The 1,153,433-nt window shown below is 48.1% G+C and overlaps 3 protein-coding genes and 1 pseudogene across 6 annotated transcripts in view; 3 read left to right on the top strand and 1 right to left on the bottom strand.

The window, feature by feature from the left end:
• LOC146813792 (cap-specific mRNA (nucleoside-2'-O-)-methyltransferase 1-like) overlaps positions 1-100,299 on the top strand; it is a 946,504-nt gene extending 846,205 nt beyond the window's left edge. For both annotated transcript variants that reach the window (XM_085610255.1, XM_085610254.1), the window contains 4 exons: positions 7,024-7,071; positions 22,006-22,118; positions 61,619-61,727; positions 99,530-100,299. In XM_085610255.1, coding sequence (XP_085466381.1) covers positions 7,024-7,071; positions 22,006-22,118; positions 61,619-61,727; positions 99,530-99,668 — 409 coding nt within the window. In that variant the 3' untranslated portion in view covers positions 99,669-100,299. The remainder of the gene's footprint in view (positions 1-7,023; positions 7,072-22,005; positions 22,119-61,618; positions 61,728-99,529) is intronic.
• Positions 100,300-169,251: 68,952 nt separating this feature from the next.
• On the top strand, positions 169,252-171,162 carry LOC146813791 (uncharacterized). Its single transcript, XM_085609501.1, has one exon. It carries the CDS (start codon positions 169,252-169,254, stop codon positions 171,160-171,162), a length of 1,911 nt encoding a protein of 636 aa, XP_085465627.1.
• A 17,716-nt stretch (positions 171,163-188,878) lies between these two features.
• Positions 188,879-1,133,170, top strand: LOC146813789 (cap-specific mRNA (nucleoside-2'-O-)-methyltransferase 1-like). 3 transcript variants are annotated; one of them, XM_085610252.1, is made up of 24 exons: positions 188,879-189,109; positions 210,481-210,618; positions 281,643-281,794; positions 282,172-282,330; positions 322,212-322,304; positions 359,365-359,436; positions 370,396-370,490; positions 383,599-383,671; positions 441,715-441,913; positions 493,086-493,204; positions 503,557-503,653; positions 569,306-569,438; positions 602,567-602,746; positions 605,766-605,822; positions 631,687-631,744; positions 701,824-701,892; positions 757,968-758,099; positions 810,801-810,923; positions 856,877-856,968; positions 909,281-909,349; positions 952,527-952,574; positions 974,484-974,596; positions 1,067,712-1,067,820; positions 1,130,997-1,133,170. In XM_085610252.1, exons 2-24 carry the CDS (start codon positions 210,486-210,488, stop codon positions 1,131,133-1,131,135), a joined length of 2,514 nt encoding a protein of 837 aa, XP_085466378.1. In that variant the 5' UTR covers positions 188,879-189,109; positions 210,481-210,485; the 3' UTR covers positions 1,131,136-1,133,170. The 3 variants fall into 3 exon arrangements, with proteins under 3 accessions (XP_085466378.1, XP_085466377.1, XP_085466379.1); XM_085610251.1 differs by lacking the exon at positions 188,879-189,109 and adding an exon at positions 189,852-190,090; XM_085610253.1 differs by lacking the exons at positions 188,879-189,109; positions 210,481-210,618; positions 281,643-281,794; positions 282,172-282,330 and adding an exon at positions 309,052-309,346.
• On the bottom strand, positions 622,041-622,621 carry LOC146813790 (ubiquitin-conjugating enzyme E2 G1 pseudogene; annotated as a pseudogene).
• Positions 1,133,171-1,153,433: the final 20,263 nt, after the last annotated feature.

The following is a 1,153,433-nucleotide window of genomic DNA, read 5'->3' as shown; positions in this document are numbered from 1 at the left end:
CGCCGAGCTCCACGCCGAAGCACTCGGCGTCGAAGACAAGCACTGACTCCTCGGCACCGACACCGTCTTCGGAGCAGAGCAAAAAATCTAAAGCCCTAGACACCCACACCTCGAAGCCGAAAGTCATCTCGGTACCGACGAAAAAACCGGACTCGTCCAAGCCACACAGTTCAAAAGACTACAAGGCTAAAAAACCTACGGCTCCGACACCTTCGGCGCTGACGGATCGGCCATTCACAGAGGAACTATTTTAGCCTGATCCACTATAAAAAACACTGGTCAAGGGCCCTAAAACTGGACATTTGATGCTCAGCATCAAAAAGAGACCTCTGGACAAGCCTTCCCCAGCTCCACCTCCAAAGAGAAGAGACTTTGCTACCTCCCCTTTGAGAATACCTTCACCCCTTCCTCCACCTCCTCCCTCTCCTCTGCATTCCCCAACCTCATCATTCCCCCACACCCTCTCCAGATGAGGATGATGACGATCTCTACGAGGACACGGGACGGGCCCCATGACCAACCTACAGGGGACCCCACTCCTACAGGCTCCCCAGACCCATGGGACGACTATAACATTCCAGACATCCCCAACGTCCTGCAGGATGACCTTTACCCTTCAAGACATTCCCCCCCTGAAGACACAATGGGGTTTAACCAACTACTCCATAGGGCAGCACACTACCACGGAGTTGATCTCCATACAGACCCCGTGGAGGAGGATTTCCTCCTCGATACATTTGATACCTCACACAAGACCACTTCCATCTTGCCGATGCTAAAAGGGGTTATCTAGCACGCGCCTGAGGTCTTTAAATACCCAGTCAGGGCCAGAGTCATCAACCCTCGCTTCGAGAAGAAATATAAGGCAGCCCCTACAGACCCCACCTACATCAGAGGGCTCGCACCACTAGAGTCCCCGGTAGTCTCCACTGCAAGGAAACGGGCAAACTCCCAGGCATCAGGCAAAGCACCACCACCTGATAAGGAAGTCCAAACTCCTAGACGCCTCAGGCAAGCGCACTGCATCCCAGGCGGCCAACATATGGCGCATCGCAAACACACAAGCGCTCTTGGCAATATATGACAGGGCACATTATGGCGAACTAGAAGGCATAATGCAACACCTCCCTGACAAATATAAGAATAGAGCCAACAAACTAATCCAGGAGGGTAAAACCATTACTAACACCTCCATTCGCTGCGCCCTAGATGTAGCTGACACCGCCTCTAGGGCAATTAACACCAGCGTCCTCCTCCGTAGGCATGCCTGGCTACGTATTTCAGGTTTCAAACCCGAGGTGCAGGCCTCCATCCTGAACCACCCCTTTGACCAGGAACATCTGTTTGGCCCAAACGTGGACGTTGCCCTGCAGAAAATTAAAAAGGATACCGATACGGCGAAGTCTAGGAGAGCCTTACAGTCGCACACTCCCAGGCGCTCCTTTCACCGCTCCTCCTTTCGAAGCACCTCCAGAGGCTACTCCTCAGACAGCGCCTCCACTTCCTATAAAGCCCCTACCCAATCCACCTTCACTAGGGGTTACCAGAGAGGTAGCTACAGGGGTAACAACAATAAAGGCAGAGGCAAAACTAACACCTCCTGCTCTGCCTCCAGCCCTACCCAATGACTTCCCTCCACTCCCCCAGACCATCCCACTCCAGTCGGGGGCAGACTCCACAATTTCCTTCATGTCTGGACTACTATCACCTCAGACAAATGGGTAACAAAAATAATTCGGTCAGGCTACTGCCTCGAACTAAAATCTACTCCCCAAACATTCCACCCAAACAACGCCCAGTGTCACAGGAACATTTGTCACTTCTAAAGCAGGAGATAATCTCCCTCCTACAAAAGAGTGGGATAGAGCTAGTTCCTGCCCACCAGCAAAATATGGGAGTTTACTCCCTATATTTTCTCATACCAAAAAGGGACGACACTCTAAGGCCCATCCTGGACCTCAGACCCCTAAATCGCTTTACACTCGGACCATTTCCACATGGTCACACTCCAGCAGGTACTTCCCCTGCTCTCCCAAAACGACTTCCTTGCCACCCTAGACCTCAAGGACGCCTTTTTCCACATTCCCGTTCACACAGCTCACAGAAAGTTCCTCAGGTTTGTAGTGGACGGTCAACACTATCAATTCAAAGTGCTCCCATTCGGAGTCACCACAGCACCGCGAGTGTTTACCAAGTGCCTAGCGGTCGTGGCGGCACACATGCGAAGACAACACATCCACGTCTTCCCATACCTAGACGACTGGCTAATAAAAGCCAGCTCATACAACCAGTGTGTACAACACACTCACGCCACCATCCAGCTACTTCACGAACTGGGATTCACTGTAAACCACACAAAGTCCCATCTGCAACCGTCCCACGTAAAACAATACCTAGGTGCCACTATAGACACCACAAAAGCGCTAGCCTACCCCAGTCCTAACAGGATAGCAAGCATTCAGGCTTTACTCGCAGAATTTCAGCCGGAACACTCTCTTCCAGGTCGAGTGTTCATGCAACTCATAGGAATGATGGCCTCTTGCATATTCATAGTACCTCACGCAAGTCTCCAGATGCGTCCTCTCCAAGAGTGCTTAGCACGCCAATGGAACCAGGCCCAGGGTCAATTGACAGATCTGGTGTTGGTAGACGGTCGTGCCCATCGCTCTCTGCAGTGGTGAACCACCACAAACCTTTCCAAAGGGCGACCGTTCCTGGAGCCTGTTCCTCAGATAGTACTGACAGCGGACGCATCGCTCGGCTGGGGAGCTCACCTACTGCATCACACCATGCAGGGCAGGTGGACATCTCAACAAAAGTTACTCCACATCAACTATCTGGAGTTACTAGCCATATTCTTAGCACTGAAGGCATTGAAAACACAGATATCAGGCAAGGCCGTCCTAGTCCGCACGGACATGACAGCCATGTGCTATATACAGAAACAAGGAGGCAAACACTCTCCGCAGCTCTCTCAGCTAGCACAGAGCATATGGAGATGGGCCATACCCCAAAAAATCTTTCTCCTTGCCCAACATGTCCCAGGAGTCCAAAACACTATGGCCGATCTGCTGAGCAGAGAAACACAACAGATCCACGAGTGGGAACTCCATCCACAAGTTCTTCACCCGTTCTTCCAAATGTGGGGGCAACCACAAATAGACCTCTTCGCCACCCACGAAAACGCCAAATGCCCAAGCTTCGCCGCCAGGTGTCCACACCCATTGTCCAAAGGCAATGCGATATGGATGAATTGGTCAGGCAAATTTGCGTACGCTTTTCCGCCTCTCCCACTCATTCCATTAGTGGTGCACAAACTACAACAACACTCCCTTACTCTCATCCTAGTAGCTCAAACTTGGGCCCGACAACTATGGTACACCACACTGCTGGAGCTATCTGTAGTACCGCACCAACAGTTATACCTCTCTCCACGCCTCTTAACCCAGAACCATGGAGAGATCAGGCACCCTGACCCAGCTCAGCTCAACCTTGCGATCTGGCTCCTGAAATCCTAGAATTCGGTTATCTAAATCTTCCCCCAGACTGTATGAACGTCATTAGAGAAGTTAGACGACCTACCACTAGAGCTTGCTACGCTGCCAAGTGGAAACGTTTTGTGGTTTATTGTCACAGCAATAACTTCAGTCCCCTAGATGTGTCCATGCAACACATCATAGGCTATTTAATACACCTACAAAGATACAATCTAGCCTACACGTCTATTAGACTGCACCTCGCAGCCATAGCAGCTTATCTACAAAACAAGCAACATCTATCACTCTTCAGAGTACCTACCATAAAAACCTTCATGGAAGGCCTCAAAAGAATAATTCCCCCCAGAGTGCCACACTCACCTGTGTGGAACCTAAACATCGTTCTCACGAGACTAATGGGGCCTCCCTTTAACCTCTACACAAATGTGAACTTCAATTCCTAACATGGAAAACTGCTTTTCTTGTAGCCATCACTTCCCTCAGAAGGGTCAGTGAGATACAAGCACTCACCATTCAAGAACCTTTTCTGCAAATGCACCATAACAAGGTTGTTCTCCGCACTAATCCAAAATTCCTCCCTAAAGTCATTTCTCCCTTTCATAGGGAGGATGGTATTGAATGTGCTTTTGGCCTGGATTGAAGACAACAGGATACTTTCTAGTTTCCAAGCCGGGTTTCGTAAATTTACCAGCAGTGTGGATCAGGGTTTCCGCTTTGTACAATTGCACTGGAAGATAAGTCACGTTAGGCAAAGGCAGTCTCTACGTCGCGTTTGTCGACTTAAGAGCTGCCTTTGACCTTGTTCCTCACGAGCAACTTTGGAGGGTCCTTGAAAAGCTTGGCTTTCCTTGGAACTCTTGACATTAATCAGGCGGCTCCATGAGCCCAATTTCGCAAAAATTCAGTGGGGAGGCCCGGGGGACATAACCCCCGAGTTTCCGGTTTAGCGAGGTGTGAGACAAGGCTGTGCCATGGCACCCACGCTCTTCTCCCTGTACATCAATGGAGTAGTAGATTATATGCTCCGAGTCAATTTCGATGCTCCTAAGCTGACCGGAGTGACTACTCCAATATTGATGTTTGCTGACGATACTCTTATAGTAGCTAAAACTCCGAGCGGCATGCAAAGGGCCCTGACAGTCTTTGAAGATTTTTGCAATAATTATGGCCTAGAAGTGAATGTAACTAAGACCAAACTCATGGCCGTCGACCCGCACCCAAGTTACAGAGCAGGAAAACTTATAATGAATGGGCAAATACTTGAGGAGGTTAAAACTTTTGTCTATCTGGGCATGCACGTGACACAAGATAACAAGTGGAATAGACATTTGGAAATGTCTTCACTGAAACTCACGCAGATAACAGGAACCTTGATTAGAGAGCATAAAAAATCCTACTCTAAGCCTGTCAAACCCGTGCTCCAAGTATATGAGGCAAAGGCCCTAAGCTCAGTGTTGTACGGAGCAGAGCTCTGGGGTTTCGACGTATTGTCATCTTTAACAGTCGTTGAAAATAAATTCTATCGCAGCATAGTTGGTCTCCCGCAGAGTACGCCTACGGTACCACTGCGTTACGATCTAGGTAGGAAGGCCATTAAGGATTTAGCCAAACTCCGCCCGGTCCTTTATTGGAGGAGACTCTGGACCACCCCGGAGCTTCGGCCTTATGCAATGGGCCTCATGGATGTAATGCAGGCCGACACGTTTCATAAGATTGGGTGGCTTAGGAACCTCCGGGAAACTTTGAAAGACCTGGGTCTAGAGGGGCTATGGAGTGACCCAGTTGCTGCCAGGTTTCCCACAAAGAGGCTTTTGAAAATGCTTTACTGGGAGCGGGTAATCCATCGGGTCTGGAGTGATTCCATTTCCCCCACGATGACTAGCCGTTTTTTAGAGGCAGAGGTAACTCCAGTTTTTGAACCGTACTGGGATTTAATCACCCAACCCAGAGATAGGAAACTATACTTTCAATTTAGAGTAGGTTCTCTCCCACTCAGGGCCCTAACTAGCGGGTGGTTTGGTGCTAGTGCAGGACCTTGTCCCGTTTGTGGTGACCAAGAGGAATCAATTGCCCATTTCCTGTTTGTTTGTCCAACATATGCCAATCCTAGACGAACATGGCTGTCTCCATTGTGCAAAACACTGGCTACAAGGAGCTCCGCTGTTGCTTTGAGAATCCTGAGCACAAGCACTTTTCCAGCCCATTCAATTGCCTTAGCTAAATATCTGGGCTGGGCATGGGTCTTAAGGCGCGGGGCTCTCAGGGAAACTGCGGGTGTGCTCCCGTAGGGCTTCACCCTTCAGGGACACTGGTTAAAAATTCTTTTTAATTCCAAACGTAGTCTTAATCTTTCATTAGTTTGCTGACTCGTTTAATTTTTTTTTTTTTAAACTGAAATTTTAGGTATTTAATGGATGATTTTATACATTTTATAGTGAATGTGCTTAGTAATAATTATGTGTTTTTGTATATGTTTGGGTCTTGTATGAATTATTTTTAAATTCGAATAAAGACTATATGATATGATTTCTCCCTTTTACCTAAACCAATCTGTGGAACTGCCAGTATTCTTCTCGCAGCCACAGACCATTGCAGAAAGAGCTCTCCACACATTAGATGTCAAACGAGCTTTACTCTACTACATCGAGAGAACACAACCCTTCTGTAACACCAAACAACTGTTCGTGTCTTTCTCACCACCACACAAAGGCAACCCCATCTCCAAATCTGGGATAGCTAGGTGAATTGTTAAATACATACAGATTTGCTACCACAAAGCAAAACGAACACTATCCGTTCCCCCCCCAAAGCCCACTCTACACGTAAGATAGGGGCTTTCATGGCATTTTTAGGGAACATTCCCTTAGATGATATCTTCAAAGCAGCTACATGGTCTACACCGCACACTTTCACTAAACACTATTGTGTAGATGTGCAAACTAAGCAACAAGCTAGTGTGGGCCAGGCTGTACTCAAAACATTGTTTCAAACCACTGCAACAGATACTGGTGGTCGCCGCTAGGAGCGAGTACTGCTATATAATCTATGCACAGTGTGTAAACTGCAGCTCATATGCCTCGAACGGCAAATGCTACTTACCAGTATGCATCTGTTCTTGGCATGTAGAGCTGCGGATCTACACACGCCCACCCGCCTCCCCGGCTACCTTTATCTGTTCCAGTTTATCTTATTTAGATACAACACACATGGGCATCTTCACTACTTACTATTACGCTCCATCATTTCCCTGCTGTCCAAAAACAATCTGAGGATGGAGCCGAAGCCCATGCGCAATATGATCCAAAGGAGGAGTCACATACCTCGTGACTTCCAAAGACTTTCCAAGAAGAAAAACAACTGCAAACATCCGGGCCCAACACCAGATGGCGATCTATGCACAGTGTGTAGATCTGCAGCTCTACATGCCAAGAACAGATGCATACTGGTAAGTAGCATTTGCCTTCCTCTTCTTTTGAACCCAGATAGCACTACAATAAACACTTAAAGCAATTTGTTTCTTTCCTAGAGTGAAGGAAGTGTATAGATTAGAAGAAATGGAAAAGATCTTTTTAAGGTAAGTTGTAAGAAGTAGGTGTAAGAAATGTGGCTTTAGTATCTTGATGTTTTCACCAATGCTTAGTGTAGTCTTGCATTTTTATTGACAAGAGAAGAAATAAATGCCTGTGTTACATTCAGTCATGACTGATGTTTCGTGTCAGACCTGCATTTAAAAAATACTCCTCGTATTGTGAGGACACCTGGATTTTCTTTTGTTGTGTGTCTTCAAATCTCCTGGTGTACTGTTTTAGTTAGTTCCTCGTTTTCCTGCTTTTAGATGTAAGTGGAAGCTGTCTTGATTGCAAAAAACCTATTGTTTGCTTACAGAAAACTTACTGTGGGCTTATGCTCACCTTTTGCTTACCATAGGTAAACTTTGTCACTCTCATTTGCTTGCTTCTTATTCAATGGCATGCCTTTCTCTTCTTGGGTTCCTATTGATTGGATGTGTCCTTTTACCCCTCACTTTGTGGTTAACTTCTTTTTTCTTTTTATGCAAGAACTCCATGAGCGTGCATGTGTTTTCCAGCTTGCTCCTTTGTGCGCTTCTCTCCTGCAAAACTACCCCACCCCCATGCACTCTGTTTTGCTCTCCCCATGTGTGCTTCTCCCCTGTACCCCTGTTGCCCTCTCCCTCATTTACTGCTTTCCTCTCCTTACCCACCTACCTTAACCCCTTCCATGCGGGGCGGATTCCCCCGCTGTGCTGAGCGCTGCTTGCGCGGGCGTGGTCATGACGGAACGGTTCCGTCATGAGCACAGCTCAACCGACGCTCATGACGGAACCGTTCCGTCATGAGCGTCGAAGGGGTTAATATTACCCCCTGTTGATTATCCTACCCATCCACTCCCGGTTGCTCCTTCTCCCCTCTGCCTGCTCCTGCTTCATTGACCCCCACAGGGACTGTAAGCAAATTGGTGCTGGCTTCTTCGCCTTACAAAAAACAATTTCACGCTAGTGACATCAGTTTCATGCTATTGACTTTCCACTTTTTATTTACATATCCATTTTGGAAAGCGAGATAAAAAAAATTGGTACTCGCCTCCATTTTTCTGTTTGCTGATGTTACACTGAAACGGCAAATGGCATTTTTGCTGATGCTGCACACTATTGTAGCGGTACAAGGGGGTGATGATACCGGTCCTAGGATGCATGATTCCTGTCCAGGGAAGACATGACCTGGCAGTTCGGTCTGGACTGTTCCCATGAGGCACAGGGTCAAGACTGATTTGCATATGGCTATGTCTGAACTGGGGTGGCGTGGTGAGCAAAATAACGATGGATTTAACCCAGATCTGTGACTGGGGGTGAATGTTTGACAATGTTCAACATTCCGTCCATCATCTTTTTGTGTTGCATTTACACCCTAAGTGGGAAGGGTATGTCCAGACGTGGGTCCCGTGCTCACTACGCCACTGGAGTCAAGCTATCCTGGCTGATGTGGGCTGAAAGCCTGAAACTGGTCCTAGGATGCATGATTCCTGTCCAGGGAAGACATGGCCTGGCAGTTCGGTCTGGACTGTTCCCATGAGGCACAGGGTCAAGACTGATTTGCATATGTCTGAACTGGGGTGGCGTGGTGAGCCAAATAACGATGGATTAAACCCAGATCTGTGACTGGGGGTGAATGTTTGAGAATGTTCAACATTCCGTCCATCATCTTTTTGTGTTGCACATTATTGTAGCGTCGCGCTCTAGTCTTCACGACGTGACGTGATGACGTAGAGCGTGGTGGCCATTTTGGGTGCGGCCGAAAAGAGCGAGGAGCCCGCGAGCATAGCGGAGGTCTCCCGGCACTCTCCCAGATTGTGTACCTACAATAAATACAAGTTCTCTTACCTGCGATCTCCTGTGTGAGAGTGTCCTTCCCCAAGGGTGCTTGAACATTACAACTGGCGACGAGTACGGGACTCGGGAAAAGAAAACTGGGAGAAACATGAGAACCACGTGGAACCAGGGACATTTAACCAGCTTAACACACACCAGCAGCCAGGGTGTAGCAGCCGGCACCAAACAGGTACGGAACTAGAGGGAGAGCGCGACAGAGGGGACACTCGCCATCATAAGCATCCAGCCACGCGCAGAAACAGTCCTGAACACAGCACCTGCAACCAAGCTGACTGCAGCCAGTGTGGTCTGCCCACGTGGCGAGGAAGGGAGGCCAATAGTCACCACACACCACCCTATGCACACGCTATGACGCAGAAGGGGGCAAACACAGCAGGAAAGATATTGCCCACAAGTGAGAAGAGCAGCAGCGCACGAAAACAATTGTCGAAGCGCAGAGTCAGTTGGTACCACGTTCGAAGAAGATAGAAGGAACGCCTGGGGCCCTGGTGGAGCAAGCAGAGCACAGCACAGGGGGCGGATCTGCATCGCAACAGAGCCCCCCCCTTGCCTGCACAGACAAAGCGCACCAGGCGGTCCGAGAGCAGAGGAAGAGCCGCCTGGAAGAGCGGAAATGTGTGCTCAAACGTCCTTGCTCACAACACCGATATCCTTCTTACCCAAACCATGGGATCCCTCGATGAAGTGGGAAGATTGGAGGGAATACTTTATGAACTATCTAGAGGCCCTGGAGGACGAGAATGGAGAAGCATTTCCCAGCAAAAGAAGGAAGAGGATATTGCTTCACAACCTAGGCCCAGAATGCATCAGAGTGTTCCAGAATATAGTCCCGACCCCACGACAAGCGGCTGATGTTGACGTGTTCCAGCATGCGATTGATGATCTGAATAAACATTATAGGCCGGTGGTGTGCACGTCCATAGACAGATACAACTGCCAACAAATGAAACAAGCAGTGGGGGAGTCCATAGACTAGTACGTAGCAGCGTTGAAGAAATTGGCAGTCACGTGTAAATTCGGTACATTACACGATGAATTCATTAAAGATCAAGTTGTCATGCACACCACAAACTCGGCGATCCAGGACAAGCTGTGGGTAAATGGAGATGCAGAAAGCAGAGCCATCGAAAAGATGTGCGGAGGCAGCGAAAAAGGAGACAGCCGCCAGGCCCATGGTGAACAAAGTCACTAAGGCAGAACCAACGGAAAGAGGCAAGGGAACAACAGGGGACACGAGGACACAGGCCAAATAGACGTCCAGACCAGCACCGGCGAAGGAACCTGGCAATGAAGGCAAGAACACGTGCTACAGATGCGGCAGTCTGTCTCATCCAGCCTATGATAAGCGGTGTCCAGCCTTTCGTGCCAAATGCACGTTCTGCGGGATCGTAGGGCACTACGAGAAAGTATGTCGCCGCAAGCAAAAAAGACCGACAGTCAAGTACGTCGCACAAGGGTCAGATGTAGAAGGAGAAGGCGAAGAAGAAGACAGCGTGTTGTGCATAGAAGAACACATACTAGGGATCAACTGCAACCGCTCTAAGAAACCCCAATGCGACCTAGTGATAGGAGGGATACCGATAAAGATGGTAGCAGATTCTGGATCTCCGTACACCATAATACAACGAACGGTGCGGGATGAACACTTCAAAGACCAGTTGGGACACCACCTGGAACCCCCGGATATTCGTCCAGTCATATTCAATCAATCAATCAATCACATAATTTGTAAAGCGCACTACATACCCATGAGGGATTCAAGGCACTGGGGGGGAGGGAACTGCTGCTATTGGTCGAAGAGCCAGGTCTTGAGTTGTCTCCTGAAGGTCAGCAGGTTTTCGGTTTGTCGCAGGTGGAGGGAGAGGGTGTTCCAGGTCTTGGCGGCGCGATGGGAGAAGGATCTGCCTCCGGAAGTAGTTCTCCGGATGCGTGGGAACGTGGCCAGGGCGTGGTCAGCGGAGCGGAGTTTCCTGTTGGGTATGTAGAAGGAGAGTCGACTGTTGAGATCGGCTGGGCCGGTTATGTGGAGTGCCTTGTGTGCGTGGATCAGGAGCTTGAAGGAGATTCTTTTGTCGACGGGGAGCCAGTGCAGGCTCCTCAGGTGGGGGGGTGATGTGGTCGCGGCATGGGACGTCGAGGATCAGGCGTGCCGAGGCGTTCTGGATTCTCTGTAGGTTATTGAGCTTGAACGAGGCTCCGGCGTAGAGGGCGTTTCCGTAGTCGAGTCTGTTGCTGACTAGGGCCTGGGTGACTGTTTTCCTCGTGTTTGTCGGGATCCATCTGTAGATCTTGCGGAGCATGCGGAGGGTGTTGAAACAGGTGGAGGAGACTGCGTTGACTTGTTTGGTCATGGAGAGTTTCGAGTCGAGGATGACTCCCAGGTTGCGTGCATGGTCGGTGGGGGCCAGGGGGGACCCCAGTGACGTGGGCCACCAAGAGTCATCCCATGCGGAGGAGTTGGACCCGAGGATGAGGACTTCCGTCTTGTCTGTGTTCAGTTTGAGGCGGCTGTCCTCCATCCAGTCTGCGACGGCCTTCATTCCCTGGTGGAGGTTGGATTTGGCGGTAAGGGGGTCCTTGAGGGAGAGGATCAGCTGAGTGTCGCCAGCGTAGGAGATTATGTTGAGGTTGTGCTGTCGGGCGATGCGTGCTAGTGGTGCCATGTAGACGTTGAACAGCGTCGGGCTAAGGGAAGATCCTTGAGGGATGCCTCAGATGATCTCGGAGGCATCGAATCGGAACGGGGGAGGCGGACTCTCTGAGTTCTGCCGGAGAGGAAGGAGGTGGTCCAGTCTAGGGCCTTACTCGGATCCCTGCGTCGTGGAGGCGCGTGCGTAGTGTGCGGTGGCAGGCGGCGGAGAGGTCCAGGAGGATGAGGGCCGCCGTCTCGCCGTTGTCTAGCAGGATCCTGATGTCGTCTGTGGCGGCGATGAGGGCAGTCTCGGTGCTGTGGTTGCTGCGGAATCCTGATTGGGACGGGTCTAGGATGATGTTGTCTTCGAGGTGACGGGTGAGCTGGGTGTTTACTATCTTCTCAATGACCTTTGCTGGCAACGGAAGCAGGGAGATGGGTCGGAAGTTCTTGAGGTCGCTCGGATCCGCCTTGGGTTTCTTCAGTAGGGCGTTGATCTCTGCGTGCTTCCAGTTCTCAGGAATGTTGGTGGTCTCGAAGGAGAGGTTGATGATTTTGTGCAGGTGGGGTGCGATGGAATTGCTGGCTTTGTTGAAGATGTGGTGCGGGAGAGGGTCGAACGGGGATCCGGAGTGGATTGTTCCCATGGTCTTGATTGTGTCCTCGATGCTCACGTTGGCCCAGGTTGTCAGGGTGTCGTGGGCGGTGGGTGCGGTGTGGTCGGTAGGGGTCGTCCGGGGTCTAAAGCTGTCATGGATGTCGGTGATTTTCCGGTGAAAGAAGGTGGCGAGGGAGTCGCACAGGGCTTACGGTGGTGGGATGTCGTTGGCGTTGGAGCTGTAGTTGGAGAGTTCCTTCACGATGGTGAAGAGCTCCTTGCTGTTGTGTGCGTTGTTGTCGAGGCGGTCTGTGAAGGAGGGCCTTTTGGCGGTCCTGATGAGGTGGTGGTGGTTGCGGATGGCGTCTTTGTGGGCAGTGCGGCTGTCTGGCGTCTTGTCGCTGTGCCATATGTTTTCCAGTTTCCGGCAGGTGCGTTTTGAGTCAAGGAGTTCCGGGGTGAACCAGCTGACTCTTCTGCTGGTGTCTCTGCTGGTGGGGTTTTTCAGCGGGGCGACTGTGTTGGCGCAGTCGTTCATCCATTGTACGAGGGTGAGTGCACCTTCATTGGGGTTTGTGGGGTTCGTCGGAGGGTTGAGTGCGAGGCTTGTCTGTAGTTGTTCTTGGGAGACTTAGCCCCAGCAGCGGCTGGGGGTCTGTAGTGTGCGGTGGTGTGTGAGGGGTTTCCAGAAAGAGAAGTGGATGCAGTGGTGGTCTGTCAAGGTGAGTTCGGAGGCGTGGCTGAAGGTGACGTGGGGGCTTGAGGAGAAGATGGCATCTAGCGTGTGGCCGGCGATGTGGGTCGGCGTCGTGACAAGCTGTTTCAGTCCGAGGTTGGCGAGATTGTCGATCAGGGTGGAGGAGTTGCTGTTGTTGTTGTTTTCCAGGTGATAGTTCAGGTCTCCGAGGAGGATGTAGTCGGTGGAGGTCAGTGCGTGCGTGCTGATGAGGTCGGCGATGAAGTCGCAGAATTGTGCTCGGGGTCCTGGCGGTCTGTAGATGAGGGTGCCTCTTAGGGTGGTCTTGGGGTCCGTGTGGATCTGGAAGTGCATGTGTTCGGCGGTGCTGAGGGTGTCGGTGTTTGTTAAGGCCATAATGGTGTTTTTGTGGACGATGGCGATTCCTCCTCCAGCCCTGTTGGTGCGGTCTCTGCGGGTGATCTTGTACCCGTCTGGGATGGTTATGGCGATGTCTGGCGAGGAGGTTTCGTTCATCCAGGTCTCAGTCAGGATGACGACGTCCGGTGAAGTGGTGTCGAGTAGGTCCCAGAGTTTGACGGCATGTTTGTGTGCGGAGCGGGTGTTGATCAGGATGCATCTAAGCTGCTTGGGTTCCGTCGCGGCAGGCGTCTTGGTGCTTTCGAGGCAGGAGAAGCTGCAGTTCCGGCAGGTGAAGGGGCCGTGGGTGCGCCTCGGGGCAGACTTGCAGCAGGTGTGGGTCCTTCCTGGGTTGAGATCGACTAGGGCGTTGGCGTCGTAGCAGAGGCGGCGGTCCTTGTGGCTGCTGCGGGGGCCAGGGGTTCTGGCGCTGGGCGCAGTCCAGGCGCGGACGGGCGCAGACAGGCTTGCCTTAGGCGCGCCCGCTGTGCGCAGCGGCCGCCATATATGGGGAGGTGGGGAGGGAGGAGCAGCTGGGAGGCGAGGGACGGGTGAGCGAATGGGTGCGGAGGGGGCAGGGCCGCAGGGGAGGCAGCGGCGGGGACGAGACCGGCGAAGAGACCGGCGCGGTGCACGGACTCGAGGAGGGGGGCACAGAAGATGCAAGGCACAAAATCTGAGGGGCACACAATTCCAGAGCACAAAATCAGAGGGGCACAGAATTATAAGAGCACACAGTCAGAGGGGCACAGAGGTCAGTGGTACAGAAAAGAAGGGGCACAGAAGCAAGCGGCGAGCGGGGGGCAGGGGAGCACAGAGGAAGGAGTGGGCAGACAGGCAACGCAGCAACAGGCGCAGAGGAACGAACCTTAGGCCACCACTGGCCACCAGGGATGAGGCGCAGGTGGAAGCTTGCGGGTGGTGGAGGGCCTCGAATCACCGGCGGCAGCAGAGACAGTGGGGGTGACGGCGGAGCTGCAGCGGGGGGAGCGACCTACCAGGAAGGTCAAGGGTCACTCTCCTCACCCCGCAGCGGCCGCCATATATGGGGAGGTGGGGAGGGAGGAGCAGCTGGGAGGCGAGGGACGGGGGAGCGTATGGGTGCGGAGGGGGTGGGGCCGCAGGGGAGTCAGCGGCAGGGTCGAGACCGGCGAGGAGACCAGCGCGGGGCACGGACTCTAGGGGGCACAGAAGATACAAGGCACAAAATCAGAGGGGCACACAATTACAGAGCACAAAATCAGAGTGGCACAGAATTATAAGAGCACACAGAGGGGCACAGAGATCAGTGGTACAGAAAAGAAGGGGCGCAGAAGCAAGCGGGGGTAGGGGGGCACAGAGGAAGGAGTGGGCAGACAGGCAACGCGGCGACAGGCGTAGCGGAATGAACCTTAGGCCACCACTGGCCACCAGGGATGAGGCGCAGGTGGAAGCCTGCGGGTGGTGGAGGGCCTCGAATCACCGGCGGCAGCAGAGACAGCGGGGGTGACAGCGGAGCTGCAGCGGGGGGGGGTGGGAGGGCGACCTACCAGGAGACCCCATTCCCATGGTTGGATACCGAAGCCTGAAATATGAATTCAAGGAATGGAGTGCAAGATGCAAACTATGCGTGGCAGAGAAAAGTCCTTCGGTCCTAGGGTGGATCGACACAAGTTCTGATGACCAGCGACGAGCAACAACCGGACGACACAAAACTGAAGGAAGAATTTCCCACCGTGTTCAGAGGCAAAGTCGGCAAATTGACTAAATTCACGCACAAGATCGATCTCAAGGCAGATGCGAAACTGGTGTGCCACAAGGTGAGAAATTTCCCACTGGCTATCAGAGAGAAAGTACAACAGGATTTACGCAGGCTAGAAGATAATGGCATCATAGAACCGATAACTAGTGCAGAGTGGTTGGCACCGTTGGTGGTAGCAATGAAGCCAAACGGCAAGGTGAGTCTGTGTGTGGACCTGAGGGAATTGAACAAAAACATAATAGTGAAAAGATTCCCACTACCAAGGATAGATGAGATGCTGGCAAAAACTAAGAGGGTGAAATGGTTCTCAACCATCGACCTCACCTCAGCCTACCATCAAATAGCCCTACACCACACATGCCGGAAATTGACATCGTTCATAACCCCCTTCGGGTGCTATCAGTTTCGCAGGATGCGATTTGGACTGGCCTTGGCAGCAGCCGTATTTCAGAAACTTATGCACAAGCTGTTCAAGGAAGTGGATGGAGTTCAGTACTTCCAAGATGACATCTTGGTGATGGGTATGAACAAAGCAGACTGCTGAGTGGGATAAGTGCCGGTTTGGAATGACATCTGTCACATACTTGGGCCACGAGATCAGCGACCAAGGAATCACACCTAAACAATCCAATGTCAAAGTGATATGTGATGCACCACCTCCGGGAAACAAGGAAGAAGTCAGGCCATTCCTTGGCATGGCCGAGTTTTACAGCAAATTCGTACAGCATTTCGCCACCAAGACACACCTCTTGCACCAACTCCTCCGGGACAAGACAACCTTCGAGTGGACGGAGGAGACACAAGAAGAATTCCAGAAGATCAAAGCGGACAGCAGTTCCTCTATGTGGATTTGATCAGCAAGCAAGATCAGTATTAACGACGGACGCGAGTGAGAGGGGCCTTGGAGCGGTTCTAATGCAAGAGACAAAAGATGGGGAACTGGCCACCCTCAGCTTTGCATCCAGATCTTTGTCGCCTACGGAGCAGAAGTACCGTGTAATAGAAAAGGAGATGTTGGCGGCAGTCTGGGCCATGGAGAAGTTCCGCCAATTCTTATGGGGTACGAGATTCAGGCTAAGAACAGACCATAAGCCTCTGGTCAAAGTCCTCACATCATCTGGACATGCGAATGCAACCCCCCACATCGCGAAGATGACCTTGAAATGTTTGGACTACAGGTATGATGTAGAACACATTCCGGGAGCCAGAAATAAAGTAGCCAACTATCTCAGTCGAGCCTCAGCCATGGAGGAAGCTCCACTCGGTTCCGAGGATGAGGATACCAGAGTGGCGTTCATGGAGGATCACGAACGAGTGATAAGCAAACAGGAGTGGAAGGAAGCATACGAGAACGACTTAGACATTGGGGCTGTCAAGCAGTTCATACTAAGAGGATGGCCAGAGAAGAGGCACGTGAGGCAGCGCTCAGAAAATTCTTTGAAGTGATAGAGGAATTATCGGTTTGTGACCGAGGGATCTTCCTGCGGAGAGGAGAAAAGGTAGTTCCTCCCAACACGTTGGTGCCACATTTGCCTGGGTATTGTAAAGACGAAGCTCAGGGCGAAACAGAAGTACTGGTGGCCTGCTATGGATAGCCAGATAGAAAGGCACGTGCGGAAGTGTGAACAATGCCAAAGAGCGGACAAGTCCCAAAAGCCTGATGCGCCCACCCTTAGGAAAGTTTGACAACCCCGCTAACCCATGGGAGGATCTGTCGATAGACATCTTGGGTCCAGTATTGGATGTTCAGGGAGTCCAGAAATATGTGGTAGTACTCGTAGACCAGTACTCCAAGTGGCCAGAGATCGACATACAGGAAGACATGGACTCCGACAAAGTATTAAAGTTTCTAACAACCATTTTCCTTAGAGAAGGTATTCCACGCTCCATCCTAAGTGACAATGGGCCTCAGTTTACGTCGGAAAAATGGAACGCGTACATGGGAAGGAATGGTATAAAGGTTAAACACACATCCATATATCATCCGGCGGGAAACGGTCTAGCCGAGAGGTTCAATAGAGTCCTCATGGGCTCAGTACAGTCAGCGATCGGAGCCGGGAAGGACTGGGGAAAAATAATTAAAGTGCATGTTGTGGGCCTACAGGATTACCCCGACCAGCACAGGACACAGCCCCTTCCAGATCCTAAGAGGTCGAGACCCATTCACGAAGGACAATGTTGCATGGAAGGAGCGCACTATCACGAGCAAGTGGTCTCCAGCAGTAGTGCACCACAATCTGGAAAAGGTGCAAAGAATATATACGGAACACTTCAATAGAAGACGAAATGTCAAGGAGACGGAGTTAGAGAGAGGGAGAGTGGGTTCAAGTCAAACTAGCCCAGTTAAGAAAGAAAGGTGATAGCAAGTTCAGTGCACGCATGCAAGTGGAAGAGGTTTACAACCGAGCAGCCCTGCTGAGCGATGGGAAAGTTTGGTCTCTGGACAGGATGTCCAAATGCAACAAGATATTGCGATGGAATGGAAGAGGACAGGCAGAAACCCCCCAGACTCAAGGTACTGAAGTCAATCCGGTGGAAGAAGGAACAGGAAATACTAGAGAAAGAGAGCGAGAGGAGGAAGTAGAGAGGGGGAGTGATCCTGGTGCCTTGGAACTCTCTGGAAGCACCAGTGGAACGCCTTGAAGAGGTGTTCCCCGGAGTACAGAAAGAAGTGGAGCAAGAAATCCCCAAGAAGTTGCCGTGTACTCTTCCAGTACACCGGTGAGGCGTACCCGCACTGGCAGAGCTGTGGTAAGACAGTTGAAGTACAGAGACTTTGAGATGGGAGACGGGAATGAGCCCACCAGCAGGTAGACAGAGAGACATTATCTTATGTTTGAAATGTATATGCATAAAGGAGGGAGATATGTAGCGTCGCGCTCTAGTCTTCACGACGTGACGTGATGACGTAGAGCGCGGTGGCCATTTTGGGTGCGGCCGAAAAGAGCGAGGAGCCCGCGAGCATAGCGGAGGTCTCCCGGCGCTCTCCCAGATTGTGTATCTACAATAAATACAAGTTCTCTTACCTGCGATCTCCTGTGTGAGAGTGTCTTTCCCCAAGGGGGCTTGAACATTACAAATATCAACAAAAACATTGATAAAGTCAACAGAATAATTATACAAGAACTATTGGCTTTGCCAGTGCTTGTTGTAGATGTGCTTCACAGGCAGACAACTAGCACCTTTCTCATGCAGGTGTGCATCCCAGATTATTTTTTGTGCCAAGTGCTGCAGATCAGAACCTGCTCGGAGATCATCCACATTTATCCAAATGTGTTGTTTTTAGGTCGAGACTGAGCCAGTGTGCAAGCGCTGCTCTGGCGATAATCTGTAGTAGTTTAGTACCTCCAATGGTTACTGGCCCCTTTACTTGGTTGTTACTCGGTAGGAGTACTCTTTGTTTTAATGAGTTTCTCCTACTGCAGGCACGAGGACGTGCTTTGCTTACATTCAGTGCGCTGTGCGCACTTTCACTTTTAAAGCAGCCAGTACAATGGCCGCCACTTCGAGTCCAATGCCATAGGTCTCGTATTTAAATGCAAGACCTATTGCATTCCAAATATTTTTTCCAGAACACGCCACACGTCACTTTATCTTTAACATAGCACCCTCGCGCCTTTTACTTGTTATACACAGGCGCACACAGTCGTCAATGGCACCTGCGGTTTAAAGACCTTTAAAGACCTTTAAACACATTTTACACCAAGGGTGACGTGCGTACTTGCACACGCGCTTAGACTGAGATAGGAACAGATGCACGCTCACACACCTGCCTACATAATTTCGCCCGTAAATTGTTCGCGTGCCAGATAGGGAAGAGTGCAAGCCCGTTCTTCCGTTGCAGCTCTCTTCGTGCGCTCAGCACAGATTTCGCCCTAGCCCCTTTCACTAGTTGTCAAAAAGACTGGGTCCAAGCAGTCTTTGTGTTTTTGCAGGATTCCTTTTTTTAACACGGTATTTACATTTCATTGTGCTCGTGCGCCTGCAACGTGCTGACACCTTTCGTGCAATAGGCGGCACATTCCTGTACAAGGAGGCACTCTAACGTCAGACAATTGCTGTCAAGAGCGACGACAATCCTTTGGGTTATTTCTGCATAAGTGGTCAGAAAAAGCTCAGCTTTCAAGAAAACCGTGCAATCTATAGTCAAGGGCACATCTACTGAAAAGGAAAAAGAAGCATTTGCAATGCAATAGGTCTCGCATTTGCGAGAGTTTAAGCTATTGGCATTGTAAATGACCATGCTTTTAATTTATGTTTTAAAAACCAAAACATAAATAAAAGGCATTGTCAATTATAATGCTAATAGCTCAAACTCGTGTAAATGCGAGACCTATTGCATTGCAAATGCTTTTTTCACTTGTCCTCATGTGTCAGTTTCTTTGTCTGCATCTCCTGCTCTGTGTGCTTTTAAACCATCTGGAGTGCATGCAGATTATACTCCGCCATATCTCACAGTTGAAATCAGATTTCATCAAGAAACATCACAGGCTCAGTACAGGGGCTCTGATTTCATGTGTGGCATTCAAGTAATGTTCTTTCTGGAATTTACCATCTTCTGGGCATGCCATTTTTAGGATTTTAAATCAGTATTCCTTTCTTTTAGAGTGATAAAGAGGCATATTGTGAAGGAATATTCCTTTGCGGAGGTCATCCTCATTGCCTGTATATGTGAATGGTTTGAGTGGTACGAGTTACTCTTGGAAGGATTGATACACAACAGTTTTCCACAGTATCGAATAACCTTTTCCTGCATGTTAAGGCTCACGGAAGGCACATAAAGTTTCCTGGAACAGAGGGCTGTTTTTACTCAAAGGCCTGTTGCAATGTTGGGTCAAGTTCCACTCCTCCTCTAGGCACCTCCTCTTTCCTGCACCAGATTCTGAATAGACAGGAATTTTCACTCATGATTCAGTAGCTTGGAGGTGGTGCCCTCCATTGGAAGTTGGGGTGGGGGTGGGATTCTGTGATAGCAGCTTCGACACCTCTGACTCTTCTGACTAGGAACAACTGGAACATTAGTTGAGTCAGTGTGCTTTGCTCCGCTCAAGCCCACAATTGGGGTTCACCAAATGTTAATCTGCCTTCTAAGGTTGGGCTCATTTCTGGATGCCTTGAGTGCCAAGCAGGTGGTCAAGGAGGTTGCTCAGACTCCCTTAACTGGTCATGGCATTATGGGTACTGCTTCTAAATCTAGAACCCCTGCCCCTGAATGTGTTCCCTGGGCTGTTACTATTCCGTCTGCTTCGTGTGACCTTTCTCCAGGATCCTCCGGAAGGTCATCAGAGACTGTCCTCTCTTATTATATTTTCCTGTTGCTGGATCTGAACACTAGTCCAAATGTTGATACCAAGGAGAATGAAGAATTGCACTTGACCAAGCGGTACTTCTCTGTTTGCGTGCAGTCTCCACCTGGCACCAGCTCACAAATGAGTTTATCTGTGTGCTTGTGGCAGCCCTGCTCTGTAACCAAGACTCTTGCTAGTCATCAAGTATCTTTGGGAGTCTGGAAGAAGCAATACTCTGAGATCCCTATCTTCAGGTCTCAAGACAACATAAAGTGTGGGCCCTCTCAGTGGAGAGGAGGGTGCCTTTCCCAGACCACTGCTGCCCTAGTTGATCTTTCCCAAACATTTGGCACCCTTTTAGTAGTGCCAGAACCAGTTCCATCCTCATAGTGGCAAAGAGATTGATCCCACTGTTTTCACTTGAGGAAAAATGGTGGATGATTCCTTTCTGTCCTGGAGATCTGAATTGCTTCCCCTGAAGACGTTCAAGATCATTGTTGTGGCTTGGGTCGTGGACTCGTCTAATAAAGTGATGTACTATGGATCTGCATGGTGATACTATTCATATGTCCTTTAGAAACACACAAAGTTCCTTTGTTTCTAGGTAACCAAGACTACCTGCAATGCCATTTGACTCTCTTGAGTTTCAACAAACATCTTGCCAGTTTTCTGTGAGACCCAACATCCACTGCCACTTTCCCCTGAACGATTGCCTGGTCTGTGCTTTGTCAAGTGAGCTAGCTAATTGAAGTCTTTCTCAGGAGTCGTTAGTTTTTTGTAACTTCAGATCTTTCCAGAATCCTCCGTCTCCTTTTGAATGAAGATGTAGTTTAGGGTTGTTCTGCAGATAAATTGAAGTTGTTATGAAAACCATCACAGCCCTGTCTGGCAATGGAACTGTGGGAGTGGAAGCACCACAACACCAGAGGCATTTTAGTACCGATTTCCCATATTTCTGAGGTCTACAACTAGAGAACAGAAAGCCTCAATAGATGTCTCTACAACTCTTCTTCTCCCCACAAGCGAAAACTCATTTTAGAAGCCCTCAAGACCATCTGTGAGGCTTTGGCACAAGGTGCTGTTGATAATTTGTGGCCTCCAAGATTAAATGTACTATCAAGATGCCTTCCATGTAGGCGGTGTGCTCGCCGCCTTTGCTCTGATTCCTCATATTCTGACAGTCCAACTGAGAACTGATAAGATCACTGGTTCTGCTGCCTTTCTAGTGGCTCCATCTCACCTAACCATGTCTTGTTTTTGGACATCCTGAAGCTTTTTTTACAGGAGCACCCAGAGTAATTACTCGCGATTCCAATTAATTCAAAGGATTCCACCATTACGTTTGTGTTGTGTAAGTGATCTTGGCGTTTTCCGCTTGTTGATTTTTGTTGGCTGAAAGAAATGTATTCAATGTGATTTCTAGTTCTTTTCTATTCCATTTAAATGAAACGGGAAACCACCTTTAGTAAGAGCACATATATTTTGTTTCAGGCTGTTACTCTAGTCATCCTACTTTTCAAGTGGCCACACTTTCTTTAGACCCTTTAGTGGTATTATGTGACTAAGGACCTTAGTTAGAACTTTGAAATTAGTATCAAAGTGGGACTATCTCTTTACGATTTTTCATTTTCATGTCGTATTGATCTTGAGGAAAAAGCATTTAGTATTTGGGCATTGGTAAATACGGATTATTGCTTCCACAGTCAGTAAAATCCTAATTTCCAACTTGATCTCTTCTACCCTTAGGTTAGAGATGAAACTAACTAAGAGCTCCGGAGGAATACCACGACTCTCATACACTGGGCGAGATGACCGACACTTTGTGCCGGCTGGACTCTACATAATTAAAACTGTGAATGGTAGGAGAGCCATCTGCTCATTTCCTTTTCTTTGGTTCTAATTTTGAAGAATATGTATGTGCAAATAAATATGCATTTATAGCCCAAGCATTGACATTGTTGTTCACCTTTTTTACTGAATTCTAAAGTTAGTCAGGATGCCATGCGTTGTTGCTATGCATTTTTGAAAGCATGCAACTTTTACGTAGTCCTTGGTGAACTTTTAGATGTAGGCAAGCCATTTATCATGGGGAGTGAGGATTGTGGAATCATATGTTGTAAGGATTTATGAAGGAGAGAATGCTATTAATAAAAATGGACTTCTGTGTTATAGAACACATGAGTGTGTAGTAACAACGATATTCTTCCACTACCTGGTACCAGACTCGATAAAGTTAGTGTCTATTTGTATGACTGTTCTACAGCCTCAACATTTGGGGGGGGGGGGGGGGGTGTCTGTGTGTGTGTGTGAGAGAGAGAGAGAAAAATGGCCTTTTACATAAGCAGCCAGAATCCCTGTAGCTAAGCAGTACTGGTATATTAAGTTAATATTGCTCGAGCAGTTGACCCCACCGGTAGCACAATGTTAGATAATGCTCTATCCAGGACGTTCTGCCACATCTGACACACAGGGAAGCCTTGCGAGCACACAACTGCAGTACATCACTTGGAGCACTGTAATGAGCATTTCAGCATGCTCCACACACAGGTTTCCAGCATCAAGAATTCAAAGTGCTTTGAATCATTCAAACTCTAAAAATACAGAACTAAAAAAAACTCCCCATCCACACAGTGGCCTGCACCAAAAGTACACGTCCACAGAGGACATTACAGGACAAAACCCACTTTAATCATTTCCTCTCTCTGAAAACTCACTCCTGTACAAGAGATGCACAGCATGGAATCATGCATCTTAGTTCAAATGTGTAACACAGCCCCACCCTCCAGGACCATAGGCTATTGACATAAGTTCACGTAAATTAGAAGTATCTTGCTTTTCTGTACTAAAGGTCTAGGCCCCACAGACAACATACCTCTTAAACATTGTGAGTCCACAGCCTACAACCCAGTCCTAGCAGGTTATACCCTTTGGTGGCCTCTTGTGCTGGATATGGTATTGCTAGATCATAATGATTATAAAGATTTTGAAAACCCCTCCTATGAAACTGCACGTTCATAAGATGTTAGTAAATAATACTTTGCTTTCCAAAGATAACTTCAGAGTGTGTTTTGCCATGATGTGTGTGGAAAAACTCGGTCGAGCTGCAGCATCAATATACTTTAGGGCTTATGGTATAAAAATAAATACTGACATGGTAGAGATTTGCTAGAAAAAGGCAAAACTTGTTGGAAGATGTATGGAACCACAATTTTGGTATGAAGGCTTGATGTCTAGCTTACTCTTTTTTTACTCCTTTTATTACTCTGTGTCTTTCGGTGTTGCCTGTGTTGCTGGTAGTGGAAGGCGGAAGCAATACAGTGCAGATCTCTTTAGGTACCCCCACCCCCAGTCATTCCTGATCAGGCCAAGAGGCCGGGGAATTGCAGTTTTACAGGCAACAGGAGCACCCACCTTGTTAACCTTGCTCCTGGTCATTTTTCATATGCTGAGCTTAATTGCAGGAGATTGACGCACTGCACCATGGCTTGCTCTCACCTCATTAGGAGAAAGGATCTGTGCTGCAGGCAAAACTACAGGAACATTCTCTGTCCCAAAAAGGCTGCAGGCAAGCAGTGTGTATGGCTGTTAGGCTTCCATTAGGAGTGATTTAGAGTGACATAGAGCTCCAGCTTCATATTTTACCTCATGAAAAATTAGTAATTGGTATTCTAGATTTACATGCTGTGCACTATTCCGCTGTCTAGTAGTTGAGTCCAGAAATGTATCTCTACATTAAAGGTTTTACTGCGGGCATTCACGTAGGCCGAGCCAGAATAGCTCATTATGAAGTTGACCCTAAGCACACATTGCCACAATACATGACTTTCATATTAGATTCTTCCTTTCCAGCAGTTGATTCAGAGGTCTTTTTGCAGAGCTACTATGGAAAAAATCACAATTCATGATATCTAAAGATTGGAATAAATTCAAGGGGAGACTGAGGACCAAGCCAACACTGAAAGAAACAGCCTTATGCTGTGTGCCTTGACTTGACAAGTAAAAAAAGAACATCAGGAGAGTGATACTTTAAAGTCCTCAATGTCATTTAGTGCTACGAGCACACTGTTTACATTTGCCGGAACTCCAACTATATATTCTCAAACTATGTTTACCGGTGAACATGTACTGTCTTCCAAGAGACCTGATATAGGAAAATTGCTTCTTAATTGTTTAAACTCAAGACAATAATTCATAGAGCTATAATTATGTTGTCTTATTGGGCTAAAATATGTATAGGGAAACTGAAATAGGAAAACTGAAGAAAAAGGTACGATCTATGTATGTGATTGGTTTCTCAGATGATCAGAATGTTGTGGCATCTGATAAGGATTATAGAGAACATCATTCGGATGTCGAGGAAAGATCCTCTTACATGTTGGGGTACGAAAATATGTGTCTGACCACATTCTGAAAATAAAGACTTACGGTTTTTAGTGGATCCAATAAAGGGACTGTCTGAGCCAAGAGAAAAGGTGCGCAAGTCATAAGAACAAATATTAAAGTTTAGTACTTCGTTGACAAAGTCATATAAAGACAAACCCTTGATGCCAAAATTAACAGTAGTGGAGCTTTTCAATAAATCCCCTACCCCTGTGTCCAAAATAAAGAGCAACAGAAGGGGAAAGAGCTGAACGGCTTAGATTCAAATTCTGCATACAGTAGTGTAAGAAAGGGAAAATAAGAGGCTACTGACCTTGAAGTGTCAATATGAAATCCCAAAGACCATTGATTTTAAATAGTTATTGAAGGTTTTTCAGAAACCGAAACATACACTCCAAGTGGAAATTAACACTCTAGTGTAAATAAATATTTTCAAAGAAGCTTTAGCCATACATAAGGCACCAATAGCTATTAAAGACCCAGAGAAGATATTTAGATATTAAATAGGCCTAGTTTAGACCTCTGCCTTCCGAGGAGCATCAGGAGGGAAAGAATTTACAGGATACCTTACATGATATACCGTATGAAGAAGAGATCACGCATTAAAATATACAGGATGAGAAGATATGGAAAAAATTGAGAAATTGATCTACCGGAGGTGAAACTGTCCCCATCTCGACCATCTTCACTGGGTTATATTCCTGCATGTCATTAGCTAAACAGAGGAACACAGTGCAGTAAAAGTGGAATATGAGAATTCTTGTTTCTCTCTAGAAACATTGTTCTTTGCAGCCAACAGTTTTTCAGCAAAATTGATGTGTTCACGAAACTAGATTTTTCATTGACTTTCACCCCAAGAATTAAGAAAAAAATGTAATCCGTCGGCACAGGATGATCAACACATTAAAGCACTTGTGAACCAAACTCCATCCAAAGGACTCCACCAGATAAAGGCATTAAATAGCTAGTGGCGCTAGGAAGAAAGCTGGAGAGGAGTAAAGTCTGTTCTAATGCCATATTAAATTGTCCCTATGGGCAATCAAAGGATATGGAAGACTCACTGAAAGATATTGCAGACAATTATCTGGAAAGGAAAAAGGCTATAGTTGAAAAAGGAGATGCCATTGCTAACATGGGTTCTCTGACCCTCCGAATGCTGCTTCTTGGGCACTACATAGCACATCCTAATGCAGAGATATATCAACCTTGAAAGGGTCCTCTTCAGCACAGTCTTCTTTGCTCAATAGAACCCCAAACAAATCTAATTGTCCACCCTGTGGTCTTGGGTAGATCAATGTAAAAGCTTTAAACCCTTCTGTGGTTCAATTGATAGAGGCTCTCCCCCTCCTCTTTCAGTGGCTTAAGGAGAACAAAGAAAGGGTGGGGTCTTCAGTCCGGGACCAGGCGCATCAGCGGGGAAGGGGAACCACGCAGGGGAGTACGGCATCGCCCCCTGCTGGTGAAGATCCTGCATCCAGATTGCGACTCGGGCACCCTAAGGAGAGGTCTTTAACCCTACACTGAAACCCTGCAAGGAAGTGCCCGAGACGGGCCGCTGCATGGTACAAGCGGATAGAAGAGGTGAGGCCTCCGGGCCGAGGCCAGGCATAGCAGCAGGGGAGTGCTGTCCTCCCCTCCTGCTGATAAAGATCCTGCACCTGGACTCAGACTGGGGTAGCCTAAAAAGATATCTGCAAGTCTATGCTGCAGCCCCGCGAGGAGGTGCCCGAGGTGGGCCGCAGCATTGCACTAAGCCCAGAGGCAGAAGCAAAACGGTGAGCAGCAGGGGAGCTCGGAGCACTGCTAATTCTTGACACGGCAGGCCTGCGGCCTGGGAGGCGTGGGCCCCTGCAGGACGAGCCAGCCTTGACGAAGGCAGGAATCACAATGTGGAGGCAGAGCCTGCCTTGCCAGCTGGGGGCCAGCGGAGTAGGTGAAGGAGCCCTGGCTGTTGCAGTGAACCCCTGGAAATAAACAGAGACTAGATGGCCGGTGACTTGCCTGCAGCCCTACTACCATCAGAAGGGAAGGTAGTAAATAGCCCTGCTGTATGTGCATAAGGGAAGTGAAGGGGAAGTGAGGCAGAGCCCCCACCCCCCTACCTCTCTATCCACAAAAGGCCCCACGGGGCCAGCGGGGGTGTCCCTGCTCCAGCGGACCTGGTTTGGGCTGAACTATTGCCACTAGGCCCCCGGGGAGGCAGCACCAGACCACAGAGCAGCGTGAAGAGGAAAAGGGCCCTGTCCCCACCTGAGAGCCGAGCCAAAGTCGGGCCTATTACAACACAGAGGGCACTCAAACGGCGGAGCAATACTGTCCAAGAGCCTGATCGCAGGGGTGCGCTGCTCAATAGGGCCTCATTGCGTGTGGGTACTGATGCGCACAACGTTGCATGCAGAGTTGCTGTGCTGAGACACTGAGCAAGTGATAACCCTACCCAGGCCAGAAGCCTCGTCTGGAATTGGCGAAAAGGGCCCTGTGACTAATCCCCACAAGGCATGAGAGCCACTTGCATCATCACAGACGAGCCTGGGCAGTTCCCCTGAAGCACGCAGCTGGGTCGATCCTCTGTACACACAGGAGTGCCGATAGAGGGGGGAATCCCTGGACTCTACTAGTAGCATCCTACAGCATCACTAGCGGGCGAGCCAGCTGACGTTCTGCACCGTGTCCTCTGTACGCTCCAAGAAGGACAGATCTCTTTAGGACATGCTTGTTAAACCAGTGACATCGTGTATGACCTTTAAACCCTCCCTCCCACGACACAGATAGCCAAGAAAGGTGAGAAGAGGTTGATGGGCCTGCGCAAAAGCCTTTGTCGTCGCTTTTTACGTCTCTCCGAGAAAATCTACAAACTATGCAAACACAGCAGACTTAAGAGGTGCGCCAGGACTTGGAAGAAGTGGGAGACTGAGTAGCAGCCCTCGAATACCGCGAGAACGCAAAGAACGAAGAGCAGGAGATGATGCAGCAGGAGATCCTCCGGTTAAAAGCGCAGCAAGTGGAGTTACAAGCGCACACGGAAGACTTAGCGAACCGATCATGCTAGAGTTCCGGCACAGGCAGAAGGAACCGATCTGCGAGGCTACTTAGGGGCCCTGTTTGCCCACATCTTGGGATACTCCAACAAACCAGAAATCCAACTGGACCGGGCGCATAGGGTCGGACCACCCGCACCAGGAACGCACCTCCTGCAGACATATTGACTTGTGTCCATGACTTTCAAATCAAAAAAGCGATTCACTGCCGAGCTCAAGAGTCCCATCCGATCCAGTTTCGGGGCCACTCCCCGACGTTGTTTCAAGATTTGTCAGTGATCACCCTTCATAAACACAGAGAATTCCGCCCTGTCACGCCACATCTCAGGGAGAATGGGATCGCATATTCGTATGGTCACCCCTTGTGCCTCATCTTTCGGCACAAGGCAGGCTATGGCAGCTGAGATCTCTAAAATAAGCTCTGGCAGTGGTGGGCCTGAAGGAGGATGCAGACACTGAAGCAGGACCAGAGACGATGGCTGATCATGAAAGAAAGCAGCACCGCTGGCGGCGACCAGGGAAAGGCTCTGGGAGTCTCAAACCAGATACGGCCACCATGGCTAAAGAAAGACAATCATTACTTACTACACTGTCTGGTTCCCTGGTACCACAAGGGACTCCTTGAATTCCCCCCATTCACCAGGCAGGATGTCTGCTGCGAGGCGAGGCTGGAGAGACATAACTGCCACGCTACTGTTTTCCCAACCCCCCCCCCCCCCCCGCTCCCCCTCCCCAGATGAGAAAGGGGCGCCGAGTTGGCGGAATCCGAGACTTTCTCTCCATGTCCTCATGGGCCATTGTCCTGTTCGATTATGATCATTGTGAAGGACTGATGTCACTCTATGTTCTAATGTTTGTTTCAGATGTTTCTTGTTTTTTTGAGGGGGGTACTACATGGTCTTGTCTACTCCTCCACACCAGTCCCTCCTGATTCGACACAGTAAGCACCTCGAGACTCCCCGGCTCCTGGTCAGACACTTGCACGGCACTAGGCCTGCACCTGAAGCATACTGACCGTGCTGCTCCCCCCACTGGCTATAGGTAAGGAGCTAAAAATACTTAATCTTAATGTACGGGGGCTTAATAATCCCATAAAACGCGCTGCGTTCCTGTCCCTCTTAGCGAGTGCAAAGAGAGACATATGCTAATTGCAAGAAACACATCTCCTCCCCAAAGATATCACCCCCATGCGCTCCCATTGGTTCCTCCACCACTTGAGGTCCTCGGGGTCCGCGAAGAAGAATGGGGTACCAATCCTATTTTCGCAGAAGTTCTATGGTAAGCTACTCGCCACAATTGCTGAGATCAAGGGGCGCCTCCAAGCAATCCGCATACTATGGGGTTCCTTGACCTTCACCCTGGCCAACATATATGCCCCAAATGAATGCCTAGAATCCTTCATCCTAATGCACTTGCATCGGTGCTTGCCACCACAGACCCGGTGGTGCTCATAGATGGAGGTTTTAATCTAGACATGATCGCTCTAGCCAGCATTCTTCCCAAACTGGGGCTTTCTCAGCAGCTGGCTTACAGTGGCTTGCTGAGGGAGGGCTTTGCGACCCGTGGTTCCAGCTCATCCCTTTTTGGGACTATACCATTTACTCGGCTGCACACAAGACATACGCGCGCATTGATCATATCTGAAAGAGACAATTAGTTATGGATTCCTCACCTTAGAATTACCCCCCAGGCATCAGACTGGACCAGATAATTTTTTCCTCAGCAGGACCTCTGCGCGTCGACAGGTGACGACGGTCGACTTCGCATTCGTCTTTGGCGTTGTGGTTGCCGGAATGATGTTGCGGTATCTACTTAGATGCTGCCCTCGCGCCCTGACATCAGTTTCTTTCTTTTTCTGCGCCAGCCAGCGCAGATCCGGAGAGAGCGGTACCTAGAGTCACTTTTTGACTCCGTTTTTGCGACTTTTGTCAACACCTTTTTTAAGTCGATCGACTCCTGGTGCACGGAGGGATGTCACCATTGGACTGGCTTCAAGGTTTGGGACTCCTGTCGCAAATTGATGTTGGTCACAGACCCGCACCTTGTGTTTCTTTGGAGCCTGGAGCGTGACCACAACCCGAAGTCGTGCTCCGACTGCTGGCCATGAACCCGAAGTCTTTGCGGGAGCAGTCCCAAAAGCTTCTCGAGGCACGGCAGTCCACTCCGCGCCGTTCGTGGGACCGGTTGGGAAGCCACCACTACCACTCGGCATCGAAGTCTTTGGGTAAGTCGAAGCACAAGAAGAAGGTGAAGAAGCATCGTCGCTCTTCACGTTCTCCCCGTCCTTCGGCCAACGCGGGAACGGAAGGTAGTAGTCTGGCACTGCCTGCGGAACCTGTTGGTTTGACTCCGGCCCTCCCTCCTTTTCCGGGAGTCGGAGCGACCCCAGCCCAGCTTCGCAACTTCTATGAAGTCTTGCATTCCATCTTCGGGGGAGCCCGACTCCGCCGGCGCGCACTCGGGCCCCGCGGTTGTGCAGGTGCTGTTGCTGAATGGAGACGCAGAGAAGTTCACCATCCGTTGAGGGCTGGACACCGCTTACTCACTAGGCAGGACGATTTCCTCGTCAGTAGCACTGAGACACTACGCCTGGTTGAGGTCCACTGGCTTTTCGGGGGATGTCCAAGCAACGCTTTTGGACATGCCCTTTGATGGCCGTCGCCTGTTTGGTGACAAGGCAGACAACACACTCGAGCGCTCCACGGATTCTAGGGCTGCGGCCATATCCTTAGGCCTCGCTTCCACGTCTCGCCCAGCGCAGTCTGCTTTTCGCCCCTTTAGTGGTTACGGAAGGGGTGCCCCGCCATGTTCTGCCCAGAGCCACAGGCCTGCGCAAACTGTACAGCCTCTGCGCAGCCGGGAACGTGGATCCCACTGCTGTGGGTCAGGGGGCCAGCGGGCGAGACAGTCCACCAGCGCTCCCTCTGCAGCAGAATCCAAACCCTCCTAATCCGACCTTTCAGGGCTATCAATCGCCAGTGGGTGGCAAGATACACCTTCATCTCCACCACTGGCTCAACATCATGTCGGACGGGTGGGTTTCGCAGATAGTCCGAAGGGGCTACTCCCTCCCTTTCAAGACTACCCCTCCATCCATGCCACCTCAATTCCATCGCATGTGGAAGGATCACCTGGCCCTTCTCCAACAGGAGGTTATGGATCTCTTGGCCAAGGGATTCATCGAGCACGTTCCTGCCCCAGAAGTCTGTTGTGGTTGTTATTTCCACTACTTTCTGGTGCCCAAGAAGGACAAGGGCCTGTGTCCTATCTTGGATCTCAGGAACATCAACCGCTTCCTCCGGAAGGAGAAGTTCAAGATGTCTGCTCTCGTCCCCTGGAGACCGGATGGTAGTGTTGGACTTGCAGAACGCTTATTTTCACATCCCCATCCTGCTGGCCCACTGGCAATATCTGCGATTCACGGTAGGCCACGAGCACTTTCAGTGTACCATGCTCCCCTTTGGACTTACCAACGCCCCTTGGGTGTTCACGAAAGGGATGGCGGTGGTCACAGCTCCTCTGCGCAGATTAGGGGTTTCAGTCTTCCCCTATCTCGACGACTGGCTGCTAAAGGCGGCTCGCCCCAGGCTGTCATCTTTCACCTCCAGACATCGTCCGACCTCCTGCATTCGCTGGGGTTTGCTATCAATGTACCGAAGTCACACCTGATTCCCTCTCAGAAGCTCCTTTTCATCGGAGCGGTTCTGGACACAGTGCGGTTTCGGGCTTATTCTCCCGAGCAGCGAGTCCGGGATATTCGGGCTATGATTCCGATCTTTCAGCCTCTATCCCAGGTTTTGGTCAGAATGACCCTGAGGCTACTGGGCCTCATGGCTTCCTGCATCCTGCTGGTGGATCATGCCAAGTGGCGCATGCAAGCTCTGCAGTGGAACCTGAAGTTCCAATGGGCACAGCATCAGGGGAATCTTTCTGACTGCATCCAGTTCTTGGAGGGCACTGCACACCAATTGTAGTGGTGGCAAGCAAACAAGGATTGGGTCAACGGCAGATTCCTCTTCCTACCCCAAACAGAGTTCACAGTGGTGACGGATGCATCTGATAGAGACATCTAGCCTAAGATTCCTTAACTTAGAAAATCCGCTCAGGCTGGATCCGAAGAAATTTTTTCTCAGCAGCACCTCTGCTCGCCGGGGAATCGTGCCGCATGGCTCTGCCCTGACGTCGTCCACAGACATGACTTCAGTGAAGCCACATAAGTCCCTCCTGGCACGCTGACGTCAGTTTCCTTCTTTTCCGCGCCACAACGCGGATCCAGGAGAAGCGGTTCCTCTGGCCTGGTTTTTGTTTTCAGTCCTTCTTGACGCCATTTGGCATCTGGGAACAGTGTGCTATGCCTACGGGCTTTAAGTTGTGTGGATCCTGTACACGGCAGATGTCGGCAACGGATCCGCACGAGATCTGCATGAGGTGCTTGGGCGAGCACCATGATTCCGAGGAGTGCGATGCCTGCCAGCAGCTTAAACCGAAGTCTCTGCGGGAGCGTCGGATGAAGTTGTTGTCTGCCCGGATGTCCCGTTAGGAGTCCTCACGCCATCGGTCTCCATCTCGGGCTGGAGTTCCTGCTCGGGCCCCGTCACGGAGTCGTTCTGTTGACGTCACTCACCTCATGCAAGTATGTATAAAAAGAAGTCACGGAGGTCGACGACCTCACATAAATGTGATGTTGAGGCCTGCTGCTCCCGGACACGGGTCCTCAGGAGTCGGCCCCCACCTATCCACCATTTCCTGGTGCTGGGGCGACTAGAACCCAGATGGAAGCCTATTCTCAGGCTTTGCTGGCCAACTTTGGGTCACCCTCTCTCCCTGGAGCGCCTGCGGGCCCCACAGAGGGATAGGGACTCAGGTCAGGTCTTCACTGGTGGGGTCGCCCTCATCGCCGATCAACTGCCTTGGCTCCGGTGTCGCTGCGACGTCTGGACACGACTCGGAGGGGCATCCCAGTCAGACGTCAAGCCATCCTGTGGCGTCTTCGCACAGCCCTGTGAGGCTCTCTAAGCCGACGCCGGCAGCAGCGCGGAGCTCGACTCAGAGTTGACACCGTTCCTTTCAGCAGATCCCCATATCGGTGGAGGTTAAGTCGACGCCACCCCGACGCCAGGCGGCCGAGTCGTCTTCGAGGTCATCGACATTGACACAACGGCATCTTGACGTCAGGCGATGCCGGTGCCCTGCTGCTCCTCTGTTGGTAGAAGAGGATGAGGCTCCTGAGGGTTTCCCACCCCCCGGGTCATATCGATGCTCCTCAGAGCAGGTGCCCCTGGGGCACTGGCAGGCCCTTGGTCACCGTCGGGCTGCAGTGCCTTTACAGTTTGGTGGGCGAGTTAGCCTCCAACCGTCCCCTACGGATGGGTTGTTGTCGCCACCTAGAATGGCCGCGGAGGCTAGTGCGGTGTTTGTTAGGGCTGTTCACACAGCTGCAGGCATCTTACAGTTGCGGCCTCCATTAGTCTCTCTGCCATCTGATCCCTTGTTGAATCTACTCTACCAGGGCGCCGCAGATGTGGAGCCCTTGCTGCCTTTTGCCGAGTCGTTATTTGACACTCTTCTTGGGACTTAAGCGAGAACCTCATCAGGAGACACCGTGGATCGTGATATTGCACATCGTCATCGCACGGCTCCAGGTGACCCTGTTTGCTTGTCCCTCCATCCTATGGCTCAAGGGCTGGTAGTTCAGGCAGCCTTGGTCTCTGTGCCTTCCTCTCCTCCTCCGTTGCTCCCTCCCACTCGGGAGTCTGGCTGGTTGGAGTCATGTGGCCGCGATGTCTTTGCGTCCACCAGTTCGGGCCTTAGGTCTCTGAACACGTCTTGCGTGTTTGCACGGGCTACCTTTGGCCTTTGGGACTAAGTCGAGCGTCTCCTTCCATCTCTTCCAGAGGGCCCTCGAGCTGACCTGGCTCGGCTGCTTCATGATGGCCGGAAAATGGCACAGTTTTCCATTCGGGCGGCCATGGACACCACTGACTCTGTGGGTCGGGCTATGGCCAGGTCGGTTGCTCTGCGTCGCCATGCTTGGCTACGCGATGGCAGTTTCCCTGAAAATGTTCAGGTGCGTCTCAGGGATCTACCCTTTGATGGGATATCCCTTTTCGACAGTCATGCTGACTCAGCGGTCCAACATCTTATGTCTGGGTTTCCATGAGTTCTGTGGTTTCCAGGCCTTCTTGCGGACTTTTGTGTTTCGTTGCAGTGTTGTCACTGTTTTTTCTGGTATCCGTCTCTGGCTTCAAGATGATATTTCTCAAACGGACTACTTTGCCCTTTCTTGGTATGGCTAGTCAGCTGCTTTTACGTTTCTTTTTGAGTCCTCTGTCTATGAGCTCGTCTCAAGAGGTGTCTCTTGCTGTTTGAAGGGATGAGACATACCCTATGTGAGGTATATGTTAACTTCCTTGCAGGGCGGTTTCAAAGTCTCCCGTGGAGTCTTCTTCGGATGGTTATCCTCTGTACCCCTGGGGAATTGTCCTATGGATCATTCTGTAGGTTTCTCCCTTTGTTCTACTTTTCCTACTGTTGTAGGACGTCCCCTCTGGTGCGCCCCACAGGATTGGCATTGCTCTCTCCTGGGGCTTGTGCGCTGTGGTCTATGGTTGGTCTGTAGCACTCTCCTGCCCCTGTGGATGCAGACTTTTTCCAGGGTGGTGTTGGGTTTTCCAGCGCCTGGCTCACTCCGGCATGTTCCTTCTGCTTTTCGCTGTGCTTCTGTGCGGACGCTGTATTTGAGTACACACTTGGTGTGTTCATTGTCCCAGGGTGTCTGCGGTATATCTTACGCCATACTTGGGTGTGTTCTTTCATCGACTTGGGTGTGTTCTTTCTGGTGGTATTGCCTACTCTCCAATCCCTGTGGTGGGGTAGTGCTTCAGTCTTCTCTAGTGGTTGAGACCCTGTTTGGTTTCTGGCCTATGGGCAGTGGAGTCCACACCAGACACGTCTCTGTTGCACGTTGCCTTGTGTCCTGTTTCCCTATGCACTTCCCAGGCAGGGGCTCCTGTCCCTCTGCTCATTGCCGCGCAGGAGTTCAGGTACTTCTGCTCTGGGCCTCGGCTACGGTTATCAGTGGACGTATTCTTCTTTAGGATACTCATTGTCTTTATATAGTATCTGTAAATGGCTATGTATAATTTTTTCTGCCACTCTGTGTGTGCATTACTTGCCCGTTGCTGTGGTGGTCCATATCCCCGCCTTTCAAGCAGGAGACCGCGGTTCCTTCCCCGATGGGCAGGCTGTTCTCGCTTTTATGTGTCTTGACATCGTTCTGTCCTGCTATTTTTCACACCGGTGCCGTTCGTACCTACGATGCAGCATTCTCTTGTCTAGGGCATATTTTCGAGTTCCTGTTGTCTTGCCCTTCTCCATATATTTTCGTCTATATGTCTATCTGTCTGGGGATATGCACACGACGAGAGGGCAAGCATTTTGGGTTTTTCTTGCTGTGGTTTCTGGGGGTTTTGCCCCAGGTTCCGTCTGTGTGTGTGTGTGTCTCTCTCTCTCTCGTCTTATGTGTGTGTGGTCTCTCTCTGCCATTGTACCTCTAGGTACGGTTCGCTGGTTGTTCTCTTTCTCTCTGCCGCCGCATACGTGCTGTTGATGCTCCATTTCATTGGGCTTGGCATTGTGTGGCGTGGTTCTCACGATACACACTGCCTGTTCATGTGTATTCCTGTCATCCATGTCTATCCTGGTAGTCATGGGCTGTGTATCTCTGTGTGGTGACATCTGTCCCCTCACATGTCACCTTGTGCCATTCACTGTTGTGCGTGCTCAGTTGGATGACTCGGTCATATTTTTCACCCCTTCTCGGGGTCGTTGTCTCTTGCGGATCTATGTGATCCTGTGTTCAGTTTCACTGCCTTTTGCAGTGCTTTATGGGCTATCTTCCGTTCTGTGATTTTCTTCCTCCCTGTCTAGACATGAGAGGACCTGTACTGTCCTCTGACGGGTTGTGGGCCTTTGCCATACCTGGTTCATGCTCCCTTACTGAGCTTAATGGATCTGTTGTCAGCCATGCTGGCATTGGTGTTTCCACCGTGTTTTTGTCAGTGTTCTTGACGGGTTAGTTCTCTTTGGAACTTGGTGGTTTCAGTCGCAGACCCTCCTTCTCTGGGTATGGCTTTTGTATCTATTCTAATTCGTGGAATCTGCGGCTAGATGTCTCTATCAGATGAACGAGTTACTTACTTTGGGTAACTATGTATCTGGTAGAGACACAGCCTAGCCGCAGATTCCTTAACGCCCACCCATCCTCCCCGCTCTGTGAGGGCCTTTTCAGGTTGGGTTCTTCCCCACTTGCCTCCTTACAGGTGGCCTTCGTCTTCTTTGCGGTGTGGTCTACTTCACCTCCCTTCGGGGAAGGATGTGTAATTCTGTTGCTTCTCCACCCAATCTCCCCATTGGGTGGTGGGTTTATATGTACTTCCATGCTTCTTCACCCAGGTTCTTCCAGTGTGGAGGTTAGTCATGTTCTTTCACCCTTCCTTCCGCCCTCATCTGTTATTACCAGTTTCTTTTGGGTTTCCTTGACTATGTTAGTCACTTGGTTTGGGGGTTTAATTGACTATGCTATAGTCAATAGGTTGTTTATGGGGTGTATGATTGAACATTCTCTGTTGTGACAGATGTGCGGTCGCTTTCCATGAGTCATGTTTTTCAATTCTTGTTGCCTTTACAGTTGCATCCTGTAGTTGCAGTCTGCCCTATTTTTTGTCATGATGTTAATTTCCAATGCCGTTTTGCCTCATTGGAGGGCGTGGCACTTCGCTTCTTCGAGACTCTTTCTAGGGGCGGGTACTCTGTTTTCTCCCTGCGGTCCGTTACAGTATATCAGTATTTTAGTGAGGGCACACTCCGGCTGCAGCTAGCGCTGCGGGGCAACGATGAAAAGGCGCTGGGCATGGCGGAGGCATGGGAAGCGCTAGTGGTGAAGCTCCAAGGGTGGGGAACGGATGTGGCTGAGGACGAGGGAGCACTGGAGCAGCCTGCAGAAGCGCAGTCGTAGAGAGGTGCTTGGTAGAACACACGTGAGGGCGGGAGTGCTTCACCTCTCCTTACTGCTCTGAGCCTGACTATGGGGGTGGGGGGTAGCCCGCAGCCACTAACCCGGCTACTTACACAGTGAGGATCATCCTGGTACCTGGTGTTATGGCACACTGACATGTGGGAGGGGGAGGGTATTTTTGCATATGAGAATGCTGATGGACAGTGAAATACTAGATGGCGGTGGATTAGTTTGTATTCTGTTTTGTCTCTTAAACGTTGGATATGACCACTGGCATGATGCTATTTACTGATGGTAATTGTAACTGTGTGAAGCAATAAAAATTGTTTTTGCAAAAAAAAAATACAGTATATCAGTATTCTTTCTCTGATTTACATGGTGATGTCTCTGTGAGAAAGTGGCTCTGTATATACTGTTCCTTAATAGGAACAGAGTGTACAGAGTCTACAGTCCCCAAGGGTTTGGCAGAGGCTAAAGTTAGATATAACCTCACTCTCTAAAGTGGTAGCTTGGTCGAGCAGTAAGGGAACATCAGAGGACAGTGTAAAGCATTTGTTGTACACACTCAGTCAGCAAATAGTCTCACACACTCAATAACTGAACTCTAGGCCAAAGATGTATATATAAAAAATATATGCTTGTTTTATTTTAGAACCAACAATAGGTATTAAAATATACTTTCTCAGAATGAGATGCTTTATATAAATGCTTTTGCAATATGCAATTGACTTTTGAAAACAGTTACAAGTGGTTGCAAAAGGCAACACTATTTTTAACACAATAATGCATTGAATTCAATGTAAGTTTCAAGTTATTTGCAACAGATTACTTTTAGGATTACTTTTGGAATTCCAGGACTGGATCCTAGATTCAGTCCTGGGTCAGTACTTAGAATCAAGTGATGAAAGTCGACTTAATTGTTGTGATGATTTTTAAATCAATTTTAGCTATTTTAAAAGTTGACACTTAGAAAATATTTCAGAGAAAACAGTCAATGATTCCCTATAGAAGAAAATTCAAGTTGCAGGTACAGTATGTTCTCGTTACTTTTGTAATCCAGTACTGGGTACCTAGACTCAGTACTGGGACCTTTACCCAAAACAGGTAAGTAATTATGTGTTCGAGGCATATGAGCTGCAGATTACACACTTTTGCATAGATCGCCATCTGGTGTTGGGCCTGGATGTTTGCAGTTTGTTTTTCCTCTTGGAAAGTCTTTGGAAGTCACGAGGTCGGTGACTCCTCCCTTGGTTCGTATTGCGCATGGCCTTCGGCTCCATCTTCAGATAGTTTTTTTCTGCCATCGGGCTCGGATGTAATACTTCGCGCTCCGGTTCTGAACATTTCCAGTTCGACGATCGAAGCGGAATCCAAGCTCATCGCGGTATTGTTCAGATCCTGATCTCCTCAATCACCTTCTCTTCGACACACCTTCGATTCCAGTCGTCGACGGCGGCCTTCGGGCCTATCCAAGCTCCGGTCCCGGCTGATGGAAATAACTCCATTCAAGAAGTGCCCTCGATGTGGGTCCAAATTCCCCCACACCGATCTTCATGAGGTGTGCAACCTCTGCCTCTCCCCTGAACACGAGGCTCGAGACTGTCCCGCCTGCAAGCCTTTCAGATCCAAAAAGACTATTCGAGATCGAAGGGCCAGACGAAACATGGCGCACTCCTCGACTTCCGTTCCAGTCGACATCTTCGGGGACGACGTCGAAACTCCGGGACAGCAGCACACCGAAGAGGACCTCGTCAGTGCTTCCAAAGCCGACGACTCGGATGTGGAGGACATCACCCCGGCGCAGAGGGTCGTGAGTAAAATACCCCCTCCCACACCCGCGCCGACACCCAAAAAGGCTTTGGTCACGCCTTCGCCTCCGGGCCTAGGCAAGACCAAAGACACTGCTTCGAACACCCCACCTTCGGGCTCGGTGAAGAAGCCTAATAAGCCTTTCGGCGGCTCGGGCTCGAGCCAGCCTGCCAGCGGTGCCGATAAACACACTTCGGCACCGAAAAAGAGATCGGCCTCTACCTCCACACCGAGCTCCGCACCAGAGCCCTCGGTGTCGAAACCCAGCCTCTCGGTACCAACCAAACATCATAAGGCCCTCGGCACCGACACTCCCGCGCCGAAGCCTGCCTCGGCGCCGACCAAAAAATCGGAGGTTCCAAAAAAGCACGGCACGGACAAGCCTAAAAAGCCATCGGCCCCGAAACCTTTGGCGCCGACCAAACAGCCATTGTCTCAAGAACTGTTTAAACCAGATCCTTTGCAAAAGACACTTACAAAGGATCCAAAAACTGGACATTTGGCACTTTCTTCTAAAAAGAGACATTTGGACAAACCAGCTCCGCCTCCACCTCCAAAGAGGAAAGACTGTGCTACCTCCCCTTTCAGAGTGCCTTCCCCACCTCCTTCACCCTCTCCACCTCCGCCCTCTCCGCCCCTGCCTCATCGCTCTCCGACCCCGTCTCCAGACCATGATGATCAGGGGGACCCATACTACGATCCAGCAGATGTGCCACAAGACCCCAGACCCATGGGACGATTATAATAATCCTGACATTCCAGATGTCCCACAAGATGACCTTTATCCATCCAGGCCATCTCCACCAGAAGACTCATTAGGTTTTCACCACCTACTTCAGAGGGCGGCACATTATCACGAGGTAGAGCTACACACTGACCCAGTAGAGGAAGATTTCCTCCTAGACACCTTTGATACCGCACATAGGTCTACTTCTATACTACCTATGCTCAAAGGGGTAATAAAACATGCGCCAGAGGTTTTTAAAGACCCAGTCAGGGCTAGGGTCCTAAACCCACACATAGAGAAAAAGTATAAAGCTGCCCCCACAGATCCTGCCTACATCAAAGGGCCAGCGCCACTGGATTCCCTAGTGGTATCCACTGCACGGAAGAGGTCAAATTCCCAGGTGTCAGGCGAAGCACCACCGCCTGACAAAGAGTCAAAGCTCCTGGACGCGTCAGAAAAGTGCACTGCGTCACTGGCAGCCTATATATGGCGTATTGCCAACACTCAAGCGCTATTGGCCAGATACGGCAGAGCGCATTAGGATGAACTAGAAACCATCATGCACCATCTCCCAGAAAAATACAGAAATAGGGCCAATGAATTAATTCAAGAGGGTAAGACCATAACTAACACCTCTATACGCTGTGCCTTAGACGCAGCAGACACAGCCTCCAGGGCCATTAACACTAGCGTCCTCCTCCGTCGCCATGCTTGGCTGACAGTTTCAGGCTTTAAACCTGAGGTACAAGCCTCCATGTTAAATCATCCATTTGACCAAGAACATCTATTCGGTCCAAAGGTAGATGAGGCCCTCGAGAAGATGAAGAAAGACACAGATACGGCGAAATCTATGGGAGCCCTACAGTCACACCCTCCTAGGCGCTCCTTTCGCCGCTCTTCAGATAGCGCGTCCACGTCCTACAAATCCCCTGCTCAATCCACCTTCACAAGGGGTTATCAAAGAGGCGGCTATAGAGGCAATAACAATTAAGGCAGAGGCAAAACAAATACCGCACGCTCTGCCACACCGCCTACCCAATGACTTCCCCCTGCTCCCTCCAGACCATCCCACTCCGGTCGGGGGCAGACTACAAAATTTCCTTCACGTCTGGGAGTCCATCACATCAGACAGATGGGTGACCCAAATTATTCGCTCAGGGTACTGCCTAGAATTGACATCTACCCCCCCCCCCCCCCCCAACATTCCACCCAGGCAACGCCCAATGTCACAATAACATTCCACGTTACTAAAACAGGAGGTAATCTCCCTCCTACAAAAAGTGGCAATAGAACAAGTCCCCGCCAATCAGCAAAATTTAGGGGTCTACTCCCTATATTTTCTAATACCAAAAAGAGACGAGACTCTACGACCTATCTTAGATCTCCGTCCTCTAAACACATACATACATTCGGACCATTTTCACATGGTAACACTTCAGCAGGTACTTCCCCTCCTCTCCCAGAACGACTTTCTCACCACACTGGACTTGAAAGACGCATACTTTCACATTCCGGTACACCATGCCCACAGAAAGTACCTCAGATTTGTAGTGGAAGGGCAACACTACCAGTTCAAGGTGCTCCCATTCTCATAAAGAGATTAGTAGAGTGTGTCTAGTAATAAATACATATATATTTTATATATATATATATATATATATTATTATTATTTTATATATATACCTGTGTGGTGCCCTTTCATTTAGTAATTCAAGAGATTATACGATAAAACAAGCTTCTTTACATTCCTCTGAAGACTTAGCCTGAAGGCTGCTCTCCACAGCTACCACTAGGATAGCTTTCTTTAAAAGGTTGTCTTAAACCTATCTACCATAAGAGTCGAATTGTACTGGTGCAAGGTGATCACTTTAACTAGTGACCAGCATGTACCAGGCCAACTTCTCACATGCACCCAGACACTCAGCCTGAAAAGGGGTGGGTGGATGGGTGTGGGGTGTGTGTGTGTGTGTGTGTGTGTGTACACACACGGCCCCTAAGGGTGGCACAATAGGTGCTGCAGCCCTTAGGGGCTTTCTCTGGTCACAGTGCCCTGGGTACCTATGGTACCATTTACCAGGGGCTGACCTGTGGTCAGAGATGCCAATCAGGTTTAGGTTGTCATGCAGTTTTAGGGAAGGAACACAGGCCCTGGGCACCAGATTGGCAGGAGCCCAGGGCACACTCAGTCAAAGTACTTCAGCAAAAAGTGGGGGGCATACCATGCAAGAAAGATGGCACTTTCTCACACCAGCCTCTTACAGTAAAACAAGAATGGTGAGTTTTTATTGTTAGAACATGTAAAACACATTTTCCAATTTGTAATATATTGCACCCTGCCATAGGGCTCGAGAGGCCTACTGTACGGGTGACATATATATATTACAAAGGGAGGTTCAGGCTTTGCCATTACCTTAAATGGCAAAGCCGAGTTAGCCATTAAAACTATAGTGGCATTCTGGGAGACATGTTTACCTTGTCATACTTTTGGAGGCACAACTAGTGCTGCAGTCCATGAGTGACATGTTAACACACAGGCCCTAAGTACCCCTGGTACCATGCGCAAGGGACTTAGAAGTAAGTGTAAGCAATGCCACTTGGGTCTATGCCAAACAAGGATGTACCTTTTTATGGGTCAGAGTGCATGCTCCAGATTAGCAGGGCTCAAGGCATTTCATTAACTTTTGTTAGTAAAGCAGGATAAGCAGAGTGTGTTACAGACTCAATGCAACCTAATTGTGGTTCTTTAAAGTTCTTTCCTGTGACCGCACATGCACTGGATGCGGTCTTGTTTGTGAGAGATATTGTATACAAAGGGCTTGCAGCCCAACCATTGCTTAACATTCACTGACCTCATTGTCACTCCTATTTGCTGTCTTCTAAATGGCTATCACTTGCTGGCTTCCTCTTCTTTTGGGTGGAGCATGGACCAAGTATGGATTGCTGTCCATCCACTGAAAGCGCTGTTAGTGAGATACTACTTTTATTTTTCTCTGTTGTCCTTGTTGAACCTCTTGACATTTGTAGCTGTTTTACTACACTCTCTCTCTCTCTCTCTCTCTCTCTCTCTCTCTCTCTCTCTCTCTCTCTCTCTCTCTCTCTCTCTCTCTCTCTCTCTCTCTCTCTCTCTCTCTCTCTCTCTCTCTCTCTCTCTCTCTCTCTCTCTCTCTCTCCCTCCCTCTCTCTCTCTCCCTCTCTCCCTCTCCCTCTCCCTCTCTCTCTCCCACCCTCTCTCTCTCTCTCTCTCTCCCTCTCTCTCTCTCTCTCTCTCTCCCACCCTCTCTCTCTCCCTCACTCTCTCTCCCTCTCTCTCACTCTCTCTCTTTCTAACCCCCTCTCTCACTCTCTTTTCAAAGAAGCCCTTTCTCCTTTGCAATGGTTGTTTGTGACAACAGGTATTATCAGCTTCCTAATTTATTTCCACCAGGACATGGGCACAATTGCTCTCTTCCTTTGATAGGATTTTTTGGCAGATGTCATTTTTGTTTTATTTTTCACACATTGGGAGATTTACTAATTTTCTCAGAATCATAGGGTGTGGCCAAGACCTAACAAGCATTGACAAAACCAATAGGTGTTGCCTTTGAGATTATTGACTCTTCTATTGCCTTTTGTTCATGGGCATTGTTGAGTTTGGCAATGATTTGTAGCCCAAGCTGTACAGCGGAGTGACTGCTCTGCAGCATGGCTAAAAATAATAATTTAAAAAAGGATTATGACACATCCAGCGCAAATGTGCTTCTAAAGAAAACGAATTAGCCCCTGCTGCTTCATAGGGCTTTATGTTGGTTACCCACACTGCCAATCATCCTCACTGCTGTACAGTATGGCTAAAAAAAGATTGCCTAAACTAATAACTCTCATAAGCAAGCCCTATTGAAGATGCCAGACCTTGTTTACTATCTGTTTATGATCAAATGTGGGCTATTTCCATTGTTTGTTTTATGGCCAGGTGTGACCTTGCTTCTCCACTATACACCAAATAAACCTTCTAATCTAAGGGATACTGTTGTAAAGGTTTCTTGTCCTCCTCGCAGCTTCTCGTGGGAATGTCGTAGTGTTTGTGGAATGTTCTCTTAGAGCTCCACGGAGGCACGGCATTCTCGGAGAGGCGGTTGATGTGGACAGCAGGCTGGGATCCCTATCTTCACGAAGATCGCTAATAAACTTACTGTACTACGACTTATCTGTTCGCCTCGTCCTTTTCATATTCAACATTTTGGCGACGATTGCCTGCTTCAGCTCTTCGCCATTGGGGAGTGAATCCACGTGTCTTCTTCGCAGCTTCTGGTGTCCAAAGCAATTTTCATGCTTCCGTTCCTGTGAGGTCCAGTTGGTGAGGCACGGCTTTCCCCTCGTCATTTCTTCTTACTGAGGTACTGTTTCTTGATTTATTTTTACCAGCGGTTCACCGATCTCCGCTTTCAAGCTTTTTCGTGCTCGGGCACGATCGTCATTCCTATTATTTACATGGTGATGTGCACACCTCCCTGGCAGATATTCACTGTGATCTGCACACCTCTATAGTTGATAAAATTACACATTCATGGTTATGCATTACAAAATTCAACGCAGGACTACACGGTGATCTGCACACCTATATATGTGCTGCATTTCATATTTAATTATTTATTGTGTTTTATTTTATATCACATTACAAATTTATTGCAGATTTACACGGTGATCTGCACACCTCATCGTTGAGTGCTTCTACTATTTCTCACCTTATTTGTTACATTACACCTCTCATACAGTATGGCTGCTAGTCAAACGATTTCTTCACCGCCTGCGTTTTTACTTGAAGGGGATACACCTTCCATAGAATGGGAGGAATGGATTGGCATTTTCGAAAATTATTTAGAAGCCATTGATGGTCTTAGGTTTCAAGCATCCAGGAAGAAAGCAATTTTACTAAACTCTTTGGGGAAAGCTGGCCAACATGTTTTCAGGTTTCTTCCTGAGCTTATTGGTGCTGATGGTGAGCCTATTGACAATCCTTATATTGAGGCCAAACATAGACTTGCCAAGTACTTCGGAAAACAAATCAACATCGTCATGCAGCGCCACAAGAGACTGTTGACCAAATGGTTACTCGCCTACGAGAACTCGCAATTAAATGTGACTTTGACACTGTGACCCATCAATTAATCAGAGATCAATTAATCGTACAGTGCAAAAATAAAGGGATGCAAGAAAAACTTTGGGCTGCCAGAAATCCAACCTTATTTGAACCCATTTCTATTTCTAAGGTAGTTTGGAGTCTGACAAATGCATGCATACTTTGGAGTTGAAAAAAGAAGATACAGTAAATGTAGTGACAAAGAAAGATACATCTTCAGACATTGATCATAAAAACAAGCAATACCCTACCAGTTCCTCTAAATCTAAGCTCAGATTGCCTGGTGACAACAACAAAAATTCTCTGGGTGTTATAGATGAGGCAATATGGGGAATGCTGTAGGCTGTGCTGGTTGCTTTGCTAGAGATAAGATCTGCAGAAAGTATGGTAAGAAAGGACTTTTGAGCACAGTCTGTAAAAATCCAAATAGATAGCTCTGCAAAAGAAAGACACATACTCCACCCAGGTAGTTGCCCCCAGTTTCTTGCAATTCCTGAACCTCTGTCTATAGAGTTCTGGGGTCAAACCATACCTTGTCATCAGGACTTCCTTCATGTGGGCATAAGGCATCTTATTCTCACTGGGTAGGTCTTACAATGTATCCCTCCCATCACTCACAACGCGGCCCCACAACCCCACTCCCCAATCCTTTTCAGGGACCCGGTGGGCCAACATTGCTATCTCATAGGCTGCAAACCACTGCCCAATATGTTCCTGTCTATGGAATTCTCTGATGACATCTTTGGGAATATAGACTCTGCCTTCTGCAGGCACAGATGGTGCGCTGCCACCAGAGGGATTGATTTCTAAGCTTTTTGCTTTGAGCTCTAACTCCCTCAACATTCTCTCATGTTCCAATCTCAATTCTCTCTCTCTCCAAGGACAACCTGCTATTCTCTAGGTCCCTCTGACCTTCCATCTTGAGCCTGGCCATCTCCATTCTGTGCAACCTATTTCTCTCCCTGTCTTCCAGCTCTCCTGGACACAGGCCTTTGGAAGAGACGCTACTGCCAGGCGGGGACAGTACCCCTTTCCTGGCTGGAACCAATGGCGTATCCAGCTGCCAATCTGCATCCCCAACTGGGTCCCAACTGGTGTTCAGGGGCATTTCTTGCTTCCACCCAGACTCTCAGCGCCTTTTGGTATTCATCCTTTTTGGCAACGCCTGGGATAGCAACTTTAAATTTTCTGCAGAAGCGCTTCAGGTGTTTCACATTGTAGGTTTCCAACCTCTCTTCCTCAAAATCTAGATCCATAGATGCAACAGATGCTGGTCTGCTCATGGCAGTAAGAATTGGCAGTTCAAGGAAAGAAAATTCAACCCAAAAAAAAGTATGTGGTTGCGTTTGGTCTGCACTCACTAGTAGTAATTTCTGATGGATACATATGCCAGTGGATTCCTCACCTTGTGAATATCCCCTGCGCCAGCATTCCACGGAACTTTTCTTCCCCAGCATTCCAAGTCGACGTGGGCGACGTCATAATACACCGGCTCCGCTCGCGACTCCGATCGACGTCACCGGAGCCATAAGAAGCCCACGTCGGCGTGATGACGTCAGTTCCCTTTTTTCCGCGCCTTCGACGCGCAACGGTTTTTCTCCAGTGCTACTTTGTAGTTTGGTCGTGTTTGTCGGTTTATTCGGCTATGTCTTCGACTAGGAAGTCGGGCTTTAAGCCCTGTAGGGAGTGTGGAGGCCTGATGTCGATAACGGATCCACACCAGAATTGTTTATGGTGCCTTTCCTCGGAGCATGATATGGAGGAGTGCGGATGCTGTAAAAGCATGAACCCGAAGGCACTCAAGGAAAGGAAGACCAAACTCTTTATGAAAAAGGTTGGTGAAGAGAAAAGAGGGAGGAAGAAGGAGAGATCGAAGAGGGAGTCATCGACTTCGAAGTCGTCGAGGTCGAAGAAACATCATAAGAAGAGTAAACACTCTCGACGTCGATCCTCGAAGTCCAAGAAGTCGAGGTCGGCGTCGGAGCAGAGGTTTTTCTCCTTCGAGGTCACCGGAAGGTTCTCCTTCGAGGAAGCAGACTCCGATTCAGTCTCCGACGAGGTCTTCGGCTCCGTCCAAGACGTCGACTCCGGTTCGTGTGGAGTCGGATGCATCTGCATGAGGAGCAGGAAGAGTCTGTTCCAGTACCTGAAGAATCTGGGGCTCCAGTGGAGAATTCTACGGAGCCGGTGCCGGAGGCTCCACAAGAGGTTCCTTTGCCTCAGTTCCCGGCCCCAGGTACAGATTCGGCTAATTTCTTAAATGCTATGTATGGCATTTTTAATAGGGCGGCCTACCCATCCGGAGCACCAACAGGTCCCGTGGGTCCGATGGCCTTTACGATGGGGGTGCCGCAGCAGTATGCTCAGGCCCCCTTCATGCCCTTTATGCCGATGGCGCCTTCTTGGCAGTTTCCGGTGCCTTCTGGAGAGCCTATTCGACCTCGGAAGGTCCAGCAGGCTTCGGAGCCTCCTTTGACGCCGAGATTGGCTCCATCGACGCCGAGACTGGTTCCATCGACGCCGAGACTGGCTCCATCGACGTCGGGACCGACTCCATTGACGCCGAGGCTGACTCCAGCTGCGCCGTGTCCGGTGCCGTCGACGCCGTTTCCTCTGGCTCCTCCGACGCCGTCGACGTCGGTTCCCCGAATCCGGTCGAGGAGGGAGGCCCAGAGGGTGTTGGAGGAAAGAAGATATCGAGAGGTGGAAGAAGGCGAGGTCGATTCTTCTTCGGACGAATTCGAGGGCATTGAGGAAGCCAGTGGGCTGGATACGACCCCAGAGTGGGAACATGCATCTGCCAGGTCTTCTCCTCCTCATGAGTTGGCTCCCTATCACGTGGTGATAAAGAAAGCGGCAGAGCTTCTGGATTTACAGCTGCCTTCTGTGGAGTATAAGTCCAACCTACTCACAGAAGTGTTACATTCTCCAACTGCGACATCGGAGCCTTTGCTACCTTTCAATGAGGCCATATTGGAGCCGGTTTTAGAGGTTTGGAAGAAGCCCCTTTCTTCTCCTGCAGTGTGTAGACAGGTGGCAAGGAGGTACAAGGTTGCTCCAGGGGACCCTGACTTTTTATCCTCTCATCCGTCCCCGGACAGTTTGGTTGTGCAGGCTTCTTGCTCCAAGCATGCTTCCGGTGCCTTTCCTCAGTCTCCAGCTTACAGGGAATCCAAAAAAGCTGATCAGGCGGCCAAAAAGACCTTTTCGACAGGAAGCATGGCGTTGAAATCCACTAATGCTACATGCCTGCTGGGGCGTTACGTGCATGCTCTTATGGATTCCATTAAGTCCTTGGCCCCTAAGTTGCCTGAAGGTGATAAGTCATCCTTCATGGAGGTTATAGCTGACACTCAGGCGGCTGCCAGGCAAGTTATCCAGTCAGGGTTGGATACTGCGGACTCCGTGGCAAGGATCATGGGGTCGTCTGTTGCTGTAAGGAGACAGGCTTGGCTCCGTAACTCTGGTTTCTCGACGGATGTTCAAGCTACGCTGGTTGATCTTCCATTTGATGGTCAGAAGCTGTTTGGGGAGAAAGCGGACTCTGCCCTTCAGCGTTTTAAGGACAGCCGATTGACTGCAAAATCCTTGGGCCTGCAAGTACCGGCAAAGGGTTCGACCTTTCGAAAATTTAGGGGCTTTGGGCGATCGTCTTTTCGCTCTTACCGGCAGCCCCAGCAGCAGCAGCAGCAGAATCCCCTCTATAAGTCCTATAGAGGGAGGCAAAGGGGTCGAAGAGGTTCTGGACGCAACCCCTCTTCTTCCTCCTCCTCTGCTCCCAATGAGGCCTCAGGGAAGCAGCCCTAGATCCCCCATCCTGGATCATGTAAGGCCTGTGGGGGGTCGGGTGTCCTACTTTCTACGGGGTTGGAAATCGGTTACAACAGACCTTTGGGTTTTGAACCTCGTGGAGACTGGGTACGCCCTTCCCTTTCGGGAGTTTCCTCCCCCTTACCCTCCTTGCCAAGGTTATTGCTCGGAAGACCATCTGCTTCTCTTGCAGAAAGAAGTTCTAGCCTTGCTTCAAAAGGGTGCGATAGAGGTGGTTCCGGAGCAGGAAAGGGGTCAGGGATGCTACTCCCGGTATTTCCTGATTCCCAAAAAGGACGGCAGATTGCGTCCGATTCTGGACCTCAGAATCTTGAACTTTTACCTGAAACAGGAGAAATTCAAGATGCTGACCCTTGCGCAGGTTCTTCAAGCGTTGCAGCAAGGAGACTGGATGGTGTCGCTCGACTTGCAGGATGCGTACTTCCATGTCCCAATCCTGAAGTCGCACAGGAAGTATCTGCGTTTTACGGTTGGGTCGCAACATTATCAGTTTGCGGTCCTCCCGTTTGGTCTTACTACCGCACCTCGAGTCTTCACAAAGGTGATGGCAGTGGTGGCTGCTCATCTCAGGAGGTCAGGGATCCCGGTTTTCCCCTACCTGGACGACTGGCTTCTGAAGGCAGAGTCCCCAGAGATGGTGCAGCGTCATCTGCAGGTGACAACTCAGCTGTTATTCGACTTGGGTTTTTCAATCAATGTGCCCAAATCTCACCTGGTGCCCTCTCAACGCAACCTGTTCATAGGGACGGTACTGGACACTACTGTGTGTCGAGCATTCCCTCCTCCTCAAAGGATTCTCGACATTCAGGAGTTGGTCCCTTTATTCCACAGTGGAGCGGTTGTTCCGGTTCTGAAGGTCCTTCGCCTGCTCGGTCTGTTCGCTTCCTGCATTCTGTTGGTCAACCATGCACGCTGGCACATGAGGGCGCTCCAGTGGTGCCTCCGCAAGCAGTGGTATCAGCACAACGGAGATCTCAGGGAGTCAATCAAGATCTCCAGGGAAGCTGCAGCGGATCTTTCATGGTGGAGCGTAGAGGGCAATCTGTCGCAAGGAAAGCCCTTCCATCTGCCTCCATCGGTGGCCACAGTGATAACGGATGCATCCACCCTAGGGTGGGGTGCTCATCTGGGGGACCTGGAGATCAAGGGTCTTTGGTCTCCAGAGGAAAGGTTGTTTCATATCAACCTTTTGGAATTGCGGGCGATTCGTTTGGCGCTCAAGGCCTTCCTCCCTTCCCTTCGCGGTCAGTCGATCCAAGTCCTGACAGACAACACGACCGCGATGTGGTATGTCAACAAACAGGGAGGAGTAGGGTCTCTTTGTCTGTGCAGAGAGGCCTTACGTCTATGGTCCTGGGCTCAGGACCATCGGATTTGTCTGATGGCAAATCATCTGGCCGGGGTGCTGAACGTACGTGCGGACAGTCTCAGTCGGCAGTTCTCCGCCGACCACGAGTGGAGGCTCCATCCGGAGGTAGTTCGTCACGTCTTTCGGACGTGGGGGACTCCTCGGGTGGATCTGTTTGCCACTTTCGAGAACGCGCACTGCCCGTCATTCTGCAGTCTCCAGTTTCCGATGCAGGGGGCGCTGGGGGACGCGTTTCAGTTGAGTTGGGGCTCGCAACTCCTTTACGCGTTTCCTCCCATACCTTTGATTCCTCGGGTTCTGAGGAAGATTCGCCAAGACCGGGCCCAAGTTATATTGGTCGCCCCGGATTGGCCAAGAAGGGTGTGGTACACAGATCTTCTCCACCTCTCCTCGTGCCCTCCGCTCCGTCTCCCTCTGAGGGCAGACCTCCTCTCGCAGTCGGAGGGGCAGGTTCTACACCCCCACCTCCAGAGCTTACACCTTCATGCCTGGAGATTGAACGGGGCAACCTGAGTTCATTCTCTCTCCCACCTGATGTGGTGGACGTTATTTTATCGGCCAGGCGACACTCCACCAAGTCCATTTACTCCTACAGGTGGTCTAAGTTTGTAAAGTGGTGTGGAGAGAGATCCATTGATCCTTTAAAGGCCCGTCTGTCCAATGTGCTTCAGTTTGCTCTTTCCTTGGCTCAGCAGGGCTTTGCTGTGGCCACGGTCAAGGGCTACCTTTCGGCCTTATCGGCATTTCTGTGCCTCCCAGATCAACCTTCACTATTTAAATCTCCGGTTGTTCTGAGGTTCATCAAGGGCCTTACAAACATGTTTCCTCCTACTCCATTTGTAATGCCTCAGTGGGACCTTAATCTTGTTTTAACCTTTCTAATGGGGTTCCCTTTTGAGCCTCTTCATACTTGTCCTTTGAGGCTGTTATCATTTAAGGTGGTTTTTCTTGTAGCCATAACCTCGGCAAGGAGGGTGAGTGAGCTTCAAGCTCTTAGTTCCAAACCTCCTTTTCTTACCTTACATGCTGAAAGGATGGTTCTCAGGACCAGGGCTGCTTTCCTGCCAAAGGTAGTCACTCCGTTTCATTTGGGGCAGTCCATTACTCTCCCTGTTTTCTACCCTCCTCCTCACCCTTCCAAAGAGGAGGAAAGACTCCATCGTTTGGACCCGAAGAGGGCTGTCAGTTTTTATCTGGATAGAACCAAGGACTTTCACCTTGATGACCAGCTCTTTGTTGGCTACATTGGTCGTTCTAAGGGGAAGGCGGTGCACAAGCGCACGCTCTCAAGATGGATCATCCTTGCCATCAAGATCTGCTACGCCCTGGCTGGTAAGACTCCTCCTGAGGGCATTCGAGCTCATTCAACTAGAGCTAAGTCATCTACATCTGCTTTGGCCTGGGGTGTTCCTGTGGCAGATATTTGTAAGGCCGCAACTTGGGCCTCCCTCCATACTTTCGCAAAGCATTATTGCTTGGACTCTGAGATGAGGAGGGAGGGCCACTTCGCGCGCTCTGTATTACAAGACTTTCTGGTGTAGGAAGGTGGACACCCTCCTCCGGGAGTGGGGACTGCTGTGGGAATCTATTCACAAGGTGAGGAATCCACTGGCAGATGTATCCATCAGAAGAACAAGTTACTTACCTTCGGTAACGCTTTTTCTGGTGGATACAGTATCTGCCTGTGGATTCCTCACTGACCCACCCGCCTCCCCGTTGTCCACCTTTGTATACCATGAAATGGGTCTTGTTGATATGTTTTCATGCTTTGTTGTGCATTTGTAGGAAATGCTTGTTTATTTAGCATTCTTTTCCTTTGTATGCTATGCATATGTGTTGGTGTATTGTATACTTTGAGTCTGTCGTTAGTCCACCTGTTCGCCTCGAAGGCACGGGGAAAAAATGGGTGGAACTGACATCATCACGCCGACGTGGGCTTCTTATGGCTCCGGTGACGTCGATCGGAGTCGCGAGCGGAGCCGGTGTATTATGACGTCGCCCACGTCGACGTGGAATGCTGGGGAAGAAAAGTTCCGTGGAATGCTGGCGCAGGGGATATTCACAAGGTGAGGAATCCACAGGCAGATACTGTATCCACCAGAAAAAGCGTTACCGAAGGTAAGTAACTTGTTCTTCTGTACATGAGTCACAAATGCATGTCCAGAATCCTCACCACTGACCACCAATGTTAGAACTGGGTGTCTCAAGTTGGCAATGGTATACACCTTTGTCCAAATAGGGACCCTTGCTTCTAAGTCAGGGAAAGGGGATCACACTCCTGGATAACCCCTGCTCACCCCCTTGGTAGCTTGGCACGAGCAGTCAGGCTTCTCTCAAAGGGAGTGTGTTAAGCATTTGTGAACACATACAGTAACATAGTGAAAACACTACAAATGGACACTAAACAGGTTGTATAAAAATAAGTATTCTTTATATAGACTTAACACAAGGCCACAAAAGACAAAGATACACAATACTGTACTCAAAATAGACTTAAACATGGTAGAAGTAACTTAGTTCAAGTTGATGATCAATGCGACATGTTTCTCACATAAGTACCTGGATGCGTAACGCCAAGCAATCAAAAGGTTCGCAGGGAGGGTGATGCGTCGGTTCCTTGCTTCAGAGGAGGCGATGTGTCGCTCCACAGTGCTTGCGCAGAGTAGGGGATGCGTCTTGTTTCTTACCGGAGAGGAGGTGATGCGTTGATTCTCGTACTGCGCCTCGATGCGATTGGACAACCCGATGCAATAAGATGATGTGAAGACGATGCGTGCACGCCCTACGGCTGTGCGGCGAACTATGTAACTTTGGATCCGTGACAGGCCCTACGACACGCTTTTTCCGGTGATGCGACGACCACCCTTGCGGTGGCGACACGCTTCTCCGGGGATGCGATGACAAACAACTGCGGCGAAGACACGCTTCTCTGGTGATGCGGCGGCGACGACACGCTTCTCCGGCGATGCGACGGCATAGCTGCAACGACGTCACGCTTCTCGTTGAGTCGCGCTCCCAGCGACACAGGCTTCTGCAGACACAATTCCCAGTAAGGAAATTCCGAGGGGAGCTTGTGGTGAAGTCTTGTAGCCCTGAGACTTCAACAGGAGGCAAGCACAAGTTCATGCCCTTAGAGAAATATTCTGCAAGATGATGAAAGTTCCTTAAGAGTTCCTTCTCCTTTCGTGTGCACAAGGATTATTATATGTCAGGGCTACTTTTTTTTTTTTTTTTTCCTTTTTTAAAAAAATTTTTTTTTGCATGAAGGGAGGCTCCTGATCGGATTGTTACTGAGTGTTATGTGACATTGCTCAATGCATATATTTGCAAATGTATCCTGTCAACGAAACCTTGAAATGCCAATAAAAATGTTATTTAAAAAAAAAAAGAGATCCTTCTCCTTTCCTTGGCGATAAAGAAACCACTGCAGGCCAACCCAGCAAACAGCACACTGGCAGAGGGTCAGTCCAAACTCCTGCAGCGTCCTTGGTTCTTCTCCTTGGCAAAGGGTTGTTTTGTTTTCCCAGAAGTGATCTAAAGTCTTGGGGTCTGGGCCCCCATATTTATACTACTATTCTCTTTGTTCTCTGAAGGCAGAGGGTCCTGTACCTAGTCCAAACCAGTTCTGGGTGCATTCTGCCAGTGCACACCTACTTCCTTTGTCAGTGTGGGCCAGGGACATCAGATGCACCACAGGATGTGGAGTCAGCATTGTGGGAGGCAGGCACAGCTATATTCAGGCCCAGGTGCTACTCCTCCCACCACTCCTCATGCAGATAGGTCTATTCAGCCTGGTGCTGACTCACCCTGTCTCCTGGAGCACCCCAGCCCTGTCACTCACAAAACCAGACATACAATACACAAGCTAGCAGAGGCAGGCTGGATGGTTAGGCGAGAAAATACCTACTTTCTAAAAGTGGTATTTTCAAACACAGAATGTTAAAACCAACTTCACTAAAATATATATTTTATCATTCTGAGATTAGGCATACTAAACTCGAATTTCTACCATGTTCCCTGGTTCAGTTAGGATTATAAGATGTTATAATCAAACTGTCCATGCTGGCCTATGGGAAGAGGTAGCCTTGCAATAGTGAAAAACGAAATAGGCTGTAATTCACTATCAGGTCATGCCACACACATCAGGGCATGACCTACCTTTTACATACAATGCACCCTGCCCTAGGGCCTACCTTAGGGGTGTCTGATATGTAGAAAAGGAAACTGGCAAGTGGGTGCACTTGCCAAGCCGACATGGCAGTCAAAGACTGCGCACAGGCTCTGCAATGGCAGGCCTGAGAAACATTACACAAGCTGCTTCTGTGGGTGGCACAACCAGTGTTGCAACCAGCAGTATTTGATTTACAGGCCCTGGGGCACACATGGTGCACTATTCTAAGGTAAGACAGGTAAATCAAATAATCCAATCATGGAGTCACTAATCAGTACATTATAATAGGGAGCACTTGCACTGTGGCACTGAATAGCAGGGGCACAGTGCCCAAAGCATCTAAACCAGCAAAACATATAAAAAAACGAGGAGGCAATCAGTGAAAAATGGAAGGGAGACTCACGCCAATGGTACCAGGTCTAACAATTATGTTCCACCTGACATTTCTCTGTGTCGAGGATGACCATACATGTACTCTACAGAGACCCAAAGCTATTTTTAGTTTGAATGGGGTCTTATCTTTAATGGTGGATCCAAGTTCTATGTTCACTATTATTCCATTTCGCATTTTTATAATGAATGTTGGCCTAATGTTACACTCGCTAACAGTGATATTTCTCCAAAAGGGTATGGTGGTGAAGCTATTATCATCAAAGGAGTCATGGAAACAAAATTTTTATTTAAGGAAAGAAGTGCTATGGGCAAGGTGTATGTCTCTAATGATGGTCCTGCTATCCTAGGATGGGTTCAACCTCATGACTTGCATATCATCATTGACCCCAGGTCTCCTGATCATGTACTAGTAGTTGAAGATTATCCTACCATTGACACTGTTTTGACAAAATACGATTATATTTTTAACATGAGTTTGGGAAAACTTGTGGGGTACATGCATGAAATTAAGCTGAAAGATTATGCCTATCTTATCAACATCCCCTAAGGAAGATACCCATCTCCATTCGTGATGAGGTTAGGGAGATGTTGGACAACATGCAGAAACAAAACATTATTGAACCTGTTGAGGTCTCGGAGTGGCTTTCTCCGTTAGTTGTCACAAAAAAAGAAGATGGTAAACTTCGTGTCTGTGTGGACCTCAGGTCACTTAACCAGAATATTATTGTCGATAGTTTCCCTCTCCCAAATATATCCGAGATGGTGCTCCTGATGGATAAGGCTGGGTTTTCACTAAGCTCGATCTAAGGTCAGCTTATCATCAGGTTGCCATACATCCCAACTCTAGGAAATTAACTGCATTCCTGACCATGGAGGGAGTTTTTCAATTTAAAAGGCTTCCCTTCGACCAAGCCTCAGCCGCTAGTGTGTTCCAACGCATGATGCATCAGCTACTTAAAGGCATTAGGAATGTTCACTATTTCCAGGATGACATTCTTATCACTGGAAAAAAATGAAGCTGAACATAATATCACCTTAGCTAAGGTGTTAGACTTATTACATAAGGCTGGTCTTACCTTAAGAAAGGATAATTGTCTGTTTATTATGAAAGAAGTCGATATCTGGGATATACCATCTCTGAAGGGGGTGTGCAACCCAAAGCAATTTGTTAAAAACCATCATGTTTGCAGCCACACCCTCTACTAAAGTGATGTTGAAATCCTTCATGGGGTTAATCAAGTACTACTCTGTCTGTTAGCAATTTTGCACATAAAACGGAGGCGTTATGAGAGTTGTTGAGAAAAGGGGCACCGTTCTCATGGGGTACTTCGCAAGCTCAAGCTTTTCAAAATATCAAGGATGAAATTATTGGTGCCGGTATTCTCACCCTGTTTGAACCTGGCAGAGATACCTTCATCGCTGTGGATGCCAGTGCCCATGGCATTGGTGCTGTGTTGTCTCAAATTAAATATGGTGTGGAAAAACCTGTAGCTTTCGCATTGCGCACACTCACTAGCTCTGAGCTTAATTATTCTGTTATCGAGCTTGAAGCTTTAGCTGCAGCGTGGGGTGTACAGTATATAAGTCCGGGGGGTGCTAGCAAAGGTTCTCCTCATCTGATGAGGTTTGCAGCTAAGCTGCAAGAATTCACGTACAAACTTGAGTACATCTCTGGTTGGAAAAAATGTCTAAGCGGACTGTTTATCAAGACTTCCGCTTGAAGTGGAGGAACATACAGAACTTGATGAGGAGGTGGTTTGTATGGTAGCAAGTATTGAAGATGCTTGTGTGGATGAGTTTACATCTATCTCCAACTGGCTCCCCGTTTTACTCCCAAACGAGTTTCCGCCCCTTGGTTTACCGCAGCACTGTCGGCCAGGCGGCAGCAGTGCAAGGTAGCTGAAAGAGCCTGGCGGGTAAAATATGACTCGGATGCTAAGTTGACCTATAAGAGCGCGGTTAAGGAGTATCACTGGGACATTCGCCTGGGTAAGAAAGCCTACTTTGCAGGGAGGATAGAAGCTGCCTCCAACTCCTGTAAGGAGATTTTCTCTATAGTTAGAGAATTTATTTCTCCACGGACTAACATCTTTGAGGAGAGACCCTCTGACTCTTGGGCCTCTGATCTTGCTAGTTTTTTTACTAGCAAGATCCAACTTATACAGGATTCTTTTCCATCGGCTGTACCCGTGGAGCGAATTAATTCTGAGGCCAACCGATCACCCTCGGCTTCGCCAGGCTTGACGCTGGGCGTATTTCCACCTATATCTGCGCCCGCCTCTTTAGCACTTTTGGGCAACTTGAAATCGGGCTCGCCCCTGGACCCATGCCCTGCTAAAATGCTGGCGAAATTGGCCGAGGTGGTTAATCCATTGGCTAACCCGCTACTGAATCTATCTCTGAGCCAGGGAGTGGTTCCGCAGGCTTGGAAGCAGGCAATGGTCATCCCGCTGCTTAAGAAGCCTGGTCTGGATCCAAAGGCCCCAGTCAACTACCGGCCTATCTCTCTGCTGCCGGCTCTCACGAAAGTTGTTGAAAAGCACGTGCAGACGGTGCTGTCCAATTTTCTAGAGTCGAATGAGATTCTGCATGCCACCCAGTCGGGTTTTCGCCCAAATCTCAGCACGGAGACTGTGCTCCTCGAGGTCTCAGAAACTATTAAAGGGGTTCTGGATACTGGGGGCAAAGCCATGCTGGTGATGCTGGACTTGTCGGCGGCTTTCGACACCGTCCCCCATGACGGTCTTCTCACAAGACTCTATGAGATTGGACTACGGGGGACGGTGTTCAGCTGGTTTTCCTCCTTTCTAGCGGGCCGCCGGCAAACGGTCTGGGCCTCACCAGATTCCGCCGTGATGCCGCCTCTGGGAGTCGGGGTCCCTCAGGGCTCTATTTTGAGCCCGACCCTCTTTAATATCTTCATGACCCCTTTGGCGGCGTTGGCGGAGTCGTTTGGGGCCCGGATCGTATTATATGCAGACGACACCCAGCTCCTCTTCTCGTGCAAGAGAGGAGGAGACTTTGATGGGGAGAGTATCCGGGATTGCCTTGGGGCTGTGTTTCAATGGTTTCAACTGAACAGCCTCAAGTGCAATTCCGATAAGTCCGAGGTACTTTTCTTTGGGTGTGACACGGAGCCAGACTGGCAGGCTTGGTGGCCTACCAATATGTTCCCCCCAACTTGTTCTTCCCAAATGGCTAAGAACTTGGGGGTCAAGATGGACAAGGGGTTGACTATGAAGTCCCAGATCCTGGGGGTGTCGGGCACTTGCTTCGGCCTCCTCAGGATGCTACGGAGGCTTCTTCCCCTCTTATCGGAGGAGCACAGGAAGCTGACTGTGCAGGCCCTGATAGGCTCTAGGCTAGATTATTCAAACGTTCTGTACCTGGGCCTGCCAGAGTACCTGCTACAGCGGCTCCAAATTGTGCAGAATGCTGCGGCGAGAGCGATTTTTGGATTGAATAGACGCGCTAGTGCTGCGGGCTTGCTCCAGACCCTGCACTGGCTCCCAATCCGCAAGCGGATCGCCTTTAAGGCTTTGACCCTGACATACAAGGCCCTCCATGCGACGGGAGCAAAGTACCTCCAAAGGAGACTTGCCTTCTACCGACCGGCTCGCTCTCTGAGATCAGAATCCCTGTTTCTGGCGACCGTCCCGCGAGCGAAGAGAGCGCGCTTGGGAGGTCGCTCCTTTGGACTACTGGCGCCACAGCTGTGGAACTCTCTGCCTCTTACACTTCGGGGAGCCACCAGCTTACTAGCTTTTAGAAAGGACCTCAAAACCTGGTTGTTCACCCAGTAGGTCTTTTTTTGCTCGTTGTTTTCTTTCTGTCTGTGACACTTTCTCTTTTAATGTGTTATGTTAGTATACTGCAGCCTACCCTAAATAAAAGCGCCGGGACACTCTTTTTGAGTAGCCGTGCGCTCTATAAAAGCCATTTTAACATAACATAACATAACATGAGTGGCATCAATCTGCTATTGGTGATCCTGACACACTCATGTCAAATTGCAGGAGGAACTCAACATTGGTGGTTCTGATGATTTGGTCTTGAGGGGTGAGAGGTTTATTCCCCCTTAGGGCACTTAGGAAGAAACTTTTCCTGTTGGCTCATGAAGGGCACCTAGGTCAGACCATTACCATGAAACGTCTCAAGAACAACGTTGGTGGCCAGGTCTTGATGAAGATGTCAGAGTTTGGGTTGAAGGTTGCTCTCTCTGCAGAGATGGTGAGAAAAGATTGAAAGTTGGTTCGCAAAGCATGGGTAAAAGTATGTCTTTATTTTTTATTTTTTTACAGAGTTTTATATAGCGCAAACTTGACCCGAATCTGGTATCCAAGCGCTTCACATAGCACCAGTTGCATTACATGAGGACACATTCATTTTTTTAATGGTTTTTTTTTTATGTTAGGCAGGGGAGATTAAGTGATTTGCCCAGAATCACAGGATGTTCAGCATCATTGCTGAGACTCGAACCCGGTTCCTCAGATTCGAAGTCGACCACCCTAGCCGTTATGCCAACTCCTCTTCCCTTGACTTTATTGGTCATTTGGAATTTCTTTCTGGTGTTAAACGTTTTGCCATGGTTGTAGTAGACGTTTCTTCTAGGTGGCTTGTTGTAGAATTCCTAAGGAACATTACCACCACTACAGTCATTAAGAGTTATTTTTGTTAGACACGGGAGATTAAGTGATTTGCCCAGAATCCCAGGATGTTCAGCGTCATTGCTGAGACTCGAACCCGGTTCCCCAGATTCAAAGTCAACCACCCTAGCCCTTAGGCCAACTCCTCTCCTCTGGACTTTATTGGTCATTTGGAATTTCTTTCTGGTGAACGTTTTGCCATGGTTGTAGTAGACGTTGCTTCTAGGTGGCTTTTTGTAAAATTCCTAAAGAACATTACCACCACTACAGTCATTAAGAGTTTATGTTAAATTTTTACGAGAGAAGGTTTTCCACACGTCTTGGTAACGGACAATGGTACCCAATTGACTTCCCATGTCATGCGGGGTTTCCTCATGAATAATGGCATAAAAAGCACATGTTTACTTCCTTGTATAACCCTCAAGGAAACGGCATGGTTGAACGCATGAACAGGGTTGTCAAGAGTGCCATTCAAATGGCCATACAAGGGGGGGCAAGATGTTCAGAAGTGTGTACAAGACATGGTTTGGGCTCACAACACAAATGTACGTGGAGTCACCAATGAGGTGCTGTTTACCTAAATGATGGGAAGAATACCGAAAACTAAGTTAACTCCTCAATGGATGCATGAGTGTGTTAGTAACTCTGTTGGTATTGAGCATTCTGGCAAGATTGCAGTTGGTGATTTGGTCAAAGTTAAGTTGGGCAGAAGTGAGCATGGTCCAAACAAGTTCTCCGACCCCATGATGGTGAATGAAGTACACAAGTGGCATGTTGTACTAGAGAATGGACAAAAATGGAACTTCAGGAGAATAGCTTTGTATAGGAAAAAGAATTATGTCACTTGTGTAAATTCCGCTCACAAGCATCTCTCACAGGTCTTTGTTGAGAAGAAGGGTGGTGGGTCTACCTGTGACAACCACGGTAACGTCATGTCCCTGAGAGATTTAAAGATTTAGTTATGACTTAATTTGTTTTTTTCTTGGGTCATTATTTACGCCTTCTCTTGTTATTGCCTTTAGATTATTTTCCCTACTGCTGTTTTCCTTTTCCACTGTTTTCACTCAGTTTTTTTCAGCATTGCATTCTAGCTTGTTTATTACTAACTTTGATTTTGTTCTGTTATAACGAATGGGGATATGTTGTAAAGTGTGCTTGTCCTCCTCGCTGCTTCTCTTGGGGATGTCGTAGTGTTTGTGGAATGTTCTCTAAGAGTTCCATGGAGGCACGGCAGTCTTGGAGAGGCAGTTGATGTGGACAGCAGGCTTGGATCCCCGTCTTGACGAAGAGCGCTAATAAACTTAATGTACTTCGATTTATCTGTTCGCCTCGTCCTTTTCATCTTCAACAGATACGCTAATGGTCCAAAACACTATATGGCGGAATAATGCACAGCATGCGAGTCTAGGCGAGTTTTAAGCTGCTAATCTGATGTTAAAGATTAATCAGGGTAGTTTATTGTCTCTTACATGAAGTTTTAATACAGTTAAAAGGGCAAATCATTCCAAAACTAATTGTTGAAATCAGCAGAATTGCATTGTAAGACCTCTTGGGAAAATAATGGAAAGTTTAAAATTTTTGATAATTGCTTTTTGTTGGGATCTTAATTTTCACATATGACCCATTAACCTGTGCCTGAGCAATTTAGTAAACCCTTTTGGTATAACTGCAACGTTGGATCATCGTGCATTACATTGTCTTCAACGTATTGACTATTTACATATAAGGCAAGTAAGTGAGGCCTATAAATAAAGACTATGATAAGAAGTTGGTGCCTATATTTAACTATGAGGTCACAGTTGCCCTACTACCTGAAGGATGTTACCCTGCAGATAATTGAATCAAAATTCTTCTTGATCTTGTCTTGGCCGCCGCTCTCTTTACTAGTTGGTTCTGCTTTCCGTGAAACGTACCTTTAGCTGTTGGATACTCTCTTGTTAGATAAAAACTAAAAATAAAGAAATGATGTACTTGAGTTTTCTCAAATAGAGAAAAGCATTTCTGTTCTACCATAAACATAATTCTAAAACTACTATACTAAAGAGTTAGACATGGGCACCAGGAATTTATTTCTAAATCAAAGACTCATGAAAAGAAGTATATGAATGACCATGTATGTTTTTTGTTTGTTATCCTCATAGAAGAGTTGCCATACATAAAATACTACTTTTGAACTAAACCTTACGCTATTTAAATAATAGATAATTATCTATATATCTTTTTACTTGGCATTCTTGTAATTAACACTGGTGACAATACTTTTTGGCTAGAAATTAATACTTTATTGGAGGACTATAAATGGTTAGTGTCAAACTCTTCGTCATTAGCTGGTTGAAATTGATATGTCTTCATGGTCGCTGAGAATGTTTTATTTCCTCTTTCGAGATGTGTGAGTTGGGGTTCCAGGGTGATAATCTGTGTAAGTGTAGAGATCTGTCCCCAAATGTTTGATGGCCTGGTGGATGGAAATGAGTTATGGCTATGGCTATGGCTGTGCATTGTTACTAAGTCACCATGTCTTTGTTTACACAACCATGCAATTATTAATTACTAAAAGCAGAATATGGTGACATTTTCATCCAAACTCTTACTTCCAATCCAGGATCTGAATAAAAGTTACCAAACCATGATGCAGCTTCTGCACACTTCCACAAACTCATACTTTCACATGTGGCTTGTTAGAACTGACAATGTTAGTGTATCAAGTTTCATAACTTACACTGTTATAGTGAGTGTTGAACGGAATTCCCTGGACTGCCTTTATGAAGCGCAAATTGCGAAAAACAATGCATGTTTACATTATTCAACTTGACATCTCAATCCACACTATTTTTCTCTCCTTTTTCTTTTTTCATTCTTCCAGATCCTTGGACGATGGCGTTTAGCAAAAGCCACAAAAAGAAATTTTTCTATAACATGAAAAATAAGGCGTCTACTTTCGAACTTCCTCTTGATTCAGTTGCACCATTTCAGTAAGCTAATGACCTTTATAAAGAGGATGCTAGGAAAATAGATTAAAATAAATACTATTGTTTGTTCAGCTTGTATGATATTGTACCATAATAGATATTAATTGAAATGCTTATCAATGTTCATTATTTCAGGCACTGGTTCATATTTGTGACTTATATTTCTGTTCTTAGTCAATATGCCATTAGTTTTTAACTGTACGGACTAAGTAGAGGGCTAAGAGAGTCTTGAGTTTACAAGAACTGATACTCATTTTTCTTTATTTCTGATAGAGATTCCTAAATACAAATTCCTCACCATAGACAATTCCCCAGGCGTCAGACTGGAACCAGAAGATCTTGAGCAGTACCTCTGCACGCTGATTCTGCCGTCAAAAGTGACGTTGCAGTGCTTATATAGGCACCTTTTGTTCCATGCCAACAGCGCGGTACTGCTGCACGCCGGTAGGGGATGTTGTTCGGCTGTGTGCGGGAAGTGACGTCGTGTTGTCGATGTAGGCGCATCCCCACATGCGGATATGAGTTTCATTTGTTCCCTTTTTGAGACGTTTTGCTGACCCTTTTTTGAGCTGTTGCTCAAAGTGTGCATGGGACATGTCCCTTCCAAACCTACTGTGTTTAAGCCTTGTGGGGAGATTCACCAGCAGATGTCTGTCTCATATCCCCTCTTGGTCTGCCTCTAGCACCTAAGATCTGGTCACCACACCAAGGACTGCCCCATGTGCAAGGTGATGCACCCCAAGGCGATTCATGAGCGGGTGCTGAAACTCCAGGCTGCGCAGCAGAAGAATGCTCCATGCAGTTCTCTGTCCTATTCTCTGTGCCGCTTACAGGGTCGTGCTTGGATTCATTCCCACAGAAGGTGCCATTGGGCTCCAAGACTACTTCTTCCAAGTCGGGTAAGTCGAAAGAAGCACAAGAAAAAGAAGTTGAAGCGTTATTCAATCTCGCTCGCAAAACACTGTGCTTCTGGTCCATGCTCCCACACTCCACCTGCAAAGCCGCTGCCCAGACATGCTCCACGCTACCCGGAGTTCCCCGGAGTGATGCCTGTACAGTTAATGGAAATTGACAGTACTGTGCGTGGCATTTTCGGGCCACTGACACACTCTGGAGCGACCTTGGCCCCAAGGAGCCAAGAGGTGACCCCGCTGGGTTACCATCGGCGGGTTCGCCCTCGACGCCAGGTGAATTCGCTGGATCTACCCTTGGATCCGGACTGACGCCAACATGGGTGCCTCGACTCACCCTGGCTCAATCCCTCCCAGGAACTAGCCGATCGTAATGTTTGACAGCGATTCGACGTCGCTGCTGGTATCGTCTAGGTCACCCTATCCTGTGGACTTACCAAAGAAGGTGATAGAAGGTGATTGGTCCCTTCGAGGACCCTGATGATGACAACTGGTATCAGAAGCTGGGTGATGTCAGTGCGCTAGATACCTCTCCAGATTCTGGTATGGTTTCTCCTCTGGCCCAGGTTTCGATGGAAGGCTCATCCCTTGCCAGCGTGATGTACAGGGCAGCAGAGGTCCTTCATCTCCAGCTGTGGGTCATAAATGTCAAGACTAACTTCTTGAAAGAGGTGCTTTAACCTGGGGCATGTTCATCTGAACCCATGCTCCCCTTTAATGAAGTCTAATGTACGTTGTAGGAAGCTGGCTCTTCATATACCATACCAAAGTAAGATATAGTGTGCACAGAGTCCAGGGGATTCCCAGAGGTATAGCAGAGGCTAAATTAGATAATCACTAACAGCTCTATTTGTGGTAGTGTGGTCGAGCAGTCAGGCTTACCAGGAGGATGTGTTAAGCATTTACTGTATTTACTCGATCAAGGTTGATGGCACACACTCAGAGACAGAATCCAGACCAATTAGGTAGGTATAAAAAAGGTATACTTGTAGTTTATTTCTATAACCAAGCAGGACATGGTACAGGTAGGTTACTAAGTACTTTCAAATACACAACTGTTCAAGGAAATGCAGTTGTTTGTGTAATTGTAACAGTTACAGGCTGATATCACTTTTCAGAATACTTGGCATTACACAGTAAATGCTCTTTGATTACTTTCAGATTACATTACAATAGTGCTCACTTCTCGCCATACATTAGTAGTTCTACATAGAATACTTTCTAGGCCCAAAGTCTCATACTATGAGTCCCTACGGAAGGAAAAATGGTTATCGAACTCGGAGGTTGAGGTTTCGGGGTTAGATCCAAGTGGACACTCTAGTTACACCACCAGCGTCACTGTGGCGGTCGGGTGCAGAGTGCAGGGGCCCAACGTTAGCCAACGGGCTAAGGGAGACCTTTGGTTGGGGTCTGCTAGCAAGCAGGCCACTTCAGTGTCGGAGCAAAGCTCCTAAGTTTGCGGTCGGCACTGCAGGGACCAATGACCGACACAAAAACAGCACCGCCAGCAGCACCGAGGTGGCCGGGTGCAGGAGGTAAAGCAGACGTTGCTGTCCCTCGGCTTTTCAGTGGAGACCGTTGGTTTCGGAAAGTTGCACGCTCGGTTGGGAGGACTTCTTGGAGGTGACCCACGCCTGGGAAGGCTACTGGGGATCTGGGAGGAGGCTTGGACACAGTCGGTTGCGCCACCCAAGGCTGGGAAGGCGTCGAGGGCTGGGGTGTCTTAGGCGTCGGTTTCCTTAGGCTGCATTCAGTCGCAGTCGGCGTCCATCGGACAGACGCGGTCTGAGTTCCTGGACCGCTTTGATCAAGGGAGCGGTGCCTTACCGTCTTTGGTCGGGGCTTACCGTCTTTGGTCGGGGGGAGGGGGGGGGCCCTGGAAGTAAAGGCTGCAGGTTTTGTTTTGAAGCTTGTGGGAGGTCAGGGGTCACAGGATTTCAACGTAGGATCGCCAGGGCACCTCTTTGGATTATGGACCCACTCGATCTCGGGCTGTCCGCCAGGTGCAGAATCGCGGAGTCCGGACTCTGACAGTTAGTCTTTGGTTTGAGTAAATCCTGTGATCATGGGAAACAAAGTCTGTTAGTTGAGTGCAGTGCAGGTCCTCCGGGCTCTGGAGGTGTGCTGCTATGGGACACACCGGTTTCTTTGCTGTAGGCAGGTCGTGGTTGGGACAGGCTGATAGGGCTGGGGCCAAGTCACTTGGTGTACTCAGTTTCTTCCTGGGTCAGTGTGGCTCTTCGGTCCTTCTTCTCTTTTCCTCGAATCTGAGGAGGCATGCTTTCAGGGTTGCCCTAAATAGAAAATATAGAAGCGTTAAAGTGGTTTGTAGTTTGGGACTAATGGGTCCCTTCCTTGGGGTGGGGACACCCCCTATTATGCTACCCTCCCATGGGAGGGGGCATGATCATCTTCCTAATTGGTTGTTTTCCCTCATCTTCAAGATGGAGGGGACTGAGATGTGTGCTTCACCTTGCTTCCGTCAACTGAGGGATGGAATTGGCAATGGTGAGCACACTTCTCTTCCTAACTTGGATTTGCCACTGATTCTCCCGCCCAAGTGGGAGTCAGAAACGATTAGAGCCAGTTGCTGGGGCCAGCAAAAGGCAGGGACACTGTCCGAAGGCAGCTGGTCTTTTAAGCTTCCCCTTTCTTGGGCGCAGTCTATCCTGGGGGAGGAGGCATAACACATTTGCCCAGGATGGGCTTTGTTTCTGGACCCAGAGAGCGGAGGCCCTCTACCCAGGGGTCCAGAAACCTGTCTGGTGGTGGCAATGGCGGGCAGCCATTCAGTAACCACACGAGGTATGGTCGATTTTCAGGGGGCATCTCTAAGATGCCATCTGAGTGCATTTTACATTAAATCGCACACTTGCATCAGTGTGGGTATAATGCGCTGAGACGTTTGCTACCAAACTGCCCAGTTTTTAGTAAAGTCATTATGGACCAACTCCCAGACCATATATTCTTTATGGCTTTACTACGCTTACAATGTCTCTCAATGAACTTAGACACTGTAGGAGTACACGGCTCGTGCGTCTGTACCCTCACCTTAGGACTAGTGCACTCTGCTAGAGGGGTGACTTACCTAAGCCTTAGGCAGTGGATTGCAGGCATGGCACGCAGGGGTGCATGCCATGTCAACCCTTCATTTTTTTCTGCACCAAAACATGCAGTCTGCTTGTGGCAGAGCATGTGGATTAAGGTGCAGGGCCTCGAAGGGTGACACAATAGGTGCTGCAGCCTTCAGATGCCTTCCTTGGCCACAGTGCCCTTGGTACTCATGGCACCTTTTACAAGGGGCGTGCCAGTGGCCAGGTATGTACCAGTTGTGGATACAAAGGTACAATTTTGGGAAAGAACACAAGCCCTGTGAACTTGATTGGCAGGGACCCGGGGCACATCAAGTCGGGTTGCATCAGATGTCAGGCAATAATGGGGGGGAAACCATGCAAAGAAAGTGCACTTTCCAACAGACGTGCTCCTGGGGGCCTGGACAAAACCTTTCACAGAGGCTCCGGAGCACGAATGATTGTCTATCGGCACCGCCCCACACCAAGAAGCACAGCGTTCCTTTCATAGCACTTTTCCCGGGAGAGCCCGATTGGGTAGGCCTCCACAACCAAGGTCAACCCAAGTGCATTCCCTACCACATCACCGGAGAGGGAATCCAAGAGACTGAACACCTTTGGGAACCACATATTTTCTTCCACCAGTCTTGTCCTGTGGTCGGTTCACACTGCATGTCTCTTGGGTGATATTCCCATGCATTGTAGGATTCAGTTGCGCAGCTGCTTCTCATGCTTCCCGAGGAAGAATGCGCCATCCTCAACCAAGATCTGGTGGACAGCAGCTATGCAGCAAAGTTCGCCATCCAGTACGGACTGGGCACCATGGACTTTCTTGTTAAAGCCATGGCTTTTATGGTGGTGCTGCGTTGCCACGCCTGGTTATGGTTTACTGGGTTTTCAGTGGATTTCTACTCTTAACTGGCTGACATGCCCTTTGATGGCTTCCGCCTATTTGGCTACAAGGCTAATGGGGTGCTCGAACGCTTACGCGAGAACAGGGTCACTGCCAGATCCTTTGGCCTTTTCTATTCAACCCATCCACAGCAGCAGTCCTTTCACCCCTGCCATAGCCATGTAAGGGGTAATTATGGGCACCTGCAATTCCAGCCATTCTCAGTCCAACAGCCTACCCAGCCCTTTTAAGGAGAGGGCTTTGGCAGCCAGTCCCAGGGTGCTGTCTGGTGACTCTCCCCCCAGATACTGGAGCCTTAGAAACTCTTTAGTATGCCATCCATCCAGCACAGCTATCCCATTGGCGGCAGAATCCGGCACCATCTGCTCCAATGGTCAGCGATAACATCCAACAAGTGGGTGCTTCAAATCATTCGGAAAGTTTATGCCCTACCATTTTTTAAAGTAAACAATAATGGGGTAACCCTGTGTCCCTCAGAACCTGGGTATGGATATGTAATAACAACAATGGTTCTGTCGGGGGTAAAACTATTCCTTTTAAGTTACCAGAACAATCAGTGAGTAATTACTTTATCTAAAGTAGAAATCATGCTTTCAATCTCAAACAAACTCATTGATTGAGAGAAAAAAATATGTATTGTGGAACACCGACAAGGAAACTGGCTAAAAAGTATATTTGATGTCTATATAAATTACGGCATTTATATATACTTTTTTATATTGCAAACTGTCAAAAAGACTGTCGAAACAGGGTTACATGAACCGTGATGTGTGTTAACGTGACATTTTAGTGCTCAGTGACAAAAGTGCAGTGCATATGGTATATACAAGTTGAATGAATATACAATATTTACAAGGGAAAGTAAATGACGATAGCCAGAGATTAAGGACAAAACAATGACTCTGGTAGCTGTGGAAGTTGCTATAGAACTATCGACTTGATTGGTCTGAACCATGTGGAGTCGTCGACGTTTCGACCCTGACAAGGCTGAAATGTCGTAGCGGTTCTTCATCAGGACATGGAGGGGAGTGACAGCCTAAGGGTGATAGAAGTGTCTGTCATAGTGAGTTCCATAAGGAGTAAGACAAGTTGGAGGGCAGAGGTATTGGACCATGACTCACCCTGTTTTAATTGGCATCTTTCATTGGTTTGAAGGCGATCAAGGGATCTCAGATCAAGCGGGATGCTCGTCTATGGGCCTGCAGCACTGATTATGCCACCTACTTTAGTAGCCCTGTAAACATGCCTCAGACCTGCCCTTGCCGAGCCTGTGTGTGCAGTTTTAAACTGCCATTTTGACCTGGCAAGTTAACCGAACCTTTCCTTCTAATACATCTAAGTCACCCCTAAGGTAGGCCCTAGGCATCCCTATGTGCAGGGTGAAGTGTAGTTAAAAGGTAGGACATGTATCTCTTGAGTTTTACATGTTCTGGTAGTGAAATGTATCAAATTCGTTTTTCACTACTGCAAGGCCTATCTCTCCCATTAGTTAACATTGGGGTTGCCTTAAAACATCTTTTAAGCGTAATTTCCAATTGGGAAGAGATGAAGATTTGGAGTTTGGTGTCTCTGGACTCACAATTTAAAATCACAACGTATGGTGAAGTTGGATTTTAAGTTGTAAGTCTGAAAATGCCAAAGTTTACATTTTCTTACTTTAACCATCCTGTGCCTCTGCCTGTCTCTGAATACACATCTGGGTTGAGTGACAGCTGGACTTTGTGCATTCCCTCTAGACAGTCACAGGTAAGCTGGGGTGTGACATTCACATCCTGATGGCCCATCGCCAGGTTGATGGGCCTTCCTGAGCTAGAGTAGGAGGGAGGAGCTGACGCTTGCAACTGAATTAGGGCTGTACCAGTCCCCACACAACATGCTTCATACCCCCCTGTAGTGAGTCTGGATCCAGGACAGGAAAGGCAGGCACCTTGTGATCTTCAAACGCCTCTTTGACACCTTTCCCGTTTTAAAGGCACAATTGGGATTTACTACTGGACCCCTGACACCACCAAATCAGAACTTTTCTAAAACCAAGGACATTCTGCCAGGGAGAAGAGCTGCTATGCTGAAGGCGGGACTGGCACTTTGCTACCTGCTTTGTTGTGTTGGCCAGCTGCCTGCCTATTGCTGTGATGTAGGAAGGACTGCCACTTTGCTATCTGCTTTACTGTGTTGCGCTGCTGCCTGCTGCTTTTTGCCTGGTGTGAGGAGGACTGAACTTGCTCTCTACATCCTTGAACCCAGGTTTCCCCAAGGGCTTGCTGGCTTGCCCCCTGTTCTTGAATTCTCAGGGCCATCAAAGACTCCCTTCAACTATGCTTCAGCTGCTGGACTCTGCCAACTGTAAGTCCTGTTCTGCGAAGAAGTGCCAAACCAGCAATCCAGTCCTGGGCCTTGAAAGCGGGTTCTGCAGCTGTTTCCCTGCAAAAAGCACACATAGTGACAACTTTGCAAATTCATGGCCTTCCCTCCGTGGCTCAATGACAACGTGGGTCCCGACTGCGAGGTTCGACGCAGCATCGATCCAGAGATATTCCTGCGAGGTTTGACTCCAATGCAGCGCCGATCCGATGACATCCCTGCACGCCTCGCTGTTGATGCAACACCTGCATTTTAAAGGGTTCGATAGTGCGGGACCCGGGTGTGAGGCTCGATGATGACGCATGGGCCCGACTGTGTGAATCCAAACCGAGGCATCAAGACTTTGACGCTGATGCTTGCTCCACCCAAGGTACATTTTCAGCGGGCCCTGCGTGGGTCCTGTAGCCAGTCTGTCCTCCATCTGGCCTGAAACCTTTTGATTTACCCCAGTTCAACAATACCTCAAGTAACCCCTAAGCACTATTCACTTTAAACCACCTCATTGCAGTTATTCATATCCCAAGTTCTACTTACTGGATTTTTGTTGTTTTGGTCTGATAGAGACATCTAGCCACAGATTCCTCAACTTAGAATATCCCCAGGCGTGGGACTGGATCTGGAAATCTTTTGCAGCAGCACCTCTGCGTGCCGGGGGACGGCGCCACACGACCCCGCCCTGACTTCAGTTTCCTTCTTTTCCGCGTGCAACGCGGATCCGGAGTGAGCTCCACTGGCCTGTATTCAGGCCTCATTTTCGATGCTTCGCGTCGGGAACAGTGTGCGATGCCTTCGGGCTTCAAATCTTGTAAGTCTTGTTCGCGGGCAGTAGTCCGCGACAGACCCGCATCTTATTTGTATGTGGTGTCTGGGCGAGCACCATGACTCCACGGACTGTGAAGCCTGCCAACGTCTGAAAACAAAGCGTCGGTGGGAGCGCCGTATGAAGCTTCTTTCGGCGCGGCTGTCCCGGTCAGAGTCGTCTCGCCCCCCGGCCTCGTCGTCGACTGCAGGTCCCTCTACTGTTCGGTTCCGCCATCGATCGCCCTCTGGGGTCCGGGGCCGTCGTTCTCCACTTGGTAAGTTGAGGCGCTTGTCTCCTAGATCATCGACCTCACCTTCTTCTGTTGTCAGGTGCTCTGGTTCCTGGAACTTTCCGGACTAGCGCTCCTGACGATCGTCCACCCTTTCCGGGTGTGTGGGCGACTCGGGCCCAAATGGAGGCCTATCCTATGGCCTTGCAGACCTCCCTTGGATCCTCTCCCGTTCCTGGGGCGTCCTGGGAACCTCCGCCTCTTGAGGGGGCTCCGACGAACTCGCCTGCGGGTTTGTCCCTGGCGCAGATTGAGACCTTGCCTCCCAGTACCGTCGGAGATGTGGTGTCGTTAGGGCGCGGCCCGGCTGGGTCCCCCTCTACGCTCCACGTGGGGTCGTTAGGGTGTGGCCCTCCTGGGTCCCCCTCTTCGTTCCATGGCACCTCTGCTCCGCTGCATAGCCCCGCGGGGCTCCCTGTGACACTGCAGGTGGTTGCCCGTGCTCATAGCCCTGACTTGAGCACACCCCAGCCTTCTGGGCAGGCGGCAGCCTGACCGGAGCTGATGTCGGCGCCGTCCCGGCGCCGGAGGCTTCGCTCCGCCTCCGCTCCTTTCTCCGGACTCGGAGCACGCTCTGGATGCCTGTCCGGAGCTGGGGTCGGCGCCGGAGGCTCACCTCCGCTCCTTTCTCCGTAATCGGAACACGCTCTGGATTCTTCTATGGAGGCCTCTGGAGGGAGTTTGGCTCCGCCCTCCCGCCCGGCGTCGCCGGAGCTAGTGTTACCAATGCCCCCCTTGGAATTTGTGGAGCCCCCTCAGGAGCTCCCAAACCCAGCAGGCTCTTCGCCTTCCCAGGAGCCCCGTCAGGATCCTCATTCTTCCATGGGGCTTCCTTCCATGGGGCATTGGGTGCACCCTCGGTGTCTGGGGAGGGTCAGCCTACAACCCTCCCCCACTGATGAGCTGTTTTCACCTCCACAGAGGGCTACTGAGGCTGGTGCGGCTTTTTTGAGAGTAGTCTCTTCGGCCGCCCAAATCTTGAATATGCAACCACCCTATACCCCTTTGTCTTGGGTACCTGGGTCTGCCCTTCTTCAAGTGATCCGGTGGCGCGTTCAGTTTGCACCACTACCGCCCAGCTCCACATAACCCGGTCTGTTTTGTTGTGCACCCTGATGCGCAGGGGTTCGTGTTACAGACTGCCTTTCTTTCTCTGCCCCCTTTCACGCTTCCTTCCTCTCGGGAGTCCAGCTGGCTTGAATCCCGGGGAAGGAATGTATTTGCATCCACTAGTGCAGCCCTTCGGTCTTTAAATACTTTGTGTTTTGGCTCGGCCTACTTCTGCCCTGTTGGTACCCTTTCTTTTCGCTTCCGTTAGATGCGCTCTGTGTTCTACATACGCTCTGTGTTTAACATAAGCAGTTAACCTTATGTCTTCTTTTATGCTGTCAAGGGTGTTTACCCTTTTATTAGCGTCTTTTGGATGCATTTTGCTTTCCGTTGCCTGTTGGCCTTCTGAGGCTGTGCTTCACAGGTTGCTGTGTCCTCTGCTTGTGGCTTTCAGCTGTTAGTTCTGCTTGTTAACATCATTACGGCCCGGGACTCTGTTCATGGGTTTGGTTTGTTGCTGCATTCTTTTTAACCTGTTTTTTTGCCCTAAGAGGTGTCCCCCATTGTCCGGGGCATACATACTCCATGTGGGGTACTTGTACGCTATAATATAGCCTTGCTTATCTCCCAGGGCCTGGAGATGATGTGGGCTCCATGCGCCTATTGAATGTCCGTTGTACGGTATTCTATGTTTTTCTTTGGTACGTGCCATCTGCTTTCGCCATGGTTATCCATCTCTTTTGGGGGTTTCATGGTATCCTCTTTGTCACTGGCTCCTGCCTGCTCCTCAATGTGCTAGGTGTGGTTCGGCATATACGTTATGCCTACATACTGGTTACCTTGGTTCCTGCTTGACCCACTTCCTGGAGTGTTTCCTAGGGTCACATGCTCTCTTTAAAGAGGGAGACAGTGGCCTAGTGGTTAAGGTCTCTGACTCCCAACCTGAAGGTTACATGTTCAAATCCAGGTGTTTCCATGCTTTTTGGTGTTCGACACTGTCCGTGCCTTTTGGAGTGTTGGTCTTGGATTTTGAGACTCTTTCCGCCAATTGTTAACTTGGCGTTTTTGGCCTCTCCCCTCACAGTTGCCTACTCGTGTTAGTCTTACGCCTGTGGGACAGTTTTTCTGCTGCCTGTGGTCATTAGTTACTGTCAGCAAGTCGATGTGGTGGTTGTTCCTCCTTCTGGCTTTGTGCTGTCCGGTCGGGCGCTCTTCTGTTCATGTGTACGCCACTTATTGCCTCTATTACCGTCGTCTGCCAGTGGCATATCCTGCCTGCTTCAGCGGGTTAGGGGTTGAAACTATTGCCCCTCTTTACCCTTTTGGGGTTGGGTACACGCTTGGCAAACTTCTTGTCCTGCTGGCTATCTCCAATGCATTGTGCAGGTTCTGGCTTTCCTTTGTGCGTTTGTCACTGGCACTTCGGCCTCCTTTTATACCTGGTCTGTTAGGCGCTGGTTGCTTCTCTTCCAGTACATTCCAATCTTGGGTTCATGCACTTTTCGTGCATCGTTTAGTGGAGAGTGATTATTCTCTCACTTTCTTCTAGGGATCATACCGTTCTGCCTGTCATTTTTTATTCTGGTATGGTGTGGCGCCATTCTGGCATGTTGTCGGATGTCTTCTATCCTATGACTTCTGCCCTTCGGGCTACTGGGGTTGCTGTCGGTCTGTTCTGCCACAGTTGTCCCTCTTTATCCGTCACCCTGTTGCCGGATCACATGCCTAGCGCTTTCTGTTCTCCTGTCGCGAACCCGCCTCCCTTTGGGGTATGGCTATGGTATCTATTCTAAGTTAAGGAATCTGCAGCTAGATGTCTCTATCAGATTTACGAGTTACTTACCTTTGGTAACGATGTATCTGGTAGAGACGTTGTCTAGCCGCAGATTCCTTAACGCCCACCCAGCCTCCCCGTTCTGCGAGGACCTTTTCTGGTGGTGTTCTACGCTGGCCGCCTTTTCAGGGGGTTCAGGTTACTATACTTCCCTGGGTGCTTCATATACAGTTAACCTCTGCTGGGGGACTTTCTGTTTTATGATACCTTTCATTCAAAGGACAGTCGTTTTACTCTACAGTTCCCTTCCCTTCAGTTTGTTCTACTGCCTCGGAGTCCTGGTCTCCTCATGGTCATTCTTTTGATAGTCGGTTGTGCTCTGTCCCTTCTTTTGTTTTAGAGGATAAAGGCCAGTCTTCTCTTTTTTTCCTACAGTGGACTGTTCTTTCTGCGTTCCGTTCTTACTGGACAGCCCAGTTCCACAGGGCTCTATCGGTCTGTTTCTGTCTATTGCGATGTTCTTCCCTTGTTGCACTCGGGAAGGGGCCTCCGTTTGGCTCGCGGGGCTTTTCTCACAGTCTCCCCTTATTTCTGTAAAGTGGTGTCTATTCTGTCTTTAGGATGGGGCCTTCCACCCCCCCCCCCCCCCTTCTTTTCTCACAGAATTTTCATTCCTTGCACACTGTTCCCATACTTTCACAGTTTTTAGTTGGTGGCTCCGCGTTGTGCCGCGGAAAGGTTTCTCCGAAGAAAACTGACGTCAGCTCGCCGGGAGGGACTTGTATGACCTCGCTGACGTCATGGACGATGACTACGTCAGGGCAGGGCCGTGTGGCGCTGTTCCCTGTTGCGCAGAGGTGCTGCTGCAAAAAATTTCCAGATCCAGTCTCACGCCTGTGGATATTCTAAGTTAAGGAATCTGCGGCTAGACAACGTCTCTACCAGATACATCATTACCAAAGGTAAGTAACTCATACTTTACTCAGATAAATATTCTCTATTGTTCTAAACTGGTATAAAGTATTTTTGGGGTGTCTTCACTGTGTTACTATAGTTAAAATGTGCACCAATACTTTACAGCTTACCTCTTCAGTTAAGCCTGACTGCTCTGTGCCAAGCTACAGGTTAATTTAGCTCGTGTATCTGATTACCCTGACTAGGATTCTGGTCCCTGCTTGAACAGAGTGCAAGCCTCTGCAAACTAGAGACCCAATTTCTACTCATCTGGAAATGTAGGCTCTCTTGGCCAAGGGAGCCATTGAGAGGTTGCCCACAGCTGAAGTAGGTTGTGGTTGCTATTCCCGCTATTTTCTGGTGCCAAGGGAGGACAGGGGACTTCGTCCTATTCTAGAGCTGCACTTCCTCAAATTCTTGTTGAAGAAGGAGAAATTCAGAATGCTTACAATCGCCCAAGTTTGTCTGCCCTGGATCCGGGAGACTGACTGGTAGCGTTAGACTTTGAAGGATGCTTATTTCTACAACCCCGTCCTGCCAGATACACAGATGCTATCTGGGTTAACCGTAGGCCACAAGCATTTCCAGTTCACAGTGCTCCCCTTCGGCCTTTCCAGCAGCCCTCAGGTGTTCACCAAGGTGATGGCGATGGTCGCAGCTCACCTGCGGAGCTCAGGGATTTCAATGTTTCCCCTATATTGATGACTGGTTGTTGAAGGCAAGCTCACCCGCTGCAGTCATCGCCCAGCTTCTGACTACGACAAATCTCCTGCACTCTTTGGGGTTCACTATCAACATGCGAAAGTCACACCCGACTTCCTCTCAGACACTCCCTTTCATTAGAGCTTTTCTGAACACTGTGCAGTTTCGGCTTATCATCCCTAGCGGAGAGTCTAGGATGTCCAGTTTGATACCAATGTTTCAGCCTCTATCCTGGATTTTGGTGAGACTGCCTCTGAGGCTTTTGGGTCTCATGGCCTCCTGCATCCTGCTGGTGATACATGCACACTGGCATATGCATACTCTGCAGTGGGGCCTAAAGGCCCAGTGGGTAGAGCACCAGGACAATCTCTACAACATACTCCAGATCTTGGAGGGAACTGCAAAAGACCTGCAGTGGTGGCTAACGAACCACGATTGGGTCAGTGGCAGACCCCTCTCCCTTCCCCTGCCAGAGTTGACTGTAGTGACAGATGCGTCACTTCTGGTTTGGGCGGCCATCTGGGAGAGGTGGAGATCATAGAACTCTGGGCGGAGTTCAAGCTTCACATAAACCTGTGGGAGTTTCAGGTGATCCGCTTGGCATTAAAAACTTTTATTCCTGCGATCAAGGAAAGGCTAGTGCAGGTAGCCATGTAGTACTGCAACAAACAGGGCGGGTAGGGTTGTGGACCCTGGGTCAAGAGGCTCTACAGCTCTGGACACGGCTGGTATGTGAGAGAATCTCCCTGGTGGTTCAACAGCTTGTGGGCTCTCTGAACACCAGGTAGGACGAACTCACCTGAAGATGCCTCGCGGATCACAAATGGCGTCTCCACCAGGAGGTGGTGCAAGGTCTTTTTCAGCAGTGGGGAGAGCCTTGCTTAGAACTGTTCGCCACGTCAAAGAACGCACAATATTGCAGTTCTGTGTACTGGAGTTTCCAAGGTGAATTTCGCTGGGAGATGCTTTTTGTCCCGAGCATTTCGAGTGAAGTTCTTGCATCATGTATGCCTTCATGCCAATAACACTCCTGCCCAGAGTTCTCAAGAACATCAGGAACAACCGGGCCAAAGTCATTCTTGTGGCTCCAGATTAGACACGGAGAGTCTGGTATCCCGAGCTGCTGAGCATGACCATTGGTCCTCCGATCAAGTTGCCCCGTTGGGAGGGTCTTCTGTTGCAACAAAAGGACAGGGTTCTGCGCCCGAACCTGCGCACCCTCCATCTCCATGCGTGGAGATTGATCTGCAAAAGTTGACAGCTTTCAACCTTCTTCCACAAGACTCTGAGGTTATTCTGGCAGCCAGGTGGCACTCCACCAGGATAATATACACCTGCTGTTATGAAAACTTTGTATCAAGGTGTGCCTTTCACAACGTTAAACCCCTGTCTGCACCTCTCTCAAAAGTGTTATTGTTTGCACTGTCTTTGGCCCAGCAGGGCTCTGATTTGGACACACTTAAAGGTTACCTGTCTGCCATCTAGGTGTTTTTGCAGTTGCCAAACCAACCTTCACTTTTTAAGTCACCTCTTTGGCTAGATTCCTGAAGGTCTGCAACATAAGTTCCCACCTAATCCTTTTATCATGCTTAAGTGGGACCTCAACCTGGTCCTGATGTTTTTCATGTATGCACCAATTTGAAAGAAACACGTTAGTTATAGATTCCTTACCTTAGAATTACCCCCAGGCGTTAGACTGGATCCGGAAAGTATTTTCGTCAGCAGTACCTCTGCATGTCAGAAGGTGGCATTGGTCGGCTTCGCGTCTGTCGCCGGTGGCGTGGTCGCCGGGATGACGTTGCGGCAGCTACTTAGACGCCGCCCTCGCTCACTGATGTCAGTTCTTTCTTCTTCCGCACCAGCCAGCACAGATCTGGGAAGAGCGGTACCTCAGTCAATTTTTGACTAACTTTTCCTCAACTTTTGTCGACTTCTCGTTTCGTGTCTCAGGTGCACGAGGGACGCCCGGTTTCAAGGCCTGCGGTTCCTGTCACCGACTGATGTCGGTAACGGATCCGCAACGCATGTGCCTGTTTTGCGTGGCGCGCAACCACGACCCCAAGTCGTGCTCCGACTGTCGGTCGATGGCGCCGACGGCTTTGCGGAAGCGGTCCCGAAAGCTGCTTGAATGCCGGCAGTCTGCTCCATGCTGTTAGAGGTTCCGGTCGAGAGGGAGTTCGGGGGATGGGTCGCAGAGCCATCACCATTCCGGTTCGAAATCATCAAAGTCTTCGCACTCTGGGTCGGGTAAGTCGAAGCATAGGAAGAAGTCGAAGAAGCATTGTCGCTCTTCGACTTCTTCTCGTTGGTCAGCCGATCCGATGAGGCACGCAGGTGGTGCCTCTCCCACGGCTCTGCACATGTCCGAAGGGTCGACTCCAAGTTTCCCTCCTGTTCCGGGACCTGGAGCGACCCCCGCCCAGCTTCGTATGTTGTACGAGGCGATGCATGCCCTCTTTGGCTGGACTGACCCCGCCGGCGCGCCCTTCGGGCCCCGCGGACTCAGTTGGGATGGCCTAGGTCTTCGCAGCCAGCCCCCCCTTTGGATCCAGGGTTGGATCCGAATCCAACCCTGCCTCCACCAGCGCCGCACCTCATGTCACTACTACCGCATTCGGCTCCCCCGGCCGGCGTCGACCCCGGCCTCCATCCCAACGTGGGCACGGAGCTGGACCGGCGTCATCCAAAGCCGGATCCGGCACCAGGTGGGGTTTTTATGCCCCTGTTCACTCCTGGGGTCCCTTTTCAACAACAATCATACCCAGATAATAATGAGGAGGACTGGCAGGGGTCAGGTGACCCTTTAACTGACCAGATAGACACTGAGCAGGAATGGAGAGAGGAACTGGGGGTTGCCAGTGGTCTTGACACCTCTTGACCTTGGCATGTTGTCTCCTCCTACCGTGGCTATGGAGGAGGGAGCGTCAGATGCAGTGGTGTTGCGTAGGGCGGCCGAGGCTCTCAACCTCGAGCTTCTTACGGTGGCGGTCAGGATTAACCTCCTGAAAGAGGTGCTTCAACCGGCTGCGAGCTCTTCGGAGCCCTTGCTGCCGTTTAATGAGGCCCTCACAGACGTCCTTTTGGGCATGTGGTCCAGGCCCAACACGGGGGCTCCCGTGGACAGGATGATTGCTTCTACCTCCAAGAGCGCCTTCCCTATGCTCCTCCGGAAAGGGAATCCAAGAAGCTGGAGCACCTTGGCAAGAAGATGTTCTATTCCGTCCGCTTAGGAGTGTGGTCCGTAAACACCGCATATCTCTTGGGCGGTTATTCGCACTCAGTGTGGAATACGGTGGCGCAAATGCTGCCTCAGTGTCCGGAGGAGGCACGGGCAGTGCTCTCCCAGGCTGTTGCCGCCGGGAGGGATGCAGCAAAATTTACAATCAGTTGTAGGTTGGACACCACCGACTCTCTGGGCAGGACCATTTCAACGTCAGTAGCGCTTCGTCGCTACGCCTGGATGAGGTCCACTGATTTTTTAGGGGATGTCCAGAACACCTTGATGGACATGCCCTTTGATGGCTGTTGCCGTTTTGTCGACAAAGCAGACAACGCCCTAGAGCGCTTCAAGGACTTGCGGGTTACGGCCAACTCCTTGGGCATCCACTCGGCCGGCTTCGTCGCTACACCTGGATGAGGTCCACTGATTTTTCTGGGGATGTCCAGAACACCTTGATGGACATGCCCTTTGATGGCCGTTGCCTTTTTTGTCGACAAAGCAGACAACGCCCTAGAATGCTTCAAGGACTTGCGGGTTACGGCCAACTCCTTGGGCATCCGCCCGTCCGGCGCAGTCTGCTTTTCGCCCCTTTCGTGGCTGCAGAAGGGGTGCCCCGCTACGTCCCACCCAGAGCCACAGGCCGCAGCAAGTTACCCAACCTTCGCGCAGCCGGGTATGTGGAAACAACCGGTGTGGTTCTGGGGGCCAGCGGGCGGGCCTGTTCACCAACACCCCCCCCACCCCCTCCTTTCCTCCCGCAGAAGCCTCCAAACCCTCCTAGTCCGACCTTTCAGGTCCATCAAACGCCATTGGTGGGAGGATTCGCCATCACCTCCCCAACTGGCGCACCATCACGTCGGACAGGTGGGTTTTGCAAATAGTCCGAAGGGGCTACTCCCTCCCCTTCGAGACTACCCCTCCAGCCATACCACCGCATGTCAGAGGATCATCTGGCCCTTCTCCAGAATGAAGTTTCGGCTCTCCTGGCCAAGGGAGCCATCGAGTGCATTCCTGTCCCACAAGTAGGTTGTGGTTGTTACTCTCACTACTTTCTGGTTCCCAAGAAGGACAAGGGCCTGCATCCTGTCTTGGACCTCATGGACGTCAATCAAGGAGAAGTTCAAGATGTTGACGCTTTCTCAGGTCTTGCCTGCCTTCGACCGGCAAGACTGGATGGTAGCGTTGGACTTGCAGGACGCTTATTTTCACATCCCCGTCCTGCCGGCCCATCTGCGTTACCTACGGTTCACGGTAAGCCACAAGCACTTTCAGTTTACCGTGCTCCCCTTTGGCCTTACCAGTGCCCCTCAGGTGTTCACAAAAGTGATGGCGATGGTCACAGCTCATCTGCGCAAATCAGGGGTTCCAGTCTTCCCCTATGTCGATGACTGGCTGTTAAAGGCAGGCTCGCCCCAGGCAGACGCCTCCCACCTCCAGACTACGCCTGACCTGCATTTGTTGGGGTTATCTATGTGCCGAAGTCACACCTGATTCCCTCTCAGAAGCTCCTCTTCATCGGAGCGGTTCTGGACATGACGCCGTTTCGGGTCTATCCTCCCGAACAGCGAGTCCGGGATATTCGGGCTATGATTCTGATCTTTCAGCCTCTACCCTGGGTTTCGGTCAGAATGACCCTGAGGCTGCTGGGCCTCATGGCCTCCTGCATCCTGCTGGTCGATCATGCCAGGTGGCATATGCAGGCTCTGCAGTGGGACCTGAGGTTCCAGTGGGCGAAACATCAGGGGATCTGTCCGATTGGGTCCAGATCTCAGAGGGCACTGTTCAACAACAGCAGTGGTAGCTCACAAACCAGGATTGGGTCAGTGGCAGATCCCTCTCCCTTCCCCAGCTAGACCACACTGTGGTGACGGATGCATCCCTTCTGGGATGGGGCGGCCACTTGGGAGAGGCGGAGATCAGAGGCCTCTGGTCTCCAGCGGAGTCCGTGCTTCACATCAACCTTCTGATGCTCCGGGCCATTCGTCTTGCACTGAATGCATTCCTTCCTCTGTCCGGGGAAGAGTAGTGCTGGTGTTCACGGACAACACCACCGCCATGTGGTACTGCAACAAACAGGGCAGGGTGGGGTCGTGAACCCTATGTTAGGAGGCCCTCCGCCTCTGGACATGGCTGGAACATCAGGGCATTTCCTTGGTGGTTCAACACCGGGCAGGTTCTCTGAACGCCAGGACGGACAAACTCAGCCACAGGTCCATGATGGATCACGAATGGTGTCTTGACTCGGAGGTGGTGCAAGGTCTCTTTCAAAGGCGGGTAGAGCCTTGGTTAGATGTTTTCGCCACTGAAGAGAACGTGCAATGTCAGCAATTCAGCGCATTGGAATTTCCAAGGCCGCACTCGCTCGCAGACACTTTTTGTCATGAGTGGAGTTGCAGTCTGTTGTATGCCTTTCCGCCTATACCACTTCTGCCTAGAGTGCTGAAGAAGATCAGACGCGAACGAGCCCAAGTCATTCTTGTGGCCTCGATTGGGCACGAAGAGTCTGGTATCCCGAGCTGTTCAACATAGCCATTGATCCTCCAATCAGAGTGCCTCTTCGGGAGGATCTTCTGTTGCAGCAGCAGGGGATGGTCCTCCACCCAAACCTGTCCAGTCTCCACCTCCTTACGTGGAGATTGAGCGGCGGCAGTTGACGTCTTTCAACTTGCCTCCCAAAGTCTGTGACGTGATCTTGGCAGTCAGGCGTCCCTCCACGAAGATGTTATACACCTGCAGGTGGAACACATTTGTGGCCTGGTGCACAGCAAAGGCTGTGGATCCTTCTTCTGCCCCTCTTTCTGAAGTACTCTTGTTTCTGCTCTGTTTAGCCCAGCAGGGCTCTGCTCTGGGCACTATCAAGAGCTATCTTTCAGCCATCCTTGCCTTCCTTCGGTTGCCAGATCAGCCTTCTCTTTTTAAGTCCCTGGTATTTAACCGTTTCCTGAAAGGCTTAGCGCATCTTTTTCCTCCAATCACCTTTGTTTTGCCTCAGTGGGACTTGAATCTTGTGCTAACCTATTAAATATGTGCTCCTTTTGAGCCGCTGCATAACTGTCCTTTACGTCTTTTGAGTGAGCTCCAGGCTCTTTCTTCTAAACCTTCTTTCCTGTCTCTTCATCCAGACTAGGTGGTTCTCCAGACCCATCCATCCTTCCTTCCTAAGGTGGTCACCGTCTTTCACATCGGGTAGACCATTACTTTGCCCACCTTCTTTCCGCCTCTGTATCCTTCAAAGGAGGAAGAGAGGCTCCACCGTCTGGACCCAAAACGTGCGCGCTCCTATCCGGATCGCACAAAACAGTTCCGGGTGGATGATCAACTTTTTGTTGGTTACGTGGGTGCAAAGAAGGGTCGGGCCGTACACAAACGCACCATTTCTCTATGGGTCATGTTGTGTATTTAGGCTTGTTACTCTCTGGCTAAAAAGTAGCCTCCAGTCGGGCTACGCTCTCACTCCACCAGGGCGACGGCAGCCACTACTGCCTTGGGAAGGGGGTGCCTCTGAATGACATCTGTCAGGCAGCCACATGGGCATCGCTGCACACGTTCACCAAACACTACTGCCTGGAAAGCCAAGTCCAAAGAGACTGCTTCTTTGGCCGTTCTGTTCTCCAGGATTTTCTGGTGTGATCTTGGTTCGTAGACCTACCACCAGGGTTGGTATTGCTGGGGTATCTATTCTAAAGTAAGGAATCTTTAGCTAACCTGTTTCTTTCAGATGCACAAGTTACTTACTTTCAGTAACGATATATCTGTAAGAAACATTAGTTAGTTATAGATTCCTTACCGCCCCACCCATCCTCCCCATTCTGTGAACTGATTTCTAGGGTTAAGGACATTCTTTCAGGGCCCTAGTTTTGTGCACTAATGGTCAGTGTCTTGAATGGCTCTGCGTTTCTGGCGCGGAAAGTTGAGTACAGAACTGAGGTCAGCGCGCAAGGGCGGCGTCTAAGTAGCTACCGCGCCGTCATCCCGGCGACCATGACGAAGGCAGAGCCGACCGACACCACCTTCCGACACACAGAGGTGCTGCTGATGAAAAAACGTTCCGGATCCAGTCTGACGCCTCGGGGTAATTCTAAGGTAAGGAATCTTTAACTAACTAATGTTTCTTTCAGATATATCGTTACCGACGGTAAGTAACTTGTGCTTCGAGCATCTACACAATTGCCCTCTTAGGCTGCTGATCATCAAAACTGCCTTTTTAGTGGCCATACTATGGGCCAGGATGGTCAGCGAACTACAAGCGCTGTCGGCGCACCCTCCTTATACAACCTTTTGCCCAAACAAACTGGTCCTCTGAATGCGTGGTTCTTTTCCGCCAAAAGTTGTCCCTCTTTTCCATTCAGGCCAGAACATCATCCTGCCTATCTTCTTTGTTCACCCTGTTAGAAATGAGGGTCTCTAGTTGGCCATGGCTAGCGCCAATGTCCAAATAGGGACCCTTCTTCCTAAGTCAGGGCAAGTGGGCTACCCCCTTTGATAACCCCTGCTCAACCATCTGGTAATGTAGCACTAGCAGTTAGGCCTATCTCAGAGGCAGTGTGTGAAGCGTTTATGACCACGAACAATGAGGCAGTAATTACACCACAAAAGGACACAACTCAGGTAGATATTAAAAAATAATATCTTTATCTAACAGTTTAACTCAAAGACTCTCGAAGCGTTTCAACAACTATAATTCACGTCAACCCGTAGGGACTAAAAGAGACAATAACGTATTCATCCCAAGCGGGACACGGGCTAAGTTCAGGGCCGGGGCCTATGTGACCCGTTGCGCACCAGGTACCTGTCGTTGGAATGGACTACAGCACGCAGCTTCTGGAAGAAGCGGAGATGGTGACAGGCGAACTCCCAGCGACCACAGGTCTTGGAGGCTGAGGTCCGCAGCGTGCAATCGCAGTGGTTCAGGCACTCAGGGGCAGGCGGGCGCTCAGTGGCAGCAGCGCGCGGCTGCAGCAGCCCGGGCTGGTGGTGGCGATGACTCTCGTCATGCATCTCCGTAGTGGGCTCACAGAGGCAGCAGCTCTCTCTTAGCTGCAGCGGCCCACTGGACAAATCACGATGATGCACAGCAGCAAAGGGTGTGGGTACTCAGCGGCTAGGGCTCTCTCTTGGCTGCGGCAGCCCACGAGACAAATCACAATGGTGCACAGTAGCAAAGGGTGTGGGCACTCAGCGGCTATGGCTCTCTCTTGGCTGCAGCGGCCCACGGGACAAATCACGATGGTGCACAGTAGCAAAGGGTGTGGGCACTCAGCGGCTACGGCTCTCTCTTGGCTGCGTCGGCCCACGGGACAAATCACGATGGTGCAAAGGACACGGGCACTCAGCGGCAGCAGCTCGGCGGCCCACGGGACAAATCACGATGGTGCCTAGTAGCAAAGGGTGCGGCCACTCAGCGGCAGCAGCTCTCTCTTGGCTGCGGCGGCCCACGGAACAGATCACGATGGTGCACAGTAGCAAAGGGTGTGGGCACTCAGCGGCAGCAGCTCTCTCTTAGCTGCAGCGGCCCACGGGACAATTTAGGGTCTCGACAAGGTGGGCACCGCGGTGGACGCTTTGCGGCCACAGCGCTCTCTCGACTGCAGCGGTCCATGCAGATTCAGCGGAAGGTCCGAAGGTACCGATTCAGGTGGGCTCTCAGCGGCGACAGCTCTCTTAGCTGCAGCGGCCCACACAGATTCAGCGAAAGGTTGGAAGATACAGATTTAGGCGGGCTCTCAGCGGCGGCAGCTCTCCTTTAGCTGCAGCGGCCCACACAGGTTTAGCAAGAAGATTCAAAGGTTCAGAGTCAGGCGGGCACTCGGCGGCGGCAGCTCTCCCTTAGCTGCAGCGGCCCGCACAGGTTCAGCCTAAGTTTAGAAAGTCTCAATTCCGATTCAGGCAGGCTCTCAGCGGCGGCAGCTCTCTATTAGCTGCAGCGACCCGCACAGGTTTAGAAAAAGTTCAGAAGCGCCCAGTCCGCGGTCCTCACAGTAGAACTAGAGGCTCCGGATTACTCGAGTGAGACCTCACCTGCAAGCAGAACTCCATGCACAGGAATTCCGACAGCGGACGGGGTGAAGTCTAATGTCCCTGAGACTTCTGCAGGAGGCGCTCTCGATTTAGGCCCTCGGGTAGTTTCTTCGGCAAGCTTGATGAAAGTTGAAAAGTCCTTTCCTCTGTTCACTCGTACAGATTTTTGTCTTGACATCCAGAAGGAACACACTTGGCCAAAGTTCCAGCGCAGCATTTTATACCTAAAAAAGTCTTTGTTCTTTAAGGTTGCAAATCACTGACTCAGGTCAGAACCAGTTCGGTGGGGTCGGGGAGCATTTGGTTTACGAGGCGACATCCTGCCCTTTCAGAATGAGGGGGTCTGCTATCAGACACCCAGTGGGAGGTGGAGCCATCATTCACCTTGCCAGGCACGGCCATGCTCGGATCAAAGAGTCACCCCTAACCATGCTCCGAATACCGATCTCTCTCTCCAGCCAGGTCTGACCCAGCTGGCCCTGCTGCTCCAAAACCAGACGGTCAATACACATACACGCAACAGCCTACAGTAAATCTTTGGCAAGAAACTACCACGTTTTCAGGAAAGATATTTCAACACATGCAATATATAAACGGTCCTTACTAAAAGGTGCTCCTCAATGTCCTGAGCATATACATATCAAACTTGAGGGTCCTATCAGGTTCCTGGGGCCCGATAGGATGATAGAAAGCAATCTTTAACCGGCCCATCCTGGCCTATGAGAATGGATCGTTTCACAGTAGCGACAGTGAAATGGAAGGTAACTCACTATTGAAACAGGCTACACCGATGTAGGTATTATAGTTATCCTTATTCATACAGTCATTTATATACAGGGAGCATTTGCGCTGTGGCACTGAGTAGCAGTGGCACGGCGCACAGAACATCTAAATCCAGCCACTATAAAAGATAGGGAGAGTAGAGAGGAAGGGAGACCCACGCCAATGATGCCAGGTTTAACACATCCCATCCCTCAAAAGAAGAGGAGAGACTACACGCCTCGACCTTAAAAAGAACATTGTTGGTGTACCTTGACCGCACAAGAGAGTTTCAGGTGGATGATCAACATTTCGTGGGTTATATGGGAGAAAAGAAAGGGAAAGGGGTACAGAAAAGTACCACTTCACAATGGATTGTCCTGTGCATTAAGATCTTCTACGCATTGGCCAAGAAACAGCACCCTGAATGCGTGCGGGCTCACTCTACCAGAGCCAAAGCTGTGACCACTGCGTTAGCTGGATATCTGTCAGGCAGTGATGTGGGCTTCCTTGCACACTTTCAGAAAACATTACTGCTTGTACAGTCAGGTCTGTCATGATGGGCACTTTGCCCGCTCGGTCCTACAGGATTTCTTGATTTAATCTGATTTGCAGGCCCACATCCGGGGAGGTATTGCTTGGGAATATGTGGCTGGAAGTCTATCAATTAAACAAGTTACTTCTGTAACGCCTTATCTGGTAGAGACTGTATCTAGCTGAAGTTTTCTTACTGACCCTCCCATAGTCCCTGCTCTGCGAGCCTGTTCAGATATTGGGGCACCCTTTTCAGGGCCTTCATTTTTTCCCACACCAGTGGTCAATTCTCGTCGCAGTTCTGTGTTCTTGGCGTGAAAAGTCATGAAAGCAACTGACGTCAGTGCACAATGGTGGCCCCTGATGGGTACCGGATAGTTACTTCTGGCACAGACAACACTCTAACTATTTCCAGGCTTAGGTGTTGGGATACTTTAAAGTAGGTCATTGAAGTTCAAAATGAGTTAGATTTTTTCTTGTGCTGTTTGTAGCTTTCACATGACTGGGGAGACTGGCCTTCAATAGTAAGGATCAAGAAGGTGATTTCTAAAACTGTGTTTGTAACCCTACTGTTGGGGGTGCTCCTTATATTAAACAATGACTTGATTTCTCCACTCAATAGATTAGGACTTAGATCAGTCCTTCAGCTGTTTCAGTGCCAATGGACCATAAGTTGTATTAGTATAGACCTTATAGTAAATCTGATTCTTAAACTAAAAAGACAAAATTTCAAAAATACGTTCTTCCCTGGACTTTAGGGAGCAATGGACTTCTCAATGGGAGAGTGTTGGTAAATATGGACTTTAAAAAACGTAAAACTACTTCCAGACTAAATAGTGTTTCTTTTAGCCTCTCCTCAACATAGACAGTCTTGTCCTTCTGCCAGTTGGGACAATCCCTCATTAAAAGAAGCAACTATTGGCAGAAAAATATCTAGAAAGGGTTTGGCAAATTGGCTATGCCCCCTGAGGCTATAACTGAGCTATAGATGGCCCCAAATTTATACAAAAATTGTGGTAGAATCTGCTATGGCTAGTTTCTTTGCAAATAGGATCTAATACATCTGAAGAGACATTTTCAGTTGTACCCTTGCTATCTTCTTCATGGTCTAGCCAGACCTTTGAGCATATACAGAAGAGATATGTGAGAATCTGGCAGCTCTGCCTAATAGTGTTTGTTGTCCGACTGGAGTGACAGACTCTGATGCAGTCTCCAGTTTGCCTTCTGAGGTTCGGAAGCCCATGCTCTCTTATTTCAAACAGTTAACTCCTGAGAAGTGTATGGATCTAGCTAATTCTGTCACATCACCATCACCTCTGTACCCTATTCCTGCAAAGGTTTAGAAAGCTCTCTGTATAGCTAAACCTATTTTGGACATCTGTAAAAAGTCCATCGCACTGGCATGGGTGCCAGTTGGTGAAAAAAAGTCCTGGTTGTTTCACTGCTGTAGAAGGCCAGTGCTGACTCTGCCGCCTTGAGCAACTTGCATCCCAGATCACTTATGCCAGTTGCTATAAAAATCTTGGCAATGTCTTCAATAGGCAAGTCTCTTGGTTTGTGTAGCAGCACAACATATTCACTCAGGTGCAGTCAGGCCCTGGTATCTGTAGGAAGGTGGAATCTGACTACATGGATGCCCCCACTTTTTGCCTGGTGTTGTGATGGTTTTTGACTAGTCTGGCTGGGATCCTGCTATCCAGGACCCCAGCCTATCTGCTTACTCCCTTAACCGACATGGTGTGCATATTAGGTGCACTAGTGATTGGATACTGTGGTGCTTTATGAGTCCCTAGTAAATGGTACCTTAGGTACCAAGGGCATAGGTACTTCACAGGCCTACCAGGGGCTGAAGCCTGTCTTATGCCACCCCTGGGAAGCAGACTCAATCTGACACCCCAGGCCTGCTACTGCAGCCTGGGTGAGGTGGTGCTAGCACTCCTCACTGAGATATAGGTTCACTATATCTCTCCCTGCACACACATGTAAACCTGGCAGGGTGCTTGGTTTCCATGTGAGGGGGTGCCTCTGCCTGAGCAGGGCCCCTCTGCAGCTCTCGGAGTCCATTCTCTGGGGCTGTTTGTGAATGCGGACAAACCATATACTCTTAAGTGCATTATAACCTCGTGGTTAATGCTAACTTTGGAATGGCTGCATCAAAACACGTCGTGTTTGGTGTCAAACGCTTTGGAATCATACCCCCACACCAGTAACTGGTGTGGGAGTATGATCCCACCCTTCTAGAGGGATAGACATGTACCTACTGTGGAAACGCGGTAGAATCCGGAAGAGCCCTGGCATCACAAAATGGATGCCACCAGTCACAGACACTGGGCTGCCCTCCTGCTGATGACCGAAACGCAGTGGAGGCGGTCCAACAATAGGTATCCTGTCACAGGGAGGTGTAACCACCTCCCAGACAGGGTTTAGTGTATTGGGGCTGGGTGGGTGCACTCCTAGAGTGCTTTGAAGTCCTGCACTGGGGGATCAGTAGGCTCCTCTGTGCATACACCAGTTCAAACCGGCTCAGGGGCTACCTGCCCCTGCTCTGGCGCGAAACTGGACAAAGGGAAGTGGGTGTGGGCACCCACTCCCCTGACCCTCCGACAGGTAGTCATAGAGCTAGTCCCTCCCTTCCTTTCAGTATAAGTTAGGGAACCCTTGCCATTACAAACTAGATATCCCTGGACGACGCTCTGAAGAAGAATCCTGGACCTTCGACGTTCCACTACCTCTGGAAGACGGGAGAATCTCCCTTGGAGTCAAGGAGTGACTCCCCTGCTTGGCAGGCACCAAATCTTGCAATCAACGGTCGCAAACTCCACCACTCCCGCCGGAGCCCAAAGTCCCTGCAGCCCAGGAAGAGGATTTCCTGACTTCTCCAAGGCCATTGTGAGTCCCCAGCGACACTGAGGCAAGTGGACCTCACGAGTGACGAGGAACCGCAATCCCTGGGTACCGTGAACTATTATCGGGTGCAACCCCTTCACTACGTTCTATGAATCTGTGCATTGGACCACGTGTGGTTCAAGCCTCCAGCAGGAATCCCTCCGAAGATCAGAGGCCTACCCCATCCCGAGTGACCGTGGGCCCCTGTGTGAATCCTCCCAAGGCGTTTTCGCGATCCCTTGCTGGTTGGCTTGTGGGTCCTCAGAAGACTTTTCCACAGTTCCAAAGGGCTCCCCTGGTTGCTCCAGGCCTGCCCTGACTTACCCTCGCTGGGTGAGTCCCTCAGACCTTGCTGGTCCGCACCGCTGACTTTTTATCCTTTCCACGAGGCTTGCTGTTGCCAAGGATTGTTGGCTCCAATCTGGTCACCGACACCACAGTAAGCTGCAGACTTCATGGGACATGCTGAATCCAGCTCCTGGTCGTCGTCGACGCCTCCTGGAGCTCGTGGCTGAAGAGTCAAGACACCCGTGAATCACCTGAAATCACCCGAGGACTGTGGGCATCCATCTTCCTTGCCCCGGGTCACTGCCAAGTGACTTTGAACACTGTCCCCTCTGCTTTCAGGTCTTCCTTCTTCTGAATCCAGCCTTGGATTCCACCGGACAATTCTCTTGTCTTCACAAGCAGCAAGTCTTCGTTGGCTCCCATTGAAAACGATGCCGCGACCCGACACCAAAAGACACCTATGCACCCGGCTTCCCTGGGTGAGGTAACTCCAGCACTACGGTGCTCCTGTGGGTGTTGGCTCTAGAACTACTCACCCTGTAAGTGACTTGCTTGTAGACTCCCGAAGTATCCTAAAACTATTAATTTCCAATCGTGACTTGCTTCATTGAAGTCAATAGGGATTTGCGGCTGTGTTCTCACACTGCATGCGTCTCCCATGGATCCTTTACTTACCTGCCTTGGGTAGTTTCGTGAGGCCCCAGCACTTCTGAAGGCCCTATGCCTTGGCCCCTTGCAAGTCGTTATCTCGAAGTCTCTTTTTAGGTCTCGCCTGAGACAGCGCTTTAGCGCTGCTCTGGCGAGACTTATAGTAAGCGAGTTTTGGAAGTGCAAACAGTGGCTTTTCAGGCCTCCAAGTACAGTGCATGTGCCCCGGGCGCGCGCACCATTTGGCGGCCTGAAAAGCCACTGTTTGCACTTCCAAAACTACTTTCACTTTCGCCTGCCACACGGCCGCGCTTTGAAGTGTGATCGCGATTGCGATCACTTACATTTCGCGGGCGCTTTGATGTTTTTAGTGAGCCACGCGGCCACTGAGGACATCAAAGCGCCCGTGAACACCATTTGCCACCCCCTTCCTGCTTGTTTAAACTGGCTTGCTCTGTTGTCCTGCTACGGTTATATATATTTTTTTAATAAGATGTTAGCTGTCACTGTGTATAGACTACCTGCACTAACAGCAAAGCAGCGACATTGTAAGCTGGTGTTACGCATCTGACCACACCCAGCAGAACAACTGCACGGTCCCCATTTTGCAGATCAAGCGGATGGAGAATTGTTTTCATTTTTCTTTTTACACCTCCCTCCTCATCTTTTAGTGCTCTTTTTGTAGCCTGCTAAACAGAAGATCAATCCGGCCGGAGCCAAGCCCCGCCTGCCTAAACCTCTCCCACTTTCAGAGACAGCAGCGCAGGGGCTTTGGTGCGTGTGCGCTCGTGTGTTACTTCAGGGAAAAACTGAAGTGGCCGCCATATGCTTAGGATTTTTTAAACATTTCCCTCAAGTTCTTAACTGTAGGGAGTCTGGACATACACCTCAATGGGAAGTTCTCATTTGCTAAACAAGGGGTTGCCTCCTCTAGGTAAAACATTTTGCACTGTTCTATTTTATCCCGATTTCTTGCTTTCAGCGAGCTCGTGGGCGGCAGCGTTGATATCTGTGTATACATAAAGGCTTGTTCTGCTCCCCTCCCATCCCCCTCCCTTGGCCGCCTGCTTGCTTTGTGTGTGCTCTCTTGTTGGCTCCTAGTATGTCTCTCCCTGTCTCTTTCTCAATTTTTTCTCCCGTCCTGCCTCTATCTTTCTTAGTCTCTGTCTTTCTTTTGCTTTCCCTCTTTCTATGCCTCTCTGGTCTCCCTTTCTCTCCTCGTCTTTCTCTAGCCATCTGTCATTCTGACGCTCTCTCCTTGTCTCTCCGCCTGCCTTTCTCTGCCACTTCCTGTCTGTCTTATTTTTCCCTCTCTCTGTATCTTTGTGTATCCTTGTCTCTGACTTTCTATTTTCTCCCTATCTTTGACTTTTGTCCTGCTCTGCCTGTCTCTCATTATCTCTCTCTCTGTCCTTATCTGGAATTCCTAATTTCTGTCCCTGATTTTCTTTCTTTCTACATCTCCCTCTCCCTCCCCCTCCTGTTTATTTCTCCCTCTTCCAGGCACCGAGCTATGGGTGTTCTTAATGTCCTGGACAAACTACAAATGTTTGGTGCTAAGTGTTATTTTTGTGGTGCATGGATAATGAACAAGCATTTGCAATGCAATAGGTCTCGCATTTGCGAGAGTTGGAGCTATCAGCATTGAAAATGACAATGCCTTTTATTATTTTGTTTTGAAAACCTGCAAGTGGTGCATAAACACGCACTTTGTACCTATAATTCTTAATTACGAGAAGCAAGGCTGTCAGTAAAAGAGACTGCCAGCTTTGCTTCTCAAAAGCAAGGACTATAAGTACAAAGTGCTTGTTTACGCACAGCCTGCAGGTTTTCAAATGCATAAATAAAAGGCATTGGTATTTACATTGCCAATACCTCACCCTCCACACGTGTCTCCTCACCCTCCGTGTCTCTCCTCACCCTCCGTGTCTCTCCTCACCCTCCGTGTCTCTCCTCACCCTCCGTGTCTCTTCTCACCCTCCGTGTCTCTCCTCACCCTCCGTGTCTCTCCTCACCCTCCGTGTCTCTCCTCACCCTCCACGTCTCTCCTCACCCTCCACGTGTCTCTCCTCACCCTCCACACGTGTCTCTCCTCACCCTCCACACGTGTCTCTCCTCACCCTCCACATGTGTCTCTCCTCACCCTCCACACGTGTCTCTCCTCACCCTCCACACATGTCTCTCCTCACCCTCCACACGTGTCTCCTCACCCTCCGCCTCACCCTCCACGTGTCTCCTCCTCACCCTCCACATGTGTGTCCTCCTCACCCTCCACAGGTGTCTCCTCCTCACGCTCCACAGGTGTCTCTCCTCACCCTCCACACGTCTCTCCTCACCCCCCACACGTGTCTCTCCTCACCCTCCACACGTCTCTCTCCTCACCCTCCACACGTCTCTCTCCTCACCCTCCACACGTCTCTCCTCACCCTTCACACGTCTCTCCTCACCCTCCACACGTGTCTCTCCTCACCCTCCACACGTGTCTCTCCTCACCCTTCACACATGTCTCTCCTCACCCTCCACACGTGTCTCTCCTCACCCTCCACACGTGTCTCCTCACCCTCCTCCTCACCCTCCACATGTGTCTCCTCCTCACCCTCCACATGTGTCTCCTCCTCACCCTCCACAGGTGTCTCCTCCTCACCCTCCACACGTGTCTCTCCTCACCCTCCACACGTGTCTCTCCTCACCCTCCACGTGTCTCTCCTCACCCTCCACGTCTCTCCTCACCCTCCACGTGTCTCTGCTGCATGCCACACACTGCTGCACGCCACACACTGCTGCACGCCTCACACTGCTGCACGCCACACACTGCTGTATGCCGCTGCACGCCACACACTGCTGCACGCCTCACACTGCTGCACGCCACACACTGCTGCACGCCACACACTGCTACACGAAACATTGCTGCACGCCACGCACTGCTGCACGGCACACACTGATGCAACCGGCACACTGTTGCACACTGCTGCATTACTCACTGCTGCATGCTGCACGACACTGCTGCATGCAGCACACTGCTGCACGCAGCACACTGCTGCATGCCGCTGCACGCCACAGTGCTGCATGCCTCACACTGCTGCACGCCGCACACTGCTGCACGCAGCACACTGCTGCACGCCGCACGTCACAGTGCTGCATGCCTCACACTGCTACACAAAACACTGCTGCACGCCGCACACTGCTGCACGCCGCACACTGCTGCACGCCTCACACTGCTGCACGCCGCACACTGCTGCATGCGGCACACTGCTGCACTCCACACACTGCTTTTATGCGAGTTTATGCTACTGACATTGTAAATGACAATGCCTTTTATTTGTTTTAAAACCAAAACATAAATAAAAGGCATTGTAATTTTACAATGCCAATAGCTCAAACTCTTATAAATGCGAGACCTATTGCATTGCAAATGCTTGTTTAGTATATGGTCTGGTACGCCCCTGGGGCCCCAGCCATATTTGTGCTTAACTTATTGTGAAATGTTGATTTGTGCATATGTTCCTGACTTCTACTTTCATAAAGAGATTAGCAGAGAGTTGTTAGTAATAAATACATATATATTTTATATATATACCTGTGTGGTGTCTTTTCATTTAGTGATTCAAGAGATTATAAGGTAAAACAAGCTGCTTTACATTCCTCAAAAGACTTAGCCTGAAGGCTGCTCTCCACAGCTACCATTAGGATAGCTTTCTTTAAAGGTTGTCTTAAACCTACTACCACAAGAGTCGAATTGTACTGGTGCAAGGTGTCCAATTTAACTAGTGAACAGCAATATACCAGACCAACTTCTCACAGTATCTATTTCGGATCACCGTCAGCTGTCAGCAAACAAGGGCCATTTGGCTGCACTTGTAGTGTTAGATCTGTCTGTCGTTTTCAATACGGTGTCCCATGATAGATTTTGTCTATGGTGGGCAGAGATAGGCAGCTGTGGCCCAGGGCTTACTTGGAGAGTAGATGTTTGGCTGTTCATTGACCCCCATTTCGTTCTGGGTTTAAGGAAGCACAGCAGGTCATTCCGTAGGGCTCCTCATTGAGCCCTACTCTTTAATATATGCATACGCCCTTTTGCCCAGCTGAAATGGTCATACAGGGTCAATTTTATAAACTATGCTGACAACACCCAAATACTAATATCTATTGATAGCACAGAGTCAAACCTCTATGCTCTCTTTCATTACTGTATGGTAACTGTGGCCTCCTGGCTGTCACATAACTCCATGAAATTCAATGCAGATAAGACAGAAGTGTGCTGGTTTGTTCTGGTGGCTGCCTATTCTCTACCATCTCTAAAATGTTTTGTCCAGACTCATTAGTCTTTGCCCTCTGGACGATGTGGTACGTAATAAAGATTTCCATCTGGAGAATAAGCTGTCCCTTACCAGCCAGGCCAACAATCTATCCACAGCTTGCTTCTTTCTCTTAGGAGTATTGCACAAAATCTTACCTTCCTTGTCTTCATCTGCACGACTGTTGGTAGTTAACACAACTACTATTAGGTGCTTGGACTATTGTTGTTTTTTATTCCTTGGCTCACTAGCAGGGCTCTTAAAACAGCTGCAACGCGTTCAGAATGCCATTGCTAGACTGACCTTACAGTGGTTGTGCTTAACATCTGCCTCTGCAGTAATCAATTCTCTACATTAGTTACAGCTGGTCAGAAGTGTTAGGTTCAGTTCCTTGTGCTGGGTCCAATGGGCCTTCTATGGAAAAGGCACCTAGTTATCTCCAACAGAAGTTTATTCACTACACTCCTGCCTGCAAGGATCTTTGGCATTTTTTGGATAACCATCTAGTTGTTGTACCTAAATAACAGGTGATACTTAGTGGCCTGCCTGACCAAGAGCGCTATCTTCTTCAGGGTTTCCCCTTCTGGTAATTAATACCAGATGCAATATTATCACCCACATGTATGCATTTGCACATGCATTCTTAAATCTTTCCTTTTTCACATGTAAAGTACTTTTCATATGGGAAAATGCCTTCCTCCAAACCTCTTTTCCCACTTACTTTATCTGCTTAAGTGTACAGATTGACTGTAAAGCATAGATATGCAGAGGTTTTGTGAATTGGGCTTTATTGAAGTAAAAACATTGTACTTGTAGAAAGCTAAGACTCTAGCTTGTTAACAGTAATGATTTTTTACGAAAGCCAGGTTACGCTTTTTCAAGAGTCTCCTGATGTAAAGAGGATTCGGTCATGCCTTGGATTTGGTTTTCAACCATTTTAAGGTCGAGCCTAGACAGCGCTTGCGCTGTCTGCAAGACATGTTGTATTGTATTCTCTGTGTATTAAAAAATGAACTGCTTTCTGTTGGCTGTGCCATTCAAAAATGTAGCCTTTGTATTGGTGTTGGGTTGTAAAAGTCCCTCCCTTCTCTCCTTCTGGCGATATCACTTAGTGAGTATTTAATTTGGCCATCACACTGTGTAGCATGTGATGGTCCCTGTTTACAGAGACGTGCATCTGTTTGCAATTATCCTTAGCGTAACTGCAGTCTGACTTCCATTCTGACCTAAAGAAGCTCTGAGGCTTTGTTTGTTTCAGCGTGCATCTGTTAGCAATTATCCTTATCTTAACTGCAGTTTCACTTCAATTCTGACCTAAAAAAGCATGTGCCTTTGTTTGAACGTGCATAATTCACAACATCCTAATGGTAACTGCAGTATGACTTTTATTCCATCTGTCAAACTTAAAAATGATATTAAACAAGCATTTACAATGCAATGGTCTCGGCAATATTATAGGTAGAGCTATTGGTATTGCTCATTATTTTTTTTATCATTTTTGTATCCCTAAATAAATGGCATTGTCATTTCTATTGGCATTAGCTTTTTGTTTGCATATGTGATACCTATTGCATTAGCAGAGAGAGAGTGAGGTAGTGAGATAGAGAGTGAGAGTGAGGTATTGAAATAGAGAGTGAGGTAGTGAGAGAGAGAGTGAGGTAGATAGAGAGTGAGGTAGATAGAGAGTGTGGTAGTGAGATAGAGTGAGGTAGTGAGGGAGAGGGATGTTGTGAGGTAGTGATATATAAGCAAAGAGTGATGTTGTGATGTAGTGAGATAGAGAGAGAGGTAGTGAAAGAGAGAGTGAAAGTGAGTTAGTGAGATAGAAAGAGTGAGGTAGTGAGATAGAGAGTGATTGAGGTAGTGAGTGAGAGAGTGAAGTTGTGAGGTTGCGAGCTAGAGAGTGAGGTAGTGATGTTTTGAGAGAGAAGTTGTGAGATAGGGAGGTAGTGAGATAGAGTGGAGTAGTGAGGTAGAGAGAGTTATGTAGTGAAAGAGAGTGAGGTAGTGAAACAGTGTGATGGCGAATTAGAATTTTCGAAAACATTATGAAATCTGAAATATAATGACGTGTGCCCACAAACTTTTTAAATTCGATTACGCTGACGGTGGCCTTCCGAATAGTAAATTGCTAGGATATTGGGGACTGCTTGGGTGCCAAGGACTGTTTCTGCTGTTTTTTGGGGCGGGGTGAGTATTGGGGCTATATTCACTAACTCGGATTTATGAAGGCAGTAAATACACCCGGCTGTGAATATTAACCATTGATGGGGTGGCAGGCTGAAATTCATGTTGTTGGGGTGTTATTTATATTTGCATAATGGCATGTTCACATTGTGCATGGTGTTACTGTGCTGCTTCCCATCCCCAGAAACGCACACACCTGCAGTGGCGTGATGCAGGGTCCTTGCCTAGTTCCAACCAAGGCTTCAGGAGTGGATGGGAGGGTGGCCTCACACAAGGGAGGCGCAGGCTCGCCTGGGAGAGGGGGGTTAATGCCCCGCCCGTGCCTTCAGTGCGATGCTGTGCTGACGGCGCGGGCTCTGAAGTCCATGGCGCTCCCAGCTGTAAAAGGGAGTCTGCAGGGGGGGCGCAGAGCTGAGGGCGCTCCTGGAGCAGAGAGCCAGTTCTGTAGTGGCCTTCCGTGGGGCTGTGGTGTGCCCCCATCCCTCGATCTGACCGGTTCCTTGTTTGTGCGAAGGCACCTTCGGGCCGTGTCCCTGCACTGCATGCGGTGTGAGTGCATCACATTTAAGTGGGAGGAATACAGAGAGGGAGAAACCACAGGGCACGAATTTCGAATAAGATGAAAAATGAAATGTACAATAAGCTTTGCAACACGAGGGCGCCTCTGAGTGCTATGTCCTGGAGAGACGGAGGCGCCTTTCATTTTCTAATCACGCCCAAGGAGCAGATGCCCCCACTTGAAAGAGTATTTTTGCTGGATAAAAGCCGACTAGACAATTACCCACTGCTGAAATGGTGGGTGAAAGAGATGAGTGAAAACTGAATGCCGATGTGCCTCCAGAGAGCGATGGAAGTGATTTGTGACGGTTACATCGTTGAGCTTGGCTTGGCTTTTTGACTGTAGTTGAACGCTCACTCGCCCGTTATGTGGCCATTTTTTAAACTACCACATGGGGGAGCTGCGGGAGCGCTAGAAAACTTCCTCGCACCTAACTTTCTGTCCGAACTTCTTCAAACGCATACAAAAAATCTACTGCGGTTTTACACAGCTCCTAAAAACCAAACACTTCAGCTTCGTGGCGTTACTCAAATATTAGAACCGGTGTCGCGACAAGACAAGTGCCTAACTAACAGCAGTGGGCCCCCGTCTAGCCGTACATCCCTTGCCGCATTCCTTTGCTTTCACCACACCGCAGCAGAAGCCAAGGGCCGAAGGCAGCAGCACATTTCTCAGAGTTAGAGCCCCTAGCAAGCATATCTGGGCAATAATGGGCATCAACACTGCTCAGGCACGCCTGCTTGTGACAACTTCTTATTAAACATGCCACTGTGCCTGGTGACCTGGCGAAGTACGTCGCTTGGCACTGAATGCGTTAAAAATGCAGATAGTCCCCATGGAGGAGGCAGCCTCGGCGTGTGGTTCTGGTTAGAACGTACTGTGAGCCATCACCGCGTATAAAGTGACAAACCAGGAGGCCCACAAGGAGGAGTCCTAAGAGTGGGCCACCTCTACACACCTCCAGGGCCGTGATGAGACCTCCGCCCTTTCCACTTCTCTGCTAATACAGCTCTTAGAAGCCCTGCGTACCAGGGTTGTGCAAGGCTGCGCTGCCATTTCGGTTGCCACGGGTGTTTGAAATAAATACCGACCATATGTGCTATCTCGGTTCGCTAACATAAATAGAGTGGAATGCAGTATATTGCATCCGCCACTGGAGTGCACACAGACACGTGTAGACGTCAACACAGTGTGCAGCAGCGCAGGACATGCCCCTGATGTGAGCCCTGCACAGCCAGACAACCTATGCATCACCCACCCTGACCTTTCACAGTACAACGCGCTCGATCGTCCGTTCTCACTCGTTTATGATTTTACTCATTCACCTTCCATTTCTAGCCACACTCGGAGAGGGAGTAACGAGCCGAACTGCTGCTGCTAGAATTTGTTTAAAGCGGCTGTCGCAAACCGGTGAAGAAAGAGAATGCTAATTACCCGGGCAGCCACCAATTGGTTGGTGTTGCTGCTGCTATTTGCGTCTAAGCTTACGTTTCCCCACGTAACTAGACGACGTGGCCTTAGGAAGAACTACCGTCTTACCCTTGACTATGGGTTCGAATCCTGCCTTGGTACTAAAATTTCCAATTGAAAGATATAATTTCCACGCTTTCAATCTCCCGATGCCCCCGCACACTCATTAATCCTTAATTCGTGCTTGTTGTATACAGTCGGTGCCAGTGCCTGCGATGCAATCCCCGAGTGAATATAACATAGTATTGCACGTATATTTCATCATTACGGCTACCAGCCTTGAAGCCTGAATTACCGGTGGGCTGGTGAAATAACGATGAGGTGGCAAACCTTGCTGCCATGCCCAGTTGGAAAAAACTGCGGCAGAGTGGGCAGCACCGGTTGGCAGCTCTGCAGTGCACTTGCAGTGCAGCAGGCATAGAGTGGCGGCGCAGGATCAGTTGATTGCTAAAAAATGGCGGATGGAAGCTCCGAAACTTTTTCGGATTCGAGGGCGTGTTCCTGCTGTTCGGAAAAGGGCGTGGCTAAAAAGTGGAAAGAACCGCAAAAAACACGCCCCCGAATCTGAAAAAGACGGAGCCTATTTGGAGGGACGGCTCTCTCCTCCAATGGCTGGCCTCCGTTTAGGAAGCCAGCCAATGGAGGAGAGGCAAAAAGAGAGGCGGGCTAAGGAGCCACTCTAGGAAACATTAAATCTCGACTTCCGGTTCTGCCTTCGGCAGACCGGTAGTCCTCGACCTAAAAACCACGGAGCATTTTTTTTTTACTAATATTAAACAGTGCGTGTTATTAATTAAATAATAAGGTAGAGCTTTTTAGTTTCCTTTTCTGTTGAAGTTGTTGGGGTTTGTTTTCCGTTTTGCCAGCGGACATGGGCAGAGATGCTGGAGTCATGTAAGGTATTGCTGGAAGTAAATCACAGTGCATATACACTTGTTTCGGCACCAGCTTTTTAGAGCTAATGATGGTGAGCACCGGCAGGATCCGGGCCAATTAAAGCTGGTGTTATTAAAAAATACGTTGTAGTATTTTTAGTTTCCTTTTCTGTTGATGTTGCCAGGGTTTGTTTTCTGTTTTGCCAGCGGACATGGGCAGAGATGCTGGAGTCATGTAAGGTGTGGCTGGAAGTAAATCGCAATGCATATGCACTTGTTTCGTCACCAGCTTTTTAGAGCTAACGATGGTGAGCACCGGCAGGACCCGGGCCAATTTAAGCTGGTTCTCTGGGGCTCATTAATACAACTATACCAAATAGTCAAATTTTAAAATGATATTAAAAAAACACAGAGCTTTTTATTTTAGTAAAATTAAGCATTGCGTATTATTAAAAAATACTGTAGATTTTTTTTTTTCTGTTCACGGGGTTTGTTTTCCGTTTTGCCAGTGAACATGGACAGAGATGCCGGAGTCATGTAAGGTGTGGCTGGAAGTAAATCGCAGTGCAAATGCAGTTGTTTCGCCAACAGCTTTTTAGCGCTAACAATAGTGAGCATCGGCAGGAACCGTCAAACTTAAAAATATTAAAAAACCACAGAGCATTTTATTTGCTAATATTAAGCATTGCGTTTTATTAAAAAATACAGTAGATCATTTATTTTTTCATTTTCTGTTGACGTGAGGCTTTGTTTTCCGTTTTGCTACCACTGCTCTTTAATACTTTCACTGCTCTTTAATACTTTTTATATACTAAACTCCAATATACGGCGAGACCTATTGGCACTGCCAATGCTTGTTGAGTTTGAGGTCCTAAGCCCCAATAGTTAACTTCGTCTGCATAGGTGCTATTTCTCTCATTCATTGTTCGCTTGTATCTCTTATAGTAGGGCATATAGCACCAGAGGAAAAAACATCACAACAACAAATGTAAATGTCATCCAAAGGATGTGGCGCTCTGGCAACTACTTCAGTTAGCGCCAGTTGTAGGATTGACGCCGTACAATAAATTGTAACTGTTTGACACCTGTTGCTTTGCAAACTGTTCGTAATGTGTCCAAAGTTGTGCCTGAAGCATTCATTTCCTGGATCCCATTACTCTGTGCTTTCTAAATGTTACTACTTCAACTCTGAAAGATTATATTTGTCGTTTTCACAAGCCTTTCTTTCTTGTATTTCAGCATTTGCTTTGGAGAGCGTCTCTTCTGGGAGTGGGGAGAAGGCGTCCGACTTCATGACTCTCAGAAGCAAGATCCAACTTCAGATAGACCCTCCAAGGACAGAGTCTTGGCTTTTATTCACGAACACCTAAATAACTGAGCCGAGGTCTGGTTGGGACCACACAAGGTCTTCTCCTCCAGCAAACAATGCTAGTCTTGGAGAAATGGGAAAGCATTGGTATCTTTTAGCAGTTCTGGGGAACTGACTCTTGACTTAAAAGACTCCAGTGAGAGCAGTGTGTAACGTATGCAAAATGGAAATCCAAAAATGGCCTCTGCAGCAGGTCGTGAGGGGAGTCCCATGTCGCATGGCTTCAGTAAAAAACACTTCCAGAGGATTCTCCGCTTGATGACCTTAAAATGGGTCTAGACTTCTGTGTGACCGTACTAAGATACATTTTTGATGATGCTTAACTTAGGTCGCTCTGTCAGTTTTTCTTTTAATTGTTCGTCTGTGATGAAGGTCATCCCCTTTTATACCCCCGTGTCCAAAAGAGGAGAGAAAAAGACATTACTTTGTGAATGGTGCTGATTAGAAAGAAGAGGCGAACATGATGCATTGTGGTTTGTTTGCCCACACATTTCAGCCCGGGTGAAGTTATGAGCTGAAGGCATTGTGAAACCTACAACACATTATCATACTTCCATAGGGGTACTTGCCAGAGGCACTAAAAAGCTTAGAGTGACTTGTGCACTCTCTTTAAATAAAAGATAAAAGCCCCTTATTTATGGATTTGAAATCAGGAACTTTTTTGCACTATAAATGTTTACTTATTGCGTACTTCATAAAGTGTAGTCTGCTTTTCATTGTAGACTTTTTTCTGCTAGTGGTTGTGCTTACAGAAGCAGTTCTGACTGCAAGACTTTGCAAAGCTATTTGCAAGTGGTGTTTGTATTTTTAATGTTGTGCCTTGCAAAACCCTGCACTTACTCCGGTGTTTATGCGTCATGCCTTTTTTTTTTGTTCAACTAAACCACCATGTTTTTTTTTTTTTTAACAAACAAGATCTTTATTGGTATCATCAGTCGTACAGCTCAACCCCTGCCTACATCCCTTCGGGCCGGCAGGGCCAAAGTAACAGTGCTAGGTGGCACGTAGGGGGGGCGGGGCAAAATACACAGCAAGCCGCCTACAACCCCATGTGGGGCCGGCCGCGTCAGATTGAAAGAGTTCCTGTATGAATACGTATATGTTTCTATAAGTGATTGTTTAAAAGACTAAGTATGTGTAAGTTTCTGTGGAAGTAAGTGTGGTGGTGTGTGTATAACTGTATATGTAAGTAAATGTATGTTTGATTCTTTATTAGCATGAGTGACTATGTGTGTGAGTAACTCTGTGGATGAGTGGCATTGTGTAACAGGATGTATAGGTGTATGAGTACATATGATGAGTGAGTACATGTATGAGTGACTGTATAGGACTGTTGGTGAATGAGTGGATGTGCATGTGGATCTTAGAATTACTGAAGAGGTTGTTGTAAGTGATATTGGTATGTCCATTGTTTTGAAAATTTTAGTCTCTATTTTTGAATGTGTGTATCAAAGGTTATATTAGGGTGAGAGGATGTCTGCCACTCTATCACAAGGATGATGTCATCAGTGACGTCATTTGAGATGTCATCAGTGATGTCATGAGTGATGTCACTGACCATGTCATGAGTGATGTAATATGTGACGTCATCAGCAGTGCATTGCGGGCGCGCGAGTTATAGTTACCTGAACTAACTATAACGGGGGAATTTCAATGGTTTTGTACAAGTGAAAAGTCCAGCTAACTATAACACCCCTGAAACCTATGGTTTTTTCAGTGAATTTCTGAGGTTTTTTAAATGCTAATTCCTAACTATAACGTGCCTGAAACCTATGGTTTTTTCTGTGAATTTCAAAGGTTTTTTAAATGCTAATTTCTAACTATGCCTACAGAGATAGGACATGTGAAGAAAGAAGAAAAAATGCACAGAAAGAAAAAAAAGAAGTGCAGAAAGAAGCAACAGAAGTCCTCAAAGACGAAGAAAAGTGCAGGAAGAAGGATAACGTGCAGAAAGAACAAAAAGAAGAGCAGAAAGAAGCCTTGTTGCAAAATCATCCTGTACCCTCAACTTTTTCAGACGGATACTGGTGGTAACTGAGTCTGACTAACCAGTCCTAGAGCCAGTGCTATGTTAAAAGACACTTAGAATACAGTGAAAACACTTACATACACTAGGGAACACTATGCGTTGGGGTCCCCCTGTGATTAGCATGACCTCCTCTGTAAGCCCCTAGTATATAATAGGGCAGGGGGATTAAAACTACCTCTTAAAACAGACCACAGGGCGTTTTTGCACACGTTAACTCAGGCCCCGTCCCCTCCCTTCACCACTGTGTAAACACGTCCTGTGTCCGCTTTTAGTTGGGAGATTAAGTTCATTTGAATCCTGAGGGTCCCTAGGGTCCAACTAGCCCACTAGGTACCTCCAGTAAGTGCCACAGAGCTGCGTTGCAGAGAGGTGTAAAAAGTGGCACGGCCTGGACCACCTCTCTGCAATGCAGCTCAGTGGCGCTTACTGGAAGCACTTGGTGGGCTAGTTAGCCCCCAGGGGCCCTCAGTATGGAAGGGAAATTATATCCCCAATTTAAAACGTGCCATAGTGCGTGTTTGCACACGTCACCTCAGGCCCCGTCCCCTCCCTTCACCACTGTGTAAACGCGCCCTGTGGCTGTTCTAAGTTGAGAGATTAAGTCCCCATGAATCCTAAGGGTCCCTAGGGTCAAACTAGACCACTAGGTACCTCCAGTAAGCGCCACAGAGCTGTGTTGCAGAGAGGTGTAAAAAGGGGCTTGGCCTCAGAACACCTGTCTGCAGCGCAGCTCCCTGGCGCATACTGGAGATGTCTGTTGGGCTAGTTGGCCCTCAGGGACCCTCAGTATTGAAGAGGAATTAATTCCCCAACTTACAACTCGCCAGGGGGCGCGTTTGCAGAGTGCTGCAAGGAGGGGGCGTGGCCTCCGGCATGATGCCAGTCTTTTATTTATTTAAATTTTTTAAGAAGGGGGGCTGTGTGGTTCCCCTTCTTATTCTAATTTATTGGCCCTGATGACCCCATCCCCCAGGGCCTGTCTCCTAATTATATTTTTTTGACCCCAATCCCCAGGGCCGGCCACTGTTTTTTATTATTTTTAAAAAATATATATTTATAGACACACCTAGGACATGCTGGACAAACCGTACGTACCTATCACCATGACGATTTGCGTGATATTCATTAAAAGGCGACTATGCATACAATGTGTATTTACACCACTAGTGAAGCTCTGACATGTCTGATGCCCTACCGTGCCTAGTCCTGGTAGACACCCTTGTCGTTTATTTATACAAACATGGGTAGCTATTGACTGGCACATTTAATACACATGCACACCAAGCCATTTAAAGAGGATTCGACAAAAATTCGACCAAAACTATGCAAGAAACCCCCCTCACGGTTGATAAAACACACATCCACTGCCGGATGTGTAATACTTTTTATTTTACTCTCTGGAAAGGGCACGAACATCACTTGAGAGTCACAGCGCGCTCCTGGCAGAGCCCAATGCTGTGTTACACCCACCATTGTCTGCTGGGTGCCACACACCTCTGTGTTGTATTCCACTAGCTAGTGCATATGCTATGACACTCTCTAGCCCATGTGCACTGTAACACCACCCCGTGAATATGTCATGCCACACTTGTCTTCGCACGGGTTATATTTCCCCATCTAACGTGCCTTCCTCGATGCCTATGTTATAACGCACAGTGCTATGCCATACATATTACAATCTGGGATCCATATCTTTGTCACAGTGCATATGCAACGTTACACTCCCCAGCACATATTTTATATTACAACTTTAGAGACTAGCTAGGTTACACAACACTGCCCTGTGCATATTACACTCCAAGGCGCATATCGCATAGCACACGCTAGTGCCTGTGCTATCTCACGCTCTCCAATGAATGTCATTGCGCACAATGTATTGCATATTATATTTCACGCCCGGTTCATCTTATTTCACACTTTTTGGTGCATAGTTTATACCATACACTATATCTAGTTTTCATTTTCAATCGTGCTCTCAGGACTATGTTCTATATAACACTGTGTTAACCTACCCTTTTCACGGGCATTACATTTTGCGATAGGGGGTGGAGGGTCAGAGGGTGTTTCTGCCAAGTGAGCCCGGAGTCACAGTCACAAACGTCCTCTTCTTCCTGAATAAAAGTGAGATTATGCTGCATACTTGTTCATATTTTAAGTAGTTCGCACAGACACACGTTTTAAAAACAATAAAGTTCCTAATACCCGCCTTCTCGGAACAGTTAGCTTGCTGCCCCATCCCCCTCCTCCCTATCCTCTGTTGTGTGAATCAATGGACTAGCCTCCTCCCTCCTGCCATGCATGGTCTGATGTGCTGCCACTGCCCTCAATTTAGTATGATGTACCAGTCCACTCCTCCTGCCCTCCATTGCCCAATTCTATGCCCCATCATTGACCTCCTGCTTAAACTGTGCTTAGCTTGCTGCCCCTATTCTCCTTCCCCCTGCCCTCCGATGTCTTTGTGCATGCCCCTGCTCCATCATTTTTGCCCACCATGTTCCATGGACCTGCCACTCCTATCTACTCTGAGTATTCTGTTGAGCTGCCACTCCCCTCCCACCTGCCTAGCATTGTCAGATGACTGTAACCTGTCCCTGCCACCTCCACCCTGCCTGTCCACATGCCATGCCCCTATCCTCTTCCTCCTGTCCTACATGGTCCATTGTACTGCCACACCCTTCTGCCCTCCCTGGTCTGTTGTGCTGCAACTGCTCCTCCTGCCTGCCCCGTGCGGTCTGTTGTGAGGCCCCTTCCCCTGAACTTTCTTGTCTGTGCATAGGTCCTGACCCTCCCTTCTATCCTCCATCGTCCTTTGTGCATGGCCCTGCACCCTCCTTCTTGCCCATCATAGCCATTGTGCTGCCACTAACCCTCCCACTTGCCATGCATGGTCTTCTGTGCTGCCATGGCCCCTCCCACCTTCCCTTTGTGGTCAGTTAGCTGCCCCTGGCCCCCTCCCACCTTCCCTCCATGGTCTGTGTGTATGCCATCACAGTCTCAGTGTTGCTCTTCATGGTGTGTCTTGCTTCTAGTGCCCATCCTGCCTGACCTCCATGGCTATCTTGCTGCTCCTGCCCTGCCCCCTTGCCCCCAGCCCTCTGTTTACATGTGCAGACCCCTACTCCCTCCCGGCTTGTCTGTTCCATTGTAATGCCCCTGATCCGTCCCTCCTGCCCTTTATGGTCTGTTATGCTGCAGCTTTCTCTCCTGTCTGTCCATTATGGTCAGCTAGCTACCATTGCCTCTTGCCCCTCTGTTCTCTGTTGTCCATGTGCATGGTCCTGTCCCCTCCCTCTTGCTTTCTATGGATTGTTGTGCTGCACTCCCGCCCCGCATGCCCTGTGTGGTGTATTGTGCTGCTGCAAACCCTGATGCCTGCCCTGCAGGGTCAGTTTGGTGCACCTCTCCATGTCCCTCCTGTCCTCTGTTATCCAAGTCCATGTCCCTACCCCATTTCCTTCCATGATCCAATGTACCATACTTGCGAACATTTTGAACTTGGTAAGAGGGAGATTTTGAAAATAAACTGGGGTATTGATTTTCCCCTTTGAGTTACATTGAAAAAGAGGAGATTGTAGACAGGAGACAGATCAAATAAAGCCCATTTGAGCTTAAAAACATTGGACGTTTCCTGGCTGAATCGGGTCTGTTGGCATGTATGGTTGTACTACCATTGCCTCTTCCTTCTGCCCACAATGGTCTATTACATTGCCACAGCCTCTCTTGCAAGTCCTGTATTGTTGGTTTGTTGCCCATGCCCCCCTTTCCACTGCCCTCCATAGTCTGTTGTGCTGCCACGGCCCTTCCTGCCTGCTCAGTGTGGTTAAATTGTTGCCTTTGCACCCTCCTACCTGCCTTCAATTTTCAGAGTCCGTGCCCCTGGCCTCTGCCTCTCAACAGTATCCTAATGAACAACTAGATTGCTAACATTCTATATTTATTACAAAAGTGTGGAACGCCTGACGTCATCTTGATGTAATCAAAACTGTAATACCTAGAGCATTTCCTTTAGAAATTACATATATGAGAGGGTCTTATTGGCATCAAAATTATGGTAAGTGCTCTAAAAGACTAAAATAAGGACATATTTTCTGAGTTTTCAAATAGCGACAAAGCACTTTTAAATTATTTGTTATCTTTGTTTTTTATACAGTTGACCACTTGATTAAATGTTGCACTTAGGGGAGAGGATGTGGTGTTACTTCCAGAACTGCAGACTTTGCAACTGGGGAACCAGGTTGGAGTTTCTGCTTCAGCTCAACATTCTGTGATTCTGGTCAAATCACTTAATCTCCCCATGTCTACAACCAAAATGAATTTGTTCTTGTGTGATGTAACCAATGCTCATGTAAAGCACTCCAATACCTGACAAGTCTGCACTATATAACACTGCAAAAACACAAAATAATAAGTGTTTTGCACACTTCTGTCATTGGGCTATATTTGGGCTACATCTGGGTGATTTTGGGCTACATTTGGGCTCTTTTGTCTCCGGTGGCCATCTTGGGAGATTTATTTGTTATGAAGTTTCCTAATTTCCTCATGTACTGCAGTCTCCTCAGTAGGAAATGCTTTCAGTTTTTTACTTTGATTCCATCATGAAGGTATTCAGATATGTCACACATTTGCTATAAATTCTGAATGTTAGCACTCTAGTTGCTCATTAGATCACTGTAGTAAAACTACTGTTCACCATGGAAGTCTGCTCCTGGTATTAAAAGTGCATGTTTCAGTCTGCATGTCAGAATTTTTTAATGAAATAGAAGAGGATTTGAGAAGTCACTCAAAATGTGCCCTCATTTTCTTTCTTCAGCATTAATCATAATTTCTAAGGCAAAATGAACCCCCTCATTGTGTTCCTTTTTAAATTAAATGTTTTAAGTGTTACCAGTTTATTCCACTCAAGATGGCTTCAGGTGTGCCATACTTTTGTCATAATGAAGACAGTAAGCGCTCTAGTTGTTTTTAAGAACACTCTGGGACATTCTGTCATTGGGCTATACTTGGGCTACATCTGGGTGATATTTGGGCTACATTTGGGCTCTTTTGTCTCTGGTGGCCATCTTGGGAGACTTATTTGTTATGAAGTTTCCTAATTTCCTCATTTACTGCAGTCTCCTCAGTAGGGAATACTTTCAGTTTTTTACTTTGATTCCATCAAGAAGGCATTCAGATGTGTCACACATTTGCCATAAATTCAGAATGTTAGCACTCTTTTTGCTCATTAGATCACTGTAGTAAAGCTACTGCTCACCAGGGAAGTCTGCTGCTGGTATTGAAAGTGCATGTTTCAGTCTGCATGTCAGAATTTTTTAATGAAATAGAAGAGGATTTGAGAAGTCACTCAAAATGTGCCCTAATTTTTCTTTCTGCAGCACTAATCATACTTTTTATGGAAAAATGAACCCCCTCATTTTGTTCCTTTTTAAATTAAATGTTTTAAGAGTTACCACTTTAATCCAAGCAAGATGGCTTCAGGTGTGCCATACGTTTATCATAAGTAGGACTGTTAGCGCTCTAGTTGTTCTTTGGAACACTCTGGGAAGCTGCAGTAGAACACAAAGGAATCAACTGACAGTCTCTGCCCTTGTTGGATGTACATGTTTTACTGAGAATGTCAGACTTCATTCTCACATGACTGAGAAAGATAATGTGAATTTACAGAAAATAAGCTCTCAGTTTAGCTTATAGATCACCTTCCAAACCTCTGTGGGAAAAGCATGAGGAAATATTTTTCTCTCAATCATGATATCCCAGCAGAAGGCTCTTTCACATGGTGAAATCACCTTAGAACATACCACAATTCCTAAAATGAGTATGGTACCATCAACAAATGATTTATAATGTAACTGTCTTAAAACCTTCTATTAACTGCAATGCTTTTTAATGAGGTGCTATCATGTATATTGGTCCCAAGATGGCTGCCAACACTTCTTGGATGAAGTGCTGACAGCCAATCAGATCTCAGGATGAGATGTGTGGTTAGGCTCCGCCCACATATATATATATGATTTTACTTTTGATTTTCTCAGGAACTACTGAACAGATTGACACCAGACCTGCAAAAGGCACATCCCTGAGCTGAGGACTACCTCTCTGCCAAATTTCAAGTAATTCTGTTCAGCCGTTCGGGCTGTACCTTGGACTAAAGGTCCCTATGGAAAATTGCATGGGGAAAACGCGTTTTGGGCCCCCCCCCCCCCCTTTTTTCTCAGGCCCTGCTTGACGAATCCCCCCGAGACTTTAAGGGTAGGAGCGGAGCGGAGCGCCCCACCTATTTTAAAATTTTCTCGAGGATTCGTCAACCGGCGCCAAAGTTATTCCAAATAGAATGTTGCGGATTTCCTATGGAAACACGGTCCTAACTATAACTATCTACTGGTGACCGCCAGTAGATAATATATTGCGTAGTGTTAGCAGCCCTGGGTGATTTTATGGTTTTGGTCCATATCTTGTTCCATAAAGATATAGACCATGATGCCTCAAAATCTTGCTCCCAGGAAAAATGCTGATGTGTTACTGTAGGACTTGGCCCTTTTTCCCTCAGTTGTTTTCATTTTTCATGTTGATGCAGATTCAGGGAGCCATTTTACCTACCCCTGAAACTTCTGTCTGAGGGCCTGAAGCACAAAATGGTGGCCTCCTATGACATCACCAGCATCCACTGGAACCTACCAGCACCTTCCAGAACCTTCCAGGAGATTCCAGAACTGTGTGACAGTTGGAAACCGTTTAGAATGTTGGGAGGATAAGAGAGGCAGTTGGCAGTTGGAGCTGGCAGTTGGCACCTGACTGGTGAAGAGAGAGGAGCACAACAGTGAAGGAGGAAGGAGTGAAGCAGCAGGGGTGGAAACTTGTGCCTGGAGTGGGGTCCATAAACCCACCCTTGATACTTGTCCCTACTGATGGATCCCAGCCTATAGCCCTGTGTGGGAAGAAGTCAGAAGAAAACCATCCTAAGGACCTGGACAGCAGGAACAGGCCTTAGAACCAAGAAAGCAGCAAGATTCTGACCTGAGAACTGGTTTCCCTGGAGCCTGGCGTCGAGTAGCCGAAGACCTGGAGCCCGAGGTGGAGAAGCGGCGCTGACTGAGGTAGCAGACGTCGTACCCGGAGCTGCCTGAGGTCATAAGAGGGCGCCGGCGGAGGTCGAGTGGAATACCAAGGGTCGAGAAGGAGGTGAACCGAGGTCGAGCGAGCGGCGTCATCGGAGGAGTGAAGTCCGCCCTCCGGAGTCGTCGGAGACCGAGGTAGAGGAACACCGGAGGTCGGGAGTGAGGATCGCACTCCGGAGTCGCCCGGAACCTGTGAGGAGAAACACCGGAGGTCGGGGGTGAGGATCGCACCCCGGAGTCGCCGGAAGTCGACAGCGAGGCCAGGCCGGCCGACGTCATCGGAGCCGAGTGCGCCATCGGACCGGAGCCGCCCGAAGTCGACATCGTGTGGAGACTGCCCGACGCCGTCGAATCGAAGGTAGAGGTCGAACCGAGGCCACCGACATCGGACCGGAACCGCCTGCCGGCGTCGACAAAGAACTGACATTGTGCCGAGGCCGCCGAGACCGAACCGGAACCGCCTCACGGCGTCGACACGACTCCAGCGGCGTCGGAACATCAGAAAAGGGCAGTAAGTGGAGTAGAGGGCGCCTAAGGCCCTGTGGAGACCTGAGAGACTACTCTAAGGGGCTAGGGAGGTGCTGAAACCCACCTGACTGTGCCTGGGGTGAACTGGGACTAACCTAGAGAGGTTGTGTGGAGAGGGAAGCCAGGGCATTGGAATTTCCCCCCTTTTGATCTACCTCAGTTTAGGCCTCAGCCTTTGCCTCAGCCAGGGAGTAGTAACCCTCAAGCCTTTCACACCCTACAAGCTGTGCCTGGGCCAAATCAGCCCTTAAGAAGTGAAGTGTCATCTGATTCATGAGTGTACTGTATACTTCTAATTATTTATTGGGGATACTGTATTTATTAAGTTCTTATCTATTTATTGCTGCACTGAATTTATAGGTCTACAGGACTTGTTGGTGTACAGTATTTATTGGGACAGTATTTATTGATACAGTATTTATTACCTCAAAGTATTTAATTGTCTGTATATATTGCACTTGTATTTATGCCCTGTTATTTATGATCACCCCTATTTATTTCAGCAAACAGCAAATATTTATTTGACCTGCACTATTTAAAATGTATATACTGTGATTGTTATTTATTTTTCCAATCAGCAACTAAGAGAAGAAAGATAAAGAAAGCATATTTTCATAATTTTTACGGTGTAGAGTCGTTTTTGGAACGGATGCACGCATGGTTATTGTATGGGTATATTGTATGCTTAGCACTGCGCCTGTTTCCTGACCACTCGAGCCAAGCTACCACAGTGTGTCGGGAAGGTCCACCACCGCCCTGCGGAGTGGGAGTGGGCTGTTTCCAACAGTTACCATTTACACATACTGCTGCTCATGGACAAGAATAGAGAATTGATATTAAAGAAACAATTTTTGGACGAAAACCAAATCATTTATGTGTGTGAAAAAGATAGAGCCATTCAACTCTGTCAAAAGCTTTTTTTGCGTCTAAAGCCACTGCTGCAAGGGATTGAGATAGGTGAGGGTATATGGACAGGATGTCAAAAAATAAGCTGGTATTATCTGTAATGAGGCGATCCTTGACAAATCCAGATTGCTCCTTGCCTAGCAACTGCGGTAAATTGGACTCCAGACGAAAAAGCCTAGGACTTTGAATTTGTTTTATAGTCAATATTGACTAGAGAGATAGTTTGGTAATTTTTACAGTATCTTAAGTATTTCCTTCCTTAGGTATGAGGCAGATTAGGGCATCTGAAAAAGAACCTGATGATCTGTTGGATTGTAAGAAAAAATCTAGGAGATTATGTAATTTGTGGAGTAACAGTTGTGCAAAGTACAGAAAAAACTCGACAGTGAATCCATCTGGGGCTTTATCTTTCTTAAGTGACTGTAGGGCAGTGGGGAGTTCCTTTTGTCATATGTCAGATTCCAGTATTGTGAGTCTGGCCGTGTGTCAGAGGATCTCTGTGTATCCGAGAGAAACTGAGAAATATGTAGCTGTGAGGGGGGATTTTCTAACGTTTAGAGTGTTTTATAGAAAAGAAAAAATGTCAGCATCTTTAAACTTCAATGTTTGTTGTTCGTCCATAATAGATTCTATGTTAAGTTTGTTATGTTTGACGTTCAAGTAATTAGCTAATATTTTCCCTGCCTTATTTTGGCCGCCATAAAACTTGGCGCTAAACTTTAGTAAGTATGTTGATGCATTATCTGTTGATTCCTTATTGAATTAAAATTTAGTTTTGATAAGATCAGTTAAACAATCTTTTGATTTAGAAGAATAGTAAGAATGTTCCAGTCTTGTTATTTTAGATAAGAGGTCTTTGGTAAGTTCACACAAAATATTGCGTTTTTTAGAGACTTGATCAATAATAAAGTCTCAGGCTGTTGCTTTAAAAGTCCCTAACAACTGTGAAAGGCATAGTGTCATCTTCATTAAATAAAAAATATGAATTAAAGAAGGAAACAAAAGAGGAGGTGAAATTTGAATCCAAAAGGAGAGCATTATTAAAACACCATTTCCTAGGAGAATTAGGTTTTTGTAAAATATCAAGTTGGATAGAGGTAGGAGCGTGATCGGATATGAGAATGGAGCCAATATCCGGCATGTTTTAGGGATTGGGACATATTGTGGGATATAAAGAAGTAATCTATTCGCAATTGGGTTTGATGTACCGGGGAATAGACAATATATTCTCTTGTGGTGGGGTTACAAAGCCTCCCAGCATCAATCAGCTTGTATTGTTTAATAGTTTGAACAAATAATTTATGTGCCTTATGTGGGATAAAAGAAGTCCTCGAATTGCGATCTATAAAGGGGTCAATGACTTGATGACAATCACCCGCAAGGATAAAGTTGTCATCAATGCAATTTGTTGAGCCAGGAGTGCCTAAGAAAAGGCATCTCCAGCAGTTGGAGCATATAAGTAATGAAACCGGAGCATTCGCAACCAACAGTTTGGTGTATAACCATCGTTCAGCATTATCTGAGTTGTGGGAGAGAAAGCTAAGATAAAGCATCTTACGACGGAGAGTCAAAACCCAATTTTGTTTTCCATCTCGTGGTGAAAAAAAGACTTCCCCCATCCCATCCTTTCTTTAATTTTCACGATACCTCTGCCGTAAGATGAGCTTTCTGTATACAAGCTATATCAGCCTCTAGTTTGGCCAGGTGCATTAAAACACTTTGTCTTTTTATAGGAGAATTCAAACCTCTGACGATCCAAGAAACAAATTTCAAAGACATGAAAAAACTATAAAAACGTAAAAGATACACCACTCTAGAAAAATCCTCAAGCAATTACAAACATTACAAAAGAACAATCCAACCATATAAAAAGATAACCAAACCGTACATATAAGATAAAGAAGATGAATGAAAATACAAGTGTAAAAAATGGAGTAGACGAGAGAAGAAGAAATTGGATAAGAATATAGGGAAGAGATATGATAAAGATAGAAAAGAAAAGATAAAAAGGATAGGAGAAAAAGGAATAAAGAGGTGAAAAAGATAAAACATACCTAGAGATACCAAATAAAGGGTGGAGGGGTGAAGCCACATGGAGCAGATGGCACGCCAAAACTCAAACGGCGAAGAGGGACCGCACCCCACGTAATGGTGCAACAACGTGGATAAACATCAACAAACCTGTGAGGAAGGCGAGAACAGAAAAAACGAATTCTAGATAAAAGAAGCAGTAACATGCTGATGTATCACATAACCAAGCACTATAGACCAATTAATCGCATTTGAAGTTCCAGCATAATAAGAAGGAAAAAGAAAGCATATTATATTAAACTTTTGTTGATGTTAGATGGTGCGAGACGACGAGGCTCCAGAAAAATCCATACATTCTGTTTTGCATGAATCGATGAAGCTCTGTAGTTTGGCTGGGTCCTTATAAGTTGTAGTTTTGTTCTTATAAGTGACCTTTAAAAGACAGGGATGAAAAAGTCCATAATAGGCCCCTAGAGAGCGTAGGACAGGTCTCATGTTGAGGAATTCCTTGCGTATGTTTGCGGTAGCCTCGGCGTAATCTTGTGAGAAGAATAGAGATGAACCTGACCAGGAGATGCATTGAATTGATTTAACGGCTGTGAGAACTCTTTTCAAATCTGTGTACTCAAGGAAGTATAGGATAATACCTCGAGTCTTCGTGCATTGGTTGTCTCAGTTAGAAAACGCCCAAGTCTGTGAGCGTGTTGGATATTGAGCACAGTTTCTTCTGATAGATGTAATATCTTGGGAAGGGAAGATTTAAAAAAAAAAAAAGAGGATCAGGACCTTCTGTTCTTTCTGTAAGACCATAAATATGTAGGTTATTCCTCCTGTTTCGGTTTTCAAGGTCTTCAACCTGTCGTTGCAATGAGGAGACATGTGACTGAAGCTAAGTGACTTTGGCGTTGGGGGAACCAAGAGACAATATCTTGTGTTCTACTGTTGTAAGCTGACATCCATCTGAGTCCAATCATCTGTGTGGAATTGCAGCTTGGGATTTGTTTCTTCCATAAAAGGGCGAATAGCGCAAATTTCTTCCAACAGTAGGTCCATGGAGACGGGAGAGGAGGGTTTTGGCGGAGGAGGAGGATCTTTCTCCAAGTGCTTTGTAGTGGCTTTTCCTGCTGTTAGAGGGTTGGAATTGGAAGATGTAGGCCCCTTTGATATTGAGGGCAAAGAATTCTCCATTTTAGAAAATTCTAAAAAAATCTTAAAATTTTTAATAAAGGACTGTGTGGAGCATGGAGCAGGTGGGCTCAACTTTTTCAGTCTTCTCATAGGAGAAACAATTAAACAAAGGAATATTTATCAGTTGTGTGTTCGCTGTATACCCCAATGAGATTTAAAGCGACCATTTAAAGGAAGATGCACAATTACCTCAGTAGGACCCTCATAGGCTTGTGAATAGGACCCTCAGGCCCGTAGAATACTTAATGAGCACTTTCAGCACATAGAAGCAAGGAAACGGAAGTCAATAATTTCTTTGCATCTCCGTGTGGCCGTGGAAGTAGTGTGTCTTATCTCGGACTAAAATCTAAAATGGCGGTCAGTGTTGGTATCATACTGAAGGAACGAGCTGACCTGAAAGGAAACTGTAACACCAAACTGGTAAAACGGGTGTGAAGGTCCCCACAACATTTGGATAACTATGTGGAGCATTCCATAATGCATGTTTTGATAAAGCTTAAGCAGCCGCATAAATATCCGTGAGGTTCAGTGAAGAGGGTCTGTAGACAAAATGGCGGCCGTAACCATTGCCGCGTTGAAGCCAAAACTTTCTTCAGTCAATACAGGCTTCAGAAGTCAAGAAAGCTGCTACCAAGAATACCTGCTAGATCAGGGCGACATCCGCAAACCAGGGCACCCCCTCCGACTTGCATTCACGGCAGTCTGAAGCAGTCCATCCGCACTGCTCCGAGGAGTCTCACTCGGGCGCCGCCATCTTCCTCAGGCGTCAAGCCACGCCCCGATTAGGAGTTATTTTAATATTCTGTTTTTATAATCAAATAAGATCATGAGAGATGAAGAAAACTTACCCACCTTGCTGCTGTTTTGGTGGGATCTGGTGGTAATGAGCATTAACTTAAGCATGGAATCCTGTGCTAGGATGCTCTGGCTTTTCAAAAGCACTTAAGCAGAGAAATGTACCTCAAAATAAACAAGTGTTGCGTGCTGTAGTCTCTTGAATCATAGATTTATAGTAAAAGAGGAAAAGCCTGTGTTTTAAATGGCATTTGAAACCTGAACAAATACTCAGTGTCAACTGTTAGTAGGTGGTTTTCAGTTCAAAACAAAAACAGACTTGACAAAGACTACTAACTCGAAAGGTGATTTGGAACCTGATGTTGGTGACATGGCAATGATTACCAAAGAAAAGATGTATATGGTAGTGTAGAGATGTGCAAGGTTTTCATTTCAGGGCTTTGAAAGTGAGACAAGTGAGCTTGAACTTGATTCAAGCCTCCAGAGGTAGCCTCAGAAGTGTTGTGAGTACTGAAGTTGTGCAGGCATAATCTGAAAGAGACACGTTAGTGATAGATTGCTTACCTTAGAATTACCCCCAGGCGTCAGACTGGATCCGTAAAGGTTTCGTCAGCAGTAACCCTGCGCGTCGGAAGCTGGCGTCGTGTGGCTCGCATCAGTCGTAGGCGTCGTGATCCCCGGGATGACGTTGCGGCAGCTACTTAGACTCCACCCTCGAGCGCTGACGTCAGTTCTTTCTTTTTCCGCGCCAGCAAGCGCAGATCCAGAGAGAGCAGTACCCCCAGTCAATTTTCAACTGAGTTTTTGGGGACTTTTTGTCTCGGTTCTTTTCAGTCTTTGACTCCTGGTGTATAGGGATGCCTGGTTTCAAGTCCTGCGAAGCTTGTCCCTACATGATGTCGGTGACGGACCTGCACCGCGAGTGTCTCTACTGCCTGGGGCGCGACCACGACCCCACGTCGTGCCCCGACTGCCGGTCCATGGCTCCGAAACCTTTGCGGGAGCGGTCCCGAAAGTTGCTTGAGGCCCGGGAGTCGGCTCCGCGACGTTCAAGGTCCCGGTCCCGCAAGATGTCGAGGGACCGGTCGCGGATCCACCACCATTGTTCGACGAAGTCTTCGCACTCAGGGTCAGGTGGCCCAGCTGAAGGAATTTCTGTCAGCCATGGCCCGCACATTTGGGCCATCGGGCCCAGCCGGTTCGACTGGGGGTCCTCGCCCTTCTTCATCGACGGCCCTGACTTCGTCAACAGCTCCGGTCTCGGCGCCACGAGACCACCATGGATCCATGCATGGATCACAGCCGATGTTGGTTGACCTCATACGACCTACATCGACGTCTACAGCACCGCCGCAGGCGTTGGCCGGTCCCCCGGCCGATGTCGTCCCCCAGCTTCCACCCCGACATGAAGATGGCGCCGGACCGGTGTCGATCGACGCCGATTCCGACACCAATGGGGAATTTCTATGCCTTTCTCCACCCTCCTCCTTCTTTTTCACCTGCACAGCAGGTTACGGAGGACGGGGAGGACTGGGAGGGGTCTGAAGACCCTCTTGCAGCCCAATGCGAGTTAGACCCGGACTGGGCAGAGGAATTGGAGGACACAGGTGATCTGGAATTCTCTCCGGAACCTGGCGCACTGTGTCCTACCGTGGCTACGGAGGTTGGTGGTACTTTTTCAGTGGTGTGGCGTAGGGCGGCAGAGGCTCTCCACCTTGAGCTCCCTAGAGTGGTCGTCAGGACTAACTTCACAGAAGAGCTTCGGCCGGCGGCTTCCGCAGCGGAGCCGCTGCTGCCCTTTAATAATGCGCTTTAAGATGTTCTTTTGGGCACCTGTTCTAGGCCCAACACAGGTGCTCCATTGGATAGGAACGTGGCCCGACGCCATCGCCTGGCCCCAGGCGACCCCATTTTCCTCTCCCAACACACTACCCCTGAGAGCTTGGTAGTCCAAGCCTCTGCATCCCCGAGCGCATTCCCTTCCGCACCTCCGGACAGGGAATCCGAGAAACTGGAGCAGTTTGGGAAGATTTTCTCATCCGCTAGTTCAGTTTTGTGGTATGTGAACACCGCATGCCTCTTGGGCCATTATTCCCATTCTGTTTGGGATATGGTGGCGCAGGTGCTGCCTCATTGTCCGGAGGAGGCCTGGACGAAGCAACAGTCTCAGCGCAGCCGCGGACGTGGGACCCTCCGAGGTGGGTCTCAGGGCTAGCAGGCGGGTCAGTCCACCACCTTCCCTTCCGCCACTGCATCCACACCTTCCTAGTCCGGTGTTTCAGGCCCACCAAACGCCAGTGGACGGCAGGATTCTCCATCACCTCCCTCACTGGCGCACCATCACTTCGGACAGGTGGGTTTTACAGATAGTCCGGAGGGGCTACTCCCTCCCCTTTGAGACTACCCCTCCAGCCATGCCACCTCATTACCACCGCATGTCGGGGATCACTTGGCACTTCTCCAGCAGGAAGTTGCGGTCCTCTTGGCCAAGGAGGCCATCTGATAGACTACTAGTGCAGATTCCTTAAGGTAGAATTATCCCCAGGCATGAGACTGGACCTGGAAAACTTTCTTTGCCCCAGCATCTCTGCGTGGGGGGGGTGGGGGGCTGGGGACCACGCAACTCCACCTCGGCGTCGTCCGCGGGCCTGACGTCAGCGAGGTCACATAAACCCACCCCGGCGCGCTGACATCAGTGCTCCGGCCTGTTTTCAGGCCCTTTTTTCACGCTTTGCGTGCCTTTTGCGAACAGTGTGTGAATGCCTTCGGGCTTTAAGACGTGCTCGTCTTGCACGTGCCAAATGTCGGCGACGGACCCTCATCCCATCTGTATGTGGTGTTTGAGGACTGCGAAGCTTGTCAGCAACTGAAGCCGAAGGAAGTCCCAGCGGGAGCGCCGGATGAAGCTCCTTTCGGCCCACATGTTCAGGTGGGAAACACCCATCACAACGACTCCGTTTTCACGCGCTGCCATCGCAACGCGGCTTTTACATCGCAGGAGGATTGACACCGCATGCTTTTAGATCGCATGCTAGTAACGCGCATGCACATTGACATCGCGACCGTTTAAAACGCAAGCAATTGCAACGCAGAAACGATTTACAACCCCCACACCCATTACGACCCCCACACCCACCCCCCACCCTCCGTCTGTACTGACAGGCGGTAACAGCCTCTCTCGTTATCCTGCGTCTCCGTTTAACATACATTAACTTTGGTGACGAGGCCTGTGGGCCTCAAGGTCTTTCGTATCAGACCCCCTTTATCCTCATTTAGACTTTCATTTATTCAGGATTAAGGAATCTCGGAGTATATTTTATTCAGATTTTTCTCGCATCTGGCTGTGGTGTACCTAAGCATCCGTCAATACGAGACGTCATTTCACTGCCCCCCCCCCCCCCCCCCCCCCTCGCATGTAAGACAAGGAATGAGAAGAAAAGGGGGGCGCTTTTGAACCGAGAAAATTCGACTTAAGGTCGAACAAATAAATTCCAGGTCTGTTAGTAATAATACTGAGACAGCTTTGTGACATACATACTCGCGCTACAATATACTGCGCAACTTCGTGCAGCAATTCTGGGTTTTTTATGCACCATGCTGGCTGCTTTGACCAGCTCTGCCGGTCCTTCTAGGTTCAATGTACACTTTGCTGGCTCCCTCAAAGAGGCGTTCATTCTGAGATGTTATGGTCTGGAACAGCCTGGATGTCGTCACTGATATGTTCCCGAGAAGCTTAAATAGCTGAGGCCACACAACGACAACTGTGTGTTAGATCTAACACACTCTTAACGTTGCTCCCATTTATTCATTTTGCACCACCCGAGTTTGCCTGTGCACTTCACTTCAGTGCATTTGTAATATGTCTTTCTTAGACAGCATTTGCTTAGGGACATTGAATGAAAGATTGTCGACAATATACACATTATTACAGACGGGAAATGTACATACCTGCCGACGTGGGTGTTCGCCGTGTGATTGTCATATTGCCCACTATGGATACTAATACACTAACTCATCAACCGCGCGCTCCTTATACTCTCTCAACTGCGGTAAGCTTTATCAGGAGCCCTTGGTTAGTAATGTTGGTGACATGAAGTGGCGCAATTTTGCACTGAAATATGTCACAAGCAGTTCGTTCACCGGTACAATAATATAAGGGCGAACATGTACAAAAGACATGACTCCGCTGCCACCAAGTGGAAGATATTAAAAAAGCAGGCGGCCGTGTTTTGGGCTACAGCCGAGTGCTGGGAACACAAGATTGGAATATTACAAACAACTGGAACACTGTACCCGGCTCATCAGGATTTGTAATGAAAAAATGCTCATATCACTCACAATCTCTACCTAAAGAATTATCTGGTGGGCAGGCAAGTGGTGTTTGCCTGCCGCACGCATGCAACACGTTTTGCTGCAACATCAGGTGCCAGCTATCCCCAGCAGCAGCACGATGTATCATGCACCCAGGCCTAGGAGATATATACTCCGTAGCGGGCCCCACTGTGGCACGGAACTCCCTTTCGTTTGCGGGATCACAAATTATGCGATGTAATGACGAGCGATTTGATCGTCGGCGATGTTAGCTACTTGCCTATAGGCATCAAAGCATTCGCGTTGCACCAACGTGCGATGTAAAAGATGGCGATGTATTGGACTTTGCAATGTATTGAGCGCGTGGTTAAAGCACGCGATGGAAGGGTGCGCGATGTATCGACATACATCCGAATGAACGGTGTGCCTGAATCTGAGGATTTTATTGCATTTATATAGCACGTACTACTCCTGATCAGGTGTTGAAGCACTTTATGCTAGGAAGCACGCTGCTCCGGAACCCAGGGTTAGTTGTTAATTCAGTGGTTATTGGGCTCTCATGGATACCATTGCCTGCATTTGCTTCAGTGTCTTAAATCAGTAGGAGTTAGGTGTGAACACTAGTGGGGGATGTATGCGAGTTCATGCAGGTGGTAGATGTTATTAGGAGGTGAGCCAGAGGAGATTCGGTATTGCTAGGTTGCGGGGTATGACTTAGAAAGAAAGGGTTGGGGTGTGACCTGTGGGAAAATGTGTGGGCAATTTGCAGGAATAGAAAAATGAAGATTAAGGCAAACATGTTCATGGCTTAAAGTAGGCTGTACTCAGAGAGAGGAGGCTTGCTTAGAATGGAAAGGAAGGAGTGGGTTGTTCAAATAAAAACTGAGAGGCGACAATCAGAAGTTTTAAGTGACGGTCAAAAATTTCAAGAAGAGTATTATGAACAGAATACATTTTTAAGATAGCATGCACTCCAAGGATGCAAACCTATAGAAAAACATATTTATTTGCATGTAAAATGGTGCTATGGAATGTATATTTGATAGGCCCTAGAATCATGCGAACAGCTTGTCTACTGCTACATGATTGGGTGCATAAAAAAATATGTGTGGGGTATTTGAGCCAGGACTCAAAAAATTGTACTAGTCCTGCAAGTCTAGTACCTTTAAAAATCTCCTTCACCTAACCAGCCTACTTGACCTCCGTCTCTGAAAGCGGAGCAAATGTGACAAGATAACAAGATTTAAAGGCATCTTTATTGCTCATTCACTTTGGGAGTAAAAAAATGCCTTTAAATCTTATCTTGTCACATTTGCTCCGTTTACCGAGACAGAGGACAAACGCTAGTTTGTCTTCCTACTCACCAGAAAGGGCGAGTAGGACCTAAAAACAGCTGCCCACATTAAATTTCGTTTTCAAATGCGAGCGGTCGAGTGAATTTTTCTAACCCTGATTTGAGCCCATCATAATCATAATGGTACACTATTATACAAAAAGCCATTTACATTAAAGTGTAATAAATTGTGAATAGTAAAAAATGTTTTGTGTGTGCACCATCTTAAAAGCCTCGTATTCAAGGGCGCACCTTCATTTGCGTAACAGAGAGCTAATGTGCGGTAAGCTTCACCGAGAGCTATGAGTAAATCATGATACTTAACTATATCCTGATAAAATAATTATTTGACCAAAGATATCCCGCAACACCTTGCACAGGAAATGTTGATCCACTACCAGAGCATTATAAGGAACAAGGATAAATAACATACTTATGAACCCAAATTTGGCCCTGAATGAATTTTTTCACTTATGACTTTAATGAATTTTAACCTGATCTAAAGAATCGAGAACCAAGAGAGGCGGGTAAAGGTTCTTAACTGTTAGCTTAGTGAGGGCCCTGTAGTCAGAACAAGTTCTTAATTTGTAATATTGTTTTGGGACAGTAAATAATGGAGATTAATGTGAATGACGTGGCTGGCCGTGTCTTCTCCTACATATTTCTTCATATGGATGTTTTTTACCTCAGAAAACAAGTAAATCATTCTGCACGTTTTTCAAAGTCAAGCTGGGTGAAAGAATTATACACTAGATACATTTGGGGGCATATTTACGAGCCCACGTTGTACTGTGCAAGAGCGGCGCAACTCGAAAATTAGATTTATGAAGCCATGCAGGGCCACCTTGCGTTGCCCTGAATGGCTTCATAAATCTCAAACAGCAATGCAGTGGAAATCGCTGTGTTGCATTACTGCGCAAGGGAGGTGTTTCATGGGCATTGCGGTGGGTGTTCCCACGCAAATCCCATGGTTTTTTACGCATTCCAAGGTTTACCAAACCTGGGAATGCGCAAAAAAGATACGCCTCCCCAGGTGAGGCATAACAAGGATAAATATTGATATTTCTCCTCGTATTTCCTCTTTCTATGTGTGCTGCATTCTGGAAAAAGCCTTTCAGGATTGTTTTTGCGCAGGAAAGTGCCCCTTCCTGTACAACAACAATCCTTTACAACACAGGCACCCTTGCACCATGGTGCAAGGGGGTATACATTGGCACTAGGCTGCTATAACAGTGCCAGTGCAGGGGGAAAGGAACAGAAATGGGCCATACTGGATAAATAAGGCACTTTCCTGCCCTTTCCCCGTCGCGCAGGGCAGCGCAGCAAGGTAATTTGCTACACTGCTCTACATCACAAATCTCATAAATATGGCCCTAGGTGTTCAGTCAAATTTCTAGACAGCAAGCACCTGACTTGTCCTTGTTAGTTGCCTTGGGGCTAAGGAAGAAAGAGGAACTGATGTTAGCACTCAGGGATTGCGCTTATGTGAGATCCCATGTTGTCCTGTCTGGATGTGGGACCAGGTTGTGACAGAGACTGATGGCACCGCTTGCAAGCGCACAGAAGATCCAGAGCTCTTCTCTTACTGTGGTTGGTACTTTACTGAGGCCTTTCTGAACTTCTCAGAAATTTCTTGACAATTTGCATAGAACTCTCTATTGCGGACAGGTTTCATATCACGTTGTGCGTGCCAGAAGCGGATATCTGTTATGGAACCTCAGTACCAACATGACACTCGTATATCCCAAATCCATCAGGGAGCAGGAAGTCATACTCTTTATGATACAGACTACAAAAGGGAGGATCGACTCCAATCTAGGTCATGGTGTCAGTTGAATTTGAAGTTTACAACAAGTCGAGAAAGCAGCACTGGGTAAGTGAGGCTCTTCAATGTCCAGATACTCCTGATCTTGGGAGAGATCTCACAGTTGCTGTTTCAGACAGCAGACGCTAGCTTTGTCCTTCCTCCTCGGACCCAACGCTGAACCTGGAGCCAATGCACCCGAAGAGTACTGGACCATAGTGTAATCTGCAGTAAGCTGAGGCCTTCAAAAATGCCTTGATGCATTGTTCAAATTGATTAATCTCCCTCTTGTGCACCTTTAGGCCCCACAGAATGAATTGGGCTCCAGGTGGATGACCACTGATGAGCCCTCCCTGACGCCCATTCATCATGGATGAAAGCCAGTACCACTTTTGGCGCACAGCAGGGTGTCCACCCCCCTGCTGCAAGCATCACCAGTCATTTCTCTATCAGAGGCAGTATCAGATCCAGATTCACTTCCAGCCCCTGATTTGGATCCTTCTTCAGGTGGAGCTCGACGAATGGCAGGCTGTACAATCACAGAGGCGCAACAGATTGTGAAGGAAAATTCTTCTCCACCTCAGCATCCTACTTTAGGAGGATGGTGGCTCTTTTCAAATCTGATTTTGATGCAATCCAAGGTTGTTACCCGCCCAACAAGGATTGTGAGGGCGTGCATAACATGCTACCTCCTCGTCATACTAATGCTGACATATCTAGATTTACAGATGCCATTGGCCTATGTTCGTCTCCAGAATACATCTTTGATTCCCCTTTAAATTGCACCTTTACACTGAGCAGACTAAAGCAAATATTAAATGAGATTTTGCAAACTGAGGGGCAGATGTACCATTCTTTCATGCAACGCAACAAAGCAACTGGCTGCCTTGAGTTGCCTGAAAGGGAGCAGGCAGAATTGCTCCATATTTACAAAGATATGGAGAATTTCTGCTCTCTTCTTGGGCTGTCGCACTGTGTGCTGCCTAGCGCCAACCCAGGCACCCTTTAGATGTGCTGCATGGACATCTGCGTATGGGGCAGGATTGTTTTTGTGTAGGAAGGGACTCCTTCCAGCACAAAAACAATCCTTAGAGGTATATTCCTCTTTCTGCGGGTGCTGCAGAATGCAGCACACATGGAAAGAGGAGTTAAAAAGGAGAAATTTAGACATATCTCCTCATTATGCCTCTCTCTGGTAGGTTCACCATTTAGATGTAAACACAGGTTTATAAGTCTCTGGAAATCTGAGTTTGCCTCAATATACATAGGTGGATGCATAAGAAGGCCCATGATCTACCAATGCAATGCTTACCCGATGAAAGGTAATGCAAGGCAGCGTTATGCTCTGTTACTTTGGATATACTAAACCACGCAAAGTTGCTTTGTGTGGCTTAGTAAATCCCATGCAAGTCCTTAGTAAATCTGGCCCTGGACCTTCTACCTGGAACCTCTGTTGCCATTTGACAAGGCCCTCGTTATTATGTCAGCTTGGTCAAAACCTATGTAACACACTTGTATTCTCTTTACTGGATTTCCCAGTGACGTCGAGGCTTCATCCCTAAATATCCCTTTTGATAGGGCCAGACTTTAAGAAAATGCCAATGCAGGCCTGGAACATTTCTAAGAAAACAGCAGAGCTATTGCTCAGCTGTAGATTACTTATACCTGGACCACCAATTCCCCCAATAGTATAGTCAGTGCTGTGGTTACTCGAGGGGCCTCAGACTGCCATGGTAGCCCTTGCGAACCATTCAATACAGATGTTTCTCAGTGCTAAAGACCTGCAGTGGCAGATGTTGAGGACAGCATCATTTTCATTTTTTTTTAAAAATACTCTTAATTGGTTTTTTTAAGCATTGTAACATTGGATTTGGCAATCCTACATGACAAATCCTTGGCAATGATGGATTAGAGATGTGTACATGCAGAGTGATCTTTAATAACAGCTGAGGTATATGGTACTCAGTTGTAGGGCGGAACTGCTTTAGATGTTGACTTTGCTCAACAGCTGAGCGTTGTTCTGCTCGATATGGAAGTGCCCAGTCAAAAACCAAGGGTGAACTGTGGGTAGGTTGGAAAAGGGTATGCAGAGAGGCGTTGGGTATGGTAGCACGTGGGTGGGTCTTTGTGTATGCAGTGATTCTAGGCTGTGGGGTGCTGAGGGCAGTAGAACAAAGCATCCAGATCCGGTGGAGGGTAATCCCATGTAGGGTGGTATGGCTAGTGGTCTCACGGAGGCAGATTGTCATTGCCGGATGTCTGGCGGAAAGTGTAGCAGCAGGGCCATCCATTGTGGGGAAATGTGTCGCTGACTTATGCATTGGAACTCTTCGTATTGGAGGACATCCTCCTCCGCAGTGCCCCATTTGAGCATCACCCCATTTGAGCATCACCCCTCTCTATGCCTCCACTGGAGGGGCAGTGGGTGAGCGCGCGCTTGGCGAGAAGTAAGGTGAGAGCAACGAATCGTGTCCGTACCCTATGGTGCTTTCTGCGCTTGAATATCACCAAGGAGCAAGCTTCCCATGTGTCTAGGCCTGTTAAGCCCCCGCACCGTGACATGTGTGGTGCGCCAGTAGATCTGAAGCTCCAGGCATGTCCACAGCATGAGTATGAATGTATCGTCTGGGGTCTGACATCGAAGACAGGAGAACTGTATTTCTGGGAAGTGGTGGCGCAGCTGGAATAGGGTTAAATACACTCTGTGCAGATGGAAGAATTGTATAGTCTTGAAGCGTGAGTTGCGGGAGACCTTCTTTGGGAACTCTAGCGCTTGTTCCTATTCGTTGTCATGTAGCACTCTACTAAATTAGTCCTCCCATTTCTGTCACAGCGCGGCGAGGGGAGTGGCAGATCAGTCCCGGATGGTCCCGTAGAGCTATGTGATCAGGTGCCTCCCTGGTCCCATGGTGAGTATGGTCTGGAGCACTGTGTGCCCCCCAGTCAGGTCCCAAAGGTTGCAGCATGTGAACACAAGCTGGCTGTGTAGGAGAAACTGCCTCAGCTTGAGTCCACTCCCGTCCACCAGCTGGTAAAAGGGAAGAAGCTGTCCCTCTTTGAAAAGGTCGCCCACCATGAGCAGTGAACAGTCCGTCCAGGCCCGCAGCACCCCAGCAGTGTAATGTTCCCATCCCCGGAGTAGGCCAACCAGGGGCTAACTTGGAGGGTAGAGCGGGCTCGCCTGGGAAAGGCGGTATATTTAGGCCATGCATATTCTCCTCAGGACCATCTGGTGGGGCCAGGTAGAGGCACAATATGCTCCCAGTAGAAGTAATCAGCGGAGCGAAGGCACGGGAATGTCCTTAGGGGGCACTCATGTCTTATCCAGATAACACCCAGCTGTCCAGGTCAACAGCCACTGAAGTTGTTCAGCTAAGTATGCCTCGAAGGAGGGGGCCCTCAAAACCCCCCCAGTCCATCAGCAATTGTAGTTTGGCCAGGGCTACTCGCCGATGTCTGGATCCCCAGATAAGCATACAGAGGAGTGCATCAAGCTCCATGAAAAAGGAGCGAGGCGGTATGAGTGGGTGATTTACGAAGTAATATAAGATGTGCGGCAAGACGATCATCTTCGCTGGGGCGGCCTAGCCAATTGATGCCAGGGGGAGAGTATGCCAGAATTGTATCTGGGATCGGATGCCGGCCAGGGCCTTATGGAGATTCCCCTCATAAAGATCGAGGGGTGTATGGTACAGATGGATTCCCAGGTAGCGAGGTGCTTGATCGTGTCAGGCTATGCGGGTGTCACCAAAGTGTACTTCCAGTGTTGGCTGTCCAGGATGAAGGGGGTAGAGTGATTTTGTCCAGTTGACCCGGAGTCCAGCCTCAGTGGCGAATATGGTCAGTATTGACCGGATGGGTGTGAGCTCTGCGGATATGTCTCTGATGTAGAGAAGAAAATCATCCATGTACAAGGATACTGCATGGGTCCTGTCCATCAACGGGATCCCCACTCCCGGCCACTTGTCCGCTACCGCGCCGCCGAGAGCTCCATGGCAAGGGCACACAGGAGCGGGAACAGCAGGCATCCCTGTCTCATTCCATGGTGAACCAGGAAGGCGGCCAAGACAAGGCGGCCCAGTCGGACCTGAGAGATCGGGCCCGAGTATAGGAGTTTGGTGTAGGCTAAGAGCTTGGGGCCTATCCCCATATGGGTGAGGAGGGTAAATAAATATTGCCAGGTTAGAGTGCCAAATGCCTTTTCCAGGTCAAGTATGAGGCAAGCTGCCCTGGGAATCACCCCATTACCTTATCCTGCACATGGAATAGACTATATCGACCGGGCACTAATCCATTCTGATCCCGGTGTACCAACTCTGGCAGTATCTGGGCATAGCCGGCAGCAAAGATCTTGCAAAGGATCTTGTAGTCCGCTCCCAGGATCGCAGTCAGTCGATAAGAAGCCAGCTGTCTGGCGTCGCGGTCTTGCTTTGAAATAGAGACCAAGAGGGATTTTCAGAGGGATCCGGGAAGGCTACCACCGCTTAGTACTGCGTTGTACTTCGCAGCCAATTGGGGTGCTCTAGAGGGAGACTGTCAAGACCCGTAGTTTTATTCCGGTCCAACTCCTGGATCGCCTGCATGGCATCAGCAGGCGTGATTTCTGCATCCAAAGTGAGTCTTGTGGAATTTGGAATCAGGGAGAGGGCAATGCTAGACATGAACCCGTCTGTAGACGCCAACTGTACGTCCTTAGGAGCTCCATACAAATCAGTTTAGTAGGTATCGAAGAGGACAGCATCATTATCATCAATCCTCTTCATCTCCAGGCAGTACTTTCAAACCCCTTAGTTTAGCATTACATGGGCATCTGGGTCGGGTAAGGCATTTCCTGCAAAAGTGCCACTCAATCACTTTAGACCTAGTGGTCCTCCATATTGTCCTAAAAATTCCCTTCCCTTTCTGGACGTCACATCTCACAATCACTATTATAAACCAGATGTCTATAGGCCATGCCAATATCCTTTACAAGGAAGTGTTGATATTGCTTGCCAAGGGGGCTATGAGTTTATACCAAAGGTAGAACAAGGTATCTGCTGTTACTCATGTTACTTCCTGGTTGCTAGAGGGATTGGGGCTAGTAAACCATGTAAGACCTCCGAGGTATGAATTAATTTCTCAAGAATTTGTTCAAGATGATGACTCTGGAGTTCTGTTTGTCTTAGGCCTTGAGGACTGGCTGGAGGGTGTCTGTAGACCTCCAGAATGTATACTTCCTTGTACTAGAGTCCTACAGGAAGTAGCTCTGCTTTGTGGAGGGGCCATAGACTACTTTCACTTCACTGACTTACCTTACAGTGGCCCCTTGGTAACTTTACGAAGGTCATGTCAGTGGTTGCCGCTCATCTTTGCAGGTCAGGAACACACATATATCAATCAATCAATGGCCATTTATAGAGTGCACGGCTACCTCAGCAGAGGTGTCCCGGCGCTAGTAAAATGGGCTAGAAAGACTGAGTGGCTCGAGATACAACTCCACCTGCCTGAAGAGCCAGGTTTTTAACACCTTTCTGAACTTGTATTCCCATTCCTTGACAAATTGCAGGTGAAGACGGCTTTCAGAGTCTCTGACCACTTGCAGAAAACGATGGGGCTTTCCATGAATGGGTCCAAGTCTCATCTTCACCTTCTCAGAGGCTTTCTTTTATCAGGGTGATCTTGGAAGCAGTCACATGATGTTTGGGGTGAGAGCTTCTATTCCTGCTGGTACTTCAAACTCAGACCCTATTGAGATATAAATGTCACCTACATGGTAAGAATGTGTGTACCCCTGCCTAAGTGACCCAAATGTTTATGAAATTGGTATAATGTAGAAAGTGTGTTGACTGTGCAGGGTAAAGGCATGGCCCAGAATCTGACCTGGAGGGGTAAAGAACCTGTTTTGTGACCTGGAGGAGCACACAAACCATGCTCCCTTTTATATACATCGGACAACTGTCCATGTCCTGGGTTGTTGACATGAAGCTGCTGTAGTAATTTCCGTGCACTAGTAGTCCTAAGCAGACCTTTTTCTGCAATCAGGAAGAGAACAGCCTATCATGTAAAGTTCTGCTTAGCTGTAATACAGAGACTCTTGCACTGACATTCCATGTCAAATTTGTGTATGTATGGTGGGTGGGTGGCAAATATATGGTAGCATACACCATCTGTGGCGAGAGTGTGGTACCTGGGGCCAATGGGATCGATTCTGGATTGCCCTCGGTTTAGCACAGCACAAGATGGGGGGGTAGATACACTGTACTCAAACAGTGGAAGTGTACTGACTGCAATCTTGAAGCTGGTGTATGGAAACCCAGACACTGAAGTGAGGCAGGATTGAGACAGGACTACCCATAGATGTTCTACGAGGACCTTTTAGCAAGGGATTTGTTGGTTAGTCTTTCCTGAGGTCTTATGCTTGGTAGCTGGTAGGGGAGATTGGGTGAGTCAGCGATTATGCTGTTAAAGGAGTGGAAATTAGTATGCATAACCTGTCATTTTGTCTGTCACTGATTGCTGCTTCAGGAAGGCTGATGACTGACAGGTTGTGAGACTTCAATATTAGTGTGCTCATGTTTTGGATATTTCTTGGAGCCAGTATCATCACAACCTGCTTTGAAAGCCATCATCTTGCACAAAAGTTGTGTCTGCACTACTGTCAGAAAATATTTGAAAGTGAACACCTCAGACTAGTTCCATGACATTAGACAGTGAATCTACAGGCTCTGTCTGAAAAAAGAGTAAAAGGATGGAAGCCAAACTATTCTACCTTGTTCCAGTTCCAAGTTCTTCTTGACCAAGGAAGGGAGTACTAAGCTGATTATTTAGAGATCTGTTGTGAGACCAGGACCGGTACCTGCATGACAGCAGGTTTACCCAGAGGTGAGGGGGATATCATCTGAATTCTGTGTAAAATACAGGTGAGGCTTTGGCTAGGCCTAGTGCCTAGAAGCCCACTCAGAGAAAGTACGAAAGAGTCCTGCTCTGCAGGAGGTGGGACTATCCAGGAGAAGCTCAGCTTTGCCTCTAGCATGTGAAGCACTCAGAAGGCAGCTGATTCCAGGAAGGAAACTGTGCTGAACCACTCCCATTATAAGGTCACCTGGCTTCCCAGTGCAGCTCGTGTGGCGAGCTGCCTAAAGAAATTGGAAGCTAGAACAACAGCATGCTTGAAAGACTTGTGCTGCTGTTCCCCATCTTGTGGCTTATCCTGCAAGAGCCATCTTTGTTGCCGTACCAGAGGACCTCATCCTTGGCTCAGAGGCCACAACTGCTGAAAACGAGCACCCGCTGATCAGGTCTGCCATGCTGCTTATACCAAAGGCCACCCATGGTCCTGCACTACCAAACACGCTACTGTAATCCCGCTGAGCAAGTAAAAAGAGACCCAAGATCAAAAGACTAACAGACTGTCTTGAACGCACAAAAATAAACCTCCAATTAGGAAGTTAAGATTTTCCCAGTGTGAGCTCTCTGACTCAATAACTGATTGCACAGAACTACAAATTCCTTGATGCAAAAATGATTTAGTGAACTCGCCCCTGTTCATAATCTTTGCCTCTGGCAGTAGCCCACAGGTGGGATCATGGAATCCTGTAGCTGATCCTCAAACTATGTACTGTTTCATTTTGCAGTGATATTAAGATATTTTCTTTAACTAAGGTAATCACTGGGCTAGATAGTGAATTACAGTGTCTGTTGTTTGACTTCTGAGTCTATGCCATTTTCACTTCCTCCCTGAGAAGCCTTTGTCTGATCGCCCTCATTACCCTGACAGTTAAGTGCGGAAGGTGTGTACCTGACCTAGTTGCAGAGCCATATTAGGACTGACCCCACCTTCACAGTTGTGTCCCAGTCCTGTCTGCCCCATGGCTCCCCAGATGTGGTCAGACAGGCACAAATGCACAGCCTTCAATAGAACCTGCACTTGCAATGGGCCCAACATTGGGGAAGCATTTGGACAAGATCAGGACCTCCAGTATTGGATGACAGACACCATTCTGACCTGTGACAGCCCATTCTCCTTACCCTCTCCCAAGGTCACAGTGGAACAGATGCATAATCTCTCTGATGAGGAGCTAATCCAGATGATGTGGAGGTGAGAGCCATTGAGTCAGCAGTAGAGTGGTGCCATCACATATTCTGGAGCTGCATGCCTTCTGACTGGCTCTCAAGACCTTTTGTCTCCAGTAAGATAAAGTCGGCCAAGGTGCTGACAAACAACACGACTGCCTAGTAGTCCTGCAAAAAGCAGGGAGGCATGGAGTCACTGGCTCCGGACATTGAAATTGTGGCGCTGGCTGGCTCTTCAAATGACCTCCCTAACATTCAGTCATATAGCGAAATCCATTAAGGTTAGAGAAGACAAGCTCAGTAAGCATCATCTTTCCAACCACAAGTAGTGCCTGTACCTGGACCTGGTGCAGGCCATCTTCATACAATGTGGCATGCCCAGGGTAGATGTTTTTACCACTTTAGTAAACGCTTCATGCCCAGAGGTTCATTCTCGAGGGTCTCCAGGAGACTCGTTGCTCCTTTTGTAGTATTTCTGCCTCTTGTACACCTTTCCATCTCTGCCTCTGATCCCTGCACATACACAGTAAATTTGTGCCTTAGTAGGGACCTATAGAATTATTTATTTATTGGCTAGGAGTTTCACAACACCACATTTTATGAGGAAGACCTTGCTGCTTGTGCCAAGTTCCCTCAGATAAGCCAGGGGACTGCTCACAGAAGCATACTCTTTTGAGGTCTCAGTCTTGGCTCTCTCCATTAGCCTAAAAGTATGACTGCCTACAGAGACATATTAAAGGCCTGTGAAGGTGAATAACGCTGGTTTCCACAAGAGGATGGTCCAAGCCAAGATCTGCGAATCTGGATCCAGAAATTAACTGTTTGGTGCCCAAATTCTGATACTGGGATGCATGATAGAAGGATCTTCATTGGGAGAGGGAGGTGTCAAGAGAACAAAGCTAGCTGGATAGATGGGAAGCAAACTGTGGGATAGGGAACACAAGAGCAAATCTTTTCATGCCGCCTACCTTATTACTCATCTCAAGGGTACATGATAGTCTTACCAGTCCTCTGAGTCAGACGAGGTATACTGTCTCCGTTTTGGAAAGTCCCTACAGCGTTCCAAGCATAAAGGCCTATTTATGAGCTGGTTTGTGTCACTCTTGCACCATGCAACGTGGTGCAAAAGCGGTGCAAACCTTACATGTAATTTATGAAACTACACAAGGCCACTTTCGGTGGCCCCGGTGGCTCCGTAAATCTAGAGAAGGCAACACAGTGTAAATCACATCGATGCCTTACTCTTCTCTGGGAAGGCATTCCATACACGTTGTTTTTTGTGTTCCCACACAAATCCCATGGTTTTTTAAGCATTCCCAGATTTACCAAAACTGGTCACCCTGGCAATGTGCCAAAAAGATGCACCCTCTCAGGTGAGGTGCAACAGAGAGAAATATCTTGATTTCTCCTTGTTACTTCCTCCTTCTAGGTCTGCTGCATTTGGCAGCATACGTAGAAAGAGGAATATGCCTCAGGATTGTTTTTGTGCAGGCACCCTTGCACCACGGCGCTAGCCAGCCAAAAGGGCACTAGCACAGGGGAAATGCCAGGAATGTGTCATACTGCCTCCAATATGGTGCATTACTGCCCTTTCCCTGTCACGCAGTGCAGCAGTGTGACTCGCTGCACTGTGTGACATTCTTGTGAATATTGAGCAAAAATAATGGGGTAACCCGGTGTCCCTCAGAACCTGGGTGGGCGTATTATATAAATAAAATGGTTCTGGCGGGAAAATTCTTGTGAATAGGCCCCTAAATATATAACTCTAAGAACATTTTGTGGCACAACATTTTTTCCTGATTTAATAAGCTATTGATGAACACTTCTTGATTTTCCCTGATTATATCTCAGTCCTCTACGGATGGCTTCTGGGCACTGGAATGGGGAATCCCAACCATGCACTAGAAAGTTTAGTCTTTGCAGCTATTAAAGTAGGGCAGAGGGGATGGGTCTAGGTGGGCTATGGAGCAGATGTGTAATTACGGTCGTGGGGCACTGGAGGCAGCTGGAGGTGTGAAGACAGAGAAACGAAGTCAAGATCAGGGCCGGACTGGCCATAGCGGGCATCGGGCGTTTCCCTGGGAGGCTTGAAGGGCAGGGGCTGATTTTGCAGAGGTGGGGGCCCACTTTGTTACTGGTGGGCGGTTTTGCAGCGATGCTGTACTAGTGGCCCCCCAGTAAGACAGGCAGCAGTGCTTCACACTTGCATTCCACCGCCTCCTCCCGTGGGGCTGGTCCAACAACATTGCCAGGGCTGCTTTGGTTTCTCAGTCCAGCCCTGGCTAAGATGGAGCATCAGCACACTACCGCGACCACCCTCGAGGCAGCGCGCTCATGAGAGGTATATGCAGTGACCTGTTACCTGGATAGGGGGCGCACTGTACCACTGAAGCACTGCTTCTGGCAGGTGCCTCTGGCTGCTGAAGAGGGCTGTGGTGTGGGCTCAGCGTACAGCGAGGGTCTGAGGCCCATGGAGCTGGGGACAGCCGGGTGCAGGACTGCTGGTGAGGCAGAGGCTGCCTGATTGAAGACCCAGGTGACATGCAGGGGTTGGATCCTCCCCTTTACCAACACAGCCTTAGGCTTCAGACAGGGCCATTGGATACATTACTGGTTTGCGGGCCCCAATGGCAAGAGAGCACAGTGATTGATGCAGCTGAGAAGACCAGAATGGGGGACGTCCTTGGGTGAAGCCTTGATTCTGTCAGCATCAAGGGGTCTGTGGTGTACTTCCAAGGACATTAAGAAGTGGACATCTCAACTGAGGCCTCTTTGGTCTCGATAGTTTGCAATTACACAAAACTGAGGGAGGGTTCCAGAAAAATGTGTTGAAGGCTGCCCACTGGATGACAAGATGGTAACGGGAAGGTATTGATAGAGCGATTACAGCCCTCTAAATTGTATGGGTTCACTATACTCATGGTTTAAACGCACTCACATGTATTTTTATCGTTTGTAGTGTTTCATAATTATTGCAAGGCATTTATTCAAGTTATATTAGCATTGAAATGTAGTGTACACGTTTAAGTAGGGCTTTGTATGTATTGAAGAAACTTATAATTCCTGTATGTGTAATGTGCAGGATGAAATATTACTCCTGCAATATACTTTGTGCTTTGTTTAAATTGCCTGCCTTGAAGGCCCAAACTGCAAGTTGTTTTGAGTTTCGTTTCTCCTTGGTTGGTCTAGAATTGTAATTAAATGAGCCCTTTTTGTGCTCGAAGACAGTATGTTCTCATCCTACTGCAGGTGCATGAATTTGACCTCGTTATTCTTAGAGTTAAGGAGATACCCGGAATGTCTTTGAAGAAGTCTGAAAGGCGAGAAGGGAGGACGCCTTCCGTGCCTGGCCTATCTGAGAACCAAGGCCACTGAAATAAAGTTGCGTTAATTAAAGCTTCTGTGGAAACTTACTGAAAGATGGTGTAAATGGAAAAGTTTACTGTGTGACGTATTGTGGGTTGAACATTATCTTTTTGTATGATGCACAGGGACAGATTCGAGAGACTTCTGCTTACTTCGGAGGAGAAGGAGCATCTTAGAGCGAGCTCCATATCTTTAGGCGATTAGACCCATTTGACGTGAGTACTTCTTAGGAAGTCAACACGTGCTGACACCTTTGGGATAGAATGATAGAAAATTAGGTAGGATTCTGTGGTATCCTGGGTGTCATGGTGATGCTTTGCCTGTGACACCTAGATCTCTCTAGCTCATTGTTATGACATGGGAATGTTCTATGTGTTACCTAGGTTAGAGAATGTAATGATTTGAAGTGGGTTCCAACAGCAGGAGCTGTTGAGTGAGACGGTGTTATGGAGATAGAGCTGGCTGTGGTATTGGATGGGTCCTGTTATACTTTGGAATAAACCTGCATGTTCCTGATGAATCTTCTGAGTCAAGTGTCCTTATTTCATGCAAAGGAGATTCCCACAGATTCTCATCTAGAGTAGAGTAGGGAAAGATACTTCTGTTTTCTTCTCTCAAATGAAAAGAGAATTGGACTCCGCTTATATTCTTTGTTGCGGACTGATTTTGGAGTTCATCATATTATGCCTTTTGTGCCGAATGAATTGTATCCGTAGATTCGGCTCTGTATTAATTTTCATGTATTTGTATACTCTGTTTTTGAGGTGTGTTTATATTAAAATTATTTTTGGCCTTATAATAAATTCACAAGACTGAATATCGGAGCCTGTGGTCCTTTAGAAGCATGAACAATTTGGAAGTATAATTTGATGTGTTTTAATCCCCCTCAAACACTTTAACAAGCTATAAAAAGACCATCTGATTTGCATTTGGTAGGAAAGACCAGGAGTAAAGTTTAGCGTAATCAGTATCATGGACGAGGGCACAAAGCGGACATTTTAAAGTCAGCACAGTCCCAGCCACGATCTGCATTGGCAGTGGCGGCTGGTAGGGAAGAGGGGCAGGAGGCGTGGGGGGGACAAAATATTTTAAATCAAAAAAGAAAACACTTCCTTCCTTGCACCGCGGCCGCTTCGTCTCTTCTCCCTCGTTGCTGAATAGTTCAGAAGCATACAGGCTCCCCATTGCCAATCACAACGCTGAGTGCCGTAGTTCGGCTCTAAGGCTGGGCCAGGGAGCCTGTGCATGTTACCCCAGCCTGGGTGGGGAACATACAAAGTGCGCAGGACTGTTGGGCCGGCCGTGAATAGTCCATTCCTCCTCTCTGAGACACCAGTCCTGCACTGCCCTAACCCAACCCCGCAGAAATCAAAAATAAAATGATAATAACTTTATTATCATTTTGTTTTTTCCTTTTCCACTGCTCAGAGAGCAATGGGGCAACGCTCCTCCGCCTTAGCGCAGGATCCACCCCTGTGCATTGGATCACAGGGCAAATAGCTAGAAGACCAGTCCCATGTGGCCAATGTCTTGACTGCTTAGGGTACAGAAGAATACTGCAAGTTTGAGCTAGAAGTTTTCGAAGTTAGAGGTTCTACCAGTCAACCAAACAGGCTAGGGGGCAATAGCTGTAAATCAATAAAAAATAACTAAAAAAAAGACCAAAAATTGGCAAAACTTACAGGTCTAGTCTTTTGGCTGCTACTGTAGACCTTTTGGCTTAGTGAATACGTTTTGCCAGTGCTGTACTTCGTTATAAGAAATGCCTCGGCCTCAGTCTTGATGTATGAAGGATGATTAACAAAGACAATGTACTAAACACAACAGTCCATGTCCCAGTGAAATTGCGTCACACTGTTGTGGAATCTGCTGCCTGAACTGACACACCTGTACCGCTTCCACAAGGTAAAGAGTCTATACAGAGGTAAGTGACTCAACGGGGCATTCCCGCCACTACATATAATGACACAATGGAAAGATAACGTTAGAAAAGCAGTGCCTTCTACGATTAATTACTTCCTTGCTCTAAAAGTAACACTATAAAAAGTAATGTACCTTTAAAAACAGGCATGTGGAACACTTAAGATGTTCAGGAAAAAAAACCCATACACTTACAACATTTCAATATTGCTCATTCTAAGTAGGTGCAGTAGCAGGCGGGATCATTACTTTGTCTATGGCCCAACTGGGACTTTCTTAATCCTTGAATGGCATTTGCCTCCCCTGCAATAAAAAGCTATGTGACCAGTTGTAACTTGTGTTGAACTGGACTGCGGACACGACCCAGCACTGTTGTCCATCCAAGCACTGACAAGAGACACAACTCAGCTGTGTAATGCTTACAGGTCCAGCTCTGGGCTAGCTAGCGGTGCCACCCTGTGCATCACCCACTTGTGCAGGTGTGAGTCTTGGCTGCTGGGGTAGAGAGCAGTGATATGCCTTCTGCATAAAAAAACTCTCTCTCTCTCTCTCTCTCTCTCTCACGCCTCTGTAACTAAGGTAAGACTAAAAGGGCGGGGGCTCGGGGTTCAAACACCTTGTGAGCATTATCCTCTAATCCGTCTTGGGAGAGGTATTGTGATGGAGGTTGGAGCTTAGGGCAGAGTAATAAATCTGTCTACCCAAACTCGTCTGTCTGTCTGAGCCCATTTAACTGGACCTCTGGTTCCTGTTGATGTGTCAGGCCGGTGCCAGTGTGACAAGACAGAAAGCTCTGGAAGGCAAATAGTGGTGCAGACTGTCAGTGCTCAGACTCCAAGCAGGGACTTACCTGTGGGACATATTTCCGCAGATGCAGCTGATCACCGCCAATGTGGCTGTTACCTGCTCTACTACAGCTGGCATTGTTCTTGCATGCTGAGTTCCGGCCCCACAAGAGTTCCCTGAGTGTGGCATTTGGTGGACACCCACGTTGGTGCATGAAATCCAGGAGGTATGGACTGACCGTCAGACCTCCTCTTTTTTCCCCTTCCTGGAACAAGCCTTGGTGTTTTTGTGGTAGCACAGCCAGTGCAGTGAGCACCACACAGGACAGATGGCCTCCATAGTATGAGGTGGCTCAGCAGTGCCTGGGACAGCACTGACTCATTACCTGTTGGTCTTAAACTTGGATTGAGGGCTAAAATGTTGAAAAAGCAACAGCAATAGCAAACAATACCTAATAAAGTAATCCACCACCACACACCTATTCCCGGAAGATCTGTACATAGCTACATTATCAGCAGTTGGACATGCTATTCTCAAAAGGTTGGACAGCTTTGCGCAAGAAGTTATGTATCTTTTAGTAAAGGCGACCAGGATGGGATCTGAAGAGTGGTGCTGTTGATTGTTCTTCTCAATGCTGCTGTTTCAATCCAAAATACACAGCGGTAATTGAGTGATCTAATCCCAGGTAGGAGATTGATATTGCATGAGACAGTTCGAGCCTTGAGTTTGGCTCATCCGATGTGGGCTGCCAGCTGGCCTGCAGGCTCACTGTGTATGTCCTAAGATTGCTGGGATCCCTTATCAACACCCATGTGGCCGTACCGTGATTGATTTAGTTTACTGCTGGACTCTGAGGTGAAGCTGCCAGTGCTTCAAGCCTTGTTAAAAAAGTAGTGTTCATCTTGCTTTAACATACACTGCCCCTATATTTACATGCTCCAACATTCTCTGCCATTCACATGCATGAAAAATTAGTTATTCAAGTATAATATTGATTGACGGTGGCTGTTATTTTTTTACCTTTCCTATTGCAGAAAACACATATGAAGTTTGTCTCAAAACTTTATGGAGGCACACATATGCCTGCTCAGGAGTTTTATTGACGAGTATGATGTGCGCAAAATACAAGCAAATTAAACATTAAAGAAGAGCGATACAACAAAAGACATTTAACTGGAATCCCGAATAATAAGATTACATTCATCAATGTAGAATCACTCTGCTACCAGTCTTAATACCATTCCTGCTTTGGGGCACCTCCCTCTTACGCATGTCCATTTGCAATCAATGCAGTGTCTGGATGGCAAGAGTGAGCATCCCGTTATCCTTGTCATTGCCTGGGATGAAAGTACAGCAAGACACACCAATTTTGGCACACACCCCTCACTCCAAGTCCAATACATATCGGTGTTGCATCACCATGAGGCGGATGGCTCTTAATTCTTCCTTGATTACATTAAGGCACAGCTCAGTACTGTTCATCACTTTCAGCAGCTCCCACCTGGTTATTTGTAACCAGCGGGTGTTTGCTTTAGTCTGCATGGTGAAAAAGGTTACAGATCCTCCTGCATTTACTTGTGTGTCAGTAAACGGTCTGAATTCTTCCGGAATGTCCTTGTGCTGATCCATACCAAAATAAGCAGCAGTTCTTATTTAACGAGCCTGATGTATAGAATTGTTTTCTTCTGTCGTGGGTGTTGGTACAACTCTGATAGATCTTGTCCAGGGATATCCAGGGTAGGGGTGTGTATAATGACAAGGGAGCAAAGGCCATGTCATCCAGGAAGGAGCTGAGCATATGCAAATTTCTCACACTGCCAGTACAGATCTATCATCGTGGAGGTGCCCCATTGCATGTCCAGTATGTGCAGAATTGCTTCGCAGTTCTCATTTGTGACGAGTCGAATTGATCCTCTGCCTCTGAAACACATGGAATACAGTGTAAGTTTCCATACAATTCGAAGTTGCCCCTTCCCTTCCAACCACGTCTATCTATCTCAGTGTCCCATGTTTTCAGACTGGGGTTATCTATGCTGGAACTTAACCTTCCCCAACGTGACTCATTTCCCTTCATATCATCAAGGTAGATGGCCCTACACTAGAACTCCATGTCTGAGGTCCATTTATTTTTGACGAAGACTACACCAGACATGCTAAGGGCCACCCTGGGCTACAGACTGAAGCGGGAGAGGATGTGTTTATGCACGGCTGCGGTGGCTTTGCTACCGCCAAGAATCTCTTTTCAGGAACATCTTGAGGCGAAACGGTGTCCTGCCCTATGGTGCCCCACCTGAGCAACCTATCTAGCTCTGGTTGAATCTCTCCAGGCTTGGTCTTTAGGTATAGTGCTGTAGAATTGGTCTTGTATCAAGTCATGTTTACTCCTACTCTATAGGGTTCTACTCTGTTGGGTTGTATCTTAGCCCTAATCCTACATAGGTACAGGTGGAGGAGGCATTTCTCTCTTTTGGGAGCTACCTCTTGAAATAAATAATGCCTGTGTGCACCTACTGTGAGTGGTATTATTAAGTATAAATAACACGACTGGGCTGATGTCTGGGCGCCCACGGCTGTCATGTGCTGATATCAGGTGTTGTGTAAGAGCGCGCTGTGCAGTGTGTGTGGAAACCTAGCTAGTGGTTCAGTGTAATTGTAATTGGTATGGGTGAGGCCCCACACAAGCTCTGTAGCAATGTTGGGATAGGCTCCATTTGACTAGGCAGATTTCTGGCTACAGATGGATGCGGCCACACCCATACTAAACAGAGGGTATAGTAAGGTACAATAATACATAACTTTTGACACATTGCAGGTCTTGGGATGATTCCCAGAAGAGACATATGTAGTCTTCTGGCCATTGGGGGTTTCTTTTGCTTTGGTGAAAATGCTAAAAAGATTTTGTTTGCAAATGTCCCTAAAAACAGTCTGCGGTCTTTGACTTGCACACTTGGGCCTGATTGGGGTTCTGATAGTAGTCTCCGCGGAGGTGGTGGGCCAATGTAAAGGTGGTGTACTTGTGGCTCGACTGCAGACCTGTTGGACAAGAGCTGTTGTTTGTAGGTTAGTTTAGAAAAACATGCATCCTTATTTATCATTCTGAATCAACCTTGGGGCTTCCTGCGCAATTCCTTTTTTAGGGTTTCACTCTCTTTTTTACTTTATTTGCAAAACTTTAGGAGGGTACCAGAGGGTGTCCTCAATTGTGGTAACTATTTAGAAATTTGGTGGTGAATGGTTATTCATGGGTCGCCTGGGTCTTTTGCTCATGAGTCATCGTCTCTTCCCCCTCACCAGAGCGGCAAGGGAAGTTTCAGTAAGCGGATTATCTTGTCTATTTAGCTGTTTGTTATGGGTGTTGTCAGACTTCTAGCCTCCTACCTTTCTCAATGTGTGCGGAGGTAAATTTATTGATGGCGGTGGTGTCTTTTGACCTATGTATGCTGGGGCGATGAAGAAGAGGGTGTGGATTGCAATTGGGTGTTTGTTAATGCTCGCACCGTGCTCTGAGGTCACGTGTCTGCCCCTCTATTTCTGGCACGTGGTATGCAGTGTGATTCTCCCTAGTAGCGCCGGGTGTCCTGGTCACACCCTTTTTCTAGAGATTTCCTTTGGGCTGGTTTTGAGCTTCTTTTTGCAGGTCTTTTTGCTCTTCCCTAGATCTAAATGTGATTTGCTGTCCCCACTTATGTGTACCAGAGGGGGCCTGAGAGTTGCTCCTTGGCCCCCGGGATGCTGATGTGCCAATGTTTAAAATCGAGCCTATGGGTTGTTCACGGATGGTGTGTGTTAGGTTTTATGATGTGGCTAATCACCAGGCTGGGCAGTTGGATGTTATTTACGGTTCCCTTGCACGGAGCTGTGATGGATATTTGGGGACTTCCTCCCTCCAGGCAACCGTGGCACCCTCTCTCCCTCAGATCCAGGGTATTTGGGCCTGCTGTCCCTGGCCGTGGCCAGGGGCTTCTGACCGATTATATGCTACCCTTGTTGTCTGGAAGGACATGACCAAGTGGGCAGCTTTTTTGGTCGCTTGGAAAATTTTGAGGACAGGAGGAGGAGGAGGAAACATTTCACTGAGGTGAGGGTCTGAGGCAAGGCCAGAACTTTGCCGATGGTCGTATGATGCGGGTAATGAACTGAGAAAGCTTGTGATTTGGTTAACCCCCCTCTACCAACTCGGCGCCATGCGCTTCCTTGCAATCTGTCGGATTATGTGCATGAACTTCGGAGTATCGGAGACACCATTATCCCAATTGCGTGGGATACCTGGCTCCCAACACTAAAACATCGCCTCCTTTTTGGAACCAAAAGGAGACCTCCATTGGCCTGGAGGCAGTTGAAGGTGGTAGGGACCCCATGCCATGAGAGAATTTTAGTCCCGTGTCCGAGGCCTGAGAATGGGGTCGTTTGACCACCATGAGGCGGATGGCTCCTAGTTCTTCCTTGATTACATTAAGGCAGAGCTCAGTACTGTTCATTACTTTCAGCAGCTCCCACCTGGTTATTTGAAACCAGCAGGCGTTTGCTTTCGGCTGCATGGTGAAAAAGGTTACTGATCCTCCTGCATTTACTTGTGCGTCAGTAAACAGTCTGAATTATTACGGAATGTCCTTGTGCTGAGCTCAACCAAAATAATCAGCAGTTCTTTTTTAACGAGCCTGATGTATAGAATTGTTTTCTTCTGTAGCAGATGTTGGTACAACTCTGATAGATCTTGTCCAGGGATATCCAAGGTAGGGGTGTCTCTAGTGACGAGACAGCAAAGGCCACGTCATCCAGGGATGAGCTGAGCATATGCAAATTCCACACACTGCCAGTACGGATCCATCATTGTGGAGGTGCCCCATTGCATGTCTGGCATGTGCAGTATTGCTTTGCAGTTCTCATTCGTCCCGAGTGGAATTGATCCTCTGCCTCTGAAACACATGGAATACAGTTTAAATTTCCATACAAACAGAAGTTTCCCCTTCACTTCCAACCACGTCTATCTCAGTGCTACCCACCTTGTTATCTACCAACGCTCTCTTGGAGCTCACCCATTGACGGAGCCACTTCACATTAGCCTCACCAAGTCTGCGAGTATCGTTTGACGATACTTGCTGACCTTTTTCCTCACAGCTAACTCCCAACTTTCACCACAGGAAGTAGCTTGTTGCGTAGTCTCCTTAAGTACCTTGATAAACCTTTCCACAACACCATTACTTTGTGGATGGTACAGGGCAGCCTTCTTCCTCTAGAGGTCAGAAATTCTTCCAAGACTGCCGAGGTGAATTGGAACTGATTGTCAGACAAAAGCGTCAGCGAGAAACCCTCACAGTCGAAAAGCTCTTCTAGGAACTCAATCACCACACTAGACTCCACTGAATTTCCTACCTTTGTGTCAGGCCACTAAGAAAACATATCTATGCACCCAATAACATAGCGATCTTCAGTTTTTAGTTCCACAGGCCCCAAAATCTCTATTGAAATGTCCATCCATGGACCAGCCGTCTGTTCTCTAATGACCATAGGCTGTGTCCTGCACTTCAGAACTCTGTCACAGCCCGCATACTCTGCATACTTATGCACCAATCTTTGTACATGTACGTCCATGGCAGGACACCACTATGCCACCCTTTTCCTTTCTTTGATTTTGGCGATGCCCATGTGTTACGCATGAGCGCTTTTTACTAACTTGTCCCTCAGGGCAAGGGGCGGAATAAGCTTTCTGCCACGCATGAGAAGATCATCCACCACAGCCAAATTGCCCTAACATGCCAAAACCCTCTGAGACCCACCTCTCAGTTCTTCTTCTCGCACCAACCACACCTCACCATGTTGATGACCTTCTGTAAGTCAACATCACTCACAAGATTTTCCCGCCATTCGCTTTTGGAAATCACCCCTTCACTGATCAAACTCGCATTGACTTCTTCCTCTAAGTCCTCACCACCAAACCGCTCAACGTCATCGACCGTCTCATCCTCTCCGCAGCCGAGTCTTGATAGACAGTCTGCCAAGACATTGTTAGAGCCAGGTAAGTTTGAGATGTCAAAATCAAACTCCTGCAGGGCCACCACCCATTTCCGTATGTGGGGGGAGACAAAATCTATGCCCTTCTTTGAGAACACTTCCTTAAGGGGTTTGTGGTCAGAAAGTATCTTGAATCTCTTCCCCACAAAAACTTCCTTAGCTTGCGCACAGCCCAGAACACCACCAGAGCCTCCTTCTCTACCACCGAATAGTTGCATTCAGCACCCCTCAAGGGCCTGGAAATTAACAAAACGGTTTTTTCCTCCCCATCAACCTTCTGCAATCGAACTGCTCCCAGACCACTTGAGCTTGCATCAGTCATAATGTAGGACATCTTCGTGGGATCAAAGCTACTCAGCCAAGAAGGTGCTACTTGATGCAATCAAACTCCTCCTCACAGTCCTTGGACCAAACAAACTCAATACCCTTCTTTAGTAAAGACCTTAAACCCGTCGTCTTCCCTGCAAAGTTTGGGACAAATTTGTGGTAAAACTCGGCCATGCCAGGAACTTCACCAGCTCCTCCTTACTTAACGGGGCATGCAAATTGTAGATGGAGCTTACCAGCGATGCCTTGGGCTTGATGCCTGTAGCAGACTCAAAATCACCAAGGTACTCTATCTCCTTGTTATTAAACTTACATTTGTCCGCCTTAAGGGTGAGGCCAGCATCATGCAACTTCAACACAGACCTCAGCCATGCATCATGTTGTTCCAGATCAACCCCAAAGATGAGTACGTCATCCTGGTACATCTTGACATCCTGAAGGCCTCCAAGAATGCCCTCCATCACCCTCTGAAAAACAGAGGCAGCGGAGATGAGACCAAAGGGCATTCTCAGAAACCTAAAGGTGCCAAAAGGTGTTATGAAGGCCGTGAGATCTTGAGAGGAGGGGTGAAGCTTGACCTAGTGGTAAGCAGAGGTTGTTGCAGGGATTCTGCACATATACAGAACTATGCACAGGAAACCAGGACCTCGGTGTGTGGTGGTGTACCAGAAACACTCCTCAGTACCCAGAACCCCTATCCGGCTAGCTATAGTATCTCATTCGTTCTCCGTCTACAGCAAAGCTACCAATGATTAGATATCCTAGAACAAGCGACTCAGTTCCTCTCAGTATTCGCGGGAACAAGACACTCTTTCGCTTTACCACTCATACTTGTTCACAATGTGAGTAATCAGAGACACTATATAGTTTAAAATGTTTATTTCAACTAACAAGCTCTGAAATGCAGGACATGTGCTAAAACCAGCAAAGAAATGCACAAAAACAATGTAGTCAGCATCTTTACAAGTCCATATAATATGAACGGGGATAACATAATAAATGACAGTGGATTAAGCTATATGGCGCCTTACCAACCTCCCCGTGCTAAGAGCAATGTTTATTATATTAGTGGAAGACATCTGGGCTGGAACAGAGGCACCCCGTACCTCAAGTCTAAGATGATAGGATTTACATCTTCTGGACAAGCATAGCTCTTAGCACGGGGAGGGTGGTAAGGCGCTATATAGCTTAATCCACTGTCATTTATTATGTTATCCCCGTTGAGCCGGGCCTCACCATTGGCCTTGCAGGCCATCACAACCGGAGAGACCCACTCTGTTGTCTTGACTTCTTGGATGATGCCCTTGGCCAGGAGCTTATACAACTCAGATTTCCTTACCAACAGGGGCACATTCCTAACTTTAGCAACCTCTGAAACCACATTAGGCTTAATCCTTATACGGTGTACATAGTTTTTAAGGCACCCCAGGTAACTACAAAAGACTGCAGAGAATTCTTTGCTCCAGTCTCGAATAGTATCATCCACCACCCTCACAGGAAGAAGTTCTTTTAGGATTAAATTGGTTTTTATTTGCAGAGTATATAATAAAACATTACACCGCTTCATCGCCTACAACCCCAAGGGCTGGCGCATTAGAGATCATCAAATGAAAACCAAAAGGAAAATAGAGAATCAAGCATCACTGTGGCAGGTTAATTACACAGCAAGTCGCCTACAACCCATCAAGTGCTGGCCGCGTCAAACCAAACAGAACAGTCAGAAAGAACACCGGATCAGATTAGGTTTCATTTCTAAAGCATATCTACGATAACCACTGTGAAATGGGCCTCTAGAGAGATCTGTAGCGAGTGTCACAGGTGTTAAGTCAGAGACTCTGCGTTTCCATAAACCATAAATAAAAACACAACAAAGAAAAGAAAAAACACTGAAGGGTCCTCAACAGAGGGCACCCTCAACCCCCCTCCCCCACATCCCCACACCCCTTCCTTCTCCAGATGAGCCAAGGCAAAGACAAAAGCGTAGGTCTCCCCCAGCTAAGGATTCAAGAGAAAAACCCTCCCTCTGTGCAGTCTAGCCTGAGACCCCGGTCTCCTGCCCTTCCTGCATGTCCGGTAGTAATTTCAAGATTCACAAATAGTTAGGACAGGTTAGTTCTCGAAACTCTGAGGACAGAATTGTTATAAGGGGGGACCAGATCTTAGCGTAATCAGATTTATCCCCCAAAGTGGCCATTGACAATCTTTCCATTCCTAGAAGAGACCACAATTGATGGAGCCACTGTGTATGCTCCGGGATTCTATCAGTCTTCCAACATGCCAAAAGTGTTCGATGGGCAGCATTAAGAGCGAGGGCCATCTGTCTACCTCTGAGGGAGTGCAAAGGGAAGGTCAGTGTGTTGGGCAAGCCTAATATTGTATAGGCAGCAGGTTTTTTTTAACACATTGGAGGACTCTCATTGGGGTCAAGAAATACATGCAGATCCCTTTGATGTAGTCAACCTATAAGTGAGTCACTTTTCATCGAGACATAGATTTTCCTAGGGATGACTCTCCCTTTGAAATTAATTGTGCCCCAAAAGCAACCCCACTATACCCCTTCGGTCTAATGTCTGGCTTCAAGAGAGTGACTTTATCCAACAAATTATACTCACAAAAACTTTGGGGACAAGCGTAATCTTGGCCCCAGAGTCAAATACAGTGTTGACAGGGGCTTCATTAACTAACACAAGCTCCTGCGGCCCGTCGCTCGCGTTTCCTGCAATTTGGCAAATGATAATCTCTTCCACATCCTGCTCAAAAAGATCAACCTCTCTGACCTTCTTGTGGTCCTTGCCTGACCTACAGCACTTGGAGACATGACCTTTTCGCCCACAAGTTTTGCATGTGGCTTTCCAGCCTGGACCGTCCTTAAAATTGGCCATGTGACCAGAGTCACCACACCTGAAACACTTCCCTTGAAAGTCTTTTTGATAGGGAGATTTTTGAGTTGAACTAGTCTTGGGTTTAACACCTCTATCCACCACCTTAACCTCAGTGCTCTATTTCTTATCACCTGACGAGTCCTTCTGTATGATGTCAACACATGCCTTGGAATGTTCAGGACTTTTAGCTATTGTAAGAACTTCTTGACGCGTGGGAGTATCTTTTTGTCATAAAGCATCCCACGTTTGTTCTAGCGCACATCCTAACATGAACTGATCCCTTGAGCACTCTTCCAAGGCGGTGCCAAAATTACTGCCTCACACCATACCTGGCCCTTCTACTTATAGATTTTGAAAAGGCCTTCTACACGGTTGGCTGGAACTTCCTAGAGGACGTCCTCGTGATGATGGGATTCGGCCCCCATTTCCGATGCCTCATCCGGGTCCTGTATTCCCACCCCAAAGCTAAGGTCCTGACCAACGGTGCCTTCTCGAAGGTATTTCCAATCTGAAGAGGCACACGTCAGGGATGCCCCCTCTCACCACTCTAATTCGCTCTGGCGATGGAGCACCTGGCCTGCCTCATACGTAATGATTCCCAAATCCGAGGGTGAACCTGGGATCCGCCCAGGTGGATAAAATCGCCCTATACGCAGACAGTGTCCTGCTTTTCTTGGCGGATCCGGAGAGCTCCGACCCACACTGCCTGGAGGTGATCCGGGCATTCGAGAACGTCTCGGGCCTATGGCTCAACCCGGCGAAGTCCACTCTGATCCCCCTCCACCTCTCCAGGGCTTGCTTTGATTGGCAGTCTAGTATCCCCATCAGGAGACAATTGTTTAAATACCTTGGGGTCTGGGTGACTCTACTCCCATAGTTGGAATGGGCGCTTAACATTGCACCCTTGGTCATGAAAGCCAAAACCGACCTTAAGCGCTGGCAAATCCTCACACTTAACCCCCTTGGAAGAGGGGCACTCTTTAAAATGATGATCCTCCCCTGCTTCCTATACATCATTCAGAATACCATCTCTCATCTCCCAGGTAGTTGGTTCCGAGACTTTGACGGGGTGATTGCTAAGTTCCTGTGGGGAGGTGGGAGGCTGCGAATTGCCCTGGCCCACTGCCGGATCCCGCCCTTTGATGGAGGCATGGGAATGACGAATCTTCATCTTTACTACTTGGCTACCAGGCTCCTTGTCGGCCATGATTGGTTCACTTGGGGGGGGCTGACCAGGCCTATTGGACTGAGCTTAGAACCATGGACTTGCCGCAAATCCAAGCCTACTTGTACAGGGCCCCCATTCCACAGGCGATCCCACCTATTACCAGAGCGGTCCTAGTAGCCTGGCGCTCTGCCCTGCAAAACACGCGCTAGGACAAGCGACTCACTCAACATACACCTCTGTGCTCCGCCACGCCCTTACCGCACACATTCCACCAGGTACGTCGATGCCAGAGTTTAGCCCGTTGGAGGCCCAGGTAATGATGGGAAACTTGGGCAGAGGAGGAGTGTCGCAGATATACAGTTGCCTATTGAATAATGGCCCCACTACCCTGGACACGCTGGGCGGGATGGCTGGGTTCTTTGGACGAAGCAGATTAGCGCGACGCCCTTATGGCTCCCAAAACTCTTACGACCTCCTCTATACTCCGTCTCATTCAACTTTATTATCTCCATATGGCCTACCTTACCCCTGTGCGCCTACATAAGGCAGGACTGTGCCCCTCCCCAGATTGTACACGATGTGGCCAAGCCCTGGCCGATTTCTTCCACATGGTCTTGTTGTGCCCTGGTCTTGCCCCATTCTGGTTGGGTGTGGAATCTGAGCTTACGCAGATTCTGGGCTGGCATGTTCCCCACGATCCCACATGCCTTCTTTTGGGGTTATTTTATGGTCTAGACGGCTCTAGAGCTGACAAACACTTTCTGGGTACAGTGGTGGCGGTAGCCAAGCGAGACATCGCGGCGGCCTGGGCTCAGGCCAAGCCCCCTCTCCTGCGAACATGGCAGGGGGTGGACTGGTGTGCGGCCTAGGAGGAACCTCTCTTCGAGGCCCGGGGATGTCCTGGGAAGTTCGTTAAGGTATGGGGCAAATGGCTTAATTTACTGTTTTGAATTATTTACTCTGATTTTCTCATGCAGTGTTATTTTGCCTCTCAAATGGGGTGGCTTGCTTGAATACCTCAATTATGACTGTGGATTTCGTTGGCTGTTAGAGATGCTCTCTGATTTACTATGCAATTGTATGCTGTCCTTATGTGAATTTGTTTTTTCAAATGCAAATAAACTTGATCATCAAAAAAAAAAAAACTGCTGCAGTAACATTTTGCATGGCGCAAGTACAGTGTAGGAAAGCGAAAGCAAAAAGAGAAACCTTTGTAGTACGTGGGAAGATTGTAGGTGTGCACAGATCAATTAGCAGGTACAGCGCAAGCGTAGCAAGAAGGATGCGCGCTGAAGAAATCGTTATTCAACAAATAGAAGTGAGCACTTGTTGTGATGGCTTTGTATATTGTGAAGCTGGTTTGGAAGGTGGTGCGTTCCAGCAAGGGGAGACATTGAAGTTCCTCACGATGGAGGTGATGTGATCGTTGAGTCTGCGTTGGGACCCCGGACGGCCCCCTGTTCCCACGTGGCGACTGCAGCCGGCAGCCCTGGAGGATGCTGAATTCCGCACCTCTCTAGGCACGGCGGTCGAGCAGTTCTTTGACCTGAATGAGGGAACGGCAAGTAGTGAGCTGACGGAATGGGACGTGCACAAATCCACCATACGGGGACATTGTCTGGGTGCGGTGTGGAACATTCGTAGGCAACTTGCACTGTTGCTCGCTGCCTTGGAGTCTCGCCTTCTGTCGTGTGAACGCCATGGTGAGGGAGGAGGCCGGGACTCAATCCGACTGGCGCGGCTCCAGACACGTCATGCTGCGCTGCTTGAGCGGTTGCGATGCCATAACTATGCGGCTCATTCGGCTCGGGTTCACGCCACGTCCGATAGGGCAGGGCGGTTACTGGCCTGGTTGCTTAGGCAGGAGGCGGTGCATGCCCGATAGAATCTATCCGTGGGCCTGACGGGGCACTGGTACACACGCAGTGGGTGATCCACCAAGTACTGACGGCACACTATGCGGCCCTATACAGTTCGACAGGGCGTCGACAGGCACAGGATATGGATCGGTTTCTGGAGGCTGCTCACCTGCCCACAGTTCCAGATGAATACCAGGAGTCACTGGAATGCCCCCTCACAGTGGAGGAGATAGGAGATGCGGTGGCCTCTTTGGCTTCTGGAAAGGCGCGGGGTCCGGATGGACTCCCGGCGGAGTACTATAAGGCCTACCGGGAGTCCCTAGTGCCCAAGCTACATGCTCTCTATCTTGCGGCCCTGGAGGAGTCCACTTTGCCTGCCTCCATGCGGGAGGCCTATTTGGTCTCCCTGCTCAAGCCTGGGCGCGACCCTACCAGCCTGGGTTCCTACCGCCCCCTTCCCCTTTTAAACGCGGATTACTAAATTCTGGCCTAGGTATTAGCGGAGCGGCTGGCCCCAATGGTATCGGTGTTGGTGCACGGGGACCAAAACGGTTTTGTGCCAAAGCGCAGCACCTCTCTTAATCTGCGACGGTTCTTTCGGGTGGCTACTGATGAGGTGCAACACTGGCCTAGGGCGGGCTGCTTGGTCTTAGACCTCGAAAAGGCCTTCGACTGTCTTGAGTGGGGGTACCTGGTGGCGAGGCTGTCACATTATGGGCTGGGCCTTGGGTTCCTCCAAATGGCGGCACTCCTCTATAAGAACCCTGTGGTGAGGGTGAGAACCGGTCCGTACATTTCTGACGCCATTCCGATCGGCCGCGGCACCAGACAGGGGTGTCCTCTCTCGCCCCTCCTTTTCGCGCTCACAATAGAGCCTTTGGCTGCTACGCTACGTAGAGTACTGACGGACGGTATTCCACTGAGCGACGCGACCCACCGGGTATCATTATATGCGGACGACCTCCTGGTCTTTATCAAAGATGTGACGCGCATCCCGGGGGAACTGGAGCGCACCCTGTCCGACTTCGCCGCGCTTTCCGGTCTCCGGGTGAATGCCACTAAGTCGTGTCTCTATGCGTTCCGAGCGGAGACCCGGGACCCGGAATACCATCTCGGGGGCGTGCCGGTCAAGTGGCAGCTGGACACCTTTCGTTATCTGGGTATCCAAATATATCGGCAACCGGCGGATCTGGTGGAGGGCAATCTGGGCAAAGCGGTAACAGCGATTAGGGCTCAGATGCGGTTCTGGGGTACCCCCCCCTCACAGTTACAGGGCGAATCGCCTTAGTCAAAATGGTGATTCTCCCCAGGCTTCTATACTATTTCGCTAATTTGCCCATTTACATACCAGCATCCTTCTTTGCAACCCTAGAGCGATCGCTCCGGGATTTTATATGGGGTAATGCAAGCCACAGAGTCGCGTTATCCAAACTATACCTCCCCTCTGGCCAGGGGGGACTTGCGATGCCGTGCTTTGCACATTATTATCTAGCGGCACAGCTACAGTGGGTGGCTCGGTGGCTGGGGGAGAGAGAACGAGACGACACGGCGACCGCAGCGCCCCCCATCTCTTTGGCTGATATCACCGAGTTGTTCCATCCGGCCGCAAAGGTGTTCAAGCCGGTGGCCCTCCTCGTCAGGGTGGCCTACAAATTTTATCGCCGTGCTCTCTATCTAACTCGGAATCGTACCCCATATGCCCCAGCCATACCGATAGAGGGTTCTCCTAGTAGAGGGAGGGTGCTGCATTCTGCTGAGCTCGCAGACTGGCATACGGCGGACATCCACACATTGGGGGACCTTTACCGGGACGGTGCTCTCCTTTCATTCGCCTCGTTGGCGGAGGAGACAGGGTTGTCGCCTGGCCACTTTCTTCGTCACCGCACATTGATAGCGATGCTGACGAGCCGGTGGGGTGATCTCAGAGAGGAACCAGAACAGCACCTCACGATGCAATACCTCCATGTCATGGGGCGTGGGAGGCAGCTTCTCTGCTTCTCTGCGCACACATGCGGCGATTAGTCTAGCCCCGCTGCGCCGTAAATGGGAAACGGACTTGGCCCGGCCCATGGCCGACAAGGAGTGGGATAGGGCGCTGCAGGGCCCGACGAAGATCCCCAGGAACATGCGATTTCGCCAAATACAATACTTTATTCTACATAGGGCGTATCTCACACCAGACTCCATCAATCGGTATTTCCATCGCGCAGATGCGGGCTGTCCTCGCTGCGGGGAACTGGATGCTGGGCTGGTCCACATGTTGTGGAGCTGCCCCGCGCTGGATTCGTACTGGCGGACGGTTCATGGAGCGCTCGGTGCATGTACGGGCCGTCGATTCCCGTTTGAATGGCCGGTCTACTTGTTGCACCTTTTTCACAGAACTCCCTCCACGAAGGTTGCATCTAGGTTTCTCGACCTGGGACTGGTGGTGGCGAAGCAATTGATCACAAAGCGCTGGAAGGCAGCGGAACCCCCCCATGCGCGAGCGTGGCGGGGTCTGCTGCTGGTGTGGGCAAGGGCGGAGGGCACGGCCCTCTTGCGGGAGGAAACCCTAGGCCTCAGACGGACACCAATAGCGAGTCAATGGGAGGCACTCTTACACGCCATGACGCGACTGGAAGGGGACACCGTGGGGTCCTGCGGAAAACGAGATGGGGGCGCCCTTAGTGGGGGGCGGGGCGACAGTCAGTCTGGGGGTGAGGCGTGAAGTGTTGTATTCAGGGTCTGGTTGCTTAGGTGGGGCACAAGGGAATGGAGATGATGGCGATCAAACAGCCTATACAAGGGGCGCGGGGATGGTAGGAGGGGTCGGAGCAAGGGACAGAATAAGGGAATGCTAAAGCGAAGGCCGGAATCTGCTGCTGTTGTTTTAACTGGGCATTTGTTGTTCTGCCCCATTTCCTTATGGTTAGTTAACTGTTTATGGGAGCACGGAGGGGGTGAGCGGGCGAAATACTTGCGGCTTGCCTTGGGGAGGCCCCTCGGCGACAAGATAACCTAGGGGACGTTGTGTTAATGGTTTCAGTTGAGAGGCCCGCAATATTCTTCTTTTTTAGAGATTAGGGGCCATATGTAGGTAACATACTATTTACCGATTCATAAATACCGAATTTTACCGAATCGATATTTATGAATCGGTAAATAGTATGTAGGTAAACATTCGGTAAAATTTACCGAATCTGTAAAATTCGGTAAATGAATACCGAATCCACAATACCAGCCGGAATCATGAATCGGTAAATACCGAATCGGAGTTTACCGAATCGGTAATTCAAATATACATCACTTGATGAATCAGCCAATCCTGTGCAAGGCCAACCCCACCCAACCAGGAAGTGGCCACACCCAGGCAGGTGCACACAATCAACAGACTCTGGAGAGGCTGGTAGTGCAGAGCAGAGCAAGGGAGCCAGTGCCTGATTGTGAACCTCAAACTGACAGTGTCCAGCCAGGAGACAGAGAGAGATGGAGGGGAAAGGAGGAGAAAACAAAAATTCAGCCCAAAGGAACTGCAGGTACTAGTGGAGGAGGTGGTCAAGCAGCACCAGAAGCTGTTCGGGAAGCAGTCCCTGCAAGTGCCTGAGTCCGAGAAAAGGAAGATCTGGCTGGGAATCCAGGCGCAGGTCAATGCAATAGGAGTGACCCCCCGGGACATAGACGTGCTGAAGAAGCGGTGGTACGACCTCCGTATCGTCACAAAGAGGAAGATGGGGGAACTGCAGAAAGAGGCCAGCCGAACAGGAGGGGGAAGGAACAGGGCACCTGCCCTGACAGAACTTGAGGAGCTGGTGGAGACAACAATTGAGCCCGAGAGTGTCGTGGGCATTGGGGATGCAGACAGCTCTGCCAGAGCCGCCACCAAACAAGGTAAGACGCATGCACAGCAATGTGGCCCCCCCTACCCCTATCCCAACTCCCCAAATGGGCAATGAGAATCCCACTCCAGTACAGGTGTTAGTGCATACTAGCAATGCATTATGGGAGATGTAGTCCCTGAAACCCCAAACATGAGACGAATAGCACAGAACAACAAGGCATGTTACACACATTAGCGAGAAGCAGGCAGAGGACAATGAGAGAGTGTTTCAGAAATGTATTGTGATGCTAGCAATGCTGTGCTTCAGGTACACTTAGCTGATATTGCATTTCTGTCCACAGGCGATACTTTGCGCAGAACTGCACATGAGAAGGGAGAGAGGGCACACCGGAAGGACAGCTCTGAAAAGGCCACCACAAGTTCTGGGCAGGGATCAGCACCACAGCCAGCCTCACCACCACAGCCAGCCTCACCACCACAGCCAGCATCGCCACCCCAGCCAGCATCGCCACTCCTGCTGGAGTCACCGCCATCATCACCGCCTGCATTGCTCAGGTCAAGGAGGCGTGCTGCTGCCAGGTTGAATGTATCGGAGTCCTCATCTGAAGACTCGAGGGGGGCGGAAACGTCCACTGTGCCCCTGGATGTTAGCCATGCCAGTGTGCCCTCCGCCTCTGAGGGAGCACACACAGGTGCCAGACGTCGCCACAGGGCTCGGGTGCAAAGTCCACCTCCACAAGGTGAGAGCCATGGAGTCTTCTCAGGGCTTGAGGCCACCATGGTCAAAATACAGCGCCTACAAGCAAAGGCAATGATGTCGGTACAGCGCCAAATGCGGGGCCTCAATGATACTTTTGTAAATATTGACAGGGGCATCAGCGCTATGGCTGAGGGAATGGTTGAGATGGCTGCGGGGCATGCGGGACTTGTCCCAGTCCGTCATGCTGCAGTGCTCGAAGCTTGATGAGGACAGGGCAGCACGGCACCGGGAACGTCAGAGGAAAGACCATCACAAAAGGGCAGTGAACCGGCTGGCAACTGCCACTTCGCTGCTCTGCAGGCGCTCGGTGGCATTGCAGGAGGGCCTTGCGCACTGCAGCACTGACGTGTCAAGGGGGATGGTGAGGGTCACCAGTGCACTAGAAGTGCTGCTCACCAGCCAGTCTGCCACAACTCGTGCTATGGATGCTGGTGACAGCGAAGAAACCACCAGCAGGAGCAGCATTACCCCCCCCTGTCCCAGACACACGGAGGAGCAGCAGGCGGCATGGGGCTGCCACTGGTCCCACAGCCAGTGAGGACACACACTCAATGGCATCCCGCACTGGAGTGCGTGGGCGCAGACACTAATGCTGCACACAATAGCATGAGACAATTGGGTGAAGTAACCCTTGACTCACAAATAGTGATTGCACAATATTGATGGGACAGGTTTTCCTTTGTGTTGTGGCGTAGTGCCGCATGATTAAACTACGTCATGGCATCCAACTACTGGCTGTGTTCCCTTACTTACTCAGAAATAGTTGCATGTGATCTCTGCCCGTCTCTCTCTCCCATCTGTTGCTGTTGCCACTCCTGCTGCGTTGGCCTCTTGCTGTGCAGACTCATCATCATTGTCCTCACAATCAGTTATTTCCACCTCTGTACCTCTCTTCGTGGCAAGGTTGTGCAGCATTGCACAAGTGGCAATGATCTTGCAGCAGAAGGTGGGTGTGTACTGGCGTGCGCCTCCGCTTTTGTGGAGGCAGCGGAACCTGCTTTTCAATAGTCCACAACGTTGCGTGTTGATTGGTGTGCCACATTATATCGTCTTTCACTCAGGGTTGATGGGTGTAGGTAGGGAGTGAGGATGAACGACCGCACGGCATATGCACTATCGCCTAGGTGAGTAAGAGAGTAGCATTAGTCACATGCCTCAATACACAATCATTTGCAATCAGTATTAGGGAGCGTCACAGTGTATTACCCAGCAGGTATCCTTCTCCAAATTCTCCAGCAACCAGGCGTGTGTAGATCCCACTGTTCTGGAAGATGTAGGAGTCGTGGGTGCTCCCAGGAAACTTAGCCACGATATCAGTGATTATGTTGCCTGCATCGCAGATTACCTGCACATTTATGGAGTGGGTGTACTTTCTGTTCCTGTAGATGTGCTCAGTGGCTGCTGGTGGGCAGATTGGAATGTGTGTGCCATCAATACAGCCTATGACATGCGGGAACTGTGCCATCTGGTAAAAGTCTGTCTTGGTTTTCTGCAGTTCAGCCTGTGTGTTTGGGAAGCTGATGTAGTGTTGCATTCTCTGCATCATGGCATCCAGGAACTTCCTGAAGAAACGGGACAGGCAACTCTGGGATACCCCGCCTACCGCAGCTATCACCTAACTGCCAGATGCAAGTAGATGTAGGCTACAGAGAACCTGCACATGTGGTGGTATGGCATGCGCCCTTGTTGTTGGCTGGTCCAGGAGTGGGTGCAGGTCCCTTATCAGGCCCATGATGGTTTGTGGGTGTAGCCTGTACCTTTCATGTATCTCAGCCTCAGTCTGTTGAAAGAGTGTGATGCGCTGTCTGTAAATGCGTTCCTCCCGTCTCCAAATCCTCAGACCTGCTGCCTGTAGACATAGCCGCCTTGCAATCACATACAGAGCGGCCATGGTGTCCACGCTGTTGCATTTTGGGATTGCTTATATGCACTGTTGCTGATTACCACCTGCTTTCAATCTGTGTTAATTACCGGCTCTTAAATACCGAATTTCATGGATTTCTTAATTACCGAATTTACCTACATCTCTTTTCTCGTTTTACCACTTCATATTTACCGAATCGGAAAATGTGTATTCGGTAAATATGAATCGGTAATTTAGAATTCGGTAAATATGAATCGGTATTTACCGATTCATATTTACCGAAACCTTCTTTTTGGCCTCCTACATCTCAATTGACTAAATACCGGTCGGTAACGGGATATTTACCGATTTTCGGCCGTTACCGACCGGTATTTAGCTACCTACATATGGCCCTTGGTGTAGAACCCGCTCCCATTCATTAATGTACACACGACTAGAGATGTACCATTGAGTCTATTTCAAATGTTAGTCAGCCGGATCTTAAAATGTACAATGTATTTTGTTTTAAACTAAGAAATGCCAATAAACAGATTTCATAATAATGGAGGTGATGTGATCGTATTTTGTCGGGCTTTCTTTTAGACTTGGTATGGTGTGAAAAATGCCCTTAAGGGGTACCGGTGTGGAATGTAGGAGGTTCTGGATCGTTACCACCATCCAGATGTTAGATATATTTTGGCACTGTGTTCATTGAGGGTGAGTTTGGTGTCCTGGGTGACTCCAAGTGACTTAGCATTCAGTGAAATTCGGATTTCAGAGCTGTGACGGTTCATGTCACTGAGCCAGGTTTTACAGTTTTTTTGTTTGTTTTTCTTGCTAAAGAATTATGCTTTGTTTGGTCAAGTTGTAGGTAGGAGCTGAACGTCCTGGTTTGGATGATGTGCAGGCAATGCTTAAGTCGTAGGATGTCTGAAGCAGAGGAGACTTTCAAGTAGAGTTGAGTATCATCAGCATATTGTTGAATCTTGATGCTGTTATCTACAAGAAGAACACCAAGCGGCTCCATGTAATTTGAACTATTGGATTAATGGCCCCTAGGATGTCAACTATTCTCTTGGCATTGCAAGAAAGGTGGAACCTAGGGCTGATAGCTGAAAATTCCAGCACGTCTTGTTTTTAAAAAGAAACAAAATCCTTTGCTCTGCATCATCCTGTAGACCACATCAATGCAAGCTCAGTGAACTGCTCCAGTTTTATCCAACTTGATTCTTAATCAAATAAAAATAAAAATCTGTATCCTTGTAGCATAATTAATTTTACAGGAAAAGGACCAACCTCATGTGGCAAACATTCTGTACAACCTGCTTAAGTGTGCATATGCAAACTGTATTTGTGGATGTAAAATCAGGCTAACCCATTACCAATAGCAGAAGATCACAGTTGGCAATTTATTTGTATTTTAATCGTTTTTTATAGCGCTTTACAGAATTAGAGCAAGCAGAGTAGTCTTGCTTTGCATTTGATACACAATGTATTTTATTTTATCGTATTTTATAATGAGAACATGCACCTTTTTTAAAATTAATTTTTTAAGAATTTTAGGTCTCGCTTAAAGACTACTTTTATCTGTCTGTTGTTGAAGACCTACTGTGGACAGTACAAATATTTACAGTGTGCCTTGGGCCAGCCTATTGCTTACTGTTTGCTGGCTCTATTGTCATTATCATTTGCTAGCTTCTTATTCAGTGGTTTTCCTTTCTCTTCTTGCATTTGTCCTTCCCTTGAAACCTAGCTTCTTTACCATAATTTTCATTAGATAACCTGTGTACTTCATTACTTGCATTCAAGGACCTATTTTTTCTTTTTTTGTCAATACTCAATAGGAATGTATGTTTTCTTGCTCTTTCATGTGTAGCTCCCTCCGATTAGCTCCCCTGTGTTGCTTCATTGAAGCCCTCCTAGCTTTTTTCTAGCTTTTTTCTTTTTTTTTTTTTTAAAGTTTTTTTTTGTCCTCATTCGCCTTAAACCATGATTAACACACAGTCTGTTTGTGCCCTTACTCAACGACCTGAAATGACATAGACTCTTCGATGGAATCTCTCGATACCTTCAGCCTTTAAGGGTACTTTACCAGACCAGAATGTTACTTCCCTTTAAAACAAAAAGGGGGATGGTTCTCACTCCAGCTAGGACCATAAGAACTTGATGGACCCTTTCGATAACACGGGAAGGCCCTCATGGTCCATGGAGTATCCAAAAAGGCATAATCATAGGACCCGCCCGTCATTCAAGTATAGATGAAGCCAAAAAGCTGAGGTGCTTTTTAATAGTGGCTCGAGGATTCCCTGTTCGTTTCCTAGCAACTTCTGGCCCCCGGAAACAGCCTCTAATGTACAACCTGTAGACTCGGTCCGTAACCTGGGGGTCATGCTTGATCACAAGCTCAGCATGGAGTCACATGTCCAGAAAACCTCTGCCTGCTGCTTTGCCATCCTGCGCTCTCTAAGGAAAGTTCTGCCCCTCTTGCCCACCCAGGCGCGCGCCCAAATAATTAGATGCACCATCTTGAGCAGGTTGGACTACTGCAATGCCCTCCTGTTAGGGGCCCTGGAGTACCTATTAGATAGGCTCCAAAGAGTCCAATCTGCGGCTGCAAAACTAGCCCTGGGGCTTCCGAGGAGATCCCATGGACTATCCGCCTTGGCACAATTGCACTGGCTCCCTCTTAGACAGAGAGTGCAATTTAAGGCCCTCTGTATTGTGTTTAGGGCCCTCCATGGCTCGGGCCCAGTCCCTCTTCAATCTAAATTTACGTGGTACGTCCCTACTAGACTTCTCCGATCTTCGGATGCCAAACTGGTGGTCATTCCCAGTTTCAAGAAGGTCAGATCCGGAGGCAGATCTTTTGAGGTCTCCGCTGCTAGACTCTGGAACACCCTTCCCAATGAGATCAGACACACTGATGAACTTTTGCCTTTTAGAAAAAAGGTAAAAACGTGGCTGTTCCCTGGCTAGCCTTTCGTCCTCTGTGGTCTTCTTTCCTCCTCAGACTCTGTCAGCGCCAGGATGCCTGTAATTGGCGACAGTTCGCGCTCTACAAGATCCTAAATAAATAAATATAAATAAGTCACTGATTTGTTCATGACTTACTTCCATTGTAGAAGCAAGTCTCAATATGCGATCTTTTTCCTAATGCAAGCTCTGGAGAAGTCCATCTGAGATACTTCATATAGTGAGGTCAGCCAGTCTGAATGCTTGGGAGGAGCTGGATCTACCCAGTGCTTACAAATTTGCCTCCTGGCTAGTAGTATTGAATAAAATAAAAGAGATCTGGCTGGGCCTACGATGTTACTATTGAGGCCAAAGATTATCAAGGTCAGGTCCATTTAAATTTGTACTCTCAAGATGCTCTCCAACGTTTTCCGTATTTCTTCCCAGAATAAGACAATGGAGGGACAGTCTTTGAACATGTGTATGTCTGAGGCTTCAACCAACCCACACTTCTTACACATAGCTTGGGACCCATTTAGGAATTTAGATAATCTAAGAGGAGACAGATAAGCTCTGTGCACAGTGAACAGATGATTCCTCTTCACCCAAGCGGGTTTAACTAGGCTAAAAAGGGTTTTAAATGAATCCTGCCACAGAAGATCACACTGTGCATTTGGGATCTGTTCACTCCATATCTCGTTTGCAAGCTTAAATTCGTCATCCACTGCCTCTTCTATAGCCCAATACCAACGTGAAACCTCCTTCTTCCCTGCTGGCCTCTCGACTAACTGTTGCTCAAGACTGTTGCCCCCACCTATAGATTTTCTCTGTCTTAACTGGGCTTGTATCCAGCTTTGTAATTGGACGTATTTAAATCTTGAGAGACCGCTACCCACTCTCTTCCTTAGATCTTCCCATGAGATAAATATTTCTTCACTGACAAGATCGCCCCATACTTTTAGCCTGGCTTCTTTGGGTGGTGTCGCCAACCTGTCCTGGAGGCATTCCGGTGAGCCGGGTGAATCCCACAGTGGCGCTAGTTTTGAAAAATAATTAAGGCCCACTAAGTTTTTTAACCTTGCCCATATTCTGGAAAATGCCTGGAGGACCTTGACTTTAACCTTCTTGAAAAAGTTTTGGGCCCCAAATTTAAACATAAAGCCCTCCTCCGGTATACCAGTCCGTCTTAACATGGCCAGAAACATATCTCCTCCTCCCGTACTAACAGGCATTTTTAATAGCATCCGAGAATGTGAAAGCTAGAACGCACATGCATAATATTGTAGGTCAGGTAGCGCGAGACCTCCCTTCTCTCTTCTACGCCTTTGTTTTTTCCAGGCTATTCTACTTGTTCTATACATCCAAATCAAAGAGTTTACTTCCTGCTGGAATTTATCGATGGTACGTTTATCAAAATGAAGGGGGATTGTATTAAAGAGAAAGATGATCGTGGGTAGTATTGTCATTTTCACCAAATTCACCCTCCCCAAGATGGATAAAGGGAGGTGGACCCATGACGACCTTTGACCCTGCCACCAAGTAGGTCGCTCCCCTCACCGCCGCACAGCCCCCTGTGTGTCCTGCATCTCGCTGCCTCGGCCGCTCGTTTTAGCCGCTAAGGACTGTTCCTCCTCGTTGCTCTCTGCTGTGCCACCTTTTTGCCTTGTGTACCCCTGAGCCCGTTTACTTCCTCATTGTACCCTTTTTATTTCTGTCCCCGCTGCCTGTGCCACCTTTTTGCCTTTTGTACCCCTGAGCCCGTTTATTTCCTTTTGTCCCCTTTCTTTTGTGTCCCGTTGCCTCCGTGTCCCCCGCCGTTCCTTTCCCGCCGATGCGTCCCTGCGGCCCCGCCCATTTGATTCCCATTGGCCGCCCCGCTCCCACCTCCCAGCTGCTCCTCCATCCCTCTCCCCCTAATATGGAGGCCGCGCAGCGGTAGAGAGAGCGACCTTTGACCCTGCCACCAGGTAGGTCGCTGCCCTCACCGCCGCACAGCCCCCTGTGTGTCCTGCATCTCGCCGCCTCTGCCGCTCGTTTTAGCCGCTAAGGACTGTTCCTCCTCGTTGCTCTCTGCCTGTGCCACCTTTTTGCCTTGTGTACCCCTGAGCCCGTTTACTTCCTCATTGTATCCTTTTTATTTCTGTCCCCGCTGCCTGTGCCACCTTTTCGCCTTTTGTACCCCTGAGCCCGTTTATTTCCTTTTGCCCCCTTTTCTTTTGTGTCCCGTTGCCTCCGTGTCCCCCGCCGTTCCTTTCCCGCCGCTGCGTCCCTGCGGCCCCGTCCCCTTGATTCCCATTGGCCGCCCCGCTCCCACCTCCCAGCTGCTCCTCCCTCCCTCCCCCCTCATATGAAGGCTGCGCGGCGCGCCCAAGGCAAGCTCGTCTGCGCCCGTCCGCGCCCGTCCGTGCCTGGACCGTGCCCAGCGCCAGGACCCCTGGCCCCCGTCGATGCCAGCCTACACGACGGACTTACGACGCCGCCACCCTCAACGCACTCAAACCCGGCCGGAACCCCGCCTGCTACCAAGCCACCCCGAAACGCACCCACGGACCCTTCACCTGCCAAGCCTGCAACTTCACCTGCCTGCGGACCTGCACCGCACCTAAAAGGCCAGGCACCAGCAACAACCACCTCAAGTGCATCCTGCTCAACACCCGCTCCGTCCACAGACACGCCGTCGAACTTTGGAACCTGCTCGACACAACAGCACCAGACGTCGCCTTCCTCACGGAAACCTGGATGAACACCTCCTCAGCCCCCGACATCGCCATAGCCATCCCGGACGGATACAAGATCACCCGGAGGGATCGCGTAAACCAGACCGGAGGAGGCATCGCTATCGTCCACAGGAACACCATCCGCATCACGACCAACTCCGACGACACCCTCACCGCCGCCGAGCACCTTCACTTCCAGATACACACCGACCCCAAGACCACCCTCAGAGGCACTCTCATCTACAGACCCCCGGGACCACGCACACAATTTTGCGAAGCCATCGCAGACTTCATCAGCCCGCACGCCCTCACCTCCTCTGACTACATCCTCCTAGGAGACCTCAACTTCCACTTGGAGAACAAAAATGACAGCAACACCAACACCCTGCTGGACAACCTCGCCAACCTCGGACTCAAGCAACTGGTGAACACCCCCACCCACTACGCCGGCCACACGCTTGACCCCGTCTTCTCCTCCAGCAAGCACATCTCCTTTAGCCACTCCACCAGACTTCATTGGACTGATCACAGCTGCGTCCACTTCATCTTCAGAAGAACCATGATCCACCACCACCCGCAACAGGTTCCCCGCAGGAGCTGTAACAAGATCACCACCGACCAGCTCACCACCTCCCTCAGCCAGAACCCTCCCGCCAGCGCAACGGACCCCAACGAAGCAGCCCGCAACTTCACACAGTGGCTCACCAACTGCGCCGACGACCTCGCTCCTCTGAAAAACCCACCCAGCAGACCCGGCAGCAATAAAGCCTCGTGGTTCACCAACAAACTCAAAACATCCAAGAAAAACTGCCGCACCCTCGAAAAAACCTGGCGCCACGACCAGACTACAGAAAACATGACAGCCCTCAAGAACGCCACCCGCATACACCACCAGCTGATCCGCACCACCAAAAGAACAACATTCAAAGAACCACTGGACAACAACACCCACAACAGCAAGGAACTCTTCAGCATCGTCAAAGAGATCTCCAACCCCAGCGCTGGAAACAACGACATCACACCCTCGTAGGACCTCTGCGACTCACTCGCCTCATTCTTCCACCGCAAGATCGCTGACATACACAACAGCTTTGGCACACAGACCACGCACCCAACCACCGAACCAACGCCCCCCACCACCACCCTCTGCAACTGGACCCCGGTCAGCACCGAAGACACCACCCGCACGATGAACACCATCTGCTCCGGATCCCCTACCGACCCCTGCCCCCACCACGTCTTCAACAAGGCCGACTCCATCATCGCACCCCAACTCCGGGACATCATCAACATCTCCTTCACCACCGCCACCTTCCCGGAGAGCTGGAAGCATGCCGAGCTCAGCGCCCTCCTGAAGAAACCGACAGCTGACCCCACCGACCTCAAGAACTTCCGCCCCATCTCGCTCCTCCCTTTTCCTGCCAAAGTAATCGAGAAGACCGTCAACAAACAGCTCGCCGCCTTCCTCGAGACGAACGGATCCCTCGACCCCTCACAGTCCGGTTTCCGAGCCAACCACAGCACCGAGACCGCCCTCATCGCAGCCACCGATGACATCAGATCCCTGCTCGACAACGGGGAAACAGCTGCTCTCATCCTCCTGGACCTCTCTGCAGCGTTCGACATAGTCTGCCACCGCACACTAATACAGCGCCTCAGCCACACCGGAATCCAAGAGAAGGCACTGCAGTGGATCACCTCGTTCCTCGTCGGAAGAACCCAGAGAGTCCGCCTCCCCCCGTTCCGTTCTGCGGCCACCGAAGTCACCTGCGGCGTACCCCAAGGATCCTCGCTCAGCCCCACCCTCTTCAACGTCTGCATGAGCCCCCTCGCGGCCATCGCACGCCAACACAACCTTAACATCATTTCCTACGCCGACGACACCCAGCTGATCCTCTCCCTCACCAACGACCCCGCCAACGCCAGAGCCAACCTACACGAAGGAATGAAAGACGTCGCCGAATGGATGAAGTACAGCCGCCTGAAACTGAACTCAGACAAGACGGAAGTCCTCATCCTGGGATCATCCCCCTCCGCCTGGGACGACTCCTGGTGCCCCCCTGCCCTGGGCACCACCCCCAAGCCAACGGACCACGCACGAAACCTGGGCTTCATCCTGGACTCCTCCCTCTCGATGACCAAACAAGTCAACGCCGTCTCGTCATCTTGCTTCAACACCCTGCGCATGCTCCGAAAAATCTTCCGATGGATCCCCACCGAAACCAGGAAAACAGTCACCCAGGCACTCGTCACCAGCCGACTGGACTACGGGACACCCTCTACGCGGGAACCACTGCCAAACTACAGAAAAGACTCCAGCGCATACAGAACGCCTCCGCACGACTCGTCCTGGACATCCCCCGCCACAACCACATCTCCGCCCACCTGAGAGACCTGCACTGGCTCCCCGTCAGCAAGAGGATCACGTTCAGAATCCTCACCCACGCACACAAGGCTCTCCACGACCTGGGCCCCAAGTACCTCAACAACCGCCTCACTTTCTACACGCCCACCCGCCAGCTGCGATCGACCAGCCTCGCCGTCGCCACCGTCTCACGCATTCGCAGAGCCACCGCCGGAGGAAGATCCTTCTCCTACCTGGCAGCCAAGACATGGAACTCCCTCCCCATCCACCTACGGCTGACCCAGGACCATCTCTCCTTCAGGAAGCAACTCAAGACCTGGCTTTTCGAGCAGTAACGGACCCCCCCCCCCCACCAGGGCCTTGAGACCCTTGCGGGTGAGCAGCGCGCTATATAAATCTATTGATTGATTGATTGATTGATTGACTTCATCTGTATATGACATTCTCTTAGGACTTGCGCTAAGTTGGTTTCTGCTATTTTATTTATGTCTTGAACAATTCTGACCCCCAAGTAACGCATGTTGGAATTAACCTGATGTTGTGTTCCCATAATATTCCAAGTCATAATCTCGGTCTTCCCAGCATTTACCTTGTATCCCGAGACCTGCCCAAATTCCTACGCCAGTCTAATAACTGCCGGGAAGGTAGACCCAGTTCATCCTGTCGAAAGCCTTGGTGGCGTCCAAAGTTAAGGCTGCTAGAGGAAGTGAATAGGTGGAAGCGATATCTACTGCACCAACCAGATCATACGTGAGGTCTGCTAACTGCCTCCCTTTCACAAACCCTTACTGATCTGGGTGAAGGATGTCATTCGCCACCACTGCCAGCCTGTTTGCTAAAATGGAGGTGAAAGTTTTATAATTGGCGTTTAAAAGCGATATGGGTCGATATGATCCACGACTAGATGGATTTTTGCCGGGCTTCAGGATCAAGACTACTGTAGCATCATTCCAAGTTCTAGGCGGAATGATTCCCTCCAGTAAGTAAGTAAGTAAAGTAAATTTGCATAGCGCGGTTGCTGCCCAGAGGCGTCCAAGCGCTAGAGGCCAGAGTGAGTAGCTTGCCAGAGGAAGGAAAAGGAATAACAGGAAGTTAATGAGGGGCATTAAACAAAAAAGTCTTCAGCTGTTTTAGAAAAGAGAAGAGGTTGGAATTGGACCTAAGATAGAAAGGGAGTGAATTCCATATCTTGGCGGCATTGAAGGCGAACGTCCTGCCGCCAGCTCTTACCTTTTTTATTCTGGGGACTGTAGCCATACATGCCTGGCTAGAGCGGAGGTCCCTGCTGGGGTGGTACTGTTTTACTAGGTCCCGGACAATCATCGGTCCTGTGTCCCAAAAGGCCTGGTGAGATATACACATGGCCTTGAAGGTGATTCTTTGTCGCACTGGGAGCCAATGCAGCCTGCTCAGTCCAGGTTTGGCTGACTGTCTGCGCGGCAGCTGGAGCAGTGTACGAGCCGCACAATTCTGGACTATCGGAAGTTTGCCCAAGGTGTATTCCGGGGCCCCGAGATAGAGGACATTATTAAAGTCCAGACGCGACTGAATCAAGCCTTGAATGGCCACCTGCTTTGCCTCCACAGGTAGAAGAGGGAGGACTTTCTTCAACATCCTAAGAAGTCCGAAGCAGGTAGCAGAGAGTTTAGTAGCCTGGGTGTTAAATGAGAGGGTTTTGTCAAGCCAGACCCCAAGGCTCTTAATATTGTCCTTGGGTAAAGGGGGAGTGCCTAAACAAGAGGGCCACAAGGAGCTGAAAAAGGTGGGATTTGTGGGACCCAGGAGCATCAGCTCAGTTTTGTCCCCGTTAAGCTTAAGGGAGGAGGAAGTCATCCATCCCTTTACCTCCTCTAAGCATTTTGTTAGCCCACCTGAAGATGACAGGGCAGCCTCCTGCGCCAGGGAGACCACTAGCTGGGTGTCGTCCGCGTAGGAAATTATTTTAACCCCAAACGGACGGACAATCTCAGCCAGTGGTCTCATGTAGATGTTAAAGAGCGCGGGGCTTAAGGAGGAGCCCTGGGGGACTCCGCACCTCAAAGGTCTGCTCGTGGATACTGTATCTCCATCAAAGACCTGGAAGGATCTGTCACTCAAAAAGGATTTGAGCCATAGCCATGCACCATCAGCTATTCCGACACTCGAGAGGCGGCTCAGCAAGGTGTCATGGCTGACCGTATCGAATGCCGCACTTAGATCAAGGAGGATCACTGCCACTGCTCCCCCTTGATCCAAGATTTTTCTGGATTCCTCAGTGACTGCCAGTAGGGCCGTCTCTGTTCCATGTCTGGGTCTGAAACCCGTCTGGGTGGCGTCTAACAGCTGGTTGTTCTCGAGAAAATTCATCAGATGGAGGTTGATGTATCTCTCGAGAATTTTGCTCACCCATGGGAGTAGAGAAATCGGCCGGTAGTTACTGAAATCAGTAGGGTCAAGATTAGGTATTTTTAGCAGGGCCCGAACCATGGCCCGCTTCCAGGCGGGAGGAACAGTACCAGAGATGATGGAGGCATTCAGGAGGTCCATGATGGTCGGTAGGGTGACCTGGGATGCCAGCATCATGACTTCTGGAGGTGCTGGATCACACGGAGACCCAGATTTTACCTTGCGGGCTATGGAATCCAAAGATTCAGGGTCTAGTGGTGGAAAGTGATTCAATGTGATCAAGGATTGAGATGGAGTATCCCCCAAATTTGTCTGGCCCTGAGCTATGGAAGCCATTGCTGTAGAGGGGAAAGATGAATAGATTTTATTAACTTTCTGGTGGAAAAATTCTGCCAAGTCATTGCAGTGGGCAGTTGTTATGTCCTGATGCATGCTAGAGGAGGGGAGTTTAGTAAGATTTTTCAATATTTGAAAAATTTCCTTAGGCTTGGACTTGGCTTGTGTGATTTTATCAGAGAAGTATACAGATTGGGCAACTTTGACCTCGGTTTTGTAGATTTTAATTGCCTCTCTATATCGGGCTTTTTCCTCCAGGGAGTAGTCTAGACACCACCGTCATTCTATTTTCCTGCATTGGCGTTTCTTTTCCCTAAGCGCCTCTGAAAACCAGGGGGCCGTCTTATGAGAACGTTTCAACGTAATTTTACCCAAGGGGAGAGTGGCTTCAAGGGATTGTGTGATCCAGTCTTCATATTCCTGATTGGCCAAGCATGGGTCCTCATTGTAAGAGGGCTGGTCAGTCGCTAAACTCCTTACCCAGTCATCGACGGGTAGTCGCGCCCAGGATCTGGCATACCTTACAGTGGGTGTAGAGGGGAGTGGCTTGAGTGTGGTCCAGGTAAAAGGAGTAGTATCTTATTGAATAGTTGGGTTAATACTGGGATTATACTCTTCCCCAAAGATCTATATACTTAAACGGGTAACCCGTCAGGTCCGGCAGCTTTACCCCTTTTACATCCCGCCATAGCCTTCCTTACTTCCTCATGCATAATGGCTTGCTCCAGATCTATCCGTTGCTTGGGACTAATAGGTGTTAATGTAGTCCCATCCAACCATTCCCTTACTTTAGGTTATATTCTGCACAGGTCTCTCTGTATATATCTTGGAAATATTCCAAGAAGGCCTCATAAATATCTTCATCGGAAGATAAGGAGACTGCTCCATTTTCCACGGTCATTTCTTTAATATGGTTTCGGAGCTGGTTGCCTTTAGTTTTCCATGCAAGTAAGTCTCCTGCTCCTTCCCCATACTCGAAATGCGCGATCTTACTTGCCTCCCATCTACGCATTATCCTCCTTTGGAGAACGCCCTCCAGCTGCTCCTTTAATTTTTTCAATTTATCTAGATCTTCCTTTGCGCCTATGCCAGTCTGGCTATTCAATTTTACCTCCACTTCCCTCATTTCTGCCTCCAAGGCTGAAGTCACTTCCTTATACTTTTTGTTCCTATGACTCGCTCTATTGGTTATGATGCCCCTCAAAACGGCTTTAAGGGTGTCCCAGACCATAGTAATATCCACTGTCCCTAAATTGTTCTCTAAGAATAGATTAGTTTCATTAGATAGAAAGACAGTGTGAGAAGTTGGCCTGGTATATGATGTTCACTAGTTAAAGTGACCACCTTGTACCATGCCAAGCAACCCTTATGGTGCGGTTGTAAGTCAACCTTTTCGGACCAGCTGCCCTAGTGGTAGCGTAGGCTAAGCAGTCTTTGAGGCTAAACTCGTGAAGCGTGTTAAGCAAGCTGTTTTACCAAATGCAACCCCCTTTTATACCAATGAAAGGACACCACACAGATATATATTCAAAATATATATGTATTTATTTCTCAAAGTAACCCCTAGTCTCTTTATGAGCACAGGAGCACAAATCGTCAAACAAGATTACAGTAGAATACACAGAAGTTGCACTTTATATGGATAGGCCCTGGTGGCCACTCGAACCATATACTAAAATAGTGGTATAAGTACCACAAACAGAAAAGGGAAAAGGCCTAGGGCCTCTAGAATCGCTGGGCCTACAAGGAGCTAACTTCAGTTAGTGACCAGGAGGTCCACGGGTTGCGTGTGCAGAGCAAATAGTCACACGCGTGCTCCCATAGGTTTCAATGGGTGCGTAAAAAGTACAAAGTTACTGCAAAGAGGATCTTCCGGATGACCTAGGAACTCAAGATTGGAAACACAGACACTAGAGATGATTCTCTACACTTGGGCACCGGAGTGCCAGCTTTACCTCACCCACAGGAAGCGGGTGCATAGGCATCGAAGTGCGTCGGGTTTCTTCTATCTGTTCCGTGGGGCCTGTAGATAAAGATGCTGCAGGCGGTCGGTCTGGAAGAGATGCGGTGGATCCAAGAGTGGATCGGAGATGTTGAAGACCTGTAAGCAGAGGGGACAGTGTTCACAGTCACTAGCCAGTGACCAGCGTGGCACCAGGTGGGTACCAGGCGATGTCGGATGCAAACAGGAAGAAAGGTGTAGCTTGTCTCTGCAGCCACGTGGTCCCTGAAGGTCAACGACGTCCAGGAGTCGAGTCACGAGCTGTCCCACGCAGGCTCTCGCTGTCGGCGGTGTCGGCGACTTGATCGAAGCAAACAAGCCTTGGCAAAAGCAATTGTTGTAGGAAAGGGAATAAGCTGATGGTTCTGACCAGCAAGGTCAGAGGGACTGCTCCTTTGGAGGGGAGCAAGGGCCAGTCTGGAGCAACCAGACCAGCGGTGTATTTCGTGAAGTTCGTCGCCAAGATGGCTACTAGCCAGCGGGCCAGCAACCGGTTAGGCGCGTCGAGTGGCAAAATGCAGAAGGGCCCCACGCAGATCGTGGAGATGCTGGAGGGCTCACCTTTGGTGCAGATGCTGCTCGGGTGTTGGGCTTCTCAGATCCCAAAGCACAACTCGGAGGGAGCCTCGGTTGTTGCACTTGTCAGCTTGTCGCAGTCGTTCCAAGATGGCTGGCTCCACGTGTCTCGGTGCCTCCACGGGTCTCTTATTTTCAGGGACTGTGGATCGGGCGGTGAGAAGTCTGGAGGTCCAGGTCTTGTCAGTCTCTGGGCTCGGGCTCCGGCGGGAGGCGGCGGCAAAGCAGACGTTGATTCGCTGGATGGTGCTTGCGTTAGCAAGGTGGTCACTCCCTGACCACAGGGGAGATTGGCTTCAGTCCTCTGTGCGGCAGAGCGTCGAAGTTCCCGTCTTCTTCTTAGTTTCAAGTTGATTCCAGGATGTCTGAAGTCTTAGGACACAGCTCCTACCTTTAAGCGGATTCTAGGGGCCGGACTACCTGCTAGGTCCCTCCCTAAGGGTGGGACCAGGAAGGGGGGTGGTTACACCCCCAATCCTTTGTCCAGCTCGCCCCAGGCCCGGGACTGGTGTGCCCCAGGACCGGTTTGAACTGGCATATGCACCGAGGCTCCTTGTGAGCCTCAGGCATGTCTGGTTCTATTCAAGCCCTACCTGACCAATAACTGCAGAGAGACAAAATAATCTAAACTCCGCAATGGCTCACATATTTGAATTGTGTCCCATTGGGAAACGCCAGCCCACAACCTGAACTCTGAGATACCTGCGAGCAGCAAGGTCACAGCACAAGATTAATGCACAGTATGAAAAAAAAACTACAGACGACAAGCAATGTGGTAGCTAAACAAAAAGAAATGCTATTAGGGAAGCAAATTAAGTCAAATGTGAACATGAGCTTTTGCACACGACTTGCATAACTTACTTATTAATATTCTTGCTCTATGGCCCTATTTTCCCTAGACTGCTTACAAAAGGGCTGGGCATTATACCCTGCAAATTCCCTAAAGAATGTGTTCTTGACAACTCACAAAAAGGCTCCAATATGGGCTGATGTTGAAAATGACCACCCCACAGATCTCTCCAACCATGCCAGCTCAGGAACACAATTATACACAAATTTCATATGGGCAGCCCCTTGCAGTAACCAGCTAAGCGGATGAATCACATGATATACCATATTGTCATTTTTGCATTGTTAACACTATCTGGGTATGTGCACCTCCAGTAGTACCAGTTTAACACCCAAAGCTAGCAGTAAGCAACAGGTGATCAATGCAGGAGACCATGCACCAGACCAAAAACTGGGTTAAGCTCCTCACTGCTGCACAGACGCTTGGGACTAAGTGATGATATGGTTTTTGGCTAACTTTATCGAACCAGGGATGTTGATGGATATTCTATCTCTTCCAATTGCAGATACTTGCCCTACCACACACCAGAGATTGTACAGTCCTCTACCAGGTCCCAAGAAGCTACAAACTAACTTTCAAAATGGGCAAGTGGTCAAAGTACAAGAAAGTGTACAGAAAGGAATGGGAGTCTGACCCCGAACTAAAAAAGTGGATTGCCCCTGTAAAAACAGATGAAGCAAAGGCAAACTGTGAATACTGTCACTTACAGCTGCGGGCCCACTACCATGATTTAAAGCTGCATGCATCCACAGCTAGACATCGTGCACACATGGACACACCTAGCCTAACCATGGCATCTTTTGCACAACCAGTTTGTCAGTTATCAAATGACCAGAAAAGCAGAGAGCTTAGGATTGCTGTGCAAACTGCATGTAGCACATCAATCAACAGCATTGACAGACTGGGAGAAATTTTAAGTGAAGAAGTTCCTCCTTTCCGTATGCACAGGACAAAGTGCACAGCTTTAATACATGGACTTTTAGGCCCCTATTTCAAAGGGGAGCTCCTTCAAGATATGGGCAGTTCACCGTATTCTTTGATCATTGATGAATCCACTGACATTTCTGTAAAGAAACTACTGTGCATCTGCGTAAAATACTTCAGTAAGAAAAGTAGCATAATTGTGAGTAGTTACCTTGGGATGATAGAACTGCAAGAGGCATGTGCACAAGACATTGCAAATGCACTTCTGGAGTTCCTCAAGGACAGCAGGCTTCCAATTGAAAATATGGTAGGGGTAGGTACAGATGGCGCAAGTGTGATGTGTGGCAAAAACCACTCCACATACACTTTGTTGAGAGAAAAGCAGCCTACTTTGCAGCTTGTTCGGTGCATCTGCCACTCGCTCGACATTATTGCTCGAAAAGCAATGCGGAGTTTGCCCAGCAATGTGGAGTTCATGGTGAGAGAAACCTACAACTGGTTTGCACATTCTCCAAAGCGCCAGGCAGTCTACACAGATTTATATCAAACTCTGGATGGAGGAATGCCATTGAAGCTTATTTCGCCATGTGAAACGCGGTGGCTTATCATGGCGGATTGTGTGGAGCGTTTTCTGGAGCAGTATGATGCTCTAAAGCTGCACTTTTGCAACACATCATACGTAGAACATTGCTATGCAGCTAGAATGCTGCAAGAAATGTACAATGACGAGACAAATTATATCTATCTTATTTTCCTCAAACCTATGTTGCTAGAAATTAAGGTAGTGAACAAAGCATTTCAGCTTGAATCTGGTGATGTCCTCCACATATTCCGGGATTTGCAAACTTTATATAGGTCAACTATGAGAAGAATTGTAAAGCCCAGTGTCTTCAGTACCAATAGTGAGAAGCAATTGTGTAATTTGGATCTTCAAAGTAGTGCCATTTATCTTGGGCAGGAGGATGCTGACCTTGGCCTTGACTTCCGTAAAAAGCTCCAAGAAAGCAAACTGCCTGATGCTGCCAAGGACTGCATAGAAAAACGGTGCACAGACTTTGTTAAAGTTCTGGCAGCAGAGTATCAGATGCGCTTGCCAGATTCGCTGAGCCTCCTAAGACATTTGGAGCTTCTGAAGCTCCAAAATGTGCTTTCAGATTCTAAACCTCTGGTTACTGACTTGCCAAAAGAGTCTTTTGCAGACCCAACACACATATTAGAAACGCAGTGGCGAACAGTGACTTCATGTTCATTCAATACCGCTTCAGGCATGGAATCCTTCTGGATTGAAGTATTGAACTATAGAGATGCAGCTGGGAATCATCGGTTTCAGGAGTTGGCCATGGGCGCCATTAAACTTCTGACCCTACCCATATCAAATGCACAAGTGGAACTAGTGTTCTCACAAATGACCCTGTTTAAAAATGAGAACCGTAACCAAATGGGTCTGAAACTGCTATCAAATATACTGAACATAAAATTTGGACTAAAGCGCAATGGTCTTAATTCCTCTTCATTCAAGCGCTCGCCGGAACTGCTAGCAAAGTTCAACAGCAGTAGCTACAATTAATTGTTTTGCTGTCTTAACATGCTGCTATTCTTGGCAGTGTTATCGCTACAATGGTTCGAGGCAATTCTTAACAATTAAAAAATTCATAGGCATGGAAACGCAGAAACAATTGTCTGAGCAAGAAATCCTGAAAAGGCACCCGGCATAGAGACCAAAGTTAATGCAAAAACATATTTTTACTCACACGGCAATTAGAGAACAGCAATCACAAAACAGTTTAAGAATGCTTAAAAGGTGCTCACATAGTTACACAGGGGACAGCACTAAAGACCTAATGTACAGTGTGAACAAAAACAATGGCAGAGGGAGTCAAACTTTAAAAACAAAAGTCCAACAAATAGCACAAATAGAAGATCGCAATCAATGCTTCCTCATAAGTATGTGCCGCAAAACAGGCGCCAACTGGGTTTGGACCTACAATGTTTTCAAGGTCTTCATCAGAAGAAGGGAATTATTACGAGAGCATCCAAATCAAATACTTTGTATAAGCCAAGACAAGCGTACTCAGATAAAATGCAAAAGGGACCACATAAAGACAGCATCAGGAGTCCAACAAAAAAATGTATCATAAAACGGCATGTCTTAAATTTAGTGCCACTGCAGTGTCCGGTACAATTGTCAAAAACGACCCGTTCGCAATACAGAGCGCAAAACACGAACACGGCTGGACCAGTCAAAGCAATCTGCAAATCGGTCCCCGTCAATGCGGTGGAAGCGTGACCTTCTCGGCGTCTTAACGCCGGGACTCTCTCTCTTCCACCGCATCGCCGGGACTCTCGCTCTTCCACCGCATCGCCGGGACTCTCGCTCTCCCACCGCATCGCCGGGACTCTCGCTCTCCCACCGCATCGCCGGGACTCTCGCTCTTCCACCGCATCGCCGGGACTCTCGCCCTTCCACCGCATTGCCTGGGAGTGATTTGCGGATTGGTTTGGCTAGCCCATCCGCGTTCGGGTGCTTTGGGCTCTGAATTGCAAACGGCCCAGTTTTTACATTTGTACCAGACCCTACAGTGCCACTAAATGGATGACATGCTGATTTAGGATTCTGTTCTTTTGTTGGACTTCTGGTGCTGTCTTTATGAGATCTCTTTTGCATTATATCAAGCTACATTTGTTTCGGAAGATACAAATTATTTGAACTGGTTGCTCTTTTAATAATACCTGTGTCCTGATGATGACCTTGAAAACCTTATAGGTCGAAACACCGTCGACGTCTGTCTTTGGCATATACTTATGAGGAAGCATTGATTGTGATCTTCTGTTCTTGTTATTTGTTGGCCTTTTTATGTTTTGAAATTGTGTCTCTCTTTGCCATTGTTTTTGTTCACACTGTACATTAAGCCTTTAGTGATGTTCCCATTTGTAACTATGTCAGCACCTTTTTAAGTATTCTTAAACTGTTTTGTAATGGCTGTTCTATATTTGCTGTTTTAGTAAAAATGTTTTTGTATAAACTTTTGTCTCTATGATGAGTACCTTTTCAGGATTTCTTGCTTAGATGATTTTTTTCTGTGTTTTCATGCATATGAATTTTTTAATTTGTAATAATTTCCTTGGACTATTGTAGCTATAACATTGTTTATTTACCCCAGGTTTGGGGAATAGTGTTGCTCCTGTTGGTTGTAAACGCTATTCTTGGCAGTGGCAGGACATTTTTACCCACCTCAACCTGCCAATACCTGAAGGATGCTGCTTATCTTGGCAGTGCTACTGCCACCCCCTGAAGGATGCTGCTAATATTGGCAGTACCACTGCCAGACTCTGAGATGGTGCTAGCCTTCACCGTGCCACTGCCAGACTATGGGCTGCTGCTAATCTTGGCAGTGCCTGGCCCAGAAGACGTTTGTGCACCTTAATCAGTCAGAACAATGTTACCCACCTCAACCTGCCACTGCCAAACCCTGAAGGGTGCTGCTACATTCTGCACTGTCAGAAGCATTTTCCACACCTCAACCTGCCACTGCCAGACTCTGTGGTGCTGCAAGTCTTGGCAGTGTCTGGCCCAGAAGAAGAAGTTTGTGCACCTTAACCAGTCAGAACTATTTTGCCCACCTCAACCTGCCACTGCCAAACCCTGAAGGATGCTGCTACATTCTGCACTGCCTGGAGCATTTTCCACACCTCACCCTGCCACTGCCAGTCCCTGAAGGATGCTGCTATTTTTGGCAGTGCCACTGCCAGACCCTGAAGGATGCTGCTAATCTTGGCAGTACCACTGCCAGACTATGGGATGCTACTAATCGTCGCAGTTCATGGCCCAGAAGAAGACGTTTGTGCACCTTAACCAGTCAGAACAATTTTGCCCACCTCAACCTGCTACTGCCAGACTCTGGGGGATGCTGCTACATTCGGCACTGCCTGAAGCATTTTCCACACCTCAACCTGCCACTGCCAGACTCTGTGATGCTGCTCTTCTTGGCAGTGCCACTGCCAGACTCTGAGATGCTGCTAGCCTTCACCATGCCACTGCCAGACTATGGGCTGCTGCTAATCTTGGCAGTGCCTGGCCCAGAAGAAGAAGTTTGTGCACCTTAACCAGTCGGAACAATGTTATCCACCTCAACCTGCCACTGCCAAACCCTGAAGGGTGCTGCTACATTCTGCACTGTCAGAAGCATTTTCCACACCTCAACCTGCCACTGCCAGACTCTGTGGTGCTGCTAGTCTTGGCAGTGCCACTGCCAGACTATATGATGCTGCTAATCCTGGCAGTGCCTGGACCAGAAGAAGTTTGTGCACCTTAACCAGTCAGAACAATTTTGCCCACCTCAACCTGCCACTGCTAAACCCTGAAGGATGCTGCCACATTCTGCACTGCCTGGAGCATTTTCCACACCTCAACCTGCCACTGCCAGTCCCTGAAGGATGCTGCTATTTTTGGCAGTGCCCCTGCCAGACCCTGAAGGATGCTGCTAATCTTGGCAGTACCACTGCCAGACTATGGGATGCTACTAATCGTGGCAGTTCATGGCCCAGAAGAAGGCGTTTGTGCACCTTAACCAGTCAGAACAATTTTGCCCACCTCAACCTGCCACTGCCGGACTCTGGAGGATGCTGCTACATTCTGCACTGCCTGAAGCATTTTCCACACCTCACCCTGCCACTGCCAGACCCTGAAGGATGCTGCTAATCTTGGCAGTACCACTGCCAGACTATGGGATGCTACTAATCGTGGCAGTTCATGGCCCAGAAGAAGACGTTTATGCACCTTAACAAGTCAGAACAATTTTGCCCACCTCAACCTGCCACTGCCAAACCCTGAAGGGTGCTGCTACATTCTGCACTGCCTGAAGCATTTTCCACACCTCAACCTGCCACTGCCAGACTCTATGATGCTGCTAATCTTGGCAGTGCCTGGCCCAGAAGAAGAAGTTTGTGCACCTTAACCAGTCAGAACTATTTTGCCCACCTCAACCTGCCACTGCCAAACTCTGGAGGATGCTGCTACATTCTGCACTGCCTGAAGCATTTTCCACACCTCAACCTGCCACTGCCAGACGCTGTGATGCTGCTATTCTTGGCAGTGCCACTGCCAGACTGTGAGATGCTGCTAGCCTTCACCATGCCACTGCCAGACTATGGGCTGCTGCTAATCTTGGCAGTGCCTGGCCCGGAAGAAGAAGTTTGTGCACCTTAACCAGTCAGAACAATGTTACCTACCTCAACCTGCCACTGCCAAACCCTGAAGGGTGCTGCTACATTCTGCACTGTCAGAAGCATTTTCCACACCTCAACCTGCCACTGCCAGACTCTGTGGTGCTGCAAGTCTTGGCAGTGCCTGGCCCAGAAGAAGAAGTTTGTGCTCCTTAACCAGTCAGAACTATTTTGCCCACCTCAACCTGCCACTGCCAAACCCTGAAGGATGCTGCAACATTCTGCACTGCCTGGAGCATTTTCCACACCTCACCCTGCCACTGCCAGACCCTGAAGGATGCTGCTATTTTTGGCAGTGCCACTGCCAGACTATGGGATGCTACTAATCGTGGCAGTTCTTGGCCCAGAAGAAGACGTTTGTGCACCTTAACCAGTCAGAACAATTTTGCCCACCTCAACCTGCCACAGCCAGACTCTGGGGGATGCTGCTACATTCTGCACTGCCAGAAGCATTTTCCACACCTCAACCTGCCACTGCCAGACTCTGTGATGCTGCTCTTCTTGGCAGTGCCACTGCCAGACTCTGAGATGCTGCTTGCCTTCACCATGCCACTGCCAGACTATGGGCTGCTGCTAATCTTGGCAGTGCCTGGCCCAGAAGAAGACGTTTGTGCACCTTAACCAGTCAGAACAAAGTTATCCACCTCAACCTGCCACTGCCAAACCCTGAAGGGTGCTGCTACATTCTGCACTGTCAGAAGCATTTTCCACACCTCAACCTGCCACTGCCAGACTCTGTGGTGCTGCAAGTCTTGGCAGTGCCTGGCCCAGAAGAAGAAGTTTGTGCTCCTTAACCAGTCAGAACTATTTTGCCCACCACAACCTGCCACTGCCAAACCCTGAAGGATGCTGCAACATTCTGCACTGCCTGGAGCATTTTCCACACCTCACCCTGCCACTGCCAGACCCTGAAGGATGCTGCTAATCTTGGCAGTACCACTGCCAGACTATGGGATGCTACTAATCGTGGCAGTTCTTGGCCCAGAAGAAGACGTTTGTGCACCTTAACCAGTCAGAACAATTTTGCCCACCTCAACCTGCCACTGCCAGACTCTGGGGGATGCTGCTACATTCTGCACTGCCTGAAGCATTTTCCACACCTCAACCTGCCACTTCCAGACTCTGTGATGCTGCTCTTCTTGGCAGTGCCGCCCTCCTCTGCAGACCACGGACACCAACATCGGGCATCGAGGTACAAGACAGTACTGTAGAATGTACGAGTCACGAGCATGCCGAACAATCATGGAAGGTGCAATCTGCAATGAAATGTCCTATCTTTTGAGCCCGCGGCCCCAGTCAGTGGCCTCTTTAGAGGGGGCCTGCTGGGACCCTGTGCCCTGGCACCATTCTTCTAGGCTTCCCCTTGTGCCCTACCACTAGTTGCTGGATGTTCTGGAGACGACACAGAAGATTAACACTGCACCTGCCGCATACTGAGCTGTCCAATGACCTCTTTTCAAAGCAACGTGCGTTTAAAAAGTTTAAACTAGACCTGGCAGATAAGAGCCTGTATTTATATGTGTGTCTATAGAATTGTGCACTTTTATGAAGCACAGACATTATTCCGAGGTGCTGAGCGCTATACGAGAGCACTGTAACGTCCCATAAGGCACAGACTGCACAGTCAAATAAGGAGAATAGAAAGAGCACGTGCAAGGCTGGGAGGGCCCAAACAATACTCTGGTTCGTATCAAGACAGACCATTCTCAGGCCAGGTCCAGTATCATGGTCAGCTTCGAAAAAAGAGAAACAAGAGAAACAAAGAAAATCTCTCTCCTTGGAGGCCATCATCCAGGTCTTAACTGCCCTGGTCATGACCCGCACTGATCATGCCAATTCCCTTTACCTGGGCCTTCCCGATGGACTGAGTGGGAGGCTCCAGCTGGTCCAAAACCAAGCAGCTAGACTGGTCTGGCCTCAGCCTAGATACTGCCACACCAAACCTCTGCTCGAAAATTACACCGGCTCCCAGTTGGAGAACTTTTTTTTTTAAAACAGGCGCACCATCTTCAAATCCAGTCATGGCAAATGCCCCAGTTTTGTGTCGTCCAAAATCTTCTATCTGCCCATCTTCATCTATTAGTGGTCCCTAAATTCATCAGGAAGACGCTGAACGGAACCAGGTTTTACGTGCTTGCTCCTGGTGTCTGGAACCCCCCTCCCACCCATAACGTCCTACATGTGCTTTAGGGCCTGGCTCTTGAGACAGGCTTGTGGTTAAGCTTTAACTCTCTCCTTCCCCTGGTCTGCTAGCGCCATGAAACCTTGTTGGTGAACGTGAGCTTTATAAATATGCTGCAACATAAAGTGTTAGAGCAAACAAATGATGGACGGAATGCTGACAATGTAAACATTCTCCCCCAGTCTAAAGATCTGGGTTAAATCCATCGTTCTATTGCCCACTGTGCCACCCCAGTTTTGACCCAGCCATATGCAAATCAGTCTTGACCCTGTGCCCCATGGGAACAGCCCAGACCGAACTGCCAGGCCAGGTCCTCCCTGGACCGGAAACGCGCATCCTGGGACCGGTCACCCTTCTTCAGCCAGGCTAGCTTGAATCCTGTGGCACGGTGAGCAAGGGACCCACGTCTGGGCATACCCATCCCACTTAGGACGAAAAGTGTTACAGCAAACAAATGATGGACATAGGTGCACATGTAATATACAGAAAAGTCTGACTTAAACATTTTAAGCGGATATATATATACATACACACACAGTCATATATACACATATATATATTCACTGGAAAAAAACATAGGTTTCAGAGACGTTATAGTTAGAAATTAGCATTTAAAAAACCTTAGAAATTCACAGAAAAAAACATAGGTTTCAGGGGTGTTATAGTTAGATGCCCATTTCACTTGTACAAAACCATAGAAATTCCTCCGTTTTAGTTAGGTCTGCTAACTATAACTCACGCAATGCACTGCTGATGATGTCACATATTGCATCATTCATGACATGGTCAGTGACATCACTGAACATTTTTGAATTAAAACTGAAATATTGATTAATTTTCTTGTTTTCATTTTTTATTTTAATATATTTATATCATTTTCTTTAAAAAAAAAATCCAATTTTTTTCGCAGTCGCGCACTCAAAGTTTACACATCACGGTGGGTGCGAGCATTCTAGCCGCCATTTTAGAAAAGTCATGAAGGATCCGTGTATGGTGTGCGACGGCTGCGTGTTTTTCAGTTACATCATATACATTTAATATCACGTGATATGCGCGATTGGTATGCGACCAGTCTGCGACTCCTGCGCATTCGCGACACATGCGCATTACGGTACGAGATGTTTGCACGCTTGCGGGTCTCGCGTGACATCATATATGTGCTGGGGCGCGCTGGGTGCGCGACTCTCGCAAAAACAATTTATGTTCCAAAATGATATGTATGTGTCTTTAATATATATATTAAGGCAAGAGATTATGTAAGATATTCATCAAAATAATATATTTGTACTTATAAGAAACTTATATTATTTTTAAATATATTTTCGCAAAGTCGGGTGCGTGCGTCGTGAGTGCAGAAAACCAGGTCAGCAGAGCTGCTGTAGAGCCAGAGAACCAGGTCAGCAGAGCTGCTCTAGAGCCTAAGAACTAGGTCAGCAGAGCTGCTCTAGAGTCAGAGAACCAGGTCAGCAGAGCTGCTGTAGAGCCAGAGAAACCAGGTCAGCAGAGCTGCTTTAGAGGGAGAGAATCAGGTCAGCAGAGCTGCTTTAGAGCCAGAGAACCAGGCCAGCAGAGCTGCTTTAGAGCCAGAGAACCAGGTTAGCAGAGCTGCTTTAGAGCCAGAGAACCAGGTCAGCAGAGCTACTCTAGAGCCAGAGAACCAAATCAGCAGAGCTGCTTTAGAGCCAGAGAACCAGGTCAGTAGAGCTGGTCTAGAGCCTAAGAACCAGGTCAACAGAGCTGCTCTAGAGCCAGAGAACCAGGTCAGCATAGCTGCTGCTGAGCCAGAGAAACCAGGTCAGTAGAGCTGCTTTAGAGGGAGAGAACCAGGTCAGCAGAGCTTCTATAGAGCCAGTGAACCATGTCAGCAGAACTGCTTCAGAGCCATAGAACTGGGTCAACGGAGCTGCTTTAGAGCCAGAGAACCAGGTCAGCAGAGCTGCTGCAGAGCCAGAGAAACCAGGTCAGTAGAGCTGCTTTAGAGGGAGAGAACCAGGTCAGCAGAGCTTCTATAGAGCCAGTGAACCATGTCAGCAGAACTGTTTCAGAGCCATAGAACTGGGTCAACGGAGCTGCTTTAGAGCCAGAGAATCAGGTCTGCAGAGCTGTTGTAGAGCCAGAGGACTAGATCAGCAGAGCTGCTCTGTAGCATAAGAACTAGGTCAGCAGAGCTGCTCTAGAGCCAGAGAACCAGGTCAGCAGACCTGCTGTAGAGCCAGAGAAACCAGGTCAGCAGAGCTGCTTTAGAGAGAGAGAACCAGGTCAGCAGAGCTGCTTTAGAGCCAGAGAACCAGGTCAGCAGAGCTGCTCTAGCTGACACTGACTGACTGACACTGACTGACTGACACTGACTGATTGACACTGACTGACACTGATTGACACTGACTGACACTGACTGACACTGACTGAGTGACACTGATTGACTGACACAGACTGACTGACACTGATTGACTGACACTGACTGACACTGACAGACTGACTGACACTGACTGACTGACATTGACTGACACTGACTGAATACTCTCTACTACTCTACTACTGACTCTCTACTACTCTACTACTCTCTCTCTACTACTCACTCTCTACTACTCACTCTCTACTACTCACTCTCTACTACTCTACTACTCTCTACTACTCACTCTCTACTACTCACTCTCTACTACTCTACTACTCACTCTCTACTACTCACTCGCTACTACTCTCTACTACTCACTCTCTACTACTCACTCTCTACTACTCACGCTCTACTACTCACTCTCTACTACTCTCTACTACTCACTCTACTACTCTCTGCTGCTCTCTAGCACTCACTCTCTACTACTCTACTACTCTCTCTCTACTACTCACTCTCTACTACTCTCTCTCTACTACCCTCTACTACTCTCTACTACTCACTCTCTACTACTCTCTACTACTCATTCTCTACTACTCTCTCTCTACTACTCACTCTCTACTATTCACTCTCTACTACTCACTCTCTACTACTCGCTCTCTACTAATCACTCTCCACTACTCACTCTCTACTACTCGCTCTCTACTACTCTCTACTACTCACTCTCTGCTACTCACTCTCTCCTACTCTCTACTACTCACTCTACTACTCTCTGCTGCTCTCTAGCACTCACTCTCTACTACTCTACTACTCTCTACTACTCGCTCTACTACTCACTCTCTACTATTCTCTACTACTCACTCTACTACTCTCTCCTACTCTCTACCACTCACCCTCTACTACTCTACTACTTACTCTCTACTACTCTCTCTCTACTACTCACTCTCTACTACTCACTCTACTACTCTATACTACTCACTCTGTACTACTCTGTACTACTCACTCTGTACTACTCACTCTCTACTACTCACTCTCTACTACTCTCTACTGTTCACTCTCCACTACTGATTCTCTACTACTCGCTCTCAACTACTCTCTACTACTCACTCTACTACTCACTCTCTACTACTCTACTACTCTCTCTACTTCTCACTCTCTACTACTCACTCTCTACTACTCACTCTCTACTACACACTCTCTACTACTTGCTCTCTGCTACTCGCTCTCTACTACTCTCTAGTACTCACTCTAATACTCACTCTCTACTACTCACTCTCTACTACTCCACTACTCTCTCTCTACTACTCACGCTCTACTACTCCACTACTTTCTACTACTCTCTCTCTACTACTCACTCTCTACTACTCACTCTCTACTACTCTCTCTACCACTCTCTACTACTCACTCTCTACTACTCACTCTCTACTACTCTCTCTCTACTACTCTCTACTACTCACTCTACTACTCACTCTCTACTACTCTCTACTACTCACTCTCTACTATTCACTCTCTACTACTCACTCTCTACTACTCTACTACTCACTACTACTCACTCTCTACTACTCTCTACTACTCACTACTACTCACTCTCTACTACTCTCTACTACTTTCTACTACTCACTCTACTACTCACTCTCTACTACTCTCTACTACTCACTCTCTAATACTTACTCTCTACTACTCACTCTCTACTACTCACTCTACTACTCTCTACTACTCACACTCTGATACTTTCTCTACTACTCTCTACTACTCACGCTCTACTCTCTATTACTCGCTCTCTACTCTCTACCTCTCTACCTCTCTCTCTACTACTCTCTACCTCTACCTCGCTACCTCTACACCTCTACCTATACACCTCTACCTCTCTACCTCTCTGTACATGCACACATATGCACATATATATATGCATATGCATTTATATATATGTATGTGTATATATATATATATATATACATATATAAACATATTAATATAATCTGCATATCTATATAAATATAAATTCATGCAAACATATACATATACATATATGCATACATATGCATGGTATGTATATGAAAGTTTGAAAAACTCTAATACAAGCAAAGCTAAAAAGCCACCTAATTACAAACAGAATTGCTTTAACTTAAACGAGGGCGAGACCTATTGCATTTTCAATGCTTGTTTACTTTGATTCCATCAAGAAGGCATTCAGATGTGTCACACATTTTCCATAAATTCTGAATGGTAGCACTCTAGTTGCTCATTAGATCACTGTAGTAAAGCTACTGCTCACCAGGGAAGTCTGCTGCTGGTATTGAAAGTGCATGTTTCAGTCTGCATGGCAGAATTGTTTAATGAAATAGAAGAGGATTTGAGAAGTCACTCAAAATGTGCCCTAATTTTTCTTTTTTCCTCACTAATCATAATTTCTATGGCAAAATGAACCTCCTCATTGTGTTCCTTTTAAATTAAACTACTCACTCTCTACTACTCACTCGCTACTACTTTCTACTACTCGCTCTCTACTACTCACTTTCTACTACTCTCTAGAACTCTACTACTCTCTACTACTACTCTCTACTACGCACTCTCTACTACTCACTCTCTACTACTCTCTACCACTCACTCTCTACTACTCTACTACTCACTCTCTACTACTCTCTACTACTCTCTCTCTACTACTCACTCTACTACTCTCTACTACTCACTCTCTACTACTCACTCTCGACTACTCCACTACTCTCTACTACTCTCTACTACTCACTCTCTACTACTCACTCTCTACTACTCACTCTCAACTACTCACTACTACTCTCTCTACTACTCACTCTCTACTACTCTCCACTACTCACTCTACTACTCTCTACCACTCACTCTCTCTCTCTACTACTCACTCTCTACTACTCACTCTACTACTCTCTACTACTCTCTGCTACTCACTCTCTACTACTCTCTACTACTCACTCTCTACTACTCACTCTCTACTACTCTCTCTACTACTCACTCTCTACTACTCTCTACTACTCTCTCTCTACTACACACTCTCTACTACTTGCTCTCTACTACTCACTCTACTACTCATTCTCTACTACTCCCTACTACTCACTCTAATACTCTCTCTCTACTACTCTCTACTACTCACTCTCTACTACTCCACTACTCTCTACTAATCACTCTCTACTACTCACTCTCTACTACTCTCTACTACTCACTCTCTACTACTCTCTACTACTCACTCTCTACTACTCTCTCTCTATTACTCACTCTCTACTACTCACTCTCTACTACTCACTCTCTACTACTCACTCTCTACTACTCTCTCTCTACTACTCTCTACTACTCTATACTACTCACTCTCTACTACTCTCTATTACTCTCTACTACTCTCCCTACTACTCTCTACTACTCACTCTACTACTCATTCTCTACTACACATTCTCTACTACTCTCTCTCTGCTACTCAGTCTCCACTACTCACTCTCTACTACTCTCTACTACTCACTCTCTACTACTCTCTACTACTCACTCTCTACTACTCTCTACTACTCACTCTCTACTACTCTCTACTACTCACTCTACTACTCTCTCCTACTCACTCTCTGCTACTCTCTCTACTACTCTCTACTACTCTCTCTCTACTCTCTATTACTCATCCTCTACTCTCTACCTTTCTCTACCTCTTTCTCTACTACTCTCTACCTCTCTACCTCTACCTCTCTACCTCTACGTCTCTACCTCTACACCTCTACCTCTCTACCTCTCTCTACCTCTCTCAACACGCACACATATGCACATATATGCATATGCATTTATATATATGTATGTGTATATATTATCTACTGGCGGTCGCCAGTAGATAGTTATAGTTACAACCTAGTTTCCATAGGAAATCTCAAAATTCTATTTAGAATAACTTTGGCGCCGGTTGACGAATCCTCGCGAAACTTTCAAAACAAATGGGGCGCTCTGTTCAGCTCCTACCCTGAAAGTCTCGGGGTGATTCGTCAAGCGGGGGCTGAGAAAAATGGGGGGTCCCAAAACACGTTTTCCCCATGCATTTTTCCATAGGACCTTTAGTCGCAGCTACAGCCCGAACGGCTGAACAGAATTACGTGAAATTTGGCAGAGAGGTAGCCATAAGGTCAAGGAAGTGCCTTTTGCAGGTCTGGTGTAAATCTGTTCAGTATTTCCTGTGAAAATAGCATTTAAAAGCATATCAATATCTATACGCGCGCACCGTGCGCGCACAGTGCGCGCACCCTGCCGTGCGCGAGCGCAATTCTGATTGGTTGTTAGATGTCGGTAAACATTCGAATCGGTCGAAACCAGGAAGTGTCGGCCGCCATTTTGTCTCTCGTAGTCTGAGGGGGTGAAAAACAAAGGTGGAGAACGTGAAAAGGGGGCAGAGTGGACAGTTCCTGACCCCCTAGCCTTGGTCAGGGGGTCACAGAAGGACCCCCAAGGGAGAAAAAAACATTTTTTTTTTTTTTATCGCGAGGAGCGCGCACGGCACGCACTGCGAACAGTGGGTGCTCGGTGCGCGATGCGCACCGAGCGCCCACTGCGCGCACGGTGCGCGCACGGTGAAAAACCTGAAAAAAAATAAAATAATAAATACATAACTTTGCATTTAAAAAACCATACAAATTCACTGAAAAAACCATAGGTTTCACACATGTTATAGTTACGAATTAGCATTTAAAAAACCTTGCAAATTCACTTAAAAAACCATAGGTTTCACACATGTTATAGTTAGCTGGACATTTCACTCGTAAAAAAACAATGAAATTCCCCCGTTATAGTTAGTGCAGGCAACTATAACTCACGCGACCGCAATCCTCTGCTGATGACGTCAGATATTACATTACTGATGAGATATGTGTCTTTATGAAAAATAAATATTTGTAATATATGTATAGCTAAAGATTAATGGAAGAAGACATGGGTAAATAAGTGTCTAAATACAGTGATTTAATATCTGACGTCATCAGCAGAGGATTGCGGTTGCGTGAGTTATAGTTGCCTGCACTAACTATAACGGGGGAATTTCATTGGTTTTTTACGAGTGAAATGTCCAGCTAACTATAACATGTGTGAAACCTATGGTTTTTTAAGTGAATATATATATATACATACATATATAAACATATATATAATCTGCATATCTATATAAATACAAATATAAATGCATGCATACATATACATATATGCATGTTATGTACATGAAATTTTGAAAAACACTAATAAAAGCAAAGCTACAAAGCCACCTAATTACAAACAGAATTGCCTTAACTTAAACGAGGGCGAGACCTATTGCATTTTCAATGCCTGTTTACTTTGGTTCCATCAAGAAGGCATTCAGATGTGACACATTTGCCATAAATTCTGAATGGTAGCACTCTAGTTCCTCATTAGATCACTGTAGCAAAGCTACTGCTCACCAGGGAAGTCTGCTGCTGGTATTCAAAGTGCATGTTTCAGTCTGCATGTCAGAATTTTTTAATGAAATAGAAGAGGATTTGAGAAGTCAAAATGTGCCCTAAGTTTTCTTTCTGCAGCACTAATCATAATTTCTATGGCAAAATGAACCCCCTCATTTTGTTCCTGTGCAAATTAAATGTTTTAAATGTTACCACTTTATTCCAATCAAGATGGCTTCAGGTGTGCCATACCTTTGTCATAAGTAAGACTGTTAGCGCTCTAGTTGTTCTTTAAAACACTCTGGGATTTCTGTCATTGGGCTATACTTGGGCTACATCTCGGTGATATTTGTGCTACATTTGGGCTCTTTTGTCTCTGGTGGCCATCTTGGGAGACTTGTTATGAAGTTTCCTAATTTCCTCATTTACTGCAGTCTCCTCAGTAGGCATACTGTCAGTTTTTTACTTTGATTCAATGAAGAAGGCATTCAGATGTGTCACACATTTGCTATAAATTCAGAATGTTAGCACTCTAGTTGCTCATTAGATCACTGTAGTAAAGCTACTGCTCACCAGGGAAGTCTGCTGCTGGTTTTGAAAGTGCATGTTTCAGTCTGCATGTCAGAATTCTTAAATGAAATAGAAGAGGATTTGAGAAGTCACTCCAAATGTGCCCTAATTTTTCTTTCTGCAGCACTAATCATACATTCTATGGCAAAATGAACCCTCTCATTTTGTTCCTTTTTAAATTAAATGTTTTAAATGTTACCACTTTATTCCAATCAAGATGGCTTCAGGTGTGCCATACCTTTGTCATAAGTAAGACTGTTAGCGCTCTAGTTGTTCTTTAAAACACTCTGGGATTTCTGTCATTGGGCTATACTTGGGCTACATCTCGGTGATATTTGTGCTACATTTGGGCTCTTTTGTCTCTGGTGGCCATCTTAGGAGACTTGTTATGAAGTTTCCTAATTTCCTCATTTACTGCAGTCTCCTCAGTAGGCATACTGTCAGTTTTTTACTTTGATTCAATGAAGAAGGCATTCAGATGTGTCACACATTTGCTATAAATTCAGAATGTTAGCACTCTAGTTGCTCATTAGATCACTGTAGTAAAGCTACTGCTCACCAGGGAAGTCTGCTGCTGGTTTTGAAAGTGCATGTTTCAGTCTGCATGTCAGAATTCTTAAATGAAATAGAAGAGGATTTGAGAAGTCACTCAAAATGTGCCCTAATTTTTCTTTCTGCAGCACTAATCATACATTCTATGGCAAAATGAACCCTCTCATTTTGTTCCTTTTTAAATTAAATGTTTTAAATGTTACCACTTTATTCCAATCAAGATGGCTTCAGGTGTGCCATACCTTTGTCATAAGTAAGACTATTAGCGCTCTAGCTGTTCTTTGGAACACTCTGGGAAGCTGCAGTAGAACACAAAGGAATCAACTGACAGTCTCTGCCCTTGTTGGATGTACATGTTTTACTGAGAATGTCAGACTTCATTCTCACATGACTGAGAAAGATAATGTGAATTTACTGAAAATATGCTCTCAGTTTAGCTTATAGATCATCTTCCTAACCTCTGTGGGAAAAGCATGTGAAAATAGTTTTCTCTCAAAGATGATTCATGATATCCCAGCAGAAGGCTTTTTCACATGGTAAAATCACCTTAGAACATACCACAATTCCTAAAATGAGTATGGTACCATCAACAAATGATTTATAATGTAACTAAAGTATTAAAACCTTCTATTAACTGCAATGCTTTTTAGTGAGGTGCTATCATGTATATTGGTCCCAAGATGGCTGCCAACACTTCTTGGATGAAGTGCTGACAGCCAAACAGATCTCACAATGAGATGTGTGGTTAGGCTCCGCCCAGATATGTATATGATTTTACTTTTGATTTTCTCAGGAACTACTGAACGGATTTACACCATATATGCAAAAGGCACATGCCTGACCTGAGGACTACCTCTTTGCCAAATTTCAAGTAATTCTGTTCAGCCGTTCGGGCTGTACCTTTGACTACAGGTCCTATGGGAAAATGCATGGGGAAAACGCGTTTTGGGACCCCCCTTTTTTCTCAGCACCCACTTGACGAATCACCCCGAGACTTTCGGGGTAGGAGCTGAGCGGAGCGCCCTATCAGTTTTGAAAATTTCACGAACATAAGTCAACCGGCGCCAAAGTTATTCAAAATAGAATTTTCAGATTTCCTATGGGAACTCGGTCCTAACTATAACTATCTACTGGCGACCGCCAGTAGATAATATATACACACACACATACACATATATATATATATATACACACACACATTCACACATACAGACACACATATATACACACGCACACATATACACACACATGTAAATATACATACACACATATACACACACACAGTATATATACAGTCGATGGCCCCGGCAGTTTTAACCGTAGTCCATTGTGGGCTCTCCCCCATTTTAAATTGGGGCCCCAGCAGACCATCACAATACCCTTCCTTGGACTGAACTCTTGGTGGCTTAAGAGTCCAACCTCTAGCCGATTAGTCCTTGCATGGGCACACCAATGATGTGCACATTCCGTTAGACAACCTCCTCCTCCCTTAAATACAAGCACCATCTGCTCCTCTCCCCCACCCGCTACTGCTAAGCACCCCTCCCACCCTCTCCGAGGCAAACGAATCTAGCAGCAGGCAGGCTGATCCTGCTGCGCACGGCCCTGGCAGCGGGTCCCGCCACGCCCCTGACTGTCCCCGAAGGAAGGGTGCTCTGGGGTGGCCTGCTGGCAGGCGGCAGGTAGAGAGCTGGGAACTGCCCACCCAGCGCCCCGAAGCCACCATCTGCATAGACTGCACTGTCAGGCGTGGGAAGAGGGGCACGGCTGCGCCGGCGCTGCACGGTAACCGCCACATCCTGAAGCCCTCCAGGACCTGTGTCTCGAGTCTGCAGCTTAGTAGTAACCTCTTTGAAGTGCGACTTATTAGCAATGTCTGCATCATAGTACTGCACTGATTCAAAGAGTGCCCACAGTTGCAAACATTCATGTGCACAACAGAAAGTTCTTGAGCTCCGGAGAAACCGTGCCGTTCATGGCATGAGCTGTAAGTTACAAAAAAAAGTATTTGCATAGCCAATAGGTCTCGCTTTTGGGCCCTTATAAGTATTCAGTTATGCAGCATAGTATCCTTGGTGCAACACATCAACGGTTGCATGGCTAAGCACTTATAAGGTCCCAAAGGCGAGACCTATTGGCTATGCCAATGCTTGTTTTTATAAGGAGCTTTCTTCCCTCTTCCAGGTCTGGCGCAGCCCAGATCCACCAATTCCTTGCACCACTGTCTTCGCCCAAACTCTGAACAGTAGCGATTGAGCGGGCCTGTCTTCCCTAGGAGGGACTGGATGGGTTTCTTTCCCGAGGTAATTTTGAAAGAATTTGCGCAAGTGGTACATTTTACCGCACAATGTCCACCTACATTTGTTAACAAGCATTTGCAATGCAATAGGTCTTGCATCTACTGAAGTTTCAGCTACTGGCATTGAAAATGACAATCCCTTTTATTTATGTTTTAAAAACCAAAACATAAATAAAAGGCATTGTCATTTACAATGCCAATAGCTAAAAGTCACATAAATGCGAGACCTTTTGCATTGCAAATGCTTGTTTTTTCTTAGTGAAGAGCTAAAGGGGAAAAATGTGTCACAGAGGACACGGATTAAGCAGGCATTCCCGGCCTGTATGCAGACTCAACTTGCTCTGCTGCAGCCACTCCCACTTGTTGATGTAGGCACTAGCAGTACAGACCCTAACACTCCCAGATGTAGGCACAGTCAGTCTTAGGGCACCTCCAGCCCCCCCCAGAATAGCTGCCGATCGTCCCAGGTGAGCTCTGGATATTATCAGCTCTGCTGCTGACAGCCCTGCTTTACAGACGGACAATTCAGCTCTGCTGCGCACATTATCCCAGCACATGCTACAGACACTGTGGTCTGTGGCTGCTGGCCAGAAACATCCACAGTCCGCTGTAAACACTCCCAGATCAGCCAATGACTTTCCGACTTCAGCGCTGTGCACGTGCAGCCGCCAGTGAAAGTGGGAGGGTCTGTAAGGAAAGAGAAGGGGAAGCAGACCCTCCCACTTCACCAACTGGAAGATATGAAACGAAACTTAACTGACGGCCACACACGGCTCAGCTCCAGAGTCCAGGGCGGCCCGTACCAACACGGGCGGGGCGGGCAGTGAGTGCCAGGAGACACATCAAACATCCACAACGATCTCCGCTGAATCTCGTCAGACCAAGGCTGTAAAGCAGACGAGAACCGCGACCAACAGGCTCCTGGAAAAATACGGAGGGTTTCAAATTAAGTACCAGGTAACACTTCTCTTTTTGAAAGTGGTGATGGGGATAGATATTCCGGACGTGCGCAGCTGCTCAACTAGCTACTCTTCGACTTTTTATTTTTCGATAGTGATATTTGATGTCACCAATGATGTAATCGATTATGTAATACATAACATTGGGTGAAGTCATTATCATCCCATTGGGAGTAAGAATTGGACAGGTAACCATAACTTTGCAATTTTAGTATGTTTTCTGTTTTGTTTCTTGACAATAATTTGATTTAAAAAAAATTAGGCAAATATATACGATAACATCTCCTAAACTGAGTCCCTTCATTTGCATGTATTCCTGCCATGAACGAGCCTTCCTTGTGACCAGACTGGCAAACGTAATTATTCCTCTCTTGCCAGCTGGTCTTTTCAGGAACGATACCAGACAGATCGCTGCACCTGTCTGCTTTCTTAAAACAACATGTAATAGAGAATGTATCTGACCGCCAGCATGTTAAGAGTACCTTACTTGAGAATGTATCCACCCATAAAATGCCAAGTTAAAACAACGTACACTTAAACTTGGTACTTTCATTGACTTAAATGAAAATTGTCTCTGGGGCATGCCTAGTAGTTTGGTTCTGAGGAAGTTGTTGAATGTATTGTAACTAGCTTCTGGGCACAAACCATGATTGATCGTGCTCCACCCTAATCTTTATTCCGTGGGTAGTAACGAAAGACTTGTAAAACCTCGCATTGATTGAATGCAATTTAATTTTCAGCCTCCTCCCTTGTGACTTTTTTGTTGCGTGGCCAAGCACAATCTACCCTGGACCTTCTTCGTTACAAACTACACCACCAATTCAAGGTCACCTTCCAGCCCCACGTCCGCACCACTTTTCTCCACAGTACACTCCATCCCCTTTCCCGTCATCAGAAATATGGAACAAAATATACAAATCCTGAGCATACTGGTCAGGTTTGGGTACATGAATATGAACTATGCCTACTGAGTTAGCTGGTAGGTATAAATAAAAGATTGGCAGGATTGGATTGGGGCAGGCACCTTAGGTAAAGTCAAGTAGCATGCAAACATGTACATTTCTGCTGTCTGTTTATACGTGCTCTGTTTGTGAGATAAGCTTGCAGTGCTGTTGTACCTGTTACCTCTCCTTACTGCCTTACTGAAGCTTGAAAAAACCTCTTCAGTTTACATAAATAATTGGATCCTTTGTAATCCCATCGCTATTTAATCAGATGGCACTGTACTGGGTGAGGGCAATTTACACAAAATTGCAGCATTTTTTTGCTATAAAGTACACATATTTGGCTATCTTTTTTTTTAGTTTAAAAAGCTTTATTGAATATAATAAACCAAGTAAAACATCAGTATAAAATAACATCATTAGGCAGTGATGCAAGACAGTAAAAGCAATTATATTCTGACAAAGCATAGGAAATGCCTAACGGAGATAACGGATGTACTAAGGGAAAAAGCTTTTATCTTTTATTTTTGAAAGGAATAATGTTTGATAGGCGCAGGGAGGAAAAAAAGGAAGACCGGGGAGGAAAGGGAAAGGAAGGGAGGGGATAAATTAATCAGTTATAGGCTAAAATATCTTGTAAGACAACCTAAATAAAAGTTCTATATGAATGAAAAATAAAAAAAGCTAAATAACACCTAAGTTTAAAAAAAAAAAGGATACAACAGCAAGATAATCATGGGGCAAATCGAGAAAGAAAATCAAAAGAGGTACATTAGTAGCAAAAGCACGATCAAGTCTATGGTGATGACACAGTAAATTCCACCAGGCATTATACGAAATCTTTGAATTGTCTTTCCAGTTCGTGGTAATTATCTGCAGAGAGATAGCAATATAAAGATCTATAAACTTGCGCGCATTACCATGAACATTCCAAATAGGTGAGACGCCACCCAGAAAGATATGGACAATCTCAAAAGGGTGGTCATTCAATTTTAACCAGATGCGCGACCAAAGAGATTTACATAGCGGGCAGTGAAAGAACATGTGAAAAAAGTCACTATTGGTGTGGGGACAGGACCAACATTTTTTGGAGTCAGACAATTTGAAATTATGTAAGTCTGATGGAGTAAAAAAAAGTCTATTATAAAAAAAATACAAAGTCTGTGTAGTACTAGCTGAACGGGAGACCCTGTGAATTTTAGACCATACAGCATTCCAAACCTGAAGGGGAAACTCTTGAACTAGATCCTTTTCCCAAGAAAGTTCAAGTTTGGATTTGGTTCTTTCAACAAGGGGGCTAGAGAGTAACTTATAAATAGCAGCAGCTCTAAGAGAAATAGAGAAGTCTGGCATTGACAGGGAAGGGCTTGTGTCAGTAAGAGAAAGAGAAGTGACTTGAGAGATAATGAGGTTTAAGGAGTTTTTGAGCGGGCTGTATTGAGAAGAGTGTGAATTGGAAAGATGAAAGGAGGCGCTGAGAGCCGCAAAATCTTGCAAGGAGTTGTTGACCAGAAGGTGCTTAGAGGTAATAATACCTTTGTCAATCCATTCTTTCCAAAAAAGTGCTCTGTTATTGATCTTTAAGGACTTGTTATACCAGATTGGAGTTGAGGAAAGAAACTCTGACTGCGAAAGAAAGGAGCGAAACAGTGAGAGAACAAGAGCTCTAGAATGCCTAAAGACAGGGGTAAGAAAACGCTGCGGAGGCTGAGACAAGCGAGTAGCCGTCCTGAAGGAAAAAGGCGAGAGTTGCGCAAGCTCTATAGAGCTCCAGGCTGTCAAAGGAGGATCAGGTGAGTCAGATAAAAAGGGCCAGATTTGTTTTAAAGTAAAGGCAGAGTGAAAACGAGTAAGATTGGGAAAATTGACTCCACCAAAATCTTTGGGTTGTTGAAGACGGGAAATGGAGATCCTAGCTTTACGATTATTCCATAAAAATGAGGAAAAGATACGATTTATAGTTTTAAAAAAAATAGAGTGGTAGGGAAATCGGAAGCATAGAAAGATGAAAATTTACAATGGGGAGGAGCATCATCTTAATAGTGGCAAGCCTCCCCCACCAAGACAAAAAAAGCGGAGACCAATTATTGATAAGGGAGGAAAGCTTCTTAACAATATCTATCTGATTAAGCTTAATGGTTTCTCTAATGGTATTAGCGTAAAGAATACCAAGGCATTTAATACTACCGGAGTTCCATTCAAAACCAGAGCCATGAAACATGTAGGGAAGGCAAAATTTGTTAAGTGGCAAAACCTCTGACTTGTCTATGTTAAGTTTATACCCAGAAACCAGAGAGTACTCATTCAATAGAGAAAAGAGTGAAGGTAAAGATGTAGTTGGCTTGGAGATATAAAGTAAAATATCGTCAGCGTACGCAGTAAACTTAATATCAATGTTCTGAAATTTGAAGCCAGTCTATGATGGTGAACGCCGAATTTTTTCCAAAAAGGGTTCTAACGCAAGAATGAAAAGAAGAGGAGAAAGAGGACAACGCTGTCTGGTGCCTCTATGAAGAGAGAAATAAGGAGATTGAGAACCGTTAACCCAAATAGAAGTGGAGGGGGCAGAATATAGTAATTGAATATATCGAATAATGGTAGGACTAAAACCATGCCACCTCAATGCACCAAACATGAAGTCCCAACACACTCTATCAAATGCTTTTTCAGCGTCTAGTGTAATAGCAGCGACTGGGGAGTCCATCTTTGAGGCAAGGTGAATGATATTGAGGAAGGTTCTCGAGTTGTCAGTAATGGATCTACCCTTGACAAAGCCTGATTGATAAATGTTGGTAAGGTTAGGGATGATTAAGTTAATACGAGAGGCTAGAACTTTAGCATCAATTTTACAATCAGTATTAATTAAAGAAATAGGTCGGTAGTTTTTACAAAGGGAAGGATCTTTGTCTTTTTTGGGGATCAAGCACAACATTGCCTGTGTAAAGGAACCTTTGGATTCTCCTTGGGCAAGAAAGTAGGCAAACAAGGAAAGTAGATGCGGTAAAAGGATATCCTTAAAATGCAAATAAAAACGAACTGTGAACACATCAGGGCCAGGTGTTTTATCTTTAGGGAGAAGAGTAATAGCGTTGAGTACTTCTTTTTCCGAGAGGGGGACATCAAGGGAAGAAAGATCAGGTAAACTGTCTGAGGATCTAGGTAGAGACTGAAAAAAAACATCAATTTGATCCTGAGAGGGGACAGATTCAGGGGTGTAAAGTGTAGAGTAGTATTGGACAAAACAATCGAGGATTTTGTCGTCAGTGTAATGGTGGTTTCCGAGTGAGTCAGCAATGGATATTATTTTGGATTTTTGTTTTTTGATTTTGAGATAATTGGCGAGAGATTTGCCAGCTTTATTGCGACCCCCTATAAACGTTGTCATGAAAATTAAGGAGGTTATTACAAGCGGAATCCCAGGAGTGTTTGTTATATTGCATTTTAGCCTTAATAAGAGAAGCAAGTGCTTCCGAGGAGTTTGTGGTAAAATAAAGATGCTCCAGATCTTTAATTTGTTTAAGAGTTTGAACCGAGGCAGATAGAGCTTTTTTCTTTTTTCGGGATACAAAGTCAATAATGAATCCTCGGGAAGTGGCCTTAAAAGCATCCCAAATAAAATGAAATTGGGAAGTAGAGTGAAGATTATTTGTGAAGAAATCCGCTGCAAAAAGCTTAAATTGTTCAGTAAACTATGAGTCAAGGAGGAGTGAATTATTGAAGCGCCAATGCCTAGAAGTGCGAGTAGGCGAAGGAAAGTCCATATCTACTATGACAGGGGCGTGGTCCGATATTAGAATGGAACCTATTTCTGAATTAGTCATGAATTGAAGGATGTGTTGGGTAAGAAAAATATAATCAATACGGGAATGTGAAGCATGGACTGGAGAGAAAAAGGAAAATTCTAAAGTGTCAGGGTGGGAAAGTCTCCATGAATCTATAAGACCTCTGGATGAGATGGCCCTAAAAAAGGATTTTTGCATCTTGTTAGGTATATATCTGGTGAGTGATTTACGGTCCAGAAAAGGGTCCATAAGTTGGTTACAATCACCCCCCACAATCAAATCTTCAGTCGCATGAGAAGAAAGAAACATGGAGAAGTCATTCCAAAAGGTTAAATCAACACCATTAGGGCCATAAACATTACAAAAAGAAAGTTTCGTATTATTAACAGTAACATCTACAGACAACCATCTACCAGTTATCATGAAACTCATTCAGCAACTGAACAGCCAACGATTTATGAAATAGAATATTTACACCATTTTTGCTATTTACTGCCGGAGAGCAGAAGGCCTCCCCAACCCATTGCCTACGTAAGGAAGACAAATCCTGTGAGTTAAGATGAGTTTCTTGTAACAACGCAACATGACATTTCAGACGTGCTAAGTGAGATAAAACACGCTGCTTTTTAACAGGATTACGAATACCTTTAACATTCCAAGAAATGACACGAAGACCATTCAATTTTGGATGTAAAATAGATATAGGCAGAAGGGGGTAGAGAAATTAAAGCAGAATGAAAAAAGAGAAAAAAAAAGGGAAGAGAAAATGTTGAGAAGATATAAATGTCAGAGAAAAATCAAAGCCGAGGAGAACAAAACATGTGCCCACTACGGGAAAGGAGACATAAATAGGGGAAGAGAACAATGGAGTACCATAAACAGCAGTAAGAAAGAAGAGAATAAGGGATAGAATAACTATTGTACAGGTTGCCAAGAAGGTAGAGAAGAAAAGGATAAAAAGGAAGGGGGAGGAGGGAAAGAAGATAAGCAAAAGGAAAAGAAGGGGAAAGAGAGAGGGAAAAAAGAGAAAAGAGACTAAGGGGGAATCAAAACCCCCAGAGAGTAGCAGAGAAAAGATGGCAAAAAGCCAAGGGGCTTTAGCCATGAAACACAACCCAACAAAAAACATTAATGTGGGAGTGGGGCAGCGAAGAGCAAGATAGCCGAACTTGGAGGAGACAACAATAAAGAGCAGGCTAACATACGAAAAAAACAGAAGACAAACTATGCAATGGAGAACAGAACATAAGGCGACCGAATAAAACAAACGAAGGAACTTATCAAACAGCTAGGGAGAAGAAAACAGCGTCAGGGTAAAACACACATCATAAACAACAAGGAAACAAGAATGGTGGTCTTGACAACAACACCGAGAGGGGAAGACCTGCAAGACAAAAAAAAGATGGAATGAACAAGAAAAAAAGAATACAGGAACTAATCTATACATATTAAAGTAGGATAAAACAGGAGACAATACTGCAAACATAAAAAAAGTAGAACAATTAGGGTTTGCTCAGTTCCATAAGTTCTCCTTTGTGTGTATGAATGAACTTCTTTAGGTCTGCAGGGTCTTCAAAACTGTAGGTTCTATCTTTGTAGGTAACCTTGAAAAAACAGGGATGAATCAGACCATAACGTGCGTTCATGGATCTCAGCGCAGGGCGAAGGTCCAAAAATTCCTTCCGACGAGAAGCAGTAGGTTTGGAGACATCCTGAGTGAAAAAGACTTTGTGGCCAGACCAAATTATTTGCTTGCGCTGCTTGGCAGCTTGGAGAATCATCATGAGGTCTGAATAGAGGAGGAAATAGGCGATGATTCCCCGGGGTTTAGATGTAGAGGAGGTATTCCTTGGCCGCAGACGATGAGCGCGTTGTATGTTGAAGTCTGAAGATTTCGGGAGGCCAACAATTTGAAGAACTTGAGTTTTCAAAAAATGGATCATGTCTGTCCCCTCAGAACTCTCCGGAATACCATAAATGCGGAGATTATTGCGCCTGTTGCGATTTTCTAAATCTTCTGTGACTCTCTTGAGCTGGGATATTTCCTTAGTGAGTGTGTCAACTCTTGCGACCACATCCTGAGCATCACTAATCCTCTGCTCTACATCAGAAAGTCTCGTATCTAGACTATACCATTTCTCATCCAGCCTCTGAAGGGTAGTAACAGTGTCCATCATAAAAGGGCGGATGAGGCGCAATTCCTCCATGATGTCCTCAAGAGTAAGAGGTAACGGAGACTTATTTGGGGAGGGCGGATCTTTCTTGGTCCGCTTAACTGACGAAGAGTTAGAATCTTTACGACCCCCCGAGGAACCTGCATGAGATTTACTTGAATGCGCAACCTCCATGGTAACGGTGTCGCAGCAGAGGATGGCAGACGACAACAGCTGGCAGCACAGCAACAAAGGTGAAGCCACAGCAGTGAGAGTGAGTATGGCGCAAGAAAATAATAAGCCTCAGCAAAGCACAACGCTGGATAACGCAAAACCTCCTCAAAACAAGCAGGAACAACTGAGTGAGGCTCCTCACAAGATAGCAGCTCCGTCACGCTGCGTCGTGCACACACCATATAAAGGGGCCAAGACACTGTAAAATTTTAGGGAAAATATTGGCAGAAAGATACTCCCGGGTGATACGTCCACTAGTACACGCTGACCAATGCGGATTTGTTCCGGGCAGGAACACCTCCCAGAACATACGACGTCTGTTCCATATCCAGGATCAGATTGGTGACCGCTACCCCAGAGCGGCGTGTCTGATCTTGGATCCCGAGAAGGCCTTCGATACCCTGACGTGGCAGTACCTGTTCTCGGTTCTCCAGTGTGCTGGCCTTGGCCCCAAGCTAGTAGCCTACACCCGCCTTCTGTACACCAAACTCACTTCCCGAATCCGCATTGGGCGTCGTATTTCTTCGGCATTCACAATACACAGGGGTACCAGACAGGGCTGCCCCCTCTCGCCCCTATTATTCGCGCTGGCTGTAGAGCCCCTGGCTATCCGTCTCCATGGGGAGGGGCAGGACTGGGGCATACCGCTCGCGGACACTACACACTGTGTCTCACTGTATGCCGACGATCTCCTCCTGTATATACGGGACATCACCGCGGATCTCACTTCACTCGGGATCACCTTGACCGAGTTCGCAGAAGCTTCAGGCTTAAAGGTGAACTGGGAGAAATCTGTGGTGTACCCCCTACACCCCGACTCTACCCCTCGGGAGGTATGGATTGGTGATCAGAGACTCAATTGGACGGCGGAAGCCCCTCGCTATCTAGGGATTCGCCTATATCGCTCACATCTTCGAGGGTAACCATCGTAGGACACTTGCCTCTATACGTTCCACCATCGGGTTTTGGCGGAACCTTCCGCTGGCCCCGATTGGCCGAGTAGCCCTAGCGAAAATGGTTTTGGTCCCGCGTCTCCTCTATTTTTTCACTAATCTTCCAGTGATACCGCCTCGCTCTTTCTTCAAAGATTTGGACACCCTCCTCGGATCCCTAATATGGGGCAAGGGGCGACATAGAATCGCACTGGCAAAACTGAAATTACCCACAACACAAGGAGGTCTTGCAGCCCCTTCGTTCGAAGCCTATTTCCTAGCGGCGCAGCTCCAATGGCTCTCCTATTGGACAGCTGACAGGCACACGTCCGAAACATACACGACCGCGGGTCGGATAACGACACCGGAATTATGCCGTTTGCTTGTGCCGGGATCCTGCCCAGCGGGGACCTACCCCCTCCAGGTGGAGGTGGCCCGGGGGTGCATCCGACGCATACACCGACTCGCGCCAGACAGGCCCCCGTATTCACCGTTGCTTCCACTAGTGGGCTGGCCCAAAAGCACCCAGTTCTTTACCCCTGCCATGCTTCGGGAGTGGACATCTAGGGAGGTCACCGAGGCAGAAATACTGTTCGCGGAGGCACACCTTCGGCCATTCCAGCAACTCATTGATGACTATGATCTCTCCCCAGGGCAATTCTTGAGGCATCGTCAGCTCCTCAGCCATTTTCGACCATACTATGATCCCACACATCCAGTCCTTTACATGATACTGCGAATGGGACGGGGCCGTCATCTCACCACCTGGCTGTACAAGTCCATCCGGGAGTTGACACCCCCATCGCTGGCCGTTTACGGACTCTTTGGGAGGAGGAGGTGGGACGGGCGTTTCACGACACTGAGTGGGAAAGGGCACTCGAATTCCCCAAAAAGGTGTCTAGGAATGCCCGTTTCAAAAACATACAATATTACATTCTACATAGGGCCTACTTGACACCAGCACGCCTGCAGCGTTTTTATCCCGCTACGGTCTCCCTCTGTCCCCGCTGTCAGGCGCAAGACGCAGATTTTCTCCATATGTTTTGGTCGTGCCCGGATATTCAGATCTACTGGTCAACTATCCACGGGACCCTCCGAGATCTTACGGGGTTGCCTCATCTAGATACATGGGAGTACTGCGCGCTGGGAATAATGGGCCGGAAGAAACGGCCCATACGATTTGTCTCCTTAGCACACCTCCTGGCTAAACGATGCATAGCTATGCATTGGCGTTCCCCCACGGGCCCCCCGCTGGCGGCATGGAGGGGGGCGGTACTCAAGTGGTCCGCGGCTGAGGAGGATGCCCTGCGAGAGGAGGAAGCGAAGGGCATACGTAAAACCCCGATTTCCCTGGAGTGGGCGCTGTTGATGCATCAGTTTAAACAGCCCCAGCCCTTAGCTGATCAGGGCGCGCTCGCGACCATCCCTACTGCCACGCAGCCATGCGCGACACAAACCCACTCGGATGACGCTCCCCCCTAATACCCCACGCCCACCCTGGAGTGACTACGTTCCTATCCCCGCTACTCCGGGGCCTGCACCTATACCGTATGTCCGCCTGCATAGTCGTACCCCGGCCAGGGGTTCCCACTGTGTTGTTTCACCAGTTACCTAACGGACCACATGTGATATGGTCTGGCTGCCCCCTCACTGATAGTCCATGACTGCCCCTAGTTTGCTCTCCCCCTCCCTGGTTTGTTTCTTCATATGGCAAACACCTGTTTCATTGCATAGAATTGCAGTAAAGATACTTATAAAGGTCAAGATGGATATCACCTGACTGGAAAAATGTACTTAATGACGCTGCGATCCAATACTGAAATGTAACAACTGTACTAACAAATGCCAATAAAAACAAGTTTAAAAAAAAAAAGGGGCCAAGACGAATTTTTCTACTGGGCAGCGCAACACACTCTCAAAGCCGTTTAATCATCACGAATATTCAAGGAAGTGTCATAGTAAGTGCACATCTAGTCAGAAAAAAAAACAGAAAGCCATATGGAGAAGGACGCCGTTTCATATACTGTTCAGCTTAGATGTTGTAGGAAAACACAGCATGTGGACACATGAAAATCTCCTCAGGAATATCAGCACTTCATACAGTCATTAATAAAAAATAATCCTCTCCATAACCACTGCTCAAATATCGGCTGAAGGTATTACCTTTCTTTTGTGAGGCGCCATGACCAGGATAAAAAATAATGCTTCAGACACATTCAGGCAAGATGTTCCGTATGTCCTCGCATCCTGCACTTGCTAGGAAGGTATTGTCACCTCAATGCACCCGTGTGCCTCGCGCCGCCGCCATCTTAGAGCGACGCGCCTGAGGAGAACACGAATGCGGCTCGAAAATGGCAAAAAAGGCACTCTATGAGCGCCGCAACGACTCCTCCGTGATCTCAGTGCATTCCGCCACCGAAAATCCGACAAGGGAGCCGGCTCACGAAGACTCCGAGCTCCGAAGTCCGGACATCGTCCCGGAAGTGCGCCGGAACTCAGAAATAGGCGGCCATCTTGGCTGTGCACAAGCCACGCCCCCATATTTGGCTATCTTTAAACATTTATGCATCGTACATATGAACAGAAACATACAAGGGTGGAAAAAGTAAGCCAACATTTAGAACACATTCTTTTATTAATTGTCTAATAACAACGGATAATACAGTACAGTCTAGAAGGGGAAATAATATACTGCATGCTGACCCCAGCAGATATAGTAGAAAATCAACAAACGCATATGCAAAGCAAAGTACTAAAGAGAATAATAATGTTATGTGTGGCCCTCATTTTTTACCTCTATCATTTATTTCAGTTTCTGAAACTGTTAACTCGCTGCTTTGACATAGCAACATTTGATAGCCAAGCGTGTTATCCACTGTTGATGCGTCACTCATAAAGGCCTTCCAGGCCAAGCTGACAGGACTCTCGGAGAGCCTGTCAGCACAGGGCAGCGCTGCCTGTCTGCTTTAAATGAAATCAGAAAGTGCAGCTGCACGAATGGGAAGGAAGGCAGGGAATGTGCTAGATGTTGGTCAAGGGTGGGACAGGGATATATAGGCCGGTGTTATTTCTGGCTCCTCCATTACTGCTCTGCCACTGCATATAAATTGAAAGCAGGGGCAGATTTTGTGGACCATATATAACATTCACACTCGTTGTCTATTTCATGTCACTCCGAACCTCTCAGTGAAAGATATCTTAATAATTCACCATTCCTCATCTATATACTATATTATATAATACCCGAAAAAACGTAGCCTTACTACTCAGAGCATGAACTATGATGTTACTATTTATAGTGCACAAGAAACCAATCCTGTTCTTCCCATTTGGTTTCATAATTTTACAAACATATTTCCACTGCGTCATCAAACCGACTGTTGCTTCTCTATGTGAATACATTCCCTGAAATCCAGAACAGTCAACCATTTCCTGAATTTGGATATCAACACAATTGTAATTTATTCTACTAGATAAAGTTTATCTTCTGTCTGTTCACTCGGGAACCATCTTTACCTCTACAACTTTCTTTGTCTGGCAGTTCTGTTTTTTAAATCACAAAACCTTTATCCTTCCCTAACCCATTAACCATTACCATATTGCTCCATAAAAAAGATAATCCCAAAACTCATGAATACTTTATATTCTATGAGTTAATGTAATTTCTTGCACCTATGTACTCAATTTTTAGCAATAACCTGACCTCACTTAAGGAGATGTAATTTTGATATTTTCCGAGTGCACCAGTACAATTGCATGAGTGTTTTCTGTTGCATTAGTCACAAACCTGGGCTAACACATTCCCTAATGGACCACTCTGTCAAACTTCGTTTAAGTAAAGATAGCAAAACCTCAGCAATAGCAAAATGAGTTGCAAGCTCCTTCCTAAATCAGAAAAGCGCCAAGGTGCCAAAAGCAGAAATGAGAGATTGCCATTGAAAAAGCTGAACATCATGTTTAAATGTTGCACATACAAGGGATGACTGATCTCAACAGATTCTTGCTCACGGAGCCTGAGGTTCCCTGTATCACCAGTTTGTTTCAGGTTTAGAAGCTCGCTGAAGATGTGTCAATTTTAAGTATGGTTTCTCAACTTTAAATATTCAATGTGTTGGGATGGGTGATTACAATGTCAATGAATGTCATGATATGTGCAGGACCGACAATAGCAATATCAGTAAATACAATGTCAACGTATGCCACCGCTTGTACCCTCACAATGCCTGTCAATGCAGTGCCAATGTATACCGTAGCTTTTGCCCTCACAGCAGCGCCAACATCAGCAATAACGATACCACTGAATTCCGTGATCCACGCTCATACAATATTATTATTGTTGTGAATAAGGACCATGTCCTCGTTCGTTCAGACGAGAGCAAACCTAATCTCTTTAATACCAGTACAAACTAAATCAATGTACAATATGACAACTGTCTGCGTAATGATGATAATGCCGATAAAAATGATACCAGTGGCTCGTAGGGAGGACCTACCCGGCATCCATAAATTTACCCTAGCTCCTCAGTGGGATACAATGGTTTCCAAACTTCAGGAGGTGCTCACTAACGTGGGGGACTCGAATGCTTTATCTGGGGCCGGCACTCGGGATCCATCCCTCACTGATAGAGGCGTAGAGTAGTGCTGCCCTCCAGATTGCTTTAACTCTCCTGTTTCAAAACTCCATCACCTCTGGACCCTGGCAGCTCTGGCCCCCCGGCTACACTAGATGGGGCAGCAGGTCTTAAGCAACTCCAGTTTCCCTTCCTTGGCTTATGTTGTCCTCATTTTGTTGTACCCTATGTCCCCAGTTGAGTTCGGACTGCACTATATTTGGTCCGTTTACATGTCACCCGCTGGTGCGACTCATCAGCACTGATCCGCTCTGTCTAGGTGTATTGACCCATGACTTTATGTGATTGCGGTGAACTACTCGCCTGTTTCTTTTGCTATTAAGCACTGCACATTATGCTGTTGGCCATCACTTTTCTATTTCTTCCTTTCTGCTCTATGAGCGCTGTTCTGATCGTATGTTTAAAAAATGTGCAAAAAGGTTAATAAAAAGATTTAAACAAAAAAAATTATACCAGTGGCTGCCATAATACTTGAGTTACGATGAACTCAAATTATAGCAGTCGGATTCACCCAAGGTGACCTCTCCATCAACCCTGAGTCAGAAGTATGTGGTCAGGCAGGTCCTGCTTCCCATGCTCACGCTTATCAAGTAATAGGTCGCAGGTGGGGTCCCCCATAAACTAAAGACAAACACGCACCCAGGGAAAATCCTGATCGATTTCACAGATGGATAGGTACACCACAAGCAAGTCCAAGATAAATGGCCCTAATAAAACCAGTTTGGCCAAAGGTTTGCGTTTCCCAGAAATACCACAAAGCTAGATGCCACATGTAGATAGGCACAGTCAACCCATCAGGACACGACAGGCACACCACACATAGGGGTCGATTACGATGTTGGTCGGAGTTGCCTCCGACCGACACTGTCGCGGTCTCGGGACTGACCGACCTCTGATCGGCGGTTCCGACTGCTTGATTACGATGCGACCGAACACTCTTCGGTCTCATGCTCCCATTTCTTTATGGGGGCACGTGCTACGGCCGTAAACCGGCCGTAATACAGGCTTCCATGAAGAAACGGGGGTGTCTGCAAACCCTGCACCCTGTGGCAGGCACCCCATGGTGCCTGCCAGACAGTGCAGGGATTTACAGGGGGGCACCCTAGGTACCCCCTCGGCCACCAACTGTAGGCTGCGGAGGCAAGGCCCCCCCCTCCCCTGCTAGGGGCCACCAAAGTCGCTTCCCGACAGCCTTTCATTGTCGGAAAGGCCGGCACGGAAAGGCTGTCGAAAACCAACATCATAATCCCGACGGCGGAAGCACTGTCTATAGGGGATTATGGTGCAGGTCCGACAGGCTGGAAAACTCCAAGAGCCCGTCGGAACTGTGTCGGAATGACCGGCTGGTTTACGCTCTGACCGCCGACATCGTAATTCGGCAGTTGGACCACAAACCAACCATGTGGGTCAGAAAGCCTCCGACCCCAGTTGAACATCTTCCGAATAGTGGTCGGAGGCTTTTCGACCGGCATCGTAATCGGCCCTCTAGTGATCACGCACTCCTCATGCCGGACATCTGTACACATACACACTGGCCCACACTAGCTCTCCCCGAGGTCGAGAGCCATCTGTGTCCTTATGAGATGCCTGTGTTTGTTGATTTACAACTGAGATGCTTTTTTTAAATGTAGTAATGTGTTTTATTGTACCTCATGAACTGTATAAATGGATGACCAAAACATTGTGCATCAAGAGATTTTGAGCAGACGCATTTTGTCGCTGCTCTCCTGGCTGCAGTGTTTGATTAAACCAACTTGTCCCTGTTTTCAAAAACACCTCTTGTCTTTTCATTTATTTAAGGTAAATTCATATCTGATTAACAAATGCAGTAACTTGGGGATGTAATCTGATTAAATTTTTTGGCACCCTCAATAAATCGAGATGCAGCATAAAAACACACACATTGTAGGTAAAGACTTAGAAAATACCTACCAAAACTGCATTATTGTAATACCGATAAGAGTACCAGTATTTGGACGCTGCCGAGGAAGAAATCAAGTGGAATAAATGGCCTAATCAAGCTCAATATGTTTGTTAACCCTTTCGCTGCGGCGGGAATTCCGCCGCAGCGCTGGGGGGTGCGGGGGGGCAGCGCGGTGGCGCTGTGCTCATTACGGAGCCGCTCCGTCATGAGCCACGGTTGAGCTGTGCTCATGACGGAACGGTTCCGTCATGACTCCGCCCAGTTGCGTTGTCCCCCCGCACAGGCGGGGAAACAGCGCCGCTTGGGCGGAGCGGCCGCCAACGGTCGTGGCATGACGGAACCGCTCCGTCATGAGCACACGGCAACCGTGGCTCATGACGGAGCGGTTCCGTCATGAGCGGGGAAGGGGTTAATAACTGTGTCAGCCAGAGTATTTCAGCAATGTGGAGGTACCAGGAAAGTTTAGTAGAATCTTCCATGTACCTGGGATTTTATTATGTTCTAGAGTAGGTACAAATCTACCTTTGCAGCTATAGCCATTAGTGGCGATGCAGCATGGTTAGCTGTACCTGGAGAAATAAGAAAGTACAACGATTTTTAGGTTTAAATTCTTTGTCCAAGCCTCAATCACACAAAGCCACACTTTAGACAATTAGCTTATGCCTCAAAAGATCCCTTGTAGGTATAATCAGGTTTCATTGGCAACATGAGTTGATGGCCTGCAACCTTCCACTAAGCATCCTAGTGGCTCTATATACTAGGGGCAGACCCCAGGCAGAATGCATAACAGGAATATCCTTAGAGCACAAACTGGACAGGACTGCAAGAAATCCATTGGGATGCACTGTATGAGTCTATAAATGATGGAGGAAAATTACTTGAGGACTTTACCTCCCTATGTGGGCACCAAGAGTTGTTAAACTTTCTATGTTTAACTGGTACAAATGTTGCTGGAACAATTTGGCGCACATGTAGACAGGGTCACTTGAGATCATTGACTTAGCAAACATATTCAGCTTTCCCTGTAATTGTCCATTATATTTAAATAGTTTTTGAAGGCTGCTCAATCAGTCTGTGCAAACAACTGGTAAGTTGCATGGCACAATCAACAAAAACAAACATAGTGTGAATTTTTATGATCATTTTAATCCCCCATCAGTAAAGCTATAGACGTAATCATGGATAAACTTTTTTTGTTCGTTAACACATTGTTGTCTTGTATATATTTTTGGCGGAAAAAAGCATCCTGGGACCGGTTTCGGGCTAACAGCCCTCATCAGCCATCAGCCAGGCTAGCTTGAATCTAGTGGCAAAGTGAGCAAGGGACCCACGTCTGGGCATACCCTGCAACTTAGGGCAAACAAAGCAAACACAAGGAGATGATGGACAGAGCGCTGAAACTTTTCAGACACTCACCCCCAGTCACAGATCTGGGTTGAATCCATCATCGTTCTTAAGCTCACTGTGCCACCCCAGTTTAGACACAGCTATATGCAAATCAGTATTGACCCTGTGCCTCATGGGAACAGTCCAACTGGAACTGCCATGTCTTCCCTGGACCGGAAACAAGCATCCTGGGACCGGTTTCGGGCTAACAGCCCTCATCAGCCAGGCTAGCCTGAATCCAGTGGCAAAGTGAGCAAGGGACCGATGTCTGGGCGTACCCTGCCAACATAGGGCGAACAAAGCAAACACAAGGAGATGATGGACGGAGCGCTGAAACTTTTCAGACACTCACCCCCAGTCCCAAAAAGACACTCGCCCCCAATCACAAATCTGGGTTGAATCCATCATCGGTCCTTAGCTCACTTCGCCACCCCAGTTTAGACACAGCTATATGCAAATCAGTCTTGACCCTGTGCCTCATGGGAACAGTCCAGCCCGAATTGCCAAGCCATGTCTTCCCTGGACCAGAAACAAGCATCCTGGGACCAGTTTTGGGCTAACAACTCTCATCAGCCAGGCTAGCTGGAATCCAGTGGCAAAGTGAGCAAGGGACCCTCGTCTGGGCATAACCTGCCAACTTCCGGCGAACAAAGCAAACACAAGGAGCTGATGGACGGAGCGCTAAAACTTTTCAGACACTCACCCCCAGTCCCTAAAAGACACTCACCCCCAGTCATAAATCTGGGTTGAATCCATCATCGGTCCTTAGCTCACTTCGTCACCCCAGTTTAGACACAGCTATATGCAAATCAGTGTTGACCCTGTGCCTCATGGGAACAGTCCAGCCCGAACTGCCAAGCCATGTCTTCCCTGGACCGGAAAAAAGCATCCTGGGACCAGTTTCGGGCTACCAGCCCTCATCGGCCAGGCTAGCTTGAATCCAGTGGCAAAGTGAGCAAGGGACCCACGTCTGGGCATACCCTGTCAACTTAGGGTGAACAAAGCAAACACAAGGAGATGATGGACAGAGCGCTGAAACTTTTCAGACACTCACCCCCAGTCACAGATCTGGGTTGAATCCATCATCGTTCTTAAGCTCAATTTGCCACCCCAGTTTAGATACAGCTATATGCAAATCAGTATTGACCCTGTGCCTCATGGGAACAGTCCAACTCGAACTGCCATGTCTTTCCTGGACCGGAAACAAGCATCCTGTTACCGGTTTCGGGCTAACAGCCCTCATCAGCCAGGCTAGCTTGAATGCAGTGGCAAAGTGAGCAAAGGACCCACGTCTGGGCATACCCTGGCAACATAGTGCGAACAAAGCAAACACAAGGAGATGATGGACAGAGCGCTGAAACTTTTCAGACACTCACCCCAGTCACAGATCTGGGTTGAATCCATCATCAGCCAGCTAGCCTGGCTGATGAGGGCTGTTAGCCTGAAACCTGTCCCAGGATGCTTGTTTTCGGTCCAGGGAAGACATGGCTTGGCAGTTCGGTCTGGACTGTTCCCATGTGTAGCTCCTCAAATGGCCTCCCCTCCATCCAGCACATCCCCTAGTGTTTGTTTAGATCCCTATCTGGTCACAGCGTTCAAAGCCGGTGAACTTGCCTGTTTCTGAGACTACTCCGTTCACCCTAACCGCCGCGGTAGTCGCCTTATACAGAAGAGCAACCCATGTACAAAACTTGGGGCAGAATCCGAACCACCTCAGGGTCCAAACAAGTATCACCATTCTATAGTGTTAAATGCTTTCTCAGCATTTAGCGACATGATTGGTCTAGGCTCTTGATCAGCGTTAAATCTGTCCAGCCATAACTGTAGTCATTTAAGATGTAATTGTGTAGCCCATCTCGCTATGAAACCCTTTTGGTCAGCGTGGACCACGAAGGATGCCACCGCGACCAGCCGTTTAACCAGGATCTTGGCTAAAATCTTGCTCTCTGTGTTTAACAATGATAGGTCTGTAGGAGGAACATAAATTACTTGGTTTACCTTTTTCGGGAATAACCACATTGAGTGCACATGTTAGGTCCAGCGGCAAGCTTCACTCTCCCCTGGCTGCGCAAGACAAGTTCAGCAGGTGTGGATTGAGAAGTGAGGCCAGTCGTTTATACAATTCCACCGGGAGGCCATTGGTGCCTGGCGTCTTGCTTGACTGCATGTCTGCCACTGCCTCCCCTAACTCGTCCATCCTCATGTCTGCAGCCAGGGCATCACTATCAGCAGCTGCCAAGACGAGGACCGGCACCTCCTCCAGAAATGCCTCAATGTCCTGCTCCATGCGGTCCTTCTCAGCCGCATAGAGAGTTTGGTAATACCTTGCGGACAAGTTAGTTCCAATGCTCCTAATAGTACTTCAGCCACTCGGCGCCTCTTCTCTTTTTCCAAACTACACAAGGAGATGGCTTGCCTTATCCCCTGTATCGTACAGTTTCTTCTGCATGCCCATGTAGAGTTGGCGGACTGCCTGTAACTTGATTATGATATCGTTCTCGCGTCGCCACTTAGGAGCACATAAGTTTTTGGGCTCCTTGTGTCCAGCCATGTCCGCTCTAGTTGTAGGAGCTTATGCTCCAGCTGTTGAGTCCTTTCCTCCCTCTGTTTCTTTTTTATGGCCATAATATTTTGGGCCGTCTCTGATACGTTTTGCATGCCTCCCAGCGTATAACCGGTGAGGTCCCTAACTCCTCTTTCTCCTCATAATATATTTGGATGTCAACTCTTAGGGTCTCTTCAAAGCTCCTGTCTTTTAAGGCCAACATGTCTAGTTTCCATGGGTTTGACTTATCTCGTTGTCAGGTCCCCATTTTAATTAGCATCAGAGAGTGATCTGAAATATCACGGGCCAAGTAGTTTGCCTGCCTCACTCAAATGAGCTTAGTCAATGGAACAAACATGTAATTCAGCCTTGACAGGCTTCTGTGAGCCACTGACAGGAATGAGTATTGTCCGTCCCTTGACCCATCACGTGGGGAAAACGCACTAATTCTAAGGGTGCTCTCATTCTCATCACATAGGGCGAGCGTCTGTCCAGGTCCCAGTCCATTACTTCATCAAATTCTCTGCTCAGAATGTGTAGATCTCCAATTGAGTCTATTAGGATGGGGCCCAGTTTCTCCAACATCCCTTTCTGGATTCTCTGGGAGGAGACTATATGCATTTATAAAAAGGACGTTCTTCCTGTTCCATGTGCCCTTCAATGTACCCATTTGTTCTCCACCTGGACGGTGGGTTGGGGGGGTAAGAAGAAAGGCAGCTACTTGACCAAGATTACTACATCCCCCAGGAGCCCCTCGTATACACTGCGTGAGCCAGGATGGTGTACCTATCCCTGTATAGGCAGCGGCAGATGTTCCCCAATAAGTTGATCTCCGGTTGCAGTGCCAGATCGGGGAATGTCTTTGAAGGTATTGGGTCACGACCCATCTCTTGATCCTACAGCCCATCCAGTTGATGTTCCACAAGAGGATTGTTAATGAGCCAAGCCCGTGTGTATTGATCCGGATTGCCTCCTGAACCAGAACTGTTTTTTTTTTTTTATCCCTAATAGACTTCTTTATTACACCCAGTAGTTCACCCAGAAGAATTTCTAGTCCCCATGGAGCATACGTGAAACAGATGAGGGCCACCTGAGGTCCAAGAAAAAAGCAGGATAATTGTTTTTCCTAGAACCTTTTCCGACAAATTCCCAAAAAATTACATTTGTCTGCTATTTAAGTTTGACACCACTTGTGCTATGTAGTGCAACGTGTATGGTTATGTAGTTAATTAAAAACCATGTATTTAATAATAACATTATTTAAAAACAATAGGTTAAACATATAAAGAGAGAACTAAAAGCTTTCCTCACGGGAAGAACTCAGAAAGGGTACAGAAATTGTTGATCTAATTAGAGTTATGCCACCTTAGGCTGCCATTACAGAAACTAGAATATGTTAGTGAGAGGGAGTGGCTTTGAGGTTTACATCAGATCTTTCTTAAAAAAGAACTGAGGCTGCTTATATGAACTTAATATAAAGGAAGGATTGCTGCCGGTTGGTGCTCACCATTTGGCAAAAATAATAGCTTTCCGGCAACTACAAATGTTACACTGTATAAATAGTGGTTGTAGCCATCTCCTCTGTGGAAGCAGCAAGGAAGGGCATGTGGGCATAACTTGGAGAAGTTATGACTTATGAGTGAAGTCATATCTTGCATTCTCTCTCAGCTGGGGAAGGTTTTCACTGAAGTGAGGAATTGTAATATTGGCATAAACCCAAAGTGAAGACGCAGAAAAGGAGGTCTAGGAGTAAGGTTGTCATTTATTTTATAGGCGTCAGGCAAGTTTGATTTCTCATGCCAAAGATCTTCTGATGTTCCTTGAAGGAATTCCATTTTACATATCGTTTAACTATGGTCTGGAGCACTTGAACTGGTGGATGAGACTGCCACTGGTTCACCAAGAATGGTATTTCCAGGCGACTAAACCCACTGTAGCAGCCCAACCATCACTGCCCATCTCTTTCAGATGCTTGCTTTCTGAAATCCCTTTATAATGGGGATGACTGAACTAGCGGTCAGAGTTCTTTGATAAATTAGACTGAAGGTTAATTCACAAGTTTCTTACTAGACCTACGAGTCTTCTCCACCCTCTCCACCCCCTAGGTTAGGTGCTGCAAGCAAGCATGCATTTTAAAATTGGGGGTTAAATACAATACCTTAGAGAGCAGACACTGGCAGAAAAGGACCGCTGCTCAGTGCTCATTTAGAAGTTATCTGTTGCACTCATTTGTATCTTGCCCTATGCCCGCGGTGAAATAATGGCAACCTGGAAGGAGCCGCTTCGCCTTAGCACAGAAAACTTAGAAACAAGCAATTCCAAAGCACTCACCTCTCCAGTAACCATTTAGTAGTGTAATCATAATGAAAGTAGGATGGGGTGGGATCAAGCTAAGAAGACACACAAACACGTCGATACACAAAAACACCTCGACACATTTTTTTTTTAAGAGGCTAACATGAGGGACCTGAAAGACATGGGACATGATTGACCTAAGCGGTACAAACCCAAGGCGGTTTCTCTCCCTCCTCCCACCCTCAATACCAAAACATCCCCTCTCTATAAGTTTCCCTTAAGTTGACAAGTGTAGGTAACTGACATTCCTAGCACTCCTCTTTCTAAAGCGCTTTTATGCCACTTGTAATAAAAATAGGTTAACGGTAACATTGCAATGCCCTTGATTTTAGTTAAATTGTATAATTCTAGCATTGACTCCATCGTGCGATCCATGAATGCCTCTAATCTCCCTTTCTCTCAGTTCTGCACTTCTACCAGATCTTTCATTTTTGGTGTGATTTGCACAAATATTAAAATGTGATCTGTGGCTTCTTATTACAGTAACAATGAAGAGACGAACGGAGCCTCCCGAAGTAATTAGCCCGTTGACCAATAAGAAGAAAAAGTTTGAAGACCTCGGGTTAAACCTAAGCTCCACATCCGATGATGACACCCAGTGCAGTCATGATGCGACTCAAGGTGAGCGAGGCCGGGGGGTGGCACCTGGATCCATCCATTCTTTTTCATCACTTGGACAGTGCCATGGTTTTCAATGACTTCCAGAATGTGTCTTTAGATATCTTTCAGCACTTGACCTCCATAGCACATTCATTCTGAGTTTACCTGTCCCCGAGGCTGCCAGGGCAAGCAGTAACTGCTGGGAAATCATTGCAGCAGAGCAGCATTACTACTGGTGTCCTTCCTTCCACCCTGGGGGTTCAAAAGCTGATTTATCTGAACATCTGTTTACTGGCTTTTAAATGTTGAAGTTAAACAGTTGTTATTGCACACAATATATACGGTTGTATCTGCTGTTATTACTGGACTCATACATGATAATACAGATATTCTATATTATGCATTATAACTCAGACAGATTCTAACATCACTCAAATGTATTTGGCATAGGTAGAGATCTACACTGTTCATTAATATCAGATTTACTAGCAGTGCCTACCAGTCTTTTTACTCTCGGTTTGTCCCCCATCAATACAACAAATCTGGTATCCAATGGGGTTCTGTGTGTTCAATTGTAATATGCTTCAGGTAGTTCATAAGTTAGCCAATCTGGATTGGGGAAACTGGAATAAACCATATTCTAAAGAAACTACGAAGCATTACACAATGTGCTAAGTCTCTGAGGGGGGTCGGTAGGGGAGTAAGCATCCTCAGTGCGTGCTTCTCCTCCTCCGTCCAGACCAAAACTTCTCTTAGTTAAGTCTCTAGGCTTGGACCCTTCTCCGACTTGCACAAAATGGCTATTCTACGTTGAGCCAGGGTCAACGCCAAAGCGAGAAATCTGGTGCCCGCCTTATGGGCCCTGGGCCTGGGAAAAGAACCCAGGAGACAGATCTGCAGCATGCAGGGAAGAGTGCACCCCAACAAAGTCTCAAGTCTCTGCAAGACCGCACCCAAAATGTCTGCAGTACTTGTCAACCCCAAGTCATATGGCAAACATCTGCATCTAACTCTCGGCACAAGAGGACATCCCCAGTGCTCTCCGCAATATATTAATTTAAATCTTTGAGGGGTGAGGTACATCATATGGAGGTAACTAAAGTGTACATATTGCAGCCATGTATTACGCGAGACCCTCCCAGGGTGCGCCAATATCCTGTTCCACTCCACGTCTGCGAGGTCCTATCGCAACACCGCTGTCCATCATGCCTATAGGGTCTCCAGTGATCATCTCCCCAATGCACTTAATGCTCGGTAAAACCACGTCACCAAGTGTTAATCAGATCCCAGTGAGAGGAAAAGCTGGAGCACCTCGTGACATGGGGGCTCATCTCCCGTAGCCCACAGGTCTGAAAACGTTCATACCAAAGTTTCATACGTCAGAAACTGACCTCTGGGTAAAGCATGGGCATCTGCTAAATCCTCAAATGGTACGAGAACCCCCTGCAGGAAGCAAACCCCCACAGTCCTCAGCCCCACCCTCGTCCATTAAGAAAGTTGGGCCGGGGTGAAGCAAGTCACAGGATCACCGTGCGGTAGGCGTCGCCGTGAGGTAGGACTACCAATGGGAAGGCGGGAGCGTACGGGAAGGCTCTCCAGGTTCTCACGACACAACATCGTCAGCACCTCAAGGCTACGAGTAAAAGCACGGGAAACAACTGTTACAACGCATGCATTATAATGCATGCTTTTACCCCGCATGCCGTTCCAACGAAAATGGCTTGCTGAAGGGGGTATAAGGTGTTGGATTTAACTTCAACACCTTTCCTACTATTGCACAGACTGGAGTTGGAATCGTAAATTATACTGTTCCAAACTCCAGAGCACCCCCACCAGCAAACCGGGGTAAAAAATTGCGTTGTAACGGCATGTGAGGTATAACGTCATACAACCTAAAAGCACACCATGTTGTGGAATAGGCCCCTCCATGCACAATAGATGGGCCAATAGCCGCCCCCTATATGGGGACAATCCCAAAAGGTCTAGGTCATGTGTATGGGAGTCATCAAGCCACCAATTTAAATTGCGCTGCCAGGAAATATAATTAAAAACTCTGAAACCCAAGACCTCGCGTGCTTGGAGAGCTCCTCAGAATCTCCAGAGAAACTATGGTGACTGCCACCCCCTATCAATAGGCGGAGTAGGGTATCGAGTTTTTTAAACCAAACCACAAGTATCATGACCGGAAGATTCATAAAGTAGTATAAGAGATGATGGAGCGTTACCATCTTGGCGATTGACACCCTTGCAATGAGCGCCGATCATAAGGATCTCCAAAAGGTTATATGCGACCTAAGAGATCGCAGGGCCGCCCTCAGGTTGCCAAGTCTTTCAGGTCATGGTATATCCTCACACCCAAATTTTGTAAAGTCACAGGAGCCCACTGGAAGTCAGATGGGAGTCCAACGGCTTCACGCAAAGGAATATACACGTCCAGAAGCCCGGATTCCTTCCGTATCCCAGCCGATCCATCATTCAAATATACTAGAAGATTATCATCATAGAGCAATATAATATGCCCCTGACCGGCTACCGCAATACAGCTGCCTCTGTTTTCTGTCTGAAACTGAGGCAGAGGAGACAAAGTGCATCCCTGCCTGGTCCCCCTAACATCCCATATGCTACAGAAAAAAGTAGAGCAAGTCTTCACACAAGCCGTTGGGTCCGTATAAAGAAGAGAGGCCAAACTAATCCAGTTCTCTCCCATCCCCATCTTGGACATGACCTTCAAGGGGAAGTCCCATGTTATAGAGTCGAAGGGCCTTTTCGAGATCGACGGACATGACAAGAACCTCCCCATTTGCCTGCACCTCAGGATGATCGAGATGTTGAAACATCCTCCTGTGGTTTAGAGATGTGCCACGTTGTGGTATAAAGCCATTCTGGTCTCTATGCACTAATAATTGCATGTATGGGAGCAATCTGTTTGCCATTATCTTACTAAGAACTTTAAAATCCATACTCGGCATAGACAGTGGGCGGAACGCCATTGGGGGCATTCCTACCACATCAGTCTTAGGTAGTGGGATTACTGTGGCACTGCGAATGGAGTTCAGTAGACGGCCAAGCCTTAGTGAATCAGTGTATATAGTTACCAGTTTTGAAGCCAGTGTGCCCACAAAGGTGGAATAGAACTCAGCCGAGATGCCATCCGGGCCCGGAGTCTCACCCGTGGCCATGTCCTTCAGGGCCACTCACACTTCCTGAGCTGTTACTGGTCCCCTCAATACCTCCTGTGCTAGACATGGCAACACAGTTAGTGACAACCTATCCATAAATGCATCCTGTGCCCCCTCCGGCACCCTCTGTGGTTTACAATTATGGGCATCATAATATGTATGAAACTCCTCATTGATGTCTCCTGGCGCATAAACGTGTGCCCTGGCAACAGAAGTGAGGTGAGTGATGGAAGAACCCTGTAATTCTGGGCAGGTAAGCTAGGCCAACAGCCTTCCAGACCTGCCCTCCTCTGCGTGTGCCCTGCCCATATAGGTCTTGTAGTCGTGGCAGCCAGGTGGTCCAAAATTTCAAAGTACCTTCCTTTCACATCAGCAAGATGTGTCCGAGCTACCATATCCATCCCGAGGGTGCCCTCCAGTGTGTTTAATGTGGTGTCCAGAGTGGATAACTCGTCATGTGGATCCCTGTTGACACCTCCTGAATAAATTTCAAAGTACCTTCCTTTCACATCAGCAAGATGTGTCCGAGCTACCATATCCATCCCGAGGGTGCCCTCCAGTGTGTTTAATGTGGTGTCCAGAGTGGATAACTCGTCATGTGGATCCCTGTTGACACCTCCTGAATTACTCATGTAGTGACCACGAACCACCACTTTGAATGCCTCCCATTCCACTAAAAATGATGATGCTGTGCCCTAATTGTGCTCCGAATAATCAGTAATAAGCGACTGTAGGGAATCTTTATAAGATATGTCCTCGAGAGAGGCGGGCTGCAGTCACAATGAAGGGATTATCTGCCGGTCGTCACTGGGCCTAAACCCTAACAATAGGAGACTATGGTCGGAGAATGTATGAATTGGCCTGGGCGGTGAACTCCACTTCATTTGCGGCGTTTGTGGAGTTTTCTGCAGAAAACTCTGCTCCGCGTAGGCCAGCAGAGTTTTTTCCTTTTTCCTCGCCCTCGTTCACCAACGGTAAGTTGGTGAGCGCGAGCTGCCGCTTGGATAGAATTTCTACTTGAGCGTCAGGAAGATCGGCGTGAACAGCACTTTGCGCTGCACTCCGCCGCTTGCAGAACTCTGCCGAGTTTTTTGGTCAGAACTCCGCCCAGGCCTAGCTATGAAGTGCATGGATGGATGAGAAGTAGGAGTAATCACATGCAGTACTGTGTTATACACGCCATAAGTCCGTCAGCCCCCAACACTGTGCCCACTCCCGAAAGCCTATAGCCATTTTATGGGCTGGTGCGTCCTGCAGAGGGGGGATGGAGTAATCCAGGGTCACATCTAAAACACAGCTAAAATCCCCTCCTAGCAATAAATCCCCATCTAGTATTTGGCCCAGTGTCGCAGACAAGGAGTGGAAGAAAACCAACTGTTCCTGGTAAGGAGCATACCCGCAACCCAGTGTGATCTCCTTATCAAGCTGCCTACTTCTGCCCAATACATATCTACCCTCCTTATCAAAAACTTGTGTGCAAGCATTCAAACGGAGTCCCAGCTCTTATCCATATTAAAGCTCCTCTCGCGTATGCTTAGAAAGATGTAGCAAATACTTGGCCTCGCCATCTGCGGCGCAATCTCTCCACCCCAGAAAGATTAGTCTCTTGCAGCACGCTAATTTGCACCCCTCTTCGTCGGATGTAACCTTGTACACTATGTCTTTTTGTCACTAATTCCAGCCCCTGAACATTCCAGGTCATGCATTTATAATCTTGGATCCTAGCTGTCATTTTATCTGCTTGGGCAAGCTCATTGACCACATCCGTCTAGGCCATTTCAACCACTACCTCACCTCATCCGGCCACCCCTTGGAACCAATCCCCCAAAAATATAACATTGCATTCCCCAAACAAATAGCTCCCCGCTCCCAGGGCAGAGCAGCATTGGCTGTGCGTCCAAACACAGTACAATCATTACAATCATTCCCCCAGCAGACTCCTATATGTGTCAGGTGGCAGGGGAAGGCAAAAGCAGGCAATTAAGGTATGTCGCTCCTAACCATTTAAGGAGTGTACAGAGAGTGCAGGAGGGCTTCCAACACCGACCCCCAAGGAGTCAAAAAGCTCACAGCAATCTGGTAAACCATTCCCAACCCAACAACCCTCTGCAGTTAAGCATCAGGAAACCCTTACTGCCTCATCGTACAGTAATTCATGAACCATGACGAGTCTCGATGTCTTGGGCGTCTGACCCCATTGGAGGGGTAAGCCCAGCACATAGTTACCACCATAACTCAACATGCCTGTACCTCAGGCCAGTTCTTCGACAGATTGCAGAGTCACCACCGGGAGACCCTCGTCTTCGGCTAGCAAGGCTTCCTGTTCTGAATCTGTGACCTGAGCCCCTGACAGGGATTCTCTTTCAGACTCCGTCCCAGTCTGTCAGGCCATGTCCGCTGCTGCCTGCAGTTCTTCCGCTCTCTCCTGTTCTGTTTGTGCCTTGGAGTGTCCCCGCAGTGCACTCCTGCTGCTTTGTCTGCGGGTCCTCCGTCTACGCCTAGGCTTGCTCACCCGAGATCTTTGTTGGCTGCCTCCCTGCCTGTGACGATCCTGCTCTGTTGTTCTCCAGCCCGTCCCATGCCTCCTGTGGCACCTCACAGAAGTGTGTAGCCCCATCTAGCAGTATCCTCCGTTTATCTGGGAACATGAGGGAATACTGTAATCCCTCTACCCTCAATACTTTTGTTACTTCCATAAATGATAGTTTCCTTGTTTACGCTGTAAGGTTTTAGTCGGGGAACAACAAGACCCTGCCTCTCCCAACCTGCAAGGGGCGTCGGCTTTGGCTCTCTGCTGGAGGATGGCACAATCCCTAAAGTGGAGGAGCTTGGCCACCATCGGACGGGGCAGCCTACCCAGGACAGACTGCCTGGTCCGCACCCAATGTGCTCGTTCAAGGACAAAGAAGGGAGTCAAGTGGTTCGGTGCAACAACAGTTCTCAACTAGTTCTCCAAGTAGGCCACCATGTACTCACCGTCCGTGCCCTCCGGAAGGTCCAGCACTCGTAGGTCGCTCCCTCTATTGTGGCTCTCAACGTCTACTGTAGGGGCCTGTATCCAACCTCATGGTCACAGGATCAAATTCCAGTGGGTCCACTCAGCCTTTCATCCTTCTGAGGTCTATAAAATGAGTGCCATTCATTTGGGTAACAATAAATATCTTTTATTCAACGCCAAGATACCCGTCGCAGTGAAGGTGCTCATTACAAATACACGTTGTTTTAAAAATAACACCTATCGCCATATATATTTTGGCACCAAGATTAGCAAGATCAGTTAGGTAAGTTTTGAGTAATTTTTACAGGTTTAAAAAATCAACATTTAGTGCAATTTTCTGAAGTGGTAATGTTATTCTATGGAAGAAAAAGCATATACTGCAAACAGGTACTTCACAGGGACTTACGGTACCAAACTCCTGGCCTTAAGGTATAGGGCAAGGTCCAAGGCAACACCAACAGGTCACCTCTGGCAGTACTGAGGCAGCCAAGTGCAGGGGTGCAATACAGCATCGGGTGCCCAATGTTGGGGATCGGTACGGTCGGAAAGAGGGTGCAGGTTTGGCCTAGGAAACCAGTCATGCTTAACCAACAAGTGGGCTCAGGTCGTACGATGCTCGAAGACACCTTCTGTTCTCTTCTCCTGGGGTCGGGGTGGCCGGGTGCAGAGGTACTTCGAGGCATTGGGTTTTCGTCATTGGAGACACTCTAGTTTGAGGGGGCCTGCAAACACAGGCAGTGTTGGAAAGCCCACTGTGGGCAAGTCGAAGGTGGACTTGTCTCTGGATGACTAGGGAACCATGCTGGCACCGTTGCCTCACTTCAGTTCTGCTGGGTGGCTCGGGTGGACAGCAGGCAGGTCGCAGGGTTGGCGCCAAGTCAGTTGCTGTCTTCTGTTCTTGCTCTTTGCGGCTCTTCAGTGTCTATCTTCTTCTTTTAGGTCGGCAGGATCTGATTTCCTGGTATCAGGGGCTCCCCTAAATACTAAATTTAGGGGCATTAGGGGAGTGTAGGTTAGTAGTCAATGGGCTACTATACTCCCTACATGACCACTTCCTGTGGGAAATGGGCATAACCCTGTCCCAGAGTTCCTAATTTTGCCATCACCAAAATGGCAGACTTTAACATTTCTCATCCACATCAGTTAGCCCACCTTAGGGGTAGAACTAGCCTGAGGGTGGACACTCGTCTCTGACTACTAATTTTCCCTCTTCTCCAGGTGCTAAATGGGACCTGGTGGGGGAGGGGGGGGGGGGATTAGGGTTGGCAGTCCTTCACCTATGAGGGAAACCAGATTTGCATACCAAGGACTGCGGGCTCTTTGAAGCTCCCTGCCTTGGAATGCTTATTTACCGGTCATTCTGTGGGAATGGGTGTAAGGAGCCCAAGGAGGCTTGATTTCTGACCTTCTGAGAGCGTTGACCCTCACCCCTGGGGGTCAGAAACTTGTCTGTGGTGGCAGGCTGGTAAGTCAGCACACTAGTAGTCAGTAGGTTTTCAGGAGGCACCACTAATGCTTATATTAATAAATGGGTTTTATTAAGACGTGATGTTTCATACCAACTATCTTTAGTTTCAGTGAATCCATCAAGTAGCTGGGGAACTCGTTTTTGACCAGTGTCCAGCACATGATTTTAAAATGGCTTCCCTGGTCACTTCTACTGGCAGTAATTCAACTGGCCAGCCAGGGGCATAGCTGCTCAGGCAGTTATGCCCACGCCTGTAGTATAGTGCACCCTGCCTTAGGGCTGTAAGGCCTGCTGTAGGGGTGACTTACCTATACTGCATGCAGTCATGGCACGCAGGGATGTGTGCCATGTTGTAGTTTCACTTTTCTCTGCACCAAGACACACTGCCTTTACAGGCAATCTGCATGGGCTTGATGAGGGGTCCCTTAGGGTGGCACAATGAAACCTTTTGGTAACCTCTTTAGTACCCCATGCACCAGGGGTACCATTTACTAGGGACTTGATGGGGTTGCTAATTGTTTTTGCCAATTGGGGAAACAATTGTACAGTTTATATAAAAAAAGATATCTGGCACTGGGGACATGGTTAGCAGGAACCCAGTGCACTTTCTGTCAACATTGCATCGAATATCAGGCAAAAAGGGTAATTTTCCTACAGTATATTTAAATGATGACAAACTGGTGATAGAAGTTTTCTATGTTTGCTTAAAGAGACGGTAACAGTCTTTTATACTTCCAAGATGATACAATTTCCCACAGGCCAAATAGACTGAGTGACTGTTGTGGGTATTGAATATTTAATTATCAAGATCTAGCTAGTGATATGGCCGAATTTTCTTTTTAATTCATAGCTTTACAGTAGAAATTTGCTATGAGTCCTCTTTTTGAACATTTTTAGATCATATTCAATTGATTTAAGTTTGTAATTTTCCTCAAACTTTTTTAAAACTCTTTGTTGGGATGGAAAAGTTCTCTGCATGGTAAAGGCGTGTTCCTCTGCCCCGAGTGCCCAACTGTACTGTTGTCTGCATCCCTAATGCTGATTTTTGTTGTCCTAAGGCAAACCCGAGTCATGCATGTGCGCCATTAGGCCTGTCTCACGGATTGATATCTTGATGGCGCCCAAAGCGATGCCCTCATAGTGGTGGAAGGCTCTTGCCTTCATCAGTAGCTAAGCAGCACATGCGTGTGGTGGCAGCCTACTATGCAGTGAACCGTTATGAGTGAATAGGTCTTTTTTGACCCTGTGTTATTAGAGTGAGGCCTACAAGTACACTAACTTTTTTTAAAATTCTGTTGCTGTATGTTTAACTCATCCTTGGCCTACATTAGTTAGATGTTGTAGGAACGTTTTGACTAGTCTGACTGGGATCCTGCTAATCGGGACCCAGTCTATCTGCTTTCTCCCTCAATTGGTTATGTCGTGTACTTTTTACACTCCAGATTGAATACTGAGGTAACCTTATCAGTCCCTAGTATATGGTACACATATACCCTGTGTAAGTTGGTGCTTGCGCCACTTACGAAAGATATAGGTTCACTATATCTATAGGTCACTACATTTAAAACTTAGAAATCACCCCTATAGCAGGCCTTAACATCCTGAAGGCAGGGTGTTGGGTTTTAAGTGAGATTGTGCCCATGCATGAACAGATCCCCCCTGCAGCCTTCGGAGACCATTCTCCCGGGTTGTCTGTGACTCAGCCAGACATATAGGTAGAGGTGCATTATAACATCGCGGTAAATGCTATCTCGAAAACGTCTGAAACAAAACATGTTGTGTTTTGAATCAAACACCTTGGAATCATACCTCCACACCGGTAACCGGTGTGGGAGGTATGATTCCACCCTTCTGAAGCAAGCAAGCCGTCAACTTTACTTTTCTTGGGCTTCCCTGGTTGCTCCAGACTTGCCCTGACTCCCCTGCAATTGGTGAGTCCCTTGTTCCTTGCTGGGCCGAACTCTGACCTTACTCGACCTTCTTCATGGGTTGCCGCTGCCAAGGCTGGTGAGTGCTCCAGCTAGACACCGACCCCTCAGCACTCGACATCCTTTGTGGGACAGCTAGTACCCGGCTCCTTGTCATCGTCGACGCCTCCTGGTCCTCGTGGCTGAAGAGTCAAGGTCCCCATCTTCTCACCTGAAGCACCCGACATCCTTGGGCATTTGTCTACCGAGCCCCTGGTCACTCCTATTGACCCAGACTCTGTCCCCTCTGCTTTCAGGTTTCTTTAATCAAGAATCCATCCTTGGGTTCCACCGGACACTTTTCTCCTTCCCTGCAGTGACTGTTGATTGAAGACTCCCATTGAGATCGGTGGCAGTTTCCGACGCCACTTCAGACCTATGCATCTGGCTTCCCTGGAATAGGTAACTCGGGTACCTCGGTATCCACGGGTGGGGTGGCTCTCCAACCTCCTAACTTCCACGGGGTTTCTTTTTAGTCCTTTGGGAAGGGTCCTAAAACTGTAAGATTGCAACGCGACTCTCCATTGATTTGTATGGGGCACGCGGTTGTGTACTCACACTGCACCCGTCCTTCGTGGGGTCCCTACGTAATCACCTTGGATGGTTCCTTGGGGTCCTAGCGATTCTACATCCCCTAGACTTGGTCTGGACTCGAGTCGTGGTTCTTATACCACTATTTTAGTATATGGTTTGGTCCCCCTCTGGGCCCACAGTGTATTATTGCTACTTACTGTTGTTTCTGTGCCGAAGTATTGTGTGTTTTGTGCTGTATCCTCGTCTAGAGGATACTAGAGTGTTATATAAATAAATAAATAATTATATAACTACTGTGTGGTTCTCCTTTCATTCAATTAATACTAAAGGTGATATTCTGGTAAAACAAGCTGCTTCACATTCCTTCAAGATTAAGCCTGAAGGCTGCTCTCCACAGCTACCACTAGGATAGCTTTCTAAAGGTTATCTTTGACCTCATACATCATAAGGGTCATTTGGACTGGTGCAAGTTGCCCACTTTAATTAGTGGACAGCATATACCAGGCTAACTTCTCACATTGGTGTGCAGTGGTTGGGATTTAAGCCTGCATTGATTTACCAGATAAATCTTTGTATTGATTAACTGAAAACCACTAAGTATATAGGTACATATAATACTAGCTTGGATAAGTAAGTTCTACTGAACTTGGGGTTGGGTAAGTCAAGGGTTTAGCACACCCTTTCTCCAACCTAAAAGAGTTTAGTTTCCCACTAGGTTAGGTCGGTGCACACACCACACCACACTTAGTATGTTTTCTAAAGGAGATGCCAGTGGCTCTTTACCCTCTAGATACAGTGAACTTTCGTTCCAAGAACTGAAATCCCTTTGTGCCTCTAGGAAGCTGAAGACAGGGAGAATTCCAATACTCAACGTCTCATTGAGATGTTACTCCTAGATGACCTCAGGAAGACCCCTGGGTGAGATGAAGTGGAGAGAGTGGGTGGGACAGGGAATGAGGACAAGTCACGTCAGGAAACTTTCTATGACTTAGACTCAAACCCTGGCCAGGAGGACCAAGATGGGTCCCACCTGGACAATTCAGATCTTCAGGGAGAGAATGAAGAAGAGGGCCACAATGGCCCCTTCTTCACCCCTCCTGGAAGAGTGCAGAGTTTGCCAAGGAGATCTAGATCTACCTCTTCAGAGTCGTCACATCACTTTGGACAGTCTGCAGGGACCGTATCTAGCAAGAGGGACCACTCTTTTGATCGGGAATACCAATTCCTTGAGCTTGAGAAAGCTAGGCTTAGGCTCAGGCAAGAGCAATTGGCCCTAGATAAAGAGTCCCTAGAAGTCCAGAGAGCTAGCAAAAGATTGGGACTACCTACCATGTTGGCGATGACATCCACAAATGTATAACAGCTTTAGAGAGGGCCTGTAAAGTTCAGAGGGTCCCTCAAGAGCAGTGGGCAGCTATCTTGTGGCTCTCCTTTGTTGACAAAGGTAGAGATAAGCTCCTCAGTGTTAGAGAAGAGGATGCTGACAATTGTTCAGTCCTGAAGAGTGCTCTCATTGATGGGTTTGGCTTAACCACTGAACAGTACAGGATTAAGGGGCATATTATCAAGGACGGCGTTAAAATTATCGCCGCTTTAGCGGCAGGAAACTGCCGCTAAAAGCGGCGATAATGGGCTTGATAATATGCCCTTGTGAATTCCCATAGAAGCCCATGTTCACACCGGAACATGGGCTTCTATTGGAATTCTCTGCATCCCATCACCGAAGCGCCTCGCATCACCGGAGAAGCGTGTCGCAGGGCCTGACGCGGCTCAGAAGATTCGTTGAGTCGCCACACGGCTGTCGGGCGTGCACGCATCGCTGTCGCATCAAGAAGAAGACGCCATTTTGTTTCATTGCACCGGATCTTCATTGCATCACGGCGTTGCTGGTCGCATCGCCACGGAAGCTCAGTAAGAAACCGATGCATCACCTCCCCACGCGGAGAAGAACCGACGCATCCCCTATGCAGCAGTAGGGACCCGACGCATCACCGTTCTTGCGTGTAAGGAACCGACGCATCACCTTCCCTGCAACACTTTCGTTGTATAGCGTTACGCATCCAAAGGTACATTGAACTCAAAGTTTCGCATTTTACATCTAAAGAGAACTAAGCTATTTCTACCATTTTTAAGTACAGTATTATGGAGTTTTGTCGTTTCTGGTCTTCTATTAAGTCTATATAAAAGTACTTATTTTTAATATACAACCCGTGTGGTGTCCATCTGTAGTGTTGTCACTGGATTACTGTATGTGTTCACAAATGCTTTACATACTGCCTCTGAGATAAGCCTGTCTGCTCGTGCCAAGCTACCAAGGGGGTGAGCAGGGGTTATTTTAGGAGTGTACCCCCTTACCCTGACTAGACGTAACGGTCCCTATTTGGTCAAAGGTACCTACCTCTGCAAACTAGAGACCCCCAAATCTAACATGCAGCATATCTTGATGATATAGCTGTATTTAGCTCCACCTGGGAGGATCACCTGGTCCACCTAAAAAATGTTTTGGAGGCCCTGCAAAAAGCAGGCCTCACTATCAAGGCTACTAAGTGCCAGATAGGGCAGAGAAAGGTTGTGTACCTGAGCCACCAGGGCTGGGTTGCTCCCACTACTCAGACTAAGGTCAGAGCTTTCTTGGGCCTGATTGGGTACTACATGAGATTTGTCAAAGGATATGGGTCTATAGTGACTTCCTTGAATGATCTCACATCAAAAAGAATGCCCCAGAAAGTTCAGTGGACAGTTAGCAGTCAGAAGGCATTTGATGACCTCAAGCAGGCCATGTGCACTGCTCCCATTCTGCACAGTCCTGACTATTTCAAACATTTAATTGTCCAAACAGATGCTTCTGAGTTGGGGGTAGGGGCTGTGTTGTCACAACTTAATGCAGAGGGTCAGGATCAACCAGTAGCTTTTATTAGCAGAAGGTTGACCCCCAGAGAAAAACGTTGGTCAGCCATAGAGAGGGAAGCCTTTGCTGTGGTCTGGGCTCTGAAGAAGTTGAGGCCATACCTGATTGGCACTCACTTCATTGTTCAGACAGACCATAAGCCCCTCTTATTATGGCTAAAACAGATGAAGGGTGAAACCCCCAAACCTTTGAGGTGGTCAATTTCCCTACATGGGATGGACTATACAGTGGAACATGGACCTGGGAGTAACCATACCAATGCAGATGGACTCTCCAGATAGTTCCACTTAGAAAATGAATACTCAACTGGGCAAGGTTAGTCTCATCTTCTTACGATTGGGGGAGGGTTGTGTAGGAAAGTAGGATCTGCTTCTTAAGGTTACCCCCACTTTTGGTTTGATGTTACACTGTTTTTGACTAGTCTGACTGGGATCCTGCTAATCAGTATAAGTCACCCCTATAGTAGGCCTTAACAATCCTGAAGGCAGGGTGCTGGCTTTTCAGTGAGAGGGTGCCCATGCATGAGCAGAGCACTCCTGCAGCCTTCGGAGACCATTCTCCCGGATTGTCTGTGACTCAGCCAGACATATAGGTAGAGGTGCATTATAACCTCACGGTAAATTCTATCTCGAAAACGGCTGAAATAAAACATGTTGTGTTTGGTATCAAACACCTTGGAATCATACCTCAACACCGGTAACTGGTGTGGGAGGTATGATTCCACCCTTCTGAAGCAAGCTTCGTGAGGTTCCTGGTCTTCTCGGTACCAGCCTTCTCGACCCGGTCAGCACAAAATGGATGCTGCTGACCAGAGACACATTTCTTCCCTCCTGCTGCTGAGCCAAACTCGAGCAGGGGAAGGCAGAACAATAGGCATCCTGTCACAGGGAGGTGTGACCACCTCCCAGACAGGATTTAGTGTATTGGGGCTGGGTGGGGGCACTTCCAAAGTGCCTGAAAGTCTGCATGAGGGGCACACTTGGTGTCCTTGTGCATAGTCCAGTTCAAACCAGTTCTGGGAGCTGTTGGCTCCTGTTCTGGCGCGAAACTGGACAAAGGACAAGTAAGTAACCGGCTAGCTATTCTGCTGGCAGATTGTTTTAGAGTTTATTTAGAGTCTTGCACACGCTTCCTCATATCCTCATACCCGCATTTTAAAATAGATTAACTGCATCAGGGAACCTTTTGTTCCTCTTTCATGAGTACGTTTGTTGTACTCTCTTTTTAAATCTATTGTTTCAGTTCTTTGCACTATTTTCACTCTCAAGATGGCGCTGCCCTAATTTCGTGCTCTGCTTCACTCCAGAGTCACGTGGGGTCCGCCTGCCAGAGGACAGTCTTGCCGCCTTTCGCGCTGCACTCGCTGCCTTAAAAGCGACCCGATGCAAGCGCGCAGCGGCCACTAACGATATTCGAACTGCCACAAACACTTATAATATATTTACGTATACTGTCAAAGACCTCCTGCAACTTAGAGGTAATGTCTCTTCTTCTTGTACCACGTACAATTTTGTGCAACAAAGCTTTTTTTGCCCTAACTGTAGCTTTGTGTTGGGTCACAGACATATTAAATGGGCAACTGCCGCATTACGAGGAATAGTCACCTCTACACATAAAATTTCTTTCCCGAAGATAGGCAAGCACCTACATTTCTGGAGTATTAATTGCCGCTCCCTTCCCAAGAATAAAGCACATATATTCGACCTTCTGAATACAGAGAAACCTGATGCCTTGTTTCTCACCGAAACTTGGCTTCACGCTAGCTCAGGCCCAGATATTGCTAGTGCCCTCCCACCTGGTTATGTCATTACCAGAAGTGATAGAGAAACTGGGAAAGGAGGTGGGACTGCGATCATTTTTAAATCTAAATACTCCTGTAAATTAGAGGCTCAGCCCTTCCCGGACTGTGAAGCTGCCTTGTTCAAACTCGCTGTTTCTCCTCGAATGACCTTATCTGGCATGCTCAGCTATCATCCCCCAGGCAACCCCAAGAAATGGCTGTCCGCCTTCCCTGACCTAATTGCCCCTTTTGTAATGAAGGCTGCCAACTTTACCATTCTGTGGGACATGAATTTTCATCTAGAGGACCCCCAGAACATTGGGAGCATTACCCTTTTATCCGACCTTGAAGCTCTCAATTTGTTATTACGAAATCAGGGGCCTACTCATCAGGCGGGGCACTTATTAGATCCTATCTTGTCTAACCTTTCGTTCGATTGTAGTTTACGCGCCCTTCCTTTAGGGTGGTCTGACCATTATGCTATTCGATTCCAACTAGCCACCCCTGTGGATACTGCGCCTGTTCTTACGAGCGATTTAGGTAGTCGAAGATCATGGAACAAGCTAGACTTAGATTCACTCAACAGTCTTCTAATGGCAAACCTGCCGGATGCCAATCTTTTTTTTTTGAAATATTTTTATTAATTTTTGCAAACACAAACACCTCTCATCTAGCATCGGACAAAGCAGGAAAGTACACCAAAAGGATACCATCAGTTCTGTACTGGCACATATGAGACACTCACCCAGTCTAGACGGATCACACCGTAGTTCCCATCCCCTCCCACTGGTAGCAAAAGGACGCCTATTCTTGGTCACTGAGTTCAGATTCAGAGACATCTGGCGGGGGTTCACATATATTTCCCCGGAATACGTTCCACCCACCCCATACCTGGGACCATTTTTTGGGGCACCCTCTATGCATGTATACCGTTTTTTCCACCACCATCACATAGTCCATGTCCCGGATCCATTGTGCCAGAGTAGGCGACTGTCCCGATCCCCATCGCTGGGCTATATTACGTTTTGCCAGCATGAGCCCCAGCGTCACCCAGAGCTGTGTCACTCTTTTGTGGTCTGTTTGTTCCCAGATATTGAGGAGACACCTCCGAGGCTCCGGGAGCGTCGGGATTTTGGTTACCCTGGAGAGCGTATGCAACACTTCCCTCCAGTAAAGCGCCACGACTGGGCAGTCCCATAAGGTGTGAAAGAAAGTTCCCTCGTGTCCACAGTTCCTAAGACAGTCGGGGGAGTCCGCCCGTTGCAATTTGAATAGTAGTGTACGGGTGTAGTATGTGCGGTGTAGAATTTTAAGTTGGACCAGCCTTAGTTTGGACGAAATACCCACCTCTTTGGGGGAGGAGAGCGCGGATTGCCACTCCGCCTCATCTAAGTCTCCGAGTTCCGCCTCCCATTTAGTCTTAAGGGTTAAGAAAGGATCCGGACGATTATTTATTAGTTTCCGGTAGGTTAGGGACGTCGCTCTTTGGATTAGGTGTTCTGTGAGGAGCCGATCTTCCAGGGGCGATGACTCCGGGAGCCGAGTCCCAGGAGGAATCGCCGCCCGAAGTGCGTCCGGATGCCAATCTTGCTCTTCGATCTTTAAACTCTGAGGTATTAAATTGGTTAACCATGTCCATTAACTCTTGCTTGCCTCTGGTACCAAAACACAGCTTTTCTCACCACCCTCCTGCCCCTTGGTTCAACAATGACCTTAAGATCATGAAATCCAAGTGTAAGCACTTGGAAAGAAGATCGCGTAAACTTTATACCCCCAGTTGTAAGTCTGATTACAAAGCTGCCCTCAATACCTACCATTTGGCCTGTAAGGTCGCGAAAGCCACCTTTGTTACTAATACCATCACCAATTCACTGAATCGTCCTCAGGCATTATTTTCGATGGTTAAGAAGCTAGCTGGATCGAACACTCAACCTTTGCCGCCCTCCCTTGATGCGACTCAATGCAATAATATTGCTAATTTATTTATTACTAAGGTTGAGACCATACACAGCACATTAACTATTCCTAATCCTGCTAATACCGATAGGTGTCTGTTAGGTACTACCTGTGAGAGCCACCCCCCTTTAACCACCAAAATCTCAAAATGGTCGCTTCTTGACGATGGATCCTTTTCTGACTGTCTAGCCAGGGTAAAATCTGGCTCCCCCTTAGACCCTTTACCTGTTAACATCTTGCAACAGCTCTCTCCTGATGCCTTAGGAGTTCTTAAAGAACTTCTAAACTCTTCTTTACGAGAGTCCTTTGTTCCCCTGGATTGAAAGCATGCTATGGTGGTCCCCCTTTTAAAAAAGTCTGGCGCCGACCCTTCGATCTTGTCAAACTTCCCCCCAATTTCATTGCTGCCCGCGCTTTCCAAAATTTTGGAAAAACGCGTGAACTTTCAGCTTACAGCTCACGTGGAAAGCTCAGGCTTTTTGCATCCCTCCCAATCAGGATTTAGGACCCATTTTTCGACAGAGACCACTTTACTGGGAGTAACTGAGAAATTGCGCTCCTGCCTCGATCGGGGGGAGACTATGGTGCTCATCCTACTCGATCTGAGCGCAGCATTTGACACTGTGTCACATTCCATCCTCTTAAAGTCTCTCCAGTCGGCAGGAGTTGAAGGCCCCGCTCTATCTTGGCCTCTTTTCTCAGCAACCGCACATTTCAGGTCTTTTCCTCTAACTCCTCATCCACTATCCAGTCATCTGCGTACGGAGTCCCCCAGGGGTTCACTTTGAGCCCTTTGCTCTTCAACATCTATGTGAGACCCCTGGCAACCATCGTAGAGGATGCGGACCTATCCCTTTACTCGTACGCCGACGACACTTAAATTATCTTCTCTTTATCTTCCACTAAAGAAGTTCCTATATCTTCTCTTCAGCGTGGCTTGCGTCGGGTGTCGGAGTTGATGTGTTCTAACCTCTTGAAATTAAACGGTGACAAGACCGAGGTTGTCATCTTGGGTAAACATGAACATCTCTAGGGCCCTCAACATTGGCCCCAGGAAATGGGTCCCCTTCCCCAGCCTGTTACCCAAGTTCGTAATCTTGGGTTTATCATTGACAGTCATCTCTCAATGCGGCAACAGGTGGTTAGCGTCGCCGCCACCTGTTTTACCAGGCTAAGGTGGCTGCGGAAGATCATCTGGATGCTCCCTGACTCCACAAAAAAAATGGTAGTCCAGGCACTTGTCACCTCTCGCTTGGACTACGGTAATGTACTTTACCTGGGTGGAAGTCAGGAGCTATTGAAAACGCTCCAGGTGGTCCAGAATTCCGCAGCTCGCCTCCTATGTCACGTCCCAAGAAAAACCCCCATCTCTCCCTTTCCTCGTAATCTGCACTGGCTCCGCATTAACAGCCGTATTAAATTTAAGAACCTCTGTTATATATTTAAAATCAAACAAGGGACCGCCCCTGCCTACCTGCAGGAACTTATCCATCCATTTGTCCCTCTCCGGTCTTTACGTTCTTCCACTCTAGGCAATCTGGCAATACCCAGATTTAAACTAACTCGAATGGGTGGTCGCTCTTTTGCATGTCATGGGCCTAAACTTTGGAATTCCCTCCCAAGTTTTATGAAACACGAATCCTCCTACCTCAGGTTCCGCCGAGATCTTAAGACGTGGCTCTTCTCCCAGTGATTAGCTCTGCTTACTTAGTCTGCAGTAGTGGACATGCCTGCGCCGGGAAACCCTGTCAAGGGTAGCTGTGCGCAATATAAATTCAATTTAATAATAATAATAATAATAATAATAATAAGTATCCTCCCCATTGTCCAGACCCTTCTCTGGGTGGGTCCCCTGAATCTGTCCAACCCTCTCCCGTGGGTGCAAAAGGGCTTAACTGGCTGTAAGACATTAGATTCAACGTGGACAAGATTCAACAAGAAGAAACCACTGACCTTCGACCGTCTGGACACTCTGGACTTTGCTGGACTTCGACTGGGCCCGACTTTGTCTCCCTCTCTGTCCAAAGCTTTGTCTGTGCCCGTGCACCATACAGGCTCCGTGCAGGACCTGTGGAGCATCAAGGACAACAGAAGTATCTCCCTTGGAGTGAAGGAGTCACGCCCCTGCATCTGCAGGCATCGCAATGCATCTGACCGGCTTGCTGCTCCTGAGGACTCTGAAGACTCCAGCAACACAGGAGGCGGGTTCCAACGTTCCTTGAGGCTGAGCTGCCCTCTCACCAAGTTTGAGGACAGTATTCCTCGTGGGGACTGCATTACCCGAACCCCTGTGCACCGCGTCCATTTACAAGTGCATATGCTTGTTGGTGTTCCCCAACTTCGTGCACTGGGCTGTCGATAGCCCCCACCTCTGCGCACATTTCCTACAAAGGACTCTGGCCTCCTTGCACTCTGTGCCCTGCAAGCTGTTGTTCTTCGAAACTGCCTGAGGTCCCCTCGCAACTCCTGTGGCTCTGGTCTGTGGTTCCCTGTGAGGGTCAACTTTGCTTTTCTTGGGCTTTCCTGGTTGCTCTAGGCTTGCCCTGACTCCCCTGCAATTGGTCAGTCTTTTGGTCCTTGCTGGGCCGAACTCTGACCTTACTCGACCTTCTTCATGGGTTGCCACTGCCAAGGCTTGTTGGTGCTCCAGCCGGACACCGACCCCTCAGCACTCGACATCCTTTGTGGGACAGCTCGTACCCGGCTCCTGGTTGTCGTCGACTCCTCGTGGCTGAAGAGTCAAAGTCCCCATCTTCTCACCTGAAGCACCCGACATCGGTGGGCATTCGTCTACCGAGCCCCTGGTCACTCCCAGTGACCCAGACTCTGTCCCCTCTGTTTTCAGGTTCCTTCCATCAAGAATCCATCATTGGGTTCCACCGGACTCTTTTCTCCTTCCCTGCAGTGACTGTTGATTGAAGACTCCCATTGATATCGACGGCTGTTTCCGACGCCACTTCAGACCTATGCACCCGGGATAGATAACTCGGGTACCTCGGTATCCACTGTTGGGGTGGCTCTCCAACCTCCTAACTTCCACGGGGTTTCTTCCTAGTCCTTTGGGAAGGGTCCTTAAACTGTAAAATTGCTCTGAATTGTACGGCGCACGCGGTTGTGTACTCACACTGCACCCATCCTCCGTGGGGTCCCTATGTACTCACCTTGGGTGGTTCCTTAGGGTCCCAGCGATTTTACATCCACCTAGACTTGGTCTTGACTTGAGTCCTGGTTCTTATACCACTATTTTAGTATATGGTTGGGTCCCCCTCTGGGCCCACTGTGTATTATTGCTACTTATTGTCGTTTCTGTGCTGAAGTATTGTGTGCTTTGTGCTGTATCCTCGTCTAGAGGATACTGGAGAGTGTTATATAAATAAATACATATTTATATAACTACTGTGTGGTTCTCCTTTCATTTAATTAATACTAAAGGTGATATTCTGGTAAAACAAGCTGCTTTACATTCCTTTAAGATTAAGCCTGAAGGCTGCTCTCCACAGCTACCACTAGGATAGCTTTCTAAAGGTTATCTTTGACCTCATACATCATAAGGGTCGTTTTAACTGGTGCAAGGTGCCCACTTTAATTAGTGGACAGCTTATACCAGGCCAACTTCTCATAGATGTAGAGTGCTGTGCAGCGCAGGAGTGGCGACTGGGCTGGATGTATGTGTGCTGTGGAAGAGTACAGTAAAGGGATAGAGCATTGCTGTGCAGTACAAGAGTGGTTAGTTCATTTACTGAGTGTATGTATGCCTGCGAGGAAAACATTACATGAGAGATGTAGTGTTGTGCAGTGTGTGCGCAATTAATTTATGCTTGAGATACATACAATACATGAAGGGTGAAGTGTTGTGCAGCGCATGCATAGTGAGTGTGTGTGTTTGCAAATAACACATCATGGCACAATACAGAAAGGCTTCAGTACTGAATAGTGCGCAGAGCAAATGTGTGTGCTAAATGTATGTATCTCTGTGAGGGCACAATCTATGGAGGTAACAGTACTGAATCTTTCATACCAGAGTGTCAGAACCCCTTTTACTCCTCTGTCCTCCTGGCAATTTCCAAGAAGAAACTTGTGGATTGCTACAGGGCTTCTAGACTTTCATCTCTTATGAAGGGTTCAACAGAGGGCATTTTAACTAAGAATTTCTTACAGATTAAAGACGCTTAAAGATACAATATTTTCCTGGACGAGATCCAGCTAGCACTAGCCAGGAAGTTGTATTTGCAGCTTAGGCATGGCTCGCTCCCCCTGCGCACATTTACTAGTGCCTGGTCGAGGGAAATAGATTGGAATTGTCCCTCCTGTGGTACAGCAGAAGAAACTGAAGCACACTTTGGCATACAAAAGAGTAAGACAAACATGGATAGTACAGATTTACAGGAACCTAGGGATTCCTAACCACCTAGAGACCCTTAGAATACTTAAATACGATCTACACCACACAATAGTATTGGTGTGTTAGGAAAAGGTTCCTAGGATAAGGGATGGATATTTCACATTGATCAGAAAAGAGGGCTTCTTTGGTGATGAAGTCTAGGCCTATGCTGATGTGGCACTTGATTTCGATACTATGTGCATGGGGTCAAGAAAGTAACCAAACTAATTTTAAGATCCACTTTTTTTTTTTTTTTCTAACAACAATTTTTATTATGTCAATTGTCACAAACAATGCAGAGCCCTGTAACCCAGAGACAGCCTGCTACAGATTACACAAACATATTGCGTTGACTTTTAGAATATGGATTATAACTCCTTCGCATCTTATCCCTCAAGTGCCACATCCCTCACAGCAGGAGGCTCTAGGTCCAAACCATGATATACTGCCCACCTCTTCCAGATCTTAAAATGCTTCAACGGGCACCCACGTGCCTGAAGAATGGTAACCTCCATACCCATGTTAAATCCAAACCATTTTTTCACGCCGAGAGCAGAGGTGGAGACCAGCCTTCCACTTTCGTGCAACGTCCCGTTTAGCCAGCGTAACGCCCAGTATCATCAAATGGCTCTTATAAATATTCCCCCCACCCCCTCCATTATATGTAACGGCACCAATTTTGGGGAGTAAGGGAGCTCCCACCCCAAGACCTCAGTAAGGCAGGCCAAAACCCCTTGCCAGAACCTTTCGAGCACCACGCACTGCCAAATTGTGTGAAACAGGGTACCATCCTCCGAGCTGCACCGCAGGCACACCGGGGTCTCTATCAAGCCCGCCCTCCACAGCCGGACGCGAGTATAATACACACGGTGGAGATAATTAAATTGGATCAACCGAAGGCGCATGGCTATCGCTGCTCCTCGAGGGGACGCAAGCGCTTCCGTCCAGTCCTCCTCATCCAGCGGACCCAGGTCATCCTCCCACCTCTCTCTAAGTTTATCCAGCGTAGTGGGACTATTTGTGACCAGGGTTTGATATATCTTAGAAATGTTATGGTCTTTGTTGGACCTGTAAGCCCTAGGGTGGTCTCCCCATCTATTTTTGATCGTGCCTCATTTTTTCCACCCTCATTTTGATGTTGTACTTAGGTCTCCGGGCGTCTTTTCATTGCCAATCAGTGTTAAGGTGCAGGTGCTCCCTTCTCCCAAGATGGCTGCCACAGACCCCTGCTACTGCAGAGTGGTCTTTCATAGTAGCACCCTAGCTGCCAGGAGCTGGCTGGAACCCCACAACAATGTTGCGACACCAGCCCGCCTTTTTTGTCCCATAGGTAGAATGGGGAAGCTCCTGGAATGTGCTGGAACCTTCTAGAAGGGAGGTGTGGTTTTACTTTTGCCGCCTTGGCTAGAGGTCACCTGACCTAGGGCTACTTAAGTGAGGGAGGGAACTTTTTCTAGTTATTTGGCCAGTGGGGTAAAGCAGAGCTGGAGAATCCACGCAGGAGTGTAGGCGGTAGGGCCTAGTCAGGGACTTATGCCTCTGAGAGAGACAGGATTTAGGTGCTGCCTCTTAAGTGAGTGAGGGATCCTGTGAAACCCACTGATCTTGCCCAGCAGTAGGAGGACCCAGGGAACCTCTGCCCAGCCTGACTAGGAAGGACCTAGTCGCCAACTCATTCCCTACCCCCCAGGAACAGAACCCCCAAGGGCGCCAGAGACATCTGCGCCATTAAGACTTTACAGAACAACTGAATACTGAAGCTGAATGCTGTGACTTCGTGTCAAGACTGAACATCGAAACTACATGCCTAACCGATTGTGTTATCGCTGAGGATCAACCAGGTCTTAGCGCTGTGACCCCATGCGCTCCCTGACCTGGCCTGGGATCCCCGGCAGCGTGCTCCGTTGAGCGCGGAGCTCCCCAGCTTAATTTGAGCCCCCCCTGCGGCGTGGAGGCTGAAGCGCGCTCACCGCTGCGGCCCGGAGGCCGGAAGAGTGCCCCTCATCGAGGCGAGGCCCGCGGAGAAGCCCGGGGCCCCGTCGCTGCCGTCGCAGCTGCTGAGAGAGGTGCGTGAGGCCGTGGCCTGCCCCCGTCGTGGAAGGATCAACTGCGGAGGCCGGAGCGGGGTTAGACGCCTCAAGACGTCGTGATCAAGGTAAGCCGGGAGGCTTGGGAAGGACCCCGGTGCGCCCCCTATCGACCGGGAGCAGCACCGCACCCTGAGACCCTGGTTCCCCCTCCGTGGGAATTCCCCGTTAACCTCGGACTGTGACCCCTCCGAGGGATTGCCCCCCTGTTCTGCAGACTGTCAAGGAGCGCTGTGCCCCACGAACTGCACCGGAGCGCGAGAGGCTCGCTCCGTAAGAATCGTTGTGCTCCGTGAAGTGCTCCGTTCTGAAGTATTCAGTGCTATTGATTACGAGTAGCGCTATGTTCTAAATGCTCCATTCTGAAGTATTCATTGCTATTGATTACGAGTAGCGCTATGTTCTAAATGCTCCATTCTGAATTATTCATTGCTATTGATTACGAGTAGCGCTATGTTCTAAATGCTCCATTCTGAAGTATTCATTGCTATTGATTATGAGTAGCGCTATGTTCTAAATGCTCCATTCTGAAGTATTCATTGCATTGATTACGAGTAGCGCTATGTTCTAAATGCTCCATTCTGAAGTATTCATTGCTATTGATTAGGAGTAGCGCTATGTTCTAAATGCTCCATTCTGAAGTATTCATTGCTATTGATTACGAGTAGCGCTATGTTCTAAATGCTCCATTCTGAAGTATTCATTGCTATTGATTACGAGTAGCGCTATGTTCTAAATGCTCCATTCTGAAGTATTCATTGCTATTGATTACGAGAAGCGCTATGTTCTAATGCTCAGTGCTGAAACATTCACTGCTTACTGATTACGAGTAGCGTTATGTTCTAATGCTCAGTGCTGAAATATTCACTGCTTACTGGTTACGAGTGCGCTATGTTCTAATGCTCTGCTCTGAAGTATGCACTGCGTGCTGGTTACGAGTGGCGCTATGTTCTAATGCTCTGCTCTGAAGGTGTTAGTCAGATTTGTCCCGAGGTGTACAAGGCCCGCTTAGCACGTAGAGCGCGGTGATCGCCACTGAGGCGCTACAGGTAACCACGGTAGCGGTAGGCCCGCGAGGTCTGCCCTGCACGCCCCCAGGAGTGGCGCTAATATCCCCAAACCCTACCACGGGGAGTAAGATATATAAGGGTGGCCTAGAGCCTGCAGGAAACATACTGGTGAATAACCTACTGGTGAATATCATACTAGTGAATATCATACGGGTGAATATGGTGCTGGCGGATCAAACGCTGACATAAGTAAATTGCCATTGTCATCTCATTAACTGCATTTATATCTCATGAAGTGCATTTATATCCTATGAATTGCCGTGTTATGCCATGAACTGCATTTATCTTGAACTGCTGGATAAACTTGAGTTATTTGCATAAATCTCTACAGTGTGGCGTCCCTTATTGTGTGCGTTCCTTGCTTCAGAGGATGCGTGTGTTGTATGGTCGCTTTACACACAAGCCTTTGGGTGCCCAGCCGCTCGTGTCACGTTACCCCCTTAGGGCCTGGAGACCCCAGGTCTTACATTGTTGGCGAGCGGTGGGATATTAGGACCTGTGACCATACAGCACCCTTCCGTGAAGCGGAGGGCACCACAATTAAACGCCTGTTGTTTCAAAGCTCTGCAACTATTATTTGCTGTATTTATTGATTCCACTGTCCAGGCTGAGAGTGTAAAAGAATCCTGGTTAGCTGGTAACTGTCACCCATACCCTAGGAATTTCTTCCTTAGTATCTAGGTCCCCACCTGTCAAGATGGAATTCCGGTTAGCTGACCTCGAGGGGTACTCATGAAGCAACTGAGAGAGTTCGGGCAGGGGATGGGGGTGCCTGGGGTGCGGAGGGCCAAAAGACCGGAACTCCGTACCGTCATAAGGGCATGGGTAGAGGCCCACCCAGAAGGGAGAGAGGATGAGGGACAGGAGGCGCCAGATGCACCTCAGGAGGAGAGCGCCCAGGAAGTACTAGACATACTTAATGTGGATATGTCTGCAAATGTGCCCCCAGGGAGACGTTCTGGGGCCAGTAGTAGGACAGGGTCTAGGAGGAGCGCGTCTCCAGAGGAGTACGAGGACAGAAGGGAAGAGAGGCAATTAAAGTGGGAGCTAGCGAAATTGGAACATGAAAGAGAAAGAAAATGAGAGAACAAGAGATGGGCAATGGAGGAAAAGAAGCTGGCGCACGAGCTTCAGCTGAAAGAGTTGGAGCTGCGCGCCCTCCAATTGAATGCGTCCAATAAGGACAATGGTGGCAGCATACCTAAGGAGTCTCACGAGTCAAAATTCTAGCTACCTAAGGAAGTCATTGCCAATTACACAGTGGGGGCCGACATTGCTAAATGGTTGGAGGCATACGAGGTAGCCTTGACTGCCCATGGGGTACCTGAGAGTAATTGGGGAGGTGGTTTATATCGGTATATACCTCCCAATGTCAGGGACACCCTGCTATATTTGGCCAAGGCGGATCAGGTCAGGTATGCCCCCATGAAAGAGGCTTTACTAAAACAATTTAGTCTTAACCCCGAGAGGTACAGGCAGAAGTTCCGTGGCAGCCATAAGCTGTCCACACAGACACGGGTGGATTTTTTTGATTATGCGAGAAAGGCACTAGATGGTTGGGTGCGTGGCAGCGAGGTGCAGGACTACCAAGGGGTGTACAATCTTTTTTTACGGGAGCACCTCTTGGATAAGTGCTTTCCGGAGCTGCGCCAACATCTGGTGGACCGCAAGTTGATGGATCCCCGTGAGCTTGAGGAGGAGGCAGATATTTGGGTGAGTACCCGGGTGTCTCACAAGGGCCCCGGGGGAGATGGCTCGAAAGGAGGACAGGGTTTCCCCCAGAAGAAAGAGGGGGGAGATAAAAAGGTGGAGTTCTCTAAAGGCCCCCAAAATAAGTTTGGGAAGGAAGTAGGAACCCCACCTCCGTCCAATTCCACAAGACCCACTTACCCTGACAGGAGTCAGCAGCCAAGGATTGTGCGGTGCTACGAATGTGGGGAGATTGGACACTACAAGGGAGATCCCAAGTGTCGGAAGCGACCCCCAGCCCCAACGGGCGGGAAAAGTCCCGGGGTGAGTAGTATAGCGCTTGGGGTGGAGCTGCCCTTAGATAGGGAAGGGGAGTGGACAGGCCTGACCCTGGTTTCTCTCGGGGATAGAGAGGTGGTCCCCATAGTGTCCCTGCCCCCGAACACTGCTAAATATCAGCAGAGGGTGAGAATTAACGGGGAGGAGGTGGAGGCCCTGCGGGACACAGGTGCCAGCATGACAACCGTAGTGAGGCGGCTGGTGTCCCCAGACCAAGTAGTCCCCGAGGAGTTCCATCCGGCCGTATTGGCTGACGGCAGTGTGAGTCACTATCCCGTGGCTCATGTTCCATTTGAGTGGGGAGGAGTCAAAGGCCTACTAAGAGTTGCGGTGAGCCCTGCCTTGCCTGTGGGGTGCTTGATAGGGAACGACCTGGAGCACACCAAGTGGAAAGATGTCGAGTTTCGAGCTCACACCGAGATGCTGGGATTACCAGGGTGGACTTGCGTAGTCACGCGGTCCATGGCTGCCCAGCATGGAACTCACCCTGGGTTGGAGCCTGGAATCATGGCCCAACCCAACACCAGAAGAGGAAAGAAGAAGGTGGTAGAGGACACGCCCCGTGAGATGGATGGGGAGGCCGCAGAGGTGCCCCCGGAGTCCGTGGAGGTGGATGTCGTTCCCGTGGAGGACTTGCCGACCCTTGCTGACTGGCATGTGGAAGGAGGGCCTACCCGGGAGGAATTTTGTCAGGCACAAAGGGCGTGCCCCACGCTTGAAGGCATGCGGCGACAGGCCGAAGCCCAAGTGGCCAGTCAGGAGATGGGAGGATATCATGTGTATTGGGAGGATGGTCGCCTATACAGTGAGCCCAGGGTGCCGGTACATGGATCTTCGAGGGCCATAGTGGTCCCCCAATGTTACCGGGCCTTCCTGCTGGAGTTAGCGCACGAGATTCCCTTAGCCGGACACCTGGGCCAGGACAAAACCTTTGCACGGTTGGTCCCTCATTTTTATTGGCCCAGGATGAGGATTGCCTCAGACACCTTTTGCAAGACCTGTAAGTCTTGTCAGGCAAGTGGCAAGACTGGGACTAAATTGAAGGTCCCTTTGGAACCGCTCCCCGTGGTCGGGAGCCCTTTTGAGAGGGTCGGTATTGATATTGTTGGGCCATTGGACCCTCCGACCGCAGCGGGACACCGGTTCATTCTGGTTTTGGTGGACCACGCCACAAGGTACCCAGAGGCTATTCCTCTGAGGACCATCACTGCACCGGTGGTGGCGCGGGCACTATTGGGGATTTTTACCCGAGTGGGATTCCCCAAGGTCGTGGTGTCGGACAGGGGCACAAATTTCATGTCGGCCTACATGCAGGCCATGTGGAAGGAGTGTGGGGTGACCTACCGGTTCTCCACTCCTTACTACCCCCAGACTAACGGACTTGTGGAGCGCTTCAATAAGACATTGAAGGGTATGATCCGAAGCCTGCCAGAGGGCTTGAGGCGTAAATGGGACGTCCTCCTCCCCTGCTTGTTATTCTCCTACCGGGAGGTACCGCAGAAGGGAGTCGGGTTCAGCCCGTTTGAGTTGCTCTATGGCCATCCCGTTAGGGGTCCCCTCAGTTTAGTGAAAGAGGGGTGGGAGAAGACTTCGCAGAAGCTTCCCCGTGACATTGTCAGCTACATGCTGGCATTCCGCAGCCAGATGGCCAAGCTGTGGAAGGCGGCCTCAGAGAACCTGGAGGCTAGCCAGACCGTGATGAAGGAATGGTATGACCGCAACGCTCGGACGTTCGAGTTGGACGTTGGACAGAAGGTGTGGGTCATGGAACCTGGGGAGCTTTGTGCCCTCCAGGACCGGTGGACTGGTCCGTACGACATTGTGGAGCGACGAGGCCAGACCACATACGTAGTGGACTTGAAGACCCCCCGTCAGCCCCTCGGGGTGTTCCACGTCAACCGCCTGAAGCCGTACCATGAGCGATCAGAGCTTGCTCTCCTGATGGTAACGGATGGGAGCAAAGAGGAAGAGAGTGAAGCTCTTCCTGACCTTCTAGCGGTACAAGAGAAGGATGGTTCGGTGGAAGGTGTAGTCCTCTCCCCATCCTTGACCCCAGAGCAACAGAGGGACTACCGCCATGTCCTGGGACAGTTCGCCTCGTTGTTCTCCCTCACGCCTGGAATCACTCATCTGTGTACCCATGATGTGGACACAGGGAACAGCCCCCCGGTGAAGAACAAGTCTTACCGGCTCTCTGACCGAGTGAGGGATAGCATCCAGCGTGAGGTAGCCAAAATGTTGGAGCTGGGGGTGATAGAACCTTCCAGCAGCCCGTGGGCTAGTCCAGTGGTGTTGGTGCCGAAAGCGGCCCCACCGGGTACGACACCGGAGCTTCGGTTCTGTGTGGACTACCGGGGGTTGAACTCTGTCACGAAGACAGATGCTCACCCCATCCCACGTGCAGACGAGCTAGTGGACCGGCTGGGAGCAGCCCGGTACCTCAGCACCATTGATCTGACATCCGGATATTGGCAGATTGCCATGGCCGATGGAGCAAGGGAGAAAACAGCATTCTCCACCCCCGAGGAACACTACCAGTTCCGAGTGATGCCCTTTGGGCGCAAAAATGCTCCGGCCACAGTCCAGCGGTTAGTGAATCGGGTACTATCTGGCCTGGAGTCCTTCTCAGCGGCCTACCTGGATGACATAGCTGTCTTCAGTGGCACCTGGGAGGACCATCTGCAACACCTCCAGGAGGTATTGCAGGCGCTGCAACGTGCTGGCCTAACAATTAAAGCCAGCAAGTGCCAGATTGGACAGGGATCTGTCGTGTACCTGGGACACCTGGTGGGCGGAGGTAAGGTGCAACCCCTCCAGGCCAAAATAGAGACCATCTTGGCTTGGGAGCCCCCCAAGACCCAAACAGAGGTCCAAGCTTTTCTCGGCCTCACTGGGTATTACCGCCGGTTCGTCAAGGGATATGGTACCATCGTAACCCCCTTGACGGAATTGACCTCGAAGAAACAACCTCGCAAGGTCATATGGACAGCTGCATGCCAAGAAGCCTTTGACACGCTGAAACATGCGATGTGTACCGCTCCAGTACTAGCAACACCGGATTTCAGCAAGGAATTTATTGTGCAGACCGACGCCTCAGAGCACGGCATAGGTGCGGTGCTCTCGCAACTCAACACCGAGGGCCAAGATCAACCAGTGGCCTTCATATCCAGAAGACTCCTCCCTCGGGAACGGCGATGGAGCACCATTGAGAGAGAAGCCTTCGCGGTGGTCTGGGCTCTGAAGAAGTTGAGGCCATATCTTTTTGGAACTCACTTCCTCATTCAGACCGACCACCGCCCCCTTCGCTGGCTCATGCAGATGAGAGGCGAAAACCCCAAGTTGTTGAGGTGGTCCATTTCCCTACAGGGGATGGACTTTCGGGTGGAACATCGGCCCGGAGTTGACCACGCCAATGCTGACGGTCTCTCCAGGTTTTTCCGCCTTAGCGATGAGAACTCCCTAGAGGTTGGGTAGCTCTCCCCTCTTTCGGCTGGGGGGGACGCGTGTTGGACCTGTCAGCCCTAGGGTGGTCTCCCCATCTATTTTTGATCGTGCCTCATTTTTTCCACCCTCATTTTGATGTTGGACTTAGGTCTCCGGGCGCCTTTTCATTGCCAATCAGTGTTAAGGTGCAGGTGCTCCCTTCTCCCAAGATGGCTGCCACAGACCCCTGCTACTGCAGAGTGGTCTTTCATAGTAGCACCCTAGCTGCCAGGAGCTGGCTGGAACCCCACAACAATGTTGCGACACCAGCCCGCCTTTTTTGCCCCATAGGTAGAATGGGGAAGCTCCTGGAATGTGCTGGAACCTTCTAGAAGGGAGGTGTGGTTTTACTTTTGCCGCCTTGGCTAGAGGTCACCTGACCTAGGGCTACTTAAGTGAGGGAGGGAACTTTTTCTAGTTAGTTGGCCAGTGGGGTAAAGCAGAGCTGGAGAATCCACGCAGGAGTGTAGGCGGTAGGGCCTAGCCAGGGACTTATGCCTCTGAGAGTGACAGGATTTAGGTGCTGCCTCTTAAGTGAGTGAGGGATCCTGTGAAACCCACTGATCTTGCCCAGCAGTAGGAGGCCCCAGGGAACCTCTGCCCAGCCTGACTAGGAAGGACCTAGTCGCCAACTCATTCCCTACCCCCGAGGAACAGAACCCCCAAGGGCGCCAGAGACATCTGCGCCATTAAGACTTTACAGAACAACTGAATACTGAAGCTGAATGCTGTGACTTCGTGTCAAGACTGAACATCGAAACTACATGCCTAACCGATTGTGTTATCGCTGAGGATCAACCAAGTCTTAGCGCTGTGACCCCTGCGCTCCCTGACCTGGGATCCCCGGTAGCGTGCTCCGTTGAGCGCGGAGCTCCCCAGCTTAATTTGAGCCCCCCCTGCGGCGTGGAGGCTGAAGCGCGCTCACCGCTGCGGCCCGGAGGCCGGAAGAGTGCCCCTCATCGAGGCGAGGCCCGCGGAGAAGCCCGGGGCCCCGTCGCTGCCGTCGCAGCTGCTGAGAGAGGTGCGTGAGGCCGTGGCCTGCCCCCGTCGTGGAAGGATCAACTGCGGAGGCCGGAGCGGGGTTAGACGCCTCAAGACGTCGTGATCAAGGTAAGCCGGGAGGCTTGGGAAGGACCCCGGTGCGCCCCCTATCGACCGGGAGCAGCACCGCACCCTGAGACCCTGGTTCCCCCTCCGTGGGAGTCCCCCGTTAACCTCGGACTGTGACCCCTCCGAGGGATTGCCCCCCTGTTCTGCAGACTGTCAAGGAGCGCTGTGCCCCACGAACTGCACCGGAGCGCGAGAGGCTCGCTCCGTAAGAATCGTTGTGCTCCGTGAACTGCTCCATTCTGAAGTATTCAGTGCTATTGATTACGAGTAGCGCTATGTTCTAAATGCTCCATTCTGAAGTATTCATTGCTATTGATTACGAGTAGCGCTATGTTCTAAATGCTCCATTCTGAAGCATTCATTGCTATTGATTACGAGTAGCGCTATGTTCTAAATGCTCCATTCTGAAGCATTCATTGCTATTGATTACGAGTAGCGCTATGTTCTAAATGCTCCATTCTGAAGTATTCATTGCTATTGATTACGAGTAGCGCTATGTTCTAAATGCTCCATTCTGAAGTATTCATTGCTATTGATTACGAGTAGCGCTATGTTCTAAATGCTCCATTCTGAAGTATTCATTGCTATTGATTACAAGAAGCGCTATGTTCTAATGCTCAGTGCTAAAACATTCACTGCTTACTGATTACGAGTAGCGTTATGTTCTAATGCTCAGTGCTGAAATATTCACTGCTTACTGGTTACGAGTGGCGCTATGTTCTAATGCTCTGCTCTGAAGTATGCACTGCGTGCTGGTTACGAGTGGCACTCTGTTCTAATGCTCTGCTCTGAAGGTGTTCGTCAGATTTGTCCCGAGGTGTACGAGGCCCGCTTAGCACGTAGAGCGCGGTGATCACTACTGAGGCGCTACAGGTAACAACGGTAGCCGTAGGCCCGTGAGGTCTGCCCTGGGTCCCTGCACGCCCCCAGGAGTGGCGCTACAATCCCCAACCCCTACCACGGGGAGTAAGATATATAAGGGTGGCCTAGAGCCTGCAGGAAACATACTGGTGAATCACCTACTGGTGAATATCATACTAGTGAATATCATACGGGTGAATATGGTGCTGGCGGATCAAACGCTGACATAAGTAAATTGCCATTGTCATCTCATTAACTGCATTTATATCTCATGAAGTGCATTTATATCCTATGAATTGCCTTGTTATCCCATGAACTGCATTTATCTTGAACTGCTGGATAAACTTGAGTTATTTGCATATATCTCTACAGTGTGGCGTCCCTTATTGTGTGCGTTCCTTGCTTCAGAGGATGCGTGTGTTGTATGGTCTCTTTACACACAAGCCTTTGGGTGCCCAGCTGCTCGTGTCACGTTACCCCCTTAGGGCCTGGAGACCCCAGGTCTTACAGTCTTGCAGATCCCCCATAAATACTTTGGCTTCAACTGGACTAAACTCGGGAAGAGACTCCCAACTCCGCAACACTGGGAAGAATGGCATGTCTGAATTGCAAGTATTTGAAAAATTGCGTTTTCGGCATCTGATATTCATGCTGGAGATCCTGAAAAGATTTTAGAGCCGTGCCCCGCATAACGTCCCCTAGGATAGAGATCCTGATGTTATCCCAGTCGCGGAAACCCCCCAAACCCGCCAGTTGTGGCAACCTACCATTAGACCAAAGGGGAGTCTCCTGTGTCACCCTGCCCCACCACCCCATCCTGCGCAGGGCCTGCCTCCACAACTGGAAAACTACACTTGTGGCGGACGGCAGTGTCCTGCGAATAGGAGCCGAGTATAGGACCATGTGTAGGGAATAGGATCCCATCCGGTAACGCTCCACCGCGTATGCCGGATCAGAGCGGTCCCCATACCACCATTCGTTCAATATCAGGAGTTGCGAGGCCACATAGTAGGACTGGACATCAGAGGTGGGCAGCCCGCCACAATACGTGGACTGAAAACACGTTCGTAGCGCCACCCTGGGTGCTTTCCCTGCCCGAAGGAACTGTCCCAGGACCGAATTAACCCGGCGGAACCAAGAGGGCCTAACAGGGAATGGATGATTCTGCAGCTGATAAAGCAACCGTGGCAACAAGATCATTTTAAAGATGGCCGACTGACCTGGAAGAGAAAGGGGCATACAAGACCAGGTTCGCAAATCGTCACGCACCCGTGCCCAAACCGGTGCAACATTGCGGTCCCAAGACTCGCTCGCTGAATCAGAGAGAAAAGCACCCAAAAATTTCAAACTGACCGTGGTGACCTGCACCGCGGAGGCCCAGGCACCCAAGACCACCTGTCGCCCTAGTGTCCACAACAAGGACTTACCCGCGTTCATAAATAGACCAGAAGTATCCCCGAATATTTCCATGATACGCACCAATCTGAGGCCTGTCCTGTTTACGTCGGGCAAAAAGAAAAGAAAAGAACAGCGTCCGCGTAGAGCGCAATATGGTCCGATAGTCCCGGCGCCCACTCGAAGCCCGCCATTTGTGCATCCATTCGCACCCAAGCTACCAATGGCTCCATCGCGAGGGTGAAAAGTAATGGCGACAGCGGGTAACCCTGCCGGGTACCCCGCCCAATAGGAAATGTGAAGGAGGCAGCTCCCGCAACCCGGACCGATGCCGTGATATGCATATAAAGAAGTTTTAAATAGGCCAAGAAGCGTGGGCCCAATTCAAATTATCCAGGAGCGCATAAAGATACGACCAACTGAGGGAATTAAAGGCCCTATCCATATCCGCCAACAGGAGAGCCGCTGGCACCTCCAGCATCCGAATCATGTCTATGGCAATGTGCGCCCGCCGAATATTGTGCCGTGTTGCCCGCTGAGGCATGAAGCCCGCCTGGTCCAAATGGACCAGCGAGGTGATATGGGAGCATAGGCGAGTAGCCAACACCTTGGCCAAGATCGTGGCCTCCTCCGCCACCTGAAGGAGATGGGGTCCCAATTTCGAAAAAATATCTCTTAAAGAACTCACAGGGGAAGCCATTGGGCCCTGGGGAATTTAGGTCACCTAACGCCGTACCCAGTTCCTCCACCGTAAGTGGGAGATCTAATGTCGTCCGAGCCTCATCAGTGAGAGACCGGGGCGGAAGATCAGAGAGAAAGCGGCGGACCATGTCCTCTGACAGGGACTCCCGTGGGGCATACAAATCGGCATAATAGTGCGCGAAGCTCTCAGCTATAACTAATGGCTTACCGAATGCCCTCCCATCTGGCCCCAAAAGCCCAGGTAGGACCAGGTAGCTCACCGCCCCTGGCACAGTCGATGGAGCAATTTTCTGGACTTATCGCCCCACTGATAGACCCTACTACGGGACGCCAGCCATGCCAATCGAGCCTCATCCAGTAATAGATCCGGCGTGCATTTGCTTTGCCACCAGCAACTGTTGACGCGCCAGGCCCCCTCCCCCTCCTCCCTACCTGCGCATTCCAATTCCAACATGTGGGCCTCCGGGCGCACCAAGGACTCCTTCTTGGACCGTCGCGTCGTGGAGCAGTAGGAAATGTCCACACCCTGAATGGTCGACTTCATTGCTTCCCGCAGCGGCGCAGCAGTCGTCACCGAACCCACATTGATATCTAGATAGCGATCAATGGCCTGTCCCAAATGATCCCTATACTGGTCATCTTGCAGATGCCAGGGGGAAAGACGCCAACGAAAAGGTGGCCTCACAGGACCGAACCGTAACATGAGCGCGACTGGGGACTGGTCCGACAGACCCCAGGGAGGATCTCCGCATCTGATACCCTCCCAACTACCGCAACCAGTACAAAGACATAGTACAACCGTGAGAACGATTCATGCACCGCCGTGAAATAAGTGTAACCCTACTCCTCTGCATGCTGCCGTCGCCAGGAGTCCACCCAGCCCAGACCTGACACCAAAGAGGATAGGTTAGTCGTTTGGCCAGTAGCTGGCGTTCCCCCTCGCCGTCACCTATCCCGAACCCCATCCATCACATCATTCCAGTCACCACCCACTGCTCCCACCCCATCCGGAACATCCGCCCACAAAGTCATAATGTGTTCAGCCAATGTCCAGGACAGGGGGGAGGGGCGTAGACACTACCCAGCACCACCCGTTCCTCATAGATAGAACCTTGGATAAAAACATACCTCCCTTGGGTGTCTGCCCACCTCTTAGAATGAACATATGGGACCCTACGATGGATGAGAAGCGCCACCCCCCCGAGATCCCCTCGTGAACCCAGAGTGGAAAACCTGGGAATACCCATATCTCCGTAAGCAAATGGTCTTGGTCCCCCAATAAATGTGTCTCCTGCAGCATAAGAACATCAGCCTGGTAACGCTTAGCCTGGTGAAGGATCACCCACCTCTTGACTTTATCCACCAACGCCCCCCTGACATTCCAGCTCATGATCCTAAGGGATCCGGCCGTAGGCTGTGGGCGGACATTCAGAGAAACAATAAACACAATGAGCAGGACCTCTGGTGGCATGTAGATACACAGCGGCACATAGCAGCAATATGACAGTGCAGTGAAATCAAAACAATCCCCCAAAACGTAACCATTAGAACAAAAAACATCTGAGGAACAAATAGAAAACTCACAAATAATGATCCACGACATCCCCACAAACCCCAAACCCCCACCCCACACCTCAAAACCGCTGAGGTATCTGTCGCGGTGAAGGCGGCATGGTGACCCCAACGGGAGCTAACGCTTACCTCCGCCAAGGGATCCCCATAAGCCCCCCCATGAAACCCCGGGCTGTCCCCGGATCGCAAGGGCCAACAGGGGATAGGAGCCTGATCATATTCTTCGACAGTTGAAACAAGAATGTACAAATGTTTGCCACTGGGAAAGCCCGCATAGGTCACGAGGCCGGCATCACTGACCGGGACACTGAAGCCGATCTACAGGCATTACTATGGGACTGCGAGCGGCGTCTAGAACCTGAGCGCCCGCGTCCTTTAACTTTAGGTTTAGGTGGCTTACGGGTGGATTCACTTGTTGACGAGTCAGACTCCAGCAGTGGCCACGTATGTGAACGCACCTTTACTGTCTCTTCTGTCCAATGGAAGACTTCCTCAGGAGAATCAAAAAACAATGTGCGTGACTGATAGAACACCCTCAGCTTAACAGGATATAGGAGAGCGTACGGCAGCTTTAGGTCGCGTAGACGGTCCTTCGCCGCCGCGAAGGACTGACGACTCTGCTGGACCAGGCGAGTGTAGTCCGGACATATAAGGATACGAGCGTTATCGAAATGCAATGGCTCCTTAAGACGGGCTTGTTTCAGGATGGCATCCCGATCAGGATTTTCGCTATGACCAGTCGTGGTCGAGCTCCCGGTGACGGCTTCTGCATGAGAGCCCGATGCGCCCTCTCAATGATAAAACAGTTAGACATAGATTCTGGGGGAAGACAACTGATTAGCCATTTGGTCAAGAACTGTTCCATATCTCCCCCCCCCCCCCCCCAGCCCTCCGGGAACCCCACAAAGTGCAGATTACTTCTCCGTGCCCACCCTTCCACGTCCTCAACACAGGATGCCAGGCCCCTTGTGAGGGTCTCCAATGAAGCTACCTTCTTTTTTTGCAAAGTACTGACCGAGTCCTCCACTCTGGAGACACTGTTTTCAGTCACTGTGATGCGTTCTGTAGCATTGCGCAGGTCCTGACAGAGGAGTAGAACTTCAGAACCCACCTCCCCAATTTTGGTTTTAAGGGCCGTGCGGGACTGCGTAATTGCCTCCAGAAGGGCAGCATTGTCCGGGACTCCTCCCTACACACCCTCCTGCCCTGCAGCCGAGGCCACGGGACCAGTGAAACGTTCCATGGCGCTCTGCTTGGCTTAGCCACCGTGTGCTTATCCCTTGTCATAGTGGTACTAGGACTCCGGCCCCGGATAGATCCTCAGCTCCACAGTATGCACAGCACCAGTGATAGGCCACAATGAGTCCACCCCTACGCGGTAAGGGCACATCAAGCACCACACAGCGATAGGCCACCGGTCAACTAATCGTGGGACCGTGACCGGCCGCCGTGGATTTCGTAGGAGCCCCCACGCACACACTCCACACTCGGCCCGAACCAGCTGCCAAATCTTACGGCAGGGAGGAACTCACGCGCGGGGGGGAGGGAGACCTCGGCCCGCCGGAGATGGCTCCGCCACTCAAGGCCACGGTGCAACACCCAGAGCTACTCACCCCACCCCAAATGCGCACGCGGTCCGATATGACTGCCGGATATCCGCCAAGACCATTTGGGGGGAGGGGGAGAAATTGCAGGATACAGCACAAGGCCGGACGCCCCCAACACGAATGCCGGCCACAACCCCACAAGCACCCCCAAGATGCGTCTCGCCACGGCACCGCAGCCTCCTCACCACCCACGCGTGGCCCGAACCGACCACCGAAGCGGGGGCAGGGCAACAGCGAAGGGATCCACTCACACCCCCAGGATAGGCCAGCAAGGAGCCCCACTGAGGCCACGGATATCCTGAGGCTAGAGGGCTGTAGATATCGGTGGGGGTACGGGGGGAAGACACTCTGCAGGTCCGGCGGGCTGCCTCACTCCCTCCTCAGCGGCACACCAGCACTGCGCCCCCGCCACTCCAACTTAAGCAATGAACCACAACCGGGGCCCGATATCTCCATGGGGCAGACCCCGGAGGCCCACAGCACCGAGCCCGGTCGAATCGCCCACAGGCCCTCCAGTTACAGCACCGCCTCTTCCCCCCCCCCCCCCCCCCCGATCGTGGCCCGATCTGACCACCGAAGCGGGGACAGGACCACAGAAGCGGGGTACACACACCCCCAGGAACAGTGGGCCAGAGAGTTCACCGGAGCAACGGACCCACAGGGCCCAAGAAGGCAGAGCGTAGTAGGAGAGCAGAGGGAGGAGGGAGACTCGCTCCGCAAACTCACCAGGCCGGCTCGCCCCCTCCGCCACAGCTGATCGGCACCGCACAAGCCGTCGCCTCCACGCGGATAGGGGGGTCCACTGCCGGGGGCCGGCGCCACAGTGCAGGGCAGCGCCCGGCTCCAGTTTCTTGCGCGCCTGGCCCAGTCACTCCACACCGCCTCAGGCTCGTCGCAGGGTCCACCGGCCGCGCACCTCGACGGATCTGGCTGGAACACGCCCGGAACTGATCAATGACACCACCGTCAGGGACCCGCAGGATGCAGCTCACCTTCACAGCGTTTCCACAGCGGCAGAAAGCATCGAAGCAGGATAAATGAAGGATTTTAGCAGTGGGCTCGGCGGAGCTCACCTACAATGCGACTGCCATGCTGGCTCGCTAGGCCACGCCCCACTTAAGATCTTCTTTTTTAACTAATTAACTTCTTAATCCAGTCTGGACCTTAATGTGTACATATTCGACTTATGTGCTTTTAATTCTTTGATGAATTTTATGGTTTTATAAACCTGAAACAGAGACTAAAGGTATGAAGGAATGTAAATTATACACACATTTTGGGTGACTTAGCAAACCCTTTTGAATCACTTTTATAAGGTTTCTCTCACTGAGGTTTTTGTCTCCTGGACTTGATCTTATTCGGGGGGCAGCATTTGTCAATTGTTGCTCTATGACCGAATTTTATTTCTTTTTTTACCGTCCATTGGTATTTGAATGCGATTTGTGTGAGAAAGTGCCATCTTTCTTGCATGGTATGTCCCCACTTTTTGCTGAATTGCTGAATGTACTTTGACTGAGTGTACCCTGGACTCCTGCCAATCAAGTGCCCTGGGCCGATGTTCCTTCCCTAAAAACACAAAACACAAATTGGCAAACCCTGGCCACATGTCAGCCCCTGGTAAATGGTACCCTAGGTAACCATGGCCTTGTGACCAGGGAAGGCCTCTAAGGGCTGCAGCACTCATTGTGCCACCCTTAGAGGCCCTGTACCCTTACACACACACACTGCCCTTGCAGGCTGGGTGTCTGGGTGCAAGACAAAACAAAGAGTCGACATGGCACACATCCCTGTGTGCCATGCCCATCACCTACACTGCCATGGCATACATCAGCCACCCCTCTAGCTGGGTGCCCTATGCCAATGGTGTGGGCACAGGAGCAGGAGCCCTGTGCCCCTACAGTACCCCGGTCCATTCCTGGGCACTGTAAGTGCAGTGCTGCCATTTAAGAGTACATGGTGCTGAGAGCTTGTCAAACACGAACTCCACAGCACCATAATGGCAACACTGAAGACTGAGAAGTTTGGTATCAAACTTCTCAGCACATTAAACCCACACTGATGCCAGTGTGGGATTTAATGTACCAAGCACCCCAGAGGACATCTTAGAGAGGCCCCCTGAAACCTAACCTACAACCCACGTCTGTTCTGAGGCTGCCTAGGCTGCCACACAGCAGACATGTTGCTGGACCCCTGGGTAGGAGAGCCCCTGCTCCCCTGGGCCTGCAACAATGCACATCCTGGGCGAGGTGCTACATCTCCTCCCCCAGGATGGGCAGGGGGAAGCTTCAAAGGCATGTCGCCTCTGTGAGCTTCCCCAGGCCACTGCAACCCCCCACTCTGGCGGGAAGCTTGGCCGGAAACCCCAAATAAGGACAGGGGATGTGCCAGCCTGCCAACCCCACCCCTCGGGTGGGGGAGGCGAGGTGAAGCACATCTCCGGGCTCTCGCCATCTTGAAGATGGGAAGCCCTACCCTATCAGAACTAGGCTACTGCCCCCCTGCCACAGGAGAGAGGCAGGATAGGGGATGTACCCACCCCAGGACAGGGACCCATTGGTCCCTGCCCTTCACCTACCTGTAACGCCCCTAAATCTAGTATTTAGGGGCACCCTGAACCTTCCTTCCCCAGATTCCAGATTCCAAAATCCGAAGAAGAGCTAGAAGAAAGAAGACCTGCCCTACAGCTGCTAAGAAGAGGAAGACACCAACTGCTTTGGCCCCAGCCCTACTGGCCTGTCGACCCTCGAACCTGCTCCTGCTCCAACCCGGCATCGCTTGTGGCCAGCAACCTCACAAACCCCGGAGGACCTGGCTACCTTTTGACTCTAAACCCCTGGGACTCCCATGAGTAGAGGCTCTACTCAAAATCTACTTCTAATCCCTGACAGCAGCCCGGAACCGCAAACCCAACACACTCTGCACCAGCCAAGCCTGGCCTGTGCCGGAGTGAACAAAGACCACGAGGACGACCCCACGGCGACTGTGACCCCGAGTCCGGCACCCAAGGACCTCCCTCGACACTCCTGAAGAAGCCTGCAGCCTCAGAACCAGGTGCCCCCCCAACCGCGATCAACAGAGGGTAAGATTTCCCGACACCAAAAGGCACCCCTGTACCCGGCGGCCCCCTGTGCCCAATCCCGGGGTACCCACCTATCCTCCAACTACCCAACTTACCTCTCGAAGTGATGGTGGCACCTGAAGAATCTTCGTCCCCGAGCTTGCAGTCTTTTTCTAAACCGGATATCTCCGATTTGAAATCAATTGAGCGCCCGAAGGCTCAAAAGCACCCTGCACCCAGCCGCCCGAGTGGCCCTGTGTGAGAAAGTGGCTCTGTATATACTGTTCCTTAATAGGTACAGGGTGTACAGAGTCCACAGTCCCCCAGGGTTTGACAGAGGTTAAACGAGGGAGGTCCTTGGGTGCCGGACTCGGGGTCACAGTCGCCGTGGGGTCGTCCTCAGGGTCTTTGTTCACTCCGGCACTGGCCAGGCTCGGCTGGTGCAGAGTGTGCTGGGTTCGCGGTTCCGGGCTGCTGCCAGGGGTTAGAGATAGGTTTCGAGTAGAGCCTCTACTCATGGGAGTCCCAGGGGCTTAGAGCCAAAAGGTAGCCAGGTCCTCCGGGGTTGGTGAGGTTGCTAGCCACAAGAGATGCCGGGCTGGAGCAGGAGCAGGTTCGAGGGTCGACAGGCCGGTAGGGCTGGGGCCAAAGCAGTTGGTGTCTTCCTCTTTTCAGCAGCTGCAGGGCAGGTCTTCTTTCTTCTTGCTCTTCGTAGTTTTGAATCTGGAATCTCGGGAAGGAAGGTTCAGGGTGCCCCTAAATACTAGATTTAGGGGCGTTACAGGTAGGTGAAGGGCAGGGACCAATGGGTCCCCGTCCTGGGGTGGGTACACCCCCTATCCTGCCTCTATCCTGTGGGAGGGGGGCAGTAGCCTAGTCCTGATAGGGTAGGGCTCCCCATCTTCAAGATGGCGAGAGCCCGGAGATGTGCTTCACCTCGCCTCCCCCACCTGAGGGGTGGGGTTGGCAGGCTGGCACATCCCCTGTCCTTATTTGGGGTTTCCGGACAAAGCTTCCCGCCAGAGTGGGGGGTTGCAGGGGCCTGGGGAAGCTCACAGAGGCGGCATGCCTTTGAGGCTTCCCCCTGCCCATCCTGGGGGAGGAGATTTAGCACCTCGCCCAGGATGTGCATTGTTGCAGGACCAGGAGAGCAGGGGCTCTCCTACCCAGGGGTCCAGCAACATGTCTGCTGGGTGGCAGCCTCAGAGCAGACGTGGATTTGTAGGTTAGGTTTAAGGGGCCACCTCTAAGATGCCCCCTGGGGTGCTGGGTACATTAAATCCCACACTGGCATCAGTGTGGGTTTAATGTGCTGAGAAGTTTGATACCAAACTTCTCAGTCTTTAGTGTTGCCATTATGGTGCTGTGGAGCTCGTGTTTGACGAGCTCTCAGCACCATGTACTCTTAAATGGCAGCACTGCACTTACAGGGCTCAGGAATGGACCTGGGCACTGTAGGGGCCCAGGGCTCCTGCTCCTGTGCCCACACCATTGGCATAAGGCACCCAGCTAGAGGGGTGACAGATGTATGCCATGGCAGTGTAGGTGATGGGCATGGCACACAGGGATGTGTGCCATGTCGACTTTGTTTTTGTCTTGCACCCAAACACTCAGCCTGCAAAGGCAGTGTGTGTGTGTAAGGGTACAGGGCCTCTAAGGGTGGCACAAGGAGTGCTGCAGCTCTTAGAGGCCTTCCTTGGTCACAAAGCCCTGGGTACTTAGGGTACCATTTACCAGGGGCTGACATGTGGCCAGGGTTTGCCAATTTGGGTTTGGTTTGTTTTAGGGAAGGAACATAGGCCCTGCGCACCTGATTGGCAGGAGTCCAGGGCACACTCAGTCAAAGTACATTCAGCAATTCAGCAAAAAGTGGGGGCATACCATGCAAGAAAGATGGCACTTTCTCACACTCTGGCAGTGCAACCTCTACACCTATCTACTTCCCCCACTTGCCCTGAGTAAGTGACCAGGAGCCCAGCTCCCACAGCCGCGTGGCCTGCTAGTCAGCAGCCACCAACCAAGGCCTCCTACCTCTCATAGGATAACATTGGGCCTAACTCTCTCTGCACCCGGCCGCCCTTGTGCCGCTGAGGGTGAACCAACTGTACCTGAGACCCCTGAGTCTATGCCCAGAACCTTAACTCTGCCAGTCGAGTACTTACCTTTAAACCGATAACTCAATTTTCTTCATAGGGTAACATTGACTGGCTTTTTCCTGAAATTTCTTCTGTGTGGACTTTTCAAATCTTAAAATATTCACCAAAAATCAGCAGAGTAACGAAAACGAAAATACTCACCTGCTATTAGGTGAGTTCCCAGTGCTGGATCTTGGTGCCCAGCACTGACTCTGAAAAATACTTACAACTGTACTTACCAGTAACCCAATTTTCTCCCATAGGAAATCGTTGCCTGTTTATCTGTGAAATTTCTTCTAAGTGTCAATTTCTGCAAACTTTAAATATTCTTTAAAAATCGTATAACTTCTTAAAACGTAATTGCTTACCTGTTTTGGATAAAGGTCCCAGTACTGAGTCTAGGTACCCAGTACTGGATTACAAAAGTAACGAGAACATACTATACCTGCAACTTGAATTTTCTTCCATAGGGATTCATTGACTGTTTTCTATGAAATATTTTAGAAGTGTCATCTTTTAAAATAGCAAAATATTGTTTAAAAATCATCCCAGTAATTAAGTCGACTTTTATCACTTGATTCTAAGTACTGACCCAGGACTGAATCTAGGATCCAGTCCTGGAATTCCAAAAGTAATCCGGGGGTGTCGCTCCTTAAACTTTTAATTGCGTAATTTGCACATTGCTTTTAAATCACTGTGTTTCTGTTTCATGTTGCTCACCTTTGTTCTGTGGCTTTTAGGCTGGTGAGGACACTTCCCTGCACAGCGGAGACAGCGCTGGTGTGGGAAGGGCGAGTTCTCAGCCGCCATCGGCACCCACGAGACACTGGGCCACGCCCCTTAGAGCTAGCCACGCCCCCTCCCTGACGCTTAAAACGCCGTGCTGAGTTGCAAGCCGGTGTTGATAGACAGCTACCCTTGAGGCTGAAGCCGGGGGTGTCGCTCCTTAAACTTTTAATTGCGTAATTTGCACATTGCTTTTAAATCACTGTGTTTCTGTTTCATGTTGCTCACCTTTGTTCTGTGGCTTTTAGGCTGGTGAGGACACTTCCCTGCATAGCGGAGACAGCGCTGGTGTGGGAAGGGCGAGTTCTCAGCCGCCATCGGCACCCACGAGACACTGGGCCACGCCCCTTACAGCTAGCCACACCCCCTCCTCCTTCCCATAACTATGCACACCCCTCGGAAGCGCAGCGGACGAGCGCAGCGGGCGCGCCCTCAGCACGCCGAAGACACGCCAAAGACCAGCCCGTCTGTGCCCGTCCGGGCCAGTACGGGGCATGGGGCAGAAGACTATGCTCCCCCGCCCATAAAAAGCTGGTAAGATCCCCCATGGAACTAAGAGCTCTACGCCCAATTACAAACACAAGATGTACAACACTCAATCTCCACAAAACAGGAGTTACCTCCTGTAAAAATTGCAATCTTACCACCACCATCCACCAACCTTACCCTGACGCTGCAGGGAGGCACAGGAAACGCAAACTGCCTCGCAATATTGAGGCACAAAAGCACGTACTTTACAGTACTAACTGCCGCTCTCTACCTAAACACAAATTGGACATCTTTAACCTCCTATTGGATGTTAACCCAAGTGTCCTCTTTCTGACAGAGACGTGGCTGCACGAGAGTGCTGGCACCGACGTTGCTACTGCCCTCCCCGCTAATTATGCTATCACTAGGATAGACCGAAATAATCAGCTAGGTGGTGGAATAGCAATTATTTTTAATAGAGACCTGAAATGTACATTAGAACAAATTGCCATCCCCGACTGCGAAGCCGGCTTTTTCAAAATTTCCCTGAATCCGAACTTTACGATGTCAGGCATACCGGCCCCCCGGAAATTCATCCAAATGGGCACCAAATTTAGCCAACTATATCACCCCTTACCACATTGCGTCAAAACATGTCTCACTCATTGGTGATTTAAACTTACATCTGGATGACCCTTCCATTCCTTTCTGCTCTAATTTGCTAGAGGACCTGAAGGCCCTAAATTTGACCTTAGTCAATACCGGACCGACCCATAAAGGAGGCCACTTGCTCGACCCCATTATTTCCAATATTAACGAGCTAAAATGGCACAATACCACTCCTATTTGCTGGTCTGACCATCACTTAATAAAATTTAGCATAAATCTTCCACCTACCTCCAATACGCAACCTGACGCCCCAGCTGCGTCTAGGAAAAACTGGAAGCTACTGGACTTGGCCAAACTTAACTCAGCCCTTCATGAAAACCCTCCTTGAAACAGTCAAAACATGGACAGCCTGGCGGCAGCTACTCACAGATGGCTCAGCGATGCCGCTGACCTCTGTTTATCCACCACGTCTATTAAAGGTAATAGACACCGCCACCCTGCCCCATGGTTCAATGACCTTTTAAAAGTGGAAAAATCAAAATGCAAGGCATTGGAGCGTCAATGGCGTAAAGACTACGCCCCTGACGCAAAAAACACCTACCATGAAGCCAGGAACTGTGCAAAAACACGCGCTTCTTTCGTTTCTAATACTATCACGGAAGCAACAAATAAGCCGAAAACCTTGTTTAATATAGTCAAGGAACTAGCAGGTGCACAAACCACAGCCTCGGCCCCCCCTCTGGATACTCAACAATGCCAAGATTTGGCATGTTTCTTTACTGAAAAAGTTGAGAAAATCATCAGGGATATTAACACTAACAATAATGAACCACCACCTTTTTCTGACTCGGAACATGCCCCCTCCTGCGAAAATACCCTGGAAGCATGGCCTCCCATTTCGGTAGAAACACTGAAAATCATATTCAAAAACATCAAGTCCGGCTCTCCCAGGGATCCTATCCCGATTAAAATCATCAAACAACTGGATGATCTCTCCCTGGGAGTTATCGTTGATACGCTTAACGCTTCGTGAATTCTCCACAGTCCCGTCCCGCTGGAAACACGCCATGATTACACCATTGCTAAAAAATCCCACAGCAAATCCGGAAAGTCTAGCCAACTACAGACCCATATCCCTGCTCCCTGCCTTCTCCAAATGCTTGGAGCCACACGTACACGCAGTCCTATCCACCTTTGTCGAAGAAAACTCGCTTTTGCACCCCTCACAATCGGGCTTTCGAGTTGGTTTCTCGACAGAAACCACTCTTCTAGGAGTTACGGAACACATCCGAAATCTCCTTGATAAAAGCCAGACGGTCGCGCTCGTGCTTTTAGATCTGAGCGCGGCCTTTGACACCATATCCCACGAAATTCTCATCAAGGCATTATACAAAAATGGTGTCCGTGGAAAAGCGCTTAACTGGATTCGATCCTTCCTAGCGGAACGGACTTTCCAAATTACATCCTCACTGGCCTGCTCCGACATCTTCAATGCCCCCCACGGCGTGCCACAGGGATCTATATTGAGTCGCCTGTTCTTTAATCTTTACCTCAGACCCCTAGCTGATTTAGCCGAAAAATCTGGACTCACCCTCATGACCTATGCCGATGATTCCCAAATTATATTTTCCCTATCTGAATCCGGTCCGACATCCTCATCCCCCCTCAAATTAGGGCTTCAAAACATCCTTAATTGGATGACAAGAAACCAATTAAAACTCAACGGAGATAAGACAGAGATTCTTCTCCTAGGAAAACGTCAAGATCTTTGGACTCCTTCACACTGGCCAGACCAGATGGCTACTTTTCCTACCCCAGTGACCCAAGTTCGCAATCTGGGAGTCATCTTGGATAGCTCCCTTTCCATGAGTCAACAGGCCAATAAAGTCGTCGGTTTATGCCTTACCATCATCAAATGGCTTAGGAAAGTTATTTGGATGCTGCCGTCTTCCACTCAAAAGACCGTTGTCAATGCCCTCATAACATCACGGCTGGACTATGGCAACATTCTGTACCTTGGTTCTAATAAAGCGGTAGTCAATCGACTACAACTTGCCCAGAACGCTGCAGTCCGACTACTTTGCAGAATCCCTAGAAACTCCGGGGTCTCGAGCTATCGTCGGGAACTCCACTGGCTCAGGGTGGAAAGCAGAATCCGTTTTAAAGCCCTGAACTATATGTTCAGAATCAAAGCAGGTACAGCCCCTAAATACCTTCTAGCCTTGGCTCACCCCTATATTCCCAAACGTAATCTTCGGTCACAAGCAGCTTCTAACTTCTGTGTACCGAGATTTAAATTGGCAAGAATGGGAGGCAGATCTTTCGCCCACCTTGGACCATCTCTCTGGAACGCACTCCCTCCTTTCATCCGAAAAGAGGAAATCCACGTCAGGTTCCGAAGTCACATTAAGACCTGGCGATTCGAACAATAACGAGAATAGCTAGTAATTTCTCCTGACATTTTTTATGCTGCATCTATGCGCAGGGAAACCCTTTTTGGGTAGCTGTTGCGCTTTACAAGTTTAAAAAATAAATAAATAAAATAAATAACTTGAAACTTCCATTGAACTCAATGCATTATTGTGTTTAAAATTGTGTTGCCTATTGCAACCACTTGTAACTTTCTACAAAAGTCAATTGCATATTGCAAAAGTATTTATATAAAGCATCTCATTCAGAGAAAGTATATTTTAATACCTATTGTTGGTTCTAAAATAAAACAAGCATATATTTTTTATATATAAACCATTGGCTTAGAGTTCAGTTATTGAGTGTTAGAGACCATTTGCTGGCTGAGTGTGTGCAACAAATGCTTTACACTGTCCTCTGATACTGCCTTACTGCTCGACCAAGCTACCACTATAGAGTGTAAGGTTATATCTAACTTTAGCCTCTGCCAAACCTCTGGGGACTCTGTACACCCTGTACCTATTTGGGAACAGTATATACAGAGCCACTTTCTCACATTGGTGGATCAGCGGTGGGATATAAACTTGCATTCGACCTCACACCTTACTTGCACTTGTCTTTCAAGGAATTGAGGTCCCTATGCAAACTTAAAAATATACCAATGGGCCTGCATCCAACCAAACTAGGGCTCCAGGAGCTCTTGGCTGAGTATGCTAAGGACCACCCATCTGAACATGGTTCTGGCCAGTCAGATGAGGAAGGGGAAGAAGAGGAGGTGGATAATAACACCCCCATACTATCCCCTTGGGAGGAGAGGGCACCCATACCCTTCAATCCAAGAATTAGCATCTGGGGACCTAGAGATCACACAGGTGACTCTGGTACCAGAGAGATCACTGGGGGACCCACCAGTGAAGAGGACAGCCTTGTAAGGCTGGCCAAAAGATTAGAGCTAGATTCCAGGCTCCTGGCTCTAGAAAAAGAAAGGAGAGAGATGGGTTTAGCACCCATCAATGGTGGCAGCAATAATAAGGATAGGGAGGAAACTTCTGACCTTAAAATCCCCAAAGGGCTTGTCCCTAAATTTGAGGAAGGTGATGATATCACCAAATGGTTCACAGCCTTTGAGAGGGCTTGTGACATCAGAAAAGTAAAGAAACCTCTCTGGGGGGCACTCCTGTGGGAACTGTTCTCTGGTAACTGCAGAGACAGGCTTCTGACCCTCTCTGGGCCAGAAGCAGGATCCTATGACCTCATGAAGAAAGCTCTGATTGAGGGATTTGGTTTCGCTACTGAGGAGAATAGAATTAGATTCAGGGGGGCTCACAAAACCCAGACCCAGTCCTGGATTGATTTTGTAGAGTTCTCAGTAAAGACACTGGATGGTTGGTTAGCTGGACATGGTGTGCAGGATGTTACTGGATTGTACAATTTATTCATGAAGGAACATATATTAAGTAACTGCACAAATGAAATGTTGGTAGACCTAGGTCTAATTTCTCCCCAAGAATTGGGAATGAAGGCAGACCACTGGGTCAAGACTAGGGTGACAAGGACAACCACTGGGGGTGACCAAAAGAAAGTGGTCACAAAGGCTCCCCAGGGGAAAGGTGGTGAGAATCGCCAAGATAAAAAGTCTGAGTCTTCCAAAGGGCCCCAAAAACCTGTTCAGGTGGGTGGGACCCAAACTACTCCCTATGTGCCTCAACCCTATAGGGGAAAGAACATTGATCCCTTAAGGGCCTGGTGTAATAACTGTAAGAGGTCAGGACACCTAACTGTAGATACATCTTGCCCCCACAACAAAGCCCCTAAGGCACCCAATACAGCTACTCCTGGGGCAGCAAGTATACAAATGGGATCAGAGGTGTACCCTGAGCAAATCTGGGAACACACTGAAGTCTAGTCTCCCTGGGAGAAGTGGAGTTTGCCACTGTAGCTGTGTGGCAACCCAACTTAAAGAAATATTTACAGTACCCCTGGGTGAATGGGACTAGGGTAGAAGCTCTGAGGGATACAGGTACCAGTGTCACTATGGTGAAAGATACACTGGTTTCCCCTGAGCAATATTTGATTGGGAAGTCTTACCCAGTCACCAACGCTGACAGTGTCACCACTAATTATCCCATGGCCATGGTGACATTAGGCTGGGTGGGGGGGGGGGGGAAGGTTACTGGCCTGAAACAGGTAGTGGTCTCTCCAAAGTTGCCAGCTGCATGTCTGCTTGGAAATGATCTGGAAACCTCAGCCTGGGCTGAGGTTGAGATAAAGGCCCATGCAGCCATGCTGGGCATCACTGAATTGGTGTGTGTGCAAACCAGAGCACAGAGCACAGAGCAAGAGGAAGGTGAAAAAGTACGTCTGGAGCCTGAAATAATGGCCCAACCAACCAAAAGAAAAGGTAAGAAGACTGGGGAACCAGCTTCTGTACAGCAAAACATTCAGGACCCCTCTCCACAGGTAGAGGATTGGATACCCCTGAGGGAACTGAGTCCATGGAGCTTGACCCTTACTAGGTTGAACTCTTGGGCCCATGGGGGCCCTTTAGGGAAGAGCTGTGCCAGGGTCAGCGAGACTGTCCCACTCTTGAAAGCCTGAGGCAGCAAGCTGTTTCAGAAGCAAAGGGACATGTCAGTGGTATCCACAGAGCTTATTGGGAAGAGGGATTACTGTATGCTGAGGCAAGAAACCCCACTCCTGGAGCCACCGGGAGGGTGGTAGTGCCACAGAAATACAGGGAGTTCCTCCTAACTTTGGCTCATGACATCCCCCTAGCTGGACATCTGGGGCATTGAAAAACTTTGGAAAGGCTAGTGAGTCACTTTTACTGACCCCAGATGCACCAAAAGGTGAAGGAGTTAGTCAGCTCCCGTGTAACCTGTCAAGCCAGTGGCAAGACAGGTGGCCACCCAAAGGCCCCCCTCATCCAGTGGTGGTGGAGGTACCCTTTGAAAGGGTAGGAGTGGACATTGTGGGTCCACTTGAACCTCCCACAGCCTCAGGGAACACATTTATTCTAGTAGTAGTGGATCATGCTAGTAGGTATCCTGAAGCAATTCCACTTAGGACTACTACAGCTCCTGCAGTAGCCAAGTCCCTCCTGGGTGTCTTCACCAGGGTAGGGTTTCCTAAGGAGGTGGTTTCAGACAGAGGTTCCAACTTCATGTCTGCTTACCTGACACACATGTGGAAGGAGTGTGGAGTGCAGTACAAGTTTACTACACCCTACCATCCACAAACCAATGGCCTTGTTGAGAGATTCAACAAGACATTAAAAGGTATGATCATGGGTCTCCCTGAAAACCTCAAAAGGAGATGGGATGTCCTGTTACCATGCCTGCTTTTCGCTTACAGGGAAGTACCACAGAAGGGAGTAGGTTTCTCGTCCTTTGAACTTCTGTTTGGTCATCCTGTAAGGGGACCACTTTGTCTTGTAAAAGAGGGCTGGGAGAGGCCTCTTCAAGAGCCCAAACAAGCCCAAGACATAGTGGACTATGTGCTTCGCCTAAGGTCCAGAATGGCTGAGTACATGGAAAAGGCATCCAAGAACCTTGAGGCCAGCCAGGAGCTCCAGAAGCACTGGTATGACCAAAAAGCTGCACTGGTTGAATTTCAACCTGGGCAACAGTGGCACCAAGGGCCCTCCAAGATAAATGGAGTGGCCCTTTCCCTATTCTAGAAAGTAAGAGTGAGGTCACCTATTTGTTGACCTGGGCACTAGCAGGACACCCAAAAGGGTTATCAGTGTGAACCGCCTTAAACTCTACAATGACAGGGCTGACATCCCCATGCTGATGGTGACTGATGAGGAACAGGAAGCAGAGAGTGAACCTTCCCTGACCTCCTCTCCTACAGCCCACAAGATGGGTCAGTAGATGGTGTGATCTTTTCAGACACCGTCTCTGCCCAACAGCAGACTGACTGCAAGCAAGTCTTGCAACCATATGCTAGCCTCTTTTCCCTGACCCCTGGTCTGACAAACTGGTGTACCCATGATGTGGACACTGGTGACAGTGCACCTGTCAAGAACAAAATCTATCGACAGTCAGACCAAGTCAAGGAAAGCATCAAAGCTGAGGTCAGCAAGATGCTGGGTTAGGGGTCATTGAACCCGCTGAGAGCCCCTGGGCTAGCCCAGTGGTTCTGGTCCCCAAACCTCATCACCAAGGTGAAAAGAGAGAGATGAGGTTCTGTGTGGACTATAGAGGGCTCAACTCTGTCACCAAGACAGATGCTCACCCTATTCCAAGAGCAGATGAGCTGAATAAATTAGGGGCAGCCCTAAATTAGGGGCAGCCCAATTCCTCAGTACCTTTAACTTAACTGCAGGGTACTGGCAGATTGGCATGGCCCCAGGAGCAAAAGAAAAGACAGCATTCTCCACCCCTGATGGGTATTATCAGTTTACTGTAATGCCCTTTGGGCTAAAGAATGCCCCTGCCACCTTCCAGAGGTTGGTGAACCATGTCCTGGCTGGGCTGGAATCCTTTAGTGCAGCTCATCTTGATGATATTGCTGTCTATAGCTCCACCTGGCAGGATCACCTGATCCACCTTGGGAAGGTTTTAGAGGCTCTGCAAAATGCAGGTCTCACTATCAAGGCATCCAAATGCCAGATAGGGCAGGGCACTATGGTGTACTTGGGCCACCTTGTAGGTGGAGGCCAAGTACAACCCTTACAACCCAAGATTCAGGCCATTATGGACTGGATAGCTCCAACAACCCAGACCCAAGTCAGGGCATTCCTTGGCTTGACTGGGTACTACAGGAGGTTTGTGAAGGGATATGGGTCCATTGTGACCCCCCTCACTGAACTCACCTCTAAGAAGATGCCCAAGAAGGGGCGTGGCTTGGCTGCCGACGGGCATGGACGCGTGAGCAGAGAGCTCCGCATCCAGCCCAGCCAAAAATCCTGTTCAACCTGCAGCCCCGGTGTTCCAGACGCCTGGAGGGCAGCCTTGAGTGCTCCGGTGCCTGACCACGGCGCGGCGGAGCGGAGCGCGGCGCTGAGGACTGGCGCCGCGCTGAGAGTAGCGGCGGCCGCGAGCCACCGCCGGCCATCTTGGGCGGCCTGAGAGCAGCGGAACAGCCGGGGCCCACAGTTTCCTGGGACCCGCCCGGAAGTGCAGTGCGACCGGCCAAGGACACCGGAAGTGGCGGCCCCAGCGAGGCGGAGGCCAGACCGGGTCGGAACCTACCCAAGGGGAGAGCCCAGCTGCTGCTAGCCCTTGCACAGCTGGAATCGGGCGCGGCGGCTACCTGGAGGAGGAGGTGTGCTCCAAGGTGCTGAGTGCGGCCTGACGGAGGTGGGGTGCCCCGAGGAGCTGAGTGCGGCCTGAGGTGGGGCGGCGACCCTGGTGACGGCGGGGCTGCGGAACCCCCGGAGGCGCTGATAGCTGGCCAGGAGTGGGAGGGCCGGCGCCACGCGGGCCATTGTGAAGGTGGCCGGCCGGGTCTTGGACTGCCGACCGGGCCGAACGGATGGGCGGACTTTGCCTCGGGGGCGCAGTGAGGAGATAAGACTGCGGCCGACGGGGGTGCCTGCGGCTGTTGCACCGCGCTGCAGGGACGACAGGCTTGGAGGAGTGGAGCGGGTCCCCCTCGCTGGGTCCCCTCAGGGAGCACGACATTGGCGGTTAGGGGTAGGAGGGTGTGGTGCCTCGTAGTCGGAGAAGAGACCTGCCGTGACCACTGGGCTGAGGCCTTGCTCTAGTTGGTGATAGCCTCGCGACCCCCTGGTGGGCTCCCTGACCTGGGAACATGGGCAAACCACGGTCCAAGCCGGGAGCGAATCCGGCGGACTCCGTGGGCGACTCGGCTGGTGGCCGGGATGGCGGGACTCACGTAGACCCTGCGGTGGGGCTCCAGCAGCGTCAGATGGAACAAATCCTGCAGGCCATAGCAGATACCCGGACGGCGCTGCAGACGGACATTGCGCAGGTGTCCTCTGATCTGGGACTGCTGCGCACGGACCACAGGAAGCTGGTGGACAGGGTCAAGCAAACGGAGGACGCGTTGGATTTGGCAGCTCCGGCGCAGAAGGCATTGGAGGCCCAGTCGGCGGACCTTCTCAGGAGGGTGGCGGTCCTAGAGAAGAGGGCAGAGGATGCGGAGGGACGCAATCGCCGCAACAACATCCGTGTGGTGGGCCTGCCTGAAAAGATTGAAGGAGGGGACATGCTGGCTTATCTGGAGACCTGGCTGAAGGAGGTGGTGGCGCTGGGAGGACTGACGCAGTTTTACACCCTGGAGAGGGCGCACAGGGTCCCGGCCCGGCCCCCGGATCCGGGCCGACCTCCCAGGCCGGTGGTGGCTCGGCTGCTGCACTACAGGGACCGCGATATCATTCTCCAGAAGGCGAGATCCATGGGCCCCTATCAAGTGGAGAATGTCCTGGTATCAATCTATCCGGATTATCCCATGGAGGTCCAGCGCAGGTGCTCCTCCTTTCAGGCGGTGAAAAAGGCGCTACGGGACGAGGGCCTGCAGTACTCCTTACTGTTCCCGGCTCGCCTCAGAGTGGTACTGGACAGAAAGACATCCTTCTTTACGGACCCCGCGGCGGCCTGGAGCTGGTTCGAATCGGCCCGAACGGGAGCAGCGGCGCATGTGGACGAGGAGGGACCGTCGGGGACCCGAGCGAGGGCCCGCCACTGCAGGCGCAACTGGACACGGACAACAGGGGTCCGATCACCGGGAGCATCTCAGATGGTGCTGGAGCGGCGGGCTGCGTTGCAGGCGGTCTCTGTGATATCGGGGGCCGCGGCCTCCCAGCCCAGTGAAGACTCGGGCTCCAAGAGGGGCTCGGAAGCCTCCCTGTCGGATGGCCCCGGAGAGGATGCGGAGCTGCTACCGGACGTGACTCCAGGGACGGCAGATGAACTGCTAGACGCTTGAAGGAACTGGGACTTCCCCGGGTGCAGTAAGAGGCGCAGAGCGGGAGCTGTATGTATGTGGGGTGGAGGGCCCAGACCTGGCTTTGCGGGGTTGGAAGTGTGATCGGTAACTGCTGATGCCTTGCGGACCGGGGATCGTTGCTGGGGGGCCCTGGAGTGGGGAGCTGGAGAGCGGGAGATTTGAGGGGGCGAGGAACACCGGGGGGGGATTTGCAGAGACTGGGCGCGGATGCACAGCAGGGGACAGTCGACCGGCCCGTCTGGTGCAGAGCCACCACCTCACCCTCACGGACATTGTGAGACGCTGGTGGCTACCAGAGTGTTAGATATTGTTTGGGGTGGTATTTGGATGGGTAACTGCAGTTTAGCACCTGTTCCGGGGAGGGGAGGGCGTGTGGGGAGTTGGGGAGTTGTGGGGTTTCAGGGGAATGTCAGTGTGCCTCGGAGGGTTGGAGAAGAGTGGTTGGTAAGGCGATGGGATGGGGACCCCACCTGAACTGCGAGCCCTGACCTGGAATGTGAGGGGGCTCACCTCTATGGGGAGGAGATATAAAGTCCATGCCTACCTGGTGCGGAGAGGGATCCAGGTAGCCTTCCTCCAAGAAACCCATTTAGATCGCGAGGAGGGAAAGGCGTTGCAGCGGCGCTGGCGAGGCCAATTATTCTATACTACCTTCTCAAAGTTTGCCCGAGGGGCCCTGATATGGGTTAGGGCGGGAGTCCCTTTCCAGCCGCTGGCGACACTGGTGGACCCTGAGGGCAGGTTTGTAGCAGTGCAGGGGCGACTAGATGGGAGGGACATGGCTTTATGTAGTGGGTATGCCCCTAATGTAGACCAGGCCGCCTTCTTCTCCAGACTGTCGGGGCAGCTCGCGGCCTATTTGACGGGGACGGTGGTGTTGGGGGGGGATTTTAATTCAGTGGCTGATGTTGAGCTGGATAGGTCCCACCCGCCCCTGGCACAATCGGTGGTCCGTAGAGTGGCTAATAGTAGGCGCGCTTGGCAGGACACATGGGGGTTGGTAGACACGTGGCGGACACATCACCCGAGGGATAGGGATTACTCCTTCTACTCAGTCCCCCATGAGTTGTATGTCCGCTTGGACAGTATATTGTGTTCCCCGGATGCCCAGACTCTGATGCGACACAGTGAGTACTTGGCTAAAACCATCTCGGACCATAACCCTTGCATGGGGGTGCTGCAGTGGTCTAGACAGCGGCAGGCGATACCCACATGGCGCTTAAACCCCTTGTTGCTGGAGGACCCGGTTTTCCGGGCTGAGGTTAGCGGCTGCATAGAGCAGTACTTTAGGACTAACTCGGATACGGCGTCGACCCGGGCGACGGAATGGGATGCGTTCAAGGCAGTGGTCCGGGGAGTTTGAATATCATCCACCGCTGGCGTGCGGAAGACCTTGCTGAAGGAGGTAGCGGGGGCGGAGGCCCAACTGCGGACGGCTGAGCGCGCGCATCAGGCGGGGGAAGGCGAGCTGCCTGCGGTCGTGGAGGCACGTGAGGGCGTAGCGGTGTGTGTAGAGAAGCTTCGCTGCTTTGATCATAAGGACTACCTTACCCGGGCACATGCGGAACGGGATAAGGTGGGGTCTCTTCTGGCATGGTTGGCGTCCCCGACGGCCCGCGGTACCCCTATACTATCTCTGGTCGAGGCAGGGGAAGTCCCGGTCTATTCTCAGGCGGAGATCAATAGGCAGTTTGCCAGTTATTACGCAAGGCTGTATGACCGCACCATGCAGGGGGAACCTGAAGGCTTGGCTGAGTTTCTGGTGGCGGCTCGCCTACCCCGGCTGGACCCGGAGAGCGAGAAGGACCTCGGGGGTGCTATAACCCTGGGCGAGATTCGTGCAGCGATTAAGCATATGGCCAGGCGAAAGACCCCGGGAGTGGACGGATTGCCCATTGAGTTCTATGCAGCTTGCCCAGATTTGCTAGCGCCACAGCTGCAAGTCCTTTACGGAGAGGCTTGGCGACTTGGGCGCTTACCGGCCACCGCTCGAGAGGCTATTGTGGTGCCCCTGTTGAAGCCGGGAAGGGAGGCTGGCGCACGCACGGCGTACCGCCCGCTCTCCATGTTGACGGTGGACTACAAAATCCTGAGCAAAATTTTGGCGTCGCGCCTGTTGACTCATATGACCGCCTTGATCCACCCGGATCAGGCGGGCTTTATCCCTCGACGTAACACGGCCACGTCGGTGCGACGTTTGTTGCGGGTGATGGAGCTGGACCGGGACATATATCCGGAAGCCTGCACACTGTCGGTCGATATCGAAAAGGCCTTCGATAGTGTAGAGTGGCCCTATTTATACCGAGTGCTGCGGGCTTTTGGCCTGGGGGACGGCTTTGTGCGCTGGACCACCTTGCTCTATAACGAGGCCACGGCCCGGGTGAAGACGGGGGTCACTATTTCGGCCTCCTACCCGGTGCGGAGGGGAACGAGGCAGGGTTGCTCGCTCTCCCCCTTGTTGTTCGCCCTGGCTATTGAACCACTGGCGGCGCATGCCCGACTGGGGCGTTCCTATGCAGGCGTTCACTTGAGGGGGGATGCCCACTATATCTCTCTGTATGCTGACGATCTGCTGATGTTTCTGGCGGATGCCGAGGGAGCACTGAGTGGGGCGACAGCCTTGTTGGAGGCCTTTGGACGCCTATCTGGGCTCAAGGTCAACTGGGGCAAGACATGCTTGTTCCCGCTGGGACCGGGCGGCCGGGCCCCCCAGTCACTGGGACTGGTCGGATGGGAGGGGGGCTGCCTGCGATATTTGGGGGTTAATATCTACCACACCCAGCCGGACTTGCTGGAGGGGAATATTGGCAGAGCCATTCGCGGATTGCGGGGTAGCATGAGTTTCTGGAGTACGCTCCCGCTTTCGTGCGCCGGGAGGGTGGCGCTGTTGAAGATGGTGGCGTTGCCACGACTCCTCTATTTCTTTCGCACCCTACCTATATGGGTGCCTGCGTCGTACTTCCAACGGCTCAGGGCGATGTCCACGGGCTTCATTTGGGGCTCAGGGAGAAGGCGGGTGGCGTTGACCACCCTGTGGCGGCCGAGGGCGGAAGGGGGCCTGGCAGTCCTGGACTTCGGGTGGTACTATCTGGCGGCCCAACTCCAGTGGCTTACGCAGGCGGTTGCCAGGGAATACCGGGGCCCGGAGGGCCCACAGGGCAGGTTGATTCCGCGGCATGTGCTAGCCTTCATAGTCTTGCAGCAGAGGCTGGACCTTGCCCTGCTCACGTTGGAAGAGCGTACACTCCGGCTGTGTTGGAACCGGTGCCAGAGGAGGGCGGCGATAACTCGCCCCTACGCCCCGGAGATTCCTTTGGGAATGTGTACGGCGTTCCCGCATGGAGGCGATTGGTCTGGGCTGGCTGTTTGGGAGGAGTTGGGCGTGCAGATGGTGGGCGACTTATTCCGGGAGGGGGTGCTGCTGCCTTTCCAGGAGTTGCAGGACTCCTATGGGCTCCCACGTGGGGACTTTTTACTTCACGCGGCCCTGGTAGCGAGCCTTCAGCGGCACTGGAATGCGGGGCTCTCGGAGCCACCGGTCGCTGCGGGTTGCCAATATGTAGTGATGGCGGCGGGGATGTCCAAGGCCATTACTTGCCTCTACCGCAGACTGTCGTCGGAAGGCCTACCGCCCCTTGCCGCCTTGAGGGGCAAGTGGGAATTGGACCTTGAGAAACCGATCCCCGAGACTACCTGGACCATGCTGGTGCGGCGGGCCTGGAAGGGAACGCGCAATGCCCGGTTCCAGTTGGTTCAATTTTTCACGTTGCACAGGGCATATTTGACGCCGGTTAAAATATTGCAATTTTTTGGGGGTGCACACTCGCAATGCCCGCGGTGCGGAAGAGAGGGCGCTGATTTTCGTCACATGTTTTGGTCCTGCGTTCAGCTGGGTGATTATTGGGCAGAGGTCATGGATTGCCTAAATCAGGTGACGGACCGTGTTATTGACCCGGACCTGGGGGCCTGTTTACTGCTTTGGTTCCCACACACCCGCTGGACGAAGGTCACTAGCAAGTTTTACGACTTAGGATTGATAATGGCCAAGAGGGAACTGACTATGCACTGGAAGTCCAGGACGGGGCCTAGCTTCTTGCGATGAAGGGCGGCCTTTGTGCGTTGGGCGGGGGCTGAGGGTGCGCTCCGGCTGCAATTAGCTCTTCGGAGGGATGACGAAAAGGCGTTGGCGACGGCCCGGGCGTGGGAGGCGCTGGTGGTGGAACTTCAGGGGCTGATGGCTAACAATGGGACAGAGGGGGACACATCTGGTGGGCAGGAGGAGGTGGTGAATGGGGAGTAGAAGGGGAGTAGTAGTGAGCGCTGGAACCGAGGGTGTGGCTAAGCGCGAGGGAAAGCCATGCTTCTCTAGTGGAGGGCGGGCACCCATGTCTGATTTATGGCAGGCAGGGGGCACATCAGGAGTGAGGCGAAAGACAGGAGGCACACTGACATGGGGTGGGGAGGGAGGGGGGAGGGCCTGTATGGGCTGGCAGCTCATTCTCCCGGATATTGGCTGGTAACTCTGTATGTGTAAAACATTCTTTGACCGTGGAGGAAGTGGGGTTTGTACTGAGCTGTGGCTATAAAACAATAAAAAATGTTTCAACAAAAAAGAAGATGCCCAAGAAGGGGAACTGGACAGTTAGTTGCCAAAAGGCTTTTGACACCCTGAAAGAAGCAATGTGCTCAGCACCAATTCTAAAAGCTCCAGATTATGCCAAGCAGTTCATAGTGCAGACTGATGCCTCTGAGCTAGGGATAGGAGCGGTCCTATCCCAGACCAGTGATGAAGGCCAAGACCAACCTGTTGCTTTTATAAGCAGGAGACGACTCCCCAGAAAGCAGCCTTGGAGTGCCATTGAGAGGGAGGCCTTTGCTGTGGTTTGGTCCCTGAAGAAGTTGAGGCCATACTTGTTTGGTACTCTCTTCCTGGTTCAAACTGACCACAGACCTCTCAGATGGCTAATTCAGATGAAAGGGGGAAATCCAAAACTACTAAGGTGGCCCATCTCCCTACAGGGAATGGACTTTGAAGTGGAACACGGACCAGGGATTGCCAATGCAGATGGACTTTCCAGGTTCTTCCACTTAAGACAATGAAGACTCCATAGGGCAAGGTTAGTCTCATCACCTTTCGTTTGGGGGGGGGGGGGGGGTTGTGTGAGAAAGTGCCATCTTTCTTGCATGGTATGCCCCCACTTTTTGCTGAATTGCTTAATGTACTTTGACTGAGTATACCCTGGACTCCTGCCAATCAGGTGCCCAGGGCCTATGTTCCTTCCCATAAAACACAAAACCCAAATTGGCAAACCCTGGCCACATATCAGCCCCTGGTAAATGGTACCCTAGGTACCCAGGGCCTTGTGACCAGGGAAGGCCTCTAAGGGATGCAGCACTCATTGTGCCCCCCTTAGAGGCCCTGTACCCTCACACACACACACACACTGCCCTTGCAGGCTGGGTGTCTGGGTGCAAGACAAAAAAAGAGTTGACATGGCACACATCCCTGTGTGCCATGCCCATTACCTACACTGCCATGGCATACATCAGCCACCCCTCTAGCTGGGTGCCCTATGCCAATGATGTGGGCACAGGAGCAGGAGCCCTGTGCCCCTACAGTACCCAGGTCCATTCCTGGGCACTGTGAGTGCAGTGCTGCCATTTAAGAGTACATGGTGCTGAGAGCTCGTCAAACACGAACTCCACAGCACTATAATGGCAACACTGAAGACTGAGAAGTTTGGTATCAAACTTCTCAGCACATTAAACCCACACTGATGCCAGTGTGGGATTTAATGTACCAAGCACCCCAGAGGGCATCTTAGAGATGCCCCCTAAAACCTAACCTACAATCTACGTCTCTTCTGAGGCTGCCTAGGCTGCCACACAGCAGACATGTTGCTGGACCCCTGGATAGGAGAGGCCCTGCTCTCCTGGGCCTGCAACAATGCACATCCTGGGCGAGGTGCTAAATCTCCTCCCCCAGGATGGGCAGGGGGAAGCTTCAAAGGCATGCCGCCTCTGTGAGCTTCCCCAGGCCACTGCAACCCCCCACTCTGGCGGGAAGCTTTGCCGGAAACCCCAATTAAGCACAGGGGATGTGCCAGCCTGCCAACCCCACCCCTCGGGTGGGGGAGGCGAGGTGAAGCACATCTCCGGGCTCTCGCCATCTTGAAGATTGGAAGCCCTACCATATCAGGACTAGGCTACTGCTCCCCTGCCACAGGAGAGAGGCAGGATAGGGGGTGTACCCACCCCAGGACAGGAACCCATTGGTCCCTGCCCTTCACCTACCTGTAACGCCCCTAAATCTAGTATTTAGGGGCACCCTGAACCTTCCTTCCCCAGATTCCAGATTCCAAAATCCGAAGAAGAGCTAGAAGAAAGAAGACCTGCCCTGCAGCTGCTAAGAAGAGGAAGACACCAACTGCTTTGGCCCCTCGACCCTCGAACCTGCTCCTGCTCCAACCCGGCATCTCTTGTGGCCAGCAACTTCACAAACCCCGGAGGACCTGGCTACCTTTTGACTCTAAACCCCTGGGACTCCCATGAGTAGAGGCTCTCCTCAAAATCTACTTCTAATCCCTGGCAGCAGCCCGGAACCACAAACCCAGCACACTCTGCACCAGCCAAGCCTGGCCTGTGCTGGAGTGAACAAAGACCACGAGGACGACCCCACGGCGACTGTGACCCCGAGTCCGGCACCCAAGGACCTCCCTCGACACTCCTGAAGAAGCCTGCAGCCTCAGAACCAGGTGCCCCCCCAACCGCGATCAACAGAGGGTAAGATTTCCCGACACCAAAAGGCACCCATGCACCCGGCGCCCCGCGGCCCCCTGTGCCCATTCCCGGGGTACCCACCTATCCTCGAACTACCCAACTTACCTCTCGAAGTGGTGGTGGCACCTGAAGAATCTTCGTCCCAGAGCTTGCAGTCTTTTTCTAAACTGGAGCTCTCCCATTGAAATCAATTGAGCGCCCGAAGGCTCAAAAGCACCCCGTACCCAGCCGCCCTAGTGGCCCTGGCAGTGCAACCTCTACACCTATCTACTTCCCCACTTGCCCTGAGTAAGTGACCAGGAGCCTAGCTCCCACAGCCGCGTGGCCTGCTAGTCAGCAGCCACCAACCAAGGCCCCCTACCTCTCATAGGATAACATTGGGCCAAACTCTCTCTGCACCCGGCCGCCCTTGTGCCGCTGAGGGTGAAGCAACTGTACCTACCTGACCCTGGGAGACCCCTGAGTCTATGCCCAGAACCTTAGCTCTGCCAGTCGAGTACTTACCTTTAAACCGATAACTCAATTTTCTTCATAGGGTAACATTGACTGGCTTTTTCCTGAAATTTCTTCTGTCTGGACTTTTCAAATCTTAAAATATTCACCAAAAATCAGCCGAGTAACGAAAACGAAAATACTCACCTGCTATTAGGTGAGCTCCCAGTGCTGGATCTTGGTGCCCAGCACTGACTCTGAAAAATACTTACAACCGTACTTACCAGTAACCCAATTTTCTCCCATAGGAAATCATTGACTGTTTTTCTGTGAAATTTCTTCTAAGTGTCAATTTCTGCAAACTTTAAATATTCTTTAAAAATCGTATAACTGCTGAAAACGTAATTGCTTACCTGTGTTGGATAAAGGTCCCAGTACTGAGTCTAGGTACCCAGTACTGGATTACAAAAGTAACGAGAACATATTATACCTGCAACTTGAATTTTCTTCCATAGGGAATCATTGAATTGACTGTTTTCTAAGAAATATTTTCTAAGTGTCAACTTTTAAAATAGCAAAATATTGTCTAAAAATCATCACAGTAATTAAGTCGACTTTTATCACTTGATTCTAAGTACTGACCCAGGACTGAATCTAGGATCCAATCCTGGAATTCCAAAAGTAATCTGTTACAAATAACTTGAAACTTCCATTGAACTCAATGCATTATTGTGTTTAAAATTGTGTTGCCTATTGCAACCACTTGTAACTTTCTACAAAAGTCAATTGCATATTGCAAAAGTATTTATATAAAGCATCTCATTCTGAGAAAGTATATTTTAATACCTATTGTTGGTTCTAAAATGAAACAAGCATATATTTTTTATATATAAACCATTGGCCTAGAGTTCAGTTATTGAGTGTGTGAGACCATTTGCTGGCTGAGTGTGCAACAAATGCTTTACACTGTCCTCTGATACTGCCTTACTGCTCGACCAAGCTACCACTTTAGAGAGTAAGGTTATATCTAACTTTAGCCTCTGCCAGACCTCTGGGGACTGGAGACTCTGTACACCCTGTACCTATTTGGGAACAGTATATACAGAACCACTTTCTCACAATTTGTCTTTAGAATCTTTTTATGCATGTATAATGCTTTTCTGCACTGTGCACTTTTTTGGTCCATTGAACTGAAATAAAGTTAATATAATGATGATGAGGAAAGATTATTCTCTCGTGGTTCTATTCTAAGTTCTTTTAGCACTGAGAAGTGGCTGTGTACCAGGGTGTATTTTGAAAAAAGCTTCTCCTGCACCTTTGTCAGTTATTCTGAAACCAAGCTGGGCTGTGCACTGAAGAAGTAAGAGTAGCTGCCTATGTTTAGTACTGGGACAGGCGGCAGCATAAGTCAGAGCCTGGATCGAGAATTGTTACTGATACTCGTAAGCTTTTAAAATAGTCTACCGGTATAGACACTCAAGTCTCCTGAGTACCTAGATTGAGGAGCACTCGTAGATAGAGTGCCTGAGCATAGATATTTTAGGCCTTCTCATGCTTAGAAGATAAAAAAACATCTGGCTGATTATCCGTGATTCCTCTTTGGAAGACAGGGATTTGAGTCTACAAAACGTTACTGTCCTCGCATGAGACTGAGCTAAATGAAAAGATTACCACACTAGGTCATCACTTACTACAGTGAGGGTCTGTCTTGCTACCTTAGCAGTTTGTGATTGACTTTTATGTCAAGGATGTGCCTTGCATTTTGGGGCTTTCAGCTCCAAAAGTAAAAAAAAGGTTGTGCGTATAAAAAATACAAAAATGAGGGAAAACTGTTCAATGTATTGCTATTTTAATTTGTGAACAGGCACCTTGAGTCCGTCTGCCTTATGCCTTTCCAGTTTTTGCCTCCGATAAAAACCTGACCCTGCAGAGCCATGTATTGCCAGGTAGTATTAAGTCTCCCTTTCCCCATCTAGTCTTTTTTATTTGTTGTTTATTCACAGGTGTTATTCCTAATTCAAAATAACAGTTACTAATTCACTGAATTGTGTGGTTTTATTGTGCCTAGTACTGCAACATTCTTTGGCTATTTGTACACCCTAACCTTTGGCGTTCCTACTCTTCCAGCAATGAAGGGGTTGACATTTGGCAGCCTCTGGACCAGCAGCTAGCTACAGAGCCTATCCTGTAGGAGAGTAGGATCTGCTTCTTATAGTTACCCCCACTTTTTGCTGATGTCTCACTGTGTTTTGCCTAGTCTGGCTGGGATCCTGCTATTCAGGACCCCAGTCTATCTGCTTTCTTCTGTAAATTACAATACAGGTACTTTAGGTACACTCCAGATGGATGCTGGTGTACCCTTATAAGTCCCAAGTATATGGTACACCATGTACCCAGGGCATAGGTACTCCAGAGGCCTCCCATGGGCTGAAGCATGTATTATGCCACCCCTGAGAGGCCATTCAAATTGACACGACAAGCCTGCTACAGCAGACTGTGTAAGCTGGTGCTTGCACCACTTACTTAAGACATAGGTTCACTATATCTATCTAAATCATGACACATACAAACCTATCCGTCACCCCTATGGCAGGCCTTATCAATCCTGAAGGCAGGGTGCTGGGTTTTATGTGAGAGGGAGCCCCTGCATGAGTAGGGCCCCTCTGCAGCCTTCGGAGACCATTCTAAAGGGTTGTCTGTAATGCAGCCAACCATATAAGTTTAAGTGCATTATAACCTTTCGGTAAATGCTAACTTTAAAACGGCTGCTTAGAAACATGTCGTGTTTGGTGTCAAACACCTTGGAATCATACCTCCGCACCAGTAACTGGTGTGAGAGGTATGATTTGTTGTGTAAGTCTGGCCTCCCATTGTACATGTTGGAGTGCAGCTCTCCATGCTAAGAACACCACTATAGTTACTAAAGGTATACAATTAGAATCCAGGGATCCATAGAGCATGACCTGCAGGTGAGGGGAGCCCAAAAACGAAAGCTGTAGTGGGTAGGCGGGGTCAGACCATCCCCCATTAAAGCAACCGTGGATAACAAGAAGGTGGGAGGACTAATAATAAAGGTAAAAATTAGGCATTCCCAGGCCACCATCAAAAGGGCCTCATTGACAGTGCGTGAAAGCCAAACGCGGCCTAGAACCCCGCCACAGGAATGTTCTTGTGATTCCATCTAATTCACGAAACCAAGCTGGGACAACTGAAGTGGTAAATTCTGAGGAAGGTTCATCATCTTATGTAACGCAAAACGTCCCATGACATTAAGAGGAAGAGTTTGCCATCTAACGAGGTCCGTTTTAGCTTCCCGAACTAGAGGTTGAAGATTAATTGCCCAGGTAATTTCTGGATGTAAAGCAATCCATGCACCCAGATATTTAAGTGTGCGGAGAGGGATATTTGTCTGCCAATCAGAGCAGTCTCTAGCCGATGCCAAGGGAACCAGCACAGATTTAAAGGGGTTCATCCTAAGGACCTAGGCCACTTCAAAAGTGTTTTAAGCAATTGAAGACATCTAGGGCCACTTACAGTTCGGTTCGCAAGGTATAAAACAACATCATCTGCATATAAAGCGATGCGGTCCTCATGACCTGTATCCAAGCCCATCCAGAGTACCGTGGATCCATACGGATAAGCTGGGCTAAAGGCTCTATTGCCAAGGCAAAGAGGAGGGGGGCAGGGGGCAGCCCTGCCTGGTCCTTCGCTCTATGGGAAAGTTAGCGGAGAGGACCCTATTGACTCGCACTCGAGCAGTGGGATTAGATTAACGGACACAGACTATATTCCGGAATCGTGATCCAAGCCAGTTAAAGATAGGTGCAATCCACTGTGTCGAAATACTTCTCAAAGTCAATAAGGAGCAATGCCAGATCCTAAGGCAATCAATGATGGTGGGCCAGGGTCACGAGAAGCCGACGAATACAATGTCTCGTGCTTCAGGATGGCATAAAGCCACATTGGTCCGGCTGTACCAATTTAGTCAAAATCTGTTTGAGTCTGTTTGCCTACACCGTGGCAAAAATTTGGACCACTAAGTTGATGAGTGGGATTGGGGGATAGTTGGCGCAGGACGAGGCTGCGACTTGGGTATCACAATTATAGTGGCCGAGTCCAGCTCTAACGGAAAGAAGCCCACGCAGCAGACCTGCGTATATAAGTACAAGAGATAGGGGAGAATACTTTTTTGAAAAGTGGCATAGTATCTATGGGAAAAGCCATCGGGCCAGGGGTTTTCCGAGATGCAAGACCAGACAGATCGTCACTGATCTCTTCCACATTGAAGGGTTCTTCAAGTAAACAAGATTCAGTGGGAGATAGGCTAGGAAGAGGGACCGAATCAAGAAAGATATAGGATACAGCTGGGTCCTTATCTACTGGTATTGGTACTGGTATTGAGTATAACTTCCTGTAGTATCGAGTGAAAGTCTGTGCTATTTCAGGAAGAGATTGTCATGAACAACCAGTATCATCTATGATCTCAGGGACAATACTATTTGCTTGTTGGTGGGAGGCCAGCCAATAGAGCAGCTTCCCGTTCTTGTCACCACAACCATAGATCCTGGCCATTTACAGCCTCTAACGAGTGCAGACGAATGTCTTCACGGATGAGATCTAATTGACGGGAGACATCCTCTCGGGGATGCAACGCTAATCATTGTTCCAGGCAAAGGGCGCATTCCTCCAGTCGAGCCTTAAGGGAGGAGCGCTCCCGTTCTTGAACTCTGATATAATATTTGGCATACTCCCGTATTGTCGCCTTAATAGCTGCCCACAGAGTTTCAACTTGTACACCTGACCCGTCATTGGTATGAAAATATGCATGGAGTTCAGTACCTAGTGACTGAACAAAAGTTTTATCTTACTGATAGCAAGTCCAGGTGGTGGCTGGCCAAGATGATGAGTAGTCTGAGATTCCGCTTGGCAAATTTTGGATTTAGACAATCGGGTGTGGGCAGTAAAATGAGATCTATCTGGGAATTAGTATGGTGAGCTGCAGATGTATGTTTAAACTGGCCAAAGTCTAGGGTGCCAAGATCTCCAAGCGGTTGTATGAAGTTACAACACATGCCATTACCCCCCCATGCCGTTGCAACGCAAATCTTTACTCCGACTTTCTGTCGGGGTGCGCTGGAAGTTGGAATAGTTTCATTTTACTATTCCAACCACAGTGTGTGCAACAGTAGGGAAGGTGTTGGAGTTGAAGCCAACACCTTCTACCCCCTGTTACACACCTTTTGCGTTGCACCGGCATGAGGAGTAATGGCATGCGTTGTAACGCTTGCAGTGTAACAGCTGTTTCCCTCTCCAAGCATCATTGAGGCTCAGAGTACCAATCCAGTCAGTAAGTCGGCGAGCCCCAGCATGTCTAGAGGTGGTAGAGGTCCTAGTAAAATCCAGGTCAAGGTCTAATACTGTATTGAAATTGCCCCCCCCCATCCTGTAAGCCCCTGAGTAAGGTGTGAAAGATGTTCGAGAGGTCTCGAAGGCGGCAGGTAAAGAAGCGGGCGGTACATACACACTTACTAGAATAAGCACCCGTCCCTCCAGTGTACCCTCTAGAGCAATGAAGCGTCTCTGAGGAATGCATGTTGCGTGAATAACCATAATAGGCAAGGAACGGGACAAAAGGATAGCTACCCCACTCGCTCCCCGGGCATACCTGCATGAAAGACCCCTTGTAGCCTTTACGGGCCAGAAAGGGAAAGCGCTCTCCTGAAAGATGAGTCTACCGTAAAGTCATATGTACGGTGAATGAAAATTATTGTGAGTTGTAAGTGACCTGGGAAGAAGACCTGCAGGTTCAGATAGTATGATAAAGACTGCAACAGTAGTCTGCTACAAGTGAACACCGCCTCAAGATGAAAGTCCCAATTAGTCCAAATGTGTGTACCAGAACCTAAAAAGGAAGGACAAAGGTAAACAAATACATCATACATAAACTAGAATGAAAAAGCAGCAACATGCAAAAAACAACACCCCCAACTCCTGCCACTCCCCACACTTCGACCCTAGAAGCAGCTGTCGCCCTGAAAATACAGAAGGTACTGTAGAAAAGTATTATACACAGCATTGTAAAAACTTAGATTAAAGGGGAAACCCATCATAGAGAAAAACATTGTAAAGACAGTAGCCATAATTCTATATCCAAGCGAAGACGTTTGGAGCAATTGAATAGTTGGTTATGGCAGTACGGCTGAAAAAAGGAACAGGATAGTTCAAAAACAGGAGATCATGTAGCCATTAGGAATGCAAACCCAAGTCACATCACAGGACTGCAAGAGAGATCAGAGTCCAGGTGGGGGAACAGCCGGATCGACACATGGTGAGAACGCGCGCCCGACAGCTCCCAGTCCATCATCCTCCACCCCAAAGGTAGAGCTTGAAGCAGGTCCGGACCTTGACAACAGTTTCATCCATGGGGAGCGCAAAGGTGAAATTGATTGAGCAGTTCTGCGCCCCCTCCGGGATCGAGTGCACTGTCTACAGGGTTTGAGGAAAAAATTACAGGAGTAAGTTAACGCAGGTGAGACCGGGTGAAATTTGTATCAAAACAACAATGTCTCAACTGGAAATCATTCGCAAACAGGCAATTCAGAATAATTGCATGTATTACAAGGGAAAATCGTAAATTCCTTTGGTATTTGGATGAGCAACCTTTGACCAGGGTTGACTCATACAAATATCTAGGTTTTCAAATAGACCACGATCTTAATTTTAAACTACAACTGGCACAAGGACATACTAAAGCCAAACAACTGCAGTTCGCCTTCAAAGTTCTAAGAAATAAACTTACAGGTTGTTCTACAGGACACCTGCTAAAAGCCATTGCAGCACAATTTCTACCTTCCATCTCATACGGCTCAGAAATTTTAAACCTTAAAGATGCCACCTTTTTAAACACAGTACAATCAACCTTTTTTTATTTAAGAACCCGTTTTCGATCCCCCGACACATCTCACAATCCAACTAGAGTATGGACTAAGCAAACCGGTTTCCAGACAGACAAGGGGCACTAGTCAAGTACTACTGGAGAATGAGGGATGCAGAGGACAACACCCATGCGCAACACTGTTGGGTGGAAATTGAAACCCAAGCCAGGCTAAATAACTCAACGTGTAGAGCTCTGAAGTAATCCCTCGCTGCATTGCAGCTAGAGGAGGCCTGGCTTACTCTACCCACTTATTCTGGCTTCAAAACTGTAGCCAACAAAGCACTCAAACGGACATCTTTACTAATAGACAAAACAGCCTTGGGCAGTGATCCAAGCCTATCAGCGGCTGAAACCCCAACCATATCTGCTAGACCACTTCTCCCACCAGAAAAAACACTACCTGACGTTACTGCGACTGGGGTCATTTCCATCAAAGGACCTGGCGCTGAAATGGAAACATTCTTGGCAATCCAAGGAATGCCGCTTAGTGGACGAGGGGACGAGTCTTTTTTGCACCTTTTATGCATCTGCCCCATCCTGGCAGACACCCGAAGAATGGTCCTTCGGGAAGCCTTCAGGAAGGAACACATAAAGTCATGGAGAGCAGCCGTAATTCAATGCCTTGGAGGACCATCAATCTAACTGTCCTGTAGAGCTATAAACTTCCTGAAAATAGCGGCAATAGAACTGGAAAAAAGAAATTGCTAACAGACTTATTACGTTTTAGTACAACCAGTCTTGAAATCCCTATGGCATTGATCGTATGCTTTACATTTTTAACCTAACTGCTGTAGAACGTACCTTTGTGTGCTTTTATTCTTATAAGTTTTCAAAATGTACATTTTATGTATGGTGGTTTCTCCACCCTTTGACGATTTTTTAATGAAATCAAATAATCTACTCTCTCTCAGAAGGGAGGGAACAAAGGGAGACCACAACCGGTTTGGTGAAGGCAACAAGATATTTTTTATATAAGTAGTTATATCAGCACTACCATATAATTAAATAAATAGTGACCATACCATACAAGTGTGCACTGAACGTGCAAGTGGCAGTGGATGGCAGAGTGACACTAGGGTGAAAAACACAGCGTGAACGGCGCAATAGAAAATAATAACGTGGTCATTAATACAAAATTATATACAACATCTGTGTTTGTCAACTGAGTTAAATAATTTGACCACAACAGAGCCAAAATTCTATGCTGGGTAGTCGACGGCGTTTCAACCTGATCAATTGCAGGTCATCATCAGGACAAAAGGTCACTTATTTTTTAAATAGTGCAGAGTAGTGGAAGTTGGATCATGTGAGATGGCCAACGAGGTCCAGTAGGGGAGGGAACAATAGGCGGTCCAGCAGGATAAGTCAGTCTTAGGTAATGAATACAATTGCTTTCCTGTATAAATGAAGAATCCGGCATAAGAATGTACTCGGGCAGGAGGAGATCCAATCTCTAGGAAAAGTAATGAGATCCCGGAAATGAAGATCTGATGATGAGCTGCAAGCTCCAGGGGGCCGGGCCGGGCCGTAGCCAGCTACGGGCCCGTGTTGTTTGAAAATATGCCGCCGGGCAGGAATCAGAGGCGGTGAGAGTCAATCATTGAGGGAGAATGGCAGAGGCCGAGTGAAGCGCCTGCGTGTGCCGGGGAAAGTGGTCTATGGGTTTGGGCATTGACTGTGCGTCTGAGGTATCAGTAGTCTCCAGCTGGCGTGAAGAGGAGGTGGTGTACCCATGTAGCCAGCGATCTTCTGTAAGCTACTGCCATGCAGACTCCGGACTATCGAAACAATGTGATTTGTTGAGATGGATGACACAGAGTCTAGTGGGAAACAACAGACGATATTGAAGCGCCATGTCCTTCAGCTTCTGTATAACCTCCAAGTAGGAACGCCTTTGTTGTTTCACCTCACGAGTATAATCTTGAAAAAGGAGTACCTTAGTGTCACCACATAGGAGGTCTGAATGCAGTCTGTCCTCCCAGAGGATCGCATCCCTGTCTCTATAATTCATAATGCGAGCAATTATTGGTTTGGATGGGGCTCCAGGAGGAGGTCTAGGAGCCGGGGCACAGTGTGCCCTCTTGATACCAAATTAGGAGTACAGGCGAGCGCTGGGCTTCCAGGATCTAATCCAGCGTTCCATAAAGTCCGTTTGGGGTCTGCACCCTCAGCGTTCTCAAGAACTCCAATGACACAAATGTTATTATGTCGTGAGCGGTATTCTGCATCTTCAGCGCATCTGTGGAGTTCCAATGTGTGGGTAAGTAAGGTAGAAACCTGAGACTTAAGGGTACAGACTTCGTCCTCGACCACGGAGATCCGAGATTCAGCCTCCATTTTCGGGCAGTGGCATTTCGGAGATCCTGACATAGTAGTGCCACATCCATCCTCACCTCACCGACCTTCACCTTCACTGCAGCCTGCGATGTCTGGATGGCCTGCAGTATGACAGAAAGTTCACTGGACGGAAAAGGTTTTTGTTCACTGTCTAAGGGGCCTAGAGGGCCATTAGAGGAGCCCGTAGTAAATTGGTCCATGCGCATCTGTGTAGAGGCAGAGCGGGAGGTATTATCCTTGTCCATGGCAGTAGGTTGGTAAAGGGGGACAGTCTCCTCAGCACAAGATCCCACAGCAGACTAAGCCTTCAGAGCCACACCCCGATAAGGGCCCAGCCAAACATGCACAGAGTTCCAGCTGCAACAGAGGGAAAGGGCTGGTGTGGAGCACCCCAAAGGCTGATAACTCTGTTAAATATAACTGGTGAATTTTTTTTTTTGTTCCTTTCCAGTTCAGAATGTTAATGTTGTCACTGACTTATTCACCTAACTATAATGTTACTCACCTTTGTGTTTTCAGTGAAAGAAAGAATATATGTGTGTGTGTGTGCTATTGAGGTAGCTTATATCCATAGGAAATAAACATTTGTATATTGGGGAGAAAGGAATGGTTGGAAAGGACCTCTGTGACTTTTAGGTAACATTAATAACAGTGCATGAAGCAAAATCAGAGACATTACCTTGCTGTTGTAGAAATAGATATTGCACTTATTGGAAAGGTGAGTGCGGTCTTATGTGGTTTTGTTATTTAAACCTTTTAAAGAAAAAACAAACATAATTAAATGTAGCATACAATTCTGTTAGACCTATATTTTTGTGATGATCCAGTGGTCCCTGCCTCCTACATACGATTCTATCAAAGGTCCCTTTTGAATCTATATTTTATAGAAGCCCCTTAAGTATAACTCGATGTGATCAGTGATGGGCATTGCCACCATCCTAGTCTTCAAGTGTCCCGGTTGAGTGCATTCCCCGGAGAGAGCCCCTCGTCTCTACCGCTGGACCGGTATTGCAGTTCTTCTGTTATCTCTCGATGGTTTCCTTGAACAGACATTTATTTGATCACTTCATTGATTGTGTTTCCTTTGCAGAGTCCTCCACGAGTGACAGCGGGTCTGACAGTGGCAGCGAATACTGGAAGCCTGTGTTCGGCGCCCCTGGAAATGAGGCAAAGGTGGAGCCCCTCACGCAAGGGACATCCTCCCGCTTTGCCATGTACAACAGCGTCTCCCAGAAACTCATGGTAAGGAGCCAACACTTCTGAGCTATTGGCAGGAGTACAAAGGAAGAGAGAAGTTGATAAAGCGATAGAAATATCATTAATCTTCATTAGTATTTTACAGACCGCATAATTCATAAGGCGTGAAGCAGCCTTCATGTATCCCTCTGCCTGCTCTCATAATGGCTCCAATCACTCCCTTTCTTCCACTTTATTCACCTCCCTCTCCATGCCAGAAACACAAGTCAAACACTCACACAAAGGTAAATAATTGATCGGTGTTTAGAAGTACTTAAAACGCTGCAGTTCTTTTTTTACCCTTAGCACAACTTTTCTCCTACTGCCTAATGCCTCCCCTAATGGCAAAGACCCTGATCCCATCACATGTCTTTTCATTTCAGGCAAAGATGGGCTTCCGCGAGGGAGAAGGCCTGGGGAAGTTTGGCCAAGGACGTAAGGACATTGTGGAGACTTCCAATCAGAAGAGACGGAGAGGCCTAGACCTGACTCTAAAGGGTTTTGATGGAGATTTGAACATTGACTGGCGAGATGAAGCCCCCGTGAGTCCATCTGGATTCTTTGAATCCATCTGTCTTTTACTGCACGTTGTTTTAAATGTTCACATTTTCTGCATTGATTCCACTGGGAATTTGAACACTGATATTGTAGGGGTAATTAGAAATGTGGCCCTTTTGCGAATAGAAAATATACGATTCAGTTTGCCTGGGGTAACTGTCTTCCAGACTTCCAATAATTTCAATAGCTTAGGATCATGTTACAGACAGTCATTTACTAAGAATATCCTCGGTTGTTTGGGGTTGATCACGGAGGAAAGAAAGGTTTTATGTAGACAATCCACATCATGGTCACCTTATGCTCTGTTTGATGCAGAACGATTCTAAACAACCTTCTTTTAGAAGATAGCTCAATTTCCTCTTTTCTCCCCGCTCTAGGAATTTTCCTTTACGGACTGTTTACTCTGCATGAAATGCTGTTTATTTTTTGCAGCTGTGTTGCCTCTCCTCAAATGGAGATAGTAGCACAGGTGTTTCAGATACAGATATGTGGCTCTTATGGAGGAGCAGAGCATTCAATGCACATCAGTAAGATGGAAAATTCTTAGTGTTAGTTAAAACCATAACAATATACCTGTACATCTTAACATAATATAAATAGAGATCACGAGAGAATTGCTAGCGGACATTGCCACATTAGTAGGCTCTGTGAGCAGGCCCAACACTCAGCCCCCACAGTCCACTGTTTGCAGTCTCCGACATGCTATGCGGGGATGTATGACGTTACAACGCATGCTATTACAACGCATACCTTTACATCGCATTTTTTACAACGCTAGTACTATTACAACGCATTATTTTACAACGAATTCTGTTACAACGCCAAACCTATTACAATACTGAAAAGTGCTGTTACAACGAAGTATATTACAACGCATACCATTACAACGCGATTTTTTTTTTTTTTAAATAAAAAGTACAATAAAATCTGGCACGGGATGCAGGGAAATTAGGGGTTTTAGGGTGGGGAAGTGTATTAAAACGTGGAGAAGAACTGTACGTAAATCGACCAAAATGCAGTAACAAATTAATACTCGGGTATTAAAATTAATACTCGAGTATTAAAATCAATACTCAAAATTCCCCATAAAAATCCGTTATAAGACATTTGTAAGTTTTTTAATAATAAGGAAAAAATAAATTACAGTACATACACATTTTTAACAAGAAAAGATCGCAAACTAAGTAAACTAACGAAAACATAACACACATACACATAGGCGCCATTTTAACCATCTCACTTATAAAACTTGTCCTACCACAGTTTCTATGTAAACAATACCAAAAGACATGTTCCAAAATGGATGCCAAAACGGGGCAAATGAATGAAAACAATATTTCTTTAAAAGCATTTTTAAAATATCATTTTCCACAGTAAAACAAAGCATTAAAAAAACACAACGAACGCAGTTTTTAAAAAAATTAATAGTGACACACAGTAAAACTTATAAATACAAGTGAGACACCATTTTGCACTCAGTTGATTATCAACTAGCAGAGAGAGCAGACGTAATAAGCTGACCCTCTGTCACCTGCACTGCGACCTCCTCAGAGAGAGCACGGAATTCACAACAGAGCAACTACTAGTAAGTTATTAATATATATGTAAACGATAGTTTTTAGAAAAATATATTTTCTTAAACCACAAAAAATATTTTTTCACTTAATAATAAAAACTTAAGAAATGAACTGTTTCCAATATATTATCAATAAAATAAAACACAAAATTAAAACAAGTAATTTATTTTCCTCAACCAGAAAATCGGAAGATTTTTACATTCCACAGCAGCTGAACCTATTTGAACATCCCCACCACGTAAACGACTGACAAACTCAATTGTTTAGGTAAATGTTATTTTTGTGTCATGGTTTTACTTGTAAAATTTATTTGTAAAAATTTCATAAAGTCATGTATGCCAATGGTGTTTTTTTTTAATACTCAATCACACCGCATAAAAATCAAAATTTTCTTTTTATAACCAACGTTGACAAAGGAACAATTATTATTTTTTTTTTTTCTCCAACAGTGAACATCTTTTCCCAAAAACCTTTTAACCTCCAGCAAACATCAGGATAAAGGCACGATAACAAAAAACCTACTAGAAAAGGTATGTTTTCTTTCCCATTTTATTATAACGATACATTATTAATCCTTTCTTTTGCAATTATTCCTCCTGTATCGTACCTAATTTGAAAACTAATGGATAGTTTTGAGAAACAATATTCAATTTCTTCTGTAGGAAAGAGCACCATCAGTGATATTTTTGTGTAGGGTAGGGGTACATATCTCTATTTCTACTACAGTAATGTGTTTTAATTAGGACAGTATCATGTAGTACTAGTTATATTGTATGTCTGTTTAATTTTAAAGATACTCAAGTACTACATTTCTACCCACCGTTAATTATCTTTTTATCGCCTTTTTTCCAGAACAGAAAAGATTTTTTTTCTCAAAACTAAAATTTTGAGCCAACAAAGAAAAACATCCTCTACCACCTCATCCACAAAAGCGAATTCTCAAAAACAAGGTATTTTTTTACAGCACGGATTCTTTACCTTCAAAATATTTGACTAACTATCACATAGCTAAATTTCAAAGAAATAATCAATGTAATTATGATTACATTTTCAAATTTTAGATTTATATTTCATATCTAAAGAATGGTTTTTCATTACGGAAATAGTTATGTGCAGCAACTTATATCACATGTGCAATTTTTGTGGAATAATTTTACTAAACACATTTCTCAACATCGTTCTGTTTTCAAATTTTTTTCTTTTTTCACTTTTCCAGACATTTATTTATCCATTCCCCAACAAATCACCTCAAAAGTGTCTACACAAACCGACTCACCAATACCACTGAACAAGAGTCTGCCAGAAAACCAATTCGGAAAAAAAGGTAATTTAGACCAACATTGTAAGTTGCAACAATTTTTAAAATGTAACAATTTTCTTTTCCAAAATCTGGAAGGTGCAGCAGTAGGGTAAGTGTTGGATAGTGTAGGGGTATTAATTTACTATTCTAACTCCATGAAGGTGCAGCAGTAGGGAAAGTGTTGGATAGTGTAGGGGTATTAATTTACTATTCTAACTCCAGGAAGGTGCATCAGTAGGGAAAGTGTTGGATAGTGTAGGGGTATCAATTTACTATTCTAACTCCAGGAAGGTGCATCAGTAGGGAAAGTGTTGGATAGTGTAGGGGTAACAATTTACTATTCTAACTCCAGGAAGGTGCATCAGTAGGGAAAGTGTTGGATAGTGTAGGGGTAACAATTTACTATTCTAACTCCAGGAAGGTGCATCAGTAGGGAAAGTGTGGGATAGTGTAGGGGTAACAATTTACTATTCTAACTCCAGGAAGGTGCATCAGTAGGGAAAGTGTGGGATAGTGTAGGGGTATCAATTTACTATTCTAACTCCAGGAAGGTGCTGCAGTAGGGAAAGTGTTGGATAGTGTAGGGGTATTAATTTACTATTCTAACTCCAGGAAGGTGCATCAGTAGGGAAAGTGTTGGATAGTGTAGGGGTATCAATTTACTATTCTAACTCCAGGAAGGTGCATCAGTAGGGAAAGTGTTGGATAGTGTAGGGGTAACAATTTACTATTCTAACTCCAGGAAGGTGCATCAGTAGGGAAAGTGTTGGATAGTGTAGGGGTAACAATTTACTATTCTAACTCCAGGAAGGTGCATCAGTAGGGAAAGTGTTGGATAGTGTAGGGGTAACAATTTACTATTCTAACTCCAGGAAGGTGCATCAGTATGGAAAGTGTGGGATAGTGTAGGGGTATCAATTTACTATTCTAACTCCAGGAAGGTGCTGCAGTAGGGAAAGTGTTGGATAGTGTAGGGGTATTAATTTACTATTCTAACTCCAGGAAGGTGCTGCAGTAGGGAAAGTGTTGGATAGTGTAGGGGTATTAATTTACTATTCTAACTCCAGGAAGGTGCATCAGTAGGGAAAGTGTTGGATAGTGTAGGGGTATCAATTTACTATTCTAACTCCAGGAAGGTGCATCAGTAGGGAAAGTGTTGGATAGTGTAGGGGTAACAATTTTCTATTCTAACTCCAGGAAGGTGCATCAGTAGGGAAAGTGTGGGATAGTGTAGGGGTAACAATTTACTATTCTAACTCCAGGAAGGTGCATCAGTAGGGAAAGTGTGGGATAGTGTAGGGGTATCAATTTAGTATTCTAACTCCAGGAAGGTGCTGCAGTAGGGAAAGTGTTGGATAGTGTAGGGGTATTAATTTACTATTCTAACTCCAGGAAGGTGCATCAGTAGGGAAAGTGTTGGATAGTGTAGGGGTATCAATTTACTATTCTAACTCCAGGAAGGTGCATCAGTAGGGAAAGTGTTGGATAGTGTAGGGGTAACAATTTACTATTCTAACTCCAGGAAGGTGCATCAGTAGGGAAAGTGTGGGATAGTGTAGGGGTAACAATTTACTATTCTAACTCCAGGAAGGTGCATCAGTAGGGAAAGTGTGGGATAGTGTAGGGGTATCAATTTACTATTCTAACTCCAGGAAGGTGCATCAGTAGGGAAAGTGTGGGATAGTGTAGGGGTATCAATTTAGTATTCTAACTCCAGGAAGGTGCTGCAGTAGGGAAAGTGTTGGATAGTGTAGGGGTATTAATTTACTATTCTAACTCCAGGAAGGTGCATCAGTAGGGAAAGTGTTGGATAGTGTAGGGGTATCAATTTACTATTCTAACTCCAGGAAGGTGCATCAGTAGGGAAAGTGTTGGATAGTGTAGGGGTAACAATTTACTATTCTAACTCCAGGAAGGTGCATCAGTAGGGAAAGTGTGGGATAGTGTAGGGGTAACAATTTACTATTCTAACTCCAGGAAGGTGCATCAGTAGGGAAAGTGTTGGATAGTGTAGGGGTATTAATTTACTATTCTAACTCCAGGAAGGTGCAGCAGTAGGGAAAGTGTTGGATAGTGTAGGGGTATCAATTTACTATTCTAACTCCAGGAAGGTGCATCAGTAGGGAAAGTGTTGGATAGTGTAGGGGTATCAATTTACTATTCTAACTCCAGGAAGGTGCAGCAGTAGGGTAAGTGTTGGATAGTGTAGGGGTAACAATGTGCTATTCTTACTCCATGAAGATGCATCAGTAGGCAAAAGAAAGGATTGAGTACATGTTATGTTTTGTATACAAATATTAAAAAATATCAAGCTAAATGTTTTATCTTTTCTCCTTTTTTCAGATAATGTCTAGCCTTGGAGCAGCCAACTTCATTAAATCCAGGAAGGGCAAAAATCTGTTAAACCATGGTGGATACATATATAGTAAGGAAAGAATAAGTTTAACTAGAAATCATTGGAGGTGCGTGCAATACTACACTACCCATTGCAGTGGCAGAGCGGTTACTGTTGATAATTTGGTTGTGAAAACCACAGAACATAACCACTCTGCCTCTGCAATGGATGTAGAAATCAGAGAGACAATTAATGAGATGAAAGCTATTGCAAGCACCTCCAATGATTCTACAGGATCCATTTTAAGGGAGGTTGCACAGCATGTCCCCAGTCATGTTGCTAGCAACATGCCTATAATACCCAATTTGAGAAGAATTATTCAGAGACAAAAGCAGGCAAGTAATATTCAATTGTCTACACCACATACATTCTCTGACATTAGAATTCCTCATGATCTTTCTATTTCTTTTTCTGATGAACCTTTCCTTCTGCATGACAACGAAAACCCTCAGAAACGTATTTTAATTTTTAGTACCCCCCGTAACCTTGCTAAGTTAGAAAGTAGTGAAATTTGGATGATGGATGGGACGTTTAAAAGTACACCCCATCCTTTCACTCAAATTTACACTATACATGCTAAGATTAACAATAGTGTAATTCCCTTAGTGTATAGTTTGCTACCTGATAAGACTTCTGCAACATACACTGAACTTTTATCAGTGATTAAAAGCAAAACATCTGCAAGTCCTCGAAAAATAATAATCGATTTCGAATTGAGCATGATCAATGTGATCACCAAAACGTACACGGATACCCAAATTCAGGGATGTTTTTTCCATTTTTCGCAGGCATTTTGGCGTAAACTACAAAAAACATCCCTAGTTGCAGAATATTCTCGGGATAGCAAATTACAGTTTGAACTAAAAAAATTAACTGCACTTTGTTTTGTTCCTCCCGAAAGTGTGGACGAGTACTACACTGCAATTATAGAATCTGTTTATTATACGAGTAACGAGGAAAAATTGGCACCCATTCTAAATTATTTTGAGGACACATGGATTGGACACCTAAGCAGATCGGGTCGCAGGAGGAAGCCACGATTCCATGTGGAGTGGTGGAACTGCTACACGAGTTGTTTAGAGGGAGAGGCCAAAACAAACAATGCCATTGAGGGGTGGCATAACTCCTTCAATCATACAATTGGAAAACCACATCCGAACTTCTACTCATTTTTGGAAACTTTGAAGAAGGAGCAAAGTTTCCAAGAAATGAGAATAGCACAAACACTCGCAGGTAGTCTAAACCCACGAGTAACAGTCAAAACAAGGGAAATGTCTGAGAGACTATTGGCAATTCTACAACAGTTTTCGTTGTGTGTGGCTATAGACTACCTCGAAAATCTTTCTAACATTCTTTCTTTTTAAAACAATTAATTTGCTTACTTTCCTGCTTTGCTAAAAATTATAGTAATTACAATGATTCAATTGGCATACAAAGATTTTTTTTAAAAATTTTTTTTCAAATTAACAAGTCGGGTTTTTTCCATTTTTTCAAACAAATCTTCATTTCATCAAAAATAAACCAATGCTGAAAAATTTACTGTTCCATAGCATTCGAACCATTTATCATTATCGGTACGCCATTTTTCAAATTTTCGAAAAAATCCTATTTAAATTCCGTCAAAACCAATCACCAAAACTCAATCCGAACTATAAAATAGAAATTAAACCATATTCCTTACTACACATTGCAGCTGAATTTTCATTTGTATTTCAATTTTAGATTTACAAAATATTAAAGTACGCACAATTTTTGTACAAAGAAATGAAGATCGACAGTACATCTTTATCTTCGGAAACAAAGAAATTAACTGTCTGAACCGTAACTTTTTATTTAGAAAGAGTTACATACTTTGTTAAAATAACTAACTTACTTTCAGCGACCCGACATAGGCATGTATTAATGACATTAATGTGGACATGTTTAACAACTTTTAAAACATCTATTAGTTTTCCAGCAACCTCCCCTTATTCTTTCCTTACTATATATGTATCCCTTAAAAAGGTTTAATCTATAATATCAACAGAAAATATTTCCTACCTGGACGCAGATCAGCTTCCTGCTGCTTCCTCCTCCGATGCTCTGCAAAATGGCGTATTACGTCGACGCACACGTCCTTACGTCATCGCGTGCTTCTCTATTTATGGCGGACTACTTTTTTACATTCAACTGTAAATAAATGTTAATATATGTAAATAAAATATTTATATTTTGTTTAAAAAATAAAACTTACTTTGAAAAATTAATGAAAAATATGTTTATTTTTTTCATGTTTTATAAATCAAATAAAATTGTGAAATAAATAATTGTTTCCTGTCATTATTTTTAATTAAGTTTTTAAATCTCCAATATTGTAATTTAATAAATGTAAAATTACTTAATATGTTCCTTACCTTGGCTCTATTGTCTTTTCCTTTCAAAACTTCCTCTTACTTCACTTTCTGTACCTTGTTTTCTTGTTCCGCGGGCTGTATATGCTGAGGCTGCCAAAATAAATAAAGGACAAACACGCTCATAGACTTCAATGGAAAACCGTGGGAAATAAATTCAAAAAGTAAGTTATAATTGTTATTTCTGATTTCTAAATTTTAAAAATGTTAAATTGGTATAATTATTACTGTAAATATTTTTTAATGTTGATATTAATATTTTAAATATATTATTAATTTATTTATATAATAAATTAATCAAAAATACACTTCCATTTATTTATAAAAGGACACTTTCTTTTAAACATATAAATACTCTTGTCTTTTCATATGTGATAAAAAAATACTCTAGTATTTAAAAATAGGTACTCAATCATTTTTCTATATATTTAAATATTATATACTCTTTAATGTTTAAGAAAACTTATTTTTAAGTAGATAAATACTCAACATTTAAAATAAGTTTTTATTAAGTATCTATTTTTTATATTTTAAAACACTAAACTAAATGTTCAAGTATTAAAATTTTAAAAACTCAAGTATTAAACATTTCTACATAATAAAATACACATGCATTAGTATTTTGATTATCTACTCACTTTTTTAAAACTACTATAGAAACTAAAAATACTAAAGTATTATTTTATCACCAAACAAACCAAACTTTTCTACTAGTCACAATACTCAAGTATTATTATTTTTATAAACTACTCACTTATTTCAAATAAATATTGCATTTTTTTAAATTATTTTAATACTCAAGTATTTATTTTACTGCTAACCAACCAAACATTTCTACCAGAAAAAATACACAAGTATTAATTTTTTTATTAACTACTGCCCTTTTTTTAATTAGGATTGCCATATTAAAAAAAAAAAAATACTCAAGTATTAATTTTAATGCTACCCAAGTAATAATATTTAGAAAAACAAACAAGATAAATATTTTGCAAAAAAAAATGCGTTGTAATAGTATATGCGTTGTAAAAGTACTTACAATATAACATCTTGCGTTGTAAACACATGCATTGTAAATACATGCGTTGTAAAAGCATTTCCACAAAATGCGTTGTAAAGGTATATGCGTTGTAAAGGTACTTACCATATAATGGAACGCGTTGTAAAAGCATGCGTTGTAAAAGTTTTAGCGTTGTAAAAAAAGCGTTGTAATAGCACAGCGTTGTAAAAGTTGCGTTGTAAAGGTAGTTCCCCGCTATGCGGCTATGGAGGCATTGTGTGGCTTTCACCCAACCACCATGGCTTGAGCCTGGTATCGGAATCTTAGAAAAGCCCAGTCTTCTGTGTCTCAGTGCCTCCATTAACACTGGGTGCTTCCTTTTTGCCATAGATTTGTTCTCTATTTTTGATTATTTTTTAAGAGCTCTTCCAGATCAAAAATTATACCTGGCAAGCCCATCTGTATTCATGGGGCTGCACAGGGCCTTTGAATCTGACGCATCAATTATTGTGTTAGGGTTGGACCATGGCTTTCCTGATTTCCCTGCAGCATCCTTCCTGAGGTAAGGAGATGCTCCCCATTGCCCTTCTTCACACACACATTCTTCCTAGTACTTTAAAACAAGAGCAGTCTGGGCCGGGTGCCACACAAAAAATGGTGGCCGTGAGTATGCGTAGGTCCTTCACCAGGAACTACAGATCACATGTTGCGATTTGGATTAATGGACTGCCGATCCACCCACTTTTTCCCATGGACACACTTGAATATGATTGGCTAAAAATGATGGATGTTTTTCTCTGTAACAGTCTTGTTTAACATGCCTAACTAGCAAAGAGACCGGAGCATTGTAAAATAGTTTAAGATGAGGCTCTCTGGAGTACCTGTAGGAAGGCCAGGTGACTGATGCGTACTCCGTGAGATTTTTAGATCAAGCCTAGAGCCAGCGCGAGTGCGTTGCGAGACTTATTGAAGAGGAGTAGGTGAATAGAAGCTCCGCCCACTCTTTGCCCATATTTGCCATTGGCTTGTGTCATTGTCTGTCCTAAATGATGGCTTCTGATTCATCAATAGGCTTGTTAGTCCCTGCTTAGTCCTGCCTCCTCTTCATTTATCACCTCACATGGCGACTGGCCCCTTTACTTCGGTTGTTACATGGTACGTGTTATTTAGACTGCGAGCACTATTTTGTTTAATGAAGTTCTCCTACTGCAGGCACGACATGCTTTGGTGCTTTCTTTACTCTCCCCCCTCCCTCCCTCCCGTTGTTGTGCTTTCTTTACCCTGCCCTCCCTCCCGTTGTCCATGCCTTCTCCCACCACCCGCTCGTTGTCAGTGTCTTCTCCCCGACCCTCCCGTTGTGCTTGCCTTCTCCCCCCACCCTCCTGTTGTCCTTGCCTTCTCCCCCTGCCCTCCCGTTGTCCATGCCTTCTCGCCTGCCCGCTGTCCGTGCCTTCTCCACCCCCGCCCGCCCTCCCTTTGTCCATGCCTTCTCCCCCCCCCAGTCCTCCCTCCCGTTGTCGTGATGCCTACCATTTGCAATGCAAAAGGTCTTGCATAAATGCAAGACCTTTTGTAGTGCAAATGACTTTTTTAGGTCGAGCCTAGCAGCAGCGCGCATGCACTGCACGCTCTGCAAGGCATGCTGTAGTAGAGTATGCAGTGGAAGCCCCTCCCACTCTCCGCCCACATTTTGTATTGGTTTGTGTCATTGTCCTTCGTAAAGGCTGGCTTCCGATTCATTATGAGACTTGTTAGTCCCTCCTTGGTACCGCCTTGTCTCCATTTGTTACCGCCCAAAAGGACTGGACCTATTACTCAGCTCGTTACAGTCTCGGCTTTATCTAGTGGGTGAGCACTATTTTTGTTATTGATACTGATGGGGACAATGGCGGCTGCTTGTTTTGTATGTGCATGCTGAGCATGGCACTCCCTTAGGGCCACCGCGGTCAGTTTAAATTTTATTGTTATTAAAACTTTGATGTTGAATGGGGCGCCTGCTTCAGGGACACCGCGCTCATTTTAAATTTTTTTTAGCTTTAATACTGAGCGCGGCGACCACTTCAGGGACACCACGCTCAGTCACATTTTATTTTTACTCTAATAATGAGCGCAGCGCCCGCTTCAGGGACACCGCGTTCTTTTTTTTGTATGTGCAAATGCTTGTGTTCGAGATAGCTGCTTGGTCTTTGAGCATAACATGATCGACTGACAGAGGCCGGGTGAGAGCGAAGCTCCAGCTCTGAACTTGTAGCTCCTCCCCTTCAGCGAAATCTGGAGAGCAGGCAGCAGTCAACTGCTCTTCATTGGCGCTCCGTGGCCCAACACTTTGAGGAATAGTACAAAGACCCGCTGTAGGAAGCTGGCTCTATATATACTATACCAAAGTGAGGTATAGTGTGCACAGAGTCCAGTGGAACCCCAAAGGTAGGCAGAGGTAAAAGTAGATAGCACCTCACTCTCTATTTGTGGTAGTGTGGTCGAGCAGTAGGGCTTTATCAGAGGCTAATGTTAAGCATTTGTTGTACACACTCAACAGCAAATGATATCACACACTCAAAGACTTAACTTCAGACAAATTGGTTTTGTATAAAAATATTCTTTTAGTCATTTTATTTTATTTTATAGAACCAAGCAAGCCAGGCACAGGTAAGGAATGAATACTTTACAGTAGGAATGCAGTTTATAAACTGTTTGAATTGCAATTGTATATGCACTTTGATTTGATTACAGTAGAGCTACTATCAATGCTTTTGAGATACTGTACATATACTTTGTAGCTTTGTAGTAGAATGTCAAGTAGATTACTTCACAGATTACTTTTCTTACACAGTGCAGTATACCTGGATACTGCACTGGGAGATTTCTTGTAAACAGGTAAGTAAAAGCGTTTTTGTTATTTAGTTACAATTTTAAAGGGTTTCATAGATTTTCCAACTCCACACTTAAAAACTTTTCACAGAAAAACAGGCAATGTTATCCTATGGAGGAAAATAGGGTTATCGGTTCAAAGGTACGTATTTGGTTGTGGGAGTTGGTATTCTGGGGATAGACTCAGAGGTCCCCAGGGTCAAGGATGCACTCTTGTTACACCCTCAGCGGCACTAGGGCGGCCGGGTGCAGAGTGCTGAGGCCCAATGTTATCCAATGCGGGATAGGAGGTCTCCGGTTGGTGGCTGCTGAGGAGCAGGTCACAGAGTTGTAGGAGCAAAGCTCCTCGACTTAAGCTCAGGGCAAATGGATGTTCAAGCCAGCCCAAAAGGTGCACCCTCAGCGGCACTGGGGCGGCCGGGTGTTGAGTGCTGTTTTGGCGTCAGGTGCCCTATAGCTTTCAATGGGGAGTCTCCGGTTTGCAAACACGCTCGGCTCAGGGAAGAAGGTCTTCTGGGTGCGACCACCACTTGGAGAGGTAAGTTGGGATGCTGGGGGTTGGTTAGGCACCGTCGGTTGGGGTGCTATCGATTTAACATAAGGTTCAGCATCTAAACACAAAAGAGCGAGAAATGCGGACGGGACCTATGTAGACCCATAACTTTCAGAATTGGAACGAGCCACTGTTTCCTCAGATCTTGGTAAAATTTGCAGAACAGAATTATGTGGATCGTTGTTTGGGGGGAACTATCGTCGCAAGGACAAGGCTGAGGAAATTTTTCCCAACTATTCGTCTTGGGGAAAGTAACCAGGTGGTGAAAGATATTTAATCTAAGCCTGGTTAGCAGAAAACTTTCATAGCCCGAAAAATTAAAAGTTAAATAGGGCTGAACCATCATCGATGTTTGAATTTGTAGGGAGTGTTGAACAGTGGGTTTAGAGACCTCGCTGGATAGTCGTAGGGATTCTAAGTGAGCCAGGCATGCCTTTTTAAAACGCTTCCTCAGTATTATTGCAATTGAAGGAGGGGAGGAGTAGTACTGTGACATGCCAAGGTCACTAAAGAATTTGCTTACATATGCTATCCAGCTGATCTTTCGGGCTTTGTCAAGAGATATACAATCCTTGATGAATTCCCTGCAAAGACTTGTTTCATTGGTCGACCATATGCGATGCCACAAGAGTAGCGGTTGAATCTTTATCAAATCTGTTATATAAGTCAAACCCGTTTCCAGGTGGCATGCGTAGGTCGAAGTCCCCTGCGGGACTGTAAGAAGAAATCTTAAAAAACTATTCTCTACCCTTTGTAGTTGCTCAACCTTGGAGAAACCCCATACCCCAGCCCCATATATTGCACTAGAGACGCATTTTGCTCTATATGTCTCAAGGAGTTCAACGGTGGGACGTCTACCTAACTTGGTTGTGAAGTTGACCACAGCAGCTGTTGTCCTCTTAAAAATAAGTTGCCTAGATTCAATAGCAGGCTTCCAGGAAGATTTGTGGTCAAAAACTACGCCCAAGTAGGGATAGGTGGATGTACACTCTAATTTCTGAGTTTCAATATACATGGGCTTCATGTTCTTCGCCCTTGACCCTGCAGACATGACAAACGTCTTTTTGATGTTTATCTTTAGGCCAAGATTGGCCATAAAAGTATGATATTTTGCGAGGGCACGCTGCAACTCCATGGGGGTACGAGCTAAGATTACAGCGTCGTCCGCATAGAGTAGAATCGGTATTGGGCGCTTGTTTATGGTGGGGAGGTCCTGGGACCCCAATACCATGGCTTTTTCCAGGCCGTTGGTATACAGGTTGAATAAAAAAGGTGCCAGGACACAACCCTGCCTTACCCCACGTTCCACTCTGAACGACTTTGTTAACTCACCCCCCACACCGAATCTGACTCTAGCTGTGGCGTCTGATTATAATTCGCGCAAAAATAGTAGGAGTGAGGTCTCAATACCCATATCTTCTAAAATGACCCACAGCTTAGTGTGATTAACACAGTCAAACGCCGTTGAAAGATCAACGTATGCCATATAAAGTGTCCCCCCCTTTGCGTTTACATATTTACCAATTAGTAGCGATAGATTGAGGGCTTGCTCTATAGTGCCCTGACCCTCGCGAAACCCAGCCTGTAGGTCAGACAGAACTTTGTCTGATGCCCACTGCCGAAGTCGATCTAAAATGACGCGACCGGCCACTTTCCCCAGCGAGTTCAGCAAGGAGATAGGCCGATAGCAGGATGGTGACTCGCGGTCCCCTTTTTTAAATATGGGGACAAGAATAGATTGGGACCACGAGTCGATAAGGCCCACCTCACATGATGCCTGAAGGACCCTTGTTAAAATTGGCGACCAGAGTTCCATATTAGATTTAAAGAAATCGATTGGAACTCCGTCGGGGCCTGGGGCCTTACCAGTTTCACTGGCCTTTAGAGCCAGTTCCACCTCCTTATGTGTTATGTGGATAGGCAAGGGCTGTATAGCAGCTTGCTGCCTCAGGCTTTCAAGAGTTGGACATACCTGCCGTCCAAGGCACAGCTGTTCCCTAGAGGGTCTTCCTGGGCCTAAGAGTTCAACCTGGTAAGGGTCAAGCTCCATGGGCTCAGTTCCCTCTAGGGTGTCCCAAGTCCTCTCCTTGAGGAGAGGGGTCCTGATCCTCTTACTGTACAGAAGCTGGTTTCACAGTCTTCTTACCTTTGGTCTTGGAAGGTTGGGCCATACTTTCAGGCTCCAACACTTCTTTTTCACCCTGTTTTCTGCTCTGTGCTATTGTTTTTACACACACCATCTCAGGGATATCCAGCATTGCTGCATGGGATTTCAATTCTGCCTCAGCCCAAGCTAAGGTTTCCAGGTCATTACCAAGCAGACATGCAGCTGGATGCTTTGGAGAGACCACTTCCTGGTTCAGGCAAGTAACCCCCCCCCCCCCCCCACAGTTTAATGTCTCCATAGCCATTGCGTGGTTAGTGGTAACACTGTCAGCATTGGTGACTGGGTAAGTTCTCTCAATCAGGTATTGCTCAGGGGAAATCAGTGTATCTCTCACCATAATGATACTGGCACCTGTATCCCTAAGAAGAGCTTCTATCCTAGGTCCATTAATCCAAGGGTATTGCAAATAATTCTTTAAGTTGTGTGGCCACACTTTTTCACACTCGCTCTCTGAGTCTGAAAGAGCTGTGTGGCCACACCCCTGTGAGACTGACCGGAACTACTCCCCTCAGTACTAGGAAACTGAAATAGGTGGCTTTGAATGCGGGAGCAGCAAAAGATCGACTATTACTAGCCGGTAATCTTCATTACAACACTGCTCAGAAATGACGCCACGGAATAGAACCAGGAGAGTGGCGAGCAGTGGTGTGGCATGTTGCATTGGCCTTGAGGAAGCAAGGAAAATGCCCCCGCTCCAAAAACATAATTGGGGACCCCAATATGGAGTTCAACGGATCTTTCACATCCGTTTGCAGTGCAACAGCACCTGCAGCTTTCCTGACAGTTTCAAACCTGGCTGCGACATTAAACGTTTTAGCGGGCAACTTATGTTCTCCTAAGTGAAAGGTATTCACAACTACGCCCCTGGAGGGCCTCACAGTTTTTGCTACATCTTTATGCAAGCCTGGCTGAAGAAGGGTGACATACCCTGAAACCGGTCCGAGGATGCTTGTTTCTGGTCCAGGGAGGACCTGGCCTGGCAGTTCGGTCTGGGGCACAGGGTCCAAAATTATTTGCATATGGCTGGATCCAAACTGGGGTGGCGTAGTGGGCAAAAGAACGATGGATTTAACCCAGATCTTTTGACTAGGGGAGAATGTTTGCATTGCCAGCATTCCGTCTATCATTTGTTTGCTGTAACACATCTTTATGCAAAGCCATCCCTATCGCGTCATTCAAAATGTCCGGGAGGAATCCCCAACCCCTATTACCTGCCTGCTCCCATCTTCATAAGGGAGAGAGCACCTCAGCTCCAGGAATGCAGTGGCCATGCAGATAGAAGAAGATCTCACTGTACCCTGCAGTGGCTGCTTTCATGGCTGAATGGTCGGAAGGGCTCTCGGGTTACATGGCACTAAAGCCTGCCCCAAGAAGAAGCCCACAGTAGAGAAATAACGCTCCTCCGAAATGTGCCAAACTATGAACTGTTCGAATATTTAATTCATTTCTGTTTTTATTTTCCATAGACTTTTTACTCAAAATTTCCACACAATGATGTTGTATCGCTATTCATTTTGCCTCTTCATCTTTAAATGCTTTTTAAAGGAGCCTCTCACTCTTTCACAGAACAAAAATTGATAGGAAGCGTTTCACTTTAGTGTATTAGATTGTATCGCTGCGTTGAGTGACATTTATCAAATGTTTCTAAATATGCGCTTGGAAAACATTCATGCCCCACCACCCATCGCCCTGACTACAATACCATTAGTGAAGCAAGAGGCAAGTTAGTTGTAATATGTACCCAGCTTGCTGCTTTAGGTGTTATTACAGGTGGAGCAACATTAAGGACTATTAAAATATACAGAAGTTTTTTTTTGTACACGCTCATCCTGAATTGCTGTGTTTTACGGTGCTGTCAAGTGTGATGATCAAGAAAAAGAAGACCAGTGAAATAAAGTAATTCCTCAGGCTCACACAATTTGTTCAAATAGGGAAACCAGGATTGAACCCAGATTAAATGGCTTCACATTGGGCAATGGCCATTTAGATATGGGGAGGGCGGCAGTAGCCATGTCACGGTTCTGTTTGTGTTTGGCCCGAGGTTCCAGGAATATGTCGAACGGAGCCAGAGCCATGTACCTGGCTTAGCAAAACAAAAGCCATGTATCTAGCTTGAGGTTGGTTCGAGAATTCAGTGGCTCCCCCACCCCTATGTTCAATTTCTCGAGTAGCACAGTTGTTAAAAAAAATATAATAGAATTTTTTTAAAAAAACTGTACTTCCAGGCTCCTGCGTCTTCTTCACTTCCCAGGTTAGAGCCCCCCAATGCCCTCTTTTAACAAGGTGAGCTCATGAGTCGTGTAAAGCGATGCAGTTTGAAATCTATTTAAGCGTGCCTCTTTAGTGCATGGACCCAACACTTCCTAAGGCACCTGCGGGGTCCCTGTCCGTGACACAGCGGACTTTATGTATTAAATAGAGCATAGCGTCCGTGCACTTCACCTGGTGGCACACCGCTTAGCTGCTGTAGCTTGTCTGAGGTGGCAAGCTGGGCCCAGGGTACCATGAAACATGGGGCACCTTTAGTTTCTCCTTAAAAACACCCAAAACAGATCAGTCTTGGATCTGCCACTAGAGGTGCATTAAAATGAAGTGAAATTGGGCAAGTCTTGTCTCCCACGAAGAAGCAACTCCTGCGAGTTCACATTCTGAAGTAGCCACAGTAAAGAGGCCATCATTGAAAGATTGCTTTCTTGGCAACTGCGTTTCTCACCTCACAATTCACAACAGAGCTATCAATATCTCATGGAAAGCGAGAATGTGATGCATTCTTATGAACAAGCTTCTTCCGGATTTCTATTAACTGCGCTGCTTTTTTGCACCGGTAGCCCTGCTCTTTAGCGCATGCGCAGGAAGGGTATACAATTCAGGAGTTAACTAATACCTAAGAGCAGACTGCCCTCTTCTGACAGAGTCAGAGCGATGCCAGTCAAGCAGAGTTTGCTGTCTGAGCCCAAGATACTGGCAGTGCTTAATTTGCAAGTAAATAAATGCAGTTGCCATTTTCAGGTCTCGCCCTGTTCCCTTTCACAATCCGGGTAAGAGAGTGCCCAGAGGCGATTTATCTTGCTTTGCAGCGCTAGTTGAGAAAAGCCTCGTACTCGTTACACGTGTTGCTACCATGGGTCTTCAAATGTCGTGTGCCCTCAGCAATGTGTGAAAAAGAGGTCACACAATGTGAGAACGATCTCAACAGCAACCTGGAGCCTGTGTCCAAAGCCAGTTAAAGACAAAAATGCATTTTATGTATCACTTCATACAGGAAGTTTCCAAACTGCTTCTACATGACAGAAAGTGAAATAAGGTACAAGACAAGCATTGGCATAGCCAATAGGTCTCGCTTTTGGGACCTTATAAGTATTTAGTTATGCAGCAGAATATCCTTGGTGAAACAACATCAACTGTTGCATGGCTAAAGACTTATTAGGTCCCAAATGCTATACCTATTGGCTATGCCAATGCTTGTTAGACAAATGTTCACTCCCACAGCCTATTGCGGGAGCGAGCAGAGCGCCAGCCGCATTCCGGGAACGAGCAGCGGCGCGCAGGTTGCCATCTGTTGTGGATGAAGTTACTTTGATGTCACTTTCACTTTCGCGGCCAATGCTTGTTATTTTGTTTATGTAACCCTGCCGTTTACATTTGGAGCCTTGAGCGATGTCAAACAAAAAAATATGTTCCATGCTCTTCGTTCTAAATTCTTCTACTCTCTCACTTTTACAGTGAAAGCATTAATTACTAAACTCTCCATGGGCCAGACAGTGCGGAATGATTATTTTCAAAGTTCCCTTTCAAGTGGGCTGAATTTGTCATAAATGAATTTTGGAGCAAATACCCTCTTGCAGTTGTTTGCATTGAAACGAGAGGGATCGAGGCCTTTGTTTACGAGAGCCTCGGATGGTTTATACAGGGAGCTGCAATAGGTCTTGCATCTACTGAAGTTTAAGCTACTGGCATTGAAAATGACAATGCCTTTTATTTATGTTTTAAAAACCAAAACATAAATAAAAGGCATGCGGGTCCGTTTTAACTACCCCCCTGCTGTTGACTACACTTGTTTTGGTAGTCCTTTTGGTTAATTACTTGACATTCCGTTCAGAGCGCTCTGTTGATAACTCTCTTAGCTATTAGCAGATCAAGACAGATATACGTTTGTTCTCCTTTTCTCTCAAACATGGCAGAATTCAGTGGCTTAGCATACGATGATTCTGTTTACCAATCAATACTTGACAATACACCTAGCATTTTAGAAAATGCTTTTGGATCACTAGGCACAGCATCAGATGATTGGAGCCAGATATTGTCCTTGAAAAAATCTCATACACGGACTATGATACATGGCGCAATCATGGCCGAATATCTACGGGGCAATTGTGCCCCATCGGGTTTGATTGTTACTAATGCCCCCTGACTTTTTTTACAAGACAAAACCTTTTTGAAAGATTGGTCCCTCATAGCATGGCGCTGCACGCGCGACTGGCTCATTCTAATAGTTAGTACAGCGAAACGAGTTGCAGATGCCATTCTTCTTGAGTTACAGGTTTTAGAGGCCCAAATCAAGGTCACTGTTACAGCTACTTTGTTAAAAAAAAAAACAAGAAGAGGCTAACAAAAGCAACAAGGAACTTAAAGATTCAATATTGTCTTCAAAGATTGAAAAGTTCAAAAAAGACTTAGCCAAATTCAAACATGAGGTGATCTATTCCTACACCAGTGATACATATACTCCACCGGAATTTTTAAAAAAAGGACGTCGCTATGGTTCCACATATTCAGGGAGTAGCTCTGACGATGACGTAAATGAGAGTGATGGCCCAGAAATGAGTAGGCAACAGTATAGAGGACGGGTTAATAGAAGGAACTGGAGGGGACAGTACACACCCCATTTCCAACAGTGGTGGCCTCCTGCACCTTGGGGATATCCCCCCCAGCCTTTTCAGCCATTACCACCAAACCCGTTCCTAATGCACCAACAGGACCCGAATTACCAGCCTTTTTTAGGGTCTGGCCAAGGGAGGTCCAGAGGAAGAAGAAGAGGACGGCAGTCACAAGTACATTGGAATCTGCCAACATCCATGCCTCAGCAAATAAGCACACGCAGCCAAACCAAGAAGGGTCAACCACAACCAGGAACGAGCACAGAGACAATTTGATACTTAATCTAAGCAAGAAAATTCTGACTACAGATGAGACATCTGTCCTCAACAAAGGCCTTGGATTTGTAACTACGACACATGGAGATGATTTTCAAGTACAGTGCGATCTGGCCAAATTCTTCCGCAAAATACGACTACATTTCTTCTTTAACAACAAAGATTTGTCCCTAACCGCTACAGAGGAGACCAACACTGGTCTGAAGAAACGATCTACTTTCAATCCTCCACCACATAGTGTACCTCCTCAAGTTCTTACCTTTGAGAAAGCTGTTACGGAAGAGATCATGACCTTATGCAATAACAAAAAGAAGGAAAATCAATACAGCAATCTCCCAAAGAAAGAACAACTGGCGTTAAAGGCACTCACGCAAGATCAGACCATTGTAATCAAGCCAGCCGATAAAGACGGAGCTATTGTCATTCAGGAGACTGAGACATATCGACAGGAATGTAGAAGACAACTAGAGGATAGAAGATTCTATCAACCTCTTCAAGAAGACCCTACAGAAAGAATTAAGAAAGCCATTACAGAAGCAGTGGAAGAAGCATTAGCTAATGGCTGGATTACTTCACAAGAAGCACTGTTTTTGCATACCCCACATCCGGTGATGCCATACTTTTATACTTTACCCAAAGTACACAAAACCCAACGTCCACCACCAGGAAGGCCCATAATATCGGGCCAAGGATCACTACTAGAACCTCTGTCTTCTTTCGTAGATCATTTTTTGAGGCCATTGGTAAAAGGTATGCCTACCTATCTACAAGATACCAAGGATGTCTTACGTTTACTACCCACAGTGGATTTTGATATCGAAAAAGATTTTTTAGTATCATTCGATGTAGAATCATTGTATACATCCATCCCACAAGATGAAAATCTTGACACCATCTTTTCCATCCTGAATGATACGGTTTTGGATTCCATCACTCCTGTTCACTTCATCATGACGCTTGCACATTTGGCTATGAAGAATTTTTTTTTCAAATTTGAAGACACTATGGGCCATATGTAGGTAGCCTAATACCGGTCGGTAACGGCCGATTTTCGGTAAAAATCCCGTTACCGACCGGTATTCAGGCTTTTGGTATGTAGGGGGGACATTTCAGGATTCGGTAATTTACCGAATCGGTAATTTTACCGATTCGGTAAATACAGAATCCTGAAATGAGATGTAGGGGGAGTGTGTGGGTGTAGTGTGGATTCGTTATTTATCACCAACTAAAAGTTGGTGGTAAATGACGAATGTCTTAGAAAAAGCATTATTTGGCCCTTAGAAGTGTGCAATGTGGCAGACATACATGTCCTTAGGGCATGTATGTGTGCCACATGTGCACACATGCAGGAATCAGGGGTGCAACAGGGTGTCACTGTGACACCCTGCCACCCTTGATTGTGCTCCCCCCATTACCGAATCGGTATTTACCGATTCGGTAATGGTAACTGGCTTCCCATTGATTCCTATGGGCCTCCTGGCCCATAGGAATCAATGGGAAGCCAGTTACCATTACCGAATCGGTAAATACCGATTCTTAATTACCGACCAATTCCGAATCGGTAATTTTTACCGACTGATTACCTACATAGCATTTACCACTTCATAAATACCGAATCGGTAAAATTCGGTATTTATGAAGTGGTAAATGTTAGGCTACCTACATAAGGCCCTATATACCTTCAAGTCTCAGGTACCAGCATGGGAAGCATTTTTGCTCCTAGTCTAGCCAACCTATACGTACACTCTTTTGAACAGGAGCATGTACTCAATCATGACAATCCCTTCCTTGACTCAATCAGATTATGGAAGCGCTACATCGATGATATTTTTGTAGTATGGCGCGGAGATCTGTCTTCGATCTCGTCCTTTTTACAGTGGTTGAACACTAGAAATGACTTCTTAAAGTTCACAGTTGAAGCCCACAAAGAAAAATTGTCTTTTCTGGACTTATCCATTTTTACAACTCCAACAGGATTGGAAAGTGAACTCTATAAGAAACCTATGGCTCGTAATTCTCTCCTCAGATACGACAGCCAACACCCTAAATCTCTTAGAGACAATCTCCCGTATGGGCAATTTTTGCGTGTAAGACGTAATTGCTCAACACAAGACAAATACCAGAGGCATGCGCAAAACCTAACAAAACAATTGATTGAGAAAAAGTATCCAAAAAGTTTGATTAAAAAAGCTTTCAAACGGGCCTCCAACAACAACAGGGGGGCTTTGATAGAACCTCCTTTTGAAAAACCTCCGATGGACCGGCTAACCTTTGTCCACACTTTCAGTACTTTAACTAATGGGATTCAAAAGTGTGTGAAGAAACATTGGCGTCTTTTAAATTCATGCAAAGAAAAGATACAGTTACCCTTATTTTCTTTAAAGAGAGGAGTGAATCTTAGAGACAAATTGGTTCACACAAGACCTCAAGAAGACAGACCACGTCAAATTGGTACATTGTGGGATTTACCAGCGGTCCAGGGACACCACCCTTGTGGTACATGTTCAATCTGCCCACAAACTAAACATTCTAAATCAGTGGTTCCCAAACTTTTGACTCCTGAGGACCCCACTGAGTCACCACTGGAAGTCGGGGACCCCCAAGCAATTTGTATGATTTAAATTTCAAACGTTAAAACTGAAAAAAATAAACACATGTGTGCACACAAAACAAATACTCAAATTACTAAGGATTTTAGGGGCATATTTACAAACCCCTACCACCATGGAAACATCACTTTTTGCAACGTTCGCGTGTCGATGGGGGCTTCGCCTTATTTACAAGGCAGCGGTAAGCCACTTAACATGCTGCCTTGTAAATAATGCCATCCTTTCGCGCAATGCTTAGCGTGAAAGGGGTGGGTAGTGGGTTTTGCAGTGGGCGTTCCACCGCAAAACCCATTGATTTTGATGCTTAACTTGGCGAAACGAGGATAAATGCTACATTGCTCCTCATTTTTGCTTTTTCCATGTGTGCTGCCTTATGCAGCACACATGGAAAAAGCAAAACGCCCTGCATTGTTTATGTTCAGGAAGGTGACCCTTCCGGCACATAAATAATCATTAAAAAAAAATGGCATTTTGTAACTTCCATGTGTACTGCATTAAGCAGCACACATACAAGTGACAAAACCCCATTTCAAGATTGTTTATGTGCTGGAAGGGGGGACCTTCCTTTACATAAACAATCTTCCCCAGCACGCAGACACCCTTGCACTGTGTTGCAAGGGTGCCTGCATTGGCGCTACACTGCTAAGCGTAGCTCCAGCACAGGGCGAAATGTAGGACTGCACTATATTCTTGTAAATATGGTGCAGCCCAGCGTTTCTGAAGTGGCGCCGCGTGTCGTTAAGCCACAGAGGCTAACGACACGCTCCACCACTTCTTTTGTAAATATCCCCCTTAGTATTTTATATTGAAAGAATTTGCAAAAAACTAAAATTTTAATGGGAAGGTTGGTGCTGCATCTCTGTGACTAACTTTTAAATGGTTGGTTTTATTTCGCAGTACGAGGCTCCTAATCCTGCCAGGGCCAGACTGGAAACCCAAAGCAGCCCTGGTAAATGTTTTCAGACCAGTCCCCATACAGTGCACACCAAGTGCATTGAGTGTGCCTGACCACTACGGAGGGGGCTTTGGGAGGCTCTACCCCCAAAGCAATTTAGGAAACAATGGTGCAGTCTACAACACGTTTATCACTTTACATCACACACATATAGAGACAATTAATCATAAGTGTAAATCAGTGTATAGAAAATATTACATAAGGCAAAGGGGACTACAAGGTGTAGGATTTACATGTCATTTATACTGGTAGGCATTTTTAAAGAGTGCTTGGTCTGGAGAAGCACAAAAAACTCTGGATTCAGAACATAAGACAGTGGTTAGCATTGACTTTAACAATAATAATGTATTTCCACCCTGATAAACCTTTTTAGCAGCATCGGGATAATGAAAGACTGGGAAAAAACATAAGTTACTAACTTGTACCATGCAGTTTGCAAGCAGCTCTTTGATGACAGTTTATAGGTCACTGTGCTAGATTACGGTTGTCACTTATGTACTGCACAGTAACAAAATAATCTTTGTGACAAAAGCAGTAACCCACTCGCCTATGCACATAAAATACTGTTATTTAAAATGCATGGTACACGTTCTTTGCAGTAGGCATATTAACCCTCTGTGCTACATTAGATAACTCAAAGCTGCCACAGGACAAAATTCTAATCTTTCTCCAGCAGGTACATTAATCACTGTGTTATCTTGACACTTTTATTGTTGCTGGAAAACTGCTAATTATACAAGTGCAGTGCTTTCTAAACTGCTGCCTGCGGACCCCCTGGGAAAGTGTCAGGGACCCCTGGGGGTCCCCGGACCACAGTTTGGGAAACACTGTTCTAAATCTATAGACATTGGCACAAAGACACCGTGGGAACAAAGGACTTTTACCAATTGTAATAGTGAAAATTTGATTTACCTGATCGAATGCCCGTGTAAATATCGATATGTAGGCATGACTACCCGCAAAGTTAGACAACGGATGCTTGAGCATAAGAGTACATTCAGATGCAAGAAAACAAACACCAGGTTAACACAACATTTTCTTGAGGCCAATCACCAAGCCAACGATTTCACTTGGACGGTTCTAGAAAAACCTTTTGTACTGTCTCATGTCAGTGATATATCTCATTTTTTGTTCCGTAAAGAACAAAGATGGGTCTTTAAAATTCACAGTGATTTAGAAGGTCTAAACGATGGCATCCCATGGTCTTCCTTATAATGTACAGTTTTTGCAGTTTTGTCTTTAGATTCTCTTAACTGCAAACATATGCTCATCAGCGAAAATACTGTAATGGCATGTATTTTCATGCCGGTTTTGTAGTAGGCTAGTCGGTGCGGTGCAGCTCCATCTATCACAGACCTAGCACAGATAATTGAGGTTATTTTTATACCCATCCGATCAGCATGCTACACACGTGGCGGACCTCACAATGTTTTATAGATTCAAGTGAATGCACACATAAAAAACACATAAAAAAACGCTTACTGAAACTAAACGCTTATTTGTTTTCCTTCCTTTCCAATGAAGCTTTGAATAAGGCGTTATTCTTAAGGAAGTGTTCAAGATATTAAGCTTTGGACCTTTTTTACATATACCAGCCTCTTGAATAAACATTTTTTGGATTTGTTAAGTTTCTCCCACTGTCATGATCGATAAAGCTAACATTTTTCAAAACTACTACTTCCCAGTTTGCTCACGTCATTTTGTAGTTTTGGAACGTTACTATACACTGATTGGTTACATATTTTCTGCCGATGATGTCACACGATGGTCATTGGTTGATTGATTTACACACAATTTTGCGTGCTTCGCTGTTGTTTAAATGACCGCGATTCAGACCTTCCGTTACCTCCCAAACGGCTCAGACATATCTCGAGGTACCGACGGAGAGGAAGGCGAACGTCTTCTCTGTAATGAGTTTTGTTAAGAACTTGTCGCGCGTTCTGTTTTAGAGAGATGGATTACTAGTCCGTGATTGAGTCTCCTTTGGGTTTCGCCCGTAGCTTACCAAATGGACAGTTCATTAATATCCTTAGTACTGTCACACATTTGTAGAGCTTGCCTACGTAGATTTGATTACAGGCACCGTAGTTTTTAAGCAAACAGTGTATAACTGTAGAGATAGAGAACAGACGCCCGAACTACCTTATATATCGTCTTTCTGTTTGATGAGTTGTCTAGCAGAGTGTTTGAACGGATGTCTTGTTTTTCTGGATCCCAAATGCGATCCTTCAAAACCAATGATTTTTGGCATAGTGCTAACGAGAGATCTCTCTCATCTATAACCATATTGTCGCAACCCTTCCCTCTATTTTACAGGGCAGGACCTCCCTTAACCTGAGTCAGCACCGGGTGAGGTGAGGCTTACTCCTCGTGCTAATTAGGTAAGCGCTTGGAGATATGTTATTGGTCTTGTCCAATATATACTATCAAATCAAGAGAGTGAATGATTAAACTTGCAGTTGTGTTTCCTTTTTGTGTACAGGTAATTCATATATACTGATCGCACGAAGAGTTATACACCACGAAGGTTGTATTTTATGCACTTATTATTTTTTGTCACATTTATTGTTGCAGTAGCAATACAAGTATGTTATAAGGTCCTGAAGAAAGCCATTTGACCATTGGGTCAAGAAGGCTGAAACATGTTAGTAGGAATATCTTGAATAAAATTCCCTTTTTTTCCTCTAAATCCTTTTTTAAATTTTCATGTTTCTGCACTGCACCTTTCATATATCATTTCTGATAAATTTTTTTACTAAACCAGTGATCTTTGCTGTCTTCTTTTTTCCCCTTCCCGGGTTACATTCAGGTGATCTGGTTGACACCTACACCACATGGAACACCTCTTGTTGGAGAGGTTTATAGTGGTGGGAAGGATGGATATCCAGATGATGATACTGACCAATCACTGGTTGTTGATGGAAATCCTTCATAGTCGAACAGCACTTTAAAGCTTCTTTCCTGCCTTTTGCATGTTTTCTATTTGTCTCTCTTGAATGTGCAGACCACCAGACTTCCTTGGTTTATTAATTGTCATTTACAATGCCAATAGCTAAAAGTCACGTAAATGCGAGACCTTTTGCATTGCAAATGCTTGTTTTTTACTTAGTGAAGAGCTAAAGGGGAAAAATGTGTCACAGAGGACACGGATTAAGCAGGCATTCCCGGCCTGTATGCAGACTCAACTTGCTCTGCTGCAGCCACTCCCACTTGTTGATGTAGGCACTAGCAGTACAGACCCTAACACTCCCAGATGTAGGCACAGTCAGTCTTAGGGCACCTCCAGCCCCCCAGAATAGCTGCCGATCGTCCCAGGTGAACTCTGGATATTATCAGCTCTGCTGCTGACAGCCCTGCTTTACAGACGGACAATTCAGCTCTGCTGCGCACATTATCCCAGCACATGCTACAGACTCTGTGGTCTGTGGCTGCAGGCCAGAAACATTCACAGTCCGCTGTAAACACTCCCAGATCAGCCAGTGACTTTCCGACTTCAACGCTGTGCATGTGCAGCAGCCAGTGAAAGTGGAAGGGTCTGTAAGGAAAGAGAAGGCGAAGCAGACCCTCCCACTTCACCAACTGGAATATATGAAACGAAACTTAACCGTGTGCACCTCAGGTTGAACATGGCTGCGTCCAACCATCTCCGGAGCCTGGAGGAGGAGGCCACGTGCGCCATATCTCTGGAATATTTCAAAGACGTCTGTGGAGTGTGGACACACCTTCTGCTTGTCCTGTATCACTCAGTACCGGGAGGGGCTGCTTAAAGACTTCCCCTGTCCTCAGTGTAGACATCTCGCTCCGAACAAAACCTTCCGGCCCAACAGGCACCTGGCGAACATGATCGAAACCCTTAAACAACTTCAGATACCGAGTGCGACCCCCCCAGAAGTTGAATCTGTGCCGAGAACACGAAGAGAAACTGAAACTGTTCTGTGAAGATGACCAGGAGCCCCTCTGTGTGGTCTGCAGCATGTCACGTGATCACAAGCAGCAGAGGGTGCTCCCCATTCGAGAGGCTGCCCAGGAGTACAAGGTATGTGGGGCAGGTCGTCTGAATCGGGGATGGCAGGGGAGCGAGAGGGCTCACACTGCTACCAAGTACAGAGTCTATTAGGATTCAGACGTGCAAGGCTAATTAAAACAAAAAACAAAAAATATATATATATTGTATTATGACATTTTTAAAGAATGCATAAAAATGAAATGTGCTGTCAAACTCTGCATGATGTTGCCCTATACCAGTAATCTTCAAACTGTGTGTTGCCTCTTTGCTTCCCAGGGTTCAATTCAGTGTAAAACTAGGTTAACATCCCAAATAGCGGAGCAGATTCATGTACCTTATTCCTAACAATAATCTGCACACCAGCAGAGGTTCCTCCGCCGATTTCCCGTCAACCTTCTGGCACCCTACTGATGCTGCTGACCTACAATCGTTAATTGTCCTGCAAGACTTGTACCCCACTGCTTGAATGCCAAGAAATTCAACACTCCTGTGACTTATGAAGACATGGGACCAGGCACTCCATACTTCTCAGGCTGAACTATAAGCCCTGACTGTTCCACAAGCACAAGAGGCCCTAATGTATGCAGAAGCTACCTCAAAGTCATGGCACCTCTGTGAGCTCCCTGAAAGGTTCCATGCCAGCAGGCTTGCCTTGCAGAACAAGACTGGGATTTTGTCTTGAAGGGTTCCACAGCGGTGTTACCATCAACATCCTTGCTGAATGTCTGCGTATCTTCTCTAGACTCCTGGAGATTATGGCAAAGGGTGGAAAAGCATAGTGATTCCCCCCAGTCTAACCTGGTGGAAACAGTCTGTTTGTGACTTATCAACGTTTATTTTTTTTGCTACACCAACATCATCATAATATTCATTGCCACCATATAAATCATTCATGCCCCCAAACAGTTTTATTTTGACCATTCGAAAAATTCATATTAGAATCATACCAGTGGGACCTTTGGTCCACTTCAACTTGTGGAATTGAACCAGCACCAAATTCACCATACTCTTGAACATTATCCAGCACCACCACGTGCTTACGTTTTGTTAATCTTTACCCCCCCTGGGCCTCAACGATTTATAGCGGTTGCCACCGAATTCCCTATGTCAGTGGCTACTTTATTAAACAAGCATTTGCAATACAATAGGTCTCTCATTTGTTAATGTTAGAGCTGTTGGCATTGAAAATTACATTGCTTTATTACTTTTGTTTTTTTGTTTGCAGTGGAGTACATTTGTATAGCGCTATTGCCATTGGTATAAAAAAGCTAAAGTTAAAAGCATTGTCATTATCAAAGCCAACGGCTCTAACTTTAACAAATGCGAGACCTATTGCATTGCAAATGCAATAGGTCTCGCATTAGTTGTAGTTGGAATTATTGGCATTATAAATGCCGATGTTTTTTACCTAGCCATGTTGCAGGGTGTAGTACCATATGTGACCAAAAGAGGTACCTGCAACATGGCTCGGTAAAAAACATGGGCATTTATAATGCCAGTTACTCCATCAAACGCGAGACCTATTGCATTTATTATGCTTGTTTACATTTCTTTTTTTTCACAACTTAATTTTATTATTGAGAGCCAAGACAAAGAGAATGCCTCGTAGGGCACCCAAAATACGCATATAAGAGGACAAATTTGGATATCAACATTTTCAGCAATGACATGACATCGGTCATACAAAGAATAAAGTGCATAGAGAAATAACAACAGAAAAACAAATAACTGCCCCACATTGCCTTTGTTTGACAAAAAGAGACGTCTCATATATAGGGAGAGGCTTTGCCACCTGTAGCCACATCCAACATGTGTACAATGCATATTCCAGTCCGCTGGATTCATAACAATGGTTCTTGAGCATCAGGTGGGAGGCGGGGGAGGCCCCAGATATAGTCCCCTATAGTCAGCCCACCTTTTCCAGATCTTGTAGTACTTCCGAGGGCACCCCTTCGCTTCAAAGACCGGGATTTCCAGGCCCATACAACTCTTTTCCATACCCCGATCAATGGTGGGGATTCATCTTTCCAGGCGCGGGCAATGTCTCTTTTTGCCAATGTGAGGCCTAGAAATAAGAGGTGGCACTTGTACCTGTTGCCACCCAGACCCTCTGTAATATGTAGCATGGCGAGCCTCAGAGAGGAAGGAACGTCCTACCCCAAAACCTCAGATAGCCATACAAACACCCCCCTCCAGAACCTCAACAGTGTAGGGCAGGACCACACAGTATGTAGGAAAGTACACTCCATAGACCCACCTCGTAAACAATGTGGGGATGCAATTAGCCCAGCACGCCACAATCTGTGTCTGGTATTATAGGCTCTATGTAGATACGTAAATTGGATAAGACGCAGGCGGGCCCCAATTGCTGCACTGCGCGGGGACTCCAGGGCCTCCACCAAGTCGTCTTCCTCCAGTTGACCCAGATCCTGCTGCCATGCTTCTCTAAATTTATGTAAGGTGGTAGGTGTGTTAATGATAAGTGTACGGTATATTTTTGTTATCATGTAGTCTCCCAATTTGCCCATTAAGACTTTTGCTTCAACTGAGTTAAATTTGGGTATCTCCGTTAAACGGGATATGTATGGGGTAAAAGCATGCCTGATTTAAAGGTAGCGGTAGAATTGCGTGCGGGGCATATCATACTCCGTTTGTATGTCAAGAAAGGACTTGAGGGTACAGCCACGTGCAACTGCCCCCACCGTGTCTATCCCAATGGCTCCCCAACCCCGAAAGCTGGGCAAGCACGCCAGCTGTGGTAGCTGTCCGTTGTTCCACAATGGAGTTTCTCTGGTGAGTCTTGCCCACCAACCCATCTGGTGAAGCGCAGACTTCCAGATCCTGAAGATTGTGGCGGTGGCAGACTGTCGCCCCTTAAGCAGCGCTGCTGAATAGAGAACCATGTGTAGGGTATTGTCTCCCAGCAGCCAACGCTCCACGGCATACGTCGGGTCTCCGCGGTCGCCTACCACCAGTCATTGAGGATGAAGAGGTGTGAGGCCGTGTAGTACGCATGGACGCCCGGGGTGGCCTCTCCACTGGAGGACGTGGATTGGAAGCAGGTCCTCAGCGCTCCCCTGAGAAAACGGGCAAGAATAGCGTTTAATTGACTAAACCACGTCGGCTTAATTGGATAGGGGTGATTTTGCAATTGATAAAGAAGACGAGGTAGGGAAACCATTTTGAAAATAGAAGACCTGCCAAAGAGAGACAGGAGCATGTGAGACCACACGCTCGTCTGGTCACTTACCTGTACCCACAGGGGAGCAAGGTTCTTAGACCACACCAATGTCTGAGATGCCGAGAGAAAGACGCCCAAATACTTCAAGCCGTTCGGGACCACCACTACCTCTCGCGACCAGTCGCTCAGCCAATCTCCGCCCTGTAGTTGCCAAATAAATGATTTTCCCCAATTCATGTAGGTGCCGGAGGTCTCGCCAAAGATTTGCATTATGCAAAGAAGTAGTGGACCATTCCGGTCGAGATTCGTGAGATAAAAACAAAACGTCGTCCGCATAGCTCTCTATGCGATTGGAGACTCCCGGTGCCCATTAGAAACCGCGCATCTGCGCCTCTATTCGAATCCAAGCCGCGAGCGGATTGTTTACATTTCTTATGGGCTATACTGTTGCCTCCTTACATTTTGCGCGGAAGTACGGTTTGAGTGGACAATTTTGAGCTGTGAAGCGTGGGTCTGTTGTTTTGGAGGTGGTGTGAAAGGTCCTTTGCTAAATTACTACCCCAACCACCATATGAGAGTTCAAGGAACTGGCTTCTACAACTGGAGTTGTTTTATAGGAAGGATCTCATTATTATATCCATAAGGCCGACTTAGAACTAAGCCGTCTTAAGCTATTGTTTTTCATGTGCTGCTTTAAATGACCGTGTTAAATCAATGTAATTGCTTGGAGCATTTGCACAGGCCAAGAAACTGGGTGCGAAGCCCTCCAGATTCATGCTATCAAGCCACTCTACTTGGTAATGGAGTCTGCACTTATAGAGGAGGGTAATCTTAAAATAGAAACTCAGTCAAGTGAAACATTCTATCTGTTTATTAGGTTCTGTTTTGTTATGCCACTCCCTCAATCATTGGTGCAGGGCAGTGGTTCCCAAATCTCGACCGGCGGCTCCCTTGACCCATTGGCCATTGTCTGTGGCTCTAGGCGTCTGCAGAGAGGGGCAATGGGGGGGGGGGGCACTTGCCCCCCCTGGATCGCCAGTGCGGGTCGTAGTGCCGTGGTGCAGATGCCATTCTTTTAGGTCTCGCTGGGCCCCAGCGCTTGCGCTGGCTCGAAGAGACATTTTGTATGTGGGATTTTCAAAGTGCTGCTGGCTGGCCTAACGCTTGCGTTCACGCGATCGTGCACGCGCGCAGCCGGCCGCCAGCAGCACTTTGAAAACTCGTGTGCGTCATCGCGATCAATGTCGCTTTCAGAGCGATCGCGATGACGTACGCGCACACACAACTCCCGCTTCTCCCCCTCCCCCACCACATTTTGCGTCTCCGGCCGCTCGCGCGTGGCCAACGCTTGTTTTACTTTAGGTCAGATCCGAACTGGTGAGGGCGGGAGAAAAACAACAGGGCACTTGGTCAGCAAACTTCGACCAGCACAGTCGAATACCTTGAGGCGCACCCCGATCTCACCTGCAGTCTGACAAGGTTTATTGATGCTATGATTTTTCTGCAGCAACTGCAAAAATGGTCTTTTTTAATTTTATATTCCCTCCTTTTGAGTCGCACCTCTGCAGGCCGCAAGCACCGCATTCACGCTGCTTCCTTCTTCCAGCCACGGCAGGGGGAGGCCAGACTCTATCTTACGTCGCGGCTCATCACGTTCACTAAAGACGCCAACAATCGGCCACAGCGGACCATATTAGCCCGCAACACCCGCGATCCTTCTCGCACTGCGCCGCATCAGGTCGCGGAGACCGGGCTCCCCGTACGGTTCCATCCCTGCAGCCACGCACCGCGCACGTTCCTCGCAGGTCGCTCAGGCCTTGCTGCTGGCACTCTGATCATTTTGAAATCCGCCGCAGTCCAGATCGGGCGCCCTCACCGCACAGCCAGTCTTAATTTCTTGTTTTATTTCTTCGTTTTGTTATGTTTTTTTGGGGAAAAATATCAGCAACCGCTCACTTCCGCACTAGGTCCCGGCCGGCAGACCAAGGCTGTGTCGCGCAGGCGTCTCTGGTTTGACCCCTTCACTGCAGCCTCATGTGCAGTGCCAGCCCAACTCACAGGCTCCGGCCCGCCGATGCAGAGCCCAGCGAGTGCCAGCGCCTCAGTGTCACAGCTCAGGAGGAGCAGGCCGCAAAGTACTAGCTCACCGCTCCGCCCGATCAGAGTCTCCTGGGCTTCGTGCCTCCCGCGCCTCACGGTCTCCTAGGCCCGGCGCAGCTCTGTCCAGCTGCTCGCCTCACACTGCTACATGAAACACTGCTGTACGCCGCACACTGCTGCAAGCCTCACACTGCTGCACGCCGCACACTGCTGCATGCCGCACACTGCTGCACGCCTCACACTGCTACACAAAACACTGCTGCACGCCTCACACTGCTGCACGCCGCACACTGCTGCACGCCGCACACTGCTCCATGCCTCACACTGCTCCATGCCTCACACTGCTGCATGCCTCACACTGCTGCTCGCCTCACACTGCTACACGAAACACTGCTGCACGCCTCACACTGCTGCACGCCGCACACTGCTACACGAAACACTGCTGCACGCCGCACACTGCTGCACACCGCACACTGCTGCACTCCACACACTGCTTTTACGCGAGTTTATGCTACTGACATTGTAAATGACAATGCCTTTTATTTGTTTTAAAACCAAAACATAAATAAAAGGCATTGTAACTTTACAATGCCAATAGCTCAAACTCTTATAAATGCGAGACCTATTGCATTGCAAATGCTTGTTTGTAATGCTGGCACTCCAGCAGCCCAGTGACTCACTGGGCTGCTGGAGTGTGAGCAATGTTACAAAAAAGAATGGCGACCTTCTGCACCATGGGCCGTAACTAGAGTGTCTAGTACGAGCTACTGCGGGGCGGGTGCCATTGTGCAGAAGCGGTGCCAGGTTAATCATGCATCGCGCTCCGGATCATGGTACAACGGCAGGGAGTGCAGTCAGATAGGAATGAATAGGTTTTAATAAACTCATTTTTCAGTCCCTCTGTAATCAGTAGAGGACTTGGGATAAAAACAATCAGAGACCCAGTCATATTGAGCTGAGCAGCCAATCAGCAGTACGTAATTACATAAATCGCGCTACGAATCCCTGTAGAACCTGCAATGACATTGGTCTGCTTCTGGCAATGGGGTGGGTCTCAACAGCCACCTTGAGCGTCCGTCAATCATTCATAGCGCGAACGCGCTACTTATGACGGCCCTGTTTCTTGTTTCTGGTCTGCCCCCAGAGAGAATGGACCAATGATCTCACGAGGGGCATGCCTGTCATAATTTTTTTCTTCACTTTTAAATCTCTGCATTTGCCTCTTTTGGCCCGGGCACACAGTAGACTCCGAGTGCTGTGGTCTGGAGCTCGAGAGGCGGAGTCAGGAACGTCAAGGCAATGGCTGGTTGGCCGACCGACCCTGCAGCCTGCGTCTGTGTTCTGTTGTGCGTGGGAGTCCTTATGTGCCAACAGGTGTATTAAGGTAAGATTAGTGTTACAAAGTGCAGCCTCGGGACCAAGAGAAAAATAGGTGCAAAATACGAGAAAAAAAACCTAAATAAATCGTTACACAGTCACGCTTTAATGATTTATTTAGTTTTTTTTTACTTCACGTAAGAAAAATACCCCGTAATAAAGCCCTGTCAGTCAAATAAATACAGCTCTAGTAATGGTCAAGGAATAGTTTAGACCCAGGCTTTCAGGCTGAACAAAGGGTCAATGAACTTGATGTTTATGTGCTCAAAAGTTGAGAAATAAGTCCTGTGAGGTGCAACAGAATAGAACGATTCTACATGAACATCTACACCCCCACAAACCTACTAATTATAAAACCCTGTCGATTTTGAAAATCGACATCATATGGGCGAGTCGAGTCGTAAACACAATCTGTGTCTGTTAAACATTTTTAAAGAGGTTTCAATATTGGTAAATAAACAAATAATTTAATTGTGCCCTTCAATATTATTTCATTATTCTCATTTTATACTTGGGATAAGTGAAACTCAAAAGTAACGCTTTATTTCTCGGATGAAACCTCCTCAATAAAGGGCAGAATTAGGCAATGTGTGTGATGCTTAGCCAGAAGTTTGTGTTCCCCACTGCACAATACAATGTGTGTTTTGCTCCCAATTTTTGGTCTGGCAAAGATAAATGACGTCCTAAGAGGTTCGGCTTTTGTAGGAGTTTAGTAGGCGGCGCCCCCCCCTGGAAAAAGTTCTGCGGACGCCAATGTTCCTATTTTTGGAGGGTGGGGTTGTGTAAGTCCGGCCTCTGGGGTACTTGCATTTTTCTCCCTGAAAATAATTGGGTCGAAGCTGATGAAGGTATTATAATCATATACGCAGGATTTTTCGTATTATTAATGCGGCGCCTCTAATAAAATATTCCTAGTTACACTTATTTGCCAATGCCTTTTATAGAGTATCCTTTAAAACTTTTTTATCCTACTTTCAGTGCTAGATAGCACCCCATGCATGTAGGCCCCATTGCCAAAGAGTTTCTGCGCTTGAAGAATATTTGCATGCACTTCCATTTCTACCCATGTCATACGTGCCAACACACCTGTCTCAGCAGGGTGAGTCACGGTTTTTTAAACCACATACTGCTTTATTTTTGCTGTCTCCTCCCTGAAATGGTCTCCAAATCAATGCAAGTAAAATAATTTCCTCTGATTTTTTTTTTTTAAACATCCCTCTTTCTTGCTTCCAAATGTTGTCATTATGCTGTATATGGTGTTTTTTTCTTCCCTGTGCTCAAGGAGAGAGCAGGTGTGTCTGGAAATATGTGTGTACTTAAAGAAATGTGTACTGTAAGTACCTTTGAGTCAAGTACAAATGTCAATACTTAATAATACTTAGTGTGTTTAATAGACAGAACAACTGTACTTTCCTGATAACTTGCATTGGTGTAAAATGCATTTGGAAAAAAACCCGAAACTATTAACAAGTCTAACAAAATAAATCAGGCATCTTCCGCTTACTTTGGGGGTGTTGAAACGTGGGGATCGAGTGAAATTTGCACATGACATCAATTAAGCACTATGTTTACAGCTTTAGGTATGTCACTTACAAATCATCTACATCATGCATTTAAGTCTAATTAGTTTAACTGAAGCCAACAGACCTTTGAACATTAAATGCATTAAAGTGCTTGGTGCGCGGCTTCCCTGGCTAGGTTTGACGGCTCCCCAGTGAGCCATGGAGCACAGTTTGGGAACCACTGGGTGAGGGTGATCGCAGGGTGAAGACTAAAGGAATATGTTTTACTGATGTGTGCAAGATGTATAGTCAGTTTATTTGTATTTTTTTATTCCAAGATAATGTTCATCAGCCGAGCCCACTAGCCATGCTATATTTAGGCAAAACAACTGTGTCCATTAACATGTACAGTATGTGATAGAAAGACAAAGTAACTGTCAGCCATTGTCTCTCTCTCTCCTGTGCAGTTGCTTTTAGTAAGTAGCGGTGCTCTTGAATTTTTTGTTTACCAGGAATGTAATACTATTTTGGGCCGATCTGGTAGACTTTTCTTCTCTCACAATCTTCCGATGGATTAGGTGGAAAGCTTACCACACCACTCTCTTTTTAGGTCTCACCTGCCAGACCGCTTTTAGCTGTCTGTAGGCGGACTCTTCTTGAGGAACATACCAATAGCCTGCAGTGGGCTTACAGACTGCCCATTGCTTACCATTGGCTGGCTTTATTGCCACTCTCATTTCCTTGCTTCTTATTCAGTGTCTCGCCTTCCTCTTGTTATGTTTGTCCCCCCCATGGAGCATAGCTCCTTGGCCATCCTTTTGATGCGATGATTTGTATTTTTACACTGCTCACATTCAGGAATCTACTTTCTTATTTTGTTCAATACTCCATGAGAGTGGATGTGTTTTCTAGCGCTCTCCCTCATGTGTGCTGCTTCTTACATCCACACCCCACGCTTGCTCCTTGTTGTTTCCTTATCCACTCTCTCCTATTCTCCCCGCTGTGAGAGAGTCCCCTCTTTCTTGCATGGTATGCCCCCACTTTTTGCTGAATTGCTGATGTTCTTTGACTGAGTGTGCCCTGGGCCCCTGCTAAACAGGTGCCCAGGACCTATGTTCCGTCCCTAAAACTGAATTGAAGCCTAAACCCAATTGCCATCTCTGGCCACATGTCAGCCCCTGGTAAATGGTACCACAGGTACCTAGGGCACTGTGATCAGAGAAGGCCTCTAAGGCTGCAGAACTTATTGTGCCTCCCTTAGAGGCCCTGTGCCCTGACACTCACACACTGCCTTCGTAGGCTGCGTGTCTTGGTACAGAACAAAGTGAAGAGTCGACATGGCACACATCCCTGTGTGCCATGCCCACTAACCACTGCCCTGGCTTACATCAGTCACCCCTCTAGCTGGGTGCCCTATGCCAGCGGTGAGGGTACAGGTGAATGAGCCCTGTACCCCTACAGTGCCCAAGTCCATTCCTGGGCACTGTAAGTGCAGTGCTGCCATTAAGAGTTAATGTTCCTGGGAGTTTGTCATTGCGAACTCCACAACACCATAATGGCTACACTGAAGACTGGGAAGTTTGGTATCAAACTTCTCAGCACATCAAACCCACACTGATGCCAGTGTGGGATTTAATGTAAAATGCTCAACAGAGGGCATCTTAGCGATGCCCCCTGAAACTTGACCAACCTCTAGTGACCTGACTGAGTGGCTTCTTAGGCTGCCACCAACAGACATGTTTCTGGACCCCTGGGTCGAGAGCCTGCTGCCATCGGGGGCCTGAAACAATGCACATCCTGGGACGAGGTGCCAAGCCTCCTCCCCCAGGATGGGCAGAGTTCACGAAGGTGAAGCTTCAAAGGCATGCCGCCTTTGTGATCCTCCCCAGACCATTTGCTGCTTTCAGCAACTGGTCCCCACTGGTTCTATCCCCCACTTTGGGCAGGAGAACCGGCTGGAAAAACAAGTGAGGGAAAGAGGTGTGCCCACCTCTGCCAACTCCACCCCTGAGGTGGGGGAGGCGAGGTGAAGCACAACTCTGATTTCCCGCCATCTTGAGGATGGTGGGATCTAGCCAACCAGGGACAGGCTCCTGCCCCCCCCCCCCCCCCCTCACTGGAGGTTGCACGATAGGGGTTGTACCCACCCCAGGGAAGGGACCCATTTGTCCCTGCCCTTTACCTACCTGTATCGCCCCTAAATCTAGTATTTAGGGGGCACCTTCAACCTTGCTTCCTCAGATCCAGACAAGAAGAAAAGAAGAAGGACGAAGAGCCGTGCAGAGCTAACAAGAGGATGACGCCCACTGACTTGCCCCCAGCCCTACAGGCCTGTCTCCCCTTGAACCTGCTCCTGCGAAATCCCGGTGTGTCCTGCAGCCAGCAACCTCATAAACCCCGGAGGAGCTTCCTGCCTTCACTTCCAAGCCTTCTTCTCCCGTGAACACCGGATTTGTTCAAATTGCAGCTTCAGGCTCCGGCCGGATACCGCAAATCCAGCCCACTCTGCACCCGCCAAACCCGGCCCGAGCTCGAGTGGAAAAACACCACGAGGAGGTCACCCCGGTGATCCTGACCCGAGATCAGGCGACTCCTGACCTGCCTCAAGCCTCCAGTCGACGCCTGCAGCCTCAATCCAGAGGATCCCCTCTACCGCGACCAGGGTGGGTAAGGCTTTCCGACGTCCCAAGGCACCCCTGCACCCGACGCCCCATTGCCTTGTGTGCCCAAACCAACTGTGCCTAATCAACCCAAGACATCCCAACTTACCCCTCGAAGTGGTGGTCGCACCCAGAAGCTCCACGTCCCGAGCCTGCAGTGTTTCTTCTAACCAGAGGCGCTCCATTGAAAACAGGCCACCCGACCTCATAACAGCATGCTGCACCCAGCCGCCCTAGTGCCGCTGAGGGTGCACCTTTGGTGTTAATTTGGTTCCCTATTTGCTCTGACCTAAACCCTAGGAGCTTTGCTCCAACAACCCAGTGGCCTGCTTGCCAGCAGCCACCAACCGTAGACCCCCTATCCTCCATAGGATAACATTGGGCCTCAACACTCTGCACCTACAAGTGCCGCTGAGGGTGCAACAACAGTGCATTACTGACCCTGGGGGACCCCTGAGCTTTACCCCAGAACCTTAACTCCCACAGTTGATTACTTACCTACAAACCGATAACCTGTTTTTCCTCCATAGGATAACATTGACACTTTTTCTCCAAAAAGTTTCTGTGTGGAGTTTTGAAATCTAAAAATATTCTTTAAAAATCGCACAAATAAGCAAAACGTTTGTACTTACCTGTTTGTAGGAAATGTCCCATTGCTGAATCTAGGTATCCAGCACTGAGTTAGAAAAGTAACGTAAAAAGTAACTTACCTGCAATTTACTGGAAAAGCCTATTCATTTCAATGTACTGTATTTGCTTAGTCTTGCAACCTACTGCATCCCCTGCAACTCAAACAAAGTAAATAAATGTATTGCATTTTCAAACTGTTCTATATTCAGCAACTTATTACAGCAAAGTATTTTATGCTTACCAGTGCCAGGCTTCCTTGGTTCTAAAATAAAACAATATATTTTTATACAAAAACAATTGGCCTAGAGTTCAGTTCCTGAGTGTGTGAATTCATTTGCTGACTGAGTGTGTACATCAAATGCTTAACACTGTCCTCGGATACTGCCTTACTGCTCGACCACTCTACCACAAATAGAATGTAAGGTTCTATCTAACTTTAACCTCTGCCTACCTCTGGGGTCACTTGGACTCTATACACACTATACCTCATTTTGGTGTAGTGTATATAGAGCCAGTTTCTTACACCCGCTCATCAACTGCTTTATCCACTCCCCTCCTGGCTTTTCTAGTTAATACTTTTTTGTTCCATTCTCCCGCCCGCCCCACGCCCAGTCTCAAGTGCCTCCACTGCACCCTCACCGCTGCCCAGTCCCTGTTGCTTCCTCCTCCCAATATCCCCTCCTACCCTGTCCTTCTTTTATGTTTTTTTATTAGGAGGACCTGGCAGCTGCCATCTGCTGCTGGACCACTCTGCATTACTTTAATTTTCATTGTTTTAAAAACTGATCAAAGTGGCGTTCACCATCTTGGATTAATGAATCAATAAAAAATGACGTGTCATTTTGTAGGTGCACATGCAGTTGATGATCATCCATGATCCTGCATGTGCTCGCCTATGAAATCACAGTGGCCACTTCTGCACTCCTTATTTTTTAATTTAAAAACAAAACAAATCCCCTTTGGAACGATACTGTTCAGCATGAACAGCTATTAGTAGTAAAGCGAATAGACCCAGAAGGCTAGACCTATTGGCTTTGCCAATGCTTGTTTTGTTTTTTTCGATTGATAATGACATGGGAATCCACACAGTAGACTGCTGAGGAGAGGAGTGAATCCCCATCTGTAGGCAGCAACATCATCAGTGACTTCGTGTTGTGCTTTTTCATGCTCTACAGTACTACTTCAGGTGCTAGAAGACAAAGAGGAAAGCGTTCATCCTTGTCTCGGCCTGGTATTACAGTGTGGAAAGTAGAATATATTCGTTTGTGTAAACCCCTTTGCTTGCAGGGCACAAAGCTTAGGGTTTCCTCTTTGCTTTACCCTTTTAGGTGTGTGGACATGCAAGAGTAGCACAATCTCACATTAGATGCATCCAAAATGAAATGGAGATAATGAGTTTTTATTTGTCTCCTCCTCTTGCTAATATCCTCATGTTGTATTCTCAGGCCACTGCTTATGAAGAGGCTGATTGGTTTCCAGAGTGCACCACAGAAATTCCTGATGAAGAGGAGTTGAAAGACTGGATGAAAGTTGGGAAGGTACCGCTCCAACTTTATTAATGGGGACTGTGCTGGATAGTTTTTCAGTTTTTATTTTTGATAAACGGTAATAGTAGATAAATGGCTGTGTAACATATATAATACTAACTAAAAGAAAATCACAGTTAAGTGTTATTTATGGTTCATTGACCCCAAACCTAAAAAATCTGAAGGTCGCCAGCTATGATATGTAATACAAGCCATAACTCTGGCTGTTCGTCATGTTTAACTCTTGGTGGTCAGACTTTTCTTTACATCTGATTAGCAAAATTGTGTACTGAGCTTTGTGTGTAGTGAATTTCATTGGTTTTATTCGGGTTTGTGTTTGCTGTAGGTATTCACACACTTTCTAGGCCATCGTCGCAATGGAACACCCATTCCCTGTCTTACAGTTGGATTTTCCGATGTACCTGGGAGGCAATCTCACTTGTGTAAACCTTGTAGAATTAGCCATTCATTTGAACTTGCCCGATCAAATGGGAATTGAGAATGTAAAAACAACATTGCAAACATGGAAATACCAGACATAAACAGACTGAAAGCTTAGCAGCCCTGAGACTGTAGTGGTCCCAAGGGTACCTCTAATGCCAGCTCACTAATCGTAACTGTTAGTAAGCTTTTGTTAATAAGCTTTTCTCCTCCCGGTTCCCAGTCTTTCCGTTTTAACCTGCTCTGTCTTTTGAAGCCGCTTATGCTGTTTATTCAGTCAACTCTTCTCTTGGTCGGGGGCGTGGCCAAGCCGCGGGCTGAGATGGCCGCGCGGCGTTGAAGCTCCGCCGCCGGCCCAGCACTTACACCGCCGTCCCCGACGTCCTGATGCGGGCGCTGGGTGTCCGACCCCGGCAGTGACTCCTCATTGGCCCCGGAGTGCTCCGAGACAACGATCGAGCCCCGACGAGGCCTGCAACGACCGGTGGAGGACGTGGGCTCCCGGACCCCCGGCTCAAGATGGCGGCCTGACTCGGCGGCCGGGATCGGGAGCGTGGAGGTGGCGGCCGGCTGTGAGGCAGGTACCCTGGGGGGGACTGGGGGGGGGGGGGTGTCGAGCGCCGGGGCTTGGGCTGGTGGGGGTTCGCTCTGCTCCCCGCGCCGCTGTCGGCCTAGGTCCGGCCGGGCGCTGGGACTTTGCTCTGCGCCTCGGTCGCGGCCTTCGTTGGGTCTCCTCCTGGGGGCCCCGGGCGGATACTGTCTTGGGGCCTTTGGGGGGGACGGGACGGCCGATTGGCGGTGTGGGTGGGTTGGGGGGGACCCCGCGCCGGGCCGGGCACCTGGACCGTCTCCGTCCCTGGCCTCGGCTCCTCGCCTGACTGATCCTGTACTCGGCGGCCGGTGAGGCCTGCTTCCTGCTCCCCCATCCTACATCGCTCGGCCGCATCTGTCGCTGCCCCACTGCGGGGGCGCTACCTGGACCTGGGGGCGAGGACCTTGCCCGGCGGCTGCCCAACACATGGCGACTCCGCGGAGGCTGCTGCATCGCCCATGACACGGGCCCGGTGGGTCGCAGGGTGAACCATTCCATTGTGCAGCCTCCTCACTGTCCTGGCACCTCCTTTTCGCCGTGACGCGCTGGCTGCGGCCCAACTGTGTGAGGGCATGGGTCGCAAGGACCCAAAGAAGAAAACGCTGCCTTTTGAAAAGTTGCCTGAACAGCCGGTGGATCATCGCCCTGACATGCCGGCCCCCTCCGGGGGCCAGCCCGGTGACCCGACGGCCTGTGCCCCTTCCCCGGACTGGCTGCAGGAGATGCGTGCTGGGTTTAGGGCCCTCGATGGTCGCTTTGATGCCGTGGATAGAACGCTGGAAACGATGGGGGCCAAGATCCAGGCCCATGATAAGAGACTAATAGAGGCTGAGGCCAGAATATCTGCCGTAGAGGATGGCGCGGGGCAGGAGACTAAGCGCCTAGATCGACTGGAACGCATTTTGAAGGAGGTGGCCATCAAGAACGAGGACTTGGAATCGCGCAGTCGGCGCAACAATGTTCGAATTACTGGGGTTCCGGAGTCCACGGCCACTGGCAGACTGGACGTTTTTGTGGAAAAGCTTTTTTCAGACATTTTTGGGAGAGATTCCTTCACACCGGGATTTGTGGTCGAGAGGGCGCACCGTTCCCTGGGACCGCGGCCTAACCCGGGGCTCTTGCCTCGCCCGCTGGTTGCTCGAATTATGAACTTACGAGACCGCGACACGGCCCTGCGACTGGCTAGAGAGAAGGGGGAGATCACTTGGCAGGGCTCGAGACTTTCATTCTTCCCAGATTTTACCGCCACGGTCCAGGAGGCCCGGCGCAAATACGTGGGGGCTAAGGCGGCGCTCCGCAATCTGGGCCTCAAGTATGGCATGCTCTACCCTGCCCGGCTCCGGGTGGAGATTGAGGGCCGAGTTCAGATCTTTGACAATCCTACTGCGGTGCAGGAATTCTGCCGGTCTTACAAGCTGCGCAAGGACCCTCCGGGGGGAGATGGGGATGATCGATCTCCGCCGCGTAGTGGAACGGCGACTAGTCAGGACCTGTTCTCTGCCTCTGGAGTCGGCTGAGTTGGCGCCCATGGCCTTCCTTTCTCCTTTCGTGAACATTTATTACTGGGGACTTTGGAACACTTTGCTATATATATGACTGTTTTGTAGTGCTGGGTGGGTGGTGGGTCGTTGTCATCCCCCTCTGGTTGACACCGCTGGGAACACTTTTGATTCCGATGCTCTATATTTTTCGCTTTGCTTGCATTTGGTATTGTTCTTTGAAGCTCTGTTTTTTTTCCACAGGTTGGGGTTTGCCTCACGTTTGCGTGGTATGGCTGGGTGGAGGGTGGGGGGATGGGTTTGGTTACTTTTATTTTCTTGACATGGCTGGCATTGTGTTAATTATGCAGGTACACGGAGACACGGCTGCTTTCATACCCTCCTTACGAGTTACATGGCACCGATGGCTCAAATAGCCCTTAATGAGTCCCCCCTTGGCCTATCGCTAATGTCTTGGAATGTTCGGGGTCTGAACAACCCGCGTAAATGTAAACAGATACTACATTATTTAAATCGGCATAGAGTAGATATAGCTTTTATCCAAGAGACGCATTTTCGCTCCTCCGCTGACTCACGCTTTGCGGCTTCGTGGGGCGCTCATAGATACTTCGCGAATTTCAGCAGCTACGCCAGGGGCACAGCGGTGCTGATTCACAAGAGGGTCCCGTTTCACTGCCGGGCATTCCTGGGGGATTGGGAGGGGCGCTACTGCATAGTTCGAGGGGTGCTGATGGGTCATGCTGTGGTTCTGGTGTGTGTGTATGCTCCTAACACTGATTCTCCGTAATTCTTTCATGAGCTTGCCACCCAGCTCGCTGCTCTTGAACCAGCCGGCCTCATACTTGGGGGTGATTTTAACTTGTTGATGGACGAGAGTCTGGACAGTACTTCGGGGGCTGCGCACTCTAAGCCTAGGGCGCGGCGCGCACTACTGGACTTATGCCATCAGTTCTCTTTGACGGACATTTGGCGCAGGCGCAATCCACGCAACACTGACTACACACACTTCTCGGGACAACACAACACTTGGACCAGGATTGACTACTGGCTCCTGTCCCCGGGCCTGGCCCCATGGTTCCGTGCGATACAGACCTCCCCCAGAACATACTCAGATCACTCCCCTGTGTCATTGTGCTTGGACGTTCCGCGGTCGGAGGGCTATGAGCGGCAATGACGATTCCCTGGGAGGGCACTCCTAGATGACTTATTTGCACACCAAATTTCTGAGGCGATCGAGGACTATTTCACGCTCAACACCGGATCGGTTGACTCGTGGGCCATGCTCTGGGAGGGGTTCAAGGCGTATATTAGGGGGATTTGCATAGCCAAACAGGCTGGGGTCTTACGGGCGCTGCGCGGAACGATTAAACAATTGGAGACGCCGTTGGAGGCCCTTGACGCTGAGGCGCAGTTTGCGCCCTCCGCCGACGTGTCCGCTCAGCGACTCCGCCTCTTGACCGAATTTAGGGACGCAGCGGACAGAGAGATCCTGTACCTGGGGAAGTACCAGACGGCGCGTAGATACGGGGAGGGGGATAGGCCGGGTCGCACGCTGGCGCAGGCTCTGAGACCACCGTACAGCAAATCATTGATTGTCGAGGTGCGGGGTGCAGATGGTTCGCTCCACACGAAGCCCGCCGAGATCAGGGACGATTTCCTGGCCTACTACTCGGATCTATACAAGACCAAGTTGGGTGAATCCTCGGCCTCTCGGGAGGCCTACTTGTCTGAAATCGCGCTAGTATTCCTGGATAGGGGTATGCAGGAGTTCATGGCGGAGCCCATAACGGTAGCTGAGGTCCGGGGGGCGATTAAGGTGCTTCGCGGCTCTTCTGCCCCCGGCCTCGATGGCTTCTCCGGGGATTTTTACAAGGCCTTTGCTGAGCTCCTGTCGCCACGGCTCATTGAGGTCTATGCAGAGGCGCTGGAGCGTGGGTCCCTCCCAGCGACCCTCAGTGAAGCGGTAATAGTTCTGCTCCCGAAACCAAATAAAGACCCGACGCTGTGTGGATCGTATAGGCCCCTCTCCCTATTAAACCTCGATTACAAGATACTGGCCAAAATCGTGGCCAACAGACTGTCTCAATTGATGGAATTCATTATATCGCCCGTACAATCGGGCTTTGTCCCGCGTCGCTCCACGTCGCTAAATCTGCGGACGCTGTTCACGGTTCTCCACAGAATCAATCCGGCCACGCCTGTCGCGGCAATCTTTCTAGACACTGAGAAGGCCTTCGACTCTCTAGAGTGGCCTTTCTTTCTTTCTGTCATGCAGCGCATGGGCATGCCGGAGAACTTCCTCGCCACTACGCGGCTTTTGTATAGCCGCCCCACGGCCCGTCTGCATATCAATGGTACGCTGTCCCGCCCTTTCTCACTCACGAGAGGAACGCGGCAGGGCTTCCCGCTTTCTCCGCTATTATTCATTCTGGCCATGGACCCCTTGATACGGCATTTTCAGGAACGGCATCTGCACAGGGGTCTCCAGTTCCGGACGGGCCCCTTGTTGGCCTCCCTCTACGCCGACGACACGATACTGTATGTCAGAGAGCCTCAGGTCAACTTGGCTCCCTTGATACGGGAGATTCTTCGCTTTGGTGCCCACTCGGGATTGGGCATCAACTGGCACAAGTCCATAATTTTTCCGTTGACTAGCGGCACTTCCCAATGGCAGTGCGAGTTCCCGTTGGAGTGGTGCTCCGACTCGGTACGGTACTTGGGCGTACAGATACATCTGAACACGGACAAAATTATTCGCCTCAATTACGGCCGCGCGATTGCCAGGCTGGAGATGCAGGTGGAGGGGTGGCTGCGGCTCCCGCTCTCCATGTCGGCCAGAATTGCTATCATAAAAATGGTCGTGCTCCCCAGATTTTTGTATTTCTTTAATAATATTCCTATCCCTCTTACTCGGGCATTTTTCTCCACCCTACGGTCCCATTTGATTAAGCTGGTTTGGGGCGGAAGGCGCCCCCGAATCAGCTGGAGGACTCTTACGCTCCCCCATGACAGAGGCGGCTTCGGTTTACCGGATATGTATCTATACTATTTGATTGCTCAATGTGCGCACGCCTACGCCTGGTATCATCCTGACGCACGGATTCCGTTTCTTCGACCGGAGGCAGATTTCGTTCTCCCGGGTCGCTTGTCGGCAGTGTTACCCAAGGGGGTTCCCCGGAGCCCAGTGGATATCCAAACGGTATCCACCACCAGTTGGGCCTGGGGTTGCCTGGCTCGTTATTTAGCCTGGCCTCGCCTGTATTCCTCTTCGCTCCCACTTCCTAACCCTGGGCTGCTGCCGGGTACGGGAGAACTCATTGTACAGCGTACTTTAAATAAGTTTAACATTACTAAGATTGGAGATTTATATCCTGGCGGGCACATCTTCTCGATGACGGAGGAGGCGCGCTTTAGCGAGGCCACGTTCATGGACAGGTTTGTCCTGCGCCGGCTTTATTGCGCGGCGCGGTCGAAAATAGCGGGATTCCGTCTCGAACCGGAGTCCTTTGAGCCCCTCACCCTCCTCATTGATAACGACACTGGAGCTCATATGATTTCGAAACTTTATAAGTCGTGCGCAGCGCTGGTTCCTTGTGCGGATGTCCGACTGCGGGCGGCTTGGGAGGCGGACTTGGGTAGGCCTATCACGGACGAGCAGTGGACCTCTTGTTGCAAAGTCACTAACACGATATCCCTCAATAGTCGCCACAAGCTCCTCCACTACAAATTCCTTTGCCGCTACTACATGACCCCTGATAGACTCCACGCCATTGATCCCTCTCGACCTCACACATGCTGGAAATGCGCTGCACCACACGCTGATTTTGCACACTTGTCATGGACTTGCCCCAGACTGCAATCATACTGGACTCAGGTACACGAGATCCTGGGCGCTATGCTAGGGCTCACGTTGGTTCCTATACCCGAGGTGGCGCTGTTGGGCTATACTGTAAATTTCCCCAAGACTGTCCGAAGGCTTGCCTCTCTAGGCCTCCTGCTTGCTAAGCAGGAGGTTGCTAAGCGCTGGGGGGATCGCATGGCCCCCACAGCTGGTGCGTGGCTCACTTCCATGGCCTTCTGCAGCACAAACAGCGAGATCTACTCTAGTCTTCTCCCTACGGTGGCGCGGCCCAAAGATATCTGGGGCCCGTATAAGACATATATTGCTACCCTGCCGAGCTCTTCCCCACCACACTCCGGTTCCGGCATAGTGCCAACGGGAGTGGGGTAAACCGCGCAGCGCCAGGGTTATGATTGCGTGGGGGTCGTGAACCTGTCAGGACGTTTGGCCCTCCTTACAGTTCGTGATGGGATGCTGGTCTCTATGGGCGTGGGCGAGTCAGGGGATGTGGGGCAAAATCTAAGATGCCTGTTGAGACTGCATGTGGTGCCCTGTGGCGGAAGGTTGCCCTTTTTATTGAACTTAGGCGGATGGGAGTGCTGGGGCGGTTGCGGGGGGCCACTGATCCGATGTCATTATTAGTTGCTGTTGCTGATTTGTGGGCCAGAAGTGTCGTACTGTATCTTACCACTGGTTTTTTCTTGACCATACAGCCATTGTCTTAGTATTGTTTTGTTTTTTCAAAACTAAATAAAGCTTTAAAAAAAAAAACTAAAAAAAAAAAAACTCTTCTCTTGGTCATTATGCTCCAAAACATTAACTTGGCGTCATTCTTGACTTTTGCTTCCAGTAGAACTAGCTCTATCTTTCTGAGCTCTAATGACTCATAGGGTAGACCCCCTCAGACTAGAAATCTATTGGGATGCAGGATCTTTGAGAAAGAATAGAGGAATAGTGGGAAATCTGTAGAGTTCAACCCTAACCATGGGTCTGGTCTGTTGGCCCTTCCCACTGGGACTCCCAAGCTACACTAGCTTCCAGCTTAAAAAACCCACTAACTGAGCGCTCGTGCAAGCAGCATTCAGCTGATCTGTGAGGGTTTATTCTCTTGCTCTTACAAAGCACTTTAAGCTCTACTACCCCTGTGTTCTGCAGATTGCTCCCTAACCTTATAATCCTTTTGTAAGTGGACTATACATGTAAAAATGTTGGGGTAGCTAGCGTTTCGTGAGATTTGAATTTAAGGAACCAACTTACTGCTACCACCAATGTGATGCCTTTGTTGTGGATCCTGGGGTAGTCCAAAGTTACTGGGCTGAACCCTTTGGGTAAGTTCGTATATCACTGGTTTTGCAGTGCCACATTACTATGGCTCTCCAAAGTGGATTATCGGAGACTCACTTTAGGCATTTGACTGTCTCATTGTAGTGATTGCGCAGTACATCTTGTTCTACAAAATGGAGAGGTTTAGAATCTCAAAACACTGATGTATGCATTGGATGACACTTGTTTATCCAGTCAGTGGTTTAATTTTGAGAAGGAAAAGTGCTAGAACTACAGAGAAACAAGTTAAATAACACTTACAACTAAGATACACAATAAAAACCAGAAGGTCCAAGCATCTTATGCAACCAAGTTTGAAGTGTAAATATCTATTCAGCTACCTCGCCCTTGGTAAAGGAATTATGGTTAACACTGAGATGAATTGTCAATTATAACCAAATATAAGATTCTTTTGTGTTGACCTGCTTTACATCATAGCATTCAGGTCCCTTTTAAAATATGTTGACAACTGACTGCATATAGCCAGGGCCTTTTATCTTGAACCTTGTGGTACCAAAGTATACTCATGATAAAAGGCGGCACCCCTAAAAAAGGTAATTGATTCAAAATCATGACACCTTAATAAAAATGAAAATGCTCTCTATCCAAAAAACATACCACTGAACGATTATGCTGCCCGTCCATAAGGCCATGAGTGCTCCAGATGATGTTTCAGGTGATGAGGTTTGAGGTCACTGGTGCCCAGATAAGGGGCACATTCCATTTCTGGATGCCACAATCGAAGGGCACAGCTGGATGGTCTATTTTGCAAAAGACAGCTGGCACAGATGTGGTTCAATTCCCACTAAATATTCCAAAGGTGTTTTATCTCAAAATATGCTGGTTGTGATAGAGATTGTTCCACTGGTGCACCACCCTCGGGTACCTAGGGCACACACAGCTCGTTACAGTATTTTCAATTGTCAGTGGCTAAAATTGTGAAAATAGATGACCAAGACTTCATTTGACAATGTTTTTGTCATGGTAAGGACTAGAGTTATGGTGCAGATGACCTCTCTCATCTTTTCTTAACCTTTTTTTAAATGATCTTTTTATTGAATGTTTCGTTACTTTTTAAAGAAAACATAAACAACAAAGAAAATCAGTTTCCCCCTTGGCTTCCTTCCCATTGGGCGTCACTGGTGCTCCCCATCTAACCCTGGGTGCCAGTCTACATGTCACTCTTCTACATGTTCCTTCCATGGGTCCAATATCTTTGCTTATTTTTGGGAGTATCTTCATCACCTGGTAGATAGGTTCCTCTGCCTGTCTGCACCACTCCATATTGGACCTCCATTCCTGGGGGGGGGGGGGGTCCTCTCCCTCCCCCTCCCCTAGAGTTGCACCATACCTCACCTTGCTACAACCAGGGCTGTGATGCACAGAGCTAGTGTATATCTGTCGATGGTCTCTTCCCCCAAAATCCCCAAGGATATCAGCCTGGGGGTTCAGCACAAAAGTGTCTCCTATTACGTGAGATATTCTTTTTTGCATATCTGACTAAAACCTATTCAGTCTCTGGTCCTTTTAAATTTCGTTTATCGGGTTGCCCCATTGACCACATCCTCTTAGCATTGGTCAGTGTCTGTCGCCTCCATTGCATGTAACCTTGCACTTTTAAAGTAAACCTGGTGCAGCAGCTTCAGCTTCAGCTGAATCAACCGAAATATGGCTTGGATAGCTACTTCCCTGGGGTATCAACCTGTGGTACCCCAGTCGTCGTTTTCCATTCTACCCAGGTCCCTCTCCCATTTCTATTTCAGCATCTGTGGAGGGAGATAGGGGATTGCCAATGCACAAGGAGTGTGTAATATATTTGTGATATAATTGTCTGTGTTAGTGGGTTCCTAGTACCCTGTACTTCAGTGGATTCTCCTCTTCTATATCCTCTCTTGGGTCAATCCGGCACTGAAGAATTGCCCTGACTTGCATGTAACATGGGAATTGGTCCCCGGATAAGTCGTATTGTTTCTGTAACTCCTCAAACGTCAACCATCAAGTTTCTTTTTCCTCAAGCTTTGTGATTTCCATCATGTCCTCTGTCGGTTCCCTGGCACCCCACATAGTCTCCCCCCCCCTCCCCCCCCATGCCCTGTACTACCATTGCGGTGTCTCTAAAGACAGTCTATCCCTCCCATCCCATCTTGCGTAGCGCCTGTTTCCAGATCTGAAACACGACGGCTCTGTGGTCCAGGAGGTGCATAACCTTCTCCGGTCCATACAGTCACTCCGTGTAGCCCTGGGAGTTCATCACGTATCAGGTTACCATGAGGGAAGGTTGTGATGGGCCAGTTGTTTACCACTAACAGTTAGGCCACCCAGTAGTAAAAGTGTAGGTCGGGAAGTGCAATTCCCCCATCCTTTGGTCAACTGGTCAGGGTAGTGAGCTCTATCCTTGGAGAGTCACCGTTCCAAAGCAGGGTTCTAGTCACATCCTCCACCGCTCAGAAGATATAGTCAGTGACCCCAAAAGGCAAGTTTTGTAGTATGTAGAGAAATTTAGAGAGGTATATAATTTTGTATAGTGAGGCTCTCCCCAGTAACGAAAGGAGCGGGTGGCATCATTGCTCTACATCTCAATGGGAAGTTTCCAAAACTACGCCTTGTTTTCTCTTATGAAACAGCTGATAGTTTGAAGAACATAAATTCCCAGGTAGGTAAATCCCATCCCTTACCAGACCAATGCTTTGGACCGTCTAGCTTTGTATTCCTTGATGTGCGGGGGATGCACCACCGATTTCTCACAGTTGATCGTAATGTCTAAGAATGTCCAAGAATGTGCCGAAAACTCTATCTTAAGAATTCTCAGGAGGGAATCATATGGGTCTGCAAGGTAGAGTAGGACGTCATCAGCATAAAGGGAGACAATGTCTTCCTGTTTCTGTCCCACCTGAGTCTTCTCAGAAATGCATCCCCCCGATCCAGTTTGCCAACGGCTCCATTGCCACTGTGAATAGCAGTGGGGATAGGGTACAGCCCTGGTGGTTGCCCCTGCCTAACTCAAATACCTCCTATTGGGAGCCATTGACCCTAACTCTCGCCTTAGGCTTACAGTTAAGAAGGCGTAACCAAGAAAGGAGGGTCAAAGGCCATTATTTCCAGTAGTATCATAAGATTGGGCCACTCCTGGGAGTTAATCGATTTTATTGGCATTAAACGCCAAGATCACTGCTGGTTCCCTGACTCTTTTTTTTTTCTTCGATTGAAGCACTTGAATAAACTCCGGAGGCTGTCTGGTGGGCCTATAGGGCATGAAGCCGGGCCCACAGTGCAGTCGATGACCTGCATAAGGTGATTCTCCAAGACTTTACCAGTTGCTTTGGTTTCAGTATTCGGAAGAGATATTGGCCGGTTGGATAAACACTCTTCCGGCGTCTTCCCTGACTTATGAATTACCATATTCTCCTGTCTAAGGTCTCTGGGAAGCTCGGACTGTGCCCTTGATTGATTAAACACGTCCCGAACTGGCTGTATCACTTTACTCTTGACGCTTTTATAAAATTCCAGTCAAAGCCATTTATTCCTGGCGATTTCCTAATCTTTAATTGGTACAGGGCCTCCGTAATCTTCCTGGCTGTGATATCGGCATCTAAGGCCCCTCTCTCTATCTGATCTCTACGGTTGTGGGACCGAATGTCCGCTATAAATTTGCTCATCCCATCCTGACCCTCCACAAAGAGGCGTGGGGTATAGAGGTCATGCAGGAATTGTGTGAGGGCATGTGCTATGCCCTTGGCTGTGTCTGTCATTGACGACTTCTTTCATCTGATGGAATTGGGGCTCTAAATTGGGGGTGGGGGATTAAGAAAAGACACTCTTTTCGTCACACTGGGCTGGACATGGATTGCAGTTGTCAGAGCTGAATGGACCTTTTCGGGGATAGCAGATAGGCTATTTCTCCACAGGGGCACGAGGAAAAAAAGACTTCTGCCCCAGACTACAATGATGCTGACACGACCATTAGTTGCTGCAGAGCCTGGGCTGAGTGAGCAATAAGCATTCGCAATCAAAAGGGTCACTCTTTGGGTATCCCCCTGGCATCAGAGTCTCCTAAATTGATACATAATAGGACCACTGAGCCAAGCAAGAACATGGTTAGACTGCTTTTCTAAAGCCCTGCAGGAAATGTTTGGTTCGAGGTATGTGTGGCTGTAGATACACATGCTGTGCATACTCCTGCCACCTGCTGTATAGTGTTGGTCCCCGATGTGTGAAAGTTGTTTTTCTTTGAAGAAGTCTTTCAAGTCACAAGGTTTGGTGACTCCTCTTACTGGTAATGTGCATGGGCATCGAATCCATTGTTAGTGTTTTCTTTCTGCCATCGGGTTCGCACTTGTGCTTCAGTTCAAGATCGTAGTCTGTACTCTTTTTGGTTCCCAGGGGTAACTCCTAACCGTCGGTATTGTTTTGGAACGTGTATTTCATTTTCCTTCCGTTTCAGGTCGATGACTCCAGCTGTGTCTGGGCGATTCTCTGATTGATTTGGGCCCCATGTGGGGCCTCTCCCTCCGGGGCCTTCTTTTCTCGGGACTTCCGATTGGTTCCATGTCATGAGGGTGATGGAACAAACTCCTTTTAGATATTTTCCTCATTGTAGGAAGCGTGTCCTTTATATAGTATACCGAAAAGAAGTATACTGTGCAAAGAGTCCAGGTATCCCTTATAAGTGGACAGGGCTTGCTCTAGCAATCCCAAGGTGCTCTCTTAGGGGGTATTGGGGTCTAGCAGCCACTCTTATCAGAGAGGAGTGTTGGACATCTGCTACATACACACAGTCAATAAATGGTGCACGAGACTCAATAGGGAGATCCACACCAATTTGTAAAAATAACACTTATCTTTATATAATATTTGGCGCCAAGATCATCAAAATCAGGTAAGTGCGTTTTGAGATAGAATACTTTTTAGTTTTCAAAAAGCTAAATTTAGTGCATTTTCTGAAGCGGTAATGTTATCCTATGGAGGAAAGACATAGACTGCATACAGGTACCTCACAGTGACTTACGGGACCAATCTTCAGGACTTAATGTGAGCATGGGGCAAGGTTCAAGCCAGCACCAACAGCTCACCTCGGGCAGCAGTGGGGCAGCCAGGTGCAGTGGTCTTAAACAGCCTAGTGTGCCCCGTCAATGGGTATCGGTCCAGTCACAAAGAGGCTGCGACTGGGACACCAGTCTGGCTGAACCAACAAGGAGACTCCAGTCTCACAATGCTCGAAGATGTGGGGACACCTTTGGTCCTCTTCTCCTCGGGCCGGCACGGCCAGGTGCAGAGTTGTCTTAAGGCATCAGGTTTTTGTCATAAGTCATTCGCGGTAGAGGGGGCCTGCACAAAGAGTCTGCAGGCTGCGTCGGGAACTCCACTGTTGGCACACATCGTAGGCTTAGTCTCTGGATACCACGCTGGCACTTCTGGTGTCAGGTTTGTGGCTGTCCGAAGTCCTCACAGGTCCCTTCGGGTGCCTGCAGGGAAGCAGCTCTGCTGCTCCATGGGTGTTCCTTGGTTTTGGGTGAAGTGCTGGTAGTCCTCCCAGGATTTTGGAAGCACAGCAGCTGAAGGACGAGTCGTCTTTTGCTCAGTGGTTGCTATGCTAAGGCCAAAAGTCCTATACCTGTTCCTCCCAGAGCACACTCTACTTGCAAAAAGGGAGCAACGTTGGACTTTTTAGGAAGTATTCCGATAGCTGACATATGTAAAACAGCTACATGGTCCACACCACACACTTTCACCAAACATTATTGTGTGGATGAATTAGCATGCCAGCAAGCAAATGTAGGACAGGCAGTGCTACTTACACTTTTTCAACCCACTCCAACACCCACAGGTTAGCCACCGCTTATAATGACGGACTGCTTCACAGTCTAATCAGCATCTGTTCCTGGCATGTAGTGCTGTAGATTCACATGCGCCTACCCTCCTTCTCGTACGCCTGTGGCCGTTGCAGTTCCTTACATTTACTAGTTTTCACTATTTATACATTTAGCATGGTCATTGCATTACTTACACATACTTTACACTCCTTTCTCACCCGCCAAAACAATCTAACAATGGAGTTGATGCCCCAGCGCATTACCACTGGACCTCATGACTCAAAAGACTTCTTTGCAGTGCTTGGAATGGAAAATAGAAGAGTACTTAATTGTTTCTGAGAAGTGCCGGTACTCTCCATTTAAAAGTATTGCATTTCTCTTGAGAAGTGCCGGAACTCTTCCTCTCAAAATAAAGTGCTGGTGCTCCGTACTGGACAGTACCGGCCCATTTAAAGCACTGCTTAGTTGAAGAAAAACAACTTGCACAACTCCAGACCCAACACTAGATGGCGGGAGTATGCAGAGCATGCAGATGTACAGCACTACTTGCCACAAACAGATGCTTACAGGGTAAGTAACATATTCCTTATCCTGCAAGGTCTTGGAGACACTATTAGAAGCCTCCGACTTCAAACAGTGAGGGATGCCTACCTTCATATATGCATCATGCTCCCCACTGCTTCCTATGTTTTATGCTAAGTGGAGTGGCCTACATTACCAGTCCGGGGTATTGCCTTTCATGATTACCACAGCTCATGGGGTGTTTGTTAAATGCTTAGCTGTGATAGCTGGTGGGGGTGGGGGTGGGGGGGGCGTGGGGTTGTATATTATACAAAAAAGAGGCATAATGTGGTATGCCCACTAGGTTGTTATACCATGCACAGAGTTCAGAGAAACCCGTGCACTACTATTGAGACCACAACAAAACCAGGCAAAAGGTGGGGGCTATCCATGCAAAAAGAGACACTTTCTCACAGGGAGGCTCAAGCCTCACGATGCTCTGTGACTTGGGGACACCTTTGGTCCACTTCCACTTGGGCTAGGGACGACGGGTGCAGAGGTGTCTTGAGGCATCGGGTTTTCGTCATCGGACTCACTTGCGGTAGAGGGAGCCTGCACACACAGGCTGCAGGCGGTGTCGGGAAGTCCACAGCTTGGAAACCCAAGGTGGACTTCAAGTCTGGAGGGTCTGGGGATCACGCTGCATCGTTGGCCTCTTAAATTCGGGATCAGCGGCTTGGGTGCAGTGGTGCTTTCCGACGTCGGGTCTTTGCAGTATGGCGTCCTCACAGTTCTTTTTTGGTGCCCTGCAGGATGCAAGGGAACAGCTCCGCTGCTCCATGGGAGTTCCTGAGTCTTTGTAGAAGAGCTGGTAGTCCTCACAGGCTTTTGGAGGATCAGCAGCTTGCAAGGTGAGTCGACTTTGGCGCAATTGTCTGGAATAGGCAAACAGGCCGACGGGGTTGTCGCCAAGTCTGTTGCTTCTTCCTCAGTTCTTGCTTTTCGCGGCTCTTCAGTCCTTCTTTTGGGTTGGCAGGATCTGCTTTTCTGGTGCCAAGGGCTCCCCTAAATACAGGATTTAGGGGCATTAGGAGATTGTAGGGTAGTAGCCAAGGAGCTACTTACCTCTGGGGTCAGTACGCCCCCTGTATGACCTTTTCCTGTGGGAAATGTGGGCATAACCCTGACCAAGCGTTCCTAAGTTTGCCATCACAAAGATGGGAGACTTCTGATTTTCGTATTCTCTTCAGCTAGCCCACCATAGGGGTGAAACTAGCCTGAATGTGAACAGGCCTCTTTGACTGCTAATTTTCCCGCCTTTTAAGGCGACAAATAGGCCTTGAATGGGGTGGGGGCCAGCATTCTTTCCTGTAAGGGAAGCCAGATTTGTGTACCAAAAGCGGTGGGCTCTTTGAAGCTCCCTGCCTTGGAATGCTAATTTGCAGCAAGCTTTGTTTCTGATCCCCAGGCTCTCAGGAGGTCAGAAAGTTGTCTGTGGTGGCAGGCTGGCTAGGACCAATCATTCAGCACACTAGTAATTGGTAGGTTTTCAGGGGGCTCCTCTAAGGTGTCCTCTTGGTGAATATGTTAATAAATCCATCACTGGAATCGGTGTGGGCTTATTAATATGAGATGTTTGATACCAAACATCTTTGGTTTCAGTGAAGCCATCATGTAGCTGTGGAACTTGTTTTTGACCAGTACCCAGCACATGGACTTAAAATGGCTTTCCTTATCACTTGTAACTGCAGTAATTGAACTAGCCAGCAATGGGATATATCTGTTCATGCATATATGTCCACACACGTAGTATTGTGCACCCTGCCTTAGGGCTGTAAGGCCTGCTGTAGGGGTGACTAGCCATGCTGCATGCAGTGTCCACAGTCATGTCACACAGGGCTGTGTGCCATGTTGCGTTTTCACTTTTGTCTGCACCACAGCACACAGCCTGAAGTAGCAGTCTGTGTGTGTTTGTTGAGGGTTTCCTTAGGGTGGCACAATACATGCTGCAGCCCTTAGGTACCCTCTTTAGCCTCTTTGCCCTAGGTACCAGGGGTGCCACTTCCTAAGGACTTACAGGGAATGCTAAAAGTATTTCCAATTGGGGAAACAATTGTACAGTTTTGGGAAAGAGATCTGGCACTGGTGACCTGGTTAGCTGGAACCCAGTGCACTTCCCGTGAAAGTTTCATCAAATACCAGGCAAAAAGTGGGGTGATCATGTCAAAAAAGGACACTTTGGGGCGTGGTCTGGCCACGCAACGGCATGGCCGCTTGTCCATGGAGCTCTGCACTATTGGGAGCCCCAGACGGCGACAGCATCGCTTTTCAGAGGTTTGGTTCATGTTTGGTCCTTGGATTCGGGCAGCAGAACCCCCGAGAATTAAGATGCAGTGGTTGTATTGCTGGTCAGCTTTACAATGGGGAACTAAGTGGGGCCTGCTGAGCGGTGAAGTATTACCCGTGACGTGCTGGTGTTCCTCGAGAGGAGCAGCCTGAAGAGAACGCGTCCGTCTCCTGGAATTTTTGGCAGTGTATTTCCTGAGGAGTTGCCTTCTGCCGGTCTTCTTTTTGAGGTGTTGCTGATTTGTATTGCTGCGGGGCGGAGTAAATATGCCTGACTGACTCAGCATACAGAATATTACCTCCTGTTACACACAGAGTTGAAGTAGTTGGCACTCATGTGTGATAACCTTCAGGAAAGAACTGAGTTGCGTTTATTGAGCGATGAGGTTTGACCTGTGACGTGCAAGCGCCAAACCGGAGAACCACCTGAGGAGAGTGCGTCCAACGTCTCCTGTCTGTTTGATGGTGCCGCGGCAGTTTATCTTGTGGAGAGTCGTCTTCTGCCGGTACTCTCTTAAAGACACAGTAAGTCTGCGCTACTGTGGGTCATACCTGACTAAACCTGGAAAATGGAGAACGGAGCTGAAGAGAAATATTGCTGGTAATGCGCCCAGAGTCTTAGTGCTCTAGGAAGAACCTGAGTATACTGTAATGTGCTGTTTCCTGTTCCCAGTCTTTCTTTTCTCGACCTGTACATTTAACAAAACAGGTATGCATATGGAAATGACCTGGTTTCCTTGATTCATCATCATTCCCAATGCGACAAGGTTAGTGCTATATAATAAAAATAAATAAAAAAACACCAACCCTGATTTCTATTCTAACTTCAGTCTGACAGACTGCCATCGCTCCAAAGACTGGGATAAGAGGTGTATAATGCTAATTTGTGGTTTTTCTTGCCCTCCTGGAATAATATTGCGTGCTGCCTTATATGTGTACTTATTCCCTCAATTGCCCAGAAAGTCTTGCAGCTAGCGACCATTGCCTGCCAATATTGATACATCTATTCTCTCCTCGTGACAGAACTTCTTCCATTGTTAGTGAGACACTTTGGAGTCTTGTATCTACGACCCTTAATATTACCTGGACTGGTGAAGCAAACTGCTTGATACTATAAGAGAAGAGTTGAATACTTCTGCCTAACTATTCAATTGTGTCATCTTTCAGTTCAGTTCTGTTATTATTGCCCTCAAGATGGTCCCCTATATATCACAATACAAATAGTCTTTAAATACTATTGACTTCGATGTTGGTTATCCACTTTCATAATCCTATTGTTGCTATTAGGGCTTCTCCTTAGAGACTAGACGTTGATTTCATACGGCCTTAAGATAACTATTACACTGGGTCAGCAGGAGCGGCTGAACCATTCAGGTTCTTTTCAACAAGCCAAAACGTAACTTTTACCTGTAGATTAGAGCCTTATGATCAAGAGAAGGGAGTTCAGAAATGTACTTATCTGAGCAGTGAAAGGAGATAAAAAAAAAAAAGAACAACAAGAGATACCATCTGGTAAAACGAATAATAAATCTTTAAAACAGCCTTTGTACTCTGAAGTTCTAACTCCAAATCCTTCCACCCCAGATGCTTTAAATATCAGCGCTTCAACTCCTAAATTATCTAATCCTAGTATGGCAACAGCTCCAGACCCAACCATGGACCGCATACTTCAGGAAATATCTGCAGTAGGATGACACTTAGAAGGCATGGAAACATTCATATTCGCCCTAACAAATGAAACTAAATCCATACGTACAGATATTGCTGGATTTCAAAATTGTCTTGAAGGTCTAACGGAGCGAGTCGTCGTTGTAGAGAACTGTCTCAACGATATGCCGGATCGAGATCAAGAACTTCTTTTCCTTCTAAGCAAAATTACGGATTTGGAAGACAGAAGCCCCCAAGATAATGTAAGTTTGTTTGGTTTTCCAGAAAATATAGAAGGTTCAGATGCTAAATCCTTTCTCAAAACAACTCTTCCAAAGATCACAGGCCTCACCTTTGATCCGCCATTGGAGATGCAGAGAGCTCATCGTATTGGTCCAATTCAAGGAGGGAAAAATAAAAGACCTCTCACTCTCATTGTCGTTTTTACTCCATGAGCAGACTCGTCAATTGATCACCGACGCCCGCATCCATGGTCCATATACATTTGAAGGTCATGAAATTGGTGTGGCAGCAGACTTTTCAAAAGAAACGAATGATCGCCGTAAAGCTTTTCTTTCTTTTCAACCCCGGCTACGGCAATTAGACATTAAATATGGCCTATGTGAACCGGCACGTCTGTGAATTACTAAGGATGGTATATCTAAAGTGTTCTTCAACCCAGAAGATCTTCGACAATTCCTGGAAAATCTTGTTCCTCAAAACATGGATTACACTGTATCTAGACCAGAGCTTAAATCTCAACCTTCTCCATTAAACTTTAAGATGTCTTCTGGTGGAGCTCGATGCAATCCAGGTCGTTCCAATAGCAGAGGAAGAGATCGAGACCGGCCTGTGCGTTCTCTAGGAGATCGTTCACAAGCTCTTAAAGCAGTAGCTGCTCTTACGCAGGACAGAGATAGAGACAAATCACACTCTCCTCTTAAATCTCCCTCATCTACGGAAGAGGGCATACCCTGTATTTTGATTTAATATTTAATTACTTGATATTAAAGTTAAGATGTTAGGGATTTATTTATAATTCTCCGATATGTTATGTTATGTTAGTCATTTTTATAAGGCGCGCAGCTGCCCCAGCCAAGGGGCGTCCCGGCGCCTGATCAGGTACCACAACACAACAAATCAATGCTGGGAAGGAAAGGAAGGAATCAGTCAGCAGTTGGGAACAAAAACGTTTTTATGGCGCGCCTAAAAGAAGTAAGGCTGTTCAGGGCTCGAATATGGACAGGGAGAGAATTCCATAATCCTGCCGCTAATACTCGAAAGGAGCGACCTCCCATCCTACTCAGTCTAAACCGTGTATTGGCCGCCAGATGGAGAAATTCCGATCTAAGAGACCGCGTAGGAACATAGGAGGAAACAAGCTTAGCGAGGGCTGGAGGAGAGGAAAGCTTCAAGATTTTAAATGTCAAGCAGAGAGCCTTAAATATAATTCTGTCTGACCGGCAGCCAGTGGAGAGAGGTCAAAACTGCAGAGACAGAGCACTGTCTAGGAAGGCCAACGATGGCTCGCGCCGCGGCATTCTGCACCCTTTGCAATCTAGTAGCCTCCGCCTGATTCACTCCGAGCAGCAGCGCACTCCCATAGTCCAGCCGAGAAAGAATGGAGGCTTGGACCACCAGTTGCCGAGTAGGGGGGTCGAAGAATTTGAGGACCGGTCTCAGCCCTCGCAGAATACCATAACAGGTAGCTGCAACCTTCTTCGTGTGGCTGGTGAAGGAGAGTGTAGGATCCAGCCAGACCGCCAAGTTCTTAACTTCGGCAGCTGGGATGGGAGTCACCCCCAATTCTGGAGGCCACCACTGGTCTCCCCAGAGCTCCGCCTGCTTTCCTAAGATCAGGACCTCGGTTTTTTTGGCATTTAACTGCAGACAGTTAGTTCGCATCCAATTTGCCACGGCTATGAGTCCTGCACGGAATCTGGGAGCGTTCACCTCGAGATCACCGCTGAGTGTCACCGCCAGCTGCGTGTCGTCGGCATACGATGTCATGGTTAAGCCACATTGTCTGACGAGTGCAGCCAGCGGTTTCACATATAGGTTGAACAGAGTGGGGCTCAACGCAGAGCCCTGCGGAACCCCCAGCCCCAGTGGATGTAAAGAGGACTGACAAGGTGGAATAGCCACTTTAAAAAACCGGTCCGAGAGGAAAGAGCGAAACCATTGGAGAGCAATCCCCTCAATTCCCACTCCCTCCAAGCGCCGGATCAGAATGTCGTGAGACACTGTGTCAAACGCGGCGCTCAGATCTAACAGGAGGAGCGCCGCTGTCTGCCCAGCATCCAGCACCGTTCGCAAGTGCTCGGTCATAAAGAGCAGTGCAGTTTCGGTGCTGTGTTGTGCACGAAAACCATTCTGGCTCTGGTCTAGAATGTTATTTCGAGAAAGGTGGGCGGACAAGATGGAGTTCACATGTGCCTCGGTAACCTTGGCGGTCCAGGGCAGGAGGGAGATGGGACGGTAGTTTTCTGGTAATAGGGGGTCAAGGTTAGGCTTCTTTAAAATTGGGCTGACCACTGCCTGCTTCCAGGAAGACGGGACCACGCCCGATGTGAGCGATAGATTGATCAGATCCAGTATGGGCTCACGACATAAGGGAGGAAGAAGTCTAAATACCTCTGGCCTCAGCGGATCTAATGGAGAACCGGATTTAATTTTGAGGCTCAGAGTATCGAAGACCTCATCAGACATTACTGGCAGGGAGGACAGGGTTTCATGAACCGTAGCCATCACACCAGTTTGCTCAGCACCAGGCACAGATGACGTAAATCCTCGGTAAATCGCCTGCACTTTCTCCACGAAAAAGGATGCCAGACTTTCACAGTGCGAGTCCGTGCAGATTTCCACCGAGGTGGCCCGTTTCCCCATAAGGTCTTTAAGAACCTTAAAGATTAATTTAGACGGGTTGGGCTATTCTGAAACTCGAAAGCATAGTGTGCGGCCCGGGTTTGACAGATTGCCCTGTGATAGATCTTAAGCTGGGCAAAATACAAAGATTTCAAGGTGGGATCAAAGGATTTCCTCCACGCCCTCTCAGCTTGCCGGCACGTTCTCTTAAGCTCGGCAAGAGTGTCATTATACCATGGGCCGGGAACTTTAGCATGGCATTTCGACCAGCGCATCGGTATAAGAGAGTCAAGGGCGGCTAGGACCCAGTTACGAAACTGCTCGTATCCTTGTTCCACATTCAGCAGATTGCCCAGGGGCTGCGCCTCCAAGATCTTATAAAACTCCTCCAGTTTGAGCTTATGCCAATTTCTTTTAAGGATCAGTCTATCCACAGGTTTAAATTGTGGGTCATCTATAGGACATGAAACTTTAACCAGCAGATGGTCAGTCCAGCCTACCACCATCGGGTCAGAGACCCTAGCCCGCTCCAGTGTGGTAAAGAAGGGGTCAAGGATATGACCTCTTATGTGGGTAGGGGAGGTAACTAGTTGGATCATTTGCATGGCTTCAAGGTCCGCTAGCAAGGTATTAATAGGTGCTTATGACCCCTGATCAAAATGGATATTGAGGTCGCCTACGATGTTAAAATTGGCACATCTCGGAGCTAAAGAGCTAACCACGTCAGCAAGAGCGGCCTTGAAGACAGTGTCACCAAGTATGACACCTAGTTTAGCATTTCTCTATCTTCTTGCATACCTTGTCTGTCTTTATCACTTTTCTTATTCAGGTTATGTCAAAATTGTTTAAAAAGTATTTAAGATCTATTGATATCAATATATTCACAATCACATTTTCGTTGTGTTGGGAACTTCAAATGACTCCATGATGAATTATAAATAATGTTACCTCCTATTCCTTCTCTCTATCAACTTCTTTCTTACGTTCTCCATATCCCTTCTTTTCTTAAATTAACTCCTACCATATTATTTATACCTGATATTTATTATTTATTTATCTATATAACTAACCATAAAATTATTTAATTGCACATTTTATTTCTCTAGATAAAAATAAGTTCACCAGTGATAATTATCTGTTTTTAATATCTAACTTACTATTATAATTGTTATTACTCTTATACACATTCTCTTTGCCTCATATTTGATTATACAATATTTGTCACTTAATTAGTTAATAAGTTGTTAACCAATTGTTTTAATGTTTAATATTTTATTGTTTTACTATTTAATTGGGTTAATATTTCTCTATTTATGTCACTAATAATACTATCTTTTGCAAAGTTGAATGACTGGAATTCTTATATTTCAGGACAATATTTTATACCTTTATAGATCGTTGCATTTTCTATACACTCTATATACTTATATGTTTTCCTTTCTATAAGTATTCGTATGCTCTTCAGTATAGTTAAGATTATTAATTATAGTAATACATGACTATCCTTTTTCATATTTTAGGACAATATTTTATACCTTTATAGATCGTTACATCTTCTATATATTCTATATATTTATCTGTTTTCCTTCATACAAGTATTCTTATGCTCTTCATTATTGTCAGGGAAAAGGCAAATACCGTTGCTACCCTCAATTTGCATCAGAAAAGATCTCGAGTGACGGTTAAACCCTCCTGCTGTAACGTTTGGACAAATGCCTATTAGAGATTAAGCGCACCATTTCAAGATGGCCGCTTGACTCACCAGAACTACCTAAGTACTGTTTGACACTCGAGATCTCGCGAGATACGAGATTTCGTGCGTCAGCGAAGTGCGTTCTAATGCGCACTTCAATTTAGTCCTTTGTGAGAGAAGTTGTGTTTTGGGTGCACTCTGTAGAATTCGAGCAAATTCTAGTGCTCGTCTCCCGCTGGTGGTGAATTCTTCTGTAAGCTACAGAAGAGGAATTGTGAAGAGGAAAATCCCGAGTTATCCCAAGTTCAAGTATTTAGGGAATATTCCTTCACGGTCCGTCTGAGAGCAGTTAAGAGTCTTCTGTGAGAGAAGAGATAAATTAATTTCCAGGTGATAAGAAGCAGTAGTATTCAAAGAGGAACTTCGCAACCTTCCTGCTCCGATGGGAAATCGTCGAGCTTAGGGAGGTCAAGAATTGGTGTCCGGACTTCAAGAAACAAGTAAGAACAACCGTTTAAGACTAGAACTTCTGGTACTCATTTGCTGAAAGTTAAGAGACCACGCATGCAGGCGTATTCCCCAGTTCTCACCCCGCATTGCGTTCTTTCCTATTCTCTCCTTCCTCACTTTCCCTTTTACTTACCTTTTTGCGCGATTTCCATTTGAAAGCCAAGGATTGCCAGTGGATTGCATCACCTAAATCAGAACAATAGACCATAAAGACTCTGTGATCAACCTACCATTTACCAAGAACTGCGCAGTCCTCGCTAGCAGTAGAACCCCCTTGATAATCATTCAGTCAGACTACACAAGGTAAGAGGATAAGAAGGGGCGGCGAAGTAGTAAGAGACTGGAGGAGGGAATAGGCATCACCTGACTGAATAATATCTCTTTGTGCATTAGGTTGATAGAAACACATGCCAGAAGTAGTCAGCTGAATCAGAAGAGGAGCCCAAACTCCAGCAAACCTGGGTAGGGAAGGTAACAAGGAGATAGAACAGAGTCAGCCAGGTAATTAGAGTAAATAAGAGTTAAGTGACTTCTCCCTCTGTGCATTAGGTACTCCAAGACAACTATATCAGAAAAAGAAGAAGGAGTCCGGAAAAGCTCGAGTGTCTCTTCTTGTCCCATTCCCCTTTCCCCCTGCCTGGAGCCATTGTATTCTACAGTGCGTTCCGGGAGGTGGGCATTGGGAGCTAGCAGCGTTCTGCCTCCGTGGGAATTCCGACGCAGCTTCTGACAGATTGAAGTGCCCGTTGATTTCCCCACTTGGGCAGAATGGCTGAAGGTTTTAGTTTGAAGGCATTAGGGGAGATGTTGGAGGGAATTCAGCGGGAATTAGGAGCCCTAAATGAAGAAAATAAGAATTTAAGACAGGAACTGCTAATTTCCCGACAAGAAACCACACAATTGTCCCAGAGAGTTAGTGAAATCTCCACCGGAACACTTCCAGCCCCGACATTTTCTGGTAGTGCCCAACCAGCTCAAGACCCACACACTGTAGCTCAAGTAATTCATTCGGTTTCCCCCTTGATTCCATTGGCCCCTCCCGAAAGATTTCATGGAGATCCTCAAAAGGCTCAACTCTTTCTAACCCAATGTTCTTTACACTTCATGTGTCGCTCCACACTTTTCCCTGATGCCCAGTCACGGGTAGCTTTCATTTTATCCTATTTGGGGGGGTGATGCAGCGAATTGGGCCATGCCTTTAGTTTCCAGAGATGACCCCTTCCTATATGATTTTGAACGTTTCAAGACAGAATTCCTTAGGATTTTTGATAGGCGCAGAATTTCACAGGCCACTGATAATGAGTTGTTAGAACTGCGTCAAGGGAACAGAGATCTCCTTACTTACCTAACTCAATTTAATAAATTATTGGTGGAAACCAATTGGCCCGAGGAGAAAAGATCAGCCTTATTCTATCGGGGGTTACGAGACGAGATTAAGGATACTCTGGCACAGATTCCTAATAGACCCACAGAACTCTCTGAGTTGGTAGATCTAGTTCTGGAAATTGACTTTCGAAGTTCGGAAAGAAGAGGAGAAAGGAAAACAAGAGAATTTCGCTGGAACCTTCCCCGGTTTGACAGAACAAAGCCGGATACGAGTAAGGGTTTGGGAGGAGCTGCAGAAAGTGAACCCATGCAGATAGGATCTGTTCGCGGGCCTTTAAGCAAGGAAGAAAAGGAACTATGAAGACAAAATAAATTATGCATGTATTGCGGGGGTCCTGGACACTTTGTGAAAGAGTGTCCGAAAAGACCGAAGACCGTGAATCAGGGAAACTCTCAAAACCATCTGTAGGCGGAGTCGCTCAGGTGGCGAAAATGGAAGACCAGACTCCCGAAGTTCATCAAGTCATGAATACCCTTCAGACCCTGACGCCCCATTTAATTCTGCAAATGACTTTGAAGTTTCGAGATCAAGAATTTGGTGGAGTGGCCATTATGATTGATTCAGGGGCCACCGGCAACTTTTGTGACATCAAATATGCGAAAAGGATGGGAATTTTGGCTGTGCGCAAGGAACAAAAGGAGTCTGTTCGTGCTGTAGATGGGACCGATCTTTCCTCAGGCCCAATCACGCATCACACAGAGTTGGTGGAACTGATCCAGGCAAATGGTCATCACGAGATCCTTCAATTTAATTTGATTGACGCCCCCCAGTTCCAGATAATTTTGGGTCTTCCTTGGCTCACATTACATAATCCAACGATAGATTGGGAAAATCGGACAGTCAATATGGATTCGATCTTCTGCTCCGAACATTGTTTCGATTCCCCATCCAAGATTTCAGAACCATCCATGGCCACCTTGATATCGTTTTGTGGAGAATCAATTGGGGTCATAGACACCTTAGAAATTCCATCCGAATATTCAGAATTCCAAGAAGTTTTCAGCGAAAAGGAAGCTGAACGACTTCCGCCACATCGTTCTTACGACTGCACCATTGAGTTGGAACCTGGAGCTGCACTGCCCTGCAGTCGAATCTATGCATTGACAGAAGCAGAGAATGGTTATCTCAAGGAGTACCTAGATCGCTATTTAGCCAACGGATTCATTAGACCGCCACAGTCTCCAGTATCCTCTCCGCTCTTTTTCATTCCGAAGAAGGAAGGCTCCTTGAGGACATGCATCGATTATCGTGCTATCAATTGGGTCACTGTCAAGAACCGTTACCCGCTGCCACTGATTTCCGTTCTCCTCGACCAGATTAAAGATGCTCAAATATTCATTAAGTTGGATCTTCGAGGGGCATACCATTTAATTCGCATGAAGGAAGGGCACGAATGGAAAACCGCTTTTAGGACCAAATACGGGCTATTTGAATATCAGGTAATGCCCTTTGGCCTATGCAATGCCCCGGCAGCTTTTCAGCACTTTATTAATGACATTATGGGAGATCTGGTGGATAAGGTGGCAGTGATATATCTTGATGACATCTTGATATATTCCAAGAATACCGAAGAACATCCTGGGCACGTCAAGGCGGTTCTAGAAAGGCTTTGTAAGCACCAGCTCTATGTCAAACTAGAGAAGTGTGCTTTTAGTGTACAGACGGTGGAGTTCTTGGGATTCGTTTTATCCCCAGGAGGAATCTTGATGGATGCTAAGAAGGTTCAAGCGGTGGTGGACTGGCCATCGCCAAAAGATGTAAAGGAGATTCAGCGATTCTTAGGATTTGCCAACTTCTATCGTCGGTTTATCCAGGGATTCTTGCAAAAGATCATCCCCATCACCAAATTACTCAAGAAAGGAGTGAAGTTCAGTTGGACCACAGAGGCAGAACAAGCCTTTGAATATCTGAAGACCAGCTTTACCTCGGCACCCATCTTGCTGCATGCAGATCCTAGTGAACCCTTCTTTGTGGAAGCAGATGCTTCCGATCAAGCAATAGGTGGAGTCCTGTCTCAGCGGCACAAATCAACTGGACAACTGCACCCCGTGGCGTATCATTCCCGGAAATTAAATCCAGCTGAAATTAATTACACCATCGCAGAAAAAGAGCTGTTGGCGGTGAAGGATGCGTTCACGGAGTGGAGACACCATTTACTCGGGGCTCGACACACTATAACAGTGTTCACGGACCACAAGGACCTTCAATTTCTTAAGTCTGCAAAAACACTAACACCACGTCAGTTGCGTTGGTCCCTTTATTTCGCAGATTTTGATTTCGTGATTACATACCGCCCAGGGAGTAGGAATGGGAAGGCGGATGCTTTGTCCAGAATCCAGACAGAAGGTACGGAACATGTGGTAATTCCCCAACCCATCATTCCAGACACTAAGATTGTGTGCACACTTTCTTTTGCGAACTATCAGGAAGAGATCGGCAGACAGATGTCAGCAGAGGAAATGACTGAATGGGCAAGTCAAGAGGAAGGAAGAGTCATCAAGGATTCCTTGCCTTATCGTCAGGGAGCTCTGTATTTGCCCACTAAAGAGCTTCAGGAACAAGTTCTAAGAGACTGTCATGATCAACCTTTAGCTGGCCATAAAGGAACTGTAAAGACTATTGACTTAATCCAGCGCTATTTTTGGTGGCCAAACATGAGGTCTCAGATCAGGAGATATGTGGAGTCTTGTGAGCTCTGTGCCAGAGGGAAATCAAGTAGACCGGCTCCTCAGGGGTTCTTGCAACCGTTACCCACATCAAGACATCCCTGGCATACGGTCACGTTAGACCTGATTGTAGATCTTCCTCTGAGTAAGGGTTATGACACAGTATTAGTAGTGGTAGACACTTTCACCAAGATGAGCCACTTTATCCCAGTAAAAGGAGTTCCGTCAGACCCTGAGTTGGCTAAGCTTTTCAGAGAAAATGTTGTAAAGATTCATGGGGTTCCAAAGATCCTAATTTCAGACCGTGGCCCTCAATTTGTATCTCACTTTTGGAAGGCGTTTATGCGAGGGTTGGGTGTAGAAGTCCGACATTCTACCAGCTACCACCCAGAGACAGATGGCCAGACTGAAAGGGTGAACCAAGAATTAGAACAGTATCTGCGTCTGTTTCTTCTGGATCGGGGTGGTGAATGGTCTGATTTTTTGTGGATGGCGGAATTTGCACACAACAATGCCAAGAACGTTTCAACAGGTTACTCACCATTCTTTTTAAATTTTGGGAGACATCCAAACCCCTTTTGTAATCAGGGAGATTTTGAAGTTCCTGCAGTTAGTAACTTGTTAAGGGAATTGGCTTCTGCTCGCAAGGCTGCGGAATCCAATCTATTGAAAGCAAAAGAAGGTTACAAGAAACAAGCCGATCGACATCGAAGAAAAGCCCCACACTATCAGAAGGGAGATTCAGTATGGTTATCTTCCCGACATCTTGGGTTGAAGGGAAATCGAAAATTTCAGCCTCGATTTTTAGGCCCATTTCCTATAGAACAAGTTTTGGGTCCAGTTACCTGCAAACTCAAGCTACCCAAGCAGTTGCGGATTCACCCAGTTTTTCATGTGTCCCTCTTAAAAAAGACAGCTCCTAATCTCAGAGTAGACAGACCGCCACCCCCTTTGCAGATTAAAGAACACCTGGAATATGAGGTAAAGGGGGTTTTAGACTCTAAGAGGGTAAGAGGCAAGTTAGTCTACTTAATTGACTGGAAAGGTTATGGGCCAGAAGAACGAACCTGGGTACCTGCAGATGATGTGCATGCCTCAAGACTAATCAAACAATTTCATTTGCGTTACCCATTAAAGCCAGGTCCGATAAATCGGTCTTTGAGAGGGGGTACTGTCAGGGAAAAGGCAAATACCGTTGCTACCCTCAATTTGCATCAGAAAAGATCTCGAGTGACGGTTAAACCCTTCTGCTGTAACGTTTGGACAAATGCCTATTAGAGATTAAGCGCACCATTTCAAGATGGCCGCTTGACTCACCAGAACTACCTAAGTACTGTTTGACACTCGAGATCTCGCGAGATACGAGATTTCGTGCGTCAGCGAAGTGCGTTCTAATGCGCACTTCAATTTAGTCCTTTGTGAGAGAAGTTGTGTTTTGGGTGCACTCTGTAGAATTCGAGCAAATTCTAGTGCGCGTCTCCCGCTGGTGGTGAATTCTTCTGTAAGCTACAGAAGAGGAATTGTGAAGAGGAAAATCCCGAGTTATCCCAAGTTCAAGTATTTAGGGAATATTCCTTCACGGTCCGTCTGAGAGCAGTTAAGAGTCTTCTGTGAGAGAAGAGATAAATTAATTTCCAGGTGATAAGAAGCAGTAGTATTCAAAGAGGAACTTCGCAACCTTCCTGCTCCGATGGGAAATCGTCGAGCTTAGGGAGGTCAAGAATTGGTGTCCGGACTTCAAGAAACAAGTAAGAACAACCGTTTAAGACTAGAAATTCTGGTACTCATTTGCTGAAAGTTAAGAGACCACGCATGCAGGGGTATTCCCCAGTTCTCACCCCGCATTGCGTTCTTTCCTATTCTCTCCTTCCTCACTTTCCCTTTTACTTACCTTTTTGCGCGATTTCCATTTGAAAGCCAAGGATTGCCAGTGGATTGCATCACCTAAATCAGAACAATAGACCATAAAGACTCTGTGATCAACCTACCATTTACCAAGAACTGCGCAGTCCTCGCTAGCAGTAGAACCCCCTTGATAATCATTCAGTCAGACTACACAAGGTAAGAGGATAAGAAGGGGAGGCGAAGTAGTAAGAGACTGGAGGAGGGAATAGGCATCACCTGACTGAATAATATCTCTTTGTGCATTAGGTTGATAGAAACACATGCCAGAAGTAGTCAGCTGAATCAGAAGAGGAGCCCAAACTCCAGCAAACCTGGGTAGGGAAGGTAACAAGGAGATAGAACAGAGTCAGCCAGGTAATTAGAGTAAATAAGAGTTAAGTGATTTCTCCCTCTGTGCATTAGGTACTCCAAGACAACTATATCAGAAAAAGAAGAAGGAGTCCAGAAAAGCTCGAGTGTCTCTTCTTGTCCCATTCCCCTTTCCCCCTGCCTGGAGCCATTGTATTCTACAGTGCGTTCCGGGAGGTGGGCATTGGGAGCTAGCAGCGTTCTGCCTCCGTGGGAATTCCGACGCAGCTTCTGACAATTATAGATATTAAGATTATTAATTATAGTAATGTATATTTATCCTTTTAATGAACAACTATCTTGCTATTTATTTATTTATAACATTGTTTAAATGTATGATGATATAATTTTGACATGTTTGTGCCTAAATGAGATAACAATGCTTCATATTGATATTTACTTATTTTGTTTGTATTTTTCATAATTCACCTTGTTGTTCCATGTATCTGATAATTTCATTTTAAATTGCTCTATCCTCTCTAATTTCTCATTCCACTTCTTTCCTACATCTTTTCTATTTTCAACATCTCTTCTCTTTCTGTTCTGAGTTATTATTAGAACAGGATTAACACTGCTTTATAAATACACCCCTTACACTGATGTTGTTGACGGACGGGGCTCTCACCGGCGTGAGTAGCCCGTAAGTCTAGACTCGCAGTAAGCAGATCCTTTCGTTGTTGCTGTGCTACCTTCCCTTCTATTTTTATATTCTTTCTTGTTCTTTGTTTTTCCTCTTTCTCTTATTACTGTTTACTTCGATACATAGTTTTTAAGTGACTCTTCCATAATACTTACATTCCCTTATACTTCATAGACAAGATCTACTTTTTTAATTCTTCAATTCTCTCCCTGCTCGGAATTTATCTTCATCTATCCTCCTAATTTCTTTTACTCTTTCCCTATACATTCTCTTCTTTTATTCTATTTTATCTTTTTACTCTATTTAATTTTATCACATCTTCTTGTCTTCTTTTTCCTTCTATAAATTATCTACTTCTATATTCCTTTATCCTATAACTTAATTCCCTTCCTCCTTATACTAACTCTCTTTCAAACTAACTTCTTCACATTTGTAAAGTAAAAATGGCAGTGAACACATCCTCTTCTTCCCGCCTTTTACGCGTAATCTCAGGGAATATTAATGGCCTTATGCATTTTATAAAACGTAAAAAAGTACTTGCTTATCTTAAAAAAAAAAGAAATGATATAGCTCTTTTACTGGAGACTCACCTTAATGATCTGGAATCATCCAAATTGCAGCGGAAATGGGTAGGAAAAGTTATTCACTGTGTGACTGACTCTTATTTTCTCAGCCTAAATGGTCTACTTGTAGAGATTGGTACATCCAGTTATATCATTGGTGGCGACTGGAATTTAGCTTGTCATGCAATTTTAGATAAATGTAACGCTACTGACACAGCTTTATTGGGAGATATAACAATGGAACATGGATTAGTAAATCATTGGCGTCTCGGTCATCTCTCGGACCAAGAATATACCTTTCTCTCATCTGCTCATGGCTGTCAATCCAGGATAGATTACTTTCTTATTTCTCATTCAATAATTGCACGTGCTACCGAGTCTCATATTCTGGAAGCTGCGATTTCTGATCACTCTCCAGTTCTTTTTGCCCTGGAACTAGGTTTAACATTTCCAGGTCGAAAACCATGGCGGATGAATATTCAAAGTTACCATTCGCCTCAGGGCACATCTCATTTACGCTCTCACCTTTCTGAATATCTCAATAATAATAAAACATCAGTTTCTTCTTCTAGAACAATCTGGGCAGCAGCAAAAGCAACTATTTGTGGGCAATTAATGAGAGATGCTGCTGCAGCCAATAAAACAGCATCTTTGCGTTGTACTGAACTGGAGGCTCAAATTCTCTCTCTTACTTGTTTATATACTTCCCAACCCACTGTAGCTAATCGCAAAAGTCTGGAATTAGCTAAGATGGAACTCAATAATTTATACACTTCCAAAGCAGAATATGCCCTTCAACGATTAAAAGGGAGACATGAACAAGGCGAAAAGGAAGGCAGATTACTTGCTGAACAACTTAAACAACGTGAGGCTTCCATGGCTATCCAAGCTACACGTAATGATTCGGGTGAAATCCTAATACTTTTGCATCCTTTTATAAGAAACTTTATACTCCTGAAAATGTAATAACTGAAGAACAAGTAACTGCATACCTTAATAATTTTGATCTCCAATGTCTTACAGGTGAGGGTAGACGCTTACGTGTGGGGATATCACTAGAGATGAAATTGCTGCTGTCATTTCCAAACTGCCTTATCATAAATCCCCAGGTGAGGATGGATTTCCTGCGGAATATTATAAAAGGTCTGGAGAAGATACAATTGACACTCTTCACTCTACTTTTCATGAAGCTGTTCAGACCTCTTCTCTTGGACCTATTTCAAACAAGGCATTAATTGCAGTTATACCCAAACCGGGCAAAGACTCGCTCATTTGCGGTAGCTATCGACCTATTTCATTAATAAATGGAGATGTTAAAATTCTAGCAAGCATTTTGCAGCGAGACTTCAAAAAGTAATTCCCTCCCTGATACATAATTCGCAGGTTGGTTTTGTCCCAGGTCGATAATCCAGAAATCATCTTCGAACATTAGCCCATACCTTATGGTCTGCAAGTGAATTAACAGAAGATGCGGTTGCTCTCTCTTTAGATGCAGAAAAGCGTTTGACAGCATTGACTGAGTTTATCTGTTTACCACTACGAAACACTTTGGTTTAGGTGAGCAGTTTATTGCTATGGTTCGTTTACTATATGACACCCCACAGCCCAGGTTAATTGCGGAGGTTTTTTAGCTGATCTCTTTTCAATCCAGAGGAGTACTCATCAAGGTTGCCCCTTATCCCCTCTCTTATTCTTACTAGCAATGGAACCTCTTGCTTCTCTTATTCGCCACTCATCTCAGATTCAGGGCTTGCCTGTACCGGGAGGAATATCCAAATTATATTCATACCCTGATGATATCCTTCTCACGTTTAAAGATCTTCCTCATTCCTTACCAAACTTGCTTGAGAATATCAAGGAGTTTTCAGTAATTTCTGGTTACAAAGTGAGTTGGGACAAAAGTGAAGCTTTGCCACTCTCTCCCTGTACCACAAAAGCTTTGCTACATGGATACCCATTTTGCTGGAAATCAGCTCAACTAAAATATCTAGGAATTCTGATTAATCGCGCAAATGGAATCCAATTTTGCCAAATGGTCGCTTTTGAGTTTCTCCATGTGGGGGAGAATACAGGTAGTGAGAACGGTTACTTTATCTCGATTTACTTATGTTTTAGAAATGCTCCCGATTATAATACCCCTAACCACACTTCGCCGCATAGATTCTCGCATTCGATCCTTCATTTGGGGAAATATGCGACCTTATTTATCTGCTGCTAAATTAATGGCAGGTCGCTCTCATGGTGGTTTACGTTTGCCATCATTGGAGCATTACTCTCTGGCCTTACACCTCTCACAGTTACCTTACTTACTTACAGGTGCAACTGACTCTCCTCAATGGGTCACAACAGAACATTCGATACTTGAATGTGAGGATGGTCTTAACTTCCTATACAGTAATTGTAGGCCTCGGTCCTCTCCTACATACCCTGTGTTCCATGCCATATATCAAGCATGGCAGCAAGCACATCGTTTGTTGGGGATTGCCCGTTGTTTACACTCTAAAACCCCAATTTGGAAGAATGAAAGTATCCGTATTAATGGACGAGCACTTTCCTGGACTGATTGGAGTTCAAAAGGAATCCTAACATTAGATCGATCATACTTGACTGTGAATTGAAACCTTTTGATCTTCTTCACCAGGAAGTTGATCTTTCTTTGCATCAGGCTTCGAGGTATTTACAACTTCAACATTGTTTGAAGAAATGTCTTGGTCCTTTCCCTTGGACACTATAAATATCGCCGATATTGAGTTTTCTTTATACTTGGGGTCGGCATAAAGGTGTAATGTCGGGATTATATAGCACTATCATCAATCATATATACTTGCAACCACTTCTCAATGCTCTTCGTGACAAGTAACAGGAACGCTTACATGTTACTATAGAAGAGGATACTTGGCCAGACATGTTGAAAGCCCTGGACAAGGGAACTCGTGAAACATGTATGAAATTTTCTCTTTTTAAAACTTTACATGATTGGCATTGGACTCCATCAAAATTGCAACGAGCCTGATTGTCATGGCATTCTAGGTGTTGGAGATGTTCTGGAACTAATTGTGATCTTCTACATATAATTTGTGGATGTCCCTTTATAAAACAAATTTGGTTACAAATAGGAGACACACTTATGAAAACTATCCCTCTGGCTCTTCCCCTTATCCCTGCTCCTATTCTGCTACATGATTTTGAAGGTTTTCCTATTATCTCACGTCCTCAGAGCCGACTCTTACACACTGCACTTTCTACTGCTAAAATCTGTATTTTAAGATTGTGACAATCACCTAGTCCTCCTTCTAAAGAGGATTGGATGGTTGCAATGATACAGACGGCATCACATGAACGTATAATATATAGGTTACAAGACCAGAAAGAAATGTTTCAACAAGTATGGAACCCCTTTCTCTGAGACTCCTGAATTCTGTATCACTGTCTTCCCACATCTTCTTCTATTCTGTCCTTTTATCTCTGAGGAGGGAGATGGTTTGATTTTCCCTTATATTCTTCTGTTCTTTTCTTTTCGCAATTTTTCTGATCCCTCTTTTCTACTTATCAAATCTGCATAATTATTTATCTATTTATTTACTTATTTATTTATCTATTCATGTATTTATTCACCTATTTATTTATATATTTATCAATTTATTCATCTACTTACATACATATTTGTATTAGCATATATCATTCTCAGACACACTATAGAACATATTCATCTATATATTAATATGGCGATTCTAAATCCATGCTCTTGTTTCCTTATTCCTCCTGTCTAATTCTTTTATGATTGCAAGTATTGAGACTTAAAATTTCCTAATACATTATGCACTATTCTTATGTTTCCATATCTAGCTTTTTGTCATTTATTCTATTTCTGTTAATCCCTTTCTTTCCTTTTCTTATCTATGTTTTTCTTCCATTTTTTCCAATTTTATATTACATTATTTGTATATTCTGCTAGTTCCATACTGACTTCTATAATGTTATTTTATATTCTAATGAAATTGTATATTTTTAATTTCTAATAAAGAATTATAACGCCAAAAAAAAGGGACACTTTCATACAGCTGATCAAAACTGCTACATGCAAGCTGTTCTTTCACTCCTCTACAGCGTGGGATTCACCATAAATGCCACTAAATACCATCTTCAGCCTCTTCAGATTCAGCCCTTCTTAGGGTCTATTCTGAATGCACTTACCACCAAAACCTAACCGAGTCACCAGAGCGTACAAACATTCCAGCAGCTACTGCCTCTTTTTTAGCGACATCATCAACTCACAGAACAGTGATACAAGCCTTCTTCCATTTAGGGTAACATAGGCCTGCTAAGGACAGACCTCATGACCACCATGTACTCCTTTCAGAAGCAGAGCGACACACATTCCCTACAGCTTTCAGCTCTGGCACAGTGCATTTGCCATTAAGCGATTCGCCATCGGATACACCCTAGCGGAGTACCTCCCCGGAGTGGACAACAAATTTGCAGACCTGCTCAGCACAACCCATCAACAAGAGCACAAGTAGGAACTCCACCTTCAAGTCCTACTCCCGTCATTAGGAAGTCCACGATGTAGAACCCTTCGCCACTCTAGAAAATGCAAAATGTCAAAACTTCACCTCACACGCGTAGTCGATGGGCTATGCTCTATGGATGAACTGGTCAAGGATCTTTATCTGTGCTTTTCTTCCTCTCCCACATCTCCCATACATGGTCAGGAAACTACGGCTAACAAGACTCATCCTTATCCTGGTGGTTCCCACGTGGACTAGACAGGCCTGGTTCTCAACACTCGTTGAAACGTCAGCTGTCCCCCACAAGAAGTTCCCCAACCTTCTGACACAGAAGCAAGGCACAGTCAGGCACCTGGACCCCAAGCAGCACAATCTAGCAATATGGCTCCTGAAATTCTAGCGCTTGGGTACCTTAATCTACCTCAGGAATGTATGGATATCCTTAAGGAGGCACGCAGACCCACTACTCGCGAATTCTATGCCGCTAAGTGGGAGAGGTTTGTTGAATACTGCACCGCTTAGACCCCCCCTCCCCCTCTTAAGGCTGCAGTACAGAATATTGTCTGGTATCTCCTTCATGTATGGAAATTATGTCTTGCCTATGCCTATGTATGCCTTCAGTGGACTACTGTCACAGTGCGAATGCTGAGTAGAGAACACTTCACTATTCAGAATCCCTATCATCAAGGCTTTTGCGGGAGGACTCAATAGTCACTCCGCCAAGCATTCTGCCTGCCCCAGTCTGGAACCTTAATGATGTCCTCACTAGACTGATCAGCCTTCCCTTAGAACCAATGCACTCTTGCGCCCTACCATTCCTGTCTCTGATGTTCACCTTTATGGTCGCTATTTCTTTCTTAAGGCGCATTCTTGAGCTACAGGCTCTCACACTAGAATAGACTTTTTTTCCAAGTCCACATGCAAAGGGTGGTCCGTAGGACTAACACAAAGTGGTATCCCCTTTTCACCTTAATAGACTGTCATTCCCCATGCATATTTTCCCTTAACCAGCCTCAGTAGCTGAAATACACACTTAATGTTAAACTTACCATCTGGTACTACATTGATTCGAACAAACCCTTACTCAGGACTCAGCAACTCTTTGTTGCTTTTGCTAAATCTCACAAGAGCCGCCCTACATCCAAAGCAGGTATAGCCAGGTTGGTTGTCAAGTGCATCCAGACCGGTTACCTCCAAGCCAAGAGAACCTTGCCTGCCCCGCCAAGGCCACATTCCACCCATAAAAAGGGAGCTACTATGGCTTTCCTCTAGATTATTCCTATAGTTGACATTAGCAAACCAGCTACCTGGTCAACCCCCCATACCTTCATGGAACACTATGGTGTGGATGTCCAACCATGACAACAAGCTAGGGCTGGCATGGTTTTCAGGACTCTGTTTCAAACATCTGCACCATGCACTGAGTGACTACCACATAGGGGAGCACTGCTATGCAGTCTGCAGAGCATGTCTATCTACAGCCACACAATCTATGAATGGATTATGTTAATTACCCTGTAAGCATCCTTTCATAGAGCTTTTTGTGCAATAGAATGACATGCACCCACCCGCCTCCCCACGAGCCAATGGTTGTTTTAGACACTTTTTCTTTTCACCATTGATTTTCAGTCCTTTCTACACAAGTTCACATATGGTCCAACTTACTGCTCCATCTGTATGCTAACTTGCTGTGTTAAAAACATTCTAACAATGGAGCCGGTGCCCATGTGCATTGCCAACTCGGGGAGCAGTCCTATTTCGTGACTCATAAGACTTCTTTGAAGAAAAACGAGCTGCAAATGTCTGAGCTCAACCCTAAATGGCAGAAGTGTGGAGAACATGTGAATCTACAGCACTACAAACTATGAATAGAGGTTTCCATGGTAAGTCACATATTCCTTTACGAATGAGGTTACATGTAGTGCATTTTCAAGTGAGGTTAAAGATGCCACTAATCACACTTACGTTTTTTTTCTTTTTCTTACAGCGAAAAATGATTATTGATGATGAATTAGAGTTTTGTGGCGAAGAGCTTCTGTCCGGTGTTTTGAAGTGTAAGGTAAGTTACCTGTTTCCAACTTGTGCTGTTATCCTTGCTTCTGTGCTCATCACTGCGGTGGTGTCAGAAATAGATGTTGTTTCAGATTGTATTGTTTTAGTTTAACATCTACAATTAGAATTAAAACCAACATGTAACGAAAAGCATTTTTGTTCCTCCCTTAAAAAGCAAACATGCGGAAAGTGTGGCCGTCTCATTAGAGAGGAATTTGACACTTTCACTTTAGGGCAGCAGGGTCCTCTGGAGTTCCACAATACAGCCGAGTGGTACAATCTCATGTGTTAAGTTTCAGGAATCGTTTATGTTTGCAGCTTTCGAACTTTAAAAGTGTAATTTGTTAGAGTTGACTGATTAGATGTGCTTAGGCATCGGTCTGCTGGCTCAGCTGAGCCTGTTTACAAAGATGTTTGCAGATCCTTCTGACTGAGGCTCCTAAGCCAGAAAGAGGAGCAGGTGAAATACATCCACTCTGACCTTATTTAGACTCCTTCAGACGGGCCCCGGGGTCCCCTAAAGCTAAGTAGTCGTTCCTCTTTATGCTTAAGAGGCTCACGGTAGAATACATCGGAGAGGATACTGGAGTACCAGTCTAGAGTCAAACTGCAGCAATTGTTCTGAAAGGTCTTCTAAATGCATCCCGTCGAGAAACTCTGCAGAGGATACCATTACCACCTTCACTGAAGCCTCTAGTATAGCAGCAAGAAAGTGCGACACAGCTTCTGTTGCCTCACTGTTGCAGACTTCCATTTTATTTCAAGCCCTGCAATCTTACACTCTGTCTAGACTTCCTTCAGGTACGTTTGGTAACATTTATTATGTTATGTTAAGTTTTTAAAGTAATGGCTCAGTGATCAAACCAGGCATTACAAGTGACTGTTGGAGGATACTTACCCCATGGTTCAGGCTAAGTATGATAAGTCAAGAGTGACACCTGCCTTAAATTCATCCAACACCTGATATTTCTATGTAGTCTCAGCGGTGTCCAGCAAGGAGCACTAATGCCCAATGGGTATTTAAATACTGTCGTGGTCTGTAGATCTTTATCAACATGTTCTTAGGATCTTAAACTCTGTCCACTTTCCTGTGAGAAATTGATATCCTTTAAGTCCTTGCCACAGTATACAATTCTCACTTATTGCTACCCATGAAAATATTTACTTTTATTGGCACACAAGTTCTCATCTCACTTACAAGACCAATATGACTGTCCACAACTGAGCTCTACATGCACACTGACTTTGTTTGACTCCTGTACTGACATACACTGTTCTCCACTGGAAGCATTCCTCCTGTTCAAACATGCCAGTAGGCTTTATTTGGCTAAATTGTATTAAGAACTGTAGAAAGCTGTGATTCTGTTGCAGTAACCCCCCCACCTTTTTGCCAGATTTCAGATGCACCTTGACTTGATGTGCCCTGGGTCCCTGCCTATCAGGTTCCTAGGGCATGTGTTCTTTCCCAAAACTGTACCTTTGTAACTCCAATTGGCAACACTCTGGACCCCTGTAAGTCCCCTGTAAAAGGTACCATGGGTACCAAGGGCACTGTGACCAGTGAATGCCTCTAAGGGCTGCAGCATATATTGTGCCACCCTTAGAGGTCCTGTACCTCAAAACACACACACTGCCATTGCAGGCTGTGTGTAATGGTGCAGAGAAAAGTGGAGAGTCGACATGGCACAGATACCTGTGTGTCATGCCTGCAACCCACTGCCTGTGGTATAGGTAAGACACCCCTCTAGCTGGGTGCACTGTACCACTGGTGAGGGTACTGTTGCATGTGCACTGTACCGCTGCAGTGTCTTAAGTCCATTCTTAGACATTGTAATTGCAATAAAGCCATAAAACAGTAGATAGTCTGGGAGTTTGTCATTACAAACTCCACTGCACCATAATAGCTTTACTGAATTCTGGGAAGTTTGGTATCAAACTTCTCAGCATAATAAACCCACACTGATGCCAGTGTTGGATTTATTATACAGTGCACTCAGAGGGAATCTTAAAGATGCCCCCTGAAAAACGACCAGCCTCTGGTGGGTTCCCTGACTAGTACACATCATCCTGCCACCTCAAGACATGTTTCTGGACCCCTGGGGTGGGAGCCTTCCCTTCCTGAGCCCAGAAACAAAGCCTGTCCTGGGCAGAGGTGGTCACTCCTCCCCCAAGCCAGGAAGAGCCATTAGTGGCAGGGGAGCTTCAAAGGCCATGCTGCCTTTGTAGCGCAGCCCCCAGCCTCTCCTGCTATCAGGAGCAGACCCCATTCGTGTCTCCCCTCCTTTTTGGAGGGGGTAGGTGAGACAGGCGGGAAAAATTAGCACAGTCCAGAAGGTGTGTCCACCTCTGTCAACCCCACCCCTCAGGTGGACGAGGTGAGGTGAAGCCCACTTTTCCGTGCCCGCCATCTTGCAAATGGCAGGCACTCTCCAATCAGGATTAGGGATTGTGCCCACTCCCCCACATGGGGTGAGTACTCCAAGGATGTAGTCACCCTAAGGTCAATAGCCCATTGGCTACTGATCTCGAGACCCCTAAAACACCCCCTAAATATAGTACTTCGGGGGCAGCCCTGAACCAAGAAGACAGATTCCTGCAACCTACGAAGAAGGACGAAAGAAGACGCCCAGCAGAGAAGACTGCAGAGAAGACCTGATTTGGCCTCAGCCCTGCCGGCCTGTCTCCAGAGATCATGCGCCAAAAGATCGACTTGTCCTGCAGCCAGCGACCTCCAGAACCCCTGGGAGGACTGACTGCCTTCAACAACGACCGGATCTCCTGTGACCCCCCACTCGGCGGCCTTCAAACATGAAGTAAAAATGATCCCAATGAACAAGTTCTTGCCTTAAATGATCATAGATTGTCTGCTTTCTCAAAGATCCATACTACACTCCTTTTAGCCTAACAATTGTAAAGCGCAGGGTTGTATGTTATACCCACTTAAGCATTGTTTGTTCTCATCCGGGGACATTGTTTTCTATTACCCCCTCGTAATCTTCCCTCTTACTATGTTCTTCCCTTCCATGATGTGAAGCGCTCTGATACCTTTCAAGGTCATTTTCGCGCTATACAAAACTTTATAAATAAATAAACAGCAGCTCTGTTCAAATGAAACAGCCAAGAAAGAGCCTGCTGAGGACAAATATACCCGATGCCTGGAACCACCAATGCACCCAATGCCTACGGCCTGAGTCCGAGTGGCCCACTGGTCCCAGCGAGGTCCACCAGCGCTCCAGAGTCCGAGTCCACCGTGAGTTGAACCCTCCAGGACTCCCCGACGTCACCTGCAGCCACCGCATGGAGACTCCCACCCCCAGCCCCCCCCCCCCCCGCCCTCCACCCAACCTCGAGTGGCTGGTAAGGTGAAATCCGACCTCAAAAGACACCCCTGCATAAACCCGCCCTGGAGAAGAGCACCTGAGCTGCACCTACTTCCCAGAGACCTCCAACTTACCTGCCCAGCTGTTGGTTCCTCCCGGAAGACTTTCTAGACCGAGCCTGCAGCCAAAACCAGCAACTCCTATTGAAAACAACTGGGCACCCAACGGCAAAACAGCACCCTGCACCTGGCTGCTCCTGTGCCGCTGTGGGTGCACTTTGTATGCTAAATCAGATCCACCTGTGCCCTGAGCCTAACACAAGGAGCTTTGCTCCCATAACCTTGTGGCCTGCTCGTGAGCAGCCCCCAACTGTAGGCCCCCTGTCCCCCATTGGATAACATTGGGCCTCAGCACCCTGCTTTCCTAGTGCCGCTGAGAGCGCTTTGAGAGTGCATCCTCGGCCCTGGGGGAACCCTCGTTCTAACCCCAGAAACCCAACTCCCAAAACCAAGTACTTACCTGTAAACCGTTAACTTAATTTCCTCCCTTAGAATTGCATTGACTGCTTTCTTGTGAAAATTGTTGTGTGGAGTTGGTTTGTATGAATCCCTAAGAAACTGCAAATGTACAAAAACTGAATTATCTACCTTTTCTCTAGGAAATGTTTCAGTGTGAGATCTAGGCTTATCGCACGGAGTAGAAAAAGTAACGTAAAAAGTAATCTGAAAAGTACTGTACAAAGTAATCTAAAAAGTAACTGTAAAGTAATTTTGACTGTTGACTTCTCTGTAAACAAAGCAATTTCATCCAACTGCATTTCAATTGTATTTCAACTACAATATACCTGCAAAGTATTATTTCACTTACCTGCACCAGGCCTGGCTTGGTTCTAGAAATAAAATAACTAATATCTTTATACAAACTAATTGGTCGGAGTTCAGTCTTTGAGTGTATGACATCATTTCTTGCCTGAGTGTGTACAATAAATGCTTTACACTACCCGCTGATGCATTACTGCTCGCCCACACTACCACAAATAGAGAGTAAAGTATTACCTACTTTTACCTTGTCTTCCTTTGGGGTTCCACTGGACTCTGCACACTATACCTTACTTTGGTATAGTATATACTGAGCCAGCTTCCTACAAGAACTGTGTTCCAAACATCAGCATCATCTGCATGTTAACCACAGTTGCGGAGAAAACTGCGTTAGTCTTTGCTGAGCATGTGTATGTACAACCGCACATGCTATGATTGGAAAATTATACTTACCCTTTAACCATCTGTTCATAGCATGTAGAACCCCTCCATGCCCAATGTTGTTATCAGTGATGTCACTACAAGTGTTGTTTTGATGTTATCACCGATGTCTTAGAACATATCCTGAGTGATGTAATATGTGACGTAATTAGCAGTGCTTGGCGAGGGCGTTAGTTATAGTTACTTGAAAGAACTTGAACTGGTGATTTTCAGTGGTTTAGTTTGTTTAAAACAGTATTTTTTTAACTTAGATTTTCACCTAACTATTACGTTACTTTAACCTTTGTTTTTTAGTCTTTCTCAGTTTTTTTTTAAAATGTAAAGAAAGATGTTCATCACCGTACACGGTGTGGGCTTGTGTTCTTGTGGCTAGGGCCTGCACCAACTGACCTGCCGGCTCCCAACCCCCTGCTGGTGCCCTAACCTCCGACCCACTAGCTAATGCCAACCATTAAGGTGGCACCCCAAGCCACCCTCCTCACTTTCTTGACATGCGTCAGATCAGAAGAGGACTGAACCTGCTGTCTGTGACCTGCTAGGAGCCCTGAAGGACTGGACCTGCTCTCCCATGTACCCAGGACAATAAACTAGGTCAGTTGGCTGACCTGTTGTGTGGCTACAGAGAGACAAGCTGCAAGAGCTCTTTTCCTGGAAATGCCCGGTTGACCACTTGCAACTGAACTTGGACTGGACTTTGACTTTTATTGGCCTCTTCCTGACACCTTGAGAGTTTCTAAGTGCCCTCCCCCAAGGTCCTGGGGACCTTAGAAGTGTATTCCTGTGGTTGTTTGAGCACCAGAAGAACGTTTGGAAGCTTTAAAAAAAAATCTTTCAGAAATCTAGAGGGAAAAAAGTAGCTGACTGTTCCATAAGGTCTGCATAAATCTCAGCTTCGTCCAGTGCAAGGATCACACCACTGCCTAAGAAATGACTGAGTCGTATTCACAATGGAACACTTTTTGCAAGAAATCTCCAGAGCTCCAGCAGGACTAACCTGTTTCAAGTATCCAAAATGCGGTTCCACTGCAGAAGGTACAATTTCAGCAGCAGCTCATTCAAGGAGGATTTTGCCTTTCGAAAAGTAACTAAGTCCCTTTCTGCTTGACAACTTTTTCAAACTTTTTGCAATCCAGACTTTCACTAGGACCAATCCAATTGCTGTATTCGACCAAGGCTCCAGTTGGTGTATCCGACCAAGGTTCCATGGCAGTGTGCATCACATTGTGCCTAGATCCCAGTTTACTGCTTCCATATACTCTGATTGGAGCTTTGCACTTTTTTGCGCTATTTTTATGTAAGTCTTTAATAAAATCATATCTCCAGTTCCCCTTATTGGGGTTTTGTCCCAATGGGGTAAAAGGTTTCTGAAGCAACCCTACCCACATTTTCAGCATTTCTTGTTTGCTTACTACAAACAATCCCACAATGCTCCTCACTTTCAATATCCATAATGGGGAAACCCTTCTCCCCTTGTGCCTAACGAGAGATGTGTCCAGGGTATTAATCAAACCCATATCTTCTCTGTGGTCACTCAAAACCAGTTCTGGAGGGGTAGCTTTCCTACCACTGGGTTTGGAGCCAGCCAGACTAGGGGCAACAACTGGGGCCTTTCCAGGTGTCCTCTAACATTTATTTGCAACAAGGCAGGCCTCTTTGAAGTTAATTAAGCTCTTGGGCCCACCCCAACCAGTCTTGCTTAGGGAAGAAAAGGCCTCCCCTCAGAGGCCGTTGTACCTGCTTTGGGTGCAGTTTTCACGCCTAATTCAGGCCCAGGACTGGCTATGCAGTTGCTGTAGAGTTATTGGGCGAAGGTAAAAAAAATCATTGCATGCAAGCGCCCTCTCTTCGAACCAGGAATTGGCCCTGGGGACCTCCTCCCCCAGAGCCTATCCAATTTCATGTAAAATAAGTAAAAAAACAATTGGTGTGAGGGTGCCCCCATCCTGAGCCATACATTGCAGTGTCCTCTGCATCCCATTCCCCAGGACAGTGCTGTGTTCCTGCGTGTGAAAGCGCAGGCAGTGAGCACTACATTGCTCCCACCGGAGCTGAGAACAGAAAGGTACCCGCCCGGCGGGAGATCAAATCCACCTCCCTGCCTGCACTGTTGTGAGCAGGGAGCACAGGACTGATACTGGCCCTCTCCCACCCTCCCTGACAGGAGCAGAAGTAAAACCTGCTCCTGTCAGGTGGGAGCACCAACAAATGGAAATGGCTGCTGCCTGGGGGTCTTGGGCCTCTCCCTGCTGCACCCAACCAGAGGCAGTGTTGTGGGTGCCCTGGTGGAACTAGGGCACCCACCTAACAAACAAAATGGCTGGTTTCCTCCAGCACCCAGGATGTGTGCTGGCTGGGGAGCCGGCGAGGCTGCAGGAGCCTTCAGCCTTCCCTCGCGTCCCCCCCTTACATAAAAATGAGTTGTGGGTGACCCGGGAGGTACATCACTCTTAAATTCAAAGTTTATTGTTAATGATCAGTTAATAAAAACCATTGCGTATAAACACGTAAAACAATTTACTTCAATCATAGTCTGGGTAGGCTTACAAAATTCATTTGTAATAAGCGAACATTAAAATGTTCCACTATTTCGCTCCGTGAAATATTTTTAATCATAACATAAAAAGGAAGACAAGATGCATTTCATTTCATGTAAAATGTTCCAAGGGAAAGATCAATCCGGTCCTAAAAGGAGCGAGCAGATGGTGACACGAAGACTTCAATTCATGAGACAATGAAGGGAGTATGAACGTGCGTTATAAGGCTCGGCTATAATTACGTTGTTGAATACTGAATGATAACATGTATCGAGCAAAAGTTTCAAGTAAAATCACGGTTTTAGCTTAAAGTGTTGGCATGATGATGTCCCGTTGGCAGGTAGTTCAGAAGGGGGTGGTGGGGGGTGAAATACAGCCTTGTAAGCCAAGCTGTTGGTCCATGCAGGCCCAAGCTAGGCGGGTTCTGTATATGTTGGAGGCTGGTTCTGTATATGATATTATCACTAGGTGGTAATACAGGGCTCAATGTAAAACCCAAAGTGCTCTATTAGTGGTAGTGTGGGCGAGCAGCCTTAGGCCTAACACAGAGGAGTGTAAGACATTTATTGCACACACATGATCAATAATGGACACATGACTCAAGAAGGAGATCCAGACCTATTTTATAAAATGTTACTTAGTAGTTTATTTTAAGACTCAAGTTTTCGTGATAAGGTAAGTACGTTTTTAATCAAAAATACTTTTCACTTTCAAAAATCAACTTTTTCACACTGTTATCCAATGGGAAAATAAATACCTCAGACCTCCCTGGCCTGCCAATATGTAGTGATGGCAGCGGGAACGATTAAGGCGGTCACGTGCCTCTACAGGAGGATTACCCATAGTCTGAGGCAGCCCCTGACGGCCCTGCGTCTCAAATGGAAAGAGGATTTGGGCGAACCCATTGAGTAGAAGTCATGGGGGGGATTGGTAGAACAGGCCTGGAAGTGTTCTTGGAATGCCAGTTTCCAGCTCATTCATTTTTACGTGTTACATAGGGTGTACCTCACCCCGGGTAAGGTGAATGAATACTTCGGGGCCTCGACAGCGTGTCCACGGTGTAACCTAGAGGGGGCGGGGTTCCTACACATGTTTTGGGACTGTCCACTTCTGGGAGAGTACTGGAGGGGGGTGACATCTGCACTAGCGGCAGCAACGGAGAGAGGGGTAGCACAGACGCCAGGCTGTTGTTTGTTGCATTGGTTTCCACACAGTGCCAAGACCAAAGTCATTAGCAGGTTCATAGACTTGGGGCTGGTCTTGGCCCAGAGGGAGATCACCAGCCACTGGAAGGCAAAGAATGGCCCCAACTTAGGCCGATGGTCCAGGGAGTTGGTGAAATGGGCGGAGGCGGAGGGGAACTGTAGATTGCGAATGGCCTGGCGGACTGGCAGCAACAAATCCCTGGAGACGGCGCGCGCATGGGTGGCACTGGTGGAGTTGGTAAAACACCCAACGATCGATACCGATGACACCCTCAAGCAGAGGGACCCTGCAGTAGGCAACTGAGTTTGGGAGGCACTGTTTGGCTAGAGTGCAGAGCGCAGGTAGAGCAGGACAACCCTGGGAAACCACCTATCCCTGACACCGAAACTTGAGGTCTGGTATATATAGCCCATGGAACATCACTGTCCTGCCCGCGGATCAAACAGAAGCCATTTTATTTACTCAGCGGCATGCCTAGGGGGTTGGGGCGGAGGGAGGATGGGTTAGTTAAAGTTGGGGGGGGGGGAGGGGAGTTTGTTCAAGTCACATCATATAGATGATAGTAGGGGAGATATCGATTAGCAGATCTCATTGCTTCCTATTGTAGGACAGAGTTGGGGGTAAGAAGGATAAACCCCATTTCCGGTCACATCACCCCACTTCTAGAGGGTTTTTTCCTTTTTGTACAGATGCTGATGATATAATGGAAATGTGTAATGTCCTGCTGAATCCTAACTTTGATTTTAGATTTGCCCTTTACAGCCCTCTTTGGGTTCTTCACTTTGATTATGCTCTCATAACCTAATAAAATTTGTTTAAAAAAAAAACCCAATCCAATAGGAAAAGAAATATCCCGGTTAAACAGGTGAGTATCGAACTTACAATTTCAGTCTTTGGAGCCATAAGTCAGCAAGGGCCAGGGGTCAGATAAGCACCAAAACTGCATTGCCAGCGACTCAGGGGCAGCCGGGTGCAGAGGTCAAAATCAGAGTTTGACCCAATGGTTTCCAATGGGGACAGAGGTTGCCTGCCTAAAAGAGAAACCTGGGTGAATCAGGTCCGACAGGGTGGGGGCAAATATAAATTAAGGGGGGTGTATGGCCTCCCCTTTGAGCCTAATAAGGCCTTGAGGACCCCCGGTCTGCATAATTAATTTAGGGAGGGGTCAGGCAGCCCCCCTCTCTAAGCCTTTAATGGCCCCATCACCCAGGGCCAAAATGTGCATAAAAGGGGAGGGGCTGCAAAGTCTCCCTCCCTGAGCTTTTAAAGGCCCCAGGGATCACATCCCCTGGGTCCAGGTCACTTACTGTGTCCTAGGGAGCCCTCCCCCGCACTGATGCAGGGAAAGAAAACGTGAATTGCTCCTGCCCGAAGAGAGCAAGCATAGATAGCTGCTCCTTCCATGCAGGAGCATTGCCGTCTCCCCACTATGCTAGGAGCCGGCTGGGGCCATGACCTCCAACGTGTTGGTTGGTGGGTGCCTTCGGTGGACCCAAGGCACCCAACTATACTAAAGGCGGGCCAGGGCAGATGAGGTCTCTGGGGCCATAATAGGCTAGTGGAGAGCCATGCTTCCTCCTCTCCCCTTTATAATAACATGCAGCCCCAGGGGATAGGGTCCCCGGGCCTAATAAGGCTCGGGGAGTGGGGCCGCATAGCCCCTTACACTTTTTTGTGTAATTTGGTCGTGGGGGATGGGATCCCCGGGACCGGATGAGGCTCAGGTAGTGGGGCTGCATGCCCCGCTCCTTAGAATTCGCCCCGGGGATTGAGGTCCCTAGGGCATATTGAGGCTCGGTGGGGCAGCTTGGGCCCATCCCTATTACTGTTGAATGTGGCCCCTGTGACGGGGGTGCTCAAAGGCTAACCCTACGCCTCGTCACCAATGGCTGTGCATGTTGTGGAGTAGAGTGCCTGCGGGGGTGGGGGGTGGGGGGGGTTGGCTGCCTTCGGGTGGGTTGGACACAAGGCCTGGCCTGCAAAGGTCTGTGCCCTTTCAATGGAAAATGTTTGTCTGTAAATAACAATTGGCTACCACATCATGCTTTTAGTAATATATTTATTAAAAGTGATAGTGTTTAAATATGACGTGAGCAACATTCATGCCCCCGCCCTAATGACAGTTCTATTAGTACCAGAAGTCAGGAGTCATGTACCTTGTATGTGGACTAGATATTTGTTATAAATGGAGGAAAGTTTAGTGCTTTAAATTAAAGAAGAGTTTTTGTACAGCAGAAATCCTGAACTCGCATATTTAAAGATGCCCTTACATGTTAGAATGAAGAAAAAGATGACTGAGTGAAATAAAATATTTGCATAAGATAGTTGAGACACGTTTATGGGTCAAGCGCATTACAGTTAGTTTGAGTAGCTACATAAGGCAGGAAATGTATGCTGTAGGTAGGCCTGTATGAGATTCTGAAGCTGTTACTTCAGTTATTCTATTTTAAATGTTGTCTTGAACATGGTCATCCAGTTGGTAGACTGTGAAGGTACCAGAATGTGTATAAGTAATTGGCCATTGTGTTTAATTTAAATGTTTTTTCATTGCAAAGACCGCAAGACCAGACTCGTAAACCAGTTTCTTGTTCATGATTCACGTGTCATAGCTGAAGAGATTTGAAGACTTTTTTTTCTTAATCTCTAGAGTGTATTGGACGAGTTAGAAGGGGAAGAGATGCGGCAAGCAAGGACCAGATCCAATCCATATGAGATGATCCGCGGAGTATTCTTTCTCAACAGGTGTGCACTTTCATCCATACCGTTTGAATTTTAGAAGCACTCTTATTTCTTTACACTCCTGTAATCTCAAGACTGTTTAACAGCATCTCCTGGAGTTGATAGAACACTTTACTATAAATACTTTGTGCCTTCGCCAATGTACATGGCTGTACATTTTTTGATGGTGCTCATAATGTTAAACAGTACAAAACAGTACAATTACTGGTGCTGATTTAGCATAATCTGCTGTCCTACGAGTCTTTGTTAACATGTCTCTGATTTCCTTCAAGTAATTTATGATACATGTTTTGGTTAGAGTTCGAGTTATTGCTTTAATTTCTCTTCACTTTTATTTGCAGTTATGCACTTGGTGCTGAAAATGTTTGACACAGGTTTAATTTTTCCATTATATTTCTGTAGGAAAGGGCCCCTTTTTGACATGGTCACCCCCACTTTTTGCCTGGTATTCAAAGCAATTTTTGGCTAGTAGTGCACAGGGTTCCTGTTAACCAGGTCCCCAGTGCCAGATCTCTGTCCCTAAAACTGTGAAATTGTACCCTGTAATGATGTAACATGGCTCCATGCCAGAACACTAGGCATGGAACCAGCTTGTTCTGAGGTTCTGTCATGTGAGGGTTCTATGATGACAGTTGATATGCTGGCTGTTGGTTGAGGCTGTAATAAATACCTCTTACCACATATCTTCATCTGGTGTGGATTTACTTTATTACACTGGCGACGTTTGGGCGGAGAAAAGAACCCAGATGAAGGGACAGCCTCAACAACAACAAAGAAGGAAGAGCTTGGATTATTTCAGAGAAAAAAATGTGATAACTTACAGAGACGTGCTGGATGAGGATCGAGCGTTTTGAAGCATGTTCAAGCAGTGAAAAGTGGGAAATTGCGGTTGTAAGAGCCTTGTGGAAAGCTGTTCAAGCAGGTACTGAGGATCAAAGTGGTCTCTGTATGCTTCACGACGTCTGAAGGTCAGTGAGCAAATGAAAAAGGACTGAAGGCTGTGGGAAAGGTTGGCGGACATCTTGAGTGTGGTGAAAGGAGAAGAACAAGCCAGACTAACTAAAGAAAATAGACCGGATGTTTGGTGGCGGCCATTTTGAGTGAGGAAAACGATCCGAGATTGCTCAAAGAGGAAACAAGCCCAACTGCCTGAAGAAAATGGACCAAATGTTTTGTGGCGGCCATCTTTGAGGAAGAGTTTGGTTGCGGCCATTTTGAGTGAGGAAAACGATCCGAGTTTGCTCAAAGAGAAAGCAAGCCCAACTGCCTGAAGAAAATGGACCAAATGTTTTGTGGCGGCCATCTTAGATGAGGAAGAAGGAATTTTTTCTTATATTTATTTTTTAAAAAAATTCTTTTTTGCAGCACAAGTGTTGGAGGTCATCGAAGAAGATCATCGACGGTCTATTGGAAGTTGAGAATTGGACGGAGACTGGATAAGGATCACTATATTGGTTGGTGGTCAGGGGAATAAACGTTTCTTTTGAAACTTGATTACACTTGTGGAATACAAGTATTTGAGCGTTGTAAATTGAATTAAACTGAAAAGGTCATCTGCGGTAACAAACACACCATCAACAAACGTGTTTGATATAGCGGTATCGTGCTGGGACATATGGTGACAGACACATCTTTTGGACTTTAAACACTTTTAGCAACTAGTTGGGTTGTGGGGAAGTAGTGATTTACACCTCTTGTGAGTATGCAGAATGTTACAGCGCCGCCGTTTTTCTTGTCAGATCCAGGAGAACCGGTTATTAAGTGGAAGAAATGGAAAAAGATTTTTGAAAATTATGCCAGGGTGTGTGGAACGAATTTGAGTGGTGAAAGGAAGCAGGCACTTTTGTTACATTGTTTAGGGGGTAAAGGACAAGAGGTGTTGGAAAATCTACCTCCTTTGTCGCAAAATGATCAGAGGGGGTTGAATGAATATGAAATATGTGCAAGACAACTAGATTTACATTACTTGCCAAAGATTAGTACTATTATGGAAAGGTACCATTTTGGTTTGCGGGAGCAAAGAAAAGAGGAGAGTGTGGAAGAATATATTACGGCTTTGCGGAAGTTGGCTTCAAGTTGTAAATTTGGGGCGTTGGTAGAGGAAAGGATTAGAGATCAGTTTGTGCTGAGGTGTTGCAGTGATAAAGTGAGGGAAGAACTCTGGCTAAAGGACGAGCCACCGTTGGATGAGGTTATTAGTATTGCAAAAAGGGTAGAGCATATGTTAAAGTGTGTTGGAGAACTAAGTAAAGAACATAAAGAAGACAAGGTCAGTGTAAAAGCACAAGAAGTGGAGTGTCGAGCCATACAAAAAGATGAGAGGGAAAAAAATTATGAGGGTGTCTGCGAGAAAGGTGTTGTAATAGAAAAAAACGCAGGAAAGACACAAGGGAATAGGAGGTTTGCAACACCTTTTCAGGGAAATTGCTACAGATGTGGAAGATTTGGACACATGGCTAATGCAAGTGAGTGTCCTGCTAATAGGGTTACTTGCAATGTATGTGGAAAAAGAGGACATTTTGGAAAAAATTGTAGGATGAGGAATAGGAGAGATTCAAGATCAGAAATAAAGGAAGTCAGTTTTCAAGTTAGTGAGAGTGAGGTGGAACATCCCTCTGAGTGGGTTTTGGTGGGGGATGTTAGAGTCAAAATGAAATTTGATTCATGCTCTCACATCACGTTTCTCTCAAAGGATCTTTTTATGAAGAATTTTCAAGGAAGGAAGAAACTGTCCAAACCTAATATTAAACCTACGGGTTATGGTGGGTTGCCAATTAAGTTATTAGGTTATTTTGATGACTGCATTGAGTACAATGGTAGGTTCACTGATGCTAGGATTTATGTTGCTGAGAGGGGTGATAATTTGTTGAGCTGGAGTCATCAAGCTCGTTTGGGTGTCATTCTCAAGCCTAATGCACATCCATCTGTTCATGTACAATCTATTGAGGGTGACGAAAACAAGTTTGTGAGAGCGTTTGGTGAATTGTTCAGTGACACCTTGGGGTGTTTAAAGGGGTACAATCACCATATTAAGTTGAAACAGGGTGCAGTAACAGTTGTGGCAAAAGTTAGACGCATTCCCATTTGTATCCAAGATGCTGTACAAAAAGAGATAGATAAATTGTTGTCCACTGGTGTTATACAGCCTGTAGAGGCAACGGAGTGGTTAGCTCCCATTGTTGTGGCACGTAAACCAAATAATGAAATCCGTTTATGTGTGGATCTTCGTGCCTTAAATAAAGAAGTAGTGGTTGACAAGTTCCCACTTCCCAATATTGAGGAATTAGTATCATCGTTGGATGGTGCTGGTTATTTTACCACTCTGGATATGGCATCAGCATACCATCAGGTTCCGTTGAGTAAAGAGTGTCAGGAATCAACAGCTTTCATTAAGCCAATGGGGGCCTTCAAGTTTTTGCGTATGCCGTTTGGGCTTGTTTCTGCGGCCTCTGTATTCCAGAGGATTATGGAAGATATTTTTAAAGGCATTTCAGGCGTAAAGTGCTACCAGGATGATGTATTAATATGTGGGAGAGACGTGAGAGAACATGATGAGAGGGTACATGCTGTGCTTAAAAGGATGCTTGATGCTGGGTTATCTCTTAGGCGAAGCAAATGTAAATTTGGAGTCACTGAACTGGACTATTTGGGTCATCATATTTCACGGCAGGGGGTAAGTCCAAAAAAGGATTTGGTGGACACTATTGAAATGTTAAAAGAACCGTGTACAAAAGATGAGGTTCCTTCATTCTTAGGTATGGCAGAATTTTATGACAAATTTATACGTAATTTTGCAGATAAGACAGTAAATCTAAGGAAGTTGATGTGTAAGAATGCAGAGTTTGTTTGGATGGAAGAGTGTGGTACTGAGTTTAAACAAGTAAAAAATGATATCAGGAATGCACCAAACTTACAAGCTTTTGTACCTGGGAATCCCACTTTCATTGTTACTGATGCGAGTATAAAGGGGCTGGGTGCTCTTCTCTTTCAGATCAGGAAGGGCCAAGAGGTGCTAATAGCTTGTGCTTCAAGATGTTTGAAAAGTGCGGAGATAGGTTATTCTGTTATAGAGAAGGAAGCGTTGGCAATTTTCTGGGCCATAAACAAGTTCAGAAAGTTCGTGTGGGGATCTTCTTTCGTTGTCAGGTCTGATCATAAACCCCTGAAAGAAATTTTTGAGAAGAAGGGTTTGGACTCAATTTCCTCGAGGATCAGGAGATAGGTCATTTCCTTACAGGAGTATAACTTCATGTTTGAATACATTCCAGGAAAGGCAAATGTAACGGCAGACTGTCTGTCGAGATTGTTGGAGGTGGTAGAGAATGATAAATCTCAGGATGAAAATGATCAGTGTGATGCTGAGTGTGGCATAAGAGTTTGTGACGTTACGCTGGGGGCTGTAAAGGAAGATGAATGGAGGGATGAGTTGCAAAAGGATAGTGAATTGTGTTCTGTGATGTCTCTTTTGGAACAGCATAAGTCTCGAAGTCTGGTTAAACCTTGGTCCTTAGTTGCGAATGAGTTAGCTGTTGTTGATGGGGTTCTAATGAGGGGCACAAGAATCATTCCCCCATTGAGTTTGAGAGAAGTCATCGTGAACATGGCTCATGAAGGGCATATGGGCATTTCTAAAACCAAAGAGCGCATCCGACAGGATTTCTGGTGGCCTGGATTAGATTTGATGGTGGAACGTACTGTTAGGGAGTGTACACCTTCTCAAGCTAGTGATAAGGTGCTCAAACCAAGATATTCACCTATGGTTTGTAGAAGTTTACCAAAAAGTCCATGGGATGAATTAGCTATCGATATTGTGGGACCATTGCATGGAGAACATCAGACTCCTTATCTGTTGGTGTTGCTGGATTTGTATTCACGATGGGTGGAGGTGAGTTTGGTGAGAGAGATCACTTCTCTTTCTGTGATCAGTTTTTTAGAATCTGTGTTCAAACGCGAGAGTTTTCCTAACTCTATTCTTTCTGACAATGGTCCGCAGTTCTGTTCTGCTCAGATGGAGGAGTATTTTGTAAAATGTGGAATTGAACATAAAAAAATTACATTATATCATCCTGAGGCAAATGGGTCTTTGGAGAGATTTAACAGGACTTTAAAGGAGAGTATACAATTAGCAAAGGTAAACTGTTTAGATCGGAGAGAAGAACTGCAGTGTCGTATAACAGCCTACAGGTACACTCCTCATGCATCAACGGGGAAGACTCCTTTTGAACTGCTCAGGGGAAGGTCTCCAAATACTTGTTTGTGTCCTGGCTGGATGGTTGCTGGGAAGGGTTTGAAAAACAATGGTATTGGAGAATGGAGAGACAAAGAAGTGTCTCTGCAAAACAAAAGGAAGATTTATGTTGATAGAAGGAATAATGCGAAAGTTACAAATTTTGAGGTTGGAGATAAAGTAAAGGTCAAAGCTCCTGTTGGGTGTCAAAATTGGTCAAAATATACCTCTCCAAAAACTATCATTAAGCTGTTTAAAAATGCTGTCAAGACGGATGATGGTCGCATCTGGAATCATAGTCGTGTAGCACATTTTCGGGGGAGTGGTGTGGCCGACAGGAGGGATGATACTTCTTATAGTTTTCCCTCAGACATTGATGTAAGGTCTGATAGTACTTGTAGGGGTGTCAGAACACGCAGGTTTCCTTTGCATTTTCGTGATTTTGTGTAGTTCTTTCTACCTTCTTTTTCTTGTTGTTCAAATGTGTTTATTGTTCTCATGTTACTTTTGTTCTAATGTAAAGAGGAAGAAGTGTAATGATGTAACATGGCTCCATGCCAGAACACTAGGCATGGAACCAGCTTGTTCTGAGGTTCTGTCATGTGAGGGTTCTATGATGACAGTTGATATGCTGGCAGTTGGTTGAGGCTGTAATAAATACCTCTTACCACATATCTTCATCTGGTGTGGATTTACTTTATTACACACCCCAAATGGCAATACCTTTAGTACCCCTTGCAAGTCCCTAGTAAATGGTACCCATGGTATCTAGAGCATCAAGAACTAAAGGGGGTCCCTAAGGGCTGCAGCATGAATTGCGCCACCCTTCACCAAGCATAGACAGACTGCCACTGCCGGCTACGTTTCTTGGTGCAGACAAAAGCGGAAACACGACATGGCACACATCCTTGTATGCAATGCCCACAGATACTGCATGCAGCCTGGGTAAGTCACCCTTACTGCAGGTCAGTCCTAAGGCATGGTGCACCATACTGCATGTGTGGATATATCTGCATGAGCAGATATGCCCCTGTGCTGGTCAGTTCAATTGCTGCCAGCACAAGTATCCAGGGAATCCATTTTATGTACATCGTCTGGACACTGGTTAAAACCATTTTCCCAGCTGCGGGAAAATTATTAGAGATGCGTGTTCACCTTTACGCTAGTCCCTCCCCACCTCCTGAGGAGGGCTACGCGTAGCAAATGTGAAAATCTGCCATCTTTGTGATGGTAAACTTAGGAACTCTGGAACAAGGTTATGCCCACTTCCCATAGGAAGTGGTCATATAGGGCGCGTAGTGACCCCTGGGGTATGAGTACCCTGCACTCCCCTTACACCCCTAAATCTAGACTTTAGGGGAGCCCCTGGCACCAGGAAATCCGATCCTGCTGACTAAAAAGTAGGACTGAAGAGTTGAGGAAGAAGCAACTGACTTGGTGCCAACCCTGCCTGGCTGGTCGCTGTTCCGACAATTGTGCCGAAGTCGACTTGCCCTGCAAGCTGCTGTGCTTCCAAAAGTCTGGGAGAATTGCCAGCACTTCTGCCTTGACTCAAGAACTCCTGTGGAGCGGAGGAGCTGCTTCCCTCCGTCCTCGCAGGCAACCCAAGAGACCTGTGAGGACTCTGGACTACCAAAACCTAACACCAGAAAACACCACTATACCCGAGCCGCCTAGCCAGAGCTGAAGTGGACCAATGATGCCATTGTGGGCCCCCGGCCCTCCAGAGATAAAGGCCACCTTAGACTTGCCCTCTGAGGACTTCTCGACACCACCTGCAGCCTCTCAACTGCGAGTGTCTCTGGTGATAAAAGTCTAATGCCTCGAAGTACCTCTGCACCCAGCCACCCCAGCCCTAGGAGAAGAGAATCAAAGGTGTCCCCTCGTCCCCGAGCATCATGAGAGCTGAGCCCCCTTGTTGATTCAGACCGACTAGCCTCCCAGTCCAAACATGCCGCTTTTTTCCGACTGGACCAATACTGAATTGCACCTCTGCACCGGCCGCCCCAGTGCCGCCCAGTGTGACCTCTTGGTGCTGTTTTGGAACTTGACCTTTACTCACCTTATGTCCAGGAAATGGTTCCAGTATGCAATGGTTTTCTCTGATCGAGTAAAGGACTTTATTTCATATGGAACTTACCAGACCCTTCCTTCGATACTTGTATGCTCAAGAGCACCCCAAACAGAAAGGATAAGTAAAGAAAGGGAAATGATGATCGTGCTCCCTACCCAGATTAGTTCTGATAGTACGTTAGACCTATCTCCAGTACCTGAGTTTGACAATAAAACTACAACTATTGAGCGACTCGTTTTCCTTCAAAAACAAGTAGGATGTCTCTCTGTTTAGCTGTGTGTAATGGGTTTTTGCGACTTGACCTTTACTACTTTTTTCGCTTTTCAGTCGGTGAGCAGAGCTGTCTCTGGTACTGTTGCAACAATTGGCTGCAGCCTGGCTTTGTGTACCTATGCTACCCTGCCCTTCTATCTTTTATGGACAGCCCTATGTTTACCCCAACTGAATTTGAAAATCTTGCCAGTATATTGAAGATATGTTGTGTTTTATGTTCTGATCAGCAACAGCACTGTGTTCCAATGTCAAGGGACAACCAAAGTGCATAGCTTATTTCTCAACCCAAGCCTGTTGACTGACAACAGTGGCAGTGTGATTTTGATCAGGGTCTCAGAGCTTTATAACTAGCCCTTGTGTGAATACTGTATATCAGCTTTCCCCTGCAAAAGGTCATTTTAGCCACCATAACTGGTGACACTTGGTTTCCTTCATGTCTGAGACTTGCACGAAGGGTGACTGGATGAATGTGAGAGGATGTACGGTTTGAGTGGGAGAGTAAGAGAGAGAAGAAGAAGCAGCAACAGCAGCCTCCTCCTCCACCCCCCCCTTTTGTCCAGCTCCCTGAAACCTTTTTACTTGCTGAGTGGGGGTGATATTCAGCCCATTCCCTTTGTCTTTAGTGTATGCTTCTCCAACCTGAGCGAAACTCCCCACTCCCTTGTATGCATTGTTGTGGCCATCTCACCTTGCAGTAGGTGTCCAAAAGAAAGAAAGGACACATCACACCTGAGCCATCCAAAACTGGTCTTTCTAAAGGCATCGAGTAAGGAGCCTGAGAAGTCTGGCCATCTACATTATGCTCCTCAAAAATTATGATAACCACAGGGTTATAGATTCTGGCCCTCTCAGTCAGTACTTAGTTCATCTCATCGACTGGATACTGAAAGGACTTAAACGCCTATGTAAGGAAGGAAGACAATGTACCAAGAATGGAACCTCTACTGTTTGTTAATTCTCCCTCCATGCTTGGCCCAAGTCTGGAAAAGGATTTGGTGTTGCCCTGCTGCAGTGGAACATAATCCTTGCCTGCAAGAGGATCTGCACTGTCTCTGCTAAAAGTGACCTGATTCCCACGGAGATAGTCGTTGTGCCCAAATAACTGGAAGAACTGTTGAGGACAGCTTGAGGAACTGGGCCTGCTTGGTTGCCAAGCCCAGCTGCCCATGAGTACTAAAGATTAACGATTGGGTTGAGGCCTACTCCATTGCTTGCAGTTTTATATCCTTCTTTAGCCTCAAAAGTACCCTGAGAGACCATCTTTGCACCTCTGGCTTGGTGTCTGGTCCTACAGGATGTAGGAGATTGTTCAGCTAACACAACAGTTGAAACCATCTTTCTAGCCCTTCTGATTCTGAAAATATTAGTAGTCCAAGTTCTACCTTGACTGGCAATGGTTAACCCCAGGCTTTTGGGTGTTCTGCCACTGGAAAGTCTTTACCACAACCAGTACATACAAACATAAAAGCCCCTCTGGGAAAAGCTATCCTTAGGTCATTAGAGGGAACTGACCCACTATTTTTCTTCTGTTTGATCTCACTAGCCAAAGTGACTATATTGCCCTTAACTAGGATCTGGAGTCCAGTCAATCAAACGTGCCCCTAAATGGACACTTCAGATCACACGGTGGGCCACCAAGGACATCATCAGGTGCACCAAAGATGTTTTGTTGTGAGTGTAGATCTTTCTGTTTGGTTGGCGATGGGACAGGCAAGGGTTAGAAAGTGTCGAGTTTTAGGTGCCTGCTTCTGTTCCACAACTGGGACTACTTTTGGGTAATGCAGTTTAAATTCTCTGAATCTGTGAATAACCTTAGGCGATAGATTGTATCCGAAGATGTTTCTCAGCCATCCACTAAAGCGCCGGTAGGTGCCGTTGCACTGCTGTGCGTTAGGATAGATCCACCCAATATAACAGCCACCACCACCACCACCTCTGCTCGTCATCATCTCCTTTCTTTCTGCATTTTCAGATGCAAATCTGGAGCTCACTCCCTTGATTTCCTTCACCTGACAAAATGTTAAATTTCACTAATTTTCCAGTGTGCAAGGGACAGGTCTTCCCCAAAACAGAAAGGTTTTAAACAATGCAAGGATTGCCACAAACCGATGTCGGTGACGGACCCTCACAAATTCATCCTCTGTTGTTTGGGCTCCTTGCACAACTTGAAGTTGTGCCGCAATGACTTAAATGAATCCGAAGGCCATCTGGGACTGCAAGACCAAGCTCTAGCTTGCCTGGCACCGTAGGAAGGCCCAATTTAACTCAAGGATGGGAACATTTCTCTTTCCGAGGAGAGGTGATGGTTGCACTTCAGATCCTCATGTAGGTCGAAGGAAAAGACTCACAAGAATTGGCTCTCCTTCTTCCGGCCACTCTCACCAGGAGAAGTCACGTGGACGTAAAAGTACCTCAATGATGTGATCTCAGGCTCCAACCTCAGAACAGGATTTTGGGGTGTGATGGCTGACCTTTTGCAAGCGGTCCCGGATGACCTCTGAGCTAACCTTCAACAATCATTCAGTAAAGCCAGGATTCAGTGAAAGACGTAATCCGATTCCACTGATAGTCTACGTAGGGCAATTGTTACCAGCTTGATGCTTCTGGGACACTCAGGATAAAATCCACAGAATTCTCAAGCGATGTCAAGCAATCACTTAAGGACATGCCCTTTTCTGGCATCCGTTTCTGTAAAGGCATGGCAGAGTCAGTGTGGAGCTCTTCAGAGAGAGCAAGTCAACCGTGCGCTCCTTCGGCCTAGTACTGCCCCTGCAACCATTTCTCCAGCAATATCTCTCCTTTCAATGCTTTGGACAGGCTTACGCCAGATTTCAGAGGCAGCAGAAACCACTCCAGACTTTGCCTCAGCTACATCAGACTTGTTAAGCCTTTTGGGGTTAATCTCCGGCATTCTGCTCATATAGTCCATGCACCCAGGGACAGCAAACTACCCAATCCCCCACCCCTCCCTCCAACACTGCCGTAAAACCACTTAATTTGCGCTTAGCAGCACACACTCACCCGTTTGGAGGACATATAAGCTATTACTGCCACAAGTGGTAAAGCATCACTTCAGACAGATGGGTGCTTCAACCTTCCTTTCCACCCCTCCTAATTTCCACCTACAATTTAAAGGCTTCCAGAGAACCATTTGTCCATTCTGCCGAGGGAAGTTCAAACCTTTTATCAAGGGGGGACCATAGAAAGAGTTCTGGCATCAGAAGTTTGGGTCTGGCTGTTTCACCTGTCACTTTCTGATGCCAAAGATTCTGGATCTTCGCCGTCTGAACTTCATCATACAGAAGGACTAGTTCAAAATTCTCACCCTGGCTAAAGTTCTGTCTGCCCTATATCTAGAAGACTGGAAGGTGACTTTGGATTTGCATGACACTTATTTCCTCATCCCTGCTCAGCAGTCTCACAGGCACTTTCAGTTCTTAGTGCTTGTATTCAGCCTTACCAGTGCCCCTCGAAAGTGATGGTGGTGGTTGCCGCCAATCTCTGGAGGTTGAGAATACCAGTCTTTCCATACCCAGTGACTGTTTATTGAGTGCAAGCTCACCTCAAAGTCATATATCCCCTTCAGACAACGGTCACACCTGACTCCTTTCATTGAGCTCTCTTTCATTGAAGCACTTCTGGACACCATGCTGTTCAGAGCCTTCCCTTCAATGAACCCAGGATTTCATACCATGACCTGGGTCTCAAAGCAGCTCTTAGACTTCTTGGCCTTCTACATTCTGCTAGGAGACTTCACCAGGTAGCACATGCGGGCTCTGCAGTGGTATCTCAATTCTCTGGGCTCAGCAGTTGGGGGAACCTTCCTGCGGGGTCTGAGGAGAGTGCAAAATGTCTGAAGGGATGGCTGATGCATTGCAATTATACCGGTGGCAGACTCCTCTCCCTACCTCGCCCAGAGGTAATGGGCTTGACTGATGTATTGATGCTGGTGGGGAGGTAATCTGAGAGAGGTGGAATTCAAAGGACCCTTGTCTTCAGTGGAGACCCGCCTCCTCATCAACCTGTTGAAGATGCAGGTGATGTTCTTGGCCCCCAAATCTTTCTTCCCAGTCCATCAATGGGAAACTAGTGTAGGCCTCACGGACAACAACACCGCCATATGGTACTTCAGCAAGCATGGTGGAGTGGGATCATGGGTCCTGTGTCAGGTAGCCTATACCTCTAGAACTGGCTGGGCCATCAGGATATTTCCCTGGTCACACACCACCCGGCAGGGTCTTTAGATGCTGGGGCTGACAAACTCACCTAGCGGTGCTTAGTGGCTCACAAATGGCAGCTACACTTGGAGGAGTTGCAAGGAGTCTTTCAACAGTGGGGAAAATGCGGGCTCGATCTTTCATGACCAGAAAGATAGTGTAGTGTCCAAACTTTTGCATGTTGTACTTCCTGAGTCAGCTCTCGCTCTGGGCCGCCTTTCAGTTGAACTGTTGCAAAGAGGGGTGGAGGGTTAGAAATCAACGACAGAGCAATGAGGCTGCAGTCCACGCAGCGCTTTACAAAACTGTGAACAAATACATCGGTCCGCCACTCACCTGGAAGGACGACGTGTCTCTTCTGCAAGAACAAGCATTGGCCGCACGCGCGCCTCGCGCTTTAAGTTTAAAAAAAAAAAAAAGACAAGCCCGGCGGAGCGTGGCGCGCACGCGCGCTTGGGGGCGGGGGAGCGGACCCTTTGAAGTGCTCCCAAAAGGCGGATTGCATGGCGGCACGATGCGCGTGATTGTGCGCGTGCTAGCCATGCAATCCGCTTTTTGGGAGCACTTTTGAAACCCGTATTCTATAGTCTCGCTTTGCAATCGCGATAGCAAGGCGAGACCTAACAAGCCCGGAAGACAGTGCATTTCAGAAACTAGCCCGGCGGAGCGTGGCGCGCGCGCACTTGGGGGCGGGGGAGCGGATCCTTTGAAGTGCTCCCTTCCTGTGTTGGGCACAGCTGTTCCGTGTTAATCCCCTCAAGTGTATTTATGACATTTTGATTGGATTATTTTCGTTAAACCACTCTTAAAGCATGTACGTTTTGCAGTACACAAAGGAAGGCATACACTAGCTGGGGACCAGTGCCCTGCAAAGTAAAAGACGGTGAATGAAAGACAGTGCATGTCAGAAACAAGCCCGGAAGACATTTCAGAAACAAGCCCGGCGGAGCGTGGCGCGCGCGCGCGCTTGGGGGCGGGGGAGCGGACCCTTTGAAGTGCTCCCAAAAGGCGGAGTGCATGGCGGCACCAAGCGCGTGATTGTGCGCCTGCTAGCAATGCAATCTGCTTTTTGGGAGCACTTTTAAAAGCCCCTCTAATCTCGCCTTGCGATCGCTTACGCGATAGCAAGGCGAGACCTAAAAATGGACTAATTCCCCACAGGATTGCATTGGCCGTGTAGCAAATGTTGCAGAAAATCTAATTTGATGATTTTGTTGTTCTCTATTCCTGTTGAACATTAATTATTTTGGGTCAAGGCAATGACTGTGCTGTATGTAAGTTCATGCTTAACTGTACTTTACTTTTGACTTTGTATTGTAGGAATGCAATGAAAATGGCCAACCTCGACCATGTATTTGATAAAATGTTTACCAATCCTAAAGACACTCATGGGGTAAGAATTGTGTTTTGCTCTTTTGAATCCTTTTTATAATTTTGGTCTAATTAATTCATTGCAATATCTGGTGTATGTAGGAGGCTGGCTCAGTATATGGTGTACACCTATTGGTGATTCACCCTGCACTGATTAGGGTAAGAGGTCCCTGATAACTAAAGCTCTCAAGGGGTAGCTGTGGAGAGCAGTTAAGGCTTGCTTATTCAGGAGGGTGTAAAGTGGGTGCATTTACAACACAGTCAGTCAGTGAAGATTACGTAAGAAAGAACCCCACTCGTTTTTAGAAAAATACTGTTGTGTTTGTTATCCACCAAAACTGCTACTACTTTGGTATATCTCCTACCCGGAGATATCAATACTCAAGAAAAGACACTTCAAAGAAGGTAAGTAAAGCACATAAAACTAATTAACCCCCATGAGGGGGTCAAACCATATACTAGGTAAATAGAATGCGAGGCGAGTACCCCAACGAGACTAACACCCAAGAATCTGGAGACCAGGGGATTCACAGAACCACCACAGGTAAGTAACTAGTAGTCTCTAGGCGCCTGTGTGCAGAGGTGAGACTCCAGGTCAGTGTCCCTAGAATGACACAGGGACGTTGCGTTTGGAGGTTTTAGGAATCCGGACCCTTCCCAGAGGAAACCCGTTGAAAGAAGGAAGGTTGGAGAGCACCCCCACCTGTGGATACCCAGAGAAGCGGGATACCTACACCAGGGAGCCCAGATGCATAGGTGTCCGAACCGCCCGTTGAAGTCAGTGGGGATCTTCGGAAGTCCAGCTGCTACCGTGACCCATGGACCAGGCTGGCAGGACCCAATCACGGATTCTGGATGAGGAGCACCTGAAGAGAGAGGAGACAGAGTCCAAACCAATCGAAATTGTCTAGGAACACAATGCCCACCCTTAGCACAGATTAGTAAATTGTTTGCTGTTTTCTAATAGAGAAAATAATTTTGCATTTATTCAGTCGTGTGTGTGTTTTTTTTTTTTGTTTTGTTTTTTTATATTGCCCCAGTCTGAAAATATCATCTTATAAAAGATTGTGTAGGCCCCTATACATTATTGCTTGTGAACCAAGGCATTCTTTGACAAAAAACAAGTCTCCTTAGCACCACCTTCTAATACACATTCTGCATCTTCAGGTATGGAAACTTGGAGTTACAGCTGTGGAGACCAGGCGGCGATGTAGGTACACAAGAGCCGTCCACGAGCTGTCCCATGACGGTCGACAAATTACAGGAGGGGCAATGGCCAGCAGGACCACCAGCACGCCTTGGCAAATGCAGCAGGTGCGTTGCAGGAAGAAATGCTTAGTTTCAGACCAGTAAGGTCTGAGGAACTCACCCACCACAGGTAAGTCAGGGCCGGCCCCCATCAAGTAGGGAAGCCAGTAGGAATCGATGGAAGACCCCTGAGCTCCCTCTGGCAGCAGGCACAGGGAGACGCGAGGAGGCGTCAGCAGAACAGCAAGGATGGAGGCCCACATCGCAGGAGATGCAGTGAGGATGTTGCTTTTGAAGCAGGATGATGCTTGAGGCTCAGGCTTCTTTGAGCTCGAAGAGCTTCGGACTGGAGAGTCAACAAGCCTTGGCAGCAGCAGAGAAACGTGGTGCACGGGGATGCAGTTCCAGCAGCTCCACGAGTGATTGCAGTCTTCCAAATTACACAGAAGACAGGTCAGGCCTAGGAAGAACTTCCAAACCACCACCTATGTTGTAGAGCTTTGAAGAGTCCATGAGACAGCAGGATCCACAGACTGGTATTAGATGGTGAGGTGCCTGCGGCTGTTTGGGAGTGACTCCTTCTCTCCAAGGGAGATTTCTTCCAGGTGTCCTTGATGCACACAGAGTGCTTGTGACTCTGGAGGATCACGGCCATGGATGTGTGCAGCGCACGGAGACAAAGTTGCAGTAGGAGCCTTCCTACCAGGAGCACTCTTATCTTGAGTCCGGCACAGCCAACAGCAGAGTCCAGTGTCCAGGAGCAGAGGAGTCTTATTGAGGATCCTGAAGACGAGTCTTGCAGAGGAATCGTTGTTCTAGGGGAATCTAGGGTCCCACACTCACAGGAGCCCTTAAGTAACCGTGCATTGACCCATCTATCGGGCAAGGGGGACGGTCAGGGAAGCTACCCTGGTGGACTGACCAGTCAGATGCTCCCACGGGCCTCTGCTTATCTTGCTTTCAAGACGGCAGAATCAAGTTGCTACTTGGTGGAGATCTGGGCACCTCCCTAAGGGAGGAGCTGGACAGGGGGGTTGTCACTCCTGTGTCCTTTGTGTGGTTTCACGCCAGAGCTGAACTGGTGAAAACCGGCCTATGCAAGGAGGGCACAAGATGTGCCCTTCAATGCAATCTGGTGGTGCTCGGAAGCATCCCCACCATAGCCCAGAGACCCCTAATTCGAAAGGAGAGGTGACTACACTCTCCTATACAGGAAATCCTTTGTACTGCTTTCCCCTTCCCGAGGTAGGCTCATCAGCAGGAGGGCAGAACAGTGTCTGGGGTCGGCGGCAGCACTAGCTTGTGAGCAGACCCTGCAAGGCTAAACAGGCAGTACTTGGGGGGTAGAGGGGTCCTCTAAGGAGCCCACCCAGTACATAGTATCAGGCTAATAAAACTGGAATGTATGTAGTTGCATGATTCCAACATGTTTGATACCAAACATGACCACGCTCTGAGAAGCCAATATGTAGTTGTACATCTTGAGTTTGCCAGTATCCACTACATACCTTAAACTGGCTTTCCTGCACTTAAAGGGTTCGTAGGTGTGCCTCTGCTAATACAGGGGCACCCTCATACTTAGAACCATGCACCCTGACCTTAGGCTGCAGGGCCTACCTAAGGGGTGACTTATAGGTTTTAACTGCAGTGACCGGGATACAAGGTAAACCTTATGTTCGAGGCATGTGAGCTGTAGATCACATGCTTTGCATACTCCTGCCATCTAGTGTTGGGTCCGAATGTTTGCAAGTTATTTTTCTTTGAAGAAGTCTTTCCAGGCACAAAGTAAGGTGACTCCTCCTTTCGGTAATAGTGCGCATGGGCATCTGCTACATTGTTAGATTGTTTTCCCGCAGAGGGTGAGAATGGAGTTAGTAAGTGTAGAATAAAGATGTCCATGCGTATGTATATATGTAAGAAACTGCAACCGGTATAGGTACTAGGGGAGGCAGGTGGACGCATGTGAATCTACCGCTCTACATGCCAAGAACAGATGCTTACTGGGTAAGTAACATTTATCCGTTCGAGGCGGGTTCGGACGTGTATTGCTGCACTCCGGTTTGAAGCCGTTCCTCGGGTTCCCCCCCCTCGGTGCACAATCCACTTACCCTTGGCGGTATTGTTTTAGATCGTATATCCCATTCTTCGCGTATTGTATCGGTTTATAAAACTCTTTTTGATCGGGAAATTCGTGGAAGTCTGTCGGGCCTAGCCACGTCAGTCCACCTCGCAGTCCATGGATCAGACTCCATTTAAATTCTGTCCCAGGTGCCACGCAAAGTTTCCGCACACCGACTCACATGAAGTGTGCAACTTGTGCTTATCCCCAGAGCACAACGAACAGGACTGCGATGCATGGAGATCTTTTTGATCGAAGAAAACGCTCCGTGACCATCTGGCTTGACGTCACGAAATGCAAAGTCAAAACATCGGCTCCATTACGGACCTCTTCAGAGAAGATTCCGAACAAGAGACTTATGACGCACAAGGAGCCGAGGAAGAAGGAGAACAGGAGAAGCTCGTTTCCGTCTTAGAATCCAGTTCTGATATGGATGAAGAGGTTCCACAAGGTCAGCGTATCATGAGTAATGAACCTCCCTTGCCCTAAAGTCCAAGTCAGCCCAAGAAAAAGGCTACAGTCCCACATCTGCCTTTGGGCCAAGGTTGACACTGAGAAAATGTTTCCAACGCCCCGCCTTCCAGCTCGGCACCAAAACACACACAAAAGTCTTCCGGCTTGGGATCGAGTCGGCCACACTCTGGCACCGAGCCGAAACCTTCGGCCTCAAACCGAAATCAGTCTTGAAGCCGACTCCTTCAACACTAAAATCGAAAGCTGCTTCAGATGTGAAAACTTCGGCACAGAAAACACCACCACCGAAAATCTTGGCACCGAGACACAAAATTCTCCTTTACCACAACAGGAGCCCCGTTTCGACGTCCCGCCGTTGGAACCGGACTCGAAACAGAAAGAACTGTTTATTAACTCTAAAACTGAACATATTTCCACCAAATTGGCACTTAAACACAAACCAGAGCCACAGAACACTTATCAAATTCCTCTTAAAAGGAAGCATGTTGGTACTAACCCTTCTCCTCCTCTACCACCTCCTTCCCCACAAAACTAAAATGTACTGATAACACCTAATAATTCACCACAACCACAAACACCTGATGATCAGTATGATGGGGATGGGGAAGATGATACTATGCCTGCAGACCCCTGGACGGATTACAATTCTGATTAACCCACAGATAATGATCCTGACCTTTATCCTACAAAGCCTTCTCCTCCAGATGATAATGTAGGCAATGTAGAGCTATTAAATAGGGCTGCTGAATATCATGGGGTTCAATTACATAAGGAATCCCTAGAGGAGGACTTTCTCTTTGAGACCCTTAGTACTTCATAAAGATCAAGCTACACACTCCTGATGCTCAAAGGTATGTTGAGATATGCGGACGACATATTTAAAGATCCGGTTCGTGCATGCATTCTTGCCCCTAGAATAGATAAGAAATATAAACTTGCACCATCAGATCCAGCTTTTATTTAAAGCCAAATACCATTAGATTCTTTAGTGGTTTCTTATGCCCGTAAACGGGCAAACTCACAAACGTCAGCAGGTGCCACCCTTCCAGACAAAGAATCTGAATTTATAGACACCTCCGGGAAAGAGTAGCCGCCCAAGCAGCAAATCACAGGCGTATTGCTAATACCCAGGACCTTCTAGCCAAGTACGACAGAGCGCACTGAGATAAAATTAAGCAATTGCTACAATTTCTACCAGATGAACATAAATCCAAGCTCAAGACTTAATACAAGAAGGGAAGCTCATCTCTAATTCGTCAATTAGGTGTGCTTTAGATGCCATTGACACTGCAGCTAGGGCCATTTATACCAGTGTTTTAATAAGAAGACACGCCTGGTTAAGAATTTCTGGGTTCAAACCCGAAGTCCAAGCTTCTATTCTGAACACACAGTTCAACAAACAACATCTTTTTGGTCCTGTTGTAGACACCTCCTTAGAGAAAATGAAAAAGGGCACAGGTGCTGATAAATCTGTGGGAGCCTTGACACTGCCTCTACACCATACAAAGGCAAGAATCCGTCCACCTCTTCCAGAGGTTATTTTAGAGGAGGGTATAGTGGCAACAACGGGAAGGGTAGGGGTAAAGGTTTCACAACACCCTCCCCTAACAAACACTTGCCTCTGTTTCCCCCCAATCATTCAACACCTGTCTAGGGACGTCTTTCACAATTCTTCCCTGTCTGGCAACCAATAAAAAGAAACAAATGGGTGCTAGATATTATTCATTCTGGTTTTTGCTTGGAGCTTACCAACAATCCTCCAAACATTCCCCCACGTTCACACAAAATGTCACCAAAGCATCTACACCTTCTCAAGGAAGAGGTTCAGTAGCTTCTACTAAAGGGAGCTATAGAGCCCGTACCGCTACAATATCAAGGGTCGGGCGTGAACTTTCTATACTTTCTAATACTTTCTAATACCCAAAAGGGACGGCTCTCTCACACCCATTCTAGACCTCCGAAAACTAAATGATTACATGCTCCCAGTTCTAGAGCAAGGCGACTTTGTCTACTCTAGACTTAAAGGACGCATATTTCTATGTTCGAGGCATATGAGCTGCAGATTGTACACTTAGCATAGGTCGCCATCTGGTGTTGGGCCCGGATGTTTGCAGTTTGTTTTTCTTCTTGGACCGTCTTTGGAAGTCACGAGTTTGGTGACTCCTCCTTCGGTCCGTACTGCGCATGGGCTTCGGCTCCATCCTCAGATTGTTTTTTTCCGCCATCGGGCTCGGATGTGATACTTCGTGCTCCGGCTTCGAACTTCTACGGTTCCAGCCTCGACGGAAAATCCTCGATTCTTCGAGTTTCCTTCATAATCTTCATCTCTCGAAGCGGCACTTTCTCCATCCCGTACATCGACACCGGCCTTCGGGCCCTCCGCGACTCCGGTCCCGGCCGATGGAAAGGACTCCGTTCAAAAAGTGCCCAAAATGTGGGTCTAAATTTCCCCACACCGACCTCCATCAGGTGTGTAACCTTTGCCTCTCCCCGGAACACGAGGCTAGAGACTGCCCCGCCTGCAAGTCTTTTCGATCGAAGAAGACCATCCGAGATCGAAGAGCTCGACGCACCATGGCACACTCATCCTCTGCAGCTCCACCGGACATCTTCGGAGACGACGCCGAAGCTTCGGGGCAAACACACACCGAACAGGAGGAGGACATCGTCAGCGCTTCCGAGGCCGACGACTCCGACGTGGAGGACGTCACACCAGGACAGCGGGCCGTGAGTACTATGCCCCCTCCCAACCCCGCGCCGAAAACCAAAGAGACTCAGGTTACTCCCTCGCCTGCCGGCCTGGGCAAAACCAAAACCAAAGCCTCGATCACCCCACCTTCGGGCCCGGTGTCGAAGCCCCCAAAGTCTCACGGCAGCTCGGGATCGAGCCAGCCGACGCCCGGTGCCGAGAAACACCATCCGGCACCGAAGCCTGCAAAATCCAGCTCGACTCCGAAACCACCGGTGCCGAAGCCTGGACACTCGGTGCCGACCAAACACAAACACAAATCTGTCGGCACCGATGCTCCGGCGCCGAAACATCATTCGACGCCGAAACACACGGAGACCTCAAAAAAGCATGGCGTACACAGACCATCGAAACCCCCGGTTCCGAAATCACCGGTGCCGACAGACGACTCGGCGCCATTGGCTCTGTTTACACCAGACCCTTTACAAAAGACTTTGTCCAGAGATCCAAAGACTGGCCTTTTGACTGTAATTACCAAGAAACGACGCCTTGAGGCTCCGGCTCCTCCTCCTCCACCCAAAAGGAAGGACTCTGCTACTTCTCCCCTCAGAGTGCCCTCCCCACTGCCACCCCCCCTTCCTCCTCCACCTCCTCCACCCCTTCCACCTCACAGGTCTCCGCCACCTTTACCTCACTACGATCCGGCCCCATCCCCAGATCCGGATGACGGGGACCCGGACAATTACCCGGCGGACGCCCCAATGGATCCCACTCCACCAGGGACCCCAGATCCATGGGAGGATTACAATAATCCTGATATACCCAATGTACCTCAAGACGACCTATACCCATCAAGGCCGTCTCCTCCAGAGGACTCTTTAGGGTTTCATCATTTAGTGCAGAGAGCAGCACACTACCATGGGGTGGACATGCACAGCGAACCAGTGGAAGAAGACTTCCTACTGGATACATTTGATATACAAGACAAATCCACTTCCATTTTACCCATGCTTAAGGGTGTCACCAAGCACGCTACAGAGGTGTTCAAAGACCCTGTCAGAGCCAGAGTACTGAACCCTAGAATAGAGAAGAAGTACAAGGCGGCACCCACAGACCCTGCATACATCAAGGGCCCTGCTCCCCTAGATTCCCTAGTTGTCTCCACAGCTAGAAAGCGGGCTAACTCCCAATCCTCAGGAGATGCCCCACCGCCAGACAAGGAATCTAAACTTCTGGATGCGTCTGGTAAACGCACCGCCTACCAAGCTGCAAACATGTGGCGTATTGCAAACACCCAAGCACTGCTTGCGCGATATGATAGAGCACACTATGACGAACTAGAGGCTCTTATGCAGCACCTTCCAGAAAAATACAAGCGCCAAGCTCATGACCTGATACAGGAGGGTAAACTAATTACAAACACCTCAATTAAGTGTGCCCTCGATGCAGCCGACACTGCCTCTAGAGCCATCAATACCAGTGTCCTGCTACGTCGCCATGCCTGGCCCAGGATCTCAGGGTTCAAACCTGAAGTCCAGGCATCCATACTCAACCACACCTTTGACCAGCAAACACTCTTTGGGCCAAAAGTAGACGAAGCGCTGGAAAAAATGAAAAAAGACACAGACACAGCAAAGTCTATGGGGGCACTCCAAACACAAGCCTCTAAGCGTTCCTTTCGACGCTCGTCCTTTCGTGGCACAGGCAGAGGCTCCTCCACCGATAATGCCTCTACCTCTTACAAATCCCCTCCTCAAAATACCTTTTCAAAGGGCAACCAAAGGGGTGGTTACAGAGGCAACAACAATAAGGGCAGGGGCAAAACCAACAACACCCGTTCTGCCACCCCACCCGCACAATGACTCCCCTCCGCTCCCCCCAGACCATTCCACTCCGGTCGGGGGCAGACTACAAGATTTTATCCACGTATGGGAGTCCATAACATCGGACAAATGGGTGACCCAAATCATTCGGTCAGGGTACTGTCTCGAGCTAACATCTACCCCACCCAATATCCCACCAAGGCACCGTCCAATGTCTCAAGAACATTCCACACTGCTCAAACAAGAGGTTCTCTCACTCCTCCAAAAACACGCTATAGAGCAGGTACCCGTCAATCAACGAAATCTAGGGGTCTACTCCCTATATTTCTTAATACCAAAGAAAGACGAGACCCTCAGACCCATTCTGGACCTCCGGCCTCTAAATGCCTACATACATTCAGACCATTTTCACATGGTCACCCTACAACAAGTCCTCCCACTCCTCTGTCAGGGAGACTTTCTCACAACCCTGGATCTGAAAGACGCCTACTTTCACATTCCAATACACCCCTCTCACAGGAAATACCTCAGGTTCGTGGTGGACGGGCAACATTACCAATTCAAGGTTCTCCCCTTCGGGGTCACCACGGCACCACGGGTGTTTACCAAATGCCTAGCAGTAGTAGCAGCACACCTCAGACGTCAACACATTCACGTCTTCCCTTACTTAGACGACTGGCTGATAAAAGCCGCGTCCTACCACCGATGCGTGCAACATACAAACAGCACCATCCAACTGCTTCATCAGCTAGGCTTCACGGTGAACTACCAAAAGTCCCACCTCATACCATCTCACACAAAGCAATATCTCGGGGCCACTATAGACACCTCCAAAGGTATTGCCTATCCAAACTCAGCCAGAATCACAAGCATTCAAGCCTTACGCACAACATTCCTTCCTCAGCACTCTCTTCCAGCAAGAGTGTTTATGAAGCTCATAGGAATGATGGCGTCTTGCATCTTCATAGTGCCCCATGCAAGACTCAACATGCGTCCACTTCAGGAGTGCCTAGCACAACAGTGGAACCAGGCCCAGGGTCAGCTGACGGATCTGGTGTTGGTGGACGGCCGCACACATCACTCTCTGCAGTGGTGGAATACCACAAACCTTTCCAAGGGACGGCCGTTCATGGACCCGGTTCCTCAAGTGACTCTAACAGCGGACGCATCGCTCTCCGGCTGGGGAGCGCACCTCTTACACCTCACGATGCAAGGTCTATGGACGCCACAGCAAAAAACGCTCCACATCAACCATCTGGAGCTTTTGGCGATCTTTCTAGCCCTGAAATCTTTCCAAAAACAGATTTCAGCCAAAGCAGTCCTCATTCGCACAGACAACATGACTGCGATGTATTATATACAAAAACAGGGGGGGACACACTCTCCCCAGCTCTCCCGCTTAGCCCAGAGCATATGGAGATGGGCAATTCCCCAAAACATCTTTCTCCTGGCACAGCATGTTCCAGGCGTACAAAACACCATAGCAGATCTGCTCAGCAGACAGACGCAACAACTACACGAATGGGAACTGCATCCACAAGTTCTTCACCCATTCTTCCAACAGTGGGGGCATCCTCAGATAGACCTCTTCGCCACCCACGAAAACAAAAAATGCCCAAGCTTCGCCGCCAGATACCCACACCCATTGTCCAAGGGCAATGCGATATGGATGAACTGGTCAGGCAGATTTGCATACGCCTTTCCACCTCTCCCACTAATTCCATTAGTGGTCAGGAAACTACAACAGCACTCCCTCACACTCATTCTGGTAGCTTCGACATGGGCCAGGCAGCCGTGGTACACCACGCTACTACAACTATCAGTGGTACCACATCAAAAACTGCACCTTTCCCCATGCCTCCTAACCCAGAACCATGGAGAAATCAGGCACCCGGACCCAGCTCAGCTCAACCTGGCGATCTGGCTCCTGAAATCTTAGAATTCGGATACCTTAACCTTCCCCCTGATTGCATGAACATCATCATGGAAGCCAGACGTCCTACCACTAGAGCATGCTATGCCGCAAAGTGGAAAAGATTTGTAATGTACTGACGTAACAATACAATCAACCCTTTAGATGCATCCATACAGCACATCATATGCTATCTGCTCCATCTTCACAGGTGTAACCTGGCATATTCATCCATACGCCTACACCTAGCAGCGATCGCTGCCTATATACAAAACAGGCAGCATTTATCACTCTTCAGAGTGCCCGCTATTAAAGCCTTCATGGAAGGCCTTAAACGAGTAATTCCTCCCAGGGCACCACCTTCCCCTGTATGGAATCTAAATTTGGTTCTTACACGACTAATGGGTCCACCCTTCGAACCAATGCACAAATGTGAGCTACAGTTTCTCACCTGGAAAACAGCTTTCCTTGTAGCTATCACTTCCCTTAGAAGGGTCGGTGAAATACAAGCGTTCACCATACAGGAACCCTACATACAAATGCATCACAGCAAGGTCATACTTCGCACAAATCCGAAGTTCCTGCCCAAAGTCATTACCCCCTTCCACCTCAATCAATCAGTGGAATTACCTGTATTCTTTTCGCAACCCCAATCCGTTGCAGAAAGGGCCTTACACACACTTGATGTAAAAAGGGCGTTGCTATACTACATACAAAGAACGCAACCCTTCAGGAAGACTAAACAATTGTTCGTTTCCTTCTCTCCACCACATAAAGGCAACCCCATTTCAAAATCAGGGATAGCTAGGTGGATTGTAAAATGCATACAAATTTGCTATCAGAAGGCAAAAAGAACATTATCTGTTCCCCCTAAAGCCCACTCTACAAGAAAGTTAGGGGCTTCTATGGCTTTTCTAGGGAATATACCCTTAGATGACATCTGCAAGGCAGCTACATGGTCTACACCGCACACCTTCACAAAACACTACTGTGTAGATGTGCATTCCAAGCAGCAATCTAGGGTGGGCCAGGCTGTACTAAAGACACTTTTTCAAACAGCTGCAACGGATACCGGTGGTCGCCGCTAAGGTTGGGTACTGCTATATAATCTATGCTAAGTGTACAATCTGCAGCTCATATGCCTCGAACGGAATATGCTACTTACCAGTATGCATCTGTTCTTGGCATGTAGAGCTGCAGAGTTGTACACGCCCACCCGCCTCCCCGGCTACCTGTATCCGTTCCAGTTACATCTTATTTAGATACAACACACATGGGTTTCTCACTATGATTACCAAGCTCCATCATTTCCCTGTTGGCGAAAAACAATCTGAGGATGGAGCCGAAGCCCATGCGCAGTACGGACCGAAGGAGGAGTCACCAAACTCGTGACTTCCAAAGACGGTCCAAGAAGAAAAACAAACTGCAAACATCCGGGCCCAACACCAGATGGCGACCTATGCTAAGTGTACAACTCTGCAGCTCTACATGCCAAGAACAGATGCATACTGGTAAGTAGCATATTCCTTTCCAATACATCCTGCTCATCGTAAATATCTCAGATTTGTGATAACGGGGCAGTATTAGCAGCTCAGAGTGCTACCATTTGGAGTCACCACTGCTCCCAGAGTATTCACCAAATGCCTGACAGTAGTCTCTGCTCACCTGCAAAGACCACACATTCATGTCTTCCCGTACTTGAACGACTGGCTCATCAAAGGCAGCACTTACCCAAAGTGTCTACAGCACACTCAGATAACACTCCAGTTACTGCATCGACTGGGGTTTACAGTAAATGTGTTAAAGTCTCATCTCCAACCTTCAAACACACAAACCTATCTGGGAGCCACTTTAGATACTCAAAAAGCTCTATCTTGTCCCAATGCAGCCAGAATTCGCAATATTCAGGCTCTAATCGCTCAGTTTCAGCCCAACCACTCACTACCAGCTCAAGTATACATGCAACTACTGGGAATGATGGGGTCTTGCATCATGATTGTTCCTCATGCAAGGCTTCACATGCGTCCCCTTCAACAATGCTTAGCGAGTCAGTTGAACCAGTCGCAGGGTCAATTAACCGATCTAGTGTTGGTAAACAGCCGCACCCATCGCTCTCTGCAATGTTGGAACCCACAAAATCAGTCCAAAGGGTGGCCCTTCATCGACCCTGTTCCACAGACAGTGCTAACACAAAAGCGTTGCTCACTGGTTGGGGAGCTAATCTCCAAGATCACACAATTCAAGGCGTGTAGAGTCAAAAGCAAATACATCTCCACGTAAATCACCTAGAGCTGCTAACAGTGTTTCTAGCACTCAAAGCCTTTAAAATTCACCTTCTTGGCAAATCTGTCCTAGTCCGCACCGACAACATGACAGCCATGTACTATATACAAACACAGGGGGTGGGAACACACTCTCTCCAACTGTCACTGCTAGCACAAGTCATTTGGAAGTGGGCCATACTCCACAGAATTTATGTCCTAGCAGAACACCTTCCAGGAGTAGACAATCAAATTGCCGACCTTCTCAGCAGACAAAAGCAACAAATCCATGAGTGAGAACTTCACCCTCAAGTTCTCATCCCATACTTTCAACGTTGGGGTTTTCCCTAAATAGATCTATTCGCCACACACGGAAAGGCAAAATGCCCAAGCTTCACCTCCAGATATCCACCCCCTTTCTCCAAAGGCAATGCACTATGGATGAACTGATCAGGGATATTTGCCTATGCTTTTCCGCCTCTCCTACTCATTCCACTAGTGGTTCGGAAGCTCAGGCAAACATTCCTCACACTATTCCTAGTAGCTCCCACATGGGCCTGTCAAACTTAGTTCACAACCCTGTTGGAGCGCTCAGTAGTTCGACATCAAAAGCTGCATCTCACATCCAGTCTCCTCACTCAGAGCTATGGCGAGATAAGACCACCAGATCCCAAAGAACTCAACTTAGCGATCTGGCTCCTGAAGTCACAGAGTCTGGTTATCTGAATCTTCCACCAGATTGTATGAACATCATAAAAGAGGCCAGAAGGCCTACTACGAGAGCTTGTCATGCAGCTGAATGGAAACGATTTGTTATATATTCTAATAATAACAATATAAATCCATTGGATGCTTCCATACAAAATATAATCTCTTATTTATTACACTTGCAGCAGTCAGGATTAGCGTACATATCCATCCGCTTACATCTCGCTGCAAAAGCTGCGTACCTATAAAATAGACAGCACTTGTCTCTGTTTAGAGTACCAATTATCAACGCCTTTATGGAAGAATTAACACGGGTAATACCACCAAGACTTCCACGTGCCCCAGTATGAATCTTAACATAGTCCTTACACGATTAATGGGTCCATCTTTTGAACCAATGCATAAATGTGAACTTCAATTTCTTTCATGGAAAGTCGCCTTCCTCATTGCAATTACCTCACTGAGGAGAGTGGGTGAGCTACAGGCACTAACCATAGAAGAACCTTTTTTCCAGCTTCACAAAATCAAAGTGGTTCTTCGTACTAACCCTAAATTTCTACCTAAAGTATTATCTACCTTTCATATCAATCAATCGGTTGAGTTACCTGTGTTTTTTCCTCAACCAGATTCAGTGGCAGAACGAGCTCTACACACCTTAGATGTTAGAACAGCTTTGCTATATTACATAGAAAGAACAAAACCATTACACAAAACCAAACAACTCTTTGTTGCTTTTTCTCCACCACACAAAGCCAATCCTATATCTAAATCAGGTATTGCTAGATGGATTGTCAATGTATTCAGACATCTTATGCGAAAGCAAAAAGAACTTTACCAATACCACCTAGAGCACGTTCAACTCGTAAAATATGGGCTACTATGGCTTTCTTAGGAAACATTCCCATAGCTGACATCTGTAAAGCTACAACATGGCCTACACCGCACATATTCACCAAGCACTATTGTGTAGATGTGTTAGCAAGGCAGCAAGCTAATGTAGACCAGGCTGTACTTAGAACACTCTTTCAGACAACTGCAACAGCTATAGGTTAGCCACAGCTTTGGGAGAAAACTGCTGTATAGTCTTTGCAAAGCATGTGATCTACAGCTCACATGCCTCGAACGGAAAATGTTACTTACCCAGTAAGCATCTGTTCTTGGCATGTAGAGCTGTAGATTCACATGCGCCCACCTGCCTCCCCTAGTACCTATACCTGTTGCAGTTTCTTACACATATACATACGCATGGACATCTTTATTCTACACTTACTAACTCCATTCTCACCCTCTGCGGGAAAACAATCTTAACAATGGAGTCGGTTCCCAAGCGCACTATCACCGAAAGGAGGAGTCACCTTACCTTGTGCCTGGAAAGACTTCTTTGAAGAAAAACAACTTGCAAACATCCGGACCCAACACTAGATGGCAGGAGTATGCAAAACATTTGAATGTTCAGCTCTAAATGCAAAGAACAGATGCTTACTGGTTATGTAACATTTTCCATCTGAAGTGCAAGGTGCATGCATTATTTCACACATGCTACAATGGCAGACCTGCAGACACAGTTTGCCTTGGTTCCCATTGGTGGCATAATACATGCTGCAGCCCATGGGAGAACCCTGGTGTACCTATGCCCTGGGTACCTCAGTACCATATACTAGGGGCTTACAGGGGTTCACCAGTATGCCAGTTGTGGGGTGTACAAAGTACTTAGCAGTCAATTTAGAGGGGAGAGCAGAGACACTGGGGTCCTGGTTAGCAGGATCCCAGTGTACTACAGTCAAAACACACTGACACCACGCAAAAAGTGAGGACAACCCTGTCAGGAAGATCTTATTTTCCTACAGTGTGGATTTAAGGCTTCATGATAGGATCTGCCAATTTTCTTGTCCAGCCTCAGATGTGTATGTCCTGCACCACAGAGGCCTGCATCCTCTGGCTTTCCCCTTCAAGGCCTGTTCTGCTTTCTCCATCATGATTTTACCAGAGATACACCATGAGCGCCCTCAGGTCATCTCTCCCTACGCACATGCGCTATAGTCCTCCAGTAGCCACACTGTATCCTCGGATTTCCAAAGTCTCTCAGCTCACATTGGTCATCTCCTTTACTATTCTATATGGCGCATACTCTGCATAGACCTATGTCGTCTTTGGTCGCGTCTGGCCTTTCCTTGCCAACACTCAGCTCAAACCTCCTGTAATAGGTTCCTGTGGCATTCCATGAGCCTCATCACTAAAAATACCCTATAGTCACAGCAGTTTAGGAATGGTATGTAAGTCTTAGACTTCTTCCTCCCCGATGCTTTGTAGACTTTGATGTTTCTATGTCAACATCTTAGCTAGGTCCCTCTTTGCAATGTTCCACCTGATGAAGGACAGGAATTCTTTGTTGCTGTATAATCTGTATAATTTGTGTGGTCATCTGAAGACTTGTAAATCTAATGCCTGCCAAAGTCAAGTGAACTCAGCGAAGTCCTATGTTATGTTATGTTATGTTACTTTTATTTTATATAGCGCAAATCACCACTGGTCTCTAAGCGCTTTAAAAGAAAAGAACAGATTGCCCGCATGGGAAAGTCCACAAGCAGCGAAGCTGACAATTAAACTTAAGGCAATGTCTTTTTGAACAGGTGAGTCTTCAGAAGCTTTCTGAAGGATAGCAGGACCGGTTCCCCTCGCAAGGTTTCTGGTAGATTATTCCAAATTTGAGGACGGAGAACCGAGAATGCTCTACCTCCTTTAGTTTTAAGTTTATACCTAGAGGAGGTTAGCCTGCAGGCCTTGGAGGAGCGCAAGGCTCTGCCGGGGACATACTTTACCAGTCGGTCTTTGATGTATTTTGGAGCATCCCCATAAATAGCCTTATGGGCTATACAAAGGCACTTAAGGCTATACAAAGGCACTTAAATTGCACGCGATGTTCAATGGGCAGCCAGTGCAATTTATGTAATGGAGGGGTGGCTCGTGTTCTCCTCGGGAGTGAAAAAATGAGCCTGACTGCATCATTTTGAACGACTTGCAATTTCCCGAGGAGCTTCCGAGGGAGGCCCAAATAGAGGGCATTGCCATAGTCCAATCGGGAAATGACTGTGGCGGACACAATAGATTGTAGTGCCGACACGGAAAGAAGGGGCACACGTTTCCGCAGTTGCCAAAGTAGACCTGTGCATGTGCCTACTACCGCAGAAACCTGGGAGGACATGGACAAATCCGAATCAATTTTTAGTCCCAGGCTACTGTCCCTGGGCTTGGTACCACACCCAATTCAGGGGGCCAGAAAAGATCACACCAGGGACTGTTTTGGGTTACAATAGTGAGCACCTCGGTTTTATCCGGGTTGACCTTCAGAAAGTTACTTGTCATCCAATTGACAGTGAATCTAAGTAAATTCTTTACTGATTCTTGGGCCTGGCTGGTATTATCAATTTGGAGCAAAAGTTGGGTATCGTCCGTATAGTTGAAGACTTGGCAGTCTCTTCGTGTTAGCTCTTCCACCAAGGGCTGCAAATACATGTTAAAAAGGAGGGGGGACAATGCAGAGCCCTGGGGAACACCACAAGTCACTGAGCTGACGTTCGACAGCTGATCTCCTATTCGCACTCTCTGAGTGCGGTCAGTTAAAAAGGAGTTTAGCCATTTAAATGCTTGCCCCTTTATACCCATATTCGACAGACGGTTCAGCAAGATGGAATGGCTGACTGTGTCGAATGCTGCTGACAAATCTAAAAGAATTAGGGCACTCTGCTGTTTATTATCAGCTCTAGCTCTTAGTTCGTCCAAGACAGAAGCCATCACCAGCTCGGTGCTATGGTGTGGTCTAAAGCCTGCCTGTCTGGAATGGAGTAGTTCATGGTCTTCAAGATACTTCACCAGAGTTTTCAGGATCTGTTGTTCCAGAATTTTCGCTAAAAAGGGGAGCTGCGAAATGGGCCTATAGTTTTTTAAAACTTTTGTGTCCGCCCCTACTTTTTTCAGGACGGGAATGACCCTAGCTTCCTTCAGATTAGCTGGAAAATATCCCAGGTCCAAGGACTCATTAAGTAAATCCAGCGTCTGCTTTTCCAATCCCGGAAGGGCCATTTGAAATAGCCTTGGGGTACAGGGATCCAATCTGGAGCCAGATTTGATCTGTTTTGCTATTGCAGCCAGGCTATCCGAGTCAAGGCTGGGAAAGCTACTCAAATTGCTGCTCGGGCAAGGGTTGGGTGAATCTAGTAAGCTTAAATCAGTCAAGGTTGTGGTAATTTCTAAAACAATATCCAAAACTTTCTGGAGGAAGAACTCCTGGAATGTGTCTCAATTCGGGAGATCGTTTATCGACACTTTACCCCCTATTTGAGTAAGTTCCTTCAAAATGGCAAAGATCTCTTTTTGTTTATTTCCAGCCTGACCAATCCTATCCTCGTAGAATGCTGCCTTCCTGAGTAGGACAGCTGATTTATACCTAGCAAAGAGGGCTTTTTAGGTCTCAAGATCTCCCGGCTTATAATTGAGTCTCCACCTCCTCTCTGCTTGGCGGAGAAGTTGTTTTTCCTTCCTTAGTGTAGCATCAAACCAGGGAGCCCCTCTCCCTTTATCTCTAACCCTCTCTTTCCGTTCAGGTGCCAATACATCAATTGCCGCCTGAAGCCAAGACACTAAGGCTGCGCTTTTTTGGTCCAAGTTATCCTCACACATCTCTGGGAGAGGGATTGAGTGGAGCAGAGTGACTAAAGGGTCGGCCTCCACTTTCCTCCATGATCTAACCTTCCTCCACAAGGGTGGACAGTCGCACGGGACCCAACATCTTAACAATGAATGGTCTGACCAAGCACAAGGATTGATATCCGTTATCTCTGCCCGAGGTTGAGAGGACCAGATTGTGAGAAAGTGGCTCTGTATATACTGTTCCTTAATAGGTACAGGACTCCGTCCCTAAGCAAAGGGGGTAGGAGTGATTTCACTAGCAACTGGAACATTAGTCTAGGAAATAGGTTTGGGGTGTTATCTGACTTAAATGCATGTGATTGACTTGATGATGGAACTAATTTGGTGAACATGAACATAGTATTGCCCAATACTGTGGCCACCTCTACAACTTTTGTTAGCCCCAGAGATATTGGGGCAGTAGGGAACCAACGAGAAATCCAGGTTGATGCTATTGAATTATTGGGGCCTATATTCCCTAACAATCTAGGGGCGAGTTCAGCACTTGATGTATTAGTAAATGTCGCACCAGGTACTTTAAGCTCTACTATTGACTGTCTGGGTAGGACAACTGGTGAGACACAAGGCATATTGACTAACAACCTTCCTTGCCCTCCTGCAATTGATCCAGGATTGACTATCCTGTCCTGGAATCTTGCAGGTATAACCAATAAGCTACATTCTGGCGTATGGTGCAGCTTTGTTGACCAATTTGATATAATTTTATTCCAAGAATCGTGGTCTCTGGTCCCAGTCTTTCGCACTGGATTTCTCAATTTCCATATACCTGCAACTAAAAAAGCAAAAGGCCGACCATCGGGTGGTTTAATAATATGGATACGTCAATCATTATGTTGTAAAATCACCCAACCCAACCTTCCATCCAAAGATATTTTGTCTTTAAACCTCATTTGGCCCAACGACCAGGGTATGGCTATTTTTAACACCTATGCTCGAGGGATGGTTGGAGGAACTTTGTCTGATGTGATAACTATTTTGGATTACCAGCTTGCAGTGCTCCCTCCTGAAATGATAAAAATCGTAGGAGGAGATTTTAACACGACCTTTGAGCCTCTTGGCCCTGAGGACCTATTTCTTGCTGCCGAAGAGGACAATAGGTGGGGTATTCCCCAGCTGGATCTTCCCCCAGTCAAGAGATGGTCCGCTGCAGCTATCCAACTTAAAGCTCTCTGTCTAGAAAGAGGGCTTAGAGCTGCCAATGGGCGCACTAAGTCAGATCGCCTGGGCGTAAACACGTTTGACAATGGCAGGTTTGCTAGTCGTATTGATTATTTCCTGGTGGATGTTAGAGCTTGGAACAGACTGAATGATATGTCCATAATCCCACGGGATGAAAGTGACCATAATCCCCTGTGTTTGGAATTACAATTGTCAAATACCCCTAGAAAATCCAAAACTGGGGGGGGGAAATAACCCTGGACATTATCGTATCGAACAACATGCGACATGTTAAATGGGGTAGATTTATAGAGAAGTTGGGAAACTTAGAGGACCTTAAGAAAGCAACTATTTGTGAGGTGGCCAATTTAAGTTCCAAATCAACTAATACCAATTTCCATCTAACTATGCTCGAGGCCCATAACATCTTTTTCTCAAAACTCCAAGGGTTCTTTATGAAGCCCTCTAGTATTGGAAAAGCTATTAAGGGATGTCCACCAGAGGAGGGATGGTTCAACAAAACCTGCAAAATAGCTCGTCAGAATTTGAGTGTTGCTCTGAGATCAAGAGATGCGGAAGATGTGAGATTAGCCAGGAAGCTATATAGACAAGCCCAGCTAGTAGCTAAGAAAGACTGGGATGAGAAACAGTGGCAGGATTTGAAACACGCATGCTTGGCCAAAGACCAAAAACGATTTTGGGCTACAGTAAAGTGGGATAGAGGTGGGTTTGCACCTTCCCCTCAAAATAATGTGGCAAAAAACCAATGGGTAGATTTCTTTAAACCACAGTACGCTTCTGCCTCATCTGTAGGAGAGCATCCACTTCCCCCTACCATCTATTTCCAAACGCAGGTGTTTTCAATCAAAGAAGTCAACTTAGCTTTGGATAGTATAACAGTGGGCCGAGCACCGGGAATGGATGGGATACCCGCGGATGTGTTTTTAACAGATAAATTATCTTGGTGCCAATATTTTCAATGGATAGCCAACTCAGTAGCCATGGGTGCACCCATTCCTTCTTCATGGAAAGGGGCGGAAATAATCCCGGTCTTTAAAAAAGGGGACAAATCACTCCCAAGCAACTATAGACCTATTAGTCTCATAGATTCAGCACAAATACTAATAGGTCGACTAGTGCAAAATAAGCTACAATCTTGGGTTGAAGACAATAATATTTTATCACCATATCAAGCTGGGTTTAGACCTTGCACCATTGACAAAGTCTTTTACTTCTTAGCTCTTTACTGGAGGAATGTGAAGCTGTCCAAAGGGACCCTTTACGCGGTCTTCATAGATTTGAGATCAGCTTTTGACCTGGTGCCTCGTTCTAAACTTTGGAGGGTCCTCGCCCAAGCAGGTATGGCCCCGGAACTGCTAACCTTACTCGTCCGCTTACATCAGAACAATTATGCACAAATTAGATGGGGAAGCCAGGGAGAGGTGACTGACCAATTTCCTGTCGAACGTGGTGTTCGACAGGGTTGTGTCTTGGCGCCCACGTTGTTTTCCTTGTACATCAATGGGATAGTTGATCACCTTGGATGTTCCCCCACGGATGCCCCTATACTGGCAGGATTCAGAGTGCCTGTTCTCATGTTCGCGGACGACACGCTGTTGGTTTCGCGAACTCCAAGTGGATTACAGAAAGCGCTAAATATATTTGCTGACTTCTGCCAAGAACGGGGCCTTGAGATAAACACCTCCAAAACTAAATTTATGTGTTTAAACCAGCGACAAAATTTTAGAGGAGTGATTAAATTTAATGGTATTCCGCTGGAGCAGGTTGAGGCTTTCACATATCTAGGAATATCCCTTCAGAATAACATGAAATGGTCAAACCATATTGACATGACTGTCTTAAAGTTTCATCAGCTAGCAGGTGCAATCATCTCTAAGCATAAATCCTCTTTGACCAAACCAATTAGACCCGCCCTGGAAATTTACAACATGAAAGTTATTAGTGCGTCCCTGTATGGCTCGGAACTATGGGGCTTCGCCAACCTGAATTGCTTAAGGTTGGCTGAAAACAAGTTCCTACGTAGCTTAACAGGTGTTCCCCAAAGCACTCCAATGATTCCGTTAAAATATGATCTAGGAAGGAAAAAAGTTGAGGACCTGGCGCGATTACGTCCACTTTTGTATTGGCGGCGGATCTTGGCAACGCCAGAACTTGCACACTACGCTATTGCCCTGATAGATATAATTAGGGCTGACCGTTTTCACTCCAGCTTATGGCTCAAAGAAATTAAGAATTTGCTTATAAAACTGGAGCTAGGGCACCTATGGAATGATCCAAACGGTTCAAATCTTCCATCAAAGCCAATCCTCAAGAAATTGTACTGGGATATGACCTTGACATCTGCCTCGCGTGCTGGCCAAGACTCCAACTTGACTGGTCGTTTTTTTGATATTAAATTCTTACCATCTTGTGAGGCATTTTGGGACATTATAGAGAGGCCCATGGATAGGAAACTGTATTTCCAGTTCAGAATTGGGTCTCTCCCTGTAAAAGCTTTTACCCATAAATGGTCATCTTCCCAGGATGACAAATGTCATTATTGTTTAGACTTGATTGAGGATATTGGTCACTTGTTGTTTGTGTGTCCGTTGTATATTGCTCCCCGCCTTAGGTGGTTAAAGCCAGTATGTTTAAATCTGGGTACACGTAGCTACAAGGAAGCCCTAAGAATTCTAGAATCTGATTGCACCCCCTGCTTGGCTATTGCTGTTGCAAAATTTCTGGGGTGGGCATGGATATTACGTCTTCGTGCCCTGAAATCCCTCGGAACTGATCAATGAATGTTTTGTCACCAAGAATTGTCTAATTAACTTTTTATTCAGTATTTGTTCTTTTTTAAATTCTTATCTATTGATGTCATTCTTATCTGATGTTATTCGCCAGCATTATGATTTAATGTATTTTTATATTATATTTTAGCTTAGTATTTATGGAATTGTTAGGATGTACTTGCTTTTATGACATGCTGTCGAATAAAGCTTTTGAAACTTGGTACAGTGTGTACAGAGTCCACAGACCCCAAGGGTTTAACAGAGGTTAAAGTTAGATATAACCTTACTCTCCAAAGTGGTAGCCTGGTCGAGCAGTAAGGCCGTATCAGAGGACAGTGTAAAGCATTTGTTGTACACACTCAGTCAGCAAATGGTTCCACACACTCAATAACTGAACTCTAGGCCAATGGTTTATATATAAAAAAATATATGCTTGTTTTATTTTAGAACCAACACTTGGAATTAAAATATACTTTCTCGAGAGGAGAGGTTTCATAAAAATACTTTTGTATATGCAATAGACTTTTTAGTAAACAGTTACAAGTAGTTGCAGTAGGCAACTATTTCTAAACACAATACATTGAGCTCAATGATAAATTCAAATTATATGCAACAGATTACTTTATAGATTACTTTTGTAATTCCAGGCCTGGATCCTAGATCCAGTCCTGGGTCAGTTCTCAGAATCAGCTGTTGAAAGTCGACTTTGGTACTGTAATGATTTTTAACTAATATTTAGCTATTTTAAAAGTTAGCACTTAGAAAATATTTCAGAGCAAACAATCAATGATTCCCTATGGAAGAAAATGTAGGTTACAGGTACAGTAGGTTATCGTTACTTTTGTAATCCAGTACTGGGTGCCTAGAGTCAGTACTGGGACCTTTATCCAAAACAGGTAAGTAATTACGTATCTGAAAGAAACACGTTAGTTGGATTCCTCACCTTAGAATATCCCCAGGCGTCAGACTGGATCCGGAAGATTTTTCGTCAGCAATAACCCTTGCGCGTCGCTAGGCGTCGTCTGCGGCTCCGCGTCCGTCGTCGGCGTCGTGCGCCGGAATGACGTCGTCGGAGTACTTAGACGCCGCCCTCGCGCGCTGACGTCAGTTCTTCTTTTTTCCGCGCCAGTAAGCGCAGATCCGGGAGAGCTACCCCTTTAGTCAATTTTTGACTAACTTTTTGATCCTTTTTGATCCTGTCAATCGACTCCGGTGCCGGTAGGATGCCTGGTTTTAAAGCCTGTGCTGACTGTAACCGCCTGATGTCGGTTACGGACCATCACCGCTGGTGCCTGTACTGCTTGGGCCTCGACCACGACGCGGAGTCGTGCTCGGACTGTAAGGCCCTGACCTCGAAGGCTAGACAGGAGCGGGCCCGTAAGCTTCTCGAGATTCGCCACTCGGCTCCGCGCGCCTCTCGATCCCGGTCCAGGAGGAGGTCCAAGGATCGGTCGCGGAGCCGCAGCCGACGTCACCATCGGTCGTCAGGATCCAAGTCTTCGGGTAAGTCGAAGCATTCCAAGAAGTCCAAGAGGCGACATCGCTCTTCGGACTCCCCTCGCCGGTCGCGCGACTTGGCCGAGGGTCAGGGTGGTTCCACCCCCGCGGCTCCGGCGGAGCCGCAGGCGCCGCGCCCGTCCCCATACCCTCCGGTCCCTGGGACTAACGCGACGCCGGAGGAAGTCAGTGCCTTCCTCTCGGCCATGAGGAACCTGGCTCCGCCGTCGGCGCCCGCTGGTGCGCCTTCGGGCCCCGCGGACCCGACTGGGCTGCCTTGCCTGCCGGTGGCTCCGGCCCCGGCGCCGTTGACGGCTCCGGCCTCGACGCCGCAAGCGCCCGAGGGACCCGTTCTCGAGTCCCCGTCGACACCGGTCGACCTCGTCACGCCTCCTCCGCCGGCGTCGACACCGGTACCACCCCCGACGTCGACTCGGCTCGACGTCGAGCCCCGGTTCAGTCCCACTCCGGGCCGGCGCCGGTCCGGCGTCGATGGACGCCGAGATCGGCGCCGCTAGAGACACATTATGTCTATCGCCCGGCTCCGTTACTTTCTCCTCTATACCAGGAGTAGGATGATGGGGACAACTGGGAGGGATCTGAGGATCCTATGGCCGTACAGGCTCAACTGTCCCAGGACTGGGCAGATGAACTGGGGGAGGCCAGTGGCCTGGATACCTCTCCAGACACTGGATTTGTCTCTCCTCCGACTGTGGCTTCGGAGGAGGGCGCTGCTTTCTCTGTGGTGCTGCGCAAGGCGGCCGCAGCCCTTGGGTTCGAGCTGCCTGCCGTGGCTGTGAGGACTAACGTCCTTCGTGAGGTGCTTCAGTCTGCAGCAAGCTCCACTGAGCCTCTGTTGCAATTCAATGAGGCCCTCATTGACGTTCTGCAGGGCACCTGGTCCAAGCCCTCCACAGTTCCTCCTGTGGACAGGAACGTCGCCAGGCGCCACCGCCCTGCTCCGGGCGACCCCAGTTTCCTGTCCCAACACCCTACCCCTGAGAGCCTGGTTATCCAGGCCTCCACCTCCCAATCCTCTTTCCCGACCGCCCCGCCGGACCGGGATTCCAAGAGGCTAGAACAGTTTGGCAAGAAGCTGTTCTCTTCCCTTAGTTTGGGCCTGCGGTCTTTAAACACCGCTTTTCTCTTGGACCGTTATTCCCACTCTCTGTGGGATACGGTGGAGGACGTGCTGCCCCTGTGCCCGGAGGAGGCCCGGACACGACTTACCCAGGCTCTGGCCGATGGGAGGGATGCAGCACGACATGCAATCCGATGTGGGCTTGACACCACGGACTCGCTGGGTAGGGCCATTTCTACCACAGTGGCGCTTCGACGTCACGCCTGGCTGCGGTCCACGTCATTTTCGGGTGATGTCCAGAGCACTCTCATGGACATGCCCTTTGATGGCACTCTCCTGTTTGGCGAGAAAGCGGACAGTGCGCTGAACCGCTTTAAGGACTCCCGGGCTACGGCCAAGTCCTTGGGCCTCTCGGCCCCGCGGTCGCAATCTTCCGCCTTTTGCCCCTTTCGTGGCCAAGGAAGGGGTGCCTCCTCACGTGCGCCTAGCCACCAGCCGCAGAACCAACCTGCGCGCGGTCGCGGACGTGGTTTCCGCCGTGGCGGTTCTGGAGGACGACGAGGTCAGCCCACATCCACCCCGGCAGCATCCGCCTCAAAGCCTTCCTAGTCCGAGCTTTCAGGCCCATTCCACGCCAGTGGGCGGCAGAGTTCGCCATCACCTGCTCCACTGGCGGTCCATCACATCGGACAGGTGGGTGCTGCAAATCGTCCGAAGGGGCTACTCCCTCCCCTTCGAGACGACCCCTCCAGCCATGCCACCGCAGCACCACCGTATCTCGGGGGATCATTTGAATCTTCTCCACGAGGAAGTTTCGGCCCTCTTGGCCAAGGGGGCCGTCGAGCGCGTTCCGAGTCCAGAAGTAGGTCGTGGTTGTTATTCCCACTACTTTCTGGTTCCCAAGAAGGGCAAAGGGGGCCTACGCCCTATCTTGGACCTCCGGAACGTCAATACCTTCCTCCGAAAAGAACGGTTCAAGATGTTGACTTTGGCTCAGGTTCTAGCTGCCCTAGACCCCGGAGACTGGATGGTAGCGTTGGACTTGCAGGACGCATATTTCCACATTCCCGTCCTGCCGGCCCACCGGTGTTACCTGCGGTTCACGGTGGGCCAAGAGCACTTTCAGTTTACCGTGCTCCCCTTCGGCCTCACCAGTGCCCCTCGGGTGTTCACGAAAGTGATGGCGATGGTCGCAGCTCATCTGCGCAGATCAGGGGTTCCAGTCTTCCCCTATCTCGACGACTGGCTGTTGAAGGCGGGCTCGCCCCAGACAGTCGTCTCCCACCTCCAGACTACGGCGGATCTCCTGCATTTGCTGGGGTTTTCCATCAACGTGCCGAAGTCACACCTGAGTCCCTCTCAAAAGCTCCTCTTCATCGGAGCGGTTCTCGATTCGGCGCAGTTCCGGGTCCATCCACCGGAACAGCGGGTCCGGGATATACAGGCCCTGATTCCCATCTTTCGGCCTCTATCCTGGGTTTTGGTCAGGCTAGTGTTGCGGCTTCTGGGGCTGATGGCCTCCTGCATCCTACTAGTGCATCACGCCAGGCGGCGCATGCGGGCTCTGCAGTGGGACCTGAAGTTTCAGTGGGCCCAGCATCACGGCAACCTGTCCGACCATGTCTTGATCTCGGAGGGCACTGCACGGCAGTTGCAGTGGTGGCTCACGGACCGCGATTGGGTCAAGGGCAAGAGCCTCTCCCTTCCCCAACCGGAGCATGTCGTAGTGACGGATGCGTCCCTCCTGGGATGGGGTGGCCATATGGGAGAGACGGAGATCAGAGGCCTCTGGTCTCCGGCGGAGTCTCGTCTCCACATCAACCTGTTGGAGTTGAGAGCGATCCGACTTGCACTGAAAGCCTTCCTTCCCTCTGTCAGGGGAAGTGTCGTGCAGGTGTTCACGGACAACACCACCGCCATGTGGTATTGCAACAAACAGGGCGGGGTGGGGTCGTGGACCCTTTGTCAGGAGGCTCTGCGCCTCTGGACATGGCTGGAACACCAGGGCGTCACCCTGGTGGTTCAACATCTGTCGGGCTCTCTGAACGCCAGAGCAGACGAACTCAGCCGCCGGTGCATGATGGATCACGAATGGCGTCTGAACTCCGAAGTGGCGCAAGGTCTCTTTCAGCAGTGGGGAGAGCCTTGGTTAGATCTATTCGCCACCGAAGAGAACGCGCAATGTCAGCAGTTCTGCGCGTTGGAATTTCCAAGGCAGCACTCGCTCGGCGACGCTTTTCGTCACGAGTGGAGTTGCGGTCTGTTGTACGCCTTTCCGCCTATACCACTTCTGCCCAGAGTGCTGAAGAAGATCAGGCACGACCGGGCCCAAGTCATCTTGGTGGCTCCGGATTGGGCACGAAGGTAATGGTATCCCGAGCTACTCAGTATGTTGACCGATCCTCCGATACGTCTGCCCCTTCGGGAGGATCTTCTGTCGCAGCAGCAGGGGACGGTCCTCCACCCGAACCTGTCCAGCCTCCACCTCCATGCGTGGAGATTGAGCGGCGGCAGTTGATGCCATTTGACTTGCCTCCTGAAGTCTGTGATATCATTCTGGCAGCCAGGCGTCCCTCCACAAAGACGGTATACGCCTGCCGGTGGAACAAGTTTGTGGCATGGTGCACAGCAAAGGCTGTGGATCCCCTTTCCGCCCCTCTTTCTGAGGGTCTCCTCTTTCTTCTTTCTTTGGCCCGGCAGGGCTCTGCCCTGGGCACCCTGAAAGGTTATCTTGCTGCCATCTCTGCCTTCTTGCGGCTTCCTGATCAGCCTTCTCTTTTCAAGTCCCCTGTAGTTACACGCTTTCTGAAAGGCATTACTCACACGTTCCCTCCTGTCCCTTTTGTAATGCCGCAGTGGGACTTGAATCTTGTTCTCACATTTCTGATGTGCGCTCCCTTTGAGCCTCTTCATAATTGTCCTCTTCGTCTGCTGACGCTTAAGACTGCTTTTCTGGTAGCCATCACCTCGGCTAGACGGGTGAGTGAGCTCCAGGCTTTATCTTCAAAGCCTCCTTTTCTCTCTGTTCATCCGGACAAGGTTGTCCTTCGGCCTCGTCCCTCCTTTCTTCCGAAAGTGGTGACTCCATTTCATCTTGGGCAGTCTGTCACCTTGCCCACCTTCTTTCCGCCTACGCATCCTTCCAAAGAGGAAGAGAGGCTCCACCGTCTGGACCCAAAACGTGCGCTCTCCTTTTATTTGGACCGCACAAAGCAGTTCCGGGTAGACAACCAACTTTTCGTTGGATACGTGGGTGCTAAGAAGGGGAAAGCTGTGCACAAACGGACCATCTCTCGGTGGGTCGTTTTGTGCTCAAAATTTGTTACTCCTTGGCAAAAAAGGACCCTCCTGTTGGGCTGCGCGCCCATTCTACTCGGGCCACAGCGGCTACTACTGCTTTGGGACGGGGTGTCCCTTTGCAGGATATCTGTCAGGCGGCGACGTGGGCTTCGCTACACACGTTTGCCAGGCATTACTGCCTTGACAGCCAAGTCCGGAGGGATGGCTTCTTTGGCTGTTCTGTCCTCCAGGACTTTCTGGTGTGATCTTGGTTCGCAGACCCACCACCGGGGATGGTATTGCTTGGGTATCTATTCTAAGGTGAGGAATCTAACTAACGTGTTTCTTTCAGATGAACAAGTTACTTACCTTCGGTAACGATGTATCTGTAAGAAACATTATTTAGTTAGATTCCTCACCGACCCACCCATCCTCCCCGTTCTGCGAACTGACATCTAGTGTTAAGGTTATCCTTTTCAGGCCCCTAGATTTTATTTTTGGCACCAGTGTCGGTCTTTGCATGGCTCTGCGTTCCTGGCGCGGAAGGCTATGTACAAGAACTGACGTCAGCGCGCGAGGGCGGCGTCTAAGTACTCCGACGACGTCATTCCGGCGCACGACGCCGACGACGGACGCGGAGCCGCAGACGACGCCTAGCGACGCGCAAGGGGTATTGCTGACGAAAAATCTTCCGGGTCCAGTCTGACGCCTGGGGATATTCTAAGGTGAGGAATCTAACTAACTAATGTTTCTTACAGATACATCGTTACCGAAGGTAAGTAACTTGTTCTTTCAGATGTTATACGATTTTTGAAGAATATTTAGAAATTGCAGAAATCAACACTTGGAGAAATTTCACAGAAAAACAGTCAATGGTTTCCTATGGAAGAAAAATGAGTTAAAGGTAAGTATAGTTGTGGGTGCTTTTCAGAGTCAGTGCTGGGCACCAAGATCCAGCACTGGGAGCTCACCTAAGAGCAGGTGAGTAAATTCGTTTTTGTCACTCGGCTGATTTTTGGTGATTATTTTGAGTTTTGAAAAGTCCACACTTAGAAGAATTTTCAAGAAAAAGCCAGTCAATGTTACCCTATGAGGAAAATGAAGCTAGCGGTTTTAAGGGTAAGTACTCGACTGGCAGAGTTGAAGTTCTGGGCATAGACTCAGGGGTCCCCCAGTGTCAGGTAGGTACAGTTAGTTCACCCTCAGCGGTTTCAGGACGGCCGGGTGCAGAGAGAGTTAGGCCCAATGTTATCCTATGAGGGATAGGGGGGCCTTGTTTGGTGGCTGCTGACTGGCAAGCCACGCGGCTGTGGGAGCTGGGCTCCTGGTCACTTACTCAGGGCAAGTGGGGAAGTAGGACGGAGTAGAGTTTTCACTGCCAGGGCCACTCGGGCGGCTGGGTGCAGAGTGCTTTTGAGCCTTCGGGCGCTCAATGGAAGCCAATGGGAAATCTCCGGTTAGGAAAAAGACTGCAAGCTCGGGGACGAGGACTCTTCAGGTGCCACCACCACTTCGAGAGGTAAGTTGGGTAGTTGGAGGATAGGCAGGTACCCCGGGATTGGACACAGAGGGCCGTGGGGCGCCGGGTGCAGGGGTGCCTTTTGGTGTCGGAAATCTTACCCTCTGTTGATCGCGGTTGGGGTGGCACACTGTTCTGAGGCTGCAGGCTTCTTCAGGATTGTCGAGGGGGGTCCTTGGGTGCCGGACTCGGGGTCACAGTCGCCGTGGGGTCGTCCTCGTGGGTTTAGTTCACTCCGGCACCGGCCAGGCTTGGCTGGTGCAGAGTGGGCTGGGATCGCGGTTCCGGGCTGCTGCCAGGGGTGAAAGGTAGGTTCTGAGTAGAGCCTCTACTCATGGGAGTCCCAGGGAATCAGAGTTCGAAGGCAGCCAGGTCCTCCGGGGTTTCTGAGGTTGCTGGCCACAAGAGGTGTCGCGCTGGAGCAGGAGCAGGTTCGAGGGTCGACAGGCCGGTAGGGCTGGGGCCAAAGCAGTTGGTGTCTTCCTCTTTTTAGCAGCTGCAGGGCAGGTCTTTGTTCTTCTTGCTCTTCTTGTAGTTTCGAATCCGGGATCTGGGGAAGGAAGGTTCAGGGTGCCCCTAAGTACTAGATTTAGGGGCGTTACAGGTAGGTGAAGGCCAGGGACCAATAGGTCCTTGTCCTGGGGTGGGTACACCCCCTATCCTGCCTCTCTCCTGTGGGAGGGGGCAGTAGCCTAATCCTGATAGGGTAGGACCTCCCATCTTCAAGATGGCGAGAGCCTGGAGATGTGCTTCACCTCGCCTCCCCCACCTGAGGGGTGGGGTGGGCAGGCTGGCACATCCCCTGTCCTTGTATGGGGTTTCCGGCCAAGCTTCCCGCCAGAGTGGGGGGTTGCAGTGGCCTGGGGAAACTCCTAGAGGCGGCAGGCCTTTGAAGCTTCCCTTTGCTCATCCTGGGGGAGGAGATTTAGCACCTCACCCAGGATGTGCATTGTTGCAGGCCCGGGAGAGCAGGGGCTCTCCCACCCAGGGGTCCAGCAACGTGTCTGCTGTGTGGCCGCCTGGGCAGCCTCAGAGCGGACGTGGATTGTAGGTTAGTTGTAAGGGGGCATCTCTAAGATGCCCTCTGGGGTGCTTGGTACATTAAATCCCACACTGGCATCAGTGTGGGTTTAATGTGCTGAGAAGTTTGATACCAAACTTCCCAGTCTTCAGTGTTGCCATTATGGTGCTGTGGAGCTCGTGTTTGACGAGCTCTCAGCACCATGTACTCTTAAATGGCAGCACTGCACTTACAGTGCCCGGGAATGGACCTGGGTACTGTAGGGGCGCAGGGCTCCTGCTCCTGTGCCCACACCATGGGCATAAGGCACCCAGCCAGAGGGGTGGCTGACATATGCCTTGGCAGTGTAGGTAATGGGCATGGCACACGGAGATGTGTGCCATGTCGACTCTTTATTTTTGTCCTGCACCCAGACACTCAGCCTGCAAAGGCAGTGTGTGTGTGTAAGGGTACAGGGCCTCTAAGGGTGGCACAATGAGTGCTGCAGCCCTTAGGGGCCTTCCCTGGTCACAAGGCCCTGGGTACCTAGGGTACCATTTACCAGGGGCTGACATGTGGCCAGGGTTTGCCAATTTGGAGTTTGTGTGTTTTAAGGAAGGAACATAGGCCCTGGGCACCTGATTGGCAGGAGTCCAGGGTACACTCAGTCAAAGTACATTCAGCAATTTAGCAAAAAGTGGCGGCATACCATGCAAGAAAGATGGCACTTTCTCACCAGATTAAATCCAAATTATGGCCTTTAATATGAGTAGGGCAGGTTACCAATTGTCGCAAATCCAAAGAGGTAATATTTGTTTCAAACATAGCCTCTGCCGACTCTCTATGTATCTTGTCCCAATGATAGTTGAAATCCCCCACCACTAGGAGGTATTTGTATCTGGAGCCAAGATCGGTTATAAGCTCCAGGAAATCATCATTGAAGTCAGGGGTACATCTAGGGGGACGGTACACTACCAGTAGTACAATCCATTAGGATTTCAGGGAGATTTTTATTCCCAAAAGCTCCGCACTATCACCGTTTTCTGCCACAATTTTAGTCACCATGAGGCTCTTTTTAAATAGGACCGCAACTCCTCCACCCCTAGAGTCCCCAGGTCGATTATGCCAAAATACATCAAATTCTGTTGGCAACGCTGCCAGGATATCTGGGGTAGATGTATCCCCCAACCAGGTTTCAGTGAGAGCTAAAATATCAATGTCACCTTCAAGGGAGAACACTTCAAGATGGTGTTTCTGCAAGGAACGGGTGTTAAGCACTGCTACCTTCAGCCCATTTATCATAGTCGCATGACACTGTCTCTGAGACCATGTAACTACCTCCCCTTCCAAATTAGAGGCCTTCAATAGTGACTCAGCCTAACTAGCACCCTTTCTTCCAGCACATAATTACCCGTCTTAAGTGCCCAGAGTGTCTCTGCTGTGTAGGTGTGGGTCTGTTTTCGCACAGGGGTCCTGACCCCTGGGCCCGGCTGGGAGCGGACGGGCGCAGACGGCCTTGCCTCTGGCGCGCCTGGCACGCCCGCACTGCGCGCTTGCATTCCTTGTCCTTAAGTAGCGTTGGTGCTGGTTCCCACCAACACTAGTGCGCAACCCAAGATGGCGACTTGGGAGCGTGCAGGAGCCCCTGGTCCCTCACCCAAAATGGCGGCCGGGAGTGAAGAGGGCAGGAAGTCTCACCAAAATGGTGAGATGTGCAAAATACCAATTTTAAGTGCAAGCAATGCGGATCTGACAGGTAGGACGCTAAGTAAAGACTAGTGATTTTTAAAAGTAAAGGCTAAATACAGATTAAGATTCCTTGTTAAAAACAATTCAGTGCTAAGCAATGTGCAGAGTTTCCCAGGGTAATTAACAGCGTGTTGCAGTTCTTATACTAAATGGAAGTCATCCTTGTATACATGGTTAGGCATGTGGACCGTAATAGAGATGCACAACTTTGAGTGTCTCTGTGGGTCACTGAGCATGTAGAATTAGAAGGGTCTTGCAGTGATGAGAATCTGTGCTTGAATGTGCCTATGGTTGCCTCTCGCGGTAGGTACTACCCGTCTCCAACTGCGTAAGCAGAGTAAGACCAAGTACTGACTGGCTCTATTTAACCAGCTAAGCACAATAAATTGGGGTTCATTAGCTGAATCTGTGGATGAGGACCCAATGCTTCAGACCTAATGGCCTTGACCTTGTTGTCAGGCAGTATCTGATAGAGACATCTAGCCACAGATTCCTTACCTTTGAACTTCCAGGCTAAATGCTGGATCGGAAGGTTTTCTCAGCAGTACCCCTGCTAGCTGGTAGATAGCGTTGGTCAACTCTGCGTGACGCCGTCCTGGTCGTGTTCATCATCGTCGTGACGTCCGCGTCATCAATATAACCGCAACTCCAGCATGCTGACATCAGCTGTTTTCTTTACGCGCCATCAGATCTGTTAAAGGAAGCTACACCCTGTCCTTTTTTGACAGACTTTTTTCGACTTTTTGTCGACTTCGTTGGTGTGTAGGTGTCAAGCAAGAAGACTTTGGGGTTCAAGACGTGCGGTGCCTTTCATCGCGCCATGTCGGTCACAGACCCCCATTTGGCTTGTCTTTGGTGCCTGGAGCACGACCACGACTTCAAGGCCTGCTCCGACTGCTGGGACATGGCGCCAAAGAATTTGAGGGAGAGGTCCCTAAAGCTCCTTCCGGCACAGCGTCCTGCACCGCGAAGGTCACCTCGTCGGTCTAGATCCAGGTCTCGGTTGAGAGGAAGGTCCGAGCACCGCTCCAGTGAATCGTAATCCTCTTTGTCGAAGTCATCGAAGTCAGGTAGGAGGCACTACAAAAAGCAAAAAAATTCAAAGCGTGCTCGGACTTCGCCCCGCCAGTCCTCTGACGCGGCTTGAGGAACCTCGGCGTTTACGGCCCCGCTCCACGGAGCGGGAGCCTGAGTCTGCTCTGCATTTCCCTTCCTTTCCAGGGCTGGGAGGGACCCCCCGCCAAACGGAAAGAATTTTATGATGCCCTGTGTGCCATATTTGGGCAGCCTGACCCTGCCGGCACGCCTTCAGGCCCCACAGGCTCGGCAGACGGAGGGGCCCATGGTTCACATGCTGGCAGCTCCGACCCTGGCGCCATGGTCTCCGAGTGGACCCATTCCCGGGTCCGGACCGACGCCGGTCACACCTCCACAGTGACCTTAACCGGCGTTGTGTCCAGCGCTGAGGTCCTCGGCATCGCTGGTGCCCACTGGCGGCGCCTTCCCGATCCTTATTCTCGATGACAAGGAGCTGGATGGGCGTCCTCCGACGATACCGAAGCCGTATGGTTCCATGTCGTTCTCTCTGCCCTATTCTGAAGGGTTAGGGATGGAGGAGGAGGATTGGAAGGGGGAGCAGGATCCCTTAGAAATCCCGCAACAACCAGACCTGGACTGGTATGAGGAATCGGGTGAGGCCAGTGGCCTGGGCACCTCCCCAGACTCTGGCATACTTTCCCCTCCTACCCTGGCTACGAAGGAGGGGGCATCTTTCGCCATGGTGGTGGTAGGGCTGCGGAGGTCCTTGACCTGCAGCTTCCAACAGTGGCGGTCAAGTCTAATGTCTTGACAGAGGTCCTGCAGCCTGGGGTCTCAAGTTCGGAACCCCTACTGCATTACAATGAGGCCTTGACAGATGTCCTTCTAGGGAAACCCAGCACAGGTGCGATTGTCTGCCACCATAACCCTGCACTGGGCGACACACTTTTCCTCAGCACCCACCCCGTCACCCAAAGCTTGGTGGTCCAAACCTCCACTTCTCGTAGCGCATTCCCTTCCGCACCCCCGGACAGGGAATCCAGGAGGCTGAAAAACTTTGGTAAGAAAATGTTTTCTTCCGCCAGCCTAGCATTGTGGTTGCATGCCTCTTGGGCCGTTAATCCCATTCCATATGGGATACGGTAGCACAGGTGCTGCCTCGAGTCTTGGATGAGAACCGGGCTCTACTCTCCCAAGCTATATCAGACAGGAGGGACGCAGCTATGTTGGCCATCAGTTGTGGCTTGGACATGACGGACTTGCTGGGTAGAGCGATTTCCACGACGGTGGTAGTTCGTTGCCACGCCTAACTGAGAACGTCTAGTTTTTCGGGGGATGTCCAGGCTAACCTCATGGACATGCCCTTTGATGACTCCTGTCTCTTCGTAGACAAGGTGGATGCTGCCCTTGAGCGCTTTAGAGACTCACAGGCCACAGCCAAGCCTTTAGGCCTCACTATCGCCCACTGGGCTTAATCCAATTTTCGCTCCTTTCGTGGATGCGGAATGGCTATCAGCCGTGCCAACCCTATCCTGGCCAGAAGGCCCCGCAAGTTCAGCAACCTCTGCTGGGCCGGTGACGCGGTTCACCCTGGCCTCGTCGATCAGGAAACCAGAAGTTGATCCGAGCCACCATCCCCTCCTCCACCGCAAAACCTTCCTAGTCCGATCCCCCGATTCACTCTCGGCCAGTTGCTGGCAGAATCAGCTATTCATCTCCACCACTGGCAAAACAGTACATCAGACAGTTGGGTGTTGCAAATAGTCCGAAGGGGCTTCTCCTTCCCTTTCGAGACTACCCCTCCATCCATGTCTCCAGTGTGCAATCTGACAGAATTAATCTCAGTTCGCGGACCACCCGTGCCCCCCGATAAAGTTGCCGCCTGCACTGCAATTGGGAGCACAGTATCAGACTCAATCGCCACATGAGGCTGATATCGCTGCGGGAAGTGCCAATTGTGTGCGAACTGAACCTGTGCGCACAAATAATACAGCCAGAAGTCCGGGGCCTCGAAACCACCTCACTCAAAGGGCTGCACGAGAAGGTCCCACCGGCACCTGGGTTTTTTCCCACCCCAAACGAACTTGGTCAAAGCGGATTGCAGGGTCTTAAACAACGCCATATTGAGTCTGATGGGTATATTGACGAAGAAATAGAGCAACTTGGGGAGGAACGTCATCTTTACGACAGCTATTCTATCTGCTAAGAAGAGAGGCAGATGCGCCCATCGCTCAGCCTGATCCGCGATATGAGTAATAGGACGGCCGTAATTCTCCGAGATCACCCCCTCCGGATTTCTATGCAGCCAGACCCCCAGATATTTCACCGGATCCGATGTCCACGTAAGTGGGTATTCCAATTCTATCTCTTCGGTTCGTTCCGTCAGGGGGAACACCACTGACTTCGACCAGTTTATCCCTAGGCCAGAGAACCGTTCAAATTTAATGTACTCACGGAGCAGCTCGGGCAAATACACCGCAGGTTCACATACGTAAAGAAGTATGTCATCTGCATATAGCGAGACAATCAGCGGCCTTTGCCAGAAGCACAAGGCAGCTGCCCCATGGTGTCGGAGTTTACAAGCTAGGGGCTCAAGAGCGAGCGAAAACAATATTGGTGACAGTGGACACCCCTGTCGCGTGCCTCTCTGAATAGGAACTGGAGAAGACACCCGCCCATTCACACGCAACCGAGCGGTCGGGCCTGCCTCTTCGTGAGGATCTTCTGTTGCAGCAGCAGTGGAGGGTGCTCCACCTGAACCTGTCCACTCTCCCCCTCCTTGCGTGAGGATTGAGCGGTGACAGTGTGACCACTTTTGACCTCCTTCCCGAAGTCTGTGAGGTTATCTTGGCAGCCAGGCGTTCCTCCACAAAATTGGTATACGCCTGCCGATGGAACAGATTTTGTGAATGTTGTACATACCTGTCTATCGACCCCTTATCTGCTCCCTTATCTCAAGTCCTTCTCTTTATACTTTCTTAGGCCCAGCAGGGCTCTGCTCTAGGCACTTTGAAGGGCTACCTTTTGTCCCTTTCTTCTTTTCTTCGGCTGCCTGATTGCCCTTTCTATTCAAATCTCCTTTAGTGCAGAGGTTTTTGAAGGTTGTTTCCTCCTTCTCCCTTAATCACGCCACAGTGGGACCTTAATTTGGTGCTCACTTTCCTGATGTGTGCACCATTTGAGCCGCTGCATAACCATCTTCTGCAGTTGCTCACCATCAACACAGCTTGTTTGGTGGCTATAACCTATGCCAGGAGAGTGAGGGAACTTCAGGCTCTGTCCTCTCAGCCTTCTTTTTTTTTTTTTTGTTTAAATATCTGTATTGGTCTTTTCTTATTTTTCCTTTTCTTACATTGCATGACAATACAGAAATGTCTGAAACTCAGTCCAAACCTATATTAAACAAAACAAGAATAATACTGTGTATATCAACGTTGTGTTACAGAGGAATATTTATAATGTACAGTGACGCATACATGTGTTTCCAAAAGGCAGTTACCTATGAATCATTGTGTCTCATTTCCTGTCCACACTACTACTCTGCATTTCTAACCGTCATACAAAATCGCCAACGCTGTATGCGAGCACATTCAGTTGCAACCCATCCGTTAGTACCTAGCGTGCATGGCATTAGCGTACGTAGAAAATATTAATGCACGGTTGTTGCAATATTTCAATAAGGGGATTGCGCAAAAAAAAAAAGAGATGAGGATAAAGAATAAAATGCACCAATAAGACATACATTATCTAATCCACAACATCTAACAACATAATTAAGAAGCTGCCATCGGAAAATAAAAAGAAAAACAAATAAATGAAACATTGCATGACTTAGTATGGAGCTGTGCATCCTGTACATTACAATATGATGGCGCTAGGGCCGTGACTACTTCCTGCCAGTAAAATTGGAGGGAGGTGCAAGACCATAGCATGTGGAGTAGGTCCGCGTCGAGCTGCCGACAGCGTGGGCATTCAGAGATGGCAATGTTGAAATATCTGTTTATTTTGTCGGGTGAAAGGTACGCTCTCTGTATGATGTACGTTTGTATTAGCTTGAATTTAGAACTTCTCGGTACATTTGTAGAGCCGGCCAGGATGACGTCCCATTCCTTGTCAGTCCAGGGTCAGCCTCTGTCCGCTTCCCAGCGTGTGCGGCGATTTAGCATTGGTTTCAGCGTGTGTGTAAGTAAAGCCGCCACCAACCAGTGTACTATATGTAATCCTGCCCCCATTACGTGTAAGTACTGTATTAGCAGATGTGTCAGTGGCTCAGCCGTTAGATCTCCTCAGAAGGCTGAAATGGCTCTTGTGAGGGAGGTATGCAAGAGGATTTGCCCTGTAGGCAAATCAGTGTCCTTCGCCAATTCCTCAAAAGTTAATAGTGTGCCATCCCTGTAGAGGTCGCCCAGGGTGTCTATACCTGCGGTGTGCCAATGTGTGAAAGCCACCTCAGAGGTGCCCGTCTTCCCACTAGGTATCCCTAAGAGTGGCAATATCTGGGCATACGGGATTGTCGCGCGGGTAAGATGTAAGCTCCTCCTGTAGCATCTATACGCCAATTCTAGATGTTATTGGGATGGCCGTGGGGCTAGGCAGCTGGATGGAATAAATGATAGATTTGGGAGTGAGTCCATGGCTGTTGCAAGGTCGCCGTGTATTCCAGACTTTTGCAACTTAGCCACTTTGTCACCCATTGTAGCTGGGCCGCTGCATAGTACAGTTCCATATTGGGGACAGTCCTCTCAGCCTTCTTACCTGACGATCTTTCCGGACACTGTAGTACTCAGGACTAGGGCATCCCTTCTGCCTAATGTGGTAACACCCTTCCATCTAGGACAGACGGTTATCCTTCCCACCTTCTATGCACCCCCGCATCCTTCCAAGGAAGAGGAACGTCTCCATCGTCTGGACCCAAAAAGAGCATTATCGTCCTACCTTGATCGAACCAAAGATTTCCGGGTGGCTGACCAACTCTTTATTGGATACGTGGGTGCAAAGAAAGATCGTGCTGTCCAGAAGAGGACTATATCCTGATGGGTCATCCTCTATATTCAAAATTGTTACACCTTAGCGAAGAAGGATCCCATTGATGGGCTATTGGCCCATTCCACCAGGGCAAAGATGATCACCACAGCTCTCCAGCATGGTGTTCCCGTCTCTGACATATGCACACATTTGCCAGACACTACTGCCTGGATTCCCAGGTGCGCAGAGAAGGTCTGTTTGGTCGCTGTGTGTTACAGGATTTTCTGGTCTAAGCCATTCTGCAGTCCCTTCTCCGGGGATGATACGACGAACACGCTGCCGCCTACGTGACGCGGAGTCGACCGACACCATCTGCCAGAGCGCAGGGGTACTGCTGAGAAAAATCTTCTGGATCCAGCATGACGGCTCAAAGGTAAGGAATCTGCGGCATTACCGAAGGTAAGTAACTTGTCCTTTTGGGCCAGGAAACAATGGAACTCTCTTCCAGCGCATGTTTCATTACATCCCAAGTCTCTTGCGTTCCTCTCATTGATGCAGGCTCCTCTCTCCACTATCCAGTCGCATTGAGTCACCTTGTGTCTTGCATTGCAGCTTCCAGTTCCGCAAGCCCTGTATTTTGCTGATTTGGTGAGTTGATAGCTAGCATTCAAGCGTCCTAGCATGTGGGGCTTCCCCAGAGCAGTTTCCACTTGTGGGTCGCAAGCCCATTTTTGGTGGTTCCCAAAAGTCCAAGCAATAAATAAAGAAGATTTTAAATTCTATATTTATCTGCTGATAAATTGCTACTTATTTTTCTAACATGGGTATTGGTGTTTACCAACTTTTCTCACTTTCCAGTCCGTGAAAGAAAAGTGAAGTGAATTTGGTGACAATCTTGCTGTGGTACAGAGAGAGTGAAAGGAAAGGATGTCATTTTTTCCTGTAACATACACCAAAATGTAGATGCCTGTAAAATGTGAACTGCGCACATTCAGCAGTTAGGGAAATAAAAATGAAGCACATTTTTTGCACTTCTGCAGTGTGATGAAAACAAAGATTTTAATAGGAATGAAAACAAATCAAGATGCAAAAATGATAAAAATGTTCACTGAAACCAGATTTCTATGCATTATCATTTGTGTGCGATATAGTTCAGTCAGGGAATTTAGCGGATATTTGAATGGAAAATGTGCTGTCTATAAATGATAGTGCGCTACTACATAGTGGTTTAGTTACATTAAAAAAACTGTGCACCTCATGTCAATTAAAGATAGGTGGGATGGAAAAGTTTGTCAATCTAAAAATTGGGTTGGGGTTATAAAAAGTTTGGTTAGCACTGTCCTAGAGGATTAATTCCTGCTCCTTAAAGTTATGTGCCTGATGATCTCCAGTAGTTTGTTTGCCTTTGCAGGATGTAATCCAATATATAGAACTAGGGTAAGTACTTTGTGTCATAAAGGCCTTCTGCAACATCTGCAGCACAGCAGACTCGGTGACCTGGTCAAAAACAGGCTTATCATTTGGGGGGGGGGGGGGGGGGGTAGGACCTCAGACTATCTTCTTCTCAGGAATAAGTTGGATGTAAGTTTACTCGCTTATGAAGTCTCAGATTGAATGAACACAAATGTCAACCTTTTCTTGAATATTCTGACTTTTTAAAGCAACATTGAACTGCTGATTGACAGTTACAACTGGAGGAGACTAGCTTTAATACAGAAGGTAAGGCACCATGCATTGAGGCCGGAGCCTACCATATCCGTATCCCATGCCTATTCAATATCTACAGACTGGGTGACTAATCGATGAAATAAAGCAGCATTGTGTAGATGAACAGAAAACATAGCAGTCTTTGATCCAGCTGCCAGGCCTGAAAGAGCACAGTCCTGAATATGCTAAAGAGAAGGTGGTTAGATGGCTGTATTTTGGTTGCTTCTGGATCCTGGTTGATCAGAAAAACAAAATGTAGAGGGGAGAAAACTAACAGGGGAGGCAAGCTCAGGCAAACAGAAGCATGTGCACACCCTGTTTGTACCTTTTTATCATTATGGTCAGGGCCACCATATAAATATGAAGGAAGAGGTGTAGTATGAGCACAAGACTTGATATACCTTTTCCTTTTTTACAGCATTATTTTCATGGGGGAGGTTAGAGTCAAAGTATAAACACATTTCAAAGTAAATTTAATTTGAAACATTGTTTGAAACTTTAGTTGGAATGCAACTATTGGTGTCTTTGTACACATTCACGAAACACTGCTGCCTTCATGGTTCTAGGTTTGACACACTGTAACCTGCAGTTTGTTTGGAGTACTCCACAACTTAAGGGTGCAAAAGGAGAAAGATTAAGAAATTTATGTCAGTGGGCAGGGATGTGATGCGGCTTCACTCTGTCACTTTGGGATGGTGTTAAGTCACTGCGGAACCAAACAGCAGCACCTATCAAAGAACATTGCTGAAAGAATCTCCAGATCAGTCCGACATGTGGGTATATTCTAAGGGTGAGAAATGAGTCCGATAGGGTGTTCACCAGAATGACTGTTAGTAAGTAACATGTATTCCTATTCAAGCAGCATTGTTGAAGACAATAGTTAAAAAAACAAAGGTAGTGTAATGTACATTTAGTTCAAATAATTTATTTCCAATGTCAATTTATCCATGACACGCTCTAAATTATTTGATCATTTATTTCCAAATTTTGAACATATAGTCCATTGTGTTTTTAACATGTTAGATATCTTTGTTTTTTTTTTTTTTTTTTTTAAAAACCTTTATTCGGATATTTCAGATACACAGCTATTCAGCCGACAACCCGGAGGTTCGGCAGCTCGTCAGTCAACATGTGCAGTCTGCTATAGCTTTCAATCAGGAGAGGAAAGAAGGTTTCAGTTTTTTGAAATAAAACATAACAAGCAAGGCAATATGCATCATGCGTTCGCGTCAGGTCCCACCGGTGAAGCGGCCCCATATCCAACATCAGAGCAACCCTCAAGTGCGGAGGGGAGGGAGAGGCAGAGGCACTAACTTTCTATCGGATATCACCAGCAAATCTCAAGTCGGAAGTGGGGCTAGGGGGAAAAGTGCTCTTCTGGTGGGTCAGTGGCAGGAGGCAGGCAGATGTACCCCCTATACTGGTTCCAACCCCCCCACACCTTATGCCATTTCTTGGGCCTCCCCCGTGCACAATACACAATTTTCTCCCGAAACATGCACCAGTCCATGTTATCCTTCCATGCATCCAGGGTGGGCGGGCTAGGGGATCCCCACAATCGTGCAATATCCCGCTTAGCCACCATATTACCCAGGGTCACCCATTGAGTCTGCGCAGCATCGTAGTCAGCAGGGCCCCACACGTTCAATAGACAGCGCCGCGCCTCTGAGTGCAACACAATACCCGTGACCTCCTGCATCACAACGTGAATCTGCTTCCACAATTCCACAATCACACCACACTCCCATATAATGTGCAGAAAGGTGCCCACCATCCCGCAGCCCCTCTTACACAGCCCATCCTCGGAGAAACCCATGTGGACCAACCGGGGGCCAGTGACATAGACTCTGTGAAGTATCTTAAGCTGGACCAGCCGCAACCTGGCGGGGATGGCAACCTCTTTCGGGGAGGAGACAGCGTACTGCCAGTCCTCATCGTCCAGCTCAAGACCGTCTCTAGTCCACTGGTCCCGCACCCCCAGGAGGAGATCGGTACGGACGTTCACCAGCTTTTTGTATATGAGGGAGATTGTGCTCTCCGGCACATGGCCGTCCAAGATCCGGTCCTCCAACGGAGAGGATTCGGGCACCTTCTCCCCCTCAACGAGGACCGACCGCAGAGCATGGCGTACCTGCGCGTACCGGAAGTATTCCGTGCCCTCTAGCGCATATTCCGTCTGCAGTTCTGTAAATGACTTAATCCGCCCCTTGGCCAGCATGTCCCCCACCCTGGAGATACCAATCAGGTCCCATTTGTCGAAACCCTTAGAATGCCAGAGTTTCCCCAGCATGTCCGAGTCAAACAACGGAGTGGCCAGTGTGAGTCTATCCTTCCACCCCAGGGAGTTCGTGACTGCCTTCCACATGTGCACCGCCACCCCGGTCGGCCCCGTGAGGGACCCAGCCGGGGCCCTTGAATAAAGTGCTCTATGGTAGCCACCACCCCGCAGCAGCCACCGGTCCATAGCAAAGCCGGGGCTAAGCGCAGGACCATAGACTCCGTGATTGATCGCGCTCAGTTGGGAGGCCCAATAGTATCTCCGGATGTCGGGGAGCGCGATACCCCCGTCGTACCAAGGGAGAGTTAATTTTGCTATCGCTATACGCGGGCGGCCGTCCCACAGCAGCGAACGCTGTAGACTCTCGACCTCCCGAAAGTAACTGGCCGGAACCAGCTCCTGGGTGTTCTGCAGGGCATAGAGGAAACGGGGAAGCGACATCATTTTAAATAGCGCCGCACGACCGAGGAGGGAGAGCGGCAGCCGCCTCCAGCCTGCCACATCCCGCCGCAGGCGCGCCAGCGGAGGGAGCAGGTTTCGCTCATATCGTACCGTGGGGTCGGCCGAAAAATAGATCCCAAGATACAGAAACCCCCCCCGGGCGATCTGGATCGGGCAATTCCGCGGGGGAATCGGAGCGTCTCCACACAGGGCATACAGATATGACTTGCCCCAGTTGATGGTGAGCCCCGAGTTCCTCCCGAAGGAAGTCAAGATGTCGCAGACAACTATAAGGGACTTCCGGGGTGAGGTAAGATAGAGCAGAATGTCGTCGGCATAGAGGGAAATGCGGTCCTCGTGGTCGGGGGACCAGCGAATCCCCCTCACGTCTGGGTGCCACCGTATCCATGCCGCTAGCGGCTCAAGGGCGAGAGCGAACAACAGCGGCGAGAGGGGACAACCCTGCCTGGTACCTCTTCCCAAGTCGAAGGGGCTGGAGGCCCTCCCGTTAACCGCAACTTTGGCGAGAGGTCCTTCGTATAAGAGCCTCACCCAGCCCACAAATCCGGGCCCAAAGCCGAACTTCGGGAGCGCGGCCCACAAATAAGCCCACTCAACCGTGTCGAATGCCATCGTTGCGTCGAGCGCAGCCACCACGGCCGGTTCCCGCATCGTCTCGACCCGTGCGATCACCCCATGAATGCGCCTGAGATTCAACGCAGTATTACGATGTGGGATGAATCCAGATTGGTCGGGGTGGATCAGGTCACCGACCACCCTGACTAGCCGGTTTGCGAGGATTTTAGCAAGGATCTTCGGCTCAGCATTAAGGAGCGAGATCGGCCTGTATGAACTGCACCTGTTTCTAGGCTTGCCATCTTTATGGATGGCCACGATCGTTGCCAGACGCTGGTCGAGCGGGAGACAACCCGTCGCCCGCGCCTCCACAAACATGGCTCGTAAGTGCGGAGCGATCTTGTCCGGCTGGAGTTTATAGAGCTCAATGGGCAGACCATTCGGACCCGAGGCCTTGCCCGGACGCAAAGAACGGATCGCCCCCGCAATCTCATCGACCGTGATGTCTCCATCAAGATCGTCCCTGTCCACGTCGGAGAGACAGGGCAGGGCGAGATCGCGCAGGAGTGCACATGAATCCTCCACTGGCCTGTCCGACACGGATGTATAGACAGTGTGGAAGTAGTCCGCAAAGCACTGAACTATGCCATCCGGCTCCGTGATCGTGACGCCATCCTCCGTCACTAGGTCCGGGACCACTCGATTGACCCTCTCCTTCTTATCTAGCCACGCGATCAATTTCCCGGCCTTGTCCCCTACGTCGTACAGACGGCCCCGCTGTTCCCTACTCTGAGCCTTGGCTGCGTCAGTCACGAGGGCCCTGTACTCCGATTGCTTAAGGCTCAATTTGTGCAGCGCCTCCTCCGTGACCTCCCCTTCCAGGGCCAGCTCTAGATCTGCGATCTCCGCCTCAAGCTGGGCGACCTCCGCGTCTCTCCGACGCTTGGCCGCTGTAATCAAGGAGAGGGCCTCACCCCTAATCACGGTTTTGAATGCTTCCCACAAGGACACCGGCGACGTGACCGACCCGAGGTTTTCCTGAAAATAACGGTCGATCGCCTTAAGTAGCTCCCTACGAGTCACAGGGTCTCTAAGATGCCACGGGTTAATTGGGGCCACCCTACCACCCACACCTCTGGCAACATCCATACAGATCCACACCGGAGAATGGTCAGAAATACCTCGTGCCATATGCCTGGCCTCAGAGACAAGGGAAGCGTGTGCAGCCAGAGTGAGGACATAATCAATTCTGGAGAGACTGCCATGCGCACCTGAGTGGAAAGTGTACTGCCGCTGTGTGGGATGCAACATTCTCCAGCAATCAACCAACCCTAGGGTATCTATGAAATCAGAAAGCCACTTCTGAGCCCCCCCCGAAATCCTCTGCGGGTGCCTGTCGAGCAGGCCTGAGCCGACCGCGTTAAAGTCCCCACCCACCACCAACACTCCCTCTGGGAGATCCAGTAATGTCCTCTCTAAGTCCGCTAGGGTAGAGGGCTGCAATGCCGGGGGGACATAAACCGACACCAGGACCAGCGTCCTGCCCTCCCACCGTCCCGCCACTGCCGCGAAGCGCCCCCTATCGTCTACAGTAGTGGAGTCAACCTCGAATGGCAGAGAGGACCTGACCAGTATTCCCGCCCCCCTGGAGCCCGAGGTGAACCCAGAATGCGCAACAAATTTATAACCTTTACGATTGAGTGCGTGGCACGTGTTACCAATCAAGTGCGTCTCTTGCAAGAGGACAATATCAGGGGCACATCTCTTCAGAAATTGCAGGACAATCCCACGTTTTATACGATCCCCCAGTCCATTCACATTCCAACTGAGTATTTTAAGGCCCCTACCCCCCATCCCAGCATGTAAGGAGACCACCACCACCCGCGCGGAACCCGACCCGAGTCACAGGAGCTTGCATCCCAACGCCTTGCAAAACGAAAAACAACAACAACCCCAACAACAAACCCCAGCCACCCCCCACCCTGCACCCCTGCGTAAGCTCTAAAGTGCCCCCCAACTTGCAGTGTGCCTGTCGCCCCTTATAAACTAGTCTACGGAAAGAACCCCAGAGGAGGAAAAAGCTCCCCTACTGCCCCCGCCACCCCCCGGTCCATCAACCTCCCGGAGGAACCGGAGTCACGGTATTTAAGTCCAGGTTCAATGTTCGTCACCAGCACCATCTGCGCCACCCGAGCGTTCCACGCCAGGCCGCCCTTGGGGCAGAGTGTCCAGCCAGTCTCCGACCATGTCGGGAGCCTCAAAAAAGAAAGTTCGCTCTTCGAACACCACCCGCAGCCTCGCCGGAAAAAGCATGGCGTATTTTAGTCCCATCTCACGCAGCCTTCTCTTGACCGCCATGAAGCCTTGCCGCTGTTTTTGCACCATCTGGGTGAAGTCCGGATAGAAGCTAACAGTAGTGTTCTGGAATGGCAGCGGGCCAGCCATCCGCGACGCTTGTAGTATGGCATCTCGATCCCTGAAATTAAAGATCCGGGCGACAATCGGCCTTGGTGGAGCCCCCACCTTGGGCCTCCCGCCCGGAACTCTATGGGCCCGTTCGACGGTAAAGAACTTGCTAAGGCCTTTGGGTGCCAGATGGTTCGCCACCAGGTCCTCCACGAACAGGTCCACCGACTGCTCCTCCGAATTTTCCGGGACCCCAATGATGCGCACGTTGTTGCGCCTTGCACGGCCTTCGAAGTCTTCCAGCCGGCGGGCAAAGTGGTCATTTGCTGTCCGGAGGGTACGGACTTCCTGCTGGAGGCCGGAGACATCGCCCAGGAGGCCGGCAGTCTTGAGGTCCAAAGACTGAACCCGCTCATTAGTTTTGCCGAGGTCAGCCCGAACCAGATTGACATCAATCGATATGGCATCTACTTTTTGTGCCAGGGTCTCGAATTGCTGCCCAATCGAGGACTTCATCCCTTCGATGGCCCCCATGATGTCCTGTAAAGTTAATTCTGTGGAGGGGGATGCCGCATCCTTCGAGGCTTCCGACGTCGGGCCTGATCCGCCCGGGGACCCCCTCTGATGGGCATAGCGGTCCATGTTATTAGTCTGGGTGTAGGTGCCCCGCCTGGTGTTCTTGGGCTTCTGTTTGTCGGCGTCCGATCTGGTCGACATCGCAGTCTGCCGTAGTGACAATCTCCTGGCCCGTACTGGGTAGATGGGCATGCAACCAGTGGCTGGTGCCGCGCCCGCCCCGTCCCGGGCGCCCTGGAGACTGGAAGGCGAAAGTGAAAGTGAAATCACCTCCCCTCCGCCGCCTCTTCCCCAACCAGGCCGCTGTTGTTCAATTAGGGCACGGGCACTGTGCCAACGCGAGTCCCGGGCACCGTACGGGGAGTAGGCCCCAAACTTCCAGGCGGTAGAACTTCGGTCTCCGGTGGGCGATTTTGACCCGGACAGCAGCTCCCGACTCAGCAGCAGCTCCCCTCCAATAGTCCGGGCATCAAGTACAGGATAATAGACAGGATAGATGCCGGAGGGAGCGAGGGTCTCGGGAGCTCTAGGCTCACGCGGCCATCTTGATCACGCGCTAAGCTCCTCAACACCTAGATATCTTTGTTAAATGCTTTTCAATCCTTCAGTTTAGAATTGTTTATCTGAAAGAAACACGTTAGTTAGATTCCTTACCTTAGAATATCCCCAGGCGTCAGGCTGGATCCGCAAAGATTTTTCGTCTGCAATACCCTTGGGCGTCGCTAGGCGTCGTCTGCGGCTCCGCGTCCGTCGCCGGCGTCGTGATCGTCAGGATGATGTCGTCGGAGTATTTAGACGCCGCCCTCGAGCGCTGACGTCAGTTCTTCTTTTTTCCGCGCCAGTAAGCGCATATCCGGGATGAGCATACCCTTTAGACACTTTTTGACTAAACTTTTTGAACTTTTTTGGTTCCTCTTTCGAGTTGACCTCGACTCCTGGTGGCGGTAGGGATGCCCGGTTTCAAGCCGTGCAAAGCCTGTCACCGACTGATGTCGGTTACAGATCACCACCGTCGGTGCCTCTACTGCCTTGGGGCCCACCATGATGCCGAGTCGTGCCCCGACTGCCGGGCCTTGACCTCGAAGGCGGGAGCGGTCCCGCAAGCTCCTCGAGATCCGGCAGTCGGCTCCACGCCGATCAAGGTCCCGGTTGAGGAGGAGGTCGAGGGACCGGTCGCGGAGCCACAGCCATCACCACTCATCGGGTTCGAAGTTCTCGCATTCAGGTAAGTTGAGGCACAGTAAGAAGTCGTCGAAGAAGCGACATCGCTCTTCTGACTCCCCTCGCCAGTCGCGCGACTCGGCTGAGGGTTCGGGTGGCACCACTGGCGCGGCTCCGTTGGAGCCGCAGGAGTCGCATCCGGCCCCATACCCTCCGGTCCCTGGGCCTAATGCGACTCTGGGCGAGATCCGGGAATTCCTCGTGGCCATGAGGAGTCTCGCTCCGCCGTTGAGGCCTGCTGGCGCGCCTTCGGGCCCCGCAGGTCCGACTGGGAGGCCTTGCGAGCCGGCGGCTCCGGCACGGCGCCGTCGTCGACTTCGGTCCCGACGCCGCAGGCCCCCGTGGGATCCAGGCCTGGATCCCGGTCGAAGCCGGTTGACCTTACGACCCCTCCGCCGGCGCCGACCCCTATGGTGCCGAACACCTGCGCCGTCTTCGGACGACGTGGTCCCCAGGTTCAGTCCGGGTCCGGCGTCAGAGAGGCGCCGCCTGGCACCGTCTCCGGCACCGATGGATGAGCAATTCATCTACCGCCTGGCTCCGCCCGGTCTGAGGACCCTCTGGCACAGCAGTGCCAGTTTGATCAGGACTGGGCAGAAGAGCTGGGGTATGCCAGTGGTCTCGACACCTCCCCTGACACTGGCTTCATCTCTCCTCCCTCCGTGGCTACAGAGGAGGGTGCTACCTATTCTGTGGTGCTGCGCAGGGCTGCCGAAGCCCTTCATCTGGAGCTCCCTGCAGTGGCCGTGAGGACTAACCTCCTCACTGAAGTGTTTCAACCGCCAGTAAGCTCTTCGGAGCCTCTACTGCAGTTCAGTGAAGCACTGACTGACGTTCTGATGGGCACCTGGTCCAAGCCCTCCAAAGTCAGTCCTGTGGACCGGAACGTGGCCCGGCGCCACCGCCCTGCACCGGGTGACCCCAGCTTTCTGTCGGTGCACCCCACCCCTGAGAGCTTGGTTATCCAGGCCTGTACGTCCCAGACCGCTCCTCCGGATCGGGTATCCAAAAGGTTGGAACAGTTTGGGAAGAAGCTGTTTTCCTCCCTTAGTTTGGGGTTGCGGTCTATCAACACCGCGTGCCTTTTGGACCGTTACACCCACTCCTTGTGGGATACGGTGGCGGACGTGCTGCCCCAGTGTCCGGAGGAGGCCGGGACACGGCTCGCCCAGGCTCTCGCTGAGGGGCGGGATGCAGCACGGTACTCGATTCGATGTGGGCTTGACACCACGGACTCGCTGGGTAGGGCGATTGCGACGACGGTGGCGATTCGTCGCCACGCCTGGCTTAGATCCACGAATTTCTCCGGGGATGTCCAGAGCACCCTCATGGACATGCCCTTCGATGGCCGTCGCCTTTTTGGCGACAAAGCGGATAGTGCGCTGGAGCGCTTTAAGGACTCCAGGGCTACGGCCAAGTCCTTGGGCCTCTCGGCCCGAGCCCGCAAACTTCCGCTTTTCGCCCCTTTCGTGGCCAAGGAAGGGGCGCCCCCACACGTCCATCTAGCCACAGGCTGCAGAACCAGCCTCAACGCGGTCGCGGACGTGGATTCCACCGAGGCGGAGCAGGGGGACAGAGCCGGTCAGCCCACATCTGCCACAGCAGCATCTGCCTCAAAGCCTTCCTAGTCCGACCTTTCAGGCCCATTCCACGCCAGTGTGAGGCAGGGTTCACCATCACCTGCTCCACTGGCATACCATCACGTCGGACAGATGGGTGCTGTAAATCGTCCGAAGGGGCTACTCTCTCCCCTTCGAGGTGACCCCTCCAGCCATGTCACCGCAGTACCACCGCATGTCGGGGGATCGCTTGCAACTTCTGCAGGAGGAAGTTACGGCCCTCTTGGCCAAGGGGGCCATCGAGCGCGTTCCTGGCCCAGAAGTAGGTTGGGGTTGTTATTCCCACTACTTTCTGGTTCCCAAGAAAGGCAAAGGGGGCCTACGCCCTATCTTGGACTTCAGGAGCGTCAACACCTTCCTCCGGAAGGAGAAGTTCAAGATGCTCACCTTAGCTCAGGTTCTGGCTGCCCTAGACCCCGGAGACTGGATGGTAGCGTTGGACTTGCAGGACGCATATTTCCACATCCCCGTCCTGCCGGCCCACCGGCGTTACCTGCGGTTCACAGTAGACCACGAGCACTTTCAGTTTACCGTGCTCCCCTTCGGCCTCACCAGTGCCCCTCGGGTGTTCACGAAAGTGATGGCGGTGGTCGCAGCTCATCTGCGCAGATTAGGAGTACCAGTCTTCCCCTATCTCGACGACTGGTTGTTGAAGGTGGGCTCGCCCCAGGCAGTCGTCTCCCACCTCCAGACTACGGCCGACCTCCTGCATTTGCTGGGGTTCTCCATCAACGTGCCGAAGTCGCATCTGAGTCCCTCCCAGAAGCGGTTCTGGACTCTGTGCAGTTTCGGGTCTATCCTCCGGAACAGCAGATTCGGGATATTCAGGCTCTGATTCCGATCTTTCAGCCGTTATCCAGAGTTTCGGTCAGGTTGGTCCTGCGGCTGCTGGGTCTGATGGCCTCCAGCATCCTGCTGGTACATTACGCCAGGTGACGGATGCGGGCTCTGCAGTGGGACCTGAAGTTCCAGTGGGCTCAACATCGGGGCAACCTGTCCGACCACGTCCTGATCTCGGAGGGCCCTGCAAGGCAGTTGCAGTGGTGGCTCACGGACTGCGATTGGTTCAGTGACAGATCCCTCTCCCTACCCCAACCGGAGCACGTAGTGGTGACGGATGTGTCCCTCCTCGGATGGGGGGGCCACATGGGAGAGGCGGAGATCAGAGGCCTCTTGTCTCCGGCGGAGTCCCGGCTCCATATCAACCTATTGGAGCTGCGGGCGATCCGGCTTGCACTGAAGGCATTCCTTCCCTCTGTTCGGGGAAGTGCAGTGCAGGTGTTCACGGACAACACCACCGCCATGTGGTATTGCAACAAACAGGGTGGGGTGGGGTCGTGGACCCTTTGTCAGGAGGCTCTGCGCCTCTGGATATGGCTGAAACATCAGGGCATCACCCAGGGCGGACGAACTCAGCCGCCGGTGCATGATGGATCACGAATGGCGTCTGAACTCGGACGTGGCGCAAGGCCTCTTTCGATAGTGGGGAGAGCCTTGGTTAGATCTATTCGCCACCGAAGAGAACGCGCAATGTCATCAGTTCTGCGCAATGGAATTTCCAAGGCGGCACTCGCTCGGAGACGCTTTTCGTCGCGAGTGGAGTTGCGGTCTGTTGTACGCCTTTCCGCCTATACCACTTCTGCCCAGAGTGCTGAAGAAGATCAGGCGCGACCGGGCCCAAGTCATCCTTGTGGCTCCGGATTGGGCACGAAGATACTGGTATCCCGAGCTACTCAGTCTATCCATCAATCCCCCGATTCGACTGCCTCTTCAGGAGGACCTTCTGTCGCAGCAGCAGGGGACTGTCCTCCACCTGAACCTGTCCAGCCTCCACCTACATGCGTGGAGATTGAGCGGCGACAGTTGATGCCATTTGACTTGCCTCCTGAAGTCTGTGATGTCATTCTGGCAGCCAGGTGTCCCTCCACTAAAACGGTATACGCCTGCAAGTGGAATAAATTTGTGGCATGGTGCACAGCAAGGCTGGGGATCCCCTTTCCGCCCCTCTTTCAGAAGTTCTCCTCCCTCTTCTTTCCCTGGCCCAGCAGGGCTCTGCTTTGGGCACCCTCAAGGGATATCTTTCAGCTGTTTCTGCTTTCTTACGGCTTCCTGATTAGCCTTCTCTTTTCAAGACCCCTGTTGTTGGTCGATTCTTTAAAGGCATTACTCATATGTTTCCTCCTGTCCCTTTCGGAATGCCTCAGTGGGACTTGAACCTGGTGTTAACCTATCTGATGTGCGCTCCTTTTAAGCCACTGCATAATTGTCCTCTTCGTCTTCTGACTCTTAAGACTGCCTTCCTGGTTGCCATCACCTCTGCCCGACGGGTGAGTGAACTCCAGGCTCTTTCTTCTAAGCCTACTTTCCTCTCTGTCCATCCAGACAAGGTTGTTCTCAGGACTCGTCCTTCCTTTCTCCCTAAGATGGTAACTGCCTTTCACATCGGCCAGTCTGTTACATTGCCCACCTTCTTTCCGCATCACTCGAAAGAGAGGCTCCACCGTCTGGACCCAAAACGAGCGCTGTCCTTCTATCTGGACTGCACAAAACAGTTCCGGGTGGACGACCAACTCTTTGTTGGCTACGTGGGCGCTAAGAAGGGACGGGCAGTGCACAAGCGAACCATCTCTCGGTGGGTTGTTTTGTGCATTAAGGCCTGTTATTCCTTGGCTAAGAAGGAACCTCCTCTGGGGCTGAGGACCCATTCCACTCGGGCCACAGCGGCTACTACTGCCCTGGGACGGGGAGTGCCTCTGCAGGACATTTGTCAGGCGGCGACGTGGGCCTCGCTGCACATGTTTGCTAAGCATTACTGCCTGGACAGCCAAGTCCAGAGAATCGGCTTCTTTGGCCGTTCCATTCTCCAGGACCTCCTGGTGTGATCTTGGTTCGCAGACCCATCACCGGGGTTGGTATTGCTGGGGTAAGGAATCTAACTAACGTGTTTCTTTCAGATGAACAAGTTACTTACCTTCGGTAACGATATGTTCGAGGCATGTGGGCTGCTGAATTCATATCTGTGCATAGATCGCCGCCTAGTGTTGGGTCCGGATGTTTGCACGTTGTTGTCCTGGAAGAGTCTTCGAAGTATCCTGGGATAGGTGACTCCTCCCCTGGACTACAGTGCGCATGGGCATCCTCTCCATCCTCAGATTGTTTTTTTCCGCCATTGGGTTCGGATGTGCTTATCTTGACTCAAGTTAGGAAAAAGTTTTTCCAGGCCAAAAGGCCTTTAGTTCGCGTCGGTACAGTTCACGATCGGTATCGATAGTATCTTTGTTCGATGGTGCTCCAGGTGCGGCCAGTTGCTGCGCAATGCGTCAAACACAAAGCAGTCCTCCAGGACACGTCAGGCTCCGAGCCAATAAAAGCTCCAACAGCCTCTTCGGCACCAGCCAACATCACTTTTGGCCTGCCGCCATCCACGGCCCCGAAACTGTTCCAAATCAGAACACGGGTCACCCACACCACGATCACGCCTGCCGAACGCTCTCCTGCAGAGACGTCACCATCACACATCATCGACGCCGACACCGGCAGGATGATGCTCCACAAGAGGAGAATAACTTCCGAGCCAGCTTTGGACTCCTACCGGATCCCGCTAAAGAAAAAGCTGCCAGTGGCTTCGGAACCAGTTCTTTACGAACCTCTCCATTCCTCTTACCAAGATCCACAGTCCTTCTCACACACACACTCCGAAACAGACGTTTTGGAGGACTACATAGGTGACCACGTCCCCTACCCCGGAGAGGTGGACCCTGAAGGCCAACAGGACCCTGACCAAGCTTGAGATGACCCTGTAGACTCGGGTGCACCTATGGATACACAGGACCCGCAACTCTATGGAGCAAAAACGTCTCCCACAGAGGACACTGCCGCATTCAACGCCCTCATTGAACGTGCTGCGGCCAATCATGGTGTGCAACTCCACTTTGACACCGTTGAGGACGACTTTCTCATGGATACTTTCGCATCCTCAGAAAGGAATATAAAAACTCTACCCATGTTGAAGGGTGTCCTCAAATCAGCAAAGGACATCTTCAAGGAACCCACCAGGGCAAGAGTAATAAACCCCAGGATCGACAAAAAATACAGGTCGGCGCCTGGGGACCCTACCTACATTAGAGGCCAGTTACCTCTGGATTCCATAGTAGTTGCGAATGCTCGCAAACGGGCACACTCGCAAACAACAGGTGATGCTCCTCCCCCGGACAAAGAGTCCAAGGTGCTAGAGACCTCCGGCAAACGGGTTGCGGCCCAGGCAGCTAACATATGGCGCATTGCCAATACTCAGGCGCTCCTCACTCGCTACGATCGAGCACACTACGACACATTAGAACAATTACTCCAACATCTCCCTGACCAATTCAAAGAGGGTGCAGAGATCCTCATCAGGGAGGGACAACTCCTCACAAACGCATCCATTAAGTGTGCACTGGATGCCGCGGATACAGCTGCCAGAGCCATAAACACTAGCGTCATGTTGCCACGACACGCCTGGTTACGAATCTCCGGATTCAAACCTGAGGTACAAAATAACATCCTCAACCAGCCTGTCAACCCCGACTACTTATTCGGGCCAGAGGTTGACACCACCCTAGAGAAAATAAAAAAGGACACAGACACTGCAAAGTCCATGGGGGCTCTCCAAACGCAGTCCTTTCGGAGCGGCTCCTTTCATCGCCCCGGAAATAGAGGAGCAGGTAGAGGACAGGGGTCACAGCAAACCTACAACAAGGGAAACACACAAAGTTCCTACGATAAAAACACCCGGGGTGGTTATCGTGGCTCAAGCACAAAGGGCAGAGGACGCGGATACGGCAACACCAGGTCCTCCCCCAAGAACAAACAGTGACGCCCTCTCCCTTCCTCCCGACCACATAACACCTGTCGGGGGAAGGCTACAAAGGTTCCTGTCCACGTGGAACTCCATCACCACGGACAGGTGGGTCAAAGATATTGTCAAACACGGTTACTGCCTAGAATTAACCTCCACTCCACCCACAATACCTCCAAAACACCGTCCTATGTCCTCAGAGCACTTAACGCTCTTACAGCAGGAAGTGCTAAGTATGCTACTAAAAGGCGCAATAGAGGTCGTACCCATCCACGAGCAAGGTACGGGGGTGTACTCCCTGTACTTTTTAATACCGAAAAAGGACGGGTCACTCAGACCTATACTAGACCTGAGACCCCTGAACCGCTACAATCTCTCCGAGCATTTTCACATGCTCACTTTACAGCAAGTCCTCCCGCTGCTCAAGCAGGGAGACTTCCTGGCCACACTGGACCTCAAAGATGCGTATTTCCACATACCCATTCACCCCTCACACAAAAAATACCTCAGGTTCACTGTTCAGGGGCAGCACTACCAATTCAAAGTCCTCCCCATCGGCGTGACAACAGCACCCAGAGTTTTCACAAAGTGCCTAGCTACTGTGGCTGCCCATCTACGGAGACAGCACATACACGTCTACCCTTACCTGGACGACTGGCTTGTTCAAGCAAGGTCAGCCCAGCAATGTGCCAGCCACATGTCCCGCACCATTCACCTCCTTCACAGTCTGGGGTTCTCACTAAATTACCCAAAATCCCATCTCCAACCCGCACACGTACAACAGTACCTAGGTGCGACTATAGACACTCTGGCGGCCACAGCTCAGCCAAATTTAGTGAGAATCAACAGCATGCAAATGCTGATTTCCAAGTTTAAACCACGACACTCCCTTCCCGCGCGAGTGTTCATGCAGTTGATAGGCATGATGGCCTCCTGCATTTTCATAGTCCCACACGCGAGACTACATATGCGCCCGCTTCAGGAGTGCTTAGCACGTCAGTGGAATCAGGCTCAAGGACAGTTGAAAGACCTAGTGTTGGTGAGCGGTCGGGCATACAACTCTCTGCATTGGTGGAATCCACAAAACCTTTGCAAGGGCCGACCGTTCCAAGAGCCTGTTCCACAAATAATACTGACAGCGGACGCGTCTCTCCAGGGATGGGGAGCTCATGTACTCAACTACACAGTGCAGGGACTATGGACAACACAACAAAAGAAGATGCACATCAACCTTCTGGAACTGATGGCAATCTTCCTGGCTATGAAAGCATTCACAGTACACTTGTGCAACAAAGTCGTGTTGATCCGGACGGACAACATGACCGCCATGTACTACATACAGAAGCAGGGAGGAACACACTCTCCACAGTTGTCTCATCTGGCTCAGAGCATGTGGAAGTGGGCCATTCAAAGGAACATGTTCCTCATGGCGGAACACCTCCCCGGCAAGGACAACCAGATGGCGGATCTGCTCAGCAGACACAGCCACCAGATGCACGAGTGGGAGTTACACCCATCAGTACTCCAACCGTACTTCCAGCAATGGGGTCATCCAGAGATAGACCTATTCGCCACAAGCGAAAACGCAAAATGCCAAAGCTTTGCCGCCACGTTCCCACATCCACAATCGCAGGGCAATGCGATATGGATGAACTTGTCCGGCAGATTTGCGTACGCTTTTCCCCCAGCGCCGTTGATACCGCTGGTGGCTCGCAAACTCAGACAACACTCCCTGACACTCATCCTGGTTGCTCCAACGTGGGCACGCCAGCCATGGTACACCACTTTTCTCGAACTTTCCGTGGTGCCGCATCAAAGGCTGCAGATCAAACCCGCGCATTTGACGCAGAACCATGGAGAGATTCAGCACCCAGATCCGCAACAGCTGAACCTGGCGATCTGGCTCCTGAAGTCCTAGAGTTTGGCTACCTAAACCTGCCACCTGACTGTATGGACATCATTAAGGAAGCTAGAAGACCCACTACCAGAGCTTGCTATGCAGCCAAATGGAAAAGGTTCGTCATTTATTGCAATAATAATCACATTAACCCGCTAGACGCATCCATCCAAAACATAATTTGTTACCTCTTACACCTATACCGATGCAATCTGGCGTACACCTCTATACGTTTCCATTTGACCGCAATATCAGCCTATCTCCAGAACAGGCAGCACCTCTCTTTATTCAAAGTGCCTGCCATCAAAGCATTCTTGGAAGGACTCAAACGAGTAATTCCTCCAAGCCACCCACCGGCTCCAATGTGGAACCTCAACTTGGTCCTCACACGCCTGATGGGTCCACCCTTTGAACCTCTACACTCATGCGAGATTCAATTCCTTACCTGGAAAGTAGCTTTCCTAGTAGCGATCACTTCTTTACGAAGAGTTATTGATCTCCAGGCACTAACCGTTCGAGAGCCGTTTATACAGGTTCACGCCAACAGGGTCGTACTACGTACCAACCCCAAATTCATGCCCAAGGTGATATCGCAGTTCCACATGAATCAAACTATTGAACTGCCTGTTTTCTTTCAAAACACACAAACTGTCGCAGAAAGAGCACTCCATACACTAGATGTGAAGAGAGCCCTCATGTACTATATCGACAGGACTAAGATCTTTAGGAAGACAAAACAACTTTTCGTTGCCTTTGCCCCACACCACAAAGGTAACGCTATCTCCAAAGCGGGTGTAGCCAGATGGATCGTTAAATGTATTCAAATTTGCTATCAAAAGGCTAAACGCACATTAACGAATCCCCCACGAGCCCACTCAACACGTAAGTTAGGGGCCTCCATGGCTTTCCTAGGAAATATCCCTTTGCATGATATATGTAGAGCAGCCACCTGGTCCACTACACACACATTTACCAAACACTATTGTGTAGATGTGCAATCAAAACAGCAGGCAGCTGTAGGACAGGCTGTTCTCAAAACTCTTTTTCAGACCGCTGCAGCTGGCACTGGTAGCCGCCGCTAATAGGAGGTACTGCTATGTATTCTATGCACAGATATGAATTCAGCAGCCCACATGCCTCGAACTGAATATGCTACTTACCAGTATGCATCTGTTCTTGGCATGTAGGGCTGCTGACATTCATATCGCCCTCCCTCCTCCCCGGCGCCTGTAACAGCTGCAGCTCTCAGAATTACTGTAAGCATGGTCATCACTTTCTGTATCTACTCCATCACTGCCACAATGGCGAAAAACAATCTGAGGATGGAGAGGATGCCCATGCGCACTGTAGTCCAGGGGAGGAGTCACCTATCCCAGGATACTTCGAAGACTCTTCCAGGACAACAACGTGCAAACATCCGGACCCAACACTAGGCGGCGATCTATGCACAGATATTAATGTCAGCAGCCCTACATGCCAAGAACAGATGCATACTGGTAAGTAGCATATTCAATCTGTAAGAAACATTAGTTAGTTAGATTCCTTACCGCCCCACCCATCCTCCCCGCTCTACGAACTGACATCTAGGGTTATGGTCATCCCTTTCAGGGACCTAGATTCTTGGCACCAGAGTCGGTTCCTTGCATGGCTCTGCGTTCCTGGCGCGGAAAGCTGTGTACAAGAACTGACGTCAGCGTGCGAGGGCGGCGTCTTAGTACTCCGACGACGTCATCCTGGCGATCACGCCGCTGGACGCGGAGCCGCAGACGACGCCTAGCGAAGCGCAAGGGTATTGCTGACGAAAAATCTTTCTGGATCCAGCCTGACGCTTGGTGATATGCTAAGGTAAGGAATCTATCTAACTAATGTTTCTTACAGATATATTGTTACCGAAGGTAAGTAACTTGTTCATTAAGCAAAATGTTTTAGCACTTTTGACCTTTATCAGTATGGTGACCAGTTGAAAGCTCTATTTAATATGCCAGTGCATCATATTGCTGGCTGTCTAAATGAAACTAAGCTGTCCTCCTGGTGCTGTGACATTTACACACTTAACAGTGTGAAGGGATTGCACTAAAAGGCAATCATTTGATACAGAAAAGTGACTTAAATCTGAGAGTTAAGAACCCCTGTAACTCATTTGGATATTATATTATATTGTATATGTATGCTAAAATGCTAGGATGTCACCCATACTGGAGATCAGTTGTCACTGAAAAGTAACCTTTTTTGACCTGTTACATCAATATCTACAGTTGCTGTTCATAGTATCTTTTCCCCATCGTTATGGTTGTTTTGCTGTCATTTTACCTTTAAGTTGTCCAGGATGCTGTCTTTTAGTAGTTGTGATGAAAAGCCATTGGAAACATAGTTGCTCACTTTCTTATATTTTGTTAATAGTGTGTTTAGCCATTAGATGGTGAGGAGAACATTTGTTCTTGTTTTTTACTTAACCTCTGTTGTGTTTCTATCTCCTATTATACATTAGTGGCCTCTCCTGAAAGATCGCGATCCAGAGCTGCTGTATTTTGCTGATGTCTGTGCGGGGCCTGGTGGGTTCTCTGAATATGTGTTGTGGAGGAAGAAGTGGCATGCCAAGGGGTTTGGAATGACCCTGAAAGGGCCAAATGATTTCAAACTGGAGGATTTCTATTCTGCGTCAAGCGAGTTATTTGAACCGTACTATGGTATGTTCCATCACTTTGTCAGATATGTTTTGTTATGATGCTTTTTAAAAGGCTGCTTTTGTTTCATTCTATTATTTAGGTCTCGCCTTCGCAGCGCGCATGCGCTGCATAGGAGGACCATTAGCCGTTGCTCTGCTGTTTTTTGGAAGCACATACTCGTGCTTGTGGCCGCATCCACCTTGCTAGTGCGAGCAGCAGCGCGCATGCTAATTAGCTGTTGTTCGCTCCCGCAATGCGGATGGTGCCACAAGCACGAGTGTGCTTAAAAACAGCTGCTGCTTCTAGCGCGATTACTTTCACGGGCGCGCGGCCGTGCCGCTTTCACGGCAGTGAGGCCAATGTTTGTATTGCTGTTTGGTGATGTGCTCTGACAAGCTCTCTGCGTGTCCTCTTGTGCAAACCCCTGCAGTTTCTCTGCCGTCGAGTGCAACGTCTGCCCTTGAGGTCTGTAATCGGGCCAGGCGGCATTTTACCCTCCAAATCCTCCCTGTGTCGCCTCCCACGGAATCCTTTCTTTTCTCTCCTAACTGCACGAAATGTAAACGGTTTACGGGTAAGCAAGGATTAGAATTAGTGTGGTGATTGAAGAGGGAGTAATTGCGTCTACTAAATGTGGGTCTGTGGAAGATGGGCCATGGATATTTTCACTCTGTGTCTTACACCTAAGCTCTTCTCACCCTTAAGAAACGACCTCAGACTTTCACATGCTGGAATTCAGGACACGACTGCAGCATGTAAATCACTATGTGCAGTCCTATTACTGACAATAAAGCAAATTCTGGGTTCTTCCATCATCAGATTGTCCATGCTAAACCTGGTTTGTCCCGCAACCTTGCAGCTCTAAATGTCTTTAACAGTTTTTCTTTTAACCATGTTCTACTGCGACGTCTGTGCAGAGGTGTAGATTTGAAGCTGATTTACCAGCATTGGCAAAGCCAGGATATTTAGCTTAACCATGCTAACCTACTCAAACGCAGGTTTGCAAAAATGTTTTTTTCATACATGCGCTTTAAAGCCAGACCATTTTACGTTGCCAATGCTGGTTCACCCTAGAGAGAAAGACAAGGATTTTATTGTTCGGTCATCCACTTTCCACTACCAACTAGAACTTTTTTTGCTACCTCTGGTGGCAAAATGACAAGCTTTCCGCTATTTGTGGTAGCACCGCTAACCACTTGCCTACAATGACTATTATATAGCACCAACCCTGACGAGCTCTGTGCAGGTGAATAGCAAAGCAGGCACAGACCTTGCTAAAGTAAAAACTCCAGGTGCATCAGAATTGGAAAGTGTCTGTGGCCACACAAGCCTTCTCAAAGGTCCACACACGTTGAGGTGCTGTGGAAGCACCTTGGACTGCCCTCTACGATGTTTAGCTTGATGCACAGACCGTGACCCACCTACGGTTGCTGGCTGCTACAATTCCCTTGACTTTTACAGTATTATAGTAGTGGGATGGAAGCTCCCTGTGCTGTTTGTGCTGTGTGTGTGGTTAGCCTTCGCTGCTATTGCCTGTGCTTTGTTTATGTATATGTATTTGTGTATGCAAAGGAAGTTTGTACCATTGCTGCATGTGATTTACTGGGGCTGTCAGCTGCAGTGAAAAAGCAAACCAAAAATGAATTGTAGAGAGTAACTTTGAGGTAAAGAATTTAATGTGTGATGGATGATTCAGTGAACCTTTGAAATGTGAAATAGTACCTCATGTCCTGCAGTGCAAGCAATCCAAGGGAGGTGGAGTGATACATAAGGTGAAAGAAACGCCAAGACAATATTTAAAAAAAAAACCCTTTATTTCCCTTTTTTATTTCAAAACGGTTAATATACCAAGGCTATCAAGCAGTTCATTGCATTTTAATCGTATCATTGTCCACATCACTTTCAGATTCACGAGCTTTCAAAGCAAAGCACTGCTTCCACCCCGTATCAATGAGTCATGGGAATAACAGCTATATAATTTGTACCATATCCAATTAAAGCCCTATTGCCCCATCCCCAAATTGCAATTTTAAATTGATATCACCTGCCACTGCCCTCATCCCTTGCTCTTCCAAGTTATTTTCAGTGGCCTGCCTGTCTTCTTTCTGAGCCCCAGTCTTGCTTGTATCACCTTTATGGGTCTGTCTTACCTCTTCTTTCCAGAGAGGGCCCCATATATCCTTTGACCTGTTGCATACTGGTTGTAGCATCGCAAATCAATCTGCTGATTCGTTACAGCAAACACCATCTCTTAACCAGGCCTTAGTAGTGTGTGGTTGTCCCTTGAGTCAGCCCATGGCAACTCTTTGTTTTGTCAATAATTACATTATCACTGTATGTGTATAAACCTGCGCTGGGGACCGGCAACATAGACCAAAAGGAACCAACATAAGATTCAAACTTAGTTTGTTACCAGTAATATCCTTAAGTACATTGTTCACCTCCAACCAGTAGGCTTCAACAACCAGATACTGCTAGGCCAGGTGAAAGTTTCAGGGCATTGGTCATCGGTGATATATCTCACTTTGTGACGCATCAAATTTGTGCATTAGTGCAGGGTAGTAAGGCAGATGGTTGAGAAACTTACAGAGAAGCAACTTGTGACTTGTTGAGCGAAATCAGGCTCCCCTATGTGCAAACAACATTCACAGTGCTTGTCATCTATGGGATGTCCCAAATCTGTTCCCCTCCAACGTCTCAGTGGGAGATCACCGGTTTCAATTACATCCAAACATAGTTTAATGTTTAGAGACACATCTACTGGTGGACCTCAGTTAATGAGGTGTGTAAGAGAGGTGTATTTGAGGACGCCAGAGGAAATTCTGGAAAGGCATGCCTGAGTCGGGAGTATATGAATTTCCTGATTAGTATCCATCCCTGCTTTGTAGTTTTCAGGAGTCTAGAGGCCCCCAGGAAACAAATGCCAAATTTGTGTAATATCCTTCTTAAGAAGTCTGGTCATTACCTCCTGGTTCGAGCATTGGGGAGACAATGAAGAATGGGCCAAGAGCAGGACCACGGAGTACCATATTTTGAAGCCTGCCTTATTGGCAAGTTCCACCATGCCTACTACGTTTGTCTTGTAAAATGGTTTCCATTTGACGGTCTAGGTTGCTTGACTAACAACCAGCTCTGGTACTGTACAATAACTGAGGTAGATGTGCTATGGAAATGTACCATACCGCTGCAAGATAGTTTCTTTGGTGGTCTGTGTGAGAAGTTGGCCTGATGTATGATGTCACTAGTTCTAGTGTACACCTTATATCAGTCCAAACAACCCTTATGATGATTGGTTGTAAAGTCAACCTTATAGACCAGCTATCCTAGTGGTAGCATGGACAAGAGCAGTCTTAGACTAAACTCTGAATGGCATGTGAAGCCAGCTGTGATACCATATATAATCCCTTGAATACCAAATGAAAGGACACCACAACAGATATATATATAAAATAAAGTGTATTTATTCTAGTCAAACCCTCAGCACTCTTTATGAGATTAGAGGTAAGTACAACACAGTCTTCTTTAAGCATTCATTAAGCCACACAGGTAAGTAATACGGTTAGGCCCTAGGGGCCACGCAAACCATATACTAAGTAAGTGGTATAAGGACCACTGTCACGGAAATAGGATAGGCCTAGGCCTAGGGAATCGCTGGGGCTACACTGCACTAGCAACAGTTAGGAAGTGGGAGGCCCACGGGATTCAGGTGCAGAGTGGAAACACTCACGCGTAATGCGTAAAAGTCGATAGAATTACTAGCAGTTAGAAATTAACAGTTTAAGGACACTTCTGGTATAGCTAGAAAGTCGAGACTCGGAAACTAGACCCTAGGATAGTCAATACCCTTGTGAGCACCGAAGTACCCAAGTTACCTAGCCCACAGGCTGCGGGTGCATAGGTGTGATCTTGCGTCGGGTTTCGTCGTGGACTTCTATGGATGCCTGAAGGAAAGTTGCTGACAGGCAGTCAGTGAAGAGTGTCCGGTGGATCCCAAGGCTGGGATCAAGAAGAGAGGAGACCTGCAAGCAGAAGGGACAGAGTCAAGGTCACTAGCCAGTGACCACGTGGAACCAGGAAGGAACCAGGCGATGTCGTGAAGATTGCAGGTGAAGGTGAAGCTTGTCGCTGCAGCCACGCGGACCAGGGAACGTCGAGGACGACCAGGACCAGGAGGCAAGCTGTCCCACGAAGGCTCTTGCTGTTGGCAGCGTCGATCTTCGGTGCAGATGGTGCTTGGGGTTGGGGCTTCTCAATCCCCGGTGCACAACTTCGAGGGTGCCTCAGAAGCTGCGCTGGAAGATACTTGCCACTTTTCCCAGGTAGCCGGTCCCACGTCTCTCGTCGCCTCCACGGATCTCAGCTCGGCTGTGGATGTGGATCAGGGTCGGAGAAGTCTGGAAGTCAAGGCTCTGGTCAGGCTCTGCAGTCGGTCCCTCGTAGAACTTTAGCAAAGCAAAGGGTAGTCTCTTGATGGTGCCTGTTTGCACAGGGTAGCCACTCCTTGGCCACAAGGGAGATTCTTCAGTCTTCTTCTTTCGTCGAATGTCGAAGGTCCAGAGTTTCTGTTCAAGTTGCAGGTTCAGGATAATCTAATCTCCTGGGGCCCAGCTACCACTCTTATCCAAATCTGGGGGGCTGGGTTACCTGCTAGGTCACGCCTTATGGGTGGGACCTGGGAGGGGGGTGGTTACACCCCCCTTCCCTTTGTCCAGTTTCGCGCCAGGACTGGGGCTGGAGAGCCCCAGCACCGGTTTGAACTGGACTATGCACGGGACACCTTGTGTGGCAGGAAACCTATTGTCCAAGCCTCCCTTGCCGGGATCACTCCCAGCAGCAGGAGGTCAGACTCGTGTCTGTGGCAGCAGCATCCATTTTGTGATGCTGGGGCTCTGGTTAACTTTAACCGGGTAAGTAGGTTACAACATGTCTTCTCCCTCTAGAAGGGAGGAATAATATCCTCATCCCCAGAATTGGGATGGGGGTATTATTCCAAAGTGTTAGACACCTTACACGACATGTTTTGATAAAGCCAAACCATAGTTACCATAACCGTTTAAGATTATAAGGTACTTTAAGAGTATATGGTAGGCTATATCATAGAACAGCTATAAGGACATGGTTCCGAAAGCTGCAGACAGGCTCAGCTCATGCTAGAGCACCATCTCACATGTTACCAAGCACTCTGCCTCCAGGATTGTTAAGGCCTGCCATAGGAGTGGCTGATAGGTACACATGTGTCTATATGTAAGTTAGGTATAGGAATACTACACCTAAACAAGGGGTGATTACACGACCTTGCCCCAGCTGAGTGATCAGCCAGTTGTGTCATAATGGAAGGCCAGGCCAGGGGTGGCATAATACATGCTGCAGCCCCTGGTAGGCCTAGGGTACACCTATGCCCTGGGTACCTAAGGTACACTGTACAGGGGCCAATAAGGTGATCCTATCCAAATGGGTTATGCACCTAAAGTACATGGTATTAATTTAGAGAGAGAACAGCAGGGCTGTGGGTCTGATTAGCAGGCCCACAGCCACATCTAAGTCGAAAACCAGTAAAGCAAAAGCAAAAAGTGGGGGTGAACATAGAAAGCAGACCCTACTCTCCTACACAACCCCCCCCCCAAACTTAGGGACATTAAACTAACCTTGACCAGTTGAGTCTTCATGTTCTAAGTGGAAATATCTGGAGAGCCCATCTGCATTGGCATGGTCAGTCCCAGGTCTATGTTCCACTGTAAAGTCCATCCCCTGTAGGGAAATGGACCACCTAAGAAGTTTGGGATTTTCACCCTTCATCTGATTTAGCCACAAGAGGTGCTTATGGTCTGTCTGAATCTTGAAGTGAGTGCCAAACAAGTATGGCCTCAGCTTCTTCAGGGCCCAAACCACAGCAAAGGCCTCCCTCTCAATAGCTGACCAACGTTTCTCTCTAGGGGTCAGCCTTCTACTTATAAAAGCAAGGGGCTGGTCTTGACCATCTACATTCAGTTGTGAAAGAACAGCTCCCACACCTAACTCAGAAGCATCTGTCTGGACAATGAACTCTTTGGAGTAGTCTGGACTTTTCAGAATAGGTGCACTGCACATGGCCTGCTTCAGGTCATCAAATGCTTTTTGACAGCTTACTGTCCACTGAACTTTCTTTGGCATTTTCTTGGAGGTCAAGTCATTAAGTGGCGTCACAATGGACCCATAGTTCTTAACAAACTTTCTGTAGTACCCAGTCAGGCCCAAGAAAGCTCTGACCTGAGTCTGGGTAGTTGGAGGAGTCCAGTCCTTTATGGTCTGGATCTTGCTCTCCAGTGGTTGAACCTGACCCCCACCAACTAGGTGGCCCAGGTATACAACCTTGCTCTGCCCTATCTGGCACTTAGTGGCCTTGATAGTGAGGCCTGCCTTTTGCAGGGTCTCTAAAACATTCCTCAGGTGGACCAGGTGATCCTCCCAGGTGGAGCTAAAGACAGCAATATCATCAAGATAAGCTGCACAATAATCATCCAACCCAGTAAGGACTTGATTCACCAACTTTTGGAAAGTGGCAGGTGCATTCTTCAAACCAAAGGGCATTACCACAAATTGATAATGTCCTCCTGGGGTCGAGAAAGCAGTTTTGGCCTTTGCACTCTCAGCTAGTCTGATTTGCCAGTAGCCTGCTGTCAGGTCAAATGTGCTCAAAAACTTAGCAGCTGCCAGTCTGTCAATGCTCATCTGCCCTAGGTATTGGGTGGGCATCTGTCCTAGTGACAGCATTGAGACCTCTGTAATCCACGCAAAACCTCATCTCTCTCTTACCATCTTGGGTGTGAGGTTTTGGCACAAGAACTACAGGACTAGCCCAAGGGCTCTCTGAAGGTTCAATGACTCCCAGCTCCAACATCTTTTGTACCTCAACGTTTATGCAGTCCCTGACATGGTCAGGTTGCCTGTAGATTTTACTCTTCACAGGCAGACTGTCACCAGTGTCCACCTCATGGGTGCACCAGTTTGTCTGACTTGGGGTCAGAGAGAACATATGTCTGTAGGATTGCAGAACCTGTCTGCAGTCCTGTTGCTGATGGACAGTGAGGCTGTCAGAAAAGACCACACCATCAACTGAGCCATCATCAGGGTTCTGAGTCAACAGGTCTGGGAGAGGGTCACTCTCTTCCTCCTGCCCCTCATCTGTAGCCATGAGTAAGCACATGTCTGCCCTGTCAACATATGCCTTCAATCTGTTGACATGAAGCACCCTGTGGGGGCTTCTGGGAGTCCCAAGGTCCACCAAGTAGGTGACTTCTCCCTTTTTCTCAACAATAGTGTGGGGTCCAGACCATTTGTCTTGGAGTGCTGCTGGGGCCACTGGCTCCAACACCCACACTTTCTGCCCTGGCTGGTAAACAGTCAGCACAGCCTTTTGGTCATGCCAAGCTTTTTGGAGTTCTTGGCTTGCCTCAAGGTTTTTAGAAGCCTTCTTCATATACTCTGCCATCCTGGAGCGGAGACCAAGTACGTAATCCACTATGTCAAGTTTGGGTTGTCTGAGAGGTCTCTCCCATCCTTCCTTTACTAAACATAGGGGTCCTCTTACAGGATGCCCAAACAAAAGCTCAAAAGGGCTGTAGCCAACCCCCTTTTGTGGGACCTCTCTGTAAGCAAACAGAAGGCAGGGTAAAAGGATGTTCCATCTTCGCCTAAGCTTGTCTGGTAATCCTTTTATCATTCCCTTTAGGGTCTTGTTGAATCTCTCAACAAGCCCATTGCACTGTGGGTGATAGGGTGTGGTGAACTTGTAGTTTACACCACACTCCTTCCACATTGCAGTCAAGTATCCTAACATGAAGTTGGCACCTCTGTCAGAAATGACCTCCTTTGGAAAGCCCACTCTGGAGAATACTCCAAGCAGGGCCCTTGCCACAACAGGAGCTGTTGTGGTCCTCAGGGGAATAGCTTCTGGATACCTGGTGGCATGGTCCACTATCACCAGTATAAATCTGTGCCCAGATGCTGTTTGTGGGTCCATTGGTCCTACAATATCTATGCCCACTCTTTCAAAGGGAACCCCCACCACAGGTAGTGGTATGAGGGGGGCCTTTGTGGTGCCACCTGATTTGCCACTGGCTTGGCAGGTGACACAGGAGCGACAAAACTCCTTGGTATCTTCTGACATATGGGGCCAGTGAAAGTGAGGGACAAGCCTGTCCCAAGTCTTGTTCTGGCCTAAATGTCCTGCAAGGGGAATATCATGGGCCAAGGTAAGAAGGAAGCCTCTGAACTTCAGTGGTATGACCAACCTCCTGGATGCACCAGGCTTGGGGTCTCTAGCCTCTGAGTACAGTAGCCCTTCGTCCCAATACACTCTATGGGTACCTTGAGCATTCCCTGCAGCCTCAGCAGCAGCCAGCTGTCTGAGGGGTTCAAGAGAGGGGCAGTCTAATTGAGCCTGCCTCAGATCTGCCCATGAAGGTCTCCCTGTCCCAAGAAACTCAACCTGATCAGGTTCAAGTTCTTCTAGGACAGTTCCTTCAGGGCTCTCAGAATCATCCTCCTGGGAGGGCTGATCCACCACCTGAGGCAGGGGGGAAGGCACAGCCTTAACCCTACTGCTCTTTCTCTTGGGTTGTGACTGGTCCATAGTTTCAGGATCCAGCACTTGTTCAGTGGTGCACTTTTTGGCCTGTGACCTGGTCACAGCAAGGACATGTGCATCTATCCCCAGCATTTCTGCATGGGTCGTATACTCCACTTCAGACCAAACTGAAGTTTCAAGATCATTGCCCAGTAAATACTCTACAGGAAGGTCTGAACTAACAACAACTTTCTTGAGGCCAGTTACCCCTCCCCAGGAGAAGTTAACAATAGCCACACTATGGGAGGTAGTGGCATTGCTAGCGTTGGTCACTAGGTAATTCTCACCTAGTATGATCTGTCCAGGGTCCACAAAGGCAGGTGTCACCATTGTGACACTAGCCCCAGTGTCCCTGTAGGCCTGAGCCATTCTTTGGTTGATAAAAGGAGTCTGTCTGTACTTGCCCAGGTTACTGGGGCCTACAGTAGAGCACAAAGCTAAGTCCCCATCACAGATCAGAACAGCCTGAGTAGGTATTCTGACTAGGCCAGAATCCTCCTCAGTTCCCAGGGTTAACCCTACTACACCCTTTTGCTGGGAACCACCACTTACTGCTGGACTAGGGGGTACAGTTGCCTTAGGGGCAATGGTGGCTGGGGGCTTATCCTTTTTGGTGCACTCACTAAACCAATGTGAGTTGGACTTACAATAGTTGCACCATGGTTTCTTTTGGCCATCTTTCTTTTTATCCTTTTTGGGACCACCCTCCCCCTGAGCCTTTTGGGGGCCTGGTGAAGACTTCTGGTCTTTTTGTTTCTGATCATTACCCTTCTGGTCTGCCTTTTTCTGATAACCGCCCTGGTTCTGTTTTTTCTGCTTAACTCTAGTCCTGACCCATCTATCTGCCTTCTTTCCCAATTCTTGGGGAGAAGTCAGATCAGAATCAATCAGGTGTTGATGCAGTAGCTGGTTTTGACAGTTGTTAAGGATTTGTTCTCTCATGATCAAATTATACAATCCTGTATAGTCCTTAACCTTACTTCCCACTAGCCAGCCTTCCAGCGCCTTAGTGGCACAATCTACCATGTTAGACCAGACCTGAGTCTGTGTCTTCTGGGTATCCCTGAACAACAACCTGTATTGTTCAGTGGTTAGGCCAAACCCATCAATCAGAGCACTCTTCAGGACAGTGTAATTGTCTGCATCCTCATCACTAACTGTGAGGAGCTTGTCTCTACCTTTCTCAGAGAAGGAGAGCCACAAGATAGCTGCCCACTGACTTTGGGGTACCTGCTGTACTTTGCAAGCTCTCTCCAAAGCAGTTATCCATTTGTGGATGTCATCCCCACACTTGTAGGGAGGGACAATCTTGCTCAGGTTTCTATTATCATAGTGCCTGTCTCTATCCTTAGGGATATTGCTGCCACCAGTGGGTTCTGACCCACTTAACTTGTGCTCTCTAGCCAGTGCAAGCTTCTCCTTGGCAAGGGCAAGTTCTTCCCTCTGAATCCTCAGATTAGCTTCCCTCATTCTGGCTTCATGCTCCTTTTTCTCAGGGGAAGTCATTCCCCTGTGAGAGGAAGCATTAGAGATGCTAGAGACATGGGAGTGGATGGATTCCCTTGAAGGGGATCTGTCCCTCCTGCTTCTCTGTGTAAGCCCACTTGGGGGTCTGTATGGGGGTACCCCATGCAAACTCCCATGTAAGCTTAGGTTAGCCTGGCTAAGTCTTCCTACTTGGCCCTGGCTGTCTACCTCTTCATCTGAAGTCCCATCTGACTCATCTGTGGTGGGTAGACCCTCCTTTGTACCTAGGGTACTGGCCTGTGAGGCTCTAAGAGCATCATACTCCTCTAGGAGTTGTACTAGCTGAAGGAGGGTAGGGTTTGCACCCTGTTTTAACTTTCTGGAGGTACACAATTGTCTCATCTCCTGAAAAGTTAGGGTAATATCTAGAGGGGGTCTTCTGCAGACCTGCCCCTCCTGAGAGAGCATCTTCTTGATCTCTTCCCAGAGACATGATCTAGTGAGGGTGTGGTGTGTGCACCTACCTACACTAGTTGTTTCTACTAAACCTCTCTGGTAGTTGTAGTCCGGGTGTGTTACTCCCTTCAACCTACAACCACTAAGTCCAGTAGGACTTAAGTATTATAATCTATGGTATATGTACCTAGACAATATCTGTGTGATCTTTCAATTTAGTATCTCAAGATTACAATGGTATTACAACAGCAAGCTCAGATCCCAACCGCTGCTCACCAATGTGAGAAGTTGGCCTGATGTATGATGTCACTAGTTCTAGTGTACACCTTATATCAGTCCAAACAACCCTTATGGTGATTGGTTGTAAAGTCAACCTTATAGACCAGCTATCCTAGTGGTAGCATGGACAAGAGCAGTCTTAGGCTAAACTCTGAATGGCATGTGAAGCCAGCTGTGATACCATATATAATCCCTTGAATACCAAATGAAAGGACACCACAACAGATATATATATAAAATAAAGTGTATTTATTCTAGTCAAACCCTCAGCACTCTTTATGAGATTAGAGGTAAGTACAACACAGTCTTATTTAAGCATACATTAAGTCACACAGGTAAGTAATACAGTTAGGCCCTAGGGGCTACGCAAACCATATACTAAGTAAGTGGTATAAGGACCACTGTCACGGAAATAGGATAGGCCTAGGCCTAGGGAATCGCTGGGGCTACACTGCACTAGCAACAGTTAGGAAGTGGGAGGCCCACGGGATTCAGGTGCAGAGTGGAAACACTCACGCGTAATGCGTAAAAGTCGATAGAATTACTAGCAGTTAGAAATTAACAGTTTAAGGACACTTCTGGTATAGCTAGAAAGTCGAGACTCGGAAACTAGACCCTAGGATAGTCAATACCCTTGTGAGCACCGAAGTACCCAAGTTACCTAGCCCACAGGCTGCGGGTGCATAGGTGTGAACTTGCGTCGGGTTTCGTCGTGGACTTCTATGGATGCCTGAAGGAAAGTTGCTGAAGAGTGAAGAGTGTCCGGTGGATCCCAAGGCTGGGATCAAGAAGAGAGGAGACCTGCAAGCAGAAGGGACAAAGTCAAGGTCACTAGCCAGTGACCACGTGGAACCAGGAAGGAACCAGGCGATGTCGTGAAGATTGCAGGTGAAGGTGAAGCTTGTCGCTGCAGCCACGTGGACCAGGGAACGTCGAGGACGACCAGGACCAGGAGGCGAGCTGTCCCACGAAGGCTCTTGCTGTCGGCGGCGTCGAAGTTGGACTAGGACTCACCAAGCCTTGGCAAGCGGATCCCACGAAGAACGGAGGACTTGCTTCTGGTGCAGACCAGGAAGGTCTGGGGTGCTTCTCTTTTGCAAGGAAGCGGGAGCCAGTCTGGAGGAGCCAAACCAGCAGTGAAGATTTCTGGATGCGTCGTCACAAAGGCCACTAGCCAACGGGCAAGCAACCGGACAGGCGCGGCAAGCAGGAAAATGCAGAAGGGCCCCACGCAGGACTCGTGGAGTGTGGGGGGCTGATCTTCGGTGCAGATGGTGCTTGGGGTTGGGGTTTCTCAATCCCCGGTGCACAACTTCGAGGGTGCCTCAGAAGCTGCGCTGGAAGATACTCGCCACTTTTCCCAGGTAGCCGGTCCCACGTCTCTCGTCGCCTCCACGGATCTCAGCTCGGCTGTGGATGTGGATCAGGGTCGGAGAAGTCGAAGTCGAGGCTCTGGTCAGGCTCTGCAGTCGGTCCCTCGTAGAACTTTAGCAAAACAAAGGGTAGTCTCTTGATGGTGCCTGTTTGCACAGGGTAGCCACTCCTTGGCCACAAGGGAGATTCTTCAGTCTTCTTCTTTCGTCGAATGTCGAAGGTCCAGAGTTTCTGTTCAAGTTGCAGGTTCAGGATAATCTAATCTCCTGGGGCCCAGCTACCACTCTTATCCAAATCTGGGGGGCTGGGTTACCTGCTAGGTCACGCCTTATGGGTGGGACCTGGGAGGGGGGTGGTTACACCCCCTTCCCTTTGTCCAGTTTCGCGCCAGGACTGGGGCTGGAGAGCCCCAGCACCGGTTTGAACTGGACTATGCACGGGACACCTTGTGTGCCCCAGGCATGTCTCATTCTATTCATCCCTCCCTGCCCCAATACACTAAGGCCTGTCTGGGGTGGTGCTCGCACCTCCCCAGGCAGGAAACCTATTGTCCAAGCCTCCCTTGCCAGGATCACTCCCAGCAGCAGGAGGTCAGACTCGTGTCTGTGGCAGCAGCATCCATTTTGTGATGCTGGGGCTCTGGTTAACTTTAACCGGGTAAGTAGGTTACAACATGTCTTCTCCCTCTAGAAGGGAGGGATAATATCCTCATCCCCAGAATTGGGATGGGGGTATTATTCCAAAGTGTTAGACACCTTACACGACATGTTTTGATAAAGCCAAACCATAGTTACCATAACCGTTTAAGATTATAAGGTACTTTAAGAGTATATGGTAGGCTATATCATAGAACAGCTATAAGGACATGGTTCCGAAAGCTGCAGACAGGCTCAGCTCATGCTAGAGCACCATCACACATGTTACCAAGCACTCTGCCTCCAGGATTGTTAAGGCCTGCCATAGGAGTGGCTGATAGGTACACATGTGTCTATATGTAGGTTAGGTATAGGAATACTACACCTAAGCAAGGGGTGATTACACGACCTTGCCCCAGCTGAGTGATCAGCCAGTTGTGTCATAATGGAAGGCCAGGCCAGGCCAGGGGTGGCATAATACATGCTGCAGCCCCTGGTAGGCCTAGGGTACACCTATGCCCTGGGTACCTAAGGTACACTGTACAGGGGCCAATAAGGTGATCCTATCCAAATGGGTTATGCACCTAAAGTACATGGTATTAATTTAGAGAGAGAACAGCAGGGCTGTGGGTCTGATTAGCAGGCCCACAGCCACATCTAAGTCGAAAACCAGTAAAGCAAAAGCAAAAAGTGGGGGTGAACATAGAAAGCAGACCCTACTCTCCTACAGTCTGGCACTGTGAATCCTCCTTCCACCAGTGGACTTGTAAGAACCTCCCATCTTACCCTGGGCTGTTTTTTCACCCATATCAATAGGGACAGTGTTGTCTCCAGGTTAGTGAAAAAGCAGTTGTTCAGGGTCATGGGGCTATTAAAGAGATAGAGAAACTTTGTCAGCAACATAGTTTTTATGGGAGTTTTAGGTCCTTATGTCAACAGCTTTAATTTTTATCCTACACTCAGTTTGCAATTCAGTTCTCTCTGTCGTGCTGGGAGGGAACTCCTCATCCAGCCTGGCTGTTACCTATGTAAGGGGTAACAACTCTGTCTTCTCTCAATTAATAACCAGGCCGCAGTACAGCCCAAAATAGATAATCTCCCTGATTAATGGGGGTCAATTCTCACTTGGGTTTTCTGCTGCATCATTGCAAGTAAGATATGGAGTTTATGGGATGCGGTTCCACCCGGTATGAATCTCAAATGTTCTGGCAATACAAGCTTGTTGGTAGAAGGTGTAACCTAACGGCAAAAATTTCTGCTAGAATGCTGTAGTCCATGTTTAATAAAGAAAGAGGCTGATATGACCTGCATTTTGTCCCATCTTTGCCAGGCTTAGGAAGGACTGAAATTACTGCCTCTCCAGAGGAAGAGGACAGCCCATCCAGCTTTGTTTAGATATAAACATTCAGGAGATGAGGTTCGAGGATATCTTTTTATATGATTTGTAGAATTTGACTAAAAGCCCATCTGATTCCATGGTGCTGATTATTTTCTTGAACTCTTTTGGGGCAACTAGAGCTTCTCCAATTTCATCTTGTCACCCACACAAGGACAACCTCCTCCAAGTAGGCACCAGTTTCCTCCATCTCTATATTGCATTTGGCTGTGGAAAGATTTGCATAATACCTGGTAAATTCTTGCAAAATGTCTTTTTGTTTCTACCCGTCGCCCCTGTAACGAGCGGTCACCATGAGGAGGGGTGTCTCTTAACTGCATTCCTAAGTAGCTCTGCTATGGTTGTGCTGGCCTGATTCCCCCTAGCCATAGCTGCGAGCTAGTGCATATTTGTTGAGGTATTTTACCTGTCTGCCCATTCTTTATACTCGTCAACCGGAGTTCAATAATACAATCCATTATACCTCCTTGGAGGTGTTCTGCATGCCTTCTCTCAAGAATAGCTCATTCTGATTCTCTCTTCTGAAGCTGTTGGTGAATATCTTAGCATTTTTTAATGTTTGGCAATTGACATACCAAGAATATTTACTTTAAAGGCCTTCCATAATGTAGCTTATTGAAGAAAACATCCCATGTTCTTGAAAAACTCAACAATCACCTCCCACACTTTGTTATAAAATACTTTATCATGCAACACAAGTGAAGGAAAGAAACCTCCATCCCCACCTACAAAGGCAGTGTAACCGGGATTTTAAGCCCCAGTACTACTGGGTAATGGTCAAATTGCGTATGCCGGGATATAGATCACTATATTCGCACATGTGATATCGGGTCCGAGGAACCAGTGGTCTGTTCTCAAAAAGTTATTGTGTACTTGGGAATAAAATTAGAACACTTTCTTCTCTCCATGCTTCACTTTTGATGATCTGTGTTCTTAGAGCATATTACTGGTTTGATCTGTCCTATATTTCCTACTGGTGGCAAAACTGATCTGCTGAGTAAAGGGCCCACAACTAAATTTAAGTCTCACCCACATCTTAATCTCAACTCCCTAAACTTTTACAGAAAGGCATCTAGTTCTTAACAAATATTGAGGCGAGTCTGTATTAGGGGCACATGCATGTCCAGTAGACAATAAGTTGCCGCAAATGCCCCCCCAATACCACAAAGAATCTTCCTTCGGTGTCAGATCGCATATCCAATGAATAAATTCTTGAATTGTACTGATCTCCTAATAATAATGATGGCTACTTTCCATGTACAGGAGTTGCATGATAAAACAAGCATTGGCATAGCCAATAGGTCTCGCCTTGGGGACCTTATAAGTGTTTAGCCATGCAACGGTTGATGTTGTTGCACCAAGGATATTGTGCTGCATAACTAAATACTTATAAGGTCCCAAAAGCGAGTCCTATTGGCTATGCCAATGCTTGTTTGTTTTACACGCATGCTGCTTCGGAGGACTTGAAACTCTATAGATCACCTACAAGAACTGATATCTGGTTAATGCTAATGGGAATATGTGTCACTCTTTAGTGCTAGATTACACTTTTCCATAGTAGTATGGCATATGATAGGTCAAAGTAATCTCCACAGATAAATATCCCAGTCTATCTCAGATGTGTAGAATGCAGAGGCACAACTCCATTGGCTGCGCACCACTGGTTTCTGCTTCGATTTACAAGGAGGGTTTTCTGATTTACCCAGCAAGGTATCATGTCACCAGCCCAGTTCCTACTGGCTAGTTCACTTAGAATATGATGTCCTGGATCTTTCCTGATGCCCTGGTATGCTGGCATTTTGTAGAGTTTGCAGCTGTTAGTGATGATCAGTTTCCCCCTACCTGATGGTCTGTTAGCTTGCAGCATGCCTGACTTAGGTCCTGTGCAGTCTGGTGTGACCGTAGATCCCCCAAAAGTAGGGTGATGTCTTGGCAGGAGATGATCTGGGTGCTGCTGAGTAGGTAATTGCTGACTTTGCATCCTGCCACGTAGGAGGTCTTTCCCCATGTATGCTGCTGGAGGAGGTGATGAGGGTCTGGGAATGAGTCGGTGTGCCCACTACATGCTGTTGTCCTTGCGTAGTCTTATCCGTGCCTTGAGCCTGCTTCTGGGGATGTGGTGACAGGCCGGGAACCAGCCGCCAATTCCCACCGCATGCTCATGCCCCTGGGAGGTCTGCCTCTACATCTAGGATACCTGTGTATTCCCTGAAATGCATGCCGCTTCATAAAGAGGCTCAAACTCAGGTTGGCGTTTCTAAGGTGCTGATCTGAACCTGGTTCAGAAAGAGGCTGCTTTGGGGAAAATCCCAGTTTGAGTTATTGATTTCGCCTGCCCATTTTCCCTTCTCAACCGTCCTGGGGAGGACGACTTTTTTCTTCTTCCCCATTTCTTAGTTTAATCATTAAACATAAAACAGGCGTCTAGATGACACTTATACCATATGTGAGATCCAGTGACAAAATGTTTTGCATGGTCCAAAATAAAATCCAGGCATTTCAAAATTACCAACAATGCGGTACCCGCTATGTAGAACAGTCCCATAAACCGCAGGATGACTCTGTGGTACTACAGGCCGGTGGCTCTCAGGAGGCCCATGGCCCAATATCCAACTCAATAATGAATGACATGTCATTATGCATAAATACAATACGTTTCTGTATTTACCTCTCCTGTGATAGAGACTCAGGGGCCTCAATCTGTGGGTCAGAGTGTACATCAGCAGCTTTATTTACATAGTAAGTTTGATACGGTTCCCAATAATTCCTAGGGCGGCTTCTAGGTGGAAGCAACTCCTTAAATATCAGCTTGTGTGTTACAATACAGCATGTCAGAATGCCACTCTGTGATCAGTGGCAGTGGGCCTCCCATCCAGCGCTACACGGCGCTTAGCCAGGAGAAGTCCAATGGCCAGCAACGGGTGCAATGCTTTGGCAACCGAGAGATCCAACCCCAATAGTGCCATTTTAGGGTCGGGCTCCATGTCAGCACTAATGATTCCAAGCTCCTGGAACACTTTACACCAAAAGGTCTGAATCCCAGAGCATTCCCAGGCTAAGTGCCAGAATCCTGCATTTTCCACTCCACATCGTGGACTACTAGAAGAGTCAGACAACCTGCAGCGAAACTGGCGTTCGGGGGTGCAATATGCCCTGTGCAGGAACTTGAAGTGGAGGAGCCTATCCCTTCCGTTTAGAGAGACTGAGCGGGTACGAGTACAGCAATACTGCCACTCTTTATTACTCAACGGAGTACCCAGATCACACTGCCAGTCCTGCCTAACTCTGAGGACCTCAGTCTTACGAGTGTCTTGTAGGCTAGTGTAGAATTTTGTGTTCAGCTTAAGGGGCTCCTCCACTTTAATGAGCATTGTGAAGGACGTTGTGGCCTGTGGTTCTAATATTCACCCAGCAGGGCACACCATGCATGCCTGGCTCTAAAGAAATGGAAAAGCGCAGTGCTGGCCGGACAGCCGGATGTCCGGCTGTTGGAGTGCTTCCCAGGATACTAGTGAGCCATCTCTAAAGAAGTCGGCCATTTTTGTGACACCTATAGTATGTAGTGCCTTTCTCGCCCCCATGTCTTGCCCCAGCGAGAACCACTGACCCCACTGGAGAGGCATTTCCGGAGAATACAGGAAGTCCCCCGCTTGCATATGCAGTAGTGTCTGCCAGGCCTGCACTGTGACAGCCAATGGATCAAAAACCCGAAACCTTCTAGAAGCCGGTTGCGTGAGGAGTTGTGGTAAGGATAACGGATCCGCTGCCATCTTTTCTAGATATAGGAACGGTGTGTCATGTGGGAAGTGTATCCAGTAGTGGGCAAAGGTACGGTTTGCGGCTCTGTAATACTTTTCGATATCCGGGGCTCCCAACCCGCCCAACTCGTAGGGTAAAGTAAGAAAGTCCCACCGTACTTGGGGTTGTTTCCCGGCGCACGCAAGCCGGATCAGCTGTGAGCGCCATGTTTTGAACATATTTTTAGGTAAGAGAATAGGTATATTCTGGAACAGGAATAGAAATCTGGGGAGAATCACCATTTTCATTATGGCAACTCTACCCATTAGTGAAAGTGGGAGCCTAATCCATTTCTCCACATTTTCGGTCAATCGTTGTGTAGCTTTGCCATAGTTTTCCCGAATCACCACACCGGATCTGTGTGAAATTGGATGCCCAGATACCTCACTGGATCTGTAGTCCAGCGAAGCGGAAAATCGACGATGGGTTCCTGGGTGGTGGGAGTGAGTGGGAATATGATGGATTTATTCCAATTTACACATAGACCAGAATGCCCACCAAATTGGACCACCTCACGTAATATGGGAGACAAGTTGGCTTCCGGGTTATGAATGTGCACTAAAGTATCATCCGCGTAAGTGGAGATATTAAGTGTGTACTCAGGGAATCGCAGCCCCCTATGTGCATGATACTCCCGAATGGCGCAGACTAATGGCTCTGCAACTATCGCGTACAGGAGCGAAGAGAGTAGACAGCCCTGACCTGTTCCCCGAGTGATGTTGAATGATTGTGAGACTACAATCCCGATTCGGACTCTGGCTGTAGGCGATGTGTAAATCAAGGAAACTAATCGAAGGAAAATGTCCCTGACTCCTATCTTCCGCAGGACCGCGAGTATAAAGCCCCATCCCACGGAGTCGAAAGCTTTCTCGGCATCGAGAAAGACTGCCGCTGCTTTGACCTTCGGGTTCAATCTTTGCACAGCACCGAACAATGTTCTTACATTTTGGGATAGATTCCGGCCTGGGACAAACCCTGCTTGTTCCGGCCGAAAAATCCCAGGCAATAGTGGGGCCAGCCTATTCGCAAACATTTTTGCATAGATCTTTGCGTCTACATTCAGCAGAGACAGTGGTCGATACGAGGAGCAACTGCTGGGTGATTTGCCAGATTTTAGGAGCGTGACAAGGACCCCCTCACGTATGGAAGGCGGCATAGTGCTCGACTCCGCCATTTCCTCGTATAGCAGCTTGAGATACGGTGTCAGTATATCTTGGAATGCTTTATAGAATACCACAGAAAGACCATCCGCCCCTGGGGCCTTCCCTGCTGCCATCCCCTTCAACGCTTCCCTTATTTCGTCTGTAGTCAATGGGCCCATCAAGTGTTCCCTGTGCTCAGTGACTAGCCAAGGCATTTTGATAAACGTTAGATAGTCCTCTAGGGCTGCGCTATCTGTGTGGATTTGGGAAGCATACAAAGTCTGATAATAAGAACGGAAATGCGTTGCTATCTCCTCAATGGTGCTCAGAGGAGATAGCAAATGCGTTGCTATCTCCTCTGCAAATGCGGAGGAGATTCTCATCCGTAATGCTTATCATTTTGTCCTCTTACCGTTTGGGCCTCATTATCCCTGCCAATGTGGCACCTGTGCGATCCCGCTCCCCGTAGCTACGTGCAGTAGCATATTTACCCATGTGTTTGAGTTAGTCGTTAGCGGTGTCTTGGAATTCTGCAAGTTTCGCTTTAAGTTGTGCAACAGTTTGGGTATGGCCTGACCCAGGTAGTTCCTGTTTGAGGTGTCCTATTTCTGTTTCTAACAAGTCTAATCTCCCTCGAATGAAGCACAGCACTCCTGCGTGTATAGAGATCAGTACGCCCCTAATGTAAACTTTAAATGTTTCCCAGACCGTAGTGAAAGACTGCACTGAGCCTATATTGTTGGAGAAGAAGTTCTCTATCGCTTTGGTCAGCCTTGCTTTGAATACCATGTCTAATAAGGAGTAGAGAGGGAAGCGCCAAGTGAACACAGGTATTCTTGGGGAGTGATACCATAGTGCAAATTGAACCGGGGAATGATTGGAATACGTGCGCGGGAGGTGTGTGCAGGTGGTTACCATCTCCACTAGCCCTCCAGATATGAGCTAGAAGTCTATACGAGTGTGAGTGTCGAATGCAGAGGAATAATGTGTGTACCCCCGTGTAGCAGGGAATTTGTACCGCCAAACATCAATGAGACTCTCCGTGTGCATGATATTATGTAAGCCCACATCGGCAGCCTCTGGGCGTCTAGGCGGATGCCGGGACCTGTCTAACGTGGGATCCAGAATGCAATTGAAGTACCCTCGCCAGACCCGTGGATAACCTCTCCACTGCACCAATTTATCCACCAGCGAGTTGTAGACATGTGGATCATCATAATTCGGGCCATATAACCCCACGAATACAAAGGTTAAATCTCCTTTTTTACAGATGGCCACCGCAAATCTGCGCTGCTGGTCCTTGCAGGAACCTGTCATCTCCGCCCCCGCTTTTTTGTCCACCCATAACAGGACTCCCCTGGCGTGAGAGGCAAAATCTGCTGAATAACTTGTTCCTTGCAATTTACGCTGCACCTTTCCACTACGTTCCGGGGCTAGATGGGTCTCCTGTAATACTGCAATGGACACTGAGTGTCTCTTTAGGTAGGTCCCTATACGTCTAACCTTCCTATTATCGTTGAGGCTGCATATGTTCCATGTCATAAGTTGAAGAACCTGCGGTGAAACCCTCATCAGCCATGCAATGTGGTGGAGTACCATAATGGACGGAGTTCTATGCCTGCTATTTTTACTGTGCATCTATAATATGACAAACCTACAACAACACAAATAATCATACCATTAAAATAAACATTCCCACCCACGCTACGAAAACCGGCAACTGTTGCAGCCATGTATGCCCCACCCACCCCTCCCAAAACCCTGACCGACAAGAAACCTCCAAGAAGCAAAAGCAATAATGATAGTACGATACACTTGGGAGCAGATTTTACCATCTAAAATCCCTCCCTATACCACCATATCAGTTCACTTAGTTGCAAATAACTGACGCATATTTCTCTGAGAGATGCAGCATGGCCCCGATTGAGTACCCCTTCAGATAGCCAATGTAGATCAATCAAGCTATAAGTAAAGCAATTTGCCTAATGGGGTAATTCCAATCAGTGCACTCGGGCCTGGCCGGCACTTGGCGACGTTTCCCACCCCAATACAGTACAATATGTTAGCTGCCAATGGGGCATCCTGTCACTTTGGGATAGAAGTCCAACAACTTAGCTGCTACATTCACTTGTGTGAGAAAGTGCCATCTGTTCGAGGCATGTGGGCTGCTGAATTCATATCTGTGCATAGATCGCCGCCTAGTGTTGGGTCCGGATGTTTGCACGTTGTTGTCCTGGAAGAGTCTTCGAAGTATCCTGGGATAGGTGACTCCTCCCCTGGACTACAGTGCGCATGGGCATCCTCTCCATCCTCAGATTGTTCTTTTCCGCCATTGGGTTCGGATGTGCTTATCTTGACTCAAGTTAGGAAAAACTTTTTCCAGGCCAAAAGGCCTTTAGTTCGCGTCGGTACTGTTCCCGATCGGTATCGATAGTATCTTTGTTAGTTTACTAACTTCCAGAACCAACTTTTTCGCATCTTACCCGACCATCGACCCGACATCGACGATGGAATCGAGTACGCCATTCAAGAGGTGTCCTGTATGCAATGCGAAATATCCCCATGTCGACGTCCACCCGGTGTGCAACAAATGCCTTTCACCGGATCACGACGAGTCTACATGTATGGCCTGTGCCCGATTCCGATCCAAGAAGACTCTCCGGAATCGACGAGCAGCGAGACTCGAAGCGCAGCAAGCGGCACCGGCCCCGACCAACATCTTCAGCGCCGAGGACAAAGATGTCGAAGACGTGGAGAACCTACCCTCAAGCCCCGCTTCCGGACACGACTCCGGATCGGAGGACGTCGAAGAACGACTCTTTCACAGAGATGAAGCCGACACCGAGGTAGGAGACTACGATGAGGCCTTAGGGGCCGAAGAGAGTAGCTCCGGTGACGAGCAAGGCCTACCCGTACAGACTGAGGATATCCCAGTGCGCCAGTCTATGGCCCCGGTCGAGGGATCGCCTTCGTGCCTTACCCAAGACCTATCCCGCAGTTCTTCGGCCCCGCCCTCTGGCCCGGCCTCGGACATTCAGCGGCAGCCATTACTACCTAAAACGGCTGGTTTCCCTTCTTCGAAACCGAAACCGAAAGCTGTACTGGTTCACCAGAAACCGAAACCAAAAGTGACGCTGGTCGGCTCGAGGCCCACCACACCTTCGACGCCAGCAAAACCCGTCGGCACCGACTGCACCAAACGAGACTTCGGTGCCGAACTTGCAGCAGCCGACGTCGGCGCCGACACACGGAAAAAGACCTTCGGTGCCACCAAACCTACTCGGCTCCTGGCACCGAAACAATCGGCTCCGACCCCAAAGGTCAAGCTGCCTGCTGCGTCTCACACCGCTTCGACAGCACCACCAAAGGCACACTCATCGACGACGTCGACGGCCACTACCACTCCTCGACTCGATGACCCACTGGCGCCAAAGAAGTCCACGCCCGCCTCTACAGAACCGGTCGGCGCAAAAGAATCGATGGCGCTCCAGGTGCGGCCAGTTGCTGCGCAACGCGTCAAACACAAAGCAGTCCTCCAGGACACGTCAGGCTCCGAGCCGATGAAAGCTCCAACAGCCTCTTCGGCACCAGCCAACATCACTTTTGGCCTGCCGCCATCCACGGCCCCGAAACTGTTCCAAATCAGAACACGGGTCACCCACACCACGATCACGCCTGCCGAACGCTCTCCTGCAGAGACGACACCATCACACATCATCGACGCCGACACCGGCAGGATGATGCTCCACAAGAGGAGAATAACTTCCGAGCCAGCTTTGGACTCCTACCGGATCCCACTTAAGAAAAAGCTGCCAGTGGCTTCGGAACCAGTTCTTTACGAACCTCTCCATTCCTCTTACCAAGGTCCACAGTCCTTCTCACCCACACACTCCGAAACAGACGTTTTGGAGGACTACATAGGTGACCACGTCCCCTACCAAGGAGAGATGGACCCTGAAAGCCAACAGGACCCTGACCAAGCTTGGGATGACCCTGTAGACTCGGGTGCACCTATGGATACACAGGACCCTCAACTCTATGGAGCAAAAACGTCTCCCACAGAGGACACTGCCGCATTCAACGCCCTCATTGAACGTGCTGCGGCCAATCATGGTGTGCAACTCCACTCTGACACCGTTGAGGACGACTTTCTCATGGATACTTTCGCATCCTCAGAAAGGAATATAAAAACTCTACCCATGTTGAAGGGTGTCCTCAAACCAGCAAAGGACATCTTCAAGGAACCCACCAGGGCAAGAGTAATAAACCCCAGGATCGACAAGAAATACAGGTCGGCGCCTGGGGACCCTACCTACATTAGAGGCCAGTTACCTCTGGATTCCATAGTAGTTGCGAATGCTCGCAAACGGGCACACTCGCAAACAACAGGTGATGCTCCTCCCCCGGACAAAGAGTCCAAGGTGCTAGAGACCTCCGGCAAACGGGTTGCGGCCCAGGCAGCTAACATATGGCGCATTGCCAATACTCAGGCGCTCCTCGCTCGCTACGATCGAGCACACTACGACACATTAGAACAATTACTCCAACATCTCCCTGACCAATTCAAAGAGGGTGCAGAGATCCTCATCAGGGAGGGACAACTCCTCACAAACGCATCCATTAAGTGTGCACTGGATGCCGCGGATACAGCTGCCAGAGCCATAAACACTAGCGCCATGTTGCGACGACACGCCTGGTTACGAATCTCCGGATTCAAACCTGAGGTACAAAATAACATCCTCAACCAGCCCGTCAACCCCGACTACTTATTCGGGCCAGAGGTTGACACCACCCTAGAGAAAATAAAAAAGGACACAGACACTGCAAAGTCCATGGGGGCTCTCCAAACACAGTCCTTTCGGAGTGGCTCCTTTCGTCGCCCCGGCAATAGAGGAGCAGGTAGAGGACAGGGGTCACAGCAAACCTACAACAAGGGAAACACACAAAGTTCCTACGATAAAAACACCCGGGGTGGTTATCGTGGCTCAAGCACAAAGGGCAGAGGACGCGGATACGGCAACACCAGGTCCTCCCCCAAGAACAAACAGTGACGCCCTCTCCCTTCCTCCCGACCACATAACACCTGTCGGGGGAAGGCTACAAAGGTTCCTGTCCACGTGGAACTCCATCACCACGGACAGGTGGGTCAAAGATATTGTCAAACACGGTTACTGCCTAGAATTAACCTCCACTCCACCCACTATACCTCCAAAACACCGTCCTATGTCCTCAGAGCACTTAACGCTCTTACAGCAGGAAGTGCTAAGTATGCTACTAAAAGGCGCAATAGAGGTCGTACCCGTCCACGAGCAAGGTACGGGGGTGTACTCCCGGTACTTTTTAATACCGAAAAAGGACGGGTCACTCAGACCTATACTAGACCTGAGACCCCTGAACCGCTACATTCTCTCCGAGCATTTTCACATGCTCACTTTACAGCAAGTCCTCCCGCTGCTCAAGCAGGGAGACTTCCTGGCCACACTGGACCTCAAAGATGCGTATTTCCACATACCCATTCACCCCTCACACAAAAAATACCTCAGGTTCACTGTTCAGGGGCAGCACTACCAATTCAAAGTCCTTCCCTTCGGCGTGACAACAGCACCCAGAGTTTTCACAAAGTGCCTAGCTACTGTGGCCGCCCATCTACGGAGACAGCACATACACGTCTACCCTTACCTGGACGACTGGCTTGTTCAAGCAAAGTCAGCCCAGCAATGTGCCAGCCACATGTCCCGCACCATTCACCTCCTTCACAGTCTGGGGTTCTCACTAAATTACCCAAAATCCCATCTCCAACCCGCACACGTACAACAGTACCTAGGTGCGACTATAGACACTCTGGCGGCCACAGCTCAGCCAAATTTAGTGAGAATCAAGAGCATGCAAATGCTGATTTCCAAGTTCAAACCACGACACTCCCTTCCCGCGCGAGTGTTCATGCAGTTGATAGGCATGATGGCCTCCTGCATTTTCATAGTCCCACACGCGAGACTACATATGCGCCAGCTTCAGGAGTGCTTAGCACGTCAGTGGAATCAGGCTCAAGGACAGTTGAAAGACCTAGTGTTGGTGAGCGGTCGGGCATACAACTCTCTGCATTGGTGGAATCCACAAAACCTTTGCAAGGGCCGACCGTTCCAAGAGCCTGTTCCACAAATAATACTGACAGCGGACGCTTCTCTCCAGGGATGGGGAGCTCATGTACTCAACTACACAGTGCAGGGACTATGGACAACACAACAAAAGAAGATGCACATCAACCTTCTGGAACTGATGGCAATCTTCCTGGCTATGAAAGCATTCAAAGTACACTTGTGCAACAAAGTCGTGTTGATCTGGACGGACAACATGACCGCCATGTACTACATACAGAAGCAGGGAGGAACACACTCTCCACAGTTGTCTCCTCTGGCTCAGAGCATGTGGAAGTGGGCCATTCAAAGGAACATGTTCCTCATGGCGGAACACCTCCCCGGCAAGGACAACCAGATGGCGGATCTGCTCTGCAGACACAGCCACCAGATGCACGAGTGGGAGTTACACCCATCAGTACTCCAACCGTACTTCCAGCAATGGGGTCATCCAGAGATAGACCTATTCGCCACAAGCGAAAACGCGAAATGCCAAAGCTTTGCCGCCAGGTTCCCACATCCACAATCGCAGGGCAATGCGATATTGATGAACTGGTCCGGCAGATTTGCGTACGCTTTTCCCCCAGCGCCGTTGATACCGCTGGTGGCTCGCAAACTCAGACAACACTCCCTGACACTCGTCCTGGTTGCTCCAACGTGGGCACGCCAGCCATGGTACACCACTTTTCTCGAACTTTCTGTGGTGCCACATCAAAGGCTGCGGATCAAACCCGCGCATTTGACGCAGAACCATGGAGAGATTCAGCACCCAGATCCGCAACAGCTGAACCTGGCGATCTGGCTCCTGAAGTCCTACAGTTTGGCTACCTAAACCTGCCACCTGACTGTATGGACATCATTAAGGAAGCTAGAAGACCCATTACCAGGGCTTGCTATGCAGCCAAATGGAAAAGGTTCGTCATTTATTGCAATAATAATGACATTAACCCGCTAGACGCATCCATCCAAAACATAATTTGTTACCTCTTACACCTATACCGATGCAATCTGGCGTACACCTCTATACGTATCCATTTGACCGCAATATCAGCCTATCTCCAGAACAGGCAGCACCTCTCTTTATTCAAAGTGCCTGCCATCAAAGCATTTTTGGAAGGACTCAAACAAGTAATTCCTCCAAGCCACCCACCGGCTCCAATGTGGAACCTCAACTTGGTCCTCACACGCCTGATGGGTCCACCCTTTGAACCTCTACACTCATGCGAGATTCAATTCCTTACCTGGAAAGTAGCTTTCCTAGTAGCGATCACTTCTTTAAGAAGAGTTAGTGAACTCCAGGCACTAACCGTTCAAGAGCCGTTTATTCAGGTTCACGCCCAAGGTGATATCGCAGTTCCACATGAATCAAACTATTGAACTGCCTGTTTTCTTTCAAAACCCACAAACTGTCGCAGAAAGAGCACTCCATACACTAGATGTGAAGAGAGCCCTCATGTACTATATCGACAGGACTAAGATCTTTAGGAAGACAAAACAACTTTTCGTTGCCTTTGCCCCACACCACAAAGGTAACGCTATCTCCAAAGCGGGTATAGCCAGATGGATCGTTAAATGTATTCAAATTTGCTATCAAAAGGCTAAACGCACATTAACGATTCCCCCACGAGCCCACTCAACACGTAAGTTAGGGGCCTCCATGGCTTTCCTAGGAAACATCCCTTTGCATGATATCTGTAGAGCAGCCACCTGGTCCACTACACACACATTTACCAAACACTATTGTGTAGATGTGCAATCAAAACAGCAGGCAGCTGTAGGACAGGCTGTTCTCAAAACTCTTTTTCAGACCGCTGCAGCTGGCACTGGTAGCCGCCGCTAATAGGAGGTACTGCTATGTATTCTATGCACAGATATGAATTCAGCAGCCCACATGCCTCGAACTGAATATGCTACTTACCAGTATGCATCTGTTCTTGGCATGTAGGGCTGCTGACATTCATATCGCCTTCCCTCCTCCCCGGCGCCTGTAACAGCTGCAGCTCTCAGAATTACTGTAAGCATTGTCATCACTTTCTGTATCTACTCCATCACTGCCACAATGGCGAAAATCAATCTGAGGATGGTGCCCATGCGCACTGTAGTCCAGGGGAGGAGTCACCTATCCCAGGATACTTCGAAGACTCTTCCAGGACAACAACGTGCAAACATCCGGACCCAACACTAGGCGGCGATCTATGCACAGATATGAATGTCAGCAGCCCTACATGCCAAGAACAGATGCATACTGGTAAGTAGCATATTCATTCTTGCACGGTATGCCCCCACTTTTTGCTGAATTGCTGAATGTCCTTTGACTGAGTGTGCCCTGGACTCCTGCCAATCAGGTGCCCAGGGCCCATGTTCCTTCCCTAAAACCTAATACCCAAATTGGCAAACCCTGGCCACATGTCAGCCCCTGGTAAATGGTACCATAGGTACCCAGGGTCTTGTGACCAGGGAAGCCCTGTACCCTAACACACACACCCTGCCCTTGCAGGCTGAGTGTCTGGGTCCAAGACAATACAAAGAGTCGACATGGCACCCATCCCTGTGTGCCATGGCCACAACCTACACTGCCCTGACATACATCAACCACCCCTCTAGCTGGGTGCCCTATGCCCGTGGCGTGGGCACAGGAGCATGAGCCCTGTGCCTCTACAGTACCCAGGTCCATTCCTGGGCACTGTAAGTGCAGTGCAGTGCTGCCATTTAAGAGTATATGGTGCTGGGAGCTCGTCAAACACAAACTCCACAGTACCATAATGGCAACACTGAAGACTGAGAAGTTTGGTATCAAACTTCTCAGCACATTAAACCCGCACTGATGCCAATGTGGGATTTAATGTACAAAGCACTACAGAGGGCATCTTAGACATGCCCCATGAAACCTAACCTACAATCCACGTCTTGTCTGAGAGGCTGCCTAGGCTGCCACACCGCAGACATGTTGCTGGACCCCTGGGTGGAGAGTCCCCCGCTCTCCTGGGCCTGCAACAATGCACATCCTGGGCGAGGTGCTAGGTCTCCTCCCCCAGGATGGGCAGGGGGAAGCTTCAAACGCATGCCATGCCGCCTTTGTGAGCTTCTCCAAGCCACTTGCTCTACTCAGCAACTGGCCCCCACCGGTTCTGACCCCCACTCTGGCGGGAAGACTGGCCGGAAACTCCAAGTTAGGACAGGGGATGTGCCAGCCCTGCCAGCCCCCTCCTCAGATGAAGCACATCTCCGGGCTCTCGCCATCTTGAAGATGGGGAGCCCTACCCAATCAAGACTAGGCCGCTGCCCCCCTCCCACAGGAGAGTGGCATGATAGGGGGTGTACCCACCCCAGGACAGGGACCCAGTGGTCCCTACCCTTTACCTACCTGTAACGCCCCTAAATTTAGTATTTAGGGGCACCCTGAACCTTCCTTCCTCAGATTCTAAACTAGCAAAGAAGAACAAGAAGAAAGAAGACCTGCCGTGTGTGAGACAGTGGCTCTGTATATACTGTTCCTTAATAGGTACAGGGTGTACAGAGTCCACAGTCCCCCAGGGTTTGACAGAGGTTAAAGTTAGGTATAACCTTACTCTCTAACATGGTAGCTTGGTCGAGCAGTAAGGCAGTACCAGAGGACAGTGTAAAGCAATTGTTGTACACACTCAGTCAGCAAATGGTTTCACACACTCAATAACTGAACTCTAGGCCAGTGGTTTATATATGTGGTTTATATATAAAAAATATATGCTTGTTTTATTTTAGAACCAACACTTGGAGTTAAAATATACTTTCTCAACAGTAGATGTTTCATATAAATACTTTTGCAATATGGAATAGACTTTAGTAAACAGTTACAAGTGGTTGCAGTAGGCAACTCTATTTTTAAACACAATACATTGAGCTCAATGGTAAATTCAAGTTATTTGCAACAGATTACTTTTTAGATTACTTTTGGAATTCCAGGACTGGATCCTAGATTCAGTCCTGGGTCAGTTCTCAGAATCAAGTGATGAAAGTCGACTTAAGTACTGTAATGATTTTTAACTAATATTTGGCTATTTTAAAAGTTGACACTTAGAAAATATTTCAGAGAAAACAGTCAATGATTCCCTATGGAAGAAAATGCAGGTTACAGGTACAGTATGCTCTCGTTACTTTTGTAATCCAGTACTGGGTGCCTAGACTCAGTACTGGGACCTTTATCCAAAACAGGTAAGTAATTACGTTTTCAGATATACGATTTTTGAAGAATATTTAAAGATTGCAGAAATCGACCCTTAGAAGAAATTTCACATAAAAACAGTCAATGGTTTCCTATGGAAGAAAATTGAGTTAAGGGTAAGTACAGTTGTAGATATTTTTCAGAGTCAGTGCTGGGCACCAAGATCCAGCACTGGGAGCTCACCTAAGAGCAGGTGAGTAAATTCGTTTTTGTCACTCGGCTGATTTTTGGTGAATATTTGAAGATTTGAAAAGTCCACACTTAAAAGAAATTTCAGGAAAAAGCCAGTCAATGTTACCCTATGAGGAAAATAGAGGTTGCGGTTTAAGGGTAAGTACTCGACTGGCAGAGTTGAGGTTCTGGGCACAGACTCAGGGGTCTCCCAGGGTCAGGTAGGTACAGTTGGTTCACCCTCAGCGGCTCTAGGGCGGCCGGGTGCAGAGAGAGTTGGGCCCAATGTTATCCTATGAGGGATAGGGGGCCTTGTTTGGTGGCTGCTGACTGGCAAGCCACGCGGCTGTGGGAGCTGGGCTCCTGGTTAGTTACTCAGGGCAAGTGGGGAAGTAGGAAGGAGTAGAGTTTTCACTGCCAGGGCCACTCGGGCGGCTGGGTGCAGAGTGCTTTTGAGCCTTCGGGCGCTCAATGGATTTCAATGGGAAATCTCCGGTTAAGAAAAAGACTGCAAGCTCGGAGACGAGGACTCTTCAGGTGCCACCACCACTTCGAGAGGTAAGTTGGGTAGTTGGAGGATAGGTAGGTACCCCGGTATTGGGCACAGGGGGCCGTGGGGCGCCGCGTACAGGGGTGCCTCTAGGTGTCGGGAAATCTTACCCTCTGTTGATCGCGGTTGGGGGGGCACCTGGTTCTGAGGCTGCAGGCTTCAGGAGTGTCGAGGGAGGTCCTTGGGTGCCGGACTCGGGGTCACAGTCGCCGTGGGGTCGTCCTCAGGGTCTTTGTTCACTCCGGCACTGGCCAGGCTCGGCTGGTGCAGAGTGTGCTGGGTTCGCGAATCCGGGCTGCTGCCAGGGGTTAGAGATAGGTTTCGAGTAGAGCCTCTACTCATGGGAGTCCCAGGGGCCTAGAGCCAAAAGGAAGCCAGGTCCTCCGGGGTTGGTGAGGTTGCTAGCCACAAGAGATGCCGGGCTGGAGCAGGAGCAGGTTCGAGGGTTGACAGGCCGGTAGGGCTGGGGCCAAAGCAGTTGGTGTCTTCCTCTTTTCGGCAGCTGCAGGGCAGGTCTTCTTTCTTCTTGCTCTTCGTAGTTTGGAATCTGGAATCTGGGGAAGGAAGGTTCAGGGTGCCCATAAATACTAGATTTAGGGGCGTTACAGGAAGGTGAAGGGCAGGGACCAATGGGTCCCCGTCCTGGGGTGGGTACAGCCCCTATCCTGCCTCTCTCCTGTGGGAGGGGGGGCAGTAGCCTAGTCCTGATAGGGTAGGGCTCCCCATCTTCAAGATGGCGAGAGCCCGGAGATGTGCTTCACCTCGCCTCCCCCACCTGAGGGGTGGGTTTGGCAGGCTGGCACATCCCCTGTCCTTATTTGGGGTTTCCGGCCAAAGCTTCACGCCAGAGTGGGGGGTTGCAGGGGCCTGGGGAAACTCACAGAGGCGGCATGCCTTTGAAGCTTTCCCCTGCCCATCCTGGGAGAGGAGATTTAGCACCTCGCCCAGGGTGTGCATTGTTGCAGGACCAGGAGAGCAGGGGCTCTCCTACCCAGGGGTTCAGCAACATGTCTGCTGGGTGGCAGCCTAGTCAGCCTCAGAGCAGACGTGGATTTGTAGGTTAGGTTCGAGGGGGCACCTCTAAGATGCCCTCTGGGGTGCTGGGTACATTAAATCCCACTCTGGCATCAGTGTGGGTTTAATGTGCTGAGAAGTTTGATACCAAACCTGATGCATGGTAGAGTTTGAAAACAAAATCCGATAGCGGTTACCAACAGAGGTTATTAACAATCAGGTGAGACTATACGTTAGTCGGGAATTGTGGGTATTGCCTTGGTTAAACATAAATATAAGTGCAGTTTACTTAGAGTATAATTTACATTTTAGGTTAGGGCATACAATTGAATAAAATTAAAAGGAGGATTCGCGGCTGATGACGATATTAAAGTAAATTAAGGTATGTGTGTGTTACAAATAGGCGTTTTGTGTCCACGCCACTTTTGCCTCATGTGCTCCGCTGTGTTTATCGTTTTTTACAAGGTTTCTATATATAACTTTTTGGATTATAGGAGACCGTTACAGAAGAATAAGGTACTGACTATGTATATAGGCATGAAGCTTTGGCTTGGTTCACTGTTGGGAGAATGGTGCCATCACGAAAGTGCTAAATGTTCACAGTCATAATGGTGGTGGAGTAGTTGGAGTGAATATCCAATCATTGGGGTTAAAACATTTAAAAAAATCTAAGAATGTGTAAATATAAGCTGAGAATAGTGTGAAATCACACAGCATGTTTTTTCCTTTGCACATTGAAACAATGTGGGCTATTCTTTGATCAGGCAGGGGGAGGGAGAGTAAGATCTGTCCTACCATATCAGGGTCATAAAGTTGGTGCTGGGCAATCCAATCAGTGGCTGATCGGGCTATTTCTTTTTCATGTGGGGTGAAAGGCGGGTCGTCCTCGAGCCAGTGCTCCAATGACTGGACAGTGCACTGGAACAGCTTAGTGGAAATGGTATCTGTTCTAGTATTTTTGTACTCATTTGAGACATGAGGGGGAAGGGGAGGGAATCCGTGACGGCGATGGCTACGGGCTAGTCCCATGACAAGAGTTTTCCCTCCATCTTCTTCCTCACCACTCGTCTCTTCCAAGACGTTTTCCTGTCTGTCCCAATCCTGATGGATGGTATGGATGCCCGATATCCATTGTACTAGTAATTTTTCTATCTGTTCGTGTTTAGTGAACTTGGACCGTTCAAGTGAGTTACTTAGGTCCAACAAATGGTTGGGCGCCTCACGATTACTGCAGTCCAATATCCTTAAGAAACAGGTCACTGTAAACTGTAATATGGTCTGTTTGGTTGCGACTTTTCTACCTGTTATCATTGTTAACAAGGCCTGTTCATTTTTACCCATTCGGACGAAATCGTGAACTGCGTCCAATTGGGATTTGCTGTTGGGAAGATTCTGGAGCGTGTCCAGGGCCTGCCTCAATCTATGAGATATTATGGCCATTCTACCCTCCCCGGGGCATTCATCATAAGGGCATTCCAAAGGCGGGATATCACTTTTATCCTCTGCCCCGTCTTTAACATCTTCTTGGGGAGGAGCGGTGGCCTCTTGGCCACCCATCGATGCTGGTGATATTCGTTGCAGGGCTTGCGGTTTCACCACGTAAGGCGGTGGACTTTCTATTAAGTAAGAGGACACGAAATCCTCTGAAGGAGTTATTTTTACTTTCACCATATGCTCTTGGATGGACATCTCCTCTCCAGTTGTTTCAGTAGGCAGAACGGGATAAATTCCCTCAATAAGTGCATTTCTTTCTCTTTCTCTTTGTTCAGCAACAACTGTCTCTCCCTCTTCCTGTAATTTCTTTTCTATAGCCTGTTCTGACATTTAACTCCCCTTTTCAGCCTTCGTCTGTTCCTTCTGGTCCCTCCTATGCGCTTCCTTGCGCCACAATTCAATTGCTTTTTCTTGTGAAGGCCTTACTTTCTTTTTCCACAACTGTTCTTCTACTGCCATAATACACTCCATGTCCAACGTACCTGTAGGGGGCCATCTAAGTCTTTGTTCTAGATGTTTAGTATAATCTGACCACAGGTCCAAAAACAGTACCCCTTCAATACCATGTTTAGTATACATGAAATGTCCAGGTGTGTCTCTAGGTGGGACCGGAACGGCCTGTTCTAATAACTTTTTCTTGGTACTTAATCCTCGTAATTTGGAAAATAAAGGCATTTTTTTAAAATATCTTGCCTAAGCCTTGTAAATATCGAATCACAAAAACAATATACTTGATATCTTTATACACTAGGTAGCCAGTGCAACTTTACCTTGTTCTATCACAGAACCCGTCTTTATAAATTCCCAGTAGTACTCACCGAGAAGCAGAACTTGAAGACCTGGTCATCGGACTGGAGCGCTGCGCAGTGGAATGAGGAATAACGGGACTCTGGAAACCTCGGACTCGACAAGTTCACTGGTCGGGCTCTGGGCTGGAACACCCCGCCACCTTCCTCACCACCTCGTGTGGATGTTCAGTCTCAGTCTGTCTCCTCCTCGCCGCGAGGGAGTCAGCAGGAATACCCCGCCTCTTGTGCACGTGAGAGTCCTTCGAGGGTGTGGAAGGGACAAAGACCGGTTCTATATCTCCGGCGCGTGGGGAAAGGGGGGCGTCCCTGTTCGGGCGCCATTAAATGTGGTAAATAAATCAATTACCAGATCTGAATTTCTATAAATTATCAATATAAATGAAATAATGAACTGAGGAGTCCGTGGTGAAAGAGAAAAAAATGGGCTTTTATTCAGTAACCCGGGTTAATGGAGAACAAACACCATCACCATGCAAGGATCAGGAGTGGTCTGAGGCTTTATTCACAGAGTACAGTTTTTATACTTATCACAGTACACTTTCAACGCATGGGGAGGGGCCCTCCTGGTTGCGTCAAAGGAAAAAAAACGTTACAAGTTAGCATTGCTCAAGACGTATATGCAAAAACACACAGATCAGCACATTTTTCAAGAAAGCAACTCGGGTGGATGCTGTCGGAGGGAGAGGGGGCTTGTGTGACTGAAAGATAAGGATGTGGTGAGCTAGTCATGGCAGACAACCTTGGAGAGAACTGAGTTACGTGACATTCTGTGAGGCCCCAGTGGGCCCGTGGCCAGCCGGCCTTGAAGAGATACGAGATAAACTTGCTTTTCTTAGAAAAGAGGAAGATGGTGGGCCCATTTTTTTAGAATCGGCTTAACCACAAAAATGCGTCAAGGTTACTGTCTGAAAACCAGCTGCAGTATGAGGAGATACTTGAACTGGCTGACCCTGGGCAAGCTGACATGAATTCTTAAAATGGATGCTGTGTCCAAAATGGATGCTGTATAGAATTGTTTTAGAGCACAATGAGAAAGGGAAGTTTGTGAGGGGACAGAGCCGGGAGCGGTCTTTTAATTTTGATTTTCCTCATCATCACAGTCTTGGATGCGACCAACAGGCAACCGAGAAAGACAATCAGCAGATTTATTGCTCAAGCCAGGTATATACTGGACACTAAAGTTAAACTCCTGGAGACCCTCATGTGAGAAGTTGGCCTGATATGTAGTGCTCACTATTCTAGTGATCACTGTGTATCATTCCAAACGACCCTTATTGATGATTGGTTGTAAGTCAACCTTATAGACCAGCTATCCTAGTAGCGTGGACAAGAGCAGTCTTCAGGCTAAACTCTAGAGGGCGTGTTAAGCCAGCTGTTTACCATCACATATACCCCTTGAACACCAAGTGAAAGGACACCACACAAGTTGTTATGAAAATAAAGGATATTTATTTATAACAAGACTACCCTGGCTCTTTATGAGTCAGGGAGCTAAGCACAATACAAAACTCTTAGGAAAATACTTCTAGTCGGCCAATTTACACAAATGCCCGAAGGGCACGAAACCATTTACACTGCAAGTGGAATGGGAGAGGTTAAAGAGTCTAAAGTTACTGATTCCGGAGGAATCCGATCAGTGGGACTAAACGGGAAAGGAGCTGGACACTTGTAGAGTGAACCTACGATGGAGCACCGAGATGCTCGAGTTACCTAGCCCAGAGGCTGCGGCTGCGTGGGGTTCAGCAAGATGTCGGGAGTCCTTGTTGTAGTCTCGGGAGCCTGAAAGAAGAAGTTGCTGGCAGGCGACCAGGGTCGATGTTCAGCGAGATCCAAGCCTGGATCGGTGATGAAGAAAACCTGAAAGCAGAGGGGACTCAGTTCTCAACCGCTAGCCAGCGATCGTGTGGGTACCAGGAAGGTACCGGTTGAAGTCACCTCGACCAGGTGAGTGGATGACGTCGGACTCGGCTGTTCCTCGGACCAGGAGGCGCGGCGGCGACCAGGATGGAGTGCGAGCTGTCCCACGAAGGTGTCTGCTGTCGATGATGCTGGGCCCAGGAATGGGGCAGCGGATCTTGGCAGTGGCAAGCCCACGCGGTGAGTCAAGATGGCGTCTGGAGTGGACCAGGAGGGTCCGAGGTACTCCTCTGTTGAAGGGGAGCAAGAGCCAGTCTGGAGCAACCAGACCAGTGATGAAACTGTTGTGATGCGTCGTGAAGAGGGCCACAAGCCGGTCGGCGAGTGGTCGGACAACGCGGTGAGCAGCAAGGAGCAGAAGGGCCCCCCACGTAGATCTCGTGGATGCTGGGGAGGCAGACTTCGGTGCTGGAGCCGCTCAGGGTTAGGGCTTCTCAAACCCTAGGTGCACTCACTCGAGGGTCCCTCGGTGGGCGTGCTAGATAAGCGTCGTGCAGGTTCTGAAGATGGCCGGTCCCGCAGGTCTCGTCGCACCTACGAATCTCAGCTGGGCTCACGATGTAGGTAGAGGTCAGAGATGGCAGGGAACCCGGGTCTCGTCGAGCTGGGCAGTCTTGTTCTGTAGGAGAGACGTACAGCAAACCGCAAGCGCTTAGGTGGTGCCTGCTGGTGCAGGGTGGCTACTCCTTAGCCACAAGGGAGAGTCTTCAGAAACAGTCAAGAGTTCCTTTCGTGGAAAGTAGTTCAAGATTCAGAATTATCCAATTTGGGAAGGGGACCCGCTCCCACCTTTATTCTAGGAAAATTGGCTGGCCCGTGACTAGGTCCTACCTATGGGTGGGACCAGGAGGGGGGTGGTTACACCCCTATCCTTTCTCCGGCTTCGCCCCAGCTCAGGGGCTGGTGTGCCCCCGAAACTGGTTTGAGCCGGGCTATGCATAGTGAGCACCGGGGTGCCACTCGCAATCACCTTCCTTTCAGCCCTGCCTACCTGGGATACACAAACCCTGTCTGGGATGGTGCTAACACCGCCCTCGACAGGAAACCCTTTGTCCAAGCTCCCCTCGCTGGAAGGTCTCCCAGCAGCAGGAGGTCAGACTTGTGTCTGGTGGCAGCATCCATTTTGTGATGCTGAGGCTTGAGTCAACTTTAACCGGGGTTCAAGGTTACTTTCATGTCGTGTCCCTCTAGAAGGGTGGAATGCTAACCCCGTCGCCAGAATTGGCGAGGGGTTCGTATTCCAATTCGTATGACACCTTAATCGACATGTTTGGGTGATGCGATGCCAAAGTTAGCAAATAACCGCGAGGATTATAATGCACTTTAAGGTAGTTGGCCCGCGTCACCATGGAACGGCTATTAGGATTTGGTTCCGCAAGCCGTCGACGGGCTCAGCTCGCGCCAGAGCACCATCTCACATGATTCCCAGCACTCTGCCTTCAGGATTGATAAGGCCTGCCATAGGAGTGACTGACAGGTCTCCATGCGTCCATTTTAGGGTTAGGTATAGGAATACTACACCTACAGCAACGGGTGATTACACCACCTTGCCCCAGCTGTTGTGCAGCCAGTTGTGTCAGATTTGGGTGGCCATCCAGGGGTGGCATAATACATGCTGCAGCCCCTGGTAGGCCCTGGGTACACCGATGCCCTGGATACCTGTGGTATGCTGATACAGGGACTGATAAGGCGGCCCAGTTCCAATTAGTGGATGCACCTAATGTACATGTGTGTTAATTTCGAGTGAGAACAGCTCGGCTGTGGGTCTGATTGGCAGGCCCACAGCCGGGGAAAGTCGTAAACCAATGAAGCAAAAGCAAAAAATGTGGGTGATCATAGGATTGCAGACCCTACTCTCCTACACCTCACTCCAGCGCTTGAGCCTGGGTGTAATCTGCTCATTGTGGCGACACGAGAAGACCTGCACGAAGGGGCGATGATCCGTCCTGACCAGAAATGGAATCCCCCAAAGATAGAATTTAAAATGCTGCACCGCCCAAAACACACTCAAGGCTTCTCTCTCAATACATGAGTAATTGACTTCCGCATCCCTAAGAGCTCTGGAGGCAAAAGCGATTGCTCTGTCTTCGCCATCCACGACTTGAGAGAGCACAGCCCCCAATCCTTTAAGACTAGCATCTGTCGTTAAGATGGTTTTTCGATTAACATCAAAATGTCCTAAAGTGGGCATTTTACCAATTTCACACTTGATGCAGTCAAAGGCTTTCTGACAATCATCAGACCAAAGGAACTGTGTCCCCTTTTTGAGCAAAGCCCTGATAGGTTCAGCTACACTTGCAAACCCTTGTTTAAATTTAGAATAAAACTCAGCGAGTCCCAAGAATGACCTCACCTGATCCTTGTCGTTAGGAGTAGGAGCCTTTACAACACTTTCCGCGAGTTCTAACTTGTGTTGAATTCCCTCTCCTGAGATTACATGACCTAAATACGTTACAGAACTCAATCCAACACGGCACTTCTGTCTCTTTACTGTGAGTCCCGCATCTCTCAACTTTTACAACACACAATTGAGGGTGGCACTATGTTCTGTCTCATCCTTCCCATATATCAGAATATCATCCTTGAAAAACATGACTTTGGGTATTTTTCACAGAACCATTTTCATGACCCTCTGGAAGCATGCCGCCACAGACGCTAACCCGAAGGGCATCCTCAAGAAGCGATAAGCCCCCAGAGGTGTTACAAAAGACGTAAGGTGCCTCGAATCTCTGTGTAAAACAACCTGGTGGTAAGCCGAAGATAAATCCAATACACTGAAGATCCGAGCTCCCTTGAGAATGCTAAGGAACTCAGAGATGTTGGGTAGGGGCTGACGATCTGCCCAAATCCATTCATTCAACCCCCTCAAGTCCACACACATTCTGACGCTGGCACCTCCATCCTTAGGGGCAAGCACAATGGGGGCAAGCCACTCCGAAGCCTCAGGGCCCGATTCACAGATTTAACTTAAGACAAAATGCTAAACTTACTACTTTTGGTATTCACAGAATGCACTTACTACTTTTGGTATTCACAGAATACACTTACTACTTTTGGTATTCACAGAATGGATTTACAACTACTAACTTTACGTCCGCACTCGGGCCGGAAATTCTGGCCCGGAGGTAGAGCTTCCGGTCTGGAGGTAGAGCTTCCGGTCTGGAGGTGGAGCTTCCGGTCTGGAGGCGGAGCTTCCGGTCCGGAGGTGGATCTTCCGGCCCAGAGGCGGAGCTTCCGGCCCAGAGGTGGGGATTCCGGCCGGTGGCGGAGATTTAGCCATGGCCGAAATCTCCACCTCCGGGCCGGAAGCTCTGCCTCTGGGCCGGAAGCTCGCGGGCGTGTCCTCGCGTGGCCGGAGTCGTGCCAGAGTCCTGCCCGTCTGCGCCCGTCCGCGCTAAGGCCGTGCGGGACGTGGCGGGCTCTGGCTCGGGTACGTGAGAGTGTAACAACGTGTCTGTTGCCATGCCCACATATTCTAGGGAGAGCTTGATGTCCATCAACCAGGTGAGTCGCTGCTGTGCACGCCCGCCTGTCCATCCTCTCTGTGGCCCGTACCATTGTCCATGCAATGGCCTGATTCTTGACCCCCCAATGCCTCTATCTCGGAAATCTCCATCTGCTTCCCATCATAGCAGGGTTTCTTCTTCCTCTTTGCGGATAATGAACCTGAATGTGAGGTCGATTTTGAAACACCAGCAAAATCTGTATGATCTCATTGAGGATGAAGCCCCGGACATCTTGGCGATAACTGAAACATGGCTTCAGGAAGCTGACACTGCCATTCTCAATCTGGCATGCCCCTCAGGCTATTCGACGTACACTTTGAACAGAGCATCTAGAGGGGGGGGAATAGCGCTGATAGTTAGGTCTTGTTTTCCCTGTGTGTGGAATAGCCTTAAGATCGCTGGCTGTGAAAGCGCCTCCTTCAAAGTATCTGTCAATCCTGAGTTTACACTGTCTGGGATGGTGGTATATCGTCCGCCAGGCAGTGATGTGTTGTTTAGAAATACTTTCTCGGATACTGTCGGTACTTTGACCACTGACTGCGCCAAATTTTCCATACTGGGCGATTTAAATCTGCATTTCGACACACTGTCCAGTTTGACAGCTCGTACCATCGCTTTGGATCTAGAGGCTTTTCAATTGTTCCAGCTGGTCTCACAGCCTACGCACACCGGGGGACATACTTTGGATCCTTTCTTTACCAACTTGGCTGAGGCCAAAGTCACTGCAGTTACCCCAGTAGAATGGTCTGACCATTTCCTGGTGTCTGTCCAGTGTCCTGTATCAGTGACTCTTCCCATTTCTTCAGCTAGACGGGTACTCAGGAGATCTTGGAACAAACTCAGGTTGGAAGACCTTCACCATCTTTTGTTGGTGGAGCCTTTGGGCCCTTTGAACAATGTGGACGAAGGGTACGATCTCTTCTGCTCCTGGCTTACTAGGGCTCTGGATGCTTTGATACCCATTGTATCGATTAAGATCAACCCTCGCGAATCTAGCCCCTGGTATGACGGGGCTTTACGTGCCTTGAAGGGAGCCTGTAGACGGGCGGAGAGGGCCTGGCGGAAGACATATGGGGCTGATTTAAAAGCCGCATATGCTGCTTCGGTTAAGCTCTATCACCGGGCCATATGTCGTGCTCGTGCGGCCTTCTATGCTGAAGAATTTCGGAACAGCACCAACCCGTCGAAGGCCATCTTCAAAGCGGTTAAAGATCTTATGGCCAAACGGACTATCTCTTTAGCCGAGAGCTCTGTCTCCCATTGTGAATCCCTGGCTTCCTATTTCTTGGGAAAGGTCCAAGCCATCTATCGGACTTTCCCTAGCATTGGGGTTCCGCTGGGAAGTTCCAATGAGGCACTACGTCAGATCGTCCTGCCCTCATTTCCCCCTCTTACCTCGGACGGGTTTGACAAACTTGCTCTGCAAGTTAAATCAGGATCTCCATCTGATCCGGTAAAGCCTGCTCTCTTTCGAGATCAGACCTTTCTGGGGCGCCCTGTGGTGCGCTCCCTTGTCAACCTCTCTCTAGAGTCGGGGGTAGTTCCAGCTAAATGGAAGCAGGCGGTAGTGTCTCCGATCATCAAAAAACCCTCCTTAGACCCGTCTAAGCCTGAAAGTTTTCGCCCCATCTCGCTGCTACCTTGGCCGGCAAAGTTGACAGAGGTCTATGTCAATCTGGCCCTGTCGGAACATCTAGCCCGGACCAACGCCCTGGACCCCACACAGAACGGTTTCCGTGCTGGTCACAGCACGGAGACCGCTCTCCTCGCAATGGTGGAGTATCTGCGTGCTAGGTTGGATGCGGGTCAGACGGCGGCGCTGATATTGTTGGATCTCAGCGCCGCCTTCGACACTGTATCTCATGGCATCCTCCTGCATCGGCTTGAGGAGATCGGTGTCAGTGGTCTGGCGCTGCAGTGGTTCCGCTCCTTCCTGGACAATCGTTCCTTCTGTGTGGCTTTTCCTCCCTTTTTGTCCAGTTTCCAGCCTCTGGCCATGGGGGTTCCGCAAGGGTCTTCGCTAAGTCCCACGTTGTTCAATCTTTGCGTGAGACCGCTGGCTGATGTCGCGAGGCAGTGGGGCCTTACCTTGGTCTCATATGCCGATGACACTCAGCTGGCGGTTACCCTTAGCGGAGATGTCCACCAAGACGCCCCCAGGTTTCAGTCCGGACTGAAGGCGGTGGCTTGCTGGTTGACAGAAAACTGTCTCCAGCTTAATGCCACAAAAACAGAGGTGATGGTTGTAGGGAAGGGTGTGGAGCTCTGGGGCGATCAGTGGTGGCCCTCTGAGCTGGGCCCCACTCCGACCCCAGTGTCGGAGGTGAAAAACCTTGGGGTCTGGTTGGACGCTGGCCTTACCTTTATAGGACATACTAAAAAAACGGCAGCCTGTTGTTCTGGTCTATTAAGAGGTCTTAGACTGGTCCTTAAATACTTTGATGCCCCTACCAGACAGCTTGTAGTCCAGGCTACTATCATCTCTCGCCTGGACTACGCTAGCTCTCTTCTGGTTGGGGCTAATCAGGCTGAGTTAACGCGCCTCCAGCGGGTTCAAAATGCTGCGGCCAGGGCCATTGTTGGCCTACCCAGATTTTGCCCGGTGGCGAATGTCCTTCGCTCTTTGCATTGGCTCCCTGTAAGGAAGCGTATTCTTTTCAAGGTCCTTTGCTTGACTTTTAAGATATTAAGAGGTATAGGCCCTGAAATCCTGTCCAATCTTGTTTCTTTCTATGTTCCCACTCGCAGCCTCCGATCTCAGGGCCAGGCCCTTGCTGTGGTCTCAAGATTTAGACTCTGTCGGATGGGGGGTCGTTCCTTCAGCGTGAAAGCTGCACTAATTTGGAACACCCTCCCAGTTGAAATCCGTCAGTTAGACGATCTGCTTTCTTTCCGAAGAGCTATCAAGACCTTTCTGTTTTAGTTGTCTATTTTAGGCGTCCCTGTTTCTGTTGTGTTGTGTTCCTCCTTGTCTGTGCGCCGGGACGCTCCTTCGCTGGAGTAGCTGTGCGCATAATAAATCAACTTAACATAACATAACATAACATCTGCAAGACCTTCTCAAAGAGGACCCTGAGGGACAGAGAGAAGATTCTCCTTCAGGGACAGGAGAAGCAGAGAACAGGTGGGACTTCTGGGCATGGAGGATCTCCTTCCCCATCCTCTGCCCATGCTTCAGCCACTGGAGGGACCTCCGGGCAGAAAAAGGAGCAGAAACGACGCCTACCGGCCGGAAGATCCCATTCTGCGTCGAGGAGGACGACGGCGAGAGGTACAGCGCCGGTGTGTTCGCCGTCGATCCAGGGCTCTGGATCTCGGCGTCCTCGACGTTCGACGTCGAGAGAGGGGCCGGCGAGACCTAGGACTAGGTCGCCGTCGAAGACTTCACAGTCGACGTCGACACACCATCGACGTCTTACTACGCCCCGCGGACAGCGCCGCTCGCCGTCGAGGCGAGCCCGCTCGTCTCCTTCGCCGTCGACTCCTAGATCGACGACATCGACCCAGAGACACCGGCGAAGGCCGTCGAGACGAAGGAGATCGCCGTCGAGGCGAAGGAGATCGCCGTCGAGGCGAAGGAGATCGCCGTCGAGGCGACATCGCTCACCGTCGACGTCGAGAGGCTCGCCGTCGAGACGAAGGCGCTCGACATCGAGGAAAGACAGGGGACGCCGTTTGCGTTCAACGGCGAGGAGAAGCCGTACGAGGTCGACGCACAGTTCGACATCGAGGACGAGATCACCTGGTACCGCTTCTTCAGTGATTACGATATCCAGTTGTGGATCTAGGAGAGGAGGACGCTCTCCCTCGTTCACTTCAGCCTCTTCACGGGGTAGACCCGCAAAGAAGAGAAAGGTGGACGGAAGTCCGGACAGAGCTAGTCCGGGTTCTCCTGCAAGGGGTGATGGACGGAGTGAGTCTCCAATGGACCCCCTGCCACTGCCCCCTCAGCCTTGGCCTCAGAAGACTCCTACGCCTCCTCCTCCTCCTCCTCCACCTGACCCCTGGCCCCCTGTGGCGCCTCCTAAGCCACCTACGCCACCTCCGCTACCACCGCCTCCGGTGCCACAGCTCCCGCCTTCTCGGCGGCTCCCAGTGGCTCCTAAGAACCCACGCAGACTGAGATCACGCTCTAGATCTCGCCGGCGGTCACGGAGCAGACACAGATCGTCCACTCACACAAGGCATGGACGACGGAGATATAGATCTCGATCCAGAGGCACGAGGTATACGGACTCTTCTGGCACTGGACGGCTTTCCCCCACGTTATCGGAAACACCGCCTACTAGAATCTCGCCAGTGGATGATATTGCCACTTTCCAAGATGTACTGATGAGAGGGGCGGCAAAATTGGGAATCTCAGTGACGGTACCAGTTCCCCCTACCTCTGTGATATTCGAGACATTACACAAGGCGCATCTATCACGCCCCCTCCTCCCTCTGGTTCCAGGTCTGGAGGAACCAGCCATGGAGGTCTTCTTGACACCAGCCGTGGTGAAGTCTGCTCCCTCAAGGTTGCAGAAGAAGTACAGGGCCCCTGATTCGGACGCGGCGTTCCTCAGGGTGGACCCTCCCCCGGACTCTGTCATTGTGGTTGCGGCTAGGAAACAACATTCCACGTCGCCCTCTTCAACAGCTCCTCCGGATAAGGAGAGTCGCAAGATGGACTCCTTGGGGAGGAGGATGTGCTCTACGTCGGCCACGACTATGAAGGCTGCTAGCGCCTCCGCTCTGCTGGGTCGCTATGACCGATCATTATGGGACTCCCTGCAACAGTTTGCTGACTTCCTGCCTAGGGATAAACGGGAAGACTTCCAGGAGGTGTTGAATGAGGGCATGATGGTCTCCAACCAGATCATCAGTGCAGCGGGGGATGTGTCATTGCTGGCGGCCCATGGGTACTGTCATGGAGTACACATGAGGAGACATTCCTGGCTGAGACTTACCTCTCTAAAGCCTGAAGCGCAGCAAAAGATTGCTAACTTACCTTTCTCTGGCACGACGTTGTTCGGGTCTCATGCGGATGACGAAATGGCCCGCATGAAGGCCGAAGCAGAAACCCTGAAGGCTGTGAGGTTGGAAAATCCCAAGGAACAGAAGAAATCATTCCGTTCCTATGGCAGGCGTTATTCTAAACAACGCGGCCAAGGGCGTCAGTCTGGTCAACAACAGCAACACCAGCAACAACAACAGTTCCCGAGGCAGTCCTTCCAAAAGCGCCAGAGGGGCAGAGGACAGCATCAATCCTCGTTGGGGACCAAAGGCCCGGCCGGGTCGAAGCCCTGAAAGGTCACTTCCCCCTAATCCGTTACCCGCTCCGGTGGGGGGAAGTATTCAATACTACCTGGCAGAGTGGAGAACAATAACTCAGGACAAGTGGGTGCTGAATATTGTTTGCAATGGGTACAGTCTTCGTTTCACCAGCCCGCCTCCACAGATCCCACCAGTGCGCTCTCCCTACATGGTGCGAGAGCTCCAGTGGGAGGCGGACATTCTGTTAAAGAAGAAGGCGATAGAGACTGTTCCTTTGAGGCAAAAAGGAAAAGGTCTTTACTCAAGGTGCTTTCTCGTCAGAAAAAAGGACAAGAACGAGTTCAGGCCTATTCTAGATCTGCGTCAAGCAAACAAGTGGATCCGCAGAGAAAAGTTCCGTATGTTCTCCCTGCATCAGATTTACCCTCAGTTGCATCGAGGAGACTGGCTGCGTGCCATAGATCTGCAGGACGCTTACTTTCATGTGCCGATCGCACAAAAGCATCGCAAGTTCCTGAGGTTTCTGGTAGGCAACAACCATTACCAGTATACAGTACTCCCGTTTGGTCTGAAGTCTGCACCAAGGACGTTCTCCAAGTGCATGGCAGTGGTGGCGGCACACTTGCGGAAGAACAAAGTGTTTGTGTATCCATACCTGGACGATTGGCTGATCAAAGCTTCCACGTACCAGGAAGCCCAGTGTCATTTCAACAGGACAGCTGCCTTGCTTCATCGCCTGGGACTGCACATCAACATGACGAAGTCAGTGCCGATCCCTGTGCAGTGTCTCCAGTACTTGGGGGCCTCAGTCAATACTTTGAACGCAAGCGTGTGTCCTTCGGAGGAGAGACGCTTATCTATCCGTTGGAAGGCCCTGCACCTCCTCTCAGCCCACTCTCCTGCAGTGAGGACGGTGGCCTCTTTACTGGGGTCGATGGCTTCATGCATCTTTCTCACCCCCAATGCACGTCTGCATATGAGGCCTCTGCAGGAATGTCTGGAGGATCAATGGGACCAGAGGCGGGGGCGTTGGGAGGACAAGATTCATCTGTCCCAACACGCTCTACAGTCTCTGAAATGGTGGTGCTCCTCAGAGAATGTCTGCAAGGGGACTCCCTTTCACAAGGATATTCCAGTCCAGACCATAGTGACCGATGCGTCTCTCCAGGGCTGGGGAGCGCATTCGGGCCCTCTTCAGATTCAGGGGATATGGTCACAGACGGAGATGACTTACCACATCAACTTTTTGGAACTCAGAGCAGTACACTTGGCCCTGAAGGCGTTCCATCCCTCCTTCAAGACGAACTCCCTGCTAGTTCAGACGGACAATACTACTACCATGTATTACCTCAACAAGCAGGGGGGCTCCCGTTCACGCACGCTGTCTCGGGAGGCACAGACGATCTGGAATTGGCTGGTGGCCAGGAACCTAACGATCACGACAACCCATCTGCCGGGAGTGCAGAATGCCCAAGCCGATGCGCCCAGCAGGCTCGTTCAAGAAAATCACGAGTGGGTGCTAAACGACGACGTGCTAAGAGACGTCTTCGCAGAGTGGCGCACTCCGGATATCGATCTGTTCGCTACGGCAGAAAACAGCAAATGCCGCGACTTCGCGTCCAGGTACTACCAACCAGGGACGCTGGGGAATGCACTATGGATCAGCTGGTCGAACAGCTTTCTCTACGCCTTTCCACCCATTCCCCTGATTCCGGCGGTGCTGATCAAGCTGTCGCAATCCAGAGCCAGGATGATCCTGATTGCTCCGGAGTGGCCGAGGCAATGGTTGTTCACCGACCTTCTTCACCGGTCTGTTCTACCACACCGGCGCCTGCCGTGTCTGCCGGACCTTCTCACGAAATTCGGAGGACAGATGCTTCACCCCAATCTCTCGTCCTTGAGTTTGGCAGCATGGCTCCTGAGCTAGTACAGTATGGACACTTGAACCTACCTCAGGACTGTATGGAGATCTTGAAAAGGCGAAGAGACCGTCTACGAGGACTTCTTACGCCTATAAGTGGAAGAGATTCTGCTTATGGTGCACGGCAAAGGACATTGACCCTACATCCTGTAAAGATGTTATTCTGCCTTATCTGCTGCAGTTAGCTCAATCTGGGCTTAACTTTCAGTCTATTAAAGTTCATCTCGTAGCTTTGACTGCGTATAGAAAGGGCCCTTCCCAAACCTCTGTTTTTCAAATCCCTGTGATTAAAGATTTTTTGGAGGGTTTGCGTAAGGTGTTTCCCCCTGTTAGACGACCTTCTCCACCATGGGAATTGAACGTGGTGTTGTCCAGTATAATGAGGGAGCCTTTTGAGCCTATTCATAAGGCTTCTTTGCAGCATTTGTCCTGGAAGACTGCCTTCCTTGTGGCCATTACATCGGCCAGGAGAGTAAGTGAGATTCAGGCTCTGTGTTGTCAAGAGCCGTATACTGTATTCCATGCTTCTAAAGTGGTAATGCGTACTCATCCTAAGTTTTTACCTAAAGTGATATCTGATTTCCATGTAAATCAAATGATAACTTTGCCTACTTTTTTTCAGCATCCCTCCTCTCCGGCGGAGAGGTCTCTGCATTCACTAGATGTGCGTAGAGTGTTGAAATTCTATCTAGATAAGACAAAAGACATCCGCAGGTCGGATCAACTGTTTGTAAATTATGGTTCGGTAAGAACTGGTCTAGCTACCTCGAAACAGTCCATCTCCAGATGGATTGTGTCCTGTATTCAGCTCTGTTATCAGAAAGCTAATAAGACGTTAGGGGGTAAGCCTACAGCGCATTCGACTAGGGGCAAAGCAGCGACTACAGCTTTGCTTAGGAATGTTCCAATCGCTGACATTTGTAAGGCTGCCACCTGGAAGTCGGTCCACACGTTTACGAAGCATTACTGCCTGGACTCTGATGCTAGGGCAGATGCGCAGGTTGGACAGGCTTTGCTGAGGAATTTGTTTGCACAGTGATTTGTTGGTGTTCGGTTTTTACTCCACCGCTGTTTGTTGGTTGGGATGGGCTTGCCATTCTATTCATAGATTATGACTATACACAGAGATCCCCTACTACAGAAGGAGTAGTTTCTTACCTGTAACTCCAGTTCTGTAGTAGGGGTATCTCTGTTATAGTCATACGCGACCCTCCCTCCTCCCCGGTGGAGTAAACTGACAGTATCAGGCCTGTTGTTATACACCTTCAAAAAGAACTGAAAGTAACTTGCTTTGGCTGTGCATCCTGGGATACCGGGGGTCTCTGGAGAGTTCCTTAAAGGCACGGTATCCTTTTAGCAGACCAATAATGACAGCCTATAGGGCTTGTCTGTCCACCCCTTCCTCTCTATTGTTTAAAGGGATTTTGGTGAAGGGAGTGTGATACAATAAAGGAACATGTCAGATGTGAATAAAAATAACATTTAAACTTTATTTTGGCTTTTGTCTTCACTTCAGAGGAAGTGCTGGCCAGTGCAGCCATATTGTTATTAGGCTGTATTATTTTGTCTGTCTCTTAAGTGTCTTTGCAGGCTTGCAAATGCAGGACAGCTTAAGAGATATTTTGATTGCTCCGGGGTCCCCGCACATGGGCGGGACTATTCATAGATTATGACTATAACAGAGATACCCCTACTACAGAACTGGAGTTACAGGTAAGAAACTACTCCTTCTCACTCTTATCTTCTCTATTCTTCCTGATCTCCTTCACCCATGTGGAAGTGTTCTCCATCCCTTCCACGATGGCCATCGCTTCAACTAGGGAAGGATTCTTTGACAACAGTTTCTCTTGAACACGAACACTGTTAGTGCACCTTACTAACTGATCTCTAACCAGTGAGTCAGAGAGATCGCCAAATTCGCAAGTGCGTGCAAGAGTCTTCAAGGAAGCAACATAGCTCCCTACACGTTCAAAAGGATCCTGAGTTCTGGTAAAGAACTTATGTCTCTCAAGGACCACGTTGATGCGGGGACCAAAATACTTTTCTAGCATGGTCATAGACTCGTACACATCAGCTGGGGAACCATCACCATTACCAATTGGGATAGGATCCATGCTATCGTATATATTTCTTCCTTCAATACCTAAATTGTGGAGGAGGGTGGCTTGTTTTCTAAATGCCGAAAACTTCTCTCCACCTATAGCAACAATATAAGAGTCAAAAAGATTTCTCGACCTTTTCCAAGGGAGAATTGGATCACCTTTTTCTGATAAAAAGGCAGGCGGTTGTGACATGCTCGTTGTTGAAGCCATTGTGATCTAAATTTTCTTTGTAAATGTGTGATGATAGAAATGAATGGGTAACTAGTGAAAGTCCTAACATTCTAGTTCAATTTATGGTGAAACCCAGTTTCTGGGCGCATAAAAAGAAAGGAAATCACTTTTGAGAATGTTAAATGTAAATGACATAAGAGAACTGCCAAAAATCTCAATATGCCAAGATCGTGTTTTATACGAGTCCATGAAGACCTCTCCCTTGTACTGTTCGTTTAACACGCTGTAGTCAACTTTTACATAAAGTTACTTGAAAAAATAAAAATTGCCGTAGTTTCTTCCGTGTTGTCAGGGTAACTGACAACAAGATGGCCGCTGGGATGATGTGGCAACGTGGAGACGTGCGTTCCAATACTTGCGGTCAGGAAGGGAGCGCGCAGAAAGAACTTCAACAGCGCAGAGCAGGGAAGCTCATGGAAAGCAGCTCGAGAGTAAGGAATCAACGGTGTGGCATAGTCCAATCTCACAATAGCAGGCATCTGCGAGAGTCTTGAGTCCAAAGTGTAGACGTCGCGAACCGATGAAATTCAAGCAGGGGAATTGGTGCTGTAAGCGTTGCCTGTCCCTAATCAGGTAAAGTCTACTCGTCGCCAGTGTAATGATGAGCTAGATCCTTTCATAGTTGAGAAGAGATGATTTATTCAGGATCAAAACGAAGGTAGTACAACAGCACCAACCGATCAGCCATCGTCCCAGCTCTGGAATGGATGATTCATGACACGCATGCATCACTCCATTCCATGACATGGGCAGGGTTCTAAAGAGTACTGTACATGGCTTACAGATTACAACAGCGGTCGACCTTGAATCTGGGGAACCGGCTCAAGTCTCAGCAATGACGCTGAGCATCCTGTGATTCTGGGAAAAATCACTTAATCTCCCCGTGCCTAACAAAAATGATTGTGTCCTCATGTAACTAACTGGTGCTATGTAAAGCGTTCTGATACCTAATACCGGGTCAAGTTCGCACTATATAAAACTCTGAAGAAGAAAAAAAAAATGTGCCCATCTTAGTATTGCGCAGTCAGCTATGTGGGCTATTGATCATGATTTTATAATTCATTTTTTTCCTGAATCTTTCATCTTAAAAGATGCTTCCTTTGGATAGTCTTCTGCAAACTATTTGACTGAGAAATGAGAGGCAATGTCTTGCCTCACCTTCTCCTAGGAAGGAAGGAGAGCAGAACGTCAGAGAAAGATTATGTGGACACTCCTTATGGGGCAGCAAACGGCTTTGCCTACCTAGAGGATTACATTGAAGGCTAGTATTCTTAACTTCTAAAGAAAAGCCTCCATTTAGGAACAGTTCCTGCTCCACAACTTCTTAAGCAGCTTCTAACGCAGTTATGAAGGAGGGAAGGGATAGCCAACACTCTAGTAACATATTCAAAACTATGGAAAATATTTGTTTTCTCCTACTGAATATAATTTAGGAATAATCTCAGAGTACCATCCAAGCTCAGGATCTTGTTTGGAAATCTGCCTTACTCGACTTAGATGTAAAAATAGTGTACACCTTGCCTCCCATTCATGTGATTCACAACTGATTGACAAAGTGGAGAAGTGTAGCTCACTGGTTAGAGGAGGCATACCCTGAAGCAGAGGTCTGACCCGGTACCAGGGTTCGATTCCCGACGCGGCAGGGTCTGGAGCCCAATTGTCCACGGACTCGATAATTCTCGCTTCGGTGCCTACTCTAAGCACGAGTTCACACTATGCAGCTCTGGGCAACAAGCTTGCTTAATCTCCACAACGGCCCCCCGCGGCGGGATGCCTGGCTTTCACCTTGGGGATGCCCAGTACGGGTTATCTCACAGGGAAAAACCAGGACGGGTTCCCAATGCAAGCGCCGAGATGCCCAAGGGTAATTTGAGCGCTATATAAGACCGCACATACATACATACATACATACATACATACAATTTGGGCTGCAGCAGTTTAATTTTGGTATCCTTCTATGACTCGAGTATCTGCTCTTGGAAACATGTGGATTTTGCTTTGGAATATATTAATAGTGCCAGCTGGTATGAAAAATTACACCTGATTTAAAAATATAATAATCATGTATCTGCAACCACTGATCATTTAAAAAAAATGTTTTTTCTGCTTTAGATAGTCTGCCATTCATGTTGACAGAACATGAGGTGTCCTTCTTGTTGGAAATTTTAATGATGCACCATGCATTTAGGTGTTTACTTTTTGATCCCATGGCTTCCTGTGATATTAATTATTTTTAAATTGAAGACATTCTATGCTTAGAATTCAAATCATTGTGATAGTGAGTTACAGGCACCCTTTTACATAAAAGCTGTAATCTATTTCAGGGAGACTTTCACATTTTGTCTTATTTCATTCTGAATGTTGCCTTCTCAGTGGAATCATGCTGTTTTACATCAGATCTTTTAGGAAGTTTAGATGGACCTTTATAGGTTAGGTTCTGGAAGAGCCCTCAAGTTCGAGCTGAGAATACAAAGTCACTTTCTTCTAGGGATAAGGTGAGCCAAGCTACCAGTATTGCTTGACCACAGTATCTGTTGGATGACATCTTGTATACTGCCTACACATGCTGGTAAGACATTGCTATTGTCCGATTACTAATGGTTGAGTTTTGACCAAGTTTGCCACCAGAGGAAAACAAAATTTAGCTTTCATATGTAAGGCAGCTTTTTTTAGAGCTGGTTAATATTGTCTCATGGAGTGTGCATTAGGAAGCTAATGCCTAGCTCTTCTCTTGGCAGGTGAGGGCGGCGTAGATGGCGATGGAGACATCACTCGTCCTGAAAACATCTCTGCATTCCGTAACTTTGTATTGGACAACACAGATCGCAAAGGAGTGCACTTTTTAATGGCAGATGGGGTATGTTCTCTATTCTCTATTTCAAATAGTGGTGGGATGCCACCCTACACTAGGTGACAAATGTGTTTAAACAAATGTCCCGTACACACGTTAGGTAAAATGGTTCAAAACAATGTATATCAACAATAATTATTTCGTGTTTGAGCAAAAATTGAAGACCGGGTCGACAAACAATAGTTGATTTATCCGTTTTATATAATATGGACCTCCTTCAAGAGGAAAACACCAAGAAGAAACCAGCCGACACGTGTTTCGTCAAGCGGGTAGTCACCCGTGACTCTTCAGTGCTGGGGATAACAAAGCAAAACATGGTACAGTACAATTTTCAAAATGATATATTTTCACAATAAATAGCGGCAAGGAAAAGTGGCGTGAAAAAAACACCTCCAGGTGAGTGGAAAAACCTTATAAGTAATGTGGAAAGAGCAAAATTATGTGACTTCACACAACTGGAAGAAAAAGACCAATAGTGAAGTGGGAAAAACATTATTATTTCCATTATAGTAAAGAAAACTGGATAAAAGGAAAAAAAGAGAGGAAAAAATGAGAGAGTGGGATGAGGAAAAAGGACGGAAAAGTTGTCTAAGCATAAATAACAGTAAAATTATTGGAAAAAAATGTATACATTGCGTGTATTGACACGAATCCATAAGAACGGCGAAACGTGAGTGGTAGGTGAGTGAGTGCAGGCACACGTTGCAACTCTAATGAATGCAGGCACAAAGACCAAAACATCAAAACAGACATATTTGGGGAAAATCAATAAATTGGCCAAAATTGCAACTCGAGCAGATCATTGTGAAGAAGAACACTTATTCTCATGAAACACTGAATAGTTTCCTGTAAATAAAGGAGAAAATCGTTTGGACCAAAAACTTAAGAAATTCCTTAGCATGACTAATAAAATAGCAAAATGAAAAGAAATGAGCAGCATTCTCTCGAAAAAATTAATTAGTCATGCACTCGAAAACAATAATGAAGTTACTTGTAACAATGGTAAAGATCTTCGTGCCAAGAATACATGAGGTTCATCAACATAACAGAAAAGGCTGACATTTGCAAAATATTTCCAAGCGAAAAAAAGGAGGCCTATGCGAAAGTTAAAGAACGTTTAAAGAGAAAGGAAAAACTGCTGTAGAAGATAGAAATAAGAAGACAAAGTAAAAAGGAGCATAGCATAAGGTTGGAGAAATTAATCCATTGAAATGGCTAAGGCAGAAGAGTTAAAAAATATCTGAAAAGTGTCAAAATATGCGGGATCTGTGGGAGGATATGACAGGAAATAAGTGTCAATAGGGAAAAATGCACGGTGTACAACAGAAGTAAGGACCTCGTAAGAGGGGACCAAAAAAGGGAAAAAAAGGGGGGTCGACATTCACCGGTGAACCGGTGATAATTCCAACCCGGTTCGAAAATGGGTAATTGACGTAGGAGAGCGGCCAGTAGTGGCATAAATAAAGTTGACGAGGCTCCCATAAATATCAGGAGCAGTCGAAGACGGGCGTGTACAACCGTCTACAAGGAAAACTGTCGGGTCAAAAAGAGGAGAAAGGGAAAATTAACCAAAGAGGGAAACACGCCTAATATTAGTCTTAGGTCGTGATTCTATGCTTGCACTTACCTGCAGAAGCAGTACGAGGGGACGTTCCTTTGGTCTTTCCGGATGCGAAAGGAGCAAATGTTGCCATGCCCCCGTCATTAAATGCGAGGAGGAGGGGCGGAGGCACAAAAAATGAACTAGAGCGCTAGACCTGAATCCGGATGACCCGGAAGTGTATCGGGATCCGGGATGGTCCAGGTGGTAAAAATGAAAAAAGGACCGAATATCGTATAACTGAAAATGTAGCGGGTGGACTGTCCACTAATGTGGGGAAATGGAAAACGAGCAGAATGTAAAAGTGTGAAAGGTATAAGTCAATCAATCAATCAACAAAGCTTTATTTCGACACGTGATGTCATAAAAGCACAAAGCACATAAAAACAATTACAAATTCATTATTTTTAAAACATGTCGTAAAAAATCCAATTTGAAATGTACAATAAATATCTAAAAATGTATTAAATTTCGCAGCTTTGGGGATTAAAAACAATATTATAAAAAGTTTTAATTAAAACTGCTAGATTTTTGCCTGATTAGCCATGCCCAACCTAGGAATTTGGCCACTCCACAAACTAGGGTGGTATTAGTGGTGGTTTTAAGGATTCGCATAGCGACAATGTGATCCCTTGTTCCTAATAGTAAACAGACAGGTTTAAGCCATTTTGTCCTGGGTGATGGATAGGCTGGGCATGCAAAGAAGAAGTGGGAGACGCTTTCAATGACACCAGGACAGAATGGACAGTCAGGGAGGGTCTTGTGGGGGGGTTTCCACTTACTAGTATGGTTGCGTAATGGGAGCGCCCCGAACCTAAACTGGATAAAAAGTGACCTGTCTCTGGGTTTAGTAATAAAGTCAAGGTATGGCTCTAAGAGGATAGTTGACTTGTGTTGATAAAAAGCCTCTGTGAGCCTTCCAATGTTGGGATCTCTTTGTTCCGAGGCATCCACCCATGCCCAATAGGCTCGATTAACCTCGGTCTTCGATAATGGTTCCCCCACTGACCAATCAGTTGTAAGGCCGGTTGCAATCAGGAGTTTTTTTGTGTTTGCAAGCCACTCAATTTTTTTTTTTTTTTTTTTTTTTTTTTTAAAAACCTTTATTCGGATATTTCAGATACACAGCTATTCAGCCGACAACCCGGAGGTTCGGCAGCTCGTCTGTCAACATATGCAGTCTGTTGTAGCGTTCAATCAGGAGAGGAAAGAAGGTTTCAGTTTTTTAAATAAAACATAACAAGCAAGGCAATATGCATCATGCGTTCGCGTCAGGTCCCACCGGTGAGGCGGCCCCATATCCAACATCAGAGCAATCCTCAAGTGCGGAGGGGAGGGAGAGGCAGAGGCACTAACTTTCTATCGGATGTAACCAGTAAATCTCAAGTCGGAAGTGGGGCTAGGGGGAAAGGTGCTCCTCTGGTGGGTCAGTGGCCGGAGGCAGGCAGATGTACCCCCTATACTGGTTCCAGCCCCCCCACACCTTATGCCATTTCTTGGGCCTCCCCCGTGCACAATACACAGTTTTCTCCCGAAACATGCACCAGTCCATGTTATCCTTCCATGCAGCCAGGGTGGGCGGGCTAGGGGATCCCCACAATCGTGCAATATCCCGCTTAGCCACCATATTACCAAGGGTCACCCATTGAGTCTGCGCCGCATCGTAGTCAGCAGGGCCCCACACGTTCAGGAGACAGCGCCGCGCCTCTGAGTGCAAAACAATACCCGTGACCTCCTGCATCACAACGTGAATCTGCTTCCACAATTCCGCAATCACACCACACTCCCATATAATGTGCAGAAAGGTGCCCACCATCCCGCAGCCCCTCTTACACAGCCCATCCTCGGAGAAACCCATGTGGACCAACCGGGGGCCAGTGACGTAGACTCTGTGAAGTATCTTAAGCTGGACCAGCCGCAACCTGGCGGGGATGGCAACCTCTTTCGGGGAGGAGACAGCGTACTGCCAGTCCTCATCGTCCAGCTCAAGACCGTCTCTAGTCCACTGGTCCCGCACCCCCAGGAGGAGATCGGTACGGACGTTCACCAGCTTTTTGTATATGAGGGAGATTGTGCTCTCCGGCACATGGCCGTCTAGGATCCGGTCCTCCAACGGGGAGGATTCGGGCACCTTCAGACCGCAGAGCATGGCGTACCTGCGCGTACCGGAAGTATTCCGTGCCCTCTAGCGCGTATTCCGTCTGCAGTTCCGTAAATGACTTAATCCGCCCCTTGGCCAGCATGTCCCCCACCCTGGAGATACCAATCAGGTCCCATTTGTCGAAACCCTTAGAATGCCAGAGTTTCCCCAGCATGTCCGAGTCAAACAACGGAGTGGCCAGTGTGAGTCTATCCTTCCACCCCAGGGAGTTCGTGACCGCCTTCCACACGTGCACCGCCACCCCGATCGGCCCCGTGAGGGACCCAGCCGGGGCCCTTGAATAAAGTGCTCTATGGTAGCCACCACCCCGCAGCAGCCACCGGTCCATAGCAAAGCCAGGGCTAAGCGCAGGACCATAGACTCCGTGATTGATCGCGCTCAGTTGGGAGGCCCAATAGTATCTCCGGATGTCGGGGAGCGCGATACCCCCGTCGTACCAAGGGAGAGTTAATTTTGCTATCGCTATACGCGGGCGGCCGTCCCACAGCAGCGAACGCTGTAGACTCTCGACCTCCCGAAAGTAACTGGCCGGAACCAGCTCCTGGGTGTTCTGCAGGGCATAGAGGAAGCGGGGAAGCGACATCATTTTAAATAACGCCGCACGACCGAGGAGGGAAAGCGGCAGCCGCCTCCAGCCTGTCACGTCCCGCCGCAGGCGCGCCAGCGGAGGGAGCAGGTTTCGCTCATACCGTACCGTGGGGTCGGCTGAAATATAGATCCCAAGATACAGAAACCCCTCCCGGGCGATCTGGATCGGGCAATTCCGCGGGGGAATCGGAGCGTCTCCACACAGGGCATACAGATATGACTTGCCCCAGTTGATGGTGAGCCCCGAGTTCCTCCCGAAGGAAGTCAAGATGTCGCAGACAACTATAAGGGACTTCCGGGGTGAGGTAAGATAGAGCAGAATGTCGTCGGCATAGAGGGAAATGCGGTCTTCGTGGTCGGGGGACCAGCGAATCCCCCTCACGTCTGGGTGCCACCGTATCCATGCCGCTAGCGGCTCAAGGGCGAGAGCGAACAACAGCGGCGAGAGGGGACAACCCTGCCTGGTACCTCTTCCCAAGTCGAAGGGGCTGGAGGCCCTCCCGTTAACCGCAACTTTGGCGAGAGGTCCTTCGTATAAGAGCCTCACCCAGCCCACAAATCCGGGCCCGAAGCCGAACTTCGCGAGCGCGGCCCACAAATAAGCCCACTCAACCGTGTCGAATGCCATCGTTGCGTCGAGTGCAGCCACCACGGCCGGTTCCCGCATCGTCTCGACCCGTGCGATCACCCCATGAATACGCCGGAGATTCAACGCAGTATTACGATGTGGGATGAATCCAGATTGGTCGGGGTGGATCAGGTCACCGACCACCCTGACTAGCCGATTTGCGAGGATTTTAGCAAGGATCTTCGGCTCAGCATTAAGGAGCGAGATCGGCCTGTACGAACTGCACCTGTTTCTAGGCTTGCCATCTTTATGGATGACCACAATCGTTGCCAGACGCTGGTCAAGCGGGAGACAACCCGTCGCCCGCGCCTCCACAAACATGGCTCGTAAGTGCGGAGCGATCTTGTCCGGCTGGAGTTTATAGAGCTCAATGGGCAGACCATTCGGACCCGAGGCCTTGCCCGGACGCAAAGAACGGATCGCCCCCGCAATCTCATCGACCGTGATGTCGCCATCAAGATCGTCCCTGTCCACGTCGGAGAGACAGGGCAGGGCGAGATCGCGCAGGAGTGCACATGAATCCTCCACTGGCCTGTCCGACACGGATGTGTAGACAGTGTGGAAGTAGTCCGCAAAGCACTGAACTATGCCATCCGGCTCCGTGATCGTGACGCCATCCTCCGTCACTAGGTCCGGGACCACTCGATTGACCCTCTCCTTCTTATCTAGCCACGCGATCAATTTCCCGGCCTTGTCACCTACGTCGTACAGACGGCCCCGCTGTTCCCTACTCTGAGCCTTGGCTGCGTCAGTCACGAGGGCCCTGTATTCCGATTGCTTAAGGCTCAATTTGTGCAGCGCCTCCTCCGTGACCTCCCCTTCCAGGGCCAGCTCTAGATCTGCGATCTCCGCCTCAAGCTGGGCGACCTCCGCGTCTCTCCGACGCTTGGCCGCTGTAATCAAGGAGAGGGCCTCACCCCTAATCACGGTTTTAAATGCTTCCCACAAGGACACCGGCGACGTGACCGACCCGAGGTTTTCCTGAAAATAACGGTCGATCGCCTTAAGTAGCTCCCTACGAGTAACAGGGTCTCTAAGATGCCACGGGTTAATTGGGGCCACCCTACCACCCACTCCTCTGGCAACATCCATACAGATCCACACCGGAGAATGATCAGAAATACCTCGTGCCATATGCCTGGCCTCAGAGACAAGGGAAGCGTGTGCAGCCAGAGTGAGGACATAATCAATTCTGGAGAGACTGCCATGCGCACCTGAGTGGAAAGTGTACTGCCGCTGTGTGGGATGCAACATTCTCCAGCAATCAACCAACCCTAGGGTATCCATGAAATCAGAAAGCCACTTCCGAGCCCCCCCCGAAATCCTCTGCGGGTGCCTGTCGAGCAGGCCTGAGCCGACCGCGTTAAAGTCCCCACCCACCACCAACACTCCCTCTGGGAGATCCAGTAATGTCCTCTCTAAGTCCGCTAGGGTAGAGGGCTGCAATGCAGGGGGGACATAAACCGACACCAGGACCAGCGTCCTGCCCTCCCACCGTCCCGCCACTGCCGCGAAGCGCCCCCTGTCGTCTACAGTAGTGGAGTCAACCTCGAATGGCAGAGAGGACCTGACCAGTATTCCCGCCCCCCTGGAGCCCGAGGTGAACCCAGAATGCGCAACAAATTTATAACCTTTGCGATTGAGTGCATGGCACGTGTTACCAATCAAGTGCGTCTCTTGCAAGAGGACAATATCAGGGGCACATCTCTTCAGAAATTGCAGAACAATCCCACGTTTTATACGATCCCCCAGTCCATTCACATTCCAACTGAGTATTTTAAGGCCCCTACCCCCCATCCCAGCATGTAAGGAGACCACACCCACCCATGCGGAACCCGACCCGAGTCACAGGAGCTTGCATCCTAACGCCTTGCAAAACGAAAAACAATAACAACCCCAACAACAAACCCCAACCACCCCCCACCCTGCACCCCTGCGTAAGCTCTAAAGTGCCCCCCAACTTGCAGTGTGCCTGTCGCCCCTTATAAACTAGTCTACGGAAAGAACCCCAGAGGAGGAAAAAGCTCCCCCACTGCCCCCGCCACCCCCCGGTCCATCAGCCTCCCGGAGGTACCGGAGTCACGGTATTTAAATCCAGGTTCAATGTTCGTCACCAGCACCATCTGCGCCACCCGAGCGTTCCACACCAGGCCGCCCTTGGGGCAGAGTGTCCAGCCAGTCTCCGACCATGTCGGGAGCCTCAAAAAAGAAAGTTCGCTCTTCGAACACCACCCGCAGCCTCGCCGGAAAAAGCATGGCGTATTTTAGTCCCATCTCACGCAGCCTTCTCTTGACCGCCATGAAGCCTTGCCGCTGTTTTTGCACCATCTGGGTGAAGTCCGGATAGAAGCTAACAGTAGTATTCTGGAATGGCAGCGGGCCGGCCATCCGCGACGCTTGTAGTATGGCATCTCGATCCCTGAAATTAAAGATCCGGGCGACAATCGGCCTTGGTGGGGCCCCCACCTTGGGCCTCCCGCCCGGAACTCTATGGGCCCGTTCGACGGTAAAGAACTTGCTAAGGCCTTTGGGTGCCAGATGGTTCGCCACCAGGTCCTCCACGAACAGGTCCACCGACTGCTCCTCCGAATTTTCCGGGACCCCAATGATGCGCACGTTGTTGCGCCTTGCACGGCCTTCGAAGTCTTCCAGCCGGCGGGCAAAGTGGTCATTTGCTGTCCGGAGGGTACGGACTTCCTGCTGGAGGCCGGAGACATCGCCCAGGAGGCCGGCAGTCTTGAGGTCTAAAGACTGAACCCGCTTATTAGTTTTTCCGAGGTCAGCCCGAACCAGATTGACATCAATCGATATGGCATCTACTTTTTGTGCCAGGGTCTCGAATTGCTGCCCAATCGAGGACTTCATCCCTTCGATGGCCCCCATGATGTCCTGTAAAGTTAATTCTGTGGAGGGGGATGCCGCATCCTTCGAGGCCTCCGACGTCGGGCCCAATCCGCCCGGGGACCCCCTCTGATGGGCATAGCGGTCCATGTTATTAGTCTGGGTGTAGGTGCCCCGCCTGGTGTTCTTGGGCTTCTGTTTGTCGGCGTCCGATCTGGTCGACATCGCAGTCTGCCGTAGTGACAATCTCCTGGCCCGTACTGGGTAGATGGGCATGCAACCAGTGGCTGGTGCCGCGCCCGCCCCGTCCCGGGCGCCCTGGAGACTGGAAGGCGAAAGCGAAAGTGAAAGTGAAATCACCTCCCCTCCGCCGGCTCTTCCCCAACCAGGCCGCTGTTGTTCAATTAGGGCACGGGCACTGTGCCAACGCGAGTCCCGGGCACCGTACGGGGAGTAGGCCCCAAACTTCCAGGCGGTAGAACTTCGGTCTCCGGTGGGCGATTTTGACCCGGACAGCAGCTCCCGACTCAGCAGCAGCTCCCCTCCAATAGTCCGGGCATCAAGTACAGGATAATCGACAGGATAGATGCCGGAGGGAGCGAGGGTCTCGGGAGCTCTAGGCTCACGCGGCCATCTTGTTCACGCGCTAAGCTCCTCCAAGCCACTCAATTTTATGGGCACCTTGCAGGTTCATAACCTCCCTGAGCCCTTCAGCATAGTTAGAGAGCTCAGGGGTTCGCCACAGCCGCGCCCAATATAACAGAGGGCGGAGGGTGGCTAAATCCCTAATTGAACGCCTGCCAAAATCGCTAGAGAGTGGTTTAGTCGGGGTGCCCCTGGGAAGTGAAACAAGTTCCCTAAAGAACTTGTTTTCGCTGGTCACCAGTGAGTCAACACAACTGTAGCCCCATAGTTCGGCGCCATATAGTGCGCTACCCACAGCCTTTGCAGCATAGATGTTTAGTACTGGGGAAATAGGTTTAGAGGTGGAGGCCCGAAATTCCTTTCCCAAAGCACCAGTTACTCTTTTAAGATTAAGTGCCATTTTATCTATATGGGGCTGCCATCTGAGCCTGTCGGAGATTCTGATTCCCAGATAGTCAAACTCTCTGACACGCTCAAGTGGTTTCCCTTCTAAGGTCAGAATGGAACCAGAATATTTTGAGGGATTGAAATAGAGGAGTTTAGTCTTGGCGGTATTGATGACGAGGCCTCTTCGCTCACAGAACAGAGAGAAGCGCTGTAACAGCTTCTGTAAACCCGACTGAGTTTTTGATATTAGCAAGGTGTCGTCTGCGAAAAGAAGTGCTGGAACTTTATCACCCGCCAGAGCGGGGACGTCCGCTTCGACTTCAAGCAGAAAAGAGACCACGCCATTCACAAATAGCGTAAAAAGTGTTGGCGCCATGACACACCCTTGTCGAACCCCTCTATTCACTGGGATTTTATTTGTTTTTTGGCCCTGTGACCCCCATCTAATGCAGGCAAAGTTCTCTTCGTGCATTCGGATGAGGAGTTTCAGAATGTAGGAAGGGATGCCCAACTCCTCCAAAATCGACCACAGACGGTCGCGGGGGACCAGATCGAAGGCGGTTTTAAGGTCAATGAACGCAAGGTATAAAGCACCCTTGCCGATGATAACCGTCTTCCAATAAAGAAGCATTAGCCTAAAAGCTTGGTCAATGGTGCTGGTGCATGCCCTAAAACCTGTCATCACTATAATAATGGACATGCGCATTTGAATACTGAAAACCCTACGCAGAAACCTCGACAAATGGGTTTAAATTGCAGCTTTTTTTAAAAAAAACAATTGTTAACAGTGTGTTAAAGGGAGATGAATACTTAAGGTAGGAAGATTTTGAAAAAGCCCTATTTTGGAAGTCATTGACACATGGGCATCTTAACACTGATTGTAAGTGCCAACACACTTGAACTTTTTATTTATGTTTTGGGCTAATGATGTGAATCTATAGGATGTGCAGTGACTCCTTGTGAAAATTGTAGTGGATCATTTAGAGCTGTACTATGAGTGGTACCTTTTTAGTGTTCCTATATGCTTGACTCATTGTCTCATTAGGAAACAGTTCCAGGATGTCACCCTCTTACCCAATCAGATGTTTTCTATGTATTAGGCTATGAGAGTTATGTGAAGCAGGATTTGCTGTGGGATTAAGTAGCATAGGGATTGACACCATAATTCAGGAATTGCCCCATAATTTCCAAGATGATCAGTACAGAGGAGCGGAGGGTAGGTAGGAAGATAATTTTGCTGTTTTTTTGTTTGGTAAGGGGTAAGGTTTTGGTTGGGGGGATGCGGAAGAGGAAGGAGGGGAGAGCAGGTCTAATTCTATTAGGTTTTTATTTATACTCCAAGCTTTGTGCTGCAGCATCGTAGCATCACAGTATTTACATCTTGAGTGACATGTTGTAGTATTGCATTAATTAAAATGTGTTTTTATAAGTATCAATATTTTGTATCTCTTGTGACATCCATATCAAATTTATATTTTAATTACAATAATTTTCACTGTTTTCTGCAGGACTTTTCTGTAGAAGGCCAGGAGAACATACAGGAAATTCTTAGTAAGCAGCTGACACTTTGCCAGTTCCTCATGGGATTATCAATTATTCGACCAGGTATTTTTTCCTTCTTTCTTAGGCATTTGTGTTAGTCTGATGAATACTAAATTAACAGTTATTTCCAACTATATTTTTCTTTATTTCACACCTTAACTTAGTAAAGCCATCACTGAAGTTCCTGGAATGAGAGAGGAATATCTTGGGAAATTAATTGAGAGATCCAACACAATCCTCTAGAATGCCAAGTCTTCCAGAATATGGTACGATTACGAATTTTAAAAAGAGAATTATGCCATATCGGTTGTTCGTGAATAGAAAGAAGGGAGGGATAAGATGATATTAGGTAAGGGAGAAGGAGAGTACGGGAATGAGAAATAATAGGTGTGCGAAAGCGAATTAAAGAAGACGTGAAGGATAAGAATTCGCGAAAAGTAAAGGGGGACAGGAAGGAAGATTCCATACTTAGCCAGACAGGCGGATAGAGCGGAAGATCGGAAGAGAACCAACGGGTCGATTGTTTCAAAGAGAAAGCTCGGTGGTATTCTCTAAAATCCGGAAAGCGTACACCAGACTGGGCCTTATCTTTGCGCAATGAAGCCAAAGCTATCCGAGAACGCTTGCCATTCCATAAGAATTTCAGCAACAAGGAATCAATCCGTTTAAAGAAGGAAACTGGAATGTGCACTGGAAGCATGGAAATGGTATAGAGAAGAAGAGGGGATAACATCATTTTTATAGAATTGAGCCGACCCCACCAGGACAGAAAGAGCGGGTGCCAACGTTGAATAGCTGTGTCCATTTTCTTGAAGACATAATCAAAATTAAATTTGAGCATATCAGACAAGAGAGGAGCAAACCAAACACCCAAATATTTGATCTTAGAAGGTTGCCATGAGAAACCGGTTTGGGAAAAAAGATGTTTTTGACAACTAGGGTTTAGAGGTAAAATCTCACATTTATCAGCATTTAGGCGATAACCAGAAACCGCGGAGAAGGAAGACACCTGCTGGAGAAAAGAGGGAATAGAGGAAACAGGATCAGAGCAGTAAAAAAGAATATCGTCAGCATAGACCGAGAGTTTAACCTGACGCGAACCAAATTTAAAACCAGAAATACTGTTGTCCAGACGAATTTTGGTAAGAAAGGGTTCCAAGGCTAAAACAAAAAGTAGGGGGGATAGAGGACAACCTTGTCGCACTCCTCTGTGCAGCGAGAAATAATCCGAGATCAACCCATTGACAAAAATGGAAGCCTGCGGATTAGAATAAAGTAAAGAAATAATAGAGATGAATTTGGAAGAAAAGCCGATCCAGCGTAAGGTCTGAAACATAAAATCCCATCCAATCCTGTCAAAGGCTTTCTCCGCGTCTAAAGATATAGCCGCGAAGGGAAGTGACAGTGAGGGAGCCTTGCTAAGTATATTAAGAAAAACACGGGAGTTATCAGAAGAGAGACGGCCCTTAACAAAACCTGATTGTTCAGGGCCAATGAGGTCGGGTAAAAGGGGATCCATGCGCAATGCCAGAATTTTAGCCAAAATTTTGTAATCCGTATTGACCAGGGAAATTGGTCTGTAATTTTTGCACAACGAATGATCCTTATCTTCTTTGGGGATTAAACAGATTAGAGCCTGTTGGAAAGAGCCGCTGGAAGAACCCGCTGCAAGGAAGGATTGGAATAGTAGTAACAGTTTAGGGAGAAGTAGAGAGGCAAAGTGGCTATAGAATTCAATAGTGAACCCATCAGGGCCTGGAGACTTACCGTGCCGTAATTTAGAAATAGCATGGGAAATTTCAGAGAGCGAAATGTCCTGTTCTAGGGCAGCAAAATCAACGGAAGAGGCCGGGGGAGAGGGAAGCGAGTGAAAATATGAAAGAAGATCTGTAGACTCCGGGATGTGCTCGGGGGTGTAAAGATTATCATAAAATTTAACAAATTCAGAAAGAATGTCCTTATCTTTAAAGTAAGAGTGCCCAGTGGAAGTCTTAATGGACTCAATCTTTGTACGCTCCTTTTTTATCTTTAAGTAATTGGCCAAAAGTCTCCCCATTTTGTTTTTACCCCCATAATACCTGGAATTACATTTTAGCAAAAGGTTAGAAGCGGCATTAGTTGTAAACCTATTGAAGGAAATTTTCGCGTCAATAAGCTTTTTAAGAGAAATCTCAGAATTAAAGGCGTGAAAATCAAGCTCTAAATTCTTAATATTAGCTAAAATGCGTTCGGACTTGGCTTCTCGAAGTCTCTTTTGTCGGGCTACAAAATTAATAATAAAACCCCTAGAGGCTGCTTTAAAAGAATCCCAAACAGTAACAAAAGAGGAGTCAGGGGTATGATTGAGAAGGAAAAATTCAGTGGCAAAGGTAGTAAAATCAGAACAGAAAGTAGGTTCCAAAAGCAAAGCATTATTGAAACGCCATCTGCCAGAGTGAGGGGAGAAAGGAATTAGGTCAAGGTCCACATGAATCGGAGCATGGTCCGAGATTAGGATGGAACCAATATCAGAGCGTATGGCGTGCTGGGATAGGGATTTACTAAGGAAAATATGATCAATGCGGGATTGTGATTGATGTGGAGGAGAGTAAAAACTGTACTCCCGAAGATCAGGATTACACAATCTCCAAATATCTACCAAGGCATTATTTTGAAAGGTGTTGACAAATTGAGAGTGCATTCTAGAGGGGATAAATTTAACCTTGGAATGACGATCGAGGAAGGGATCAACAATTTGGTTACAATCTCCCCCGAGAAGTATATAATCTCCAGAAAAGGAGGACAGCTTAGTGGAAATAGAGGGCCAAAATAACCTGTCAATCCCAGTTGGGGCATACACATTAAAAAGAGTGATAGGAATATTATCTATGAGCAGTGTAACAATAACCCATCGACCATCAACATCACATTCATGAGAAATTGAGGAAACTTTCAACTTTTTATGTAATAAAATCACAACACCATTTTTCTTAGAAACTGTGGGGGAGCAAAAAACATGACCCACCCAATAACGCTTGAGTTTCAGAGCCTCCGTTTCAGAGAGATGAGTCTCCTGAAGGAGGGCAACATCAGATTTAAGTCTCGCTAAATGTGATAAAACCCTTTGCCTTTTAATGGGGTTGATTAAACCCTTAACGTTCCATGATGTAACACGGAATGGAATAGCAAAGAAAAACAGCTAATAGCAACATGCTTATTATTACAGAGAAAATAACTAGAGAAAACTGAGAGAATTGTAACAGATTGATGAAGGAGAGAGGGCAGAAGGAAAGAAAGCAAAGAGGAAGGAAAGGAAAGGAAAGAAGGAAGGAAGGAAGGAAGGAACCACTGAGAATATAATACTGAATCAAAGGTAAGGAAAGAGCAAAAAAAGGGGAAATGGGAGGGGAAAGAGAATGAAAGGAGAGAGGAAAAAGCAAATGGTAAGAGATCAAATGTAGGAGAAAGGACAGAAACAAAAACCAACAAAAAGACAGTACATGTTCGAAACGAACGACTGAAAAACATACTTACGGAACGAAAAACTCAAGAACAAGAATGGGGTGATGGCGCCAGGAGACAGCGACGACGACATCCAGAACAAAACATCGAACCTCAAATACCATGAGACCAAGAACGCAGCATATAGAAAACAGCATAGCACATCGGGGTAGAAGGGAGGAAGAAGATATCTGTAAAAACAAAGAGAAATATACAAATAAAGGGGAAGACGCGTCACAGGGAAACAAGAAACAATAAACTACAATTGAACTACAAAGGAGACACATGAGAGTGATACGACTGCTGGAAGAAGAGACAATAGGGGATTCACAACATCAGCAATAATGAAAAGACAACAGAATCATAACACAACAAATTCCAAGAAAAAATAGTAGGACCGGTCAACCAGGTCTGGAAGTATCCATAACATCTGGGCGTTGCCGTTGGAGAAACGCCTGCAAAGCTGCGGGGTCTTCATATGTGGTTGTTCTGTCCTTATATGTGACCTTGAAGAGACAAGGATGTAGTAAACCATATCTAGCATTCAGGGCCCGTAGTTGAGGTCGCATGTCCAAGAACTTCTTCCTACGATCTGCAGTGGCCTTGGAGACATCTTGCGAAAGATAGAGGCGGTGACCTTCCCACACAATTTGCTTCTTGAGCTTGGCAGCTGAAAGGACCTGTAGTAGGTCAGTGAATTGTAGGAAAAGCATAATGACGCCTCTAGGCTTACTAGCGACCTTTGGACCAAGGCGATGAGCCCTTTGGATGTTGACGGAAGTTAAGGCCGGAGCATCTAAAATCTTGGCAAGAAAGGATTGGAAGAAGACGGTGGGGTTTGGCCCTTCTGTAAGTTCTGGAAGACCATAAAGGCGTAGGTTGTTCCTACGATTTCTATTTTCCAAATCCTCTGTCTGACGTTTGAGCAGAAGAATCTCCGCCTCCATTGACGGTATGTGGGAACAAGAGGATTGCAAAGAGTCTGTAGAGGTTTCCAAAGTTTGAACACGTGACTCTAGAGTCGACCATTTTTCCTGCATAGCCTGCATGTTCTTTGTGGTTGCCTCCATAAAGGGTTTGAAAGCTCGAAGTTCTTCCAAAATGAGATCCATGGAAGCGGATGAGGAATTACTCCCCGGGGATGGTGGGTCTTTCTTCAGGCGCTTAGAGGAAGCTAGAGAGGACGGCAGTTTCCCTTTGTTGCGCGCTTTTGGGATGGCGCCTCGTATTAAATCTGACTTCGATGTCGCGGCGTCCACCATGTCCCGAGGAGGAGAATCTGAGTCCGAGTCCACAGGCAACTGAGAAGAAGCAGCCAGCTCTAAATTCCGAAGTTTTCCCATGAGGGGTCTGGGAGTCAATAAAAGGAAAGCAGTAGGTCAATGCTGAAAATGCAAGGGACCTGAATCCAAGGAAGGCAGGTGAACGTGAATGACAAAATAAAATCACCACAAGACGAAGCAGAGCTGAGTTGAGGCAAAAACAAGCATGGTCATGCAAAGGAAGAAAGAGATAACAGATGTATGAGAGGAAACACAGTTGTGTCCCTGTAAGACGTCTCCCCTCAACAGGTATCCCTCCAATCGAACATTATACAAAAAGAGATGCTTGAAGACATAAAAAAATCGAAGATAAGATCCATAAGTTCATCCATGGGTGCAAATTTGAATGAGAAAACACACTCCACATGAAGGTGTTAACACCGTACAGAATCGGCGTTTTGCTGTCTTGAGAAGCGACAAATGGAGTTTCTTGAAGATGCACGATGTTTCAGTGGAGCATTTCTCTGGCTAGCCACATATCAAGCAGCCCGTGAGCGCAAGCTCGTCGCGCTGGTTCGGGGGGCAACATTCCAACGCCGCCATATTCATTGGGCGTTTAGCCATATCCCCCCAATAACTGGAAGATTAACAAAGCAAAAAGCAAGCCTTTGAAAAAGAAACAGTCTCAATTTAAAAGAAGAATTAAACTCTGACGCACAGAGGCACTTGGGCAGTAGATGGCAGCAAAGCCCTTGTGAGCCGGGAAAAGAAAGTCAATTATGAGCTTCCTGAAGACTGTAGAAACATTCTTAGCATCGATAAGAGCGAGCTGCATGAGGAAATGAATTTCACTATTACAGGTAAAGCGCAATTATTATGCAAGAAACCAGGCAGAGGGAAGTTGTGGGCTTCAATAAATTAATATTAAGTATTTGTCAGTCAGCTGGTGTGCAAGACATAGGCATAGTATGTAGAAGCCTCCCCATAAGCAATATGAAGTAAAATTCCTCACAGAATGTGGGTTAAAATGGCGGCCGCTCTTGTGACGAGATAGCTCAGAGGTGCTTGACAAGAAAAAACGCCCCTTACATGCTGCTGCCGCTTCCCTCAGTTATAGCAAGGTGTGCAGCTTCATTTCCGCCAGGAAAGCTCGATCTTTGAGGTCCGAGCGTCGCCCCGGAAACGCGCTATGTCGGCCGTTTCCTCCCGCGATTCGGGAGAGTTAGGGATAAACCGCCATCTTCTACTGGCGCTGGCCACGCCCCTCGAGTAAAGCCATCACTGATATTGTATTTGGGCTTCCCACACAGACCCCCATAAGGGAATTTGTGGGGAAAAATTAATGTTGTTTTTAATAGATAACATTCCTAATAATTCTAAATTGCTTTGTGGTTGTGCTACAATTTCAATGATTTTAAAATAATGTATGTCTGTATTGTCTAATATGCCCCACATCTGGTATTCTCTCAATTATCACCTCTTAAAGTCAACTAGAAAATGGTGCAGATACCACATTTTCATATGCCTAAAACATTACAGTTAATTTTACTATGTTTGTCATCAGGTTCTACTATACGTTCTAGAGGATAGGAATATTATATTGTTATCCCATTTTGTTACTTTTTAACATAGGTTTTAAATGAAGTCACTTGCAACTTATTGGTTCTGCACTTTCAGGGTCAGTCATTCTCTTTATAATTAGTAATGTTAAGCTGCTCCATTTCATGGAGTTGGAGTGCCTTTATATCGCCAGACACCCAGAACTGCTAGTCTACACATCTTCTTTCTCTTTGAGGCAGTGTAGTCGAGTGAGGTGTAGTAAGAAGTGTTGACACAGATATGTAGCAAGGAGAAGGATGTTAGGCTTTACTGGTTGCCAAAACCAGTTTGTAACAAACACAACTTCTCCCACTCAATCAGCTCATGGATAATTCCAAAGTTTTAGGAACAAACAAATTAACAGCATGCTATGTTGGCACCTTGGGTGCATTTGTTTTTGTGCAACGACAAAATACTGTAATACTTGGGGATAATTTATAGCGAGGGATTCTTTTTAGGCCCTTATTAACCAAGACCTATTTGATTTTACTAAAAGTGTATACATAATATACCTACTTCTGATGAATACTTCTAACCACAGATTCCTCACCTTTTGAATGTTTCCCATTCGCCAGACTGGTTCTTGAAACTCTAAAGCAGTACTACTGCATGCTCTGGCATCATTCTGCTCTGGAAGTGACAAGCGGAGTCACATATAAGTGCCACCCATGCTCGCTAATGTTATTTGCTTCCTTTCGACGTCTCCAGACAAGGATAAGACCTCCAAAATTAGGGTTCATGACTTTTAGGGACTTTTGCAAAGAGATATCGCCCTTGAGGTATGACTTCGGTGCCTGGTGTCGGAACACTTTCCAAGGCCTCATCAAAAGACTCCATGCCGGGACCGGTCGAAGTGAAAAAGAAGGTCCTGTTTCTGTGGCAGATCATAGTCACGACCATTGTCATTGGGTAAGTCCAAGAAGAAATATGTAAGAAATCGAGGTCGGGTTCTGCCCCTTCCTGCCACTCAACTCCAAAGAAGGCAACATGCCCCTTTTTGACATGGTCACCCCCATTTTTAGGTCTCAGCTGGTGTGGGCTGCGCACATGCGCAGTCTCGCTGGCGAGATTTAATGTTTTGGGTATTTTTCTGTACAGGGCTTTAAGCCCCGCCCCTCTTTTCCATTGGCTGGCGTCACCGTTTATGCTAAGCGGTGGCCAGCCATTGGGAAAGAGCATTCTGTGACGTTTACTTTTGGCTTTTTCTGCCGTCCCACTTGGACGGCCTCGCCTGCTTTTCTTCTGAAGTGAAAGGTTTCTTATCTTTATGGGGCTAAACACATGGCCCCATAAAGATAAGAAACCTTTTACTTCAGAAGGAAAGCAGGCCGTCCAAGTGTGACGGCAGAAAAAGAGAAAAGTCTACGTCGACCGCGGCTGCCTGGCAAGCGCTTACAGACTTGTTTTTAACCACCTCCAGAGCAGTGCGATGCTGTACTTCTGATTGCTGCATGTATGGGGGGGCCGTGTGAAATAGTGAAAATAAGAGACATTAAGATTCCTTTTCAAGTAAGACGACAATTATTTGGCAATACAAAAGAAATGCAGATTTCAGGAAAAAAAAGCTATTGAAGGCTTGCTAATTTTCCAGCTGAAGACGAGGTAGGCGCACCTTTACTGCCAAGAATTAAGCGCACGGAAGAGATGTGGTGTACGGACTAATGAACGCGCAACTATGAATCATGGTGCATTTTTGTTGTATTACTCACCACCACTGCATGACTGTGTGTGTGAGAATACTCACGGGGGCGATGGTTATCTGCGTACGCGAATGGGGACTAGTTAAGACTGAAAAGGAAGCGATTTAGAACAGAAGTCGTGGATGACACTGAGGCACTACAAGTACGGCAGGCTGAAGATGCGCCTGCAGCGGAAGTGCACTCTGCGGCGGTGCACTTCCGGAGGCAGAGAATAGGGTTCTCAGTACTGGACACCGGACTCCAGAGGCTTCAGTTCAGATAGGGAAAGGATGCGTGTGAATCAGAAAGTGGGACAGTCATTAACGAGCGAATATACTAGTTAACCCATTGTTGTCGTTAAGCCCTTCCTGTTTGTTACTCATCTTCCGACGGCAAATGAAAGGCGCTCGCCCACCCGCCCGAGCTCATGACCAGGCCAGGATATCCTGGATCGGGAGATCGGCGTCCTATAAACTGCTACTGGAGTGATTCTTTTGTTGTCTGTGTCCTCCCAGCTTTCCGCTAAATCTGGAACCTAGTCTTGGACAGGCCCTTGTTTTTCTTTACTTTGGGTATAGTCGCGGCACCCGCGCTTTACTTTTAACGTTAAAAGTAAAGCGTCGGTGCCGCGATGCTATTTTTTTTTTAGTGCTGGGGCTCGGGTGGGGAGCTACTGGTGCTCATACAAGGGGCAGTAGCAGAGACTCAATCTCCAAAGCACCCGGTGCCGTGGGAGGACGCGGGCGGCTTACGGAAACAGGTGTACGCGAAGCACTGTCTTTCTGGTGGGTTTAGAGGTGCTCCGTTGCCTCGCGAGCTCCTTTACCCTCAAGCCCAGCTCGAAGTCGCTAGGATGCCAACAGAGGTAAGGGGCTGCGAAACTTTACCAACACACGTGCATGTTAAATGCTCTGTGAGCGCCGCTCAGCAAAGGTGCAATTATACTGTGTGCAGGCAGCACCACCACTTCATAAAGGTTACAGAAAATAACTCTCGCTCTTCAGTTATGCTCAGTGAAAGAATAGCCCCCCCCCCCATCTCCTCCAAGATCCATTAAGCAGCCCTGCCCCTCCCTTTTTTGGCCTCGCTGTGCTTTCACTTCTGCTCTTTTATTTTAGAACTGCTGCTTGCACTTTTTACTACCTGCACCTAGGGCTTTAAGCGGGTCGGGGTCTCCATTCTGTCCTCACCCTCAAGGGGATTTTTAGGTCTCGGCCTGTGCAGGAATGCACCCCCCAACAGCTGGCAAGGGTCCCATGCCAAGTGTGACACAAGAGCCATGTCTGGCCATGTGCAAGCTGGGCCCCGGCGCAGGGCGCCTTGCTTCAGAGGGGCGCACTGAGCTTTAAGAGAAAATCGTTTGCGAGATGTCACTGGATTGTTGACTTCACCACCTGGCTGGACCTTTAACATGCTCACGGGTCACAGCTAAATTGCATCATGCCTCAGCTTGCATTGTAACTTTTCTGTTGCGCTATCTGTCCCCATTTACTTTGCTCCCTCCTGTTATCCGTGTTCACTTTGCTCCAGCCCTCTCCCTGTGGTAGTTTGTGTTGCCTTTCCAGACCCCCACCTCTCATTGTCCCTGTTCAATTTCTTCCAGCCCCCTCCTGTTGTTTGTGTTGTCTTAACTCCTGTACCCCTCGCGTTTTCCGTGTTGTCTTTACTCCCGCCCTTCTGGTTGTCTGTGTTGTCTTTACTCCCTCTTCCTCCCTTTTTTTTTGTGTTTACTCCCGAGTAGCGTAATTTAAACCACAGCCAAGGCACAGTTGTGATCAGTAAAAGAATAGCCCCCCCCCCCCCATCTCCTCCCCGATCCATTAAGCAACCCTGCCCCTCCCTTTTTTGGCCTCGCTATGCTTACACTTCCGCTCTTTTCTTTTAGAGCTGCTACCCTAGGGCAGTGACACAGATGTCCCTCGGAGACAGAGTTGTGGTTTCATCTTCAGAGCCTGTCTGTCTCTATCTTCATCTCTACCTCTCTCTACTACTCTCTCTCTACTACTCTCTCTCTACTACTCTGTTATATCCTGAGTAATACATTTAATTGTAATCAGCCTAGGTCTTCCTAGCTGCTCAGCCAGAGTGAGAGATGGTAACGGAATGTTGGTGTGACTGTGATGAATGGAATGCCTGGGGGCCTGTGTGGATGAGTGGTGACAGTTGGAGATGGGCTGAGCAGCTAGGCAGGCTGCTCCTGGTGGGGCTGGTGTAGGAGCTGGTACATGGCTGATCCTTGATTGATAGCACTTGACTTGGAACTAATAAAGAAGACTTAGAAACTTACAACATGGCTACCAGTGTCTTCATGTAAAGAGCACAACATAATTTTGGCGACGAGCAGACCTGGACCCAGGCGTAATTATGGATTGTACAGAAACCCAGAGACTACAAAGAAAGCATTGTAACCAGCGCAATTACAAAGAAAAAAAGAAAGAAAGATACCTGAAGCAGAATGGAGTAAAAGGCAAGCCAGCCCCACAAGTGTCCTGTCATCGGACGGCCCCAACCTGTGTCCTGCCTGATCTTACTCCATGGACTTGACCACAGGTATGGTCTGTATGTTAGGGTATGAATGGTCTGACTTTCACCCTACCACTTCCTTTTGGATCTGCTGTATACATGTAACTACTGCTAAAGGAACAGTGGCTTTTCAGATGTGAGTTATGGACTAACTCAGTGAAACTAATTCACAGGTACCACACAGGAGCGGTGTGGTTTTGCAAAGATTGGCGTTTTGTTGGCACATAGAAAGTAGGAGTATGCACATTGAATGCTGTAGAAGTAATGTGCCTGAAGATTCATTCACTTCTGTGAAATTCTACAGACCCTGTTCAATTCCACATCCAAATCGATAAACACGTCTGGTGTTATCTGTAGCTTTGCCATTTCTACATCTTTGTGCTTAAAGCGTGAGGAATTGTGTCCTTTCTTGGTGATGTACAAAGGATGCTTTGGACTTTTCTTTGTGGCAAGCTGTGGCAGTTTTCATCAACCGTGCACCTGCTGTGCACACGCTTGAAGTGTGCGAGAGTCTACTTAATTCTATGGTGAGACATTGCACAAGGAGTTGCACGATCTGTGCCTTATTTTCACGATGGCAGTGGGAGTACAGAAACATGGGTTTAGTTACAACATGGCTCATAGCGACATGTTGTGTTACTGTGGTGCAGTTCGGAACACAAAATCTCCTCCTGCTTCCACGGACGGAATGATTCCTCAGTCACACACGCATACACACATCACACGCTGGTGGGGCCCATGACACCAACATTCATTCTCATCAATCTATCCGTGCCTACAGAGAGATCTCCAAATTATTCCGAACTACAGTTCTATTTTGAATGGAGGGGAAACCTCATCTATTTAAATTTACCCTAACAGTCCCTCCATCCGGAGGTCAATCGGATCATTTAGTTGAGTGGGTATTTGATGGACAACACTTCAACTTCTCATATTAATCAATAAACATTTTCAAGAAATAACCACCCGACACAGTTCTTCAAATAATAATTTTCTTTATCTAATTAAAATGCAGGTTAAATCCTAATAATGCAATAGAATCTTTTGTCATATTTACCTATTCTGGCTAATTGTCGTGCTCTAAGTCAGAACCGGTCCTCAGAAAAATCATCAGTATTCTACCGTCCCGTCCTCTGCTGTCAGCGTAGGGTGCCGCATAGAGTAGCATCGATCAGGGCGCGTCTGAAGCTCTCGGGGTGGTAACCTAATTTTCCCTCTCTAGACTACCAATATTTATACCAAAATTTGCATATACAAGTTACAATATTTTTATTTCCAGGCTATTCATTGGTTGAATTCAGCCTCGTTCCAATACATTATGAAACATTTTTCATAATTCCCATGCGGATGATGATCAATACTAGACGTGTGGGAAAGGATGTTCTCAGATCAAGAAGGTATCAGTCTATTGAAAAAGGTAGTTCATGTATCCATATTGGCAACAATTTCTCCGCGTTCAGGGACATTGGCATCTCGCCCAGAGTAGTCTAAATGGATATGGTTCAAAAGTTCATGGTAAAGCTACGATGAAGTCAGTGCAGGCGCCTTCCTCCATGGTTCAGTGCATGAAGTCATGTACTTTAGTGAGGATTCAATCGGCAGCCATCTTTTAGTAGGCCAAAATAGTCAACTTAAAATGAGGAAACACAAAATCGTGATTAATACATAGAAATGACTAAAACAGAGTTATTCCCTAACTAAAACCCTTATGTGTATGCAATTATCTAGCCATATGCGACATTTAAAGCCGTTAATGCTGATTTATTTAAGCGCAAAAAAACACATTAACATTGCTTAAGCTCAACATATATATTTAATATGCGTACAAACTTAGTTCACTTATTATTCTAGCCATGCAAATGCTTTCCCACGTGTTTTCTCTTAGTTAATGAGGTTGGTTAGTTCAACACATCATGCAATTTATTCATTAGGATTAATTCATTATTCATTTTAATATAAACTTATATAAATGGATTGGGTATACAATTTTTTTTTATTTTTTCCCGCTCCATCAATCCCCCCTTTGGTGATTTTATCACCATCAAAACAACCCACCAAATCTTTAATTTATCTCCCCTTTTGCGGAAACTTTGAAATGTCTTTTTACTTTTTGATTAAAATTCTGTTTCCCTTTCATCTTCTCTCTTGGTTTGATCATACATACTCTCCTTCCACTCTTCCATTTCTATTTCATTGAGATCTTTTTCTGGGTTCTTTTCCCTCTTTTTGTAAATTTCTCTTTTAACTTCCTTTTTATTTCTTCTATATCTACAACACATACATCCTAATCTAAGTAGTAATAATACGAAAATCACACAGGTTAATGGAAATAATATTTTCCCTATTATAGTACTACCTAACTTACCCAGGAAAGCTTTATTAGCAGCCATCTTATTACTAATTCTAGTCCAGATACTTTCAACCTCCAGTGGTTTTATTTCATCATGCAATTCTGTAATATTCTTAATATAGACTTTTAGATCTCTGCTTTCGTCAGGAATGTAAGTGCAACAATGTTGAACTTTCAGCATTCCACAGACTCCACCCTCTTTTGCCAATAAAATATCAAGGGCAAGTCGATTTTGCATAATCATAGCACGCATAGCAACCATTTCAGTGTTTACCAAAAGAAAACCTCCAGCGGTGCTTGTTGACAAGCGATCCACTATGGTTGACAATTTTTGAATATTATTTGCATTCCAAGATATTCCCACTGCTGGTATCAAGGCTCCAAAAATATCGCCTACAATTTCTAACCAAGTTTCTCTTCTGCTACGCATTAGTAGGTTATTTGGTCCATTATTTTCTACTCTATCCATGTGAAAGATCTTTGGAAAGACCAGGCCTACATAACATGTGCCATACCAATGGTCAGGCAACCTGTAATAAGCCTTGTTCCCACAAATATAATACAATCCAGGAAAAACTGGGTCTTCTCCACCTCTAAATCCCCATCCGGATGCAATGAAATATGTATCATGACACTCACTTTTCCCTATATAGATATAATCATATTGGGATCTTTCACTCGTGATGCATAATTTGCCTTTCTGTGGTGAATCTATAGCTATTGTTGGTCTAGCATCACCCTTCATTTCCTTGTTCCCATCTATTGCCCAAATGTTTTCCCCTTCTTTATGTCCTTCCGCATTCTTGTGTATCTTCAATCTCCTCTCCTCAACCATATCCAAGAATGTTTTCTCTTCTTGTTTCAAACTGCAAGTTAAATTGTTCTTAAAAATATACTCTAGTGTTAGTCCTTTAGTTTCTATAAAAATTTCTCCTAATGTGTTAGCTTCTTTAGCTGGATTTAATTCTTTATTCATGGGCAATCGTCCAAGAATATTATCTATGTTAGACAAATTATACTCTAATTTTCCTACTTGATAAAATATACTGGTTAGGACACTACATGTTGTTCCATAAGTAGCTGGGAGATGATGATAAGTCACCCCTTCTGAAACAGATCCAGGTAATTGCATGCAGATGTAGCAATCCCTTACGTCCATTGTTTTAACATACTCATACAATAATTTTGAAAAAACATTGCTAGAAAAATCAGTTATAGACCTATCTTGATGCACATGCTCAGTGCTTTTTCTAACTGGTATTACCTTTTGTGAGCTTTTCACTATGTTAGTCATATTCTCAGTATGTCCTGCTAGTGTATCTAAGGTTACTTTAAATGAGATCAATAGAGCAAGTACGCTCCAAAGAAGCATTAATAATCCTGTACAACAGCAACATTCCTTGCACCATCTTCTCATGAAGGTACATCTACTCTTGTTATCATCTAGGTTAGCCATTTTGTTAGATCTAGCCGTGTCTTTTGACTTAGCCTCTTCTACTCCGCCTCTTATAGCTTTAAGAGCTAAAACTTGTCAGATTTGTCCAAATACTTCACTTTTCTTATATAATCCTGTGTATTTCTACAAGGATCAATACAAATTACTCAGCTTGGCTTTTCGTCGTTTTTCACTTCTTTCTCATCATCCACATGCAGGATTTCCTGATCTTCCGCTTCTTCTCCGATGTCGGATAAGATAACTCTCAGGAGTTCCTCTGTTTCTTCTTCTTTTATCAATTTCAGCCAAGTCTCCTCTGGATTTCCTTGACTATCTGCCTCTTCTCTTGGTTCAGGCAGTGCCACGTACGTCCATTCAGGTGACTTATACTTCTTATTTGGTTTTCTTGTTCGTTTGTTCACTTCTGACTCTTCTGTTACTCCCTCTTTTTCTGGATGCTGGCTGGTTACTTAATTCACTTGTTCAGCCTCTGAGGGTTTCGCTCGCATCAATCTGTATCTTAGTTTCTTAATTTTATTTGGCCAAATATCTCCTTTGGCATTCCTTCTTGCTTTGCTGTCCTTGCCGTTTCTTTCCTCGATCCAAGTTCTCTTTCTCAGAACTCGACCTTCTGGTACCTCAGTTTCACTGTCTTCAGATTCTGTTTCATTTGTTTTTTCATTTTCAGAAGTTTTCTTTTCCACCTCTTGAGTTGGCCCTACTTCTGTCCCTCCTCGGGTCTCTGGCACGCAATCTTCCTGCTGACTACTTGTCCCTTCACCTAACTGGGTGTTGCAGTTCCCTACACCTCCTCGGGGATTTTCCGCAATCTGTCCCTCTCTTTCTGTGACTGTCCCTTCTTCTTCTTCCAATATTTTCTCAGGTGGAATTTCTCCTACTCTCTCATTTGATGTGAATGTTACTTCTGACTGGACATTCTTTTCTTTTCTTTTCTTTTTTCTGTGTTCACTATTAGCGTTTTGCTCATCTCCAGAATCTGAAGTATCTGAAATTTGCAATCTTTTTCTCAGAATTTCTTCTCTGGGGGTCTAAACTAGTCTTGGCTCAATCTCCCCCCTTTCAGGATTTTATTTTGTCTTTATGTTCTCATTACTTGACTCATCACTTGACTCTGATTCGTCAAAGTATTCTTTCCCAATGCCGTCTGCTGGATTTGGAACTCTCAGGGTGTGACTAGCATGTATCCAATTTTTCAGTCCTGCACACTTCACAGCAGTTGTTGTGGTCAAGATGACCTGTCTTGGCCTTCCCCACCTTGGAACCAGGCAATTTCTTCTTCTGTGGACTTTTATCCTTACCCAGTCCCCTGGGCTCAAATCATGGGCTGGTTTCTTTTCAAGTGTGGTGGCATCCGCTCCAACCTGGTGAAACACAGAATGAACTGCGTCAGCCAGGCCTTTACAGTAATCCAAAATCATGTCATCAGTTATAGTCATCAGCTTGTTGACTGGCACAAACACGTGTCTCATGGCGCGTCCCATGATGATTTCATGTGGACTCAAACCTGTGGTTCTATCTGGAGTAGACCTAATGGTCATCAAAACCAGAGGCAAGACATCAGGCCATTTCAAACCTGTGGCTAAACACATTTTTCCAGTTCTATTTTTGATGGTACCATTCATTTGCTCAACCACACCAGAAGCCTCTGGTCGGTAGGCACAATGCAGTTTCTGTTGTACACCCAATGCTTCACAAATCAATTTCATAATCTCGTTGTAGAAATATCCACCTCTGTCTGATTCTATGGTTAATGGGAACCCGTACCTTGGGATGAATTCCCTTAACAATAGCTTGGCCACTGTGATTCCATCATTTCTTCTGGTTGGGTATGCCTCCACCCACCTAGAAAACAGACAAACTACCACCAAAACATACCTCAACTTGTTATAAGGAGGCATTTCAATGAAATCTACTTGCATTCTGGTGAAAGTTCCTCCTTCCCGGCCTATGGTACCCAGACTCACCACTGTTTTCCTTCCAGGATTGTACTGCTGACATGTCAAACATCTCTGACAGAGACTCTCTGCAATCAGCCTGAATTTTGGATTATACCAGGTCTGCTTAAAGGCCCTTATCATGGCATCCCTTCCCAGATGTCCTTGGCCATGATACATCCGTGCAATGGTTGACATCATGCTATCAGGCATTACTGGTCTTCCATCTCGATAGACCCACACATGATCTTTTTCTCTGGGGGCACATCCTGCCTTTACCCACTGTCTCATTTCCTCATCCCCCGCCTCATCCTGCAGTTGCCTTACTTCATCCCATGTTCCCACAACGTTAGTAAACATTATGGAGCAAAAAGACATTTCCTTTTCCTTTGACCGATTAATAGAATAGTTGTTTCGGGCACAATATTGAGCCATGTCATTGACAAACCTGTTCCCGGTAGTGATGTAATCACTACCTTGTCCATGAGCAGCACATTTCACCACAGCCAATTCTTTGGGCCTTTGTATTGCCTCAAGCAATTTTCCAACCACTTCTGCATTTCTTATGGGAGTTCCACTTGAGGTCAGGAAACCTCTTTGCAGCCATAGTTGGCCGAAATCGTGGACAACTCCGAAGCCATACTGGCTATCAGTCATCACAGTCACTCTCGCATTCCTCCCAATCTTGCAGGCCTTGGTTAATGCCACTATTTCTGCTACTTGAGCGGATCTGACTCCTTTAAAGGGCGATGCTTCTATAACGGCTGAAACTGTGCATACTGCATAGGCTGCGCTCAACACTCCTTCATCCGTTCTCAAACAGGATCCATCCACAAAAAACACATGATCACTCTCTGGCAATGGTAGGTCTCTTATATCAGGACGAGGTTTCGTGCAATAATCATGCACATCCAGACAATCATGATCATCCTCTTCCCTTATCTCCACTCTCTCTACATCAGGCAAAAGTGTAGCTGGATTCACATTCACACATCTTTCCAGAATCACATTGTTTGCACCTAGAATGACCTTTTCATACTTAGTCAGCCGACTATGTGACATGAACTGTGTTCGACTCCTTGTTAAAAGGATCGCCACACTATGGGGTACAAACACTCTCACTGGATACCCCATCACAATTCCTTCACTCTGCTCTAGACTTCGACATGCAGCCGCTACGGCTTTCAGACATCCTGGCAGACCTATCGCCACTGGATCCAACATTGACGAAAAATAGGCTATTGGTCTCCTTTGTCTTCCATGTTTCTGTATCAACACTGAAAGTGCACACCCATTTCGCTCACTACAGTATAGCTCAAACTCCTTTTCATAGTCTGGCATACCCAGTGCAGGGGCTTCACAAAGACTGTTCTTCAGCTGTTTGAATGCTGCCAATTCTTCTTTGTTCAGTTCAAGGGGATCTTTTACCTCGCTTTTTGTTAATTTTATTAATGGTTTGGCAATCAGGGAAAAATTACTTATCCACTGACGACAATAACCAACCATTCCTAGGAACATTCTTACTTCTCTTTGAGTCATTGGAGCTCTCATTCCCCTAATGATTCGGATTCTGTCTATTGTTACTTTTCTCAGGCCTTTCTCAATATTATGACCCAAGTATGTCACTTCCTTCTTACAGTATTGCAGTTTTGTTGGAGATACCTTAAGTCCTCCATCTGCCAAATGATTTAGCAAAGCTATGGTGTCTGTTTCACAAGCCTCACGTGTCTTTGACGCTACCAATAGGTCGTCAATGTACTGGACTAAAACTGAACTCTCAGGCATAGTAAGACTTTCTAGAGATTTCTTTAACAACTGATTGAAAATGGAAGGGCTCTCTGTGTATCCCTGTGGGATTCGGCACCATGCCAAAATACGGTTTCCAAACCGAAATGCAAAAAGTGGCTGGCTGTCATGATGCAATGGAATGGAAAAGAAAGCATGACACAAATCGATTACTGTGTACCATTCTGCATCATGTGGAATCTGATACAAAATTACTGAGGGATTTGGAACAATTGGACAACATGAGACAACAATCTTGTTAATCTTTCTCAAATCTTGGACAATCCTGAATTTTCCACTTGGCTTTTTCAGTCCCATAATGGGTGAGTTACATGGACTGCTCATTATCTCCCTCAACACACCTTGCTGGATCATTTTTTCAATTAATGGGGTTACCCCTGCTATTATTTCTGGGGTCAGTCTGTATTGTGGGATGTTTGGGTAAACAGCTCCCTCTTTTACAGCAATTCTCACTGGGTCTACATTTCTCATCAGACCTACATCTTCCCCAGTGAAGTCCCAAACTGCTGCTTTCACTGTCTGTTTTAGTTCCGGGGGCAATTCATCTGGATTGAATACTGCATAGGTTCCAGCAACCTCGCACTCTCGGTTAGCTATGGTCATTTTGTACAGAACATCTTCATCTGGTGTCTCAAAAGCTATTCCGTCTGGTGTACAGAATATGGTGCAATTCATCTTGCACAATAAATCCCTTCCTAGTAAATTCACAGGACTGGTGTCACACACTACAAATCTATGCATGTCTGCAAATTTCCCTATTCTGACCTTAACGGGATCTGTAAGGTACGTTTTAATCTGGGTGTTTGACACACCAACTACTTGGATTGTTTCATCCGAAAGAGGAAGATTTTTCACATCTGCTGATCTGACAGTGGATCGTGTAGCTCCAGTGTCTACTAGAAAAGTAATGTTTTCATCATTTACCTTCCCATCTGCAAATGGTCCTGTCTGATCTATTTCTAGAGATGCGCCAAGTACGCACTCTGCTTCCTCTTTTCGGCACCGTCAATAAATTTCTTCTGGCTCACTTTCGTCATTGTGCATCCAATATTGTGACACAGCGCTCGCGCGTTGCGGTTTGTTTACCTGTTCTTCATTGTAGAATCCCGTTTCCTTGCTATATCTTTGTGTACTCCGGCTCTGTGGTAATGGCGGTTTTGGCACCTGATTCTGCAGACCAACAGCCTTCTGCTGTTGCGGCGATGGGCCACTCCCCTCACACTGCACCTGTGGATTTAATGACGGATTTCATCATTAGCAAGAGGCTTATTTTTACACTCGGATTTCCAGTGCCCTAATCTGCCGCAATTGGGACAGGGAAATCTTTTCTTGGCTTCCTCTAAATTACCTTTCCCTTTCCCTGGGCCAAATCTCGGTTTCATACCTGGATTATTAGTAAGGCTCCCTGTTTTCCGTTTTTACGGATTTTTACACATAAATACAGACAGAAAACAACGTGTTTTCTGTCTGCATTTATTTATAAAAGTGGATAAATACAGGAAATTGTGCTGCTTTTATGTGACTCTTCGTGCTGAATTATAGCCCAACAGCTGAGCAGATAGACAGCATGGAAATTAAAAAACAGGATGAAATGTATTTAAATAAAGGCTTGTGTCAATATACATTTGTGGTATAATGCTAGTATTTGCCAGTGGATGCATTGTTATGTAATATTTGGCAGCTTAAATAGCTAAAACACAACAGGCATCAAAGTATAAGTGCGCGTCTATCAATTAAATAAATAAAGGAAATGTCCAGTTTTACAACTTAATTTATACACAAAACACAAAATAAATATGGATAAATACAGATAAAATGTCCTAAAAATAAATATGGATAAATACAGACGGAAATGTCCAAAAAATAAATACCATAAAACCGGGAGCCCTAATTATTAGCTTGTTCAACTAACTGAGCTTCCTGTTTCTCTGCAACTTTCACTTGTGCCCACATTGCCTTTTCTTTTAGTTTTCGCTGCTTTGCCTCAATTTCATCACTAAAGTATTTAGCATGCCTCAGGATCTCATCTATTTTCTTGCTCTGCCAGTCCACAGTGTGCTGCTTGATCAAGTCCCCAATCTCGGGACGCAGACCATACACAAATCTGTAAACAAAATGACTCAGGTCCTTTTCTCCCAAACTGTCATCACCACTAAACTGTTTGAAAGCCAGAATTAGCCTCTCATAGTATGCGTGGACTGACTCTTTCGCTTCCTGATGTGTTCGATCTATTTTAACCCAGTCTGTTTCTTTTGGAGGCACTTTGTTTTTTAAAAATGCCATTACCTGTTCGTATTTCTTCATAACCTCGGGGTCTGGGGCTCCTGTTTTGGGATCTCTCGGGTATTCTTTATTAGGCCAATCAATGACTATTTTACATTCTGCCCACAAGTCTGCTGCCACTATTATATCAAACAGCCTATTCAAATCAATCCACAGCACCTTGGACAACTTCACAAATCTGTCTACCTGTCGGTACCACTCGACCGGTTTTTCCCGTAATCGAGGGAAATCATTTGTAAATGATAAAATATCCTGTCTAGTCCATGGGACATGCACATATCCCCCTCCTGGGATCTCTCTCATAGGGAACTCTGTCACCACCGTCTCTTTTTCTCTTACAGGAAATGCTGGAAATGTTCTGTCTGAGTTGTCATCCCGCTTCCTATACCACCTGCTCTTCCATTTGTCCACATCTCCCCATTTCCTCAATACCGTGAGTATGTCCCTAATCTGCCCTATCCGTCCTGCAGCGTTCAGATTCTCAATGTCTTTTTCTGTAAAATCCACTCGGTATGGCTTTTGTAAAGCTTTAACCTTGTCCATGTCAATTCCCATTTCACTAGCTATTTCAGCTAATGTGTCATGTAAATTTTTCGCTCTCCAAGTGACGCTTTTACACAGGAATAATAACTCCTCATCCTGGTAATTTTTCAACTTTTCTGTGGGAATTGTCCCTACAATCAATTCTTCTAACACCATCTTCAATTTGGCCACATCAATGGTATTAGATTCTTTTTCTTTATCCTGCAAACCTTTTAGCCAGTCATTCAATTCTTCAGTAGTTATGCTTACTGATTTCTCTGTATTCCCTGGTTCTGTCAGTCTCTGTGGTTCTAACATTGATCCTTCTATCCTTCTGTTTCTCTCAGCAGTATCGGAACAATAAAATGGGTTCTTTGACACATGTAATTCACCTTTACCCATTGCTTGTCCCCAGGAACCTTCTTTTATCAGGGGCTGTTCTGCCTGTCTCTGGTTCACATACGGAACTGTTAGTCCATGCTCACTGTTTTTCTGCTTCTCAAATATAGGCATGACAGGACCTATGGTCACAGGGACTGTAACTGCTTCTAGATTTTTCGTCAATTCCCTTATTTTCTCTGTCAATTCCAAGGTCGTTTCTGCTAATTCTCTAGAATTTTCGTTCTCAACCCTATTTCCCTTTTCTCTAAGTGAATTTCTTCTTTTCACTTCTGGGGTCATAACTTCTGTCTTAATGATTCTCAGAGTTTCCCTTACTGGTGTGCCTGGTTCCTGTCTGTACGGAGGTGGGTTTCTGAAAAACATATCGTCTAAAACATCATCGTCACTCTCATTAGCCCCATACTTCCGGGTCTCTACATGATTTCTTTTTTCTAAGCATTTTCGTCCTCCACTTTCTCCTTCTGTTCTAACGGGAAATAATCCTTCTGTCATACTAGCATCTCGCCACCTTCTCATTCTATCACTATGCGTTTCTCGATCATTTGGCCGCCCAAACATATACCGGTACCTAGATCCGTTTCTCTGCTTTTCTCGCTCATGCATCTCATCTTCCCACTCTGTCAATGCCTCGAACTGTGTAGGCCTGGGTCGCGGATCTAAACTCATCATCCTTTCCCGTAGGTTCCTTAATATAGCCAATTTAAAAGACCCATCCTCTGGAAACGCTAGAACTCCGTCTTCCTTTGTATATTTTGCCCAATTGTCTAACCAGATACAGGTATGGTACCCATATTTCGCAACCATAAAGGATGCGGGGTTCTTTGCCGGTGGGAGTAACTGTCCTTCCCTAGTCACAATTTTCTTGTCTTTTACAAATAAATTTTTCAATTTACTGAACACTGACTTTTTCTTTCTCTCGGGTGAATGATAATACATTTTCCTGCCTTTTATGAACTCTTAGTCCTTTCTACCACTGTCCGATCCCTAGTCCAATAGTAGCGCGTCCTTCACTCACGTACCAATCCTGGTTCGTCTACGTCACTGTCACAACTTCCAATCCTTGCGCGACTCACACTAACGCACCAATCCTGGAGCGCTTACGTCGCTGTCACAATCTCCAATCCCTGCGCGACTCACACTAACGCACCAATCCTGGAGCGTTTACGTCACTGACTAGCTGTCCAATCCCAGCGCGGTCCTCCTGTCGTCTACAGTCGCTGCAGCAGCTCCTACTCCTGACTCCTGCCTTCAGTCTACCCCTCCTTTACAAGACTACGCGATAGACTTTGTTTCAATTTCACACTACTTGTTAGTTACAACGTACAAACATCTCCATTGTCTGCTCCGCTAACCACAGAATAGCAAAAGACCTTTCCCACGAGAATTCTGCTTCCCGAGAACAGCGCTTACCTCTGCCCTACTACAGAATCATTACATTCATTGGCAAAATAGCACATCCTCTACTTCACCCCTCTTTCAAGCATCAATTAACTGTTTTCTCCGGAATTAAAACACATAGGTGGAAACGCAATGCTCCTGAGAATTAAACCAGAGTTCCGCAATTAATTTGAATGCTATTTCATTCACGCTCTTTCACACCAGAAAATATAGTTCATTCACACAGAATCCTGCCTTTCCCGAGAACAGCGAACAGTCTGTCCTACTACAGAATTATAACATAAGTTAACAAAGCAGCGCTTACCTTTACTTTGTCCTTCTAACAAGCTCAGAGAACACCTGCTACCTTCTCAGTAAAAAGCGTTATCGGCATACCATTTGGTTTCCTGGTACTTTAGACCAAAATTTCACATATAACTCTTTGCTATCATTCACACTTTTCTCACACAGAAAATATCACTAGTGGCAACACTTCAACGATGCTACCTAATCGAACCCAGACAATGCGCCATGCAACTTCAATTGTCACACGTTTCTCCCGTGTACCTACGGGCAATCATTCATCAATTCCCGACTTCCTACCTCCCAGAAGCCATACAGACAACATAAAACTCAATACGACTTCAACATATAGTGTTAGTACATATATCAATATCAATCAATAATCCATGAGCTATATACATGCCAAAATCCTCAAACCAAAACAATAAAACCTATCTCTAACTACCCGAAAAACTGATAACTATATATATATACACAAAACATCAATCCCAATCAATAAAAACCATCATCTTGCTACCAAGAAAACTGGTGCAGTTCGGAACACAAAATCTCCTCCTGCTTCCACGGACGGAATGATTCCTCAGTCACACACGCATACACACATCACACGCTGGTGGGGCCCATAACAACAACATTCATTCTCATCAATCTATCCGTGCCTACAGAGAGATCTCCAAATTATTCCGAACTACAGTTCTATTTTGAATGGAGGGGAAACCTCATCTATTTAAATTTACCCTAACAGTCCCTCCATCCGGAGGTCAATCGGATCATTTAGTTGAGTGGGTATTTGATGGACAACACTTCAACTTCTCATATTAATCAATAAACATTTTCAAGAAATAACCACCCGACACAGTTCTTCAAATAATAATTTTCTTTATCTAATTAAAATGCAGGTTAAATCCTAATAATGCAATAGAATCTTTTGTCATATTTACCTATTCTGGCTAATTGTCGTGCTCTAAGTCAGAACCGGTCCTCAGAAAAATCATCAGTATTCTACCGTCCCATTCTCTGCTGTCAGTGTAGGGTGCCGCATAGAGTAGCATCGATCAGGGCGCGTCTCAAGCTCTCGGGGTGGTAACCTAATTTTCCCTCTCTAGACTACCAATATTTATACCAAAATTTGCATATACAAGTTATAATATTTTTATTTCCAGGCTATTCATTGGTTGAATTCAGCCTCGTTCCAATACATTATGAAACATTTTTCATAATTCCCATGCGGATGATGATCAATACTAGGCGTGTGGGAAAGGATGTTCTCAGATCAAGAAAGTATCAGTCTATTGAAAAAGGTAGTTCATGTATCCATATTGGCAACAATTTCTCCGCGTTCAGGGACATTGGCATCTCGCCCAGAGTAGTCTTCATGGATATGGTTCAAAAGTTCATGGTAAAGCTACGATGAAGTCAGTGCAGGCGCCTTCCTCCATGGTTCAGTGCATGAAGTCATGTACTTTAGTGAGGATTCAATCGGCAGCCATCTTTTAGTAGGCCAAAATAGTCAACTTAAAATGAGGAAACACAAAATCGTGATTAATACATAGAAATGACTAAAACAGTGTTATTCCCTAACTAAAACCCTTATGTGTATGCAATTATCTAGCCATATGCGACATTTAAAGCCGTTAATGCTGATTTATTTAACCGCAAAAAAACACATTAACATTGCTTAAGCTAAACATATAAATTTAATATGCGTACAAACTTAGTTCACTTATTATTCTAGCCATGCAAATGCTTTCCCACGTGTTTTCTCTTAGTTAATGAGGTTGGTTAGTTCAACACATCATGCAATTTATTCATTAGGATTAATTCTTTATTCATTTTAATATAAACTTATATAAATGGATTGGGTATACAATTTTTTTTATTTTTTCCCGCTCCATCAACTGAACGCGGAGGCAAGTGCCCAAATTCTGATTTATTAAGACTTATGAGGTGAGCCAAATACATGCTTTCACAGTTTTTCACTTCTACGCTCTATCAGCCACATTTACAAGCGTTTAGTTTAATGGGCAGTTTAACCGCACTCTTCGCGGTTTGAAAAAGTGAGGTACGTGTCGTTTCTGGCGCGCTCTTACTTGCACGAGGATTTCCGAATCTTCTATGATGTTGTTTCTGCCTTTCACCGCTTCACAGCCACGTTGAAGTGCAACGACGCACCGTGAACCACACTGCACTACGTAAAAAGCGCGCCGCCATCTTGGGGCTGGCACATTCTGATGGATGTCTTCTGTCGTGATACCAGCCACGTTGTTTCCGGTCACACGAATAACGTTTTTTTCAACATGAAATACGGGGGGACAGCGTCGGGTTCGTTTGTGCATCACAAGTGAGGAAAATTGAGTTTGCGGTTCGGCAGTACAAGTTGAAGTGTCTTCCACGAAGGTATTATCTTTGGTTGCAAGCTCCGTTTCACACACTGGAATGCAGAACACCAATTTCACGTATGTCGGGTTTATGTTTGTTTCGTTTAATGACCAGCTGTGTTAACCATGTTTCACTCTGGGGCCTTATGACTTCAATGGTTTCATTTTCTAACCAATGGTAATTGCTGTGCCCTGTGACTTTTACATGCTACTGCTTTGGTGTTTACAGCTTCAGAAACTTTGTATTTTGATTATTCCAATGTGGCAATTTACAAGAAGCAATATGATGTGTGCACTACATCTGAGTGTGCACAGTATTCTACAACTGAGGTGAGGTGTCGCTCACCCGTGTGGGACACAGGTCACTTGTGTTTTACACTTGTTAGAATTGTATTTACATGTTCAAAGTTTGATGTAGTGATGCTACAGTTTTACACAGTTTAATGGGTGGAACATCCTAGTCTCCTGGTGGGTGGACATCACATGTTACTCCTTACATGAGGGTGGTTCTGGTCATGGTGGGTGGTTCCCATCTTCTTGTGTTGTGTGTGTAAGTCGTTTTACGTTGCACGTTGGTCTGATGTGTTGGTAAGTCGCATTGCGCTGCACGTCTTGTCTGTGTGTATGTGTGTAAGTCGCCCTGCGCCTCACGTGTTGTCCTGTGTAAGTCGCCCTGCGCTTCAGATGTTGTGTGTAAGTCGCCCTGCGCATCACGTGTTGTCCTGTGTAAGTCGCCCTGCGCTTCAGATGTTGTGTGTAAGTCGCCCTGCGCATCACGTGTTGTCCTGTGTAAGTCGCCCTGCGCTTCAGATGTGGTAGAGTGTAAGTCGCCCTGCGCCTCACTGTGTTTACCCTCTATGTGGTCCATATTGTGGTACATGTGTATCTGTAGTGTTGGTTCACCCTTGTTGTCTGTTTCTGGCCTCGGGTGTTTGCCGTGGGGTGTGTGCACCCTTCACTACTTAATTTTCAAAGGTTCATTGGGAAGGATGGGGTTATTGCTAGTTTGTAATTTAAATTGCTTGACAATTTATATTCTTTCCCAATAGTACGCTGTGTTAGTTTTCTTTTCTGCGTTTTAACGTGGTTTGTGATTTAATAACTATATGACTTAATAATCTTCATGAGGGAGGATGGGGGATTTTGATGCATGTTTTTATATGTCGTATTTTGCCCATCTTTTCTTTATTTGCATTGTTCTCTCTTTTGCGATGCTTTACTTTTAGTTGCATCCTTGAGTTACGAACATTACTTCTTCTTTTGTGTATAGTTCTCTGCTTTAGTATTGTAATCTTTGTTTTCATTTTAAAAGGAAAGGGATAATGTTATATCCAGAGTATTACATTTAATTGTAATCAGCCTAGGTCTTCCTAGCTGCTCAGCCAGAGTGAGAGATGGTAACAGAATGTTGGTGTGACTGTGATGAATGGAATGCCTGGGTGCCTGTGTGGATGAGTGGTGACAGTTGGAGATGGGCTGAGCAGCTAGGCAGGCTGCTCCTGGTGGGGCTGGTGTAGGAGCTGGTACATGGCTGATCCTTGATTGATAGCACTTGACTTGGAACTAATAAAGAAGACTTAGAAACTTACAACATGGCTACCAGTGTCTTCATGTACAGAGTACAACATACGCTCTCTCTACTACTCACTCTCTACTACTCTCTATGCTCTACTCTCTATGCTCTACTCTCTACTACTCTCTACTACTCACTCTCTACTACTCTACTACTCTCTACCACTCACTCTCTACTACTCTTCTCTCTACTACTCACTCTACTACTACTCTACTCTCTACTACTCTCTACTGCTCACTATACTACTCTCTACTCTCTACTAACTCTCAACTACTCTCTACTACTCACTCTCTACTACTCTCTACTACTCACTCTCTACTACTCACTTCTACTCACTCCACTACTCTACTACTCACTCTCCACTACTCTCTACTCTCTACTACTCCCTCTCTACTACTCTCTACTACTCCCTCTCTACTACTCACTCTACTACTCACTCTCTACTACTCACTCTCTACTACTCACTCTACTACTCTCTACTACTCACTCTCTACTACTCTCTACTGTCTACTACTCACTCTCTACTTCTCTCTACTACTCACGCTCTACTACTCTCTACTACTCACTCTCTACTACTCTCTACTACTCACTCTACTACTCACTCCTACACTCTACTATTCTCTACTCACTCTCTACTACTCACTCTCTATCTACTACTCACTCTCTACTACTCACCCTCTACTACTTACTACTCACTCTCTACTCACTTTCTACTACTCTAGTACTCTCTACTACTCACTCTCTACTACTCACTCTACTCTACTACTCACGCTCTACGACTCACTCTCTACTACTCAATCTCTACTCTCTACCTCTCTCTACTACTCTCTACCTCTCGCTACCTCTCTACGCGCACACATATGCACATATATGTATGTATATATATGCCTGCATATGCATTTATATATATGTTTGTGTATATTTATATACATACATACATATATAAACATATATATACATCTGCATATCTATATAAATACAAATATAAATGCATGCATACATATGCATGTTATGTACATGACAGTTTGAAAAACACTAATAAAAGCAAAGCTAAAAAGCCACCTAATTACAAACAGAATTGCTTTAACTCAAACGAGGGCGAGACCTATTGCATTTTCAATGCTTGTTTGCCTGGTATTTGATGCAATTTTGACTAAAGTGCACTGCGTTCCTGCCAACCTGGTCCTCCGTGCCAGTGCTCTTTTCCTTAAACAAGGTAACTATTCAATAGTACCCCAGTTGGCAAGATCTTTAGCACCTCTGTAAGTCCCTAGTTAAAGATACCACTGGTACCTAGGGCATTGGTACTAAAGAGTGTCCCTAAGGGCTACAGCATGCATAGTGTCACCACCAAACTCATGCAGACTGCCATTGCAGCCTTTGTGAAATTGTACAAACAAATGTGAAAACACGAACGGCGCACACCCTGTGTGCCATGTCCACAGACACTGCATACAATATATGTAAGTCACACCTACATCAGGTCTTATAGCCCTAAGGCAGGGTGAATTATATTGCATGTGAAGACATATCTGCATGAGGAGATATACCTGTGTGCTGTCTAGTTCAATTGCTTGATAGTGCAAGTGAAGAGGCAAGATATTTAAGTATATGTAGTGGGCACTGGTCATTACGAGTTCCCCAGCTACATAATGGCTTCACTGAAACTCATGGTCTTTGCTATCAAACACCTTCTCTTAATAAATCTATACTGATGCCAGTAGCAAATTTATTAAAACATGCACCAGATGGCACCTTAGAGGTGCCCTCTGAAAACCTACCAGCGTTTTAGTGTCCTGGCTGACTGGTCTTATCCGGCCTGCCACCACATACTAGTTTCTAACCCCTTCCATCGATGACCAGACAAGTCAACGCTGTCTCCTCATCTTGCTTCCACAACCTCCGCATGCTCCGCAAGATTTTCAGATGGATCCCGACCGAGACCAGGAAGACTGTCACCCAGGCCCTCGTCACCAGCAGACTAGACTACGGAAACACCCTCTACGCCGGTACAACAGCCAAGCTTCTGAAAAGACTTCAGCGTATCCAGAACGCCTCCGCCCGTCTCATCCTGGACGCCCCCCGACGCAGCCACATCTCGAGCCACCTGCGAGACCTGCACTGGCTCCCTGTCAACAAGAGGATCACGTTCAGACTCCTCACCCACGCACACAAATCCCTCCACGACCTGGGCCCAAGGTACCTCAACGACCGCCTGACCTTCTACACGCCCACCCGACAGCTACGATCCGCAAACCTCGCCCTCGCCGTCGTCCCTCGCATCCAGAGAGCCACCGCCGGAGGAAGATCCTTCTCCTACCTAGCGGCCAAGACATGGAACTCCCTGCCCGTCCACCTGCGGCTGACCCAGGACCACTTCGCCTTCAGGAAACAGCTCAAGACCTGGCTGTTCGAGCAGTAGCAGACCCCCTCCCCCAAGCGCCTTGAGACCCTTCCGGGTGAGTAGTGCGCGATATAAATTCCATGATTGATTGATTGATTGATTCCAGGTAAGAGCTAATGCTCTCAGAGGACAGAAAGAATGCCTGCTGTGGAGGAAGGTGTTCACATCTCCTCCAGCCCGATGACTAGGGATTTAGCATATGAAGGCCAGGGGCTTAAAAGCCCCTGCTGCCTTTGATATGCGACCCGAGCTTCCCCCAGATCTGGGAGAGATACCCCCTTCCCTGGGTCCATTTGGTACCAGGTCAGACAGGAACGTAGCTATGTAAGTAGACATGTTGCACCACCAGGCTAGCCACACCCCTAAGGTGGGCTGTCTGATGAGCTCCAAGAAAAAAGGGTTCCGCCATTTTGATTTTGTGGAATTAGGACCTCTGGTACAGGGCTATGCTCAATTCTCACAGGAAGTGGTCATGTTGGGAGGGGGGGTATGTTCTGACCCTAGGGGTAAGTAGGCCATTGGCTACTAACCTTCCCTACTGTTAATGTCCCTAAATTCAGTATTTAGGTGGCCCCTTGAGACCAGGAACACAGATTCACCTTACCCAAGAAGAAGAAGAAGGACAAAGAAGACCCGAAGAATGCAAGAACTGAAGACTACCCGTGGACTTGGCGCCAAACCCTGCAAGCCTGCTCCTGTCTCAGTAATTGCAAAGACCCGACTCCTACTGCAGCTGTGCATCCTCCAAAAGCCTTGGAGGTCTGCCAGCACTTCGCCAACCCGTCAGCATCTCCCTTGAAGTGGAGGAACCACTTGCCTGCAGGCACCAACCGCAATGCCCCGTTCACTGTTCTGCGGACCACCATGTCCATCGACGCAGCACCTACCCAGGAGGAGGTCACCGTGCTACAGAGAGTCAGATCCGTCTCCCCACCAAGTTTGGAGATGCCATGACCCGCCCTGCACCAATACCCGGGGTACCGAACACCTTGCCGCAACAAAGGCTTGTTTAGTATCCAGCCTGGTCACCAACACTGCCAAGACCGACGATGTGGGACTCCCGTACCAGAGAGGCCATTGCATAGAGTGGCCAAGCTGTCCTGTTTTGTCCCCCTTTCGGGTCTGACACACAGGAACAGCTGACCAGAACCCTCTGTACTCGAGCTCCTCGACCCATGTCCATGAACACCGACTATGCCCCCCTGCTCCGAAGAACCTCACGAACTGAGCCCCCTGTTTGGGGCTCCAAGACTTGTCCCGAAGTCCCCCTGTGCAGTCTGTTTCTTGGTGCCACCCCCCCTTATTTGTCAACAGTGTAGCGCGCAAGGCTACCTACCCATCCAGCATCTCTACACCCGGACCAGAGTGGCCATGCTGTCCTGTTTTGTCCACCTTTCGGGTCTGACATCGGGAACAGCTGACCAAAACCCTCTGCACCCGAGCTCCTCTACCCTGGTCAATAAACACCGACCATGTTCCCCTGCTCTGAAGAACCGCACAAACTGAGCTCCCCCATTTGGGGCTCCAAGACTTGTCCCGAAGTCCCCCTGTGCAGTCTGTTTCTTGGTGCCACCCCCCCTTATTTGTCAACGGTCTAGCGCGCAAGGCTACCAACCTATCCAGCATCTCTACACCCGGACACTCCAGGGCAGGTAAACCCAAACTGCTGGTGGATCTTGTGATCTTGACACCCCAGCATATTAAGTCCAAAAGGGGACCCCTGAAATACAATTGAAAATACTTGTATGCAGTATGTTTCTGTCTCCATACGAAAGCATTACTGCGTAAAAACGCATTTGTGTGACATTTTTACTGGACTGTAAAAATTATTAACTTTGAAAGTAATTACCTAATTCTGAAGATCTTGGTGTCTAAAATAATATAACATTCATGGTTATTTTTCTGAAGTGGTCTTAAGTATCTTCTAGAGTGTCTGTCTTATTTATCGACTCTGTGTGTACAAGAAATGCTTAACACTACGCTCTGATAAGCCTAAACTGCTCGCCCACACTACCACAAAAAAGAGCATCTGGGATTATTAATTTAAGCCCTGAAAGCTAATAAGGTTTGTCTGGATTTTCTATATATTGTACCTCTTTTTGGTACACTGCATCAAAAGCCAGCTTCCCACAAGGGCGTCAACATGCCCCCCACTCTTGCTCCCCATCATACCCAAATTGATCCTGATAAAACCCGAATTTCCGTGTCCATTGGCGATGCTGCAGCAAATTTAGAGCTTTTTGAGACCATACTGTGTCTCTTAGGCACCTTATCGGCTCCTTTTTGTTGTGCCTCTGGACCCCAAGGATCAGCAAAGGCCTCCAAGCAGGTCCACCCTCAGCACTGTCTGTGATGTCCGAACCCAGTTTAGGTTTTGCACTGACTCCGGTGCAGCTCCACTCTTTGCGCCTGTTGTTTCTGCATTTATTCTGGTGACAAATTTTCCAGAGGAAGAGGATCAACCAATTGTGCTCTCAAGACCAAACTCACCTTGACTGAGGCTGCTTTCCAATCCTACTGGGGCACAACCTTCCGACCACTCCTCTGATTGGTACCTTGCCCTAGCCACGTGGCACAGCCCCGGATTTGCACAACATCTTTGACACAGACTTGAACAATGACAATTTTGATGAAGGGGATGAATTTGTTCCCCAATTTAATTAGTTCAGTTGGTATGAGGCATCACAGGATTGCAGTTGCCTGAACACTTCCTCGGACACTAGCCATGTCTCGTCTCCTGACCCTGCGAAAGAAGAAAGCGCCTCCTTCGCTGTTGTGATGCTGAGGGTGGCAAAAAAGCTTGATTTACAATTACAATGGAGCTAAAGACTAATGTCCTCACAAAGGTCCTTTAACCTGGTCAAACACATACAGACCTCTGTTGTCCTTCAATGAAGCTCTCACGGATACCGTTTTGAGCCATAGGGCTAAGTCATGCTCTGGACCTCCGATAAATAGATTAATCACTTGTCACCATATAACAGCACCTGGCGATCCTGAATTTCTCACACACCACCCTGCTCCTGAGAGCTTGGCAGTACAGGCGTCTACAAGTAAAGTGAATCTTACGACTTTTCCACCAGCCTTTGTTCATGAAACCAAGCAATTGAAACGTTTGGCAAGCACATGTTCGCATCTACGAATCTTGCTCTCTGCTCTGTCAATGACATCTGTCTCCTAGGCTGTTACTCCTAAACACTGTTGGTCACAGTGGCCCAACGTCTTCCAGCAGGTGTGGATGACCCTCTGCCACACAGGACCCAAGCTATCGAGGACAGGTGTGACATGGCAAAGTTTGTCATCGGCTTTGGCCTGGATGCCACTGACTTCCTAGGTCGGGCGATTGGCACAAGCATGGCATTTCGACACCTCGCATGGATGGTGCCTACGGGGTCCTCGGAGGATTCCCAGAACCCTAAATGGACGTCGTTCAATGGCCGCTACATTTTTGGTGAGAAAGCAGACGCAGTTCTGGAATGGTTCAAGGAAAGTTGGGCCACAGCATGTTCACACCAGGCAGTTCCATCAGCAGTTTTGCCCCCTCTGTGACTACGGGTGGTGTATTCAGTATTGCCAACACCAGCCCACATCATCAGCCATGCATGTCTCCCCGCCCTTTTGTGGCAGAGTTCGCTGCTCATTAAGGCAGCGCCTAGGGCATAAGGGACAACGTGCAGTTCAGTCCCCTCACCCCCAACTGCTGCACTTGCAAAACCACTTTAGTGGGCCCTACCTGACACAGCCACCATGTAGGACGAAGGATTCAACATGTCCTCCAGGGGTGGCAAGCAATCACCTCAGGAAAGTGGGTCCTCCAAATCTCCATCAGGACTACGCCCTATTATTTCTTTGCACCCTGCTGCACATTTCAACACCTCCAGGTTAGCTGACAGAGAACCACCTCTCTGTTTTGCAGCAGGACGTGCAGTCATTTTGGCCAAAAGAGTCCTAGAGAGGGTTCACGTATCGGAGGTCGGTACTGGGCATACCTCCCATTACTTCCTGGTGCCGAAGAAATATGGAGGCCTTTGTCCTATTTTAGTTCTATGCCCTCTCAACACCTTCTTGTGAAAGGACGAATTCAAGATGCTCATGCTAGCCTAGGTCCTGTCTACCATGGAGACTTGATAGTAGCATCGGACCTTCAGGACGCTTATTTCCATATCCCTGACCTGCAGGACCACGGGCATATCTGCAGGTTTACAGTGGGCTATGAGCATTTTTTGTTTTGAGGGCTCATTTTTGTCCTTACCAGTGCCCCATAGAAGTTCACGAAAGTGGTGACTGTGGTTGCAGATCTCAACCTTCCTCTACCATGACAACTCGCTGTTGTAGGCAGGCTTGTCCATGGCAGTAGTCAACCACCTCCAGATGATGGCAAACCTTCTAATATCATTAGGGTTTAATTCCAACATGCTAAGTCCCACCTGACCGTTATCAGATGCTCCATTCATCATAGCTGTTCTGATACAGTTTTGTGCATTTCCTCTGGAGCAGAGAATCTAGGCAATTCCTGCTATCCTACCGATGTTTTAGCCTCCGTCCCGAATCACAGTGCAGATTACTCTGAGGCTGCTGGGATTGATGGCCTTTTGTATCCTGCTTGTGCATTATGCTAGATGGAATATCCAGACATAGCAGTCAGAGTGGGCACAGCTTCAGGATAATCTTTCAGATTGTATGCTGATTTGGGAGGAGTTTGCAAAAGACTTTTAGGGGTGGCTTTTGGACTGCAGTTGAGTCAGTGGTAGACCTCCTTATCCCACTCATACTTGACAGTGGTGATGGATGAATTACTTCTCGGTTGGAGAGGTGAAGATCATAGCATTCTGGTCCCCAGAGGAGGCCCAGAGCCACATCAATCTATTGGAGTTGTGTGTGATTCTCTCGGCAAAGAAGGTCTTCTTGCCTAAAATCAGAGGGAGTCTGGTTCAGGTTCTCACCGACAACACCACTGCCATGTGGTACAGCAACAAGCAGGACAAGGGTGGGGTCTTAGGTCCTGTTCCAGAACATGTTACACCTTTGGAAGTGGCTGGACCACCAAGAGACCTCTCTGGTGCTGAACCTCATGGTGAGATCTTTAAACACCATGGTGGGGGTTGAGGCGGAGCTTGACCATGACAAAAGATGGCTGGCTCCCGCTAGAGCTCCCAGGCTTCCCGACACATTTGGTTGCGTACAGGTTGGGTCATTGCAGGAGCCGGCATGACACGGTGGACATGGGTGGTCCCGCTAGGACTGTAATTGATAACCCGACTACTGCGCTCGCCCTTCTCAACGCGACTTTCTTTCAGCAGCCAGGTGCAGCTTCAGAAGCCACAGCCCTTGCGTATGCCACATGCTGCCGCAGAGGAGTGAGAGGGGGCGCAGCAGGTTTAGAAGCTGGGGGACACTACGGTGATGACTGTGCTTCATTCTCCCTGGTACCCCTATTGCCTGGACCATGTTTCCTTAACCCCTTGTCCTGGGGGCCTGGTTTTTCATGACTGCAGCCTTGCCTTTATAGGCCTGTGCTACATTTCCACCGCTGCCTCCTCAAGAGGCCAGAGACTACACATCGGTTGGCTGATCCTGGCCTTTGTATCGGCAACTAGGGTCAGTGGACAGCTGTGCTCACGCGATAACTATGATTTACAACTAGGCATGCCTACCTGTGGACAATGGAGGAGGTATGTATCTCGAGACCTGTGTGTGTCTGGGGGGCACTGCTAGATGTGGTGACTGGCTGAACATCCCCTGGGCTCAACGCACTCTCGATGGCTGGTGACCTTGTTGTGCTTGTAAGTGCTAGAGGGGGTCCTACTTGGGGCTGATTACAATGGCACTGCGTTGAGGCCCTGGAACTATGGGACGTTGCTCTATCCCTGCCTGCTCACCGCCTGCTGTGCCTTGCTGCGCATACTCTGGGGTGGCACGTCTTGCTACACAGCAGCTTTTGTTCATGGAGGTGATTGCGGTCAATCTGAGACGCCCTCAGACGACCATAGTGGGCATCATCTTGGAGACAGTCATGAAAGAGCTCACTAGCATTAAGACTACCATGGTCTCTGTGCACACAGCTATGGCCTTAACGACCACCAATCTTAAATCCCTCCTCACTGAACTATGCTCCTTTAATAAGCAGTTTGACGCCACAGAACATAGGGTGGAGGCTTTGGATGACCGTCTCACAGTGCTGGGGACCAGCCCTGGTGTCGGCCAGTGAAGTGTGGCATCTCCACAGTAAATTGATGGACATGAAGGAACTCAGCCGCCCACAACAATGTCCGCTTTCTCATTATACTGGAGGGGCTAGAATCAACAGACATGCCAGTATTCCTATCTACATTCCTTACGTAACTTAATGATCTCACCTACACCCCTCCCCTGGAATTCCAGAGGGCGTATCATGGGTGGCACGCACCGCTTCGCTCTCTGGCCAATCATGGCCTGTTTTCTATGCATTCAACAGGCATGTCCGGTCATTGCAGCAGAGAAGAGGCAGAATGGTTCCTTCCTCCATAATAACGCTAAGATCTATGTGGCAGCAAATTTCTCACATGCCATGGTTGTGCGCCACAAGAAATTCTTGGCGCTGTGGCCTTTTCTGGGCAAACTGGACATCTGCTACGGCTTGTTGGAGCCGGCTACGATGCTTTTCAACATCAATGGTAAAAACAGAGTTGAGGACCCAGACAACCTGTAGCAGTATTTGTCCACCTTTTCAGACATAAACACAGCGCTGTGGGTCGGTGTCTCCTTCCGAGGTCGGCCCACCTTTGTCCGCTGCTCCGCAGCAGGACTCGGACTCGGCCACTGACTCCCCATAATACCTAAGACTAGACTCTGTACTTAAACGCTGGGAGGGTAGACCAGGAGGGCCGACCACACAGGACTGGTGCAGACGTGGCTGACCAGGGCGTTGCAAATCGCATTACCCTATCAAGCTGTGATCTTACAGACCCTCTTCAGCCTGTGGAGTGGCTCCTACCTTCGTCCTTGGTAAGGTCCATCTGATGGTTTGAACGACGGCATGTTACCATGAGAAGCCTCTCGCGGGACACTGTTGGGGGGTTGGTTGGGGTTTCTGATTTGGCCCTCTGTTAGGACCCCTGCTATTAGATAAGTACAACTATTGGACATTCTACCTTTTCTCTCATTAAGCTCTTTTGAGCTATATTGGTTATACTAGACTTCTTTGTGTATTGCTGGTTTCAAGAGGGATGTGTTTGCTTGTATGGGCCAAATGTCTTTCAATTCTTTTGTTCTCTGGGAGTGTTAGGTGGGCATGGGACTGGGACGTAAGCTCACCTGTTTCAAATTTTGGTACATTATTTTTTGTATCTCTTTTACGGGGCTATACATACTTTTCTAAAGACTCTTTGGGTTGGTGCCTACCTAGTGGTCCTTCGCCGCCAGATTCATCCCTTTCCCTAACTTTGGGATTGCTGTCCCCCTGTTTGCTGTAAGTGGCTCTCATTTGGGGGCCTTCTAGTTTGAACATATTTTTGTCCGAGTCGCTTTCTCTGTTTTTTCTGCTGTTCCCTGTTTGTCTTCACATCTCTACCCCACCCCACCTGAACCCCATGGCCATGCTGCTGACGCCCAAGTACCTCCACATTTTATCCCTCAATGTGAATGGCCTTACTCACTTCATCAAATGAAAGGAGACACTTGCATACATTGCATCACATTCCCTTGACATCGATCTCCTACAGGAGAAGCATTTGTCACCTCTGAAACTGAACAAGCTCAAGAGTGGGGAGCGTTGTAAGTAGTAGCGTTTTGCCCAATACAGCTGGGGCGACTGCTTCGATAGGCCTGCGTCTTCCCCTTTAAAATTGCAGGGTTGCTAACCTCTTCCACAAATGCTTCTCTTTTACTGTTATGGAAACTGACCCTATTGGATGATATGTTTTGTGAAGTTTTTGACCCTGAAAGCAGACCTTGATACGAGGGTCAGTGTATGCCCCCACCATGACCGGTCACACTTTTTCTCCTCCCTGTCGAGACTCCTGACGGAGTTTGACACCACCAGGATGATTATTAGACCTCCATCTGGACCACACCGGCCCTTCGGATGGAACCAATGCTAAGGACAGGGCGGTACAGCATGAGCTGATGGATGAGTTACGTGATCCCTGGCGTTTAACGCACCCCTGGGACAGAAAGTACACATTCTTGTACTATGCCCATGGAATTTGTTCCCGGATTGACTTCTTTCTCCTGTCCAACTCTTCCCTGTCCTTCATGCGTGCCTGCGATATAGCAGCGGGTGGGATTTCGGGCCATATTCCGGGTAAACTGGAGCTCGACCCTCTCCCCCCATTAACTGCAAGAGGTGCATTAACGGATGCCAGAGGCCAAACATCAGCTGAGAGAGCACCTCTGCAGTTATTATCTGAGTGGCAATGAATCCTCTACGTCCTCGACAATTGTTCTTTGGGCAGCAGGAAAGACCACTCTTGAGGGTTGCTCTTATGCGAGACTTCACACTTTGCAAGCGAACGGCCTGGGCCAGTCAGATTCGGTTGGCGGGTGTTTGGGTATAGGGGAGAGGATGTGGTTTGATTGTATGACTCCAGAGCTGGGGATCCTAGTTCGCATCTCGGCAACGGCTCACCATCCTGTGATTCTGGGCAAATCACTTAATTTCTCCATGCCCCCGGACAGCTCCAGGATACCCTCACGGGTGATAAGCCACGCTATGTAAATCTACAATTTGTAAAAACATTTTCGAGGCATATGAGTTGCAGATTATACACTGTGCATAGATCGCCATCTGGTGTTGGGCCCGGATGTTTGCAGTTTGTTTTTCTTCTTGGACAGTCTTTGGAAGTCACAAGTTCGGTGACTCGTCCTTCGGTCCGTACTGCGCATGGGCTTCGGCTCCATCATCAGATTGTTTTTTTCCGCCATCGGGCTCGGATGTAATACTTCGTGCTCCGGCTTCGAACCTTTCCAGTTCGACCTTCGACGAAAAATCCTCGTCCATCGAGATTCTTCAGGCGAAATCCGCTTCTTCATTTCTCTCTTCGGCACTTCCTCGATTCCAGGCATCGGCAGCGGCCTTCGGGCCTATCTCGACTCCGGTCTCGGCCGATGGAAAGGACTCCATTCAGGAAGTGCCCAAAATGTGGGTCTAAATTTCCCCACACCGATCTCCATCAGGTGTGCAACCTTTGCCTCTCTCCCGAACACGAGGCCCGAGACTGCCCCGCCTGCAAGTCTTTTCGATCGAAAAAGACTATTCGGGATCGAAGAGCTTGACGCACCATGGCGCACTCATCGACCTCGGCTCCACCTGACATCTTCGGAGAAGACACCGGAGCTTCGGGACAGCAGCACACCGAACAGGAGGACGATGTCGTCATCGCTTCCGAGGCCGACGACTCCGAAGTGGAGGAGATCACACCGGCGCAGAGGGTCGTGAGTACTCTACCCCATCCCACTCCCGCGCCCATACCGAAAGAGACTCCGGTTACCCCTTCGCCTCCGGGCCTAGGGAAAACCAAGCATACCGCTTCCATCACCCCACCTTCGGGCCCGGTGAAAAAGCATCACAAGTCTCCTGGCGGCTCGGGCTCGAGCCAGCCTCCTAGCGGTGCCGAAAAACACCCCTCGGCACCGAAGAAAACAAGCTCCGTTCCGAAGCCATCCGTGTCCAAACCGAGCCTCTCGGTGCCGACCAAACATAAATCCCTCGGCACCGACGCTTCCGTGTCGAAGCCTGCCTCTGCGCCGAACAAAAAAATCGGAGGCCCCGAGAAAGCATGGCGCGGATAAACCAACGAAGCCGTCGGTTCTGAAAACATCGGCAACGATAGAGGAATCGGTGCCGGAGGAGCTTTTCATGCCAGATCCTCTTCAAAAGACCTTAACAAAGGATCCAAAGACTGGACATTTAACGTTGTCTTCCAAGAAAAGACATTTAGACAAGCCAATTCCTCCTCCACCGCCAAAACGGAAGGACTCTGCCACATCCCCATTCAGAGTACCCTCCCCACCTCCTCCACCTCCACCACCTCCTCCACTCCCCCCATCTCCGCCCCCACCTTCTCCACCCTTGCCTCATCGCTCTCCAACCCCGTCTCCAGACCCTGATGACCAAGGAGATCCATTCTATGATCCAACAGATGCCCCGCAGGACCCCACTCCTCCGGGAACACCTGACCCATGGGAGGATTATCACAATCCAGATGTCCCAGATGTGCCTCAGGATGATCTTTATCCATCCAGGCCATCTCCACCAGACGACTCCCTGGGGTTCCACCACCTCTTACAGCGGGCGGCACATTATCATGGGGTGGAGTTACACAGTGATCCAGTTGAGGAAGACTTCCTACTTGACACGTTTGACATAGCAGATAAATCCACCGCTATATTACCCATGCTTAAAGGGGTGACCAAACATGCGACAGAGGTTTTCAAAGACCCCGTCAGAGCTAGAGTCTTAAACCCCAGAATAGAAAAGAAATACAAGGCAGCCCCCACAGATCCTGTCTATATTAAAGGACCTGCGCCCCTAGACTCATTAGTGGTATCCACAGCTAGGAAGCGCTCTAATTCTCAGTCATCTGGTGAGGCTCCGCCACCCGATAAGGAGTCCAAGCTCTTAGATGCGTCAGGCAAACGCACTGCCTCGCAAGCTGCTAATATGTGGCGCATCGCCAGCACGCAAGCGCTGCTGGCGCGGTACGACAGAGCACACTATGATGAGCTGGAGGCTCTTATGCAACATCTCCCAGAGAAATATAAAAATAAGGTTCCTGAACTGATACAAGAGGGAAAGATTATTACCAACATCTCTATTAAATGTGCACTTGACGCGGCAGACACAGCTTCCAGGGCTATAAACACCAGTGTTCTGCTTCGCCGCCACGCCTGGCTCAGAATCTCAGGCTTTAAGCCGGAGGTCCAAGCATCCATATTGAACCACCCTTTTGACTAACAACACCTATTTGGCCCAAAAGTTGACGAAGCCCTGGAAAAAATGAAGAAGGATACGGATACGGCGAAGTCTGTGGGAGCACTACAATCACACACCCCTAGACGCTCCTTTCGCCGTTCCTCCTTTCGAGGCTCTGGCAGAGGTTACTCTTCCGATAACGCCTCCACGTCCTATAAGTCCCCTCCTCAGAATACTTTCACAAAGGGCTATCAAAGAGGTGGATATCGAGGAAACAATAATAAAGGCAGGGGCAAAACCAACACCGCCCGTTCTGCCACACCGCCCACACAATGACTTCCCCCGCTCCCCCCAGACCATTCCACTCCAGTCGGGGGCAGACTACAAGACTTCCTTCAAACCTGGGAGACCATAACATCAGACAAATGGGTGACCCAAATTATTCGGTCAGGGTACTGTCTCGAACTAACTTCTACCCCCCCAAATATTCCACCCAGACACCGTGCGATGTCACAAGAACATACCACACTTTTGAAACAAGAGGTACTCTCCCTCCTGCAAAAACAAGCTATAGAGCAGGTCCCCGTCAATCAGCAAAATTTAGGGGTCTACTCTCTGTACTTTCTGATACCAAAGAAAGACGAGACCCTACGGCCCATTCTAGACCTCCGGCCTCTAAATGCATATATCCATTCAGAACATTTTCACATGGTAACTCTCCAACAAGTTCTCCCACTCCTCTGTCAGGGTGACTTTCTCACTACACTGGACTTGAAAGACGCATACTTTCATATTCCAATACACCCTGCTCACAGAAAGTACCTCCGATTTGTGGTGGACGGCCAACATTATCAGTTCAAGGTTCTCCCCTTCGGGGTCACAACTGCACCACGGGTGTTTACCAAATGCCTGGCAGTAGTGGCGGCACACCTCAGAAGACAAAACATTCACGTCTTCCCCTACCTGGACGACTGGCTCATAAAAGCCGCGTCCTACCACCAGTGTGTGCAGCATACAAACACTACCATCCAACTACTCCACCAGCTAGGATTTACAGTGAACCACCAAAAGTCCCACTTGATACCGTCTCACACAAAGCAATACCTCGGTGCCACTATAGACACCTCAAAAGATATAGCCTATCCCAACTCAGCCAGAATCGCAAGCGTACAAGCCTTGCGCCAAAAAATCCTTTTTCAGCACTCTCTCCCAGCAAGAGTGTTCATGAAACTAATAGGGATGATGGCGTCTTGAATCTTCATAGTACCCCATGCAAGACTTCACATGCGTCCACTCCAAGAGTGCCTAGCACGCCAGTGGAACCAGGCCCAGGGACAGCTGACGGATCTGGTGTTGGTGGACGGCCGCACCCATCGATCTCTGCAGTGGTGGAACACCACAAACCTTTCCAAAGGGCAACCGTTCCTGGACCCGGTTCCTCAGGTGATTCTAACAACAGACGCATCGCTCTCCGGCTGGGGAGCGCACCTATTACACCTCACAGTGCAAGGTGTATGGACGCCACAACAGAAGTTACTCCACATCAACCATCTGGAGTTATTGGCGATCTTTCTAGCCCTGAAATCGTTTCAGAAACAAATCTCAGCCAAGGCAGTCCTCATTCGCACAGACAATATGACTGCAATGTATTACATTCAAAAACAGGGGGGGACACACTCTCCCCAGCTCTCGCGCTTAGCACAGAGCATATGGAGATGGGCAATCACACAAAAGATCTTTCTCCTGGCACAACACGTCCCAGGCATACAAAACACAATGGCAGATCTGCTCAGCAGACAAACGCAACAACTACACGAATGGGAACTGCATCCACAGGTTCTTCGCCCATTCTTCCAAAAGTGGGGGCATCCTCAGATAGACCTCTTCGCCACCCACGAAAACAAAAAATGCCCAAGCTTCGCCGTCAGATACCCACACCCATTGTCCAAAGGCAATGCGATATGGATGAACTGGTCAGGCAGATTTGCATACGCCTTTCCACCTCTCCCGCTAATTCCGTTAGTGGTAAGGAAGCTACAACAGCACTCCCTCACACTCATTCTGGTAGCTCCAACATGGGCCAGGCAGCCGTGGTACACCACACTACTACAGCTCTCGGTGGTACCACATCAAAAACTGCACCTGACCCCATGCCTCCTAACCCAGAACCATGGAGAAATCAGGCACCCGGACCCAGCTCAGCTCAACCTTGCGATCTGGCTCCTGAAATCTTAGAATTTGGATACCTTAAACTTCCCCCTGATTGCATGAACATTATCAAGGAAGCCAGACGTCCTACCACTCGAGCATGCTATGCCGCAAAGTGGAAGAGATTTGTTGTTTACTGCCGTAACAATACAATCAACCCTTTAGATGTATCCATACAGCACATCATATGCTATCTGCTCCATCTTCAAAGGTGTAACCTGGCGTACTCATCCATCTGTCTACACCTAGCAGCAATTGCTGCTTACCTACAAAACAGACAGCATTTATCACTGTTCAGAGTGCCAGCTATTAAAGCCTTCATGGAAGGCCTTAAAAGAGTAATTCCGCCCGGGGCACCACCCTCCCCTGTATGGAATCTAAACGTAGTTCTTACAAGGCTAATGGGTCCGCCTTTCGAACCAATGCATAAATGCGAGCTACAGTTCCTCACTTGGAAAACAGCTTTCCTCGTAGCTATCACTTCCCTTAGAAGGGTTAGCGAGATACAAGCGTTCACTATACAAGAACCCTTTTTACAGATACATCACAGCAAGGTGATACTTCGCACAAATCCAAAATTTCTGCCCAAGGTCATTTCCCCCTTCCATCTTAATCAATCGGTGGAATTACCGGTTTTTTTCTCGCAACCTCAATCTGTTGCGGAAAGGGCTCTACATACACTTGACGTTAAAAGGGCTTTACTGTACTACATACAGCGAACGCAACCTTTCAGAAAGACTAAACAGTTGTTTGTCTCCTTCTCTCCACCGCATAAAGGCAACCCCATTTCAAAATCAGGGATAGCTAGGTGGATTGTAAAGTGCATACAAATTTGCTATCACAAAGCAAAAAGAACATTATCTGTTCCACTTAAAGCCCACTCTACAAGAAAGATAGGGGCTTCTATGGCTTTTCTAGGGAACATACCCTTAGATTACATCTGCAAAGCAGCCACATGGTCAACACCGCACACCTTCACAAAACATTACTGTGTAGACGTGCACTCCAAACAACAAGCTAGTGTGGGCCAGGCTGTACTAAAGACACTGTTTCAAACCACTGCAACGGATACCGGTGGTCGCCGCTAGGGTTGGGTACTGCTATATAATCTATGCACAGTGTATAATCTGCAGCTCATATGCCTCGAACGGAATATGCTACTTACCAGTATGCATCTGTTCTTGGCATGTAGAGCTGCAGATCTATACACGCCCACCCGCCTCCCCGGCTACCTGTATCCGTTCCAGCCTATCTTATTTAGATACAACACACATGGGTTTCTTCACTATTATCACTACGCTCCATCTTTTCCCTGCTGGCGAAAAACAATCTGAGGATGGAGCCGAAGCCCATACGCAGTACGGACCGAAGGAGGAGTCACCGAACTCGTGACTTCCAAAGACTGTCCAAGAAGAAAAACAAACTGCAAACATCCGGGCCCAACACCAGATGGCGATCTATGCACAGTGTATAGATCTGCAGCTCTACATGCCAAGAACAGATGCATACTGGTAAGTAGCATATTCCTTTTCGTTTTTATATTTGGACCCTTGGAGTCCTGCACGAAGCATCCAGCAGTAGATCTCCTGGGTTGCTTAGATTCCACCAAGTACAAAGTGAATCCTCATTTTACCTCCCAGGGGGAATATGCATGCTTCACCTTAAGTGGCATATGCAAAAGAAACAGTTGATGGCTGGAATGCTGGACAAAGCAAACATTCACCCCCAGTCACAAGGATCTGGGTTTAATCCATCATTCTTTTGCTCACCACACCACCCCAGTTTGGACCCAGCCATATGCAAATCAGTCTTGACCATGTTCCTTATGGGAACAGTCCAGCCCAAACTGCCAAGCCAGGTCCTCCCTGGACCGGGAACAAGTATTCTGGGACCGGTTTCAGGGCATCACCAGGCTAGCTTGAATCCAGTGGTGTAGTGAGCACAGGACCCACATCTGGGTACACCCTTCCCCCTTAGGGCGACATATGCAAAAGAAACAATTGATGGACGGAATGCTGGACAATGCAAGCAATCCCCCGAGTCACAAGGACCTGGCTTGGCAGTTTGGGCTGCACTGTTCCCATTGGGCACAGAGGGTTAAGGCTGATTTGCATATGGCTGGGTTCAAACTGGAATGGCATGGTGAGCAAAAAAACGATGGATTTAGGCCCAGATCTCTGTACTGGGGTGAATGTATGACATCATTCTGCATTCTGTCCATCAATTGTTCTTTTTGCATTTGTCACCCCAAATGGGACGGGTATGCCCAGACGTGGGTCCCGTGCTCTCCATGCCACTGGAGTCAAGCTATCCTGGCTGAAGAGGGGTGAAACCCCGAAACCGGTCCTAGGATGCTTGTTTCCAGTCCAGGGACGACTTGGCTTGGCAGTCCGGGCTGGACTGTTCCAATTGGGCACAGGGTCAAAGGATTTACAAAAGAGGTCTAGGATTATAAACAGTACTTATCCCTATCTCGGGAATGTTATCGGTTCTATGGTGCGAGGATCAGAAAAGCAAGACCCCTTCGCTTCCCAAACATGTGAAAGAAACTTCCACTATAGACAATTGCATAAAGAGTTTGATCCGCACTCAAATATAAAAAACAAGTCCATCCGATTTTAATGCTTTATATTTTCCTTTATTCTTGTATTCTTTCTTCCTAGTAGCCAACGCGTTTCGTCCTGCTTGAGGACTTCTTCAGGGCTACAAACACAAACAATGACTAATATTAAAATCTTTTTAAAACAGAACTGCTTGTACAAATTCATATTCATAATATATGTAGCAAATCAGTGCAGGCACATGACTCCTAACAACAGTAATAACATATGTTCCATTATGAATCAAGATATATGACAGTATGGGAAGCTCATAGAGTACTGTCTACCATTTAGTGTGAACAGTAAAATGTAGCAAATTTCATTTTTTCACGTTAAAAACAATACATTTATACATCATTTTAAGGAAGCATTTTCCATAGTTATATCCATCTTTCGGACCAAAAGGTCTCAATCTCTTTGCATCTCATGGTATAAAGCAATTTAGTACGCACTGTTAAAGTCCATATATTGCTATTTATACATGGACTTACTTCATTTTAATATACAACACAAGCAACATTTTTATAGAACAGTAATTCGCAATCACAAAGTTAACATAGTATTGAAAGGTCACATTTATAAATACCTCAACAGTTGACTTTCATATGGGTTTTTGATCTCTTCTTATTCTTATCCTCTCTACCTTGTTATTCTTTCTAAAAAATATGGTGCAAATATTCAACGATATTATAGTCCTTAATAATGATGTCCTCATGTTATAAATTTAATAAATAATATTATCCTCAATTGATGCTACATATTCAATTATTCTATTCTCCAATTATATAGCAATATACTAGTTTGTTGCAACCATTTTCAAATTGATACATAATTAAATATTCAACAATAGTCACAAAATCCTTTTAAAACATAAGTGAACAATACATATCAGACCCAAGGTATTCTGGAGTTGCAATGTCTCTATATTTAGCCCATAATATCATACCTTTATCATTGTATCATTGTTCTGAAGTTCATGATCATGTAGGTTCAGATAGGGGCATGTTTTACATGTAAAAACATTCCTTTTGATAGCCTTAGGTCATGGCTAGTTCAATAATCTAATAAAAAAATATAGAAAAATATATATATATAAAAAATATATCTATATACAGGCGAACAAGACCAGTCTCGTATCGTGAGTCATATACTGTATCTTCTCAATTTATGTACTCTAATACTCAGTACTAGAGAATATTTGATGTATAGCACACTATAGCCCATATTTCTCGTCATAAGTAGGACCATAACTACGATTTAACAAGTATATTTATCCCATGTTCAGTATTCCCAAGTTCATGTCATGGGACATCGACTTATAAATACCAAAGCGAGCATCAATAATTAGATACATCAAATGGAAGCGCTGTATTTTGGAACATACAGTATGTATTGCATGCATGGTTATAGTATCCACTATAACAAATATAGCCAACAAAAATGACAATATATATCCATAGTGGCTAAAAATGATAATCGTCATTCGTGACGATATCGCCCACATGTCATTTCTTCATCTGTTGTATACAAGTGCGTTTCACGTCATTGGTCACAGACACTAAGTGATAAGCTCAGACATCATTTTTTTTTTTTCTTTTTTTTTTTTAAAAACCTTTATTTACGTCAACATGGTACACAGCTATTCAGCCGACATCCCGGAGGTCCGGCAGCACGATGAGAACAATACGCAGGAAGGTCCATAGCTATACAACAGGAGTAACAAAGGTTTAGTTTTAATGTAAACCAAAAAATAAAAACACAAGCAAGGCAGAGCATATAATAAGCATGCGCTAGTTCTCAGCCGGGGCGAGGTCCCACTCCCATCAGCGGAGCAGTACACCACGCCAAAGAAGTGAGGGGAAAGCAGAGGTACGGGCTCCAGGTTATGAACAGTTTTACGTCCAAAGTTGGGAGTAGAGCTAGGGGGAAAGTTGCACATCGAGCATCTCAGTAACCGGGGGCACACAAATATCTCCCCTATAATGGTTCCATTGCCCCCATATCTTATGCCATTTCTTAGGGCGACCTCCGGCACTATACACCGTTTTCTCCCGGAACATGCCCCAGTCCATATTTTCCATCCATGTTACCAAGGTGGGAGGTCTCTGGGATCCCCACAGCTGCGCAATATCGCGCTTCGCCACCATATTCCCCAGGGTCACCCATTGGGTCTGAGCGGCATCATAGTCGGTGGGACCCCAGACATTCAATAGGCATCGTCTTGCCTCCGGGAAGAGTGCGATACCCGTGACCTCTTCCATCACGTCATGAATTTGTTTCCAGAACTCTACGATCTCCCCACACTCCCAAATAATGTGTAGAAAGGTGCCCAACATCCCACAGCCTCTCTTGCATAAGCCATCATCAGAGAAACCCATGTGAATCAGGCGGGCCCCGTGACATAAACCATGACCATCCAGAATCCAATCCTCCAAAGGAGAAGACTCGGGCACGGCCTCCCCCTCGGCACAGACAGATAGCAGAGCGTGACGCACCTGGGCATATCGAAAGTATTCAGTACCCCCTAATTCGTACTCCGTCTGCAGCATCTCAAACGATTTCACCTTACCCTTAGTCAGCAAATCCCCAACTCTAGAAATCCCAATTAGGTCCCACTTCTCAAACCCTTTAGTGTGCCATAATTTCCCCAATATATCGGATTCGAAAAGCGGAGTAGCCTGGGTAAGTCTGTCCTTCCAGCCCAACGAGTTTGTAACCGCCTTCCACACTTGCACTGCCGTCTTGGTTGGTCCCGTGAGGGACCCATCCAGTGATTTGGAATACAGCGCCCTAAGATAATTACCCCCGCGCAACAACCACCGATCCATAGCAAACCCAGGGTTCAACGCCGGACCATAAACACCGTGGTTAATCGCTCCCAATTGGGTAGCCCAATAATATCTTCTGATGTCAGGGAGTGCAATCCCCCCGTCATACCATGGAAGGGTCAACTTTGCAATAGCTATACGCGGTCGACTGTCCCATAACAGCGAGCGCTGGAGGCTCTCCACCTCACAAAAATAACACGCCGGAACTAACTCTAGGGTGTTCTGTAGGGCATAGAGAAATCGGGGAAGAGACATCATTTTAAACAATGCGGCGCGGCCTAGGAGGGAGAGCGGCAGCCGCCTCCAACCCCCCGTCTCAAACGTGACAACGGAGGGAGTTGGTTCTTCTCGTATCGGACAGAGGGATCGGTGGAAATATATATCCCCAAGTACAGAAAGCCCTGCTGGGCGATCTGGATGGAGCAATTCCGCGGGACGATAGGGGTGTCTCCACTGAGAACATATAGATGCGACTTTCCCCAATTAATGGCGAGACCCGAGTTTCTATCAAAAGAATTCAAGACGTCACAGACCACTATGAGGGATTTCCTAGGTGAGGTCAAGTATAACAAAATGTCGTCTGCATACAAAGAAATGTGGTCCTCGTGGTCTGGCGACCATCGGATCCCTTTTATGTCTGGCTGCCATCTAATCCATGCCGCCAGCGGCTCAAGGGCGAGGGCGAACAATAGTGGCGACAGAGGACAACCCTGCCGGGTGCCCCTCCTAAGCTCGAACGGAGATGACGCCCTACCGTTCACCGCGATTTTAGCCAAAGGTTCCTCATAGAGTAGCCTAATCCAGCCTATAAAACCCGGTCCGAAGCCAAATTTTGTGAGCGCTGCCCACAGATACGGCCATTCCACAGTGTCGCAAGCCATCGTGGCATCAAGTGACGCCAAGATGGCCGACTCCCGCAGCGTCCCAACCCTCGCGAGCACGCCATGGAGTTGCCTGAGGTTCAACGCAGTGTTGCGGTGTGGGATAAACCCGGATTGGTCCGGGTGGATCAAGTCTCCAATGACCCTGATCAAACGGTTAGCCAACAGTTTGGCGAGGATTTTTGGCTCAGCGTTGAGTAGGGAGATCGGCCTATACGATCCACATCTGTTCCGGGGCTTGCCATCTTTGTGTATGATCACTATTGTCGCCAGACGTTGGTCAAATGGGAGACACCCATGCTTCCGCGCCTCTACAAACATATCTCGCAAATGCGGAGCAATCTTATCCGGCCTGAGTTTATACAACGCGATCGGCAATCCATTCGGGCCCGAGGCCTTGCCCGGGTGTAGCGAGCGGATAGCAACTGCAACCTCATCCGCGGTGATGTTACCATCAAGGTCTTCCCTGTCTACGTCGGAGAGACAAGGCAGGGCAATATCTCGCAGCAGTTCGTGCGAGTCTTCCTCCGGCCTGGCCGACACGGACGTATAGACCATGCGGAAACACTGGACTATCCCGTCGGGTTCTGTGACAATATCCCCGCCGACCGTCACTATTTCTGGCACAACTCTATTCACTCGTTCTTTTCTGTCTAACCACGCTATTAATTTCCCAGCCTTGTCACCTACATCATACAATCGCCCTTGTTGTTCCCTGCTAAGAACCTTAGCCGCGTTTGTCACCAGTGCTTTATATTCAGACTGTTTTAATCTCAACTTATGCAGTGTTTCCGCCGTAACCTCGTCTTCCAGGACTGACTCTAATACCACTATCTCAGCCTCGATCTGCGCCACCTCCGCATCCCTCCGACGTTTGACATCCGCTATCAAGGAGAGGGCCTCCCCTCTCAGTACTGTTTTAAACGCTTCCCACAACGATCTGCGCCACCTCCGCATCCCTCCGACGTTTGACATCCGCTATCAAGGAGAGGGCCTCCCCTCTCAGTACTGTTTTAAACGCTTCCCACAAAGACACCGCGGAGGTAACCGAGCCAAGATTCTCCGAAAAGTAGAGATCGACCACTTTCAGCAACGCGCTACGAGTCCTAGGGTCACGGAAATACCAGGGGTTAATCGGAGCCACCCTACCTGCCGCTCCACGGCCAAAATCCATACAAATCCACACCGGCGAATGATCGGAGATGCCCCTAGCCATGTGCCTAGCCTCGGACACCAAGGAAGCTTGGGCAGCCAAGGTGAGAACATAATCTATTCTAGAGAGACTGCCGTGCGCCCCAGAGTGAAAAGTGTACTGCCGCTGAGCGGGGTGCAGCAGCCTCCACCAGTCAACCAGACCTAGTGTATCAATAAAATCTGGGAGCCATCTCTGCGCCCCCCCGGGGTCCCTTGGCGGATGTCTGTCTAGTAATCCGGAACCAACTGCATTAAAGTCACCACCCACCAACAACACGCCCTCGGGGAGATCCAACATAGCCCTCCCAAGTCAGCAAATGTGGCGGTCTGCAGGCCAGGAGGGACATAAACAGAAACCAAAACCAGTGTCCTGCCCTCCCACCTCCCCGCAACAGCCACAAAGCGCCCCCTCTCATCGACAGTAGTAGAATCAATCTCAAACGGCAGCGAGGTCCTAACGAGTATTCCAGCCCCCCGAGATCCCGAGGAAAACCCAGAGTGCGCAACAAATTTATAACCCTTTCTATTGAGAGCATGACACGTGTTGCCTATCAGGTGCGTCTCCTGCAGCAAAACTATGTCAGGAGAGCACCTCTTCAGAAATTGCAAAACAATCCCCCGCTTAATACGATCCCCCAAGCCATTAACATTCCAACTAAGTATATTCAAACCCCTACCCCCATCACAGAATGGCAAGAGACCCCCGCCCCCCCCAGAGAACAGCACACGAGACTTGCATTGCGATACCTTGCAAAATGAAAAACAACAACAAACACTCCAACAAACCCATACCACCCCCCACCCTGCACCCCTGCGTAAGCCTAAAAAGCCCCCCCAACTTGCAGTGTGCCTGTCGCCCTAGCAGAAGCTAATCTACAAGAAGAAACCCCGTAGGAGGAAAGAGATCCCATTGTACCCTCGCCATCCCCCGGACAATAGCTAGCAATGAAAACAAATCAGCGAACCACTGTCCTGAGCTTAGCCAGAATGTTCAATCACCGGAGTCCTCACTCTTTTGCGACATGACCACCTTCCGCTCCGCCAGCATGATCCCCGCTAGTCCGCCGCTGAGGCAATGTGTCGAGCCATTCCCCAACCTCGTCTGGCAAGTCAAAGAAAAAGGTTCGCTCTCCGTACTCGACGCGCAACTTGGCTGGGAAGAGCATGGCGTACTTCAGGCCCATCTCACGTAGCCTCCTCTTAACCCCCAGGAAACTCTGCCGTTGCTTCTGCACCGCCTGGGTGAAGTCAGGATAAAAACTCACTGCAGTGTTCTGGAAAGTGACTGGTCCGGACACTCGTGACGCCTGCAGAATGGCATCGCGGTCCCTGAAATTGAAGATCCTGGCGATGATCGGTCTCGGGGGGGCTCCCACCTTGGGCCTCCCACCCGGGACTCGGTGGGCCCGCTCGACCGCAAAGAACTTGCTGAGGCCCTTAGGCGCCAAATGATTAACCTCCAAGTCCTCGACAAACAAGTCCGCTGATTGCTCCTCCGATTTCTCCGGAACGCCAACAATGCTCACGTTATTGCGCCTCGCCCGGCCTTCAAAATCCTCCATCTTGCGGGCAAAGAGGTCATTGGTAGTCCTCAGCGTGCGGACCTCTATTTGCAGATCAGAGACGTCCCCCGTGAGGCTAGAGGTTTTTTGGTCCAATGATTTAACTCTCTCATTAGTTTTCCCCAGGTCAGCGCGAAGCAAATTAACGTCAACTGAGATAGTGTCCACTTTGTGTGCCAGGGTCTCGAACTGTTGCCCAATAGAGGACTTCATCTCCTCAATGGCGCCCATGATGTCTTGCAGTGTCAATTCCGGTGCGGGGACCGAGCTGTCTCTCGGTAATTCCTGTGGCTTCCCCGGTCCGCTTGGCGATCCCTTTTGCTGGGCATAGCGATCCATATTGTTAGTTTGAGTGTAGCCCCCCCGCCTGGTATTCTTGGGCTTCTGTTTGTCGGCTTCCGATTTGGCTGACATCCTCAACACCGGAACAGTCAGCGTCAAAGACAGGCCGCTCAGCCACACAATTGGCACGAGGTCCGCTGGATCCGGGACCCCGATTCAAGCCCAAGCATGTGCAGGCCGAGCTACAGGCGACTGTTGTCCAAGACACTCGTGGGCCGAGGCACGCAGTTGTAGAAGAAAACGAAAGTGAAAACAGCCCCCATCCGATGGTCTGCACCACACACGGCCGCTGTTGTTCAATTAGTGTCCGGGCCCATGCCAACACGAGACCCGGGCACCTCCCGGGGATAGGCCGCGAACTTCCACTTGTCACAACTTCGGTCTCCGGTGCACAATTTCAGTCCGGACAACGACGCTCGCCTCAGCAATGGTTCATCTCCAATATTCCGGATATTTGACACAGGATTTTTCAGGATAGTTGCCGGAGGGAACGAGGGTCGCGGGAGCTCTGTGCTCACGCAGCCATCTTGGTCCCGCGCTAGGCTCCTCCCCAAGCTCAGACATTATTAAAGAAGCTATACAATATCATTTTCTCTGTATAAATAGACGTTCGCGTTCTGTGAGCACGCGTCAAATGTTAAGGCCATGAGCACGGAGACCGCTCCAACGTGCATAATTCTCCTTACTTAAATTGCTTATTGACAAATGTCAAAATCCATATATACCTAGTCTCCAACAAGGCAAACGCCATTCATTTAGCGCAACAAAGGAGTATGCATTGTAAATCTACTTTCACATGGCAAACCTACAAATCAGTTCTATTTTTGTTTGTCGTAAACGCAAACCCGAGCAACAAAGTTGACAGTTAGTGGTTAGCCGCTCCAATTCTATTACCACTCAGAAAGAAAGCCCATTATAGCGGGCATGCTTCTCCTTCATTTGCTTATTCGGGAATAAATGTTCTAAATAGCAATATACATAAATCAAGATCAGTTTAGATCTATATCTTAACAGAGCAGATAATGACCGTTTTGTCTTGCTTAAAGCCACCCATTGCTTTGTGATCTACCTTAAATCATTTACGCCCTTATTTACCGTAAAATCAGTCCCGGGGAAGCTGTCCCTCTATCGCCATGTTACACCAGCAAGACAAATTGACGAATCGCGGGCTTTTGAAGCTGAAGCTTCAAAATTGGCGCATGCGCTAACGATTACACGTCACGAACATGGATCCGCCATCTTGGATGGGCTTCTTACTTAGAACTAACAAGTCTGGTGTGATCTTAAAACAAGGGTCCAATCCCATTGCATATTAACAACATACTACCAGACGTGAAGTAATTGAACCAACTGTGAGATGTAAAAAGTTCTTTGCATAAACTGGCTATTCTTATAACAACGCCCAAGTGTTAAGGTCTAATAAGCTTCCAAATAGGTGCATGCGCTAACGAGTACATGTCACAAAATGGATCCGCCATCTTGGACGGGCTTCTTACTTAAAACTAACACGCCCAGTATGATCTTAAATCAAGGGTCCAATCCCATTGTATAACAACATACTACCAGACGCGAAGTAATTGAACCAACTGTGAGATGTAAAAGGTTCTTTGCATGAACTGGCTATTCTTCTAACGACACCCGAATATTAAGATCTAATAAATATTAGTCAGCCAGTTGCGGCCATATTTTATAACGATGCCCAAATCTTAAGATCTAAAAAATATTAGTCAGCCAGTGGCGGCCATATTAGAATGGTGTCACCACTGCTGTAATCAACACCTCTATGTTTCTCAGTGATGTAAAGAATTACACTTTTTATTGATCCCAACCAGCTATATGACATGGCCAGAGTATTAAAGCCCAGTAACTTAAAACAGTGCCACCACTGCTGGAATCAACATTTATATGTTGTTCAATAATGTCCATAGACAAGCTGCCTAAAGTGTAAAATTTTAATTAATATTATTATGTAAGTGCATAAGGCAGTTATTTGGTGGTTCATATACTTATTGACAATTACGTTATAGGTGTCTACAGTAATTAGTCTATTTCATCACAGGGGTTACTCTTCTCACAAATGTGTCAAGAATAATATTAAACATAGGGATATTGTTGTTCATAATATAATCACATGATGTGGTTCAACAATCCATCGTTTGAACAAGGTAATAATCTCTGATCAATGATAATGACACACATCCATTATTATACCCACACATTTTAGTTCCAACAATCATATTTTTAAATGCCTATAGGAAGTAATGCATTTCTGAGTTCACGTTCAAACGCTGATGCATGGTTCTCAAAATGCATATCCATCTGGCCTCTCTCTGACGGAGGAAAAGTTCTCTATTACCTCCTCTTTCACCTACAGCCAAATGTTCTATGTCAAGGAACCAGATATCTTTGCTCTCTGGATGGTCATTCTTTATATGCATCGCAATCGAGTATCTCTCATCCATGGTTTTTATTGCTCACACGTGCTCTTGTATTCTCACTTTAAGGCAGCGTATACTACAGCCCACATAGATCTTTCTACAAGCACACCCTATGATGTAAATAGAGTAGGTGGTATTGCAATTAATAAACCACATGATTTTATATGTCTTACTGGTATTATACGTGAATTCAATGGTTCTGTTTTTGCCTATTGTACATATTGAACAATTACCGCACACATAGAAACCATTTGGTTTACTGGGTAACCACGTGACCGGAGTATTGTCCATATTCGTTGTTTTTAAATAGCTAGGGCAAAGCTTCTGTTTAATGGTAAAGCCTTTTCGATAAACCACCTTAGCTTTGCATGGCACAATATCAGAGAGATTTGTATCCATACTCAACATAGACCAGATCTTCTTTAGTACATTATAAATGTGATTGCTATGTTGATTGTACTGTGTTATAAAAAGTACTTTCTTCTTAGGTTCCATGCCTTTCTTTTTATCATTCCTGTTCTGAGCATTACTTTTTAATGTTTGTTTTCTGTCCAGTTTCTTTACCTTTTTCCATGCCTTCTCTAGACACATATTCTCATAACCACGAGCTTTAAAATTAGATTTGATGTTATTAACAGTATGTAAGAACTCAGCTTCTTCGCTATAGTTCCTTCGAGCTCGCACCATCTCACCATATGGTATGGCATTAATGGTGTTCTGGGAATGAAAACTCTAGGCATGCAGCACACTGTTGCATGCCGTGGGTTTCTTAAAGATCTTACTTTCAATTTTTCCGAGTTTGATATACAGACTGAGGTCAAGGAAATCAATCCCCTTTTCACTATAAGCTATTGTAAGCTTAACATTAAATCTATTATTGTTAAGATAGGCATGGTATTCCTTAAGACTTTCAACACTTCCATTCTAAATCATCAGAATGTCATCAATATAACGACCATAGAAGATAATTTTGTCCAGCCACTTGTGGGCTCCTCTTCCAAAGGTTTGCTCCACCTCATACAAACCCATGAAGAGGTTTGCATAAGATGGAGCAAACCTCGAGCCCATCGCTGTTCCTTGTTTCTGAAGAAACCATGTCCCATCATGCAAGAAGACATTATTAGTGAGAATCAGTTCCGCCATTTCTATCAGCATTGGGGTGTGGTCTAAGTGGCTGGTACTCCTTCTGTACAGAAAAAATCTCAGGGCTTCCAACCCATTTCTCAATTGGATACATGTATATAGACTTTCAACGTCCATGGTAACAAGTAACAGATCACCACTGCCCCAGTTAAAGTCATCCAGTTTATCCAAGACATCACCACTATCTCTCAGATAAGATGGCACATTTTTCACATGAGGTTGGAGAAACCCGTCCACATATTCTGCTAGGCATTCTGTTGGACCACCATTCCCGGAGATTATTGGTCTTCCAGGGGGATTTATTAGTGTCTTGTGAATTTTAGGAAGTGAATAGATACATGGAAACCTTGAGTTGTTTACTTTTAGATACTGATACTCCTTATCTGATAGAAGGCATATTTCATGCCATTCCCTTAAATGTATATTTATGTTGTTTTCAATTTCAGGGATAGGATTACCCCTCAACTTCTCATAACATACTTCATTGTTTAATTGCCTTAGTAGTTCGCCCAAGTAGTCCTCTTTATTTAAAATAACAACATTTCCCCCTTTGTCTGCCTCACGTATAACAATGTTGTCATCATTACGGAGATCAGACAATGAGTCTCTCTCTTTTTTAGAGAGATTGGGGGGACATGTATACAATTTGTTGTTTAAATACTTGGCTTGGCAGTCCGGGCTGGACTGTTCCAATTGGGCAAAGGGTCAAGACTGATTTGCATATGGCTGGGTTCAAACTGGAATGGCATGGTGAGCAAAAAACAATGGATTTAGGCTCAGATCTCTGTACTGGGGTGAATGTATATCGTTCTGCATTCTGTCCATCAATTGTTCTTTTTGCATCGCCTTAAATAGCGGCACTATGAGCGGGGGGGAAATAGCTGGTAAGCTTCTAGCTGTGCAGCTGCATCAGAGGAAGGCTAGCAATGCCATTTTGGCTACCTGAGGGGAAATGGGATGACTCCTAACGCACCCAGTGGAGCTCACAGAGGCATTGACCCATTTCCTTTGTGCCGTTTATTGCTTGGAGGCTCCAGCTGACTGCGACAAGGTACAGCATTTTCTTTTAGAACTATCCATTTAGCCACCCTGTTTGGAGGCCGGTCTCTGACTCGTTGAGGGTGAGAAGGGCACATGTCTAATAACAAGGCTCCAGAGGATGATGGCTTCCTGTTAGAGTTCTATCAAATCAACATAGGTGTTGGAGTACCCCTGCTTTATAAACTCTTCAAGGAGTTGGAGGGTCCTGCTTCCCTGCACCTGAAGTACAATAAAGTGCTCATTAGTCCACTTGATGCCTAATAAAAACTCTACCTGTTGTGCGAACTACTGACCCATTTTGCTTCTTAATGCAGATATGAAGGTGCTGGCGACCCTCCATCAGGTCATGCCGAACCGGATTCACGATACCCAGGTGGGCTTCATGCCATGCTGTTCCTCTCGCAATTACATGCGCCTCCTGGCCAGCTTCCTCTGGCATGTACTTGGCGATAGGGACGATAATCTCCTCCTATCCCTGGACACCGAGAAGACTTTTGATAGGGTGGAGTGGGGGTGCTTATTCCGTACACTGGACAGGGCGGGTCTGGGCCCCAATATTTTGGCCAAGATAAGATGGCTGTACACTTCCCCTATGGTGCAGATTGACTGCGGATGCCATTTGTCTCATACCTTCCCCATTGTGCTTGGGACGAGACAGAGGTGCCCATTATCCCCTCTCTTTTTTCATTAGCATTGGAGCCCTTGGCCACTGCCATTTGCCAGTCCCCCCTTACGCAAGGCATAGAGATTCCGGCAGGCGAATGCAAGATCCTCCTTATGCATACAATACACTGTTATCTTTGAGTGATCCGGGGGCTTCTGTTGCACATCTTATCTCCTTGATTGATAGCTTCTTGGCTTTTTGGGGTACGAGATTAATTGGACCAAGAGGGAGATGCTTCCACTGACACACTGTCATCCCTCCCTTGCCACGTATGACTTCACATGAAAGACAAAGGGCTTGAAATACCTAGGCCTGTTAATAAATAAGGGTCTACAGCATAAGGGTCTACAGCATATGGTGCAGGGCAACATCCAACCTCTTCTAGCCAGAATGGATCAGGAATTCACCCAGTGGTCTGCCCTACAGGTATCCTTATGGGGAAGAGATGATCAGGATGGTCATGGCTCCCCAGTTCAATTATGTTTTTGCCATGTTGCCACAATCTGCTCCTCACATCAAGTCCCTCCCCACTGCCCCCCGATTCTGAGGGCTATATGGGCAACGTGTAAAGGGGCACATCAACTTCGGGGCATTCATCATAGGTCCTCAGGGGGGCACCATTGTGGTCCAATGAGGGCATGACTATTTCCCTGCGCCCATTTTCCTGGACCCTCTGAGGGGAAAGGGGCAATGGGACGGTTGGGAACCTTTTGGAGGGCGACTCCTTTTGTTCTTTTGAGACACTTAAATCGACGTTCCAGGTGCCCAATCACAACTATGGTGTTACTGGCAACTGATAAACTGGCTTCGGGGACTTTTGGTGCCGGAGCGTATCCACCGCTGTGTCTTCCCAACCCTGCACTACCTCAGGCTATGTGGGACTTTGAAAGTGATGGAGAGTAATAACTGCCTTGATTTGTAGCAAACAAATGTTGCAAGTGAACCAGACCTCTTTTAATAGGCCTCAAGGGGGATCTTCTCTTAAGAACATTTGGAAAAAATTGGGTCATAGAATGCATTTAAAGCACAATTTTCACATAAAGTTTCTATAAAAAACCACAGGCTCTGAAAGGGCTCTTATCAAATATTGAAGCCATTTCTTGGTGTGCTTAGCCAGCGAAAGCATACGCTCCTCAGGAGTTTACCCCATTTTTTTAACAAAATGTGGCCTTGGTTCCCCTGCATAGGTAGCTGTCTCTTTATATAGTGGACCAAAAAGAGTTACACTGTGTAAAGAATCCAGGCAACCCCCAAAGGAATTACAGAGGCACAAATGACACCCATATGCTCTATTTTGTGGTAGTGTGGACGAGCAGTTAGGCATATCAGAGGGTAGTGCTAAGCATTTATTGCACGCCCAAAAGTAGAAATGAGACACATACTCAATAAAGAAATCCAACTCCAAATTATAAAAATGACATACTTTTATATGAATTTAGATACCAAGAACATCAGAATCAGGTAAGTACTTTTGGTGTTATGAATTTGTACAGTTTTTAAAAGTTGACATGGTGCAATTTGTGGTTGCGGTAATGTTATCCTATGGGAGAAAAACATCTATTGCATTCAGGCACTTAGTAGCAGCTTACCTCAGGAGGCTCTGGAGAGTCCAGGTGCAGAAGTGTGTTACAGCGTCAGGCATCCTATTCATTTTAATAGGGAATGGTCCGGTCGGAAAGAGGCTGCAAGCTGGGACTGGGGGGGTCCAATGGTACTTTGAGGTGTCGAGTGACGGCGGTCGAAGGCTCACTTTTTGGCTTCAGTTTTGCAGAAGGGGGGCAAACAGTACAGCTGTGCCATGCTCGGTGTGGGTCTCACTGTCCCTGAAGTCCCTCAACGTCAGGTCTGGTTTCCTCAGCATTGGTGTCCGTTCTGGATACATTAAGCCTTGGCTGCTGCAAGGGTTCCAGTATCCCAGGTAGTGGTGTTGTGCGGTTCCAGTCAGTCCTGGCGTCTCCACACTTGAAGGGAGGACGGATCTGACCTGTGGGAGAACGGCTGCTTCTTCCTTGGAGGCTGCTGCGTCGGTAGTCCTGGAGAACGGTAGGTCGGTGTACCAGACGTTGCTTCTTTGGTTCCTTTGGCTGCAGGAGAGTAGCTCCTCTACTCCAAGGGAGTTTCTCTAACGGTTGGCGACGCACTGGCAGCCCAATGTGTTTCTTGTAGTCTGCAAAGCGGCAGGACAAGCCTGTTTCTTCCCTGATTGCAAGGCAGCAGGCAAGCTGACAGGGTTGGCTCCAAGTCAGTCGCTGCTCCTCCGTTTGTGTTAGGACTCTTCTTTGTCCACTCCTTCTCTTGATCCATCAAAATCTGAAGACCTAGTATTAGAGGGTCCTCTAAATACTCAATATACGGGTGTTAAGGGGAGTGAGGGGTAGTAGACAATGGGCAAATTACCACTGGGGTCACTTCACCCCCTAGTTGACCACTTTCTTTGGGGATTGGGCATCACCCTGTCCTGAAGTTCCTAATTCCACCACACACAAGATGATGGCATTTCTAAATTTGTGTTCTCCTCAGACTGGTCACCCTAGAGGTGTTTCCAGCCTGGCAGTGCAAGACGCCTCCTGCATAGCTAATTTTCCCACCTGTCCTGGTGCCAGATGGCTCAGGGCAGGAGGTGGCATCTCCCCTGTCTGGAGATGACTTGAGTCGCATATCAAAGGCGGCACAGGCCTTTGAGCATCCTGCCTTGATATGCTGATTTATCAGCCTTCCTGGAGGAAGAGGTGATAACACATCTGTCCAGAGCAGGCAGTGTTCTTGACCTCCTGAGAGCATAGGCTCTCATCCCTGGGGGTCAGAAACTTGTTTGTGGTGGCAGGCTGGACAGGACCGGTCAGCCAGCACATTAGAAGGCTAGTAGGGTTTAAGGGGTACCTCTAAGATACCCTCTGGGTGCATTTAATAATAAACTCTCACTGGAATTACTGTGGGTTTATTAATACGAGATGTTTGACACCAAACACCATAGGTTTCAGTGAAGCCATTATATAGCTGGGGAACTCATTTTGACCAGTGCCCACTACATACCTTAAGATTGCTGTCCCGCACACTTGCAATATCTAGCATTAGAACTAGTAATGACAGGGGCATAGCTGCTCATGCAGATATTTCCTCACATAAAATATAATACACCCTGCCTTAGGGCTCAAAGTCCTACTGTAGGGGTGACTTACATATATTGAATGCAGTGACTTTGGCATGGCACACAAGAGTGTCATGTCATATTTGCTACACATGGTTTGCATCATGTCACGCAGCCTACAATGGCAGTCTGTGTGGAATTTGGGTGGGGTCCCTTAGGGCGGCATAAGATATGCTGCAGCCCTTTGAGACCCTCTTTAGCAGCCATGACCTAGGTACGATTTACTAGGGGCTTACAGGGGTTCTAAAGTCATTTGCCAGTTGTAGCACAGATAGTCAACACCTTGTTTTGGGAAAGGAGCACTGGCACTGAGGTCTGGTTAGCAGGCCTCGGTGAACTGTTAGTTGAAAATCAGCATCTAGTAGCTAAAAAGGGGAAACAAGTGGGGGGATAACTGCAACAAAATGCCCAGTTTCCTACACCCTGTATGTCAAGAATTTACCTCCATTATTCAGCCAGCAATTTTCTATGGGTGCTCCTCATATGCCCTGAGTCTCCTGTATGCAAAAATTACATGCAATATGCCTGTGCCATAATTTTGTCATTAAAGCTACCTAATCACCATGCTTATGTCCCACTCGTACTTTCCCATTCACTCACTCATTCTCGCACTCTTCCATTCTCACTCACTCTCACTTATTCTAACTTAGGCTCACTCATTTTCCCTCATTTATTCTCCCACATTCATTCAAACTTGTTCACATTCACTTTTAGTCTCACTCACTCATGCTCACAATAATTTGCACTCCCTATTACTCTCACTCATTCTCCCTCACAATTACTCACTCATTGTTGCTCTCACTTTAACACTCCCTCACCGTCATTCTTATTCATTCTCATTCATCCACTTTCACTCACATACAGTCCCCTCTGTCTCTCTTTCTCACTCATTTTTATTAATACTCACTTATTGAAACTCGGTCTCACTAACTACTCGTCACTGATTCACCAACTCAAATACACACATGGTTGCAGAGATAATCACACTTTCACATACACATTGTCTCTGTCAAACTTTCACCAGCAAACATGCACACAACATACATTTAAAAGTATTTTGTCTACTTAACTTAGCTGCCACCAAACGCCTAGTTCCAGCTCATGGTCCCAATTTATTATTACAATAATAATAATGTAGTATACACTATTAGTGTAGTAAAAAAAAAAAGTGCTGTAAACAAAGAGAGCAGAGCTCCAACGACTAAAACAGCGAGCTGCTCCTATGTTCTTGGCACCGATTTTGCCATCTCAGAGGCAAGGGGTCGCAAAAGCAGTGCCAGGGGTTGCAAAGGGCAAGCTAGAAATGACGTCCATTATCTCTCCTACTCATTGGTCATGGAACCATACTCAAGGTCCCCCCACTCTGTCGATGAGGGACAGCTATTGACAGATAGGAGATGATGAAAAATGGAAATTGTTTGTGTGAAACGCCTCAACTAAGTAAAATGTATGTTTGAGGCATATGAGCTGTAGATCATATGCTTTAGCATAGATCGTCATCTGGTGTTGGGTCCGGCTGTTTGCACTTTGTTTTTGTTCGAAGAAGTCTTGTAGTCACGAGGTAGGTGATTCCTCCTTTCGGTGATAGCATGCATGGGCATCGACTCCATCCTTAGATTGTTCTTTCCGCCATCGGGTTCGGATGTGTATTGCTGCGCTCCGGTTCGGTACAGTTTTCGGACCCCTTTGACGTGCGATTCATCATTCGACGTGCATCGTCTCACTGCAGAAAGCTTTTCATCGGAAAACTCGAGGCAGGCTGTCTGGCCTACCCATGCCGACCGCGCTAGCAGTCGATGGAACGGACTCCATTTAAACGATGTCCTGGCTGTCGTGCTAAATTTCCACTCACCGACTTGCACAAAGTTTGCAACCTCTGCTTGTCTCAGGAGCACGACGAAAAGGACTGCGACGCGTGTCGATCCTTCCGATCGAAAAAGACACTTCGTGATCTTTGGGGCTCGGCGCCACGAAATGCAGCATCAGAGCGAATTGATTCCGGACATATTCTGAGAGGATTCTGGTACCCAACCTCCAGCTCCAGAGCCAGAGGAAGAAGAGCAGATCTCCGTGTCCGAAGCTGACTCCGACATGGAAGAAGAGGAAGATATCACTGCGGGACAGGGTACACTGAGTACAGATCCCCCTGTGCCCATTCCACAGAAAGCAAAGGCTCTGGTCCCTCCTTCGCCCTCGGGCTGAGGTCGGCACTGACAAAATGTTTCCGATGCCCCACCCTCCAGCCCGGCTACGAAACAGAAACAAAACCCTTCTGGCTCGGGCTCGAAACAGCACCGCTCCGATGCAGAAGGCTTTGAAACATAAGAGCAAGATACTTTCGGGACCGAAGATTCCACCTTCGATGCTGAAAGGCTCGGAGCTGAAACCTTCCAAGTCCAAAGACTCGGAGTCGAGACATCTTAAAGCCAAAGATTTGGAGCCGAAATCCTCCAAGGCCAAAGACTCTGAGCCGAAATTCTCCAAAACCAAAGAATCGGAGCTGAAATCCTTGAAGGCCAAGGACTCGGAGCCGAAACCCTCGAAATTATCGACGCCTATGGGCTTGGAGCCGAAACGTTCGGTGCCGAAATCTCCACGGAAAGACAAAGACACTCTCCCTAAAGAGCTCCCATCTGATAAGCCAGCTTTCGACCCAAAACAGAAAAAGCTGGTTATAAACCCTAAAACTGGGCATATTCAAGCAACCATTCCAAAGAACCGGAAAACTGACTTGCGATAGGACCATCATGCCCCTCCTAAAAATAATAATATGGGCACTAACCCGTCTCCTCCTTATATTCCACCTCTTTCTCCTCCTCCTAATCCTAACTTGCTCATTACACCTATAAATTCACCACTAAGGCATATTACACCTGACCCACAGGATGAAGTGGATGGGGATGAGGATCAGGACACTGATGCTTTGGTAGATTACCTCACTGATCCAAATACAGATAATGACCCTGATTTTTATCCCTCCAGACCTTCCCCACCTGATGACATTGGTTATCTAGAGCTCCTTAATAGGGCTGTGCATTACCATGGGGGTAGAACTTCACAAGGAGCCTTTAGAAAAGGATTTCCTATTTGTGACACTTTCTTCCTCACAAAGAACTACTCATACCTTGCCAATGCTGAAAGGCATGTTAAAACACACAGACAAGGTCTTTAAGGATCCTATAAGGGCAATAATTATCACATCTAGAGTGGATGAAAAATGCAAATCAGCTCCTACCGATCCTATTTATATTAAAGGACAGCTGCCCTTAGACTCTCTTGTAGTCTCCAACGCACCAACGAATGAAAGAAGGAAGCGTACTACACCCAGAACCAGAGTCTTTGAGCCTTTCAGCCTAACTCCTGAAGACTTAGAATGGCTGTTCTAAGAGAAGCAAGAAAGCCAACAACAAGAAAGTGCTACATAGCAAAATGGAAGAGGTACTCTCTTAGGTGTCTTAAAAATGACCATTAAAGAAAAACACAAAGGACGCAACCGTGTTAAAATACCTAACACACCTGATATACTGCAAGTTACTTAGCAGCAACAGTGGCTAACACAAGAGGTTACATAGAAAGAAGCTTCTTCAAAGCTCCAGTAATAAAGGTGTTTCTAGAAGGGGCAAAAAGAATTGCTCCACCGAGGAAACTACCTGCACCCACATGGAATCTAAAATCACACAATTAATGAATGCACCATTTGAACCAATTTCACAAGGCCTCATTAAAGATGTACAACCTAAAGACAGCATTTCTGGTGGCCATCACATCTCTGCAGAGGGTAAGTGAGATACAAGCACCTGCGCTTCAGGAACCATACTTTCAGGTACACAAGGACTGGATTGTCATGAGGACAGATCCACAATTCTTACCCAAAGTAGTGTCACACTTCCACATTAACCAAACAATACAAATTCCACGTTTTTTCCAAAAACCAAGAGCGCACACGGAAAGGCACTACACACAATGGACGCAAGACATTCCATAATGTACTACATTGAACAAACAGTCCAGTAGAAAGACAAAACAACTATTTGTCTCCTTTGCAGACAATAATATAGGGAAAGCAGTAATTAAGGGCACAAGATCTGATGGATCTCACATGCTATTCAGCTGTGTCACATAAGTGAAGGAGAAAGACTGACTTCCACACCAAGAGCACATCCAGCAAGGAAGAAATGACCAACCTTTGCCTTTCCAGCAAACACACCTTTACAGAGATATGCATGGCAGCAACGTAGTCATCAGTACACAGATTCACAAAACAGTACTGCATAGACATTCAAAAGAACAAGGAAGCTCGAGTAGGACAGTGGGTCTTAAATCTGTTTACAACTCGAAACTCATCTTCAACCCAACCACAAGAGTAAAAGTTTCTTGCCTGTAGGTGTAGTTTTGCAGCTCAAAGAGTTTTCAGGATTCGCAAACGACTCACCCGCTTCCACCAAAAAGATGGAAAGAGACAAAAATAAAGAATCTAAAGATGGCGACCAAAGGAGGAAGTTTCCGGAGGAGGGATACGTCACATGATGCACCAAATGGGGTGTCTGTCGACACCCAACAACCAAAAAATAGAAGTAGGACTACAGAATAGTGGAGATTTCCTGACCCAACCACTAGATGGTGGAATAATGCACAGCATGTGAATCCAGAAATTAGTTGAAGTTGCAAAACTACACCTACAGGTAAGCAACTATACTTTATGGATGGGTTTACAAAGACCCCATACCCTCTTCACAGCTCTGTTATCTCTGGAAAGACTTATGAGATACCAGTGTGGACTGGAGTGTCAGATTAAATGTGCTAAGATATGCCATTATATCTTCTAAGCTGTGCCTCTATCTAGGCTAGAACCCTTCACCAAATGTCTGAAGATGTAAATTGGCTTAAGTGAGCGAGTGTGCTCAAACTGGACATCCAACAGGAGAAGTGTTTAGGTTATCTCCTGTTAACTCAAATTTGACTCACTAACTCCCAATACTGAAATGTGGCATTAGTAGTTCAGTACCAAGTCTAGATCTTCACCTTCAGTGTTACAGGCTGGTACCGCCTGTGCCCTGTTCTTTTGCTTTTCTTATTCATAGTTCTGGAGCAGCTAACTATTTTTCTCTTACAAAATATTTAGATAGTGTTTCAAGGAGTCAGTCTTAAGTTGGAAAATGCGTTAACTGTAGTGGCCTCACTTTAAGGTCACAGGTTTAATTATGGGTTTGCTTTTAAGCCTTTTATGCTTCAGAGGTTATTAAAATGAGCACGGGAAAGTGTCTTTTTGGAGCGTAAAGAACTATTGCCATTGAACATGCACTTTGCCAATAGACTGTTAATGTGTTTTGTTTGGATCATCTTAATATCCCATGTCTTAGAATTTCCTATAGATATAAAATGTAGGGTTAAAAGGGCTTGATGCCATTTCGTACCCGCTAATATGCCTCCTTTTTTTATTTTAGGAGGGCACTTTATATGCAAAACCTTTGATTTGCTCACTCCTTTCAGCGTGGGGCTCGTCTATTTACTTTATTGCTGTTTTGAGCGAGTGTCTATTTTTAAACCCGTCACCAGCCGTCCAGCAAATTCGGAGAGGTAAGTGTTATGATTGTAAGACATACTTTGTTTTAAAAATTGATTTTGGTTCTGCAGCCCACCTGCTTTAAGTATCTGACATTCTGATAGTCATTGCTTCAGGAATTTTGATGTTTAAATACATTGAGTATGCTTGCTCTGTCAATTCTTACTAGTTTTTCCTGAACTGCAAAAAAAAGCTGGAAAGTCTACTTCTGAAGCTGTAGGAAACGTCATTGCTTCGTTTATTTTAATGCACGTTATTTTTGTATTTAACATTTTAACATTGCTACCTTACGCATACACAGTTTATGAAGGCTTGTAGTTGTCCTTTGTGTGCAGCTTTTGACATAATTAAATATTCTATTACTCTGAAAGGGCAATTACCACAATCTTTAAACTGTGTATGATGCTACATGTGTGCCTCTACTCCTTGTGCATACATGCTTTGGGGTTGTATGGTCATTTCAGAACCATGGCCCTGAAATCCCAAGTATCAAATTCTGTTTTATTTTAAAAACATTAGCTAGCTGTCGGATCATCTGTATTGGCTGTTGTGATGTATCTGGTTGCAGTGTGGTGGGTTATTCATTTATGCTTGTGTCGTCCTGGATTTCTTAGTTCTCACATCTTTGTGTATGATATGTAGGGTGGTAGATTTAAACCTGTCAATAATTGGGAACCAGTGCAGTTGTTTATGGGATGTTTTGGCGTTTCCTTCTTCTAATTGATTGCCAGTCTGGACGCCTCATTTTGTATTTACTGATGTCGATGAACTTTTCTTTTTTTTTTTTTTTTTTTTTTTTTTGAAACCGTTTATTGCATTCGTAAAAAAGGTTACAGTTATGGGCCTACAACCGCACGGCCGGCCGCTAGAGCATAACAAACATAGTACAAACAGAAGTAAAGGTCTCTCAGCGGTGCACAGTAGGAACACAGGAGTAATCAATGGTGCAGGCCTCACGGCGTCATTCCACAGAGTACGGTTTCATTTTAAAAACTAAACAACATTGAAAAACCACAACCGCAAGGCAACCTGTGATTCAAGGTGACAACACTTGCTCCATAGTGGGGGATCCAGACTGGCAGGAAAAATTCTGAGGAGGGGGGGATGGGAGGAGATCAAGGACTGGGGGGCCGCGTGCCCGCGGCCGAGCAAGAGGGTCCAGTTAGGGAGACGGAGCAGGCGAAGCAGCCGGCAGCTGTGGAGGCTCACAAATGCCCCCACGGTAGGCGTTCCAGGGGCCCCAGATTTTCACCCACGCCCCAGGCTTACCCCTCGCCACATACACCACCTTTTCACGGAACATACACCAATCCATGTGCTCTTTCCAGGCCGACACCGCAGGGGGCCTCTGGGATCCCCACAATTGAGCAATATCACGTTTCGCTATCATGTATCCCAGAGTCACCCACCGCGTCTGCGGAACCGAGTAGTCATTCGGTTCCCATACATTCAACAAGCACCTCCTCGCTTCAGGCAGCAGCACTACACGCGTGACCACACGCAGGACCTCATGCACACCACGCCAGAATCGCTCCACCTTCGGGCACTCCCACAGTATATGCATAAAAGTCGCCAACGCACCACAGCCACGCTTACACAGTCCGTCACCGGCAAAACCCATACGTAGAAGCCTTGGCCCCGTCACGTAGACCCGGTGAAGGATCTTGAGCTGGACGAAACGAAGGCGAGCCGGGATGGCCACCTCTTTCGGAGAGGCCACCGCGGAAATCCAATCCTCGTCGTCCAGCTCCAGCCCGTCGGCCACCCAAGCCTCGCGTAGACTAGTTAACAGGCACGATCTATCGTTAATCAGCTTCTTATATATGAGGGATATCGTGCTGTCCGGGACATGGCCATCTAGCACTCTGTCCTCCAGGGGGGAAGACTCCGGAATGGATGCAACATCCGGGAAGACGGAGCCCAGCGCATGGCGGACCTGTAGGTACCGAAAGTACTCACTGCCCTGCAGCTGGAACTCCGCCTGCAGCGTCTCAAAAGTTTTGAATCCCCCCCTCGTCCAGAGATCCCCCACTGTGCTGATTCCGATCGTGTCCCACTTCTCGAAGCCCTTCGATGTCCACAGGGAGCCCAACCTCTCCGATGCGTACAGCGGAGACGCCCGGGTCAAACGGTCCTTCCACCCCATAGCTGCATTAGCCGCGTGCCAAACCCGCACCATGACACGCGTCGGTCCCGTCAGACGGGAGTCGGGCGCGCCAGAGTACAGCGCTCGATTGTAATCGCCACCGGGCAGGAGCATCTTGTCCATCTCAAATGCCGGGTTCAGGGCGGGCCCGTAAAGGCCATGATTAATTGCAGCTAGTTGGGAGGCCCAGTAATACCGTTTAATATCCGGAAGGGCGACCCCTCCGTCGTACCACGGGAGCGTCAGTTTAGCCAGAGCAATACGCGGCCGCCCGTCCCAGAACAGGCGCCGCTGAAGGCCCTCTACCTCGCGGAAGTAGCGTGCCGGGACCATGTCCATGGTGTTCTGGAGGGCGTAGAGGAAGCGCGGCAAGGACATCATTTTAAACAAGGCCGCTCGGCCGAGCGGTGAGAGCGGGAGACGCCGCCAGCGCACCACATCCTCCTTCAAACGCTGGAGAGGGGGCAGCAGATTCCGCTCGTAGCGGGCCTCCGGGTCAAGAGTGATATATATACCCAAGTACCGGAAACCCTGGGAGGCAATCTGGATCGGGCAGTCCCGCGGCAGGACCGGAGCTTCCCCGGAAAGCACGTAGACACAGGATTTCGCCCAGTTAATGACTAGGCCTGAGTTGCGCCCGAAGGAGCGCAAAACATCAACTAGGACGATCAGGGACTTGCGCGGGGAGGCAAGATACAAAAGGATATCGTCCGCGTAGAGGGACACACGGTCCTCGTGCTCGGGGGTCCAGCGGAGACCACGGATGGAAGGGTGCCACCGCAGCCACTCCGCCAGGGGCTCCAGGGCCAGGGCAAACAGAAGAGGCGACAGGGGACAACCCTGCCGCGTGCCCCGCCCCAGCGCGAACGGGGCCGACACACGCCCGTTCACCACCACCTGCGCCATCGGGCCCGAGTACAGTAATTTGACCCAGCTGATGAAACCCGGGCCAAACCCAAACTTCGCCAGCATCGCCCAGAGATATGGCCATTCGAGCGTATCAAACGCCATGGTGGCGTCCAAGGACGCCAAGATGGCTGGCTCCCGCACAAATGGGACACGCGCAAGCACCCCGTGCAAGCGCCGTAGATTGAGCGCCGTGTTGCGGTGTGGGATAAAGCCCGATTGGTCTTGGTGGACCAAATCGCCCACCACGCCAACCAACCGGTTGGCCAACACCTTGGCGAGGATTTTGGGCTCCGCGTTCAAAAGCGAAATCGGCCTATAGGATGTGACCCGTTCACGGGGCTTCCCCTCCTTGTGGATCACCACAATTGTGGCCAGACGCTGGTCCGGTGGGAGGGAGCCCCGCGAGTGGGCCGCGAGGAACATCGCACGCAGGTGGGGTGCCAGCACATCCGGGCGTAGCTTATATAGCTCAATGGGAATGCCATTGGGGCCCATGGCCTTGCCGGATGCAACCGAGCGAATAGCCGAGGCAATTTCGTCCGAGGTGGGAGGGACGTCCAGCGAGTCCCTGTCTTCCGCCGTAAGGGAGGGCAGTGCAATGTCCCGAAGCAGGGCATGGGAATCCGCCTCCGAACAGGGAGAAACAGGGGAGTAGACTCCGCGGAAATAATCCGCGAAGCAGGAGACAATGGCTTCCGGCTCCGTGGCACACACACCATCCACACTCTCAATCAAAGGCACCACGCGGCTCGCTCTCTCTCTCTTATCCAACCACGCAATCAATTTGCCGGCCTTGTCACCCACATCATACAGGCGCCCCTGCTGCTCTCTACCAAGGCCCCTGGCCGCCTCCGTGACGAGGGCCCGGTAGGCCGCCTGCTTTAATTGCAGAACATGTAACTTGGCATCTGTTACCCCGCTCCCCAGGTCGCCCTCCAATTCCGCAATCTCGGCCTCCACCCGGGTCACCTCCTCCCGCTCGCGCCGCCGGGCATTAGCAATAAGGGAGAGGGCCTCCCCTCTAAGGACCACTTTGAAAGCCTCCCACAGGGAGATGGCAGATGGAACCGACCCCACATTCTCCTCAAAATAGCGCTGCAAGGATTTGATCAAGTCGGCACGAATGGTGGGGTCGCGCAGATACCAGGCGTTAATCGGGGCCACCCTGCCATCCCCCCTCGGGAAGACATCGAAATGCAACAACAATGGGGAGTGGTCTGAAATACCCCGTGCCAGATGGCGCACCTCCCCCACCCTCCCCGCATGGGCCGCCGGGACAAGGATGTAATCAAGCCGTGAAAGACTACCATGGGCCCCCGAGTGGAAGGTGTATTGTTGCAATACGGGATGCTTTAGGCGCCAACAGTCCACCAGGCCCAGTGTGTCTAAAAGGCCAGGTAGCCACGCCTGTGCCCGGGGGAGGTCCCTAGGGGGATGGCGATCCATAGACCCAGAGGCTACCGCGTTAAAGTCCCCTCCAACCACCAACAGGCCACTCGGAAGTTCCAGAAGGAGGCGCCCCAGGTCCGCAAATGTAGTGGCCTGCAGCCCAGGCGGGACGTACACTGACACAAAACAGAACACCCTACCCTCCATACGTCCCACCAGAGCGGTGTAACGCCCCCTTTCATCATGGCGCACCTCATCAATCGCCAACGGGAGCGAGTTCTTAACCATAATACCCACCCCCCGCGAGCCCGAGGTGAAGCCAGAGTGGGCCGCCAAACGATATCCCCTCCGATTCATTGCCTGAAAGGTGTTACCTATAAGGTGCGTCTCCTGCAGAAAGACAACATCTGGGGAAATACGTTTTAAGTACTGCAGGACCACACCACGCTTAATCCTGTCCCCCAGGCCGTTAACATTCCAGGACAACACAGTCAAGTCCCTACCCCCCATCATACGTCGAAACAATCGGTCGTCCCCCACCGAGCAGTCTAAAGACAACAAAACAATTGCAGGTCTGCCTTGCGGTACAAACAAACAACAACACACCCCCCCCACCCCCCGGTCCCAACAAAACTCCCCCCTCCCTGCACCCCTGCATGAGCCCAGACAGCCCCCCCAAAGTGCAGTGTGCCTGTCGCCCCATAGTTAAATACTAACTAGTCCCCCAGAGGAGGAGGGAAGCCCCCAGCAGACCCCACACGACCTCCATGGGAGGGGAACATACCGAAGCAGTATATGGTGAAGGAACAATGTCCCAAGCAAGGCAATACAGTCACCCCTCAATTCTGATCCAACGGGCCCTCCTCGCCAGCCGCGCTCCCTCCGCCCCCCGGGCCCCGATCTCCGGGCAAGGTGTCCAGCCAGTCCCCAGCCGCCTCGGGCCGGTCGAAGAAGTGCGTGCGACCATCCACCTCCACCCGCAGCTTAGCCGGGAAGAGCATTGAATACTTAAGATTTAGGTCCCTTGAACGACGTTTGATGCCAATAAAGCTCTGCCGCTGCTTCTGGACCGCCGGGGTAAAGTCTGGGTAGAAGTTGACGTCCATGTTGTCCAACCTGACCGGTCCCTGTTGCCTGGAGGTCTGGAGGATGGCATCTCGGTCCCGAAAATTAAAAATTCGGGCAATAAGGGGCCGCGGCGGGGCACCGGTCTTAGGGCGGCCCCCGGGGACCCGGTGGGCACGTTCCACCGCAAAAAGCTTACTCAGCCCCCGGGGCTTGAGATGGGTCAGGATCAAGTCTTCCACGAAGAGATCCGCCGCCTCCGCCTCACGTCCCTCCGGCACACCAATAATGCGAACATTATTCCTCCGGGCCCGACCCTCGGAATCCTCCAGTCGCCGGTCCATCAGGGCGCTCGCCTGGCCAAGCCGGCGCACCTCCTTCTGGAGGGCCACCACGTCGGTCGTGAGGGCCGTTGTGGTGTGGGTCAGGGAGTCGACTCGGTCGTTCGTTTTAGACAAGTCCGCCCTCACAAGGCCCACATCCACCAGGACCGAGTCAATTTTTTGCGCCAAGGTATCAAAGCGCTGGTCCACTGAGGCCTTCAGTTCAGCGATGGCGCCCATGACAACCCGTAGGGTTAGATCCACCGGATGGGCAGATGCCTCCGCCGGGCCCACCGGGGATGACCGCGATGTCTCCGGAGAACCCTTTTGGAGCGTGTATCGGTCCATACTATTGGCCTGGTGCGCCGTGCCACGGCGGGTCGTCTTCACCTTCGCCCGGTCGCCATCTTGTTTGGTGGCCATGCTGGCCCTTCCACCGTCGTGCCAAGATCTCCAAACGGGCCGCCACACCAAATCACGGGTGTCAAGGGGGGGGGCCGGGGGCGACCACCGAGCCGCGGGTCAACCCACCGCCGGCGGGTCAGCTGGGCACATGGACAAGGCCACACCACCGCACCCCGCTCCGCCGCCCGATCTCGCCAGAGAGCAAGGAGGGCGCAAAAGCGAAAGTGAAAGCGCGGGGTACGCGAGTCGCCCAGCCCCGCTCGCCGCTGTTATTCACCTTGTCCCCGGATCGCCCCACTACTCCAATCCGGGGGGCCGGCGAGGAGAAGGCCGCAACCTTCAGTCGATGCTCCCACCGGTATTTGGGGTCCGATTCGAGCCCAAAAAACGGGTAGCGCCTCAGCTCGGGTTCCCCGACACAGTCCCCTTAACAAGGACAGGATATTTCCAGGATTTATTCAGGAGGTCGCGGAGGTCCTCGGGAGCCTCGCACCTACGCGGCCATCTTGGTTGCGCGCTAGGCTCCTCCGTCGATGAACTTTTCAATCTGATCTTCTTAGACCACAACAGGGCAGCCCTTCCGTATTTGACCAGTGATCTTATCAGCTCCTCTCAGTGCAATTATAATTTGAAATTGACTCCATTTGCAATATTTATCTTTGGATGATATTTGCAGTCACAAAATTTAAGTTGGATTTTTCATAGATTCACACGATTGAAGTTATTTTCCCGTTAAGAGGCTGGAAAGCTGTTGTGCAAGGAAACAACATACCAGTACTATCACTATCTTGGTTATTGCAGTATAATCTTCCTTAGTCCATTTTGTAATAAACAAGGTAGATGTACCCTATGAGCCCCTCTTGTTGGTGCCCACTTGTCTCTTGTTTGTTACCTAGATTGTGGAGATGTGACTAAACTTCAGTTGCTCAATAATTCCTTTTTCAGAAATTGACAGTTTTAGATTTGCAGATTAACCGCTTATTAAATTAATCTATTGCTTGTCCCTGCAGCATGTTCAAGTGAAATGTTATGTTCGAGGCATATGAGCTGCAGATTGTACACTATGCATAGATCGCCATCTGATGTTGGCCTCGGATGCTTGCACCTTGTTGTTGTTTTGGAAGAAGTATTTTGGAGTCACAAGATAGGTGAGTCCTCCCTTTGGACGATAGTGCGCATGGGCATCAACTCCATCCTCAGATTGTTTTTTTCCGCCATCGGGTTCGGATGTAACTTCTGCGCTCTGGTTCGGCACCAAATTCTCCAAACCTTTTCGACGCGCAAACTATCTAAAACTCGACTGTATTGTTTTCGATCGCGTGATCTAAGACGCGCACCTCATCTACTCGATTCCGGTCGTCGACGCGGGCTGCTGGGCCTATCGACGCCGTTCGAGCCTACAGCTCATGGAGAGGACTCCATTTAAAAAATGTCCCCAGTGTGTAGCTAAATTCCCACACAGTGACCACCACAAGGTCTGTAAACTGTGTCTCTCGCCCGAGCATGACGAGAACAATTGCCAGGCCTGTGCATCTTTTCGATCCACAAAGACCATCCGTGATCACCAGGCCTGACGACACATCATGGCGCCGCAAGCCGCTCCGGTATAGGTGGACATCTTTGATGAAGGCCCCGATGTCCCGGAGGTGGATTCTGAGGACCTGGAAATCGTGTCCGAAGACGACTCAGAAAAAGGACACTGAGACTGCTAAATCCATGGGGGCATTACAGTCTCCATCCACACGTGCTTCCTTTCTATAGAGGAGCATCCAAAAACATCGGAACAGACACTGCCTCTTCTTCCTACAAGAACACCACACAAACATCCCCCAACAGGGGATATTTTAGAGGTGGATACAGGGGAAATAGCAACAAAGGGAGAGGCCGAGGTAACAACAACACTCGCACCTCCCTCACTAATAAGCAGTGACTTCCCTCCACTCCCTCCAGACCATTCCACCCCGGTCAGAAGGAGACTATCACAATTCCTTCCTGTCTGGACTTCCATCACCACAGACAAGTGGGTAAGACAAATTATCCAGTATGGTTACTGCCTGGAACTTACAGTAACCCCACCCACCATACGACCCAAACAGCGTCCAATGTCCACGGAGCATCTCACGCTTCTAAAACAGGAGGTTCTCTTAATGCTTCAAAAGCAAGCAATAGAACAAGTTCCCTTACAGCATCAAGGAACAGGGGTTTACTCGCTGTACTTCCTAATCCCCAAAAAGGACGGCACCCTAAGGCCAATACTCGACCTCGGACCTCTCAATCTCTACATACAGTCGGATAATTTTCACATGATCACTTTTCAACAGAGTTCTCCCACTACTTCAACAAAGCGACTTCCTTGCCACACTAGATCTCAAGGACGCCTACTTCCACATTCCCATACACCCTGCTCACAGGAAATATCTAAGATTCATAGTGGACGGACAACACTATCAGTTCAAAGTCCTTCCATTTGGGGTGACCACCGCACCCACGGTGTTCACAAAGTGCCTGGCAGTAGTAGCAGCACACTTAAGAAGACAACAAATCCATGTCTTTCCATACCTCGACGACTGGCTGATAAAAGCCAAGTCATTCAAGCAGTGTGTTCATCATACTCATCAAACCATCCAGCTACTACACAACTTGGGATTCACAGTAAACTACACCAAGTCACATCTGCAGCCCTCCCACATACATCAGTATCTAGGGGCCACATTAGACACCTCCAGAGCTCTGGCATATCCCAATCCAGCCAGGATAGCCAGTATACAAACCCTAATCACCAAATTTCAGCCACAGCATTCCTCCCCAGCAAGGGTATTCATGCATACCTTACTCAAGACTTCAGGTGCGCCCCTTAAAGGAATGCCTAGCACATCAGTGGAACCAGGCTCAAGGACAATTTACAGATCTGGTGTTGGTGGACAGCCGCACACATCGCTCTCTGCAGTGGTGGAACACACAAAACCTTTCCAAAGGGTGGCCGTTCCTAGAGCCAGTTCCACAGATAGTGCTAACAGCAGATGCATCATTCACCGGCTGGCGAGCCCATCTCCTAAACCACACAATTCAAGCCAAGTGGACCACTCAACAAAAGGTGCTCCACATCAGTCACCTGGAATTACTGGCAATATTTCTAGCATTAAAATCATTCCAAGTACAGTTACACCACAAGACTGTCCTAGTCCGGACGGACAATATGACAGCCATGTATTACATACAAAAACAAGGAGGCACACATTCTTTGCAGCCCTCTCAACTGACGCAAAGCATATGGAGGTGGGCCATTCCACAAAACATATACCTTCTAGCAGAACACCTTCCAGGAGTTCACAATGAGATTGCGGATCTGCTAAGTCGACAGACACAGCAGATACACGAATGGGAACTTCATCCCCAAGTTCTTCAACCATTTTTCCAAATGTGGGGTCAACCAGACATAGATCTGTTCGCCACACACGCAAACTGCCCAACCTTTTGCTGCCAGGTTTCCACACCCGTTGTCCAAGGGCAATGCGATATGGATGAATTGGTCAGGCAGATTTGCGTACGCTTTTCCGCCACTCCCACTAATTCCCCTAATAGTACACAAGCTCAGACAACAGTCTCTCAAGATGATCCTAGTAGCTCCCACATGGGCACTCTTCCTACTGCCCGTCTTCGTATCAACGGCCAAATCTCTGAGCCCATCCCCATAGGGCGCGGTACTCTGCAGGGTTTTTCGCTATCCCCCATGCTATTCGCCGTTGCAATGGAAGCCCTCGCAGCTTGTCTTCGACAACATCATACCCAGAGTGGCATTGGTTTTGTGGCTCACGTTCTATTTGTTTCTATGTACAGATGCCACAACACCCTTTGTTCCTGACTATCCCTTTGTGTGGGCATCGGAGCCCACTAGATATTTGGGTATTAGGTTGAGCAGGGATGTGGATGAACTTTGGAAAGTTAACTTTGGTCGTGCAGTGGCTGGTTTGAGTCCAAGATTCCCCTTTGGAACCGGCTGCCTCTCTCTCTAGCCGGGCACATAGGCATCGCCAAAATGGTGGTAGTTCCGAAGTTTTTATATCTCTTTGTAAATATCCCCATCCCTCTCACTGCTCACTTCTGTCGCAAGGTTCTCTCTCTGCTCATCACCCTAATTTGGGCCGGTTGGCAACCCAGGACCGCATATAGCATCCTTACTCTCCCGACGTCGCGTGGCGGGCTCGCGCCCCGGATTTCAAGCTCTATGCCCTCAGGCCGTTCCAGCCTCACGTCGCGGTGGAGGCCGACCTCGCCGCTCCGTGGCTGCTCACGACTGCCTTATTCGCCCCGGCCAAACTCCTGCGCTCTGAAATTGACACGGTTGAGACCTTGCGTTGGGCTTGGGACAGCCTACGCAAATTTTCAGGCTCCAATATGCTTTCCGCGAACACGATGCCAATTGCTCACCACCCTGCCTTTTCCCCTCTTCAGTCTTCTGGGATGGTTAAACACGCCACTCGCCTGTGGCTCTCCAGAGTATCAGACCTTTACCCTGGGAACACATTCTTCTCGCTTGCTGCCGACGCTGGCCCCGTGGACTCCTGGCTTTACTACCAACTCAGGGCTGCCTGTAGGAAGCTCCAACCCCTCGTTCTCCCAATCTCCACCCTCGATGTCCAGTCTCGATCGTCTCTATGCATCTCCCTCTCCTAAGAAATTGGCAACTAAAATCTATGCTTACACGCTGGCAGCGTCTGCTTGTATTGCTATAATCTGATCAAACATCTCTCCCAAAATTATCGTCTGCGCCTTAATCACTTCAAGTTCATACATAGGCTGTATCGGACTCCAGCCCAATTGCACAGGTTAGGACTTATCGCAAGTGACAGATGCCTGCGCTGCTCTGCACCCGCGGCTGACTTGTCCCACCTCGCCAGGCTGTGCTCCCGGGTCTCCGCATATTGGCGCGAGGTCTGCGCTATTATCTCTGAAATCACTTCGTCACTATTCCAACCTGACCCTCTGCTCTGCCTCTTAGGCTTTGTTAAATTTTGCCCGGACGCCTCCCGCCGCTTGACTGCCATGCTGCTGGTCCTCACACGGTGCAGGGTCTCCATGTGTTGGGGTCGTAGGCCTGCGCTTAAGTTTGCCCTCTGGCTCGAGGACGCTTCCCGCTGCCAGACCCTCCTGTCTGAGTTCTGAGACCTTCTACCAGCCCTATCTCGCCCTCTTGACATATGGGGTCCACTTGTGACCTACCTTTCAAGCCATGATTCTCAGCGCCCTGCGACCTCTCCCGCTCTCCCAGCCAGCGCCCCGCCCGTGGCGGCCACCGGTGAAGGTCAATGAGCAACTTCCCTTCTACTCTCGCTCCCCTCTGCTCCTGCTGCCTCTCTTCTCTACTTCTGGTGCCTCTTTCTGTTGTACTTTTCACCCTCTCAGCGGTTATATGACATTTCTGCATGACATTGTCCCCAAGTGTCACAAGCTCGAGGTAGTCTCTGCTGTGCTGTATTGTATCACTGTGCTTAATCCCTTGCAACTGTGGAATCTTGTAACTGTGCTGTGCATTTTTTTTTTTCAATAAAGGTTTTTGAAAAATCAAAAAAAAAATGTTAAGTGTAACCAATATCAAAGTATGGGGTGAAAAAAAATTTTATTTGGTAATTTTGTTATGGATTACTGAGGAACTTCCAGTCAATGGAAAATGTCCATCCATCCTGGGTTCTGAAAAATCTCCTGATTTAAAAAAAAAAAAAAAAAGAAAGGTGCCATATACATGGTGGTGGGCATATCACATACAAGAATGGGCCAAATTCTGAGGAAAACTCTTAATGCTTTCACTTTAAGGCCTTTTCTGGCCCTGGTCTGCCCACGCAAGTGGTGTACTTTTTTTCGTCGCATAACAGAGGGAATGCTGGCTGTTACAACTTTTGTTAATCCTTGTAGTGTCTGGAATCTTCCTTCAAAGAAATGTGAGAAAATCCTATGGTTTGTGCCTAGGTTTGACATCTACAACACATTCTGGATAAGAAACTAGCAGGAACCACAGAACCGGCAGGACCATCAACTTCTCTAGTTTCCAAAAATGTCTTGTGTTGGTTTTGGTAGGGTGCCATGGTTGATTTTTTTTTTTTTTTTTTAATAACAAAACCAAGTACTGCAGACAACAGCTATGATGAAGTCCATCTTTCCCAAACATCAATTTTTAATTTCACATGGTCACATTTTTGGACCTTTCCTCTCCCTTACAATAGGCTAGCAGTTTTATATCCGGAATTGTGTGGCATACAGGATGGTAGGACATTTGCTTATACCTGTTGAATATTACTAAATTGTTGGCTTATTTTGCACATGAGTTTCCGCAAGAAACACATTTCGATAAAATGGCCTTAATCTTCTGCCATTATGGCTGTAGGAAACTGGGTTTTTGTTGCAATTGTCCCCCCATTTTTTGCTTCCTTTTTAGCTGTTAGAGGCTGATTATCGACTCTGACAGTGCACTGAGGCCTGCTAACCATTCCTCAACGCCAGTATCCCTTCCTTAAAACAAAGCGATATCTGATTATTACAATTAGCCAATGACTTCAGTACCCCTGCAAGTCCCTAGTAAAATAACCCAGGTACCTAGGGAAGCATTACTAAAGAGGGTCCCTAAGGGCTGCTGCATGCCTTTTGCCACCCTAAGGGTCCCACACACAGATTCCACACAGACTGCCATTGAAGACTGCGTAACATGGTGCAAACCAAGTTTGAAAACATGACAAGGCACACCTATGTGTGCTATGCCAAAGACGCTGCATGGGCTATATGTAAGTCACCACTTACAGCAGGCCTTGGAGCCCTAATGCAGAGTGCATTAGAGCACATGCATGGGCATATCTGCAGGAGCAGGCATGCCCCTGTAATGTGTAGCTCTATTGCTTGATATTACAAGTAGTGAAGCCATCTTAACGTATGTAATGGGCACTGGTTAAAACGAGGTTCCCAGCTACATAATGGCTTCACTGAAACCTATGGTGTTTGGTATCAAACACCTCATATTAATTAACCCACACTGATTCCAGTTTTTAATGTATTAATAGCCTCACCCAGAGGGTACCTTAGAGGTACCCCCTGAATCCTACTAGTCTTCTATTGTGCTGCTTGACTGGTCCTGTCCAGCCTGCCACCACAATGAGTTTCTGACCTCCCAGGAGGTGAGAGCCCTGCTCTCAGAGGTCAAGTCAAGAAAGCTTTATTCGATTGCTACATAAGACAATCATAAAAGCACATAGGAAAAAACATGTCAATACATGATATACAATATTAAAAATATCATACCAGTATAAAAACACATCAATACATATACTAAAAATAGGAGTATCATCTCAATATAAACAGGATACATAATACATTGTAAAGTTAAAACGTTATTAAACTCACATGTACTTTATCCAAAAAAAAGGATTAAGTAGACCAAAAATTCCTATGTCTCAAGACTTTCTTCAAATAAGTTACTATTTTAAAAGTGCTGTGCGCATTTTCAAGCTGCTGTAATGCGAGTAAAGCAGGCCGACATTGACGATGCCCAAACATTGGAGTTATTGTCGCAAGGGCAAAGAAGGTGTTGAGACCAATTGTTCATTTTAGGCAAGGTAACTAGTCTATGAAATACCCCTCTCAGAGGTCAAAAACAATGCCTGCTCTGGCAGGTGTTCACATCTCCTCCAGCCGGATTGTTAGTAAATTAGCATGTCAAAGCAGGGAGCTTCAAAGAGCCCATCGCCTTTGATATACGAGTTTGGCTTTCCCCAGATCTAGGAGATGACATCCCCTGCCCTGAGACCCATTTGGCACAAGGACAGGTGGGAAATTAGCTATGTAAAGAGGCCTGTTACACCTCCAGGCTAGTCACACCCTAAGGTGGGCTACCTGAAGTGAACACAAAAATGAGTATTTCACAATCTTGGTTGTGGTGAGATTAGGAACTCTAGGACAAGGTGATGCCCACTCCCCACAAGAAGTGCTCATCAAGGGAGTGTAGTGAACACAGAGGTAAGTAGCCCATTTGCCTTTACTGTGAGAAAGAGCCATCTTTCTTGCATGGTATGCCCCCACATTTTGCTGAATTGCTGAATGTACTTTGACTGAGTGTGACATGGACCCCTGCCAATCAGGAGCCCAGGGCCTATGTTCCTTCCCTAAAACCCAAATTGGCAAACCCTGGCCACATGTAAGCCCCTGGTAAATGGTACCATAGGTACCCAGGGCCTTGTGACCAGGGAAAGCCTCTAAGGGCTGCAGCACTACTTGTGCCACACTTAGAGGCCCTGTACCCTTACACACACACACACTGCCTTAGCAGGCTGAGTGTCTGGGTACAAGACAAAACAAAGAGTCGACATGGCACACATCCCTGTGTGCCATGCTGTAGGAGAGTAGGGTCTGCTTTCTATGTTCACCCCCACTTTTTGCTTTTGCTTTACTGGTTTTCGACTTAGATGTGGCTGTGGGCCTGCTGATCAGACCCACAGCCCTGCTGTTCTCTCTCTAAATTAATACTATGTACTTTAGGTGCATAACCCATTTGGATAGGATCACCTTATTGGCCCCTGTACAGTGTACCCTAGGTACCCAGGGCATAGGTGTACCCTAGGCCTACCAGGGGCTGCAGCATGTATTATGCCACCCCTGGCCTGGCCTTCCATTTTGACACAACTGGCTGATCACTCAGCTGGGGCAAGGTCGTGTAATCACCCCTTGTTTAGGTGTAGTATTCCTATACCTAACTTATATATAGACACATGTGTACCTATCAGTCACTCCTATGGCAGGCCTTAACAGTCCTGGAGGCAGAGTGCTTGGTAACATGTGAGATGGTGCTCTAGCATGAGCTGAGCCTGTCTGCAGCTTTCGGAACCATGTCCTTATAGCTGTTCTATGATATAGCCTACCATATACTCTTAAAGTGCCTTATAATCTTAGACGGTTATGGTAACTATGGTTTGGCTTTATCGAAACATGTCGTGTAAGGTGTCTAACACTGTGGAATAATACCCCCATGCCATTTCTGGACATGAGGATATTATTCCTCCCTTCTAGAGGGAAAGACATGTTAAAATCATACTTCACTGTTAGCCTCTGACCAAAGCCTCAGCATCACAAAATGGATGCTGCTGCCACGACACAAGTCTGACCTCCTGCAGCTGGGAGTGATCCCAGCCAGGGAGGCCTGGACAATAGGTTTCCTGCTTGGGGAGGTGCTAGCACCTCCCCAGACAGCCTTTAGTTTATTGGGGCAGGGTGGGCTGAAAGGAATGAGACATGCCTGGGGCACACAAGGTGTTCCTTGCATAGTCCAGTTCAAACCGGTGCTGGGGCTCTCCAGCCCCAGCTCTGGCGCGAAACTGGACAAAGGGAAGTGGGTGTAACCACCCCCTCCCAGGTCCCACCCATAAGGCGTGACCTAGCAGGTATCCCAGCCCCCTAGATTAGTATAAGAGTGGGAGTTGGGCCTCAAGACTTTAGATTATCCTGAACCTGCAAACTTGAACAGAAACTCTGGACCTTCGACATTCGACGAAAGAAGAAGACTGAAGAATCTCCCTTGTGGCCAAGGAGTGGCTACCCTGTGCAAACAGGCACCATCAAGAGACTACCCTTTGTTTTGCCCACGTTCTACAAGGAACCGACTGCAGAGCCCGACCAGAGCCTTGACTTCCAGACTTCTCCGACCCTGATCCACATCCACAGCAGAGCTGAGATCCGTGGAGGCGACGAGCGACGTGGGACCGGCTACCTGGGAAAAGTGGCTAGTATCTTCAAGCGCAGCTTCTGAGGCCCCCTCGAAGTTGTGCACCGGGGATTGAGAAGCCCCACCCCCAAGCACCATCTGCACCGAAGACCAGCCCCCCACACTCAACGAGTCCTGCGTGGGGCCCTTCAGCATTTTCTTGCTTGCCGCGTCTGTCCGGTTGCTTGCCCGCTGGCTAGTGGCCTTTGAGACGACGCATCCCGAAATCTTCTGCGCTGGTTTGGCTCCTCCAGACTGGCTCCTGCTTCCCTGCAAAGAAGAAGCACCCCAGACCTTCCTGGTCTGATCCTGAAGCAAGTCCTCCGTTCTTCGTGGGTTCCGCTTGCCAAGGCCTGGTGAGTCCTAGCCCAGCTTCGACGCCGCCGACAGCAAGAGCCTTCGTGGGACAGCTCGCCTCCTGGTCCTGGTCGTCCTCGACGCTTCCTGGTCCTCCTGGCTGCAGCGACAAGCTTCACCTTCACCTGCAACTCTTCACGACATCGTCTGGTTCCTTCCTGGTTCCACGTGGTCACTGGCTAGTGATCTTGACTCTGTCCCCTCTGCTTGCAGGTCTCTTCTCCGCTTGATCCCAGCCTTGGGATCCACCGGACACTCTTCACTGACTGCCTGTCAGCATCTTTCTTCAGGCATCCATAGGAGTCGACGACGAAACCCGACGCAACTTCAACCCTATGCACCCGCAGCCTGTGGGCTAGGTAACTTGGGTACTCCGGTGCTCATCAGGATAGTGACTATCCTAGTGTCTAAGTTTCAAGTCTCAACTTCCTAGCTACTCCGGAAGTGTCCTAAATCTATCTATTTCTAAACTGTACTATTGCTAGTGACTTTTACGCATTACGCGTGAGTGTTTCCACTCTGCATACGAATCCCGTGGGCCTCCCACTTCCTAACTGTTGCTAGTGCAGTGTAGCCCCAGCGATTCCCTAGGCCTAGGCCTATTCTATTTCCGTGACAGTGGTCCTTATACCACTTACTTAGTATATGGTTTGTGTGGCCCCTAGGGCCTAACTGTATTACTTACCTGTGTGACTTACTGTATGCATTAATAAGACTGTGTTGTACTTACCTCTAATCTCATAAAGAGTGCTGAGGGTTTGCTTAGAATAAATACACTTTATTTTATATATATATCTGTTGTGGTGTCCTTTCATTTGGTATTCAAGGGATTATATATGGTATCACAGCTGGCTTCACATGCCATTCAGAGTTTAGCCTAAGACTGCTCTTGTCCATGCTACCACTAGGATAGCTGGTCTATAAGGTTGACTTTACAACCAATCACCATAAGGGTATTTGGACTGATATAAGGTGTACACTATAACTAGTGACATCATACATCAGGCCAACTTCTCACACATGCCACCAACCTACACTGCCCTGGCATACATCAGCCACCCCTCTAGCTGGGTGCCCTATGCCAGTGGTGTGGGCACATGAGCATGAGCCCTGTGCCCCTACAGTACCCAGGTCCATTCCTGGGCACATTGTAAGGGCAGTGCTGCCATCTAAGAGTATATGGTGCTGGGAGCTCGTCAAACACGAATTCCACAGCACCATAATGGCAACACTGAAGACTGAGAAGTTTGGTATCAAACTTCTCAGCACATTAAACCCGCACTGATGCCAGTGTGGGATTTAATGTACAAAGCACTACAGAGGGCATCTTAGAGATGCCCCCTGAAACCTAACATACAATCCACGTCTTGTCTGAGAGGCTGCCTAGGCTGCCACACAGCAGACATGTTGCTGGACCCCTGGGTGGTAAGCCCTCCGCTCTCCTGGGCCTGGAACAATGCACATCCTGGGTGAGGTGCTAGGTCTCCTCCCCCAGGATGGGCAGGGGGAAGCTTCAAAGGCATGCTGCCTTTGTGAGCTTCTCCAGGCCACTTGCTGTACTCAGCAACTGGCCCCCACCGGTTCTGACCCCCACTCTGGCGGGAAGACTGGCCAGAACTCCAAGTAAGGACAGGAGATGTGCCAGCCCTGCCAACCCCACCCCTCAGGTGGGGGAGGCGAGGTAAAGCACATCTCCGGGCTCTCGCCATCTTGAAGATGGGGAGCCCTACCCATTCAGGACTAGGCCACTGCCCCCCTCCCACAGGAGAGTGGAAGGATAGGGGATGTACCCACCCCAGGACAGGGACCCAGTGGTCCCTGCCCTTTACCTCCCTGTAACGCCCCTAAATTTAGTATTTAGGGGCACCCTGAACCTTCCGTCCTCAGATTCCAGATTCTAGACTAGCAAAGAAGAACAAGAAGAAAGAAGACCTGCCGTGCAGCTGCTAACAAGAGGAAGACACCAACTGCTTTGGCCCCAGCCCTATCGGCCTGTCGACCCTCGAACCTGCTCCTGCTAAATCCCGGCACCTCCTGTGGCCACTAACCTCACAAACCCCGGAGGACCTGGCTACCTTGTGACTCTGAGCACAAGGGACTCCCACAAGCAGTGGCTATGCTCAAAGCAAGTTTCTAACCCCTGGCATCTGCCCAGAACCGCGAACCCTGCACACTCTGCACCCGCCAAGCCTGGCCTGTGCCAGAGTGAACAAAGACCCCAAGGACGTCCCCCTGGCGACTGTGACCCTGAATCTGGCAACCAAGGACCCACCTCGATGCTCGTGACGACGCCTGCAGCCTGAGAACCAGGGACCCCCCAACCGCAATCAATAGAGGGTAAGATATCCCGACATCAAAAGGCACCCCAGCACCCGGCGCCCTGCACCCCCCTGTGCCCGACTCCTGGGTACCTACCTATCCTCCAACTTCCCAACTTACCTCTCGAAGTGGTGGTGGCACCTGAAAAAGCTTCATCCCCGAGCTTGCAGCCTTTGTTCGTCCTTGAGCTTTCCCATTGAAATCCATTGAGCTCCCGAAGGCTCAAAAGCACCCTGCACCCAGCCGCCCGAGTGGCCCTGGCAGTGCAACTTCTATTCCTACCTACTGCCCCATTTGCCCTGAGCAAGTGACCAGGAGCCCAGCTCCCACAGCCGCGTGGCCTGCTAGTCAGCAGCCACCAACCAAGGCCCCCCTGCCTCCCATAGGATAACATTGGGCCTAACTCACTCTGCACCCGGCTGCCCCTGTGCCGCTGAGACTGTAACAACTGTACTTAACTAACCCTGGGAGACCCCTGAGTCTGTGCCCAGGACCTTAACCCTGACAGTCGAGTACTTACCCAAAAGCCGATAACTCACTGTTCGAGGCATATGAGCTGCAGATTACACACTTGTGCATAGATCGCCATCTGGTGTTGGGCCCGGATGTTTGCAGTTTGTTTTTCCTCTTGGAAAGTCTTTGGAAGTCACAAGGTCGGTGACTCCTCCTTCGGATCGTATTGCGCATGGGCTTCGACTCCATCCTCAGATTGTTTTTTTCCGCCATCGGTCTCGGATGTGATCTTCGCGCTCCGGTTCCGAACAGCTTCCAGTTCGACGGTCGACGCGCAATCCTCAGCCCAAACCGCGGTATTGTTTCGATCGCGATCTCACCCACTCGACGCGCCTTCTCATCGGCACGGACCTTCAGTTACAGTCGTCGACGTCGGCCTTCGGGCCTCTCCAAGCTTCGGTACTGGCTAATGGAAAGGACTCCATTTAAAAAGTGCCCTCGATGTGGGTCCAAATTCCCCCACACCGATCTCCACGAGGTATGCAATCTCTGCCTCTCCCCTGAACACGAGGCTCAAGACTGTCCGGCGTGTAAGTCCATCCGGTCCAAAAAGACTATTCGGGACCGAAGAGCCAGAAGAACTATGGCGCACTCCTCGACGACGATTCCGGACGACATCTTCGGAGAAGGCATCGACGCTCCAGAGCGGTACACCGAAGAGGGCCTCGTCAGCGCTTCCGAGGCCGACGACTCAGATGTGGAGGACATCACCCCGGCGCAGAGGGTCGTGAGTACTGATCCCCCCCCCACACCCCTGCCGGCACCGAAAAAGGCTCCGGTCACACCTTCGCCTCCGGGCCTAGGCAAGACCAAGGACACTGCTTTCAACACCTCACCTTCGGGCCCGGTGAAGAAGCCAAGCAAGCCTTCCGGCGGCTCGGGCTCGAGCCAGCCTATCCCCGGTGCCGATAAAGAAGCCGACCCCCATATCGACACCGACCTCCGCACCGAAGCACTCTGGGTCGAAACCCAGCTCTTCGGCACCGACACCAGCTTCGTTGCCGACCAAAGCACACAAGGCCACCGACACTTCGAGGCCGGAATCCATCTCGGCGCCGACCCAGCGTCCGGAGGTTCCCATACCAGGTTCCAAACAACGAACCGGCACGGAAAAGCCTAAAAAGCCAACGGCCCCGACGCCTTCGGCGCCGACGGACAGACCAGCCTCACCGGACTTATTTAAACCGGATCCCTTGCAGTAAACACTCACCAAGGATCCAAAAACTGGACATTTGACACTTTCTTCCAAAAAGAGACATTTGGAGAAGCCTGCTCCACCTCCGCCTCCAAAGAGGAAGGACTCTGCTACCTCTCTGTTCAGAATACCTTCCCCACCTCCTCCACCTCCACCCCCTCCGCCTTCTCCACCCCAACCTCATCGTTCTCCCACCCCTTCTCCACACGATGATGATCACGGGGACCCATATGATGACATAGGGGATGTCCCCCAGGAACTACCCATAGGGGACCCCACTCCTACAGGATCCCCAGACCCATGGGACGACTACAATATCCCTGATATCCCCAACGTCCCACAAGATGACCTTTACCCCTCCAGGCCATCTCCACCAGAAGACTCATTAAGGTTCCACCATCTACTTCAAAGGGCGGCACACTTTCACGGGGTTAGACTTGCATACCGACCCCGTGGAGGAAGATTTACTCCTCGACACATTCAACACCACACATAGGTCTACCTCCATATTACCTATGCTTAAAGGAGTGGTAAAGCATGCGCCAGAAGTTTTTAAGGACCCAGTTAGGGCCAGGGTCATTAACCCGCGCATAGAAAAGAAATACAAAGCTGCCCCCACAGATCCCTCCTACATCAGAGAGATTCCCTAGTGGTGTCCACTGCACGCAAAAGGGCAAATTCCCAGGCATCAGGCGAAGCACCACCACCTGACAAAGAGTCAAAGCTACTGGACGCATCAGGAAAGCGCACTGCGTCACAAGCAGCCAATATGTGGCGTATCGCCAATACTTAAGCGCTATTGGCCAGATATGACAGGGCACATTATGACGAGTTAGAAAGCATAATGCACCACCTCCCTGAAAAATATGAAGCTAGGGCAAACAAACTAATTCAAGAGGGTAAGACTATCACTAACACCTCTATACGCTGTGCCTTAGATGCAGCAGACACAGCTTCCAGGGCCATCAATACCAGCGTCCTCCTCCGTCGCCATGCTTGGCTAAGAATATCAGGGTTTAAACCGGAGGTACAAGCCTCCATCCTTAACCATCCCTTTGACCAGGAACATCTATTTGGCCCAAAGGTGGATGAGGCCCTAGAAAAAATGCAGAAGGATACGGATACGGCAAAGTCCATGGGAGCCTTACAGTCACACCCTCCTAGACGCTCCTTTCGCCGCTCTTCCTTTCGAAGTACATCTAGAGGCTACTCCTCAGACACCGCGTCCACTTCGTACAAATCCCCCACTCAGTCCACCTTCACGAAGGGTTATCAAAGAGGCGGCTATAGGGGTAACAATAATAAAGGCAGAGGCAAAACAAACAACGCCCGCTCTGCCACAACGCCTACCCAATGACTTCCCCCCCCATTCCCCCCAGAATATTCCGCTCCGGTCGGGGGCAGACTCCAACATTTCCTTCCCGTCTGGGCTACCATCACCTCAGACAAATGGGTGACACAAAAATTTCAATCAGGCTACTGCCTAGAACTAATATATACCCCCCAAACATTCCACCCAGGCAGCGCCCAATGTCACAAGAACATTTAATATTCCTAAAGCAGGAGGTAATCTCCCTCCTACAAAAACAGGCAATAGAACCCGTTCCTACCAACCAACAAAACATGGGAGTCTACTCCCTATATTTTCTCATACCAAAAAGGGACGAGACTCTACGGCTCATCCTAGATCTCCTGGCACCTAAACACGTACATACACTACGACCATTTTCATATGGTAACGCTTCAGCAGATACTTCCGCTCCTCTCCCAAAACGACTTTTTGACCACCTTAGATCTAAAAGACACGTAGTTTCACATTCCGGTGCACAAAGCTCACCGCAAGTACCTCAGATTTGTAGTGGACGGACAACACTTCCAATTCAAGGTGCTCCCGTTCGGAGTCACAGCAGCGCCAAGGGTATTCACCAAGTGCCTAGCAGTGGTAGCAGCACATTTGCGAAGACAACACATCCACGTCTTCCCATACTTAGACGACTGGCTGATGAAAGCCGGGTCATACAATCAGTGTGTTCAACACACATCTACCACCATTCAATTACTCCACCAGCTGGGCTTCACAGTAAACCACCAGAAGTCCCATCTCCAACCATCCCACATAAAACAATACCTCGGTGCCACCATAGACACCTCAAGAGCACTAGCCTACCCCAATCCTGCCAGGATTGCAAGCATTCAAGCTCTACGCGCAAAATTCGCACTACAACACTCCCTTCCAGCGCGAGAGTTTATGCAACTAATAAGGATGATGGCCTCTTGCATTTTCATAGTGCCTCACACAAGACTCCAGATGCGTCCTCTCCAAGAGTGCTTAGTGCGCCAATGGAACCAGGCCCAGGGTCAATTAACAGATCTGGTGTTGGTAGACGGTCGCACCCATCGCTCTCTGCAGTGGTGGAACACCACAAACCTTTTCAAAGGTCGACCGTTCCTGGACCCGGTTCCTCAAATAGTACTGACAATGGACGCATCGCTCTCCGGTTGGGGAGCTCATCTACTACATCTCACCACACAGGGCAAGTGGACACCTCAACAAAAGTTACTCCATATCAACCATCTGGAGTTACTAGCAATCTTCTTAGCCCTAAAATATTTTCAAACTCAAATTTCAGGCAAGGCAGTCCTGATCCGAACAGACAACATGACAGCCATGTATTATATTCAAAAACAGGGCGGCACACACTCTCCACAGCTCTCTCACCTAGCACAGGGCATATGGAGATGGGCAATACCCCAGAAAATCTTTCTCCTAGCCCATCATGTCCCAGGAGTCCAAAACACAGTGGCAGATCTGCTCAGCAGGCAGACACAACAGATCCACGAGTGGGAGCTTCACCCGCAAGTTCTTCACCCGTACTTTCAAATGTGGGGGCATCCACAGATAGACCTCTTCGTCACCCACGAAAACGCCAAATGCCCAAGCTTCGCCGCCAGATACCCACACCCATTGTCCAAAGGAAATGCGATATGGATGAACTGGTCAGGCAGATTTGCGTACGCTTTTCCGCCTCTCCCACTCATTCCACCAGTGGTGCACAAACTACAACAACACTCCCTCACACTAATCCTAGTAGCTCCAACGTAGGCCATACAACCGTGGTATACCACACTGCTGGAACTATCTGTAGTGCCGCACCAAAAACTACACCTCTCTCCACACCTCTTAACCCAGAACCATGGAGAGATCCAACACCCAGAACCATGGCGCAGCTCAACCTTGCGATCTGGCTCCTGAAAATCCTAGAATTCGGGTACCTAAATCTTCCCCCTGACTGTATATACGTCATCAGAGAAGCTAGAAGACCTCCCACTAGAGCGTGCTACGCCGCCAAGTGGAAACGTTTTGTTGTTTGTCATAACAACACCATCAATCCACTGGACGTGTCCATTCAACACATAATAGGCTACTTACTCCACCTACAAAGGTGCAATCTAGGCTATACGTCCATTCGACTACACCTCGCAGCTATTGCAGCTTACCTACAAAACAGGCAACATCTCTCACTCTTTAGAGTACCTGCCATTAAAGCCTTCATGGAAGGCCTTATAAGAATAATTCCCCCCAGAGTGCCACCCTCACCTGTGTGGAACTTAAATATCGTTCTCACAAGGCTAATGGGGCCTCCCTTCGAACCTCTGCATAAATGCGAACTACAATTCCTAACATGGAAAAACGCTTTTCTTGTAGCCATCACTTCCCTTAGAAGGGTCAGTGAGATGCAAGCACTTACCATTCAAGAACCCTTTCTCCAAATGCACCATAATAAGGTTGATCTCCGTACCAACCCCAAATTCCTCCCTAAAGTCATTTCTCCCTTTCACCTAAACCAAACAGTAGAACTACCAGTATTTTTCTCGCAACCACAAACCGTTGCAGAAAGGGCTCTTCACACACTGGATGTCAAACGAGCCTTACTCTACTACATTCAGAGAACACAACCTTTCCGTAAGACTAAACAACTGTTTGTTTCTTTCTCTCCACCACACAAAGGTAACCCCATCTCAAAATCGGGGATAGCTAGGTGGATTGTAAAATGCATTAAAATCTGCTACCATAAAGCAAAGCGAACGCTATCCATTCTCCCCAAAGCCCATTCTACACGAAAAATAGGGGCTTCCATGGCATTCTTAGGGAATATCCCATTAGATGATATCTGCAAAGGAGCTACATGGTCAACACCGCACACTTTCACCAAACACTATTGTGTAGATGTGCAAACTAATCAACAAGCTAGTGTGGGCCAGGCTGTACTCAAAACGTTATTTCAAACCACTGCAACAGATACGGGTGGTCGCCGCTAACGGTTGGTACTGCCATATAATCTATGCACAAGTATGTAATCTGCAGCTCGTATGCCTCGAACGGAATATGCTACTTACCAGTATGCATCTGTTCATGGCATGTAGAGCTGCAGATCAACACACGCCCACCCGCCTCCCCGGCTACCTTTATCTGTTCCAGTTTATCTTATTTAGATAGCACACACATGGGCATCTTCACTGTTACTACTACGCTCCATCTTTCCCTGCTGGCGAAGAACAATCTGAGGATGGAGCCGAAGCCCATGCGCAATACGATCCAAAGGAGGAGTCACCGACCTCGTGACTTCCAAAGACTTTCCAAGAGGAAAAACAAACTGCAAACATCCGGGCCCAACACCAGATGGAGATCTATGCACAAGTGTGTAGATCTGCAGCTCTACATGACCAGAACAGATGCATACTGGTAAGTAGCATATTCCTTTCTTCCCTCAGGTAACATTGACTGCCTTCTTCGGAAATTTCTTCTGTGTGGAGTTTTTGCAAACTACAAATATTCTTTAAAAATCGTACCAACTGTGAAAACGTAATTACTTACCTGTTTTAGATAGATGCCCCAGTACTGAGTCTTGGAGCCCAGCACTGGATTATAAAAGTAACGAGAACATTATTTACCCGTAACTTGAATTTTCTCCCATAGGAAACCATTGACTGTTTTTCCATGAAATTTCTTTTAAGTGTCGATTTTGCAAACTTATAAATATTCCTTAAAAATCGCCTGTGTAACTTAAACGCAGTTTCTCAACTGCTCACAGGTGGTACACTAATGCTGGATCTAGGATCCAACACTAACCTTGAAAAAGTAACCATAACCCCACTTACCTGCTAAGTGAATTTCCTTCCATAAGATAACATTGGTAATTTGATTAGCAAAAGTTTTTAAGTGTCAACTTTTAAAATAGCAAAATATTGCTTAAAAATCACAGCAGTAACTAAAACGAATTTACCCACTTGTTTTCAAGAACTGTCCCAGGACTGAATCTAGCATCCAGTCCTTGAGTTAGAAAAGTAATCCTGAAAGTAATCAATTGCACATAACTTAAAATTCCCATTGAGCTCAATGTATTATTGTGTTTGAAATTGTGTTGCTTATTGCATCAAAACTGTAACTTTTTGCAAAAGTCAATTGCCTATTGCAAAGTATTTAACTAAAGCATCTCATTCTGAGAAAGTATATTTTGATATCTATTGTTGGTTCTAAAATAAAACAACCATATATTTTTATATACAAACCAGTGGCCTAGAGTTCAGTTCCTGAGTGTGTGAGACCATTTGCTGACTGAGTGTGTACAACAAATGCTTTACACTGTCCTCTGATACTGCCTTACTGCTCGACCAAGCTACCACTTTAGAGAGTAAGGTTATATCTAACTTTAGCCTCTGCCAAACCTCTGGGGACTGTGGACTCTGTGCACACTGTACCTATTTGGGAACAGTGTATAGAGAGCCACTTTCACTCATTTACCCATCCCTCTCCTTAAAAGCCCCTAAATTGAACTTAGATTTGTGTGTGTGAAGAAGAAAGAAAAATAAAGTCCAAAGTGAGAACTGAGGAGTATTACCTGACTTGGCAGCCACCCTGCTGACCTGCCTGCTGTCTTCAACAACTGCACTGATCCGGCTCATGCAGAAAGCTGTATTACCTCCAAAAGCTGCAGAAGAGTGATCCACAACTTCACCTGGCCATCAGCATCTTCCCTGGAGCAGAGGAGCTGTTTTCCTGCATATTTGCAGGCCCCAAAGACCAACACGAGAGCCTCTGCCAGCGTGGCACCCACCTTACCACCCAGCACTGCACACTAGCCCCTTGGCCCGAACTGCTGTGAACTGAAGGTGTCCCTGAGGCACAGAGACCCTCAAGAGTTGAGCCCTTCTTGGGCTCTACCACACTGGCTCTCCAGTCCCCACCTGCAGCCTCTCTTGCCAGACAGCAGGTACCGCGACAACCTCAGACTGCGGAAACCCGACTCCTAGAAGCACCACTGCACCTGAGGCCCACAGCCTGGGGATAAGACCCTTAAGAGCTGAGTCCACCTTTGAATTTGTCTGGAGTGGTCCCCCAGTTGCCACCTGCAGCCTGTTTTGTAGGCCCCTTACAATTGTGAGTGCCTCCCGCAGTGCGACCCCTGCGGGAGAAACCACCACTGCAACTGAGCCCACCAGCCCGATTTCCAGGGGACCAGCGGTATCCTTACATGTCCGAGCATCTCAAAGACCGAGCTCCCTTGTGGGTTCACCCAGACTGGCCCCCCAGTCCTGGTTGCAGCTGCTTTGGTACCCAACTGTTCCCCAGTGACTTCAATGGGGCACCCAACACTGAGTTGCACTTCTGCACCTGGCCGCCCCTGAGCTGACTGAGATGATCTGTTGGTGCTGCCTTGTATCTTTTCCCATCCTTACCTCAAGTCCTGAAGAACAGTCTTGTAAGTCGCTGCTTAGTGCTCGTATGCAGTATTTTTCTTTCCCATTTGATAACGTTACCACTTTCAAAGATACAAGTGCCAGTGTACTGCTAAACACTGAAAAACACGTGACACTTGACTATTTTCGTAACAGTGATATCTCAAAACAAAGTACTTAACCAATTATATCGTTTTTGCTGTTAAAAATATATATAAAATAAGTGTCAATTTTCCAATTTGATATGGATCTCCTTTTTGAGTGTGTATATCATTTATTGACTTTGTGTGTGTAACAAAAGTCTAACACTCCTCTCCGATAAGCCTAGGGCTGCTCGACCACACTACCTCCAAACAGAGTGCCTTGGGCTAGCTAGAGCAATCCCTGTCCACTCATAAGGGATACCTGGAATCTTTACACAGCATACCTCTATACCTCTTTTTGGTATACAATATAAAGAACCAGCTTCCTACAACTGCTATTCCAGAATTTGGAGACATGCAAACTACCACTAGATCTTCACTACCATTTGATGTTCTTGGGTACATATTGGAAATGTTTAATCTTCTTCAGACCCAATTTTATTAATTATAAATGATGTGTGGCCAGGACAAAATCATCGTAAACTTTGGCTCTGGCTATTGTGAGGTTTTGGAAAGCTTACAACACTGCACATCTCTGCACTCAAAAGACTTTAATGTAAGTGGAGGTATATAACTCTTGTAGTTCGGCCTTCCATGCAGAAAGTTACAGATGAAAATCTTGTTACCAGTTTCAGTTTTTTCTGACTTAATTTAATTTATCTTTTGTTTTAATTTCAGTGATTAGTTTCTTTGTAAAATTCTTTAACAACATACATTAATGATCCCTTGTTGAATTCATAATTTAATGTTTGAGTCATATGAGCTGTAGATCACACACTGTGCATAGATTGCCATCTGGTGTTGGGCCCGATGTTTGCACTTTGTTGTTGTCTTGGAAAGTCTTTGGAAGTCACAGGATAGGTGGCTCCTCCTTTGGACAATAGTGCGCATGGGCATCGACTCCATCGTCAGATTGTTTTTTTCCGCCATCGGGCTCGGATGTGTTCATCGCGCCCTAGTTCGGTGTCGTTATCGATCATCTTTTTGACGCAAAATCCTCACCCATACTTCGGTATTGTTTTGATTGCGTTCCCCTTCGATGTGCATCCCTCCAGACCTTCAAATCTTCGATCCCGGTCGTCGACGCAGGCCTTCGGGCCTACCTGCGCCATTGGGCCTTCGACTCATGGAAAGGACTCCCTTCAATCAATGGGAGCCTTGCAATCGCAAGCTCCCAGAAGTTCTTTTCGTCGCTCCTCTTACAGAGGCGCCTCTAGAGGTTTTTCCACCGAAAACCCCTCCACTTCGTTCAAAAGTCCAACACAGACCTCATCTAACAGAGGCTATTACAGAGAAGGCTACAGGGGCAATAACAATAAGGGTAGAGGCAAAACTACCAACACTCATACCGCCTCCACCCCTAAACAATGACTTCCCTCTACTACCCCCGGACCACTCTACTCCTGTCGGGGGAAGATTGCTACAGTTCCTACCTGTCTGGAACAACATTACCACAGACATTTGGGTGAGACAAATCATCCAATCCTGTTATTGCATGGAGCTCACTTCAACTCCCCCACACATTCCACCCAGACAGCGTCCAATGTCGTCAGAACACTTAACGCTTCTAAAACAGGAGGTACTTTCCCTCCTACAAAAACATGCCATAGAACCAGTTCCCCTTCATCACCAAAACACAGGGGTTTACTTCCTGTATTTCCTCATTCCAAAGAAGGACGGAACCCTGAGACCCATCTTGGACCTCAGACCATTAAACCTCTACATACAATCAGACCATTTACATATGGTCACTCTTCAGCAGGTCCTCCCGTTACTCAAACAGGGCGACTTCCTTGACACATTAGATCTCAAGGACGCCTACTTCCACATTCCCATTCACCCTGCCCACAGGAAATACCTTCGGTTGTGGTAGACGGCCAGCATTACCAGTTCAAGGTCCTCTCGTTCGGAGTCACCACAGCACTCAGGGTCTTCACAAAATGTCTGGCAGTGGTGGCAGCCCACTGAAGAAGACAACAGATGCATGTCTTCCCATATTTGGACGACTGGCTCATAAAAGCCAAGTCACATATCCAGTGTGTAAATCACACACACGCCACAATACAACTACTTAACGACTTGGGGTTTACCGTAAACCTCGCAAAGTCTCACCTCCAACCATCCCACATCCAACAATATCTGGGTGCCACAATAGACACCTCAAAAAGCCTTGCATATCCCAGTCCAGCCAGGATAGCAGGCATGCAAGCTCTTATAGCAAGATTCCAACCGCAACACTCACTTCCAGCTCGAGTGTTCATGCAACTAATAGGGATGATGGCCTCTTGCATATTCATATTACCTCATGCAAGACTCCAGATGCGCCCTTTAAAAGAATGCTTAGCACGTCAGTGAAACGAAGCTCAAGGTCAGCTGACAGATCTGGTGTTGGTGGACGCCGCACACATCACTCTCTGCAGTGGTGGAACACCCAAAACCTTTCCAAAGGGCGACCGTTCATAGAGCCAGTTCCACAAACTGTGCTAACAGCAGACGCATCGCTCACCGGCTGGGGAGCTCATCTACTTCATCACACCATACAGGGCACATGGACACCTCCGCAAAAGCTACTCCACATCAACCACTTGGAGATGCTAGCAATTTTTCTAGCACTAAAATCATTTCAGAAACACGTAGTAGGCAAAGCTGTCTTAGTCCGCACCGACAATATGACAGCAATGTACTATTTACAAAAACAAGGGGGGGACACACTCTCTCCAGCTCCCTCAATTAGCACAGACCATATGGAGATCGGCCATTCCCCAGAACATTTTCCTGTTAGCCCAACATCTCCCAGGAATTCAAAATCACATGGCAGATCTGTTAAGTCGACAGACACAACAGATTCACGAATGGGAACTTCATCCACAGGTTCTCCAACTGTTCTTCCAAATATGGGGGCAGCCAGAAATAGATCTCTTCGCCACGCATTACAACACAAAATGCCCAAGCTTCACCGCCAGATAGCCACAACCATTGTCCAAAGGCAATGCGATATGGATGAATTGGTCAGGCAGATTTGCGTACGCTTTTCCACCTCTCCCACTCATTCCATTAGTGGTGCGCAAGCTGCAACAACAGTCGCTCACACTGATCCTAGTTGCTCTAACGTGGGCCAGAGAACCCTGGTACACAACATTGCTGGAACTATCAGTAGTCCCGCACCAAAAACTACGCCTCTCCCCACAGCTCTTAACACAGAACCATGGAGAGATCAGACACCCAGATCCAGCACAGCTCAACCTAGCGATCTGGCTCCTGAAGTCCTAGAGTTTGGTTATCTCAATCTTACCGCTGATTGCATGAACGTTATCAAGGAGGCTAGGCGCTCCACCACTAGAGCCTGCTATGCAGCCAAGTGGAAAAGATTTGTTATATACTGTAACAATAACAACATCAACCCTCTAGATGCCTCCACTCAGCACATCATATGTTATCTACTGCATCTTCTGGCATACACATCAATTAGATTACATCTCGCTGCCATTGCAGCTTACCTACAAAATAGACAGCACCTATCACTTTTCAGGGTGCCCGCCATTAAGACATTCATGGAAGGCCTCAAAAGAATAATTCCTCCCAAGGTACCTCCTTCCCCAGTGTGGAATCTAAACGCCGTCCTCACACGATTGATGGGTCCTCCATTCGAACCTCTGCATAAATGCGAACTACAATTCCTCACATGGAAAGTCGCTTTCCTTGTGGCCATTACATCTCTTAGAAGAGTCAGTTAGCTACAGGCACTAACCATTCAAGAACCATTTTTACAACTCCATCATAACAAAGTGGTTCTCAGAACAAATCCCAAATTCCTTCCTAAAGTTATTTCTCCCTTCCATCTGTACCAATCTGTTGAGTTGCCAGTGTTCTTCTCGCAACCACAAACAGTAGCTGAAAGAGCTCTTCATACACTGGACTTAAAGAGAGCACTCCTTTACTATATAGACAGAACAAAACCCTTTCGTAAAACAAAACAACTTTTTGTATCCTTCTCACCACCACATAAGGGAAATCCCATATCAAAATCTGGCATTGCAAGGTGGATTGTCAAATCTATACAAATTTGCTATCACAAAGCAAAACGAACACTATCTATTCCCCCTAAAGCCCACTCTACCTGAAAGATAGGGGCTTCAATGGCATTTTTAGGGAACATTCCCCTAGATGACATCCGCAAAGCAGCTACATGGTCTACACCGCACACATTCACAAAACACTATTGTGTAGATGTGCAGGCAAAACAACAAGCTAGTGTGGGCCAAGCTGTACTCAAATCACTATTTCAAACTACTGCAACAGATACTGGTGGTCGCAGCTAAGGAAGAGTACTGCTATGCAATCTATGCACAGTGTGTGATCTACAGCTCATATGCCTCGAACGGAAAATGCTACTTACCAGTATGCATATGTTCTTGGCATGCAGAGCTGTAGATCTACACACGCCCTCCCACCTCCCCGGCTACCTTTATCTGTTCCAGTATTATCTTAATTAGATACAACATACATGGACATCTATTTCTCTTTCTTACAAAAACTCCATCTTTTCCCTTCTTGGCGAAAAAACAATCTGACTATGGAGTCCATACATCTGGGCCCAACACCAGATGGCGACCTATGCACAGTGTGTGGATCTACAGCTCTACATGCCAAGAACAGATGCATACTGCTAAGTAGCATTTTCCTTACTTTTGCCACTGGTGTCCTGGGGTTTACCTGCTAAAGCAGTGCACACTGGGCCAAGTTAAATCCTTTCCTCTTCTGACTCTTAGGGTGAACAGACACGTGCTTCGCTGGGAGGTAGTGTGTGAGGCAAGCTCTCAGAACCCAGCAGTCAACCAAACAATGTAACAATGTAATGTCCAGCCTAGTCCTCATCTTATATGGAATATGTAATTTAATCCAAACACAAGGAGATGATGAACTGAGCGCTGAAACTTTTCATACACTCACCCCCTGTCACAGATCTGGGTTGAATCCATCATCATTCTTTAGCTCTCTTTGCCACCCCAGTTCAGGCACAGCTATATGCAAATCAGTCTTCACCCTGTGCCTCATGGGAACAGTCCAGCCCGAACTGCCAAGCCATGTCTTCCCTGGACTGGAAACAAGCATCCTGGGACCGGTTTCGGGCTAACAGCCCTCTTCAGCCAGGCTGCTTGAATCCAGTGGCAAAGTGAGCAAGGGACCCACGTCTGGTCATACCCTGCCAACTTAGGGCGAACAAAGCAAACACAAGGAGATGATGGACGGAGTGCTGAAACTTTTCAGACACTCACCCCCTGTCACAGATCTGGGTTGAATCCATCATCGTTCTTTAGCTCACTTCGCCACCCCAGTTCAGACCCAGCTATATGCAAATCAGTCATGGATTCAGATCTGTGACTGGGGGTGAGTATCTGAAAAATATATTGCCATCACCGTTTTATGTGATTAACCCAGGCCATAGACATGAATCCACTGCCTATCATGAGGCATGTTGGTGTGCCCTTCCTTCTAATAGAGCAGCTCCAAGACTTCACAGTGTTATGGACATGACTAGGTCTCTGCGCACATGCTAGATTAGCATGATGTCAGGGCCAAAGTAAAAGTTAGGATGCAGTTTCCCTTTGCAGCAGACACTTGCGGCAGGGGACTGCACCTGTTTACCATGCAGGGAACATTTCTGTCCCAACAAAGGTAAAAACTTTTTGGTAAATATATTTTGTTCTACCTAATAATTCCATGCAATATTGTCTAGAGTGCCTCAGAAGTTACTCATAAATACATAAATGCTCCTGTTTGGAAAGCAGACAGCTGGAGAAGTGAAAGTGTATGGCTCTGTCCAAATTACCAATATTTGAGGACCTCATTAGATGTCTTTTCATTTTAATTCCAAACATAAGTCTTTGCTTCCCATATCTCTAGGTATGTGGTGTGCCGAGGACTCAAGGCTGGCATAGACGATGTGCGGGAGTACCTCTTCGCAGTGAACATTAAGTTAAACCAGCTGCGGAACACCGACCAGGATGTGAATCATGTTGTTCCTCTTAAAGTGATCAAAGGCGACACCGACTTCAGTGACTACATGACAAGGTCCAATGAGAGGTGAGTCCGCTATGCCCAACAGAATAACAAGAAAAGTATTACTTTACAAATTCTGGAAGCATTGCAGGGTGCGACAAAGGCACAACATTGTTTTTTGACTTCCTTGTCTGCTGACTTATTGCTGAATCCGTAACAGAAATTTAAAAATGAGAGGACGGATTTGTATTTTCTGATGGATTATCTGCAATAAGGTGTTGGTAGTGCCAACAGGAAGCTAGGTGACCTTCTGGCTTCCACCAATTAGTCCAATTCTCAGTCATTTAAAATAGTTTGGTCAGAAGTCCACATAAACACAAAACCAACATATTTGTAAAGCTGTGCGCAAGTGATTGTCACTTTCCAAGTTTATACAACAGCATTCGTCTTGCCAGTTCAAATACAAGTAAATCAGCGTTAGCTAAGCACAATAGCGAGTTTATTTCAAACGCCTGCATTGTTTCCTTTTCTCAGGGACCCTCCAAGAGCTGCTCATATAAATCCTGCCGCAGCAGAACAGGTTAAAAAGTAATTGTTCATCTGAACAATGCGGACAGGACAGTCTGCTATTATGGTAACACATTGACCTCAACTTCGACCTTAAGAACTCTTTCTGGGAAACTCTTAGGGCCATATATAGGTAACATATTATTTACCGATTCATAAATACCGAATTTTACCGATTCGGTATTTATGAATCGGTAAATGGTATGTAGGTAAACAATCGGTAATTATTACCGATTCGGTAAATATCGGTATTTATGAATCGGTATTTACCGAATCCCTGGAGGCCCATAGGAATGAATGGGAAGCCATTTACTATTACCGATTCGGTAAATACCGAATCGGTAATAGGGGAAGCATAATCATGGGTGGCAGGGTGTCACATTGACACCCTGTTGCACCCCTGATTCGTGCATGTGTGCACATGTGGCGCACATACATGCCCTAAGGGCATGTATGTCTGCCACATGGCACTTTTAAAGCAGCAAAATTTAGCTTTTTGAAAGGTATTCGTTATTTAACATCAACCCGTAGTTGGTGTTAAATACCGAATCCTGACTACTGAAATTCACTCACTTGAGTGCTCCCTACATATGATTTAAGGATTCGGTAATTTACCGAATCTGTATTTTACCGATTCGGTATTTTACCGACCCCTTACCGATTCGGTAAATTACCGAATCCTTAAATCATGCCTCCTACATCTCAAATGCCTAAATACCGGTCGGTAACGGGATATTTACCGATTTTCGGCCGTTACCGACCGGTATTTAGCTACCTACATGAGGCCCTTAATGTTTACAAAAACTTAAAACCGGTTTAGGTCGAGTCAGCATCACAAGTGCGTGGGGAGCAGATTTTCCCGGGAATCTGTCTTTACTGTAACTCAATAACTGTGGTAACAATCCAAATCAAGGGGTGGTAGAGGCCATTAAGTCCCTTAACATGGCTTAATTGTGGCAAGAGAGTTCTCAGTGGCACAAGCCTTTAGCCAGCTCAATTGTTTGTCGATTTTCGGAAACCACAAAATAAAGCGCCATTGTTTTCCTTGTGATAGGACAAGACTGAGTAAGGATGCAATGAAATGATGCTATGTCTCCATGGTGGGCTCTGGGGCTCTGTGTTATTTCTTTTATTTTGTTTCTTTACGTTCCATCCCTTGTTCCTGTTTCCCAAGCTTGTTTTATTGATTCAGTTAGTGAACAAATGGTTCATTTAGTTATTTTGTTTGAGTTCCAGTTTTTTCCTTAAGTGTTTTTGACCTTGTGTATGTGTTTCATTGTTGTTGGATGCAAAATCGCAGGCTCTGCCCTGCTCAGAACCTGAATGTAGTCGCTGTGATTAGACCATGAGTGTGGTAGCTGTGAAAGCTTGCCAGCCGTTCAAAACTAAAACCAAGTCCTCATTGTCCTCCTAGGGAAGGATGAAGCACTCGCCATACCCTCCACTGCTCTGTGGAATCAGGGAGGCCTGACATTGCTGCATGCACTTTCACCAACGAAGAGACTAGTAATGTTTCTTGTATCCTTCTATCCAGGGATACAGTGTGGAAAAAATACATTTACCAATATGTAATTGTGGTAATTGCACTACTTTTACATACCCGTTAATTAGTCATGCAGGCCAGTGCCATAGTTAATAGTTATTGAAATGTAATTATTTGTTATTAATAAAATGTTGCTTCCTTTCGTTATCTAAAGGAACTTTAAACTTAGAAAGCTGCATGTAAATAGCGCTGTTCTTGTATTTACAAGTGGTAGGAGCTCAGAGTTAATGTCACAAGTTCAGTTTGCATCCTGTATAACGTTCTGCAGTGCATGGATTTGCTTACAGGTAAATGAAGAGCTGCCTTTACATTTCTTTCTGCGCTAGTGCTCCCTGTTTCCAAAGAACCACTTACTGGTGGCGGCGCACTCTCTGCATGTAGGCTCCCAGACAGGCATTCAGTCATATGTAGCTGCTTTTACTGCACACCTGTAGATACGAGTGGTAAAAGCTTCTACTGCGTGCCATGAAATAAAAAACCCTGCATCATAGGATTGGCTGTGTTTCCAGAGTGTGCAGTGTGGGTATGGTTTGTTCTGTTAACAGCTGTGATGGTGCATCTCCGGGGGTTATGGGCACTTGGGGGCTACCAGGAGGAATACAACTAAGGCATGGGTCCCATCTGCTATCCCACCCCAACCCCTGTAAACCCGACCTCCCACCCCAACTGGTACCATTATTGCTGTCAGCACCTTTAGAGCTCTGTGATAATATTGTGGCATCTGTTTCTGGTGGAGCAGAGCATCATAGAACCTGTCCTTTTATCTTTGAATATAACATTTTGAAGAGTGTTACGCCAGCATTGGTATGTTAGTGATAACTTGGGTGGGAAGTGTGTGCATCGTAATTCGAAAAGGATGTTATGGCTCCACTGTTAGTCATACAAAATTGAGAGCGATGTATTCCTACCATGTATGTAAATAAAATTGAAGGAGGAAACTAAAAATGTGTTTTTATGTTCACCTTTGTGATTATTTTCTCTCGTCTCTTACAGGCATTGTCAGATTCAGATCAAAGCGCTGGCCAAAATCCATGCATTTGTTCTGGACTCGTAAGTATAGATGTTACTCTTCCTTATGCACAAACATTGATCGTTCTTCTTGTTCCCCTAAAAATGCGGTATTGTAACCATGTGCTCATGATGGTTCCAGAGACCAAACTTCAGGAAGTCATTGGCAAAGCTAAAGTTAAGAGAATGTAAAGGATTAGGGATCTGAGTGAAATGTTTAAACGGTTTTACTCCAGAAGCCTATTACTGTTTGGGGCTGAAGAGTCCTCTTCCAGTGGTGCCACGCTATAAGACAGCCTAGACTGCAACCGGTAGATTCTGAGATACAGGTCCCAAAAGGTAAAGGCACATTCGATATTCAAAGTGAGGACTGGCCTAGTATTCCCATCAGTCCAGTTGAAAGTTTAGGGACCGTTTGAGTCATTAATTGGTCCTTGAGCTTCACAGGATTGTTGTCACCAAGGCATCAACCATCGCTTTGTAAACACTATGTTCGAGGCATATGAGCTGCAGATTGTACACTTTGCATAGATCGCCATCTGGTGTTGGGCCCGAATGTTTGCAGTTTGTTTTTCTTCTTGGACAGTCTTTGGAAGTCACGAGTTCGGTGACTCCTCCTTCGGTCCGTACTGCGCATGGGCTTCGGCTCCATCCTCAGATTGTTTTTTTCCGCCATCAGGCTCGGATGTGATACTTAGTGCTCCGGCTTCGAACTTCTACGGTTCCAGCCTCGACGGAAAATCCTCGTTCATCGAGTTTCTTCATCTATCTTCATCTCTCGAAGAGGCACTTTTCTCGATTCCACACATCGGCACCGGCCTGCGGTCCCTCCTCGACTCCGGTCCCGGCCGATGGAAAGGACTCCGTTCAAAAAGTGCCCAAAATGTGGGTCTAAATTTCCCCACACCGACCTCCATCAGGTGTGTAACCTTTGCCTCTCTCCAGAACACGAGGCTAGAGACTGCCCCGCCTGTAAGTGTTTTCGATCCAAAAAGACCATCCGGGATCGAAGAGCTCGACGCACCATGGCGCACTCATCGACCGCGGCTCCACCGGACATCTTCGGAGACGACACCGACACTTCGGGGCAAAACCACACCAAGCAGGAGGAAGACATCGTCAGCGCTTCCGAGGCCGACGACTCCGACCTGGAGGATATCACACCGGCGCAGAGGGTCGTGAGTACTCTACCCCCTCCCACCCCCAAATCCAAAGAGACTCAGGTTACACCTTCGCCTTCGGGCCTGGGGAAAACCAAACACGCAGCTTCTATCACCCCACCTTCGGGCCCGGTGTCGAAGCCTCACAAGTCTCACGGCAGCTCGGGCTCGAGCCAGCCGACTCCTGGTGCCGATAAACACCGTTCGGCACCGAAGAAAGTGCCGCCCAGCTCGACTCCGAAGCCACCGGTGCCGAAGCCTGGACTTTTAGTGCCGACGAAACACAAGCACAAATCCCTCGGCACCGACGCTCCGGCGCTCCGGCGCCGAAGCCTACCTCGACGCCGAAAAAAACGGAGGTTCCCAAAAAACATGGCGCAGAGAAACCACCCAAATCCTCGGCTCCAAAACCATTGGCGCCATCGGAAGATTCGGCACCACCGGACCTTTTTACACCGGATCCTTATCAAAAAACCTTATCTAAGGATCCAAAGACTGGGCTATTGACTTTGACTGTCAAGAAAAGACGTCTTGACACACCAGCTCCTCCTCCACCACCCAAGCGGAAGGACTCTGCCACATCTCCTCTCAGAGTGCCCTCCCCACCACCTCCTACACCTCCTCCTCCTCCTCCTCCTCCACCTCTTCCACCTCCTCTCCCTCCCAGGTCTCCGCCACCCTTGCCTCATCATTCCCCGACCCCGTCCCCAGATCGGGATTACAGGGATCCAGATTATGACCTGGCGGACGCCCCAATGGACCCCACACCACCGGGGACCCCAGACCCATGGGAAGATTACCAAAACCCTGACATACCGGATGTGCCTCAAGATGACCTATACCCATCCAGGCCATCTCTCCCAGAGGACTCACTAGGGTTTCACCACTTAGTGCAGAGAGCAGCACACTACCACGGGGTGGAACTTTATAGCGAACCAGTGGAAGACGACTTCTTACTGGATACATTTGATATTCAGGATAAGTGCACAGCCATCCTGCCAATGCTTAAGGGTGTCACCAAACATGCTGCAGAGGTGTTCAAAGACCCTGTCAGGGCCAGGGTCTTAAACCCCAGAATAGAAAAAAAGTACAAAGCAGCACCCACAGACCCTACATACATTAAGGGCCCTGCTCCCTTAGATTCCTTAGTTGTGTCCACGGCTAGAAAGCGGTCTAACTCCCAGTCCTCAGCTGATGCCCCACCGCCAGATAAGGAATCAAAACTCCTAGATGCGTCTGGTAAACGCACTGCCTCGCTAGCCGCGAACATCTGGCGCATTGCGAATACACAAGCGCTGCTTGCGCGTTATGACAGAGCACACTACGATGAGCTTGAGGCTCTTATGCAGCACCTCCCGGAAAAACACAAACGTAAAGCTCATGACCTAATACAGGAGGGAAAGCTCATTACTAACACCTCCATTAAATGTGCCCTCGATGCAGCGGACACTGCTTCTAGAGCCAAAAATACTAGTGTCCTGCTTCGTCGTCATGCCTGGCTCAGAATCTCAGGGTTCAAGCCAGAAGTCCAGGCATCCATACTAAATCACCCCTTTGACCAACAAAATCTCTTTGGGCCAAAGGTAGACGAAGCATTGGAAAAAATGAAAAAGGACACGGACACAGCAAAGTCTATGGGGGCATTACAATCACAGACCCCTAAACGCTCCTTTCGGCGTTCGTCCTTTCGTAGCACAGGCATAGGCTACTCCACCGATAGCGCCTCTACCTCCTACAAGTCCCCTCCTCAAAATACCTTCTCGAAGGGCTACCAAAGGGGTGGATACCGGGGCAACAACAATAAGGGCAGGGGCAAAACTAACACCACCCGTTCTGCCACCCCGCCCGCACAATGACTTCCCTCCGCTCCCCCCAGACCATCCCACTCCGGTCAGGGGCAGACTGCGACACTTTATCCACGCCTGGGAGTCCATAACATCGGACAAATGGGTGACCCAAATTATTCGGTCAGGGTACTGTCTCGAGCTAACATCTACCCCACCCAATATCCCACCAAGGCACCGTCCAATGTCTCAGGAACATTCCACACTACTCAAACAGGAGGTGCTCTCCCTCCTCCAAAAACACGCTATAGAGCAGGTCCCCGTCAATCAGCAAAATCTAGGGGTCTACTCCCTGTATTTTCTAATACCGAAAAAAGACGGGACCCTGAGGCCCATTCTGGACCTCCGGCCTCTAAATGCATACATACATTCAGACCATTTCCACATGGTCACCCTACAACAAGTCCTCCCGCTCCTCTGTCAGGGAGACTTTCTCACTACCTTGGATCTGAAAGACGCATACTTTCACATTCCAATACACCCTTCTCACAGAAAGTACCTCAGGTTTGTGGTGGACGGTCAGCATTACCAATTCACGGTTCTCCCCTTTGGGGTCACCACCGCACCACGGGTGTTTACCAAATGCCTAGCAGTAGTAGCAGCACACCTCAGACATCAGCATATTCACGTCTTCCCTTACTTAGACGACTGGCTGATAAAAGCCGCGTCCTACGACCAATGTGTGCAACATACAGACAGCACCATCCAGCTGCTCCACCAGCTAGGCTTCACGGTGAACTACCAAAAGTCCCACCTCGTACCGTCTCACACAAAGCAATATCTCGGGGCCACTATAGACACCTCCAAAGGTATAGCCTATCCCAACGCAGCCAGGATCGCAAGCATACAAGCCTTGCGCCAAACGTTCATTGCTCAGCACTCTCTCCCAGCGAGAGTGTTCATGAAGCTAATAGGGATGATGGCATCTTGCATTTTCATAGTGCCCCATGCAAGACTCCACATGCGTCCACTCCAAGAGTGCCTAGCGCAACAGTGGAACCAGGCCCAGGGACAGCTGACGGATCTGGTGTTGGTGGACGGCCGCACCCATCACTCTCTGCAGTGGTGGAACACCACAAACCTTTCCAAAGGGCGGCCGTTCCTGGACCCGGTTCCTCAGATATTTCTAACAGCGGACGCATCGCTCTCCGGCTGGGGAGCGCACCTCCTACACCTCACAATGCAAGGCTGTAGGAGAGTAGGGTCTGCTATCCTATGGTCACCCCAAATTTTTGCTTTTTGCTTCACTGGTTTTTGACATATTGAGGCTGTGGGCCTGCTAATCAGACCCCCAGCCTGCTGTTCTCTCTAACTAAATTGACACTATGCACCCTAGGTGCATAACCAATTGGAAGTGGATCACCCTGTGAGCCCCTGTACCAGTGTACACTAGGTACCCAGGGCATTGGTGTATCTAAGGCCTGCCAGGGGCTGAAGCATGTATTATGCTACCCCAGGCTGGGCCTAACAAATTTGACACAACTGGCTGATCACTCAGCTGGGGTAAGTTGGTGTAACCACCTCTTACTTAGGTGTAGTATACCTATACCTAACCTTAAATGGGACACATGTTAACCTATAAGTCACTCCTATGGCAGGCCTTAACAATCCTGAAGGCAGAGTGTATGGTTCCATATGAGATGGTGCTCTGGCATGAGCTGGGCCTGTCTGCAGTGGTCGGAACAACTTCCTTCTACCGTTTCCAGATATCGTCATACCATATACTCTTAAGTGCATTATGAACCTTGCGGTTAATGCTATCTTTGGTTTGGCTTTATCAAAACATGTCGAGTAAGGTGTCATACGAATTGGAATACTAACCCCTCGTCAATTCTGGCGACGGGGTTAGCATTCCACCCTTCTAGAGGGACACGACATGTACAGTACCTGAAACCCTGGTAAAATCAGACATAGCCTCAGCTCCACAAAATGGATGCTGCCACCACAGACACAAGTCTGCCCTCCTGCTGCTGGGAGTCCTTCCAGCTTGGGAGACGTGGACAAAGGGTTTCCTGCCAGGGGAGGTGCGAGCACCACCCCAGACAGGATTTTGTGTATTGGTCAGGTAGGGCTTGAAAGAAACCAGACATGCCTGAGGCTCACAAGGAGCCTCGGTGCTTATGCCAGTGCAATCCGGTCCTGGGGCACACCAGCCCTGGACCTGGGGCGAGCTGGACAAAGGATTGGGGGTGTAACCACCCCCCTTCCTGGTCCCACCCTTAGGGAGGGACCTAGCAGGTAGTCCGGCCCTTAGAATCCGCTTAAAGGTAGGAGCTGTGTCCTAAGACTTCAGACATCCTGGAATCAACTTAACTACAAGAAGAAGACGGGAACTTCGACGCTCTGCCGCACAGAGGACTGAAGAGAATCTCCCCTGTGGTCAGGGAGTGACCACCTTGCTAACGCAAGCACCATCCAGCGAATCAACGTCTGCTTTGCCGCCGCCTCCCGCCGGAGCCCGAGCCCAGAGACCGACAAGACCTGGACCTCCAGACCTCTCACCGCCCGATCCACAGTCCCTGAAAAGAAGGAACCCGTGGAGGCACCGAGACACGTGGAGCCAGCCATCTTGAAAAGACCACGACAAGCTGCAAGCGCGACAACCGAGGCTCCCTCCAAGTTGTGCTTTGGGTCCTGAGAAGCCCAACACCCGAGCAGCATCTGCACCAAAGGTGAGCCCTCCAGCATCTCCACGATCTGCGTGGGGCCCTTCTGCATTTTGCCACTCGACGCGCCTAACCGGTTGCTGGCCCGCTGGCTAGTGGCCATCTTGGCGACGAACTTCAAGAACTACACCACTGGTCTGGTTGCTCCAGACTGGCCCTTGCTCCCCTCCAAAGGAGCAGTCCCTCTGACCTTGCTGGTCAGAACCATCAGCCTATTTCGTTTCCCACAACAATTGCTTTTGCCAAGGCTTGTTTGCTTCGATCAAGTCGCCGACACCGCCGACAGCGAGAGCCTGCGTGGGACAGCTCGTGACCCGACTCCTGGACGTCGTCGACCTTCAGGGACCACGTGGCTGCAGAGACAAGCTGTACCTTTCTTCCTGTTTGCACCCGACATCGCCTGGTACCACGCTGGTCACTGGCTAGTGACTGTGAACACTGTCCCCTCTGCTTACAGGTCTTCTACAACTCCGATCCACCCTTGGATCCACCGCATCTCTTCCGGGCCGACCGCCTGCAGCACCTTTGTCTTCAGGCTCCATTGAACATATAGAAGAAACCCGACGCACTTCGAGACCTATGCACCCGCTTCCTGTGGGTGAGGTAAAGCTGGCACTCCGGTGCCCAAGTGTAGAGTATCATCTCTAGTGTCTTTGTTTCCAATCTTGAGTTCATAGTCCATCCGGAAGATCCTTCTTGCAGTAACTTTGTAACTTTTACGCACCCATTGAAAACCTATGGGAGCTCGCGTGTGACTATTTGCTCTGCACACGAACCCGTGGACCTCCTGGTCACTAACTAAAGTTAGCTCCTTGTAGGCCGAGCGATTCTAGAGGCCCTAGGCCTTTTCCCTTTTCTGTTCGTGGTATTTATACCACTATTTTAGTATATGGTTCGAGCGGCCACCAGGGCCTATCCAGATAAAGTGCAACTTCTGTGTATTCTAACGTATTCTTGTTTAACGATTTGTGCTCCTGTGCTCATAAAGAGTCTAGGGGTTACTTTGAGAAATAAATACATATATATTTTTAATATATATCTGTGTGGTGTCCTTTCATTTGTATAAAAGGGGGTTACATTTGGTAAAACAGCCTGCTTAACACGCTTTAACGAGTTTAGCCTCAAAGACTGCTTAGCCTACGCTACCACTAGGGCAGCTAGTCCGAAAAGGTTGACTTACAACCACACCATAAGGGTTGCTTGGCATGGTACAAGGTGGTCACTTTAACTAGTGAACATCATATACCAGGCCAACTTCTCACAAAGGTCTATGGACGCCACAGCAAAAGTCGCTCCACATCAAACATCTGGAGCTCTTGGCGATCTTTCTAGCCCTAAAATCCTTTCAAAAGCAGATTTCAGCCAAAGCAGTCCTCATTCGCACAGACAATATGACTGCAATGTATTATATTCAAAAACAGGGGGGGACACACTCTCCCCAGCTCTCCCGCTTAGCCCAGAGCATATGGAGATGGGCAATTCCACAAAACATCTTTCTCCTGGCACAGCACGTCCCAGGCATACAAAACACCATGGCAGATCTGCTCAGCAGACAAACGCAACAACTACGCGAATGGGAACTGCATCCACAAGTTCTTCGCCCATTCTTCCACAAGTGGGGGCATCCTCAGATAGACCTCTTCGCCACCCACGAAAACAAAAAATGCCCAAGCTTCGCCGCCAGATACCCACACCCATTGTCCAAAGGCAATGCAATATGGATGAACTGGTCAGGCAGATTTGCATACGCCTTTCCACCTCTCCCACTAATTCCATTAGTGGTCAGGAAACTGCAACAGCACTCCCTCACGCTCATTCTGGTAGCCCCAACATGGGCCAGGCAGCCGTGGTACACCACACTATTACAACTATCAGTGGTACCACACCAAGAACTGCACCTGTCCCCATGCCTCCTAACTCAGAACCATGGAGAAATCAGACACCCGGACCCAGCGCAGCTCAACCTTGCGATCTGGCTCCTGAAATCTTAGAATTTGGGTACCTTAACCTTCCCCCTGACTGCATGAATATCATCAAGGAAGCCAGACGTCCTACCACTCGAGCATGCTATGCCGCAAAGTGGAAGAGATTTGTTGTTTACTGCCGTAACAATACAATCAACCCTTTAGATGCATCCATACAACACATTATATGCTATCTGCTCCATCTTCAAAGGTGTAACCTGGCATACTCTTCCATACGCTTACACCTAGCAGCGATTGCTGCTTACCTGCAAAACAGACAGCATTTATCACTGTTCAGGGTGCCTGCTATTAAAGCCTTTATGGAAGGCCTTAAACGCATAATTCCACCCAGGGCACCGCCTTCTCCTGTATGGAATCTAAATGTAGTTCTTACAAGGCTAATGGGTCCGCCCTTCGAACCACTGCATAAATGCGAGCTACAGTTCCTCACCTGGAAAACAGCTTTTCTAGTGGCCATCACTTCCCTTAGAATGGTGAGTGAAATACAAGCGTTCACTATACAGGAACCCTTCTTACAAATACATCACAGCAAAGTGATACTTCGTACAAATCCAAAGTTTCTGCCCAAGGTCATTTCCCCCTTCCATCTCAATCAATCGGTGGAATTACCTGTGTTTTTCTCGCAACCTCAATCTGTTGCGGAAAGGGCTCTACATACTCTTGATAAGAGGGCTTTACTGTACTACATACAGATGACACAACCTTTCAGGAAAACTAAACAATTGTTTGTTTCCTTCTCTCCACCTCATAAAGGCAACCCCATCTCTAAATCAGGGATAGCTAGGTGGATTGTAAAGTGCATACATATTTGCTATCAAAAGGCAAAAAGAACATTATCTGTTCCACCTAAAGCCCACTCTACTAGAAAGTTAGGGGCTTCCATGGCATTTCTAGGGAACATACCCTCAGATGACATCTGCAAAGCAGCCACATGGTCAACACCGCACACCTTCACAAAACATTACTGTGTAGACGTGCACTCCAAGCAACAAGCTAGTGTGGGCCAGGCTGTACTAAAGACACTATTTCAAACCGCTGCAACGGATACCGGTGGTCGCCGCTAAGGTTGGGTACTGCTATATAATCTATGCACAGTGTACAATCTGCAGCTCATATGCCTCGAACGGAATATGCTACTTACCAGTATGCATCTGTTCTTGGCATGTAGAGCTGCAGAGTTGTACACGCCCACCCGCCTCCCCGGCTACCTGTATCCGTTCCAGTCTATCTTATTTAGATACAACACACATGGGTTTCTCACTGTTATTACTACGCTCCATCATTTCCCTGCTGGCGAAAAACAATCTGAGGATGGAGCCGAAGCCCATGCGCAGTACGGACCGAAGGAGGAGTCGCTGAACTCGTGACTTCCAAAGACTGTCCAAGAAGAAAAACAAACTGCAAACATCCGGGCCCAACACCAGATGGCGATCTATGCAAAGTGTACAACTCTGCAGCTCTACATGCCAAGAACAGATGCATACTGGTAAGTAGCATATTCCTTCTGTAGTAGGGGATCTCTGTGTATAGTCATAATCTAGTGAATAGTCCCGCCCATGTGCGCGGACCCCGGAGCAATAAAAATAATCTCTTAAGTTGTCAAGCCATGCAGACCTGCATCTACACTTAAGAGAGAATTTCAAAGACAGATAATGCAGCCCATATCCACAGGCTACACTGTCCAGTACTTCAACTAGAAAGAATTCCACCAACAACCACCAACAGCACTGCCTGTCCAGCTTTTTCCACAGAGAAAAACATGCCTCTTCCAGCAAAAGCCTCTGGAATGATAGAGAGGAAGGAATGGACAGACAAGCCCCATAGGCTGCCATTATGTGGCTCAGAACAGGATACTGTGCCTTTAGGAAAACTTTCCAGAACTTTTCCAGTATCCCAGAATGCACAGCAGGTCCCTTTTACTTTCAGTTCTTTTTTCCGGCTCCTGCTAGCAGTACCCTGGAGCATTGAGCTCTCCCTTTTCAAGGGTTTATTGGTGATTTTTGTCAAATTTTCAAGTGTTTTAGTGTTGGGACTTCCTTCTGGTGTTGTCAACATGCCTGGCTTGTTTGACAAGTGCCCGGAGTGCGATAGGAAGAAGGCTTAGTCAGACCCACACAAGGTGTGTATAGGCTGCCTTCCCCAGTCCCATGTGCCGGAAGAGTGTGAGATCTGCCACTCGTTCTCAGCCAGGACCCTGAGAGAAAGAAAGAAGATTAGGCTCCAAGTCCTGGAGGACAGAAGGCTGAAGGCACAAGGTGGGTCAGGAAGGGCTGGTCCTGCCCATGCTGAGGCCTCTGGGGGGCTCCCCAGGGGCAGGAAGACCGGTAAACGCCCCCATTCTCCACCGGCGTCGATGACGTCGACTAAGGCGTCAAGAGGAATGACTACGGTCTGTTCGCCGTCTCCCCAGGGCTCTGGGGAGAAGGGACGTCGAGGGAGCTGATCAGGCCGCCGTCGACGACTTCGGCATCGTCTGCGTCGACGCCGTCAACGTCGCCGTCGAGACATCGACGTCGAGAGCCGGCCCGGCGTCGGCGCTCACCGTCGAGGGGAGATCGCCGGTCGCCGTTGGCGAAGAGGAGGCGTTCGCCGTCGAGGCGTTCGCCGTCGAGGAGGCGATCGACGTCGAGGAGGCGATCGACGTCAAGGAGGCGATCGACGTCACGGAGGCGTTCGACGTCATGGAGGCGTTCGACGTCACGGAGGCGATCAACGTCACGGAGGCGTTCGACGTCGAAGAGGGATTCATCGACGTCGAGGAGGCGCAGGGGGCGCCCGGACACCAGGAGTCCCTCGACGGAGTCCCCGGGCTCGGGGTACTCAGTGGTATATACGCCGCCTCCTCCTCCGCCACCGCCACTAACGCCACCTCCACCAACACCACCTCCTCCTCCTCCTCCACCTGCTATTCCGCCTCGCAGGCCTTCGGGCCCGCCACCGGTTCCGACACGATCGGTCTCGTTGCCCAGGTTTCCGCCGCCGCCGCAGGGAACGCCTAGGCCGCGGCGCCAGGGTAAGCCACCGTCGCCGGGCCTGGCGAGGCCGGCGGACAGACCGAAGCCAAGGATATCGCGCTCCGGGCGGAGAGGGAGATCGCGGAGCCGTGGGCGTTCGTCGTCAACATCAAGGCGACGCCACAGGAGGCGCAGATCCAGATCACGCACTCGATCATCTGCCAGGGACTTCTCACCGACGCTGTCGGACTCACCCGGGACGAGGGTGTCGCCGGTTGACGATCTGGTCTCCTTCCAGGAGGTACTACTGAGAGGTGCAGCCAAGTTGGGAATCATGGTGACGGTACCGACACCTACGACGTCTGTGATATTCGAGACGCTGCACAAGAAGCACCTGTCTTGCCCCCTGCTGCCTCTCGTGCCAGGACTGGTGGAGCCCGCTATGGAGTTGTTCCTCACTCCGGCAGTGACGAAATCCGCCCCCTCCCGGCTTATGAAGAAGTATCGGGCCCCGGACTTGGACCCGACCTTTTTGAGGACGGACCCTAAGCCGGATTCAGTTATTGTGACGGCGGCGAGGAAGCAACATCCTACCACCCCTTCATCGACAGTTCCGCCCGACAAGGAGAGCCGATGGCTAGATTCGGCGGGCAGGAAGGTCTGTGGGACGGCTGCTATCACCATGAAGGCGGCAAGTGCCGGGGCTCTGTTGAGGCGTTACGACCGTGCCCTGTGGGAGTCTCTCCAGCAGTACGCTGAGCTGCTGCCTCGCGACAAGAGGGAAGACTTCTTGGAGACTTTGCGCGAGGGGATGCTGGTCTCAAACCAGGTGATCAGTGCGGCAGCGGATGTGTCCCTGCTGGCGGCGCATTGGTATTGTCATGGCGTCCACCAACGACGTCACGCGTGGCTACGCCTTACCTCGCTCATGCCAGAGGCTCAACATAGAGTGGCCAATCTGCCTTTCTCGGGGAAAACCCTTTTCGGCAGGCATGCGGACGACGAGATGGCCCGCATGAAGACGGAGACAGAGACCCTGACGGCTGTCGGGTTGGAGAAGCCAGAAAAGAAGAAGCGCCCGTTCCAGAGACGGTTCGGGTCTGCGGGCAGAGGGCGTGGCCAGGCCTCGGGACAGCAGCAAAACCAGCAGCAGCAGTTCCGTAAACCCTTCCAGAAACGCCAGAAGGGTAGAGGGGGCCAGCAGTCCGCTACGGCACTAATGGCCCGGCCGGGTCACGGCCCTGAGCATCTACTTCCCCTGCCATCGTTACCCACTCCAGTGGGGGGAAGCATTACATTTTTTCCGGCAGAGTGGAGAAAAATTACTCCTGACAAGTGGGTGCTGAATATTGTTTGCAATGGATACAGTCTTCGGTTCATCAGGCCGCCTCCAGCGATTCCGCCGGTAAGCTCGCGGTATCAACTGCGAGAGCTCCAGGCGGAGGCAGAAATCCTGTTACGGAAAAAGGCGGTGGAAGACGTACCTCTGTCTCAAAGGGGAAGAGGTCTGTACTCTCGTTTCTTCCTGGTTCGCAAGAAGGACAAGAACGAGTTCAGGCCCATTCTGGATTTGCGGCAAGCAAACAAATGGATTCGCAGAGAGAAGTTTTGCATGCTGTCGTTGCATCAGATTTACCCTCAGCTGCAACAGGGAGACTGGCTCTGTGCCATAGACCTGCAGGAAGCGTACTTCCATGTGCCCATTGCACGGAAACACAGGAAGTTCCTGCGATTCCAAGTCGGCGCCAATCATTATCAATACACAGTACTTCCATTCGGGCTAAAGTCTGCTCCCAGGACCTTCTCGAAGTGCATGGCAGTGGTAGCGGCGCACCTGCGAAGGAACAAGGTGTTTGTCTACCCGTACCTGGACGACTGGTTGATCAAGGCCTCATCTTTTTCGGAAGCGCAGGCGCACTTCCGGAGGACGTGCGCTCTCTTGAACAAGCTGGGGTTACACGTCAACATGTCCAAATCTGTCCCGACTCCGGTCCAGTGCATACAGTACTTGGGGGCCTCCATCGATACGCGGTCAGCAAGCGTGTCTCCTTCGGAGTAGAGACGGTTATCGCTCCTTCGGAAGGCTCAGGACCTCCTGGCCGCTCCATCGGCGACAGTGAGGAAGGTGTCTTCACTGCTGGGGTCGATGGCCTCCTGTATCTTCCTCACTCCGCACGCTCGGCTGCACATGAGACCACTGCAGGAGTGCTTGGAGGATCAATGGGATCAGAGAACAGGTTCTTGGGACGACAAGATCCGGCAGTCTCTACATGCTCTTCAGTCTCTGAGATGGTGGTGTTCGGCGGAGAATCTCCTCAGGGGGGTTCCCTTCCACAAGGACATTCCCGAGACGAGTATCGTGACGGATGCGTCTCTCCAAGGTTGGGGAGCGCACTCCGGAGACTTACAGATACAAGGAAAGTGGTCCCCGGTGGAGTCGACGTACCACATCAATTTCCTGGAACTCAGAGCCGTGTACTTGGCATTGAAGGCCTTCCATCCGTCCTTCCAGACCAACTCGTTGCTGATACAGACGGACAATACAACCACGATGTATTACCTCAACAAGCAAGGGGGGTCGAGATCGCGCACTCTGTCGCAGGAGGCGCAGGCGATCTGGCGCTGGCTTCTGGCCCGGGGACTGATGATCACGGCCACGCATCTGCCGGGGGTGCAGAATGTTCAGGCGGACGCGCTGAGCAGGCTGCTTCAGGAGAACCACGAATGGGTCATAAACGACGAGGTACTAGGAGAAGTCTTCGCAAGGTGGGGAACTCCAGACGTAGATCTGTTCGCCACTGCCGAAAACAGCAAATGCCGAGACTTCGCATCCAGGTACTACCAGAAGGGGACGCTGGGGAATGCGCTATGGATCGACTGGTCGAACAGCTTTCTGTACGCTTTTCCACCCATTCCCCTGATTCCGGCAGTGCTCATCAGACTGTCCAAGTCCGGGGCGCGGATGATCCTGATTGCCCCGGAATGGCCCAGGCAGTGGTGGTTCACGGACCCGCTTTTCCTCACATGCGGCTGCTGTGCAGGCCGGACCTTCTCACGAAGTTCGGGGGCGGATGGTGCATCCCAACCTCTCGTCTTTGAGTTTGGCGGCATGGCTCCTGAGATAGTGCAATATGGCCATTTGAATCTACCAGAAGATTGTATGGGCATACTGAAGGAGGCAAAACGTCCTTCCACTAGGACTTCCTATGCTTACAAGTGGAAGAGATTCTGTATCTGGTGCAAATCCAAGAACTTTGACCCGACGACCTGTAAGGAAGATGTCATCCTTCCATATCTTTTACATTTGGCGCAGTCTGGCCTTAATTTCCACTCCATTAAGGTTCATCTCGCTGCTTTGACTGCTTACAGGAAATGCCCTTCTCAGACTTCCTTCTTTCAGATCCCTGTGGTCAAGGATTTTTTGGAAGGCTTGAAGAAGGTGTTCCCTCCGGTCAGACTTCCCTCGCCTTCCTGGGAATTGAATGTGGTGCTGTCCAGATTGATGAAGGAGCCTTTTGAACCTATTCACAAGGCTTCGTTGCAGCACCTGTCCTGGAAGGCGGCGTTCCTAGTGGCCATTACATCGGCCCGCAGGGTGAGTGAACTTCAGGCGTTGTGTTGCCGAGAACCTTATACTGTATTTCATGCTGCTAAGGTTGTTATGCGTACTCACCCTAAATTTCTTCCTAAGGTTATATCTGATTTTCATGTCAACCAGACCATAACTTTACCTACGTTTTTTCAGAATCCTTCTTCTCCAGCGGAAAGGTCTCTACATTCCCTGGACGTTAGGAGGGTGTTGAAGTTTTATCTTGATAAGACCAAAGATATTCGTAGGTCAGACCAATTGTTTATCAATTATGGATCAGTCAGGACCGGTCTTGCTACCTCCAAACAGTCCATCTCTCGGTGGATTGTGTCCTGTATACAGTTGTGTTACCAAAAGGCTAATAAGACCTTAGGGGGTAAACCTAAGGCTCATTCCACCAGGGGCAAAGCTGCCACGACTGCTTTGCTGCGTAATGTTCCGATTGCAGAAATCTGCAAGGCGGCCACTTGGAAGTCGGTCCATACCTTTGCTGCGCATTACTGTCTGGACGCGGATGCCAGGGCAGATGCTCAGGTTGGGCAGGCTACGCTGCAAAATCTGTTCGCACAGTAGTGGTATTATTTTGTAATCTTCTCCACCGCCGTTTTTGTGTGGGGATGGGCTTGCCATTCTATTCACTAGATTATTACTATACACAGGGATCCCCTACTACAGAAGGAGTAGTTTCTTTTCTGTAACTCCTGTTCTGTAGTAGGGGTATCTCTGTTATAGTCATAAGCGCCCGCCCTCCTCCCCGGTGGAGAGATTAATGTTAATATAAGGAATGCTACAGGTCTGGCGTGCTACGCTTTCAAAAAGAACTGAAAGTAAAAGGGACCTGCTGTGCATTCTGGGATACTGGAAAAGTTCTGGAAAGTTTTCTTAAAGGCACAGTATCCTGTTCTGAGCCACATAATGGCAGCCTATGGGGCTTGTCTGTCCATTCCTTCCTCTCTATCATTCCAGAGGCTTTTGCTGGAAGAGGCAGGATTTTCTCTGTGGAAAAAGCTGGACAGGCAGTGCTGTTGGTGGTTGTTGGTGGAATTCTTTCTAGTTGAAGTACTGGACAGTGTAGCCTGTGGATATAGGCTGCATAATCTGTCTTTGAAATTCTCTCTTAAGTGTAGATGCAGGTCTGCATGGCTTGACAACTTAAGAGATTATTTTTATTGCTCCGGGGTCCGCGCACATGGGCGGGACTATTCACTAGATTATGACTTTAACAGAGATACCCCTACTACAGAACTGGAGTTACAGAAAAGAAACTACTCCATTTGGGTGGTATCCAGGGTGCTTGAATGATGGCTTTATGGAGCTATAATTTTGGGGTGCCTTTTTTTTTCTAGCAAGGACTATTTACGAGGGCAACACCACTAGTTCTTTCTCAAAGTGCTCTCCTAGGTTCAGAATGGGCCCCAGAACATCTGTGTCCCTCGCAGGTCTCTAAAACCCTTTGGAGAGAGTTTCCCTGTCCGCTACTGCCCCAGTGTTTCTGACCTTCACCACACCATCAAATATCATATGATAACGTGCGCCATAGATCCAGTGCTTGCCAAAATATATTGTTTAGCACTGGAGAGCCGTCATAACATTCAATCTTTGTCTATTTCATAGTTTTAACTGTTCTAGTGTTCATACTTGGATATAGTGTTTTTCTTTTTCTAAAGCATTACATTGATGTTATTAGATTTCATTACTTGAGTCATACTGAATCTAAGTTTCTAAACCCCGTCAATCTTAGATTAAGGTTTGACATCTTCGACCCTGCAACTCTGAAGGTAAAATGGTTAAAGATAGCAACTTGTTATTCAGTTGGAGTGCACCAGTATTGTGGCCCTGGGATACTGTTGGTTAATGACCACACAAGCACAGGTGTCTGCCTTTTGGATTAAATAAATGTACATTCCTAGGCGGAATTGAATACCAATCATTCAGAATTTATGCAGTTAATACACTGAAAAATTCAAAAGAAAAAGGCAAAGTATTCAGAAGGAGGAAGAGAAAAGGGGCATGAAATACAAAATGTCAGGCTCATAGTGAGAGCATGAAATCTCCATCTTTCTTATCCACAAGGTGAAACTATGTCTTGAGAATCAAGTACTGGGAAGATGTCCTTGCTCTGAAATCTGCTGGAATTAAACTCCTTCAAAAACTCCATCTCTTTACTTTTTCTCCCACATCTAGCAACTTTTCTCCTGAATTCACCATTAGGATCTTCTCTCCATTCTTTTGCCGCATCATCATTTGCCGCAGAGTTGCTGTTAGGATCTGCCAGCATATATATAACACTGATCATGATGGTTTTCACTGTGTGGATTGGAAGTCAGCGCTCTTCTGGTTTTTCATAAATAAACTTATCCTCACCGGGCTCATGAAGGATGGAAATGCAGACACCCCGATTCTATGCAACATTGTGATGCCAGATTTTGGTTATGAACTTCATCTTTGGCGGTCTCAAAGGATAATCATGAGGAAACGTTAGATGAATCCACCCTCGAATAACATATCGTGTACTCCAATTACAACAAACTCCCATTTGTAAATGTCATGGTCGTCTATGAGGCCAGCAGAAAACCCCTGCACAGGGTTCTTGTTTAGTTCTGCTAACTGCTTTCTCAGTAGAAGTACCAACTGGTCGGCCATAGTGCGGGCGTGGACTGGAGCCGCTCCAAGTCAGAACACAGGGCCTGCAAGGAGCCCAGCTGCCATAAGCACCCCAATATCTCCGGCCGAGACTCTCTTCCCCCTTCTGCAGTTTGTTTGGCCAGTGGAAGGCAGGATCCTATTAAATTGATTATTCCTTCAATATGTGTGGATTTTTCAGGGGTTGATGTGTCTCCTTGTAATGCACTTAGGAGGAGGATTGCTAAGTCACTTACATTTGATGGTCACCTGCAAATCCTGGAATGAATCATTGGTTCAGGACATTTCTAACATTAATTAGTTGAGTAGAATACCAGGCTTCATAACCCTTAGCCATGCAATAATCAGATCTAGTTAGAGGAAGTTGGGGAGAGAAACTGCTCCCTACCAGGGGAATGATGAAAACACTGAGCTAGACTCCGGGTGTCTCTTTGTAAAGGTTCTGTAGCTGCTCAGCCCTGTCCTACTCCCATCAGCTCTGGACAAAGCAAACAATCCCTTTGGTTTGGTGCTTTCATTGTAATGAGCGTGGCTCCATCCCTCACCCAAATATCCAGCAGCGTTCCTTGTTAGATTAAACACTTTTAACAATTTCATATAAGGGATGGAGAGTTTTTTCCCAAATTTTGAATATGTTTGGCACCAGTTTTTCGGTCTCTCAACCACAAATAAAAAATCCTCTGGTAATCGTTTCCAGTATCCTCAGATTGGGTACTGAGGGTAATTAAAACATTTCCACTTTCTGCTTATGTCCAAATATTCTAGCCGTTGCACTGGAAGGACTCCTTAAATGTATCTTTTTTTAGGTCTTGCCTGCATTATCATGCCCTAGCGCATGTGCTCTCTCTTGCGAGGGATTGAACTTGGGGCTTGGAGTACACCCATTGCTTATCATTTGTGGACTTCTTTGTCACTCTAATTTGCTGCCGTCTAATTGGGCAGTATGACCTGGCTTCACTGCCTCTTCTTTCAGCTGGAGCAGGTACCATGTACTGATTGCTTTATCTAGAATAGGATCCTTCCGCTACCGGCTGTAACTGAGTTGCAACATTGTATTTATTTTCTTTCTTCTTCCCCCTTGCTGTCCTTTTTGCTTTTAGTCCTCTCCCACCTGCCCGTCAATGTTGCTTCTAATCGATCTGTATTGCTTCTAGTCCCCTCCCTCTGTCCATCTGTGTTGCTTATAGTCCCCTCCCTCCTTCCTTCTGTGTTGCTTCTAGTCCCCTCCCACCTCGTCTGTGGTCCTTCTAGTCCCCTCCCCACCTCCGTGTTGCTTTTTCCCCTTCCCTCTCTGCCCTGTGTTGCTTCTTCCCCTCCCTCCCTCCCCCCTCTGTGTTGCTTCTTCCCCTCCCTCCCTCCCCCCTCTGTGTTGCTTCTTCCCCTCCCTCCCCCCTCTGTGTTGCTTCTTTCCCTCCCACCCTCTGTGTTGCTTCTTTCCCTCACTTCCTGCCCTCTGTGTTGCTTCTTCCCCTCTCTCCCTCCGTCGTGTTGCTTCTTCCCTTACTCACCACCCTCAATATTGCTTCTTCCCCCTCCCTCCGTGTTTTCTTCCCCTGCCTCTCCACCGTCCATGTTGTTTCTTCCTTTCTCACGTCCGTGTTGCTTATTCTATTCCCACCTTCTCGTTGTCCCTCTTGCTCCCCACCACCAGGGTTGCATTGGGAGTGAAAATATGCCCTGACACCCTAAAAAGAAGTGTCCAAAAACACTGCTTCAGTGTTTTATGTCTTATAAAAAGGAGGGGGGTTTCTCTAAAAGAAGCAAGTTTTCCTAACTTGACTGACATAAATGCAAATGTTGCCTGGACTCTTCGTGCATGGATTAGTTCACAATGGTGAACACCACCTGAATATTAGTGAGGCCACTTCTGCTAAGGCCCCGTGCTCAATCTGCATACATTAATGGGCCGGCCCGGCGAGAGGCTGCAAATTACATCTTCGCCCGTTGGTAAAAGGGAGGTAATAGAGGCCCATCTGTCTCTGCAAAGGCCACTCAGGCCCCCATTTGGCCTCTGACAGCATCTGAAGGACACACACAGTCCATATCGGCCGTCATGCTGGCCATAAAAGCGGCCCGCAGCTGCAACTCCCATATCGGCCTGTCGCCCATTCCCCGCCTCACCAATTCAACCTTGGCCCCGCCATAAGGAAAAAGATTAATGATGCAGTGAGTGTGGCCACTTCATTGCGCTTTTATTTCCAACCGTCCCATTTCCCCCACCCGCCTACCCTCCCATTCTCCACCCACAGGTGAGTTTTGTGACTTAAATGGTGACCACATGATGCCTATTGTGTTCAACAAGCCGGAAGTTTAAATCCTACCAAGGCAAACTCAGCTTTACATTTTTATGAGGTGAGTCAGTTGAGTACTGGTTTATTGGGTAATACTACAGTGCCTAGGAATCGCAAAACTGTGTTACAAAGTACAGTATAAAAGAAGCTGTAATTATGATGCACATTCTCTTTGTGATGCCTCTGCTGTAGCCCTTAGTCATGACTGTTTTGCACCAGTGTCCCATCTTCTGTGGGGTTTGTCGCCCTCTGTCACCTTTGTTTAGCCAAGTCTTCCTTCCATAGTTACAGGGTACCACTGGTTTACAAGCAAATCCCACTTTTTACCTGACTTTATTTGAATCCAGGAGACTTTGGAACATATCCTCTAAACCACGCGCTTTCTCGCTGGCATATAAAGTTTTCTTTTCGAGAACCATCAGAAAAGGAAGTGCAGCCCTTTATTTTTTTGACTGAAGTTTTTTTCAACTGCTACTATGCATTTATATAAGCCCTTCCAGTGAAAAGCGAACTGTGTGTGAATTAACATGTTCACCTTAAGTATAAAAAAGATGATATTTTTTTTCGCTTTGTCAAATTTCAGTGACTAGTAAATCATATTTCATTAGTGTTCAGTTTGCTTTCTTCCATTGAATAGATACATGCATTGGTTTTTAAAACTAGCTGACCTATTTATGCCTAGAAGTAAAGGGCATTGGCACTGAGAAATATCCTCTTGAAGAGAGGAACTGAAAGTCCCACAGTTGGTCTAGTTGAGCCTGACATGCGTCTTTCTGTGCAAAGTTCCTGCCCGTCCTTCAGGGTCAGTAGCCTGGTGTCTAATTAATAGTCTTTGACAAAGGGCCAACTCAACTATGTAATATTGTATTCACAGCCAACAGGTACTTGGAAGTGAAAATGTCTAATGCATATGTCTTTATATTGCTCTACAAACTCTCACTTAGGCAGCGCAAAACTGATCAATATATTTAACAAGCATTGGCATAGCCAATAGGTCTCGCTTTGGGACCTTCTGAGTATTTAGTTATGCAGCACAATATTCTTGGTGCAACAACAACTGTTGCATGGCTAAACACTTAAAAGGTCCCAAAGACGAGACCTATTGGCTATGCCAATGCTTGTTGCACTAAGTCACTTGGAGTGTCAAACAGCGTCTCGCTGGAAAGCCGCCGATACCTGCTGGGTAGGGCCCAGTGCTTCAAATGGGCCGGTACAAAGTACCGACACTCCGGTATTTCCATTTAAAGTACCCAGTAGGTGAAAACCCAACAAGAGAAAGGAGGGCGCGAAAATGGAAGAGAGCCGGCTGGAATGGGAAGGGGTGAAATTGTTCAGAGTCAGACAGGGAGAGGGAGGGCAGAGTGAGATATGGGCACCGAACATATGGCAGAAACGGGAGAGTGATTGAAACAGAGAACATACAGTACGGGGGGTGGGGGATAGGTGGCACTGGTAGTAATTGAGAGAATGAAAAGGGAGACGGGCTGAGGCCTACGAGAGAGAGGGTGTAGCGAGGTTGGGGAGGTGAAGGCGGTGGGGCTGAAAGTGAGCGCGAGAACTCTAGCAACAGAATGGAGAGGGAGAGGTATATATGAAGAAGAAAAAAACACAGCGAAAATGAGAGAAGCAAGATCAGGAAGAGAAAAGAGGGGCGGGAGATCAGGGTTAAGGGGGAGAGGTGTTTGGAAAGAGTGGGGGTTACAATGGTACAAGGGAAATGAAATCGAAAAGAGAGAAGGAGAAACGGAAGAGGAGTGGAGTGGTGCACACGCTGGTACCATGTTCAGTGCAAGTAGTTCATTGAGTCATTACTTTATCATTTGCATTCTAGTACTTGTAGTTATGATGTTTTCATGATCCGCTTCTCGCGTAACAATAGCAAGGCAAATGTGACCCTTAAATAAAAATTCAATTAGATACAAAATTGCATGTTCCCGAATGCAAGCAAACAGAATTACTGATTCCAATTAAGTGTAGCGCTTGGCTCATGAAAGCATCACCCCATTGGTACACCCGAAACACATGCACAGAAAAAACGTGGCACCTATATAAGAGCAAAAGCAGTGAATTTTGCTCTTATCAGTCCTGCAGCAAATTCTCTCTGAGGTGGCATAGCTCACATATCACATAAATGCCTCACCAGAGTAGGAGTTTAGAGAGACCATCCAACGAACACTCAGACCCGTGAGCACTGCCAGCACCAACCAGCTCCAATTGTCTATTCTGCTTACAGCTAAAGTCACTGGCCGCTAATTAGAAAGACTATCAGTAAATCTAAATTTAAATCCGTTGTCTGTTATCTCTCTTTTGACAAACGTGTTTATAATGTGAGTACTTCCGGGTCACATGGCATTGGCTGAATACAATTTTGATAGTCGAGTGGGAGGGAATACTGGTAATGTGTAAAGCGGCCTAGGATTGGAGTACTGTCAGCACCTCAAGCAATCCTAGTTCGTGTTGGCCATGGAGCTCGCACGTGCCACTCAGCATAAACACTGCCCACCTAAGTGTCCTATGATAGTGACTGGGTGCAACGAGGTTCGGATTCTGAATCATTTGCACTTTACTGGTGGATGACGTAAGGTGAAGCACTCACTGACTGTGAGAAACTGGCTCTGTATATACTGTTTCTTAATAGGTACAGGGTGTACAGAGTCCACAGACCCCAAGGGTTTAACAGAGGTTAAAGTTAGATATAACCTTACTCTTCAAAGTGGTAGCTTGGTCGAGCAGTAAGGCAATACCAGAGGACAGTGTAAAGCATCTGTTGTACACACTCAGTCAGCAAATAGTTCCACACACTCAATAACTGAACTCTAGGCCAATGGTTTGTATATAAAAAATATATGCTTGTTTTATTTTAGAACCAACACTTGGGATTAAAATATACTTCCTCGACAGGAATGTTTCATAAAAATACTTTTGTATATGCAATAGACTTTTTAGTAAACAGTTACAAGTAGTTGCAGTAGGCAACTCTATTTCTAAACACCATACATTGAGCTCAATGATAAATTCTAATTATATGCAACAGATTACTTTTTAGATTACTTTTGTAATTCCAGGCCTGGATCCTAGATCCAGTCCTGGGTCAGTTCTCAGAATCAGTTGTTGAAAGTCGACTTTGGTACTGTAATGAATTTTAACTAATATTTAGCTATTTTAAAAGTTAGCACTTAGAAAATATTTCAGAGCAAACAATCAATGATTCCCTATGGAAGGAAATTTAGGTTACAGGTACAGTAGGTTATCGTTACTTTTGTAATCCAGTACTGGGTGCCTAGACTCAGTACTGGGACCTTTATCCAAAACAGGTAAGTAATTACGTTTTCAGATGTTATACGATTTTTGAAGAATATTTAGAAATTGCAGAAATCAACACTTAGAAGAAATTTCACAGAAAAACAGTCAACGGTTTCCTATGGAGAAAAAATGAGTTAGAGGTATGTATAGTTGTGGGTACTTTTCAGAGTCCGTGCTGGGCACCAAGATCCAGCACTGGGAGCTCACCTAAGAACAGGTGAGTAAATTTGTTTTCGATACTCGGCTGATTTTTGGTGAATATTTTGAGTTTTGAAAAGTCCACACTTAGAAGAATTTTCAAGAAAAAGCCAGTCAATGTTACCCTATGAGGAAAATGAAGTTAGCGCTTTAAGGGTAAGTACTCGACTGGCAGAGTTGAAGTTCTGGGCATAGACTCAGGGGTCCCCCAGTGTCAGGTAGGTACAGTTAGTTCACCCTCAGCGGCTTCAGGGCGGCCGGGTGCAGAGAGAGTTAGGCCCAATGTTATCCTACGAGAGATAGGGGGGCCTTGGTTGGTGGCTGCTGTCTAGCAAGCCACGCGGCTGTGGCAGCTGGGCACCTGGTCACTTACTCAGGGCAAGTGGGGAAGTAGGTTAGAGTAGAGTTTTCACTGCCAGGGCCACTCTGGCGGCTGGGTGCAGGGTGCTTTTGAGCCGTCGGGCGCTCAATTGATTTCAATGGGAAATCTCCGGTTTGGAAAAAGACTGCAGGCTCGGGGACGAGGACTCTTCAGGTGCCACCACCACTTCGAGAGGTAAGTTGGGAAGTTGGAGGATAGGTAGGTACCCCGGAATTGGACACAGAGGGCTGTGGGGCGCCGGGTGCAGGGGTGCCTTTTGGTGTCGGGAAATCTTACCCTCTGTTGATCGCGGTTGGGGTGGCACTCTGTTCTGAGGCTGCAGGCTTCTTCAGGATTGTCGAGGGGGGTCCTTGGGTGCCGGACTCGGGGTCACAGTCACCGTGGGGTCGTCCTCACGGGTTTAGTTCACTCCAGCACCGGCCACGCTTGGCGGGTGCAGAGTGGGCTGGGATCGCGGTTCCGGGCTGCTGCCAGGGGTGAAAGGTAGGTTCTGAGTAGAGCCTCTACTCATGGGAGTCCCAGGGGATCAGAGTTCAAAGGTAGCCAGGTCCTCCGGGGTTTCTGAGGTTGCTGGCCACAAGAGATGCCAGGTTTGGAGCAGGAGCAGGTTCGAGGTCGACAGGCCGGTAGGGCTGGGGCCAAAGCAGTTGGTGTCTCCCTCTCCTTCGCAGCTGCAGGGCAGGTCTTCATTTCTTCTCGCTCTTCTTGTAGTTTCGGAATCTGGAATCTGGGGAAGGAAGGTTCAGGGTGCCCCTAAATACTAGATTTAGGGGCGTTACAGGTAGGTGAAGGCCAGGGACCAATGGGTCCTTGTCCTGGGGTGGGTACACCCCCTATCCTGCCTCTCTCCTGTGGGAGGGGGGCAGTAGCCTAATCCTGATAGGGTAGGGCCTCCCATCTTCAAGATGGCGAGAGCCCGGAGATGTGCTTCACCTCGCCTCCCCCACCTGAGGGGTGGGGTGGGAAGGCTGGCACATCGCCTGTCCTTGTATGGGGTTTCCGGCCAAGCTTCCCGCCAGAGTGGGGGGTTGCAGTGGCCTGGGGAAACTCCTAGAGGCGGCAGGCCTTTGAAGCTTCCCTTTGCTCATTCTGGGGGAGGAGATTTATCACCTCACCCAGGATGTGCATTGTTGCAGGCCTGGGAGAGCAGGGGCTCTCCTACCCAGGGGTCCGGCAACGTGTCTGCTGTGTGGCAGCCTGGGCAGCCTCAGAGCAGACGTGGATTGTAGGTTAGTTGTAAGGGGGCATCTCTAAGATGCCCTCTGGGGTGCTTGGTACATTAAATCCCACACTGGCATCAGTGTGGGTTTAATGTGCTGAGAAGTTTGATACCAAACTTCCCAGTCTTCAGTGTTGCCATTATGGTGCTGTGGAGCTCGTGTTTGACGAGCTCTCAGCACCATGTACTCTTAAATGGCAGCACTGCACTTACAGTGCCCGGGAATGGACCTGGGTACTGTAGGGGCACAGGGCTCCTGCGCCCACACCATGGGCATAAGGCACCCAGCCAGAGGGATGGCTGACATATGCCTTGGCAGTGTAGGTGATGGGCATGGCACACAGAGATGTGTGCCTTGTCGACTCTTCATTTTGTCCTGCACCCAGACACTCAGCCTGCAAAGGCAGTGTGTGTGTGTAAGGGTACAGGGCCCTATAAGGGTGGCACAATGTGTGCTGCAGCCCTTAGAGGCCTTCCCTGGTCACAAGGCTCTGGGTACCTAGGGTTCCATTTACCAGGGGCTGACATGTGGCCAGGGATTGCCAATTTGGAGTTTGTGTGTTTTAAGGAAGGAACATAGGCCCTGGGCACCTGATTGGCAGGAGTCCAGGGTACACTCAGTCAAAGTACATTCAGCAATTTAGCAAAAAGTGGGGGCATACCATGCAAGAAAGATGGCACTTTCTCACACTGACAAAGCAGTAATATTTGAGCCGGAGGTGAATAGCCAGCATAAGTAGGCTGTGCTATTTCATTCTCGATGGGTACGGCGGCGTTAACAGCTTGGCAATGCGCAGAGGAGGCTATTTTTCCGGGGCAGTTAGAGTTCTGTGGCAGCCCTCAACGTTTAGGGAGCTCAGTAGTAAGCTCGGGAGTTGTGTGCACGAGCGCGTGCTAAAAGAAAATTTTAAAAAAGCACGCGAGTGGTGCCCGCCCGGCGGCAAAACTGAAAGCAGGTGCAGCGTCAAAACTGAAAGCAGCTGCAGCGTCACGTCTGGCGAGTGGTGTGTGATGTGCGCGCACCATGACGAGAGAAAAACCAGATGGTGGCTGCGCGCGTAACCGCAAGCTCTAGGCCACAAGCAAAAGCGTGTGGTAGCATTTTCTGAAGCCCACTTACTAAAAGTCTCACCAGAGCAGCGAGGCCTAAAAAACAAAGCTCTTTAAAAAAAAAAAAAAAAGTTGTGTTACTGTTACAAGGTTACAGAGGTCACGACTACCCATTGAGAGTGTTAGGCTGTGTAAAAGAATAAAAATATTGCGCATTGTGTATCTTTCTAGAAGGTTTTCAGCCAGTTTTTATTTGGATAATTATTGCAACCTCTGAATGTTTCAGTTTTAAAAACAGTAAGGAGTTGTGGCTAAGAGTGTGAACAGAGCAGTTTGAAGGGTGTTAGAGAGAGGAAAAGTCACAAATAGTAGGTAGTCACTGAATTACAGGCTTTCAGATTCAGTTGAGCACATTGCAAATGAGAACAACAGTACAGCAGGCGACTTGTTTCTTTATATAAAATGTTTTTTATGTCCTTTTTTGAGCTGAGACAGCTCTGTAGTTTGTAGATTGGAATAGTATTTAAATGTGGGTTATATTTAACATAAACCAGCAGGGATGACTAGGATGTTCTTGGTGGTTGTTTTTGCAGTGCCAGTCTAATTGTCTTTCTCTTTTTAGAACCCTGAGTGAACCACGACAAGCAGACATCCGAAAAGACTGTCTACAGCTCTGGGAGGTGAGAAATTCTTGCATAGCTAAAACTGCTGTTGAGCTCTTCACTGTGACTCATTTAACTTTTAAGTATAATTTCTTTGCCTGTGGCCTACCAAATAATATGTACAGACCTGGTGTGGACTTGGTGTTAACATTTGAAGTTAATTGAAGAAAAACAACAGTAACCTGCAATATCATCATCTAGTTTGCCGGGACAGTTAATCAGCACAAAGCCTTTGGATGCCCACACTCTGGGAGTAGGCATTTTGAAATGAGCGGGGGCCTTCGGATACGATTAATTTCTGTGCAAGATAGTTTGCAGCTCTGCCAGGTGTGGACTGGTGTGTTATGTCTAGATTAAATACACTTCTGGTCTCTATGGAGCGACATTTTGGAGATATCACTACTGGGGTAATGCTCCTAAACACCTGGAGCCTGATACTAGTGAAACTGCGTCATTAAAGACCGATCTTAACGGGGACTGTTGGATCTGCATATGCCAGTCTGGAATGAGTTGCAGTATCCTAGCCTCAAGATGACGATTACTTTCTGGTAACGGTAACAAGGTATGTTTCAAACCATCTGTGCTCTCTATCCCCATTGGTGCTTCCGCGATTTCTAGGAGGTAGACATGGTTTACTGTGTTAAAAAGAGTGAGAAGAGACAACTCTGATTCATCATTTGTAGCATCGTGTTCGAGGCATGTGGGCTGCTGAATTCATATCTGTGCATAGATCGCCGCCTAGTGTTGGGTCCGGATGTTTGCACGTTGTTGTCCTGGAAGAGTTTTCGAAGTATCCTGAGATAGGTGACTCCTCCCCTGGACCACAGTGCGCATGGGCATCCTCTCCATCCTCAGATTGTTTTTTTCCGCCATTGGGTTCGGATGTGCTTATCTTGACTCAAGTTAGGAAAATTTAGTTTTCAGGCCAAAAGGCCTCTAGTTTCGTCGGTACTGTTCCCGATCGGTATCGACAGTTTACTAGCTAGTTTAGCGACTTTAACAACTTTTTCGGATCCATTATATCCGACCATCGACATCAACGATGGAATCGAGGACCCCATTCAAGCTGTGTCCTGTTTGCCACGCCAAATATCCCCATATCGACGTCCACCCGGTGTGCAACAAATGCCTCTCACCGGATCACGACGAATCAAAATGTATGGCCTGTGCCCGATTCCGATCCAAGAAGACTCTCCGGAATCGACAAGCCGCGAGACTTGAAGTGCAGCAGGCGGCACCGGCCCCGACCAACATCTTCAGCACCGAGGACGAAGATGTTGAAAGCGTGGAAAACATACCCTCCAGCCCCGCTTCCGAACACGGTTCCAGATCAGAAGACGTAGATGAAGAGCTTTTTCACAGGGAAGAAGCCAACGATGAGGTAGGAGACTACGATGAGGCCTTAGGGGCCGAAGAAAGTAGCTCTGGTGACGAGCAGGGCCTACCCATCCAAATGGAGGATATCACAGAGCGTCAGTCTACGGCTCCGGTCGAGGGATCGCCTTCGGGCCTTACCCAAGATCAATCCCGCAGTTCTTCGGCCCCGCCCTCTGGCCCGGCCTCGGACATCCAGCGAGAGCCATTATTACCCAAAAAGACTGGTTTCCCTTCCACGAAACCGAAACCAATCGTCGCACCGGTTCCACAGAAACCGAAAGTGAAAATAACACTGGTCGGCTCGAGGACCACCACACCTTCGACGCCAGCCAAAACCGTCGGCTCCGACCGCCCCAAAAGGGACTTCGGTGCCGAACTCGCTGCAGCCGATGTCGGCGCCGAGCCAAAGAAAAAGACCATCGGTACCGCCAAAGCGCCTCGGCCCCAGGCACCGAAACAATCTGCACCGACCACTAAGGTTAAAATGCCCGCTGCATCGCAATCCACCTCGAAAGCAGCGACTACGGTCCAGTCATCGGCACCGTCGACAGCTACTACCTCTCCTCGACTCGATGACCCTGTGGCTCCAAAGAAGTCCACACCTACCTCTACAGAACCACTCAGCGCCAAAGAACCGTCGGCGTTCCAGGTGCGACAAGTAGCAGCGTCTTTGCAACGCATCAGAGAAAAGGCAGCCCTCCAGGCCACATCGGGCTCCGAGCCGAAAAAGGCTCAAAAGGCACCTTCGGCTCCGACCAACACTACTTTGGCTTGCCGCCATCCACAGCGCTAAAGCTGTTCGAGATCAGAACACGTGTCACCCAGACAAGGTGTCCATCTACTGAACGCTCTCCTGCTGGGACATCACCGTCCCACTTCATCGACGCCGACACCGGCAGGCTCATGCTCCGAAAGCGGAAGATCACTTCCGAGCAGGCTCTGGACTCTTACAGGGTCCCGATAAAGCAAAAACTGCCGGTGGAATCGGAACCGGTTCTTTATGAACGCCTCCACACCTCTTACCCAGAACCACAGTCCTTCTCTCCGACGCCCTCCGACACGGACGCAGTAGAGGACTATATGGGTGACTGTAATGGCTGGATTTTCTGTTTAGATGGGATCAGCCCCCAGGGGCCCCTGTGACCCAGCCAAAACGTACTCACCTTCCCTTCTTAGATCATATTTACAATGGGTAGATATAAAGATGAATATACAGGTCGCACCTAAGAATGGGGAATGACAATATACATATATGGACTTTCTACAATATCTTATTCACATCAGTTGGCCTCGCGGTCGCCCTGACCCAGACCGTTCTACCCTAGGGCAGATCTGACACGCAATCCGGCGTGTCTACACACGGGCCTGCAGAACCCAATGCTCCCTTCTCCCAAACCGTTCGCGATCCTGCGAAACATACACGGCGGTATCCCTCCCGCCGCTCTCACTTACACACGGACTGCAATCCGGCAGTCCTACACGCTGGTAATCCTCCCCAGCGCTCTCATTAACGCCGCATATCAACGACGACCACATTCCTATGAAACATTATTAGGATGATATCTCAGCAATCTACTTAGGATAAAACTAAAATAATAACTTTGGATATGGATTCAGATTATATAGTGTACTCTGTGCTTATGACATCAAAGGTCCACTCACTCCCTCTTTATTTGATAACTATTCGTCTGATCGGGATTTCTCATCCGTTCGTCTAAACAGTGCTCAACTAGGAGCGTCATTTACCAAGATTGAACACAAGAACCAGGTACACGATAATTCTATATGAATTAGGGCATTTATTAACCATAAACATAAATCACATTACTATGCAGCATTACATTTGCACAAGAAATAAAAGAGAAAGATTAGGGTGCACGCACTATAAGAATCGGTCGGACTTCACCTGGTTAATGGGAAATCGGGACTCGGCAGTCATCTAGGCTCCTGTCTCGTCTCTGGGTCCTGGCTCGCCTTGCAGTCACCCTCGGCCGTCACAAGTACACGTCTGCACTGATAGGCTCAAACTCGTCTGCTCTCCCTCAGGACCTCGGAACCTTGCTGTTAATTAGCTACCGTCTCTCTCTCTCTCTGGGTTAGTGCGCTCCGCGCCACTTCTCGTTCAGTCTATCTTCAGAGAGTTTCGGTCTTAAATCTTTCTCCGACTTCAAAGATGGCGACTTGTCCACCATGAAAATGAATAATGGCAGAGATGCTAACGGCTAGATGCCGCCTACGGACTAACTCAAAGACTAACACCTTTGCTAATATATAAAGCCCGTTCCTTCATGGAAATTCACGGCCAGTAACCTGCCGCCCACCAAATTCTTGTACCTCCCCGTACCAAGGACACTTTCCCAGCTGGCCAGCCTGAAGTTGTGTCTTCGGAGTGGAGAAAAATACATTCCTTCGATAAGGGTCAGCCTGAACCGGTTCTCTCCAAGTGAACAACAGCTTGAAACTAAAACATCACTTTTAACCTAGAAAGCCTTCTCGAGCTACCAGGCAGAAAGCAAAATGGAGTCTGTCTCGCTTAAGGCCTACGGAGCCCATAATATGCATAGCCCCATGAGAAACAGATCGGCATGTTAGCAAATGAGTAAATCATGACTAATACTTGTATATCTAACCCCTCACTTAAATTCATAAGCCTTACTCTAAGAGAAATGGCACGAAAATGCCCTTATATCTGTCCCTGTTTATCGGCCTAATCCCTATGCTATGGGGTGATAGGCTGGAGTCACTCTCCATCATTCTCCTTCTCCAGAGAGCTGGCAAAAAGACGGCCATAACATTACACCCCTTGACTCCAGTCTATTAACCAATAACTAAACAGAGCTAACGTCAGTAGATGAATAATATGAAACAAAACTAACTGATCTACGATTTTTCGTAAGTTTAAAAAATTGTAACAGGGAGGGGACACACTGGATAAAGCAGCAAATCGCTATAAGGATGCAGACAATAATAATAACCCCTCCCAAAATTTGTCGTAAAAAATGCATGTCAGGGAGCCAGTTAAAAAGCCAGTCAAAGAAACCCTGATCTATGTGTTCCTTAATTTCTGCAGTCAAGTCGTGGAGTTTATTAATATGGGACTGGATATCTTTAGAATGGTCAGACAAATTAAAACAGCATAAACCTTCAAAGTCAGAGCAGTCATGCCCGTGTTTTAACAGCAAATAATCGATGGCCGCACGATTTTGCAAAATAGCTCTACGTTCACCTTGGGAATCTAACAATAAGTCTGACAAAACAGTAGAAGTTTGGTTGAGCGACTTGACCATCCAGCAGGCCATCTTGCCTATTGTTTTAGCATTATAAACGGCCAATGCAGGAACACCAATAATAGAAAAAGCTAAACCAAGATATTCTGAACTGGAAAAAAGATGAACAGAGGAATCACAATCTTCATGTAAGGACATCGAGTCACGAACAATACGGGAATGTGAAGGAGGATGTGAAGAAAACATTAACAAACTTAATCTAGTGATGGCACACGGGCCACCAGAAATATTCGCAGGAATATAGGGCCAAGAGGAATTCCCGCATGAAAAGAGCCATCCAGCTGGTAACAACATCGAACGATAATGGCTAGTGGCCACAACTAAACGTTTGCAAGTCATATTGTTCTTCACTGAAAAACATGAATTAGGAAGTCTTTGTGTACAGAGCAAACGTTGATGAAACGAAAAAACAGTAGCGGCTTGGAGTTTCAACCGCAGACATTCAGAGATGGCCTTAGGATTGCAGGTCATCATAAAGCAAAGGTCACCAGGGGCAATATTAAAAGTAGTAATTCTGGAATTAATAAGGACATCCTGGTCTGGAAGAAGAGTACATGAGGGACAAAATTCATGGGCCAAGAAGTCGCCCAAAATGACATTAGGTCGGGCATTGGACACATTAAATACATGATGAAGGGTTTCAGTAGATGCAGGGACAGCAACCAAGCAGGTCGATAAAATGTCAGTAACTGATTTCATGGGGGTAAGGCAAAAGTGCGGAGAGTTCGTCACTCGCTTCGCGAGTGTGATCCAAAAATTGGAGGACTTCTGCCACGCGGATCGCGTGGCTCTTGTTATCCCATCAGTCGGCGTCGGTAGATGCTCTCCTCTCCCGGCGTAGCAAGCCAAAAGGAGTCCAACGACGACACATCCTGCAGCAGCAGTCCAAAGAATGATCTGAAAGAATACAAACACAGGCCTTAATTATTCTCGTAAATAACATTTGTCAGCCGGGACAGTTTCCCAGCCATCTTTCCCTGGCTTCATCACCAGAACGGTGTTGTCATGACCGGTCGCAATAATATCAGCCTGTTCAGGAGGACTTTTAGGCGATTGCACCCATATTTTAGCTCCAGGAAGATCAGATGATCCGAAGCCGTGTTGTCCACGCACAGTTAGCAACGTTGGGGCAGAGCCTTTTTTGATCTCACCACTGAAGACAGGCATAATCAATAGCTGAGCAACACGGTCAGACTTTTTGATAAACAAATCCATCTCACTGCTATTAAGCAAGAGAATCTTAATCTCTCCCTGATAATCACTGTCGATCACACCACCAAGGACTTGAACACCTTTTAGGGCCAGGCCAGATCTAGGGGCAATTAATCCAAAACTACCGGCAGGTATAGAGACACCTATGCCAGTTTCAACAATTATTCGATCTTTTCCTGGGAAGTGTACATCATTTAAAGCATGCAGGTCGAGGCCTGCGGAACCTGGGGTTGCTCTACAAGGAGCCAAAGCACCGGGGGTAATTTCCCAATATGTGACAGTGGTAGCAACAGAATTAGGTTTCGCATCAATACGTGGAGGAAACAAACGCATCAAAGGAGATTCAGCATGCAACAAAGGACGATTATTCAGAATCAATAAAGCTTGAAGTAGGACATCTCTCCACTGGCTGTAACGGTCATCAGTCAACTTACGCAACTGTTCTTTCAACAAGCCATTCATTCTCTCAATCAGTCCTGAAGCTTGTGGATAATATGGAACATGAAATACCCAGTCGATATTGTTTTCCATACAGTATTCCTGCACCAATCTTCCACGAAAGTGGGATGCATTGTCTGATTGAATTTGGAAAGGGACACCATAATATAAAATAATCAGCTCCAGGGTTTTAATGGTATTTACTTGGGTAGCATTCTTGCAAGGAAAAGCGACCAAAAGGCCACTATAAGTATCAACTACTGTACAAATGTATTGACAATTTCTGCTCATGGGGAGCGGACCAATATAATCAATCTGCCAAATTTGGGCGGGCAATTTACCTCGATATAAGTGACCTCGAACAATTTGAGGCACCTCTTTCTTTCTAGAGTGTTGGCAAATGGGACAATGTAGAATGGCATCTTTAATTAAAGAAAAGGGAATATGAATTCCTCTATCAGCAGCCCACCTGTTAGTGGCTTTCTCTCCAAAATGTCCTGCCTTCTGATGGGCCCATTTCGCCAATCCTGCCAAATCAGAATCTTGCATGTCAACCACTGCCTCAGAAATTTTAGACTGTTCATCTGCAATGTTATGGAAAAATTTGTCAAGGGAATCGATTGGAGTATGAGCATCCACGTGAAAGATTGTTACAGTACTGTGTGGAAGCAGTTCCCAAATGTCTTGCCACAATTCTTTACCCCATAATTCTTTGGAGTGCAATTCCCAATTGTGCGAGTGCCATGTAGGCAACCATACCGCTAGTCCATTAGCAGTGGACCAAGAATCAGTAAAAATATGACATGTACCTGGTAACTCCTGTTTCAAAACTTGGTAAACTGCATAGAGTTCGGCGTACTGACTACTCTTACCGTCTCCAGTGGTGCTCAATAATTTTTGTGTAAGTGGATTGTACGATACTGCTTTCCAATGTCTCTTGTCACCAATAAATTTCGCAGAACCATCCGTAAACCACACATGTTTTCTATCCTCCACGGACAGATCATCAAATGATTTACCCCACTTCACAGGGGACTCCTGCACTACGGGAACCGAACACTCACTTTCGGCCTCATTGGAGGGCGCCTGCGCCACTCGCTCATGTAAAACCGCCACACCTTTCGGACCCACACGTGCCCTGTCCTGAATGTACCATTTCCATTTAATCACACTAGCCTCCTGAGCATGTCCAATTCGATGGGACTTCGGTGAACTCAAAACCCACTGCATGATGGGAATTTCAGGCCTCAAAACCACAGCACGGCCTAAAGTCAATTGCTCGGTATCCACCAGAGCCCAGTAACAAGCAAGCAACTGTTTTTCAAAAGGTGAGTAACGCTCACCAGCCTCTGGCAATTTTTTGGACCAAAAACCTAATGGCACTTTTTGTCTGCCCTGCTTTTGCCATAAACTCCAATTGGCATACAGACCTTCCACAGACACATTCAAATCAACATCACCGTCACTCACAGGCCACAAATCCAAAGCATACTGAATAGCTTCTTTAGCCAAAGTAAAAGCAGTTTGTTGAGGTTCACCCCACTCAAACGCATTCTTTTTACGAGTGACTCGGTACAGTGGAGCCAAGATTTGACTCAAATGGGGAATATGTTGGCGCCAGAATCCAAACAACCCAATGAAGGACTGCGCCTCTTTCCTATTTCTGGGAACAGCAAAGTCAAGTATTTTACGTTTAACTTGTGGGATCACCTCTCTGTGACCCTCATGCCAATTGATTCCTAAAAATTTTACAGCTTGAGATGGAGTTTGTAATTTGTCAGGATTGATTTCCCAACCCTTTGCCCGCAAACAATCAATAATCTGATCCAAATGAGACTGTACCTGATCTTGTGTATCACCTTGAATCAAAACGTCGTCAATATAATGACAAATCTGAACTTGTGTATTTGTGGGCACTTCAGACAAATGTTCCGCCACCAGCCGGTGACAGATCGTAGGACTATGTACATAGCCTTGAGGAAGACTTCGGAATGTCATTTGACGTCCATTCCATGTAAAACTGAATTGTTCCTGGCATTCGGGGGCAATTGGAATCGAAAAGAATGCATTAGCAATATCGATAGAAGCATACCATGTACCTGGATGCTTTTGAATTCTCTCAATCAATGTAACAATGTCAGGCACTGCCACAGTCAATTTAGGTGTATGTTTGTTCAATTCTCGATAATCAACAGTCATGCGCCAAGAGTTGTCACTTTTGCGCACGGGCCAAACAGGATTATTCCAAGCGGATGTGACCGGAGTAATGACTCCTGCGTCAACCAAATCCTGAATCGTAGCTGTAATTTCTTCATGACCACCTGGGATGCGATATTGTTTTTGAGAAATCACTTTCGTCGCTAAAGGGATCTTAATAGGTGGCATGCGTAAACGGCCAACCCGTACGGGTCTGGTCGAAATGTACTGTCTAGTACCAAACTGATAGTAACCATCATCCAAATGCAAAGTCATACCTTTCAAAATGTCAATTCCAATAATATATTCCAAAAGTGGCACAACCAACACAGAGTATTCCCTACGAGGAATCCTACCAATTTTAATCTCAAGTGCAGTTTGAACTGCGGGTGTTTCTTTGCCACCCAGGCCGGTAATTGTGAAAGACTGTCCATGAAATTTCTTTGACTTACCATGAATTAAAGTGGCCTCCGCCCCAGTATCAACTAACGCTCGGGCCCTTTGGATATTACGATGTTTCCAAAAAATCTCAATATCTACATATGGTCTGTAATCTCTGTGGGCCCACCTGCGTACTGGAGCTCGACCTATTTCCTAGTCATTTTTCCCGCGTTCCGTCAACCAAGACAGATCAGGGTGGATGTTTTCAGTTTTCTTTGGTATTAGGATTTCTTGTTCATATCCGTCTCCAGTACGAGACGGATTAGTATCATGTTCAAAAAGTTGTGAATTACAGTCAGAGAGTCTATTACGATCCTCCCTCCTTCGTATATCAGGGGAATAACTCCTTGCATCTCTATGTCTGCCAGAACCACGATCATCCCTTCCCCTGTCACGATCATCCTCTCTTCCCCTCCCATCACTACGACGGGGGGAACCACCACGTTCTTGGCGCCGGTCATCACGGCGATCAGAATTCACACGTCGTCTCTCATCACCACTGTCATCCGAACCACGATCATAATCATTCTTTCGCACACGACGGGCACCTTCCTTCCGATCCAAACCACGCTTACGAAACATATCCCATAGGATATTATTAGGTTCACCATCGATCTCTACCCGTTTGACACCATCAGCAATGAGAGCAAGAAACATGTCACGTCTAGAGAACTTATAGTCCCCTCCAGTACGACCCTCAGGTCGGGATTGTCTTTCAGGTTTAAACCAATCACCCAGCTCACCAAGCTGACGAACAGACTCAAGCACAGCAGACAAAGGATTGCCAGTTTGATTAATCAACAATGTCATCATGACCTGCTTGTAAGCAACAGGAGAAGTACGTATAATGCGGTTACGCACGGAAGATGTTAACAAACCATCCAATAACCTGTCAGCAGTACTGAGGAAGATACACGTTTTCATGACTTCTTCCTTTAAACGTTGCGACGCATCGCGCAGAGTGTACCACGGCTTTTCGTCAGAGGGCCAATCAGACTCCGTTGGATATTTATGATTACAGCCATCAGACGCAAGCTGGAGCAAAGAAGATTGGACATTACCATTAAAATTCCGAAAATGGTCCTGAATAGTAGAATCAGAACTCAAAGAGCAAAATCGTAAGCAATCAACAGCATCGAGCATAATACCGGAAGCGCCAAGCTCATAAAGACGCACCATCCAGGTAAGTAAGGCCTCACCAGGCCGTTGTTTAAATCGTTGCAGGATATCACTAATCTCCTGCTGAGTAAAATCTTCAAGACAGTCAAGAGCGATACCACCCGGATTACCAGGGGCTTGTTGTAATTTCCGTCGAAAGATCGGATGAGCAGAAACTGCGGGAAGAGCTTCCGAGGAAGCCCGCATCTTAGATTTAACAGAACAATCAGGGCAAGCTACGTCATCCACACGGGAAGAACGAGCACGGTCAGAATCGGGAGTCAAATCAATGCACGAAGCAGATTTACAATCACGTCCGGAGCGAGAAGACTCGCGCTTGTCACCCTCCTCCGCCGAGGAGTCAGAAGTATGAGAATCCCAGATATTACCGTCCCACTCATCGGGGTTCCAATCCATTCCAGCTTTCGCTACAAGCATACGCACTTTGCGGGACGACACGCGCCCACGACGATGTTTATATTTATATCGTGCAATACGGACCGCAGCTCTTTCGGCAATGGTCTGATATGTTTCAAGTTTGTCGGCAAGCAGTTTATTTTGACAACGTAAAAGAGTATGCGCATTTTGCAACTCAACACACCGTACTTCCGTATCTTGAAATTGTTTCTGTAGTCGAACAAACTTCTCATGTAAAATTCTGTATGCATTAAGAATAATCCAACCTCTGCGTCCTAAAATAGGAAGCTCATCGCCTTTCACTATTGGCGCTTTCTGTAGGCATGAAATCACATCGGCAGGCTCCGCCTGCTCCAAGCATGAAGACCAATTTTCACTCAAACCAGTAGAATCAGCCCACTCACGGGCTAAAGCCTCATAAGGCGTAGACTCCCAGCCGGGAATCTGAATCGGTAATTTAAAAACCGACGGAGATTTTTTAGGAAACATGTTAACACGCAAAAACAACAACAAAAAAAGTATATACACAATTATAAACAAAATTTTATACGTACAAGCCGAGCGCAAACCAACGAGATCAAAACAAAACAATGCACACAGGCTTCGTAAACAGTTCGTGACGCCAGATGTAATGGCTGGATTTTCTGTTTAGATGGGATCAGCCCCCAGGGGCCCCTGTGACCCAGCCAAAACGTACTCACCTTCCCTTCTTAGATCATATTTACAATGGGTAGATATGAAGATGAATATACAGGTCGCACCTAAGAATGGGGAATGACAATATACATATATGGACTTTCTACAATATCTTATTCACATCAGTTGGCCTCGCGGTCGCCCTGACCCAGACCGTTCTACCCTAGGGCAGATCTGACACGCAATCCGGCGTGTCTACACACGGGCCTGCAGAACCCAATGCTCCCTTCTCCCAAACCGTTCGCGATCCTGCGAAACATACACGGCGGTATCCCTCCCGCCGCTCTCACTTACACACGGACTGCAATCCGGCAGTCCTACACGCTGGTAATCCTCCCCAGCGCTCTCATTAACGCCGCATATCAACGACGACCACATTCCTATGAAACATTATTAGGATGATATCTCAGCAATCTACTTAGGATAAAACTAAAATAATAACTTTGGATATGGATTCAGATTATATAGTGTACTCTGTGCTTATGACATCAAAGGTCCACTCACTCCCTCTTTATTTGATAACTATTCGTCTGATCGGGATTTCTCATCCGTTCGTCTAAACAGTGCTCAACTAGGAGCGTCATTTACCAAGATTGAACACAAGAACCAGGTACACGATAATTCTATATGAATTAGGGCATTTATTAACCATAAACATAAATCACATTACTATGCAGCATTACATTTGCACAAGAAATAAAAGAGAAAGATTAGGGTGCACGCACTATAAGAATCGGTCGGACTTCACCTGGTTAATGGGAAATCGGGACTCGGCAGTCATCTAGGCTCCTGTCTCGTCTCTGGGTCCTGGCTCGCCTTGCAGTCACCCTCGGCCGTCACAAGTACACGTCTGCACTGATAGGCTCAAACTCGTCTGCTCTCCCTCAGGACCTCGGAACCTTGCTGTTAATTAGCTACCGTCTCTCTCTCTCTCTGGGTTAGTGCGCTCCGCGCCACTTCTCGTTCAGTCTATCTTCAGAGAGTTTCGGTCTTAAATCTTTCTCCGACTTCAAAGATGGCGACTTGTCCACCATGAAAATGAATAATGGCAGAGATGCTAACGGCTAGATGCCGCCTACGGACTAACTCAAAGACTAACACCTTTGCTAATATATAAAGCCCGTTCCTTCATGGAAATTCACGGCCAGTAACCTGCCGCCCACCAAATTCTTGTACCTCCCCGTACCAAGGACACTTTCCCAGCTGGCCAGCCTGAAGTTGTGTCTTCGGAGTGGAGAAAAATACATTCCTTCGATAAGGGTCAGCCTGAACCGGTTCTCTCCAAGTGAACAACAGCTTGAAACTAAAACATCACTTTTAACCTAGAAAGCCTTCTCGAGCTACCAGGCAGAAAGCAAAATGGAGTCTGTCTCGCTTAAGGCCTACGGAGCCCATAATATGCATAGCCCCATGAGAAACAGATCGGCATGTTAGCAAATGAGTAAATCATGACTAATACTTGTATATCTAACCCCTCACTTAAATTCATAAGCCTTACTCTAAGAGAAATGGCACGAAAATGCCCTTATATCTGTCCCTGTTTATCGGCCTAATCCCTATGCTATGGGGTGATAGGCTGGAGTCACTCTCCATCATTCTCCTTCTCCAGAGAGCTGGCAAAAAGACGGCCATAACAGTGACGACCCCATCTACCCCAGGGATATGGACCCTGAAGGCCAGCAGGACCCTGATCAAGTATGGGATGACCCTGTAGACCCAGGTGCCGCTCTGAATACACAGGACACGCAGCTTTATGGCGCAAAAACGTCTCCCACAGAGGACACTGCTGCATTCAACGCCCTCATTGAACGTGCAGCAGCCAATCATGGTGTGCAACTCCACTCAGACACAATCGAGGACGATTTCTTGGTGGACACTTTCGCATCCTCAGAGAGGACTGTAAAGACTCTGCCCATGTTGAAAGGTGTCCTCAAGCCAGCAAAAGACATTTTCAAAGAAACCACCAGGGCACGGGTAATAAACCCCAGGATCGACAAAAAATACAAGCCCGCACCTGGGGACCCTACGTACATTAGAGGCCAGTTACCTCTGGACTCCATCGTAGTTGCCAATGCTCGCAAACGGGCACACTCGCAGTCAACTGGTGATGCTCCTCCCCCGGACAAAGAGTCCAAGGTGCTAGAGACCTCCGGCAAAAGGATTGCAGCCCAGGTGGCAAACATATGGCGCATTGCCAATACGCAGGCGCTCCTAGCTCGCTACGATCGCTCACACTATGACACGTTAGAGACCCTACTCCAACATTTACCAGACGAGTACAAAGAGGCAGCGGAGCTCCTCATCAGGGAGGGACAACTTCTCACAAACGCATCCATTAAGTGTGCACTGGATGCCGCTGACACAGCTGCAAGAGCAATAAACACCAGCGTCATGCTGAGACGACACGCCTGGTTACGAATCTCCGGGTTCAAACCTGAGGTTCAAAATAACATCCTCAATCAGCTCGTCAACCCTGACTACTTATTCGGACCAGAGGTTGACACCACCCTAGAAAAAATAAAAAAAGACACAGACACTGCAAAGTCAATGGGGGCTCTGCAAACGCAGACATTTCGTAGTGGCTCCTTTCGTCGCCCCGGAAATAGAGGAGCAGGTAGAGGACAGGGGTCACAGCAAACCTACAATAAAGGGGGCACACAAAGTACCTATGATAAAAACACCCGAGGTGGATATCGTGGCTCCAGCACAAAGGGCAGAGGACGCGGTTACGGCAATACCAGGTCCTCCCCCAAAAACAAACAGTGACGCCCTCTCCCTTCCCCCCAACCACATAACACCTGTCGGGGGAAGACTCCAGCGGTTCCTGTCCACGTGGACTACCATCACCACGGACAGGTGGGTCAAAGATGTTATCCAACACGGTTACTGCCTCGAACTAACCTCCACTCCACCCACAATACCGCCAAAACACCGTCCTATGTCCTCAGAGCACTTAACGTTATTACAGCAGGAAGTGCTAAGTATGCTGCAAAAAGGCGCAATAGAGGTCGTGCCCGTCCACCAGCAGGGAACAGGGGTGTACTCTCTGTACTTCTTAATACCAAAAAAGGACGGGTCACTCAGACCTATACTAGTCCTGAGACCCCTCAACCACTACATTCTCTCAGAGCATTTCCATATGCTCACCCTACAGCAGGTTCTCCCGCTGCTCAGACAGGGAGACTTCCTAGCCACACTAGACCTCAAAGGTGCGTACTTCCACATCCCCATACACCCGTCACACAGGAAATATCTCCGGTTCACTATTCAGGGGCAGCACTACCAATTCAAAGTCCTTCCCTTCGGCGTGACAACAGCACCCAGAGTTTTCACAAAGTGCCTAGCTATTGTGGCCGCACATCTACGGAGGCAACACATACACGTCTACCCTTACCTAGACGACTGGCTTGTTCAGGCAAAGTCAGCCCAGCAATGTGCCAGCCACATGTCCTGCACCATTCACCTTCTTCACAGTCTGGGATTCTCACTAAATTACCCAAAATCTCATCTCCAGCCGGCACACGTACAACAGTACCTAGGTGCGACCATAGACACTCTGGCAGCCACAGCTCAGCCAAATCTAGTGAGGATCAACAGCATACAAATGCTGATTTCAAAGTTCAAACCCCAACACTCCCTTCCTGCGCGAGTGTTCATGCAGCTGATAGGCATGATGGCCTCCTGCATTTTCATAGTCCCGCACGCGAGACTACATATGCGCCCGCTTCAGGAGTGCTTAGCACGCCAATGGAATCAGGCTCACGGGCAATTAAAAGACCTAGTGTTGGTAAGCGGTCGGGCATACAACTCTCTGCATTGGTGGAATCCACAAAACCTTTGCAAGGGCCGACCGTTCCACGAGCCTGTTCCACAAATAATACTGACAGCGGACGCGTCTCTCCAGGGATGGGGAGCTCATGTACTCAATTACACAGTGCAGGGACTATGGACAATACAACAAAAGAAGATGCACATCAACCTTCTAGAACTGATGGCAATCTTCCTGGCCATGAAAGCCTTCAAGGTACACTTGTGCAACAAAGTCGTGTTGATCCGGACGGACAACATGACTGCCATGTACTACATACAGAAGCAGGGAGGAACGCACTCTCCACAGTTGTCTCATCTGGCTCAGAGCATGTTGAAGTGGGCCATTCAGAGGAACATATTCCTCATGGCGGAACACCTCCCCGGCAAGGACAACCAGATGGCGGATCTGCTCAGCAGACACAGCCACCAGATGCACGAGTGGGAGCTACACCCGTCAGTACTCCAACCGTACTTCCAACAGTGGGGTCATCCAGAGATAGACCTATTCGCCACAAGCGAAAACGCAAAATGCCAAAGCTTTGCTGCCAGGTTCCCACATCCACAGTCGCAGGGCAATGCGATATGGATGAACTGGTCCGGCAGATTTGCGTACGCTTTTCCCCCAGCGCCGTTGATACCGCTGGTGGCACGCAAACTGCGACAACACTCACTGACACTCATCCTGGTTGCTCCAACATGGGCACGCCAGCCATGGTACACCACCCTTCTGGAACTTTCCGTGGTGCCGCATCAAAGGCTACGGATCAAATCCGCGCATTTAACGCAGAACCATGGAGAAATTCAGCACCCAGATCCGCAACAGCTGAACCTGGCAATCTGGCTCCTGAAGTCCTAGAGTTTGGCTACCTAAACCTGCCACCTGACTGTATGGAGATCATTAAGGAAGCTAGGAGACCCACTACCAGAGCTTGCTATGCAGCCAAATGGAAGAGGTTTGTCATTTATTGCAACAACAATGACATTAACCCGCTAGACGCATCCATTCAAAACATAATCTGTTACCTATTACACCTATACCGATGCAATCTGGCATACACCTCGATACGTATCCATTTGACCGCAATAGCAGCTAGCAGCCTATCTCCAAAACAGGCAGCACCTCTCTTTATTCAGAGTGCCTGCCATCAAAGCCTTCTTGGAGGGACTTAAACGAGTAATTCCCCCAAGACACCCACCAGCACCAGTGTGGAACCTCAACTTGGTCCTCACCCGACTGATGGGTCCACCCTTTGAACCTCTCCACTCATGTGAGATTCAATTCCTCACCTGGAAAGTAGCTTTCCTAGTGGCAATCACTTCGTTAAGAAGAGTTAGTGAACTCCAGGCACTAACCATTCAAGAGCCATTCATACAAATTCATACCAACAGGGTCGTACTACGTACTAACCCCAAATTCATGCCTAAAGTAATATCGCAGTTCCACATGAATCAAACTATTGAACTGCCCGTTTTCTTTCAGAATCCACAAAATGTCGCTGAAAGAATGCTCCATACACTAGATGTCAAAAGAGCCCTCCTGTACTATATAGACAGAACTAAGCACTTTAGGAAGACAAAACAACTTTTCGTTGCCTTTTCTCCACAACACAAAGGCAACTCCATCTCCAAAGCAGGTATAGCCAGATGGATCGTTAAGTGTATTCAAATTTGCTATCAAAAGGCTAAACGTACATTAACGATTCCCCCACGAGCCCACTCAACACGTAAGTTAGGGGCGTCCATGGCTTTCCTGGGAAACATTCCTTTACAGGATATATGTAAAGCAGCCACATGGTCCACTATACATACATTTACCAAACACTATTGTGTAGATGCACACTCAAAACAGCAGGCAGCTGTAGGACAGGCTGTTCTCAAAACTCTTTTTCAGACCGCTGCAGCTGGCACTGGTGGCCGCCGCTAATGGGAGGTACTGCTATGTATTCTATGCACAGATATGAATTCAGCAGCCCACATGCCTCGAACTGAATATGCTACTTACCAGTATGCATCTGTTCTTGGCATGTAGGGCTGCTGACATTCATATCGCCCACCCTCCTCCCCGGCGCCTGTAGCAGCTGCAGCTCTCAGAATTACTGTATAGCATGGTCATCACTTTCTGTATCTACTCCATCACTGCCACAATGGCGAAAAACAATCTGAGGATGGAGAGGATGCCCATGCGCACTGTGGTCCAGGGGAGGAGTCACCTATCTCAGGATACTTCGAAGACTCTTCCAGGACAACAACGTGCAAACATCCGGACCCAACACTAGGCGGCGATCTATGCACAGATATGAATGTCAGCAGCCCTACATGCCAAGAACAGATGCATACTGGTAAGTAGCATATTCAATCCTCTGTGACTACCGATCTGAAACTTTTATGGAAATTTTGTAAGGATGCTGGTCTCAAGATAGTTCATAGCTCAAGTTTCAAGGGCTTTTGCTAAGTTGCTAAGATGGATAGAGCGCAAAAGATTGCTTAGGATTTTTTGACTCACACCTGTGGAGTTTTTTTGTTTTTTTTTAAAGACTAGGTGTGACCAGTCCAATTTTCAAACTGGTAGAGTCATGAAGTCGTTGGCTGTGTTAGTGTCAGTCAAATATGCAGTGATAATCTGGTACTTTTGTAATCATCTCCTAAAAGTTTCTATTTTGTTGATATTTTGCTGGTTAAGATCTTTTGTACTATGTCTTTTATTGAGGTGGAGAAAGAAAAACAAAGAAGTTTGAGAATTTAAAGAGGCTTCTGTACTATTTGAGAAGTCAAGTGTCTCTAGAAGCGAGTGTGGTAGACTTACTGTTGGGGGTGATCTGGATTAGAAACTCAGATCCAATTCAAAACAGTAAATTATCTTAATTTAGAGGTAGGAGGAGGAGCCAAGATGGCGATCGGGACGGCAGCGTAGGCTCCCGGCTCCGTGAACCTCCACATCCAGCACAGATATCCTGCATGATATCCTTAGCCTGCGCTACATGCCCGTGTTGGTGGTTGAGAGCGGCAACCGATCGTGTGATTCTGAAGTTTCTGGCGGCGGTACCGCCGGAGAAATGTTCATTTGAAGTTTGCGGCCTGTGCAACCCTGGAACCGGGACCTCGGGTGGACAACATGGCCGGGTAGCAGTTCAACAACAGCGGCCATTGGTGACCGGGTGGAGTCGGAATACCGGAGCGGTGCGAATATTGGCCTGAATTTCGCTGTGGTCATTCCTACCACTGAGCGTAGCGGAACGAGTGCATGCCCGAGGTGGCAATTCCAAGACTCCTCGGTAATTGCCTGAGCCCTCGCCAGTGAGCTGCTCGGACGCTGCCTGTAACTCGTCCCGATTTTCGCGGGCTACTCCCGTATTTTCGCGGGTACTGGTCCAGGGTGAGGATGGCTGTTGCCTGTGACCACACACTGGATATATATTTTGCCTGCCCCCGGAACCCTGTTTGCAGTGACATGGAACTTGATGCGCTTGTGCCTGAGTCCCGGTCCCAATCTGGGGTGGAACTACCCTGCGGCCATCTTGATAGGATGGAGTCTATCATCCTATATACTGGGTCTCAGCAAGATTGGGAGTGTGTGGCTAAGAGGAGCGTAGCGGAGCGGGCGCAGGGAGCTGTGCTGGGGTACGGTGACCTTCTCGAAGCTCTCGGTGCCCTTCATTCCACCCTGGTTCACGGCACCCGGGTATTGGGGAGAAAGCTTGATGGTATTGCGTCAGCGTCGGAACAGTTGCGATCTGCCTGTCCCCAGGTACACAAGGATTTGTTTCACTTCACACAGGAAGAAAGTGTCGTGGCCGCCCCTGTGAATAGGGGAAAGCTGGAAACTTCGGACAATGTGGCAACGTGTGGTCGGCTGGCTGTAGGTTTGGTCTGTTCCGGAGGTTTTGGATCTGAGCAGAGGGTGGTGGCTTTGTCCCACGCACAGCCTCCGGCGACCCAGGCAATATTCAAGCAACGGTCGCCTGCTCTGGCTGATTCCTCCTTCCTGGACCTTGTGTGCAACGCATGTCCTGGGGCAGTACTGGGAAAGATGATCCTCCATGATGATGACTGTGTTGGTATTCAGCGACGTCCACACTACATGTGTGTGTCGCTTCCTGGTCTTTTTTGGACGCTCCTCTTCCTCGTAACATTAGACATGGCAATGGGTCGATGGGTATGCATTGGTGGATTCGCAAAGAGAGGCCAAGGATAAGGCTGATCCTTCAGAGGTTGTCATTTAATAGGCGGGCGGGCACGGGGGTTGCGTGCTCCCACGGCATAACTAATAGTGTAGTAGGTGAATAATGGTCCCCATTTCTCTTTGACATGGTCGATTTTTTGTTGTTTACTGTTTACCTTGGGGAGGAATATATTGTGCGGGAGGGAGAAGCCGGGGGCATGTTTGAAGGCCCTCCTCCAGTTTATTAATACTCTCTCCATTTCCCCGTCAGGTTGGGTTTCCTTTCCTTCTCCTTTTTCTTCTATATTTCGGGTCTGGTTCTGGGGCGACAGGCACACTGCTGGGGGGGGGGGGCCGTAGTCATCTGCAGAGGTGCAGGGTGGGGGGTTGGGGGAGGGGATTTTTTAGTTTTTTATTTTGTTTCTATGGCCTCCTTTTTCTTCTCTTATCCTTCTTTGTCCTTTCTTTTCTGGGGTCAGTACGGTAGGTTTCCTTCGCTGTCAATCACTGCTTTTTCATCTGTGCCTCAATTTCCGTGGTGTTTTCTGGGTCTTAGGGCAGGGGACTGCAGGCGCAAATGGCTCGTGATATTCCTCCAAATCCTGAACCTCCTGTTTCAGCGCCATTGACTTGATCGATTGCTGTTTATTGTTGACGTTTACTATTCTGCCTGCCATTTTTCGCTGCTGGGAAATTGTTTGGCACCTGATCCTTCTATCCTCTATTATAAAATGAAAACCTTTTATATCTGGGTTTCCTACTTGGGCTGTTCAGTGGCCAAGAGTATACGAGAATCTGCTCCCCGAGGTGCTGCATGTGATCAAAATTTGCTTTCTGTTACTCTAACTGCTTAGCGGCCGGCCCCGGGGGTTGTAGGCCCATTCTTGTCTTTGGTTGAAATGTCAATAAAGGTTTTAAAAAAAAAAAAAAAAAATTTAGAGGTAGGAAGAAAGAGCAGTATAGAGTACAAAACACAAAGAAAACCAAAAAGTGCTAGAGACGTCCCCAGATGTTTTCATTCCTTCCTAGTGCTATGTTCTTTCCTAGTGCTATGTTTACTGTAATATTAGCTCTGTGGCAGCACTCTAACTATCAACCTTATGCTTGGGATTTTTCATTGAAGGAATTCAGTTCTGTGCTATGGAAATGGGTGCAGTTTTTTCAACTAGTTTATATACAAACCTCTCTCTGAGTACCAAGTTGGGCAACAAAGTGCGTAAAGTATCAGTGGCTGAGATTTCCAGCACATAGAAGTTAAAATAGTAGCGGCTGAAAACTCTATAATTAAACAACAATGGTCCCACCAATGAAAGCCATAGATGCACTTCAGGGTTTATTTTAAGTTCTGGATGGAGAACCTAGCCACCGGTATCTGGTCAGAACTCTATCCACCGAGTTTTAGTCTTTCATTGGGTACAGATGGTTGGCCACTGTTACTATCTCTGGGGTACCTCAACCTTAGCGCCCCCTATCTTGTAAGCAACCATTTGAAATTGTCCAATGGTGGAGGTGCTCATGGAACCAATGGAATCTACTGTACTCAATCTATGGCATTCAATAGTCGTCTCTCTCCCCCCCCCTCCCCCCCCACTGGAAACTAGATTGTATTGTTAAGGCTCAGCCCTTTTTAAAATTACATGCTATCTGAAACATCTAAAGGTGCAAAGATGTTTCCGTGGATAAGTGAAGTGGGTCACCAGCTTAATGGGAACACACTGCTATTAAGCTCCATTTTGTTCTTTAAAACAGAATTCCAACTCTGATTCCAAATGCAGTCATCCTTAAGTTTAACAGCACCTTTAAACAATGTGATTATCTTGAGAGTTTTCCGAAATGTAGGGGAAACATTTTTCCTTCTTTATGGAAGTTTCTCACACACCTCCTCTGCAACTCGCAAAGTAGAATTGCCCACCGCTTTCCTGATATCATAGGTAGCTTTTCTGGAATTTGTTTATACAGCACTTTTAAATCTTAGTTAAGACAATAGGACCTTCTTCAAGATCTCTCACCGTTTCTCCAACCCAAGGTGGTCACATCATGGTGCACGGTTTGCTATTTTTAAATATTTCAACAGGTGTGGCCCCAGTTGTTGAATTTGGTCGGCACCTAATGGTCTTGGTGCAAACCCAAATTTCTTCGCTCCAATTGCTGCCTTTTCTGTTACCTAGCGATTTGAAGAGGCCAAGAGCAGTGTGATGGCCCACAGAGAATTTCACAATAAATGGTTATGGAGCCTTTGATGGGCTTGCACCAGACTCTCCGGACCTTTGCTTTGTAAGCTTAAATGCATTACTACTTTTTGCCTAGAATGCCCTGTGAGCCTCGAGGAAGGGGGATTCGCATTCCTGGGCTCTCCGTTGATAATCATAAGGACTGAACAGCCCTGAACATGAGCAGGATTCTAGAGCGCACATTAAGAGAGATGAGAAACAATTTGTTCACAAACCTTTTTTTTAAGGTAAGCCAAAAAAAGCAGGACAATGTAGCTTATTAGGCTGCACCCTGCAGAGTCTTGAAAACTGACAGTGCTCCTTTAAAGAAGCACACCCCACAGCACCCCATCTTGACCCGCCAGTGGCTGTTGCACAAGTCCTTTTTTTTCGATTCCTGTTTTCAAGATCCTGGATCACAGAGAGAAAATCAGGCTTAATGAAGAGGAAAGCCGAAGACTCCAGGAATCAATCTCTGGAAGATGCATTGAGTATGGTAAAAGTCCTTCTGTGAGTTCCCCTACAGTGACATCCGAAAAGGGATCAAGGCACCAGACCCATCTTCACTCCTGGTCAATGTTGAGATTTACATTGAAGCTAGGTGGAAATGCCACTAGTTCACCTTTGAGGGCTGGTTTAACATTAAGCGGTACAAAATGCAAGGAAGCTTGTTTCCGGTCCAGGGAAGGCATGGCTTGGCAGTTCGGGCTGGACTGTTCCCATGAGGCACAGGGTCAGACTGATTTGCATATGGCCATGTCTGAACTGGGGTGGCAGAGTGGGCTAAAGAACGGTGATGGATCAAACCCAGATCTGTTGACTGGGTGTGAGTGTTTGATTGGTTCTGATGCTCCGTCCATCACCACCCCCTTTTGTACTGCTTTGTTCGCCATAAGTTGGCAGGGTATGCTCAGACGTGAGTCCCTTGCTCACTTTGCCACTGGATCCAAGCAAGCCTGGCTGAAGACGGCTGAAATGCCAGAAACCGGTCCTAGGAAGCTTGTTTCCTGTCCAGGGAAGGCATGGCTTGGCAGTTCGGGCTGGACTGTTCCCATGAGGCACAGGGTCAGACTGATTTGCATATGGCCATGCCTGAACTGGGGTGGCAGAGTGGGCTAAAGAATGGTGATGGATCAAACCCAGATCTGTTGACTGGGTGTGAGTGTTTGATTGGTTCTGATGCTCCGTCCATCACCACCCCCTTTTGTACCGGTTTAACATTAAAGCACTCGAGGTCGAAGAGACCAAGACCATTGATGCTAGGGCATCCTTGAGGTACACCATCCAAACGATTGACACTAAGTAATTCTTTGAATTCAGAAGGCTGCTACCAGCCGCTGACTCTGAATATTGCAGGATGTACTCGTCACTTAGAAACGTCCCTCCTGCAGTTGTGCTCTCTGGTTCATCTCATTCACAAAAGCGTTCCCGCTGAAGGAATTCCCCAACTCTGCCATGGGCTCGCACCACCACTTTACATGGATACCTCTGCAGGCCTGTTCTTCCAGCAGTTACCCCTCGTCTGCCTCGTCTTCTACTTATTATGAATCCAGTGGACCCTTCTCCAAGGAGGTCTTGTTCTCTGCGTGGACATCGTTGAACACTTTCCAGGAGACACACCCAAAAGATGCACACTCCGAAGATGAAGATCATGCTCAACTTATGAGTCTTGGTCTCCTAGAACTTCCTACTTTTTCGTCATCCTTCATTGGAAGATATTTACTTATACTTTGATACTCCCATCCAGCCAGCGAGTTTCTCCGGAAGATAATATTAACACATTTGATGAAGTCTTAATCAGAGGCATGGATGATCTGAATATTCCCTTGCCAACAACTCCGGCGAAGACTGCTTTCATATTTGAAACACTTCTGCAGTAGGCCTCAATGTGTCCTATGCTCCCCTTAGTGCCAGGCCTTATAGAACCTCTTCCTAACTCCAGCATCACAAAAGGCTGCCCTTACATGGATTTTTTTGTGTTGATTTATTTATTAAACCAGAAACAAAAATAAGAGTGTACAACATAGGGGATTGTCATCCGTCAGTCACATAAAATGATGAAAGGGCGTTACACAATAAGAGAAAAGTCATGATAAATCGGGATGAATAACTCCAATGCAATAAGAGACAAAAACAGTGGGGGAGAGATGAAGGGAAACATGGAAAGTGGAGTAGGGAGTTATGTTTGTATGGGGTTGGGAGGGGGATGCAGACAGGTGCTCCAATGCGACACTGAAGATCCTGGATGGGGAGCAATAAACTGAAAGGGATGTGGATAGGACCTTGAAGGGATTGGAACACCTACTGAGGGGTAATTCCCGAAGGGCTTGCCTGGCATAGCTGATAACGGTCTGGTTTTCTAGGGGAGGTTGTAGGAAAGTAAGGACTATGGGTAGAGGCTGTCTCCTGGATGGGGGAGAATGGGATCCATGACTAGGTAGGGTGTCAGAAACCATGTGTTAATGGCAGCGTATTGGATGTTATCACAAGTTTGGTGCAACTCAGGGAGGTGAGGAGGGCTGCCTTCCAGTCCCAGTGGTGTTAGTGTATCTATATAGGGCTGAGGGGATTATGTGGGGGTGTAATGAGATAAACAAAGATGAGGAAGAAAGAAAGAATGAATAAGTGGGCCAGGTTGGTGAGGCTGGTGATCACAGCTGCTAGCTCGTGATGGGGAAATGCCCCTTGTCTGTTGGTGGGACTGAGTCCGGGGCGGATTTGTGGGGGTTATGAGAGGGAGAGGTGGAGGATGTGTGTAGAGTAGTGGTTGAATAAAAAAAGAGATAGAGAGGCATAGGGAGAAAAGGGACAGGGTTGTGGGAAGGAGAAGGGAGGGTCTCGCGAGGGCGTAGGTGATGAGCTGACGGGGAAGAGGGGTTCACAAGTGTTTTTTTGGTGGTGGGGGAAGTGGGTATGGGGGGGAGACGAACCAGGCATAATGAGACGGGGCGTGATGGTGGTGGGGAAGAAGGTGGAGGCTGATATACTAGTGGAGGTGGGAGGGGTGGGGTGAGGTGAGGTGTGGCAGATAAGTGTCCTGTGTTGCGATAATATCGACAGTTGTCTCTGCTCCGGAGCATCCATGGCGGGGTACCCATCATTCTTCGCATCTCGTAGGAAGGGGGTCCGTGTCTAGAGGAACAGATCAGACTGGTCTTGTGGATTATAAATGACATGTTTGTGTGAAGCTGTCTGTATCATGGCTACCAGCCATGACTCCTGTGACGGAGGTACCAGCGACCTCCATTGATGGAGGATACAAATCTTGGCTGTGACCAGGACTGTATGGAAGAGGCGGCGTTGTGGGTGGGAGAGCACTGGAGAGTCCCTCGTGTCTGGAAGGAGAATAGCTAAGGGGGTGAGTGGTAGCTGCAGAGGCATTGAGGAACTAAAAACTGATCTGACATTTGACCAAAAAGGTTGGATGGAGGGGCATTCGCAGATTATATGCGTCGCATCGCAGTGGGTGCTCTCATATCTCCAGTAGTGCGCTTGCGAAAGGAGGCCTGCTGTATTCAGTTTAGTCTGGGTCCAATGCTAGTCGTGCAATGTTTTAAAGAGGCAGAACTTCAAACTGGCCTTCCTCGTGCCCTTGTCTAGAGCTTCTAAGGTGGCTGCCCATTCATCGTCTTCATACGTGACCATGAGTCAGGCATGCCATTCGTCACATAGGGCTCACGAGAGTGGCTGCGAGAAGAGATGGGATAAAAGAGTGCTGTATAGTCCAGACATCACCCCTTTGTATCTCCCCATGTATGCAGATAGGATTCCACGGGCAAGGGCTAAAGGGACCACGGGCGAGGTCCCAGGCAGCTCCTCAAGCAGTGTTGTATTGGTAAGTAGTGCCAGGTTTGTTTGGGGTGGAGGCCAAATTCTTCTCTCAGTTGGGCAAATGGTTTAAGGTGTCCAGAGTTGGTCTATAGTGTGGATACCCACTTCCCTCCAGTGGGTCCAGTGGAGGGTGTGCCCGTCAAAACGAAAGCTGGCATTGCCCCACAAGGGGGCCTGTTCATGCAGTCGCAAGTTCATCCCGAGTAGATGGTGTACGCGTTGCCAGGCCTTGTACATGGCGTGCAGCACACGATGAAGAGGCTGTGGCTGCCAAAGGGTGCTCTATACAGGCTAGAGCGGCCAGTTCAATGGCAACCCACTGCGGCGGGTCATAGACGCTAGGTAGCATGTATGCCAATTGTGAGAGTTGAAGAGCAAGGGCATAATGTTCCCCCAATGGTAAGCCAAGACCTCTGCAGGAGCAACGCGCCATGAGCTTGGTCGCGGCTAGCCTGGGTTTCGAAGATCCCAATACAAAAGACCGGATTTGGGAGTCAATGAGGCATAAAGTGGTCAGCTAAATGTGTCCTGGGAGCATCCCAAGCGTGTACGTGAAGCGTGGTAGCGTTACCATCCCTACCACCTGCACTTTGCCCCACATGAAGAGCCCCAGCACAGTTAACTTTTCAAAATCATGACTCCGGGACCATACCATCTGTGTCCCTGTTCACCAGGATCCCCAGACACTTAAGGCGAGAAGGTTGCCAGCGGAAAGGGTAGCCATGTAAGGCTGCTTTGGTGGTGCCGGCCGAGTGTGTAAGGGCTTTGCTTTTATCCTAGCTTATTTTATAGCCAGAGAGTGTTGAGAAATTATCGATGATGTCTAGCAGGGCTGCGAGGGATATGTGTAAGTCGGTCAAAGTGAGAAGGACATCGTCCGCATATAGATACATCATGGAGCGCCCGGTTTGCAGTGGGGTACCTACTATGTTAGCAGAGCTGTGAATAGCAGAGGCTAGGGGTTCCATGGCCAGGAGGAAAAGAAGTGGTGAAAGGGGGGTATCCCTTTCGGGTGCCCCTTCTGATGGGAATAGGTTGGACAGAAAGCCCCCGCAGTTAACCTGGGCTGTAAGGCAGTCATATTGCAGCCGTACTTTAGCTATGAATTGGTCCCTCAGGCCAAAGGGCTCCACTGTGGCGAAGAGATAATCCCATTCAATGCGGTCAAATGCTTTCTCTGCATCGAGGGAGAGGGCCAGTGCGTCCGCTTGTAGATCCTTGGCCGACCACATGGCGTGGGCCAATGTTCGAAGATGAGTTCTAAAGGAACGGGCATGTCCCAAGCCCACTTGCATGGGATGTATTAAGGACGGAAGAACCTTGCTCAGACAGGTCGCTAAAACGGTGGCTAGGATTTTGATGTTGCAATTTAGTAGGGAGATTGACCTGTAGCTACCACACAGCAGGGGATCTCTCCCAAGCTTAGGCAGTACAGCGATCACCGCCTTGTTCGATAGGGGTCCTAGGGAGGACATCTGCGTCGCTTCCTGAAAGGCAGCTTGTATAAGGTCTTGACCGCCTCCTCACCCGAACATCTTTAGAATTCTCCAGGGAAGCGTCCTCTACTGCGGCTCTAAAATAGGGCAGTTTGGATATCGCTGATGCTTTTTCCTCTTTGCTGATCTCTCCCTCTAGGATCTCTCCGCCCTAGTTCTAGAGATGGGGGCGGTCAATCCCTCCCAGGAAGGCAGCCACACATTCCCTGTCCGCCGGTTCTCCCAGCGTATAAAGGGTCTTGTAGAACGATGCAAACTCGATGACAATCTCCTGGGGGCGGGTGAGGAGCTCACCTCCCATCGATGTTATAGCGGGGATGACCATGGCAGCTTCCAGTTGACGAAGCTGGTCTGCAACTAATCTGCTTGCTTTTTCTCCCTATTCATAGTGGTGCCCCTTCATTTGCTGTAAGACATATTCAGCTCTAGAGGTGAAGAGGCTATTGAGAGCCATCTGGGCCTGTTCTAGGGACCTGCGTTATTTAAGGGTAGGGTGGGTGGAGTGGAGGCGGGTGCAGTGTGAGATGTCTTTCTCTAGTTCCTTCTGACGGGCCACTGTCTGTCTATTGGCCACCGCGGCATCTCTCATAAGTCGCCCAGAGTATTCTACAGGAGGTCACTGAGGTACTGAATGATATGTGGAGAGGTGAGCTTTTAGTTGTGATTTACCCTGTGGGGTGTGCTGGCGGTGCGTGTTCATTCGCCATGGCCTGCGACCCGGGGAGGCTAGCCCCACAACAAGGGACAGCATAACAGGAGAATTGTCAGAGAGGGCGGCCTCTAATATTTGGCACTCTCGGACAAGAGCAACAGTTTTCTGAGATACAAGAAAATAATCCAGCCTAGAAAGTGTACCATGTACCAGTGAGGTGAAGGTGTATTCTGTGTTGGTCAGTTGACTGAGGCGCCAGTGGTCTACCAGTGCATTGTCCAATAACACGTCGTTCATCAAGACCCTCTCTGAGGCATTGCCTCTGTTCAAAGGACCCATCCTGTCCAGAATCGAGTCCCTTGCTAGGTTCCAGTCCCCACAATAATGTACTGGGAGGCTCCTATCTCAACTAATAAGCGGTTCAGGCGGAAAAGGAAGGACCATTTTGCCCTCGTCAGGGCATATACAGCCCCCACACATAGGGAGACCTCCCCCAGTCTTAGTTTGGCAAAGAAATATCTGCCATCGGGGTCGTCAGGGACTTACGAAGGAGGATCACAACTCCGCATTTGCGGAGGGGTCCTCTGTCGTGGTCTGAGGTTGTGCTTGTGCTGCTGTGGATCATCTGTCCCTCCCAGTCCCGCCGTAGTTTGGCAGATTCCAGGGCATCGAGGTGTGTTTCCTGTAGCAAGGCTAAGTCAAACCTTTTGGACTGAAGATGAGAGAGAACCTTTTTCCGTTTGATATAATTAGTGAGACCAACGTTCCACGAAGTGATGCGTAGTGGGTGGGAGACGCACATGGTGGGCACAGGCACGTTCGGTGTGCTCTCGGCTCTCGCCTAATGCCACTAGTGGCGATCCAGGATACGCAAATGCAATAGAAAGCGGTTCTAAAGATTATGCCCAGGTACAGAACAGTAGGTGGGTGGGTGGGGTAATGGCGATGGTGAGCGGTGGCAGGGGAAAATAAAGAGAGCAGGAAGCAGAAGAAGAATAAAAGTATAGGATATAGGGCAGGGGGGTTGCAGGGACCTGCGAATAATGTTGGAGGGGAGGCAGAAGGTGGAAGGAAAAGAGGGGGAGGAGGGCAGCGGGGACAAATGTCACCCGAGGAGCACTGAAGAGGGATGTTTAGGGGTAGCAACCACTGGCAGGAGGGGGGGTGTGGGCACTGTCCTTTAGAATGCAGGCTTCATGGAAGGGGAGGATATATATACAAGATGATAGGGTGGAGGCAAAGGGGGGGGGGAAATAATATAAAAAATGAGACAAGGAACAAAGGGAACTGCTGCTATGGATGCAGGTAGAAGAACACAGGTCTGTAGACCGCGGGTCAAGGCTTGTGGAGGCAGCGTGTTGAGTGATTCCCTTCGGGGCGGCGTGGTACTGGTGCTACCGAGAGAAGGGGTGGTCAGGGCGATCAGGGGGTAGGGGGAATAGTCCCCCCCGAGGTCCATTAGGGACTTGGTTGTTAGTGCAGGGGATGGGGATGACCATGATCCAGCAGGTGTCATGGTACGAGGGCATGTGTGTACCTAACTCTTCGCTGGTGCAGGCTGCCCGGCCGATGAATCCGGGGGGAAAGGTCAAATTGGCTGACAGTGGAGAAGAGGGAAGAGAAGGGTGGGAGATCGTGGCATGCCAATCCGAGGGAGGGGAGCAGGGAGGTGCAGAGGAGGTGCAGAGGGAACCAGCGGGTCCCTGGGTGCTTGGTTGACGCTTAGGCATCTTACGGGCTGGTGCCGCACATAGTGGGGCTGAGATGTAGGCAGTGGCGATTCTGAAGTATGATGTGGGGGTATGGAGGGGGAAAAGAGACAGGGACCCAGAGAGCATAGCACGGGGCAAGCAGAGAATATGATGATAACAGCAACAACCATAACAAGATTATTCAGAAATAATACAGGCAGTCATGGGAACAATTTGAACTGATGGGGTGATATTCAGCTGGCCGACAAACGCTGGTCCCCTTGTCTCCGCTTCAGCATGGGTGATTGGGCCCAGGACAGGAGATCAGCACAAATCCTCTCTGCTGCAGGATTGGGTTTCAAGAGGGAACTTTTGATGCGCCGCCTCCCAACAGAGGAGGGGGGGGAGAGGGCAACAAGGGGGCCGGGTTGGCTGATGTACCAGAAATATCCATGTCCTGTGAATAGGAACTGTCCAAGAAAAGGTGCAGATCCTCCAGGTCGTAGAAGTCCTTAGAGACGCCATCTTTGGTGATCCGGAATCGACCAGGCTCGAAAAGACCGTATTTGATGTTCAGCTGGCACTGGTTGAGGCCGAAAGGCGAGAAAGGCCTTGCGGCTGTCATTGGTCTCTCTAGAAGATTCCGCTGCCATGCGAATTTCGTGCCCCTCATACGTGATCGGGCCCTGGGTAAGTACCACAGAAAGTAGTTGTCGGGCTTGTTCGTGTTGCAAAAAGCAAGACATGAGGTGTCGAGGGCGGGCTGCAGGGTCTTGGCATGGAGGGCGCGTTGCATCTCCAGCGGGGGCTCAACGGTATGCCCGAAACCTTTGGGAGGGTGTGTTGAAGAAAGTTTTTGGCGTTGGGTCCCTCTATTGACTCCGGGAACCTGAAAAAGCAGGCATTGTCCCTCATGTTGCAATCTATCAGGTCTACCAGTTTGCTGCGGAGAAGGAGGAGCTCTCTGTCTTTGTCCAGTACATTGTCTAGGCGGCACTCTAGCATCGTCACTCTCTGGCCTAGCCCCTCCACGCTGGTATGAAAGCTGTATTGATTTGGGTTCCTCCGCCAGGGAGATATATTAGCGTCCATGCTTTCCAGTCAACGCCCCACTGCCGAGATTTCTTGCAGGATGCAGTCTATAGTGTTGTCCTGGGCAGTGGGCATAGTGGGCTTGGGTAAACCGCTGGTGGGGGGATTCTTTCGTTGCCATGGCACATGGCTGTTTGAGAGCTTCCATGAGGAGGAGCTGTCATGCAGGTTTACCTGGGCTTGTCGGCCGGCATTCGCCCTCAGAGGGGGAGGAGCGCAGCGCTCTATCTCTCTGTCAACCGCATCCCTGCCAGAAGTAGGTTGATTGCTGTTGGGGTTGGCGAACAGTGTCGTCTAGACCCAGGCTGGAGGTCGATGGCACTAGCATTAGTGCCAATATCGGCAACAGTTATCACAAAACACATAAGTACATAAATAAAACACACAACACTGTCATGTAAGTGGAGAAATATTGCTGCAGGTTTATTAGCATAACCAATATGCAAACATGGTGGGTTATCTTACGGGCGATCCCAGGGCAGGCCAGCCCCTATGCCCGTCTGATAAGCCTAGAGTCACCATGGCAACGCCAAATGGTGTTTACCAAATATTGGGAGGGGCCACCCCTCCCATCCGTGGACCCCCAGTCCACTTGCTTCACACGCCCCCCCGTGATGGGTGGGCGGAGCATACATGGCAGCCCCCGGTTGCTCAGACCCACAACCGCCTGTCGGCTAACGGGGCGCCGTCGTTCTTCCAGGGGACACGCTAAAACATCCCTGGGTATCCTGGCTTAGCACCCCGCGGTGCTGCTGCATGATGTACCCCTTGGTATGTGCAGACCCTGGATCGCCATGTAACTCCTCCTGCAACACAAAGTAAAATTGTTAGAAGACCTGGCCCCCCCCTTTGTCCCTCCGGACGCCGGGTAAGCGGAGGGGCGGGCAAGGCGAACGAGCGGACAAGAGGACGAGGAGGGGGCGGAGACAGTATATGTACCCCTGTCTCCTCCCCGCCCTCGCCGGAAACAGCTATTTGCTGGGGTCTCCCCTGGACTAGCCCAGGGACTGGACCTCCCACCCCTGTGCCTTCCTGTGGCACTAAGGCGGCCGCCCTCTAAGGGGCTGGCCGCTACGCAACCCCCCCTCCCGGGCAGCCTTACATAATGCCAATATCGGCAACAGTTATCACAAAACACATAAGTACATAAATAAAACACACAACACTGTCATGTAAGTGGAGAAATATTGCTGCAGGTTTATTAGCATAACCAATATGCAAACATGGTGGGTTATCTTACGGGCGATCCCAGGGCAGGCCAGCCCCTATGCCGCCTGCCCGTCTGATAAGCCTAGAGTCACCATGGCAACGCCAAATGGTGTTTACCAAATATTGGGAGGGGCCACCCCTCCCATCCGTGGACCTCCAGTCCACTTGCTTCACACGCCCCCCGTGATGGGTGGGCGGAGCATACATGGCAGCCCCCGGTTGCTCAGACCCACAACCGCCTGTCGGCTTACGGGGCGCCGTCGTTCTTCTAGGGGACACGCTAAAACATCCCTGGGTATCCTGGCTTAGCACCCCGCGGTGCTGCTGCATGATGTACCCCTTGGTATGTGCAGACCCTGGATCGCCCTGTAACTCCTCCACAGCCTTGGGAGTGGCCACCGTCACTACCAGGGCCCCCCACCAAGGTAGACCTGTTTACTTACAACCTGCTGCAGCCCAAGCTTCCCCTAGGTCCAGTAGGAAAAGATCCATGCCTAAACTAGAGAGGTGCATCCCATCTCCCTCCAGACACCCTGTGGACTTGGCGTGTATAAGACCATGCCTGATGAAGCCAAGACCTCTTTGCTCTGCGCATGGCTCCCGGTAGTCCTTTTTACCTACCGCATGCTGATACCGGGCTTCTCCCAGGTCCAGCCAAAACAAGTCTACGCCCAACCGGGCCGGCGGCCAGCGTGCACCATCAGGACAGGTTCCCCCATCCTTTTAAACTCCCCCGTGGATTTGACTGAAATGACCTTAAACCTAAAATAGGCGATGGTCCAAAGTTGCCTTTGCCTGGCTAAAGAACAATCCCTTTGACAAGACACTCCTGCCTGGCAGTGCCAATGCGGGAGGAGGTAAGCGTTGCAAGCCCGCCTTACTTCCTCTTTCACTCCATTGGAGTACGCCCATCGTATTCCATCAGTCACCACCAACTGTAAAGCCTTGCCCTCCCGAAATTCTGCTAGTATACCAGGGAGAGACAGGACAGAGTGACCACAGAGGAGAACAACGTGTAAAATTCTTCTCTAATTGAATACTGGGAAAGCCAATTGTTCTCCTGTTGATTTGTAGCCCAAAAGTGTTACCCCGGTGTTTCCCTTAATCATATGGACCATAAGCCCCCGTTGGAAGGCCACTTCCACAACCTGCATAGCTGCCAGCCAGTGCTGGAGGGCGGGAGAAGTTACCCGGTACCGATACTCGCATCAAAGGTACCTGTTTCGTCGAACTCAAAGAGGACGAGGAGGGGGCGGAGACAGTATATGTACCCCTGTCTCCTCCCCGCCCTCGCCGGAAACAGCTATTTGCTGGGGTCTCCCCTGGACTAGCCCAGGGACTGGACCTCCCACCCCTGTGCCTTCCTGTGGCACTAAGGCGGCCGCCCTCTAAGGGGCGGGCCGCTACGCAACCCCCCCCCCCGGGCAGTCTTACAGTGTGCTGGCTGCTGTAGGATGGATATAGGGAGAGGAGGGCTGCTTCTGGTGACTCATGGGGGGGAGGGGCAGCAATACCGCAAAGGGCCCCTGTGGTGGGGGGGTCTTGGTGTCCTAGGTTGGTAGGAACAGGGCTGTGCCGAGGCTCTATAGGGTGGCGCAGAGGGGACCTCTGTTCCAGTCATGCCCCGCCCCTATCCCAGCGGTATGGTAGCAAGATGGCCCAGGCTTTTGGTGGTGGCTATATTTGTGGTTCCCAGGTTGTAAGCCTCAGGACATCTAGGAGCGAGTAGGTAAAGCGCTTGGTCACCCCAGGCGTGTCCAGGACCACTGCAGTGCCCACCTTGCCAGCGGATCACAGGCAGGTGGCCTGCAGACGTTGGGTGTCCTGGGAGGTGGGGGAGGCTTAACTTGGCGGGCAGGCAGAGGGGTAGGAGGTATGTGGGGCAGTCCAGTTGAGGTGCGTTGTCACACACTGCCCGACTGTGGCAAGCGCTTGTGGGTGCTACGTGCCCCTTTCCGTACTGATTATGGGGCTTTGGCTATCAGGGTGCTAATCAGCCCCCTTTCTCTTTTGTGGAGGGGGGGGGTAACGAGGAGTAGAGATATGCAGTCATGTGTTTGGCGGCCCCTCGCTTGAGTTGCAAATGTGAGCCCCTGTGATGATGGAGAGAGGAGGGGTGCTGCAGCAGAGGCAGGTGTAGGGCTGGTCTTGTCCGTCACTGGTCTTTTTCCGCTGCTTTTCTTTTGTTCCACATTGCGTATTTTTTTTTCTTGTGTCCCCCCTGTTGGCCCTCCTCGTCTGCTCCTTAAGTGTGACCGTCTGCCGCGCTCCCCCTGCTAACGCTGTTGCAGAGAGAGCCAGGGAGTACGAGGTCCACTTTTGCCGGTTGTGCAGTGTCCTGGGCCTCCTTGGCCTGTGGGCATCGCTGGTTGTGGTACGAGTAGTCCATTGCCCGTGAAGCCCTGGATCCGGGCGTGGCGTAGGACCGGCTATGTTCAATGCCGCACTTGCGGCAATGCAGTCAATGGTCCTCGATTGCGGGTTGAAGCTGACATGGGTACGCCACAGGCCGCTGCGAGGGGCAGGTGCCTTCTCTAGTGGGTGGCCTCCCGAGCTCAGGGCGAGGCTGCCACACAAAGGTCGAGGCTTTGTCCATGCTTCAAGGCACAGTGGCCATGCCTGGCTGCCGGGGTTTAGAGCAGAATGGTGGCCATGACGGTCTCCGTGGGTGTCCCACAATACATCAGATGGCGGGTGCAGATAGGGGGAAAGGTAAAGCCGCTCCCCTGCCACACCGGTGAAGCCACCACTGAATTTTGGGGGCCAAACTCACTGCGGAGCTCAGAAGCAAGCATCCATCTTCACTCATGTCCAGATCACTCCCTCCTTAACATGCCTTTTAAAGAAATGCAGGCCTTCCGAACTGGACTCACTATTTCTCAGGGCCGATTGCCATCCTCCCCTCTGCCCCAATTCAGTTCTTGTCTTAATTGCAAGAAAAGCTCTAATGCCGCTGGACCCTTGAATACAGTTCCTCCAGACAAGGAAAGCGAGCATCTGGAATCTGTGAAATGTAAAATGTGTGGCACAGCAACTACTTCAATGAAGCAGCAGGTGCATCCACTCTGCTAAGAAGATATGACTGGTCTGTCTGATACTCCTTTCAGAGATTCGCCAAAGGACTTACTAGAAACCGGCGAGAGAACTCTAATGAGGTGATCTAAGGAAATGAATTTCTGTAACCAGATCATCAGATTTGCAACAGACTCATCTTATCTTTCTGTACACTAATGTTTCTATAGATTGGCGATGAGATGGTCCTTACTGCTGCAACTACTTGGCCTAAAGTGCAACATTTTCTCAGCCTATGTTGCAGAGATTCTGCACAAAAACAGAACTATGCGTAGGGTTATGGGACCTTAGTGTATAGGGAGTGGGTCCAACCACCTTAGTAGCCATGAGCCCAGGACTGACTAGCTATCGTGTCTCACTTGCCCTCCTACTCACTCACAGAGAAACAAGTGATTAGACACCCAGAACACAACACACTCTTTCGCTTGCACTCTTGTACTTGTCCACAATAAGAACTGACAGAGACACAAACAATTTTAAAATATTGATTTTAACTAAGGTGCTCTAAGATGCAGGTAAAGTGCCACAACAAGTAGAAAAATGTGTAATACAAATACGGTCAGCATAGCAGCTAGTCTATAAATCATGAAAGGAGATATCATTGTGAAAAGACAGTATATCCTAACCTCCCTCCCCTTGCATAGAAATAGTATTATTATATATTAGAAGATCTCTGGGCGTTGTCTGCAGACCCCATACCTTAAACCTATAGAGAGTAGATCTACATCAAATGTACTGTCTTGCTCTTCTCCCTGGAAAGGTCCCTCTCCAAGTGTGTGCTACCTATTCACGTATTCCAATAAGACCAAAGTACGTTGTCCCAGACAACAGCTGTATCGGTATGTTTTGTCTAGGTGCTAAGGCCTGGCCAGAACAAAATAACAAGGGCATTGTTGTTCGACATTGCCCAAAATGATCAGACAAAATCCCAGGAACCTGCAGAGTGTGACACAGCGATGGGTTCTCATGTGAAAACTGCAATAGAGACAGTTGCAAAATAAAGTCTTATAGTAACATGCGCAAAGCAGCGGGCAATCTGCAGCATGCTCATGCTAACTTAAAGTTGACGACAATGTCCCCTTGGGTATGTGACAGCAACACTGTCATCAGTTCCATGGCCCATGTGACAGCCAACACTGTGATCAGGGGAAAGAATGTGACCTAATGGCTAGGGCGGTCGACTTCGGAGCTGGGGAACCGGGTTAGCCGAGTCTCGGCAGGGACGCTCAACATTCTGTGATTTTGGTCAAATCACTGAATCTCCCTGTGCCTAACAAAATAAATGAATGTGTCCGTCTTTAACGTAGCTGGTGCTCATGTAAAGCACTCTGATACCTACGAGTCTCGTTCGCGCTATATAAAACGCTACTAAAAATAAAGTTCCCACTCGGGCAGAGAGATTTACTGGGTGATGACAAATTGAGATGTTGAAGAGTATTGGATCGGAGAAAAGGAAGGATTACAGAAAACATCATTGCAGACCTCAGGGTTGTCGATATTACCACAGAGGGTTTGAATCCTCAGTAGCAACTACAACAGAAACAGCAACCATGGCTTCAGTTAAGAGACTGCCTTCCCTTTACATCTGCAGGGAAACCACTAGCTTATCAACAATGACTCCACACTCTTCTGTTTGTCACTCCGCTTGGGGTAAGTTTCATAGAGCGTGAAGAGTTTTCAGCAGACAGATGGGTGCTGAGTATTGTGTAAAGAGGCTACAATCTCAAAATCAGGGCCCCTCCATCTCCACTGCCTCTAAGAAGGTCTAATCTTTTACACCAAAAATAACTAGCGCAGGAAGTGGAACATCTTGTTACAAAAAAACGCAGTGGAGAAATTCCTGATTTCCAGAAAGGAAAGGGAATTTATTTTTATACTAACTGGTTGAAAAACAGAACCAAGAGAAAATGCAGACCCTTTCGTAACCCAAAGTTAACCAATAAATGGATAATGCCAATCGGTCTCGCCATATTGATGAGTTTAGTGTTGTAGTTTTTAATAAAGAGCACTATTATAATGCTAACCTATGCTAACCTGCCTATTTGGTCACATTAGACTTACTCCAGCTCTTTCTGCCTAGCTGCTCCCCAAAAAACATGCAACCTTTGATACAAACACTATAAGTGTAAATGCAGATTATGAGAAAAGCATCAAACCAGACTTGTCTATCAAAGAACAAACAAGCAGCAAGTTCCAAGCTCTAGCACTCTGCAGCCACATAAGTCCTAAATAAAAGCCTACCACCACTGCTTAATTTGTAAAACATGAAGTGGTGGGGCTAAAAGCAAAACTTAAAAAATGGCCAAAAACACGTCAAAACGCGATGACAAAGTAGTCTCTAAATACTTATTCCCTTGAATGAATTGTCTTCAAACTATTTGAAATTAAAAACCAGACTTGCATATTAAAAATCAAACAAGCGGGTTGCGGGGCGGGGCAAGATGGCCGATCGGGCGTAGCCCGTCTCGGCTCTCGGTCCACGCACTGTTCCGGAGCAGATTGCTGCGGGTTTACCGCACCATGAACGCTGCAAGCCGCTCCTACACCAAGCGGAAGATGTAAGGCACGACAGGAGAGCCCTCACCTGTCTCTACTGCCGCAGTAACAGACCCAGCGCGACCTCACCGGGGACCAGCGCACGCCTCCCAAAAGGGCGGCTTTCGTTTGGGGCTGATCGAGGTGCTCCGTGAGATCCTGACGAGAGTTGATCGTGGGGCCCTTGTCTCCAATTCTGTTTTCCGCCACCGGAGGTAGGGCCCACGGTCGTTGCGGACGTTGGGACTTTTCCGATGGCATTTCCCGGGATACAGCTACTACCACGGACCGCCGCACTACGCTTGCCTCACCTTAAACTGGCGTCCGGAAGATGAATCTCAGTGCTGCCGATTGATCTCCTGGTCTTGGGGCCCCATGTCCTCTTCCTCCCAAACGTTGCCTCAGAGGGCACAATAATCTATTGCTCCCTCTCGACGTTGAAGTGGGATCGACGGTGTCCTACGATCGCCTCCACCACAGTTAGTGCCATTTCTATGTCGGCCCCTGCATCCACAAAATGGCGCCCAGTCCGCTTTGAAGAGGATAGCAAGTGCGGGGCGATGACTGACATCGGCGGGACCCGCAGGTGCTGAGCGTGGCAACACCCTGCGGCACTGATCCCTGGGGGCGGCCTCTACTGAGGTCTGGTGCCCTGCCTCTACTTTCCCCGATGGGAGCTTACTCCCACCCAGCAGCACCAACAACGCAGCAAGCCGACTTGTGTAGCACTCGGAGGTACATCCAGTGACGCCTCGCCCATGTGCTGACGGTGCCTCTACCCGCTCTTGTGGATTGCCAGCGGTCCCCACCTAGGCTAACCCTCAACATAGCGGTTCCCTCGCATTGGATCTCGGGTCTCCTGCCACGGGCGTCACTGCTACAGGGGTCCTCCTGGGCCAGCCCGTATGCCACGAAAGAAAGGGACGAACAGGACATCCAACAAGGTATCAGACTTCTTCGCTCCGTCAGATAAATGCCCGACGCTACGCAGAGACACTGAAACAGCCGACATGGCCCTCACGAAGGCGGACCCCTGTCCATGTTTAAGGACTTCAAAACAGAGCTACGCAACGGCCTCGGCCAGGACATCAAATCTTTAATGGAGCAACTGAGGACGGATCTTACAGAGAGGCTGACCTCCCTCCAACAGGAGGTCTAGAGTTTTAGATCCGGAAGCGCAACACCAAGAACAAGAGAAGCTCTCCACTGAACTGCGTGAAGATGTCCGTGTCCTCCAGGACCAACTATACCGGACGCAGCTCAAGGCGGAGAACCTCGAAAACAGGGCACGGATCTAGGGCCTTCATGGAGGGGCTCTTCACGGAGGTCCTGGGTCCCCAATCCCTCAAAATAAAGCTGGAAAGGGTCCACCGTGTGGGAAGCCTACAGGCCGGCGAGAAGAAGCAACCCCAGTACATATTGGCAAAATTCCATTCCTACAAAGTTAAAGAGGCAGTGCTCCTTGCGGCCAGGTCAAAGGGGTCCGTCACCTTTCAAGACCACTCATGTTCCATATACCAAGATTTGGCACCGGCCACACTGGCACAGAGACAGTTGTTCCGACCCATCACTTCCAGACTGCGAGATGATAAAATCAGGTATAGGTGGACCTACCCGTTCAGACTTCGTTTCAAATTCAAAAACAGACAGCATCATATCACTGACTTAAGAGGGCCTGGAACTCCTGGGTCTCCACTCGGAGGAGACTGGCTCCGCCCACGATAAAACTCGGGTGCCTCTTCGGGGTCCCCCATTGACGACTGCATGGTTTGTTGGCACGCGTAGGGACCGCAGATAAAATCCCAGCGAGCGCATCATAGGTATGTACTGTCCATGTTCTTCAACCGACCGGGCAATCATAGACTCATGGAAGCTCACACTAAGTCTTACCACAACTGACTGAATACTGTTGAAGTTGTCAGCTTTGGGGGTAGTTTGGGGGGGGGGGTTAACAGTGATCTGCTTCCATACGCTCTCCTAAGTCTCGGAACCCTCTATGGCCCTGCTTCCCAGGCTCCTGACGGCTAACCGCGATATGGAGTTGTTGAGCTATAATTCGCCTCTATAATTAAGCGCAGTGACTTTATCTCCTTTCTGCAGGTAGTTCTGTTTTGTTACTTAGCGTCATGAGCGCCTGATGATATCTTCTTTGACTTGGATCCGGAGGCGGGCGGACGGGGTCCTCGGACGTTCCGTCCCCCTAGTCCCTATGGGGCAGGATGCACCCACTCAGGGAACAGACTGCGGCTTTCATGCCGCAATTTTTGTTGATATTTGTTTTGTTGTTTTTGGGGTTGCGAGAAGGGGTTGGGAGGGTGATGGTGGCGGCTTTTTCACTTTACTCAATAGCTGGTTTTTCTTTTGCATCTGTTTATTCACAGGGGGCGCTCACTTGGGGGACAGGCATTCCTGGGGCTTCCCTGGGGCTTACACCAGGCTAGGTCAGTTGGCGGTGTCTATGAGATATTCTCTCACCCTTTAGTGCAATGACAATCACTATTGGTTCCTGGAATGTTAGAGGGCTTAATTCCCCTCAAATGCACCACAAAGTGTGGAAGTATATTACGGACCACAATCTCGACATAGTGGCCCTCCAAGAGACACATTTGGCTAGATCAGAGGACACACACTTCCGTCACAAACACTACCCACTGATATACAGATCTTCTGCACCCACGAAACACAGAGGAGTGGCACTCCTTTTTCACTCCTCCACAAAATTTCAACCTTTGGACGTCCTCTCTGATAAAGATGGCCGCTGGGTTATGGTCAAAGGCCACTTGTTGGGCAAACTCTGTACCTTCGTAGCAGTGTACGCACCTAACACTGGGCAAGCGGTGTTCTTAAACACTCTAGCGGGGAGAATTCTGGACTTCGGGGAGGGGCCATTGGTACTTTTGGTGACTTTAATCTGACTTGGCAGAGAGACCTCGATAGTACTCACCTACACCGCTCTGACCTGGGCTCCTTTACCTCCGCAACTAAACACCTCCTCCACGACCTAGGCTTGGTAGATGCATGGCGGACTCTTTAACCCCACTCTCGTGACTACACCTTCTACTCCCATGTCCACCGCACGTATTCCTGACTCGACTATATTTTTATTAGCCAATCCCTGCTGGGCTTGCTCCAAGAGGCTAAAATATTTCCCCTCTCCGTGTCGGATCATAGTCTCCTTTCCATTTGCTTGGCCTGGCATGGTAATGTCTCATCCACCACAGATGGTATTTTCCACCTTCTCTCAAGCGAGACAAAGAATCCTGCATCAAATTGAGGGAAACCTTTACTGTATTTTTTGATCTTAACAAGCCTTGAGGATACCTCGGAGTACACCACCTGGGACACGTTTAAAGCGGTCTTCCGAGGGAAATGTATTGTTCTAGACTCGGCACTGAACGCACAACGAGCTAGAGAAAGGGAAGCATTGGAAAACGAAGAAACTTCTGTCGAGTGCGCACATAAATTAAACCCCACTAGAGATTCCCTTCGCAATCTGACGGCTCTGAGGGTCAAACTTAAAGCTATTTATAATAAGGCAGAATTCATGCTACATAAACTCCAACACCTATCTTATTCCCAGGGTAATAAGATTGGCAAACATCTAGCCAGACAGCTAAAAGGCAAATGAGTGCTGGAATACATAGGAGGTATCCTTGGGCCCACTGGGGAGATTAAACATAAAGATGAAGAAAAGTCTGAGATCTTCGGCTCTTTCTACAAAACTCTCTATACTAGGGACCAGTTAGATCCTGACACCCAACGAGAATATCTCCTGACACTGTGCCTCCCCCAGGTTTCGCCTGAATGGAATGACCCCCTAACTGCTCCTATCACTCCGAAGAGGTGAACTCAGCCATAAAAGCTCTTAAGCCCCGTAAGGCCCCGGTTCCAGACGAATACACCGCCATGTTCTATAAAACCTTTACCCCTGACATCACCCCACACCTCACGCGACTGTTTAATAAAATGGCAAAAGAGGGAGAGACTACTGGATCATTGTCCGAGGCTGTGATCTGTCATACAACATCCTAATGGGGTTCACTTTAAACTCCAAAACCAGTGGCACAGCAAATGCTACATGTGCTAGTGTTCATATTGCTATAACCATTTTTTTCTTTTTAACTTTTTTTCTCCTAATTTTGTCCACTCTTTCACTCAAGCGTTTTGGATCCTCATGCAAGGAACTGCAATTTCCTGAATTTCTCATGTTTAAGTAGGCCATCCGAACCTCTGATCCCAAAAAAACACGTACTGAAGCCATGTCCATTACAAGCAGTTTATTAACACCCAATGCATTTCGGGCCTCGGGGGCCCTTCGTCAGGGGTAACTGAAAATGACAATAAAGTATACATTACAATCACAACAAGTGTACTATACAGGCGAATTTCATAAAATTGTATGTGCGGTACTGGTTATACTACTTTTTACAAATAACAGGCATTTTAAACAGATATCTTCAATTAAAAAAACAGCAAGTCATCGCTGAACTGCAACAGCTGACCCTCCATTTATGTGCATCACAACCATTCCCGGGGATAGAGACTCCCATCCTCCTGAACAACCCTCATCACTACTACCCCGTGCACTTTCGTTATCCTGAAATGTGACCCTCTCAACTATTCGTTCCATGATCTCAACCCTTTACCGCCTCTAGTTTAACAACTCTCATTCATGTCGCTTTATTGCCTTCTCTTCATATAACTACCCCGTCGCTCCCTTCCTTCTCAATCTCGCATCTTTCCCTGCCTCCCACTCTTTCATAACAGTTCTTTACTTCAAATATACTCCTCTCCCCTCTACACACTCTCGAGATCAACCCTCTATGCGCTACAAGAAAACCACCCGCTTCTGATTCAAATCTCTCACATACCTGCTGTTGAAAACTTATTTCTCATTTTACTCCGGAAGATATACTTGGCGTTTTTCTCACCTGTATATAAACTAGATCTCTGCCCCTCCCCTTCTATCACATGTCGATGTCACCCTAAACCAATAATGGTAGAATGACCTTCCTGAAACACTCCAACTCCCATGATGCACCCCAACTGCTCATCAAACCATTATCCTGTTATTAATAAATCCGTTTTACTAATTCAAATGAATCCCCGTACTGCTTTTTCGCACCGTACCGTTAAAAGTGTCAAGAAAAATATGCAATGATACAAATCTAATCATAAGATCTTCCATGATAGTTTAACACTATTTCAGTGTCCATCTGACTCCCGTAAATTCGTACTAAACGTGCTTGTTGAACAATGATGTTCCGCCTTGCATGCGATCCAATGGAATTCCTGCAAGTTCTTTCTTAATCATATTTTACCTGAGTGGGTGCTAACCCGGTAGGGCCAAAACCGTCAACGACATCATCAATAAAAGGGTTGCACACCTCAGTTGCTGAAAATCTTCTTGTCAATCAAAATGCGTCCATTTATGCGTGCTTTTACACTGGTGACATGCCTAGCCCAAACTGCACGTTATTTGCTAAACAACATCCTAATGGGGTTCACTTTAAACTCCAAAACCAGTGGCACAGCAAATGCTACATGTGCTAGTGTTCATATTGCTATAACCATTTTTTTCTTTTTAACTTTTTTTCTCCTAATTTTGTCCACTCTTTCACTCAAGCGTTTTGGATCCTCATGCAAGGAACTGCAATTTCCTGAATTTCTCATGTTTAAGTAGGCCATCCGAACCTCTGATCCAAAAACACGTACTGAAGCCATGTCCATTACAAGCAGTTTATTAACACCCAATGCATTTCGGGCCTCGGGGGCCCTTCGTCAGGGGTAACTGAAAATGACAATAAAGTATACATTATCTATCAGAAAGAGGGCGACGTCTCACCCCAACCGGACGCACAGCATACATGAAGCATAACGCTGATGCCAAAGTAACCATTATCATGATTTTTATTCGAATTTCTTCAAGCTTAGTCAATTTCATCCATAGTATTTCTCGTCACATGAGAGACATCTTATGTATTTAAATCCTTATCAACTGCAAACATGCCAATCCTGGCCTTATTTTGTAGCGCGGTACATAAGTATTGCCCATTCATTAATCCAAATCACCCAATGCATTTCGGGCCTCCATTCGGCCCTTCGTCAGGGGTACTCTACAATTTAAAAAACATGATTATCAGAACGTGACTTTAAATCAATACACCGCATTTATATCTGTGTTGAATTGTAGTACTTATGCTCTGTACACATTAACGTTTTCCCGCTGAACGTAACCCTGAAGTTACCCCTAAATTGATGCCCACACCCACCTAAACACTACCCACATTCAAGCCCTTCATTTTATATCCCCATCCAGTTGCAAAACACCCCTTCAAAAGCAAGCCTAATCACCCCAAGCTTTTACCTTGTGTTTGAACCGAGTGGCGTTCATGGAGGTTGATTCACAAGGTAAAAGCTTGGGGTGATTAGGCTTGCTTTTGAAGGGGTGTTTTGCAACTGGATGGGGATATAAATTGAAGGGCTTGAATGTGGGTAGTGTTTAGGTGGGTGTGGGCATCAATTTAGGGGTAACTTCAGGGTTACGTTCAGCGGGAAAACGTTAATGTGTACAGAGCATAAGTACTACAATTCAACACAGATATAAATGTGGTGTATTGATTTAAAGTCACGTTCTGATAATCATGTTTTTTAAATTGTAGAGTACCCCTGACGAAGGGCCGAATGGAGGCCCGAAATGCATTGGGTGATTTGGATTAATGAATGGGCAATACTTATGTACCGCGCTACAAAATAAGGCCAGGATTGGCATGTTTGCAGTTGATAAGGATTTAAATACATAAGATGTCTCTCATGTGACGAGAAATACTATGGATGAAATTGACTAAGCTTGAAGAAATTCGAATAAAAATCATGATAATGGTTACTTTGGCATCAGCGTTATGCTTCATGTATGCTGTGCGTCCGGTTGGGGTGAGACGTCGCCCTCTTTCTGATAGATATCATTACCTTCGTGGCACAGGGCAAACCACGATTTCCGGGCTAGCACGCAATCTATTTCAAAATGGAATAAATGTTCAGGATAAAAAGAATATAAACAGGAGTGCATGCCGTCAAACCCGTCTTTTTTGCAATAAAGTATACATTACAATCACAACAAGTGTACTATACAGGCGAATTTCATAAAATTGTATGTGCGGTACTGGTTATACTACTTTTTACAAATAACAGGCATTTTAAACAGATATCTTCAATTAAAAAACAGCAAGTCATCGCTGAACTGCAACAGCTGACCCTCCATTTATGTGCATCACAACCATTCCCGGGGTTAGAGACTCCCATCCTCCTGAACAACCCTAATCTCTACTACCCCGTGCACTTTCGTTATCCTGAAATGTGAATATCTCCTGACACTGTGCCTCCCCCAGGTTTCGCCTGAATGGAATGACACCCTAACTGCTCCTATCACCTCCGAAGAGGTGAACTCAGCCATAAAAGCTCTTAAGCCCCGTAAGGCCCCGGTTCCAGACGGATTCACCGCCCTGTTCTATAAAACCTTTACCCCTGACATCACCCCACACCTCACGCGACTGTTTAATAAAATGGCAAAAGAGGGAAAGACTACTGGATCATTGTCCGAGGCTGTGATCTGTCATACCTAAACCAGGAAAGGCCGCTCACTTATGCGCCTCATATCGGCCCATCGCCCTATTGAATCTCGATGCGAAACTTTACTCCTCCATTTTAGCTAAACGCCTGAATGACCTCATGCCCGATCTCATTCACCCAGACCAATCGATGTTTATCAAGGGTCGACAAACACACGACAACACCCACCGCATTGTTCACCTCATAGAGAAAGCTAACAGACGTCATATCCCTGCGGTACTGGTAGGCCTGGATGCCGAAAAGACCTTTGATAGGGTCGATTGGGCATTCTTATTTACTACCCTCACAAGCTTTGGATTTGCTCTTAAATTTCTCACTATGATTCGGGCCAACTACAAGTACAAGTCAATGGAGTATCTTCACCTGCCTTTTTTCACTCTAGAGGTACCCGACAGGGGTGCCCCCTCTTGCCCCTACTCTTTGCCCTGAGCATCGAACCCCTAGCGGTGGCTATTAGAGCCAACCCCAACATTCAAGGCTTTCCCTTTAGTGGGGACTCCCATAAAATTTCCCTCTTCGCGGACAATGTCCTCTTGTCGCTCTCCGATCCTGCAGACTCTCTTCCCCCTTTACAAGCTGAACTGGAGCGATTCGAGGTGGTGGCGGGCTTTAAAATAAACCTAGGCAAGTCGTATATTCTCAACCACACTCTCCCGCCCGCGGAGGTGCACAGGCTTCAGCCCCTCACTCCCCTGCAGTGGACCGCTTCATCCATACAATATTTGGGAATCCAGTTAACGTCCAGGGTGGAGGGACTCTAAGCTTCCAACTTTCCCCCCAGTCTCACCCGGATTCAAGCGGAGCTCACGAGGTTGAAACCTCTCTTTCTCTCTTGGCTTCGCCGCATAGATGCTGTCAAGATGACACTCCTTCCTAAACTTCTCTACTTCTTCCAAGCCCTGCCGATAGAGCCAGAGAGGGACTTCTTTCGCCGAGTTAACTCTATGCTCCTACAGTTCATTTGGCAGAGGGGACGTGCCCGCTTATCATTCTCTTTATTGCGACGCTCCCGAGCGGAGGGCGGAGTGGGACTCCCCGATATACACTTATATTATAAAGCGGCACAGCTGAGGATACTAACTGAGTGGTCCAAACGGGAATCCGATAATTATTGGTTGCATATGGATCATAGTAATGCAGGGCGGACCATATGGGACCTAGCTTGGCGTCCCAAGCACGACAGACCCAAGAATGCGTACCTTAGCACTCCTACGCGGACCACCCTGCGGGTGTGGGAGTCTGTCACGGGGGATGATTGATGGACTACTTTCCCCTCACCCTTTACACCACTGCATTTCAATCCTGTCTTCCACCCAGGCCTGCATGAGGGAGCCTTTGACGCTTGGAGAAAGGGAGGTTGCCTTCCCCTGACGCACCTTTTTCATAACTATGACCCCCTGACCTTTGACAACTGCAAACAGGACTATGGCTTGGACAACACAGAACAGTTTCACCACACTCAGCTACTTCATTGGGCTGTCACCCCGAAGGTCCGTGACGCAGCCACTCGCCCACCTACTCGATTTGAATCCTTCCTCTCCAAGACCACCACAATGAAAGGGGTGATCTTGTTCATCTATAACTTTTTACTCACCACCGCCAAATCACTGCGTCCACGATACATGGCTATGTGGGAGGGGATTTTACAGCGCGATGTGTCAGAGAGAATGGTCCCATTTATGGTCCGGCATCTCTAGATTCAACCACTCCGTAGACCTCCGGAAAGCCCACTTAAAGGCCATGATGGACTGGTATCTCCATCCGTCTAGGCTCAAGCAGATCTTCCCCAACACTTCTGACCGCTGCTGGAGAGGCTGCGGCCTCCTGGGCGACTTCCAGCACATTTGGTGGGATTGCCCGACTATTCGCCCCCTTTGGGCAGAAATATTGGCACGCATTAAAGATATTCTGCGATATCCCATTCCAACTACTATGGCAGAGATTCTTTTGGGGCTTCAAGAACAACAGTCCCGTGCAGACAAGGCCATCATGTGGCTTTGTATAGGTGCGGCTAAAGTGACCTTGGCGGCCGCCTGGAAGCAGAGGAAAGTTCCGGCGATCTCCCTTTGGCACTCACGGTTCTGTAGTAGGGGATCTCTGTGTATAGTCATAATCTAGTGAATAGTCCCGCCCATGTGCGGGGACCCCGGAGCAATAAAAAATAATCTCTTAAGGTGTCAAGCCATGCAGACCTGCATCTACACTTAAGAGAGAATTTAATTTAAAGACAGATAATGCAGCCTATACCCACAGGCTACACTGTCCAGTACTTCAACTAGAAAATTCCACCAACGTCCACAAACAGCACTGCCTGCCCAGCTTTTTCCACTAGGAAAAAACCTGCCTCTACCAGCAGAAGCCTCTGGAATGATAGAGAGAAAGGAATGGACAGACAAGCCCCTTAGGCTGCCATTATGTGGCTCAGAACAGGATACTGTGCCTTTAAGAAAACTTTCTAGAACTTTTCCCAGTATCCCAGAATGCACAGCAGGTCCCTTTTACTTTCAGTTCTTTTTTCCGGCTCCTGCTTGCAGGACCCTGGAGCATTGAGCTCTCCCTTTTCAAGGGTTTATTTTGTGATTTTGTCACTTGTCAAGTGCTTTTAGTGTTGCGGCCTTCCTTCTGGTGTTGTCATCATGCCTGGCTTGTTTGACAAGTGCCCAGAGTGCGATAGGAAGAAGGCTAAGTCAGACCCACACAGGGTGTGCATCGTCTGCCTTCCCCAGTCCCATGTGCCGGAGGAGTGTGAAATCTGCCACTCGTTCTCAGCCAGGACCTTGAGAGAAAGGATGAAGATCAGGCTCCAAGTCCTGGAGGACAGAAGGCTGAAGGCACAAGGTGGGTCAGGAGGGGCTGATTCTGCCCATGCTGAGGCCTCTGGGGGGCTCCCCAGGGGCAGGAAGACCGGCAAACGTCCCCATTCTCTGCCGAAGTCGATGGCGTCGACTACGGCGTCGAGGGGGATGACTACGGTCTGTTCACCTTCTCCCCAGGGCTCTGGGGAGAAGCGGCGTCGACGCTCAACGTCGAGGGAGCTGAACAGGCCGCCGTCGACGTCATCGTCGACGCCGTCGACTTCGCCGTCAAGTCATCGACGTCGAGATCAGGCCCGGCGTCGGCGCTCTCTGTCGAGGGGAGGTCGCCTGTCGCCGTCGGCGAAGAGGAGAAGGTCGCCGTCGAGGGGATACCCGACGTCGTCGGCCAGCCGCGGGCACTCGCCGTCGAGGCGGCGTTCGCCGTCGAGGCGGCGTTTGCCGTCGAAGCGGCGTTCGCCGTCAAGGAGGCGATCGACGTCAAGGAGGCGATCGACGTCAAGGAGGCGCTCAACGTCAAGGAGGCGCTCGACGTCGCAGAGGTGGTCGACGTCGAAGAGTGATTCATCGACGTCGAGGCGGCGCAGGGGGTGCCCTGACGCCAAGAGTCCCTCGGGGTCACGTAAAAGGATACCGGACTCAGTATACTCCGTGGTCGCTGCCCTGCCCTCCTTTGCCACGGGAGCCCGCGCCGCGGATGCCTACGCCATCTCCTCCGCCTCCTCCTCCACCACCACCACTACCACCACCACCACCACCCCCTCCTCCTCCTCCTCCTCGTTCTATTCCGCCTCACACGCTTTCGGGCCCACCCGCGGTTCCGCCACGGTCGGTCTCGTTGCCCAGGTATCCGACGCCGACGATGGGAACTCCTAGGCCGCGGCTCCAGGGTAAGCCACCGTCGCCGGGCCCAACGAGGCCGGCGGACAGACCGAAGCCAAGGAGATCGCGCTCCGGACGGAGAGGGAGATCGCGGAGCCGTGGGCGTTCGTCGTCAACATCGGGGCGACGCCGCAGGAGGCGCAGATCCAGATCACGCACACGATTATCTGCCAGGGACTTCTCACCGACGGTGTCGGACTCGCCAGGGACGAGGGTGTCGCCGGTTGACGATCTAGTCTCCTTTCAGGAGGTACTACTGAGGGGTGCGGCCAAGTTGGGAATCACAGTGACGGTACCGACACCTACGACGTCCGTGATATTCGAGACGCTGCACAAGAAGCACCTGTCTCGCCCCCTGCTGCCTCTAGGGCCGGGATTGGTGGGGCCCGCTATGGAGTTGTTCCTCACTCAGGCGGTGACAAAATCCGCCCCCTCACGGCCCCTGAAGAAGTATCGGGCGCCGGACTCGGACTCGACTTTTTTGAGGATGGACCCGAAGCCGGATTCGGTCATTGTGACGGCGGCGAGGAAGCAGCATGCTACCACCCCTTCATCGACGGTTCCGCCCGACAAGGAGAGCCGCTGGCTAGATTCGGCAGGCAGGAAGGTCTGTGGGACGGCTTCTACCACCATGAAGGCGGCAAGTGCCGGGCCTCTGTTGGGGCGTTACGACCGTGCCCTGTGGGAGTCTCTCCAGCAGTACGCGGAGCTGCTGCCTCGCGACAAGAAGGAGGACTTCTTGGAGACTTTGCGCGAGCGGATGCTGGTATCAAACCAGGTGGTCAGTGCGGCAGCTGATGTGTCTCTGCTGGCGGCGCATGGGTATTGTCATGGCGTCCACCAACGACGTCACGCGTGGCTACGCCTTACCTCGCTCAAGCCAGAGGCTCAACATAGAGTGGCCAATCTGCCTTTCTCGGGGGAAACCCTTTTCGGCAGGCATGCGGACGACGAGATGGCCCACATGAAGACGGAGGCAGAGACCCTGACGGCTGTCGGGTTGGAGAAGCCCGAGAAGAAGAAGCGCCCGTTCCAGAGACGGTTCGGGTCTGCGGGCAGAGGGCGTGGGCAGGCCTCGGGACAGCAGCAACACCAGGAGCAGCAGTTCCGGAAACCCTTCCAGAAACGCCAGAAGGGTAGAGGGAGCTAGCAGTCCGCTACTGCTACCAAGGGCCCGGCCGGGTCTCGGCCCTGAGCATCTACTTCCCCTGCAACCGTTACCCACTCCAGTGGGGGGAAGCATTCAATTTTTTCTGGCAGAGTGGAGAAAAATTACTCAGGACAAGTGGGTGCTGAATATTGTTTGCAATGGATACAGTCTTCGGTTCATCAGACCGCCTCCAGCGATTCCGCCGGTAAGCTCGCAGTATCAACTGCGAGAGCTCCAGGCGGAGGCAGACATCCTGTTACGGAAAAAGGCGGTGGAAGACGTACCTCTGTCTCAAAGGGGAAGAGGTCTGTACTCTCGGTTTTTCCTGGTTCGCAAGAAGGACAAGAACGAGTTCAGGCCCATTCTGGATTTGCGGCAAGCAAACAAATGGATTCGCAGAGAGAAGTTTTGCATGCTATCGTTGCATCAGATTTACCCTCAGCTGCAACGGGGAGACTGGCTCTGTGCCATAGACCTACAGGATGCGTACTTCCATGTGCCCATTGCACGGAAACACAGGAAGTTCCTGCGATTCCAAGTCGGCGCCAATCATTATCAATACACAGTACTGCCATTCGGGCTAAAGTCTGTGCCCAGGACCTTCTCGAAGTGCATAGCAGTGGTAGCGGCGCACCTGCGGAGGAACAAGGTGTTTGTCTACCCGTACCTGGACGACTGGTTGATCAAGGCCTCATCTTTCTAGGAAGCGCAGGCGCACTTCCGGAGGACGTGCGCTCTCTTGAACAAGCTGGGGTTACACGTCAACATGTCCAAATCTGTCCCGACTCCGGTCCAGTGCATACAGTACTTGGGGGCCTCCATCGATACGCTGTCAGCAAGCTTGTCTCCTTCGGAGGAGAGACGGTTATCGCTCCTTCGGAAGGCTCAGGTCCTCATGACCGCTCCATCGACGACAGTGAGGAAGGTGTCTTCGCAGCTGGGGTCGATGGCCTCCTGTATCTTCCTCACTCCTCACGCACGGCTGCACATGAGACCACTGCAGGAGTGCTTGGAAGATCAGTGGGATCAGAGGACAGGTTCTTGGGACGACAAGATACGGCTGTCTCTGAATGCTCTTCAGTCTCTGAAATGGTGGTGTTCGGCGGAAAATCTCCTCAGGGGAGTTCCCTTCCACAAGGACATTCCCACGACGAGTATCGTGACTGATGCGTCTCTCCAAGGCTGGGGAGCGCATTCCTGAGACTTACAGATACAAGGAAAGTGGTCCCTGTTGGAGTCTACGTACCACATCAATTTCCTGGAACTCAGATCCGTTTCCTTGGCATTGAAGGCCTTCCATCCGTCCTTCCAGACCAACTCGCTGCTGATACAGACGGACAATACAACCACGATGTATTACCTCAACAAGCAGGGGGGGTCGAGATCGCGCACTCTGTCGCGGGAGGCGCAGGCGATCTGGCACTGGCTTCTGGCCCGGGGACTGATGATTACGGCCACGCATCTGCCGGGGGTGCAGAATGTTCAGGCGGACGCACTGAGCAGGCTGCTTCAGGAGAACCACGAATGGGTCATAAACGACGAAGTACTAGGAGAAGTCTTCGCAAGGTGGGGAACTCCAGACGTAGATCTGTTCGCCACCGCCGAAAACAGCAAATGCCGAGACTTCGCATCCAGGTACTACCAGCGGGGGACGCTGGGGAATGCGCTATGGATCGACTGGTCGAACAGCTTTCTGTACGCTTTTCCACCCATTCCCCTGATTCCGGCGGTGCTCATCAAACTGTCCAAGTCCGGGGCGCGGATGATCCTGATTGCCCCGGAATGGCCCAGGCATTGGTGGTTCACGGACCTACTTCACCGGTCTCTCCATCCTCACATGCGGCTGCCGTGCAGGCCGGACCTTCTCACGAACCGCAAATCCCACGTTTTACTCTCCAGCACTCTGCAGCCACATAGGTCCCAAATATAGGCCTGCACCCAGTGCTTAATTTGTAAAACAAGAAGTGGCGGGGCTAAAAACAAACTTTAAAAAATGCCCCAAAACACGTCAATAACGAGGTAAAAAACTATACTCCAAATACTCCTTCTCTTGAATGAATTATGTCCAAACTATTTGCAATTAAATAAACAATTACTCATCTTTATAGCAACACAAACACAATAAGTGTTAATTCAGCTGAAGAGAAAACCCCCAAACCAGACCTGCTTATGCAAAATCTAATAAGCTGCAAGTTCCACGCTTCAACACTCTGCAGCAATATAAGTCCCAAATAAAAGCCTACAATGCTTAATTTGTAAAATATAAAGTGACAGGGCTGAAAGCAAAATACAGGTCCGAGAAATATATTACTTTGGTTCTGTCTAAATTTAATAAGATACTAGTTTCAGCTATTCTCAAGTATCATTCCAAACTACAACTTGTGTAATTCAGAAATAAATGTGTACGTCTTTTGACACAAAGACCTACCACCCCTACATATGAAAAAATACCCTGAACTTAAGCACATTATATATTATTTTGGAATAGTAGTAATATAAAAGATATACAGTGTTAATATCACAAACTAAACTACGTCATCTGTACCACAAAAAGCTGCATTTAACTGAAAAGTATTTCAAATGCACGATGGAGGTTGACTTAATTTAACGGAGATGACTGTAAAATAAACCAGGTATGGGAGCACAGGGAGAGAAATATTGCTTTTCAGCTGGAAATTGTATAGTCCAAAGCTGTGTTTTTAATATGAAATCAGGGCCTTCGGTGGTCATATCACTGAAAATACATGATCTGAAAAAATTATTATTGTCTACGGGTGCTCGTGTAAGACAATTTCTATGGACTGGAATCTAGAGAATGCTAAAGTGATTCTGGTATTTTACTGACCTCTGCTGGTCGTTTTCTATTAAGAAAGTTAAATAGAGGCATTTGCCAGAAAAAATAAAAAAAGAAAGTCCCTAAGCAGAAAGCAATTCTGGTATTTTAATGATCTCTACTGGTCGTTTTCTATCAAGACAGTTAAATAGAGCCAGTTGAACAAGCAGAAAGCAATTCTGGTATTTTACTGACCTCTACTGGTCGTTTTCTTTCAAGACCGTTAAATAGAGGCAGTTGAAGAGAAATAAAGTCCCTAAGCAGAAGCAGACAAGTCCTAGGGCTGAGCACCTTAGCCTATAAAGTACATACACATATAAGTATATTCTAAAGTATATACAAGAGGTCTCGAATGCTCGACCTAAAAAGAGGAATTTTGTAGACTGCAGATTCAGCATCACCTACATTGAGGAAACTGGATGTGTGCAGTACATCTCTATGACTCTTATTTTCACATTTACAGTGTGGCAAAATATCGAACCGTCCTGAGGTTTCTAGTGGGCAAAGAACCTACCAATACAAGATTTGTTGTCTTGGGCTGAAATCAGCCGCAAGCACTTTATCAACGTACCTCACAGAGTTGCCAACACATTTAAAAATAGTGGTAGGAGTTGCTTCTCCTCATCTAGACAATTGATTGGTGTCATCTACTTAAGAAGACATTTATCGTTTCAGTCTGACTGTGTGACACAGTTTAGGGCTTAGGTTTCTTTGTCAGTTATTCCAAGTCAGTCCCTACTCCTGTTCAATCCATTCCTTATCTGGGGGTTGTGCTTCCATTTATCTATACTAGATATGGTGGTAGTTTTTAAACTTATAGCGATGGTTGGTTTTGCCAATGTGAGCATGAAATCTATTAATACATTCCCCTGCTTTCCTTTTCCTGGGTATAGGCAATAAACCTAGTAAACAAATTTCCAGTATTAGAAGGTTTACTCTTCTAGTAACATCGGTCATTACTTCACTTGCTACCTCTTAGTACTGAATCATTGCTGCACACTCCCAAACTATATGGTAGAATACTGCTGCCTCCTGGTTACGTTTCTGATGTGCAGTGTTGTAGTTGTCATATATTTTAGCTATTTGTGGGATGTGATATTCATCCTGTGAAGATCATTGTATTGGATTAGCTTAATGAGTGTGTTTAAAGCTATTTTGGACATGTTTCAATATTGCATCCCAATCCCCATCCATCATTTATTTTCCTATGCCTCACTCCACTTTTTCCCTCGGTTGTGCCGGGGGTTGTTTTAGACTGCCCAGCAGTGGTTTGTATAGTCTTGTTACTGTTTTCTCTCCTGGCCCTATTGTGATCAGGTCAGGCATCACTTGATGTATAGGAGTTCCCTGTTCCATTCTATCCAGATGTATTTGTATCTGAGGAGTCCTTTTCCCATAAGTTAGGATTTGACCCCTTTATAAAGATCTATTCAGGCATCAACTCCTTACATGTTCTGAGAACACCACCCTCTGAAAAATCTCCTAGGCAACTTAACTCCAACCAGGTACCAGATGTCTACGACAAACTTCCTCCCTGCTGCTTGGAAGAATAGCAGACCAATAATCATTAATTCAGGATTACTCTGCTAACAATGAATATCTTTGTTGATCCAAATCCCAACATTACCTAGAGCAGTGGCAATTTCCAAAAATATATTAAGCCTTTTATTGCTCTGATGGTCCAGCCAAGGTTGCCCTCAATTACATTTTGAGTTCAATATATTGGAACAGATTGCTTGCCAATATAATGCTGATGGAGCAAGTGGCTTCATATGTTTGCTTGGTGTCTGGTTATAAGAGGAATACGCACGATTTTGACTAGCTAACTCGTAGCCCAGAGATGCACCCGAAGGACTTGCACGCATTGGAAGATATAATACGGCTATCTGCATCTCCTATATGCATCTCCTAATTTATCAGTCCATCATCTGCATTTTTTTATATTATATGGGTCAGCTCTTTGAGTTCTATGTCCATGCCCTAATTCTGCCTGCGCATATCAGCCAGCAGTGTCTCAAATGCTAGAGCAAAAATGAGCAGTGACAATGGACACCCCTGTCTTGTGCCCCTCTATACCCATCATGGGTCCAATATCAAATTACCCGTCTTCACTCTTGCAGGTGGGGATGTGCATAGCAGAGACAGCCACTTCCTTATGGGATTTTCCAAAGCCTAGTTGTTGCAGAGACTCGAGCATATATTTCTTACTAAATCTATCAAATAATTTTTCTAGATCTGTTGAGACTATAGCTGATATTGAGTAGGGCATGGGAGCTGCTTCTAATATATAAAATAGTAGTCTGGTATTGAGGGACATGTTGTAACCTGGCACAAACACATCTGGCCCGGATATACAAAAATGAGTTATGTTCCCAGCATGCGGTGGCCCTAACCTTGCTGGTTCTTTTATAATCAATGTTTCACATTGATAATTAGTGATACAATGCCGTATCTTGGGGGTCTTTGCAGGATTTGAGTATGGACACTATCATCGTTTCCCTGAGAGACACTGGTAATGTACCAGTTTCAAAGGTTTTGGTGTATATCTCTAAGAGTTGAGGACCTAATGGTATCCGTATTGATTACATAAAACTCAACTGGCAGACCATCGGCTCAATTAGTTCTTTTTAGCTAGTGCAATTATTGCTTTCCTTATTTTTTGTACTGTTAAATGGAATTATAGCGTTTGATTTGTTCAGGTGCCAGTGTGGTGGGTAAGTCTGCCTCTGCATTGTAGATTGATATTATTGCATCTCATGAATCAGGCCTGAATGCTTAATTAACTTTGTGTATATATTATTCCTCTAGTTGTCTCCAATAGTCGCTCTTAACTTTTCCCATTTGCATTCGATCTAATCAGCCAGGCCAGCATTTTCTGAGCCTCATTTCCTTCAGTATATCTTCTGGTAGTGAATGTTTTGTAATTTGAGACTATCGTTTGATGTGCCTAAGACATGCGAGTGTTCCCTATTAATTTCTTGTGAGGCCTTTGTGTAATGAATTTGTATAGCGATTTTGTACACCTCCCATTGTGCCCATCTTTTGAGACAGCACCTTCATTTTCTGCAAAGTAGTGTTCACTTTTTTGCTTTATTGTTCTTCTAAATGTGAGATCTTCTAATGTGATAGGATGAAGCTGCCAAGTAAGACCCCTTTCTGTTAATAATGGACTATGGTTTGAGACCATTCAACAGATAATAGCATGAACATCCTCTATTTTCCAGTTCCAACCTCTGATTGATAAAGTGAATATACGCTTTTCATTTCTGATATATTCGCGTGCAAATCGTCTCTCTGGGCACTTATATTGTCCACAGGAATCTTTTTAAAGTATAAACAGTTCTCCTTTTTCATAGGGGCTGCAGGAAATGTTCAGTCTTTGGTTTCATGGTCTGTTGTGATATACCAAGTGTTATGTATTGTGCCTGAGACCTGGTATTTCTGGCCTGTTGCATATTAGTTTCCGATCAATAGTGGGTGTCCTTCTCTGGACATCCACTTAGAAGAATTTAAGGCTGGAGTACCACCAGGGATTTCCTCAATCAGGATGTGGAATGTTTTTTGCACCTCACATCAGGGCCTCTTGATCTGTTCTCCATGGGTTAGACCTCACTTGGTCCATTTCCAGGCCCCTATTGGAAAGCAAGTAACTTGTCTCCTGTTAATGGTGCCACAGCATAATCACCTTACCCTTGTAGCCGATTGTTCAAGAGGCGTGTGCCCTTGTTTTAAAATCATCATTCCACCTCCGTCTGGATATTTGGCTGTATATATCATACCCGGATGCCGCATGGTCTCACCTCCAACCAGTGCTACTGGACAGGGCCTGAGGCGTGACACTATCACTAGCTCATCTCTGCTTCATTTTCCTTTGATATCTGTGTACCTATGCAAGTTCACTGGACGGTTAGGTAGAACCTACCAGGTACTGTTTTGCAGCACCTCTAGTAGATCTCCACTGGAGTCTAAAGTGATATTTTGTGTGTGCTGGTGTCGTGTGGTTCCTATAAACCTATATAGGATCTGTGCGTTTAAATTATATACACTGTGGGATTGGTGTCCAGACTGATTCCAGACACCCCCACCGTGTATGTTCGCCTGTATACCAGCGAGCTCACATTGCTACTGTAAACTCCTCTTACCAAGGAGAAAATAGTTCTTGGCAACTATCGAACATGATATCCCTGTCCTAATAGGGATCGTGGAAACAGTACAGTACTTTTTGCTCAGTCACTCGTGCTCACTTTGTCTCAGAGAGATACACAGAACACATGGCGGGTACATTTTCAGTAAGCATTTATTGAACCAGCATCATTCTAGTGTAAAATAGATGTGCTGAAACAACCATAAGACAGAAACAGATATAAACTAATATAAGCACAACAGAGTAAAGACTCAGGTTCACTTGGATCCAGACTGTCAAAATCGATGAAGTAGCCAGATGTAGTTCGATTAATCTTTGGTAGCTCAGCAGGTTTTGATGAACTGGAAGTTGTCTCTTGTAGAGGCATATTGATGTAGATGTCGGTGTTAGGCTGAATTTATATTTGCGTTTTACTTGAATTTTGTTTTGTTTCAATAGGCATGAGTTCCATTTAATTGTTGATAACTCCATTACTTTGTTTTGTAGAGTCTTCGAATGTTATAGGTTTTTCTTTCTGAACTTCCTGTATGGTAGCGAGAGGAGAGCGGTGGCTACCCAGTTGCCCACGTGGCCTGCTATTTAGGATCGGCCACATAGTGTGGTTTGGTCAGATCAATTGACACAAATCTCTTTTTTTCTTGCCAGCAGGAGGTGGAAGAAATACTGTTCTTGTTCCTTCGATAGCCAGGATAGATTTAGGCTTTCTATATGATGGCCCAAATTCTTTCTTGTCCACAATTTTTTCTCTGACCAGATCCTTGACTTTTGTGATTCAGGCAGGTCTTGCCGTTACTGATTTCACTTCCCCAGTGGGGGTGCGCTTTACTTGCACGTTGCTTTGTAGTACCCGAAATTTATTAAGATCCTGTAAAATAGTTAACGTTTATCGATATCAAAAGGTTTTCCATCCGCCACTGTGCTTTTATAATTGAGATCAGGTACCCACATTCTCGTCCCAAATAGGACCTCGTAAGGGGTGGTATCTCCTAAGAAATTTTAGGCATGTTATTTAGTGCCCTTTTGACCCCAAATAGGTGATTGACCCAACTACTACCCAAACCTAAAACCCTTGCTCTTAAAGATTGCTTTAAGTCCCGGTTTTTCGTTTCCATGACCGAATTTCTCTTTGGATGGTACGGAGAGGAGTACTGTAATGCAACACCCAGACTTCCCATGGCTTACTTGTACGCCCTAGAGCTAAACATAGTGCCACATTCAGAATTTTATGTGCCAACTGCATATGTCCCTATGAAGGCTCGCAAATGTTTTATAACAGTTCGGGCGTCAGCCGAGCACTGAGGCCAAACCCATAGGAATTTAGAACATGAATCCACTGCCACCAAGATGTACTTGTAAGCCCCACCTGACAGTGGTCCAAATAGACACAAGCGAGAGGTCTGTCCGATATCAGTAATGGTGTTTGTGCTGGGCGTGCTAAAGTCGAACCCTTCATCTGTTGACAGATGTCGCATTCAAGTACAAACGCTTTTGTCTGTTTGGTTAGACCTGGCCACCAATAGCGTTGTTTTAGTAATGAAACAGTTGCACTAACCCCTGTGTGTGCAGATCCCAGTCCCCCGTGTGCAGCTAGAATTAAATCTAACCTGCGATCCATGTTTGGTATTACTCTATCCCCCACTCCTGGAATTTGAGCATACAGAATATTTTTTTCATTTAATTTGTAGGAGTACTTGAGTGGAAAGCCTTTCGGTAAGGCTGTCTTCTTTTTGCGTGAAGCAATGACAGCTACCATTATCTGTTAGACTATTGTCGTACTAGAATGAGTGATTGCAGCTACGGCGGCAGAACGTACTGCCCCCTTTGCAGCTTTATCAATCAATGAATTCCCTTCAAGGTGTACTCCATCACGTTGATGACTCAGCGTGTGTATCACGTGAGCTCTCGCCAAGTTTTTTTTTCAACTCTGCCACTTGTTCCCAAAGCATTTTGTGCTTTTTTGTGCAACCTTTTGAGTCTTTAAACCCATTTTGAATCCAATAAAACGAATTGCACACTATAAGTGTGGGGCAATTCTTGATCATTTTGTATCAGTGCCAGTAATAGTGCTTTTAATTCTGCCAGCTGTGCCGTGCAATCTCCTGGAGATTTTGTTTTCGTGCTGCTAGGATGGAACTTGCCGTCCTGCATACGTCCCTTTACAATCGCACAATTTTCTCTGTATTGGTGTTTACTACCTATTGCAGGCTGAGTAGAACCGTCAGTGTAAATAATGTATTCATACTGATGTAGAGGCATTATTTCATGTGGGAGATATTCTTGTTCGTATTGCAGAAATGCTTGCGTTTTAGTGTAGAATCAAATTTGTATTCTACATCTGTTGCAGTGAGAGAATTAGCCCATTGTATCCATTGCGGAAGTAAAGCTTTAGCATTTGGAACTCTTGCCTTTGTAACAGCCTCTACAGCTGGTACTGGAGTTACGACAATTATTTGTTTCCTTTGAACCAGTGCTCTTTCTCTCACTACAGCAGTCTGTACTGCTGTCAGAATTGTCTCTGTTGAAGCAAAAACGCATTTCAGGGTTTTTGTACAAGTGGGATTTGTATGCTATCAGCACTGTTTCCCCTTCATTAAAGGTTAGGTAAGGGTACCCTGATTGACCCGCAATTACACGCATAACAAAATGTGTGCTATTTACACTTGTGTAGGTGTTTTGAAGCTATCATGTCAGCTTGTAAGGAACAAAGTGTATCTGTGTGTTTCTGTGTCCAATGTCTAATTGAAAAATCAGGTCTGATTAAATTGTAGAAAGGCTTTACTTTTTTAATCCAAAATGTACATTTTGCCAAAATGTAGGAATCCCAATATGGATTGTAAGTTTTACAGGGATTTTGGAGGTTGGAGCAGCGCACATTTTTCTGAATGGTTAGTTGCTAGGCTTTTCCCTTCACTTGAAAGCTCATATCCCAAAAATAGGATATTGAGCGGGGCTGTTTTCGATTTTTTTAAAGTTGAATCTGTAGCCCTTAGAGGTGAACCCCAAAATGATGTTGCTCACCCTGGTCAAATGATCCTTTAAATCATTATCCATCAGATAAATATCATCTACATGGGACAATGCCTCCTCATCCAAATTTTGAAGTAACTCTGTCACCCTAGCTGAGAACAACCCAGGGCTATTTTATACCCTTGGGGGAGTCTAAAGAAGTGACGCTGAGAACCGAGCGCTGAGAATGCTGTCAAATATTCGCTAAATTTTGGCAGAAAAATCCATTTGCGATATCTAGTGATTTGTATTTTTTCCACATAATGTTATTCATTAACGCGGCACTGTGTGCGTTCTGTATTGCAAATCTCTTTGTGCATGTGTTCAGATGTCTGGAGTCTAAAACTAGTCGGTATGAATTATTAGGTTTTATTTCAGGAAACAAGGGATTATTCATTGGAGAGGTGCAAGTTTCTATTACACCTTGATATTCAAGTTGATCTAAGATCTCCTTGACCTGTTGCTTCTTGTTTAATAGGGTATTGTCTCTGTGGAGTTGGAATAGTTTTTACTGGGAATACATGGTGAGGTGTCTCAGAATCCCACCCTACATGGTTGCGATATATAATGCTGGAGCAAGTGCCACCGCCCACTCCTGCTTCATATGTATGTTTAAGTATATTTGAACGAGGTGGGAAAAAGCCGGTAAAATTACCATTTCTCCCTTTGGCCACTCCATAGCAATCTTAGGCTGCCAGTCTTTCTTGGCCAAAAGGATGTCCTAGCCAAAAGGCAGGTTCTCCCAAAAGAGACCTTTGATTTTCCTGGGTTTGTCCCCCCTCCATTTTGAGTGTTATCTCTTATAACCGATGTGGGACACTTAACCCTTGTATCAGGTGTTTCCACCGTGATGTGCTCATTTAACTCCGCTGTCACCAGAAATTCCATCAGGTCCTGGCGAGCTATTCTTACTTCTGCTGCACTGTTCAGCATCGTCAGAGCCCATTTCCCGTTCAGAAGTTGAGTCTTCAGAATTCTGGGCATGTCTAACTTTAAGACCTGCTACCTTATTCTTTTTAAATGGAAGTTTTGATTTGAGTTTAGCTTCTTTTTTGATATTATAGTTCGAAGTATGCTGTGTGTCTCTGAACTTTGTCTGTTCTTCTTGTCTGTGTTTTGACTGTCCTTCCCTCTCTGTGTTTTTTGATAAACCCTGAAAAGAGCGAGAGGAATGTGTATCAGTATCCTGATACCTGTCAGGTTTTTTAATGTTGTCACGATTCCTAAGGTTGTACCTCCTTTTGGAGGGCTCCTGTTGAAGAGACCCACCCTGGATTGTGATCTATTCTCTCTATTCTTTTGTTTTTTATTGTCCTGTTTCTTCTTGGAAGAATCAGGTGATTGCTTGGTGTTGTCCTCTTCAGAACCACCCATGAGTTGAGGTTTTGTTGCTCTAGCTCCCAAACTAACTCTACCTAATTCGGCATAGGTATCTTCGATAATTTTAGGTAATTGACGCTCCTGTTGTAAAGGAGTGAAATCCCTCAGGCGTTGGCGTATTGCCACTGATGCTGCCTCCCCTTTTATGTTTGTTGATATAATAGTTGATACCTGGGCAAAATTTCCTAACAATTTCATCCCTAAGTTCAAAGCAGGTTCTGCTCCATACTCATTCTGTATTTGTCTTAATACATCTGGTATTGCTGCTATTGAAGAAATACCAGGAGTTCTGGTATATATGGCAGCGAAAAATGTACCCCAAGAGGTACAATCCTCTATCTGGGGAACTATCCTCATTGGCAAGCAGATTGTCAGCATTCTGTGTCTTTTTTGAGAGGTTGTGTGTGGAAATACTGCCTCTAGCTGTGTTATTTTCTGAGCTATCCAGAATGGCATTTGCTCACGTCTAGTGGGCATTTTACCCATAACTGCGTGTAGCGTTTGTGGAGTTATTTTATTTGTAGATCCCTGAATCTGTCCTGCTGGTGTAGCCCTTGCTGGCTGAAGTGTGAGTGTTCTCTTCATAAACTGTGTCAGGTTTCTGTAAACTTTTATTATTTCTTTGTGTAGCAGATGTAAGTTTGCTACCTTTATTGTGTCAATGTCTGGATGCCGTGAGTAAGCTGCTAGGACTGGCCAAGTCTCCCCGTCTCTGCTGAGTGGACCGAGTCTTACTGTATCTCTTGTATGTGGGAGGGCGCCTTTAAACCAGTTTATGTGCTCCTGGTAGGTGAGCAGAACTTCAATGTCCTCATATGGACAGTATTACTCTGGTGTTTCATCTTCAGTGTAAGAATGAAATGTATTTGTGTGTGCATCTGCTGGTGGGAATTTGACCCATGAATAGAATACCTCTGTCCTGTATGACTCTTGTGCCTTAATCTTGAAAGTTACTGTCCCACATCTTGCTGTGACTCCTCCATAGTCTTCCAATTTTAAAGTAAGGGCAGTTCTGACATTTTCTGAAATGTTAATATCACCTTCCTGTTTTCCTTACCTGGCTGCATTCGCAAGTAATGCTGCAGTGTTTTTTTCTTCAGTCATTGTTGAAAATGTTTTGAGGAAACTGAGAAAAGGTTTTATGCACAATAGGAACTATTTTTTCTTCAAACTTGAATAAACCTACAGCTAAAACATGGATCTGCCTACTCAGTGCTGGCCGATTTTTTTTTCCCTTCCACTCCAGATATCTCTCGAATAATGTAAGTTGGGGTCTCTGAGAAAAGCACAACTGAACTACTCAGATTTGACTGTTAAATAAGAAACAAACCAACATTGGCGGGGCCATGTCGTGTTGTTCCTATAAGCCTATATAGGATCTGCACGTTTAGACAACATAGACTGGTGTACAGACTGATTCCAGACACCCCCACGGGTATGTTCGCTGTATACCAGCTAGCTCACAGTGCCACTGTAAACTCCTCTTACCAAGGAGAGAATAGTACTTGGCAACTATAGAACATGACAACCTTGTCTCATCAGAGATCGTGGAAACTGTACAGTACTTTTCGCTCAGTGACTCCTGCTCACTTTGTCTCAGAGAGATACACAGAATACACGGTGGAGACGTTTTCATTAAGCATCTATTGTACCAGCGTCTTCTAATGTAAAATAGGTGTGCTGAAACAACCATAAGACAGAAACAGAGATAAACGGTTCGAGGCATGTGGGCTGCTGAATTCATATCTGTGCATAGATCGCCGCCTCGTGTTGGGTCCGGATGTTTGCACGTTGTTGTCCTGGAAGAGTCTTCGAAGTATCCTGGGATAGGTGACTCCTCCCCTGGACTACAGTGCGCATGGGCATCCTCTCCATCCTCAGATTGTTTTTTTCCGCCATTGGGTTCGGATGTGCTTATCTTGACTCAAGTTAGGAAAAACTTTTTCCAGGCCAAAAGGCCTTTAGTTCGCGTCGGTACTGTTCCCGATCGGTATCGATAGTATCTTTGTTAGTTTACTAACTTCCAGAACCAACTTTTTCGCATCTTACCCGACCATCGACCCGACATCGACGATGGAATCGAGGACGCCATTCAAGAGGTGTCCTGTATGCAATGCGAAATATCCCCATGTCGACGTCCACCCGGTGTGCAACAAATGCCTTTCACCGGATCACGACGAGTCTACATGTATGGCCTGTGCCCGATTCCGATCCAAGAAGACTCTCCGGAATCGACGAGCAGCGAGACTCGAAGCGCAGCAAGCGGCACCGGCCCCGACCAACATCTTCAGCGCCGAGGACGAAGATGTCGAAGACGTGGAGAACCTACCCTCAAGCCCCGCTTCCGGACACGACTCCGGATCGGAGGACGTCGAAGAACGACTCTTTCACAGAGATGAAGCCGACACCGAGGTAGGAGACTACGATGAGGCCTTAGGGGCCGAAGAGAGTAGCTCCGGTGACGAGCAAGGCCTACCCGTACAGACTGAGGATATCCCAGTGCGCCAGTCTATGGCCCCGGTCGAGGGATCGCCTTCGGGCCTTACCCAAGACCTATCCCGCAGTTCTTCGGCCCCGCCCTCTGGCCCGGCCTCGGACATTCAGCGGCAGCCATTACTACCTAAAACGGCTGGTTTCCCTTCTTCGAAACCGAAAGCTGTACTGGTTCACCAGAAACCGAAACCAAAAGTGACGCTGGTCGGCTCGAGGCCCACCACACCTTCGACGCCAGCAAAACCCGTCGGCACCGACCGCACCAAACGAGACTTCGGTGCAGAACTTGCAGCAGCCGACGTCGGCGCCGACACACGGAAAAAGACCTTCGGTGCCACCAAACCTACTCGGCTCCCGGCACCGAAACAATCGGCTCCGACCCCAAAGGTCAAGCTGCCTGCTGCGTCTCACACCGCTTCGACAGCACCACCAAAGGCACACTCATCGACGACGTCGACGGCCACTACCACTCCTCGACTCGATGACCCACTGGCGCCAAAGAAGTCCACGCCCGCCTCTACAGAACCGGTCGGCGCAAAAGAATCGATGGCACTCCAGGTGCGGCCAGTTGCTACGCAACGCGTCAAACACAAAGCAGTCCTCCAGGACACGTCAGGCTCCGAGCCGATAAAAGCTCCAACAGCCTCTTCGGCACCAGCCAACATCACTTTTGGCCTGCCGCCATCCACGGCCCCGAAACTGTTCCAAATCAGAGACGTCACCATCACATATCATCGACGCCGACACCGGCAGGATGATGCTCCACAAGAGGAGAATAACTTCCGAGCCAGCTTTGGACTCCTACCGGATCCCACTTAAGAAAAAGCTGCCAGTGGCTTCGGAACCAGTTCTTTACGAACCTCTCCATTCCTCTTACCAAGGTCCACAGTCCTTCTCACCCACACACTCCGAAACAGACGTTTTGGAGGACTACATAGGTGACCACGTCCCCTACCAAGGAGAGATGGACCCTGAAGGCCAACAGGACCCTGACCAAGCTTGGGATGAGCCTGTAGACTCGGGTGCACCTATGGATACACAGGACCCGCAACTCTATGAAGCAAAAACGTCTCCCACAGAGGACACTGCCGCATTCAACGCCCTCATTGAACGTGCTGCGGCCAATCATGGTGTGCAACTCCACTCTGACACCGTCGAGGACGACTTTCTCATGGATACTTTCGCATCCTCAGAAAGGAATATAAAAACTCTACCCATGTTGAAGGGTGTCCTCAAACCAGCAAAGGACATCTTCAAGGAACCCACCAGGGCAAGAGTAATAAACCCCAGGATCGACAAGAAATACAGGTCGGCGCCTGGGGACCCTACCTACATTAGAGGCCAGTTACCTCTGGATTCCATAGTAGTTGCGAATGCTCGCAAACGGGCACACTCGCAAACAACAGGTGATGCTCCTCCCCCGGACAAAGAGTCCAAGGTGCTAGAGACCTCCGGCAAACGGGTTGCGGCACAGGCAGCTAACATATGGCGCATTGCCAATACTCAGGCGCTCCTCGCTCGCTACGATCGAGCACACTACGACACATTAGAACAATTACTCCAACATCTCCCTGACCAATTCAAAGAGGGTGCAGAGATCCTCATCAGGGAGGGACAACTCCTCACAAACGCATCCATTAAGTGTGCACTGGATGCCGCGGATACAGCTGCCAGAGCCATAAAGCTTACTAGCGTCATGTTGCGACGACACGCCTGGTTACGAATCTCCGGATTCAAACCTGAGGTACAAAATAACATCCTCAACCAGCCTGTCAACCCCGACTACTTATTCGGGCCAGAGGTTGACACCACCCTAGAGAAAATAAAAAAGGTCACAGACACTGCAAAGTCCATGGGGGCTCTCCAAACGCAGTCCTTTCGGAGCGGCTCCTTTCGTCGCCTCGGCAATAGAGGAGCAGGTAGAGGACAGGGGTCACAGCAAACCTACGATAAAAACACCCGGGGTGGTTATCGTGGCTCAAGCACAAAGGGCAGAGGACGCGGATACGGCAACACCAGGTCCTCCCCCAAGAACAAACAGTGACGCCCTCTCCCTTCCTCCCGACCACATAACACCTGTCGGGGGAAGGCTACAAAGGTTCCTGTCCACGTGGAACTCCATCACCACGGACAGGTGGGTCAAAGATATTGTCAAACACGGTTACTGCCTAGAATTAACCTCCACTCCACCCACAATACCTCCAAAACACCGTCCTATGTCCTCAGAGCACTTAACGCTCTTACAGCAGGAAGTGCTAAGTATGCTACTAAAAGGTGCAATAGAGGTCGTACCCGTCCACGAGCAAGGTACGGGGGTGTACTCCCTGTACTTTTTAATACCGAAAAAGGACGGGTCACTCAGACCTTTACTAGACCTGAGACCCCTGAACCGCTACATTCTCTCCGAGCATTTTCACATGCTCACTTTACAGCAAGTCCTCCCGCTGCTCAAGCAGGGAGACTTCCTGGCCACACTGGACCTCAAAGATGCGTATTTCCACATACCCATTCACCCCTCACACAAAAAACACCTCAGGTTCACTGTTCAGGGGCAGCACTACCAATTCAAAGTCCTTCCCTTCAGCGTGACAACAGCACCCAGAGTTTTCACAAAGTGCCTAGCTACTGTGGCCGCCCATCTACGGAGACAGCACATACACGTCTACCCTTACCTCGACGACTGGCTTGTTCAAGCAAAGTCAGCCCAGCAATGTGCCAGCCACATGTCCCGCACCATTCACCTCCTTCACAGTCTGGGGTTCTCACTAAATTACCCAAAATCCCATCTCCAACCCGCACACGTACAACAGTACCTAGGTGCGACTATAGACACTCTGGCGGCCACAGCTCAGCCAAATTTAGTGAGAATCAACAGCATGCAAATGCTGATTTCCAAGTTCAAACCACGACACTCCCTTCCCGCGCGAGTGTTCATGCAGTTAATAGGCATGATGGCCTCCTGCATTTTCATAGTCCCACACGCGAGACTACATATGCGCCCGCTTCAGGAGTGCTTAGCACGTCAGTGGAATCAGGCTCAAGGACAGTTGAAAGACCTAGTGTTGGTGAGCGGTCGGGCATACAACTCTCTGCATTGGTGGAATCCATAAAACCTTTGCAAGGGCCGACCGTTCCAAGAGCCTGTTCCACAAATAATACTGACAGCGGACGCGTCTCTCCAGGGATGGGGAGCTCATGTACTCAACTACACAGTGCAGGGACTATGGACAACACAACAAAAGAAGATGCACATCAACCTTCTGGAACTGATGGCAATCTTCCTGGCTATGAAAGCATTCAAAGTACACTTGTGCAAAAAAGTCGTGTTGATCCGGACGGACAACATGACCGCCATGTACTACATACAGAAGCAGGGAGGAACACACTCTCCACAGTTGTCTCATCTGGCTCAGAGCATGTGGAAGTGGGCCATTCAAAGGAACATGTTCCTCATGGCGGAACACCTCCCCGGCAAGGACAACCAGATGGCGGATCTGCTCAGCAGACACAGCCACCAGATGCACGAGTGGGAGTTACACCCATCAGTACTCCAACCGTACTTCCAGCAATGGGGTCATCCAGAGACAGACCTATTTGCCACAAGCGAAAACGCAAAATGCCAAAGCTTTGCCGCCAGGTTCCCACATCCACAATCGCAGGGCAATGCGATATGGATGAACTGGTCCGGCAGATTTGCGTACGCTTTTCCCCCAGCGCCGTTGATACCGCTGGTGGCTCGCAAACTCAGACAACACTCCCTGACACTCGTCCTGGTTGCTCCAACGTGGGCACGCCAGCCATGGTACACCACTTTTCTCGAACTTTCCGTGGTGCCGCATCAAAGGCTGCGGATCAAACCCGCGCATTTGACGCAGAACCATGGAGAGATTCAGCACCCAGATCCGCAACAGCTGAACCTGGCGATCTGGCTCCTGAAGTCCTAGAGTTTGGCTACCTAAACCTGCCACCTGACTGTATGGACATCATTAAGGAAGCTAGAAGACCCACTACCAGAGCTTGCTATGCAGCCAAATGGAAAAGGTTCGTCATTTATTGCAATAATAATGACATTAACCCGCTAGCCGCATCCATCCAAAACATAATTTGTTACCTCTTACACCTATACCGATGCAATCTGGCGTACACCTCTATACGTGTCCATTTGACCGCAATATCAGCCTATCTCCAGAACAGGCAGCACCTCTCTTTATTCAAAGTGCCTGCCATCAAAGCATTTTTGGAAGGACTCAAACGAGTAATTCCTCAAAGCCACCCACCGGCTCCAATGTGGAACCTCAACTTGGTCCTCACACGCCTGATGGGTCCACCCTTTGAACCTCTACACTCATGCGAGATTCAATTCCTTACCTGGAAAGTAGCTTTCCTAGTAGCGATCACTTCTTTAAGAAGAGTTAGTGAACTCCAGGCACTAACCGTTCAAGAGCCGTTTATACAGGTTCACGCCAACAGGGTCGTACTACGTACCAACCCCAAATTCATGCCCAAGGTGATATCGCAGTTCCACATGAATCAAACTATTGAACTGCCTGTTTTCTTTCAAAACCCACAAACTGTCACAGAAAGAGCACTCCATACACTAGATGTGAAGAGAGCCCTCATGTACTATATCGACAGGACTAAGATCTTTAGGAAGACAAAAAAACTTTTCGTTGCCTTTGCCCCACACCACAAAGGTAACGCTATCTCCAAAGCGGGTATAGCCAGATGGATCGTTAAATCTATTCAAATTTGCTATCAAAAGGCTAAACGCACATTAACGATTCCCCCACGAGCCCACTCAACACGTAAGTTAGGGGCCTCCATGGCTTTCCTAGGAAACATCCCTTTGCATGATATATGTAGAGCAGCCACCTGGTCCACTACACACACATTTACCAAACACTATTGTGTAGATGTGCAATCAAAACAGCAGGCAGCTGTAGGACAGGCTGTTCTCAAAACTCTTTTTCAGACCGCTGCAGCTGGCACTGGTAGCCGCCGCTAATAGGAGGTACTGCTATGTATTCTATGCACAGATATGAATTCAGCAGCCCACATGCCTCGAACTGAATATGCTACTTACCAGTATGCATCTGTTCTTGGTATGTAGGGCTGCTGACATTCATATCGCCCTCCCTCCTCCCCGGCGCCTGTAACAGCTGCAGCTCTCAGAATTACTGTAAGCATGGTCATCACTTTCTGTATCTACTCCATCACTGCCACAATGGCGAAAAACAATCTGAGGATGGAGAGGATGCCCATGCGCACTGTAGTCCAGGGGAGGAGTCACCTATCCCAGGATACTCCGAAGACTCTTCCAGGACAACAACGTGCAAACATCCGGACCCACCACTAGGCGGCGATCTATGCACAGATATGAATGTCAGCAGCCCTACATGCCAAGAACAGATGCATACTGGTAAGTAGCATATTCAATATTCAGCATAAGTAAATGGATGGTAGATTTCTACCGTAGTGCTAAAATAATGGATGTATGCATGTATATAAAAACATGACAATAATAATGCGTACTCGTACGATGCAACCCTAACTAGATCTATCTAAGTGTACCTAGCATGTATGTACGTGTAGAGCCAAGAATCCCCCTAGTCTGAAGCCAACCCCATTACCTGAAGTGAAAGACTGTGGGACCCCTTCTTGGTCTCGAGATGGACACTCCACGAGGGATGTTGGACCACTGCGAGCTGGAGTGCCTGTGTGCAGGAACCTCAGTGTCTCGTGTCAGTGTGTCAGCATGGAAGTCTTTTTCTCCTCTCTCTGTCTTGGCAGAGGTATCGTGTGTGTATATAACAAAAAGGTACCCTCAGGGGATTTTACCTTGCTGTGTCATGTTGGCCGAAGATGACGGAAGGGATGATCCTTATACATAGTTATTGTGCAGAAGATGGTATTTCTGTTGTGATTCTGTGAATCGTCATGCATAATTAATGAGGATAGTTTTTGGGGAAAACCATACAACATTTTATGCAGCGCTTAACTAGATAAACGGTGAATACCAACATCTGTTATGTAGTGTAATGGTTTGGTAAATGTAGGGGAAAGGTTGGGAGAATACTCGGGCCTATATTGGGGTACCCTATGAAACATAACACTGGAGAACATGTATCTTCACAGAGGTCTTCATTCGGACTCCTCAACCTGCCCATCTCTTACTCTTCGAGTCGTAGCAGGGCCCAGTTGCAAAATCCTCCAGGAGCTCTGCAGGGAAACTGCTGTCCGCCTGCCATTTTAACCAGAAGTCTTGATGTCCACTTTTAAGGTCGGTGGTCGTAGTAATTCGGTCATCTGAATTTATGAAAGATCTAATGGAGAAGAAGTTGTCTGACCTATAGCTACACTTCTTCGGTGTATGTATTTTTCTAATATTCAGATGGATCTTTCCCTCCTCCCATTTTATGTGGCTCTGATAATTTCCTTTCCCTTTTTAAGTGTTTGTAAAATTGGAATTAAAGATGCCTTTGATGGGGAGTAACGCTCTAAGTCTGTCCACTCTATTGGGTCTCGAGTGTGATTTAATGATGTGAATAGGATGTAAATTGCACATTGTTAGATAAATGCATTTTTCCACAACTGTATAACATTTTTACTGAGTGTTGCCAGTCTGACCATAGGGAATAATTCAAACATGTGAGTCTATGAATAAAGTCTAGTTACTGGTAAGTACATGTGCTTTAAAAATTATTGATATTGTTTTCTATTTGGGATTTAATCTGATGCCATGTTTTGTTGTCTTTTCTGTAAAAGGAAACCATATTTGTTTGTTTCAGATACCAGACCAGGTTCGGGTTGCTCCACATTCTTCTGATGCAAAGTACAAATTCTATCAGCTGATTCAGGTAAAAAGGTCAATGTCAAAAAACTATTTTTATATCCTGTAAAACCTCCAGGCGACTCACTTGTTTAGGTTTAGACATTGTTACTCCTTTGATTTCAGCATCTGTTCCCACGAGCATTTTTTTTCACTAATAAAGTCACAATTTGTGATTAGAGAGCAATACAATGCATCACTTTCTCTTCTGAATGGCTGTACTTAAGTAATTCATTTTGTCATTTGTTGTTGTTATGCTTTTTTATTGTGTACTTTTAGCATTTTGAAAAGCTGTACAAATAACAAAGGCATCTATCTTTAGCTCCATTCGTACACCTGCTTAACGCATAGTGGGCAGTTCTTGAGTATGTCCTTTAAACGTCTCACGCAGAGCAAACCGCTTCCTATTTTTGGGTGCAGAATAATATCTCAAAATACTGTGAAGTAAGCCACTATTTTATTACATACACTGGCAGCATAAGCAAGTTCATATGGAATGAAAATTTATAATTACTTAACACACTGGAGCAAACTGACTTCTCATAAACATCAGCCAGGAATAGAAACACAAACTCCATATTTAATGCATAGGTGATTTTAATTGACTACTCTGTGTGCTTGCAAAGGAGTTAGCCCTTAAAGGATAAGTCAGTACTATGCTTGCAAGGCCATACTCTCAACAAATTCATCTAGCTAACACCACATAAGTGTTCCCGGATAATAGGGATTACCCATCAGCCCAGTGAGATAAAGGTATTTGAGGTTTGTTCATAATCGACATCTGATAGAGACTTCTAGCTGCAGATTCCTTACCTTAGAATTATCTCCATGCATCAGACTGGATCCGAAACTTTTTTGTGATCCGTCCTCTTGCATGCTGGTAGGTGGCGTTGTTTGACTTATTTAGCACAGATCAGGAGAGAGATACCCCCTAGTCACTTTTTGACTGTCTTTTTTTGAGACTTGTCTCCTGCTCTGGCAGGGATGTCAACGAGAAAGGCTGGCTTCAAGCCCTGTGGCACCTGTCACTGGCAAATGTCAGTGATGGACCCACATGTCGTCTGTCTCTGTTATCTTGAGCACTACCCCGATACCAAGACCTGTGTCTATTGTCAGGCCATACACCCCAAGGCCTTGAGGGTGCGATCCCTCAAGCTCCATGTTGCCCGACGTACGATGCCTCAACGGTCTTGATCTCTATCTTCATCAAAGTCATCCCACTCCAGTAAGTACCACCAGAAGAAAAGCAAGAAATCGAGGGTTTCACATAGTGTCCTGCAAATTGATAATAGAGAGTAGGTCACCCTCCCTATACTAAGAAGTCTGTTTTTGAAATACACATGCACACTGCTCGGGTAAAACAGAAAACAATTGGTTTGAGGCATATGAGCTGTAGATCATATGCTTTTGCATAGATCGCCATCTAGTGTTGGGCCTGGATGTTGGCACTTTGTTTTTCTTCGAAGAAGTCTTTCCAGTCACGAGGTAGATGACTCCTCCCTTAGGTGATAGTACGCATGGGCATCGCCTCAATTATTAGATTGTTTTTTTCCGCCATCGGGTTCAGAAGTGAATTGTTGTGCTCCGGTTCGGCACTGTTTTTCGTGCCCCCTTCGACGTGCAATCCACTACTCTCGACGGTATTGTCAATTGACCACGTTTCTTACTTTCCACGTATCCTTTTACTCTCGAAAACTTAGATCAAAACATTCCTGGAAGGCTGTTGGACAAACCCGCGCCGGGATCGGTCGCAGCTGATGGAACGGACTCAATGCAAGTTTTCTCCAAGGTGTCGCGCTAAGTTCCCGCGCACCGACTTGTACTAAGTGTGTAATCTTTGCTTATCCGAGGAACACGACGAGAAAGACTGCGCTGCGTCCCAATAGTTTTGTTCGAAGAAAACCCTCTGTGATCGTCGGGCTTGACGTCACAAAATGTACCTACACAGGGGCCCTGCGCTGGACCTCCTCGCAGAAGAGTCTGATCAAGAAGAATCCCAAATGCAGGAGGCCGAGATGGAGGAGGGACACGTCTTCGTGTTTGACGCTGACTCTGATGCCGACGACCTAACGTGAGTAAAGACTATATGTTCCTCTATCATCTCCTTTGCAAGAAAAAGGCTCCGGTCCATCCTCTGCCTGCGGGCCAAGGTTGGCACCAAGAAAAGGTTTTGAGCACCCCGCCTTAGGGCTCGGTGCCATAGCAAATACAACAGCCTTCCGGCTCTGGCTCGACCCGTCCACATGCCGGTGCCGACCCGAAACCTTCGGTGTCGAAACCGAAACACCTTCTGGTCTCCATTCTGCCATCGCGGAAAGCTTAATCTTTGGAGTCGAAGACTTCGAAGCCGCAACTCTCGAAGCCGGGAGCCTCGGACTGAAAATTCACCGAATCCTAGACAGAAAAAAATCATAATCCACCCGGAAACTGGACACATCCACGCCAATCTTCTGGAAGAAAGGAAAGTCGACTTGTCAGAGGATTACCATATGCCTTTGAAAAAGAAAACTCTGATTATTGACTCTTCTCCCCCTTACATTCCTGAGGTCCCTGTTATTTCACCTACACCATCTAACACACACGATAGAGGGAAGGATAATGATGATGATGATGACTTTGATCCTTTAGGAGCAGAGCTGCCATCCTTTGGAACTCTTTGCCGCCCCACATCCGGGGGCTCACTAACTATCTTCAATTCAGAAAAGCTATTAAAACTTTTCTTTTCCCCTTTTGTAGGCTTTCCTGTTGCCCTGCTGTGCGTGGTCATTTCTCTGCCTTTCAGCGCCGGGACGCCTCTTTGCTGGGGCAGCTGTCACGCTTTACAAACCAATAACATAACATAGATGACTATGCATCACAAGATGTTTCACAGAATACTGATCGTTGGGAAAATTATAATGTCCCCCAACCTGATAATGACCCTGATTTGTATCCATCCAAACCTTCTTCTCCAGATGGTAATATTGGGTACATTGAACTTATTAATAGAGCTGCAGAATACCATGGGGTAGAGCTCCACAAGTAGAGTCTAGAAGAGGATTTATATTAGAGACTGTTAGTTCATCTCAAAGGGCTACACAAACCTTACCGATGTTGAAGGCCCTGCTTAAACATACTAGTGGTATCTTTCAAGACCCTGTCAAAGCTAGGATCATCACTCCCAGGGTAGAGAAACATTGGTCTGCGCCTAATGACCCATTCTACATCAAAGGACAGTTACCTTTAGACTCTTCGTTCGGTTCTAATGCTCGTAAGAGGGCTAACTCCCAAACCACAGAGGACGCCCGCCTCCGGATAAAGAGTCCAAATTATTAGATGCTTCCGGTAAACGGATAGCATCACAAGCTGCTAATAATAGGCGTATTGCCAATGCCCAAGTATTACTGGCAAGATACGATGGGGGTCATTATGATGAACTTCACAAGCTCATTGAATTCCTTCCTGACGAACATAAAGCTAAAGCCAGCAACCTTATTCAAGAGGGTGAGTTAATAACTAATACCTCTATCAGATGTGCCTTAGATCAGGCAGATAATGTGGCTCGGGCAATAAACACTTGCATACTGCTTCGCAGATATGCTTGGTTGAAGATTTCTGGGTTTAAACCTGAGATACAAGCCTCTATCCTTAATCAGCCTTTTGATAAGCAACATCTCTTTGGACCAGCTGTTGATGCATATTTAGAAAAGTAAATATAAGACACAGAGGTTCCTAAGTCCATGGGGGCCTTGCAAGCACCTTCCAACAGAGGTTCCTTTCGCCGCTCATTCTACAGGGGCGGCTCCAAAAACATCTCTACGGACAATGCCGCCTCCTCTTACAAGGGCAACAATCTGTCAGCCTCTTCAAGAGGTTATTTTCGAGGAGGATATAGAGGAAATATCGGCAGGGTGTAAGGAAGTGGGGTTTTTTTTGCAGTAAACCCTCCCCCCCCACTTTTTGCCTGATAACTGATGCACATTTCCTTGTTGTGCCCTGGGCTCCTGCCAATCAGGTGCCCAGGGCCTGTGATCTTTCCCTAAAAACTGCCTAAACAGTCAAACCCCAATTGGCATCTCTGGTCACATGTCAGCCCCTGCTATATGGTACCCTAGGTACCTAGGGCCTTGCGACCAGAGAAGGCCCCTAAGGGCGGCAGCACTTATTGTGCCACCCTTAGAGGTCCTGTACCCTGACACACACACACACTGCCTTTGCAGGCTGAGTGTCTTGATGCAGAACAAAACAAAGAGTCGACATGGCATACATCCCTGTGTGCCATGCCCACAACACACACTGCCCTGGCATACCTCAGTCACCCCTCTAGCTGGGTGCCCTATGTCAGTGGAGTGGCAACAGGTGCATGAGCCCTGTGCCCCTACAGTACCCAGGTCCATTCCTGGGCACTGTAAGTGCAGTGCTGCAATTAAGAGTATATGGTGCTGGGAGATCGTCAACACGAACTCAACAGCACCATGATGGCTACACTGAAGACTGAGAAGTTTGGTATCAAACTTCTCAGCACAGTAAACCCACACTGATGCCAGTGTGGGATTTACTGTAAGATGCACGACAGAGGGCATCTTAGAGATGCCCCCTGAACCTAACCTACAATCCACGTCTTGTCTGAGGTCTGCCTAGGCTGCTACACAGCAGACATGTTGCTGGACCTCTGGGTAGAGAGACATCCACTCTCCTGGGCCTGCACCAATGCACATCCTGGGCGAGGTGCTAGGTCTCCTCCCCCAGGATGGGCAGGGGAAGCTTCAAATGCATGCCACCTTTGTGAGCTCCTCCAGGCCACTTGCTGTACTCAGCAACTGGCCCCTACCGGTTCTGACCCCCACTCTGGCGGGAAGACTAGCCAGAAACCCAAAGGAAGGAAAGGGGGTGTGCCAGCCTCTGTCAACCCCACCCCTCAGGTGGGGGAGGAGAGGTGAAGCACAACTCTGGGCTCTCGCCATCTTGTAGATGAGGAGCCCTGCCCAATCAGGACTAGGCTACTGCCCCCCTCCCACAGGAGAGTGGCAGGATAGGGGGTGTACCCACCCCAGGGAAGGGACCCATTGGTCCCTGCCCTTTACCTACCTGTAACGCCCCTAAACTTAGTATTTTGGGGCACCCTGAACCTTCCTTCCTCAGATCCAGAATCCGAAACAGCAAAGATCAAGAAACAAGACGACTTGCCGTGCAGCTGCTAACAAGAGGAAAACACCAACTGCTTTGGCCCCAGCCCTACCGTCCTGTCAACCCTCAAACCTGCGCCTGCTAAATCCCGGCATCTCCCATTTCCAACAACCTCACAAACCCCGCAGAACCTGGCTACCTTGTGACTCCAAGCATCTGGGACTCCCGCGAGCAGTGGTACTGCTCAAAGCAAGTAACTGACCTCTGGCAGCAGCTAGGAACCGCGAACCCTGCACACTCTGCAGCCGTCAAGCCTAGACTGTGCTGGAGTGGACAAAGACCCTGAGGACGTCCCCCCGGCGACTGTGACCCCGAATCCAGCACCCAAGGACCCACCTCGACGATCCTGGCGACAACTGCAGCCTCAGAACCAGGCACCCCTCCAACCGCGACCAGCCGAGGGTAAGATTTCCCGACACCAAATGGCACCCCTGCACCCGGTGCCCTGTGGCCCCCTGTGCCCTGTGGCCCCCTGTGCCCAACTCCTGGGTACCTACCTATCCTCCAACTACCCAACTTACCCCTCGAAGTGATGGTCACACCTGAAGAATCTTCGTCCCCGAGCTTGCAGCCTTTGTTCGTTTTTGAGCTTCTCCATTGCAATCCATTGAGCGTCCGATGGCTCAAAAGCACCCTGCACACAGCCGCCCGAGTGCCCCTGGTAGTGCAATCTCTACTCTACTCCCCCATTGGCCCTGAGCAAGTGACCAGGAGCCCAGCTCACAGAGCCGCGTGGCCCTGCCAGCCAGCGGCCACCCGCCAAGGTCCCCCTGCCTCCCATAGGATAACATTGGGCCTAACTCACTCTGCACCCGGCTGCCCCAGTGCCGCTGAGGGTGTAACAACTGTACTGACCTGACCCTGGGAGACCCCTGAGTCTATGCCCAGAACTTTAACTCTGCCAGTCGAGCACTTACCCAAAAGCCGATAACTCTCTTTTCTTCCATAGAGTAACATTGACTGGTTTCACTTGGAAATGTTTGTGTGTGTGGAGTATCTAAACTTTGAAATATTCACCTAAAATCTACCGAGTAACGAAACGAAAATTGCTCACCTGCTATCAGGAGAGATCCCAGTGCTGGGTCTTGGTGCCCAGCACTGACCCTGAAAAGTAATTACAACCATACTTACCGCTAACCCAATTTTCTTCTATAGGAAACCATTGACTGTTTTTCTGTGAAATTTCTTCTAAGCGTCGATTTTTGCAAACTACAAATATTCTTTTAAAATCGCACCAACTGTGAAAACGTAATTACTTACCTGTTTTAGATAGTCCCAGTGCTGAACCTAGGAGTCCATCACTGGATTACAAAAGTAACGAGAACATACTTTACCTGCAACTTGAATTTCCTTCCATAGGATAACATTGCCTGGTTTTTACTGAAAAAGTTTTAGTGTCGATTTTGCAAACTTACAAATATTCGTTAAAAATCGCCTGTATAACCAAAACACATTCTTTAAACTGTTTTCAGGTGGTGCCCCAGTGCTTTATCCAGGATCCAACACTGAGTTAGAAAAAGTAACAATAACCCCACTTACCTGCTAAGTTACATTCCTCCCATAGGATAACACTGGTGATTGTATGAGAAAAAGTTTCCAAGTGTCAACTTTTAAAATACCAAAATATTGCTTAAAAATCACAACTGTAACCAAAACGCTTTTACTCAACTGTCTACAGGAACTGTCCCAGGACTGAATCTAGGATCCAGTCTTGTGGTAAGAAAAGTAATCAAAACAGTATTCTATTGCATTTTACTAGAAATTCCCATTGAGCTCAATGTATAATTGTGTTTGAAATTGTGTTGCCTATTGCAACAACTGTATCTATTGCATCCAAAGTCTATTGCCTATTGAAAAGTATTTATCTAAAGCCTCTCAATCTGAGAAAGTATATTTTGATACCTATTGTTGGTTCTAAAATAAAACTTCATATTTGTAAACAAAAACCATTGGCCTAGAGTTCAGTTCTTGAGTGTGAGACCATTTGCTGACTGAGTGGGTACAAAAAATGCTTTACACTCTCCTCCGATACCGCCTTACTGCTCGACCAAGGTACCACTTTAGAGAGTAAGGTTATATCTAACTTTAGCCTCTGTCAAACCTCTGGTGACTGTGGACTCGGTACACACTGTACCTATTTGGGAACAGTATGTTCGAGGCATATGAGCTGCAGATCACACACTTAGGATAAGATCGCCATATGGTGTTGGGCTCGGATGCTTGCAGGTTGTTGTCTTCGGAAGAAGTCTTTGGTCACGAGATAGGTGACTCCTCCCTTGGACTACAGTACGCATGGGCATCCACTCCATCCTCAGATTGTTTTCTTCCGCCACTGGGTTCAAATGTAACTTTTCCACTCCGGTAGAAATCTTCTAAATCAAGCTTTTCGAAGCGAAAAAACTTTGTAAACTTCATCGATACACCTTCACTCGACATAGAATTCATCGGACCGGTTCCGGACGTCGACGCGGGCGATTGGACCTATCTGCGCCTTGAGGCCTACGGCTCATGGAAAGGACGCCGTTTAAAAAATGCCCCCAATGTGGAGCAAAGTTCCCGCACAGTGACCATCACAAGGTCTGCAACCTGTGCCTGTCACCGGAACACGACGAGTCCAGCTGTCCAGCCTGCACCGCATTCCAATCGAAGAAGACCATTCGGGATCGAAGAGCTCAACGCCATATCATGGCACACAGACCAGCCCCGGAACCGGAGGACATCTTTGATGAGGGTCCCGATGTCCCGGAAGAAGATTCCGAGGAACTTCAAATTATATCAGAAGCAGATGACTCAGACGACCCCATTACTCCGGGGCAACGCGTGAGTACTGATGCCCCTACCCCAACCCCTCTAAAAAAGGCATTGGTCAAGAGTTCGCCTGCTGGCCCCAGTCGCCACCGAAAACAACCTTCAGAAGCCCCGCCTTCGGGCTCGGCTCCGAAGAAACACAAGCCTTCCGGTGGCTCGGGCCCGAGCAAACCAGCACCTTCGGCACCGAAGACACAAGACCTCTCGGCACCGAAATCGGCTCCGGCGCCTTTGGCACCGAAACCTTCGAGGCCCATAGACAAATCGGCACCGAAAGCTCCTAGGGTTCAAGATTCAACCTCGGCACCGAAACCTTCATCGGCACCGAAACCCTCATCGGCGCCAAAACAACCGGCTAAGGACTATACTACACCTCCTAAGGCCAAAGACTCTACCGATCACCCAAAACCTAGATCGGAACCGAAAAAATCGGCGCCAAAGTCTGTTCCTGAAGACCAAGAACTTTTCCACCCAGATACAACACAAAAAAGGATCTATATTAATCCAAAAACTGGACATGTCACTGCTGTGCCATGTAAGAAGAGGAAGCTGGACACACACCTTCTCCAGCTCCTCTAAAGAAGAAGGACTCAGCCACCTCACCCATTCCTCCTTCCTCTCCTGTACCACCTGTTACCCCACCCCCCCCCCCACCTCCACCACCATTACCTCTACCATCTCCTTCACATACACCACCTCCACAGGATGATTATGATGACCTAGGGGGAGGGGGAGATCCGGATGATCTTAATGATCCTAATGATCCTTTCACAAATCCGGATGTTGTGCCATTAGACGACTGGGCTTACCCTCTGCCTGATATACCTGACCCTACTACATATCCCTCAAAACCCTCACCTCCAGATGACCACCTGGGGTTTGGACAACCAGTGCACAGGGCAGCACTTTACCATGATGTCACCATGCACTCAGATGCACCCGAGGAAGACTTCCTCTTAGACACTTTTGAGCAGTCCCAAAAATCAGTTCAGATTTTACCTATGATTAAAGGGGTCATCAAACACGTCACAGAAGTTTTTAAGGACCCCGTACGGGCCAGGGTACTTAACCCTCGAATTGAGAAAAAATATAGACCTGCCCCAGAAGATCCTTCTTACATTAAAGGACAGCTCCCTCTGGATTCTTTGGTCGTTTCCAACGCAAGGAAACGGGCCAACTCCCAAACAACAGGAGATACACCGCCCCCAGACAAAGAATCCAAACTATTAGAAGCCTCGGGCAAAAGGGAAGCAGCACAAGCAGCTAACCATTGGCGTATTGCCAATACACAAGCCCTATTAGCACGCTATGATAGAGCTCACTATGATCAGTTGGAAGACCTTCTACAACACCTACCAGACCAATACAAGGCCCAGGCAAATGACCTTATACAAGAGGGAAAGCTCATCTCAAATGCCTCAATTAAATGTGCACTTGACGCTGCTGACACTGCCTCTAGAGCAATAAATGCAAGCGTACTTCTTAGACGCCATGCATGGCTACGTATTTCAGGCTTTAAGCCAGAAGTACAAAGTACCATACTTAGCCAACCATTTAACCAGGAGCAACTGTTTGGACCAGCAGTAGATACTGCACTTGAAAAGATGAAAAAAGACACAGAGACTGCTAAGTCTATGGGAGCATTGCAGTCTCCACAACCACGTGGCTCCTTTCGACGCTCCTATAGAGGGGCATCCAAAAATATTGGAGCAGACACCTCCTCCACCTTCAAATCCTCTGTGCAAACATCCTCTAATAGAGGATATAGGGGAAACAACACCAAGGGACGAGGTCGAGGCAATACCAACACTCGTACCTCCCCCGCCACTAAACAGTGACTTTCCTCCGCTCCCCCCAGACCATCCCACTCCAGTCGGGGGAAGACTCAAACAGTTCCTACCTGTCTGGAATTCCATTACAACAGACAAGTGGGTAAAACAAATTATCCAGTATGGTTACTGCCTAGAACTCACAAATACTCCCCAACATATACCACCCAAACAGCGTCCCATGTCGCCAGACCATCTTACGCTTCTCAAACAAGAGGTTCTCTCATTGCTTCACAAACACGCAATAGAGCCAGTCCCCTTACAACATCAGGGCACAGGGGTATACTCTCTATACTTCCGAATCCCCAAAAAAGACGAAACGTTAAGGCCTGTACTCGACCTCAGACTCCTAAATCGGTACATATACTCAGATCATTTTCATATGATCACTCTTCAACAAGTGCTCCCACTACTACAGCAAGGCGACTTCCTTGCCACACTAGATCTCAAGGATGCCTATTTTCACATTCCCATGCATCCTGCGCACAGGAAGTATCTAAGATTCCTGGTACACGGGCAACACTATCAGTTCACAGTCCTCCCATTCGGAGTAACAACTGCGCCCAGAGTATTCACCAAATGCCTAGCAGTAGTGGCAGCGCATCTCAGAAGACAACAAATTCATGTCTTCCCATAGCTGGACGAATGGCTCATAAAAGCCAATTCATTCCACAAATGCGTTCTTTACACCCACCAAACTATTCAAAGTTTACACAACTTGGGATTCACCATCAACTATCCCAAATCTCAACTACAACCCTCCCACATACATCAATATCTGGGAGCCACCATAAATACCTCCAAGGCCATAGCTTATCCCAGCCAAGCCAGGATAGCCAATATACAAGCTCTCATCTTAAAATTTAAATCCCAACACTCTCTCCCATCAAGAGTGTTCATGCAACTCATAGGCATGATGGCGTCATGCATCTTCATTGTGCCTTATGCAAGACTTCAAATGCGTCCCTTGCAAAAATGTCTAGCACGTCAGTGGAACCAGGCTCAAGGACAACTTACGGATCTGGTGTTAGTGGACAGCCGCTCACATCGCTCGCTAAAATGGTGGAACACCATAAACCTGTCCAAAGGGCGGCCGTTCTTAGAGCCTCTTCCACAGAGAGTGCTGACAACCGACGCATCCCTCACAGGGTGGGGCGCCCATCTCCTAGGACACACCAAATGGACCACTCAACAAAAAGTGCTCCATATCAATACCTGGAACTACTAGCAGTGTTCCTAGCATTAAAATCTTTCCAATTACATCTCAAAAACAAAACTGTCCTCATCCGGACAGACAACATGACAGCCATGTATTATATACAAAAACAGGGGGGCACACATTCTCTCCAGCTGTCCCAGCTCGCACAGAACATTTGGAGATGGGCAATTCCCCAGAATATCTACATGCTAGCAGAACACCTTCCAGGAGTTCACAATCAGATTGCCGACTTGTTGAGTCGACAAACCCAACAGATCTACGAATGGGAATTACACCCACAAGTCCTACTCCCATTCTTCCAAAAATGGCGCCAACCAGACATAGACCTGTTCGCCACACACTAAAACGCAAAGTGTCCAACCTTCGCCGCCAGGTTTCCCCACCCACAGTCGAAGGGCAATGCAATATGGATGAACTGGTCAGGCAGATTTGCGTACGCTTTTCCGCCTCTCCCACTCATTCCATTTGTGGTACGCAAACTCAGGCAACAGTCTCTCAAGCTCATACTAGAAGCTCCCACATGGGGACGCCAGCCCTGGTTCACAACACTTCTCGAACTCTCTGTAGTTCCACACCAAAAACTGCGCCTCTCCCCGTCCCTATTAACACAGAACCATGGAGAAATCAGACACCCAGATCCCCATCAACTGAACCTAGCGATCTGGCTCCTGAAGTCTTAGAGTTCGGTTACCTCAACCTACCTCCAGACTGCATGAATATTATAAAAGAGGCCAGACGACCTACCACTAGAGCCTGTTACGCTGCAAAATGGAAAAGATTTGCCATTTACTGCAATAACAATGATATACGCCCACTAGATGCATCCATCCAGAACATCATTTGCTACTTACTACACTTGCAAAGATGTAATTTAGCGTACTCATCCATACGTCTCCACCTAGCAGCATTAGCTGCCTACTTACAAAATCGACAACACTTTTTAGAGTGCCTGCGATCAAAGCCTTCATGGAAGGTCTTAAAAGGATTATTCCTCCAAGATTACAACCCTCTCCAGTGTGGAATCTAAACATTGTTCTTACAAGGCTCATGGGTCCTCCATTTGAACCTCTACATAAAAGTGAACTACAATTCCTTACATGGAAAGTAGTTTTCCTTATTGCTATCACATCCCTTAGAAGGGTAAGTGAGATCAGGCTTTAACCATACAAGAACCATTCCTACAACTACATCGTAACAAAGTGGTTCTTAGAACAAATCCAAAATTCCTGCCATTGGTCATTTCTCCATTCCATCTTAACCAATCAGTCGAGCTACCGGTGTTCTTCCCAAATCCGGACTCCGTAGCTGAAAGAGCTCTTCATACCTTAGACGTTAAAAGAGCCCTGCTTTATTACATTGACAGAACCAAATCTTTCCGCAAAACCAAACAATTGTTTGTTGCTTTCTCTCCACCACATAAAGGCAACCCCATTTCCAAATCAGGGATAGCCAGGTGGATAGTTAAATGTATCCAAATATGTTATCAAAAAGCCAAACGCACTCTTAACAGTTCCCCCTAGAGCGCACTCCACATGCAAAATAGGGGCTTCCATGGCATTCTTAGGAAACATTCCCTTACAAGATATTTGTAAGGCAGCCACATGGTCTACAACACACACCTTCACTAAACATTACTGTGTTGATGTGCAAGCAAAACAACAAGCTTCTGTGGGTCAGGCTGTCCTTAAAACTTTATTCCAAACTGCTGCAACGGATACAGGTGACCGCCGCTAGGGGAGACACTGCTGTATAGTCTGTATAGTCTATCCTAAGTGTGTGATCTGCAGCTCATATGCCTCGAACGTAATATGCTACTTACCAGTATGCATCTGTTCTTGGCATGTAGAGCTGCAGAGCCACACACGCCCACCCACCTCCCCGGGACCTGTATCTGTTCCAGCATTGTCTTAATTAAACATTACACATGGACATCCTTATCTTTATTTTTACATACTCCATCATTTCCCATCATGGCGAAAAACAATCTGAGGATGGAGTGGATGCCCATGCGCACTGTAGTCCAAGGGAGGAGTCACCTATCTCATGACCAAAGACTTCTTCCGAAGACAACAACAACCTGCAAGCATCCGAGCCCAACACCAGATGGCGATCTTATCCTAAGTGTGTGGCTCTGCAGCTCTACATGCCAAGAACAGATACATACTGGTAAGTAGCATATTCCATACAGAGCCACTGTCTCACACAGGGGAAGAGGCAAAGGTAATTCTCCACTCACCTCACCCTCCAACAGCAATAAACAAATACTTATTTCCCATACCCCCGATCATTCCACTCCTGTCGGGGGACGTCTCTCACAATTTCTACCCATTGGGAATACAGTTACATCCGACAAATGGGTTCTCCAAATTATGCAATCGGGTTATTGCCTGGAACTTACAAGCACTCCACCCAATATTCCTCCAAAGTCACACCTCATTTCACAAGAAAGTTCTTTCGTTATTGCAAAACGGTGTAATAGAACTAGTCCCTTTGCAATATCAAAGGATGGCTCTCTCAGACTCATATTGGACCTCAGGGAACTGAATCTATACATTCAGTCAGACCATTTTCACACGGTAACACTCCAGCAAGTACTTCCTCTCCTTCAGTAAGGCGACTTTCTATCCGCTCTGGAGCTAAAAGACGCTTATTTCCATATACTAATACACCCTGCCCACCGCAAATAACTCTGGTTTGTGGTAGCAGGCCAACATTATCAGTTCAAGGTCCTACCCACCAGAGTCATGACGGCTCTCGGGGTTTTCACAAATGCTTGACTGTAGTCGCAGCCCACCTGAGAAGACAACAGATTCAAGTCTTCCCCTACTTGGATGACTGGCTTATAAAGGCCAGTTCACACAACAGTTGCCTGCGACACACAGAGAAAACTGTGCAACTCCTTCACCAACTAGGGTTCACAATAAACCAGGCCAGATCCCATCTCAAACATCCATGTCTCAAGACTATCTAGGAGCTACCATAGACACACACAGACTCAAAACGTTTCACAACGTAATGTCTCAGTTACAGCCTCAACACTCCTTACCAGCTAGACTGTTCATGCAATTACTGTGAATGATGGCGTCTTGCATTATTATAGTTCCATATGCAAGACTTCACATGCGCCCCCTGCAGGAATGCTTAGCACATCAGTGGAACCAGGTGTGAGAAGTTGGCCTGATATATGATGTCACTAGTTCTAGTGTACACCTTATATCAGTCCAAATACCCTTATCGTGATTGGTTGTAAAGTCAACCTTATAGACCAGCTATCCTAGTGGTAGCATGGACAAGAGCAGTCTTAGGCTAAACTCTGAATGGCATGTGAAGCCAGCTGTGATACCATATATAATCCCTTGAATACCAAATGAAAGGACACCACAACAGATATATATATATATATATAAAATAAAGTGTATTTATTCTAGACAAACCCTCAGCACTCTTTATGAGATTAGAGGTAAGTACAACACAGTCTTATTTATGCATACATTAAGTCACACAGGTAAGTAATACAGTTAGGCCCTAGGGGCCACGCAAACCATATACTAAGTAAGTGGTATAAGGACCACTGTCACGGAAATAGGATAGGCCTAGGCCTAGGGAATCGCTGGGGCTACACTATACTACCAAAGGTTAGGAAGTGGGAGGCCCACGGGATTCAGGTGCAGAGTGGAAACACTCACGCGTAATGCGTATAATCGATAGATATAGTACAGTTTTGAATTAAATAGATTTAGGACACTTCCGGAGTAGCTAGGAAGTCTAGACTGGAAAACTAGACACTAGGATAGTCACTACCCTGATGAGCACCGGAGTACCCAAGTTACCTAGCCCACAGGCTGCGGGTGCATAGGGGTGAAGTTGCGTCGGGTTTCGTCGTCGACTCCTATGGATGCCTGAAGAAAGATGCTGACAGGCAGTCAGTGAAGAGTGTCCGGTGGATCCCAAGGCTGGGATCAGGAAGAAAGGATACCTGCAAGCAGAGGGGACAGAGTCAAGGTCACTAGCCAGTGACCACGTGGAACCAGGAAGGAACCAGGCGATGTCGTGAAGATTGCAGGTGAAGGTGAAGCTTGTCGCTGCAGCCACGAGGACCAGGGAACGTCGAGGACGACCAGGACCAGGAGGCGAGCTGTCCCACGAAGGCTCTTGCTGTCGGCGGCGTCGAAGTTGGACTAGGACTCACCAAGCCTTGGCAAGCGGAACCCACGAAGAACGGAGGACTTGCTTCTGGTGCAGACCAGGAAGGTCTGGGGTGCTTCTCTTTTTCAAAGAAGCTGGAGCCAGTCTGGAGGAGCCAAACCAGCGCTGAAGATTGCAGGGTGCGTCATCTCAAAGGCCACTAGCCAGCGGGCAAGCAACCGGACAGACGCGGCAAGCAGGAAAATGCAGATGGGCCCCACGCAGGACTCGTGGAGTGTGGGGGGCTGATCTTCGGTGCAGATGGTGCTTGGGGTTGGGGCTTCTCAATCCCCGGTGCACAACTTCGAGGGTACCTCAGAAGCTGCGCTTGAAGATACTAGCCACTTTTCCCAGGTAGCCGGTCCCACGTCTCTCGTCGCCTCCACGGATCTCAGCACGGCTGTGGATGTGGATCAGGGTCGGAGAAGTCTGGAAGTCAAGGCTCTGGTCGGGCTCTGCAGTCGGTCCCTCGTAGAACATTAGCAAAGCAAAGGGTAGTCTCTTGATGGTGCCTGTTTGCACAGGGTAGCCACTCCTTGGCCACAAAGGAGATTCTTCAGTCTTCTTCTTTCGTCGAATGTCGAAGGTCCAGAGTTTCTGTTCAAGTTGCAGGTTCAGGATAATCTAAAGTCTTGAGGCCCAACTCCCACTCTTATACTAATCTGGGGGGCTGGGATACCTGCTAGGTCACGCCTTATGGGTGGGACCTGGGAGGGGGGTGGTTACACCCCCTTCCCTTTGTCCAGTTTCGCGCCAGGACTGGGGCTGGAGTGCCCCAGCACCGGTTTGAACTGGACTATGCACGGGACACCTTGTGTGCCCCAGGCATGTCTCATTCTATTCATCCCTCCCTGCCCCAATACACTAAGGCCTGTCTGGGGTGGTGCTAGCACCTCCCAAGGCATGAAACCTATTGTCCAAGCCTCCCTTGCCGGGATCACTCCCAGCAGCAGGAGGTCAGACTCGTGTCTGTGGCAGCAGCATCCATTTTGTGATGCTGGGGCTCTGGTTAACTTTAACCGGGTAAGTAGGTTACAACATGTCTTCTCCCTCTAGAAGGGAGGGATAATATCCTCATCCCCAGAAATGGGATGGGGGTATTATTCCATAGTGTTAGACACCTTACACGACATGTTTTGATAAAGCCAAACCATAGTTACCATAACCGTTTAAGATTATAAGGCACTTTAAGAGTATATCGTAGGCTATATCATAGAACAGCTATAAGGACATGGTTCCGAAAGCTGCAGACAGGCTCAGCTCATGCTAGAGCACCATCTCACATGTTACCAAGCACTCTGCCTCCAGGATTGTTAAGGCCTGCCATAGGAGTGGCTGATAGGTACACATGTGTCTATATGTAAGTTAGGTATAAGAATACTACACCTAAGCAAGGGGTGATTACATGACCTTGCCCCAGCTGAGTGATCAGCCAGTTGTGTCATAATGGAAGGCCAGGCCAGGGGTGGCATAATACATGCTGCAGCCCCTGGTAGGCCTAGGGTACACCTATGCCCTGGGTACCTAAGGTACACTGTACAGGGGCCAATAAGGTGATCCTATCCAATTGGGTTATGCACCTAAAGTACATAGTATTAATTTAGAGAGAGAACAGCAGGGCTGTGGGTCTGATTAGCAGGCCCACAGCCACATCTAAGTCGAAAACCAGTAAAGCAAAAGCAAAAAGTGGGGGTGAACATAGAAAGCAGACCCTACTCTCCTACACCAGGCTCGCGTTCAGTTATCGGATCTAGTGTTGGTGGACGGCCGCACCCATCGCTGTCTACAGTGGTGGAACACACAAAACCTGTTAAAAGGGCAGCCCCTCAGTGACCCGGTTCCACAGATAGTACTGACAGCAGACGCATCACTAACAGGTTGGGAAGCGCATCTCCAAACTCTCACATTCAAGGGATGTGGAGCCCCCAGCAGAAACAGCTTCACATAAATCATCTAGCGCTCCTAGCCATTTTTCCGTCTCTGAAAGCATTTCAAGTTCAGTTATTACACAAGACGGAACTAATTCGTACAGACAACATGACAGCCATGTACTACATTCAAATATAGGGGGGAGGGTGGACCCTCCCTCCAACTGTCCCAGCTAGCACAGGAAATCTGGAGATGGGCTATTCATCACAAAATCTTTCTCCTGGCGTAACACCTCCTAGGAGTGGACAATCAGATGGCAGATCTGTTAAGTCACCAGACACAGCAAATACACGAATGGGAACTACATCCTCAAGTTCTCCTTCTATTCTTCCAAATGTGGGGCTTCCCAGACATAGACCGGTTCGCCACTCATCTAAACGCAAAATGCCCAAACTTCGCGTCCAGGTATACATACCCATTGCCAAAGGCAATGCACTATGGATGAATTGGTCAGGGATATTTGCTTACGCTTTTCTCCCTCTCCCACTCATTCTATTAGTGGTTCAGAAACTCAAAAAAGCATCCCTGACCCTAATCCTGGTTGCTCCCACATGGGCACGTCAACCATGGTTCACAAATCTACTGGAACTCTCAGTAGTTCCTCATCAAAAGCTAAATCTTTCACCCAGTCTCCTCACCCAGAGCCACGGCGAGATAAGACACCCAGATCTCAGTCAACTCAATCTAGCAATCTGGCACCTGAAGTCCTAGAGTTTGGCTGTCTAAATCTACCGCCCGACTGTATGAATATCATCAAAGAAGCTAGACGTCCTACCACAAGAGTCTGCTATGTAGTAAGGAAACCCTTAATACGTACATACATTGTTAAGTTAGCATAACCACGTTAGATGTAAGAAAGCCATCTTGCTGCTTTTGCGCACGACACTGCATCTACATGTTATTGTTTAAACAAACTGCTGGCTCGCGCTTTGCCTCACATGAGAGCAATCTGTTGTTACCATCCCGAGCTCTGCGCAGCGACCTTGGTCTGTACATGGTGTAACAAGAACAGTCTGGGTCGTTAGACAATGCATGTTTTCCACTCTAGGTTGATCGACTCACTATTTAGCCATAACATACAGGCAGCTGCGAATACCTGAAAGTTGGTGCTTTTAATATTGCAGACATCATGTTTAATATTCAGACCGAAGACAATCCTTCCTGCGAGAACACTTCTGATGCTCCTGTGATGTGATTTCACTAAGCTGATCTGTGAGGTATGGCGTCCCCTATTCAAGCCTAAGAGACCTTTTATTAGCATAATAATAATATTAGCTTCTTATTGAAGGGAAGGTGGTGGTATCCACTGTCATTTATAACATGATCACTCCCTTTATATTCTATGGTATTGTAACGATGCTGATGGTTTTAATTATAATCATTTGTCTGCTTGTATTAGCCAAAGTACTGCATCTTAGGACACGTGGCCTATAAAAATAAACTCTTTTTATTTTCAATGTGTCTCTGTTTATTCTTGTTGTGGACTGATGTGAGAATAATATACGAACAGGTATTTCCGATTCCCACCATTCCTGAGAGTACACTGAGTCGCTTGTTCTGGGTTGTCTTTTCATTGGGACCGCCGAGCTAAATCTCGGATAACGAATGGGACACTTATGCTAGCCGGATACTGGGTTCTGGGTTCTGAGGTGAGTTTCTGGTACACCACAATTCACTGAGGTCCTGGGGTTCTACGCATAGTTCTGTGTATAAGCAGAATCCCTGCAACATGGCGCACCTAACGTTTGGTCTATGAGTTGAAACGCCTTAGTAGTGCTTATATTAGTCCACAGTACCCTCATTCTTGTTTCCGGATAACAAGTCTGACGGATTTAAACCTACCTATTCTGTAGTAGGGGATCTCTGTGTATAGTCATAATCTAGTGAATAGTCCCACCCTTGTGCGCGGACCCCGGAGCAATAAAAATAATCTCTTAAGGTGCCAAATCATGCAGACCTGCATCCACCTTTAAGAGAGAATTTAATTTAAAGACAGATAATGCAGCCTATACCCACAGGCTACACTGTCCAGTACTTCAACTAGAATTCCACCAACATCCACAAACAGCACTGCCTGTCCAGCTTTTCTCCACACAGGAAAAAACCCTGCCTCTACCAGCAAAAGCCTCTGGAATGATAGAGAGGAAGGAATGGACAGACAAGCCCCATAGGCTGCCATTATGTGGCTGAGAACAGGATACTGTGCCTTTAAGAAAACTTTCCAGATTTCCAGAACTTTCCCAGTATCCCAGAATGCACAGCAGGTCCCTTCTACTTTCAGTTCTTCAGTTCTTTTTTCCGGCTCCTGCTAGCAGGACCCTGGAGCATTAGCTCTTCATTTTTTGAGCTTTTATTCATTTTTAGTGTTTTTTTTTTCTTCTGGATTTCGAAGTTTCACTCGACGTCTTTGGCCTTTTTCTACATTCTGCTGTGGTTTTTTGGCAGAATTTCTGCAGTTTTCTTGTCTCTATACAATCTGGCAAGTGCTTTGACTGCGGTAGGAAATAAAGGCAAAAGCTGAAGCTCACAGAGTTTGTCTTCTGTGCTTGCCTGTGTCTTAGGTTTTTGACACCTGTCTAGGCATCTTCTTCATCCTCTGGGTAAGGAGAGGGTAGGTCCTCTACTACGTCCCATGATGTGGCCACGGGGGCTTTCCCCAGTAGGAACGCGATTGCAAAACGACGCGATTCCGGTCAGCATCGAGGACGGTGACGTCGAGAGCAGGTAGGACACCGAATGCTCTCCGTCGCCCCAAGAAAAAGCCCACGTCGAGGGCTTGACGTCGAGGGCTTGACGTCGAGGGCTTGACGTCGATGCATGACGTCGATGCATGACGTCGACGCTTGACGTCGACGCTTGAAGTTGACGTTGACGTCGATGCTTGACGTCAACGTCAATGCTTGACGTCGACGCTTGACGGCGACGCTTGACATCGACGGCGACGCTTGACGACGACGTCGTTTGCGACGCTTGACGGCGATGCTTGATGTCGACGGCGATGCTTGATGTCGACGTCCATGCTTGACGTCGATGCGACGCTTGACGTCGATGCGACGCTTGACGTCGATGCGACGCTTGACGTCGACTGCGATGCTTGGCGTCGACGTCGATGCTTGGCGTCGAGACGCAGTGATGCTTGACGTCGAGGCGATGCTTGACGTCGAGGCGATGCTTGACGTCGAGGCGATGTTTGATGTCGAGGCGATGCTTGACGTCGAGGCGATGCTTGACGTCGAGGCGATGCTTGACGTCGAGGCGATGCTTGACGTCGAGCCGATGCTTGACGTCGAGCCGATGCTTGACGTCGAGGCGATGCTCGACGTCGAGGTGAAGTGATGCTCGGCGTCGAGGCGCAGTGAAGTGAGGGTCGACACCGCTGTGGTGGTGACGTCGCAGTGATGGTGATGTCATGGGGAGGTCCTGTTCTGGACCTCGCTCCGTAGTGAGCCTATCATCATAGGCGGGGACTTTGTTTTCCCGGCAACGTCGACTCTCGACGCTGAGCTGGGGTTGGAACGGGGATGCCGCAGAATTCTCTCCGGCTCATCTCCCACTCACCGAGGGGCCTGTGGCTCCTCAGCCGGCATCGGTCCCATGGACTCCGCTGTCTTCCATAAGGTCCCGTCGTCACCGTTATGGGAGGTCTCGGGTCAGGCATGCCAGGGATGCATCTTACGTGAGTAGGGAGAGGGGCTCTCCTGCTCTTACGAATTTCCCCCTTAGCGGGTTGTTCACTGGTGTGTGGTACTTGACTTCCAGTGAAGGAAGTTTCGTACGCTGTCACCGGCCAGTAGATTCTGGCTTCGGAGCTGCCTGTATAGTTGACATCAGTGATGCGTAAGACTCTACAGATGAAACCTCTTGCTGGGCCGTTGTGATAAATCCCTGTGTGAGTTCCTTCCCCAAAGGGTGGATCTCCTGCCCAGAGACAGGGATAGTCTGGAGGGCATGATGGTTGCGGATATCTTCTTCGGCTCTGCAGCAGATATTTCGCTTCAGGTGAAACCTGGGCATTGCCATGGTTTTGCTCTACGGCGACATACTTGTCTTCGTCTGACATCTCTGAAGCCTGCGGCACAGCAGGGTGTTTCTAATCTCCCGTTCTCTGCCGCGACTCTTGTGCTCCCATGCGGATAGCGAGGTGGCCCGTATGAAGGCCGAGGCAGAGGCTTTGAAGGCTGCAGGTTGGGAGGGGCATGGAGAACGGCTTAAGGCCGCCTGCCCTCTCCAGCGGCGTTATGCCTCCCAGATTTTGTTTCTGCGGTCTCGGGCCGCCATTGAATCATTCAGGTGCTGAATGTCGTGCGACTCTTCCAGTTCTCCTCCAGCCCCTCCAACTCAATCGCGCTAGATGCGCGAGTTGTAGAAGGAGGTCACCACCCTCTTCCAGTAAAGGAGGATAGGATCGGCTCCTCTGGGACGGAATGGAATGGGATGGTACTCGCTGTTCCTTCTAGTGTGCAAGGGAGACATGACCGAGTTTGGACCCATGTTCGGCGTGCGACAAGCCGACTTGTGGGGTCAAAGAGTAATAAATTCCGGGGGAGGTCCCTGCATTAGATTTCCCCTCAACTTCATCAGGGAGACGTACTATGCGCATTAGATCTGGAGGCCACAGATTCTCACGTACCCCTGGTGGGGGGAAATTATCGCGAGTTCCTGCTTTTTCACAGTGGGCAACGACCATTATCATTGCGTTGTGCCTCCTTTCAGCCTGAAGCCAACACCTCGGAATGTTCCATACGCAAGGACGTAGTGGCTGCGCATATGAGAGTAACAGTGTCTTTGTCTATCCGTTTCTGGATGACTGGTTGATCAAGGCAGCTACTTTCAGGTAGCGCGCCTGCATTTCAATCGGACTTTCTCTCTCTTACTTCGTTTGGGCCTCCGCACCAACCTCACGAGGTCTGTTTTGGCTCAACGACTGTGTGTCCTTCGGAGGGGAGACACTCTTCGATCCTTCGGACGGCTCGAGTTCTCATAATCATGCCCTCCCCAACGGTGGGGCCGGTCTCGCCTCTAACGATTGGTTGATCACGGCAAACTCCTTCTCGGAAGCACAAGCGCACTTCCAGAAGACGTGCGTTCTCTTGAACAAGCTGGGGTTGCACGTCGACGTGTCCAAGTCTGTCCCGACGCCGGTTCAGTGCATAGAGTACGCGGGGGCCTCCATCTCTACGCTGTCAGTAAGCGTGTCTCTTTTGGAGTTGGGACGATTGTCACTCCTTCGGAAGACTCAGGCCCTTATGACCGCTCCATCGACAACAGTGAGGAAGGTGTCTTCGCTGCTGGGATCGATGGCATCATGTATCTTCCTCACACACGGCTGCGCATGAGGCCACTGCTGGAGGGCTTGGAGGATCAGTGGGATCAGAGGACAGGTTCTTGGGACGACAAGATACGGCTGTCGCTACATGCTCTTCAGTCTCTGAAGTGGTGTTCGGCGGAAAACCTCCTCAGGGGGTTCCCTGCCACAAGGTCATTCCCACGAAAAGTGTCGTGACGGATGCGTCTCTCCAAGGCTGGGGAGCGCATTCCGGGGACTTGCAGATTCAGGGAACGTGGTCCCCGTTGGAGTCGACGTACCACATCAATTTCCTGGAACTCAGAGCTGTCTTCCTGGCACTGAAGGCCTTCCTGCCGTCTTTCCAGACCAACTCGCTGCTGATACAGACGGACAATACAACCACTATGTATTACCTCAACAAGCAGGGGGGGTCGAGATCGCGTACTTTGTCGCAGGAGGCGCAGGCGATCTGGCACTGGCTTCTGGCCCGAGGACTGACGATTACGGCCACGCATCTGCCAGGGGTGCAGTATGCTCAGGCGGAACCACTGAGCATGCTGCTTCAGGAAAACCACGAATGGGTCATAAACGACGAAGTACTAGGAGAAGTCTTCGCAAGGTGGGGGACTCCAGACGTAGATCTGTTCGCCACCGCCGAAAACAGCAAATGCCGAGACTTCGCATCCAGGTACTATCAGCTTTCTGTACGTTTTTCCACCCATTCCCCTGATTCCGGCAGTGCTCATCAAGCTGTCCCAGTCCAGGGCGCGGATGATCCTGATCGCCCCGGAATGGTCCAGACAGTGGTGGTTCACGGACTTATTTCACCGGTCTCTCCTTCCTCACATACGGTTGCCGTGCAGGCCGGACCTTCTCACGAAGTTCGGGGGGCGGATGGTGCACCCCAACCTCTTGTCTTTGAGTTTGGCGGCATGGCTCCTGAAATAGTGCAATATGGCCATCTGAATCTGCCAGAAGATTGTATGGACATACTGAAGGAGTCTAAACGGCCTTCCACTAGGACGTCTTATGCCTATCAGTGGAAAAGGTTCTGTATCTGGTGTAAGTCCAAGAACTTTGATCCTACGACATGTAAGAAAGATGTCATCCTTCCGTCCCTTTTGCATTTGGCGCAGTCTGGCCTTAATTTCCATTCCATTAAGGTTCATCTGGCTGCTTTGACTGCTTACAGGAAATGCCCTTCACAGACTTCCTTCTTTCAGATCCCTGTGGTCAAGGATTTTTTGGAAGGCTTGAAGAAAGTGTTTCCTCCTGTCAGACTTCCCTCGCCTTCCTGGGACTTGAATGTGGTGCTGTCCAGACTGATGAAGGAGCCTTTTGAACCCGTTCACAAGGCTTCATTGCAGCACCTATCCTGGGAGGTGGCGTTCCTAGTGGCCATTACATCGGCCCGCAGGGTGAGTGAACTTCAGGCATTATGTTGTCAAGAACCTTATACTGTATTTCATGCTGCTAAGGTTGTGAGGCGTACTCACCCTAAACTTCTTCCTAAGGTTATCTCTGATTTTCATGTCAAACAGACCATAACTTTGCCTACGTTCTTTCAGAATCCCTCTTCGCCAGCGGAAAGGTCTCTCCATTCCCTGGATGTTCGGAGGGTGTTGAAATTTTATCTGGATAAGACCAAGGATATTCGTAGGTCAGACCAATTGTTTGTTAATTATGGATCAGTCAGGACCGGTCTCGTGACCTCTAAGCAGTCCATTTCTCGGTGGATTGTGTCCTGCATACAATTGTGTTATCAAACGGCTAATTAGATCTTAGGGGGTAAACCTAGGGCTCATTCCACCAGGGGCAAAGCTGCCGCGACGGCTTTGCTGCGTAATGTTCCGATTGCAGAAATCTGCAAGGCGGCCACTTGGAAGTCGGTCCATACCTTTGCTGCGCATTACTGTCTGGACTCGGATGCCAGAGCAGATGCTCAGGTTGGGCAGGCTTCGCTGCGAAATTTGTTCGCACAGTAGTGGTATTGTCTTGTGTGTTCTCCACCGCCGTTGTTGTATGGGGATGGGCTTGCCATTCTATTCACTAGATTATGACTATACACAGAGATCCCCTACTACAGAAGGAGTAGTTTCTTTTCTGTAACTCCAGTTCTGTAGTAGGGGTATCTCTGTGATAGTCATAAGCGCCCGCCCTCCTCCCCGGTGGAGAGATAATTCTTCATGTGAGGAATGCTACAAGTCTGGCGTGCGACGCCTTCAAAAAGAACTGAAAGTAGAAGGGACCTGCTGTGCATTCTGGGATACTGGGAAAGTTCTGGAAATCTGGAAAGTTTTCTTAAAGGCACAGTATCCTGTTCTCAGCCACATAATGGCAGCCTATGGGGCTTGTCTGTTCATTCCTTCCTCTCTATCATTCCAGAGGCTTTTGCTGGTAGAGGCAGGGTTTTTTCCTGTGTGGAGAAAAGCTGGACAGGCAGTGCTGTTTGTGGATGTTGGTGGAATTCTAGTTGAAGTACTGGACAGTGTAGCCTGTGGGTAGTGGCTGCATTATCTGTCTTTAAATTAAATTCTCTCTTAAAGGTGGATGCAGGTCTGCATGATTTGACACCTTAAGAGATTATTTTTATTGCTCCGGGGTCCGCGCACATGGGCGGGACTATTCACTAGATTATGACTATCACAGAGATACCCCTACTACAGAACTGGAGTTACAGAAAAGAAACTACTCCTTTCTGTTATAGGTTTCTTCAAGCTTGATCATTAAAAAGGTTATTAAACCCTTGTGCTACTTATTACTTCGAGTGTAGCTTGTCCTTATGGCGGTCGAAATAGCGGCGCACAGTTGGGCACCTCTGAGACGTCATTTGACGCAGTATGGGGTGCCGGACACTGGTATGAACGTAATCTTTGTGGTAGGAGCCGATGCGGCTCATCCTTATGAGTTATTTTACTCTTGGGAGACGCTTCCGGCGGTGAGTGAGGACGATAACTCTTTTCATACTTACACTGCCACTGCCGTGCCAGCGAACTATACACCGTATAGGACACAAGAAATACCAATATCTGCTTGGCAGCATCTTATTTGGTTTAATGGCGCCCTCCCCCATGCGGTTATACCGCCGAGAATGGGCCCTTTGTCAATTGCAGGGGCCACTTGGCCGGTACTAGCCGGATATACGCCTCATCCCCGTTACCTAACGGTGCCGGTGGCTGATTTGCGTGTACTGCACACTGCCCTTATTACAGTACATAGGGCTTTGGTGCAGTACGTGTCACGCAATGTGCAGGTGGGGGCACCTGCTGTTGCGGGGCAGCATATTGACCACCACGCAGTGGTCATTAGTCCTGTTATGGTTAATTCTCTTATGGGCAAGCGCCCCCCAAATAGGGATGATTTCCCTTTTTGGCTTGCTGAAAAATTTGACCAAATAGAAGCGGTTTACCCGAATACATCTCCTGTGGAGAAACACAGGATCCTTACCATTAGTTTGCCTAAAGACTTGGTCCCCGACATTGATGATTGTGTAAACTAGGGCAAGGTCTTTGCAGCGACGTACTCGCAGTGCTTTGGCACTCCGTCTATGTCGGTACTGCCCTCCGTTATTAAACGTGTTCAAGATAACCACGGTGCGGAGTCTGCGATAGAATTAGGCATGCGGCTCCTCGGACAGTTTGACCTGGTGGCTACCATGATAATGTGTAACCTTAAGGGCGATGCTATGCAATTCCAAGTTCGTAATGAACTGAAGAAAGTTGCTGAAGAGGATAAGCCGCGAGAGTTCGCGAAAATAATCTCGACGGCTTACAAAGATTTGGGTCGTAGCTCTTTAGGAGTTAAACCTGTTGTAAAAACTCCCGAAATTAAGCAGCAGGGTAAGGCAGAAGCCTCTGGTAAGGATGACCGTCCAAACTTTCCGAAACAGAGTTGGCGGTCAAAACAACAGGGAAAGCAGCAGCAGAAACAGGGGTCTCGGCCTGCCTCTCCCGTTCAGTCAGGTAGTGAGCGCACTTATGATCTGCGTGATCGTGCTACTATTAAGTCTCCTGATAGATTTCAGGTTTCTGAACAACGTTCTCTTCGTTCTTCACAGGAAACATCGGCTTCACAGTCCGGTGGCGGAGGCGGTGGCAAAGGTCGGGGTGCTCCACAAACACGTGACCAACCCCGACAGACTGAAGGTAAAGGCAAGCAGGATGAATTCGCACGACAAAGACCCCCGTTTCAGAAGAAGAAAGTGGCCGCTCTGACGGCACGGTATGCCTCAGATAGTGCGGACACAGCTTCGAAACCGGACATGGGCGCTGACGCTAATGGACAGCACAGCGGAAATTACCATAGTCCGTCAAGCTCTGCGTCCATTTCTGGCGGCGACAGCAACTGATACATTGGTTACTGTTGAAACAGCTGACACCAGAGTGGCTCCCTCTGACAGACTTTACGAAATAGTCTTACTAATTGAGGGTGACATACAACGTACAATAAAGGGGATTTTTTGGGATAATCTGACTACCACCTATGATATCCTCCTAGCGGAGGCAGATTGGCCCCCAGCTTTCATTTTAGAAGCTCATAGAGGGGAGGAGGTAATCCTCCCGTCCTTTGCGCACACAGTGCCTAAGGACCGGGCTGAAGTGTACGCTGAGGAGTGGGCACTGGCGCTAGCGCCGGCATTGTATCATACTCAGGTGGGATGGGACCGGTTGTCCCCCTGCCATGAGATTCCATTGCGGTCTATGCCCCAGCCACAGCCCCAATATCCTATGCGTCGTGAAGCTAGACCGCACGTCGCTGCAATCCTTGACCAATTGGAATATCAGGATGTTATTGAAACTTGTGTGTCCCCTATGAATAACCGTTTATTCACTGTGACGAAGCCTGACGGGTCGTACCGTTTAGTTTTGGATTACCGGCACTTAAATTCGCATTGCCGGACCTGCGCGGTACAAAATACTCACAGCTCGGCTCTTGTCGACAGTCTCGTGCGTAAGAGATTTAGAACGACACTTGACATCTCCAATGGCTTTTTTAGCCATAACCTGTCCACTCTGAGTAGCCAGTGGACGGTGTTTACTTCAGGCGGCAAACAAAAACAGTTCACGAGATTAGCCATGGGCTATAAAAACAGCCCTGGCGTCTTTGCCGCTCGCGTGGTCTCTCTCTTAGAAAGAATTGACCCCGACGCATACTCCTATGTTGACGATATCTACCTCACGGATGATGAGCTGATGCCTCATCTGTCTCGAGTCGACAATATTATTGTGAGTTTTGCGGATTATGGCTACAAATTTAATTTTGCGAAGTCTCACATCGCGGAATATACAGTGTTGTTTTTGGGCTACGAGCTCAACAATGAAGGTAAGGGATTGGCTCCTCACTTTCTGGAGAAGTGCGCATGCCTGCGTGCTCCTACGACACTGAAAAAATTACAATCTTTGCTGGGCTTTCTGAATTTCGGACGAACGTATATTCCTGATTATGCCCAGCGTATCAAGCCGCTTTACGCCTTGGTACAACCTTCTTTTTCGAAGTCTAGCTGGCAGCTAGAACATTCTGCTATTCTACAGTCTTTACAGGCTGATCTTCTTGCTTCACAATACTTATTGACGCGTGGTAACTGCACTAACCTGGTAATAAAAATAGTACCAGGCGCAGTGGGTTTCACGTACTTGACGTTCAATGAGGGCGATACAGTCCCCATTGCATATAAATCACACTTGTACACCTCTGCTAAGTTGCGTTTTTCCACTGTCGAGAAAGTTCTGACGGCAGTACAGATGGCGATCCTTAAAGAACGCGCACTGTCACATGGAAAACAGATACTGGTTGTAACACCGTATCCTGCCCTAGAGGCAGTGACAAAAGCAAGTGTACCAAATTCTAAAGCTTTGCATCCACGGTGGATACAATGGGCCACGACTCTGACATCACCAGATGTCACTTATATCTTTGACGCCTCTTTGCAGACTCAGGAGTACTTACAGTATGAATTCGTTCATTCCTCTGTATTTGCGCCCGCTCGAAGAATACCATTGTGTCATATACACTGACGGCTCGGCGCAGCCGGCGATTGGATCGAAGCATGCTTATTCTGCGGCTTGCGCAATTGTCGTGGGTACATTCGTAAATGGTGAATTCCAATCTGATGCCGTGCATACGCAGTCATTGGGTGATTGTACCGCGCAATTGGCGGAGCTCCGGGCTCTGGTGCTTGCACTGGAGTTTGCTGATCCCCGAGTCACTACTCTTATAGTAAGTGACTCCTTTTATTGTGTCCAGTCCTACAATGACAATTTACACTTCTGGTCTCAAAACGAATTTCGTGATACCAAAGGTAGCACAATTAAGCATAAATTGCTTTGGGTTCGAGTGGCAGACTTTAAAGAACGTCTCCCTCTTGTGAATGTTATTCACACTCTTGGTCACCAACGACTTGGTGTCCATGCTGTCGGTAACAGCTTGGCTGACGAGGCAGCAAAAACCGCAGTGGCTACATATTTAGTGGCAGCAGTTACAAGATCTAAAAGTAAGATTGATGATGACATCTTGGCAGCTATTGCTGCTACAGAGAAGGGAACTGATTACCCGAAGGGTTTTCCTTCTCGTTATTTATATCACTTAAGTCTTGATAACGTCCCGTTAGTGAGGATTAACGACGTTGGTGACAGAATTATTCCCAACGCGGACTGCAGACCATCTCTAATACTAGCAGCGCACGAGGGGTTGGCATCAGCCCACGCCGGCGTGTCCGCTACTATATCTCTGTTACAACAACGTTATTGGTGGTTCGGTTTATACAAACAAGCGCGCGCTTATGTTCTTGATTGTGACATTTGCCAACAGATTAAACCTTCCACTGTTGCGCGCCCACCACAAACACAGTTGTACATATCTAATAAACCATTTGGTTGTGTTTATCTAGATCACTGCGGTCCTTTTTCTTCTGATACTGCGTACAAGTATATCTTGGTTGCAGTGGATTCGTGCACACGTTTTGGTTGGGTATGGCCACAAAGGAGTGCTGATTCACGGACTGTCATCAGGGATTTGCGTGTCTTTGTGGGAACTTTTGCGTGTGGTACCTTCCATTCTGATCAGGGCCCTGCGTTCGCCTCTAAGGCTTACAAGGAGGCTATGAGAAATTTGGGGGTTAAAGTCAAATTTTCGTCCCCCTACCGACCTGAGGGTAATAGTGTGGTGGAGCGAATGAACCGTGACTTAAAGCAATCTTTGACAGCACGAGTTTTAGGCACAGGCCGGAATTGGCTAGCCCACTTGTATAACGTCCAACGTGCACTTAATAATCTCCCTAGAAGGTCTCTGGGTGGGCGGACCCCATACATGATGCTCTTCGGAATCAGAATGTTTGTCCCAGACCTTGATGGTCTAGACATGGCGGCGTCGGCCGCACCCTTTGACGTAGATGATCACTGTGCTGTTTTGCAGACCCTACAAGAAGCCAGAGACACTCTATCGAAGGAACACTTGCCCTCCACGTCTGATGCTGAGCTTCAGATTCCGGTAGTCGGCTGGCTACCCCGAGTTGGAGACCTGGTCCGTGAGAAGGTGGAGAACAAGAAGGAGTTCGGCCCCTCTTATCCTGCACCGGTTCCAGTGCTTGGAGTGCAGGGTACAAGAACAGTCATTTTACCTCCACTTCCTGGTCGCAAGGATAACAGGTACATCTCTATTGACAATGTCAAACTTCAGCGAGTGGCCGATACTTCTTAGTATGACTCCAGCAGTTTCATGCCAGACGATGCAAAGAAATTCAGTGTTGGTTCCTGCTTCTACCACCTTGTCTGATGTTGCCATCGAGATGCAGTAAGTTACTGATCCCTTGTTAATACCGCCGGCTGGTGGAGTATGCTTATCCTTCAAATGGTCACTCGCCTGTTTTACAATCTACGGCGGTTAACCAGTCACGTTTCTCCTTTGACACTAACTCATTGCCTTCTACTTCCCTTTCGAACATTGCTATTTTTGTTAGTTGGTTCAAAAGACATTTTTTGATTCCCCCTTGGACATACATTTGGCTGGTGCTTATAAGTATTTTTTTGTTTATGTCCATTGGATTTGTAATAGTATTTTTCCGTCTGGTGAATGGCCACTATCTCAAAGAGAGATCTACAATTAGACTTATCAATGGAACTTTGGCCCCCCACTCCTCGTCCCACATCATGAAAAGGGACCAGACTTTAGTGAATATTACTGCCTGGCCCGTTTTGGATGGAATTGCGTGGGATGCTGATAAATTCCAAATTCATGGTCCTACTGAGGTCATCAATGTGCCTAATGTATTTCGTGTTTCTATGGGTGATGTGGTTAAGCAGAACATTCGTTCTGATGATTGGGATGTTCATGCCATTGAAGCACTGTTTTCTGATTTAAAATATTATGCCGCTTTTGATGCAGAAGATTTATATGAAAATGCGGCTAACTATGCAGAACAGTATTGTTTTCAGCATTATGGCAATCACTTCCTGCATAAAGCGAATACATTTCGAAATTTTGTAAATTTTACCCAATGGGAACACTGTCCCACCCCATCTTTAGGCAGTTCACCTACATTGGTTGATAAGTATACTTATTTTACTGATTTCAGTGTTTCCAGCCCAGCATCCTTTTATTTTAAAGTGATGTCTGAGTCTGCCTCGAAGGTTAGGCTGACACACACCAAATTACTATATTCTAAGTCCTTTATGGATGAGTTGTCAATCAAAGGTTTTGATCTGTGGAAGGCTACTATTGATCTTAAATCGGTTTGGGGTTCCAAACCGTGGCAGGTTCAGGGAACTGAAGCCTTACATCGTGCCTGTCTTGTACCAAATCATATGTTGTTTTTAAATTCAACCATCTTCCAGACCACCTGTTTCGGATTGGCCACTTCTAAAAAACTAAATTTCCCTTCTGTTCCAGACCTGGGCGCTTACCCAAATTGGGATAACCAAACAGATCTGTCCCTTCCTGCTTTGCAGTCATTAGTCTCTAATGCATCTTTCAATATTTCAAAATTTAGTAGTGAAGGGTGGTTAATTTGGCAAAGCAGTTCAGATGCCTGTCAATGTCGTTTTCTAGGTCTGAAACCGGGGTATACGCGGCAGCGCGTAGACCCTCGGTTTGAGTCCTCTCATACAGTAACTACCTACTCTGTAGGGAAATTATGTCAATCCTGGCTGCGACATTCCACCTTGGCATCTGTCAAAGTTCATTTATCAAAATTACATGACAAAATAGATTTGAATGATTTTGTTAAAGGTCCTGTGGGTGGCAGATCCAAGAGGTGGGCGTATGCTATTTACAACGAAGTATGGAAATTGTCGCAAATTGAGGCGGCTTCAAGATTGAGGGCCATTGATCAAGCAAACATGGAAAAGGTCTTGGCCGTTATAGATAACAGCATTAACACACTTTCTTCCAGTATTTATACATTAGACAATATTGTTTCTTCAATTGTTGATATTGTACATGATGATATGTCTGTATTGTATCATGGTCAAAACCAGTTGCGTTCTGTTATGCAGTTTGCATGGACATTACAAACGTTAAAGGCAGGAAAGGTCCCCTGGGACTATCTGAATACGACATCATTATTCCTTCCCTTTAACCTTACTGTAAAGCAGCAGTTCATGTCCATGAAAGATGCTACATATTCATTGTTGCACATTGAAAAATTGGAGCCGTTACCTTTCTCTGTGGCGGAATTGAATTCAGCCGTGTGGTTAGTACATGGGTTGATCACGCTCCCTTTCGCGCTTTTTAAGTTTACGTCATGCATGAAACACTATGCTCTGGGTAGATATGAACAGTTGGGTACCGCGTTCCTACATGAGGTTTGGTCTCTCCCTTTTACGTATAGATGTACAAGAGACGGTACAGAGATTTACCTGAAAGGTGAGGAGTGTACCTCGACACCTGATCATTCTGTAGTATGTAGGCACATTCAGTTACACGGTGCATGCAATGTACACGCCCCAAATTTGGCCTGCGTCCTCAAAGGTATCCCAGTGCCAGTGATTACACCATCTTTCACGCTGCTTGCAAACGGTAGTTATTTAATTTTGAATAATGAAGCTTGCTGCGGGATGTTACTGGGAATCCCATATATAGTGACTGTATCGCAGAGAGTAGTCTGCTGCAATAATGTTCTATTTCCACCCCCGCATGGGCGGCTGGATGTTTCCATCTGGCCTTCGATTCCGACCTTGAAAGCAGAGTTCAACAAGATGAGCAGAATAAGAGCTCTATTGTCCCAAAAGGAGGTGCCATTGACTTCCTCCCGAGAAACATTTGTCCTTCACGTGGCAAATACGCGCACTGAGGTACAGGCGCTTTTGAATACTGACCTCCCCCTGCATTTTGGAGCTTTGATCCAAACAATCTTCAATGCCTCGTCCACAACTGGCCTGGCTCATTTTTTTAAACTTGTAGGCTCAGGCCTCGTGACCTCCTTCCAAACTATTTTTGGTGTGATTCCGGCATTTTTTCATTCTATTTTTTCGAGCGTCTTTGGCGGTGTCCCGCTGATTCTGGCGCTGGTGGCAGGTGTGCTACTTTTACTTTTCATACTACGAAATGGCTGCACTGTCTGTGCCACACGACAACCTGCCACGTCTGCTTCTTCTTCGTGACAGGATGCTTGAATATTATGGTACCCTGCCATTGGCGACTTTGAGCCTGGCATATGGATTATCCTTTCGGTATTCCTACTTTACCTGCGTGCAACCTGTCTTTCACTGCCTAGATTGTCCCTTTGAATGGCCTCTGGATTTGTGCTTAACCAACACGGTGTCTCCGGTGCCGGATTATGATCGACTGATGAGTCCCTTAGTGTCTCACGAGTTTGCCTGTTCTGGTGTTCGGATTATGGCCTGTGGTGCGGCGCATGGTATCCTGGGTAATTGGGACATCGCAAGGGCTGCCTATGACTTCTTGGATATGAGTTATCTGGAGGAACACGTCGGTTGCCCTCTGATGGTGCTAGAGGCTCCGCTTATTGAAGAACATGTATGTTCCTTTTCTTTGATTAACTGGATGGCTGAAACTTTTAGTGGCCGTGCCAACGATTTTCTGTTGGTAGCTGTTGCTACGTATGCTGCATACACGTTCATTGATTGAGTGAACTGTCATCCACTATGTTTTTTCTACCATGTCTTGAACATTACCTGTGACTGTGGGTTGCTGGCTATGGCAGCATTTTTCATTTTTTTTCCCCTTTCCCTTTTTGAGGTTTTTTTTTTGCTCTCCTTTTTTCTTTTTCGAACTTTCTCTGAACCGATACTTGGTTTCAATTTGAATACGCCTTGTTCTGCTCTGTCGAATTTGAACTCTGCGTTCTCTCATTTCTTCCCTACTGGTTAGTGCTTCGATCAAGGGGGCATGTAGTAAGGAAACCCTTAATACGTACCTACATTGTTAAGTTAGCATAACCACGTTAGATGTTAGAAAGCCATCTTGCTGCTTTTGCGCACGACACTGCATCTACATGTTATTGTTTAAACAAACTGCTCGCTCGCGCTTTGCCTCACATGAGAGCAATCTGTTGTTACCATCCCGACCTCTGCGCAGCGACCTTGGTCTGTACATGGTGTAACAAGAACAGTCTGGGTCGTTAGACAATGCATGTTTTCCACTCTAGGTTGATCGACTCACTATTTAGCCATATCATACAGGCAGCTGCGAATACCTGAAAGTTGGTGCTTTTGATATTGCAGACATCATGTTTAATATTCAGACCGAAGACGAGCCTTCCTACGAGAAGACTTCTGATGCTCCTGTGATGTGATTTCACTAAGCTGATCTGTGAGGTATGGGGTCCCCTATTCAAGCCTAAGAGACCTTTTATTAGCATAATAATAATATTAGCTTCTTATTGAAGGGAAGGTGGTGGTATCCACTGTCATTTATAACATGATCACTCCCTTTATATTCTATGGTATTGTAACGATGCTGATGGTTTTAATTATAATCATTTGTCTGCTTGTATTAGCCAAAGTACTGCATCTTAGGACACGTGGTCTATAAAAATAAACTCTTTTTATTTTCACCGTGTCTCTGTTTATTCTTGTTGTGGACTGATGTGAGAATAATATACGAACAGGTATTTCCGATTCCCACCATTCCTGAGAGTACACTGAGTCGCTTGTTCTGGGTTGTCTTTTCATTGGGACCGCCGAGCTAAATCTCGGATAACGAATGGGACACTTATGCTAGCCGGATACTGGGTTCTGGGTTCTGAGGTGAGTTTCTGGTACACCACAATTCACTGAGGTCCTGGGGTTCTACGCATAGTTCTGTGTATAAGCAGAATCCCTGCAACAGCTATGCAGCCAAGTAGAAGCGGTTTGTGATTTACTGTAACAACAACCACATCAACCCGCATAATGCTTCCGTACAAAACATTATTTGCGATTTGTTACATCTGCAACGTTCCAATTTAACATACTCATCTATCTGCCTACATCTTGCTGCAATAGCTGCATACCTACAGAATAGACAGCATCTGTCTCTTTGTCGGGTTCCTGTCATCAAAGCATTTATGGAGTTATTCCACCTAGAAACGTCCACCTGCCCCCCTGTGGATTCTCAATATTGTTTTCACCAGGCTAATGGGTCCACCCTTTGAACCATTACACATATGTGATCTGCAATTTCTTACATGGAAAGTGGCATTTCTAGTTGCCATCACATCACTCAGAAGTCAGTGAGATCCATGTATTAACCATAGAAGAACCTTGTTTGCAGATGCACCAAAACAAAGTAGTTCTTCGGACCAACGCTAAATTCCTTCCTAAAGTCACTTCTGCCTTTCACATTAATCAATCGTTGTTTTCTTCCCTCAACCAGATTCAGTGGCAGAACGTGCTCTGCTCACGCTAGATGTCAAAAAAGTGTTGCTGTATTACATTGAAAGGACAAAACCTTTCCGTAACACTAATCAACTTTTTGTAGCCTTTGCTCCACCACATAAGGGCAATGCCATATCAAAATCAGGTATTGCTAGGTGGATTGTTAAGTGTATTCAGATGTGCTATGCAAAAGCTAAAAGAACGTTACCAGTTCCCCCTAGAGCACACTCTACACATAAACTAGGGGCTTTTATGGCATTCCTAGGGAATATACCCATAGACGACATATGTAAAGCTGCAACATGGACTACCCCTCACACATTCACAAAACATTACTGTATGGATGTGTTGGCAGCACAACAGGCTAGAGAAGGCCAGACAGTTTTACATGCACTATTTCAGACTACTGCAACAGCTGCAGGTTAGCCACCGCTTTGGGAGATACTGTATAGTCTTTGCAAATGCATATGATCTACAGCTCATATGCCTCGAACGGAAAATGCTACTTACCAGTAGGCATCTGTTCTTGGCATGTAGAGCTGTGGAATCATATGCGCCCATCTGCCTCCCCGGGTACCTATACCTGTTGCAGTTACAGCTTACCTAGATACATACATTCATGGACATCTCCTTCTAACTACTCTTTCTGACCCCATTATCACCCGCTGCGGGAAAACAATCTAACAATGGTGTTGATGCTCATGAGCACTTTGACCTAAGGGAGGAGTCACCTACCTCGTGACTGAAAAGAGTTCTTCGAAGAAAAACAAAGTGCAAACATCCAGGCCCAACACTAGATGGCGATCTATGCAAAAGCATATGATTCTACAGCTCTACATGTCAAGTACAGATGCATACTGGTAAGTATCATTGTCCTTACATTTCAGATTCATTTCTGTTGCAGACTCCGTTGCAATTGGTAGATTGCTCACTGCACCTTTTTTGACATGGGGTGTAGGTCGTATATATGTGTGTTATAAATTAGATCACTAAACGTCCATTGCCTCCCTTCCTCACCCAAAAGAATGGAAATCCCGAGAGAATGGAATGAAAGTGAGGTAGAGAGAAGTACATGCTACAAGTAAATGGTAAACGAGTTAAACATGGTTTTGGAGTGAGTGAAGAATAGAGTTATTAAGGCTTACGGATATCGAGAAAGAACCGCCACTTAAAAGCTCTCAGTGTATGTAGGCAGATGAAGAAGTTTAGCAAGCCTCAAATACCATTGTCTCAGTTTAGTGCAGAGTGGTTTACTGTAGAAAGTCCAGACTGTAATCTGGTGAACTTCCATACAAAATAATCCACAGATGCAATCCTTCGTTTAACATCACATGACTACCGAAATACTATATGACCTTAACCGCAGTTGAGCAATCTGAAGGGAAGCCGCAAGATTGCATAATGACCTATTTGCTTCAGATGTCTTGCTGCATTATTTTGATTAAAGTTCCATGTGTGTGGTACCTTCTTAACCTGGTAGAATGGTCCCTCATCTTGGCTGCTCCAGATTCCAATGCAGCAGAAAATGTAATGCAAAAAGGAAATGTCGGCTTTCGTCTTGGTTAATGATAGTGGCTCTCCATACAGAAACAAAAAGTAAAACCCGATTGACCAATGGTATGCCCAACAGTGGAAAATTCGTCCTTGTAGTGGGAACGATAACTGTATGTTCTGTCTTTCAGTCAATAGTGAGCATTTAAACATGTTAGGTAATCCTTCACGCACCTACCCAGGTGTCATGCTTCATCCATTGGCTTCTTCGCTCACCAAAAATTATTGTAATGGTGAGCCAGCTTTCTTAAATAATGAAGGCGCTTACAGAATGTCAAATCCATAACTCAAGACAGAGGGATCCCAGAGGGCGAGATTAAAAAATCTATTGGATATCTCTAAAACTGATTTATTCCTTGCTTATCAGAGCGATGGTTAAAAAAATGTGTTTGGTGCCAAAGAATAATTAGCACTCCTGCGCCACAGTGATCAACATGTTTGTGCCAAGTGGCCCAATAACAGGGTCTACGGCATTCATCCGTACCAGGATCCCTTACTTAATATTAACACTCTCCATACAACCACTCATACATCATGCAGTCACTACTTTGAAATACTTGCTTATGATCAGTGATACTGTTTCCACTTTGAGGGGGACCTGTAGTAAACATAGAAAATAAAATTACAGACACACACATGTTCACTAGGGAGCATCATGTGAAGGGGACGATGGCCACTGGTGGCCACTGGGCCGTACTTTGAGTATCACTGCCTTTATCCCCCCCGCCCCCCCCCCCTAAATTCTATGGGTTTGTTTTCTTGGTGTCCCTCCATTCCCTGTGCAGCGTGTTTCGGGCAGCTGGGACCAGTAGCACCAGACTCCTGCAGGCTAGGTGGAGCTCTTACAACAGGCATTACAGGCCAGCCTCTTATAATGTATTATTCTTGCTTGTCACCCTTTTCTTTGGTCCTGGGGCTATGCCCCTCTCCGATCTGCATTGCAAGAAACCTACACTGTTGTATCTCTCAACTGCAAGATACACTACTTGACTAGGCCTTCTACTCGGGGATACTTAGGTGTCTTTTTACGTTTTTGTCAGCGTTTGCTCTCCGGAGTACTTATACAGGGACTGGTAGAAAACTCAGAGGCAAGGTTGGAGTGGAATACAAGCTGTATTTATTTCTATTCTTACGAATCTTAGGTTTATGAGCAGTCCCGAAGGCACAGTCAGGTGTACACAAACGAAACACGAAGGTTCTCAACGAATAGTCTCTCTCTGTGTATCCTTGGGCTATTCGGAAAATGCTGTCTGTATACTCGGCGGCTCCTCTTGGCTCGTTCCCTGGGTGTGGCCGTTGTCAAGATATGCAAGGCAAGGGGAGACAAGAAAAGTACTTGTAATGGCTTACTGTGATAGGTGCTGTAGGGAAGGGGTGTGAGGGACACCGGTGCTCTAATGACGGAAGGTGCAGTGATCCCAGGCGGTAAAAGAGGAGGACAGAGAGGAGAGACGTCTAAACCTTCTCCCGCCTCCTAAACCACCCTGCCATACGCCCGCGTACCTGGGTGAGCCACACGCCTCCAGGCATGTGGCTGGGCGAAGCGCCTTCCCGTTGGCCTCCTGGCTTTCGTCCTCCGTCTTCGTCCTCCCTGCCGTCCCTGGATCTCGAGTCCTCGTCTGGTACGGCGTCCGGCAGGCTCTCCGACTCCTCGGTTCCCGGTGCGTTTACTCCCACGTCTGCTTCCCGTCCTAGCGCGCTCTTCCTGATGCTGTTTTCCTCCTCCCTTTTCATTGGTGAAGGGAAGGTCACAAGGTAGTTGTGGGCGGGCCTCCCCGCACTCCCAGGAGTCTTAAAGGGGTCCGTCCCTGTCAGCGGTTCATCAGGTTAGTCGACGTCACAATCCCACTCATGTGGCTGTGGGGAAAAGACAGGGGAGCGGCAATGTGAATACTGTTCAGACGTCACAGGGGTCTCCTCGCTCCCGTGTCTCCTTGTTTCTTGTGAGTCCGAGGTGACCCCGTGACATTTCCTCCCCCTAGGATTCTCCCATCTACACCCACTTCCGTAAGGCCCTCAAAACTTTCCTGTTTTCTCAGGCTTTTCCTAGCTAGTCCTTTTGGGTTTCTTTGTGAGCTTGGATGAGTCCTCAGCGCCAGGAAGCCGCTTGGCCACAGTGCGCTTAATCAAATTCCCCTTTTCATTTCATTTCATTTCATTTCATTTCCCGTTCGGGGAGAGGCAAAATGTGGGATAGGAATCCGCATTACCGTTCTCACTGCCCTTTTTGTGCCTGATGGTAAAGGAGAAGGGCTGCAGGGTCAGAAACCATCTTAAGACCCTGGGGTTATGTCCTCGGTTCCTGCTTAACCACTGTAAGGGGGCGTGGTCTGTATATAAAGTGAAATGGGTCCCTTCCAGATAGTATCTTAGTTTGTCTATAGCCCATTTCACCGCTAGACACTCCTCTTCAATTGTAGGATACTTCAGTTCTCTGGGGAACAACTTTCGGCTTATAAAGAGAACAGGATGTTCAATTCCATCCCGTGATATTTGTGACAGCACTGCTCCAATCCCACACCCGGATGCATCAGTTTGCAACAGGAAGGGGCGTGAAAAGTCGGGTGAAACCAGGACTGGGCTAGTAGTGATGGCGTGTTTTAGGTTTTCGAAAGCGTTCCTTAGGATCTCCGAGGGCTGCTGGAGGGCTTTGTTCTTTACGTCCTTCTTTAGAACATCAGTGAGGAGTCCGGCTATCTCTGAATATAAGGGTATAAATCGTCTATAATACCCAAGGAGGCCTAGGAAGGCTCGGACCTCTCTTTTGGTGCTAGGAAAGGGTGTCTCCCGGATGGCCCTAACCTTGTCTTCTTGCGGGGCTATCAACCCGTGCCCTAACACATACCCTAGATATTTGACTGATAGGTAGCCTACCCGTGATTTCTTTGAATTGATATGCAGACCCGCCTCCCGCAATGCTTTTAATACCAGGTCGAGGTGCTGTATGTGTTCTTCCCACGTTGAGCTGAAGACGACTATGTCGTCTAAGTATGCCAAGGCACAGTGTTGTACGTCTTTCAGCACCTCATTCATGAGGCGTTGAAAGGTCGCAGGCGCTCCATGAAGCCCAAAGGGAAGCACTAGAAACTCATACAGCCCGTCCGGGGTGGAGAAGGCGGTTTTTTCGCGGTCTGATGGATGCAAGGGGACCTGCCAATAGCCTTTGGTGAGGTCGAATGTTGTAATAAATTGGGCCTCCCCCAGCTTCTCAATTAAGTCATCCACCCGTGGTATGGGGTATGAGTCAAATTTTTAGATCTCGTTGAGGGCCCTAAAGTCCATGCAGAAGCGAATGGAACCATCGGGTTTTGGAACCATCACTACAGGCGAGTTCCATTCACTTCGGGAGGGTTGTATGACCCCCATCTGTAGCATGTCGTGTACCTCCTTTCGGACCGCTTGCTGTCTGGCCGCTGGTATCCTGTACGGCTTTTTATTAACCACCTGTCCAGGACGAGTGTGTATCCTATGCTCTGCGAGGGTAGTTCTACCGGGTAGGTCGGAGAAAAGAGGGGCATATTTTTGTAGGACGACGTGTAGCTCTTCCCGTTGGACCCTGTCTAGCTCTTCATTGACTACCAGTTGCCCCATGGTAGAGTCGGGCGTCCTATGGGTGGGTAAGGTAAAGCCCACCATATGGGTTAGAGGGCCCAACCACTTTCGAAGGAATTTGATGTGGTAGGTTTGCACTCTATTGGGCTTTATTTGTAGTTTGTAGCTGGTTTTTCCCACTGTTCCCACGATCTTATAGGGTCCCAATCTCTCTGCTTTGAACTTGCAGGTGGAGGAAGGCATCATGACTAGTACCCAGTCTCCCTCCTTCAGTACTCTCCACTTTTTCCCTTTGTTATAGTGGTATGCTTGTTCTTTCAGGTTTTTTTCTAAATGAGAGTATGCCAGGTCTCGTAACTTCCCTAATCGGGCCTTGAGATCCCGAGTATACTCAAGCATTTCTTTGGTGCCTATCTCCCTTCCCGTTCCCATGCCTCCTTGGTCATGTCCAGAAGTGACCGTGGTTGACGTCCATAGAGTAGCTCAAAGGACGTACACCCGAGGCTACTCTGGTATTGGCTCCGGATGACATAGAGAGCGAGGGGCAGGAGGCGGTCCCAGTCCCTTCCCTCTACCTGAAGCATTTTCTTGAGGATGAGCTTCAAGGTCCCATTGTACCTCTCCACCAAGCCATCGGTTTGTGGATGGTAAACCGAGGTACGTATATGGGACATATCTAGGAGGGTACAGACCTCTTTCATAGTCCGGGACATAAAAGGGGTTCCCTGATCCGTGAGAATCTCTTTGGGGAAACCCCACTCTTGCGAACAAGTCCACTAGACAATTGGCTATGTTTTGGGTTGTCGTAGCCTTTAAGGGAAAGGCTTCGGGGTAACGTGTTGCATAATCAACCACAACAAGTACGTATTCATGACCTTTCCGGGTCTTGGGGAGAGGACCTATTATATCCATCCCTACCCTGGCGAATGGTGTACCCACGATCGGGAGAGGTTGTAACGGTACGTGGGGTGGTTGATAGGGGTTGCGTTTTTGGCACGTGGCACATTCCTGGCAGTATTGTTTCAACTCTTGGTGTATCCCTGGCCAGTAAAAGTGTCTTAACACGTTTTTTAAGGTTTTTTCCACACCGGTATGCCCAGCAGTTAGGTGTGAGTGGGAAAAAAACATTATCTGAGGTCGAAAGGCCCTAGGCACCAACAACTGTTCCTCGTCCTCTGGTGAAGGCTTTCTATACAACATGCCTTTTTCGATATAAAAATAGGGGTAGGCTGACGTATCGTTAATCTCTCGTCTACGGGCGCTTTCCCAGGCATTACGCAGCGTGTCACAATCGAGTTGGGCAAATTGAAAGCTTCGGTCCAATACCCAGGGCTCGGGGGTGAGTAAGGCGTGTGTGATTGTTGGCGCTACTCTGTCCCTGTCCCGGGTGGGGGCCTGTGCTTGGAGAAGGTGTTGAAATTGGTCTAGGAATTCGGGATTATCTGTTCCTATGATCAAGGCTTCGGGGAGACCTGCCATTACACCCAGCCGGACTATGAGTGGAGTCTTTCCTGGGTAAGTGATTTCCACAAGGGCTACAGGGTAGGGTTTAATGTCTCCGTGGACGCATCTAATGTGTACCTGTTCTTCTGGCACTATCTGGTTCTGCTCCACTAATTCCCTTTGTATCACCGACTGCCTGCACCCAGAATCTAGTAAGGCCCTCACTGACTGTCTGTTCACCAGGACACTCACGTAAAATGCGTTTCCCAGTTCGGCTGTATATAACACCGTCTTCGGTAAATACCCGATCTCCATGGGTTCCTCTTGGGGTCTTCTCTTGGGGCAAGCTCTGGCGATATGACCCCAGTCCCCACATTCGTAGCACTGCGGTCCCTTTGGTGGCACTGCTTCCGTGCGGCTTGGGACTATACGCATAGCCTCAGGGGTAGGTCTGATCGCCCTTCTTTCAGGCCTTTGACTCTGGGGACGTGCCCCTCGTTCCGTTTCAAGTTGTGGTATCCGTGGTTGTGCTCGGGCAAACGTGGAGGCCATCTCGATAGCCTCCTTCGTGGTGAGACCTGAGTGTTGGCGGAGCCACCTTTGTGTATTGTAGGGGAGCGCCTCTAAAAACTGCTCCAGATAAATTTTATCGAGTATTTCCTCTTTCGTGCTTTCTTGTGAGCGCAGCCATTTATCTGCTTCGTTTTTTAGGCGATAAAAGAGGCTCTTGGGTTCTCTCCCGGGTGTCCCTTTTCCTTGCGAAAACGGACGCGGTATGCTTCACAGTCCATGCCAAGGTGGTCAAGGATGACAGTTTTAATGGTCTCATAGGGGGCGGTACTGTTTGGGTTTGCCACCTGGTATGCGGCCTGCGCGTTCCCCGTGAGTAGTGGAGCCAAGACAAAAGGCCATTGTTCAACTGGCCACTTACAGGCCCTCGCAGCCCTCTCAAAGTTCAATAGGTACGCGTCTGGGTCTTCCCCTGGTATATATTTTTGTAGGGCGATGCCCGTGGGTCCAGTGGGAAAGGAACGGGGTACCTCTGTCCCACCGCTCGCCTTTTCGCTAGAGTATTTCACTAGGTGGTCTAGTTGTGCAGCGAAGGAGTCTTTGAAGACGTCTCTATCGGCCTGGGCTGATGCCATCTGCCGTTCAACCGCCCATTTAAGTTCATCCTGTCCCTTGATGAGGTGTTGGATGACGGTTTCCATTATTTCGATGCTAATGGCTACAATGCCCGCATTCTCCACCAAATGTCAGCGTTTGCTCTCCGGAGTACTTATACAGGGACTGGTAGAAAACTCAGAGGCAAGGTTGGAGTGGAATACAAGCTGTATTTATTTCTATTCTTACGAATCTTAGGTTTATGAGCAGTCCCGAAGGCACAGTCAGATGTACACAAACGAAACACGAAGGTTCTCAACGAGTAGTCTCTCTCTGTGTATCCTTGGGCTATTCGGAAAATGCGGTCTGTATACTCGGCGGCTCCTCTTGGCTCGTTCCCCGGGTGTGGCCGTTTTCAAGATATGCAAGGCAAGGGGAGACAAGAAAAGTACTTGTAATGGCTTACTGTGATAGGTGCTGTTGGGAAGGGGTGTGAGAGACACCGGTGCTCTAATGATGGAAGGTGCAGTGATCCCAGGTGGTAAAAGAGGAGGACAGAGAGGAGAGACGTCTAAACCTTCTCCCGCCTCCCAAACCACCCTGCCATACGCCCGCGTACCTGGGTGAGCCACACGCCTCCAGGCATGTGGCTGGGCGAAGCGCCTTCCCGTTGGCCTCCTGGCTTTCGTCCTCCATCTTCGTCCGCCCTGCCGTCCCTGGATCTCAAGTCCTCGTCTGGTACGGCGTCCGGCAGGCTCTCCGACTCCTCGGTTCCCGGTGCGTTTACTCCCACGTCTGCTTCCCGACCTAGCGCGCTCTTCCTGATGCTGTTTTCCTCCTCCCTTTTCATTGGTGAAGGGAAGGTCACAAGGTAGTTGTGGGCGGGCCTCCCCGCACTCCCGGGAGTCTTAAAGGGGTCCGTCCCTGTCAGCGATTCATCAGGTTCGTCGACGTCACAATCCCACTCATGTGGCTGTGGGGAAAAGACAGGGGAGCGGCAATGTGAATACTGTTCAGACGTCACAGGGGTCTCCTCGCTCCCGTGTCTCCTTGTTTCGCGTGAGTCCGAGGTGACCCAGTGACAGTTTTTTAGGTCGAGCCTAGGCAACGCATGCTCTGCTCTGCGAGGCATTCTGTATTTGAGTATGGATTTGAAGCCCACCCACTCTCCGCTCATATATTCGGCATTGACTTGTCATTGTCCTTTGTAAATGCTGGCTTCTGATTGGTTAATATGCGTGTTAGTTCCTCCTTAGTACCGCCTTGTCTTTATTTGTAACCTCCCATGAAGACTGGCCCTTCCTTTTACTTCTGTTGTTACACTGTATGTCTTATTGAGTCTGTAAGCACTATTTTCTTTGAGTTTCTTCTGCTGAAGACACAACATGCTTTCTTGCAACATTCAGCAGGCCATGCGCACTTGCACTTTCCAAGCAGCCCCCGACAATGGCGGACACTTATTTGAAATTCAATCGGTCTTGCATCAGTGAGAGTTTGAGCTATTGGCGTTTAAAATAACAATGCCTTTTATTTATGTGTTAATATTTTAAAAGATAATTAAAAGGCATTGTCATTTACAATGCCAATAGCTTAAACTCTTGCAAATGCTAGACCTGTTGCATTGCAAATGCTTGTTCTATATTGTGCTGCTAACTCCACTGCAAGAATCTCTCTGAGTCATTAAAACACTGGGAATCAATTGCTCTTGCTCTAGATAATCTTACCAGCACAAAAGACTCTCCAAGGGGAAAGGAAGCCAGCAATCATCTGCTGCCACAAGAAGGCCACCTACAAAGCAGTGACTTCTCCCTTCCCCTATCTCCAGTGGTCATTCAGTTTGGCGAGGGAAAGTATTATAAACCATCTGCAAGTTTGCAATGAACAACAAAAGACACATTGGTCTTGTATATTGTTCTGAATGGATATTCTCTTGGGTTCAAATCTCTTCCTTCAGTGGTACCACTGAAAAATTCTTACCTACCTCAGCAATTGGTCGGAGTAGATGTAAATACGTTGCTGCAAAAGCAAACAGTGGAGGAGGTTCTACGAAACCAAAAAGGAATCTGTTCCGGTTACTTTCTGGTTCAGAAGAAAGGCACACAGAAATGCTAGACCCATTTTAGGTATCAGATTAACAAACAAATGGATCAGGGGCATAGATTTTCAAGATTCCTATTTTCATATTCCCATCATTTAAAAGCATAACAAATTAGTCAGATGTATTGTAGGCAGCACCTTTTATCCATTCAGGGTCCTCTCTTTCACCTAAAGTCGGCACCTCTATCTGCTTGGAGCTCATGTTACTGGTGGCAGCACGTCTGAGGAGGCAGAAAAGCCTAATCTATGCATACCTGCATGACGTGGGTGGTCGGGGAACAAGGCGCCCCTGTTGCACTGTTGATCTACTGTATCTTGATACATCTGCTCAAAAAAACAATACAATGTGTTAGAAAGAAAACACTGTCTAGAAAATAAATGTAATCAGCTGTCGGATAGCAGAACAAGTTAACACTGACCCAGGCAGCCATCCTGAGAAGAGGTTCAGTGCATTCAGGCTATGATCCTGATGTTTCAGCCTCTTTCCTGGATCTCAGTGTTGATGACTGAGGCTCCTGGGCGAAGAGGTGGGGGCAGGGTGGGTGGTTGGCCTCCTGCATCATGCTGGTAAAACGTAACAGGTGGCACATACAGGCTATGCAGTGGAACATTAAATCCAATTAGGCACAACATCAGGGGAATCTGTTAGACTGTATCCTGATTTCAGAGGATACTACAAATGTTCAGCAGTAGTGGCTACTGGACAGCGATTGGGTCAGTTACATGCCCCTCTCCTTACCCCACAAAAAGCTGACGGTGTTTACAGATGCATTGCTTCTGGGTTGGCAAGACCATCAAGGAAAGGTGGAGATCAGAGGCCTCTGGTTGGCATCAGAGACATGACTCGACATGAGTTTGTTGAAGTTGAGGGCAATTGCCTTAGCGTCAAAGACTTTCCTGACCACCATCGGAGGAAGGCTGGTGGAGGTGCTCAGGACTGGGTCGAGTCTTGGGCTCGGTCTCAGAAGGCTCTCTGCCTCTGGAAGTGGCTGTACTGCCAAGGAATTTCTTTGGTAGTAAACTATCTGATGAGATCTTTAAAGGCCAGGGCAAACAAACTCATCCTCAGATGTTTAGAGGATCAAAAATGACAGTTGGATGCAGAGGTGGCGCAGGGCGTCTTCCAGAAATCTGGAGATCTTTTGGTCACCGTTGAGAACAAGCAGTGCCAGCACTTTTGCACATTGAGTTTCCAAATCTTCTCCCTTAGAGACGTCTTCCATCTATAGTGGAGCTCAGGACTCAGGAACAACCTGGCCCAGTCATTCTAGTGGCAACAGAAGAGTGGTGAGCCAGAAGAGTGTGGTACTCAGAACTCTGTCCTCCTACCAAGCTGTTGCTTCGGGTGGATCTTCTGTCGAGCAGCAGGGCAGGGTATTACACGCGGCCTTCACAAGCCGCATCTCCATACATAGAGATTAAGCGACAGGTGTTTATCTCCTTCGACCTTACCTCTGAGGCCATCATTTCACTGAAGCGTTCTCCACAAAATCAGTGTATGCCAGTTGTTGAGACAAATTTGTGGATTGGTGCAGGACCCAACACATTGACCCATTACAAGTGAAGTTGTCTGAAGTTTTGTTGTTCGTTCTGTCCCTGGCCAAGCAAGGACTTGCTAAGGGCTACTAACTGGCTCTTCCAGATTTTTGGCGATTACCGGATCAGCCTTTGTTATTAAGGTCAACTGTTGTGCTGAGATTTTTGAAAGATTTCCAACATTTCTTTCTGTCAGATCCCTTTCTGCTATTGCAGCAGGACTTGAATTTAGTCCTCATTTACTTGATGAGGCGATGAACAGTTGTCCTTTTGAGACTTCCGATGTTAATGGTGGTCTTTCTCATTGCCATAACATTGGCTAGATGTGGTGAGCAAGCTGCACCTTGTAGAATGTTTTTTTCCATATAAGTTACTGTTGTGGACCCGAGGTTCCTTTCTACTGAAAGTGGTCACTCCATTTCATGGCGGACAAGCTGTTACCCTTCTGGCATTCTTAAGCGGGCAGAGAGACACTATCATTTAGGTACTATAACAGCAGCAAGCTTTTAGATCGATTGCACCAAAGAATATTGAGTGGAGAATGAGCTCTTTTTCCGGTTTTAAGGAACAAAGACGGGCAAGGCAGCACAAAAACAAACCATCTCTCGATGGATTGCTCTCTGCATAAAGATCTTCTCTGCATTGCTGAAGATGCAGGCCCAAGAAGGCTTGTGGGCTCATATCACCAGGGCCTAAGCTGCTACCAATGCATTTCCATGCAGATTGTCTGTCTTGGACATTTGTAAGGTGGCTATGTGTGTGTCAGTACGTACATCCACAAAGCACTATTGCCTTGACATTCGAAACCTTCGACGGGGGCATTTTGCACAGTCCGTCCTTCAAGACTTTTTGGTCTGAGCCAATTCACAGGCCTTTCTGAGAAATTTGTTCAAATGATGGTTGATACTATCTGTTCTTGTCTGCTTTTTATAGTGGTATGGACTTGGTTTTCTATTCAGTGTTTAGGACTACTGATGAGGAGCCCCTGGAAGAGAAGTATGTTTTCTGTAACACTAGTTCCTGTAATACTGGTTCTTTTTCAGAGGCATCCTCATCAAAGTCATAAGCAGCGTTTCCACTGCCCCGGACAAGAGATAGCACATATTTTTCCATACACCCAGGGTCCTCTTGATCCCGTAAAAAAATGAACTGACCTATCTGTCACCTTAGGGCTTGATTGGACTCGGGAGGAAGGCTGAGACCCCTAGAGGCGCAGTGGCAGTGTTTACTCTCATGTATAGTGCAGTCTATCTGGTAATATTGTGCTTCATTTCCCTTTCAAAAAAAGTTTGAGAGATGTTTCTCATCACATAGTACTATGACTATTGCAGTGACTGATATAATTATTTCTTTTTTTTTAAATGGAACAGAAATTCAATGTTGCTATTTTTAGCCTCTTAATAGCTAGCCTGTATGGTCTGGTCATTTTAAACTTTCCTTTCTATGGAAAACTTTATGCAAGTATACATATATGTATATATTAAAATGCTCCAGGTTCCTGTGCGTATGTTGAACAATGCTTTGCATTTGACTTTAATGCGGACTTCCTGGGAAGAGAAATAGGATTATAGGTAGGTTACTTTCTTTTATAATTAATGATTCCTAGTATGTGTGCATTGGTGCTCTTTCTCAAGACATTTTTATTGCAAACACGTAGGTGACCGTATTAGGCTCATGATATATATATATATATATATATATATATATATATATATTACCTACTGGCGGTCGCCAGTAGGTAGTTATAGTTAGGACCACGTTTCCATAGGAAATCCGCAACATTCTATTTTGAATAACTTTTGCGCCGGTCGACGAATCCTCGCGAATTTTTCAAAATAGGTGGGGCGCTACACTCCGCTCCTACCCTGAAAGTCTCGGGGGGATTCGTCAAGTGGGGGCTGAGATAAAAGGGGGGTCCCAAAACGCGTTTTTCCCATGCATTTTTCCATAGGACCTTAAGACATAGCTACAGCCCGAATGGCTGAACAGAATTACTTGAAATTTGGCAGAGAGGTAGTCCTCAGGTCAAGGAAGTGCCTTTTGTAGGTTTGGTGTAAATCTGTTCAGTAGATTCTGAGAAAATAGCCTTTAAATCAATATATATATCTGAGCCAGCTTACGGTGCGCTTACGGTGCGCTTACCGTACGCGTACGGTGACGTGCGCGAGCGCGATTCTGATTGGCTCTTAGATCTTAGTAGACATTCGAATCGGCCGAAACCAGGAAGCGGCGGCCGCCATTTTCTCTCTCGCACTCTGAGTGGGGCAGCATAAATGAAGCCCAAAAATGTGTAAAGGGGCAGTATATTGAGATAATAATCACCCAGCAGTGATATACGGGCCCCCAAACAACCCCCAAGGCCAAAAATCGAAATTTTTCGAAAAATCGCCGATTACGCTTACCGTACGCGTACGGTAAAAATTGGTTAAAAAAAAAAAAATTATCCACACTCTCCCCACCCCATGTGCAAATGGTGCCCGAAGGGCACCATTTGCGCATGCCATATAAAACAAATGAAAATAATAAACAAAACATTTCACAACGATGCGCATAATATGTCCCCCATGTGCGCACGGTGCGCGAAGCGCATCGTGCGTACATGGCGCATCCCGCATAATGTGGGCACGCGGTGCGCACAGCGCACCGCGTGACCACCGTGCGTGCATGGCACTAACTGCGTAAAGTGGGCTCGCGGTGCGCGAAGCGCACCGCGTGCTCACTGTGCGCGCACGGAACGAACTGCGTTAACTGGGCGCGCACGCCACGAATGGCGTAAAGTAAGTTACCATTTAAAAAACGTACAAATTCACTGAAAAAACCATAGGTTTCACACACGTTATAGTTAGGAATTAGCATTTAAAAAACCTTGCAAATTCACTGAAAAAACCATAGGTTTCACACATGTTATAGTTAGCTGTACATTTTACTGATAAAAAAACCAATGAAATTCCCCCGTTATAGTTAGTGCAGGCAACTATAACTCACACGACCGTAATCCTCTGCTGATGACATATGTGTCTTTATGAAAAAAAAATATTAGTAATATATGTATAGCTAAAATTTAATGGAAGAAGACATGGGCAAATAAGTGTCTAAATACAGTATTAGCATCAGCAGAGGATTGCGGTCGCGTGAGTTATAGTTGCCTACAGTAACTATAACGGGGGAATTTCATTGGTTTTTTATCAGTAAAATGTACAGCTAACTATAACATGTGTGAAACCTATGGTTTTTTCAGTGAATATATATATATATATAAAATCTCCAACTCGATTATTTTGCCTCTCTACAAGTAGGCGAAAATAATTTATATTTCTCACATGAAGTCAGTCATTACGCGTTTCAGCCGATACAACGGCCTTGATCTCATGCGGAAAATTGTTTTGTACCACCCCTATGTGATCCCCCATAGACATAAAAAATAGACTTTAAAAAAACACATATGCATTACTAGTTGGAGAAAACAGTACATTTTTATTTCTTATAACATAAATCGCGCCGGCCGGCAATATCATAAATATAGGGTAAGACTTGATAAAATAAGGAACAGCTCGATTATTGAACATAGAGCATATTAGGGCGCATGTATATAAGTGCATAAATGCATAACTACTACAGATCAATATATTTCACATGATGTTAAAAACTGGAATGAGGTAATCTAAAAAAATAATTTCTGATGATGTAGAGGGAACCATCTTTACTTGATTGCCTATTTACATAAATGCAGCATCTAATGATATAATGTATGTCCCGGTTTGCCCATTTATCAAGATAAGCACTCCCAAATGTTATGTTCTATTGTACCTATAGTCTTACTCATCAGATCTTTGCTATAAACATTATAATGTATACACTAAAACACTTAAAGTGACTAATGTGCTGTTCAAACCTCTTGGGGCCTTGCTGTTGAATCCCATAATCATGCGTGTTTCTAGTTGCCTTAGCATGAGCTCTCTATTGCCACCACGCACCACGTCATAGGGCAGGGATGGCATCAACTACAAAGTATTTTAGACAGTTGAGGTTATTGTCGTGCACTGTCTTAAAGTGCCGAGCAACAGGGTATTTGGCATCGTTGTTAACTATGGCACGCAAGTGTTGTAAAATGTGCACATGCACCTGCAACTTAGTATTACCAATGTAATAAAGACCACATGTGCACGTGAGAACATACACCGTGAATTCGGTGCAACAAGTGAAGTGACCCTTTATTTGTCTTTTACTGAGATTGAATGGTACCGTGTAATGAGTTGTGTTTTCCCCGAATTAACAAGCCCTACATGATGAGCACTTGAAAAACCCTTGTTTTGGTTTCAGCCATGTGGTGCTGGAGAAAGTTTCCGGGCTACTTTTAACCAACTCAGTTTTCATGGATTTGGCACGTCTGAAAGTGAGTGTTGGCATAGTCGGTAAACTAGGTGCCAACACTTCATCCGTAAGTAAAATGGGCCAATTTTTATCGACTATTGCCCTCGCTTGTCTCTGTTGTCTACTGTAAGTTGTAATTAGTCTTGGTGTGGTGGTCTCATTCGTGTTGGCCTGAACCTCTGACGCCAATATCTGAGTCATGTTGTTTGTATAGTTGTTCTGATTCAGCAGGGATTCTCTAGTTCGCAATTAAGCTTTCCTGTTAGCTTTAGTTAGAATTCTCTCATTGTATCCCCTTTGTCTAAATCTTTCTAGTGAAGCGTGTGTGCACTTGAGCAGTTCTTCGTCTGTACTACAGATCCTTTTTAATCTTAGTAGCTCACCATAAGGAATGCTAGTAATTAAATGCTTAGGGTGGGAACTCATGGCTTGTAGCGTTGAGTTTCCAGATGTGGGTTTTCTGTGTAGTGTTGTTTCTAACTTTCCCTCTGCTACATATACAGTAGTGTCTAAAAGATTGACTCATAGATGGCTTACGTGCGACGTAAATTTTAAATTTGCATTGTTGACATTAATATCCGCAATGAAAGTTTCTGCACTTTTTTGATCCCCTTTCCATACTATAAAGACGTCATCTATATAGCGAAACCAATGTGCTACATGGGTGTTGAATACATTTGCATAAGTTCTCCTTAGGGCCTGTTCCTCCCACCAGCCAACATGCAAACATGCATAGCTGGGGGAGAAACAGGCTCCCATGGCAACTCCTCTTTTTCGTTTGTACAATTCCTTACCAAACATGAAAAAATTGTTAAAATAGACACCATTTTATCATGATGTTGTGACTGTGATAATTTAATGGTTTAGTGTCTAAATAGTGCTTGATTGTTCATAGTCCTACATGGTGGTCAATGCTTGTATAAAGCGATGCTATGTCCAATGTGATTAATAAATATCCCTCCTTCCAATTCACTTGATTCAATTTGTTGAGAAAGTCACCAGTGTCTTTCACTTATGTGGGGAGATTTCGAACATGATTTTGAAGATAAAAATCCACCTGCCGGGGGAAGGAGCCAAGATGGCGACCGGGACGGCAGCGTAGGCTCCCGGCTCCGTGGACCTCCGCACCCCGCACAGATATCCTGCTCGAGATCCTTAGCCTGCGCTATCTACCCGTGTTGGTGAAAACGAGCGGCAACCGGCCGTGTGACCCCGAAGTTTCTGGCAGCGGTACCGCCGGAGAAATGTCCGTCTGAAGTTTGCGGCCTGTGCAGCCCCGGAGCCGGGACCTCGAGTGTACGCCGTGGCCGGGCGGCAGTGCAACAACAGCGGCCTTTGGTGACTGGGTGGGGTCGGACTGCCGGAGTGGTGCGAATGTCGGACTGCGCTTCGCCATGGTCACTCCTACCACTCAGCGTAGCTGAACGGGTGCGTGCCCGAGGTGGCACCTCAAAGCCTCTCCGGTGATTGTTTTGCCTTCGCCGGTGAGCTGCCCGGACGCCGCCCGTAATTTGCCCCGATTCTTGCGGGCTGCTCCCGGATTTTCGCGGGCGCTGGTCCGTGGTGGGGACGACTGTGGCCCGTGACCACACACCGGACACCTTGTTTGCCTGCCTCGGAACCCGGTTACCGGTGCCATGGAACCCGAGGCGCTTGTGTTTGAGTCCCGGTCCCGATCTGGGATGGACCTACCCAGCGGCCATTTTGGTATGCCAGAGTCCACCATCCTGTACACTGGGTTGCAGCAGGATTGGGAGGGTGCGACTCTGAGGAGCGTAGCGGAGCGAGCGCCGGGAGCTGCACTGGGGTACGGTGACCTTCTCAGGGCTCTCGGTGCCCTTCATTCCACCTTGATTCAGGGCGCCTGGGTGTTGGGGAGCAAGCTCGATGGAGTGACATTAGCGTTGGAACAGTTGCCGCCTGCCTATTCCCAGGTACACTGGGACTTCTCATGCCGCGCACGGGGGGACAGTGTCGTGGCCGCCCCTGTGAATAGTGCACGCCTGGACTCTCCGGACAGTACATTAACGTGCGATCAGCCGGCTGTGGATCTGGTCTGTTCCGGAGGTTTCGGACCTGAGTGGGGGGTGGTGGCCTTGTCCCGTGCGCGGCCTCTGACGACCCAGGCGCCATCCATCCCTGGCTGATTCCGCATTCCTGGGCCTGGTGTGCAGTGTAAATCCTGGCTCGGCACTGGGAAAGACGATCCTCCATGGAACCGACCGCGTCGCTCTTCAGTGCCCTCTACCCTACCTGTGTGTGTCGCTTCCTGAGTTTTATTGGACACTTCTCTCCCTGGTAACATTGGACATGGCACTGGGACGGGGGATATGCATGGGTGGGTTTGCAAAGAGTGGCCAAGGATGAGGCTGACCTTTCAGAGGTGGTCACCTACTAGGCGGGCGGGCTTGGGAGTTGTGTGCTCACACGGCATAACTGTTAGTGTGTTAAGTACGTAATGCTTCTTACTTCTTTTTGACAGGGTCGATTTTGTGTTCTTTATTGTATGCTTTATGGGACAATGTATGGTGCGGGAGGGAGGAGCCGGGGGCGTGTTTTGTAGGCCCTCCTCCAGTTTATTAATACTCTCTCTGCCCCCCCGTCTGGTGGGGGCTCTTTTTCCCACTTTTCTTCTCTGTTTCTTCTATATTTCGGGTCTGGTTCCGGGGCGACAGGCACACTGCTGGGGGGAGGGGCCGTACTCATCTGCAGAGGTGCAGGGTGGGGGGTTGGGGGGGGGGGATTCTTTAGTCTTTCATCTCCTTTTTCTATGGCCTCTTTTTCTTCTCTTATTCTTTCCTGTCTTTTTCTGGGATCAGTATGATAGGACTCCGTTGTTGTTAATCACTGCTGTTTCCCGAGTGCCATAATTTCCGTGGAGTTTCCTGGGTCCTGGGGCGGGGGGTTGCAGACGCAATGGCCGTGTCCTTTCTCTACATCCTGAACTTCCTGCTTCAAGCGCCATTGCTAAGATAGACTGCTGTATATTGTTGACGTTCATCGCTCTGCCTGCCATTTTTCGCTGCTGGGAAACTGTTTGGCACCTGATCCTTCCATCCTTTTTTCATTATAAAATGTAAACCTTTATTATCCTGGTCTCTTACTTGGGCTGTTCAGAGGTTGAGAGTCTGCTAGCGACGAGATTTTTCTCCCCGAGGTACTGACTGTGATAGCCCTGCTTTCTGTTATTCTGACTGTTTAGCGGCCGGCCCCGGGGGTTGTAGGCCCATATGTGTAATTGATTAAAATGTCAATAAAGGTTTTACAAAAAAAAAAAAAAATCCACCTGCCGACTTATATTTTCACTCACTCCCCCAATAGCTGAGATAATAGGCCTGCCTGGTGTAGGTGACACTTTCTTGTGTATTTTAGGAATCAAATACATTGTGGGGATCACAGAAAATTCATTATGCATTAACTGGTATTCTTGATTGGATATCAAACCCTTTCTTTTATATGCCAGTAGTTCTCTCTTCAGAGATTCTTTAGCTTTTTTGTAATCCGTCATGAAGGTTTTTTCTTAACATGTTGTGTTATTAAGTTGACGTAGTGCTTCTTGAGTATAATCCTTGCGGGGCCAGATGACTATATTCCCGCCTTTGTCAGACTTGTTAATTACTATTTCTTGATTGCCTTTTAGTTTCTTCATTAAATTGGCATATTGTTGGTCGCAAAATTTTGTTGTCTTTTTCACATGATTCACTTTGTGGTACAGTTTTTATGTCTTCCGTGACTCTCTCATGGAAAATATCAATCGTGTCCTTTGGCATCATAGGATAAAAAGTAGATTTGCTCCTAAACGGACTCCTTCCTGCACTAGGTTGAATTACATTTAATGTCTCCAATCTTTCCTGTGTCAAACCTTGAGTCATGTGGCTGTCTGGCCCATTAGTAGTTTCTTTACTTAATTCATGAAGCGTAAGTAACTTCCGTGCATCAGACGCTTGAAGGTTACCAGTAGTATTGTCACTGTTGACATTCCTTTCTGTTTGTATCTGTTGGTTATTTCCTTCTATAATCGTGAAGAATTTTTTGAGTTTGAGCTTTCGTATGTAGCTGAATATATCCACTCTTGTTTTACCATAATTGAAATTGCTCTCCAGGCAATAAGAGAGTCCAAGAGCCAGAAGTTGTGTTTCAGCTTTTGTCAAAGTTACTGGAGACAAGTTAACTATGGTATTGTCAATTAGCGCCTGCGCCACTGTGCTTTTCTGGGTTTTGGGGCGTCTGAGCTTGCGCCTTGCTTTTCGCCTCTTGTTTCTTTGTGATTTGCTTGTTTCCTTTCATTGCGAGGTCACAATGTTTGTCGATGGTCGAATGATAAAAAATCCAATTCTTTAGCTGGGTTCAATTTACTCCTTTCATCTAGTGTACTGTGCGCATTGCTTCTCCCATCTTCCGATTCATTGTCACTTGTTAGTGAACTAATATCAGAGGCTGATGATTCTGCATTGCTTGCACTTTCATTTGTTTCTGCAGTTGGATTGATGGTTGCTTTTGACATATTGTTGAAGTGCATTTTCTTTGTGTTCTCATATCTACGCGCAAATGTAAAAATTTGACCTAATTCGTAATCTTCTTTATCACGGGCGAATTTGTGTGCTTTTCTTACTTTAATCTTGTCCTCCTGTCGTTTGACTCTTTCTTGGATTCCTCTTCTAGTTTTTGATATATATTCAGTTTGTTCTATATTGTCGAGTTCATTGATTTTCTCAGTTTCCTTGAGTAAATCTTCTCGATCGATTTGGGCATATTTTATCAAGATTTTAACTATATTCATTGATGTTGTTAAATTATTCTCTGCCCATTCTGTTAGCTTGTTTGGGTTAGGGTTGTCAAAACTCAGTGCTAATAGAATCCGAAGCCCTCTCGGGACCCGTTCCACCTCCTCATATTTTTGTAAGGACTTCTGTTCCCACCATTAGGTCATTTCATTCCGTATACACTTTTCCAGCGTTATATATATATATATATATATATATATATATATATATATATATATATATATATATATATATCTCTCTCGTTGGTATTAACAAAGGGTAAGTGGACTTTTTACCATGAATAAAGGTTGCTGTCTCATAAAGTTTTTTCAAAGGTCCCTTACTGCAGGAAAGTGTTTTTTCTTTATTGTTCTGTATTCTTGTCTGAACTATAATTACATTGGTGGTGTTTAGAATAGTAACTAATTATAGGTATTGACTTACTTTCCAGAGCAAGGACATTGAAGTTTTTGGACACAAGCCAACTCCACTCACCACCAAAACAATGGAGAAGATTTCCCATGTGTATGACTACAGGTGTATGGTCTCTGGAGGTGAACACAAGTTTCTCTTAGGGTTGGGGGTAAGTAAGAATTGTAACATTTAATTTTGTAGAGGATATGTGCCTTGCAACATGTATTCCTGTTAAACAATATGTTTGTGGCATGTGTAGCTGTGGATACACATGCTCTTCATACTGCTGCCATCCAGTGTTGGGCTTGGACGTGTCCAACTTGTTTTTCTCTGAAAAGTCTTTTGAGTCACGAGGTGTAGTGACCCTTCCCCCAGCTGGTAATGTGCATGGCATCGACTCCACAGTTACATTCTTTTTGTCCACCATTGTGGATCAGACATGTATTGCCGGGGCTCTCCGTTGACGCTGCATGGTTGTCTTTTTCCCCGAGCCTCCCGATTTCTATGTTCCCAATAGCCTTCAAACAATCCTTCGGTGCACCAACATTTCTTCTTACCACTGTGATCCCTCCAACAAATCCACATTTCCGTTTCGTCAATGCCCCGCATAGGACTTCACCCCACTCAGACCTCTCCCGTTGAGTCTCATGCTTAAGAATGCTAAAACTATGATAAAAAGACTCCTTTTCGTTACTGTTCAATGTGTCAATTGAAGTGCTTGTGGGCAGATGAACATGTGGTCTTCAACAACTGCCTGTCTCTGGAGCATAACGAGGCCTCTTGCTCTGTCTGCCTCACATTCCGGTCAAAAAAGACAATTCAGAACCGTTGTGACTGTCTATTAACGTGACGTGCCATGGAGCAAAATCATGATGATGATACACCCTACTTCTTCACACCGCATCCTTTAGCTCGGAACCCAAATCGCTGTCAGACCAGCATCAAAAGAGACCGCTGTCAGTACCAGTATACACCAAGGCACTCACCCCCCCTCCGGCAGCCAGGCTTCGAGCCTGCACTTGGGGACACAGCCGTCCAGGCAGCCACTGCCTCCCAGCCATGGCTGGCACAAATCAAGTCTTTGGAGCAGACTCTGGTACTGAGCCAGCAGCACAAGACCATACCCGCCTCCATGCAGACAGCCCTAAGGTGGCTTGACGACTGCTCTGAAGGACCCCTAAGGCCGAATCAACAGTCCATATCAAAGAAGGCGTTGAAGCAGAAACCGACTTCGACGTCCAGTTGTCTGACAATGGCAGACTAAAGACCAGGAGCTACACATCCTACAGCGCCTTCAGCAGGAGTTAAACTCTCTGCAGCAAAGGCTGTTTATCCATCCTCACACAGGCAAAATCATCACAAAGCCCCCTCCACAGGTGCAGGAGATTCTCCCTTGCAAGAGGAATGTGGGAAAGTGGGTGTTCGAGACATGCGAGCTGTAGATCATATGCTTTTGCATAGATTCTCCATCTAGTGTTGAGCCCGGATGTTTGTTTTTCTTCGAAGCAGGCTTATCAGTCACAAGGTAGGTAACTCCGTCCTTAGGTGATAGTGTGCATGGGCATCAACTCCATTGTTAGATTGTGTTTTTCCGCCATCTGGTTCGGATGTGAATTTTTGTGCTCCGGTTCGACACCGTTTTTCGGGCCCCCTTTGACGATCAATCCACTACCCTCGACGGTATTGTTAATTGACTGCGTTTCTCACTCTCCGCATATCGTTTTACTCTCAAACTTCAATCAAAACATTCCTGGAAGGCTGTTGGAGAAGCCCGCGCCGGGGTCGGTCACAGCTGATGGAACGTAGTCCATTCAAGTTATGTCCAAGGTGTTGCGCTAAGTTCCTGCACACCGACTTTCACGAAGTGTGCAACCTTTGCTTATCCCAGGAACACGACGAGAAAGACTGCAACGCGTGCCAGTCGTTTCGGTTGAAGAAAACCCTCCATGATCGTTGGGTTCGATGTCACAAAATGTACCTACACAGCGGCCCTGCGCCGGACCTTCTTGCAGAAGAGTCCGATCAAGAAGAATCCCAAGCGCAGGAGGCCGAGATGGAGGAGGGACACGTCTCCGTGTCTGACGCTGTCTCTGATGCCGACAACCTGACCCCGGCACAACGGACTATGAGTAAAGACTATTTGTTCCCCTATCATCTCCTTTACAAGAAAAAGGCTCCTGTCCATCCTCTGCCTGCGGGCCAAGGTCGGCACCAAGAAAAAGTTTCTAGCACCCCGCCTTTGGGCTCAGCGCCGAAGCAAAATCAGCCTTCCGGCTCGGGCTCGACCTGTCCACATGCCGGTGCCGACCCGAAACCTTCGGCGTCGAAACCGGAACACCTTCTGGTCTCCATTCCGCCATTCCGTAAAGCTAAATCTCCACAGCTGAAAACTTCGGAGGCGAAACTCTCGACACTGAGACAGTCGTCTAAAGAAGGTACAGTGACTAAAGAGTCTCGGACCAAAAATCCACCTGATCCCAGACAGAAATAAATCGTAATCCACCCGGAAACTGGACACAACCAGGCCAAACTTCCAGAAAAAAGGAAAGTAGACTTGTCAGAGGATTACCATATTCCTTTGGAAAAGGAAAATTCAGATTATTGACTCTTCTCCCCCTTAGATTCCTAAGGTTCCTATCACTTCACCAACACATTGCACTACATCACCTAACCCACACGATACAGGGAACGATGATGATGATGATGATGACTTGGATGACTATGTACCACAAGATGTTCCACAGAATACTGATCCTTGCGATAATTTTAATGTCCCTCTGTAGAAGTGGACCTCAGCTAGGCCTACCAGTGCAAGGGGTTCGCCCTTCTCTGCACAGAGTCCTCAAACCAATAGGAAGAAGTCGGCACAGAAACTGGAATAGAAAATACAAAGTTTAATAAACCTCATGAGGTGGAACTACATTCACACAGCACCCTTCGGTATTGAATGAAGTAGCACACCAAACAGAAGGAGCATGTTCCTTTTATACCCACACAGGGGCTTGAAAGAGGGCGGTACAAGTACAGCAGAAGATTTTATGTACATATAAGGTCATATAGAAATGCACAGTCGACAAGTAGGAGGAGTTAACAGTTTGCCAATGCTAGTAAACACATCCTGACAGTTACATACTACTAACAGCTGCAAGGACAGTTGAAAACTCACTGGGCATGTGCAAAGGTGGAAGATGCTAAATATAGTTTCTTTCTAGGCAGATTACAAGAGCAGTCAACACTGAGGGAGGACAAAGCACATGGTGAGCACATGGCAAACAAAATGGCTGTCAGAAATACAAAAATGGATTCCGCAAAATGGACAAGATAGCCTCTAAATACAAGATGGATTCCGCTAATGCTAAGCCAATCGCTGCCAATTTACAGCAGATGACCCTTTTAGCATTAGCTGAAGACATCTGTTTCTCTGGGGTAATCTAAATATGCATCCCGTACATCTATTAGCATTATTTCGGCCACCTCTTTATTCAACATTTGTTGGGCTTCTGTTTCTGCAACATTCTTTTTGACAGGTATGCAGGCAGAGATGCAAATGGAGCAAAGCATTGGACCACATTGGATACATACACAGCATGTAAAAAGTATCGTAATCATTACACATGAATGAATGAATGAATGAAATAGATTTTATCACGCGCAACTTAGCCCAATGGGCGTCAAGGCGCCTAAATCAAAATACTACAACTCGCAGATCAAAAACCAGCAGTATCTCATTGATAAGCCATAGTGAAAAACCACGTCTTCAGAGCCTTTTTAAACAAGTCAATTGAGGGAAGGGTTTTAACCTCAATTGGAAGAGAGTTCCAGAGCTTAGGGGCGACTACAGAAAAAGCTCTCGCTCCCCATCTGGCTAGTCTTGTACGAGGCACTACCAATTGAGATAGCCCTGCCGACCGAAGTGATCTGGAAGGGATATAACGAATCAGCAGAGATCCCAATGCATTGTTAGAGCCAGCCATAAGGGCTCTGTAAGCAAGACAAAGAACCTTGAAGGAAATTCTGTACTGAACAGGGAGCCAGTGAAGCTTTTTTCTAGCCGTCGTGGCTGAGGACGCCAAGGGAAGGGCTAGGACAAAGCGTGCAGCGGCATTCTGCACGATTTGCAGTCGCTGTATAAGGCCCTTGTTGGACTCCACATACAGGGAGTTACAATAGTCAAGCCTAGAGCCAACAAGGGCAACTGCAACCTGCATGCGTGCCTGGGGAGAGAGATAGTCACGGATCCTATTCAGGATCCTGATAACCCCCCAACATGTAGCTATTGTCCTATTCACTTGAGGGATCATAGAGAGTGAGGTGTCAAAGATCACACCCAGATTCCTGGCTGATTGGGAGGGGGTGGGGCAAACACCAAGAGATGTAGGCCACCAATCACTCGACCAAACATCATGGTCTTTCCCAAAGATCAAAACCTCAGTTTTATCGCCATTTAGCTTTAGTGAGTTGATGATCATCCAGTCTGCAACAAGTTGCATGCAAGACCTAAAGCCAATGGCAGATGTATGAGCGGAGGAATGAGCCAGAGACACCATAATCTGGGTGTCGTCTGCATAGGAGACCACCTCCATCCCCTGAGATTTTACTAGTCGGGCAAGGGGGGCCACATAGATATTAAACAAGGTCGGACTAAGAGCCGACCCCTGTGGCACCCCACATTGCAATGACTTTGCAGGGGAGAGAAAGTCTCCGAGCTTCACTCTCTGTTCTCTCCCAAGAAGGAAGGAGTTGAGAAGATCCAAAGCCTGCCCAGTAATCCCCGCCTCCCTTAGCCGAGATGTTAAAATGGCAGGAGACAGGGTATCGAATGCAGCTGTAAGGTCCAAGAGGACCAAGATCGTAGTTTGGCCGCCATCCACTTTACGACGGATAGTATCGACTACTACAGTAAGTGCGGATTCAGTGCTGTGATGTTTTCTAAATCCGTGCTGTGTATAGTCGAGATATTCACTGGTCTGAAGGAAAGTGGAAAGATGGAGATTAAGATGAGCTTCCAGTATTTTTGCAGAGGCAGGAAGCAAAGAGATGGGCCTAAAGTTTTTAAGGAGGCCGGGATCTAAAGAGGGTTTCTTTAGAAGAGGCTTTACAATAGCCTTCTTCCAGATTGAAGGAAATAAACCCTGAGTGATGGCCCTGTTCATAACTCCCAGCATAAGCGGAACAATGCTGTTTCTGCATTCCTTCAATGATTTTAGCGGAAGCGGATCCATAGGGGAGGAAGATTTTATCTTGTCAAGAAGAAGGTTAAGTTCTTCTAACGACAGTAGTGGAAACTGCCTAAGAAATTTAGAAGGTCCTTCATCCAAACTGTCCAGCTTAGCTATAGCGGGAGGAATGCCCTTGTCTAGAGAGCGGCATTGGGCTTCCAAAGCAACATGTATATCCGAGATTTTACTAAAGAAAAAGTCAGAGATATTATTGCAAAGATCCTGGGAGCTGACTACAGGATCAGGGAGTTGGAGAGAGCAAAGTGAGTCCGCAATTTTAAAAAGTTCACTAGATGAAGTAAGGGAGCTCGTAAGATTAGAGAAATATTCTTTCTTCTCCCCTAAAACTCTCTGTTTATATTCTCGTAGAACAGATTTATATGTCTCACGATCATTCGGGTCCCAAGACTTCCTCCAGCATCTCTCGCTACGCCTACATTTCTGTCTCAGAACACAGGATAGTCAGTAGCTTCCAGCACCAAGCAGAAACAAGAGTCCAAAACCATCCAGTAAAAGTCCAAGTACCAGTCTCTGGATGAATTTCTGCAGCAATCTTATGCAGTTTTGATATTGCGTCGTATACTGAAGGTGAGTGATCCGGTATGAATACGCAACAGCTGCTACCGATGATGCGACATGCACCACCTCGATCAGCCAGAACCACATCTAGAACCATTCGGTTCTGGAGAGCTACAATCCTTGCAATTTGCAGCTCCTCTGTAATGTTCCCAAGTGCCATAGCTGTCTGATTGGTAACAGCTTCCACAACTCTAGTTAATCGTCTTACTTTCCTACTGTTTAATGCAGCACCCACAAAGAAGAACAAGCCTAAATTAAAATCGACATACTGTTGCAGAGTGGTATCAGTTTGGTCTACTTCGTCAGTACTTATTGTCCTCTTGTATCTATTTCTAGAGATATCGTTAAATAATTTAAGGTCCCGGTGATATGATGCAGGTGCCAGAAACACAGGGGGCAATAGAAAGGACACATAGCACACACCTGAGTTTCCAGCAGGTAGTTGATAATATCCGTGGCTACCACAGACAAAATAGGTATTATGTGAGGCTATAAAACTGCTATTATTTATACCTTCAATAGTCAGAATTACAGTACATTCGCTTTTCCCCACTGGAATTCTCCCAATACTGCTGACACATAGATCTGCTTTAGCTCTAGTAACATAAATCACAAATTTTTCATTACTGGTAAAAGTTCTCATATTTGTGAAGACATATGGTGTTGAAATATTGTCCGGTTGATACTCTTCCCATTCCCATTTGGTCCCTTTGGCTTGAGGATAACCATCTTTATCTTGGTAGCATACTTTATTAAGGCGAAAAAGAAGCCCGCCTACTGTGCGTCTTCCAGATGCAAACAAAAGCGCATACCAAGCTTGACAAGAACCATTATGAGAAAAGGGAAGAGGAATAAAAGGTGTTCCTCCTTCCTTTTGATGTGCAGGTATCATCCCACACACCCAACAGTTGGTAATATTTGTGGCATTATGAGTATGATGCAACATCTGGATAAAGGTATTATTTAAATAAGATTGTCGATGCTTCTGCTCATGGTAAGGAAGCGTAAAGTAGTGGTGTTCAACTGATACTGGAGTAGTGGTGATCAAAAGCTCTCGAGCAGGAGCCACTTTCTCAACGAACCAGGTTATTACTGCTACAGCCACCATAGCAACAACAAACCCTATAGCACAAATGATCTTTATCTTAGCAACAGTTGATTTCATTGTGGACAATCGTTGGAGCTCTTATCCCTGGGTAGCCGTTGGTTTCTTCACCGAGGGTCAAGACGGGTGTCGCTACACTATACAAGACTGATCCTCCCCCCTTGCCACATCGGCATTCCGTTTAACTAACCCAGGGCGGTTGCTCAACCAGTCTATTTCGACGATGCGGGCTCTTTCCGTTGTCTCAGTTGGTATCGGGATACTCCAGGAATCCTGTGGTCCGGGAAGACTCCCTCAAGTTCGTCAGGTGATATGGCTTGGCCTTTCTCTGTATCCAGGATGTCCTGATGGTCGATTAAGGCAGCAGGATCCACCAAGGTAGACGGCACTTTCTTGCAATGGGTGGAGTGCACCCAGTTCCTCCTGTTCGTCACTTGGACCGCAGTTCTCGTTGAAAGGAGCACCTGCTCTGGGCCGCGCCACCTCGGTTCCAAGCTGCTCGACCTCTGGAATGATCGGATCATCACCTGGTCTCCAGGTTGAAGTCCATGGCCTTCACCTGCAGACCTATCAGGAAGAGCTTCTCGAACCTGTTGATGAATAGAAACCAAACTGTCAGTCAATTGTGATAGGTAGTCACTCATCAACACACATGGTACATCATGTATGGGGCGTGGTTTAGGAATTCCCCAAATGTTCATAGGCCTTCCAAACACCACCTCATATGGTGTAAGACCAGATCGCGAGTGTGGCACTGATCTAATGGACAACAGTGCCAAAGGTAATGCGTCTGGCCAATTCAAGGATGTGGAAGCCAGTATTTTCGCAGAGTTTCAATTTAAGTGTGGCGTTATACCTTTCCACTAGCCCTGCTGATTGTGGATGGAAAGCAGCGTGGAACTTGTGTTTATTTCCTAATCCCTTCAGGACATAGTCGACAACTTGGCCAACAAAATGGGGTCCGCTATCACTCCATAAAAGCTTACAGACACCAAATCTAGGGAAGAATTCCTTCAAAAGTACCTTTGCTGTAGTGAGAGCTGTATTGTCCTTCGTAGCGTATGCCTCTATCCATTTACTGAAGGCACATACCACTACCAAACCATACTTTAAGTTATTACAGCGCTCAAGCTGGATGTAATCCATTTGCAAAACTTCAAAAGGTGCGGTTGGCGTAGCAAACCCTCCTGTAGGAGTTCGTGTCCCTTTACCAGGATTATGCTGAAGACAAATCAGACAAGACTGCACCATCTTTTTAGCTGTGCCGGCAATTTCTGGATGCTCCCAAACTTGCGTGAGCAATTTTGTGATCGAGGAGGCTCCAACATGTGCCGGACCATGTGCCATATGAATCATAGGTTGTAAATAGGCTGTAGGCAGTCTCCACTTGCTCATCTCTTTATTCCTCCAACAGCCCTCATCGTCCAATGTTCCCTCCTTAGACCATTGCTCAATTTCTTCTGCAGAAGCAGATCTCTGCATATCTAGCACTTCCTGTCTGGTATCATGCCAACGTTCAGCCTGTGACTTCACTACGTACATAGACGTGGTGCTTCGCTGCATGGCAGTTTCACGGGCTGTTTGGTCTGCAAAAGCATTTCCTTGTCCTATCTTATCAATTATTTTCTTATGTGCGCTACATTTAACAATTGCTATTCTCTTCGGGTATGTTAAAGCAGTCAAGAGATTATGTACTAATTCTCCATGCATTATTTGCATCCCGTGGAATGTAAGAAAGCCCCTCTCCTTCCAGAGTAGCCCATAATCATGAGCCACTCCGAAAGCATAGCGGCTATCTGTATAAATGTTCACAGATAAGTCAGTACTAAGTTCACATGCTCGTGTTAAAGCTATTAGCTCAGCTGCCTGAGCTGACTTCTCTGGAATACGAGCTGTCTCAACTACCGTCTGAAGTGTTGTAATTGCATATGCAGCTGACGTTGTACCATCCGTTAACTTCAAACAGGACCCATCAACCCATAGTTCCCGATCAACACTTGAAAGGGGCGTGTCTTGCAAATCGACACGACCCTTTGTCTGTTCCTCAGTAAGGAATATACAATCATGAGACTCCTGTGACTGAGACTGAGCCACCGGGTATGGCAACAAAGTGGCTGGGTTTAGTATCGCACATCTCTTTAGTGTAATGTGAGGGGCCAACAATGGCAATTCGTATCCTGTCAGACGAGCACTAGTTAAATGCTGCGTCTTCGTCTGATTTAAAAGGGCATCAACCGCATGGGGTACTAGCACCAACAGCTTATGTGACAAAACTATCCCTTCACTCTGACGTATCGACACAGCTGTTGCTGCAACTGAACGGAAGCATCCAGGTAACACACAAGCAACAGGATCAAGTACTGCTGAAAAATATGCACAGGGACGCTGTTTGTCACCGTGTGTCTGCACTAAAACTGACAATGCGCATCCATCTTTCTCATGTACATAGAGTGTAAAAGGCTTCGTATAATCTGGAGTACCTAACACTGGTGCTGAACAAAGAGCTTGTCGTAACTGTCGGAAAGCAGTCTCACATTCATCTGTCCATGGGAGGGGCATTGGAGTATCTTTAGTCAAAAGTGCTAGCAAGGGTTTAACAATGTGTGAAAACCCTAATATCCATTGCCTACAAAAAGAAGTAAGACCAATGAATGCGCGGACATCTTTCTGAGTAAGGGACACTGGTGTGTCTAAAATAGCTTGAATGCGATCTGGTGTGAGTGCAAGGCCCTCCTTAGACAGAAGGTGACCTAAGTAGGTTACCTTCGGTCTACAATATTGCAATTTCTTTCGTGACACTTTGTGATGATGGGAGGCAAGAAAAGATAGCAAGGACAAAGTACATTTTTCACACTGTTCAGCGGTATCGGCTGCCAAAAAGATGTCATCAACATATTGTATGAGAGCCACACCTTCAGGCAAAACAAAAGAATCAAGTTGTCTTTTTAATGCTTGACTGTAAATACTAGGACTCTCAGTATAGCCTTGAGGAACTCTACAAAATCTATACGATCGATTATTCAAAGTGAAACCGAAAAAATATCGGCTATCAGGATGAATAGGGATCGAAAAGAAAGCATTCTTCAAGTCTATCACAGAGAATGTAGTTGGTGTCGGAGGAACCACAGTAAGAAGTGTCGTTATGTCAGAAACCACGGGGTATTGTGGTACTACAATCTTGTTAACTTCTCGCAAATCAATAATGAATCGGTAAATCCTAGTGTCAGTATCTTTTTTCAGAATAGGAAGAATCGAACTGTTACAAACATTGTAAGGAACTTCCTCAACAACCCCCACTTCAATGAGATCATGGACAATACGTATGAGTGCTTCTTCACCTTCCTGTGAAATTTTTTATTGAGGCAAACGTGGCAGCACAGCGCCCTCCTTGACACTAATATGTACTGGTGGAATAACCATTTGCCCTACATCAGTGTCTGAAGTAGCCCACAAATTACTAGGGAGTGAAGCTAATGCAATATCCTCTTTAACAAGACAAGCTCTCTCCTTTACAGGATGGTTGTCATTCAAGATAACACGTACACCTTCTGGATAACATCGTATCATAGCCCTGAAATACTTGAGCATATCAAGACCCACAATATTGTCTGGTGTATTCGGGGAAAGCAAAAATGGTCACGGAGCAGTAAATTTATCCACATGGAATGCAAGTGGTTCTGACAATGGGCTAAGGGAAGGGGTTCCATCGAAACCTATCGATGTAATGGTTAAGCCAGACAGGGGAGCCCTTGGAACCAATTGTCTAGACAAGGCGCTACGAGTAGCTCCTGTATCAACCAGAAACTGATCAGTGGAACCCAAAACATTTGCTGTAACATAGGGACCCATCTGATCTACTGGAACTTCAACTGATTCCTTACCACATCCTAGGCAATCCTATGCATAGGCAGAATCTTGAGAATCAGACGGCACATAGTCGGACATTTGATATTGGTTCCTTCTATCAAAAGTGTTAAACCTATTCTGCCCACGTATATTAGCATCAAACCTAGCACGATCACCTGTGCTTCCTCTAGGCCCTGAATATCCTGAACGATTTCTCACTTGTTCCCGACCACGTGGACACTGCTGAGCACACAGTGCTGGACAATCGGAAGCCCAATGCCCAAATTTCTTACAGTACGCGCACTGGTCAGCAGACAAATTCGTACGACGAACCATAAGATCCACGTCCACCTCTATCACTACCTCTAAAAGGCGGACCATAAGCCTGAGCCAACATAACCTTCGTTTTTAATTCTTTAGTCTTCTTATCCTCATTACCCTTTGCTTCTAATTCCTGGCGTTCATAATACTGAGCCATAGTCAAGAGGGAAACCGGAGAAGAGGTAGTCCATGAACTCTCACTGGCTTTTAAGCGACTAGCTATTCCTGGCAACAGGTTTGCAACATATTTATCGACAAACAGATGTCTGCCCGTGTCATCTGTCAATGACTGGCCACTAAAATCGTGGAATGCTTCTTCAAAGCGTGTAAAGAAATCAGAGACCGATTCATCTGCCTTTTGCTTACAAGACGCTAAAACAGTCCAATCTATCTTTTTAGGGGGAATAATCGTTTTTAACTTAACTAATATAGCTGCGGGAAGATCTAAAATTAACTGACATGGCTTCTGTGCGGGTTCCCTTTCTACATCCATTTGTTCTAACTCTTTCCATAACGCCCCAAAAGCTGCACGATCATCAATTTTACGAACAGTTCTCCACATATCAGGCGGTAATATCAATCTGAAAAATAAATCAATATCAAGCAAAGTCATAGTACAAGAGCTAATAGCACCCTCAACTTCCTCATAAAAAGCGGCTGGATTTTTCCGCGGATCAGGCAATGCAGTGTTAAGTGCCATGACATCCGTCCTATTCCAAGGAGTGTAAACCCAATTATAAATAAAATAACCCTTTGCATCGATAGAGGCCTTATCATCACTTGTACCCTGTCCTTTAGGAGGAACATACAAAGGCGTGGCCTCCCGCATAGGTTTCGCATGAACTATCATAGTCTTATCTGTTCCGGAGATAGAAGCTTGTGCCATGCCGGTCTGAGATGTCTGTGCAGCTACGTCTGCAGCCTTTTTCTCCTCTCGCAAACGGACTGCATCAACACGCAGTTTAACCAAACGCCTGATTGTATCATTCACCTGGGGGAAAACAAAAAGACCATCACGCATTTGCTTACAATTAAGTGCTACATCGTCGGGCTCTAACTCCTCAGAATATTTCCTACACAGCTCAAGGACCTGTGCGGCAAACACCTCAGTAAAATACAGCTGCTCCCTTTCCTGCCACCCTTTCATACTATCTAGAAGTTCAGAGGTGGGGGCAATGCTACGAACTGCTTTACGAGCAGCAGATCTAAGCTGGGTCGAACGCGCAGCGGTCAACATAGAACGAGTTTCTGGTGCCTTGTGTTCCTCCGAACTAGAGTCCTCATCTGACTCATGAGGGGCAGAAGGAACAGTATACGGAGGTGGAGGACGATCTAATAATAAGGAATCATCTTGTGGTTTATTAAGTATAGCATAAAGGGGCCACCGAACAGCGTATTGGCCAGTTACCTGTAAATTGAGCTCTCTATCTTTTCTCTCTTTTAACTCTTTTATTTCTTTGTTCTTCAGCTCTAATGCTTTCACATAAATGTTCTTTCGCTGTTCTTTTTCAATCAAGGCTTGCTCACGCTTCATTCGTTCACGCACTTCATTCTCGCACATTCGTACACAATCAAACATATCTTGCCTAGTCTTTCGCTTACACAGACATTGTTCCACATACTCAATCTTTCGTAAGTCAAATGACCCATACATAGGCCAACGCAACTCAGGATCCTTACGAGTGTATTTATTCCATAATGTGCTGTAGATTATAGAAGAAAGACCCTGCTTAATATACATATCCCTATTAGGCGTCCCCTCCGGGGGGGGCCGGTGGTGCTTCATCGAGTCTCAAATTGGTACCACTACAAAAGCAACACATCCTACGAAGTGTGCTAAAAACAGGCATGCCAAAAATAGTGCAGAATATGCAGTATTATAATCAAAGTAGCACTTAAGGTACCTTTAGTTCGATGTGCCGTTCAAATCAATTCAGATAGAGAAAATTCTCCTCATTACCTGCCTATATAAATTGCAATTTATATATGAATCACATAGAAATCTAAGTTGGCCAACACAAATCCAAAATACAAAAGCCGCAGTAAGTGTTACTAAACTACCTTACCAATCCCAGGCATAAAAACCAACAGCAAGCGCCGCAGAATGACACTTACCAATCACTTGGTGTCCAGGTTCCATCTGCCAAGTTCTAAAATCGACCAAATGGTCACTGCACGGCGAATCAACAGAAGAGATCTCAGTCGAGGACCGGCACCACCTGGATGGTCAGATCAGAAAGAAAGGAAAAACGCTGTGGTTGCCAAGACTCGGGTCTCATCGGGCAGCGATCGCGTCCAGAGCGAGATTCCAATCCTTCATCGCGACCAATCCTTTGGGCATCCGAGTCGCCGATGAGCCCCACTGGTTGGGCGCCAATTTGTAGAAGTGGACCTCAGCTAGGCCTACCAGTGCAAGGGGTTCGCCCTACTCTGCACAGAGTCCTCAGACCAATAGGAAGAAGTTGGCACAGAAACTGGAATAGAAAATACAAAGTTTAATAAACCTCATGAGGTGGAACTACATTCACACAGCACCCTTCGGTATTGAATGAAGTAGCACACCAAACAGAAGGAGCATGGTCCTTTTATACCCACACTGGGGCTTGAAAGAGGGCGGTACAAGTACAGCAGAAGATTTTATGTACATATAAGGTCATATAGAAATGCACAGTCGACAAGTAGGAGGAGTTAACAGTTTGCCAATGCTAGTAAACACATCCTGACAGTTACATACTACTAACAGCTGCAAGGACAGTTGAAAACTCACTGGGCATGTGCAAAGGTGGAAGATGCTAAATATAGTTCGTTTCTAGGCAGATTACAAGAGCAGTCAACACTGAGGGAGGACAAAGCACATGGCAAATAAAATGGCTGTCAGAAATACAAAAATGGATTCCGCAAAATGGACAAGATAGCCTCTAAATACAAGATGGATTCCGCTAATGCTAAGCCACTCGCTGCCAATTTACAACACCTCAACCTGATAATGACCCTGATTTGTATCCATCCAAACCTTCTTCTCCAGATGATAATATTGGGTACATTGAACTCATTAATAGAGCTGCGGAATACCATGGGGTAGAGCTCCACAAGGAGAGTCTAGAAGCGGATCTTATATTAGAGACCCTTAGTTCATCTCAAAGAGCTACACAAATCTTACGGATGTTGAAGGCCCTGCTTAAACATACTGGTGATATCGTTCAAGACCCTGTCAAACCGAGGATCATCACTCCTTAGGTAGAAAAGAAATACCGGGCTGCGCATAATGACCCAGTCTACATCAAAGGACAGTTACCTTTAGACTCTTTGGTCGTTTCTAATGCTCGTAAGAGGGCTAGCTCCCAAACCACAAGGGACGCCCGCCTCCTGTTAAAGAGTCGAAATGATTGGATGCTTCCGCTAAACGGATAGCATGGCAAGCTGCTAATAATTGGCGTATTGCCAATGCCTGAGCATTACTGGCAAGATACGATAGGGCTCATTATGATGAACTTCACAAGCTCATTGAATTCCTTCCTGAAGAATATAAAGCTAAAGCCAGTGACCTTATTCAAGAGGGTAAATTAATAACTAATACCTCTATCAGATGTGCCTTAGACCAGGCAGATAATGCGGCTCGGGCAATAAACATTAGCATACTGCTTCGCAAACATGCTTGGTTAAGGATTTCTGGGTTTACACCTTAAGTACAAGCCTCTATCCTTAATCAGCCTTTTGATAAGCAACATCTCTTTGGACCAGCTGTTGATGCATCTTTAGAAAAGATGAAAAGAGAGACAGAGGTTGCTAAGTCCATGGGGACCTTGCAAGCACCTTCCAACAGAGGTTCCTTTAGTTGCTCATTCTACAGGGACAATACCTCCTCCTCTTACTAGGGCAACAATCAGTCGGCCTCTTCAAGAGGTTATTTTTGAGGAGGGTATAGAGGAAATAACGCCAGGGGAAGAGACAAAGGTAAATCTACACGCATCTCCCCCGCCAACAGCAATAAACAATGACTTATTTCCCATACCCCGATCATTCCACTCCTGTCGGGCGACGTCTCTCACAATTTCTACCCATTTGGAATACAATTACATCCGACCAATGGGTTCTCCAAATTATCCAATCTGGTTATTGTCTGGAACTTACAAGCACTCCACGCAATATTCCTCCAAGGTCACACCTCTTGTCGCAAGAACACCTTACCCTTCTAAAGCAAGAAGTTCTTTCGTTATTGCAAAATGGTGCAATAGAACCAGTCCCTTTCCAATATCAGGGAACAGGAGTGTTCTCACCATACTACCTATTTCCCAAAAAGGACGGCTCTCTCACACCCATATTGGACCTCAGAGAACTCAATCTATACATTCAGTGAGACCATTTTCACATGGTAAATCTCCAGCAAGTGCTTCCTCTCCAGCAAGTTCTTCCTCTCCTTCAGCAAGGTGACTTTCTATCCACTCTGGATCTAAAGGACGCTTATTTCCATATACCAATACTCCCTGCCCACCGCAAATACCGCCGGTTGTGGTAGCAGGCCAACATTATCAGTTTCAGGTCCTACCCTTCGGAGTTGCGACGGCTCCCAGGGTTTTCACAAAATGCTTAGCAGTAGTCGCAGCCCGCCTGAGAAGACAACAGATTCACGTCTTCCCCTACTTGGATGACTGGCTTGTAAAGGCCAGTTCACACAACAGTTGCATGCAACACACAGAGAAAACAGTGCAACTCCTCACCAACAAGGGTTCACAATAAACAAAGCCAAATCCCATCTCCAACCTCCATTTCTCAAGACTATCTAGGAGCTACCATAGACACACACAGAGCTGTAGCATATCCAACTCCAGCCAAACTCAATCAATCAAGAAAGCTTTATTCGAATGTTTGAGCAAAAACAATCATAAAAGCACAATAAAAAGAAAAAAAAAAGTCTTTACACTTGTTCCTTAAAAACGTTTTGTGAATAAAATAGTATTCAACTTAAGGAGCTTTTGATAAGAATTAATCAAATATTGAACAATTGTTTCGTATAAAAGAGTTTTTTTCAAGAAAATAGTGACACTATAAATTCTGTACTCATTGTCAAGTAATTGCAAGGCCAATAATGCAGGTCGGCATTGACGTAATCCAAACTGTTTAAAAATAGGTTTTAAAAATGTGGTCCGTAATACAGAATAATATTTACAGAAAAGAATAGTAAAAAATTCTGGGTGTCCGAGGTCGTTTAAAAAGTTCAAAACATATTTGAGCCATGGTATCCTCATTGCTCCCTCCAATTTCATAATGTCTGAGAGGAAGTCTCTATTCAATTTGGCCTCTTCTTTAAGCCACAATCTGTGCCACAAGAGCACGGGTTCAATCTTGATTAGGTCAGAAATAAATGACAGGCCTTATTCAGCACGACAAACACTTGTGGCACAGCTATTTGGTACAGATAAAATATATTTTAAAAACGAGTTTTCTACTATTTGAATTGGTAAAGGGTCAGCAAATCCCTAGACTCCGCTCCCATAAATTGCCACTGAGACACTTTTAGCCTTGTAGATCTTTAATAGTTCCACCGGTTGTCTTTTGCCCAGTTTTCTTGAGAAGGCAATTAGAGCAGAAGTGGTGCGTACAAGTGCAAATTTTTTAGCGTAGACTGCTTGTACCCATGTATCATTAGAAGCAAAAAGAATACCAAGGTACGAAAATGTTGTAGTGACCCCGATTTTTTTGGCCTCCAATAAACATATCCTTTTGTTTCTTGACGCCTTTACCACACACATAATAAAGGTTTTAGTTGTGTTCACCCTTAGGCCTAGCTGATTCATAAAATGGGAGAAGCTGTTTAAGACTCGCTGAAGGCCAACGTGAGTACGGGACATCAGCACCGCGTACAAAAACGCTGGAATCGGATGGCCCGCTACTGTAGGGAAGTCCTGATCATCGTTCAGGAACCCGTTTATATACAGATTAAAAAGGAACGGAGCCAAGACACATCCCTGTCTGACTCCGCTCCTGATCGGGAAGGCTTCTGAGCATTCAGCCCTTGTGCCATAACGCACAGAGGCCTTAGCGTCACAATAAAAACGTTTAAGTAAGTAAATAATGTTTAAATCGACATCCCATGACTTCTAAAATAGACCACAATTTAGCGTGGACCACACAGTCAAAAGCGGCTGTGAGATCCACGAATGCTAAAAACAGGTGCCCATTCCTTGCCCTGGTATATTTCCCCACCAACAGAGAGAGATTTAAACCCTGCTCTACGGTCCCCAGGCCGGACCGGAATCCATATTGCAAGTCTGACAGGATGGAGTTCTCCTCGGCCCAGTCCTGAAGACGCTCAAGTAGAACTCTACCTACTACTTTTGTTATGGCATCTAGCAGGGAAATTGGTCTGTAGCATCCTGTCTATTCCCCTTTTTCAAAATTGGCACAATGGTTTAAAGTACCCAAGTAGATAAAAAATTTGTGCTGCAACTTGCATTAAGTACTTGCACCAGCAGGGGCCCCCACATGGGAACGTTTGATTTAAATATATCAATGGGGACCCCGTCAGGGCCCGGGGCCTTTCCTCCTTGACTTGCGTGAAGGGCCCTCTCCACCTCCTCTAGGATGAACCATAACTCCTTCTGTTGCAAAAAAACTATTTTCCCCCAGTGTCTCCCGGGCATGCATATCGATCGTAAGAGCAGGGTCTTTGCCATTGTATACTTGGGAGAAATGGTTAATCCACTGTTCCACCGGGATCGCTATCTCAAGCGACGGGCCGCCATCATCAGCTAAAAAAGAAGCCCTAACTGCCTTCCAGAATGCCGCACTGTCCTTCGTTACTGAGGCCAAATATAGGGCCTCCCAAGCCTCCTGCTTCATTTTTGACTTTCTGTCCCTTAGTGCTTGTTTGTAGACTCCTCTGGCCAACCTGGTGGCAATCAGGTTACTAGGAGTTTTCTGTAGCTCCTTCTTTAGCTGGGAATGCGCTCGAGAACAGTTAGTATCAAACCAGCCCTGTAATGATCCGATGTTCTTTTTCTGCCTGATAAGGGAGTTACTTATTGCTGTCGATATGGCCATAAATGATGCTAAAATCTTGTCAGGGGCAGCTTCTTCGCTCAAGCACAAATTTATATCAGATTTACATTTCTTTACCACGTTGCTGACCAGTTTTACCTGGTCTACCAGAGCCCAACGAATCGAGTAACCATAATTGCTGCCAATTGCTAGATTTTCTAACAGCTGATCATTAATATTGTGGGGTCTTGGTAGATTCCTTGCAGGTAATAAAATAGTCAAACAAAGAGGGAAGTGGTCAATAAGTGGATTATCAGAGACATGGAAAGAAAGAAGACTGTGTGCATGGGTACATGATATAAGAACATAATCAATTATAGAGCAATATCCTCTCCCATTAACAGTGCAAGACAAAGATGCCAGAGATGGACATAGCTCATGTACAAATCCCAGGTTGTGGCTAAAAATGAGTTAATTGAATTGTTCCCCAGGACATTATGGCTAAAATGTGACAAACAAACATCATCTTCTCTTGAGACTCCACACGACTTCTTTCCTGCATTCTGGCATAGGGTGCAATTAAAAACTCCTGCTAGTATTAACATAATATCGTTCGTCTTGCCACTACCCAATGAATTCAGGGATTTTGAGATGTTGGATATAACAATGCCAGTTTGTCCTGACGGGATATTATTATAAAAGTTGCCCAGAACTATTGAACGTGTAGGGTCTATGTCTAATTTAATCAATTGAAAGTAATCCTCGCTGGCGAGCATCCTGATTTTCTCTACATTTAGAGTGCTCGTGATATAAGTACATACACCTCCCTTCGCCTGGCCACTATGGACACTGACTGCTGGAGTGTGGTAGGTCCTAAACCCATTCACATGTATCGCTTCCTTAGCCCAAGTTTCCTGAAGTAGCAAAATATCGAACTGCATGACGAAGTCCCACCATTGTTGATTACCCAGCTTAGAACTAATCCCAGTAATGTTCCATGAAACAATGTTACAACTTATGGATTTTCCGCCCTGAGTAGAATTTTCAGGATAAGTACTTAGTTCTTTTGGTGGGAACCTAGGTGTTGGGGAGATGTTATGATTACATGCAGAGTCGACCAGGGGTTCTTGTGCAAGGGTCGGTGATCCTAGTGCCTTAATTTCTTTATTTAAAAGAAAATCATTGGTTGGAACTGTACTTATGGGAGGGATCTTTGAGGAGATATTTAAGGAAACCTCACACTCAGCCTGTGTCTCAGGAAGCAAATTAGTCAGTCCACTAGGCTTTACTATGTTGTCGACAGTGTGTATGGACATGAGGAACTCATTGTCCCCCATTAGCATTTGGGAATCATTCCCCTTTTCATGTATGAGTGGGGAACAAAGATTTCTAAGATACAGTCAATCAGGATCTTCCAGAGGGTTAAAAACATCAAAGCGATTGTATGTTGGAACAGGATAACTAAATTGCCTTAAGCCTCTGCATTTATCGCCTGCCAACATGAAAACGTGACAAGGCAACGGGTTACTTGGCCGATAAAAATATCCCCGCGGTAATATATTAATGTTGTTAGGGTCAATAAATCCATTATTTCCCCTTTCCAGGATAGTGTGAACTGTTTGGGGTGACCTAAAAGTTAGAACAATGCAATCTCCGCTGAATGATTTAGGGGTAGGACCCACCCATCTGATTCTGCGGCCCATTTTAAAGTCCAAAAAAAGAAGACTATTCAGGCCAGTCCTTTTGGTCAAAAAGTGTAAGGACTTATTCTTTAAAGCAGACCAGTGCTCAGAGTCAATATGTGGACAGAAAGATAAATTTGCCAGGACCACCGTATACGGGGTAGCCTCCGGCGGTAGATTTAGATTTTGAGATGAAATATCCCGTCTTATCGGATGAATCCAGTGTCATCCCGTGTCCCCAAGGTCTCATTCATAGTCACGGTTCCTTCATATGTGTTTGAGACAGTGGCACTAGAACTACCACGAGGGGGACATTGTCCCTTGTGCTCTGAATTTTTATTGTGATTAGCATTGTTGCTGCTATCACTACTGTAGGTTTGTTTTGAAGTGAGAAAGGTTTGTGGTGGGTCAGAAGTAAAACTTACACCCCTACCAGGTGGAGGGCAATCTCTAGATGTAACATCATTTACGTGAGTGGATGGGTTTTTACTCCTCATCGATTCCTCCTTCTTAGCCAATCTAGATTCGATACTGGTTACCTTCGACATAATAGGTTCCAGGAGCGATGTCATCATAAGCTCAAGCTTCCCCCAAAAGTTCCCATCTGACGTGCTATTTAAATAATTGTCCACCTCGTTCTGTGTTGGGGATATTTGAGATCCCCTATTGGGATCATCCATCTCAATAGCAGATTTCCCCCTTCTCCCATTCATAGGTGGTGCCAATTTGCTCTGTTTGGGGGGAATTTTTGCCTTTCCTTTTGCTTGGTGGGAGTCCTACAGTAGCTTTTAGTCTTTGATTAGCCCTTTGCTCTCTCCTGGTAAGTTTAGGTCCAGCAGGGGCAACTTCAGAATCAGGGGCTAACAATGGCACTGTATCTATTCCCTGTTCGTTTGTGCCTTGTATTGAAATATCAGTCACAATGTAATATGCCAGTTCCAGCCTCAACACTCCTTACCAGCTCAAGTATTCATGCAATTACTGGGAATGATGGTATCTTGCATCTTCATAGTTCTATATGCAAGACTTCACATGCGCCCCCTGCAGGAATGCTGAGCACGTCAGTGGAACCAGGCTCGCAGTCAGTTCTCGGATCTAGTGTAGGTGGACGGCCGCACCCATCGCTCTCTGCAGTGGTGGAACACACAAAACCTGTTAAAAGGGTGGCCTTTCAGTGACCCGGTTCCACAGATAGTACTGACAGCAGACGCATCACTAACAGGTTGGGGAGCACATCTCCAAACTCACACAATTCAGGGGATGTGGAGCCCCCAACAGAAACAGCTTCACATAAATCAGCTAGAGCTCTTAGCGATTTTTCTGGCTCTGAAAGCATTTCAAGTTCAGGTATTACGCAAGACGGTACTAATTCGTACAGACAACATGACAGCCATATACTACATTAAAATACGGGGGGACACTCCATATACTGTCCCAGCTAGCACAGGACAGCTGGAGATGGGCCATTCATCACAAAATCTTTCTCCTGGCAGAACACCTCCCAGGAGTGGACAATCAGATGGCAGATCTGCTAAGTCGCCAGACAAAGCAGATGCTCGAATGGGACTACATCCTCAAGTTCTCCTCCCATTCTTCCAAATGTGGGGCTTTGTTCACCCAAAGTTGGCAGGGTATGCCCAGACGTGGGTCCCTTGCTCACTTTGCCACTGGATTCAAGCTAGCTTGGCTGATGAGGGCTGTTTGCCCGAAACCGGTCCCAGGATGCTTGTTTCCGGTCCAGGGAAGATATGGCTTGGCAGTTCGGGGTGGACTGTTCCCATGAGGCAAAGGGTCAAGACTGATTTGCATATAGCTGTGTCTGAACTGGGGTGGCAAAGTGAGCTAAAGAATGATGATGGATTCAACCCAAATCTGTGACTGGGGGTGAGTGTTTGAAAAGTTTCAGCACTCCGTCCATCATCTCTTTGTGTTTTCTTCCCAGACATAGACCTGTTCGCCACACATCGAAGCGCAAAATGCCCAAACTTCGCGTCCAGGTATCTACACCCATTGTCCAAAGGCAATGCACTATGGATGAATTGGTCAGGGATATTTGCTTATGCTTTTTCCGCCTCTCCCACTCATTCCATTAGTGGTTCGGAAACTCTGACCCTAATTCTGGTTGCTCCCACATGTGCTGGTCAACCATGGTTCACAACTCTACTGGAACTCTCAGTAGTTCCTCATCAAAAGCTTAACCTTTCACCCAGTCTCCTCACCCAGAGCCATGGCGAGATAAGACACCCAGATCCCAGTCAACTCAATCTAGCGATATGGCACCTGAAGTCCTAGAGTTTGGCTATCTAAATCTACCGCCAGACTGTATGAATATCATCAGAGAAGCTAGGCGTCCTACCACAAGAGCCTGCTATGCAGCCATGTGGAAGCGGTTTGTGATTTATTGTAACAACAACCACATCAACTCGCTTGATGCTTCCGTACAAAACATTATTTGCTATTTGTTACATCTACAACATTCCAATTTAACATACTCATCTATCCGCCTACATCTTGCTGCAATAGCTGTTTCTTTTTCGGGTACCTGTCATTAAAGCATTTATTGAGGGACTCAAAAGAGTTATTCCACCTAGACGTCCAACTGCCCCACTGTGGAATCTCAATATTGTTCTCACCAGACTAATGGGTCCACCCTTTGAACCATTACACAGATGTGAACTGCAATTTCGTACATGGAAAGTGGCGTTTCTAGTTGCTATCACATCACTTAGAAGAGTCAGTGAGATCCAGGCATTAACCATAGAAGAACCTTTTGTGCAGATGCACCAAAACAAAGTAGTTCTTCGGACCAATGCTAAATTCCATCCTAAAGTCATTTGTGCCTTTCACAGTAATCAATCGGTTGAGTTACCTGTTTTCTTCCCTCAACCAGATTGTGGCAGAACGTGCTCTGCACACGCTAGATGTCAAACGAGTGTTGCTGTATTACATTGAAAAGACAAAACCTTTCCGTAAAACTAATCAACTTTTTGTAGCCTTTGCTCCACCACATAAGGGCAATGCCATATCAAAATCAGGTATTGCTAGGTGGATTGTTAAGTGTATTCAGATGTGCTATGCAAAAGCTAAAAGAACGTTACCAGTTCCCCCTAGAGTACGCTCTACACGTAAACTGGGGGCTTCTATGCCATTCCTAGGGAATATACCCATAGACGACATATGTAAAGCTGCAACATGGACTACCCCTCAAACATTCACAAAACATTACTGTATGGATGTGTTGGCAGCACAACAAGCTAGAGAAGGCCAGGCAATTTTACGTACACTATTTCAGAATACTGCAACAGCTACATGTTAGCCATCGCTTTGGGAGATACTGTATAGTTTATGCAAAAGCATATGATCTACAGCTCATATGCTTCGAACGGAAAATGCTACATACATTCATGGACATCTCTTTCTAACTACTCTATCTGAAAGAAACACGTAGTGATAGATTCCTTACCTTCGAATATCCCCAGGCGTCAGAAAGGTTTTTGTCAGCAGTATCCCTGCGCGTCGGTAGGCGTCGTCGTGCGGCTCCGTGTGAGTCGCTGGCGTCGTCGGCGCCGAGATGACATCGCAGGAGCTACTTAGACATGCCCACGCGTCTAAGTAGCTTACTGCTTACTGCTCGCCCACACTACCACAAAAGGGAGCATTAGTGTTATCTACTTAGCCTCTATACAACCTCTGGAGACCCACTGGACTCACTAGACACTATATCCCTTTGTGGTATAGTATATGGTAGCCAGCCACTCACAAGGAAACTCACTTTTGAAGAGCAATTTACGTGGGAACCCCCACCCCCTCCAAAGCAGAAAAACATCAAGACTGGACCCAGTCCGCTGCCCCCAAGACCTGCTCCTCCAACTCTTCCTCCCTCTCCTCCACCACAGCGGCTTCCGCCTTCTTCACCACAGGGGTCTACACATTTATCTTATGGGGAGAGAAGCCCTCAACCCTTAAATCCCTATGACGCTCCTTATGACCAAGAACATCAGGATGACCCTTGGGATAATGATGGGGTTGTCCCTTCTGCCCACCAGGTGCCAATGACCCTGACCTGTAACCTTCCTTTCCTGACAATACCACCTCTTATCTTGAGGTTATACACCGGGCAGCCACTTTGCACACAGTGGACACCAAACCAAAAGAGGACAATGTTTTAGTGGAGACTCTACCACACCTAGCATGCCATCCATTTCTTGTCCAGGTCAGGCATTTAACTATGAGGCTTGACAAGAAATGTAAATCTTCTCCCACCTTACAAGCGGGCCAACACTCAAAGTACTGGAGATGCCTTGCCCCCAACAAGGAAAGAAAAAAGATGGACACAACGGAGAAGAAAGTTGCCTCACAATTAGCAACTCCTTGGTATATTGCCAGTCATGTAGCACTGTTGGCGAGATATGAACGCGCCCATAGGGTTGAAATGAGGGAGGTGATACAACATCTCCCCTACCAATACAGACAGTGGGCGCAGGTGATCGTGTCTGAAGGACAGACCATCTCCAACACTTCCATCACATGTGCTCTCAATGTGGCCGACACTGCCGCCAGGGGCATAAATTCCACCATCCCAATCCATAGGCATGCTTGGCTAGTTTTATATGGCTTTATCCCAGAAGTCCAGCAGCATCTGATTAAAGGCCATTTGATGAAGAACACCAGTTTGGCCCACAAGTTGATCAGATGATGGAGAAACAATAAAGACACTGATGCAGCCAAATCAATGGGGAGCTCTCCAGTCGCCATTGTCCAGTTCCACTCTTCACTTCTCACAATTTTGTGGCAGTGCGAGCGTTGCCTCCCTTGAGGCTTCCACCTCTTACCAGAGGCGGCAGCAGCAGCCCATACGCCAGAGGATATTCAAGGGATGCCTTTAGGGGAAACAATGTTAAGGGCCAGGGTAAAAGTGGAGCGGCTAAAGGAGGCCCCACCCGGGGTAAAGGTGGAGCGGGATTTCCCAGCATAGATCTGTTTGCAACAGCTTAAAATGCCAAATGCCCAAACTTTGCCTCCAGATTTCGACACCCACAGACCATGGGCAATGCACTATGCATGAACTGGTCAGGGATATCTGTTTACTCTTTTCCGCCTCTCCCACTCCTTCCATACGTGATTTGGAAGCTTTGGCAAACCTCCCTCTCTGGTCCTGGTGGCCCCCCATGTGGGCCAGGCAACCTTGGTTCACAACCCTCCTTGAGTTGTCTGTAGTCCCTTGTGAGAAGCTCCCCTACAGGCCTGACCTTCTCTTGCAAATCCAGCGCACTTCAGCAACCCAATCTCATGCAGCTCAACCTATCGCTCTGGTGCCTGAAGTCCCAGAGTTTGGTTACCTTAATTTGCCCCCATAGTGTATGCTCATCCTCTAAGAGGTTCGCCACCCAACTAGTAGGACAAGCTAAGTGGCAAAGTGGAAGAGGTTCATCCACTAATGCCTACCCAAATACATTGACCCAATGAAGCCGGTAGTGCTGAACATTGTGTTCGAGGCATGTGTAGCTGTAGTTTCAGCCTCCGCAGTATAGGTTTAGAGAAGGGACATCTGGAAGCCTTTTCTGGTTTATTACATTGCTTGGCAGGGATTGTTGTGAGGTTTCATATAGGATGCAGTCTGGCAACGTTGAAGTAGACTGATGTATTGCTGATTGATGGATTATATTGGTTTGCTCATTGATGGATTATATTGGATTGCAGCCAGTTTAATCCTGCTATGTGCATGGATGCATGTGCGGCAGTTCACCGACGTTTGTTCCTCTCTGCTTCAGGTGATTGTATTTCAAGGACTCATTACCCATGTGACTTTGACATTCTATTTGTATGTGGTTGTAGTAGGTTTAACTTAATGTGTTCACTGCTACTAACGGATGAGAGGATATGGATGTGTTGGAATAGCTTCAATGGAAGTATAGTTGATGTGGCACACTTCATAATGCCTGGAGCTGTCTACAGTGTACTGAGTAGTTATAGTCCTTCTTAAGAAACTAAATGCCTCCTTTTCATAGTAAAGCTCAACTCCTCTCCCTCATTTCATCTGTCATTCTGTTATATATTCTCCCACTGTCCACTAGATGTGTCTGTTCTCAGTACCTCTCATTCTATTCTCTTCCCTTGTCCCTTCTCCTCTCATCTTTCTCTAACACTCATCTCCTATTACTAGACCTCTGGGATTTTCTACATTTTGGTTCTTCCCCCTGGTGTTGCCTCACCCATGCGCGCCTCATTGTTCTAAGCAGTTGCTCCACGCTCTCTTTGCTTCTCCGAGTTTATACTTCTCACATTCTTCAATAAGGATTCATTATGAAGATCTATTATAGAGGTCATCCATTGTCTTAGTCCTTGTTATTGTGCCTTCTTTAGTGTAAGAGAACTTTGATTACCTGTAAAGTGTGCTGACTCCACTTTGGTTATACAGCGCTATATAACACTATAAATATAAAGAACATATAGGGTGTTCTTGTAGAGGAGGTATGAACAGGTCTTGCTTTGGATTCACCATAAAGTCGGGAAATGCTAGATCATCCAAGATGGCTTGACGCCATGTTAGTGCCTGGAGTTGTCTAATGTGCATTGTTGTAGAGTGACGTATGATAAGGTCTTTAAACTGATATCCTGCCAGGGGGCAAATGCCCAGCCAACTGTTTGGTGCTTTGACTGCAACCTAAGGTTTGTCACAAGATTGATGCCAGCTCTCTGTCATCCTCATTCCTCAAAGGCAGAGAAGTTGCCCAAGGCAGACCAAAGAAGAGCTGTCTTCTACTTCATACATATGTCCGAAGAGGGACTACAAATTTTGTGTTGGGTCTCTGACACAAAGGAAGGAAATGCTGTTAGTGAACATATTATGGCCAGATTTAGTTCTGTGTGTTATGCTACATCATGTTTTAAAGCACACCTATCAAAATGACACGGTTATCCTGCCGCTGCAGGACCTCATTGGCAGGCAACACTGATTCATACCTATTAAAAACAAACATTGGCTATGCCAATTGGTCTGGCCTTAAAGGAATGTTGTACGTTAATATTCGACATTACAAGTGAATAGCGTGGGAATAGATATGTATTTGTGTGAAAGCCACAAACTGTAGAGTAATATTGATATGGATTAAAAGGTCAAGTGACAGTTGCACTCTCAAGCCAGACCGTCGGTTTAAAAACTGCCCCCCTCCCATCTGTGCTGAGAAAGCAACATAAATGATCTGGTTATCTAAGACACTTTAATAGCATTCTAATATTATGTGGGCCCCGGAATGATTAGGCTTATGCAGCTGGCTAAGTAAACAAAATGATCACAGCTGGTTGGACGGCAAGCATTTTTGTGCAAGCACACAACTTCTGACCAATCAGAACATGTACTCCCGGCTGGTGCCAGGATTAAAAACAGACATTGACTAGTGTGGCTGCACTGGAAAGTGATCAACATGTTTCAGCCGTAATGACCTGTAACAGTGTTGTGGCCTTCTGCAGGATATCCTTTTTTAGCTACTGCAAAGTGTATGTTAAAACAATAAAGACAAAGGTGCAAAAAACGATGCAGAGAGATACAAAACCAGTGATCCGGTTGTTCAGCATATTCACCAGTACACCCTCGCCGTTAAAACATTTGGGTACATTGTGTTTGGACCACATTCTAACATATCTAAAGAGACAACACAGCGCACTTAAAAAGTGAGTATCGTAGGTGCCGTACAACAAAATAAGTGCATAGTCAAGCAGTTACTTAGTTCAGTAACACTCACCTGCAAATGTTATGTACCTTACATCATCTGTCCCTGGCACATGGCCCTAGGTAGAAACTCCCATCCAACCTAATGAGTAGAGGTGGTGGCGTTACACATTGTAAATAGTATTAATACCTACTAGCATTTACAAGAGACAAGTATCCAATGAAAAGGTGGTGAGTGAGAGATATGTACAGATATGTAGTTAGTGAGAATGCACCTATGATTGCAAGTTAGCCGCATGGTGTGCTGACTGTAGGCTAGAACAATAATTGAGGCTGGGTGTGGTGTCCCAGAGTTTGTAATAGAAGGTAAAAGGCAGCTATGCATAGTGTTTTGGCAGTTAAAAGAATTCAAGGCCCAGAGCAACTGGAGTACATGTCCCAAAATCGTAGAAACTTGGTATAGTATGGTTGTCCCTAGTGCAGGGGATATTTGCTAACACAGATGCGTTATGTCTGGTGGTATGGAGAGAAAGAACCCATTTTGCTACTGATGTCCAATGGTATATCTTGCAAGGTATGGAACACGTGGGACTCCCAACACATGTTTCGATGAGACGCCCTACTGGACAGAATGTTAGCAAGGCATAGCACAGGGATGAAGGCGATCAGCCGGTGGAGAATTAATAAATGTGACCCTAGGTGAGGTAGTGCTATAGGGCGCGTGCAAGTAATCACGCTTGGTAGGGTAATTAACATAACTACGGGCGGAGCATAAAGGGGACCGGCCCGGTTAGGGGTATAGGTAAAGGAACCCCCAAGTATGGCGGTGCTTCAGAGCGCGTCCTAATGTGTAAGTGATCGCAGTTGGTATGATTAATAAATGTGACCCTACGTGAGGTAGAACTAAGGGATCCATAGGAAATCAAATAACCTAGGTTTATAAGCTAAGTTGGACTGGAGGAAATATCTAGTGGGATTTTAGTTCAAATGTTTTTAAACCTAGGTCGTTTCTTTCTGCATGTTAAATGGCTTTTCAGTGTTTAACTTTCAATTTTTGGACTATAACTGGAGACGGAACTGTCATAGATTATGACTGTATTAGTCGGTATTTGTTTGTTAGGGGATCTGGAGGATGGATCGCTCATTCTTTATAAAATGTTATGATTATTAAGAAGTTTTGTTCTAACCTCATTGTATAAATCTGCTCATGAATTTGTGCTGATGTTTGGAAAAAATGTCAAAAACTGAATAAAAAGATTAAAAAAAATAAAATAAAAAAAAACTAAGGGGCGCGTGCAAGTAATTTTGCTTGGAAGGGTAATTAACATAACATAACCACGGGGAGCATGAAGGGGACTGGCCCGGTTAGCAGTATAGGTAAAGGAAGCCCTAAGTATGGCGGTGCATCAGGGCGTGTCCTAATGTGTAAGTGAACACGGTTGGTATGGTAATTAACATAACTACGGGCGGAGCAAGAAAAGGGGGACCGGCCTAGATTAAGTAAAGGAATCCCCAAGTTTGGCGGTGTTGTAGAGCGGGTCCTAATGATAGCGCTTCGTAGGGAATCTCAAAATAAGAACCCAAGTTGGAGCAAAAGCCTAACAGCATGTGAAAGGACTTACCGCTAAGATTCAGCATTGCATCTGGCGCGTCTGTCCGTGGAACAGGAAGACGCTGTCCACGAGCAGAGATCCGGCTTAAAAAACAGATTTGACCCAGACACACCATCCGCTAAACCGGAAGTATTTGTAAGAATTATGGGAACCATAGTTTCCAAGCCAGTGTTAAAGGCACACACTCCTATTTAAAAATGACCAATGTCAACACATTCATTTTTGCTGTACAAAATGTTGTACATATTTAAGCAAACAGTGACCGTGAGCTGCATCTGCCCTATACATTATCAAGCTAATGCCCTCTCGGTGCTCACAAGTATCCCCTCTCTGGCTTGATTTTAATGATTTCCGTTTAGACCTCCCTTCGGGCCTCTGATTCCACGGTGCCAGTTCGATTGTCAGTCTCTGAGCTGCGTATCACACATATACCTATGGCACGCAGATCTCTGGCCAATAACATTGGATACCCACCTTCTGTGTTCCCGGTTTATAAAAGTACTAAACAGGCACCAAGTTTTCTCAAATTTTGCGACCCTTTATTTTAGGAGTGCTGTTAGTTTCTTCATGGTGTATATTGACCACACCTTCCCCCACCATATATTAAGTGCAGGTGCTGGTTGTTATTTCCATAGCTGTGCGATGCATAAGCGGGCGGCTAGGAGAAGATGGGAAATTAATGTTGGAGGCATGTGAGCTGTAGATCACATGCTTTGCATACTCCTGACATCTAGTGTTGGGTCTGGATTTTTGTACTTTGTTTTTCTCCAAAGAAGTCTTTCCAGTCACGGGGTAGGTGACTCCTCCTTTCGGTGATCTTGCTCATGGGCATTGACTCGCTTGTTAGATATTTTTTTTTCTGCTATCAGGTTCGCATGTGTACTGCTGTGCTCCATTTCGAGACCGTTTCTTCGGGTTCCCCTCGGTGCGCAATCCACTCTACCTGCGTCGGTATTGTTTCGAACGCTTATCCCACCTGTACGCGTATTGTATCCATCGAGGTAAAAACCTGTATTTCGATCAAAGATCTTCGGGAAGGCCGCCCTGCCTAACCGCGTCAGTCCAGCTCGCATTCGATGGAACAGACTCCATTCAAATTCTGTCCTCTGTGCCACGCGAAGTATCCACTCACCCACTCACATTCAGTGTGCAACATTTGCTTGTCTCCGGAGCACAAAGAAGAAGACTGCGACGCGTGCCGATCTTTCCGATCAAAGAAAACGATCCGTGATCGTCGGGCTCTTCGTCTCGAGATGCAGAGTCAAAACATCGAATACACGCTGGATATCTTCGGTGGTGAATCCGAACAAGAATTTGACGCACAAGGGGCCGAGGAGGGAGAACAAGAGGAACTTGCTTCCATCCTAGAATCTGACTTAGAGTCGAAAGAAGAGGTGTCACAAGGTCAACGTACCATGAGTACCAAACGCCCCTTGACACAAAATCCTATTCAGCAGAAACACAAGGCTTCGGTCCCACACCTGCCTTCCGACCACATTCGGCACCGACAACATGTTTCCGATGCTCCGGCTCGGCACAGAAACACGCTTCAACCTACCGGCTCGGGATCGAGTCGGCCAAAGACTGCCACCGAGCCGAAACCTTCAGGCTTTAAACCAAAAACCTTTTTGTTGCTGAAATCCTTGACGCAGAAGTCAAAAGTCTCCTTCAGCACCGTAAAGCGATTCCACCCCGGCACCGAAATCTGTGCCTACGAAGCGACAGGCTCTGAATTTCGATGCCCCAACACCCAAATCAGAAGAAACTCTATATAAAGTCTAATACTGGACATGTTCTTACTAAGTCACCTCAAAAACACAAACCTGAGTTAGAAGAAGAACCTTTCTTCATTCCTTCCAAGCAAAAGAATGTGGATACTAACCTTCCTCCACCTCCTCTTTTACCTCATTCCCCTACACCAACCTCTCCACCTGTAGGTCATTTTCTAATTACATCAACTAACTCTCCATCACCACCACCACCACCACTACTTGATGATGATGCTGGGGACAAAGGGAGACAATATTATCCAAATAGATCACACTCTGCCTATGCTTAAAGGCATGATGAGACATGCCGATGACATCTTTAGATATCCAGTGTGGGCTCGCATTCTCAAACCCAGGATTGATAAAAAATATAAGGCCGCTACCTTAGATCCTGTCTTTATTAAAGGGCAACTACCTCTTGACTCTTTGGTAGCCTCTAATGCCCGTAAACGGGCCAATTCACAGAATACAGATGATGCTCCCCCCTCCAGACAAAGAGTCAAAACTTTTAGACGCCTCTGGTAAACGGGTAGCCGCCCAAGCAGCAAATCATTGGCGCATTTCCAACACTCCGGCCCTGTTAGCAGGATATGATAGAGCACACTGGGACGAAATGGAGAAGTTGATACAACACCTCCCAGATGAACACTAGACAAAAGCCCAAGATTTAGTTCAGGAAGGAAAGCTTATGTTTGAGGCATATGAGCTGCAGATTATACACTGTGCATAGATCGCCATCTGGTGTTGGGCCCGGATGTTTGCAGTTTGTTTTTCCTCTTGGAAAGTCTTTGGAAGTCACGAGGTTGATGACTCCTCCTTTGGTTCGTATTGTGCATGGGCTTCGGCTCCATCCTCAGATTGTTTTTTTCCGCCATCGGGCTCGGATGTAATACTTAACGCTCCGGTTCCGAGCTCTTCCAGTTCAACGATCGACGTAAAAATCCTCGCTCATCGAGATCCTTCAGATAATAAATCATCTTAATCCCCTTCTCTTCGGCACTTCTTCGATTCCGGTCGTCGACGGCGGCCTTCGGGCCTATTCCGGCTCCGGTCTCGGCTGATGGAAAGAACTCCCTTCAAGAAGTGCCCTCGATGTGGGTCCAAGTTTCCCCACACCGATCTTCATGAGGTGTGCAACCTCTGCCTCTGCCCTGAACACGAGGCCCGAGACTGTCCCGCCTGCAAGTCTTTTCGCTCTAAAAAGACTATTCGAGATCGACAGGCTAGACGCAACATGGCGCACTCCTCGACCTCCGCTCCAGTCGACATCTTCGGGGACGACGTCGAAGCTCCATGACAGCAGAACATCAAAGAAGAGGACGACGACCTCGTCAGTGCTTCCGAGGCCGACGACTCAGATGTGGAGGACATCACCCCGGCGCAGAGGGTCGTGAGTACAATACCCCCTCCCACACCCACGCCGATACCCAAAAAGGCTTCGATCACACCTTCGCCTTTGGGCCTAGGCAAGACCAAGGATACTGCTTCTCACACCCCACCTTCGGTCCGGTAAAGAAGCCTATTAAGCCTTCCAGCAGCTCGGGCTCGAGCCAGCCGTCCAGCGGTACCGAAAAACACCCTTTGGCACTGAAGAAAAGATCGGCCTCCACACCGAACCCAGCACCAAAGCCTTCGGTGTCGAAACCTGCCCTTCCGGTGCCGACCAAACATCACAAGGCCCTCGGCACCGACACTCCCGTGCCAAAGCCCTCTTCGGCACCGACCAAAAAATCGGAGGTCCCAAAGAAGCACGGCTTAGACAAAGCTAAAAAGCCGTCGGCCCCGAAAACTTCGCCGCCGACCGAACAACCAGTGTCGCAAGAACTTTTTACACCGGATCCTCTGCAAAAGACACTCACCAAGGATCCAAAAACTGGACATTTGACATTGTCTTCAAAAAAGAGACACTTGGACAAACCAGCTCCACCTCCAAAGAGGAAAGACACTGCTACCTCCCCTTTCAGAGTGCCTTCCCCACCTCCTCCACCCTCCCCACCTCCACCCTCTCCACCCATGCCTCATCGTTCCCCAACCTTGTCTCCTGTCCCAGATGATTTAGGAGACCCTTATTATGATCCAGCAGATGTGCCACAAGACCCCACCCCTACTGGATCTCCAGACTCATGGGACGACTATAACAATCCGGACATCCCAGATGTCCCACAGGATGACCTTTACCCATCTAGGCCATATCCCACCTGAAGATTCGTTAGGCTTTCACCACCTACTACAAAGGGCGGCACACTACCACGGGGTGGAGTTACATACTGACCCAGTGGAGGAAGATTTTCTCCTAGACACCTTCGATAACGCACATAGGTCTACTGCCATTCTACCTATGTTAAAGGGAGTAATCAAACATGCACCGGAGGTTTTTAAAGACCCAGTCAGGGCCAGGGTCCTAAACCCCCGTATAGAAAAAAAATACAAGCCGCCCCCACAGACCCTTCATACATCAAAGGCCCTGCACCATTGGATTCCCTAGTAGTATCTACAGCTAGGAAGCGCTCAAATTCTCAGGCGTCAGGCGAAGCACCACCACCTGACAAAGAGTCCAAGCTCCTAGACACGTCAGGGAAGCGCACTGCGTCACAAGCCGCCAATATATGGCGTATCGCCAACACGCAAGCGCTATTGGCCAGATACGACAGGGCGCATTATGATGAGTTAGAGACCATCATGCACCATCTCCCTGAAAAATACAAGAATAGGGCTAATGAATTGATCCAAGAGGGAAAAACAATAACTAATACCTCTATACGCTGTGCCCTAGATGCAGCAGATACAGCCTCCAGGGCCATAAACACCAGTGTCCTTCTCCGTCGCCATGCCTGGCTCAGAGTTTCAGGTTTTAAACCTGAGGTACAAGCCTCTATATTGAACCACCCATTCGACCAACATCATCTATTTGGCCCAAAAGTTGATGAAGCCCTCGAAAAGATGAAAAAAGATATTGACACGGCGAAATCCATGGGAGCCCTACAGTGACAAACTCCTAGGCGCTCTTTTCGCCGCTCTTCCTTTCGGGGCACAGGCAGGGGCTACTCCTCGGATAGTGCATCCACGTCATACAAATCCCCTCCTCAATCTACCTTCACAAAAGGTTATCAAAGAGGCGGATACAGAGGCAATAATAATAAGGGCAGAGGCAAGATAAATACCGCCCGCTCTGCCACACCGCCTACCCAATGACTTTCCCACGCTCCCTCCAGACCATTCCACTCCGGTCGGGGGCAGAATACAACATTTCCTTCACGTCTGGGAGACAATCACCTCAGACAGATGGGTGACCCAAATTATTCATTCAGGGTATTGCCTAGAATTAACATCTACCCCCCCAAACATTCCACCCAGGCAACGCCCTATGTCTCAAGAACATGCTACGTTATTAAAACAGGAGGTAATCTCCCTCCTGCAAAAACAAGCCATAGAGCAGGTCCCCATCAATCAACAAAATCTAGAGGTCTACTCCCTGTACTTTCTGATTCCAAAGAGAGACGAGACTCTACGACCTATCCTAGATCTCAGACCTCTAAATACATACATACATTCAGACCATTTTCACATGGTAACCCTTCAACAGGTTCTTCCACTCCTCTCCCAGAACGACTTTCTCACCACTCTGGACTTGAAAGACGCGTAGTTTCACATCCCAGTACACCATGCTCACAGAAAGTACCTCAGAATTGTAGTGGATGGGCAACACTACCAGTTCAAGGTGCTCCCGTTCGGGGTAACAACAGCACCAAGGGTATTCACCAAGTGCCTAGTAGTAGTGGCGGCACACCTCAGAAGGCAGCACATTCACGTCTTCCCATATTTGGACGACTGGCTAATAAAAGCCATGTCCTACGAACAATGTGTGCAACACACCGCTGCTACAATCCAACTACTTCACCAGCTAGGCTTCCCAGTGAACCACCAAAAGTCCCACCTGGTACCATCCCACACAAAAAGTAATACCTCGGTGCTACCATAGACACCTCAAAAGCCATAGCCTATCCCAATCCTGCCAGGATTGCAAACATACAGGCTCTGCGTCAGAAATTCATTTTTCAACACTATCTCCCAGCAAGAGTGTTTATGCAACTGATAGGGATGATGGCCTCTTGCATTTTCATAGTGCCCCATGCAAGACTCCAGATGCATCCACTCCAAGAGAGTTTAGCATGCCAGTGGAACCAGGCCCAGGGGCAACTGACAGATCTGGTGTTGGTAGACGGTCGCACCCATCACTCTCTGCAGTGGTGGAACACCACAAACCTTTCCAGAGGTCGACCGTTCCTGGACCCGGTTCCACAAATAATCCTAACAGACGCATCGCTCTCCGGCTGGGGAGTTCATCTGTTACATCTCACAGTACAGGGCACATGGACGCCGCAACAGAAGTTACTCCACATCAACCATTTGGAGTTACTGGCAATCTTCCTAGCCCTAAAATCCTTCCAGACGCAGATTTCAGGCAAGGCAGACCTCATTCGCACAGACAACATGACTGCCATGTACTACATTCAAAAACAGGGGGGCACACACTCTCCACAGCTCTCTCAATTAGCACAGAGCATATGGAGATGGGCAATTCCACAGGAAAATCTTTCTCCTGGCCCAACATGTCTCAGGAGTCCAAAACACCGTGGCAGATCTGCTCAGCAGACAAACGCAACAGATTCACGAATGGGAACTTCACCCACAGGTTCTTCACCCATTCTTTCAGAAGTGGGGGCATCCACACATAGACCTATTCGCCACCCACGAAAACAAAAAATGCCCAAGCTTCGCCGCCAAATATCCACACCCATTGTCCAAAGGCAATGCGATATGGATGAACTGGTCAAACAAATTTGCATACGCTTTTCCACCTCTCCCACTAATTCCATTAGTGGTGCGAAAGCTACAACAGCATTCCCTAACACTGATCCTAGTAGCTCCAACATGGGCCAGACAACCGTGGTACACCACACTGCTGGGACTCTCGGTAGTACCACACCAAAAGCTACACCTCTCACCATGCCTCCTAACCCAGAACCATAGAGAGATCAGGCACCAGGACCCAGCTCAGCTCAACCTTGTGATCTGGCTCCTGAGGTCCTAGAATTCGGATACCTTAACCTTCCCCCTGATTGCATGAATATTATCAGGGAAGCTAGACGCCCTACTACTAGGGCATGCTATGCTGCAAAGTGGAAAAGATTTGTTGTTTACTGCCACAACAACACAATCAACCCTCTAAATGTGTCCATACAGCACATCATATGTTACTTGCTCCATCTACAAAGGTGTAACCTAGCATATACATCCATTCGGTTACACCTCGCAGCAATTGCTGCTTACTTACAGAACAGGCAGCACCTATCACTCTTCAGGGTGCCTGCCATCAAGGCTTTTATGGAAGGCCTCAAAAGAGTAATTCCACCCAGAGTACCACCCTCACCTGTCTGGAACTTGAATATAGTTCTCACAAGGCTAATGGGACCCCCTTTCGAACCATTACATAAATGTGAGCTGCAATTTCTCACATGGAAAACAGCATTCCTAGTGGCCATCACTTCCCTTAGAAGGGTTAGTGAAATACAAGCACTCACCATACAGGAACCTTTTCTTCAAATGCATCAGAACAAGGTGGTACTCCGCACCAACCCAAAATTTCTACCCAAAGTCATTTCTCCCTTCCATCTAAACCAGTCGGTAGAATTACCAGTCTTTTTCTCACAACCTCAAACCGTTGCGGAAAGGGCTTTACACACACTGGATGTTAAAAGGGCCTTACTTTACTACATCCAAAGAACACAACCTTTCAGAAAAACCACACAGCTATTTGTCTCTTTCTCTCCACCACATAAAGGCAACCCTATTTCTAAATCAGGGATAGCTAGGTGGATTGTTAAATGCATACAAATTTGCTACTACAAAGCAAAACGAACGCTATCTGTTCCCTCTAAAGCCCACTCTACAAGGAAGATAGGGGCTTCTATGGCTTTCCTAGGAAACATACCACTAGATGACATCTGCAAAGCAGCGACATGGTCAACACCGCACACTTTCACAAAGCATTACTGTGTAGATGTGCAAACCAAGCAACAAGCTAGTGTGGGCCAGGCTGTACTAAAAACACTGTTCCAAACAACTGCAACGGATGCCGGTGGTCGCCGCTAGGGTTGGGTACTGCTATATAGTCTATGCACAATGTATAATCTGCAGCTCATATGCCTCGAACGGAATATGCTACTTACCAGTATGCATCTATGTATATGTAGAGCTGCAGATCTATACACGCCCACCCGCCTCCCCGGCTACCTGTATCCGTTCCAGTCTATCTTATTTAGATACAACACACATGGGTTTCTTTACTGTTATTACTACGCTCCATCTTTCCCTGCTGGCGAAAAACAATCTGAGGATGGAGCCGAAGCCCATGCGCAATACGAACCAAAGGAGGAGTCACCAACCTCGTGACTTCCAAAGACTTTCCAAGAGGAAAAACAAACTGCAAACATCCGTGCCCAACACCACATGGCGATCTATGCACAGTGTATAGATCTGCAGCTCTACATGCCAAGAACAGATGCATACTGGTAAGTAGCATATTCCTTCCAGTTCCTCAATAAGATGCGCTTTAGATGCTGCAGACTTTGCAGCTAGAGAAATCAACACTATTGTGTTACTAAGAAGACAAATAAGACATGCATGGTTGAGGATTTCTGGTTTTAAACCAGGAGTGCAACAGTCTATCTTAAATGTTCCTTTTAACAAGGAACATCTCTTCGGGCCCGAAGTAGATAAATCATTGGGAAAATAAAAAAGGCACAGAAGTAGCCAAATCTATGGGAGCCCTGCAGTCTCCCTCTAATTGGGGCTCCTTTCGTCGCTCCATCTACCATGGGGGTCCAAAACCATGTCCTCGGACAATACTGCCACCTCTTACAAGGGCAAGAATCAATCTACCTTTATAAAGGGCCTCTGTAGAGGAGGATATAGAGGTAACAATAACAAAGGTCGAGCCAAGGGCTCCACACCAAGTAATTTCCCCCCCCCCCCCCCCCAACAAGCAGTGACTTGCCTACACTTCCCCCGATTATTTAACACCTGTCGGGGGACGTCTTCTACAATTCTTTTCCATTTGGCAATATATCACCACAGACAAATGGGTGTTAGAAATTATCCAACATGGTTATTGCCTGGAGCTTATCAGCAATCTTCCAAACGTACCACCATGTTCTCACAAAATTTCTCTAGAACATTTACATCTACTTCAACAAGAAGTAGAGTCTCTCCTCTCCAAAGGAGCCATAGAACCTATGCCGTTACAACATCAAGGGACAGGTGTGTACTTCCTGTACTTTCTCATTCATCGCAATGAAGTAAACACTGTCAGACCATTTTCACATGGTAACATTTCAACAAGTGCTCCCACTTCTACAGCAGGGTGATTTGATGTCTACTCTAGACTTAAGACGCATATTTCCACGTTCCAATTCATCCCGCTCATCGCAAATACCTCAGATTCATGGTAGCAGGTCACCATTACCAATTCAAAGTGCTACCGTTTGGAGTCACCACTTCTCCCAGGGTATTTACCAAATGCCTGGCAGTAGTCGCAGCACATCTGAGAAGACAACACATCCATGTCTTCCTATACCTGGACAACTGGCTCATTAAAGCCAGTACTTACCAAATGCATCTCCAACACGCTTGAACCACTATTCACTTACTTGACCAACTAGGGTTTACAGTGAATGCGTTGAAGTCTCATATATAGCCGTCCAACACGCAAACTTATCTGGGTGCCACAATAGACGCTCACAAAGCTCTATCCTCTCCGAATACAGCCAGGATTCACAGTATTCAGTCCCTTCTCTCTCAATTTCAGCCCAACCAATCATTGCCAGCAAGAGTCTTCATGCAACTGCTAGGCATGATGGCGTCTTGCATTACAATTGTTCCCCGCGCAAGACTTCACATGTGTCCCTTTCAAGAATGCTTGCGGCAAGTCAGTGGAACCAGTCGCAGGGTCAAGTAACCGATCTAGTGTTGGTAGATGGCCGCACCCATCGCTCTCTGCAGTGGTGGAACCCACAAAATGTATCCACATGGCAGCCCTTTCTCGACCCTGCTCCACAGATAGTGCTAACAGCAGACGCATCGCTCACTGGTTAGGGCGCTCACCTACAAAGTCACACAATTCAAGGATTATGGACTCTTAAGGACAGGAGCCTTCATATCAATCACCGAAAGCTACTAGCAGTGTTTCTAGCGCTCAACGACTTTCAAACTCACCTAGTAGGCAAAGCTGTCCTAGTCCGCACAGACAACATGACAGCTGTGTATTACATACAAAAACAGGGGGGAACATTCTCTCCAATGTCACACCTAGCACAAACCATTTGGAAATGGGCCATACATCACAAAATGTATCACCTAGCAGAACACCTTCCAGGAGTAAACAATCAAATTGCAGACCTTCTCAGCAGACAGAGACAGCAAATCCACGAGTGGGAACTTCATCCCCTAATCCTCCTTCCCTACTTTCCGGAATTGGACTTTCCTCAGATAGACCTATTTGCCACAGATCAAAACGCAAAATGCCCAAGCATCGCCTCCAGGTTTCCACACCCGCTCTCCAAAGGCAATGCCCTATGGATGAACTGGTCAGGGATATTTTCCTATGCTTTTCCGCCTCTCCCACTCATTCTGCTGGTAGTTCCAAAGACCTATAGACTCCAGACCCCTCTGCAGCCAGTGAGCCTTCTAGCTAACCAAGCCGAAGGGAGGATGAAAGTCTGCAGTCCTTATCTAAGTTAAAGGAAAGTAAGTCTTCTGGATTGCTCACTAGCCACCTGTTGTTGTCTCAAACCACTTCCTAGGCCCCAACCCACCCACTTTCCTGTGACTGTCTAAGGCCCTTTCAAAACCTCAAGGCCCTCCCATGCTCTCCCCGCTGCCTCCACTCTCCTCTGCCCTTCTCGACTGCTCTCTTGTACTCTTTTCTATCAACCTCTGCCTCCCCTTGTTCCTCGATCACTTTGCTTCTTTTCTTTACTGTGTTGTCTCTTTCTAATTTTTTCTCATTCTTTTCTGCTTTGTGCCACTTTTCAACGTGTGCCACTGCGCCTGTCTGCTTTTCCCCACACACCCAGCACTCTCCCGAACTTTTCTCCCCTGCCTCTACTGCTCCTTACCTTTTCTCCCGCATCTTCTCCCCGCCTCCCGTTAGCACCGCCCCCTATGCTCCCAGCACCTACATGACCACAGGCAAATGGTGCTTTAAAGGCAAACCCAACTGTGCCCGCCCTCTCCCTGACCACGCCCTGTATTGTGATTCCTGGCCACAGCTACACCACCAATGACCTTCACACGCTCAACGTTCGCCACCTTGACCACTGCTTCCATGTTGCGCCTCACACCATAGTAGGACCTTTCACATACTCACACTGCCACTTCACCTGCAACAACACTCCCCCCACGCACCACCCCCTCACAGGTTTCTACACGCGCCTCACCGTCAACACCCCCCCCCCCCCACATGACTTGAATGCTTCTCAACACATGCTCACTCTTTAAAAATGCCACTGAGATCTGGGACCTCATCGAAACACACTCCCCAGACATCCTCTTTCCCACTGATACCTGGATCAACCCAGCGTCGTCACCCATCATCAATACAGCCATCCTGACGGGCTACAAGACAACACACAATGACAGACCCCACAAGCCAGGAGGAGGCCTCACCATAATCCATGGCGACGCGATTCATTGCATCTCAATGACAGATAAGAACACACCGTTCATGGAACACATTAATTTCAACGTTCAAACAAACGGAAAACCGGACATCAGAGAAACTCTAGCATATAGAGCCCCAGGACCCCACACCACTTTCTGCAACTTCATCACAGACTTGGTGGCCCCCCTCGGCATCAGCGCTAAAGACCTCATCCTCCTCAGCAACTTGAACCTCCACCTAGATGACCCCACGGATCCCAACTCTGCAGCTCTACTATAAAGCCCGGACACCTTTGGACTCGCCCTGCCCGTTCAGGGTCAAACGAGGAATTCAGGACACATCCTAAACCCCATATTCACCTCCTGCAACTAGATCAAGTTCAGGCACACCACCCCTCTCAACTGGTAGGACTACTCCATCGTTCACTTCATCATCAACAATCCACCAGCCACCCCTCTGGCTATACCTAGCACCACCAGCCCACCTCTCTCCAGTGCAGGCCCCTATTTTCACCTTTCTTGGTAGTCGTTAGCATGTCGCCCTATGAGGGCAGAAAGCTGTCTCGAGCTCAAGCTGCTTTTGTAACCATTAAGGGCACAGGAGATAAAACGCAAAAAAAAGTGGCAACTTTGTAAAAGCAACAAAGTGGCAACTTTGTAAAAGTAGCACACTGTTACTTTTTTCTTTAAACGTCTTTATAATGAGTTTTACATTTTAGTTTCAACTTATAGCCATATGTATTGTCGAGTCTACAAACATCAGCAACTGCTGGGTGCTCAGCATGCAGAATAAAAGAAAACATAGGAGAACATATGCTATTCATGCGTTTCAGCACATTCTAAATAATCAACTTTTGACTATAAATCTGTCAAAGGTTGGGGTTAGTTCGACATGGCATTATCTATGTATCATATTCTAATAGCTAAACATGTATAAAAGATTTTACTCATGAAACTTAGTAGCAACGAGAGCGTCTATTGTGTATATTGGTCAAATTATTCTGGTGACAGGCAGGTCCTGTATACATTCTGTAGGATTTAATGGTGTTGTAGAGGCCACCTAGGGGTCACCGAGTGGGGTTACTGGTTTTAGTCTTTAAATTAGTTCGGCTTTGTTTTTTTAAATTGATGGCATTGGGGGGGCATGTGGTGGCTCAGGAGGACAGTCCCTTTCAACTGTGTCTTTTGCTTCTCATTCTCGTACTACTTTAGACCACAGGTCCGCTATAGGGCGGCGCTTCACCCCTCTTTTGTCCTCCTCCTATTAATGCTCTTTCTTCCGCCTGGGCCCAGGCCGTGACATCTAAAGCTTTTCTCCTTCTAGCCAACACCAGAGCTAGATCTATGAATTGGTTTCCTATTTTATTAGGTTTTGGCCTAGCGCACAAGACCAGCACAAATACTTCCATTGTGTAGGGGATAGTGTGTGCAAGGACCTTATGTAATGACTCAAGGACATGATGCCACTATAAAGATAGGGTTAGGCAATTCCATACCATGTGTTTGAAGTCAGCGTCTGGCTGTGCACAGCGCGGGCATTGTTTGTCAGCGCTGCCCCACATTATATTAAGTCTGTGTGGTTTGAGATAAGTCATATGGAGGATGTTGAATTGGGTGTATTTGAAGCTAGTTTTCTTGAGATCGTCTTGGGTAATTGCAGCGCCTGTTTCCATTCTTCCTCAGAAATGGCACGCTCTATAGTTAACTTCATTTCTGTTGTAGCATGGGTATTTGGTTCACGGCCATTTCCCTCAGGGCCTGGTACAGCCACTTAATTAAGTGTCTTGCCGATCCCAGTGTAATCATGTCCTGCAAGAGCCCGTGCATGTTTGGTTTGTGTGTGCCCCCTCCCCATAGAGACTGGAAGGTTTTCTGCATCCTGTGGTAGTTCAAAAATTGCCCACAAGGCAATTCATACTGGGAGATTAAGTTCTCCAGGGGGATCTGTTCTCCCTCTAAGTAGCAGTCCTTCATTTTCGACAGGCCCGCATTTTCCCAGTCTCTCAGTTGGTTCGTGGTAAAAGATGAGGCTGCTTTTCCTCTTGGCAATCCCACCAAGGGGAGGTCTGGTGAGTACAGTGTGGTTTCCGGCGTTTGCATAATTCTTCTGTACCAGTCTTTCAAGACCACTGTAACTAAGGCGCCCTGGAGTTGAACTCGCCTCCTAGGAAGTAGTAAACCAGCTAACAGCTTCCCCTTCAGGTCTGTGCAGGGTGGCAAGTCCAACGTCTCCAACCCAATCCCCTCCAGACACTGGGCCACCCACTCTAATTGTGCAGCCAGATAGTATGACTCGAAATCCTGGGCTCCCAATCCCCCATTTTCTGGCGGTTTCTGGGCAATAGCTAATGACACTCTGTTGTGACCCCCATCCCAAATCAAGTTCCTCAGTAGCGTGTCTAATTCATTAAACCAAGTCTTCGGGATGACCACCGGCAAACTTGCGAAAAAATAAAGTAGGCCTGGTAGCATAACCATTTTAGAGAGCGCTACTCTTGACATGGTGGGGAGTTTAAGGGAGCGCCAGAATGCTACTACTGACTTAAGTGAGCGAAGAGCTGGGTTCAGATTACCCGTGAGGAGGTCTCTTTGTTCATGGAATATTTTAATACCTAGGTATCTGAACAACAGGGGGACAAGTTGCCTGTTGGGAACGACGGGGGGGGGGGGGGGCAGGATGCTTTAAGATCGAGGGTAAAGACATGCGTCTTGCGGCGGTTTACATTGAGACCGGTTAATTTAGTATAGTCATTTAGAATATCCATTGCATCTCTTATCCCCCCGTCGCCATTCCGCAAATAGAGGAGGATATCGTCTGCGAAGAGAGAAATCATGAATTCTCTCTCGTCCAGTGTCAAAACGAGTCGACCACTCTCTGCTCTAAACTGCACAGCTAGTGGCTCCATAGCAAGAGCGAACAAGAGGGGTGACAGGGTGGATCCCTGCCTGGTTCCTCTGTTTATATCATAGAAGCTTGAGATTGTACCGCTTGTCTTAACTCTAGCTGAGGGAGAAGTGTAGAGTAGCTCGACCCACCTGATACATCCCTCACCCAGCCCCATAGCATGCATTACCTTCAACAGGAAGTCCCACTGCAAGGAGTCAAAAGTTTTTTCAAGATCCACCGCCATGACCACTGCGTTCGGATAGTTTGGGAGGTTCTGGTGAAACTTTGCATAATATAGCTGTCTAAGACTGCCCGACGTGGATCTGGTTGGGATGAACCCGTTCTGATATGTGTGGACTAGTGTGCGCATGTGCTGAGCAATCTGCTGGCTAATATTTTGCTTAATATTTTGAAGATCATATTTAACATGGATAGTGGTCTGAATTCTGTGACCTTAGGGGTGTCTACTTTAGTCTTAGGGATGTGCACTTCTAGGGCCTCTCTATTTGTTGTCGGCAAGTGGCCACAGTCCAATGAGTCATCATATAGCCTCTCGATGTGGGGCTCTAGCTGAGCACTGTATGTTGCAAAAAATTCAGCTGGAAGGCTGCCTGGGGTCTTCCCTTTTGCCATGTCCTTAATCGCCTCTCTCATTTATTGTACTCTTATAGGGTCTCCCAGGTCTTTCTAGGCTTGAATGTCAATATTCTTTAGTTGGATTTTGTCCAGATAGCCCTGGATTTGGTCCCCTGGTATGGCCGGCAGGCTTTTCATATAGTGACTTGTAATAGTGTAAGAAACAAGTATTGATTGTTTTAGTAGAGTAGGTCGTGATTCCATCCGCGTACTGCAGCCTAGTTATGGGGGACCCCCTATTTTCAGGCTGAATAAGCCACGTTCGCAGTCTGTCTGATTTCCCACCTTCAGTATGCTGTTTCGTCTGGTAATCTTTGCGGTCTAAGGTTCGCAGTTTATCCAGTGTTTTGTTGGAGGTGCTCTTGGCTTTGGGTAGTTGTGTGTGGTTGTCAATCTGGGCCCCAGGTCTGAGCTCAAGCACATGTATCTCCGTGTCCAGTTTTCAGAGTTCATTCACTATCTCCCTCCCAGCTTCCACCTCCTTTCCCATACAGTGTCCCCTGATGACCGCCTTGAAGGAGTCCCATTCTACTAGGGAGGAACTAGCCATTCACTAGTTTCTTGAGTAGTAGTCAGTAATGGAGGTATGCAGAGATTGTTGGAAGCATGTGTCTTCCACCATGGTAACATCAAGTCGCCAGGTGGGGATAGCGGTCGCTTGGCCGTCGTGGAGAACGTCGGGAGTAGGGGGCTATGCTTGGACAGTGTGCGTCCCAGGTTTTCACTGTGTGTCATTTGTGTATTAATATGGGATGAACAGAGGAACATATCCAATCTGGCATGCAAATGGTATAAGGGGGAATAGTATGAGTAGTCCCTAACTTGTTCATGATGCAGTCTCCATACATCTATTAAGTTCCAGTGTTTTATCCAGGTTCGGAGGGCTTTGAGTTGGAGTTGGCCAGTGTACCATGCAGTGGTGGGGTAGATCGATCTATGGTGTCTGCCACACAATTTTAGTCCCCCCCCCACCCCCTCCTGTGTGACTGTTCCTGCAAGCGGGTTAGAGAGTTTGCAAAGAAACTGCAGCTGTTCTTGGTTAGTAGCGTAGATGCTGCCCACTATTCTCTTTGCCAAGTAACCTCCCCTTGAGCAACACATATCGGCCCTTGGGATCCATTAGGGTTTGTATCACATCAAAGGGGGTTCCAGGGCGTATCCACATCAGCATCCCACGGGAGAAAGCGGAGTATGATGTAGCGTACAGGTGGCCTCTCCATCGTCGCCGGAAACGTTGCCTCTCTTCTAGCGTCAAGTGGATTTCTTGGAGCATGACTATCTGTGCTCCCCTGCACCTAATGTAGCTGAGTATATTATGGTGTTTCGCTGGTGAGCCCATGCCTCTAACATTCCAAGTAAGGAACTTTATCCTCTAAGGTCAGAATTCCGCCTCCGAACAGATAGGCGAGGCATTCTGGCGGGGGTGAATGCAGAGTTTAGGTGGGCCAGGAGCGCCTCGTCCCTGCTCCACCATGTGGTTTTACTCCCAAGTGGCCATTCTCAGTCTTGAGTTCATGCCCATAGTCTGCGGCGCCCCCACAACTGGGTCCGACCATGGTCTTTCATCTCTTGCGGAGTGGATTCTTGGGGGGGGGCGAGGGGGTGAAATATATGCCAGTTCAGGGAGTGCCCTGGAGGTCTGCCTCGGCTAGGCAATGTCATCCACAGATCGTGGAGTGAGCTTCAGCAGTAGGGGATCTGTTTCGAGGGAATCCCCATATTCAGCGGATGTATCGACAGATCCAGCCGATGCCACTGAGGTTTTACTCTGGTGCAGGGGCGAGATGATTTGCGCTACTGCTTGCAGCGCAGCTGGTCTGTCATGGTAAGTTTGCGACACTGTGGGTCTTAGTGTTTGAGCTGTCTTCCGACTACGCTTCAGTCTTTTTCTGCGTGGCTGTAGCCCTGTGTCTGATCGCAGGGGCCTCTTAGGCAGCGGCGCGCCCTCCTTGTATGCTTCCATCCAGGTCCAAACCTCCTCCAGGGTATTGCAAAAGTGTGAGGCGCCATCCAGCATGATTTTCAGCCTGGCCGGGAATATTAAGGAGTATTGTATCCCTGCTTCCCTAGGGGCTTTTTTACCTTCGAGAAAGGATTCCCGCTGGGCCTGCACCTTAGCGGTAAAGTCCAGTAATATTGATATTTACTGTTTTCTACCACGTACGGTAAACAGGAAACAAAACTTCCTACACTAATCTATTTAAGTAGAAGGCAGTATGTCCATGAGATAAAGTAGAACCCACAGTCAACGGTGTATAAAACTGTTATTTCATTTATTAACTCATTTTTTCATTTTTTTCAGAAAACATATACATATATATTTCAGACTGTATGTTGATGCATGAAGTACATATAGCATCAAAATATTGAAACACAATTGTGACTTATCATAAACACTGTACAATCATAACGTAAATAAGAAACATATATACAACATACATTACAAAAAATTGGAGACAATGGACCTGAAAACTCAAAAAGAACAACAATATAGTGATGATTAAAACCATAGGTTGTGAAGTTTGAACATGGGACCAGCGCCAACGCGCGTTTCGGAGCTCAAAAATGATTTTTACAGGCTCCTTCTTCAGGGCGTATTAAAGTGGTCTTTCAGAGAAACAAGGCTTCAGGGCCTAGTTTGATGTCCAACCTCATAAGATAAAGTTACAAATTGAATATTGACAGCCGTTGGTCTGTGGGTATAAAAAACCACAATAAGTAATTGTGAATACTGTTTTAAATTTTCAGTATATTTAAAAAGAGGAGCAGGAGCTATAAAGAGAGAAAAGGAGTCAAAGGCTCTTATACACCCGTGATCAAACAATCACCCAAGAAAAGAGACACAAGTCAGCCATACTCAACAAACGCGAAGGGGCCCCCCTGGTGGTTCATTGGACTGAGAAGCACCACACTATTTCTGACCTCAGGTGGCTAATCTTGGAACATGTACATCCACCTAATAATCTCAATGTGGATGCCATTAGACGCAAAAGGGAAGTTTTTTGGATATATGTCCTTCAGACACAAGAAAAAGGCCTTAATGAACATCTTCCTTGGGAAAATGCGATTACATAGATATACTTTGTGTCCAACCCTGTGGAAATTTCATTAAGAATATATATTCCTTCTTTTTATCCCGACAAATGAACAATATATTGAGAACTGTTTACTCTGCCCGATGCCTCAAACATACTATTGGGCCTTCGGCCGCGATGTTCACTTTACTTTAAATAATTGTCAACACACACATTCTTATATTTGCGTTATAAACAGTATTTCCCGGACTACTTACCATGTTCCGCTTTATAACCCAACATTTATTCACTCGGGATCTTTTATCAATTACATGTGACTGTCGAGCCCCCCTATCGGTAGCTCTCATGAATTCGCCTTAGAGAGTTCATCTCTTTTTCCAAGATGTCCGTCTCCACTTGGAGCGAAACCCTGTATCTGAGTCGGGTTCTTACCTTAAGCTTGCTTCCCCGTTGACATTTATAGTCCCTCTTCAGTGTCCATGATTAGCTCCTACTACTTCCCGGTTCTCCTTATAAGGAAGACGCCAGACTCCATATCGCCCTACGCAGAGAGCGATAACAGTGGGACCCGTGACACGTATCTGTTGAAATGCCTGGTAAGGACTGTATTGGCGCTACTAATAGCCGCTTTTCTATCCTTTAAAACACGCTCACGTTGTCATTCTTTGAGCAGCAATTCTAAACAACGTGTATCTTTCTTGTAGATAACTTGAATGATTTTTATTGTCTACGCTGAGTACCCGACTTACTTCCCAAAGATACCAGCCTTTGTAATGACTGAATAGAAATTTAAACAGGTACACAATATGTCCGTTGTTATAAAATTTGAGGTTATAATTTGCACACATACTTCCCCCTCCACCCCTCTAAATCCTGATAAAGTCTGTAACTTGTATACTTTCAGGTTTCATCAAAACCCTGTGATTATCTATACCTATCTACAATTGCATCATCACGGGTCCGCATACCTTACTAAGATAACTTCCTGACTGGCCCCACACACCCTCGGCCCGGATACTGCTAGCACGCTTTTTGTTGTCGCAGCTGGGTAAGTAAGTGGGCTTGTTTACATATACGTTAAGTCCTCCAAAACACATCTAGTTATTTTGACATAGCCTGTTTTTGTACACTTTCAGGCTAATCCTAACTGCGTGACTATCTATACTGATTTTCCTTCATTCCACTACGTGCCCGTTTATTTATACTGAACAGTCTCTGACGGCATTACATCGGCTGTGATACTGCCTTCACGCCCAGTGATATTTTAGTAAGTAGTTGGGGTTCAATCCACAACCTTAAAGTCCTCCCAACACTTTAAGCCACCTTTTATAATCCTTTTTCTACATCGCTTACTGAATATATTGTGATAACCTATCGCGATGCATGTTTCCAGCACTAGACTGATTTCTAGAATGAAAATTGTTCGTTTACTATTCACGCTATACGCTCCGCTAGATACAGGTTCCTCTTACCACCTTATGAACGGATATAGTTTGGGGTAGCCATTCCCCTTCGTATCTAAAAACGATCCTATTTCTTGTTTACTAGCACTTCAGTTTATCCCCGAGAGTTTTGCCTATTTCCACATAGTTGTCCACTATGTTCTCAGATCTCGCAAGGGTCAATGTGTTCTTTTCTTTTTATTGTAGCTTTTTAACGCTAAATTAAAGATTGAAGTTGCTACCTATCTGGTATCCTCTTGCAAAAGAGTTCTTCCTGACAAGTATGTGTGTACATAAAAAAAATTTCAAAAATATTTTTTCTCGACATTCTCATCTTTTGTACTCAGGTGATTGGAACTGGATCTGTACTTCCTCACAAATTTTCTCTTTTCTTGGGTGATTGTTTGATCACGGGTGTATAAGAGCCTTTGACTCCTTTTCTCTCTTTATAGCTCCTGCTCCTCTTTTTAAATATACTGAAAATTTAAAACAGTATTCACAATTACTTATTGTGGTTTTTTATACCCACACACCAACGGCTGTCAATATTCAATTTGTAACTTTAGCTTATGAGGTTGGACATCAAACTAGGCCCTGAAGCCTTGTTTCTCTGAAAGACCACTTTAATACGCCCTGAAGAAGGAGCCTGTAAAAATCATTTTTGAGCTCCGAAACGCGCGTTGGCGCTGGTCCCATGTTCAAACTTCACAACCTATGGTTTTAATCATCACTATATTGTTGTTCTTTTTGAGTTTTGAGGTCCATTGTCTCCAATTTTTTGTAATGTATGTTGTATATATGTTTCTTATTTACGTTATGATTGTACAGTGTTTATGTTAAGTCACAATTGTGTTTCAATATTTTGATGCTATATGTACTTCATGCATCAACATACAGTCTGAAATATATATGTATATGTTTTCTGAAAAAATCGAAAAAATGAGTTAATAAATGAAATAACATAGTTTTATACACCGTTGACTGTGGGTTCTACTTTATCTCATGGACATACTGCCTTCTACTTAAATAGATTAGTGTAGGAAGTTTTGTTTCCTGTATAGTTTCTTTCCCTGATTCCTTCCTCACTCATTGATATATTCAGGGTCCCTCTGCTGTAGTCCATTGATTTCTACCACGTACGGGCCATGTGTCTGGGAGTGCCGTAGGATTGTGTCTCAGTCTTTAAAATGGGGAAGCCTGGCGATTACAGGTCAAGGAGATCCCCGCGGGGCAGGCGAGCGTCCTGGTACCCTGTTTGCTCTATCCAGGGCAAAGAATTGAGAAAGGAGTTCCGAGGCCACGATGGAGCGCAGCCATTTTTCCCAAAATTCGACCACGTTGGACCCTTCTGCTCGTTCCGGTATTCCTATGAGTCCGACGTTATTCCTGTGATTGCGGCCTTCTGCGTCTTCGGCCTGTCGTTCGGGGGTTGCCTCTCTATGTTAGAGAGTTCATCGAGTCGAGCAGTGTGTGACCTTTGTTCTGGTTGCAGCTCGGATATTTCAGATTCAGTTTCCCGAACTCTGTCTGCCAACTTCCGTAGTTCTGCCTGCAATAGTCCCAATCCCACCAAGACCGCCCCAATGTCTTGCTGTAGTGCGTTTTTGGTATCGATTATGGCAGCCAATACCCTGTCCAGGTGCGAGTGTACAGGAGTTATCCTCGCTGGTAGTCTCACCGCCCCCTCTTTCTTATCCTGCAGGCTAAGGTTCCCTAGTAGTAGGCTGGGTGACCCCCTGGTTTCTGCTTCGGCTTAGGCATCCTGTCTTCCGATAAACCCCTTGTGCCAGATATTGCGACCTGGGCAGCTGTCGGAGGATCAGGGCTCGAGATCTAGTAGTTGACTTCCAAACGCCTATGAGCTATGTATACAGCACTGTACGGACTGTCCTCTTGGGGCGTTGAGCCTCTGGGTCTTGATGTCCGCTTGTGGCGCTATAGGGGGCATGCCTCCTTTGGGCTTTTGCTCTCGGCGTGGCCGTTCTAGCACTGGTTTTCGGGGTCTATGTGGTAGCTGGTAGCTAGGGCAGGGCCACTTTGCATCTCTTTCCTCCGCATGGCCACAAGTCCTCAGTCCCTTATCGCATCTGTGATCTCCCCCTGGTTTTAGTGTGCGGGGGGGAACCCAACCGGCACAGCTGCCAGGGACTGCTCAGCTCCTCCACTGCCGTACCTACTCTCGTCGCTCTCAGGGCTGTTCTTTTTTGTCTCCTGTCTGTTTGGCACCGCCGGGTGCTGTTCTTTCCGTTTTGGTTGGCAGCCAGCCGTTTCGAGAGTCAGGTCACAGCTCAAACCAAGTTCTCTGCAATTTCAGGGTCTCGACAGTTCCCCTCAGCCTTTTCCTTGCATTCGGGTCTCTCCTCAGGCCGGGGCGAGGCACCGGTGTCTCCTGGGCTGGATTCCCGGCGTCTCCTGGGCTGGATTCCCGGCACCGTGGCTAGGCTGCTTCCGGCTGCACTCCCCTCCGCTCCCAATGCCGCGCACGCACCAGTGTGGCCTTCGGTGTCGTCGTGGGAGTGTCTTTTTGAGGGAGACCACCGCTGCTGCTCTTTTCGGGGCTTCCCCGCGGTCCTGCTTCTCTGTGGCTTCAGTCTGGGTCTGCTGCGTCACCCTCCGGGGCCTTGTCAGGCCTCTCTGTCCGCAGCTCCGGCACTCCGCCGAATCCCCGGTCTCAATCTCAACAGACGCACTCGTGGACCGTTGGGAGGGTCCTCCGCTGCGAGACCGCAGCCACCTCTGCCATGTGGTGCAACAGGAACCCGCAACCAGGCCGCAGGGATCGCTGAGCAACCTGCTCGTTTCAGTCCTCCATGCGTGTCGGGGTCGAATATATGTCGTTACTACGCATTCCGTTGCAACGCATGCCTTTACCACGCATGCGTTACAACGGAATGTGTTTTCCACGCTTTGCTGTTACCTCGATTTTACCTTTAGTCCGCTTTTTCTTTTTTTGGGGGGGAGACCCCCCCAAGCCCCCTTTGTTCTTTTTTTTCCTTTTTCCGCAGGTCTCCGCCGACACTGAAAACGGACTGATGCTTTTTTTCGGATTAGGATGACGTTGTTCCGTGATGACGTTGCTTGCGTGGTGAAGATGGTCGTTGAAGCATTACGCGTTGCGAAGATGTTAACGAGGTAAGTGTATCGTTGTAAACGTAATGCGTAGAAATGCTTTGTGGTAAAGGCTGTTTCCCGTCGGGGTCGTGCCTCGCTCGCCTGCTGCGTAGCTGCAGCCTAGGCAGCAATTGGCACTCGGCTGTGTGCCCCCCACTCCCAGGCTCCGCGGGTGGTCAGCTCGGTGGCTCAGGGCCGCCGTATGTCATCGCTGGAACAGGATATTTTGCGGGCCGGGACGGAGCTCCGTGCTCACCCGTCTGCCATGTTTGGTGTCTTGCCCCCTTAGCGCACTGTTACTTGGTACATTAATTTTTATTTGAGAATTAAGTCGACCTTAATGTAGTGAACTGTTTGATACCTTGAAGTATCAACTTTGGTTGCACCGTTCAAGAGTTAGCACAGCTAAGGGGTCTGTGTGTAACCCTGTATACACCAACGGGGCGACCAAGTCGCTCCTCAGTAAAAAGAGCAGTTTCACGTTTTTGCTACCAGAACAGGTAAAATACTTGTTTTACCCATAAATTATGCTACGCCCTGCCTTAAGACCCGGTAGGCCTGCCATGGGGTGATTTACTCAGATTACAGAGGTAGGTTTGACTTTGCCATTGGTTTAAATGGCAAAGCCAGGCTAGCAGTTTAATTCTGTTCTTTCAGTCTGCAAAGGCAGTCTGGGAGACTCAGTTTACCCATGGCACACCCAGGGTTACATAACCATTGCTGCTACAGGCTATGCCTTTAGGGTATAGGCCATGTAACATGCATGTTCTGGGGTCAGTTTTCTGTCACTGAGGTCCAGTTAGGAAGCCTCAGTGCACTTTGAGTCGAAAAACCAGCAGCATCAATCCCAAACCTTGGGGGTGACAATACAAAATGGGACATTTTCTTACAGTGATGCTCTCATCATTTTCTTGCGTCAGCTGCGCTGTCAATTTAGACCATTAAAAAAAACGGGTTTTGAGTTTATTTTTGAATTCTGAGAACGTGCTCACAGATCGTAAGGACAGAGGGAGTTGATTCAATCTTTTTGCAGCCATATCAGAGTGTCCACCTGATGTTGAGTCGAAAATGTGTGGGGTGCTGTCAGAATCGGAGTGTATGCTTGCAGTTTGGACCTTTTTTGCTCAAAATTTTTTATATTTCACATTCTTGCAGTAATGGGAAAATCCTGGATGTAGTGAACACTTTAATAAATATCCTAACGGAAGTGGCAGTCTTTAGTTTCCAGACCATCATTGTTTGTTTTCTATCCTGGCAGAAATCACAGATCTACACATGGGACGGTCGGCCCACTGATCGTTGGACAAAAGTGGACCTGAAGACTGAGTTGCCAAGGGAAACTCTCCTCTCTGTGGAAATAGTTAATGAGATTAAAGGAGAGGTAAGATGCACCCTTCTCCTCAAAGGTAACAATGTGATATTTTGAAAAGGTTTTTTTTACATTTGGAGATAAACATTAAGTAAAAAACAGTCATTAAGAAAATGAATGTCCCAAATTGCCAAGTAACATTTGTATAGCGTGTTTATTTGACTTTTTTTCTTTGTAAATTTTAAACAGCAGCTTTTGATCTAAGTAATAAGTACTACGATACAATGGGATATGAAAATAAGCCAGTGAATTAAGTGATCTGTTTCATGAGTCTACATGATTGTGTTTTGAAAAGCGGGAACCCACAATATCTATCCCTAACCCTCTCAAAATGTGTCCCCACAACTGTAGTATATGGGGAGCCTTGCCTCTAGCTTGGCAGTTTACACAGGAGCGACAAAACTCTTTGACCTTCTCAGACATCTGGGGCCAGTAGAATTGGTTGACCAGCCTTTCCCATGTCTTAGTCTGCCCTAGGTGCCTAGCAAAGGGGATAGCAGGGGCTAGGTTAAGGAGAAACTCTCTGTGTGGTTGAGGGTTCACCAGGCTCCTGGATGCCCCTGGTTTGGGGTCCCTTCGCTTGCTGTACCGTAGCCCTCCTCCCAGTATACTTTATGGTTACCACTGGCATCCTCTTGTGCCTGTTTAACAGCTAACTGTTGCAGATCTCCTAGAGTGGGACAGGTCCTTTGTCCATTGCTCAGGTCCTCCCTGGAGGGCCCGCTGCCTCTTGGAGTTCTGCCAGATACAGGGGTCTACTCGCCTTCAGGCACCAGGCCTTCCTCTGAGGGTTGGGCTCCTTCTGGACCTGTGGACCTTTGGAGTCTGGGTTGCCAGCCTTCCTCCCCCTCCTTTTTGCTTTAGGGACCTGATCTATAGTTTCAGGCCCCAGGATCCTGTGACTCTTTCTCAGGGCCTTCTGTGCTCTGGTTGTGACACCCACCCATTCCGGTTGACCCAGCATGGCTGGATGTGGCTTACTCTCTGCTTGTGCCCAAACAGACGTTTCTAAGTCATTGCTCAGCAAACAATCCACTGGGGTAGCAGGGGACACATCTACTTTCCATGTGCCAGTAATTCCTCCCCACTCAGTCAGCCACAGCCATAGGGTGTTACTTTGTAACAGTGTCAGCGTTGAGAATCTTGTACATCTCCTCAGGTTTCATCTGGTCTGGGGAATCCATTTTAGCCGTGAAAATGGTTATACTGGCCCCTGTGTCTCCCTGAGCCCTCACCTCCACTCCGTTGGTTGTTTTGGCCACTGAATATGCTTCTCCATGGTAGGAGGCCAGTGGGCCAAAGACTCCATGTTCTCCCCACTCAAGGACACTAAGATGGCCTCTATGTACCCTTTCGGATCCATAGGAAAAACTTCACATCCAATCTCCACACTCCCCAGCCCTTTGGATTGGTCGCCAGTGGGTGCCTTTTTAGTGCACATTGCATCCCCTCTTTGATACCCTGGCTGGTTACAGTCAAAACACCCCCGCCTTCAAGGGGTTGAAACTTCTTTCTCAAATACCCCTTCGACTGTGAGGTGGCTCGTGACATTCCCCCCGGCAACTTTTGGGGACTCTTTAGGCCCATCTTTCTTCTTATCCTTTTTTCTCTATCTTTCCCCTAAAAGGGGTACTGACTACCTTTCTTCTGGTCACCACCCAGTGTGACTTCAGGGACCATAGTTCTTACCCACTCATCAACTATCTCTCCCAGTTCCCTAGACAGCTTAAAGAGCACGAGATGCTCGTGTAACTTCTCTGAATGACAATTTATTTTAAAAATTTGCTCCTTAACCAACAGATGTTAGAGCCCTTCAAATGTATCCACTTTGTTGCTTTTAATCCACCCATCGAGTGCATTAACTCAGGTATCAACAAAGTCTATCCATGTTTGTGTGTTACCTTTCTGAAGGCATCTAAGCTTCTTCCTATATTCTGCAGGAGTTAGCCCATAAAGCTCCACAAGGGCTGCCTTCATGTGGGTGTAGGATTCAGCTACCTACTCCTAGTGTGAGTATCCTATCTCTTCCAACCCCTGGTCCTAATGCCCACAGAAGTTTCCCCCGTTGTTTTGTCCCCACCTTCCTCTTCTTGAGAGCTCTCTCATTTGAGTCCAGCCACTAGTCAATGTCATCCCCTGGAACATAACTAGGGAGAACCCCTTTGAGCAGCCTTACACCAGACTGGAAGTTCCAGGTAGGGTGATAGTATCATTGTGGGATCTGTGGTCCTGAGAAAGGCCGATTGGCCCAGTGGGAAATTTGGAGTGGCCGAAACAGGACGACAATCTGAAGACACGAGGGATAAAGGGTAATAGTCTCCTCCGTATCATCACTAGCCTTAATTTTTTAATCCTAGCCAGGAATTCCACGAAAAAAGGAACTGGAGGACTTTACCGACCTAGTTTTAATCACAGCTCTGTTATAGTTCTGCACAAAAAGATCCCGGACCATATCTGTATGTATTCTGTTCCCTATTCCTTTGCTCCATCCCAGACGTTGGTCTGCACAGGGTTGTTGTTAGCAAGCCCTATGATGAAGCATGCCACTATTAATGGGCAAGGGAAGTTTTACCAAGCTTTGTGTTTTGCCTGAGTGACACTCGCACTAGATATTTTTATGTCTTCCTATTCCTTTTGGTGTGTGTAAGAATAGCTGTGGGTCGACTTGTCGGTCCATTGATTGAAGAAGAGATGTTTCTGACTTAGCACTGTTGATCTTTGCTCCAGATGCTTTCACAAACGTGATGCACATGTTCTCCAGTGTCTTCAGGGAGTGCCTGTCTGTACAGACCACTGAGATGTCATGCATGTAGGGAGAGCACTTATTTTTGCTTCTTCCTCTTCTTGCTGCCTGGTACTGTCCCTCTATTGATGTTCTTGTTCTGCTTGATGCATTCGGCAAGGAGCTCTGTGACACAGATAAACAGAAGAGATGAAAGTGAGCAGCCTTGTCTAACCCCGGACTGGACTGGGGAGGGGTTTGTGTTAATCATAGCCATGCTAGAGATAGATCTATACATTGTGTCCACTATGTGACAGAAAAAGTCTCCCAATCACTTGAGTGTCCAGTCAGTGAACTCATCGGAAGTGTAGTCCAGCACCTTTTTTTCTGAGCAAGACTGACCATTCTTCTCTGAACATTTCAGTCTCTGACCTACTCAATTGTGTCCCAGACCAGGACCAGACTGTTTGCGGTTTGCCGACTCAGAGCATTTGTCAGGGTGGACTTTCTTTGTGAATACCCTGTATAGATGGTTGGCCATAATTGTGGCTAAGATTTTAAGAGCGAGGTTGACCTCTACTTCTTGAGGTCTTCATCTCCCTTCTGTTTGCACAAAAGTGTTATCATGCCTTCTCGCTGGGATTGCAACATACAGCCCTTTTCCACCATATACACGTAAAGCTTGAGCAAGTCCAGGCCGATCAGGTCCCACAGTTCGACATATAGTTCCACTGAGCGACCATCACTGCCCAGGGACTCGTCTCTCTTGGAGGTTGTGTCTGCCAAGTAGTTTGGCCATTCTGAAGGGTGGGTTCAGACGTCCCTCTCAATTCCAGAATCCGTGTTTTGAGATCCCTTCTAGGAGATTATCTGCCTGGTCTCCCAACATAGCTGAGTAAAGTTTATGACTCTCATAACTTTCCCCTTCCCACTTTGGATGTTTGCCGAAACTCTGTTAACGTGGTGCGGGCGGAGTGAAGTTTCTTAAAGAGGTATTGTAGGAAGCTGGTTCTTTATATAGTATACCAAAATGAGGTATACTGTGCAAAGAGTCCAGGTATCCCTTAAAGAGGACAGGGGCTTGCTCTAGCATTTCCAAGGTGCTCTTTTAGGGGGTAGTAACGTTGAGTAGCTTTTGGCTTATCAGAGAGGTGTGCTAGACATCTTAAGCACACACACAGTCAATAAATGATGCACACGACTCAGTAAGGAGATCCACTCATATTTATAAAAATAACACATCTTTATATAATATTTGGCACCATAATCATTACGATCAGGTAAGTAAGTTTCCAAATAGAAATATTTATTGTTTTCAAAAGTCAACACTTAATGCAATTTTCAGAGTCTGCAATGTTATCCTATGGAGGAAAAACAAATGCAGCATACAAGTTCTACATAGCGACTTACAGGACCAATCTCCTGGACTTTTGGTGAGTATGGGGCAAGGTTCTAGGCAGCATCAAGAGGACACCCGGGGTGAGCGGGGACAGAGATGCAATACAGCGTTTGGTGTCTCGTCGAAGTCAATTGAGATGGGTCTGGTCACAAAGAGGCGGCAGGTATAGATTGGGAGGCCAGTCCTGCTGAACTAACAGGAGAGGTCAGGTTTCACAATGCTCGAGACTAGGGGAGACCTTTGGTCCCCTTCTCCTCGGGCCATGGCAGCTGCATGCAGAGGTCTCCTGAGGCATTGGGTTTCTGTCTCCGGAGACACTTGCTGTAGAGGGGACCTACACAGAGAGGCTGCAGGGAGTGTCTTGAAGTCCACAGCTGGGAAACCCAAGGAGGGTGTCAAGTCTAAAGGGTCTGGGGAACACACTGGCACTGCTGGCCCACCTCAACTCGTGCTAGGTGGCACATGTGCAGTGGTGCAGTTTGGAGTAATCGCAGCTCTTCTGGGGTTCCTGCAGGATGCAGGGGAGCAGCTCTGCGACTCCACAGAAATGATTGCATCTTAGTTGAAGACTAAAGGTCCTCCCACGCTTTTGGAGGCACATGCAGTTGTAGGAGGAAACATCTTTGGCGCCAAGTCAGTTGCTGGTATTCTGTTCTTGCGACTCTTCAGCATCCGTCTTCCTTCAGGTCATCAGGATCTGCTTTTCTGGTGCCAGATGCTCCCCTAAATAATACGTTTAGTGGTGCGAGAGGAGTGTAGGGTAGTAGTTAATGGGCTTCTTACCCCGGGTGTCAGTATGCTCCCTATGTGACCACTTCCTGTGGTAAATGGGCATAACCATGTCCCAGAGTTCCTAATTCTGCCTTCACAAAGATGGCCACCTCTGAAATTTCGCGTCCCTATCAGGTAGCCCACCCAAGGGATGGAACTTGCCTGAGGGTGAACATGCCTCTCTGACTACTAATTTTCCCACCTGTCCAGGCTCCAAATGGGCCCTGGTCAGGGGAGGTGGCATCCCTCTGATGGAAGCCAGATTCACATACCAAAGGCGGCAGCTCGTGGAATGTAAATTTACAACTCTTCCTGGTGGAATGGGGTGTAAAACACCCTCTGCTGGAGCAGGCTTTGTTCCTGACCTCCTGAGAGTGTTGGCTCTCACCCCTTTGGGTCAGGCACTCTTCTTTGTCTGGCAGGCTGTTCAGGACCAGTCAGCCAGCACACTAGTAGTTGGTAGGTTTTCAGGGGGCACCTCTAAGGTGCCCTCTGGGTGCATGTATTAATAAATCCATCACTGGAATCAGTGTGGGTTCATTAATACAATATGTTTGATACCGAACATCTTTGGTTTCAGTGAAGCCATCATGTAGCTGGGGAACTAGTTTTCGCCAGTGTCCAGCACATGTACTTAAAATGGCTTTCCTGGTCATTTGTACTGGCAGTACTTGAACTAACCAGCACAAGGGCATATCTGCTCAGGCCAAACATGCAGTATAGTACACCCCACCTTAGGGCTGTAAGGCCTGCTGTTGGGGTGTCTTACATATGCTGCATGCATTGTCTATAGGCTTGGCACACAGGGCTGTGTGCCATGTTGTGTTTTCACCTTTGTCTTCACCAAGACACGCAGCCTGGAATGGCAGTCTGCATGAGTTCGGTGAGGGGTCCCTTAGGATGGCACACTACATGCTGCAGCCCTTAGGGACCCTGTTTAGCACCCATGCCCTAGGTACCTCCGGTACGATTTACTAAGGACATACAGGGGTGCTAAAGGTATTGCCTATTGGGGGAACAACTTACAGTTTTGGGAAAGCGATCTGGCACTGGGGACCTTGATAGCAGGAACCCAGTGCACTTCCAGTCAAAATTGCATCAAATACCAGGCAAAAAGTGGGGGTGACAATGTCAAAAAGGGGCACTTTCCTACAGGTATGAGTCGCATTTCTCATCCTTCTCGAGGTTCTTGGTTCTGTTTTAGAAGATTATGTTCGAGGCATATGAGCTGTAGATCAAACACTTAGGATAAGATCACCATCTGGTGTTGGGCTCGGATGATTGCAGGTTGTTGTTGTCTTCAGAAGAAGCCTTTTGGTCACGAGATAGGTGACTCCTCCTCTGGACAACAGTGCGCATGGGCATCCACTCCATCCTCAGATTGTTTTTTTCCGCCATTGGGTTCGGATGAACTTTTGCACTCCGGCTGAAAACTTCTGAAAATCCAGCTTTCGAAACCAAACAACTGTACAACTCGACGTCGAAATCCAATCGGACCGGTTCCGGATACGGCTCATGGAAAGGACACCTTTTAAAAAATGCCCCCAATGTGGAGCAAAGTTCCCTCACAGTGACCACCACAAGGTCTGCAACCTGTGCCTCTTGCCGGAACATAACGAATCCAGCTGTCCAGCCTGCGCCGCATTCCGTTCCAAGAAAACCATCCAGGACTGAAGAGCTTGACGCCATATCATGGCCAGACCAGCTCCAGAACCAGAGGACATCTTTGCCCAGGATGTCCCGGAAGACGATTCCGAAGACCTCCAAATCGTACCCGAGGTGGACGACTCTGATGACCTCATCACTCCGGGGCAACGAGTGAGTACCAGTGCCCCTACCCCAACCCCCCCAAAAAAGACATTGGTCAAGACTCCGCCAGCTGGCCCCAGTCGCGACCGAAAATCGTCTTCAGAAGCCCCGCCCTCGGTTCCGGCTCCGAAGAAATATAAGCCTACAGGTGGCTCGGGCTCGAGCAATCCACATGTTATTGTGCCAACAATACCTTCGGCACCGAAGACTCAACACCTCTCGGCACCGAAGCAGGCTCCCAAACCATCGAGGCCGAAATCTCCACCGGCACTGAAACGTCCTTCGGCACCGAAATCTCCACCGGCACCGAAACGTTCTTCGGCACCAAAATCCCCGCCGGCACCGAAACCATCATCGGCACCGAAAAAAGTCCAAAAAGACTCCACTGATCATCCAAAACATAGATCGGAACCGAAAAAGTCGTCACCAAAGCCACTTTCGGACAATGAAGAACTTTTTCGCCCTGATCCCACGCAAAAAAGGATTTATATCAATCCAAAAACCGGACATGTCACCGCTGTGCCATACAAGAAAAGGAAGCTGGACACAACACCTCCTCCAGCTCCCATTAAGAAGAAGGACTTCGCCACCTCACCCATTCGTCCTTCCTCTCCTATATCAGCTCTCATCCCACCCCCCGGCCCCCATCTCCTTCTCCTCTACCATCTCCTTCACATACACCACCTCCACAGGATGATGATGATGACTTAGGGGGAGGGGGTGATCCGGATGACCTTAATGATCCTAATGATCCTTTCACACTCCCGGATACGGCACCTTTAGATGACTGAGCTTACCCTTTACCTGATATTCCTGATCCCACTACATACCCCTCCAAACCCTCCCCTCCTGATGACCACCTAGGGTTTGGGCAGCTGATAAACAGGGCGGCGCTTTTCCATGGCGTCACCATGCACTCAGATACACCCGAAGAGGACTTTCTTCTAGACACGTTCGAACAGTCGCAAAAATCAGTTCAGATCTTGCCCATGATTAAGGGAGTCATAAAACACGCCACAGAGGTTTTTAAAGACCCTGTTAGAGCTAGGGTTCTTAACCCCCGAATTGAAAAAAAATATAGACCTGACCCACAGGATCCCGCGTACATTAAAGCACAGCTCCCTCTAGACTCTTTAGTAGTTTCAAACGCAAGAAAGCGGGCTAACTCCCAAACAAAAATGTTGGAACAGACCAAGGGCCGAGGTCAGGGCAATACCAACACCCGTACCTCTCCAGCCACTAAACAGTGACTTGCCCCCACTCCCCCCAGACCATTCCACTCCGGTCGGGGGAAGACTCCAACAGTTCCTACCTGTCTGGAATTCCATTACAACAGACAAGTGGGTAAGATAAATTATCCAGTTTGGTTACTGATTCGAACTCACAAACACCCCCCCACACATACCACCCAAACACCGTCCAATGTCACCACACCATCTTACACTCCTCAAACAGGAAATTCGGTCTTTGCTTCAAAAACACGCAATAGAACCAGTTCCACTCCAACATCAGGGTACAGGAGTATATTCTCTATACTTCCTAATTCCCAAAAAGGACGAGACCTTAAGACCCATACTCGACCTCAGACTACTAAATCAGTACATACACTCAGATCACTTCCATATGATCACTCTCCAACAAGTCCTCCCACTACTTCAACAAGACGACTTCCTTGCCACATTGGACCTCAAGGACGCATACTTTCACATCCCCATGCATCCTGCTCACAGGAAGTACCTAAGATTTGTGGTAGACGGACAGCACTATCAGTTTACAGTCCTCCCATTTGGAGTAACAACTGCACCCAGGGTATTCACCAAATGCTTAGCAGTAGTGGCAGCGCACCTCAGGAGACAACAAATCCATGTCTTCCCGTATCTCGACGATTGGCTCATAAAAGCCAATACTTTCGACAAATGCGTTCTCCACACTCACCGCACTATTCAAACCCATTCTAACCCTACACGACTTGGGATTTACCATCAACTATCCTAAATCTCAACTGCAACCCTCCCACATACATCAATATCTGGGAGCCACTATAAATTCTTCCAAGGCCATAGCTTATCCCAGCACAGCCAGGATAGCCAACATACAAAACCTCATCTTAAAATTTCAAACTCAACACTCTCTTCCAGCAAGAGTGTTTATGCAACTGTTATGCATGATGGCGTCATGCATCTCCATTGTGCCTCACGCACAACTTCAAATGCGTCCCTTGTAAGAATGTCTAGCACAACAGTGGAACCAGGCTCATGGACAACTTACCGATCTTCTGTTGGTGGACAGTCGCTCACTTCGCTCACTGAAATGGTGGAACACCATCAACCTGTCCAAAGGGCGACCATTCTTAGAGCCTCTTCCACAAGTAGTGCTGACGACCGACGCATCTCTCACAGGGTGGGGAGCCCATCTCCTTCAACACACCACTCAGGGCAGATGGACCACTCAAGAAAAACTGCTCCATATCAATCACCTAGAACTTCTAGCGGTGTTCCTAGCACTGAAATCCTTTCAAGTACATCTAAGGAACAAAACTGTCCTCATCCGCACAGACAACATGATGACAATGTATTACATACAAAAACAGGGGGGGGACGCATTCTCTCCAACTGTCCCAACTCGCACAGAACATCTGGAGATGGGCAATTCCCCAAAACATCTACCTGCTAGCGGAACACCTTCCAGGGGTTCACAACCAGGTTGCTGATCTCCTAAGTCGACAGACACAACAAATCCACGAATGGGAATTACACCCCAAAGTCCTATTCCCATTCTTCCAAAAATGGGGCCAACCAGACATAGACCTGTTCGCCACACACGAAAACGCAAAATGCCCAACCTTCGCCGCCAGGTTTCCACACCCACAGTCGAAGGGCAATGCAATATGGATGAACTGGTCAGGCAGATTTGCGTACGCTTTTCCGCCTCTCCCACTCATTCCATTCGTGGTACGCAAGCTCAAACAACAGTCTCTAAAACTGATTCTAGTAGCTCCCACTTGGGCACGTCAACCCGGGTTCACCACACTTCTGGAACTATCGCTAGTTCCACATCAAAAACTGCGCCTTTCCCCGGCCTTATTAACCCAGAACCATGGAGAAATCAGACACCCAGATCCACAGCAACTGAACTTGGCGATCTGGCTCCTGAAGTCTTAGAGTTCGGTTACCTCAACCTCCCACCAGACTGTATGAATATCATAAAAGAAGCTAGAAGACCTACTACTAGGGCATGTTATACTGCAAAATGGAAAAGATTTGCCATTTACTGCACTAACAACAATATACGTCCACTGGATGCTTCCATCCAAAACATTATTTGCAATTTACTACACCTGCAAAGATGCAATTTAGCGTATTCCTCCATACGTCTACACCTAGCAGCGTTAGCTGCCTATTTACAAAATAGACAACACTTGTCACTATTTAGGGTACCAGCCATCCAAGCCTTCATGGAAGGTCTCAAAAGAATTATTCCTCCAAGATTAACACCTTCCCCAGTGTGGAATCTAAATATTGTTCTAACAAGGCTCATGGGCCCTCCATTTGAACCTATGCATAAATGCGAACTGCAATTCCTTACATGGAAAGTGGCTTTCCTTATCGCAATCACATCCCTGCGAAGGGTAAGTGAGATACAGGCCTTAACTGTTGAAGAACCATTCCTACAACTACATCGTAACAAAGTGGTTCTTAGGACAAACCCAAAATTCCTACCAAAAGTCATTTCCCCTTTCCATCTTAACCAATCAGTCGACCTGCCAGTCGTCTTCCCTAATCCAGACTCAATAGCTGAGAGAGCCCTTCATACCTTAGATGTTAAAAGAGCCTTGCTTTATTACATCGACAGAACCAAACCTTTTTGCAAAACCAAACAACTGTTTGTTGCTTTCTCTCCACCACATAAAGGCAACCCCATTTCAAAATCGGGTATAGCCAGGTGGATAGTTAAATGTATCCAAATATGTTACCAAAAAGCTAAACGCACTCTTACAATTCCCCCTAGAGCACACTCCACGCGTAAAATAGGGGCTTCTATGGCATTCTTAGGGAACATTCCCTTAGAAGATTTTTGCAAAGCAGCCACATGGTCTACCACACACACCTTCACTAAACATTACTGTGTTGATGTGCAATCCAAACAACAAGCTTCCGTAGGCCAAGCTGTCCTAAAAACTCTATTCCAAACTGCTGCAACAGATACAGGTGACCACCGCTAGGGGAGACACTGCTATATAGTCTATCCTAAGTGTGTGAGCTGCAGCTCATATGCCTCGAACGGAATATGCTACTTACCAGTATGCATCTGTTCTTGGCATGTAGAGCTGCAGAGCCACACACTCCCACCCGCCTCCCCGGGACCTGTATCTGTTCCAGCATTGTCTTAATTAGACATTACACATGGACATCCTTTCTCTTTATTCTTATACACTCCATCATTTCCCATCATGGCGAAAAACAATCTGAGGATGGAGTGGATGCCCATGCGCACTGTTGTCCAGAGGAGGAGTCACCTATCTCGTGACCAAAAGGCTTCTTCCGAAGACAACAACAACCTGCAATCATCCGAGCCCAACACCAGATAGCGATCTTATCCTAAGTGTGTGGCTCTGCAGCTCTACATGCCAAGAACAGATGCATACTGGTAAGTAGCATATTCCTTTCACAGATTCTTTCCTGAAGTGCTTCCTCCCTCCTCCAAGCTTGAGTTTGATCAGTTGCTGCAGTTTGCTTTGCAGCCTCCTGAACTTCAATCTTTTTTAAGCATCTTTGCTTGCATCCTGGAAGAAGCTCTGGCACTTGTCCATCACCCATTCCCACCACTTGCTGCTGGACTTAAATAGGTCCTTCATGCTACTCCACTTTACGTACGCAACTCTGAGGTTCGCCACAAATTCCTTGTTCCCCAACAGTTCAGTTTCCAAGAGCCTTGGCCTCCTGGAAACTTCCCTTTAAATTCCCCTTCGAAACCTTTTACTCTGTGGTCAGAGTAGTGGATGACAACCATGGAACATCGTCCAGGCTTTACTTTTGAGGAGGTGAATATGAAGTCCGGACCTGATTTATATCTTCCAGGAGAGGGTACTCCGTTGCAACAGCGATGGAGGTCCCGTCCCGCATAGGCTATGGTCTACTCGCCCGTTTTAAATTCGGGTGGACCATAGTTGGACAGCGGCGGAGTGGTCAAACTCCTTCAACGGCCCGACGGAGTAAGGGTCATCAAAGGTTTGGCTATGTCAGCCCTCCTAATTTAGATGGGTGGACAGCGGTTTTCAATGCCCATTAGGGCACGAAAAAGTACTCAATGCAAGGAGCCATTTTTATTTTATTTCCAAAAAGAAAATCTTACTTAATGCCATGAAGAATTCATCCCAGTTGCATAAGCTACCTCCATGGCTGCTTCTGTAATTGCTCTTCTTGGTAGAATTGTTGTGTTCTACTGTGCCTACAATGATTTTATATCCAAACGAACATCCTACTCCAGCAAAGAAGAGGCACGTACTCAAGGTGAGCAAGGATAAGGCTGATTTATTTTTCAGGTCTCACTCAACCCCGCAGTAGGAGAGATAATGCGTTTCGCTGTGATGTCATTTGAGATGTCATCAGTGATGTCATGAGTGATGTCACTGACCATGTCATGAGTGATGTAATATGTGACGTCATCAGCAGTGCATTGCGGGCGCGCGAGTTATAGTTAGCTGAACTAACTATAACGAGGGAATTTCAGTGAATTTCTAAGGTTTTTTAAATGCTAACTCCTAACTATAACGTGCCTGAAACCTATGTTTTTTTCAGTGAATTTCAAAGGTTTTTTAAATGCTAATTTCTAACTATGCCTATAGAGATAGGACATGTGAGGAAAGAAATAAAAACACACAAAGAAAAAAAAGAAATGCAGAAAGAAGCAACAGAAGTCCTCAAAGGCGAGGAAATGTGCAGGAAGAAGGATAATGTGCAGAAAGAACAAACAGAAGAGCAGAAAGAAGCCTTGTTGCAAAATCATCCTGTACCCTCAACTTTTTCAGACGGATACTGGTGGTAACTGAGTCTGACTAACCAGTCCTAGAGCCATTGCTATGTTAAAAGACACTCAGAATACAGTGAAAACACCTACATACACTAGGGAACACTATGCGTTGGGGTCCCCCTGTGATCAGCATGGCCTCCTCTGTAAACCACAATATATAATAGGGCAGGGGATTAAAACTACCTCTTAAAACGCGCCACAGGGCTTGTTTGCACACGTTAACTCAGGCCCCGTCCCCTCCCTTCACCACTGTGTAAACACGCCCTGTGGCCGTTTTTAGTTGGGAGATTAGGTTCATTTGAATCCTGAGGGTCCCTAGGGTCCAACTAGCCCACTAGGTACCTCCAGTAAGCGCCACAGAGCTGCGTTTCAGAGAGGTGTAAAAAGTGGCACAGCCTGGACCACCTGTCTGCAACGCAGCTCAGTGGCGCTTACTGGAAGCACCTGGTGGGCTAGTTAGCCCCCAGGGGCCCTCTGGATTGAAGGGGAATTATTTCCCCAACTTAAAACGCGCCATAGGGCGTGTTTGTACACGTCACCTCAGGCCCCGTCCCCACCCTTCCCCACTGTGTAAACACGTCCTGTGGCCGTTTTTTTTTTTTTTTTTTTTTTGAAACCTTTATTACACAGTTCAATAGATATACAAGTATGGGCCTACAACCTTAAGGCCGGCCGCTAGTAAACAGTGAGACCATAAAACACATATCTGAAAGAAACACGTTAGTTAGATTCCTCACCTTAGAATATCCCCAGGCGTCAGACTGGATCCGGAAGATTTTTCGTCAGCAATACCCCTTGCGCGTCGCTAGGCGTCGTCTGCGGCTCCGCGTCCGTCGTCGGCGTCGTGCGCCGGAATGACGTCATCGGAGTACTTAGACGCCGCCCTCGCGCGCTGACGTCAGTTCTTCTTTTTTTCCGCGCCAGTAAGCGCAGATCCGGGAGAGCTACCCCTTTTAGTCTTTTTTGACTAAATCCTTTTTGATCATTTTTGATCCCTGTCATCGACATCTGGTGCCGGTAGGATGCCTGGTTTCAAGCCTTGCGACGATTGCCATCGACTGATGTCGGTGACCGATCACCACCGCCGGTGCCTCTTCTGCTTAGGCCTCGACCACGACGCGGAGTCATGCAACGACTGCCAGGCCCTGACTTCGAAGGCTAGGCGGGAGCGGTCCCGCAAGCTTCTCGAGCTTCGCCACTCGGCTCCGCGTCGTGCGCGATCCCGGTCCAGGAGGAGGTCCAAGGATCGCTCGCGGAGCCATAGCCGACGCCATCGCTCGTCCGGCTCCAAGTCGTCGGGTAAGTCTAAACACTCAAAGAAGTCCAAGAGGCGACACCGCTCTTCGGACTCCCCTCGCCGGTCGCGCGACTCGGCCGAGGGTCAGGGTGGTTCCACCCCCGCGGCTCCGGCGGAGCCGCAGGCGCCGCGCCCGTCCCCATACCCTCCGGTCCCTGGGACTAACGCGACGCCGGCGGAGGTCAGTGCCTTCCTCTCGGCCATGAGGAGCCTGGCCCCGCCGTCGACGCCCGCTGGCGCGCCTTCGGGCCCCGCGGACTCGACTGGGCGACCTTGCCTGCCGGCGGCTCCGGCCCCGGCGCCGTCGACGACTCCGGTCTCGACGCCGCAGGTCCCCGCGGGGCCCATGCCTGGGCCCCAGTCGACGCCGGTTGACCTAGTCACTCCTCCACCGGCGCCGGCGACTGAACCACCGACGCCGTCATCGGCGCCGCCGGCGCACACGCCTACGCCTCCGGTGCCGCCGGCGCCATTGACGCCGACTCTGCCCCAGTTTAGCCCTCATCCGGACCCGGCGCCGCAGCGGCGTCGATCGACGCCGCATCCGACGCCGCTTGAGACTTACCATCTCTACAGTCCGGTTCCGGTCATTCCTCCTGTTTATCAGGAATCGGAAGGAGGGGGCGACTGGGAGGGGTTCGAGGACCCTCTGGCTGTCCAGTCACAGCTTTCACAGGACTGGGCAGATGAACTGGGGGAGGCCAGTGGGCTGGACACCTCGCCAGACACTGGATTCACTTCTCCTCCGACCGTGGCTTCGGAGGAGGGTGCAGCATTTTCTGTGGTGCTGCGCAAGGCGGCTGAGGCCCTTGGGCTCGAGTTGCCTGCCGTGGCTGTGAGGACCAACATCCTCACTGAGGTGCTTCAAACCTCAGCAAGCTCCACTGAGCCTCTGCTGCCGTTTAACGAGGCCCTCACTGACGTTCTGCAGGGCACCTGGTCCAAGCCCTCCACAGTTCCTCCTGTGGATAGGAACGTTGCCAGGCGCCACCGCCCTGCTCCGGGCGACCCCAGTTTCCTGTCCCAACACCCCACCCCCGAGAGTCTGGTTATCCAGGCCTCTACCTCCCAATCCTCCTTCCCGACCGCTCCGCCGGACCGGGATTCCAAGAGACTCGAGCAGTTTGGCAAGAAACTGTTCTCGTCCCTTAGTTTGGGCCTGCGGTCCTTAAATACCGCCTGTCTCTTGGACCGTTATTCCCATTCCCTGTGGGATGCGGTGGAGGACGTGCTGCCCCTGTGTCCGGAGGAGGTCCAGACGCGTCTTACCCAGGCTTTGGCCGATGGGAGGGATGCAGCACGGCACGCCATACGATGTGGGCTTGACACCACGGACTCGCTAGGTCGGGCGATTTCCACCACGGTGGCGCTCCGCCGCCACGCCTGGATGCGGTCCACGTCATTCTCCGGGGATGTCCAGAACACCCTCATGGACATGCCCTTTGATGGCACTCGCCTGTTTGGTGAGAAGGCGGACAGTGCGCTGAACCGCTTTAAGGACTCCCGGGCTACGGCCAAGTCCTTGGGCCTTTCGGCTCCGCGGGCGCACACCTCCGCTTTTCGCCCCTTTCGTGGCCAAGGAAGGGGCGCCTCCTCCCGTCCGCAGAGCCACCAGCCGCAGAACCAACCTGCGCGCGGTCGCGGACGTGGCTTCCGCCGTGGCGGAAATGGAGGCCGACGTGGTCAGCCCACTTCAACCCCGGCAGCATCCGCCTCAAAGCCCTCCTAGTCCGAGCTTTCAGGCCCATTCCACGCCAGTGGGCGGCAGAGTTCGCCATCACCTGCTCCACTGGCGGTCCATCACATCGGACAGGTGGGTGCTGCAAATCGTCCGAAGGGGCTACTCCCTCCCCTTCGAGACGACGCCTCCAGCCATGCCACCGCAGCACCACCGTATCTCGGGGGATCATTTGGATCTTCTCCGCGAGGAAGTTTCGGCCCTCTTGGCCAAGGGGGCCGTCGAGCGCGTTCCGAGTCCAGAAGTAGGTCGTGGTTGTTATTCCCACTACTTTCTGGTTCCCAAGAAGGGCAAGGGGGGCCTACGCCCTATCTTGGACCTCCGGAACGTCAATGCCTTCCTCCGAAAGGAAAGGTTCAAGATGCTAACGTTGGCTCAGGTTTTAGCTGCCCTAGACCCTGGAGACTGGATGGTAGCGTTGGACTTGCAGGACGCATATTTCCATATCCCCGTCCTGCCGGCCCACCGGCGCTACCTGCGGTTCACGGTGGGCCAAGAGCACTTTCAGTTTACCGTGCTCCCCTTCGGCCTCACCAGTGCCCCTCGGGTGTTCACGAAAGTGATGGCGGTGGTCGCAGCTCATCTGCGCAGATCAGGGGTTCCAGTCTTCCCCTATCTCGACGACTGGTTGTTGAAGGCGGGCTCGCCCCAGGCAGTCGTCTCCCACCTCCAGACTACGGCGGATCTCCTGCATTTGCTGGGGTTTTCCATCAACGTGCCGAAGTCACACCTCAGTCCCTCTCAGAAGCTCCTCTTCATCGGAGCGGTTCTCGATTCGGCGCAGTTCCGGGTCCATCCTCCGGAACAGCGGGTCCGGGATATACAGGCCCTGATTCCCATCTTTCGGCCTCTATCCCGGGTTTCGGTCAGGCTAGTGTTGCGGCTTCTGGGGCTGATGGCCTCCTGCATCCTACTAGTGCATCACGCCAGGCGGCGCATGCGGGCTCTGCAGTGGGACCTGAAGTTTCAGTGGGCCCAGCATCACGGCAACCTGTCCGACCATGTCTTGATCTCGGAGGGCACTGCACAGCAGTTGCAGTGGTGGCTCACGGACCGCGAGTGGGTCAAGGGCAAGAGCCTCTCCCTTCCCCAACCGGAGCATGTCGTAGTGACGGATGCGTCCCTCCTGGGATGGGGTGGCCATATGGGAGAGGCGGAGATCAGAGGCCTCTGGTCTCCGGCGGAGTCTCGTCTCCACATCAACCTGTTGGAGTTGAGAGCGATCCGGCTTGCACTGAAAGCCTTCCTTCCCTCTGTCAGGGGAAGTGTCGTGCAGGTGTTCACGGACAACACCACCGCCATGTGGTATTGCAACAAACAGGGCGGGGTGGGGTCGTGGACCCTTTGTCAGGAGGCACTGCGCCTCTGGACATGGCTGGAACACCAGGGCGTCACCCTAGTGGTTCAACATCTGGCGGGCTCTCTGAACGCCAGAGCAGACGAACTCAGCCGCCGGTGCATGATGGATCACGAATGGCGTCTGAACTCCGAAGTGGCGCAAGGTCTCTTTCAGCAGTGGGGAGAGCCTTGGTTAGATCTATTCGCCACCGAAGAGAACGCGCAATGTCAGCAGTTCTGCGCGTTGGAATTTCCAAGGCGGCACTCGCTCGGCGACGCTTTTCGTCGCGAGTGGAGTTGCGGTCTGTTGTACGCCTTTCCGCCTATACCACTTCTGCCCAGAGTGCTGAAGAAGATCAGGCACGACCGGGCCCAAGTCATCTTGGTGGCTCCGGATTGGGCACGAAGATACTGGTATCCCGAGCTACTCAGTATGTTGACCGATCCCCCGATACGTCTGCCCCTTCGGGAGGATCTTCTGTCGCAGCAGCAGGGGACGGTCCTCCACCCGAACCTGTCCAGCCTCCACCTCCATGCGTGGAGATTGAGCGGCGGCAGTTGATGCCATTTGACTTGCCTCCTGAAGTCTGTGATATCATTCTGGCAGCCAGGCGTCCCTCCACAAAGACGGTATACGCCTGCCGGTGGAACAAATTTGTGGCATGGTGCACAGCAAAGGCTGTGGATCCCCTTTCCGCCCCTCTTTCTGAGGTTCTCCTCTTCCTTCTTTCTCTGGCCCGGCAGGGCTCTGCCCTGGGCACCCTGAAAGGTTATCTTGCTGCCATCTCCGCCTTCTTGCGGCTTCCTGATCAGCCTTCTCTTTTCAAGTCCCCTGTGGTTACACGCTTTCTCAAAGGCATTACACACACGTTCCCTCCTGTCCCTTTTGTAATGCCTCAGTGGGACTTGAATCTGGTATTGACATTCCTGATGTGCGCTCCCTTCGAGCCTCTTCACAATTGTCCTCTTCGTCTTCTGACTCTTAAGACTGCTTTTCTGGTAGCCATCACCTCGGCTAGACGGGTGAGTGAGCTCCAGGCTTTATCTTCAAAGCCTCCTTTTCTATCTGTTCATCCGGACAAGGTTGTCCTTCGGCCTCGTCCCTCCTTTCTTCCTAAAGTGGTGACTCCATTTCACCTTGGGCAGTCTGTCACCTTGCCCACCTTCTTTCCGCCTCCGCATCCTTCCAAAGAGGAAGAGAGGCTCCACCGTCTGGACCCAAAACGTGCGCTCTCCTTTTATCTGGACCGCACCAAACAGTTCCGGGTGGACGACCAGCTTTTTGTTGGGTACGTGGGCGCTAAGAAGGGGAAAGCTGTGCACAAACGGACCATCTCTCGGTGGGTCGTTTTGTGTATAAAAATTTGCTATTCCTTGGCTAAAAAGGACCCTCCTGTTGGGCTGCGCGCCCATTCTACTCGGGCCACAGCGGCTACTACTGCTTTGGGACGGGGAGTCCCTTTGCAGGACATCTGTCAGGCGGCGACGTGGGCTTCGCTACACACGTTTGCCAGGCACTATTGCCTTGACAGCCAAGTCCGGAGGGATGGCTTCTTTGGCCGTTCTGTCCTCCAGGACTTTCTGGTGTGATCTTGGTTCGCAGACCCACCACCGGGGATGGTATTGCTTGGGTATCTATTCTAAGGTGAGGAATCTAACTAACGTGTTTCTTTCAGATGAACAAGTTACTTACCTTCGGTAACGATGTATCTGTAAGAAACATTAGTTAGTTAGATTCCTCACCGACCCACCCATCCTCCCCGTTCTGCGAACTGACATCTAGGGTTAAGGTTGTCCTTTCAGGCCCCTAGATTTTATTTTTGGCACCAGTGTCGGTCTTTGCATGGCTCTGCGTTCCTGGCGCGGAAGGCTATGTACAAGAACTGACGTCAGCGCGCGAGGGCGGCGTCTAAGTACTCCGATGACGTCATTCCGGCGCACGACGCCGACGACGGACGCGGAGCCGCAGACGACGCCTAGCGACGCGCAAGGGGTATTGCTGACGAAAAATCTTCCGGATCCAGTCTGACGCCTGGGGATATTCTAAGGTGAGGAATCTAACTAACTAATGTTTCTTACAGATACATCGTTACCGAAGGTAAGTAACTTGTTCTTATAAACACAAGCGGCAAGCAGTAAGAGTCCCACAGATCAAAGATATCACATGCGGCTACATTGCCCAATCATCGCAATTGGCGGTTTCATTTTAAATGAAAAACGAAAAACAAACCCACAAGGCGGCAAAAGTCTAGGCAACATTATGTGCTCCCCTCGGGAGGGTCCTACCAACCTACAAGAATAGGAGGGAGGGAAGGGCAGGGGCAGAGACAGAGTGATCACGATAACACAGAATAAGGGGAACGTGCAGAGTAGGGAGTGAGGGCCGCTGCCAAGTCGGGCATCAGTGGTGGGGTACAAATCCCGCCGCGATAGGAGTTCCAGGGGCCCCACACCTTTACCCATTTCCCAGGCTTGCCTCTCGCCACATACACCACCTTTTCTCGGAACATACACCAATCCATGTTTTCCTTCCATACCGAAACCGTGGGTGACCTCTGGGAGCCCCACAATTGTGCTATGTCACGCTTGGCCACCATATATCCCAGTGTCACCCACCACGTTTGCGTCACCGTGTAATCGGTCGGCTCCCACACATTCAGTAAACACCTCCTGGCCTCGGGAAACAGCGCAACGTGCGTGACCGCTTGCAACACCGCATGCACACCGCGCCAGAATCGAGCCACCTCCGGACATTCCCACAAAATGTGGAAGAAGTTCCCTAACAAGCCACACCCACGCTTACACATCCCATCCACCGCATATCCCATACGCATCAGGCCCGGTCCCGTAACGTAGACTCTGTGGAGTATTTTGAGCTGGACGAAACGAAGGCGGGCCGGTATGGCCACCTCTTTCGGGGAGGCCACCACAGATACCCAATCCTCGTCGTCCAGCTCCAGTCCATCAGAGACCCATGCCTCACGAAGGGCGGTCAGCAGTCCAGATCGATCGTTGATGAGCTTTTTATAGATCAGTGAGATAGTGCCATCCGGTACATGTCCGTCTAGCACTCTATCTTCCAAAGGGGAGCACTCCGGGATGGACGCGACCTCCGGGAATACGGAACACAACGCATGACGAACCTGTACATACCGAAAGTACTCCCTATCATGAAACTGGTATTCCGCTTTCAGCACATCAAACGTTTTAAATCCCTTCTTCGTCCAAAGATCGCCAACCCTACTGATGCCAATCGTGTCCCACTTCTCGAAACCTTTCGTCGTCCACAAACAACCCAGTCGCTCAGAGGCATACAATGGCGTCGCCCGGGTCAGCCGATCCTTCCACCCCATCGCCGAGTTTGCCGCATGCCACACCCGTACCGCGACCCGCGTCGGACCCGTCAAGCGTGCGTCAAGCGTGCGTCGAGCGATCTAGAGTAGAGCGCACGATTGTAGTCGCCACCCGGCAACAACAATTTGTCCATTTCAAAGGCCGGATTAAGGGCGGGCCCATAAAGCCCATGGTTTATCGCAGCCAGCTGGGAGGCCCAGTAATAACGTTTGATGTCAGGGAGGGCGACCCCCCCATCGTACCACGGGAGCGTCAGCTTCGCAAGGGCGATCCGCGGCCTCCCATCCCAAAACAGTTGGCGTTGCAGACCCTCCACCTCTCGAAAGTAACTAGCCGGAACGACATCCATAGTGTTTTGTAGGGCATATAAAAACCGTGGCAACGACATCATCTTAAACAGCGCTGCCCGGCCGAGAGGCGAGAGCGGCAAGCGCCTCCAACGCGCCACGTCCGCTTTCAAACGTTGGAGGGGGGGGGGAGTAGGTTCTGTGTGTATCGGGCCGCAGGGTCCAGGGTAACGTAAATACCCAGATACTTAAATCCCTGTTGAGCAACCTGGATAGGGCAACCCCGAGGGAGGATAGGAGCCTCCCCTGAGAGGACATATACACAGGACTTAGCCCAGTTGATGACTAGGCCTGAGTTACGGCCAAAGGAATATAGTACATCCACTAACACAATCAACGATTTACGCGGGGAAGCGAGATACAAAAGAATATCGTCCGCGTAGAGAGAGACTCGATCCTCATACTCAGGAGTCCATCGGAGACCACGAATTGAGGGGTGCCACCGCAGCCACTCCGCCAGGGTGTTGGACAGGCCACATGAAGGGCTTGCTCCCTCCCCGCATGACAGGGCCCAAGCCCCGGCCCTCCAGGTGTTACCCACAGAAACAACCCGCACCCCGTCTCCAGACGGAACTCCTGCCCCCGGACATCTATGTATCATGGGGCCGAACCACTACCGGCTCCCCCGGCCGGACCAGCCGCCATCTTGGACACTGCACCACAAGGCCGCGTGGCCTCAGCTCGACCCTAACCCTGGGCCTGGCCAGGCCCCGACATCCCGGCACCACCATCCACCCAGGAGGTGAACGGACCACTTGGCAGGTCGATGGGAGAAAGAAGTGTCGATGGCTCTCCCCCGCCAGGTGCCGATCGCCCTCCAGCTCCCCCGGGCGCTGGCTCCACCCCCCTGCTGGGTGTCTGGACTCCCTCATCCCGGACCTCCCGACCTCCAAGTGCGAGGGTCCGGACATCAAAGGGCGCCAGACCTATAACTAGGGCAGCTCCAGAGCAGGAAGGCAGTTGTATCCTGGAGTCGAGAGACACCGAGAAGAACTCATCCTTGACGGACTACCGGCGCTGCCGTAGCCCTGCCTTGTGAACTATCGTCCTGCCTGCTGGCGCTGCCGCGGCCTTCTGCATCCTCCGTCCTCGTCGGGACCTGCTGGCGCTGCCGCGGACCGTTGTAACTACTACCTTTGTCGGGACCTGCTGGCGCTGCCGCGGACCGTTGTAACCACCACCTTCATCGGGACCTGCTGGCGCTGCCACGGACCGTGTAACGACCACCTTCATCGGGACCTGCTGGCGCTGCCGCGGACCGTGTAACGACCACCTTCCCCGGGACCTGCTGGCGCTGCCGCGGCCCGTCCAAGCTAGAACACCGAGCTCGAGGATTGTGAGCTATCCATCATCGCCTCTACCAGATTGGTAACCAGACTGTCCCGCTACCCCCTTTCCCAAACCAAGAGACTAGAATCGAGGGGACCCCTGAGTCCAGACCTCCTTGTACCATTCCATCGTACCTTAAGAAATCGCTTATAAAGAACGTTAAACCCTATCCTTGTGTGGTGTACATCTGTGGGGGGGAAGTTACTCGTCTGTACGATCGCTGGAGACGGCTCTCCCCGGAGACCTCTCCCCTTGTCCTCGGCCGACCCTCCCGGTCCGTCTAACATTGGTGGCCAGCGGCGCGATCCGAATCAACGCGTAATCGTACAGAGAGTAGCTCACCCCACGACAAAACCACAATGTCAACCAAAGAGAGCGGATCCACCGAGAAATTCCAGATGGAGAAATTGGAAGAGTACAGCCATCGTGAATTGAAACAATTCTGCATGGAACAAGGCATTGCTACCACCGGCCTGAGTACCAAAGACGATTTCAAGCACGCCATTGAGTCGTGGGCAGAAACTGGGGTCGCCAGATCCCCAGACCGAAACATTGCAGCATCAGAGGAACGCCACGGCTCCCGAGGAGCGAGGAACGGGCCTCTCGCAGGAAGAGATCCAAGAAAGAGAAAAAAACAGACTACATGAGTTAGAAATGGCACGGCTCAAAATGGACGTTGAACTAAAATTAGCCGAGCAAAAACTGAACCTAGAACATCTGCGGCTCCGAGAAGAACGGGAAGAAAAACAGAGGCAGAGAGAGCTCGAAGAAAAGAGATTAGCATACGAACACGAGCGCAAACTGGCAGAAATAGACCTACGGAAGCAGAACAAAGAACCGGAGGTGCCCGAGCGACCGCGCACCCCGGGAGCGACAGAAAAGAAAGTCCACATCCCCAAGGATGTCGTTCGAGAGTATGTCCGAGAGGACGACATACAACAGTGGTTCAAGGCCTACGAGATCGCCATGACCTCCCACCGGATCGATCGAAGTGACTGGGGAGCCGGCCTATGGGGGAGGTTCGTCAACGAAGGCCGCGATGCCCTGCTACAGCTCCCAGACCATCATATGTCATCCTATGACCACATGAAGGCTGCCCTCCTCACCCGATATGGGCTCACACCCGAAATGTACCGCCAGAGGTTTCGAGACTGCACCCGGATCCCGGGTACAACTTGGGTGGAATATGTCAACTATTTCAGCCGAGCCTTCGAGGGTTGGATCAAGGGAAGCCACGTAACGACCTACGAGCGACTTTTTAATCTCATGGTGTGGGAGCACCTCTCTAACAACTGCTTCGTCGAGCTCAGGCAGCACCTCCTCGACAGTAAATTGACTGACCCACGGCAACTCGCCGCCGAAGCTGACCGGTGGGAAAGCACCCGAGTGGGCCGGAGAGGGCCCCACGAACAGAACCGGAACAACCAAGGTCAGCACCGTCCCCGAGGAGGAGGAGGCCAGGGGCGAGGAAGAGACACCGTCCCGGCCGCTCCCGCTGCCAGCACCCCGCCCCCGGCCAGCCGGGGCAACCCCCCGACGCGCCCGGGGTTCCGAGCCAACGTCACGTGTCACCGATGCCAGCGAGTCGGCCACTACGCCAATGACCCGAACTGTCCACAGAACCAAACTCCAAAACCCCGCCAGGTAGCTGCCGCCGCCCTGGGGGGAGAACAAATCTCCGAAGAACAAGAAGAATACGAGCAGGCACAACAAGAGTGGGAACCGGCCGCCATGGTTCTAGCGTGCCTAGGGGGAAAAGACATGGTCCCGCGGGCTCCCCTACCTGCCAACACCAGAAAATATAGCCAGTGGGTGAACATTAATGGGCGCCGGGCCGAAGCACTACGTGACACGGGGGCCAGTGTGACGGCCGTCCGCTGTCACCTGGTAAAACCAGAGCAGATCCTGCCGAACATTCTCTGCCCCGTCCGTTCAGCCGACAATTCAGAGAGTCTATGTCGGATGGCCTGCGTCCCCTTCGAATGGGGAGGAGTCTCCGGCATGTTGAAGGTGACGGTCCGGGATGATGCCCCCGTGGACTGTCTCCTGGAGAATGATCTTGAGAGTTCCCCGTGGGCCGCCGTCGAAAGAGAGCACCTGGGGATGTTGGGCCTCCCGGACTGGGCGTGCGTAACCACCCGGTCCATGGCCGCCCGTGCCATCCCCCGACCAGAAGAACCAGAATGGCCTGCACCTCCTCCCCCGATCGCTCCAGTAGAGGACACCGACTATACCGACCCCCCGGAGCAAACCCCCGAAGGGGTCGCCCAGCCCCAGGACCTTCCCGACCTGGCTCAGTGGCGTCAAGAAGGGGGGCCCACCCAGGAACAGTTCCGTCAAGAGCAGAAGACCTGTCCCTCCCTCGAAGGACTCCGCCAGCAAGCCCTCGCCCAAAGCGCAGGGGACACCACCGGAGCCCATTGGATCTATTGGGACAACGACCTATTGTACAGTGAACAGAGAATCGCGGAGTTAGGGGCCAGTCGAGTGCTGGTGGTGCCCCTCCGTTTTAGAGACTTCCTGTTAAATTTGGCCCACGATGTCCCTCTGGCTGGACACCTGGGCCAGGACAGAACCTACAGTCGCCTGGTGACCCACTTTTTCTGGCCGAAGATGAGAAACGACGTCCTCAACCACTGCCGGTCCTGCCCCACGTGCCAGGCCAGCGGGAAGAGCGGCCGCAAACTCAAAGCACCTCTGCAACCCTTCCCAGTTGTCACCACCCCGTTCGAGAGGGTGGGAATAGACATTGTGGGGCCCCTGGACCCCCGTACAGCACAAGGACATCGGTTCATCCTGGTACTGGTGGACCACGCCACCCGCTACCCTGAGGCTGTGCCCCTGCGAACTGTAACAGCCCCGGTGGTCGGCCGGGCCTTAATGGGGATCTTCTCCCGGGTGGGCTTCCCCCGAGAAGTCGTCAGCGACAGAGGCACAAACTTTATTTCGAAATATATGAAGTCCCTCTGGGAACAGTGCGGGGTCACCTACCGATTCACGACCCCCTATCACCCTCAAGGAAACGGACTAGTTGAGCGATTCAACCGCACGCTCAAGGGAATGATTGGGGGATTGGAAGAGCCCCTCCGTCGCCAGTGGGATGTACTACTTCCGTGCCTCCTCTTCGCCTATCGAAAAGTTCCCCAGAAGTCCCTCGGCTTTAGCCCTTTCGAACTCTTGTACGGGCACCCTGTGCGAGGGCCCCTCAGCCTAGTCAAAGAAGGTTGGGAGATGGCCCCCCTAAAGACCCCTCCAGACGTCTTCAAGTACCTCCTGACACTACGCAATCAGACCAGGCGATTCAGGGAAATGGCAAAAGCGAATCTTGAGGCCAGTCAGGAGGACATGAAAAAATGGTACGATCAAAATGCCTCCTCCGTCGAATTCGAAGCAGGTCAACAATTGTGGGTGATGTCCCCCACCGAACCATGTGCCTTGCAGGACAAGTGGACGGGGCCCTTCAAAGTGGTCGAACGCAAGAGCCCCGTCACCTATCTCATCGATATGGAATCTCCCCGGAACCCCCTCCGGGTCCTCCACACTAACAGACTCAAGCCCCACTTTGTGCGCTCGGAGCTCAGCCTCCTGATGGCTACAGACAGTGGAGCAGACGCCTCCTGGCCCGAGAACAGCGCTGGAGCACAATCGAGAGGGAGGCCTTCGCAGTGGTGTGGGCCCTCAAAAAGCTCCGGCCCTATCTCTTCGGTACCCACTTCCGGGTGCAAACAGATCATCGACCCCTGCAGTGGCTAATGCAGATGCGGGGGGAAAACCCCAAACTATTGCGCTGGTCCATCTCCCTGCAGGGGATGGACTTCACTGTGGAACATCGACCGGGCCAAGACCACGCCAACGCAGATGGCCTGTCACGCTTTTTCCGCCTCGACGAGGAGAGTCCCCAAGAGGATGGGTGACTCTCCCCGCCTTCAGCTGGGGGGGACGCATGTTGGACAGGCCACATGAAGGGCTTGCTCCCTCCCCGCATCACAGGGCCCAAGCCCCGGCCCTCCAGGTGTTACCCACAGAAACAACCCGCACCCCGTCTCCAGACGGAACTCCTGCCCCCGTACATCTATGTATCATGGGGCCGAACCACTACCGGCTCCCCCGGCCGGACCAGCCGCCATCTTGGACACTGCACCACGAGGCCGCGTGGCCTCAGCTCGACCCTAACCCTGGGCCTGGCCAGGCCCCGACATCCCGGCACCACCATCCACCCAGGAGGTGAACGGACCACTTGGCAGGTCGATGGGAGAAAGAAGTGTCGATGGCTCTCCCCCGCCAGGTGCCGATCGCCCTCCAGCTCCCCCGGGCGCTGGCTCCACCCCCCTGCTGGGTGTCTGGACTCCCTCATCCCGGACCTCCCGACCTCCAAGTGCGAGGGTCCGGACATCAAAGGGCGCCAGACCTATTACTAGGGCTGCTCCAGAGCAGGAAGGCAGTTGTATCCTGGAGTCGAGAGACACCGAGAAGAACTCATCCTTGACGGACTACCGGCGCTGCCGTAGCCCTGCCTTGTGATCTATCGTCCTGCCTGCTGGCGCTGCCGCGGCCTTCCTCCGTCCTCGTCGGGACCTGCTGGCGCTGCCGCGGACCGTTGTAACTACTACCTTTGTCGGGACCTGCTGGCGCTGCCGCGGACCGTTGTAACCACCACCTTCATCGGGACCTGCTGGCGCTGCCGCGGACCGTGTAACGACCACCTTCATCGGGACCTGCTGGCGCTGCCGCGGACCGTGTAACGACCACCTTCACCGGGACCTGCTGGCGCTGCCGCGGCCCGTCCAAGCTAGAACACCGAGCTCGAGGATTGTGAGCTATCCATCATCGCCTCTACCAGATTGGTAACCAGACTGTCCCGCTACCCCCTTTCCCAAACCAAGAGACTAGAATCGAGGGGACCCCTGAGTCCAGACCTCCTTGTACCATTCCATCGTACCTTAAGAAATCGCTTATAAAGAACGTTAAACCCTATCCTTGTGTGGTGTACATCTGTGGGGGGGAAGTTACTCGTCTGTACGATCGCTGGAGACGGCTCTCCCCGGAGACCTCTCCCCTTGTCCTCGGCCGACCCTCCCGGTCCGTCTAACACAGGGGCTCCAAGGCGAGCGCAAAGTGGAGAGGCGACAGCGGGCAGCCCTGCCGCGTGCCCCTGCCCAATTCAAAAGGAGCCGATACTCTACCATTCACCACCACCTGCGCCAGCGGTCCGGAATACAACAATTTCACCCAGCCAATGAATCCCGGTCCAAACCCGAACTTCTCCAGCGTCGCCCAGATATATGGCCACTCAAGCGTGTCGAAGGCCATAGTGGCGTCCAGGGACACCAAAATGGCCGGCTCGCGTATGAACGGAACCCTCGAGAGCACCCCATGCAGACGCCGCAGATTAAGCGCGGTGTTGCGATGAGGGATGAAACCGGATTGGTCCTGATGGATCAGATCGCACACCACGCTGACCAGCCGATTAGCCAGCACCTTGGCCAGAATTTTCGGTTCCGCATTCAAGAGCGAAATGGGCCTGTAAGACGTGACCCGATCACGAGGCCTCCCCTCCTTGTGAATAACCACAATAGTGGCTAGACGCTGGTCCGGCGGGAGGGAACCCGCCGCCCGGGCCTCGAGGAACATATCACGAAGATGCGGCGCCAATGTATCCGGCCGCAATTTGTACAACTCAATGGGAAGGCCATTAGGACCCATGGCCTTGCCAGAGGCAACTGAACGTATGGCTAGGGCGATCTCCTCAGATGTCGGAGTCGCGTCCATCAGCGATTTATCCTCCTCCGAGAGGGAGGGCAACGCAATACCTTTAAGCAGGTCGCGAGAATCCTCCTCCGAGCGAGAAGATACCGGGGAATACACCCCGCGGAAATATTCTGCGAAGCAATCAACAATTTCCACCGGATCAGTAACACACACCCCATCTACTCTCTCGACCAGCGGAACAACTCGACTCGCTCTCTCCTTTTTATCCAGCCACGCAATCAGTTTTCCAGCCTTATCACCCATGTCATACAGACGCCCCTGTTGCTCCCTACTTCGGCCCCTGGCCGCCTCGGTGACTAGGGCCTTGTAGTCCGCTTGTTTGAGTCGGAGAGCATGCAGCTTATCGTCCGTAACACCACAATCCAGGTCGCCCTCCAACTCCGTTATCTCAGACTCGATACGGGTGACCTCCTCCCGCTCACACCTCTTGGAATGGGAAATGAGGGACATGGCCTCCCCCTGGAGTACCGTCTTAAACGCCTCCCACAGAGAAACAGCAGAGGAAACCGATCCCACATTGTCTCCAAAATATTGCTCAAGGGATTTAATCAAATCTGCGCGAATTGCGGGATTACGCAGGTACCAGGGGTTGATCGGGACCACCCTCCCCTCCATCCCGGAGACAATATCAAAGTGTAATAAGAGTGGGGAGTGGTCTGAAATACCCCGAGCAAGATGTCGCACCTCCCCGACACTCCCCGCCTGCGCCGCTGGCATCAGTACATAATCAAGCCTCGAGAGACTACCATGAGCCCCGGAATGAAAGGTGTATTGTACCTGCGCAGGGTGTTTTAGCCGCCAACAATCCACCAGTCCCAGGGTATCCAAGAGGCCAGACAACCAAGTTTGGGCCCGGGGGAGATCCCTGGGCGGGTGACGATCCACAGATCCGGAAACCACAGCGTTAAAATCCCCTCCCACCACTAGAATCCCCTCCAGCAGCCCAAGAAGAAGGCGCCCCAAATCAGCAAAAGTAGTCGTCTGCAACCCCGGCGGGACATAAACAGAAACCAAAACAACCACTTTACCCTCCCATCTACCCACCAGAGCCGCATAGCGCCCCCTGTCATCATGGAGCACCTCGTCAACCTCCAACGGGAGCGAGGTTTTAACCATGATACCCACACCCCTCGAACCAGAGGTGAAGCCCGAATGAGCAACAAGGCGATAGCCCCGCCTATTCATGGCACAGAAGGAATTACCAATAAGGTGTGTTTCCTGCAAGAACACAATATCAGGTGAAATCCGTTTTAAAAACTGCAGGACCACCCCTCGTTTTATCCTGTCCCCCAGTCCGTTAACATTCCAGGAAAGAAGTCTCAGTCCCCTACCCCCCATCACAGCCAAAACCAATCAGTCCCCTCCCAGAGAGCACCATGAATATAACACAACAATATTTCTGCCTTGTGGTACAAACAAACAATACCCAACCCCAACCCAACATTCCAAACGAAACTCCCCCCTCCCTGCACCCCTGCATGAGCCCGAAAAGCCCCCCCAACTTGCAGTGTGCCTGTCGCCCTTGCATGAGCTAAACTACAAAGACCCCCGAGAGGAGGAAAGAGAACCCCCTCGAGACACACCACCACCTCCCAGCGAGGGGGAGCAAGGCACGACAGTCAAAGAAACCCTGAGCACAGTCAAAAAGTGGCATCATCAGAAATTAGCCCCAGTGTCAATACCTCAGGCCCGATCCAGTGGGCACTCTCCTCCCGCGGCCCCCATCCCCTCTCGATCATGTCCCCTAGGCAAATTGTCCAACCAGTCCCCAGCCGTCTCCGGACGGTCAAAGAAATGAGAGCGACCCTCGGACTCCACACGAAGCCTGGCCGGGAAAAGCATGGCATATTTCAAGTTCATATCCCTGAGCCGACGCTTGACGCCCATGAAACCCAGTCTCTGCTTCTGGACCGCTTGCGTAAAGTCAGGATAGAAGTTCACCTCAACGTTCTCCAGCTTAAGCGGCCCCTGCACTCTAGAAGCTTGTAAAATCGCATCCCTGTCCCGAAAGTTGAAGATACGGGCAATAAGAGGCCGCGGGGGAGCACCAACTTTCGGCTTGCCACCCTTAACTCGATGGGCCCTCTCCACTGCAAAGAATTTACTCAAACCTCGAGGCTGCAGACGATTAGAGATCAGATCCTCCACAAAGAGATCCGCTGCGGAATCCTCCAGTCCCTCAGGCACCCCGATAATGCGAACGTTGTTCCTCCGGGCCCGACCCTCGAAATCCTACAGTCGCCGATCCGTGAGCGCACTGGCCTGCCGGAGCCGACGCACCTCCGTCTCAAGGGCCGCCACCTCATTCGTGAGGCCCGACGCGGTGTGAGCCAAAGAGTCAACCCTATCATTTGTCTTGGAAAGGTCTGCCCTCACAAGGTTAACATCGATGAGAACCGCGTCGAGTTTGTGCGCCAGGGTATCAAACTGTTGACCCACCGAGGTCTTCATCTCCGCTATGGCGCCCATGATGTCCTGCAAAGTCAGGTCCGTCGGCAAATCCGAGGCATCCGCGGGGCACTCAGGCGACTTATGCGACCCGCCGGGAGAACCTTTCGGTAGGGTGTAGCGATCCATAATGTTGGCCTGAGTTGCAGCGCCACGCCGGGTCGATTTGGCCTTCAGCCTCTCTCCATCCTGCCTCGTCGCCATCGTCCTGTATCCCGTACACCCACGAGTCCTGCAGCGGAGGGCGCACAAACGAGGCGAAGGACCCCAGAGGTCTCCTGCGGAAGGTGGAACAGGTCCCCGCAGGGCAGGCAGGGTCTCCCAGCGAGGCGACCACCACACAATGGAGCGCCGTGATCCCACGCGCGATGATGGCAAGGGGACTCAAAAGCGAAAGTGTGGGGTACGCTCCTCGCCAGGCTCGTCCCGCCGTTGTTATTCACTTCTCCACTGGATCACCCCCCAACTCAATACAGGGGTCAGGAGAGGAGCAGGCCGCAAACTTCAATCGATGCCCATAACGGCACACGGGGTCCGATTCAAAAACGGAAAACGGGCACCACCTCGGCTCAGGTTCACCAACACAGTCCCCTCCACCGAATCAGGATGAAGACAGGATAGATGTAGGAGGTCGCGGAGGTCCTCGGGAGCCTCGCACCTACGCGGCCATCTTGGTCACGCGCTAGGCTCCTCCTCCCTGTGGCCGTTTTTTAAGTTGGGAGATTAAGTCCCCTTGAATCCTGAGGATCCCTAGGGGCAAAATAGCCCACTAGGTACGTCCAGTAAGCGCCATTGCAGAGAGGTGTAAAAAGGGGCACGGCCTGCACCACCTCTCTGCAACGCAGCGCAGTGGCGCTTACTGGAAGCACCTGGTGGGCTAGTTTGCCCCCAGGGTCCCTCAGGATTGAAAGGGAATTATTTCCCCAACTTAAAACGTGCCACAGGGCGTGTTTGCACACGTCACATCAGGCCCCGTCCCCTCCCTTCACCACTGTGTAAACGCTCCCTGTGGCCGTTCTAAGTTGAGGGATTAAGTCCCCTTGAATCCTAAGGGTCCCTAGGGTCAAATTAGCCCACTAGGTACCTCCAGTAAGCGCCACAGAGCTGTGTTGCATAGAGGTGTAAAAAGGGGCATGGCCTCAGAACACCTGTCTGCAACGCAGCTCCCTGGCGCATACTGGAGATACCTGTTGGGCTAGTTGGCCCTCAGGGACCCTCAGTATTGAAGGGGAATTAATTCAACAACTTACAACTGGCCAGGGGGCGCGTTTGCAGAGTGCTGCAAGGAGGGGGCGTGGCCTCAGGCGCGATGCCGGTCTTTTATTTTTTAAATTTTTTTAAGAAGGAGGGCTGTGTGGCCCCCCTTCTTTTTCTAATTTACTGGCCCTGGGGACCCCATCCCCCAGGGCCTGCACCCTAATTTTTTTTGTTGAAAAAAATTAATTTGGCCCTCCCAAGGCCTTAATCGGCCCTGGGAACCGCAACCCCCGGGTCATGGCCTTTTTTTTTTTTTTTTTTTATTCTTTAGGAGGGGGCTGCGTTGCCACCCTCCTCAGGCCACTTATGGCCTCTGGGACCCCATCCCCCGGGGCCGGCCTTTGTTTTTTATTATTTAAAAAAAATATATATTTATAGAAACGCCTAGGACATGCTGGACAAACCGTATGTACCTATCACCATGACGATTTGCGTGATATTCATTAAAAGGCGACTATGCACAGAATGAATCCACATGGAATGTATTTACACCGCTAGTGAAGCTCTGACATGTCTGACGCCCTACCGTGCCTAATCCTGGCGCCCCCGCCGGTGGGTACTCTCCAAGTAGACACCCTTGTCGTTTATTTATACAAACATGGGTAGCTATTGATGGGCACATTTAATATACACGCACACCAAGCCATTCAAAGGGGATTCAAAAAAAATGTGACCAAACTATGCAAGAAACCCCCCTCACGGTTAATAAAACACACATCCACCGCCGGATGTGTAATACTTTTTATTTTACTCTCTGGAAAGGAGAGGACCCTCACTTGAGAGTCACAGCGTGCTCCTGGCTGAGCCCAATGCTGTGTTACACCCACCAGTGCCCGCCGAGTGCCTCACACCTCTGTGTTGTATTCCACCAGCTAGTGCGTATGCTATGACACTCTCTAGCCCATGTGCACTGTAACTCCACCCCGTGAATATGTCATGCCACACTTGCCTTCGCACGGGTTATATTGCCCCATCTAACTGCCTTCCTCGATGCCTATGTTATAACGCACAGCGCTATGCCATACATATTACAATCTGGGATCCATATCTTTTTCACAGTGCATATGCAACATTACACTCCCCAGCACATATTTTATATTACAACTTTAGAGACTAGTTAGGTTACACAACACTGCTCTGTGCATATTACACTCCAAGGCGCATATCGAATGGCACGCGCTAGTGCCTGTGCTATCTCGCGCTCTCCAATTAATCTGTCATTGCGCACAATGTATTGCATATTATATTTCACGCCCCGGTTCATCTTATATCACACTTTTTGGTGCATAGTTTATACCATATACTATATCTCGTTTTCATTTTCAATCGTGCTCTCAGGACTATGTTCTATATAACACTGCGTCCACCTACCCTTTTCACGGGCATTACATTTTGCGATGGGAGGTGGAGGGTCAGGGGGTGTTTCTGTCAAGTGAGCCCGGAGTCACAGTCACATACGTCCTCTTCTTCCTGAATAAAAGTGAGATTATGCTGCATACTTGTTCATATTTTAAGTAGTTCGCACAGACACACATTTTAAAAACAATAAAGTTCCTAATACCCACCTTCTCTGAACAGTTAGCTTGCTGCCCCATCCACCTCCTCCCTATCCTCTGCTGTCTGAATCCATGGACTAGCCTCCTCCCTCCTGCCATGCATGGTCTGATGTGCTGCCACTGCCCTCCATTTAGCATGATGTACCAGTCCACTCCTCCTGCCCTACATTGCCCAATTCTATGGCCCATCATTGACCTCCTGCTTAGCCTCTGTGTTTAGCTTGCTGCCCCTATTCCCCTTCCCCCTGCCCTCCGATGTCTTTGTGCATGCCCCTGCTCCATCCTTTTTGCCCACCATGTTCCATGGACCTGCCACTCCTATCTACTCTGAGTGTTCTGTTGAGCTGCCACTCCCCTCCCACCTGCCTAGCATTGTCAGATGACTGTAACCTGTCCCTGTCACCTCCACCCTGCCTGTCCACATGCCATGCCCCTATCCCCTTCTTCCTGTCCTCCATGGTCCATTTTACTGCCACACCCTTCTGTCCTCCCTGGTCTGTTGTGCTGCAACTGCTCCTCCTGCCTGCCCTGCGCGGTCTGTTGTGAGGCCCCTTCCCCTGAACTCTCTTGTCTGTGCCCAGGTCCTGACCCTCCCTTCTATCCTCCATGGTCCTTTGTGCATGCCCCTGCTCCCTCCTTCTTGTCCATCATAGCCATTGTGCTGCCACTAACCCTCCCGCTTGCCATGCATGGTCTTCTGTGCTGCCATGGCCCCTCCCACCTTCCCTGTGTGGTCAGCTAGCTGCCCCTGACCCCCTCCCACCTTCCCTCCATGGTCTGTGTGTATGCCATCATAGTCTCATTGTTGCTCTCCATTGTGTGTCTTGTTTCTAGTGCCCATCCTGCCTGACCTCCATGGTCATCTTGCTGCTCCTGCCCTGCCCCCTTGCCCCAGCCCTCTGTTTCCATGTGCAGACCCCTATTCCCTCCCTCCCGGCTTGTCTGTTCCATTGTAATGCCCCTGATCCGTCCCTCCTGCCTTTTATGGTCTGTTATGCTGCAGCTATCTCTCCTGTCTGTCCATTATGGTCAGCTAGCTATCATTGCCTCTTCCCCTCTGTTCTCTGTTGTCCATGTGCATGGTCCTGTCCCCTCCCTCTTGCTTTCTATGGATTGTTGTGCTGCACTCCTGTCCCGCATGCGCTGTGTGGTGTATTGTGCTGCTGCAAACCCTGATGCCTGCCCTGTAGGGTCAGTTTGGTGCACCTCTCCATGTCCCTCCTGTCCTCTGTTATCCGAGTCCATGTCCCTACCCCAATTCCTCCTACCTACCATGATCCAATGTACCATACTTGCAAACATTTTGAACTTGGTAAGAGAGAGATTTTGAAAAAAACTGGGGTATTGATTTTCCCCTTTGAGTTTCATTAAAAAAGAGGAGATTATAGACAGGAGACAGATCAAATAAAGCCCATTTGAGCTTAAAAACATTGGACGTTTCCTGGCTGAAACGGGTCTGTTGGCATGTATGGTTGTACTACCACTGCCTCTTCCATCTGCCCACAATGGTCTATTATATTGCCACAGCCTCTCTTGCCAGTCCTGTATTGTTGGTTTGTTGCCCCTGCCCCCCTTGTTGAAAACTAAAACAGCGATATGATTAAGCATTCACTAAAGACATGAATTCTCTCCAGTTAAAGCATGTTTCTTGTCTTATGCTGACTAATGTCCGGACTCCATTTTGTATTGTCATGTCTCCACGTGCTTTGCACGAGAAGAGTCCTACCTTTTCGCTAGTTGCTCTTGTAATCTGCCTAGTAACAGTCTATAAATATCTCCTTTGTCCGTCTGACGCATGTCCAGACTTGACCACATCTGTTATCAGTTAGTCCTTGTTTGACCATGTTTTCGCGGGCTCAGGAAATTGTTAACTCCGCCCATATATTGATCCCGTATCGAAAATGTCCATAAATGGTAATGAATTTTGCTCTATGTTGTATCCACCCACTTATGAGCCCCTCTGTTGTGTATAAAAGGGGACCGCGTACGCAAGTTCTTTGTGGTACTCTATGCAATACTGAAGAGTGTTGTGTAGGTTGTAGGACCACCCTTAAGGGTTAATAAACTCTGTCTTTGTATTTGCAGTTTCCGTGCCAACTTCCTTCTAGCTTTTGTTACAGGAGAGCGAACCCTTGTATTCTGCGGGCCTAGCTGGGGCCTGTACTCATCACCCTTTCCACTGCCCTCCATAGTCTGTTGTGCTGCCACTGCCCTTTCTGCCTGCCCAGTGTGGTCAAATTGTTGCCTCTGCACTCTCCTACCTGCCTTCAATTTTCAGAGTCCGTGCCCCTGGCATCTGCCTCTCAACAGTATCCCAATGAACAACTAGATTGCTAACATTCTATATTAATTACAAAAGTGTGGAACGCCTGACGTCATCTTGATGTAATCAAAACTGTAATACCTAGAGTATTTCCTTTAGAAATTACATAAATGAGAGGGTGTTATTTGCATCAAAATTATGGTTAGTGCTCTAAAAAACTAAAATGAGGACATATTTTCTGAGTTTTCAAATAGCGACAAAGAACTTTTAAATTATTTGTAATCTTTATGTGTTTTTTATCCAGTTGACCACTTGATTAAATGTTGCACCTAGGGGAGAGGATGTGGTGTTACTTCCAGTTACTACCAGGTTGGAGTTTCTGCTTCAGCTCAACATTCTGTGATTCTGGTCAAATCACTTAATCTCCCCATGTCTACAACCAGAATGAATTTGTTCTTGTGTGATGTAACCAATGCTCATGTAAAGCACTCCAATACCTGACAAGTCTGCACTATATAAAACTGCAAATACACAAAAAATAAGTGTTTTGCACACTTCTGTCATTGGGCTACATGTGGGCTACATCTGGGTGATATTTGTGCTGCATTTGGGCTCTTTTGTCTCTGGTGGCCATCTTGGGAGATTTATTTGTTATGAAGTTTCCTAATTTCCTCATTTACTGCAGTCTCCTCAGTAGGAAATGCTTTCAGTTTTTTTACTTTGAATCCATCAAGAAGGTATTCAGATATGTCACACATTTGCCATAAATTCTGAAAGTTAGCACTCTATTTGCTCATTAGTTCACTGTAGTAAAGCTACTGCTCACCACGGAAGTCTGCTGCTGGTATTCAAAGTTCATGTTTCAGTCTGCATATCAGAATTTTTTAATGAAATAGAAGAGGATTTGAGAAGTCACTCAAAATGTGCCCTAATTTTTCTTTCTTCAGCACAAATCATAATTTCTATGGCAAAATGAACCCCCTCATTTTGTTCCTTTGTAAATTAAATGTTTTAAGTGTTACCACTTTATTCCAATCAAGATGGCTTCAGATGTGCCATACTTTTGTCATAAGTAAGACTGTTAGCGCTCTAGTTGTTCGTTAGAACACTCTGGGACATTCTGTCATTGGGCTATACTTGGGCTACATCTGGGTGATATTTGGGCTACATTTGGGCTCTTTTGTCTCTGGTGGCCATCTTGGGAGATTTAGTTGTTATGAAGTTTCCTAATGTTCGAGGCATGTGGGCTGCTGAATTCATATCTGTGCATAGATCGCCGCCTAGTGTTGGGTCCGGATGTTTGCACGTTGTTGTCCTGGAAGAGTCTTCGAAGTATCCTGAGATAGGTGACTCCTCCCCTGGACCACAGTGCGCATGGGCATCCTCTCCATCCTCAGATTGTTTTTTTCCGCCATTGGGTTCGGATGTGCTTATCTTGACTCAAGTTAGGAAAATTTAGTTTTCAGGCCAAAAGGCCTGTAGTTCGCGTCGGTACTGTTCCCGATCGGTATTGACAGTTACTTGTTAGTTTACTGACAACTTTTTCGCATCGTATCCGACCATCGACCCTACATCGACGATGGAATCGAGGACACCATTCAAGCGGTGTCCTGTTTGCAATGCGAAATATCCCCATGTCGACGTCCACCCGGTGTGCAACAAATGCCTTTCACCGGATCACGTTCAACACAGCACCCAGAGTTTTCACAAAGTGCCTAGCTACTGTGGCTGCACATCTACGGAGGCAACACATACACATCTACCCTTACCTGGACGACTGGCTTGTTCAGGCAAACTCAGCCCAGCAATGTGCCAGCCACATGTCCCGCACCATTCACCTTCTTCACCGTCTGGGGTTCTCACTAAATTACCCGAAATCACATCTCCAACCCGCACACGTACAACAGTACCTAGGTGCGACTATAGACACTCTGGCGGCCACAGCTCAGCCAAATTTAGTGAGAATCAACATCATGCAAATACTGATTTCCAAGTTCAAACCCCAACACTCCCTTCCTGCGCGAGTGTTCATGCAGTTGATAGGCATGATGGCCTCCTGCATTTTCATAGTCCCACACGCGAGACTACATATGCGCCCGCTTCAGGAGTGCTTAGCACGTCAATGGAATCAGGCTCAAGGACAACTAAAAGACCTAGTGTTGGTGAGCGGTCGGGCATACAACTCTCTGCATTGGTGGAATCCACAAAACCTTTGCAAGGGCCGACCGTTCCAAGAGCCTGTTCCACAAATAATACTGACGGCGGACGCGTCTCTCCAGGGATGGGGAGCTCATGTACTCAGTTACACAGTGCAGGGACTATGGACAATACAGCAAAAGAAGATGCACATCAACCTTCTAGAACTGATGGCAATCTTCCTGGCAATGAAAGCATTCAAAGTACACTTGTGCAACAAAGTCGTGTTGATCCGGACGGACAACATGACTGCCATGTACTACATACAGAAGCAGGGAGGAACACACTCTCCACAGTTGTCTCATCTGGCTCAGAGCATGTGGAAGTGGGCCATTCCGAGGAACATATTCCTCATGGCGGAACACCTCCCCGGCAAGGACAATCAGATGGCGGATCTGCTCAGCAGACACAGCCACCAGATGCACGAGTGGGAGCTACATCCGTCAGTGCTCCAACCGTACTTCCAACAGTGGGGTCATCCAGAGATAGACCTATTCGCCACAAGCGAAAACGCAAAATGGCAAAGCTTTGCCGCCAGGTTCCCACATCCGCAGTCGCAGGGCAATGCGATATGGATGAACTGGTCCGGCAGATTTGCGTACGCTTTTCCCCCAGCACCATTGATACCGCTGGTGGCACGCAAACTCAGACAGCACTCACTGACACTCGTCCTAGTTGCTCCAACATGGGCACGCCAACCATGGTACACCACCTTTCTCGAACTTTCCGTGGTGCCGCATCAAAGGCTGCGGATCAAACCCGCGCATTTGACGCAAAACCATAGAGAGATTCAGCACCCAGATCCGCAACAGCTGAACCTGGCAATCTGGCTCCTGAAGTCCTAGAGTTTGGCTACCTAAACCTGCCACCTGACTGTATGGACATCATTAAGGAAGCTAGAAGACCCACTACCAGAGCTTGCTATGCAGCCAAATGGAAAAGGTTCGTCATTTATTGTAATAATAATGACATTAACCCGCTAGACGCATCCATCCAAAACATAATCTGTTACCTCTTACACCTATACCGATGCAATCTGGCGTACACCTCAATACGTGTCCATTTGACCGCAATATCAGCCTATCTCCAGAACAGGCAGCACCTCTCTTTATTCAGAGTGCCTGCCATCAAAGCATTCTTGGAAGGACTCAAACAAGTAATTCCTCCAAGCCACCCACCAGCTCCAATGTGGAACCTCAACTTGGTCCTCACATGCCTGATGGGTCCACCCTTTGAACCTCTACACTCATGCGAGATTCAATTCCTCACCTGGAAAGTAGCTTTCCTAGTAGCAATCACTTCTTTGAGGAGAGTTAGTGAACTCCAGGCACTAACCGTTCAAGAGCCATTCATACAGGTTCAGGCCAACAGGGTCGTACTACGTACCAACCCCAAATTCATGCCAAAGGTGATATCGCAGTTCCACATGAATCAAACCATTGAACTGCCTGTTTTCTTTCAAAACCCACAAACTGTCGCAGAAAGAGCACTCCATGCACTAGATGTAAAGAGAGCCCTCATGTACTATATAGACAGGACTAAAGTCTTTAGGAAAACAAAACAAATTTTCGTTGCTTTTGCCCCACACCACAAAGGTAATGCCATCTCCAAAGCAGGTATAGCCAGATGGATCGTTAAATGTATTCAAATTTGCTATCAAAAAGCTAAACGCACACTAACGATTCCCCCACGAGCCCACTCAACACGTAAGTTAGGGGCCTCCATGGCTTTCCTGGGAAACATTCCTTTGCATGATATATGTAGAGCAGCCACCTGGTCCACTACACATACATTTACCAAACACTATTGTGTAGATGTGCAATCAAAACAGCAGGCAGCTGTAGGACAGGCTGTTCTCAAAACTCTTTTTCAGACCGCTGCAGCTGGCACTGGTAGCCGCCGCTAATGGGAGGTACTGCTATGTATTCTATGCACAGATATGAATTCAGCAGCCCACATGCCTCGAACTGAATATGCTACTTACCAGTATGCATCTGTTCTTGGCATGTAGGGCTGCTGACATTCATATCGCCCACCCTCCTCCCCGGCGCCTGTAGCAGCTGCAGCTCTCAGAATTACTGTATAGCATGGTCATCACTTTCTGTATCTACTCCATCACTGCCACAATGGCGAAAAACAATCTGAGGATGGAGAGGATGCCCATGCGCACTGTGGTCCAGGGGAGGAGTCACCTATCTCAGGATACTTCGAAGACTCTTCCAGGACAACAACGTGCAAACATCCGGACCCAACACTAGGCGGCGATCTATGCACAGATATGAATGTCAGCAGCCCTACATGCCAAGAACAGATGCATACTGGTAAGTAGCATATTCATTCCTCATTTACTGCAGTCTCCTCAGTAGGAAATACTTTCAGTTTTTTACTTTGGTTCCATCAAGAAGGCATTCAGATGTGTCACACATTTGCCATAAATTCTGAATGTTAGCACTCTAGTTGCTCATTAGATCACCGTAGTAAAGCTACTGCTCACCAGGGAAGTCTGCTGCTGGTATTCAAAGTGCATGTTTCAGTCTGCATATCAGAATTTTTTTATGAAATGGAAGAGGATTTGAGAAGTCAAAATGTGCCCTAATTTTTCTTTCTGCAGCACTAATCATAATTTCTATGGCAAAATGACCCCCCTCATTTTGTTCCTTTGTCTCGCTCAGACCTATACTAGACCTGAGACCCCTCAACCGATACATTCTCTCAGAGCATTTCCATATGCTCACCCCACAGCAGGTTCTCCCGCTACTCAGTCAGGGAGACTTCCTAGCCACACTGGACCTAAAAGATGCGTATTTCCACATACCCATACACCCTTCACACAGGAAATATCTCAGGTTCACCATTCAGGGGCATCACTATCAGTTCAAAGTTCTCCCCTTCGGAGTAACAACAGCACCCAGGGTCTTTACCAAGTGCCTAGCAACAGTGACGGCACATCTACGAAGACAACACATTCACGTCTTCCCTTACCTGGACGACTGGCTTGTTCAGGCAAAGTCAGCCCAGCAATGTGCCAGCCACATGTCCCTCACCATTCACCTTCTTCACAGTCTGGGATTCTCACTAAATTACCCAAAATCACATCTCCAACCCGCACACGTACGACAGTACCTGGGCGCGACCATAAACACTCTGGCAGCCACAGCTCAGCCAAATTTAGTGAGGATCAACAGCATGCAACTGCTGATCTCAAAGTTCAAACCTCAACACTCCCTTCCTGCGCGATTGTTCATGCAGTTGATAGGCATGATGGCCTCCTGCATTTTCATAGTCCCGCACGCGAGACTACATATGCGCCCGCTTCAGGAGTGCTTGGCACGTCAATGGAATCAGGCTCACGGGCAATTAAAAGACCTAGTGTTGGTGAGCGGTCGGGCATACAACTCTCTGCATTGGTGGACTCCACAAAACCTTTGCAAGGGCCGACCGTTCCAAGAGCCTGTTCCACAAATAATACTGACAGCGGACGCCTCTCTCCAGGGTTGGGGAGCTGATATACTCCCTTACACAGTGAAGGGACTATGGACAACACAACAAAAGAAGATGCACATCAACGTTCTGGAACTGATGGCAATCTTCCTAGCCATGAAGGCATTCAAAGTACACTTGTGCAACAAAGTCGTGTTGATCCGGACGGACAACATGACTGCCATGTACTACATACAGAAGCAGGGAGGAACACACTCTCCACAGTTGTCTCATCTGGCTCAGAGCATGTGGAAGTGGGCCATTCAGAGGAACATATTCCTTATGGCGGAACACCTCCCCGGCAAGGACAACCAGATGGCGGATCTGCTCAGCAGACACAGCCACCAGATGCACGAGTGGGAGCTACATCCGTCAGTTCTCCAACCGTACTTCCAACACTGGGGTCATCCAGAGATAGACCTATTCGCCACAAACGAAAACGCAAAATGCCAAAGCTTTGCCGCCAGGTTCCCACATCCACAGTCACAGGGCAATGCGATATGGATGAACTGGTCCGGCAGATTTGCGTACGCTTTTCCCCCAGCGCCACTAATACCTCTAGTGGCACGCAAACTGCGACAACACTCACTAACACTCATCCTGGTTGCTCCCACATGGGTGCGCCAACCATGGTACACCACCTTTCTAGAACTTTCCGTGGTGCCGCATCAAAGGCTGCGGATCAAACCCGCACTTTTAACGCAGAACCATGGCGAGATTCAGCACCCAGATCCGCAACAGCTGAACCTGGCAATCTGGCTCCTGAAGTCTTAGAGTTTGGCTACCTAAACCTGCCACCTGACTGTATGGATATCATCAAGGAGGCCAGGAGACCCACTACCAGATCTTGCAATGCGGCTAAATGGAAGAGGTTTGTCATTTACTGCAACAACAATGACATTAACCCGCTGGACGCATTCATTCAAAATATCATCTGTTACCTCCTACACCTATACCGATGCAATCTGGCATACAACTCAATACGTATCCATTTAACCGCAATAGCAGCCTATCTCCAAAACAGGCAGCACCTCTCTTTATTCACAGTGCCTGCCATCAAAGCCTTTTGGAGGGACTCAAACGAGTAATTCCCCCAAGACACCCACCGGCACCAGTGTGAAACCTCAATTTGGTCCTCACCAAATTAATGGGTCCACCCTTTGAACCTCTCCATTCATGTGAGATTCAGTTCCTCACCTGGAAAGTGGCTTTCCTAGTGGCAATCACTTCGTTAAGAAGAGTTAGTGAACTCCAGGCACTAACCATTCAAGAGCCATTTATACAGGTTCACGCAAACAGGGTTGTACTACGTACCAACCCCAAATTCATGCCCAAAGTCATATCGCAGTTCCACATTAATCAAACTATCGAACTGCCTGTTTTCTTTCAAAATCCACAGAATGTCGCAGAGAGAATGCTCCATACACTAGATGTAAAGAGGGCCCTCATGTACTATATAGTCAGAACTAAGGACTTTAGGAAAACAAAACAACTTTTCGTTGCCTTTTCTCCACAACACAAGGGCAACGCCATTTCCAAAGCAGGTATAGCCAGATGGATCGTTAAATGTATTCAAATTTGCTATCAAAAGGCTAAACGCACATTAACGATTCCCCCACGAGCCCACTCGACGCGAAAGTTCGGGGCATCCATGGCTTTCCTAGGAAACATTCCTTTACAGGAAATATGTAGAGCAGCCACATGGTCCACTATACATACATTTACCAAACACTACTGTGTAGATGTACACTCAAAACAGCAGGCAGCTGTAGGACAGGCTGTTCTCAAAACTCTTTTTCAGACTGCTGCAGCTGGCACGGGTAGCCGCCGCTAAGGGAGGTACTGCTATTTATTCTATGCACAGATATGAATTCAGCAGCCCACATGCCTCGAACTGAATATGCTACTTACCAGTATGCATCTGTTCTTGGCATGTAGGGCTGCTGACATTCATATCGCCCACCCTCCTCCCCGGCGCCTGTAGCGGCTGCAGCACTCCGAATTACTGTATAGCATGGTCATCACTTACTGTATCTACTCCATCACTGCCACAATGGCGAAAAACAATCTAAGGATGGAGAGGAGGCCCATGCGCACTGTGGTCCAGGGGAGGAGTCACCTATCTCGTGATACTTCGAAGACTCTTCCAGGACAACAATGTGCAATCATCCGGACCCAACACTAGGCGGCGATCTATGCACAGATATGAATGTCAGCAGCCCTACATGCCAAGAACAGATGCATACTGGTAAGTAGCATATTCAATATCTCCGTCTAGTACTTCCAGCTGGACCTGGCAATACGAACACATACCCAGAGAACTTCGTGCAGGGTACTTTTATTTCATCAAAACACCACGCACCTCCACGACGCGTTTCAGCCTTAGAAAGGCTTTGATCACATGTATAAATATATATGTATATAATATATATTCTTTAGTTATTTCTGGACTGGTTCAATTTAGTAGTGCATGTGTACATTGGTTTTATACTTACCGTAGATGTATTTATTGTAGCTGCATAACTTTGTATGTACTATTTCTAAATATTTTGCCCTGAAGCGTAAATATGAATAGGCGACCATTTCTTAATGATAAAGTCTAGTAATTTTAGCTCATTTCCTTTATGATGGCGAGGCAGGACTGTTTCTCTATGTAGGATTTTTGTTAACCTTTTGCCTTTTTGTAAATATTTTTTCAGTTGTTCTCCTCTTCTTTAAATTTACAATATCAAAATGATTTGATATTTCTTTACCAATCAGCATTATTTTCTCTTTTCCAATTAGGTTTTGGTTATACCAAATTGGAAGGTTTTTCAGTGTTTTCTAGACGGTTTTGGAAACTACCAAATCGGCAGTCTTTTTCTCCTGTTTTCTAGTCCTTTTTTCTTGTTCTTTAATTTTTACCCATGAGGCTCTGGCGGCTATTTTGTATTTAAAAGATGCTGTTTGAGCTGCCCGCTTCTTATCGGGATGCCGACTGTTGCAGTTATTTCTTTGAGTCGCCCTATGCTGCCATCTGGCTGAAGGTTCATCAGCCGCTCAGCAGGCTAATTCTTTCTTGCCTTGTGGATTGAAGTACGTTGAGGTATATTTAACATATTTGGTAAACGGACGGCTTTTAATTTATTTTTGGTTATTTAGTTTTCCCTGATTTTTCCTTATTTAGTTATGGTCAATTTTTGGTTCTTGTAGTGATTTGTTTTGTAACCATTGGTCTAACATTTAATGGTGCCAGTCTTTCTTGTGATGGGATCACAGTTTTTCGATTCAATGCTCACTGATTTTTTCCGGTTCATTTTCTATTCAGATTGCTGTACCGGATATAGCGAATATATATATGTTTAGCCCTTTTTTTATACATATTTCCTGGAGATATCAATTTACATGATATCCCTATAGCATCTACTTGTATGAAGTTTAACAGTCCTGATGATGACCTATAACAAGGCCAGGGTCAAAACTTTTTTGACACAAAGGCCGAATGGAATCTATACGATTGTATCCATTAATAGACCGATAAATGAATTTATTTGGGTTTTGAGATTTTCTAAATTTTCATCTGTTTGTTTGTTGAACACATTTCAAATGACATGGAACTGTTGTTTATCTTGCATTACTTTGTGTCAAGGGGGAATTCCATGGGTGGTGCATAAGTGGTCCCGTGCAATCATCCATGGGTTTTGATTCAAAGCTGTATCTATTAAGAATTGTAGACAGGGATTTGTGCCAAAATCCTGTGCCTCACTGAGGCAGGTGTAACAAGGAGAAATATTTTCATTTTCCCTTGTTTTTCTCTCTTTGAATGTGTCCTGCATTCTACAGCACATATACAGAGAGAGAAGTGCCTTAAAGCATAGTTTATGTACAAGAAGAGACCCCTTCCAGCACAAAAACTATGCTTACGACAACACAGACACCATTGCACTATGGCACGAGGGTGTTTGCGTTGGTGCATGGCAGCTTAAAGTGCGCCAGCGGATGGAGAGAACAGAACAGTGCTACTTTGTAGTAGATATTGCATTGTACTGCTCCCTCCCACTCATACAACGCAATGCAGCTACTTTATCAGCTGCGCTGCGTTGTATGATTTCTTCGTAAAGTTGAGCCGGAGTACTCGGTAGGCATGTGAAGGATGTTAGAAGGGGTATTAGTACTCCAGTATTAGTCCACCTAAATGCAAGGAAGAGAAAAGAAAAAAAGGGATTGCAGCATTTCCTTTATGACCATGCTTTCCTTGATTGGGAAGGCGGGGCTCTATTCTGCACCCTGTTTGGCAACTGAAATCGGAACACTGATTCCCTTTCACTGTCTCCCTAGAGATCAGGAGTCCTTGTCTGGTTTCACAATGCTTTACAAGTTGAGATGCTAGCACTGTATTATCTTTTTTTAAACCACCATTAAATAAATGCTTAAAAAGAACGGATACTACACTATAAAGCAACTATGTTAGTGTTGCAATAGTTATTAGAGTAAGAGCGTTCTGCCCTTATTCCTAAACAACTAACAATTCAGTGTAAGTCTTTTTTGTAGAGAAAGAGCCTGTTCAGGTAGTTTTTCAGTGAGGATATGTACCCCAGACTCATAAGCAAATCTCTGAACGTCCTCTTGTTTTAGAAGGTACACAAACAGACTACACTATAAATTAGAGAAACTCTGTTGTTACGTAGCATTCTGGGATCCAAAAGCCAACTTGGCACTAATATCTGAAGATACAGAGCATTGTTTCTTTTCACTTGACAATTGAATGGGTTTTCATCTTGAATAGATTTTTTTTTTTAATCTAAAACGAAATTGCAGGAGAATTACTTTTACAAATGGGTAACATTTCCTCACCTTCAAAAATACTTCTGTTCTACCTGCAGGGAAAGGCTCAGCGGAAGATCAGTGCTATCCATGTCTTGGATGCTTTATTTCTCAATGGGAAAGATGTCCGTGACTCTCACTTTAACCTTCGGTAAGGATCCACCCAAACACCTGTAAATTCTGTGATTATTAGTAAATGCCTGGTTTGCACTTGGATCAGTTGTCCATTGCTTTATGTTTAAATGTTTGCTATAACTGCTGTTTCTTAGTAACAGGGTGAAAAGTAGTATCCTGATGGATATTCTAACGGCAGATTCCTCACCTTAAGAATAGCCACCAGAAACTACAGGATTTTGCAGAAAGCAAATGTCAGTGACAGACCACTATGACATGTGTCTTTAGTGCTTGGCCACTAGTCTAAGTTGTGCCATAAATGTGCCCTCAAGCACCCAACGGTGATCCAGCAGTGGGAGGCGAAACTCTACATCACTGAACATAATACTAGGTCACGGTTGAAACATAAGTCCAGTTCTCTCTCCAAGTCTTGGGGCCCCTTGCTATTCGGTTCAAGAAGCTGGCCCCTCGTGAATTTCTGTTCCTTCTCGAGTTCTTCTGGTAAGTCGAAGATAAATACCCCACATAAGCTGGAAAAAAAAGTTATGCAGGACTCAGCTCACTCTCACCACTAGAAATCAGGTGAGACGGTGCAAGGGAGTCATTTGATAGATCATATAATCTACAGCTGTCTTGTGGCATGGATCTGGTTTCGAAACTGGTTCCTGCGTGTCCTGAATTCCACGGGCCATCATTGAGACTGCAGCAAAAAGCAGCCTTTTAGGAGGCCATGCTGTATTTGTTGCAGACTCTCTCATGTCCCTTTTGTTCATATTCGGGTACTGTCAAGCCTCAAGGGACTATTGTTGGACTTCTTCTGGTGGAACTCCCCCTGGTGTCAATCCCATGAGACCATTTCCCAGGCCTGTATAGACACTAGCTCACACTACACCCCAGCCCCTTGCGCGACACCAGTCCCTTTCATGGCAGTGGCAACTCCACCAATCCTGGACTCAACTCTGATGCTTGTCCCTACCACCCCACGCCCCTGTTGACGTGCTGCAGACCTGTGTCGTGCTATGAGGTTACAAAAACGCAACCAGTCGTTATGCAACCAGACTCCAATCCTGGGCCTTTGCCTCCGCACCAGTACTATTAGAAGCTAGTGGCCTTATTCAGATCTGACGCAGTTCAGGATGTGCACAGTGTTCCCCACAACACTGATGATAAGGAGGCAGATAACCTACTTCTTTTTTTGTTACACAGATGACAGGGGCATTCCTGCATTTACAAATCTCAGTGTGCTGGATATGTCTCCAGGGACAAAGCTGGACTCCCCACCTGGGTCATAAATGGAAGTAAATTCCTCTTTCGCAGCATTTATGTGAAGGGTAGCATGACTGCTACATTTACAGCAGCCTATTGGAACTAAAGTAGACAAAAAGTGATGGATGAAATTCTGGATTTAATCTTAGCCACTGTTAGTTACTCAGGGCAGTGTTCCAGTGCATTGTTAGTTTGCACACTATACTACCGCAGTTTGAATCCAGCCATATGCAAATCAGTCTTGACCTTGCTCTAATGGGAACAGTCCAGCCTGAACTGCAAAGCTAGGACCTCCCTAAACCAGAACACAAGCAAACCAGGGCTGGTTTTGCTCTCGTTATGGGCTAATCAGCTGGACATAGCTTGGTTCCAGTGGCTCAGAGTCACAGGACCTATGTCTGGGCATACCTGTTCCACTCAGAGTGACATACTAAAGGATACAAAACATGATTGATAGAATGCTTGAAGTAGTTTCCGTCACTGGTTATTACTCGTTGCCCAGCCCACCATTATTTTGCACACCATGGCTTCTCAGGTTAGACCCAGCCTTTTGCAAATCAGTCTAGACCTTGCTCTAATGGGAGCAGTCCAGCTTGAACTGCCAAACCGGGTCCTACCTGAACCAGTACACAAGCAACCTAGGACTGGTTTTGCCCTTTTTATAGGCTCATCACCCGTCTATAGCTTGGCTCCAGTGACCCTGTTTGCACTGGTCCCCCCTTTGGGCATACCCATCCCACTTAGGGGAACATACCAGAGTATACAAAAAGTGATATCTGGGTGCATGAGGCTGGGTCCAAACTGAGGTGGAATGGTGGGTGAAAAATGATGGCTTGGGATGTGGCACTGAGCAATTGCCAGTGGCTAAGATTAAGTCCTAAGGCGAGCTCAGGGAGGACAGAAACCTCGCTTGATCTTGATTTTCAGTATGAATACAGACTGTGAAAGCGGGGCCTCACGATCCTTCTGACTTTTTGGTTTTCAAGCAGGAGGTGTCAGAAAAGTTACCACAGGGATAACTGGCTTGTGGCGTCCAAGCGTTCATAGCGATGTCGCTTTTTGATCCTTCGATGTCGGCTCTTCCTATCATTGTGAAGCAGAATTCACCAAGCGTTTAATTGTTCACCCGCTAATAGGGAACGTGAGCTGGGTTTAGACCGTCGTGAAACAGGTTAGTTTTACCCTACTGATGTGTTGTTGCAATAGTAATCCTGCTCAGTACAAGAGGAACTGCAGGTTCAGACATTTGGTGTATGTGCTTGGCTGAGGAGCCAATGGGGCGAAGCTACCATCTGGGGGATTGTGACTGAACGCCTCTAAGTCAGAATCCCCCCTAAACCGTAACGATACCGCAGTGCCGTGGAGCCTTGGTTGGTCTGGGATAGCCGGCTTCTCTCGGGGGCCTGTGCGTAGAGCCGCTCGCTTGGGGACCGGAGCGCGGACGGAAGGGGGCCGCTTCCATCGCCCTTGGTGCACCGCATATTCGTGGGGCACCCGGTGCTAAATCATTCGTAGATGACCTGATTCTGGGTCAGGGTTTCATAAGTAGCAGAGCAGCTACCTCGCTGCGATCTATTGAAAGTAATCCTCTGAGCCAAGCTTTCGTCTCTGTGCGTGGGTGCCCGCTCTCCTCCACCACACCCAGGGATGGGTCCCTCTGCCGCCGGGCCGGCAGGAGGGATGTGGAGGGGGTAACGCGGGCCCGCAGGAGGCTGCCTCCACCACGTGCCCTCTGGCACGGGGGCCTTCCCCTCCCATCCCTGCCCCACCAGGGTGCGGGGACGGGGGCCACCATCCCTTGCGGGTCGGCAGCGTGACCAGATGGCCTGGGCAGGCCTGACCTCCCCTTTCCACTGCTCCCGCGGAGGGAGGTGAGCAGCAGCCCCGGGGAAGGAGCCTCCCAAACGGCTGTCTCAGAATGCCTGGCCACCCTCGCCAAACTGCAAGGGCGACTGGGTACGGCACCCTCCCAGGCCATCTGGGCGCTGGGTCATCCAGGGTCATCTGGTCGCCCGGTTAAGCGACCAGATGGCCCTGCGGGCCTGGCGACCACATGGCCCTGCGGGCCTGGCGACCACATGGCCCTGCGGGCCTGGCGACCAGAAGGCCCTGCGGGCCCGGCGACCAGATGGCCCTGCGGGCCGGGCGACCACATGGCCCTGCGGGCCGGGCGACCACATGGCCCTGCGGGCCGGGCGACCACATGGCCCTGCGGGCCGGGTGACCAGATGGCCGGCCTGCTGGGCTAACTCCTTCCCCAGAGTTCTGTAAGTATAGTCGAGAAAAATGGGCTACCCGGGCAGGCCGTCTGGGCGAGGCCGTGTCCTGGGCTTAAACCCCCTTGGTTCCAGCTGAGGGTCCAGGTGCTGGGGACAGGGGGTCCACCAGGGCCCAGGGAGTCTCTCCCCGGCCTGGCTAGGGTTCGGAAGCTGGGTCCGGGCCTGGGGCTTGAGCTCCATCCAGGGGGACCCGGGGTGTGGGAGCCCCCCCGTCCTGCAAGCCAGCCAAGGGTCTGTGCGTTCATCGGGGCCAAGGGAGGCTCTCCCCGGCCTGACTAGGGTTCGGAAGCAGGGACCGGGGCCGGGGCTTGAGCTCTGTCCGGCAGGCCTTGGGGTGTTGGAGCCCCCCTCTCGTCCTGCAAGCCAGCCGAGGGTCCGGGGGACGTGGATCCATCGGGCCCGGGGAGGCTCACCCAGGCTTGGCTGGGTGTTGAAGCAGGGCCCGGGGCTTGAGCTCCGTCCGGGAAGCCATGGGGTGCGGGAGCCACCCCGTCCTGCAAGCCAGCCGAGGGTCCGGGTGCTGGGGACGGGGGTCCACCGGGGAGGCTCTCCCCGGCCTGGCTAGGGTTCCAAAGCTGGGACGGGGCCCGAGCTCCTTCCGGCAGGCCCCGGGGCACCGGTTACCAGAAAGGGGGGGTAGCCTTCCTCCGGATTACTTGAGGCAGGGTATGCCAGGACACCCCTCCCGGGCTGGCGGTTCCCAGCCTGGGACCAGATGGGCCGTACCCGGGCAACACCTCCTAGGCGTCCGGGGCTCCCTCCTCCAGCCCGCGGCGGGGCAGAGTGCCAGGGATGGTCTCCGTCAGTCCCCGGGCAGTCCTCCCCCGGGCGTCCGGGCCCCGAGAGCCGTGCCTGAGGCCCAGCCGGGGTCTCCAAGCCCCCTGGGACGGGGTGCTCCCGAACCCTGCAAAGGCAGGCGGCAGCCCTGCCGTGAAGGCTCGGCTCGGAGCGGACAGATGGGCGTCCTTTCGGTCCCAGCCATCTGGTCGCACCTATACTCTCGGCCATCTGGTCGCACGCAATGCTGTTCGAGGCATGTGGGCTGCTGAATTCATATCTGTGCATAGATCGCCACCTAGTGTTGGGTCCGGATGATTGCACATTGTTGTCCTGGAAGAGTCTTCGAAGTATCACGAGATAGGTGGCTCCGCTCCTCCCCTGGACTACAGTGCGCATGGGCATCCTCTCCATCCTCAGATTGTTTTTTTCCGCCATTGGGTTCGGATGTGCTTATCTTAGCTCAAGTTAGGAAAATTATATTTAGACTTCGTCGGTATCGTTCGCGTTCGGTATCGATAACTTTCTTCTTTCACCTCATCGGATCGAGTTCGGACCGAACTTCAATCGACGATCGAACATGGAATCGAGGATTCCCTTCAAGAGATGTCCTCTATGTCACGCCAAATATCCCCACATCGACGTCCACCCGGTGTGTAACAAATGTTTGTCACCGGATCACGAGGAATCCAAGTGTATGGCCTGCACCCGATTTCGGTCAAAGAAGACACTTCGGAATCGACGTGCAGCTCGCTTGGAGGCCAACAAATCGGCGCCTACCCCGGTAAACATATTCGGGACAGAGGATGAAGATGTCGAGAGCGTCGAGGAAGTGGAATCTGATTCTGCTTCGGAACCTGACTCCAACTATGAAGCCGAAGACGAGGGGATATTCCAGGACGAAGAAGTCGTCGATGAGGTAGGAGACGACAATCGGGCCCTTGGGGCCAAAGAAGATAGCTCAGGCGAGGAGCTAGGCCAATCCGTCGATACGGAGGCCCAGGGACAGAATGTCCATATGGCTCGGGTCGCGGGGTCGCCTGCGGGCCTCACCCAAGACCAGTCACTGCGTTCTACAGCCCCGCCTCCGGGCTCGGCTTCGAACATTTCCAACGAGCACGAACTTTGTAAAACCTCTCGAGTCGATCCCTCAAAATCGAAACTGAAAGCTGCACAGGTGAAACCGAAACAAAAAGTGCAACTCGTCCTCGTCGGATCGAAGGCTTCTAACCCTTCACATCCGCAAACACAAAAGAAGGACGTCGGAACCGAACAGCCTAAAGGCACTGTCGGTGCCGAGGACACACACAGGGTTTTCGGCGCTGAGAAACACACGAAGGCCCTCGGTCACCCGAAGCCGCAGATGCCTTTAACAACCAAAGTTGGGGCGTGAACGCCTACAGCCCAGATGACCGATCGTGCATCGACTGCAAAGGGTGCCGACGGTGCGAGGATCCCCACTCCACAGGGCGTCGACCCGAAACTTCAAATCGAAAAGCCTAAGTCGGGAAAGGGACCTGGGACGGCCTCCAAGCCGGTCCCCGAAGAGCACGTCGGTTCCAGTGCACCATCGCCATCCCTGGTGAAGCAGGTGTCTGAGTCCCTGACGCGCATCAGGGATTGGGACACGCCCGACCCGAAACAGGGCCACGAGCCGAAGAAGGTCGCAAAGGCTGCATCAACGCCGGCGCCGATCACTTTTGGATTGCCGCCGTCGGGGACACCTAAAATGTTCGCACTCCGGAAGGGCTTCTGCACCTGCAGTTCCACCTGTCGACGACTCACAGGAGCGGGTCATCAACCTCGAAACCGGTAAACTGGTGTTTCAGAAGAGAAAAATTGTCCCGGTGAACACTTCGGAGTCCTATAAAATCCCGCTCAAGAAGAAAATGGATTCCGGCTCCACTCCACTGCCTGTGGAACCTTATCAAGCTTATACTCACCACACACTTGATTTTTCTCCAACACCTTCGGAGACGGATGCAGGTGACACCTATTATGAGGATACCACTTATCCTCTGCATCATGACCTGGATGAACCACAGGACCAGGATCAATCATGGGGAGACCCACATGACCCAGGTGACATCCACAATGCTCCTGACACCCCTATCTACAATATAAAACCATCCCCTGCTGAGGACACTGCTGCTTTTAACGCCCTCATTGAACGGGCGGCTGCCAATCACGGGGTTGAACTTCATTCAGACTCTGTTGAAGAGGATTTCTTAGTGGACACGTTCTCCACATCAGAAACAACGGTTAAGACACTACCGATGCTAAAAGGCGTTCTTAAACATGCTAAGGACATCTTTAAGGAGCCAACAAGAACACGAGTGTTAAACCCCAGGATTGAGAAAAAGTATAGACCAGCCCCAGGAGATCCTACGTACATTAAGGGTCAATTGCCATTGGACTCCCTGGTTGTCTCTAACACCCGCAAAAGAGCGAACTCTCAAACTACTGGTAATGCTCCTCCTCCGGACAAAGAGTCCAAGGTGTTCGAAAACTCTGGGAAACGGGTGGCAGCTCAAGCATCAAACATCTGGCGCATTGCCAACACCCAGGCACTTCTAGCCAGGTACAACAGGTCCCACTACGATACACTGGAACCCCTAATACAACACCTACCAGATGAGTACAAGGAGGGGGTGGAGCTCCTCATTAGAGAGGGGCCACTAGTTACCAATGCGTCCATCAAATGCGCACTGGATGCAGCAGACACAGCAGCCAGGGCCATCAACACTAGTGTGATGTTACGACGACATGCATGGTTAAGAATATCGGGCTTTAAACCAGACATTCAAACAAATATCTTGCATCAGCCAGTCAACCCAGACTTCTTATTTGGCCCTGAAGTTGACACCACACTCAAAGATTAAAAAATACACTGAGACTGCTAAATCTATGGGGGCTCTACAATCCCAGCAGTTTCGTAGTGGCTCCTTTCGTCGCCCCAGAAGTTCAGGAGCAGCTAGAGGTCAGGGCTCCCAGCAGCAGTACAATAAAGGAGGGTCCCAAAGTTCTTATAATAAAAACAATAGGGGTGGATACCGTGGCTCCAGCACCAAGGGCAGAGGCAAATGAAAGAACAATACCAGATCCTCTGCCAATAACAAACAGTGACATCTTGTCACTGCCCCCCGTCCACATAACACCGGTCGGGGGGAGATTACAACAGTTCCTGCCAGTCTGGAGTTCCATCACCACAGACAGGTGGGTCTTAGACATTGTCCAGTACGGTTATTGTCTAGAATTAACATCCATTCCACCCAACATACCACCAAGACAACGTCCTATGTCCGCAGAGCACTTGACATTATTGCAGCAGGAAGTACTGAGTATGCTGCAAAAAGGAGCCATAGAGCCCGTGCCTATCCAACAGCACGGTTTAGGGGTGTACTCTCTGTACTTCTTAATCCCCAAAAAAGACGGCTCTCTCAGGCCTATACTGGACCTAAGACCTCTCAACATGTACATTCTGTTGGAACATTTTCATAGGATCACCCTCCAGCAGGTTCTGCCGTTACTCAGTCAGAGAGACTTCCTAGCAACACTAGATTTAAAGGATGCGTATTTCCACGTTCCCAAACACCCATCCCACAGAAAATATCTCAGGTTCACTATTCAGAATCAACATTATCAGTTCAAGGTACTCCCTTTCGGAGTAACAACAGCTCCCAGGGTCTTTACCAAGTGCCTAGCGACGGTGGCTGCTCACTTGCGAAGACAACATATTCACGTCTTCCCTTACCTGGACGACTGGCTTGTTCAGGCAAAGTCAGCCCAGCAATGCGCCAGCCACAAGTCCCACACCATTCACCTTCTTCACAGTCTGGGATTCTCACTAAATTATCCCAAATCACACCTTCAACCAGCCCACGTACAACAGTACCTAGGCGCGACCATAGACACTCTGGCAGCCACAGCTCAGCCAACCTTCGTGAGAATCAACAGCATACAGTTGCTAATAAAAAAGTTCAGACCTCAACACTCCCTTCCAGCGCGAGTGTTCATGCAGTTGATAGGCATGATGGCCTCCTGCATCTTCATAGTCCCGCACGCGAAACTACATATGCGCCCGCTTCAAGAGTGCTTAGCACGTCAATGGAATCAGGCTCAAGGACAGTTAAAAGACCTAGTGTTGGTGAGCGGTCGGGCATACAACTCTCTGCATTGGTGGAATCCACAAAACCTTTGCAACGGCCGACCGTTCCAAGAGCCTGTTCCTCAAGTAATACTGATAGCGGACGCCTCTCTCCAGGGTTGGGGAGCTCATGTACTCAATTATACAGTGCAGGGACTATGGACAACACAGCAGAAAAAGATGCACATCAACATTCTAGAACTGATGGCAATCTTCCTAGCCATGAAGGCGTTCAAAGTACACTTGTGCAACAAAGTCGTGTTGATCCGGACGGACAACATGACTGCCATGTACTACATTCAGACGCAGGGAGGAACACACTCTCCGCAGTTGTCTCATCTGGCTCAGAGCATGTGGAAGTGGGCCATTCAAAGGAACAAGTTCCTCATGGCGGAGCACCTCCCGGGCAAGGACAACCAGATGGCAGATCTGCTCAGCAGACACAGCCACCAAATGCACGAGTGGGAGCTACATCCATCAGTACTCCAACCGTTCTTCCGAAAGTGGGGTCATCCAGAAATAGACCTATTCGCACAAAGGAAAACGCCAAAGCTTTGCCGCCAGGTTTCCACATCCACAGTCGCAGGGCAATGCGATATGGATGAACTGGTCAGGCAGATTTGCGTACGCTTTTCCCCCAGCGCCATTAATACCGCTAGTGGCACGCAAACTGAGGCAACACTCAATGACACTCATCCTGGTTGCTCCAACGGGGGCACGCCAACCATGGTACACCACGTTTCTAGAACTTTCCGTGGTGCCACATCAAACGCTGCGACTAACGCCCAAACTATTAACGCACAACCATGGCGCAATTCAGCACCCAGATCCGCAACAGCTGCACCTGGCGATCTGGCTCCTGAAGTCTTAGAGTTTGGATACTTAAACCTGCCTCCAGAATGTATGAACATCATCAAAGAGGCCAGAAGACCCACCACCAGAGCTTGCTATGCGGCGAAATGGAAAAGGTTCGTCATCTACTGTCAACACAATGACATCAACCCGCTAGATGCATCTACTCAAAATATCATCTGTTACCTGCTACACTTATACCAATGCATAAAGTTCCATACGCATACATCTCACCGCAATAGCAGCCTATCTTCAAAACAGGCAACACCTCTCATTATTCAGAGTGCCTGCCATCAAAGCCTTCATGGAGGGACTCAAACGAGTAATTCCTCCACGGCACCCACCGGCGCCGGTGTGGAACCTAAATGTGGTCCTCACCAGATTGATGGGTCCACCTTTTGAACCTCTACGTTCATGTGAGATTCAATTCCTCACCTGGAAAGTAGCCTTCCTGGTGACAATCACTTCGCTGAGACGAGTTAGTGAACTCCAGGCACTAACCATTTAAGAGCCATTCATACAGGTTCATGCGAACAGAGTTGTACTACGTACCAACCCCACCTTCATGCCTAGAGTAATATCACAGTTCCACATGAATCAAACTATTGAACTGCCGGTTTTCTTTCAAAATCCGGAAACTGTCGCAGAGAGAATGCTCCATACACTAGACGTGAAGAGAGCCCTCATGTACTATATAGACAGGACCAAGGATTTTAGGAAAACAAAACAACTATTCGTTGCCTTTTCTCCACAACATAAGGGCAACGCCATTTCCAAAGCAGGGATAGCCAGATGGATAGTTAAATGTATTCAAATTTGTTATGAAAAAGCTAAACGCACGTTAACTATTCCTCCGAGAGCCCACTCAACACGAAAGTTAGGGGCGTCCATGGCTTTCCTGGGAAACATTCCATTAGAAGCAATATGTAGAGCAGCCACATGGTCCACTATACATACATTTACCAAACACTACTGTGTAGATGTACACTCAAAACAGCAGGCAGCTGTAGGACAGGCTGTTCTCAAGACTCTTTTTCAGACTGCTGCAGCTGGCACGGGCAGCCGCCGCTAATCGAGGGACTGCTATATATTCTATGCACAGATATGAATTCAGCAGCCCACATGCCTCGAACCGAATATGCTACTTACCAGTATGCATCTGTTCTTGGCATGTAGGGCTGCTGACATTCATATCGCCCACCCTCCTCCCCGGCGCCTGTAGCAGCTGCAGCACTCAGAATTACTGTATAGCATGGTCATCACTTACTGTATCTACTCCATCACTGCCACAATGGCGAAAAACAATCTGAGGATGGAAAGGATGCCCATGCGCACTGTAGTCCAGGGGAGGAGCCACCTATCTCGTGATACTTCGAAGACTCTTCCAGGACAACGATGTGCAATCATCTGGACCCAACACTAGGCGGCGATCTATGCACAGATATGAATGTCAGCAGCCCTACATGCCAAGAACAGATGCATACTGGTAAGTAGCATATTCGTTCCGTTGGGTGACCAGATGGCCTGGCCAGCCTGGAAGTCCCGATGGGGGCTCATTCGCCTCCCCGGTCCCAGCCAGGGCTCCGGGAGGTTGGGCTCGTCCGCGTTCAGGGTCCCCTGAGTCTCGCGGTGCGCACGGGCACCCAGAAAGAGGTGTAGCCTTCCTCCGGATTACTAGGGGCAGGGTATGCCGGAACACCCTTCCCGGGCTGGCGGTTCTCAGCCGGGAACCAGATGGGCTGGGCCTGGGCAACACCACCCAGGCGTCCGGGGCTCCCTCATCTGGCCCGCCGGGTGGCAAAGTGCCCAGGACGGGCTCCGCCGGTACCCGGGCAGTCCTCGTCAGGGCCCGAGAGCTCCTGCGGGCCTCCCTCCCCGTGCCTGAGGCCCAGCCGGGGTCTCCAAGCCCCAGGGAAGCTGGAACCACCGATCCCTCCAAAGGCAGGCGGAGCCCCTGCTGCGAAGGCTCTGGGCGTGCAGATGGGCGTCCTTTCGGTCCCGGCCATCTGGTCACATCTATCCCCTCGGCCATCTGATCGCACGCAATGCTTTCCAATGGGGCGACCAGATGGCCGGGCTGTCCTGGAAGGCCCGATGAGGACTCATTTGCCTCCCCGATCCGAGCCAGGGCTCCAGGAGGTCGGGCGCATCCGCACCTAGGGTCCCCTGAGTCTCGCGGTGCGCACGGGTTCCCAGAAAGGGGGGTGGCCTTCCTCCGGATTACTAGGAGCGGGGTACTCCGGAACCCCTCCTGGCCTAGCGGTCCTCAGCCGGCAGCCGGACGGGCCATGACAGCCCTCCAGCCCGGGGTCCGTCCTCGGTCCTGCCACGTGGCAAGGTGCCCGGGACAGTGTCCCGCGGGCCTGGGGAGGCTGCCCCCTGCGCCTCTGGGTACGGGAGCTCCTACTGGGTCCAGGGGCCTGCCGGGCCCTGGGTCGGGTACTCAAGCCCTGGGCCCTTTCCCCCGGCCTGCCGCTCTGCCAAAGGCCCTGGACGGGGTTCCTTTGTGCCCGGGGACCCTCCCCCTGCTCGGTTGGGTTCAGGGGCATCCAGGCGCCCCGGGGAGGGCGGCCTCCCCATCCGGGCAATACTCTCCAGTCCTCGGTCCTGCCGCATGGCAGGGTGCCCGGACGGGGTCCCATGGGCCCGGGGAGGCTCCCCTCGCGCCTCTGGCGCCTGGGAGCCTTGGCTGGGTGTGCTATGTCGACTCTTCACTTTGTTCTGCACCACAACACGCAGCCTGCAAAGGCAGTGGGTAAGGGTACAGGACCTCTAAGGGTGGCACAATAAGTGCTGCAGCCCTTAGAGGCCTTCTCTGGTCACAGTGCCCTGGGTACCAGTGGTACCATTAACCAGGGGCTGTCCTGTGGCCAGAGATGCCAGTTGGGTTTAGGCTTCAATGCAGTTTTAGGGAAAGAACAGATGCCCTGGGTACCTGATTAGCAGGAGCCCAGGGAACACTCCGTCAAAGCACTTCAGCAATTCAGCAAAAACTGGGGGCAACCATGCAGAAAGAGGGTACTTTCTCACAAATACCACGTGGTCTTTAGCAGCATTGCCATCCAGGACCACAGGCCCCTGATAGTTATGGGAGCAACAGTACAAAAAAAATAGTTTTAGTTCAACATGAGGTATTGAGGACCTGCTTTTGTCCCACTCATACCTCATGCTCGACTACATATTCCAGGAATTGCTAGCTAAGAACTGGTCTCAAGCCACAGGGAGTTGGGAGGATCTAGTGGTTGTTGCACACAAGCTGCAAGCAGAGATACAATGGTGGGTATCCAACAACATAACACAAGGCCTTTCAGGAGCCCAACTCCTTCTGTGACAATCACTACAGACGCATCCCTCAACCAATGGGGAGCGCACTGCAAACAACTGAAAGTACATGGTCAGTGGAACGAACAGGATTCCATTAAACCATAAACTTCTTGGAAAGGAAAACTGTTTTCCTAGCACTGAAAGTGTTCAGAAACACATTCAAGGAAGAACTGTCTTGATTCAAACAGACAACAGCACAACAATGTTCTACCTCAACAAACAAGGAGGTACAAAATCATTCCCACTGAGCAAACTAGCACAGGAAATCTGGCAATGGGCAGTATCTCGAGCAATCAATCTGCAAACAATTAATCTACCGGGAATATACAAATCTACAGCAGATCATCTGAGCAGACAAAACAACTGCTTCCACGAATGGGAATTAAAACACAAAACAGTACAATACATCTTCAATCTCTGGGGAACACCAGTGGTAGACCTTTTTGCAGCAATACAGAACTAGAAATGCCAGTGCTTTGCCTCGAGGTTTCCTCACCACCTGTCAAAAGGGAATCCCCTGTCGCTCAACTGGTCAAGGACATTTGCATACACTTTTCCACCAATACCAATTCTCATGGTACTCAAGTCTGCTAGAACTGTCCAGGGAACAGATTATCAAAATCAAAACGGACAAAGACCTATTGACAATGCAACAGGGCTAAATCTTTCATCCAGAACCAATTACGCTACATCTAGCGGCTTGGCACCCGAATACATAGTTTTAGCCACCTCAGCCTGCCTCAACGAACTATGGAAATTCTAAAAGAGGCAAAGAAACAAACGACAAGAAAATGCTATGCCGCAAAATATAAGCGATACACCACCTGGTGCACAGCTAACAATCAAATGAACTCAATCAACACACAAGAAACAGTTATCATATGCCTGACTCATCTCCTAGACAGTCACATCAACTACTCAAGCATAAAGGTGCGCCTTGCTGCCATCGTAGCATACACCAGAGAAAGAACATGCAAAAGCTTCTTCACAAGACCGGTCATAAAACGATTCCTAGTGAGTGATCTTGCTGACTGCCTAGTTTAAAGCTGTGCATTGCTGAGGAGGAGCAGTTTATGTGGTGCTGTGAGGGACTATGGTAATTGTAAATGTGTGGTGTGGGATGCTATTGAGAGTGGTGCAAATGGTTGAGATGAGTGGTGTCGAGTGAGTATTTTGGATGTGAATGATGTTGTAGAAGTGACCGGATCACACTTTGCAACACAAAGAAGTGTTCTAAATGACTGTCTGTGGAACATAATTAGTTCTTTTAAGTGGAGTAGTGTGTTAAGTGGCCGAGATTTGCTGAATGGTGTGGGCAAGTATAACAAGATTACTCGCTGCGCCTTCTAACAGTTGCTTAGCTGAGCTGTTCTAATTGTTTGTTACTTTTTAAAAAACTTGCTGTTTCAAATTGTTCTTCGGGCATCAGTACCACCTTTTTAAAAATCTTAATGAAATCTTTTTAACCTGTTTGTTGCACTTTACTCACTTTAGTTCTCTGCTGCACGTAGTCTCTTTAGTATGTATTACAGTCAGTTTAGCGCTTCCAGGGTGTGCTGGTGTACTCGTCTGTAAGAGCGAGTCACCGGAAGTACCGCCATCTTGGGTAGCGCTCTAGTTGTTCATCGCACTCTCCCTACTTAAGGGGACGAGATGCAAGCGCGAAGCACGCAAAGGCAAGCCTGTCTGCACCCGGACGCGCCCATCACCAGTTATGCTGCTTCTGCTGCTTCCCGTTTGGTATACTCCAGAGCTGAGCTCATTATGCTTGACACTCTGAAGGATAAGGCCTTGGATAAGGGTAGAGATACTTGTGGTAAGGATACTCCTAATAAAGCCATGTTAGATAAGCTTAACTGTGGATTGATTAATATAAGATCCCTTGCTAAACATTACCTGGAGATTTATCTACTACTAGAAGATCATAACCTGGATGTTTTATTTCTCACAGAAACCTGGACGCGGGCAGACAGAGAAGTCGAGTTAGGTTTAGTCTGCCCTCCAGGTTATAAAATCTGTCATAAACCCAGGCTGGGTGGGCGAGGCGGAGGGGTGGGATTTATCTTTATGGTTTAAATCTTTTATTAGTTTTGAAGAACCAACAAAGTGACCCCCAGCTCCCTGTAGACAGTGCAATAAGGACATCAAGTGTCGCAAGTTAGAACATTACAAAAGTAAGATGCGTGGAGCGGGTCTACAAAGAGAAACAAAGGGTGGGGATAGGGAACACAGATTAATCCTAAAAACCCCACTCTACCTCCCCTCCCCCCGAACCCTCCCTTCCCCTCGTCCACGAACAGGTGAAAGGAAAAAAAGGGGTAAGGAAGAAAAATGCCCCGAGAATCTGCGCGCCCGCCTGAGGGTGCGTGAGGGCCTTGCTTGCAGGATTTGTGTGTCAGCAAGGCGGAGAAGTCTGAGATAACGAGGGCATGTCAATTCTCTAAATTCGGCCGTGAGTAGTGTCAAGAAAGGTCGCCACAATTCCGAAAATTCAGACCCTCTGCACGCAAGAGTGAGGGAGAGCTTTTCCATGCCCAGTACCTGCCAAAGCCTCTGCAGCCATCCGGAGTGTGTTGGTGGATGAGTGGAATGCCAGTGCGCGTGAATATTCTGAGTGGCTGCCCCCAGTGTGATAGCTATCAACCGACCCCTCCTAGATTTTAGGGGATATGTGATAGGGTTGGGTAAGGCCAAGAGGATATACGCAGGGAATCGCGGGATTTGTGTGTCAAAGTGGGTGTCCACCTCATCTAATATGTGAGACCAGTAAGGCTGGATGCGATCGCAGCTCCATAAAGGGTGTGGGAGTGTGCCCACCTCCCCGCAACCCCTCCAACACAGGGCAGTTTGTCATGTGTCAAATTGGTTTAGGCGTTCTGGCGGGTAATACCAGTAGGTAGCTACTTTAGTCAATGTCTCTGTGAGGCCTATGTGGTATGCCGAGTGCCGTGCTCTGTGGTAGATACCTTCCCATTCATTATGGCTAAGGGTGCGTCCCAATTCCCGCTCCCAGCGGAATCGACCTGCGTTATAAATGTGAGTAGTGGCCAGTAGCAGCTGTTTATATAGGTCAGAAATAAGCTGTTCGAGGCATATGAGCTGCAGATTGTACACTTAGCATAGGTCGCCATCTGGTGTTGGGCCCGGATGTTTGCAGTTTGTTTTTCTTCTTGGACCGTCTTTGGAAGTCACGAGTTTGGTGACTCCTCCTTCGGTCCGTACTGCGCATGGGCTTCGGCTCCATCCTCAGATTGTTTTTTTCCGCCATCGGGCTCGGATGTGATACTTCGTGCTCCGGCTTCGAACTTCTACGGTTCCAGCCTCGACGGAAAATCCTCGATTCTTCGAATTTCCTTCATAATCTTCATCTCTCGAAGCGGCACTTTCTCCATCCCGTACATCGACACCGGCCTTCGGGCCCTCCGCGACTCCGGTCCCGGCCGATGGAAAGGACTCCGTTCAAAAAGTGCCCAAAATGTGGGTCTAAATTTCCCCACACCGACCTCCATCAGGTGTGTAACCTTTGCCTCTCCCCGGAACACGAGGCTAGAGACTGCCCCGCCTGCAAGTCTTTTCGATCGAAGAAGACCATCCGAGATCGAAGAGCTCGACGCACCATGGCGCACTCATCCTCTGCAGCTCCACCGGACATCTTCGGAGACGACGCCGAAGCTTCGGGGCAAACACACACCGAACAGGAGGAGGACATCGTCAGCGCTTCCGAGGCCGACGACTCCGACGTGGAGGACGTCACACCAGGACAGCGGGCCGTGAGTACTATGCCCCCTCCCAACCCCGCGCCGAAAACCAAAGAGACTCAGGTTACTCCCTCGCCTGCCGGCCTGGGCAAAACCAAAACCAAAGCCTCGATCACCCCACCTTCGGGCCCGGTGTCGAAGCCCCCAAAGTCTCACGGCAGCTCGGGATCGAGCCAGCCGACGCCCGGTGCCGAGAAACACCATCCGGCACCGAAGCCTGCAAAATCCAGCTCGACTCCGAAACCACCGGTGCCGAAGCCTGGACACTCGGTGCCGACCAAACACAAACACAAATCTGTCGGCACCGATGCTCCGGCGCCGAAACATCATTCGACGCCGAAACACACGGAGACCTCAAAAAAGCATGGCGTACACAGACCATCGAAACCCCCGGTTCCGAAATCCCCGGTGCCGACAGACGACTCTGCGCCATTGGCTCTGTTTACACCAGACCCTTTACAAAAGACTTTGTCCAGAGATCCAAAGACTGGCCTTTTGACTGTAATTACCAAGAAATGACGCCTTGAGGCTCCGGCTCCTCCTCCTCCACCCAAAAGGAAGGACTCTGCTACTTCTCCCCTCAGAGTGCCCTCCCCACTGCCACCCCCCCTTCCTCCTCCACCTCCTCCACCCCTTCCACCTCACAGGTCTCCGCCACCTTTACCTCACTACGATCCGGCCCCATCCCCAGATCCGAATGACGGGGACCCGGACAATTACCCGGCGGACGCCCCAATGGATCCCACTCCACCAGGGACCCCAGATCCATGGGAGTATTACAATAATCCTGATATACCCAATGTACCTCAAGACGACCTATACCCATCAAGGCCGTCTCCTCCAGAGGACTCTTTAGGGTTTCATCATTTAGTGCAGAGAGCAGCACACTACCATGGGGTGGACATGCACAGCGAACCAGTGGAAGAAGACTTCCTACTGGATACATTTGATATACAAGACAAATCCACTTCCATTTTACCCATGCTTAAGGGTGTCACCAAGCACGCTACAGAGGTGTTCAAAGACCCTGTCAGAGCCAGAGTACTGAACCCTAGAATAGAGAAGAAGTACAAGGCGGCACCCACAGACCCTGCATACATCAAGGGCCCTGCTCCCCTAGATTCCCTAGTTGTCTCCACAGCTAGAAAGCGGGCTAACTCCCAATCCTCAGGAGATGCCCCACCGCCAGACAAGGAATCTAAACTTCTGGATGCGTCTGGTAAACGCACCGCCTACCAAGCTGCAAACATGTGGCGTATTGCAAACACCCAAGCACTGCTTGCGCGATATGATAGAGCACACGATGACGAACTAGAGGCTCTTATGCAGCACCTTCCAGAAAAATACAAGCGCCAAGCTCATGACCTGATACAGGAGGGTAAACTAATTACAAACACCTCCATTAAGTGTGCCCTCGATGCAGCCGACACTGCCTCTAGAGCCATCAATACCAGTGTCCTGCTTCGTCGCCATGCCTGGCTCAGGATCTCAGGGTTCAAACCTGAAGTCCAGGCATCCATACTCAACCACACCTTTGACCAGCAAACACTCTTTGGGCCAAAAGTAGACGAAGCGCTGGAAAAAATGAAAAAAGACACAGACACAGCAAAGTCTATGGGGGCACTCCAAACACAAGCCTCTAAGCGTTCCTTTCGACGCTCGTCCTTTCGTGGCACAGGCAGAGGCTCCTCCACCGATAATGCCTCTACCTCTTACAAATCCCCTCCTCAAAATACCTTTTCAAAGGGCAACCAAAGGGGTGGTTACAGAGGCAACAACAATAAGGGCAGGGGCAAAACCAACAACACCCGTTCTGCCACCCCACCCGCACAATGACTCCCCTCCGCTCCCCCCAGACCATTCCACTCCGGTCGGGGGCAGACTACAAGATTTTATCCACGTATGGGAGTCCATAACATCGGACAAATGGGTGACCCAAATCATTCGGTCAGGGTACTGTCTCGAGCTAACATCTACCCCACCCAATATCCCACCAAGGCACCGTCCAATGTCTCAAGAACATTCCACACTGCTCAAACAAGAGGTTCTCTCACTCCTCCAAAAACACGCTATAGAGCAGGTACCCGTCAATCAACGAAATCTAGGGGTCTACTCCCTATATTTCTTAATACCAAAGAAAGACGAGACCCTCAGACCCATTCTGGACCTCCGGCCTCTAAATGCCTACATACATTCAGACCATTTTCACATGGTCACCCTACAAGTCCTCCCACTCCTCTGTCAGGGAGACTTTCTCACAACCCTGGATCTGAAAGACGCCTACTTTCACATTCCAATACACCCCTCTCACAGGAAATACCTCAGGTTCGTGGTGGACGGGCAACATTACCAATTCAAGGTTCTCCCCTTCGGGGTCACCACTGCACCACGGGTGTTTACCAAATGCCTAGCAGTAGTAGCAGCACACCTCAGACGTCAACACATTCACGTCTTCCCTTACTTAGACGACTGGCTGATAAAAGCCGCGTCCTACCACCGATGCGTGCAACATACAAACAGCACCATCCAACTGCTTCATCAGCTAGGCTTCACGGTGAACTACCAAAAGTCCCACCTCATACCATCTCACACAAAGCAATATCTCGGGGCCACTATAGACACCTCCAAAGGTATTGCCTATCCAAACTCAGCCAGAATCACAAGCATTCAAGCCTTACGCACAACATTCCTTCCTCAGCACTCTCTTCCAGCAAGAGTGTTTATGAAGCTCATAGGAATGATGGCGTCTTGCATCTTCATAGTGCCCCATGCAAGACTCCACATGCGTCCACTTCAGGAGTGCCTAGCACAACAGTGGAACCAGGCCCAGGGTCAGCTGACGGATCTGGTGTTGGTGGACGGCCGCACACATCACTCTCTGCAGTGGTGGAATACCACAAACCTTTCCAAGGGACGGCCGTTCCTGGACCCGGTTCCTCAAGTGACTCTAACAGCGGACGCATCGCTCTCCGGCTGGGGAGCGCACCTCTTACACCTCACGATGCAAGGTCTATGGACGCCACAGCAAAAAACGCTCCACATCAACCATCTGGAGCTTTTGGCGATCTTTCTAGCCCTGAAATCTTTCCAAAAACAGATTTCAGGCAAAGCAGTCCTCATTAGCACAGACAACATGACTGCGATGTATTATATACAAAAACAGGGGGGGACACACTCTCCCCAGCTCTCCCGCTTAGCCCAGAGCATATGGAGATGGGCAATTCCCCAAAACATCTTTCTCCTGGCACAGCATGTTCCAGGCGTACAAAACACCATAGCAGATCTGCTCAGCAGACAGACGCAACAACTACACGAATGGGAACTGCATCCACAAGTTCTTCACCCATTCTTCCAACAGTGGGGGCATCCTCAGATAGACCTCTTCGCCACCCACGAAAACAAAAAATGCCCAAGCTTCGCCGCCAGATACCCACACCCATTGTCCAAGGGCAATGCGATATGGATGAACTGGTCAGGCAGATTTGCATACGCCTTTCCACCTCTCCCACTAATTCCATTAGTGGTCAGGAAACTACAACAGCACTCCCTCACACTCATTCTGGTAGCTCCGACATGGGCCAGGCAGCCGTGGTACACCACGCTACTACAACTATCAGTGGTACCACATCAAAAACTGCACCTTTCCCCATGCCTCCTAACCCAGAACCATGGAGAAATCAGGCACCCGGACCCAGCTCAGCTCAACCTGGCGATCTGGCTCCTGAAATCTTAGAATTCGGATACCTTAACCTTCCCCCTGATTGCATGAACATCATCATGGAAGCCAGACGTCCTACCACTAGAGCATGCTATGCCGCAAAGTGGAAAAGATTTGTAATGTACTGCCGTAACAATACAATCAACCCTTTAGATGCATCCATACAGCACATCATATGCTATCTGCTCCATCTTCACAGGTGTAACCTGGCATATTCATCCATACGCCTACACCTAGCAGCGATCGCTGCCTATCTACAAAACAGGCAGCATTTATCACTCTTCAGAGTGCCCGCTATTAAAGCCTTCATGGAAGGCCTTAAACGAGTAATTCCTCCCAGGGCACCACCTTCCCCTGTATGGAATCTAAATTTGGTTCTTACACGACTAATGGGTCCACCCTTCGAACCAATGCACAAATGTGAGCTACAGTTTCTCACCTGGAAAACAGCTTTCCTTGTAGCTATCACTTCCCTTAGAAGGGTCGGTGAAATACAAGCGTTCACCATACAGGAACCCTACATACAAATGCATCACAGCAAGGTCATACTTCGCACAAATCCGAAGTTCCTGCCCAAAGTCATTACCCCCTTCCACCTCAATCAATCAGTGGAATTACCTGTATTCTTTTCGCAACCCCAATCCGTTGCAGAAAGGGCCTTACACACACTTGATGTAAAAAGGGCGTTGCTATACTACATACAAAGAACGCAACCCTTCAGGAAGACTAAACAATTGTTCGTTTCCTTCTCTCCACCACATAAAGGCAACCCCATTTCAAAATCAGGGATAGCTAGGTGGATTGTAAAATGCATACAAATTTGCTATCAGAAGGCAAAAAGAACATTATCTGTTCCCCCTAAAGCCCACTCTACAAGAAAGTTAGGGGCTTCTATGGCTTTTCTAGGGAATATACCCTTAGATGACATCTGCAAGGCAGCCACATGGTCTACACCGCACACCTTCACAAAACACTACTGTGTAGATGTGCATTCCAAGCAGCAAGCTAGGGTGGGCCAGGCTGTACTAAAGACACTTTTTCAAACAGCTGCAACGGATACCGGTGGTCGCCGCTAAGGTTGGGTACTGCTATATAATCTATGCTAAGTGTACAATCTGCAGCTCATATGCCTCGAACGGAATATGCTACTTACCAGTATGCATCTGTTCTTGGCATGTAGAGCTGCAGAGTTGTACACGCCCACCCGCCTCCCCGGCTACCTGTATCCGTTCCAGTTACATCTTATTTAGATACAACACACATGGGTTTCTCACTATAATTACCAAGCTCCATCATTTCCCTGTTGGCGAAAAACAATCTGAGGATGGAGCCGAAGCCCATGCGCAGTACGGACCGAAGGAGGAGTCACCAAACTCGTGACTTCCAAAGACGGTCCAAGAAGAAAAACAAACTGCAAACATCCGGGCCCAACACCAGATGGCGACCTATGCTAAGTGTACAACTCTACAGCTCTACATGCCAAGAACAGATGCATACTGGTAAGTAGCATATTCCTTTTATCAGAGGTGCGGTTGATAAGCCATTTTTCATATGGAGTCAGTAGGCGGTGGGCACCGGGTTTAATTTGTGGGTGGAGCGCACAGTGCCTAAGTTGTAGGTACCGTAGACGTTCCGATTTAGGGATGCCGTAATGTGTCTTAAGTTGTGGGAATGAGAGGATCCCATCTAAATCAAAGAGATGACCGAGGGAACGACAGTCGGAGGAACGCCATGCAGCAAAGGCCTTAGGATCATTGCCAGGGTGAAATTCAGGATTATTAAAGAGGGGCGTCGGTGGGAAGGGAAAGGAAGTCAGTTTGTGGGCAGTGCTGGTGCGGTCCCAAACCTCCATGATCGTCCCCGTGATACGAGGCATATAGATTGGGCGGTCTATCTGTTTTCCGAAGAAAGGGGATGCCTTGTAGGGGCATAGCTGCCAGCACTTGATCCTGAAACAGCCAGTGTTTCTCCGATTCGAGGCGGTACCATTCCACCAGGTAGCGGAGCCGTGTAGAATTGAAATAAAGCTGTAAGTCCGGAATCCCAAACCCCCTCCCCCCCCCCCCTCCCCTGTCCCCCCCTCTCTGGCGGGAGAACCGCGATCGCATGTTTGAACCGAGGCTCACGGCCCAGCCAGATGAAATTCGCAAGGTCAGCCTGTGTCTGTTGAATCCAACCTAAGGGAGGCCGAAGGGGAAGGGTCTGGAAGAGATACAGGATTTGGGGGAGGATGGTCATTTTAGTGGCAGCTATTCTGCCTAACCACGATAAAGTGTGATGCTTCCACTTTCCCAATTCCGCGCGGAGGAGTGAGCGAAGGTTGGCGTTGTTAACAGCAGCGGTGGCTGGAATAGTGGGCGCCAGCTGAATTCCCAGATACGGGATCGAAGAGGTCGTCCACTGGAGAGTGTGTTTCTCTTGCAAATCGGCCAGTATGGCAGCGGAGAGGGATATATCCAATGCAATTGATATATCAATGTTGACCTTAAAACCGGAGGTCTGCGCGAAGCAGTACAGTTCTACGAAAAGAGCGCGCATTGCCGGGATCGGGTTATAGAGGGAGAGCAAAATATCATCAGCGTAGAGGCTGATGGTGTGAGTGTCGCCTCGAAAACGAATGTCTGTAATAAGGGGGTGGCTGCGAATCCTCAGCGCCAACGGTTCCATATAGAATGCGAACAGGAGGGGTGAAAGGGGACACCCCTGCCTAGTGCCTCTGCCTATGGAGAAACGTGAGGACGTCTGGCAATTTACCCGAACGGTCGCCTTGGGCAGGCGATAACAGTTGAGTATCCGAGAGCGCAGTTTATCACCAAGCCAAATCGGATCAGGACCTGCTCTAGATAGGGCCAATGGACTTTGTCGAAGGCTTTTTCGGCATCAATAGCCAACAGCATGTACTCCCCTGTAATACGGGATGCCTTCTCTATCAGGTGAAGGATTCTCTTAGTATTGTCGCTCGTTTGCCGTTGCGGGATAAAGCCAGCCTGATCCGGTTCTATCAGTTGTGCCATATATGGCGCCAGCCAAGTGGCGAGGATACTGGTGTACAACTTGATGTCAACGTTTAACAGGGAAATCGGCCTGTACGCGCTGCATTGTGTCCTATCTTTCCCGGGCTTCGGAATAACTACTATTGATGCCTCCACCATCTCCTCTGCTATAGCCCCGTCATTTGCGAAGGTGTTAAACAAATCCCGCAGTATGGGTGCTACGTGTGCGCAAAAAGTTTAATAGAAGGCCGCCGTGTAACCGTCCGGCCCAGGCGACTTACCCAGCTTAAGCCGGGAAATTGCTGCAATAACCTCCTCCGTGCCTATGTCCCTGTCGAGGTAGTCAGCCTGTGCTTTGTTGAGAGCAGGTATCGCTGCCGTCTGCAGATAATCGCTGCAGTGTTGTGCATCTAAAGTGTCGCCTGAGTACAGTGTTGCATAAAAGTCTCTAAAGGCTTCCGCAATGACTATGTCATAAGTGGTGAGCTCCCCCCTGGGAGTATTGATAGCCTGCACTCCCTCTCGTTGCCTAGATTCTCGTAACTTGTGTGCGAGGAGGCGACCACATTTATCGCCCCCGTCATAATAGGAGTGACGGAGGCGGAGAGCCGCATACTCGGCTCGGTCCTGATCGAGTGCCGTGAGCTATTTCCTCTCCACACAGAGTTGGCGCCAAGCCCTGGCTGACGGCCGTGCGTTGGTGCATCTGTTATAGCTCGGCCACCCGTTGGGTGAGCTCTGCTCGTTTGCGACTACGTTCTATGCTTTCGGCAGTGGAAATAGCTATAAATTCCCCTCGCAATACCGCCTTGAGAGCCACCCATTGTGTTGCCAAGGAGGTGTCCGGGGTGCTATTGAGGGCAAGGTAGTTTGTGATGGCGACTTTAATTTGATCAACAGTGGAAGCCCGGTGGAGCAGTGTGTCGCGAAGTCACCAGAGTCTCATCGGCAGCCGCGCAGGGGGGACTCGGAAGGAGGCGATGACCGGGGAATGGTCTGAGAGAGATGCTGTCAGGATCTCGGATTCGCACGCAACATTCTGCATCGGGGTGGAGCCGAGGAGATAATCTAGTCTGGCATATGTCTTGTGTGCTCCCGAGTAAAAGGTGCATGCTCGACTGTGGGGGTGAAAGTGGCCCAAATGTCAACTATACCTAGATCCTGGAGACGTGCCGAGGCCGCCAACAAGAGAGCACCAACCTGACTTGATCGCTGACAGGAGCGGTTGCAAATCTTATCAAAAACCATAATCAAACCCCCCCCCCCCTTTCCCTCCCCCCCCCCCCCCCCCCCCATGCAATAGACACCTCTCCGAGTTGGCCGTCGCCTCAGTAAGAGCATTGTGGAAGAATGTTTCCTGCCCCTCATTGGGAGCATAGAAGGAGCCCGCTATATAAGAAACACCCGCCACCTGGAATTGATATACGAGCAACCGACCCTTGAGTTCTGCCTCTTTCTGTCCCACCCTACCCTGGAATGAGTGGGAAACAAGTATGGCAACCCCAGCCGATTTAGTAGAGTTAGAAGAAAACATTTGTGTGGGGAAGGCACTGGGCTTCATTCTATGGTGGTCCTTGGGGATAAGGTGCATCTCCTGAAGGAGACATATGTCTGCGTTAGAGTGCTCCAGGTAATGGAGGATTGCCCTGCGCTTAATGGGGTTGTTTAGGCCACGCACATTAAACGTCAAGATACGGACTGGGTTATGTGTCATGAAATGTAGCAGAAGGCGGGAGCTTTAGTATATCACTGACATTTGTGTAGACTAAGAACTGTGGGCATATGGAAGGATAATCCACCCCTCCAAGGAGCTGAGACGCAGAGCACAGGGGAAGGGTGTGGACGAGGGGACCCAACCAAAAAGAAAAACAAGCATTGGAATAGCCAATAGGTCTCGCCTTTGGGACCTTATAAGTGTTTAGTCATGCAACAGTTGCAAAACTAAATACTTATAAGGTCCTAAAAGCGAGACCTATTGGCTATGCCAAGCGGCCGTGTGGCCGCGAAAGTGAAAGTGATCGCGATCACAATCAAACATCAAAGCGGCCATGCGGCCGCGAAAGTGAAAGTAATCGCGGTCAAGCGCGGCGCGCGCGCACATGCACTGTAGCTCTATGCTGGTCTAGTAGCACTTTTTGGAGCCCTCTCAATAAGTCACGCCAGACCAGCGCATGCGCTGGGTCAGGCGAGACCTAAAAAAGGAGGGGAAAAAGAAAGGCCCCACAATTCCCTGGACCTCGGCCCCAATACAACAACCAGTTGGGGACAGTTCGATTGCATAAAGTCAGTTGACATTGTCCGCCATCCTGAGGTGACTGGTCAGAGAAAAGAGGGGGCTCCGTGTTGTGGCCAAGGGGAAGAGCACCACTCCACCCACCGCCCACCTACACTCCCTGTGGAAGCACGCTAGAGATCCGGGCCAAGGCAGAAAAAGCAGACACATATCTCCCTTGGCGTCAGTGCTGGACCCCTCGCCCGCGAGGGCCTCTGAGACAGCTGTGACGGCCGCCCGCTGGCTCCTGGCAATTTCAGATTGATGCGGTTTCCGGGGGCGTCTCCGCCTGCTTTGTCTTTGCCATCCTGATGGAGAGACCTCCGGTCCCGATCCAGCGCTGTGTGCGCTATTTTCCAAGTCCTCCAGGTGTGATTGAATGTCCATATCTTGGTCCTGCACTCTGATGACTTCTTGCTGGAGCGCTGTTATCTCTGTCACACCAACGTCTCTTTTCTCCTCTAGAGAGGCCACTCGGCCTCCAATAGCACCCATATCCCTCCTCATCTCCTTGACCTCTGCTGCGAACTCGATTTTTACTGACTGAATGTCTTCACGGAGAGTGCGAAACAGCGACTCTAAAGACACCTTTGTTATCGGTTCATCATCTGCGGACGCTGGGGGTTTGGGGGTCACGTTCCCAGGCGCTGCTGCCGCCATGTTAGGATTGGACAGCGAGCGGCCAAATATGTCTGTCAAAGGTTTCCCCTTTCGTGTCCTGGATGTGGACATGCCCCTGCGCTTTCAGCGCTACAACAAAAAAGAGGCGCGTGCTAGGAGGGCCCCCGCCTGTCCCGGGCGTCCAGCAAGCGGAGCCTCCGCTGATCAGGACAGGACGCTTCAGATCTCCTGAAATACGCCCCGTTCGCTCCCTTCCCTAATAGGAGACACAATCCCCCCCCCCTGCGGCCGAGTTCATCACTCCTCAAGATGTCCCAAGGCCGGCCCAGCGATCAGCGTTCCAGGTCCAAGTGGAGCTCTTTCTCTGAGCCCTCGAAGCGGTCAGCGACCCCATGGCTGTCCTGCCGCCTCTCTACGAAGTGCGGTCAATACTCCCCGGGAGGCCACAGCAGGCCTGTAAGCAAAGTCCGGGCCTGGGCGCAGCAAAGTCAGGAGCTCTGGCAGCCGGAGCAGCTCCTAGGACCCAGGCCCCCCACCAGCAATCAGGGGACTGCCCCTGGGCCCCAGGATCAGTGGCAGTGTGTTTACAATCAGGCTTAACGAGAGCGCCTCAGGGCTAACACCGGATCCATCCCAAGGTGCATCCACCCACCGGACTGCAGGCTGTCTCTATGGAGCAAGGGGAGCGCCAGCAGTGGCCCCAACTCCCCAGGCTGCGCGCCGCCCCGCTGTCTGGTCCAACTCCACCGGTGCACACAGGGGCAGTATGCGGGGCTCCACAGGCTTCTTTCCCTCCTCAGGCGACTCGGGTGAGGCCCAGACCTTGCTGCATCCGTCAGCTCCGGTTCCAGGGTTCCCGCACCAATCGCGCCCAGTAACCTCCCCCGCACCGAGGAAGAGGCCGGGGTCACCGTGCCCCAGGAGACCATGGTCTGATGGGCGCAGGCGCCCACCGTGCCGTTGCTCCCCTCCCGCTGGGCCGCGGGAGCGCTCGCCGTCGTCCACAGGTCACCTACGCGACCATGGCCAGGCCCGCCGAGTCCCAGTCACACCTCAGGCCCGGCAGCCGCTCCGATGGGGCCGACCGCTCTGTCTCCGGTCCAGCGCCCTCCGGCTATCCCGAATCTGGAGGCGGCTCAACAGCGCCGCGGGCAACCCGCATGTCGTCCGGGTTGCCGCCGTGGCGGCCGGGCAAAGAGAGGCTGGCCCGATGATCGGGAACGCCGGAACGCTGGACCACCGCTAGGAGAAGCCACCCACTGCTGCGCCGAGAGATCGGGCCACCCACGAGGCCGCCCTGGTACCGCGACTCTTAGCTTCAATCGCGGGGCTGCAGGGCCCGCTCCAACAGCCCCCTACCAGTAGGGCTCCACTGCCATCACCCAGGAGGATATCGCCCCCGAGAGGCCCTCTGATACTATTTTCGGCGGGCGGCAGGTAGGAGCTCCAATGTATGCGTCCTCCTTCGCCGCCATCTTGGCCACGCCCTGGGATTTATCTTTAAAGATATCTGGAACCTTACCCCACTCTGTGTAGAGGAGGTTCAGGGAATTGAATTACTTGAGTTCTCACTTAAGGATCCTGGTGGTGTTTTATGTTCTGGTTTACTTTGTTACAGACCACCAGGTAGAGCTGCCCACTGTTATCAAGAATTGATTGATGTGATACACAATCTGTCGCACTCTCATTCCAAACTACTGATCCTCGGAGATTTTAATCTCTGGGAGAATGGCACTCTTTATACAGCTTTCAAAGAACTCTGTCAAGCATGTGAGAATATCAACCTTCAGCAGCTGGTGTTGTGCCCCACTCACCAGGGAGGCCATGTGCTGGATCTTGTTTTTTCCAGTGAAAGGGATGAGGCTGTTAAGGAGATGCTTCCATTAAGTTGAACAGACCACTTTTTGGATCTTTTCTCCCTAAGGGTAGCTCCAAAAACAAGTCTCTTACTCGACTATTACACAAACTAGCAGGGAATGGTCTAAAATGCTAAAATTAGATGAACTCCCTCGACTTGTTGATAATGATAGCTTCGCTATCCATGAATCAGTGGGAAGAACTATTTAAATTTGTGTCATCAAATCACTAACTATTAAGATCAGCTAGCCCCATTGAGGAAAGCCAAAAGATATAAGAAGCCGTCAGCTCCCTGGTATAATGAGGAGCTGAGGCTGATGAAGGTTAGCTGCAAACCAGCAGAAAGAAAATGGAGGAGGAATTATCTGGAGACAGATAAAGTAGCCTTAAAAAACCTATTACATATTTACAAAGAGATGATAGGCAAAGCTAAGGCTAAATATCTTGAGGAAACCATTTTACATTCATCCAAAAAGTCTCAAACCCTATTTAGCCTAGTAAGAGACATGTCCAACCCGGACTGTGCAAAATCTAAAATTCCAGCATCACAAGATTGTGCGATGATCTAGCAGTCTTTTTCGATGAAAAAAATACAGAATCCTAACTGGGCTAAAATCTCCTACGGATGATGATACGCACCGGTTCACCAGTGATGCTACTACAATAACCTGTACTATATCCTGTAATACAACTTCCAGGGAACATATGGTGCTTATGGATCAATTCCAGGTCCCCCCACAAGAGGAATTTAATGCTATTGCAGCTGTTATCTCCTCAGGCTTTCCCCTGGATCCACTTCCACACAAGTTTTGGAAATTGTTTGGTGCTGAGCTCTTTCCGCATCTCTATCAAATCTGCTGTCAGTCCCTAATTAATGGATCTGAAAGAAACACGTTAGTTAGATTCCTCACCTTAGAATATCCCCAGGCGTCAGACTGGATCCGGAAGATTTTTGTAGCAATACCCCTTGCGCGTCGCTAGGCGTCGTCTGCGGCTCCGCGTCCGTCGTTGGCGTCGTGCGCCGGAATGACGTCGTCGGAATACTTAGACGCCGCCCTCGCGCGCTGACGTCAGTTCTTCTTGTTTCCGCGCCAGTAAGCGCCGATCCGGGAGAGCTACCCCTTTAGTCAATTTTTGACTAACTTTTTCGACTCTTTTTGGTCACTTCTCGACTCTGGTGCCGGTAGGATGCCTGGTTTCAAGGCCTGCGACGACTGTCACCGACTGATGTCGGTGACCGATCATCACCGCCGGTGCCTGTACTGCTTGGGCCTCGACCACCACGCGGAGTCGTGCTCCGATTGTATGGCCCTGACCTCGAAAGCTAGGCGGGAGCGGTCCCGCAAGCTTCTCGAGCTTCGCCACTCGGCTCCGCGCCCCTCTCGATCCCGGTCCAGGAGGAGGTCCAAGGATCGGTCGTGGAGCCGCACTCGACATCGTCGCTCGTCTGGCTCGAAGTCTTCGGGTAAGTCGAAGCACTCCAAGAAGTCCGAGAGGCGACACAGCTCTTCGGACTCCCCTCGCCGGTCGCGCGACTCGGCCGAGGGTCCGGGTGGTTCCACCCCCGCGGCTCCGCAGGAGCCGCAGGCGCCGCGCAAGTCCCCATACCCGCCGGTCCCTGGGACTGACGTGACGCCGGCGGAGGTCAGTGCCTTCCTCTCAGCCAATTCTGGCAGCCAGGCGTCCCTCCACAAAGACGGTATACGCCTGCCGGTGGAACAAGTTTGTGGCATGGTGCACAGCAAAGGCTGTGGATCCCCTTTCCGCCCCTCTTTCTCAGGTTCTCCTCTTTCTTATTTCTTTGGCCCAGCAGGGCTCTGCCCTGGGCACCTTGAAAGGTTATCTTGCTGCCATCTCTGCCTTCTTACGGCTTCCTGATCAGCCCTCTCTTGTCCCCTGCAGTGTCACGCTTTCTTAAAGGCATTACTCACACGTTCCCTCCTGTCCCTTTCGTAATGCCTCAGTGGGACTTGAATCTTGTCTTAACATTCCTGATGTGCGCTCCCTTTGAGCCTCTTCACAATTGTCCTCTTCGTCTTCTCACTCTTAAGACTGTTTTCCTGGTAGCCATCACCTCGGCTAGACGGGTGAGTGAGCTCCAGGCTCTATCGTCCAAGCCTCCTTTTCTATCTGTTCATCCGGACAAGGTTGTCCTTCGGCCTCGTCCTTCCTCTCTACCGAAAGTGGTGACCCCATTTCATCTTGGGCAATCTGTCACCTTGCCCACCTTCTTTCCGCCTCCGCATCCTTCCAAAGAGGAAGAGCGGCTCCACCGTCTGGACCCAAAACGTGCGCTCTCCTTTTATTTGGACCGCACAAAACAGTTCCGAGTGGACGACCAGCTTTTTGTTGGCTACGTGGGTGCAAAGAAGGGAAAAGCTGTGCACAAACGGACCATCTCCCGGTGGGTCGTTTTGTGTATAAAAATCTGTTATTCCTTGGCGAAAAAGGACCCTCCTGTTGGGCTGCGAGCCCATTCTACTCGGGCCACGGCGGCTACTACTGCTTTGGAGCGGAGAGTCCCTTTGCAGGACATCTGTCAGGCGGCGACGTGGGCTTCGCTGCACACGTTTGCCAGGCACTATTGCCTAGACAGCCAAGTCCGGAGGGATGGCTTCTTTGGTCGTTCTGTCCTCCAGGGTTGGTATTGCTTGGGTATCTATTCTAAGGTGAGGAATCTAACTAACGTGTTTCTTTCAGATGAACAAGTTACTTACCTTCGGTAACGATGTATCTGTAAGAAACATTAGTTAGTTAGATTCCTCACCGACTCACCCATCCTCCCCGTTCTGCGAACTGACATCTAGGGTTAAGGCTATCCCTTTCAGGGCCCTAGAATTTTTGGCACCAGTGTCGGTCTCTTGCATGGCTCTGCGCTCCTGGCGCGGAAAGCTATGTACAAGAACTGACGTCAGCGCGCGAGGGCGGCGTCTAAGTACTCCGACGACGTCATTCCGGCGCACAACGCCAACGACGGACGCGGAGCCGCAGACGACGCCTAGCGACGCGCAAGGGGTATTGCTACAAAAATCTTCCGGATCCCGTCTGACGCCTGGGGATATTCTAAGGTGAGGAATCTAACTAACTAATGTTTCTTACAGATACATCGTTACCGAAGGTAAGTAACTTGTTCTATTGTGCCAGACTGTTGGAAAAAGGCAGTTGTCTCCCCATTATTAAAGAAGGCTACACTGGACCCCCAGTGCCCCTCTAATTACAGACCCATGTCCTTACTACCGTATCCAATTAAGATCTTGGAGAGGGTAGTGAGTAAATCTCTTTCAAAATTTGCTGAGAATAATGATCTTTTGGACGAAGTCCAATTTGGGTTTCGCCCTGGACACGGCACCGAGACTGCCTTGGTGGCAGTCTTGGATGACCTGAGAATGCGGGCTGACAGTGGTCAGGTAGCCATTTTAGTGCTGCTTGACACGTCGGTCGCATTCGATACGGTTAATCATCGGACTTTGATTAAGAGATTGGAGGAGATGGGTGTTGTGTGCAGGGCTCGGGACTGGCTGCAGTCCTTTCTTTCAAACAGGCAGCAGGCAGTGACCTTGTCGCCATTTATATCTCAGAATAGATACGTGAAGCATGGGGTCCCACAAGGCTCGGCTATTAGCCCAATTCTTTTTACTCTGTATCTTCGCCCACTTATCGCTCTGATAAAATCCTTTGGTATTGATGTTATAAATTATGCGGACGACACCCAGCTCGTCTTCTCCTTTGAGGGCAATAAAGCAGTGCCTCTGGAGAAATTCCACAGCTGTATGCGTAAAACAGCAGAATGGCTGAGAGAGAACTCACTACAATATAATGGGGATAAGACCGAAGTTCTCTGCTGTGCCGCAGTTAAAATCCCTCGACCTCTCCCAGTAGATTTCTGGCCAGTCTCTGCTAACAATCCTCCACTACCCGTCAAGACAGTGCGCAACCTAGGAGTGTTAATAGACAGTAATTTACAATTGGACTCTCAAGTAAATAAAACTGTGAACACCTGTCTATCTCTGCTTCGAGCTCTCCGGAAAATACTCTTGTTTTTACCTGCCTCAGCTCTAGTGGTGCGGAGTATTGTTTTAAGCAGAATAGACTACTGTAATGCACTTCTTCTGGGTGCCGCAGCTTCCCTGATAAAAAAATTGCAAAGAGTACAGATTATGGCGGCTAAGCATGCGCTAAGTCGACCACGCAGAGTCCAATTTAAGGCACTCTGTATTGTCCATAGGGCAGCACATAAAACAAGGCCTAAGCTGTTGAAGAGGAAGTTCTTATGGTATTCTCCTGCTAGATGCCTGCGCTCTTCCTCTGCCAACTTGGTTTGTATGCCTCATATCAACAAAGTTCGAATGGGTGGCAGATCTTTTAGTTCTACAGCATCCAGACTCTGGAACGCCCTGCCTCTGGAGCTTAGACAATTGAACATTCTGTCACGTTTCAGGAAGGAGTTGAAAACCAGACTGTTTCCCAGAGATTAGATCCTTACGTACTCTGATTAGATACACACAGTGGCTGATTGGTAATCTAAGCGCCAGGCTACCCGTTGGGTGGCAGCTGTGCTATACAAGTATTCCTTACATTACATTACATTACAAGTGAGCTTGAGTGTGAGATGTTTTTGTTGTGTGAAGATTTTAGTGACTGTGGCCCGTGTTGTTGGTGGGTTTTACAGTGATCCCTGTAAGTGGTAGAATGTGAGGTTTCAGTGAGCGATGATACTGGCTATGCTTCATTATGTAGTGAGTGGTAACTATCTGGAATATCTATGACAGAGGGGCATTGTGTGGGTTTACACCTAAAGAGTAACAATTGAAGGCCCAAGAAGTACCAAAGTTCCCTCTGCCACTTTTACATCTATGAACATGTCCCACTGTTACAGACTTATCAAAGTAGAGATTGCCTGTGGTAAACAGCAACCTTTACCACACATGTGCCCTTTAAAGAATGATCTAAAAAACGCAGTAAGAGTACATCAAAGGCAAGGGATTTACCATTGAGCTGTCGCTCAGGTTGACCAGTAAAGGTTGTTTGTCCCATATATCCTTGCAGCTTGGAAGACATTGAAATCAAAGACCTATTGTGCTCAATTATGGTTGAGTTCCCTATTTGCAGTCAACTGTACGCGGTCTTTGAACGCAGATACGGCTTGCTGTCACCTTACAATACAGAAGTAGGGGAGGTGGAGATTAAGCGCCAAACTGCAGGCTGCAGACCTGAGTGCTGCTACCACTGCTCTGCATGAGGACACAATATATAGGGGATTCCACAGAGGAACATGAAACCAAGTGAGAGTTGGGCTTTACATTTGTAATAACTTCCCTAAGTGAATAAGTCTTTTATAAACCATCTTTTTAAACAAATGCATTCAAAAGTGAAGGCGTAAACTTGTTGTCTTTGAAAGGGGGAAACTAGAGCGACAGGAATGAAAACAGCAATAACTTCAGTATGTGCAAAACTTCAAGCTACGGAGGGACTAACTGTAGCTGTGGATTTTGATGAAAGTGTGGTGGTGTTAAGAGTGTCTTGTGTGGCTTGAAAAGTGGAAATATTGGAGAGCAGCAAATATTTGAGTCTTGGAATTCCCTCTCCTTTCTGCAGGCGTGGGTAAAACAGAAGTACTAAAGAGCTCCTTTGAAGACGATACGGATCCCATCATCCGACCCGTCAGTGATAGAGAGCCTTCCAGTTATCCTCAGAGGCACCCATTTCATTGGTAACCTCCACCAGTGGCACAGTCATCATTTGTCTAAATGATTCAAAGTAGTGCCACCCCGGACTCAAGAAGGGTGCTTTTTTGAGACTGTGACTTCAATATTATGATAAGAAACATGTTCTATTCCCAGTGCAGTGGCACTAGAAAGGAACTGTCAGCTAATGACAGTGCAGGAAGCACCTTTAGCCACAGGCATACCATTATGGACATTGGCTGGATAGAAGGGTCTCATAGTGACAAAACCTTTCTTTTGAGAGATCCTTCCTGGAAAGTGTTAAGAATTTCCCCACCTATCACAAGGCGTATTGTTGCTGGCATTCTACTTTGTCAAGGGCATGTTTGGTGTGAGAAGTTTGATCCCAGTTTTGTCACATGACCTTGGTGGACAGGTTGGATAACCTGGTGATTACTAATGTTTGTAAGTTCTCCTTGAAATCATTCCACTCTCACCTCTTCATTGCCACCCTTTTTCCCTCCCCAGACCTGTCTTTTACTATCAGCGATAACATTTGTGGGCAGGAGTTAGACGTTAAGAACACCCCCATCACGTTAGAGAAGACTGAGCATTGCATTTGAAAATTAATCCCACAATATCCTCGTGTATACTTCTCTAGATGCGAAACAAGTGTAAAGTCCACTGGAGAAAAATGGTTTAGGGTACAGAAGGAAGGAAGAACAAAACATGACTGCTGTCTCATACCACCGGACGACTCCTGTGGACTTGTTCAAGGAATAGATCTGGGAAGGTCGTTTTGTGGTCTGAGCGAAGACCTGATATAATGAATAGCAAAAACACATTAGCAAATGATGTAGCCAATATGCTGTTACAATTATGGGATTGTAAATGGTAGTGAGTGACTCAATGGGTCCTTCCATTGGAATGGCGATGGCGAACCACATAAAGAACTGGATATGCCATGGGACCCCGAAGGAGCCAAAACTGCAAAAGTCCGACCAATGGTTGTGATCTACAGCGTTCTCTAGGAATATCAATGTCAAGAGAGAAAATTCAAGGAGCAAGCACACAGTAAGGTAAAAAAGGGAACACAAACTGGGGAGAGGAACAAAAGTAAGGGACGAAGTGCCAATGACAAACTGAGTGGGAGCCAATACAACACATGAAAAGTTTCCAGGTGCCAACTTACTAGTTCTGACCCCCTAATGGAAACCTGAGGCCAGTGAGCATGCGCCACTGTGTCTGCTGTTCCAAACCCAGAAGTGAATGTTTCTGTTATCCTGAGGGTTTGTGCGGACCAGCGGCATGGTCCAATCCGGATTTTTTTCGTCAAACTAGCATATCTGATTTGAATGCTCCTGCACACGTGTCTTCCCCAATGTTCTCCTTGCTGAAATTCTGACATTATATATTTAATTGCTTGGTTGCATATCTCTGATTTTGCTTTACAGCTAAAACTGTCCAAAACACATCGTTCTCGGTATGTTTCAGGTCTTTTTTTTTGGGGACAAATTTTATTGGTTTTTGCAAACATGTGAATATAGGCATCCCCTTTACACGCTAGAATCACCCCACCTTCGTTAGGTGTCGAATCATACATTTATCCTTCAGAGTTCGAGACCGTTCAATTGCCTGCATTTCCATCAGATCTGTGCATGTTTCTGGGGGCATCCCCTCGCTTTGTAAATGGTTTCATACAGTGCTTCTGACCATTTCATCCCTCTCTGCCATTCCGTAAGTGTAGGTGTTTCAGCCATTCTTCTCCGGGCTTTGTCTCTTTTTGCGATTGGAGTCGTCATCCCTATTGAGTATCTGTCTCCCCTAGTGTTCCCCAAATCATCAATGATCCACAAAAGGGCATGTTGGAATGTTAATTTGATCGGATACCAAAAGCCCAGGACCTGGGTTAGGGAGTGAGCAATCCGTTTCCAATATTTCGCCACTTTTGGGGGAGGCGGGGTTTGTTACAGCTATGTTACGCCAGAAATCAGTATCAGTGCTGTGGCAGAAGAAGCAGATTGGTTGAGGAACTTTCCTGGCTTGCCCTAATCTCCGCGGCATGAGATAGGGGTGATTTAGTTGGATTCATCTTAGTCAGGAGGGTATGGAATGATTCACAGGGAGCCATGCATGAAAATCTCCAGCCAAAATCCTCAAGGGTTCCCCCTGATCCCTCCCTGTCTGTCTCAGGGGGTGCATATATCTGGAGCATTGGAAAGTATAGTTCTATATATACCAGAGACCCCTCCTCTTTACAGCTTACCCATCACAAGCATGGCTTCTGGTGAGGTGTATTCCAGGAGCTCTTCTAGTTGGGGTCCATAGGTGGCTGGAGCATGTCTGAGCTGTAGATATTTGTGGTTGTGGGTGTTGGAAAGTTTGTACTGAGCCTGAAGGTCCTGAAATGATTGAGTGTAGCTCCTTTGCTACACATCTCTCAAGGTTGAGATACCTATGTTGTCCCAGGCTCAGAAGCTGTGCGGCTTGAAAGTTTCTGCTTCCTCATTATGGGGTTTGTTGTGCCATTTCATGGACCATAGCACTGCACTAAATGCCAGAAAGGTTATACAGGTGGAAGATGTTGTGTGATCGGGTCTCTCTATAAAGTATTCCCATTACTTTGTCTAGACCAAGGAAGGAAAGCTATGCACAGTATGCAGGATCATCCAATCCTCCAGTCAGCTAGTTATTGATCACTAGTAAATTTCGCCCAGTAATATATCTGGAGGTCGGCTATGCTCAACCCACCCTCATAGACCGATTTGGGACTTTGAGCTCATGCAATGCTTGGTGGGCGTTTTGGCCACAGAAAGGTGCGAATCGATGATGTGAGGTCTCTGGACTATGGATTGGGGATCCACTGCAGGAAATGTTGAGGGGTGTATATATTTTGATGGCGTATCATCATTTTAAAGAGGGCCCCCCTACCCATTGTAATAAATGGCAGGGTCATCCATTGTGAAAAGGTAGGATTTTATATTGGTTATGAGAGGTGTCATGTTAAGGTTCCATGTTAGTTCAGGCTTGTGGGAAATCTGTATTCCTAGGTATTTAAGCTAATACGTCTTATTGGTATTGACAAGTGCCACTGCGTGCCCTTGCTGTCTCCTTGTATCGGGACTAATAACGATTTGCCCTTGTTTATTCGGAGTCCAGAGTCCTCTTCTTAAAGTTTAAAGAGTCTGAGACTATGCGGTCATGTGAGATGGGGATTTGCCAAGTATAGTGGACGTTGTTCACATGTAGCGTGATTTTCTCCTCTGTGAAACTCTCCCGTCTCCATCCCTGCATCTGGGTGTTGCACCTGACTATCCTGGCTAGGGGTCCTATGGTTAGAGCGGAGAGAAGTGGGGAGAGGGGGTAACTCTGTTAGTTGCCTTCTTGGAATGGGGAAGAGTTCAGAGGGTATGCATTGGCTAACACCTGGGCTTGTGGCTGTGAGTACAGCAGATGGATATATCCGTATATGCTTCAACCAAGTCCCATCTTCAGTAGCCCTAAGGTGGACTACTATGGTGGCTATGTCTAGTTATGGGTTGTAGTGTTCTTTTTGAGCAGCCTCCAGGTATAAGCCACGGAGGTGAGGTGAGGGGAGAGGATATTGCGAAAATGTTCGGTAGTATTTTAGGGGTTAGCCCTCAATTCCGGGTGTTTTCCTGTTTTGATTCCTGATATCGTCTTTTGGATTTCTTCTACTGAAATGCGTTCATTTAGTGCAACTTGATCCATCAACTATGTGCCTGAGAGTGGTATGGCTGTCCAAACAGGGCGATGCTGTTCGTAAGGTGGTCGGGGATGGCATGCATCTAATCTACTATAATAATCGATGAATGCCAATGCTAGCTTGTTTGAGTTGCATCTGATGGAACATGTTAGATCAAGTATTTCAGGGATTATTCTGGTAGCAGTATCTCTGGTGGCAAGCCAGTAGAGCAGTTTGCCGGGTTTGTCCCCCGTGTTCATATATTTTGTGCTTGGAGGCTCTCTGCAACATTGACGTGCTTCCTCCATAGCTGTTTGCTTGAGATTGGCTTCAGCTCCTTCAAGATTCAGCTGCAGTCTCTCGGTTTAAGTTTGAGAAATTGGTCATTCTAGTGAGGGGTTACAGACATCCAAGACTGTCCTCTCCCACTGGTGGCCCCTCTCCATCCGTCGTACACAACTTTTGGCCATTCCACGGATTATTGTCTTACCGACCCCCCCATAGTGTACCTGCGGATGCCACAGTCCCCATATTAGAATTGAAGTAGAGCTGTAACTCAGGGGTCAGGAGATCTGTGCATTGGCCATCCTGATTGTCCCGAATTGGGCCATGACCGGAGAATGATCGGCGATATCCCTGGGGAGAATCTCCACTCGGCTGATGCGCAGGACATCATTTGCAGGAGCTGGTTAATTTGTGAGCATGTGCCATGCGCTGCTGAGGAGTGGATCTATAGCCTGTCTCTGGGGTGCCAGATCCACCATACACCATCGAGTCCCATGGAGTCCATCCAGCTCTTCAGTTGTTTAACCTCAGTCAGACTATGTGCTGTTGGGGTGCCGTATGCTGCTATGTCAGGGATAAGCAGGGCATTAACGCCCCCCCCTTTCCCCAATGATGGGCTTGCCTGCAGGGTAGTTTGTGAGCTTTTCATTGAGCGCTGAATTGGTTTAAGACGTTAGTTGAGGAGGGATATATACGTGTAGAATGTTGTAGTGGTTCCCTTTCTGGAGACCCTCCAACCCTACGTATCTCCCAGGGGGTCGGTGACAGTGTTCAGGACAGGGAAAGGAAAGGATTTGTGTAGCAATATGGCGACCTCTCTGGAGCCCCTTGTAAAGCCAGGGTGGAAGACCCTATCATACCTGAGCCTTTTCAGGAAGAGGCAATTGGAGCCCAACAGGTGGGTCACCTGCACTAGGAGTACTGATTGGAGAAAGTGTTTGGCATAGTGGAGCACAGCAGTCCTTCTTATGCGGTCCTGGAGCCCATTTACATTCCATGTCATGACTCTATGGGTCGCTGTGAAGCTGTTAATAGAAGGTGGATTGGTTTTGCTCCTGTGGGGGACAGCTGTGGTAGGGGAGCTGGGTAGTTCGGGGAGCTGGTAAGTTGACATAAGTTCCTTTGTGTGGTGTGAGGGATGTCTCCCCCCATGTGTAGGAGTAACATAAAGCAACAAAAATACAAAAACTTAATAAACAACCCAACCCCCCAACAACCTTCCCCCTCCATACTTCCTCCTCCCAAAGCATCTGTCACCCCTAACTCCCCGGAATGAGAACTATAAGAAACAGGAAAGGAAGAATGTAAGCAATATCTTAGGTGTGGACCTTCTTGTGTGTACGAATATTCTAAACATGCTGCTGCCGTAGTCGTGGGTTCCATCGGATGGCCCCTTTGAGAAAGTTCCCTTTTCTTGCATGGTATGCTCCACTTTTTGCTGAATTGGTGATGTTCTTTGACTGAGTGTGCCCTGGGCTGCTGCTAATCAGGTACCCAGGGCCTATGTTCCTTCCCTAAAAACTGCATGAAGCCTAAAACCCAATTGGCATCTCTGGCCACATGTCAGCCCCTGGTAAATGGAGGATGGGGGGACCAGCCAACTTCAGGAGTGTGGCAGAATAGGGGGTGTACCCACCCCAGGGAAGGGACCCATTGGTCCTTGCTCTTTACCTACCTGTAACGCCCCTAAATTTAGTATTTAGGGGGCACCCTGAACCTTGCTCCCTCAGATCCAGAAACAACAAGAAAAGAAGATAAGAAGAAGGACCGAAGAGCCGTACAGAGCTAACAAGAGGACGACGCCCACTGACTTGGCCCCACCCCTACAGGCCTGTCTCCCCTCGAACCTGCTCCTGCGAAATCCCAGCGTGTCCTGCAGCCAGCAACCTCAAAAACCCCAGAGGACCTGCCTGCCTTCACTTCAAAGACTTAATTTCCAGTGAACACCGAACTTGTTCAAACTACAGCTTCTGGCTCTGGCAGGACACTGCGAATCCAGCCCACTCTGCACCCGCCGAACCCGGCCCGAGCTAGAGTGGTAAAACACCACGAGGAGGCCACCCCTGCGATCCTGACCCGATCCGAGATCCTGCGACCCCTGACCTGCCTCAGGCATCCAGCCGACGCCCGCAGCCTAAATCCAGAAGGCCCCCCCCCCCTAACGCGACCAAGAGCTGATAAGAAGATCCGACCTCAAAAGGCACCCCTGCACCCGACGCCCCACGGCCTTGTGTGCCCAAACCGACGATGCCTAACCAACCCTTAACTTACTTCTTCAAGTGGTGGTCGCACCCAGAAGTCCTCCCTCTCCTGCCTGCAGTGCTTTTGCAAACCGGAGGTTCTCCATAGAAAACAAAAGGGCGCCCGACGTCAAAACAGCACTCTGCACCCAGCCGCCCCAGTGCTGCTAAGGGTGCCCCTTTTGTGCTACTTTGTTTCCCCATTTATCCTGACCTTAACCCTAGGAGCTTTGCTCCCACAACCCAGTGGCCTGCTTGCCAGCAGCAACCAATCGGAGGCCCCTTATCCCCCATTGGATAACATTGGGCCTCAACACTTTGCACCCTGCCGCCATAGTGCCGCTGAGGGTGCAACAACAGCGCATCACTAAGAGTGGGGGACCCCTGAGTCTAACCCCAGAACCTTAACTCCCACAGTCGATTACTTACCTGAGAACTGTTAACCTGCTTTGCCTCCATAGGATAACATTGACACTTTTTCTCCAAAAAGTTTTTAAGTGTGAAGTTTTGAAATCTAAAAATATTCTTTAAAAATTGCACAAATAACCAAAACGTGTTTACTTACCTGTTGGCAGGAAATGTCCCAGTGCTGAATCTAGGTATCCAGCACTGAGTTAGAAAGGTAACGTGAAAAGTAACTTGCCTGCAATTTACTGAAAAAGCCTATTCATTTCAATGTACTGCTTTTACTAAGTGTTGCATGCTACTGCTCCCCGTAAATCAAACAAAGTACAATTTCTATTGCATTTTCAAACTGTTCTATATCTAGTAACTTATTACTGAAACGTATTCAATGCTTACCTGTGCCAGGCTTGCTTGGTTCTAAAAATAAACAACCGTATATTGTTATACAAAAACAATTGGCCTAGAGTTCAGTTCATGAGTGTGTGAATTAATTTGCTGACTAGGTGTGTACATCAAATGCTTAACACTGTCCTCTGATACTGCCTTACTGCTCGACCACTCTACCACAAAAAGAGAGTACGGTTCTATCTAACTTTAACCTCTGCATACCTCTGGGGACACTTGGACTCTATACACACTATACCTCATTTTGGTGTAGTATATATAGAGCTAGTTTCTTACAGCCCCTTCTTGAGTCGCGACTTCTCTGGTGGGTGGATGGTTGAGTCTCTCGTTGCTGTCCAGTTGTTCGTTTTTGGCCTTTAGGGCAATTGTCTAGTCTGGGTGTCCTCCAGAATTTAGTTTGTCTATGTTGCATGGTGGAGGGATACAGGGAGGTGCATGGTTTCAAAGAGAGTCTGAGCAGTTATTCAGTTGTGCGCCTTCCGATTGGTTTTTCGGTCGCCAAGTCCCCATGCCGCCTCAGGAGTGTCGAAGAAGTGGGAGTGGCCTTCATGGAGAAACTTGAGTTGTGCTGGAAAAATAGGCATATATTTCAAGTTCTGAGTTTCTGTTTGAATTTGTCAAGGTAACAACACTTCTTTTTGGTCTCCTGGGTATAGTCTGGAAAGATCATAACTCTGGTTAATTGAGGCATTAGAGGGCCCTTCTTGAAAGATGGCATTCCTGTCACGATAATTGATTTGTGCAATCATTGGGCATGGGGTGGGGGGCGGTGGGCTGATCGTGGGTTGAGTTGGTTAAAGGATCGGTGGGCTTGTTTAGTGACAAACAGCTGGGAGAGGCTACCTTCTGGCACCCACTTAGATAACCATGTTTGCAGAAAGTTTGTTACATCAGGTGCTTCTATGCTCTCCGCAAGATCAATAAATCTTAGGTGGTTTCATCGCGACCAGTTTTCTGCATCTTCAGCTCTTCAGTCAAGCGAGGCAGTTTGCAATAGCAATTTTAGCACTTTGTTCTTGAGGGAGGTGATATAGTCTTCAACAGTGTACATTCTGTCTTAGGCTTTGGTAACACTGTGGGCGACATTGCAGAGATCTTGGTGCAGAAGCGATACATCCACCCTGACATTGCCGATTTTAGTTTCAACAGCTTCACGGGACGCCTGAATGGCATTTAGTATAGTTTAAAGGTTAGCAAGTACCATAGTTCATGGGGCCTGGAGAGTAGTGTCTTGTGGCCCAGTTCCTCCTGTAGGAGCAGTGGTGAACTTGTATCTTGGTCTGGGCTTGTGTTGCAGAGCCTTTGTCTTTCTCCACGGTGCATTGCAGATAGGTGGGGTCACTCAGTATATCTTGTTCGGAGCTCTCTGGATCGGACAGTCTTCTTTCCCGGCCCGCTTTCCCTTGCTATTAGGGGTAGGGGCGGGTCATCTATAGGAGCATTGCTGGGACATCCAGAAGGTGAGTTATCGACCCATGAAGGATTGGCCTGTGATCCCAGCACCGAGCGTCTGGTAGTCCACTTCGGCCAGACTAGAGAAGACTTCGTGTGATGTCGACCCTGCAACTAAGACACCCTCACCATCTTCATGTACGAAGGCATACTTGCAGGAAGACCCTCGTCGACCGCGACACATCCACAGCATCCTTAGAGCATCTTCAGCATCCTTCATCCCTTGCATTAGGACCGCTCTATAGGAATCCATTGCAACTCGGATAAAGTACCTGGAGCTGCTGAAGGACTGCTTCTTTTGTGGAGGTAACTGTTCCTAAGGAACTTGCTGGTCCCTCTGACTAGCTCCCTGCCAGAGTTGGGTACCCCAAGTACTTCTAACCTACCACATTGACACTTAACCAAGTTTTCCTTGAAAAACATTCTAAGTGTCAAACTTGTTGAATTTGCCAACGCTTGTTCAACGTGGTTGAGTGAAAAATGCCTTGATTTTTATTACTTGTAAAATCCATATCCCGGAACCCTCTAGTGGATCTTTTTCGTTCCAGTGTCTAAATTCTCATAAAAATACGATCTATTTTTATAAATTGTTGTCTGATTTCTTGTGTCGTGTCGGTTTCTTCTTCAGTTGTTTTGGTGCTATCTAAATGCTTTACACCTGTTCCTCTGTGTAAGCCTTGCTGCTCAGTGCCACTGCTACCTAGGGTTGAGCTGAGGGTTTGACAGACGAAACCTAAGGGTCCTAAAGGGGTTGATAAGTGTATTACCCAGTGAGGCTTCACAACTACACCATATAATACACCCCATTTCCTCACAGTTCTCATGCAGCGGTCTCATCGCTTGGCCGGGGAAGGGTGCCTCTCCAGAGTTGGGCTACCAGGGGCCACTCAAGGGATTCACAGCATTGGGTACTGGATTTACTCTGTAGTGCTCAGGTATTATTTAGGCTGACATCTTAGTGGGGATAAACAGTCCACAGCAGATCCGATGGTTACAGATTTGAAGAAGGTCCAGGAGCATGATTACTGCGCCTTCGCCATCTTAACCGGACAGATCTATATAGTGAGAATCTAATGGAGCTCATAATGTTCCACGTGTAATCCCAGATCTGTGTTAAATGAATTTTTGTCACTTCTTGTGTGGTCTGCCCTATATAGTGTGTAGATAACAGTTTACATGTGTTACAGTAAATCACATTTCTTGTATTGCAGTTGGAAAATGAGTTGTTTATTGGCGGTTCAATTTAAGCAAACGTCTTTATAATAAAAATGTATTGAAGCTTAATCGTTTTCTATAGTGCATATATGCAGGAAGGCTTCTTCACGCTATAGAAGACGGATGTCTGCCTATAACATTTCAGAATTAAAGACACTTTTCTACTATTGATGCAGCTGAAGATGAGTTCACATTATCTAAGGATTGGTACCAACATGTTTTCCCATTTATACAAGCTTGTCGTCGAATTGTGGGTGTGGATGTTAAGCAACAACTACTTCTGGTCAGCAGCTTATCTTCCAGGAGTTCCAATACATAGATAAAAATGGTGATAGGATTATTATGTACTTGTCATAGGTGCACATTGCATGAAAATGTCGTGGCCCCCTTCCCGTTCATCTAACTATGTATATGATCCAGTCTGAATCCCCACTCTTTACTAGTTAAACATCTTTGAATGAATGAAGAAAAGGAACAAATAATGGGGGGCATAGCTTGGCCAGCTGCAAGATGGCCGCACTCTAAGTGGGCTCTGCCGGCCAAGCTAACAATCCAACATCATCCTGCAGACTACTGGGCACCACCTGAGGCGTAGATTGATCCTGCTCTCGCCTCCCGACGACGACTTGGAGCCGAGTTCCACCGCCCGACTGCTGCGCTGGGTCCACGCCTCGAGGCCACCCTGGATCGGCCCTCCTTCCTCTGCTGCTGAGCTTTGCCCTGGGTGCTCCTCCTTGCGATCTCCACACTGCTTAGTCCGAGAGTCGCGCAGCCGCCGCGACCTTCTCTGGGCGGGTTGGGGGCCCGTAAACTGCACCGTCTGGCCCGGGCCCCTGCGACCTGGGCGCCCACTTCTCTCCCCTCTCACCACATTCTCTGGCGGCTGGCGGGGCCCGGTGTCGGTAGCGGCGTGCCCCCGCGTCACCCCACTGGTGAGGCCCCCCCGCATCTCCCCGCTGCTGTGGTCCCAGACTGGCGCGCGCTCCTGGCCTCTCCTGGCCTCCTACCCGCTGGGTTGTGCCTCCCTGCTGACTTGGGTCCGGCCAGCGTCTCCACCCTGACCTCTGCCCTCCACGGCCAGACGTGCCCGGACTCCGCTGCTCCTTGTACCTGTGCTCTGGCTGCCGCCGGGGGACTGAGGACTGCCTCTCACTCTACTTCGGAGCACCGTGTCTGTGGTTCGGCGCTGTTCTCGGCCCTGCATGCCTGTCCCTGGCTTGGGGCTGGGCATGAGGCCTACCAGCTTTGCCCGCTCTACCTCTGCTGCTCTCCCTCTACCGTCAGCTCCTGGTGCTACCTCTGCTGCTGGGCCGCGCCGGCCCTGGTCCTTACATCCCACCGTCCTCTGACCTGGAGCCTGCGCCTCTACACTGGCCGGTCTTGCTTCAGCCTGGGGACCCGTGGGGTTTCTGCGGGGGCCGGCTGCCTCGCGGCGCCTAGACGACTGTCCTGCACCTTGGGTGTCTGCATCTGCGGCCCTTCTCCAAGGCACCCGTTTGTCTTCCACTTCTCGGGTGCCTCGTCTGAGTGGGCCTTCTCACGCACTGCTCTCCCTCCCTGACCTCCGGCTCTGCCCCGCCGTTGCTGCTCCAGCTGGGTGGGCCCTGCGCCTGAAGTTCACCTGGTCCTTTAGGGAGTCTTCCCGTTTTCGCCTTTGGACCCAGTTGAGCGCTACTCCGGCTTTTCCTGGCTGTGCTGTCTTCATATTGCACTCTGTAAGCCCCGCCTCTTCTCTGCCATCCCGGCACTCATTGTTGGTGGGGGCCTGACGCGGCTGCTCCCCAGTAGCGGCCTTCCAGCAGTTCTTCCTCGGCTAACTACACCTGCTGTGGGGTGGTGGTCCGCCCGCCGCGCCCTTGGCCGCTGGCTCCCTTGACAGCCTCTTCCCCTGCGGACTGGATTGATCATCATGGGGAGGACGGACCCTAAGTAGCCCAAAATTGTCTTTGACCAGCGCAGAACGACTCACCAGGATGGTGCTGGTCCAGATGGTGGTGATAGTGCGACCACCATGGATGTGCCTCCGGCCCGTGACGACGACCTGAAGGCCATCATGCTCGATGTAAAATCGACGGTCACTGGAAACGCGGGCCAACTGGACCAACTCTCTGCTCGTCTGGACTCGGTAAAGGCCCGTGTGAACTCTCACGACACTCGCCGCCTCCACATCGAGTCCAAGGTCTCTGACATCGAGGATTCCGCCACCCAGGACCATCGGAAACTGCTGCAGATGGATAAAATCCTGGAGGTCATCCGGAACAAAAATGAGGACTTAGAGGCGCGCTCTCATCGGAGGAACCTCCGTATAACGGGCGTGCCGGAGTCCACCAATATTTCCAGCATGGAGGACTTTGTGGAGCAATTAGTCAAAGAACTCTTCAGTGCCGTTCTCTCCACAATTTTCATCATCGAACACGCACTCCGCTCCCTTGTCCCCGGATTGCCCCCTCGTCCTATTATTGCAAAAATCCTAAATTTTAGAGACCGGGACACCATTCTTCGGGCCGCTCGCGACTTGGGAAAAATCAACCACCAAGGAAATTCTCTGTCATTTTACCCGGACTATACCCCCACTGTCCAGGCTGCCCGTCGTGAATTCCTCCCTGCAAAGCAGATCCTACAGAAACACGAGGTCTCCGATTCACTGGTCTAGCTGGCTAAGCTGAGAGTCCTGCAGGGCGCAAAAACGTTTGTATTCCCTGATCCTAAAGACGCCCTCGCATTTGCTAAGAAGCTTGACAAGTCGGCCCGTTCATCGCCATCTGGCTCTCAGCCCGTCACCTCCGATCGCCTCAGCGACATGACTGAATAGAGCGGTGACTTTCTAGCATGTTCTTTCACAAATGTGGTCTGTCGTTATTTCAGCTTGGCCACCCTGCTTCTCTGCAGGGGAGTACGCCGAGCTCTGCCATGCCCTCACAGGATAATTCCCTTTCCTAATGTTGCCTCCTTTTTTCCAAGTTGTGGGTTCCTGGGGCGGGTAGGGGTGGGACCTCAGCCTGATTGGGGGGTTGGTGTGGGTGGTGGGTTGGTGGCCTTTCTGGTAATGTTTTTTGGGTTGGGGGGTGGGTTGGCAGGGTGGGGGGTGGTTTCTGGAGAAAGTCCCAACTGCACTCGCTCTGTTGTTGCTCGACCAGACACGGGGTTTCGGATTGCACTTTGTTTGGGGGGTTGTGTTGGGTGGGAGTGGGGGTTCTCTTGTTTTTTTTTATTGCTTTACAGTGTTTTGCATGTTTCTGTTCTCGCCTTTTCCTATTACTGCTAGTATCCATCTCACACCACTGAGCCCTTCTGGGACAGTCTGACGGTACACGGCATCCTCTTCACCCTGACGTATGTTAGTGCCCCCCCCACAGTGCTGTCCGCTACCTGGTGCAAGTTCCCTTGATCTGCTTGTCCACGGCCGCAGATCGGTGGTGGTTCCAGTATGCATTTCACTTGCCTGCCCAGCTCCTCTTTCTATCAGGCTCGGCCCGCCCGGGCACACAGGTTGGCTTGTGCCGCTCCCAGGTCCCTCGCACTGCATTACACTCTTCCTACCAGCTTCCAACACCATGACTGACACCATCTGTTGGACCTGGAATATTCGTGGTCTCAACGATCACCGTAAAGCCAGGCTCATCCACTCACACCTTCACCGACACAAGGTCGACATCTGCCTTCTGCAATAAACTCATCTGCTACCTGCAACCTCCTCCAGACTACAGTCGCGTTACTGGGGCAAAACGCATTCCTCTTTTTATTCCGCCTATTCCATGGGTGTGTCCATTTTGATCAGAAGAGGGCTCCCGTGGTACACCACTCAGGCACTCACAGACCCTGAAGGACGTTATGTTATTTTGCACGACACCCTATTCTCCCAACCCACGACGGTTGCTGCTGGGTACGGACCTAATTCGGACGACCCTGACTTCTTCTCTCATATCTGACATCTGATTTCTTCTCTGGGACCGTCTGCCATTCTTTGGGGGGGGGTGATATTAATGTTACGCTTTCTGCAGCTGTGGACCGCTCTGGCCCCCACTCTTCCCACCGCCGCTCTATTACAGTCCATACTCACTGACAACTCGCTGCACAATGTCTGGCGTCACTTCCAGCCCGAGGCCCACGAGGGTACTTGCGTTACTGGTTCTCATGGCTGCTGGTCCCGTATTGAACTCTGGGTTGCCTCTTCTGACGTCCTCACATGGCTTTCCTCCACGACTCATCTGGCACGTGCCTTTTCCGATCATGCGCCAGTCCAGCTATTCCTCTGCTTTCTTGACTCCCCACGGCGTGCTTTCACATGGCGGCTCCTCCCGAACGCCCTCCGAGATGCCATTTTCTGTGACGAGATCCAAACAGCGATTACCAACTACTTCGACCCAAATGTCGGCTCCGTGGACTCCGCATCTACCATTTGGGAAGGTTTTAAGACAGTGATACGTGGTGAATGTATCTCGAAACAAGCTGGGGTCCTTCGCTCCATTCGCTCCTCGTTGGACAAATTGGAATCCGAAATTAAGACTCTCGACGCAGAGCATGAGGCACACCCTCGGCCGGAGACCCTCGCGATTTTACGTGTCAGACATACTGAATTCGCCCAGGAGGCCAACAGGGAACTCTCCTTCATTGGCAGGGAGGCCCGGACGCGTCGCTTCGGAGAGGGCGACCGGCTGGGGAAGACCCTGGCTAACCTCTTACGCCCCCCTCGTGCAGCATCGTATATCACAGCTCTTAGGGATGGCGGCCCCTCCAGGACCACCTCCCCAGAGGAAACCAAGGCCCGTTTTACGGACTATTACTCGCAACTCTACACCGCTAGTTTCTTACATTTCTGGGCTCACCCCGCTCCATATCAGCTGCACGTTGCTGTTGAAGCCGACCTTGTGACCCCCTGGCCTCTGCCTACCGCCTTGTTCACGCCGGCTAGTCGCCCACGGGGTGAGGTTGACACGGCCGAGACCCTGCGCTGGGCCTGGTTGGGGCTGTGCCGTCTTTCCAACGTTCCCACTCTTTCGGCTAACCACATGCCGATTGTTCGTCATCCTGCCTTTCCTCCTTTGCAACCAACTGGCATGTCTAAACATGCCACCCGCCTGGGTCTGACGACATTGGCAGATCTTTACCCCGGGGATACGTTTTATCCTCTCCCTGCCTCCTCTGGTCTGATGGATACTTTGCTTTTTTATCAGCTCCTAGCTATCTTCAACCAACGTTTCCCCAACCTCCGCCCTCGCTGCTCACTCTTGACTTTATATACACATTCCCCACTCCCCGAAAGCTGGTAACTAAACTATACGCCCTCACGCTGTCGACCTCCTCCATATCTACCGAGCGTGCATGGGTGGCATGGGGCGCGGAACTAGGTGTGGACATTCCCCAAGCTGACTGGCTTTACTGCTGTAACCAGACTAAGAAACTGTCTCCTAACTATCGTCTCCATCTTATATATTTCAAATACTTACACAGGCTATATCGCTCCCCCCGTCCAGTTGCACAAAGCGGGACTCATACATAATGACAATTGTATGCGCTGCTCTACCCCTGCTGTGGACTTCACGCATCTTGCTTAGTTGTGCCTGTGAGAAGTTGGGCTGATATATGATGTCACTAGTGCTAGTGTACACCTTGTATCAGTCCAAACAACCCTTATGGTGATTGGTTGTAAAGTCAACCTTATAGACCAGCTATCCTAGTGGTAGCATGGACAAGAGCAGTCTTAGGCTAAACTCTGTATGGCATGTGAAGCAGGCTGATATACCATTTGCAATCCCTTGAATACCAAATGAAAGGACACCACAACAGATATATTATAAAAATAGAATGTATTTATTCTAGTCAAAATACCCTCAGCACTCTTTATGGGATTCGAGGTAAGTACAAAACAGTCTTATTTAAGCATACATAAGTCACACAGGTAAGTAATACAGTTAGGCCCTAGGAGCCACGCAAACCATATACTAAGTAAGTGGTATAAGAACCACTGTCACGAACACAGGTTAGGCCTAGGCCTAGGGAATCGCTGGGGCTACACTATCCTATCAGTTGTTAGGCAGTGAGAGGCCCACGGGATTCAGGTGCAGAGTGGAAACACTCACGCGTAATGCGTTAAAGTCGATAGAAATAGTAGTATTTAGAAATTAAGAGTTTTAGGACACTTCGGAAGGAACTAGGAGTTAGAGACTTGGAAACTAGACACTAGGATAGTCAATACCCTTGTGAGCACCGGAGTACTCAAGTTACCTAGCCCACGGGCTGCGGGTGCATAGGTGTGAACTTGCGTCGGGTTTCGTCGTCGACTCCTATGGATGCCTGAAGAAAAGATGCTGGCAGGCAGTCAGTGAAGAGTGTCCGGTGGATTCCAAGGATGGAATCAGGAAGGAAGATACCTGCAAGCAGAGGGGACAGAGTTTAGGTCACCAGCCAGGAGCCGGGAAGGAACCAGGAAGGAACCAGGCGATGTCGTGAAGATGCAGGTGAAGAGGTGAAGCTTGTCGCACAGCCACGGGTACCATGAGGCGTCGAGGATGACCAGAACCAGGAGGCGAGCTGTCCCACGAGGGCTCTTGCTGTCGGCGGCGTCGATGTCGAGTTGGGACACAACAAGCCTTGGCAAGCGCAACCCACGCAGAATGAAGGATTCGCTTCTGTTGCAGACCAGGAAGGCCTGAGGTGCTTCTCTTTCACAGGGAAGCAAGGGCCAGTCTGGAGGAGCCAAACCAGCGGTGGAAAGTCAAAGGTTCGTCGTCACAAAGGCTACTAGCCAACGGGCAAGCAACCGGACAGACGCGTCGAGCAGGAAAATGCAGAAGGGCCCCACGCAGAACTCGTGGAGTGTGGAGGGCTGATCTTCGGTGCAGATGGTGCTCGGGGTTGAGGCTTCTCAATCCCCAGAGCACAACTTCGAGGATGCCCCAGAAGCTGCGCTGGAAGCAAGTAGCCAATTTTCCCAGGTAGCTGGTCCCACGTCTCTCGTCGCCTCCACGGATCTCAGCTTTGCTGTGGATCAGGGTCGGAGAAGTCTGGAAGTCAAGGCGCTGGTCGGGCTCCGCAGTCGGTTCCTCGTAGAACTTCGGGCAAAGCAAACGGCAGGTCGCTTGATGGTGCCTGTTTGCACAGGGTGGCCACTCCTTGGCCACAAGGGACATTCTTCAGTCTTCTTCCGTAGTCGAATGTCGAAGGTCCAGAGTTTCTGTTCAAGTTTCAGTTATCAGGATAATCCAAAGTCCTAGGGACTCAGCTCGCACTCTTATACTAATCTGGGGGGCTGGGTTACCTGCTAGGTCCCTCCTATGGGTGGGACCAGGGAGGGGGGTGGTTACACCCCCTTCCCTTTGTCCAGTTTCGCGCCAGGACTGGGGCTGGAGTGCCCCAGCACCAGTTTGAACTGGACTATGCATGGGACACCTTGTGTGCCCCAGGCAGTGTCTCGTTTCATTCATCCCTCCCTGCCCCAATACACTAAGGCCTGTCTAGGGTGGTGCTAGCACTTCCCAAGGCAGGAAACCTATTGTCCAAGCTTCCCTCGCTGGAAGGACTCCCAGCAGCAGGAGGTCAGACTTGTGTCCGTGGCAGCAGCATCCATTTTGTGATGCTGGGGCTCTGGTTAACTTTAACCGGGTGGTAGGTCTTCAACATGTCTTCTCCCTCTAGAAGGGAGGAATGCTATCCTCATTGCCAGAAATGGTGTGGGGGTAGTATTCCAAAGTGTTAGACACTTTACACGACATGTTTTGATAAAGCTAAACCATAGTTACCATAACCGTTTAAGATTATAAGGTACTTTAAGAGTATATGGTAGGCGATATCATAGAACAGCTATAAGGACATGGTTCCGAAAGCTGCAGACAGGCTCAGCTCATGCTAGAGCCCCATCTCACATGTTACCTAGCACTCTGCCTTCAGGATTGTTAAGGCCTGCCATAGGAGTGACTGATAGGTTACCCATGTGTCTATATATAAGGTAGGTATAGGAATACTACACCTAAGCAAGGGGTGATTACACGGCCTTGCCCCAGCTGAGTGATCAGCCAGTTGTGTCATGATGGAGGCCAGCCAGGGGTGGCATAATACATGCTGCAGCCCCTGGTAGGCCTAGGGTACACCTATGCCCTGGGTACCTAAGGTACACTGTACAGGGCCCAACAAGGTGATCCTTACCAATTGGGTTATGTACCTAAAGTACATAGTGTGAATTTAGAGAGAGAACAGCTGGGCTGTGGGTCTGATTAGCAGGCCCACAGCCACATCTAAGTCAAAACCAGTGAAGCAAAAGCAAAAAGTGGGGTGAACATAGAAAGCAGACCCTACTCTCCTACAGTGCCCCAGGGTGTCGGCCTTCTGGCTGGAGGTCTGTGCCGCCATCTCTGAGATAACCTCCGATCGGGTTGTCCCCGACCCTCCGTTGTGCCTGTTGGGCTTTAAGTTTTGTCCAGACGCCGCTCGCCTATTGACTGCAATGTTACTAGTCCTCACGAGGCGTAGGGTGGCTATGTGTTGGGGTCGCAGACCGGCGCCCAAGTTCACCCATTGGCTTGTAGACGCTTCAAGATGTCAGACCCTTTTATCCGAGTTCTGGGACCTGATGCCTGCAAGGTCACGTCCACCCGACAAATGGGGGCCCCTTGTGACATACCTCCACTCCCGACCCCAGTCGAGCAGAGCTGGCTCTCCCGCGCTCCCCACCGGCACTCCACCCGCGGCGGCCGCCGGTGCTGGTAAGTGACTGCCCCCCTCCTGGAACATTTCCCCCTTCTGACCGGGACTGTCTTTTTCCTCACAGGGCTCTCACTATCTCCAGTGATTTTCTTTCATTCCCATCATGTCGGCCGTGCTATACAGGTTACTTGTTACTATCGTGTTGGAATGCTCATATGTCTATTGTGCTTTGGGACGCGCCAGATGTGTAAAATGCTCTGATTTTATGTTATAAGTGTACCATGACCGTGTTGAAGCAGTAAATAAAGGTTTTTGAAAACATAAAAAAAAAGGAACAAATAATGGAAATCCAACTCATTATTCGTGGTGAGGAAAATGTTGAGTCATTTAACAGTGAAATACTTAAAGACGATGGAGGCTGGTGCATGCTATTTAAGGTATTTTTGTTGTAACTTATTCTTTTGTTTCTTTTAGGATTCAAATGGCAGAGAAATTTGTAAAAGCAATCTCAAAACCAAGCAGGCCTGACATGAATCCAATTCGGTGAGTGCTTTGCATGATATATTTCAAAATTGTATGCTGATGACTACAGAGAAGATGGGATGTATTGCAAGTCTGTGGCCTCAAACCTGTGGTTGTCACTGGTAAAAAAGAATGATCTCCTTCATTCTGTTAGTTATACATCTCATTACCATTTTCAATGCTTTCCCTGTCAAAAATGTACACAGCATATGCAGCTGTCTCTCTGAGCATTCTAATTCAGGGTGATTTAGAGTTGTTTATATGTTTATGGAACATTTTTCAATTGTCTAGTTCGTAGAATTTAAAATCAAATGTTTAAAGTTCTGTATTTCTCTCAAGGACACTCTGCAATGTATCAGGTTTTTTTCCAAGTCTAGGTACTGTTGCCATTCCCGACTTCTGTCACAGGGCTTTGGGTTAAATTGCACTGCCCAGTGAGTGGCAAATATTACTTTCAGATTTTAATTTTTCCAAAACAAATTTTTATTTGTGACATCCAATATGAGAAATGGGCCATATAAGCCACCCATTTCCACCAAATATAGCAACAAATATATATATCAACATTTCCAGAAATTATGACGAATGAATTACACAGAAAAAGAAAAAGGAAGGTGGAATACATTGTAGTATAAATGGAGCACATAAAAGAAGAGAAAAAAGGGAAGGAAAAAGCAAAACACAACTGTGCCACAGTAGTTCTCCATAACTGACATACGAAACCTAGGTTCAGGAATTTATGTTGCCATCCATGTTCATTGCAATTTTAAGTACTATAAATGTACCAACGAGCCAGCATCATGATAGTGATTCACTAACACCTATTGGAGGGGGAGGAGGCTCCAGATATATTCCCCTATAGTCCACCCACCTTTTCCAGATTTTATAATGTTTCCGGGGACACCCCCTTGCCTTGAAGACCTGGAGCTCCAACCCATACAGAAATCCAGGCCCTTCTTCCATACTTTAAGCGCCGGTGGTACCTCAGCTCTCCAAGCCTGAGCAATGTCTCTCTTAGCCAGTGTTAGGCGCCGGAATAGGAGATGGCGTTTGTATCGGTTTCCGCCGATATCTTCCGTAATGTGTAGGAGAGCCAACCTCGGTGAGCAGGCAATAATCCACCCCAGGACCTCAGACAGGCATGCGAAAACCCCCTTCCAGAATCCGGCCAGCACTAGGCAGGCCCATACAGTATGCAGAAAAGTGCCCTCTATAGTATTACAGCGCAGGCAGTGTGGGGACGCCATAAGTCACCAGTCATTGAGGACAAGTATATGAGAAGCCATATAGTAAGCATGGACATCTGGGGTGGCTACTCCCCCGGAGTATGTAGATTGGAAGCAGGTCCTCAGGGCTACCTGCGTAGCACCACCCCCCCACATGAACCGGCCGAGGATAGCATTTAATTGACGAAAGCACAAGGGTTGATAGGATATGGATGATTCTGCAACTGGTAAAGGAGACACGGCAAGGAAATCATTTTAAAAATAGCGGACCTACCAAAGAGAGACAGGGGTAGGTGATACCATATATGTGTCTGGTCTCCCTCCTGCGTCCACAGCAGGGCAAGGTTCCTACTCCACGACAAAGCCTGAGACTAGGAGAGATGCACTCCCAGGTACTTAAAGCCATCTGGAACTACAACTACCTCCCGCGACCAATCACCAAGTACGTCTCGACCCCGCAACGGCCACAGAAAGGATTTACCTTGATTCATTTATAGACCAGAAGTTTCCCCAAAGATCTGCATAATACTAAGAAGACGCAGGCCCGGTCCGATTAAGATCGGTGAGGAAAAAGAGAACATCATCCACATAGAGCGCTATACGGTCAGAAAGATCAGGCGCCCGCTCGAAGCCTCGCATCTGAGCGTCTACCTTCACCCAGGCCGCAAGGTGTTCCATGGCCAGTTACTTTTGGATTTTGACTCTGCAAATAGTAGTGTGTTTGAGTAGCCAAGGCTTTCCTCAGTAGGTGATGAATGACTTGAAAGAATAACACTGAATACACATCACTGTTTATTGATAGCTAGACCTTTAAAAGATATGGAGCAATATTTAGAGAATCAGAATGAATTAGACACAAAATACCAACGTTTCTGGAGCCAAGATGCAACTTCAAAGAGTTTGTAGTGCTTAAACTATAAGTTTCTACATATTAGGATAACATGAGCGTCTATAGCCCAATAGCCCCTGGCTTTCCCGAGAATGATACGCCTCTGCCTGCCTTCTGTGGTTTCATTTCACTTAACAGTCAATAGAAAAAGATGCCTGGCAGCATAATACACATGTTCGAGGCATGTGTGCTGTAGATACATAGGCTTTTCATACTCCTGCCATCTAGTGTTGGGTCCAGATGTTTGTAAGTTGTTTTTCTTTGAAGAAGTCTTTCCAGTCACAAGGTATGGTGACTCTTCCTTTCGGTGATAGTGCACATGGGCATTGACTCCATTGTTCGATTGTTTTTTCCCCCCATCGGATTCGGACGTGTATTGGTACACTCTGATTCAAAACCGTTCTTCGGGTTCCCCTTGGTGCGCAATCCACTCTACCCTCGATGGTATTGTTCTCAAGCGCGTTTACCTGTTTTCTGGTTAATGAATTGTTCGGGATACTCTGTCCTTGGTTGGAAACATCCATGGCGGCCCTCACGCCTAGCCGCGTCAGTCCACAGTTCCACCGATGGAACAAACTCCATTCCATTTCTGTCCTCTGTGCCGCTCCAAGTTCCCTCGCACCGACCTACATCAAGTTTGTAACTTGTGCCTACCACCGGAGCACAAGGAGGAAGACTGCGACGCCTGCAAGTCGTTTCGGTAGAAAAAAACACTTAATCGTCGGGCTCGGCGGCGTGAGATGCAACGCTAAAGAATTCAACACACTTCGGACTTCTTCAGCGAAGATTCCGAACATGAAGAGGTTGAAGCGTCGGCGGCACAAGATGATGATGCCATCTCTGTCCCAGAGTTGGATTCATAACTCGAGATCAACTTGGACTATGAAGACGTGCCTCCCGGACAAGGTGCTGTGAGTACCGAAGACCCCTTGCCCCCCAAAACCTTTTCCACAAAACATAGGGCTACTGCACCACCTCTGCTTTCTGGCCAAGGTCGGCACCAAAACAGTGTGTTAGAAACACCCCTCCTTCTGGCTTGGCACTGAAACAATACGTCAAGCATTCTGGCTTGGAACTGAGTCGGCCAAAACTATCTTCCGATTCGAAACCCTCCATTTTGCAGCGTGAATCCTTTTCTGGATTCACATGCTGTGCATCATTCCGCCATTAGTGGTTGGGTTCGGAATTCTCTCTTTTTTTTTCTTGTTTTGGTCGCAGTCGACCACCATTTGGTGCCAGGTACGTCCCCTGAGTGACGTCAGATGGTATCCTGGAGGTCGACGTGCGTGGTGGCCATCTTCAGATTCTTTTTTCCGTCGTTGGTTCTGGAACCAAGACTGGAAACTCTGAAGAAAGTTTCGAATTTTCCCCAAGAAAACTTTGAAAAAGAAGAAGATTACCAAGAAATATCTTCGATCATCGACGTCGTAACCGGAGGCAGGAGCAGAGCTTCGGTTTAACACCAGAGGACCAACCGGTCCGCAAATGGCGAGGTCGAGGTCATGGAGAATACCCCCTTCAAGTTCTACCCCAAGTGCCACCACAAGTACGCGCAACGTGACCCGTACTACGTCTGCAACCTCTGCCTGCCCGAAGATCACAAGGACTGTGAGGCCTGCGGAGCGTTCCTGCCGAACTCGCTAAGGACACGCCGAAATCAAAGACAGGCCCACTACGCCACAATGTCACAAGCAACAAAGAAAACCTCTCTGAGAGACCTGTGTTTCTCTAGCGGCGAGGAAGAACATATAGCACCAGCGGAGTTGATGCACGAGGGATCGGACGTCGAGGTCCTAGAGTGGGACTCTGAAAAAATCCACGCAGAGAAGAAGGCGAAGGATCCAAAAAAGAAGACGGAAAAGGTAAGACACCATTCAGATCCGTCGGAACTGAAGGACCACAAACAGGCGTACAAGGCAGCCCCGACGCCAAGCAAGAAGGCGATCGTGGGTCAGCCACGATTAAAAGAACCCCACGGATCCCAACTGAAGGTTACCGAGGAGAGAAAATCTTCGAAGACGCCGAAACAAAGGGTCGACACCGAACCCACAAAAAAGGGCATGACACTGCCGAAAACTAACGTCAACGTCAGGAGGAAAAGAAAATCTCCGGCCTCCTCGAGGAGGAAATGGCAGCGCTCATACAAAAGAAAAAGGACTTCGATGCCTCATTGAAGGATTTTCGAATCCCAAAGACACCGGCTGCCAAACCACAGAACGTCGACGCCGAAGAAGCAGAAGACTCCGAAGGAGAGGAGGAAGGTGGCTTCGACTCCCCTCCAACACCAGAACCTCGAGGTAAAGAACCAGAGGAATACGGAGACATACCTGAAGAGGAGGAATACTCCAAATATTTTGAGGATGAGTGGAACTGCCTCGCCGCCGAGAGCCCAGAAGAAGAGATTTGCAGTTACCCCTCGAAGGTTTAACCTCAAGATGAGATTGCTTTCTATAACGACATTGTAAAAAGGGCAGCAAATCATTTTGGTGTTCCATTAGAAGAAGAAAAAGGGGACACATGCTTTTTGCTAGAACCCTTACACCAGCTACAAAAGGAACACAATACCTTCCAAAGCTGCCCAGTATTTTAGATCAAGGCAAATAAGCCTTCAAGGAGCCAGCCTCCAGCAAAGGGGTAACCCCAGAGTTGGGAAAAAGTATAAACCCTCCTCAAAGGAACCTAAATATATTCAGGGAAGTACCATACCTGACTCTATTATTGTCACCACAGCCAGGAAGAGAGCAAATGCAGTCTCCAACACCGGGCCTCCACCAGAGGAGGAAAGTAAGAGGATGGATATGGTGGGGAGAAGGATAGAAAAGAAGGCAGCAACACAGTGGCGTATTGCTAACTCAAATGCCCTACTGAATAGATATGTCCACCAACAATGGGAGGACATAGAGGAGTTATTGAACAAACTACCTGAGGAGGACAAAAATCTATTGTCCAGAAGGGGAAAAACATTGAAAACACCTGTCTAAAGTCAGCTTTAGATGCAGCAGACACTGCTAGTAGGCAGATGTGCACAGGAGCCATCCTGAGAAGACATGCCTGGCTCAGAATCTCAGGCTTTAAACAGGAAGTTCAAACCTCCATCATCAACAGACCATTCAATGGAGAAGCTCTGTTTTGCAAAGAGGTAGATAAATCTCTTCAACTAATTAAGAAGGACAGCGAAACAGCAAGGGCAATGGGGGCCCTGCAGCAAAGAGGTTCATTTAAAAGAGGGGGATTCAATAATAGGAAGCCCACAGGTAGGGGCTCCTTTGATCAAGGACAACAGATGGCACAACAAACTCAAGGGCAGAACACAGGTCAACAAATGGGTCAGTAGTCAAGCTACCAGGGTTGGCAACACCAACAGAAGCAGCCCTTTCGAGGAAGAGGCAATGGCCGAGGAAGAGGCCAATCCTCTAGAGGAAGAGGAAATGTCTCTGACTCAATCACAAAAAAGGACCCACATAAAATACCAGTGGGTGGAAGGATATCTTTTTTTCCACAGACAACGGGAAAAGATCACAACAGCCAATAGGATTTTAAATTTGGTAAATTACGGATATTGCATAGAGCTAACAAAAATACCACATGTAAACCCACCAAGACAAAGAAAATTGCTGAGATCAGAACAAGCACTGCTACATGCAGAGATCAAGGAACTATGCCTAAAACAGGCAATAGAAAAAGTACCGAAACAAGAATGGTTCACAGGAAACTATCCCCATATTTCCTAATACCCAAACAGGATCAAACTCTAAGACCAATCATGGACTTAAGATTCATCAACAAGTTCATACTAACACAACGCTTCAAAATGTGTACACTCCAGTAAATAATCCCACAAATTCAAAAGGGGGATTACTTGGCAACAATAGACCTCAAAGACTCCTACTTACATATCCCCATAAACAAAAACAACCACAGGAAGTACCTAAGATTCCTGCACAACGGAACACAATACCAATTCAAAGTACTTATGTTCGGAATAAAATCAGCGCCACGTCCATAAGTGTTCTGATCACAAAATGTCTAGCCGCAGTGGCGGCATACCTAAGAAGGAAAAAGATCCACTTCTATCTAGACGACTGGCTCATAAGGGGGCATTCGAAACAAACATGTATCCATCATGGTCAAAAAACAATCAAAACGCTACAGACACTGGGTTTCTCAATAAACCACAAAAAACCTTCAACAACGCCAGAAAGAGAAAAAAACCTTCCTGGGAGCAAGATTAAATACAGCGAAAGCAAAGGCGTACCCACAAAGACCAGGATACAAGCAATCCATCAAGAACCAACCCTCTACCAGAGGGGTCAGTCTCTGACAGTGAGGAAGGTCATGAAAATAATGGGCATGATGGCATCATGCATCCCACTTATCCCTAACACTCTCCTACACATGCGCCCATTTCAAGAATGGCTTACCAACAGCTGGTCTCAAGCCACAGGAAGTTGGGAGGATCTTGTCGTTGTTACACAAAGGGTGCAAGCAAAGATACAATGGAGGGTAGCCAACAACATAGCACAGGGGGAGACCTTTCAGAGACCCAACTCCATCTGTGACAGTCACCACGGATGCATCCCTCGACGGTTGGGGAGCGCATTGCAACCAGCTGAAAGTTCATGGTCAATGGAACGACCAGGATTCCACAAAGCACATCAACGTTTTGGAAATGAAAACTGTCCTTCTAGCACTCGAGACACTCCAGAAACACATTCAGGGGAAAAACATATTAATTCAAACTGACCATAAAACAACAGTGTGGGACAAGGTACTTTCCTCTGAGCAAACTTAAACAGGAAATCTGGCAATGGGCAATACTACAAAAAATAAATCTACAGCCGGTACATCTACCAGGAGTAGACAACATTACAGCGGACCAACTCAGCAGACAGAACAACTGCTTCCACGAATAGGAGTTGAAACAGAAAGCAGTACAGTATCTGTTCAACATCTGGGGAACACCAGGGATAGACCTGTTTGCAACAATTCAGAACAAGAAATGCCAGTCCTGTGCCTCGAGGTTTCCACACCTCCGATCAAAGGGAAATGCACTTTCACTCAATTGGTCACAGACATTTGCTTACGCCTTTCCGCCAATAACCCTGATGCAAAGAGTGTTACAAAAAGCAAAAAACTCAGGAACAAATATGATTCTCATTGCCCCTCAATGGCCAAGGCAAACATGGTACTCAACCCTTCTAGGACTATCCAAGGGATAAATTATCAAGATTAAAGCAGAAAAGGACCTGCTAACAATGCAACAGGGCCAGATCTTTCCCCCAGAGCCAACGACACTACACCTGGCAGCTTGGCACCGGAATACATAGAATTTGGGCACCTCAATCGGCCTCTGCGAACCATGGAAATTCTAAAAGCGGCAAGGAAAGAGTCAACAAGGAAATGCTATACAGCAAAATGGAAGCGATATACCACATGGATGCACCTCTAACAAGAAAAACAGTTCAATCAACACACAAGAAACAGTTATTACATTCCTTACTTACTGTGAGAAAGTGGCTCTGTGTATACTGTTCCCAAATAGGTACAGTGTGTACAGAGTTCACAGTCCCCAGAGGTTTGGCAGAGGCTAAAGTTAGATATAACCTTACTCTCTAAAGTGGTAGCTTGGTCGAGCAGTAAGGCAGTATCAGAGGACAGTGTAAAGCATTTGTTGCACACACTCAGTCAGCAAATAGTCTCACACACTCAATAACTGAACTCTAGGCCAATGGTTTATATAAAAAAAATGTTTGTTTTATTTTAGAACCAACAATAGGTATTAAAATATACTTTCTCAGAATGAGATGCTTTAGGTAAATACTTTTGCAATATGCAATTGGCTTTTGTAGAAAGTTACAGGTTGTTGCAATAGGCAACACAATTTTAAACACAATAATACATTGAGTTCAATGGAAGTTTTAAGTTATTTGCAATAGATTACTTTCAGGATTACTTTTGTAATTCCAGGACTGGATCCTAGATTCAGTCCTGGGACAGTTCTTAGAAAAAGTGATAAAATTCGACTTAGTTACTGTTATGATTTTTAGGCAATATTTTGCTATTTTAAAAGTTGACACTTAAAAGAAATTTCATAGAAAACAGGCAATGATTCCCTATGGAAGAAAATTCAAGTTGCAGGTATAGTATGTTCTCTTTACTTTTGTAATCCAGTACTGGGTGCCTAGACTCAGTACTGGGACCTCTATCTAAAACAGTTGGTACGATTTTTAAAGAATATTTGAAGTTTGCAAAAATCGACAGAAGAAATTTCACAGAAAAACAGTCAATGATTTCCTATGAAAGAAAATTGGGTTACTGGTTGTGAATATTTTTCAGGGTCAGTGCTGGGCACCAAGATCCAGCACTGGGATCTCTCCTAATAGCAGGTGAGTATTTGCGTTTTCGTTACTCGGCTGATTTTTGGTGAATATTTTAAGTTTTAGAAACTCCACACTTAGAAGAAATTTCAGAAGAAACCAGTCAATGTTACTCTATGGAGAAAATTGAGTTATCGTCTTTTGGGTAAGTACTCGACTGGCAAAGTTAAGGTTCTGGGCATAGACTCGGGGGTCTCCCAGGGTCAGGTAAGTACAGTTGTTACACCCTCAGCGGCACTGGGGCAGCTGGGTGCCGAGTGAGTTAGGCCCACTGTTATCCTATGGGAGGCAGGGGGGCCTTGGTTGGTGGCTGCTGACTAGCAGGCCACGCGGCTGTGGGAGCTGGGCTCCTGGTCACTTGCTCAGGGCAAATGGGGAAGTAGATAGGTGTAGAGGTTACACTGCCAGGCCCACTCGGGCGGCTGGGTGCAGGGTGCTTTTCAGCCTTCGGGCGCTCAATTTATTTCAATGGGAAAGCTCCTGGTTGGAAAAAGGCTGCAAGCTCGGGAATGAAGATTCTTCAGGTGCCACCACCGCTTTGAGAGGTAAGTTGGGTAGTTGGAGGATAGGTAGGTACCCAGGAGTTGGGCACAGGGGGCCGCAGGGCGCTGGGTGCAGGGGTGACTTTTGGTGTCAGGAAATCTTACCCTCTGTTGATCGCGGTTGGGGGGGTACCTGGTTCTGAGGCTGCAGGCGTCGTCAGGAGCGTCGAGGGAAGTCCTTGGGTGCCGGACTCGGGGGGTCACAGTCGCCGGGGGGTCGTCCTCGTGGTCTTTGTTCACTTCGGCACAGGCCAGGCTTGGCGGGTGCAGAGTGTGCAGGGTTCTCGGTTCCGGGCTGATGCCAGGGATTAGAAGCTGATTTTGAGCAGAGCCTCTGCTCATGGGAGTCCCAGGTGCTTAGAGCTAAAAGGTAGCCATGTCCTCCGGGGTTTGTGAGGTTGCTGGTCACAAGAGGTGCCGGGATGTAGCAGGTGCAGGTTCGAGGGTCGACAGGCCGGTAGGGCTGGGGCCAAAGCAGTTGGTGTCTTCCTCTTCTTAGCAGCTGCACGACAGGTCTTCTTTCTTGTTGCTCTTCTTTGGATTTTGGAATATAGAATCTGAGGAAGGAAGGTTCAGGGTGCCCCTAAATACTAGATTTAGGGGCATTACAGGTAGGTAAAGGGCAGGGACCAATGGATCCCTGTCCTGGGGTGGGCACACCCCCTATTCTGCCACTCTCCTGTGGGAGGGGGGCAGTGGCCTAGTCCTGATTGGGCAGGGCCTCCCATCTTCAAGATGGCGAGCGCCCGGAGATGTGCTTCACCTCGCCTCCCCCACCTGAGGGGTGGTGTTGGCAGGCTGGCACATCCCCTGTCCTTATTTGGGGTTTCCGGCCAGGCTTCCCGCCAGAGTGGGGGCTGCAAGTGGCCTGGGGAAGCTCACATAGGCGGCATGCCTTTGAAGCTTCCCCCTGTCCATCCTGGGGGAGGAGACCTAGCACCTCGCCCAGGATGTGCATTGTTGCAGGCCCAGGATAGCAGGGGCTCTCCTACCCAGGGGTCCAGCATTATGTCTGCTGTGTGGCAGCCTAGGAAGCCTCCCATATCAGACGTGGATTGTAGGTTAGGTTTCAGGGGGCGTCTCTAAGATGCCCTCTGTGGTGCTTGGTACAATAAATCCCACACTGGCATCAGTGCGGGTTTAATATGCTGAGAAGTTTGATACCAAACTTCTCAGTCTTTAGTGTTGCCATTATGGTGCTGTGGAGCTCGTGTTTGACGAGCTCTCAGCACCATGTACTCTTAAATGGCAGCACTGCACTTACAGTGCCCAGGAATGGACCTGGGTACTGTAGGGGCACAGGGCTCATGCTCCTGTGCCCATACCACTGATGTATGCCAGGGCAGTGTAGGTGGTGGGCATGGCACACAGGGATGTGTGCCATGTCGACTCTTTGTTTTGTCTTGTACCCAAACACTCAGCCTGCAAGGGCAGTGTGTGTGTGTTAGGGTACAGGGCCTCTAAGGGTGGCACGATGAGTGCTGCAGCCCTTAGAGACCTTCCCTGGTCACAAGGCCCTGGGTACCTAAGGTACGATTTACCAGGGGCTGACATGTGGCCAGGGTTTGCCAATTTGGGTTTGAGGTTTTTAGGGAAGGAACATAGGCCCTGGGCACCTGATTGGCAGGAGTCCAGGGCACACTCAGTCAAAGTACATTCAGCAAAAATTGGGGGCATACCATGCAAGAAAGATGGCACTTTCTCACACTTACCTCTTGTACAGCAACATCAACTACTCAAGCATTAAAGTGCACCTTGCTACCATAGTGGAATGCACAAAAGGAAAATCATGCAAACGCTTCTTTACAAGACCAGTAATCAAAAGATTTTTAGAAGGAGCAAAAATAATTTCCCCACCAAGAGCAGCTCCAGTACCCACGTGGAGCTTAAATACAGTACTTTCTCAACTAATGGCAAAGCCCTTCGAGCCCATGCATACAGCGGACCTAAAACACATTACATTAAAGACAGCCTTTCTCATTGCAATAACATCACTAAGAAGAGTAAGTGAACTGCAAGCATTCATGATTCATGAACCGTACTTACAAATCCACAAGGATAAAGTAATCTCAAAAACTAACCCACATTTTTTGCCAAACAGTCTCCTGCCGGTTTTCTTTAAAAACCAAAAGACTAAGGGAGAGAAAAGCCTCCATACCCTGGATGTAAGGAGGGCTTTATTATATTATTTACAAAAAACAGAACAAATGAGGAAGACAAAGCAATTGTTCGTCGCCTACGTGCATAACAACACAGGATCACCTGTCACAAAGGCAACTATTGCAAGATGAATAGTACAAGCCATCGAATTGTGTTATGCCTTGGCCAAAAAAGAGCGAACAATTCAACCAACAGCTCACTCCACTAGAAAGAAAAGAGCAACGGTAGGTTTTATGCTCCATGTACCCATTGATTCCATTTGCGCAGCAGCAACATGGGAATCACCACACGCTTTTACAGAGTGTTACTGTGTGGATATACAAATGAATAAGGAAGCTCAAATTGCACAAAGGGTGCTTCAGCACCTGTTTGCAAGTTCTTCAGTTCACCACAGCCTCCCAGACACGGGAGAAACCGCGACGTAATCTGATGCACAGCATGTGAATCCAGAAAAGGAGTAGTTTTGCAGCTTGAAGAATTATCTGGATTCACATGCGACCCACCCGGCTGCCCGTAGAAGGAAAACAAACAGGCGAGGAAGCAAAGAGCTACATTAGTTATTCAAAAACCATCTCAAGGATTATAAAAGAGAATAAGAACAGAAAAAATAATCCGAAGATGGCCACCTCGCACGTCGACCTCCAGGATACAGCTCTCAGGGCACATACCTGGCACCAAATGGTGGTCGACTGCGACCAAAACAAGAAAAAAAAAGAGAGACATTTCCGGACACAACCACTAGATGGCGGAATGATGCACAGCATGTGAATCCAGAAAATTCTTCAAGCTGCAAAACTACTCCTATTGATAAGTAACCATTTGGTTCGTAGGACAGATCTCTTTCGGAGCTGAAACACCCGGTTCCAAGGAAGAATCTGGGTTGGAGCTGAAACCCTCCACTCAAAAAACAAATCTAATTCGGTGCTGAAATCAAACGACAACCTTCCCGAGCTTCCTGCGCCAATTTTAGATGGTCTTAAGGCTAAATTGGACCCTAAACAGAAGATTTGTATCCATCCTGATAGAGGACATATTTCTGCCAAAACACCAGTCAAACGTAAACTTCCTTCAGAGGACCCTGCAGATAAAATCCTTCTGATAAAGGACATGGCCACCAGCCCTGTTTATCCTGCCCCGCAAACCTCTCCACCTCCACCATTTTCTTCACATTTACCAAAAGATCCCTTACACATAACACCTCATGGATCTTCACAGACACTGCATGAAGGGGGTGATATTGATGAAGAAGAAACTCATTTGCTTGTAGCCCTATGGAGTGACTACACCATTGACCCCCCATTAGATACTGACCCAGACTTTTACCCTGCAAAGCCATCACCACCGGATGATAATGTGGCTTATCAGGAACTTATTGCTAAATCAGGAGAGAACCATGGGGTGGCCTTACTTGGAGTCATTAGAGGAAGTCTCTTTATTTGAAACTCTTGGGTCCACACACAGACCAGTCAAACACTTCCTATGCTAAAGGGCATGATGAGGCATTCAGATGACCTCTACAAGACCCTGTGCGAGCACGTATTTTAACTCTCAGAACCGATAAAAAAAAATATAAACCTTGTTCATCTGATTCTGTGTTAATCAAAGGACAATTGCCTCTCGATTTCTTAGTGGTGTCCAATGCTTGCAAAAGGACTAATTCACAGACATCTGGTGATGCACCTCCCCAGATAAGGAATCTAAACTTATAGATACCTCTGGGAAATGAGGAGCTGCCCAAGCTGCTAACCAATGGCGCATCGCAAACACACAGGGCCCGCTAGCTAGGTACAACAGGGCACGCTGGGATGAAATGGAGCAACTACTCCAATACCTCCCAGACAAACACAAAAGCAAGGCACAATAGTTAGTTCAGGAGGGCAAACTCAATTCTAACTCGTCTATCAGATGTGCTCTAGATGCCGCTGACACCACGGCTAGGGAGATAAATACTAGCATTCTCCTCAGAAGGCATGCATGGCTTAGAATTTCGGAGTTTAAACCTGAGGTTCAGCAATCCATTTTAAACACCATTTTGACAAGCAACACCTGTTTGGTCCTAAAGTCGATCAGGCTTTAGAAAAAATGGAAAAGGACACAGAGGTAGCAAAGTCCATTGGAGTGCTCCAGTCTCCCTCAAATAGAGGCTCCTTTCCATTCTTCTTTTACAGAGGAGGATCCACAACCACATCTTCAGACCCAAATGCTTCTTCATATAAATACAACACTCAATCCTCTCCCTTCAGAGGTTTTTATAGAGGAGGATATAGAGGAAACAATTCCAAAGGGAGGGGTAGAGGTGCAACAGCACATAACTTCACTTCTCCTAACAAACAGTGGCTTGCCAACATTCCCCCTTGATTATTTAACACCTGTCGGGGGAAGATTTCAACAATTTCTCCCCATTTGGCAAGCCATAACATCAGACAAATGGGTAATCGATCTTATCTAACATGGTTATTGCCTGGAGCTTACCACCAATCCTCCAAATACTCCACTTCCCACTCACAAACGGTCGCCAGGCCGCTTACAGTTACTCAAACAAAGTGCAATCTCTCTTTGAAAAGGGAGCCATAGAACTACTTCCATTACAGTACCAAGTTTCAGGAGTGTATTTTCTCTACTTTCTAATCCCCCCCGAAAATGGCTACTTAAGTCCAATTTTAGATCTGAGTGTTAATCCTGTACATACTGTCAGAAAACTTCCATATGGTAACACTCCAACTGGTGCTTTCACCTCTACAAGGCGATTTTATGTCCACACTAGACTTAAAAGACACATACTTTCACATTCCGGTCCCTCCAGCTCATTGCAAATATCTCAGAGTTCAGATAGCAGGCAAACACTATAAATTCAAAGTACTCACATTCAGAGTAACTACTGCTCCCAGAGTATTAACCAAATGTCTAGCAGTAGTAGCAGCTCATCTCAGAAGACAACACATTTACGTCTTCCCGTACTTAGACGACTGGCTCATCAAAGCCAGCATACACCAGAAGTGTCTAAAACACACTCAGACCAAGCTATACCTACTCAACCGATTGGCCTTCACGGTCAACACGCAAAAGTCTCATCTATAGCCTTTACAAATACAGTCTTATCTGGGAGCGGCTCTCAACACTCACATGGCTCCAGTCGCTCCCAGTGCAGCCAGAATTTGCAATATTCAAACTCTGTTATTACAGTTTCAAGCCAATCAAACCTTAACAGCCCAAACTTTTATGCAACTGTTAGGAATGATGATGTCATGCATCGCAATAGTGCCTCATGCGAGACTACACATGCGTCATCTACAGGAATGGTTAGCACATCAGTTCGACACTGTTTCCCATACAACTCTTTTACAAGTCCTACATTCTAGAGGCATTGTTTGCTCAGCACTCAAGTGGTTGTCCAGCTTCTTGTCTAGCAGGACCTTTCAGGTCTTTTCTCCAACTGCAAGCTTGCAGACCCATGTCTCCCCGTATGGGGTACCTCAGGATTCTATACTCAGCCCATTACTTTTCAACATATATGTTAGCCCCCTGGCTACTATAGCGGAGGAGGCTGGGCTGACCATATATTCATATGCGGATGATACCCAGCCTATTTTCTCATTGTCTTCCAAGGAGACTTCCAACCTGTCCTCTCTCCAGGTTGGGTTGCAAAAGATAGCTGGCTGGATGCACACAAATAGGTTGAAACTTAATGGAGGGAAAACAATCTCCTTATCTTCAGTGGAAATAAAACTCTTTGGGATCCCCAGCATTTGCCACCGCAGATGGGTGATCTCCCCAATCCCTCACAATCTGTTCGCAACCTTGGTATAATCATTGACGAACAACTGTCTATGAAACAGCAAGTGGTTAAGGTTGCCTCAACCTGTTTTACAATTTTAAAATGGCTCAAAAAAATTCTCTGGATGCGTCCACCTTCCACGCAAAAAACTGTCATCCAGGCTTTAATCGTGTCCAGATTGGACTATGGTAATGTCTTGTATTTGGGCGCAAGTAAGGAGGTGATTCGGAAGCTGCAAGTGGTCCAGAATTCTGCGACCAGCCTTCTATGTCAGCTACCCAGAATGGCCTCCATTACAGGTCCAATCCGTGACCTTCACTGGCTTAGAATGGAAAATCGTTTCAAATTCAAAGCCCTCTGCTACATATATAGGATCAAAATGGGTTCAGCACCTCATTATCTTAGTGCCTTAGTACATCCTTACCTCCCCCCACGTCTCCTGCAATCCTCTAATCAGTCAAAATTTCAAGTCCCCAGGATCAAACGAGCACGTATGGGCGGACGGTCCTTTGCCTACTTGGCTCCATCTCTATGGAACTCACTCCCGTCTCAACTACGTCATGAAACTATCTATCACAAATTTCGCAAAGACTTAAAAACACGGCTATTTCCCCCAGAGGAAATCGTATCCCCATAAGATGGTGAAAATGTCATATCCTGTTATGCTGTACCCTATTGCACTGAAGGACTGTCCAGGGGTTTGCGGCTGAACACTGTAACTCTAATGACTTGAAACTGTGAAGTGACCAAAATGTTGAATTTTGTTAATAAAAAGAATTTACAAAAAAAAAAACATGGCTATTTAACCACTAGAGTCCTGTCCTCTTCTTTCTTGTGCGGGTCCGTAGGCGCCGGAAAACCTCCGGATAGCTGTGCGCCATATATATTTAAAAAATAAATAAACCATTCAAAGGGTCAATTAACAGATCTAGTGTTGGTAGACAGCCGCACACATAGCTCTCTGCAGTGGTGGAACCCACAAAATGTATCAAAAGGGAGGCCCTTCGTCGACCCTGTTTCACAGATCATGCTAACAGCAGACGCATCCCTCACAGGTTAGGATGCTCATCTCCACAATTACACAATTCAGGGTCTCTGGGACAACAAGCACAAACGTCTCCACATCAACTATCTAGAGCTTCTAGCAGTGTTTCTAGCGCTGAAAGCTTTTCAATCTCATCCTATAGGCAAAGTTGTCCTGGTCCGCACGGACAACATGACTGCCATGTACTATGTAGAGACACATTCTCTCCAGCTGTCACGCCTCTCTAAGACCATCTGGAGCTGGGCAATTCATCACAAAATTCATCTTCTGTCAGAATGTATTCCAGAGGTCAACAATCAAATTGCCAACCTCCTTAGCAGAAGGAAACCGCAAATACACGAGTGGGAACTTCATCCCCAAGTTCTCCTTCCATACTTTCAATAATGGGGATTCCCACAAATAGATCTGTTCGCCACAGTGGACAACGCAAAATGCCCAAACTTCGCCTACAGGTTCCCACACCCTCGCTGCAAAGGCAATACCCTATGGATCAATTGGTCAAAGATATTTGCCTATGCTTTGCAGCCTCTCCCACTTCTTCCATTTCTGGTTCGAAAGCTCAGGCAAACATCGCTCACACTGATTTTGGTAGCTCCCAAGTGGGCCCATCAACCATGGTACACCACAGTTTTGGAACTCTCAGTAGTTCTGCAACAAAAACTGTACCTCCATTCCAACCTTCTCACTGAGAACCGTGGTGAAATCAGACACCCAAACCCCAAGGAGCTCAACTTAGCGATTTGACTCCTGAAGCCATAGAGTGTGGGTACTTAAATCTGCCTCCAGACTGTATGACTGAAAAGAATCAAGAAAGCCCACTACCAGAGCTTGTTGTGCAGCAAAATGGAAACGATTTGTTATTGCACCTTGCAGCAGTGGCTGCATATTTGCTAAATAGACATAATGTATCTTTGTTCAAAGTCCCTGTTATTAAACCTTTATGGAAGGCTTAAAAAGAGTAACGCCACCTAGATTTCCTCTGCCACTGGTATGGAATCTCAACATTGTACTTACAATACTCATGCGTCCACTCTTTGAGCCATTACACAGTTGTCCTTTACAGTTCCTTTCATGGAAGGTTGCTTTCCTCAATGCAATCACTTCATTAAGGAGAGTTGGTGAGCTTCAGGCATTAACCTTAGAAGAACCCTTCTTTCAGCTTCATAAAGATAGGGTAGTTCTTCGCACCAACCCAAATTTCATCCCTAAAGTAGTTTCTGCCTTTCATCTTAACCAATCAGTTGAGTTACCTGTGTTCTTTCCTCAACCTGATCCTGTAGCAGAACAAGCTCTTCACACACTTGATGTCAGTTGAGCATTATTGTATTATATTGAAAGGACAAAAGATTTTCGTAAAACAAAGCAACTGTTTATTGCATTTGCGATACCTATTAAGGGCAATCCTATCTCTAAATCTGGCATTTCAAGATGGATTGTTAAATGCATTCAAACTTGCTAAGCAAAAGCTAAAAGTACTTTATCTATAGCCCCTAGGGCGCATTCCACTCGCAAAATAGGGTCATCTATGGCCTGTTTAGGTAACATTCCTACAGCTCGCATTTGTAAGGCAGCAACATTGTATACACCACACACATTTACCAAACACTATTGTGTGGATGTATTAGCACGTCAATGTAGGAAAAGCAGTGCTAAAGACACTTATTCTAGACAACTGCAACATCTACTGGTTGGCCACCGCTTTGGGACAATACTGCTATATAGTCTATGCAAAGCATGTGTATCTACAGCACAAATGGCTCAAACGGATATTGTCACCCAGTAAGCATCTGTATGTAGAGCTGTAGATTCACATACACCCTCCCACCTCGCTGGACACCTGTAGTTGTTGCAGTTCTCATTATTTACATTGTATATGCATGGAAATCTCTTTACTACACTCACTTACTCCATTCTCACCCACTTGCGGGAAAACAATCTAAAAATAGAGTCGATGCCCATGCGCACTATCACCGAAAGGACGAGTCCCCTTACCTCGTGACTGGAACCACTTCTTCGAAGAAAAACAACTTGCAAACATCTGGACCCAACACTAGATGGCAGGAGTATGTAAAGCATGTGAATCTACAGCTCTACATGCCAAGAACAGATGCTTACTGTGTGAGTGACATAATTATGGTTTCACAGTCCTCACTCAGACAAGTCAGCAGTTAAAGTGCCAGGGTCCAGTTAATGGAGCTACCAGGGCTCTGAATGCAGTGCATTGAGAGGCTTGTTATTGTTCATCTGGTCTCCGAGCAGGGGAGCATTTGTGTGTTGCAAATTGACTAGTACCACAGAATTTCACCTTGAGTAGACAATGCTAGATGCTTGTTTCTCATGAGCAGCTAAAACCATGTTCATGGAGAGGTTGCAGTGATGGGACATGAAATCCCTTCTCAACCTACTGCAATTGGGAAACAGGTACTTACTGTTGTGGTCATGCCACACCGTTGAAACGAGTTAACTCCAGGATCGTAGACTTTACCAAAGTGGTTGAGATACTTCTGGAACTGATTTGTCTAGTCTCGGCCAATGGAACATTTCTGCAGTGCTGAGTGTAAGGGAAACTTATTCCTAGAATGGAATTAAGTTGATACAACCTTTGTGACTATCAGTGAGTAGCAAAGTTAAATAGACAAGGCTTGCTCTTTAATGATGATGTGGGAAAAACATCTAGTTCAGGCAGCATATATGTCATGATATATGTGAATGCCAAATATTCCCAGTAATTTGAAAGTAAAATTGAAGGACTTTTTTTTTATTTTTAAGGTAATGTGCTCAGTAACATAAGGACAATATATGGCATTAACATTTCTTTTCTGAATGGGTTTCTGTATTTACACTGTGAATTGGCTGTAGATCCGTATTGTCCACATTGATCAAAGGGTACAATAAAGGGGTTACTCCCTGTGTTAAAGCCAATGGTGGCAGCTTCTTGTAGGGCTTGTTTGGGATACAATTTGATAACTGTTTCAGGTTGTGTAAAATCCCCAAATCAGACTTCACATTGGAGCTGCAAGTTAGTGTTAAATTTATAGGAAAACCAATGAATTTCATGTGCACTTCCCTTTAAGTGTGCTTCATTTACTTGGCAACCAGGTTTGGCTGGAACTGTCCTACTGGGGGTGTGTATTTCAGCCAGACAAAAAATAATCTAGCCCCCTAACTATATGCCAAGAATGCCAACAACTTATTCAGTGTCTCCTTCAAAGAGAAAAACACACACTTCCTTTCTGGGTACTTCTAAAATTCTAATAAACAATTGCAGTTTAAGCAACAATACTTTGGTAGACATAAAATTGGGTTAATTTACTTGTCTCTTAAAGCATCAAACAAATCATTTTCTGTCACTAGATGGACTTGATACAGAGCTGTTCAACATCCATCAATATGTTCCAGATTAGGAAGACAAGGATGCTCCGTGCTTTTCCAAAATTTGAAAGGAGTATTCATGGTATTTTCCTCCAAGGCCCAGTGCCAAGGTGTTCTGTCTTAGATTACTATTAAATGTCTTAAGCATTTGTAAATAGGTACATGTTACTTGAAGTATTTAAAGTACCAGAGTTGACTTTCCTCGTTCTTCTTGTGTCCAGAGATGCAGACTACAACAATACATGTTTGTCGAAGGAGCAGCAATATTTGGCAAACTCAATAAAGCCTTGCACTGTATCAAAGTGGTTACAGAACCATACAAGGTCTTGGTGTCACTAAAAGCTCTTGAAGGTACCATTTTCTGTTGTGAGAGAAAGTGCACACACTACCAGCATGGAATCATGTTCATACCATTCCTACTAGTTGTACTATCACAGAATCTGCCACTTATTAGACCGAACAGGTCTCTTGAATTGTTGCCAGATTTTCACCTGGTCTTTGTGGTCTGAATTTACACAAAATCAGAAGCAAGAGATTCTATCTCAGTGGGTGCGGGGCTGAGTATGATCTTATTTCTGACCGTCTTTTAAATTCACTAAGAGTTCTCCAGAATGCTTTCTGAAGCCGCATGCATGAGGCAAGTACATTTTGGCTTGCTCCTGAAGGGGCAATAAAAAATATTTTTGAAAATCACAGTGCCAAAACATTTTTTTTATTATTTATTTATTTATTTATTTTTATTGAGAGTTCAAATATAACAATACAATATACAAAACAGGATACAGTTGAAATCCAATTAATACAGTACGGGAAAGAGAGTACTAAGAACATTCATGCAAATTGTCATTTTAACATTTAAATTGTAAAGTGCAGGGTTGTGTAAAAGCAAACGATCAATCGACTGTCATTGATATTCAAAAGATTTTGATTGAATGAAAACAGTACGTAGCATTTAAATACAATGAGCGTTTTCTCAGTTAATATTCCAGAGTTGAGTTATAATCCTGGACCTACTCATCATTTCCATTGGCTTTCATTTCGCTGTTGTCAGCCACAGGTAAGCGCCTTACATTGCGCTTTACTCCCTTTTTTGGCCTTTAAATAATTGTCCACCCTCATAATTTTTTCATTTTTTCAGACATTCGATGAACGCCTTCTAACGGTGTTATACCTCACATAATTGACCCACCTTTCCCTGCAATTAACTTTGTAGTGGTTTCGGACCACGGACACAGGTACTACTACCCTCTCATTCGTCCTTTACCCTTCTTTTTCTACGCTGTAACGTTTTGTTTTCTTTCTGGGCCTTTCTGTTCATTATCTCCCCTCCTTCTTCTTACACATATGTATTTGGAAAATACAATAACCATAGTCCTGATGATGACCTCAACTTAATGGAGGTTGAAACGTCGTCGACCAGACAACATTATTTACAGCTAATCTCAGGGTCCTGTGAGACCTTCATGTATATATGTAAATTACCTACTGTATATAACTCTCCTTGACCTTGAATTTATTGAAATAATTTCGCCGTACCGTGTTGTCACTTCCACACTTTTGTCACTGCGCCGTTCACTTTTTCATTTTTTTGTCAGTGCATATGTGTTAGTTATGGTTATTTTGAATTGTATATACCTTTGTGTATCCAATTATTAAATCTGTTCCTTCTCTACCTTGGATCTCTCTTAATTTTGCCCTTCCCTTGATTGAATCGTGTTTTGATTGGTCCCTGTATTCATTTTTCCTGTTGAGACATTGTTTTTTGTTATGAGTTATAAAGTGCAGCGTGCGAAGTCGAGACAATCGAAATAGACTAGTAGACAAATAGATGTTCTCGGAAAAGTATAAATCTGGTTAAGTAATAGCAGGACAAATTTAAAGATCAAACACGCTCCAATATTTATCATATTTTTTGAGAGCCCCTGATCTAAGAGCATATTTTCTTTCCCTACCCTGGATTCGGAGTAGTTTTGTCTTCCATGCCTGGAAGGATGGAACAAGATCTGTTTTCCAGGACTGTCATATGAGGGATTTAGCTATTAAAGAAGCTATAAAAAGGGACTCATCATATTGGGTGTGGATAGGAGAGCAACCTAGGAGGGGAATTAGATCATCAAATACAATATTAGTTTTGAGAACGATTGAAAGATATTTTTCTATTTCCTTCACTCCCGGACAATGTGTTTCCAAGTGCCTTTTCCATCACAACGGAAGCATTTGTCGGCTACTTGAGGGAAGATATTGTGTAGAAAGGACGGGGTTCTATATATTAACCATTTGTTGTAAAATTGCATACGTTTAAAATTTGCTCCACGAAAGATGGTTTTATTGAATTTATTTATTTTGTCCCATACCTGTTGATTAATTGTGATATCTTCCCTCTTTTCCCATCTTTCAGTAATCTTGCTGTAGAGGTCCTGGTCCTTACTTTCTTTTAATATTTTAATCCAGATACTCATTTTCTTTTGTATTTTATTATTAAGGATAGTGGAAATATTTTCTTTATTGAAAAAATTTCCTATATTGAGTTCTCTGAGTTTTGGATTTATCCTAATAAAGGGCCAGTTCAGTGTTAAGTGCGAGTGGATTAACTGGCTATGAATTTCATCCCAAGATTTCCACCTATTTCCCAGCAGGAAGTCTTCAATTTTCTCAAAACCATTCTCCTTCCAAAGAGTTAATATATTTTTGTCCATACAGCAAGCATCTCCCAAGCTAAAATTTATTAAATTTGTCTTATTACTTAAAATGGGTAAGTCATAAAATTAAAAAAACTGAGTTTTCACCTTGAAAATCCACTGGAGGGATTTATATCGTACTTTTTTTGGATCTTTCGTGGTTCTGACCGGATCATAGATTTTCAATTCCAACAACATCCTTTTCATAAAAAAATTATCTGTCTCATGAGTGTCTAAGAAAAAAAACCTGTGGCTATAATGTGCAAAAGACGCGAAATAATATTCTTTGATATTTGGGAGGGACAGCCCTCCTTGTGTAGATGATAAATATAAAGTGCTCAGTGCTAGTCTGGGAGATTTCTTTGCCCATAAGAAAGAGGATATCAGAGTTTCTATTTTTATAAAGTAAGAGGCCTGGATTGCGCAGGGAATTGTGCTAAAAAGGACATTGAAAAGGGGTAAGACCGACATTCGAATTAGCGATGCCCGCCCCATAAGAGACGGGTAGTAAATTCCACCGATCTAAAAGTGAGCCCACCTTTTTTAATAAAGGTAAACAATTAAGTGAAAAGAGATCATCTGGGCTATCCGATATAAGTATTCCAAGATATCTCTTTGGATCCGTGTTGTATATCCGCCTAAATTCTGGAGCTAAAGTGTCTATAGTGCTGTTAAGTAGAATAATTTCCGTTTTTTTTACATTAATTTTATAACCCCCAAGCTTTTGAAAGTCAGAGAAGATTTTTAAAATCTTCAATTGACTTGAGGGTTTAGAGTCTATGAAAAGGGCAATATCGTCCGCATATAATTTTATGTTTGTCATTCCTAATATTGGGGCAGTGTCAGCTTTGATATTCCTGATGGCGATCGCTAGAGGTTCAATAAATAATGCAAATAAAATTGGCGACAAGGGGCATCCTTGTCGCGTGCCTCTAGTAACCTCACAGGACCCAATATTAGTGTTATTGACGATAATTTGTGCCCTAGAATTCATATACAATTGACGTAAAAGAGAAATAAAAACATTCAGGAAATTAAAACTACGTAAAATTGCAAACAGGCAATCCCCAAACACTAGATCGAAAGCTTTCTCCGCATCTAAAAACCAAATTTTTGCCTTCACCTTATTAGTTTTAAAATAATCTAGTGCCTCCAGTAAAAATGTAGTGTTGGAATGGAGATGCCTGCCTGCAATAAAACCACACTGATCATGTGCTACCAGAGATCCTACTATTTTATTTAATCGATTTGCTAAAAGTTTTGTAAAGATTTTGTAATCTGTATTCAAAAGGCTAATCGGTCTGTATGAGTTTATATTTTCCTTGTCCTTTCCTTTTTTTAAAATACTGACCACCACCGCTGTATGAAAGGAGTCCGGTGGGGGACTTCCTTGAAGTAAGTTATTCATTAATTTCAGAAGTTCCTTACGTAATGTTCCCCCAAATTTTTAAAAAAATTCAATGGGAAGGCCATCCTCGCCGTTGGCCTTGCCATTGGGGAAGGACTCTATCACTTCATCTAATTCTAATAGTGTAAAATCCTGTGTAAGGTAATTCTTACCCTCAGCATCTATTTTAGGTATTTCAAGTGGATGTAGAAATTCCGTGATAGTTAGGTGTAGCCCCCTCAGTCGCTTGATATATCCCCTCATAGTGTTTTAAAAACAACTCACCGATGGAAATGGTGGTTTTAACTCGTATTTTAGTGATGGGATCTATTACCTGATCTATTCTATTACGCACCTGCTTTTCTTTAGATTGCCAGGCCAGCAGCTTTCCTGTGTATTCACTCTCCTCATAAATCTTTTGTGCTTGTGAATTACTATTTATCTCACCTAAATCATAATAAAAGTCCTTCATCCTGCACTTCGCCTTGTGGAGTTTGTGTCCAGAGATCATAGATCTGACCCTGTAGTGCTCTTGGGTTGCCTGCGAGAGTTCAGTTTGGAGTTTGGTTTTCTCCTCCCTTCTTGCCTTGAGCTTGGGAATTTCTTTAGATGTAATTATTCCACGTAAAGTGGCTTTAAATGCATCCCAGATTATATTTAATGGGGCTGTACCTCTATTCTGTATAAAAAATTGCTCTATCTTTTCATTAATATCCGTGCACCATTGTTGGTCAAGAAGGTTAAGTTTATTAAAAAACCATCTACTTGTAGATCTTGCTTCATAATTCCCCAAATTGACCTCCATGCAAAGAGCTGCATGGTCTGAAAAAGCGTTAGGTAGATAGGCGTAATTATAAAATTCTAGGTCATGGGATGACAGGAAAAAATCTAGCCTTGACGCAGAATTATATTTTGCTGAGTGGCATGTATACTCGCGCTTGATAGGATTTAAGTTACGCCAATGGTCAGTAACATCTAGGTCAATTTTACAACTTTGGACAGCTAAGGCAACTTGGGGTTTATTCTGTCGGCGGTCTTTCTTTGAAGAATCCAATCGGGGGTTTTGTAATAGATTATAATGGCCCCCCCCCAGATTATTGGTCCAGAAAGACCGGTTAATGCCTGCTTAACCTGTAGAATAGCTTTAGGGTCGTCCAAAATTGGTGCATAGATTGTGGCAAGGATAACATTAACATTGTTTAATTTACCGTATGCAACTGCCCATCTACCTCTGGGGTCTATGCACGACCCTTCGAGGTTAAAACCTACATGTCTCCCTATTAATATGGAAACTCCTCTCTGGGCCATCCCGGCAGGAGCAGATATGTTATAGCCCGCCCAGCTTTTGAAGAGTTTAGCTGACTCTGCCTGATCTTTGTGATGGGTTTCTTGGAAATGGATAACGTCTGGTAAAAGGTTTTTCAACCAGCACTCAATAGCGTTCCTTTTACGAACGTTATTGAGGCCATTAACATTTAAAGAAATACATTTCACCATGTTATTTGATGTTCAAGATAATAGACGTAACCCTCAGCTAATATGCAAATGTGCAAATGGGCAAATGTGCAAATGTACAGACAGCAGCAGCAGCATATATAACTAATAAATAATATATATATATATATATAACAGTAAAGAGCAATACATGCAGAGTCTAAATTTCAATGTGCAAATATGCAAGTGAGCAGCAAGAATGTAAGGTGATGTTATCTGAGGAAACATACCATTCATTATGCAAGACATAGACAACGCATTGTAGAATCTTATCTTATATAAAAAATAGACCGTATGAATATATAATATCGTCATGGACAACGCATTGTAGAATCTTATCTTATATAAAAAATAGACCGTATGAATATATAATATCGTCAGATAAAAAAAGAATACCGTTGTCTGTGCAAATATGCAGATATGCAGCAAAATAGTACAAATAGCAGCACGGGCTTGAAGGTTTTAAGCCCCCCCTAGTGCAAAATAGGCAAATATACTTATAGGGTCTTGTCATCTTAACATGATCCATATGGACAAAAATGACGAGTGCGAGATATTATTTGTGCAAGATGAGAAGGGAAAAAAAAAAAAAAAGGAAGAAGAATAACCTTACTCATACCGTAATCATTAAAGTGTGAAAAAACATATTGCCTTTGAACTCTCTTTTTTCCCCCCTTCCCTCCCCCCTTGAGTGGACGGAAACCCCAGTGACCCACTTCCGTCCTTCTCAGTTGTATCTTCTTTTTGGATGCCATCTCATTGCATCCTTGTGTGCTTCCTGTTTCCATCAAGTGTCCGCCCTAAGGTAACAATAACTACAGCAAGATTCGGCAACTTATTTAATTACCCCCCGAGGCCGTCGAGGAATGTCTGGGCTTCGTGTAGGACCGAGAATATAACATTTTTTCCTTTAGCCAGGACTTTGAGTATCGATTGCTGCACTATCATGGCTTGGGCTCCCTTGCTCTTAAAGGAGTTGATTAGTTTCACAAAGTCCCTGCGTCTGTGAGCAGATGCTGCCGACATATCACCAAAAATTCGAAAATTATTCACCCCCTCAACATTAAAAGTTCTTTTAGAAAATGCGGTATTTAGAATTTGTTCTTTTACCCTAAAGTCTGAAAAATTAAGCAGAATTGTACGGGGGTATTTCAAGTTATTAGGTTTATGTGCAGGGACTCTGTGCGCCCTTGTGATAGTCAGGTCACCTTGTAGTTCAGGGATAGCTTTTTTCAATAGAGTCTGTCCACATGACTACATCCTTATCTTCAAGGCCCTCTCGTATGCCTACAAGTCGTAAATTAGATCTCCTATTATAATTCTCAAGGTCCTGGAGTTTTTCCTCTAAGTGGGATTTCCCTCTATTAGCCTCCACGAGATTTTTCTGAATTGTAGTTAAAGAGTCCTCTAGAGAAGATATCCTAACTTCGGCTTCAGAGACCCTCAAAGGAATGTTGCCAAGGCACTCCTCCATCTTCGTAAGCCTGCTGTGTAGGAGTGAAATTTCCTGAGCCTGAGAGGATTTAAAGTCTCTTAGTTCCTGGAGGATAATAACCAGGATATCTTCCATCGTGTTTGCTTTTGTAGCACTCGGAAGAGCAAGCAAGCCGTCATCTTGGGAGATTGGGGAGGCTTCTAGGCTTAGGGCTTGACTTGGAACTATCATGGTTTGCTTGCTGCTTGAGCCTGGGCTTGGGCTTATAGCTGGTGGCAGCAGAGGATGAAGGGAAAGGGAAGTGTTGGAGGAGATGACAGTTGGAACCGTTGGTGTGGGTGATGCAACATCTTCTAGCCTTGTCGGTATCTTCTGCGTTGTGGGGCTGCTTACTTGACCTCCAGTGTTGAAAACATGCTCTAAAGTGACACTTGCACTCCCCTGCTTTAACCCCCCGTGTGTAGGAGTGCTTGAAGACTGTCCCTGCTGAAGAAGGGGTTTTGAAAAGAGAGGGTATTGTTTCGGGGTAGAGCGACTCTCGTGGCAGGTAGTAGAGGACATAATAGCAGCCATGACTGTTTTGTCCGTTTTTCCATACTTTTACCCCCCTGGTCCATTCTCGTTCCCTTGTCTTTCGCACCTTCCTCTTCTTTGTCGCCAACAGCAAGCAAGCTCAGTTCTGCAGATAGCTCAGACAAGGTCAGGCTCTCTACCTCTTCTTCTTCTTCGCCCTCCTCTTGATCATTTTCCTCGTTGTCGTCATCCTCAGCCTGTTTCCTTAACACATTATACTTATTTTTTCTGTATAAGTCAGTGGATTCCAGCACCTTCTGTTTTAGGGCTTCTTTTTGTTGATTTTTCCTTTTGCTTTTTCTCTCTCCTTTTGTGGTTGATGGAGATCTGGACGGAGTTGGGAGCTTAACCTCCTTTCCCAGCTCTAGCTTGGACTGTTTGCCCCTCACTCTTGCCGCCATCTGAAAGGTATCTTTTAAATACGCTTATAAATGCATTGGACTATACTCTTGAAAATTTTCATAGCTTTTCAGATCGCTACTAAGTGAGAGAGGGAGGAGCAAAGTTCATGGGGTATGAGGAGGGAGATTCAGCTTTGCCCCTTAACAGTTTTTCAAAGCTTTGCAATCACCATCAGGATTACAGTCAATGCACCGATGAGGAGTCGCAAAGAGGGCGCGGTACAGCAGAGTGAGCGCGAACTGGGTAAAACCCAGCGCGCCTTACCTCACAAGCAGATCAGCAGACCAGCGTCCGGTGGCCAATGCCCCCAGTTTCCAGTTATTCGCCGTTAAAGATGCAACGGCTTTAATCACTCCATATAACAGCTGACAAGGCAGACGCCGAGCAGGGACAGCAGCGTTGCTTTACCCCTTCACCCCCTTGCAATGTACACAGCTTTGCAACCAGCTTTACAGACAGCGCACCAGCATGGAGTCTCAGAGGAGGGTGCAATACGAGCACAGCGAGCGCGAACTGGATAAAAAACCCAGTGCGCCTTACCTCGCAGAGCGGGCCAGCGCCCAGCAACCAGTGCCCCCGGCTCCCCTGTAGTTCGTCCCCGTAGGCACCAGCAGCACTCCAAGTATTTTCAGTCGCTCCGTATGGCGGGACACCGAGCAGAAGCAGCAACGCTGCGCTGCAAACACCCTCCGGCACGTCAGAGACACCGCCAACTCCGCCCGTCAGTAGAACAGATTCCGCAGTATAGTCTCCCGAACTCAGCTCGGCTCCAGCATCCAAGCGAGGAACGGCAGCGGCCTGCGCTCTGTCCACGTGGGCGTGTCCACAGAGTGACCGCAGAAACAGGAAGCACAGCGGCGGCGTGGGTGGGTCCACGTCAGCCGTTCATTTCCCCCGAGTGCCAAAACATATTTGAGAAAAGAGGATACGACGACCATCCTTCTTTTGTTACGCGCCAATGAACTGGAGCACCATTTTCATTCAGATGCAACAAGCTCTTGCCCTGCAGTTCTGAAAGGGGTTGTCCACTAGTAGCTAGACACTGATCCCCTGTGATGTTTCATATAGAGCAAAACAATCAATTAGCAAGAAGGTTGATGTGTGTCCTCCTCACTGTTATGCTGCTTGCTCACTCTGCAAAGTACATTATTGCTCTTAATAGCTCGTCTCTCACTCTTGGATTACATTTTTATGTAGCTACATATACATTCAACACTCAGCGTGCTGTAGATCCTACGCCTCTTACTGAACAAAAAAGGTTCCTCCATCACAACGTATCAAGATATGGTTGTCCCCAGGCCACACTTTTATGCACTTCTAACCTATGTATTCCCTTTGTGATAGAGGAATGTTTCCTTTTAAAAATTCTTCATGCACTTTAAATCAGAATTGTGTTCTAGATTTAATACAGCTCTGCATTTTATGTTGGACCTATTTTCAGATTGTACATGTGAACAGTAGAAGAACAGATATGGTTTCCAACAGGCAGTTGAGTTGTGGTCCACAAACATTTAGACTCCGTGGACAAACTGTGTATAGATTCCAACCCAGTCCTTCTTTGCTTAGAAAGCTGCACTGCTCTGTTTTCCAACACAAGCCTGCTTAGCTGCACCTAACTGCTTGTCATCTTAGTAGTTGAATTTGGTGGGCTTGACAAAGTAGAAGTGTTCAGAGAGGATCTGTGAGGGTCTAGAGTGCTTTCCACAAGAAAAGCAAAGACACTCCACAGATAAATATTGTGTCAGGCATTTTTAATAAGTATAGTTGCCTCAACACATGACACAATGTAACCTTGCAACACATGGTAGATGTACTTTTATCATCCATTTCCATTTTGTGGTAGTTTCAGCTTCTCTGATGCTCCTTATGGTTCTGGAATCCATGTGCTCTGTTTCATGTCCATTCTCATTTGTCTTAGGGGTCGTATATCTAGCATGTTGTCCCATATGTAGCTGGGGCAAACCACCTTGCTGACACGGTATGTACCACTGGCTCAACCAGCAACCTTATTTTCTGTCACTTGTCTCAAAGTAAAGAGTTGCATCTGTTCTCTTCTAAGATCTATTGGTTGTTGCTTTATCTACTGCGTCAGATGGATGTTTATTTTGTCTGATTTTCCACTTCATTAATATACTCCAAGTGCCAAGCTGAATCAGGAAACGTTTTTTCACAAAATTAGCTCTTCAGTGGTGTAAAGTGGTGCCACAAAGCTCTGATGTGACCCCGCCTTTCCAGGATGTGATTAAATTGGGACATATAAAACACCAACTGTTGGCATCATCCCTCCTGTTTTGCCTCCTCAGCACCGCATGGTAGTTGCTCTTCGTGTTTCTTTGATGAAAAACAGCTTTGACTGTGACCAGGTCAGATGTTTCCTCGAAAGGTGCCGGGTTTTAAAAAACCTCTACAGATGCATAAGGGGGATGTCTCTATCGGACCACATGACATCAACATGTGGTGTCTCGGATCTGAACACACCCCTGCAGCTTGAAACTGCTGTTCCTCAATGCACCTGACGGTCATCACAGAGCTGGAGGCCAAGTTATTTTCGGCCAATGTCCACAGGGACATGCCAGAGGGATTCTTCTCCCCTTCAGTTAGCCCCCTTCCATGGAACAATCACTCAAAATATCTCCCACAGTAAATACCATAGGAAGGAGAAATCATCATCATCATCTTCCTTAACGAAACGGTCATCCTCCTTGGACCATTCAGCTCATAATCACCATCAGAGCTGATCTAAAAGAAAGTTCATCTGGATTTTCCAACGCCATTGTCCAGTCTAACTTAGCTCAGGGCCTTCCAGCAGTTCATGCTTCACATTTCCAGGGGTTGTTGCTTTGCCGTGGAGATAGCAAGTATACTTATGGCGTTCTTTGAGAACAACTGGCTTCTTGGAGAAGTGACACCATTCAAAGTATATAAAACTGGTATTGTTAAAGGGACGATATCTTTACCATTTGGAAGGGTCTCCTTAGAAGCTCCATGGTGGTCTGAACACTTGTTCACCATATCTTTAATTCATCTCTGGATCTAACAAGATGAAGGCTAATTATCAGTCAGCCTGTATACAAAACCCACAGACAGAAACACCCTGCTGCACTTTACAGGTGCTCACTCCTGATCTCTGAAAGAAAACTTGCCGAATGGTCAATTTCTGCAAATTTACAGGAATTATACGAACAAAAATGATTGCTTCAACAATACCGGCACTTTGACAAAAACATTGCTTGCAAGGGGGTACCCTAAAAAAGTTGGTCCATAACTCCCTAAAAAGAGCATGGTACACTCCACGGGAGTTACTACTAGCTAAGGAAGAAAAGGACAAGACAATTCCATTCACTTGTCGTGACATTTAGCCCCAGTGCAAACCAAATTAAAAATATGATATTAAAGTACTCTATAATTTGAATATACCAAGACCACTTTTTGCTTATGAGAACGGCAAAAATGTACAACAGTACTTGTTAACAGCAGCTCAAACCTTAAAGAAATTGTCTGTGGACCTTTTGGCCTTACTGCCACTTCCTCTTTTACTTGGCCATTATAAATGCAGCATATGTAGTCTGTACATATTTTTATACAAAAACCATTGGCCACGAGTTCAGTTCTTGAGTGTGCAAGACCATTTGCTGACTGAGTGGGTACAACAAATGCTTTACACTGTACTCTGATACTGCCTTACTGCTCGACCAAGCTACCACTTTAGAGAGTAAGGTTATATCTAACTTTAACCTCTGCCAAACCTCTGGGGGCTGTGGACTCTGTACACACTGTACCTATTTGGGAACAGTATATACAGAGCCACTTTCCTACAACAGAATATTATTCAGATTCTGTTAGACAACACCACCTCTGTCTCTTATATTAACTGATGCGGTGGTGTGGGGTTGGGATCCTTTGTTGGAAGGGCTTACTGCTGTGCAGTTAGGCACAGCGATGGGCCATTTTCCCAGTACCGATCCACCTTGTGCGGTCCCACAGCGTGATAGCAGATGCCCTAAGTGCTCTCTCCCTGTGCTCTCTCCCTGAATACCACGAGTGGTAACTTTATTGTGAAGTGTTAAGGGTGATATTTTTCAAATAGGAATACCATGCTTGGACCTCTTTGGCACTATCCAGAACAAGAAGGGTTCTTCATTTTCTGTCATAAACTTTCCTCTCACTGTCTCCCTTGGGGATGCCTTTGTGTTCAGCTGTTCTCGAGTGTGCTTTACACATTTCCTCTGATCCTATGCTTGCAAAAGAAATTCTCCACAAGGTGCTAGAGGATCAATCATAACTTGTGCCATTTGCCCCAGATTGAACTAGGAGAATTTGGCCTGTTCTCCTTTCTGCTCAGAGCATCACTGCTTTTGCAGCAGGATCGTCATGTCTTCCACTGCAAACGTATGTGTTACTGTTGCACATATGAAATTTGAGCCATGCCATTTGGAGTCCTGCTTTCTACCAAAGGTTGTTGACGTCATCTTAGCCACCAGTATACCTGCCACAAAATCCATTTATGTGGGTTCCTGGAATACATTTGTTGAGTGGTGCAAGTTAGAAGGTCTGACCTCATTTAGTTCCACCTTAATGATGATCCATGATTTGCATTATCCGTGCCCTGACAGTTTAACAGTGGCTACTGTAAATGGTTATTTGGCTGCATTGTCCACTTTCATGCGTCCCCCAGCCAGAACTCCTTGTTAAAGTTGCTATTGGCTGCTGTTTTCTTAGTTTCCTCCAATTTGTTTATTGTTCAACAGATAAATTTGAGTCATGTGCTGACATTTGCCATTCAAGCTGATGCACGGGTGCCCGGTTCAACTTATAACTCTGAAACTTATTTGCCTGTGGCTATAGCTTTGTCCCGTAAGGTTGATGAACTACCGTCCTTTTATGTCTGGCATCCCTCCCCTGTATGTATTCTCCCTGGATTCAATGGTACTTTTCACTTATTCTTCATTCCTATAGAAAGTGGTGTCTGCATTTCATATTGGCTAATTTATTTCTCTTCTGGTTTTCTTCCCTGCTCTGCAACCGGCCAGGTAGGAGAGACTGCATAGATTGTATGCCAGCCATGTGGTATCTTTCTATGTCAACTGCTCACACAAGGCCAGAGTAGATGATGAGCAAAGAAGGGCAAGGCGGGAGCACTAAGAGCACACTTTCACCTTTTGTTCCGCTCTGCATAAAGGTCTGCCATACCTTTGCCAAGGAAGACGCTCTGGCTGACATTAGTGCCCACTCTGAGGACTATGGCTGCTTCCTCCGCTCTCACCAGAGGCCTTTGGGTGGCTCTCGTCTACCAGGTGGCAATTTGGTCATCATGCATACATTTGCAGAACACTGTCTTACATCTCTCCTATACAGTAACCAATCTTGTACCAGGGCTGAGCTCCATGGCTTCTGTGGTTACTCGGCACTACTCGTTTCAACCTTGCCATAGGTGAGAAGCTTATTCTCTTGACTCTTTCAAGAACTCCACAAACCAAGTGCAGGTGGATGTGGTTTAAGACACAGAAGAGTGCAATCATCCACATCATTGGGACACTAAGGCCTGTTTTAATCCCTTACTCAATTCACTGCCTTCTGTAGAGTGTAATGATACCTTCTAGAGATATGAGTTCTCCATTTGAGTCTATACACAAAGCAGAAAAAAATATGTAATATGGAACAGAATGTTCTAGGCATATGACCTGCAGATTACACACTTTTGCATAGATCGCCATCTGGTGTTGGGCCCTGATGTTTGCAGTTTGTTTTTCCTCTGGGAATGTCTTTGGAAGTCACGAGGTCGGTGACTCCTCCTTTGGATCGTATTGCGCATGGGCTTCGGCTCCATCCTCAGATTGTTTTTTTCCGCCATCGGGCTCGGATGTGATCTTCGCGCTCCGGTTCCGAACAGCTTCCAGTTCGGCGATTGACGCGCAATCCTCACCCCAATCGCTGCATTGTTTCGATACACGATCTTCAATCAACGCACTTCCTCATCGACACAGACCTTCGGTTCCAGTCGTCGACGGCGGCCTTCGGGCCTAACCAGGCTCCGGTCCCGGCTCATGGAAAGAACTCCATTTAAAAAGTGCCCTCGATGTGGGTCCAAATTTCCCCACACCGATCCTCATGAGGTATGCAACCTTTGCCTCTTCCCAGAACACGAGGCTCGAGACTGTCCGGCCTGTAAGTCTTTCCGATCCAAAAAGAATATTCGGGACCGAAGAGCCAGAAGGAACATGGCACACTCCTCGACGTCCATTCCAGTCGACATCTTCGGAGACGACATCGACGATCCGGAACATCATCGCATCGAAGAGGACCTCGTCAGCGCTTCCGAGGCCCACGAGTCAGATGTGGAGGACATCACCCCGGCGCAGAGGGTCGTGAGTACCAATCTACCCCCTCCCACACCCGCGCCGACACCCAAAAAGGCTTCGGTCACGCCTTCGCCTCCGGGCCTAGGCAAGACCAGAGACACTGCTTCACACACCCCACCTTCGGGCTCGGTGAAGAAGCCAAGTAAGCCTTCCGGCAGCTCGGGATCGAGCCAGCCTGCCAGCGGTACCGATAAACACACTTCGGCACCGAAAAAGAAGACGGCCTCCACCTCAACACCGAGCTCCGCACCGAAGCCCTCGGGGTCGAAACTCAGCCCTTCGGCACCGACGCCATCTTCGGTGCCGAACAAACCACACAAGGCCACCTACACTTCCAAGCCGAAGCCCATCTCGGTGCCAACCAAGAGACCGGAGGGTCCCAAGCCGGGTTCTAAACATCAAACCGGCATGGAAAAACCTAAAAAATCATCGGCCCCGACGCCTTCGTCACCGACAGACCAAATTACCTCACCAGAGCTATTTACACCGGATCCCATGCAAAAACCTCTCACCAAGGATCCAAAAACTGGACATTTGACACTCTCTACTAAAAAGAGACATTTGGAGAAGCCTCCTCCGCCTCCACCTCCAAAGAGGAAGGACTCTGCTACCTCTCCGTTCAGAATACCTTCCCCATCTCCTCCACCTCCTCCTCCTTCCCCACCTCCACCCCCACCTCATCGCTCTCCTACTCAGTCTCCAGACGATGATGATCATGGAGACCCATATTATAATACAGGGGATGTGCCACAAGACCACACCCCTCCAGGATATCCAGATCCATAGGACGATTACCATATACCAGATATCCCCAACGTCTCACAAGACGATATTTACCCTTCTAGACCATCTCCACCAGAAGATTTATTAGGGTTTAACCATCTTCTGCAAAGAGCAGCACATTATCATGGGGTGGACATGCATAATGACCCTGTGGAGGAAGATTTCCTCCTAGACACATTCGATACTACACAGAGGTCCACCTCCATACTGCCCATGCTCAAAGGGGTGGTAAAACCTGCGGCAGAAGTTTTTAAAGACCCAGTTAGAGCTAGGGTCCTTAACCCACGTATCGAAAAGAAGTACAAACCTGCTCCCTCAGATCCCTCTTACATCAGAGGACCAGCGCCACTAGATTCCTTAGTGGTTTCTATGGCACATAAAAGGGCAAACTCACAAGCGTCAGGTGATGCACCACCACCTGACAAGGAGTGAAAACCGTTAGATGCATCTGGCAAACGCACAGCATCCCAGGCCGCCAACATATGGCGTATAGCAAACACTCAGGCACTGCTGGCCAGATATGACAGGGCTCATTATGACGAATTAGAAAGCATAATGCACCATCTCCCTGAAAAATGTAAAAGTAGAGCCAACGAGTTAATTCAAGAGGGTAAAACAATCACAAACACCTCTATACGTTGTGTCCTAGATGCAGCAGACACATTCTCCAGCGCCATTAACACCAGCATCCTTCTCTGTCGTCATACTTGGTTAAGGGTATCTGGGTTTAAAGCAGAAGTACAAGCCTCCATCCTAAATATCCCTTTGACCAGGAACATCTATTCGGGCCAAAGGTGGATGAGGCCTTAGAAAAGATGAAAAAGGACACGGATACCGCAAAATCTATGGGGGCCTTACAGTCTCACCCACCCAGACGCTCCTTTCGCCGCTCCTCCTTTCGGAGTGCATCCAGAGGCTACTTCTCAGACACAGCGTCCACATCGTACAAATCCCCTACTCAGACCACCTTTACAAAAGGTTACCAAAGAGGCGGCTACAGGGGTAACAACAACAAGGGCAGAGGCAAAACAAACAACGCCCGTTCTGCCACACCTACTGCCCAATGACTTTCCCCCGCTCCCTCCACACCATTCCACTCCGGTCAGGGGCAGACTCCAAAATGTCCTTCATGTCTGGGAGACCATCACCTCAGACAAATTGGTGACCCAAATAATTCGGTCAGGCTACTGCCTGGAACTAACATCTACCCCCCCCCAAACATTCCACCCAGGCAACGCCCAATGTCACAAGAACATTCAACATTACTAAAGCAGGAGGTAATCTCCCTCCTACAAAAACAGGCAATAGAACACGTTCCTGTCAATCAACAAAATATAAGGGTTTACTCCCTATATTTTCTAATACCAAAAAGAGACGAGACTCTACGACCGATTCTAGATATCCGGCCCCTAAACGCATACATACACTCAGACCATTTTCACATGGTAATGCTTCAGCAGGTACTTCCGCTCCTCTCCCAGAACGACTTTCTCACCACACTTGACTTGAAAGACGCATACTTCCACATTCCAGTACACCATGCTCACAGAAAGTACCTCAGATTTGTAGTGGACGGACACCACTACCAATTCAAAGTGCTCCTGTTCGGAGTCACAACAGCACCACGGGTATTCACCAAGTGCCCAGCGGTGGTGGCGGCACACCTGAGAAGACAGCACATTCACGTCTTCCCATACTTGGACGATTGGCTCATAAAAGCCACTTCATACAATCAATGTGTACACCACACCGCCACCACAATCCAACTACTTCACCAACTAGGCTTCACGGTGAACCACCAAAAGTCCCAGCTAACACCATCCCACATAAAACAATACCTCGGTGCCACCATAGACACCTCAAAAGCAATAGCCTACCCCAATCCGGCCAGGATTGCAAACATTCAGGCTTTGCAACAAAAATTCATACCTCAACACTCCCTTCAAGCACGAGTGTTCATGCAACTAATAGGGATGATGGCCTCTTGCATGTTTATAGTGCCCCACGCAAGACTCCAGATGCGTCCACTCCAAGAGTGCTTAGCACACCAATGGAACCAGGCCCAGGGGCAACTGACAGATCTGGTGTTGGTAGACGGTCGCACCCATTGCTCTCTGCAGTGGTGGAACACCACAAACCATTCCAAAGGTCGACCGTTCCTGGACCCGGTTCCCCAAATAATACTAACAACGGACGCATCACTCTCCGGCTGGGGAGCTCATCTATTACACCTCACAGCGCAGGGCACATGGACGCCGCAACAAAAGTTACTCCATATCAACCATCTGGAGTTACTAGCAATCTTTCTAGCCCTGAAATCTTTTCAAACACAGATTTCAGGCAAGGCAGTCCTCATTCGCACAGACAACATGACGGCCATGTCAATCAATCAATATAAGCTTTATATTGATACAAAAAATATCTTAAAAGCTATACAATCCCAAATAAACAATTACAGTACTCCTAAGTACATGTACAGTAAAACAATTGGTTAAAAAAGACATTTAAAAACAGAATCATTAGAAGAATTTAAAATTTGTATATACATTGTACCTGTAAAAGGAAAAGCGCTTGTGCTAAAAAGCAAGCGCCACTTGAGCGCTTAAATTATTTAGGAATTAATGCTCAAGTTTCTCGCTCTAATACTCCATGCCCATCTAAGAAATTCGGCTGTTGCACAGGCATGGAAGTCCCTTGAGTCAGATCTTAAGATGCGTAATGCTACTTGGTGACTGCGGGTACCTAACTCCCTGCAAAGTGGTTTTAGCCAACGCCCCCTTGGTACTTTATAGGCTGGGCGAACGAACATAAAGTGTGGGATTGACTCTATAGCAGCCTCACAGCTTGGGCAGGAGGGGAGAGTTTGGTGCGCAGTGAATTCTCGCAAGGGGAGGATACCTACCCTGAACTTAAAATACAAAGCTCTGTCATATGGTTTTTGTATTCGGTCCAGGTAGGGTTCAAAGTGCATTATGTACTTGTGCTGTATAAATTCCTCTGTTAACCTTCCAACTCTAGGGTTGAGGAGGTAATTCATAGTAACCCACCGCCAGTACGCCTTCTTAATTTCTGCCTTTGGTGGGGAGGTTCTATTGATCCAAGCCTCTTTGAGGCCGAGATCATATAGAAGCTTTTTCACACCTTTTAACCAGTCAATCTTGTGCCACCCATCCATGTCCATTACCTCTCTAAGCCCTGCAGCATAATTGGCTAATTCAGGTGTCTGCCACAAGCGGGCCCACAGCAAGAGAGGATGTAATCTTGCTATGTCTCCAAGCGAGTGGCAGCCAAGATCATATAAAAGGGGCTTGGTGGGTGTCCTCTGGGGGAGCATCAATAGATCCTTCAGGAATTTGTTTTCTGATCTGCAGATTTGGTCTGTATTGGATAGACCCAACAGTTCGGCTCCATAAAGTGCCGAACTTACAGCTCTAGCCTTATAGATTGTTAGTGCGGGGGCAATTGGTTTATTTAGTGAAGAACGATGTTCTTTAAGAATTGCCCCCACCACCCTTTTATGGCTCAAGAGCTTTTTCTGCACATGCGATCTCCAAAGCATGGAATCAGAAATACGAATTCCCAAATAATCGAATGTAGCGACCCTCTCTAGCGGTACACTGTTGAGTAAAGGAGGGTTCCTAAGTGTTTTAGGTGGATTTAAAATTAGGAACTTTGTTTTCTGGGTATTGATGGACAGCCCTCTGGTGTTACAAAACTGGTCAAAGCTATTTAGAAGAGTCTGCAGGCCCTTTGGGGTTTTTGAAATAAGGAGGGTATCGTCCGCGAACAGGAGAGTAGGGATTTTTTCCCCCGCCAGGGTTGGGGCATCAGATGGTATTTGCTGTAGGTGCTCAACCACCCCATTAACATACAAAGAGAATAGGGTGGGAGGTAGCACACAGCCCTGGCGGACTCCCCTGTTCACCGGTATCCGTGCTGTTATTTGCCCTTGTGAACCCCATCTTATTTGGGCATAATTGTCCTCATGCAGACGAATTAGCATATTAAGGATGTACCTAGGCACCCCCTGCTCTGACAGGACTTGCCACAGGCGCTCACGAGGGACCAGGTCAAAGGCAGTCTTTAAATCAATAAATGCAAGGTAAAGACTGCCTTTGCCTAGCTTGACCACCTTCCAATATAGGAGTAATAGCCTGAACGTCTGTTCAATGGTTCCTGTACCTGCTCTAAAGCCAGCTTGATAGTCGGAAAGGATCCTATTTTCGTCAGCCCAAGCAAGGATCCTCTCTAGCAATACCCGACCAACTACTTTCTGGGTTGAATCGATCAAGCTTATCGGGCGATAGTTGGCAGGGTCATCCCTACCCCCCTTTTTGAAAATAGGCACAACTTCTGCTCCCTTCCAGGAGTCTGGGATGGAACAATCGCGGTCAATAACATTAATTAAAAGTGCAATAAGTTTTGCCCATTTCGCCGAATCTGCTCGGAAGAGGTCCCCTGGCAGACCATCAGGTCCTGCTGCATTGGCCGGGACTATTCGCTGGATAGCAGCTTCAACCTCCAGATCGGAAAAAGGTTCTGTGTTTGGTTCCTGGCCCGGAGCCCAAGGATCGATAGTTGGGCCATCTAAGGTGATTTCCTGTGGACCAGAGAATAGGTTCAGAAAATGGTCATACCATCTCTTGCTCGAGATGTTATTCATTATTAGCCCACTGTCGAGGCGAACCTTTTTCCTGACCAGATTCCAGAAAAGGCTAGCATCCTTCCCTGTGCTAGCTGCTTCTAATGCTTGCCAGTGCTGTTCCTCCCACTCTCTCTTTGCTTTGAGGACTGTCAGGTTGTAGTCCTTTCTAGCAGTCTGGATCCTGACAGGGGACTTGCCTTCAACGGCCATGATTAGGGCAGATTTTTTCCGTCTGCAAGTCCTCTTGTACCAAGGGTTGGTGGTGTTCCTACTCAAGGTACATGGTTTGCTACCCGTAGTTGCACAAAATAAGGATCCCAGAGTATTGACCAAACTCTCATAGATTGAAAATACCTTCTGAGTACCATCTAAATCTATATTGATCTCTTGTAGGTCACTCAGAGCCTCTGTCAGGGTCTTCCTTATAGCAGATAATTTCCCCTCATCCCTTGCTACCTTTTGCCATTTGAGGCGCCTTCCGCAATTCGAGAGGGTAACCTCCCTTGATGTCATATGGGCCTCTCTACTCGTATTTTCTGGGTTGGGGAGCCATAAGGGATTTAGCGACAAGGGCAGCAAATTATGGTCGCAGTCGGTAGTAGGTATAACCTCCATGTCTTTTAGATGTCTCCAGAGATTTTGATTTAGCAAGATATAATCAATACGTGAGGAGAAGCCCACCCTGTTATATGTATGTTCTCCTAAGGGGTCGGAGGGTGATCTTCCATTAGTAGCCCTAAGACCATACTCTAATGATATAGAATTTAGCTGGATGGCTGGCCATGTATTATATTCAAAAACAAGGCGGCACACACTCTCCACAGCTCTCTCAATTAGCACAGAGCATATGGAGATGGGCAATTCCCCACAAAATCTTTCTCCTAGCTCAACATGTCCCAGTAGTCCAAAACACCGTAGCAGATCTGCTCAGTAGACAGACACAACAGATCCACGAGTGGGAACTTCACCCACAGGTTCTTCATCCGTTCTTTCAAATGTGGGTGCATCCACAGATAGACCTCTTCGCCACCCACGAAAACACAAAATGCCCAATCTTCGCCGCCAGATACCCACACCCATTGTCCAAAGGAAATGCAATATGGATGAACTGGTAAGGCAAATTTGCGTACGCTTTTCCGCCTCTCCCACTCATTCCATTAGTGGTGCGAAAGCTACAACAGCACTCCCTCACACTGATCCTAGTAGCTCCAACGTGGGCCAGACAACCGTTGTACACCACGCTGCTGGAACTCTCGGTAGTACCACACCAAAAGCTACACCTCTCACCATGCCTCCTAACCCAGAACCATGGAGAGATCAGGCACCCGGACCCAGCTCAGCTCAACCTTGCGATCTGGCTCCTGAAATCATAGAATTCGGGTACCTAAACCTTCCCCCTGACTGTATGAACGTCATCAGAGAAGCTAGACACCCAACCACTAGAGCCTGCTACGCTGCCAAGTGGAAAAGATTTGTTGTTTATTGCCATAACAACACAATCAATCCTCTAGACGTGTCTATACAACACGTCATATGCTACTTACTCCACCTACAAAGGTGTAATCTAGCCTATACATCCATTCGGCTACACCTCGCAGCAATTGCAGCTTACTTACAAAACAGGCAGCACCTATCACTTTTCAGAGTACCTGCCATTAAAGCCTTCATGGAAGGCCTCAAAAGAATAATTCCCCCCAGAGTACCACCCTCACCTGTGTGGAACTTAAATATCGTTCTCGCAAGGCTGATGGGGCCTCCCTTCGAACCGTTGCATAAATGCGAACTGCAATTCCTCACATGGAAAACAGCTTTCCTTGTAGCCATCACTTCCCTTAGAAGGGTCAGTGAAATACAAGCACTTACCATACAAGAACCTTTTCTTCAAATGCACCAGAACAAGTTTGTTCTCCGTACCGACCCAAAATTCCTATCTAAAGTCATTTCCCCTTTTCACCTAAACCAATCTGTAGAATTACCAGTATTTTTCTCGCAACCTCAGACTGTTGTAGAAAGGGCTCTGCACACCCTAGATGTCAAACGAGCCTAACTTTACTATATCCAGAGAACACTACCTTTCCGAAAGACCAAACAACTGTTTGTCTCTTTCTCTCCACCACACAAGGGCAACCCCATCTCAAAATCAGAGATACCTAGGTGGATTGTAAAATGCATTCAAATTTGCTACCACAAAGCAAAACGACCACTATCCGTTCCCCCTAAAGCCCATTCTACACGAAAGATAGGGGCTTCCATGGCATTCTTGGGGAACATTCCATTAGATGATATCTGCAAAGCGGCTACATGGTCAACACCGCACACTTTCACCAAACACTATTGTGTAGATGTGCAAACCAAGCAACAAGCTAGTGTGGGCCAGGCTGTACTCAAAACATTATTTCAAACCACTGCAACAGATACCGGTGGTCGCCGCTAAGGTTGGGAACTGTGTTAATAAGTTGATTTACTCCATAAAAATTGAATAAAGATAATCCTTTATTGGCAGCATTATAAAATCATCTTCTTCGTTTCATCTCCCATGCTGTAAAGCCTTAACTGCCTATCTCTTTCACTGAAGCTCCACACAGAATGTAGAACCCCATTGAAAGAACAACATATCATCATGCAGTGACTAGCAATACAGTAAGACTAATTAAAGAAATACACACAGAATTACATGTGGCCTATGTAACACACTGCTATATAATCTATGCAAAAGTGTGTAATCAGCAGCTCATATGCCTCGAACGGAATATGCTACTTACCAGTATGCATCTGTTCTTGGCATGTAGAGCTGCAGATCTACGCATGCCCACCCGCCTCCCCGCCTACCTGTATCTGTTCCAGTTTATCTTATTTAGATACACACACATGGGTTTCTTCACTATTATTACTACGCTCCATCTTTCCCTGTGGCGAAAAACAATCTGAGGATGGAGCCGAAGCCCATGCGCAATACGAACCAAAGGAGGAGTCACCAACCTCGTGACTTCCAAAGACTTTCCAAGAGGAAAAACAAACTGCAAACATCCGGGCCCAACACCAGATGGCGATCTATGCAAAAGTGTGTAGATCTGCAGCTCTACATGGCAAGAACAGATGCATACTGGTAAGTAGCATATTCCTTTTCTATTGCCCGTTGCATCTGAAAGGCATTTTAGAGAATTTTGCCCTTTCTGTCCTAAGAAACCTTTGATCAAATTCTTAAAAGTCAAGGTTTTACAAACCATTGCCCTAGAAACATTCTGAGACTACCCTTCATCTGTGATAAAGCGTCTGCTCTCGCTGAATGCTTAAAGATGGTTCCATTTCTGTCACAATTGCAGCAGGAGATTTATGAATTATAATCAGCTTATTGTCTCCTTTGGCCATTCCAACAATGGACATGCAGTTTTAAAACTAGGACTTGCTCACTGCACAGCGGCTAGCACAACTTCGACACAGCAGTGTGGATTCATCTTGATTTACAAGGTGCCTTTGATTTATGAAAACCTCATGATGTACTATTCATACAGAATCAATAGTACACTCAAGCATACAAACCCAAGCGTGCACTAAGACAACACAACTGTAATTAAGAAGTCATTAGATTCTGGTAGTTTATCATCGAACTTGAAGGTTACAGGTAAATACAAGGTGCACAACTCACATCCCATACACTACAGGTACTTGCTAGCACCAGAGAGGCACGCAGAGCCTTTTCACTCAGCACTTTCTGCAGCATTGTCGCATATTCATGCTTTCATTTTTAACATATGAACTCACTTTGACATGAATATCTTTATCCTTAAGGAAATACAAGGATGAAAAAGATTGAGTTACCAATCTGAAAATGGTGTGTTTATATATTGTTGATTGTCTATGCAAAAATCTAATGCAGCGAAAATCTATTTAAAGCAGATATCCTCGTCTCCTATCATGAGTGGTATTCTAAGCATGTAACTCTATAAAGGTGTACCCAACGTGCAGAGCTACTTTTATGGGGCAACAATGTTTCCTCTTCTTTTGAACCCAGATAGCACTACAATAAACACTTAAAGCAATTTGTTTCTTTCCTAGAGTGAAGGACGTTTATAGATTAGAAGACATGGAAAAGATCTTTTTAAGGTAAGTTGTAAGAAGTAGGTGTAAGAAATGTTTTCACTGATGCTTAATGTAGTCTTGCATTTTTATTGACAAGAGAAGAAATAAATGCTTGTGATACATTCAATAATAACGGAAGTTTCTTGTCAGACCTGCATTTTACAAAATACTCCTCATAATGTGAGGAGACCTGGATTTTGTTTTGTTGTGTGTCTAGGTGTGGGATTCTCATGAGTCACCCTAAGCCGCCTTCAAATCTCCAGGTGTACTGTTTTAGTTAGTTCCTCGTTTTCCTGCTTTTAGGTGCAAGTGGAAGCTGTCTGGTTGCAAACGACCTATTGTATGCTTACAGAAAACGTACTGGGGGCTTATGCTCACATTTTGCTTACATAGGTGAACTTTGTCACTCTCATTTGCTTGCTTCTTTTTCAATGGCTTGCCTTTCTCTTCTTGGGTTCCTATTGACTGGCTGTATCCTTTTACCCCTTTCGTTTTTGGGAACTTCTCTGTTTTCCAGCTTGCTCCCTTGTGCGCTTCTCTCCTGCAAAACTACCCCACCCCATGCACTCTGTTTTGCTCTCCCCATGTGTGCATCTCCCCTGTACCCCTGTTGCCCTCTCCCTCATGTGCTACTTTCCCATCCTTACCGACCTACCTTAATATTACCCCTGTTGATTATCCTACCCATCCACTCCCGGTTGCTCCTTCTCCCCTCTGCCCGCTCCTGCTTCATTGACCCCCACAAGGACTGTGCTTCTCCTCGTCGGGTCGGCGCTGCAATACCCGACGGGCACCCGATGTGGGACACTTTGGCGGAGATCTTTTTTCCAATAGCCGTTTGGTGCCGTGGGGGTGAGGGGCCTTGTGAGTGAAGATGTCAAAAAATATTAAGTTAGTGAATTTAAAACAGGGTTGGGAGTACCTGCAAAAACAATTTTAATAAGTGGGTCTCCTACCCTGAGTAAAAACAAAATAAAAGGCGCAAGGTTGAGATTTATGTCTCAGTTGGGGCGCTCATTCATGTGGCCCACATCGGGTGCCTGTCGGGTATTGCAGCGCCAACCCGACGAGGAGCAGCCCGATAATGAAGCATGACAACCATTTGCGTGTGTGAGGGCCCTTAATTCCAATAAAATATATTCCCATCCTTTGATTCACTCTTAGGCAAGCACTTTTTCCCTTCAACTGACTCAGTCTTTTTAACGATTAGGAACAGCATAATACTTGTTTTTTCCAACACACAGGAGCTGTCACAATGTTTTAAAAACGCTACGCACGACAAATTATTATATTAACAACAGCTATAATGAAATAAATAACAATCATAGCAACAATTAAAATAATACCAATTATAAGAATAGCAATAATAATACTATTGATTTTATTGATAGTGATAATACAGCCACCACTATACGTAAATATAAGAAAACACATTTAACACTGCAAGCGTGACGTGCGTACTTGCACACGCACTTAACTGAGATAGGAACAGATGCACGCTCACACACCTGCCTACATAATTTCGCCCGTAAGTTGTTCACGTGCCAGATAGGGAAGAGTGCAAGCCCGTTCTTCCGTTGCAGCTCTCATTGTGCGCTCAGCACAGATCTCGCCCTAACCACGTTTACTAGTTGTCAAAAAGACTGGATCCAAGCAGTCTTTGTTTTTTGGCAGGATTCCTTTTTTCAACACGGTATTTACATTTCATTGTGCTCGTGCGCCTGCAACTTTTTTTTTAATAAAAACACTTTTCGAAATAAATACGGCCGACGCCTTTTGTGCAAGAGGTTGCACAGTCCTGTGCAAGGAGGCACTCTAAAGACAGACGATTGTTGTTAAGAGGGACAACAGTCCTTTGGGTTATTTCTGCATAATTGGTCAGAAAAAGCTCAGCTTTCCAAGAAAACCGTGCAATCTATAGTCAAGGGCACATCTACTGAAAAGAAAAAAAAAAGCATTTGCAATGCAATAGGTCTCGCATTTGCGCGAGTTTAAGCTATTGGCGCTGTAAATGACAATGACTTTAATTTATGTTTTAAAAACCAAAACATAAATAAAAGGCATTGTCAATTATAATGCCAATAGCTCAAACTCGTGTAAATGCGAGACCTATTGCATTGCAAATGCTTGTTTCACTTGTTCTCATCTGTCAGTTTCTGTGTCTGCATCTCCTGCTCTGTGTGCTTTAAAACCATCTGGAGTGCATGCAGATTATGCTCCGCCATATCTCACAGTTGAAATCAGATTTCATCAAGAAACATCACAGGCTCAGTACAGGGGCTCTGATTTCATGTGTGGCATTCAAGTAATGTTCTTTCTGGAATTTACCATCTTCTGGGCATGCCATTTTTAGGATTTGAAATCAGTATTCCTTTCTTTTAGAGTGATAAAGAGGCACAAGGAATATTCCTTTGCGGAGGTCATCCTCATTGCTTATATATGTAAATGGTTTGAGTGGTACGAGTTACTCTTGGAAGGATTGATGCACAACAGTTTTCCACAGTATCGAATAACCTTTTCCTGCATGTTAAGGCTCACAAAAGGCACATAAAGCCTCCTGCAACAGAGGGCTGTTTTTACTCAAAGGCCTGTTGCAATTTTGGGTCAAGTTCCACTCCTCCTCTAGGCACCTCCTCTTTCCTGCACCAGGTTCTGAATAGACAGGAATTTTTACTCATGGTTCAGTAGCTTGGAGGTGGTGCCCTCCATTGGAAGTTGGGGTGGGGGTGGGATTCTGTGATAGCAGCTTCAACACCTCTGACTCTTCTGACTAGGAACAACTGGAACATTAGTTGAGTCAGTGTGCTTTGCTCCGCTCAGACCCACAATTGGGGTTCACCAAATGTTAATCTGCCTTCTAATGTTGGGCTCATTTCTAGATGCCTTGAGTGCGAAGAAGAAGGTCAAGGAGGTTGCTCAGACTCCTTTGGGATGGATCATTAACTGGTCATGGCATTATGGGTACTGCTTCTAAATCTAGAACCCCTGCCCCTGAATGTGTTCCCTGGGCTGTTACTATTCCGTCTGCTTCGTGTGACCTTTCTCCAGGATCCTCCGGAAGGTCATCAGAGACTGTCCTCTCCTATTATATTTTCCTGTTGCTGGATCTGAACACTAGTCCAAATGTTGATGCCAAGGAGAATGAATAATTACACTTGACCAAGCGGTACTTCTCTGTTTGCGTGCAGGCACTTGAGGCATTCCCCACCTAGACACCAGCTCACAAATGAGTTTATGTGTGTGCTTGTGGCAGCCCTGCTCTGTAACCAAGACTCTTGCTAGTCATCAAGTATCTGTGGGACTCTGGAAAAAGCAATACTATGAGAACCCGATCTCCAGGTCTCAAGACAACATAAAGTGTGGGCCCTCTCAGTGGAGAGGGGGGTGTGCCTTTCCCAGACCACTTCTGCCCCAGTTGATATTTCCCATAATTCTGGCAGCCTTTTAGTAGTGCCAGAACCAGTTCCACCATCACAGTAGCAAAGAGATTTATCCCACTGTTTCACTTGAGGAAAAATGGTGGATGATTCCCTTCTGTCCTGGCGGTCTGAATTGCTTCCCCTGAAGACGTTCAAGATCATTGTTGTGGCTTGGGTCGTGGACTCTGTCTAATAAAGTGATGTACTATGGATCTGCATGGTGATACTATTCATCTGTCCTTTAGAAACACACAAAGCACCTTCGTTTCTAGGTAACCAAGACTACCTGCTCTGCCATTTGACCTGAATGTGATCTCTTGAGTTTAAATAAACATCTTGCAAGTTTTCTGTGACACCCAACATCCACTGCCACTTTCCCCTGAACGATTGCCTGGTCTGTGCTTTGTCAAGTGAGCTAGCTAATTGAAGTCTTTCTCAGGAGTCGTTAGTTTTCTGTAACTTCAGATCTTTCCAGAATCCTCCGTCTACTTTTGAATGAAGATGTAGTTCAGGGTTGTTCTGCAGATAAATTGAAGTTGTTACGAAAAGATGAACACCATCACAGCCCTGCCTGGCAATGGAACTTTGGGAGTGGAAGCACCACAACACCAAAGGCATTTTAGTACTGATTTCCCATATTTCTGAGGTCTACAACTAGAGAACAGAAAGCCTCAATAGATGTCTCTACAACTCTTCTTCTCCCCACAAGTGAAAACTCATTTTAGAAGCCCTCAAGACCCCCTGTGAGGCTTTGGGACAAGGTGCTGTTGATAATGTGTGGCCTCCAAGATTAAATGTACTATCAAGATGCCTTCCATGTAGGCCGTGTGCTCACCGCCTTTGCTCTGATTCTTCATATTCTGACAGTCCAACTGAGAACTGATAAGATCACAGGTTCTGCTGCCTTTCTAGTGGCTCCATCTCACCTAGCCATGTCTTGTTTTTGGACATCCTGAAGCTTTTTTTAAAGGAGCACCCAGAGTAATTACTCGCGATTCCAATTCATTCAAAGGATTCCACCATTACTTTTGTGTTGTGTAAGTGATCTTGACGTTTTCCGCTTGTTGATTTTTGTCGGCTGAAAGAAATGTATTCAATGTGATTTCTAGTTCTTTTCTATTCCATTTAAATGAAACAGGAAACCACCTTTAGTTCACAAACATAAGGAAGGTGCACTCAATATAAGAGTCATTCAGATTCACAAATATTATCCGTTGTTATTTCAAATTTATTCCAAATTTAATCGGCAAACAGCCAACGCGTTTCGTCCCTTTTGCCAGGGGACTTCTTCAGGGCTGCAGGAGTAACATAAAAACATATAAACACATAGAAAAGCACAAATATAATCCGACAACCAACAAGAATACATAACAAAGTACACATATATAAATACAATTTTGATCAATAACAATTGTACACATATATACAACAGTATATGTATAAAACGACACAAAGCACACACATTACATGTAACGTGTTTTGTTAGGTATATAGTACAGATATGAAGCTAAAACGTGCTTTATCTGAATCTAAAACTGCATACACTCTTTAATTAATAAAGAGAGAGAGCTAATTTAAAAGGACATGCAAAGAAGGAAAAAGGAGAAAGGAAAAAGGAAAAGAATTATATGTAAAAATAATTGTGAAAATAAAAATAAATATAAAGTTAAATAGAAATTGAAAATATATAGAACCAACATAACCAAATAAGAAAGAGTAAATAAGCTCTAAACCAGGACATGTTACATGGGATTAAAAAGATATATGTATAAGTGGTTGTATTGCATTTTTATGTGCTTTTAATCATTTTTAAATCGTGCTCTGTGATTTCGTTGTACTTCTGTAAAAATTACTAGTTAATTACTCACCAAGCGGTTACATTACTGCATTATTGAGCCTCTTGCATTTCCTTCAGTGGAAGGCTCTTTCCTCGCTCACGCTCCCCGATACCTTCTCTTTACCGACCGCCATCTTGGGGGTAGCGCAGGGAGCAGTCTAGTGTCTGCTTCCCTGACGCTACTAAAGTGGGGCATGGGGCGAACGCGCGGCGGCGTTACTCCTGAGGCTTGAGCCGGGAGTCTATCGCTTTTGCGCTAGTTGTATCTCTGAGCATTGGAGGGGGTGCAAAGTGGTTGTATTGCATTTTTATGTGCTTTTAATCATTTTTAAATCGTGCTCTGTGATTTCGTTGTACTTCTGTAAAAATTACTAGTTAATTACTCACCAAGCGGTTACATTACTGCATTATTGAGCCTCTTGCATTTCCTTCAGTGGAAGGCTCTTTCCTCGCTCACGCTCCCCGATACCTTCTCTTCACCGACCGCCATCTTGGGGGTAGCGCAGGGAGCAGTCTAGTGTCTGCTTCCCTGACGCTACTAAAGTGGGGCATGGGGCGAACGCGCGGCGGCGTTACTCCTGAGGCTTGAGCCGGGAGTCTATCGCTTTTGCGCTAGTTGTATCTCTGAGCATTGGAGGGGGTGCAAAGTGGTTGTATTGCATTTTTATGTGCTTTTAATCATTTTTAAATCGTGCTCTGTGATTTCGTTGTACTTCTGTAAAAATTACTAGTTAATTACTCACCAAGCGGTTACATTACTGCATTATTGAGCCTCTTGCATTTCCTTCAGTGGAAGGCTCTTTCCTCGCTCACGCTCCCCGATACCTTCTCTTCACCGACCGCCATCTTGGGGGTAGCGCAGGGAGCAGTCTAGTGTCTGCTTCCCTGACGCTACTAAAGTGGGGCATGGGGCGAACGCGCAGCGGACGCGCGCAGCGGGCGCGCCGGCGGCGCGCCGAAGGCGCGCCAAAGGCAAGCCCGTCTGCGCCCGTCCGCGCCCTGACGGGACCCAGGGCCACCCCTCTTTCCTCTGGTTCTTTGACCCCTAAACTCACGTACTCACGCTCTGCTTTGTATAGCCTCCAAGTGCCTCTAGGGCCTCATTGCTCGCGTTTTTGCTGTCACGATGTCCCTCTGGTCTGCTCCGCCTGCACCCTAGCTCTCTCATCTCTCCCCTCGGAGTGGTGCATCGCCTCTGCCTCCTTTCGGAAAGCTACTCCCTCTTCAGTAACAGCACACTCCGACTCTGCTTCCGATCTTAGTTTTCTTAACCTAAATTGTAGATCCTTGCCCAAACACAAAAGGGACATATTTGATCTTCTTACATCATCTAGTCCTTCAGCTCTGTTTCTAACCGAGACCTGGCTTAATGATAGCTCCGGCCCTGATATCGCTACTGCTCTCCCCGAGGAATACACGTTTGTGGGACGCAACCGAACATCTGGGGTAGGTGGCGGCATCGCTATCATTTATAAGAGGTGTTATTCCTGTAAATGGGAAGATCTGGACATCCCCAACTGTGAAGCTGGCAGTTTTAAACTGTCACTATCCCCTAATTTCACTCTGTCTGGCGTCCTCGTGTATCGTCCACCTGGTGCGGCCGCCACCTGGGCAGCCTCCCTTCCTGAGCTTATTGCTCCCTTTCTGTTGGAAGCTACCAATTTCATGCTGTTAGGTGACCTTAATATCCATCTTAATGATACCCTATGCTCTATTAGCACACACCTGATACAGGACCTTGCGGCTATTAACTTAAGTCTGCTTAACACTGGCCCAACTCACAAAGGTGGTAATCTCCTTGATCCAATTTTCACTAATTTGGACATTGTAAACTGTTTACCCTCTAGGCCTATTATTTGGTCTGACCATTTTATTGTAGAGTTCTGTATTAAAATAGCAGGCGCCACTTGCCTTCCCAACAATACTCATCCTTCTAGAATCCGTAGGAATTGGCAAAAACTTAATTTGGATCACCTTAATAATTCCCTTCTGAAGACCCTGCCGCAACTTCTTAACATCCCCTCAGATGATGTTATGACAATTAATACCTGGCTTACGTCTGCGCTCGACCTCTGCCTCCCAGCACGCAAATGTAAGCAAAATTTTTCGCACCCCCCTGCCCCCTGGTTTAACGACCAATTAAAAATGGAAAAGTCCCGCTGCAAAAGGCTGGAGCGTATTTGGAGATCTAATTACTCTCCTGCAGATAAAGAAAATTATAAAACTGCACTCCACAAATATCACGCTCTTTGCAAATCCTCTAGGGCCGATCATGTCAATAACACTATATTGAAAGCCCAGAACCGCCCCAAAGCTCTTTTTAAGGCAGTCCAGGAACTATCAGGCATGGCCTGTGCTCCGAAAGCCCCCTGTTTGGATAGCACTCAATGCAATTCCCTGGCCGACTTTTTTATGCAGAAAATTGATAACATCTACGCGGGCTTTGGAGCCCCACGATCTGCCCCACCTTCATCCAGCCCATCTTCACAGAACTATGACCAACCTCTTCCTCTGGATGATCTGGTTCAGTCATCAATCCCCCTCCTAGATAAGTGGGACCCCATTTCTATGCCCGTTTTCCAGAATTTGTTGGCGGAGATCAAATCTGGTTCTCCCCTTGATCCCATGCCCCCACAGATCTTCTGTTCTCTAGCCTCTGCTTCACTTGATTGCATTCTGTCTCTTCTGAATGCTTCTCTTACTGAAGCTATTGTTCCTAACGTCTGGAAACATGCGATGGTCGCTCCACTTTTGAAAAAAGCTAATGCAGACCCTAATAATCCTACCAACTTCCGACCGATCTCTTTACTTCCCGGCCTCTCGAAGGTGTTAGAGAAGCACGTTAATCGTCAGCTAACTACCCATATTGAGTCGGCGAACGTTCTCCACTTCTCCCAATCTGGTTTTCGGACGGGCTTTTCCACTGAGTCCACCCTTCTGGGCGTTACGGAAACAATCAGACGTCAGGTGGATGGAGGAGAGACGGTGGCACTCATCCTTTTGGATTTGAGTGCCGCTTTTGACACCGTCTCTCATACCATCCTCCTTTCTGCCCTGAGGTCTGTTGGAATTTCTGGATCCGCACTTGCGTGGATCTCCAATTTTCTCTCTGACCGCACCTTTCAGGTTTTCTCTCCTTCCTCGGTGTCCTCGGTTCATAATATTCCGCACGGTGTCCCCCAGGGTTCTATTCTTAGTCCTCTGTTTTTCAATCTTTACATTAGACCTCTTGCTTTTCTTGCTGTACAGTCTGGACTATCTATTTTTTCTTATGCAGATGATACTCAAATCATCTTCTCTCTCTCTGCTAATCAACACTCCCCTTGTTCCTCTCTTAGTTCAGGGCTCACGAACATTGCCAATTGGATGACGACCAACAAATTAAAGCTGAATGGAGATAAAACGGAGCTGCTCCTGTTTGGGCCTGACTCCGCTCTCTGGGGCCCTCAACATTGGCCTCAGCAAATGGGTCCTTTGCCAGTTCCGGCAACCACAGCTCGCAATCTCGGGGTCCTCTTTGATAACCAGCTATCCATGAGACAACATGTGATTAAAGTCGCAGCCACCTGTACTACTATTATCAGGTGGCTGAGGAAGATCACGTGGATGCTCCCTCAAGACACCCAGAAGCTTGTGGTCCAGGCCTTAGTTACATCTCGGCTGGACTACGGTAATGTCTTACTTCTGGGTGCCTGCAAAGAGGTCTCCCGGAAACTCCAATTGGTACAAAACATGGCTGCCCGACTACTGTGTGATTTACCCAGATCTGCATCTGTTTCCTCTGCTTTGCGCAGCCTGCATTGGCTACGCATAGAATCTAGATCTAAATTTAAAGCTCTATGCTTTATGCATCGCATTAAAGCAGGTAAATCTCCTCATTACCTATCCACTTTAGTTCACCAATACTGTCCCTCGCGTACTCTCAGATCTTCCTCTCAGTGCAGATTCACGGTTCCTCGTTTTAAACGCACCAGAATTGGTGGGCGCTCTTTCTCGTATCTGGCGCCCTCACTCTGGAATTCGCTTCCTATTCCTTTGCGTTCTGAAATGTGCTATCTTAAGTTCCGCAAAGGAGTGAAAACTTGGTTGTTCTCCTTATAATTCCCTCTTTGTACCCTTGCCTGCTCCTCATTGCTATGCTCCAGCGCCGGGAAACCTACGGGTAGCTGTGCGCTTAACAAATCTATATATAATAATAATAATAATAATATATCGTCTCACCTAAAGATCAGATGAGATAAGGCTACTTTTCGCCACTTCAGCTCAATAAATAGCCAAAGCGTCCGCAAACCGCGCAAAGTTCATCATATGTGTATCCCAATCTGAAAGTCAGAGTAACAAGGGGCAAGTGGATGTATAATCTGTCTAATCTAAGGCACATTGATAAAGTATTGTTAATACAAAAATAATAATGTCAAACTGGGTATGTTCCTAAGGGTGACTTACATATTCATCAAGGGTATATAGCAGCAAGGTAAATATCGTCATTGGTAAACTCTAGATTGGAAGGAGCTTCATAATAATTGCACTCCCACTCTAAAAGCAAAAGATAAATAAAAAACGAAATGAGAACGGCGATTTAGAAGAAAACCTTCAAATCTCACAATTGCGCAGAGAAGCAGGTACATAATCATACAGACATGAAGAGCACCAACATCAATCCCTAATATATACAGCAGTGATGTGCAATATTAGTAATGCAACATATCACTAATGTCCAATGTCTTGAAGTAAAAATAGCATCAATTTAATAGACGGCAACACCAATTGTGTGTATGATGCTCAAATCTCATGTAACGTATCCCGGCATGAAAAAAATCACCGTTAATAACCAACTTCAAGTACCCAATATGAAACGCATCATGTCAAATGTCAAACCTGGAACCCAAGCGCTACAATTAAATCGCACCTGGGTAATGTAATCACTTTCTATATATCTCAGTGAATATAATCATACAATATAATTAAAAAAGTCACCAGATAAACACGTCCCAAACCGCAAAGAAAAAACAGACTGTTGTATGCTACATCCAAAACCTCTTGCTAATAATCGCATGAAAGTCAATGAAGTATACCTGACATACAGCTCTGTTGCCCATTACGCCAAACTTTAGACAGAAAGAAATACCAGGGCGCTGTATGTCAAGCGCAGTTGTAAACGAATAACAGTTTAAAACCAAGACAACTATGTGTACTCACTTGTAAATAGAAGAGGAGCAGCAGCGTGATAACTGGCCTTCAAACCCGTCCCGCAGGACGCGGCCGATTTTTAAAACCAAAACAAGTTGAACGTAAGTGACGTAGCCTACGTGGTGACGCGTCATCTAGCAAAACCGACATAGGTGCTGAACACTGAAAAGGGGCCTCCGTTCAAGGTGTAAGGGAGAGCGGTTGCCATCTTTGAATGGGCAACAAACTATAGACTCTCTATAGGCAGTAATACGAACTGAACCAACACGAACTAAATAATCTAAATATCAATCATCTAAATGTATAGCTTTACTCGTAAGGTGAGTTGTAGTAGCATGCAGATTGGTATAATAGCTGGAGGCAATACTCGGTAACGGACCAAAAAGGATCTGTAACGCCATAAACATGGCAATCATGCGTAATGACACGGAAGCCACAGAGGCATAGAGTAAACCCCATGATCAACACAGGAGAGTCAAGAAAAAGGGAACAGAGGAGAAAGAAGAAAAGGAAAAAAGAAACAGAGAGAGAGGGAGTATATTTACAAAAAGAAAAATAGGATAGATATTAAAGACATTTCACAGAAAAAGGGGGCGTGAAGGGTATTAACGCCCAAAAGAGTATAATGTACATCTTTGCTATAATATCATGCACATATTGGTCGACTATCTGGTAGAAAACACTGGGGGAAACCAAAAGGGCCCCATCATGGACACTTATTAACAGTTTGTCAACTTTCTCCTAAGTGCAAAAAAGCGAAATTTAAACCAGAATGTGATCGAAACACAAGGACTCTGAAGGATAAAATTTAAAACAAAGCATGTTTTTAAAAGGATACATCTATTTGATTTGAAAGGAAACAATTCTAATGTTTTATACAAAAAACGTGTTTTGTACAAAAACCCAAAGCTTATCCCAGGAAGTAATGAAGCTCTTTATCTGTATTGTGGCCCATCTCTGTGGCCCTCAGACGGCATATCCATTTAGCCTCCTTACGTCTAACCAGGAGCTCCTATTGCCACCTCTGTGGCCGATTGGAACATGGTCGATACCATGAAACCAAAAGGTACTGTCATTAGGATGCATTTCCCTGTAATGCGCACTCAAGGGATATTTATTATCGCCATTTAGTATAGCCCTGCGATGTTCTTGTATCCTAACTTTTAATTGGCGAACAGTACTACCCACATAGATAGTACCACAGGGACATCCTATTACATAAATAACATGTGTTGTATTGCAATTTATGAACTGTAGTACGTCAAATGTTCTCGAGGTGTTGTAAGTAAACTTACTAGTTTTATTTTTGCCATTAGGACAAACATTGCACATCCCACAAGTAAAGAAACCATTAGGTTTCTGCGGTAACCATGTTACATTGTTACCAGTCACATAACTAGGGCATAAGGAATTGCGCAATGTCTTGCCTCTTCTATAAGTCACAGAGGGTGCATTATTGATATAGTTTTTTAGTCCCGGGATCTCCTCTAAGATGCTCCAGTTTTTCTTAAGGATATTGTAAATTTTTCCACTATTGGTGTTATATTGTGTAATGAATCTTACAGCATTGTTGCGCTCCAATTCAACAGATTTCTTTTGTTTCTCTCGCAGTGTATCCTCCCTCTTAATACGTTTGCTCTTCTCAATTGCTTTGTCAAGCAGTTCACTTTTGTAACCTCTTTGTAGGAATCTTTTTTTGGACTCTATGATGTTTTGAAGGTAGGTAGTTTCCTCGCTACAATTTCTTCTTATCCTAATTAGTTCCCCGAACGGAATATTTTGAACAACAGCTCCAGGTTTGCTCCCTCTTACGCCTGCCTCTTTATGGGGTGGTTTGAGAGGGAGCATGCCTGGGGCAGATGTGCCTCCCCCTGGACGAATAATATCGTTTTCTGGGGGAGGTACATAGACGATATCATCTGTCTATGGTCAGGATCCTTGGACTCACTTATGGAATACTTTGCGTATTTGAACACTAATGATTATAATGTAAAATTCACCATGGATCATGACAGAGAAAAAATCAACTTTCTGGATATAAGCTTTTATGTCAAGGATGGTTTCATACAGAGCACTCTGTATAGGAAAGATACAGCTTGCAACAGTGTCTTGCATGCAGAAAGTGCTCATGCAAGATCTGTTGTTCAAAATATTCCGTTCGGGGAACTAATTAGGATAAGAAGAAATTGTAGCGAGGAAACTACCTACCTTCAAAACATCATAGAGTCCAAAAAAAGATTCCTACAAAGAGGTTACAAAAGTGAACTGCTTGACAAAGCAATTGAGAAGAGCAAACGTATTAAGAGGGAGGATACACTGCGAGAGAAACAAAAGAAATCTGTTGAATTGGAGCGCAACAATGCTGTAAGATTCATTACACAATATAACACCAATAGTGGAAAAATTTACAATATCCTTAAGAAAAACTGGAGCATCTTAGAGGAGATCCCGGGACTAAAAAACTATATCAATAATGCACCCTCTGTGACTTATAGAAGAGGCAAGACATTGCGCAATTCCTTATGCCCTAGTTATGTGACTGGTAACAATGTAACATGGTTACCGCAGAAACCTAATGGTTTCTTTACTTGTGGGATGTGCAATGTTTGTCCTAATGGCAAAAATAAAACTAGTAAGTTTACTTACAACACCTCGAGAACATTTGACGTACTACAGTTCATAAATTGCAATACAACACATGTTATTTATGTAATAGGATGTCCCTGTGGTACTATCTATGTGGGTAGTACTGTTCGCCAATTAAAAGTTAGGATACAAGAACATCGCAGGGCTATACTAAATGGCGATAATAAATATCCCTTGAGTGCGCATTACAGGGAAATGCATCCTAATGACAGTACCTTTTGGTTTCATGGTATCGACCATGTTCCAATCGGCCACAGAGGTGGCAATAGGGAGCTCCTGGTTAGACGTAAGGAGGCTAAATGGATATGCCGTCTGAGGGCCACAGAGATGGGCCACAATACAGATAAAGAGCTTCATTACTTCCTGGGATAAGCTTTGGGTTTTTGTACAAAACACGTTTTTTGTATAAAACATTAGAATTGTTTCCTTTCAAATCAAATAGCTGTATCCTTTTAAAAACATGCTTTGTTTTAAATTTTATCCTTCAGAGTCCTTGTGTTTCGATCACATTCTGGTTTAAATTTCGCTTTTTTGCACTTAGGAGAAAGTTGACAAACTGTTAATAAGTGTCCATGATGGGGCCCTTTTGGTTTCCCCCAGTGTTTTCTACCAGAAAGTCGACCAATATGTGCATGATATTATAGCAAAGATGTACATTATACTCTTTTGGGCGTTAATACCCTTCACGCCCCCTTTTTCTGTGAAATGTCTTTAATATCTATCCTATTTTTCTTTTTGTAAATATACTCCCTCTCTCTCTGTTTCTTTTTTCCTTTTCTTCTTTCTCCTCTGTTCCCTTTTTCTTGACTCTCCTGTGTTGATCATGGGGTTTACTCTATGCCTCTGTGGCTTCCGTGTCATTACGCATGATTGCCATGTTTATGGAGTTACAGATCCTTTTTGGTCCGTTACCGAGTATTGCCTCCAGCTATTATACCAATCTGCATGCTACTACAACTCACCTTACGAGTAAAGCTATACATTTAGATGATTGATATTTAGATTATTTAGTTCGTGTTGGTTCAGTTCGTATTACTGCCTATAGAGCGTCTATAGTTTGTTGCCCATTCAAAGATGGCAACCGCTCTCCCTTACACCTTGAACGGAGGCCCCTTTTCAGTGTTCAGCACCTATGTCGGTTTTGCTAGATGACGCGTCACCACGTAGGCTACGTCACTTACGTTCAACTTGTTTTGGTTTTAAAAATCGGCCGCGTCCTGCGGGACGGGTTTGAAGGCCAGTTATCACGCTGCTGCTCCTCTTCTATTTACAAGTGAGTACACATAGTTGTCTTGGTTTTAAACTGTTATTCGTTTACAACTGCGCTTGACATACAGCGCCCTGGTATTTCTTTCTGTCTAAAGTTTGGCGTAATGGGCAACAGAGCTGTATGTCAGGTATACTTCATTGACTTTCATGCGATTATTAGCAAGAGGTTTTGGATGTAGCATACAACAGTCTGTTTTTTCTTTGCGGTTTGGGACGTGTTTATCTGGTGACTTTTTTAATTATATTGTATGATTATATTCACTGAGATATATAGAAAGTGATTACATTACCCAGGTGCGATTTAATTGTAGCGCTTGGGTTCCAGGTTTGACATTTGACATGATGCGTTTCATATTGGGTACTTGAAGTTGGTTATTAACGGTGATTTTTTTCATGCCGGGATACGTTACATGAGATTTGAGCATCATACACACAATTGGTGTTGCCGTCTATTAAATTGATGCTATTTTTACTTCAAGACATTGGACATTAGTGATATGTTGCATTACTAATATTGCACATCACTGCTGTATATATTAGGGATTGATGTTGGTGCTCTTCATGTCTGTATGATTATGTACCTGCTTCTCTGCGCAATTGTGAGATTTGAAGGTTTTCTTCTAAATCGCCGTTCTCATTTCGTTTTTTATTTATCTTTTGCTTTTAGAGTGGGAGTGCAATTATTATGAAGCTCCTTCCAATCTAGAGTTTACCAATGACGATATTTACCTTGCTGCTATATACCCTTGATGAATATGTAAGTCACCCTTAGGAACATACCCAGTTTGACATTATTATTTTTGTATTAACAATACTTTATCAATGTGCCTTAGATTAGACAGATTATACATCCACTTGCCCCTTGTTACTCTGACTTTCAGATTGGGATACACATATGATGAACTTTGCGCGGTTTGCGGACGCTTTGGCTATTTATTGAGCTGAAGTGGCGAAAAGTAGCCTTATCTCATCTGATCTTTAGGTGAGACGATATACATATATCTTTTTAATCCCATGTAACATGTCCTGGTTTAGAGCTTATTTACTCTTTCTTATTTGGTTATGTTGGTTCTATATATTTTCAATTTCTATTTAACTTTATATTTATTTTTATTTTCACAATTATTTTTACATATAATTCTTTTCCTTTTTCCTTTCTCCTTTTTCCTTCTTTGCATGTCCTTTTAAATTAGCTCTCTCTCTTTATTAATTAAAGAGTGTATGCAGTTTTAGATTCAGATAAAGCACGTTTTAGCTTCATATCTGTACTATATACCTAACAAAACACGTTACATGTAATGTGTGTGCTTTGTGTCGTTTTATACATATACTGTTGTATATATGTGTACAATTGTTATTGATCAAAATTGTATTTATATATGTGTACTTTGTTATGTATTCTTGTTGGTTGTCGGATTATATTTGTGCTTTTCTATGTGTTTATATGTTTTTATGTTACTCCTGCAGCCCTGAAGAAGTCCCCTGGCAAAAGGGACGAAACGCGTTGGCTGTTTGCCGATTAAATTTGGAATAAATTTGAAATAACAACGGATAATATTTGTGAATCTGAATGACTCTTATATTGAGTGCACCTTCCTTATGTTTGTGAACTTTTGGAACCATTAGAGCATCTTTCAACGACGGATGCTGGAAGTGGATGCACCGTTTCAGATATAATTGTACTTGGGAATTCAAGTGCTTAACCATTGTCTGTCGTTGGTGGCCCTTTTGTTTAAGGAAACCACCTTTAGTAAGAGCACATATATTTTGTTCCTGGCTGTTACTCTAGTCTTCCTACTTTTCAAGTGGCCACACTTTCTTTAGACCCTTTAGTGGTATTATGTGACTAAGGACCTTTGTTAGAACTTTGAAATTAGTATCAAAGAGGGACTTTCTCTTTACGATTTTTCATTTTCATGTCGTATTGATCTTGGGGAAAAAGCATTTAGTATTTGGGCATTGGCAAATACTGAATCTGAAAGAAACACGTTAGTTAGATTCCTCACCTTAGAATATCCCCAGGCATCAGACTGGATCCGGAAGATTTTTCATCAGCAATACCCCTTGCGCGTCGCTAGGCGTCGTCTGCGGCTCCGCGTCTGTCGTCGGCGTCGTGCGCCGGAATGACATCGTCGGAGTACTTAGACGCCGCCCTCGCGCGCTGACGTCAGTTCTTCTTTTTTCCGCGCCAGTAAGCGCCGATCCGGGAGAGCTACCCCTTTAGTCAATTTTTGAATAACTTTTTCGACTCTTTTTGGTCACTTCTCGACTCTGGTGCCGGTAGGATGCCTGGTTTCAAGGCCTGCGACGACTGTCACCGACTGATGTCGGTGACCGATCATCACCGCCGGTGCCTGTACTGCTTGGGCCTCGACCACGACGCGGCGTCGTGCTCCGATTGTATGGCCCTGACCTCGAAAGCTAGGCCCCGCAAGCTTCTCAAGCTTCGCCACTCGGCTCCGCGCCGCTCTCGATCCCGGTCCAGGAGCAGGTCCAAGGATCGGTCGCAGAGCCGAACTCGACATCGTCACTCGTCTGGCTCGAAGTCTTCGGGTAAGTCGAGGCACTCCAAGAAGTCCAAGAGCCGACACCGCTCTTCGGACTCCCCTCTCCGGTTGCACGACACGGCCGAGGGTCCGGGTGGTTCCACTCCCGCGGCTCCGCAGGAGCCGCAGGCGCCGCGCAAGTCCCCATACCCAACGGTCCCTGGGACTGACGCGACGCCGGTGGAGGTCAGTGCCTTCCTCTCGGCCATGAGGAGCCTGGCCCCGCCGTCGACGCCCACTGGCGCGCCTTCGGGCCCCGCGGACTCGACTGGGCGACCTCGCATGCCGGCGGCTCTGGCCCCGGCGCCGTTGGAGGCTCCGGCCCCGACGCCGCAGGTCCCCAAGGGGCCCGAGCCTGGGCCCCCGTCGACCTCGTTACGCCTCCTCCGCCGGCGCCGACACCGATACCACCCCCGACGCCGGTTTCGGTCGACGTCGATCCCCGGTTCAGCCCCTGTCCGGTCCCGACACCGATGCGGCGCCGCCCGACGCCGCTAGAGACACATATTGTCTATCGACCGGCTCCGATCATTCCTCCTGTTTACCAGGAATCGGATGACGGGGGCGAATGGGAGGGGTCTGACGACCCTATGGCCTTTCAGGGCCAACTTGCACAGGACTGGGCAGATGAACTGGGGGAGGCCAGTGGTTTGGATACCTCACCGGACACTGGATTCATCTCTCCTCCGACTGTGGATTCGGAGGAAGGTGCAGCTTTTTCTGTGGTGCTGCGCAAGGCGGCCGAAGCCCTTGGGCTTAAGCTGCCTGCCGTGGCTGTGAGGACTAACATCCTCACTGAGGTGCTTCAGTCTGCCGCATGCTCCAATGAGCCTCTGCTGCAATTCAATGAGGCCCTCACTGACGTTCTGCAGGGCACCTGGTCCAAGCCCTCCACAGTCCCTCCTGTGGATAGGAACGTTTCCAGGCGCCACTGCCCTGCTCCGGGCGACCCCAGTTTTCTGTCCCAACACCCCACCCCTGAGAGTCTGGTTATCCAGGCCTCTACCTCCCAATCCTCTTTCCCGTCCGCTCCTCCGGACCGGTATTCCAAGAGACTGGAACAGTTTGGTAAGAAGCTGTTCTCCTCGCTCAGTTTGGGCCTGCGGTCTTTGAACACCGCCTGTCTCTTGGACCGTTATTCCCACTCTCTGTGGGATGCGGTGGAGGACGTGCTGCCACTGTGCCCGGAGGAGGCACGGGCTCGGCTTTCCTCGGCTCTGGCCGATGGGAGAGATGCAGCGCGCCATGCAATCCGATGTGGACTCGACACTACGGACTCGCTGGGTAGGGCGATTTCTACCACGGTGGCGCTTCGACGTCACGCCTGGCTGCGGTCCACGTCCTTTTCAGGGGATGTCCAGAGCACCCTCGTGGACATGCCTTTTGATGGCGCTCGCCTTTTTGGTGAGAAAGCAGACAGTGCGCTGGCTCGCTTCAAGGACTCCCGGGCTACGGCCACGTCCTTGGGCCTCTCGGCCCCGCGGCCACAAACTTCCGCTTTTCGCTCCTTTCGTGGCCAAGGAAGGGGCACCTCCTCACGTCCGCCTAGCCACCGGCCGCAGAACCAGCCTGCACGCGGTCGCGGACGTGGTTTCCGCCGAGGCGGTACTGGAGGACGACGCGGTCAGTCCACATCCACCCCGGCAGCATCCGCCTCAAAGCCTTCCTAGTCCGAGCTTTCAGGCCCATTCCACGCCAGTGAGAGGCCGGGTTCGCCATCACCTGCTCCACTGGCGTACCATTACTTCGGACAGGTGGGTGCTGCAAATCGTCCGAAGGGGCTACTCCCTCCCCTTCGAGACGACCCCTCCAGCCATGCCACCGCAGCACCACCGTATCTCGGAGGATCATTTGAATCTTCTGCGAGAGGAAGTTTCGGCCCTCTTGGCCACGGAGGCCATCGAGCGCGTTCCGAGCCCAGAACGGTTCAAAATTTTAACTTTGGCTCAGGTTCTAGCTGCCCTCGACCCTGGAGACTGGATGGTAGCGTTGGACTTGCAGGACGCATATTTCCACATCCCCGTCCTGCCGGCCCACCGGCGTTACCTGCGGTTCACGGTGGGTCAGGAGCACTTTCAGTTCACTTTGCTTCCCTTTCGGCCTTACCAGTGCCCCTCGGGTGTTCACGAAAGTGATGGCGGTGGTCGCAGCTCATCTGCGCAGATCAGGGGTTCCAGTCTTCCCCCTATCTCGACGACTGGTTGTTGAAGGCGGGCTCGCCCCAGGCAGTCGTCTCCCACCTCCAGACTACGGCGGATCTCCTGCATTTGCTGGGGTTTTCCATCAACGTGCCGAAGTCACACCTGAGCCCCTCTCAGAAGCTCCTTTTCATCGGAGCGATTCTCGATTCGGCGCAGTTCCGGGTTCATCCCCCGGAACAGCGGGTCCGGGATATACAGGCCCTGATTCCCATCTTTCGGCCTCTATCCTGGGTTTCGGTCAGGCTAGTGTTGCGGCTTCTGGGGCTGATGGCCTCCTGCATCCTACTAGTGCATCACACCAGGCGGCGCATGCGGGCTCTGCAGTGGGACCTGAAGTTTCAGTGGGCCCAGCATCACGGCAACCTGTCCGACCATGTCTTGATCTCGGAGGGCACTGCACAGCAGTTGCAGTGGTGGCTCACGGACCGCGATTGCCTCTCCCTACCCCTACCGGAGCATGTCGTAGTGACGGATGCGTCCCTCCTGGGATGGGGTGGCCATATGGGAGAGGCAGAGATCAGAGGCCTCTGGTCTCCGGCGGAGTCTCGCCTCCACATCAACTTGTTGGAGCTGAGAGCGATCCGACTTGCACTGAAAGCCTTCCTTCCCTCAGTCCGGGGAAGTGTCGTGCAGGTGTTCACGGACAACACCACCGCCATGTGGTATTGCAACAAACAGGGCGGGGTGGGGTCGTGGACCCTTTGTCACTCTGCGCCTCTGGACATGGCTGGAACACCAGGGCATCACCCTGGTGGTTCAACATCTGGCGGGCTCTCTGAACGCCAGAGCAGATGAACTCAGCCGCCGGTGCATGATGGATCACGAATGGCGTCTGAACTCCGAGGTGGCGCAAGGTCTCTTTCAGCAGTGGGGAGAGCCTTGGTTAGATCTATTCGCCACCGACGAGAACGCGCAATGTCAGCAGTTCTGCGCGTTGGCATTTCCAAGGCGGCACTCGCTCGGCGACGCTTTTCATCGCGAGTGGAGTTGCGGTCTGTTGTACGCCTTTCCGCCTATACCACTTCTGCCCAGAGTGCTGAAGAAGATCAGGCGCGACCGGGCCCAAGTCATCTTGGTGGCTCCAGATTGGGCACGAAGGTACTGGTATCCCGAGCTACTCAGTATGTTGACCGAGCCTCCGATACGTCTGCCCCTTCGGGAGGATCTTCTGTCGCAGCAGCAGGGGACGGTCCTCCATCCGAACCTGTCCAGCCTCCACCTCCATGTGTGGAGATTGAGCGGCGGCAGTTGATGCCATTTGACTTGCCTCCTGAAGTCTGTGATATGATTCTGGCAGCCAGGCGTCCCTCCACAAAGCCGGTATACGCCTGCCGGTGGAACAAATTTGTGGCATGGTGCACAGCAAAGGCTGTGGATCCCCTTTCCGCCCCTCTTTCTGAGGTTCTCCTCTTTCTTCTTTCTTTGGCCCGGCAGGGCTCTGCCCTGGGCACCTTGAAAGGTTATCTTGCTGCCCTCTCTGCCTTCTTACGGCTTCCTGATCAGCCCTCTCTTTTCAAGTCCCCTGTAGTGTCACGCTTTCTTAAAGGCATTACTCACACGTTCCCTCCTGTCCCTTTCGTAATGCCTCAGTGGGACTTGAATCTTGTCTTAACGTTTCTGATGTGCGCTCCCTTTGAGCCTCTTCACAATTGTCCTCTTCCTCTTCTAACTCTTAAAACTGCTTTCCTGGTAGCCATCACCTCGGCTAGACGGGTGATTGAGCTCCAGGTTCTATCGGACAAGGTTGTCCTTCGGCCTCGTCCTTCCTTTCTACCGAAAGTGGTGACCCCCTTTCATCTTGGGCAATCTGTCACCTTGCCCACCTTCTTTCTGCCTCCGCATCCTTCCAAAGAGGAAGAGCGGCTCCACCGTCTGGACCCAAAACGTGCGCTCTCCTTTTATTTGGACCGCACAAAACAGTTCCGAGTGGACGACCAGCTTTTCGTTGGCTACGTGGGTGCAAAGAAGGGAAAAGCTGTGCACAAACGGACCATCTCCCGGTGGGTCGTTTTGTGTATAAAAATCTGGTATTCCTTGGCAAAAAAGGACCCTCCTGTTGGGCTGCGAGCCCATTCTACTCGGGCCACGGCGGCTACTACTGCTTTGGAGCGGAGAGTCCCTTTGCAGGACATCTGTCAGGCGGCGACGTGGGCTTCACTGCACACGTTTGCCAGGCACTATTGCCTAGACAGCCAAGTCCGGAGGGATGGCTTCTTTGGCCGTTCTGTCCTCCAGGACTTTCTGGTGTGATTTTGGTTCGCAGACCCACCACCGGGGTTGGTGTTGCTTGGGTATCTATTCTAAGGTGAGGAATCTAACTAACGTGTTTCTTTCAGACGAACAAGTTACTTACCTTCGGTAACGATGTATCTGTAAGAAACATTAGTTAGTTAGATTCCTCACCGACCCACCCATCCTCCCCGTTCTGCGAACTGACATCTAGGGTTAAGGCTATCCCTTTCAGGGCCCTAGAATTTTTTGGCACCAGTGTCGGTCTCTTGCATGGCTCTGCGTTCCTGGCACGGAAAGCTATGTACAAGAACTGACGTCAGCGCGCGAGGGCGGCGTCTAAGTACTCCGACGTCATTCCGGTGCACGATGCCGACGACAGACGCGGAGCCGCAGACGACGCCTAGCGACGCGCAAGGGGTATTGCTGACGAAAAATCTTCTGGATCCAGTCTGACGCCTGGGGATATTCTAAGGTGAGGAATCTAACTAACTAATGTTTCTTACAGATACATCGTTACCGAAGGTAAGTAACTTGTTCTTATTGCTTCCACAGTCAGTAAAAGCCTCATTTCCAACTTGACCTTCTACCCTTAGGTTAGAGATGAAACTAACTAAGAGCTCCGGAGGAATACCACGTCTCTCATACACTGGTCGGGATGACCGACACTTTGTGCCGGCTGGACTCTACATAATTAAACCTGTGAATGGTAGGAGAGCCATCTGCTCATTTTCTTTTCTTTGGTTCTAATTTTGAAGAATATGTATGTGCAAATAAATGTGTATTTATAGCCAAAGTATTGACATTGTTCTTTACTTTTTTTCTGAATTCTTAAGTAAGTCAGGATGCCATGCGTTGTTGCTAGGCATTTTTGAAAGCATGCAACTTTTACGTAGTCCTTGGTGAACTTTTAGATGTAAGCAAGCCATTTGTCATGGGGAGTGAGGATCGTGGAATCATATGTTGTAAGGATTTACGAAGGAGAGAATGCTATTGATAAAAATGGACTTCTGTGTTATAGAACACATGAGTGTGTAGGAACAACAATATTCTCCCGCTACCTGGTACCAGACCCTATGAAGTTAAGGTGTCTATTTGTATGACTGTTCTACAGCCTCAAAAATTGATGTGTGTGTGTGTGTGTGTGTGTGTATATATATGTATATATATATATATATATATATATATATATATTACCTACTGGCGGTCGCCAGTAGGTAGTTATAGTTAGGACCACGTTTCCATAGGAAAACCTCAACATTCTATTTTGAATAACTTTGGCGCCGGTCGATGAATCCTCGCGAATTTCTCAAAATAGGTGGGGCGCTACGCTCCGCTCCTACCCTGAAAGTCTCGGGGGGATCCGTCAAGCGGGGGCTGAGATAAAAGGGGGGTCCCAAAACGCGTTTTTCCCATGCATTTTTCCATAGGACCTTTAGAACGAGCTACAGCCCGAACGGCTGAACAGAATTACTCAAAATTTGGCAGAGAGGTAGTCCCTAGGTCAAGGAAGTGCCTTTTGTAGGTTTGGTGTAAATCTGTTCAGTAGATTCTGAGAAAATAGCCTTTAAATCAATATATATATCTGAGCCCGCTTACGGTACGCTTACCGTACGGTGGCGTGCGCGAGCGCGATTCTGATTGGCTCTTAGATCTTAGTAAACATTCGAATCGGCCGAAACCAGGAAGCGGCGGCCGCCATTTTCTGTGTTTCACTCTGAAAAAAAAAGAGTGAAAACAAGAAAAGGGGGCAATGAGGAGAGTTATAGACCCCCTAACATTTGTAAGGGGGTCAAAGAAGGACAGAAAAGTACAAAAAAAACATTAATTGATTTTTAAAAAAATCACGGGGTACGCTTACGGTAAGCGTACGGTGGCGTGCGCGAGCGCGATTCTGATTGGCTCTTAGATCTTAGTAAACTTCTCCAGTATTTGGGGTGTCTTTCATAGATTCACATGCCTGAATCATTCCCCGTCGTCGGAGTGGGAGTCCCACGGTACATAAAAAAGCAATAATTATGCATATACCAAACGAAAACCCTTGGTAACCTGAACCAGGAAGTAAAGTAGCCTAAGCTACAAGGGAAAAAACTTCCACAGCTATGACTATCACTGTCATTATATACAGTCCAAACTGCAGCCAATCAGGCGACAGCACCCACCAGAATGTTCTCCTCAGAGGCTCAGGCTGTCAGATTTTCTACCGCACGTCGTGTGAAGGGAGTCTCCCTGAGCTCTGCTCAGTTCTTCAAGTTTTTTCTGCTGTTTCTACAACTTCTAGGATGTCAACTACAAAGAAATCACTCTTCAGATCTTGTGAGTCCTGCGGAAAGCTTAGGCTTTTTTCTGAAGACCCTCACAAAAAATGCATCTATTGCCTCTATCCTGATCATGAGGTGAAGGAGTGCAAGATTTGCCGTACCTTCTCTCAGAAGACCTTAAGAGATAGAGAGGGACGCCTTCTTCTGTGGCTACAGAAGCTTAAGGATAAAGATGCTCCTTTATCAGAGATAGAAACTGCCTCTGGATCCTCTATCTCGTCCAGAAAAAGGGTGGCTGAGGAAGAATCTTCTTCTACTGGGGCAAAGGTGTCGAGGAGAGCCCAGTCTGTTAAGGGGCAGTCTTCGTCTTCATCTGAGAAGACATCTCCACCTTCAGGATCCAAGCCCTCTACGCCCCCTGAGAAAACAGGAAAAACCCAGCAAGCTAAGAGTTTTCCTGACAAGAAATCACCTCAGGTGAGATTGCCGTCGTCGACGGCGCCGTCGACGGCAGTGGCGTCGACAGTTATTATTGTCGACGCGATTTCAACGTCGACGATTACATTCTCGTCGCCGAGACCTACAATGATGATGTCTTCAGCTTCATCGCCGTCGACGCTGGTTTCGGTGAGTGTAAAACCCATCTCGTCGACGAGGGAAGTGTCATCTCTCGTCTCCGTTCCGTCGACGGTAAGAATCAAGAAGCTAGCTCCGCCGACGACTTCGTCGACGTCTACCCCGTCGACGAAGATTGTGGCACCGTCGACAGTTGCCTCGTCAACGAAGAATACCCCGTCGACGAAGAAAACCCCGTCGACGAAGATGAACGCGTCGACGCCCCCGTCGACGAAGACGACCCCGTCGACGAAAACGGCCTCGTCGACGGCACCATCGTCGACGAAGGTTGCCTCGTCGTCGGCACCGTCGTCAGCGAAGATTGTTCCATCGTCGACGGATGCCATCTCGTCGACGAAAACAGCCTCGTCATCGGCTGTAACGTCAGTATTCGTTCCGTCGGCACGAGTGTTACCACCTTCACTATCTACCTGCATGGATATGCAGGTATGGACTGCGACTCCGTCGTCTGTCGTGTCTGATCAAAGGTCACCAGTATCTACGCTTCTACAGCGTAGAGGATCGTCTTTAGAGGCTATATCGCCTCTAAAATTACCAGCCCAACTTTTACAATCGGAGGATAACGACTCCGAAGAAGATGAGAGATTTCGGACAGCAAGGAGTCCATCGGAGCTTCTCATCAAATTTCAAGATGAGGATGATGAGGATGATGAGGATGAACATTACGAACATCCTAATATGGAACCACAGCCAACACCACCTGCACCAGTGCCGTCTGGTCAAATGCCATTGGAACTACTTGATAATCTGCAGTATATGTTGCAAGATTACTATAGACGGTTTCCTCCTTCGGAAACGGCGGAATCTCTTCCGGCTACGCCCAGACCACGAGGACAGTTGTCGTCGCTCCAGTCACCAAGACCTCCTTCTCCGTTGCCATCTCGGCAATTGCAGGTTTCAGACGATGAAAGGGAGGAAGGAGAGGTAGATGATCAATCTATCATGTCGGAGTGGGATAATTACCAAGTACAAACTCCTTCTCCAAGTGCTCCAGCTCCGGTGGACTCTCCCCCGGTGGACATTGGGAATTTCCATTCACTTATGGAAAGAGCGACCAAGAGATTCCTGATCCCCATGGAAACAAAGGAGGATGACTGCTTCCTGTATGACTTTAAGGACCAACCAAGGAAGCAGGTTCGGGCAATCCCAATCATTGATTTTATTTGGAAGGAGGGATTGAGACTGATGGCTACCCCTAATTCTCTTCCAGCAGTGTTACCAAGGCTGGACAAGAAATATAGAGCCCCAAGTAATTCACCAGCATGCCTAATTGGTCAACCTAAGGCGGACTCTGTTATAGCGCAAGCGGCTCAGAGACGGGCTAGAAATCCTTCAACACCCATATCAGCTCCACCTGATAGAGATGGTAGAAGGTTGGACGCAATAGGAAAGAAGGTGTCCACGATGGCAGCAACCACAGTTCGGGCTGCAAACTCCCTGGCGATTTTAGGGAGATACGACCGCCAGATGTGGTCCGACATCTCTCCTTTCCTCGACATGTTACCGGAGCCTTCAAAATCCGAGGCCATAAAGATCCTGCAGGAAGGAGAGTATGCATCAGCGGAGATCATTGATGCAGCAGTGGATGTGGCATCAACTGGGTTCAGGCAGTTGGCAGGAGCTGCAGTGCTGAGGAGGCAGGGTTGGCTGAAGTCAACATCTTTTCGCCAGGAGGTGCAGTCTAAAATCATAGACATGCCATTTGATGGTGAATCCTTGTTCGGTGCACATGTGGATGAAGCACTACAGGCGATTAAGAAGGATACAGAGACGGCAAGGTCCCTGGGTAGTCTGCAATTTAAAAAATCTACCTTCCGTGGAGCCAGAGGACGTGGATCCTTCTCTAGCAGGGGAGGTTATAACCAACAGCGTTCCTTTCAGACCTCTCAATCTGGCCAAAGATCTCAGAATTATCGCCAGCAGTATTACGGACAGCGAAATCAACAATATTCGCAGTCGCGTAAGAAGCAGTCCTTTCGCGGACGAGAGTCCAGTAAGAAGCAATGAGTTCAGCCACCTGCCACCATCTCTACCGTTCCCACGTACAAGAATCGGAGGTCAAATATCCCACTTTTATTCAAATTGGTCCAAGATTACCTCAGACAAGTGGGTATTGGATATAATATCCAGAGGACATGCTCTGGAATTCACAAGGATTCCGCCAAATTCTCCTCCCAAAGGTCCACCCCCTGCTCATCTCAAGGAGCTTTTTTCCCAAATAAATTTGATGATTCAAAAAGGAGCAATAGAAAAAGTCCCTCTCTTACAAAAGGGAACGGGCTTTTACTCAAGATTTTTCCTCATCCGGAAAAAATCAGGAGAGTGGCGTCCAATTCTCGACCTTCGCGCCCTCAACCAATTCCTAAAGAAAATGTCGTTCCGGATGTTGACGCTCCAAGAAATTCTGCAGTTGCTTTCGATGGGAGATTACATGGCCACCCTCGACCTGCAGGACGCCTATTTTCACGTACCAATCCTACCAAGGCACAGAAAATATCTACGGTTCAGAGTGGCTGGCAGGGATTTCCAATTCAAAGTCCTCCCATTTGGACTCCGTTCTGCACCCAGAGTTTTCACAAAGGTCATTGCGCCAGTGACTGCGCATCTTCGTCTGCAGGGAGTTCAGATATTCCCGTACCTGGACGACTGTCTTATCAAGGCGAGTTCCGCCAAGGTAGCATCCGAGCATGTTCAGAAATGCCTTTTACTCTTCCAATCCCTGGGTCTATCAACAAATCTGGAGAAATCACATCTAATTCCATCGCAAAGAAGAACGTTTCTAGGAGCGACGTTGGACACGGATCTGGTCAAAGCCTTCGTATCAAAAGAAAGGCAAACCAAGATATGCAATCTTGCGCGCTCTCTAAAATCAAAAGAGTGCGTTTCAGTCCGTGTATACAAATCCTTCCTAGGGATGATTTCGTCTTGCATTCATCTCATTCCCAACTGTCGGTACAGAATGAGACCGTTGCAGGAGGAACTCAATCGGCAATGGCTTCAGGTCACAGGGTCATTCGAGGATCTCATTCGCATCACCCCACGAATGCGAGAGGCCTTTCAATGGTGGAGTCAGATGGACCACTTGAAAGAAGGTTGCCCATTTCTGGTCGAAATGCCGGAGTTCACAGTCACCACAGACGCATCCCTCGAGGGTTGGGGAGCGCACCTTCAAGGAATGACAATCAATGGCAGGTGGACTCTAGAACAAAGAAAGTGGCATATCAACCTGCTAGAACTGCGAGCCATATTCCTGGCTCTAAAGTCCTTCCAGACCATCATCCGAGGAGCATGCATACTTGTAAGAACAGACAACACTACAAGTATGCATTACGTGAACAAACAAGGCGGGACGAGGTCAGCCCTCCTATCCCAGCAAGCGCAAGAGATTTGGGATTGGGCGATCCGCCACAAGATCAGCCTCAAAGCCATTCACGTCCCGGGAATCACGAATGTTCTGGCGGATTCCCTCAGCAGGACCACAACGTCGAATCACGAATGGGAGTTACACCAACCATTCCTAGACGAAGTGTTTCACGAATGGGGGCATCCCGATATAGACCTCTTTGCGACCAGCCAGAACCGCAAATGCCCATTCTTCGCAAGCTGGGCTCCCCACAAGGACTCGCTGGGGAATGCCTTTTCGATGAATTGGTCGCAAATATATGCTTACGCCTTTCCACCGATCCCGTTGGTTCCAAGAGTTCTGCGCAAGATCAAACAACAGCCTTGCCGCATGATCTTAATTGCTCCCAGGTGGCCCCGCCAGTACTGGTTCACAGAACTTCTCCTCCTCTCGGAGGCCGAGCCCATACAATTTCGACCAATTCCACATCTTCTGACCCTTCAGAACGGTCAAATTTGTCATCCGGACCCAGCATCGCTGAGATTAGCGGCATGGCTCCTCAACAGCTTGAATTTGCACACCTAGATATCCCTCCAGACTGCCAAGAGGTTTTGGCCAATGCTCGAGCACCAGCAACTGTTAAGACCTACAAACTAAAGTGGAAGAGGTTTTGCATGTGGTGTCAATCCGTTAATCTCCATCCGATCCACGCAAAGCCGGAACAACTTCTGCCTTTCTTTCTACAACTGGCGAGGTCTGGTCTTTCCCACTCTACTTTGAAGGTGTTCTTGGCTGCAATTTCAAGATTCCGACAGGATGGTACTAACTCTCTCTATTCCAACAGAGTCATCCAACAATTTTTTAAGGGGCTATTTAGGATGTTTCCGCCTATTCGGCGTCCGCCTCCTTCTTGGCACCTTAATATAGTGCTTTCACAACTAATGAGGCATCCTTCCGAGCCCATCCACAAGGCGGATCTAAAGTTCCTTTCTTGGAAGGTTTCTTTATTATTGGCTCTAACTTCTACAAGAAGGGTTAGTGACCTTCAAGCGTTCACTATCCATCCACCCTTTCTGCAATTCACATCTGATTCTGTGGTGCTGCGCACTAATCCAAAATTTATGCCAAAGGTCCCGACGGATTTCCATCTTAATGAACCCATAGTTTTGAAAACTTTCTTTCCAAATCCGCAAACAGCTGCAGAAAGGGCCTTGCATTCCCTAGACATCAAGAGATGTTTGAAGTTTTACTTGCAACGTACAGCACCACTGCGCAAATCGGACCAGCTCTTGGTAGCTTATGGCAGACCACGTCAAGGCCGTTCAGTATCAAAGCCAACCATAGCTCGTTGGATCTCAGCTGCAATTTGTTTATGCCATGATCAAGCTGAAAGACCACTACAAGCGACCCCAAGAGCACACTCTACGAGAGCAATCTCGTCATCTACAGCTCTTTTCGCCGGTGTGCCTCTTCACCAGATCTGTAAAGCGGCAACATGGTCCAGCTGCCATACGTTTACCAGACACTACTGTTTGGAAGCTGCAAGTGATGCGGATGGATCAGTGGGACAAGCTGTTCTACGCAATCTTTTCAGATAAGGTGAGCCTCTGTTCTCCCTCCTCCACTATGCTTTTATAAGACGCTCTTTTCCATACTATTTCTGTCTTGAAATTGTTTTGCATATGTTGAACCACACATGTATTTCTCTATGGTTATACTGTTTCATAATGTATATGTCTATGATACAAAGTGGCGTCTTATGAGCATAAGGTTATGTACTGCTAACTACTCTGATTCAGGCATGTGAATCTATGAAAGACACCCCAAATACTGGAGAAGAACAATAGTTACTTACCTGTAATCTGTGGTTCTCCAGTATTGGTGTCTTTCATAGATTCACATGCAACCCGCCCACCTCCCCTCAGAGGCTTCTTAGGCTATGGTATATATTACTTCACTCCTGTGCGAGAAAATCTGACAGCCTGAGCCTCTGAGGAGAACATTCTGGTGGGTGCTGTCGCCTGATTGGCTGCAGTTTGGACTGTATATAATGACAGTGATAGTCATAGCTGTGGAAGTTTTTTCCCTTGTAGCTTAGGCTACTTTACTTCCTGGTTCAGGTTACCAAGGGTTTTCGTTTGGTATATGCATAATTATTGCTTTTTTATGTACCGTGGGACTCCCACTCCGACGACGGGGAATGATTCAGGCATGTGAATCTATGAAAGACACCAATACTGGAGAACCACAGATTACAGGTAAGTAACTATTGTTCATTCGAATCGGCCGAAACCAGGAAGCGGCGGCCGCCATTTTCTGTGTTTCACTCTGAAAAAAAAAGAGTGAAAACAAGAAAAGGGGGCAATGAGGAGAGTTATAGACCCCCTAACATTTGTAAGGGGGTCAAAGAAGGACAGAAAAGTACAAAAAAAACATTAATTGATTTTTAAAAAAATCACGGGGTACGCTTACGGTAAGCGTACGGTGGCGTGCGCGAGCGCGATTCTGATTGGCTCTTAGATCTTAGTAAACATTCGAATCGGCCGAAACCAGGAAGCGGCGGCCGCCATTTTCTGTGTTTCACTCTGAAAAAAAAAGAGTGAAAACAAGAAAAGGGGGCAATGAGGAGAGTTACAGACCCCCTAACATTTGTAAGGGGGTCAAAGAAGGACAGAAAAGTACAAAAAAAACATTAATTGATTTTAAAAAAAATCACGGGGTACGCTTACGGTAAGCGTACGGTAAAAAAAAAAAAAAAAAAAAAATGAAAATCAGATTTAAGAGTTTAGAAATTAGGGAGCTCTAAAAAGAGCTGTTGTGTTTATGGAGTCCTTTTTTTAGTGGTACCTACAAGTAAGTACCGATGCAGAGTCTAAGGTTCAAGAGGAAGACTCTGTTCCCTTCATCATTGAAGTGCACACCATCTCCTCTATAAATGTCTTGCATGTCGTAACGCAAGTTGTTGTGGTAAATGGCACCCATACCATAGTCACGGAGGAAAGCAGAAACAGATTTGTTGACGTGCTTTCTTGCTTTGTCAATCTGTGGACAGAAATGATTGGACCAGTTCCATTTTTGCCTTTGGCATATGTTGGAAAACACAAAGGCAGTTTTAGGGAAAAGTGTAAACAGTTGTGCAAAGGTGTCCTTCATAAGCATTTCCAGACCTACCCCAGTCAAAGTGCCTAGGTCATTGCCACCACAGTGCACTATTATGAGGTCAGGGTGTTGGATTTGAATGAAGGATTTCACCAATGGCATCAATTGGTGCCACTTTAACCCTCTCTGACCAATCCATTTAATGTCTACATTTGGCAAAGCAAGGTCTCTCACCATATCTGTTTTCTCTGCAAACTTTTCACTCCAGAAGACATAGCTGTGCCCTACAATCCACACTGTGAACATCTTCAAAGGAGAACTGGATGCACTCAGGAGGTGTCTTTCAGTAGAATGGCAATATGAAAAGAAAGACAGTTTGGAAATGGAGGCATACATATTTTTTTCAAAACAAAAAGAACTGATTGGCTGTTTCATACCATTCTAGAATAAAAACTAGGCTGTATGTGAAAATTAATAGAAGCATGTTTTGTATTGGTACAAAAAAATGTGTAACCAAAGAACAGTACTATGGATTTGCTGTTAGGTTTGAAAAGTCAAGCACTCTTGCTCTGTGGAATTGAAACATTGTGTGTCGAACTTCTGACCTAACTGCACACAGCAGTGTTCCATGAGCTGTTGCTATGGTAGCAGGCAGAAGTCAAGTTGGGGGAAGGGTACTTTTGGAAAAGGGTTGGTTTTCAACCAATAGAAATGTGTGATTACATTTGAAAAAAAGGGGGAAGCACTGAGATTTGAAACTTACATGTATATGTGTGGAAAAATAGAGGGAAAGTTTGCCATTATCTGGTTCTGCTGAGAGGAGAGAGGTGAACACAACAGAGATCCTGGCTCTGATAATCTGCTGTTTGAGTGTCACATTTCTTTCACAACTAACTAATTTTAAAGGTGAGTTTACAGTTTGAGAGGGGATGTATGTGGTAACTTAAGAAATGAATAATAGAAATGGGAATTGTTTTTGTTGTAGTTACACATGGTGGTTTCATAATGTGTCAGTCTGTAAAAGTGATTTTCACTTGCCCCGAAAAAAAAAAGAGCAGTAAGTGTGCTTTAAAAATGGCAAAGAAATTTCGTTTTGGGACTAATGTGAAAACATGACTCTGTGTGCATAGAAGAATTATAGGCAGAGATTTATTGCGTCTTGCTCTGGTGATTTCACAGTTGCATTAGATGGAAAGGGGGAGCGAATTTTTGGGGGAAGAAGCAGAGTCTTAGCACACACCCATGTGCTTGCCATGTATAGTCATGCACAGTATTTAGAAGCGAGTGGGGTTTTCAGGTTTAAGTCTGTAATGCAAATACATTCAGCATCACTAAGGCTGGTTGCCCTTGCTGGAGTGTAGGCAGTCACAGAGAATACACATGGTGGTGGTCTGAAAAAAAAACAGCTTGGACATGTGCAATTAAATAAATTTTAAAAAAAGGTTTCATAATGTGTCAGTCTGTAAAAGTGATTTCAAATTGTAAAAAGAGATTTTCACTTGGCCCGAAAAAAAAAGAGCAGTAAGTGTGCTTTCAAATTGGCAAAGAAATTTCGTTTTGGGACTAATGTGAAAACATGACTCTGTGTGCATAGAAGAATTATAGGCAGAGATTTATTGCGTCTTGCTCTGGTGATTTCACAGTTGCATTAGATGGAAAGGGGGAGCGAATTTTTGGGGGAAGAAGCAGAGGCTTAGCACACACCCATGTGCTTGCCATGTATAGTCATGCACAGTATTTAGAAGCGAGTGGGGTTTTCAGGTTTAAGTCTGTAATGCAAATACATTCAGCATCACTAAGGCTGGTTGCCCTTGCTGGAGTGTAGGCAGTCACAGAGAATACACATGGTGGTGGTCTGAAAAAAAAACAGCTTGGACATGTGCAATTAAATAAATTTAAAAAAAAGGTTTCATAATGTGTCAGTCTGTAAAAGTGATTTTCACTTGGCCCGAAAAAAAAAGAGCAGTAAGTGTGCTTTAAAAATGGCAAAGAAATTTCGTTTTGGGACTAATGTGAAAACATGACTCTGTGTGCATAGAATAATTATAGGCAGAGATTTATTGCGTCTTGCTCTGGTGATTTCACAGTTGCATTAGATGGAAAGGGGGAGCACATTTTTGGGGGAAGAAGCAGAGTCTTAGCACACACCCATGTGCTTGCCATGTATAGTCATGCACAGTATTTAGAAGCGAGTGGGGTTTTCAGGTTTAAGTCTGTAATGCAAATACATTCAGCATCACTAAGGCTGGTTGCCCTTGCTGGAGTGTAGTAAGTCACAGAGAATACACATGGTGGTGGTCTGAAAAAAAAACAGCTTGGACATGTGCAATTAAATAAATTTTAAAAAAAGGTTTCATAATGTGTCAGTCTGTAAAAGTGATTTCAAATTGTAAAAAGAGATTTTCACTTGGCCCGAAAAAAAAAGAGCAGTAAGTGTGCTTTCAAATTGGCAAAGAAATTTCGTTTTGGGACTAATGTGAAAACATGACTCTGTGTGCATAGAAGAATTATAGGCAGAGATTTATTGCGTCTTGCTCTGGTGATTTCACAGTTGCATTAGATGGAAAGGGGGAGCGAATTTTTGGGGGAAGAAGCAGAGGCTTAGCACACACCCATGTGCTTGCCATGTATAGTCATGCACAGTATTTAGAAGCGAGTGGGGTTTTCAGGTTTAAGTCTGTAATGCAAATACATTCAGCATCACTAAGGCTGGTTGCCCTTGCTGGAGTGTAGGCATTCACAGAGAATACACATGGTGGTGGTCTGAAAAAAAAACAGCTTGGACATGTGCAATTAAATAAATTTAAAAAAAAGGTTTCATAATGTGTCAGTCTGTAAAAGTGATTTTCACTTGGCCCGAAAAAAAAAGAGCAGTAAGTGTGCTTTAAAAATGGCAAAGAAATTTCGTTTTGGGACTAATGTGAAAACATGACTCTGTGTGCATAGAAGAATTATAGGCAGAGATTTATTGCGTCTTGCTCTGGTGATTTCACAGTTGCATTAGATGGAAAGGGGGAGCGAATTTTTGGGGGAAGAAGCAGAGTCTTAGCACACACCCATGTGCTTGCCATGTATAGTCATGCACAGTATTTAGAAGCGAGTGGGGTTTTCAGGTTTAAGTCTGTAATGCAAATACATTCAGCATCACTAAGGCTGGTTGCCCTTGCTGGAGTGTAGGCAGTCACAGAGAATACACATAGTGGTGGTCTGAAAAAAAAACAGCTTGGACATGTGCAATTAAATAAATTTTAAAAAAAGGTTTCATAATGTGTCAGTCTGTAAAAGTGATTTCAAATTGTAAAAAGAGATTTTCACTTGGCCCGAAAAAAAAAGAGCAGTAAGTGTGCTTTCAAATTGGCAAAGAAATTTCGTTTTGGGACTAATGTGAAAACATGACTCTGTGTGCATAGAAGAATTATAGGCAGAGATTTATTGCGTCTTGCTCTGGTGATTTCACAGTTGCATTAGATGGAAAGGGGGAGCGAATTTTTGGGGGAAGAAGCAGAGGCTTAGCACACACCCATGTGCTTGCCATGTATAGTCATGCACAGTATTTAGAAGCGAGTGGGGTTTTCAGGTTTAAGTCTGTAATGCAAATACATTCAGCATCACTAAGGCTGGTTGCCCTTGCTGGAGTGTAGGCATTCACAGAGAATACACATGGTGGTGGTCTGAAAAAAAAACAGCTTGGACATGTGCAATTAAATAAATTTAAAAAAAAGGTTTCATAATGTGTCAGTCTGTAAAAGTGATTTTCACTTGGCCCGAAAAAAAAAGAGCAGTAAGTGTGCTTTAAAAATGGCAAAGAAATTTCGTTTTGGGACTAATGTGAAAACATGACTCTGTGTGCATAGAAGAATTATAGGCAGAGATTTATTGCGTCTTGCTCTGGTGATTTCACAGTTGCATTAGATGGAAAGGGGGAGCGAATTTTTGGGGGAAGAAGCAGAGTCTTAGCACACACTCATGTGCTTGCCATGTATAGTCATGCACAGTATTTAGAAGCGAGTGGGGTTTTCAGGTTTAAGTCTGTAATGCAAATACATTCAGCATCACTAAGGCTGGTTGCCCTTGCTGGAGTGTAGGCAGTCACAGAGAATACACATAGTGGTGGTCTGAAAAAAAAACAGCTTGGACATGTGCAATTAAATAAATTTTAAAAAAAGGTTTCATAATGTGTCAGTCTGTAAAAGTGATTTCAAATTGTAAAAAGAGATTTTCACTTGGCCCGAAAAAAAAAGAGCAGTAAGTGTGCTTTCAAATTGGCAAAGAAATTTCGTTTTGGGACTAATGTGAAAACATGACTCTGTGTGCATAGAAGAATTATAGGCAGAGATTTATTGCGTCTTGCTCTGGTGATTTCACAATTGCATTAGATGGAAAGGGGGAGCGAATTTTTGGGGGAAGAAGCAGAGTCTTAGCACACACCCATGTGCTTGCCATGTATAGTCATGCACAGTATTTAGAAGCGAGTGGGGTTTTCAGGTTTAAGTCTGTAATGCAAATACATTCAGCATCACTAAGGCTGGTTGCCCTTGCTGGAGTGTAGGCAGTCACAGAGAATACACATGGTGGTGGTCTGAAAAAAAAACAGCTTGGACATGTGCAATTAAATAAATTTAAAAAAAAGGTTTCATAATGTGTCAGTCTGTAAAAGTGATTTTCACTTGGCCCGAAAAAAAAAGAGCAGTAAGTGTGCTTTAAAAATGGCAAAGAAATTTCGTTTTGGGACTAATGTGAAAACATGACTCTGTGTGCATAGAAGAATTATAGGCAGAGATTTATTGCGTCTTGCTCTGGTGATTTCACAGTTGCATTAGATGGAAAGGGGGAGCGAATTTTTGGGGGAAGAAGCAGAGTCTTAGCACACACCCATGTGCTTGCCATGTATAGTCATGCACAGTATTTAGAAGCGAGTGGGGTTCTCAGGTTTAAGTCTGTAATGCAAATACATTTAGCATCACTAAGGCTGGTTGCCCTTGCTGGAGTGTAGGCAGTCACAGAGAATACACATGGTGGTGGTCTGAAAAAAAAACAGCTTGGACATGTGCAATTAAATAAATTTTAAAAAAAGGTTTCATAATGTGTCAGTCTGTAAAAGTGATTTCAAATTGTAAAAAGAGATTTTCACTTGGCCCGAAAAAAAAAGAGCAGTAAGTGTGCTTTCAAATTGGCAAAGAAATTTCGTTTTGGGACTAATGTGAAAACATGACACTGTGTGCATAGAGGAATTATAGGCAGAGATTTTTTGCGTCTTGCTCTGGTGATTTCACAGTTGCATTAGATGGAAAGGGGGAGCGAATTTTTGGGGGAAGAAGCAGAGGCTTAGCACACACCCATGTGCTTGCCATGTATAGTCATGCACAGTATTTAGAAGCGAGTGGGGTTTTCAGGTTTAAGTCTGTAATGCAAATACATTCAGCATCACTAAGGCTGGTTGCCCTTGCTGGAGTGTAGGCAGTCACAGAGAATACACATGGTGGTGGTCTGAAAAAAAAACAGCTTGGACATGTGCAATTAAATAAATTTAAAAAAAAGGTTTCATAATGTGTCAGTCTGTAAAAGTGATTTTCACTTGGCCCGAAAAAAAAAGAGCAGTAAGTGTGCTTTAAAAATGGCAAAGAAATTTCGTTTTGGGACTAATGTGAAAACATGACTCTGTGTGCATAGAAGAATTATAGGCAGAGATTTATTGCGTCTTGCTCTGGTGATTTCACAGTTGCATTAGATGGAAAGGGGGAGCGAATTTTTGGGGGAAGAAGCAGAGTCTTAGCACACACCCATGTGCTTGCCATGTATAGTCATGCACAGTATTTAGAAGCGAGTGGGGTTTTCAGGTTTCAGTCTGTAATGCAAATACATTGAGCTTCACTAAGGCTGGTTGCCCTTGCTGGAGTGTAGCACTCTGGACATGGGCTTTTTAAAAAATCTGAAAAGTGGTTTCATAATGTGACAGTTTGTAAAAGAGATTTTCACTTGCCCAAAAAAAAGAGCAGTTTGTGTGCATTCAAATTGGCAAAGAAATTTTGTTTTGTGACTATTGTGAAAAGAAATGTAGTAATATATTTAAATACAATAAAGGATTTTTTTTTAGTTTTTTTCAGGTATTGCTGAAGAACAGTGAACAAAATTTAAGATGCCTACAAAATCTCGAGTTCAAAAAACGCTAAAAAAAAAACTATATTTGAAGACAACTGGAGGACCAAAGTTAGTAGAAGATGCTCATGTTGGGAAAAAGAAAACATCTTCTGGTAAGCAGAAAAAACATTTTCTAAAAAAAATATTCAAAACAAAGAAAAATGTACAAAATGTCTGTCCTGGGAAGAATGTAACAAAACATAGAGAACAGCAAAAAATTGAGAATTTAGTTAATGCAAATATACCTCCTGCAATTGAAAAGTTTTACATAAACAGAAAAACAGCGTTTAAAGAGATACGTAGAAAAATGTTTCAGAGAAGAGTTATGTCCAATTTGATAAAGGATGTGAAGAAATATAAGCAAAAGGCAAAATATTACAAGAGAAAAAAAGAAATTGAAGCCATTGCAGCAAAAGCATTAGAATTAAAAAGGAAACTATTCATATTAATTTTGAATAGGATGCGTACATTAGATAAAATGGTTAATGTACTGAAATCACAAAGCAAAAGCAAAAGAGTAGTGAACAGAACAAACTTTTGTAAAGTGTTTTTAGGAAAGTGGATGCATAGTTCAAGTAGTGAACCTTTTTTTAATGAAGAGAGCTATTTTCAAAGTAATAGTTTGCTGCATGCAGTTGACACCAGAGGTCGTTCATACGAAGTAAAAAATGGTTGCATAATGGAGAAGGAGATAATGGTTCCAAGAGATGAAGTACAAGTGATGGCAGATGAGGCAATGGGGAGACGTCCTAAAGCCCCAGTGTACACTTGGAATTGTAGTAGTATTTGCACTGTGCGTCAGGAATCTATTGACAGATTTCGAGAGTTTCTAAGAGAATATAGTAAAAAAAAGTGTAAAACAGAAGATTAAGGTGCTTCAAAGTCTGGATCCATGCAGAGTGAGAGAGAATACTGGTTTGCAGGGTCATTCTCTGGCTTGTCTATCTAGAAAAGTGTGCAATAGTGTTTTCCATCATTTTAGGATGCTGGCTGTTCATCATACTGAAATGAGAAAGTTTGTGAGACGGTTGTATTTTGCCAAAAGTCCAGCAATAAAGTTAAATGAATTGAATAGGACTCTGTTCCGAGGAACGGTATCAGATGTAGAGAAGGTTGTTGATGAAATTCAGTTTTGTTACTTTGGTCCTGAACAAAACAGTGCAGAGAAGGACACAGTAAATGAGGCAGAAGTGGAAGAGAATGTAGAACCTTCTGTAAGTAAGACATTTAATGATCACATAACAAAATTTGCAATAGTCTCTAATGAAAGACCAAATGTTACTTGTATTTGTTGCCGCAGAACTCATTATAGAAAACAAACTAGGAATGTTGATCTCTACAGAAAGAGTGAAAATGAAGATAATTATAAGTGGATGGATTTTGCCACATATATATTTCTTGAAAATTGTTTTGAATTGGGTGAAGATCAGCGTATTTGTAAATACTGTTACAACAAGTTAGAGGAAAATAGAATGCCGACCAGAGCTGTACATAATAATTTAGAATTGGATGCTATTCCTGCTGAACTTTCTGAATTAAATACATATGAGTCTATACTCATTCAATGTGTTCATCCGTTCCAGACCATAGTACGTATGGAGCCCAAAACTGGTAAATTACCTCCTTCAGATTTAATGAGAGGTTTAAAAGGTAGAGTGGTGTATTTGCCCTTGGATTTGAAAAAAAATATGGAAACTATTGATGCGGATACTTTGGAAACTGAACCATTAATTATTCTGGTTAATGGTGTACCTACAAAGAATAAGAAGATTTGGCAGGAGCTGGTAGATGTGCGGAAAGTACAAAGAGCAAATTTGTATTTGAAAAAAAATAACAAATGGTATGAATCAATTTATATAGAAGAAGAAGAAGAAGAAGAAGATTTTCAAGAAGACACAGAAACACCAACTGGACAAATTGAAAAAGTGGACAAGTCAAAGGAAGAAGAAATTTATGAACATTTTAGCATACATCCTCTTCATTCGAAAGAAGTTATGGGAGACAATATTGATCTCTTTCAGATGAAGAAAGCAAAAGGAACTCCCGTGAGTGTATGGGAGGAGAGCTTGGAAGCTCGATGTTTTCCCCAGCTGTTTCCTAAAGGAAAAGGAGGACGATACGATGAACGTCCAGAACAGATTCCAGCTTCAGAGTATCGGACTACAAGACTATATGCTGAAGATCCCAGATTTCGACAAAGTATTCCTTATTTGTTCCATCTTTTATTTGAAAGCGACTTGTCTGCACTGTCTTATGCAGTAAATCACATTTTAAAAAGTGGAGTACATTTACAAAATGTGTCTGCTAAGGATTTTATGGAGAAAGTGCAGCACCGAGATGATCATTTGGAAACACAACTGATCAATCTGATGGCTTGTCAGCGTGGGACAAATGAATATTGGTACCGACGCCATGGTGAACTAAAATGCATGTTACGCAATTTAGGAACACCAACATGGTTCCTTACCCTAAGCTGTGCCGAGTACGCTTGGGATGATTTACTGGATTTTCTACGAGAGGCCAATTCAAACATTAAAAACATCGAATACAAGACAGCAGGAGAACTGTGCTCATTGGATCCGGTTAATGTTTGCAGATATTTCAATCATAGATTTGAGGCTATGATGTCCTTCATCTGCAATAAAAAAAATCCACCCCTTGGAGAAGTAGTGGATTTCTTTTGGAGAAAAGAGTACCAGGCAAGAGGTGCTCCTCATATTCATATGCTGTTGTGGATCAAGGATGCCCCAAAGTTTGGAACAGATACTGATGAAACAGTGTTATCTTACATTGAAGAATATGCAACATGTGGTATACCAAAAAGCACAGAAGAGAACAAGTTAAAGGAGCAAGTTTTACGTTTCCAAAGTCATCGGTGTGGAAAATACTGTCGACGGAAATACAAGAGCAAAGAAAAATACTACACTAAATGTCGATTTGGATTTCCTAGACCTGTTCTTTCAAATGGAAGAGTAAACAGTTTTATGTCAGCTGTGAGACATACTATCACAAGAAAATCACCTAAGAATACCTACAACCTTAAAAGAAAAGAAGAATCAAAAAATATAAATGACTACAACCCAGTCATTTTATCCATGTGGAACGCTAACATGGATATACAGTATGTAGCTGACAATTCCATTGCTGTTGCACGATATGTAACGTCTTACATTACGAAATCAGAAAAAACAGAATTGAAGGAAATGTGGGAAGAGATTTCTCACGAGAAGACTGTCAGTAAGAAGCTGTACAGTTTCAGTTTGAAGATGTTATCGCATCGAGAAATTGGATCCTACGAATGTTCAGATAGGTTATCTTCTGCAAGTCTCTACTCGAAGTCAAGAAGAATAATTTGGGCAAGTTTAGGCCTTGCAGCAATGAGAAATCGGGTACTGAAATCTGTTGGAGAAATTGAATATTTGGCCGAGAATGACCCAGAAAGTACAGATATATTGAAAACAAATATGTTGGACACATATTATCCCAAGAGAAGTCATCATCTGGAGAACATGTGTCTCTATGAAGTGTTGCAGAACTACATTTATTCACGGAAAGCTGCAGAAGACATTAATAATGGAAAATATAAAGTTGTTGGTGAAGAAGGATGTTTGGTGAAGCAAACCAAAGGAAGTTTGATAAATCACCGGAAGCTGAGTTGCGACACTACCGACAAGAAAGAATTTTACTACTTGGCTCTTTTACAGTTATTTAAACCATGGCGTACAGAGGATGAACTACTGGGAGAATTTCAAAGCTATGAGGATTCATTTAATGCTTGCAAAGACAGCATACAATGCAATACATTCACAACTTATCTGCAAATGTTAAATGAAGAAATTGAACAGGAAACTACAATTGCAGCAGAAATAGCTAGAGACAGTTCTCAGGACAGCCAAAGTTCAGGAACACACAGTCAAGATCCCCTAGGACAACCAATCGTTGAAAATGAAGCATCAATAGCCATGAATGAAGTGGAAACGGCTATGAATCAAGCTCAAGAAGAATTTATAGACTTAGAAAATTTGGAAAGACAACTGAATCAAGAGCAGCAACAAATTTATGAAGAGATCAAAAACAAAATTGATCACGGATTTCTACATGTAAAAAAAGAGTGCTCATGCACATCATTTCATCCAATCAGGATGTATGTAAGCGGACAAGCTGGCACTGGAAAAAGTTTCCTAATTAAAGTCATCAGAAGCTACCTAAAGCAAAAAACGGATTCTACTTTGTCTTGTGTGGTTACTGCTCCAACTGGGTTAGCAGCATATAACATAAAAGGAATCACCTTACATCGTTTGCTAATGTTACCAGTGGAGCATGAGAACAAAATACAATTCAACAAGCTAACTGGAGAAGCATCCTTGGAAGTTTCACGAGTATTGAAGAAGATGCAAGTTCTCATTATTGATGAGGTGAGCATGGTATCAAACTTAATGCTTGCCTTTGTGCATTTAAGAATGCAACAAATTTTGAAGACAGACTATGACGTGTTATTTGGTGGAAAACACGTCATAGTTTTTGGAGATCTTTTGCAACTTACTCCAGTTAAAGGACAACCAGTGTTTAATACTGTGACACATGAAGACACGAAGAAGTCATTGGGAAGCATTGGAAATACAAATATTTGGTCCTTCTTTGAGTACAAGGAACTTACAACTAATATGAGGCAAGCAAACGATGAAGAATATGGAAGTATTCTGAAAGATATCAGAATTGGACTACTCACAGAAGTTGGCAAAAAAGCATTACAGAGTCGGCTGCTACAAAATGTATTTCCAAAGGAAGAAATAGTTGCAGAGAAAATATACAAGAATATTGCAGAAAACAAAAGTGTCATCTGCTTAATGCCAACTCTACGTGAATGCTCAATATTCAATGAGGAGCTTTTGAAATTGGAAAAGGAAGAGATCAGGAAATTGGAAGCAGTGGACAAAATTGAGGATGGAAGAATTACTGTCACAGTAACAGGCAAACTGAAAAATAAATTGGACTCACTAGAGAAGAACATCTCCAAAACAGCAGGATTAGAAAAAAATCTATATGTTTGCATGAACTGTAGAGTGTTTTTAAGGAGAAATTTGGATGTTGAGAAAGGCTTAGTGAATGGAGCGATGGGAAGAGTTGTGGGTTTTATTAATTATCAGAAAAAAGAAGGAATTGAATGTTTAAAAATAAAATTTGATCAGATAGATGAAGTTAAAGATATTTGTCGTTGTACAGTTCGTTTTATGCTTGTGAAAGACTTATATGTACGTAGGAAGCAGTTTCCGTTTTCTCTAGCATATGCTGTAACTATTCACAAGTCTCAAGACTGTAGATTGTGCATTTGTAAACATTGGTTCAACTGTGTTCAAAGAAGGTATGGCATATGTTGCTTTGTCACGAGTGAAAACATTATCAGGTTTATTCATGATAGACTTTGAAGAATCAAAAGTTAGTGCTGATACAAATTGTGTAAAGGAGTATAATAGATTAAGAAGAAGCTATGCTCCTCATTTAGGTCAGTATCCTGTGTTGGAGAAACGTGTAGTTTCTCGTAAAAGAAAAAATGAGAATATCTGTAATGAAGATGTAGAGAAGAGGAAAAAAAAGAGGAGTGATGTAATTGCAAGCAAAAAGAAAAAGGAAAATGAAGAACAGGTTGTAGGATGTCATTTTGAAAATAGCTCTGGTGTCAACTGCTACGCAAATGTAGTGCTGAATGTTGCATTTTATCTGGAAAGTTTGCAAGAGCAGATAATAGTAAATCAGGGAAAAAGATTCTGTTCAGAGCTGAGTCTTCTTTTTCAAAAGCTGAGTAAAGATAAAACTCAAATAGAAAGTGCTACTGACATTAGAAAACTTTTAGATGTATGTTCAGGACGAACACAGTTTTCTCAAAATGAACAGCAAGATGCACATGAATTTTTGATGTATTTTCTTCAGGTAGTGGAAGAAGAAGGAGTTCCCATTGACATTTTTTTTGGTCTCTCTTATAAATGGGAACATAGTTGTGATAATTGTTATAATATAAGTGGCTCTATTGTTGATAATGAAAGGTTTATTTATTTGACATTGCCAGAGAGTAAAACAGTCACTTTTGCAAAATTAGTTAAAGATGCTAATCATAGCATGAAATGTGGTGAGTGTAATTCTGACATGTTTTCAACATTAATTTTAAGGGAATACGGACAGTATGTAATTTTAATGATGCAACGATGTAGAGCTGATGGTTCAAAATTGGATACTTTAATAAAGAAGTTTACAGGACAGCAATTATCAATTTCAGGAAAAACTTTTGTAACTGTTGCAATAATTTTCCATGATGGACCTACTGTTACTTCTGGACATTACACAGTTTATCTAAAATGTGAAAAAGGCTGGACACTGTGTAATGATTCCCAATTGATTTTCAAACAACGTTTGCCTTTTGATTTAGCAAATTCCTATCTAATCTTCCTGAAACCTAAATTTTAGAGAGACTTGGCAAGATCTGGACAAAATAATTTTACCATTTTACTGGATTACCATTGCAATTTTGTAAAAAAAATATTTTTAAAATTATCATTTGGCCTAATGGAAAGATAACGAATTGTAATGTGGACTTTTTTAATTTTTAATGAAACTTTCAAAAACCAAAAATTTAGAGATAATCGGTAACATCTGCACAATTTAAATTTTGGAATGTTATTGGACTGCCATTGGAAATTTTTTCAAAAATGATTTAAAAAATTACTATTTGGCCATGTGGAAAAGTAACCAATTCTATTGTGGACTAAATAAATTATTCAAAAAATTTTCGTGAACCAAAATGTTACAGAGAATCGGTGAGATCTGGACAAATTAAACTTTAGAATTTTAATGGATTTCCGTTGGAAATTTATTCCAAAAAAAAAAAAAAAATACTATTTGGCCTAAAGGAAATGAAATCAGATGTATTTTGGAGTTATTTGAGATATAATATTGTGATTATACTTCTGAAACAAACATATCAGACGGTATTTTAAAGAAATAAGTATTGGTATTAGATGATATTTTTTTACAATATTATGCATTTCTATAATGTAAAGTTTAAGTAAAAAAAGAATCAGGGCTTTTTTAATACAATCTTTGTGATTGGTATTTTTTTTTGCCCGCTGTAAAATGATGAATGCAATTGCTTTCACAATTTATAGTGAAATGCAATATATTCTGAAAACAGCAAAAATAAGGCAAAAATATTTTTTGGTAAAAAATGTAAATATGTGTACTGTATTATAAAATGTTTAAAAAATATTAATACTTTTTTCTTTTTTTCCAGATAGATATAGAAAATTTTCGAAAACTACAAACATTTTTAAAACTATTTTAAAAAAAAAGAAATGAATAAATATTTTTTCAGTGAGTATGGTAAGTCAATAATAATAATTGTAGTCTCTCAAGGACAATGTAATGTGATAAATGATTTTTAGTGTTTTTTTTAAAAAATAAAAAAAAGGTACGCGCACCGTACGCGTACGGTAAAAAAAAATAAAAAAAAGTTTTTAAAAACATATGTAAAAAAAAGATGAAAGATAAGGTTGGCTCTTAAAAGAACCGTTGTGTTCATGCAGGGACAGAGGAAAGGAAGCATGGGAAAATTATTCAAAGCTACAAATGTGCTGATCTATTTTGTTGTTCACTAGGGAAACACTGGTCTCCCTATAACAAATTAGACCTTTACAAAATGTGCAATGAATATCAACCTTCCGAAATCGAAGGTTCATTTCCAGAGGGCCAGCAAAAGGAGATTCTCCCCCCACAGATGAAGGGCTCACCTGACCTGCAGAAGAAGGAGTAAGCCCTGCAGATGATGGTCCAGGCTGAGCTGCTGTGGATGTACTGGCTCGTCTTTCTGAAGAGTTACCTCCAAAAAGATGACCATGTGTCCTTCCGTGTACATCCTGGAGGTGCCTCTTCATGGTGTGATTCCCAAAGGAATACTTCCTGTCAGGATTACCTCTAGAAAGTACACGCTTACACAGACAGCAAGTAACTAAGGGTGCATTCACCTTTTGCTGGCCTTCTGGAAAAGTAAAATAATCCCAAACATAAGAAGGCTTTTGTTTCCTCGATCTCTGCCTCAAGACAGTGCTGCTGGTGCTAGCCTCACTCTCAGAAGAGCTCTGCTGTTCTGCCATCGTATCCCAAAGACAAACCAGCTCCTTCTCCCAAGGGATCACAAGCAGAAATGAGGGGAATGGGTGTGGTGTAGGAGAGTTCTAGAACTGAAAGTAGTTTCAACCAATCAAAAGTTGTGTTTCATGATCACATGACCTACCGTACGCTTACGGTACGCTTACGGTACGCTTACGGCAAAAGTGCGCATGCGCGTAAAAAAGACACGCGCTTGCGCGCATGCGCATAACAGTCACTCCCCGGCACTTCCGCGTAACGTGCGCGTGTGGCGTAAGCGCGCACGCGTCCCACGCGCAGTACGCGCGGCTACGCAAAGTGCGTAACTATACGCAAGCAGCGTAGATAGATTACGGACGTTGCGTAAACCGTACGCTTACCGTGAGCTTACGGTACGCGTACTATAAAAAAAAAAATGTTTTAAAAAAAAGAACTGGAAATAAATTTTACATGTTTATTTTAAAAAATATATTAAAAAAAAATATTTAAGGATTTTAAAAATTTAAGCATAGTCTTTAAAAAAGGAAAGAAAATTAAATTAAAAATATGTTTGAAAAAAATGAAGAAAACAAAAAAAAATTAGCATTTAAAAAACCTTGCAAATTCACTGAAAAAACCATGGGTTTCACACACGTTATAGTTAGGAATTAGCATTTAAAAAACCTTGCAAATTCACTGAAAAAACCATGGGTTTCACACACGTTATAGTTAGGAATTAGCATTTAAAAAACCTTAGAAATTCAGTGAAAAAACCATAGGTTTCACACATGTTATAGTTAGCTGGACATTTTACTCGTAAAAAACCAATGAAATTGCCCCGTTATAGTTAGTTCAGCTAACTATAACTCGCGCGCCCGCAATGCACTGCTGATGACGTCACATATTACATCACTCATGATATGGTCAGTGACATCACTCATGACATCACTGATGACATCTCAAATGACATCACTGATGACATCACTGATGACATCATCCTTGTGAAAGAGTGGCAGACCTCCTCTCACCCTAATATAACCTTTGACACACACATTCAAAAATAGAAACTACAATGTTCAAAACAATGGACATACCAATACCAGTTACAACAACCTCTTCAGTAATTCTAAGATCCACATACACATCCACTCATTCACCAACAGTCCTATACAGTCACTCAAACATGTACTCACTCATCATATGTACTCATACACCTATACATCCTGTTACACAATGCCACTCATCCATAGAGTTACTCACACACATAGTCACTCATGCTAATAAAGAATCAAACATACATTTACTTGCATATACAGTTATACACACACCACCACACTTACTTCCACTGAAACTTACACATACTTAGTCTTTTAAACAATCACTTATAGAAACACATACTTATTCATACAAGAACTCTTTCAATCTCTCACTCTCACATATACTCGCATATATACACCAATAGTCACATATACTAGTTTAAAACATATGTAGTTACTCATAAAGACACTATTGAGACAGTCATTCACTCACTAACACACCCATGCACACACTCATCCACCCATACAGTCCTGCACACATGCTGTCTTCAACACATACAAACAGTGAGCCACTCATTCATGCACCTATGCACTACGTAATACCCCCCACCGAACCATGCAGACACTCAGACTGATACTCAAAAAACCAACTAATAACCTATATAGACACCCATGTAGCTACTCACCAACCCATGCAGCCACTTATACACAAAGTGAGAGACTGATACAGATATATACATATTTAAACATTATTCACTAAGCCATGTATTCACTATGATACACTTAATCAGTCAGTTACACAATCAATTTTTCAAAAACAAATCATCCATTTAGACACTTATATACCCATTTATTCTTCCAGCGACCTTGAGATATACATATATAAAACATATTTAATTTTCAGAAAAACACACATTCACTGGATGATGTCATCAGTGATGTCATCAGTGATGTCATTTGAGATGTCATCAGTGATGTCATGAGTGATGTCACTGACCATATCATGAGTGATGTAATATGTGACGTCATCAGCAGTGCATTGCGGGCGCGCGAGTTATAGTTAGCTGAACTAACTATAACGGGGCAATTTCATTGGTTTTTTACGAGTAAAATGTCCAGCTAACTATAACGTGTGAAACCTATGGTTTTTTCACTGAATTTCTAAGGTTTTTTAAATGCTAATTCCTAACTATAACGTGTGTGAAACCCATGGTTTTTTCAGTGAATATATATATATATATATATATATATAGATATATATATATTCACTGAAAAAACCATAGGTTTCACACACGTTATAGTTAGGAATTAGCATTTAAAAAACCTTGCAAATTCACTGAAAAAACCATAGGTTTCACACATGTTATAGTTAGCTGTACATTTCACTCGTAAAAAACCAATGAAATTCCCCCGTTATAGTTAGTGCAGGCAACTATAACTCACGCGACCGCAATCCTCTGCTGATGCTAATACTGTATTTAGACACTTATTTGCCCATGTCTTCTTCCATTAAATTTTAGCTATACATATATTACAAATATTTTTTTTTCATAAAGACACATATGTCATCAGCAGAAGATTGCGGTCGCGTGAGTTATAGTTGCCTGCACTAACTATAACGGGGGAATTTCATTGGTTTTTTACGAGTGAAATGTACAGCTAACTATAACATGTGTGAAACCTATGGTTTTTTCAGTGAATTTGCAAGGTTTTTTAAATGCTAATTCCTAACTATAACGTGTGTGAAACCTATGGTTTTTTCAGTGAATTTGTACGGTTTTTTAAATGCTAAGTTACTTTACGCCATTCGTGGCGTGCGCGCCCAGTTAACGCAGTTCGTTCCGTGCGCGCACGGTGCGCTTCGCGCACCGTGTGCGCACAGTGAGCACGCGGTGCGCTACGCGCACCGCGCGCCCACTTTACGCAGTTAGTGCCGTGCACGCACGGTGGTCACGCGGTGCGCTGCGCGCACCGCGTGCCCATGTTAAGCGGGATGGGCCATGTACGCACGATGCGCTTCGCGCACCGTGCGCACATGGGGGACATATTATGCGCATCTTTGTGAAATGTATTCTTTGTTAATTTCATGCAAGTGATATGCCATGCACAAATGGTGCCCTTCAGACACCATTTGCACACGGGGTGGGGAGAATGTGGATAATTTTTTTTTTTTTAATTTTTTACCGTACGCGTACGGTAAGCGTAATCGGCGATTTTCCGAAAAAAAAAAATATTTTTTTTTTGGGGCTTGGGGGTTGTTTGGGGACCCCTATATCAATGCTGGGTGGTTAGGATCTCAAGAAACTGCCTCTTTAGACATTTTTTGTCTATGTTTTGGCTGCCTAACTCTGAGAGCGAGAGAGAAAATGGCGGCCGCCGCTTCCTGGTTTCGTCCGATTCGAATGTTTACTAAGATCTAAGAGCCAATCAAAATCGCGCTCGCGCACGCCACCGTACGCGTACGGTAAGCTTACGGTAAGCGCACCGTAAGCGCACCGTAAGCTGCCACAGATATATATATTGATTTAAAGGCTATTTTCTCAGAATCTACTGAACAGATTTACACCAAACCTACAAAAGGCACTTCCTTGACCTGAGGACTACCTCTCTGCCAAATTTCAAGTAATTCTGTTCAGCCGTTCGGGCTGTAGCTGTGTCTAAAGGTCCTATGGAAAAATGCATGGGAAAAACGCGTTTTGGGACCCCCCTTTTATCTCAGCCCCCGCTTGACGAATCCCCCCGAGACTTTCACGGTAGGAGCGGAGCGTAGCGCCCCACCTATTTCGAAAAATTCGCGAGGATTCGTCGACCGGCGCCAAAGTTATTCAAAATAGAATGTTGCGGATTTCCTATGGAAACGTGGTCCTAACTATAACTACCTACTGGCGACCGCCAGTAGGTAATATATATATATATATATATATATATATATATATATATATATATATATATATATATATATATATATATATATATATATATATATATATAGTGGCCTTTTACATAAGCAGCTAGAATCCTTGTAGATAAGCAGTACTGGTATATTAAGTTAATATTGCTCAGGCAGTTGACCCCACCGGTAGCACAATGTTCGATGATGCTCTATCCAGGTCGGTCTGCCCCATCTGCCACACAGGGAACCCAAGTGAGCACACAACTGCAGTACATCACTTGGAGCACTGTAATGAGCATTTCAGCATGCTCCACACACAGGCTTCCAGCATCAAGAATTCAAATTGCTCTGAATGATTCAAACTCTAAAAATACAGAACTAAAAAAAACTCCCCATCCGCACAGTGGCCTGCACCAAAAATATACATGTCTCCCCACCCACACGGTACATTAACCACTCACCAAAACTACACATCCACAGAGAACATTACAGGACAAAACCTACTTTAATCATTTCCTCTCTCTGAAAACTCACTCCTGTACAAGAGATGCACAGCATGGAACCATGCATCTTAGTTCAAATGTGTAACACAGCCCCACCCTCCAGGATCATAGGCTATTGACATAAGTTCACGTAAATTAGAAGTATCTTGCTTTTCTGTACTAAAGGTCTAGGCCCCACGGACAACATACCTCTTGAACATTGTGAGTCCACAGCCTACAACCCAGTCCTAGCAGGTTATACCCTTTGGTGGCCTCTTGTGCTGGATATGGTATTTCTAGATCATAACGATTATAAAGATTTTGAAAACCTCCTCCTATGAAACTGCAAGTTCATAAGATGTTAGTAATTTATACTTTGCTTTCCAAAGTTATCTTCAGTGGGTTTTGCCGCGATGTGTGTGGAAAACCTCGGCCGAGCTGCAGCAGAGATATACATTAGGGCTTATGGTATAAAAATAAATACTGACATGATAGAGATTTCCTAGAAAAAGGCAAAACCTGTTGGAAGATGTATGGAACCACGATTTTGGTATGAAGGCTTGATGTCTAGCTTACTCTTTTTTGACTCCTAGTTAAGAGGTTAGCAAATACTCTGTGTCTTTCGGTGTTACCTGTGTTGCTGGTAGTGGAAGGCGGAAGCAATACAGTGCAGATCTCTTTAGGTACCCCCACCCCCAGTCATTCCTGATCAGGCCAAGAGGCGGGGGAATTGCAGTTTTACAGGCAACAGGAGCACCCACCTTGTTAACCTGGCTCCTGGTCATTTTTCATATGCTGAGCTTGATTGCAGGAGATTGACGCATTGCACCATGGCTTGCTCTCACCTCATTAGGAGAAAGGATCTGTGCTGCAGGCAAAACTACAGGAACATTCTCTGTCCCAACAAGGCTGCAGGCAAGCAGTGTGTATGGCTGTTAGGCTTCCATTAGGAGTGAGCTAGAGTGACATAGAGTTCCAGCTTCAAATTTTACCTCATGAAAAATTAGTAATTGGTATTCTTGATTTACATGCTGTGCACTATTCCGCTGTCTAGTAGTTGAGTCCAGAAATGTATCTCTACATTAAAGGTTCATGTACGGGCGAGCATTCATGTACTGTCTTCGTAGAGACCATATGTAGTAAAATTGCTTGTTAATTGTTTATACTCAAGACACTAATCCATAGAGATATAATTATTTTGTCTTATTGGGCTAAAAAATGTATAGGGAAACTGAAATTGAAAAACTGAAGAGAAAGGTACGATCTATGCATGAGATTGGTTTCTCAGATGATGAGGATGTTGTGGCATCTGATAAGGATTATAGAGAACATCATTCAGATGTCGAGGAAAAATCCTCTTAAACTGTCGGGGTACGAAAATATGTGTCTGGCCACATTCTGAAAATAAAGACTTACGTTTTTTAGTGGATCCAATAAAGGGACTGTCTGAGCCAAAAGACAATGTGTGCAAGTCATAAACAAATATTTAAGTCTAGTACTTTCTTGACAGAAAGTCATATAAAGACAAACCCTTGATGCGATGCCAACATTAACACTAGTGGAGCTTTTCAAGAAATCCCCTACCACTGTGTCCAAAATAAAGAGCAACAGAAGGGGAAAGAGCTGAACGGCTTAAATTCGACTTCTGCAGACGATAGTGTAAGAAAGCTTAAATAAGAGGCTATTGACCTTGAAGGGTCAATATGAAACCTCAAAGACCATTGATTTTAAAAAGCCATTGAAGGTTGTTCAGAAACAGAAACATACACTCCAAGTGGAGATTAACACTCAAGTGTAAATAAATATTTTCAAAGAAGCTTTAGCCATACATTAGGCACCAATAGCTATTAAAGACCCAGAGAAGACATTAAGATATTAAATAGGCCTAGTTTAGACCTCTGCCTTCTGAGGAATATCAGGAGGTAAAGTATTTACAGGATACCTTACATGATATACCATATGAAGACGAGATCACACATTAAAATATACAGAATGAGAAGATATGAAAAACAAATTAGAAATCGATCTACCGCAACAGGAGGTTAAACTGTCCCCATCTCGACCATCTTCACTAGATTATATTCTTGCATGTCATGAACTAAACAAAGGAGCCAGAGGAACACAGTGCAGTATAAGTGGAATATGAGAATTCTTGTATCTCTCTAGAAACATTGTCTGTGCTACCACCAGTTTTTCAGCAAAATTGACGTGTTCACAAAACTAGCTTTTTCATTGACTTTCACCCCAAGATTTAAGAAAAAATGTAATCCGTCGGCACAGGATGATCAACACATTAAAGCAATTGTGAAACCAACTCCATCCAAAGGACTCCACCAGATATAGGCATTAAATAACTGGTGGCACTAGGAAGAAAGCTGGAGAGCAGTAAAGTCCGTTCTGATGCCATATTAAATTGTCCCTATTGACAATGAAAGGATATGGAAGGCTCACAGAAAGATTTTCCTGACAACTATCTGGAATGGAAAAAGGCTATAGTTGAAGAGGGAGATACCATTGCTAACATTTGTCTGAATTCTGAATTAAATTCTGTCGGCACCACTAATATACAGTAAAATGGGACAGTCTGAAACTTACCTGGTTACGCACTTCAGGTTTTACCTTCCTGAAATGTACCTCTGGATGTAAATGTCCTGTCCAAACAGTAAAAGCAGAAATCTATTATTTTTAGGGCAAAACTTGAGCAGTGCAAAAATATCCTCCCTTGCAACCGGAGATGATGTTTTTTCTTTTTTTGATAGCTGTGGCTTGTTGCGTGCCATATGTGCTAATGTCGCTGTGAGCTTGTGAAAGCAGCCGTAGCCTGTAGGCTCCCATTGCTTTCAGTATGATCGGTGTGCATAGGTGTATCTCAGCCCCGCAAGCATACTTCACAATGGATGTGCCGCACCATTCCCCAGGCATGGCCAATTGCTCCCCCGCTCACCAAGAGCCTCAACAGTCTTTTTGCCCCTCTCACTGGTAGATTAGAGGTTTTACAGCAGAAAGCTCACGAGATACCAGGGACATGTTTAAAAAACAATTTTTTTTAAATGAGTGGGCTAGCCCATCCCTGGCGATGGCTCTGAGTCCCGAACTCTAATGCTCCAATAGTCTTTTTGTTTCCCAGTCCTCTAAATCCCCACTCCCTTGGGGTGGGAAATTAGGGGAGTTTACCAATAATCTGCCTAACCCAGGAGGGCAGAACGCCCACTTGTCTTGGTGAGTCTCATCACTTATAGGTTAGAACAGATGTGCTGGCCAAGATAATTGAAATAACTGCCATATGGGAGTTTTTTTTGGGCCCAGCAGTGGCTCAATCTTTAGAACAAATGAAGACAGCAAATGAGACCGAAAGGGCAACTGAAGCACTGTAAATACAAAGTAAATACAAAGGGCCCGATTCACAGAACTAACTTAAGACAAAATCCTAAACTTACTACCATTTTCGTATTCACAGAAGGCACTTACTCATTTTGGTATTCACAGAAGACACTTACTCACTTCGGTATTCACAGAAGTTAGGAGTCCTAACTTTAGGACTCCTAAATGCCTTCTGTGAATACCGAAAGTCTTACAATTAGGATTTTTCTCAGTTTAGGAGTCCTAAAGTTAGGACTCCTAACTTTACAACTACTAAACTGAGAAAAATCTTAACTTAAAGGCTTTCGGTATTCACAGAAGGCATTTAGGAGTCCTAAAGTTAGGAGTCCTAACTTTAGTACTACTAAATTGAGAAAAATCCTAATTTTAAGACTTTTGGTATTCACAGAAGGCATTTAGGAGTCCTAAAGTTAGGAGTCCTAACTTTACTACTACTAAATTGAGCAAAATCCTAATTTTAAGACTTTTGGTATTCACAGTAGGCATTTAGGAGTCCTAAAGTCAGGACTCCTAACTTCTGTGAATACCGAAATGAGTAAGTGCCTTCTGTGAATACCAAAATGAGTAAGTGCCTTTTGTGAATACCAAAATGGTAGTAAGTTTAGGATTTTGTCTTAAGTAGGCCTGGGCGTAGTTCGCGAAGTAGCACTTCGCGAAGCTACGCAAAGTGAAGTTCGCACTACGCGAGCTACGCGTAGCACTTCGCGAACTGAGTAGTACCTTGTTCGCACTGTGCCAGATGTCGTTTTCAATGGTTGCACAGTGCGGACAAGCAACCGGCACTGTGCAATCATTGAAAATGGCATCTTGCACAGTGCGAGCTGTAGTTTTCTGCTGCTCGAGTAGATTTTTACTCGAGCTTCAGCTTTCTCAACGCGAACTGGTAGTTTCTCATCGCGAGTGGTCGCGAGCATACGCGACCACTCGCAATGAGAAACCTGACCTCCTCGCGTTGGGAATCTCGCCAGGAGGTTTATTTTCCATGCTCGCGATCGCCAACTTGAAGTTGCTGATCGCGAACAAGGAAAAAGTCTCGCCGGGATGTCATTTTGCTTGCTCGCGGTCGCCAACTTGACGTTGAGGACCGCGAGCAAGCAAAAAATGACCGCTACGCTACGCGTGTTCGCATTGTGCTACGTGCAGTTCGCGTAGTCCGAAGTAGCGCGAACTTCGCAAACTACGCGAGCGTAGCGTAGTGCTTTGCCCAGGCTTAGTCTTAAGTTAGTTCTGTGAATCGGGCCCAAAGTTCCCTTTGAAGAGGCGTCTCAGCTGATAGCAGTGGGCAGGGTAATCCACTGCAACGACAAACTTCAGGAAGGCTATTTCAAACACAGGGCTAAAAGCAACCTCTGCAACCTAAAACAACATTTTCGTTGACAGGTAAAACAAAAAAGCAGACTTCTAGAGGTTCGACCACAAGCAATAAATAAATGAATGTATTACTCCACTCCAGAACATAGAACACCAGTAGTGTGTGATAATAAATGATTACCTATTGAAATGGCATTCCCCAACAATGCAAGTAGGTGTTAAATGTGATAAAATATGGATATGAAATTCGATTCCTCAAAAAGCAACCCACAATAAAACCAAATTCATAACACTACAGAGTAGAACACATTCTAGTGTTGCAAAAGAAAGCAATGGGACTACTTAAAATTCAATAAAAGTGGTATATTTTAGGTATTTCCTAATTCCCACACAAGATTTAACATCTGATGGATGCTTCAGACTGAAGATTCCTCACATAAGAATACTCCCTAGGTGCCAGACTGGAACCAGAAAACTTCTCCCACAGGAGTGTGCCCATGTGCCATTAGGTAGTGCTGTGCTGGTCCCCGCTGTCTCCACATCGCCCTCGAAGTGACGAAGCAGAGACGCATATAAAAGCCAACCCTGCGTGCGGACATCAGTTTCCGTTCCCTTTCTGCACCTTCAGATGTGAACAATTGTTGGTACCAGCGTTCTAAATACTTACTTGGGACTTATTTGGTAAAAAAAGGTAACAGAATGGGGAGGTCGGAGGGCAGTGAGTAATGAATCCACCAGAAAGTGTGTTGCCAGAGGTAAGAAATGTTCTGACGGCTTCTTCTAACTGTAAATTCTTCACCCTAGAATAGATATCAAAGCATATGGTTATGGGTCTGTGTAGTGGGCTCAGACCAAAATGTCTTCAAGTACAGAGCAGTTAAAATGTCCTTCCCGAAGGCCTTGCTGACGAGTGCTTGGCCCCTCCCCGCCCTCACGTCATTGCCAGGACAAAAGCAGGCAAAAGCACACCCTCGCTGATTACGAGCGAGTGTAGGTGTGTATGAAAGTGTCCTGAGGCGGAAAGCCGGGACAGAATGTTTTAACCTTGTTTTCCTTTGGTAAAAACTGCTAATCATTGTTAAATTGCGCTACTGTTTTACTGGTAAGAGAAACTTCTCTATTGTCATTTTTAACCTGCACATTTGGTAAGGTTGGACACTTGAATCTGTGCACTTACCTGATCTTCTCTTTTAAATCTACAAATTTCCGCTGTGTGTAACGGAGCGCGGTCGCTTCTTAAAAAGACTCGCCCAGAGTCAGAGTCCATTTTCACCTGTGGCCCTCTCTACCCCCATAGCAGCCGAGTAGGCGCTGCTTGGGCTCCCGCCACTTCCAATTGGACGAGCTGACGAGTGCTTGGCCCCTCCCCGCCCTCACGTCATCGCCAGGACAAAATGACGCCCTCCCCCAGGGAGCGCAGCGGACGGGCGCAGCGGCGGCGCCGGCAGAGCGCCGAAGGTGCGCCAAAGGTAAGCCCGTCTGCGCCCGTCCGCGCCACGACCGGGCCAAAGGCCATATCCCCTGGCCGTTTCATACAGTATTCTAGGGAAACTCTGCTAGGCCTTAACACCAAATCACCTACCTGCACTCCACCCTTTAACAGGGAAAACTGGGGAGGTTCCTCGGACTGTAATATATGGAAACAAAGTCCTGGCCACACTCAATTAAATAGGCCCCTAAACCATTACAAAACGACAAACCTACGCTGCGGGCTTGTCAACGTTAGGTCCATGAGCAAGCATGCACAACAGATCTTCGACTTAATCTTGGAAAGAGAGCTGGACTGTCTTTTCATGACTGAAACTTGGTTAACCCAAAACAGCAATCCGGATGTAACGACTGCTCTCCCCCAGGGGTACCTCATTGCCAGACAAGACAGACCCCTCCAGAGAGGCGGTGGAATAGCTGTCATCTATAGAGATTCACTGAGCTGCCTGACTTTCCCGATCCCAGGTATCAAAGGTGCGGAAAGCTTAGGCTTCGCCCTTAAGGTTCATGACTCCTTCACCTTCTCAGGAGCACTATTATATCGACCTCCGGGAACACCCTCCGACTTCACAAGTAGTCTAGGAGAAGCAGTAGGGGACCTAGTACTAAAGTCAGCCAACTATACGATCTTAGGAGATACAAATATACATTTAGAATCCCTCACAGACCACGCCACCCTAGGTTTTACGGACACAATGAAGATCCTAGGCCTTAATATACTTACCACCAGGCCCACACTCAAGGCAGGCCACATCCTTGACTGCATCTGTTCAAATTTGGACACACTTCATGTAAAACCAGCCCAAGACTTAATTTGGTCTGATCACAGCTATATCCCTTTTGAACTCCAAGGGGTAATGGCACACATACCTGGGAATAAGCCATGTGATCCCCATGGAGGGCCAAACTGGAAGAAACTGATAGGACTACCGGGTTTCCTAACTAAGGCATTAGAAACCAGACCACTATCAGTAGGGGACCCTGAGAAAGATAGCAAGTCTTTCAGGGAATGGATGGGCGCCCTAGCCATGGATAATGACAAAGCAAAATCTAAATCAAAATATAAAAAGAAACCCAGACCCTCTGCCCCCTGGTTCTCCCAAAGCTTAAAGGAGGAACAAAGGAAGGTTAGAGCACTAGAGCGGAACTGGCGCCGAAACTACGATACAAATGACCAGTCCAGCTACAAAGTGGCTCGCCGTCACTATCACGGGATGATAAAAACTGCTAAAAAGGACTTTTTCACCAATGCCATAACCAACAGTAATAATAAACAAAAAGACATCTTTAACATTGTCAACTTATATATCAATCCCAAAACCATGCAGAGAGACATTCCCCCCTCCCGTACCCTGTGTAATAATATAGCGGAATATTTCCATGAGAAAATACAGACACTCACTAAAGATTTCCCACACCCTCTCCCCTTGGAGGATCCCAACTTAATAGAAATAGTGCGACCAGCCAGCTAGCCGCCTTTCAGGAAGTCAGTTTAGAAGAGTCACAGACAAAAAATTTAAAAATTAAATCAGGTTCCCCCTTCGACCCGTGCCCCCCTTTTGTCCTCCACACTCTGGTGGAGACTGTAAACCCCAGCATTAATAACATTATTAATTCCTCACTCTCCTTGGGAGTAGTCCCAGAGGAATGGAAACTGGCAGCAGTAAGACCCCTACAAAAAAAACCGTCACCGGACCCTACCACCCTCACTAATCTACGACCCATCTCCCTGCTTCCCACCTTCTGTAAACTTACAGAAAAGGTAGTTAACCAACAGCTCACATCCTTCTTAGAGGCCAACAACATCTGGCACCCCAACCAGGCTGGTTTCAGAGCAAAGCATTCAACAGAATCAGCTCTAATATTCTCATTGGAAACACTTAGAGCAGCGCTAGACCAGGGCAAAAAAGCAGTCCTCATACTCCTAGACCTGTCCGCGGCGTTCGATACGGTGTCACATTCCATCCTGATAGACCGTCTAGCCGCGGCAGGGATAATTGGAAAGGTACTGAGCTGGCTAAAAAGCTTCTTAACAAATAGACGACAAGTGGTCACCCTGGGCCAGTTCAGATCAGAAGAGATCCCAATAAAGTCAGGGGTACCGCAGGGCTCCTGCTGAGCCCGAAACTTTTTAATGTGTACATGGCCCCCCTGATTTCCCTCATATCATCTTTCGGAATAGCTACTATTTCATACGCGGATGACACACAACTCATCCTAGTGATGGAGGATGAAACCAGCGAAGCAGAAACAAGACTTAAAAACTGCCTTAAAGCCACTTTCCATTGGATGAGGGCGAATCACCTTAAATGTAACACCGGAAAGACCGAGATTTTGCCGTTCGGTAAGGGAAACTCTTTCAACCCAGCATTATGGTGGCCAGAAGATGCAACCGTTCCTCCTAATACAGCAAACGCAGCCCGAAATCTAGGGGTAAAATTTGATCCATCCCTAAGCTTTCGACAACAAGCAGTAGCCGTGGCAGGGACCTGCTTCGGCTTAATAAAAGGGCTCAGGAAATTTTTTGATCTAATCCCCCTTGCCGCAAGGAAGACGGTTGCAGTAGCCCTCATTACTTCTCGCATAGATTACTGTAATAGTATATACGCAGGAACTAACAGGACAGTCTGTCATAGACTACAGATGGTGCAGCATGCAGCGGCCAGACTAGTGCTTGGATGGAAAAGGACCTCAGCCACAATTGCTATGGAAACCCTGCATTGGTTGCCTATTCACAAAAGGGTGCTCTTTAAAATCCTGCTAATCACATTTAGGGCAGTTAACAAAATAGGACCCAAATACATTGAGAGCATGTTCCAACGCTACATTCCCTCCAGATGTTTGAGGTCTCAAGGTGATAATCTTCTGACTATTCCCAAGTTTAAACTCAAAACCAGAGGAGGGAAAGCCCTGGCTGTCTTGGGGTCCAGAGCATGGAACTCGCTGCCCCCCCCCCCCCCTCCGACAAATTACTACAGAAACAATTTTTAGGAAAACTGTTAAAACCTGGATCTACACCCTATCCGAGACAAAATGCAAAAACATGATTTAATATTTTAAACCAAGGATTCACCACAAGATCAATAAGTCACCATGGTCTCCTACACTCTGAAGCGCTAAGATGCTCCTTGGAGTGTAATCTGCGCTATACAAATACTAATTACATTACATTACATTACAAGGTAGTAGTACTTTGTGTACATATACACGGATGCCCATGTTGCAAGCTGGTAGATGTCAAGGACAGGCACCGAGTGCGCTGTGCCTTGGTAGTAGGCAATCCATCCAGTGACTCCATCCTAGGGGGATGGGTTCTCTGACCTTCCGAATGCTGCTTCTTGGGCACTACATAGCACATCCAAATGCAGAGATCTATCCAACCTTGAAAGAGTCCTCTTCCGCACAGTCCTTCCTTTCTTTGCTTAATAGAACCCCAAACAAATCTAATTGTCCACTCCGTGGTCTTGGGTAGATCAGTGTAAAAGCTTGAAACCCTTTTGTGGTTCAATTGATAGAGGATCTCCCACACCTCTTTCAATGGCTTAAGGAGAAAAAAGAAAGGGTGGGGCCTTCAGTCCGGGACCAGAGGCAGCAGCGGGGAAGGGAAACCATGCAGGGGAGTACGGCATTTTCCCCCTGCTGGTGAAGATCCTGCATCCAGGATTACGACTCGGGCACCCTAAGAAGAGGTCTTCAACCCTACACTGCAGCCCTGTAAGGAAGTGCCCGAGAAGGGCCGCTGCATGGTACAAGCGGATAGAAGAGGTGAGGCCTCCTGGCCAAGGCCATGCATAGCAGCGGGGAAGGGGAGCCATGCGGTGGAGTGCGGTCCTCCACTCCTGCTGATGAAGATCCCGCACCCGGACTGAGACTGGGTTAGCCTAAAAAGAGATCTGCAACTCTATGCTGCGGCCTCGCAAGGAGGTGCCCGAGGTGCGCCGCAGCATTGCACAAAGCCCAGAGGCTGAAGTAAAACGGTGAGCAGCAGGGGAGCACAGAGCACTGATATTGCTTGACACGGTGGACCTGCAGCCTGGGAGGCATGGGCTCCTGCAGGACGAGGCAGCCTTGGCGAAGGCAGGAATCGCACTTTGGAGGCAGAGCCCGCCGTGACAGCTGGGGCCCAGCGGAGTAGGTGAAGGAGCCCTGGCTGTTGCAGTGAATCCCTGAAAATAAGCAGAGACTAGATGTCCGGTAACTTGCCTGCGGCCCTACTACCATCGGAAGGGAAGTTAGGAAATAGCTCTGCTGTATATGCAAAAGGTAAGTGAGGCGGAGTCCCCACCCTCTCCCACTCTATCCACAAAAAGCCCCACGGGTCCAGTGGGGGGTGGGGGAGGTCCCTGCACCAGCAGACCCGGTCTGGGCTGAACTATTGCCACCGTGCCCCCAGAGAGGCAGCACCAGACCACAGAGCAGCGTGAGGAGGGAAAGGGCCCTATCCCCACCTGAGAGCCGAGCCAAAGGTAGGCCTATTACAACACAGAGGGCGCTCAAACGGTGGAGCAATACTGTCGAAGAGCCTGACCGCAGGGGTGCGCTGCTCAATAGGGCTTTATTGCGTGTGGGTACTGATGCGCACAACGTTGCATACAGAGCTGCTGCGCTGAGACACTGAGCAAGTGATAACCCTATCCAGGCCAGAGGCCTGGTCTGAGGCTCTGGAATTGGCGAAAAGGGCCTTGTGACTAACCCCCACAAGGCTTGAGAGCCACTTGCATCATCACAGACGAGCAGTTCCCCTGAAGCACCCAGCTGGGTTGATCCTCTGTACACACGGGAGTGGCGATAGAGAGGAGAATCCCTGGACTCGACTGGTAGCATCCTACAGCATCAGTAGCGGGTGAGCCAGCTGAAGGTCTGCACCATGTCCTCTGCACGCTCCAAGAAGGACAGATCCCTTTAGGACATGCTTGTTAAACCAGTGACATTGGGGATGACCTTTAACCCCCCACCCCACCTCCCACGACACAGATAATGCAGCAGGAGATCCTCCCGTTAAAAGAGCAGCAAGTGAAGTTACAAGTGCACACGGAAGACTTGGAGAACCGATCACGCTGGAGTTCCTGCAAGAGGCAGAAGGAACCAACCAGCGAGGCTACTTAGGGGCCACATGTTGGGATACACCAACGAACCAGAAATCCAACTGACCTGGGTGCATAGGGTCGGGCCACCCGCACCAGCAACGCACCTCCTGCAAACATATTGACTTGTGTCCATGACTTAAAATTCAAAGAAGCGATTCACTGCCGAGCTCAAGAGTCCCATCCGATCCAATTACGGGGCCACTTCCCGACGTTGTTTCAAGATTTGTCAGTGATCACCCTTTCATAAACATAGAGAATTCCACCCGGTCACGCCACACCTCAGGGAGAATGGGATCGTATATTCGTAGGGTTACTCTTTCGGCCTCATCTTTCGGCACGAGGCAAGCTATGGCAGCTGAGATCTCTAAAAGAAGCTCTGGCAGTGGTGGGCCTGAAGGAGGATGCAGACACTGAAGCAGGAACGGAGACAACGGCCGATCATTGAAGAAAGCAGCACCGCTGGCGGCGACCAGGATAAGCCTCTGGGAGTCTCAAACCAGATACGCCACCATGGCTAAAGAAAGACCAGCAGTACTTACTACACTGTCTGGTTCCCTGGTATCACAGTGGACTCCTTGAATTCCCCACATTCACCAGGCAGGATGACTGCTGAGAGGCGAGGCTGGATAGACATAACTGCCACACTACTGTCTTCCTGCGAACCCCCCCTGATGAGACAGGGGCGCCGAGTTGGCGGAATCCAAGACTTTCTTTGCCGTGTCCTCACGGGCCTTTGTCCCGTTCGAATATGATCATTGTGAAGGACTGATGTCACGCTATGTTCTAATGTTTGTTTCAGATGTTTCTTGTTTTTTTGGGGGGGGTGCTACATGGCCTTGTCTACTCCTCCACACCAGTCTCTCCTGATTCACCACAATAAGCACCTCGCCACTCCCCCGGCTCTCGGTCAGACACTTGCACAGCACTAGACCTGCACCTGAAGCATACTGACCATGCTGCTCCTCCCACAGGCTATGTGTAAGGAGATAAAAATTCTTAATCTAACGTACGGGGACTAAATAATCCCATAAAACGCTCTGCGATCCTGTCCCTCTTAGCGAGTGCAAAGAGAGATATATGCTAATTGCAGAAACACATCTCCCCTAAAATATCACCCGCATGCACTCCCGTTGGTTCCTCTGCCACTTGTGGTCCTTTGGGCCTGCGAAGAAGAATGGGGCACCTATACTATATTCGCAGAAGTTCAATGGTAAGCTACTCGCCACAATTGCTGAGATCAAGGGTCGCAAGCAATCCGCATAAAATGGGGTTCCTTGACCTTTAACGTGGCCAACATATATTCCCTAAATGAATGGCAAGAATCCTTCATCCTAAATGCACTTGCACCAGTGCTTGCCACCGCTGACTCGGTGGTGCTCGTTGGGGGAGGTTTTAATCTAGACATGATTGCTCTAGCCAGCGTTCTTCCCAAACTGGGGCTTTCTCAGCAGCTGGCTTACAGTGGATTGCTGGGTGGGGGGGCTTTGCGACCCGTGGTGCTAGTTTGCACCCCTCTTTAAGGGACTATACCTGTTCCTTGGCTGCACACCAGACATACGTGCGCACTGATCATATCTGAAAGAGACAATTAGTTATGGATTCCTCACCTTAGAATTACCCCCAGGCATCAGACTGGATCCGGAGAATTTTTTCCTCAGCAGTACCTCTGCGCGTCGATAGGTGGTGTCGGTCGACTCCGCGTTCGTCTTTGGCGTCGTGGTCGCCGGAATGACGTTGCGATATTAACTTAGACGCTGCCCTCTCGTGCTGACGTCAGTTTTTCTTTTTCCACGCCAGCCAGCGCAGATCCAGAAAGAGCAGTACCTCGAGTCACTTTTTGACTCAGTTTTTGCGACTTTTGTCGACTGATTTCGGTAACAGACCCGCACCTTGTGTTTCTTTGGTGCCTGGAGCGCGACCACGACCCGAAGTCGTGCTCCGACTGCCGGACCATGAACCCAAAGTCTTTGTGGGAGCGGTCCCGAAAGCTTCTCGAGGCTCGGCAGTCCGCGCCGTTCGAGGTCGAGGGACCGGTTGCGAAGCCAACACTACCACTCGTCATCGAAGTCTTCGAGTAGGTCGAAGCACAAGAAGAAGGCGAAGAAGCATTGTCGCTCTTCTCGTTCTCCCCGTCCATCGGCCGACGTGGGAAGTGGAAGGTAGTCGTCCGGCTCTGATCACGGAGCCTGTTGGTTCGACTCCGGCCCTCCCTCCTATTCTGGGAGCTGGAGTGACCCCTGCCCAGCTTCGCAACTTCTACAAAGCCTTGCATTCCATCTTCGGGCAGCCCGACTGCAGGGCCCCCCAGGGATCCAGACCATGTTTGGTTTTTGGCCTATGGGCGGTGGAGTCCACACCAGACACATCTTTGCTGCACGTTGCCTTGTGTCCTGTTTCCCTATGCACTTCCCAGGCAGGGGCTCCAGTCTGTCTGCTCATTGCCGTGCAGGAGTTCGGGTACTTCTGCTCCAGGCCTCGGCTACGGTTATCAGTGGATGTATTCTTTAGGATACTCATTCTTTATATAGTATCTGTATATGGCTATATATATACATGTTCGAAGCATATGAGCTGCAGATTACACACTTGTGCATAGATCCCCATCTGGTGTTGGGCCCGGATGTTTGCAGTTGTTTTTCCTCTTGGAAAGTCTTTGGAAGTCACAAGGTCGGTGACTCCTCCTTTGGATCGTATTGCGCATGGGCTTCGGCTCCATCCTCAGATTATTTTTTTCCGCCATCGGGCTCGGATGTGATCTTCGCGCTCCGGTTCCGAACAGCCTCCTGTTCGACGATCGACGCGAAATCCTCACCCCAACTCGCGGTATTGTTTTCGATCGCGATCTCCCCACTCGACGCGCCTCTCATCGGCAAATACCTTTGATTCCGGTCGTCGACGACGGCCTTCGGGCCTACCCAAGCTCCGGTCCTGGCTAATGGAAAGGACTCCTTTCAAGAAGTGCCCTCGATGTGGATCCAAGTTCCCCCACACCGATCTCCACAAAGTATGCAATCTCTGCCTCTCCCCTGAACACGAGGCTCGAGATTGTCCGGCGTGCAAGTCCTTTCGGTCCAAGAAAACCATCCGAGACCAAAGGGCTAGAAGAACCATGGCACACTCGTCAACAGCGATTCCGGATGACATTTTCGGGGAAGACGTCGACGCTCCAGAAGAACACCACACCGACGAGGGACTCGTCAGCGCCTCCGAAGCCGACGATTCATATGTGGAGGACATCATTCCAGCACAGAGGGTCGTGAGTACTAATCTACCCCTCCCCACACCCTCGCCGGCACCGAAAAGGCTTTGGTCACGCCTTCGCCTCCGGGCCTAAGCAAGACCAAAGACACTGCTTCCCACACCGCACCTTCGGTCCCGGTAAAGAAGCCGATTAAGCCTTCCAGGGGCTCGGGCTCGAGCCAGCCCACCGTCGGTGCCGATAAACACTCTTTGACACCGAAAAAGAAAATGGCCTCCGCTTGGACACCGAGCCCCGCACCGAAACACTCGGTGTCGAGAACCAGCTCCAGCTCCTCGGTGCCTACACCATCTTCGGCACCGACAAAAGCACACAAGGCCACCGGCACCGACACTTCGAAGCCAAACCCACCTCGGCGCCGACCAAACAATCAGACTTTTCCAAGCATAGTTCCAAACAACGAGCCAGCGCGGATAAAGACAAAAAACCAACGGCCTGACGCCTTCGGCGCCGACGGACCAACCAGAACTCTTCACACCGGATCTATTACAAAAAACACTAACCAAGGATCCTAAAACCGGACATTTGATGCTCTCCATCAAAAAGAGACAGCTGGAAAAACCTGCTCCGCCTCCACCTCCAAAGAGGAAGGACTCTGCTACCTCTCCTTTCAGAATACCTCCACCGTCTCCGCCCCCACCTCATCATTCCCCAACACCCTCTACGGATGATGATGATCAGGGAGATTCATATGATGACATAGGAGACGTGCCCCAAGATTTACCTACAGGGGACCCTACTCCCACAGGCTCCCGAGACCCATGGGACGATTACAATATCCCTGACATCCCTAACGTCCCACAGGATGATCTCTACCCTTCCAGACCTTCCCCACCAGAAGACTCACTGGGGTTCAACCATCTATTACAAAGGGCAGCACACTATCACGGGGTAGATCTCCATACCGACCCCGTGGAGGAGGATTTCCTCCTAGATACGTTAGATAGCACACATAGGACTACCTCAATATTACCTATGCTCAAGGGAGTTATAAAACATGCGCTAGAGGTTTTTAAAGATCCAGTCAGAGCCAGGGTCATTAACCCGCGCATTGAAAAGAAATATAAATCCGGGCCAGCACCACTAGATTCTCTGGTAGTATCCACAGCATGTAAAAGGGCCAACTCCCAAGCGTCAGGCGAAGCACCACCACCTGACAAAGAGTCTAAACTCTTGGACGCATCAGGCAAACGTACTGCATCCCAAGCTACCAACATATGGCGTATAGCTAATACACAAGTGCTACTAGCCAGATATGACAGGGCCCATTATGACGAATTAGAAGCCATAATGCAACATCTCCCTGATAAATACAAACCTAGGGCCAACGAGTTAATTCAGGAGGGCAAAACCCTTACTAACACCTCCATACATTGTGGCCTAGATGCAGCAGACACAGCCTCCAGGGCCATCAATACTAGTGTCCTCCTCCGTCGCCATGCATGGCTAAGGATCTCAGGTTTTAAACCAGAGGTACAGGCCTCCATCCTCAACCATCCCTCTGACCAGGAACATCTGTTTGGCCCAAAAGTGGATGAGGCCCTAGAAAAGATGAAAAAGGACACAGACACTGCAAAATCCATGGGAGCTTTACAATCACACCCTCCCAGGCGGTCCTTTCGCCTCTCAACCTTTCGGAGCACATCCAGAGGCTACTCCTCCGACACCGCTTCCACTTCCTATAAGGCCCCTACCCAGTCCACCTTTACAGGGGGCTACAAAAGAGGCGGCTACAGGGGCAACAATAACAAAGGCAGAGGCAAAACAAACACCGCCCGCTCTGCCACCGCACCTACCCAATGACTTCCCTCCACTCCCCCCAGATCATCCCACTCCGGTCGGGGGCAGACTCCAAAATGTCCTCTCTGTCTGGGCCACCATCACCTCAGACAAATGGGTAATACAAATAATTCGGTCAGGCTACTGCCTAGAACTAATATCTACCCCCCCCCCCCCCCCCCCCCAAAACATTCCACCCAGACAACGCCCAATGTCACAAGAACATCTAACACGACTAAAGCAGGAGGTAATCTCCCTCCTACAGAAAAGGGCTATAGAACACGTTCCTACCGACCAACGAAATATGGGGGTCTACTCCCTATATTTTCTCATACCAAAAAGGGACGAGACTCTGCGGCCCATCCTAGACCTCGGGCCCCTAAACAAATACATACACTCAGACAATTTTCACATGGTAACGCTTCAGCAGGTACTTCCACTGCTTTCCCAAAACGACTTCCGGACCACTTTAGACCTAAAAGACGCTTATTTCCACATCCCAGTGCACAACGCTCACAGGAAATTCCTCAGATTCGTAGGTTACGGCCAACACTACCAATTCAAAGTACTCCTGTTCGGAGTCAAAACAGCACCATGTGTATTCACCAAGTGCCTAGCAGTAGTGACAGCACACCTCAGGAGACAACACATCCATTTCTTCCCATACCTAGACGACTGGCTAATAAAAGCCATTTCATACAGCCAGTGTGTACAACACACGCATGCCACTATCCAGCTACTTCACCAACTGGGCTTCACAGTAAACCACACAAAGTCCCATCTACAACCATCTCACATAAAACAATACCTCGGTGCCACCATAGACACCTCAAAAGCGCTAGCCTACCCCAATCAAGCCAGGATTATAAGCATTCAGGCTCTACCCGCAAAATTCATGGCACAACACTCCCTTCCAGCTCGAGTGTTTATGCAACTAATAGGGATGATGGCCTCTTGCATCTTCATAGTACCTCATGCAAGACTCCAGATGCGTCCTCTCCAAGAGTGCTTAGCGCGCCAATGGAACCAGGCCCAAGCTCAGTTAACAGATCTGGTGTTGGTAGACGGTTGCACCTATCGCTCTCTGCAGTGGTGGACCACCACAAACCTTTCCAAAGGTCGACCGTTCCTGGACCCGGTTCCCCAGATAGTACTAACCACGGACGCATCGCTCTCCGGATAGGGAGCTCATCTATTACATTTCACCGTGCAGGGCACATGGACACCTCAACAAAAGTTACTCCACATCAACCATCTGGAGTTACTAGCGATCTTCCTAGCCCTAAAATCTTTTCAAACACAGATTTCAGGCAAGGCAGTCCTAATCCGCACAGAAAACATGACAACCATGTACTATATTCAAAAACAAGGCGGCACACACTCTCCACAGCTCTCTCAACTAGCACAGAGCATATGGAGATGGGCCATACCCCAGAAAATCTTTCTCCTAGCTCAGCATGTCCCAGGAGTCCAAAACACTATGGCAGATCTGCTCAGCAGACAAACACAACAAATCCACGAGTGGGAACTCCATCCACGAGTTCTACACCCATACTTCCAGATGTGGGGCTATCCACAGATAGACCTCTTCGCCAACCACGAAAACACCAAATACCCAAGCTTCGCCGCCAGATATCCACACCCATTGTCCAAAGGGAATGCGATATGGATGGATTTGCGTACGCTTATCTGAAAGAAACACGTTAGTTAGATTCCTCACCTTAGAGTATCCCCAGGCGTCAGACTCGATCCGGAAGATTTTTCGTCAGCAATACCCCTTGCGCGTCGCTAGGCGTCGTCTGCGCCGGGATGACGTCGTCGGAGTACTTAGACGCCGCCCTCGCGCGCTGACGTCAGTTCTTCTTTTTTCCGCGCCAGTAAGCGCAGATCCGGGAGAGCTACCCCTTTAGTCAATTTTTGACTAACTTTTTGATCCTTTTTGATCCTGTCATATCGACACCGGTGCCGGTAGGATGCCTGGGTTTAAAGCCTGTACGGACTGTAGCCGATTGATGTCGGTGACGGACCATCATCGCCGGTGCCTGTACTGTTTGGGCCTCGACCACGACGCGGAGTCGTGCTCGGACTGTAAGGCCCTGACCTCGAAGGCTAGACGGGAGCGGTCCCGTAAGCTCCTCGAGATTCGCCACTCGGCTCCGTGCGCCTCTCGATCCCGGTCCAGGAGGAGGTCCAAGGATCGGTCGCGGAGCCGCAGCCGACGTCACCATCGGTCGTCGGGATCAAAGTCTTCGGGTAAGTCGAAGCATTCCAAGAAGTCCAAGAGGCGACATCGCTCTTCTGACTCCCCTCGCCGGTCGCGCGACTCGGTTGAGGGTCAGGGTGGTTCCACCCCCGCGGCTCTGTCGGAGCCGCAGGCGCCGCGTCCGTCCCCATACCCTCCGGTCCCTGGGACTAACGCGACGCCGGCGGAAGTCAGTGCCTTCCTCTCGGCCATGAGGAACCTGGCTCTGCCGTCGGCGCCCGCTGGTGCGCCTTCGGGCCCCGCGGACCCGACTGGGCTGCCTTGCCAGCCGGCGGCTCCGGCCCCGGCGCCGCAAGCGCCCGGGGAACCCGTTCTCGAGTCCCCGTCGACGCCGGTCGACCTCGTCACGCCTCTTCCACCGGCGTCGACTCCGGTTCCACCCCCGACGCCGACGTCGACCCCGATCGACGTCGTGCCCCAGGTCAGTCCCGCTCCGGGCCCGGCGCCGGTCCGGCGTCGATGGACGCCGAGATCGGCGCCGCTAGAGACACATTTTGTCTACCGCCCGGCTCCGTTACTTTCTCCTCTACACCAGGAGTCGGATGATGGGGACTACTGGGAGGGATCCGAGGATCCTATGGCCCATCAGGCCCAACTGTCCCAGGACTGGGAGATGAACTGGGGGAGGCCAGTGGTCTGGATACCTCGCCAGATACTGGATTCATCTCTCCTCCGACTGTGGCTTCGGAGGAGGGTGCTGCTTTCTCCGTGGTGCTGCGCAAGGCGGCCGCAGCCCTTGGGCTCGAGCTACCTGCCGTGGCTGTGAGGACGAACGTCCTCACTGAGGTGCTTCAGTCTGCAGCAAGCTCCACTGAGCCTCTGCTGCCATTCAATGAGGCCCTCACTGACGTTCTACAGGGCACCTGGTCCAAGCCCTCCACAGTTCCTCCTGTGGACAGGAACGTTGTCAGGCGCCACCGCCCTGCTCCGGGCGACCCCAGTTTTCTGTCCCAACACCCTACCCCTGAGAGCCTGGTTATCCAGGCCTCCACCTCCCAATCCTCTTTCCCGACCGCCCCGCCGGACCGGGATTCCAAGAGACTGGAGCAGTTTGGCAAGAAACTGTTCTCTTCCCTTAGTTTGGGCCTGCGGTCTTTGAACACCGCTTGTCTCTTGGACCGTTATTCCCACTCTCTGTGGGATGCGGTGGAGGAGGTCCAGACACGTCTTACCCAGGCTCTGGCCGATGGGAGGGATGCAGCGCGACATGCCGTACATTGTGGGCTTGACAGCACAGACTCGCTGGGTAGGGCCATTTCTACCACTGTGGCGCTTCGACGTCACGCCTGGCTGCGGTCCACGTCGTTTTCCGGCGATGTCCAGAGCACTCTCATGGACATGCCGTTTGATGGCACTCGCCTGTTTGGCGAGAAGGCGGACAGTGCGCTGAACCGCTTTAAGGACTCCCGGGCTACGGCCAAGTCCTTGGGCCTCTCGGCCCCGCGGTCGCAATCTTCCGCCTTTCGCCCCTTTCGTGGCCAAGGAAGGGGTGCCTCCTCACGTGCGCCTAGCCACCAGCCGCAGAACCAACCTGCGCGCGGTCGCGGACGTGGTTTCCGCCGAGGCGGATCTGGAGGACGACGAGGTCAGCCCACATCCACCCCGGCAGCATCCGCCTCAAAGCCTTCCTAGTCCGAGCTTTCAGGCCCATTCCACGCCAGTGGGCGGCAGGGTTCGCCATCATCTGCTCCACTGGCGGTCCATCACATTGGACAGGTGGGTGCTGCAAATCGTCCGAAGGGGCTACTCCCTCCCCTTCGAGACGACCCCTCCAGCCATGCCACCGCAGCACCACCGTATCTCGGGGGATCATTTGCATCTTCTCCACGAGGAGGTTTCCGCCCTCTTGGCCAAGGGGGCCGTCAAGCGCATTCCGAGCCCAGAAGTAGGTCGTGGTTGTTATTCCCACTACTTTCTGGTTCCCAAGAAGGGCAAGGGGGGCCTACGCCCTATCTTGGACCTCCGGAACGTCAATGCCTTCCTCCGGAAGGAACGGTTCAAGATGTTGACTTTGGCTCAGGTTCTAGCTGCCCTAGACCCCGGAGACTGGATGGTAGCGTTGGACTTGCAGGACGCCTATTTCCACATCCCCGTCCTGCCGGCCCACCGGCGTTACCTGCGGTTCACGGTGGCCCAAGAGCACTTTCAGTTTACCGTGCTCCCCTTCGGCCTCACCAGTGCCCCTCGGGTGTTCACGAAAGTGATGGCGGTGGTCGCAGCTCATCTGCGCAGATCAGGGGTTCCAGTCTTCCCCTATCTCGACGACTGGTTGTTGAAGGCGGGCTCGCCCCAGGCAGTCGTCTCCCACCTCCAGACTACGGCGGATCTCCTGCATTTGCTGGGGTTTTCCATCAACGTGCCGAAGTCACACCTGAGTCCCTCTCAGAAGCTCCTTTTCATCGGAGCGGTTCTCGATTCGGCGCAGTTCCGGGTCTATCCACCGGAACAGCGGGTCCGGGATATACAGGCCCTGATTCCCATCTTTCGGCCTCTATCCTGGGTTTCGGTCAGGCTAGTGTTGCGGCTTCTGGGGCTGATGGCCTCCTGCATCCTACTAGTGCATCACGCCAGGCGGCGCATGCGGGCTCTGCAGTGGGACCTGAAGTTTCAGTGGGCCCAGCATCACGGCAACCTGTCCGACCATGTCTTGATCTCGGAGGGCACTGCACAGCAGTTGCAGTGGTGGCTCACGGACCGCGATTGGGTCATGGGCAGGAGCCTCTCCCTTCCCCAACCGGAGCATGTCGTAGTGACGGATGCGTCCCTCCTGGGATGGGGTGGCCATATGGGAGAGGTGGAGATCAGAGGTCTCTGGTCTCCGGCGGAGTCTCGTCTCCACATCAACCTGTTGGAGTTGAGAGCGATCCGACTTGCACTGAAAGCCTTCCTTCCCTCTGTCAGGGGCAGTGTCGTGCAGGTGTTCACGGACAACACCACCGCCATGTGGTATTGCAACAAACAGGGCGGGCTGGGGTCGTGGACCCTTTGTCAGGAGGCTCTGCGCCTCTGGCGTGGCTGGAACACCAGGGCGTCACCCTAGTGGTTCAACATCTGGCGGGCTCTCTGAACGTCAGAGCGGACAAACTCAGCCGCCGGTGCATGATGGATCACGAATGCAACTGAACTCCGAAGTGGCGCAAGGTCTCTTTCAGCAGTGGGGAGAGCCTTGGTTAGATCTATTCGCCACCGAAGAGAACGCGCAATGTCAGCAGTTTTGCGCGTTGGAATTTCCAAGGCGGCACTCGCTCGGCGACGGTTTTCGTCACGAGTGGAGTTGCGGTCTGTTGTACGCCTTTCCGCCTATACCACTTCTGCCCAGAGTGCTGAAGAAGATCAGGCACGACCGGGCCCTAGTCATCTTGGTGGCTCCGGATTGGGCACGAAGATACTGGTATCCCGAGCTACTCAGTATGTTGACCGATCCCCCGATACGTCTGCCCCTTCGGGAGGATCTTCTGTCGCAGCAGCAGGGGACGGTCCTCCACCCGAACCTGTCCAGCCTCCACCTCCATGCGTGGAGATTGAGCGGCGGCAGTTGATGCCATTTGACTTGCCTCCTGAAGTCTGTGATATCATTCTGGCAGCCAGGCGTCCCTCCACAAAGACGGTATACGCCTGCCGGTGGAACAAATTTGTGGCATGGTGCACAGCACAGGCTGTGGATCCCCTTTCCGCCCCTCTTTCTGAGGTTCTCCTCTTTCTTCTTTCTCTGGCCCGGCAGGGCTCTGCCCTGGGCACCCTGAAAGGTTATCTTGCTGCCATCTCCGCCTTCTTGCGGCTTCCTGATCAGCCTTCTCTTTTCAAGTCCCCTGTGGTTACACGCTTTCTAAAAGGCATTACTCACACGTTCCCTCCTGTCCCTTTTGTAATGCCTCAGTGGGACTTGAATCTGGTCTTGACATTCCTGATGTGCGCTCCCTTCGAGCCTCTTCACAATTGTCCTCTTCGTCTTCTGACTCTTAAGACTGCTTTTCTGGTAGCCATCACCTCGGCTAGACGGGTGAGTGAGCTCCAGGCTTTATCTTCAAAGCCTCCTTTTCTGTCTGTTCATCCGGACAAGGTTGTCCTTCGCCCTCGTCCCTCCTTTCTTCCGAAAGTGGTGACTCCATTTCATCTTGGGCAGTCTGTCACCTTGCCCACCTTCTTTCCGCCTCCGCATCCTTCCAAAGAGGAAGAGAGGCTCCACCGTCTGGACCCAAAACGTGCGCTCTCCTTTTATTTGGACCGCACAAAGCAGTTCCGGGTGGACGACCAACTTTTCGTTGGATACGTGGGTGCTAAGAAGGGGAAAGCTGTGCACAAACGGACCATCTCTCGGTGGGTCGTTCTGTGCATCAAAATTTGTTACTCTTTGGCAAAAAAGGACCCTCCTGTTGGGCTGCGCGCCCATTCTACTCGGGCCACAGCGGCTACTACTGCCTTGGGACGGGGAGTCCCTTTGCAGGACATCTGTCAGGCGGCGACGTGGGCTTCGCTACACACGTTTGCCAGGCATTATTGCCTTGACAGCCAAGTCCGGAGGGATGGCTTCTTTGGCCGTTCTGTCCTCCAGGACTTTCTGGTGTGATCTTGGTTCGCAGACCCACCACCGGGGATGGTATTGCTTGGGTATCTATTTTAAGGTGAGGAATCTAACTAACGTGTTTCTTTCAGATGAACAAGTTACTTACCTTCGGTAACGATGTATCTGTAAGAAACATTAGTTAGTTAGATTCCTCACCGACCCACCCATCCTCCCCGTTCTGCGAACTGACATCTAGGGTTAAGGTTGTCCTTTCAGGCCCCTAGATTTTATTTTTGGCACCAGTGTCGGTCTTTGCATGGCTCTGCGTTCCTGGCGCGGAAGGCTATGTACAAGAACTGATGTCAGCGCGCGAGGGCGGCGTCTAAGTACTCCGACGACGTCATCCCGGCGCACGACGCCGACGACGGACGCGGAGCCGCAGACGACGCCTAGCGACGCGCAAGGGGTATTGCTGACGAAAAATCTTCCGGATCCAGTCTGACGCCTGGGGATATTCTAAGGTGAGGAATCTAACTAACTAATGTTTCTTACAGATACATCGTTACCGAAGGTAAGTAACTTGTTCTTCCGCCTCTTCCACTCATTCCACTAGTGGTGCGCAAACTACAGCAACACTCCCTCACACTAATACTAGTAGCTCCAACTTGTGCCAGACAACCGTGGTACACCACACTGCTGGAACTATCTGTAGTACCGCACCAAAAATGACGCCTCTCTTCACACCTCTGAAACCCAGAACCATGGAGAGATCAGACACCCGGACCCAGCTCAGCTCAACCTTGCGATCTGGCTCCTGAAATCCTAGAATTCGGTTATCTAAATCTTCCCCCTGACTGTATGAACGTCATCAAAGAAGCTAGGCGACCCACCACTAGAGCGTGCTACGCCACCAAGTGGAAACGTTTTGTTGTCTATTGTCACAACAACACCATTAATCCCCTAGACGTCTCCATTCAACACATCATAGGCTACTTACTCCACCTACCAAGGTGTAATCTAGCCTATACGTCCATTCGCCTGCACCTCGCAACTATAGCAGCTCACCTACAAAACAGGCAACATCTATCGCTCTTTAGAGTACCTGCCATTAAAGCCTTCGTGGAAGGCCTTAAAAGGATAATTCCCCCCAGAGTGCCACCCTCACCTGTGTGGAACCTAAATATCGTTCTCACCAGACTAATGGGGCCTCCCTTCGAACCTCTACACAAATGTGAACTCCAGTTTTTAACATGGAAAACCGCTTTTCTCGTAGCCATCACTTCCCTCAGACGGGTCAGTGAGATACAAGCATTTACCATTCAAGAACCTTTTCTACAAATGCACCATAACAAAGTTGTTCTCCGTACCAATCCAAAATTCCTCCCTAAAGTAATTTCTCCTTTTCACCTAAACCAATCTGTAGAATTACCAGTATTCTTCTCGCAACCACAAACCGTTGCAGAAAGAGTTCTCCACACACTAGGTGTCAAACGAGCCTTACTCTACTACATCGAGAGAACACAACCTTTCCGTAAGACCAAACAACTGTTTGTCTCTTTCTCTCCACCACACAAGGGCAACCCCATCTCCAAGTCGGGGATAGCTAGGTGGATTGTCAAATGCATTCAGATTTGCTACCACAAAGCAAAACGAACGCTATCCGTTCCCCCTAAAGCCCATTCTACACGTAAAATAGGGGCTTCAATGGCTTTTCTAGGAATCATCCCATTAGATGGTATCTGCAAAGCAGCTACATGGTCAACACCGCACACTTTCACTAAACACTATTGTGTAGATGTGCAAACTAAGCAACAGGCTAGTGCGGGCCAGGCTGTACTCCAAACATTATTTCACACGACTGCAACAGATACGGGTGGTCGCCGCTAAGGGTGGGTACTGCTATATAATCTATGCACAAGTGTGTAATCTGTAGCTCATATGCCTCAAACGGAATATGCTACTTACCAGTATGCATCTGTTCTTGGCATGTAGAGCTGCAGATCTACACACGCCCACCCCCTCCCCGGCTACCTTTATCTGTTCCAGTTTTATCTTATTTAGATACAACACACATGGGCATCTTCACTGTTTATTACTACGCTCCATCATTTCCCTGCTGGTGAAAAACAATCTGAGGATGGAGCCGAAGCCCATGCGCAATACGATCCAAAGGAGGAGTCACCGACCTCGTGACTTCCAAAGACTTTCCAAGAGGAAAAACAACTGCAAACATCCGGGCCCAACACCAGATGGCGATCTATGCACAAGTGTGTAGATCTGCAGCTCTACATGCCAAGAACAGATGCATACTGGTAAGTAGCATATTCCTTTTCTACCACTCTTATGTGTTTGCATTACTTACCTGTTGATGTGGGGGTCCGTATCCCCGCCTGTCAAGCTGGAGACGACGGTTCCTTCCCTGATGGGCAGGCTGTTCTCGCTTTTGGGTTTCTTGACATCGTTCTGTCCTGCTATGTTTCACACTGGTGCCATTCGTACCTATTATGCTGTATTCTCTTGTCTAGGGCATACTGTTAGAGTTCCCCTTGTCTTGCCCTTCTCCATATATTTTCTTCTATCTGTCTCGGGTTATGCACACGACGAGAGGGCAAGGATTTAGGTTTTTTCTTGCTGTGGTTTCTGGGGGTTTTACCCCAGGTTTTTTTTTTTTTGCTCTCTCTCTCTCTTTCTCTTTCTCCTTCTCTTTCTCTTTCACTCTCTCTTCCACTCTCTTCCCCTCTCTTTCTTTCTCCCTCTTTCTCCCTCTCTCTCTCTCTCTCTCTGCCATTGTACTTCTGGGTACGGTTTGCTGGTTGTTCTCTTTCTCTCTGCCGCCCCATACATGCTGTTGATGCTCCATTTCATTGGGCGTTTATGTGTATTCCTGTCATCCATGTCTATCCTGATACTCATGGGCTGTGTTTCTGTGTGGTGACATCTGTCCCCTCACTGTCACCTTGTGCCATTCACAGTTGTGCCTGCTCAGTTGGATGCTATGACTCTGTAATATTGTTTTGGCCCTTTCTGGGGGTCGTTGTCTCTTGCGGATCTATGTGATCCTGTGTTCAGTTTCACTGCCTTTTGCAGTGCTTTATGGGCCATCTTCCATTCTGCACTGACAACTTTGGTTCTGTGATTTCCTTCCTCCCTGTCTGGACGAGAGAGGACTTGCACTGTCCTCTGACGGATTGTGAGCCTTTGCCTCACCTGGTTCATGCTCCCTTACTGACCTTAATGGATCTGGTGTCTGCCACGCTGGCATTGCTGTTTCCACCGTGTTTTCGTCCATGTTCGTGACGGGTTAGTTCTCTTTGGAATTTGAAGGTTTCAGACTCAGACCCTCCTCCTCTGGGGGTATGGCTTTGGTATCTATTCTAAGTTAAGGAATCTGCGGCTAGATGTCTCTATCAGATGAATAAGTTACTTACCTTTGGTAACGATGTATCCAGTGGAGAGACAGTCTAGCCGCAGATTCCATAACGCCGACCCATCCTCCCCGCTCAGCGAGGGCCTTTTCAGGTTGGTTACAGGTGGCATTCGTCGTCTTTGCGGGGTGGTCTACTTCACCTCCCTTCGGGGTAGGATGTCATTCTGTTGCTTCTCCACCCAATCTCACCATTGGGTGGTGGGTTTATATGTACTTCAACGATTCTTCACCCTAGTTCTTCCAGTGTGGAGGTTAGTCATGTTCTTCCGCCCTCCCTTCCACTCTCATCTGTTATTACCCGTTTCTTTTGGGTCTCCTTGACTATGTTACAGCCACTTGGTTTGGGGGTTTAATTGACTATGCTATAGTCAATAGGTCGTTTATGGGGTGTATGATTGAACATTCTCTGTTGTGACAGATGTGCAGTCGCTTTCCATGAGTCATGATTTTCAATTCTTGTTGCCTTTACAGTTGCATCCTGTGGTTGCAGTCTGCGCTATTGTTTGTGATGATGTTAATTTCCAATGCCGTTTTGCCTCATTGGGGGGCGTGGCACTTCGCTTCTGTGAGACTCTTTCTAGGTGCGGGTACTCTGTTTTCTCCCTTCGGTCCCTTACAGTACATCAGTATTCTTTCTCTGATTTACATGGTGATGTCTCTCATCATTCTATGTTTTTTGTCATTGTTGTTTAACGACTTTGTCTTTTTTAGCACACTGCTCCTACATTCTCACAGTTTTTGTGGTGGCTCCGCATTGCAGCGCGGAAAGGTTTCACCCAGGAAAACTGACGTCAGCGTGCCGGGAGGGACTTATGTGGCTTCACTGACGTCATGTCCGTGGACGACGTCAGGGTGGAGCCATGCGGTGTCGTCCCCTGATACGCAGAGGCCCTGCTAAAAAAAAAGTCTCTGGATCCAGTCTGACGCTTGGGGGGATTTTCTAAGTTAAGGAGTCTGCGGCTAGACTGTGTCTCTACCAGATACATCGTTCATCACTGCTGGGATGGGGCGGCCACTTAGGAGAGGCATTGATCAGATGTCTCTGGCAGAGTCTGGGCTCCACATCAACCTTCTGGAGCTCCGGGCGATTCGTCTTGCACTAAAGGCATTCCTTCCCTCTGTCCAGGGAAGAGTAGTGCAGGTGTTCACGGACAACACCACCGCCACGTGGTACTGCAACAAAAAGGGCATGTGGGGTCGTGGACCCTATGTCAAGATGCTCTCCGCCTTTGGACATGGCTGGAACATCAGGGCATATCCGTGGCGGTTCAACACCTGGCAGGTTCTGTAAACGCCAGGGCGGACGAACTCAGCCGCAGGTGCATGATGGATCATGAATGGCGTATTCACTCAGAGGTGGTGCAAGATCTCTTTCAGCAGTGGGGTCAACACCTGGCAGGTTCTGTGAACGCCAGGGCGGACGAACTTAGCCGCAGGTGCATGATGAACAATGAATGGCGTATTCACTCAGAGGTGGTGCAAGATCTCTTTCAGCAGTGGGGAGAGGCTTGGTTAGATCTATTCGCCACCGAAAAGAACGCGCAATGTCATCAGTTCTGAGCATTGGAGTTTCGAAGGCGGCACTCGCTAGGTGAAGATTTTCATCGCAAGTAGAGTTGCGGTCTTCTATACGCCTTTCCACCTATACCAATTCTGCCCAGAGTGCTGAAGAAGATCAAGCGCGACCAGGCCCAAGTCATCCTTGTGGCTCCGGATTGGGCACGAAGAGTCTGCTATACCAAGTTCTTGAACATGAGCATCGATCCTCAACTCAGACTGCATCTTCGGGATGATCTTCTGTCGCAGCAGCAGGGGACGGTCCTCCACTCGAACCTGTCCAGCCTCCACCTCCTTGCGTGGAGATTGAGCGGCGACAGTCAACCTTCCTCCCGAAGTCTGTAATGTTATCTTGGCAGCCAGGCGACCCTCCACCAAAACGTATATGCCTGTAGATGGAGCAAGTTTGTGGCATAGTGCGCAGTAAAGTCTGTAGATCTCCTTTCTGCCCCCCTTTCAGAGGTTCTCTTCATTCTTTCTTTGGCCCAGCAGGGCTCTGCTCTGGGCACTCTCAAAGGCTATCTTTCGGCCTTCCTTCAGCTGCCTGTTTAGCCTTCTCTTTTCAAGTCCCCTATTGTAAATCGCTTCCTTAAGGGCATTACTCATTTGTTTCCTCCAACTCCTTACGCAATGCCACAGTGGGACTTGAACCTGGTTCTTACTTATCTGATGTGTTCTCCTTTCGAGCCGCTACATAACTGTTCCCCTCAGACTCTTAACCCTTAAAATGGTCTTTCTGGTTGCCCTCACCTCTGCTTGCAGGGTGAGTGAGCTACAGGCCCTTTCTTCTAAGCCTCCTTTCTTGGCTGTTCATCCAGACAAGGTTGTCCTCCGCACTAGGCCTTCTTTCCTTCCCAAAGCGGTTACCTCTTTCTATCCTTCTAAAGAGGAAGAGAGGCTCCACCGCCTGGATCCAAAACGTGCGCTTTCGTTTTATCTGGATCGCACAAAACAATTCCGGGTGGATGACCAGCTCTTTGTTGGTTATGTGGGTGCCAAGAAAGGTTGGGCCGTGCATAAACAAACCATCTCCCGATGGGTCGTTCTTTGCATCAAAATCTGTTATTCCTTAGCTAAAAAAGGAACCTCCAGTTGGGTTGCGTTCCCATTCCAGCAGGGCGACGGAAGCCACTACTGTTTTGGGAGATGGAGCTCCCCTTCTTGACATCTGCCAGACAGCTACGTGGGCTTCACTGCACACGTTTACCAAACACTACTGCCTGGACAGCCAAATCCGGAGGGACGGCTTCTTTGGCCATTCGGTTCTCCAGGACTTTCTGGTGTGAACTTGGTTTGCAGACCCACCACAGGGGTTGGTATTGCTGGGGTAAATATTCTAAGGTGAGGAATCCATAACTAATTGTCTCTTTCAGATGAACAAGTTACTTACCTTCGGTAACAATACATCTGTAGAGACATAGATTAGTTATGGTTTCCTCACCGCCCTACCCATCCTCCCCGTTCTGCGAACTGACTTCTAGGGTAAGGGATTCCCTTTCAGGGCCCTAGTTTTCGTGCACCAGTGGTCCGTGTCTTGCATGGCTGCGCTTCTGGCATGGAATGTCATGCAAAGAACTGACGTCAGCACCCGAGGGCGGTGTCTAAGTATATACCGCAATGTCATTCCAGTGACCACGATGCCAACGACGAACACTGAGTCGACCAAAGCCACATATCGACGTGCAGAGGTACTGCTGAGGAAATAATTCTCCAGATCTAGTCTGACGCCTGGGGGTAATTCTAAGGTGAGGAATCCATAACTAATCCATGTTTCTCACAGATATATTGTTACCGAAGGGAAGTAACTTGTTCTTCTGTGCAACTCCATCACTTCTGGCCCTGCTGGCAGAGGCGACCATAGAACCACGCTCTCTCTCGGACCACGCCATGATTTCAATGTCCCTGCAGACAGACAACCCCCTCGTGCATAGACTACACACCAAAGCCCTGCTTTGAATCGGCGAGGCGGGCCTCAGTTACAGGGGTGTACTCAAGACGAGGAGATTGCGATTACTTTAAAAAATTTCTATCAGACCTTGTACTCTGACTTGGATGTCCCAAAGGGAGACCCGATCCCCTACTTACGGGAAGCCCCAGTGATGCCCCTGCCAATCACAGTAACATTCCAAATGGACCAACCAATACAGATTGAGTAATTGGTCATCGCTATCGCACGGCTGAAGCCTGCGAAGGAACCAGGACTGTACGGCTTCTCGGCCCAATTCTTTAAACTCTTTTGTCAGAATTGGCCCCCATCCTCATGCAGCTTTTTAATTCTTTTAGCGAATCCTGGTCGCTGACCGGCTCAGTGCTGGAAGCATCCGTATCTGTCATACTTAAACCTGGGAAAGACCCAAAGGAGTGTGGTGTGAGAAAGTGGCTCTGTATATACTGTTCCCAAATAGGTACAGGGTGTACAGAGTCCACAGTCCCCAGAGGTTTGGCAGAGGCTAAAGTTAGATATAACCTTACTCTCTAAAGTGGTAGCTTGGTCGAGCAGTAAGGCAGTATCAGAGGACAGTGTAAAGCATTTGTTGTACACACTCAGTCAGCAAATGGTCTCACACACTCAATAACTGAACTCTAGGCCAATGGTTTATATATAAAAAAAATATATGCTTGTTTTATTTTAGAACCAACAATAGGTATTAAAATATACTTTCTCAGAATGAGATGCTTTATATAAATACCTTTGCAATATGCAATTGACTTTTGTAAACAGTTACAAGTGGTTGCAATAGGCAACACAATTTTAAACACAATAATGCATTGGGTTCAATGGAAGTTTCAAATTATTTGCAATTATTTGCAACAGATTAATTTTAGGATTACTTTTGGAATTCCAGGACTGGATCCTAGATTCAGTCCTGGGTCAGTACTTAGAATCAAGTGATAAAAGTCGACTTAATTACTGTGATGATTTTTAGACAATATTTTGCTATTTTAAAAGTTGACACTTAGAAAATATTTCATAGAAAACAGTCAATAATCCCCTATGGAAAAAAATTCAAGTTGCAGGTATTGTATGTTCTCGTTACTTTTGTAATCCAGTACTGGGTACCTAGACTCAGTACTGGGACCTTTATCCAAAACAGGTAAGCAATTACGTTTTCAGAAGTTATACGATTTTTAAAGAATATTTAAAGTTTGCAGAAATTGACAGAAGAAATTTCACAGAAAAACAGTCAATGAGTTCCTATGGGAGAAAATTGGGTTACTGGTAAGTACAGTTGTAAGTATTTATCAGAGTCAGTGCTGGGCACCAAGATCCAGCACTGGGAGCTCACCTAAGAGCAGGTGAGTATTTTCGTTTTCATTACTCGGCTGATTTTTGGTGAATATTTTAAGATTTGAAAAGTCCACACTTAAAAGAAATTTCAGGAAAAAGCCAGTCAATGTTACCCTATGAAGAAAATTGAGTTATCGGTTTAAAGGTAAGTACTCGACTGGCAGAGTTGAGATTCTGGGGATAGACTCAGGGGTCCCCCAGGGTCAGGTAGGTACAGTTGGTTCACCCTCAGCGGCACTGGGGCGGCCGGGTGCAGAGAGAGTTATCCTATGAGGGATAGGGGGGCCTTGGTTGGTGGCTGCTGACTAGCAAGCCACGCGGCTGTGGAAGCTGGGCTCCTGGTCACTTACTCAGGGCAAGTGGGGAAGTAGATAGGTTTAGAGGTTGCACTGCCAGGGCCACTCGGGTGGCTGGGTGCAGGGTGCTTTTGAGCCTTCGGGCGCTCAATTGATTTCAATGGGAAATCTCCGGTTTAGAAAAAGACTGCAAGCTCGGGGACGAGGATTCTTCAGGCGTGTCGAGGGAGGTCCTTGGGTGCCAGACTCGGGGTCACAGTCGCCGTGGGGTCGTCCTCGTGGTCTTTGTTCACTCCGGCACAGGCCAGGCTTGGCTGGTGCAGAGTGTGCTGGGTTTGCGGTTCCGGGCTGCTGCCAGGGATTAGAAGTAGAATTTGAGTAGAGCCTCTACTCATGTGAGTCCCAGGGGTTTAGAGTCAAAAGGTAGCCAGGTCCTCCGGGGTTTGTGAGGTTGCTGGCCACAAGAGATGCCGGGTTGGAGCAGGAGCAGGTTTGAGGGTCGACAGGACGGTAGGGCTGGGGCCAAAGCAGTTTGTGTCTTCCTCTTCTTAGCAGCTGCAGGGCAGGTCTTCTTTCTTCTAGCTCTTCTTCGGATTTTGGAATCTGGGGAAGGAAGGTTCAGGGTGCCCCTAAATACTAGATTTAGTGGCGTTACAGGTAGGTGAAGGGCAGGGACCAATGGGTCCCTGTCCTGGGGTGAGAACACCCCCTATCCTGCCTCTCTCCTGTGGGAGGGGGGCAGTAGCCTAGTCCTGATAGGGTAGGGCTTCCCGTCTTCAAGATGGCGGGAGCCCAGAGATGTGCTTCACCTCGCCTCCCCCACCTGAGGGGTGGGGTTGGCAGGCTGGCACATCCCCTGTCCTTATTTGGGGTTTCCGGCCAAGCTTCCCGCCAGAGTGGGGGGTTGCAGTGGCCTGGGGAAGCTCACAGAGGTGGCATGCCTTTGAAGCTTCCCCCTGCCCATCCTGGGGGAGGAGATTTAGCACCTCGCCCAGGATGTGCATTGTTTCAGGCCCAGGAGAGCAGGGGCTCTCCTACCCAGGGGTCCAGCAACATGTCTGCTGTGTGGCAGCCTAGGCAGCCTCAGAACAGACGTGGATTGTAGGTTAGGTTTTAGGGGGCATCTCTAAGATGCCCTCTGGGGTGCTTGGTACATTAAATCCCACACTGGCAGTGTGGGTTTAATGTGCTGAGAAGTTTGATACCAAACTTCTCAGTCTTCAGTGTTGCCATTATGGTACTGTGGAGTTCGTGTTTGACGAGCTCTCAGCACCATGTACTCTTAAATGGCAGCACTGCACTTACAGTGCCCAGGAATGGACCTGTGTACTGTAGGGGCACAGGGCTCCTGCTCCTGTGCCCACGCCATTGGCATAGGGCACCCAGCTAGAGGGTTGGCTGATATATGCCATGGCAGTGTAGGTGATGGGCATGACACACAGGGATGTGTGCCATGTCGACTCTCTGTTTTGTCTTGCACCCAGACACCCAGCCTGCAAGGGCAGTGTGTGTGTGTAAGGGTACAGGGCCTCTTAAGGGTGGCACAATGAGTGCTGCAGTCCTTAGAGGCCTTTCCTGGTCACAAGGCCCTGGGTACCTAGGGTACCATTTACCAGGGGCTGACATGTGGCCAGGGTTTGCCAATTTGTGTTTTGTGTTTTTAGGGAAGGAACATAGACCCTGGGCACCTGATTGGCAGGAGTCCAGGGCACACTCAGTCAAAGTACATTCAGCAATTCAGCAAAAAGTGGAGGCATACCATGCAAGAAAGATGGCACTTTCTCACATGTGGGTCGTACAGACCCATCTCTCTCCTTAACATCGATGCCAAGATCTTCGCTAGCGTTCTGAGCCCGGTAATGGTGGGATTGGTCAATCCATGCCAGTCGGGCTTCATTCCTGCGAGACAGGGAGTGGACAATACTAAAAGTCTACTACACCTCTTGGACATTACCAAGAGATCACAAAGGGAGGTGCTCTTCTTGTCCATTGATACGGAGAAAGCGTTTGATCGTGTCCAATGGCTGTACTTGTTTCAAACACTTTGCCATTTCAGGTTTGGTGCGACATTTCTGAGGTGGATAAGTTGTATCGATAGTGCCCCTAGGGCGTTGTCCTGGTCAATGGAGTGTCCTTGGCTTCATTCCTGATCATGCGTGGCAACCACCAGGGATGCCCCCTCTCCCTGCTTCTTAATACGCTATACATGGGACCCATGGCACAACGCATTAGAGATCACCCAGAGATTACTGGTATCCGGTTTGGTGCAGAGGCGCACACCATCAATGCCGACATTGTGATCGTCTCATTAGCGGATCCGATGAACTCCCTGATGAGGTTACTGGAGGAATTGCAGAGCTTTGGCGATGACTTGGGGTTTAGAGTTAATCTGACACACCCCTACAGCGATTGCAGAGGGACTCGGAATGCTAGAGGCGCTTCCACTCACTTTGTTGGGCAGGGCGTCCTTATTTAAAATGATGTCCTTGCCCCGCTTTCTGTATGTGTTGCAGAACTCGTTGGACCCTGTCCCTTCTAGCTTTAAAAAAAATTGAAAGCCTGCAGAGAAGCCTGCTGTGGAGTGGCCGGCCACGTAAAGCACTCTCTACACTGAATCTCACCTGGTATGATGGGGGCATTAGCCATCCCAACACCCTTAGTGAGGTCCTTCCACTTACTGTTCCCCTGGAGGCCAAGCGGTGTCTCCTGAATGTGTGGGAGCCAACGGATCTCAACAACAAACTAATTATATGGGTCACTTTGGGATTGATGGTGGCAAAGCGAAATATTGCCCAAATGTGGGGATCTGTCAGCTTGGAAAAGGAACATGGATTGGTGTGTGTTCCGGGAGAAGACGGTGTATGTGTCTAGGGGGTATCCTAAAAAGTGGTCCCACATCTGGACTGATTGGAATGTATATCGTGGTAATATCTGTACTCCCCCCCCGTAATGGTACCCCAGGAAGATCACCCATCGCCATAATACTGTTACCAACCGTTACATCAGACTTTAATCGTAGCTTAAAGAACTGTATTAAGTTTAAAGACTGTCATAAACAATGGTGCCTTGCAATGTCGATTCCTTTGTTTAATAAAAAGAATTATTAAAAATAAAAATAAAAGTTAATCTGACAAAGTCCCAGGTACTGAACCTGCCGGGAAGCCCTCCCTAGGCCCTGTTCCCTTTGACCTGATTAGCAGACACCATCCCCTACCTGGGCAAACAACTTTCTCCCACATTAGCAAAGACCCTGGTGATCAATTACAGGGCCCTTTTAGAGCAGACGAATAAATTGTTGGTGGCGTGGGGGCAACTGCGACTGGCTTGGTCGGGACATATTGCAGCAGTCAAAATGACGGTGCTGCTGCGTATTCTTTATACTTTTCAAATGATCCGGTTGGTCCCAAACCCCCCACCCCTCCACCTTCCCCCAAAATGCTCCGATTGCTACAACTAGCTATCAAATTTGTGTTGAGCAGGAAGAGGTCGCGTCTCCAGGCTAGCCAGCTGACAAGGCCAAAACGCAAAGGAGAGCTGGGGCTCCCCCTGATCAGCAGGTATTATCAAGCCACTCAACTCCGCTACGTGGTGGAATGGAATAGGCCCCTTTCTGAAAAGCACTGGTCCTTCATGGATCAGACGATAGCAGGTGTCAACATCTGGTGGGAGGTATAGCTCCCTAGTAAATCTCATGCTTGGGGACTGTATTCGCTGCTGATCACGGAGACGTCAATGAGCGTATGGGATAATGTGGCCCGATGTCGCAGATTGTCGATAATCCCAAATTCCCACCGGGCTGCGGGTCTGAGGTCTTCCGCCGTTGGCATGAGCTCGGATGCAAATGGGTGGGCTCCCTCTTTGATCCTTCAGGGATTAACCCTTTTGAGCAGCTCCGACTGGAATATTCACTGTTCGCCGCTGATGTGTTCCTTTATCTTCAGCTGAGACACTGGGTGACCTCCCCGAGCTATAGGACTGCTGCCTCACGTCCGCTCACTGTCTTCGGGAAATGGCTGGTCCGTAAAGATGACGATAAGTGCCTTATCTCAGAGCTCTTTGCTATGCTTTTGGGGGAGGACGCACCGAGCAAGACTAGAAGTCAGACGCGGTGGGAAGAGGAAATGCGTGCTGACCGACCGTCCCCGCAGGGGACCCTCATAAGAGGGCAGCCCCTTTAGTGCCACAAGATGGCACACTGGACAGTCTAGTGTTTTCTGAGACCCTGGTTGGGGTCCTCCCTGCACGTCATTTCCGGCCAGTGGGGGGTCGGGGAAAGGTATATTGTCCTCCCCGCCCCCCCGACGGCCTCTTTGTTCCCTCTCCCGATGCCTGCTCCCTCCCTACCGCTTACCCGGCGTGTCAGGGTGAGGGGAGAAAGGAGTTTCTAATCTTTTTATTTGTGTTGCAGGCGGAGTTACATGGCGATCCAGAGGCGGAAAGGTACTCAGGGGTACCCTCTTCTGGAGAACAAAGGCTGCTGAGGCCCAATATCCCCAGGAAGTCTGTGCGGTGGACCCTGGGGTGCGACGGCGCCCCATCTATCCTACGGGCGGTTGGAAGCCTGTACAACCGGGGATCGCTTGAACGCTCCGCCCCTCGTAGGGGGGAAGCGTGAGTTATATGGTGGAACAAGATTTCACCGGAAGGGGGAGGGGCTATCCCCTCACCACAACCGCTAAGCACCGATTGGCTAAGACCACGGTGCCAGTTGGCCCATCAGGGGGTAGGCCGCGAGGTGCGGCTTGCCTTTGGATCGCCTGTAAAATTACCCACCATGTTGGCATATTTGGTATGCTAATAAACCTGCAGCAATTTTCTCCACCAAAAGTTGTCTGGTCTGCTTATTTATGCTACACGTATGTTGCTGCAAGAGGGCTGATGATTGTGGGCGATATATCACTATAGGGCGTACACTCTTCTCCAAGGAATGGGCAGATATATTCTATAGAGCACACTACACCACAAATAACATGGGTGGTGCAGAAGCTGCCTACAGAATTGCACCTTATTGGTACTACACTCCAGCGCGGATACACAATTGGGAAAAGGGGCGCTCAGAGATGTGTTGGAGGGGATCTCTTGCACCTTCCGAGGCACTGCCCCAAACTGGCCAGATTCTGTGAACAGGTAGTAAATGACATTGATACAGCGTTTGACATTACTCTCCCGCGCTTCCCTGCGTACGCTATACTCCGTTTCCCCTGACTTTACCGCTCTGCTCCTTGCGGGGATGGCAGATGGCCCTGGCATTAAATGCTGCGTGCCAAGTAATACTAGCACTCTGGCGCTCAGGAGCTGCCCTGTACCATCCCTCGTGGCTATGCCGGCCCTGGCAATGGAGTGCCTATAATTGGCCGTGGAAAATAAAGCAGCGACATACGCGGAACTATGGGCCTCTTTTATCCGCCTTCTCTCACTAGAATTCAGAGAAATGACATGCCCTAAGTACCTACAGATTCTGCACTTGCTCCCCCCATCAAACCCAGACGCAACAGAGCCCCTACTAGCGGGGCGAAGCCTAGCTAGGGACACTTAAAGGGCTAAGGAATGTCTGGAAGGGAAGAGGCCCATGGGTCTGGTGCGGAGGAGAGAGGGGACGGAGAGAAGAGGCACATAGGACTGGTGCGGAGGAGAGAGGGTTGGGAGGGAAGAGGCACATAGGACTGGTGCGGAGGAGAGAGGGGTGGGAGGGAAGAGGCCCATAGGCCTGGTGCGAAGGAGAGAGGGGTGGGAGGGAAGAGGCACATAGGACTGGTACGGAGGAGAGAGGGGTGGGAGGGAAGAGGCCCATAGGACTGGTGCGAAGGAGAGAGGGGTGGGAGGGAAGAGGGCCATAGGACTGGTGCGGAGGAGTGAGGGGTGGGAGGGAAGAGGCCCATAGGACTGGTGCGGAGGAGAGGGGTGGGAGGGAAGAGGCACATAGGACTGGTGCAGGAGAGAGAGGTGGGAGGGCAGAGGCCCATAGGACTGGTGCGGAGGAGAGGAGTGGGAGGAAAGAGGCACATAGGACTGGTGCGGAGGAGAGGGGTGGGAGGGAAGAGGCCCATAGGACTGGTGCGGAGGAGAGGGGTGGAAGGGCAGAGGCACATAGGACTGGTGCGGAGGAGAGGGGTGGGAGGGAAGAGGCCCATAGGACTGGTGCGGAGGAGAGGGGTGGGAGGGCAGAGGCCCATAGGACTGGTGCGGAGGAGAGGGGTGGGAGGGAAGAGGCCCATGGGACTGGTGCACAGGAGAGGGGTGGGAGGTAAGAGGCCCATAGGACTGGTGCGGAGGAGAGGGGTGAGAGGGAAGAGGCCCATAGGACTGGTGCGGAGGAGAGGGGGTGGAAGGGAAGAGGCCCATAGGACTGGTGCGGAGGAGAGGGGTGGGAGGGAAGGGGCCCATAGGACTGGTGCGGAGGAGAGGGGTGGGAGGGAAGAGGCCCATAGGACTGGAGTGGAGGAGAGGGGTTGGAGGGAAGAGGCCCATAGGACTGGTGCGTAGGAGAGAGGGGTGGGAGGGCAGAGGCCCATAGGACTGGTGCGGAGGAGAGGGGTGGGAGGAAAGATGACCTATAGGACTGGTGCGGAGGAGAGAGGGGTGGGAGGGCAGAGGCCCATAGGACTGGTGCGGAAGAGAGGGGTGGGAGGGAAGAGGTCCATAGGACTGGTGCGGAGGAGAGGGGTGGGAGGGAAGAGGCCCATATGACTGGTGCGGAGGAGAGAGGGGTGGGAGGGAAGAGGCCCATAGGACTGGAGCGGAGGAGAGGGGTGGGATGGAAGAGGCCCATGGCACTGGTGCGGAGGAGAGGGGTGGGAGGGAAGAGGCCCATAGGACTGGTGTGGAGGAGAGAGGGGTGGGAGGGCAGAGGCCCATAGGACTGGTGCACAGGAGAGAGGGGTGGGAGGGAAGAGGCCCATAGGACTGGTGCGGAGGAGAGGGGTGGGAGGGAAGAGGCCCATAGGACTGGTGCGGAGGAGAGGGGTGGGAGGGAAGAGGCCCATAGGACTGGTGCGGAGGAGAGGGGTGGGAGGGCAGAGGCACATAGGACTGGTGCGGAGGAGAGGGGTGGGAGGGAAGAGGCCCATAGGACTGGTGCAGAGGAGAGAGGTGTGGGAGGGCAGAGGCCCATAGGACTGGTGCGGAGGAGAGGGGTGGGAGGGAAGAGGCCCATGGGACTGGTGCGGAGGAGAGGGGTGGGAGGGCAGAGGCACATAGGACTGGAGCGGAGAAGAGGGGTGGGAGGGAAGAGGCCCATAGGACTGGTGCGGAGGAGAGAGGGGTGGGAGGGCAGAGGCCCATAGGACTGGTGCAGAGGAGAGAGGTGGGAGGGCAGAGGCCCATAGGACTGGTGCACAGGAGAGAGGGGTGGGAGGGAAGAGGCCCATAGGACTGGTGCGGAGGAGAGGGGTGGGAGGGAAGAGGCCCATAGGACTGGTGCAGAGGAGAGAGGTGTGGGAGGGCAGAGTCCCACAGGACTGGTGCGGAGGAGAGGGGTGGGAGGGAAGAGGCCAATGGGACTGGTGCGGAGGAGAGGGGTGGGAGGGCAGAGGCACATAGGACTGGAGCGGAGGAGAGGGGTGGGAGGGAAGAGGCCCATAGGACTGGTGCGGAGGAGAGAGGGGTGGGAGGGCAGAGGCCCATAGGACTGGTGCAGAGGAGAGAGGTGTGGGAGGGCAGAGGCCCATAGGACTGGTGCGGAGGAGAGGGGTGGGAGGGAAGAGGCCCATGGGACTGGTGCGGAGGAGAGGGGTGGGAGGGCAGAGGCACATAGGACTGGAGCGGAGGAGAGGGGTGGGAGGGAAGAGGCCCATAGCACTGGTGCGGAGGAGAGGGGTGGGAGGGAAGAGGCCCATAGGACTGGTGCGGAGGAGAGAGGGGTGGGAGGGCAGAGGCCCATAGGACTGGTGCACAGGAGAGAGGGGTGGGAGGGAAGAGGCCCATAGGACTGGTGCGGAGGAGAGGGGTGGGAGGGAAGAGGCCCATAGGACTGGTGCAGAGGAGAGAGGTGTGGGATGGCAGAGTCCCACAGGACTGGTGCGGAGGAGAGGGGTGGGAGGGAAGAGGCCCATGGGACTGGTGCGGAGGAGAGGGGTGGGAGGGCAGAGGCACATAGGACTGGAGCGGAGGAGAGGGGTGGGAGGGAAGAGGCCCATAGGACTGGTGCGGAGGAGAGAGGGGTGGGAGGGCAGAGGCCCATAGGACTGGTGCAGAGGAGAGAGGTGGGAGGGCAGAGGCCCATAGGACTGGTGCGGAGGAGAGGGGTGTGAGGGAAGAGGCCCATGGGACTGGTGCGGAGGAGAGGGGTGGGAGGGCAGAGGCACATAGGACTGGAGCGGAGGAGAGGGGTGGGAGGGAAGAGGCCCATAGCACTGGTGCGGAGGAGAGGGGTGGGAGGGAAGAGGCCCATAGGACTGGTGCGGAGGAGAGAGGGGTGGGAGGGCAGAGGCCCATAGGACTGGTGCACAGGAGAGAGGGGTGGGAGGGAAGAGGCCCATAGGACTGGTGCGGAGGAGAGGGGTGGGAGGGAAGAGGCCCATAGGACTGGTGCGGAGTAGAGGGGTGGGAGGGAAGAGGCCCATGGGACTGGTGCACAGGAGAGGGGTGGGAGGTAAGAGGCCCATAGGACTGGTGCGGAGGAGAGGGGTGAGAGGGAAGAGGCCCATAGGACTGGTGCAGAGGAGAGGGGGTGGAAGGGAAGAGGCCCATAGGACTGGTGCGGAGGAGAGGGGTGGGAGGGAAGGGGCCCATAGGACTGGTGCGGAGGAGAGGGGTGGGAGGGAAGAGGCCCATAGGACTGGAGTGGAGGAGAGGGGTGGGAGGGAAGAGGCCCATAGGACTGGTGCGTTGGAGAGAGGGGTGGGAGGGCAGAGGCCCATAGGACTGGTGCGGAGGAGAGGGGTGGGAGGAAAGAGGACCTATAGGACTGGTGCGGAGGAGAGAGGGGTGGGAGGGCAGAGGCCCATAGGACTGGTGCGGAGGAGAGGGGTGGGAGGGAAGAGGTCCATAGGACTGGTGCGGAGGAGAGGGGTGGGAGGGAAGAGGCCCATATGACTGGTGCGGAGGAGAGAGGGGTGGGAGGGCAGAGGCCCATAGGACTGGTGCGGGGGAGAGGGGTGGGAGGGAAGAGGTCCATAGGACTGGTGCGGAGGAGAGGGGTGGGAGGGAAGAGGCCCATAGGACTGGAGCGGAGGAGAGGGGTGGGAGGGAAGAGGCCCATAGGACTGGTGCGGAGGAGAGGGGTGGGAGGGAAGAGGCCCATAGGACTGGTGCGGAGGAGAGAGGGGTGGGAGGGCAGAGGCCCATAGGACTGGTGCACAGGAGAGAGGGGTGGGAGGGAAGAGGCCCATAGGACTGGTGCGGAGGAGAGGGGTGTGAGGGAAGAGGCCCATAGGACTGGTGCGGAGGAGAGGGGTGGGAGGGAAGAGGCCCATGGGACTGGTGCACAGGAGAGGGGTGGGAGGTAAGAGGCCCATAGGACTGGTGCGGAGGAGAGGGGTGAGAGGGAAGAGGCCCATAGGACTGGTGCGGAGGAGAGGGGGTGGAAGGGAAGAGGCCCATAGGACTGGTGCGGAGGAGAAGGGTGGGAGGGAAGAGGCCCATAGGACTGGAGCGGAGGAGAGGGGTGGGGGGGAAGATGCCCATAGGACTGGTGCGGAGGAGAGAGGGGTGGGAGGGCAGAGGCCCGTAGGACTGGTGCGGAGGAGAGGGGTGGGAGGGAAGAGGCCCCTAGGACTGGTGCGGAGGAGAGGGGTGGGAGGGAAGAGGCCCATAGGACTGGTGCGGAGGAGAGAGGGGTGGGAGGGAAGGGGCACATAGGACTGGTGCGGAGGAGAGGGGTGGGAGGGAAGAGGCCCATAGGACTGGTGCGGAGGAGAGGGGTGGGAGGGAAGAGGCCCATAGGACTGGTGCACAGGAGAGAGGGGTGGGAGGGCAGAGGCCCATAGGACTGGTGCGGAGGAGAGGGGTGGGAGGGAAGAGGCCCATAGGACTGGTGCGGAGGAGAGGGGTGGAAGGGAAGAGGCCCATAGGACTGGTGCAGAGGAGAGAGGGGTGGGAGGGAAGGGGCACATAGGACTGGTGTGGAGGAGAGGGGTGGGAGGGAAGAGGCCCATAGGACTGGTGCGGAGGAGAGGGGTGGGAGGGAAGGGGCCCATAGGACTGGTGCAGAGGAGAGGGGTGGGAGGGAAGAGGCACATAGGACTGGTGCGGAGGAGAGGGGTGGGAGGGAAGAGGCCCATAGGACTGGTGCGGAGGAGAGAGGTGAGAGGGAAGAGGCAGATAGGACTGGTGCGGAGGAGAGGGGGGGGAGGGAAGAGGCCCATAGGACTGGTGCGGAGGAGAGGGGTGGGAGGGAAGAGGCCCATGGGACTGGTGCGGAGGAGAGGGTGGGAGGGAAGAGTCCCATAGGACTGGTGCGGAGGAGAGGGGTGGGAGGGAAGAGGCCCATGGGATGGTGCGGAGGAGAGGGTGGGAGGGAAGAGGCACATAGGACTGGTGCGGAGGAGAGGGGTGGGAGGGAAGGGGCACATAGGACTGGTGCGGAGGAGAGGGGTGGGAGGGAAGAGGCCCATAGGACTGGTGCGGAGGAGAGGGGTGGGAGGGAAGAGGTCTTTAAGTTCTTTGTTTTTGTATCTTTATTGCATGTTGTCTTTGCCATCTGCTGATACAGGCCACTGATCGTTGCCGGCCTCCGGGTTGTGGGCACACAGTGGTGTATCCCTACTTCTCATAACGTACGCTGCCGGCTACTGGTTGTAGGCAAACGCTGTGTTTGTTGAAGTCCGATATCAATAAACAGAATGTTTCCATAAAAAATTCCTAGAGGTTGTGAAAAAACACGTAAACGTGGTTCTAGCAGGTCGAACAAAGGCCTTGTTTGAGCCAATACTTATAACATTATTGGGAAGACTGCATTCCAAGCAATAACAGTGAAAGAACTATATTGGAGAATGCAGAAAGATAAGGTGGTTAAGATAACACAGCAGAAGGTAGTTTCTCCTTTTCAAATGAATCAGGAAATTAAGCTAACATCATTTTTCCAAATTTGAGTTGTTGGATACGTATTTGCAGAGTATTTCGGGAGAGCATTGATCTATTATGTTCAAGAGACAAAAAACACTACATTGTGAGTAAAGAAATTGGGGAAGAGTGCATTTATAAATGTATTTAATAGCAGACATAAAAGGTTCAATATACAAGGCAAACAAGTCGAGGCGATGGATGGAGCTGCGTCCTGTGTTCAGTGATGAACTATGTTTTAGTACTTGATCCCTTCTAGCGTATGATCCAACTACACCCCAAGTCTGTGCTCAGATAATATTCCGATTGGTTTTGCTGCAAAATCTCCCTTGTTAAATTCCGGCATGCATTTACATTTGTGTACCCACAACAGAATCAATATCTCGTTAATCACATGCAAATCGTCTGTTGCCACATCTAGTGTGAATGCTCTTTACATGGTAATGAAGGAGATCACCTCGACCGCCATGCAAACAGTAAATGTGTGGAAAAATGATTTCTGCATAGTTTAGCGTTTCTATGGACTTAAAACGTTATGGTAAATTTGTTTTTGTGATAATGTTATTCTGAAAGGATATCCCACAGGGAAGAAAGAATAAGTAGTGGAACAAAAAAGAGACAAAACGTGTTACACATTCTGTTCCAAGAATTTGCATAATTCATTCTTCAGTGCATACTAATTGTTGAAAGCTGTTTCTTTTTCGATTGCGTCAATAGATGGGGTGACATTGCACATATACATTTCTTTGTCTGAGAAGAGATGTCTCCCATTGGCACCACAGCCAGGAAGCTCCTTAGAGTTGGAAATATGCCATTGTTGCCAAGCTCATGCCGCCCTTGAATGGTTACGATTTACCTCACTGCCAGCCCGTTAGCCTCACCCTCCCCACTGATCTTAATGCATTTGTTATGTGTATTTGTAAAGCACACTAAACCCTTCGAGGATACACTGGCACTCGGCTGGTGTGTGTGTGCCCGTTGCTCTGCCTATGGTAGGTTGATTAATTGAAACGCCAGATCTTCAGCGACTTGCAGAGTTCATAAATAGAGGAGGAGGCTCTGACGTGGGGTGGGAGACCGTTCCACGCTTTGGAGCCATTTAAGAGAATGCCCTTGCTCCTGATCTGCTTCTGTGTATGCATGGGATGCTTTGCTTGTTGAATTCAGGTGAAACATCCTTCCCTAGCCCGAACACTTTAAGTATTGGTGTAGCCAAACTCCACTACTGGAAGCCCCACCAATCATGCATTGTGTCTGTGTTCATTTCAAATTATATGCTGATGGTAGCAAAGACTTTGGGATCTCCATGGCATTTTAAAGCTGCTTTATTCATTACCAGGCGCCATCGTTGCCTCAATGTCTGCCTTTAGTGAGGCTTCCATAAAATATTATATTATAGAGCCATCTAGCCACAGATTTCTTACCTTAGAACTTCCAGGCGTCGGGCTGGGTCCGGAAGATTTAGTTGGTCGCCTCCGTTTGACGTCTTAGGCGTTGTGTACCTTGTCATGACGTTCGTTTAATCTATATTAACGCCACCTCTGTGCATTGTCTGTTCTTTTGTTTCCATGCCAGCCAGGGCAGATCGGGTCGAAGAAAACTATTCCCTGTCATTTTTTGACAGTCTTTTATTACTTTTTGTTGACGTCTTTGGTGTGTAGGTATGTTCACTAAGAAAACATTGGGGTTTAAATCGTGCGGTGCATGTCACCGCGCCATGTCGGTTACAGGCCCCCATCTGGTATGTCTTTGGTGCCTGGAGCGCGACCATGGCCCGAAGTTGTGCTCCGACTACCGGGCCATGTTGCCGAAACCTTTGAGGGATCGGTCCCTGAAGCTGCTGCTGCCCGGTGTCAGGTGCCTCTGAGATCTATTCGAAGATCTGGCTCCCGGTCTCGGTTGAGAGGAATGTCCGAGCACTGCTACGGGGGATCCAAGTATCCTTCCTCTCACTCTAAGTCGTAGAGGTCAGGTAAGAAGCATCATAATAAACATAATAAGTCTTCGACTTCACCCCGTCCATTGCCTGATGAGACGGGGGAGTCTCTGCATTCGAGGACCCCCTCTGCGGCGCCTGTGTCAGCTCTGCGTTTCCCTTCCCCCGCCCAATTGAAAACTTTTTCAATGTGTGCTATCTTCGCGTCCTGCAGGCTCAGCAGAAGGCTTGGGTTCCGCGCTGTCTGCTCCGGCCCTTGCGCCCAGGCCTCTTCTTGGATCCGTACCCAGATCCGGACCGGCGCCGGTCATACCCACTCGACCTTCCCCGAGGCTGCGTCGGACGCCCTTGGCATCGCCGGCTGTGCTTCCCCAATCCTTGTTCCAGGTGACACAGAGGTGGTAGGGCGTCCACCGATTCTGAAACTGCGCCGACTGAACCATTGGGCATCATGTTGTATCCTGTGCCTTATTCTGAAATGCTAGGGTTGGATGAGGGTTGGGAAGGGCAGCAGGATCCCTTGGAAATCCCGCTTTTCAACCAGGAAATGAACTGGTATGAGGACCTGGCGGATGCCAGTGGCTTGGACACCTCATCAGAGCCTGTCATACTGCCTCCCCCTAACCTGCTATGGAGGAGGGGGCTTAATTTGCAATGGTGGTACATAGGGCTGCAGAGGTCTTGGACCTGCAGCTTCCTACTGTGGCAGTTCAGACCAATGTCTTGACGGAGGTCCTGCAGCCTCGTGTCTCCACCTCGGAACCCTTCCTGCCATTTAATGAGACCTTGACAGATGTTCTGCTGGGCTCCTGGTCCAAGCCCAGCAAAGGCGCTCCTGTGAACAGAACTATCGCCTGCCGCCATCGCCGGGCGACCCAACTTTCCTCTCCAACCCCGCAGCCCCCGAGAGCTTGGTGGTTCAAGCCTCCTTCCACACCCCCGGATAGGTTTTCCAAAAGGCTGGACAGCTTTGGTAAGAAGATCTTCTTTTCCACCAGCCTTCCATTGCGGTCGGCAAACACTGCATGCCTCTTGCATGCCTCTTGCTCAACCATTTCCCAATTGCGAATGGGAATAACGGCCCAAGTGCTACCACAAGTCCTGGAAGAAGACCGGGCTGTCCTTTCCCAAGCTGTTGCAGACTGGGAAGATGCAGCAAGGTTTGCCATATGCTGTGGCTTAGACACGACAGACTCGCCGGGCAGAGCGATTACCATGACGGTGGCCGTTAGGCGCCATGCCTGGCTCTGGACGTCTGGCTTTTCAGGGGATGTCTAAATCAACCACACAAACATGCCCTCTGAAGGCTCCAGTTCCCTGCAGTGGTGGTTGACAAACCACGATTGGGTCAGAGGCAGACCCCTCTCCCTTCCCCAACCAGATCTCACAGTGGTGACAGAATTGGGCGGTGAACTGGTAGAGCCAGTTGGCCGCCCAGAAGGGCTCTGCTCTGGGCTCTCTGAAGGGTCACAATTCAGCCCTTTCTGCATTTCTTCAGTTGCCAGATCAACTGTCACTTTTTAAATCTCATACATTGTACACAGATTGTTGAAGGGGCTTACACATTCCTCCCCACCCCAATTCTCATGCCCCAGTGGAATCTTGACTTGGTTCTCACCTATTTGATGTGTGCACCATTCGAGTCACTGCACAATTGCCACCTCCGGCTGCTTACTATCAAAACAGCCTTCCTAATAGCAATAACTTTTGCCAGGAGGGTGAGCGAATTGCAAGCTCTATCCTCTCAGCCTCTTTACCTGACTGCCTTTCCAGACAAAGTAATACTCGGCACTAGAGCGTCTTACTTGCCTAAGATAGTGACACCTTTCCATCTAGGGCAATCCATCATCTTGCCGACCTTTTATGCTCCTCTGCATCCTTCCAAGGAAGAGGAGCATCTCCACTGCATGGACCCAAAAAGAACATTATCGTTCTACTTTTACCACACTAAAGAGTTCCGGACGGATGACCAACTCTTTGTAGGGTACATTGGTGCAAAGAAGGGTCATGCTGTTTAGAAGAGAACTATTTCACATTGGGTTATACTCTGCATAAACATCTGTTATGCCTTGGCAAGGAAACAGTCTCCTGAGGGCCTTAGAGCTTTTTCAACCAGGGCCATGGCAGCTACCACAGCTCTTCAGCGTGGTGTTCCAGTACTCGACATCTGCTAAGCGGCTAGGTGGGTGTCGCTGCACATTTTGCCAAACATTATTGCTTGGATAACAAGGTCCGTAGTGAAGATCTTTTCGGTCGTTGGGTCCTATAGGACTTTCTGGTCTAACAGTGTTCTGCAGTCACTCCTCCGGGGATGGTATTGCTTGGGTATCTGTTCTAAGGTAAGGAATCTGCGGCTAGATGGCTCTATCAGATGGACAAGTTACTTACCTTCGGTATTGCCTTGTAAAAACATGATCTAGCTGTAGATTCCTTACTGACCCACCCATCCTCCCTGCACTGCGGATCCGTTTTTAGTGTGAGGTCTGTTTCCCTTCAGGGCCCTAGTTGTTTTTAGCACACCATGGTTAGTCACTTCATGGTTCCGCGCTTGTACAGTGGAAAGTTGTGAATAGTACTGACGTCAGCTTGCCAAGGTGGCGCCTGTATAGAAGACGTGGAGTCGACCGACGCTACCCATCGGCGCGCAGGGGTACTGCTATCAAAAATCTTCCAGATCCAGCCTGACGCCTGGAAACTTTTAAGGTAAGGAATCTGTGGCTAAATCATGTCTCTACAAGAAAAAGCATTACCAAAGGTAGATAACTTGTCCAACTTTTATTGACCAAAATATGTAAATTAAAACTATCTAACTCGCAAGACCACTTGTTTTATTCACAGTATTCTCATAATGTTGCATATATTTGCATGGGTTCCTGTCAGGTTAAATATGTGGCAGCTGTTGCAGTATGTGGAAGACCGGTGTGAGAGAATGGAGTGTATTGCATGGTGTGTTTGTGAGACCTCTCGGTGTATTGCACTTACTAACTCTTCTAGGACCAGTCAGGCTTCGTTTGTCAAACCTTAGCTTAACCCTGAGTAGCTGTGGCTTTGAGCAGTCAGGCTTCAACAAAGGAAAAAGTGTAAAGCATTTTAAACCACACCAAAATCAAATGAAAAAGAAACACGACTCAAGAAATCCAACATCAATTTGTAAAAATAGACTGTATTTTCTTGAATTTATGGACACCAAAATGGAAGAGATTCACTAGATGGTTCCATCACATATATATTTTGAAAGAAACAGTATATTATAACTTTTCACTTCACCGCAAAACAGGCATTGGCAAATTCAACAAATTTGACATTTAGAAACGTATTCAGGAAAACTTTGGTCAAAGTGGTATGCTAATACTTAGAGCTACTTTGGATAACCAACTGCGACAGGGAGCCAGTCAAGGGGACCAGCAAGGTCTGAAGAAACAGTTACCTCAACAAGAAAAGCAGTCTTCAGTCCAGTTCCACTGTCGGTGGTCTCTTTCATTTGACTTCAATGGAGTGGTCCTGATGCAAGGGATACAGGGTACTGAGCTGCTGTGCCGTCGACGGGGGTCGTCCTTGTGGGGCAACCTTGGCCACAGGCATCGACATCCATCGAAGTCCTCTTTGGCTCAGCCAAAGTCCAGTCGCCACTGGACTACTGTTCACCGGGCATAAGAAACTCTGTGTTTCCTCCTTTTGGCAATAACTCTCCTTCTGGGTGAAAAAGCTGAACTCTGAGGATCCTCCCACATCAGGCAGACTCAGGTGCAACTTTTGAGCATCTGGTCTCTGTCTCCCAGGCTGCGCTGCGGCGAGGAGAGACGGTCAGGCTTCTTCAACTTTTTGGCCCTGTGCTGCTAACAGGAAGTCAGCCAACTCACTTTTCCAGTCTCTGCTTGTGGCTGGCCTCGGGAATGGCTTGCCCACGAGCAGGACACAGCAGGCTAACCCAGGGAGGGTTAGCAGGGCAGTCCTTCTTCGGTTCTCTTCTCCAGTCCAGAAAGGTATGTGTTGTGGCTGCTAAGGGTGCTTTTATGCCCAAAAAGTGTCCTTGGGGAGGTTGCAGTCACTAGCCAATTGGCCAGTAGGTTCCCTCCCGCCTGATGACATCTTCCTGTGAAGTGTGGCATTTAGCTATTCCAGAGTGCTCCTTTTGGCTCACTCCCAAGATGTCATGACCACTCTTGGTATGTGGAGCTTGGTAGCCTACCATAGAGGTTGTGGCTAACTGTTGGCTACACGCCCACGAGAAGACCGATTTGGCAACTGTTTTCCCTCTGCCCCACTGGCAGTATGTCTACCTAAACAATAGAGCAACCCTTTTGTGTTTCGGCACCACTTGCCCTTCAAAGGCAAGAAGCTCAACTTTTGGGCCAACACCACGCGTGGCTTTCTGCCAGGAGGCGGTAACACCTCCTCCAGTAGCAGGCATCTATTGCTACTTTTCCTGGAAGTCATTCACACATCTCTCCAGGAGGGCTGAAAGCTGTCTGGAAGGATAGTCTTTGTGTGCAATCAGAAACGGGCCCTGGGAGCCTTGGGCAACCGAAGTGGCAAGTTACTAAAGTTGCACTTTGCCCATCAGTGACATTAAATTTGATTTAACCATTACATTTGATGGAATACACTGATTGTTTTCATACCTTGAAGTACCCACCTCAGTAGTCCAAATCAGAAGTTATCAGGGCTGAAGCCTGTAACTCTGTACTTGCCAATGGGGCTACCAGCTGTAGGAAAGTGGCTCTGTATATACTGTTCCCAAATAGGTACAGTGTGTACAGAGTCCACAGTCCCCAGAGGTTTGACAGAGGCTAAAGATAGATATAACCTTACTGTCTAAAGTGGTAGCTTGGTCGAGCAGTAAGGCAGTATCAGAGGACAGTGTAAAGCATTTGTTGTACACACTCAGTCAGCAAATGGTCTCACACACTCAAGAACTGAACTCTAGGCCAATGGTTTGTATATAAAAATATATGGTTGTTTTATTTTAGAACCAACAATAACTCCAGAACTGGATCCTAGATTCAGTCCTGGGACAGTTCTTGGAAACAAGTGAGTAAATACGTTTTAGTTACTGTTGTGATTTTTAAGCAATATTTTGGTATTTTAAAAGTTGACACTTAGAAACTTTTTCCAATCAAATTACCAGTGTTATCCTATGGGAGGAAATTCACTTAACAGGTAAGTGGGGTTATGGTTACTTTTTCGGGTTCAGTGTTAGATCCTGGATCCAGCACTAGTATACCACCTGCAAGCAGTTGATAGACTGCGTTTAGGTTATACAGGCAATTTTTAACGAATATTTGTAAGTTTGCAAAATCGACACTTTGAAGAAATTTCACAGAAATACAGTCAATGGTTTCCTATGGGAGAAAGTTCAGGTACCCGGTAAAGTATGTTCTCGTTACTTTTGTAATCCAGTGCTGGGCTCCTAGGCTCAGTACTGGGGCATCTATCTAAAACAGGTAAGTAATTACGTTTTCACAGTTGGAAGAAAATTGAGTTAGCGGTAAGTATGGTTTGTAAGTACTTTTCAGGGTCAGTGCTGGGCACCAAAATCCAGCACTGGGATCTCTCCTAATAGCAGGTGAGTATTTCCGTTTTCGTTATTCGGTTGATTTTAGGTGAATATTTTAAAGTTTAGAAACTCCACACTTAGAAGAAATTTCAAGTGAACCAGCCAATGTTACCCTATGGAAGAAAAGTAAGTTATTGGCTTTTGGGTAAGTACTCGGCTGGCAGAGTTAAGGTGCTGGGCTTAGACTCAGGGGTCTCCCAGGGTTAGGTAAGTACAGTTGTTACACCCTCAGCGGCACAGGGGCAGCCGGTTGCAGAGTGAGTTAGGCCCAATGTTATTCTATGAAAGGTAGGGGGCCCTTGGTTGGTGGCTGCTGACTGGCAGGCCATGCGGCTGTGGGAGCTGTGCTCCTGGTCACTTGCTCAGGGCAAATGGGGAAGTAGGTAGGAGTAGAGTTTGCACTGCCAGGGGCACTCGGGCGGCTGGGTGCAGGGTGCTCTTGAGCCCTCGGGCGCTCAATGGATTGCAATGGAGAAGCTCAAGAACGAACAAAGGCTGCAAGCTCGGGGACGAAGATTCTTCAGGTGCGACCACCACTTCGAGAGGAAAGTTGGGTAGTTGGAGGATAGGTACGTACCCAGGAGTTGGGCACAGGTTGCCGCAGGGCGCCGGGTGCAGGCGTGCCTTTTGGTGTCGGGAAATCGTACCCTCTGTTGATCGCGGTTTGGGGGGGTCCCTGGTTCTGAGGCTGCAGGCGTCGTCAGGAGCATCGAGGTGGGTCCTTGGGTGCTGGATTCGGGGTCACAGTCGCCGGGGTACGTCCTTGGGGTCTTTGTCCACTCCAGCACAGGCCAGGCTTGAAGGGTGCAGAGTGTGCAGGGTTCGCGGTTCCTGGCTGATGCCAGGGGTCAGCTACTTGCGTTGAGCAGTACCACTGCTCATGGGAGTCCCAGATGCTCAGAGTCACAAGGTAGGCAGGTCCTCCGGGGTTTGTGAGGTTGCTGGCCACGGGAGATGCCGGGATTGAGCAGGAGCAGGTTCGAGGGTCCACAGGCCGGTAGGGCTGGGGCCAAAGCAGTTGGTGTCTTCCCCTTGTTAGCTGCTGCACGGCAGGTTGTCTTTCTTCTTGATCTTCTTTGCTGTTTCGGAATCTGGATCTAAGGAAGGAAGGTCAGGGTGCCCCTAAATACTAGATTTAGGGGCGTTACAGGTAGGTAAAGTATTTATGTGCTTCATTTCATATTTAATTATTTATTGCGTTTTATTTTATTTCACATTACAAATTTATTGCAGATTTACACGGTGATCTGCACACCTCATCGTTGAGTGCTTCTACTATTTCTCACCTTATTTGTTACATTACACCTCTCATACAGTATGGCTGCTAGTCAAACAATTTCTCCACCGCCTGCGTTTTTACTTGAAGGGGATACAACTTCATAGAATGGGAGGAATGGATTGGCATTTTCGAAAATTATTTAGAAGCCATTGATGGTCTTAGGTTTCAAGCATCCAGGAAGAAAGCAATTTTATTAAACTCTTTGGGGAAAGCTTGCCAACATGTTTTCAAGTTTCTTCCTGAGATTATTGTTGCTGATGGTGAGCCTATTGACTCCTTATATTGAGGCCAAACAAAGACTTGCCAAGTACTTCGGAAAACAAATCAACATCATCATGCAGCGCCACAACAGACTGTTGACCAAATGGTTACTCGCCTACGAGAACTTGCAATTAAATGTGACTTTGGCACTGTGACCGATCAATTAATCAGAGATCAATTAATCGTACAGTGCAAAAATAAAAGGATGCAAGAAAAACTTTGGGCTGCCAGAAATCCAACCTTACTTGAAGCCATTTCTATTGCTAAGGTAGTTTGGAGTCCGACAAATGCATGCAAGAAATGCATACTTTGGAGTTGAAAAAAGTAGATACAGTAAATGTAGTGACAAAGAAAGATACATCTTCAGATATTGGTCATAAAAACAAGCAATACCCTACCAATTCCTCTAAATCCTAAGCTCAGATTGCCTGGTGACAACAAAGGAAATTCCCTGGGTGTTATAGATGTGGCAATATGGGGAATGCTGTAGGCTGTGCTGGATGCTTTGCTAGAGATAAGATCTGCAGAAAGTGTGGTAAGAAAGGAAATTTGAGCACAGTCTGTAAACATCCAAATAGATAGCTCTGCAAAAGAAAGACACATACTCCACCCAGGGAGTGAACGTCTGTCTAAAGAGTTCTGGGGTCAAACCATACCTTGTCATCAGGGCTTCCTTTATGTGGGCATAAGACATCCTATTCTCACTGGGTAGGTCTAACAATGTATCCCTCCCATCACTCACAAAGTGGCCCCACAACCCCACTCCCCAATCCTTCTCAGGGACCCGGTGGGCCAACATTGCTATCTCATAGGCTGCAAACCACTGTCCAATATCTTCCCGTCTATGGAATTCTCTGATGACATCTTTGGGAATATAGACTCTGCCTTCTGCAGGCACAGATGGTGCGCTGCCACCATAGGGATTGATTTCTAAGCTTTTCGCTTTGAGCTCTAACTCCCTCAACATTTTCTCATGTTCCAATCTCATTCTCTCTCTCTCACCAAGGACAACCTGCTATTCCCTAGGTCCCTCTGACCCTCCATCTTGAGCCTGGCCATCTCCATTCTGTGCAACCTATTTCTCTCCCTATCTTCTAGCTCTCCTGGGGACAGGCCTTTGGAAGAGACGCTACTGCCAGGCGGGGACGGTACCCCTTCCCTGGCTGGAACCAATGGCCTATCCAGCTGCCCCTCTGCATCCCCAACTGGCTCCACCACCAGTTCAGGGGCATTTCTTGCTTCCACTCAGGCCCTCGGCGCCTTTTGGTATTCATCCTTTTTGGCAACGCGTGGGGTAGCAACTTTAAATTTTCTGCAGAAGTGCTTCAGGTGTTTCACATTGTAGGTTTCCATCCTCTCTTCCTCAAAATCTAGATCCATAGATGCAACAGATGCTGGTCTGCTCATGGCAGTAAGAATTGGCAGTTCTCAGAAAAAATAACAGTCCGGCGATGCGACAGCACAGCTGCGACGACGTCACGCTTCTCGTTGAGTCGCGCTTCCAGCTCCCAGCGACACAGGCTTCTGCAGACACAATTCCCAGCAAGAAAATTCAGAGGGGAGCTGGTGGTGAAGTCTTGTAGCCTTGAGACTTCAGCAGGAGGCAAGCACAAGTTCAAGCCCTTGGAGAAATATTCCGCGAGATGATGAAAGTTCCTTCTCCTTTCCTTGGCAATAAAGAAACCACTGCAGGCCAACCCAGCAAGCAGCACACTGGCAGAGGGGCAGTCCAAACTCCTGCAGCATCCTTGGTTCTTCTCCTTGGCAAAGGGTTGTCTTGTTTTCCCAGAAGTGATCTAAAGTGGTGGGGTCTGGGCCCCCATATTTATACTACTATTCTCTTTGTTCTCTGAAGGCAGAGGGTCCTGTACCTAGTCCAAACCAGTTCTGGGTGCATTCTGCCAGTGCACACCTACTTCCTTTGTCAGTGTGGGCCAGGGACATCAGATGCACCAAAGGATGTTGAGCCAGCATTGTGGAAGGCAGGCACAGCCATATTCAGGCCCTGGTGCTACTCCTCCCACCACTCCTCATGCAGATAGGTCTTTTCAGCCTAGTGCTGACTCACCCTGTCTCCTGGAGCACCCCAGCCCTGTCACTCACAAAACCAGACATACAATACACAAGGTAGCAGAGGCAGGCTGGATGGTTAGGCAAGAAAATACCTACTTTCTAAAAGTGGTATTTTCAAACACAGAATGTTAAAACCAACTTCACTAGTTCAGGCATACTAAACTCGAATTTCTACCATGTTCCCAGGGTCAGTTAGGATTATAAGATGGTATAATCAAGCTGCCCATGCTGGCCTATGGGGACAGGTAGCCTTGCAATAGTGACAAACGAAATAGGCTGGAATTCACTATCAGGTCATGCCACACACATCAGGGCATGACCTACCTTTTACATACAAAGCACTCTGCCCTAGGGTGTCTGATATGTAGAAAAGGAAAGGTTTAGGGACTGGCAAGTGGGTGCACTTGCCAAGTCGACATGGCAGTCACAGACTGCACACAGGCTCTACAATGGCAGGCCTGAGACACACTTTACAAGCTGCTTCTGTGGGTGGCACAACCAGTGTTGCAACCAGCAGCATTTGATTTACAGGCCATGGGCACACATGGTGCACTATACCAAGGTCTGACCGGTAAATCAAAAATCCAATCATGGAGTCACTAATCAATACATAACTTTACAATAGGGAGCACTTGCACTGTGGCACTGAATAGCAGGGGCACAGTGCCCAAAGCATCTAAACCAGCAAAACATGTAAAATACCAGGGAGGCAATCAGTGAAAAATGGAAGGGAGACTCACGCCAGTGGTACCAGGTCTAACATTTGTGTTCCACCTGACATTTCTCTATGTGTCGAGGATGACCATACATGTACTCTACAGAGACCCAAAGCTATTTTTAGTTTGAATGGGGTCTTATCTTTAATGGTGATTCCAGGTTCTATGTTCACTATTATTCCGTTTTGCATTTTTTTTTTTTTTTGCCTCTAAACTTGTTTTTATTTTATTCATTAGCAGCAGCACAATACAGCAATCAAACACATAATTTTCCACAATGAAGAGCAATGCAGTAGCCCCTGGATGCGACAAGTTGGCAGAAAACAGTTCGACAACAGTACATTTCTCCAACATCCACCATCCCGCTCCCCCACCCCCGGGCTCCCCCATCCTAGTCTGAGTCTGAGGCATCGTCTTCAGGGTCCGAGGGCGGGTCACAGATGTCACCCCTATAGGAGTTCCACGCCCCCCACACTTTACTCCATTTGCCAGGACAGCCCCGTCTAATAAAGGCCGACTTCTCCGCAAACATAGCCTCGTCCATGTCCGTGCCCCAAGCAGTGAGGCGCGGCAGTTCCCCTGTCCCCCATTTTTGAGCTATGTTGCGTTTAGCTATCATTAATCCTAATGTGGCCCAGCCCTGCGCCAGGCGCGAGAGGTCGTTAGGCTCCCATATATTCAGTAGGCAGCGTCTGGGTTCCGGCACCAGCGTGACTCCCCCGACTGTGACAGCATGTTCATCAACCCCCGCCAGTACTCCTGAAGCACGGGGCATTCCCATATGGTATAGAAGAAGCCTCCCACCTCCCCGCAACCGCGCAGGCAGAAAGGATGTGTCGCGCTGCCGATATTATGCAGTGTGTGCCTGGTGTAATAGGAGCGGTGGAAGATGCGAAGCTGCACCAGCCGGAGCCTCGATGGTATACCCGCCTCCCGTGGCGAGGCCAGCGCCTCTCGCCACTCCGGTTCGTCGAATTCCCCCAGATCACGGGACCATTTCTCGCGGAGAGGGCCCATTGGGTCTGGCAGGTTGTTAATCAGCTTACGGTAGGTAAACGATGTGGCCCTTTTCGGCATATAATCCGTTAATAGCCGGTCCTCCAAGGGCGATGCCTCCGGTACTGCCACACCCGGTGTTAGCCGTGCCAGCAAGGCGTGTTTAATTTGCGTGTAGCGGAACCATTCGGAAGACGCCAGTTCATATTGCTGTTGGAGACGGTCGAATGTGATAACGTCATTCCCATGCCACATGTCGCCAATCGTAGAGATCCCTATAGCGTCCCACTTGTCAAATCCCCTGCTGTGCCTGAGCCTCCCAAGCTGCCTGGTGTCCCACAGAGGTGTGAGCTTGGTCAGCACCCCGCGCCACCCTAACCTGGCCTGTGCTGCATGCCATATGGCCACCGTTTGTCTGAGAGGGCCGACGAGTGCAGGAGTCAGCCCACCATCATACAGGGCTGCCAACACACCTCGCTCCCCCATTATGTCCCTATCTGCTCTGAACGCTGGGTCCGCATGCGGGACATGAAGCCACTGGTTTATTACTTTGAGCTGCGCTGCCCAATAATAGAGCTGAATGTCGGGAAGCGCTATCCCCCCCGTCATACCAGCCGCGAGTCAATTTTGATTGCGCTATGCGCGGCGGTCTGCCACCCCACAGAAGGGTAGTCACCTGCGCTGCTATCGCGCGGAAGTAGTCTGGCGGAACGCGATACGGTGTGTTTTCCAGCACGTAGACGAACCGGGGCAGGGCCATCATTTTAAAGAGGGCCGCCTTTCCCAGCAACGTGAGCGGTAGCGTACCCCAGTGACGCACATCGCGCCTGAGACGGTCTAATGGGGGCTGCAGATTTAGTTGTAGGAAATCCGCGGGGTTGGCCGTGATGTGGATACCCAGATACTTAAATGACTCCGTCACCATCTGCAACGGGCAGTCCACGGGGAGCCGGGGAGAGGGGCCGCGCAGCACATAAAGGACCGATTTCGACCAGTTGATAGTATAACCGGACGCTCTCCCGAAAATATCACAAATGTTAAGTAGTGCAAGGATTGAGCATCTCGGGGAGGAGAGATAGAGTAGCACGTCATCCGCGTAGAGGGAGATACGATCCTCCCAGTCATTTGTCCATTTAAGTCCCCGTATCTGGGGTTCCCAGCGGATCCAAGCTGCCAAGGGTTCCAGCACCAGAGCGAAGAGCAGGGGCGACAGGGGGCATCCCTGTCGGGTGCCACGCGTCGGGGGAAGTCTCTCGATATGTGTCCGTTCACGGCCACATGGGCCAGTGGTTGAGCATATAAGAGCCGGACCCAGGCCCTAAATTTGGGCCCAAAGCCCAAGTGCGAAGTGCAAAGTGCAAAGAGGAAGGGCCATTTGACCATGTCAAATGCCATTCGCGCATCTAATGAGAGCAGCACCGCCGGCTCCCGCACTTGTCCCATACGGGCCAACACTCCGTGTAATCGCCGCAGATTAAGGGCCGTGCTCCTGCCGGGTATAAAACCCGATTGGTCTGGGTGTACAATGTCCGGCAAATGCGGCGTTAGTCTGGATGCCAAGAGTTTCGCGAGGATCTTCGCCTCTGCGTTCAGCAGAGAGATAGGGCGATAGGAATTGCATTCCGACGCCGGCTTGCCAGGTTTTGGTATGGCCACGATAGTAGCTGTCCGCTGGTCCTGCGGGAGTACACCCGCTCGGAGACTATCCGTAAACATGTTGAGCAAATGAGGGGCGACCGTTCCGGCCATTCGCTTGTACAGCTCGACCGGTATACCGTTAGGTCCCGTCGCCTTACCCGACTGCAGCGCAAGGACTGCCATTTGCACCTCCTCCACTGTAATGTCAGCCTCCAAGACACCCGCTGCCTCAGGGGTGAGCCGGGGCATCGCCAGATCCTGCACATACGTCCCTGCCTCCTCTTCTGTCATGGAGGAGCTGGAGGAGTAGACCCGCCGAAAGTGACGCGCAAGAGTGTCCGCTATCTCGCTAGGTTTTGTTAGCACCTGACCTGCCTCAGAGGTGAGCTGCGCTATCCACCTGGCTCCACCCTCCCTCCTGTCAAGCCACGCTAGGAGCTTCCCTGTCTTATCCCCCAGGTCGTATATCCTGTGCCGTGTGGCCAGCAGCTGCTGCTTCGTATGCTCCGTAAGGTGCGCCCGATACTTGGTCTGTGCAGCCCTCAGGGCTGCGGCTGACTCCAGAGTTGGGTCCCGAGGCTGCCGAGCCTCCGCCAAGTGCAGCTCCCGTTCAAGCAACTGTAACTCCGCCAGCGTCGCACGCCTGTGCGCCGCCATGGTAGTGAGCGCCTGATCTCGGAGGACCGTTTTGTATGCCTCCCATAAGATCGTCGGTGAAGCAGCAGAAGGGGCATTTTCCTTAAAGAAGAGAACCGTCGCCCTTGACAGCGCTTTATGTATCGCTGGGACCTGGAGACAACCGGGACGTATCACCGGAATACGGCGACGTGCGAGGCAGTAACAGCCATACTTCAGAAGTATAGGGGAGTGATCGGAGATACCCCTAGGTCTAATCTCAACACTATCTATATTGCGAGGACAGTTAGTGAAACCCAGGAAGTAGTCAATCCTAGTAAGACTGTTATGCACCCCCGAGTGGTACGTGTATTGCTTTGTTGTTGGATGGTGCAACTGCCATAAGTCCAGCAACCCCATGGCCTCCAGAAAACCTCCGAATCGGGACAGTCCCACCCCACCCGCTCGCTGAGGGTGCCTATCAAGTGCTTCGTGTACTACTTCATTGAAATCACCGCCAATGAGCAGTTCCCCCTCCGGTAGGTCGAGGAGGAATTCGCTAAGCGCCGGCAGCACGGTGGCGTGCATTGCGGGAGGGATGTAAACGAGACTATGTTAAGGGGCCGTCCCTCCCACTGGATGGCTATCGCCGCAAACCGCCCCGCTCTGTCCGTTTTATGTTTGTGTATAATAAGTGGGTAGTGCTTCCGTACTAAAATACCCACCCCTCTAGACCCGGAGGTAAACTCCGAATGTGCTACCATTTTGTACCCCCACCTGTCCATAGCTTTACTGGTGGTGTCAATCAGGTGGGTTTCCTGCAGCAGGACAATCGCTGGGGCGCATCTCTTAAGACTGTGCAAAACGAGGCCTCGTTTAATTTTGTCCCCCAAGCCACGCACATTCCACGTGAGCAGGGAGAGTGGCGGTATCGGAGCGGAGGGGCCCAGCTCAGGCGCCTCCTCACAGTCTAGCCATCAGAACGCTCGTGCACCAGGGGAACTAGCGGCGCGCAGCAAAGGGCGCGTAGTGTGTGCTCTGTAGTGGTTGCATGTGCCGCACAACAAACATTACTGCCAATGTAAACCTTAACTACAAAAAAAAAAAAAAAATTACCCTCCTACCCTCCAACCCCCTCCCTGCCTCCCTGCCATGCGGACTCCAAACTGCCCGCCACCCCAACTCAGCAGAGCGCTTTGACCCCATATCCCAGCACCTAACTCGTGCGCAGGGAGCGGAAGGTCCGAGGAAGACCAGTGCCTTCCCCATTTCGAGTGTCCATGTGTCCCGAGCTACTTTAGGAAGCACAGACACCTCCCCACCCCAGGGTCGATCCCCCTTACCCTGCACCGGCCATTTAAGTAAGCAGTGTCCAACGCCTTCGGGTTAAGCCTCGTGCTGCAGCCGGGCCGCAGCTACCAGAGCTTCATCTCGGCCAGTGGGGTCCGGCGCCTCTCCGGGTGGTCGTTTTCGCCTGTCGGAACGGCCTGACTGTTTCACTTGTTGCCACCCCTCCAGCCAGTCATGTGCTTCCTCTGGCGATTCGAAGAACCAAGTCTTTCCCTCTGCCACCACTCTCAGTCTGGCCGGAAATAACATAGAGTAGGAAAGTTCGCGGGCCCTCAGGCTCTTTTTGACTTCCAGGAAGCTCTGCCGCCGCGCCGACACCGCCGCCGTGTAGTCCGGAAAGAAGGATATTTAGGAGTTCTAGATACGCAAGGGTGGGGCCACGCGGGCCGTCTGCAGAATGGCATCGCGATCGCGGAAATTGAAAATGCGGGCCAAGACCGGCCGGGGGGGAGCCCCGACCCTCGGCCTCCCCCCGGGCACCCTGTGCGCCCGCTCCACTGAGAAGAAGGCAGAGAGCCCCCTGGGCTGCAGTTCAGTTTTTATAAGGTTCTCCACATAGAGGTCCATGGCTGGGCTCCCCTCACTCTCCGGAATGCCCGTGATGCGGACATTGTTGCGGCGGGAGCGCCCCTCCTGATCCTCAAGCCTCTCGACCATGCGTTTATTCTCGGCCTCCAGTCGCGACACCTTTTGAAGCAGCAAGCCAGTGTCTCTCTTCAGAGTGGTAGTCACCTGTTCAACCTCTGTGACTCTGGCGGACATTTTTTGGAAGTCCGCCCGGAGGAGCGTCACGTCCGTGGATATCGACCCCACCGTCGCTTGCACAGTGGTCAGGGCGGCCATGATGTCCTCTAGCGTTACTTTAGGCGGGCCGGCCGGGTCAGAGGCCGCGTCCGCGCGCTTGTCGTGGTCCGTCGGCGGGGGTGAGCCTTTAGTAAACGCATATTTGTCCAGTTTCTCTTGGTGGTGCGCCCTACTCCCCTTACCGCTCATGGTGAGGCTGGGGACCAAACTCCGTGAAGGGCCGTCGCCCCCGCGACTCCAGGGGGGATAGAAAACCAGGGGCCGCTTCACTCCACACTGGACCCAAGGCAGTACTGCCACCCCTCAGGCGTCGGCACTTCTAAGGGGCAGGGCGATCAACGGACGGCACATCAGCGAGCCAACACCAGCGCGCTAGGGCTGCCGCAGTCACATCCGCCCAGGAGCCGCACTCCTCCTCTCTCACTGTCCCCGGTCACCGCTTCTGCTGCTGTGCGTTGCCGATAGTACCTTCAGGCCGCCACAGCACTCCCAGCGTCGCCGACGGTGCTGATCCGGAAGTGTCGTCCCGCAGGGGAATCGCCGCTGGCGCCGAGCCGCCTTCGCAACGCCTCCACGCTCCTCACTCGGCGATGCCCCGGCTGCACCGGGGGTCTGTGTGGCTAGTGGGCGCCCTCCAGGGCAGTCAGGCTCCAATCTGCTCCCCCGTTCCGTCCGCCACTCGTTCCGGCCAACTGCAAGGCATGGGTGGGGGGCCGCTACTCAGCGACCCCGGGGCTCGTGCACTGTACCCGGGCACGCTGTCACACTCGAGGCCCCGGCTTCCGCCGAAGGTACAGGCCCAATTTCGCAGCGCTGCCGCGGCTGTCTTCCCGGCCACGGAGAGACCCCAGGGCGGCACAGACAGGCGCCGCTTCGTTGCGGCGCTGCAGGCGTAGTCTGGAAGCTCGCCACAGGACGCGGATCAATGCACGGATGGCGGGGAGGACGGTCTCACCCCCGGAGCTCCTTCAGGCTGCGGCCATTACGCTCGGCAGCTAGCCACGCCCCCCGTTTTGCATTTTTAATGACTGTTGGCCTAATGTTACACTCGCTAACAATGATATTTCTCCAAAAGGGTATGGTGGTGAAGCTATTATCATCAAAGAAGTCATGGAAACAAAATTTGAATTTAAGGAAATTAGTGCTATGGGCAAGGTGTATGTCTCTAATGATGGTCCTGCTGTCCTAGGATGGGTTCAACCGCATGACTTGCATATCATCATTGACCCCAGGTCTCCTGATCATGTACTAGTAGTTGAAGATTATCCTACCATTGACTCTGTTTTGACAAAATACGATGATATTTTTCACATGAATTTGGGAAAACTAGTGGGATACATGCATGAAATTAAGCTGAAAGATGATGCCTATCTTATCAGACATCCCCAAAGGAAGATACCCATCTCCATTCGTGATGAGGTTATGGAGATGTTGGACAACATGCAGAAGCAAGACATTATTGAACCAGTTGAGGTCTCGGAGTGGCTTTCTCCGGTAGTCGTCACAAAAAAAAGATGGTAAACTTCGTTTCTGTGTGAACCTCAGGTCACTTAACCAGAATATTATTGTCGATAATTTCCCTCTCCCAAATATATCCGAGATGGTGCTCCTGATGGATATGGCTAGGTTTTCACTAAGCTCGATCTAAGGTCAGCTTATCATCAGGTTGCCGTAAATCCCAAATCTAGGAAATTAACTGCATTCCTGACCATGGAGGGATTTTTTAAATTTAAAAGGCTTCTCTTCGCCCTCGCCTCAGCCGCTAGTGTGTTCCAACACATGATGCATCGGCTACTTAAAGGCATTAGGAATGTTCACTATTTCCAATTTGACATTCTTATCACTGGAAAAAATGAAGCTGAACATAATATCACCGTAGCTAATGTGTTAGACTTATTACATAAGGCTGGTCTTACCTTAAGAAAGGATAAGTGTCTGTTTATGATGAAAGAGGTCTAAGATATACCATCTCTGAAGGGGGTGTGCAACCCAAAGCAATTTGTTAAAAGCCATCAAGTTGGCAGCCACACCCTCTACTAAAGTGATGTTGAAATCCTTCTTGGGGTTAATCGAGTACTAAGTCTGTTAGCAATTTTGCACATAAAACGGAGGCATTAGGAGAGTTGTTGCGGAAAGGGGCACCGTTCTCATGGGGTACTTCGCAAGCTCAAGCTTTTCAAAATATCAAGGATGAAATTATCGGTGCCGGTATTCTCACCCTGTTTGAACCTGGCAGAGATACCTTAATCGCTGTGGATGCCAGTGCCCATGGCATTGGTGCTGTGTTGTCTCAAATTAAATGTGGTGTGGAAAAATCTGTAGCTTTCGCATCGCGCACACACTCACTAGCTCTGAGCGTAATTATGCTGTTATCGAGCTTGAAGCTTTAGCTGCAGCGTGGGGTGTACAGTATATAAGTCCGGGAGGTGCTAGCAAAGGTTCTCTTCGTCTGATGAGGTTTGCAGCTAAGCTGCAAGAATTCACGTACAAACTTGAGTACATCTCTGGTTGGAAAAAATGTCTAAGCGGACTGTTTATCAAGACTTCCGCTTGAAGTGGAGGAACATACAGAACTTGATGAGAAGGTGGTTTGTATGGTAGCAAGTATTGAAGATGCTTGTGTGGATGAGTTTAAATCTATCTACAAGGATGAGTGGCATCAAGCTGCTATTGATGATCCTGACGCACTCATGTCAAATTGCAGGAGGAACTCAACATTGGTGTTTCTGATGATTTGGTCTTGAGGGGTGAGAGGTTTGGTCCCCCTAGGGCACTTAGGAAGAAACCTTTCCTGTTGGCTCATGAAGGGCACCTAGGTCAGACCATTACCATGAAACGTCTCAAGAACAACTTTTGGTGACCAGGTCTTGATGAAGATGTCCGAGTTTGGTTTGAAGGTTGCTCTCTCTCCAGAGAGAGTGAGAAAAGAATGAAAGTTGGTTCGCAAAGCATGGGCTCTATTTCTGGCAATCAAGGTGGTGCACCATGGGTAAGAGTATGTCTTTATTTATTTATTTTACAGAGTTTTATATAGCGCAAACTTGACCCGATTCTGGTATGAGAGCGCTTTACATAGCACCAGTTGCATTACATGAGGACACATTCATTTTTTTAAATGTTTTTTGTTTTGTTTTTATGTCAGGCAGGGGAGATTAAGTGATTTGCCCAGAATCACAGGATGTTCAGCGTCATTGCTGAGACTCGAACCCGGTTCCCCAGAGGTTGACCGCCCTAGCTGTTAAGCCAACTCCTCTCCTCGTGACTTTATTGGTCATTTGGAATTTCTTTCTGGTGAGAAACGTTTTGCTATGGTTGTAGTAGACGTTTCTTCTAGGTGGCTTGTTGTAGAATTCCTGAGGAACATTACCACCACTACACTCATTAACAAGTTTATGTTCAATTTTTATGAGAAGGTTTTCTGCACGTCTTGGTAACGGACAATGGTACCCAATTGACTTTCCATGTCATGCGGGGTTTACTCATGAATAATGGCATAAAGCACATGTTTACTTCTTTGTATAACCCTCAAGGAAACTGCATGGTTGAACGCATGAACAGGGTTGTCAAGAGTTCAAATGGCCATACAAGGGGGGCAAGATGTTCAGAAGTGTGTACAAGACATGGTAGGGGCTCACAACACAACCGTACATGGAGTCACCAATGAGGTGCCGTTTACAAAAATGATGGGAAGAATACCGAAAACTAAGTTAACACCTCAATGGATGCATGAGTGTGTTAGTAACTCTGTTGGTATTGAGCATTCTGGCAAGATTGCAGTTGGTGATTTGGTCAAAGTTAAGTTGGGCAGAAGGGAGCATGGTCCAAACAAGTTCTCCGACCCCATGATGGTGAATGAAGTGCACAAGTGGCATGATGTACTAGAGAATGGACAAAAATGGAACTTCAGGAGAACAGCTTTGTATAGGGAAAAAAAATGATGTTATGTGTAAATTCTGCTCACAAGCATCTCTCACAGGTCTTTGTTTAGAAGAGGGTGGTGGGTCTACCTGAGTTCAAAGACAACCACGGTAACGCCATGTCCCTGAGAGATTTAAAGATTTTGTTATGACTTAATTTGTTTTTTTCTTGGGTCATTATTTACGCCTTCTCTTGTTATTGCCTTTAGATTATTTTCCCTTGCTGCTGTTTTCCTTTTCCACTGTTTTCACACTCTGTTTTTTTCAGCATTGCATTCTAGCTTGTTTATTACTGTTTGATTTTGTTCTGTTATAACGAAAGGGGATATGTTGTAAAGTGTGCTTGTCCTCCTCGCGGCGTCTCTTGGGGATGTCGTAGTGTTTGTGGAATGTTCTCTTAGAGTTCCACGGAGGCACGGCATTCTTGGAGAGGCAGTTGATGTGGACAGCAGGCTTGGATCCCCGTCTTGACGAAGAGCGCTAATAAACTTAATGTACTACGATTTATCTGTTCGCCTCGTCCTTTTCATCTTCAACAGATACGCTAATGGTCTGAAGCACTATATGGCGAAATAATGCACAGCATGCGAGTCTAGGCGAGTTTTAAGCTGCTAATCCGTGGTTAAAGATGAATCAGGGTAGTTTATTGTCTCTTATATGAAGTTTTAATACAGTTAAAAGGGCAAATCATTTCAAAAGTAATTGTTGAAATAAGCAGGATTGCATTGTAAGACCTCTTGGGAAAATGTTGGAAAGTTTAACATTTTTGATAATTGCTTTTTGTTGGGATCTTAATTTTCACATATGACCCATTAACCTATACCTGAGCAATTTAGTAAACCCTTTTGGTATAACTGCAACGTTGGATCATCGTGCATTAGATTGTCTTCAACGTATTGACTATTTACATATAGGCAAGTAAGTGAGGCCTATCAGTAAAGACTATGATAAGAAGTTGGTGCCTATATTTAAGTATGAGGTCACAGTTGCCCTACTACCTGAAGGATGTTACCCTGCAGATAATTGAATCAAAATTCTTCTGTATCTTGTCTTAGCCGCCGGTCTCTTTACTAGTTGGTTCTGCTCTCCGTGAAATGTGCCTTTAGCTGTTGGAAACTCTCTTGTTAGATAAAAACTGAAATTATGTACTTGAGCTTTCTCATATAGAGGAAAGCATTTCTGTTCTACCATAAACATAATTCTAAAACTACCAAACTAAAGAGTTAGACATGGACACCAGGAACTTATTTCTAAATCAAAGACTCATGAAAAGAAGCATATGAATGACCATGTATGTTTTTTGTTTGTTATCCTCATAGAAGAGTTGCCATACATAAAATACTACTTTTGAACTAAACCTTACGCTATTTAAATAATAGATACTTGTCTATATATCTTTTTACTTGGCATTCTTGTAATTAACACTGGTGACAATACTTTTTGGCTAGAAATTAATACTTTATTGGAGGACTATAAATGGTTAGTGTCAAACTCTTCGTCATTAGCTGGCTGAAATTGATATGTCTTCAAGATCGCTGAGAATTTTTTATTTCCTCTTTCGAGATGTGTGAGTTGGGGTTCCAGGGTGATAATCTGTGTAAGTGTAGAGATCTGCCCCCAAATGTTTGATGGCCTGGTGGATGGAAATGAGTTATGGCTATGGCTGTGCATTGTTAATAAGTCACCATGTCTGTTTTTTACACATTCATGCAATTATTAGTTACTAAAAGCAGAATATGGTGACATTTTCATCCAAACTCTTACGTCCAATCCAGGATCTGAAAAACAGTTACCAAACCATGATGCAGCTTCTGCACACTTCCACAAACTCATACTTTCACATGTGGCTTGTTAGAACTGACAATGTTAGTGTATCAAGTTTCAAAACTTACACTGTTATAGTGAGTGTTGAACGGAATTCCCTGGACTACCTTTATGAAGCGCAAATTGCGAAAAACAATGCATGTTAACATTATTAAACTTGACATCTCAATCCACACTATTTTTCTCTCCTTTTTCTTTTTTCATTCTTCCAGATCCTTGGACGATGGCGTTTAGCAAAAGCCACAAAAAGAAATTTTTCTATAACATGAAAAATAAGGCGTCTACTTTCGAACTTCCTTTTGATTCAGTTGCACCATTTCAGTAAGCTAATGACCTTTATAAAGAGGATGCCAGGAAAACAGATTAAAATAAATACTATTGTTTGTTCAGCTTGTATGATATTGTACCATAATTGATATTAATTGAAATGCTTATCAATGTTCATTATTTCAGGCACTGGTTCATATTTGTGACTTATATTTCTGTTCTTAGTCAATATGCTGATACTGGCCATTAGTTTTTAATTGTACGGACTAAGTAGAGGGCTAGGAGAGTCTGAGTTTACAAGAACTGATACTCATTTGTCTTTATTTCTGCTAGAGACTCCTAAATACAGATTCCTCACCATAGACAATTCCCCAGGCGTCAGACTGGAACCGGAATATTTTGAGCAGTACCTCTGCACGCCGATTCTGCCGTCAAGAGTGACGTTGCAGTGCTTATATAGGCAACTTTTGTTCCATGCCAACAGCGCGGTACTGCTGCACGCCGGTAGGGGATGTTGTGCGGGAAGTGACGTCGTGTTGTCGATGTAGGCGCATCCCCGCACGCGGATATGAGTTTCATTTGTTCCCTTTTTGAGACGTTTTGCTGACCCTTTTTTGAGCTGTTGCTCCAAGTGTGCTTGGGACATGCCCACTTCCAAACCTACTGTTTTAAGCCTTGTGGGGAGTGTCACCAGCAGATGTCTGTCTCATATCCCCTCTTGGTCTGCCTCTAGCACCTAAGGTCGGGTCACCACACCAAGGACTGCCCCAAGTGCAAGGTGATGCACCCCAAGGCGATTCATGAGCGGGTGCTGAAACTCTAGGCTGCGCAGCAGAAGAAGGCTCCATGCAGTTATCTGTCCTGTTCTCAGTGCCGCTTACAGGGTCGTGCTTGAATTCATTCCCACAGAAGGTGCCATTGCGCTCCAAGATTACTTCTTCCAAGTCGGGTAAGTCGAAAGAAGCACAAGAAAAAGAAGTTGAAGCGTTATTCAATCTTGCTCGCCAAACAGTGTGCTTCTGGTCCCTGCTCCCGCACTCCATCTGCAAAGCCGGTGCCCGGACCTGCTCCACGCTACCCGGAGTGATGCCCGTACAGTTAAAGGAAATTGAAAGTACTGTGCATGGCATTTTCGGGCCACTGACACACTCTGGAGCGACCTTGGCCCCAAGGAGCAAAGAGGTGACCATGCTGGTTTACCATCGGCGGGTTCGCCCTCGACGCCAGGTGGGACCTCTGGATCCACCCTGACGCCAACATGGGTGCCTCGACCCACCCTGGCTCAATCCCTCCCAGGAACTTGCCGATCGTAATGTTTGACACCGATTCGATGTCGCTGCTGGTATCGTCTAGGTCACCCTATCCCGTGGACTTCCCAAAGAAGGTGATAAAAGGTGATTGGTCCCTTCAAGGACCCTGATGATGACAACTGGTATCAGAATCTGGGTGATGTTAGTGCCCTAGATACCTCTCCAGATTCTGGTATGGTTTCTCCTCTGGCCCAGGTTTCGGTGGAAGGCTCATCCCTTGCCAACGTGATGCACAAGGCAGCAGAGGTCCTTCATCTCCAGCTGTGGGTCATAAATATCAAGACTAACTTCTTGAGAGAGGTGCTTTAACCTGGGGCATGTTCATCTGAACCAGTGCTCCCCTTTAATGAAGTCTAACGTACGTTGTAGGAAGCTGGCTCTGTATATACTATACCAAAGTAAGATATAGTGTGCACAGAGTCCAGGGGATTCCCAGAGGTATAGCAGAGGCTAAATTAGATAATCACTAACAGCTCTATTTGTGGTAGTGTGGTCGAGCAGTCAGGCTTACCAGGAGGATGTGTTAAGCATTTACTGTATTTACTCGATCAAGGTTGATGGCACACACTCAGAGACATAATCCAGAACAATTAGGTAGGTATAAAAAAAGGTACACTTGTAGTTTATTTCTATAACCAAGCAGGACATGGTACAGGTAGGTTAATAAGTACTTACAAATACACAACTGTTCAAGGAAATGCAGTTGTTTGTGTAATTGTAACAGTTACAGGCGGATATCACTTTTCAGAATACTTGGCATTACAGAGTAAATGCTCTTTGATTACTTTCAGATTACATTACAATAGTGCTCACTTCTCGCCATACATTAGCAGTTCTACATAGAATACTTTCTAGACCCAAAATCTCATGCTATGAGTCCCTATGGAAGGAAAAATGGTTATCGAACTCGGAGGTTGAGGTTTCGGGGTTAGGACCAAGGTTCCCCAAGATCCAAGTGGACACTCTAGTTACACCACCAGCGGCACTGTAGCGGTCGGGTGCAGAGTGCAGGGGCCCAACGTTAGCCAATGGGCTAAGGGAGACCTTTGGTTGGGGTCTGCTGGCAAGCAGGCCACTTCAGTGTGGGAGCAAAGCTCCTAAGTTTGCGGTTGGCACTGCAGGGGCCAACGACCGACACAAGAACTGCACCGCCAGCAGCACCGAGGCGGCCGTTTGCAGGAGGTAAAGCAGATGTTGCTGTCCCTTGGCTTCTCAATGGAGACCGTCAGTTTCGGAATGTTGCACGCTCGGTTGGGAGGACTTCTTGGAGGTGACCCACGCCTGGGAAGGCTACTGGGGATCTGGGAGGGGGCTTGGACACTGTCGGTTGTGCCACCAAAGGCCGGGAAGGCGTCGAGGGCTGGGGTGTCTTAGGCGTCGGTTTCCTTAGGCTGCATTCAGTCGCAGTCGGCTGTACCGCTTTGATCAAGGGAGCGGTTGCCTTACCGTCTTTGGTCGGGGGGGACCCTGCAAGTAAAGGCTGCAGGTTTAGTTTTGAAGCTTGTGGGAGGTCAGGGGTCACAGGATTCCAACTTCGGATCGCCAGGGGGACCTCTTTGGATTATGGACCCACTCAATCTCGGGCCGTGGCACTGGGTGCAGAGTGGTGCAGAATCGCGGAGTCCGGACTCTGACAGTCTTTGGTTTGAGTAAATCCTGTGCTCATGGGAAACAGAGTCTGTTATTAGAGTGCAGTGCAGGTCCTCCGGGCTCTGGAGGTGTGCTGCTGTGGGACACACCGGTTTCTTTGCTGTAGGCAGGTCGTGGTTGGGACAGGCCGGTAGGGCTGGGGACAAGTCAGTTGGTGTCCTCAGTTTCTTCCTGGGTCAGTGTGGCTCTTGGGTACTCTTTTCCTCGAATCTGAGGAGGCAAGGTTTCAGGGTTGCCCTAAATAGAAAATTTAGGAGTGTTTAATTGGTTTGTAGGTTGGGACTAATGGGTCCCTTCCTTGGGGTGGGGACACCCCCTATTATGCTACCCTCCCGTGGGAGGGGGCATGATCATCTTCCTAATTGTTTGTTTTCCATCAGCTTCAAGATGGAGGGGACTGAGATGTGTGCTTCACCTTGCGTCCGTCAACTGAGGGATGGGATTGGTAATGGTGAGCACACTTCTCTTCCTAACTTGGATTTGCCACTGATTCTCCCGCCCAAGTGGGAGTCAGAAACCATTAGAGCGAGTTGCTGGGGCCAGCAAAAGGCAGGGACACCGTCCGAAGGCAGCTGGTCTTTTAAGCTTCCCCTTTCTTGGGCGCAGTCTATCCTGGGGGAGGAGGCATAACACATTTGCCAAGGATGGGCTTTGTTTCTGGACCCAGAGAGCGTAGGCCCTCTACCCAGGGGTCCAGAAACCTGTCTGGTGGTGGCAATGGTGGGCAGCCATTCAGTAACCACACCAGGTATGGTCGATTTTCAGGGGGCATCTCTAAGATGCCATCTGAGTGCATTTTACATTAAATCGCACACTGGCATCAGTGTGGGTATAATGTGCTGAGACGTTTGCTACCAAACTTCCCAGTGTTTAGTAAAGCCATTATGGACCAACTCCCAGACCATATATTCTTTATGGCTTTACTACGCTTACAATGTCTCTGAATAAACTTAGACGCTGTAGGAGTACACAGCTCATGCGTCTGTACCCTCACCTTAGGACTAGTGCACTCTGCTAGAGGGGTGAATTACCTAAGCCTTAGGCAGTGGATTGCAGGCATGGCACGCAGGGGTGCATACCATGTCAACCCTTCACTTTCTTCTGCACCAAAACATGCAGCCTGCTTGTGGCAGAGCGTGTGGATTAAGGCGCAGGGCCTCTAAGGGTGACACAATAGGTGCTGCAGTCTTCTGATGGATACATCTGCCAGTGGATTCCTCACCTTGTGAATATCCCCTGCGCCAGCAACATTCGGAAACTTTTGTAGCAGTCCATGCCGATGAGGTCGAAGACGACGTCACAGAGACACGACTCCGCTCGCGACTCCGCTGATGTCACCGGCTCCATAAGAGGACCTCATCGGCGTGATGATGTCAGTTCCCTTTTTTCCGCGCCGTCGACGCCAACGGATTTCGGGAATCGATGTTGGTAGCTTCACTGTTTCTTTGTGTTTTTTCTGGGTTTCTCTGTTTCTCTTTCGAAAAAGATGTCGACAAAGAAATCGGGCTTCAAGCCCTGTTGTGAATGTGGCAAATACATGTCGATCACAGATCCACATGACGACTGTGTGTGGTGTTTATCATCTGACCATGATGTGGATGGTTGTTCTTGCTGTCGCAAGATGAGCTCCAAGGCTCTAAAAGAAAGGGAGGCGAAACTCTTCATCGCTAGGATGAAAAAGGAAAAGAGAGGAAGAAGGAAGTCGAGGTCACGATCGAGGTCGGCGTCGAAGTCGACTTCTGGGCATGCTTCACGATCCAAGAAGCACAAGAAGAAGAGGAGGCATTCTTCTCGACATCACTCTGACACGAGTTCGGCGTTGAAGTCGCCAACTCGACGCCGAAAGGACTTTGTGTCTCCTTCACCCGTTCCGGATTCGCCTCCTGGTCCTTCTTCTCCAGTGGCTTCACTGGCTCCGGCTACATCTCCGGCTCCGGTTCCATCTCCGACGCCGGTTCCATCTCCGGCTCCGGTTTCATCTCCGGCTCCGTCTCCGGACCCGGTTGAGGAACTTCAAGTCCCAGGTGAGCCTACAACGCCGCTAATTCCACCGTCTGCGCCAGTTGGCCAGAGTCCTGTGATGCCTGACCTGTACCCTGCGTTCCCTGGACCAAGTCAGGACCCCTCGCATTATTTAAATGCTATGTACGGGGTATTTTCTAGAGCCATGTACACCACTGGTGCACCAGCGGGTCCGATGGGTCCAATGGGCTTCAATTTGGGGGTGCCGCAAGTCTAACTGCAGGCCCCTTTCATGCCATTTTTTCCGGCGACGCCGTCTTGGCATCTACCGGCGCCGAGGACGTCGACGCCGCTCCCGTCTTCACCGGCGCCGGCTCGACCTCGTTCGACGCCGGCTGCTGCTGCGGATCCACGTTCGACGCCGGCGCCGTCGAATTCGAACACGGCGCTGTCGACACCGCTTGTACGGATTCGATCCAGAAGGGAAGCTCAGAGAGTGATTGATGAGCGAAGGTACCTTCTGGAAGAAGCAGAAGAAGGAGAGCTGATGGAGTCTGACGAGGTGTTTGAGGAGCTTAAAGAGGCTAGTTGACTGGATTTGTCTCCTGAGTGGGAAATGACGTCACCTTCCGATGAACCCTCGAAGGATGTGGCTCCATATCATGCTGTCATCAGGAAGGCTGCAGAACTGTTAGATCTTCAGTTGCCAACTACTGAGTTCAAATCAAATATTCTGACTGAGGTGTTGCATTCTCCCACTACAGTTTCGGAGCCGTTGTTGCCTTTTAATGAGGCCATTATTGACCCTGTGTTGGAGGTGTTGCGTAAGCCTTTTTCTGCTCCCGCAGTCTCTAAGACAGTTGCTAGGAGGTATAGGGCGGCTCCAGGGGATCCTGAGTTCTTAACATCGCATCCATCGCCTGAGAGCCTGGTGGTTCAGGCGGCTTGTTCAGGAAAGTCTAAGGGTGCTTTTCCTCAGGTTCCAGGTGACAGAGAGGCTAAAAAGTTAGATCAATCGGCCAAAAAGGTATTTTCATCGGCCAGCATGGCACTTAAATCAACAAATGCCACTTGTCTCTTGGGATGCTATATTCATGCGCTCATGGACTCTGCGAAGAAATTGGCACCAAAGCTATCTGAGGAGGATAGGGTTGGCTTTAATGAGGTCTTGACTGATGCCCAGGTAGCAGCGCGTCAGGTGATACAGAGTGGGCTGGACACGGCGGATTCAGTGGCGAGAGTCATGGGGTCTTCTGTTGCCACCAGGAGGGGTGCGTGGCTGAAGTCTTCTGTGTTTTCCCCGGATGTACAGTCGACTCTGTTGGACTTGCCATTTGATGGATCTGGTTTATTTGGCAAAAAGGCAGATGCTGCCCTTGAACGTTTTAAGGAGAGCAAGGCTACGGCAAAGTCTTTGGGCCTTCAATCCCAGTCAAGGGGGTCATTTAAAAGATACAGAGGTTTCGGAAGGGCAACCTTTCGTTCCTACAGACAAACCCAACAGCAGCAAGGCTCTTTGTCTATAGGATATAGAGGTAGAATCAGGGGACGCTCACGTGGCCGTCAACTCTCCTCCTCTTCCTCTTCAGCCCCCCCTTCCACCGCAAAGCAGCCCTAGATCCGCCATTCTGGATCATGTTGGTCCTGTGGGGGGCCGGCTTACCCATTTTCTACAAGATTGGGAATCTGTTACTACAGACCTTTGGGTTCTAGATCTTGTAGAAAATGGGTATGTCCTTCCCTTTCGGGAATTCCCTCCAAATTACCCTCCTTGTCAAGGGGCTTGCTCAGAGAACCACCGTCTTCTCCTATAGGAGGAAGTCCTGAAGTTATTACACAAAAGTGCGATAGAGGTGGTTCCAGAGCAAGAGAGGGGTCAGGGATGCTACTCCCGGTATTTCCTGATTCCGAAGAAGACGGCAGATTGCGTCCGATATTGGACCTCAGAATCTTGAATCTTTTTCTAAAGCAAGAGAAGTTCAAGATGCTCACCCTTGCTCAGGTTCTTCAAGCGCTGAATCAGGAGGACTGGATGGTGTCGATCGACTTGCAGGATGCGTATTTCCACATCCCCATCCTGAAGTCGCACAGGAAGTATCTCCGGTTTACGGTAGGGTCGCAACATTATCAGTTTGCGGTCCTTCCGTTTGGTCTTACTACTGCACCCCGAGTCTTCACGAAGGTGATGGCAGTGGTGGCAGCCCACCTCAGAAGGTCGGGGGTCTCAGTTTTCCCCTATCTGGACGACTGGCTGATCAAAGCAGAGTGGTCAGAGAAGGTGCTGCATCATCTGCAGGATACAACTCAGCTGTTGTTCAAATTGGGTTTTTCGATAAATGTGCCCAAATCTCACCTAGTGCCCTCTCAGCGCAATCTGTTCATAGGTGCGGTACTGGACACTACTGTGTGTCGAGCATTCCCTCCTCCTCAAAGGATTCTCGACATACAGGAAATGATTCCTTTGTTTTACAATGGAGCGGTCGTTCCAGTTCTGAAGGTCCTTCGCCTGCTCGGTCTGTTTGCTTCCTGCACTCTGTTGGTCGACCATGCACGCTGGCACATGAGGGCCCTCCAGTGGTGCCTCCGCAGGCAGTGGTATCAGCACAAAGGAGATCTCAGGGAGTCTGTGAGGATCTCCAGAGAAGCTGCGGCGGATCTGCCTTGGTGGAGCATGGAGGGCAATCTGTCTCAAGGAAAGCCCTTTCATCTACCTCCATCGGTGGCCACAGTGATTACGGATGCATCCACTTTAGGGTGGGGTGCTCATCTGGGGGATATGGAGATCAAGGGTCTTTGGTCTCCAGAGGAAAGGTTGCTTCACATCAACCTTCTGGAATTGCGGGTGATTCGTTTGGCACTCAAGGCCTTCCTCCCTTCACTTCGCGGTCAGTCTGTTCAAGTCCTGACGGACAACACTACCGCGATGTGGTATGTCAACAAACAGGAAGGAGTGGGGTCTCTTTGTCTCTGCAGAGAGGCCCTGCGTCTATGGTCCTGGGCTCAGGATCATCAGATTTGTCTGATGGCAAATCATCTGGCTGGGGTGCTGAACGTACGTGCGGACAGTCTCAGTCGGCAGTTCTCCGCCGACCACGAGTGGAGGCTTCATCCGGAGGTGGTTCGTCACGTCTTTCGAAGGTGGGGAACTCCTCGGGTGGACCTGTTCGCCACTCACGAGAACGCTCACTGCCCGTTATTCTGCAGTCTCCAGTTTCCGATGCAGGGAGCGTTGGGGGACGCGTTTCAGTTGAGTTGGGGCTCACAACTCCTTTATGCGTTTCCTCCCATACCCTTGATTTCTCGGGTTCTGAGGAAGATTCGCCAAGACCGGGCCCAAGTCATATTGATTGCCCCGGATTGGCCAAGAAGGGTGTGGTACACAGATCTTCACCACCTCTCCTCATGCCCTCCGATCTGTCTCCCTCTGAGGGCAGACCTCCTCTCGCAGTCGGAGGGGCAGGTTCTACACCCCCACCTCCAGAGCTTACACCTTCGTGCCTGGAGATTGAACAGGGCAACCTGAACTCTTTTTCTCTTCCACCTGATGTGGTAGATGTAATTTTGTCTGCCAGACGTCATTCCACCAAATCTATCTATTCCTATAGGTGGTCTAAATTTGTTCTCTGGTGTGGAGAGAAGTCAATTGATCCTTTGAAGGCTCGTTTATCTGACATTCTGCAGTTTGCCCTTTCTCTTGCTCAGCAAGGCTTTGCTGTGGCCACTGTTAAGGGATACTTATCGGCTTTGTCTGCTTTCCTTTGCTTGCCGGATCAGCCGTCATTATTCAAATCACCTATTGTTCTTCGTTTTCTTAAGGACCTCACAAACAGGTTTCCTCCTACTCCCTTTATTGTGCCTCAATGGGACTTAAACCTTGTCTTGACTTATCTTGTGGGTTCTCCCTTCGAGCCCTTACACAAGTGTCCCTTGAGATTGTTGTCTTTTAAGACGGTTTTTCTCATTGCAATTACCTCGGCAAGGAGGGTAAGTGAGCTTCAAGCTCTAAGTTCAAAACCCCCGTTTTTGACCATTCATGCTGAAAGAATGGTACTCAGGACCAGGGCTGCATTTTTGCCTAAGGTGGTAACTCCCTTCCATCTGGGGCAGTCCATTACCCTTCCTACCTTCTATCCTCCCCCTCACCCTTCCAAGGAGGAGGAGAGACTTTACCGCTTGGACCCTAAGAGGGCTGTGAGCTTCTACCTTGACAGGACGAAAGACTTTCGAGTTGATGACCAGCTCTTCGGGGGCTTTGTTGGCTGCAGGAAAGGTCGAGCGGTGCACAAGCGCACCCTTTCCAGATGGATTGTCTTGTGCATCAAGATATGCTACTCTTTGGCTGGTAAGGAACCTCCAGAGGGTTTAAGAGCTCATTCCACTAGAGCTAAGTCTTCCACTTCTGCTTTGTCTAGGGGTGTTCCTGTGGAGGACATTTGTAGGGCGGCAACTTGGGCATCCCTCCACACCTTCGCAAAACATTATTGCTTAGACACCGAGGTGAGGAGGGACGGACACTTTGCTCGTTCCGTCCTTCAGGATTTTCTGGTATAGAAGGGTGGACACCCTCCTCCGGGAGTGGGGACTGCTGTGGGATTCTGATGGATACATCTGCCAGTGGATTCCTTACCTTGTGAATATGCCCTGCGCCAGCATTCCACTGAACTTTTTTCCCCAGCTCTCTACGCCGACGTGGACGTCATAATGCATCGGCTCCGCTCGCGACTCCGTATGACTTCACCGGAGCCATAAGAGAGCCACGTCGGTGTGATGACATCAGTTCCCTTTTTTCCGCGCCGTCGACGCGCAACGGTTTTCCAGCACTCTCCTGCTACTTTGTAGTCTTGTAGTGAGTTACTGTAGGTAAATTTGCCATATCTTCGACTAGGAAGTCAGGTTTCAAACCTTGTAGGGAATGTGGGGGCCACATGTCGATGACAGACCCCCATGAAGATTGTCTGTGGTGCCTTTCTTCTGACCACGACATAGAGGACTGTTCCAGCTGCAGGAGGATGAATCCCAAGGCCTTGAAGGAGAGAGAGGTGAAGCTCTTCATGGCCAAGGCTAAGAAGGAGAAGAGAGGTAGGAAGAAGGAGAGATCGAGGCCGGAGTAGTCGTCTTCGCATTCTTCGAAGTCGAAGAAACACCATAAGAAAAGAAAGCTTAGCTCTCGGCGCCGGTCTTCGAAGAGCAAGGCTTCGAGATCGACTTCGCCTCGACGTCGAAGTACGGATGTGTCTCCTTCTCCATCTCCTAGGAAGTCTCCAGAGAGATCACCTTCGCCGAAGCGGACTCCGGCGCGGTCCCCGGCGTAGTCCCCGGCACCAGTGGAGTCTTCTGCTTCTGAGGTTGAGCAAGAACAGGAAAAGGAGCCTTCTCCAGAGCCGGCTGATCCTGTGGCTCCTGTCAAGGACCTTTCGGCTCCTGTTCCAGGTACTCCTCAGCCGGATCCGGGATCAATCCCTTATCTGCAGTTCCCGACTCCGGGTGCGGATTCGACGCATTTTCTAAATGCTATGTATGGGATTTTTCAACGGGCTGCCTTCCCATCCGGCGCACCTTCTGGTCCCGTGGGTCCTATGGCATACACCTTGGGAGTGCCGCAGCATTATGCTCAAGCCCCGTTTATGCCCTTTCTGCCGATGGCGCCTTCGTGGCAGTTTCCGGCGCCGTCTGGGGATCCATCTCGGCTTTGATTGGATCGACCTTCTTCGGAGCCCTCCTCGACGCCGTTGCCGACTCCCTCGGCTCCGCGTCCGGCGCCACCGACTCTGACTCCTGCGCCGCCGACTCCGACACCTCCGACTCCACGTTCGGTTCCACCGACTCCGCGTACGGCGCCGCCGGCGCCGGTTCCTCGGATCCGCTCAAGGAGAGAGGTCCAGAGAGTCTTGGAAGAGGAGCGTTATAGGGAGGAAGTGGAGGAAGGTGAGGTGGATACATCTTCCGATGACTTTGAAGGGATTCAAGAGGGTAGTGGTCTGGATACAACTTCGGAGTGGGAACATTCTTCTACTAGATCCTCTCCACCACAGGAACTGGCTCCTCATCATCTAGTAATAAAGAAGGCCGCAGAGTTGCTGGACTTTCAGTTGCCCTCTGCTGAGTATAAACCAAACCTTCTGACGGAGGTGCTACATTCGCCTGCCTCGACCAGTGAACCCTTGTTGCCTATTAATGAGGCTATCTTGGAGCCAGTTATGGACGTCTGGCGTAAGCCACTTTCTTCGCCGGCAGTCTCCAGACAGGTGGCACGGAGATATAAGGTGGCTCCTGGGGATCCAAGTTTTCTATCTTCCCATGCTTCTCCAGAAAGTCTGGTGGTGCAGGCTGCATGCTCGAAGCATGCTTCAGAAGCTTTTCCTCAGACTCCTGCGGATAGGGAGTCAAAAAAGGCTGATCAGGAAGCTAAAAAGTCCTTTTCTTCAGGGAGCATGGCGCTTAAATCCACTAATGCCACCTGCTTACTAGGGCGCTACGTTCATGCTCTTATGGACTCAATGAAATCATTAGCCCCTAAGTTGCCAGAAGGGGATAAGGCGTCTTTTATGGAAGTGGTCACTGACACTCAGCCTGCTGCAAGGCAGGTAATTCCGTCGGGGCTTGATACGGCTGATTCCGTGGCAAGGATAATGGGGTCGTCGATAGCCACTAGGAGGCAAGCGTGGCTTCGTACCTCTGGCTTTTCTACGGATGTTCAGGCCACCTTGGTGGATTTGCCTTTTGACGGACCAAAACTTTTTGGCGAAAAGGCTGATTCCGCCTTGCAAAGATTTAAAGAGAGCAGGGTAACGGCGAAATCTTTAGGTTTGCAGGCTCCTGCTAAAGGATTTGGACTTAGGAAATTCAGAGGCTTTGGCAGATCTTCATTTCGCTCCTTCCGGCAGCCTCAGCAGCAGCAGCAACAGCAGCAGCAGAATCCCCTCTATAGGTCGTATAGAGGAAGACAAAGAGGACGGAGAGGTTCTGGCCGCAACCCATCTTCATCTTCTGCCTCTTCTGCTCCCAATGAAGCTTCAGGGAAGCAGCCCTAGATCCCCCATACTAGATCATGTAAGACCTGTGGGGGGTCGGGTGTGCCACTTTCTGCGAGGTTGGAAATCTGTTACAACCGCCCTATGTGTTTTGAACCTAGTGGAGACTGGGTACGCCCTTCCCTTCCGGGAGTTTCCTCCCCCTTACCCTCTTTGCCAGGGTTACTGCTCGGAAGACCATCTGCTTCTTCTGCAGAAGGAGGTTCTAGCTTTGCTTCAAAAAGGTGCGATAGAGGTGGTTCCAGAGCAGGAAAGGGGTCAGGGATGCTACTCCCGGTATTACCTGATTCCCAAGAAGGACGGCAGATTGCGTCCGATCCTGGACCTCAGAGTCTTGAATTTTTACCTGAAATTTCAGATGCTGACCCTTGCACAGGTTCTTCAAGCGTTGCAGCAAGGAGACTGGATGGTGTCGCTCGACTTGGAGGACGCGTACTTCCATGTCCCAATCCTGAAGTCGCACAGGAAGTATCTCCGTTTTACGATTGGGTCGCAACATTACCAGTTTGCGGTCCTTTCGTTTGGTCTTACTACCGCACCTCGAGTCTTCACGAAGGTGATGGCAGTGGTGGCTGCTCATCTCAGGAGGTCGGGGATTCCGGTTTTCCCCTACCTGGACGACTGGCTTCTGAAGGCAGAGTCCCCAGAGATGGTGCAGCATCATCTGCAGGTAACATCTCAGCTGTTATTCGACTTGGGTTTTTCGATCAATGTACCCAAATCTCACCTGGTGCCCTCTCAACACAACCTGTTCATAGGGGCGGTACTGGACACTACTGTGTGTCGAGCATTTCCTCCTCCTCAAAGAATTCTCGACATTCAGGAAATGGTCCCTTTATTCCACAATGGAGCGGTTGTTCCAGTTCTGAAGGTCTTCGCCTGCTCGGTCTCTTCGCCTACTGCATTCTGTTGGTCAACCATGCACGCTGGCACATGAGGGCACTCCAGTGGTTCCTCCGCAGGCAGTGGTATCAGCACAACGGAGATCTCAGGGAGTCGATCGGGATCTCCAGAGAAGCTGCAGCGGATCTATCTTGGTGGAGCGTGGAGGGCAATCTGTCTCAAGGAAAGCTCTTCCATCTACCTCCATCGGTGGCCACAGTGATAACGTATGCCTCCACCCTGGGGTGGGGTGCTCATCTGGGGGATCTGGAGATCAAGGGTCTTTGGTCTCCAGAGGAAAGGTTGCTTGACATCAACCTTCTGGAATTGCGGGCGATACGTTTGGCGCTCAATGCCTTCCTCCGTTCCCTTCGCGGTCGGTCTGTTCAAGTCCTGACGGACAACACTACCGCGATGTGGTATGTCAACAAGCAGGGAGGAGTGGGGTCGCGTTGTCTCTGCAGAGAGGCTCTGCGTCTATGGTCCTGGGCTCAGGACCATCAGATTTGACTAATGGCAAATCATCTGGCTGGGGTGCTGAACGTACGTGCGGACAGTCTCAGTCGGCAGTTCTCCGCTGACCACGATTGGAGGCTCCATCCAGAGGTGGTTCGTCATGTCTTTCGGACGTGGGGGACTCCTCGGATAGACCTATTCGCCACCCGCGAGAACGCGCACTGCCCATCAATTTGCAGTCTCCAGTATCCGATGCAGGGAGCGTTGGGGGACGCGTCTCAATTGAGTTGGAGCTCACGTCTCCTTTACGTGTTTCCTCCCATACCCTTGATTCCTCGGGTCTGAGGAAGATTCGCCAAGACCCGGCCCAAGTTATATTGATCGCCCCGGATTGGCCAAGAAGGGTGTGGTTTACAGATCTTCTCCACCTCTCCTCGTGCCCTCCGCTCCGTCTCCCTCTGAGGGCAGACCTCCTCTCGTCGGAGGGGCAGGTTCTACACCCCCACCTCCAGAGCTTACATCTTCATGCCTGGAGATTGAACGGGGCAACCTGAGTTCTTTCTCTCTCCCGCCTGATGTGGTGGATGTTATTTTATCGGCCAGGCGACACTCCACCAAGTCCATTTACTCATATAGGTGATCTAAGTTTGTTAAATGGTGTGGAGAGAGATCCATTGACCCTTTAAAAGCTCATCTTTCTGATGTGCTCCAGTTTGCTCTTTCCTTGGCTCCGCAGGGCTGTGCTGTGGCTACGGTCAAGGGCTATCTATCGGCCTTATCGGCTTTTCTATGTCTTCCTGATCAACCGTCATTATTTAAGTCTCCGATTGTACTAAGGTTTATCAAAGGCCTTACGAACACGTTTCCACCTACTCCTTTTGTAATGCCTCAGTGGGACCTTAATCTTGTCTTAACTTTTCTGATGGGGTCCCCGTTTGAGCCTCTTCATAGATGTCCTTTGAGGCTGTTGTCCTTTAAGACGGTCTTTCTTGTAGCCATAACCTCGGCAGGGAGGGCAAGTGAGCTTCAAGCTCTTAGTTCTAAACCCCCTTTTTTAACATTACATGCTGAAAGGATGGTTTCGAGGATCAGGGCTACTTTTTTGCCTAAAGTAGTTACTCCGTTTCATTTGGGGCAGTCTATTACTCTCCCTGTTTTTTATCCACCTCCTCATCCCTCCAAAGAGGAGGAAAGGCTTCATCGTCTGGACCCACAAAGAGTTGTGAGCTTTTACTTGGATAGAACGAAAGACTTTCGTCTGGACGATCAGCTCTTCGTGGGTTATGTTGGACATTCTAAAGGAAGAGCGGTGCACAAGTGCACCTTATCGAGATGGATCATTCTTGCCATCAAGATCTGCTATGCCCTGGCTGGTAAGGTTCCTCCTGAGGGTATTAGGGCTCATTCAACTAGAGCTAAATCGTCTACATCTGCTTTGGCCAGGGGTTTTCCTGTGGCAGACATTTGTAAAGCCGCGACTTGGGCCTCCCTCCATACTTTCGCAAAGCATTATTGCTTGGACTCTGAGATGAGGAGGGAGGGCCACTTCGCGCGCTCTGTTTTGCAAGACTTTCTGGTATAGGAAGGTGGACACCCTCCTCTGGGAGTGGGACTGCTGTGGGAATCTATTCACAAGGTGAGGAATCCACTGGCAGATGTATCCATCAGAAGAGCAAGTTACTTTCTTTAGCTTTCCTTTTGTGTATGTACTATGTATATTTCATTGTATATTGTATACTATGTATACTTTGAATCTGTCGTTGGTCCACCTGTGCGCCTCGGAGGCACGGAAAAAATGGGTGGAACTGACGTTATCACGCCGACGTGGCTCTCTTATGGCTCCGGTGACGTCATACGGAGTTGCGAGCGGAGCCGATGCATTATGACGTCCACGTCGGCGTAGAGAGCTGGGGAAAAAAGTTCTATGGAATGCTGGCGCAGGGGATATTCACAAGGTGAGGAATCCACAGGCAGATACTGTATCCACCAGAAAAAGCGTTACCGAAGGTAAGTAACTTATTCTTCAGATGCCTTCCTTGGCCACAGTGCCCTTGGTACCCATGGCACCTTTTACAAGGGGCTTGCCTGTGGCCAGGGATGTGCCAGTTGTGGATACAAAGGTACAATTTTGGGAAAGAACACAAGCCCTGTGAACTTGATTGGCTGGGACCCGAGGCACATCAAGTCGGGTTGCATCAGATGTCAGGCAAAAATGGGGGGGAAACCATGCAAAGAAAGGGCACTTTCCAACAGACGTGCTCCTGGGGGCCTGGGCAAAACCTTTCACAGAGGCTCCGGAGCACGAACGATTGCCCATCGGCACCGTCCCACACCAAAAAGCACAGCTTTCCTTTCGCAGCACTTTTCCCGGGAGAGCCTGATTGGGTAGGCCTCCACAACCAAGGTCAACCCAAGTGCATTCCCTACCACACCACCGGAGAGGGAATCCAAGAGTCTGGACACCTTTGGGAACCACATATTTTCTTCCAGTCTTGTCCTGTGGTCGGTGAACACTGCATGTCTCTTGGGTGATGTTCCCATGCATTGTAGGATTCAGTTGCGCAGCTGCTTCTCATGCTTCCCGAGGAAGAATGCGCCATCCTCAACCAAGATCTGGTGGACAGCAGCGATGCAGCAAAGTTCGCCATCCAGTACGGACTGGGCACCATAGACTTCCTGGTTAGAGCCATGGCTTTTATGGTGGTGCTGCGTTGCCACGCCTGGTTATGGTTTACTGGGTTTTCAGTGGATTTCTAGTCTTAACTGGCTCACATGCCCTTTGATGGCTTCCGCCTATTTGGCGATAAGGCTAATGAGGTGCTCGAACGCTTACGCAAGAGCAGGGTCACTGCCAGATCCTTTGGCCTTTTCTATTCAACCCATCCACAGCAGCAGTCCTTTCACTCCTGCCACAGCCATGTGTGGGGTAATTATGGGCACCTGCAATTCCAGCCATTCTCAGTCCAACAGCCTACCCAGCCCTTTTAAGGAGAGGGCTTCGGCAGCCAGTCCCAGGGTGCTGTCTGGTTTCCCCCCCCCCCCCACAGATACTGGAGCCTTAGAAACTCTTTAGTATGCCGCCCATCCAGCACAGCTATCCCATTGGCGGCAGAATCCGGCACCACCTGCTCCAATGGTCAGCGATAATATCCAACAAGTGGGTGCTTCAAATAATTTGGAAAGTTTATGCCCTACCATTTTTTTAAAGTAAACAATAATGGGGTAACCCTGTGTCCCTCAGAACCTGGGTATGGATATGTAATGACAACAATGGTTCTGTCAGGGGTAAAACTATTTCTTTGAAGTTACCAGAACAATCAGTGAGTAATTACTTTATCTAAAGTAGAAATCATGCTTTCAATCTCAATCAAATTCATTGATTAAGAGAAAAAAAAATGCATTGTGGAACACACGACAAGGGAACTGGGTAAAACGTATATTTGATGTTTATGTAAATTACGGCATTTATATATACTTTTTTATATTGCAAACTGTCAACAAGGCTGTCGAAGCAGCGTTACATGAACCGTGATGTGTGTTAACGTGACATTTTAGTGCTCAGTGACAAAAGTGCAGTGCATATGGTATATACAAGTTGAATGAATGTACAATATTTACAAGGGAAAGTAAATGACGATGGCCAGAGCTTAAGGACAAAACAATGACTGGTAGCTGTGGAAGTTGCTATAGAACCAGAGACTTGATTGGTCTGAACCATGTGGAGTCGTCGACGTTTCGACCCTGACAAGGCTGAAATGTCGTAGCGGGTCTTCATCAGGACATGGAGGGGCGTGACAGCCTAAGGGTAATAGAAGTGTCTGTCATAATGTGTACCATAAGGAGTAAGACAAGTTGGAGGGCAGAGGTATTGGACCATGACTCACCCTGTCTTAAATGGCATCTTTCATTGGTTTGAAGGCGATCAAGGGATCTCAGATCAAGCGGGAGGCTCGTCTATGGGCCTGCAGCACTGATTATGCCACCTACTTTAGTAGCCCTATAAACATGCCTCAGGCCTGCCCTTGCCAAACCTGTGTGTGCAGTTTTAAACTGCCATTTTGACCTGGCAAGTTAACCGAACCTTTCCTTCTAATGCATCTAAGTCACCCCTAAGGTAGGCCCTAGGCATCGCTGTGTGCAGGGTGAAGTGTAGTTTAAAAGGTAGGAGATGTATCTCTTGAGTTTTACATGTTCTGGTAGTGAAATGTATCAAATTCGTTTTTCACTACTGCAAGGCCTATCTCTCCCATTAGTTAACATTGTGGTTGCCTTAAAACATCTTTTAAAGCATAATTTCCAATTGGGAAGAGATGGAGATTTGGAGTTTGGTGTCTCTGGACTCACAATTCAAAATCACAACGTATGGTAAAGTTGGATTTTAAGTTGTAAGTCTGAAAATTCCAAAGTTTACATTTTCTTACTTTAACCATCCTGTGCCTCTGCCTGTCTCTGAATACACATCTGGGTTGAGTGACATCTGGACTTTGTGCATTCCCTCTAGACAGTCACAAGTAAGCTCTCGTGTGACATTCACATCCTGATGGCTCTTCGCCAGGTTGATGGGCCTTCCTGAGCTAGAGTAGGAAGGAGTAGCTGACACTTGCACCTGAATAGGGCTGTGCCTGTCGGGAAACATCATTTACCACAATGGCGTTAAAACGAGGAACATTTACTACGCAACACTTACCTCGTAGACGTCGTCACCACGCGTTCTTCTTCCACGATCGTCTTTACCACTCAAGTCTTCTTCCATCTTCATCGTCTTCTACGTTGCTACGTCCTGCGTTAACGTCAGTAGTGTAGTCCTTTTTTTACTTTCTAAGGTGTGTTTTCAGCTTGTTGAAGACGTGAGTTAAAGGCAAAAATAAGAAAGAAAGGGGGCTTGGGGGGGTCTCCCCCCACAAAAAAGAGAACCCCCCTCCCCCCTGCAAAAAATAACGTGGGGAAGTAGAGGAAATCAACGTCGTTTTAAGTGAAAGGAAATGACGTCAGTCATGAAGGAAGGACAAAGACGACGTGAAGAGGTAAGGGAAATAAAATTTTTAAATATATATATATTAATTGAGGGTAACGGGCAGGGGTAATTATAAAAATTATTGGGGGAAGGGTACAGGGGAGGGGTATTACCTTTACCAAGAGTATTCCATTACCATGCAAGTATGCGTGGTAAAGGAATATTAGTGGTAAAGATTATGTGAGGAAAAATCATTCCGTTGTAACGCATGCGTGGTAAAGGCATGCGTTGCAACGGAATTCGTTGTAACGACATACATTCGTGCCTGTCCCCTGTCCCCACACTAGGGGCCCGATTCACAGAACTAACTTAAGACAAAATCCTAAACTTACTACCATTTTGGTATTCACAGAAGGCACCTACTCATTTTGGTATTCACAGAAGGCACTTACTCATTTCGGTATTCACAAAAGTTAGGAGTCCTAACTTTAGGACTCCTAAATGCCTTCTGTGAATACCGAAAGTCTTAAAATTAGGATTTTTCTCAGTTTAGTAGTAGTATAGTTAGGACTCCTAACTTTAGGACTCCTAAATGCCTTCTGTGAATACCGAAAGTCTTAAAATTAGTATTTTTCTCAATTTAGTAGTCCTAAGTTTAGGACTCCTAACTTTAGGACTCCTAAATGCCTTCTGTGAATACCGAAAGTCTTAAAATTAGGATTTTTCTCAGTTTAGTAGTAGTATAGTTAGGACTCCTAACTTTAGGACTCCTAAATGCCTTCTGTGAATACCGAAACTCTTAAAATTCGGATTTTTCTCAATTTAGTAGTCCTAAGTTTAGACTTAGGACTACTAAATTGAGAAAAATCCGAATTTTAAGACTTTCGGTATTCACAGAAGGCATTTAGGAGTCCTAAAGTTAGGAGTCCTAACTATACTACTACTAAACTGAGAAAAATCCTAATTTTAAGACTTTCGGTATTCACAGAAGGCATTTAGGAGTCCTAGAGTTAGGAGTCCTAACTTCTGTGAATACCGAAATGAGTAAGTGCCTTCTGTGAATACCAAAATGAGTAAGTGCCTTCTGTGAATACCAAAATGGTAGTAAGTTTAGGATTTTGTCTTAAGTTAGTTCTGTGAATCTGGCCCAACGTGCTGTATACCCCCCTGTAGTGAGTCTGGATCCAGGACAGGAAAGGCGGGCACCTTGTGATCTTCAAATGCCTCCCCCATTTCAAAGGCACAATTGGGTTTTACTACTGGACCCCTGACACCACCAAATCAGAACTTTTCTAAAACCAAGGACATTCTGCCAGGGAGAAGAACTGCTACGCTGCAGGCGGGACTGACACTTTGCTGCCTGCTTTGTTGTGTTGGCCAGCTGCCTGCCTATTGCTGTGATGTAGGAAGTACTGCCACTTTGCTACCTGCTTTACTGTGTTGTTCTGCTGCCTGCTGCATCTTGCCTGGTGTGAGGAGGACTGAACTTGCTCTCTACATCCTTGAACCCAGGTGTCCCCAGGGACTTGCTGGCTTGCCCCCTGTTCTTGAAGTCTCAGGGCCATCAAAGACTCCCTTCAACTATGCTTCAGCTGCTGGACTCTGCCAACTGTAAATCCTGCCCTGCAAAGAGGTGCCAAACCAGCAATCCAGGCCTGGGCCTTGAAAGTGGGTTCTGCAGCAGTTTTCCTGCAAAGAACAACACAGTGACAACTTCGCAGATTCATGGCCTTCTCTCCGTGGCTCGATGACAACGTGGGTCCCGACTGCGAGGTTCGACGCAGCATCGATCCAGAGATATTCCTGCGAGGTTTGACTCCAATGCAGCGCCGATCCGACGACATCCCTGCGCGGCTCGCTGTTGATGCAACACCTGCATTTTAAAGGGTTCGACAGCGCGGGACCCGGGTGTGAGGCTCGATGATGACGCATGGGCCCGACTGTGTAAATCCAAACCGAGACATCAAGACTTTGACGCTGATGCTTGCCCCACCCAAGGTACATTTTCAGCGGGCCCTGCGTGGGACCTGTAGCCAGTCTGTCCTCCATTTGGCCTGAGACCTTTTGATTTACCCCAGTTCAACACGACCTCAAGTAACCCCTATGCACTATTGACTTTAAACCACCTCATTGCAGTTATTCATATCCCAAGTTCTACTTATTGGATTTTTGTTGTTTTGGTCTTGTATCTGATAGAGACATCTAGCTGCAGATTCCTCAACTTAGAATATCCCAAGGCGTGAGACTGGATCTGGAATTTTTTTGCAGCAGCACCTCTGCGCGCCGGGGGATGGCGCCACATGACCCCGCCCTGACGTCGTCGTCATACGTGACGTTCGCGAGGTCATATAAGTCCCTCCCGGCGAGCTGACTTCAGATTCCTTCTTTTCCACGTGCAACACGGATCCAGAGTGAGCTCCACTGGCCTGTTTTCAGGTCTCATTTTCGACGCTTCGCGTCGGGAACAGTGTGCGATGCCTTCGGGCATCAAATCTTGTAACTCTTGTTCGCGGGCAGTAGTCCGCGACAGACCCGCATCTTATTTGTATGTGGTGTCTTGGCAAGCACCATGACTCCACGGACTGTGAAGCCTGCCAACGTCTGAAACCAAAGCCTCGGTGGGAGCGCCGTATGAAGCTTCTTTCTGCGCGGCTGTCCCGGTCAGAGTCGTCTCGCCCCCCGGCCTCGTCGTTGACTGCAGGTCCCTCTACTGTTCGGTTCCGCCATCGATCGCCCTCTGGGGTCCGGGGCCGTCGTTCTCCACTTGGTAAGTTGAGGCGCTGGTCTCCTAGGTCATCGACCTCACCTTCTTCTGTTGTCAGGGGCTCTGGTTCCCGGAACTTTCCGGACTAGCGCTCCTGACGATCGTCCACCCTTTCCGGGTGTGTGGTTGACTCGGGCCCAAATGGAGGCCTATCCTACGGCCTTGCAGACCTCCCTTGGATCCTCTCCCATTCCTGGGGCGTCCTCAGAACCTCCGTCTCTTGAGGGGGCTCCGACGAACTCGCCGGCGGGTTTGTCCCCGAGAAGGAGACACATCTCCTCGACGCCGTTGCCGACTCCCTCGGCTCCGCGTCCGGCGCCGCCGACTCTGACTCCGGCGCCGCCGACTCCGACACCTCCGACTCCACGTTCGGTTCCACCGACTCCGCGTACGGCGCCGCCGGCGCCGGTTCCTCGGATCCGCTCAAGGAGAGAGGTCCAGAGAGTCTTGGAAGAGGAGCGTTATAGGGAGGAAGTGGAGGAAGGTGAGGTGGATACATCTTCCGATGACTTTGAAGGGATTCAAGAGGGTAGTGGTCTGGATACAACTCCGGAGTGGGAACATTCTTCTACTAGATCCTCTCCACCACAGGAACTGGCTCCTTATCATCTAGTAATAAAGAAGGCCGCAGAGTTGCTGGACTTTCAGTTGCCCTCTGCTGAGTATAAACCAAACCTTCTGACGGAGGTGCTACATTCGCCTGCCTCGACCAGTGAACCCTTGTTGCCTATTAATGAGGCTATCTTGGAGCCAGTTATGGACGTCTGGCGTAAGCCACTTTCTTCGCCGGCAGTCTCCACACAGGTGGCAAGGAGATATAAGGTGGCTCCTGGGGATCCAAGTTTTCTATCTTCCCATGCTTCTCCAGAAAGTCTGGTGGTGCAGGCTTCATGCTCGAAGCATGCTTCAGGAGCTTTTCCTCAGACTCCTGCGGATAGGGAGTCAAAAAAGGCTGATCAGGCAGCTAAAAAGTCCTTTTCTTCAGGGAGCATGGCGCTTAAATCCACTAATGCCACCTGCTTACTAGGGCGCTTCGTTCATGCTCTTATGGACTCAATGAAATCATTAGCCCCTAAGTTGCCAGAAGGGGATAAGGCGTCTTTTATGGAAGTGGTCACTGACACTCAGCCTGCTGCAAGGCAGGTAATTCCGTCGGGGCTTGATACGGCTGATTCCGTGGCAAGGATAATGGGGTCGTCGATAGCCACTAGGAGGCAAGCGTGGCTTCGTACCTCTGGCTTTTCTACGGATGTTCAGGCCACCTTGGTGGATTTGCCTTTTGACGGACCAAAACTTTTTGGCGAAAAGGCTGATTCCGCCTTGCAAAGATTTAAAGAGAGCAGGGTAACGGCGAAATCTTTAGGTTTGCAGGCTCCTGCTAAAGGATTTGGACTTAGGAAATTCAGAGGCTTTGGCAGATCTTCATTTCGCTCCTTCCGGCAGCCTCAGCAGCAGCAGCAACAGCAGCAGCAGAATCCCCTCTATAGGTCGTATAGAGGAAGACAAAGAGGACGGAGAGGTTCTGGCCGCAACCCATCTTCATCTTCTGCCTCTTCTGCTCCCAATGAAGCTTCAGGGAAGCAGCCCTAGATCCCCCATCCTAGATCATGTAAGACCTGTGGGGGGTCGGGTGTACCACTTTCTGCGAGGTTGGAAATCTGTTACAACCGCCCTATGTGTTTTGAACCTAGTGGAGACTGGGTACGCCCTTCCCTTCCGGGAGTTTCCTCCCCCTTACCCTCTTTGCCAGGGTTAATGCTCGGAAGACCATCTGCTTCTTCTGCAGAAGGAGGTTCTAGCTTTGCTTCAAAAAGGTGCGATAGAGGTGGTTCCAGAGCAGGAAAGGGGTCAGGGATGCTACTCCCGGTATTACCTGATTCCCAAGAAGGACGGCAGATTGCGTCCGATCCTGGACCTCAGAGTCTTGAATTTTTACCTGAAACAGGAGAAATTCAAGATGCTGACCCTTGCACAGGTTCTTCAAGCGTTGCAGCAAGGAGACTGGATGGTGTCGCTCGACTTGGAGGACGCGTACTTCCATGTCCCAAGCCTGAAGTCGCACAGGAAGTATCTCCGTTTTACGATTGGGTCGCAACATTACCAGTTTGCGGTCCTTTCGTTTGGTCTTACTACCGCACCTCGAGTCTTCACGAAGGTGATGGCAGTGGTGGCTGCTCATCTCAGGAGGTCGGGGATTCCGGTTTTCCCCTACCTGGACGACTGGCTTCTGAAGGCAGAGTCCCCAGAGATGGTGCAGCATCATCTGCAGGTAACATCTCAGCTGTTATTCGACTTGGGTTTTTCGATCAATGTACCCAAATCTCACCTGGTGCCCTCTCAACGCAACCTGTTCATAGGGGCGGTACTGGACACTACTGTGTGTCGAGCATTTCCTCCTCCTCAAAGAATTCTCGACATTCAGGAAATGGTCCCTTTATTCCACAATGGAGCGGTTGTTCCAGTTCTGAAGGTCTTCGCCTGCTCGGTCTCTTCGCCTCCTGCATTCTGTTGGTCAACCATGCACGCTGGCACATGAGGGCACTCCAGTGGTTCCTCCGCAGGCAGTGGTATCAGCACAACGGAGATCTCAGGGAGTCGATCAGGATCTCCAGAGAAGCTGCAGCGGATCTATCTTGGTGGAGCGTGGAGGGCAATCTGTCTCAAGGAAAGCTCTTCCATCTACCTCCATCGGTGGCCACAGTGATAACGTATGCCTCCACCCTGGGGTGGGGTGCTCATCTGGGGGATCTGGAGATCAAGGGTCTTTGGTCTCCAGAGGAAAGGTTGCTTCACATCAACCTTCTGGAATTGCAGGCGATACGTTTGGCGCTCAAGGCCTTCCTCCGTTCCCTTCGCGGTCGGTCTGTTCAAGTCCTGACGGACAACACTACCGCGATGTGGTATGTCAACAAGCAGGGAGGAGTGGGGTCGCGTTGTCTCTGCAGAGAGGCTCTGCGTCTATGGTCCTGGGCTCAGGACCATCAGATTTGACTAATGGCAAATCATCTGGCTGGGGTGCTGAACGTACGTGCGGACAGTCTCAGTCGGCAGTTCTCCGCCGACCACGATTGGAGGCTCCATCCAGAGGTGGTTCGTCATGTCTTTCGGACCTGGGGGACTCCTCGGATAGACCTATTCGCCACCTGCGAGAACGCGCACTGCCCATCAATTTGCAGTCTCCAGTATCCGATGCAGGGAGTGTTGGGGGACGCGTCTCAATTGAGTTGGAGCTCACGTCTCCTTTACGTGTTTCCTCCCATACCCTTGATTCCTCGGGTCTAAGGAAGATTCGCCAAGACCGGGCCCAAGTTATATTGATCGCCCCGGATTGGCCAAGAAGAGTGTGGTTTATAGATCTTCTCCACCTCTCCTCGTGCCCTCCGCTCCGTCTCCCTCTGAGGGCAGACCTCCTCTCGCAGTCGGAGGGGCAGGTTCTACACCCCCACTTCCAGAGCTTACATCTTAATGCCTGGAGATTGAACGGGGCAACCTGAGTTCTTTCTCTCTCCCGCCGGATGTGGTGGATGTTATTTTATCGGCCAGGCGACACTCCACCAAGTCCATTTACTCATATAGGTGATCTAAGTTTGTTAAATGGTGTGGAGAGAGATCCATTGACCCTTTAAAAGCTCATCTTTCTGATGTGCTCCAGTTTGCTCTTTCCTTGGCTCAGCAGGGCTGTGCTGTGGCTACGGTCAAGGGCTATCTATCGGCCTTATCGGCTTTTCTATGTCTTCCTGATCAACCGTCATTATTTAAGTCTCCGATTGTACTAAGGTTTATCAAAGGCCTTACGAACACGTTTCCACCTACTCCTTTTGTAATGCCTCAGTGGGACCTTAATCTTGTCTTAACTTTTCTGATGGGGTCCCCGTTTGAGCCTCTTCATAGATGTCCTTTGAGGCTGTTGTCCTTTAAGACGGTCTTTCTTGTAGCCATAACCTCGGCAAGGAGTGCAAGTGAGCTTCAAGCTCTTAGTTTTAAACCCCCTTTTTTAACATTACATGCTGAAAGGATGGTTCTCAGGATCAGGGCTGCTTTTTTGCCTAAAGTAGTTACTCTGTTTCATTTGGGGCAGTCTATTACTCTCCCTGTTTTTTATCCACCTCCTCATTCCTCCAAAGAGGAGGAAAGGCTTCATCGTCTGGACCCACAAAGAGCTGTGAGCTTTTAGTTGGATAGAACGAAAGACTTTCGTCTGGACGATCAGCTCTTCGTGGGTTATGTTGGACATTCTAAAGGAAGAGCGGTGCACAAGTGCACCTTATCGAGATGGATCATTCTTGCCATCAAGATCTGCTATGCCCTGGCTGGTAAGGTTCCTCCTGAGGGTATTAGGGCTCATTCAACTAGAGCTAAATCGTCTACATCTGCTTTGGCCAGGGGTGTTCCTGTGGCAGACATTTGTAAAGCCGCGACTTGGGCCTCCCTCCATACTTTCGCAAAGCATTATTGCTTGGACTCTGAGATGAGGAGGGAGGGCCACTTCGCGCGCTCTGTTTTGCAAGACTTTCTGGTATAGGAAGGTGGACACCCTCCTCTGGGAGTGGGACTGCTGTGGGAATCTATTCACAAGGTGAGGAATCCACTGGCAGATGTATCCATCAGAAGAGCAAGTTACTTTCTTTAGCTTTCCTTTTGTGTATGTACTATGTATATTTGATTGTATTTTGTATACTAGTCGTTGGTCCACCTGTGCGCCTCGGAGGCACGGAAAAAATGGGTGGAACTGACGTTATCACGCCGACGTGGCTCTCTTATGGCTCCGGTGACGTCATACGGAGTTGCGAGCGGAGCCGATGCATTATGACGTCCACGTCGGCGTAGAGAGCTGGGGAAAAAAGTTCCATGGAATGCTGGCGCAGGGGATATTCACAAGGTGAGGAATCCACAGGAAGATACTGTATCCACCAGAAAAAGCGTTACCGAAGGTAAGTAACTTGTTCATCTATTCACAAGGTGAGGAATCCACTGGCAGATGTATCCATCAGAAGTTACTTACCTTCGGTAACGCTTTTTCTGGTGGATACAGTATCTGCCTGTGGATTCCTCACTGACCCACCCGCCTCCCCGTTGTCCATCCTTCTATGCCTACAATTCTATTGATGGTGTTTCAAAATGTATTTGTTTCTGTCAAAGGCATTGTGTTATTTCTTTTGCCTTTCTACTTATTTTCCACACTGTGTGTGTTGGTTTGTATATTATGTACTGTGTATACTGTGTATATATTGCTGTCAGTCCGTCCGTGTGCCTCGAAGGCACGGAAAAAAGGGCGGAACTGACGTCATCACGCCGACGAGGTCCTCTTATGGAGCCGGTGACGTCAGCGGAGTCGTGTCTCTGTGACGTCGTCTTCGACCTCATCGGCGTGGACTGCTACAAAAGTTTCCGAATGTTGCTGGCGCAGGGGATATTCACAAGGTGAGGAATCCACAGGCAGATACTGTATCCACCAGAAAAAGCGTTACCGAAGGTAAGTAACTTATTCTTCAGATGCCTTCCTTGGCAACAGTGCCCTTGGTACCCATGGCACCTTTTACAAGGGGCTTGCCTGTGGCCAGGGATGTGCCAGTTGTGGATACAAAGGTACAATTTTGGGAAAGAACACAAGCCCTGTGAACTTGATTGGCTGGGACCCGGGGCACATCAAGTCGGGTTGCATCAGATGTCAGGCAAAAATGGGGGGGAAACCATGCAAAGAAAGGGCACTTTCCAACAGACGTGCTCCTGGGGGCCTGGGCAAAACCTTTCACAGAGGCTCCGGAGCACGAATGATTGCCCATCGGCACCGTCCCACACCAAAAAGCACAGCTTTCCTTTCGCAGCACTTTTCCCGGGAGAGCCTGATTGGGTAGGCCTCCACAACCAAGGTCAACCCAAGTGCATTCCCTACCACACCACCGGAGAGGGAATCCAAGAGTCTGGACACCTTTGGGAACCACATATTTTCTTCCAGTCTTGTCCTGTGGTCGGTGAACACTGCATGTCTCTTGGGTGATGTTCCCATGCATTGTAGGATTCAGTTGCGCAGCTGCTTCTCATGCTTCCCGAGGAAGAATGCGCCATCCTCAACCAAGATCTGGTGGACAGCAGCGATGCAGCAAAGTTCGCCATCCAGTACGGACTGGGCACCATAGACTTCCTGGTTAGAGCCATGGCTTTTATGGTGGTGCTGCGTTGCCACGCCTGGTTATGGTTTACTGGGTTTTCAGTGGATTTCTAGTCTTAACTGGCTCACATGCCCTTTGATGGCTTCCGCCTATTTGGCGATAAGGCTAATGAGGTGCTCGAACGCTTACGCAAGAGCAGGGTCACTGCCAGATCCTTTGGCCTTTTCTATTCAACCCATCCACAGCAGCAGTCCTTTCACTCCTGCCACAGCCATGTAAGGGGTAATTATGGGCACCTGCAATTCCAGCCATTCTCAGTCCAACAGCCTACCCAGCCCTTTTAAGGAGAGGGCTTCGGTAGCCAGTCCCAGGGTGCTGTCTGGTTCCCCCACCCCCTCCACAGATACTGGAGCCGTAGAAACTCTTTAGTATGCCGCCCATCCAGCACAGCTATCCCATTGGCGGCAGAATCCTGCACCACCTGCTCCAATGGTCAGCGATAATATCCAACAAGTGGGTGCTTCAAATAATTTGGAAAGTTTATGCCCTACCATTTTTTTAAAGTAAACAATAATGGGGTAACCCTGTGTCCCTCAGAACCTGGGTATGGATATGTAATAACAACAATGGTTCTGTCAGGGGTAAAACTATTCCTTTGAAGTTACCAGAACAATCAGTGAGTAATTACTTTATCTAAAGTAGAAATCATGCTTTCAATCTCAATCAAATTCATTGATTAAGAGAGAAAAAAATGCATTGTGGAACACACGACAAGGAAACTGGGTAAAACGTATATTTGATGTTTATGTAAATTACGGCATTTATATATACTTTTTTATATTGCAAACTGTCAACAAGGCTGTCGAAGCAGCGTTACATGAACCGTGATGTGTGTTAACGTGACATTTTAGTGCTCAGTGACAAAAGTGCAGTGCATATGGTATATACAAGTTGAATGAATGTACAATATTTACAAGGGAAAGTAAATGACGATGGCCAGAGCTTAAGGACAAAACAATGACTGGTAGCTGTGGAAGTTGCTATAGAACCAGAGACTTGATTGGTCTGAACCATGTGGAGTCGTCGACGTTTCGACCCTGACAAGGCTGAAATGTCGTAGCGGGTCTTCATCAGGACATGGAGGGGCATGACAGCCTAAGGGTAATAGAAGTGTCTGTCATAGTGTGTACCATAAGGAGTAAGACAAGTTGGAGGGCAGAGGTATTGGGCCATGACTCACCCTGTCTTAAATGGCATCTTTCATTGGTTTGAAGGCGATCAAGGGATCTCAGATCAAGCGGGAGGCTCGTCTATGGGCCTGCAGCACTGATTATGCCACCTACTTTAGTAGCCCTATAAACATGCCTCAGGCCTGCCCTTGCCAAACCTGTGTGTGCAGTTTTAAACTGCCATTTTGACCTGGCAAGTTAACCGAACCTTTCCTTCTAATGCATCTAAGTCACCCCTAAGGTAGGCCCTAGGCATCCCTATGTGCAGGGTGAAGTGTAGTTTAAAAGGTAGGAGATGTATCTCTTGAGTTTTACATGTTCTGGTAGTGAAATGTATCAAATTCGTTTTTCACTACTGCAAGGCCTATCTCTCCCATTAATTAACATTGGGGTTGCCTTAAAACCTCTTTTAAAGCATAATTTCCAATTGGGAAGAGATGGAGATTTGGAGTTTGGTGTCTCTGGACTCACAATTCAAAATCACAACGTATGGTGAAGTTGGATTTTAAGTTGTAAGTCTGAAAATTCCAAAGTTTACATTTTCTAACTTTAACCATCCTGTGCCTCTGCCTGTCTCTGAATACACATCTGGGTTGAGTGACATCTGGACTTTGTGCATTCGCTCTAGACAGTCACAAGTAAGCTCTCGTGTGACATTCACATCCTGATGGCTCTTCGCCAGGTTGATGGGCCTTCCTGAGCTAGAGTAGGAAAGAGTAGCTGACACTTGCACCTGAATAGGTCTGTGCCTGTCGGGAAACATCATTTACCACAATGGCGTTAAAACGAGGAACATTTACTACGCAACACTTACCTCGTAGACGTCTTCACCACGCGTTCTTCTTCCACGATCGTCTTTACCACACAAGTCTTCTTCCATCTTCATCGTCTTCTACGTTGCTACGTCCTGCGTTAACGTCAGTAGTGTAGTCCTTTTTTTACTTTCTAAGGTGTGTTTTCAGCTTGTTGAAGACGTGAGTTAAAGGCAAAAATAAGAAAGAAAGGGGGCTTGGGGGGGTCTCCCCCCCCCAAAAAAAGAGAGCCCCCCTCCCCCCCGCAAAAAATAACGTGCGGAAGTAGAGGAAATCGACGTCGTTTTAAGTGAAAGGAAATGACGTCAGTCATGAAGGAAGGACAAAGACGACGTGAAGAGGTAAGGGAAATAACAATTTTAAATATATATATATTAATTGAGGGTAACGGGCAGGGGTATTTATAAAAAGTATTGGGGGAAGGGTACAGGGGAGGGGTATAACCTTTACCAAGAGTATTCCATTACCATGCAAGTATGCGTGGTAAAGGAATATTACTGGTAAAGATTATGCGAGGAAAAATCATTCCGTTGTAACGCATGCGTGGTAAAGGAATGCGTTGCAACGGAATTCGTTGCAACAACATACATTCGTGCCTGTCCCCTGTCCCCACACAACGTGCTGTATACCCCCCTGTAGTGAGTCTGGATCCAGGACAGGAAAGGCGTGCATCTTGTGATCTTCAAATGCCTCCCCCATTTCAAAGGCACAATTGGGTTTTACTACTGGACCCCTGACACCACCAAATCAGAACTTTTCTAAAACCAAGGACATTCTGCCAGGGAGAAGAACTGCTACGCTGCAGGCGGGACTGACACTTTGCTGCCTGCTTTGTTGTGTTGGCCAGCTGCCTGCCTATTGCTGTGATGTAGGAAGTACTGCCACTCTGCTACCTGCTTTACTGTGTTGCTCTGCTGCCTGCTGCATCTTGCCTGGTGTGAGGAGGACTGAACTTGCTCTCTACATCCTTGAACCCAGGTGTCCCCAGGGACTTGCTGGCTTGCCCCCTGTTCTTGAAGTCTCAGGGCCATCAAAGACTCCCTTCAACTATGCTTCAGCTGCTGGACTCTGCCAACTGTAAATCCTGCCCTGCAAAGAGGTGCCAAACCAGCAATCAATGCCTGGGCCTTGAAAGTGGGTTCTGCAGCAGTTTTCCTGCAAAGAACAACACAGTGACAACTTCGCAGATTCATGGCCTTCTCTCCGTGGCTCGATGACAACGTGTGTCCCGACTGCGAGGTTCGACGCAGCATCGATCCAGAGATATTCCTGCGAGGTTTGACTCCAATGCAGCGCCGATCCGACGACATCCCTGCGCGGCTCGCTGTTGATGCAACACCTGCATTTTAAAGGGTTCGACAGCGCGGGACCCGGGTGTGAGGCTCGATGATGACGCATGGGCCCGACTGTGTAAATCCAAACCGAGACATCAAGACTTTGACGCTGATGCTTGCCCCACCCAAGGTACATTTTCAGCGGGCCCTGCGTGGGACCTGTAGCCAGTCTGTCCTCCATTTGGCCTGAAACCTTTTGATTTACCCCAGTTCAACACGACCTCAAGTAACCCCTAAGCACTATTGACTTTAAACCACCTCATTGCAGTTATTCATATCCCAAGTTCTACTTATTGGATTTTTGTTGTTTTGGTCTTGTATCTGATAGAGACATCTAGCTGCAGATTCCTCAACTTAGAATATCCCAAGGCGTGAGACTGGATCTGGAATTTTTTTGCAGCAGCACCTCTGCGCGCCGGGGGATGGCGCCACATGACCCCGCCCTGACGTCGTCGTCATACGTGATGTCCGCGAGGTCATATAAGTCCCTCCCGGCGAGCTGACTTCAGTTTCCTTCTTTTCCACGTGCAACACGGATCCAGAGTGAGCTCCACTGGCCTGTTTTCAGTTCTCATTTTCGACGCTTCGCGTCGGGAACAGTGTGCGATGCCTTCGGGCATCAAATCTTGTAACTCTAGTCCGCGACAGACCCGCATCTTATTTGTATGTGGTGTCTTGGCAAGCACCATGACTCCACGGACTGTGAAGCCTGCCAACGTCTGAAACCAAAGCCTCGGTGGGAGCGCCGTATGAAGCTTCTTTCTGCGCGGCTGTCCCGGTCAGAGTCGTCTCGCCCCCCGGCCTCGTCGTTGACTGCAGGTCCCTCTACTGTTCGGTTCCGCCATCGATCGCCCTCTGGGGTCCGGGGCCGTCGTTCTCCACTTGGTAAGTCGAGGCGCTTGTCTCCTAGGTCATCGACCTCACCTTCTTCTGTTGTCAGGGGCTCTGGTTCCCGGAACTTTCCGGACTAGCGCTCCTGACGATCGTCCACCCTTTCCGGGTGTGTGGTCGACTCGGGCCCAAATGGAGGCCTATCCTACGGTCTTGCAGACCTCCCTTGGATCCTCTCCCGTTCCTGGGGCGTCCTCGGAACCTCCGCCTCTTGAGGGGGCTCCGACGAACTCGCCGGCGGGTTTGTCCCCGAGAAGGAGACACATCTCCTCGACGCCGTTGCCGACTCCCTCTGCTCCGCGTCCGGCGCCGCCGACTCTGACTCCGACGACTCCGACACCTCCGACCCCACGTTCGGTTCCACCGACTCCGCGTACGGCGCCTCCGGCGCCGGTTCCTCGGATCCGCTCAAGGAGAGAGGTCCAGAGAGTCTTGGAAGAGGAGCGTTATAGGGAGGAAGTGGAGGAAGGTGAGGTGGATACATCTTCCGATGAGTTCATAGAAGAAGAGAGGGAAGGGCAATATGATATCCAACACGGAGAGCAGTGACGGTGACACTTGTCGAAACACAGATAATTCCTGGGATAATTCCCGCATACTCAGAACTGCTCAATAACCGAAGTGTCCTTATATTGGATGTTTCTTTTACACCTACTAAGGTTTCATTTGCGGGCTTTGGTTGCACGTAAGAATCCTTTGGAAACATAAGGATCCACATCACATGGATTGAGGGGTTCTTACCGCAAATATCTCTTGTAATCATATTGCCCTGACGAAGTTCCCAAGGCACAAGGGAACGAAACGCGTTGGCTGTGTGCCGTTTCCATGTCAATCAACTTCGAATAATAAAGAAAACGAAAAAAAGACTTTTGAATTACAAATGTCTGGTTACTACAACTATTGATGAAGTGCACCTTCCCTCTCTTCTTCTATGAACTCTAGTGTTTAAATAGCATCTTTCAACAGCAGATGCTGGAAGATGTTGCACTCACTCTAAATTTGCACAAATAATTGAACTTAAGTGCTTGACCTTGGTCTGCTGTTGGTTGCTTTGTTGTTACATCTTCCGATGACTTTGAAGGGATTCAAGAGGGTAGTGGTCTGGATACAACTCCGGAGTGGGAACATTCTTCTACTAGATCCTCTCCACCACAGGAACTGGCTCCTTATCATCTAGTAATAAAGAAGGCCGCAGAGTTGCTGGACTTTCAGTTGCCCTCTGCTGAGTATAAACCAAACCTTCTGACGGAGGTGCTACATTCGCCTGCCTCGACCAGTGAACCCTTGTTGCCTATTAATGAGGCTATCTTGGAGCCAGTTATGGACGTCTGGCGTAAGCCACTTTCTTCGCCGGCAGTCTCCAGACAGGTGGCAAGAAGATATAAGGTGGCTCCTGGGGATCCAAGTTTTCTATCTTCCCATGCTTCTCCAGAAAGTCTGGTGGTGCAGGCTTCATGCTCGAAGCATGCTTCAGGAGCTTTTCCTCAGACTCCTGCGGATAGGGAGTCAAAAAAGGCTGATCAGGCAGCTAAAAAGTCCTTTTCTTCAGGGAGCATGGCGCTTAAATCCACTAATGCCACCTGCTTACTAGGGCGCTACGTTCATGCTCTTATGGACTCAATGAAACCATTAGCCCCTAAGTTGCCAGAAGGGGATAAGGCGTCTTTTATGGAAGTGGTCACTGACACTCAGCCTGCTGCAAGGCAGGTAATTCCGTCGGGGCTTGATACGGCTGATTCCGTGGCAAGGATAATGGGGTCGTCGATAGCCACTAGGAGGCAAGCGTGGCTTCGTACCTCTGGCTTTTCTACGGATGTTCAGGCCACCTTGGTGGATTTGCCCTTTGACGGACCAAAACTTTTTGGCGAAAAGGCTGATTCCGCCTTGCAAAGATTTAAAGAGAGCAGGGTAACGGCGAAATCTTTAGGTTTGCAGGCTCCTGCTAAAGGATTTGGACTTAGGAAATTCAGAGGCTTTAGCAGATCTTCATTTCGCTCCTTCCGGCAGCCTCAGCAGCAGCAGCAACAGCAGCAGCAGCAGAATCCCCTCTATAGGTCGTATAGAGGAAGACAAAGAGGACGGAGAGGTTCTGGCCGCAACCCATCTTCATCTTCTGCCTCTTCTGCTCCCAATGAAGCTTCAGGGAAGCAGCCCTAGATCCCCCATCCTAGATCATGTAAGACCTGTGGGGGGTCGGGTGTGCCACTTTCTGCGAGGTTGGAAATCTGTTACAACCGACCTTTGTGTTTTGAACCTCGTGGAGACTGGGTACGCCCTTCCCTTCCGGGAGTTTCCTCCCCCTTACCCTCCTTGCCAGGGTTACTGCTCGGAAGACCATCTGCTTCTTCTGCAGAAGGAGGTTCTAGCTTTGCTTCAAAAAGGTGCGATAGAGGTGGTTCCAGAGCAGGAAAGGGGTCAGGGATGCTACTCCCGGTATTACCTGATTCCCAAGAAGGACGGCAGATTGCGTCCGATCCTGGACCTCAGAGTCTTGAATTTTTACCTGAAATTCCAGATGCTGACCCTTGCACAGGTTCTTCAAGCGTTGCAGCAAGGAGACTGGATGGTGTTGCTCGACTTGGAGGACGCGTACTTCCATGTCCCAATCCTGAAGTCGCACAGGAAGTATCTCCGTTTTACGATTGGGTTGCAACATTACCAGTTTGCGGTCCTTTCGTTTGGTCTTACTACCGCACCTGGAGTCTTCACGAAGGTGATGGCAGTGGTGGCTGCTCATCTCAGGAGGTCGGGGATTCCAGTTTTCCCCTACCTGGACGACTGGCTTCTGAAGGCAGAGTCCCCAGAGATGGTGCAGCATCATCTGCAGGTAACATCTCAGCTGTTATTCGACTTGGGTTTTTCGATCAATGTACCCAAATCTCACCTGGTGCCCTCTCAACGCAACCTGTTCATAGGGGCGGTACTGGACACTACTGTGTGTCGAGCATTTCCTCCTCCTCAAAGAATTCTCGACATTCAGGAAATGGTCCCTTTATTCCACAATGGAGCGGTTGTTCCAGTTCTGAAGGTCTTCGCCTGCTCGGTCTCTTCGCCTCCTGCATTCTGTTGGTCAACCATGCACGCTGGCACATGAGGGCACTCCAGTGGTTCCTCCGCAGGCAGTGGTATCAGCACAACGGAGATCTCAGGGAGTCGATCAGGATCTCCAGAGAAGCTGCAGCGGATCTATCTTGGTGGAGCGTGGAGGGCAATCTGTCTCAAGGAAAGCTCTTCCATCTACCTCCATCGGTGGCCACAGTGATAACGTATGCCTCCACCCTGGGGTGGGGTGCTCATCTGGGGGATCTGGAGATCAAGGGTCTTTGGTCTCCAGAGGAAAGGTTGCTTCACATCAACCTTCTGGAATTGCGGGCGATACGTTTGGTGCTCAAGGCCTTCCTCCGTTCCCTTCGCGGTCGGTCTGTTCAAGTCCTGACGGACAACACTACCGCGATGTGGTATGTCAACAAGCAGGGAGGAGTGGGGTCGCGTTGTCTCTGCAGAGAGGCTCTGCGTCTATGGTCCTGGGCTCAGGACCATCAGATTTGACTAATGGCAAATCATCTGGCTGGGGTGCTGAACGTACGTGCGGACAGTCTCAGTCGGCAGTTCTCCGCCGACCACGATTGGAGGCTCCATCCAGAGGTGGTTCGTCATGTCTTTCGGACGTGGGGGACTCCTCGGATAGACCTATTCGCCACCTGCGAGAACGCGCATCTCTTTTGGGGGTTTCATGGTATCCTCTTGGTCACTGGCTCCTGCCTACTCCTCAGTGTGCTAGGTGTGGTCCAGCATATACGTTATGCCTACATACTGGTTGCCTTGGGTTCTTGCTTGCCCCACTTTCTGGAATGTTTCCTAGAGTCATATACTCTATTTAAAGAGGGAGACAGTGGCCTAGTGGTTAAGGTCTCTGACTCTTAACCTGAAGGTTACATCTTCAAATCCAGGTGTTTTCATGCTTTTTGGTGTTCGACACTGTCAGTGCCTTTTGGAGTGTTGGTCTTGGATTTTGAGACTCTTTCCGCCATTTGTTAACTTGGCATTTTTGGCCTCTCCCCTCACAGTGGCCTACTCGTGTTAATCTTACGCCTGTGGGACAGTTTTTCTGCTGTCTGTGGTCATTAGTTACTGTCAGCAAGTCTATGTGGTGGTTGTTCTTCTTTCTGGCTTTGTGCTGCCCGGTCGGGCGCTCTTCTGTTCATGTGTACGCCACTTATGGCCTCTATTACCGTCTGCCAGTGGCATATCCTGCCTGCTTCAGCGGGTTAGGGGTTGAAACTATTGCCCCTCTTTATCCTTTTGGGGTTGGTTGTGCGCTTGGCGTGCTTCTTGTCCTGCTGTCTATCTCCAATGCATTCTGCAGGTTCTGGCTTGCCTTTGGGCGTTTGTCACTGGCACTTCGACCTGGTCTGTTAGGCGCTGGTTGCTTCTCTTCCAGTACATTCCAAGCTTGGGTTCTTGCACTTTTCGTGCATCGTTTAGTGGAGAGTGATTATTCTCTCTCTTTCTTCTAGGGATCATACCGTTGTGCCTGTCATTTTTTATTCTGGTACGGTGTGGCGCCATTCTGGCATGTTGTCGGATGTTTTCTATCCTATGACTTCTGACCTTCGTGCTACTGGGGTTGCTGTCGGTCTGTTCTGCCACAGTTGTTCCCTCTTTATCCGTCACCCTGTTGCTGGATCACATGCCTGGTGTTTTATGTTCTCCTGTCGCGGACCCGCCTCCCTTAGGGGTATGGCTATGGAATCTATTCTAAGTTAAGGAATCTGCGGCTAGATGCCTCTATCAGATGTACGAGTTACTTACCTTCGGTAACGATGTATCTGGTAGAGATGATGTCTAGCAGCAGATTCCTTAACGCCCTCCCAGCCTCCCCGTTCTGCGAGGACCTTTTCTGGTGGTGTTCTCCGCTGGCCTCTTCAGTTGCCATTGGGTTTTATCTTCAGGGGGATCAGGTTGCTTCACTTCCCTGGGTGCTTCATATACAGTTAACCTCTGCTGGGGGACTTTCTGTTTTATGATACCTTTCATTCAAAGGACGGTTATTTTACTCTACAGTTCCCTTCCCTTCAGTTTGTTCTACTGCCTCGGAGTCCTGGTCTCCTCGTGGTCATCCTTTTTGATAGTCGGTTGTGCTCTGTCCCTTCTTCTGTTTTAGAGGAGAAAGGCCAGTCTTCTCTTTCTTTCCTACAGTGGACTGTTGTTCTTTCTGCGTTCCGTTCTTACTGGACAGCCCAGTTCCACGGGCTCTATCGGTCTGTTTCTGTCTATTGTGATGTTCTTGCCTTGTTGCACTCGGGAAGGGGCCTCCGTTTGGCTTGCGGGGCTTTTTCTCACAGTCTCCCCATATTTCTGTAAAGTGGTGTCTATTCTGTCTTTAGGATGGTGCCTTCCACTATCCCCCCTTCTTTTCTCACAGAATTTTCATTCCTTGCACACTGTTCCCATACCTTCACAGTTTTTAGTTGGTCACTCCGCGTTGTGCCGCGGAAAGGTTTCTCCGAAGAAAACTGATGTCAGCGTGCCTGGAGGGACTTGTATGACCTCGCTGACGTCACGTACGACGACGATGTCAGGGCAGGGTCGTGTGGCGCTGTCCCCCAACGCACAGAGGTGCTGCTGCAAAAAATTTCCGGATCCAGTCTCACGCCTGGGTATATTCTAAGTTAAGGAGTCACTAGCAAATACATCGTTACCGAAGGTAAGTAACTCGTACTTTACTCAGATAAATATTCTCTATCATTCTAAACTGGTATAAAGTCTTTTTGGGGTGTCTTCACTGTGTACCTATAATTAAAATGTGCACCAATACTTTACAGATTACCTCTTCTGTTAAGCCTGACTGCTCTGTGCCAAGCTACCAGAGGGTCAGCACAGCTTAATTTAGGTAGTGTATCTGACTTACCATGACTAGGATTCTGGTCCCTTCTTGAACAGGGTGCAAGCCTCTGCAAACTAGAGACCCAATTTATACCCGTCAGGAAATGTAGGCTTTCTTGGCCAAGGGAGCCATCGAGAGGTTGCAGACAGCTGAAGTAGGTTGTGGTTGCTATTCCCGCTACTTTCTGGTGCCAAGGGAGGTCAGGGGACTTCGTCCTATTCTAGAGCTGCACCTCCTCAAATTCTTGTTGAAGAAGGAGAAATTCAGAATGCTTACAATCGCCCAAGTTTGTCTGCCTTGGATCCGGGAGACTGACTGGTAGCGTTAGACTTTGCAGGATGCTTATTTCTACAACCCCGTCCTGCCAGATACACAGATGCTATCTGGGTTAACTGTAGGCCACAAGCATTTCCAGTTCACAGTGCTCCCCTTCGGCCTTTCCAGCAGCCCTTGGGTGTTCACCAAGGTGATGGAGATGGTCGCAGCTCACCTGCGGAGCTCAGGGATTTCAATTTTTCCCCTATATAGATGACTGGTTGTTGAAGGTAGGCTCACCCGCTGCAGTCATCGCCCACCTTCTTACTACGACAAATCTTCTGCACTCTTTGGGGTTCACTATCAACATGCGAAAGTCACACCCGACTTCCTCTCAGACACTCCCTTTCATTAGAGCTTTTCTGCACACGGTGCAGTTTCGGCTTATCATCCCTAGCGGAGAGTCTAGGATATTCAGTTTATGATACCAATGTTTCAGCCTCTATCCTGGATTTCGGTGAGACTGCCTCTGAGGCTGTTGGGTCTCATGGCCTCCTGCATTCTGCTGGTGACACATGCCCACTGGCATATGCAGACTCTGCAGTGGGGCCTGAAGGCCCAATGGGTAGAGCACCAGGAGAATCTCTGCAACATACTCCAGATCTTGGAGGGAACTGCAAAAGACCTGCAGTGGTGGCTAACGAACCACGAGTGGGTCAGTGGCAGACCCCTCTCCCTTCCCCTGCCACAGTTGACTGTAGTGACAGATGCGTCACTTCTGGTTTGGGCGGCCATCTGGGAGAGGTGGAGATCAGAGAACTCTGAGCGGAGTTCAAGCTTCACATAAACCTGTTGGTGCTTCAGATGACCCGCTTGGCATTAAAAGCTTTTATTCCTACGATCAAGGAAAGGCTAGTGCAGGTAGCCATGTAGTACTGCAACAAACAGGGCGGGTAGGGTTGTGGACTCTGGGTCAAGAGGCTCTACAGCTCTGGACACGGCTGGTATGTTAGAGAATCTCCCTGGTGGTTCAACAGCTTGTGGGCTCTCTGAATACCAGGTAGGACGAACTCACCTGAAGATGCCTCGCGGATCACGAATGGCGTCTCCTCCAGGAGGTGGTGCAAGGTCTTTTTCAGCAGTGGGGAGAGCCTTGCTTAGAATTGTTCGCCACCTCAAAGAACGCACAATATTGCAGTTCTGTGTACTGGAGTTTCCAAGGCGACTTTCGCTGGGAGATGCTTTTTGTCCCGAGCATTTTGAGTGAAGTTCTTGCCTCGTGTATGCCTTCATGCCAATAACAGTCCTGCCCAGAGTTCTCAAGAACATCAGGAACAACCAGGCCGAAGTCATTCTTGTGGCTCCAGATTAGACACGGAGAGTCTAGTATCCCGAGCTGCTGAGCATGACCATTGGTCCTCCGATCAAGTTGCCCCGTTGGGAGGGTCTTCTATCTGAAAGAAACACGTTAGTTAGATTCCTCACCTTAGAATATCCCCAGGCGTCAGACTGGATCCGGAAGATTTTTCGTCAGCAATACCCCTTGCGCGTCGCTAGGCGTCGTCTGCGGCTCCGCGTCCGGCGTCGTGTGTCGGAATGACGTCGTCGGAGTACTTAGACGCCGCCCTCGCGTGCTGACGTCAGTTCTTCTTTTTTCCGCGCCAGTAAGCGCAGATCCGGGAGAGCTACCCCTTTAGTCATTTTTTGACTAACTTTTTCGATCCTTTTTGATCTTGTCTCGATTCCGGTGCCGGTAGGATGCCTGGTTTTAAAGCCTGTGCTGACTGTAGCCGATTGATGTCGGTTACGGACCATCACCGCCGGTGCCTTTACTGCTTGGGCCTCGACCACGACGCGGAGTCGTGTTCGGACTGCAAGGCCCTGACCTCGAAGGCTAGACGGGAGCGGTCCCGTAAGCTTCTCGAGATTCGCCACTCGGCTCCGCGCCCCTCTCGATCCCGGTCCAGGAGGAGGTCCAAGGATCGGTAGCCGACGTCATCATCGGTCGTCGGGATCAAAGTCTTCGGGTAAGTCGAAGCACTCCAAGAAGTCCAAGAGGCGACACCGCTCTTCGGACTCCCCTCGCCGGTCACGCGACTCGGCCGAGGGTCAGGGTGGTTCCACCCCCGCGGCTCCGGCGGAGCCGCAGGCGCCGCGCAAGTCCCCATACCCACCGGTCCCTGGGATTAACGCGACGCCGGCGGAAGTCAGTGCCTTCCTCTCGGCCATGAGGAGCCTGGCTCCGCCGTCGACGCCCGCTGCCGCACCTTCGGGCCCCGCGGACCCGACTGGGCATCCTTGCCTGCCGCCGGCTCCGGACTCGACGCCGCAAGCACCCGAGGGACCCGTTCCCGAGTCCCCGCCGACGCCGGTCGACCTCGTCACGCCTCCTCCGCCAGCGTCGACACCGGTACCACCTCCGACGCCGACTCCGCTCGGCGTCGAGCCCCGGTTCAGCCCCGGTCCGGGCCTGGCGCCGATACGGCGTCGATGGACGCCGCGTTCGGCGCCGCTGGAGACACATTTTGTCTATCGCCCGGCTCCGATCCTTCCTCCTGCATACCAGGAATCGGATGATGGGGACAACTGGGAGGGATCCGAGGATCCTATGGCCGCTCAGGCTCAACTGTCACAGGACTGGGCAGATGAACTGGGGGAGGCCAGTGGTCTGGATACCTCTCCGGACACTGGATTCATCTCTCCTCCGACTGTGGCTTCGGAGGAGGGTGCTGCTTTCTCTGTGGTGCTGCGCAAGGCGGCCGCAGCCCTTGGGCTCGAGCTACCTGCCGTGGCTGTGAGGACTAACGTCCTCACTGAGGTGCTTCAGTCTGCAGCAAGCTCCACTGAGCCTCTGCTGCCATTCAATGAGGCCCTCACTGACGTTCTGCAGGGCACCTGGTCCAAGCCCTCCACAGTTCCTCCTGTGGATAGGAACGTCGCCAGGTGCCACCGCCCTGCTCCGGGCGACCCCAGTTTCCTGTCCCAACACCCTACCCCCGAGAGCCTGGTTATCCAGGCCTCTACCTCCCAATCCTCCTTCCCAACCGCTCCGCCGGACCGGGATTCCAAGAGGCTGGAACAGTTCGGCAAGAAGCTGTTCTCCTCCCTTAGCTTGGGTCTGCGGTCTTTGAACACCGCCTGCCTCTTGGACCGTTATTCCCACTCTCTGTGGGATACCGTGGAGGACGTGCTGCCCCTGTGTCCGGAGGAGGTCCAGACACGACTTACCAAGGCTCTGGCCGATGGGAGGGATGCAGCACGACATGCTATCCGATGTGGGCTTGAAACTACGGACTCGCTGGGTAGGGCGATTTCTACCTCAGTGGCGCTTAGACGTCACGCCTGGCTGCGGTCCACGTCCTTTTCGGGGGATGTCCAGAGCACCCTCATTGACATGCCCTTTGATGGCACTTGCCTTTTCGGCGAGAAAGCGGACAGTGCGCTGAATCGCTTTAAGGACTCCCAGGCTACGGCCAAGTCCTTGGGCCTCTCGGCCCCGCGGTCGCAAACTTCCGCCTTTCGCCCCTTTCGTGGCCAAGGAAGGAGTGACTCCTCACGTGCGCCTAGCCACCAGCCGCAGAACCAACCTGCGCGCGGACGTGGTTTCCGCCGAGGCGGTTCTGGAGGACAACGCGGTCAGCCCACCTCCACCCCGGCAGCATCCGCCTCAAAGCCTTCCTAGTCCGAGCTTTCAGGCCCATTCCACGCCAGTGGGCGGCAGAGTTCGCCATCACCTGCTCCACTGGCGGTCCATCACATCGGACAGGTGGGTGCTGCAAATCGTCCTAAGGGGCTACTCCCTCCCCTTCGAGACGACCCCTCCAGCCATGCCACCGCAGCACCACCGTATCTCGGGGGATCATTTGAATCTTCTCCACGAGGAAGTTTCGGCCCTCTTGGCCAAGGGGGCCGTCGAGCGCGTTCCGAGCCCAGAAGTAGGTCGTGGTTGTTATTCCCACTACTTTCTGGTTCCCAAGAAGGGCAAAGGAGGCCTACGCCCTATCTTGGACCTCCGGAACGTCAATGCCTTCCTCCGGAAGGACAGGTTCAAGATGTTAACTTTGGCTCAGGTTCTAGCTGCCCTAGACCCTGGAGACTGGATGGTAGCGTTGGACTTGCAGGACGCATACTTCCACATCCCCGTCCTGCCGGCCCACCGGCGTTACCTGCCGTTCACGGTGGGCCAAGAGCACTTTCATTTTACCGTGCTCCCCTTCGGCCTCACCAGTGCCCCTCGGGTGTTCACGAAAGTGATGGCGGTGGTCGCAGCTCATCTGCGCAGATCAGGGGTTCCAGTCTTCCCCTATCTCGACGACTGGTTGTTGAAGGCGGGCTCGCCCCAGACAGTCGTCTCCCACCTCCAGACTACGGCGGATCTCCTGCATTTGCTGGGATTTTCCATCAACGTGCCGAAGTCACACTTGAGTCCCTCTCAGAAGCTCCTCTTCATCGGAGCGGTTCTCGATTCGGCGCAGTTCCGGGTCTATCCGCCGGAACAGCTGGTCCGGGATATTCAGGCCCTGATTCCCATCTTTCGGCCTCTATCCTGGGTTTCGGTCAGGCTAGTGTTGCGGCTTCTGGGGCTGATGGCCTCCTGCATCCTACTAGTGCATCACGCCAGGCGGCGCATGCGGGCTCTGCAGTGGGACCTGAAGTTTCAGTGGGCCCAGCATCACGGCAACCTGTCCGACCATGTCTTGATCTCGGAGGGCACTGCACGGCAGTTGCAGTGGTGGCTCACGGACCGCGATTGGGTCAAGGGCAAGAGCCTCCCTTCCCCAACCGCGGCATGTCGTAGTGACGGATGCGTCCCTCCTGGGATGGGGTGGCCATATGGGAGAGGCGGAGATCAGAGGCCTCTGGTCTCCGGCGGAGTCTCGTCTCCACATCAACCTGTTGGAGTTGAGAGCGATCCGACTTGCACTGAAAGCCTTCCTTCCCTCTGTCAGGGGAAGTGTCGTGCAGGTGTTCATGGACAACACCACCGCCATGTGGTATTGCAACAAACAGGGCGGGGTGGGGTCGTGGACCCTTTGTCAGGAGGCTCTGCGCCTCTGGACGTGGCTGGAACACCAGGGCGTCACCCTAGTGGTTCAACATCTGGCGGGCTCTCTGAACGCCAGAGCAGACGAACTCAGCCGCCGGTGCATGATGGATCACGAATGGCGTCTGAACTCCGAAGTGGCGCAAGGTCTCTTTCAGCAGTGGGGAGAGCCTTGGTTAGATCTATTCGCCACCGAAGAGAACGCGCAATGTCAGCAGTTCTGCGCGTTGGAATTTCCAAGGCGGCGCTCGCTCGGCGACGCTTTTCGTCACGAGTGGAGTTGCGGTCTGTTGTACGCCTTTCCGCCTATACCACTTCTGCCCAGAGTGCTGAAGAAGATCAGGCACGACCGAGCCCAAGTCATCTTGGTGGCTCCGGATTGGGCACGAAGGTACTGGTATCCCGAGCTACTCAGTATGTTGACCGATCCTCCGATACGTCTGCCCCTTCGGGAGGATCTTCTGTCGCAGCAGCAGGGGACGGTCCTCCACCCGAACCTGTCCAGCCTCCACCTCCATGCGTGGAGATTGAGCGGCGGCAGTTGATGCCATTTGACTTGCCTCCTGAAGTCTGTGATATCATTCTGGCTGCCAGGCGTCCCTCCACAAAGACGGTATACGCCTGCCGGTGGAACAAATTTGTGGCATGGTGCACAACAAAGGCTGTGGATCCCCTTTCCGCCCCTCTTTCTGAGGTTCTCCTCTTTCTTCTTTCTTTGGCCCGGCAGGGCTCTGCCCTGGGCACCTTGAAAGGTTATCTTGCTGCCATCTCTGCCTTCTTGCGGCTTCCTGATCAGCCTTCTCTTTTCAAGTCCCCTGTCGTTACACGCTTTCTAAAAGGCATTACTCACACGTTCCCTCCTGTCCCTTTTGTAATGCCTCAGTGGGACTTGAATCTTGTTCTCACATTTCTAATGTACGCTCCCTTTGAGCCTCTTCATAATTGTCCTCTTCGTCTGCTGACGCTTAAGACTGCTTTTCTGGTAGCCATCACCTCGGCTAGACGGGTGAGTGAGCTCCAGGCTTTATCTTCAAAGCCTCCTTCATCCGGACAAGGTTGTCCTTCGGCCTCGTCCCTCCTTTCTTCCGAAAGTGGTGACCCCCTTTCATCTTGGGCAGTCTGTCACCTTGCCCACCTTCTTTCCGCCTCCGCATCCTTCCAAAGAGGAAGAGAGGCTCCACCGTCTGGACCCAAAACGTGCGCTCTCCTTTTATCTGGACCGCACAAAGCAGTTCCGGGTGGACGACCAACTTTTCGTTGGATACGTGGGTGCTAAGAAGGGGAAAGCTGTGCACAAACGGACCATCTCTCGGTGGGTCGTTTTGTGCATCAAAATTTGTTACTCCTTGGCAAAAAAAGGACCCTCCTGTTGGGCTGCGCGCCCATTCTACTCGGGCCACGGCGGCTACTACTGCTTTGGGACGGGGTGTCCCTTTGCAGGACATCTGTCAGGCGGCAACGTGGGCTTCGCTACACACGTTTGCCAGGCATTATTGCCTTGACAGCCAAGTCCGGAGGGATGGCTTCTTTGGCCGTTCTGTCCTCCAGGACTTTCTGGTGTGATCTTGGTTCGCAGACCCACCACCGGGGATGGTATTGCTTGGGTATCTATTCTAAGGTGAGGAATCTAACTAACGTGTTTCTTTCAGATGAACAAGTTACTTACCTTCGGTAACGATGTATCTGTAAGAAACATTAGTTAGTTAGATTCCTCACCGACCCACCCATCCTCCCCGTTCTGCGAACTGACATCTAGGGTTAAGGTTATCCTTTTCAGGCCCCTAGATTTTCTTTTTGGCACCAGTGTCGGTCTTTGCATGGCTCTGCGTTCCTGGCGCGGAAAGCTATGTACAAGAACTGACGTCAGCGCGCGAGGGCGGCGTCTAAGTACTCCGACGATGTCATTCCAGCGCACGACTCCGACGACGGGCGCGGAGCCGCAGACGACGCCTAGCGACGCGCAAGGGGTATTGCTGACGAAAAATCTTCCGGATCCAGTCTGACGCCTGGGGATATTCTAAGGTGAGGAATCTTAACTAACTAATGTTTCTTACAGATACATCGTTACCGAAGGTAAGTAACTTGTTCGTCGCAACAAAAGGGCAGGGTTCTGCGCCCGAACCTGCGCATCCTCCATCTCCATGCGTGGAGATTGAACTGCAACAGTTGACAGCTTTCAACCTTCTTCCACAAGACTCTGAGGTTATTCTGGCAGCCAGGCGGCACTCCACCAGGACAATATACACCTGCTGTTGGGAAAACTGTGTATTAAGGTGTGCCTTTCACAACGTTAAACCCCTGTCTGCACGTCTCTCAAAAGTGTTATTGTTTGAACTGTCTTTGGCCCAGCAGGGCTCTGATTTGGACACACTTAAAGGTTACCTGTCTGCCATCTAGGCGTTTTTGCAGTTGCCGGACCAACCTTCACTTTTTAAGTCACCTGTTTGGCTAGATTCCTAAAGGTCTGCAGCATAAGTTCCCACCTAATCCTTTTATCATGCTTAAGTGGGGCCTCAACCTGGTCCTGATGTTTTTCATGTATGCACCAATTTGAAAGAAACACATTAGTTATAGATTCCTTACATTAGAATTACCCCCAGGCGTCACACTGGATCCGGAAAGTTTTTTCGTCAGCAGTACCTCTGCATGTCAGAAGGTGGCATTGGTCGGCTCCGCATCTGTCACCTGTGGCGTGGTCGCCGGGATGACGTTGCGGCAGCTACTTAGACGCCGCCATCGCTCGCTGATGTCAGTTCTTTCTTCTTCCGCGCCAGCCAGCACAGATCTGGGAAGAGCGGTACCTCAGTCTATTTTTGACTAACTTTTCCTCAACTTTTGTCGACTTCTCGTTTCGAGTCTCAGGTGCACGAGGGACACCTGGTTTCAAGGCCTTCGGTTCCTGTCACCGACTGATGTCGGTGGCGGATCTGCAACGCATGTGGCTCTTTTGCGTGGCGCGCGACCACGACCCCAAGTCGTACTCCGACTATCGGTCGATGGCTCCGAAGGCTTCGCGGGAGCGGTCCCGAAAGCTGCTTGAATGCCGGCAGTCTGCTCCATGCCGTTAGAGGTCCCGGTCGAGAGGGAGGTCGAGTGATGGGTCGCAGAGCCATCACCATTCCGGTTCGAAATCATCAAAGTCTTCGCACTCGGGGTCGGGTAAGTCGAAGCATAGGAAGAAGTCGAAGAAGCATCGTCGCCCTTAGACTTCTTTTCGTCGGTCGGCAGATCCGACGAGGCACGCGGATGGTGCCCCTCCCACGAATCCGCATGTGTCCGAAGGGTCGACTCTAAGTTTCCCTCCCTTTCCGGGACCTGGAGCGACCCCCGTCCAGCTTCGTATGTTCTACGAGGCGATGCATGGCCTCTTTGGGTGGACAGACCCCGCCAGCGCGCCTTCGGGCCCCGCGGACTCGGTTTGGGGGGTCCTAGGTCTTCGCAGCCAACGGCTCGGCCCAGGCTCCGTTGCAAACACCCCCCCCCCCCCCCCCCCCCCTTTTGGATCCAGGCCCGGATCCGGATCGGCGCCGGTTGACCTCGTTATGCCTCCACCGGCGCCGCACCTTACGTCACAACTACCGCATTCGGCTCCCCGGCCGGCGTCGACCCCAGCCTCCATCCCGACGTTGGCACGGAGCTGGACCGGTGTCATCCAAAGCCGGATCCGGTGCCAGGTGGGGTTTGCCCCTGTTCACTCCTGGGGTCTCTTTTCAACAACAATCGCACCCAGAGGATAATGAGGAGGACTGGCAGGGGTCAGGTGACCCCTGACCAGATAGACACTGAGCAGGACTGGAGAGAGGAACTGGGGGTTGCCGGTGGTCTTGACACCTCTCCTGACCTTGGCATGTTGTCTCTTCCTACTGTGGCTATGGAGGAGGGAGCGTCATATGCTGCGGTGTTGCGTAGGGCGACCGAGGCTCTCAACCTCGAGCTTCCTACGGTGGCGGTCAGGACTAACCTCCTGAAAGAGGTGCTTCAACCGGCTGCGAGCTCTTCGGAGCACTTGCTTCCATTTAATAAGGCCCTCACAGACGTCCTTTTGGGCATGTGGTCCAGGCCCAACACGGGGGCTCCCGTGGACAGGATGATTGCTTCTACCTCCAAGAGCGCCTTCTCTATGCTACTCCGGAAAGGGAATCCAAGAAGCTGGAGCACCTTGGCAAGAAGATGTCTACTTCCGCCAGCTTAGGAGTGTGGTCCGTAAACACTGCATATCTCTTGGGCCGTTATTCGCACTCAGTGTGGGATACGGTGGTGCAAGTGCTGCCTCAGTGTCCGGAGGAGGCCCGGGCAGTGCTCTCCCAGGCTGCTGTTGCCGCCGGGAGGGATGCAGCAAAGTTTACAATCAGTTGTGGGTTGGACACCACCAACTCTCTGGGCAGGACCATTTCAACGTCAGTAGCGCTTAGTCACTACGCCTGGATGAGGTCCACTGATTTTTTAGGGGCTGTCCAGAACACCTTGATGGACATGCACTTTGATGGCCGTTGCCTTTTTGTCGACAAAGCAGGCAACGCCCTAGAGCGCTTCAAGGACTTGCGGGTTACGGCCATCTCCTTGGGCATCCACCCGTCCGGCGCAGTCTGCTTTTCTCCCCTTTCGTGGCTACGGAAGGGGTGCCCCGCTACGTGCCACCCAGAGCCACAGGCCGCAGCAAGTTACCCAACTTCGCGCAGCCGGGTATGTGGAAACAACCGGTGTGGTTCCGGGGGCCAGCGGGTGGGCCTGTTCACCAACCCCCTCCCCTTCCTCCCCCCCCGCAGCAGCATCCAAACCCTCTTAGTCTGACCTTTCAGGCCCATCAAACGCCATTGGCGGCAGGATTCGCCATCACCTCCCCCATTGGTGCACCATCACGTCGGACAGGTGAGTTTTGCAAATAGTCCGAAGGGGCTACTCCCTCCCCTTCGAGACTACCCCTCCAACCATACCACCGCATGTCAGAGGATCATCTGGCCCTTCTCCAGAATGAAGTTTTGGCTCTCCTGGCCAAGGGAGCCATCGAGTGCATTCCTGTCCCACAAGTAGGTTGTGGTTGTTACTCTCACTACTTTCTGGTTCCCAAGAAGGACAAGGGCGTCCTGTCTTGGACCTCAGGGACGTCAATCGCTTCCTCCGGAAGGAGAAGTTCAAGATGTTGACGCTTTCTCAGGTCTTGTCTGCCCTCGACCGGCAAGACTGGATGGTAGCATTGAACTTGCAGGACGCTTATTTTCACATCCCCGTCCTGCCGGCCCATTGGCGTTACCTACGGTTCACGGTAAGCCACAAGCACTTTCAGTTTACCGTGCTCCCCTTTGACCTTACCAGTGCCCCTCAGGTGTTCACAGAAGTGATGGCGGTGGTCACAGCTCATCTGCGCAAATCAGGGGTTCCAGTCTTCCCCTATCTCGACGACTGGCTGTTAAAGGCAGGCTCACCCCAGGCAGACGCCTCCCACCTCCAGACTACGCCTGACCTGCATTTGCTGGGGTTATCAATGTGCCGAAGTCGCACCTGATTCCCTCTTAGAAGCTCCTCTTCATCGGAGCGGTTCTGGACATGACGCCGTTTCGGGTCCATCCTCCCGAACAGCGAGTCCGGGATATTCTGGCTATGATTCTGATCTTTCAGACTCTATCCTGGGTTTCGGTCAGAATGACCCTGAGGCTGCTGGGCCTCATGGCCTCCTGCATCCTGCTGGTCAATCATGCCAGGTGGCATATGCAGGCTCTGCAGTGGGACCTGAGGTTCCAGTGGGCGCAACATCAGGGGATCTGTTCGATTGGGTCCAGATCTCTGAGGGCACTGTTCAACAACAGCAGTGGTAGCTCACGAACCAGGATTGGGTCAGTGACAGATCCCTCTCCCTTCCCCAGCCAGACCACACTGTGGTGACGAATGCATTCCTTCTGTGATGGGGCGGCCACTTGGGAGAGGCGGAGATCAGAGGCCTCTGGTCTCCGGCGGCGTCCGGGCTTCACATCAACCTTCTGAAGCTCCGTGTGATTCGTCTTGCACTGAATGCATTCCTTCCCTCTGTCCGGGCAAGAGTAGTGCAGGTGTTCATGGACAACACCACCGCCATGTGGTACTGCAACAAACAGGGCAGGGTGGGGTTGTGGACCCTATGTCAGGAGGCCTCTGGACATGGCTAGAACATCAGGGGATTTCCTTGGTGGTTCAACACCGGGCAGGTTCTCTGAACGCCAGGGCGGACGAACTCAGCCACAGGTCCATGATGGATCACGAATGGTGTCTTGACTCGGAGGTGGTGCAAGGTCTCTTTCAACAGCGGGTAGAGCCTTGGTTAGATCTTTTCGCCACTGAAGAGAACGCGCAATGTCAGCAATTCGGCCCATTGGAATTTCCAAGGCCGCACTCGCTCGGAGACGCTTTTTTACATGAGTGGAGTTGCGGTCTGTTGTATGCCTTTCCGCCTATACCACTTCTGCCCAGAGTCCTGAAGAAGATCAGACGTGAACGGGCCCAAGTCATTCTTGTGGCTCCGGATTGGGCATGAAGAGTCCGGTATCCTAAGCTGTTCAACATGGCCATTGATCCTCCGATCAGAGTGCCTCTTCGGGAGGATCTTCTTTTGCAGCAGCAGGGGACGGTCCTCCACCCGAACCTGTCCAGTCTCCACCTCCTTACGTGGAGATTGAGCAGCGGCAGTTGACGTCTTTCGACTTGCCTCCCGAAGTCTGTGACGTGATCTTGGCAGGCAGGCGTCCCTCCACAAAGATGTTATACACCTGCAGGTGGAACACATTTGTGGCCTGGTGCACAGCAAAGGCTGTGGATCCTTTCTCTGCCCCTCTTTCTGAAGTACTCTTGTTTCTGCTCTGTTTAGCCCAGCAGGGCTCTGCTCTGGGCACTATCAAGGGCTATCTTTCAGCCATCCCTGCCTTCCTTCGGTTGCCAGATCAGCCTTCTCTTTTTAAGTCCCTGGTATTTAACCGTTTCCTAAAAGGCTTAACGCATCTTTATCCTCCAATCCCCTTAGTTTTGCCTCAGTGGGACTTGAATCTTGTGCTAACCTATTAAATGTGTGCTCCCTTTGAGGCGCTGCATAACTGTCCTTTACGTCTTTTGAGTGAGCTCCAGGTTCTTTCCTGTCTCTTCATCCAGACAAGGTGCTTCTCCAGACCCATCTATCCTTCCTTCCTAAGGTGGTCACTGTCTTTCACATCGGGCAGACCATTACTTTGCCCACCTTCTTTCCGCCTCTGTATCCTTCAAAGGAGGAAGAGAGGCTCCACCGTCTGGACCCAAAACGTGCGCTCTCCTATCCGGATCGCACAAAACAGTTCCGGGTGGATGATCAACTTTTTGTTAGTTACGTGGGTTCAAAGAAGGGTCGGGCCATACACAAACGCACCATTTCTCGATGGGTCATGTTGTGTATTAAGGGTTCTTACTCTCTGGCTAAAAAGTAGCCTCCAGTCGGGCTACGCTCTCACTCCACCAGGGCGACGGCAGCCACTACTGCCTTGGGAAGGGGAGTGCCTCTGAATGACATCTGCCAGGCAGCCACATGGGCATCGCTGCACACGTTCACCAAACACTACTGCCTGGACAGCCAAATCCAAAGAGACTGCTTCTTTGGCCGTTCTGTTCTCCAGGATTTTCTGGTGTGATCTTGGTTCTTAGGGTTGGTATTGCTGGGGTATCTATTCTAAAGTAAGGAATCTATAACTAATGCATTTCTTTCAGATGCACAAGTTACTTACTTTCAGTAACGATATATCTGTAAGAAACATTAGTTAGTTATAGATTCCTTACCGCCCCACCCATCCTCCCCATTCTGTGAATTGATTTCTAGGGTTAAGGACATCCTTTCAGGGCCCTAGTTTTGTGCACCAATGGTCAGTGTCTTGCATGGCTCTGCGTTTCTGGCACGGAAATTTGTGTACAGAACTGAGGTCAGCGCGCAAGGGCAGCGTCTAAGTAGCTACCGCAACGTCATCCCGGCGACCACGGCGGAGGCGGAGCCGACCGACGCCTCCTTCCGACACGCAGAGGTGCTGCTTATGAAAAAACTTTCCGGATCCAGTCTGACGCCTCGGGGTAATTCTAAGGTAAGGAATCTTTAACTAACTAATGTTTCTTACAGATATATCGTTATCGACGGTAAGTAGCTTGTGCTTCGAGCATCTACACAATTGCCCTCTTAGGCTGCTGATCATCAAAACTGCCTTTTTAGTGGCCATGCTATGGGCCAGGAGGGTCAGCGAACTACAAGCGCTGTCGGCGCACCCTCCTTATGCCACCTTTTGCCCAAACAAACTGGTCCTCTGAATGTGTGGTTCTTTTCCGCCAAAAGTTGTCCCACTTTTCCATTCAGGCCAGAACATCATCCTGCCTATCTTCTTTGTTCACCCTGTTAGAAATGGGGGTCTCTAGTTGGCCATGGCTAGCGCCAATGTCCAAATAGGGACCCTTCTTCCTAAGTCAGGGCAAGTGGCCTACCCCCTTTGATAACCCCTGCTCAACCCTCTGGTAATGTAGCACGAGCAGTTAGGCCTATCTCAGAGGCAGTGTGTGAAGCGTTTATGGCCACGTACAATGAGGCAGTAATGACACCACAAAAGGACAGAACTCAGGTAGATATAGAAAAATAATATCTTTATCTAACAGTTTAACTCAAAGACTCTCGAAGCGTTTCAACAACTACAATTCACGTCAACCTGTAGGGACTAAAAGAGACAATAACGTATTCACCCCAAGCGGGACACGGGCTGAGTTCAGGGCCGGGGCCTACGTGACCCGTTGCGCACCAGGTACCTGTAGGTGGAATGGACTACAGCACACAGCTTCTGGAAGAAGCGGAGATGGTGACAGGCGAACTCCCAGCGATCACAGGTCTTGGAGGCTGAGGTCCGCAGCGTGCACTCACAGTGGTTCAGGCACTCAGGGGGAGGTGGGCACTCAGTGGCAGCAGCCCGGGCTGGTGGTGACGATGACTCTCGTCGTGCATCTCCGGGGCGGGCTCACCGCGGAAGCAGCTCTCTCTTAGCTGCGGCGGCCCACAGATCAAATCCCAAGGATGCAAAGTTGTCAATGGTGCGGGTGCTCAGCGGCCACATCTCAATCTTAGCTGAGGTGGCCCGCCAGGCAAATTACGAGGATGAAAAATAGCACAAGGGGTGGGCACTCAGAGGCTACAGCTCTCTCTTGGCTGCAGCGGCCCACTGGACAAATCACGATGATGCACAGCAGCAAAGGGTGTGGGTACTCAGCGGCTAGGGCTCTCTCTTAGCTGCGGCAGCCCACGAGACAAATCACAATGGTGCACAGTAGCAAAGGGTGTGGGCTCTCAGCGGCAGCAGCTCTCTCTTGGCTGCAGCGGCCCATGGGTCAGATCACGATGGTGCACAGTAGCAAAGGGTGTGGTCACTCAACGGCTACGGCTCTCTCTTTGCTGCAGCGGCTCACGGGACAAATCACGATGGTGCACAGTAGCAAAGGGTGTGGGCACTCAGCGGCAGCAGCTCTCTTTTGGCTGCGACGGCCCACGGAACAGATCGCGATGGGGCACAGTAGCAAAGGGTGCGGGCACTCAGCGGCAGCAGCTCTCTCTTGGCTGCGGCTGCACACGGAACAGATCACAATGGTGCTCCATAGCAAAGGGTGTGGGCACGCAGCAGCTCTCTCTTAGCTGCAGCGGCCCATGGGACAATTTAGTGTCTCGACAAGGCGGGCACCACGGTGGACGCTCAGCGCTCTCTCGACTGCAGCGGCCCATGCAGATTCAGCGGAAGGTGCCGATTCAGGTGGGCTCTCAGCGGCGACAGCTCTCTCTTAGCTGCAGCGGCCCACACAGATCCAGCGAAAGGTTGGAAGATATATGTGAGAAGTTGGCCTGATATATTATGTCACTAGTTCTAGTGTACACCTTGTATCAGTCCAAACAACCCTTATGGTGATTGGTTGTAAAGTCAACCTTATAGACCAGCTATCCTAGTGGTAGCATGGACAAGAGCAGTCTTAGGCTAAACTCTGTATGGCATGTGAAGCCAGCTGTTATACCATTATAATCCCTTGAATACCAAATGAAAGGACACCACACCAGGTATATATCAAATTAGAATGTATTAATTCTGACATATACCCTCAGCACTCTTTATGAGTTCAGAGGTCTAAGCACCACAATTTCTTAAGTAGCATACGTTAAGTTACACAGGAAAAATACAGTTAGGCTCAGGGGCCACGCAAACCATATACTAAGAAAGTGGTATAAGTACCACGTCACGAACAGTGAGTAGGCCTAGGGCCTAGGGAATCGCTGGGGCTACACTAGCCTACCAATAGTTAGGAAGTGGGAGGCCCACGGGAAGCGTGTGCAGTGTGGAAACACATATGCGGGTTACATTAAAGTCAATGGGAATGTAGCAGTTAGAAATAGGAAGAATAAGGACACTCGGGGTTGGAGCTTCTCAATCCCCAGAGCACAACTTCGAGAATGCTTCAGAAGCTGCGCTGGAAGCTACTCGCCAATTTTCCCAGGTAGCTGGTCCCACGTCTCTCGTCGCCTCCACGGATCTCAGCTTGGCTGTGGATGTGGATCAGGGTCAGAGAAGTCTGGAGGTCAAGGCCCTGGTCGGGCTCTGCAGTCGGTTCCTCGTAGAACTTAGGCAAAGCAAACGGCAGGTCGCTTGTTGGTGCCTGTTTGCACAGGGTGGCCACTCCTTGGCCACAAGGGAGATTCTTCAGTCTTCTTGTCGTCGAATGTCGAAGGTCCAGAGTTTCGTGTCTAGTTTCAGTTCAGGATAATCCAAAGTCCTAGGGACTCAGCTCCCACTCTTATACTAATCTTGGGGGCTGGGTTACCTGCTAGGTGCCTCCTATGGGTGGGACCAGGGAGGGGGGTGGTTACACCCCCTTCCCTTTGTCCAGTTTCGCCCCTCGCTGGAAGGACTCCCAGCAGCAGGAGGTCAGACTTGTGTCCGTGGCAGCAGCAGCATCCATTTTGTGATGCTGGGGCTCTGGTTAACTTTAACCGGGTAGTAAGATTTTAACATGTCTTCTCCCTCTAGAAGGGGGGAATACTACCCTCATCGCCAGAAATGGTGTGGGGGTAGTAGTCCAAAGTGTTAGACACCTTACACAACATGTTTTGATAAAGCCAAACCATAGTTACCATAACCGCGAGGATTATAAGGCACTTTAAGAGTATATTGTATGCTATATCATAGAACAGCTATAAGGACATGGTTCCGAAAGCTGCAGACAGGCTCTGCTCATGCTAGAGCACCATCTCACATGTTACCAAGCACTCTGCCTTCAGGATTGTTAAGGCCTGCCATAGGAGTGGCTGAAAGGTTACCCATGTGTCTATATATAAGGTAGGTATAGGAATACTTTACCTAAGCAAGGGGTGATTAAACGACCTTGCCCCAGCTGAGTGATCAGCCAGTTGTGTCATGATGGGAGGCCAGCCAAGGGTGGCATAATACATGCTGCAGCCCCTGGTAGGCCTAGGGTACACCCATGCCCTGGGTACCTAAGGTACACTGTACAGGGCCCTATAAGGTGATCCTTACCAATTGGGTTATGTACCTAAAGTACATAGTATGAATTTAGAGAGAGAACAGCTGGGCTGTGGGTCTGATTAGCAGGCCCACAGCCACATATAAGTCGAAAACCAGTGAAGCAAAAGCAAAAAGTGGGGGGTGACCATAGGAAGCAGACCCTACTCTCCCACAATATAGATTTAGGCGGGCTCTCAGCGGTGGCAGCTCTCCCTTAGCTGCAGCGGCCCACACGGATCCAGCGAAAGGTTTGAATATACAGATTTAGGCGGGCTCTCAGCAGCGGCAGCTCTCTTAGCTGCAGCGGCCCACACAGGTTTAGCAAGAAGGTTCAAAGGTTCAGAGGCCTTACTCAACTGGTGCATGAACCCACTCACACGGCAGGTCATACTTTGGACCTTCTTTTTACCAATCGGCCCGAGATAACTGTACTATCCCCTGTTCCACTATTATGGACCGATCATTATCTCTTAAATTTTTTAATTCCAAATATGTTAAGAAAAAATAAGCCCTTGAAAACGGATCTTTCTTGGCGAAGACCTTGGCATAAAGTAACCTTGCCTCTCTTTTTAGAACACTTCCCCCGTGACCTAATTAGCTCTGATCAAAACGTAAACCAGACGCTACACACTCTGGAGGAAGCAGTCTTAACTGTGCTGGACACAATTGTCCCGCCGGCATTGGTAAAGACCAAGATAAGAACTGCCCCATGATTTACGGATCAGCTCAGAGTCACAAAGACTATGTGTCGTGTAGCGGAACGTAAATGGCGTAAGAGTAAATGCTCTGAGGACCACACCAGTTATAAAGAAGCTCACTATAGCTATATGTTGGAAATCAAAATGGCAAGAAAACTGTTCCTTACTAACAGGATAAATAAGGCAGGCAATTCCACTAAGGAGCTTTATAAGGTCCTGAAAGAATTTACCATCCCTAGGAACCTGCCGTCCGTACCCGTCTCACAACATTGGGTGGACTCCCTTTCCAACTTTTTTAAAGAAATTTTTTTAACCATCCATCAATCCTTGACTTTTAATGTCAATAGTTTGGATTTAGTCAACGAGCCCGATGCCCACACGGCCCCGTCCCATCTTTTTGATGAATTTACTGAGGTCGATCCTACATCAGTCCTAAAAGCCTTGCAAAAGATAAAATCCGGTTCCCCCACTGATTTGATCCCTCCTAAACTACTTGTAATGATTTCCCCTGCATTGGTTGACAACATTACAGACCTTTTTAACAAATCACTAGCAGAAGCTGTTTTTCTCTCAAGATGGAAGACCGCCCACGTGAAGCCTATTTTGAAAAAGCCCACGCCCGATCCAATTCTTCTCTCCAACTATCGTCCAATCTCCCTACTCCCCTATTTTGGGAAAGTATTGGAATCTCTTGCCAATCAGCAACTTGTTGCTCATTTGGAGAGTTACAATTTATTAGACCCCTCCCAGTCTGGGTTTAGAGCGGCTCACAGCACTGAGACGGCACTGGTCGAAGTCACAGACAACATCAGGCGGGCTCTGGATAGACATCAATCGGTAATTCTCGTACCCCTCGACCTGTCGGCCGCATTTGACACCATCTCTCACTGCACTTTAATACATCGGCTGTGGGAGATTGGTGTCAGTGGCAAGGCCCTGAACTGGTTCAGAAGCTATCTCTCAGACCGTAACACCATTGTTCAGTCGGGACTCCTCTACAAGATCAGTCCCGATGGGTGTTCCACAGGGTTCCATTCTGAGTCCTACTCTCTTCAATCTTTATATGACTCCACTGGCCCCAGTGATTAGAGCATACGGATTTGATGTCATATCGTACGCCGATGACACTCAGATCACGGTCACACTGGGTCCTGACCCGAATGAAACCATGGTGTGTTTTAAAAACTGTATGTCCCACATCAACAGGTGGATGAAAAACAACCATCTTCAACTGAACGGTACAAAGTCTGAGATCATGCTTTTTGGGAAAGCGCCAGAACACTGGTCTTCAGAATGGTGGCCCGTCGACCTTGGTGCCTGTCCTGTCCCCAAAGAGGTGGTCCGTAACCTGGGCTTTTACATGGACAATCAATTGTCCATGAGGGCCCAGGTTAACCATAATGTCAGTTCATGTTTCGGAATAATGCGCACACTGCGTAAAGTTTTCAAATGGATCCCCGTGGAAGCCAGAAAACCTTTGCTTCAGGGTTTGATCACTAATCGGATGGACTATGGTAACGCACTCCTACAGTCCATCAATGAAACCTTTTTAAACAAACTCCAGACTCTACAAAACATTGCGGATAAAATGATTCTGAACCTCCCTCATCGATCTTCTTCTGCTCCATGTCTTAGAGCGCTACACTGGCTTCCAGTGAGAAAGCGCATTCTCTTTAAGGTCTTATGCCTTACGCATAAATATCTTTACGGGAAGAAACCACAATACTGGTCCAGAAAACTCTATTGGTACAAGCCTCAGAGGGCACTGAGGTCCAGTACTAAGTCCTTGCTTATCCCCTTCAGAATATACACCACCAGACAGGGTGGTAGATCTTTTTCCTACTTAGCCCCGGCTTCCTGGAACAAATTGCCAGCTGACCTACGATCCACTCCCATTCTAGGGTGCTTTCGAAATAAGCTTAAGACATGGTTATTCAACCAGTAATCTTCCCCAGGTCTTCTCCTCTCCCAGCCGCTGCCAGCACCATGAGACTCTTCGGAGTGATATGTTTTGCGCTATAGAAGTGCCTATGACTTGACTTGACTTGACAGAGTCAGGTGGGCACTCGGCGGCGGCAGCTCTCCCTTAGCTGCAGCGGCCCGCACAGGTTCAGCGTAAGTTTAGAAAGTCTCAATTCTGATTCAGGCAGGCTCTCAGCGGTGGCAGCTCTCTATTAGCTGCAGCGGCCCGCACAGGTTTAGCAAAAGTTCAGAAGCGCCCAGTCCGCGGTCCTCGCAGTAGAACTAGAGGCTCCGGATTACTCGACGGAGGCCTCACCTGCAAGCAGAACTCCTTGCACAGGAACTCCGACGGCGGACGGGGTGAAGTCTAATGTCCCTGAGACTTCTGCAGGAGGCGCTCTCGATTTAGGTCCTCTGGTAGTTTCTTCGGCAAGCTTGATGAAAGTTGAAAAGTCCTTTCCTCTGTTCACTCGTACAGATTTTTGTCTTGACATCCAGAAGGAACACACTTGGCCAAAGTTCCAGCGCAGCATTTTATACCTAAAAAAAGTCTTTGTTCTTTAAGGCTGCAAATCACTGACTCAGGTCAGAACCAGTTCGGTGGGGTCGGGGAGCACTTGGTTTACGAGGCGACATCCTGCCCTTTCAGAATGAGGGGGTCTGCTATCAGACACTCAGTGGGAGGTGGAGCCATCATTCACCTTGCCAGGCACGGCCCTGCTCGGATCAAAGAGTAACCCCTAACCATGCTCCGAATACCGATCTCTCTCCAGCCAGGTCTGAACCAGCTGGCCCTGCTGCTCCAAAACCAGACAGTCAATACACATACACGCAACAGCCTAGTTTTCAGCAAAGGTATTTGCAATATATAAACGGTCCTTACTAAAAGGTGCCCCTCAATGTCCTGAGCATATACATATCAAACTTGAGGGTCCTATCAGGTTCCTGGGGCCCGATAGGATGATAGAAAGCAATCTTTAACCGGCCCATCCTGGCCTATGAGAATGGATCGTTTCGCAGTAGCGACAGTGAAATGGAAGGTAACTCACTATTGAAACAGGCTACACCGATGTAGGTATTATAGTTATCCTTATTCATACAGTCATTTATATACAGGGAGCATTTGCGCTGTGGCACTGAGTAGCAGTGGCACGGCGCACAGAACACCTAAATCCAGCCACTATAAAAGATAGGGAGAGTAGAGAGGAAGGGAGACACACGCCAATGAAATGAAATGAAATGAAAAATGAAATGAAATGAAATGAAATGAAAAATGAAATGAAATGAAATGAAAAAGAATTTCTAAAGCGCATGGCTGCCCTTGAGCGTCCCAGCGCTACGTGTACACACAGACAGACCTCCTCTGAGCCGCATCCAGAGATGTTAGTCATTCTGGGGGAAAAGGAACGTTTTAAGGGATTTTCGGAATCTGGTCAAGCTAGGTTCTTTCCTCATTGATGTTGGGAGGGAGTTCCATAGCTGACCCGCGTTTATTGAAAAGCGGCGTCCTCCGGTCCTTGTTCTTTTTGCTCTCGGGATAGCTACCAGGTTTTCCTCGCCAGAGCGGAGCGTTCGTGCTGATTTGTAAGGGCGGATCAGATCTCTGAGGATCGGAGGGCCTGTGCCTTGGAGGACTCTGAACACTGTACAGAGCGCTTTGAATTTCACTCTCGCTCTTATGGGCAGCCAATGGAGCGCTTTCAAGGCCGGTTTTGCTGACGTTCTTCTGGGTGTGTTCGTCAGCAGTCTTGCAGCTGCATTCTGTGCCCTCTGGAGCACGTTCAAGGTGTATTCCGGTGCAGCCAGGAAAAGGGCGTTGTTATAATCCAGTCTTGACAGAATAAGGCCCTGTACCAGCAATTTCCTAGAGTCTAATGGGAGTAAGGGCATAACTTTCCGTATTGAGCGGAGCAGCCCATAGCAACACCCTGCAGTTTTTTTCGCCTGAGTGTGCATCGACAGTTCCGGTTCAAGCCAGACGCCGAGACTTTTTATGGATCCCTTCGGGGTCGGAGGATCTCCTAAACAAGTCGGCCACATACATTTGGGGAGGGAGGTGCAGAGATTTCCCAGCAACATCACCTCGGTTTTGGAGGCATTAAGCTTGAGTCTTGAGTCGGCCATCCATGCCATGATGTTAGTAAGGCAGGCGGCAAACTTCTCACCATGGCTTTCTGCGAGCGAGAGCGAAACAATCAATTGGGTGTCATCCGCGTACGTTGCGAGTTTCACTCCAAAGGGTGCGACCTCCCCCTCCAGTGGGGCCATGTAGACGTTAAAAAGCGTAGGGCTCAGTGAAGAGCCCTGCGGGACACCACACTGAAGGGGGGTGGGCACTGATCTATTGTTGCCCTCGCACACTTGATATGTTCGATCACTCAAGAATGACATTAGCCAGGTGAGCGCCAGGCCTCTTACTCCCAGCTCCTCCAACCGGTGGATCAAGATCTTGTGATCCACCGTGTCAAATGCCGCGCTCAGATCCAGGAGGACCAGGGCTGCTGATCCTCCTGAATCTAAGATGCACCTGCCCTCTTCTACCATGGTGATCAGCGCCGAGTCAGTGCCTTGACCGGGCCGAAAGCCAGTCTGGGTGTGCCGTAACAACTCGTTAGATTCCAAAAAGGACGAGAGTTGCCGGTTAACCCATTTCTCAGCAATCTTTCCCATCCCTGGCAGTAAGGAAATTGGCCGAAAGTTGGACAAATCGGTGGGGTCAAGCCCCGCTTTTTTTAGCAGGGCTTTTACTATAGCCTGCTTCCAACTGGGGGGGACCTTGGCGGCGGCAAAGGAAGCAGGTTTAACACATCCCATCCCTCAAAAGAAGAGGAGAAACTACACTCCTCGACCTTAAAAAGAGCATTGTTGGTGTACCTTGACCGCACAAGAGAATTTCAGGTGGATCGTCAACATTTCGTGGGTTATATGGGAGAAAAGAAAGGGAAAGGGGTACAGAAAAGTACCACTTCACAATGGATTGTCCTGTGCATTAAGATCTGCTACGCATTGGCCTAGAAACAGCACCCTGAATGCGTGCGGGCTCACTCTACCAGAGCCAAAGCTGTGACCACTGCGTTAGCTGGATATCTGTCAGGCAGTGATGTGGGCTTCCTTGCACACTTTCAGAAAATATTACTGCTTGTACAGTCAGGTCTCTCATGATGGGCACTTTGCCCGCTCGGTCCTACAGGATTTCTTGATTTAATCTTATTTGCAGGCCCACATCCGGAGAGGTATTGCTTGGGAATATGTGGCTGGAAGTCTCTATCAATTAAACAAGTTACTTCTGTAACGCCTTATCTGGTAGAGACTATATCTAGCTGAAGATTTCTTACTGACCCTCCCATAGTCCCTGCTCTGCGAGCCTGTTCAGATATTGGGGCACCCTTTTCAGGGCCTTAATTTTTTCCCACACCAGTGGTCATTTCTCGTCGTAGTTCTGTGTTCTTGGCGTGAAAAGTCATAAAAGCAACTGACGTCAGTGCACAATGGTGGCCCTTGATGGGTACCGGATAGTTACTTCTGGCACAGACAACACTCTATTTCCATGCTTAGCTGTTGGGATACTTTAAAGTAGGTCATTGAAGTTCAAAATGAGTTAGATTTTTTCTTGTGCTGTTTGTAGCTTTCACATGACGGGGGAGACTGGCCTTCAATAGTAGGGATCAAGAAGGTGATTTCTAAAACTGTGTTTGTAACCCTACTGTTGGGGGTGCTCCTTATATTAAACAATGACTTGATTTCTCCACTCAATAGATTAGGACTTAGATCAGTCCTTCAGCTGTTTAAGTGCCAATGGACCATAAATTATAGTAGTATAGACCTTATAGTAAATCTGATTCTTAAACTAAAAAGAGAAAATTTAAAAAATACGTTCTTCCCTGGACTTTAGGGAGTAATGGACTTCTCAATGGGAGAGTGTTGGTAAATATGGACTTTAAAAAAGGTAAAACTACTTCCAGACTAAATAGTGTTTCTTTTAGCCTCTCCTCAGCATAGACAGTCTTGTCCTTCTGCCAGTTGGGACAATCCCTCATTAAAAGAAGCAACTATTGGCAGAAAAATATCTAGAAAGGGTTTGGCAAATTGGCTATGCCCCCTGAGGCTAGAACTGAGCTATAGATGGCCCCAAATTTATACAAAAATGGTGGTAGAATCTGCTATGGCTAGTTTCTTTGCAAATAGGATCTAATACATCTGAAGAGACATTTTCAGTTGTACCCTTGCTATCTTCTTCATGGTCTAGCCAGACCTTTGAGCATATACAGAAGAGATATGTGAGAATCTGGCAGCTCTGCCTAATAGTGTTTGTTGTCCGACTGGAGTGACAGACTCTGATGCAGTCTCCAGTTTGCCTTCTGAGGTTCGGAAGCCCATGCTCTCTTATTTCAAACAGTTAACTCCTGAGAAGTGTATGGATCTAGCTAATTCTGTCACATCACCATCACCTCTGTACCCTATTCCTGCAAAGTTTTAGAAAGCTCTCTGTATAGCTAAACCTCTTTTGGACATCTGTAAAAAGTCCATCGCTTTGGTGAAAAAAGGTCCTGGTTGTTTCACTGCTGAAGAAGGCCAGTGCTGACTCTGCCACCTTGAGCAACTTGCGTCCCATATCACTTATGCCAATTGCTATAAAAATCTTGGCAATGTCTTCAATAGGCAAGTTTGTGGAGCAGCACAACATATTCACTCAGGTGCAGTCAGGCCCTGGTATCTATTTTGTATCACCGTTAGCTGTCAGCAAACAAGGGCATTTGGCTGCACTTGTAGTGTTAAATCTGTCTGTCACTTTCGATGCGGTGTCCCATGATAGATTTCATCTATGGTGGGCAGAGATAAGCAGCTGTGGCCCAGGGGTTACTTGGAGAGTAGATGTCAGGTTGTTCATTGCTCCCATTTCGTTCTGGGTTTCAGAATGCACAGCAGGTCATTCCATAAGGCTCCTCAGGGAGCCCTACTCTTTAACATATGCATACTTCCTTTGGCCCAGCTGAAATGGTCATACAGGGTCAATTTTATAAACTATTATGACGACACCCAAATACTAATATCTATTGATAGCACTGTGTCAATCCTCTATGCTCTCTTTCATTACTGAATGGTAGCTGTGGCCTCCTGACTGTCACAAACCTCCATGAAATTCAATGCAGATAAGACAGAAGTGTGCTGGTTTGTTCTGGTGGCTGCCTGTCCTCTACCATACTTAAAATGTTTTGTCCAGACTCATTAGCCTTTGATCGCCCTCTGGCCGATGTGGTACGTAATAAAGATTTCCATCTGGAGAATAATCTGTCCCTTACCAGCCAGGCCAACCATCTATCCACAGATTGCTTCTTTCTCTTACGAGTATTGCACAAAATCGTACCTTTCTTGTCTTCATCTGCACGACCGTTTGTGGTTCACACAACTACTATTAGGTGCTTGGACTATTGTTGTTTTTTATTCCTTGGCTCACTAGCAGGGCTCTTAAAACAGCTGCAACGCGTTCAGTATGCCACTGCTAGACTGACCTTACAGTGGTTGCACTTAATATCTGCCTCTGCAGTAATCAATTCTCCACATTAGTTACAGCTGGTCAGAAGTGTTCGGTTCAGTTCCTTGTGCTGGGTCCAATGGGCCTTCTATGGAAAAGGCACTTAGTTATCTCCAAGAGAAGTTTATTCACTACACTCCTGCCTGCAAGGTTTTTTGGCATTTTTTGGATAACCATCTAGTTGTTGTACCTAAATAACAGGTGATACTTAGTGGCCTGCCTGACCAAGAGCACTACCTTCTTCAGGGTTTCCCCTTCTGGTAATTAATACCAGATGCAATATTATCACCCACATGTATGCATTTGCACTTGCATTCTTAAATATTTCCTTTTACACCTGTAAAGTACTTTTTATATGGGAAAATGCCTTCCTCCAAACCTCTTTTCCCACTTACCTTATCCGCTTAAGTGTACAGATTGACTGTAAAGCATAGATATGCAGAGGTTTTGTGGATTGGGTCTTATTAAGAACATTGTACTTGTAGGAAGCTAAGACTCTAGCTTGTTAACAGTAATGATTTTTTACGAAAGCCAGGTTTAACTTTTTCAGGAGTCTCCTGATGTAAAGATGATTGGGATCTGCCTGGGGTTTGGTTTTCAACCATTTTTGAGTAAGCCCCAATAGTTAACCTCATTGTCTGCATAGGTGCTATATCTCTCATTTATTGTTCTCTTGTAGGAGGAAAAAACATCACAACAACAAATGCAAATGTCATCCAAAGGATGTGGTGCTCTGACAACTACTTCAGTTAGCCCCAGTTGTATGATTGGTGCCGGACAATAAATTGTGACTGTTTGATACCTGTAGCTATGCAAACTGTTCGTAATGTGTCCAAAGTTGTGGCTGAAGCATTCATTTCCTGGATCCCATTACTCTGTGCTTTCTAGAAGTTACTACTTCAACTCTTTTTAGTTGTTGTTTTCACTAGCCTTTCTTTCTTGTATTTCAGCATTTGCTTTGGAGAGCGTCTCTTCTGGGAGTGGGGAGAAGGCGTCCGACTTCATGACTCTCAGAAGCACGATCCAACTTCAGATAGACCCTCCAAGGACAGAGTCTTGGCTTTTATTCACGAACACCTAAATAACTGAGCCGAGGTCTGGTTGGGACCACACAAGGTCTTCTCCTCCAGCAAAGAATGCTAGTCTTGGAGAAATTGGAAAGCATTGGTATCTTTTAGCAGTTCTGGGGAACTGACTCTTGACTCACACGGAGGAGCATGGGTGGTTTAAAAACTCAAGTGAGAGCAGTGTGTGATTTATGCAAAATGGAAATCCAAAAATGGCCTCTGCAGCCGGTAGTGAGGGGAGTCCCATGTCGCATGGCTTCAGTAAAAAACACTTCCAGAGGATTTTCCGCTTGACGACTGATGGGGCCGGATTCTTGACTACCTGATTATCTCCAAGAATCTACTCAGGTCGCCAGGATCTTTTTATCTGCTAAATAGTGTAGGAAATATAATTATCAAAACATAATCACTGAAATTAGATTTCATCTGAAAAGGACCACTGACTCCGAATCTAAAATATATCGGATTTTATTACAACCAGAAATAACTGAACATACAGACACCTTAATACAAGGTGTAGAAGATAAATGGGCACTAATACAAATGCGAGCCTACGTAGGATTCTCATCCGACTCAAAACAAAAAGAATCACTGACTCCAAAAGCAGTAAGAAAGCGAAGGTTAAGCCAATATCCAAATTAGGAATCATTAGTCTAAAAGGAAAAGAAAACGTTAGTCTATCCCTACTCTAACTCTAAGGTGACATCCCTACTTAACATTTCCCTTCACAGGCAAGAGAATTAAAGGTGTCAGAAGTGAAGACTTCCTAAAAAGTACATTCACTTAGTCAGAGCTCGATCTAAGATGCTCTTTCTAGCTTCCCGTCTAAACCTCAACTGCTCAACCCACGGGGCACTGTCCCTAATACAAAACCCCAAAAACGTAGAACATGCCCTTTGGCACCCCTCTTCAGCCAGGTCTTCTTCCAGTACTTTTCCTACAAATTTGTCCAGCTTCCAACGACGGTTAGCTTGACCTTGGGTCCCAGGCACCTTCTCCGCTGAAAGTATCATCCTCACATTCCAACGTACTCCCCTGTCGGCTTCTCGTAGCATCCTAACTCCTAAACAAAGACCTAGTCTCACTAACGAGCTAAATGTCCTTGCACCTGCAACAGAAACATGGGAACGAAAAACATTTCACGCCTCTAAGATTTTACATCTCCCTGCAACCCAAAGCCTTTACCAAGGGAAACCATTTTCGGCCTACAACGTTTAGCTAACATAAGAAAATTAACAGGCCTTTCTCTTTAAACGTATATGCGATCAAACCTTTACACTGTTAAACACACTACTAAATCACACTCCAAGCATTAGTTCATTATCCCCATGTAGAGGAATAAGCAACCTACACGTTTAACTAACATGGCACACGTTTAACCTAACACCTTGCATTTCATAGACTAATCATTATACATTTACTAAATACATTCACGATAATCTGCAACGTTACTCTTCAAGAAAAGCATTATTACATTTCTAATCACTTCTATGTTAAACGATTACTGCAATACATTTCTATGGCACGTCTTAGCTTACACTGATTAATATGCGGGTGCTGACTAACGGTGAATATGATGCACCCCTACAAATTTCAGAATAACATGACACTCTATCATGACCTTAAAATGGGTCTAGACCTCTGTGTGACCGTACTAAGGGACATTTGTGATGATGCTTAACTTAGGTCGCTCTGCCAGTGTTTTTTTTAATTATTCGTCTGTGATGAAGGTCATCCCCTTTTATACCCCCATGTCCAAAAGAAGAGAGAAAAAGACGTTACTTTGTGAATGGTGCTGATTAGAAAGAAGAGGCGAACATGATGCATTGTGGTTTGGCTGCCTACACATTTCAGCCCGGGTGAAGTTATGAGCTGAAGGCATTGCAAAACCTACAACACATTATCATACTTCCATAGGGGTACTTGCCAGAGGCACTAAAAAGCTTAGAGTGACTTGTTCACTGTCTTTAAATAAAAGATAAAAGCCCCTTATTTATGGATTTGAAATCAGGATCTCTTTTGCACTATAAATGTTTACTTATTGCGTACTACATAAAGTGCAGTCTGCTTTTCATTGTAGACTTTTTTCAGCTAGTGGTTGTGCTTAGAGAAGCAGTTTTTGACTGCGAGACTTTGAAAAGCTATTTGCAAGTTGTGTTTGTATTTTTAATGTTGCACTTTGCGAAACCCTGGTATTGTTTATGCGTCATGCCTTTGTTTTGTTCAACTAAACCACCATGTTATATGAAATACTCAGACTCACTTAGTAAGTACAGTTTTCAGGCATCGGTATCTTTAAACTGCATGTTTTGGGGTGATTAGTTTAGAAAGAAGATTTTCATTTGATCCTCCTGCTTGGCCACCTGCATCTGAAATTTTCTTTTCACTTCAAGCAATCTTAATTCCTCATCCTACAGCAAAAAGTGCTAGCGGGGTGCAGGAGGGTAAAGGCTGCATTTAGCAGATGTATGACTGGATTGCTTTCCAATAGATAACACCATCATGGAGCAAGTGTGCTTAGTGTTAACAGAACACTGGTTTAATAAGCAGCAAGACTGTTCTTACTGTATCACCCATATGATCTCTATATATGTATAGGTTCCATTTCTTTAACATAAATGTGTGTGGTAGTAGGACACATGTACCAATTCTTCTTGCTTGCCATTCCGACTCCCTATGCTTCACTTTCTTTCTTCAACCGCTACATATCAGTCCTCTTTTTCACGATGTGCTATTCTTGCGTTTTCTTTGGTCATACCTTTGGCTTTTGCACTCCTTTACACACATATACCTAGTTTGTGTCTGTAATGCTGCTGGCCTGATAGCCTGGGTGTGACTGTAAACACTAGAACTTCCTTCTTAAGTTTACTTATTCACTGCTTCTCCATCTTAGCAATTTCCTCCCTCCAGCCCTTAGTTGCATTTTGTGTAGAAAAACAGAGGTCTTTGAGGCCTCAAAAACAATTGCGCCCTTATTTGTATAACCTCCTTTTCTGTCCATGTTGTCTCTTCAGAAAGGTGGTCCAGACAATCAAGAAAAGGCTTACTGAATTGGTCATCAGTGGTTTCACTCAAAATGGGTGGCAAATACTTAGTACAGAACACCAGAGCTGGCTCAAACATTAAACCAAAACCTATTCAAACCAGCACCTTTTTCAAAACACCCTGAAGGCTGAAATGCATTAGGGTTCATTCCGAGGTGCCTATGAACTGTTGAATTCTGCCAGAGCACATGCTGTTTGCGGTTTGAGCACACTTTATAAATTACCAATGTGAAAATGCGTTTTGCACATCAGCCTGATAGCTGGGGTTTGCCGAAGAGTGCCTCTGGGTAAAGAACTTTGGGAGACCCCTGAGGTGTAAACAGAGGTACCATGTCAGCCCACCCCTCATGTGCTGCTGGCACCTACAAAAGCAGGCGAAGTTTCCAAATTAATCTGTGACGTTGGTGGCACCATACATGTTATATTAAAGGACCCGGATCTCTGTAAAAAATTTGCATCAGACAATAGATGACCATTCTTAAGAGTACAATTGCAGTTTGGATGGCAAAGTTGATTGCAGTTCTCCAATTTACACATAGGGAACACCTTCTCTTCCATAATTGCCCATGATGGATACCCTAGAACAGTTGACTTCTCTGGACTCCCCACTCAATCATTACTGGAATCCAGGGACCCACACTGAATCATTATTGGAATACGGGGACGCCCACTGAGTCATTATTGGAATTCGGAGACCCTGGCCTAAGAAATTTCGATGATTTAAACCACAAAACAATACAATCAAAGACTGCAACAAGCAATCATCAAACAAGTACACAAATGATTAAATATTTTATTGAATTCATAAACAAACATTTAAAAAACTTTTAATGGTACGGGTGGAGCTTTTCAAAATTCAGTTGGGGCCACCCATCATTCATACTTTGTTGTGTTTGATGTACTTGCACTACTCCAACTTATCAACGTGAGGACAACTTAATTTTTAGCTTCCAACTTCCTTCATATTAGCAGACTGTTTTTGCATAGTTATGTATACTTTATCAATCTGGTAATATTATTGAATTTTCTAAGCAGTAGCGGACCCTTCAATTGGGCATCACAACTCCCAGTGGTGTCCGGAGCACAGGTTAAGAACCACCACCTAGAACATGTATACTTGCTCACAGTCCTCCAGAGATCAATCAGTTTATGCACTCTGGGTTTTCAGAATTAATGTTTGTGAGAAAAGTTGCAGATCGAGGCATATGAGCTGCAGATCACACACTAGGATAGTAGATCGCCATCTGGTGTTGGGCTTGGATGCTTGCACGTTGTTGTTGTCTTGGAAGAAGTCTTTGTGGTCACGAGATAGGTGACTCCTCCCTTGAATGATAGTGCGCATGGGCACCAACTCAACTGTTATTTTCAGCCATTGGGTTCGGATGCAACTTTTCCGCTCTGGATGGAAATCTCAATTCCAAGCTTCTCGAAGCGCAAAATTTTCACAAAAACCATCGAATCACCTTCATCTTCAACATCGATTTCATCGGCTCGATTCCGGACGTCGACGCGGGCCGCTGGGCCTATACGCCGTAAGGCCTACGGCTCATGGAAAGGATGCCTTTCAAAAAATGCCCCCAGTGTGGAGCAAAATTTCCACACAGTGACCATCACAAAGTCTGCAACCTGTGCCTATCACCTGAACACGACAAGCCCAGCTGTCCAGCCTGTGCATCCTTTTGATCCAAAAAGACCATTCGAGATTGAAGGGGTCGAAGACACATCATGGCACAGAGACCAGCTCCGGAACCAGAGGACATCTTTGATGAAGGCCCCGATGTCCCAGAAGAAGATTCCAAGGATCTCCAAATCATCTCCGAAGCAGAGGACTCAGACGACCCCATCACTCCTGGGCAAGTGTGAGTACTACTGCCCATGCCCCAACCCCTCCAAAACCAAAGGCAGTGGTCAAGACTTCGCCTGTTGGCCCCAGTCGAGACCGAAAACATCCTTCAGAAGCCCCGTCTCCGGGCTCGGCTCCGAAGAAACAACACAAGCCTTCCGGTAGCTCGGGACCGAGCAAACCGCATGTCATTGTCCCTTCGGCACCGAAGCCAAAAGACTACTCTGCACCGAAATCGGCTCCGACGACTTTAGCCCCGAAAACGTCAAGGCCCATAGATAAACCGGCGTCAAAGGTTCCCAAGCCTAAAGATCCAGCTTCGGCCTCGAAACCATCATCGGCACCGAAACAAACGGCTAAGGACTCTGATACACCTCTTAAAGCCAAAACCTACATGGATCAACCAAAACCTTGCTCGGAACCGAAAAAATCGGCACCGAAAACTGTTCCCGAGGAACAAGAACTTTTTCACCCAGATCCCATCGATCCAAGGCAGAAAAAGATTTATATTAACCCAAAGACTGGACATGTCACGGCTGTGCCATGTAAAAAACGAAAACTGGACACACCATCTGCTCCAGTTCCTCTACACAGGAAGGACTCTGCAACATCGCCTATGCCCCCTCCCTCTCCTATACTGCCTTCTAACCCGCCTCCTCTGCCTACACCACCCTTGCCTGTAACTTCTCCACCACATACACCACCTCCAGATGATTATGATGATGACCTAGGGGGTGGGGGTGATCCTAATGACCCGTTCACGGATCCAGATACCTCACCACTTGAAGATTGGGCATTCCCTCTCCCAACAGACATGCCAGAACCGCAGCCATATCCCTCCAAACCATCTCCCCCAGATGATCACCGAGGGTTTGGCCAATTATTAAATAGAGCGGCACTTTATCATGGCGTTACAATGCACTCCGACGCACCAGAGGAAGACTTCCTCTTAGATACTTTTGAACAATCTCAAAAGTCAGTACAAATACTACCTATGATCAAAGGAGTCATTAAGCACGCCCCGAGGTATTTAAAGACTCCGTCCATGCCAGGGTTCTTAACCCTAGAATAGAAAATAAATATAGGCCTGCCGCTGAAGATCCTACTTACATCAAAGGACAGTTGCCCTTGGATTCTTTGGTCGTTTCCAATGCTAGGAAACGCGCCTACTCCCAGACCACAGGAGATACATCACCCCCGGACAAAGAATCCAAACTTCTAGAAGCCTCTGGCAAAAGAGTAGCAGCACAGGCTGCTAATCATTGGCGTATTGCCAACACCCAAGCACTACTAGCACGATACGACAGGGCACACTACGACCAGTTAGAGAATCTCTTACAACATCTGCCTAAACAGTATAAAACCCAGGAGAATGACCTTATCCAAGAGGGCAAGCTTATTTCAAATGCGTCAATTAAATGTGCACTTGACGCCGCAGACACCACCTCTAGAGCAATTAACACCAGTGTGCTCCTTAGACGACATGCCTGGTTACGCATTTCAGGCTTTAAGCCAGAGGTACAAACTACCATACTTAGTCAGCCATTCAACCAAGAACAGCTATTTGGGCCAGCCGTAGACACTGCCCTTGAAAAAATGAAAAAGGACACCGAGACTGCTAAGTCCACAAGCACGTGGCTCCTTTCGGCGCTCCTTCTACAGAGGAGCCTCCACAAATATGGGCGCAGACACCTCATCTACATTCAAAGCCATTACACAAACATCCCCCAGTAGAGCATATTTTAGAGGTGGATACAGAGGAAACAACAACAAGGGATGAGGTCGAGGTAATAACGACACTCGCACCTCCCCTGCCACAAAACAGTGACTTTCCTCCGCTCCCCCCAGACCATCCCACTCCAATCGGGGGCAGACTAACAGAGTTCCTACCTGTCTGGAACGCCATCACAACAGACAAGTGGGTAAGACAAATTATCCAGTATGGCTACTGCCTGGAACTTACAACTACCACCCCACATATACCACCCAAACAGCATTCGATGTCCCCAGACCATCTTACGCTCCTCAAACAAGAGGTTCTCTCACTGCTCCTAAAGCACGCAATAGAGCCAGTTCCCTTAGAACATCAAAGGACAGGGGTATACTCACTCTACTTCCTAATCCCCAAAAAGGACAGGACTCTAAGACCAGTACTCGACCTCAGACCCCTAAATCTGTACATACACTCAGATCATTTCCATATGATCACTCTTCAACAAGTGCTCACACTGCTGCAACAAGGCGATTTCCTTGCCACACTAGATCTCAAGGACACCTACTTCCACCTTCCCATACATCCTGCTCACAGGAAGTATCTAAGGTTTGTGGTGGACGGACAACACTACCATTTCACAGTCCTTCCATTCGGGGTAACAACCGCGCCCAGAGTATTCACAAAATGTCTGGCAGTAGTAGCAGCACATCTCAGAAGACAACAAACTCATGTCTTCCCGTATCTAGACGACTGGGTAATAAAAGCCAAGTCATTCAACAAATGTGTTCTACACACTCACCAAACCATCCAAATGTTACACAACTTGGGGTTCACAATCAACTATCCCAAGTCTCATCTCCAACCCTCTCATATACACCAGTATCTAGGAGCGACCATAAACACCTCCGCAGCCCTAGCATATCCCAGCCCAGCCAGGATAGCCAATATACAAGCTCTTATCACAAAATTACAAATCCAACACTCTATTCCAGCAAGAGTGTTCATGCAACTCATAGGCATGATGGTGTCTTGCATCTTCATTGTGCCTTATGCAAGACTTCAAATGCGTCCCTGGCAAGAATGTCTAGCACGTCAGTGGAACCAGGCTCACGGACAACTCACAGATCTGGTGTTGGTGGACAGCCACACACATCGCTCTTTACAATGGTGGAACATAACAAACTTGTCCAAAGGGCGCCCATTCCTAGAGCCTCTTCCACAGATAGTGCTGACAACAGACGCATCACTCACAGGATGGGGAGCTCATCTCCTCGGACACACCACTCAGGGCAAATGGACCACTTAACAGAAAGTGCTCCATATCAATTACCTGGAACTGCTAGCAGTATTCTTAGCACTAATATCATCCCAACTACATGTACAGAACAAAGCTGTCCTCATCCGGACGGACAACATGACAGCCATGTATTACATACAAAAACAAGGAGGCACACATTCTATGCAGCTGTCCCAGCTCGCACAGAACATTTGGAGATGGGCCATTCCTCAGAACATATACCTACTTGCAGAGCACCTTCCAGGGGTTCACAATCAAATTGCCGATCTGTTAAGTCGACAAACACAACAGATCCACGAATGGGAACTACATCCCCAAGTCCTATTGCCCTTTTTCAAACAATGGGGCCAACCAGACATAGATCTGTTCGCCACACACAAAAACGCAAAATGCCCAACCTTCGCCCCCAGGTTTCCCCACCCGGAGTCAAAGGGCAATGCGATATGGATGTACTGGTCAGGCAGATTTGCGTACGCTTTTCCGCCTCTCCCACTCATTCCACTAGTAGTACGCAAGCTCAGGCACCAGTCTCTCAAACTGATCCTAGTAGCTCCCACCTGGGCACTCCAACCGTGGTTCACAACACTACTGGAACTCTCTCTAGTACCACACCAAAAACTGCATCTCTCCCCGTCCTTAATAACCCAGAACCATGGAGAATCAGACATCCAGATCCAGGTCAACTGAATCTGGTGATCTGGCTCCTGAAGTCCTAGAGTTCGGTTACCTTAACCTGCCACCAGACTGCATCAACATTATAACAATAATATACACCCACTGGATGCATCCATCCAAAACATCATTTGCTACTTACTACACTTGCAAAGATGTAATTTAGCATACTCATCCATACGTCTCCACCTACGTCTCCACCTAGCAGCATTAGCAGCTTACTTACAAAATCGTCAACACTTGTCACACTTTAGAGTCCCTGCAATCAAAGCCTTCATGGAAGGACTTAAAATAATTATTCCTCCCAGATTACCACCCTCTCCAGTTTGGAATCTAAACATTGTTCTTACTAGGCTCATGGGAACCCCATTTGAACCTCTGCATAAATGCGAACTACAGTTTCTCACATGGAAAGTAGCTTTCCTTATCGCTATCACATTCCTCAGAAGGGTAAGTGAAATCCAGGCTTTAACCATACAAGAACCATTCTTACAATTACACTGTAACAAAGTGGTTCTTAGGACAAATCCGAAATTCCTTCCAAAAGTCATATCTCCTTTTCATCTTAACCAATCAGTAGAGTTACCCGTGTTCTTCCCAAACCCAGACTCGGTAGCTGAAAGAGCTCTTCATACCTTAGATGTTAAAAGAGCCCTTCTTTACTACATTGACAGAACCAAATCATTCCGCAAAACAAAACAATTGTTTGTAGCTTTCTCTCCACCACATAAGGGAAACCCCATTTCCAAATCTGGGATAGCTAGGTGGATAGTTAAATGTATTCAAATATGCTACCACAAAGCTAAACGCACACTAACAGTTCCCCCTAGAGCGCATTCCACACACAAAATAGGGGCTTCCATGGCATTCTTAGAAGAGCTTCCATTAGAAGATATTTGTAAGGCAGCCACATGGTCTACAACACACACCTTCTCTAAACACTATTGTGTTGACGTGCAAGCAAAACAACAAGCTTCTGTGGGCCAAGCTGTCCGTAAAACTTTATTTCAAACTGCTGCAACCGATACAGGTGACCACCGCTAGGGGAGATACTGCTATATAGTCTATCCTAGTGTGTGATCTGCAGCTCATATGCCTCGAATGGAATATGCTACTTACCAGTATGCATCTGTTCTTGGCATGTAGAGCTGCAGATCCACACACACCCACCCATCTCCCCGGGACCTGTATCTGATCCAGCATTGTCTTACTTAGATATCACACATGGACATCTCTCTCTCTTCTACAAACTCCATCATTTCCCATCATGGCGAAAAACAATCTAACGATGGAGTTGATGCCCATGCGCACTATCGTCCAAGGGAGGAGTCCCCTATCTCGTGACCACAAAGATTTCTTCCAAGACAACAACGTGCAAGCATCCGAGCCCAACACCAGATGGCGATCTACTATCCTAGTGTGTAGATCTGCAGCTCTACATGCCAAGAACAGATGCATACTGGTAAGTAGCATATTCCTTATAATGGATTTCAATTGATTAGGAGTTATTTTATCTGAAAGAGACAATTAGTTATAGATTCCTTTCAATAGAATTACCTGGTGCACGTAAGGGATGCCCGGCTTCAAGGCTTGCGGTTCCTGCCAAAAACTGATGTCGGTGACTTATCCGCACCGCATGTGCCTGTGGTGCCTGGAACGTGACCACGACCCCAAGTCGTGTTCCGACTGCCGGACCATGAATCCGAAGTCTTTGCGGGAGCAGTCCCAAAAGCTTCTCGAGGCCCGTCAGTCGGCTCTGCGCTGTTCGAGGTCCCGGTCGCGCGGCAGCCCCTGCTGATGTTTAATGAAGTCCTGCATGACATCCTTTTGGGCACCTGGTCCAGGCCCAACATAGGGGCTCCTGTGAATAGGATGATTACCGATGCCACCATCCGTCCCCAGGTGACCCCACTTTCCTCTCCCAACACCCCACCCCTGAGAGCTTAGTGGTCCAAGCCTCAAAGTCCAAAGGAGCATTCCCTAACGCTCCACCCGATAGGGAACCCAAAAAGCTGGACCATCTTGGGAAGAAGATGTTTTCTTCCTCCAGCTTGGGTCGGTAAACACCGCATGTCTATTGGGCGGTTACACCCACTCTGTGTGGGATACTGTAGCACAGGTGCTGCCCCAGTGCCTGGAGGAGGCCCGAGCCATGCTCTCCCGTGCAGTTGCCGATGGGATAGATGCAGCCAAGTTTACCATACGCTATGTGCTGGTCACCGCCGATTCGCTAGGCAGGACGATTTCAAGGTCGGTAGCCCTTAAACGCTATGCCTGGGTGAGGTCGACTGGTTTTTCCGGGGATGTGCAGGCTACCCTCATGGACATGCCCTTTGATGGCCATCGCCTGTTCAGCGACAAAGCAGACAACACGCTAAAGCGCTTCAAGGACTCTGGGGCAACGGCCAAGTCCTTGGGCCGCTCCACTGCCCGCCCGGCGCAGTCTGCTTTTCGCCCCTTTCATGGGTACGGAAGGGGTGCCCTGCCACGTTCCACCCAGAGCCACAGGCCGGCGCAAGCTGTTCAGCGCCTGCGCAGCCGGGGACGTGGGAACCACCGCCGTCGGTCTGGGGGCCAGCGAGCGGGCCAGTCCACCACCGCCCCCTCTGCAGCAGCCTCCAAACCCTCCTAGTCTGACCTTTCTGGCTACCAATCGCCAGTGGGAGGCAGGATTCGCCATCACCTCCCCCACCGGTGCACCATCACGTTGACAGGTGCGTTTTGCAGATAGTCCGAGGTGCTACTCCCTCGCCTTTGAGACTGCCCCTCCATCCATGCCACCTAAGTACCATCGCATGTCGGAGGATCACTTTGCCCTTCTCCAACAGGAAGTTACAGCTCTCTTGGCCAGTGGAGTTATCAAGCGAGTTCCTGCCCCAGAAGTAGGTCGTGGTGCTATTCCCACTACTTTCTGGTGCCGAAGAAGGACAAAGGCCTGCATCCTATCTTGGTTCTCAGGAACGTCAACCGCTTCCTCTGTAAGGAGAAGTTCAAAATGTTGACTGGAGACTGGATGGTAGCGTTGGACTTGCAGGACGCTTACTTTCACATCCCCGTCCTGCGGCCCACCGGAGCTACCTACGGTTCACGGTAGGCCACGAACACTTTCAGTTTACCTTGCTTCCCTTTGGCCTTACCAACGCCCTTCGGGTGTTCACGAAAGTGATGGCGGAGGTCGCAGCTCATCTGCGCAGATCAGGGGTTCCAGTCTTCCCCTTTCTCAAATACTACGGCGGACCTCCTGCATTCGCTGGGGTTCTCTATCAACGTGCCAAAGTCACACCTGACTCCCTCTCAGAGCTTCTCTTCATCGGAGAGGTTCTGGACACAACGCAGTTTTGGGTCTGTCCTCTCTAGCAGCGAGTCCAGGATATTCGAACTATGATTCTGATCTTTCATCCTGGTCTTTGTTTGGTCAGGATGACTCTGCGGCTGCTGGGCCTGATTGCCTCCTGCATCCTGCTGTTGGATCATGCCAGGTGGCATATGCGGGCTCTGCAGTGGGACCTGAAGTTCCAGTGGGCACAGCATCAGGGGAATCTCTCCGATTGCGTCAATATCTCGGAGGGCACTGCATGCCAACTGCAGTGGTGGCTAACGAACCAGGATTGGGTCAACGGCAGATCCCTCTCCCGTCCCCAACCAGATTTCATAGTGGTGACCGATGCATCGCTTCTGGGATGGGGCGGCCACATGGGAGAGGCGAAAATCAGAGCTCTCTGGTCTCCGGTTGCAGTCTGAGCTCCACATCAACCTTCCTGAGCCCCGGGCGATTTGTCTTGCACTCAAAGCATTCCTTCCCTCTTTCAGGGGAAGAGTTGCGCAGGTGTTCACGGACAACTCCACCCCTATGTGGTACTGCAACAAACAGGGCAGCTTGGGGTCGTGGACCCTATGTCAAGAGGCTCTCTGTCTCTAGACATGGCTGGAACATCAGGGCATATCTCTGGTGTTTCAACATCTGACAGTTTCACTGAATGCCAGGGCGGACGAAAGCTGCAGGTGCATGATGGATCACAAATAGCGTCTTCACTTGGAAGTGGTGCAAGGTCTCTTTCAGCAGTGGGGAGAGCCTTCGTTAGATCTATTAGCCATCGAAGAAAACACGCAATGTCAGCAGTTCTGCGCGTTGGAATTTCCAAGGCGGCACTCGCTAGGCGACGCTTTTCGTCGCGAGTGGAGTTGCGGTCTTCTATTCGCCTTTTCGCCTATACCACTTCTGCCCAGAGTGCTGAAGAAGATCAGGTGCGACCGGGCGCAAGTCATTCTTGTGGCTCCGGATTAGGGCACGAAGAGTCTGGTATCCCGAGCTGTTACACATGGCCATCGATCCTATGATCAGACTGCCTCTTCGAGAGGATCTTCTGTCGCAGCTTCAGGGGACAGTCCTCCACCTGAACCTGTCCAGCCTCCACCTCCTTGTGTGGAGATTGAGCGGCGTCAGTTGACGGCCTTTGATCACCTCCCGACGTCTGTGACGTTATCTTGGCAGCCAGGCATCCAGGTATCCCTCCACTAAGAGGTATACGCCTGCAGATGGAACAAATTTGTGGCATGGTGCACAGCAAAGCTGTGGATTCCCTTTCCTCCCCTCTTTCTGTGGTTCTCTTGTTCCTCCTTTCTTTGGCCCAGCAGGGCTCTGCTCTGGGCACTCTTAATGGCTAGCTCTCAGCCATTTCAGCCTTTCTTAGGCTTCCTGATCAACCTTCTCTTTTCAAGTCCCCCGTTGTGAATCGCTTTCTTAAGGGCGTTACTCATCTTTTTCCTCCTGTCCCATTCGTAATGCCTCAGTTGGATTTGAACTTGGTTCTTACTTACCTTATGTGTGCTCCCTTTGAGCCGCTTCATAACCGTCCTCTCAGACTTCTTACTTTAAAGACTGCCTTTCTGGTTGACATCACCGGAGGGGTGAGTGAGCTCCAAGCTCTTTCTTCAAAGCCTCCTTTTCTGGCTGTTCATCCGAACAAAGTCGTCCTCAGAACCAGACCTTCCTTTCTTCCCAAGGTGGTGACTTCTTTCCACATTGGTCAAACCATCACTTTGTCCACCTTCTTTCCGCATCTGTCTAAGGATCCAAAACGTGCGCTTTCCTTTTATTTGGATCGCACCAAGCAATTCCGGGTGGATGACCAGCTCTTTGTTGGCTATGTGAGGTTAAAATTACGGACGGTCCGTGAAATTTACTGATGGTTGGTCACCCTAGGGAAGGCTCGGGGTGGGATAGGAGCTCTGTGTGCTCGTTCCGCGAAAAACAAAGTAGTTCAACACTAGGGCCTTCCGCCTTTTCAGGTACTGCAACTAGTCAGATATTGTTTGTTCTCGACCTCCCTTCAGCATTTTGCAGTCTCACTGGTTTGACTCTAATTTCCTTTGTTAGAGCATGCGCTATGAAAAGCAAGGGTGACACCACCTCAAGTGCCGTTTCTAGTTTCTTTATTCTGTCATTTATCTTCCTACCGTCTGTTTGCAGTACATTTATTTACATAGTGCATATTTTGCATTTGAGGGTATTCTTGCGTCCTTAACAGCCATTTTGAGTGTAAGCTCCAACTCTCGGCCAGCACATCGACTACCCGCATCTTATCTCCTCAGGATTCTTTTCCCTTGTAGAAAGGCATAGCTGTCCAGTTCTTTCCATCCTAAAATCTTTGTCACCCTGGTCCTTTTATCAACTCACAACTCTGTTCTGTAGGTGGTTATGGGTTGGAATATAATTAAGGTTCTCTGTTTTCAGTTTTTACAGCTGTTTTACAGATAAATACAGACAGAAAACCATTTATTTTTAAATGTGGATAAGAACAGAAATTGGGTTGCGTTTTGAGTGATTCTAAATACGCTCTGCCATTACTTCCAGTCCAATAGCTGTGTGGATTGATAGGTAAGGGGGGTAAAAAGGAAAGGAATTTTAGTAAAGAAGCTAAAACATCAGTAAATACGCACAAGGTTGATAATGAAATGTGCATATTTTCATACAAGTGTGTTGATTTATCTTCTGCTTGTGTTCATATCACTGAAACCTAGCAGGCATTCAAGCAAGAGAGCTTATTTATCGGTTAAATAATTGGCGAAATATACCAGTTTCGGCTTCATTGATTTAATAAAACCCAAAAGACATATAGATAAATACAGATGAAATTAGCAACAAAAAAATATGGATAATTACAGACAATGTCAAAAAAATGAATACTATAAAACTGGGAGTCCTGAACATAATTGTGTTGTCAAAAAGAGGCGTTACTTGTCACCACCCACCTCGGTGGCAAAAAAAAGATCACCTAGAGATCTGTGGCATGTTGACTTTGGCCCCTTCAAGTCTGCAGCTAGGACAGAAGATCACCACGTACACAATCCATTATAGTGCTGTCCATGAGTGCACTCAACATTCAGTCTAGCCAGAAGCCTCCCTCAGAGGAATCCCACCTCAGTGAACTACAGGCCACCTTTAGACATGCAGTTGATCAGTAGGCCTCCTTCATGCCCTTCCTGTGTTTAACAATTTACTCCTCCAGGCCAGGATCATGGGTTCCGTATTCAGCACTGCTTCTCCAACTCCATGTCCCCAGCCCTGGCCGGCAGACGGCCCATCCAACAGCCGGCAAGGGAGGGGCGAGCAAGGCCATACTCTTGTGCCTATCATTCTGTCCAGAATCTCTGGACCTCACTCTACAGCAACACAAGCATGGGACTTCTTCCACCACCCAGTCCTTGCAGGGTGCAGCGCATCTCCCAGCACAACTCTAGCCAGAGTTAGAGGACACCCCTAACTGGGAATTTGCCCCTTGCCATCTTGCACACCGTTAGCCTGTGGTGGTCGCTGGCTTAGAGCTAATGCAGTCAAGGCATATTCGTTCCTCGATGTGTGCCTACTAACTTGCTCCCAGCGGAGGCTCAGCAGCCAGCTGCCATCTTCCACGGCATTCGGTCACCCTTCCCCAGTAATAGACAAACCCGGTTTGTTCTGGTTTGGTTTTGCACTGAAGTAACCTTATGTATTGCCCATTAGACCTACATTGGTAGACTTTGAGAGGTCTTCTAAAAAATATATTGTGTCTAAAGTTATAATCGAAAATATGTGCAATGGGGAAAAGTACCAGGTGTCAGAAAAACAATGCATGTGAGACCGTTGTCCAGGTCAAATGAGCAAAGGTGGTAGGTGGTGCATGTGCCACCTGCCGGCCGGTCACTGGGTAGCATCTTTGGCTCGCCAATAAAAATAACTATAGCTTACGCAACAAGAATTCTGAATTTTATTAAGGACACAGAGGCGGGGATTATGCTTCTCCCTCTTTACTGCACAAAATTAACAGCAGCCAATTACAATAATACAAAAGAAAAACAACCTATCCCAAGAGCCTCAAGTCCATCACTAGTAACATGCTGCAATCACTGACAACCCATGTACAGGAACCTCCATTTTGTAATCCTCTTTCTTTGCAAACAGAACTGAAATTTTAAAGTCAAGAATAGCATATTCAAACCTGAATCCATGTCGATACCAGAAGTAGAATCCTCAAACCCTGTCAACCGCACAGGTTGAATCTGCAAGAACTCCAAGATAGTCTTCTTCATTCACGGCGAGGAAGGAGTCATCCTTCACACAGGACTGCAAAGCCTGCTCTGTATACTTCACGTGGCAATTATTCCACCTCAAGTGTGTGTCGGATCGTTTCCTGTAAAATCAGAAACATGAAATCATAAAATCCATAGCATCAATTATAATAAGCATAGAAATAATCACAAAAAGGGCAGGAAACCCAATTGGAATTACAAATGTATACACACAAGTAAAATTAGAAATGTACTATAATTTACATATTTATACAGTATACAACAAATCAGGGTGGCATAATCCTCGCCGCTGAGTCCTTAGTAGAATTAAAAATTCTTATTGCATAAGCTAGAATGTTTTTCATTCTGTTAGGACCGGAGGCTCCGATTATGCTTGTTTAAAGCTGTGCCACCACCACTGATGCTATATCAACAATCCGTTCATAATAGAAAGACTTAAAGGTTGACTCCGATGACCAGTCAGCTCCCTTCAGAATATCTCCCAAGCGTGAACCTAATGTGGAAAATGTTAACGCCATAGCTTCTCGGGTTGAATGTGCACCAAAAATGGTAATTTTTCTATACCTGCATCTGATAAATATGAACGCATCCATCTTGTTAAAGTAGTGGATGCTATGGGTTTAAAAGGTTTTTGCAATGAGTATTTGTCTTCCTGGGTCTACTCGAAATTCACTGGTGGCAGCTTCATAAGCTTTGAGGCATTGTACTACACACAACTTAACGTTATTGGGAAATGCTGGATAAGACACCATCCTGGTATTAGATTTAGTACTTTGGGAAACAGAAAAGGTAACCCTCTCTTCGGAGAAAGCCTTGTCTGAGAGATCAAAAGCTTGCCCAGCATACACTCTTACTGTTCCAGCGGGATCGGTATTCCCTTCGTCACACCAATCAGCCCATCGTCGCCATGCCGAAGCATAGTATTTGTACGTACCTGAAGCCCATGTTTGACTGATATAGAAGGACTCTTGTTGAGAAATGCAAGGCGCCTTCCATCTACACCTGAATCTTTCCAATCTACCAACCTGACCTGACCTAAGGGAATCAGCGGATGAGGTTGCCCCACTGAGTCCTGCAACAGGTTCTGGCGAGAGGGGATCAAGAGAGTCATGACACAAGACAATTCCAGAGCCATAGGGAACCACGGTTGAGCTATCCAGAGTGTAGTCACCAAAATGATCTCCCCTTTTTGAAGATGCATTAGAGACAGGACTCTGGGGATCCTGCTGACTGGAGTAAATGTATATCGCTGATAGGGAGACCAGCCTTGTAGGAAAGCATCTGTTGCTGTCACATCTCGGAGCAGCTGTAGACAGAGGAATCTGGCAATTGAGATGGGAGGCAAACTGCTCCACTGAGCACGGTCCCCACTTGCAATTGAGACAGAAAAGATCCTTGGGTGATGTCTCCAATCGCTAAAATCTCAGAGATTGCACAAATGCCAATCTGCCACCAAGTTCCTCCGCCCGGGAAGATATTCTGCGATGATCGAGATTCATTGCTGAAGGCCGAAGTGCCAAAATCCGTTGGCAATGTCTGCCAACAGGTGATATCTAGACCCACAATCCATTCCACTGATCTAATGAGCTTGTCAGGCTGCATAACGCAGACCTCAACTCCTGCTTGTTTGTTCAGATTTTCTGGACAGGTAGAATCAGTTGGGACAATATCTAATCTATCAGGAATCCCAAAAAGTCCATGTGTTGAGAGGTAATCAGGCAAGACTTTGACTAGTTTATTACAAAGCCCAGATCATAAAGGAGTTGAATTGTTCAAGACAGATGGAGCGTTACCATCTGTGATCCTGGGCCCAGAGGATCAGATCGTCGAGATAGATAATCATCCTCACACCTTTGGCTCAAAGAGCCTCTACTATGGTGTCTCATCAGCTTTGTAAAACACGAAGGAGCTGAAGAGAGCCCAAAGGGAAGGACTCTGAACTCGAAGCAAAGTCCCAGCCAAGTGAATTGGAGGATTCGTCGATGAGGAGAAAAAACGGAAATTGTCAAGTACATGTCCTTCAGGTCCAGACCGACCATCCAGTCGCCTTCCTGGAAAATGTCTCGGAGAAGGTGAATGCCCTCATCTTGAAATGCCTGTACATTAGCCAGGCGTTGAAAACCTTCAGGTTTAGGAGTAGGTGAGAACCACCCTTCTCTTTTCGACTAAGAAAATGGTGCTAAGAAAAATCCCGGGATTTGGGGTAGAAGGGCAGATTGCATGTTTCTGCAAGAGCGCTTGAATTTCCGAAGAGATGACGCTTTACTCTTGCAGGGGAAAATACAGCTCCTGAGGAAGGCAGGATTGGGAAGGGGATGTTGTAAATCTCCAGTTTGTAACCCTGGATGGATTCTAGCACCCAAGTGTCCTGAGGCAGAAGTTGCTATTTGTGTACGAACAACCGTGTTCTGCACTCCAAAATTATCTTGGCGAGAGGAATAATTCTCACCTGTGGATCCGGAATCCGGAGGCACACTGGTGTCCTCTGATATATCCTTTGCGGAAGCATTTGCAGCCTCCACGCAATTGGGTGGGGTAAAAGGTATAGTACGAGGACGGTTCGTGCCAGTTACAGCATCTGCAGTAGGAGAAGTGTCACTGGGCTCCTTGGTAAAAACCACAGACTGACAATTGGCCCCTAAATCGTCCGGCCCTTTCAAAAAGGGTTTGGCAAAATGCTTTTTTCAGAGGGAGCTGCGCTTTGTCCAAAGTGTTATCCGTCGAGGCAAATTTGGCTAGGTTCTTAACAAAGGGACCTCCGAATAGGAGACCCTGAGCCACTTACCCCATTTCTGATGAGGCAAATTCATTTAATTTGGGGTCGATTTGCATGAGGATGGAGCGTCTTCTCTCGGTGGATATGGCACAGTTGGTGTTCCCAAACTGGCAAATTGCATGCTGCGCCCAACCAACCATGACATCTGGATCTATGGAAATAATTGGATTCCAGGATCTTCGTAAGGGCCGCGGAAATGTCTAGAAGTTTATCCTGGCTGTTACGCCAGGCTCAAGCCCTTTCTTGGGATCCCTAGCTAATTTTTTCATTAAGTTAACCATGGTGGGGTCCACTTTGGGAGTATCTGTGACTATACCAGCAAGGTCAGGTCTAGGGCATTCCGTGCAGAGTCTGGTTCGTACCTCTTTATCAAAACTTTCCCTAATATGATCCTGCACATAATCTGACACTTCCTGGGAGGGGTCCAACTGGTCGACCGGGGTGGACGATGTCACCTGGATTGAAGGTCAACACCTTTGGAGTTTTAGAACTGAAATCTGCACGTTGCCCAGAGCACTTCCTCTTACTGGGCCCGGTTCATCCTTATGCTCAATGTCACTGGGCCAGTTGTGGTATAGCCTGTATTGGTAACGCTTTACTGAATCATCAGTTAGGGGCGTGAGGCAGCATCCATGACTGTCTCATACAGCTTCTATTATGCCTCAGCATGGACCCACCTCCTAGTCTTAGATTTTTCCTTACCGGTATTATTAAGAGGGGCTGGTGAACCCTCGGATGGGGCGGGGGGGAGCCAACCCTGCTGACGGGCCTTTAAATTGGTGGGTGAGGGGGCCCAGAGCCCTAGCTAGGGCTTTGTTTACTGATGTTTAGATAGACGTCATTGTCTAAGGCGTCAACCAGACTCTCTTCTAAGACCTTTTGCATGTCCTCCTGATAGTACCCCATATTCCCCTAATGGGTCGTATTGGTCCATATTGCAGGTTTATAGGAGGCAAACTGGGCCGTAAGCAGTGCCAAAATCCGGGTAGCCAGAGACTTCAGTAAGGAGGGAATGTAGACTCCAGCAGGCGAAGTACAATATATGGTGTGGAGGGTGCGATCTGCAAGAATACTCTAGGCCAAGCCTGGGCAATTTTACAACCCTGGGCACATTCAGAAGCACCAGGGTGTTATAGGGAGCCAAAATCAGAGCACAAGAGACCCAAAGGGTATTAAGGCCCTACTAGCATAGGGACGCACCGCTAGACGCTACAACCAGTATTCGCCACCACGTTCAAATGAGGCATTGTGGCTTCACACATGTGCGCTGAGGCCTGAAGGGCTAGAAATGGGACTGCAGCCATCGGAAAACGATTGCCACGACCTGCTCCACAGAATAGAGCCTGCGAGGAAAGTTGCCTGGCTCGGGATTCAAAAGTGCTCCCCCTAGGAGGAAAAATAAATTACACACAAATCAGTAAGTGTGGAAACTGTGGGTAGCGCATCCCTAGTAATGCGGGACGCGCACACCCGTCGAACGTCAATAAGATGCGTTCATGGAGACATGAAGCACCATTAACACCTCAGATAATTTTTGTTGCATGCACACGACAGAACATATCTAATATATATAATAGAAGTGAAGAGGTACTCAACTAGCTGGCCAGCAGCAAAGAAAGAGGATTACAAAATGGAGGCTCCTATACTTAAGGACTGGGTTATTGGTGATTTGAGCATGTGACTAGTGATCAGTGGTGGCTCCTCCGCTAAGGCAGAGGAGCATCGCCCCACTGCCCTCGGACCAGTGTAAAAGGAAAATAAAAATGAAAACAGAAGTTATTATAATTTTATTTTTAGAATCTTGAGACCAGGTTAGGGCGGAGCTGGGCTCCCGTGACGCTAGAGGGAGGAGGAGTGGTTGCTACACCTTATGTATGCGTGACGGTTTGGCCGGCCATCTTGAGACGGCCAAACCATCATGGGCACTTAGCATGTCGTCCACTGGGCAGTAATGCACAGCCTGGGTGGAGAACATGCACAGGCTGTCAGTCCCTGTCTGAGTGCTGAACCACAGCGCTCAGACCAATCATGACGCTGCTGTCATGTTGACAGCAGCATCGTGTTTGGCTTAGGGTAGCATGTGTGCCTCTGGGAGCCAGGAGAACAGCGAGGACAAAGAAGAGGCTGCAGCTGGTGATCGGCGACAAGCAGGTGTCTTTTTTTTCCTTCTTAAACCCTCCTCCCAACCTCCCCGCCACCGTTCCATACTAGCCGCTACTGCTAGTGATGGACTTGAGGTTCATGGTGTATGTTGTTTTTTGTTTGTATTATTGTAACTGGTTATGCAGTAAAGAGAGAGAAGCATAATCGGAGTCTACGTTCCTGACACAGAGTTGTAGCAAAGTCAAGCACTTCAAGGACCATGCTATATAGGATGTGGTTTAAGGTTCAGTTTCAGAAAACAAAACAGCATAAAATCAATAAACATTAAGGTACAGTTAAAGGAGTTTTGCAGGGAACACTGACTTTTAATAAACACAAATACAAAGTACAAGTAAAGATATTTTGCCATAGTTACAACCATCCTGCTCACTTTGGACACTTGGGCAGTAAGGAGAGCATGATGTAGAGGTCATTATTCTTCTTTGCTTGTAGAACTGTCCAATGACAATTCAGCTTTATTGACAGTGCAATAGGACAATGGTAACAACACTGACTGAGAAAATGTATGTTCCTGTGTTTCTATGCCACAGGGTGCTTCCGCGATATTGGATAACCTCTGAGCTGTTTTTAGGAGTAAGTTTACCATACAGCCTCGCTGGATATCTGTCTGTGGCTCACCTTATTTGTGGGTCGTCAGGGCTTCCCATGACCATCCTCCATTGGCCACTCTGATGGCTACAGAAGATGGTGCACTTAGGAGACTGGAGCAGATACCGCAATCAGTGAAGTTCACAGTCTTACTGGAACTAAGCTTTGACTAGCTGCCACACATCCAGTTCTTACCCTCAAATTGATGCCTTTTAAAAGCCACTTTTCCCTTACTGTGGGCAGAATATGATTTTCAGCAGTGTTGGTGTGTTGATGGAGGCTATGTGGGGGAGGGCGGTGGTAGTGGGAACACTTGGAAATTAAAGAGATGTGGCGCCAGCACCACATTTTGGAGAAAGGCTACAAGTTGTTTTGGTTAGAGCTGGTAAAGCATCATTGAAGTAGACACTGGGTTTTCAAGAACTGACACTTTTACAAAGCTGTCATTCTCTAGGAAGATTTTTACCACGGGTGGGATGTCCAGCCTAGTTATTGTAGAAGTAGATATCTGCTTATGTATTAGTGAAATTTTGTCTTCATAGTTTCTGAAATCCCTTTTATTTCTTTTTAGAATATGATGAGATTGGTTGAATTGCAGCTTGGTGTGATTATCAAAAGTTTGGAAGAGTATTGATTTTCTGTTTATTCATTGAG

The sequence above is a fragment of the Triturus cristatus genome, chromosome 6 (genome assembly GCF_964204655.1).
Source record: "Triturus cristatus chromosome 6, aTriCri1.1, whole genome shotgun sequence".
Taxonomy (NCBI): Eukaryota; Metazoa; Chordata; class Amphibia; order Caudata; family Salamandridae; genus Triturus; species Triturus cristatus.
The sequence above is the reverse complement of the archived record's forward strand: the minus strand, read 5'-3'. Positions and strand labels throughout refer to the sequence as shown.

What these genes read in the sequence shown, in the direction of transcription:
- LOC146813791 (XM_085609501.1), top strand. Translation starts at nt 169,252, where the DNA reads ATGGGCAAGTGGTCAAAGTACAAGAAAGTGTACAGAAAGGAATGGGAG.
- LOC146813789 (XM_085610251.1), top strand. An exon ending in CGTCCAGCAAATTCGGAGAG is followed by an intron (nt 569,439 to 602,566) that starts GTAAGTGTTATG and finishes CCATATCTCTAG; the next exon opens with GTATGTGGTGTGCCGAGGAC. An exon ending in GACTCTCACTTTAACCTTCG is followed by an intron (nt 856,969 to 909,280) that starts GTAAGGATCCAC and finishes TGTTTCTTTTAG; the next exon opens with GATTCAAATGGCAGAGAAAT.